At 39.4% G+C, this 1,033,118-nt stretch overlaps 3 protein-coding genes and 2 long non-coding RNA genes across 24 annotated transcripts; 2 read left to right on the top strand and 3 right to left on the bottom strand.

The window, feature by feature from the left end:
* Positions 1 to 22,093: 22,093 nt before the first annotated feature.
* Positions 22,094 to 147,088, top strand: PDLIM5 (PDZ and LIM domain 5). Of its 10 annotated transcripts, none has more exons than XM_079306937.1 (20): positions 22,094 to 22,116; positions 26,484 to 26,619; positions 64,940 to 65,091; positions 91,986 to 92,028; positions 93,267 to 93,655; positions 98,476 to 98,648; positions 99,951 to 99,987; positions 102,261 to 102,290; positions 103,929 to 104,063; positions 104,817 to 104,933; positions 108,256 to 108,444; positions 109,305 to 109,391; positions 110,167 to 110,322; positions 111,158 to 111,286; positions 119,389 to 119,540; positions 131,170 to 131,344; positions 137,570 to 137,750; positions 138,763 to 138,883; positions 142,975 to 143,090; positions 143,713 to 147,088. In XM_079306937.1, exons 2-20 carry the CDS (start codon positions 26,524 to 26,526, stop codon positions 143,800 to 143,802), a joined length of 2,568 nt encoding a protein of 855 aa, XP_079163063.1. In that variant the 5' UTR covers positions 22,094 to 22,116; positions 26,484 to 26,523; the 3' UTR covers positions 143,803 to 147,088. The 10 variants fall into 10 exon arrangements, with proteins under 10 accessions (XP_079163063.1, XP_079163059.1, XP_079163064.1 ...); XM_079306933.1 differs by lacking the exon at positions 22,094 to 22,116 and adding an exon at positions 23,296 to 23,705; XM_079306935.1 differs by lacking the exon at positions 22,094 to 22,116 and adding an exon at positions 25,658 to 25,805.
* LOC306802534 lies at positions 100,568 to 102,254 on the bottom strand. The gene is made up of 2 exons (XR_013774393.1): positions 100,798 to 102,254; positions 100,568 to 100,760 (listed from the first exon to the last, which is right to left on the bottom strand). It is a non-coding gene; the product is annotated as an uncharacterized lncRNA (long non-coding RNA).
* LOC306802535 lies at positions 103,528 to 104,818 on the bottom strand. Its single transcript, XR_013774394.1, has 2 exons — positions 104,190 to 104,818; positions 103,528 to 104,149 (listed from the first exon to the last, which is right to left on the bottom strand). It is a non-coding gene; the product is annotated as an uncharacterized lncRNA (long non-coding RNA).
* Positions 147,089 to 181,106: 34,018 nt separating the features above from the next.
* On the top strand, positions 181,107 to 402,795 carry BMPR1B (bone morphogenetic protein receptor type 1B). Of its 10 annotated transcripts, XM_079307111.1 has the most exons (14): positions 181,107 to 181,178; positions 225,719 to 225,789; positions 266,074 to 266,135; positions 307,551 to 307,691; positions 376,915 to 377,071; positions 384,584 to 384,686; positions 385,648 to 385,750; positions 391,276 to 391,372; positions 392,179 to 392,317; positions 396,784 to 396,976; positions 397,435 to 397,732; positions 400,039 to 400,214; positions 401,464 to 401,594; positions 402,301 to 402,795. In XM_079307111.1, the coding sequence occupies exons 5-14, from the start codon at positions 376,932 to 376,934 to the stop codon at positions 402,424 to 402,426; spliced, it is 1,506 nt and encodes a 501-aa protein (XP_079163237.1). In that variant the 5' UTR covers positions 181,107 to 181,178; positions 225,719 to 225,789; positions 266,074 to 266,135; positions 307,551 to 307,691; positions 376,915 to 376,931; the 3' UTR covers positions 402,427 to 402,795. The 10 variants fall into 10 exon arrangements, with proteins under 10 accessions (XP_079163237.1, XP_079163241.1, XP_079163243.1 ...); XM_079307115.1 differs by lacking the exon at positions 307,551 to 307,691; XM_079307114.1 differs by lacking the exon at positions 225,719 to 225,789 and having other exon boundaries at positions 181,159 to 181,178.
* Positions 402,796 to 409,830: 7,035 nt separating this feature from the next.
* UNC5C (unc-5 netrin receptor C) lies at positions 409,831 to 652,085 on the bottom strand. 2 transcript variants are annotated; one of them, XM_079306931.1, is made up of 19 exons: positions 651,670 to 651,926; positions 499,585 to 499,806; positions 481,804 to 481,947; positions 467,189 to 467,292; positions 456,242 to 456,422; positions 454,027 to 454,194; positions 452,737 to 452,901; positions 439,861 to 439,917; positions 438,226 to 438,417; positions 436,648 to 436,992; positions 433,671 to 433,758; positions 424,445 to 424,613; positions 422,421 to 422,654; positions 417,369 to 417,518; positions 416,969 to 417,133; positions 413,668 to 413,846; positions 412,229 to 413,516; positions 410,379 to 411,646; positions 409,831 to 410,166 (listed from the first exon to the last, which is right to left on the bottom strand). In XM_079306931.1, exons 1-17 carry the CDS (start codon positions 651,791 to 651,793, stop codon positions 413,351 to 413,353), a joined length of 2,853 nt encoding a protein of 950 aa, XP_079163057.1. In that variant the 5' UTR covers positions 651,794 to 651,926; the 3' UTR covers positions 409,831 to 410,166; positions 410,379 to 411,646; positions 412,229 to 413,350. The 2 variants fall into 2 exon arrangements, with proteins under 2 accessions (XP_079163057.1, XP_079163058.1); XM_079306932.1 differs by lacking the exon at positions 439,861 to 439,917 and having other exon boundaries at positions 651,670 to 652,085.
* Between the last annotated feature and the right edge of the window lie 381,033 nt (positions 652,086 to 1,033,118).

The following is a 1,033,118-nucleotide window of genomic DNA, read 5'->3' as shown; positions in this document are numbered from 1 at the left end:
TAGAGTGGAAAATGTTGATCCACCAGAAGCAACAAAAGGGCCAATTCTGTCTTCATAAAAGATATAAAAAAACTGTATCCAAGCAGTTAATACAACAAGGTCTTTTTGCCTAGCCCCATCTATGGACAATACAACAGAAGTGAGCTCAGTTTTCAGCAACTTTTTCATGCTTGGGTCGCTGTGACCATCTGGGCACCAGCATGTGGAGAAAATGGGGATGAAAAGTTTCTCTTACAGGAGCAAACTTCATTCACCCTGTTAAATGCTGCAGAAAAAGACCAAAGGGGATGTGACTACTCTCTTTATACATCTGGGATGAAAAATAGGATATTCAAGTGAAGTGTCAGTGACAGCCATCAGAGGCCAGTCTCAGACACTGATTGCTGCAGTGGAATAGTGATAAGTTCCTTAAAAGTGCAAATACCCACAGAAACAAATCCTGATATTAAAAAATGTCTTGAGATTACTCATTTGCTGGTGGTTTTAAACAGGCTGACATTGTTTTGAGTCTCAGTGCATGTGTGACTGTCAGGAGAGTGCACAAAGCAGGAGTCCTGCTGAAGAAACACAGTAAATTTCCTGACAATGCACAGCCATTGAACAAGGAATTACTTCTGATTTGCTGAGGAGGAAAGTTGCCAAGAGTTCAGTAAGATCTCTGTTATCCTTTTTGTAAACTTTAGTGGAAAAATTGCGTGTCCCCTAAGGTATTTTGTAATGTGGAAATAACTTGAACTTCAGCAGTCTGGCAGGGCTGAGGCTGCATTGTGCTATATTTCCCTCCTCGCTGTCATACTATCTAAAAGACACACACTTTTCTGGGGTCTGGAATTGAGGTGGTGTGGCCTTTTCCTCCTGGCCACATTGTCTTTCCATCACAGTATAGCTCAAAACCTTATTTTGCTGCATCAGAGCCCAGAAGCAAGTGTTGAACTCCCTGACAAGCCCCTGGGGCTCTCTCCTACATGCCTTGTCCCCTGAGACTTTAGTCTGCCAGATGTGCTGGTCTGCAAGGCCAAGAGAAATGGGCAAGTAAAAAAAGGACTGCTATGCTTTTTCAGGGTTTTACTGTCTTGCCTATTTTGGGAATGATTGGAGTGGGAGTTTTTTGGGTTTTTTTCTTTCTCTCTCTCTTTTTTTTTTTTTTTTTTTTTTTTTTTTTTTTGTCATGGATGCTTTGGCATGCATCCCTACTGGCACAAGATGCTTACTCAAAAAGTCTTTGGGTTTATGCTGGTCTGATTTAATTTCTCTGTGTGGTGATTTTTCCTGGAGTAACTTCTGAGCAGTGCTGAGGATGCCAGGCAGATGATCCTTCATGATTGCCTTGTTCTGCCATGCTCTGGTGCTGCTGATGCACCAAGACACATGCTTTTGGGAGAAGCTCTTCCCCTCCAGCAAGAATTAACAACTAAAACTTCCAGAGGAGAAACTCTCATGGCATGTTTCTGTTTTGACTGACGTGCTGTTTCCAATTTGTGTAAGGGTAGGTTTTAACCACCCTGCAAATGATGGTTTGAGTCTCTCTTCTTCACTTGCCTTGGTTTCAGAAGAGGCTGTTGTGCACTACTGAAACATCACTGCTGTTAAAATACTGAAAACATCCTGTGTCATTTGCCTTGCCCCAGACACCCTGGTCTGCACCTTGCCTCCTCTTCCACCCCAGAGTATCCCTGCTCTTCTGGCAACATTCCTTTGAAGTTGTGAAAAAGTCTGAAAGACTTGGAGGAGAAATGTGACATGTTTACTGTTGCAGAGTATTCACAAAACATTTATAGACTATATTTAAGCAGTTGGCAAGCACTGTGAGGAATAACTTATCAACAGGCTATCTTCCAGATCTTCTGAGAGGAAACAAAATGTTAATTATTCTCTTTTAACATAGGGAGAAGCTGGGATGAAGTGTGAGCAGACAGTAACAGTGTTGTGGCAGTCTCTTCCTCTCTCCAGCCCAAACCCAGACACTTTCACGTTCCCTGAATGCAGGATGTGGCCAAAATCACTGAAATATCTGGTCTCAACTGTATATATTGCATCAGAAATACACAACAATCCCCTAGATCCAAGCAATGCAACAACTGAAATTTTGAATCCAAACTGGAGTTCAAATTTTGCCACTCAATATTTCTGTCTGTATAATATCGTGAATTTCAATGACAGATTCAAATGCACAGCTGTAATTGTAACCAAAACATATGCCTGGGACCTTCTCCAGGACTCATGAAAAAATAGCAGGCACTGAATTAATATTATCCTCACACCTTAATCTGGCATGCCTCATGGCAGTAACCAGAAATTAATATAAACATTGTATTTCTAAAGGCAGGGTTTTCAAGTTGTCTCTCCCAAAGAATAAAAAAATTTTAACAACCAATTTGGAAGAAATGTTGCCCATGTTTCTATTCCAACCTATAGGAAGTTTCCTTTCATGCTTAGTAACTGAAATGTCTGGTCTCAGTATTATCAAACACTGGCAAGTGAAAGTTCCAGCATCTTGTGAGTGTGCCACATAAAAAAAACCTATTATAAAAATACTCTTAGATAATCAATATTATTCTTATACTGCCTTGGAAGGGAAAGCCCATGGGGGCTCAGAGGGCTCTCCCAACCACAAGTCAGTGAGTCAGGTCTTTCCTCACACAGGCTGGAAGGAGAGAGAGGCAGGGGAAAGGAAACTGCTCTATTTTTAGCTGCCTGAGACATGCAGACCTCATGGTGATGGGGAGCTGATAATTACATAAGAAGTCATACCAAGCTTTGCTATTTAGGTCTATCTGGCCTCTTCCTTATCTCAAGTGCCGTACTAGCAGTTCCTGCCCTGAATATCTGCAATCAAAATATAACATGATTTCCTGGAATCCATGACATGAAGTAATGGGCTATTTTACAGCCTCTCTTTTCCATAGGCTGTTCTTTAGGGCTAATGATTACAGCTAGGCACTGCTGCCATGGCTATATTGGTATCATAGCATTTGCTGTATCCCCAACAGGAAACTGTGAGATGAGTAAAAGAGGGTCATTTACCTTTACTAGGGAGGAGGACTTGTGTTTAAACAGACTTTAAAACATTGTGATTATTCCTTCCATCCTGCTGTTGCCACCTCTATTGAGGAAAAGTGTTTTACACAGAAAATGCACCTAAAAAGCCCTGCCAGTCACTAACTTCAGCTCCTGTAACTGGATGCATTCTGGGTGCTTTCACACTGCTATGGCCCAAAATGCACAAATCCAAGTATCAGGTGACTGTCTGCAAAGGCAGGTAGGGAGGACCTTGAGTTTAGTTGCTTCTTTTCCACACCAAGGGTCTTTCAGGTGTTTCTTCAATTTCTCATGATTAATTTAAGGATTTTCGTGTCATATCTGAATACCTATGTCCCACTGAACCCCTCTTTACACAGTGTTCATTACAGGTTTCTCCATGCCTACCTCATGGGTGTTTTTGCCAGTAAAAACAGTTTTTCCCAGTTCCACTAGCAGCCAGAGAGGGAGGCAGTGGAAGCAAGGAGGCTGGTTTATAGGTAATGGGCAAGGGAAGCTGTAAAGCCCTTTGGTGGCAATGTATCAGGAAAAGCCACGTATGTTACTGCAATTTGAAGCAGTGACATTTTTTACAAATGTAACCTTTTATTCCCCTGCTGCTCCAAAGCACTGAGAGGAAACAAGCCCAGTAAAAAGGAGGCTGTGGCCTGCAGCTCCTGGAATGTCCTGTGCCACATGCCACAGGGGTGTTCTTGGATTGCAGGTGTGCAGAGGCTATATCCAGCTCCTGGGCACCAGGGTGAATGGAAACACTTCTCCTCACATTAATAACACAGGGCTAGATTCCAGCTGTCTAAATGCACCCGATTGGTTGAGACTTTGGGGAGAAACCAGAAGCGCTGGCAGCAAAGGTTTCTGTCGTATTACACATGAACAGTGCTAGAATAAAAATAAAAAAAAACCCAAAAGTGGATGAAAGGTCTCTCTATTTTTATATAGCAGAGTGAAAGTATTGGGTATCTGTGGCAATATTTAGTCTGAAGGAAAATGTAATTGAATCCAAGTGACATAATGAGAAGGTGTCTGGCAAAGCCTGGTCCCAGGGAAAAGTAGCAGGGATCATTGCCTTCTAAAATTTAATTTTCAAGATGAATACCCAATGGAACTGAAAGCCATGGTGTAGCTAAAAGCTATTGTATAGTGGAAGCACACTGCTTTGTGAGCAAAGACAGAGCTGTTGACATTTTAAAGCAGGAAATGTATGGAGCAAGAAGTGAGAAAAGTGTTGTGGCCAAAAGTTGGAAGATCTGCCCTGAACAGAGCAGCAGGCAGGAACACAGTAGGGTACAATCAAGTGCAGATTGACAGAAGGCAGGATGAAAACTGGCACAGCAGGGTAACTTGCAAAATCATACACAGTTTCTTTCAGTCCCTCTTCTGCTCAGCTTTGCTACCATAGCAGGTGTCTCAAGTTAACATCAGGCACCACCTGAGTGCTTTTGCTTCCCCTTATAAACTGGGGCTCCTGCAAAGACAGAGCTCTAAGTCTGATAATGTTTTTTTCCCCTCTAAGAACCTAAAAGAAACAAACAGTGGAATTCTTCAGTGTGAACAAAATAAGATGGATCAAGCAAGAAATCCTTCAAATATACTACAAAGAAGAATCCAAAAGTGCAGGTGAATTTGAGGGGGTAGATAATGTGATTGCAGCCATCATCTCTGCAGCAGTCTAAGGATGTGTCTATAACGTGGCCTTTAAATGCTGCTCCTTTATATCTGTATGCTCGATGGATGCAATGAGGAAGAATCTGTTGGAGGGACTGATTTCTCCCTGGTGCTCTCTCTGGCTGAGGAGCTTGCTGCAGGTCCTTCTACTGTGAGCTGTGGTTGTTACAGCCCCACTGCCCTGGCAGCCCAGGCAGAAAATGTAGCTATTAATAATAGTTACTCATTTTTCCACTAATTGCTTTCACTGTCTTTTGTGGGAGAGAATGCAACTCGCTATTGACTGTGTTCAGAGATATGTGGGAGCTTATTAAGAGAGGAGCTATGTGCTAATTGGAGAGCAATTTGGCTTCTAAAACCAGGCATTTTTGAAGTGGTGCTTGTCTCCTAGTTTCACATGCTCTGACCTGCAAGAGAAAAACAAAGTGAGCTCGAGCAAGGAAAAGTGAAAGTCAGATTGCTGGTTTGGCACTGGCCTCTTTCAAAAGGTATCTAATTTTATATATGTATGTATGTATATGAAAGCACATTGCCCAAAAAGATCTCTTTGGAGATTGCCAGAACGACTTTATTTTCCATTTTTATCTGGTAAACATTGCTGCCCCCCATCACCCAATCCCATCTGTTACCTAAAGCTGAAAGATGGAGGAACTGGAGGTCAAAGTTTGAGTTCAGCTTCCTGTGAGAAAGCAGAGCTGAGATTCCTTAAATAAGTTAAAGCTTTGCTTTAAATGGATTGCCTGTTTCCCAGTTGTCATGAAATATTTCTAAAGGAAATATTTACATCTTTAAGTGCATTCTTTCTTGTTTTCCATGCTTCCTCACTGAAGGTAACAGTTAACTGCATCTATGGCTTGGCAGCTCTCCTTTTCTTCATTTTTCCTTTTGCTGTTTTTCAATGCTTTCCTAAACATAGCCACATTTTGAAAAGCTGCAGTATAACAAAGCAAACTGGTGGAAAAGGATCTCTGGGTGTAGCAGAGTGAAGGGGGTAAGCAAAAGGAAAGAGTAGAACAGGAAATCCAGGCTTTTTTACTTGATGGGAAAAATACACCCAAAGTTGAAAAATCTATTCAGAACAGTTTTCTGCATTTAGGTGTCTTGTGAAAAAATTGAATAAAAGAAAAATTTTATTGTGTGACACAGCTCTGTCCAGCTCTGGTCCTGGTCAATGAGAGTTTCATTAAGAACAAATTGAGAGACAGTCTTAAAATGCTGATAGCCTTGCATTATTTGAGCAGCTGAACTGAGCTGCTTGGTTATGTTTTTGTATTATTTTATATACAGCATTGAATACTCAGTGGCTATTTGCCTGATGGCAGAGAAAATGTAGAACACATGGACCAGATTAATAGGGAAAAAAATTGGACTTTTTTCTTATTTTTCTACTGGCTTGCTTTCACCTACTTTGATGGAATTATTTATGATTTATGTTGCCATGCAATATATATATAGCTAGTAGAATGATGCCTTAAGTAGGGCTAAAGTCAAAGAACAATGGGCATTTCAAGTGTATGGCAGCTTTGGGCAGGGAAGTGAGCTAAGGAAAAATAGTAGAGGGAAACAGTCACTAAAATTGTGCCTCAAGTTTACTTTTCTACACAATAAGCAAAAAATAAGCAGTATAGTATCACCCTCTTCTTCCTCTGCTATCTGGGAGGGGAGAAACCTCTCCTTTTAGGAGAAAGGCTTCAGGGCATCTGGCTGCCAAAGGGGAGCTGTACACTGCAGGGAAGGGAGCTCTGGAGACATTTCTTCATTCAAGTGGCAGAAGTAGAAAAGCTACACTGAACCTTTCACTTTTGTTTGCTCAGCCATGGAAAGACAGGGCTTGACTTGTGCACTGTTAATTGCCATTGACAGATAAACCAGAAAGAACCCAACTTAGCTGAGTTATTTGTATTCTTTTTTCCAGTTCAATTGAACTGGAAATCAGTGAGATGCAATAAATAGAAAGCCATGAGGTTATCATTCACAGAGCCACTTTTCCTAGTAGAACTGTGCTTTAAATCAGCAGGACTGTCAGCCCTTTGACACAGCCAGGCTGTAAATACTCAGTCATCGCTTCATTTGGGGTGCAGGGGAGTGGTGAGAAAGGAATGACCAAAAGCTTTCCCAGAAATATGCTGCCCTGAGGATTCATTTGTTGAATAGAGGCTGTGCCAATGCATTACTCTGCCAGCCTTGTACCTCTATTGAAATGTCTCTGCTGATTTATTCTCAGTATCTGCATTCCCATGTGTGAGTCCTGTACCTTTCTCCATTTGGCTTCAGGATCTGTAGACTGAGGCTGAATTTTAGACTGAGGATTCTGTGTGCAACAGAGTATGGCAAATGCAACTTTGCCCTCTTCCCTTTTCAGCTGGTCTCAGTGTTAAGTGCTCTTCTCTTATGCTTTAAAAACATGCCACATATTTTTTTATTTTTTGCCAAAGAAAATAATAAGAATGTTTTAAAACTTTATCCACTGTCTGTAACTCTGTAGGAATTAGTCTGGATACTGGCCTTTTGCAATACATGTGACTGGTCCTGATTGTTTGGGTTAGTATCTGAGGATTAAGAGATTTGGGAAAACTCATTCATTCTTTCATTCTTTCATGATTCTCTCAGATGCTTTGGCTGATTTTCTGCCTGCCCAAAATGGGGAAATGGAAACAAAGATGCTTGACTCTTTATACCATGCCTCTCACAGCCAGGAAAACCTTCCACTTGTCACTTGGCAGGAAACAGCAGGGTTCCTGTATAATGGACTTGCTCCCAATCCATATTTTTCCTAGCTGTGATTTTGAACTTCATATTGCATACATTGATGTTTAGTCCTTTAAGTCAGATGAAAAGTCTGACACCAATTTTTTCTCCCACTGTGCCATTGTACAGATACTAAATAGGAATAGCTGTGTCAGGAAACTCAGTTGTGTATCTGCTGCTAAAAGCAATCACTGTTAAATTCATTAGAGCTGCTTTTTCAAACTGGTAAAAAGAGAAGTTTCTGTCCTTAGGATCATTACACACCCACAGCCAGAAGCCCATTTCTTCTGCTGAAGATCAGTATAAACCACGTCTTGCACCTCCAGTGGTTTTTTTTTTTTTTATTAGCATAGCCTGTGGGAGGAGAGTCCCCCTGGGTATTCCTCAGAAGAGCCTTCTCTCCTGGGACATGGAAAACACTAGGTGTCATCAGTGAGGTTTCCTTTCCCGGCAGTAACACATGCACTGATAACCTACAGCCAAGGCTGTCGATAGACTGGCTTCCTGGGATCTGTCTTCCCAGGATCCTGATGCATTTTTATAGGAAAGCCAGGAAGAGCCTCTGAAATCCCAGTCTCAGACAAGTCTAGGCAAGGCTTCAGGTTGTCCAGTAAAAATCATGTCAGGATTAGGCTTCATTTTTAAGGCTAGTTTTTAAAGCCCACTTTTATGAAGAATGCGAACATTATTAAAATACCAAATGAAATACAATTTTTCTTTTATTTGTCTTTTAGTTATCAGTTAGATCTTGCTGAGTTGTTTTTTTTTTTCCTCTTTGCTGTTGCTTTTTCTCCTCTTCTTTGCACAAATCTCTCCCCACAGTGTCCCTAAAATAAAATGGGAATCACTTTCTTGTTCAGAGAGGTGGTTTTCCACTGTTGAGATGTGAACAGCAGTGTACCAGGTGCACAGGGCCCAAGAGAAACTTCCCCAAAGAGAGTAGGGAAGTCACTAAGAAAACTATTTTAAAATTAAACAAAAAAGTCTCCCTAACATAAAAATTACAAGGAGGACAGAAAAAAACAAGAGTAAGAGGCTAAAGCTTCTTCAACAACTTTCAAAGAGGTTAAAACTCCTCAGGTAGGAAAACAAAAATCTGCTTTTGCCTCTGCTATAACTTTACTGTCCTCTACTGAGTTCTCCAATCCTTGGAGAATAAAAGGGTCTTGTTTTGACCAAAAAGGAGATAGGATCACTGTTGAGAATTAAAAAAAAAAAAAAAAAAAAAAAAGTAGCTAACTTCTTTCCCTCCCGGTCATTTTCAGTGTCAAGGTTACAAGGATAAAGGTGGCAGCCAGAAAGAGGCAAACTCCAAAAATAGAAAATACATTTTTTCTCTTTTCCACTTATTCTCCTAGATATTGGTGAATTATTAATACTAAAGAGAAGAGTTTTTTCCAGTACATTGTAGATAGCTAGAATTTTTATATTCTTTTTTGACATCTACTCTTGGAGCTGCTAGGAAGGAGGGAGTTTAATCTGTTTGTGTTTAGGGAATAAACTTGTCACAGATGCTCCAAATCTCCCATTCAGTTCTTGCAGGTGACAGCTGCAATGGCACTAGAGACTTGCAAATCCTGGCACCCACACAGTCTAGCCATAATTTTGGCCCATAAACTTCTATAACATCACATTTCACAAACCAGTGTGCATTCTGGGCTAAAAGAAAACCCTTTTGCCTCCCTTGCCAGTATTGGCAATACCTCAGACCCCTGCTATAAAAGAAGTGTGGCTCAAGTGGTAGCAGCTGTAAAACTAAGATCTATATGTAAGATAAAATCCAATTTAGCACCTATGAAATTAAACCAGACTCTCTTCACAGAGTCTAAAAAGCTGATGTATGGCCAAGTCCAGATCTCCTTTGCTGACTGCTGTGGATCCTGGATTAGACAGCAAGAATACAATTATCCTTTAGAAAAAAACAACAAACCCAACTGAAGAAGCCATTCAGGAAATTGTGGTGCTTAAGGAATTAGCTGTAAGCAGATAAAATAGCAGCATCTATGGGAGAGAATGCTGCCATAAATAGCAAAATATGGCTTGAGGATTTGGAAATTGTGAAATAGCTTTCTATTACTGTTAAGCGGAGAAGCAGTTTTTTGAGTCAGCCTCACCAGGAAAAGAACCATCATGTAAAAAAGTGCTAGCTGACATCATCCTGTGTCATGCTCTGCAGTTAGCATCCAGTTTCTGTGGCTACTTCCTAACTAAAATGATTTCTAAACAGCAGTTATTCATTAAATCATAGAATCCTCAAGGCTGGAAGAGAACTTAGACCACCAAGCCCAACCATGCACGCAGCACTGCCACTGTAACCCCATAACCAGCAAACCATCAGCCAGCACCAGATGCCTCCAACACCTCCAGGGGTGGTGACTCCACCACCTGCCTGGGCAATGCAGCCTTTTGCAATGCCTGACCAGCCTAACAGCAAGAGAGTGTTTTCTAATGCTTCCTGATCTGAGGAAGAAAGGCTTTTCTCCACAGTCTGCTTCCCCTTCCCAGCTGGAATAGCTGTAGGTGGTAACTCTCAGCCATGCATGCTACTGAGTGCTGGCTGTGCCTCACAAAACCAGAGGGAAGGTGGGCAATGTGGTCCTCAAAACGACTGTAAATAAACACTGAGTAAACCTAGGAAGGTCAGGACTTCTGGAGGAGCATTGGAAAAAAAAAAAATCACACTTCACTCTTCATGTTTTGTCCTCTGTCAGAACTGGTAATTTTTTCAGTTCTTTGTCTGTATCTCAAAATACTCCTGAAGTAGCAATGGGCCTTGCACATCTCTTAAACCAAGAGGTGCCCAGAAACTATTGTGGACTTATAGGATGCATTAACTCAGCCTTTTCTCAGCTGCATTTTTCTCCTTTAAATTCAGTTGAAATAGTACTTATTCTTTGTTTATTTATTTCCATTGTTCTGAACTCTCTATGTACAGGGAGGACAGGATTGCCTCTCACTTAGCTGCCACAGCTGGAGAACAACAGACAGTGGAGTGAATCCAACAAATTCACCTACAAACCCCATGATGTCTTCTCCACACCCACACCTGGCATACAAGTAAGGAACTTAATTTCTCTGACCCTCATCTGCTTCCCCATCTTCAGTCTGTTTCCCCTTCCATCCATACACTGTTTCTATCCTTGTGAAACTCTTTGCTTTAGCATCTAAAAACAAGAGAAAAAAGCCCAAAAGCCCTATGGCAGGGTCTTTCTTATCATTTTTTTCTAGTAACCAATCACTGCTTTTAAACTGGAAAGCGTTTCTTTTCAGCCCTTTGCCATTGTTCCTCTGCTCCTGCTGAAATATTCTGGAGTTGTTCCTTTTTGACTGCCTTTACTCATCTGCAGGGTGAAGAAAGCAGTTAGCTCCATTTAAAGGTGCTCAAGATCAGTTTTTGAGGAACAGCTATGAGAAAAGGGGGGATTTTAAAAATTCTTTCTTATCACCAGATGAGCTTTTTTGCACTTCTGTGGCTGGTGGCAAGAGAACATTGTTCTCTGGGAGGGGGTTCATAACTTAATGTCAGCAGAATAACTCCCCCCTGTCCCTTTTGCATCTTACAGAGAATATCCTTGTTTTCACTCAGCCTTGGGGAATTTGGGGATGCGCATGCACATGGCCAAAACATAGCTTTGAGTGAAAGTGAAAGACAGGGACAAACAAATAAATAGACACTCAGACACTGCAAGGTGTTTTTCAAAGCACCAAGGGTCTACAGCTATCCTCCCTTAAATCACCCACGTCACTGAAGGGGCTATTATTAGAACAAGAGTGCACAAAGTTTTCTGTGGCCATTACGTAAAGGCTGCAAGTAAATGGTGTTCAGTCCCTTGCTGGCCTGTGTCTTCTCAGTAGAGCACTTTGATTATTGCCATGCTGGTTGTTGACTGGGTTTCTGACAGTCAACAGTGGAAGTAAAATGCTGCTCTTCTGATGTGGGGTCTCTCGGCACTTGCTGTGGAGTTCTGTCCAAATGAATGCGCAGGCAGCAAATGGAGACTCCCACCCCCTGCCTGCATGGGAGCTTAGATCAAGGAGCAGAGCTCCCCCCAGTTTGTATATAAATAGAATTGTATATAAAATCCCAACACCATTAGCTTACACAAATTGTGTATGCCAATCATTCTAAAAATTCTTTCCAAGCAAGCAAATCCTCTATAAATCTAAGAGATAATCAAATACATGTCTTGCAGTCACTTTACACCTTTGGTGACCTCATCAAAACATGCCACTGCTCTGCCAAAATCCATGACTCTGTCTGTAAAGTTTAGCTGTTCCAAAAAGTTTGTGCACCTGATGCAATGTTACTTTTATTAAACCTCCTTCTTGTTTAGTTCTTTCTTTTAATTTAGCTAGGGTTAAGAGAGGTGTGTAGCCTTTGGAGTTAAGCTGAATGGAAAGAATGATATATCCAGTATCTTCTCCTTAGCTAGAGCAATCAATGCTTTCCAAAGATATGGGCAAGAGCAAATGGTCATAAACTAGTAATTTATTCCTGATATTTCAAATATTTCAAGGATTAAAGATTATGTTCAATATAACACATTTTTAAGACAAAGTGTTAATATAAATTTATTCATACATTTCCTTTATATTTAATTTCTTCTACAGCAAGATGACTTGTGTTGCACAGCCTTGTTTACTACTTTCCTATTCTGCTCATATCCTTTGTAAAAAGACTAAACACCATCCAGAAGCACCAGTGAGGTTGCTTTGTCCCAGCTGCTCTGGAGTTTACTCCAAGATTTCAGTCTTGCAAAGTTGCCAACATCCACCCTTAATTTATTCCACCCTCTCTCTGGGATAGGAAAACCCCCCTAAGGTTGTTTATCATCAAAAATAAAGAAAACAGATTTTTGGCATTAGCACAGCCAATGGGACATCTAATTTGGAACTTTCTGTTTCAAAATTTACTCAGAGTAACTCTGCAAGAAGCCCTCCTACAATCCCATGCATACCTTAATGCTTTTACAGATGTGCATTGGTTTGAACTTCCTAGTTTTTTGGAGGATTTTACCAACTTTGGTTTTGTTTTGTTTTGTTTAGGGAGATAAAATCTATTTCACTTCTGCAGTCTAGCAAAGGACTCTTGTAGACGGGAGAGCTGTGGAGTGAGTCTGACAGCATCTTTTTTTTTTTTTTTTTTTTTTTTTTGCCAATATGCTTCACTTTGTCCTGGTTCATATTCACATCTGTATCCACCTCCATCACATGAAAGGTTTATTTGCAGTCCTGCATATTTCAGAGCTTGAAATAACTACATATGGCTGTTGAGCTCTCAATTTCCCCACACACTTGCTCTTAAACCAGACCTTACCAACAGGATCTTAGATGACTGACTACAATCCCTGGCTGCTAGAGATGTCCCCAGTTTTGGCAGTCACAGTTTGGTGTGCCCACCTTGCCTCAGTCCCACCAGCTGGCACTTGTGATGAGAGCTGTCTCTGGCAACTGCCCCAGCCTCTGGATCTGTTGTGCACCTACCCAGGGATCAGTGCATTCCTGACCTCCTAGCAAACCACTGGGCAGGTCAGACAGAACACTACGCAGATGAATTGCTCAAATCCTTGCAGAAAGATCAGTGAAACAGGGTGGAGGAAGTTATGCAAAACTCTGGCTAGACAGACACACAAAAAAAGAAAAAACATAAGCCCACGCCCTCTGTCTGGTGATCCTGATGACTGAGCAACAGTGGAAACACGTTTATTTGCCAAAAAGAGCTTCCCTACTGCTTAAAAGGAGCTGTGTACACTCATCCCTGTCTTTGTGGTCCTCTTGAGCTGCTGTATCTCCAGTGCAAGGAATGAAAAGCTGGTCAAAATTCGTCACTGGAATGAAATGTGAGCTTCCTGCCGTCACTCATCCTTTCCCTCTTCCTTTCTCTGCCAATAGATAAGGAGGTGGTTCTCTCCAGAAGGGTTTGTTTGCTTTGTGAGGCATTTCAAACCAAGTGCCCGGGGCTGTAAGGTTAATGCTGCAGGACAGGGTGTATTGTTTCTCAAGTCAAGTTCTGATTTGTGCAAGAAGGAAAAAAGTAATTTCTCATGCTGTTTTCCCCTCTTGTAAACAGAGATGATTAGGAGCAATTTTTTGCAAAGGTTTTGGTGAGACATGGAAAATGTGCTCTGTTCACCCTATTTGCAATCAGCCCTTCTCATATTTTTTCCTTCCAACCAGCTATTTTGAAATAAGTCTGATTAGCCCATTCCTAGCACACATTTTGGATTATGGTATTGTAAAATGTTTTATGGTGTGTATGTACTGCATGCACGGTGTATTATTTTCTTAAATCTATCATCAATTATTTTATTTCCTTTGGCACTTCCTGTCAGATAAACAGAGATAACTGAATTTGGATGTAATTTTATGGGTGGAGAGGGAAGGAAAAGAGGAGGTGGAGGGGGAAGGAGCAGCAAATTGTTTTGCAAAGAGTTTCTGGGCTGGAGCCATGCTTTTGTTTGAAAACATAGATATATACCCAGTGACTGCTAATGCTAAAAATAGCATAATGGCAATAATCTATGAGAAGGCCTAAGCTGTAGGTCATGTAGCTATTAATGAAAAGCACCTATGGCTCCCAGATGTCACTTGGCACATGTTGAATTCATGTCTCAGTCTCAAAGGTTTGTGGGATGAGGAAAACCAGCCCATAGAGGCTAATATGGTAGCTCTTGTATGTGCCTCTGTCTCCACAGAAAACTCATAATCTCCTGACTAGTCCAATGAGAAACAAACGGAGGCTACTTGAGCATTGCTGCCCCATTAGCAGAGGCCTGGGAGCAGTCTGGGTGGGGGAGGAACAGGATCCATGCTTAGGATGTAGTTGTGCCCCATGGAGGGAGCTTTTTGGCATTTTCCCCTGCTGGGTTAGGAGTGGTGGAAACCTTGACCACAAAAGAGAGGTGGAAATATTTTTATTACTGTTTGCACTTGCATTTCCATGGTTTATTCAGATACTGCAAGGATGAATGCAGTAACACTTGCAAGTTACTCAGCTACTATGGTGTTGCAAGCTATATGAGGTAATAGAGAAATATTTCATTCATTTCCAGGGACCAGCTCACTGGCCCTTTTCCAGCAGCACTGTAAACTTGTAAAACTGATGGATCAGTTTCCCAAAGGCCTTTATTACCAAGACTTCTGACTTCTCAGCAACTGGAACAGCCTTGCAAACTATTCAGAACATGCAAGATGCTTAAAATAAGCTTGCAATTAGTGTCCCCCAGGGTTTTGTGCTGGACTTCTTTTCCCAAAGACTCTTTTCTGTCATATTTAGCACAGGAGAATTAGATGAGGCTCTCTTGGGGCTTATCTCTGTCAACAGGAAAAGGGCACTTCTAAATGAAACTAAGTGCTACTGCTCCCTTCCCCAAAGGCAAAAACCACTGCAATGACTAAATTATGTCTCCAACTAGTTAAAAAAAATTCCAAACATTGGGATGACTTGGATCTGCTTCCAAAGGGGCTTAGCACAAATATGTGTATAACTGAATTTCAAACATAGTTCTGCATGTGAATTAAACTCCACAAAATGCCATTACTTTGATTTTTGCCATATAAAATATGAGTTACTGTTTGCCTCATGTCTCTCTCAGCTGTCCTACTTTGACATCCCTGTCCCTCTGTGTCATTAAGGCAATAGTTTCCTGAGTGAAGCCATTTTCTGTTTGCTGACACCTGGAGCACAGACCAGGTATATCATCATTACACATGGGATACTGGATTCATTTTTCATTCTGTTTTTGAAAGTTTAAACAATATTTAGACATCTAATGATAATATAGATGATATACATATATTATTTAGATTATTATATAAATACATATATAAGATATATGGCAAAAGGCTATGCAATTTTTTTCACTATAAAGGAAAAAAAAAATTGATTTTCCCAGGCATACTTCTGGATGATAAAAGCTGTGAGCTGTGCCCTTCCCTTTCAGTTTCAGGCAAATAAAATAGGAGCAGAAGAACCACTTTGCTCCCCAGCCCTGCCCCCGGGGTGTATAAATAGCAGGCCAGGCGGCCCTGCACCCCAGTGGCTGCTGGAGTTCCACTCATTCCAGGAATCTTTGGACACCCTCTTATCAAAACAGAAAGGCTGACTTCACTCCCTCTCTCCCCTGATTGATTTCACGCTGGAAACAGGTAACAGGACAGCTTCTATTGTCCTTGAATTAGCCACCTACTTCCAGAGGTCAAACAAACAGGCTGAAGGTCCCGAAACTCACTTCAGCTAATTGCTGCCAAAATTCCTTCTCAGCGAAGTAAGCAGGGGCTGGGGCAGTCCCGGGTGACAAATGTTCTGCAGAGAGGGACAGCAACCATCCTGAGCAGGCTAACGAGGGGTATCGAGCTACAGGGCCGGGAAGAGGCGAAATGCAAGGCAAGGTCCAGTGCCAATTTTAAACTTGGGAGCCAGAGCTACAGAAAGTTTCTACTTGATTTTAATAGGCTTTGAAGTTTTTGGTCAGGCTGAGATGGAGCTGAGCAGTGGCATTAGGACATGGCTGTCAGATTCAATCCTGGAGTTCTGGAGTTTTACAGTGGGCACCAGCATGGCCCTTTACTTGCTGAAAGCTTTCTGGCATCAACATTTCTGACCAGCTTTCTGCTTTTTATTTTTAGAAACAATGTGAGTTTAGAAGCAATAGGTGGTGGCTAGAACTTTTCACTCTTCTCCCTCTCATTTTCACTGTTTTCTCCTTCAAGCTGTTTTGTTAAACTAGTCTCTAATATATTTTTCTGTCATTTAGCACAGTACTGTAGGTACTGCTGTGCAACCTGAGTCAAGCATTTCAATATGTATACCATGCCTAAAATAATTGATGCCACTCTTCTGCCACTCTCATGCATTCTTTAGAATGAAAGCTTCAAGAGTGAGAGGATTTTATCACTGTGCTTTGGAGGGTGGTTCTCATGGAAAGTGCAGGCCTGTGCCCAGCTAATAGGTTGCAGGCACTTCATGTTCCTCCAAAGTACTGTCAGCTCCTGTTTAACCCTAGATTGATTGATGTGACTCCATGTCCCACCTGCAGCTGCACAGATGCTGTGGACAGGCGCCCATAGAGCCAATTGCTTCCCTTGCAGCTGTTTATATATAGCCTGACCTCTGCAGGAAGTGGCTGGTACATTTTTCTATATGTGGGTATAGTGAATAAGCTCAGAGACCAACTGAGATATCCATAGTTTAGATTTATCCATGTTAGGTGACCACCTTGCTCATAGGAAGCATGGATGAGAAATACTTCACCAATAGCTTTTTCTTTCTTTTCCTCTTTCCTTAAATTGCCTAAGAGAGTATTTTACCCTTGCTTTAACAGCCTTAAACTCTAAAATACTGTTTTCTCCATCTTTCTTTAGTTACCTATCCTGTTTTGAAACAAACAGGGCTCTGAGCAACCTGATTTAGTTGAAAATGTCCCTGTTTATTGCTTGGGGGTTGGACTAGATGACCTTTTAAGATCCCTTCTAACCAAAACTAGTGTGTGACTCTACAACATTCTAAGTGCTCTGCTTCTGCTGCCTTGTAAACATTGGCATAATAATGTTTTGTGTCTAAGACATTGTGAAATATAATTTAATACTGGCTTTCTCTGTCTCCATCTCCACTCAGACCTCTTAGCAGCCTTTGACTGCTGTGGCTCTGGTCTGAACATCTCTCCAGACAGAGCTTGCAGCACTTCTGTGCTTTCCTCCCAGCATGGCTTCTTGCTCTTGCCAAGGGCAGCCTGTGTCAGACTAACCTCACAGCTGTCCTGTCACTGAGGTAATAAACAAAGGCACTGTGTCAGATTTCATTCATCTGGGCTTCAGGACAGCATCTGATGTTCTGCTTCCATCCTTACACTGCCAAAGCCATCATTTTTATGCCAGGTTAGCAGGAAGACTGCAGCAGAGAAGGCAGAAAGGTAGTTAATGCAGTTTGTTTAAATACATGGTTATAAAATTAAAAGGTCTTGAAAACTTTCCTGCTTAATGTTTTTACAATAAACTAGGCACAAAGACTGCAATGTGGATAACAAAAGTTGGGAGGCCCTATCCAGAGGCAAGAAGAGCTGAAAAATTTAGTGGGAACAACAGCAATGTTATGGAGTTGAATTCAGAAGCATAGATAACAAAAGCACACATACTGATATAATTTATCAGTAAACTGAAAAAGGGAGAAAAATAGGAAAAAAATTAATCAACTAGGCAATTCTCCAGTAGCTTTGGAGCACCGTTACAATTTTCTTTGGAGAGAGAAGTGTCATGCTGGGACACATCAATCAAGATGTTTCCAGTGGAAAGACTAAATCCATGGCAGGAGATGACATCAGTAAGGTGTCCTTAGGACACTACATATGATTTTGATGTCTCATGCCCATGGAAAATACAAATCCAAACAGGTGTAAGGACAGACTACTGAGATCACCAGGAGTGCCACGATTTTTCCTTACAAATGGGGGTCAAGGCAACCTTGTTCAGCCCAGGAAAACGAAGGTTGGCAGGGGATATGGTTTCCCTCTAAAAATACCCAGGAGTCAAACAGCAGTGAGGGAGAACTATTTAAACCCATATGTGACTAAACTTAGTCTGGGAATAAGATGCAGGTTGCTGGACATTAAAACAAACAGGGGCAAGAACAGCCTAGCGATGGGAACAGCTGGGACCAGAAAGGCACAAGCACTTCTAAGATGTAAATTCACTTGGGAAGAAATACTATAGCATTTCAGGAGGAAAAGGCTCAGCCTTGATGACTTGTGGATCCACCTAGGGAGGGCACAACTATTTCTTACAGTGAGGGATGCTTCTCTGTACCTGTGGTCCCTTCTGTCCCTCTTGCTCATGTTGATTTATGCGCAGAATTTTGACCAAAAATATCAGCACAATGGAGGTTTCAGTCTTCAGTCTGTGGCTGTCACCATAGTCTGGGTGACACCCAGATCTATGTGGCACCCAACCTTGCAAAGTCAACAAGGAACTGGTGTTTTCACAAATAAATCGTTGCAAAACAATTCACACACAAATACAACACCGGTGTGTACAAATTTAGTTCAAATTCTTAAAATGTGTAAGTACAGGCTTCTCTGGTAGCTGTTCATTTTTTTCCTGCTGTGCTCATCTGTCAGTAAAGTTTACTGTGGGAATAGCTATTAGTTGATACAATATTTTATATGGGCAGCAGTTAAAATAAGATCTCCTGAACATGTTCTCTGATCTTGCTGTTCTCGTGCCTGTTTTGCATTTCTCTGGGGCAAAAAGCCACAAACTCTAGAGATGGTTACAAAGGCCTAGAGAGGCTTCTCTGTATGCACAGATTTTCCTATGGCTTTACCTAAGCAGTTATAAGATCCAGGGCAGCTAAGCCAACACAACAGGAAAGCTAAGTTGATACTTTCTCCCGTAGTCTATTTCCAAACACTTGAAAATGTTACAGTTATACCTGTTGATACAGTGGAATGTCACCAGCTTGGACTATGTTAATTTTTGTACCGCTCAGTTGTGTGAACTGGCTGAAGGGCTTTGACTTGAGGATGATGTGGGGTTGTGGTGGTGGAGCCCCAAGCAACATCTGCTGAGTGCCCAGGCTGAACAGCAGAACAATCCTATAGATAGCCTGTGCCTTTGTGAGTGAATGGTGCTGGTAGGAATAAAGCAGAGAGCTTTATTGCTGTGCCCTGTCTCCAAACCCCTGTGCTGGGCTGCTCCCGACCTGCCAGGCTCTTCGTGCTGCACCAAGGCAATCTATCCCACACAAGTCTACAGGCAAAGCTGCACATCCTCTCCCATGGCATTAATTCATATAAATAACTGCAAGGATCACTCTGAAAGTTTGTCTGCTTACCTGCCAAACCCTACTTAATTGGTATTCATGGTGGATCTCAAACATAGCTCCAAGACATCACTCAGCAAGCCCTTCATGGACAGTTGATGGACTGTAATTAAACCAACCCAAGCCACAGGTTTCTGCTTTAACCATTCCTTGACATTAAGGAAAAGGAAATTAAGGCAGGCAGCTCACTACAAGATATAAGATCAGGGAAAACTGAGGGCATTACTCCCATAACTTGCTTGAATTTGTCACAAATGGTAAATATGAAGTCTGGGTTTTTTCCTTCCTATTTTCTTTCCATGTATTGCTCCATTTGAAGAAGCAGAAAGGGCTATGTCAGCCTGGGCTAGAGTAATTCAGTAGTTAGTTGTAAGTAGCTGTGAAGGAATTTGGAAGAACTGGTTTCAATTCTTTGACAGTTGATTCCTTGCATGTATAAATGTTTATTGCCTCTGGTCACCATCTGTAAAAAGAGGCTAATGCCTCACAGCAGGGCTAAGGATGAGGCTGCTCAGGCTGTGACGTTCTGACAAGCTTCAGATTGATTTCAGTCCCTAAAATGGGCCATGTTTAATGTGATAAGAAGATAACCTTAAGCTTCTGAAAAGGTTGATTGTGTTTCCTGGAATGAAGAGGTTTAGTTGCTGTTTCATTGGTTTGGATTCACAAGGTAGAAATGTTTAACCTGTGGCATCTACATAGGTGGTCCTTCTTTCACCTGAGAAGGAGGGAACAAAACAGCTATTCCCAGCTTAGAACTAGGAATGTCCAGGCTCCAATGTGTCTGCTCAGTCACTACAAAGGAGTCCAGTAATAACATAACATTTCCTCTGTTTATGCAATTTACCAAGATACAAGAGACATTGCAAATAAGGAGTGTTTTATTAGTAAATAATACCTTCCCTTTACAAAGAAAAGCACCAATACAGAAAAACTAAAGAAGGCTTGATTAGCTAAAAAGGAAAAGAAATCAGGGCATAAAAAAAGACTAATAAATCCATTTATGTCATTAAGAGCTTCAATGGCTAGAGTGGGAACACAAGCACTGTTAACTTATCAATCTGATGAAAATCATGGGCTTAAAAGCTGTCTTGATCACTGAGGGAGCAAACTGCTGTCAGAGAGGACACAGCTACAGAAGAAGTAAGACAAGAGACCTAACTCAGTGAGAAGATGGGCTGATGACAAGTGAGGATGGTCAGCACAGTTGGGGGGAGAATAGGGCTCTAAGAGGACAAAAAAGAAAAGGTGACAAGTAAGAGAAAACTTGAGCAAGTGGGTTTTTTTTTTGGCTGCCAAAGCTGTTCCAAAGTGAATTGGATGGGTGTAGCTTCCCTGCTGGCTGGATTCCGAACCTCCTGCCAGCCACTCTGCCCAACCACATGGCTCCTCCCATGAGAAGAAGTCTTCGGGCTAACTGGAGGACAGGATGTATGTGAGAGGGTGCAATTCTGCACTGGGTATCTTTCCAAAACAGGGGCAGGAAAAAGAAAAACAGAACAAAACAAATAAACAACAAAACCACAAAACATCACACAAACAGAATGAATACAAGTTTTTCTGTGATACCAGTTCTAGGTGGTTTGGGCTTCACTGTGACCAGTGTTACAGCTTGCCCTGTCAAAAACTGACTGCAGCCCCTACTTCTCAGAAACACATAGAAATTATCTAATTTATTGTATTTTTTGGCACAGAGCTATCTTGGAACTGGAAATAAGCTGTTATGCTCTAGATGATATTCACATTAACCTCTTTGGAGAGAGGGTTACTTTGTGCTGAACACCAGTTATACACTGAGTGTAAATATTTACACTAGCTAGCTTTACCTTTGGAAGAAAAGCAAAAGTGAAAGTAGCAGTGCAGTAAAAGCACAGCTTGTAGTCCAGTGCCTTAGCACACAGAAAGGTAATGTTACATTAAGTGTTTCTTAATTAAGAATAATTCGACTGTGCATTTTTATTCTGTTCATAATTTATGGGCTACTTTTTCCATTTGCAAGTACCTTTTTGTACTTCACCACCGCAGGTGATGTTCTCTGTCAGTTTTGCAGTGCCCATTACCTGGCACCTAAGGCATTTCATTAGCATTTAAAGGAGACTTAAGTGCCTGAGTTATTCTGAGATAGGCTGTATCTGCCTGGGTAGCTGACTACTGCATTTAATTAATTTCCAGACTCCTTCCCTCCTTGTTCAGAGGGGAAAAATGCAAGCTCTGTCTAAAACCCAGTAGTGGTAGGAAGAACAGGCAGGCCACAGTTCTATCTGCTGCCGAGGTTTCTTGCTCAACTTACTATCTCTAATTTTGCCATTCATCTCTAATGAAAAGGTTTTTCTCAAAGAGGAGAATATTTGAAAAGTGACCAAGAATGGAGCGATCTCGAGCTAATGGGCTGCCTCTATTTCTGTGCTCTGTCTCCCGGAGGCAAAGGAAAACAGATTCATTTGTTACAAGCTGATCACGCCACAGTGAAGTGATGATGGACTTAGAGATGAGACTGCCAGCTTGGAGCTGGGAGTGGCACTGGCCTTGCTGCAATGGGTGGGTACGGTGCAGATTGCATGCAGGCTTGCCAGGGCTGAAACCTGCTGCAACACCAGGTAGCAAAAGTCTCTCTGCACATTCTTCTTCATGCATGATGAATTACTGTCTTGAGATGCTGCATGTGCAGGCTGCTTCTCCAACAGGAAAAGCTGAAGGCTTTGGGAGAACTGAAATGGAAAAGGATGTTTTTCACTAACATGGCAAAGTGCAAAATCAAGCAAGACCACAGGCTGTGTGCTCTGGCAAGCTGAGAGCAGATTGCTACCCAAGCATGCAGCACAGGGACATGCTGACACTGGAGATACCATGTGAGTCACACTGGGTAGTGGGGTCCTGGAGCTTTTTCTACTCTAATAAATAAAACAGCTTGAGAGTGACCTACAGCCCTTGTGACACAATGACAAATCTTTGTGTTGGGTAATTTTTACCTCCGTGAATTAAAATCATGTGAGAGCCTGTTTGTGTAAGAGGGATTTTTAGTTTTGCCTGATTGGAGACACTTAATAGGAAACGAGCAGACTAAGGAAGGAAGATTTCTGAAACAGTGGTTTGGCTACAGTAGTGGGGGGTTTAGATGCTTTTCTTTTTTGGGATGCTGTTTGAGGTTGTCCTAGTTATGGCAAGTGAGAAGACACACAGCTCAGTGGGACACTTGTTAAAATATCCTTGTTAAGATTCACAGAGCCAAGGCTCAGAGGACTGGACAGACCTTGGTTTCATGCACACCCAGGCACCTAGGGCACAGGTCTTCCAAGCCATCATCAGCTCCAGCCTAAGGGCACTGCAGGGTCAAAAGCAGGCTCAAGGCTGTGCAGGTGACAATAAAAGCAAGGGACAGTGCTCTGGGGCCAGAGGGGTGAGGCAGGGCTGTCCTTTATGAGGACTGTGTGTTGTGTTGGATGGTGACAAATAAGAATTTAACTACTTCTGCATTGCTCCACAGTAAATCCATCCTTGAGGAAGGTACTGAAATCCTTTGAATTGTACTGATAATGGCACTATTAACTAGATGCACCTTTCTTTCACAGCCATTTTTATTTGTAATGGCTTCTTGTGGCATGTGAAGCCTGGCAGGACCCTCAAGCCTGGCCGAGCTGTGAGGTGCAGCTGAACGTGCCTCGGAAGCGCCGCTGTTCCATCCTGGCCCTGTTTGCCCGTCCCGAGGCAGCGGCTGGTGCTGCGGGCCCGGCAGGGCTCTCCCAGCCAGCCCGCCCCTGCATTCCCAGCAGCATTCCCAGCTGGACAGCCTCCGTGCTAAGGAACTGCAACAATCTGGTCAAGCGGCACCGTAGGACCTGGTTCGTTTCATGCACCCACTCCTACAGCGGAGCTGTGCCAGACACCTTGATTTCTGGCGGATCCCTTCCAGTTTCGGAGCTGAACTCACGCAGGGCTACTCTATACCTGTTTGTTCTTGCGCCAGCTTTCTGTTAGCTCCAGCAGCTCTTCCCCACTTTGATGTCCTCAGGGGGCGAGTACATCCCTGTCACTCCTCACGCTACTCCACATTAAATCAACCAAACTCCCTCTTTTCCGTAGGGTCTCCTGCTCCGGCCCATCCCTGCCCGGCATCGCAGCCGCTTCCCTCAGGGCGGGCACACGGGGAGCGGCCCCTTCACAGGTGCGCTGCTCGTAAATCAAAGCGGGGTGAAAGCGAGCGCACGCCTGTTAAAAACAAAACAAAACAAAACGAACCGAACAACACGGCAAACCTGGGCACCGCGCGGGCTCTCCGCAGCCCCGTCCCGCGGCGGCCGGGCAGGGCAGGGCCGGGCCGGGCCGGGCCAGGGGAGGAGCGGCGGCAGACGGAAGTGAAAACAAGAGCGGGGGGCCGGAGCTGCCGCCTCGCAGACGCGCCGCGGTGTCCTCGCCTCTCCGCGCTGTGCCGCGCCGCAGGGTGAGTGCCGCGGCGGAAAGCGAGCGGGAAAAAACAGGGGGGCAGCTGGGCAGAAAGTCAGTAGGCTGGGCGCGGTTTGTAAAGCTAGTCGGTGCTTATTTGCTCTTCATTTTAAGTTCTGTGAGTGGGGTGCGCAGCTCGTTGCGGGGTGCGGCGGGGCGCGGCCCGGCCCCGGGGCAGCGCAGCTCCTCGGGGAGAGAGCCCGGGCTGCGGGGCACCTGCGGGGCTCCTCAGCCCAGCGCTGCCCTGCCCGTAGGGCTGCTCGGGCACGGGGCTCCGCTGCGCTCCGCTCCCGGGCTTTGGGCGCCGCTGGAGCGGCTGGGGCTGTGCGAGCGCCTGGAGCCCAGACCGAGCGGGAGGGTCGGGTTCCGCAGCCCGTGGGGCTCCTCGGCCCCGGGAGGTGACAGGGGAGGGTGCTGGGTGTTCGGGGATTTGCGCTGGAGGAGGCACGGCCGCCCCGGGCAGCAAGGCCCCGCTGCCGGCGGCTCCGTGCCCCGTTCCCCGTGCCCGGCCGGTGTTCCTGCCCGGCGTTTGAAATTCCCCCTTCCAGGCGCACGCCCACCGAGCGTTTCATCGCCTAAAGGAAAGTTGCACAATTTCACCCTTAGCTGGTTTGTTTGCACAAATGCTCCCCGCGTGAAGCGAGGTTGGTGGTTTGCGGTGTTTTTCTTTTAGCTGTTGCCCTGGCACATTTTAAGAAATTTGTTCAATAAATCTTGGAACGGGTCCTCTTTGTTTGCCGTTCCTTCCTGGTGTATCTGTTGGGCTAGAGATGCAGATATACCAGAATTAAGGGGCTGAGAAAGGAAAGATGAGTGATGCTGAGCGGGATGCACGGTATTTCAGCGTGCAGTTTCTTCCCTCGTATTTCTAGAGGCATTTTTCTTTTGCCACAAATGAAAAAGAATGATGTCAATTCCTAATACAATTCATTATTTTTCCTGGCTTTGTAATTGTAACTAACTGATGCTCATTTAAAAAAAAAAAAAAGCTACACTTTTTTCACTAAAACTAAGCTAGGTGCTTTAGCTTCAATTGCCAGGTAAAACTTTCTCACCTGTGTGAAACAACTGCACTGTGTGCTGGTCACTAGATGTGTCTTGCTTTTCTGCAGTCTCATAATTTACAGTGACCTGTCACTGCAGTGGATTTCATTTAGCGGCAGTGAAAAGAAAGTGTGTCTTTATGCAGAAAGAAATCTGTGACTAATTCAGATCTCTTTTTAAAAAACCTCTGTGCACAGGGCAATTAAACAGTTTAGTTCTTGCTTTAGCGGTGAGCAAGCCTCCTAAGAATCCTAGCTCAAACTTGGCGGGGACTTTTCTTCCTCTTTAGCCACAGGAGAGCTCAGTCTTGCGTGTTTCCCCTTCTGTGCATTGGTGCTTGTTGAGGTTTTTAAGGGTGGGTTGAGACAGCGCCTGGGGTCAGAGCTGCCCCTTTGCTGGATGCCAAGTGGGTTGGGAATGGCCCAGTTACCCAGGCACCTCCAAATTCTCCCATCAAGCTCCAAATTCTGCTTCCTAATATATATTGTATATTTATCTTGTGCTGCCTAATGCCAGTAGCCCTGCTCTGGTTACCTCAGTGGCTGTTGGTGTGAATAAAGTTCACTGTTTGATTTGGAAAAAAGTGTTACAGTGGATGTCGGGAGGTGAACCCGAAAACGTGCATTGTGGATCGCCCTCTTGGGGTGTGACATCCTTGCATCGGTGGGGGCTGTGCCACAGCCCTGCTGTCATGCTCCTTGTGGGTGGCTGCGTTTGAAATAATCCACTGTATCTGAGAAACTAACGTGGCCCCCCTGCCGTGTACGAGCAGCTAAAACCGGGCTTTTCGGAGTTTGTTGGGGTTTGCAGCCGCCTGCTGCTGCTTGGCTGAAGGTCCACCTTAAATGTCCCTATATGAGTATGGAATCTGGCTGTGCCCCGGTGTAGTCTTACACCAGCCCGCCCTCGTGTGCTCCTGCCGGGCTTCAACTTTACAAAAATAGACGGCATCCACTACCTAAGATGTCATTGTAACATTACTTATCTGAGGTGGAACTGAAGCCCTTATCTTTGACGCTGAACAGCACTTAAATATCTCAGTTGCCTTTTAAAGGTAATTTGTTGGCCACATTTGTGGAGAGGGAGATGCTTGGGTTTTGCTTCCTCAGCATTGAATTGTGACTGTGGATATTTTGCTTTAGTTCACAGCTTTCATTTGGAGGGTTGGTTTTAATGCCTATCTTGTCTTAGTGGCATTGTTCTGCCACTATGAAGCTATGCTATAAAAATTAAAAAGTCACAAGGGTTTTATTCTCTTCTGATGAACTGCAAAGTTGTGATGCTTTGACATTATTGTGTTTAGAAATAAGCTTTGAGCTGATGACATGGCAGCATATGATATTAATTTTGTTGGAAATGAATGTGCCAGTAGTGCTAATGTCTTCCATACTTCGGTTAAGGGATGCTATCAATTCATGCTTGTCTCAATATTGACTTTTTTAAGCTGAGCTTGAATGCTGGAGGGTTTTACTCCCCCCTGCCCCACACAGTGTTTTGTTAGTGAAAAGCAGTTGTCAAACATTTTGGCAGCAGCAGTTTTCTGTTTCTTCCTAGGCTATGGAAGGAAACAACGTATGAGGAATAAAAGCACAAGTCATGACAGACCTGGTGTGGAGTTTTTGGCTGTTTTGGGGGGAGGGGAATGCAGCCAAAGAAAGAGGGCTTTCAAAATTGCAGACAGTGCCTTTTGTTTTTATCATCTTTAAATTAAAACTCTAATCCTCTTCTGCAGGCATCAGTTCTTTGGATTTGGTCCTTGAATACTAAACATCATGAGCAACTACAGCGTGTCTTTGGTCGGGCCGGCTCCCTGGGGTTTCAGGCTTCAAGGGGGCAAGGATTTCAATGTGCCTCTGTCTATCTCTCGAGTAAGTGCATTTGCTTCTTTTCCTGCATGTATCTCTTATGCTGTGGCCAGCCCACAACCTTCAGACAAAGCCATTAATTGTAGATACTGGGGCTCAACTTGCCCTGTGGCATGGGGGACTGTTGGAGGTAAGGGAGGGATAGAGAGGGGAAAATAAATCTTTATTGTATGAAGGCTCCATGAAAATTAGCTTAGGAAGGATGTGTTCATTTGAAATGGTTGTTTTATCTGCATTTGTTTATTCAAATAACAAAAGAAATTACCCTCAAATTCCCTTCCCCGCTCCCATCCAGAAAACAGAGATGCAGAGGTTGGAGGCTGACAGGAAACAAGCAATTTACTTTGCTGGGCTGAGCCTGTGCATTTCAAATGAGAAGCAGTGGGGAAAAGTCACTGTGTTACCTTGTTTATTCAGCAGCTCTTAGCTGCTTGAGGATCTTGTGGTGTCTGTTATTGCAAATCCCACTATTTGTAATAAAAAGGTACTTAAATGACAGTAGTTGTAAATCGCAGTTCATCAATATGTGCTTGAGTGAATGTGGCAGTTTCTCATGAGTGTTGTGTAGTGTATGTGCTCTGAAGGATTTGAGGAACTAAGTCAAAACAAATATGATCTTTGTACCCAGCACTGTCTAGCTAGTTTCCTACTTTAAAACTGTGTTTTCAGGGGAGGCTTGTCTTTCAGTGTGGGCTGAGTTTCAGAGCCTTTTCCAGATGGCTGAAGCACTTTGCACATAAAATATAGGGACAAACTTTGCAGTATTGAATTCTGAGTATCACTGGAAATCTCTGGGTGAAGGGTCTGGCTTTTGATGGCTCTGTACCCTGACATCTTTAAATCTGATTAGCCATGTGGAATCACTTATGTACAAATGGCCTCTCCTCTGTCAATAGCACTCCTCTCCCTCCTGCATTTTCATGGAATTTAGTGACAAAGATGAATTATTTTTTACACCTGTTGGGATGGCAGAATTGATACTGCCCTGGGAGATAGAGCAGGTTTCTATTTGGGTTTATGCATCATGGAGATATTTTTAGCTAATCTTAACTAGTATTTCAAACCCTTCCAGTTCATTTAGTCTTGGCTTATCTTATCCACTGGTAGATTATGCTGGTGAAATTAAAGTATAGTTTGACTCTGAAATATTCTTTTTATATGGCTAAAATAGACTAGAGAGCTGTAGAAATGCCTGTGTACCGATTAGGACATTAGTTATTATCTGAGACAAGAAGGGATTGAAAAGCAGTTTGTTCCTGGATTTTAGGGACTTTAAAGCTGAGCTGTAATTCAGTTTCTTGTTCAGTCGCTGGTTACTTGTACACTAATGAGAAATTTGATCTGGGGATGTGGGTGGCACTGTACTTATTTGATGGTACAAAGGCTTTTATGACAAGGATTTACAAAGGCACAGGAGCTTGCCCTGCATAGGATCCTTGTGCGTGATACTGACGAGCAGTTCTTACTGCTTACAGGCAGTAAGCCATGTGAAACAACCAGCTTCAGAAAAGGGTAATATTTTTTTTTCTGTTATCCTGGAGATCTAGAGTGCAGTCCTGCTTAAGCAGGCTTCCCATCTAAAAGAGGAAACATATGTTGGAATTAGCCTAGACTACAGCTTTATTGCAGAAATCAAATGCGCTGTCATGCGGAGTAGCCTGGGGGAATTGGCCTAAAGAGGTACCTATAAAAGCCTCAGTTATGGGATTCCCTAATGGCAGTTGTCAGTGCCCACAAGAGTAGAACATAATGAAAGGCAGGGGGACTGGTGTGGTTTTGGAGCTTTAATTTGTGCATGGGCGGGGAAGCACGATCTCTGTTTCACCTCAGGACCGCTCCTCAGCTGCGTTGTATCTTTCTGCTTGCAGTTAACAGTATGCAAGTGTTAAATTGCCTGGTGCCTTTTTTTTTTTTTTTTTTAATCCCCCCCCTCCTTTGCATCAAAGAAAAAAAGAAAGCTTAGTTCTGGTATGCCAATCCATCTTTGGCCTGATAGTTTTTACTGGAAGAATTCAACACCCATGTTCCTGGTATGCTAGAACGGCATGTACGATTCACCCCCCCAAGCCCTTCTTTTCCTGATGTAGCATAAATTCCTTCCTGTATCTGAAGGCTGCTAATTAAATTATTTTAGCAAAACAGTAATGAGACAGCATAATTGTGTTCCTTGGCAAGGAGGACTCTTTGGTTTTGTTTTTTTTTTTTTAGTTTGTCCTCTAGATGCTGAAGATGAATGCTGGGCTGCTGAGGGCTAATTTCCTGCTTTAGTTTAAACTCCTTGAAATTAAGTTTAAATAAAGTGTAGTTTATGAAACACAGAGAATACACTGGTTTCTAAAGCCGTTTATCTGAAAAGTTAATCTCTTCACTGATGATTTGAACAAATTAAGAACTCAAAGTTTCTGGAAGAAAGTTTCTAGTAAATCACTTGAGTTTGTACAGGATACAGTTAAAATGGGCATGTTCCTTGTTGCCTCTGTAGGGTAAAATGAGCCTGTTTTATGCCCATCAGCTGAAATTCTTATGGTCAGCTATGGTTAACATTAATGCAGGGGTAGCATTTGATTTTTCCTAAATTAGTATATTGCAGACTAGTCAGAACTTCACAACCAATAGCAACAGTTATTGCAGGGTTATATCAGTCACTTTATATAGCTGAGTGCTGTAAAGTTGTGTGTTTAATTATACGGCTGTACACATTTAATGGCAAGTAATAAATGTGATGTTGGGGTTGCTGTGATGTGATGGTTATTACATATATCAGTGTAGGCATGTACCATATGTCCATGTAGTTACGTATGCATACATGTACATTGACTATATATAATGTCCATACAGCACAAACACATACAGAACTTGTTAAATGAACTTGTATCTGGCTGGACTTAGCTGGGTGGCTTTTCCCAGTCCTCCTCCCTGCCTGGTGGAGGCACTGTCTGAGCCCTGCAGAGTGCCATTGCACAGGTCAGGAATTTAGCCCTGGGAAGCTGATGCGGGACGGGAGCAGTGGTGGGAGTGTGATGGGTGGTATGGTTCCCATGAAGCAAGGTCTGTGGGAAGGAAGCTGCTCTGGAAGTAATAAGGGATAAAGGGTGGGTTGAGGTTTATTAACAGCCAAGTGTTAAAGTGACTCAGGCTGCCACATGTAAGTGTACTGTAGGGCTTCCAGGTAGTTAATTCTGAGGTGGCATTTGTGTAACAAGAGACTGCAAGCTGTGAGCACTTAGCCTGCAGTGAAGAATACAGAAATTACTAGAGCCCAGGTGTGCAAACTTGGATTATTCTGAGTTACTGTTCTTACTGTTTCCTCATGGTGGTTTATGTTAGTTAAAGAAGCAACTGTTGTCCTTCTTTTTTCAAGACCTATACTATGATGCAAACACTTAAAAGAAAGGTAAAGCTAGAGGAGATGAGAACAGGATTTTTTTGCACGAGAGTTTCATTCTCATTCAATAGAAGGAGCAAATGCAGTTTTGGAAATAAAGTAGTCCAATATATTGCTAGGTAGGATTAATGAAGTGGCTCTCAGAAATGCTAAATTCTATATGAACAGAATTTGAGGTTAATCATATCTACAACATCACCTATGTTATTTAGGTGCAACACAGTAGCTTTTAAAATTTTCCATTCTTCTTTAGACTTTGAATTAACATTGTATTTGGTTTACTTTCTGGGGAGTTGGTTAGTTCCCCATGCTTCATTAACAAAACCAGAATAATCTCAGCAAGCATGACTAATGTTAGAACTGTCAAAATTGCTGTCCTCTGCAGATTGAAATAAATGGTGTTTGGTGTTGGTGATGTATTCATTATGTTGGGATGACCTGTGAGAGGTTTGGATACTTGTTCCAAAAGTGTGCTTGACATGTAACAATTTTGACAAAACTTTTACAAAGCTTATCAAAATTTTTGTGATGTAGTCTCTAAAAGGTGCTTTTCTCTGTTTTATGGCAGTATTTGCTACTGGAAAAAAGGAACTACTCAATCAAAAAAGCTATAGTTTCAAGAATAATGTAGTCTATAGGTAATATATATCCTCCTACCTAATGCAAATACATCACATGTTTTCCTGTATTTAAAAGTTACTTTTTTTGTTGAATACTGGTGATAAGTTTAGCTGTTGTCCTTCAGAAGATGTCTTGCTATTTGTTTTTCTGTTGTGTAGGAATTAAGTGGAATACAATCATGTTGCAATGCTTGACCTGACTGACAGCTCTGTTTTTCTACTGCAGCTTCTTTCAGCATGTTTCCCACACTGCCAGCTTCTTTCTGCTTCACTGATCACTTTTCTTCTTCAAAATACCCAAAACAAACAAACACCGCTCCCTCCTCAGAAAAAAACGCTTGGTTTTGCAGTTTTTTCATTTTTCAGTATTTCAGCTGTTGCAAGGTCTGTGTTGAAGTTGCAAGCTTATAGTTGATGGAAGACTCATGATAATAAGTCTGTTGGCAAAAAGTGCACTGAAGGAGTAGGTGGAAGAGCAGCCCACCTTGGGATGAAGTAGGGAATGCAAGTACAGAATGTCAGCTGCTCAGTACTTGTCCCACATGAACATCCAGATGTTCTTTATGCTGATATTGGGGAGTCATTAACATGTGTGAAAATAGTGAGAAGACAATGAGGGAAAATGTTTTGAGTTGACTTGGAGTGTCAGCTTTGCCTGACTAGAGTCTGGTTGAGTCTCTTGCCCTTGTGCTTGTGTGAATTATTTCATTTAGATGTATGTGTCATTTCCAGTAAAATCAAGTTTTGTGTAAGTAGGAAATAAGTTATTTTAATGGAGGGCTGCGGAAATTGTCTTTCAAGCAGGTGTGTGAAGAGGAGACAAGCATTAGCCTGGCCAATGATAGTTGTGTCAGTAACTTTATGCTTCATCCTGGAAGCTGTTGAGAGCTCTTAACAAAACCCTAACTGGCAGCTGCTGGCATTGCTGTACTGGGTTGATTTGTTCCTGAGTTGTGATGGTTGCACAAAATGCAGATGAATTCTCCTCTTCAGCTGATGTGGATTGGGAACTGGCCAAATGGCAGAGCTCAGGGCTATGATCAATGGCACAAGAGTATAATTAGAGACCTGCAGCCAGTGCTGTTCCCCAGGAGTCAATCCTGCGTCCAGTCCTGTTAAACTTATTCATCTGTGACCTGGGTGAAGGGATAGAGTGTCCCCTCATCAAGTTTGGTGATGGTAGAAATCTGGGAAGAGTGGCTGACACACCAGTAGGCTGTGCTGCCATTCGGTGAGATCTGTCAGGCTGGAGAGCTGGGCAGAGAGGAACATATCAAAGTTCAGCAGAACACAAGTAGAAGGTCCTGCACTTGGGGAAGAACAACCCTGTGCACAAGCACAGGCTGGGGACTGATCTGCTGGAGAGCAGTGCTGCCAAGAAGGATCTGGAGGTCCTGGAGGATAACAAACTCCATGAACCAGTAGCGTGTCTTGATGGCCAAGAATACCAGCGGTAGCCTGGGGTGTGTTAGGAAAAGGAATGTGATTCTGCTCCTGTACTGAGATATGGTGAGGCTACATCTGGAGTGCTGTGTCCAGTTCTGGGCTCCTCAGTACAAGGAAGACAAGAAAATGTTGGAGGGTTCACACAAAGGGCTGTGAAGATGAGTAGGGGACTGGAGCATCTCTTTTTTTGAGGAATGTCCAAGAGAGTTGAACCTGGGAAAGGTATAGTCTGTGCCCAGGAAAAGGGACAACAGACACAAACTGAAGCACAGGAAGCTTCATCTAAATATGAGGAAAACCATCTTTTTTTCAAAGGATGACAGAGCTGATAAGATGGGCTCCTTCTCTGGAAATACTCTAAACCCACCTGGATGCTATCCTGTGGTAGCTGTCATAAATTAGCCAGCTTTAGCAGCAGGGTTGAACCAGATGCTCTCCAGACATCCCTTCTAATCCCAACCTTTCTGTAATTCTGTCACTTCCTGGCACAGGTCATTGATGCTGTCAGACATCACAGCATGTACCTGCTGATGCTGCTCCTGGGGCACCAAATGCTGTATTTTACAGGAGCTAGCGGTGCTTATGAAATGAATGGGATTTGCCAAGATACCAAGCAAGAAGTGTTATTCTGTTCTGTTTAATGTTGTTTACAAGATGTGGTTTACTGTAAAGTATACTGAGAATGACAGATGAGCTACCAGTGCCAAAGTCTACATCCTCTGCGCACCAAGTCCTGAAGGAGCAGAGGTTTTCCTTTGGATAATTACAAAGCTCCTGGCTGCACAAGTGGTTTAATATGAGCAAGTGTTCTGAAAGGCTTCAGAGTTCATGTAGTTGTAAGCAATAGTCTTTAAAGAGCTCCTCAGTTTAACCTGAAGGTGGAAAGAGAGATCCATTGGTACAGATGTAATTTCCCAGCTGCCTCTCTTCTCACTATGGTTTAACATCTTTGTGCTGAAAACTGGGAGAAGGGCTGTTTCCTCTGACCATTTGTTTTCCTTCTCTTGTCTATTCTGCTGTAAGGTTTGAAGAATGACAGACCACCACTGGTGTGTGGGCTCAGGAAGAAGGGAGGGCATGGGGGAGAAGAGGCGTAAAAGTGTCTGCATCTTGTTCTGTTCATTACCTTATTTGTTAGACAACCTCTTCAGACAGAGTAGGAAGCTAGTTTTTTAAAAATAGTTCCGCTGCTGATGTCATTCCACCAAAGGTGAAGCTGGCTGTACTGGGAGAAAAAGGAACCAAAGAGTTTGTAGCTGAGGAATGTCTGATGTGATGTGTGAGCACATTCTTTTTACATTATAAAATGCTGGTTCTTCTTTTTTCCCTTATAAGTGACAGTTTAGTTACAGTATGAGGGATATAAACTAAATATTTTGTGATGGAAAAACTAAACTATTTATTTGCACTGTCTATGTCTCAAAGACAGATGTAGTGAAAAAATAAACTCTGATTAGATGTTCAGAGCAGATGCAAAATTGGCAGTCCTTCCAGAGCCCAAAAGGCAGGAGCATTTATTGAATAGTAACTGCAAAATAGTAGGCATGTTTTCTTTGCAAGTATCTCACCCTGGAGGCCTGACAGCTTCTGTCGACTTCCCCACCATTTGGAAATGCTATTTTTAGTGTAACTGTTTTTCTCATTATTCATTGGCTGATGGCTATCAAAAGGCATTGTGAGAAGAGACATGGTGTTGAAAGGTTTGTTTGTTTGGCTTTGGTATGGAGCCAGGAGATAACATTGTTGGCTTTTTTTTTTTTTACATTAATATTTGTTTTGACTTTTTAAGAATAGATTTCATATGTTACCAATATAAGGGAAAATGTGAGAGAAAACTGTTTCTCATATGCCTAAGGCGGTGGAAATACGGGAAAGGTGATATTCTTCATGCCAGTGGTCATAAAAATGAAAATTGAGGCTGAGGTTAGTTTGAGCAAATACAAGGAATAGAATCATTGAATCATTTAGGTTGGAAAAGTCCTATAAGGTTGAGTCCAACCACTAACTCAGCACTGCCAAGTCCACCACTAAACCATGTCCTGAAGTGCCACATCTACGCATCTTTTAAATGTCTCTGGGGATGGTGACTCAACCACTTTTTGGGCAGCCTGTTCCAATGCTTAATAACCCCTTTGGTGAAGATTTTTCCTCATATCCAATGTCAGCATTCCTTGGCACAACTTGAGGCCATTTCCTCTTGTCCTGCTTGTTTGTTGGGAGATGCTGATCCTCACCTTACTGCAGCATCCTTTCAGGTAGCTGTAGAGAGTTATAAGGTCCCTCTGAGCTTCCTTTCCTCCAGGTTCAACACCCCCTGCTCCCCCTGATGCTCGCCATAAGACTTGTGCTCCAGACCCTTCAATCAGCTCCCTTGGCCCTTTCTGGCCATGCTCTGCCACCTCAATGCCTTTCTTGTAATGAGGGGCCCAAAACTAAACACAGGATTCAAGGTTGTGACCCCACAAGTCAGGAGTATAGGGGTACAATCCCTTCCTTGGTCCTGATGGCCATGCTGTTTTTGACACAAGCCAGGATGCTGTTGGGCTTCTTCATTGCCCCACCTGGGCATACAATGGCTCATGTTCAGCTGTTGACAGCCAGCACCCCAAGTCCTTTTCCATTTGCCAGCCACTCTGCCCAAGCCTGTCTACTTCATGGGGTTGTTGTGACCCAAGCACAGGAACTTTTCCTTGCTGAACCTCATACAGTTGGCCTCAGCCCATTGTTCTGTTGAGTTTGCTTCTACAGGTGGATAGAGCCAGGAGGGACAGAGGCCATTGCTAAGGCCAGTACTACATGAGTTTGAATGACTCAAGTCTTCAGGGCAGTGACAACTGTGAAAATATTATAGAAATACTTCTTCAAGTTCCCTTGCTGTATGACGTCCTCAAGATGAATTTGCAGAGCGAGGTACTAGCTTTTCTGAGAAGAGCTGGCATGAGTTCCTTCCCTCTTCTCATTTATTTGCTTCTTTCATTACTCACCTTTCAACACTGTCCATTACTTGGGTGGTGTTCCACAGGCAGTAGCTTTTCATCTTTTGTCACTTCAAGACACCAGTGCAGTTTCGTGTAATCACTTGGGTTTGCTATCCCAAGTAGAGAGGTAGTATGGGGACAAAATAGAGTGCTGTAAGTTGATGATCATATCATGATACACACCCTTAAAGCAGATTAATAAGCACTGCATCAAAATCTATACTTCACACCAAAAGTACAGTTTAAGTACCCCACAGAGCACAGAGACTTGTAGACCAGAAAACTTCAAATGGAATAGTCCATAATATTTTACTGCTATGAATTAGTATTGCAGTTTTTTTCTCATTTTGAGTTACTCTTTCATTTGAAACTTCAGCTTAAACAGTTAAGCTTAATAGAGATAAATGCAAGAGATAGCTGAAAGTATTTGAACGAATGAACTCTTGCAACTGCTGTCAGCTGTGCCTGTAGCAAAGCCCTAAAGTAAAATGCAATGCCTTGTGTGAAGTCCCATAGGCTAAAAAGTGGATCTTGCCAGGTCTCTAGTAGTCCTGTTGGAAAGGTCAAATGGTTTGCATGTTAACTGGATATGAAAGAAGTTTGACTTATCCTGGTCTATATTAAGGAATGAGCTAACACAGTATCTAGTTTTTTCCCTAACAAGTAATAGAACAATGTCAAGTACTTACCATGGGAAGGCAACAGAAATGTTTATTTTGTGTTAATTATTTCATAGTTCTTTTGAAGACCTGACCAGTGATTTAGATGGTAAGCCTGGATTAATATAAAGTGTAAGATTCCCTGCTTATTTAGCTTCTGTATTTATGAATGTAATTGGATTATGTTAACTATTCTTGTCCCCAAAATTTATTCAGGCTGTGGAGAAAATGGTTCAAGTGTCTCTTAAGTGTGATACTGTATTGGTAGCAGTATCATTTGAGATTTTTTTTAAAAGGAATTCTGTTGAGCCAAGGCAAAATGCTGTAAATACCAAAAATGCAGACATAAAGGTGTGTTACTGTTATTAAAAAGATTGTATCACTTCAGTGGAAACTAGCTATAGAACATTTTGTTCAGAACTATTCAAAAAGAAAAGTAGCTTTGCTGTGCAAACATTCCCTCTGCCAGGCACAGCAGGTTAATCTCAAAGTTTATAGTGCACCCGTGATTAAAGATTTTTCTTTTTAATTGTGCATTTTACACACGACAAGCCAGGTGTAGTTTTGAGTCCAGTGCTGCCAGTGTTTTCTGCCTCTTCTCTTTGTGGTTCTAGCCCTTGCATTACATTGTGAAAGACATGCATTAGCAGATTCATGGGATTGTTTGTCTTCAACTTGCATGTATATCTGAGCAACACCTTCTGTGATGTTCTAATTTTCTTTACCCGATGCTTTTGAAAGAAGGGACAAAATCCCCCAAAAAACAAACAAAAAATCAGTGGAGATTTACAAATCACAGAGCTTATTGAAGTAGGGTTGGGCTTGCTTTTATTAGACTGATAGGGAAATGGAAGACTTGTAAAGCTTTCAGCATCAAAGACATCTTGATAAATTCATAACATCACAGAATGGGTCAGATTGGAAAGGACCACAGCAAAGTTGGTCCAACCTCCTTGCTCATCCTAGATCACATGGCAAAGGATTGTGTCCAGATGGTTCTTGCATATCCCTCTGGACAGCCCGTTCAGTGCTCTGTCACCCACACAGCAGCGTTGTTCTTCCTCATTCATGTGGAGCTTCCTGCGCATCAGTTACTTGCATTGGTCATCTCTACTTGAGGCTGAACAGGCCCAGCTCCCTCAGCCTTTCCTGGTTTGAGAGATGCTCCAGTCCCTATTCATCTTTGTCACCCTCCACTGGCCCTGCTCTCTTGTCTGTCTTGTCCTGAGGAGCCCAGAAGCAGACACAACACTCCAGATGTTGCTTTATCTGGACTGAGTAGAGGGACAGGATCACCCCCCTTGACCTGCTGTCCATGCTCTTCCTAATGCAGCTCAGGATCCACTTGACCCTCTTGGTTCTCAGGGCTCATGGGCAGCTTGGTGTCCTTCAGGACCCCCAGGTCCTTCTCTATAGAGCTGCTCTCCAGCAGATCAACCCCCTGCCTGTGCTGTTGCATGGGGTTGTTGTGCCCTAGGTGCAGGACCCTGTACTTGCCTTTGCCGAATTTCAGAAAGGTCTGTTGGCTTTCTGCAGCTACTCCTCAAATCACAGTGTTTTGAATCTAGACCAAATGAGAGTGTTCTTTGCCTCATGTCTAAGGTAGTATGCTAGCAATTGTTTAGAAATGAAAAGGCAACCCCCAAAATATATATTCAGGTTGTATTTAGGCCTTGGTGAATGGTGAGGGACAAAGAGTCCCTCTTTGTGAAGGTCTGATTGTTTGAGTCGTGACTTGATCAATCATCAGTGGCCACAATCAGCCTTGCAAAGGAAGCAGTAATGGTTGGAGAGCCTTGCATCCTATCTGGCTGCCTGAGTTGCTGTCTTCTTTAAATCTTTTCTTAATGCCAAGAGGTGTGAGGAAGGCCCCCCTCCCCAAATACTGGCACTCTCAAAAGTGGGAATAAGCTCATCTAGTACCTGATAGTCCTCTTGGATGTGAGTTGGCCCCTGCCCCAATGCTACTCACTGGCTGAATAAGGTTGGTGGAAGAAAACCCGTGCTTGCATTTTTCATGATGGAGCTTAAGGCCAACTCTATAGATGAAACTTTTCCTCCATCAATGCCGTGAGCAGGAATAGTTGGTGGGACCGGTGCAGCAGAGGTTCTCTCAGCCAACAGGCTCGGCCATGGGAGCTGGGTCTGCTGGCACAGTGGTGGCAGATACCTGGGGATGCTGCAGGCTGCAAGTGCTGAAGCCAGACTTGCTAGATGTGTCTGTCAGTGTACTAAGCTGTGAAAACTGCCACTGAATGCTTATTAAATAACAACTTCTGTCAGCTATGAATACTTTGTATTCTCTCCACTTTCCAGCTGTCATATTTTGGCAGCTGGCTAGAATCAAAAGTCATTGTAGCTGGGGCTTACGTGAATCTCCTTTGAGAGCATAATTTGTCCATTAAATTAGTTTGATGTTATGCAGATCAATTGTAATCCTGTAAATGCTAAGAACCCAGGCATTGGCATTGGAAAAGTGCAATTGTGGGCATATAAATTGTTTCCATAAGATGACCCTTGCATAAGGCTCAGTCTGTATGGATGTACATAATGGCTCAGCACCCTGCAGTTTTGGTTCTTCAGACTGCTGTTACCAGGAAGAAGGAAGCACAGACTTGCTGGGAGGAGACCCTAAGTTGGGTCTCTCTCAGACAGCTTTCTACTTTGTCTCAAAGATGAATGAGCCAATGATTGCTAGCCCAACAGAACTGATGCAGAGATGTTTGTATGGCATTCAGAGAGCTCAAATAGTAACAGGCCTTTGACCAGACAGTCAAACTCCATCAGTAAATCAACTGCTTTAGCAATGCTACCTCTTGCCCTGGAAATGCTGTAGAGAGATCCCCTTCTCTCTTTGCAGTATGCAGTTATTGCATAAATTGTAACTTTTAAGCTAAAGATTACTACCCTCAGAGCATGTCCTTTTTGGGTAGTTTTACAAAACTGTTGCTTCTGAACTGCTGGTTAAATAATTGAGCTTATGAACAAAATACAGATTAGTAGGTTTTTTTTGACTGAAAGAATAAATTTTTTGTAAATGCCTAGAAAGGCAATTGACTTTCAATGTGAAAGCCTAAAGATGATTTCCATGAGGTATGCCCTTAAAGCTTGGAGGCTTGAATTCTTGCACTATCTCTGGATAAAAGTATCACCATCCCCCTTATGTCAGAGGGAATGTGATACTCTCTGGCCAGTGGAATACCTCCTCTGTGGGAGTATTTTCTTCCATTGACACGTCTCCACTTCAGCTTTAAAATGTAGAAACTGCTGATCACTGAAAATTAAAATTACATTAATTTGTTTTGATACCTGAGCTGATGAAAACTGCTGCTGTTGCAGTTGACAGCCCAGATCAGTTTGTACCTCTGTCCTGGATGATGTAGGATGAAATAACTGGAAATTGCTCACAGGAAACTGATTACAGCAGTTAAAGGAAGGATTTAGGGCAAACCAGTTGGTGTTGATACTTTCTTTACTTTGTAACCTCCTAGCACTGTGGAAGGTCAAAGGGCTGGGGTGTTCTCCCACTGTTTCCTCCTTGGAAATGTAAGGCACACTTTTGGCATTGGGGTGGAGGCAGGTGGGTGCAAGTGCAGGATTTTGGATGCTATAGTCATTGACATCAGCTGGTTCCTGACCTCATCAACAGGATGAAGTACCTCCAGTGCTTCTGCTAATTCTGAATGCCTCCCCAGGCATTCATTCATTCACTCTGTACATTTTTTTTTCTTCTTAATTGCATGTCCTAATTTTCCCAATTCCTGATTTCTACATTCCACTTCAGAATTCCATTTATTTAACAAGGAGCATATTCCCAGGGTACAAAATGAGGTTTTATAGAGATTTTCCTGTCCTGCTTTGCTCCGATGATGATTACCTAATCAGTCTCTATTCTGCAGCAGGGGCTCATTCCCTTGAGAGAAACTTCTGTATGACTTGGAAGGGGGCTGGATATGAGAGATAAGGCCTCACAAGAGAGAATTCCTCATGGAGAAAAATATTACCCAGAGTAAGGGGATAAAGATGAGCATAGTGGAATGTGTAACTGCTGTGCTTCTGGGGAAGCATACACTTGTGAGGGGTAACATGCAAACAGTTTAGACTTAAACACAGTGACATTTGAGTAATATTAGTGTCAATTCTAGGAAATGTTGTGCATAACAATGGGCATTATTAGGAAATAACCTCACTTCAGTATTTAAGATAGCTAACCATTCAAACTGAATCAGAGTTGGTTTTCTAGTGCAATTTTTTTTTCAATTTCTGCTAAATAGGTTTGAGTCCTTTAGTTTGCTACCTATTTTATCAGAAAGAGGAAGGTAGTTTTGCAAGAAAACAATTTTTACTGCCTTTAGGTTTTGTCCTTCCTTTTCTTAGCCTGAAGACTTTTGCCTTACTGCTGAAGTAATTCTACCAGGAGGTTTTGCTCATAGTTATCATTTAAGAGAAATGCTGTTCAGAAACTATTGTTATTTGTGGCACTAACAGGGTTTAGGATTCATAAAGCAAATGAAGGGATAGGAATTAAGGGAATAAGAACTAGATACCAAAAAACCCCACAAGCCAAAAAACATACAAAACTATTGAATATATAGTATGTTTGTCAGAGAGCTCCAGGTGACAAGTGGTAGGAGCTTTGGACTCTATAAAGCAGGTGGTATGAGTAGCTATAGGGATAGCTTGTCTCTGTTTTGAATTGCATTAGTACTGCATTGCAAGGCTGTAACCATCCTTTTCCCTCCCGTTTTTCCTTACTGTGCTGGTCCTTGCCAGAGTGTAGAATGTCCTGGGTTTACTGTGCCCAGCACTGGGTTTCTGTTCAATCAGAAAAGCAGGGCTGTATATAGGCAGCTTTTGCTTTATTGGTGCAGTTACAGGAAGTGCTTCAGCATCAAGAAACAAGCTGCTCTTTTAGGAGCATTTGAGTACCTCTGGATTCCTGAATAAACACTGTCAGCAGCACCTGCTGCTTTGGGTTTCCAGCCCAAAAAGCTCTGCTGGCTTCCAGGGAAAATTCTGTAGCTGGTGTTATATGTGAGGTGGAGAAATGGGTCTAGAGATGTCTTCTGGCTTTTAGTTTCCTGTAAGATTCTTGACCTTCCTGGGCATGACTCAACTATGTATTACAGTTTCTTGCTGCCCAATGTGTGAGGCTGTGTTTTGGAGCCTGCCACAAGATTCTTCTGCTGTCCCAGCATCATGGCAATGCTAATGGCTTCCTTCTTTCAGCTGCCTCAAGCCATTTTGATTCAGGAGAGCACATGAGGTTTAGGTGTCATTTGCCCATGAGGCAGTTAAAATGTGATAGGGTTAAATACTATAAAGAAGGTAGCAGCCTCATTGGCTTGATCTCTGTTCATCAATAAATGGAGTCTACAATAAAGTGTTGGTTAAAAAGCACACAGAAGATTCCAGTTTGGCTATCCCCCCCTCCTTTTTCTTCATACTGGGAGGAAGAGTAAAGGTTGTTGTTGAAAGGCTCGAATAAAATGGAGGGGCCTCACTGCAGTGTAACAGATCTGAGTTTGTTTTGCCAGTCATCCCATAAGGAGGAGGAAATGCTTTGTGATATGCACCAGTAACCTCATCTCAATGTTAATTAGGACCACACATAGCTGTCTTCAGCTTCTTGCTGTCTTCCTGTGTGTTGAAGAGATATTCCTAAAGCAGTCCTTCCACAATTGCTGCAGTCAAGATTATAGAGGAAATCACTTACTTTTGCTGCTCTTGTTCTTGAGTGTCAAAGTAACTGTGAATTTTTGGGAGGGGAGCATTGCAGGGGGTTGCTTTTAAGCTCCCAGTCCTTTCTGTTTGATGTGCTTGTATCAAAATCTGAGTTCAGTTTAAGTCATCAAAATAATCCTTTGGTCTTGTACTGCAGATTTAAGAAAAGTAAGTTGAAAAACTCAGCAAAACCTCAGAGTGTATCTTGGCAATCAAATTGTGAGATTAAAAAGCACTACTTATTTCTAGGGCCTGACTCATGGTTTTTGAATGTGTGAGGGTGGCAGTGCTGGCTGGTCAAGTAGCATTATAAATATTTCAGGACTTTCGGACACAGAGCTGTGCCAAGTATGTTTCTCATGTTGGGTTTGGTTTTTTTTTTTAATAATTCCTGAAGCAAATTTTTTCAGATCTCTTATAATATGAGTTGTGTATGTAATTAAACAGACAACATGTCAAATCTCCAAACTTCTGAAAACTGTGCATGAGATGAAAGTGTTTAAATCAATTACATGGTGACCAAAGTGGTGTTGACTGTCTACAAGCTGTTTTATTGGGATGTGGTATATGCAGTTTCATGTATATGTGGTAGAGGAAAGTGAATTACGGAGCAGCTGGCTTGCTAGAGATCTTCAGAACTAAACAGTACATGGCCTGTGTGGTAGAATTTTACTCTGTTAGGAAAATAAATTGGACAAATTGGCTGATAATTAATGGTGGCTTCAGCTTTTGGTGTCAGCATATGCAAAGCAAAAGTGGTGGTAGTGGTAATGTGTGGAATAATTGAATAAGTCTTCCTGCCTTCCAGGAAGCCCATGGTGCCCTGAAACTCGTTCAGCCAAGTCCTAAGTGAATTATCCTCTGACAGATTGTGCTCTGGGGGAAGTGTTTTCTATTAGTTTTTATGAGGCAATGCAAGATGCAGCAGGCCTGGAATGTTGAAAGATGGAGAAGGCTTTCAGTGGAGGTGTGTGGGAATTTCTTGCTCAGGACTTCATTAAGCAGTGGGATTTGGGGTGCTGCAGGCAGAGAGGCAGCATGTCCCCACCATGCCATGGAGCCACTTCTGGCAGTGTGGGGAGGGGTGGGCAGTCCAAGCATTGGCCTCATGAGTTTCTTGGGTGTGACTCACCAGGAACACTGATCAAAGTCTTTCCAAGCTTTAAAATGAGAACTGAGCTGGTAATTGCTTTTCTCCAAGTACCGAATGTGCAAATGTGGACAAGCTGTTCAGTGCAGTACTGAAATTATGAGGTTGAGAGCTGTGTATGGAGGGTCTGTTCTGCTTGCAGTGTTTCAGATTAAAAGGATGGGTGAATACACTTACTTCTGTAATTTGTCTGCCAGAGGTGTGTTGAGTCCAAACTTCCATGCAATGTGGATAAGTCCTTTGAGCTTCCTTTGTCTTTCAAGGATTCAGAGTTGCAGAATGGGTCAGATTGGAAGGGACCACAGTGGGTTATCTGGTCCAACCTCCCTGCTCAAGCAGTTCTGGAGCACATGGCACAGGATTGCATCCTGTTCTTGAATATCTGCAATGAAAGAGACTCCACACCCTCTCTGGGCCATTAGTTCCAGTGCACAGTCACCTGCACAGTAAGAAAGTTCTTGTATTCAGGAGTTGAAACTGTGTGTGCATCAGTGTCTGCCTGTTGCTTCTTGTTGTGTAGGTTGGCACCACTGGGAAGAGCCTGGCTCCATCCTCTTAGCTCTCTCCTTTTAGATACTTATACCCCACTGAGGCCCCCTCTCCTGGGGCAACTTCACTAGTTTCTCCTGATTTGGGGAGATGAGACTCGATCTGGAGAAAATTCCGTATTACTCCACAAAGCTTCTTTGCCTGTTGGGTTTGCTGCTCTTTTAACAAATATGTGTCCTGTGGGGGAAGGAATAGAGGATGTAGCATGGCAGGCAAGATCTCGAGGAAATGTTGGAATAAGTAGTTGGTAGATAATAGTAACCTGAATCTTTCTGGAAGATGTATGGGAAATATACTGCTTGATTTATAAGTTTGTGATACTTTTCAAAAGCACCACAGTATAAAGATGCTGGAAGTAGATGTGGAAAAGATCAAGATGATGTTGCATATACATATGTGAGCTGGGCTCAGTCATTGTAAACTGTGGGGAATGTAATGTGTCTAAACTCTCATGACTTTTTCTTTTGCAGAGAAGAAAGAATGTTGCTTATAATGTGTGCCTTATGTCTCCATATGCTATTGTTTAAAATAAGTAACTGAGAGCAGAATGTAACTAATGTGTAAGCAAAGTATTCTACATGGTTATTACAGGACATAATTTCAATGCATTTACTTTGAAGCTGGATTTTAGTGCAAAGTAGGGCTCTGTATTGTAAGTTAGACTAGCTCTTGGATTTTTAGCTAATACATTGTGGGAAAAAATTGAATTAATGCAATCTCCTTAAGAGAAACTCTAGCCTTCATATCTTTTCCTTTCTTTATTTCATTTCCTCTTGATATAGAGGAATATGGCAGCTGGCATGATGCCTTTTTGTTGAGTTGTGCCATTTAAAATTTCTGGCAGCTGGATACGTGTGGAAAGCTGCATAGTGACATATCTGTTTCTCATACCTTTTGTAGTCCATTTTTCATCAGATAGAAAAATGTTAATACCCTCTGAACTTTACTCCTTAGGCTCACCCAGACAGTAATTTACTTGAGCATTTCCTGTGTGTTGTCTCTGGTTATGGAGCTCATGCTTTCCGCTTTCTGCTGCATTACAGATCTCCACCAGCGTGGTGCCTCATTCCCAGGCTTCTTGGGGTACTTCCTAGGACAGTTCAGACTTGCATACTGCAGCAAATTTCAACATGTAAACTTGAAAAGGAAAGGAAATTATCTTAGTCTGAAATGGAATTTAAAAAAAAAAAAAGCAAACCAAAACTCAGAGAATGGGTTGGGTTGGAAGGGACCTTAAAGATTTAGTTTCAATGTCCTTATACCTTTTGCTAGACCAGGCTGCTCAGAGCTCCATCCAACCTGGCCTTGAACATTTCCAAGGATGAACCACATCCAGCTTCTCTGGGCAACTTGTTCCAGTGTCTTGCCACCGTCACAGTGAAGAATTTCTTCCTGGTATCTAATCTAAATACACCCTCTTCAATTTTAAATGCTTCACTTTGTGTATTTGTTGGAATACTGTTGATATTTCCTATATATCTTAGCAGAGTTTCATGAAACAGCAATCTGCCTACAAAGAGTTACTGCTTAGAAAAGAAAAGCTTAGACAATCCTGTTTCTTCCACATGTTAAAATATATTTTGGTACTAGTAAATGAATATTTTCATAAGTGATGAATAAAACCTTGGTTTTCAAGAGAATTTTCCTTGCTTCTATTAATGTGCTTTGGCTTTGGAAACTTACAAACAAATGAAAAATATAGCATAGAGCTGATTTGGCTATTAAGTGAATATTTTATGTTTCTTTGGGGTGCATGAGAAATTTAGTGTTGTTCATGGGCAAATTCCATTCAACTCTGCCTGCTGTGCATTAGTATATAAGCAGATGCTAAAATTTGGACACTCAAACATGTGGGTATTGGGATTCATATCATTGGTCTGGAGTCATCACCTCCTGCCAGCACTCTCCATAATGATCTTACCTTCTACAACTTTTCCTCTCCACTATTTTTTCTTTTTTTCCTTTAAAGCAAAGCTAAAATAAGAAGGTGGTATTTTCCTTGCAAATATGTCTTGCTCTTCCATTTCCCTGCTGATCCTGAATTCTACTGAAACTGAACTTTGTTTCTTTTCCTATTCTTCTAAGACTTGCAGCTCTCCTGAGAGCTCAAATATTTTTGCATTGGGGAAAAAAAAATTCTTAGATTATTTGAGCCAGGCTACAAAAAAAAAAAAAGAAAAAATTAAAAATGCAAGAATCAGAACACAAATAGTCACGCCCTTTAGGGGAAGATGAGGTGATATCTCTGAACAATCTTCCTCATCAGCAGTTATTGAAAATACTTTGGTGCTCATTAGAAAATATCTTTAGTTATAAATGAACTTTGAAACTTGATTTAATGTGTTATTTTCTTTAGTCAAGGATGTCTCAAAGCTCTTGAAAAGCCAATTTGTAAATTATTGCATGGATTAAACACTCATGTTGACATAAGTAGGCTTTCATGTTTATTAGTTTTTAGTGTAGATGAAAAATGCATGTAAATGTCTCCCTGTCTGCTTTATTTTAGTCCTGCAGAACGGTGAAGAGGGAGATATTGCAACACTAAGTTTTTTGTTCAAAGTACAATCTGATCTGCTGCCAACAGGCACTGGAAAGCTGTCGTGCCAGGCCCATATTTTTATTGATGCATACCAGCCCTGACACAGAGGTGGTAACAAATACCTGCAGGGGTCATGCCTTTAAACATTTATCAGTGCAGCCCTATTACCAGAACCTTCAGGATCAGTATGGATTTATACATTAGAGCTGAGCCCTGCCCTTCAGTTTGGAGTAGATTCAGTGTCTGCAAGCAGCAACCACAACTCTCGATCCAGGGTTAGAAGCTGGCTCCCATGGAAAGCAGGATCTGCACTGGCACCTTCTGGGGAAGGTGTGGCTTGGGCTGTGTCCTTAGGGCAGCTTCATACGTGCTGTAGTTTGCTGTGGCCTGACCATTCGCCTACTTGGCAACGCTGAAAAAGAAAAAGGGTCGTTGCTAAATTGTGCTTGAGTTTGCAGTGAAAACTAGCCTGATTTGTGTCTTTTCAAGCCCCTTCCCTTGCTGGTGTCTCAAACAAGAGGGGATGAATTTTGCTGTGAAGATAGACAAGTGGCAAAGGTCTGAAATTCTTTCCTCGGTTGCATTTCGCGTACCCGCTGGGAGCGCAGTTTGTGTCCCGCCCTGTGCAGGAGCAGAGGTCTGAGCTGTTTCAGTGCTTTGTTCCGTGTCTGCCTTGCCCTTTAGTGGGAGGTATGTGTGCAGGTAATGCCCCAGCTATGGCACAGCCTGTCCTGGTCCCGCCTGACCCTGTCCCAGTGCGTCACAGCGCCCGTGTGCTGCTGGGGCACGGCACAGCCGCTCCCCCGCCCTGCCTCTGCTGACCTCTGGAGCTTTCTTGTGTTGCTGGCTCAGCCTGGGAAAACACCCAGCCCCTTCCTTTTTTGCTAAGTGTACTTCAGGTGGATACTTCTGAACGCTTTTGTTATTTCTGAGGTAAAAGGAGGCCTTTGTTCACACACAAACAGTGAAGACTGGAGCTGTAAATCAGATCAGGGGACCGTAGATCATAGTTAAACTCAGTTGCAAACTCAGCTTGTTTATCTTTGTTCAATGTGAGACCCTTTTCCAAGAACCTATGGCATTTTTTCACTGCCTTTGGGATACAGCTGCACATCTGGATTTGGCAGAAGCATTAACTGTCTCCTGTAATTCTTAAAGCCCTAAAGCTGTGGCACTGCTGTGCTTTACCAGAGAACTGGAGATGAAGCCAAGGGCTCATTATAAAGCGTAGCTGTAACACAATCTATAGCAGAATATTAAAGTGACGTGCCGGCTGGATGTGCCGTGGTTTTAAATAACTTGCATTCATGTCCCCCGAGTACCAGATGAAAGCTTAGACCCTTGCAGGGCAGCCCACACCACACTTGGAGTACACTGTTCAACACGTAGGCTCTGGGGCGCCTGTGTCTGTTTTGGAGACTTCTATCATTTGCTCTTCCATTTCTTTTTAAAATCAGACTTGGGGGGTGTTTTTTTGTTTGTTTGGTTGGTTTGTTGGGAGAGTTGTTTTGGATTGGGTTTTTTGTTTCCTTTTTATTTTTAAACCAAATTAAACATGTAGTTCTGAAGACAAAGCTCTCCCTTCCTAAACCGTGTCTGTCTGGAGATAAATGGCTGTGAGCCATTTAGTTCTTGTTCCTCACCACCCATGCCTTCAGTACCACTAAATTAGGATAAAGTGATTTTACTTACAGATGGTATATATATGGGAAACAGTATTTGACAAAGATTAGATTTTTGGTCAACCATTCTAAAATGTGTTAATTGGATCCTATTTAAAACTTGAAAATGCTAATTAAAAATAATTTATTATGTCAAACTAAACCATCTGTCATTCCACCAGTGGATCAAAAAGATCATATTTGTAGGAAAAAGAAAGTGTTTTTCATTGAGGGACAGGGTTGGTGAGCTCTGTGGCTAGTACTAATTTCTTCATGCAGTGTATACCAGAAACTTAGAACTTGCCTGGAATTGCCTTTGCAGTGATGTATATTTATGTGGTTTCCATCGTCACTAAAAATTCTTTTCCAGTCTTGGGGTGTTTCCTCTGGCATTACAAGTTTGGGCTTTGTGGTTTGAGAGCTCCTCAGTTCCATCTCCAATAACCTTGAGTAGGAAGGCACAGCTGTAAGCACTGGCATGAGTCTGTGCTGTTTCAATCCTGCTATTCCCCTGACCCCATGCACTGCCCCTGCCTGTGCTACCACCACTGCTCATCCATTCACATAGTATGCTAAAAGAGTACAGAAATGGACTTTGTTTTCATTTTGGTGGGTAATACCATCAGCTTTTGGTGATGACACATGCTCCTTAAAATTTGGTTTTCAGGAGAGCTCCCTGTAACTGCAGGCCATTATGCTATTGAAGTGTCATGTTTAGTGATATAAATTGAAAGTTAGAGCATGTTTTCCTTTTGTTTTGGGGAGTTTTGTGTAATCCTGCCCCAGGGACATGAGAGTTTCTCCACCTGTGCTGAGAAATTAGCCATCACTTATTGCTGACCTGGGTTAGATTCAGTGATATAAATCTAAATCTATGCATATCTGACTAGTAATGCTTCACAAATGATTTACTTCAGATGCCTTCATTTTCTGTATCTTTTGTGCACCTTTTTGTGTGCAGGGCTCTGTGTTGCTGTCTCTTCTCCAGGGTGTAATGAGCACACTTTGATGTGTTCGAATGTGACAGATGATTTTGTACTTCATTGGATTGTGCTTGATCACTGTTGTTCCAACCTGCCTCTTCTGCTGCTAAGTTGCTACATCAGTGTTGTACTCCTTTGGATGATGAAAACCAGCCTGCTTGTGTCTTCTCTGCTAAAGGGGGAGGAATGACAGCTATTTTATGTTCAGTGAGCGCTGTGATTAGTGTTTAGGAAGTGCATGTGATGGTAACAGACAAGCAGGGAGGTCTGTTGTAACCTCAGGCAGGTTAATCACTCTACACATTGACATTTGAATGCAAACTTTAAGCTGCACCAGGATTTTTATGCATCTAGTTGGTATTTCTTTTATTTTTTGTTTGTATCAGTAGCTTGAACTAGCTTGGAAGAAGAAAGAAAGATAATGTTCTGCTTTAAGTCTTGCTTATGCCAAAAAGTTGTATTTTTTTCCCCCCTCCTCAATTTAATAGGAATGTGGAAGAAACTGTGCCTCTGGCCTTGTACACATCTTGTACTGCTTTCATTTTTATTTGAGTTTTATATGCTTTCAATTCTCAAAGGCTTGAGTTTCCTCCTTCCAGTTAAGTGCAGTGGGTTGAAGGAATGAAGTGGTTTGCTCGGGCATCTGAAGGGCTTGGAATTTAATTTCTTCAGCAGTTTATTTAGTCTTATCATGCTCTTCAATATGAGTTTTGGCTACAAAATAGAGTGCTGCCAGCGCTGGTCCTTCTCTTGGCACAGTTAGTTTGTTTAGTTAATGAGACAAGCACTTCAGAAGCCATGAAACACTTGGTGTAATTTGTGTTAGTAAGAAGCTCCCATTGATAGGAGACAGGTCCTTTGGATGCTCTGGGATGGCAGAATATCCAGAGACACTGAGAGTAGCTGGGCATGTCCCCTTGGGATGGATGCACCCCCAGGGGTGCCAACCACGTCTGGGAGCTAGCAGGATGAACACCTGGGACAGAGACCTTGGAGTCACCAGGTGACTGATCTTAGTGTGAGATGGGAATTGTTTTTGTGACTCTGACTCAAGGTGCAGTTGGCTGGTAACTCTCAGGCTAACAACTATCCTTTCATTGCTGCACAAGTGACTCCTTGTTTTAGCAGTGGTAGTGGAGCACACAGACAAGAGAGGGTGGGACTGACCCTGCAGTCAATTAGCATCCCAGCAGGAGTGCCCAAGTTCCCATATCCATATCAATCATCCTGTGTTCGTGCATTCATTTGGAAACACTTGCAAGACACTGGTTTTCCTCCTTCCACTACCCACAAGTCCTGGTTTGGCTGTTACTATTTCCCAGGCCTTGGGAACATGTGTGACAACGTGCAGCACTCAGTGTGTGGCCTGGAATGAGAGCATATTGGCATCTTTATTGGTGGGAACACTGAGCCTTTTGTAATGAGCTCCTCAGGAGTGCAGTTGTTTAAGCAGTCCCTGTGCCGTGGTGATGGTGCAAGGTAAAAGAATTTTGGGGGGGGGTTAAGTATAAGATGAATTGGTTAATACCAGATTTATAGGTGGATGTTGTTACCATTGCTAGTATCTGGCCCAAACTTTGCATCAGCTAGAGTTCTCTGCAGAAATCTGCAGTTTGGAACTGCAATCTCATCAAGGGTGCCCAGGCTCAAGCCCTCCGTATTTCTGTAAGGACTTCTTCCCACAGATCATTTTCTTGGAACAGACAGCAAGTTGCATGAATTTTTCTTATGGTAAGGGAATGAATAGTGTGTTTCAGCTGTAAATGCTCTGTCAGTTCACGCTCTTGAATAATACACATATTGTAAGAAAGAACTTAAGTGTCTCCATTTGACCTAATTTCCCTGTCAGGTCACAGATGTGATGTGGATGGAGAAGAAAACCTACAAAGCCACACTAATTTGCTATTCCTCTAACTTAATTTATAAGTGGGCATATTTCTGAGAAGATGTTTTACTTCCAAGGTCTCCAACTTTATTCATGTTTCTGCTTTTGTCATACTTATTTCTCCTTCTTGCTAGCTTTTGTTCTTCATCTCTATACTCAAAAAGCACTGTAGAACCTCACCTGAGAGAGGCTGTGTTGTATCAAAGGTGAAGTATTGGCTCTGTTGAACTTCTAAATAGTAACTTCATCAGTGTGTTACTCATTTTGGGTCAAGAAAAGGTTGTGTGAGATGCTTATCTCCTCCTTCAGTTCTCACATTTGTGTGGCTGTTGAGTTGGTGACTTGTAGCAGAGTGTATGGAGATCGGAATACTGCGGTGTGCAAGAAGTTATTATAACCTTCTGCAGTTAGTGTTCAAAAGGGTTAGAGGACAATCTTATTGGGAAATTGGAGGGGAAAATAAAAAAAGGCATGTCCAACCACGTTGCAAGCCTTTCTTGTACAGGATGTGTTTCTCACTGTAACCAATTGCAAGACTCCTGATAAAAGTAATACAAGTTTAGCTTGTATGTGATTGTTAAATTGCTTGAATTGCTTTATGTGAGTGAAACAAAACTTTAAAGTTTGAATTTAAGCATATTAAAATAATTTCAATATCAAATTTAAGTAGAGATAGATCTTACATTTTTTTTCTAGCCACGTTGGTGCTAATTATTCAAAATTCTGATCACTGTGTGCTCTTGTTTGTATTTAAGATATGAAGATCCTTTATTCTCAGCATGCCTAAACATATTTTCATTGCTATAAATGTGCTAAGCTGTTGCTTAAATCTAGCAGCTTAGAATATGGGGAAAACACCCCTGCACTCCCTGGAAAATCAAACCTTTTTGTGGATTAGCAGTACAGGCTATAACTGGGCACTAACGAGAACCAAGAAATGCTTCCAGACCCTTTAGTGTCTGGAAGAGCCACTCAGGGACATGTGCTGTAAATCTAGGACCTCCCTCTGCTAAGCTGTGTAATTTTAGGATATCTGATGCCTTCTAATACGTGGCCAGAGAGGAATGTCTGAAGCTGTTAATTTCAAGAGAGACGTGATGGATAGCTGTGCGAAGAGCTCATATCCGTCAGTAGCATTTTCATTGTTTCACTGAACATTTCCTTTTAGAAAAAGGTTGAACAAAAAATGTGTTTATGAGAAGAAAGCTTTCCCCTAGAATTTTCTTAAATAGGCAGGAAATATGCAAACAGTGTGTTTTTTGGATCAGGCTGATGTGAATCCTTGATGTCACCAGCTCATATGACATGAGAGCATTGCTCACCAAAGGTCACTGACTGCACATTAAGTCTCACTTTCTGCTTCCATGTGTGTTATTCCTGCCTTCCATCTGCAGAAGCGGGGCTAGAGATGCTGTTGCTGTTTGATGATTGATAAAGTGTGCCTTGAACCATTGTCTTGGGTGGGAAGCCATTGGACTCTTCTAGTTCTGGTGCCAGCCTGAGTCTGTGATGGCCTCAGCATAACCCATCTCATCCTGCCTAATGATGATTGGGGAGAGAGGGAGCAGGCAGGACTCTGGTATTTCTGCCTTTTTTTTAATGTTCCCATGAACTAAAGGTGGAGCTTTGGTGATTTTTGGAAACTCTGTATTCCCTGTCTCACCTCAACATACAGGGATGGCTTTGCTTGGTTGGGTTCTTTCCCCCTCCAACCAAGTTTTGCAGCTGAAAGTTGACTTCTTTTGTCTTGAGGAGCTGTTTTGCAGATGTTCATGCATCACTGCTCAAGGTTTATGTCTCACTGAAGTGAGTTAATTGTTAGATTTTGTGTTTGAATGTTTGTCACAGCTGATGGATGCATCCTGCTGTGGTGAAGGAGCAGGTACTTGCTTTGCCAGCAGTCCCAGCTGGGGTGAACCTCCAAGCAGGAAGCTGCATGAAGGCAGAGGAGCCCTGCCAGGACAGTGCTCCTGCCCTGCTTTTCAGCTTTCTTGGATACTCCTACTTGCTGGTTTTGGTCACTAGGTGAAGAGATTTTCACTGCTTTAGAGAGACATATTTTTTTTCTTGGGTTTGGACTGATGTGGAGAATCTCTTTTGAGGATAAGCCTTCAGCAGTGAACATCCAATATGATTTATTCTGAATATATTTTAATTTTGAAATTGTCTTTCTTCTGCCAAAGTATAAGTTGTCACTCAAACTACCAGCTTTCACCAGAGCCTTACTCATGAGTGGCCTACACAAACTTGAGGTATTCAAAATAGAGTAACTCTCAGGGTAGTAGGGCAAGACCAAAACAACAAATCATCATGGCTGTAACTAAAATATTGGTCAAAAAGAGCATTATTTATAAGGACCAGAAACTTTGCTCTTAATTTGGTATAGTTTATGCCGAATTCAAGAAAAAGAAAGTGGAAAAAAAAACCAGGTACTCATTGTTTTATTAATAAAATTCTTCCAAAGTGTTATTTCCAGCAATTAATTCTTTTAGTAATGTTTGCTTTTAGAACTTACCTGAAATCTAGCAGGAGTCTTTCTACAGTAAAAGTTTTTCTTGCTATTGAATAGTTAGTGAAAAAACTGAAATTACGTGCCTGTAAAGTTTCATGGACTTAACATGTCATCTGTATGATGATGTTTTTCAAAAGTGTTCTCCTTGTTTGTTGGTCTGGCTTTTACTCTTTAGCTTTGAAGGCATTCAAGAAGCTGTATCTAGATCTCAGAGGTTGAGGACTTTAAATCACATGGAAATCACTGTGACTCCTGTGTGAAGGATCAATATTTTGTAGAATTGTCAGCAATAATAGTAACATAAAACATCCCCCCAAATGAACAAAAAAAAAAAAAAAAAAACCCCCAAAAAAATCCCAAAAAACCCCACACCAAAAAAATGCTCAAAAGAACTTATAAATTAAAAAAAACTAAACCTATCAAACAAAAATAGCAGGCAAAAACCAAACCTACAGGCTTTCCACACCATCTGTCTTGGATCAAGTTGGACAAATAAATGCATATTGTGTTTTTGTGTTTGGTTGTTTTACTTGGAGTTGTTTCCTAGCTTTGCCTGTAACCACCAGTGTACATAGTTTTGTTTTTTTTTTTTTCAGAATGTTAGAGCAAAATTTGAGACTCTAAATGATTTACATGTTTTTTTCCTTAGATGTGATTGTTACCTGTGCTTTGGATAGGGATGAAATTTTCTGTGTTTTAACTTTGAAATGTCCTGATTTTAGTTTGGTAGTGTACATACAAATGGGGGGGGGGGGGGGGGGGGAGCAGGGGGGAGGAGAGAGAAAGTGAAAATTTTAAAAAAATGAAAATACACCAGAGAGCTGTTTAGGATAACAGGCTTAAGCTTACAGGATTCCTCTGCAAGCCCAGACTTTGAATGGTCAGACACATTCCACTGCACAGTGTCAAGCTGAGAGCAAGTGGTGGACTGTTGCAGGAAGTAAATTTGAAGGGTTGAGTTTTCTTCATTGTTTTTTCAGAGCTATTTGATAACCAGCTTTATTCATTGTTTAGCTGTCTGTGTAACTTTCAGATCTCCAGATGTCCAAGGAAGAAAAAAGCATGTTGCAGCATAACTGAGACTTTAGGTTACTATAATTAGTTACAGTGCAACTCTCAGCAGTGAAACTCAGAAGATCATGAAAATACAGCAGCAAGAGAGTTCTCAGCTGCAAAAGTACCCAAGCATTGTCCTCTCTGCAACTTTAGTAAGGAGGGTTTATGTTTAGTCTTGCATGTCTGTAATGCATTTGGCAATGAAATGGTAAGGAAAATTTATTTAACTTGAGGGTCTTCATTGTGCAGTCAGAAAATTTTTCCTGAATAGCTCCCTCTTTGCTCTGGACAGCTGCTTTTTGTTGTACACTGCCTAAAAAAATGCTCATAGTTTTCATGTGGTCTTCTCACACAGGTCTCTAGGATAGAGGACAAATGCATTTTTATTTAAGTAGAGGTGTGTATAAAAATATTTATAGACAAATATTTTCTTAAGGAATGTATATGTATACCATTGTCTATAGTAACATATCCAGTGTTTTACATCCATTAAAAATGTATATATTTAAAATGTATTCCACACCTGGAACTCTATAAAAAAAATCGCATAAAAGAAATGTTTTAAGTAAAGCAAACTAAAACAATGTATTCTGTGCATGTGTGTCTATATACATGCAAGTAATTTAAAAATGGAAAATTGAATTTGGAGTTGTTATATGCTCTCGTGAGCTTTCTTAGCTTATGATAAAGATTTGTGTTCCTTAGCTAAAAACAGCTGTATGAATTTATTGAATGATATGCAACTGCTTTAAAATGTGTTTCTTGTTTTCTGAGGGCTTTTTATTGGACTCCTTTTCTGCCATATTTCATAATTGAGGTTTAGCCAACATGTGACTGGCTTAAAACAAATGAATGCTGTAATATTCCCTTAATGTATAAAAGCCAAGATACTCAGAAAGATTTACTATTTTTGTTTTATTTCTTTGTGTGAGCAGCTTGCATTTGACTAATCCTGAGGAGTTCTCTCTCCATTGCATGAAGGACACACATATAGAACTATGCTTTTGTGAAGGTTTGGGCACTGTCAGCATATTAGCCATGATTAGTTTTGTAATTTTCCATGCACTTCAGAACATGCTTATTTATCTGAAATGAGTTGTCACCTTTCACATGTTTAAGATTTGCCTTTTTATTCCTTGTTACCCAAGGGAGTTGCCACAAGCCTTAGTACCTTTATACTCAAAATATGAATCCTCTATTGATGTAGCATGGGAGTTTCTGCACTTTGATGCATTTCTTCTGCATTTCCTCTTTGGTGCTCAACAGAGAGCTGGCACAAGTGCAGCTCAGTCTGCAGCCTTTTCTGCTAGTTCTGTGGGTGTGGTGGCTCAGTGCTGGGCCTGGGTTCCACCTCGACATGAACTGTACAGCTTTTGCAGAGTGACATTTTGGGATGGCATTCAGGTGAGCTGTCCTCTCTGGACAGATGGCTTGTGCCAATAACCAAATCTTGCAGTGTCTGAATTTGCCTCCTTTTTCTCCTTACTTACATGGTGCAGGTTGACATTATCTCAGTTTTTTGAAAGCAAGTTACTTTCTGCTTTTTTATGCATGCCTGGATTCTGGCTATGGGAAAGTGAAGCAATGGCTGGTGTCATGAGGGATTCAATTTGTAGTAGCATTTTCTTGCCACTGGCTGTTTTTTTTTTTATCAGATCAGGTTTTGGTTCACATTCCCAATTTAATTCTCTGCTTTGCTTTCATGTACAGAATTGCTTTATTAGTTGTGTTTTGTTCTCACTACTGCCATGTACAAGCATCTTTGTCCTGAAAAAGGTACTGAAAAGAAAAAATAAATGTATCTTTAAATTACACAGTATAACGTACTGTGCTACTTATATTTCTGAATTGGATGTTCTGGCAAGCATGGGGTGATTGCATCACATCTGATGCAGAAAAGGTATATCCCATTAAGAGGAGTTAAATCATAGACCACAAAAGCCTTATGAAAACAAGATGACATGTATTTGACTATTAAGATTACTAAGGAGATGGATGTTCAGTTAGTTGAACTAATTTTATCATCTGTAAAAGATAAACATAACACTGTCTGGGAAGGGAGGACATAACACTATTTTATGCTCTGCAGGTGTTGCCATATGTATGGCCCTTACAGGATGGAAATGAATTTCTTTGGAAGTAGCTGAGCTCAGTCCCTTTTGTCACTTCACACTGAAGCTCTTTTAGAGAAAACTAACTCTGCTTTGCTTTGTGTTTATTCGGGAAGCCCCAGCAATGAAACTTAGTATGTTTCCAAAATGTTTACTTCAAATGAAAGAGGCTGGAAGCTTTTGTTCTGGTACAAAACAAGTGTTTTGTATCAGAAGGTGTTACCTGTTTGGCTGTCCCAAGAAATCAAGTGCTTTAGTTGTGGAGTTAATTTGTGTTGGCTGTCCAAAAAAAACCCTAAACCCCCCTGAAAGCTATCCACTACTGGAAGAGAGATGTGCAGCTCCCAAAAGCTAAAGCGGCCATACAAAATTTGTGTTGTGTTTCTATCTATTTTCATTCCATCTTCTTTTTCTGTCTCTCTGAGAAATTAAGTATGCAGTATTTTTTACCCACTGGCATATAGTTTTCCCAGGGAGGAGGAACCTGGATCAGTTCTGTAAACTCTCTGAACAGAAGAATAATCATCAGAGAGAAGGCAGCCAGTTAAAATAAATAGGGTTCTTAAGGCATGCTGGCAGCATGAGAACACAACTGAGCTCCTTGAGAGAATGCTTAGTGAAAGCTAAACTTTCTTTAAGGGATGATGGGGCCTTAAATATCTTCAGACATTTTGGCACATGACTGTAAATTTTTTTTCTATCACTCAAGTGTTTCAAAAATACTTTTTGAAAGTTTTTTCGGAATTACCCATGTGCTTTCTGCAAATATGATTCTAGTCACAATGTCTGAATTATTTTGCCTTAGTCCTTTTGACAACTTTCTTTTTGGCATTATGTTACTACTTCTCCAAATCAGAACATTACTTATATCTTGTTATTTAAGAAGCTATTGCCCATCCTATCTTGGTGTGACTCTTTTCATGTCTTTGTTCTCCTGAATGCTTCTAGAGGCTTGGAAAAGCAAGACCAGATGCTTAGTCTTGTTACATACCAATAGAGCTTCATTTGAACTTGAACTAAAGAATAGTTTCTTTATTCCTCTTTGTGTGTCTTTCACTCATTTTAATAATCTTTTGAATTCCAGTTGGTGTGGAATTAACTTGTGTGTTAGTATCTGGATAAAATTTTCAAGCTGCACAGTAAATATATTAATTGTACCAGAATTTGTTGCTGTATGTATAACTAGCTACTTGCTTTTCACACCAGCAAGGTCAGAAGCAGGGGTTGTACTTTCTAATAACTGCTACTGGACTTGCAGCAATCATGAGATAGTAGTGTTCTGTCAAAAATTAAAGCTGAAGGCACCTTCTCTGAAATGGTTTCTGCTTCCTTACATCCTGCAGCAGTTGGATTGTTGCAAGGGAAGGTAACAAAGGTTCTTGCTTACAGAGGAGAGCTGAGATGAAAGGAAACCGTGATCAGTCAAGCCATGACAAGTGAGGGATGGCACCACTTAATAATCCTTCTGGCATTGGCATGTGGAAACTGTTCCTGCTTCTTAGCAACCTGTTCTGGGGCAAGAGAGGGAAGCTGGGAACTGCTGCTAGCATTCAGCTTCAGTTGTTTGGTGTTAGGTGGTTGTAGAATAAAAGAGCACGTATTCAAAAGGCCTATACGTGGTACAGTTACTCTGCTTCATAAACCTAATGTATATTTTTGGATCCTTTTCTGCATCAACCCAATTGTGTGTAAGAGTGACTTAAGTGGTGCCTCTCCTGTTTTATGTAGTCAACATCCTCTCATGCTTCTCTGTTGAAGCAGTTCCAGGTTTAGTGTATGCAAAGATGGATAGAAGAAGTGGTTTGTGCATGAAATACATCACTGAAAGTGCCAAAACCAAGTTAGTTTGGTTTTATTTGGTGGGATTTTTTTGTTTATTTGTTTTTGTGGAAGACAATAGATAAATATTAAAGGCTGTAATACACTAAGAGAAAAATTTTAAGGAAAAAAGTGTTGAAACCATTTGTCTTTTTCCTGGAATGTGAACCCACAGGCATGCTCAGCCATGTTTGCTTAGAGGGAAGACTCAAACTGTGTTACTTTTCCTTTGACATAATTTTTGAATGTGGGACTACAGGGATATACAGCTCAATCATGTTAAAATATATGATGTTGCTGGGGTTACTGCTGTCAGAGCTGAGAATGAAATGTGAGAGATGGTTTTGTGGTTCTTTGCTGGCAAAATGGATGGATGCCTGTGGCTCTCCCCATTTCCCCATGGGCTGTACTGAGCTGATTTGGGTCTGCTTCAGCCAAGTCACTGTTATATCACAGCAATGGAGCTGCATTATGGAGGAAAAGGGATGGAGCAGACCTGGGGAATCTGGGAGGACAGGCCAGAAGGCAAGGCCAGCCCTAGCACCAGGACTGGGACAGGACTTGCTGTTGGGCTCCACAGCCAGAACAAGAAGAATGGCTTGTGCTTTGTCTTAGGCTTTTTTTCCTTATGCATTATCCTTAATGGTTATTTAATGGTTGTGGTGTGCATGCCTTAGGATACATCTTTATAAATCAGGCAGAAAACACCTTTGAAGTTACTGGGAGAAATAGGAGGGAAATGAAAATGTAGCAAGTGGGAGTACAGCCATATGGAGTGAGGTGAGGGCAGGGTTTCCTAGTGGTGATACATAGCAAAGTACTCTGGTAATCAGACGGGTTTTCTGACCTAAGCTAACTTTGATCCTTGCTTTGTTTGGGGAAAAGCTTCAGCTTATTTGACGGACTGTCTCATAACCCCTTTTTATAGCTGCTTGTCTCAGCGCTTTCCACAGCAAACCCTGCATTAAGGTTCTTATAACTGAGCTGTATAAATTTGATCTGGACTTTAAAACTGGCATGTATGTTCTTGATTTGGAAGCGACTATCAAAGCTGGCTGGCTAATCTGTTGGCTATGCGAATAATATTGCTGTAGTAAAGGCCTGAGGAACATGATACATCTCTCAGTTTCCATTGAGTGCAGAGGAAGCTCATTTGCCACAAAGAGCAGGTGCTCTGATGCCTTTTTTTTTTTTTTTTTCTTCTCTTTCTCATGCAGAAGTTTTAAGCTGGATCTCAAGTGTCCCAAACATGCTAGGAGTCTGAAGTGTAGGTTTTTGCTTCCTTCCCATCAGGGAAGCAGGTGAGGAAGGGCTTTGGTGAGCTATCCCATTAGTTATATCATGCTGCAGCACAGTGTTACCCTATTTGTGCTCGTGGTTGTCAGTCTTGGCCCTGGGTGTTCCATGCTCAGGCTCTGTGCATTACAAGGTCCTGGGGAAGCAGGAATCGGGTCAGATGTGCAATTTTTGTGATGGAGCTGATGCTGCCAGAGAGCATAAGTGTGTCTCCCCCTTGTATTTTGGAGGGAGCTTCTGCTCCTCCCTTTCATTAGTTTACCAAAGGGGTGCTTTTTATTTACTTTGAGCTCTGCATATGTTTGTGAGGTTGCTGTTGAAATACTGATTATCAGTTCAAGGTGATACTTTGGTCAGGTGAAACGAAGCTAGGGATAAACATAGTAGTAACAGGCAATGAGTGTAAATACTAGCATAAAGTGTATTGTAGCAAGCAGATAAAGCCCTGTGGTTTAAAAATGCAGAACATTTAAAAAAAGAGTTTGCCCCTTTGCTTATGTTGTGATTCTGTAAAGTTATTCTCTCATGTTCTTTCTCTAGATGAGTATGTTGTGTTTTGGCTTTTTACTTACTTAAAATTATTTATTATAGGGAAAAATGTAGAACAAAAGAGAAGCAGGAGTGGTGACACAAAGATCACGGTCTGGTTGCTTTGTTCTTTGATTATTCATGATTTCAAACAGAATTGCTACAGCCAGCTCTCAATTGCTTGAGAGGTAAAAATCAAGCTGAAGGGATATCAGCTAGCCCAAGGAGTTTTAAATTGGGATCAATGAGTTACATTCTCAGTGAAAGTTGCAGATGACATTGAAGTATGCTTGTGCAATGGGAAGATATTATTTACTGTCAGTTTCTTTGGGAAAGTCATTGTGATGCACCATCACACAACATGGTTGCAGCTAGAATAGGTTCAGGGCAAACAGTTTGGAAAATATAAAAGGCAGCCTCTATCTCTGGTCAAGTAGACCTTTGTCCAATGAATAACTGCAATTGAAGTAATTAATTTCTTACTGTGTAAAAGCAAAATAATGACAACTCAAAGAAGAGCTGCTTGTTAGGTTTTCTTCGTAGTCGTGTGGGGGGGAAAATAGGTAGTTAGATGGTAAAAAGAAATTAATTAGGCTGCAAATTACATTGATTCAGAGATAGATGCACATATGCACATGCAATTGCCCTGGAAAGACTTTTTCAAAATACCTAATTAAAGCTTAAGAGAGTGCTGGCTAAAATTTAGTTCAATAAAATAGTTGTATTCCAGGGTATTTTGGGCTGTTCATATTTCAAAACCTGAGTTGTAGAACCATGCTGAGATGACTTTTTATACTTGGATTTTGAAGTCCATTCTGGAGCAAGAACTTCTTTACTTTTGTTCTGTCTCCATTTGGAACGTGTTTTGGACAATTTGCGGTTTTGGAATTCTGATGTTGAAAACCTCAAGAGCAACAGTCTTTTTAAAATGTTTTCAGCTTTTTTTTTTTTTCCTGCCAAACAAAGCTGAACTCTATCATTAGATGGGTGTTTTTGCTTGTGTTTGCTAAAAAGCATCCTGAGCATCCCTGGACGGCACAATCTGGTTGTTGGCTTTTGGCTGCGTAGCTGATGGCTGCAGGAATGAGTGGCCTCAGCAGGTGCCTGGTCATGAAATGTCTCTCCTGCTTGCCTCCCCTTCGGTCTCCAAATGAGTTTTGCAGAGTAGGGAGGTGTGGAATTAAGTAGGAGGAAGCATTCCTGGTTTGGCAATTTTGTAGCTTTCAAGTCTGTGGTATAACATCAAGGAAAAAAAGTCTGCTTTTTTTGTAGCTCTAATTAATGATTGACTTAAAAAACTTGACTCATACTATAAATGCAGAATTAAAATAGGTCCATCAAGGGTTTGAAGAATATTTGTGATGCTTAGAGTTCAGCTGGTTTATTGGATAGTCAGTTTTGTAATTTTATTGCTTTAGTCTTGTCTATATACATCCTGTTGCATTGATTCCATATGGTTAACAGGCACATTTAATAAAGGTATATTCTAAGAATCATCCTTTTTTTCCTGATAATTCTGTACTTTATGGGTGACTTCATGATGCAGGATAATGTTCTGACGGTTAAATTTGTACTTTAAGAACAAAATCGCTTGTGCAGGACAGAAAAAAAAAGATGGTAGAAAAATAGCAATGAGATAAATATGTAGGTGATAATATATATGCTTCAAATGCTATTATATGTCTTGTATATCTGTTGAATTTTTTAAAAATCTAGGTGAAAAAATTAAATTGAGTAATATGAACCTCCTCTCTCTTGATTTTTGTTTTGAATATCTATGCAGTTTTGGTTCAAATATGTGCACAATTTGACATATGTAATCTTCAATATGTATACAAATTCATTGTTTGTAAAGGTAATGTACAGTTCAGTGTTGAAGTGTCAAAACTGAGGCTTCCAGGTTGTAAAATCTGAAAAAGATCCTTAATTATTTCAAATGTTCTAATTCCTACTGCAGTGTTCAAATTAGATGTTTGTTTTTATATGCTTGTGGTAATATTCCTCTTGCACCAGTGGTAAAACTGGCCTTGTAGCTTCAATCCCATTTCAGCAGAGGTGCTACAGAGGCTAGGGCTGCTGACCTGTACCTTCAGGGAACACTCACACTCTGGCTGAGATTTCCTAGAAGTATCAGTCTCACCTCTCCTGCTTAGTGAGTCAGATCTCCTATTCAGAATCAGTAGGTGTTACTTAGAAGTCTTATCCACTGCGTCTAGATAAGGAGATTACTACTCTGGCATCCCTCTGTGTGCAGTTCTCACACTCTTGTCCAGCAGTTTGCTTGGATATGTCTCTGACAGCCTCAGCTATAAGGCATATTCAATTCTCTGTCTGTATAACAGGACCCATGCACTTAACTAGGGACTCATCACTCTTCTCAGGACCTATTTTCAGGAAGTTTCATCCTGGGATTTTGCTGAAGTGATTTTACAGAGGTCTCCCACATGCACTTGCAAAGAGTTTCATCCCCCACAGGCAACAATTTAAGAATGACCTCTTGAAAGTCAGGTGGTTGGTTGTGGGTTGTTGTGTTGGCCACTAGAAGTAAACAGAAAGTTTTTTTTTTTTTAATTAATAAATTTGTTTCCCTTAACACTCCTGGGGATGGAAAGGCCTCCCTCACCTTCATGAAAATAGTTACCTTGAAGCTGGCTTTTGAAGTCTTAGTCCTGAACTGTGTGTAGGTTGTTTTTTTCCTTTTTCATCACCAGTTGCAGCATGTCAGCATCTTGTACATTTGCGCACGTTCTGAGAAAGCTAAATTTTTTTCACCAGGGGAGTCCAATCACAAAGCACAGTGATCCATTTGACCTTTAGCTTTTAGCACCCTTACATTCCTTTCCCTTTTCCAGACCTTGCTGGCAAATGTCAGCGTGCTATAACATATCGGTTTAGGGATCTGTTTATGGCAGGTCCCAGCCCTCACCCAAAGGTTTGAGGAGCTTTCCTATAAATAGCTATGTTGGTCATAGCTTTGTATATGCTTGTGGGCTTCCATGATTGGTGTTTTATAGTAATCAGGCCTCTTAGCTCACAATCTGGGTATGAACACCAATTTTGGAGGACTTTTGACTTCTCTGTTGAAGCCTTTTGTAAAAGGATTCATGATACAACTTGCAATTCTTACGACTTCAGCAAGTTAAATAGTTTTTTCTGAAATCAGGGTGTCTTCTTTTTCCTTTGCCTCTTATTTGCTTCCTTGTTCTGCAAACTTTTCCTTGTTAGCACCCTCTGGTTTCAACTCTGACTGAAATAGCTATGTTGATTCGTAATGCTGAGAGCCTGGCTGCTATTTTGAATCTGAAGATATGACAAGTCTTCCTTCATCTCAGGCCTCTTCTTTCACCAGGTTAACACCAAATGGGAAATTTTTTCTGATTTTGTTGAAAATTCTCGGTTTTTTTAGCTTCACACACTGAATGTGAAGTTTCTTGGGTTTATTCTATATGTTGTCAAGTGCTAATATTTTTTGAGTTTTGCAATTGTGTATGTCTTGCAACATTATACAATATTTTTTCTCAGTTGAAGTATTTGTCTTCAGATGCCATCTGGTACGTGTCACAGCTGTCATGTATTTCTAGTCACTTGGATTTTAGGAAAGCTCTAACCATATTGGATAGGTTGATGGGACACCTTCCACAGGTTTGCCCTACACAAATGCAGAGACTGAGCCCCTCATATTTCATGCACTGTTGCCTCTTTACCCACAAAACAGTTTTCAAGGTGTAACCTCACTACTTCTGTTGAAGTGAACAATGTGGAGACTGGTGACTGTACTTCATAAAGAATCAAGGAACCAGAACTTCTTGGTCCCTACAGAATGAACTAAAACAGGGGCAGTTAAGGTTTTAATCTCCTTAGTTTTTTCTTTGCCCATGTTTGAGAAGTCATAGAATCAAAGAATTGTTAAGATTGGACTAGACCTCTAAGGGGTCACCAAGTCCAACTGTCAGGGTAGCAGCACTGACATGTTCACCACTAAACCATGTCCTCAGGTGCCTTGTCCACACATATTTTGAGCACTTCTAGGGATAGTGATTCTACTATTTCCCTGGGGAAATCTGTTCCAGTGCTTGACAGTGCTTACCATGAAGAAATTTTTCCTAGTATCCAAACTAAACCTCCTATAGTACAACTTGAGTTTTCTCTCATCCTGTCACTTGTTACTTGGGAGAGGAGACTGACCTCTATGTCACTACACCCTCATTTCAGGCAGTTGTAAAGAGGGATGAGGTGTCCCCTGGGCCTCTTTTTCTCCAGGCTGAACACCACTAGCTCTCAAGTCATAGTCTGAAGCACCATTATGGCTCAAGGCCAATTCCACTTTTGGAAATGAAGATAAAGTAATTCTGCTGTTTGCAGCACTTCCCTAAAAGCAGTGATTTCTTCAGGGAACAGACTCGTGCTTGCAGACAGAGGACAGAGTTGTGATGTTTTGTGTGCATAGCACCAGCAGCTATAACATTTCTGCTGTAAGACAGCAAGTACTTCTGGGAAAGTAGAGGAAATTTACACCATCCAGGATATTTTTTTCAGCCCACTATAAAATGATTAGCAGCTTGAGGATCAGGGATATAAATTGGTGCGTAGATCTTACCATGTGTTCCTTTAATTTCTGTTTCTGTTCTTGGAAATGAAGGTAGTTGAAATTTAGTTGCACCAGATGAGAAGATTGATTTATTGTTCAGTTGGGGCCAATAATGGGAACTTTACAGAGGTTTCTGTGGCAATATTGTTTCATTCAAGTGAACCAAAGGTGCTTGAACTGAACTTTGGCAGTAACCTTGATCAAAGAGTTAGATTTCTCAAGAGGCTTTTTTAATCCTGATTTGAATATACTGTAGGTCACTGAGGCCTGTAAACCTACTGAGAGAAAGGCAAAACAATATCCTGCAACCATCCTGTCTGTGATGTTGAACTTTTGACTTTCTAGTAGTTGCAACTGGGGAAAAGTCAAGTTCACTATTAAGTCTTCCCTCCACATGACCAGTCACTGACAAATAAATTAACTTTGAATAGATTTTTAAATGGAAAATCTAACATTAAAAAAACTGATTTACAGCCTTTCTCTCTGCTCTGCTGAGAAAAATTTCATGTGTGAAGAGAAAGGTGGCAGGAAACTATGCGTGTATCTGGTTGTGTCTCTTTGTGAATGTCCATAGCTTCTGGCTAGTAACGTAGAAATTAAGTTTGATTTTGAAAAACAGGCTATACTGTGTAATACTTTCCTGTAATTGAAGTAAAACAAGAATGAATACCTATAGGTATTGCAGCAATTTCCACAGGACTCACAAAAGATGAAGAGATAAGTTTATTTTTTTCTTTCTGTGAAACAGCACTGTGAATAAAATACTGTGATTTTGTGTTCAGTATCTACATAAACTGTTCCAAGTTTCTCACTTTTCATTCTTGCCATGTTTCAGCTTAATGACGGTGGCAAGGCAGCCCAAGCACACGTGGGGATTGGTGATGTGGTTCTCACCATTGATGGGATAAGCACGGATGGGATGACTCATCTGGAAGCACAAAACAAGATCAAGGCATGTACAGGCAATTTGAACATGACTCTGCAAAGGTAAAATAGCTTTTTCTTTATTTAAAGAGAATTGATCATCATCCTAACAGTGGTTTGGAGGATAAAAACGTGTAAGTGGTTTGGCAAAGTCCATAGAGTTAAATGGTAGTGATTGAAAGATATACTGCCGCAACCTGCAATCTGTCTTGATTTACAGCATTTTAGAGAACTTATTAGATGTTAATTATGTGGCATGACAAAGACTTTTTCCAGCCTTATGTCACCCATTCTATTTCCTCTTCCTTTTGAGTTTCAGTTTTGTTTAATTAATCTGTTTAAAAGCATGTCTTATTAATGCTTTTTTCTCCTCCCCCATGTGACTGGGAACATTTTTTTTGGGTCAAGTTGTACAGCACCATTCTTATTGGCTAACAGAATGATGGGTTTAAATAATTAACCCTTGAGTTAAATGGATGAAAATATTCTGCTCAGAGTCTGGGAGATGTTTTCACCATGTGATTTCCACCATGGTGATACCACTATGTCACTAAGCAGCAGCCTCCCCTTGCTAATTGAAATGCCTGCTATAGGCATATAGACCTTGGCCCAGTTTCATTATTAAAGCATAGAGTTTATTGAATTCCAGCTTATCTCTGGTATAGCCTAGGGTTGTGTTTTGGGAATTGTTATAGGGAGGGAGCAGGATGCTCACATATGGGTTATTTAACCTGAATTGGAATGAGCAGCAGCGCAAGCAATAAATTCCTTCAATTCTCCAAAGCCTCCCAAGTCTAAATATTGTTTTTTGCTAGACAACTGCTATTTTTATTCAATGATGTGAGTGAACATATTGGAGGAGATTGACCTCTGAATCTATCACATAGGAAAAAGCATCTCTTCTTGTTTTCAAAGAAAACAGCAGCAGTTGAATGCCAGGATTTTTGTTCGTACCAGCCTTCAGCAGTGCAGAGTTCCATGATGAGCATTGGTTGAGGTCCATAACATATTTCTTCACCAGTTACTTACTGTTTTTTATGGCAAATTATTCTTCCCTTAATGAAAGGACTCTTTCTGACAGCTAATCAATATTAGAATAAAAAGAGATTATGTGGTTGCATATCTGACAAACTTCCATCTCCAGAGTGGCAATGCTTGTTCCCAGCCCTAAGTGATGTGTATTTGAATGATTATGTGAGTGCTTTCTTCTGTAAGAGGCTGCAGTTCAGCCCTGCTTGTTGTTTCTTGTTTTTCCCATTGTCCTGTGATTTGGTCCTTAGCTACCCTGACTAAGGGATTCCCTTTGCTCAATCTGAAGGAAGGAGTGTTTTGTGGTGTGGTTCATGCCTAGGGCATCTCCCTGAGTGAAAATTGTAAAGGTGGCATTAACAGTTTCTTGATGAATAGCAGGCATTATACCAGCTCATTAGAAGAGCTACATGTTGTATCTAGTGTCATTTGCTTTTCTGACTCCCAGGGAAACCAGCAGGTCACTTAAAAGTGCACTTTCCAGGACCCACTGAGTCACTGCAGCAGGCCAATGGGTTGTCCCACTTTCTCCTGTCACCATAATTGAATGGGCAGGGTTAATATCAGATATAGGAAAGTAATGGCAGGTGTGTCCCAGTCAGGTAATAACTTGTCTGAGGCTGGTTCTGGTTAGAAAATTAATCATGAGATGGCTTGATCCCCTTCTGTTCTCACCCTTCCTACCTAGTGCAGCATCTGACTCACCACTGTTGGCTACCTGACAGCTGAAGACGAAGTCAGGATCAGACAGAGATCAAAGGAATAGCCTTGGTCCTGGCATCTGGGGGTGCAACAGATGTCCTGTCTTGTGGCTCTGCTGCTTTGCAGTCTTATGGTCTTAGCTGTTTTGAATTCTGCCTGTATCCCAAGAAACAAAGGTGTATACAGTGTTCTCCTGGTTCCTCTGCCCATGAAATTTCCTTGTCCTGCTGTTTAACAGATCTGCTTTGGTTGTTTATTTGTTCTTTATTGCCTGGAAGAAGATGCTTCTTGGAGTCAGACTGACTCATGCTAACTGGAGATGCTGGCTGCTCATGGGGGAAGGGAGTTTGAGAGTATAAACAGGGTGGAAAGATAAGCCATTTTAATATTGAGTGTTCTCCATAACTATGTTCTTCTCTTCTTGCATCTCCTCCCAAAATGAAACAGAAATAAATAAAATATTTTAAGCTGTTACTGTTCACATGCAAGATTAAGGAGATACTGTCAATGTGAAGCAAAGCTGGCCTTCAAAATATGGGTTGGTGCCGTAGAATAGGAAAATCTAAGACAAATTTTATTTTACTATTACTGCTTTTTATTTATCTTTTGTTTTTACACTTCTGAGATTTTATCTACTTTCACACAGTCTGCTGATAATTTGAACTACAATGTAAGGATGTTGAGGTTAGTTTTGGGAGGACATCAATTCTTAGATACCTCCCTGGTTTGCTGGTGCTTAAAAGAACACAATAGTTGGATGGTTAGGGTGTTACTCCAGCACCCTAGTTTGCACAGTGGTCAGGGCATGGCAACACTTCACCTTTTGAAAGCCGCAAAGGAAATTTCTTTAGTCTTGGCAAAGGCAAGAGAGGAAATTCTTTATTATCAGATTCCTTATTATAAATATTTTAACTTGACAGTTAACATTCACTTGGCTTGCTCTCTTCTTCATGTGCAAAGTAGAAAAAATAAAACAAAGAAACTAAACAAGGGGCAAGAAGTAGCTTGTCTGGGAGGTTGGAAGTGATATACTGCCTTCAAAACTTTTACTTACAGATTTAAAGCACTATACTTATGTAGGTAGGATATGCATGTAGCCCTTGTGGAAAACCAGTTTAGATGTTTTGTAACTTGTAATTGAATGTTGGCAAAATATTTGAAGGGCAGATAAAAGCTTCCCTTTGTTCTGCATAAGGCAATATCACAGCTTGGTTTGTTAAATATGGAATTGTTGTGTGCCCTGGAAAGGAACTGGAGGTGCAGCTGCCACAATTACAAGTCTACTTTGCTTAGAGGTTGCTCAGATACAAATGGACAAAATTGCGCTTTGCCAGCCCTGTGTACAGTAGTAGGTGTTTAACATTAGCATGTGTTGGCAAGTATTTTCAAGTATATGGCTTTAAAATCAGTAAGTTCTGTAAACAAATCTCACTGTTTAGTATAAAGTTAGATATTTCTTTCAGTTCTAAAGTAAAATTTGAATGTAGACATGTTATTTGGTCATTGTTCATATTATGTGACTGAAAAATATGGAGTATGTTTTCCTTCTGTTATTTTTATTTTGTAACTTACGATTTTAGCTTCTTGATAGATGTCCTCCACCCTGCAATTTTTGTTTCTATGCATCCTTCCCTGAGATCTTGCTCTTTTGCACCCCAATATTTTATTTTCATCTAAAGCCATCCCAGTTTCCCATGAGGACAGATGGAAACCAGATGCTTGTGCTTCGAATATATTTCCAAGTTCAGTAACTTAGCATGGACTTTCATAAATAAATCTCTTAGCTGCTGAACAGCTAAAAGCCACCACCTATTTTTAAAATATTATTTCTGGGGACCGTTTCTCCAGACATTTGCCTTAATGATTCTTTGTGAGTGAGAAGGATAAAGAATTGTGAATTTCTACAAATGAATGAGATCATGATACCTGTGAAACTTCTGGGAAAAGTGTCAGTAATACAGAGATAAAAGGAAAACAGAAAAGATGGAAAGTCTTCAGCTTTGTTTTTCTGATAATGATAGAGGACATATTTACCTTTCTATATAGTAAAACAGTTGTGCAGAGACACAGTTTGATTTGTAAAGGAATTTTTTTCACTCTGCCTATGAATTTACTAATTTAGGACAAAAGGCATTGAGATTGCTTGGCTTGGGAAGCAAAAGGAGGTTTCTCCAGGTTGTTTACTCCTCTGTTGCTATATTGCAGTGCTTTTTCTTTTGTGTGAAAAAAATTTCTGAGTGCAGTAAGCTGGCAGTGAGCAGTTACTGTAGTTCTGATTCCAGCTCTTCAGTGGAGGAGGAACACAGCTGCTACAAAGCAATAGATGAATTTCATTAATGGCCCTGGGTTTGTTGGATTTTTTTCACTAAACCTTTTTAAAGCATAAGGTTCTCTGAGTGTCATTGGTGAGGCTGAGATCTCCTGGGTATTTTTAATGTCCTACAGGACTCAGAGAAAAAATTTAGATGAGCCATAGGGCTGAGTTCTGCAGTTGGTAAACTCAAAAGCCATGACATTTGTTTTAGCTGCCTGCCTGAGTATGAATCTTTATCAAGCTGTCCTCCCTTATCTTTTTGGTTTGTCTTTCAGGAAGCATGAAGTCTAGGCTTTTAGCTTAAAGGCAGCTGAAATTCTCATGATTTAAGATAGGATAACAAGGAAAAAATGTTATAGATCATTTGAATTCTATTTTCTGAGATATTTTTTCAAGTTAACCAATCTGGAAAGGGTTTTCAGCAGTAAGACTAGTTTAGTATGCTTTTTCCTTACTGTTTTTTGTTTAATTTACAGGCATCACTTTAGATGATGGCTAAAACTCATGTTTCAGTTCTATGAGTCATAGGTTCCTTGGGTGGGTATTTTGTTTCCTTAAACCATATATGGATGAACTTGAAGAAAACTATGATAAGAATGCATTCTGAATGCATTTATTTTTCTCCCAACTTCAGTCATCATCATTTTCCTTACATAGGTATTTTGACTTTGGTTCTTTAGTGATTTGCTTTTTTAGAAAATAGAAGCTTCATTGTCCTATACCAGTTGAACAGAGACAATAATAATTGGCTGAAACACACCAGAGCTTCTGAGTAATTTTTTCAAAATCTGAAAACTTTTTTCTGTGATTCTTTTTCTATTACTAAATCTTACATAACTTGTTTCAGAGACATCAAAACTAAGTGCTGGATGATTAAGGAAATTTTTTTTTTTTTTTTAATTGAGAAAGTTGAGACAGAAAATTTACAGAACTCAGTTGAGGTACTACAGCTTGGAATAAGTAAACAAACTGTATATTGGTAGTTCAAATGCTATTCAAAAATTTGTCAACTTATTCCCCAGGGCTAGTTTCTTATTTTCAATACTTTACAGTAATTATGCCTGAAAATAAACCAGGTAAAATACAGAGCCTTCCAAACAGACTTTCCCTTCTCTTGTATAGCCATGTCACTAAGCTTTGAGGTGACAGCTGCTCCAGGTAGCTCACTGAGTGGAGCCTGGTGAGACTTTAAACAATCCTGGAGAACTTTGTTATTGACCACAGCCTCTTTGTGCTGTGCATTGCAATGCTGTCAGGTGAGTCATCTTAAGTCCTCCTGTTTCATCTTGCTCTGAAATTGAGTGATACTGGGTTAAAACATTGTCCAAGGAATTCAAAGATAATGAATGATGCTGTTTGTTTTTTTTTTTTAATCCAAAGGTCATTGTAGAAATCTATGCACTTGTTGGAAGCATAGTAGGAACATTTTGCTCATAATTTAGGAGCTGAACAGGTTTAGGTAGCTAAGCCATGCCTTTGGAAAGCCTGCCCACACACTGAATTAATGGAAGGGTCCAGCTCTTGCTTCCAGCTGAAATTCAGTCTTGTTGTACATAGCACTTTGCTGCTTGTCAGGTAGCAATTAGATGAACCACAAAACATGCTGCAGCTAAGCCAATCCAACAAACTAAAGGCTTGCTTGCAAGTTCAAAGGAGAGTTGCTGGGATGAAAATGGAAGGGTGCAGGGTAAAGAACAGAGTTCAGTGACTTGTACACGATGATACCTACACATCTGCCAGGAAAATGGGTGGGACTGAGGGCAAGTTAAGCAACAGTAATAGCAGCCTTTCTCACGTTGTGTACCTTAGAGTTTTACTGGGAATCTTTAGAGCTACAAAAGATTTGTAAAGGCTGTGCAGTTTCTTCAGGCTGCTGCAGTACCATGGGAACATAAATACAGTAGTAAATATAGATAGAGGACAATGGCAAATGCCAAAGGCAGATTGCTATTTACTGAAGTTAAAATATTTCCTTCAAATTTAAGTTTAAAGATGTTTTTTTTCACTTCTAATTTCAGGTGCATTCTCCTCTGGCTCACATACAATTAATACCACCTCAGGAAGTTGAAAATCAAACAAAGGGAGTTAAAGAAGAAACATTTAATGTGTTGGGTTTTTTGTTTTTTCTTCATTTTATTTTTAGTTTGTTTGCCACCAGGGAAATCAAAATATCACCTCTGAGTTGCAGCAATTGCAGCCATTTATTTTTGAAGTTTTGTCTGCATAACTGTATCATGGTGGGTTAAACCAAGGGTAGTCAGATTGGGGGAATATTTAAAAACATCAACTTTAGTGTGAAAACAAGGAGGCCATCATCAAGAAAATGTCTCTCACAAACTGTGAGCCTGGAAGTTCAATTTGGGATAAATTTTCAAATTCCTACCCTCATATTCCAAGTCCTTGATGGAGTAAAGTTTGGTCAGGTTGCTTGGGAGAGTAGCTCATGGTATAATCAGCAGAACCTGATAAAGAGTTGGGAAGGAGATAAATTGGGGTATCACTCTTTGTAGCGAGTGTTTGTGGTGGAGGTTTGTACCTGAGAGACCCTCATGGAAATGGAGGGAAGAAAGGTTTGGATCTTAGAAGTTCCCATCTGTTTGCAGTAGATGAAGTGGTGACTAAAGTGCCTTAACTGGTCATCTTGCTTTTTTGCCTTAACCACTAAGGAACATCTGTGCCATTGCTTTATACAAACTATTGCATAGCAGATGTCTGACAAACACAGCAAAAAGTAATTCTCAATTTGACTCCTAGTTTGTTTCTTGAAATTACTGCTTGTTTTCAGACAGGGAAATAAAGTTGGAATTCTTTTTGTGGTTTTTTTTTTTTTTAGTAGTTTTACTGACCCTGTGCATGTTTTCAAGCCCAAAACCATGCATATCTTTCAGGTATGTTTGGATTAGCCTAAAAATAAGTGCTTATCACATGTTATTTCATAGACTGCATTCTTTAATTCCTATATTTAAGATCTATATGAAAATACTTCCCTTCCATTATAATTCTGTTATAGGGATTAAAGCACTGATGTATAATGATGCTTTTAGAAAACAAAGGTTAAATTGTTAAAGCAAAAAAATACAGTGCAAAAACCACAAGTTTTAAAGGTGGCTTTACACGAGCTGATCATTAGAAAGGTAATAGCTTTGACTTGGTGATTAGGTGTACAGTAGTTCAGAATCTTATTTTCACTCTATTATAAAACTAAAATAAATCTGTATTCTGGTTTAGATCTGACATAATTTATTTCTGCTTGTGAAGACAGGAACAATGAAGGTTTATTCACATATGTTTTTCCTGAAATGGTGTAATTCAGTAGGAAGTATCTGGAAATTAGATAATCTTACTTGATCTTGGCTTGTGCTAGATGGACAGTGTGCCTCATTATGCAAGGTGAGGACAGGTTTGCAGTGCTCTGCCTAATGGATGAAAGACATGATAATGATAAATGACTGCTTGTGATTTATAATAACTTTCTGAAATACCAGTGGCTTTCTCCTGTCTTGCAGAATTAAAAAGAAGAAAACTGAGTTGAGGAGTATCTTTGTGGACAGCAGGAAATTCCTTAATGAAGTCCACATTGTTCAGTTCATGTTCTCTTGCTGTAAGCAAGAAGTAGTATTTGCAAGCTGAAATTCAATGCAGAAAACATCGAGGCTGAGTGAGGTCATGACTGGTGTTACTATGAGTCTGACTGTTCTTTAACAGCATTTGCCAGCTTGCAAACCCCTTTAAGCTAGTTTTCTTTCAGTTGCTTTGTATTTGCATGTTGCAAAGCCTTCTCAATGCTGTTGAAGGGTGGGAGCACAATGTGAGATATGTGCTCAAGCACCCTCACATTAAAGAGATCTTTAGTAACATAGATGCTTCTAAGGAACAGATTGAGTATATTTTCCAAACATTAAATATATGTATTTTAGGAATGTAGGAACACAGCTCAGCTAACCTTCATTATGGACATCTAAAAAATATCTCTTGAAAACCACAGGAGTTAATTTTGCTGACTATCAATATCTCTGTGATGTACAAGAAAGCTTCTGCTTAAGAAGTACAAATGCCAGTTTCATACATGAGGGGAAAGGAGTCTCTACTGACAGTGCAATGTTAAGTCAACCTTTCTGTGGTAATTGTATGCCAGATGCTTTGGGCTATGCCACTATTGTCAAGAGCTGTTGTGGCAGTATAAGTACAGGCACTTTTTACTTTTCATTATCTCTTCACACAGGAGATGCTGAAAGGTGTGTTGATTTCTGGGGTGGGGAGGAAGGGGCATTGGTTTGGGGTTCAGTTTGAGTTTGTTTTAGAGAAGGGCAGAAATGGAACTATGGGATAGTTCAGGTTTTGAAGACTGATAGGAAACCCATGATGTTTGCTCTTAGTGCGATTTCCTGGCTAAGTTCTGCTTTTTAGTTTTTCTGAGGAAAAGGTTCATAGCTGTGTTTCAGGAAGCTCTTTCGGTTACTGCTTTCCTCCCATTTATAAATAATCCCCAGGGGGGAGTGCAGGTTTATTTTTTTTCTTTAATGAGTTACAGAAAACCATCAGAAAAGTGATATTCTTAGGTTTTTTGTAATATTTTGTTTCATTTGAAGTGATTTTAATGAAGTGCTATTCTCCAGGAGGCCTTTGATGCAATTCTGGCTTTCATTTCCTTATTTTCTAATGGACTTCCATGGTATTCATGGTGACAGTCAGCAATATCACATAAGCACTGCAGCAAAATGTATAAAAACATTTTTTGTTTCTGTAGTAATATTACCTGTTGTAGGCAGCAGCTGATTGCAGCTATTTTCAAATGCTGTATTACTTGCAAAATGTTTTCTCTTACTGATCCTACTATATCAGGTGAGTTATTTGTCAGAACTGATGTAGTGTATAAGCATAGGTTTTAAATTTTTAGTTCCATTTCTGGTTTTGCAGAAGACTTGGTTGGGCTTTAACATTTGATTTCCTAAAACTAGACATTTCCTCTTAAGCAGATAACCTTTATATGCCTTTCCCATAGTCACATCTGATCTTACTTGATAGCCATCAAGGCTCTGAGGGCTTCAGCTTCAATAGAGAATGCTTAGAAAAATAAAGTATCATGATGATATATCGGGCATGACTATTACCAGCCATTTTTGCTTAGTTCCTTATGAAATAAAGTTTGTGTTCTTCCCTCAAATACTCTCTTGCTAAGAGCCCTGTAGGCAAACACTATTTGTTGCAGCTCTTTTCAGATTTTGTTGATGATGTAGGTCTGCTTTCAACTGCTAAATAATATTTTGGTTTTAGAATGCACACAGGTTTCATTTCCCAAAGTGAAGTTTCCTCCAAAGAAATAAAACTAGAGGAAAGGTGTGCACCTGAGTGTTCTAATGAAACACTGTAGAGTTCCACAGCCCAGTAAAATAGGCCTGAGTTTTTCATCTTCTAATGCTGCAGTCAGTTCAGTATTGGAAGTGAAATCCAGCTTTGCCTGGTGATTGAATAGCAAAGAGCTGTGTATAAATTGGTGTGGTTTGCTTTTTTTACATCCCCACTGCCTCACATTTTCCCGTGGGGTGTGTTTTGCCCTGCCACTGAATGGGATGTGTTTCAGTGGACGTGTTCTGGACTGAGCACTCAGCCTGAAAAATAGCAGGAGAATTACCAGCCTCATGGATTGCTTTGTCTGTTATTGTATTGGTGAACCTGTTAGTCTGGTATCAGGCCTGCTGTGGCTGTTTTCTGATGATTCAGCGTGCGGGGGGAGAGCGAGCTAATCCAACGCCCGCATGGTGAGAACTGGGCGCTTGCACAAGATGTGGTTTGATTATCATCAACACTTGGAACTAATAATTAATCTGGGGTCTTATAGGCGTTGTTTGTCTGTCAACATAACTCTCATCCCAGACAGGCTAACAACATCAAGGTGTTTTTGCTGTATGTAGATAAAAAATACTTTCTCACGCTGATTTTTTTTTTTTTTTTTTTTTTTCACCAATTGCACTTACACTGTGCATCAAAGTTGAAGGAATCCCTACTTTTGCCTCATCCACAGTGAGTTGTTCAGGCAGAAAGTAAGACAATTTTCTTTACTTATGTTCACTCTCTCTGCTTTTGGCAGGGTCTGCACCAGATATAAGCCTTTGTCATCTTTGTGGTTTGAGACTTCGGACAGGAAGTCTTCAGGATTCATCTGACACTTCAGTTTAGTCACAGTGGAATCCTTATTCCCACCAGGACAAAAAAAAAAAAAAAAAGGGTCCTTTGTCTTTTCAGTTGCTCATGTGCACATTATTTCATTCATGGAGATGCAGCAATTTCTGGCCTTGAAAGGACTTTGGCTCCCTGCTGGGGCAGAGGCCCAGAGGAAGTGATTTCCTTCTGACCTCACAGTGCTGCTGGTGGAGTCCAGTGTTGCAGCCTCTGCCCAAAAAGTGCTCAGAAAGGAAACTTTCTCTTCCTTCCTGTGATGAGTAAGGAGGTTTTAGAGACCCTATCTTAACTTCATAAAAATTGTGAACTGCCCTTTTAACCTGATATATTTGTTTGGTGTTTGTGCCACAATGCTGCTCTGTCTTGAATGTGACCTGACACCACTGGCTGCTGTGGGAGATGTCAGATCCTTGCTGTCCCCAGCCCCAAGACAACTAATCAATATAAGGGAAATGTTCCTGCCAGTTTCAGGGAGCTCTGAGAAGGGGGAATTGGGATGTTAGGACAAGAGAAGCAGGGAAGCAATTGTCAGTAAGAATATTCATGTTTCAAAGAATTAGAGATCTTTCAAGTGACAACCACATGACTTCTAGCAGAAGTGGCACATCTGCAGCTCAGAGATGTTAGGGTTGGGTCATTGCACTGAATGAGATCTCTTCTGCAAGGTTAAGAGATGACAAAAACTTGCCTTCACTTCTGGCCCATGGGAATTTACCAACAAAACAAGCAGCAGAAAATTTATAGAAATGCAATTGGGGAAAAAAAAGTTACTGAAATATCTCAAGCACACTTTAGGTAATAGCTTGTCCACTTAAAAATCTGGGCAGTTTTCCTCACTTGCTTAAATTCTCAAAATGGAGCTCATAGATACAGTGAGAGACTTGTGACCACTTGAACCAGAACTGAACCTGGATGGATTTGTTTGTTTTTACTTAGTGGCATCTGCTTATCTTAAAAATAGAGTAAATTTTTCTTGTTCTTGCATATTTTCTTGGTTTAGGCTTAATTACACTTGATGTTAACAGGGTTTGGCCCCTACTTTGTAAAACATTGGTGCATGTTAAGCTTTAGCTTTTTCCAGCATTCTGGTGGTTGTTTTAGCTGAGAAGAGTTTGTCTGTTAACATGAAATCTGCAAATCATTTCAATCTCTTACATTTAAATTTACAACAGATTTATATGCTTTCATTTTGGAATCTTTGATATTCTTAATGCCTTGAACGTCTAAGTTTATGATGTCTGCTGAGTATTTTCTCCCACGGTTTTGGCAAGTCTCAATTTCCTCACATTTCTAACTCTTGCCAAGATACAATTTGAATATAACTTGGAAAACCCCAACAAAACAAACAACAAAACCCCATGAAAATTTGATGTCATTTTTATGTGGGTGTGACTGAGGACAAAATCTTCCAAAATAAAATAAGTGTGCAGTGACAGGTTATAAGCTGTTGTCTGAGACACACACTTTATGGAATCTATGTCAGCAGCTGAAACTGGTTTGAAGCTGACTTTTGATGTTGCTTTCTGTTTGAAATAGTCTTTACCAAACAGTTAAATGAGTTTTCTGAGTGGCAGTTATTTTGGGAGGGGGGATTGATTCTTTGGCCTAATCTGGTGTTTCTGTAACATGTGACTGGTTACTGCTCTGTAAGAGAGACCATCTTGGTGAAAGGGAATGGATTATAGAAGTAATGTGAGTTTCATTGTAGGGGGAAGGACTTTTTAACACACCATGTCTTTTGGAGGGAAAATGACCAAACCTAGGGTAATCACTCCTATTGACTGTATAGTACCCCTTTTAGCTCCTAAGCTTCTATGCAAAAATTGGGATGTAGTATACATTCTTAAAATGTATTACAGAGTTTAGGAAGCCAAAGTTTTAATGAGGACAGTGACTTCAGAGGTAACTAATGCTGCTTGATTGCTAGCAGATTATTTTTCCTTTGCATACAAAGCCCCTCCACATGAGCAGACTATAAGTCTCAGTGACACATGGAGTCACTAAAGTACACGTACTGAGCTAAATATAATGTATAACAGGTTGTGCAAGTACAAAAAAGTGTAATATTTTCCATTCATGGCCTCTCAAGTACTGAAATTTTTAAGTGTGCCTATTGTCAGTACTGATCTTGGAGGCGATTGACCAAAAGCCTTGCCAGTTATCTCCTTTCCAAGTCTTAGAAGGATGGTGATGACTGGACAAGTCAGTCATTTTCCACAAAATCTTCTTAACTAATAAGTGACTGTTCCAATAACCTGATAATTAAGTGCATGCTGGACTAATACTTTTGTGTTGCATCTCTTGGAGCTGCCTATAAAGGAGTGAAGTTGAATAACTTAATTATGTGGAGAGTGTGTTATGGGATTCTTGTATCTTTGCACTTGGCTGAAGGGAGCTGTCCTGGAGAAGGAAGTTCCTGGTGCAGTTTGAGCAAGTTGGAGCAAGGGCAGAGTGAAGTTTCACTTGTGACAGGGCTGCCAGACTCAGTGGCACAGTACTGTCGAACCTGGGATAAAATCAAGTTTCAGCACAACTGAGGTAAACAGCACTGTCCTTAAACAACAACAACAAAGAAAAAAATTAGAAAAATCAATATTAAGTCTTAGATATCATATGGAAGATACTTTAGCAGGAAATGGAACTAGAGGGAAGAGAATTTGATGTCTCATGTGAGTGACACTTCATAGCCACTTCTGTGAAAAGCTTTTAGGCTGGGTTTTATTTAGGATGCAGATAAAATTCAGAATATCTTATGTCAATTAATAAAGCCTGAGTCACTCTATATTTTTTTATTTTTTATTTTAGTCAGAAAGAAATGATCCTTATTTACATTAGCCACTAGCTAGCTATTTTTCTGATATACCATGTACTTGTTGCTTACGAGTCCTATGGTATGCAACACGTAGAGGTGAGTGAAGGTAGCATGCCAGTGCTTAAATTAATACTATATCCATTCAGTGTGATTGTTCATAATTGTAAAGCTGGTGAGTGGTGTGGGGGAAATCATGAACTCAATGATTTAATCTGGTAGATTTATCTTGGTGGGAAGGATGGATTCATAACTTACATGTATGTTAGTTTTTATACTAGAAAGGACAAATGTATTTTGCAATGAAATATGGTTGTAAAGTTTTGAATTCCTCTTGATGTGGAGGAAACAAAGGTTCTTTTTTAATGAGAAGGATTTAGTCTGCTATAAAAGATAATGGAGCTTGAGGCATTTACCAGTCTTCATGTGGTAACATAATACCATGCAGAGCTGAACCTGAGCTGTTTTCTGCTATTAACACGTAATTAGCAGACAGAGCACATTGTTGATGAAGATCTGACTAAAGGACACTGTGAAACTGTTCCTTCTGCTTGCCTTTTCTTTGCAGAAGAGAGATGAAAAAAGTTGTAAATTGTTTGCAGCTTTTTCTGAGGATGTACTCTTAAGTCAAATTTTTATTTTCGAATTACATCTTTCTTTTTAATCATTATTTTGATTATAGCAGTTTTCTTGGCTGAGGTGGGTTTGTTTTTTGCCTCCCATACATTAGCTGTGGAGAATGACTCTTTGTTAATAATAGCTGCACACTGTGGGTGAGGCCAAAAGGAAGTATGAGGGTGAGCTGGAGTATTGCAAACATTAGATATTTACTCTTGACTACCCTCTTCATTGTATAATTCTCCCCAGTGATTTTATTCATGAAAAATGTGAGGAATTCATCTGATTCTTCTCATGATGCACCATGTTCCTGCTGTTTGGTTTTGTATTTTTTAAACTCCATGGAAAACTTGTCTCATGATTAGTCACTGAATTAAATTACTTCTTGACATTTTCAGCGTTTTTTTCCTGCCTGTTTGTCAGTCTGAGTGGAGTTTGTTTGTTTATTATGCTTTGATTTGTTTGCTTTAAGTTGCTCTTCCTAAAGACAGTCTGTCAGACATAGCTGCTACATGTGTGAGTAAAAAAGGAAATAAGAGATACAGGACATGTTCTAATGCTATTTGCCTGCCTTAGGTCACTGTAGATTGCTAATGATCAGGCAGGGAGGAAAAAGGGAAAACTGCTAGAAATTGGCAGGAACTGGCAAAATTGGGTAGGACACAGGTGATCAGATTTTTGTAATGGTAGATATGAAAGTCTTTCAGTGTTAGATTAGAGAGCTCATGTAGTCAGTCATTTCAAACTCTCTGTATTCTTGACTGGTCAAGCCTGTGAGAAGGGCTTGGGTAGGCAAGCACCAACCTCATGAGAGCTCCCCAAAAATCAGCCTTTGTGCACGTGGCTGCTGGAGTGAGGATGACTGAGGGATATCACTAATGGAGACCAGAGGGTGGCTGGCACTACTTCTTTGGTTTCCAAACCATGGTAACCCAAACTTTGTGTAAACACACAGAATATTTTTCAGGGCTGTATAGAAGTGTTTCCTCATTTTTGCAATAGACTGCAGAAATCTTAAGTCCTTCACAAGTCAGTGATTTGTTTTTCTCCTTGTTCGTGGATGTTTCCTCTTGAAGATAGCAGTCGGGCCAAGAAAAATTGTATTGGTCACTGGTCTGCTTAACATAAATGTGTTATTAAGAGATGTCTGTACAGTTGAGCTTTTCATCTTTATCCAAAGAGTTCACTCAAGAAGTGTACTTTCCATGCCTAAAAATTCTTGTAGGAAGCAGCTGAGACCTATGACTTTTTTTCCTGTGAAAAAATGCCTTTAGGTAGTAGAATGTGAAATTGTGCTTCTCCCTATGGCTTGCCAAGATAGTATCTTTTAGTAAAGCAGCATCCAATAAAAATAATTTACATTATCAAATTAGCCTCCCACTGTGCAGAACTAATATGTTCTGCAGTCAATAAACCAATGTTTTCAAAGCTCTTATGTTTCAGGTAAATAATTAAAATATTCTCCTCGTAACTGCTCTCAAATAACAGATTTATTTTGTGAACATTAAAGCAATGTGTAGGTTCTTTTGTGTGATTGGTGGGCAATTTCCATTCACGCTATCAAGTAAAACCCTTCTACCCATTTCTCGTTTAGCCCATGCAATACCTTTCTGAAAGTCAGGGGCTTGTTAGCTAGCATGTAAATTGTGATGCTGTTGCCCTTGCATATTTATTTTAAGCCATGTCTGTAATTATTTAGTGAAATACTTAAACTGTGGTCAACTTCAGATTGTTTCTTTATCTTCACTTCTTAAAATAATGCACATAGCTCAGTGGCATGATCTTTGGTGACATTTTAGTTCTATTGCCACTCTTTGAAATAGCCAGCTGGGACATCACAGGCAGACATCACTTTTGAAGCCTTTCAGATACCATCTAAATGCTAAGCTTTTGAGTAGCAAAATAATGCATTTATATATAGATTTAACACACAGTAATCAGAAGAGCCTTGCAACACATGCCAGTAATTGTGAAAAGCTGCATCAGAGCAATACAGCTGTTAAAACTGCTTCATACCCCAGATTACATGTGTTTGGTCCAAATTATTCATATATCTGTATGCTTTTCAGGGGAATACAGAGAGTAATTTGGGATGCATTTATTGCTGAAACCAATCCTTGATTATATTTTAAGAGAGTGCATGATATAAGGAGGCTCATAGACATGTGCACATTCTTGCACAGTGAGCAAACACCACTGTAACCAAGTTGTATGGAGCTTGTGTGTCTAATATGCTCAGTGCTGCTGCCTCCCTTCAGGCTTTAGCTGGATCTGCAAAACACACAGTGCTTCTACAGAAATACCTTGTCATAGAATGTCTGGGCTTGGAAAGGATCTTAAAGATCTGGCTCCATTCAAGCCCCCTCACCTGGCCATGAATGCCTGTGATCTAGAGCAGGTTACTTGGAGTGCTATCCAACCTGGACTTGAACACTTGAACACTTCCAAGGATTGGGCATCCACAAACTCTCTGGGCAGCCTATTCCAGTGCCTCACCACTTGCACAGTAAAGAATTTTTCCTCATATCCAGTCTAAAAGTAGTCTCTTTCAGTTCAAGGCCATTACCTTTCTAAACAGTTCCTCACCATTTTTCTAGCAGGCTTCCTTTAGATATTGAAAGGCTGCAGTAAGTTTCCTCTGGAGCTTTCTCTTCTCCAGATTAAGTAACACAATTCTCTCAGCCTTCTCTCATGGGAGAGGTGTTCCATCCCTCTGATATCTTGGTGTCCCTCCTCTGGACCCCATCCATCAGGTCCGTGTCCTTCCTGTGCTGGGCCCCAGAGCTGCTGCAGCCCTGCAGGTGGGTCTGAGCAGAGCAGAGGGGCAGAGTCCCCTCCCTGCCCTGCTGCCCACCCTGCTCTGGATGCAGCCCAGGACACCTTTGGCTCTCGGGGCTGTAGGCACACATTGCTGGGTCATGTCCAGGTTAAAATGGGAGCAAACCAGTTACAAAATGGAGACAAGAATGCCGCAAGTGCTCTAGCCTCTGCTTTCATCCCAGTGTGCAGCTATAAAAACAATTTGTAGTAACAGCTAATGTTGTTCTGTGCCTGTTGCTGAGACATGTTTTGCTCCAGTGAGTATTCAAGGACTGGAGCATGAAGTTGAAGAAATTCTTTCTCTGTGATGGAAACCAGTCTTGTCATCGTTGTTGTCATCATGCTGCCTCGTGTTTTGTTTTTCCCTTGGGTTTTTATTAGAGAAAATTTTCAGCAACCTCTGACTCATCTGCAGAAAGTTTTAGGTCCTACAAAGGAGACCAAGAGCAGAGCTGTCAAGGTCTGAAGCTAGGAAGTACCAGGGAAGCCTGTACTGGTGTGGGGAGCTTTGCTTTGGAAGTCTGTTGTGCTTTGTGTGCACTGTAATTTCCTAAGGAATGCGACAACATGGTCTGGTTTTTACTGTGCTACTAATTTACAAAGACTCTGATTAAAAGCTTCCTGAGAATTGCATAACTGTGCTGTTTGCAGTGCTTTGGGACACTGATCTTTTATTTGTTTCTTCTCTATACTAGTTATGTAAGGCTTAGAAAGAGCTCAGAAATTCAATAAAACAATGACTCTCTGCAAATGTCAGGCAAAGCTTTCTTGCTGCTGCTTGAGCATCTAATGCTAGGGTTAAGTGAGATGTCCATCGAATTCAACAGTTTAGTGACACTGCCAGAAAGACAGTAAGCTTGAAGAAATTTGACCCAGGTCCAAAAGTTTTCTGATCAAAAAGTTTTTAAAGTCCTGTTGGTTTACTTGCCAGAACCTGGAGTAGCCTTGGGATTTTGCAGTTGCTCTGCAGTAATGCGTCAGCAGTGGTGCTTCCTGTACTCATGGCCAAGTCCAGATAAATGGAAAAGCTTGCATTTTGGAAAGTTTAAACATGTCTTAAAGTATTATTCTCCTTACCTTTGAATTTGAATGGCATGTGAATATATTTGAGAGATACACTTTTGTCCCCTTTTTCAGAAAGGGGGGGGACGGGGCAGCTGTATTTGGTGTTACCTGGATTGTGAGAAGTGGTTGATGGCATTTATTTAAAATGTTATTAAAATTGACCTAACACTGGGATAACTGGAACAACATTCAACATTAAGAATGGGAAAGGAGTAATTTTCACTCTTTGCTCTACTATGGGTTCTTTGTGAGTCAAAATCTGATAAAGTATGAATGGCTTACCTGACCTGAAGATACCCAAGTAGATTTTATCTCAGTCAACTGTGTAATCACTGTCCTTTTTTCCTTTGTAAACATTCATCTCATTATTTGGGTGCCATGAATGATGTTACTTGTCTCTATGTACACTTTTGTTTTCCAAATGCAGACTATGCCCTACACCTGTTGCTTTCCTTTGAAAAACACATCTCTCCAACATGCATGGTTTATGATGCTAACTTGCAGGCATTCTTTAATTATAAAAGGATATGTGGTGATCTGTCAAGGGACAGTTGTCTCTAAATGGATTAAAAGAAGCTTACATGGTTTAAATATGGGCTATGCCCTTCATATGCTGAAAATAGTTCAAGTTAGCTTGAACTGGCTACATAGTGTATTTAGTACCCATGCAGGTAACTCGTTATTTTCTTAAGCTCAGATAGTTAATTTTGCACCTCTGTGTATGTGGGATGTAAAGAACAGGAAAAAACCCCTTAGACAAGTAAGTGAACTGCCAAGTGTTGTCAGATAAACTGTTTCCAAGCTTCAGCCCACAGGAAAAAATGAGACACCACTTAAATAAAACCTGTCCTCTGCCATGCAAGTTCTCAGCTGTTGAGAATCAAAATTTTAGTGTCCTGACTCATCAACTCTTCCCACCTTCCTCTAGTGAACAGTAAAATGGGAATAAATTAATGATTGTCTGTTTGGAAAATAAATGTCTTCCTGAAAGATAGAGATAGTGTCATGAAAGCATAACAGTATAAGAAAGGTGGGGTGTTTGGTGATGCTGGGAAAAGCAGGCAGGTTTTCAGGTATAAAATATTTTCTAGAGGTCTGAAAAACTGCTAAAGACAAATTGAGTAACACCACTGTGAGTTAAACTAGATTTGTATCTGCTACACCACCTCATATAAAAGTAAGTGGTAGCTGCAGAATTGAGTGTCCAAGAGCTGAATTTCACAGCTGCACTGTTTTAAGGGCTTTTTTCCACACAATATTTTTGAATAATTACTGCTTTTGAAAAATTCCAGGATATTGTCAGTAGAAAGTCATGTCTGTGGCACAAAACCCTATGAGGTAATACAAACACATACTGTGCCTGTCAAATATTACTCACTTACTTTGGCTATGAGGCAAGACAAAAGTAATGTTTGCAGCATTGTGACAGTTCTCAACAGGCTTTGTGACCATCAGATGTTTTCCATCAGTGATTAGTTGCCCACAAAAGCAACCTAATTGCTTCATGTGCTGTAAGTGTGCTGTGACTTACCCCCTAAGTATTTTGAGCTGAGAAGGATGAAAGGTATTTTTTTTCAAAAACTGGATGGTGGGAAAGGAAAACTTCATAGTTAACTGGATTAGTTGGAGTCAGATGGACTTATTATTTTTTCTTTTCTCGCATAGCTGCTGTTGCAAACAGCAGAATAATTACAGAACTTTGCTTTATGCACCTTTTCTTAATAATTGGTTTCTTGGCCAATTTATTGGCTAAAGGAATGAGCTGTTAAAGGTCTCTCCTGCTTTCCAATCTTTCTTGCTTAGCTTTTGCAGAAAACAGAATTATTTCCAGCTACAGCTCATAGTGTGACAGTTGATCTTTGATTTATCTTTCCCTTGAAGGCGTGGTGAGACCTGTTGGCCAGGTTAACTTGAGGTCTTGATGCATTTGAAAGGAAAGGAAAACATAAGGAAACCCCCAAACTGAAGTTGTTAGATTTCTAGAACTATCCTAGACAGCCATGTTTTAGACTTAAATAGCTTTTCTTAGCATGTAATACATGTAATAGCTGTAATACATGCTGCTAAGCCAGTGACTTTGAATATATAACCATATAAACAATAATGGAAATGATAAAGTGCAAGAAAAGCAAGGCTCTGTAGTGCAGAAGTTAAAGCTTCTGGCAAGTGCATGCTCATTAAATTGATACAGTAATAATTCTGACATGTGATTTATAGTGCTTCAGCTCTGCTGTCCACATCCAGTGCCACCTGTGGTGGTTTTCCCTTAGGGGATGGCCTGTGGAAGCCCCCCAGACTTCTGCTGCATGAGGATTTGTTCAGGTCTGTGCAGGCTGCAGGGTCCCTGTGGTGAAAGGCCCCTGGCAGCCTTAGTGGCACTTTGCCAGTGATGTCCTGTGCTTGTCAAGGGTGAGTATTCATCCCCTGCTGCTGGGGTGACATGGGAGCACAGAGAGGGGTGTCTGAGAGCCTGGGTGGGAAAGAAAGTTGGCTGGTTTACTGGTGCATCCCACTGAGAAGTCAGACAAAAGCTTAATGACATTTCCTATTAATGGGAAATAACTGAATCCATAGCATGTCCTATTAAAACTTATCCTTTTAAACAGATTTATTGTCATGTTTCTTTATTGGTGACTACTGCTATGCCCCTGGCTTTTCTGGTGTGGTCCCAGGCTCAGTGATTTTCCTGACAGCCATGCAGTTGTGGTAGGCTCTCCACATGTTCCCATATTGTAGTTGGGATGATGGCACAGCTTGAAACCACCACAGATGGAAGTTCAGAAGCTGGATTATTAGGTTGCTCATATTGCTCCTTGTGTCACCTGAAGTCAGTAAGAAGCAGGAGGTGTTAGGGCAGCTGGGATTTTCCCAGATTTCTGGACAGTACTTTTGGAGTCTGGATGGGTGACACCACTTCCCATGCTGTTGACCTAGCAGGGCTCTTCTTTGCTGTTTCTGCCTGACACCTCAAAAAATTTGGTGAACTACACTTATACTGTCTTTTTCAGACTTCCTAGAAATAATGAATGGGTGAACTGCTTTGTATAGGGCAGAGGTGTGTTGACCTCCCAGAAGAAGTAAAATACCATCTAATAGTTCTCTAAATTGCCAGATTCTTCATTTGAGAAAAAATGTTCATTCCCACACACACACTTAAGGGAAAAAAAATAAAAATACCAAATAAGGACATTCTGGGGATTGGGGAGCTGTTTGTGGTGAATTTCCAGTTAAAATAGATATGACTACACTTTTGAGTTTATTTGGGCTGTGTTTTATACAAAGGAGGTAATTTAAACATTAGTCACCTATTGTGGAAAGCACTGGAAAAGCTAATTCAGTGCTTAGTTTTGAATCTTTTAAATTATTACTTAGATTTGATGACAGACTGAAGTCAATGTGAAACTGAGCCCTTTTTGTTTTTTTTAAGGGTTTTGGAGGACTGACTGGATCTGTGAGTTATTAAGAGCTATGCTTTTCTTTAAGATGTCTGTTTTTGCAAGGTAGCTTGCAATGTTAAAATTACTATCTAATAAGCACTGATAAAAAAAATCAAATGTATAAGTTATAGTTTTTTGGAAGACCAGATATGGTTGTTTTATCTTGTCACTTGCACTTAGCTGTTATGTCAGTACTATTACTTAGCAAGACAGCTTTAGGAAGGCTTAAAGAAAAGAAATAAATAGCTACAGCAAGGCATAACTGATAGAAATTATCTTTAATTAATTAGACATTAACTAGGTTATTTAGACATGCTGGGCTGCCACTTGTATCTAGGCTGCTTTGTGACTTTTCTATGACAACTGGCAGCAATCTGCCATACAGATTGTAAGGCATTGGCCATACTTGGTACTGAGGATGCTTTACCTGTTTGGGCTTTGATCAGGGCAGTCATGGGCAGGAGTGTACAGATGTGCCCTCCTAGTTCAGGGCTGACCATAGCGTAGGAATTCCAGGTTGCTAAACTTTCTGCCTTCATGGAAGCAAAAAACCATGTTTTTAAAAGCTTCTGACAGAAGGTAAGTGAGATAAATTCTGTGGTATTTTTTCCTTGGCTTTTTGTTTGGTTTTTGGTTTTGCTGTAATAGAATAAAATATTATCTGCCTGCACTTAAATTCTCTTTACAAATGTATTGGTAGGGTTGCCACAGACCACAGGAATGAGACTATGAGGAGTAGTTGTCTTTGGGAGGTCTTAAAAACAACTAAACCTTTGTGGGTAGGAATACCAAAGCAGAGGGCAGCTTTTTTTCTTCCCTAAAATATCAGCACTGTTTATTTTAACACATAATGATGAAATCACAAGCCTTATTTAAATATAAGATGAGAGACCTAAATTTGATTTGGCCAACTATCAAGCAGCCAGTAAAGCAAGAACATAATTTTTCTTTTTTACCTGACTTAGGGGTTCATTGTACCCTGGTGTACTGGTGGGGAGGGGCACATTGTGAAGATGTGAAAGTATTTTATAGTGTGTACCAAATGTAAAAGGCTGACACACACATTCCATTAGTTTAGTCCTTTTTAAACTTACTGAAAGTGTAGCATCTGTTGAGAGTGACTCACAAACTAGCTCTGCTCTAGTGCCCAACCATCCTCTGGGTGCAGCACTGACATTTCTGTTGTTTGATTGTTGTTGTAATTAACACTATTTGTCATAATTTGGTATGTTCAACCAAATGTAAGCTAGCATAATAAACTAGAACAAAGGGAATGACTGATGAAATAAAATGTTGACAGCCATCTCTTAGCAACCACAATGACCAGAGAACAGATTTGAAAACATTGCTGTTTCTTAAGGCAAAAAATAATATTTTTTTTATTTTTTTTTTTTTTCCCTGGTGGCTGCAACAGATTCTGATTTTCATTGAGTTGTACTTAGTGATGATTTTGCTACCTCTGCTTTTCCATGTGTTGGACTGTGGACAGGTGTGCTTCTATAAAACTGTAGGAAACACAGCTGTATGTTTTTGTATGAATGTATGCATAGAAACCATTTCTGAAGCTGTATTAGTTGCAACAAGAAACAAGCTTAAGAATGTTCCTCTTCTTCTATTGTTGTGAGCCAGAGCAAAATTTGACAGAAATTAGTTATGTCTGTGATGGGGAAAGGGGGCTGTGTTTAAGGAAAAAAAGAAATATATTTGGATTATTCTTTTTTTCTGTGCTTTAAATTATGTCTACATCTGTTTTTATTCAGATAACCCCTAGTGAAAGTCATGGCTTGTTATATATTAAATACTTTCTGCTTGTCATCTTTGTTCCGTGAGTTGGCTAATTTACAGAAAGCAAATTAATTTAGCTTTCCCCCCTGTCAATTGACTACTCTCTAGAAGTAAAATGAAGCTAACCAACAGAACTGCGGGCTATAATGGCAAGACCATGAAAAATTCAAGTTTTGGGAAAGAAGATCTGAACCAGTGGCTTTTCAGGGATGTAGCATCTGCTGCCAAAACTTGTCTCCTGATGATTCACCAGCTAGGAAAGAGGAGTTAATTTTGAAAATTTGAAGGGCAGGATGTGAGACAGGAAGGGAATCCTTCCTCTTTTTCATCCTTCTATTAGAAAGGTTCAGTTCAGAACAGAAAATAAAGTTCAGGGGAAGTTTTCCCTCATTGACTTTGTTGGTGGATTTGGCAGTGTTAGATTTCTGCTTGGGTTCGATATTAAAGACCTTTTTCAACCTAGATGATTCTATTACTTGCTGAAGGTGTTACACCTTCTTGTATTTCTCTCAAGAGTTTGAACAATCCTTCTGGTTACAGAAATATGAAAACAGCAAATGCAGCAACTGTGTTAATAGCAGAGTTGTGTGTTCCCCTTGTTTACAGAAGGGCTCATGTAAGTACAATTACCTGCTTGTGACTTGCCCTTTAGTTTTTCATCTGCTTTTTAAGTCATGGGTACACTACAGTCCCTTGACTAAGGAGGTTTAAATGGGTGGGGGATGATAGGGCTTTAAATGGAGTTCAGAAGAGACAGCTCTGGCATGTTCTTTGGCTTCTAGCTTCAGTGAAGATTTAGAGGCTTAGTGGCTGAGGTTGTGCTTCCATAATGTTAATTATTGAAAGAACTCTGTTGCCATTGATGATCAGGCCTTGGAGGTGGCGTATCAAATTGTACTCACTGCAGAAGTATGTAGTTTTGGCTTTAATAATGTGGTTTTCCACTTACTGGAAAGTACACAAGGGTTCTGTCAAATTGCTTGTCTTTTTTTTTTTTTTTTTTTTTTTTTAACTGGGTGAAATACTTGGGAAGTGAATGAATAATAGGAGAATCTAAAGAATGAATAGTTTTTGCTGGGCCTGTGGCTTACAGTGAAAAGTGGACTAATTCATTTTCCTAATAAGGCTGCTCTGGAAGTTGGAATGTTTTGAATTGCATTAAATGTCATGAAAGTATTAATCAGAGAGGATTGTCTTGTGGCATGTTTTGACAGCAAATTTGATCATGTTTGGTCAAAATGAGCTGTTTACACAAGCTAAATGTAGCTGCTTTTCCCCCCTTCAATGAAAAATTAATGACTTTGATATGGAAGCTGTGCATAAAATTTGTGCACTTTTATTTTCAGTAGTAGTTTGTCAGTAAGCAATGACTGCAGTTGCTGTTTTTGTTGTTTATAATAATTCTTAGGAAGTTTGATACAGTAACCATTTGCCAAGGTCTTTTGTGTGAGTTGTTTATAATAAGCCTAAATACTGAGCTCTTATGTCTTTGCTTTGTTTGTATGTTATTGAAAGTATTGCATAAACTAATATGTTGAACTGCTAGTTTTAAATTATTTAGAAAATACCATACTTCAAGCCATTCTGCTTTTTCTAGTAAGCAGTAACAGGGCAAGTGTGTCACCTAATTCTGAAAACCTTTATCAAGAGTTATTCATACTTCAGTGGGACTAAACCTGCATGAAATCCTCATATGTTTAATTGCCAGGTGGCAAGTGAAGTGCTAACAGCTAAGGAGTATGCACAATTCTGCAGTTTAATTGCTTTTTGGCTGTGCAGTTCAGTGGTATCTATGAAAATATTGTGGGAAATAGCCCTGAAGGAAGAATTTTCTTAAATGTGTGTGTTGAGCGTGTTTTGCTTTTCAGCTTGAAGTGTGCATTTCCTTTTGTACTGTCTTGTCTAACCACCATGCATTTTTCACATTATGATCTTGGTGGCTCAGTTTGCTGAGTGAGCCTTTTCCTTTTACAATATGGGATAAATCACAGATTTTTTGTCTGATTTTGGTCTGAAGTCAACAAGGCCAAGTTGAACTGTTTTAAGTATGTCTGGGGCACACAAATTTATGTCCTTGGTTCAAGTATATTTGTGGGGAAAATGTTATGTTGTCTGTCTGTTTAAAAGGAACATCATGAACATTTTGGTTATCAAGTTCTTTTTTTTTCCACTTTTTTTTGTGTGATATTTTTGAAGATGAATTTTGAAAAGTGTGTCTTCTGATTGTCTGGTAATAGTGGCATGAAATCATTTTTGCTCAGTGCTGTGTTCATGAGTATAGAGGCAATGTCCTCCATTGCAAACTCAAATTTTATTATTTTGTAAAAACCAAAGAAAAATAAATATGTTCCTTTTTTTATGAGACTTAAACAAAAGTCCACATTAGCGAAGAGAGTTTTTTTCCTCAAGTGTGAAATATGGTAGTTGGCTTGAATAATGAATGTCTTCCTAATTCTTCCTCTTGGTCCAGCTTGATAGATACATAAAGCATTTCAAGTTACTGTGTTAAAAATGAACACATATACATAAGATAAAGATGGTCTGAAAAAAGAAAGGTTTTCGTATGTATTGGCTTTTTCTTCTCCCTTCTTGTTGCTTTTGTTGCTGCAAATTGACAACTCTGCAATTAGGAGTGATTAATGATGCACCCCAGTGCTGTGGAGGGCCAGAGGTCAGGCTTTCATAGGCTGCACACTCTGTGGGAAAGGGGAGAAGGGACCTGTTCCCCAGAGCAGACAAAACCCTCTCTCTGTGGAGAATTGCTGTTGATGTGGACATAATGTGTGTCAGCAGCCATGCACGAGTGGGGAAGGCCAAGTGCAGAACATCATCTTCTCATGCTATGCAATTTTTCCTTTTCTTTCTTTTTCTTTTCTTTCTTTTTTTTTTTTTTTTTTTTTTTTTTTTTCCCTGCCAGCATGGCATCTGGATTTCCCATTTTTGTAAGGTACATACCAAACCTGCATAAGGATTCCTGTTGCTGTGATCTGATGAGCCTTCAGGGATGAATGACTTTGAAGGAAGTAATAAACATTGTGAACAAAATAGTTAAGGGAGAAAAAATACAGAGGACAAAATGGAAAATAAATAATAATAAAAAAGGGAGTTGTTAAAGGGAACAAGTGTGCCTAATTCAGTTGTAGCTATCCGCGTTTTTCTACTAAAAATGGAAAAGCTGGTTTACACACTAGAAGTGGTTTTAAAACTGTAGCCTTTGTTAGCTAATTTCCAGTTAAATGAACCTTTTTGCCTCCTTTGCAAATTGTCTTTTGGAAATGAGAAACTGGCTCCAGTTTTTCAAAAAAACTATTTAGAAGATGTGTCAAAGAGCTAGTTTTGTGGCAGAAGAGCATGAAAGCACACAAGTGTACTAGCAAAACAAAATGTTGCTGTATCAGACTTTGCTGGCTTGTTTTTTGTTTTTGTTGCTGTTTTCATGTATGCCTGTGTTTGTTTGCATATAAGTAAGCATGTGCAAATCTGAAAAGAGCCCGATTGAGTGAGATGCTTTTGACTTGTAGCACGTTGCCATTTCAGTTTAGATATAACATAATTTGTCAATTCTTTATCTACATAATCCTTTTCATTGCCATACTTCCTGTCCTTCCCACTGCTCCACGATAGTTTCAATGGGTTCATTGTTTGGAAGAATTTTTTTGCCGTCTACTATAGAATTTTGGTGACATTAACCTTATTTTTGAAAACCAAAGACTGTGTAAAAAATGTCTGCATTATTTAACTTGTCAACTTCTTCGGGAGGATTTGTCATTTTAAAAGGAAGTGTTCTGGTTTAGGCCTGTATATTGGTTATGCACTGTTTAAAATATAAATAGTGATTGATAAGTTGGGCAGAGATGTGGAGTTATGTGACAGTTTCTTGTGAAAGAATGAAAAACAGAAAGCAGATTGGAGTTGAAGTCTCTGAACTGATGATACAGAATTACGAATTTATAAATCTAATAGTACTTGAGGCTAGATGTTAGACTTCATGACATCTGGACAAATTAATTCAGTTCAGTTTTGCCTTTGCCTTGTATTAACAATGGTGTTGTAGATTTACCTTGAATGCTTCTTGTTACCTGTCGAGGAAACAAAAGTATTTTATGTATCTATGGGTGGATGTGGTAGTAATACAGGGAAATGCTGAAACATTAAAGAATTAATTTTTAACAATTATGCTTATGTTTTTCTTTTCCAGAGTGTCTTCTATACAAAAACCTGATCATTTTCATGTGACAAAGGTATGTTCATTATAAGAACCAAGAAATGTAGCATGTGGCACTAACTGATACCCATCTGTCAAACCCTGTTGTTAAGCACTGGCATTCAAACTTTCAGTATAACATGCTTATTTTCCATGTGTAATGTTAAGAGTATTGCAGCGTTTGGATCTTTGCCTCCTAAAAAAGAACTGAGAGACCTGGAAAAGATTATCAAACAGAAAAAGAAAAACGGCAAATAAAGTTATTCTCCAACTCTTGGAACTTTTTTTTACGATATTGCTTGGTGTTTTTCCTCTGTACCTAAGAGAGAAATAGAAGCAGGTAGAAATTTTTCGGCACTGATTTTTAAATTTATTTTTGTGGGGGTTTGTTTATTTTAATGGACACTGAAATCTTCCCTGGTATTTGAGAGAAGCTTATCCAGATATTACAATTTCAGAGAACAAGTCCCCTCACTTTCCTTAAAGAATTCTCCCTGGAGAATTACTTGTTCTTGAATTCTTCTAATGTTTTATTCTATGCAAGTTTCAAAACCCCCTTTTTGATAAAAACTCTGTTTGCAAACTTGGAAGTACTTATAAATAGCCTGTACTTGAAAAGCCTTTCCAGCAGACATAATTAATGTGTAGTATATTACTGTTCTGCTGACCATGACCTTTAAAGGCCACAGTTTGAGAACCACAATGTTAAAATGTAGTTCCCAGCACAAAACCCCAGTCAAACAAAAAAATCAGATTTCTTGAGTGTACTATCTGACATGGGTATGTGGAGACCTTGGGGAACATCAGTGTGCTCTTGTTCTGCTCTTAAAGGTCTTAGCAACAGATCAACGTGTGAGCACTCGCACATTCCATTTGTATATAGGGAATGTGCGTATCTCAGATTGGGTTTGAGACATGGAATGTGGATTTTTCTAAAAAGCTCTATTTTCCACGAGTTAGCCGGTGGGCTTTGCAACAGAGCGGTTTTTCAGTTTCTTGTGAGTTTGATTTGTGGAGTGTCTGTTTTGGATATGCCGAGAGGAGCATTGTGGAATTTCATATTGATTGTGCATGTTGGGATCGTTCCGTCTCCTGAAAAGCACGGCTTTGGTTGTTTTTCCATACATTTCATGGCTGCAGTCTTGGTCAAGCTTGCTTCTGTGCTTTATGCTAGGTGGGTCTTCTCCCCCGAGAGCAGCTCAAGTCCCCGCTGAGGACCGTGCATGCGTTTGGCGTGGTTTTGTGTGTTTCTGTTCTGTTTTTCATCCCACGTAGGCAGAACCTACCGAAGTAGTTAAGCCTGTGCCCATTGCCTCTGCTGCTGCACCCAAAGTCACTGCCACAGCCAGCGTGGCTTTCAATAAGACTCCGAGGCCGTTTGGAGCTGTAACCTCCTCCAAGGTCACCTCCATCCCATCACCGTCCTCCGCCTTCACGCCGGCGCAGGCGTCGGCCGCGTCCCCGTGTGCCGTGCCCGGAGTGCATGCTAACGCCAAGCCTAACGCTGAGCCGCCGGTGCCGGGCGCTCCTAAACCTGCAGTTCCTGTCCCACGGCAGCACGGTGCCGCCCCGAGCGCCTCGGCCGCCGACGGCGCCCAGGACGCAGCCGAGGGGCCGCGACGAGGAGGCGCGGACAGCCAGGGGGACAGTAAACAGCACAATGGGTAGGTGGGATTCCGGTTTTGCTGTGAGGGTCTTTCCTCACAGGAAAAAAGCCGGGCTTGTTTGAAGGCTAAGCAGAACACAGCTTGGAGGAGTTGTTTGCTCCTCAGAAGTCGATCTCTCAGGAATTACTTTAAAAGTGGTGCTTCAGAGGGCCCAGCTAGACTTCTGGTGGTGGTTTTCCTCACAAGTGACAAATCAGTTTATAGAGGGTCACAGCTAAATTGAACAAGGACCATGGAATGCTTTACATGATGTGTTCTATCACCACGTGTTCTGGACCTTATAACAAGCCTGGTATTAATTTCAATGTCCAATCTCACTGTGTATTTTGACACCCAATACAGCGACTGAAAGCAGCAGGCACTCAAAAATGCAGAGCAGCCTGTCAAGAAGGGCCAGTAGGTGCTCTGATGGCTGGGAATGAGACATTCTGAAAGACCAACCATGATCCTGGCAGAACCAGTGGAAAAAGGTCCCAGAAGGGAGGCAAAGGGACAAATGTCTTATTAATCCTCTGCACAACACAGGAGAAAGCTTTAAGATACTTTCTAGGAAGCTGATGGGGTTAAGCAGATTTTTTGCAGTGCTGTAATATAAATACCTCAACTTCAAATTTTGCATTCACCCTAAACAAGCAATTTAGATTTAAAATGCGAGTAATTTCCTTGTTCAAATAATTGTTTATATTGAAGTGGGCATTGGAGACTGAACATTTAGGAGACAGGAGACATAAAAGTCTTTATCTGGTGTAGCATCTAGACTACTAAACAATAGAGTAGTAAACGAAATTGAGCCCCACAACAGTCCTACGAACTGAGACCTGCAGCAAGATTTTGGCTGGGGATGCCTTAGGCTCTTCCAGAAATTCCTGGGCAGAGTTTGGGAGCTGTAGTACCTCAGGGACCAGTTCCCAGTGCCTTCTGTGCTGAGGGGAGAGGAGGAGGCTGGGAATGAGCAGTCCCATGCCATTTGGCCTCTGTGACCAGCAGTTGAATTAAGTAATAAAAAAGGGCAGGAGGGGAACTGTAAGTTTCTCTTCAGTTTTAAGAGTGCGAAACCTGGGTTTAAAACCTAAAAGCTGTGGTTACTATTTCCCATCCCACAACAGGCTTTGTGCCTCTCTTCTCTGATATTCGTTCAGGATAGAAAATATATGAAGAACTTTACGGAAAGGTCAACATCCATGCCAACTAAAATACTGAATAAATTGCAGTTTCAGTTGAGTTTCTTATGGAGTGAAAAAAAACAAAAAACCCAGAAGTTCTTTAGGTGCTTATTCCCTTTATGTTGTACTATGAATATTTTCCATGTGTGGACTCATAATGCAGCCCGTATGCATTTTATATTGCACTGTAGCCATGGTAACTTCCAGCCCTTTCTTAAACAGATGATGGCAGGAATCCACTCTGCAAAATGTGGGTTGAAATTGAGAGACCCCAAGGACTTTCTCACTGAGGGTGCTGTTGTTGAATACACTTTGGCAAACACTCTCTTATCTTTCCAGGAATACTGTTTTAGCAAATAACTCTGTAAGGAGTATTCAAAAGCAGCAATTAGTACTGAAAAAGAGGAACAATAGCAACAAAATTGTCTTCTGGAAGGAAGTGCTGCAGGCACAGAGTAAGCACTTGATAATCAAGATAAGATGACTGGGTGAGCACAGCTATGTGCCCTACCTTACTTAGAGGATGAATAATACCATCAAAGAGGATGAATAGTCACAGCTGAGAAGTGAAGAAATCCTTGTCTCCCTGTCAGCCTTGCAAATCTAGTTTGGAAAAGTTTGAGAACGTTTCAGAGTTGTAAAATCTTAATTTATTTTGCAGTCTTTCTAAAAATATTGTGTTTAGGCTGCCTAAGTGTCCTGCAGTCCTAAAGCACAGAACAAAAACAAGCGGACTAAACCCAGTAAGGTGGTTATGTTGGTCTGCTGCTACACTACTTAATTTTACCTGGAAAAGTTATGTTTCTACAATGCTGCTGAAATATCTACTCATTTAAAATGGTATCAGTGACATTTTAAAGTATCCCAAACGTTGATGTTTGGAATAATTGATTAGTCTGAAAAAAGTTTGGTTTTGCTTCTGTGGCTTGTATGATTCATTTTTCTCAAAACATTCAAAAAAACAACCTGTACCTTGGTCATAGATGGCAGTGCTTAGCAAAATGCACTTCTTCAGACATGCACCTTGTTATACTCACAATTTCCTCACTTCCTCTTGGCTTCCCTCAAAAAACATTCAGGATATAAACTACTTGACTTCAGGATGGGAAAGGAAGTTTAATTTCCCTTGTTTAGTTCTGCCTTAGAAAGCAAGCAATTTGCCTTCACTAGCCTGTGTGTAGTTGCACTTTTATCAAGACCTTTTTGCCAGCTCTTGCATGAAGATGTGCCTGCTGCTTAAAACAGGTAAGATGTCCGTAGACATCACTCACTTAAAGTTCATCTGGGCTAAAATTTTCTCTTGTAGGTTCTCTTGATGTTTCTAAGTTTGACTTATGTGATATATGGCTTTACCACAGCTTGGATTTGGAAACTCCTGTACTCTTTTAAGAAACAAAGAATTAATTAACACATCAAATACTTTTTTTTTTCCCTTGCAGATAACAGCACCGACAAAGTTAGTATCAACAGAACTGGACTTGAATTATGGTTATTTTTCCTATTGGAATAACCAGCATGTGTTCTAGTTTTGCAAAATTACAACTCTTACAGAGTTATTTATTTAAATTTTGCAAAACAGCTTCAGCTTTTCTTAATGTAATATATTATTTTATTTGCATTGGACATGATGTGACTTTGCTTTTCACTGTGATACATTTTGCAGCTCATTTTTATTCTACAAAACATTCGTGTGGTGTTTGTGTGTACTGATAAATTCTTGGTGCAACTTGGTTCATTGGTGCTGGTAATACAGCTAGTAAATGATGAAATACAGTATAAAAATAAAATTGGTTTGAGAACTGTGGAATGAAGGGCTGGATTCTGAATTCATAGAGGAAAACTAACATATATTCTCTGATTTGTGCATATTAGGATGATAAATAGATTGAGGTTTTATTGGCTTCTCTCTTCTTCCCTTGCCTCATGGCTGAGTTGAGAGAGCCTGTTTCATTGAGTTTTCCTTTGTCTCTGGCACCACCTTGTTGCCTCAGTGAGTCATTACATTAAGCCTTCAAAAAGGTGACCAGTAGGACAAGAGAAGTCAGTGGGATTTTTTCATTTATACCACTTGCAACAAATGTGGAAGACTGCTTATCTCAATGGGGTAGTTGCTATAATGCAGTAAACTGCATATAAATAATTACATTTTCATGTATTTCCACACCTTTAATTACTGCTTGAACTTTTAAGATATCATTTTTGCTAATAACTGTTTAAGATGCTTTACTCCATTTTTCTGTTCTCCATTCTTGAATTACTACTGCCTTTGTTTCTATACCTCTTTCTCTGTTATTAACTTTGACATTTGATACATGCTCTTTGCTAATACCGTGTGTCAATAAATTAAATATTTTGATATAATTTTGTACCATTCTTTTCACATTCTTTCAAGTATTAAATATTTCTTAAGCTTCATTTTTTACTAATGCATTCCATTTAGTGGGCCTAATTCTTACTGGTTAACAGTTAACATCATTCTTCATTCATTTTCCACCTTTCTTCCCCAGAAATACTTTGAACCATAAAAGTACAGTGAGGAGGTATTGTCAAAAATAAAAGTGACTTTTAAAGTTTTGTTGGGTTTTGATTTTTAATACTTATTAGAAGTTTTATGTCCTAGGAGCTAGTTTGTCACAGCTTTCCTCCTGTAAATTATGTAAAAATAAATGTACACTTAGAGGGTCTTACAGATTAATGATTTGGAATAACAAATGTATAACTTAGGAGTAATTTAAATAGTTTGATTCTTCTGGTCCCTTTTCCCCAATTGGAATATTCTTTGTATCACTTACTGAAATCAAAACCTTTAGATCCTGTACTCTTGAAAGTCTTGCTAGTGCAAGGATTGATAATAGCCTGTAGGTTACTGTAGGGAAAGTTTCAGATGGAGCAATCAGCCCACTGTTTTTCTTTCAAAGAGGCTACCTCCTCAGTATGCCTCAGAACATGGCTATCTGTGCTTTCTGATGGCCTGCTTCTGATCTAGGCTTTGCCAAGTGCAAAAGACTTGGTGTGTACTGGGGTGGTCCTTGCATGTGCACACATCTGTGCTGTGCCCCTCGAGAGCTAAAGGGAGAATTTGTCAAGGGGCAGCTGATCTGAGCTAGGTAGACTATCCTGCTTTCCCAAAACAAATTCCCCTCTCATCCCTATAGGGAAATCAACATGAGCTTAATTAAAGTACGTGAGTTCTGAGCAGTGGTTTTAGTGGTAGAATGAGAATATGGCGATTAATTGGATTTTAGTGCCCTTTCTTGCCAAACTAATTCAGTAGAATAATTAGCCACATTTCTGTTTCATTTCAGCTTTCTGACTTTATTTCTTCTTTTCTTTTTCTCCTTTTCCTGTTTATGCTGCGAAAACTTTCTCTTGCTGTCTTACCCTGTCACCTCCAAGGAAAATCCCACCCAAACGGTAAAAGTTTCAACATGTAGATGTCTTGATAAAATCGTGTTTTACTGTTTGAAGTGTTCCATCAGCGAAACAAGGCAAAATATTTCAGTGGGGTTAGAGTAATGACAGAAGGTGTGTTTGGTTCAGGAAAGTGCACCTGTGTTTAGCTGGGCCTTGAGGTGCTGTGAAGGTCTCACAGTAGCTGGGCAGAGGGAGGTGCTGCTGCAGCCGTGTCCTCACTGCTGTGTGTCCCCGGCGCAGCCCCCCGCGGAAGCACATCGTGGACACCTACACCGAGTTCTACCACACGCCCACGCACAGCGACGCCAGCAAGAAGCGGCTGATTGAGGACACCGAGGACTGGCACCCGCGCACCGGCACCACCCAGTCCCGCTCCTTCCGCATCCTGGCGCAGATCACCGGCACCGACCACAGTGAGTGCCAGGGGCTTCCAACACGGGCCAGGGGAGGTAGGGCAAGGGAAATGCTACTGCAAAACCCTGCTGTCGCTAGGTAGCGCAGGATGTGCACGTTATTCCTCATTGAGCCGAATTAAAACATTCTAGGTAAATCCTAGAATTTCCATTTCTGCTCCCAAAGATATGGGAAGATGTGTATGTGTTGTTTCTTTTCCCCCCATATCGCCAGAATGGTGTCATTCCTGATCAAATTTAATGCTTCACAAAAATCAGGTGTTTTCTGCCATGTAGAAAGTCTTTGTCAGTAATACAGAAGTGTATGATCTTTAATGATCTAACCAATCAGAAACGTAAATCCATAGTTCCTCAGTTTATTCCCAGGTAGTATTTCCACCCTGTGCTTATGCTATGGTGTGATTACATATATTGGTGGAGGGGAACAGGTAATGTGGTGAAGGTCATATAATTTTATGCTGAAACTTCAATTTCATGTTATGCCATTAGCCATAAGTCACTGGCTGAGGTTTGTGATTTTGTATGAAGGCCACCATAAGTGCTATGACTCTCATTCTTCAGCTTTTCTCAGCTATAGGTGCAATAAAGATGACATTGAGGAAATTTGACTTCCTCTCCAGGGGGAGATTTGATTAAATCAGCTATTTCTAGAAGCTTGTGATAACATTTCCCAAAATGAGGGTTATTGTCCTTGTGTGATAAATATTCTGGCTTTGGACCTGATTGTTTTGTTGTCCTATGTTCAGTTCGCTTCATCAGTCCTTTAAGGGCTGAGTATGGGACCTGAACTTCAAATAACATGTTGTCCAGTAAAGATGAATTTATCATCTTGACAAATGCTGTAAGAAAATTACTGCAACTACATTTGCCAGCCTTAAAATCAAGACTGGGAATTTACATTATCCTTTGTGCAGATCTCTAGAACGTTGGTGGGAAATAGCCTGGCTGCAAACAGGCACTTGGATTATCACCTGATATAAACCCACTGGATGTTCATCCAAAATAAATACTTCGTAACTTCCATTCATCTTCACCTTCTCAAATCACCTTTCTCCTTGCCAGCATGGAGAGTGGGCCAAGGGGAAGGGCAGAGACCAGCAGAGCCACTTTTCAGCAGTCCTGGTAGTAAAGGGGCTCTTGAAGTTCATAGACATAGCTCATGTCTATTGGCACGTATTTGGAATCAAAGAATCCTAATGAGCCTTGTAATTTCCTGCTGTAGTGAATGCATTGGCACAGCAGAGAATCTCTGTGTTGTGTCCTCAGTGCCCTAGAAAATAAAAATTTTCTGTTTTCCTTCAGTGAAAGAACCGGAAAATGAAGCTGGGAAGAAGACTAAGTGAGTTGATGTTTTACATTTTTATTACTTTAATACTTTGCATGTTTTAATTCTTAACTTGTAGTGTTTGGTGCACTTGTGTGACATCTGGGTGTTTTTGAAATGTTCCTTCCCTTTTTGCCTTTTACTTCAGCATGTAAAAATCATTTTTGTACATAGACAAGCCTTTTTAAAAGCTGTTGGTGCTGTCCAGTAGTAATGTTTGTGCAGGAGTTTGTGTAGAGGTTTTCTGTAAACTTGGACCGTTTTGGTTGCCTGTACAATGTCAGCTTGTGCTTTCTGTTTGCTGGTCTAATCAGGCATTTTAGGTTTGTGAGTGTGGATCTGATTGCAAGACACAGGTGGGAAGTATTGCTGTTCTGGCTGCAAGTGAGGGTCAGCTGCTTCCTTGCTTTGGGATAAGCATTATTTCAAAAGGAGCAGCAACCAGTGGCTAAATCTAATGACTCTTGAAGTCAGTGAGACTTTCTCTATTGACTTTGACTAACACTGGGTCCAACTTTTTGACAGAGAGGAAGGCAATGCAATAGGAATAGTGCATGGAGTTTGCATGCTCACTTGTGAAACTGCTTAAGACAAACTTTCTCTCTTATTTTTCTTCTATCACTTCTTTCCACAGGGAAAAGGTTCCCATCCACGTCCTTAGCCCTAAATATACAAAATTACGTGACTGGCACCATGAAGTCTCAGCACGTGTTCTTAATGTCCAGTGATTTTACCCAAGTTGCAAAAGCAAAATACAAACACTTCCTTCCTTTCTTCTTTTCCATCTGCTTTGCAAAAAACAAAAAAAAAAAACCAAAACAAAACAAACAAAAAAAAAAAAAACAAAAAGATGAAAAAAATGAAAAAAGAGAACATATTTCAGTAGCCTTTCTGCGAGAGAAATTCTAGCCTTTTCTATACTTTTCTAACACTTTCCTACTCGTGTAAAAAATGGGATGAAGATGTTTTTGTGCTAATCATTAGTTGACAAAAAAATCCATATTTAAAACTTAACAACTTGGGTGGCTGAATCTCCCAATATGGGGGGAGGAGATGGCTGTTTCAGTTCTTTTTTCTGCCTTAAAGAAATAATTTGCTGAGTTTAAGTTACTGTAGGCTGTTAGAAAGCAGAAAATTTTGAACAAATCAATAAGAAATTGTGTTACATGATTCTGGGGCTGGGGGAAGAAGATGAAGAGGGGATTGTATGCATTTATTTCAAATTATCATACCTACCAGGAAAATTATCTTTCAGCAGGTCAATTTTAGACTGGTTGTAAATGTTTTACGAAGTACAGCAAGAAGAGAGACTGCTTTTAAGCAAAGAAAAAAAAAAAAATTATGTTCCGATGTTTTGAATTGAAGTGAAAGCTCAATATAATGATTCTGCTGCTTAGACTAGTATTATGTTCGTGTTTTGGAAAACTTAACAAAGACTAATTGAGCAGAATGTTGCTGTGTAAGAGCTTCAACACATCTAGCAGGGACAAGATTAGAACAGTAGTATTTATTTATTGCACAGTGAAGCTTATAGGCTTTCTCATGTTTATGAAAGCTTCACAACCTTATGGTTCTCCTGTAAAATAATGTATTATAGTAGCTACACATCCATTAATTTATGCATTTTGAAGCTTGAAGAGTATTTTAATAAAAGTTGCTTTTATCTTAGCTCTGTCTGTTTTTCTTTTGAGTCTCTTGGACTCCTTGAATAATCTTCTCATGCATGGGGCTGACATTTCATTGCACCTTCACTGCCTATAGGAAGAGAAACAATTATATCCCAGCTGCCTAGTAGAAACAATCTGAAGTGTTTAAAACTAGCCCAATATTTTAGTTCCTGATCATCTTGAAAATGGGGTATGTGTTTGTGTTGTTGAAATTTACATGAGATTTGCAGGAATCAATAAAATGCTTGACCCTTAAGGGAGTAAGAATTATAAGAAGTGAAACTTTCTTTCGGCTTTTGCAGCACTTGTTGAACCAGATAAAGTTTGAGACCTCAGAGGTGATTGTGAAGCACTTGTAAAATCCCAATTTCTCACAAATGCTCAATGACAACCATTGCAGTTGGTTTGGGTTTATGCAGCTGACTTACACGCTCCTCTGATGGAGTTAGTCTTGTGAACAGATGCAAAGAAGACTTGACGGGGTTGTTTTTTTTCCCCTTGCACAATGTTGGAACTTGAGAGGACCTTTGGAACTATTTTATGTTTGAGTTTCCTTTTCAGATGGTTTATGCTGCTATACAGTACTGCTGTAGCTTATGGTATTTGTCATTTTATCCTTAGGAAAAGGCAAACAGAAAATGGAGATTTCAGGTAATAGATAAGTTGTCTAACACTAACAGTCACCAATGTGGATGCCTAGCACTGCACAGATTTGCCCTGGTACTGATGGCCCAAGGGATATCACATCTTGCACACTCCTTGGGTTAACTCCTTAGGGACAGTAGGGGAAAACTTTCACTTCAATAATTTCACTGAAGAGTGTTTTGATGAGAAGTGCCAATCAGTTTAATTTCCATGCCTCCTCCATCACATAACTTGGCAGTGAATACTTGTTACTAAACCCAAGTGTGTTACTAAGTGCACATACACCACAATATAACAATTTGATAGAGTACTGCATAATAAAGTGGGAGTGTGAAGTAGTATATTCAAATTGTTCTGCTGGTTTTATATAATTTCTTTATGAACAGAACAAAATGTGAACATTTCAGAGACCATCAATGCAAGGAAAACCATGAAAGGTTGGAAGAGTTATCACTTAGAGTCTCTGTAAAGGTTTCTTTTTAAGGATAAATGATTTGACCTTCAGGTATTTTTATGTTCTGGAGATGTCCCTAGATAATATTTTCATGTTGTTATTAAACTTACCATTATGTTTATGTCTTACCAACTCTTATCCTTTTGAAGGGTGAGTTGCTGTAGTGAGAAATAGAAGAATAAACCGTCTCTAAATAATTGAAATAATAAAAACCTTTGTTTTGAGTAAAATTAAACATAGTCATAGAGTCTGTCTTTTAAGGATATGAGAGCAGTTTGACAGAGACTCCCAAATGACAAGTTTTCTATACATTTATTGTTAAAACACCACAAGTGTTTAACACAAAACTGTTTTATGAATGTGTGAAATTTACTGCTTGGAAGATGTCATCTCTTCACCCAGAACTTGTACAGAATTTACTGGTATTAAATTTTGGCCTTTTTGTTACTGTTCCCAAAAATGGGCCACTTTTTCATTTGTATCTGACAAACACGCCCTAACCCATGTCTGATTCCCAGAATATATCTGATCTTTGATAACATATTATGAGTGGTTTTTTATATAAACAAATAAATTTAAATTTTAGAGGTCTCCTAGAAATATCAATATGACAGTGAAATAGAAACTTCTGTTTCATCAGTGGTCTTCAGTAAAATGTCCCAGTTTAATAATACTCAGCTTTTCAGGCAGGCATTGTCCAAGACAGATGTTTTGTGTGGTTTTTGTTATTGTTTATTTTTAGACTGTAACCCACTAGGGATTTTTGTTTGGCTAAAATAGATTTTTCGCTTCAGCAGCTGAAAGGACAGGAAATAGAGAGCCTTAATTGAAATTTGTGGAGTGCAGCTTTTAAACCAGTTACTTAAAATTTAGGCAATGTCTGACCTTTGTATAAAGTTATTATGTTTTAGATTCTTTCTGTTTCTGCAGTACCCTATTTCCAGTGATTTTTGGGTGGTTTTAACGTTCACTTTTAACCCTCTCCTTTTGAGCAACCAGGTCTGGATTTAGTTTTGGCCTTAAATTGTAGAGTCAATTTATTGTCTTGAGTGAGGATTTTCCAGATTTGTAGTTCAGTTGATCCACAGCAACTGGAAAATATTTGTCCTACTCTTGATCAGTCTTGAAACAATCTGTCACAAAATCATGTATTTATTTTTCTCTCCCACATGTCATAAATATATGTAAAGCATACCTGCAGATCTACCTGATGGAGCAGGAACCCAGGATACCTGTATTAATTTGAATAAAAACTCTATAGCTACCCCAGCTTTGGAGATGCCACCTGCACCAGAATTTCCATCCACACCTTTACCACCTATGAGGTCTGATCCCTGGTCATTCTTAAATCTGTCCAATAATTTTCAGCACTTAAGTCTCCCTACTTTAATAAGATACTTAATTCTGCATACTAACATAAGGAAAAAAAAGGAAATGCCTGTCCCTGTGACTAATTTAGTCTGCTCAAAATTTATTCTTGTGATTGCTCTCTACCTTGTAGTTTACCTTTTGTGTATTACAGTGATATGTCTGGCAGGTGCTTATCTTCAAGTACAGTAATTTTAGACAATATTTTCTAGATTTTTTTTTCCTATAACAACTGAATCACAGAAAGGATATGAAAAATATTGAGAAATACATAGTGTAATGTTCACAAAGCTAACACAACCAAAAAGGTGTAGCAAAAATCATAAAGCTTTGGAGTGAATCCCACTAGCCCTTGTCACTTTCATTATTTTCTAAAGTTGTTTTCCATCACATAATATAATCCCAAATACATGTGTTTCATCTTTGTAAGTGTCCAACACTACTTGGCTGAGTTTTAAAGCAGCAGGACACACTCTACCTTCACTGAAAGTGTGATACTTCTTAAGTGTGTTTTGCACCCTTTTATCCTCTTAATTGTATTTTACTGTAAATTTTTTTTTGGAGGATTTTTTGGGGTTTGGGTTCTTTTTTTCTTCTTAGTTTACTAACACTTCCATGCACAGTGTTTCCTGTTCTGCATACTATTTTAATGTACATTAAAATTCTCTTTCTTTGTGTGTCTTCACTTGGTTTTATTACTGTGATTGGAGTGAAAACAATGCTAGACCAGAACCTGCAGCTGCTCTTTTGCCAGTAGCAGATTCCTGCCCTGGCAGTGTCCCCCTTCCCAGAATTTCTGACCATATTGCTGCACCAGCTCCTGCAAGGTAAATCATTCACAGGGATTTTGATTCAGTTAACAATCTATCCTATTTTAGCCTGGATTTGTCAGTCTTGGAGGAGAGAGGGTTGTTTGTCATTCACTTAAAATAAACTTCATTAAGCTGCTAGGGATTTTCCTGGAAATGGTAGGAGGGGAAAGGAGAAAAATTAGATGAAAACAAGGAAATTCATAACAGTCTCATGGATACTATTTAAAATAAAATACAATATTTAGTGTATGCGTGCTATCAGTGGGCATCCTCCCTGTCTTGGAGCAGCTTTTCACTGGTCTCAACAAGTCAAAAGTGAGTATGGATTTAGAAATATAAAAGTAATTTTCTAAAATGTAGGTTATTTAATTTGTAGCAGTATTATGCTGTGATGCAGTCACAGAAAGCTAGGAGAAACATGTCACTGGTCCTGGGTAGTTTTACTGGCACTTACCTTTGCAAATTGCTGGTTCTTTGGAGGTCATCTATGACCTCTACTAGACAGCAACAGTAATTTTATACAAAAGACAGCAACAGTAGTTTGGAGGGTGATTGATTGTTACTGTTACCAGAGGTCAATAACATTTTCTGACGGTTTTTTTCATTGTGCAGTTGAGTTCCAGATAGCATGCACAAGCACAAAGCCATAACACGAAACAAAGCTGCTCCTGTAAAAATGAGAATTAAATGAACAGTGCTTGGTCCTGCCAGGCACTAGATAGACATTCATGCTTGAATAAGGCAGGAATATACTGTTGCCTGCACCTGTGTGGGCTTTCTAGTGTTGAAAAACTAATACTAAGATTTGGAATTGACCAGTTTTAAACCTTTAAAGCAGTATTCTCAGCTAGCTGAGAGACAAGGAGAAATCTGACCTCAAAATAAAGTCAGTTTTGGTGTCTTCTGAGGACATTTTTGTTGTCTGGGAGAAGCAGCTGTGTTCATAAGTGTATTGGTTTTGGTTCACCAATTTGAGATTTCAGGAAATTTACACAAACCACCACATGAGCTTAGGCAGGAAGGGATGGAAGCTAATGGGCTGGTTGGGTACCTTCATGGTGACATTTGGTTTGAGCCAGTGCTGTAAAGATTTGGTTGTGATATTTTCAGCAGCAAATTCTCTCAAATCAACAAAAATGAAAAATGCACACAGAAGATATGTGACAATGACTTTTTTTGAAGCAGAAAACTTGAGATGAAAAAGGCAGTGAAAAAATGTACTGCTTCAGTAATTGATTTTCATATCTACCAGCGAAATTCCAGTATAATTGCACCTACTTGCCCCATCCATGGATGTGTTCAAGGCCAGGTTGGATGGAGTCTGAGCAAAGTCTGGTGAAAGCTGTCCCTGCCCACAGCAGGAGGGTTGGAAGTAGATGACCTTTAAGGTCCCTTCTAATCCAGACCATTTTATGATTCTGATGAGCTATAGATGCCTTGCAGATACCACTGCAGCTGTTGTGTTGAGTACCAAGGAGTCTTCTCTAAATTCTAGCTCTGCATCTGAGTCCAGGCAAAGAAAATTTTAAATCTAATCTCACTCAAGACTTTTGGCTCTAAATTTTGTTATTTGAAAAAATTAACCTAATAAGAGAGCAGCATTAAAATGCTTTAAAATCTGAAAGGCAGCTATGTTCAGGATGTGAGCCAAATTATTTTTACAAATACAAAAGTAGATGGTGAGAATTTTCTACTCAAGAAGAGCAGAAATTGGAGCAGTTTCTGCAGAGCTGTAGAGGGAGGGTTTAGCATTGGGTGTGGGAATGCGAACAAATTATTTGATACAGTTCTGTAGTCTAGATTCTCCCCTGAACTGAGAGGTCATCAGTGTAGCAACTATAGTTGATGCTTATATTTTATTACTGAGCAGATGTTGTTGCTTTTATAATGCTCTTTTGAGTGGGAAATACAGCAAATCTGATCTTCAAACCTCCTTTTTAGTAAAATGGCATCTTTTGGAAATCTGCATGGAGCAATTAATGAGTGCCATGTCAGGCCTTTAGTAAAGCAAAACTGGGCCATCCAAGAGTGAGTAGACTTGCTCTTGCTACTGAAGCCTTGCTTTGTTTTCAAGGACTGGCCTAGGTCCTTATTTTCCAAATGGGCTCTATCTTTTCTTGACTGAAGCTCTGTAACCATCAGGAAAGAGAAAGCTTGCTGTGAAATGTATGGAGGATCTGGATTTGATTTCTAGATTAAAGTTAAGCGAGCTGCTTATAAGGTAGACTCCATAATGCTTTTTTATTGTAGTTTTAGTTCTTCATTCAAGGCCTTAAATAGTTGACTGTCTATATAACCAACTGTAAGTTTATAGTGTATTATTACTCTATTTCATATATGTGATGTCCTCCTGTAAATTTTACAGTAAAATATTTAAGAGCAATTACAGCCTTTCAAGAAAGTTGCTAAAAGTCATCTTAAAAAGTAATCCTGGTAGCATTATACCATGTAAAACACACAATCTACCACTTTCAGGTGGAGTGTATGGCTAATATAAAACAGATGCAATGCCAACAGGTCTTTAGATTGTATTTTATATACATGCTTTTTACAGTCATTCTGACCTGCTACCATATTTTCTTTTAATTGAATTATTCCTGATAAAAATACGAAGACTTAGTGATAAGTAATAATGGGTATTAGTCCTGATTTTTGTTACGTACTTTCTGATAAGTGGGCAGCCAAGAACATTCTCTGCAGAAATTGTAGTCTGGGAGAAGAGGAGATCTCAGGCCAGCCGTACTAAAACTGTCAGAGTTTTTGGTTTTTTCAGTTTGATGAAAAGCAAGAGGAAGTAAAATATGGGAGAGAAATATTGCTCTCTTATGCTGATTTTTACTTGTCCTTCTGCTTTCTTTTTTAATATAGAACTTTTGTTTGTGAACCTTTTGGAAGTCTTAGGCAAGTGTACGCCTCATCTTCCCTTCAATCATTACAGTTTTAAATGCCAGCAGCCAAGTAGCCTCAGTGTCTGAAGTGTTGTCTCCTGACACTAGGCAGTTTCTTGTGTACTGATTATGCTCTTGTTCAAGTTTGTTACCCCTTAAGTAATTGTCCAAATAGTTTGGTTTTGTGGTTAAACAAGTGCTCAAGCTTTAGCTTTAAAAATGCCTCAACAAATTGTTTTCAGCATGGTCTGATTCCCAGGGCATGAGTATTTGGTTCCTACAGAAGAAGGTAAAAAAGCCCTCATCTGCTACTCACTCACTCTTCGTAGAAAAGATGCAAGATTACTAGCTAGAAAGAGTTGTCCATGGCTACTTTGTATTTTTAATCAAATGAGAAGTTCTCTGCATATTGACTCATTATAATTACTGCTGAAATTAACATCAACTAGGAAGATACCTATGCCTGCTCCAGATGCAGCCAGCTGTTTGCCAGCGGATGAAGCACCTCCTGTGCCCAAGACGTGTGCTGTGGCCACACAGACCCCCGAGTTCCCCCTGCCTGCTGACCCAGCTGGGGGGCTGCCTTCTCCAGCCCTGCATGTGGGAACAGCCCTGGGGCTGCCTCCTGCCCTTGCCAGGTACATCCAGCCAGCTGTGTTAGAGAGGTGCAGTCAGAAACTGTGATTTTACACACATTGAGTCACTGAGAGGTTTGGTTTGGAAGGGACCTTAAGGATCATTTAGTTCAAATACTCCTGTCATAGGCAGGGACACCTCCCAGTAGACAAGATTATCAGGACCTCATCCAGCCTGAAGGTGAACATTTCCAGGATTGGGGTGTCCACAGCTTCTCTGGGTGACATTTTTCCAGTGCCTCACCATCTTCATAGTAAAGAATTCCTTCCTAATACCTAATTTCCTCTTTTAGTTTAAAGCCATATAGTTTCACCTGGTTCTTTTTTTGGTGATGATGCTGTCAAGATGGAGCAGCTTAAAGGTTTCCTGACCCTCATAGTGCTCTGTCAGTTTATATAGCAATTAGAAATTCAAGTAGTTTTTTAGGCAAAATTTCTAAAAATAATTTAAAAATTAAAGCAGCCTTTCAATGGGGGAGGAAAAGCACTCATGGGTAGGAGAAAAATTCAGTAGGGTTTCATTGCCAGAAGTTGGTGACATGAGTAGAATATAGTCATGCTTGCTACAAAATGTGTGTTTGTAAATTGTCCAGTAGCCCGGAGTTTCCAGAGGGGAATGCAAACTTTAATTGTGTAGCCATGGGACATCCAGAATATAAATCTTTACCAATAGGAACAGAAAGTGCTTCCCTCAATAATTAACACTACTGGATACCTGAAAATACCATACCTGCTTTGTTTGTTTATGGGTAAAGATGGATTTAGAAAAAAATTTAAATTAGCTACTGAGCTTTAGGTAGTATTGCCAGAGGTGTAATAAGTGTTTGATTAATGATTTCTCTTCTCTTGCTGCTTTTGGGCAGGCATGAAGCATATCTGCCTACTTATGAAACAAATTCTTTCAATAAAATCTCAAGCTTTCAGTCTAAATCATCTGTAAGTCATACAAGGTAAATCTTTTAAAGTGTATCTACACCAGACTGCTAGGTGTAAACAAGGTATTCAGGCAGTTTTTTTGCACTTATATCTGGGAAATGACATATAGTCAGTGTAGGTATTTGGTGTGTTCTGTCCATCTTTGTGGTTATTTTAATAAATACACAGCAATTTGGTGGATAATCTTGAAATTTTAAAATAAAAATCCAAGTTAGAGTGTAGAAATTGTAGGAGTTATTTTAGAGCCAGCCCAGTTTTTTTCATGTATTTTTTTTTCCTGTTCAAATTTATTTCCACCTGTAAAATAAGTAGAGAGAATGAAAAGGGATTTACATGCTGAATTTGGTGAGGGTTGCTAAAAGTGGACCTGCAGAAGTTACATCAACAAGTACTCCAGTTTTTTATGTTCACAATTTATTATGATAAAGAGGATAAGGTGAATGATCTTCAGGGCTAAGTCTGTCCACACCATTGAGACTTTAATGGATCCGTGTGGAGAGTTCTGAGCCCTGGTACAGTGGGAATGACCTAGGCACGCATGCAGAGTCTGTGATGAGGAATTTGAAGGCTGACATGCTAAACGCTCACTTGATGAAGGGAAAGTTTTATTTGTGGGTGGAATCAAAACTGCTGTTCTCTATATTAGTATTCAAGTCTCTCACATATTGTCTGATGTCTTTCTGAGCTGGAAACTTCCATAACTTTCCAGTGGTTAATGTGGTCTGGTGTTGTACTGTATCTGTGTCAATCTTTCCTACTTTCTCTGTTTTCTCCTGTGTTGGCTCAAAGCTTCTGCACTGCAAAAGTAATGCTGGAAGATCCTTCGGGAAATCTGCCGATCCTTGGACCCTCTCCTCCTCCAGTTCTTTCTCCTTTTGAGCAGAGATCAAAAATTAAGAGCATGGCTGCTGCTGCAGTGTCTGCTGCTATTGCTGTCCGGGCCAGGTAGACATCAACTTCAAAAGGAATGTTTTATAGGTTGGTTTAAGGAGGTTCCAGTTCACACAAGAATAATTGGTCCCTGGCAGGGTTGTGAAATCAATCGGCTCTTTCACAATAGTGGGCAAGTCATTAGAATATGTCCAAAGCTCCCTTGCCCTATTTAAAACTTAGCTGCTCTGAACGTTGGTGAGTAATTCTACCATTCTGTTCATCATGATACCTGTTTTACAGTTCAGTTAGTAAATTAACTGTAAATAACATCTGTGTTATGGGAGTGACAAAGAATAGTCTGTAACTTTGAGGAGCTTTTTGATGCTTGAAAACAATAGCTTGCTGAGTTCCATCTAAATCTTTACTGTATTGCTTTTTATAAAAACTTGCTTAGAGCAAACATTTTGACAAGTTTTTCAATCATCCATTCATATCAGTGACATATTTTTTAACAGGCAATAATACCCATATAGAAATACCCATATTTCTAAATTACATAGATGTCCTAGGGTGCTAATAAATGATATGCATTAGAAAGCATACACAACATCAGGAAACTAAAAAAGATGAAAAGGTTTTCTCACTACTTTTTATTTTACTTAATGGTAAAAATATATGAAAAACATGCTTCTTGCACCTTAGTGGGCTGTTTTGTGCCTCCCCTGAATTGTGCAGCCTCCACTTTGTAGGCTGCCTGTTTGGACATAATTTCTGCATCAGTTGTCCTGGGTTCAGTTTCCCCAAACAGACTTTTCATAAGGGATTTTGGGTTGTCAGTGTTCCCAGCCATGCTGAGCTTGGTGTGGTCACCTCGTGTGTTTATGGGGTCTTTTCACACACTCGCTAGACTGTCCGAGCCCAGTGCCGGCCGCTCGCTGCTGGACGCCCTGCTCATCACGCCTGTGGCCAAGCCTCTGCAGCCCAGCGCACCCTCCAGGAAGTCCACCAGTGCTCTGGAGTTGCTAAAGAGCAAGAGGTACTGCCCAGCTGTGGTGTGTGGGTGGCACTTAGGACTCACAGGGAGCTGGCTACTCCTTCAGAGCACATTTCTGTTGTCTGCATGCCTGTGCCTGTCCTGGTCTTTGACACGATGGCACCAGCTCCGAGCTGTGCTGTTTTCATCTCTTTGCACAGCTAACGTGCACTCTGGACCGACTGATGGTGATGTGCAAGTCCACTGTACTAAAGCAGAGGTTTCCTTTCCTCACTGGCTTCAAGTGCCCCCTCATATGCATGGTGGTGCTTGTGTTGTGTCATGAGCCTCTGAGGGAGGCAGTGTCACTCCGCAGAGGCAGCTGGAGAAGAAACAAGAGATTCTGCCTTGAAACTTCTGTGTGGGTAAATTATTTGCCACAGTTCTTTGAGCAACTGTCACGTTAAGCTATTTCTTTGAAGCTCACTTTGAATGTATAAAATCAAATAACTGGCATGCAGGCCAGCAAATGACTATTTAAAAATTATTTGCTGTCTAGGCCCTTTGTTCCAGCACTGATTCTGTTCAGTGCCCAGGACTGTTTGTTCTCCTTTCCTGACCGCAGCGATGTTAACGCTTCTTTCAGTGGAAAGCTGCTTTTATGACTTCAGCTGCACAGGCAGCAGTCTGCTTGGTTATTTTACAGGCAGTGTGCATTAAATTGTGCTAAGGAAGAAATAATCTATGGGTTTTCTTGTACCTATTTATATTTTCACAAGAGTTAGACCCTTCTAGAGATAAGGCCCAACTCTAAGTAGGGCTGAGATCCACTTGATGTAGAAACTTGTGTTGAGTAACAAGTATTAGTTCTTTTTATTCTGTTTCATGGCTTCCAAGGTGACCTCAGTCTCTAGAGAAGGCTAAAGTAGCCCTTATGTCAGGGAGGAGAGTACTACAAAAGTTTGTAAGATACAAAGCATGTTTATTTGTATCAAAATTCCCAGTTTGTAGCACAACCACTTTGAAAAAGATAAAAATGGAACATTAACAGAATTATAGTGATACAATGCAACTTAAAATAACAATTGTGTATTTACTACTCAATGATCTTACTAGAAAACCTTTTATGTATGCACCGAAGGAGAAAACCTCTTGAGGAGTTCTGATACCTGTCTGTGCACTACTGGTGAAGGCCAGGTCATGCTATCAGCAAGACTTTAGTGTGGTGTTTGTTTGGTGATACTTTAGTAGAGTGAAAAAAAAATCTCTGATTTCTCTTTTCTTTTTTTTTTTTCACTCATTGATGTTCATTGTTTATGGCAAGTGAAGGTAGATTATTACATTAATGGAAACTTTCTCCTTCCTGAATCTGTAACTGGCTTTCTGTTTGTCCAGTGCTTGCTCACCGTATGGGGGGAAACTCTCCTGGTGTTCAAGATTTATTTTTGGAGATGCACTCAGTGTTGGGATTCCCAAAGTGTCTCCATTCAGTTGCTGTCCCTTGCATGGGACATGTAAGTACATGGGGCTGTGTGTTGGAAAAGGCAGAAAAGAGTGGAGAACTGTTTTCATTCTTCCACAGTTGAAGTCCAGTTTTGGAGGGGCTTAATCTCTCTTTCTCTTCCAACTGACAGAGCTGGAGAGAGATGTGCCAGGGAGCCAGAAGGTACACTGGGAGTACCTTCTGCCCAAAAGACCATATCAGTATGGGATATATCAAGATTCAGGTTGAATGGCCTGAAATAAATATCCATGGATTTTTAGGGGGTTTTAAAGGTGACCTTTAAACCTGTTAAAATTGAATTTTCTGTTAAGATGTTGCAATTGCCAGGTTATCCTGTTTATTCAGGTTGTTGCCAGAAGGCTGTGGGATAAGGTGATAAAGGAAGCATATGATTTTTCAGGCTGTTAGGGATATTCCAAACAGGAAATGATCTAAAATTTGGGACACGTGATGTAGCAGTATAATTAGTCTGAGAATGCTCTGCATAAAACTGCATTTTAAAAATAATTTTTCCAGGAAGAGCTAGTGTTGCCCTGAAGATAGCATACAACAAAGAGGGTAATGATTTCTGGTTTCCATATTCTATTTCATCCTTACTCCTGAGCTGCTGGCACTGCTAAGGAAGGAGAGGTTACCAGTAGATGGAGCCAAATAAATGAAACTTCGTGCTGTTGTCCTGTTAAATGAAGGACCACAGCCTTTGCAATATGGCTTGAGAAACACATAAGGAAAGGAGATGAAAGAAGATAAATGTAGTGTCAGTAACTACATATTGCTACTCAATTTCAGCAAAGATCAAGCAAAATTTATCAATTATGTCAGAAAAAAAGATAATAGATTTGAGAGAAATGTACTCATTGAGTTTGCAACTAGGTATGAAAATGTCTTTGCATTACAATCCATCTAGTGACATACTGTGATATGTAAATTAATCTAATGCAAAAAAAGTTGTTTTAAGTGGCAGCTCACTTCATCCTACAATAAAATAGTTGATAAGAAAGGAGAGCTGAAATCTTACATTCATAACTAAAGAGACAAGTATACAACAGAATGCAGTAGACTAGTTCAAAAGAGCATTTGGCTCAACCAAGAAAGCCAAGAAAATAAACTGCTTTGGAGTTTTCTGGCTCTTTTGTATCTTTCATAATTTTCATGAAAAGGTAATGATTCTATTTTAAGGTAGCTTAGGCTTCTTTGTATTGTCTCTGGGGACAAAATCAGGAAGTTTGTAGCTATAACAAAGGCAAGGTGTTGATTCTGTTCTGCAGTGAAGTTCCTCCAGAAATATTTCCCTTTTATCCCTTTCACTTCACTGTCTCTGCTCCAAAAAGCTGGTTGTCTTAAACTGCTCTGTACTGGATAGGTGCCAGAGTACTTGACCTTTTTCTGACTTAGTAACTGGCCTGGAGTGGTGGTGAACATCCACACGTTTTTCTTCCCCACCAGGTTCCTCTGTAATGGGCTTTTTTTAGGGTGTGTAACAGCTATGCAATCTTTCACTAAGCTAAGTGTTTCATCCTAATGGCAACAGGGACAGCCTTGAGTTTATGGGGCTTGTGTGTTTTTTAACAAATGACACATATGTAGCACAGGAAATGATGTATTTAAAATTTTGTATGACCAAGAACTGGAGCTCTGCCTTAAAATTAAATCTCAAGGTAGAAACACTGAAATTTTGGGAAACACTAGCAAGAATGGGTGTTGACAGCCTTTTCGGTTTTGGCATGGCTTTTGCTTTATCTTCCTGGTACTCTGCTACATTCAATTCCTTTTAAAAATGGTCATCTGGTCTTGTGAGATGAGCACTAGAGTTAACTCTGAGAGAATACTTACTCTGAAAGGTGCTTTGAGTTATTTCTGTGTATAGAGCACTGATTGCAGATGGGCTGTGTGCTCCCTCCCTGTAATTTGATCCAGAAATACCTCCACCCTGATGTCTTTCTCTGCTCTTTCTTTCTATTACTTTATTTTGCTTTTCTTCTTTTTTTTGCAAGATACTGGAGCATTGCTAGGTTAAGATGAAATGTAAAAACTGATTTACAGCATGGGTTTGTAGGAGGGATGGGAACACGGTCAGCATTCAGTGCTTCTTGTCTTCTGTTTCTCTATTTTTACACCAGAAAACCCTTGTAAAAAGCCTTCTGCATTTCCCTTGTCCATGGAGTTTTGTCATCATTCTTATACCTACCATTTTCTGGTTTTCTAGTTATATTTTTTCAGCTATTGTGTATTTTGACATTGGACAAAATGCAGCACATGACTTGTATAACAAGCAATTGAGACCTGAGATGCAAGTCACAGAATTCCTGGCTGTCTGGAGAAAGCATTTGCAAACTCTCCCTTAGATACTGCATGACCTGTCCTGTCAGCAGATTTCCTGACACCACAGGGGACTTGTTCCTTACTGCCATAGTTGTTCTGGACAACAGAACAAGTTAGTTTAACAAGCTACTTAAACTATCATTTATAGCTACTGATGTTACCAGACTGAGCACAGGGCTCAACTGATAATTTTTAGAGATGGGTAGCCAATATCTTGTCCGGCCAAATCCCTTGAACCTGCTTGAGAAAGTCCAAGTGACTTGGCCCTTGCTGTCACTTCAGTGCTCTTATAAGTTACATGACAGCAAGTTCAATTCCTTTTCAGTTATTTAGTAGGTTCTCCTTTGGCTGATAACAATATCTCCATTATTACCTTCCCTAAAGTTTACGTGAAGAAATTCTGGGTAGCATTGTATAGGAGTTGCCATGGAAGGATGGAAGGAGGTTTAAGCATCTGTAGTTCCAGACTATTTGTTTTTCTTACTGCTATTTTTGTTTGGTTTTTTATTTCCTGGGGTTCTTTTGGTTGGTTGGTTGCTTGCTTTTTTGGTGTTTTTTTGTTTTTGGTTTGTTTGGTTTTTTGTTGGTTTTTTTTTTTTTTTTTTTTTTTTTTTTTTGAGGGGAGGGCTGGTTATGGGGGATTTTGTGGGGTTTTTGAGGGAAGGAGAAACATTAAAACCTCTAAATACATTCAGAAGGATTTTCCAGTGCAAATTTCTTAAAAAGCCTCTGAAATGTGTTCAGCCTGGTCTCTGAAAAACTGGTGCTTATATCATGTATGACTTGGACCCACTTCCTCCCTCACAGGAGGAAGAATTACTGCTTGTTTTTTCTAGGGTTTTTTTCCCCAGTTTCCACAGTGCTTTTGGAGAAAGGGTAAATCTGAGGAGCCTTTTGTGAGCTCTGAATAAAGTTTGCACTAGTACTGGAGCCATGTATTCCCCCCAAGTCTCCCAGCTGGCTCCCTAGAATTTTGTTTGTTTCCCATATACACGCTTACTTTGATAAAATAAGGCTGCACTGTGTGGTAGGAGCTGTTCTCCATGGAATTTCAGGCGTGTCTGTTAAGTATAAGCTAGCATATGTAAAAAATAGAGGTGTCTTTGGCTTGCTTCTTTGCCAAACATTTTTCTTGGGCTGTTTTTGCAATCTGTTTCCCTTGCAACACACTTCCAGAATTACTTTGATTAATCTTCCCATAGCTTATTTATCAAACTTCTCATGGGTTTTTAGGACACAAGACTGAGTCTGACAGACTCGCATTTCACCATTCCTTCATTCTTGCAGTGTTAAAACCCCATTCCCAAAGGTTGACAGCAAAGCATTCACAGCTTGCAGGAAATGTTGGCTTGCAGGGATGAGCTGCTTGGTTGCATTAGTTTTCATCATGGAAAACTTTGATTTTACTGTAAGTATTCATTAGGTGAAGAAGGAGTAGTTTAAGAGCTATGGAACAGAATCAATATGTTAATGCTAGTGGCAGAAGGTAGGTGTGTCATTAATAATATTGCAAGTGTTCTGACATCAAAATGTTCTTGACCTGCAGCTGACCTATGAGTGTCAGCTGGGGAGTCTGAAAAAGTACTCACACAGACCTTAGTAAATACATAAGGTTTATCATTCCTCCCTCAGCTTCCCAGTGACGACACTGAAAAGCAGGTGGGACCTCTCTTACAAAATACATTTATTTTCTTGAATTTCAGTACATTTTTTGGTCTCTTCAAATCCCATATTTTCTAGATGGTGAAACTTGGATCATCATTTTCTCATATTCTAGTGAGTTGCAGAAGAGTAGTGGGGCTAATTGTGGGCATTATACAGCTACTTGTAGAAGAAAAGTGCACTTCTGGAAAGATTAATCACTATATTTGTAAAGTAGGATAGCAATAACTGGAGTTTGAGTGTTTCTCAGTGTAGAAAAACATGAAGTAAAGTGTTAAGGAATTAACCTCGCAGCATGAATTTGAAGTTCAACATTTAAAAGGTTGAACCTCTTATAAGTGAGATGCTTCTGGGGGTGCAATGCATCTTTCAAAGTGAGACAAAGGTGAAGCTGTCTTTCTACAGAGAACACATGCAGTCACAGCCAGGTGATTGGAGGCTGTAATTCCAGAAAAAATGTGCACTATTTAATGCTGCCTGCCATAGGTGGGCAATACTGCAGAGTAGAGACTTGCTAAGCTGCAGTAGCAGCCTGCCTATTAAATAAATACGCTTGAGTTTGTTCAGTTTTTGCTTTAAGGAATCAGAAGTTTCGCCCTGAGGCCAGCAACATCATCTCTTCAGAGTGATGGTTTCAGGCTCTTTTTCTTGGGAAGCTTCTTGCTTGAGGCTCCTGGCACATAAACTTCCAGAGGTGATAAAAAAAGAAAAATCAGAGGTAGCTTATACCTATGTTTATAATTGTCTTTTAGTTTGGGATCATTAGAATTTCACCTAATTTCTAAATGAAAGCCTGAGTGTCTCCAACAATTCTCTTGCTTCAGGAGCTGGCATGCCACATCATTCACAAGCCTTAGAATTCAACCACAAAAATGGCAACAGTGGAGTTTACAATGAGCATTGCAATGAGCCTCCATCAGAGTCTGCTTCCTTGCCATCTTCTCCCTGGAGGGTACCTGTTCTGCTTGTCTGAAATCCATTTTTGCTTGTCAAGTAGCCTCTGCTGAGTCAGCAGGATTTTCTTATTTGTGACTGATGATTTGTATTATTTATGACTTACGTGTTCCAGACAAAGGCAGTAAAGAGGTGCTAGGCTTGAGAAGTTATTTGACAAGCAGTAATGGGCCTCTTGGATGGAGAAGGAGGAAACTTTCCTTTTTTAGCACCAACAGTGTTAACACGGAATTCTTAAAGTTGCAGTGGGGCTCTGGCCTGGAATGTGTTTGATGGGTTGCATGTCCAATATATTCAACAGCACAGAAGGATGTTTCTGTAACAGTGAAGTTGCAGACATGCACTTTTTTCATTGTGGAAGCCAATCCTAAACTACCTTGTCATTTTCAACCACTGCTGCTGCTTCACATCAGGGGGCACTTTCCTATCCTTTTTCTGTCTATGTTAGCACTTTTATGCCCTGTGTCTCCACTGCTTCAAAATCTTCCTGTAGTAAAGACTGGGAACATGAGTCTCCGAGGAGTCCAACATGTACCCTCAATGCCTCCATTTGAGCTATACAAGTGGCTTTAAATATCTTTTCAAGATTTGAAGAGGATGGAATGCAAGGTCTCACTTTGTGCTTCTCTGGGCTTCTGCACACTGTGTACAGCAAATCCACCAGTGCCAGTTCAGCACAGTTGTTTCCAAGTGCCTGCAATTGCCATAGCTGTTACTCATTAAACTGAGCATTCAGATTTATTCTACAAACTGTTAATAACTTATTTATCCCTTACCCGGAAGAAGATTTTAAATGCATTAATTATTTACTCTGTGAATCTAGAGACAAAAAAAAAAAAAAACAAACACGGTTATAAATCTGTGTTTTGGCCTCATGGTGTGTTAAAGTTGTTGCATGTCATATGGGCAAGGCAATACTGTACATGTGCAACTCTCATAAAGTAAAAATAGCTCGTGGATTTTTGCTTTACAAACTTGGCACAATCTGTAAGTCTGGGAATGACCCCAGTGAAAATACGCATGGTGCACATGTGCTGTAAATTTGTTTTTTTCAATAGAGGAAAGAATATAAGGCTTCTAGTGTGTTATTGATAGATTTCCAAATTGTGCAAAATATGTTTTTGGAATAGTTTTTAATGCATGTATTTGGCTCTTAATTTCATGATTTTGGTGTATTTTTGTTTTGTAAATTACCTTCATTAGTAATTATTCCTCTACTTTGAATATTTTAAATAAAAATATTTATTTTCAGCTTTCCAAAGGCAAGTGAGAAACAAAAAATTTCCTTGCTAGCCGTGTAATTAGTGGCTCCTTGCACTCCATGTGAATTGTGATTAAGTTCAGTTTTCATCCTGTATGTTTTTAAAGAGCTGAAAAAGTTCTTCCAATGCTTAAAATATAAAAGCAACTATTAAGTGGTCTAACGAGGCAATATAAAATATTCTGCATGTTGCTTAATGACTAAAGAAACTTGCAACTGTTTTAAAATGAAAATTGTGAAGAGGTTGAGTTGACTATATTGACTTTTGGCAGACTTACTCAAATGTCCAGTTCTTAGAAAGCAGCTTAGGTGTGTACCTACCACAGCATTGTTGGTGATGACAGACCAGTGGGTGCTGCATTGTTGCACTGGGGTGAGGGAATGGCACTCCACATCTCCATTTCACAGGTTGTCCTGTTCTAGCAAGAGGCATTTATTTACTCTTCCCTCATTTCTGAACAGTGATTCCCTGGGAGCTGCCCAGCCTGCCCCAGTGAGGAGCCAGGACAGCGTGGATGTGCGACCTGCTCCTGCCAGCACCACGCCTGCCGCAGTCCCCAAGCCAACAGCACCCCTGGGTTCTGCCAAGGGCTGGCAGCCTCCAAGCCACGCAGGTAACTTGCAGAGAGGCTTTTTCTTGTTTGCCTGGAGACCTTTGGATGGCTCAGAAAACAAACTTCACCTTGGGTGTAAAAACAACATACTTCAAATGGCTGTTTGTGGGTTTTGAGTACAGGCCAGTTTGCTTGGAATAGAGGAGAAGAAAAACCAATTTAGTCATTTTAGTAAACTAGTAGCATTTAGTAAGTAGCCTCATAGATGTAATTGGTTTCACAAACAAGCATAATTAGTTGCCTCACACCTCTATTGAAGGCATTTACACCAATCAGTTATGTGTGTATACACCCCACAGTTTCATCTTGGTGCTTCTCAAGTGACTGTAGATTCAAGCATATTCCATGCTATCTCAGGTAGGAACATTGACATACATTGATATTATTGATATACATGTGTTTTCCAATGGATCTTTTCAGAAGTATTAACTAATTTTTAAAAAAAATATAAAAAAGGCTGAAGCATTAGAGTGTTTATGTATTTGACATCTGTAGGTTTTATTTGAGCAGGATGCTGGATTATTACATGGGTTTGTGTTACAGAGATTTGTGTAAAAGTTCTTACAAGGGCAATTCACATAGCTACTACCTTTGAATGAACTTTGGTGGCTTTGAACCCACACCAGAATGTAAAGCTGGAAAGCATTCTGTTTTCTTTATGAGCACTCCTATGTTATTAGATAATACAGATATGTTTATATGTGTAACTGTGTGCTTAGATTTTCATAGTATTACATGTATTAGTTACTTGGGTATGTTTTTTAAGCTGAATCAGTCTTTGGTGCTGAATTAAAATCGTTTAGTAATTTCAAAGGATCTATGAAATCTGTATTATTAATTAAGGTTTAACTTCAGATTTTTCTTGCTGGTATGAGATGAATAGTCTTGCTTCTCTTTCTGACACAATCAGTTACTCTAAATAGCTGTTTGTTTTTGTTCTGTGTAAGAGTTTTCCCTCTACAGAAGTACATCCAGTCCTGAAATGGAGCTATAGAAGCCCTGCCATAAAAATAAAGAAAAAAACCCGATGTTAATGCTGCGTGTTTTATAATGGCTTTGGCACTTCTGTTTGGATGGCTGCTGTGGTTGGTAACAAGTTGGTGTGTTTTGGTTGGGCTGTGCAGTTCTGTAGGAAGCCTCAAGATGGCGATGCACTGTCACTGCTGTATTTTCCTGGCAAATAGTGAGTGCTAATGAGGGCAAGGTAAAGACTTCTTAAAGTTTAGGTGAGTTTAATTCTAGCTTTGTTATACTTCTTTGAGTTAGCTGGCATTGGAAAGGAAAAAACCTCAAAATGAACAGTAACAACAGAAGCCCCAACATTTTTTAAAGTTACATTTTTGGTAGTGCGTGTGTTTAAGGCAAACTTTTGTGGGAAGTCACAATCCTGCATTTTTCTATGTTACTGGTTGTACTTTACATTTGGTATAACTTTCTGTCTCAGCAAGTGATGAAATATTTCACTTGCATGGAAGTCACTCATCAGTTTGGGGTTTCTGTCATACCACACTCATTTTTAGTATGCTGGTAGGTGTTTCACTGCTAAATTTTACCAATGTACACTAGTATTAGTAGGAGTCAAATGTTTGAAATAGCTTTTATTTTCTTAAGATTTTCATAAAGGAGAACGATTTAAAGAGATTAATTAAACGACATTAGATTCTGTAGTACTCTGAAAATCTATGCCTATGCTCTTGCCTAATGTGAAAATCTCTTGTTTTTTACATCAGAGATACGTAGGCAGGTGAGAGGGAAAGCCAGACAGAGAATTTTTGATTGTTATGTTCCAGAACAGCTTAGAAAGTTGATACTGGTAGAGAAGCTGGTGGAAAGAAATGGTCATGAGGATGTCACCTTTGTGCTATCTTGATGAAAGGTTCTGAGATGCACTCCTTAAGTTCCGAAGAACCAAAGCCATTATCTCTCCCCAGAAATACTGGGGGAAATAAAAGCTGTAGGAGAAAGAGGTGTTGAAGACTCAGAGTTCCCTAAAATTGAAAGTACAGGGAAGAAAATGCAGCAGTGTAAATGGCAACTGCCCAGGAATTACCAGGGTGGGAGGAGGTATGATGTCCCAGGTGCCAGAGGAGCTTCAGTTGACATTTGCATCTTAGGAATACAAAGTCACCTATTGCCATGGGAAGCCAGTCTGCTTGTCCCCTGTAGGTGGAACAGTAGTCAGGCAGGTAAAACTGTTTCAATAATTGAATGTTTTGATAAAACTATTCACATATTGAAGAAAAAGAAAGACTATAAGTGTTTCAGAGAATGCTTGGACTTTGGTTCTGCTATTTTGTTTGCAGTCTGTGAGCAGAAAGTTTTCCTTAAAGTAAAATTGCCAGTTCCACAGGCCAAACAAAATTTGGCTTTGTAGGCCACAGGCCTGACAAAGTTTTAGAAAAAAAAACCCCCTTTGATTTCATAGCTGAAGTCTACCTTAGGAAATAATTAGAAGGAAGATGCAGTCTTATGTAAATGTATAGTAGTATGCTATTTATAGCAGAAATGTATTGGGAGCACAGTTTTGTAGCTCTGATACCACTCACCCTTGTAATGAGTATTGTTTATAACACCAAGTTGTTTCCAAAGCAAAGCAGACATGTCATAGGATTCTTTTTGTGCCTGGGGAAGTTGTAAGATGCAGATTGATGGTGTGGCATGAAGATTACCAGTGATTTTATTAAGTTGTCTAATTACAGAGATATGTCATTTGGGTAGACAGCATCTTTTTGATTATTAGCTGGAATATCTCTTTCTCATATAGGCCACCCAGAGAATACCTTTTTTTTTTTTTACATTTTTAAAGTGAAAGTACTATGGCTTTTTTTTTTAGCTTCAGTGTAGTGGTTTGAGGTGATTTGTCTCAAGGTGTGAGAAGGATTTTGTTGTGACATACAAGCTATATCATGACCTGGCAACAAGATGCTCCAAAGTTGAGTGGCAGATCCAGTGATCCTGGAGATGCTTCAGGGACTGGCTTTCTCTCTGCAGAAGTCAGTCATGATCTGAGTGGATCTCCCAGGTATATTACAGGATTCCTCACTGGTTTGCTAGGGGAAATGAGGAATGGCTGCCTCATGCTTTATTTTAAGGCATGGGTAGGAAGCTCAATAATCTTCAGGCTTTTTTCTATTGTTGAAACACACTGTTACTGTGTGTTATGTATGCAGACTAGAATTTATGATAGTTCTTACTTCATTTTTGTTGAGCCATGAAGCTCTACTTACCTACCAGAAGCAGAAAATGTTTACAAGATTATATTAAATTCAAAGAATGAAATAACCCAGGGCATCCTGGCTATATTGCAGTGAGCTATTCTACTATTTGATAACTATGACTCTACACTTAAGTAGGATTGCTCACCCCCAAGGAACCCCAGAGCATTTTTTAGTGCTGGGCAAGGACAGGGTGCACACACAGGAATGGCTTTCACTCACCAGTGCCATGCAGCCACCTCATGGGTGAGAGATGACAGCTGCTTGTCAGCATGCCATAGCACTCCACAGCAACTTGAAAAGAAGTGAAGAGCACTGTGGCAAATTGAGACTGGCAGGACAATTTCAGAAGGTATAATTGCCTGGTAAGCACAGCTACACCAGCTGGAGTTAGTCCAGGAGACATGCCATTCTCATGGAGGGTGCAGCAGGATCTGTGATGGTCAGAAGTGTTTGGAACTTCCAGTGTTACATTTCTCATGTGAAATTACCTTCTTTTCACTGTCAGCTTTCAAACAGTGCTGCTGGGGGGTGAGCTGCTGATGCATGGGAACTGTAGGGGCTGTGTGCCAGGCACAGCACTACCAGTCCCACACCTGCCTTCCAGTAGAGGAGCTGGGCAGGCAGCATCCCTCTTGCTTGCTGGGGTCCCGTGGGATGGCAGGGGGCCTGTGGGGAGCTGCTACAGCTGGTGGCCAGAAAGGCTGGTTTGCTTCTTGGAAAGGAGAATTTCATTGCAGTCAATGCCCTTTGTTCCTCCTAGGCTTTGCAGCTGAGTTAGAAGAATGGGATGGGAAGGTTTGTGGTAGAAGCGTTCAAAGCTGGTGTGTTAAGTGACCCTTTACTCAGATGTACCAGTTTCATTATTCCCAGGGTCTCTCTCAGCCTGGTATCACTGGGATATATAATCCCCTTCCAGCAGAGCTGCTAGGGAATGTCAGCATATTTTGCAATATGCACAACTGTCAGTTGCCTAATCCTGAGCAAGCACATGTGTTAAGCACATGATCCCTTCAGCAAAGGGAACACACTTAGAAACTGGCTGCAATCACATAAAAAGTACTCCCCAGTCACCTTTTTTAAAAAATTGTGCTGTTTCTTTGAAGTTGTTTTCGTGTACTTGGTAGGCTTGCATTTACCTTCTCTAGAGTTATCCTAGCATTCTTGCTACATATCCCATTTTTTATATCCCATTCCTGCAATATAAAAAAAAAAATTAAAGCAAAAGAGAGTGCAACCCTGTTCCTGGGTATAGCTTGACATCCTGCTATACTGGCAGTTGAAGTCTTCGTTTCCTTTTTTGCTACTTTTTCTACTTATTTATGTAGAGAAAACGGGATAAAAATGCCAACTATATCAAATTGTGGAGTTTGGCCATCAGGGCAAACAGAATTGAGCTGTGCAGAGGGAGGAGGGCTTGAGATACATTGTGCTATCATGAAATGCTTGTACTGCCACTAAGTCCTTAAGGGATTAAGTACCGTAAAGGGACTGCAGGACTTCTGTCCTTGTCACTTTTGTTTTTCTGTGTTTCATTTGTAATTTCTCCAGCTTCTGTATCGATTCTGTTTATCTTACAGGCTATACAGGCTGGGTAAGTTAAGTTGATAACTTTGGGAGTACATCTGCATGGAAAAAGCAACCAAACTATTGTCCCCATCAGCATGTTCATGAAGTTCCACAATTTTGTTTTTAGGACTCTCTCATACTTACTTGTTTCCTTTGCAGAACAGGAATTTTAAGGCAGAACTATTTGTAGGAGTTCAAGGAGCTACTTGCCCATTGAGGATCATGATCTAAATATGGGGAAGAAACTAGGTTAACACTGCTAGTCATTAAGACAAATTCTTACATTGTTGGTAAGGCTTCTGTTACAAATAGGTCCCAAAATATAGAGTTCCACTGTTTTTCACTGAAAAAGATTGTTAAAGGATGCTGCTCCATGAAGTAGTCACCATTCATGAAAGCAGATAGCCTTCTCCATAAAAGCATTGTGATTGACAGGTCAAAACACAAAACCTTTCTGATCCTGCTCTATGGACTGTAATTAATTTTTCATCTAATCTAAATTATCATATCATCATGTGACAGCAAACCACGAGAGCTTGTTCTTACAAGTTAATTAATGCGAAGTCACTTAGCCAAGCAAAACCCTTTGCAAAACCAGAGTAATTTATAAATGTTAACCTTAACTTGATGGCAGTATGAAATTGTAACTCCTGTAGAGTTGGTGAAAAGATGAGTGTGTTTCTAAGACTTGAATGTTTGTCTTTAAGAAGGGAGAGATCATTGTAATGATGCAGAAATGTGCTGCCTGCTTTTTTGAGACTGAATGGCCTGATGTACCTCAGTACAAGATCTGCTGAATAGAAACTCAGCATTTCTGTTGCAAACATTACCTTAGACAATTTTTCTGTGTTTTGGTTTTGCCAAATTCACGTGCTATTGCACCAAGTTGTGTGCATAAATGAGTTTGGTTTCATTAGTTGGATGGATGCGTATTTCTTTCTGTGCTCCTTTAAACAAAGATACTGAGATTTTTTGGCTCTGTGGTTATTTTACAAACATCAAGTGGGAACATTCACTGACTTCCAAAATTCGATGTTCCTTGTCTTTGATTTGTTAAAAAGTAACTTGACTGACTCACCAGATCAGTTCCTCTCCATTAGCTAGCACCAGCTCAAAGCAGTGATGTGTCCTGTTCTGATGCACAGATGTAGGACATCCAGGAATTGTGCCTAATATTTGTTCAGCAGATGAAAAGTCAGTATTCCTCTGGTAAATGCAGTCTTACTGGAATTCAGTGTTAAACGTGAGCTTCATGAAACTGGCAGATAATTTACATGAGACTGGGCAGACATGCTCTCTGCAGGCATAGTCAAGTTGTTGAGTTCAGAATAGGAACTAAAGACAAGAGAGACAAAACTCTCATCTGTGGAAAGCTTCCAAATGGGTTTCTATACTGCCACTGCAGAGAAATGCAACACTGTAGTACATGACTTCATTTTCTCTTTCTTCTTTAGTAACTTTTTTGATAAAAGCAATGCCAGTTGTGCTAAATTTGTGATGGTATGTGATGTAACAAATCAGGAGGAGACAGGCTGAGTGATCCAAAACCACCATACTCATTTTAATTAGGATGTTTTACAGCTAATTTACCTAAACCTTTCCTGTTGAAATGCTGGTTACTAATGCAGGAACTATTCCCTAGTTGCAGGGGCTGTTGAAATGGGCCCGAGGTGTCACCTGTTTTGATTTTCCACGGGTGCATACCAGCTTTCACCCTGCATTTAAAGACATGATAATGGTTTAATCCATCCTGTTCTGCCTTTAATCAGCAAAAGGAGTTTAGCTCTGATTGTGTTTCCAAGACTTCATAAGAAACAAAAGAAACAACTATGGAATGCAAGGATTGAACTTTGTGTTTGTTGTGGGGAGGTTTTTTGAGGTTTTGTTTTGTTTTTTTCTCACCTTGTGCTTGTCCTGTAGCATTCTGCACTGAACTTGTGTGATTTTGTGCGGGCCTGGAAGTGGATGGGGTGTTACATTCAGCCAGTGCAGTGAGCTGACAGCAGAGCTTTACAGACACGTTGCTTCATCCGGCCATCTGTTTGGTTTTGAGGGAAGAAACAGGAAGATTTCTTGCATTACAGATATATTAAGAAAAGTCAGAAAATTGGATGTATGAAGCTTTATATTTTCCATTTATAATACAGTAGTTCGATTGCAGTGTATAAATCACTGAGTTAGAACACTTTAAAATGAAGTTCTGGCACTCCCACTGCTGCAAGTAGCATTGTTATTTATAGATATTACATGAAGGCTGATGTTATGTTTAAGTGAGCGTTAAACAGTTCAGGCTGTTGTATTGTTGCTACGCACCAGAGAACCTCTGTCAGAGTGACTTTGGCACCACCGCGTATCCGCCTTTCTCCCTTTGTCTTCCAAACCTTTCAGCAGTGTTTGCAGTTATCCATGTGCTCAGCGATGGAACAATCTATTGTTAGACTAACAAGGGCAAAGTCACACTGGGATTTTTAAAAAAGAAAAAGAAAAAAAGGCAGTTCTTTATCCTGCCTAAAAGATTGTTAAATATTAAACTGGCCATACCAAGGAGTTTAGTGAAAGCAAACACTGTGGGTTTGCTAAACTTAAACCTAATAAAGTAGAAAGTTAATAGTCAGGTACAGAGTGTTTTTTGTTTTAGGAAAAAAAAAAAACAGCAATGACAATACATCAATGTAAATCAACAGGGCTTTAGAATGTTTAATTAAAAAGAGTGAAGGTGAAGCCAACAGAACAACAAAATTTGCCACAGATGTCTTCTCATCACTTGACCAAACCTCTCTGGTACTCAGGTCAGAATAGCTCCTGCTGGACTGTGTAATTCTTATAAACTATTCCTTTTATTTATTGACTGTATTTATTTAATTATTTTAGTTTTAAATCTTCAGACCACCCACAAAAGTTGCTGTGCTTTGTCCCATATCAAGCGACAGAGGTGGCAACAGGAAAATATGGGGTGAGATTGTGTCATCAGAAGGCTGATTTCCTTTCCCATTACTAATCAGTCACCATTCGCAATTAAAAATGTACACGTACCTCAACTCATCTTGGATACTGGGGCCTCTATCTCCCCAATACTTCTTGAGAACAAAGCTGCTGATCATATGTGTAAAATATAAAAAGTAAAGTATAAAACACAAACTTCAGGAGAGCTCAGACTGCTTGCCAGGAGTTGAAAGGTTTTCACTTAGATTTGGTGTAAAAATTTGTACTTTCTTTGTCATTCCTCATGTGCCCTGGTAAAATCTTCGTTACAAGGAAAAAAACCACCTGCATCATTTTTCTGGGCCTGATGTTTTTAAATCAAGCAGTTGTGTTTCAATCTAAAATATTTCCAAGGGAATAGGAAAGAGGGTGAGGAATAGAATACATTAAATCAGAGTATCCCTTTCCTCTCTGCAGTAAAAACATCTTGTCCACTGGAGTGTTAAACTTGCTATTGAAGTAGAGGGAATATATGGGAAATGTCTTGTGTTCTATCTAAGCAAGAAAACAAGCCTAATATTTGAAATTGTCTAGCTACAAGAGGAGGAATATTGTTGGGAAAAGTACTGAGAATTCATACAGGTTTAAATGGGGAATTACTAGTGAAGGTTTTTTAAATCAAAAGCCAACCAACTAAACGAGAATGTTATCACCAACAAAAAAATGGCCTGTGGTTGCAGTGGTAATGAACCTTTGGTGAAATTACTGAAGTGTTAAAGGTATGTTTGTGACCTGTGGAAAGACAGAAGTGCCCAATAAAAACTATCATCCTGCTGCTGTTCAGGAGAAAATGAGGAAGATAAAAGGCTGAGGCAATTCAAGCAGTGAGGAAGGGAGAATAGTCTATGGTTTGCAAAAAAAAAAAAAAAAAAGAAAAAGAAAAGAAAGAAATTTAGAAGCTGTAGAAGGTTTACAAAGAAGCCAGTGTATCAAATAAGGTATTTGATATACATATTATAGTACTTTACTGGTGTATTTTCTTTAGTAACAACATGGATCTAAAGGCAAAGGAAACAGACGGACTCCTCTTTTTTAGGAAGAAAAATCTGAACTAAAAGAAGCTTGAGTCCACTTCAGAACAGGAGTAGAGGAGAATGAGACTGTGCAAGACCAACAAGGTCTTAATGTGATTACCCACATAGTGAAAGAGAATCCTTGTGAGAATGTTGTGGGCAGATTGGGTTCATGGGCAGGGAGCTTCCTCAGCAGTAAATGCCCAGCTTGGTTTTGCTCAGGTCACAGCTCTTGCTTGACACACAATGAATTTGTGTGGTTTCTATTATGTTGTGCTTAAAAGATGGTTTTTGTTACAACATGATGATGAACTATCTCCTTCTCTCACTTTTTAGTGCTTTAAATAACTCAGAAGTGACTGATCTAACAGCTTTGTAGAGAAGGTTTGCATAGACAAATTCTCCTTCTGGCCAGTAGTAACTTTGAAGTTAGATAGTGTTCAGAAAAGCATCATTCATAAAAGCAGCAGTAATGAAAACTAATGAGACAAAGGAAAAGGGAGCAGTTGTAATGTTCCTGCCTTTTTTCCCCCCTTTAAGCAAGCAGAAAGGCTTTTTTTTAACTACACAGTGCAAACAAGACAGCTCATGTGTCTGAATGGGCTTTGGGATTCAGTAAATAACCCAAACAGAAATTAGCAATACACTAGAAGTTGTACTGCAATTTGATTTATGGCAAAAGCAGTATTCAAACATATTTGGTTTTAGTGTGTATTCCTGTCTTCTCATTAAATGGGATCTGAAAAATTGAAAAAACATGTGTGATGACAGAGGAGGAAAGTGCTATTAATCAACACCACTTTTGTTCATGTCTTCAAAGCTGTTCTGCCACTTTTTTCTTTTTTATCTCTTCCTAGGTTTTCAGCTTAGCAGGCATTTATAATCTAAAGTGAGCTACAGTAGCAGAGTGACTTGTTCAAGATCAAGTGCTTCTATTCTTAAATTCTTTCCACTCAGAAATGTCGAATGTTTCAAGAATAAAGGTGTTACTTTTTCAAGATATTGCAAATTAATTATACATTAAGTATAGTCTTGTTTTGAAAAAAGAAAAAGGAAATAAAACTAAAGAAGCAACTCTTATCAATTGTTTACTTTCTATTACATCATGTTCTGAAAAGGATCCAAAAATATGTCAGTTTTGAAATGACCTGATATGAGAAATTTTGGTAAACCAACCACTTAAACAAGCAAGAAAAGATATGAGTATATTTCTTCTTCATGTACAGAAAGAGTAAGCAAAAGCAGATATTGAGCCCATATCAGCAGGTTAATACCAAATCTGATTATAGTACAGCAGTACTGATGTTAAACAGGATTTCTTTTCCAGATGTGTTGTCTTAGCCTAGGTGTGAATAGAGGAGAAGATTGCTAAAGTTCATGGTAATATTTTGATTAAACTGTGTAGTGCTTGGCTATACTCTGCAAATAGCACAATATTGGCATTTGCCTTGGATTTTCTGTGGATTCAGTGTTGCTTAAATCTATCTTTGTGAATTAGTATGGCACTTCTCTTTCAACTGGGAATGCAGTGTTTTGCCTGAAAAGTACTTGGAACTTTTCTGTGGGACAGAAGCTGATAAGTATTATATTAATAGTAGAAGAAGAGAAACAGTTTTTCATCTTTCCCTTGGAATATATAAAAACAAGAGAGGATGAATAACACAAAGATTAACAGCTCCACAAATTATTTTTTTGCAAAGCTACACACCAATGTCTGTATGCAATGTATGTATGCATTAACCCTGGTGTTGGAAAGTTGCATCTTTGCAGTAGAAGCATCATCCTGCACTGTCCAATGTCTTGGTCACTGCTTGGTTGTTTGCCTCTGAGTTTCCACTCTAGTCTTAATTTCACTTTTTGATTTGCAAGGTTTAGTGAGGCTGCACTAAAGCCAGGGCACCAAGTAAACACTCCAGTTTTCTTTTGTCTGTGGTTGCAAACAAAAGGCTATGGAAATGTTGGGGTTTTTTAAATGTACTTGAAAAAGGTAGATACCTCCTCTTGACAGGAATAACAGCTCCCATAAACACCTGTTGTTGTAGCTTGTACATTACCAAGGTACATTTATCAGCAGAGGGAAAAGAAAAGCAGAGGACTGTTTGTTTCTTCACTACCCTTACAACAGTATCATTTGTGCCTTTCGTTTTTGTAAATGCATTTTTCAAACTCCATAAAAGCTTATGTCTGTCCTCCAACTCTAAAACCCTATGTACACATGGAAGTGTGCAGCATACACATTTCTGAAAATGTCAGGATTTTATTTGTGTCGTACTTTTATTAGGAGGATGTGAACATGACCTTTGGAGTGCTTCAGATTGGCAGAATCCACTGATCTAGACGAATGTTTAATTTCAATGTAGAAACAAATTTTGCTTATACAGTACTCTAGTTTAAATTCCTACACATGTTGTATTGAATGTGTGTTCTTGTTTAATGTGTTAGTAATGATGTATGATCTATTGCACTCACTGTGAAATTTTTTTAGTAGGTATGTCATTTTCTCCTGACTCTGTTCATACTCTGATGTTCTTGGCTTCAGCTTTTGTATCTAAAACAAAATAATGCCTTCACAGGTTGTATATTCTTTTACCTAACTTCTTCAACATGTTAAAATTTGTCCACTACTTCTCCAAGTTAGCCAAAACCATTCTGTGTTATTTCACAGACATTTCATAAAGTAGGTAGGGCTTTCTTGGTAATTTGTTGGGGGAGGAGGGAAACTGAGTGCTTTTTACTATGTTCCTTTAAGGAGGCAGGTATACACTGGACAGTGATGTGAGGTAAATGTCGTTGGTTGCTTGTATTTCAAGAAAGAGAGTCCTCTAAATGCTTTTGGCATTCTTTCCTCAGCTCCTGTCAGTGGATGGACATCAAACAGTATTAAATCACCTGGAACAACTGCCCCAAGTGAAAAAGCTGCACCAACACCTCAGCTAAACGAGCAAGACACGCTGGTTCAGCGGGCGGAGCATATTCCAGCGGGGAAGCGCACTCCCATGTGTGCACACTGTAACCAGGTCATTAGGTGTGTATCTGCTTGCTGGGGCACTCTTTGGGGTGTGCAGAATTAGCTCTATGGCCTTACCCCTCTCTACAGCTACCTGAAAGGAGGTTGCAGTGATGTGGAGGTTGCTTCAAAGGAGTCAGCAGGTTTATAGTCAGGTCCGCAGCCAACAGTTCTTCTATCATTATGGAAATAATGTTCCTCAAGTGATAGGCCATAGCCACAAGGTGTGATGGGGAGGTTTAGGTTGGATATTAGGAAAAAAATTTCACCAATATGGTTGTCCAGCACTTGAACAAGCTTCCCAGGGAGGTCTTGGAGTCACCATCCTGGAGGTATTTACAAGGCATGTAGATGTGGCACTTCCAAACATGGTTTAGTGTGGACTTGGCAGTGCTGAGTGAACAGTTGGACTTCATAATCTTATAGGTCATTTTCCTAAATGATTCTATGATTCTGTTCATCCTGCAGTCTCTCACAGCAGGGCTTTGTTTTGCTTTTGTGGGTTTTGATTCTTTAGTCACAAGTGGTTTGAGTCTTCATTTCAGTAATGCAGAACACTGTTTTCATGCATGGTTTAGCTAACAAAACCAAGAATGAAACAACTTTGTAGGGAAAATATTGTGAGCTGCTAACAATCACAGTCTTACGGTCTGTTTTATGAGAGGACCAGAAAGCTGGATGGAATGGAGTAAATGTAAGACCAAAGAAAAGTAAGCAAGTTAGTTTTCATGTATACACCCATTCCAATAGAATTGGGACTCTTAACAAGTTGGAAGCCAGTCAGAGAGCATAGCCTTAGAAAGTATCTAATTGAGAAGAAGAAAAAACATCCATGGAAGAAAAGTAAGTGATATTTTAACAATTACTAGGACTGGATAGATAATACTTTCCTGCATTTCTGGATTTCAAGCTCTTTGATGGGCTCTCTGGCCTTTGGACATTATGGTAGCTATTGTCCTTGACTTGTATGACATGGGTAGAAAACATTATGCAACACAAACACAGTTTGCCAATAGAGATTAAGTTAAATAAGTTTGGCTGATTCCGTAATATATCCTACCATTAGCCAGAATTTTGTATAGAGGAAGAATTGAATGTAGGTTGTATTGTTCAGTCAGTGATTTTTGACAATTAGTCGTGATTGTCTCATTCAGGGAATTGTAACTGCTTATTTTCATCTACCTTGTATTTTATTTCTTCCCTAAAATAGAAATTTCTTAGGATTATTGAGAGAGATGTGTTCTTCAAAAGTGTTTTCTTCTTGCTTATTCAATCATTTGTATTGGTGAACTACAAGGGGAAAGTAAAGAGTTTTTAATAGCATTTATTTATTTATCTGTATCCCATGTTTTCAGCGGACAAAATAAGAGAGCTTGCATTATGTTTTGCCATGATTAAAGAAAGATAATTTCTTGATTAGAAAGTTCTGAAAAATTAGGAACTCCATAAGCTGTATAATTTTCCTTATTAAACAGAAAATTAGCCTTTCCACCATGGGTTTTAGTAGTCTCTTGAGCCCTGGCTTGGATTCTACATCAGATCCAGCCAATGTAAATCACTTGATCTTTAAGGGTGAACTGAGTCCAGCTTGTTTGCTTCCATGAGATTTCTGTTGTGGTAGTTTGCTACCAGTTCAGTTAGCAGTGGGTTAGTTTTAGAAGGCTCTTTACTAATGGATCTGTGATGTTTTGGAAAAGTTATTCCTGCTTCCACTGGATATGTCAAGGAAATAAAAACCTAACCCGTTTGTAGCAATAAACACAAGTGCACCAACACAAGTGCACCTGTGCATCTTAATCCAGTTTTTTTGCTTCATTGCAAAATCAAAGATAAATATCAGAAAAGGCATACATATTTTTGGGATGAGATTCATCTGATTCCTTGAACAGTTTGGTCTATATAATAATTCTGTCTGTCTTTAGTATTGCTTCCTTTTTGTTCTCTGGGATTTGGATTTGTATCTAGTAAATAACATGCAAAAAGCCATTCACTTCTTGTTTGCACTTTTACCTTAGTTTTAAACCAAACACAAACTGTACTATATGCTGCATCTTTCATGCAAGAGGCTTCATTGCCTTTTACAGCAGTTGTGGTTTATCAGGGTGTGCTGGTGCTCTGTGCTGTTGGAGTCTTAGTCCTGAGCAGTTCCCCTCTTCTCTTGGCCCTTAAATCACTTTTTGCTGCTCCCCACTCCCCTATTTTGATCACAATTAATAAAAGAGATGAGCTGATGCCCTCTAAGTACAGCAGTGTATTGGTCTGTGGAGCAGCATTTATTCCTTAGTGGATATGTAAGGACAAACTGCAGAGGCCTCACTTGACTGTACTTAAGTCATTGTCACCTCTGGTAAGTGACACCTTTTCATGAATAGTAATTGGTACTCACATCTGACTTCTTTGTAATTTGCTGGTGGTGTTTAAATCCTTATAATTCTTCATATGTTAAATGCCTGCTCAATTATTGAATGCAAGTGCTCTGAGATGAGTTGATGTGCATTAATCAATGCCAAATATGCCTCATGTTCACAGCATACAGTGGATGTGGAAGACTGCAATGGCATTTTGAGTTCAAGTTTTAGCATAATTACACTTCATGCCCTCAGTGGTAGCTTTACCTATGAAAAGGAAGAAGGAGGATCAAATGGCATTGCATTGTACATCTGTTTTGAAGCCAAAATGTGTTCTGGGGTTGGTTACTTTACACTCAGGCATAGAATAACCATGGCTGGATGAGCCAAAACCTTTCTTAGAGACACCTTATAACTTTTTAATATATCTTCAATTATTCACACAGTGATTGTCTGAAGATTCCAGTTTTTTTCTAAAGCTTCATTAAGTAAGCTTTTCTTTCCATGTCTAAAAGAATCAAAGCTGGAGGGAAACTTAATTTCTCTTGATCTACTTGCTGTGACAGTCTGGCAGACTTCTGGCATTTCCTGATGAAGACTTCTGGTTCCCAGACAGCCTTACCAAGTTCTGCACTGCAGAGTTGGCTCTTCCTTTGAAGTCCAAATGTGTTTTCTCTGGATCTCCATTGAGAACATACTCTTTGGCATGTCTGCTGTGAATGATGATTTGGCTTTGTCACTTTTTCATGGAGCTTAATTGGTTTTAAATGCAAAAGGTAAAGAGTACAAATGGTGCTTCCCTTCTGCACCTCCTATACACAAATTGTATACTGTGGCATTTTCAGGGAGGAGAAGAAGAAACTTCCAAGAACATAGAACTGCTATGTGGTTAACTGTGAAGTGATTGGCCTTCCTAGCAGATGTGGAAATCCTTTTTGATCTCTCTACCACCAAATTTCTGTTCTGGCTTGCTATTATAACACAAGCCACATGAGAAACTAAATTACTGGCATACTAATGTATTACATCACGATCACACTGATGAAGTTATATTCAGTTACAAGTGTTAAGTCATTGGAATTGCACATATATTTCCTGTATGTTGCTCACTTCTTTCAGTTTGCCCCAATATCATTGTTACATGCAGAACCCAGATGTTTGAGGTGACTACTAAAATCATGTACCTGGTGGTCCTTTGGAGCATTAGATTCTGCAAATACTATTGTAAATCAATCCGAATATCTTAAAAAAAAAAAAAAAGTTTAGTTCGTTTTCATGTCTGAGTTCCGTTCACGTGGTCTAAGTGGTGATGCCAGAAATTTGTTCAGAAATGCTCGGCATGTCAAAGCAGCCTGGGAGAGGGGCACATTTGTAGCTAGTTGGGTCATCCCATATCCCATTTGGACAGTAGGAATGTGGGGTTTTAGCACATTTTACAAATATATTCTAGTTGACAGAGACATTTGGGGTTTTTATTGGTTATGTTTTTGAATGGGGAAGAAATTAAGGATGAAGCTGTCTGCAGCCATCTTCCTAGCATTGCATCCCCCTTGCTACTTCTGTGATATTGTGTGAGTGTGGGCATCCTGCCCCCTTACTTAAATTGGGACTTTAAAGTCCTTTTCAAATTAATAGAGGAAATAAATACCTTTCATTACTGGAAGCTATCATTTTGATGGCAAAATTATGCAGAGACTGGGAACACCTCCAAGTTCTGAATATCATGTTTTAGTGTATTTTACATGGCAGGTATTTTTTTCTTTTTTTTTTTTTTTCTTCTTCCATGTGCTTTAGGGCAGCTTTTAAGTTGCAGGAATCATTAAGCCGCAGTATCAACTTGACATGTTTAAACTGCGGCCTGATTGAAAGTAAAATTGTGTTTAGAAAGTGTTCTCCTGGACATGTGTGCACATGGAGCCAGTGCACTAATGGAACACCTCACAGACATTGTGCAGGGCCCAGTCCCAGCTGTCTGGGGGCTCTGGGAGAGGAGCTCCATAGGTGCACTCTCAGGCTGCTCCCCGTCCGTCTGTGTTCCTGCGCACTGTCCTGGAGTGCTGACCTCAACATGGCAAGGCTGTAAACTCTGGAGAGCTAAATGCAGCAGATGTAAAAATTCCTCCCCTTGCTAGCATGCCTGCTTCCCATTGCAGAGCTGAGCCTGTCATTTCAGTGCAGATGGCCAGAAACTCAATCCTACCTGGAGCCGGGAGAGTGTCTTTGGTGTCAGCCCCGTGTTAATGAATCTGTTAAATTAGCCTGTGCTGACACGGCGCTCTGAGAGCACTTTGTTGTACATAAGGGCTTGTATTGTTTGATCAGTACATAACTGAGAGGGCATTGATGTAAAAAGGTGCTTGTAGAGCAGAGGGAGGGTATCGGGTTAGGTCAGTGTTTGCACTGCTCAGGCATCCGCTGGGAGCGGGGCTGGAGAGCTGTGCTCAGCCCCAGCTCCCTCCTTAGAGCTACAGGCTTCTCTTCAGGAGCCCTTTTCACTGCTTTCCCTCCAATAAACAGGGGTGAACAGAAGAAACTGGCCCAGATTAAATATGTTCATCATTTTACAAGGGCTTTGGGTTATCCTAAATCTTTGAGTTTGTCCTTGTTTGAGTCTCTTGTCTTTGACTTCTCATCCTGCTGAAAATACATAGTCTCATCAGAAAAAATTCAGAAGAGAAACCCTACACTCTATCCTTGATGAAGCTGACCTCTTTCCTCAGTCCACTTATATTTCCATTTTAGAGTCAACATAAACAAATTTCAAGGTGGATTGGGGCAGATTGTTTGGGGTTTTTTTCTTGTTTGTTTGCATTTTTTTCTTTATTGCTGTTGCTTTGTTTATATGAAAATCTTAGAGAAATGTTCTTGTAGCTTACTTGGTTTCAAAAAACAATTTTAGCAGCAGGTGGTCATAACTTTCAGGGATTTTTTTCAGTGCAGTATTAGATCAGAAAAAAAAATGAAGCACTGCTTGAAAGAATTACATCTTTGTTGGTGTATGAAAAATTGGAAATCTGCTGAGGGAGATGAACTTGAACCACAAAATTCATCTGAAGCCTAAATTCTGGAAGGTTGAGTGTTGGTGGGACCTTGGAAGCACCTCTTTAAAGTAAATGTGTTCACTAAAGAGATTAATGTGCTGAATATATTTTCAGATGAATGTAGAGACAATATAAGTTGTCATAATATATAATTATAAGTTACAAACAGAGTTTTTTTGTTGACCAAAAAAATGGATAAATTTCTTTTCTATTAACTGCACTGCATTAACCAGACAAATAATATTAAAAGTTATTTTGCATTTACAAATGATAGAGGAAGCTGTGTGTTTGGGAAAGAATGGACCTATTTTAATACAAAAAAAATCCTCTTGTAACTAGGATGGATTATCCTGTAAGAAACTCGTTGGATAGGGAGGGTGATTGAATTTTTGTCTCAGAATAAACTGATGTTATCTGCTCCTAGTGGGGTCAAGTCTATTTATATTTGTAGTCTCAATATGAATGCAGACTATAGGAGAGCTGATCATATCACTGAGTCAAATATCTCTTTGCAAGAGATGGAATTGGGAACATGGGAAACATTCTTCACTTCCCTAGCAGACTTTTCAGCACTGTAATTATTATAGTTCTAAAATAAGTTTTCTGAAATGCAGTGAAGTGAAAAGAATTAGTGTTTATTGTGGGCAGGCATTTCTAGGAGAGAGTTCAATGGAGATGGATGCAGTCAACACTTGGGGCTTTCTTAGAGCTTGTAGGAGGAAAGAGGGATGGAGCAGTGTACATGTGTGAACAGTGTAGTAATGACACAGAGCTATTGCAGATAAATCTACTAACAGCTTTTGCAGGAGCCATCCCAGGTGAATTTGCTGACAGTATCTCTTCTTTCTAATCAGAGGACCCTTCTTGGTGGCTTTGGGAAAGTCATGGCATCCAGAAGAATTTAATTGTGCCCACTGCAAAACCTCCATGGCATACATTGGATTTGTGGAAGAGAAAGGAATGCTGTATTGTGAGGTCTGCTATGAGAAGTTCTTTGCCCCTGAGTGTTCCAAGTGCCAGAGGAAGATCCTTGGGGTAAGTGTCCAGCAAGTGGCTATTTTTTCGTGGGAATAGTAATCACAGTGTCCAGTGATTCTCTGCTATGAAATTCCATTTTATTTAGCCCAGTCTGCATTCTTTCAGAGTCTTGACACACTTTTTCTGCTCTCATCACATACAAAATAGGATCAAATAGGATACAAATTTGGATCTTCTAATGTTGAACCTTTTCAGTCAGTTTGAGAAAAGGTGCTGTACTCTCCTTGCTTAGCACTTGTTTTCGTGAAGTCATTCTGTAGCTGTTGCAATTGCTAAATTTTCTTGAGCAAAATGCTTTTAATTGGCAGATTTTCACAGAATGGGAAGGGGCAAGTGAGAGAGGGAAGTAAAAAGAAGAAATCTTCCTTAGGTGAGCTGGGCATTAGGAACACCCTGCTTGCTAGATGTGAAGTTCTGAAGTATTCCCAGCGTTAATGGAGATGTGTTATCCTACTGGACACTGGTATTGCTCATTTGAGCTGCCAGCTGCTCGGCTGCTGTTTCGCTGCAGACAGCAATGTGTCTGCATTCCTGTGTAACTGGGGTCATGCAGGGCTCTGGCAGCACAATTCTCAAGTCATATTTGGCACTATAGCATATTCCAAAACAACACAGAGCAGTCGTAATTTTCTTTATGATGTCTTCTGATTAACTCTCACAGACTTCAAGAGAAGGCAGAGATTCTGCTTTTCTTATTTCAGGGGACCATTATGATTGAGATCCTGATTAAAATTAAGAATTTGAACAAATTAGTTTTTAAAATTTGTCCAACTCTTTGGCAAACCTTCCAAGAACCCTGAAGGATCGCTCATGAAAAATAAGGAGATGTACCATAAATAAAGCACCTCATTAAGTTTAACATCGCAGAACTTGTGTGCACAACCCATTTCCAGCGTAGCAGTAGGAAACGAAGTATTCTTGAAATGAATCAAGTGTGGAGGCATGGCTACCACAACCTAGTCATCACATAGAAATAATATGTTCCTAACACTTTTTCTAATCCCCACAGGAAGTAATAAATGCTTTGAAACAAACTTGGCACGTTTCCTGCTTCGTGTGTGTGGCCTGTCATAACCCCATCCGCAATAATGTCTTTCACTTAGAAGATGGTGATCCCTACTGTGAGACGGGTAAGAAGCAACACAACCAGAGTTTACTGCAGCTGTGCAGGAAAGCAGAACTCAGTAAGGTTGGGGAAAAGCAAATAATTCCCTTTTCTCAAGCTGCACGTTAGCAGTGTCCCAGCAATTTCTGGTAACTTTGATATGTGAATTCAAAGCAACAACTGCTGCTGTAGACACCTTAAAGTTTGCAGCAGGAGGAGTTAGTGAGGATTTCTTCATCAGCTTCAGCAGCAGCAGGCTTCTTGTCACTGATTTTTACCTATACCTGTGAAGTCCTCAGCTGTATAGTATCAGTGATACATCAAAGTGTTAGTTTTAGGGTGACTTTCTGGTTGGCTTTAAAATAATCTGAAGTTTATGTAATTCTGCTTATTTACCAAACACAAGCAAATGCCAATGGAGAAGTGTGTTTTTCTCTGAATAGCATTATTCACAGCCTGAGGGGCTTCCAAGAGTAAGCAATCTGTCCAGATAGTTTTTTGCAGGATCACGAATACAAAAACTGTCAGGGAAGAAATACAGTGATACATTTACAGCACTTGAAATCCTGATGAGCAATATTAGATGAACGATATAGTCTAGAAGTACAGAGCATTTCTGGTTCGGTTTTTAGTACTTCCAGCTAATCATAACATTTTTTATAAAATCATAAAATAGTTTGAGTTGGAAGGGACCTTAAAGTTCATCTGGTTCCGACCCCCCTGCAGTGGGCAAGGGTGCCTTCCACTAGACCATGTTGCTCAAAGCCCAGGAATGGGGAATCCATAGCTGCTCTGGGCAACCCGTTCTAGTGCCTCACCACTCTCACAGTAAAAAGTCTTCCTATTGTCCAATATAAATGTACTCTTTCAGCTTAAAGCTCCCCCTTGTACTATCATGCCTATCCTTGTAAAAAGTCCCACTCCAGCTTTCCTCTAGGCCCCCTTCAGGTATTGGAAGGTGCTGTAAGGTCTGCCTGGAGCCTTCTCTTCTCTGGGCTGAGCAACCACAGCTCTTTCTGCCTTTCCTCAAAGGAGACGTGCTCCATCCCTCAGAGCATCTGTGTGTCTTTCTCTGGACTTGTTCCAGCAGGTCCACATCCATCCCATCTTGGGAGCCCCATAGCTGGATGCAGGGCTTCCAGTGGGCTCTCAGGAGAGGAGAGTAGTTGGTTCAGAATCCCTCCCTTGCCTGCTGGCCATTCCTCTTGTGGTGTAGCTCAGGATAGAGTTGGCTTTCTGGGCTGTGAGTGCACATTGCCGGGCCATGTTGAGCCTCTTGTCAACCTGTTATTATTACTATGAACTGTTTTTATTTAAGTTGGTTTTCTAGTTTGCTTAGCACTTTCCATGTATCCCTCTGAGCAAGGAAAGAAATAAACAGTTTGTAAAACGATTCCCACAAAATGGAAAAGAGACAAAATTATATCAAAATTATCTGTTTTCACAGGATTGGACCTATCAGTTGGACCCTTGTTATGATTTTCCTTCTACTATTAGGAACATTGCAGTGTCACTAGATGGAGAAATGGATTGACCAGAAGGGATTTACATGAAATTCTAATGACCTCTTTGGAGCTTAGATTTCCTTCTGAGCTGATCCCAAAGTTGTTTACAGTGGGTGCCAGGGCGAGTGTTAGGTAAGCATGAAGGGAAGTAGGCCAGTTTATCCAAAATTTCTCGTCAGAGCTGCTTTAATGAGATGTTGGCAGATACAAAAGGACACAGTAGGTTATTGCTAACTTGGTGACAAATGTAGGGTAGGGTGTTGCTCCTATTGAATTTGTGGAGCAGCAGAGGAAACAGTTACATGAGCAGCATCCCTCCAGTGTGACAGCACGGTGAAATTTCATCCTGAAGCAATGTGAAGCCCCTAATCCTGGAACCATTTGATGATTCAAAAATAGTACTGGAGCAATCAATAATTCCCTTTTGGGTGGAAAGCTCATGACAGGGTCTGTTCTGTTAAGGTTCAATTCTTGTTCCTGCCACCAACGTGTTGTGCAGTGCATCGATTTGTGCTACTGTTACAATTCCTGTGCAAAATGTGTCTTTTTCTATACTGTGAGCTGGAAAAGCTGTGGTGAGATGTCAAGTATGCTACCCTTTTTGCAAAGATTATTTCTGAGATAGAAAGTTGCTAGTGCAAGTTAATGCAGACGCAATCTGTGAGGTGTTATTGGCAGTGATACTTTGTAATGGCTCTGGCTCACTAACTAGATGTTAATTTGAGTTATATTAATTTTCAAATACTTTCAGTCCAGCTGGAGTTACAAGTCTATGACTAATTTTAAAGAAGTAAGGAGTAAATGTCATTGCCAACTTTCCTTCTTCCTAGTGCAAAGGAGAGTTCTAATTTTAAATCTGTGTTTGAAATTGTAACAGCATCAGCTATTAGTATTAAAGGGAGATTATTCTACAGAATGTTCTAGGTTTAGATGTTGAGGCTAAAATTAAAATAAAAGTCCAGATATCAACAACTTTGAACTTTTTTTAAGTGTGGAGTTAGTAGCCTAGTTTTGAAAATGCTGTGTGCAGGAAGCACTGATATGTGACTGTGTATGAAGTCTGCCTTGGAAGGCTTCTGTGGTATTGTAATTCAAGCATGCAAAAGAAAACTGATGCCCTTCATTCTGCCTTATCTACTGCCCTTTCTTCAGAAGAAAAGCCAATAAACTTATCAACACAAGCACAGGCCAACTCACAAAAGGTTTTAACTGCTGGCACCAGGAAAATATCAGTCAGATTCTGTATGACCACAAATGCAAAAGAGCTGAAAGAGTATGGTCATGAGACTGTGTCCTTCAGGAGTTTTGCACAGGTCTGTCCTACCATTTGATATTTTTATTGTCTTTCTTCTTAAACACTTAGAAATTCATTCCAATAGCATGGATTAATAGAGGTGATTGGTGAAGCAGTTTCTTGCCACAGGCAGCTATCAAGGGCTTTGCCATTCCAGAACACTTGTGTTCCCCATCCTGCTGAGGTACCTCCTATGATGATTAATTTTTGGAAAAGTCATCACACAAAACACTGTCTTAGTAAAAAAAACCTGAACTTTTCTCTTGGTCTTGACACATTTGATGATTCTCTGTGGGCTCTGCAGCAGTATTAGAGCTTCAGCAGATCTTTATAGTCTAGGTGAGAAACAAAATCCACTTCTACCCCACTTCCCACCCCTTGTAATTCTCCTTTGAAAATGAGCCCTGTCATCTAATTTCCCTGTCAGAGGCAGAGTGTTGCTATGGTAGTAACACTCTGTTACTGGTAGATGGAGTCCAAAGCTTCATTATGGCTGTCACTTTGACTGTAGTTCATCTTATGAAGACATAATGTTGCATGACATGTTTGCCAGGATAATGTGCTGGTCCCAGATTCTCTCATGTTATAGCATTAATGCCTAGAATGGGGTGTTTGAGAGTTGAAATAAGTGAAAAAGACCAGACAACTTGGACTGGGGAATATGTGTGGTTCAATGCCATTTGTTTTAGTCCCTGCTCCTGAGATTGCTGGAAAAGTTTCTTGTTCTTCATAATAATGAAGGGGAAGGGTTTCTTTGTTTGTTTTGGGGATTTTTTTTTTTTTTTTTTTTTGCCATGTAATGTACTTGAGTGACTAGAAAGGTTTTCTGACTTGATCCAAATTTGTAGATTCTAATTAGGACAGAAGCCTAATGATTACATGGTTTTGAGTGGTGCAGTCTGGGTCAAAAATTGTGCCAGAATGTAGGTCAGAGTTCATTACTTTCTGAGAAGGTCTGTAGTGTGAACAGCTGGGCTGTGCTTTCAAAGCAGAGTTGGAGAGAACATAAAGGAACATATAGAGTTCACATGGGTGCTCTCAAGGAGTGCATTTCCCCCTCTCCAGCACACTGTTCATCTCAAGGAAATGAAACACCAGGAAGATGGAAGCATTGCCCACTTGAAAGGATGAGGAAAAGAATTGAATTAGAAAGAAGTCAACATCCCAGGCTTTTGATTCAGGGGCTCTTTATTCAGTATACTCAGTCTAATAAACCTCAGCAAGTCCAAATCTATTACCAATGAAGGAGCAAAGCTCTCAAAGGGTCAGTCCTGCTTTTCTGCATGCTCTTCAAAAGCTGTTTGTATCTCTTTGCAGATTACTATGCCCTCTTTGGTACGATGTGCCATGGCTGTGAATTCCCCATCGAAGCTGGAGACAGGTTTCTTGAAGCCCTGGGCCACACTTGGCATGACACTTGCTTTGTATGCTCTGTAAGTAAAGCTGGCCTGCCTTTAAACAAACCCTGGCAGCAGTGCTAACCTGACCCATATGAGAGTTAACAGCTCTAACCTCTCTGAATCCCCTGAGCCCAAACAAAAAGTGCTTTCCCAGTTATTTGGAAGGTGTGTTGCTATTGTAAGCCCTTGGAGCGGGTGCGTGCGAAGGTGTCCTGGATTGCAGCCCTGTGTCCCAGCATTTAACCCTCAACTTTCACTTCCTCAGAGTAAGTTTTGAAGGTCATGAGGGAATGGGCTGTGTTTCCAAAGTAGCAAGAGTGCTCTTGACATTAGGACACTGCAGCCAAGGTATTGCTTGCTAATATTGTATAACCAAAAAAACCAAAACAGAAGACCCAATCTTAATGATTGTGGTTTTTTTCTTAAATCCTGAAACTAACTCTACTCCCACTTAAATACCTCGTCTTAAGAGAGTTTATACTTACACCAACCACTGGTATTACATAAAAAAGAGGATACCTGGAAAAAAAAGGGTAATTCTTACTCTTTGATTATATTTATGCAAAGAACAGTACCATGATCTGGCATTCTGAATAGTTATGGTACAATTCATCCATTTGAATTGAGTGTTCCTTTATTTTTTATCCCACTTCAGGTATGTAGTGACAGCTTGGAGGGCCAGACTTTCTTCTCCAAGAAGGACAAACCACTGTGCAAGAAACACACCCATTCTATCAACATCTGATACTTGGAGCTCATCTCATGTAACAAATGTACTGAGCAGAAATGTCCATGTTCAATAATTGGTTAAAATTATTTATATACAATTTATCTAAAATGAAAGAGAGATGTGGAAACTTGCAGAAGGAATTGTACTGATTTTTCAGAGTGTGTATAATTTACAATTTTGCCTCATACAAAGTAAGGTATCAGGAATTTCATCCAAGCCAAACAATTAGAGTGTCTTTATCTCTACGCTTCGCACATTACTGTGTTTCATGATTTTATGACCACATTTATCTCTGTTTCATTATGAGAAGTGAAGTATGTATAAAAGTAAATACCTGATATTAGAAGTCTCAGTCTTGCTGCTATTCAGCAAATAAAAGAAGATTGGATTCAGCAATCCTGATCACTTTATTTCAGTGATGTTTTTAAAGTGTGTCCCAGAAGTATTGCAGCTAAACTCCATTAAAAGGAACTCAGAGTAAAGATAAGATTACACAAAATAGATAATTCCAAAACTTTTATTTTTAAAATCTGATATTCATATGCAGGAAGCCTCCTACATAATTACATGTACCTGTGCCTTTGCACTTAATATTCTGATGGGTTTGCAAGGGTCAGAGGTTTCTATAAAGCTTTTAAGTGGCTATGCTGGTGAAAAAGAATATTTAGAAGATACTACTTAAAACATAGATGGCATGCTTTTCTGTAACTCGTGTACTACAAGAACACTAGCCAAAACCCCATGCTGCTAAGGGTGTCTTTGATAGGTGAAAATGTCAGACTAAATCTTAAGGGAGCAGGGATTTCAACTCTTCTGTTTGCAGTTCAGGTTTTAGGTAGCTTTAAGTGCCTTGTGAAGGGGAAATTTTGCTGAATCTGCAGGTAGCAGTGTTTTTTATCCAGAATGTGAGATTCTGGTCTTGAATGAGGGAAGCTGCTGAAGTGCAACTGAGGACATTGATCTTTTCTCAGTACATTCTTTACCATGTAGCTCATGAATATGTATATTGGTGGTGTGCCAGGTAGCATCCTGAAAACTCAACTTTCTTACTCAGCTGTTAAGATTTTTATTAGTTTAGGATTTACTTTTCTCTTTTCTTCCAGATGTAGGGAATTGTTAAATGATATTCCATTGGTTTAAGCAGCTCAGTGCCTCTCAGATCTTGCAAGGGAGCAGCAAGACAATGCTGTCATTATTCACTTGCCACGAGCCAGATCAGCCAATTCTGTGGCTTGATACCAATTTTGCATCCACACAGAGAGGCAGCACAAGACCAGTGCACCAGCTCAGTCCCCCTTAGCCTTAAATTAGGGTTTAACTGGTTTAATTGGAGCAATTGTAGGCAGCCAGGGTGGAGGTGGTGCCCCTCTGCACAGGGAGGATTGCTTCAGCAGAATTGCCCAACAGAGAAGGGGGCTCTTGGGACCAGAGCAAATTCCTGAAGGAAACTGAATTTATTTGCTGTTTGATTCAACTGGGGTGTCAGAGCTGAACTGTTAGTCTTTAGTGCTCTTTCTAGTAGACATTAAAAATAACAATGTACTGGTTTTGTTGTTGTGGGGTAGGTTTTATTACTGATTCAACAGATAGTTTTATCCATAAAACCATGGATAAAAAAGTCACAAAAATTTGCCATGGTTGAGTAAACCAATTGTAATGAGGAACAAAAAAATCAACAAAAGAGGAGGAAAGAAAACCAAAATTACTGTACTGAAATATGAAAAAATATTTGGCTTTTTATTAATTCAGTGAGACAGATTCACATTGTAGGGCTGTTTCACTTTATTTCCTGAAGTTGTTTTTATTCAATATTACCACATTTCTTTCTCGACTTCCAGTAGTACAGAATAAATTTGGTATATTTGGTGAATGTTGGTAAATAAGAAGAAATTTGGTGGTACGGTATAAAGCTGTGTAAAATGTTTACACTCTTGTAGATGTACCCTTTTGTGAGTTTGGCTGAAAATCAGAAGGGTGGAAGCAGAAGATACAGTTGCAAATAAGCCAGGTTGCTTTTAAAATTAGGTGGAATGTGGAGAAATGAGACCTACAGATTGGGTTTCAGTGGAGCATTATTGCACATGTCAGGAAAGGAGGGAAAATGCACAGGAAAAATCGTTCCAAGAATTTCTGCACTTCAAACCTTGCCATTTTAACGTAGGATAAAAACTTCTGTTTGTATTGTCCTTAAAATCCAATTAAATTTTGTTTAGCCTCGTAATTTTAATTTGAGTTTTATTATTTAATCCATATGCTGTAAGGTTTGAAATTTTTGCAGTTGTTAATGAATTTGAGGACAAAAGCCTGAAGGGCTCCAATAGAACTGCTTCATTTAGCTGCTTTGCCTTTTAATTTCTGCTTTTATCTATTTGTTTAAAATTGTAAAGGAAGCATAGAGTCACTGTTAGATAAGGAATATTTAATGGCTTTACCAAATTATATAAATCAATTAAAAGGAACATAATTTTTATCATTATTTTAATAAGTGAGATTTTAGTAGAGCACTTTATAATAATGCCATATATCTCACTGAATATTTATTATCTTTTGTTGTTGTTGTTGTTTAGAACTATTTCATCCTGATATTATTTGTAAACCTGCCTTTACCTCTAGAATCTTTTGGGGTATGAGTGGTATGTGTTTAAATATACTTCTTTCTGCATGCACATGCATTGAGAGACAGAAGTATATATGTGAATTTGAATGCAGACTTGGCATTGCAAATAATCATTTAGGGATTTCACGAGATTCCCAGCTGTTTTTCACACAACACACATACAGCATTCATGTTATGAGGGAATGTTACAGAGTCAGGACAGATATATTAATAACCTAACTACTGTAGATCTTTACATGCATTTTCAGTCATTGTTTTTCTTCCAAAACCGCCTGTGAGAGAATTTGGCTTAACTCTGTTTGAAGGTAGAATGTCTTTAGAAGTGAATAATTGATCCATGATGACTGTTTCAGTATGTTGTAATGAAATAATTCAGGATTTCATGTAAATATAAATGCTTAATATAACAATGCCATAAACATAAAAGCAGGAGTTGAGCTGTGGTTCAGTGAGTGTTGGTCTGTTAATTGTGTACCTGTTTCTTCACAGAGCTACTTGCATCATCAAGCCATGTCAGCTGCTTTGCAAACATTGTTTTATGCTAAACTACCAGCTGTTAAATCCTGGTGATTTCTTTGCTTGTGTTTAATAATCTTCAGCATTAAATTTTGGCAGTTCACATTTGCAAATTTTATTATAATTGAAAAACATAACAAGCAAATAAACCCTACTCAAAACCTAAAATTCTCTGTCCTCATTTATTTTGTGTTTGTTGGATATTTACTTTTCCTGAATCATAGCCAGTAAAGGAAAGCCATGATTGTATACATGAATAGATAGCATCTGAGCTGCTCATTCTTCAGATTTTGTGGGGTTTTTAACTTTGTTTTACAGGAAGAACCAGTGAGTCCTGGTGATGCCAAGGTGACCATGAGCCAGTGATAGCTCCTCTGAGACAAGGAAGACCACGAGCCTCCTGGGGTCCATTAGGCAGAGCATTTCCAGTAGATGGGAGATGTTATCCTTCTGTGCTCAGCCTTGGTGAGACCCATCTGGAGAGCTGAGTCTCACCAGTACCAGAGACACAGCTGTACTGGAGTACAAGAGGATAGTGAGGGGCATGGAGCATTTGTCATACAAGGAGAGGCTGAGAGAGCTGGGACTGCTCAGCCTGGAGAAGAGGGGACTCAGAGGAGACCTCACGTGCCTACAAGTACGTGAATAGGGGAGTCAAGAAAACAGCCAGGCTTGGTATGTAGTGAGAAGACAACTCTGAGGATGGTAAGCATTGGCATGGGTTGCCTAGACAGATTGTGGAGTCTCTGTACTTGGAGATACTCAAAACCCAACTGCATACAGCCCTTGCAACAGTCAAAGTCCCTTTCACCCTCAGTGAATATCTGATTCCTCATTTTTTCTCACGATGGATGGAAAGGTATAAATCTTGTGATGAACACTGTAGAATATGTAACAATGTAAAACTTACATTGGCCAATTGTTGTTTATTTGCTATCCTTTCTCCATTGTACTGCCCGTCTAGAATACTTTGCTCTGTTCCTCTGGAAGAGTTTAATATTTTTCCTAAGTTGACATTGTCCAAGGAAATACTGCCTGCTCTGGCAAGCATTTTCTGATTCCATATTTAGCCTTGGCATGCAGCAGTCTCTGTTTTCACTGTGGGACACTCAAGTGTCTGCTCTAACCTGGCCAATTCCTTCATGATAATACCAGTCTGGTAAGAATCCCCTTAGCTGAGCATCTCTTAAACAGGCAAATGCACTGTTGTTTTTTACCTTTATTTACACAGGCAAAGGAAAACACTGCACACAGCTCTATAAAATTTAGAGGCAACTTTACAGAAAACTTGCCTCCCCTTCAGTGTTTAGGCTGTGAGCGAGACAAACGCAAGTCTATTTGCAAACAGTGCATTAAGCTCCAGAAGCCAAATTTTTAAAGGCATGAAGTCTGCATTTGACATTTTAATGGCAAAGGTTTGGTTTTTATCAATCACAACATCATGTAACGTTAAAATACACCGACCAAAAATAAAAAAAAAAAAAAGAGATCTGTCATTCATTCGTTAAGATGCTGTAATCCAGTGTAAGATTTATAGGCTTAAAATGCAATGGTGTGTTTTCACAATAAATCCACTTTCACTGCTCAGCATAGAACAAATCTCTCTGTCATTCAAAATATTTGCTGGTCAAAATGCCCTATATGAGATCTTCAAAGGGTTTCTCACAAAATTGCATATAAATCCTTTTACCAGCAAAAGCTTAATTTAGGTTCAAGTTTTACTTTCTTGGGACATTGGTTAATATCTTGTGCTCAGACAAGATCTTGGTTATATCAGAAACACATAGGGCCTAATTTATTATTAGCAGTCTGGTGTTAATTAGGGGGAATTACCAGAAATAGTTTGCTTGATGGAAATTTATTATGGTATCACACTTTACTGATGGTGAAATAGGAGTCACTGAAAGAGTGCAGCTCCTTCTCATAACCAGCTAATTAATAAGGTGCCAAAATTCCTCTGAGAAGGGTTTGGTCCTAACTATGGGAACCTCACAGAGCAAATGGTTCCTATGCAGTATTTAAAATTTAAAAGAGGAAAAGAGACACAAGAAAATGCTGCCCAGCAGAAGTCTCAAAAGTGGTATGGCTTTTTCTTGAATTTATGAAAGAAAATATTTAGCTGTGTTTCCAAGCTCATTAAAGAATGGCTTTTCTCAGACAGAAAACAACAGCTAATTTATAATCTCGTTTGGTGTGCTTGAGCTTGGTTTTCAGTTTCACTTATGAGTACTGTAGACTACAGCTTGTAATTTTATGTATCAGGCTTATAATGAGCTTTTATATTACTCTTTATTACTCTGCTTAATGGTCTTTTTCATTATCAGTTGCCAGGAAAGTTGAGGTTGGCTTAGATAGGAAACTGAAAAATAGCTCAAATCTCTGATAAGCTCCAATCTATTTTATGTATGGCAGTTTGGGGATAGAAAACCACTATGTTATTAGAGATCTCATGAAAGTTGTGTGAGAAAGGCATGTTATAATGAAAGCAAAAACATCTCTAAAGAAATTTAAAATCACCACACTAAAATTTATGCTTGGCTGATTTTTAAAAAAATGCTTAAGATGACAGGGTATGCAGTTGTAAAAAAGCACTTTTGTATTTGTGCTGGAAATACCTTCAACTGTTGAAAAATATCCAGCATTTTGGATATGCTTTACAAGCTTTCTCCTGTACTGTGAGACTAAGGATTGTGTAATTGTGCTCTGAGTAATATTCAAACTTTCCCCATAGATCCGAGTTGTTTCCTTTTCAGTTCTCCTGCCTTTGCTTTGCTTTTTCTTACTTCTGGGCAGTGCCATTGTTTGTTTTAAAATACTTCATTACAAGATAATCCTGTCAGGTGTGTCCCTTATTTCTCTTTGTGATGCATCAATGAAATGTCAAATGTTCCTTTGGTAAATATAAACTTGCACTAAATTTGGCATGCTTTTCGAAGTGTCAGGTTTTCCCACCCAGAAGTTTCCGCTGGAAAAGTAACTCGAGGTACTAGACCAAAATGGTAATAAAGTCTTTATTTCCCTTGAAATCATCAAGCAAAAGGAAAGCATGTGAAAACAATATAGGGCTGAAATAGAGAATAACCTAAACAGTACAACCTCACTGATTTCAACTTATTCCCCAAGTTAAAAATGACTGGTATCAAAGCTACTTTAATTTTATGCTTACATTTGTCCAGTGAGCAAGCTTAGAAATAAGGATTTGGACCTTGGTTTTATCAGGATTTTCTTTGACCTAAGATTCAGTCTTGGACTTATGTTTGGCTTTTACACAGTAAATTTAATCTGCTGTGTGACTTTTTTTCCACACTTGCTGTCCACTGACAATCAGTAGAAGATTATTGGGAAATTCAGACAAGTGTTATTTGGAAAAGAAAATAGGCTGGACTTCTCTGAACTAAATCAGTGTGTATAAGTGGAAGTTAAACGATGCTACAATGAGGCTGCAAATTTGTCTTTAAATCTTGCATGTTATTTTCTTTTCATTTTTTTTCCAAGTGGATGTCTGTGGTTGCAATCAGTTTCTGAGCGTGCTCTGATAAAGCCTATGATATGCTGCCCCTCAAAAAAGTATTTTACAACATTGTATAGCTTTAGCATAAATTTCCTAATACCATATTCATCTTAAAGGCAGTTGCATGGCTGTAAGTAGGAGAATCTTGTGTTTTTCTGCTCGGTGGTAATTAGCATTCAAGGATTGTGGTGTCTTGTGGGAGCACTGCATCACTGTTTATACATCAGGATGTATTACCATGAAGCTGGGAGTTGTAATTTGGGATGTGATGAGAGTAACATGGTGATCTTTGCTCTGCTACACAAAGGGTGCAAACAGTTGAATGAAAATCAGTGTATGGGAGCTGTGGATTGCCACCTGCTTCCAGACCTCAGCTTCTTCCTTGGATAGGTCCTGCCACTGCCAGGGGCTTCAATCCCAGCCAGTCCATCCCAACAAATGCCTCTCCTTGATGCCCCTCTGCCATCATCTCCCATCCCTCCACCCAGCAGCACCCTGGTGACCCTGACTCTTTGTTCTCCCACATCCAGAGACCCAAAAATACATCTTTGGAGGCTTATATATAGATTGGGTTTTTAAATTAGTATACATTCAACGATATAATTGCTATTGAAGGCAATTGTGAGCCTACTCTTATCAATATGGTTCTAAGTTAATATAGTGGGTTACTTACTTTTCAGGGAGCATGTTAAGAGAAGACTTTAACTTCTTCCTGGCAGGGGTTTGCAAAATTAGCCAGGATGGAAATTGGTATTCAAATCAGTTTTCTTGAACAGTAACAGTGTTTGCTATTCTGTCCCTCATGTCTTGCCATGATGTACATACAGTACGCTCCTATCTTACTCCTGGAGGGGAGCAAAGGTGTGCTGCACAGGAATCTTTAATTGGGTTTTCAGTCATTATAAAGACAAGGGAAAAGTGAGCTGCAGTTGAGGGCAGGACTCAGGGCACAGTGACAGGAGGAAAGAGGAGGTCACAGTAGGAAACAGTTCAGAAACAGGGCAAGAGCTTGTGCAAGTCAGGCTGTTTTGTCAGTTGTTTCTTATCAGAGATTGATGAGCACTGAAAAACTGGGATGATTTGGGCATGGCAAGGTATACCAGCAGGCAGGAACTGAGGATGCTCCTAAGGGAAACCTAAGGGGCACATAGACCTTGCAGCCTCATGGCAAGGGACTTTTCTCTCTCCATTCTACATTTATATTCATCACCAAATTGCATGAATTTTTCTTTGGCTGGCTTTTTTCTTTGAGGTGAAACAGCTTTTTTATCTTCATGATGTACATGAGCACAAGCAAATCCGTTTTTGTCATCAGCTGATCTGGGGCTGCCCAGAGGCTGAAGTGAGATTTGTTTAACTTTACAGTGCCAGCTGCTGCTTCACATTACACCATCCCATTCTGTGCTGTCTGTAGGTAGCAGCCCTATCTCAAATTCCCTCAGGGCTTTGCATCTCTGAACTTCTTCCATCTCTTGGCATGGCCAGCTCTGCTAAAGCCCACTTGAAGATTTTCCAAAAAAGAATACAGACTGCACCTCAAGCTGCTGCAGCCCTTGTGCAGTACCATAGCTTGGGGGGGATGTAATGGATTGCAAAACCTCACCTAATTGCTAACATTAGGTTTCTTGTGTATTGCTATCTGTAAAGTTGGAGCTTCTGTTCTCCAAATGCTGTTTAAAAGGCTGTTCAGTGAGGCACCGAGTGCCAGAGCTAAACTATATCCCTGTGCAAGGGGCATCCAGCTGCTTTGGAAGCCACACATTTCTGGAAGCTTTTTGGTGTAGCTCATGGATAAAAAATATCCATTGCTTCTTTGGGTCAGTGGGTTATGTACATTTGAATAGATTTCATATCCTTCTCTGTGTCAGCTGGATATTATTAACTGCTTGAGGATCTGATCTCCCCTTTGTCATTTTGTCAGTGCTGCATTGTTTGGAGTTCCTGTCCATCTGGAAGGATGCCCTGCCCCTTCCCTGGCCAGCTGCCCCAGCTGTGGTTTGAAATGGCTCTGCACTGCTGGGTACCCCAGCTGGTTGATGGGGATGCTGGAGCAGTGAAATGCCTCACCTTGTGCAGTCTCAGGCAACTCTGCTTCAGTCAGGCTGGTGTTCTGGACCATGGATAGGAAAAGCATCCAGGAGCTCCTGCTTTTCCCTCTTTGTCCAAGTTTCCTTCACCTGGAGCCTGTCCAGAGCCAGCAGGCTCTCCTAAGGCAGGATAGAGATGGGGCCCTGAAAAGCACATGGGATGAACTTGGAGAGCATTTTAATGCACCAAGCACTTTCAGTTTTTGGAAGTGAAGGACGCAGCTGAACTCAAAGAAGTGCATTTAATCATAGAAAAAATGGGACAAGAACCACACAAACAAATATTTATCCATCAGTGTGTTCCCTGTTCCTCACCAAAGAAAGTGATTGTGTTAGGTGAGCCCAATATGCTGCATGGTAAATACTGTTTTTTCTAATTATACATAGTTTGATACTTATAAATAATAACAAAAATAGTGTTAATTTGCTTTAGTTTTGATCCATCAGCTTTCTGGGAGCTTGTTCATCTGAGTTCCAGCTTCCTTAAAAATTAGGACCTACAGCCAAAATATGCCATGCAGGCAGTGGGAATGCTATGGAAAACTGGAGCATGCAATAAGTAGAGGTTGTATCCAAAGAGGACTAAATTGGCCCCATCTGCTATCTGACAGGGATTTACTTTTCAGCCTTACAGATGTTCTTCTAATGGAATATAATCCATTCAGCAAAGACAAATGCTATTTATATCAATGCTCTTGGTCTGGTTCAAAGCTCAAACTGTTAGAGGTTTGGGGTGTAAAAGTAAATCCAAGAGAATATTCAGCATCAGCAAAAGCCAAGCACAGCAGTCAGTGATGTGATCTGAATAGTGTAAAATCTACAGGGCTTGTGTCTGTGCAGCTACAGAAATGAAGACTTGCAATGGTTTAACCCCAGCCAGCAACTAAGCACTATGCAGCTCCATGGAAAAGAGCAAATAGAGATGGAGAAGGAATTGATGATCCTGGAGAAGAAGGGGTGCTGGCAATTCAAGCAAAACAAGATCAAAGAAGAGATTGCTTTCAGGTGAGGTAAGTTAAGTATTTTGCTTTTTTCCAAATCTCCACTGCCACCCCCAAGCTTAGACAGAAGCATTTGCTTCATTTTTTTCATAAGATAAATTAGCCAGAGATATTAAGCAAACTGTTTATTTTGTATTAATTCCAATAAATCTGGTTCTAATTTTCTTTCTTTTGTTATGGTTGTCATATGGATAATACTCTGCATATGTATGTGAAGAATAGAAAACCTTATGTTCTGCCTCATAAAGATGTAAAACACAAAGCACAGCCTGCAGCCCTTCTCTCATTGTTGGTCACTGATTTCAGACAGAGCAACTCCATTACAGCACTCTGGGATTTGTGGCCTGGGATTTGGACAGGGAAATGCCCACTGGAATAAGGCAGAGACTGCAGGTAGCACTGTGCTTGTTCCAAGGACAGCGTGCCTGGAACCCAGCAAAGCCCTGAAGCACGTGCTTCCTCTTAAATAAGTGAAGAAGTCCCTTGCAGATAACTGCTGTGTTAGGCTTTGACTTCAAGCAGTCTGTCACATCTTTAAAACAATATTTGTAATGCAAGTTTATCAATGTTTATATTCCTAACCATTTTTAAAAAAATTATTGTTGTTTTGAGATTGAGCAGGCTTCTTCTCTTGCGTGCAGATCCAGGCAATCTGCACATTTTCTAATCTACTCACATTTGTCATTTTGTGTAGAAGGTGGGTTTTATCAAAATGATTCATAACATTATTTTTGCACTGCATGGCTGAATTTGAGGATGGTAACAAATGGAAGTGATCTTGAATCAGTACAATTGCTTATATGATTCTAATTCTAGTGTAAATAGTCTCCTGAAAGTTATGGCTGCCTGAGAGCCAGCAAATGGCATTTTTTGCTTCTGGACCACTGACATATTTTGTATTTGAAATGATATATTTGCATAAATCAGAAGGGCTGCACTCATTGGACTGTGCTATCCTGCTGCTGCCCAGGTCTGTGTCCCTGTGCCACTGTGCAGTAACAAAGCCACCGAGTCAGCAGCAGTGACCTCTCAGTTCTTGTTGCATGGAGGTCTGAGGTGTCAAACCTAAAATATGTCACTAATCCAGAGCTGGGCAGATTCAAGCTAAGGAAGGTTAATGCTGGAATTAGTGGAGGAAAACAGATATTTATAGACGATGTGAAAACAGATCATCTGAAGCTGGTTAGGTTTGGTTCTGTTGCAGACACAGCAGCAGAGACAGGAACTGTGCAATTGCCACAGGGCTTGGCCTAGATGGCTGCAACTGCTGGTAACCATTGCATCTTTTTATGAGAAAGCAGCTGTTGTTTTTCTAGGGGATATCTTAAAACCCCTTGTGTTTTGTCAGAGTTTCCCCTCTTGAGTTGGAGAGGTTTTTCCAAGCATGATCCCCTTGGCTTTGTTCACCAGCTTGCCCAGCTGGCAGGCATGGTTTTCCCTCACAGTGCCATGGAGGAACCAAAGGCAGTGCCATGGAGAGGGGTACAACAGGACCAAGTGGCCAAGCAGCCACTTACCTGGGAGGAATTAGACCACCTTCATGTGGGAGAGTTGGCTTTAACTTTAAAAACTCTGTGTGAGAATTACACTGTGTGCTGGAAACTTGACACCTGCAGTTTTACAACTGAGTCTCAGGTGCCCCCCCAACCCACTAGAGCACAGTAAGACATAAAAGGTTTACAGAGAAACTTAATTCAGTGGCAAATTATTCTAACGAAACTGGTATCCCAGAGCTTGCTGGGTTAACTTGCCAACTGTGGCTTAACATCTTTGCAATAAAGCAAGAAAAGACATGGATATTTTCAACAAAACTAGGTTCTGTAGCTGTGGTTCCTAGTTCATGACCACCCAAGGCAGGATCAGCCCCATCATGTTTATCACGCTTGCATTTCAGGGGTGGTTCAGGCTGCCATTGCTGTTTTGTGTTGCTCTCAGCTCCCCTTCTCTATGGGGAAACCACAAGCAGGTGCTTTGCAAAGGAGAAAGGAGGCAGAATATACAGAAATTTGTATTTTTGCACACCTCACTTAAAAATACTGTCCAATAACACCTCTTCAGAAATGAGATAAAATTACAATGCCTGTGCACACAGAATACCTAGGAATAACTGAAGGGAATTTATTTAATTGTAAAGGCCAGAGACTGTGGAATTGAAAAGGGTTTGGTGTTTCTTTCTGAAGAGACTACATGTAAAATTGCTGTATAAATTATATATAAAATTATATTATCTTACATTTGCTCAGAATTTCGAGCCTCTCTAATAGGTACCATCTGTCTAACTTAAAATGTCAGAGACCTTCCCAGCGAATTTCACCTGTACTATATTTAATAGATGGCACTTATGCATAGCCAAAATTTCCCTTCCTGAGTAAGTTTCAGCAGGGATTTACAGCCCTTGTCTTCTTTACAAGGATAGTTCACGCTGGCATGTGGTGTGAGTTTACCCAAGTGGACCAAGATGAAGGGAAGCTCTGCCTCAGATCTTGATATGATTATTTGCCCATCTGTATAGTCCTTCTTTGAATACTGCCAAGATAGGAAATATAAAGTGGATTTAAAATGTCGAAGTCTTTAATTAAAAACCAAGCAAAACAATGACATCTGAAGTCAATACTATGGGGGGGGGAAATAAAAATAGAAACAAAGCACAGGTAAGGACTTCGATATGATTAGCCAAATGCCAGTGGAGCCAAAACTCAGGCTCTGAGGGTGTTCTGAGGAAAGCAGTTCAAGTGATGGTTGCACTGCCTGCTTGCTGGGTGCTAGGATAGTCAGCAGAGCATGGGGCTTTTTCTTCCAAAACACTAACACTGAGAAGCTGGAATAAGAGAGGCAGCTGGGATGTGTGCATCTCCTGGCTTCCTCCCTCCTGTCCTTGGGCAGAAAATGAGCCAAAAAGGAGCATGTCCCCTCTGTGGCACAGAGCAGCTGTGGCTGAGGCCAGGACCTCAGGAGAGGTATTGCTGGAGTGTCCCCAGCCTTGGTCAGCTGTAGGAGCCATGGGAGCAGCCTGGCTACATTGACATTCCAGCAAAGATCACTCCAGCCCTGTCCTTCTGCCTATCCCCTGTCCTCAAAGGCAGGGCAGGAGCCACCCACTGGTCCCCTTCCCCACCAGGGTGGCCATCCCTGCTCCAGGCCAAAGGAAATGTGCCCCCAAAGGCAGGAGGGTTAGCTCATCTGCTGCTTATAGCCTGCAGTCTTTGTTCATGGTGGTGGCTGTGTTGGGAGATTTCTTGGAATACGTGGTTATACACGGCCATGGGGGTTCTTAGAAATATCATTTCAGCTCCCTGTGCTCCTAAGAGGTGCCAGCTCATCCAGGCTCTGATCACTTTTCAACCTTGCCCTCATCTTGAAGGCGCTCCACTCCCTTCCTCCCCACAGACAAAAGATGCTGGGCTGTGAAATGCAGGGGGCAGTGATCTGGCAGATGAATGGGGTTTGTCATACACATTTCAACACTTGTCACATCTCCCAGGAGGTGCTTGCTTCCCCAGGTGAAGTGACTGCATTTGAATGCAACGCCAAAAGACAAATCTGCCCTTCCAGTACTCAGCCTGTAAACATCCTGGGCTAGTCCAAGGGAAAGGGTGACTTCTTTGTTTGTTCCTATAGAGTAAAATGAATTTTATGGGGTCTTTCTGAAAGCAATCCAATTAACTGTGGCTCTTTGGGAGTAGGAAAAGGGGAATCGAAAGGTATATCACTTTTATTTTTTAACTAGCAGTTTGCAGTCACTTTCTTTAGATATCCTCTTTCCTAGCTGATATTTCCTCTGATTTATTCTGCTGCAGAAGTGGATCATTTAAGTGAGTTTTATGTAAGTCCTCTTGGCTGTCTTACAGTTCTCTGCATGTTTCAGCATATTCCACTGTTAAAAATTTTAAAAGTAGGTGGGGAAAGAGGAAATTTCTGGTTAATATATAACAATTTCTGAAGTCAGTGTGCTGGATTCAATTTTTCAGGGCATTTTTCCAGAAATCTAATGATGCCAGAAAATAAAAATAGCCAACTTGCAGGACCTTTCCTAAAAACTCCTCTGAAGCACAGCAGAAGTTTCATGCCCCTCATCAGGTCCTTCTCTACTGTCACTGGGGAGAAAAAAAACATTGCCACAAGCACATAGGAAAAAGAAAATGCTATATTAAACTGCTGTTGATGACTAAGTTCTTGTAGCAGAAAGAGTTGAAGTTAATATGTATATATCTTTTTTTTTGTGAAATCAGAACAGTCATGGTAGACTAAATGGTCAGCTGAGCTTTGTTTGAAGAATAGTGGGAATGTCAGCTGAGTAGTTGTGTTCATTCACAGCAGGCCACAGGGAGAGCAGCAGGCTGGGCTCACACACCAGGCTGGTGCTATTATTATTGTTGTTACACACTCTGTGGGCAAATAGAGGCATGTCTGGAACCAGGGTATGCAGTCCCAGGAGTCTCAGATAAGTTCAGATGCAACAGTTGAGAGAAATATTTTGGATTTGTGAAAACACCCTCACCATTTTCAAACATGCATTTTGGATCACAAAAAAAGTACGAAAAAGCCTCACACTGATAGTTTTAGAATAGAACGAGATGGGCATGTTTTTCAGCTCTTTTTTATTCTCTTGCTTTTGAGGATGTATAGTAAAAGGATGTACATCTTGAAAAGAATGTAACTTATGGGTTTGCCCATGAAATTAATTGCGCTGTATTATCTTATTGTGTTGCTCAGAGAGGCTGTGTAGTTTCCATTCCCTAAAGTTTTTGAGTCCCAACTGAATCTCTGAATCTCTGACCTCACTTCTAGCAGGAGGCTAGGCCAGACATTTCAGCTGGTGCCTTCCAAACTGAATTATCCTGTCATCCTATCAAGAAGACAAAGGATTATAATTTTAATTTCACACTTTCAGGCAAAATTATGTGTGCGAAAAATGTTCTCCTTGATTGAAAGCAAGGACTTAAATGGATTAATATATGATTTTATACACTTTCCAGGAAATGTTGCTGAAAACACCATATCAAACCACCTTCCATTTCATTAATTGCCTGCTATGCTTTTAGGTGCGAATGAAAATATTACAAAATGTGGAAATTAAATAAATGATGAAACAGGGGAGTGGTTAATGAGTGAGCAGCTTGGCAAATGAATTAACAGGATAGTGTGAGCTGTATTAGCTTAGCCTGAGCTAGTGTATTAATGATAATACTCTATTCAGGGTCAGCATTATGAGCTCTGCAGTTATTGCTGAAGCAGAAGCCAATCTGCAATAATTCCAGGTTCACCTCATTCATCCCACCTATGATTTACACCAGCTGCCAAATGTTATCTGTGAAATTCTTACTCATGTCTATATTCTTATTCCTGGTTTGGCTGATAAGAAACTATCTGTGCTCCTAATCCTTATTATACCCTCTTTCCCTCCTTTAAATTATTTTGTGTTATTACTTACACAATTCCAAAACATGCCTGGAGAAAAATGTGTGTATAAGAATCTGAAATCTTATGTTTGTGCCATTCATAATATTTCAAACTCTTCAGGAAAATATTGTTTCAGTTGGCCCAAGCTGTTAGAATGAGCATAGGGGAGATGCTTACTCTTGCCTCCATGTGTGTGTACATCTTGTTTTAACCTGACTCCAGCCCTACATAGCAACGTTCATGGAAAACTCCACGAAGGTCACATGCCACATATTAGCTTAGCAGCTGAAGGATGCATAAATTCAACAGCAAGAGAAAAATTAAATTAGGTAAAGGGAAAAAATGACTATTTAGTGATTTAAAGTCACTTAGACCTCAGCTGTTTTGGGTTTGAGCACAAGAAAATGAAACTACATGGGCTTTATGTGAAATCTCTTCCATCTGTTTCAAACAGGAAGCCAAGTTTTTTGTCGTGTGGTTAGATATGAATTTTTCAAACGTGTTTTTCATAGATCCTTTCTGAGTTTATTGTGACGCCTTCCAGAGGTCACGGTACAAGTCACTGTAAATAGATTAAATTACCATTCCTGTACAAAGAGAGGAGTGTACACAGTCACTGCAGTAATCCCAGTCTGACTTCACAGCCTTTTGTGGTTGTTTCATATAGCAACGTGAAAATTTTAATCTGTGTTTCCTTTGTCTTTGGATTTTTTTAAACAAGTCATCAATTTCCTCTTCACCCACATGGAGTTACCCAAATCCTTTTATTTCAAGATAGTGATTATTTTATAAAACTGTTACTAAAAGGATCCAAACTAAGTTAGAGTGACTCTGGGAGATGCTTTATGTATTTTGGATCCTTAAAATGACAGCTGATTTGAGAATAACATGACAGAAGAGTCCCTTGTCATCTTTCAAGAGGTTAAATCAAATGGATTGCAATTTATATGTGTCAAAGAGTTCAGCTCATAGTGGGTTATTATTTTATTTAGTACAGCATGTGAAATTCTGATAAAAGATAATCTTTACAAGGAAGATGTAAAGCAGAGAAATGATCTCAGAAGATTGAAGGAAAGCATCGTTTGGATTCATATTATTTTCCAATAATTATTTAATGCACAAGGCCTGTCCTGCCTCTTCTGGCCATAAAGAGATACCAGAGCAAAAGGAATCACAAGGTGTGAGGTTCCATTGCTGTAACTAAACATATGTACAGTATAAAAACCCAAAGCATTGCAGTTTAGAAAGAGGTTCACAGGTTTAGGGATAGAACAGCATGTGGAATTGTTGTTAGCTCTAGATAAAAATTTACTTTAGAGAAGAATTTACAATAGGTGTCATTTTAATGGTTGGCTCCAGGACTAGGATTTTGCCTCACGAATTTGCTGTACAAGAGAGAGAGAAATACACATTGATACAGACATGTATCATATTTTTACATGTCTGTAAATACATGTAATATTTTTTTAGTCATAAATCAGTTCTGAAATAAAATAAGAAATACTTATTTCTAAGTTTTATCTGTCATTTGCAGAACTGGAAAAAAATCAGTGTTCCAGGACATTTCACTGCTCAGAAGAAGCTGGGCTTGGTACTGAGACACTTCTTTGCATCTGGGTAGAAACTTGCTCAACTGCTAGAAATAAAAATAATGGAGAGAAGGGAAAAGATTTTTCTTATGGGTGATTCAGGTTCCTTAAAGTACCACTAGAATGTACTCTGGAGTTTTTCATTTTAGAGAAAGTCAGAAGAATTACACTGTTGAACAGGTAAGAGCAGAATGATAATTGATTGTACCATATTCCTGGCAAACTCTCACAAGGGCTCTCATGCCCATATCAAGTGTGCTTGTGGGTATAAATATATATATATATATATATATGTTTACATGTGTGTACATGTATATATGTGTGCACTTGGGTTTCTGTAAGATGAAACAGCCCATATGCTTTTTCCTGGGTTATGCCCAGCACATTCATTTAATTATTCAGCGAGAACATACGCTACCAAGTTCTGGGACCTTTTTCTTTTATTTCTTTTTCTTTGTAAAAGCTTTGATACTTTTTGGCACTGGCTCATGTAGTCAGTAGAGTGCATTTAATGGGCCAAAGGCATTTTTATTACCCTTTAAAATGTTTAACAGAGTTTCTGTTAACATGTTCTATTTGTTTATTTCTGTATATTTTTGGTATAAAGAGGCAACATTGTGGTGTAAGCTTTTATTACTTTGGCAGTGTCATCATTAAAGGAGTATCAATCTTTCCATTACGTGCCAAATACATTTAGGAGCTTACATTCTGAACATGGAACTTAATTTCCAGTGGGTGTCCTGATACAAATGTCCTAGTAAAATGCCAATCATTATATTCTTTAATTAAGTTTTAAAGAAATTGGCACTTTTAAATAGCTCAAAATCTGGTTTTAATATTTTTTTTTCCAGTGTGATAAAAAGTACATAATTTTTCTCTAAACAGTAAAGGGATTGATCCATCACTTCTCAGACATTATCTTGGTTGTAACAGGACATAGTCTGAGATGAGACTAAAACTCAGGCTTAAGAAGTGACAGTCAGTTGCTGAATAGCTTAGATTTGCTTTTGTCATTGAGAGAAATGCAAATGGACGGTTTGATAGGAAACAGATGAAAATTGAAGTAACTGCATATAACCTGGATTTTCTCATATGCTACACACAGGGAAAATAGCACATATTTGGTCTTTTGAGTTGAAAATAACAGCAACATAGACACTCAAATCATACATTGTCTATGTTTCTGTTTGCAATGTTGATTATTGGATTTGATGATTTTTAACTCTGCCAATTAAATATTCTAACGTGTACTTGATTAAGTGCAGATTTTTGAGAAGGACTGAGCAGTAATTCGGATGTGGTTATAAAATCCATATGAAGGAGTTGCACTGAAATGTTGGTTTCTTCCATGCGGAAGTCAGACATCACTATCTGGGTTTTTTTAGGTATAGTGGCCTTATTAATTCAGTGAATGTGAGCATAGCAGACCACCTTCTAGACACCTGGTGGGTGGCAACACAAGCACTTTTTACTGCCTGAGTTCCAGTCTGCTGCACAGCTCCATAGAAAGAAATGGTTCATGGTTATAACAACTCAGAGTCAGATTTCGTTTTCTGAGCTCTGCTGAGCTTTGCCTTTCAATAGGCAAGGGGGCAGCTACAGCAACAATCTCCTCAGTATTTGGAATCTTTCTCATCACTATGTGTGTTTTGTAAGGATTTTTTTTTTCTCTTTTTTTGGCAAAGAAAACCAAGCAAGAGGCCAACAGCACAGTTCCCCTGTAGGCTACAAGTCCCCCTCCCAAAGGGTGCTGAGAAGTTGGAGCTCTGCAGATGGAGCAAACCAGCAGATATGTGGTTTGACCCTGACTCTTTCACCCCCTCTCCTACCATACACAGAGCACAGAGGTTCAAACAGATGCTAGATCAGAGCTCGAGTCCAATGCTACATCAGAGTCATAATACAGCAACTCTATTACAGAGCTCAGTAATTTCAAGTTTAGTGCTATTCCCCAACTTGGAATAACTCTTTAAACAGGACCAGTGCTTGGAAAAATACCAGCATCAAAGATGTATTCACTGCTGTCCTGGTCTTACTGTAGTTTTTCTCTTTTGGAAAAAAATGATAAAGGTATAGCCAATGCATTTTAGATGCCTTCTGTTGCACAAAAAATATATATTTCCAGAATTGTCAGTGCATGTTGTGAACATAGATGCAGAATATATTAAATGTACAACATGCCTATAGGTATGCAGATAAATACATACATAGACACGTATCTGAGAAGTTAGGAGTGAAGGTAAAATGTGCAGGAGGTAAAACATGCTTTCTTGTAGACTTTGCAGAGTGAAGCATCTATCCTGGAAGAAACTGATGGGAAATAAGGAGATTGCAGTCAGTTATCCATATTATATGGCATAATGAGTAAGATGAGTCAGTGCAGTATCAACTCCTTTTATCATTTCCTGTTTGCGTCCTTGGTCACACCTCCTCTTGGTGGTGGCTTTCCCAAAGAACTCCCTTTCCCATGGAGCTGTGGGGCAGTGCACAGCCAAGGAGCAGGTCAGAACCTCCTCCTGCTTGTCACTGGTTTCCTGCCTTGGGAATATCTATAATCCCAGCCCATCCTTGCACACTTGGGATCCACGGTGAAGAATGTGACAGTTCATAAATCACAGCATATCAACTTTTGCTGAGTGTTTAGGAGACAGGCCCAAAAGCCACGTGCTGCAGAGGAAGAGCCAGCCTGAGCTGGCACCAGGGAAAGAACAATCAGGTTCCTGCTGACATTTGGAATCTGCCGCCTCAGAAACCCTCATTTTTTAATGCATGACTGAGAGCCTTATTTCAATTAGGGGTCTGTGCCATTGGCTATCAGCTGGGATGTTGTGGAGTTTGCTGTGACAGGGTACTCCCTTTTCCCAGACCAGAGTCTCCACTCAGTCTCTTGACAGTCTGCCAAGCTTTGCAACTGGAATGTGTGAAGTTCAGTTTCGAAACAGTTTCTTTCCATCATTCCTGCCTGTTTTGATCTAGTATGTGAAACAGGTTTCTACTTTTGTTATAGGATTCTTGTTCATTCTTGCCAAATTCAAATGCATTATATAATCTAGCAGCATCAGATGACTGCCTAGGAATGAGTAGCAGATGCATCTCCTGAAATACAGAACTCCTTGCCACAACCATGCATTGGTGACTTGATAGCCACCCCTGACTGGGTTTGTGGCAACAAGGGCATCAAGAATTTCATAAAACCAAAACCAGATGTAATGAGCTCTGAAGAGGGTGTGATGCAGAGCTGGCCAGCCTCACCATAAAAACTATGGGGAAAACATTTGTCCTGGCACAACCCCACTGTCATGGTAATCCTTTCCTGCCTAAGAGCAGCTCAGGACTATCCTCCCTGAGTCAGAGCTATTGTCAGCAGTAGTCTGCTTTCTCCATTTACACTGCTGTACTGCAGGCAGACTCTGCATCTCCTCTTTAATCTACCAAGGGTGACACTGTTCCAAGCTAATGGATGAGGTCCCTTCCTTTGATGAGGGGCTTTGAGGCTGTAGCCTGGGTTTTCAATGCCACTGTTGGCATAGTGAGAAAGAAGTTACAGGTAGTAATGCCCATGAGGTTGCCAACTGGTGCACATTTCAGAAACTTGGAAAGCGCTTCTGAGAAAACTGGCATGACTGGCATTTTCCATCTTTTTTTTTTTTTTTTTTTCTTTTTTTTTTTTTTTTTTTTTTTTTAAATCATCTGCAAAAACCATCTGTCTGCTACTGCTACTAGCAACCAGTGAGGTGGAAAAGGCCATTAAACATCTTTGGAGCCTCCATTCAAAACTGGTCTGAAAAAGCTGGCTAAGCTACAGCTTGACACTGGAGGTACCTGATGCTTCCAGGACCTTTCCTGCTTGGTGTTATACTCTCCAGGTGCCTCGGGTGGTACCTTTGAATATTTTACCCTCATCTTCACAATAAGAAACTCAGCTGTTAGCATGGAAGTAAAACATATCAAGGTCTTTAAACAGTACTGTTTTCCCCTGAAGTCCTTAGCAGAAGTTGATCTTGGTGTCCCCAAAATGAGGTATAACAGTTGTCTGTGCAAGCTTTTTCAAATCATTTATAAGTCTGAATGGACCTGGTAAGTTTTGCTAACATTGTGTTACCTACTCCCATAAATAGTGATTCCCTCAGAAAAGGGGAAAAAATGCAAACCCAAAGTACAAAACTTTAAAAGGCCTAGCTACTGCTTTTGTCCACTTGCAGGCATTCTCAGAAAATGCCTGCTACATACTGAAATGATTCTGTTCCTCATCAAATGAAGTCACAGCTGCCTCTGCCTCTTAAAGCATAGCTGGAAGAAGAGAAAAAGCCCTCCATTTTCATAAAATATCCTAGTCAGGTTATTCACCAAGTGAGAGGATATTTCTTCTGATACTGAAGGGAATACAAGATCAGAATGTTCCATCTTGGAAAAGCATCCTAGGGGTCATGCTATAGATCTTAGTTCTGTTTCAGTTTAATTTGTCTCTGAGCAAAATAAAAATAATAGTAATAATTCTGTATTAATTGGCCCGGATGAGATGCGTGAAAATTCCTGGATTTTCATCTTATTATTCCAGGTCTTGGGTGAGTCCTTCAATGCATAGTAGGCCTAGAACTTCTTCCTGTCCTCTCCAATCCATCTTCAATTATAAAATAGAGCAGTTCTGCCAAAGGCAATTATGAGTGGGATGAGACCACTCCATCCTGTTCCTCTTTCTGCCAGGTCTGAGCTGTTTTCTCTCCAGCCCTGACCCCTGATGCCCAAAGTCTCTCACTCTGAAGGTGAGGTCCTGCTGTGAGCATTCTTGCTATGGGCTCTGTGCCATGTGGGGCTTTACAGAGCAAAGCCCCTCAGTGACCCCAGTTATCTAACTCAGAGAGCTCTGTCCCTGGATCATATCCTGGGACAGGCATCCCTATGCCCCATGGATGTAACCATGGTGACAAGAAAAGGTCCTTCTCTTAAGTCCACCCCTGCTTGTTGCAAAGACGGGCATACATTAAAAATGTTCATTAACAGTGGCTCAAGAGGATGTCAGTGGTCACAGATCAACTATAGACAGACCACAGACCAATCCTCACTAAATTATTTGCAGGTTTCTCTTGTAGATGGACAGTTGGCAAGAATTTTTCCAAAACTGATGAATATATTGTATGCATTGTCTTGAGGATAATGAATGGATGCACATCTGTGCTTAATACTTTTCTGCCTTTCAGAAATTCCCTGCATTCCACAGATGTGAAATGAGATCCTTCAGATGTGAACAGTGCTTTTGAATTTCATTCACAGCTAAAGAGGTTAATAACTTGATGACCACAAGGGAACCACTCAGAAAACAAAAATTCTTTGCTTTTAGATTAATTAATGAAATTTAGTAATGGTGATCATGGTATAAAATATGTATTGGTCATTATTTTTCTGATGAAAAACCAGTATTGAGGGATCCAAATGCCATACTGGTACATACTGCATTACAGTGTTGGATATTTATACTGCAGCTACCAGGGTTTCATAAGTTCTTGCTGGTGATTCCCACACTGCTTTTTAGGGGAGCTCAGAGTTTTTGTTTCAGGTGCCTCCCATTATGAAGACTGTCAAGAGCAAGTTGAATAAACCTGGGTTAGGAGACAGGAGGGGAAAACTTATGAATGAATACTGTAAATTATACAAACTGCAGACTGCAATTTCTTCACAAATAGAACAGCAGGAGGAGATATATGGATGTTGAATTCTGTGCTAGGAGTGGGTCAATTCTTGTCTTGAGACAGAGGGCGTGATGTAAAGGCCATATGCTAATATTTGTCACTAATAATTGAATTTATCTCAATCTCATTTCCAGGTAAGAGTTGCTGAGTCATAAAGTGGAGCAGGAAAAGCAATATGACACAAGACTTCCTAGCCAAGCTTGTGTTCTCTGAGTACATGGGTATATACCATAAATGACTGCAAGCAGGTCACCAGCTTTGGCCTACACTGAGGCTAATTTTTGGTACAGAGTAAGTCTGCACACTCAAGGTGAAGACATTTTATTGCTATTGTCTAAATACTCTTTGAGGGATTTGTTTAAGTCAAAGTGTAGTTGTGTACCTTTGATTCAGATAATGAATATACAGTGCAGTTATTTATAACAGACTGTATGAGCATCTCTCCCTCTTGTTTCCTTTATGTTATTTCATTGTGGAAGCCAAAACAAGAGATTTTGCTACTGAAGGCTGGGTAGCAGCACAATACCTCAGCAGCAGGTACTGAGGTCTCCTGGCACAATCCCTGCTGGATTTCCAGATCTGGCAAATTACTACTTCATCTATGTCAGAATTTTTCATTATTTTAATATTGTTAGGTTTTTTCAGTCATAATGAGGATCTTTCCAGAAACTGTGCATGTTTCAGATTAGTGCATATGAAATAGTTTTTTCTGTTGTCCTTTCGTGGTCCTCTAGAAGTAACTCTCCACCCTTCTGGGTTGAAAACTGCTTATCTGCATATGTATCTGCACTTGGGTTGGGTGTGCTCTTTTTACCAGGAATAAACAATCTCAGGGAATGAATAAGCTGTCACAAGCAGCTTTGGAAATAAGGAGCAAAGCAATGGAAAGCACAGAGCTATAAAGGTTCTTTTTGTCAATGCTCATATTCATGGTTCATAAAAATCTAATTCAGAGTGTTAGTTGACACCCCTCAACTCCCCCCAGAAAAATCCATTCAGACACTGTGCATTTGTCACTTGTGAGCCAAATGCTGACAACCCTGGTATTATCCCATCTCACAGTCCAAGAAAAAATCCGCTTTTATCTTACGAAAAATTATTTCACGTATCTAAAATATTGCAATTTTTTTTGGTGGAGTTGTGTTTGTGGTGCCTTGCTCTATTATAGAGTTAGTACAGCAATCTGTCCCTCTATGGTTTCCTGCTCTTCTTAAAAAGGCACAAAGAAAATAAGTGTGATGCATCTGATGCTGAGGTTTTGGATAGACCAACTTCCAAATGATACAGAATTAAAAGGAAGATTCCTGCCATGTATTTTTTATTTGTTAGCATGATTTTCTGTGAAACACAAGAGTTGTTTTTCTCCAGGATCCTGTGGTCACACATGCAGAGGGTCCCTAACTCAAGGAATTTACACGTGAGCAGGGAAGGCAGAAGGGTGGGAGGGGAAAGGAGGGGCTTGGGCCAAGCAGCCACAGCTAGAGCTGGCCACTGCATCCCATTAGCCTCCCTGGAAAAGCAGAGCTGCTGGCCTTCCCTGAAGACATCACCTTTAACTCAAGCCAAATATTTGTTTAGGTTGATTTCCTTATCTGGAAGATGTGGGAAAAAGCCAAGGGGCTCCAGGGGGACCAAACATTAAAACAGCTCTTTTTTTTTTCCAGAAAAGGACAAAAATAAAATACTTCCAGTGCTAGGTTTTTTTTAATGTATCCTGCATAATTTTGTGGCAAAACATGAATTACACAGTCTGGCCTTTTGCATATTACTGATCAATGTCTTTTTTAGCCATTGGTCCCTAAGAAGAGCCCTGTAAGCCAAATAAAGCACTTTGGTATGCTGGAGTTATTGATGCTCACTACAAGCAGAGAATAAAATGTGATTATTTCACAATCAGTTATGAACTACAAAATATCAAGGGAGGAAAATACAGGTAGCTGATCTGGGAAGGTGATCCATGCTCTGTTCTTGCTTCCCAAAGTTGTCAAAAATCTGCCCCAAAAGCTCCTTCTGACAGGCTAGCAGGAACAACTTTTGGCTCTGGTGTTAGTCCAGCTTGTGTCAGGCTTGATGTCCCTGGGGGAGATGTGAGGCTTGGAGGGCAGCAGGAGACATGAGTGGAGAGACACGTGTGTGTGAAGAGTTTTGTTCTGCAATCAAAACAAAGTCCTGAAGCCTGAAAGCCACAAGGGTCAAGTCTGTAGAGAAAGGTGTGTTCTGTACCAAGCAGGGAGTTTTCTCACCACAAGAGACAGCTCCCTGAAGAGGCTGGAGAGACCCCTGGCCAGCCAGCCCTGTGCAGCTGCAAAAGCTGTCTGACACTTGTCCAGATGTCCCTGCTGAAGCTCCAGGCAATGCCCTACAATAGTCCCCAAAGCAGAGGAACTGAAAGGAAGGAGTTTCAGAGGCAGGGTGGTAGCCCAAGCTAAGCAAATAACTGTTTTGTTTGACATTCTGCCCAAGGCTCATAATTGAAATAAAAAGCTCTGACCTGTAAGAAACCCCGGGTGTGGTGGAAAATGCTTCCTGGGCTGGGGGAAGCGGGCGAGCCGCCCTGTCAGTGCCTGGGGCATGGGTGAGCAAATACATGGCCCCTGGCTGGAAAGGGATTATTATGGGAAATATTCTGTGTGGATTCACACTTACATTATTTTCAGGATTACTCAGGGACTTTTGTTTTGAGTCTTCAGTATAAGCTTGCTCTTAAGGGCTGTGAGAAGAATCCTATGAAATGAAAGTTGCTGATGCTTTGGCACAAGCAAAGTTTCACTCAGAAGAGTTAAATTTTCCAAGCCCCATAAGCACAATCCAGCATGGCAGAGTCCATTGATGAGGGGACAAGTAATTTTCTGGAATGTGCAAGTTCTATAGAATCAAGATAATACAACCTGAAGGGCTCCAGGAGCAAAGTTTCTCAATATGCTGTAAGTGTGCTGTGCATATTTGAGAGCAAAAATAGGTGTATGGCCCAGGCTCAGAAAGTACCTTTAAAACACGTAATTTATTATTTGAGCTATAGTTGACAACAGTCTGTTCCCCTGTTTTGGCCAGATTTTAAAACTTCTCTGAGCTCCAGTTCATGTGCCCATCTCATGCTGATGTTGTCTCACTTTGGAGACTGTGGGAAATGCTTCAGGGCAGCTTACATAGGATGCAGAAGCAGCATCACTACAATTTGTAAAAGAGATAGTTTTAATCCAGGAAACAATAGAAACATCTTATAAACGGTGAGCATCTGGTCCATAGAACATTACTTGATCACTACTGGGAACTTTGAAATGAGAGACCACTTTAGCAGTCCTCAGCAGTATTTTTTTCTGGTAAATGTTGCAGTGTTGGTAAATGGAGTGTATATTTATGGAACAGCTTTGTTTTTGATGGGATCAGTGTAACTCTGATGAGGCTCATGTCTGCAAAAAGAGAATTTCATTGGGGTATTTCAAGATTATGAACAGTAATATCTCATTATTAGGTGCCTTTATATATGTACAAATTGGAATTATGACAGTCTATTACTTAGTGAGCTGAGACTGAAGGTGATCTCATTGTTTTCTCCTGATTTAACAAGGAATTAGAATCCTAAAAAGTGATAAAATATATTCCAAAGTATTTCACCTTGACCAAATCGTAGCTTTCAGTTTATTTTTCATTCCTTGCAGAGACTTGATAAACCAGATAAACTGGCCCTGAGTTTGCACCTGCTATAACTTACTGTTTGGTACTATTTGGAATTTCTGTTGTGCCTTTGTGAGATAACCGAGCATAATTATGCCAGTTTACCCAGCACAGCCTGTTCCCTTCACTGCTCCAGTATAAAGCATCTGTTGTTCCTAAATGCAGTGACTTTCAGAACACTTTAAGAGAATACATTTTCTTGAAAAGAAAAAGAGAGGAAGTCAACAGTGTCTTGCATTAAATTGTTTGTGCTCTAGTTACAGCTGGAGAAGCCTCCTGTGGAGTGTGTCTTCAGCTTTTCTCAGACAGGGCAAGTTAAGGGAGATTGCTTGTCCCTGTGACCTCCAGAGAGTCTCAACATTTGATGTATGCATTTTTTCTAAGCCAAACAATAAATTGGAGAACAAGCCCCAGCCTTGAGTAATCTCACAGGCTCCCCACCTGTCACCAATCAGCCCCACATGGGACTTCCACCCACACATCCTACCCTGGTACCAGGGTCTCCATTGAAGGTCAGGATTGGTATCTCCTCCTTCTCTCCAAGCAGAGCTTTCTCCAGCCCTGTCTCCTGCTGCTGGTGCTTGGAGCCCCAGGTGTGCTCACACCTTGCCATGAGCAAGTGTATGACTGGTGTTCTCAGCTCTCCTGAGCAGGGCAGCCCCTCCTGCTCTTCCCTGGCACTGCAGCCTTGCAGCTCAGCATCCTTCACTCAGGGGGACAAAGGGGAGAGAGAGCATAATTGAACAGTAACAAAAAACCAGTTTGTGCTCCAGAGCTGTTTGGTGCCATCCCTGGATGTCATCCTTTCCTTCTGTTGTGTCAGACACCCTGCTCACCTGCAACCTTGCTGAGGGTGCACTTGGTGTCACTGTGTTGATAAAGATACCAGTGAGTGCCAGTCCCACGACAGAGCCCTGAGGGACACTACTTGTCACCAGCCTCCTCTGGACATAGAGCCACTGACCATCCAGCAAGTACCTTCTCCACTGAACAGTCCATCCACCAAACACCTGTCTCCAGGCTGGAGATAAGGCTGTAGTCTGGGACTGTGCCAGAGGCCCCACAGAAATCAAGGTAGATGACACAGCTTGGCCTTCCCTTGCTGTCTGCTGCTGTCACTCCATTGTAGGAGATTGCTCAGGTGTGATTCACCCTTGGTAAAGCTGTGCTGGCTGTCTCTGGTCACCTCCTTGTCTCATATGTGCCTTGGCATGGCTTCCATGAAGATCTGCTCCATGACCTTCCCAGGCATGGAGGCCAGGCTTACCTGTCCCCTTTTTAAAAGCAGAAGTGTGGTTTCCTTTTTTCATGCCTGACTGCCATGACTCTTCAAATATAACAGAGGATGGCCTGTCCACAGCATCACCCAGTTCCCTGAACTGGGAAGCTGGTGTAAGAATCTGGAAAGGAATGTCACTGTCCTTCTGGTTTTGGTCAAACTGTACTTTGATTCCTATTTCAAAATACCCCTAAAGCAGTGTTTTGCATTATAGACACAGTCTTTTTGTGCTGCTTTCCTGAGTAAAAAGGAAATTAGCTCCCCAGGGTATCCCACTTGTACAATCTTCCATTCAAGTCTTGCATCTTTGCTTACCACCTGATACACCTGGCAAACTCTGGTGGCTGATCGTTATGTTTTCAGAAGAGTGCATACTGTTAGATGTGTATTGTTGGCTTGGCTCTTCCTTGTAATTTTTTTTGCTTTTAATATTTTTTACTTGCTATAAAGCCTTTTATTTTATTATTTTCTTCCCTACACACAGACTTTTTAATTTACATTTTCTTTCATCTGGAATCTCAAGGCCTTTGATTCATATTTGCTCTTTGTTTTGATGTACGGAAAAAGCTTAAGACATACTTGGCTCTAATAGCTGTACAAATTCAAACCCTGGTAAGGAAGAGAAATACTTGAAACCAAGTCAATCCTGATTTATTTAAAGATTTAATTTACCCATAGATTTCAAATAAAAAATAAAATAATCATCTCTATTTTATTACTAGATCTTAAAATACTAAAATCAGCCGTAGTTTACATGCTTGTTGGGTGACATTGGGTGTTAAGGAGGAGAGAAAGCTGAGGTTTGCTTCCAAAGGATTCTTGTGAAGTGACTTTGAAACATGGCTTGAAGGGTAATTGCTTTTCCATCATAAAATTTTTAAAGGAGAGTGATTTTCCAGGTGTTTGATAAACACTTTGTTAAATAACATGTCTAACAAAAAAGGTTCAATGAAAACCTTTCTTTTTCAGAAACCAAGAAATGCAAGAAGAGAGGAAAAAATGCAGCTCCTCCTATGTTGTAGCACCTCAATCAGAAAAGTCTAAGGGGCTGTAACCAGAGAGTTGCAGGGGTCCAGCATTTACCCATTATTGGCTGCATTCAGGGGAAAGTCAAAAGGCAATAGCAACCACCTGAAATTTTATGACTAAGATGGTAATGAATTAATTATTTAATTAATTTTTTGTTTCTTTAACAGTGGTTGCAAAAATAATCTCCAATTGCAGAAATGCATGTAGCTTTCTGCAGCCCGGAATGTAAAAAGCCAAAACCAAATATGAATATTTTAAAATGCTTTCTCTGTAAGGTGTCACTAGCTTGAGACAGCACCTGACATGAATAGCAATGTTTCTAAGTCATGATATTATAAATGTAGGAGAAATGCTGATGCTTTGGTAATAGAAGTATTCAACTTGCAATTGTGGGTGGTGGATTTTTTCCTTTTCAAGAATGTTTAAGTTTTCTCTCCTTTGTTCAAAACATAAATCCAAACTACGTATGTGCTATCTCTGGATTTACAACCAGATTTCTGCTGTCTCTAAAACATCAAAGGGTTAATGCTGAAAACATGGATAAACTTTTTTCTAAATAGATTTGTAAAAAAGAAAACCAGTTTCAAGGTATAAAAAAAAGCTTTTTTTTCTTCCAGTGTGGTGTGTCTTCCTAAAAACTTACTTTTATCCCACAGGAATATCTGTTTTCAGCAGTAAAATGAAAGTCTGTGGGAGGCAGTGAAGGGCACAACTCAGACAACAGGACAATTTTTCTTGTTTTCAGTATTTGCATCCTCTGAGTTTTACCTGTGGTGCTCGGTGCTTTCTGTGCTCAGTATAAATGTGTCTGCTGAGGAATACCCATGGAGCCCTTTGTGCTGCTTCCCTTCCATTTCAGTCCCCCAAATGGGGCTTCAGTGGGGCTCAGACACTGCCCAAGACCTCCCATCCATTACCCAAATCTTACTAGGGCCACTCCAGCTCATGGGTTGAAAAGGACTGAGTAGGAAGGGATTTGTAGGCTGCATTTCCATGTTGTAAAACACTTTCCAGAACTGTCAGGAGCTGATGCTCTGCAGGATAATTTCCCTTTCACGTTGGGAACTGGAAGTAAAACACAGACATTTCATATATGCTCTTTTTGTGATGGATGGTGATGAAAAGGACTGTCCCTCATGTGCAGCTGCTTTTTATTGTTATTACAGTAATAGCATTATGAAAAGGTTTAAATGGTATTTCTGTTACTCTGATGCAAGAAAGGTTGTACTTCACTAGAAGCAGTTGTGCACCTGAGCATGAGTGACACTACCTGAATGCCTGCAGGTAGCCTGGGTGTGTTATCAGTTTTGATAACCAAGCCTTTACAAACTTTTTATCTGCCTAAACAAAATGGGATAAACATCAGATTTAGCTGGTGTCACCATACTGGTCGCAGGAGAAGAGAGAAGAACCATGTTTCTGTGATAACTAGTAAATAATTATTTACTATGCAAGAGTATGTGCTGCTCAGGGCCTGGACAAAGCTGCTAAAGGGAAATAGTTTGGTAAGAAGGAAGAAGAGCAGGGGATGGAGGCAAATAGACTGACCAGCATGCAAAGAAATTGTTTGTTGCTGGAAAAATAGTTCCTGGAATGACAGCTCCTTACCTCCTGCTCTATTCTGCTTCCAGCACAGCATCAGGACATACAATGATTCAGCTAACTATGGTGCCCATGCTTGGGTTTGGAGATGTGTCCTGCTGATCTGCTGAAAAACATATTAGCTTAGCAAGCATTCATTAGTAGTGACTGCCAACATTTATGCCAACTTGCAACTTTTATCTGCTAAGACATATGTAGGGCTCTGAGGGACTTTTACTGTCACCTTGACACCATGAGGAGAACGTTTTCAGTTTCATTGCATACTTATTATGAAATAAGAGCTCTCCATTATAGGTGGCTTTCTAGCTAAGTATTACACTGGGAATTAAAAAAAAAAAAAAAAAAAAAATCCCACTTTGTTTTCCACCAGAAAAATATCCTGTTATTTTTTTGGCCTGGGTCTCAGAACACAACAGAAAAATAATGGTAATCCACTTTCCATGTGGTGTCTTCTTGCTTCTCAGAGAGTTTGGGTAATTTCACTTGTGGTTCTCCTATTTCTTATCTATACCAACAACTATCTGGTATCTGGTATCTAATTACTTTATGGTCCTGAATTTAAAGACATTTCTTTGCATGGCTTCTGGTAAAAGCAAGCTATTTGAGTTTACTCAGTTCAGCTTTTCAATAGAACACCCCATACTCAAGCAGTGCCCTGACAATAAGGTTAGATGTGTGGTCCTCTCTCCATCAGCCTTTACAAAGGACATAATGACAGGGACGTCTGTGCACCTGAGCTGCAATACAGTCCAGGAGAGTGGTTGGGATAAAAGGTGCTGCTGGGAAACTCAGGCTTTCTCTCATGAGAAGTCAGGGTAGGACAGAAAATATTTCCCTGGTTCCTCTTGAAATTTATGGAATATCTGGATTGACAGGAAAGATAGACAGTGCCTCCATCCTCTAGTTGAGAGCTTCAGTCAGAGTGCAAAGAGTCCTTTCTCAAATGATGTTTTTGTTTATTTGTATCTCTTACATCTCTTACAATTTTCAGTATACAATTACACTAAGTGGTGATTATTTTTTTGTTTGTTTCTTTAATAGCATTTACCTCTGGTTTGTTCAGTTACCATTTTTTATGACTGAAAATTGGTTTTAAAGTTTTCTCTTTCCTCCTGATAGCATTATAAAAATTTAAGTGCTTTTATTATTATATTTTTCTTTATTTTAGAAGAGAAGCAGTAATAGCAACATTTGGCCAAATGACTGGCTTCTCAAAATTTCAATATGTAGTCAGTCTGTGTAGGAAAGAATATGCAATGATGAATATTTGAAATTTGAGTAGTGTGAAGGCATGGCAGAGCCAAGGGTATGAAGGGGATGTGGTGGCTGATTCCTAGATGCATAAACTGGTTTAAACATTTGCTTGCAAATTTCATTTTTTGAAAATAATGAGCTGAAGACAAAAATTCCTGCTTTTTGGATGTGGAACTCATTGGCTTTCACCTGATAGAGTGCTCTGTCATTAACTCATCAAAGGACCCACTCTTTGTAGCCCTATCAGGAGAAAGCCAGTGTACTAAACCTCTGGAAATCATCTCTGCAGTGCAAAAGAGCAGCAGCCCAACAGATTGTGTGACATGGCAGGTCTTGAAAGCAGAGCACATCGAGGAAGGAAGGAAGGAGTTCCATAACTTCAAGGGTATTTGGATGTTATTTTTAGAGTTATTTGACTGACAGATCACTATGCAACAGTGATGTGTATGGGGAGGGTTGGTGCTGGAGATGGTTATGGTCTGATGTAACTCCAGTGTGATGACAATTCCCTGGCTCTTAGTGGCTTTTTATCCCTGACATGCAATGTTCTACTTGTCAGCTTTCTTTTGTTTTCCATGGCTTGTTTCTCCTTGCTTTCCACACCATAGAACAGTGAGCAAATGAAAAGGATCCTTTTATGAGTTAATGAATGCCTTTTGTGGTTTTACATATTCCAGTTTGGGTACAGGAGAAATGCATTGTATGGCCGAGCCTGTGGCTGGCAAAATGGGTACCTGCAAATAAAAGAGCACCTAATTTAAAGTAAAGTGAGACCCTGCTCCTTCCCACAGCAAGAATGAAGAGTCTCTCAGCATGGGACTTCTTTGCCTTGGGTGGGTCCCTGGTGTAGAAATCCACTGTTTTCTTACTCCCATTTTTCTGATCAAGCCTGACATACTTAGAAAAGGCAAAACATGACCAAAGGAAGATCCCAAGAAAGAAATGTACCTTTTTCTATGCAAACTCTGCAGATTTAATCAGACTTTCACCAAGCAGTCATATGGCCTTCTGTATAAAAGTAAAATAGCTTAAGCAGTTTTGTTCCAAGAGCTTTTTATGGCTGCTTCAGACTGATCCCTGATCCTTGTTTTGATGTCTTAGGGAATGCCGAGAACTTTTGCTGTCATTGTGCGAAAGGTCAAATTTTATGCCCTGTGACAACACAGCTGCATTCAGGGAAAACCACTGTTGTTATTGCATTAAATTGGTCATTTTATGCTCTCCAGAAGGTCCATCTCTTTTCAAGGGTTTAAATCCAAGAGGAAATCCCACTAAGATCAAATAACATTGCGGTCTAGGAAGAATAAGTATATATGCACACCCTATATAGACATGACAAACAGTAAATATAGAAATCATACCTATTATGTGAGTCCTAAGCTCTAAGAAATTTTTAGAGGAAGAAAATGCATAAAATATACTCCATGATAATGAAATTATTATGAAAGAACTGTGACAGACTTGCTTTTAATTAAAATAACACCTGTTGGGTTAAGTTTCAAAGAAGTGATCAAAGAAAATACTGAGCAAAAAACAAGGCACACAGTAAGTGTTTGGTAGATCAAAACATGTAAAATGTTTCAGAGAAGTATGAAATGTAAAAGGGAAAAAAGCATTGGGGATTATGTTGGGATTATACTGAAACTTGACTAAAGGAGCAACACTCCTGAACAAATAACTGTACATTAAACTAATTAGAGTTTAGAATATGAAATTGTTAAAGTTTGCTATCTCAGCTGTTTCTTTAAACTGAAAAGGGGATTAATCCATATTGTAAAAATAGTTAGTGGTTCAGAGGGCAGAAGCTATGAAATACTGCTGAAGTTTGGAGAAACAACAACAAAATCCACAAGAAAGTGCAGTCTGGGGTCCAAGTCCTTGGAAAGCATAGGCAGGGGAAGAGCTTTTTGTGCAAGTCCATTTACTGGGCATGGGAGCAGTACTCCTATCAGCAAGGTGTGCATGGGTGCTTTGGGATGTGCATAAAATCCAGGATGTTTTTTCTGCAGTTTAAGGCTGAGTAGTTTAGCTGCAGTTAAAAACATCACAGGAAACAGATTTATTTCAAATGGAGGGTATTCTTCCCCACTGCTGTTGTCCTAGGGGCAGTCTTCTGTTTTTATTTTTTCAAATTTCCTCTGAAGTCTTTTTGCACTGTAAACTTTCTTAGTCAGTAAAGATGCCTAGTGTTCAGTTCTGATGGCGTTCAAGCCCCATTTAAATCAATAGGGATTGTGAATGCCAGAAATTCATAAGAGGACTCCAGCACACTGAAAACTTGTGGAGGATGTTATGGCTGACTGCTGGCTCCTCTTGCTGGTGAAAGATGCTGAGGCAGGCAGCCAGCCAGCTGCTCTCCCCAGGAGGGAGTTAGTCCCTGGATCTCAGTTTGGGAACGGCTGTCTTAAATAATTTTGTTCAAATATAGTGCCTTTTATGTTCTTTCCAATTCTCTGTCCCTCTCACAATTACCATTTCACATGGGAAAGCATGTACCCTTTCTTCTTGTTCCTCTCCTTTTACTGAAATGGGCTTTCAGTGCTTTACTCCCAGTGTATTACATATTTAAACACATATAGGTATATGTGTATCCTATGGCAGAGTGAGGTAACAAGAAGGGAATTTAATCCTAAACTTCTAGGGTTTGCACAGCAAATATGAAACAAGACTGTGCTGCATATCCAAAGACTCAAGCTATGCTTATTTATAATGCTTATTTATAATGTTTATAATGCCAATTGAAATGTATTTGGGGGTTTTTCTATAAGCATACTACATGAGATATTGTGTAGGCAATCAGCCTACATAATAGTAGATGCTTATTGGTGGGCAAAAGCATTTCTGACATTGTGTAAGTGGTAATTATCTCTTTCCTGAGTAAATTTTAGCTGGCTGATGAAGGTTTTTGATATTCTGTTTATCACAGTTTAAGGCTGATTTGAAAATCACAGCATGGCACTACACTGTACTCCAGCAAACAGATGGTAGAGAGCCATCAGCTGTAATCTGGGAGTAAACTAAGACAAGTGAAGTTTGGTATAGAGTTATGAAAATGAGATGTAATTGTGTTATGGAAGTGTACAAATGCTGTGAAATAATCTTATGCTGTCTGTACCGTAAAGAACAAGCTCTGTTTAATCTGGAATGGTAATACCTTTTTTTCTTTTTTTTTTTTTTTTTTAGTGTATTACTGAAATTTCCAGCTTTGAAGCAGTAGGAAAATCATAACGTTTGATCAACAGTTGGGAAAATGGTAATAAATGGGTTGCATGTGTGTGTTTTTCCCTTTGTAAAATGCATAAGGCCAGTGAATGACAAACAGACTCCATGAAGCTGTTTACCAAGGAGAAGAAACAAATAAAGCACAAAGCCACCAGGCTCTTCTCAAAGCTGAGAGAATACTACTGTTTTGGAAAGCACGGGAGAGAATTTGCTTCTGAAATAGAAAGGATTATGTTGTCTTTCCTAAACATAGACAAAAGGTGAAGAGATCACACAATATTTGTTTTTCCACTGGATGGTTTATTTGAATGTGTTTAGGGTGGCTGGGAGGCGAGGTGGGAGGATTCTCCTCTGCTGGCAACACGTAGCATGAGAAGAAACTGCAGAGGAGTGCTCAACACTTAGGGGTCAGGAAGGTGAAAGCATGCCAAAAGCTTTGCTAGGAGGCTCAAACATTTTTGTGGTTTCATGTGTTTACCTTAGCAATGACAGAAGATTTAGACAATTACCCAGCAGTCTCAACAGTGTCTTGTCAGGCAACACTGCATCTCCTCTTTAGTAATGTCACTGGGAGCCTGATATTTTGAGCATTTTCATTCAAGTGTTGTTATAATCAGGTCTGATATAATTAGGAGTTAAAGAATGGTGGCTGAAATGATCCAGTTAGAAGAGATTAACTGGAGCTTGTGGGAAGAAGAGAGAAATTGTGATGCCTTCATTAGAGCTCAGTCCAGGTCTGCATATTTTCTGATGCTGATGATTCATCATAGCCAAGAAGGGCATTCATTTTTGAAGGTTTGCTGTATGTTGTTAAGGAAATTGGTAAAAAACTTCCCTCTTTTTGCTGCACGCTGGCATTGGAGTGCTGTAGCACAAATCCTTGTTTCTCACATACTCAGTAAAGAGTTAATTATTTTGGTGCCTCAAAGGAAACCACATTTTTCAGTGTCTGTTTGTCAGTGTGAAGCAAAGGTGTCCATCAGGCCTCTTTCTCATTGCCAACTGTTTCACTTTATGGCACTTTAAATTCAGTTACACCTTCCTTTTGTTCCTTTCTTATTTATTTTTATGTCTTCTTTCCTTTTTCATCTTTCTCTTTATTACTTCCTGAGAGTGTTTTTCTTTGCTCTTTGAGTTCTCTGTTTTCTAAATTTTTCTTGTCAGTGCAGGAGCAGCAGATATTCAGTTATTTTCCAGGAGAGCCAGTACTTCCATTTGCCCTGGTCTTCTCTTTTTTTGTGTGTAGGAGATAAATAGAAGAGGAAAACCAATTGAAAAGTGAAGTATCTTTGCTGAGAGAGAAATCTTGGGTTCACAATAGACAATATACCTGTGTTATAATGAGCTGTGGCTAGGATACAGGCCAAAAAAATTGTGGAGCATGAAGTGCACAAGGACAACTTGAATACACTGATTTCACAGTGCAGAAATCTTGCTGGAACTAGTTTTCTGCTCGTTTTCCAGCATTTCCAAATTTGCCTTGGCTGGTAAGACTTCCACCACACCAATCTCTACAATTAACTGAGGTTGTTGTAAAGGGGAAAAAAGGGTTCATGCCTACAGTAGCAGGGAGAGGATAGATTTAGGCCTAAGAACAGAGAAACATGCAGTTGGACATAGTTTACCCCTCTGTGTGACTGTCCCAGAATATTGAAGCAGTATTCTGCAAATTAAACATTCTGAGTTAAAGGGGGATAGACTAGCTCCTGTGTATGTGAATGCAGCATTAAACACTAACTCACTTGAGCAGTGAGAGTATGTTAGAGTGTGAGAAACTGAAATTGAATGAGTTTATGCTGATGCCTGCCTGGCTGGTCAGTAGCTGTGGCTCAGTAGATGTGCCATGTGGAACTGCTGGTGCTCAGAACAAGGTGTTTGCTCTGGCTGCCACCTCACCTCTTGCATGGGATACCTGCTGGCCTCACTGTGCATTAGGCACACTCTCAGGATGCATTTTTTGGCTTACTGCTTTCAGTCTGTGCACTGAGAATTCCACCTCTGCTTTAAAGTGGACTCCTGAATGCACACTAAATTGCTGATGTAGACATCCCTTGAATGCTCCCATTTTAAATTTGAGTTTTCCCCATCATAACGTGTTGTAATGGACTAAATTGTGGTCATAAACTTCTAATACGACAACTTAAACTGCTGATCTGTTATTTCCTTTCATCGAGCATAGAAAAGAGGGAAGCAGTAGTAAGATAATGCAGAGGTTAAAAAGCCAGGGCTGTAAGGTATCACGGGCTGGTACTCGCCTGCCTGTGGGATGTAGCACAACTTCAGCAGGAGTATCCACATCGGGGCTGTGGCGCTGCCTACGCTTAGTAATAAACTGCTGCTGACACCCTAAACGCTATAATGCATCGGCGATTCATCTTTCCATCGCCTGTTCCCACGCTGTCCGTTTTATCTCGATTGTTAATTTAATCCTGGCAGTAAATTGCTTGGCTTCTCTTACATCTCCCCGTCCCGCCAGCCGAGCGCGGGGGTCCCGGGGCGGCTGGTGATGGATGGGCAGGAGCAACCCGCCCGTGCAGCCCCGGCCCGGGCAAGGACCGGCGGAGCGGGGGCGGGAGGAGGAGGAGGAGGAGGCGGCGAATCCTCGTCCGGCTGGCCGGGTGTGCGAGCACTAGTGGGAGCTGGAGAGGGCGAGAGGAGGGGAGAAAGCCCCAGAGCACCCCGAGCCCGAGCAGAGCGGCTGCCAGCCGGGCGGGAAGGGGGTGTGCGAGGGAGACGGGAGGGGGCGAGAGCGGCTGCAGCCCCGGCACAGGAGGAGGAGGAGGACGAGGAGAAGGAGGAGGAGGCGGCGGCGGCAACAGCAGCAGCGCTGGGAGCGGCGGCAGCCCCGGTGAGGAGGAGGAGGAGGAGGCAGCCCCGGTGAGGAGCAGCAGCCCCGCGGAGCCTCGGCAGGCGCTGAGCACGGTGAGGAGCCGCAGCCGGGAGCGGGTGTGCGGGGCGGGGATGCTGCGGAGGGACGGGCGGGCACCTGCGGGGCTCGGGGGGCAGGGGGGTCCCGGGGGTGCCGGTCCTGCCGGTCCTGCGAGCCGCGGGGCTCAGAATGCTGCGGGGGCAGCGCCCCGGAGGTGCCGGAGCCTTCCAGCCCTGCCCCGTCCCGTCCCGTGCGGGGCTCGGAGCGCTCGCCTCGGGCTGCCCCAGCTTGTCCCGGGGTGAGCAGCTGTGTAGAGCCAGCGGGTGGCCGCAGCCCGAGCCCGCCGGACCTGCTCCCCTCGGGCACTCGCTGCCCCTGGCTGGATACGATCTCGTTACGCGTCAGAAGCCGGCGGTCTGCAGCGCTCCCGAAAATGAGCTTTTAAATCAAAGCGCCGATTTGTCAAGGTACATCTTGTTTTGTAAATGAGGACCGCGGAGGGCCCTGTGAATCTTTGGGAAGCGGGAATTTCTCGGTGTTGTTAACTCACAGACTTTGTCGCTGGCGATGGACTGACGTGAACTCTGATTTACCGGCAGTCGATGTCTTCGGTGATGTTGCTCAGAAGCATAGCGTTAAACCACTCGATTTAAGGACCTGCTGAATGCAAATTACAGGAAGTGTCACTGCTTAGGAGTCTCTTGTAGATAAAACCAGAGGTCTGTCTAAGCGTCCTGGATCTGGCAGTGCAAAAAGCAGTGCCTGAGGGGGAGTAAAAACAAGATAGGCGTGTAAGGATAGTTCTCCAGAAGGCTCTCTCCGCATGCAATGATTTGCAGCTTGGATGCTTTCTAAGGGAGAGTTTGTGTCTTTATGGCACTCACTGATTTTCCCTTACTATGAACTGCTCTGAGTGCTCCTTGACCCTGTGTAAACTTTTAACAATGTGCTGTGAGAAGGAAGTTCATAGCTTTTACTTTACACTGTGTCAAACCCCATAGTATTTTTGTTCTGAACCTTTGATAGTACCTATGTCTTTACAGAGGGTTAGTGCAGAATTGGCCTCTGTTCCTCTCTGTCCTATTCATGCTTTTATAAACTTCCAGTGTGTTTTCTGTTGTCTCTTTTTCAGGCCAAAATGTTGTCTTCTACTTGGCTTGAAGTGTAGTTTAAGAGGAGGGAAATGAGCAGAGACATTTATTTTCTGAGAATGGATTATTTTGAATGACAGGCATGTTAAAGTGAGGATGTTAAAAGCTAGAGTCTCTGGGAGTAACTGGTGGAAGCAGTGCACATTAGTGTGTCAGAATGGCTGCTGTGTGATTGCTACAGAGCACAAAATCTCCTCTGTTTGATGACCAGCATGGCTTTACAGCACCAGGTATTCCTCCTTTCTTTTACTGGCAGTGGCTGCATGTGCAGGGAGTGGGTTTCTTTCAGAGGTTTTTGAAAGCAAGCAAAAACCCAACCAGCATTTTACTATTAGAGTGATATGATGGATTCATAATGTGCTTGTAAGAAGATTCTCTGGTTCTTGTGTTGAAATTTTGCATTGTTAGGAAAGAGTTTTGCAGTTATTTCAAAATAAGGAATCCATCACAGTAAATACAACCTAAGGACCTTGACTCTCTTCCCACAACCTACTGCCCTGCTTGGCTTCAGCTGAGCTGCCCTTGATTGACACTTGTGCAATAAGGGAAAAAAAGCCCCTCAGGCCTTTGGGATAGCTGTATTTGTACTTATGTGTGTGTAATCCTGACTTATAGCAGTCCTTCCTGTGACTTAGTATACTGAATGCTCTGGGTTCAAGTTGGCACTTAAACTCATGCTTGATTTTAAGGATATGAGGGGGGTCCATTTTAATTGGTGCACTTGTGTAATTAAAGTGATGCATGTGCTGGGGGTGCCTTTGCTGCAGCAAGACCAGAGCATTCACCTCTTGACAGAATCGAGCCCTCAAGTTTTGAAACTCCCTTTGAAAGAGCTTTGATTTGTGATGATGTAAACTGACAGATTCACAAAGGCTGTTCCCAGAGTCTAGGCTTTCTTGCCTGTTTCTGTCATTCTTCCCTGTGTATTTCCTACAAAACAAGACCTTCAATAAGTAAGACACAATATCTGTTGCCAGGTGTAAGGAAACAATGAGAGGAAGTCTGATGCTCAGGTGGGAAATGATGTGTTACTACTCCCAAGGAATAAGATGAACTTTTTTTTTAGAAGAAGGTTTATGAGCTGCTCTGTGTCATAACCACTGATTGCTTGATGCTGACTACAAAGCACTTGTCCAGACTGTAAATCCTGTGGGGAAGGGGCTGCTTTGCTTTGTCTTACAAATGTGATACTTGATGCAGTGTGCTGGGGAGAGTGAAGGGCTGCCTCTGGCTCCAGCCTGTGCTGCTGCCAGCAACAGCCATTCTAAGTCATTTACAGCCTTCAAACAGAATATGGGCCAAGCCAGAAAAGTCTCTAAAACTTGTAACAAGTTTTTTCTACCAATCTTAGGGTAATTACAAGGATAGAATACTATATAAACTAACATGGTTATCTTAGTTGTCATTCCTCTAAACTTATGAAGTCACTGAGGATTTAGAGATATATTAGAATGTGACTCATAAGTGCCAAAATGGGCTGATCTTTACACTGTAAATACTGCAAATATAGAACAGAAACAAATTAGTAGGGTTTAATGGTTGTACCCTGTACAGCAAGCTATGAAATATCTCTTAGACTTTTTACCATTCAGATTTTTGTTCCTTTTCAGAAGATATGAACCATTTTTAAATTGTCTCAAACCAACAGAGAATCCTGCTGCTCATAGGGAAAATTTGTAGGAAACTGATTTGAAAACACTGCAGTTTAGTCTAAGGTTCACACATGTCAAGCCAGTTTTTTTCCCTAGTGCACATTTCAGATTGGGTTTGGTTCTGGTAAGCTCTTTGCTCTTGCTGTTTTATATTTGATTGAGGTAGCAAAAATGTAATGGGTGTTACAGGATAAGTTTTGAAAAAGTCTTGAAATTGTAACATTCTGATGATATCTGTGAATTGCATTGTGCTATATATCAACAACCTTGTTCTTTTGAGTGCCTTAAAGGAGAAAATATTTATCTATTACAGCATCTATAAGTGCTGGACTCTTTTGTAATAAGGAAATTATTCTGAGGTAACTGAAATACCTAATAATGTAGTGCTTGATTACATTATACCAATTTTTTCATGCATCACATTACCAAGTTTACTTTTCTCTTCTTAAAATGTCAACACCTCATCAAGCTGTAAAAAAAAAAAAAAAAAGAAAAATCCTAAGTGATCAATTATTCTTTATGATCATCCCATGCCAGAGTGTGCACACACACCCAGGTGTGGGTGCTTACACAGAGTGCACAGAGAGGACAGTGTGTCTGTGTCTCTGGTGAGGCAGGCAGTGTGTTTTTACTGCTGCCATGCACAGACTGTGTTGCAGGATTGTGACAAGCAGCCAAACCCAAAGGAGCCTCTTTCCTCTGGCATTGTTTCTCAAGCTGGGGTCCCCAGTTTGCTGCTTTCTCTCACAGGATCACTCACTGTGCTCAGCCCAGCTGCTTTTCTGTGCTTGTCACAGTGGACATCCCTTAGGCCTCCAAGCCTGTGTCAGATTTGGTTATAATTGGCCAATAGACTCAAAACTTACTGGAGAGGGTCTGGCAGGCGTGTTTATCCACAGATAAGAGAGTCTAAACATTGCCTTGGGAAAGCAGCTGAAGGAGCTGCTTTCTGTTGGAGTCGGGATGCAGAGCAGGTCTGGTGCTACAATGGCCAGCAGGGAGGGCATTTCCATGGAAGCCACTGTCACTTTGTGAGCCTTACATAATTGGTATTTTGGAGGCATCTGTGGCAGCTTGCAGGACTGCAGATACAGGTCCACAGAGTTTGCAAACTCTGAATGTAATGAAGAGATTGGAGCAGCAATGTGAGCATGGGGAGAGCACCAGGTTCACCCCTCATGTGTTCCAGAAAGCTTTTCTAATAGTGAATGAATTGTAGTATGCAGGGACCTGAATGCCACAGGTCTGAGGAAATTTCTTCCCCTGAAACTGTTACACATTAAAATTAATTCAGTGCTGAAGTCAAAATGCTTTGCTACAAACCTCTACTCTGTGATGCCATTAAGCAAAATATTCCAGTTTCACAGACCAGGATGAATAAAAGCACATAATCAAAAATGTTAGTTCTTTAAAGCCACCACTTATTTCCTTAACACAAAAGTAACTGTAGCTGTTTTGCTGACACAAAAAGAATTATTCTTTGGTGTTCAGAAAAATTAAAAAACTTAAAATTAAATTTAATTAAAATTAAAAAACTAAAACTTAAAATGCAAAATAGATTGTATATAAGACATATTTATAAAGTAGCCACTTAAAAGTTTTTAAAAGGTTAAGCTATTCAAGACCTATTCCCTGAAGCTACAAATGTATTTGTTCATGCATAACTTCACTAAGGCATAGTAATGTGAATAAAATTATGCACTTACAGGTTTGTAAGATGAAGACTGTAATTAGCTCTAGGTTAATCCCCCTGCTTCTCAATTAAAAACACACAGGTCAATTAAGGATCAAAGGAGACACTACCTTTGTGATTATCTTCCTTGGCAGAAATAGCTGTTCTGATAAGTATTTCAATTTCACTATAATCTGACCTTTTGTCCAGTTTGCTTTCCCCTATCCTTGCCAGCCTTGGCCAAGGAAAAAGTGTTGTATTTAAAATAGACCATGAAAAGGTGAAATGCTGAATCTCATAGTTTGAGCACATATGTCTTTTAAGGGTAAAAAGAACTGGTGGGTGAAACAGTGTATTTATTTACCTTGGATTGATAATGTGTACATGAGCTGGATCTGACTACTTTGTTTACTTGTCTCTCCTAATACACAAATATAGCTTTATTTGTGACTAGATAGTTAAATACAGCTTCCTGCATGTGTCTGGCAATTTGTCTCTTCCCCAATAAAGTGATGATGGAATGGCATGAGGAGGTGTGCATTTAGAGTGCAGGTCAGAGGGTATATCCATACATGCATGCTAAATCTTTGCTGGGCAGATTTGCTTCAGAGCCTGCTGAGTGTAAGCTCTGTACATATGTGAGAAGATTTGGACAAGGCAAAAAAAAAAAAAAAACCAAAAAACTTGTTTCCGTGCCAGATGTATTGCAAAGTCAGGACAGTGTAATGGAGATAAGGTTAATTAGCTATTTGCATTTGCTACTGAAGTTGGATGAATGGGGTTTTTTCCCTAACAGGGAATTCCTCTTCAGGCATGACTATCTGGTAGTTTGTTAAAATGCGAAGAGCAAGGCTTTTATAGCCTGCAGAAATACAATTAAGTGTATGCAGGCATCATAGGCTTCTTCTATTTGTAGGCAAGTCTTGTAGTGTCTTGTCCTACCAAAAAATCGAAGGGGAGAAACCCTTCAAGCTGAGGAGGGTTGTGCTGCTTCAAGGACATGCCACAGGGTGGGTCCTTGTCATCTCCGTATCCCTGCTCCTGTTGAGTAGGGTGCAGTCACAGGTACCCCTTTTAAAGTGTTTTGAGACCCTGGGTCAAGAATGAGGTCAAGTCCAAGCTGCTGGTGTTGTTGATGGACAGAATAAAACTAAAGTTACTCAGGAGATTGTTTTGTCTTTCATCGTTAAAAATATTAATGCAAGTTGTCTTTTTCCTTTATTCACAAGCATTCCTGGGTAGGCATTCAATGCTACTGTATTCACTGCCTTGCATCTATTCTGAAATTTTAACTTTGAATCTGTGTTGTGATTTAAAATCCTGGTATGATTTCTGTCTGAATGATGGTAAGAAGGGCTTTGTCTTAAGATTGCCTCTGTGATTTCTGCATGCAGCCTACAGTCCTTCAAGCTTGGTGGTTTTCACAGGACACTCATCACTCTCATGGGAACTACTTATGGTAGGAAGCACTCAAAGAATCTTAGAACCATGGAATCATTAAGGTTGGAAAAGACCATCGAGGTCATCAAATCCAACAATCAACAGAGCCCCACCACCATGTTCACCACTAAACCATGTCCTCAGGTGCCATATCCACATTTTTTGAACGCTTCCAGGGATGGTGACTCTGCCATCTCCCTCGGCAATCTGTTCCAATGCTTTACAGCTCTTTCCATGAAAAAAAAAAAAAAAGAATTTTGATATCTAATCTAAACCAGTCCTGATGCAACTTGAGACCATGTGCTCTCATCCTGTCATGGTTGTGTGGGAGAAGAGGCTGACCCCCCCCGGGGTACCCCCTCCTGCAGGCAGCTGCAGAGCAGGGCGGTGCCCCTGAGCTGCCTCTTCTCCAGCCTCAACAGCCCCAGCTCCCTCACACTCCTCACAGCACTTGTGCTCCAGACCCTTCCCAGCCCCACTGCCCTTCTCTGAACACGCTGCAGCCCCTCAGTGTCCTTCTTGCAGTGAGGGGCCAGCACTGGGCACAGCTCTCAGGTGTGCCCTCCCCTGTGCCCAGCACAGGGACAGTCACTGCCCTGCTCCTGCTGGCCACACTGTTACTGACCCAGCCAGGAATCCATTGGCCTTCCTGGCCCCGGGCACAGCTGCTCCTGTTCAGCCACTGACCAGCCCCCCAGGTCCTTTTCTGCCAGGCAGCTTTCCAGCCTGTAGCACTTCAAGGGATGGCTGTAACCCAAAGGCAGGACTTGGCACTTGGCTTTGTTGAGTCTCATGCAATTGGCCTCAGCCCATTGTTCCAGCCTGCCCAGATCCCTCTGCAGAGCCCCTCCTTACCTTCCAGTAGATCAGCACTCCTACCCAATTAGTGCTGTGCACAAACTTCATAGATTGCACTTGATCCCTTTGTCCTGATCATCACTGGGTTGGATTTAACTGCCTTCACCACCATTTCAGTGTTCTCCTGGACACAGCTCATGGTGTGGATATGTGCATTCCTCCCTGGGTAGAAAACTGGTTAGACAGCAGAGTCTTTGCCCTTACCCCAACAGAGCCACTTAGTCTTTCTTTCCACTGGTATTATTTTAACTTTTGAGTTTGTCTTGCTACAGATATAACCACTTTATTAGAGTGAAAAAGCAGCACCAGGATTTTCCTCCAGAATTCTGGTATTGATTGGAAGTGGATGGTAAAATAAACCTTGTGGGTCTATCTCAGTTTTAAATACTCACATAGAGCATGTAAGCTCTGCCTGCCAGTAGCATGTAAACAGCAATGGCATCACTGAGATCCATGTTTGTATTTAATGGAAGGGACAGGTTTTTGCTTTTCCTGACAGCTGCCACAGCAGCAGGTAGCTTCACATTTGTGCCTTTGAAGAAGAGGAGGAGCACATTTTAAACCTGAAGCCAATTAACTTTCCTCTGATAACCATGTGTGACAACTGTTTAGACTTGTCTGTATTCCTTGTGTTCCACAACTAAGAGCCATGGAAAATACACCCCAAAAGAATTGTTTACAGGGGGGATTATGCAGTATTGTTGGGCTGTTCACTGTGACAGGGATATTGCTGGTTGAGGACGTGCAGAGATCAGTAGTTTACTCCAATTAAACATGGAAAAAAATGAAGATATCCTTTGTAACTTTTTAACTCAGAAATTCATTGCCAGGGAGTGATCAAACATCTTTATAACTAAATTATGGAATTTCTTAAGACTGCTTCATTTTGAAAAAATATTTCTCCCTTGACAAGAACCAACGTGATCTTAATGTTACAAATATCTGTGTTTTGAATGTGTGGAATTTTCTTATGACTTGCTGTTTTTAAGGTTTTGCAGCAAAAACTTTATTTGAAAATTCATTTAATTGAAGACTCACACAACCTGAAAACCCAAGCAAAACAAGGAAGAATTTCTAATCCTCTGGGTTGTAAACTTTATTCTTGTTTTTTAAGGCTTGAATTGTGAGCTGTTAGATTTTGTGTGTGCAAATTACCATTGTTTTTGCTGAACTTGGCTCTTAATTTGTGCACAAACGTTTTTCTAGCTTTCTGCAAATGAGAAGATTTCTGCACAGTTTGTGCATAACTCAATTTTTCTGATTCACCTTTCCAGTTCAGACAACGTGACTTGGAATGGTGTGAACAAATGAGAACCTGTCAAAATCTATTGATCTATTTTTATACTGTCCTTCTGCTCTCAAATGCTGCACATGTATTTGAAATTATTAATCCCAGTGTAATTTCTTTCCTTAGCAGCATTTCAGCTGTTTAGATGAACCATCCATGGCATTTCTTCTTTCTTACTGCAAATTTCATAAAAACTGAAACAGTGTGACTCTACTTGCATAGATGGATATATTCTCACAGGTTTAATCATTGATGCTGAATCTTTTTAGAAGTTGGGGGAGCTTTGCATGCAGGCTGGCAGTTGTCTTACACATATTTAAATGACTTTTGAAGTGTTTCATTGGGATTTTTTTATGCTAGTCAAAAGCTAGACTTTGGCTTGAGGTGAAAAATGAACTGTAAATACTCTGATGGGCCAAAAGCAGTACTGTGAAGGATAAACTAATGGCATGAAAGCTGAGCTAACCTTTTGGAAGTGTTTTGCCATAAAATTAAGGACCTAAATGGGCAGCTGCTTTGGGAATAGCTGGGGCATTTGGGAACTGCTGTGCCTAGCTCTAACTCCTCTTTTAATTAGTTTTGCTGAAAGACAGGGTCCTCAGCTCTCTCAGCAGCTGGGAATGCGCCTGGTCTGCATCAGTGCAAAGGCACCTGCCTTGTTTTGTCTCTTGCTCCAGCTGTGAGGTGACATAACCTCGCTCCCTGTCCTCAAGCAACGTGAGGCAATCTTCCTGTGAGTGTGGATTAGCCCAGCTGGCTAGCACAGCAATGAGCAATTGGAGATGCTATCTGCCTCAGAAATTAATTCCTTTTCTCTGTGACTCCACAAAAAGCTGTGCAGACAAATGGTGCCTAAGAGATGTCCAGGGCTAGAGATGGAGAGGTTTAGATTTTATTTCTTTTTTAGTGTGTGTGTGTGCAACTACTAGCCCGAAGAACACTTTCAAATTTTTTTTTTTAATTGAGAATAGCAGAAGGCAGTGCCCTGGAGGTAGAATGGAGAAGATCCAACCCAGTCACACCTGAGATCCTGCAAAGTTGCCTCACTAGACTGATAACAGTGGTGCAACATGTAGAGATCCACAGGTGGTGTGTGCTGAGATCCCCAGTGGACTGAACATACGAAAACTTCAGTACCCTGAAACAAATCCTTAATCTGTCTGAAGGTACAGCCAAAGGTGAGTGTAACCCTGGGAGAAAAAGCTCAGGAAAGGTCTGGGCTCTTCCTGCTTCTGCTTCTCACCTTTTCCAAGGACAGAAGAGACAGGCTACTTCAGGCTCCTGCTGTCTGTGTGTTCTACTAATGGTTAGAGATTGTAACTAATGGTTAGAGCACTGTAAATTATTATAATAAAATCCTTGAAGGGTGTGCACAGTGATTCCTGTGTTCATTCGTGGTGACATAACTCTGGTGTTGATTTTTTTGCTTTCTAACTGATCCAGTGAGATGTTCTCTGTAGGTGTAAGAATGGACTAATTGACTGACTTTTCTTTTTGTGGAGACTGGAAATTATCATAGAAGACTTGCCAGCACCTTCAAACAACATCTTAAACTGCATTCAGTCTGTAAGCTGTGTCATCAGATAAGGAGAGGTGGTGGAGAATGAATAATAAATTCATGTCAGGAGTGGAGAAAGATTTTGTGCAGAACAAATTTTTCTGAGTCTTGTTATCACTTCCATATTTTCCATAAGGTGAAATATCAGTCCAATACAGTAATTTCTTTGTGATGTTTTTTTAGTAAAACACTCGAAAAAATACATTTTCAAGTCAGATTAAAAAAATATATATTTACATAGCTAGTTTGAATATTTTATGGTGATTTGTTGCATTACTACTCCAAGAGAGAAATTATATTATTTTAATTGGAAGAAATAATAAAAACCAAATATGTCTTGCAAAATACAATTAAAAATTATTCCATTTATGTATGAGACTATCTTGTTAAAGGTCCTGCAAATGATAACTCTTTAATCAACTGGTAAGAAGTAAAATAAATGGGCTGCCTATTTAATGAATGAAATAATTAATTGATGGAAGCTGTTATTTCTGTAACAAATGAAAATGTTATTTCCATTTAAGTGACTTTATCTCCCCTTCTTCCTGTGCCATTTCTGTTCTCCTCCCGCCACTAACCTCTTTCATACATTTCCCCAGTTCCTTCTCTCTCTCTCTGATATTCCTTCTTAAACAAAAGCAGACAATTTCTCTGCTTGTTGTCAAATAACCCAGTCTTGAAATTTTCACCTACAGTCATTCTTTAGAAGATACTCCTTTATGTACTTTGAAGAATTTTATTGAGCATTAGCTCAGCAGTATTCATGGCACTTAATGATAATAATTTCCAGTCTGATGATAAATGCCTGTTTATAGCAGCTCTTTTCCACATTCATTGATCAAGAAATCTTATCACCAAAGTGATAAATGTAATTTTGATTTTTGCTTGAATGTACCATATACAAATAATTCAATCCTGTTCATCAGTGAATGCACAACAGATATGCTTTAGAGTGCATAAAAATACTAGGAGTGTATGTCAAACTATAGAACATTTTTCTTCTAGACAACCTTGCTGAAATTGTTCTGCACACTCTTGTTTTTGTGATGCCTCCTTCTGGCCTTCCTAATCCTGACTGAATTATGTTATCATTGTGGGGAATGGTTCCCAATTCCTGCTAGGTAGAGCATGCTCAAAACCAGTCCCTGAACAGGAGAAGTTAGCCAGAACCTGTTTTCCTTCTTTCAGCATAGTAGAACTCACAATAGGATTCACTGTGCCCATTGTTGGAGGTCAAAGAAATAATATGTAAAAATAATGCGTTCTGCCTCTTTCTGAGGTGTGTAGAGAAGCTCCATTTTGTTGTAGCAGTCTTCTGGTGGTTGGAAATGGAGACAATTCCCATGGCACAGATAAGTCATGTGGGCTTTATCTCAGTCATTTTCCTTTTCTGATCAGGATTTTGAGGCACCTGCACTTCCTATGAATCTGCTTTTGAAAGTAGTGCTGGGCTGGATCCCCAGTTGCATCTCTGAATGTTTTTTTCTGATTTTTTCCAATTAGATGCAGATTCTGTGACTACTGCATTTTGCTGATCAGCTGGCATTTGCAAAGCCTGGGAACTGCAACCATGTAAACTTTCTTCATTCTTCCAGCCATAACATTTCCTAAGTAGTGTTACCAGAGTAGATATAAACTACTCTGGAAGTGCTTTCCATGGGTGTTTTTCTCTGCTTCATCTTAAAACTACACTGGATTTTTATTTCATACAGGTCCATTTGATGCTATAACTGTCCAGGAGACAGGGCCCCACAATGGTGAGAATACAAATCATGTTGAACTCTTTGCTTTAAGAGTTTCTCTAATTCCTGTCTGTCCTGATTTCTTTTTCTTTTTTTTTTTTTCCTTTTTTTTTTTTTTTAATTTTTTTTTATTTCTCCAAGCCCTTACTTTTTCTTCATGTCTAAAAGGATTTAAAATTTCTTTTAAGCATCTGGTCATGATATTTTCTTGAGGAAGGTTTGCTCTCAAAATAGCATTTCTTGAAACCATTGTGTACTTGCTAAAAGTGGTCATCAACATATGCTGGGGCCAGCTGGCTGGCTGCCTAAAATATTGATATGCTAATTATTTATTGAATGCATGATTTTTTTTTTTTTTTTCACTCAGATTTTTATTTTTCAAATGAAACTTGGTATTGCATGGTCTTTGTCCAGCCTAGGTAACTTCAGACCTTACTTTTTACCTTACCTACCAGATGTATCATTACATCAGAAATTAATGTTTAGTTTGGGAGTTCTTACACAAAACCTCTGGGGTACTGACTTCTTACCATTCCTCAAAGAAGGTGGACCTGGAAGGGATGGACACTGGGAAAAACAGATAAATTGAGGCTTTTCACAATGAATATTTAACAGAACTCCCTGTTGGATTGATCTTCAGCAAAACTTGTTTAATCAGATTTAAGATCTAGCCCTTAAACCTGACCCTGCAGTAACCAGAAAGTTGCCCTTGTGTTCAGGAGCAGGCAGAAGAGGTACTTGATGAGATGGAGTTGCAGACATTACACTCATGAGTTATATGGAAGGAATTGCCATAGATGATAGGAAAGGTCTGAAAAGAAAGCAACAGCTGATTTTGTTCAGTTCAAAATGACCCTGCCAAAAGAGGCAAATGATATCACAAGCTGGAAGGTCATTGTTTCTTTATAGGCTTTTAAAATATGTTTTTATCCAAAAAATACAGTGAGAACCTTGAGTGATGATGGATAAACTACTTTAAACTCATAGGAAACAAGCATCCTTAGCCATTTAGAAATCTTCAAATCTGCTGACAGGAAGGAGATTTGGCTTTGTCTTAATGGACATGATCAAATACTTCACTGTTACAATCAGGTATGTGTGATGATGCATTCTCCAGCATCCTATTTTGCTTGACCAAAAAGTCTAAAAATACAGAAATTAGAAAGGCTGACTTGGTGATTTTAATGACCTTTACTGAGAGTGTGCAGCATCATTTGGCATGTTATTTTTTGTAAATCAGATTTTCCCAGATATAGTTCTTATATCATGAGCTATGGAGATGAATCCCAATAGAATCAACAGTGTAAGAAAAATTCGTATTTTTTCTTTAGGATATGCAAATTATTGTATCTGTGGGTAGTTTCCCATTTTAAAACAAAATAAAATTTAGAGTCTGAATAATTCTAGTCACCAATCCTGTTTATAGCCCAGAAACTCTTGGAGGGCATCTTCTTGCCTTCTAACACTTTCCCACAGGTGGATAGAAGATTTTGGATAACAAACTTTTTGGACAAAAAAGTTACTATTTTATTATTCTATAGATGCACAGTTTTGTTCTCAGAAAATTAGCTCCCTCTTCTGCTTTTTCCTCTTATGTCCTGGGATATGTGAAGTCCATCTTTTTCTGCCCTCATTGAGGATACAAGGAGAAAATATGGAGGGCAAGCTTTTGTTTTTAAAGAACATCCATTAACTTCAGACCCTTTTTCCATTCCTTGTAGCAGTTACTGGTTTGCATGAACTAATTATTTTTATGAGGTGTTTTGATTACTTCAGGACATTGCTTTGAAACATTAATGTGATATTTTTATTTAATATGGTATATAGTCAACTATTGATCTCCCATTATGGATCCAGTTCTTCAGCCCTTAGGAATCTTTTTGCTCTTTCTCTCCAAATTTTCCAATTTTTTTGTGTTTTTGTAGTGTCAGTTGCTAGGTTGGTGCTACTCAGTGGTAGTCAGACTTTCTTGACTGTGTTCCAGTATTTAACAGTGCAGCCTGTGCACAGGTAGAGCTCACATAGGAAGGTGTTTTTGTCCTCTCCACACAATTCAGTTTGACTGTATTGAAGTCTGCTGATTTTTTAGCTGCAAAATGCAGCAGTTGTGGATTACAATTGGTTGAAGTACTATTTCTACTCATCAGTTATAAAAAAATTTTCATTTTCAATGATTATGCTGTGGTTTTGTAATTTAGATGTAAAAATGACATTTACTTTAGATCATAATGCTATAAATTTTTGTGCATGATTTTAAGTACAATATTGAAGAATTCCTCTCTTTCTCCTCTATGAGATAGTTCAGGATGAGTGTTTAAAATGGTCTGAAAGCAAGGAGAGAAGTTAGATATGTAAACCAGTGTTATTCCACTAGCAATTTTTATTATATTTTGATAAACTGCTTTTGCATTGCATTCACCAAACACTCACCAGGAATGCAGTAACGTATGCAAGTATTTTTTGTTTGTTTTGTTTTATATACCACCCTCGCTGTATTTCCATGTTGAAGTTGTGATTGGTCACTTTCAGTTCATGTCACCACATTTAAGGGCTCATCTGCTGTCTCACATCCCTGCAATGTTTCCATTTTTGCAAGGAGCAGGTTCAGGTGGTCCCTTTATGTGTGTGTAGTTTAATGCCTGCTAAGTTCATCGAGTTCAACACAATTCCACTCCATTTCACGAGAGAGAAGTTGCATTTAATTTAGCTGTATCCATGTCACTGGTGGTTTCTGGGATGAAGGAGGTGTTTTGGCCACTTCCCATGGCTCAGACATGGTACAGACAGGGATGCTCACTCAGCCTGGGGCTGCTGTGAGTGCCCAGGCTGACCATGGGCACTGCCCAAGCTGGCAGCACTCCTTGTGCACTCAGGAATGCCCTGGGAGAAGGAGACAGGATACAGTCTTTGCTTACAGCTGTATGCCAAGTGGAGCCCATACAGGCCAAGCAGTTTTGTTGTGTTGCCTTTTATTCCTTCCCTTGCCTTGAAGAGTCTAACCCTTCTCAAAAAGATGGCTCCTCCAGTGGACTAGCTGTTGCAAGAGGGTTTTTGTGGATGTGAAAGTGTATCTCAGACAACTTGAGCATAGTCAGAGCTACTTGTATTCAAATGCTGGCTTTGCTCCCATTCAGTGGACTCCAGCTGTTCCAGTGGATGCTGTTTTTTATCACTGTGCTGGACTACAGTGTGCTAGTGTTGAGACTGCAGATGCTTTTATCTTGTATAAATTTTCAAAGACTTTCCCTGCTGGCAGTTCACATTGCTCAACCTATTCTCTTGTATGATTTCTATATGTAATATACATGGCAGCCACTAGCTAGAGAATCACATGTAGCAGCTGGTTACACTCTGCATTTCTTTCAAGATCTTGTGCAAAACTTCAAAGTTTACATCAACGTACAGGAAAAATAACGCCTGAGTATCAAAGGGGAAATGGGCAGAGTCCTCAATAAATGTTGGTGCTGGTCTGAGTGCTTCCATGTTGCCTTGAACACAGCTCACTTATTTCTTTAGAACATGCCCTGATATTTACATTGCCTTTCTCTAATTTTACTGTTTTTCAGAGTTCATTTATGAACTGCCTTTAATCTACTGAAGGAAACTAAGATGTTTTTATGAAGTCATTGGGTTCCCATTTGTCAAACTTGCTTGTTTTTCGACAGGACCATAATTTCATTTGGCAAGCCAAAACTTTATCTTACCACCCCTTTACCTTTCCCTCTGTTTGCAAAGCCCAGGAAAGTCTTTGTCTGAACATTATGTTTCAAAGCAAAACAAGAAACCCATAGACAAAATAATTCAACTGCCACTTGCAGAGTTGGCCAGAAGGGCTGAGCACTGTGTGTGTAATGTTCCTAGAGATTCCTTGGCTCACTCAGCACTGCAAGCCCCCCACAAGACCAGAGCAGCCAGGTGAAAGCAGCCACAGGCTCAGCACTGTGGGTGAGTCACAGCTCCACTCCTGGGTGGTTTGAGAACACTGGCGAAGAGTATTTGGCTAAAATAAAAATGACATCTTCTGGTTTAAGGGCTACAGAGGAGAGCAACTTTGGAAATAATTATGATGATTTATGAGCTATTAGTTAATGTGGTTCACCCATGAATTTGGGAATTAGCACTCCTCTGAAGTTTAAAGAAATTAAGTGAGTTGTAATTCACTTGAAGACGGGTTACTAAGTATAATAGTTTAGCTAGGAGCTAAGAATCTCACACTTTAACTGCCAGTGAAGTACTTTTTATTATCTTTCTTACTAGGTTTTCTAATAGCCCTTTCTGACAGGGCAAACTGTGTCTGGGTCTGTCCACTTGATTTTCTTCTGTGTCATGGACTGTTAGCTTCAATTCTCTAGCACTTCTCCCTAGTCAGTGCTGGGAAATGGACCCTCCTGAAGACAGCTCTGTTTGTCCTATCCTAACATTAAGGTGTTTGAAGACAGAGCAATGAATTCTTGGAAGCCCAGGGTCCTTTTTTTTGAGGTACCAAAATAATACCAAGGCTTGTAGATGAGCATATATAGGAGAAAAATTACACCTTTTTAAAAGAAAATATTTCTTTTATCTCTCTAAGAGCACCACTTCACTTTACTTCTGTTACTACTGTTTTATCGCTGTTGTTATTAATTTCTATTTATTTATTTATTTTTTTAATTTATTTAGTAATGGTTTGAGATGCAGAGCTTAAAATACGCCCTTTTCAAGATTTATGGATCCCAATATCAAAAAAAAAAGCTTTTGAGATAAATTTCTTCTTCTCTTCCTGCTTAGAAGCTGTAAGTTCTAGCAGAAGCTACCTAGGGGAGGGAGCTCCCTGTTCTCTGGGCTGCTGCCTGAGCCTTTCCTGGCAGCAGATCAGTGAGACTTCTTGAGTCACTTTCCAGTTCTCTGCCTTTTCATCTCTTGCACAATTCCTTTCGTAGAGGTAGCAAGTTTCTTCCTCTGCAGGCTGAATGCCTGCTTTCTGTTTCTCCTGTATGGAGGGTGTTTTCTGGTGGTTTTTGTGGAGTTGTGAGGACATTTGTTTTCAGTTCCAGCCTGGGTATCTTCACAACTGCTTCATAGGCAGGGCTTGAGGCTGCCCTTAGCAGATATGTTGCTTTTCCCCCTCTGTATTTTTGCCTTCCTGCCTCTACTGTGGCATGCTGGCAGACAACAATCAAATGTCCCCTTGGGCTTTCTTTGCTGAGATATGTGAGCCAGGATAGGCAAGGCCAGTGTCTTTGCTTCCTGGAAGATGTAGCTGCAGCAAGGCACTAAGTGGGGAGATTTGTGGTGACATTGAGTTGTGGGCAATCCCCAGCTGGCAGCTCAGCCTCACACAGCCACTCACTCACCAGAGTGGGAGAAATTGGAAGGGCAAAAGTGAGAAAACATGGGTTGAGGTAAAGGCAGTTCACCAGACAGAGAAAAGCTGCCCTGCTAAGCAACAAATTAGTGCACTATGTCCCATGGGCAGGGAGTGTTCTGCCATCTCCAGGAATGCAGGGCTTCATCACGTGTAACAAGAAGAACAAATGCCATCACTCCAAACATCCCTTTTTTCTTCTTCCACCACCTTCTACTGCTGACCATGATGCCATATGGTGTAGAACATCCCTTGGGTCCATTGAGGTCAGCTGTCCCAGCTGTGTCCCTTCCCAGTTTTTCTGTAGCACCATCCTGCTCACTGGCAGGGCAGTATGAGGAGCAGAAAAGGCCTGGACACCAGTAAGCTCTGCTCAACAATAGTGAAATCATCTCTGTGTTACCAACACTGTTTTTACCTCAAATCCAACTCATAGCATCACATGAGGAACTACTAACCCTGTCACTACCAAAACCAGCATGTGTTTTCTCATCAGTAGGGTGAGAATATGAATTGGGCTAGTGAAGATAAGAGCAAGGACTTGCAAAATGAAAATGTGATCTATTTTTCAAAAGCTGGTGTCCTCAGTACAGAGCCAAATCAGATTATTTCTGGTGTGATGTGCTTTCTCTTTTGCCTTTCCCCCCACCCTCAGCAAGGTTAATTGCTCTGTCAGTCTGTGTGTCCACATGACTGAAATTCCAGTGTCAGCAGTACAGGACTGGTTACGTGGTGTGGCAGTGACCCCTGACCATTGGGTTGGCTCTAGTGACGTTTTATAACACCAGCTCTTCCCCCCTGGTCAGTCAGTATTCTCCTATAATTATAATCAGAACATGGATCAGGAGCACCTTTCTTGGGATCTGGGGTCTCCTATGCTCGATGCTACTGAGGACAAATAAATGGTGCAACCTCTAAATACTTCAAAAGATTCCTCCCGTTAATTTGTTATAACTTGCTTATGTCTAGACAATCCATTTGTCTTGGGAGTTTCAGAATTCTGGACACCTGACTTGTCACACCATCCTTTTGCTTCCCCTTGCAACCCTCAGCTGCAGGCTCCACCTTGCAAACTTTTGAGCAGATCCCTAAGGGGGCTGTAGGTAGGAGATAATGGAACTACATAATATTGTAGTTCCAATACCAAATAGTATTTCACAGAATCACATAATGGGTCAGATTGGAAGGCACCACAGTGTGTTGTCTGGTCCTAGAGCATGTGGCACATGATTCCATCCAGATGGCTCTTGAATATCTCCAGTGAGGGAAACTCTAAAACCTCACTGGGCTCCAGTGCTCTGTCACTGATGTTTAAAAAGTCCAAATCCTTCTTGGTAGTCTTACCAAAAAAGAAAGGTGTTATGTGTTATGGGCTATTGTGATAATGTTGAATGTTTTGGGCAACAGTAGTGGTGGGGGAGGATTCTTTCCCATGTTTTGCTTTGCCAAACTTCTGTCCCTGCATTGCTGGAGCAGAGGGGATGCCCATGTGGCATCCACCTGGAAAGTAAATGAGAGGCACAAGCAGAGAGCCAGGCATGTCTATGTGAAGAAAGGTTGATGGGACTAGTATTGTGGAGTTTGTAGTAGTGTGGTACTCCCAAAATGCAGTTCTGGTGTTGAGCACATTTAGTCATGAAGACTGAGATGCCTCACACAGAGAAGTGGCAGGTGGAGAGGAACTTCAGTGGGAAGCTGAGATGTAGTTTTTCTTTTCCCACAACTTAAGTGTTTTTTTTCCAGCCTCATAAGACCTTACATTGTGTTTTCACCATCATTTATTTTCCTTTCTAGTACCTCATTTTGAAGATTAAATAATAGGATTCTGGTGAAGCATCTTCCATCATATTTTCCTGCAGTGAACTGTAGCACAAATTAACAAATTATCCTGTAGTGAAGTAAAAGCTGAAATGAATGGCAGTAACTGTGCCTGAAACCAGCCTTGACTTACCATACCTGCTGTTACCCAAGTAAATGCATTTTTCATAATTTACATGATACTTTCCTGAAGGCAGTACACTTAAAATCAATGTATGTAATATAATGTGTCATTATTCCAGAGCTCTGAAAATGTCCTTTTATAATTCTCCTTAGCAGTACAGTTTATGTGATGTGGAAACTATTTTCTGACACGTGTGCCTAAGCAGTGAGCTCTTTGTTAGATCCAATTAGAATTTCTCCCTTGATAGAGTGTGAGGCTCTAAACCAGTGTTATGCTTGGCCATGGACAAAATTAATCCAGTCATTTGGGACTCCCTGCATCAACCTTCTGCAATCTCATGGTATGGAACCACTGATATGTGCTTTTCACATTCAGCAAATCCAACATTCAGTGCAAGAGGCAACAGCCCCACCACTTTTCTGGCATAGCAAATGGTGTGTCAGCACATTTAAAAATTATTACATGAATATGAGCTACTGTACAATAACACTTTCCCCCACAGAGTGGTGTAACTCCTCTCCCACTAGTGAAGAGGGTTTCTCATTTATCTTTTTTTTATTTTTTTTTTTTGTGAGAGAGATGAACATGCTATAGATACTTTGCTCATGAAGATACTTAAACAGCATTTAAGAAAACCTGATGTATTTTGTGTTTCTATAGCTTTGTAAATTGTGAAAAAAAAGGTCCAAACCCCAAATATTTTGTTGATTGCCAGTTTTTTGTTTGTTTTAGCAAGTGTTTGGTTTAGCTAATTGTTACAAAGGATTTGTTTGAAAAACTCAGCTTTAAGTTGTGTGTTAAACACATCAATTTCAGATGGAGTAAAATACTTTCAAGTGTCACAGATATTTTTTTCCCCCCATGCAGTTCCAATACTAAAATCTGTGAATGGAGGGTTACTTGCTGTTGATGCTTTGTTAAAGCAAGAATGGTAAATGTGATTTAAATCTAATTCAAATTTATAGTTCTTCCTGAGAGTTTGTACAAAGGACAGAATTGTTTTGACTGGTTTTCATCTGCAGAAATCACTATGAGCATTAAAACAACTCATCAGTTTATTGTGATATCTGATGCTTTAACCTGAACTTTAGTTTTTGCTGATTAACTGTGCTCTTCAAGCATTGCAAATCTGTGTTCCTCTGTGGCTGGAAGTGTTGTGCTGCTCTTGGTGATCTATCAGCCTGTCTGTTCTTGGTGTTCAGTGGCTTCTGCAGGTGCTTACCCAGGCTGGAGAGCCCTTTTTGACCTTGTTATATTTCAGACAGCTGCTGTGGAGTGAGGTTAGGTCCTGTCCTGTACTGGTCATGTCTTTGGGTTGCAAAGTACTTAATCTCAAACTGGTTTTGTTCCAAAATCAGTCTGTGTGTAGGAAAGCTGAACCAGTGTTCATTTCCTGGGAAATAAATCCCCACAGAGTGGTTCCTTTTTGCTTCTAGTAGCTCCCAGAAGGAGCCAGATGCTCTACATCACATATAGGAAGCATGACCCCAACCTTGAAGGTAACTCTAAAAAAAACCCCAGGTGCCACATACTAGTTGTGATGCAACATTTTATGAAATGCAGATAGACAGGCATGTGTTTAAATCATCTGGACAGCTAAGACAGCATTGGATTCTTGACATATTTCTTCATGTACAAACTGCTGCTGTTCATACTCTTCAGGTTTCCATTTTTTAAAGGTAATTAAGGATGGTACTATCTTAGAAAAAAGGCATAACACATTTTAGTTATTTAGGTGTACACTACTATTATTGCAATTATTAGCTTTGTTTTAACTGAGAATTTGAGGGCTAGAAAATCTTGAATTTGCTCTGCAGCCACAGAGTGATGCAATCAAATTGTATCCTGGGTGTATTTTGCATTTACCTGGAGGAATTCAGCTGCAGAACAAGTTTTAGATTGCCCTGAAAAAAGTAATCACTCGATGACTAAGAGATTTAATGATATCAACAAATATTCCTGAGTGAAACTGGTATATGCAAGTTGGAAGTGTGCAACTGATCAAGTAAATGCTAAGGTATCATGGGTTGTGCCTCTTTGTACATAAATATTGATATCTTCTTTTTCAAGATTAATTGAATTTCAGATTGTTGTGGAAAATATGCCCCTTTTAATTTTACAGAATCTTTATGATAACTTATTTGAGTTAATAAAAAATAGTTTATTTTGCTGTCAACTAAACAACATTTTTTATATACCTTAAAATATAAAAATATTGAAAGCCATTATTTCAGTGTAAATAATTTAAACAAAACTTTCTTTAGACTTAAGTATTAATTTTTATGAATCAAAATTTTAGCAATATGCTACAGCAAATGGAAATTCACCAAGGCTGAGAGCAACATCATTTTTAGTCCACTATATGTTCCTAAATATAAACTTCTGTTAGTCTTTGGAATGAAGGTAAAGTGGCATGGGCCTCACTAAAGAATGTCATCATAATTCTATTTTAAACAACCCTACCTGCTACAACTTTGTAGCTTAAAAGATCTGTTCATAAATTGCACTGTGTTATTGGGAAAAATATTTTGTTTGGCCACGTTCTGCTGCCTTGCTGCAAATTGCTAATCTATTATTTTTTTCTCAATTCATGTTGTTCTCTTGACTCACTTGCTTCATTCATGTCTCTGCCAAGCCCCATCAGCTGCACATCCTGTAAAACTTAGTGTGCTTACAGGTTTGCATGGGGATGTGGAGAGTTTGTTCACTTCCCTCCCTTGTGCATGGCATCACCTTCTGTAGAATAACTGTGTCTGTAAGCCAAATCCTGATAAAACTTCTGGATCATTGTTAATAGCTTTGAAAAATCATCCACATTGGCCATGTTACCTAGGTAGGGTGACTCTTTGAATAATAAATTAAGTATTTTGGGAATTGTCTGAAAGGTGTGCTTAGGACAGGAAAAAAGGAAGAGAGCTATAAACCACAATTCTTTGGGCATCATCTGCATAGCATTGCACTGAAATAATCTTTGTGCAAGAAGAAGAGCATAAGCCCCTTATTTTGGCAGACTTGCAGCAGGTAAGATGATGTTTCATATGAATCTTTCACTGCCTTCACAGTGTGCTTGACTCACTGTGTTGGACCTCACTTCCAACAGTGGTAAGGCGGTGGAGATACTGGCAACAGATCTCCTGAAAAAAGGACCTGCATCCAAGAAGAGTATGGAGTCATGAAATGAGTGTTCAGATTGGTCTGTTTAGGACTTATGGGAATATCCAGGGTACAGGAATGGATGGAATTCCCCTCAAATAGAATATACATTTACCAGTTGGTTACCATCACCTACTTGCCTTTTACCTTTGTCTTGGAAAAAGCAAACATATACTGGAAAAGTTGACAAGAAACCATTTGGCCTTATTCTTCCAAAGAGGAAAGGAAGAATTAATACATTTTTTGCTTTCATTCTCATTGATTTCGTTCATGTTTCATGTTCAGGAAAGAGCACATTCCATAATATCTGCTTGAGGCCTGGTTGAGAATTAGCCTTCAGCTTCCTGCCCCTGGACATGTATTTTTCCTTCAGGGTACAATATTTAGCTGTGTGCCATAACCCAACCCAGCTCTGCCCAAGCAAGATGTTGTGCTCATGTGGTGTTGAGCATCAGGCAGCAATTTACCTGGGCAGTAAATTTGCTGTTTTAGCTGTTCAGTGATGCTGCTCCAAGGAACCGTGTTGACAGACACTTTGTGCCTAAAGAAAGATGCACAAGGACTTTACAATTGAAATCAATTAAATGAGTGTAATGGAGACCTTGCACACATCCTTGGCAGGACAGAACTTGGCAATCCTTGAAATTTTCTGTTTGCTTAATTCTCTTCACATTATTGAACTCCTATTTTTTTTTTTTTTTTTTTTTTTTAAGATTAAACCTTAGGGGATTTTTTTCCCCCTTTCTTATTTGTTTTGACCCTCATGTTCTGTGTTTACTTTTGCTTTTATCTTGTCTCCTTCCTAAAGTAGATTATTCCTAATGCTTGTTAGATGGATATAAAGCTATTAGAAACTTTAAGTATGGAAGCACTTTCTCCCACTTTGAGTATTGATCTGTAATTTCCGAAGTTTTTGTTTGTTTTTTTAACTGTAGACATTAGAGAGCTTAAAGAAAGAAGTGCACTAAACCGTATCAGAGATACAGTATTCATGATAATTACATATTTCAAGATGCCTTTAAAAATGTATTGCTTAAATTGCTTTTCCTTTTGGGGCAACTGCAGAAGTACTTAATAAGCTGGTTTTGAACAAGAGCTGGAAGGAAGTAAAAGAATTGCAAATATTTTCTTACTTTCCATTTGCTATGAAGAGCAGTTTGTTGCTTTGCCAAGTCTGCTTTCAGTTCTATTTAATCCAAATAAGAGCCCAATACATTTCCTATTAAAAGGAAAATTTTCTATGCAAATATAAAAAATTATTTACATCTTGCATACCCTCGTGAAGGACTGTTGTGCATATCCTAGCTTTTAAAAACATCAGTGATATCAAAAGCATCCCTAGCATAGCTCAAGGCTGCACTTAAAGCCATGCCAGTATTTTTGAGGACTGCAAATAGGGCGTTTAGGAGAAGAAACCAAGGGCACATTGGGTTAGTATCAGCTGTCATGAACAGTAAGAAATATTTGAGTAACTTCCAAAAATGAGCAGCAGAGGAAAACCAGGCAGAACTGTCTTGATTAAAACAGGTTGAGAATGTACCAAACTAGGTTATTGAGTATGTTGGGGCTGTACAGAAGGTTTTTCACCTTCTGTTTATTCAAGGGATGTGCTCCTGGTCTTGTGGTCCAGGCAGGTGTTAGGAGCCTTTCCTGCAATCTGAAGGACTGCTCAACACCTGTGCAGATCAGCCTGTCATCTTTAGAAGGGCCCAAATTTCACTTCAGGGGTCCAGTTTAAACAATCCAACTTGGATTTATCAGTTCCATTACAGTTGTTTGATTTATTGTTTTTTTGTGGTTTTTTGTTGTTTTTTTTTTCCTTGATGAGGTAGGGGAATGTAGTTTTGTTTGGTTTTCTTTTTAGTTAAAGATTTTCTTGTGGCCAAATAGTCTAGTGCTATTTTCCTTGCTGATAGCACAATCACTCAGCTTGCGCCACAAATTTGAGTCTTCTTTTGTAGAGGTGGGAAGGCTTTTATTTCCATTTGTTTAGTTCAGCTTAAATATTCATAGGGACCTAACAGAACTCAGTACTGGACTCCTGTCAAAAGACTCTAAAAATTGTGTGTCTGAATTGCTTTGGAATTTTTAATATATTGGTGTCTGGTATTTAGATTTTGGCCTTTGTAGCCTGTTAATTTCAATGGGGTTCCAATTCCCTGTAAGAAGGAATGTAAGCCCTTTGTAGATTTGCATGTAGTCAGGGAGAAATGGTATAATTAAAATCCCCAATTCAGGAAATGGGAAACTTCTATCAACTGTCAGGTTCCTAGTCTGAGCAAACAGTTGTGGAAGTTCAAGCACAGCAAACCATTTTTTTTCTGGTGTCTTTTGTATTTTGGCACTTGTGGAGGGGTCATTCTCCCACCATTTGTTTTGTTCAATACTTTGTTTTTGTTGGTTGGTTATTTTGGGGATGCTTTTTGTCTTTTTCCTTGAGAGAGGCTCTGCACTTCTGTAGCATCCTGGAAACCTTCTGCCACTGGCTTGCAGTCAGTTTTCTGGAGTGGGAATGGCCAGACTTTCATGTGCTGTTCCTGATGTACAGTGACATTTCTGCTTTCCTATCACTGCTGGTCACATAACTCCTGATACTTTTTCAGCTCATGTTTGCCTTTGACATGTCAGCATTATGTTGGCAGGTCACAGTTAATCTGTTAGCAAAGAGTATGGCCAACAAGATATTTTTCCTCCTTGAACTTTTCCAGTTGATAAATAACTTCATTTCCTGGTGCTTCCATGCATCTAGCCTTCCATTTAATGCTACAGGGCTTCATGCTTACATATCTCAAAGTTATCCATTAAATTCTGGGTGATATTCTAAGTGGTCCTTCTGTGTGATTGCATCTCCCAAGTTTGCATTAGAAGCTGGTTTTAAAAACATCATGTTGGTTTTGGTTTTCGATGTTTTCCTTGCGAAGTTCACTGGTAAAAGTATTAAATGAAATTACTTTCTGAACAAATGTTTCTGGAGGTGCCCTAATAATCTCCACATGGTGTGTGTTTTTCCTTTTTAAAGCTCTATAGGCTACTCACTCCAATCATGCTGCTGATATGTACTTCAAGTTTCCCCTTTGAGTTCACTAAAGAATTCCTTATGTCATGCAGCATAGGCTTTGTTGAAGGCTAGATAAATGATGGCTATTAGAGATGCTCACATTTTAGAAAAGAGTTAGTCACACATTCTTCTCTCTCTCTCTTTTTTTTTTTTTTTTTTTTTTTTTAATGCAGATACATTTATTCCTGTTTACTTCCATTTCTTCAACATCTTTTTCCCCTCTGAGTAACTGTGCTAAAGCCATGCATTCTTCTGGGATCAGAATAACTGGACTTTCTTTGCCCAGACTGCATTTTTTCTTTCTCATGTTATGGGTATTATATCTGCTATTTTCCAATCAGATGACACTACCCTCAGCATCAGAGACCTATTAAAATATTTCCTTTCACACCTCCTGCTTCATGGGCTGGTGTTTCCAGAGTTCTGGAATGCAAATTATCTAGTACTAACCTCAGTATAGTAACTTCTATTGAATTTTGCTGTCATATTGACTGTGTTTATTTACAAGTCCATTAATTAATCTCAGAGAAGAAAATGCAACTTTTTGCTTTATAAGTTTCTAAATTAAAGCCATGTGTTTGGTAATCTGCATTCTCCAGAAATCTTGAAGCAGTCTGGTAAGCATTCTTTAAAACTGCTTGTAGATTTCACTGACCTGTTAATATTATCCCAGAATCCATAAAAAGCACAAGCCAATTGACAATCCAAGTACATTTCCCAGAAATTCAAAATTGTGGGGTGAAGAGTCATTTGGCAGAAGAATGGCCATTTTCCTTCATGGCTTTCAACAAACTTTTGACTTTTGTTTAATCTGTCGCTTTTTGACATTCCTTTAGTATAGGAGGGAGAAAATGGATGCCTTGAAATCTTGCATGTGGAATTTTTCCTTTCATGAGTCTGATGTTCCAGCCCATCAAAAATGCTACTGTCCTTCCAGTTTCCTTTCTACCTCTAACATATTGCATCTCTGTGCTTCTATCTGTATTTTGCTGTCATCTCCTTTATAGTCTTTCCAACTTCCTGTACAGTCTTCCAGTCTTTGTCCAACTTCCCAAACTGCCTTTTTTGTGCTATTCCTCAGTATTTTAGAAGCAGTTGCTTTACATAGTAAACCATCTGTAGTTTTAGGGTTTTTTTCCTGAAAATCAGTCATTTCCACAGGTAATCTGATGGTGCAATGTAGAAGGGTTTTTATTAAAATTGCATTCGACTCATTCCATTAAACAGTGTTTGTTCTTTATCACTCAGGAACTGTTTCTGCCTATACATTAATACATTTATTCTCATATTTTCCTTTAAGATCTATGAATAGGTGCACTTTCTTTTCTTATAGCTTGGTGTTGTGGAGTCCCTGTTCAGTCTCTAATAGTGTGTAATGTTACACAGTAGGATTGGGGGCAGCAGAAAATGTGGAGTGTTTTTGGAAAAGCAGCTGTCAAGCTATGGATGTGCAGGTATAGAGCATTCCACTGTTTTGTAGGGAGAGAGCTTTTGATGTAAAAGGAGGAAATCATGCATTAGATGTATCATTGAGGATGTCCCTTCCAGAGCTGCTTTCCTATGAAAAGCCACCACCTTGTCCAGAAATGTCCTCTTCAGGGTTATCCAAATTACTGGCAGCATTGACTGGAGCCCTTTCTGAGTGTCAGCAGCCAGTTTGTGGCTGGCTCTCTTTCATGGGGGGACACAATGTGATTTAACACATCCTTTTCATTGCAGGACCACCCAACTGCAGCACTGGCAGGGAGAGAGTCATGGTCCTGGAGCATGTTTTTATATGCTCTATTGATATGTATTGGCTGTGAGAGTATCTGGTTACACATTTGAGCACTCCCTAGCTGTTCTCTAATTGCTCCTGTTTTGCTCGTGGTTGTTAATGTGCAATCTTGCCTGCTGCACTGAACTGCTATTATTTAAGCTGCTGGGAGCCTGTGCTCAGCATTAAACGTGCAGCTGGTACAGCTGTGGCTGCTTCACCCTGCCACTGTGGAAGCTGCAAGGCTCGCCGAGGAGTGGGCTTGCCAGAGTGCTGACCTGTGAAGTGAGTGGCTTTAATAGAGAGCAAAACACTCCAGAACAGGGCTCTCTAGCACAGCTCCCCGTGCTCTGAGTGCACTGCAGAGACCCTCGAATTCCCTCCTTGGCTGGGCGAGCCCTGCTTCTAGTAAGGTTCAGAGAAAAGGTTTAGCAGGTGTGGAATGGAGTTACAATGCTTTGCATTGACTTCAGGGCTGTCCTTTATCTTCTTGTCATGCCCCCTTTTCTCCCCACCCCAAAGCAAGCATGCACTGGTTTAGAGAGCTCCAGATGCTGATGAGGGGAAACTCTCACTGTGAGTTGTAAGAAAAACTGAGAGCTGGGTCTTTGCCTCCTGTAAATTCATCATCTGAACTGGTACTGCTGCAACAAATTGGGCAGAAGTTACTGGGGTGGGGCCAAACCTTCTAGATGCACTCATGCAGTCTGCTTGCAGAGTGACAAATAACACTCTAGTTATTCTCTGTATACTTTACATAAATATGTATGCATGTTTTACATAAATGTATACTGTAAGTGTACCCAGCACACAGTGTATATGGGAGTGATAGTGAATATGTCTGCTAGACATTAGTTTAATAAGAAAGTGTTGGGGAGAAATATGCAAGAATGGGAGCCAGCTCAAGATAATTCACTCTAGTGCAGGGCTGTTGCAGGACAGCTCTTAAACTGGAAGAAATCTGGCTTGAGCCCTTGCAGAGCCAGCTGTGGGGGTCTTGTCCACATGACAAAAGGTCAGGAGCTGCCAAACTGTGAGTTCTGATTGGATTATAAAAGTCTGTACTTCCCCACCACCCCTCTCCCCTAGCAGGGTAGGTGGCTGTTGAGGAACTGTCAGAAGAAACTGGAATTGCACAGGGAGGCAAAATCTATGTAAGCTGTCAGGGTTTTTGAGAAGTCATTCTGATCAAGTATCCTTCTCCTAATATTGAGTGCTGACAATACCAGCATGCAAACTGCCTTTTGAAGCTATGTAGGAGTTGTGGCTCAAGCTCTCAGCGCCCAAGCCTGCTGTGGATTGCCAGTGTTGGTTTGACATAACAGGTTTTAGATTTACTGCCTTAGGCAAGGTACCTGCTCACGGGGACTTCAGTTACTAAGAAATTTTTAAAAGAAGAACTAGCAGCTTTCTTCTAGTAAAGCAAAAGGTTTAAATTCTTGGTATGGGGTTGGAGTTGTGATCATAAAAAAAAAAAAGTTAGGACAATAAAATTTGTCCACAGAGTATACTTGATATCAGTTTTTTTCTAGAGGTGTTTTCTTTAAGTGTTTGTAAGCCAGAGGATACTCCAAACCAAAGACCTGGTCTGCCAGGGTAATTCTGTGGAGTCCTGTTTCACAAGATCCTCCTGAGTTTTTGTGTCTGAGTGATGTACTGTCTTTCAATGCTTAAATTGTGTCTCAAGACCCTTCTTACTTCTTTGCTCCGAATGTGCAGTGCTACCTGACTTCTTGTTTTCTGTGAGATTGCTCTGCTCTACTTCAGAGTATATATCCATGATGAGCACAAGTCTTAAATGTGACAGTCTTTCCATTCCATTTGGTCTTTTTCTCAGGAAAACAATTTCATTGCAGTCATAAAAGTACACTGCTCCATTTTTGCAGATACAAAGCACAGAAGCTTGCTTCTTTTATAATGATTTTTTATTTTGGAAAGCATGCTTGCAGCATGAACCTTTTCATAGCAACATCATGGTTTGTTTTCTCTATATTTAAAAAAAAAAAAATTTAAAAGTGTATGTGCAGTTTCTGTGGAAAGTTCTAAACAGTGTGTTAAAATACTGACACCGCAGCTACATGACTCAGTTTCTTCTTCTTAGTTTGAAGGAACATGGTAGCATAACATAAAAATTCTTGTTCATAAAGGAAAGAACAGCATTTTTACTAGATATGGAAAATTCCAAGTGGAACACATACAGAGATAAAATACCATTTGGAGATTTGGGAAGACTTTTTATGATTCTGACTTTTTTGATGCAGAACACACGACAGCTTCACAAGAAGTCTCTTTTCCAGTGCATTGTGGTAACCCATACTGAGAGAAATCATGCAAGTAGAGAAGCACAAATTATTTATTTGAATAACCTTCTCTTCAATGTTTTCCTGAGAAACCAGAAGTCAGTAGTGTGTAGCATGGAAAACCTTTTAACTCCATCATACCTCATAGTTGCAGGTAATGTCTGTTTCTGAGTTACTGTTTGTGCTCAATGGAGAGGCCAGCTCTTTTCCTTTCTCCATCTTTTAATAGCCTGGGGACTCTTGTTCCAGGGGACAACTGGCACTGGTTAGGGTCAGCAGCAGAGTCATGCCATCCCATCCCTGACAGATATTCACTGCCTGATTATGGGTTAGACTGTGTGCAGTTCCCTTTAGAAGAAAGGTTACATCACAGTGAGTGCTGAGGTGAGGTATGGCTGAAAGGATATAGCAGATTTTTTTTTTTCTTTTCCTGCTCCAGTTTTAATTTGTTAGCACACCTGCAGGTCTGGCATTTGTTTTCTTCTTTGCTTCTCCTCCTTTCAATATGTATAAATGTCTCACTGGAGGCAGAACTAACTCTAGTTTTATTTCCAGCTGACTTAACCCCATGCTGCTTCTCCCCAGTGCCCAAATCCCTGCACCAAGAAGCACACTCCATCTTTTTCTTTCTTTCTGGTAGGTAGTTCATGAGGGGAAATTGGTGAATGCTGGTCTTGGAAATCTCTACAGAAAATAAGAATTTAACACACGTCTCATTTCAAAATTATTTATAATGCTTAAATATAAGGGTAGATATAAAGAGGTTGTAAGAGGAACATAGTTTATCATCCCAGAGGGACAAAGGATGAAGAACACAACATCTGGAAAGTTTAGTAATGTGAGTGAAACCAACTGGAAACAGATGGATAATGGGGAGCTCATCTCCTACTACAAATCTTCCTGTTTTAAAAAAATGCTAAATCCCTTTTTAGTACCTGGCAGTATTTTAAAGAGGACTTTCTGTATCTCAGAGGAAGTTGATAATAAGGAAATAAAAATCATTCTGGTCTCTGTGGGACCAGGATTATCCTGAATTATCCTTTTGCCTACCATAGAAGATGCTTTTCTATCCAGAAATACTAATTGATGTAGTTTAGAAAAAAAAAAGCCTTTCATTTATTTGCTTGATGCTTAATGCCTTGATATGTTCTGGAGTGTATTATGGATACTTTAGCTGAAGTACACAAATTTCACTTTGCAACATTCACAAATGGAGGCATGGCAAAATCAGGGTTTCAAAAAACTCAAATATATGTGTTTATTTATATAAACTTTATATTTTATAAAATTTTATTTAATGTCAGTTCTATCATAATTTCTTCAGTTCTTTTTCTTAAAAAAGCACTTTGTCAGCGTGGTGTGCCTGCTCTAGCTCTGCTGCCTGTCCATGTAACTATCAGCCTGATTTTTTTTGTAATGGAGTTTCACAAGTGTAATAAAAGATTGCAGGCTTAGAGGGATGGGGTTTGTAGATCTGTACAGTGAGGTAAAAATGAAAATGGAAAGAGCTCAGTAAATCAAACCATACATATTTAAGTGTTCTGCAAAGGACAAAATTATGGGAAGTACTCTTAGAGGCGAGCAGGTCTCTTCTGGAAAAATGAAATCTAAGAATACACCAGATGCTTGCTTTTATTGAATCCATAAAATCCTCTTATGAAATCTAGTTTTATAATTGCAGGTTGTAAAGAAGAAATCTGGAGAACACTCATATGTTTTAAGATTCTAAATATCTTCCTTGTGATCACAGCATTTAAGATAAGCAGTGGTGGGCAGATCTAGCAAGTTTGTTTCCCTTCTCAACCTGATGTGTTTTGAGAACACTCATGCTTAACCAAGCTTTGGAGCTGAGACATTCTCAGCTTTGCATCAGAAGTGGCTACAGTGGGTTGGGGTGCTTCAGGGAACTGTGATGCTGGGGACAGAGCCCTGGCTTGTGTGGAGCCTGGCTGCAGAAGCCCCAGGGCTGTTTTCCACCCACTCCTAGGCCAAATGGGATTGTGGTGACAAGAGCTGGAGATTTTCTTGCTTTCTTGGAATTGTGTTTCAATGAAGACCATTGATTAGGGATTGAGGTTTTAATCTCATAGGAAAAAAATTTCCAAAGCACTAATAATTAGTGCAAGTATTTCATTTGCTCATTCCATGCTTTCTTTCCTGTCAATAATGGGAATTGAAAGCTGTATAGCTAATTCCTAGGTGTTTATTTTCCGTTTTTCATCTTGCACTAATAGGTTGAGCACTAGCTTGTGACAGTGATGTTTTTGAAGAAGATAATTATGGGACATATTGGATAAGGGATTATAAACTGGTGCTGATTAACACTGTCCTGCTGGGTAGTACCTGTGTACAGAATAGCTGAAGTAACTTGTGGCTTACAGAGCATACCAATCCTCACTGTCAGCTGCACTGAGCATCCTCTAGAAGTGAACATCCATCAGTTTTAACTCTGCCCTAAAACTGCAGCTGGAGCAGCCCCATGACCAATAGCTGCTCCAGTGGGCAGTGACTGAGCCTGGCAGACCATCTGTGACAAAAACAAGGAACTTTATTCCCCAACTGCAAGCACACATCACACTTCTTCACAGAGCTTACAGTGTTGCTGTGACTCTTTCCTAGGTTCCTGTTCTAGCCCCAAGTGTTGAAATGTTGTAGGCTGACAGCTCATTTTGGGCGAGACATTCCTTTGAACTTTCAAGGTGGGTAACCTGTTCCAGCAGAAATAGGTGCTTGCTGAATCAGGGCCTTGGTTTCTTTCTACTCAGCAGTGTGGAGAGTTCATGAGTTGGTTTGCATTGGCACCTTTATATTAGCAATGTTGTAAGGTTTAAAACATCAGGTGCGTGCTGTCATACTTTTCTGAAAAAAAAAAGAAAAATTTACATTTGACAATGAATGCATTCTCATGCTGTTTTTGTTTTGATTAATGTTTCTTTCTAATTGATTGTCATTTCCCCAGTTTTGAGTATCAGCATACTTCTGGGTATTTGTATATATTGATTGAACACTATTTTTCTTTTGCAAATTTTGTAGATGCCTTATGCTTTAAGAAAAAGTAGCACAGCACTCACTTTAAAAAATCTTTATATGCTGAATAAGGTCCATTGCTAGAGATGCCTGAATCCATATAAACTCTGATTCCACAGAAACGTCTTCATTTTTTTGCCACGTGCCTTTCTCTTAAAATATATCTTATCTTTGGATGCATCAAGTGGCTGATGTTTGAGAAGAGACATGTTTGGAATGCTTGAGTAATTCACATCTTCTGCACTGACTTCAGCTCTTACCCTGCAAACTTTCAGTATGACTCAGGAGTTGCTCTTGCACTGACAGAGAGGAAAAAACAAGCAATGAATGCTTGCAATGCACTCAGCAGTGCTCAGTAGCTGTAATGTAATTCTGTGTAAATGTAGCAACTCACTGGTACTGAAATAGAAAGAAAGGGAAATCTTGAGCCTACCGTGGGCTGCTTCTGGTGTTCTGGTGTGTGTAAACCAATGGAACTTGACTCTTTCCAGCCAACAAAATGCTGAAGCCCAGTTTTTTCCACCAATTTTATCATCAAAATGAAAGTATTATTAATGCAGAGAGTTGATTCCCATTTCCAGTCTAGAGAGTCACTAAGATCATTGAATCATAGAACAGTTTGGGTTGGAAGGAACATTAAAGACCATTGAGTTCCACAGACAGGGACACTTTTCACCAGACCTGGTTGCTCAGAGCCCCATCCAACCTGGCCTTGAACCCTTCCATGGGTGAGGCATCCACTGCCCCTCTGGGCAGCTGCTCCAGGGATTTATATTGAGCAAGGAAGAAGGAAGAGAAATGGACTGAGAAAATAGACCTGTGTTTGGGACAGCTGTGTTGGGATTACATTGTACAGGAATAGATTTTGACAAAAGACATGTAGGACAAAGAGAAGAACACCTGAATGCCAAGCGTTAACAAAAAGATCAGAGCCTTGTACAGAGCAAGAGCTGTGTGAGAACACAGTCCTTGTGGAAAGATTGCCCCATAGAGCTGGAAGGTCAGGGAGACCTTAGAGTTATCTGCTGTTTCCTCCCACTGGAACTGAACAAAGAATGTTTTGACATTTCCATTCCCTCTTTATCCCCTAGATGTCATCAATATAAACTGGGTTAAGTGAGGAACAACCAGAAAATTAGCTTTAGTGGCAAAGAGGTGTCTTACTGAATACACAGTTTTATACTTTATTTTGTAGAAGATGCTTGGGGAATCCTTTCATGGTGCTCTCTGATCTTGCTGTATGTCTGAATGTTGGAAGGTTAAAACATTTAGGAAGTGTGTCCAAAACATAAAACATATAGGGGGCTTTTTCTGTTGCCTATACTTTGGTGCTTGCCACCTTTGGCAGGTATCTTTACTAATCCATTAGATGTCTGTGTTGGTGAGTGAGATGTTAATACAAGTCTGAAGAAAAATTGCCAGGGAAAGGAAAACATTGGAAGAACTCTAAAAATATGTCAAAATCAGTTAGGATGGTTTCGGGGTTTTACAGTAAAACTGTGGAATGTTTTGAAAAATAAATAATGGAAAAATATGTAAACCAAAATTCTTTCACAGTATATAATATGGTCATTTTGCTTTGTATTTAAGTTTCAGCTTGACACTATAGTAGCTATGTGTTATCTTTTGAAACTCCCCTTTTCATGTTTTTATACAATCTTTTCATATGAAGTGCTGCAGTAATTTTGGAGATTTTTGCATCAACTGAAACAGGAGCATTGCTGTTTAACTTCAGCATTTTGGTTTGTCTTTTTTTTCCCCTTGGTTGCATAGGTGGCTTGCTTTTTAATATGGGGCAAAGCCATTGAAATGAATAGATATGAGGTTTGAATTCCTGCTTCATGAACAGCCTTAAATCTAGTATTTACTAATTTTAGAACTTAGAGCATTTTTAACACTAATACTCCTTTCATGAGGTTTTCCAGATTGAATTTTTTAAAATTTTAAACTAAAGTCTTGGAACTTGCTTGCCAGGTTCCATTAACTGCACCTCTTAAAATAAGTAGGGAAAATGATGTTTTCCAGAACACAGACTTTGAACTGGTGCTTACAGACTTCATTATGAACACCTCATATTGATGCTTGCACATCCAAAAATCAAGGGACCATAGCTGAGCAGAATCAGAGCCTTCTTTATAATGACAAATAACCTTTTATTTATGTGCTTTTTGAATTGCCAGTATCAAGTTAATACAATTGACTGTCTTTGTTTCAAATTAATATATAATGCATATAGCACTTACTGTGCATATTTAATAGGGAGAAGCAGATTAATGGACTCTGTAGATAGAAATTGCAAGATTCTCTTGAAGTGTTTAATCTATTTGACTTGAATTCCTGCCTGTTTTGAGTGCTTACCTCTTCTCAGCCTTTTCCCACTGCATGCTTGGTAATTTTTGTTTTGTATTTTGTTTGTTTGCTTTTAGTGGGTTTTTGTTTGTTTGTTTTTTGTTGCTGCAGTGGTTTTGTATGTTTGTTTGATTTGTTTTGTTTTTCTTCCCTAAGAACAGTTCAGATAAAAAGGTACATGATGGCATGCACAGTCTGTGGCCTCCCTTTCCATCTTTGGAAATCGGTTTTTGTTTCAAAAGCAAAAAAGCAAATAAGTATTTAGTGATTTTTAAGCCCATATTTTACTATTTAACAAACAAGGCTGCCCTTGAAGCCTGTGCCATTGCAGTGATCCCCTGCAGAACACAGAGCAATTGACAACTGTGACTTTTGTGATTCTTCCTTGGAGTGAATTGGAAGAGGGGGCTTACAAATCAGTTTTAACCATTTTTTATGGCTGAATGCTAAGGCTTTATGGCCCAAATTGTGCAGCTACAGATAGCTTTTCCTTCTGACATACACTTTGCATAGAACCGAGTATTAATAATGATAAAAAATGTTATTGTTATAACTGGACTCAGCAGTTTATTTGGGAAAAATAAATGCTTTGTGTTGTAGGTTTCCCAGTTTTACCCACAGGCTAAGTCTTGTATATATAATTATGTTTTAGGAGACATTTTAAGTGCTAGTTGAACCTTTAACCTGCGTTTCCTCTGGAATAATTACAGGATGTGAAAATGGCCAAATGAAACGCTTACTCACAGAGATTAATAGAATTAGTTAAGCTACTGTTACCTTGTGCTTGATTTATATTGTATGTGTAGGTTGAAACAGGCTGTAATGGCATGTGGGTGTTTTCCTATCTTTTCATACTTGCTAAAGTTTTGCCTTATGTTTATTACTTGCTATGTTATGTGAACTGCTTAAAAAGGCATTTTAAACCACTGGCAGGTAGTTGAATTTCAAAGGCTGGCTCTATTTAAAACAAAACAGTACTGTTTGAACTTCTATCAATTTTTTTTTTTTCTGAAAATAACAGTAATAGAATTGATTCCATCGCCTTTCAAGGAAACAAGTTGAAAAAGAAACCTCTGTGGATTAGTAGTCCAGACATCAAATATATTTTGCAGACGTTTGAAACCAAGCCTGAGTCAGCTACAATGGAAGCAGAGAAAACTAAGAAAAATCATTTGTCTGTCTGCAATGCCAAAATTGCTGGAAAAGGTAAAAATAAAAAGTCTGCAAACATGAGGAGTGGTATAGAAAAAGTAAAGCATTTAATCTTATTTAAAGATTCAAGATTGGTGGTAATTCCAATATATTTTCAAGTAAAACCTCCAGTTAAAAGTGATTTGCCTTTTAAAATTTGATCTGGTGTGTTTCTTTAAAAAGAGTGTGATACATTGGCTTTGGGGCAACCTGAATTTCAGCCTTTCAGGGAAGTGTTGAACAGTTGCAATCTTAATTTTCAGCAGCTAAGTCTGTAACAGTAAACTTAAAATTAGAATTAGAGAAAAGCCCAAATTCAGCTTTTTTTATCCTGTTAGATAATACTGTGGGAGTTACCAGGGAGGTTTATACCAGCCTTCAGTGGTGTTGAAGGACTTTTGTTGGGCTGCTTTCAGTTAATGCTTTGCAGCCCTCCCATCCTGCAGCCTGTACCAGTTCAAGCATTTGGGGCTTTGACCCAGGTGAGGAGCAATTTGCAAAGGTGCTACCAAGGAGCAGGAGCCCACCATGGCTCATTTAAATATCTCAGCAGGTGCCAGCTTAGTATATTCATGAGTGGTTTTTGAATTGTTCAACAAAATCTTATTTTAAGGCAGATGATGATACTCATCTGTGAAACTCCTGGGAAGGCTTAGGGGCAGTGAACTTGAAACCTTTAAAAATATGAAACACAAGTGGAGGGAACCTTTCTCATGGAGATTTTTTTAATCATCAAATTCATTTTGAATTAAAGAGCATTTGGGAGAACCCATTCTACCACTCACCTATGGTATCTATAGTGAGCAATTTCACTGCTTTTTAATCCTGTTTTAAGTTGGTGTGGAGTTAATGTTTGTTGCAGTGGTTACAGCAGGCATTGAAAATGACTTTTTTTTTAAGGTCAGTGAAGTAGAAATGCAAAGGAGATTAAAAATCAATTATTAAATCAAGATTTTCTTTATTCACATGCTATTTATGCTTACCTCTCTTTGATGTCTTCCCTTTAAAGCATTATACTAATGTAGGAAAATAAAGATTTTCCTTATATACATTTCTGTATCATCTTGGGTTATGGGATTTCTCGTCTCTTTCCTGAAAATCATACTTAGTAAGTCCACTTAGCATGTATGAAAGATGAGCATCCTCTCTGCATACAGACAAGTTATTTCATTATAATAATGATTCTGTTATTAATTATACCAAATTTCTTTTAAGGAAGAAATCTGTATTTTGTTCCTTGTGTAGCATGGATATATAATGCAGGAATTACAGTATTTCACCAGAGATGCAAGCAGAAATCCTGGAAAAGGGCTGCTAAACATGGGATGTGAATGCAAATGTTCTGTGATAAGTGTGGGTTATTTTGCTGAAGGGTGCCTGTGCATGCATCAAGAAGCACTGTGATGGCATGAAGAGAGTTTATGGGCACAGCTGTGTGCATTGAGGCATGGCCCTTCAGCTGGAAAATTATATACTAGGATATCTTTGCTTTTATCTTTGTGTCATAATGTCTTTTGTTACTGAAGTAATCTTTTAGGAACTTTGAGAAACACTGAGGCTGTGGTTGATGGGAAATCAACTTAGCAAATCATTAACGTCAACAAATGAAATAGTAAGAGAAGGGAGAGACTGGAGTAATGAACTATTGACTGTTCTGTGTGTTTAACAAAGGACATTAGAACACTATGTTTAAAATAGTTGACTAAAACTTCAGAAGTATGACATTAGCATAGGCTTTACTGCAAATACACCTATTTATATTGAAATGATGACAAGTGACTCAGAAATCCCTGAATGTACAGTTATCAAATGCTGGTCAGAGAGCTTCCAGCATTTGTTGGAGTGTCAGTGCCTTCTGAAATGCTTTATACTTCTACCATATTTTCTAAGATGATGAAATGACTAAGTATTAGCCAGTTGTTGTGCTTTTGGGAGTCACGAATTTCTGGAAAATATCCCTCTACTGTCAAAAAATGAAGTTCTGTTCAGGGGAATTCATCTGGAGAGAGCATTTCTTCGGGGGCGATGGGGACCATCTGTGGAATTCCAACTACGTGGAAAACCTGGAGCAGAGATGGGCAAAAATACACCAGGATGCAGGCAGTTCTGAGGAGGTCACTGTGCTAACCTTGTTCAGAGGAAAGGTCTGCATACATGGGCTGACCTTCTGACCCTTAATAATTCAAGAGTAATGTTATACATTCCTCATGCCTATGCAACATTTCGGTGGCATAAGGCTTCTAATCGTTCCCAATCTTCATATAATTTTCAAATGCATCTTTACACATATGCAATATATACACACAGAAACCCTGTGGTTGTTATTTAGCATCCTGCCTATGTAGTTTAAAATCATTCAACTCCAAAGTGTAAACAAAAGCAGAAGGAAACATGCTCCAAGACACAAATTGCTTTTCTACTGCAGTGAATTAGTAACTTGCTTTGTGCAAGTTACTTTGTGCAAGTGAGGTGCATTTTTTTTTGTTTGAACCATTTGGTTTACAAATGACTTTGTACTGCAGTTTTTTACTGCTGTTGTGAGATTTCATCAAGCAGTGTTTGTTTTCACGTGTGTTTGGTTGATTTTGGCCATCTAGTTTGAAATTTCATTATATGCCCAAGTTGCAATGGAAAGCTGCCCCCCCCTCCCCCCCCCCCCCAATCTTTCTTTTCTCTCCTTCCTTCAAGTCAATTAATTTTGTTGATAAGTGGAGAAGGTCTGGCTGTCATTTCTCTTGTAGCTTATGTAGCAGTGTGGTCATGCCTTTTCAGAAAGGGGGTCTCTGTTTTGTCCCACTCCCTCCACCCCACAATTCACTGTGGTTTATTTACTGTATGTGGCAGTTTTTTTTAATAGAAAATGCAGAGATTTTTAGGAAGTATGAAATAGGAGAGAAACGTTTATGTTGCTTGTTTAAAAGTCATACGTATCATATTGTAAATAAGGATTTAGAATTTACTCTGATTTTTATGCTGATATTTTGGCTGTAATGGGCTGTAATTCTCACTTCTCTGGGTGTTTCTCACTGTCTATTTACATTGTTAGCCTTATTTAAAAAGGGAGAAGAAATACTGAAGTTTTCTAGCTCTTCTTAATTGCTTCGCTCCATTGTAGTTATTTTTTCACATATGCATGCATAATTTTAACGTATTTCACTATTTTCATAATCCTACTGCTTCAATGGAAGGTTTCAAATTTACAGAGAACACACCCAGAATTGAATGCTGAACTGGATAAATATTTTTCTGGTTTAATAGGCATACCATGGTTGTGGCCTATTGTATCAACACTGATTTAAACTGAGATGATGTGTTCATCAGAACACCATCTCTCTGTTTCTCATGGATGACACATTAAGATGCAGGGTGTGCATTCAGTAAGGAGAAGGGAGTTGGGTTTACAGTTCTTTGGACCACTTAAACTTCTGTGCCTTAAAATAATACTGGTAGTTACTTTAATGCACATACATAAATGACTCATAATGTCAACACACATGATTTTTGTAGTGCCTTTTCTCCTCTACTCTGGTGCTAAAAACAGCACTAGAATGTCTCAAGTATTAATTTCATGAGTGGCTAGAATGCAGCATTCTAATATTGACAAGTCCTGTAAATCTCAATAGAGCCATAAATTTAAGGGATATTTATGCTGTCACATTTTGTTTCTACTCAGACTTGGTTCAAAATCTTTAAAAGTTGACTTTGATTTATGCAATTGCATGTGTTTAATTTCTAGGTTTCTTTTCCATGGAGTAACTGGTAATGAGTACAATGTTACCGCATTTCTGCTGTTACAGAGATTAAGATCCTCTGAGGTCGAGTGGATTAGTAATTTCATATTGAAGCTGCTTCTCAGACATTCAAATATCAAAGATTTTTGCATTTGATAAACAAAGAAAAGCAAAAACCCTGAACGAAGAAACAACTTTCCCCAAAACCTCAAAAACCCCAAACACAGACTCTATTACAATATCAAGCAATATTGGTCCTTGTCTTGCTTGGTTTTGATTGAGCTGTAGCTCATTAATCCTAGCATAACTCCGACCTACTTGCATGAATTATGAATTAAACTTTAGTCCTTGAGCATCTGATGTGTGGTGCTTGTGTACCATGGAAACAGTGACAGCAAATACAGAAGCCAAATTCCCCGTGCTCCTTATCTTTGCAGGGACTTTGCAGGGACTTTTCTGACTGGAGGAGCAGAGCTTGCTCTTTTCATACTAAGAAAATATTTGAACATATTCTTTCAAAAGTCAGCCTGAAGTGTCTTTTGTTTTTGGTTGGATTTCAGTTGGAAAACAGGTGGATCGTGTTTCACACTCTCTGTTTAGATAGGTGCTTGTCATCCTGACAATGAGCAAAGAAAGCTCAGTGTGTGAATGCCTGCATGGCACAGAGCCATAGAGGGAGAGGATGTTATGGGGGGATTTGGGAAAGCAGGAGCAAGACAAGGAACTCATTGCATAGATCACCTGTGGTGGTTTTAGTGCCTGCACCTTGCAGAATCTCTCACTAATTAGCACAACAAGTACAGAAAATAGGAAGTAATATGAAATGCATTGAGATGGGTGAGAATATGAGCAGATGAGAAATATGAGCAGATGAGAAAATGAGCAGATAGCAAAACTGTATTCTGTAACAGTGTTGTAAGGCCCTTGTGTTTTTGCTGACGACTTAAACACTGGCAGCCATAGGAAAGCTAGAAAACCTGTGGAGAAGAGTTAATCCATAAATTATGGTTAAGGGGGCAGATTGTCAGCATCTTATCCCTGTGTGCTGCAGTTTCCTTTAGAGTTTGACTGTCTGAGTGGTGGAATATAGGACATCACAATTGTCACTGATGATAGTGGTCACTGATTACACCTTCCTGCCAGAATCTTGTCCTTCCAAGATTCAGTTCTTCACAGAGGAAGATTCATGTCAATTCAATATTTTGCTGGATCTTCTGGTGAATGTTTGCTGTTTTTTTAAATTTTGTTCTGTTTTGTTTTCTTATTTAGAGCCTCTGCTTGTCTCACTGAAATGCCACTAGAAAACTGCAAACTTAAAATTGCTCCAGTCTTAGTAAAAGTAGTATTTTATGTGGTCTTGTCATATGAAATCATGTGGTCTATTAGGAGGGGAGGAATTGATTTATATTCAGATTAATTTTTTTTTTTGTCTACTTGTAATTGGATTCATGTGCCTACTCACCATCTTGTCTGTATTGCAGTTGTAATTTTCCCTTATAAAATTGGTAGGTAGAGACAGCTGCAAATGCATTGAATTTATTTCCTTCTGTCAAAATGTTGGGTAATTTGAGAAGCCACTGTTGAAAACTATTGTCCAGGAGAATTACCTGGGTTTCTACAATTAAACCATATATTTCTGTATGCTATATTCACACGTTCCAAAAACATACTCATGAAGTTTTCTGTGCATGGTTGGTTTTTCTTGTTTATTTTTTTTAATGTTTTGTGGAGGCTGTTTCAAATGAAATATTGTATTCCTCATGTTGTAACACTTTTCTGTAATCTATCTCCCTTAGAAACTTTTTGATGGCACGTATTAGTTTTCTCCATAGATCTTAAATACTATTGATGCTGAGTAATGTATTTAATTAGCCCCAAACTTTGTATGTAATCATTCCAATCTGTGCTTCTCTCTCAGCTTTTGCCTGTAAAGATGACAAATGGCAGGAGGGGAAAAGGGCACTTTCCTGTCAGTGGCTGTGGAGCCTTTAGTCCTTGGGTTGCCAGAGCAGTTTCTCCTTCTGAAAGAGCTGTGAAAGAACAATGAAAATACTATTTAGCTTCATTTAAGAAGTCAAAACAAATACAAGTTGTAGCAAAAAGCTTCCTTATCTTATGAAACAGGACGTTTTTATGGTTTCTTTAGTGTTTCCCATATTTTCATTGTAATAACATCAGCTTATTTGTGAAATCCTTGATTGTATTAGAGCTAAGTTCACCTTTTGTGTCTATTCTTGCAGGGTCAAGAGGAAAGATATATTAACTCAAAATTATACAAGTATTTTTTATGCAGTTTAGAGTAAATGCTAACTGAATCCTCTTCACATTTTTATAGGCATTGATATCCTTGGCTGTTGTATTGGTTATACACCAGTTCTGAGGTCAGACACATGGATGTCAAATTGCAGCTGTACTGGTCTGGTAAAAGACAGTGTAAACTGTACAGCTTAATTTATTTTTATTTTTTGTTTAATTTTTCCCCACTCATTCTTGTAATTTCTGTCCTTCTGAGGATAAAATGAAGGAAGGTCTTTATATTTTTAATCTAACCCATAGAGGTAACATATGGTTATAACAAATGCCAGCTGAACCATTTGCTAGTTTGGTTGACAAACTACTCCTGTAGATCACAATTAGAAAAAATTAAGTCAGTTAAGCAGATGAGTGAGAAACATTCTCAAATTGGACAATGTGTTTTTTGGAAGCTGGGAGCTTATATGCAGAATTATGGATAAAGCAGGAAAAGAGACCAGTCTTGTCAGTCTACAGTGAAACACATAATCATTTGTGTACTTAACATTAGCTTAGCATGGAATTTTTTTTCTTTCAACGACTACTTAAATAATGAGACAGAATCATATGCTTGAAGGCTATAAATGGAAATTATTTCAAGCAGGATAGGCTGTTGCTTTTATTATTGGGGACATTTACCTGTGGAATTTACTTACTTGAAACCAATCCCTGGTGTCTGCAGGATAGAGTGGAGAAAAAAAGATCTAGGAGAATGGTTTCCAGAGATTTTAGAAAACAGGAAAATCTTGTGAAAATATCCCCATGATGTTTTTGCCTGTTGCTGAGCATGGCAAAATTGAGGAGGATATTATTGTCCCTTTGTGGGAGCTGAAGGGAAGAAGCTGTCATTCTTTACTGCCAACCACCCTGTTTCAACTCCTTCAGAAAAAGATCGTGGGAATGTAATTGCTTGCATAAACTGTAAGCTCCCAATAAGGTCCTCACCCCTCTTTTAACTGTGTAGGAGGACACAGTCAAACAGATATGAATAAATTCAGATTGGACATGAGGAAAAGACTCTTCAGTATCTGGGTTGTCAGTCCCTGGCACGGGCTGGATGCAAGGAGAATGCTGTGGCAGCTCCAGAACTTTGTGAATGCCTGGAAGAGACCAGGAGAATTTACTCAGGGAGGTTTACTAACTTGGGAAAGATTTTGATGCTGGTGCAAGTTGCTCTGTTAAATGTGTGCTGTTAAATTATTTGTTGATGAAATATTGATGCAGAGTGGATTGAAAACAAATTGTTAAACCAAACCTTTTCTACCTGGAACTCTGTGTAAACACAAGATAAACCTCTAGGATGCGTAAACACAAATTGACAGATTATTTCAGAATAGATAAGGCCTTATGTGCACAAATTAATGCATGTGAAAAATCAGAATCCCTAATATTTGTGTCCTTTTGAAATCACTCAGCAATGCAGAGGAAGCTTTCAAAATGTCTGCAGTGAATCTTACTGAGTAAAGGCAGTAGTTTTTTCTCAGTAATTTTTGATATGTTGAATTTTACAGATGCATGTGAGCTTCCAAGATATCAAAGTTAGAGGTATTTTTGGGGTCACAAACTCACCATTAGCAGCAGGTCTCTTTTAAATAAAAGCAAACCCAAATGAACACAACTCAATTCAGCAGGTTTTTTAATATGTGACTTTTCACAGAATAAAAGCAAAATTCATTGAAATTTTCTTTCATCCTGGAGAAAGGGAAATGGTAATGTATACTGTGAAATAATGATGTCACTACAAACTAATTGCATATTTAAAATATAACATCTGATTAGTGCCTCCAAATTGCCTGGCTATTTTATTTAATAACAAACAACATTAATTTTTCCTTTCAAACATCAGGCTATGAGAACTGCAGCACGAGAAACCTGCTGTAGGAGCAAGAACAGCTACTTGAATTGGCCCATTATCAGCAAGTCAGTTGTATTTATGCCCTTGGAAAATTTCTAGGTGTTCTTGCACTGTGAAGGAAATGATAAGTATTTGGCCACTGTTTGGGAGAGGAATGAGCTTGAACCATTATGTAACTCTTGAATTGGTGTTGATGTATGTAAAACTACTTCAGATAAGATAAGCAGTGACATTTATGGTTGGACTTGATGATCTTAAAGGTTTTTTACCAACCTAAATGACTGCATGATTGTAAAGATTTTGGGAAGCTGTCTAAATGAATAATTTCTGCTCCACATTCTAGTGTAATAATGGAGTAGTTAATTAAAGAGTAAATACAATGAGGCTCTGGTCCTCCTTTTCTCCTTCTCTCTATGCTCTTGTGCCTTTTGTTCAACACATGAAATTTCTTTTCCTTGCAACACAAGCTTTAATATGCTCATTCTCCATCAGCCTTCATCATCATCCTTCTGCAGCTGCTGTTCTATCTTCTTTCTCTCTTTTGCTTCTAGTCTCTATGATTAATTTTTTTGTATCTTCAGTCCTCTGCAGCTGACTGAAGCTGCACTTGCTGAGGAATTCAGTAATGCTTTTATGGTTATACAGCAGAACAAATGAATCTCAGTTTCTCTACTGTTTATGAGACTCTTGCTCTTACCCTAAGACTTCTAACTTCTGTTGCTGTAAAAATCCCATCCTACCTCCATGGAAGGGCTTGAATTTGTGCATATGCTACAACAAGGAGGAATGATGATCTTTATTTTGGAAGATATGTAAATTATTAGGGGATCCAGAATTATTTTTAGCCAGGTGTATTGTGTAATATCATTCTTCTGGGACCCCTGCTAAGATGAAAAGGAAAACTAGAAGATTGTGTAGTGGGTTACAATATTGCCATTTTATGTTGGAAGTGGACCCAATATATAAAATATATGTAATTTTCCTTGTAAACTGGTATTGTTGAATATTTTGCCATCAGTGTGCTGCAGTTCATAACAGCATTTGCATGTCACTTCTTAAAATAAGGTAGTAAATATATAACAACTTATGTGCTATCAGTGGGCATTTTTCCAGATAGCATCATATTTTTGCCTGAGTATCATACAAGAACTGAAAGGTCTGTGTTATTTTGCAAGGACTTGAACTTTTTTTTCAGAATAACACTAATCAGTAAAAAAATGTTCTTTGCATGCAGGGTGGAGTTCATTTATTTTGTTCCTGAGAGCTGAATAGGAGAAAGGGACATTTCAGCTTTTCTTGATAAAGGTAAGACAGCATCTGTTGATAAGGATAAGACACTGTTCATTATTATGAGCTCATAGAAAGTTTGTCAATGGAGGGTTTGTTTATTTTGGGCTATTTTTCTCAAGTTTTGTGCTTTGTAGTAAGTGCAGTGTGTGATAATGTAACTTGTATTGGGAATGGAATGTGTAACTCTATGGAAGGTATCAGCAAAGGCTCTGAAGATAAGCAGGTACCTGTAGATCAGCATGACAAAGTGGATAGCAATTTGTTCTGCTGCTGGCACTTGTGATATTTTCCATGTGCCACTGAACTGGCCTGCCTAAGTTCACTCCATCTTGCTTCCACAAAGCAGCAAATAATTATTGTGCTTGTCAGAAATAAGAGACAGAGAAGGGAATAAAACTCTGGGAGGTTCCAAGGGACATACCATCCTCAATGACCCTTCATGTTGTGCTAAAAAAGTCTGACTTTTTATAGATTTGTGTGTTGAATTAAAGCCTGAAAGAAACATTTAGAAGTAGAACATGCAGCTTAGTGTTGAACTCTTAATTATGTGTTAGTTACTAATTCATACTTAATAGTTTTTGATGCAGAAATCTACAAAGCACTGTCTTCCTTACTTCCATTTGGCAGATTTTGAAAGTGGGATTAGGTTTGGTGTGACTGCTGATCGTGGGGTTGTTCTGGTTTAGCAGTGACGACACGTGCAGCAGATTGACCATCTGTGTGGCTCAATTTCAGTTCAAAGGGGCTGGAATTCATACATGGTCATTTCAAATTTGTCCTGTGACAGAGGCTGCAGTCTCTCATTGCAGGTGGTGATGTGTTTTACCAAGCCAATCACTGCCTATTCAGTGACTGCATCTGCAGATCCACTTCTGTCTTGTTCAGCAATGCATTTGACAGGATGGTAGAACGAGGGCTCCAGGTGTATGCTGATGTTTAGGTATCAGGAACAGCACAGCATAACTCTACTTCTTGAAAGTTAAATAGTTGGGAAAAGACAACTCTAACAAAGGTGAAGAGAAATCAGAAGATTGATCAAAAATCATTTTTGTGCTGATGTAGCTGATTTTGAGGTTTTCTCTGTAAGCATTATACAAATTTCTTGATCAGTAGTTTAAAGCAGTGCCATCATGCTGGATGAATGGATGTAGTTTTTATAAGTTTAGAAGTGCTTACTGTCTCCCACAATATATAGACAGACAATATGTAGTCTATTAATTTAGGGAATGAGGAAGCTACAATCACTTTCATATTCTTATGATTGTATGGATATATAGACATTAGGAGTTATGTTGCCTTCTTGCTTAGCAAAACACAGTTAAAATATTCTGGTGTGGAAACATTATTTCAAAATCTTTAGTTTTGGAATTTAGGATTTAGCTTTAATCCCTTATCCACTGATCAATAAAAAAAAAAATGCCTTTGAGTTCTGTAGAATCCTGGTGATCCTGTTCTTCTTCCCTCTTATGAAGCCATTGCCCATCATTTCAATTGCTCACATTTTGTGATTTTTAAATTTACTCAGCATCTCAAAGGTTAAACTGTTGTTGGAAAAGTTCTCAATCAATCATGAAAGGAATAAAAAAAATCCTGCTGAAGTGATACATTTATTGAAGGACTTGTAGACTCCTAGTGAAGGAATGTGTTAAATTGCTAAAGATGCAGAGGGAAAAATTGCTGTACTAACATGAAAATGTATTAATAATAATTTACTGATAAATTAATATGGCCTGAGCTTGATCCCATTCTGGCAAAACCCATGTTGAAGGAAATGAGAATTTACTCTGTTAGGATCTAAGTGAGTATAATTTCTTTTTTTCTTTTCATTTTTTTCCACTTCTTTCCTACAATGGAGAGCTCATGTAAAGTAATAAATGAATCTAAAAAAGAACATAAACTTAAATATTTAATAGTACCTGCAGTGTTAACTTGCTTGTTGTAGTCAAATGCTTTTCTTCCCAACCTGGTGAGAATCAGTTGCTTGTATAAAGCACAATTCTCTGATGAAATGGTGTACTCCTGTATTTTGTGAACCTTGAGCAAAAGTTAGTGCTTCTTAGAGGTTGCTCCAGGCTTCTTGTACATCCATTGAACTTTGCTCAGAGATAGATAGGTGGGTAGATAGATAGATAGAGAGGCTGGATTTGACTTGCTGCTTTTCTTTCTCTGTTTAGAAGAAAATCAGTACATCTGGGGTCTCTGTGGTGTGCTCTTCCCATGGCAGCACAAACAAAGCAGCAGCACTTTGCTTTTGTTACTTTGTGGGAGTAGAAGAGCTCAGCGTTCACACTTAAATTTACCCCTATCCAGCAGGATTTAAGAGTTGCATTTAATGACAGAAATTCCCAAACATAATCAGTGGCAGATTCAGTTTCTGGCTGTGTGAATTGGTGATCATGTGTAGCTATGGGAGGAACTCGAGCTATACAGGCAGGATCAGCAAACAGTGCCATGGAACGTTAGTTGTAGTTGTTAGGCTGTGATGCTTCCCTGTATCATAATTACTGCTTCAGCTTAAATATTTCTGCAGTGGCTGCAGGCTTCATGAAGAAAAACAATGGTAGCTGTTCCCTGCTCCTACCTGCAGTCTGCTCCAAAAGCAATGCCCTTGAGTATTAATTTAGCTTTATTTTCAACATTATATACTTCTGTATTATATACAGAGAGTTCAGGTCTGTAAATTGGGTGTGAGAGTAGGATGAATGCTTTGAAAGCCTGCTTAAAAATATGCCAGCAGGCTGCCAGCTCAGGCTGGGAAAACTCAGGTCCTTGAGAGTAGAAGGCCAGAAACTGCCCTTCAACTTCTCTGACATATTATCTCCCAGTTACGATGTGCAGTGTAATTTTTTTTTCGCCAGAACATAGTTCAAGTTCAAGCCAACAGTCATTTGCTTTTTTTTTTTTTTTAATTTTTTTTTTTTTTTTTAATTCTTTTCTCCTTGACCCTTAAATCAAGAACCCCTTGGGGCAGCAGCACTCTTCATACTTGTGTATGGTTTATGATTGTGCATGTTCATACTTGTGTGGTTTATGATTGTGCATGTTCTGGTCATTCTTCTCCCTGAACAGAGAGCTGTGTCAGAAAGCAAATGCTGTCCCCAGAAATAATATTTGCCTCAAAGAAGCTTGACCTGCTTTGTGATGTTTTTGGAAACAAAGGGCAGGAATAAGCATTTTATTGTGAAAGAAGGGAGGAAAAAAGTGGTTTTTTCCTAAAATAAGAACAGAGCTTTAATATTGCTGAAATGTTTGGTTTGCTGGGGGAGCTTAATTTTACAGGAAGTTGGATGTTGTCTTGACTTGTTTATTTTGGACATTTCCACTAATTGGTTATAATCTAATTATCCTCATACAAAGCCAGGCCACTGAAACAGCCAGTAACTACAGTTGGAAAGACTTATTGTTATTCTTCCATCAAAGGTGGAGAATTGAGTGGTATTTATGTTTTCAGTAGTGTATAAAGCTGCAAGTGTGTGTATAAAGCCAGTGAAGTGTGTGATGTTTTGTGTCTGGGAACTATCTTTCAATAACTCATGATTCAGTTTATAGGTGCATGTTAGAATTTTAAACAAATATGAACAGGGCAAGGCTGATTTGTGTTGAAAGTTATGCTAGGGGGCATTTTGTTACCTTTCCTGTTTCATATTCTAACAAAATAATCTGTTCTAGATACTGGAAAGCCATTTTCAGCTTGGGATGGTGTCTACTCTAAAACCTTAGTGCTGGAGAATGCACCTCTTTCTCTCATAGGGGCTCATTTTCTTTTGTCTGAAAGGTGATCAGCCCAAAAGAGGGAGGCTGGGGGAGGAGTGGATATTGCTGAATGGAGTGGAACGAGTTACTCATTCTTCAGAATAGCCAGAAGGTAAACTCTAATGCACTTGAAAAACCACACTGGTAAAAATACCCCATGTGTAGCTCAGGCTGTTAAATACAATGTTTACTATTGACTTTTTTATTGGGTTAGAGAAAGAATTGACCCCTGAGACAGCACTGGGAAAAATGTGCCATGGAGGATGTTAAAAAGTGCAGTGTAGGGTGTAGTGGTTTGCACCCTGCCACAAGCACCTAAATATATGTGGTGTGTCTGTTCTGCACAGAGAATACACACATCTGTGGATGTGTTCAACAGACCCACATGCATATATAAATATTCTGTAAATAAATATACATGTGTTTATGTATAGGCATATATATATGCACATACATTTATATGCAGACATGTGTTAATGCACATGTATGTAACAAGGACAAGTACAGGTATTCCCAAACTGGGGATGCAACAAGTGTTGTGGAAGGCAGGAAGATGTTCAGGGAGCTTTTTTTTCAGTAGTGGAGGAAAAAGGAGTGAAGAGGCTGATGGTATAATTTACTACTATACCTAACTGCATTGAAGTTTGGGTCAGACTGGGAGTGAGATTCTGTTGAGATATATATTTATATTGCAGAGGGAGAAGAGGTAAAAAAAATAGGAAAAAAAATGTCTCTAATGTAGAGGAAGGAGAATTTACAGTGCTTGAGAAATGTGGAACAAGTCTGAGACCACAGATTGTTAATGGAAAACCTGTTTATTAAAATGTTATGATGTGATTAAAAAGAGTTGTTCAGGTATTTATGAAAAGATGAAAATAAGGTTAAACAGTGATGACAAGGCCAGGGTAATGTAACCTTTGCAGCCTTGAGGGATAAAAATCAGGATGTAAACACAGAAACTAAACCCACCTTATCTTGGTACAGAAAGTACCATTTGCATCTCCCCTGGCCTTGGGAAAAAGGCAAACTGGGATGCCAAATACAAGTTCTAGCCACTGATAGTGAAAACAAACCTATGGCATTAAGTCAAATGAACAATTTTCATCACAAATATGCATCTTGTGGATTCATGGAGCTGTAAATCCACTGTTGGAAAGGTGTTGTGTGGCAAGTCCAGAGTAAAAGAGGAGGAAGCTGAATTAGATTTTAATTTTCCAGAGTTGCTGACTTAGACTATTTTAAGTGAGTCTTGGCATATTAGTATGAAAATACTGACTATATCAACCAATGTTGTCTAGTAGAATAGCAGAAAACTCTTTCTGCTGTTCTAGTAGAAGTAAGGACATAAGCTGGTCATTGCAGTTCCCTGGAAGTTTTGACTACCTAATGCACTGGAGTGCAACATGTGCCAGGGTAGTACAATAGCAGCATTGTGATAATGTGATAATTTCTCTTCCTGGAAAAACATAATTTAGATCGCTGAAATCAGTGGGTCTGAGGGACACAGCTAAAATATATCAGGTGTTGCTCCCCTGAACTGTGTTAATTGGACCTTAAATAGATTCCTAGGTAATGTGAGTGGGACTGCAGCACATCTGTCCATCGTATTTGGGACACTGAGGCATTCAGCAACCAAAGCTCTTTAATGTGTTGTGGATGAACAACATATTGCAGACTGCTGGAACCATAGGTGGAGATAGCACATTTTGAAAATCACAGCTCTGTGCCTGGAGTTGAATTACTTGTATTATATATTACACAACCTGTTGGCATGCTGAATTAATGTCTCTGGAGACCTACAAAAGGAATACTTATTTGGAGAATTAGAAGTCAAAACTAAAGGACTAAGCCTGCTGTAGAGATCAGACTGCTGCACTGAGAAAATCAAAGTCCATGTGTGTGATTTAAACCATGTTTGACATGCCAGGCTTTGGTTTCACCAGGAGACTCACTATGCTATTTGGCTATGTTTTTAAAACCCACAAGTGTAAATTAGAACGAGCTAATTTTATAATTATTCCCAACAGACACACAAGTAATTTAGTCTCAAACATGTTTATTTTATAAAGACAAAATCATTCAAAAAAGAAGTGCTGAGAAACCACAAGTGGTTTCAGCAATAGAGACTTAGAGCTTTGGCAAACACACACGTTTACAATGTGGTAGCATTTGTTTAAAAGCCATTGAGTGTTCTGTCTTTTTTTTTTTTTTTTTTTTTTTTTTTTTATTTTTATTTTTTTTATTTTTTAACTTTATGACTGTCCTTAAATAGTAATACTAAAGAACTAGGGGGTGGAAGAGTTGTTTTGTTTATGGTGGCATTAGTCACTAATCCAGTTTAGATTCCAGGAAAAACCTCAGTTGTTCAGCCTTGAGAAATGAAGAACAAAATCATGCTTGTTTCATATGCTGCTAGAGGAAAGACTTATCCTGAGACTGAATAGAGAAAGGGATTAAAAACCCCTTTTTTCATGCTAAAACTCGATGGATTGCTCATTCTGAAGAGACAGGAATACCCCTTCAGTAGCTTGAAGAAGTGACTGCTCACAGGGTATAATAAATATGACATGGGGAGAGGGCACCCTATACAAATACGTTAAAATCCAGATTGTAGCATTAGTTTATATAAAAGTCCTTAAAAAAGTGGCAACTTCTCAGCAGTTAATGAGCAAGTTTACATATGATATGACTCTCACCAAGACTATTATTTTTTTTTTTTTTGACAAGGTGAGAAGTGCCCCACAGTCTTTGGTCCTTACACAATGCATAATATGATATTATAATTTTTGTAAAATAGTGTGAATAATAACAATGCAATTAAGGGGTGGAAAACTGCTCTCAGAAACCCTGGGCTTCCTGAGAGCAGGAAGCTTTATTGCACTAAGTTTACAAAAACTAGTCAGTCTTTTTGCTTCTTTTACTAGAAAGATTAAACAAACACCTTTAGAATGGCTGTAATGTGCTATCAAAGGTGAGATGTAGCCTGCTTTGTTTCTTTAAGATGTTTAAACAAATCTGTGTTTGCTTCTTTCTAAGCAGTCCTTTGTACTCTGATTTTGACACAAGTATCAACTTTGGGGAGGGGAGGAAGGGAGACATTTATTTTATATAGAGCAGATTTAAAGCTTTTTTAAACTTTTTGTAAGATTTTTATATGCAGCTACGTAGCAACCAGAATTTTTACATTTCCCACCCTAAATTGTCAGGATCACAAAACTAATCCTTCATCAGGCAATGTATCACGTTTTAGAATCAGGTTGTCTTGCTTCTACAAGAAATTTTTTAGCTGCATCTGAAGCCTAATGTTGCTGGAGTTAATATATAAGTCTTCATGTCTGGATTTTCAAAAACTCTTCAAAATTCAACCACCAATTTTTAAATAAAGATGATAGGACTATAACTTAAAAGCTTTTAAAATTTCAAGCCCTGTGCAAAGTAGGATGGTATGGCTGGAAAGTCAAGGTGATATGAATTACAAAAAAAATGTAGTAAATTATTCTTTTAGATGCCAGACCTTTCTGTCAATTTCCATAAAATTTCTAATATAAAGTAGATGTGAGAATTTTGTTAAAGAATAAACAGCTAGAATATTTTAGTCCTTCAGTCTGGAGAATTTACACAGGAGTTTTTCAACTTTATGGAATGTGTTAAAATGTAATTAGAACTATTCATTAAATTCTAGGTAACTTTTTAACATCATGTGGCTATTGATTTGTTTAAATATACCAGACTCATAGCTTCAGTGAAAAATCAGATTTTTAACTTGAGTGAGGAAATACTCCTCTGATGAGATGTTAGTGGCTTGAGGAAAGGAATTGTTATGAGTAGTCATGTCAGATTTCTGCATGAACTCACTTTGTGCATGTCTTCTGCAGTGTTTTAACTGCTCATCAAGTTTCCAGCACAGTCTGAAACTATAATTCCAAGCCTTTCTCTGTGGTCTATATAACGCATTGATCTCTCTGCTCTAATAGGTATGCCTTCCTATTTACATTTCCCACCAGAAAATGTGTGTTTCCAATTGTTGAGTGCAGTTTCAAGATTAGCCTCCAAAGCTGGGAAACTCTGTGCAGCAAGGGGTTATGTGTGGTACATCCTCATTTATGTCCAGCCAAGGCCAGCAGAAAAGGCACCTACTGATGGCACTGGGTGGTTGAACACCACTGGTTGCATTCTCCCTTAATGTCTTACTGCATGCTTTTTCTTTTAGTTTGCATAGTTGAATGCTGGAAATGTGGTTTTTGTGGCTTTATATGACACACTGCTCTTCTAAAAAGCTTTTAATGTAGATGCACTGTTTTGACACCTCCATCTAACAAAGATATTTTTTGATACTCAGGCATCAAAATCCTCAAATGGCTTCATCTTCAAACTGGTATTTGATTTCAAGTAGCTATTAAATTTGAGTAAATATATTTGCTTCTAGTAATTTTTAATACTCTCATATTTTATTTACATAATTAATTTTCTGTACATAATTTGCAGTGTATGTTTTTCTATTTAACCTTAATTTCCTTCTTTTATGCCCCTAAGACATGTTGCACATTTTGAGGTTGGATATTGGGCTTTCCTTTTGGGAATATTAGTTTAGAGAAATGGGAATGAATGTTCAATATGGTCTTTGTATCCCTTTGTTATGAAAAGCAGATGGAATGGGTGATTCCTACTTTTTTACTTTAATGGCTTTCAGCTGCATTGAGCTAGTTATGTTTGTTATAAATATCATTCACCAGAAGAAAAAAGCAAAGCAATTAATATTGCAAAGCTGCAACAACAGAAAGTGTCACTTTGAGAAAATAAGTTGAAAGAAACCGATTTCAGTCTCAAGGCTTCCACAGCAATGTTATTTTTGATTTTAAAGTATACATATCTAAAACACCAACAAACACATGAAACCTCTGAACATTGTTATTCCTCATACATCTCTGGCATTTATACACAAGTGAAGAACTGCACTGAACACTAGTGCTGCAGAAAAGACCTTAGCAAATGTGGTTCTGTGTGGAGAGAGCCTCAGGGCAGTGAGTAGACATTCCTTTTTTTGTTTCATATAGATGTGAATTCAATTCTGAGAATTCCACTTTCCTCTTTTGCATGCCTTTTTTGCACCCTTCTGTGCTTTTAAAACGTTTTTACAGATGTAAATATTCTCAGGTAGACCTTGCATACAAAGACCACCTAGAGAACTCCTTTTATGAGGGCCACAGTATTGACTTGAAAAAAAGAACATTTTTGATTCCTGAAAGCAAAATAAATAAATAAAAACACCAGGTAGACCTTTGACATTTTCTAGCTCTGGGCATATAAATATATACATGCACACACACTGGGAATTTTTCAAAGAATGCAAAAATACTAAATAAAAATCAATGGCAGATATGGAGATTTAGGAAGTTTTTTGCGTAACTCCACAAGTTATGAAATTACATTTTGGTTTTAAAGGCTAATATGATGTAAATCAATTTTTAAAACAATCTTCAGACATCCAGAAAGCTTAATTTAGAGGCACTTTTTTTACTAGTTTCATTTAAATATATTTATAAGTATCACAGTAATACAAAGTTCAGTGGTGCAAAGCAAACTCAGAAAATGCCCTCAATATGAATGTGCACTCTGAGAACTTTATACCCAATTTTCCTCCATTAGCCTATGTGTAGTTAAAAGCTGCAATTAAAATGTCATTTGAGATAGGTGAGCAATGAATTTGTTTGAGACTGATCTGAGTCCAAAAGATTAAAAGAAAAAAAAAGAAAAAAGGATCCTACAATACTTCAAACATGATGCCTATTTCTCTGGCTGCCAAAATTACCCTTGAAGACCTAATTTAAAATGATAGAGATTTACAGCACTTATGTGCATAGTCAATGAAGGGAAATGAAAATTAATTGCAAGCAGTCATCACAAGCTGAGTTTTTCAGTTTTGTTCAGTTAAAAAACCCAGTTTATTATGAAGTGACATGGTAAAGTTGGCAGGATTTTGTCAAGTCAAAGCTAGAGCTGAATCAGCTGCAGGTAGGAGATAAAAGGCCCAATCCATACACCACTGAAGTGAATTGAAATCTTCCCAACAGATCTAAGACTTTAAAATTTGCCAAAAGATTTTGACTGTGTGTGGTAAGATTTTTTTAAATTATTATTTCAATAATTATTAGAAACATTGTTCATTTACATACGTTCAAATAAGAAAAAATATGTTGTGGAAGTCACTGTGTTGATCCCAGATGTTGGTGCCTGAGCCCTGGGTGTTTTGGCGAGTCCAAAAGTGCCTGTTACCTTGTGAGGCTGTGCTCATCAATACTTGTCACTGCATCTGTGCCCTGCAGCCCAGCCAAGCCCTGTGGATTTGAACCAGATCAGATGTGAGAACTTGCTCCTGTATTTGTCAGCCTGGCAGAGCACACAATGATGTATTTATAGCTGCCTTGTGCCAGCTGCAGGAAGAAGGATGATACCTGATCTGGCATAAAATCTACCAAGATACAATTACTTAAAAAAAAAAAATAATTAAAATTTATTTATGTCAGCAGAATGGTTTGATACTTATTCATGGCTTAGGTTTTTTTTTTTGTCATGAGCTTTCACTGCTTGCTTAGGTACTGAGCATCCAGAAGCTGCAGCTACCATCTCATTGAACCACATAGTACAATTACTAATACCACATATTAATAATTCATGAATATTAAATATTCGAACTGTACTGAAGTAAATTAGGCTGCTTTCTGGAAACTAGTATTTGTCAGGGTATGATTTTTCCCCCCTTTCACTGAGGGAGAATTTTCCATGGCAGGATGTTTTCTCCTCTCCCTTCCCCCAGTCTGCCCTCCCACACAAAACTTGTGGTTTTCCTTGCCATGACGTAAACATTTTTCATAAACAGGGTTCACACTTTTAAGACAGAATTATATAAGAGGAATTTATTCAGGCAGGATACTTCTCTGCTGTATCAGCACAAATGGTGCCATGGTGAGCCTGACTCGGGAATATGAGCAAGGTGAGTGACAGAAATGCCATAAAAATTGCTGTTGGACAGGGAGTCATGGCCCTATTGGAAAAAATGTAGAACTGCACCCTCAGAGCAGATGATGGTGCACTAGTATTTCACATGGGGAAATCTTATCAACAAAGGGTGAAGAGTTGTGTCTTTTTAGATATTTGTTAGTATTTCCAAAATTTGGTCTGCACATGGACTTTTGGTAGACACTAAATCATTAATGGTTTGTTAAAAAAGTAAAGCAGGATAATAACAATGCACAGTTCAGTTCTAAGAAACAGGATGATCACCTGGGAAATGTGTTGGAAAAGGTAATTGGGGGAGAGGGGGAAGAAAATTGTGAGAACAGGTTGTTTCAACCACAAGTTCATGTGCACACATGCTGCTCTTCCATGTATAATCACATTACAGTCCAGGATAAAGGGAAGGGAAAAGCCTATGCAGATTTCTGTAAGTGATCCCTGCAACACGAGATGGGGGATGTGAACAGCTCTGGTGAATGCCAGTCGGGTTTTTCTGGGTTAAAGAAGAAATGACATTTTCACTTCTTGATCTTATAACACACTATTTACACTGTTTATGTCAACAAATGCACTGGAAATACTCTGTCAGGAGCTGACATTTGCATGCAGCTGCAGAAGTGTTGGGAATTTCAGAGCACCATCTTGCATTCCTTAAATGTACCTATCTGGCACCACCCAACAGCCACTGGTGACAACTATCAGCAAAGAAATACAGGGCAAATGTTTAGATTTAAAAGGATTTATAGAGCATATTTGTGTTGGTGGGACAATTTCAATCAAGTAGTAATAGCCCAAGAAGGTTTTTGTACAACTGCTTTCTAACAGTTTTACTGACTGCTGTCCATGAGCAGGAGTCAGGTTACTGGGGAGGTTCTTGCAGGGTCTGTTGACAGCACAGCCACAAGTAGGCAATATCAGTGCTCAGGCAGGAGAATTTGATGAATAAGATAAACCCCATATAAACTAACAGGCATATCCCTTGGCTGTATGAAAGAAGATGATGGTGTTTAGGTCACGTTAAAGCCCTGAATTGTTTAGGAAAGCTTATGTCTCCCAGCTGGGAAACATCACACAGACAGTTCAGAACACACCAAAGTTTTGGCTTAACAAAAACACAGAAAATCAACTTAGGTAATTTTATCTGCTGTGTTCCCTTGGGCCCGGGCTTTGGAAAGGAGAGTAAGATGTGTCATTAGTCATCGTTGCCTCTTGTGAGCTATTAATTTATTATGCTCTTTGATGTCTGCATGCATTTTTGTAAATAGTGTTTAGATTAAAGTTAAGTGTATGTATTTGTAAAAACAGATGGACTGGACTTTCTTTTGCCTCTGAGTAGGGATGGTACCATTTATACTCACGTTAAACATCTACACTTCTCTCTGTCTGCGAAAGGTTCGATAAACTTAGTAGCAAGACTAATGTTTGGTGAGAAAAGCACATTGCAAAACTCTGAATCCAGTTTTTCTCACTTTTACTAACAAAGGAAGAGCCCATGTGTGCTGGATAACTTCAGTGACTTGGTAGAACTTCATATACCCACCTCTGTACTTGCAAAGGGCTTTTGGGGATGCTTGAGTGCTCCTCCCTCCCAGGGCTGTGTGTACACAGTCACAAAATGGTCGTGAGAGAGCTTTGTAAGAACTCCTGAAGGATCTTTCAAGGTAAAGTGTAAATTTAGCATTATTGTTTTATTAAATAATCTTTCAGCTATTCCAGCTTTTGATCCTGTTGCAGCAGTGGTATGTGTTGAGGTAAACAGCAACCTTGGAAACCCGGTGTGATGCTGCATAATCAGCTTCTCCAAAATCTGTGAATGAAGCTGTGCCCTCGTTGGAGGGAGTGGAGCTGGGATCCACACACAGGCACTTCCTGAGCAGAAGGTGGGCTCAGCTCTTACAAATTACATGAAGCACAAGCTACATAACTGTAAAAGTCTCAGGCAAGTTTGGCTTGTCTTTAGATGAATCAAAAACATTGAGTGGCTGATGCAGTTTGATGGTGAGTAATTTCTGACTTCATTATGCCATAGGCAGTTACTGCACTATTTTTAGACTGTTGGCTTCAGTAAAAAATGAATTAAGAAGTAAAAGAATTGTGAGGATATCTCACTGTGAATGCTGGTATTCAGCAGCTCCAGGCAATCAAGGGAATGACATAAAATTAGGATGCGTGTTTAGTTTAGTGTTTTGGCAAGGAAATGGGTAGATTAACAAGGAAAAGATAGGATTAGATAAACTTCTGGTATAATTTCTCTTTTAGTTTCTCATTAGCTTTTGCCATTGGGTATAGTTAGCTGTGGCATGACTTTATGCTTTGTGTTAAAAGAGGATGTTGTAATTTGTATTAAGGCTTGGAAGTGAGCAGACTTCTGGCAGAGGGAGAGTTCTTTGGAGAGGTTGGATCCTGAAAGGAGGGACCTTGGAAGAAGTCAGACCTGCAGAAAACCTGGCCTGTTAGTACAACAGGACCTTTCCCATGCTGTGTCTTGGTTCCTGACTGTAATCCTTGAAATGCAGCTTTTTTTGGAGCTTACCTTGTGCCCTTTAAATGTCATTTTGTCCATCTTTCACCTGTCAGAAGTGTAATGGAGGTTTTGCAGCTTAGCAGTGCCCACTTATTTCTGTGGCAGTTCCTTAAGGAAGGACAAGAGTTGCTGAGAAAGAACTGAAGCTTTGAGAATGTGTCCCTGGAGATGAAAGGAGAGTGGAAACACAGGCAGGGGTGCTTTGGCACTGCTGGAATTTGTTATGGGTTACCCAAGTCAAACTATGTACTGGTGTAACAATTTGGGTGCCCTTCTATAAAAGACAATTTTGAATTAACAGAGGTTCTCCCACCCTTTCTTAGCTAAAAGAAAAGCTTGCTTCAGGCCTAGTTATAACATGGCTACCAAACTACTGTTCAAGAACAGATGGCCCAATTGCCAGGGGTTGCTCTTGCTGCTGTTCTGTTCTTCTCAGATGCCTCTCAGAGAGGGTTCCCAGCTGAGAGCCAGCCTCATGTGCTGCTGTAAGGGTTGTGCTCCAAAGCTGGAGAAACCTGAGAAGGAGACACAGCCTTCCTGCAAGTAATAGATGGTTACTGTTTTAAATACAGGCAAAGGAAAAAAAAAATAAAAAGAGGAAAAAAAGAAGGAAAAAAAGAAAGAAAAAATATTCCTATCTTTCTTATCTATCATGCAGCTCTGGGAGGGAAGGCAGGGTTTTCCTGAGGGGGAAGGTGTGTGTCTGTGTTGTCTGAAGGGAAAAGAGGTGAAAAGCTAGATGAAAAAGAGAAAAATGGATTGGAGCTTTTTCATATCTTACTTAATCACAGTCATATGTCAGGCTGCTTGAGAGGAGGAGGGAGGGGATAGCTTGTTGAAAAGTGTAGCGTGCTGGAATTCTGCAAGTGAGTTGTGTGGTGAGCCCTGTGGCTTACTGCTGCCCTGATGAATAGAGCCTTTCCAGAGCTGCCAAGCCTGAAGCAAATGTGGTCAGGGATTTATTATGAAATGTACCAAACCTTGGCATGGGGCTAATTGCATATAACAAGAAGCGTGCTGGAAACTCAGACCTGAAAGGTGACAAATGCAGAAAGTATTCTATATCTGACACTGCTGAAAGAGGTTTTGTGCAGGGGAATGTCTGTATGTCTGTGCTTTTTGCTAATGAGCTCCCAAACATAGCTACATGTTTTCCTGTTATTGCTTAGGTTAACATAGATGTAGATTTCTTGTTTTGGTTATTCCTCTCACAGCAAAGAAAGAATAATTGCTATATGGCTGTAATAACTGAAGTCCCCAAAAGAAGTGCCTAGGTGCTGTCTACAAATTATCTGATGCACATATTGGAAGAACTGAGTGGAAAGCTATCAGCTTGGATACTAACAAAATACCAGACCTGAGAGTTTTAAATTTGTGTATCAAAGTTTTAAGAGAAAAGCAAAAATTAAACTGTAGGCCTTGAAGAGAATGCTGTGCTCAGTATTCTCAATGGTCGAGTAACAAATTTGTACAGCAAGGCTGGAGTTGCTTCAAGTTTGAAACTTTCTTAGATCTGCTGAATCTGTGTGCTTGTTTGGGTAATGTTCATTATCCTGTTGTACAGCATAGACCTTCACCACAGTGACATTTAATCCAGTGAAAAGCTTCTTGTTTCCTTTCAGTGCTTCCTTCTGCTCTTCATGTATACCCATAGCTGCATTTTGAAATCTTGTCTTTAACATCAGACATAGTTACCCTTTTTCTCTGCAATGCTGGGACAGAGACTACTCCTGTCTTTGAAAGACATCAAACTGTCCAAAAGAGTACAATTAAAAATCAGGGGGAGGGCAGGGAAAGAAAAACTGGGGAAAAAGCCCACAAGCAATCAAGAAAACCACTAACAAAAACCCCATGGGATGGATTCAGGACTTAATTGACTTGATGTTAAGTGATATTGAAGCTAATCAGTAATGAAACATGCAAGAAATAGAAACAAATGCTAGGAGATTTTATGCTAATATTCTCTTCAGTGAAATTGTAACATTTGTTGACTTTTTAAAATTTTTTTTTATTTAAAGAGAACAGCTTTTGGGTTGATGTTTAGCCAAAAAACAAACATAAATTCATTCTGTTGCTTTTCTTCATAGGGCATCTGCTTCTCAGGATTTTTAAAACTTCCCCTTTTAATTATAGGGTCTGAAAAAAACATACTATCTCACTTTTCTGTCTGATATTGCCAGATTTGCTGTACAGTGAGGTATTAGGGAGAGGCAGACATGCAAAGTACAAGATCCCTTGGATAGCTTCTTGAAGGCTTGTACAACCTTTGTCTCACTTTGCTGTTATGTTGATGGGTAGGAAAGGAGAGATTTACAAATGAAGCAAAAGAAATCTCAAGCAAACAGAAAGTAAGCATTCTGCGCACATCTGCTCTTGTTCCAACCAAATGAAACAAACAAATGTTCCAATTTTTATATGGAGTGTGCAGTCCAAGGCACTTGGTTCAGTGATCATGTTAGCCCATGGTAACTTACTGTGCAAATACTGATACAGGCCAGGTAGGGTGTGCAGAATAAAATGTTATAAAACTGTCCCAGTGAGGAGACTTTTTTGAGTAGGGAGGGTTATAGATCTACTGAAGCTTTTAGTATTTAAAACATGCAGTACGTAACTTTGTTAGATTTATTCCTCTCAAGAACTTTTCTTGCTAGCTTTAGCATCATCACAGAAATGCCATTTTTACCCAGCTCCTCTTGAACCATTTCCTAAATATATGAAATAAAAATTGTTTTCTTTGGCATAAAATATATGCATGCTATATTTTGCCTTCATTTTACATGATAAAGATATATTACACAAAGCTAGAGACAGGTATCAAAATGTTGGTATAAGTTTGTGAAGATGCTACCAATTAGACTTGAACACATAAAAAGTTTTATTTGAAAGATATTGAGTAAAACAAAAGGAAGGGGAAGGACCACAGAGTTAGAGAGTCTCTATATATTTCTAGAGGGTTTAATCTTCCAGAGCAGAAGTTGTTGATGGCTACTATCATGCTTCATCTCTGCAAGTTACAGTAACTTCTGTGCCCACTGCACCTTCTGCCCATTAATAGTCTGATCATCCTCCTGTTGGAGCTTAGCAGGAAATTGTGCTGTATTCCAGCAAAGCAGAAGTGTGCTGAGAATGAGGCATGGTGATGAAGGAAGAAAAACAAATGTAATGATAAATCATCTTAATTTGCACAGGAATACTGGTTGCACATCAGACCACAAGCTCTTCTGATCTCTAAAGTGTTCCTTCTTGCTGCCTTTCTAGCAGTTGTTCAGAACAGACATCAGGGGATGCTGCGTCTCTCAGTCCCTCACCTGCTTTCCCTGAAGAACATATCCAGTGGGACATGAATTGATTTTTGTAGTCAACTTTTTAACTAAGTGGCAGCCAAGTTCACCCTTCTCTTTCCCTTGCCTTAGCATAAGAATAGCATTTCCCTTGACTTAGCATAAGAAGGACTTATAAAAGCTGAGGTATTTACTCTGAGGACATTTTCTAATTCTGGAGGCTTCTGCTGAGGAAATTATTTTCCTCCTCAGTTCTTAAACTTAATAAGCACTAAAAAAAGAAGCAGATACAAGTAATGCTGTGATCCAAGCCAAAAATAATAGTGAGCAAGTATGTTGTCACAGGCGAACTATATCAGATGAGTAGTTAATAAGTTTATAACTTACAGGCGGCATAAAGTGGGTGAGATTCTTTTTATATTTAATCCAACATCCTTCCAGCAATATCATGTGACAAATTAGTGCCTATCAGGAACATGTAGGGGTGAAGATAAAGAGTGTAGTAAAGGTAAAATAGGTGTGTGGAGTAGATGGCTTTTGGGTTTGTGCATGAGGCAAAATTAAGGGATGTTGTATGTCCTAGCACTATCTCTGTTCTCTTGATGAGGCTGGAACATTCAATCCCTGTCTGAGATGATAACAAATATGTATGTGACACTTTGCACCAAAACCAGATACACTGTGTGTTTAAATTGCCCAAAATTTTTACCAAGGACAGGCTAGAAGGAAAGTGTAGGTGACTTAGCAGGCAGTTTCCTATGCAAGAATTCTGGAATTTTTAAAATATACCTATTACCGCTTCATAGCTTAATAATCTTAAAAAATAATTTCAGATGAAAACTTAATAGCTTTTAAATTAAGCAACACAAGATTGTTCCTTGGCACTGTGTTAATGGACTAGAAGCATGAAAATAAACCTACTGTGAAGTTAAAAGCCATGGAAAGGTGATTTCTGTTATAAATACCTCCTAAAACCATGTTTTAATCTAAAAGCAAATTACCAATGTCTTCTGTGTGAATATTTAATATATTCAGTAATAGATTTATATATAGGAACGTGGTTAGAGCAGGCCCATAGGCTGGGCTTGGATAGGGGTCAAGAATTGTTTATGTCTATAGCAAATGCAGGTATAAACCTGTAAAATGTGATGCTCATGAGAAATTTTCTACCTGTGCAGCTGGATCCCAGGCTTCCAGTGAGTTTGACATGAGCTGCTCAGGAACAAGAGGCAACCAGTTTTCTAAGTGCTGCTGGAGAAGGTTTAATAAAAAGAGCCTTGTGCATTTCATCTTATTCAAATCTGTGGATGGGGAGAAAATTTTTAAAAAATAAGTGAACAAACTAAAAATCACAATGTCAAACTCTAAAACTCTATATGATTGCTAATTTAGGAGAGGAAAGAAGTGCATTTGTTTTCTGAAGTTTGGGTTAGAAAATCAGGTGTTTGTTTTCATGAGTTTAAATCTTTCAAGTGCATTATCCTAATGATTTCTGCCACTTTAATAGTGCATAAAATACACAAAACCAAGCTACAAAAGTCAAGGCACATTGAACATGGTGTTTTCCTTTGCCTCTCCCAGACATGGAGGTGCTGTGCAGTTGTCACCTGAGGGGTCAAGGGCCACGTGCAGTGGCCTTAAGATACATGAAATTCCCTTGGGCTTCAGTGAGGAACACAAGCAATGCTTAAAACATGTGAATCATGTGGCTTATTATTCAGCATGTTGTCATGTGTACTTAGAAATTTAAAGCACATTACTGTAAGTGGTGCTTTAAACAGATTCCCTGCTCCATGTGGCACGTGCTGAGCAATGAGCAGAAGCCACAGCAGAACTCATCAGCTGGGTGAAGATTTTTTTTGTGTGTTGATTAAATCTGCACTTCTAGCTCTCCTGGCTTGAGCAGAGCTGTGACAGGGTATGTGAAAACAGGGATTGCTTTGGTTTTTCTTGTTGTTGGTCATTTTTGAAGATTCACTCCCTAGAGCAGCTGTCCAAGGACCTCCTTGCTGGGCTGTTTGGGATTCTTCACAATACCAAGTGAAATCATGGTCCTGAAGAGGTGCTAGGAATGATTTCTTTGCTCTCTGTAGGGCTGTGAGTGATGTGCAAGTATGCAAGTAACCTCAGACTGCCAGGTTGTCCTTCTCTCTGTTTTGTGAGGAAAACCTGGGTGAAGTTCAATGACCTTTATTAGACTCAGTCAGACAAATACTGGCTAATTCACTACAAACATAACTCTAGCTAAAACTGGGGGCTGTTGACTGGTTTTCCTAGATGCCAAGTGATGATGCTGTAACAAAAACTGCCATGGCAGCAAAGTTGAATTGAGATGCAATTAACCATTTCTACCTTCCTTCTCCAGCTAGGATAAATAGCTAGGGCTTGAAGCAATGGCAATTTACAGCCAGATGTTGAACCACTGCTGCTGAGGAGAAAGGCAGGTTGTTACCACGGGGGCTGGCTGCAGAGGGACACACAGGGGTGGGAAGGAGGCCAGGGGTTAGAAATAACCTGCTGGTGGGGATCATTAGAGCCTTTATATAAACATGGCTGGAATGAAAACAAGGTGGGTTGTTTTTTTTTTTCTTTGGAGACCTGTATGGCATCCAAGCACAACATTGCAGGCTGAGCTGCATGCTCCCTTTCAGAAAGGCACCACAGTGCAGGAGATTGGGCTCACAAGGCTGATTCAGTGCTGGCTTTGTGCACAGTGGCCACACTCTCATCAGCTCCATTTTTGCAGTGGGGCTGAAAAGGGTGGCAAAAAAAAATGACACAAGGATAGTGATCATCGAGGAGGGAAATACCTGGTATGATAGCAGTGAACTAGAGTGACAATATTTATTTTTAATTTAAATGATAGGGCCTTAGGTGTAATAGAAAGTAATAATAAGTGTACTTAAGGTCTTCTGTGCTTTTTGATTTCTTAAAAATCTCTTCTTAAAATAGAACTATCCTCTTTTCTTAATCTTGGAAGAAATTTAAATCAATATTATTAGCCTGCTTCTGTTTTAGCAAGAGTCTTATTTGCTTGTCTCCATGTTGAGCAGGAGTTTGCATGCTTCTATATCTTGTATAGAAAGCAGCATGTCATTTAAAGCAATTTAAAGTTTTTGGACTTATGCAGTACTTGCATGAAGTATAAATGTAGATATAGACATTTTTTTGTTTGAGGATGTTCATTTCATCTTCATGGGCCATTCGATCTTCATGGGGACTCATATTTACCACTCACACATAAATGTGTGCCACGTGTAGGAGACTTGTTGTAGTAGTGCCAGCACACACTTATTACCAGGAAACCCTGTCCAGAAAGGCAGAAACTCCTGTAATTCACTGTTCAAGATGTCCAGTTCCAGCACAGTGCAGGGTCAGACTGCACAGTCTCTTTACCACTTGTTGTGCCATGTTGTTTAGGGCCCTGGCAATCCTGGATGAGATTCCCTCTCTCTCACCTCGTCTGTTTTGACTTGGAGGAGGTGGCTGGTGGCCCTGGTACACAGCTTTGTAAGATGCTCATGTCCATGCACCTTGCACTGATCCTACCATTGTTTCAGATGGAAATGACTCCTTGTACAAGTGCTCCACTGACCTGGGAAGACTCAGTGCAAATTAGAGGTCTACACCCAAGGAACACCTTAGAGATCAGCCTTCATTTCAGTGTCTTCATTGTCATATATTGTTGGGGGTTTTTTTCCCTTTTTTTTTTTTTTTTTTTTTTTTTAAATTTGTTTGGGTTTTGGCCTTTTTTTTTTTTTTTTTTTTTTTTTTGTTTGTGGGGGATGGAGGTAGATCTCAACCAAGAGACACTGAAGGGCTTTTCCCCACTGCAGAGCTGGGAACTAAAGCAGCTTTTAAAGTGGGAAATATGTTTTTAAAGGGAAGAACAACACTCCAAAGGGTGAGGGGCCTTTGGTTTGAGCACTGTGTTTTCCTAGGCTGAGGGTAGATAGGGAGTGAGGACCACAGTGGTGGTCCATGCAGGAGAAGCTGAAAGGGACACCTCAGTAAAGAGCCTGAACTGTGGATCCAGAGGTATCCAAAGGGACCAAAGCCCCTTGTGTTTTTGCCTTGTATGCAGCTGAATTGTTAGTGTAGCTTCCTGAAGCACCTGCTCTAATACCTGTTAAAATGTTGCAACAAATAGAATAAGCTTTAATATGTTTTGCAGAACGTTAAACAGATTCATAAAAAAAAAAAAATTATCTTTTGTTTTTCCCACCAATCTAAGCAAATTATAATGACCAATTTCAAGTAGAAACAGACTTTATTCCATTTAGGGTTTAAATACTAAATGGAGAGTATCACACGGAATTGTGATGTACTGAGCAAGTACAGAAATTACTTGGGGAATGAGTTGTGATATGCAGCCTGTATTTCAAAATACATGGGTTCACAAAATGCCACTGGTGAACAATGCTTTACACTTGAACTTTACTGAGGATTAAGAAAGATTAAGCAGTTGAAAATGTTAAAACCCCCAATTTTTGGTTACTGTCTTTTCTAAGCAGTTATTAACATATTGTTTTTTATGTTTGAAGGAAACAAAATTTCAGCTGCTGTAACCACATTAGGTCAGTAGCCAGTTTCTCAGCACTGCTGCTATTGGCATGTGCTCTTGAAAGCTTATTAAGAGAGAAGAGAGCTTGATGCAATTATTGCATTTAATGAACAAAATCTTCCTGGGATTTTGTGCAAACAGTAGATTGTTGAGAACTATATGAAATCTGTGAGAGATGTGAGAAACAGGTCGTATGGCCCAAAATCAGAGCCACTCTTACAGAATTAGTTTGCTTTTCCTCCAGAGATTAACACTTAGAAATTCTGGGCTAGATTTCAAGAAGAGTGAACTCTAACCCGTGCATTTTCCCTTTGCTTGTTTTTCTTAACCTGAAAACAGCTTTAAGAGTGTTTGCAATAAAATGCCAGGAAAAATAAAACAAAATTAAATAATCCATTTCCAAGCTTTGGGAACTACTCTTTTCAGTTTATAAAGAAAGCTAAAAATACCTCCTACACTCAACAGGCATTTGAAAGCTTGCTCAAGCTGAGTTTGTTAACTATCAGATGTGCCCAGGTATTTTCTGCTTCAGGTGCATGCCCCAGCAGAGCTGCCCTTGCCCTCCCCAGTGATTAGTGCATGTGCAGCACTTGTGGAACCTGGTCTTGGGTTAGCAAATATTTTTATTTGTGTTATAGGGCAGGAGAGCTCCAGGCTTCTGCTCCTCTCTCTTTCCATCTCCATCCAGGAAGAAGACTTGGTCCTAGTGCAAGTGAGATTCATATTTACCACCCAAATGGATTTTTTTTTTTTTTCTAAGTATGGAGCATAAAACTTACAGCACAAAGAATGTCACAGTAATAGCTACATAGCAGAAAGTAAGGAAAGCCTCAGGGATTGTACCTTGAGATGGTGTGTTGTCAAAATTTGGGTTCTCATAGAGCTGAAGGCTGATGGTGTGGTACCTGGGTGTGGCTTTGTAATGAGCTATGTGTGTGCATTTTAATATGAATATTTTTGGTTTATGCTTTGAAAGCTACACAAACCATTCCTAGGCCTGGGGTCATGATAGGCTGGACCAGATGTCCAGGCTTGGATACACTCAGGCAGTTGAGGGCTTTACATGTATTCCAGGACACTTTTGCTGCAGCTTTGATATATTTTTTTAAATTTTTTTTGGTAAAAGTGGCAGCACAGTAATTTAAAAGCTGTCAGTTGGCCATACATTTTAAATAGGTGTTCCATGGCTCCCATCCTTCTGTCTCTTGACTGCTGTTGAGGCAGTGCATGAAATTTGTATCTGATATTCAAGTGTTTTGAGATGCTGAATGTGCTGAGAAAAAACATGTATTTTAACATGCTGCTGCTGCCAAGGGCTAGGAAATACAGTAAACACACACATGCAGGTTTTCAAATAGTTCATTTTAGTTGTTCCTTGTGGAGAGATTCCTGTGGCTCTAAAGATTTACAACTTCCTGTTCATTTGTGTTGTCTTCTCTTGTTAATGCCAAGACTGACTTTTTTTTTTTTTTAAGGTGTGATTTTGTTTTTTATCAGTCTAAAGTGTTTATTTTTCTACAATACACCATCTTCTAGTGCATAAGAACTTGAAAATGAAATTGTGTAGAACCTGGGAAGTGTCTGAAATGTCAATATGGACTGCTCACAGATGTACCTGGAAGTCTTTTACTTCACTTTTAGTTAAAAGGGCATCAATTCTTCTAAATTGAAAATCACAGCATTTTGCTGGTGAGGTAAGGTTCTGTCAGAAATTTGCCACCACCAGAGAATGGTAACTCAAAATGTCTCATTTTCCAGTGTTTTGAGTTAGTGACTTGTTCTGTGGCAGACAATTCAAACATTTGCTTCAGTCACTTTTCTTTCTGCCTTGGTGCATTACCTGATCTTATGGATACAAACTGGGCAGGAGAGTTCTCCTCTGGAAAGGTCTGTGACAAAGCTGTGTAGGGTCAATATTTGAAGTGGTGCAGTTAACACAGCTGGCCCTGTGCCAACTTTCCTTAACTGGGTTTTGTGTGGGAGAGAGCTGTTTTTATCTTAGGACAATTAGGATGCAGATCTAGCATTTTTACCAACTACATCTACTCTCCTCCACTCCTAGATTTTGATTTTAAAAAGGAGTTAATGTTAGAATTTAACCTCTGACTGACCTCTTTTCAAACTATTTAATTGGTTATGCACAAGCAAAAATTGACTTCAAATCTTCTTCTTTTTAAACAATTATTTCACTGGGAATTGTGGTGCTTCTGGGAGTGCTTCATGTGAGGTGACAGATGCTAAAAGCAGTGGCTCTGAGACTCCAAAGAGATCTATTTATTTTCAAGGAGGAACAATTTTTTAACAGATGTTGGAGGAAGAGCAAGACTTCTACAACATTGGGGGCTGTCTTGTTTGAAAAGGGTACTTGGTTAATGAAGGAATAATTTCATGGATAGCTGCATCAATGGGCAGATGTTACACTTTTCAAAAAGATAATCTGTACATGTTTAGCACATCACAATTAATGCTGAGACTATTATTGTCTCCCTAGAGGTAGTATTAATTAAGAGGCTAAACCCAAGAACAAGGTCAGACATTATTTCAACTTGTAGAACTTGTAAGAATAAATTGATCTTTTGTTAGAATTTGTCTTTTATTCATGTATCTTGGTAAGCATATTAAGTCAAATGTGGCTTGTGAACAGCAAAGCATCTTTTTTTCCTTTTTTTTTTTTTTTTTTTTTTTGTGAGCAGTATGTTGCACAACATACTGAACACTTGAACTGCTGTAAAATTAAATATAAAAACACAGCCAGTTGTATTCTGTGTATTATTACCAAGGTCAACTAGTGCTGGTATATCTCTTATTACAAGAACTGTTTTGTCACTTCTGTGTTATTTCTTCCTCATGCTTTCATTTCCCTGGACTTCACTGGTATTCATTCAGTGTATTTGCTTGTGAGAATAAAATTCTCACAGCATGGCTTTCACCTGCCCTTATCTTAAAGCCCAGTTTTGGCCTTTGGAACCTAAATCAAATGGATTGTGTTCCCTAAAATTGGATAATTTCTGCTACCTTCTGAAGGATTCAGTAGATAAATAAATTCAAAGGCATTAGTAGAGGACAGTTCTGCCAAATGTTGAGCATATTTTGTGAGGAACTCTGTGCCTTCAAATCTCTTGAGATTTAGAACAATTAAATTGGTTAAGTCTCTGCTGAACAGCATGCCAGAAAAATATATTTGTAATATATGAAGAAGTGAATGGATATGTAGCTACTTGCAGATAAGCAGAAAACCTGGCTTCTTTTTTCATAGGGCTTTCCACTTGCATCTAATTTTAAAAATAAGAAAAAAATAAATAAATGCTGCTTTTTCTTTTTTTTCTTTTTTTTTTTTTTTCCCCACAAATGAAGAATTAATGGCCTTTTATTCAGGTTTTTCTGGATCCTTTGGTCTTTACAGAATTAAGATGCCAAAAAATTAGTGCTAACAGGAAGACTTGTCCACAGAAACAGACTTGGCAGACTTCTTGGTTTTCACTTGTGGTGGCTGTAATTTTTTCATTGTTTTCAGAATTCTATAGTATTTTGTTTTCCTGTAGAAACATCTGCTCCCATATTTCATAAGTATGGCAGCTTTTGCACTGGGAACCATTTCTTTTGATGCAAACTTATGCATTTAAAATGATTAATTTTGTGAAAACAGTATTTAGGAAACAGTTGCTTGTGGCAGGAGGTCCTCTTTAATACATGAATTATAAACTGGGAGGTCTCTTTTCTGCTCCGCGTTTTTTCCCAGACATATTTAATCCACAAGATTAGAAGGTGAAAATGAATTCTTTGTGCATTGCTGAAACTTAAGAGCACTGTCAAGGAGTGAAAGTTTCCAGAGTTTTTTCAGTACCATGCATTCAATATGCTTTTTGTAAAGTATTTGTACAGTATCCTCTTCATTTTTAGTGTTTCCTCACAAGAGAGTTCAGATTTGGATGTGGATTGTTTCTCAGGATTTACACCAAAGTGCAAGAACACTCCTTGAAATTTTGGACCTGGGAAATCCTGTAGTGCAGCTAAGGTGAAAATCAGTTCTTTTGTGTGCTCATCTGATGGAGAAACATTGACAGGTTGGACAAGGTGGCTTTTGTAAGGCTCAGCTTGTGCTGTGGCATGGAGTGAGCAAACCTCAGCTGGATACAGAGCACACTGAGCCAGCCAGGGAATGAGCTTCTCTTGTTTTAAGAGATGATACAGAACAAGGATGCCTTCCAGCATCACATTGTCCTGCTGCCAGTCCTGGCAAAGTACTGTTAATACTTTATCTAGACTGTTGACCAAGTTCATACAGAAAACTTTAAGTATGTTTATAAAGAAACATATTGCCTGGGTTTTGTGTGAACTTTAAGACAGTAAAGTGAAGTAGTCTGTGTAATAAGAAAACCAGTTATTACTGAATTCAGGAATTGAAAAGAAATATTCCATCTGCTAAAAAGGCTAGTGTGTGTATAAAGATGGTGTTTTCACAAAATCAGTAATTCTCTTTTTTAGTGAATCAGATCAGATGCTGATAGTAATTACAAGCTCCTCATGTGTAGTGAACTGCTATATACAGAGATAAAATTTGACCATGAAGAAATGGCTATGTATTGCTTGCTCAGTAAAGGTTATGCTGTTATGACATGAAGGATTGAAGTGATGCAGTCACAGGCCACCCATGTTATGCAAAATCAAAACCATTTTTCAAGATACCTGCACAGGCAACATTTTCTTCCAGCACTGGGATACCAGGTGATACCAGCTCATCTGATTTCAGCAGATTTTCCTCACTCTTCATGTATTTATTGCTTATAGACTCTCTTCATTGCTAGCTGTATCAGAGTTAGTAGTAGCTTATGTCTGCATCACACCAGCTGGAAGGGATTTGGCATTTTTACTTCATGCAGGGTAAAGGTCCCACATTTAAGTGCAGCATCATTGACACTGCAGCTTGTCTGTGTTTTTTGGCAGCAGCTATTTGTTTCAGTGGTTAGTGTTGAGGATGTTGCTCTTGTCCTAGAACATTAAATTGTGCTGGAATTTTGAGAGCATTTCCAGCACCCGATGCAGGCAGTGCTGTTGAACAAACAGAAGCACAGCAAGATTTGTTTTATTGAGACACTTGCCTGGCAAGCTGTTTGTCCTGTATGTGACCCAACAGGCATTGTACAAACTTTGACAAGCCCTGGGTGGTTTTGATGGAAGGGAGAGCAGTGTTGTGACCCAGCAATTCTGCTCCTTCTTAATCTGGTTGAACAATTTGTTCCTACAGCTAAATTTCTCCAGCAATATTTTATTTCTGATCTTTTTCTGTCCAGTACTGGCCTTTCTGCCAGTTTACACTGCCACCTGTCTTCCTGTCTGGTTTTTAGGTCTTCCCTTGCTGTGGTTTTTTTTCTTATCAAGACTGCTCCTTTCCAAGCTGTATTTCCAGTCTGTGACTATGTAAAGGAATTGAGTAAATTCTCATTTCAGTGCTTGCTCATTTGCAAAGGTAATTCACTTTGCCTGAGACTTGCTTGCTTTTGCTGAGCATATGATTAAATTTGACTTGGATATCTTCCCTGAGATCAATTGCTCATTTTAGCTGTTGTTTTTTCCCTAAGTATCTTGGGGATTTTTGTTTTTGCTGATTTTTTTTTTTTTTTCCTCCTCCCCTGGCTTCCTATCACTCATGTGCTACCAAAGCAAACTTGACATTCAAGTGGGATAATGTTATCAGTTTCATGTTGTACTGTACTGGGTACATTCTACTTCATTCTCCTCCTATCAGCACCAGCAAGTCAAGCAGCTGGTAAGTATTTGAGACATTGCTGTACATGAAAAAGAAGTAAGGTGTGCTTTTTTCTCATTTATTAGTACAAGTGAAACATTTTCACTGTTGAGGTGACATTAATGTTAGCTTTCTTTTGTAAAGATTAAAAATCTGCAAGGCCATTGGGGTTTGGGTTTTTTGGTTTTTTGGTTTTGGTTTTGTGGGGTTTTTTTTTGTTTTTTTTTTTGGTTTTTTTTTTTGTTTGTTTGTTTCATCTGTACAATCAAAGCAAATAAGACTGAAGAAGACTGAAGAGTTTATTGAAAAAGTTGTCTCATCCTTCTGCATGTCACAGACTATCATACTTCTTGCACTTACCCTGTATTAAGACAATAAATTATATGTGCTTATTGCAAATTTGTACTTTGCCATTACATATATATCCTGGAAAGGTTTTTGATACTTTAGTTCTTGATGTCATGAGTTGAGGAAATCAACATTCCTGGCCTTGGTAATTCAGAACACTGAGTAATCATTCTTTCTGGACCATCTATTCATAGCTGAGGGGATTTTTTTTATACCTTCATCAGCTGAAATAAGCCTTTTCTTCCAATGGAAGCAATTGGGAAACTGAAATAAAGTCTGCTCCTAAAACCTGTCTAGGTTAAATAAATTGAACTTTTAATTGCTTACTATAAGTACTTGTTGCAAGTACTTCTCTCTGACTTTAAGTTTTCATTTAGAGGTGGAATACACAGTTCTAGGCAGATTTTGATATCAGTAGTGCTGTGCAGTGGTTCACTTGATACAGATGTTACTGGTAGAGCCTGGATCTATATTGATGATGAATCTCAAATCAGCCAGCCTTTTGAATAGGTGCTTGTAAGCTCTTCTTAGTATCAACTTTTTTATCAGAATTTTGGACAGCAAAAAGTGAAATGGCATAGAAATATTGATGTACTCAGTTTGTAAACCTTTATTTAATCTGATAGATTTGCTATGCTCATCAGAGGATGAAACCAACTTTGTTTCCCTATATCTATTTTACATAAATCCCTGATGTCTGGCATTAGTGTAATAACAATTCATTTTTTCTGTATCAGTTGAATCCCCTGAAAATATTTCCTTTCTGTGCTTGAATCTGTGTTATGCTGTCAGCACATGGTCATTCCCAGTGAGATGTGAACAAGTGGTGCTTCATTTTCCTGTGATGGCAAAGAATTTTCTTGATTTTCTGGGACAGTGTAACATTAAAGATTCTCACTGTGTGATGAGAATGTCCACTTCTGTCTTTATGTACCCTGTGAGTTAGAAACTTAATGCCTTAATGTTGTTGTTAGATCATACCCATCTTGTAGTGCTGATAACCACTCTGCCCAATACCCTTGAAAAAGACTGGAGCATTACTAAGCATGATCTTTTTCTTATCTTTAGCTTCACTATTTTTAGACTTACTGTAACTCATCTAAGCCCCACACAGAAATCATGACAATCAAGAGTGTTTGGGGTCCCTGCCCTGGAAGTCTAACACTTGTCCCTGTGTTTCCTGCACGGGAATGAAATCAGTCCCCTACATCCCAGCCCGTGTCCTCCTGCTCATCTGCATCTTGATCAGCTGGGGGAGGAAGAAGCTGTAACATGAAACACCCTTCCTCCCCTCCACAGCCACTTAAACTTCTCTCCATTTTACACCCTCCTTTTCCCCAAAACACTCTAATTTTCCACACCTGTAGCAATTCTACAGAAGCTGGTGTAGTCAGTGATGTTGATTCTCTCCTTTTATTCTGTTTGCTTTTAAAATCCTCTTTCATTTGACCTTCTGAACAGTCCTAGCAGCTGACCCAAGCCTTCTGCCAGTAACCCATGTTGCCACAGGACCTTTTCTCTGTCAGGCTTCAGCTGTGTCTCTTTTTGCCAGGTGCCAGAAGATCAAATTCCTGATTTGCAAGCACCCAGTAGCACAGAGTAATTTAGAAGGGGTAGCAGTAGCTGTCAAGGAGTATCTTGGGAAACAGAAATTTTTACCAGGCCATTTGGAACAAAGTTTACGTGGGTACAGGTTTTGAAATTACAGAAAATGGCAATAGTCTATCTCAAGAAAAATAAAGGGTTTGCATATTTAAACACTTCTCAGTGTGTTTTCCTTTTGACAGCACGACATTTTGTCAGACCCCTTTTCTTCAGTGCTAAATTTCTAGGCATAGAAATTTTGCTTTCTGATGTAGCTTAAGGAAATCTTTGAAGTGAGGTACATTAGCATACAAACTTTGAAACTCTTTGGACGTTCTTGGGTCTGGATAGTAAATGTTTGTTCAGGTGCCCTGTCTTAGGAAGTGAGTGTTTTCTGCCTTGTCTCAGTACATTAACCAGTGTGCCATTTCTTCATTAAAGCATGTTGTATTTTTCAAACTGGGCTTATTTTTAATTGTTTTTAATGCTTTTTTGATCTTGCCTGCCTTAAGTCTGAATGAGAGAGTTCCTTGCATGTATATGAATGTCTCCCTCCCTTGGGGGATTCTTCCCTGCCTGGCAGAGAACATGGAACTGGATCAATCATCTGTCACTTAACAGTGTTAAAGATTCCGTGGGCTTTATCTCTTACCAGTTCTGATAAAATGCTTGTTCCAGTTGCATGGCAAGCATCCATGCTTGGTAGCTGGTGTCTAATGAGTCTGTTTTTGTAGGGCTGGCCATATGGATAGTGAATCTGAAGCACTCTAAATATTGTGAATTTACTTTGTGTTGATGAAATGTGCACTTGTAAGGCACACGTTAAATAAATTTAATATGTGGATATTATTATTAATTACACAGACATAAGCCATCTGTATGGTGATTGTTCATTAAGTAAGGTGCAAGAGGTGTTCTCCAGGGCAAATGGACATTTTATGTTGGTAGAAAAAAAAAGCATTTTGGAAAACGAGCTACTTAAAGTAGCTGGACTATATGATAACCTTGAATTTTGTAAGCAGAAAGGGTGTGAATAGAACAATATTGTATGCCAGCAGAAGTTTTAAATAAACATTTTCTTAGAGAAATTGCTGGGGAAAGATGATATTTCCTACATATTGTGTGTGTGGTTTTGTGTAAAATTTACTTTTGGGCTTTAGTATGACTAAATAGCGCTGGGAAAAATCAGTGTAAAAATTGTCCACAATAGGAAGTCTGTAGGATGTGTGCACAGGCCACAGGGACTCATCATTTGCTTTTTTTTTTGTTTTTCTGCCTTTACATACTCATTTGCAATATTGCATTAATGTAGGGATTTAGAGTGAATTATAAAAGGAGTAGATAACAGCTTGCTTTGGCTGTAAAGCTGCAGTCTCATTTTTTTGGCAGTACCTAAAAGAGCTGATTAGGAGAATGTATTTCCTGTATTTTCCAAATATAAACCAGATACTCAGTCATGAAAAAGTCATTCATTGTTTTCCAAAGACGAATTTTTCTTTACAGTGTAAAATTGTAGTTTGGGTGGGAAACATGTTAGTCGTTATGCACAAAAAAGCATCAAGAGAAAGTTGTATCAGTTTTTTCCCTTCCACACCCTCCTTCACTCCCTACCTGGATTCTGATTGTTTCTGGCTTTGAACAGACAAGATCCCCTAATGACCACATTAGTGCTTTTAATCCTTCAAAGCAGGAGTGAAAGTACAATTACTGCTCATGAATATCAAAAATACTTCCGTTCAAGCAGTGTTTTTGATGTTATGTGGTTTCACATAATTTTTAGAAAGGAAGATATAATGTACACTTGTGGGTGGTCCATATTCTGATTGTTGATGCTTGCAATTTTTAAGGTCATCCCTTTGAATACTTAAATTGTTGTTCCTATCTAGATGTGAAAGATTAGGGATTTTCCAGAATCCAGTGTGTAAGGACTTATTTCTGGTGATGGTGTTCTCTTTTCCTCCAGTAGTTGTGATGACTTTAGTAGCTTGGAGAGGCTGTGAAGAACTTCAGTAAACAGGCAAAAAATACCTTCTGGTGATAGTCCCATTCTGCCAGTGATGCTGTGCTGATGAGTTTTATAAGGGAGTTTTGGTTGATGTGGTAGGTAAAGTGTCATAAGCAGAGGCCTACATATCATGGAATATCTGTTTTCTAAGGAGCCTTCTTGAAGCAGAAGTCCTTGATGTTCCTCTTGGTCCTGTAGCCTTTTTTCCAGGCTGGTATCCTTATCATCCCATGTAGCTGACTAGCACATCCCTGTACATCACTGGGCACAAGAGCAAAGTGAGGTCAGAGGTGCTTGATACCCACAGGCAGAGCTGCTGGATTAATCCCCATAACTCTGAAATGCTCTTCAGAATGGGGGTCTCTTTGGGAATGGCAAACACTTAGCACTGCAGGCAACACTGGCAGAAATCTGCAAAGATTTTGCTTAAAGATAAGGGTCATTACATTTGCTTATAAAGGAAGAAAGAAAAGGTAGAAAGACCCTCTGAGTTATTCTCCTCCTCAAGACAGCCTCAGACTGCTTTCCACCTAGAGGGAGGTGAAACTGATAGTGCTTTATCTAAGAATAACTCATCACAGGGACATGAAATGGTACTGTCCCAGCAGCAGGCATGTGTGCCTGTAGGATTCATGTTGCACACTCAGCACAGGCAGCTAGCTCAGCATGCCTGGTTTTCTGCTGGGCTTTACCTGGCTAACCATCTCACCTTGCCTCTGGTAGTTTAGCACAGCAGAGCAGAAGGGAAAAAAATGTTCTGTTGTCATCCTATCAATGTTTGCACTATGAGGATGATGCAAACCTTTTTACAGAAAACAACATCCCAAAAGTTTGTGAGGTCTGGGGCTGCTGGAGCCTGTGTACTCAGGCCCTGGTGTCTTATGAGAGCTGAAATCTTTATACTGGTGTACACAGCTCCTTGAAACCTTTTCCAACACGAGCCTGCTGTTTCCATTAAAGGATTTTATGGGGCTCCCTGTGCATCATATCTTGCACAGCTTACCATATTGGCTCTTAAAAGTGGCTTTGAATACAATGCCAAGGCCCCCCAGTAGCAGCTTTACAGGCTGCTGGCGAGCTGGGGAGCTGCAGTTGGCTGTCCCCGTGCTAGCCGAGCTCCCTCGCTGCCTTTTCCAGCTAAAATGATGAAGCATCTGTTCTGTCTCGTTTAATTAGATATGACTTCCTTCCTGAATACTGCAGGGAGCTCTGCAAAGTGCTACCAGCTCTAGTTGCAGAAGTGCCTCCTTCAAAGGAAAAACGGGTTCTAATCTGATGTCAATGTCTAATCCTCCTCTGTACCTACTCAGTCCCTGTGAAAAGAACTTCCATTTGGACCCTAAAAATGAAAACAAAAGTTTCATCATCAAGGCAGTTTCTGTTTCCTTTCAGGAATCCTGGCAAAAGTTTGTTTTGTTTTCTTTTTCTTGCTTTCAGTTTTGCCAAATTGCTAAAAAGCCATGAAGCTAAATATTTTGTGGGGAAATTTCACACTCATTGTCTATACATCAGCTTGTATATGAGCTCTGCTGAAGGGATCTCCTAAACTCATTAGTGCTCTGGATGATTAGATCTGGAATAACGTGCTCAGAACCTTTCTGCCATTATTTTAAAGACTCAGGTGCTGCAGCCTGCAGCAGCTGATGGCAGCTCAGAGGCAGGGTGTTCAAAGGCAGCAGATTTCACTCCACTGTGCCTGCCTGCAGAGACAACTTATATCCCAAGTTTTGTCCCAGGCACTTGCAGGATGCTGTTGAAGTGCAAAGTGACCTCTGGTAGCCTCAGGACAAATCCAGCTCGTTTTACTGTGGATATAAGGGCAAGGGTGTCCTGCTCAAATGTTGCCACTTAGAAGAAACCTTTTAAGAGGCACATATTGACACTTAATACAGCTTGACCTGTTTTTCTGTGTAAGTTATTTCAGTGCAAGGGGAAAACAAGCGTGTAAAGCCTCAGCATGTTATTGCATAGTAATTTTAAAAGTGGTAGAAGGATGTACAACAGGCACTTAAAGCACAGCATAGCTTGTGGTCTCTTAGCAGTGATGGGGACTGAATAATATGTATTTTTGTTCAGGAGGTTAAATGTTAAAATAGGGTAATAAAACTGAGGGATATATAAATGCAAATTATTTTTTCCCCTCAAGAAACACAGTTAAAATTCATCTCCTTAGTAAACCACACTTAAAAATTAGAGCAATAAAGAAACAAATATTAGATAAGCTTTTAATATCAACATCATCCTCTGGGGTTTTTTTAAAGATTATATGTAAGTAAGAAACATACAAGAGAAGCTTTCTAAAGAAGTCTGGTGCTCTGATTAACTTAGGTCTGAAGATGAAAAGTCTCAAAGAGATGGGAGTCGAGTAGAAACAACTCTAGATCTAAACAGGCTTCATCACTAAAGAATAGTTGAAAAATAATAGTAGAGTTTTGAACACTCTGCCAAGGTAAATTCTTTTTCAGTGTAATTAGTAAAGAAGGAAGGAAGTGTTCAGTTGTTTGATGCTCACAGTCTGACCGTGTTGTATTTCAATTTCATGAGAATTTTCTACTTCACATTGCTGTGGTTAATACTTGGAGGGAGGAAAACACAAAATAAAAGCCAGCATTGAATGGGAAGGGGTGAACTTAAGAATAGGGCTGCAATGCATGTGGAACCTTTCAACTGGAAAAAAGCAGGAAAAGCCAAGCAGGACTATGTGGTTTGATTTAGACCTAATGCTGTGTTTTGAGTAGTTTGCCCATCCCAAACTGGTCCATAATGGTCACTGTTTTTGGTTACTGCTTGTTTTTAGATCAGAAGAGCATGTCATAGTGCACTTCGAGATGTGACTTCCCAGGCTCATAGCACTTCAGTGAATCATAAAGCAGGGTGTCAGTAGCCACGTTTTTCAAGATTGTTATATTTAGGCAAGAGCCTGGAGAGGAGGGTATAAAAGGCTGCTCCATGGTTGGATTGCAAAACCATTGGCTCCAGGTTTTCATGAAGTCTGTGTATGAATATGGCTGGAGCCTGAAATGTTGCAGCTTTGTCATGTCTACATGTTTTCCAACTTCATTTTTTGATACAGGGAACACCAGCCAACACGTGGCTTGTGTTATTTTTCAATTATTATTGTTAGAATTGTGCATGTTGCCTAATGTGTTATTGCTGTAGTGGATCACAGAAATAAAATGCAGCCTTATTTTGACAGAGAAATATATGTTACAATTTCCTTGTGATATATTGTGCTGCCTTGTTAGTTTGATATTTTCCATTAATGCAAGAGCAGAATGGAGTAAGGGAACAGAAGAGATGTTCATCTGCCCTGCAAATTTTCCCTCTCCTTGAAAGGCTCTCATGTCCTCTACCAATTAGTCACCTTCCCTGTGCTGTGTGGTGTGCTGCCCACTCAGAGTTTAGCTGGCACTTTGCTCCCCTGTGAAATCCCTGCAAGCAGAGCAGCTCCCCCAGTCATCCCAGGCTGCCCTGTGGGTCTCTTGGTTGCCAGCCTTGAGAAACTGGAGTGTGTTCTTCTGGATTTGGCTAGAATATACCAGACATTTTCAAGTAAGTGTGATCCTGCCTGTTTTCTGATTCAGAAGTTTATTTGAAGCAGTTTATATAGATTGCTTCAGATTGTTATGGGGTCTTTTTGTCATGATTTTTGATGTGTAAGCAGTCAAATTTTATGTTCGCTGCCAGGCTTGCTGAGGTTTAATGATGCAGGTAATTTATGGGCTTTACTAGAGATGGAGATTTATGGAAGCAAAAATTTATGCCATTAGATACATTAGTGTATTTCTATTTAACTTTTAGAGTAATTAACTTCATAAGTTATTTGTACAGTTGGTAAAAGTTTTATGATTATATGGCTGTATTACGATTTTCCAGTTGGTTTCACTTTCACTGCATTGTTTTTTGTTTGCTTGGCTGTTCACTTATTGGTCTGATTTTATTCAGTAGGAGTAGCAATTATTATAGACATTAATTTTCTATGAAAAGTTTATGTTACTCTGTTAAAAACAAAACCTAACTCCTCAAAAATAGTCTTGTAAAAATTCCTCTTTGAATAGGAAGTTTGAACAGCTGATCTTGATAGGTCATAGAGACCAAATGTATTACTTAGGGGAGAGGGTGCCAACCTTTTACTTTTATGTCAGAGCAGCGTCTCATGCAGAATAACCCTCAAGATGTGACCAAGACTGCTCATGTCATTGCACTAGACCAGAAGCACACACCATTGCCACTCTGAGGCTGAGGTTTTAGATGGTATTTGGAGTTGTATTTCAGGGGACAGGTGGAAGTAATGATGACAATTAGAATGCCTTTGATGCCACATTTAGCAAGTGCTCTTTTACCAAAGTGGGCAGATCAAACAAGAGGAAGCAGTTCCCTCACTTGTAACACGAAGCTTGGCTTTGCAGCCCGGGCTCTGTCCAAAAATCTGCCTCTCTTTTGCAGGGAGCAACTAAAACTGCTGATTTCCTGCTGCCCTGGTTCCCCTGGTTTCCCTATTGGGTTTGCTCCTCTGTGCAAGTTTAATGCAGGAAATACACATGGAACCAAGTCAGTTCTCTGTCACCTGGGGTATACAGATACAGCTAGAAGAGCCTGGAAGCCTCCTGCCCCTCCTAGGAAGCTGGCTGTGTTCAGAGCAAGTTAAGTGACTTTCCAAATTAGGGAATTCTGGCTATGAGTTGTCAGCCATTGCATTTTTGTCCCCATGATTAATTTGCTCCAAAACCCTGATAGTTCCCACTATTAATGTAACCAGATGGAAACGAGTGGCCCAGAACTTCAGAATTTTGCTGAGCATATCTGTCAGAGACAGCAGAAGTGCAACTTATGTTCATGCTGATCTTTGAGTCGTGGCATTCATTGTCTCAGCTGACATGTAATAAAGACCATTCTAATCATGCTCCATTTAGTTTGGTGCCCATTAAATACCTCAGCTTCACAAAAACTATGTTTGCTTGTAGCCAACCTTCTCGAAGACACTGAAAAGTAAGGACATCCTGCTGGTCCAACTGCTTGACTGCTCTCTGATAAAAAACTACACACCTGCAGTCATCAAATACACTAAATCTATGGTATTGACCTGAGTCCCTCAGTTATGTCCTTTAAAACAGGGACCCATATGGAGGGAGTCTCTTACTTCTGCCAACTTGTCATTTGCTGTCTTTTGCCACATTCTGTGCTGCAAATCTAACTTACAGCAAGAGAGATGAGAGAGATTAGTGATTCTGTAAAATGGAAAGATTCATTCCATATGCAATACGTTATTTCTTTTGTGCTCCTTGTGACTAAGCAAACAATGGTAGAGGACATAGGAAATGTGCCTGAGTTGTGTACATGTGGATGAGCAGATGTTTGCAGTGACTTGGAGTTGTGAATGTGCTATTCAAGTGTGACTCCAGCAATTCTGTCCTTTTTTCATGCTTTTGGTATTGTAACTATGTTTAGCATGTTGTGTTTTGGTTGAGGTGCAGCTTTGGAGCTCTGTAATGTGACTTGGTATGTATTCACAAGGGTTGGGTTTTGCCTTTTTACTTTTTTTTTTTTTTTCTGACACAGAAAGGCATCTGCTAATTAGTCTGAAACTTTCAGGGATCCCCTGCAGTTATTTCTCAGCCATGAATACCTTGTTAAAGTTTATTCAAAGTCAGTGTTCCATGTTGAGTTGCTGGAATACTGAATTGTTCTTTCCACTGTGCTTGATTTGAGTGAAGAGAGCACAGCTCCCTCCCAGTGTACCCAGTATACCAGTGACTTGTGGTTACAAGCAGGAGGGAATAGTGCAGGGGCTACCAGCAAGCAGCAGCCTAGCACATCACACTATTCATCCATTTTCTGGTGGCTGCTTTTTTAAATCCTTCTGTCATCTGGGAGGATGTACACAGGCATTTCACAAATAGTAACATGTATAAACCTACCAAAGTGATTATTAGGCAGTGCATATTCATGTGACTGCTATAAAGCTTTTAATGCAGGGGGGTTGGACTAAATGACCTTTAAAAGGTCCCTTCTTACTTAAACTGGTCTATGATTCTATAATTCTAGGTGCACATATTTGTAATTTTTGAATAGTAAACAATATATTCTCTGCATTTTATTAGCTATTTAAATTCTCTGGTATTTTATATAGTATATTTTATATACTACAGATATATTTTTTTCTATTTTTCATAGACGTGTGGATAAACACTGCATGGGTGTTCCCCTGGAAAGAGCGAATATAAAGAAATTCCTCTTTCATTTAAATCAGTGTTTTCACATTAGTGGGTGGAAGGGAAAAGGCTAAAAATATTTTTTGCCCGTAAATTACATTGCAGTTAGCACAACCACTTTTGCACGTGATCCCTTAATTTATGTGTGTGTCAGCCTCAAAGGTGAGATGCCCCAGATCTGATTGCAGGCTGTATCAGTGTAAAGCAGATGGACAGCGGCAGCTCCCCGCCAGCCACAGCACTCTTGTGGAAGTCAGCCTGAGATCAGAATCTGAAACATTTACATATTCTAGATAAGAAGGTGAAACTTAATATTCCATGTTGTTAGTTTTGAAGGAACTGTCTCAGCTGGGTTTCTATTTGCTCTGTTTTTTACTGTCTGTTTTGCTTCTGCTGTGGAGTACAAGGGAAAACTAAGCAAGGCATTATTGTACAATATAAGGTGATCTGGTACCTAAGAATAGGAAAAGAAACTTTGCACAGCCCATCTATTACTAGTGGGACATACAGCTAGATCTCTGCAATAAATTACTGCAGAGGGTACCTCAGGTACTCCCTGAGCAAGAAAAATATCTGAGCTGAGCTCACAACAGTTTTTATTGCGATAGACAATAAGTAAATGAAAGTGATGAAATGTCCTTTTTGCCCTTTTCAGGATCCTGGTTTATTGCAATGGAGCTCTTGTGCCACATCGGCATTTTTTCAGATGTTGCTGAATAAAAATAGCTTTAAATTGCCAAGAAGTGGTTGCTGGGTTATGAATATGAATTTTATAAATCCATTTATCTAAATTAAAGCAAAATCTAGAGAAAAGACGACAAGGTCTTTGTTAAAACAAACAAAACCACATTAAAAAACTGTGTTATGCTGTTAAAAAAAAATGTCTCTGCTTGTCTCTGCTGGGTATCCTCAACCTGAAATCCAGAAGTACTATATTTTCTTTCCAAACAGAAGGTGCCTTCTGAATGTGGACAAGGAATCAGAGAAATCAATTAGCCAGAATAAATAATAAAATATTGCTTGGAGGCTTAAGGCAAGGCTTCAGTCCAACAGTACTTTAAAGCTATGCAGACTTTAAAAGGAAGATAAGCCCATAAAAAAATACTGCAACAGATTGAGTTAGACACCAGATTATAATTCTTTTATGGTTGCACGCAAATAACAAGGCTTCTATTTCCCCTACATGAACACAATGAGATAGTGTTTCTTACTTTCAGGAGAGAAGTGAACATTGTTTCTCAAAAATGTTTTGTGTGTCATTTATTCCTATTGTATGGGGTTTTTTGGGCAGTGGGTGGGGGGTTAAGATAGGTCGTTTATAAGCATCTTTTTGGAATTGTTTTCATACCACGATAGAAAGGAACAAAGGTCTTTGCTTGAGTTTCAAATTGGAATTCTTGCATTGCAGATTTGAGCAACTTTAATCTGTCATTTACTTTAATGGAAAGTTTGCATGGAAAATTTTAGCTATTGTATAGAGAAATTAAGGATTTTTTGGGGTTTTTTTTGAAATCTTATAGGCTATTTCTACATTTAACTAATGGCACTCCCTTACTGTGGATCTTATTAATATCATGTTACATTAATTTTTCAAATTTCCATATAAACTATATATTTTTCATTGCAAATGGTTAGAATTTGGTTTTGTATTGATGGACTGTATTAAGTCCTCCAATTGTGGTAACATATGTTTGTAAAATATTACTGAAGAAACTATTGTGATGTCCCTATCTTCTTTCTAAATACATCCTCCACTTTTACCAGAGGTAACAAAAACATTATGCTAAAAGAATCTGAGCTAGTTGAGACCACCTCTGATTCCTAGGTTTGTGGTGGATTTTGGTCATGTTGAATTTGAAGCAGAAGCTCTCTCAGTGAAGGAATGCAGTGCAAGAGCCTGGCTCCAGATGTTCTGCTTTCCTCCCATACCAACCTAGGGCTCGGAGGCAGAGATCTCCCTCTCTGAAAATGAGACTTGGACAAAGTGCAAACACCTCATTTCCTGAAATCTCATTGTTTAGGCCAACAAACAGGCAGGTCAACGTGCAGGTTGCAGAACTGAAACTGAACACCACCTCAGTTTCCCTGGATCAATGAAGTGTAATTTGAGGCTTGTGGTTGCCTGTCCAGCTTGGAGAACCAGCACAGAGAACAAAGGCTCAGCACTGTGGCCTTCAGATATTTGAGCAGTGAAATAGTGTTGCTGCTGTTCTCTTCTGCTGGCTTTTGGCTCAGGGCTGTGCTGTTTAGGTAGGCTAGGCATAAATTTTTCGTGATGGTTATGCCAGCAAATTTTCCTAGAACAGAGGCAGCTTATGCTGGCTGGAGGTTAGTTGAAGAAAAACAAAACAACAACAAAACAAAACCCCAATCCAGGAAAGAAAAACTTGATTGAGTTCTGCAGATGTCGACATAGACTGTTTCTTACAACAAACTTCTTGGTCTGACTCTTTCAATCTGTCTGTAAAATCATGTCAGCAAAGAGCCCTTAGTGAACAATAAATGAAAAACTTAGCACGAGTCTGGCACTAGACACAGATTAAAGAACAGTAGATGTAACAGGCTGTGATACCTGTGGCCTTTTCATCAGCTTGTATGAAAGGTTAGAGCCCTTAGCTTCTGCCCTCAGTGGGAGATGGTGCATACAAATGTGGGCTGTCTTGACTGGAATTTTTTTGCAGTGTGGCTGCTGCTTTTTGACAGGGAGCCTTTTTTGGTCAGTAGAAACTCAGGCTCACAGTATTTTGTTTAGCTGCAGTTCAGGGTGTTAATTTATAATTAGGCTTCATTGGGATGCAATTAGATCCATACTTCTAGTGTGTATGGGGTTTTTTTTTTGCATGTTTTTCCTGAAGAGCTCATTAGAAGTTGATGGGAGTTGAGTGCATCTCAGCCCAGTCAGACACCTCTTCCTAAAGCACCTAATTCAATTGACTGGGGTGTTTAGTGACAAGAAATACCATGTCAGCAGGACCTTAATTATTTAATCTATCTAACCACAGCAGGAGTGTTATGAGTAATGCATGGGGGTAGATAAAACTCTTCCATCTCCTTATATGTATGAGCAGGAACACTGGGAAAGGAAAAAATATAGGGTTTTTTTTTTAGTAAGTGTATGTAATATTGTACAATTGCTGCCTGATATGTGCCACATCATGAAAATAGTTAGAATTTTATCTGTCAATTTTTGAAGTATAACTGAATTCTAATACTAATATTAAATGTACAGTATCATATGTAATTGATACAATTTTCTGCTCTGTTGTAGATTATATCATCTTACTTAAACTGTGAGACAAGAATACTTCTTGAAAATTAAGAGTTCTACAGGTAAGAATTGAACTAATTTTCTTTTTATAAAGACCATTATTGTTAATAAGCACTGTCATAAAGTAAACACAGAAGTGTTCACTCTTCATAAACTACACTTTGAAAAGCTGAAGAAAACCACTTGAGATGCTCACAGTGATGCAAGCAGGATATTTGAGAAAGATAGATGTCTTTCTCAAGTTTGAATGATGTTAGTATTTTGAATGCTTAGTGCCTGGGATGTCTGTCAATAATGGATTTGTGAAGAATTGTCTCCTGACAGAAAAATGGGAGCCAGTTGAGAAAGTGGCTGTAGGTAATGGACACACAGACACCAGCATGACTCTGGTGCAGGCTGCTTGTCATTGTCTGTCTCATATTTTCAGATATCCACTGGGAGACCTAAACTTTGTGTTCAGGAAATGTCCCCAGTCCCTCTGGGCTTACTGCTAAATAATAGCATGCCTGGCAAGTTAAGTTGTCATTCTTTGACTGATGTCTCCCCTGGGGTAAACAAGAGGCAGATCTGCAGAGCAGAAAGTCAGCAGCTCTTTGTTTAAACAATCTGCTAAAACTCCTGCCTAGTGCTTAAGAAAAAAGGATTTGAGTCATTTCAGGAGAAATGTTGAAAGATTAAATAATTACTCTGTTCATAATGGGAAAACTCCCACTTTGGTGGAGATGGTGTTGTAAAGCCTTATAGTCACAGCTGACATAAAAGCATAATGTGAGTTGTTTTACCTTGTCACATAATGGGGGTAGTTGTGTGTTTTTTACTTCTAATGCAGACTGAGAGGATGCAGGTAAGGAGTTCTCTTGAGCTCAAGGAAAGGATGGAGAAATGCAGAAATTTGATAGATGCTTACAAAACCTATGATGTCCTTTCAGTTATGAACTGTCAATCCACTTTTCCAGGCCACTGAAAACTTTGTGAGCTGTTTAATCTACAGAGCCCATGCCATCCTTCCAGCTTCTTCCTTTTTGTACACATCTATTTCATCTTAGAGCTTATAAACACAATACAGGAAGTTGTTGAAATTGGAGAATTAAACTTTTTTCCATACACAGCTAGTACTTCCTGACTGCACCACATTCTGTTACCTTGCCTCAGTATCACAAAGGGCCTGAAGTTGAGAAATTGTGTTGAAGTTCCTTTGGGTTTACATTCTTGGAACTTTTCCTAGAGCAATTTCACGACTTAATTTGCATTTGGTGTTAGAAAATTTATAAGACTCTGGTGCTTTGTTACTTATACCTTGATTTTGAAAGGAAAAAAAATGAATGCCTGTTAAGTTTAAAATCAAGTTGTAGTCTTTTCTTATAAAAATGAATGTGCTAAACCTGAAATGCCATTATGTTGCATGGAGGTATTAAAAAAATAAAAAGCTATGTTATCTTCCAAACATTATAAACTAAACAAATGAATTAAGCATAATCTTTTCTATGTTAATCTTTATTTATATAGGAACATGATATATAAGAATTTTCATAACTGTTAAAATGCTATTAATTTTCTGTGTTCTGTCCCAAATCTTTGTCTTCCCATTCTTGTAGAAAAGGAATATTTTCATCATTAACTGTTCGAGCATGTTTTAGGCTGAGTTTTGAGATATTTCCTTTAACAAAAAACTTAAAAGTTTTTTTTAAAACATTTTAAGGTTAGTAATATATTTGCCATATTTAACTACATGACGGGTAATACTGTTCCTGCTTCTACAGTACCCTAGTTAATTGTTTATCTGCCTGAAACTGAAATGAGTACAAAGATAATTATAGAACCAATGTAATTGTGTGGATGTATACCTGGCTTCTGCTTGTACCTCTGTATAAATGTAAATGGCTTTATTGCTTCACACTAACGACCTTTTGAAGGGTTTCAGATTACTCTGTGCTTAAAATGACTCCCTGGAGGAAGGCAATGCCTTGGACATATGATATTCCTAGTCAGTTCAATCATTTTGGGGAAAAAAGATTGTCTTAGTAAATTAAACATAGAAAAACCCCATGAGGGTAGGTACATGCTTTCTCCATGTAATTCCTCTACTAGTCCTTGTTTTTAGAATTATATTTGTGTAATACAAAACATTTGAGCTGGTGTTTGCTGCATTATAGGGATCTGGCTGCAAAATGCTACTGAAGACTGTCCACTCTTTTAGCAGTAGTTTTTTAGCACTTGACTAATTAAAAATGAGCTTTGAAATTTTAGTGACTATGTAAATTCTGAATGACCTTCCTTATGTGATGAAGTAGTTCCAGTGGGTTGTACTGGTTGTTTCTGCCATTGCTTTACCAATATAATAAGTTGTTGTCATTCAAAGGCTGTATAGAAATAGTTAATTTGTATACCTGCACTACCATTTGTTACTGGGGGAAAAAAAAAATCAATAATAAATTATAGAAAAAATGCTTCATGCATTGCATACCTGAAAAAGTCATTTGAGCTTGGTTTTACTTTGAAAAGGACTTTAACTTAGTTATTATCATTCCAACAACAACAATAATAATAATCAAACCTAATAATTTCATCTGAAGTGATTTTTTGTTAAGATTTGCAGGAACTAATGCATCTGAGAAAAGAGGATTGTTGCTCTATACCCTAGGCTTGAAACCAACCAGGTTATTAAGCTCTCTGTTACTTGGGCCTCTAGTGAGCTCTCTTAGGGAGCACAACCACCTCCAAACTATTTATTTTGGGGAGCAGGGATGAGGGAGAAAGAAGACAGAGGCTCTCAAGTGGTTTAGCTGTGTAAGCTGGTGTCACAGACAGGGTCATGACAAAAGCAGGGATAGTCCAAGGGAAATAGAAGGAGGGTGACAGTGGGGTGGGCAGAGGAGAGAAGAGCAGTCTTTTCACTGGCAACCTGCTGTCCTCTGATCTCAGCTGTGTCATAGAACTTCTCTTTGCAATTTGGTGAGGAATTCTCCAGTCTGATAGGCATGGCAGAATAGAGGGATGAGCATCTTACTAGTGAGAGGCCCCAAGAAGCATCTCCATCCCACTAGCTCCTAAGGAAAACATGCCCCGAGCCATCCTCCAGCTCCGATCTCTTTAAAGACTTCTATTCTTCCACCTTCTAAATCCTTTTGGCAGATTCAATTTATGTCATGCTCTGGGGATTTGATTAATTTCCTATTATTGGCTGAGTCTTGCAAACCCCTGCACTCAAGGTTGGCAAGTGTGCTGTTAAATCTTGGTATAGAAGAGTTCTGTTCCTGCACATTCAACCTATGGCATCTTTACTGTCTGGGACCATCCACACAAACTGTGTTTGTTTGATGAGTAAGTGGCACCAGAATGTGAAATCTGTCCTATTAGCAGAATAAATAAATTTACTCAATATGGAACTTTTAAGTAGTTTTTACCATTTGCCTTAGGATCATAATTTAAATTAAATTTGCTCAAAATGGAAATCTAGATTCAAGCTGACATCATAACATATGACCTCCACTAGCAATGAAAATTGAAAACATGAGACAAGGACATTAATCACTGAATAGTTTATAAGCTGCTCTGAATGTTCATCTGAAATGTTAATGCTGTTTTATTATTATGTGCAATAATAGCTAAAACTAAAAATTTATGAACACTGTGAGGTGCCTAAGATAAGGCATTCAGACTCATTTTATTGTGCCCTGGCTCAAAACTTTTGAGTCTTTAGAGAAGTGCACAGAGCCACTTGCATGTCTAACCTATTGCTATAACCTCTTCCTTTTACTGCAGCTGGAAATGTGAGCAGGATGGCGGGGATCAGATTTGGCAGCCAGACTTGAGTGAACTCAAATTTGTTCATACACAGCTATTTGCAGGAGGAGGTGTTTACTGGCCTCAGCATGGAAGTGTGTGTGAAGTTTGGGTCATTGTTTTCTGGGGCTTTAATTCTGCTTAGTGGTTTAAATTTTGGATTGGAGTTTTGATAGAGAGTTTTTATTTTTTTTTTTTTAATAGATAGCTGCAGTTGTAATGTTGAATGTAGCTGAAAGGAGTGTAATGAGTGCAGCAGAGCTTACTTATGCAAAACTGACTAGGACTGTGATCAACTAAATCTCTTCAGATGACTTAATGGAATTACCACTTTAAACCAATTTGTAGCTTCATTAATTTTTGGAATTTTGATGTATTTTCATTTATTTTGAGTTTTTGTACCTGATATTTTATAATTAACAGGTACAAAATCTCTTTGATGGTTTGAAAGGGAAGAAATTTAGGAATGCCTTCTTAACTTGATCTCAGATTTATAATACTTCATCTGTAGTATGTAAAATTTGATACCATACATAGCTGACTTGTTGGGGTCTGGACAAATACAAGGTAAGTGGATTATTAGTTTCCAAACTATTCACTGCTGCACTTTTGCTGGGAGAATTTCTTTGTTCCTATGTAGCTTGAGCCAGTGATTTAAAAATAGATTTTAAATGCTTTTATAGGTAAAAGTGAGCTTAATTGACAGTGAGCTGGTTGTAGCTTTTGTATTTTGCTTTATTGGGTAGTTCTAGTAGTAAACTGAATTTATTGAAGTAAATCTATGAAATAGATTTTTAAGGAACTCCACTATTTGTGTGTTTTTATTTTAATGTAAGGTACATAGTGCAGCTTGTATATGCATATTGTCTGAAGACTTTGAATGACTTGCCTGTCTGATTCATTTTAATAGATTCCAGCCCTTTTCCATGACATCATTATGATAACAGACTTCCTAGAAAATATGAACAGCTGCTGTGTATTTTTTTCCTGTGTTTGATATTAAAACTGTAGCAGCTATTCTGTTCTTTACAAATGACAGCAAATAGGCTTGTCTGATGTAAAACAAAATGAAAAAAGGTCCAAGTAAGGAGCTGTGATACTGTTAACAGGCCAGTAATGTAACAGGTCTCCATGTATGAATCATTTCATAATGCAATAAGGGATTACTTATGCTGCTGTCATACTGGTCAAAGGTTGGTCCCATTTCCTTCCCCCCCTCCTCCTGAACTAAACTGTGCATCATTAAAGATGATAAAAACAGTATTGTGCTCAGCTTCCTGGCCCAGATGGCAATTTGCATGAAGAATTTCACTGTATTTTTTTCCCTAATATTCTTATGCAGACTGTACATAAAGGTTTAAAAGTTCTTTCCAGTTCAGGTCAAGCAGACTTCTTCCTTATTTCTTCATGCATTCAGGGATGGCTTAGAGGCCACTTAACATGGAGTCTGGAGCATTAAATAGAACTATGAATTAACCAGCCTCATTGTTACATGTAATTTTCTATCTTTCTCCATCTGTAAATACTGTAAATAGCTGAAAGGTGTCAAAGAGGGACGTGGATCCTTAAATCATTCTATTCCATACTGTCTGAAATACCTCAGTTGGAGTTTTAGTTTCTTTCAGACAACTCGTGCAAACCAACCATGATATCCTTGTTTCATGCCTCAGTGTCTGCATTTGACACAACAAAAGCAGCAGGTATAAAGAAAAGCTATCCTTTCCTTGGCTCTGAATAAAAACACACAACACTGTGTGGCTGACTCAGAGACCAGGCAAGCCTTGGAGTGCAATAAGGCCATGAGACATCCATTAATGCTGTTATCTCACTCCTGTGTCTTATGGAGTTCCTTCTTCCTCCATTTCCAAACAAGTCACCTGTGTATTTTCTCCTGTGTGTGGGGGAAAAAAAGCAGTCACTAAGTACTGTTCTCCTTTATGAAGCAGGGAGATGGTCTAGGCACCAGGTGTGTGCCTGTGAGCTGATTGAAAAGTGCTTGAAGAAAATCAATACTAACCTTGCAATGAGAAGTTAGATGAGGAATGACTGCATTGCTCCTGTCTGTGGTCTTCATCAAATGGTGCCTGGTCTGCAGAGCATGTAGAGAAATAATTTCATGAACAAAATAAGTAATACCTTTTGGCAATTATCAGTTACAAGCCCTTCTTCATCTGTTAAAGACTCCATGAGAGACTGCTTGACCTGTTCTCCATTAATGTCCTAAAGCAGTCTTGAAAGCACATGATGCATAAATAATAATAATACAGATTATTAGCCCATATGTGAAAATAGCCACAGAAGGTCTAAACCAATGCTGAGAATATAATGTGTAATGCCTACAGAAAAAAATCTGAGGTAATTCCTTCAAATATTTGATGCACCATGGTACTGAGCAACTAATGGTTGATATCTGTGGCTTCTGGGCTGTACCACAGCCTGGATGGGAAGACAGCTTCAAACCACACAAGCCCTTTTGAAGGTCAGCTCACACCAGGGTGGCATGGTTAACAAAAATGCAGTTTTATTCCAATGTTAGACAGTTTTGGAGCTCATTTTTTTGGTTGTCTAATTCTTGTTTTGACAACTGAAATGAGCGTAAAAGTCAGATATTCAGCGGAACAAAATTTGTGTCTTGTTTCAACTTAGATTTTTTCAGGTAATTAAAAAGCAAAGTGAAGAAACAGCATGTTATGTATAAAATATTTTGAGACTGTGGTTTTTATCATACCACTTCTGATTTGAGGAAAAAGTCTTTGTCATACCCTAAAATTCCCCAGTATAGGGAAAGCTGAAGGGACTTAGTCCTACTGATTTTAGCTGACTGTTTTTTCTGTTTTGAAGCACGCAGAAATTAATTTCTTCCTTCCCCTTCTCTTAACCCCCAAATAATTTTCAAAATTATAATCCTCTGGTGTTGCATTTCTCGTCAGTGTGGCTTTTCAGGTGAGCAATCAGGCTGTGAATTGTTTTATTAGTTTGTTTCTGTAAATAAACTTCTTTAAAAAAATAGTTTTTCCACTTCCTACCCCTAAAAGAAGGTTTAAGGGAGTAACTGATATTTGCAGAAATATGTATTAATAGGTTTTAAATATATGTCAGAGATATTTGCCAGATCAGCTTATGAAAATTCTGCTTACGAAACTGGTTTATTTTGTAAATGTTATTTTTATTTTAAAAATGTAAAATATCAACAGTCCGGTAGAGATGAAACACTTTGTGGTGAAAAACAATTTTGCAGCCATTGATACATATGAATTACAATATATAAAATATCAAGTAACTTTATAGTAATTACCACAACCATTCCAATTTGTGTGGCAAAGCAAAACTGTGGAGAAATTCTACTGAAATTGATGTGGTTGATCTATAGTTACACTACTGAGCCAAACAGCAATATGGATCATTCATTTGTAATTTGAATGCCAACAAATCTGTAATAAAAATTTCTACTGACATGTCATGGAAAATGTTTTGCATTTTTCTTCATAGATGTCGGAAATAAAACTCAGAATATGTCTTAGTAATAGCATAGGTCCACAAAATGTCATTCACTGAAAAATTATTTAACTGTGGCTTCCTTATTGACACCCCTCTTACAGTGAATCTGCTCACCTGTGAGAGAGCAGTGAAGAGCAGTTAAATATGGCCTGTTTTATAATAAATAACAGTGTATTTTAAATTGAGGGCAAGAACTGATTTTTCTCATTTGCAGTACAAATGCTTTTCAATTAGATTTGTGCTGAACTCAGTGGCAGACTGTGGAATGAAAAGTATGTCTTAATAAGCTGAACATGATCTTTCAGGTATTTGTGCATCTCCTAGCAGCAGCGCCTGCCCATGCAGCAGGTCAGGCAGCTGCTTCATTTCTTGCACCAGAAGTACTCAGAACATCCAAGTATTTAAGACACAAAGACCTTCCTTTAGTGCTTGGAAGGCTTGACTGGTTCCTGTATTTTTCTCTCTGCTATGTAAATGTGTATTCTCATGATAAACCCTTTAGGATGTAGTTCAGATGTGAAAGTGTCAATTCCCAAGACAACTGGTAATAACAGTACATTAAATTATTTTTGGGGTGGGGACTTTTTTTGCCTTCCTCCCACTGGCCCATGAGCAATAAGCATAACCTATAAAAAGCTATTACCTTTAAAAATGGTAGCCTTTTCCCTGTGAAATGAGTTGATGCCTGTTAGACCAAATGCAGAAGTCTGTACTGCAAATCATCAGCACTAAAGTAATTGTAATAGTATTGCTGCTACAGCCACGATATTCAAAGAATGGTGAGGGGGGCAGGGTTTGTACAGAGAGGTAATATCTTTTATTAGATGAACCAATACAGTTGGAAAAAAACAGATGCTTCAGACAAACAAATCCTCCTTCAGGACAGTGCAGGAAAGGCTTTCCATGCCCAGAAGCTTGTCTGTTTTTTCCAACTGTATCAGTTGGTCTAATAAAAGATATTGCCTTTCCCTGTACATTTTGCCTGACAGAAATAGGAGCATTTCTCTCAGTTCTTTTACAGAAAAGCCTGCAGCAGCATGGGCATGTTGCTTTGCCAGATTTCATTTGTCATACTTCTACTCCTGCTTTACCTGCCCTTCACTTCTCAGACACGGGGGAGAAAGGGAGAATATGCTCAACTGATAAGATTAATAGACACTGCTAACCAGAGTAGTTGGTTTATTCCTTTCCTTAGCTTTAGCTTAAATTTTTGTTGGAAAGGAAATGTTGTCCTCTATGGAGTCTGTTTCTTTCTCCCCACTTGAAAGATGTTGGTCCTGTAGCTCCTGTTAATGCTGATCTTCCTGGTGTGGTCCACCTGTGTATTGGAATAGTTACAGAAGGGAGAATTGTTCCCTGGCCATTGCTCTGCTCTTCTGGTGAGTCTGACTTTGTAGTGTGCTTAGATTAGTAGTGATAATACTTACCCAATAGCTGGTCATAAGTCTCTTGCTTAGATTTCAAAAGGGCTTTAGGGTTCTCCTTGCAGAAAATAGAAGACAAAAATATTCGGTGGCTTGACGGGAAGTGTGTCTAAAAGGATTTGCTGTAATGTAAAAACAAAAAGAGCAGTGTTTCCAGCTAGAACACCAAACATCTTGGAGTCTGCTGTGGAAAATATTTATAGTGTTGTATAGTTTTATTAGCACAGATTGAAGGAAAACCGTTTATTGAAAGATTTTGGGGACTGGATTCAGTACCAGTTGACTACTGAAGAGTGGTCAAAGAAAAGCCCTCTCTGCTGTGGGTGAGAGCAGGGAATCTGTAAGGAGTACTCAGCCTTTTTGTACAACATACAAGGACAAATGCTGCTTTCAGATTCACTGGGGGTCCTACATGTGCTGAGGGGAATTGGGTTGCAGTGCCAGGAGGCTGTGTGGGTGCCCTTGGGCATGCAGATTATCAAGCTCAAGGTACTCCCAAGTCCTTCCACAGGGACAATGTGAAAACAGTGGAGCTGTTGCCTTTCCACTCGTCCACTCCCAAGATGCCTCACATAAAACCTGTTTATGTGGGCTGGTTTTGATCTGACATTCTCTTAGCTGTGTTTTGCTCAGCATCTCCTCGGTGTGGTGGGTAGTAACATGTGCAGAGCAGTCTCTTGTCTCTGCACTGAGCCATGCATGATAACTAGTGCCTTTACTCATCTTGGAAGGATTTATCTCTTCTCAAGCAATAAATATTATTAAAGCACCAAAGTTCAGTAGCAAAACCATCAATTTGTTTAATTGTCTTAGGTGTCTTCGCTGCTTTTTTCGTGCTGTACCAATGCCAGCTACAGCTGCAGGGTGAGCCTCAAGCTGCTCTGGAGTCCTAAGGCAGTTTGGATTTTACACCCCTGCAGCAAGAGAACAAATAGTTCTCTCTGCACATTGCAGAATGAGGTGTGAGTGAGTTGTCGTGTCGTCTCAAGGAACTGGACCAGAGAGTGAGGCTGAAGCCAGGGCTTGAAAAATGTAGAGTGTGTCTAAGAGCCAGAGTGAAAAATAGTTGGGCTGGCATTCTTCCTGTTGTGTTCAGAGGCAGTGACTGATGAGGACTTGGGTTGGAACATGAAAAAAAGAGATGTGTCTATGTTAAATCTACATGTGGACCAAAAGTGAGTGAGGAAAGAAAGGTGTGAGGGAGCAGTGTGTTTTGTCAGATGCTGCCTTCATGCCATGCATTGTGACCCTTACTCTTCTGCCTCCAGAAGAAAGCCATGTCCCTTGTTTGGTCTCAGTTGGTGTGAGCTGGTCCACTTCTCCATGTAGATCACTACGTAACTTCAAAGCCTTTAGCTTCAACACCTTTCACCTCTGTCCCTCCAACAGATTGATTTTTCCAAATCCTCAAGTTTTGTGTGCTGAATTTCTCCCTTCCCACCAGCAAGTACTAGAATTTTTCTGGCTGTGCTGCCATGGGACTGCAATGATTGCCAGGGTGGTATTATCCTTGATATCAGTATTCTGGTTGGATGTGACAAATGATCCTGAAAAAAAGCCTAAACCCTATGGCTCTGTAGCAAAGAAGAGGAAGACATCCTTTATCTTTGAATTCAGCAGTGTTTTCATTGCTGCTTCATCCTTGCAGGCAGCTGTTTCTTGATGCTCTCAATACATCTTACAGGGTTCTTATGAGCTGCTGCAGCTTGGCACACATCTATACAGCTGAAGAGGTATCCAAAAATTGATTGTTTACTTGCTTGCAAGCATGAGAAGCCAGCTATGATGCTTACTGCCCGTTCGTGTTTGGAAGATTGTTTTGCAGCCAAAAAATCTGGAGACACTTTGGCATTTGGCTGGCTGAGTGGGTGGATAGGTTGTTTTCAATCCTTGATTAAAGCACAATGTGTTGGTGCACAAGGGTGGAGAAGCAAACCAATTTAGTTATAGTATGAAGTATTGCTTAGGAGCTGAAATACTGATATATACAGTGACATGCCAAAATGTAAGGTGAAAGTCTGATATAAGCAAATGACCTTTGGCCAAGAAAAGTCAAGGAGAGAAACAGAAAACATGACCTGAATCAGCAGAGAGATGCTGACACAGGCAGTTATGTGTAAGCTGTGTTTGTGAGACAAATCAGTGTCATCCAAATCTCTCTTTGAAAAGTAATGAAACACACAGCTACCATCATGAAAGCTTCATGTGCAAGGTCTGCTGTAAATTACACTGTGGTGTATCCTGTACAGGGACTGAATGCTGGAACTGGTGCCTCCCTGACATAATTTGAAGCACGTGTTGTAGCAATTCAAAATATATAAATTCTAATACATGTAACTTGTAATGTAGTCTTGTTGATTTTTGCCAAATCTAGGTTAATAATAATAAACAATATTTAATATTTTTGGTGATTTAACTAGCTTGGAAGACAATCTGTTGAATCTGAACAGCTCTGTAATGATAAAATAGCAACATCAAAAATTAAGGGACCAGTGAGATTGACATTGAATCTGCTTGGTTTTTAAGTACACATGAGTTTTCATGGAACTATTTTGAAGATTGTGAAGACTGAAATAAAATCCACTGGATTTGTTCTCTTTGATAAATGAAAGGTAAATATAGCTTATATTATTTTAACTTTTTCCAAGAGGTGTCTTGCAGCATTTATCTCTTGCCCTTATCTGTATCCTCTTGTCAAATGTTTTATTTCTAGGTTTTAGCAGTTAGTTTCATTTCTCTGCTTTAGCAAAGTTCCTTTCTTTTTTCTTCTCCATGTAAGTTACTAGATAAGACTCGCTGTAAAATATGAATTTTTGCACATGTAGAGTAATCTTATTTTTTTAATATGTGCCTTTTGCAAACTCTTCAATGATTTTTTTTTTCTCCACAAGAAGTCTAAAATTTTTCCTCTTCTTCTGGAAGACTCTTCCTCATGTATCCTTACATCACTTTGTACTATAGACACAGGAGCATCACTGTTTCCCACAGCCATGCACACCTTGTGGTTTGAAAAATTGACCCATTCTTTATGCATGCTCCTCCTCTCTTGGCTGAGAATTGCATGCTTTAAATCTCTCTCTCCTCCCATATTAATCTGGCTAAGTTGATTGGTGTTACATTTTTTCTCTTAGTAAATCCATTAATTCCAAATTCTTCAGCTGCCTCTGAAGAATCTTAGAGGCTCTTCTTCTGGGCAGTTTGCTTCTCTTCCAACAGGGTGACTAAATCTTTCTCTTCTTTTTCTGGTGATAATCCAGGAGCTGCCTCCTCTCTGTTCTTCTCTCATCTCTTTGTTTATTTTAGAGGAGATAGAAGTGCTTTTGTCTAATGTCAGTCCAGTTAGGCACATGTTATCTAATCAGTAACATTTTCTGGAGATTCTAAACCTTCTGGCTCCAGTTTGTGTTAAGTATCTGATATTTTTCCTTTGGGCTCCAGATCTTTCCTTCATTGGAAGGGGACATCATAACCCCAAACACCTTTCTATCACCAGATATTATGACTAAAATTATTTTCCTCTCAGCTTCTGGTTGCAGAAAACTCTAAGTTTAAACTCTAAGTTTAATAAATGCTATCTTATTTTCAAAACACATGACTCTTTCTGTACTGCATTTATTCCTTGGCAAAAAAAAACAACCCAAAAACACTTCCAGACAAAATAGTTAAACTACAAATCATTACCAGTGTGTCTTCATTCAGAATTTTGCTTATTTGTAGCTAATCTTTGAGCCACTTTAGTTTAATGATTAACGAATTTTTACTCAAGAGAAATAGTTTATAGTCAGCAAATATACTAACAACTTATCATGGTCACCCAGAAGTTAAAAAGGCAGCCAGATACTGGCTTTTTCGTTCCCTGTTCTTGTGTTTTGCAGTAGGTAAAAACACCAGCTGAGTGTCAGGCTTGTTTAATTGGTTAATTTTAAAACCCTCATGACTGCTAAGCAAAGTGTCCATTCTTAGAATAAAGAGTAAAAATGCAAAATATTTCATACTCTTAAAAGATTTTATTTTTATTCCTCCATTTTTTTTTTTTTTCTGTTGAAAAATGCCACCTCTCTTCCTCCCAGCTGAATGTTTTTGTGTTGACACCCTCTTGTCCAAACTGCACATCTGGCTGAGCCATGTGTTTGCTGCAGGAGAGATGAGACACCCAGATTTTTGTCAGAGGCTCTGTGGAGCTGATATATGGCACAACAGATGATGCCATGAATTGTTTTATGGGCCCTCACTTTTGAGAGCCCCATTTCCCAAATGCCATTTGAGATATTAATACACTATTCCTCTGAGACTGGTTTCCCACCAGGATTTTGTGACCACTCTGGGCATCTGTAAGTCCATCCATTAGTAATGTTCAATTGCTATTCACCAATTCCACCCTGACTCCTGTGATGTTTGGAAGCACAAAGATACTAAGTTTCTGCAATAAAGCTAGAAATTGTGTGAAAAGGATACAGAGGGTCAAAGTAATGAGCCCCTTGAATTTTTTATATGTGTGCACATGTAAATGTAAGGATATATATATATAAGTGGTATATCAAAGTTCTGAATTGTCTTTACAATTACTAGTTGTGGCTTTTTAAGCTCCACAAATATACTTTCCTATGCTGCTGGCTTCCCAGATAGCTGAACAAAATTTGCTTGCTTGTGTTAACAAGAAAGTACATAGAGGTAATCAGCCTTTAATCAGTTACATAACTACAGGGAGAGAGAGATGTGTGATGGCTTCATTTTTTAGCCCTGTGGACCATAATTGACTTTCTTGCCACATGTTGTTCACCTTTGCTATATAGCCATAAAATGAGTTTGTAGCTACATGGAATGGTACTCAGAAATAGCTTTTCCTTTTTTTTTTTTTTTTTTTTTTTTGGCATTTTTTTTCAGTTACTGACCAGCCAGTAAAGGCTTGGGAGCGGTATAGGCATAATGCAAGGAAATTGTAAACAAAAAAATTGTTTTTTAAGGAAATAGCCAATGACTTCTCGAACTTTGAAGTCTTATCTTTAATAATTTAACAGAACATATGGATTTGTGTTCATTACATTTTGTAAAAAAACATGTTGGGAAGAGAGATGGAGAATGAGCCAAGACTGTGAATAATTGTGGAAATATCCATACCTGACAGAATAAATTATAATCTGTGGTCAACCAAAAAATTGTGCTACACAGTGAAAATTTTTCCATTCATTTCCTAAGATTTTTCTTCTTCCTGCCTCTTTGTCAAATCCATCATTTAGACCAGATGCATTTTCAATGTCTCAGCATATTTTGGAAGATTTTTTTTTGTGTTAATCCACCTGCCCTTTTCTATAGCTTTTTTCTTTTTAAAAAAATACCACCAAGTTTAGGATTAAAAGATTTTTCAGATTGCTGAACTAAATGATTCTGTTAATGTTTGACTAATAAGAGGAATTTTCACTGGTATGATTTAACTCTCAAATCAATAAAATTCATATAGTCAGTGCTGAAGAATAAGCAACATTCACAAAACTGTAACTCAGAGAATAGAAAAGGTTGAGGGAGCAACATAAATGTGAGCCCTCAATGAGCTCTGGTGGCAAGGAGAGCCTCTGGACTGCACTGGGCACTGAGCTGCCAGCAGGTGGAGGAGAGGATCCTGCACTTCTGTTCAGCACTCTGAGCCACAGCTGGAGCTCTTGGGCCAGTGCTGGGCTCCCTCATACATGAAACACATGGACATAGTGGAACCAGCCCAGGAAAGGCACCATGAACATGTTTAGGGGACTGGAGCATCTGTCCCAGGGGCAGGATTGAGAGCTGGGACTGTTCAGCTTGGAGGAGGCTCAGGGAGACCTCACTGATGTGTACAAATATCTGAAAGGAGAATGCAAGGAGGATGGAGTCAGACACTTGCCAGTGGTGCACAGTGGTGGGAGTAGAGACAATGGGCTCAAGCTGAAATACAGGAAATTCTGTTTAAACATGAGGGAGAGGGGGAAGTTTTTACTGTGAGGGTGCTCAAACCGTCAGAATTTGCCTAGTGAGCCTGTGGAGTCTCCATCCCTGTAAATGCTCAAGATCCAATCAAAGCCCTCAAAAACCTGTTCCAGGTAGCCCTTCAGGATGGCTACATTAGATTCTCTCCAAGGTGCCCTAAAACCTCAACTGTTATGTGATTATGCAAAATAAAAAATCCAATTTGGAGTTTTGTCTTAAAGATAGCTATCTTATTTCTCATCAGAAGTGACCAAACAATTTATTGGGCTGATCTGAAAATACTACCAGTAATTATCCTTTTCCATGATAAAGAAATGTATTACCATTTTCAGGCTTGAACCACAATGACAAAAACATGGAAACTTAGTTTAAAAAAAGTAAGAGGAGCCTTTCATTACTTAACAACATGTTGTGCATTCCTAGATAATGTGAATACTTAAGAGCAATTGAGATGGCACTAAAATTGTTTTTGCTGTGGCAAGTGTAGCTTTTGGAATGTTTCATCAGTTCCTTTCTTATGCTGTGTAGCATTTTGAATTACTTTGCACTTATATAAATGGCAGTCATCTTTTGGTTAGAAGCCATTCCTCTCATGGGAGGGTCTGAGAATCTTAAACAAAGAGCAGTAGTGTAATATAAAGCTGATTTGAAACCTATTTCAAAATGGTGGAGGTACTTAATCTCTAATGTCCATGTGATCTCTGTGAATGGATCAATAACTAACTGTAGAGTGGGTCAAACAGTCTTTGGGGACATGCACATCTCAGACCTCATTCAGATTTCTTGGCAGGGATAAGCCCAATGTGCTCCCTTGTCTCTCCTGCATTTGGAATCTTGCTATTTTAGAAGAAGGAAGCTTGACAGCATGGAAGGATCAAAACTTGCCATGAAGTCTTGGTGCTGTTGACATGATTTATCTCAAGGCTATTGAAAAAGTTGCTGTTAGGTTAGTATAAACTCCATGTGGTTCTATAGCTGTCATCAACAGCAGAGTCAGTGTGGTATTTTTTTCTGGATAACATAACCAAGGATAACATCTGTCCCAATATCATTAAACCTTAAATCAGAGGACTCTGATACATTAGAATATCTTGCAATGATGTTTACATTACTATATTCATTGTGTGAAGAAAAGGAAGGTGCATGAACAAAGTGTAGCTGGGGAAATGAGGACATCAAGCCATGGTGATCAAATCAAAGCTTTCACAATACTTGAGGCATGCCAGACTACAGTAACTAGCTCTACTAGAAAATTAATTCTATTAGGACTGCAAGAAAGGAATCAATTGCATTTGTCTGAGAAACACTTAGGTAGTTAGTTTGCCTTTCCCATGCATTTGGAGTAATTCTAATTCTTTTATGTTATATTTCTCTTCCAATAAACTCATCTTCTGACTGTCACACATATGCCTGCAATATGTATTATAGAAAAAAATTTGACTCTAATCCAAATATTTTGTCTGATTCAAACAAGCCCAATTCACTGTATATCATTACCTTAGTTTTCCTTCTGCTATGGGTAGTGTAGCTGTCCAGCAGCTTGCATCCAGCTGTGAGGGCAGGCATGCAGCTGTTCAGCAAAGTCCAGCATCAGGAATAAAATGAGGCACCTATGAGAGATGTGTTTGTAGATAAGTGGTATAATTTGCTCTCACAGTAAATGAAAACAATCCAGCAGCACCTTTAAGTCAGTGAGCTGCCCAATGGTAAAGTTCAGAAATAGCTGCACACATTAAGTAACGCAGGCTGAAATGGATGGGGCTACTTGACTTGTTTGCTGTTTGTTGTAGTTGCAAAAGCCAAGATTTTTAGCCAAAGTGATAAAGTGAAGGCATGATGGACTGCAAAACCTAAGTAAACTCACTGTTGTTAATGGTTCAGTTAATCTCTTGTGCTACAGTGACACTGCCATACAGTATCATAAAGAAACAGGCACTATTAGAGATATTTTCCCTTTGTTATTTCTACAGGTTTTGTTTTACTGTGCTTGAGCACAAGCTCTGCACATGATTATTTCCAGAAGCATTTTAGAAACTGTTGGATATCCTATTGTTTCAGGACTCTTTAATATTGAAATAGAAGATAATATATATGTGCTATAGTTGCTTTTTTTACAGGAATGGATCACTTAAGTATTAGCTCTGATATATGTCAGCCTTGCAAATTAACTATCAACTTCTGGGTATGGTTGGTGATTTTTTAATTTAACTCTCTAGTCATATGTTTTGAATATTTCTGTCTCTTCCTTTCCAGATGATCTCTTCCTCCTGTACAATATGCTTCTAATCCACTTCTTAATTGTGTGGAATCCTTTTAAGCAATTTAAATTGTGATTGTTTTCCTTCTTGTAGCCATTAAGAGACAATTATCTTGCACATCGTTTATTAAGTGTGGTCTTAAAAGCAGTGATTAATTACCAATGATTGAGAGCATAGCTGAAAATATTTATGCAGACTGACTTAAGGCAAAATAACCTTCAATGTGAATATTTTCTTGTTCTAAATGAGATTAGGTTCATTTTAAGAACAAAAAGAGGAGAAGGGGAGATGCCCAGTTGTATGCCTTTTGTGCTGACAACTTGCAACATTTATTCCCTGGGAGAACCAAGGCTGCTGTTTTTCCCAAAAAAGACAGAAAATATTAGACTGTGTTGTTATAAAGCTATACAAGTGTAGTCATATTCTACCTCAATGCCTTGTTTCTTGAAAACTTAATTTTTAAGGGGTATGACTACCTGGCCCTATACAAAAGTTTTATGGAAGCAGCAGAAATTTTGATGCAGCATTTGTTGATTGTGTTGCAATGAACAGAAAACTGAAACCACATTCTGCAAATTACCTGCTGTGTGATGTCTTTATGTTTTTAATGGTCTTCTCTTCAAAAGTCCTCTTACAGTATTGCTTCAGTTGGAAAGAACAAATAGGCTATTTATTAAGTGTGCAGTCAGCAGCATTTCAGCTAATAATGAATAAGTGCTTACAATAATCTATCAACAGTAAAGGATTTTTTTTGGAGTCATGTATGATCTTCCTGTCTGCTCCCTGGAGTCCAAAATATTTATTGCTTGGAAACAAAGACCCTTAGAGTCAAAGGTAAGCAATGGCATGCTGAAAGAGCAAGAGCATGCCTGTAAACAGGAATACGGTGGAGAGTTAATAATGGGCCTCCAGACAGGCCCACTGTGCATTCAGTCTTCTTTTCCCACCCCATCCCCTCTTCTGAGCTAGGAGGCAGCTCCCTCTGGCCACATTCATAAACAGTGAGTTCATGCATAATCATATATTTTACATGCATTCATTAATGTGCAAGGAATGCAATGCTCTTATGTATTTTTATTCACCAAATAAATAGCATTTGGTTCTGCAGTGTATTGTTAATTACCCTGGATAGATCCAATGTTCTGTGAGGTTGGACCCTGAAATGGTGCTTGGGTGAAAACTGTTCTTGAACAGGTAAAGCCCTTGTGACAGCATGGGCAATTGTGTAGTAGAGCAGTAGCCATTGAGAGAGTGCCCTTTTTCATGTTGTAATTCTTCAGGTGTGACAGACATCATGGATGAGCATATTTAAGAAAATAACTAATTAAAAATTAAATTGGTCTGTTTTCCATCAACTTCATGGGCATGTCATGGGATAGGAGCAGTATTCTCCAATTCAGCAGTCCTGCTGACACGATGCTGCTGCTTCTCCCTGCCCCTTCTCCTCCAACTGGAAGCACAAAAAGCAAAGATCACAGGTTGAGGTAGGAAAAATTTACTGCAAACAAACAGCAACAATAACAGCAACAATATTAATAACAAAGGTATGATACAAGGAAATGTAAAATAAAAATGAATCATTTTTCATATCATGAACTCTGTCCTGGCCAAATCTAGGACAAGCAAAAGCTAACAACTGTTAAAGTGCAGGGCCAACTTGAAAAATCCAAATTTTATTTGACTTTGGGTTGCCTACAGATAAATTCTTTAAAGCTGAATAGAACTCACTTTGATGAGTGAAGAGTATTGGAATGGCTCATAATGCAAGGATGAATGAAATGTGATAGTTTCATTGTGATTTTTGGCACTTGGGCAGAGTTTCAAATAGGCATTGTGAAGGAGAAACAAAATTGGTTGTTTTGTGGGGTTTTTTTAAAATGTATTCCTTCTGGCATTTGAACTACTAATTTTATTTTCAGGTATGCTTGATTAAAAAAAATTCACAGTCACCACTGACAACACTGATTATCCACCTTGCACACCTAAATAAAAGTGAAATCAGTGCTGTTGTTAAAAATGTAGCATGTGCTTGTCAAACCTGGCAAGGAGGAGATGACATGTTAGCTGAGGAGATCAGAGTGTATAATCAAGAACAGACTAATCACTTTGGTTATGAGGGAGAAGAAACTAAAAACCCAGAATCACAGGAGCCTGAAGTTCAGATTTCACACAACTTGACTTAGGTTTTTATCTTTCAGAAAAAGAACAATATGTGCCAGCTGTGTGTGATTTTCTGTCTGTAGTCTATTTTCCCCCAAATTATTTTGCTGGAATCATACTTTGTTACTTGAAGGAATTTGGAGAATCCTGTGGCCTTTATAAATGAAGGGACCTTTTGTGGTTTTAGTATTTCCTCTTCAATTTTGAAAGTCAGTTTTCTTCAGTGATAGTCATTCTGTTCTTCTGTTCTTAATCAGTATCTGAGGTGCTTGTTAAGGATGCTTTAAACTTTGAAAGGAGCTGCTGATATTTTAGTTATGAATAAACTCATATTTTTGAGCTTGGGAGGAAAATTTAAGGAAACATTTTTAAAGAAAGATTACACTTTTATTACAGTTTGTAATACAGCTGTAATTAAAACTTTTTAACATATGCTGCACTGAATTTATAGAAAAGAGTTTGCCTTTATAGACTGGTACCTGTTTTCTAACCAATTTTCTTACATGGATTTGTATTAGGTATATAGATGACTCATGCACACATGCAGATGTGTATCTAAACAATTTCAAGGACAATTGTCTGCTTTCTTTTGCTGGTTTAGGGGAAGATGTGCAAAAAAACCCCAAGGACCAGCTCCAGAGTGCCCTTCCATGGCAGCAACTCCTTTTCTTCTGTTAACATACATTCCTACAGGAATACATACAATAGAACACATTTTTTCCTAGAGGAATACATGGAGGAATGTGCCATCTAAATTTAGAGTGTTGAAAGTTATCTCTGCTAATTAATGACTTCTCACATTTGCTCTCCCACTGAAGATGGGAGGTGAAGCTCATTCTGCCCTTCTGCCTTTTCTCCCCCACTTTCAGCATTTTTCCAGGTGGTTTTTTTTCATATGGACAGCTTTTAAACCCATATGAAACATTAGGCAAGAGTGACATCTATGAAAAATAAAACTGAAATCATTAACAGGATCAGTTTGCTTTCACTGCTCAGTTATTTAATCCTATAAATCCTGGCATTATGGACTAGATTTGTCCAGTGAAAAAGAAATGCCACTTGATTTATTTTCACTGTAAGAGCCCACCATCCTGTGCATTATTGTGAAGCTAAGCTCTTTTGGATAACACATCTCCTAATGTTACCAGACAGTTAAAGATGATGTGATGCAGAGAAGTATAAAAGTGGCAAGGTACCAGTAACAGTTTTTTTGACTCTACAATAAATGTCACACTGATTTTAGATGATATGGTACAAGTTGATTACTGACCTTTAATATGCAATAATTCCACAGGAAGGCATCCTGAACAAGTCATCTATAGGTGTGTCTCCTTTGTGTTAGCTGCCTTATGCTATAGCTGTGTCTTCTGTTGCTTATGGCATTTCTGAACAAGGAAGCACAGTGAAACAGCAGAAAGATTACTCTTGATTTACTCTCTGATTAAGCAAGTAAATTAGTTTTGGATTTTAAAAATGAGTACTGCATATTTTTACTAACTTTGTTTTCAAAGATTGGTGTTTCAAATGAGTGTCAGCTGAGTGAGGAAATGAGAAACATTATTATACTAAACAATCACTAAGGCATTGGCCTGCAGTTCATCAGTTTTAAGAGATGAGGAAGGAATTTTTGTTAAGTGTAAAGAGTTTTCATGCTGTAAAGTGCACTAAAAACTATTCCTTATGCTTGTCCTTAGTCCATAAAAGCTGAGGTATGCACTGACATCTTTTCCCACAGTTCACTAAAAAGGTTTTTGACTAGACCTACAGACATCCTATCTCTCTGGCTGAGAATCCTCCTCCTCTGACTTTAGCCTTACAAGATTCTGCAAGTTATTATTAGTGACCCAAGTGTTGCCTTAACCCTGCTTTTCTTAGTCATTAGTGAAGACCAACATCCAATCCATCACAGCATTTGCATGCCTGTAAGAATAACTCAGTGTCTTTAATTTCTTTGGATTTCCTAAAAGCACACTGCAGACATCTTCATCAGTGTCTGCACAGCTGACAGACTTTCCTGCTGTGCAGAGTAGGCTGTGATGAAGACTGAAGACTCAGACTCACCACAATTTCCCATACATTGATTTTGAAAATGTGCTAGCCTAGATGACAGATGTTGCTATTCTTGTGTGGTTAATACAGGTTTGTCTAAGCTTCAGCTACATTATGAAAACCCTCAGGAGTGCTTATTTTCTTATTTTTCTTGGCTGAAGGAAAGGTAACACTACAGAATGTTATAGAACTTGGTCTTACAACTTCAGTCATCTGCTCAGCTCACTCAAAGTTTCATTTATTAAGAAAAGAAGACAAGAAAAATTTCTGAAGGATTTCTGTCTCACCTTAAAGGGGAGTATAAGTCATCTTTTGCAGGGTGTGACACACAGTAGTTGATTCCAATATATACATGTTCAGTTAACTTCTTTAAACTAGGAAATGTAATTACTGCCTATATAGATAAAGCTAACTTCTATGATGTTTTTATAAAATGCCTTAAACTTCTAATTTTGGGTGAGCTTCTGAGGTTAGGAGAAAAAACAATTCAGAGTCAGGAAGCAGAAACAGACTCAAAATAATTCAAATTATTTATCTTTTAATGATTAATTTACATACAATACTGGGCTGTTGGATGCTGGCAGTATATTTCTGTAATGCAGCAGGAGCCTTCAGATGGGTATTGATTACTGAAAAATTTGAAGAAAAATATGGAAATGGTGTACCATATTAGTCTTGTACTTGTAAACTTACTTGCCAGAGAGACTAAATTCTGAAACAAATCTTTCCTAAACAACCTTGAAGTCAAATGATTTAAACTCCTTGTGACTAATACTGGAGGTATCCTATGTGAAAATGGGCTGCAGAGAGGTAGAAAAACAAGTCTACTGTTAGTAGAACTTTGGACAGCTTTGGGTCTGCAAGTCCCACAGGTTTCTTGAACCCGTGGGATGAGCTCATAATCTACATTTGGCTTTTAGCATCGACTTTTTTCCCTATTTGGCAGGAATAGCCAGGGAAGAAGTCTTCATTTAATCGAGGATAAAATTCACCTATTCATTATATGGAATAAAACCACAGTGTGCATGAAGACACAGATGGAGATTTTCATAAAGTAATGAAATTTTATATAAGGTGTTTGAGTGTTTGTTGAGGCACAATATGTTAAGAGAGTTTTCAAAAGATTTAAAAATAATCTTGCAGACCTTTAAAGTTATTTTGTGGTTTTAGAACTTTTGGCGTGATTCACTGTATCATAACTGATGTAATGAAAGAAAACAGAATAAGATGCTTTTAAAAATATACAGAATATCTGGAATATTTTTCAGTATTTAAACTGGTTTATAGCTGTAGAAATCCAGGCTTCTGGGCACAATTTGGATTTTAGTGTCTGCTACAATCTTTCAGTTTTATGGCATTACTGGAAATAATTTTTCCTTACTGCTGGATGCATTCCTTTCTTTCCAAATAACTTGAATCTTTCACACTACTGGTTTTTCTTTTTTCAAGTTAGTCATTCAGCAGGTTTTTCCTTTCTTTAAGTAAGACTAGATGATTATGAAACTTTTCTATTATTCATCTTGCTGAAAGGTCATTTTGGAACTATATTGGTCCACACTGTTCTTCATCCCATGGGGATTATCTTATATAACTACAACAGCCTTGTAAAATTTATGACAGTGTTGGCATATTCCAAGTGAGCCTGTTACCTCTGATTAATATTACTGTTAGTTCTAGATTTAGGGCTAGCCAGATTGCATTTTAAGAGTTTGGCCTTAAGTGATGTAGTAACAACTATCTCATTACCAGATTGCAGTTGCTGGTTATGCAAAATGCAAGCAAAAAAGCAGCAGTAATAATGCAGTAATAAATTCACATTTTTCTTGAGTCATTCTTTCACAAACTGCAGGCTGTGATTTAGCTAAACCTTGCACATGTTTAATTTTGGATGTCATGGCTGGTGCCATTGACTTCAGTGATCAAAGTAGGAAAGGCCCTACTGGTTTCCTAGTATGAAAGGACCTAAAAATACACAGTTGGCATTTACTCCAAAGCTCTCCTGTTGCTGAAAATTTTGTTGGAAGATTTCAGAAACTTAGAAAACATTAGGGTGACCTAAATTAGTGTATAATTTTTCTATATTATGCACACTTCAGCGGTGAGATTTTAATGTAAGTTACTGTTTCTAACACTGGGATGCTGCCTGTGAATTTTAAGAGGTTCTGTTGACATTTTGTAAAAAAGCTAGGCTCCTTTTCTTGAATTTCTGACTAGCACTGCTCTTCTTCATTTGCTCCCCTCCAGAAATTATCCTCTGAGTGCTGTCAGACTTTTCCAGCACACCAAGTTTATGTTTTTTTTGTCAACACACTGTCCTTTTATCATTTAATGTTGTGATGCTGGTCTTCTGTGCTGTAACCTGTGCAGTAACCCCTCTGCATGTGCAATGCCAAATTATCCTCCTCTCACTCTTGTTGCATGTCTTCTTTTGCTTCTTTTTGTGTGGCACGGTAGTAATGGGTTATGGTAAAGTGATACTGTATATTTATTTACAGAATTACAGGAATGTGCATGTTTCATTAAAATTATGGGCTTCTCCTGAAAAACTTTAAGAGATCTAAGATAATTCCCTGTTTTAAAGATGTCAGTGTCTAAGAATAAGTTTTTGACATTATAGTACACATAAAGCTGTGATAAACACTTCAATTTCTTGCTCGGTTTTACGAAACCACTCTGGTTTCTGTATTTTGCTGGGATTTATTTGTGGCAGCTTAAAGGTTTGATGGAATGATATTATGAAACTGTCATGTACATGATTGAGGGTGAGAGCTATGTGTAGGAGCTTTATGACTGAGAAACTTGTAATGAGCAAATTAGTTACACTTTGCATCTGGCACTTCACCAAGGCTTAGCAATTACCCATGTCATCCAAATGTATTTTCATTTAAATACAAAAGGTTTCTGTGGCATCAGTGACAGGATTCTAAACCAAGGCTTTATAAACAGTGTCCATTTAAACAAAGTCAGCTTCAGCAGTGGTGTGTTACTAATGATCATCTTCATTTTTCAAGCCTCACAGTAAAGATAAATAAATCACACAAAAGGAGAACCTTAACTACGTGCACAAGGTACTAAAAGCACTTCCAAGGGCTGTTGTTGATGAAAGTGGTGGAAGAAAAGCAGTAAGTCTTAACATATCTTTCAATATACATGCAGGAGATGAAATTTCTGTTTTGTTCCAAAGTTACTCTTAAAACTTCTTCAAGTTGGCAGAGCTGCACATGGATGCATAAGCACTGGGCACAATCTCAGTGGTAATCTCAAAGGTGTGCAGGGATGCTTGCCATGGGATCATGCCAGGCTGTGCATTGTCTAATCATACAGCTTGATGGTTCTGTAAGCCTTGGAACAGACTGGGATTTATGTATAGAGATTGTCCTGACAAGGAGAACTTCAAGGTCATAAGCTGCTTTAAAAAGACACTGATTTTAAGATAAACTCCTTTAGCTCTTAGTCTTAATGCAGTTATGCTGTGGTTTACATTTTACTTGGGCAAACCTTGCAGTCATGCCATCCAATGCATTGATGAAAGGCAGGACATTTATCTGCATTTGTGGTGCCTGCCCACAGTGTACACTGAGGGCATCAGCAAAAGCATATTTGTGTTGATCTTGGTATCTTCATTTCACTTCCCCTTAGTTTTCTGTTTCCAAAAACTTCCCTGAGTTTTCTGTTTTCATCTCTTAACAGCCCAGTTCCTCAGCGAGTTTACAGAGATGTAATTGTGTTTTATGTTTTTTGATTTTTAAACTTTGAACTTTTATCTACTGCAGGGCAGGATTGTGGGTTCCTGCCACCAATGGTGTCTCATGCTTAATGTCACACTGTGCATAATTATTAAATATGAATTTGAATAACTAATACCTGACCACTGACAGTTTTTAGACACAGTGTTGATATTTATTCTTCATCCCTCTGTGAGTTCCTATGCAATCTTAGTGCTCTTGTGTGAATTCTGTGATAGACTCATGCTTTATTCAATTTGAAGAACTTGCTTTATAGAAAACATTTTTGCAGAATTTTTTGACATCCACATTTCCTGGGAATGAAATTCTATAATGGTAGCTGGATGTGCCCTGTAAAGGGAGCTGAAACAAAAGTGCTTCCTCCTCCCTCTCCCCTAACACATTTTTCCACCTGTTCGCAAAAAGCTGTAATTTTTAGGTTTTTTGTTTGGTTTTTTTTTTGGTTTTTTGTTTTTTTTTCATATGAGCATCATGATTACCCTTCTGTGCCTGATCTGGGCCTGCAGAAAAGGCCTGTAGCATCTGTAAAGCTGGCAGCAGGATGGTATTTCCAGGCAGGAGGGGTGGGGAGCCATCCAAGGCTTTGTGTGAGCAGCTGAGAACTTCCCGCGAGCCGTGCCGCGGTGTACATTGACACCGACCTGTGCCATGGGCAAGGAAAGCACTGAGCAAGTGCTGGGGACAGTATTTATAGACAAACACGCAGCAGCCCTGCAGAGAGACACACAGAGGGAGTGTGAGAAAAATCCTGGCTGAACTGAGGGCAGTTTTATTTCAGGTTTCTGTTATTTAAGCAACAAAAAAAACCCCTGTGGCTCCATCTCCTCTCTGAATCATAGCAGTCCTGCTTCACATTAAGACCAGGTGGAAGCTACAGATTTAAAAGAAGACATTTGAGGGTAAGTAATTGATTTAGTGTCACTTTTGCCAGCTCACTGTCCTTCCAGGACTCTGCCTCAAGAGCTTGGTGCTGTGGCTGAAGCGTGGTGCTGCCTTTGTGCAGAGATGTTCTGCATGTGAGGAGTTGTATACAGTTGCACAGGAGTGCTGTGTAGTTTCTTCATTTAGCAACGTGCTTGAAAAGGTTGGTCAGCATCAGAAAAGAAATATACACACTCTACCTCCACCACTGAGAATAGAGTGAGTAATTTAAAACAGTCTCATTGTAATGTCTAGGTTATGGCTTAAAGCATCTGTTTCTTGGTGGATAGCTGGTTGTACTCCCATGGCAAGACTGCTGTCCTATGTGCACTGCTTTCAGCAGCAGAAAACAAGAAAAAAATGTTTGACTCAATCTTTTGCTGTATTAGCAAGCAGAGTCAATTCTCAGTCTTTCTCTGAAGAGTGGGACAATAGTTAATGGATGTTCTTACATACTTCAGTTTTAAAAATGAATAATTTTTAAAAAGGTGGGGAGTTGAGTGGGTTATTAGGAGAGAAAAATTCCCCTTCCTTTGTGAATTGGTTAAGGTGACATAGAACACACACCCCTGCAGGATATTCCCAGATAACAGAGGGGAAATGATTGTTTACAGCAAACTGTTATAACCAAAGTGAAAGAGATTCTTCCTCTACCTTCACACAAGCAGCTCCCCACAGCTTTTGAAAAATGAACCTTTTTCCATTACTCACAGTATCTTTTTCAACAGCCTCCTCAATACATACAGGATGCTGAGTTCATTAGTCTTCTTTGTTTGCATATTCTAGGGTGTAATTTTAAAAGCCAGGTTACCTAAAAAGGGGATAATTCTTCTAAAACTCTCTCCTGGCAGCAACATGTGAAATCTGTACAATTCAACATTGATGTTTACTATGGTTAGTTCAGAGAAGATTAATGTGTTGCTTAAAGAACACAGCGTTTCCCTGAATGAAATTTATCAGTTGACAGCCCTGGAATTACTTCTTTAAGTTAAGAAAATATAGACTTTGGCACTGGTTGAAGATTTTTGGGGGTGAGTGGGAGGGTGGCTTGCAACTTCAGAGGGTGTTAGACACATACTGAATACGTGTTGAAAACAAAAGTCTGTTGAAATAACTTTAAGCTTGAGGCTCAGACTAACAAATAAAAGGAAATGCAAGACAGAGCTCATGTTAGATCCTTGGCTGTACTTGTTAACACCAATATTTTGCACGCATGGAGTGCATAACACAAGCACCCATCCACCCTTTGGCAAGTAAATGACAAGAATAGTGGTGTTTTCTAGGTAAGTAAAGCAGTCTCTACAAGAACCTGTAGAAAGCCATGTCTGTATTTAAAGATCTCCTTATTATTATTTCCTATGTATATTTAGTTCACATTTTAGTCAGACACTGATATCACTAGAAACATTTTAAAAAATACATTGGGAAATACAACAGGAAAGACAGAAATGTACATCAAATGGACAATTAACACTAATAAAACTAATCTGCTGGGAAATCCTCTCATTACAGAGCTATTCCGGTACATGGACATTGAAAAAAAAAATTATTAAAAGATGAAGAATCAACTGCTTTATAACTAGTGAATTTCATAGAGGACAGCACTGTCACATCTCTTGGAGGTTTATAAATAACTGATAAATGCAAGATGAAACCTCCTATATTTTCCCTCTTCCTTACCCAAATTTATCTGTGCTTCTGTTTGAAGGTTGTATGGATGTTCTTTGTCTAGAACCCTGGCCAAAATGCAACTAACAAGGAAAGTAAAGTTATTGAAAAGTGACTTAACATACTTGTTATTGTGTATTTGGACACAGCAGATTATTAGGCATCTGTCCACATCCTCAGAGTTTCAGTGTTGTGACTGTACATCCCTAGATGATCACAGCCTGGACAGGTTTTACTATTATTGTATTTTACTACTACCAGTTCTTTTGCTACCATAGGCATAGAATTGATGCCCCATTGCTGAACCTGTGTGGTCCTTACAGAGCCTAAACTGTTCTCCAGGTGCTGAGGCACTCTGTGTGCACACCATTACCCTGGGCAAATGTGTCTTACCTGTTGGTTACAGGTAAAAAAAGGTCTCTCATTTAAAACCAGGGACCATAAACTGCAAGGGTGAACAGTATTGCAGAGCAGCTAATGCAGCATGGCATCCATCTGACCTTACAGTGCGATAGGCTGTTTGCTTACCCATATAATTAAGGAAAATAGTTTGTATTTTGCAAATCTAATGTACATTTGAGGGAAGATGTAGAGAAAGTGTCAGGACTATAGATATTGCTGCTCCAGGGAAGGGAATAGCCCCTGAGCTGAATTTGACCTTTTCATGAGGATCTCTATATAACCCTGTATGAGCTCTGTAGGTATTTTTTGTTCTTTGTGATGGAGTTTTCTTGACCCTTCCTAAGCCCCACAGAGAGATGCTTTAATGGCATGTTAACCTACTGATCAGTGAACTCTGTGCTAATGGGTCATGCTGGAGGCAGAGATTTTCTCTCTGATTGCTGGGATTATGCATGGAAAGTCCAATTACCTGCTGGGGCTGGGGTGAGAAAAGTCACACACTGACTCTTTAGCATTGTGTCTGCAGGAGCTGTAACAGCATTGGGTGTTGCAGGGGTAATCTTGGGGCTTTTTGGCTGCTGTGGACAGTAGAGTGAAAACTTTATTATGTGACTTTCCCCATTAGTAATTGGAGCAGGAACATAGACATAAAAATACATTAGAGGCCATGGCTGTGTTTCTTCATAACCATGTTGTGTTTGGGGTTGTGGCTTATCTTTGTTTTTTTGAATGTCAAAAGTCAGCTTGCCCCTTTTAAAGTCGTTTTGTATTTTGAAACTCATTGCACAATTTCAGCTTAAGGAAATGCATTTCCAGGGATGGTGTAAAGCAGACTCCTTTCTCTCACATCCTGCTGCCTTGCTATTTACCTTGCTCTCATGTTCTGTTTGAGGAGTCCCCATCAGAATTTAGTAACCACGTTGACACAAAAGCTCTGCTTTCATAGGGAAAATGAAATTATGGCATATATAAAAACAAACAAACAAAAAAAAGTGTGTGAAAAAGTAAGTCTTTTTCTCAAAAAGAAAAAAAACCGAAGGCATGCATATGTACATGTAAAAGTAGCTTCATAAAAATAGGTGCATGCCTTGGTTGAAGTCCCTGAAGTCCCTACACTGAACAAATGACATCCTTGAGGGGTTTGGTGATTTATCAGGGTGGGGAGGGGGCTGAGCATGATTTCTGACATTATTGCTAATGATTATGTGCCAATATGGGAGCTTAGCTTGTAACACATCAATTTTGAAAAAAATGTATTTTGAAAAGCTGTCTTGGATCTAGGAATGCTGTTATAGTCTGGACCAGATTATAACAGAAAGATTACAACACAAAGACCCTTACATTAACAAGCCAATACCTGATGCAGAGAGCACATATGTGGGTTGTGAAGGATTCAAGTCTAATCTCATGAGTTTATCTGATTCAGGTCAGGGATGTGGGGCTTTATTTCCCATGCTGTACCTGAGCACTTCAAGCCTCTTCACCTGTGGCTCTTTCTCTTTGTATGTATGCTGAAATTCCTAATCAACAGATCTGGATCTGTCATGTTGGAAGTGACACTTTTAATGTCTGGGCTATTGACTTATTCTGTGTTTTGTGATCTGTCTTAAGAAATACTAAATTCCAATACTAAATTCTACAATTCAGAGCAGGGTATTGGGTATTCTGTCTTTCCCGCAATGATTTTTGAGGAAATTATTTTGAAACATCTTGGTTTCAAGAGTAAAACCTATATTTGGATTTGGGGTTTTTTGTTTGTTTATTTTTCTTGGGTTTGTTTGGTTGGGGTTTTTTTTCGTTTTTTTTTTTTTTTTCTTTCCATTCAGAAATCATCTTGGACAAACTCTTTTCTAGTAATAAATATGGAAGTATTTGTTTCCATCTTCAAGCTGGTATGCTCTGCACTGTGTTGTCCTTTTTAAAATACCTGTGTTCCCATGCAGAAATGGGAAAATCAGCATAAATTTACTTTTATGTCAGTGTTGCCTCAGTTGTGATCCTTTTTAGTGTCAGAAATGTTGGTACCTTCAATTTTTTTATTACCACAACTTGAAGATGATGACTTTGGGAGCTCTTCACATTTTGTAATAAACTTGAGAACAAATTTTAAAAAATCAAAAATGTGCTTATGCAACCAAGTTTTGGGAGTCAGTGCTCTTTCCCTCTTTAAGAGACACCTCCTCTTTGGCTCCCATGTCTCACACAAGTGATTTTGCATTCTCTGTTCCTTTAAATTTATGAATAGCCATGTTATGTTCCTAATGTGAAAAACCTTCCTAATCAGAACTTTTGAACCCTGCCTGCAGGTGCCCTGTACAGTGATGTTACTGGCATAGTGCCATGAATTTTCAAAAACTGTGCTGGCATCAGAATTTAGTCTTGCATGGGTAATGAGCATTGGATTTTTTCAGTTTGATTTGTGTTTGCAAATCACAAGTGCTGCTTTGTATTGAATTTCACCTATCACTGAGAAGAACTTGGTTAAAGTGGTCACATCAACAATGTTATGTGTGGATAACATGAGAGTATTTAACATCCAAGGGGAGCACTACTTAGCCTGAGGGCAGGTGCACATTCAATATCATGTACATTTACAGAACACTGTATTTGTGGGCACTAACTCCCTTGATCACTGACCTTTATCTTTTTCCCTGCACAGAGGAAGTACATTCTTATTTGAGCAAGTCTTAGTTGCTTAACTGGTGCTCATTTGGGCAAACCAAGAATGCAGAGAATTATGTGTGGTTGCTCATTAATACTGCTTCAGAAACAGCATTTGCAGTGTGAACAGTCCTTTCAAGTTTATCCTAGTCTTTGACATTATGTGTGAGTACTTAGGGCATAAGAAAACTCAAGTTTTCATGCAATTTTTTTTTTTTTTTTTTTTTTTTGTACATCGCTGCTGCTTCAAGTTTTTAATATTTGGTGAAAAAAAATATAATGCCATTGCTAACACTTCTCAGTGATTCATAGTTAAGGCCACTGAATACTAGTAGTCCCAGACACATCTTGAAATCCGATCTACATTGCCATTCTCATATTTTTAGGAGTTACAAATGCACAGAACCTCCTTTACTATACAGAGAGAAGGATTTGGGAAAAGACCTGGAGCTCTAAATATGCTTTTTAGTTAAGACAATGTCTTTCATGTTGGAAAATAGAGGCAGATTTTAACATGGATGACCTTAACAAAATAACAGTGCTTCAGAGAGTGGCCATGAAGAGGAAGGACCAGGCAACTACTGTGCTCTAAAGTGCTAATTGAAAGTCTTCAGCCTGTTATTCTTCTGTCAAACTGGCACTCAAAAACGCATTTCTTGCAGCAGAGAACAAAATACTCTGATTTTTATTTATCCTTGTGGCTTACATTGTTACTTGGCCCACAGGCTATATGTTTGAAATCTCTCACTGAAGGTCAGAACACTCCTTTACTTCAACTTTGCACTATGTGCCAGGGCACTGAAGTGGGACTGTGGTTTCTATAAAAATTGAAATAAGCCAGTGAATAGTAGTTATTTGCTCTATTTCATCCCACCTCAGAAAGCATAAGTATAAAGTGTGATTTTTAATTAACAAGCACATTGTCCCAGTGCTTTGACTTGGAAAATTACGTATCAGTATCTAGAGTTCAGCAGACCATTCATTTCTCCCTCCAAGAAATAAATAGTATCCTTCAACTTCCCAGGACTGTTTTTCTGCTTACTTTTAGCAGCATAGGTACATATGAAGTATTAATGATGAAGGTAAAATAAATGAAGAGTGAAAATTGAACAAAACTATGCCATTCGCAAAGCAAAACAAAAGCCCCAACTCTTTCCAACACCACATCTCCTTCATTTCATCACTACAATGGCTCATGATGACATCCACCAAGAGTTTTACCTACTAACCTTGAAATGTATCTTTGTGCTTATTGTCAGGACCTTGGTGGCAAATTGAGCTTGACAATGAGATGGTGAAGGCAGGGGGAAGCAGGGTGACCTGGGACGCGCAGTTCTAAAACCTTTCAAGGTCCGTAGAGTGCCTTTTCCTTTCCAATGAATCAAATTACCCACTGGGCAGCTCGTTCTCTTAGCTAATCATTAACGTGGCACCTGTGAATTATGGAGCTTGTAACCCTTTCTCATGCTAATTAATTTTTTCTGTGTGTTAGAATACTCTATCTGCTGGTGCTGTGCGAGGCTTCAGCGGGGCTGAGCGCGCTGAGCCTGGTCTGGGTGTCCAGAGCTGGGCTTGCCCAGCTTGTGCCTGGATCCTGCTGCTCCCTGGGCTCAGAGAAGCCAGCCCTGCTGGCACCTGCTCCTGGCCAGCAATCCTGGGAGAACTCTGTGCTGGGTGCAGCTCATTCCAACCCTGTCAGCTGCCCTGGGGTCCTGGTGCCTGCATAGGTGAGTAAGCAAGGTGAGGTTCTAAGCTGTGCCCTTCACTTGGGATGAGTTTCACTTAGAATAACTCCTTCCTCCTTGTGCTCAAAAGTGCAGGTCTTGTAAGTCTGATGCATGTGTAGTGTTGTAGTTCTGGTTGCTTTAGTGGATCTGTGGCCTTCAGCTGTCTGGTGCCAGTAAGAGTGAGGCCAGCTTAAATTCCAGCTGAAGTTGATCTCTATTCCTTCTGCACACTGCTTGTCTCCTCCACTCATCATGCACTCATCATCATGTGGGTTTGAAGGTAGCTTTTACATCATGCTTTCCCAGCATAACAGAATTAATTTGAAAGGGTTATTCTTGCATGTATGGTATAAGGATTTTGCTTTACTTTGTACTAGTTAGAAGAAAAGATGTTTCTTATTTCCTTATAGTAGCACAAGCATTAAATGGCAGGTGCTGACTCAATTTCTGAAGCCACTGAGAGCAGCTGTGCATCTTTCACATGGCAAAGAGTTTTTGTGCAGCCCTTTTCAACATTTTGAGGGAAGGAAATCTCATACCTGCTTGATGTGACTAGAAAAAGGATTCTATTTCAAACACAAACACTTTTCCAGTTTTAACAAGTCCAGCTAGGATAGTGTGCAGCAAGGGATTTGTTTATAAAGTGCATATATGGTCAGAAAATAACTCTGCACATATGCTGTCATCTTTCTTCAGAGGTCCAAAATCTTTCTTCCAAAATAGTTCTGCTTTCCACAGTGCAAAAATAAATGGTGATGACTTTTTACTTCAATCTGCTCTAAAGTGGTGTGAGAAAATGACCTGACTTTTACTCTGATTTGTTTATTGTCAACAACAGTGTTAATTGGCTTTCTAATGTGAGCCAGAGTGTGCAGCATGATTTCAGGTGTGATTGGTAAAGCAGGGTGTTGGAAGAACAACTTTTTATTGTTCTGTTTGATTTAAACTTGTAGCTTTGTAAGAGAAATAGTGATTTTTCATTGCACCCCTTCTGTCAAGCCACTTCTCATCCTATAGTTGCACTTGCAGGTCTTACTTCTCTCATGGCAGTTAACAGCATCCTTACTTTTTCTACCCTCAGAGCCCTTTAGAATAAAGTAATATCTGACACTTAAATTGCAATTTGCATCCTGAGAAGATTTTGAAAGTCTGCATTAATGCCTCTTCCCTCAGGCAAAGAGCAACATGCATGTTTTTTAGATGAAAGCTAAGAGTGTGCTAAGTTACTTATTTGAAGCATGCAAGGAATTGGTACCATTTAATATCAGAGTAAGTGTCTTGACCATGTAATTAACTTTCAGCTCTACGGATATGAATGATTGGCACTTAATTATAAGCAAAAACCATGAACTGGAGTGTCATTACTCCACTTGCACTGAGGCAGTACTTTGTAGCACATGGCAGGGAGGAGGGACTGACTCTTGGTCCTGGGACTGGGCAGCACAATTTGGAGATGTCTCTATAATATAACATTGAAATAAGCACTATATGCCATGAGACATCTGCCTGGCTCTTACTCAAATGAATTAAAAATTGCTCTTTTTCTCAGTGCAGGTTTTCCATGAAATGCAGGGCATTATTTAGGTGACAGGTTTGCTTTTAGCAGAGAATCCACTGAAGCCACCTGTAAAACTAACAGTAAGACATCAAATCAAGACATGAGTGGTCATGATGCAGTTCAGTGTGAAGAAGCCATTGAAACCTTTTGTTGATTTCCATGAGCAGTAATTTAATGGTTCAAAATGATGCAAGACATATAAAGTCTTCGGTTTTTTAACAGTCTTTTTCTTATCCAAGGTAGTTAGAAAGATGAATGGTTAAAAAAAAAAAAAAAAAAAAAAGCTCTGTTTTCTTTTAAAACAATGAATGAATTGAGAATGCAATTTAAATCAGGTTTGACAGCAAATCATGATGTGGATATAGTTTTGAGAAGCTTCTCTAAATAACCATGATGATGATGGATGTGAATAATGCAGTTCATTAATAGCAAAAAAGGGGAGATTTTAGCATTAGCTAAATTTGTTAAACTGTACTTGGAGTTTATCTACAAACTATTGTTAGACTGTATGCCCAGCTAGAGAATACTGTATGCATAGTTACAGCATATTGAAAAAACTCAAGATCTAAACATGAGAGCTGTTTTATGCCTTCTTCTAAGCTGAAGCAAGCCACAGTGATAAAATACAAATACTGGAGATCTTCTGCAAAGGAAAAGAAAAAAATTGTAATGAGACTAATCAAGTTAGTTAATCTAAATAATAATGAATGTCAACATCTGTGAAAGTTCATGCTTATTAAAAATAAATAAATACACTCAAGTACATGGTGTGTTAAAATATTATCTAGTGAATTCTCTCACAGTTACTTTTCTCTTTGTCAAGGGAGATTCTACTCCATAGGAAAGGAGATACTATAGAAGTCATGTTATTAGGGGGATTTCCCGGGGCATTGGTCATGGAGGATGATATTATTCCATATTAGTATGACTGGTAAAATTTGGGGCCCTGGTGGCTAGCTTTAAATACTGAGTTGCACAGGTCCTCAGAAGATTTATGAGGAATACCTACATTTCAGTTATTGACAATATCTTGCTTGCCTTATTTATTTGCCCTGTCATCTCCCTGCTTTTGGAAATATCACCTCTAATTGTTCTGAATAATTGCAGCAGCACCTGCTGACAAGCCCAGACCTGATATAATGGAAGCTTTCCCACTGCTGACTTCAGCCAACAAACCATTTGTGTCTTTAGCAGATGTTTTCCTTCTCTTTTTCACCTGGGATTCACTTAGATCTATTCTCTTCCTCCAGTAAAGCCAGCCACCTCTTTCAGACTGTTTACCATCAGAAATGACATTGACTGGGTTACTGGCACCAAACTTACATGGATTTTACTTAGCTGCAGTGTTGATGTATTTTCTTCTACTCTCTTCTGGTTTTCAAAAGTTTCACATTTCATATTTTTAGCCTTCTTATTTAATCAGAAAAGTCCTCTACATTGTCTGCCTTTAGATTGTAGGTCAGTCTGAGTACAGGTCTTATTCTATTACCATCTTGAAACAGTGACTTGCTTCCACTTGCTTTTAATGCCTAAAGTGCTGTGTTCATTACTTTTTTACAGTTTGTATAATTTTACAAATTTCTAATAGCTTACTCACTATTTAATTAATTAATTAATTAATTAATTAATACTAATTATTTATTAGATATTTATTTTATTTAATTTATACTATATGCTACGAATGCTCATTGAAAAGCAAAACAAAACCAAAAAATGATTACCAAATAATGAAATATACCCGGATGAATGGCACTGCAATGGAAAACAGCAACACCACCCCACCACCCCCCAAATAAACATTGCTCATAATATGTACTTTAGATCTTTCTGTTCTTGGGATGATGTGCCATCTAAGTGGGAACAAATAATAATATCAGTTTCTTTGGACAAGATAGATCTGGATAAGTTAAAAAATTCACTTTACATGGAACTTTATAAGTTAAACTTTTTGGTTCACTCTTCTTTGGTAGGGTAGCTACACTGGAGTGTTATTAACAAATTGATATTTCATCAGCGTACAACATAGACATACACATTCAAAGTGTTTCTAAATGTTTCAAGCTGGACTCTGATACACAGCAGCAATGTCTTCCCTCTCTCTTTCCCTCCTTTGCCAAAACTACTCCCTCCTTCTAAACAAAGTGCTAACAAACAGACTTCAGCTCTCGCAGAGCCCTTGAGGAGCTGAGCAAGCCCTACTGCTTTATGAAGTGATGCAAATAAAGTGGTGTGTGCCCTTTCTCAGTCTTTGTGCAGCAAAGGATGAGTTCTAAAATCAGTGCACTGCCCTTCAGTCACAGGTTTTGTGGGATTCCTTTATAAAATGCAAATCTACAAAGTCGTGGACGTGGGCTCTTCTTTCCATGTCACTGTACCTTCTGCTGTCAACAGGGCTGACAAAGTCTCTCTGCATTCTTCCAAGGTTTTAACCTTACATACCCAATGCCAGAAATGCTTCTTACCTCTTTCACCTAGGCTGGTTTTTACTATTTTGTGCTGTATTGTAGATAGTCTTTCTCTTAATTAAAAAAGCATCTCAAAGGTGTTCATTTTTCATCCAGGAGAGCTTTGTTCACGAGTTGGATGTCCTTTGGACATTATCTTTTTTTTGGCATAGGATGTTAGTCTTCTGTCTTGGAATAAACAGAGAGGTGGATAAGTAAATGAAGGTATTTCAGTGGTCCAAACTATATTACTAAATCTTAAATGCATATGCTCTACCAGATTTCATACTGGATAACAGGCTTCCTCCTATTCTGCTTACTATCCTTAATTGTCCTAAGCTGATAGTTGTGTCCTGTGATTTTGGAAGCTGTGTGGCTGTTTGTTTCTTGAATCAAATTGAAAGTAAATTCCAACTTGCCACTTCTGTTATGCTCAAGTCTCATCCTAATCAAGAGTTAAAATTCTCTGCACATGATGCCCTATACTGATATATTCCTTAATATGGTATTATTTCAGTATCTACACTATCAGGTTGTGTAAGCTGCAATTAAAGCTGTAAATTATACACTTCTCCCTCATCACTCCTTTCTCAGTGGTAAGTCACCAAGATGTTTGCATTGATACAGTTAACAGTTTACAGCCATTCTTTCTTTTGGAAGGTTCCAGTTATAATCATCTCCAGGCTCCAATTTGTGCCGTACATGGCCATCTATGTGGGTTTTTGTACCCATGCCAACCACCTGGGTCCCATTACTCCCATTTGGTTCTCATTGCACTGACTTCCTGTCTGTATTATGGAATTTATTTAAATTTTTGAACATTTATCATAAATGGTCTTGTATGGTCTGTACATGAAAAAAAAAAAAAAGAAATTGCCACCCCATGTTCTAAAAGTATAATTTCTGCATATTCTTACTTATTTGTTCTAATATCAGTCTATAGGAAGACAGTAGCAAAGTATAAGAATGCCTCTTGACAGAGTTTCTCCACAGAGTAAATAATGTTTTTAAACTACCAGTTTTTAAAATCCCCATGACTATTTTTACAGAGTCATAGAAAAATGTTGCAAGAGATCTCCCAGGGTCATCTGGCTGTATCCCAAGGCAGGATCCTTATATATTTAGGACACTCTAGATAGACAGTTCTCTGACATTTTGTGACATTTTTACCCATTTAAGTGGATATTCTGTCGACTTTACTGGTGTCTCTAGACCACCAATATGCAACAAGAATTTTTTATTATGTAGTAATGCCTGATGCTGAGGCTGAATTTGCTATTCTCTTTCTCACTGGGAAATTATAGGATGCTTTTTCCTTTCCTTAAGCTTTTATTTTCATTTTCAAAGCATACGTTTATGTTTATATATGTATATATATGGATATAAAATATATTAGAGCATCTTTCATAGCTTAAGTGTTTGCATCATACTGCCCTTCAGAGATTAATGGCAGGTAAACAAGCACAGCTTTTTACTTGTAAGCAAGGACAATGATGGTGCTAAGCAAAAACATGTAAAGTGCCTTACACCTTTCTACATGAATGCAAAAAGACAGAGGAGGATTTGGACAAGGGAGTGAAGTTCTTTTCTTTCTAATGAATTAGAATTTTTTATTGCAGTTTAGTCCTGCAGGTGGACAGAATCTACCTCCCATGGCCAAGCTCCTCAATTCTCCTTTGCCTCTGCTCCAGCCTCACTAGTACTTTCTTTCCCTGATGACAGAACCTACACATCAGTTGCATTAAATAATCTGTGCATAGACTATCCAGTCCAGATTAGGGATTTTGTACTGTAGTCCCTGTAGCAATCTCAGAATGTCATGGAGGGAATTCACAGTGACTGAGAAACTCCAGTACTTTTTGCTGGGTTAGAAAGCAGCTGGGAGCCAGAGAGGGGTTCAGTTCCAGAGTCACACTGTCTAGAGGCAGGTCTTTAGGCTGTTGCCACGTATTTCTTTCTATTATGTGCCTGTTGGGGTCAAGAAAGCAGAGAAGAAATATAGATCTTGCCTTCCTTAAACTGAAAAGGCTTATATATGGAAAGCTATGCCATAAATTCTAGTATTCTGTGAATTTTTAACTTGGTTGGAAGGTGAAAAGACAAAGGCACAGCTGAAAATGCTAGCTGATTAGTCTTGTGTATAAAATCCATTTAAGGGGCAATAGCAAACTTCTGTATAAAAATTAATTAGAACATAGCACAGTCAGTTGAGATCAAAGAGCGTACATTTATTGTGAAATATATGGTTGCTGGAGACAATTCATTTTTAATTTATTAGATTCCATAAATTGTTTTCTGATAGGTTAGGAACAGAGATCTATCAAGCTTATTCACATAATGCTGGCTCTGGCAACTAGCTAAGTGAATTATTGTCTTGAAGTATATGCTTACCCTTTAATGGTAGTAGACACAGCAATGAAACTACCTGGAAGTAGTGCTAGTGTGTTTGCAGGATTACAAAAGCACTTCTAGCATAGTGGAACAAAGTGATATTAGCAAAATAAAAGCCCCATGCTTTTCGTGTAAGGAATGACAGAGAAAGAAAACATTGCTTTTATCTTACTGGTGTGATATCTGGCATTTTTTAAGAGATGCATATTTGGAAAGATGGAACCTGAGGTGGCAACATCCACGGTGCTTTCAGGTTCTTGAAATGTGGGCATGAATTAGTGGTGGAATTCCTCTGCTGCTATCTTCTACAGTGCCCTTGTTTTTTTGCCAGGGACAGAACCAATCCATCCCATTCAGAGCATGACTACCCTTTCACCCAGCTGGTTTAACTTTGCCTTCAGATTGCTCACATTGGTACAATCTGGCCTCATTTTGCTGCTCCAGCAGTTGCCCCTGATAAGAGAGACTTGTAAAGCCTTGGTTATTTTTAGTGTTGTTTCATAAACTACTGGAAAATATGTAAAAGTCAGGTTTTTCGCTCACCTTTTCCCTTATTAATTTCTGCTTTCATCCACTATTAATATGGCACATGCTGTGCTAAAATCAAGGATACTGTAAAAGTTGCAGTGTGTATAGAATTAAAACTTTGGTGTCTGATCAGTTTAAAGGCAGGGATGCTATAGGAGCATGGGAATGAGGAAAGGAAGGTGAGCAATATTCTCCTGTTTGCAAACCCTTGACTTACCTGCACATTACACCTGCTGTTCTTTCACTGTAACTGGCTCTGGAAACCAATCTTACCTTTATATATTACATAAAAAAACCAACCTTCATGTTTTAGGTTTTTTCCCCCCTTTTTCTTCATCCTGTTGTAGTTAATTTTCAAGTACAACTCTTTATGAATTTCAGAGGTAGTCTGATAAAGCAGAAGAAGATTTTTTAGATGCAAAAGAATCTTAAAACATCTGCTGTGTAAAGAAACCTGATGGAAGAAGGATGGAGAGTGCTTACATATTCTCAGAATTGTATTTTAATTTCCAGTAAAATACATATGCCAAACTCTTCAGGAAAACAACAAGATCTTTTGTTTTCATATTGTTTTGATATCTAGGGTCTTTTTTATGTTGTCAAAATATCTGCTGGCAATTTAAATATAATATGATTGCACCCCTCTCTTTAATTTACAGAAGTAATGAGACTCTCAAAAAGAAATTGTATTTTGAGTATGTCCAAGTGTGCACATCTAAATCCTGTGGAAGATTGAAGAGCATCAGACCATTATTTTCTGAAAAAATAAGCTATTGCAAATCAGCAGGCATGAAGCCAAGTTTTAATAGAATAATTTATTATAATTTGATGTAGATGGTGGATAGAATGGATAGATTGTAATTGAAGCTAAGTGAATAATTCCAGTAAATAATTTATTCAATGAATTTATCCTGTTTTCCTGGTCAGAGATTGTTTTTCTTCCCCCTTTCCCTTCCCTCCTTACATTTTATAGCTCCTGGGGGTCTTTTTTGTCTAACCAGAGGGGTGAGGGCTCTCAGTTTCATTATGTGCTGGGTGTGCTGCCATTTCACACCTCTGCATCCCCAGGTGTGCACAGGTGTTCCCCAGACTTGGGGGAATCTGGTGGGGCTCTGTGTGGGACATGCCCATCATGGCAACAGGCTTCCAGAAACGTGGGCATTCCTTCAGGGCAGGAATTAGTTATGTCTTGGGCTTTGAGCTTCACAGATGGGTGGAAACTCCTCATCAGAGACCTGCTCAGGACTGATAGCAAGGGGCTTTCTGTAAGATGGCAGTCATGTTTCACTTGGGCTGTCCACATCTTTAGCTTGTGTGTGTGCAAGGGCAATGGGGGAGAGATTTGGGTTTGGGTTTGGTTTTCCAGGGCTTCCAGAAGAGAGTAGAAATGTTTGTGCTGTAAAAATTCCTTCCAAGAAAATGTCTCCAGTCCAAGGAATTTGTTTATTGAGCAGGAGCTGTGCTTCCAAAGCCTTGTGTGGTTTTATTGCTGTTACTGTATGTGCTTGCATCCTGCCATTTGATCAGGCTGGCCAATGTGCTGTGTCCTTATCCTGTCTTGTTCTGCCCTTTCTTCTAGGTTTTCTTCTAGCTTTTAAAACATTTTGAGTTTTTAATCAAGCTTTGTCTCTCCTTAGCAACCCACCCCTTCTTTGTTAGGTGTTTGGACTGATATTAATATTAGATGCATACATATTCAATAGATTATTTTTTTCCTGGTTCCCTCAAGGACCCAAACTAAGTCCTTCACCTTTCATTTAACATTATATGCAAATTTTTGTAAGATTTCCTGTCCTTATGGCTTTGAGTAGTAAAAGAGTTTCATGACAAAGGGACTAATCTACCTGATTGATATTTGAAGTAGCACTGACAAGCAAATTGAGCTATGGACACCTCAGACCTATTCTTATTCCTGGCAGGTTGCAAATTTAAGTAGGCATCACTTCATCAGGATTGTGATGATCACAGATTGTTTAGTGCTCAAGTAAATAAAACATCAACTGAGACAAAATTCAGCAAAGAGCGTCAACTTGTGATGTTTGATTTTGGAACTCTGACCCACCAGACTGGGATATAGAAATTAAATGTAGCAGAACCTGTGTATAGTGGGGAGCATGTCCTACTGTGGTTCATGGATTTACCAAATTAATCCTCACTGTTGGTGAGTCTGAAGATTTTAGTATTATCATTCTGTTCTATGTATTATCTCTTTGCCCATCTTATGTTTATCATGCTTTAACACAAAAATCCCCTAGATCACAGAATCTTCCCTTCCATGACCTGTCTCACTTTCTCCCATAGCTCTAAGACACCACCTGTACCTGTGGAAAAGGGCTTTAGTCCTACACTGCATCCTCAGCACCAGTGTGGAGTGATTTCACACAAGATCATCTGTCTTCTCTGTGCTGCTGTTTGTCATTGACCAAAAACATCAAGTAGCAGGTTTGATTTCTTAAGGAGGCTTGCATTTTTCCTTTGACAAAAGTGGAATTGTTTGGTTTTGCAGAGATAATCCATATGATCTTCAAAGTGACACTGTTCCTCTTAAACAACTTCTAAACATTAAACTTCAATATTAATTTGTAAAAGCAACTTATTTTAATGATAGAATGTATGAACAATAGTTTAATCTGTTCAGCAGTCTGGTGTATTTTTTATTGGATTTCTATATTAATATTGGAGCAAAGACAGTAATTTCTGGTGCTTTTACAGCTGTGAAAACATGCCTATTGCAAAAAGAGACTAAACTGTACCAAAGGGCTCACTGTGCCAGCAATATTTAATACTTCATTGTAGGTCCACTGTTTTAAACATCTGTCCCTCATTTAGTGTATTTTTAATGCAGAATTTTTAGCGTGGGCAAAAATGTGACTTTTTATAGCAAAATGCTTTCTCTGCTACTGAGAAAAAAGCAACTTCAGATTTGATGAGAAAAAGTATTTTTAATGATTTATAAGATTTGGGTCAGTTGCCTTCAACTTCCATAAAACAGTAAGTCTTTTTTATTGAAACTAACACATTTCTAAAAACACAAATGTGGTTGATAAAGGAAGTTTCCTTGAAGGAAATATGGAAGCTGGCAAGGGAAAATTACCCTGTACCCCCTGTACTCTGCTGCACATAAAAAGGAAATAATTGAGTTACACAGGCTGAGGCAGGTGAGTGCAGCAGAGTCCTGCAATAGAAAGGAAGAAATAGGAAATGAGTTGTGTGAAAGATACTGAGGTTGTGGTCACCAGATGTGATTGTCAGTGTTCTGTGGGCATCATAATGTTCAGGTTGGAAGGGACCTTGTGAAGTCATCTGATCCCAATCCCATCTTCAAATGGTGTGAGATGAGAATGTTGGAAAGATGTATTGGGGTCTTGCTATGAGTGAACAGCCCATCAGCTGGGGAAAGGACCTGCCACTGCTGAGGCTGCACCTCAAATCCTGTGCTCAGTTTTGGGCCCCTCACTGCAGGAAGGACATTGAGGTGCTGGAGCCTGTCCAGAGAAGGGCAGTGGGGCTGAGGAAGGGTCTGGGGCACAAGTGCTGTGAGGAGCAGCTGAGGGAGCTGGGGGTGTTTGGCTTGGAGGAGGGTCAGGGGAGACCTCACTGCTGTCCACAGCCACCTGAAAGGAGGCTGCAGCCAGGGGGGGATCAAGCTCTTACCCCAGTTGACAAGAGGACACAGCTTCAACTGTGCCAGGAGAGGTGTAGGTTGGATATGAAGAATTTCTTCAGTGAAAGGCTGGTCAAGCACTGGAGCAGGCTGCCCAGGGAAGTGGTGGAATATACATCTCTGAAAATATTCAACAATGTATTGATGTGTTACTTTGGGTTGTAGTTTAGTGGTGGCCTTGGCAGTGCTGGGTTAATGGCTGGACTCAATCATCTTACAAGTCTTTTCCAAACATAATGACTGGCTACAGAAGAGAGCAGCATGTGTACATTGCAATTCTTCCACATTAGTGTAATTTCCACTATCATTTTCTGGAAAGACTTAAAGCAGTTTCTTATGCATGTGAAAATAAGAATACGCTTGTGCTTACAGTACATTAAACAAATCTACAGAAAAGCAAAAGAAAACACAGTGGTTTTCATGTACTAAATTAAATTTCCAAATACATGGCCCATGCTCATCCCATTTAAATATTTATCAGAAATACATCTTAGATTAATTCCTCCCTCTAACAGGTACAAGATCGCCCAACTTATTCTTTAAAAGGACTTACATTTTCATCTCTAACATCACAAAAAATGTCAATGGCTTTTTGTTTATTTGTTTGTTGTGCAGTAATGATGCTTGGAAACCAATTAGCTTGTTTAGATGACATAATCCTACATCAGCCCACAGGAATTAGTTGGTGGATGGGGATGTTTTATCCTGCAAGGTGGGAAAACAAACACTAGATTTACAAAAGAAACACTTTTATTTGTAAAAGGAATAGTTCAGAGAGGGAACTCTGCATTAGGACTCAAGAGTTTAATGCTGAGACTCGGTGATATCTTAGTTAGTAGGAAAAGTATTATGGATCTTATGTGGGAAGAGCACTTGAAATTATATCCACAGATATATTTAATACACCTTCCATTTGTTCCTGTCTTATATCTCAGTATTTGAAGAAAATTTATACTCTGTCTCTTACGTGAAGAAACTGTTTGCAAAAAGGAAAATTGTTTGGCTCATATTAACTTTGCCTCAGCTACACCTTCCTTTACCCAGGTATATTTGTACATGTGTATTACTACCTTGAAAAATGGACCAGCAAGCTAAGCTGGGTACCTCCAGAAAACAGAAAAATGCTCTTCTTTACCCAGGAAATGCTTCTTGGTTTTGTGTGGTCTTGTTGCACTGGCAAGGTTTTTTCAACAAAATATAATGGGTAAGAAATAAAAACAACCTTTCTGAATTTATATACAGACACTAATTATGTCCAATTCTTTTTCTTTCTTCTTTCATTTTTTTTTAACAAAATATATATTTCATTTGTACAAGTACATGAAGTCAATGTGAACTATAGGAATTCAACATCTTTTATGTTTTGGGTTTGTCTTTTAAGCGGATCTGTTCTTACAGTTTTCAGCAATATGGTATGTGGATTAGAATTAAAAATGTTTTAAAATCAATACAAAAAGGGTGGATGAACCCTTAGCCCAGTGTAAATTCAGTGTTTTTCTGTTGTCTTTCCTGGATTTGAGTGCCACAGCTACAATTAAACTCCACTCCCTCTTTTTGTGCTATTTCTTCTATCAGTTAGGCAGAAACTGCATGGACTCAGATGGGGAAAAACTGAATCTCAGAAGTTTGGGTTTTACTGTTCAATACTCCTGTAAACAAATATGAGAACAGGGTGCTACAAGCAGAGATTGAAGGACCTGTAGTGCAACTGGATTGAAATTAATCACACTACTGATGTTGCATGATATATAATTACACTTCATATCTATCTCGAGAACTGCAAAACAAAGTCCAAATACTTCAACAGTGTGAACTGTGAAATACAGCAAGTTTTATAAGCAAATTTGCTTGCAGTGCCAAGCTCCTCTTCTTTTCAAAGTGCCTGCTGGATCTTTACTCAATGGCTTTATTGTTTTGGGATCAGAAAGCAAGGACTTCAGCTCTACAATGCACAGTTTGTCACCCTTTGGATAAAGGAGCTGTGAACCAAAGCAGCAGGACATACTTGCATTTAACACAGTGTGCTCTGAAGAGTGGAGCACATGCTGGCAAGACTTGAAAGCCCTGAAATGCCAGCCAGTTCCTCCAGTTAAATTGGTGAGACCTCCACATACCTGTGGGGTGTGAAAAGGCCCCGGTGCTCATCATTCTGCATTAGGATTGAGTTCATCTTATCAAATGGGCCTTTGAGCATATTGAGGAGCAATTTACCAACCGAAAAAATCATAACGATTTTCCACTTCATTTACCTCAACAGTAGCTACGTAATGTCAATAGTTTTAAACATTTAATTAGACAGACCACGTGTTTTATGCTCTACTAATTACATAAAATTGTGCTCAGTAATTTTCTCCCCATTGAAACGAGCCTGGAGCAGCTGTTAAAACACTAATTAGGTGACTGGCTCCACGCAGTGCGTTTGACTGGGCGCCAGGCGCATTCCTCCGGTGGTGAGCGGGGCTGCTCCGGCGTGCGTGACACAACTGTGCCCATCTCTGCTGCCACACAGCCCACTGGGGACTCCAAACATCTACCTTGGCCTCACCTTACAACACTAACGATATCTGTATAAAATGCAACAGTTCAGAAAGCTGTTCCGTTTATACGGGGCTCGTAGTTTTCTGTGCTTCCATTTTGCTGCTCAGTTTGACGCAGAGTTTGTCATTTGCAATCTCCTGTGAAATCAGCAGTTTTTATTACATTGGAGCTGCCTTACAGATATTATCTCACAATACAGTCAAATGAAAATGCATTGCTGAGCCTGGTACAAATATACAGATATTTTAGGGGTGTTGTGTCCCTAAAATGTTTTAAAAAGTTATGTGAGCCTCAGTTATGCATGCATATGGTGACAAGGGATGAGAAAACCTTTTTTTTATTTTTCAGTTTTACACAAGATAATTCTGAGAGGTTTTACTTATTTTAAATATCCTTAAGAATGGGCATTCAAGTCTTACCATCGACAAGTTTGGTGAGCCTAATGATATTCAGAATTGAGTCAGTACCTCTGAATGTCTTCACTCAGAGCTTTAACCATGGATATAACTCCAGTAAAATCAGGTTCTCTTAATTAGTGACTAAGTCTGTACAGCTGCAGGCCTAATCCTGGCATTCCTACAAGGACAGAGGCCTGGCAGAGGGGACCAGGTTGCCAATAACAGGAACTGTCTGACAGTTCCTACCTCAGCAGTATCCCAAACCTGCCCATGTCTCTGTGAACTGGGATTTTGCTCTTGACCACATCATGATGATTCCAGACTCAGGATTTGTTCCTGAAGAATTCATATAGGAAGAAATGGCCCATAATGGCCATCCTCAAAACACACATTTATTCTTTTCTCTACATCTTTTTTTTTTTTTTTTTTTAATTGAACCCTAATGAGTATACATAAATCAAAAATTCAAAAGAAAGTAGGGGGTTTTGCCTTTTACAAATGCCTCTACAGCCACGAATGTATGCCTTTTATATTGCAAATTAATTGATGGTATATATTCTTAGTTAATCTCTGGTCTTCCCAAATTATGTTAACGATACTTCTTTTTTAACCATTTCCAGTGATTGGTGATGTACCTGACAATGGGTCTTCTAAAATACAGAAGACACACTTTTTTTCCCTAAAAGAAATTATAATTCACAGAAAAAAAAAAAAAAAAAAAAAAAAAAAGGGAGGAGTTGCCTTTTTTAGCTTCCATAGCTTTGCATTTCATTGTTCATTTGTTTCTATGGCTTCCAGGTAATCATGAAGGAAGGTTAAGGTGTGATGATAAGTTTGCATAAGATATGCCAGCATTACCTGCCCCAAAAGGCAGCAGATCCCCTCACTCTATTGAGGAGGGGAAGTTGAAGGTGTCATTCCTCAGTGTCTTTCCTCCACCAGCTGGAAAAAGTACTGAGGCCCCACAGGCAGGGTACTTACTGATTCCTCTTTATGGCACAGCTTCCAGTCCATAGACTGAGGGCAGGTACAATTTTGAACTGTCTAGAAGGAGGAGGAAGTTCTGCTAAAAGTGATATGGGATTTATACCAGGGAAGGGCAAGGTAGTAGCTCTTCCCTCTCCAGGGCCACCACCAGCCAGCTGTGCAAATGCTGAGGCAGACTGGACACAGCAGTGTCTTTGCTAATGGCTCACACTGCAGAGATCCCAAGCCAAAAGTTTTGTTTCTGGACTGCTCTGATAGACTCTAGACTGCCCAGGAAAATGGATTTCAGTTTGGGTATCCTACCCAAAAGCTTGAAAGAGAAGATTCTTATGTGGAGAGGGAGAGAAGGAGTCAAGCACCTATGAGCAATACCTACTTCCTAAAACCTTAAAACTTTCACCTCTTATCTGTCAGTAACTGGAATTTTACTCAGGGTCTTGTCTTAAAACCTCTCTGGTATGGCATAAGAAGCAAGCTACATTTTCCTGACGTACCTCAAAACACAGTAAGAAGTCTATCTTTTGTTTTCAGGAACCTTTTCAATTTTAAATTACTTCATCTGCTATTTTAATTTAGTGGCCTAATGTTTAAAAGTGCTGTGGGGACTTCATGAAGAGCAGGAGTGGTAACACTCCACAAAGCCATGGGAAAGATGGATCTGGAGAAGCCTGTTGTGTATTTCCAGTGTGAGGCTTTTGGAGCACCAGGCTGTGAGGCTATGGGACTTCAGATGTGAGCTGAAAGAGTTAATTTTCAAGTTCATCACGAGCTGTGTTTACTGATCCTTTCTTATTCCTTTGTGGTAATTGGCACCTCAGATTCTCTGCTAATTAATTGGGCTGCAAGGGGCAGGTGGCGCCATTCTATTTTGATAATCCCTGTCAGCAATGTCTGTATAATCTCTTTGTTTAATTAAAATGAATTTGTAATAGGGGTGCATGAACTTGCAACAGTTTGAGGTCTTCCTTTCTCTCTCTCTCTCTCTCTCTTTCTTCCCCTCTCTGCCTTCCTCCCTTCTGGCTGTGCTTTGCTTCACTTCAGTGGGTGTTCACTGCTGGGGGCAGTTCTGCACTTGTGGAACCACCACAGTCTATGTGCTATTGTCACTGGAGTCTCTTTGGAAATGTCTTCTCTCATTAACACTCCCCAAGACATAAGCCATTTATTTTGAAACGTCTTTTTTTTTTTTTTTTTTTTAAACAAAGAACATATCTCTTAAAATATTTCAAAACTTTTTCATACTTTAAGTAAAAATAGTTCAGACAGTGCATTGAGGATTAAAATAATTTGAGTTAAAACCAAAATATTTAACCACTGAAACACATTACTGTAATGCTTTATCAATTCATTGCTCGTTTATCTCCATGGCCCTGACAAAAATTTCAAGCAAGCAAACAAAATCCAGTGCCAAAAGCATTGTTTATCTTAAGTTAGTTCAGGCAATATGAGCAAGGGTCAACTTTTTAAAACTCTGACTGAGGACAGATTTCAGAATGAAGAACTGGAAATTTCTGCTAAGTCACAGATATTTTCAATGTGTGCTTTATTATGATCATTGGAAGCTTTTCATGCCAGCTGCAAATACAGAAGTGGATTGCAAGCCTCGTCCTTGAGGAGGCTGCATGGCTTTGAAGGTCCCCTCCTTCTCCAAGTGCTTCCTTAATGTTTTGTCTAGCTTCTCTTCACATCCAGAGCAGAGGACAGAAAGTCTCAGGAGCTGGAACAAAACAAAGAATTTGTTTCACAAACATTTTAAAGGGATAAGAAGATGAAGGAGAGATGAAGGATTCTTGTGCCATGGAGGACATTTCACATCAAGTGCTCATCTTGTCCAGTGCCTGATAGCTTGTTTCTTCTGGCTCAAGGTTCAAGGGGAAAATGACACACTTTGCTTTTCTTTTTTTTGCTTTTTTTTTTTTTTCTCTTGTGGCTGTACAGGAGGCATTATGGAGCCTAGCAGAAATCAGAATCCAAATTTTGGCCAAAATATAACTGTTGATAGGTTGCTGAAGGAGTCTGTCAAACTTCTGTAGTTATATGAATGCACACAGTTCTCTAGAATCTAAAAGTAAAACAGAAGATGGTTTATAGTAGTTTAATTATATTACTATCCTTTCTGTGTTCAGTTGAGGTCACTCAGGAAGTGATAAGTGGCACTCATGGCCCCTTTATGTTTATGTGAAAAGGTTGGCACAAAAGATCATTTCTTCAGTGGCACCTGTCTCAGCATTTCTGCAGATCTCCAAGACACTGCTGCTGCAGATATTTTTTCCCTGCAATATTGATGTGTTTGCTTGCACTGTGTGCTGAAGCCACACATCCAGCTCCTCTTTCTGTGGCATGTTTACTAGTGCCACAGATAGGTGTGAGTATCCCTGTTGTACATCCAGAGAACTTGGAAACTGTGAGATGCCAGCAGTGCAGGGTTTGTTTCATCCTTTCCTACCCATTCCTAGTGGCCCTGAGGTCCTTCTTTTCCTCCTACTGGTGGTTCAGTGTGAGTAATTAATGTCATACAACACCCAAGTCATCTGATTGGGATCCTCACACCCAATAAGTCAGCTCACATGCAGCAGATGAGGTGCTGAAATTACAGTGAGGAATGTTTTAGAAAGTTCAATTTAAAAGACTTTTTAATAGATGTCAGTGAACTAGCATTTTCAATGGGAGTTTGAAGGATAAGCTGGCAAACTTGTATTCTCCTGCAGTGCTCTGAATGGATGCTCAGAGCTGTCAGCATTTGTAACCTCATCATCAGCCTCCCAGTCATTGCTCTTTGTCAAATATTCCTACTGTCCACACTCAGATGGTCACAGGAAACTGTTTTAATGCAGTAAAACAAAATGAAGTTTCTAATTGTCATCAAATTAGGGAGAAGTTTGAAAACACAGAGACTGACAGGCAAACAAAAAAAGAAGAAATTCTTCTGTTTAAATCATCAGTGTTTTTAAGAGATTATCTAAAGCTATTTTTTTTTATTATTAAAACATAGTGAAAACATAAAATGAACACAGTCATAAGCTATCTTGCTGCTCTTTGTCCCTTAGCCATATGGGTGCTCTGCAAAGCCTAAGTTGCAAAGGAGAGGAAATGTCAGTTCTCTTTCCTGGCACTGGATGAGCATCACACTAGAAAGAACTTCTGCAACACAGCAAAAAGCAATCCCCAAACTTTAGAGAAACTGGAAATGCATTCAAGGATTTGCCTGCATCACAGACATTCTTAAGAATTTTCTCTTATAAACTGTATCTCTGATACTGCAGATGCTTAAAGTAGAAGAATATCTCCATGTATACAGTAGCAGGGAAAGAAAAAAAAAAAAGCTGAAATCCTGAAAGGCTCAAGAAGTCTGAAGGAATCTTTCCTCTAACTTGTCATTGAACACAACAGCTAGGATCAGCTCAGCAGCATCTAGCCCTTACAGATGGTGTCTATTGCAAATATGACCCCAGTGCATTTCCTTATCCTGGTAATTAAGATACAGTTGTGTAAAGGTGTGACTTCAAAGTTGTGTCTGGGCCCCCCACTCTTCTGGCTTATTAGCACATTTCCTGGATAGCTTCAAGGTTTTGCTGAGCTCTGTTAGTTTGTGAGTCCAAGTGAAAACAATGGGAGAGTTGAAACAACTTTTTTTTTTGGGACTTAATTGGATTTCTGTCCACTTGGTTTTAGGTGAAAGATTCCCAGGCAATTCCATGCTTTGTGTTCCAATGTCTCCTGATTGTGACTATTATGGATATGTGTTGTTAATTAACAGACTCACAATTCAAGCTATGGTACAGGGTTTTAGAGGGATGTCTGTAATATACACAAAAAACTGGTGTGGCTCTGGCAGTACCTCTATTCCTCTGAATCTCAGGTTTCATGGTTCAGTTTGAGTCCTTTTGGTTCCAGACCTAGTTGCTGCTAGATTGCCACAGGAAAGAATGAACACATTTGCTCCATATTTCTCTGTAGTCTAGAGGTAGAAACTCCTAAAATGTAGCATTTAATAAGTGAAAATCCAACTCTGAATTTGAATCATCTTATATAGGAATTTCTGTCCAAGGTTTAGTGTGGCAAGATCTGAGTGTCTCCCAGAGTGATCCTTCTCCCTCTGCTGAGCATCAGCAATAGCAGAATAGCAATTCAATGGCAAAGACTGTTTTGGAATATTTGAAAGGATTGCATGCATGCTAGAAACTGAATAAAAATCACTCATGCCACAGAGGATTAAATGCCTTCTGAGAACATGGAATTCCACATCTGAGACATGATTCTGTTCTTGTGCAGATGCCTTGAAATGGTAAGTCCATTTCTTTGGTTTTCAGGTGTTTGCTGCAGAATCCAGCTTTGCAGATGTGAAAGCAAGGAGCTAATGCTGTCAAAGGGTCCTGTTTCATTGTACTACTCTTGTCTCATATGTAGATTTTGAATAATAATTTTTGAATTGAGGCTCATTATGTGCAAATGGATGCTGTGAATCATCCAAAACTTATTTCCTCTCACCATCTAGAATGTGAGTATTCCTGCCTCATAAATTCAGCAGTTCAGAGGAAAAAATGTATCAGCTGGATATGATATAGGAGATGAGTAGTTGAACAAGTGATAGGATAAAAAAGACTGAGCAATAGGAAAGAGTCATACAGTTGCACAGGGAATGAAGAAGCTGCATGAAAAATTCTACAAATCACTTTAGAACAGTAAAAACTGATAACTTCTCCATTTAGTGACAAAGTTATTTGTCACAGATACTGAGCCCAACTGATGGACATCAGGCAGACAGTAAATGTGACAAATCACATTGTGCATTATTAATTTAGATGATTTGTTTTCCATTCCACAGCCAAAAAAAATGGTTATTTGGAGCTGGCAAATACAGTGGCACTGTAGGTGCTGTACTGTTGACAAGAAACAATCTTCTTAAGTGATACTGGGATGAATCCACAACTGTTTCAGAGACTTCTACTGTAGAAACCCCACTCTTTCTTGCAAGGTTGTTCTTTGACTATTTGAATGTTAATATTACTTCATATGTGGTGTCCAGTGCCAACTTTTGTGACTTATATTTTCAGGGAAGGTCAATATTTTATGTTGATTTTGCTTGGAGTTGATTCTTGATAGGTCTTAGATGTGAAAGCTCATGCCTTTCTGTGTATCTGTGAAGATATTGAGTTGAATCACTAATACTGCTAGCTACTGACTTTTATTTATTTGTCATCTTTTTAAATGTTTAAGACTTTTTTAACATCCTAAAGCCTTATTGGAGATTTAAATTGTTTAAGGTATTGTTAGGTGGTTTTCTTAAATTTATCATTACCTGCTACTGTAAAGTTTTTGGAGAAAAAAATAACAAAAAACCCCTCAGAATTGTCAGGTCCTTTATGGGTTTATTTATCAAGAATTAAGATCGAGACTGCCAAGTTAATGAATCAAGATGCTCAATTATGCAACATAGGAGCTTTTGAACAAGAACTACACATTTTGGAGTTGTTTGACTCCTGGAGGAGTGAGTATCTGAAACTGCCAAGATTTTTAATCCAAATTCTCATTTATCCTAGGAATTAGTTACTATACTTTTTTTTTTTTTTTTTTTTTTTTTCTGCTCTAGGCAGGCTGTCAGCACCAGGATGTAACCTGGAATATAAATATCCTTTGTTGCAGTAAAATTCTTAAACATTACAGTGACTGTGCTTTAATAATTTGACTCCTGTTTTTAAATACTGCTTTTTTAAAATAAAAACAATTGCATCTAAGGGAGCATTGAAATGGCATCTTGATTTGGTAACAGTTCTGAGAAACAGCACTTCTTTATTGTGCCTGACTTTAACAAGTGGAATATTTCTATTTTTAGTCATTCATTTTATTAGTTATTTATTTAAAAGCAGGATTAGTTACTTCTGGGAGCTTATTGTATATATTAGTGAACTTATTGTACATATTAGTGCTATTGTAGGATCCTCTGTGTGATGTTTGGCTGGGATTTGAGGTCACAAACACTGGCCACTGAGAGTGACCACATATGGCCAATGGATGGCTTGTCTTTCACACTGGGACACCACTGCAGAGCCTCTTATTTCACTCTTCCCTAGCCAGCTCTTTCTGTTCCTTTGAGATAACTCTGTTTGCCTCTAGTTTGAGACAGTATTTGCATCCTGTGCAAACAAATTTATTGCATTCATGCATAAAGCACCATTTCGGACTATTATTTTAATAATTGTCACACATCAGATCTGGAGCAAAATACCATCACTGCTTTCACAGCCTTTTAGTTACTGGAGAAGGACTTGGGATATTCAAATAGCTACATCTCATTCTGTCAGTTTTCACCCTTATGTTATAAACTTGTCTGAGCACAGAGGTGTGAAGGAGCAGGTAGCACTTCTTTCTCTACAATAGCCTGTGTCCTAGCAGGATTAGAGGGTTTTTTAACCCTACACCAGTGATAAACACCTCACTCAGATCCTCCTTTACAAAGGTGCTTGTGAGTATGGCTGAAAGCTCTGGAGAGCAAGAAAGAAAAGATGGGACTAAGCTGTTCATGTCATGTTATTTCAGCCACTGAAGAAGCTGAAGTACCTGCTCCATCTTACTGGGGAAAACCCCTTGCAGAGATTTTAGGCACCATGATCAGCTGTAAGGGGATATGTTAAAAGGACTACCAAAACCAGCCATAGAGACTTGAAGCACTAAAGAGGCAGTCACTGGAGACAGAAAATGTAGACAGTATTGATTTGTTTTTCCTGGAATTACAAGCTCATTCTTCACTTAAAATTAGTGATCAACGGGGACTGAGCCACTCAGTTTGTTATCTAGACCCCAATTTTCTCTTTCCTAAAACTCTGTGTGCTGATGGGTAGGCCAGATGTGCTGCTGAACTGTGGTCCCCTTCCCTGCCACACTCTGTTGGTGGACTCTGAGAGAGGTGTGCATCCCTCCTCTTGCCAAAGACAGAATTTCTCCCCATCATGGCAGAGAGGAATCAGTTGGAAAAATAACATGCTTTTTGGGTGTTTTGCATGAAGATGAGGCCTGTTGTGGCCAAAAAAAGCCTTAGTATCTCTGGTTCAGGTTGGTTGGTGGCTGAAGCAGCTTTCTGGATCAGTGCAGAAGCAGCTCCTAACTGGTCAACAGAGAAAAAAAAAGCTGAGTTGAAAAAAGATGTCCTTCTGCATGCTCAATCTGGCAAACACTTCCCCATGCCAGGACTATCCAGGAAATAAGAAAGTTTTTTATTACATGCCATAGTATTCATGTGTCAACTCTTGCAGTAGAAGTTAATAAAGATGGTCAGAGCAAATGCTTGTGGAGATTTGGTGTAAGATCACCAATCTATATGCAAACTGAGTCAAGATCAGGAGGATCTGTTAACTTTGGCAGGCTTCTCACCTAATGTAAAGTATAAGAAAGAAAATTAGTAATAAAATTGTTATTATTGGCATCCTAGCTTGTGTCTGGGGTTTGCACCACTGAAAATTGTTAGTTTGCCTGATAGACATCATAGAGAATAACACTGAGCTCCCTTACAGTGATGAACTGCAGGTCATAGATTGATAAAGTAGAATACAGACAGATGCTTGCTGCTGGAACAGATGTGCTGGTCTTAATCAATTACTGCTTATCTGCTGATGATTACTGCCTGAAGAGAGGTGGGAAGGCTGCTGAGTGCTCCTCATCTGCTTTGGTGTAAACTCAGATATCTTGCCTTAAACTGCTGTTGAAGGCTGTTTAAACTAAGTCCAGCTGACTTGTCTGTGAAATAGATGGGGGTCTCGGGCAGTTCAGTCTAGTTTGGTAAGGAGTGATAACATTTCAGGAGAGAGGAATGGATGTGATAACTTTCTGTGTGACTTGAAAAGTGGCAAAATGCACCTTGGAAAAGTTTCCCATCATATTGAGATCAAGAAGATAGGAAGGGACATAGCTGTTAATGTTTGTACATGGAAAACCACCATTGACACCATACATTTTCCCAGTTCATAACTCTTTTAAAATGTAATTTTAATCTACCTTTAGAGTTCTTAAACCTGGAGCTGGTTGAAAATATACTGTATTTTCAATGTGCTCACTTTTTCTAGCAGCATTTACCAAGTACACAGATCTGTATAGCAGATCCCTCTATTAGTTGTGCTGTAGCTCCATAGAAGTAGAGAAGCAGCATCTTGGCAACTAAGAAAACAGTGAAGTTAAACAAAACCAATGATTTAAATGTATTCCCTAGATTTCAAACAGAGAGTGTTTCTTTAACACAGATCTGATTTTTGAGCTGGGAGCAGAGCATGTATTTCAAGAGATGCCAGAAATATCTGCTCATGAGAGGCTGTGTGATACTGTGGCCAGTGTTTGCAAGAAAAAAATGTAAGCACTTTAAAGATAAAATATTATGTGATGCCTTAAAAATCCCAGGGTGTTTAACTTGCAATGTTGCATGTTTAAGTTAATGGAGGTAAGAAAACATTGCTAATTGGAGTGATAAATCAGTAGAACTGACCATCTTTACATAAAGTTAATGTTACCTTCAGTTCTACTGTTTGATTCCACTCAATGATTAAATAAAACCAATAAACACATGAACACTTTACAGACAAGATTCTGTTTCTTAAATAGTCCTGGAACACACTGTTTCAGCTGTAAAAGTAGCTCAGAATTGCTTCTGCAGGTTTCTTGCTTTAAGGTTAGGGGCATTATGCTCTTGTATTGTGTAGACTGCCTGCATGAGTTGCTGCAAAGTTCATTATACTGCTAAGGCTGTCAGTGGTATTTATGGATATTCATGTGCAGTGAACCCTTGAACCTGAGCAAGTCATCTGAGCGTTGCTTGTAGTTAGTGTTTATGCTTAACATTGGTAGCAGTATTTAATTGCTCCCTAGGAAAAATAATTGCAATTTGAACTCAGTTGTGCAGTAGACAAGGGATTGCAAAAGTGCCAGGCCCACAGGAAGGATTGTCCTTCTTTTACAAGTATTAATTATTAGACTTCTGTTTTCAACTCCATTTATAGAATTTGGAAATGAATGTGAAACAAGTACATTATTCAAACTGTGCTATGTCCCACTCCCATTAAAATCAGCAATGGCAAAAACTGTGTTATGGAATTAATCCTGTTTCAAAAATATTTTCCAGGCATTTTTCATGTCAGCTGCAAATGGGAGAAAGGGTATGATGTCGTTTTGCAATAGAGAAGAGTGAAGCTCTCACCTTAGACTCATCTGAAGAATTTCTAATTCAAAGTATTGCAGTGTTATCCCTGCTAAAGTTTCAGTTCTCATAAGCCAATCTCAGATGGGAAAATCCCACAGAATGCCTGGAATGCCAGCAGGACTGTTATGGTCTGAGGTGGGAGCAGCTATACACGTCCTCAGAGCCGTGTTTCAGCGCTCTCCTGCCAGTGGGAAGGGAGTTTATATTTCTGTAACTCTAGTGGGGATTCCTTTGGCTTGACACAATCCTGGGAATGCCTTTCAAACCATGGACATACACAGAACAGATGGCTTTCATGGGAAGCAGAAACTACTGTTCAACATGTACGAATTATTTTTTTTCCCATTTCTTGGTACTTTTCAAACTTGCAATAATCCTTCCACAGATACTCTGTAATGGGAACAATATCTTGATTCTCTCTCCCCTATCCCTCCCTTATTTTCATTTTCCTGTCAAGCTCAAGGAAAAACATATTCTAAGGGTAGAGGTGGTTTTTTGAATTTTAAATTCAATCACTACATAATTTTAGCATTTGTAATGAAAGCTGAATTGCTGAAGCTAAGCCTTAGTGGGGAGTTTAACAATACAGTGTACTGTTCCTGTCCTCTCAGGCATCAGTGCCATCTGAGCAAAACTCAGGAATGTAGTTATTGACAGATATGTAGCTGCATATGGAAAATAATCTTTAGAATTTAATGCATTTTGCTTGGAATTTGAACATTTTGTAGCGCCATGTGGCAACATCAGGGAGTGATACGTTGTGACAGAATATAATATGAAGTGATCACATAATTAAAGATCATGTTGAATTTAATTTTCATGCTCTTGCACTTAGGAGCTTGTCACTGTAAATGGGCAGTTAAAAACTTGCTGCCCTCTGCAAACATTGACTCACTAAATGGCTTTACTTTCTTATAACCATGAGTTTGTTATTCATATCTTGTGGCCTTTTTTGGGTACAGAATATCAGTAAATAGACCTAGTTTTGCTTTTGTTATGAGTGGGTACACTCCTCTGCACTCATCAGTCTGGCAGTTTCTCAAAGATTTTGTTAATATTTCTCTAACGTGCTAAAGTAAGTAAGAACAAGCAACCAGATAATAGAAAGGAAGAAAACTTCTAAAATTGGGTGTGTAGTTATCTTTTTTAGTAAAAGTATTTGACCTTGAAAGCATTTCCCAGTTACAACCAAGACAAAGAACAGAAGCTGCCTGAACAATAATGAATTGCAACCTAACATTAGAGAGAAAAAATAAGTGTAGTCCATTGTAATTCTTTAATTGAAAATGTATCATCATGGAATTGTTACTTGGATACCACTCGAATTCTTATGGAAATGTGTTTCCTTTCATTAGCAGGTCGATTTATTTGATGATATTACGGAATTGCAGGTTAATTTTCATCTACTATCCTTGTGTCATATTGATACTGTCCAGCTACATGTTTTAAATTAGCACGTGACTTCTATTGCCTAGTTTTTATTCTCCATCAGAATATTTGCAAGTGCTGGGATGAATATATTATCTACAGCCAGGGAACTAAATTAGCACATTTTAAGGAGGTGCATCCAGAGAATATATTAAAAATAGATCAGCCAAAATGAATGAAAAATATGGTAAAACTGAACTTAGGTAGAAAGAATTTATTATGTTAGACCTGAGTGAATATAATAGGAATTGAGAGCATAAAACTGTAACATCTGTCTGAATCACTTCTCTTAAAGATAGTGGGGAATTGTTGAAGAAAAGCAGCTGCTGTCATGTAAGATTTGGGAGTCTACCATTAATTTCTATCTTTCATCAGTGTATGAGAATTACTACAGCTGGTGGTGGTTTCAGGTCATTGGGAGACAGTGATGACACCAGAGTCCCATTAACATGAGTTGACCATGAAGATGTTGCTGAATCATCTCAGCCAAACAAAAATTTTCAGCACTATGCTTTAGCCTCTGTCTTGGCTGGATGCTTTGGTGGAGGTGGCTGGTGTTGCACTGGAGGCAGGAAAAAAGAACTTGCAATGTGTTTGCATGTTTGTTCTATGGATGGAACTGGAGCCTGCAGGGCAGGGCAGTGCCCAGAGGTAAGGTGGAGGCAAGACTTGCAGACTTTCAGTGCATGGGGATTTACAACTAATTCTGCTGCAAATAAGGTGTTGGGATTGTGTAGAAAGTCCTAATCAGTGAAGTTTCAGACACCAGAAGTTTCCTCAAGAGTCAGTACACCGGCTGTGCTGTTAATATTTGGTCCCTCCCTCACTGAGATATAGGGACAATTTTCAGCTAAAACCTGTGAGCTGCAGTAGCAGCTCAGACTGCACACAGCCTAAGCTGCACAGGGCAATCATAAACAGTGACACATTTGTGGCTTAAATAAGATGAACTGTGCTTTGGTGATGCTCAGCTTCATTCTTCCTGACAGCATGAGATAGCCAGCATTCCCCCTCAGTCCTTGCTCTTTCTCCTGTGACCCTCAGCAAGGCAGCACCAGTCACTGCTGCTTTGGGTGTGGAACGTGCCCACTGGGGGCCTGGTTTGTGATTACCAGCTAATTTTACATAGGCCACCCTAGAAGCTGTTGGGGAAATAAATCACTGCAGAGCTGTCCTGGATTTGAGCCACTGAAAGGCCTATAAAAATATTTGTTACCCAGATACCTGAGCTGGCCAGCCTTTTCTACAGAACTTAAACTGTCTTATTTGTTTTGCATTGCACATTTTGGGTGGTTTTAGTCAGGCAGGTTGAAAAAGTATTTTTTGGCAGCTGGAGCAGGAAATGTGCATTTGCCATTTAAGTGCATGTAAATAGAGAAAAAAAATCTTGTTAAACTGCTCTTGATGAGACGGAGAAATGCAGTTAAAAGAAAACTGACCATTTTGATACAAGTAGTTGATGCTACAAAGGTTTCTCTAATGCTGCCTAAAAATTGTTCCCATCTCCTCATAGAGGAGTTTAGGATATCCCAGTTTTTCTTGCTCCCAATGCTTCACTTACACCTGCCTAGCACCCAAGGCTGCTCTGGGGAGGACACTTACCTTGGAAATGCCTTCAGAACACCCCCAGCATGGCTTGTATGATCTGATAGAAGGAATATCTATAAAACAGTCAGGCCTCTTTTTGTCTGGCTTTTGTTTCACACTGTCCATTCTCCCTGGGGAGGCTTGTTTCCCATTCTTGGGAATGGCACTGATGTCAGAGCAGCCAGTCTGGTCATGGAGCCTCTCCCTGAGAACACAACTCCTTTGCAATGAGTGCTTCCTAAGCTAGCAGAGAGAGGAATTTTGGAGATTTAAACAGAATGATTTACAAGTAGAGGAGCTTGCTTACCATATGGTTTGTTTTACATGCAAAAGATATCAGGGATTACACTTCTAATGTGGTTTCTCAGCTGCAGAGAGAAGCAGCAAAGAGCTGCTGCATCTCTGAATTTGTTCCAGCCCCTTGGCTGGAGCTGAGCTTTGGTTCCACTGCACCCTCCTTTATGATGAGGGGTTTGGGTGACTTTTTTTTTTTTTTTTTTTTTTTTTTTTGCTTAGGCAGCCAATCCTTGTTCCACTCGCCCTGGTGAAGGAAATCCTGTATGAACTGGAAAGTGTTAGAAAGGATTTAATGAGATTATCATGAACTGTTACTTCACAAAAAAAATCTTAAACCCTCAAGCAGCTGTGCTCTGTAACTGGGGACAGGTGAAGGAATGGGAAGGGCTAAAGAAGCTGCTGGCTTATTTAAAGGGGCAGAGTCAAAGGGTTTTTTTAATGTCTTAATATGCATTTTAGCTTAAAAAAAAAAAAAGAACAAACAAGGAAACAATATGCTTTTCTGAAAGGAGGGATATTGTAGAAGTCTGGAGTCTTCCATTTTGGATTTATTTTTAATAATATTGCAGAAGTAAGTGATACTGAAATTGCTGTTTGAAAATTTGCTTGCCCAGAGCCTCAAGTCGTGTTGTACTCACATCACATTAGGGATTGCTTTGAGGTTTGACTTGTGTTGTAATACATAGAATTTAGTAGCAATGGAGTGAAATTTGGTTGGTTTGGGGTATTTCTTATTTGTTTTGTTTTGATTTTGGGTTATTTTTTTTCTCACCATGTGCTTGTGATGAATCTGTAAATACAGCTCAGACTTATGCTGCTGCCAAATCTTGCTGGCTGGGCTCTTGATGACATTGAACTCACAAAATGCATTTACTTTCTATGTGTTTATTTGTCTTCCATGGTCTTTGTGTATCTGTAATGATAGGAAAGTTATGAATAGTGGCTGTACATTATGGAGGTAACCTCCCTGGAGAGCTGGGTACCTAAAACCAGGTACTGCCACAGTGCCACTGTGATTCCCCAGGGTGACCTGCTTTACAGGCAAAATTACAGAGCAATGCAATTGTAAACACAGGAACTAGTTTTGCTCAGAAAGAAAAGCTATTGCAACTGAAAATCTGTGGTGAGTAAAGAGTTTTGTGGGGAAAACTACCTTCAGCAAGCATTAGAGTAGGATATATCGTGGCAGATGCCAATCTTGAATGATAGGATACTTTTCAAGTCCATCAGACATGCTTTTGGGTTGGGAGTGGGGTTAATAAATCTAGATCTTTGTCCATTTATTGCTTGGGAGAATAGCTTGGAGGCTGAAATCCAAACTGTGCTGAAAGGAACTTCTGAAATATGAAATTATGTACCAAGATACTGTACCAAGAGACTCTGGCATAACTTAATTGCTGAGAACATTTCATGGTGTGAGAGTATTATTATTTTTATTCACTCATTAGTGTAATTTTTCTCAGTTATAAAAGTCCTGAAAAAATAACGTGAAATGATTAAAATAATTTTTTGAGGGTAATTACAGCTCTCTTCATGCACTCCTCCCCTCTGTTACTAAACATCCTACCAAACCATCCCATCTGTCCCTGCTGGGCTTCCTCTTCTGTCCTCTTGCAGCCTCATTCTTTGGCATATTTTGGGAAAGGAGAAATGGAGATTTGGGAGGCACGCTGCTCCTGCCACCAGGAAAGCAGCAATAAGCTACTTCTGAAAGTGGTTTTAGGGTATGTTAGCTTTTGGAGGAAAGAATGACTTCAGGTAAAGTAAAAGTAATTATTTAAATTAGTTTAAATTCAAAAGAATTGAGATAAACTGTGAACAATTTGCTAAACTTGATACAAGTGTGCAGGTTAAAATATTTTTGGTAAGTGGACATTGTCAAATACAAAATTTTGGTATATTCACAGAATGTTGAAATAAATCTGAGTACAACAAATATCCTTCTTTTTGTCTTGAAGAAGTCAAAGTAATATTCTTTGTGTGGTGAGAAAAGTGAATAAGACATTTGACTCCAAACAAGAGATAGAGCTGATTTCTGAAAGTGACTGTCAGTGAATGTCACATCCTTCCAAGAGCACTGCATTTGCATCAGGACACCTCAGCTGGTAGAAACGTGCAGTATGAATAGGTGGGTGATAAAATATGAGATGAACCATCTCCTTGAGGAACAAGCAACTTAAATTTTGGGGGATGGTTACAGAGGACTTCAATAAGAGGAGACAGAAAATGGAAAATAAAATAATACATATAAAAAGAAGAAGCAAATTGAATTCTTCCATTTAACCTTTTACATAATAAAAGACAGGAGACATCCCAATGAAATTAAAAAGCAATGCGTTTAAAAATTAATAAAAAGCAAATTCCTTTTATTGGAGACAGGAATATGGACAAACTGAGCTATTGCTCTGATCTGATGTGTCAGCACAGAGATTGCTACATTATGTGACCTTTTGAGGAAGTCTTTAGCTTCTGGGGCTGGGTACAGTTCTGCTTTGCCACAGTCTGAGACATCTGGCCAGCAGCCAGCCCTGGCTCAGCAGCTGGGTGGCTGCAGATGCTGTGGCACTGGTGGCTGTGGTAGATACATTGCTGTGAGGTTGGCTCTGTGGCTCCCACTTTGTGAAGACAACTTCCAGTTGGGGAACCATGTGCAGGTTCTCATTGCAAGATCAGGCAGCATATGACAAAACCCTATAAATATTGGTTTCTGGTTTATTGAGTCAAACACATGCCCAAGCTCCATTAATTTTACTTTTATGATTTTGGTTCCTTACCCAAATATAGTTAGACTAGCAAGGAGCTTTAGGAAAGCTTAAGGTACCATCCTAAGATAGAGATTTTGATCCAGCTTATCAAAGAAATAAAATAGAATTTTACTCATATCATAAAATAGCCCATACTATAGGTAATGACATTTGAAACCAACAGAAGAACATCTGTGTGTGTGTTTGTGTATATGCTTATACTTACAGAAGAAAAATAATTTCATCAAAATATGACAAGTTTTAAAGGCTTGTTTTTAACCAAGGGAGGGAAAAAGCCATGGACTCAATCATATTAGTCAGGGTAGGCCTTCTTACCATGTTGATTTTGGGGGTTTTTTTTAACTTTGTGATCTGAATGGTGTGTAGCCAAAGTCTTTCAAAGGAACACTTCATTTAAGGCTGAACACAGCTTTATAGACTGGGCACTTGGACCTAAACCTCAGTCCTTAATTACTCTGATCTCCACATGTGATGAGATGGATGGTTTGCTGCTTGTATTTTAAAAAGAATCTGGTGCAACACATGATGCACAGCCACAGAAGGTTCTCTTTAGGAAATGTACCTTCCAAAGGCAGTGAGTGTCTATGCTATTGCTGTGAATGGCTTCAATTAAATCCCAGTGAAACTGGTAGTGGATTTCTCCATGCTATCATCTTGGATATCGTGCCTGAAAACCACATCCTTCTCAATATAGTTTTCTTGTGGTTTAATCCAAAGGTCTTTTCATCTCTCTTGGCAGTGTGCTGCTCCTTTTCCTTAAGGGTCAGTCACTTTTGATATGTAACTAAGAAATGAATGGCCCTCAACTGGCAGGAAAAAACCTCAACCAACCATCTCTGGGGAAAGCAGCAGAACCTCCCCATGATAAGATGCATCATACTGTGAACTCATCTCCTAAACTGCAGCAGCAAACCCTCCATCATCAAAAGCACCTAAAACTGAAAAGAAGAACACATTGAACTCTTCAGGACATCCTGTCTAAGGCTTTGGTTGATGAGCATTTGCATTTCTTACTTACTTTCAGTCACATGAGAAGAATGCCTTAGCTTACTTTTTCTGCTGAGTAGCCAGCTGTAGAAGATAGTAAGTTTACATGGCCTAAATAAGTTTTGGAGTAAAAAAACATGATCTAGCAAAGCAAAATCATACTCTGTTTTGAGACTAATGATTTCATGTAGTCTACATATATGGGAAATAAAAGGTATTTGAGAGCTGGTTATGATGGCTTATTTGGGCAGTTTGTCTGTTTCCATGCAAGTCTGCAGACTGTAGAGTCAGTTTCATCTGTAAGGATGATACTGTATGAGAATTTAGACTTTACAAATTAAGCAAGGACCCACTAGAAATACAGTACAGAGAAGCACATGCAACACCTGCTGTGTGCTGTGTGCTCTTATTTCCTCCCAACTCTCACAGGTCAAATAGACATGCAGACGAAAGCAGAAGGTTTATAAAACTAGTTGTAGTTCTTGTGAAATTGGGAAAGATGTGTCAGTCATTACAGAGGTGTCAGTCATTAAAGCAAATGAAATGTTTTAGTCAGCAGTGATGATTATATTGTATTCTTTGTAAAAGCATGTTAATTTGTAATGAGTTTAAGGATTTGCGTGTGGTGAGCAATAGATGCATAAGTTCTTAAGGAAGTGATTTGATTTTAGGCATGCTTTAAAAATACTCTGTTTTTGGGAATGATTTTAAGAACTCACTTTGGTTTTGTAAATATGGGGCAACTAAGAGACAGGAGAGTTTTTTTAGTTGTTTGGCTTTTATTTAATGGGCCTGGCAAGCCTTTTGTTCATTTCCCCTCCTCCGGAGAGTCTGCACACAGTCCGCCCCAATTTGTTAAAGACGAATTGTTGCCCGTGGTAACTGCAGAGAATTTGTTGAAAAGAACACTTTTAGAAGACAATGGGCCCCAAATATACTGTGGCACAGCTTTAAACTTTATTAAGTCTGCCTTGGACTACCCTCTCCTCTGCCGAGTTGAGGGAAGAAAAGTTTGGCAGCCTCCACGCTGTGAGCGTGATTGATGCCCAGAACATCTGAGGGACTTTTGTGTCCACATGCTCTCCATGAGTGCATAATGTGTGAATACTCAAATAAGGTCAGCCCTTATCAGATGTAATCTAGGCCTGAAAGCAGATCAACAGTGACAGTCATACCCCGTAAGTGAGAGCACAAATCATCCTTGCATGCTTTGGACAAGTTATGGGATTTTCTTCCTTGCTCCCGTTTTACCCTTTCCAAATGGGGTGTGTGTGTGTGTGTGTGTCAGAGGGGAGGGGAAACTTTGGCAGATCTCTGGGAAAAAGAAAAAGAGACAAAACCCAGAGGAATGTGTGCCTGGAATACTAGATGGTCCCCTCAGCTGGGCCATGGGGGCAAAGGGGGCTGTGCAAGGCATGGCTGTCCCTGCACAGGGGCTGGGGTGTGCAGATCCTCTCAGGCTGCTGGGGGAGCATCCCCACTGGCAGAGCGGGGCAAGAGGGAAGAAAATTGGGCAAAAGAGGTTCAATTCACATCTCCAATACCTTTTAAGAGACCTTTCAGGGATTTCTAAGCATGTCACAGCTTTTGTTGTCTGCCTGTCCCTTGGGTTTGAATGCCTCAATTTTTCAGTGGAATGAAAGCATCTTTTTTATTCTTTTTGAGTTTGTGCTCGATGGAGGGGGACACTGTGCTTCACTGCAAAGTGGAAAAAATGTTAGAGAATAATGCCTTAAAGAATTAATTTCTGACAGCTTTCCTAGAGAAAGCAGATGTAACTGCTGAAGGAAGAGCCTCCTATTTGTGAATATTACTGTAGTTTAAGTACTGGATTTCTTCTTGTCTAAGAAAACAAAGAGCAGCAATGAAATGTTGTTAATTTAGACTTTTTTGATTTGTGCTTCTGCTTGGAAAAGTATTTTAATGGGCAAAGAGCTTTTACAGAACACAAAATATATAGGGAAATAGCATGATTAGCAGGAAGAAATAAAAGATACTGTTACATCATTGACAACATTAACAATTGTGGAAACAATGATGTCATCCTTTAAGAGGGGGAATTTTTTTCCCACACTTATGATGACTTGAAAATTTTCTTTTTGTTTTTAGAAATATGATGTCCCTATCAGGACAATAATTTGCAATATTTTGCTTGCTTATGCATTCTTTATATGGAAGAGCATAATACTGAAGTATTCCTTGGGACTGAGTGGAAGATCCATGAACACTGACAGCCTGCCTACAAACCTTGTAATTACAGAACATTATTGCTTGCTTCATTTATTTATTTGCCTTGTGCTTTACCAATAACAGGAGTGTCCAGCTCCTCATTGAAAAGGCACAATAAAAAAGATCCCTTAGTTGCAGTTCACACCTTGAACTCTGAACAGAAACATGAGCAGGAAGACCTCTCCTTTCCCTTCACTGTGCTGTCACCTCTTTGCTCTGCTGAATGGAACAGTGTTTTCATGGCAAGGTGTGAAACTCTGGAGTACAATACAGGAGGTGAAACCATTAAATTTATGACAATGGTGTCCTGAGCTACCATATTACATGTTTCCCCACCACCTCATTTCTCTTCAAAAAGTGACCAAGATGTGTCTGAAAGTAATTTATACTTTCTTTTTGGCCCCTGTCCCAAAGAATAATATCACCTGATATCCATGTACCCAGTATGGATGTGCAAAGAAACACCTTATTTACAGAGATACATCATTGACTCTGAGTCTAAAAGACTCCTCCTGCCACTCACACCCCAACAAACACCTGTTGGGCACTGACTTTAAACACTTGCTTCAGTCTGCACAAGAAACTCCTTTCCTTATGATGCATTGATTCTGGTGACATTCTAAAAGCATGTCAGTGGGATTCTCCATACTTTAAGTGGCAGACTTTCAGATACAAACATTTGCTGCTCTGAATTCATCTAAGTCCTTTAAACTGAGGCTTGTGGTGCCCGTCCCAAGTGTCCAAAACAGTGATAATCTTCCACCTTGCAGTCAAAAAGGTCATAGGAGTGACATCCTGTGTTTAACACAAGACGAATGGTCTGCTCTGTAGTGTTCAATGTGTGATACGTGGCAAATAAGAATTTTTAATTTTGCTAACAAATATTTTAAATGGTGTCAGCAGATGACAAAGCACTACTTTGACATGTTTTTGTATGGACTTTGGGAAGGAAATGCCTAGCATGCTTTTTGAAGACCACGTGTAGATTAAATAGGAATTTTAAAACTAAGGTAATTTTTCCCATGAAAACTGCTCTGCCTCGGGCAAATCCGTAATTTGGACTCCTTTTTGAAAATAAATAAATAAATAAAAGTTCAGACACTATTGTGCTACTTTCTTGCCATGTATTGCAATGAAAACCTAAGAAAGACTGAAAAATTATATTGACAGAATTATTATGTATTTACACAAATGATGCATTCCATTCATGTGTGTAGAAATCGATGTCTGTGTTGCAGTTTCACTGTTAGCTGGTGTAGTAAACAAACAGGTAATAAGAGTTTTAAACAAAAGTATGAGGAAAAAAATTCCACTAATCATTAGAAAGGTAAGACCAATGATGGTCAAGGTCTGGTTTATGAATGCTGGGGCCAAATTACTCTCTGTCTTCATAAAAATGAATTTTATTCTGTTATTACTAATTGTTGCTTGACAGCTGCTAGTTGGCCACTTCAAAGATTTCCATTTGGCTAGGCATCATCAAATATCTTGATCTTTCCCAGAAATTTTCAGGGGGATTACTTGTTTGAAGCAAAATACCATTTGAAGTGTGGTAGTAGAATTTACCCACTGAGATGCCAGGTTTTTATGTAAGCTACAGCAGTCCAGTATCAGCGTCAAACTGTACAAACAAGTGAGCTGATCAATCACAAATGCTACTTTCCCCATTCTTATAGATAAAAAATAAAAGTGCTGTCATTAATTATTACTATATATCGATACAGAGTTTAATTGTAAATACCTAACTTAGGTGCGCTTGGGTTCTTTTTTTTTTTTGCTTAGTGGTAGTTGGGAGCCTCTTTTTATTATGGTACATCAGTTTTTAAATTTTCTCATTATATTGCTGTATTTTAAGGTGTTTTAAGGATCTCACCTGTGTTTTGCTCAAGAACATAGACCACATACTTCTGCTGCTCGATGGCATAAGAGTTGCTTAAAACACTTGTTGCTGTCATAAGGGGCAGATGTGTAGAAGGTTCAAAAGCTGTGTGGACGTGGCACTAGGGATGTGGTTTAGAGATGGTGGTGCTAGGTTGATTATCTTAAAGGTGTCTTCAAACTTAAATTGATTCTGTGCTCGTGTGGGCTGGCATCCACTGATGACCTGCTGATGTGGAGGTCTATAAACCCGAGCTATGGATGAGGTGGCTTTGTTTTAGTGCGCCCGGCGGAGGAGCGACACAACTGCTGTGTATGTGTGAGCAGGAGGGGTGAGGTTAAAACCCTGTGTGCGGCTGATTCCTGCACTTCGCAAACCCCGAAGCGGCTCGTTTGGCCCTGAACAATGGCACCAGCTCCGGAGGTGCCTGCAGCAGCTCTGCGGTGACAGGCTGCGGGCAGGGCGCCCGCTCGGAGCCGCGGCGGCAGGAGCGGAGCTCCCGGTCCCTCCGGGCTCCGCGGGCGAGCGCGTTGAGCGCGGGGCAGCTCGCGGTGCGGAGCGGCTCCTCCCGGGCTCGGGAAGCGTTCGCCGTGCCAAAGCCCCGAGCCCCCCGGCGGGACGGCTCCGGCTTCTTGCGGGGCAGGAGCCGGGGCTGTGCCGGGGCAGGGCGAGCCCAGGGCGCCCCTCCCGGTGCTGCCGCTTCGTGCCCGGCGGTGGGGCTGCCCCCGGCCCAGCCCAGCCCAGCCCTGCCCGCAGGAGCCGCGGGGCGGGGGCGCGGCGGGGGCCGGGCGGAGCGGGGCCGAGCGCGGCTGGCGCGGGGCGCGGGGCGCGGGGCGCTGGCTGCACGCCCAAGGTGAGCGGGGACGGCGCGGAGCGAGGGGGCGGCGGACGGGGCGAGGGGAGGAGGATTTCGGCCCTTCTGGGCTGCCCTTCTGCCGCGCTGGGGGCGGCGGTGCGGGTGATGCTCCGCACGGCGGGCGGGAGCGGCGGCGGGAGCTGCGCCTCCGGCTGCTGGTCCCTCTCCCATAGCGCGGCTTGGACCGCTCCAAAGTAAAAGTTTTAAAGAAGTAAAAGTTTGTTTTTTGTTGTATTAGATCTGCTCTTAAAAATCTTGAGCTTTATGCTTTTCGTCACTTTTGTCTGTTACCGCTTTTAACAGCGAGCGCTTTTTTTATTAGTTTCTGTATACTTAGAAAACGGCGTGCTGGTTTCATAGGAAGACTGAGTTTGTTCATGTTTAAGTCTTAGCAGGAAGGCATCACGCTAATTGTAACTGAAAATGCCGTATTTACCCACCAAGACGCGAAAAATTTGACATGGCTAATAAGAAAAGGAGGCAGTAATTAGCGGTAAGCAGAGATTGCAGTAAGGCAGAATTCTGATTGACAGGGGAATCATAGTAGTTTTATTCATTATAGACATGAAAATAGGGAGTGTATTAGAGGATTTGAAACATACATAGAAACCTGCATTTGAAAACAACTGGGTGCAGTAAATGAGCTGACGTGTTCTTGGGAGTTTTTTTTTGGGAGTTTATGCATGTGTGCTTCATTCATGTAATGATGTTCTTTGGAAGAACTATGAAATTACTGTCATTGAAGACTCATTTTTCTGTTAAGTGTGGTGTCTCTTGAAAAGTGGTAAATAATTTAATGAAACTGTCCTGGATGTTTTGGCTCGGATATTTTTATTATGGAGCAGTTAGCTAACAAGCTGATAATCACATCTGAAAAGAGAAAAAAAATATGTGTAGTAAGGAAGGTTTTTTTCTTTTTGCCCATAAATTAGTCAGTTCTGCTAACTAACCAAGTAAACTCTCTGTGACTTCACCTACAGCTCTCCAGCATCAACCATGAATTTTTCTGTTGCTTGAGAAGGTTTTATCTAGCTTCCTTAGTAAGGTACACTAAAGCCAAGGAGCAGAAAAAAACAGCAATGCTGCTCGTGCAGTCCATTTGTCCTGGGAGCTTTCATGTGGTGGGAGTGGGTGCAGGTCCATGGGAACAGCTGGGCTTGGGGACAGCGTGGTGGAAGGCAAAGCAGGATTCTGAGCAGCAGCTGGTCTGCAGGAGTCCTAACCAATAACAGCGTGTGCAGTTCAGATTCAAGCTTGCAGTCCTTGGTCAGTCATTTTCTCCTTGAATCACGAAACAGCTGTACTGGTGATTTTAGTCTAATGTTTGACTTTGTTTGCAGGCATCGCTGCAGAAGCAGGGTATGAGGCTTAGGAGTGAGAATGCCACACAGTTTGGCATGGGATGGACACTTTTTATGGACTTTGGGTGATACTGAAAAGCGAGTTTGAAGCCATTAACTGGTACTGTTCTTCCTAAGTGATACTTGTGTGACATGGAGGCTGTGGACAAGCTGCAGTCACACCTGACTGGCCAGTCCGGCTGTCTTTGCAGGGGCCCTCGGTATTCTGGCAGCACCCTCTGCTGCCGAAGTGGAGAGTGCAGCTGAGGCTGCATCGGCTTCCCTGAAACCAGGAGCCAGAAATGTAGCTGAGCCTTATCAGATTCTCTGTTCCCTTTCAAAGTTTTGGTGGATGAATGCTTTGACACTTTCCTTAGTGCATGATCCCTTGAAAATCAAGGGCTGTCCTAGAGCATCCTCAGAGTTATCCATACCAAAATAATGCTGTCCTAAAGATACTGAGAATCTTGGTACAATGTTCTTCAGTGAAATAGTATGTATTCTGATTTAGGAGCATCTGCAAGGGGATTAGGCAGATATGTGGAAGAAATGCAGTAGGCTGCTCAAAGATATACAGAGAAAACTTAGGTCAGAAGAGACCAAGATTTCTCCTCTTTGCAGAATTTCAGGCACAAATGTGAACAAGCAGAATTATGCCAAAATAAAAGATCCTCAGATACAGTATCTTATCAACAGTGTAATTACAAGTATCATAGGAGATTCCCAGTAATTTGAAGCCTAGCTGCTTATGAGCTCACTGTTTGCATTTGAAATACATTCCCAACTTCCTGGCAGTTGGGAGTCAAGTATTTTCTTGGTTTTTTGAGCACTTGTACTGACTTCTTTAGGAAATACAGCTGGTGTCTTGTTCAGCACAGGGTTTTTTCTCTCTCAAGGGCTGTGTGTTTGTTGTTACCCAGCACTGCTCAGAGGGTGAGAGGCTTGTGCTGGGGAATCTTTGCCAGGGAATGCCCAGTGGTTTCCCACAGGTGCTTTCAGCAGCTCCAGCCCAAAATTTTTCAGCAAATAAAGACAAAGTGATAACAATTGAAGCTGAGTGATTGAGGATAATTTTATGAGCTAAATCTGTGGGGAGAAAACCTTGGTAAGCTATTAATTGTATTTATGTATTTATGTATTTATTTCTTTTTAATTAAAGGAAAAAAAAAGTCACTACAACACTTTGCTACCTCCTAACTTTGGGTTATGGGTCAGTTCCAAGGCCAAAAATTGTTATTGAAAGGAGAGTTGAAAATGAAATTGAGAGGTCTTTTAAGTAATTCAGACCTTGCCTCAGGCTGAGAACAAGATTTTCTAAAACTTTTATTAATTCTGGCCTAAATTTGCTTAGTAGATACATCTATTCTTTGTCGCCTCAAAGCTTCTGTTTCCTTGCAGGATGATCCCAGTGAGAACATGAATGACTCACCTGTGGTGTTTGCCTCTTGCCTGTACATATATCTGGGGAGATCCTAATGGTTCCACATGGTTACTAAAATCAGATGTACTTAAATCATTAATTCAATGGCTGACTTGCACTAGATGTCAAGAGTTTACTTGATCTCTCTAAAATACATGTGTACTTTTACCAGCTTTTGGCTTCCCTTCAGTGATGAGGAGACCACAGGTTTCCAGGAGATCATTTCCAGCATCTCCTTATTTTCACCTCTAGAAAATTTAGTCCTAAGTGTGCCCTGGTTGTCATTGTGCTGGTTCAAGCCCAATTCTATTTGTCTGGTGTTGAGTGTCTCCAGTTACTTTTGCTGAACTTTGCTGCGCATTTTTCAGTCTCTCTGTATGTTCCTCAAAATGCAGAACTCAGACCTGAGTATTTCTACATTTGTCCAATTGCTCTTGTGTGTGCATTGTTACAGTGGCTGGATATTGTGTTATACTGTCATAACAGCACCCCAGCTTCTCCCAAACACTTCTCCAACTTCTTAAGAACATTTTTGAATGTAGCCTCATCCTCCAGTTCATGTGCAGTCTTATTTGTCTTTTATCTACAAGGCCTATGTTTTATCCTGGAGGGAATTGAAATGTTTTTGACATGGTTGGTTCATGACCAGTGTTGGCTGTTGCTCATGTCTGTCTGTTGAAGTATTTTTGGCCGAATTTAATCTTCTCTAAACTTGAGATCAAAGTGTAAGGAAGAAAAGCAGAGCAGTTCATTCAGACTGAACTGCAGCTCTTGTGCTCAGGCTTTTGGGCTGAGCACTATTTTCTGTTTCTATCCTGCATTGCAAACTTACTGAGGATAATTTTTCAGGCTGGAATTCAGACTTAAAGGGATTCTGAACAAAATGTTCAAAAATTAGGTCAGAAAAGGTAATTTTTGTTCGAAAACTAAATCATAAATAATGTAGGCCAAAAGCTAATGTAATTGAATGGTCAGAAAAAATGCTTACTTGAGCTTGATGCTGCAATCCAGAGGGTTGTACTGTCAAGGAAACTGGTGACAAAAGCTCTTCTTACCAAAATTGCTGCTTTGTTTTAAAAACTCTCTTTTATCCCATAACCTGAGCAAAGGCTATGTCACAAGAAAACACCCACCACCACCAACAACAACCAAAAAACCCCCCCAAAGTAATAAATAAATAAATAAATAAATAAATGTTTCATAAGAGGCTGAGCTTTGGGGCAAAATCATAGTTTTGGCCTAAGTCTTTGCATCTGTCACTGCATAGCTGTAGCAGTTCTATACATGGAATAAAGTGTAAGCCATAACTAACTCTAAAAATAGAGCTTTACGAAAATCCTGTGATATTCCGGCCCATTTTACCCATGTGTGATGGAGGCAGGATAAAGATTTGGCAGGTTTTTCTATCTTCCTGTACTACTGCTGGTGGCAGCCTGAGTGGTGCAACAAACGAGCATCTTTAGAATAATCAGAAAGTTGACTGTGTTGCAGCCTCGTCCTAAAGTGATGTGTGGAAATCATAGAGAAGTCTTTCTGGATGAGAGAGTGTAGCACTTGTGAAAAATAGGGGGTGAAAGTATGAGAAAACTGAGCAGGGCCCAGCTGTATCTTTGAGGAGAAGCTTATGCCCCTTGATGTACCCCAGCCTCACACTGTGGAGTGACATATCAGCCTTTATGATTAATGAATCCAAAACCACAGAGACTCTGAGCAGAGGTAATTGTCAATTATTTTTGCAATCTGGTAAATATAAACCTGATGCAATGAAATTTTTGGTATAATTATTTGTCAGACAGTTCACTGCTTAAGGGATTTAGCTGGCAATTATGTACTTCGGTGTAATGCAAAAAAAATTCATATTCACCTGCTCTTCTGGTTGTTGTCTGGAGAAGTGCCAGGCCTCCACATCCACATCTGACATTTGTTGCTCCTTGATGCATTTTAACACTTGGATACTTAAAGGTAAAAATTGTGGACCTGGCATAGTTTGGCTTGTAGAAAGTTGAAGGATGATCTGGGAAGTATGAGGATAGGTAACCTTTGGGCTCTGTTGCTTCAGAGGTAGCTGTGTGGTGCAGTTGTACAGCATGCATTTAAAGTAATAATTTTTCAGCTGTAAACTGATCCTAGTTACCATACAGGAAAATCCACTTAAGTTTGAACCCAGCTGTTAAATGCATAACCATGTCTGTGCTCACGAGGTTCAGACTGCAGCTGTTACATGGCATCCCCGGATATTAATCTCTCACTAATAATCAGCAGCCAAAGTAGCTTATGGTGAACTTTACAGATGCTCAAAATCTCATCTCTTCAGCATTATACCTGGAGGGAAGATAGCAAATACTTGGGTCTTTCCTTCTTTCATTCCCTCCCTCGTTTTTCTAAGAGGTATGGTTCAGTTCAGGATATAAGAAATGTACTTTGCACCACTTGTTCTGAACTGGAGTTTATCACCCATCCTCACCTGCCTGGCCTTGACAGATACTGGCTTTGAAGGCCTGATGTCTATTGGAGTGTGGCAGACACTTCACTTGTGTGATTTTTCAGTGCCTGTTGTTCCAGATTCTTCACTAGAAAGCAGAATGCTTAAATGGACTGAAACTAAATGTGCCATGTGTTAGCCCAAATAACCATGAAGTGCTTAAAAGACCTGTGTAATTTTAAACTTAGATAGATGGACTTTTGAGACTCACAGGACAACTCTCTTCCTTGAGTCATTTGTAGAAGTGGAGACTTAATTATATTAAAAAATGAACAGGGCTAATGTGTTAGTTCAGTTATCCAGACTGAAGACAGTCTTGTCTTTTTACTAAACTCTATTTGCAGCTCTTTTTAGTGTTTGACACTGGAAACTGACTGCACAGAACATATTTTCTAATGCTAGTGGTGTTTATGATGTTTGTCTATGGGGTTACTGTGATACTGCAATGGTACTGGTCATCTATCAGCAGATTTTGGGCTGTTGCTTCAGACACAGTGCACTTTTGTAAAAGTCAAAACGTGCACACTAGGCAAGTGCATTGTTCTTCCTGTGCTGACCTGTGACTTTGCATTGCCTTGGCAGTGTAAAAGGTACTCAAGCCATAGAATACAAACATTCCATGAAAAGGAAATAGGATATTCATTGCTCCTCTTTTGAAAGAGAGTTTGGGAAACGTTGCTTGCTGAGCTTCTTCAAATAAACTCCTGATGTCCTTTGGGACAGCTCTGCTGTCCTGGCTCATCCGGTGGCCCTGTAATGCACTCAGGAGGTGTTCAGGGAGCACAAGGGTGATGGGAAGTGTTAGATTTGTCTCTGTTCCTGCTTTGCTGAAGTTAATGACCTTTTGGTTTCTGTTTTAAAAACACTCAGTGAGCTGCACAGAGGCATGCAGCCCTTTTATTACTAATCCACTGTATAAATATTAACCTTTTGTACTGATTTTGCTTTGCTAAGAAGATCACATCTGTGTGTATTAAGTCATAGCTCTGTTTGAAAGGGTATTTGTATCAAGCACGATTTGAAGCAATATAGTGCCAAATGATCACAAAGATTAACTTCTAAAAAATTTTTTCTGGGTTTCTCAGTTCCCCAAAGGAGAGAAAAGAGCATCTTGAAAGGAAATGCTACCCTTTCCAAGACAGTTGATTGCCAATGGATGAAATTTAGGAATGGTTAGGAAGAGTAAACCTGGTCATGTTCCATCATAGAGCTTGTTAGAGTGATAACAGAACTACTGAGGTGGGCAAGACTGGGACTGTGGGGAGCCAGAGATGTTGAGTGTCTTTGGAGATTTTATGCAAGACATTTAACAATGTAAAGATGGAGTTATTTAGTGTTTTCATGGCTTCACTTAATTGTAAATGTTACCTTAATTTGTTCTTTCTGTTCTCTTTTACCACAACCATTTTTTTAATCCACTTCTCTCTTGAGTAAGCCAATATGTGTGATGTTTTGGGGAAAAAATAGCCTGATGATGTGTCAGGATGAAGGAATTTGCTTAAGTGTGTGACAGCATTCCCTTGAGTGTGAAAGAAGACATGTTTGTTTGTCCCAGCAGTATTTGGTGTCCAGTACATGATATTGTTACCCAGAGTGCTCAGTGGGATTTGAGCTTTTTCGCAGCCTTCGAAATACTGAACTTTTGGTGGGTAAGGAGTAAAACATAGTAATTCATTTGAGCATGTTTATAAATGATCCACTGGTGTCAGAGGCAGTGTCTGTGGTCCCTGTGTCTGGAATAAGTGTTGTGAATAAAAGCTAAGCAGTCTGCATGAAACATAAGGAGCTCCATGAATACCAATACTATAATCTAGCCTAAGCCAATTGGGTGAAAAATGTGGTTTCCTGTCTTCACTTGAAAAAAACGTTTTTCAGGCTTACTGACATGCATACTGCAAATTTAATTTTCATAAATATTTCATCTGTTTCTTATGCTCAATTTAATCTATCAAAGCCACACGGTGCAGAAGACATCTGGGATTGTACTTAAGCAGCTGGGTTTTATTTGCAGGAGGTTTCCAGCAAATTTCTTTTTCTTCCCAGACAGAATATCTTGGTGACTATGCAGAGTACTAGGAAAATCAGTGTGAATGACATGGCTTCAGAAACAGATGGGCTTATTTTCTTCCTTTTCCTGGGTTAGGTAAATTGTAGGAGGCTTTGTTTTGTGTCTGGTCTGCCTAAGCAATAAAAAAACTTTTTTTTTCTAACCGTGACACCTTGTATACAGAGTGAACCTTACAACAGCCAACTGAATTTTCCTTCAGTAGTAAAAAGCATAGAAATTCTAGTCTGAAATGTCTGAAATTGACAATCTAGTTCTATGTTGACATATGCTGTGATCAAGCAACATATATATTAAATAAATTATTAATTTAATGCTTCTTATAAAATGATAATGCATATTAATTAGGCCAATGTGACATTACATTAACCTCTTTTCTATTGGGACTAAGTAACAAGTGAAAACTAAGTCTTTTGTTTAAGTTGTTAAATGTATTCTGTTTGATTAAGGGCCACTAAGTAGATTTTCTTGAATGAGTGATGGCTGCCTGCGGGAAGTCACCAGCTGAAAATACAGCTACAGATGAAGAAATAACATTTTCACCTTCTGAATCTGTCATTACTGACTTCAGTTTTGCAAATAAATTCAGACTTTGGGAGCATTCTTTCAGATCAGTTTTCAAAGAGCTGGAACATCTCTTAAACTTTATTATTTTTTAAATGTAGTTTTCTGTATGTTCTCTTAGCAGTTCAGTTGTTTGCAGCTACCTGAAGATGTACTTTATTTACTACTTTTGTTGCCTTATAAATTGGAAAATAAGTAAATATATACCAGAGTAAAATACATATATATATATATATATATATATATATATATATATATATATATACATATATATTATATATACCACCAGTAAAAGGAGGGAAGGTAAAAGATTGTCTGAAGTTATTATAGAGTTTGTAAAATTTTGTATCTGATTCTGTCCAGATTAGTCGTTATTATCATGTCTTCCCTTTAAAAAAGAAGGGAGGATAAAAATTCCAGCTGTAGCTGTAGAAAAGAAAATTTGAGAAGTTTTTTGCTGCAAGTAGGGATAGCCCAGCTGCAGTAGGCATTTTAGCTGGACAGTGAGGATTAAACTGTCTAGGGAGTGTCTTGTTCATGTGGGAAAATTTGGACATGGAATTGCTGCTCTGTATGAAATGGAGATGCTGGTATGTGTAATGCTTTCTCCTTGGTAGTGGCTGTATTACATGTACAGAAATTCACATTTCTCTTAGATTACAGTTCCCATGCAAACCCAGACACTGATGTATAGTGATATTCTGGCAATTTTCCTGGTCAGTTCTCTTTAAAAAACAGCATTCTCCAAAATGTGTGTGATTGATCCAGTATCTTTAGTAGCAGCTAGTGATAGCTGGTAGTTATTAACATTCTCTGCAGTGTTTTGGTTTTTGAAGGGCTTTAATGCTTGTCTTAGGCTGACTTCTCTGTGGCAGAGGGAGATGCTGTGCTTTCTAGAGCCTGAGAAGGATTCAGTCTGGAATATCTGCCATTGTACTTTGTAGTTTTTTTGTATTACCCACTCTATTGCAACTTTGACATAAATCTTAGAAATCCTTCTTTCTGGGGAAAAAAGTCCTAGACACTTTATGCATCTGTGGTCATGCACTTTAGTCATATACATGTTTTGTGCAATAATAAAATAGTAACATCAAAGAAAAGCAGACTAAACCTCCTAAAAATTGTGTGATAATCTGACCTTTTTAATCAAGCTTCTTTCCCTTGGAACATGTTTGTGCAGTCAGCTAGCATCCTGCCACCAAAGAGTGCTAAAATAAACCTAATGTTACAGCCTTCCTTTTGTAAGAAATATCTTGGGGTTATTTTAGGTAACAAAGAGAAATAAAGCCTAGCTGATGTAAAAATAAGGGAAAATAAATTCTTCCTCTAAAACACAATGGTTTTAATAGGTGAAAAAGCTCTTTTCTTTTTTTTTTCTGCCACTGTAGGCAGTGTGTTGGCAGAGTCCTCTGTGTGTTTAGAGAGCGAGGAGGGAATTCAGTCTGGAGCTTTACAGCTTTGGGTGACAGCACCTAATGACAACAAGCTCTTCCACCTGTGTGCTTTCATGTCCTGGCACTAAGATGAAGTTCTTGGTTCTGGGAAGCACCTTCCTGCTCTCAGTGGGCAGTTCTTGGATGTTAGAAAGGCTGCAGCCCTGCCATGGACATGCTGGGAAGTGGAGGACAAATGGCAAAGATGAGAACTGCTAAAAAATTCTCAAAATGCTCCTGCTCCTCCCCAAGCAGATTGTTTGTACTACTGGGCAAACAGCTTCCACACTTGGATTGAAGAGCTGGAGGAATGCTGTGCTCCTGTGGTTAGGTTTACACTTACACTAGGTTAGGTTTACCACTTATGTTTACACCAGAAGGATTTTTCAGAGCTAAGGAAAGGTGGTGTTGTAAATCTTTGTTACACTTTTATATAGATTTAAAAGATGTATAGAAATCTGTGCTTCTGTAGCTGTTGGCTAGAATGATAAGATTTTTATTACTGTGTGACAACATTAATGATTTTTATATTTTCAGTGTTTATTGGCATACTATTTCTTCTATATATATAGTGTATAGACAGTATTAGGAGAAAATTCAGTTATGAGTAGTATGAAAAAGAGCTATTAAACTCATCACTGTAAGCATTTGGTCTAACCCTAACACTCCTCCTGCTCCAGTTTCTCTTGTCTGTTTAATATTTTAGTGGTGGCAACCAACCCTTTACTGAAGGAAACAATACAGCTCAATTTTCTGAAATAAAATTGTATTTAGTTCACTGATGATCTTTTAAAGTTACAAAGCTTTGTAGAATGATCCTACCTAGATGCTCTTTTGGTTTGTGGATGTAGATCCAAAGAAATTCTGCAGTTGAACCAAGTTTGACTCATTTCAGTGGGAATTAGTCACAAAGACACCCTTGTGAATCTGGTCTGTTCTTTTGTTTTGCCTTCTCTCCTGCAAAATGGAAGTGATAATGCAGTCTGAACTGCACAGAGCTGTTTATGAGAGACATTAATTGGGAGTAGCTGTCTGCACTGGTGACAAAGGCCACAGAAATATTCGTAGATACATTAAAAACAGCAACAGACTGCTGTTCTCATATGCTGGACCAAATGGCTTTGAAAATTGGAGTGGCAGCCCACTTAGGCTGTGAGATATTGCCATGTTACATTCCCAGTGTTTTTCTCAGGGCAGCTTAATCTAAAATAATGGCAAATAAATTTCCCTTGCAGAATGGCAGAGAGTTTGTCACCATTTGCCTGACTCTCAGACAGGGTCTTCAGATCTGAAGGCATCCATGCTTTGGCCTCCTTGCAAGACACATTAGGAGGAGGGATGTGGCAGAGGGAGGGTGTGTGTTCCAACCTCAATACTCCAAAACTGAATCTGTTAATCTGGACAGCTGCCTGGTCTGGACCAAATAATTCAACCAAGTCCTTAATGCACTCAAATTAATAGATTTTAAGGAGAGAAAAATGGCATTTAGAAAGAAAATTCATAGATCTTAAATGATGTCAGCTGTTAAGTTTCATATACCAAGTAAATCATGCTACACAAGCCCAAAACAGATGAAAATGCCCTCACTAGTGCTGCAATCAAAGTATCTGCATTTATGTTGTACATGCAGCCTTTGACTTGTGTGCATGTGCATTAATGTGCAGTCTTCAGTTGCATGATAACAGATCAGCTTTTCCATTGGACCCCTGCTTTCTTCAGTATAAAGGATGAGCAGTCCTCACCTAATTAGTCCCTATTCATTATTTGATTTTGTGTGACCATCACCTTATTTACCACATGCTATTCAAACCCTGCTGAGGCTGTGATTATTCATTTCCTCACATTTTTTTTTTCCTGAGACACCCATCATTGTAGTATCATTACTGTAGCTGTAAACTGTTTAGTTTTACAAATCTCCAAGGTTAGACACAGGGATATCATTTCCCCATTTAGCAGGTGGAGCTTCGAGGCAGAGGACAGTTCAGGCTAGGAGAAGACACCCATGCTGGAGTTTCACATTTGGGTAAAACCAGCCTGATTTAGCATGTGTGCAGTTCATCTGCAGTGTACAGCTCCTTGCTGTTGATTCCTCTCCCTCCTTGTCCCTGGGATTTAGGCAGCTGCATGGTGGAGCAGATCACTGGCGTCACTGCAAAACGATGGCACCAAAACAGAAGGAAAATGAATTTTTGGTTGGACTGTGTCTTTTAAAGGAAGTGTATTCTGACATGGCTGAACCCCTCATCGTTTTGCTACATGCTTGGTTTTGAGGCACTCTGGGCTCCATCCTTTGGCATGCACTTAGTTGAGGTGTGGAGCACCTTTCTGGCATCAGTGATACCCATGGGTGCTGACTGTGCTGGGTGATCAGAACTGAGGTTTTCAGGTTGAGCACACAGAGGAGTGGAGAAAAGAATTGGGGACTGCTTGAGAAAAGAGTGGCTTAGATATTAGATATTTGTTCTGGCTCTACCTCCAGGTACTGCTGGGAAAAAAGGTCACAGCAATGCATCAAGTGGCATTGCTTGCAGATCATTCCTTCTCTTTTTCCTTTTTTAGTAGGTTTTTTTTCTACTTGTGGTTATTTACCTCACCTATTTTTTAAGTTTCTGGCAGTAATTAAAAAAAGGTTCTACACACAGTGATGAATATCCTTTATTAAACTTACAGAAGTAACACTAATTCAGCCATCTCCTTAGTAGCCAGGTGGGTAGGTGAGTTGATGTTTTTTTTTAGTGTGCTTCTAACATATTGTGGTTTTATGGGTTATTGTTTAGACTTCGAAAAAAATTAAGTGGAAAACAGAAGTCCTCTCATGTAGCACGCCCCCATTGTACCAAAGCATGATGCATCACAATGACCATGCATATCCATGTCACTAAACTTTTCCCTTGAATGAACAAAGTGGCACAAATAATAGGTTGCAAATCTCCACGTGTCCAGCACTTGGAAAGGACAGGATGTTTTCCTAGGCCTTGCAGAAAGGTTTTTCAACAGAGGAGTTCTGAGACTGAAAAAATCAAAGTGCAGTTCAAATCAAAGTGCAGTTCTATGCTGTAGAGAAATACCCAGCACTTCTTGTTTTCACCCCACTCAATTTTCCTCAGCACATTACCCTCCTTGTGTGAGTTCATGTAGTTCCCAGTTTTCTCAGCTCACTTCTGCTGCTTACCAGTTTTGTGTTCCATGCTTTTTCTCAGCTTTTCAGTCCAGCTTGGTCTGTTTCTCAATCCATTGGGTTCCCAAATACTGGGATGAACAACACCATCCCCTGTGCTATTGCATGGCCTGCCATAGCCTCTCACAGGCAGGAATCAAGGCTGCTGGAAAAGTCCCGCTGAGCTGGCATATTCCTTTGGAGGTGGCATTTTCAGGAAATTCAACTCCTCAGATCCCTGGGGTGTCAATTAGTACTGGTTTATTATTGGGCCAGGCTAGATCTTTGAAGGAGCTGCAACAAATGCACTCCTTATTCAAACTCTTCTGCTCATGAGTAAGGATCTTAATAAAAGCTTCATGGGGTGTATTGTAATGCTTCAAATTTGATTTACTACAAACCTGCCATATTTAAATATCACAGAATGGTTTGGCTTTTAAAAGACCTTAAAGATCATCCAGTTCCAGCTGCTGCCTCTGTCATGGGCAGGGACACCCTTCACTAGACCAGGCTGCTCAAACCCCATCCAACCTGCCCTTGAACGCTTCCAGGTGTGGGGCATCCACAGCTGCTCTGGCAACCTGTTTCCAGTGCCTCACCACCCATATTGCTTCCCAGTACTTTTGAAACTGTTTAGGTTTGTGTTCCACTGATAAAATGTATTAGGAGAAAAAAAAATCAATCTATGAACACTTTGGACAATTTTTTCTTTGGTCTTGCATTATCAGTATTTTAGGGGTGATGGAAAGCTCATGGCAATGTGTGCATCCAAGATTGGAATTTCAGTTTAAATCAGAGGGGTTTTATTCAATTTTTGGAAATTTCCAATAGTGCTCAGTACAGCACTGGGATGGCTTATGCTCTGTAGCCTTTGCCATGTGATTCATGGCTCAGGGTACATTGGTAGCACCCTCTGCACCGTTCATTTCAGCAGGAGGGAGGAACTCGGTGTCTCACAGGATCAGGCTGGTTTTGGGATTTTTTTGTATTCCTGTAATGCCTAATGCTGCCTGGCAGAGATTTTTTACTTTGATGTGTGTTGTCAAAGTGAAAAGGGATGTTTGTGCTGCTGTTAACAGTCAGCTGTTGGGGATGTTAACTCGGCTGTTCAGGGAGGGTGTTTGCTCTTCTCTGCCACTTTCATCTCTTGATTCTAAGAAAGGAATTTTTTACTTAGGCAAAACATAGCCTTTCCCTTTTGGCAGCTGGGAGAATAAGGATTAAGTTCTCTAAACAAAGCACAGTGCCCTTGTCAGGTCTCTCTTTTCAGAAAGTCTCCAAATCCACAGTAATGAAAAGGCAGGTTTCAGGCAGAGCATTCCTTGGAAACACCTGCTGGATGGAGCTGAACACAGTATCTTTGAAGTGTATTGAGCTCTAACTGTGCATCCTCTTTGGAAATTTCTCCTGAAATTATGGACACAGACCACAAAGACATAAAAGACACTTCTGCAACACTGTGAGCACTCAGTGTCTGTTTCCTTAACCCCTCTGAGAAGATGTATGAAGGAACTCTTTGCAATAACATTTTTCCTCCCTGTTTTTCAACATTCTCTGGCCTGTTAGGGATCCAGGCTGTAAGGAAAACTTTATTTCTCTTAATAAAGAACTGGTATTATAGAAGCCTGGCAGCTTGAGTCCAGCTGAGTTGACTGGTGGCTCTCCACCTCCTCTCTTGTGCATGACCCTTGTTGGCTTGACTGTGTATCTTCTTTCAGACTATTACAAATACTACTTTTCACCTTAACCTATAAATTAACAATACAGTTGCATATACATGGTAATTCTCTGCTAACTATGAAGTTCTCCAGCTGTGCACAAAGAACATAAAGCTTTGGAAAGCAAAATTTTACTGCTCTGACAACCAGAAAAAAAAAAAAAAATAAACAAAACTCCAACTGGCATAAGCTGCTGTTCACAAGAAATCTCATACATTGAATAGGGTAAGACATGGTAAATTGTGTTATTTGTTACAGCTTCAGTTTGACTCTTTTGAAAAATCAAGGCAGTTAATAAAGTAGCTTTATATTTCAAAATACAAAATATTTTAGCCTTTTGGAAAAGAAAGAAAAAAAAGGATTGTGTGGATGAAACTGATCATCTTCCTCGGGAAATAGCATTAAACAATTAAAGGTCTGGAGACAAATGTGATATGGATTTTCTTATTCAAAAGATGTTTTCTTGCCTGCATTAAAAATAATCTCAGAGGAGATTAGGAAACATGGGTAGAGTCAGAGAGTGATTTTTAATGCTGCACTGTTCTTCTGAGATTAAGCTGTTATGAGCAAAGAAACACACTGCAATGTTCAAAAATAGGTTTTAATTTAACTTAAGGCTTGCTGCAACTGCTGAGTCTCCAGAGTAAAGAAAAAACAAAATACTGTAGCCCTCTTATTTCCAAAGATTCAGTGTCTCTTCAAAACAATTTCCCCCTGAGATCCTTGTTTTCCTTTTTTTACAACTTGTCTTTGGAGAGAACAGTGTGGGACAGAGAGCTTGGAACTAGATAACCTTTAAGATCTAAGTTCCTGTACAATTCAAACCATTTTGTGATTCTGGGATTTCAGATGGTCATCAAGACTGATGCTACAACTGATTTAACCTCTATTCATATTCTGATGTAAATACGATAATGGGAACAGTATTGTTGGGATCTTGGAATTCCAGTGAGGGAATTGTCTTGATAAGAACTCTGTGGAGGGGAGGTCTTTTGGCTTGTTGGGCAATTAGCAGTAATACAGAGTCTCTGTAGTATCATAATATATGTTTTATGAATGTTGCATTGAAACATTTTGGGTTTAGGTTATTTTCTTTATTGTCCATTAGGCTAATTTTGAATATGAAATTAAAAGTGGAGTTATGTTAAAAGAACTTTTATGTGCTAGAAATTAAGATATAGAGATTGAGTTTTTGAATTAGTTGAATTTGCATTTTGAGGTAAATTTGTAAAAGGTTATAGTAAATCTGCAAAGAACTTTGAATTGTCTAGTCTATCCCTCCACCTGAAGGCACTTCACCATTTCTGACACCTGTTTGTCTAACAGTTTTCAAACCTCTGGGATGAAATGTTTATTCTTCCACCTCTGTAAACAATCTTTTTCCATTCATTGTTAGGGTTTCAAAGAAAACTTGATCTTGTGGATGTCTACGATCTCAGTGTTCAAATTTCAGCCTTTGTTTCTCACCTTGTGCAAGTGCACATGGAGCAGGGGTACATTTCATCTGTCTTTGCAGAGGCTTTTTTCTCATTTCAGAGCTGTTACCATGTGGCCCTTGTCCCTAGATTGAACAAATCTCATAATTGTAATTTGTCCTCATAATTAATGGTTTTCAAATTGGTGAAGGTACTTTTTGTAACTTTCTGGATTTGTTTTTCAGAAGTTTTTCTCCCTTGGGAGCGATGCTGCCCAAAGCATAACACAGCTTTTAAAGTGAATTTCCTGTCCTGAGCAGAAGCTCAGCTTCCTGCTCAAGTGGGAGCTTGTTTATCCTTTCTTACACAGAAGAGTCTATTGATATCTCCTGATATTGTAACTGCTTTCTCATAAATTATTACACTGATGACTCACATTAAGTCAGGGACCTCTTGTCTGGTGCTGCAGATTATTGACTAGCCAGTTTTTCACCAGGTTGCATTTGTGTGCCAAATTATGACAGTTCATTATTTGGACTTGTCCTTACTGAATTTGTGGTGTGTCAGAAATGTCTCATATGGATTTTTCATCAGTGCATATTGTTCCTCTTGTTAATAATTGCTATTATTTTTACAGATGGTTTGGGAACAGGTCAAAATTATAGAATATAATAATATCAGTGGCAGCACATGAAAATTCATCCCCAGTGCTGCCAAGGAAGGGAGCTGTAGTTGGCAGGTGTGTGTGGGGGTGGGGACAAACTGTCCTGCTGCTTCTTCTGTAGGGGAATTAGGAAAAAATTGTATGGGAGGCTGGGACCACTGCTGCTCTTGCTGTGGTTGGTCTCTGCCCCCATTCCCACATGAGCAGTTCCAGCAAGCCTTGATTTCTGTGGTTCACATGTAGGCAGGCTTTCATGCAAGAAGGCCAGTGACTGCTTCAGTCCTGAAGGAGTTCCTTGCAGACCTTTATTGCTGGAAGAGCAGTCCCCTTGGGGGCTAACATGAGGTTTTTTTTTGAAAAAGGCAGGTTGTACTTGGCTGAGGAAGCAAAAACATTGGTTGGCAAGGAGACTTTGTGGTTCATCCAAGCCTCAGCTTTCATTTAAGCTGCTCAAAACATGAGCAGCTTAAACAAGCATTAACTGCAACACTGATGCCTCCCCAGCCTCATGGTGAGTGTGAAGTGATGCATTATTTGCTGTCTTACTCACAGCTAGTTCCATTGCTGGAGGTGGGAGCTTGAACTGTAAAACCTCTTTGCATCAAGACATGTCCTTCCTAAATATTTGATAGAATTATTTTTCATCTCTCTGTGAACTGTCCAGTGCTCAGCTGTGGGCAGAGAAACACCTCCATTTGGAGAGGCTGATGTTGTACCCCTGCAGCTGCTCTTTGCTGAGTATTCCTGGAGTCAGGTGCTGCTGCCACATCCCTGTTCTGCTCAGGGAGGTACTTCCCACTGGCAGGGGGGGAACTTGGCTATCTCATCAGTGCTGTGGCTGCTTCCTATCACCTGCAATTCCACATGTCAGTATTCTCTCTAACCTTTTCAAATAATACCAAGAATAAATGATTGACATCTGAAACAACACATTTGTTCTTAGCAGCAAAGACTAGACCCAAAGTAACTTATTGTAAAGCTCTGTTTCCACCAGACAGCGATCTATATTGAAGCTTATTAAAGTCACATGTTCAGTTTTTTCATAATTGCCCCCATTCAAACTATGGCAGACAGCCAATAAAGCACTAAGTGGAAGTTTCTGTCAGTTCACCTGTCTTTCTGTAGCTAACGAAGTGTGCCGGTTTTTGTCTTGTAGACGTTACACAATTCATTGTCAGAGGAACTTGTTATATATAGACTTAAAATAAATTAGTTTAAGACAAGGCCAAAGCCATTCAGCTCTACTTCTTTGTATAGCAAGTCATGTATTTATTATACAGAGTGACACATTAATACTTTGTTTGGGTGGAGAGCTTATTCTTAAACAAGAACAGGCGATTCTGGTTCTTGGCCATATCCATCTGTTAAATGTCCTAATTAAAAAGGATGACATCCTATGTAGCATGGGTTTCATCAAGGGCACCCACCAGACTGGATTATGGGCTCTGCTGCTTTCATTGATGGGTTAGTTGGAAGCTCTTCAGGGGAAGAACAGGGGTTACCAAGTTTTCAGGCCCTTGTCCTCTGCTAAAGCCCAATAGGAGAATATCAGCAATTGCCTTCCATCAGCCTCCTTGGAGAATTGGCAAATTAATTTCACAGTCTTCCAGGAAATGAAGTCTTCTAGGAAATATAAGGGGGTTTTAAGTTTACCACTCCTGATCTCTACGAACAACAGGTATGCAGCTTATCAAACCTGTAATTAATTCACAGTTGGAAGAGCCTCCAGGACAGAAACTTGACTGCAGGAGAAGCATCACTAACAAAGCAAAGGGAAAAAAAAAATCTTCTGTTTTCTATCAGAGCAATTAATCTTGAAAATTTTCTTTGCCTGTGAGGAGATTGGCAAAGACAGCTGTTGCTTCATCCTGGAAAACAGCCCAAAAAAGATTTGCATAAAAAGATCTTGCAGTGATTTCATTATAAGCAGTAAGTTTAGCAGCAGCTTTCTGGGTTTTCCTTTATTCTGCTGCAAGATTCAGGTGTGCTGGCGCATATTCATCGAAGGAAATGAGCAAGCCAGCAACTTGGCTTGCTGGCCATTAGCAGTGAAATGCTTCTGGATGAGCTTACACAATTGTTCAGTTGAATGAGCTCAGAGTAAGGCTGACACCTTCATTTTGGTGATATCCAAACTGTCAGCACATGTTTTCCTTGTCCAGCCAGTTTGTGAGCAGCAAAGTACGGTGTCTGCTCCAGCCTGAGGGGGAATAAAACATAACCTCCCTTGGATAAACTTTTGGCTCCCCCTGATTGCTGTTACAGAGAATGTCTTTTATAAACTGCTCTCCTGGAGGATAACTTCTAATTCATTTTCCCTGTTCACCTTCCTGAGAAAGGTTATGTTAACACAAGCTTCTATGTGCAGAATCTTGACTCTTTATGCCTTTTGATTAAGAATCTTCACCAAATCTCAAATTTTTAAATATCATATACAAGGATGCAGTTCATCTTCCCTTTATGTATTGCTAGCTCTATTTTTTGATGCTGGGAAACTTGGGAAAGAGAAGAGAGGCAAGGAAGGAAGTTGAAGAGTTTGCCAATGGTTAAATTTTTGCAATGGGTTAATTCTTGCTAAGATGGAGTGTATAGCTCATGTCAGGTGACTGGGCATATGACTTGTACTCTGCCTGATGGGTTTTCTAGTTCTAGATGTTTTTGCAGGCTGGATTAACTTCTGTGACCTGTTTTTTCAGGGTGAACATAAATGTGATTCAGACAATGTTAGACCTAATCAGGATTAGCTCCTTTGTTATTCTGCCTACGAGGATGACTGAGGTGACAGTTTACTGTTCAATAGATAGGACAAAACACTGCAGGGTAAATTTACACACAATTAAATCCAGCTGCTTTTCCCAGCAATGCAGAAACTTGTCTTTTATTCCAGTCTGCAGTTTGTGCACATTCAGGCAGCATGCAGAAGAGAATTAGATGTAGTCTCCTATCTTTTCCCTTGCAGAGAGATTTGTGGTCTTTTGGAACATCTGGGTCTCAATATATGCACAGTAATTGATTTGGGTGGTTGGAAAAAATATCTTAATATGTTGATGATCTATTAAATAATTTGAGGACTCATCTAAAATTAAACACTAACATTTTTTCAGCCTCTTCAGTACTTGGATAATTATCTTCTCTATGAAAGAGTGTAAAAAGGCCTTAGCAATGTATCTTTTTAACTGAACAAGCATTACTTGTCTAGTTTTTTCACACTGCTGTGCTATTGGGTTCTTTCATCACAATAATGCTTCCTAAGATCTCTGTGTTGTTTTATACCTTCTGAAGGAAATGCCAGAGTTTAGAGTTTCATTTTCAGCACCTCCCAAAATATTTCTCGCTGTTTTATGTACACTGAAAATGTCTGCTTGCAAATGTGTCCATCAGCATCTATTCAGTGTATGAGAAACAGCAGTGGACTTGAAGGCTGCACTTCTGTCAGCACTTGGAAGGCTGAGATGAGAACTGGAGTCTCACTTTAAAAGATACAATGGAGACATGCATGGCAGTTTGAAGCCCAGGTGGTTAGACTCTGAAGTTTCTCACCCCAAATTGTCATTGGTTTGAACATTTTAAAAATAGTATTTATTGTACAAAATCCCAGCAAAGGGCAGCACTCTGTCCTCATGCAAAAGTAATCCCAATGTATTGTGAGAAACAAAAGGCAGTGTTTTGACTGAGAGGATTTCACCTCTCTCTTTCTTCTGTTAATGAATAAAGGTGAACTTCTGGGAGACAGAAAGGTGATAATGGAGAAAGAATTCAAATAGCAGTTTTGCCTCTGATCTGTAGAGTATGGAAGTAAATCCTATTGCCAAATAGTTGAAACTAATCCCCAACATTAAAAAAATCAAATCCATTCTCTTCTGCACCTTCACTGCTGTTTTTCATGCAACAAGATGGCTGAACTATGGACACACATGCAGTGTGAGCAGGTTTCATTTATAATGCAATTACAATGGGCATTTTACTTATACCAGTCTTCAGGTTACAACTTCCATTTAAAGTTACATAAATGAAGGTTAATATCTGAGCTGGTGAATAAAGAGGGGTTTTCTTTGTAGGTGGTTTTTGCCAAAAGTTTAACTCTGATTCTAGAATTACTGAGTTATTGAGTTAAAATCTCATTCTAGTGAGATTTTCTTCAGCCTTCTCCTGTTATTCTGTGGGGAACAACATTCATGCAGTCTTATCCTAGCAGGATATACTAATTCAAAGTACAGGTCTCTCTGGAGAATCAAGACTGTTTTATGAGTTGGTTCCATTTTCAGGGGCAAATATTTATGAAAAATAACATATTACCCCATTCAAAGTAGACCTGTAGATTCCCTTTGCAGCACTACTCACTGCAGTCAGTACCAATTACTTTAGATTCCCCCATAGATTTTACGGGTTCTCTACTTAAATATTTGTTCTGTACTAACAGCAAAATATGCTACAGAGTGTTGCACATGACTGACATTTTGAACACTAACTGTTGAAAGAGAGGGAAAGAAAAGCTGGGCATTGATACATTGTGATCTTGAAAAGGTATTTAATACCCTAAAAATATTACTGAAAAATGTATTTCTGTTGGTTTAAGTAATGACCCTGCCAGGTGGGCTGAAAGCAGAGGAGATGGAAAAGGAGTGACGAGTGGTTGTTAACAGTAGTGTGCTATGTGAAGCATGCTGAACCTACCCTTAGAACTCTGAACTGGGGATGAGGCTTGCTGCCAGAACTGGAGAGCTTTTCTTAAGGCTGCCCTGTAGCTTAGTAGAGACTTACACATCAGGACTGCCATTTAATCAGTGCTGAATTTGTCTAATATTCGATGCTGAAGCTTGCAGATGTTCTACCAGCAGATGCAGACTGTATTAGCTTGTAGCCATGTTGTACAGAGAGCCATGCAGGGTTTGAAAGGCATCTTTAAACCTTATCCTTCAATACTAAACTCAAGCAGCCCCGTGCTAATAGAAGTGAGGCTGTGGTGGAAGTGAAAATGAGCTGTCCTGAGAAGTTTGTGTGGTGTGTGAAACAATGCACCCTGCAAAACAGCAATGGGAGAGGAAACACAATCCTTAGCCAGCCTTGTTTCTTCATGCCACTTGTATTTTATGTTAGTTATTTCCTTCTCTTGTCCTTGCTGTCTCCTAATAAGTAAATGGAAAGAAGCACAATCAGCTTTCACACAGTAGAATGTTTTGAAAAGGTTTGAGTGATTTGCTCTGAGGTTTGCTACTGAAGGAGAGCTGCTAGACAATTCCCTTCCTCTCCAAATAAATGCCACTTTTCTGTGATTCCGTGGGAAATATGTGGTGTGTCCTACATGATACTTTCTTATCCGGCAGGGCTGGCCCCAGCTGTGCTTGAAACCTTGTTTCACCTCTGGGATTTAATCAGCAGTGTGAAATGGTGGCCTCCTTACATATTAAAAAAATAAAAATTAAAAACAACCAGAGTGTGGTTTGCGTTAAGCCTCATTAAATCCCAGAATTAGTTCTAAGTGAATCACTGATATCTTTGTGAGACCAAACCTCTGAGGTAAATTAGTGGAATGGATATTTCCCAAATTTCTGCTGCCTGCTGTGGCAAAGTCTTAAATACTGAGAAGATGGTGGAATGTTAGGACCCAGCACATCACTTTATTTTCAGATCTGAAGAGGGCTTTTGTGAATTTTTATCATAATTATAGATATTTGACTGTCTCAATATATCATATGACATCCTGTAAATTTTCTAAGTGCTGACTCTCCAGCATTTCCACTTTTGGGAGAAAATACACTTTGTCTTGCATTTCTTTTTAGTCTAATGTGTGATCTTAACATCCTATTAAAATGGATAGATGAACAGAAAATTCCCAATATTCTTTTTTATCATTATTCTTAATTTTTCTCATAGAAAACTGGAAAGTGATATGATGGATAGAGCTGATTGGAAAGACAATTAAAAAGCATAAGAAGATAAAGACTGGCAGAAAAAATGTTTGGATTTGGGCCCGAAGTACTCACAAATTTGAGTTACACTTGACTAATAGTTTCAACTAAATGAGTGGAGGATTTTTGAAATTGTGTGAGTACAACTTGTTCTGTGTAAATGTAAATACTTTTCTTTCAAAATAACATTTTCATGTAAACATTGACCTAGCTCTAAGCAACAAAATACAATGACTTCAAGAAGGAGTAAATAATCTAGAAAATAAACTAAATTGCGTGGTCTGAACAATACACATTCAAAATCACATTTACAGGTTGGCTGGAAGTGGAGGAAGCTTCAATAACTTAAGCTTATTTCCTATTTTCATTTTTAGTAGTCTTGAAATGCGAAAGTTCCTTACACAATTATTCTGAAGGTTTGGCACCCCTCTTTTATTAAAAAAACAAACAAACAAACAAAAACTCCCAAATAGGCACAATGAATGACAGAGAGACCATCCAGGGAGAATTATACAGAGGTGAAAGAGAGGGAGAGCAAGTACACAGCCTCCATGTGAAACCTGATCCCCCACATTTTAACTGGGAGATTTGCAAGGTTGCTTCATCCTTCCATTTGAACATCTCCACAGGGTTGTGTTCTCCTCCCACTCGTGTGGCAGCAGCATTGGTGACACTGGGCTCTTCAGGGACAACGCGCTCGCTGCGCTGCTTTTTGAAGCCGTTTTCAAGTTAAACAAAGCACCTCCCCTGACAGAAATGCAGATCACTTAGTGGCTTTCCTCAGACAGAACCTGCCAGGCATCTCCTTCCACGAGCAGCCTGCAGGAGCAGGGAACACTTGCCTTGTAAACAAGCATGGCCCAGGGAGGCTGGCCTGCAGAAATAGCGCACGCCCCGGCAGGGTAAATAGTTTACATCTCCCTCAGCCTCTGGGTTGTGTCACAGAGCTGCTGGGTGGAAGGAGAAAATCTGCTGCAGCAGCCTGAAACATGCATCTTCGGAATGGGAGGGTGGAGAGGTTGTGTTTTAGATAGCATTTTGTGGAGGAAAAAGATCTTAATGGGCGTCCTGCGGACAACAGCTGGCAGAAGAGCATCACTGTGTCTGGTTTTGGCAAGAGGCATCTAAACAGGGCACAGAGTTGAAGTGTTTCAGACATTGAGTCCTATTTTTCTTTGCAAGGCACATGCAAGAAAATCCTTGCTTCTAATTCATGTCATTAATGAACACAAAGTGCAATAAATGAAATGTGTCCAAACCAGGGGAGTACAATGTGTCACCTCTCCTTTACTGCCTAAATGTAAGCTGTCTGCCCATAGGCAAGGAGGAGTGAAAGATGCTTTTGAAATGTTTAGGTATTTTGGGAGGATGGGTCCAGAATATTATTCTTTAGCATTGTGTTATGTGGGAAGAAACTTTGCTGACTAGGTTTTGATGGCTTAAATGGAAGGAGAGGACACCTGCTCAAATTCCACCAGCCGCCAGTTTTTCTTTCTTTAGAGATTAAATCAGATATAAATCAGATTATTTAGGTTTCAGTTTCCATAATTTGTTTTTCTTTAACAATAATCTTTACATTTTAGGGAATTCCCAGCACATGTGATTTGGGACTAAAAGATGAAGAGGTCTCCTCAACCAAAGGATCAAAAATTAGGAATGGGGAAACACCTGCACATCTCTGCTGGCAGAGGGATTTTTTCAGGGGTGTTTCCTTTGGCTTTCTAGCAGGTGTTACTGTGGAAGTGGAGTCCTTTGCTGATCCCCTGATTGCTGCAGAGTGGGTTGAGAAGTTCATAAGCAGGGCTGATAGCTTGAACACATTGTCCTCCACCTCTTCTCCTTGGATGAACCCCTGGGCACCTTTTGTTGAGATGAAGCTGAGTGTCAGCCTTTAAAATCTTATGTCTGGCTTTCTGAGGAAAGGGTTGGGTCCTGCCTTTCAGACAGCCTTGTGATGTCATTGGGAGGATTTTGGTGTTCCTCTGCTGAGGGAAGTGGGAAGGAGTATTGAGCTGACTTTCTCCTGGAAAAGGGTGGAAGTGACAGAAAGGAGACATTGGTTGGATGATCTGTGTCTGCTGCAGGGCAAATGAAACAACAAATATTGACATACAGGAAAACTATGAAATTCTTCAGGGATGGGGAGATGATATTTCTAAGGGAAATTTTCTAGTGCTTCTGTTCTTTCATAGATTTCTTCCGCGTTCCCCCCTCCACAGCTCTAAGATATGTGAATTTTTGTTATTTTTCAATGGGGTGCTTTTTTTTTCTCTCTTGTTCACGTATTTTAGTTTGAAAACTCTCTAAAAGAAGTGTAAAAAAAATTTGAAAGAATCTGTTTGACTGAACTTTTTTGAACTTCTGTAAGTAGTACAACATACAAATGGAATGACAGGATTATGCTGGTTTCTTGCAAGCATGTTTGAAAAGCATGGGGTTTTTCACATTTAATTTGGCAGTATTTTGAACTATTCTAATACAATGATCTATATAAACTACATCTGTTCCTTTCCAGAAGTGTGCTGAGTCTCATTTTGCCACGATTGTTAGAGGCAGAAACTGAATTCACCTTTGGCAGAAGCAAATACTCCTGAGAGTGCTAAAGAGGAAAAACTTTGCAGGGAAAGGAAAAAGTGGTCTTAAAACACTCAATTAATATTATTGTCAAATCTGAAATCATTTTATATTAGTGAAGGGAAGCAGAAATATGATGCTAGAATACAGTGGTTCCTAATCATTTTTTTCTGAATGGATGTGAAGTTTATAAGTCAAGGGTTTTGACTTCTTCCCAAAGTTCCCTAGAATTTTATGGGTTACAGAACAACGAATGTGAAATCCAAAAGGGACCCTGTAAATCTATTACAGTGCATGCTGGTCTTTATTTCACCTTAATTTTTAACATCATAACTCAATTTATTTTCAGTGGGAACTAAGATATAGGCAAGAGACAGGGGAATTATTTCACTAAGTGAATTTTTAAATTGACTTTCTCTAACTGACAGAGAAAAAAAGAGGAATTCTCTGCAGGTGACATCTTGCCATGAAATGCTGAACCCATTGCAGGTGACAGCAAGACTAAAAATGCTTGCAATAAAGCCTGAGATTTCTTTCTATAACTGTAGGATTTTTAAAGGGGTGAAAATTTTAGATTGTGCCCTGTACTAAAGCTGTACAAACAGTTTGCAGAAATCACTGATTCCTTCCTGAAACACAAAGCTTTAGATTTGAATCTGCTCAATTAGACAGCCCATGTTGACAGTGTTGTTGAAAATAAAACCAGAGAAGTAGGGTTGTTTCTATTTAGAGTGCATCCCCTACTGGAACTACAGCCAGCAGGATGTAGAATAAGTTACAAAATTCTAGTTCTGTTGCTTTTGTATTTAACTCTTTTTCTCCTTTCTTTAAATGTAGCTTCTTAGGTTTGTTGATTTTTTGCATGATTTTCATATAAGAAATTCTATTGCTGAGTAAGAAAAATATACAGTACAAGAAAATGCTCTTTTTCTCTCAGAGTGTATTTTAGACTTTTCTGAACATATATTTATTAATTTTATTCCTTCAAGTAGCTATTAAAATTTCTTTCTTGTTTTCAGGTTTGGTGGCTTCACCAACACTTCCTCCAACTCTAGGCTTGATGTGAGCTTTGTTTTTTCTCATGTATGGAGTCAAAATTTTTAACTCCAGTTCTAAGCCAACTTCCAAGACAAAGATAACAGAGAGTACCCTGACATTTCCTCCCCAGTAGTACTCCCTCTGACTTCTCTTGGTGCAGCCCAGCTGCTGGAATTCCTGCCTTGTAGCTCTGCTCCAGGTGAGGCTCCTGCAGCCATGTCTCACTATCAGCTTGGCAAGTATTAGTCATGGTTGCAGCTGAATTTCCCATTGGTATTCCTGGGTTTGTGTTCCATATCCCTTCTGTTGGTGGACAGAGTAGGTCTTTCTAATGACCTGCAGTTTTTGGGGGCCTAACCCAGTTTTTTGGGTGAGATTAGTTAACTGTGGTGTATTTTATAGAAGAGAGTGTCTAAATGTGACATATTTTCTAATGTCAAGCATATTTAAGTGTTTACATTGATTTTCTGCTGAAAGCATTGCTAAATCTCTGAAATGTGTTTCCTTGAGCATGGTGGTAAAATAGGGAGAAAAATGTGAATTCTGTGTAAGGGTAAATCAACTGCCCTTTTTGGATTGTTTTTCTAGTGTCTCTACATATAGATAAATCTGGTTCTTTAACTCACAGAGATTGAACTTCTGTCCACCAGCTTCAGTCCAAGGGGAAGCAACTTTGGAAAGGAAAACAGTGTAGAAGTATAAAATATTACATGTAGAAAAGTGTGAATATCTATAATAATCACATTCATCTGTAAAAATGGTTTTTACCCTTTTCCTTCTTCATCTGACTGGAACTCACTGATAATGGTTGTTTTATCTGATATGGTCCCCACCTAGGAAAGGACTCCAGCAAATCATTCCTCTATTGATAAGTTGTGTAGGGAATTGATTTAGCAGTGGTGCATTAAAAGAACAGCAATAAGAAGTACAAGCTGAGAGTGAGTAATTTCAGATAACTTTATGGGTAAATAATAATCCTTGAGTTTATTTATAGAATATACAAATACTTTCCTTTATTTCTTAGTTATCAAACCAGTAGTCAGGATGTGTAGCATGGAAACAACCTCTTATTTGTCAAACTTGACCACCAACACATTCTTTAAGAATTCTGCTATTTTATGGAAGAAAGCTGACTTTTTATATTCTTTTGCCCTATATTTGGCATCTATTTCCTTTCATTTTCTGGTGGAAAATGTTGCACAATTCATGCATTTAGGTATGTTAACAGTATTTGTAGTGAGTTACAGTGCATTACACTAATGAAGAAGTTTAGTTTTACATTTTTACCTAGCTGTAAAATACACTTTTATACAAATGAAAAGTTGAAAGCTTGGGCAAATATTTTTCTTTCTCTCTGAAACTACACAGCATCTCAGCTTGAAACACATATTTGCTGTAGGCCCCTTGTTCTTATGCCTTGGAGTATTTTTAGAGATTGACTGGTGCTGAAAGAAATCAAATTTAGCTGGATTACAATTTTTGTCTCTTTTAAATAGATTAAAAGAGGAAAAGGGAAAGAAAAGAATAATTCAGTATTTTAAATTCGTATTAGTGAGCCTAGCTACTTTCTTTTAAGTGAAGTCTCTACAAGACCTACACTGTTGTATTTTTTGGTATTGGTTGAAACTTATTTTTGATTTTTGCTGAAGTCAAATGGATTAAGTGAAAAATAAATAAATGTATTTTTAAAAGGAGGAAAAAATAAATCTTTAAAGCACTAGGAAGGAATTAGGTTGAGGAAAAATGAGAGAGTCATTTGAAGAACAGAATAATAAAATATGGGAAACATTGTTTCATCATCATTATCTTATGATTATGTGCTTTATTTTAGAATCAAATATGTGTGAACAAAATGTTACACCATGGCCTTGTGTTTATTGTGCAGATGAGAAAAATGTTTACCAGGACCACAGCTTGCATACTTACATTGCTTATATTGACATTATCATATTGAATAATAGCACTGTTTTCAATTTGCAAATTATTTCACTTCCACAGTGATTTGTTCAGTGGAACTGTGTCTGTGTTTCTCAGATTAGAGTCCTAACAGGTTAATTATTCATTGATGTATGTTGTATTTAGATAGAATATGTGTCTGATATACATAATATATAAACAATATATTTGCTTGTTTATATTTATCTCAGAATATCCCAGCTAGATGGAATTAAACTGGTAGAAAGGCCATGGATACATGGCTTGCCTTCCCCCAGTGCTTTTGCCTGCATTTTCTTTTCCTGCATTCCATATTTCTGGCAATCTCTTGTGGATGTTTGACCAGCAGGCAAAAAAAATCACTGGAAAACACAGTACTGTTTGGTCTGCTGTTTTCCTGTCAACTATCAACTCACAGTACAACTGGGTTAATAATTTCAGGATTGTTACTAGAGTGTGTGGTTAGAATAGGCAGAAATCCTCTGGCTGCATTTCCGTTCTGTATTGTGTTGTCTTCTGTTGTATTTCAAGTCTCAGGCCATTCAGGATAATAATCTGGATGGAGCTGGGAGAGAAGGAATGTCTGCAGATGGCATTCTTCTGTCAGTCTTGTAATAAAAACTCATCTGCAAAACAGAAATGGTTTTAAAATAACAGTTATTCACACCAATGACTTGCAGAAGGGCAAGGTGCATCATGGAGCATCTGGGATAAGGTGCCACAGGTATTCATCACTTTGGGAAGAGGATCCTCTCTTGGTTTCAGCATGTCATAACCTCACTCTTAAATTTTGTTACTTCACAGGCTGCTTGAAGGCAGAGAAGCTCTTTTTTTGGGTCCACAATGAAGCTAGGCTATGGCATGTTCAAACTTTTTAAATTAGCGTAGTGGCAAAGGTTGTTCATGTTAACAGAGTCTGTGTGATATTGCTGAAGGCAAAAGGATTTTTCTAGGGAAGGGTAAAAGGCCATTTAAGGAGTGTGAAGAATTTCAGGTTTTGAAAAACACCTGCTTTAGGAATACTGTCCTCTTAATTCACTTGGGCTAGCATGATTCCTGGGAGGAGTCACAGAAATCTATCAAGTCCTGTTGGGAGAATGATCTCTTCTTTTCTTGAAACAGACTCTCTCTTAATCCATGTCATAGTCTTTAGGACATTACTACCATATGATGAAACTGAATATTTTTATTGAATCTATTGTGTAGTGCCAGTGGACCTGAGTAGAAGAAACGATACTGGAGAGAACATAAAAGGAGTTTCTTTTCTCTTTAGATGGGCGTAGGAGAGTTCAATATTACCAGAAAAACTGCTTTGAACAATGCTGATAAAGAAGAGGTTTAATGAGGCTGGGGCTGTTTGTGGAAAATTAGTCGGTATTAGGGTATTATTCCTTCAGGGAGCGTTTATAATGCCGGCAGGAATGTGGAAGGGGGGCGGATCAGATTCCGGCACACCCTTGCAAGCTTTCAGCTGCTGATGCATGGTGCACCTGCGTGTTCCCCTGCCTGACCTCAGACCTGGCTCCAAAATCTCTGGCATCTGGAAGTGTGAGGAAAGATCAGGTTTTTAATTTTTGTGTGGGGTAGGGGGGGAAAAAATCCATCTTTTTTTATTTAAAGCTTAGAATGCCTTGTATTTTACATCTTTTTAAAGGATACTGCAAGCTGTTTAGTGGGTATGCTTTTTAGTGGCTTGAAGTTGAGGGTTTTAAAAATTTTTTTTAAAGCTGGTATCTTAAAGATCTCATAGTGGTATGTCCAAATAGATGAATAATACTCAGTTAAAAATCCTGGTTAGTTGGCAAGACTAGAGAAATTAATTTCATACTCTTTTGCTTATCTCAGGAAGAATGTTCTGCTTTAGCAAGCTCAGATTCAAACATGACAGCTTAGGCATTTATCTCACTTGTAGAAGTCTGGAATAGCATCTCATTATCAAATTGTAGTGATGTAGAGATAAAATGTAAATAGTGCTGTACGAAAATTGCCACTTCATAACCCTGTACACCATCACTGGTGGCTGCCCTAGGAACTTGCAAATTGTAAGTATGTGTAATTTACGTTGCTTGGATTTAACTGTTTTGTAATTACACTTTGATTTGTGTTTTTTTTTTATCAGACATGGTGGGGTGGTTAAGCTGTGCTGCTTATGAACTTCCATGTGAGTAATTTCATGGTATAAAGCTGTGCTTATTAAATGCATGGATTTTTCCCTTTCCGAGTTTAAAAGTTGTTTCATTTGGCATCTGTAGCCTATTTCTTGCAGTCTACTTAATTGAATAGCTTCTCTGTTTATCTTAAAATGCAGATAAATGGCTTTCAGCGCAGTGTTTATAACTTAATAGTTCCTGAAATGAGAGTCAACATTATCTCCTAGACTCGACTAGTCATAACTAATGATCCCTCTGCTTACACTGTTGAGCAAGCCCGGAGACACTGAACCCTGCAGGGAGCAAGGGCCCTGTGCAGTGGGAGGATAGTTTGTATGTGATGGCGCCTGCTAGACACGGCTTTTGTGGCTCAGTAGTGTTAATTGGGAGCCAAAATTTGTCCTTGGCCACCTCTAACCTCCAACCCCCTCTTACTGAACTGTTCCACAAATATGGATACAAACCTGAGGGGTGGTTGACAGCACACAGTATTCTCCCTTCCCTCATTGTTTAAGGTGAATATTATAATTTTGGTCTTATATTTGCTTCAGGTTTGCCTCATTATTTGCACATTTTGCAACACAAAGTCTTTGCAGAAATTTGGTGTATTTTTATGTTCCAAACATCACTGGCAGGCGGCCTAGCAAAGGCATTGTGTTGAGGCCTGGAAGAAGATGAGAAAATAATTAGGCAGCTGGCAATTACTGTATTTTGTTCTAGGCCTTTTTATATAATATTTAAAATTTTTAATGAAAGAAAGGTGATTTTTTAATATTTTCCTGACCTTTGGATTACATGTGAATGGAAAGGGGTAAGCTTTCCTTTTAAGAGTTAAGTGCATGCTCTGGGAAGAGAGAAGGAAAGAAAAGTCAAGTGGATTTGCCACCCATCAGTAATGCTCCATTATTATTACCTGGGGAACAAAATTTTCCTTGCTACATTCTGTCAGCTTTTCAGTATGACCTTTTCGTAAGATTTTTAACTTGCAAGGAGAGTATTTGTTGGACATCACAGATTTGTGTTGTGAGGTGGATATCACCCTTGAAGTATTTCAGCCAGCACAGTGTTCTCATTTTAAACAGGCAATCTAGCAGGAAGCTTTTGCTGGGTTTAGGTGAAGTTCAACTAGCTGTGTACAAACCAGTCTATGTCCCTAATTCCTATGTCTCCCCAGCCATCTAGTCCACTATTTTGAAAGCTATTTAAATGTAAACATTTAGGTGTGTGGCTGGTTGTAAAAAGAACTGTATACGAAAGCTGCTCCTACTTACAGACACTTATATCAGTTTTGTTTATTCTCCAGCTCCCATGTTTTTCACTGTTTTTCTGAGTTTTCACGTTATCTTAGGAGTAGGTTTTGAGCTTTGTGTTGGCAGAGCAGCAGGCTGGTACAGAGCACAGTCTGGGTAGCACCACACATGCTGCAAAGGCCACAGTGTACAAAGAAAGCAAATTCAAAACACTGCCTACAACTCTGAAGATGATTTTGTTGGACATTGCCACGAATGAGCTCTGGGAGACAAGAGGCAGAATGAGCAGGCTGCCCTCAGAAAGTTAAACAGAGGAATGTGATTGCTTCCAGGAGCACCAAGCAGTTTCCTGCAGGACCACCATTCACCACTGTGTTGGCAGAAATTTAGACATCATCTGTCTTTTTCACTTGGTACATGTGGTCTTGATAGAGTTACAGGTAGTTCTCTAAACTAGGGATGAATCAGGAACAGACTAGAGTAGGGAGGAGGAAAAATTTAGCCATTGCCTCTGCTAATACCAAATAGCTTTTAAAAAATATATGTAAGGCTCCTAAAAAGGAATCAAGTATTTGAAAAAAAACCACATGCAAAATTTTTTGAAAGAGGAAATTGGAGGCAGCTTTTTTATTTTGATGTTAATGTTGTATAAAGTCTTGTTTCTTCCTTTTTACTCTGTGATCTATCAAATACCTAGATATCCTACTTGTTTCAGTCAGCATCTTGAAGAGTTAGCTCTGAGAAACCAGTTGAAAGTTCATATAGTTCCAGATTAGTTATGAGCATTTTCTCATAGGAATAAAGCTCCTATTTCTTTGGAAATAATCCCATTGGTAAACAGCAGCTGCAATAAACCTTCCACCAAGAAATTTGATACGTAGTTCTGATTGTGCAGATATCTCTTTTTTTCATCACCAGTTTCCAAACACAGAATTAGATTAGGGAATGATGGAGCAGAAACTGAAGTATTGTTTGTACAGAAGAGCATTTCAATACAAATGCTGTGAGCATGTTGTGTCTGATGTTTACAGCTTAATATCAGAAAGAAACATTAGTAGCAGCATCTGTTGGTCATCTCTGACAGTTACATGGTGCCATGAAAATGATAGATGTTATGTGAAGGAGGTGTGGTATATTATGACCATATTATCTGGAATAAATCCCAATTACCAGATTAAGTTAACTAAATTATTTAAAGCATCTGAAGTACTAATTTGTGTGGTTTTGTTTTTAAATAATACTGATTTGTTTTATATAAATACTTGTGGGTCACAATTACAGGGAATTTTTAACAGTGGGGGATCAACTTGCACACAAATATCAGGATCATAAAATGCTCTCAGTGGCTATGTACCCTACCTTGCAATGAAATTCTTGCTATTGTTCCGTGATGGGACCAAATTTAGATTTTGCTTGATGCAGTTTATTTTTTGTTTGTTTAGGTTTGTTTTTTCTGTTTATTTTTGTTTGTTTGGGTGTGGGTTTGGGGGCATGGGGTTTGGCTGTTGTTTTTTGGTCGATTTTTTTGTTTGGTTTTTGGGTAGATGGGCTTTTTTGTTTTTGGTTTTGTTTGTTTGTTTGGTTTTTTGGGGGTTTTTTGTGATGTGCTATGATAAAGCTTGTGTACTGCGGTAGCAGCATCACAACCTCTTTGCTGGCTCTTTCTCTGAAAATAAAAAAATCCAAAATTTCTGGTTGCATGCCATTTCTTTTCATAGTCTGTTCTCAATTGGCATTTTTTCTACCATAAGAAGCCTCAAACCCCATCAAACCCTTCTTGTGATTGCTCTCATTGGCAAATATGTATTGGATTGTGTAGATGAGGGCCAGGCCACTGTGGTGTATCCTGTATCACAAGCAGTCACACTTTAAAGGGAGGTGAGGAGCAGAAGGTTCCAGCTCCAGCGTGCATTTTATATACTGACCTTGGAAGGCGTTGCCAACCATCTGGAAAGAGTTAGAAATTCTCTGTAGCTCGGGATCTTTGTTTTATTGGTAATTCCAGGATTTTCTTTCACCTTTCACTGTCACATCCTATGTAGCCCTTTGTGCCTGGCTGCAGTAATGCCGTTTGCCAGCTCACAATCAAAGCCAGCGCAGGGGGAAACAGCTGAGCCGCATTAAGCAGAGGCAGCCCGGACTGCATTTCTTTAGTGCTGAATAACAGGCCACAGGTGCAGGATTAGCCCAGCCTGTGGTGCTGTGTTTGCTTTGCAGAGCCCCCTGTACCTCCTCCCAGGACTCCCATCCTCGGGGAGTCTGGCAGCGATGCAGTGAGCGCGGAAACTCCTGTAAGTAGAAGGCTTTGGCTTTCAGCTCACAGAGCACTTGTGCTTCCCCCTCCTTGTCTTCCCTTTTCCTTCTTTTTTCTTTCTTTTATTTCCTTTTGTTTTTTTGGTTTTTTTGGGTTTTTTTTAAAGCCTGCTTTGAGCAGAGCACTTAAGACACTGGGGAAAAAAAGTAAAGTAGTGAAGTTCAGTGGGCTCTTCAGAATGGACAGAGGGGGACTGGAGAAAAAGCAGCGTGGCTGGTGTGCTGGCAAGATGTGGAGCAGCAGGGAGCCAGCTGCTCGTGGTGCACAGGGTCCTGTGTTTGCAGCTTTGGTTCCTGCAGGGACTCACACACACACACACACACACACACACACACACACACACTCTGGAGGTTTCCTATTAATTCACTTGGACTGGAGGTCAGAGTTTGGACAGTGTCGGGAGGCCGATGCAACCTTTAGGTGCACTCTTGGTTGGTTTAGATTTAAGGAGAAAGGTGGTAGATTTACAGAGAAAATACTGCAGGTAAAACAAAAGATTTCCTCTTTGGTGAGGATTGAGGAAAAAAGAGATTTTTAGAAGAGCTGGTACTTGGAAATCAGCCTGATCTTGAACTTAAAAGGATGTTTCACTTTTTCTCCTTTATATTAACCTTTGGATTTGAATCTAATTTAAAAATAAATGTTTTGGCAGTAATAAGCTAATTTTGGTGCCAGGTTTGCATTGTGGGCATGGATTTCACAGCTGGGACTGGTTTCAGCCTTAGTGATAGTCACCCTTCTAACTTTGATGATGTATAGCGCTTGTGTATGTCAGTAATGCTTATTAAAATGCTGCATCTGTTCTGTGCATTTCAAATACTAGTTCATTGAAAAAATAGCCAAATAATAGAAGCAAATGTACTTTTTCTTCTACTCATTTCTGTTCATATCTGGCTGGACACTAAAAAAAAAAAAAGTTTTACGTTCGACGAGAAATTTGTAGAGAATGAAAGAAAGGTGGTCATGTATCTCTTGACAACTTCACATGGGATGTGAGCTTGCCAGGGATGTTTGCAGTGCACATTTCTTAGGCTTTGAGGTTGTGTCTGAAGTGGAGTTGTGAAGATACATCAGTATGGCATTGGGATAAAAGCAAAGCAGGGCTGAGGTTGGTTCCTCCTGTTGCAGACACCTGAGTGGGTGGGTGAGCATGGAAGTTGGTGGGCACTGGTTGGTGGGTTGGTGGCAGTGTCACTGGCATGGGTGGCACACATCCCCTTCCTGCCCAGACATGAGCTCTGGAGCATTCAGAGGGGGAAATGCTTTTAGGCTGCTCAAACACTTCTGGAAAACTACAGCGCTTATGTCTGCGGTCAGAATTGTGCAATTAATTTTGGTTTGCAGTAGAGATGCTTTCCTCCCCCTCTAAATGGATTTGTTTGTTTTCTGTCAAAGTGAATAAGTCAATGACACTTTCAGTTGCATTCAGCCGTGTTTGCAGAAGATAAGGTTTGTGCCTCAGCCCTCGTTCATGAGCACAAAGATTTTCTTCATCACTTGTGGGTTCCACACATGCAGTTCAAATGCCTGTGCACTGTGTGTGGTGAGGCCAACAGTACCTGCAGTCAGTTCAGCCTAACAGGGCAGGAATTTGTATTGTCACTTGTTCAGTTGCTTAAAACTCTGCTTGGCCTGGTGACCTGTCAGGGGGGCATTTGCCTTCAGGCAGAAGAATTTTTGGAGATCCTTGAGCACTTCATTCAGCAATAGTGAGTTGCTGAGAGTGTTGTAAACACATGGGGTTTTGGGAAGCAGATGGCGTTAATCCATGAAAAATTACCAAAATACTAGTTATTTTTTCAGATATAATCTGAGTAAATAATAATCTATCCTTCTGGAAGATAAACAAGTACTTGAGGAAAAGTTGGAAGGGGAATTGGTAGGAAGCGTCATCATCCCCATGATTTGGAAGAATGGTAAATTAATCAAGAAACCAAGTTTAAAGAAAGTTACATATATATGGCCACAGATTTTGAAAAAAAAATCATTAAAAATATATAATCATGCCATAACATGCTTTTGGTTTTGTGAATATCTACACTATTTAATTTATTCTTACAAAAAGAGAAAAAAGGAATTACACCAAGGTAGCAGATACTAGAAAGGAGTTGCTAATTTATGAAGTAGGTTGCTCTTTAGGCTGAGCAGGGGTTATGTCACATTTGCTCCTGAGCAGACAAACCCAGTCAGTCAGAAGGGCACTGGCACCTCTGAACAGTGTTGGCACTGGTTTCTGCAAAGCATGGCATGTGCACATGCTCATTATATTTAAATATCCAGGTGCAGTCTTTGATCTTGAGGTGAGAATGGCTAGCTGGTATTTTTATCTTCCAGGCACTATTTTTGTCTCAGCCTCATGGTGCTCTTGTGTTTCTTCTTTTTGGAAAGGCAGAAGGGATGACAGTGATTTATTAAACATATCTTAGAGATCCATGAGGTCAAAGCTGTCTCTTGCTGGTTTCTTTTTTAAATTCCGTTGTCTGAATGCCTCAATCTCAATATGATACGAACTGATAATAAATAAAATCTGCAGCTTGCCCAGTACAATCTGCTCTGCTTTCCTAAAGATCAGACAGCAAAGCATGGATTAGTAGCAATGGTATCACATTGCATTGCTTCCCATCTGTGTATTCTTTCCCCTGTTGCTGCTGTTCAGGAGAATTTTCAAGATCACTTGTAGTGACATTTGCATAATCTCCTGATGATCACATTTGGTGTTTGCTGCTTGGAACTGCAAGTACATGTGGTGATTTGCAGCTTAGAAGCAGAAATAACTACCTTAGGATGTTAACAGTAATCTTCCAGTATTGTTTTAATTATTTTTTTTCTTTAATGTGGAGTGTGGCACAGACTTTGCTGTTCATTAATATCCAAATTGTCTTTTTGACATATTTGTGCCCTAATTTCCATTCCCTGTTTTGAGCATAATTTAACTTTAATGAATCTATGCTGACCACTCCTGATGACTTTTTTGTCATTCATGTTGACAGAGACGGCCTCCAGAATTCTGTTACAGAATATTCTGACTTGGAAGGGATCCTCAAGGATGGTCAAGTCCAATTCATGTGGGACCAAACCCACCCCCTTGGTGTTATTAGCACTGTGCTCTATCCAAGTGGGCTGATCTCAGGCACTAAAATCTGTAGGTTCCCGGCTCCTCCCTCCTGCCCTGTTTGAAAACTGGGGTGGTGTTTGCTTCCTTCCAGTTCACAAGCACCTTGTGGATTGCCACAACCTTTCAAAGATGATCATGAGTGAACTCATTCTGGTGTGTGCCAGCTCTCTCACCACTCACAGATGTTCCCTGTTAGGGCCTATGGACTTATGGATATCAAATCTGTCTAGCTATTCTCTACCCAATCATCCTTGACAAAGGGAGTGTCTTCCTTAAAGCATTTCTTCTGGGTCAGAGATTGCTGAGGGATGGTCTTGACACTGAAGACAGATGCAAAGGCAGCCTTTACTATCTATGTTTGCTCTGTGTCCAGAAGCATCAGTCATTCTCACACTGGACATTGGATCTCACCTTAGTATTTATGAAGTATTTACCTGTAATTGTTCCTGATTGATGGCTCAAACACATTTACCTTTGCTGTGTAAAATACTACGGCCATTTCTTGAAAATGGATTAGAAATTGAAAAATTGTGTTGGTATCTTAATGAGAATTATATGAACTATCTGTTAATTCATCTTTGCAAATCATAAAGACTAACTTACATTTTAAAAGCTTTTATTTTGTCATGGAGCATTTGCACATTAAACTAAAGGATTGTAGAAGGTAGAATGAGGCAAGATGTTTGACACAGTTGGGGAATATTTATTAATGGGAAGTTACAGTGGATAAATTTTACTGAGTTCAAGCTGACAGGATAAAACACATTACATGGACTTTCCTTTGGAAATTTTTAAGTTGTCTTTCTTTTCTACTTTTTTTTATGTTATGTATATTGTCTGATGCTATGAAAAATGTGCCAACCAATTCCCACTTTCTTCCAAATGAAAAGTATGTCAAAAATTAGCTGTGGGCATCAGAAATGGGGAAAACAGAGAGCAAATTACATGTACATTTTCCATGGGCTGTGTTACCAGAGAAGTCTTTGTGTTTGTAAGTTGTGAGTACTATGGAATGGGTTTTAGTTTGGAGGGTCTTTTCTCAGTGGCTTTGTCAGAGCTTGTTACATTACATGCTAAACTTCTTAAGTAATAATTCTGATAAATAAAGAAATAGTTCTAAGTGGTGCTGGATGCTTGATATTGACACTCAGTGGCAATTCTATGAATATGGACAGGAACAGTTTTTAAGAAAACTGCCTTGACAGATTATTTAAAAGTCCATTTTATTTAAAACCTTATTTGCATTAAAAATAGAAACAAAACCACCCCAAATTTTGAAACACAAGGATGAAAAGGAGCAACTTGTAGGTTCTCTGTATTTTGTTGTACAGGAAATGCAGCATAGGTGGGAAATGATACAAATCATACATAAGCCCTACAATGTTACATTATTTGTAGTATGTCTGTTTATTACAGTGGAATAGATATCAAGGTTTTTTCAAACATTTTCAAACACAGATTGATACCAGTTTGGGCTCACTAGTGCTATATAGTCACACTATAAAAAGCAAAGCATGCTGTTTTTGTTTTGTGTGGTGTATTAATGCCAGATTTTGTTTACTGTGGCTTTGGATCAAAAATATGAAGGTCTCAGCTTCTGATATTTCCTTGAGTTTTATGGTAGCTTTAAATATCCAGCAAAGAGAAACTGTCATGATCCAGTTTTCCTTCTCTGTTACATAATTATCACCAATAAAAAAGTGTTTTACTGTTACCTCTTGACTATTTTATACAGTAGATCAGGCTGAGTTAAGAGGTGTAATTTATTTCAAGTCTTTTAACTGTGCTGTGTTTTCATTGCTGACTATTTGCCAAAAAATCTCCCATGGAAATTCTTTTATCTGGTAACTGTAAAGTACAGTGAGTTAGCAGTTACTTATTTCCCTTTCTCCTAAAACAATCATGTTGATGGTAAACCCTGGCCTGGTGGGAAGTCATCAGGCTGTGGTATATGCTATGGCATAGGAAACTCTGGCAGGGTGTTGCAAGATAATTTTGTATTTTAATAAAAGTCTGTTTGGAGGGAAAGCACACTATGTAGATTAGTGCAGGGTTGTGGTTTAGTCTTGTGATTTTAAATTTCCATCCTAACTATTTTATCAAGTTGACTGATTTTCTTCTTAGGTTTGCATTTAGGTTTGTTTTCAATTGCTGTTTAGACACTTTTGTATGAATATCCTTCATTTCCAGTCCAAAGGAGCAGTTGAAAAAGTTATTCCATGACATGTGGAGCTTCTTAGGTGCTTGCCTTCTCTGAAGCAGTAAGCCTTGCTCCCAGTCAGAGGGTGCTGGTTATTAGACTGAAGAATGAATGGATGGTATTGAACCAATCTGAGGCTTCAAATACCCTGTGTAGAAAGAGGAGTGAGCACAAATATCTGATACTTTATTTTTTTGTCTTTAGCATCTGTTTGGGGAAGGAGCAAGTCTGGCTTTTACTTCTTACAAACCTCTGCAGGGTCATGAGAGATTTGCTTTCTTCACTGCATTGGCAGCACATAAACCTCACAACTGTGGCACAGAAATCAATCTGTTAAGATAACTACTGCTAATTCTTCATCCTCCTGGAACAGGATGGCTTAAAATTCAAACCACAGAATAGACAGAAACAGAATAAAGAGCTTTTCACCTCCTGCCCTACCAGACTTGTTGAATCGGAGCAGTGCCCAAAAGTCATCACCATCTGATGGCTGTGGGCCCGTGTGAAATGAGTTACTGGGCTTTATCCAGATCCTAGTGGAGAAATTTCTGTCCAAATCACATAACTATGGCTACAACTGGCAGAGGCTGAAGTACTTATTGGCAGCCATGGCAGAGAGTTTGAGGACTGCATGTACACTGAGAGAGTGGCTCTTTAGAGCAGATTTTTTCTGCACCTACATGAGCCAATGCAAAGCTTAAAAAGGTGATTTTCCTTTATGTGCAAGGTACTGCTGCAGACCTGTCAAACCAACAAACAAAACATTGTTTAAAACCAAGTTAAACATCCTCATAGTTACTTCATTGTCATTGTTAACTGGGGATCTATGATTGCTTCTCACACTTAAAAAAGTTACAGCAGAACTCCCTGAAAAGCCATGAAAATATTTGCCATATGATGAAGTATTTTGCTGCAGATCTTAGTACTGTTTGATGGAAGACTATATCCAAGAAGGATTATTTGTTGACAGTGGAGGTTAGTAGGGGTTTAAATTAGACATAAACATTATTCTTCATGACTGTGAGAATGACTTTAATTTTACAGCACTTTATTTTCATTGTTTTTCTCCTGGAATCAGGATCTTTGTAGATGCTCCTTTCTGTAAAGGACAACAAAGCATGGAGGAGAAGAGACATGAAAAAAAGAATGCAGTAGCATTCTGCACACAGTTCCCATTCTCAGGTAGAGATTCATAGCAGAGGGCATCACATGCTCCACGATTATCTGCTGGGTGAGACACCTGAATTTCAGAGGCAAAAGTTCTGCCCATCATGTTACCTAGCAGCCAGAAACGAAGGCATGAAAGGAGCAAGAGAATAGAGTGAGAAGTTTTACATTTTAGAGGACAGAAAAGAGCTTGACTGAAAGTGTCTCATTCCTGCCTATTTTAGTTTTATTTCGTTTAATATATTTGACACTGAACTACAATGATTTTGCATTAGTTTTGACCCTGGGCATTAGGTGGAAGCAAAATACTTGGCTGCATTTGTAATTCCACCTCTCAGAAGGTGTAAATTTGAATGCCAGCCTGTCAGTCCTAAATTTTCCCAAAACCAAGCTGCATCTCTAAATAGCTACCTGCAGTGCTTTGATGGTACTTCTGATTTTTTTATTCCAATTCAGTAACTGCTGACCATCTTATTATATCTGAGAGCACAAGCAGGTCTAGGGGGCATAAGCTGTTGTTTATGTCAAGTCTTTGCAGTAGCTGTTCATGATCACATTGCTGATGAGTGATGGTCACAGATTGTGTTGGGATACAACTGTCTTACATGCTTGTTGGAAAAATAAATGATCTATGGGTTGTATATATTATTAGGATGGTATTTAGCTGCCTAAATTTAACATATTCAGACATCATCAAATGTGTTATTAAACCTTTACCCCCTTTTTTGTGCTAGGTGTAAGAAGCTTTTGTCTTTACACTCCTTGTGGGGGAAAGATCCCTCTAAAACTGCAGGTAGCTTGTAGAAAGAGCTGTGGAAATGATGTACAGAGCAAACTATTACACTCAAGCTAGAAGTTCATTTGGTTGCCTCATAAGCTTGAAGTGTGAAAATCCTTGACAGGAATACTTGGAGTTGAACATTCCCCATTCAGTGGTGATAAGGTAATGCTGACAAAAATTGCTGATTGCAAGACATTTTAGGGAATCCCTCATCCTGTGACCCAGGGAGCAAATATCTGTTGATATTGTTATACACAGGCTGCCTAATTGTGTTAGGAGAAACAAACAACTGTGCATTTTCCCCCTTAATTTAAGCATCTACTTCATGTTAAGGTACAGCTGCAGGCACATAACACATATATGCATGCACTCAGGCATTTTGTTTTGATTTTGCCAAATGTTAGTGAAAACAGTGTGGGACTGACAGCCAGTTGTGAATCCAGTTTATATCTTAATGCTGGGCACAAGGTTACAAACCCATGGTTTGTGTATGTTTTGTGACTGGTTTTCTGGTTTGACTTTAGGAACAGGTGAGCTAATCAAGAAGCCAGTTGGCTTCAGTGGGGTGCAGAGGTCCTGAGCAAAGGTCAAGCTGTGTGAGTTTTGTGTTTCATGGGAGTATTTGTCTGGCATGGTGAATGATTCCTTTTCATGTGTATCACCCTAATATTATTAATAAACCTCTTGTGCAAGAATGTGCAAGGAGTGGAAGGGCTGTGATGTTAAGGAGACTAGCACTTCTCTAAATGCAGTGTTCTTGTGCAAAGCCCCGCTTCTCCTAGAACTAACAAGTCACAGTTTTTTCTGACTTTACTGGGGATAAGCTTACATTGTCTCATGTTACACTGCAGAAAACTAAAGCCTGTCTTCCAGTTGTTGTTCCCAGTGCCTATCCATGCCTGTCCTGTGCTGCCAGAGCCAGCACAGGCGAGGAGGGATATGCAGCATGATGTGCCCTGGCTGGTCCCATGCTCCCAGAAACCTAGACTGGGCTTTTTCAGCCCTCCTAAGGGCAAGGACTGGTAGAACCATGCTTCCTCCAGCCTTCTACTGCTTCAGAGTCCTTCAGCCTCACTATCACCTCAGCTGTTGATTGCAATCCAAGCCCTGAAGTTTAGCTACTTGTCTGCATTCCCTCTGCCTGTCTGCCCACCCTATCTCTCCATAGGGAGCTAAAATATATATGGTTTTTTATTGTCAGCTCCACAATAAAACAGTCGTAATGATGGAGATTTGGGAAAATGTTAGAGTAAAGGGCAGTCAAAATAATTATAATACCAATTGTTTATAAAGACAACAGTAAATCAAGACGGTTGGAGACAGCTGCTTGTAAATGACCCTTTGGTAAGTTTTCTTACAGGGAACCAAAAGGAGAGTGAGGAATTGCCAGTTGAAGCTTTTCATGCTAATCTCATTTTTGTCTTTGAGGCTTAAAACTTTCACAAGGGCTGAAAGCTGATATTTATGAGAAGAGGTGGGAGAAGGAGGTTGCTTAAACAGCTCCTAGCCTATCACCATCTCCAGCTGTACTCCACCAGTTCCATGGAGATTCAGTAGTCTGATATTTTTAGAAATAATCACCTCCATATATTTCAGCATTGTTCATCTGAAACCACATTCTTCTCTTTTACTTTGTTTATAGACTTTCCTTTTACAGAAAAGAGCTCTTTCCCTTGTTTTCCAAGCAATGCCTTTGCAATTCAGTGACAGAATATGCTGGTGAACTTGAAAGAACATCACTTTCTGTTAAGTCTTTGTTGAATTGTATGCCCATGTTCTGTTTTGCCTGGAGTACCATAAATCCCACTGATTTTTATGGGGTTCACTGAATGTAGATCTGTGTTGAGTGCTGTAGAGGTAAAGAAAGCTCAGAGGTATAACCAAGGATTTGACCTGTGTAATGCAATAGAAGAAAAGCTGTACTGTGCAATATATAATAATAAAAGCACAGTATATCTCTTGGCAGTGGCAGGACTTGAACATCAGTGCCTTTGATCTAATACCACGAAGGTCCAATAAACCTCAACCATGGCGACCATTTCAAACTACAGAACACTCTGTAGTCAACACTCATCTCAAACAACTTTCTTAAATTTTGATGGGTAGAAGTAGTTAAAAACCTGCATTTTGAGTCTTGCAATACAAGACTCAAAATTTCTTTTTCTTCCTCTCTTACAGCCAGTTTTCTAGACAACATGCCCTTGCGAAGTTCTGGCAAGCTGAGCATGGAGACCAGAAAAGATGGTGAGAGTACAGCCCCTGCTCCTCCCCAGAAGAAGCTGTCCTGCCAGTGCCACCACCACTGCCCTGAGGACTCAGTCAACAGCACCTGCAGGTTTGTGGGACAGATACCTGTGATGATACATGGGAAAAGATACTTGTGGTAGCTCAGCACTCCCAAGTTGCAGGTTTTTTTAAGCAGTAATATGTAAATTACTTGTTTTTCACTGTGTCTAAAAATGAGAAGAGATTTTTACCTAGATATTAGCTGCATGGTTGTTTTGTTTTGTTAGGACATACACATATTTGTCATTTTAGATAATAATAATATTTTAATGCATTGCATTAAAATATTCTGGAGGTTGGCATTTGTTTTTAGAAGTGCATACAATTAATGAGAGGAGACCTAATGGAGATATATTGAAATGTCAATAAATGCTTATGGATTTATAATCCCTCTCAATAGAATACTATTTATAAGAACCCTGGTCTTTGTTTGTATCTGTGGCAGCTGTATCTGTAGATCCTTAAGGCTTTGGATTTGCTAAAAGGAGAGCTATCTTTAGGTGAAGCATTGAGTATTTTTGTCTACTAGCTGTAGCCTTCTGTTTAATTTTGGACTTAAAGTAGTACAGATTTCTCACTGGGTTGGATTCTGCTTTCTCAGGACCTTTTGGCTCCCTGGGGTAGAGGCAGGTCCAGATGTGCACGAGCTCCTCAGCACTGGTCTGTGCTGCACTGGCTGAAGCAAGAGAGGGGACTGAGAGCACCTGTGGGGGGACCAAGCTGCTGTTCCCCTCCCCAAAGCAGCTCTTGGGGTGCTGTTGAGTGAAGATTGAGTGAAGGCTGAATGAACCTCTGTCTTGGCTTGAGGTGCAGGTACAGTTTGCTTTAGCTGCAGCAAATTTGGAGTGGGCTCTTCATGTTCCATATGAGGAATTGGAACTTCTGTGCTTGGCTAGGGCAGGGGTGCTACTGGAGATAGCAGCTATCAGCCAGTAGTCTGGGGGAGCTCTGGGAGTCAGAGAAGCATCAAAGCAGGGCACAGATGTAAACCCAGCTGGAGATGCAGTGCTCTTTGAGGTGAGATTGTCTCATATGGTGTCAGCTCTTCAAGGCAGACTATTTAGAAGATAAACAGGTTGCTGAAGTACTGAGTGTTTTGTTGGGATTTTTGAGTGTGGTTTTGCAGCCCACCTTAATTCTTCTCAGCCTGCAGTTTCCTACTAAAACGTATAAAAATTTTGGTGACAGCTGTAAATACAATTTCCCCTTTCTAACCTCTTCCTACAAGCCCATGCTCCAGCCAGGAGTTGGACCTAACTACTCTCACATGACAGTCCATTTAAAAAGCTATAAAACCCCACTCTGATATCAATTTGCAGATCCCCTGCAGCGTGAATCAGCTGTTTCCTGTTCCTGCCCAGCCAGAGCCACAGCTTTCATATGTGCTGTCTCACACATGCAGCAACAGGGAATTTGCAGATGGCTTTTAAATCCATGAAATAGGAAGCACAAAGGGATCAGTGCTAAGGAACTGGCTGTACAAGGTTTATCCCCCAGCTGGGTAGGCCTGCTGTTGCATGTTGCTTTGTAGGCATCACTGACATGAAGTAGTTTGCATGGAACTATGAGTAAATATCCTGTTAGAATGGATTTCTGCATTTTCCTTCACTGCAGTACTTTAAAGAAACTCTCTTCAGAGTCTCCTATATGGTGTCAAATGTCAAACTTTTTTCAGGTGTTAATGCCCAAGGATAGGCAGTTAAGTGGTAATAAAACACAAAATTTTAACCCCTTTTGTCTTCATAATCCTTCAAGACTTCAGGCTTGAATGTTCTGCTTTGCTGCCAGAATTATTTTTCCAATTCAGACATCAAAATGATAATTGAATCTGGAATTTATCCATCAAATATTAATCACTTCTCTGTCCAGTCAGGAGTTTCCTGGAACAGTCAGGAGACTTGCTCTAGATCAGCTCCTCTCTCCTGTCCTGTGCTGTCACCTGCCCACTTGCCCAGGGAGCAACAGTGTAAGTGAAGAACTGCTGAGGAGTTTGGAGTAACAGAAAACAAATAAATTTAAATGCCCTGCCTTCATGGATTGTCAGCAATAATGCTGTTCATGATAGTGATCAGTGTTGTGGCTCCCACTGCCTTGGTGTGAGAGCTGCAGTGAGGTGTGAAGCACTCAACACCCCACGTTTTCCCTGCATCTGTCTAACTGTTAGTGTAATAATTCATTTTTAAATTTCCTGCTACACAGCTGGAATTGTGGATTACAGACAAAAGAAGATCCTGAGCCTGCTCTTGGGAAAGAATGGTTATTAGGTGTCTGGTTAGCTGGTTATCATGTATCTGGTTAGTTGGCTGGATAGAGACCAAGTTTCAAAAGATTTGAGCACAACCTACCAGGTTAGCAGGGATTATTAGTTTCACCTGAGTTTTGGGATGATCCTACTAATCAGGCAGTAACTTTTGTATTTTATTCTGTGTGAATGACTCTTGGCACAATTTTAAAGCACTCAGGGAATCACTGAGTGTCACTATAAAGGAAGCTTCCTCATTTTGAAATTCTAGAAATATAGATTGCAGTGTTTGTCTGAAGAATAAATTTACTGCTTCAGATTAAAAAGTTATTTCATTAACTATCTGCTTGCCTCAGATATAGCCACTAAAGGCATTTAGCATTTTGTGTTTTTAAGAAGAATTTAAAAATCAAACATCTTGTCAGCTCTATCAATCTGTTAAGCTTTGGGCTGTGCTTGGACCTTCAGAGTTTGGATCTGCCATCCCAAGAGGAAGAGCCAGTGTGTTCTGGGGCACCCAAGGGCCTGGCAAAGCTCTGACACCCAGGAAATTTGCTGAGTACATCCACAGCCAGGGCTTGGCCTCTGGAGAACACCAGTGTCCTTACCAGGGATCTTACTAAAGCAGTGAGGCATTTTATGAGCCCAGGAGCAAAAACCTCTGAAAGTTCAATGCAAAAGCATTTCCAGCTGTGTTTAAATTAAAACTCTCAGAATAGAATAGCTAGCCCTATTGCAATCACCATTAAAATTTTCTCTTAGAAAGCAGCTTGTCATCTTACATGAAGATTTTTATCTGCTACCACAGATAGTCAGCTTTAAAGTACATATCTGGCCATAGTACCAGGAGTCTGAATGTTTGTATAAAAATGAGGACATCTGGTGGCCATTTAAAATCCTCTCCATAATTGTATTTGTAGAAATTTAAAAGCCAATATTCTTTAACCATATGTACATCAAATCCTCCATCAGCCTGCTGTGTTCCTATACAGAATTTCCTTTTCTTTGTACTTCTGCAGTTTAAGTCCAACAGTACTTCAGAGAGCTAAGGATAACACTGCTGCTAAAAAGGCAGAATGATTTTCTATATAATCAGAAAAGCTGCAGCTCTAGTTAGACTGTGCTTTAAAAATGGAGCAGTCCATGAGCACAGTGAAGTTTTGGAGATTAGGGTGAGCTCATCAAGGGAGGGTTAATGCCAAGATTAATGCCAAGATTGGCAAAAGGGGGCCAAAGCAAGGGCTGAGGCTGATATCCTCACTCACCCCATTTCCCCAGGGATATGTGAACACAAAAGGCAGAGACAGCTCCTGCAATAGCCCTTCCCCTGGCTGGAGACTGGCACTCCTGTGCCACTGCTCAGGGGCTCTACAGGGGGAAAGAGGGGTGCTGCACTCAAGGACCTGATGGTTAAAGCATTTGGAGAAGGCTCACAATCCTCTGCTTGTAAATGGTGTGCCACACTGCTGGATGTCACAACTCTATTCTTCTTTCTGAACATCTGTGGGATTCATAAAAGGCTTTCAGTAAAGATGGTCGAAGCTGCTTGAAACACAACCAGGACCTTGTTTTATTGTTCCATTTCAAGTTTTCTGTGTTCACAGTGGATGCACAGACAGTTGTGTCTAATCATAATTAATTGCATATTTTAAAGCGCGGTGTTAGGTCTAATTGGCTCTGACTGTAATGGGATTGCAGCAGAGGCAGAGGCTAATTAGGTGCCTTGTCACACTCTGTTTTCATGCACAAATAAATGCTGACAGTTTTAAAGATTGGGCTGATAAAGTTTAAGTTCCTGCGTGTTGCCTACTAGATTGTTTTTCTGCCCAACTGTGTCTTTGGTTATCTAAAGCATTAAAATAATTGATTTGCTTTTTCAATGTTACCAAAGGTGATAACTCACTTGAATGATGTTATTTTCATTCTCCTGTTCTCCAGATAATATGATTGAATTTTATTTGTCATTTGGTATGCAGAAAAGACTTTGACAGTGGCCAAAGTACTGAGTTCAATCCACTCTTGTTTTAATCAACTTGAATTTTTAGGGAAAAGCTGAATGTTGTCTGATAAAGGAGCTGTGGTGAGATCTTAAATGTCAGCCTTTCAATTTTTTAATGTTTATTTTTAAATTTTCTCCTTTATACAGAATATTTTTTGTTCATTTTAAAAAGAGTGCAGAGATTTGTCATGTTTTGGATGGAAGTGAAAAGATGCTTGTGCTCTTTCTGGTATCAAAATGAGGAATATAAAGAGGAGTGAAAAAAAAGATAATACTACTTGTATGGACTCATTTTAAATCAAATTAAATATAAGGGGTCTTTTCATCAGATTATGAAAGTTACCAATCTCTTTGTGATAGGCATTGAATGAGGGAAAGATGTTGCTTTTATGTGTTGCCATCCCTGGCTGTGTCACACACTCCCAGAGCTGGACAGGAAATCTCCAGCAGGCAGGTTTTGGTAGCTGAGGAATCAAAACTTCTGTGAGAAATGGCTGCTGGCCAGTGGGGACATCTGTGTGAGCAGATGCAAAGCTGTTGGCCTTGGTTCCTCCCTTGTGACATTTAGGAAAGGTCTGAGTTAAGATCCCAGCTTTCTTTGTGGTCATCTGTAATTGTAGCAGCACCTTCTATATCAGCATCTGTCAGTGTTTCACTGTTAACTCCCTTTATTTTCCTGGCATTTGACTTGGCTGCAAGAATTCACTTTTGGCAAATGTGACAAATCTGTGCTTATTAGTGATTGCATCCAAAGTGAATTTAATCACTCCCCAGCACCATACTCTAATAAGATGGTGCTTCAGTGGAGGAGGTTACTGGATGTGTACCCAAATGTATCCAGTACCAGCACATTGAATTCCTTCTTTACACACCATTTGCAGAATCAAATTATACAAAATTAGAGTTCACATTGCAGATTTTAAAAAAAATGGCAGGTCTATACTACAGATTTTTTTTTTCTGGGAAGTGGAGAAAAGGTTTTTCATACTGCTTTGAAGTATCAGTGAAGTACAGATGTTTCTCTTTCTGTAGTAACCAAAATGAATATGAAATTTGAGACTGTGCACACATCTCTGATTTGTTTCTCACTGTCTCTATTAGCAGAAGCAGTTTCATTTCTGCCCTAATCAGGGGTGAGGTGGGGTAATCAATAAAGCAGCAGGGTCTGCCCTGCTCTTTTCTTGCATTGTGTGGTCAATCTGTGAGCCAGGAGAACAGGTCAGGGCCCAAAGGAGGGAAGCAGGTAGGAGATCCTTCTTTCCCCTCAAAAGAGTCACTTCTCCCTCTCACCCAAGCACCTCGGAAATTCTCAAAAAGATCATGAGTTCTTACCTTGCATGAAAACTTTTTGTTACTTGGATTTTTCTTAGAGCTAGAGACAAGCAGTACCAGTGTTTATTCTGCTCAGCAATGCTATTTTTTTCCTTCATTATTCTAAGGTCTGTAAAGAACATGAGTTATTCTTATTTGTGAAGCTTTATAGCTTCTTTGTTTTGCTCTACCCAAACTAATTTTTTCTTTTTAAATTTAGAGTAAAATTTTTAGAGAGACTGAAGTGCATGAGCAGCCTGAATTTAATTTTCAGAAGTGAGCTAAGAATCAGAGTCCCATACACAAATCAGAGAAATAGAATTAAAACTGCTGACTTTCTGTTTCTTTTTCTCCCTTTTGCAAACAATTTGATTTTTTTCTTCCCCTGCTTTTCTTTGATAAACCAAGAGTTTTGGGTTTTTTGCCATGGCCTGTTAGCTGTTGAGTCCATTTTTGTGTTTCACTCTATCAGTTTATTGTTTTGTTGCTCTGTCCCCTGGGTTAAACTTACTCATTACTTTGAATCAAAGGCACCATGCAAACAAATAAAATCTAATAAAATATAATATTCTACTCTAATGGATTCCTTAGTCTCTCTTGGCAATCCTATTGTTCCTATCTTTTCAGCTCAAGCAATGACATCAAGGTGGCTGCTGCCCAGAAGGGTTACTGTCTTCTTTGCCTCACTGTGTGTGCAATGTCACAGAAGGGTAGAAATCCTCACTGGCTTCTCCAATCAAGTAATTTGTAACATGCAGCTGGTTACTTTTCAGATCCAGGAGTCAGGAAACCTGTGATAGATTATTATTCGCAGTAATAAGCTTACTGTGGCTGGGCCCTGCCCCACTAATATAAAAATATGCCACAGAAAATGTTTGACATGATCCTATGCAGCATCTCTTGGTCGTGTAGCTAATACTTACAAATTGTGTTTGTCTCTTAAATGTGTAACTGTGGCTCTTGTTTCCTACATCTTCATTGCCTTTGCTGCTGATGCTCTTTAGACTCTCGTTTCGTTCAAGGAGCAAATCATCTAGAATTTTGCTGTATTTAAGTTTTCTAATCTTTTTTTCTTTTTACTTCCTTTTTTTAACTGAGTTTGTTTCTTCTCTTTTGAAAAATACTCATTGCACATAATAGCCAATGTTATTTTCCTGAGCAAATAACATAATATTTTATTTTCCTGTGACTTAAATGTCTTATAATAAAGAGTTTTTTCTTCATTTTTGGATCTTCTTCTTGCAAATCAGTCAGGTTTTGTTTCTTACACGTTATATATCCCCCTCAGAGTGCTGAGAACTTAATGTACAACAGTCTCAATAAAATGCAGCCACCCTTTCCATGCCCTCCACTCCCTCTTTCCATAGCATTCAGGCATCTGACCTCCATCAGGGAAGGACATTTATCACCAGCACCATCTAGCCATCTGTTAGTGTACTTGCCCTCCCTGGTGCACGTTCCTGTAAACAGAAGCATTATGGATCACTTCAGGCTTGTAACCCAAGTAAACATCTATGAAGGGTGATAACTCGAGGACTCATACACAGGAGTGTTGCAGTTCATAATATGATTGAAACAGGGATCACAAATCACTGTTGATAATATTTTATATTTAGTATTTGAAAAGTGTTTCTTTCTTCAGGTCTCTACCGTGGTGCAAATATTGGTACCTCGTTCCTGCACTCAGAGCAGACCCTGTGCAGCTCTGAAGCTTGCATTGGACAGGTTTCCAAGGTCCTAACACACCCTGATGACCACAGGCAGAGAGCTGGGGTGTTTGTTGGTGTTTGGGGTGTTTGTTAGGGGGGTGTAGGCTGTGATGTGGTGCACAGGTAAGTGCTCAGCTCCAGGGCAGAGCCTCCTTTGTGTGTCAGGAGCTGCTCTGCAGCAGTCCCCATGTGTCCATTTGTCAATGGCTGGTTTGCCTGGCAGGGAACTAAGTTTAAGACAATATTCAATAGCACATTCACTTCAGTGCCTTTTCCTGATTCCTTCTTTCCAATCCACAGCACTGATGGCTACTGCTTCACCATCATAGAAGAAGATGAGTCTGGTGGACATTTGGTCACCAAGGGATGTCTTGGGTTGGAGGGCTCAGACTTCCAGTGTCGGGTGAGGAAGCATTTTCTGCCAGAGTGTCACTTGAATTTTTGATAGTTTTCCATTAAAGTGCAATCAGCAGACATTGCTGTGTCCATGTTTTTCACTTCTGTTCATTTGGCAGATAGTCAATCTGCATTGATTACTGAGGGGAGAGCATTTGTATCCCCAGAAGATGATACTATAGCTCCTGCTAATAACAACAACTCATGTTTTTGGTTTTGGCACTGCTGCTACTAACATCCCACTCAGAGGAAGTTTGGATTTAGAGAATTATGATCTTAACTCCTCAAATCTCCATTCTAGCTAAAATTAGTTAGGATATTATTTGATAGACTGCAACAACATCTATGTCTTACATGCAGTTGCACTTTGGTTTGGGAATTTTGGTGCCAGATATTCCCTTCAAGTACAGTGGTCACCTGATGGAAAACAAGGAATGGAAGGGGTGTGGAAAATAGAGCAAGGTGGTTCTGAGGTGGTTGCCTTTCCTCATGCTAACCTTAAATGGTTTTAGATGAGTACAGGAATGATCTAATCATGGTTGCTAATGGAAGGTATTTTATCCAGCTTCCCATGAGACCAGAAGCTGCAGTGAAATTAGACCACACAGCAATTCCTGTATTATCCTGGCTAGCCTGTTTTGGATACTCATATTAACTCATTTTTGGTCTAACTGATGGATGTATGTGACTTTCACGCTTCTGACTTGCACCATTAGAGAAAGTCAGTCCCTTCTGCAGAATTAAGGCACCAACAGGAGTAAGTTAGGAGTGAATTAATGTCTTAATTACCTGGATGAAATATTGCTGGATATGCTGGTTGGCAGAAATCCTAGAAATCCTCCACACATCCTAGAAATCTGTAGCAGATTGCAGTCCAGCTAGCAACCACATCTTTCAGGTGCCAGAATGACTGTGTACATTTGCAGCACGGGTAATGACTTGCTGTCTATCTGAATTGCTTGTTGCAGGACACTCCCATTCCACACCAAAGAAGATCCATTGAATGTTGCACAGGCCAAGATTACTGTAACAGACACCTCCATCCTACACTGCCACCACTGAAGAATCGAGGTAAGGGGGAGAAAATCCAGTCCTAAGCTGATCTTTTCCTGCTGTTGGTCCTTGTGCCTTAGGGGAAAACTGAGCACAGACTGGAACACCCTATCCAAAAGCATGAGATTAGAGAGATAAATGGCATTAAACAGTATCTCTCCATTCCTGTAGGTTGTGTGTGGAGTGGTGCTGATGCTGTTTTTTCTGCTGCACACATGCAGGAAACACATTGGAGATGCATTAGAGTTGCATGATGCTGGTCTAGCACAGACCTGCTGAGCTGCCATAGATCATCTCACAGACCTAGGCTGGTCATGGCAGAGGATGGCTCTTGCTGTGTGTTTTTTGTTGGCCTGATAACAAAACAGAATTCTCTCTCCAACCCCTGTAACATGCATTACTGTGGTTCATGACTCCACACAAATTGGTCGGTTCAAATTGACACAAATCTTTAATTACTTCTTGTTTGTAAGACCTGATCATCCTGCACTAGGACAATAATGACTCACTAAAGTATATTCTATGTAAAAAAATGTAGCTGAAAATAGAATGTCGGGTAAGAACTCACACATTTAAAACAATTATTTAAGAGCAAATGGACATTATTAACTTAGTAGATACTGAGGCAAGGTTTAACTATTTTTTGTTTGCTTAAAATATCACTTTCTGAAAGCTGGTAGAGCTATTTTTTCTGGGTGTTTAGAGTACGTTTTATAGAAGTGTTTTCTTAAGTAAGTGTAAATTCATCCCTAATAAACCCTTGGCAGTGGCAGGAATTGTGGTAGTCAGCATGAGTCAGTTTGGAGTTGCAGAAGAATTTATAATCGTGGTGCTCTGTGCTGAAGATCCAGATCTGTGTACAGATGCACTCTTAATTTCACCGAGAGCAGATCCTTACAGGAATGCATGCTCTGAGAAAGCCTTCACTGATGTCAGCTGTTCCCTTCAGGCCTGTGAAATCCTGCACAGATGGGCTGCAGTCAGGCCTTTGGAGAGCAGTATGTAAATACTTCATGGTTTACTAGCGAGGCATTAAGGCAGCGAAACCTCATAAAATTCTGACTTCCAGCAGAAGAGTTATGTACTACTTGGTTGGTTTATTTAATTTTAAAAAGTTCTTTGGACTGAGAGAGAAGCTCCAAAAAGCAGTCAATATTTGTTCACACTTACTTAGTCTTTCATTAAATATCAGTTTGGAAAACACTGCCATGATTTCTTCTTGCTACTGGATGAGTTTATTCTGCATTAGGACTACTTAAAAATACTGAATCAGTGCCTAATGCTAGACATCCATCTTATTAGGATTTTAGTTATTTTGGCAATGATATCTGCTACTTATACAGAAAGTAATGAACCAAGCTTTTGGAAGTGGCAGAAGTTGTTTGGATCAATGCTGGGTGTGTTTTGTATGTATATAGGGTAAATAAAGTATTACTTGGGAACATGGTTCCTGACCCATAGAACAGCTGAGAGAATATTTTTTAAAAGAAAAATTTCAGAGAGTTGAAACGGGGTTCTGTGTCTTCTGTGTTGCAAAATTGACTATTTTAGCATAACAGACAAAAGGTGAAGAAGTCACTCAGCATACTCAGAAGATTTTTTTTTTTTTTTTTTTTTAAAAAAAAAAAACAAACCTCTCCCACTACCAGCATTCTGACAGCGTTTTGTAGAAATGCATTTCAGGAACTGCTTTAATAAATTTGGATGAACAGGGCTGAAGTCATAACCTTTACTAATGCCTTAAGTTAATGTGTCATTCTTGGTGCCAAGCCTGTTTAAATTTTTTGCTACTGTATCCTAGTGTAAAAAAAAATAAAAAAAAAAAAACATAGTTTGAACCACAGACACTCACTGAAAATAGGTACAAATACTGTCTACAAGTACATGCTTCTGCTAGTGTCCAGTACTGTGTCTGTGATCATTGTTTCTACTGGAAGCATTTAGGTTAGGCTGTGATTGTCTGAGAAATGTTAGAATTGTATATCAAATTTAACATAAACTGTAAGTACAGAGGCAGAGTAACCTTCTGGCCTTCAGGGTTCCATGAAAGATACATGTTCTCCTCAGCATCTAAAGAACAGAAATTTGGCTTCTGGTAAAATCACATCTGAGGTGATACCTCATGGGAAACAAAGTCTAGTGAGAGCATGCAGCTGCAGGTGAAAGATTGTTGAACTGAAAATTGACCTATGCACCAAGACAGCAGTATAAAGACAAGTGACTTGTGTCCTCTAAGTGCTTTTCCAGGCCTTGGTGCAAGACAAGATTTATGCCATGCCCTATCCTTCTCCTCTTCCCCTTGGAAAGAAAGAAGGACCACATACATGAAAGTGAGAGCTAGAAAAATTAACACTAGTAAAAGTAAGACTTGTTAAGTAAGATGGAAGAAACAGCAGCTAAGCCTAAGTTTTGAGCTCATCTTGGTACAGAGCTAGCAGGATAAAATATCCCAGAGAAACCATTAAATCCTTGTGCCAGCCATACATCTGTCTTATTAAGGAAATGAAAATCATAATTGGGTCTGATATAACACCTCTGCTTTAAACAATAAAAGATATTCCTGGAAATCCCAGCGAAAGCACGGGCTGAGACCAGTCAGAAGGAGAAATATGTCTTTACTGATTTAGAGCCTATATAAGCAGAAGTGGTGGTGCCACCGTGTCTGGCTCCCTGCCTGTATAGCCAGTGATGAATGGGCAAGGGAATGATTGGAGGAGTGATGGGGTTTGATGTGTGCACACAGTCTCCACGCCTCAGATTTCACTGCCCTTCTTACTTGGATAACTGTAACATGCTGAACTGGAGGGACCTGGGGTGGGAGGAGAACCTCCTCTCCCTTTGATATGCTGACTTCTGAACCTTCTGGGTGGCATTTTCAATGCACTCCTCAGCATGGTCCCTCTGATGACAGTCAGGGAAATGAGTGGTGGAGGAGGGGGAAATTGCAGAAGAAAACAGAGGGGCAGCTTGGTCTCACCGAGCTCCCTGCTGACACCAGCCTGCATCACTGTTTTCCTACAGCATGGAGCTGTTCATGTGCTGTTTGCTGGGCTTCACTGTCACCATCCAGCCTGGCTCAGTGCAGCAGAACAAACAGACACTGCTGGTGTAAGGATGGGGCTTGCATTTATTTGATCTTGTGCTGTCTGCACGCACACCAGCAGGTTCATGAAATCCTCAAGATAGCAAGCAAATGAAATGCTGTCAAAATGCTTTAAAAACACAAAAAGTGTTTGAAAGGTGGGACAATAGCTCACTTAGCACCAGTATTGCCTCTCAAATAGCCAAATTAATAGAAGGGCATATGGGACTTTCTCTCCCCTCCTGTGAGAGTCAGTTGCATGCCTGTGCTGTGCACAGTGAGCCACTGCCAAAGCTGTGCCACTGTCAAGAGGGTCAGCTCTGCATCTGGTCAAATTCTTGTCAGCTGCTTCCAGCAAGGAGATCAGAGTATGTTCCTTTGTGTCTTCCATGCTGTCCTTATACTTGCTTCACATAATTGCATTTGGGTACCCAAAGAAATTTGCAGTGTTGGAGCCTGAAGTTCATCTGAGAGCTACACAGCACCTCCAAAATGCCTTCTGGCCTCTGGGGAAAACCAGACTTTACTTTTTGAAAGGCAGAAGTCCTTTAGACACATGGAGCATAAGTTTTGATTACAAACCCTAAAAATTACGGGACTTTGATTCAAGATTTCAGCATGTTTATCAACCCTCTCCAAATGTACATACTTGTACGTGCACAGATAGTGTGAGCGACTTCATGGGCAGTATTGTGTCTGCAAAAATGCACAGATTTCCATGTCTTTAACATCCAGCAGACACAAGTATAAGATCTGAATTGTTCCCTCTGCATTTGCCATGAGCTTTCCTTACTGCTAAGCACAGAAGCCCGTGGTGTTGTGCTCTGTGAAGTGGGAACACCCTTGCTGTAGATGGTTGTCCGGGTTTCTCCCAGAAAACTCTTGATGGTCTCTGTGCTCTGCTTATTCATCTGATGGGCTGTGACATCTGAAACTGTTAAACCACACGTTTTGGAGGGAGGTGGTGGCTGCTTACAAAGCACAAACCAGAGCCCTCAGCCCTTCAGGAGAGCTCTGGATTCCCTGGCGGGCTCTCGCTTTCGACCCACAGCCCACTTGGAGTGGCAGCCCAGGGATAAATCTGCTGTGGCAGGCAGAAGGATGGGCTCGAGTGTTTTCCTGATAGAAATCGTGTCAGTGTCCCCTTTCAAAGGCATCAGCCATGTCCTGAATGTTTACATTGTTAGTGCTCCCGGAGCAGGTAATGGCAGGTTAAAACATGACCAGTGTGATCAGGAGGTGTGTTGGTAGGTAATCTCTGTTTGTAGTGGAAAGGGGAAGGAAAGAAATTGTATGGGAGCAAAAAAAAAAAAAAAAAAAATTAAAAAGGAGAACCTGGATCTTTAAAATGAAAGAGTCTGGGAGTAAACTAAGAGTCCCTCAGGAATTTCCTGGTCTCATTACCCTTGTAAATCTGAAACATAATAACATCGTTTCAGGACCAGTCAATAAGGATAGATTTCTTGCATTCTCTGATATGTCAGACATTGGAGAGAAGGATGCAAGACAGCAAGGCTGGAAGAGCATCAGGAAACATGGCCCTGCATTGTCCTATTATTGGAAGGGTGGATTGTGTATGTACAGGCTGAAATACTATAATTTTGAGAGTTTGGGTGGGAGGGAAGGTTAAAAAAGAATAGAGCTGGATGTCTTTGTTTTTCAGCAGAGAAGCATGCATACAGGTCAGACTCGCTTGCCTGAGCTGAGAATACAAATTTGGAGATTAATGTTACACTTTAAAGGAGAATATGAGTCTCCTATACAAAGGTTAACTGAAACATTTTAATAGTATTTATGCAACATCATTTTCTACAAGTTACTTGACACGTTTTATGTTCAAAGTGTTGTGCAGAGAAGCTGCTGGAAGGATAGTTTTGCTCACCTGCATAGGAGAGACTTTCTGGCACATAGGGCTGCTATGTGCAAATGGAGAAGAAAATTCTTGCTCAGATGTTTTAAATAGGATCTAAGAGACAAATTTTTCTGTAATGATGGAAATAATGCACTTTCAAGGCCTCCCATGGCCTGCCTTGTTGGAGGTTAAATGGATAAATGCAGTTTGGTGGGGGATATTATTATTATTAACTACTCAGTAGGATGCTGCTTAATCTGAGTGTTTTTAAAAGGCAGTGTTTTTTGTATGTCCTGGCTGATCAGGTTAGGATGCAGAGCTACAGGTACTGATTGATTTTTCATTCAGAGACAAACAGGGAATTGCAAATCAAGGCAATGTTTTGCCCGAGTGAAAACAGAAAAAAATAGGCTTTTGGAAGTGTCAGTTCTCTCCTGGTCAGTGAGGGTCAAAGAGGAAGCCCACAAAATGCCTGGGGAATCCAGGAGTATCCTGTACATGAATCACAAGAAAAGAGTGGAAATGATGTTGTGCTCAATGCACTGCTGACATTGACTTTGTACCATCTCCCTTTTTAAACTTTCCACCTTTCTCATTTTTTCACCCCAGACTTTGCTGAAGGAAACATTCACCACAACGCCCTGCTGATCTCGGTGACTGTTTGCAGCATCCTTTTGGTGCTTATCATCATATTCTGCTACTTCAGGTAAATAAGAAATATTTTAGCAGCTTGTTAATGTTCCTCCCAACATTTATCTTTTTATAGGTTTAGGAATTTAAAAAATAGAATTGGACCTGAAAGAAAATAAAGGAGAAATTGTAATTTTATCATGTGAAAAAAAAAAAGTGTATTTTATTTATGTTGTTCACAGATGTACCTGTGTGGTGTATTTCATACAGAATGTTTCACTTAACATCTTGAAAAAACATTCAGGTAGAAGCACAGGTTATTCTTTACTGAGAAGGCCAAAGGACAAATTTTATAGGGAAATTTTTATAAGGGAAATATATCTAAGACTTCTAAGTTTGTTTGTGTGATGAAGAGCTGATCATAAAAAAAAGAAGACAGAATGTCATTAAATGTGTCTAGAATGTTACCATAATCTATATACATTGCATTTTAATAATTTGGCACATTCTTTACATATTCCCTGATTTCATGACCTTACCTCCTCTGTCTCCTAGAAATGCACTGCAGACAGTAAAATAAAGTTACTTACTTGGTCAGTGTTTTAGACATATTTAAGTTTCTGAAAGGAAAACATTAGGTTGCTTTGCAAATTTGCCCCAGACTGCATGGCCTTTGAGTGTTATACTTAAATTTCGATGCTGGCAACAGTTGCTAAAAATAAAATAAAATAAAAATTTTGGCCAGCGAGTCCAGCACATTCCTCAGGGAAGCAGAGAGAGCTGTTAGTCTATAAATGAAGGCAATGGAAGGACATGTGCATTATTCATTGCACACGTGTTTGTTGTGTTCAGAACTCATTTTGTGTCCGTGTAAAACGCCAGATACAAACGCCAGGAGACGAGGCCCCACTACAGCATCGGGCTGGAGCAGGATGAGACCTACATTCCCCCCGGAGAGTCCCTGAAGGATTTGATCGAGCAGTCCCAGAGCTCAGGGAGCGGCTCCGGGCTCCCTCTCCTGGTAAGGAAGCAATGCTATCTGAATGCACGTTTCAAAGGCAAATCCTGCAGAGGGAGAAGAGGCACACAAAATACATTTACACCTCTTCACTTGTTGTTTTAGGTTTGTTTGAGTTTTTTTTTTCTCTACCAAAAATGACAAGAATTTAAACTGGAGAGCAGCTGCCTTAGAATCAGGGGACTTTTTTTTTTCATGTGAACTAATCCAGGAAAGTTTAGGGTTATATTTCTACCTCAGTTCATTTCTTATTTTAGATACCATGGGGTAAGTGCAGGCTGAGAGCTCATGGAAGTACATCAGGATTTACTCCAGTACCTGGCCCACTGATACTGTTTTCTTCCTTTGTATGTGCAACACACAATAGGGTTTCAAATGCTGACACGTCACCTTTTTCTAGAGGGAACTGTGACTTGTCAAGCTTGGAACCTTTTTATTTGTAGGCTTCACTTTGCATTCAGAAGTCAAGGGGGATTTTTTTTTTTTTTCCTTGTAGCATGGCAATCTCAAAGGTTAAAGTCACAGGGATGGAGTCTGCAATTATTTCTGAACAGACTCCAGGGTTACTAAGCCTGCTGAAAGGGCAGAATATTCTGTGGCAATAAAGTTCTGTTCAGCAGGGGGTTTTGTTTCTGGGGATCATCACTGGTAGAAAAGAATTGATAAAAAAGCTAGGTTGCTTATTTAAAATAAGTGCCCCTGAGAAATTGAAATAAATTTAATTTTTCAGGGTGCATACACCCCTCCTTTCTTCTAAGCCTATTAGTTTGTAGTGATGTTTTTACTGTAGGTGTCATCCAGTTTCCAAGTACTGTGTGCTTTCTGTCTGGGTTTTGCCCACACATATTTTTTAGACACCCTAAAGAAGACATTAAATGGAAAGTTTTATATTTCCTTGAAAATTGAGCAACAGGTTGAGTTTGTTCTTGGCTTTGAGAAAGCTCTGTCCTGTCCCATACCAATAATCCTTCTAGCACCCATGGAAAGGGAGAGGTCTCGTGAGCAGTTAGTTCCTAACAACATGCACAGTGCATGGCTCAGTCCTTCATCCCAGAAAAGCTGGAGCAGTGCTGATTATGACTGCTTGTTCTTGATGCCTTCTTCTGTCCCAGTGAGCAGTTTGAAGGAGGGATCTGTGGTCTCAGTGGTGTCCCCAGGTCTGCTCTTGTAGTGGATGGGGAAACCAACTCCTGCTGTGTGGCTGCTGTGCCACTGCTGCTCCATGAGGCAGAAACCATCCAATCTGCCAGTCCACTTCTCTCAAGCTTGGAGACTTTGCAGACACTGGAGCAAATGCTTTTCCTCCAGGAACTCTTTGCCCCCATCTCCCCTTGATTACAATAATCACATACAGTTGTTTCTGTAAGTAATGATTTTGGGTGGAAGAGAAGAAAGTGGATCTTGCACTTGGCAGTAGATGTTTGGTGCATTTCCCAGACAGCTACAACTAGTGTGAGTTCACCAGAAATGCAGAGTGATACCCCTGGGCCCATGCCTGAAACGAGTGTATAGAGAGTGCCTGGCAATAATGCTCTGGTCTTTATGGTGCAGGAGTTTGTTTTTAACCTTGTTCCTTATGCATGGACTGAAACATCCAGGGTTATAAATTTGGGAAAGTAAGATGCAAATTTAATGTAAAATGTCACCTTATGTAACCAGTAATGTTTTTCTTCTGTGTAGAACATTTATTCTAATGGGTACAAATATTATACCCCAAACAAGTATTAGCTAATAATTTGTCAGTATGATGACATGCAGCGAGTTCTTTCTCCTGACCTGTCTGTACCTCTGTCAGAAGAGTTTGCTGTAGGTCAAATGCTGCAGAATGCTCTGTCTGAAGAGATTGCTGAACTACAATTTGGTCTCCATATGCTTGGTCTCACCATTTTTTTTAATAATTTCCCTTCCAATGAACTTTGCTTTTCAAGGGACTGCATCCAAGCCATAGGTATGAATTCTTGGTTCAAAATATTAAATTTACAAAAGGTTGCTCTGTCTAAATTTTCATCTGCAGTAGCTGAACACGTTTAGCTGAATGCCAGGAAAGTAGAAATAGTTGGTAATAGGATTGTTTCCACTCAGGGAGACGAAAGAAAAGGTCATGTAACCTTACCTGGTTGCTTATAGAGCTCGAGAAGCAAAAGACACAGATTTAAAAAGAAGTACAAAACCCCCAGCCCCACTCAGTGTAAGTAACTCAGAGGAGCACATCATTCAGCATGTTTATGAAATCGGTTCAGCCAACAATTTTGATTAACCTATTTGTTTCAGAAATCATAATTGGTTTAAGATTCAAGGAGCTGAATTCCTTAAAATAAAATAAATTGTTCATAGGAAATCATTTGACCAGTTCTAGCAAGACAAAACCAGGTTAAGGCCTTTCACATAGTATTCTGCCGCCTGAAAACCCATAACAGAAATGTGTTTTTCATTTTCCTAATGTAATTTAATAAGGAACTTTTCATCATTAAGTATTGTAATTGCATGTACTTTATGATGCCATTACATATATTTACACAAATTAAGTTATTTGATGTAACTACATTATTGTTCAGGATGCATTTTTAAAATGGGCAAAATAGAAAGCAACAATGCTAAAATGACATTACAAAATGTTACAGCAAAATTCCAATGTAATATAACTATTGTTCAATCACTATATGAGAGTATAAAAGATAAATCAGTTTGAAAAATTAAGGCTAATCTCTATTGTTGGCTTTCATTGATGTTAATCAAAAATAATGGCAATGAAGCTACCATCTTGAACATCTAATAATACAGTGCAGAGCTGGAAGAATGGAATTCTGTTTAAATGGCAGAAGAAGAAAGCTGGGATATTTGAAATAGCTTTACATAAATACCACCGTATGTTTTGCTTCTTAAAATTATCCAATATGAAAACCAGTGGTTTCCTTAAAAAATGAATGAATATAGACCTGACCAAATAGATTTTGAGTTTGTGTTTGGATACACATTCATGATGCAGTGGGGTTGTGGCAGTCCTGCCTGGCATTACCAATCTGGTGGTTTCCACTAGATTTCCCAAGCATAACAAAGGAAGAAAATTATTTTTAAAATCAAGTTTTTCTCATTTCTGTCAGCCAAGATTGCAAAAACATTTTGGATTTCGTGAAAGGAATATGATTTTGTAGGGATTTGTTTAGAGAAGTTAGATTCACTTGCTGCAATAAATTCACTTGTTACTGGTGGTTTGTATCTGGATGGTGGCAAAATGGAGCAAGAGCCACAAATTTGAACTTGTCCAGATTTTGCCAATTGCTTGAGCCAGATGAAATTCTTCTTGGATTGGTGGCAATATTCTTTCAAAATTTTACCAATCCTACCAGACAAGAACTCATTAGCTGTGGATTGAACTGGCAATGCTGTAGCACAAGAGGGTGGTATTTTAACCTCCTGTTATATTAGGGTGGGGCAGAGTAAGCCTCCAACACCAGTGAGCTGTGTTGCAGCAATCACTCAATTTTTATTGTGAATTTTTAGAAAGACATGATCTGCAGACATGCTCAAATCTGATGAGATTATTAGTCTCCATTTGACCAAGATTTTTTGTGGCTGTAAAAGCTTATTAAATGCAGAGGCAGTCTGTCATGCTTGTGAGGAGTATCTCTGCAGTGCTGCTGTGGACATTGCTCTTTAATACCCATGATTTTAGCCTTAGCTCACAGTACAGCCATGGACAAAGCTGGCACAGACACTGGAAAGCTGTTCTTTAAAATATTTTGGGGGGAAATTGCTTTTTATAAATATGTAATTATGATTATAAAATCAATGTAGGCACATGTGTTTTAACTCTGTAAGTAGTGGTTGAGGTTCCTAACACCAAATGTATATTTTGAAATAATTAGGCATGGCAATTTCAAGGAAGGTGATAGGAAGTATTGTAAAAAACAAAAAAAATAAAACAAAAAAAACCCGGTAAAATTGCAATTTCACTAGTTTTGGAGCTCTAGTAGGCTTTTGACTCTTGTGAGCCCTAGTCTTGACTCTCAGCAGTGTTGACTAAGTAACCAGCATCCCTATATTAATTAAAATGTGTTTCCTATTCCTTTGGAATTGGACTGCATTGATGTGACCAGGAGTGTTTTCTGTCAAAGCTTACCCAAAAATAATTCCACCGAGCACTACATCCTGCAGAAAAATAAAAAATTCAAGGTGCAGGGACAGACATTTCCTGTACACTGACTGGTGTAGTTCTTGAGAGACCACAGTATATCCTGAATATGCATGGAAAGGCTTCTCTGTAGTGGTGGGAATGTCCTCAGCAGCAGTGTGTCCTGGAGAGGATGGGAAGCCTCTGCAGTTGTGGAGGATTGGTGAAATCCATGTCACAATGGCTGCATATCCCACTCTGCTCTGGGCTGGCTGTGTGGGGAGCAGACACAGGAGGAGGGAGGTGAATGCAGAGTTTCCACTGAGCAAGGTGTAAGATCTGCCCTGGCATTTCACAGGTTCAAAGGACCATTGCAAAACAGATTCAGATGGTGAAGCAGATTGGAAAAGGTCGCTATGGAGAAGTCTGGATGGGAAAGTGGCGTGGTGAAAAGGTAGCAGTGAAAGTGTTCTTTACTACAGAGGAGGCCAGCTGGTTCAGAGAAACAGAAATCTACCAGACTGTCCTGATGAGACATGAAAATATTCTTGGTGAGTGAAGTGAAAGAGAATTATTTGATAGTGAACAGGTTTTTAAGATTAGCAGTTTTGCATTTGCTGTTATCTGATGTCCTTTCCGATGTGCTTTGTTTCCTTCTGTGCTCTGCAATTAGCCACCCAGTGCTTTTCAAAGGAAAGCTTTTTAAAGGATTACTGAAACATAAATAGAAGTTTAAAAATATTGGGTTTTGGGGGTTGTTATTCCAAACATAACATGTCTGTTTCAGCCACTGGTATTTCCATATCTGGGCTTCTGAAAGTGCATTAAAGGCTAGAGGTGAGGCACAGTTTCATGTAAGTAAAATGAAAGGAATTAAATAGGTTATTAAAGCAAAACTACTGAAATGGGTGACAGTCCAGGGTTCTGAGCAGTTAAAAAAAAAAAACAAAAAAAAACCTATGGGAAGCATTAATTTCATTAATTTGAAAATATCTTTTTCTTTTTGAAGGATTCATTGCTGCAGATATCAAAGGTACAGGATCTTGGACCCAGCTGTATCTTATCACTGACTACCATGAAAATGGCTCACTTTATGATTATCTAAAATCTACTACTTTGGACACAAAAGCCATGCTGAAGCTGGCTTACTCCTCTGTCAGTGGCTTGTGCCACCTGCACACTGAGATCTTCAGTACTCAGGGCAAACCTGCTATTGCCCACCGTGACCTGAAGAGTAAGAATATCCTTGTGAAAAAGAATGGCACCTGCTGTATAGCAGATTTGGGCTTGGCTGTTAAATTTATCAGGTGAGTGGAAGTGAGGGGGCTGAGGAGAAGTTAATAAATCAGGTGCAGAATTTTCCTTAGTTGAGTGAGTGTTCATGTGTGGGTAAGCACCAGCAGTGTGTGTGCACACCTGGGCTCTACTCATCTGTGTGTGAGGTTACCTGTGTGGGGGAGAAGGTCATGCCAACACCTCATGCAGGTGTATAAATAGTTGCTTTTTGTTTATTTGAGCACATTAGCTGTGTTTGCATAAAGGTTCAGTTTTCATCACTCTCTTCTCCATATCTACCCTGGTATTGCTGACATGCAGTGAAGGGACATAGCAGTGACAGACTGAAGTCATGTCACTGAGCTTGTCACTGAAGCATTCAGCTTGTCTGGTCCCATGAAAATTCACTCTCAACTTGGAGAGAAAAATACTAATAATTTGCACGAGTTACTAACTAGGATTTATTGAAAAGGACCCCATTTGGGCTGCCTTTTGTTTCATTTCCTACAAATCAAATTGCCGAAGTACAGATTTGATTTTTGAAATGGCTTTTAAATTTGATTTTAAAAAATGGTTGTGTGTTTAAACAACTTAGAAAGAGCAGGCAAGTAGAACTTACTCACTCCTGGGATTCATAAGGAGACACTGATCTCTGACAGCTCAGTTCAAAAGGAGCTTGAGCTCTCAGCGGTGGTCCTGGCGGTTGAGACGCCTGTTCCAAAGTTTCTGATTTTTCTGTACACAGAAGTGTGTCCAGAATACATAGACTGAAGGTTTCCGTTTCAGAGGTCAGCTTTGAAACCGTGCACTCCCTGGAGTATTAAAAAAAAAAATCAGGAATTCTGTACAAATCTTGAACTGGAATTATTCAGAGTGAAAGGAAAGGCAGGTTTTTATGTGCTCTTCTTACTGTTCACTTACCTAGCAGGTTCCTTGGTGAGGCAGTTCCTTTATGAGCCTGACCTTTCTTTAGGAGACAAGAAAGGAATATTTTTACTTTGAGGAACAGAGGCCTAGAAAACAACAACTTGAAAATACACTATTAAAAAGTTTCAGGGAAGAAATTTACCCTTTGCAGGTGTGCTTTGCCTGGCATATACAGAACAGCACATACATAGCTGTGAATGAGGAAGAGCTAGGAATTACCAAGTGCTGTTACAAAAGAAGGTGAAATATGAATTTTTCACACTCCAGATGGAATTTGCACTGTGTACTTGGCTTGTTTTCATACTGAATCCTTCCTCAGACAGCATTTCTCATGTAACAACACAAAATAGTTGGAAGGAGTGTGCTCTGCTGAAGCTAATGATTCTAGGAAAATTCTTTGTATTTCCATTTCAGTTGGAATATTGCAAGATTGTGCAGGTCACTGCATTTATGTTACATTCTTGGTGATATACAGTAATGCCACTAGCATATGTATGATTCAATGACTGTGTAGGTGACTGGTTGTACCAGACTCAGCTTTTCTTCTTATCAGTAGGTGAAAAAAAAAAAAATTGTGCGTGAAGAAAACTACAAAAATGCAATTATTCTGTGAGCTTCTGTTGTATCCATCATATTTAAAATATATACATTTTGAAGGTGAGGAAAGGAAAACAGACCTTTTTAAGCAAACCAGAATAAATGCCATGTATTAAGATTTTAAATGTATTGGAACTGATGTAGCTGAATATCTGAGTTAATAAGATAAACAAGAATCCATTCATATAATTAATGGGGATTTTTTTTCCTGTATGTTGTCTCTTCTGGTCAGTGTGTGAGGTGTGACACATTTGCTTAGATGTTTTTATGCATTTATATCTCTGTGTCTCATATCTTGATGTGTAAAGGTTGTGAGGGATCAAACATAATGCATTCAAAAAATAATAGTTAGATTCATCTTCCTTGCAAATGTGATTTGCTACAGCTAAGAGATACTGCCTCAGCTACTTAGTGTCCCCCATTAATTGCTGAGACTGAAGCATTAGGTGGTGGAGTACGTTAAGGAAGCAGCGTTTAATGAAGATTTGATTGTTATCACTAACATTAGAGCTCGGGCTAATGCTAATGAAATCTCACAAATGTTACAGCATCCCTGTTGAGTCTTATCTCCATTGTGGTTCTGCATTTGAATGCTTAACATAGCCTCAGGCAGGTCAGCCTTTTAAGGAGGGTTGCCTTCACACTAAGAGGCTTTTCTTGCAAGAATTGTTCCATTAAGATTATGCATTACTTTTGACCTTGTTTGAGAGTGGATGTGGTATGGATTTAGTACTTATTCCATCTAAATTGCTTGCTTTTCAAGCCACTTTACTGCATGTTTGATGCCCTTTTTTTCTCCTTCTTTTTCTTTCAGTGATACAAATGAGGTAGACATCCCTCCAAATACCCGTGTAGGAACAAAACGTTATATGCCTCCTGAGGTGCTGGATGAAAGCTTGAATAGAAATCACTTTCAGTCCTACATCATGGCTGATATGTACAGTTTTGGACTCATCCTTTGGGAGATAGCAAGGAGATGTGTTTCAGGAGGTAAAGAGCTGGGAGATCACTTTAATTGTGTCAGTGAACCTCCATTACACCTTTTTCTCTGGGTAATTGTTTTTTACAGTAATAAACAAGCGTGGGTAAACCATACAGGTAACTCTCTTAATGTCTGTTCTCTTGTTGAAATGTGTTTTAAAGCATCAGTCAGTGCTATTTCAACAGCAGAGATTTAGGCTGTATTTTAATGGATCATTTGAAGGCAGCAGATGCCTGCACTGAGGAAGTGTGGAACTCAGAGACCTTTCCTAAAATCATCACATTTCTGCTGGACTGGGGGTGTTCAGCTAATTTAGCAGAAAGAAAATAGTGATTTCTTAGTTTAGTTAAGGGTTAAATGAAAGGAGGAGGACAAACAATTTGGGGTTTGCTGTGCTCTTTTTTGAAATAAATAGTCTGTTTGCAAGACAAGTAGCAAAATCCTGGAGGGAAGTGGCACTTATTACATCACTGTCATACCAGTGATGTGCTTCATTTCCCTCTTTCTGCATCTAGAGCTCAGTATAATGCAGAAGTGGTGGGTGTTGTTACCTTTCTTTTGCCACTGGGAAAGTTAAATGCACATAAATGACTTGGTTGCAGTTCTGTGCCAGTTTGGTGGTGAGAGTAGAGTATGTCTCTCTTGGGTCCCTGCTACCTGCAGCACACCTTATGGGTCTTTAAATCCTTCAGTATTGTGCTGAGTACTCATCCTAGAGGAGCTGAATGTTGCCAGTGAACAGCAGGATCCCTGTGTTTAAAAACTGGTGATGAGTATTGCAGTATTGTGAGGTGAAATCTGTAATTTATTTGTTATTGTTGCTATGCACAAAGAAGGGTACCTACCTTGCCATGTTCTGAAAAGGCACAGAAATGCCGTTTAGTATTTACCAGGTCCGCTGATAAGAAGGAGACCTAACTCAAGGTTAGTTCTCTCTCAAATTACACTGTTACAGACCCTATATTACAGCTCTTTCTGTGAGAACTTACTGGAGATTGCTGGACTGGGCAGCAGTGGTAGAAATTCTCACTTGTCAAGTTGCTACACTTTAGGGTTAAGGTACCTGGCCAGTCTTTACACAGCAGTGGTTACATTGGAACTTGACTGTGGAATAAACTTCTAGTGCAGGCAAGTCCTTTTTAAGGGCAGCACACCCAACTGTCAGACAGTATGGCCAATCTGTTATAGAATGAGAGGGGAAGAGGGGAGTGGAAGTTTTTTTCCTGCAAGTGACAGGCTACTAATTGCTTCTTCCAGGAATAGTTGAGGAATACCAGCTTCCATACCATGACCTGGTGCCCAGCGACCCCTCATACGAGGACATGCGGGAGATCGTGTGCATCAAGAGACTGCGCCCCTCGTTTCCCAACAGATGGAGCAGTGATGAGGTACCTGTCAACCCTCCTAGCACACAGTCTGTGCTTCTAATCAGAGTTACCGAGTGAGATTGACCCAGTTCTGCTTCCTTTTGAGGGAGGAGGATGTTTACCACGGGTGCTGCCATTTGGGAATAGCGGCATGTAGATGAATATTCCGCGGGGAGATGAAAGATATAAGTGGCACGAGATGTGAATGTGAGGGAGAAAAACAACCTCCCTGGGCTGCTTGAGGTCTTGTTCAACAGCCAGTGTGAGAAGATCTAATCAAAACTCACCTCCTTCATCCTCTTTCTAGTCAAATCCCTTTGAGCCTTCTGATTGGGGCTGGAAGCTCTGGAGGAAGGAGTATCAGTTCCAGAAAAGGCTTTTGTGTGGTGCCACTCAGTGTTTGGTCTGCTACCACACGTGTCAAGGACTGGGGAGGCTTACTGCAATAGCTGCTCTTGATTAATCGGTTAGCATCCTTGGTAATCCCACCCCAGGCATTCCAGCAATAAAAGATGAATTTGTTACTACACAGTGCTTGTGTATTACCGAAAATGCATTTATAAAATGTGCGTTAATCTACATGAAACATGTTTGGCTGGTCTGGGCAGTGTTTTGTGCAATGCCTTTCAGGCTCTGCACTGCCCTTAGGAGGAGAGCCCTTTTCCCTTCATCTTTCATCCCTGCAGTGTCCTGTGTCACTGAGGGGCTGTGTCGGTTCTCTCGGCAGTGCCTGCGGCAGATGGGGAAGCTGATGATGGAGTGCTGGGCTCACAGCCCCGCCTCCCGCCTCACCGCCCTGCGCGTCAAGAAAACCCTCGCCAAAATGTCAGAGTCCCAGGACATCAAACTCTGACCCTGCCAGGCAGCTCGGGCCTGCAAGTGGACTTTCTTGTGCAGGCAGAAATCCTGAAGATGTACCAAAAGTCTTTGCTGAGTACCTTGAATGGAGGAGTCACGCTGAAGAGCAGCTGTGAGTTTTTGAGGAGACTATCCCTTGCAAAAATCACCTGAATTTTGTCACGCAAGATTGAAGAGGCTTGTCTGCCCTTGTTTACATGAGGAAATACAGTTTTAGTAACTGGTTTAAGATTATGCATGTTGCTTTCCATGAAAGCCACTTATTATTTTATTATTATTATTGTTATTATTATTATTTTGATTGTTTAAAAAGACACTGCTTTAAATTTTATGAAAATAAAACTTTTGGGTTAGAAGTAAAAAAGATGTATATTGTTACATTAAAAGAAAAATTGGAGGAAACTGCTGAAAATGAAAGCAAAACAACTTTTTAATTTCCAAAAAGACTATTGCACTCCTGCATCAAAAAAAAAAAAAAAAAAAAAAAAGGTGAGTGGGTCTGTGTAGCTCAGAGGAGCTGTAGTGGAGCCTGCCTTAAAAGCCACCTATCTGTGGAGATAATTTTGCAAACCCTGCATGTGCAAGTGATTCTCACAGTACAGGGATGGAGCCCAATTGCGTCCTTGCCATTCCTGTTGCAGTGGGTGGCCTGATTCCTGTGGGTGGCCAGTCCCAGGGAAGGTCATACTTCCTTTAAGGTACTTGGGAGCTGTATGAATATGATTTGTTGTGACTTGTTTAAAGATCTTCATGTTTCCAGGAGACCTGATAGGGAATAGTACCACAGTGATAAACAAGTGCCCTTTTTCTTGGCTTTTTTTTCCCTTCCTTTTCCCCCACTGCAAAATAAAGTATTTTGTGTGTGAGTGGAAATGAAGTACACATTTGAATCTGGTGAGTAATTTGAAACTGCTAGAACCCACAAACAACCACTGTTAAACGGGAAATTCCTTATGAGAAGGAATTATTAACTTGCTCTTTCATTTTTGTAAAAGTGAGGGGTCCATCTACAACCACAGCTGAGGGGGAAAAAAAGCAAAAATCTGTGTTCCCTTTTTTAAAGGGAAAGTGAAAAAGCTCAAACTCTGGAGTGGCAGCCATTTTTCCTTGGGTGTGAGGAAGAGGAGTGTGCTGCCTGTAGTAGGAAGTGTCAGGGAGGGAGTGTGGGACACATCAGGTGGGTGGTGAGAGCTGGGAACTGTGGGCAGCACTGGGTACCTGCCTCAGCACTTCTGCTGTAGTGAGAGACACCACAAAGCAAACCATTGCTCAGGCTTTATCTGCATGACTATTTTGGGTGGCCTTCCAGCAGCCTCCACACCTCTGGCAGCCACAGGCTGATCTGCCAGGCTGGGGCTCTGTGTGGTCCCCAGCAAGAGGAGCTGTCAGGGAGAAAGGCAGTGGGACATGTATTTTCTCTCTTTCCCTGTTCCTCCTTCCTGGGGCTGCAGCAGCTGTAGCAATGCTAATGCTACAGAAGGGGAAATGAGAGGTGAAATATACCCTGGGAAGTGTTTTCTTTGGAAAGGTTCTGTTCTTCGTCAGATTACCAAAGCTGAGCTGCATGGGAGTTACTGGTTTACCCTTTTTTACCCTTCATCTGTTTTTAGAATTTTCCTGCCTGCCTATGTTGTCTTATTAGATGGTGTTCAGCTTAATTTTGAAATAAGTCCTTACAAATGCTGCTTTGATTATGCTAAGCCTATTTCAGAACTGAAATAATTGCCATGCAGGATTTAGCCTCAGCACTTCTGTAATGTTTCTTTTTTTGTTGCTTTTTTTTCCCCCTTTTTGAACAAAACTGATTTATTTGTGGTAGGTAGGCATATAATTGGGGTTTAGCTTAACAGCTCCCTGAAGATATTTCTAGCTGGAAAAATTACCATTTTATACTTTCAAGCTAACAGAGAAAAATGCGTGGTTCAAGAGAAACCAGCAAGACCTCCATGATGATAGGTGTTAAAAAGCTTAATCACAAGTCTTTTGTTCATTAGAGTGCTTTTTTTCTGCAGTGCAGTTTGCCTGCCTGTACCCAAATATACCAAGCAATACAAAAAGAAAGTCCCTGAGAGTTAATGATACACCAAATCATGACCCCGGGGGGGGGGGGGTGCAATGATGGTTTTCCCGTCCTTAAAAAATGGTTGTGAGGCTGAGAGTGTTTACTCCTCTCCTTGGCCTTGAGACTTGTGGGCTAAGATGGGGACAGCCCAGCCTCTCTTCACCTTTTTGTCTTAGTGAATGGAGCCACAGGTTTCTAGTCTCATTTCTTCCCCCAAAAGCCAGCACACCCTATGGAACCAAGATTTGTCAGCTCCAAAGAAGTGGATGGGACCTGCAGGTCCCAGGTTGTACAACAAGGATGCTTCTTTCCTGCCTGTTTGGATGTGTTTCACCTCTTCTCTCCTCAAGTAGATTTTTTTTTTTTTTTAATTAGGAGGGCTCTCTCCCCAGGAGTGTTTTGGAGGGTGCTTTGCCAGCTGGCAGCATGAGGCATGCAGTGAATGCCCCTGGCACCTGCCATCAGTGTGTGTTGCAAGAGAAAGGGCCAGTCACTGGTTTCCTGAGCAAATCTTATCTTTTTTTTTGGTCCAGAAGAAAGGGGTCTAAGATACTGGTTGATAGATCACATAAAGTGTGTATGTTAAATGTTCAAGTTTATGTGTTTTTATATATATATAAATATATATATATATATTCAGTTGCGAGTCTGGAATAGCTCCAGTATGTGGGTTAAGAGTAAACTATTATGGATGAAAAAGCACTAAATATAATATTTATTTATGAAAATGCATAAATGACAAATCACTGCAACGGTGCTGTATAGGAAAATAGATAAATATATATATATATATATGAGGAGACACACACTGAGAAAGCAAACAGTCTGCAGTTGTGTAACTAGTGCCTGCCTATTTTCTCCCAAGTCCAGATTTTGCCCTCAAATCTCCTATCCACTGTAATCTGTTGTGAAGGGCTATTCCTAAGGCTAAAAAAACAGCCTGAGGGAAGTGTGGAGATCTTTTGTTCCAGCACTGTGACATTTGAGTTACTGCCTGCATGGGTGGCTTTCTGCAACTCAGTATGTCATTATTAAGGTTTCAGCACCTGCAGTGACCACAGGTTAGTATGTTTATTTTGCCAGGTGTGGCCTTTTAATGTCACTTCCATATTTTGGTAGTTTCAAGAGGCACTTGATGAGGGCTTGGAAGTCAGTGGTAAACATTATTGTGGCTTTGGTGCCCACGGGTCTAGAAATCCACTTTTCAAATGTAAATCATTCAAGGAAGTGTAGTTTAGTTTCTTACTGGCATAGGTGAGATGGCATAGGTAAGTGGGAGAAGAAAAAAGATGCCATCTAGCAACTGCTATCCTTTCTCTAGCACAAAGTTATTTCTATTAAAGAAAAGGTTGTCAATGTAGAGACTAAGAAATTAATTTGTGTTCTATTTTGAGAACCAGTGCCTTATTAAACTTGTAAATACTGTAATTAGAAAACCTGGGGAACAAACTGTATTATGTTGTATTTGTTCAAATTGTATATGGTTAACATTCCCCCCCAATAAAATTGTTTCCATCTCCCCATGACAGACATTGCTACTTCCTTTTCATGTGCTTGAAAAGCACCATATTTTTTGTTTCATTTCCCTGGCTAGATTATTTTGACTGTGCCTCATTTTATTTATTTTATTTATTTTATTTTTATAATATTTTTTCCTCTGAGCAAACAAGTAAACAGCAATATGTTGCATATGTTTCCACTGGCATAAAAAAGCATCACTCCTTTCACAAGTCAGTGAAGAGAAAAATAGTAATTAAAGTAGTGTTATCACTAATAGAGCAGTTGCTCATGTTTTGTGGCTGATTATGTAAATCTATAGGAACTCAGTATTAGCATAGTATTTTTTTAGACATCTCCCCCTTCATTCTGCCACATCTTTATTTTTGGCTACTATTTTTAATAGCACAAGAGGAACAGGAGTCATCTCTACACAGACTGAAGCCAGAATTCCCAGCCCCATGCATCAGGTGAAAAAGTTTCAGCCTAAATACCAAGCATCAGCTGAAAATGGCATTGCTTAATGCTGAGACATGGGGTATGTGCCTCTACATCTAGTGAGGTATTTCTGAGAATTTGTGCTTAAAGTTGGATCCCTGTTGTCATTCTGCAGTGCTGTGTAGCAGATCCAGCTCAGTGTTCCTCATGTTTAATTGCCTTGCTGGTTGTTTTCAGCGAAGTGTGTAAATAATAGCAATTTTCCCTTGAGCTGCACAGCCCCTGCAGCCCTCCTCCTTTGCTCCAGAGCATCTGTGCTGAGTGGCACTGCAATTATTCCCCAGCCCCCTTGGCCTGGCCACAGTGAGGTGACAAAGCCCCGTGCTTGCTGCACATTGCCCCTGGCATGCCACTGAACTCCACAGCTCTTATGTGCAGACACTTTTCTTTTGAGGAGACTTTTTCTTTTTTCAAGAAGAAACTAAATAAAAGACTCCACTTCTGAGCTCCCAGGAGCTAAACAATTGAACACAAGGTAGTGGTCTATGTTTTTTTTTTCAGTTGCTTATAAATATAATTTATTACCTGTTTAAAAATTCTTTCTTACACTTTGTACATGTCAGGCTGACAGAATAAATGCAGGCATTTACAAACAGAGGGAAGGAGAAAAAGGGAGGGGGGTAAGAGGCACACTCAGAACTAGTAAACCACACCTCCACTGTACAGCAATACAAATAATGCAATGGCTAGCACTTCTCCTGTAGTAAGTCAGTCTTTAGAAAAGGAATTGCATAGAAGATACAGCAACAGGGAAATCAAAACCAAAAGAGTTCTCCAGATCTGAATAGCAAAGAAAACAAATCCCACAAACCCCAGTAGAGTGACAGGGGAAGAGAAGGGAGAAATGTGATACACCTGGGTCACACAGATGTTCCTTTTCCTACTGGCCCTCCTTTGCTTTGGAAAGGTACTGAAGAAATAATCTTTTTTTTTTTTAATTCCTTTTTTTTTTTTTTTTTTTCCCTCTTCAACAATAACAGAATGTGTTTGAGAGGCAAAAGCAGTCTGCCACACAGATGTGTGCAAACAGTAATGCCACAACTTCTGTCTCAGCTGAGTCACACACCCTGGGTTATTGGCTCTCGGCTCGGGTGCTTTTGCAAGGTACCTTGAAAAATCTGCAGGGAGAAGAGTGTTTTGCCTCTCCTTCCTATTTTGTTTACTTTCCAGACCATTTTTACTTTTTATTTGTATTGTGCTAGCTCTCAATTTTACTGGCAAGCGGTAGCCAGAGCCAGCTGGCAGCAGCCAAAGAAGCTCTGGGGTCCGTGCAAGCTTTTCTCATCTCTTGTCCCATCAGTGCTGTGGGAGGACCCTCCTGATTCCATCCCACTTCCTCACAGGCATCCCAAAGCTACTCCCCTGCCTGACATGGAATGCTTTGGGAGCAGAGGGCAGGTACAGGGGGCAGCACACATAGCAATGCATCTCTTTGTCAGGAGAATGACACCTCTAATAAATACATTTAACCAGCACCAGAAAACGTGAAATACTCATTTGGGATAGAGGCTGGTGGGAACTTGGGTTTATAGTTGTTTTTGGTTTTGGTTTTTTTTGGGTTTTTTTTTTTTTTTTTTTTTTTTTTTTGTTTTTTTTTTTTTTGTTTTGTTTTTTTTTTTTTTTTGTACAAACTGTTTATCAAATGACTTTCAGATAAGGGATTTTCAGATTTCAGGGAGCAGGGGTTAAGTTTAAAGGACAAATAAGTAAATAAACGAAATGCTGCTATTCAAGTAAGGAGCCTGGCCTAACAAACTTGAGGCTTTATTTCTGTGGCTTTAGTTCAAGTCCAGTTCCAGTTGCTTGACAGTTTTTACTCTGTTGGCTTTCAACATACTGCCTATTTGACCTTGGAGTGATGATACAGCACTGAGTTTTAACCTTTACCTTCCCATACAAAAGCATGAGAGCTAAAAGCCTCCAGCAGGTTGTGTCCTTTGTTTTCTCCTCTTTGTAAGTACACACACACACTTACTTTGCCTTTCTGTCCCACTTCCAATGGATGTCTGAGATATGTGCTTCAGCATTTAAAAACTTGCAGTGCAGCTCTTTTTATGGACTCAAGGTTTTACACACAAGCCAGGAATGGATTGCAGTGGTGACCCCCAAGTCAGTAACTCATTGGAGTCATTGTGGGAGAAGAGCCAAAGGTTTGGTTTCCATTCACAAACCACTTGTGTCTTTGCACCTCCTGATACTGACCAAGCCAGGAAAATGAGTTACTTCATGGCCAGGTGAGAGCCAACCTGAAAAGACTTCTGAACATCCTGTGGGATTGTTTACAAAGTGCCCTGGAAACAAGATTAAAAAAAATCCAAGCCAACCTCAACAAAATTACTGGAAAATAACCTCAGAGCTGTGGTAACTACCTGGTAGAGCATACAAGGGTCTAAGGGCCCACCCACCCCTCCCTTCCCCATGCCCCCTGCCCCCAAAAGAAAAAGAGAACCAAAAATAAACTATTGAAGGTAGCAATACAAGACATTAGGACACTGTCCACAATGACAGGCTTACAGCATGTAAATACATTTATTCTATATGTAAGCAACTGAAATAGCAAGAAACCCAAGGAAAGGACATGTTTTGCCCTGTGGGTATTGCAGACTCCAACACATTTCATGAGTGTCTGCATTTCTGCCAGCGAGACAGAAAAAAGTCTTGGTCTCCCAATGAAGGAAATCTTGACTGGAGACACCTTCACTGCTGCAAAATTTTCAAGATCCACTGAAACAGCACTTAGGTCTTGCACTGTTTAGCGAGACACAGTGGATCAGTTGTGATCATAAATTTTGAAAAAAAAACTCCACCAAAACAAAAACCCAACCGAACCCCAAACTTACCCTATACACTGACAGTCACCTTTACAAGAACACAACACAAGAAGAACTGAAGGAAAAAAATAAGGTGAAAAGAACTGCCAATAAATGTTTCTTACTCGGAAATTAAAGGTTTTCCTTGAAGTCAGTAGATATTTTATATATATTTATATAATATATATACTATTTATAGCACTAGCAATCAACATGTAATGGAGAGATGTTGTGAAGAGCAGCAAAACTGCTCCAATACAGAACCAAAGGTGAACAACTAAAAGGAAAAGCATTGTAAAAAATAGTAATAACTGGAGGATAAGAAGCCTGCAGCCTGGTTTTTTTTTTTTTTTCTTTTTTTTTCCCCTCTTAAAACAGATGTGCTCACCTGACATAAAATCTTACAACAACTTTTAAGAGTGAGCTCTGCCTGCCAAAGGTCTTTGTCAGAGCCAGCCCAGGAAGCCTTTCCCTGTGGAAGGTGGTGGCAGTGACACAGTGACACGGTGGAGCTGGGGCTCAGCCCCACGAGATGGCACTGTGTCCATGCAATCCAGGCACAGGCATTCCTGCTGCGTTTTCTCCCATCAAAAATAATATCCCCAGCCCATCTGACTGCCCTTGCTTCCTGCCTGCCCTCCCTGGGGCAGCAGGATGGGGATACTGTTGTGAATGCCACCAGCCAGAGCTCTGCCACTGCCACTTCCCCCAGAAAAAAAGGAAAAAAATGAGCAAAATTAATGCAGGGAAGTGTGAGGTGAGGTGGGAGCTGCTGTTAGCAGCAGTGGCAAAGAATGGGTGCAGAGCTGCTGGGATGAGCTGTGGCTCTGTGCAGGAACATTCCCCTGCTGCTCCCTGCCCTGCAGGGCTGAGGCAGCCCAAGGAGCTGTGCTGGGAGATGCAGAGACCTCTGGAGCCAGTGCTGGAGAAACCATGCAGCCCTTGATTTCAGCAGGGCATTGCAGGTGGTTTAGGGGTGGAAGAACAGCAGCTTCACCACCCAGTGACAGTCATGCTGCTGTCCAAGTCATGTTCAGTGATGAAGGGTTATGGTCTTGACCTCCAGCCACATCTGTGGACACTCCTCTTAATCAGAGAGTGCATTTTTCCTGGCAAAAAATCCTCTTTACTGTGATGCTGTGAAAGGAAAATGCCCCAGAACACGGTGAGAAAGTTGTTCATCTGCAAGTTGTTTCTCTTGCAGAAGGCATCAGAACACAGGTCAGAGGACTGGCCAAAGTGATATCAACTCACAGATATATATATATATATGTATATATGAGAGACTGTGACCCTGATCCTGGTGAGAAGGGTGCACATGCTGCCCACCTAGGAAAATCTGAGAGCTGGGCAGCACCAGTGAGCCTGGGGATCGACCAACACAGCTGAGCTGAAAAGGCCAAAGGTTTGAAGGACTATTAACTCCTGCACCTGCCTTGGAAGAGGAGTCAAGGAAGGACACGAGGGAAAGGTAAATGAGCACAAACTAAACACACCTGGTTACACCTAAAGATGGCATGGGAAGGAGAAAAGCTGAGACCTACCTTTAAGAGCCATTTTAGTTCTCTAAGGTAAGTAAAAGATGTGGATAAAGGGCAGAGCTGGAAGCCTCAGCCCAACCCTCCAGAAGCTGAAAGCAAAAATTTCATTAGCATTGCTGTGGGCTGCACCAGATGCCCAAGGTGAAAAAGAAGATGGTTGTTCATTGAGAGGATGCCCATGGCATCTCCACATCAAGAGAAGGTGGGGCTTACACAAGCAAAATGCACACAGGTGTTGAAAGCTACAATGCATGTCCTCTGGTCTCCAGTTTTGACTGAAATGCTGGTTTGCAGACTGCCTGGTTACCTCTTACAAGGAAGGGAACTTTTTGTGCTTGCTACCTGGTGGTCAATCAAAACCTAACTCACTGGTCAGGGAGCTGAGAACTATAAGCAAGAAGTGACAAGCCTATGGAAATGTCAAATGGAAAAAAGAGGTCAGATGAAATTTTCTTTTCATTTTGACCAATGACATTTTGAGTTACCTTCAAAGGTGCAATCTGGAAAGCCTTGGGGAAAGCAAAACCAAAACCACAAAAGAGAACAAGCTAACTCCAGTCTCAGGAAGCACATGGAATGGTAATGCACATATGGGCAGGGTCATGCATGTGTGCACAGCAATAACCAGGACCTGGCTGCTAACCTGGAGTGGACAGGTTGGGGCAGAAAGCCTTTCTGTGCCAGACACTAATAACAGCCCAGTCAGGCAGCAAAACTGCTGCAATCCCATGTGCTGTCATGTACCAAAGTCAGAATTTTCACTGAACAGAAAATACGTTTGCAGTGACAACCATTTTTGGTTTGCTCCTTTTGCAAAGTTCCCACCCACCTGTTTAGTGAGGGCTGTAGGGGTACAAGCGTTCCCTGGCCAGCCATCAAGGGCTGCCCTGCCCTGCCCTGCCCTGCCCCAGCAAACTGCAGCACACAGGATTTCAGCTTCACCCCTCCACTGGCCCAAGAACACAGGCTTCTCTGGCTGCAGCAAAGCCTGGGAATATCCATGGAGATCAAGTGCATCTCACACAGAACTGACCCAGCAGAGGGCTGGGCTGTCAGCAGCCCTGGTGCAGTAAGCATTGCTGGAGGTGGTGGTTTCAGTGAGACCTGCAGCTCTGTGGGGAACCAACAGGAGCTCTTAGAGCACTACAAAACAAAGCAAAAACTATGGAGGCCCACCTTGGATGCACAGATCAGGTGGTGGATGTCAGTGCCTCCACGTGCTTTTGCACCTGTGGTCAGCAACCAGGGTCTGTGTGTATTTGGACTGGAGGCCATCTCTGCTTCACGGCCCCCTCAGGACAGGACTGCTTCTTGGAGAAACCTGGAGGCACCAGGGTGGTGCAAAACATGCCAGGGGCAGACACTTGGTGGGTGATGCTACCTTGGCACTGGGATGGAGCAGAGCAATGCTAACATGAGGAGAGCAGCCTCTGTGGGCTGGCAGAGGACTTTGGAGGAGGAGTACAATGACAAGGGGAAGGACAGACACCATAGAGAGGGACACATCTTAAAAGACCTTCAGGGAGGGGACAACAGGTTCCCTAAAACCAGAAATTATTCATTCTGCTGCTGACAATATTAGAAAGAAAGTAATAATGGTAATAATAATAGTCATTATAATCCTTGCACTAGATACTAATCAGTAAATAACTATCATAGCAACTTCTTTTTTTTACTTTTTTCTGGGTTTCTCCCCCTCCCCTCCAACCACTCTGAATTGCATATCTTGCCCCTCATATCACAAAGGGGTGGAACGGGTGTGAATTGAAAATTAACTCAGATCCTTCATTCCCCACTGTCTTAGAGCTATTCTCCACACAGGCTGAGTGGGACTGTCTTGGGGAAGAAAGGGAACATTTTGTGTGTTCCTGCTTATCAGCCAGAGTACCTGCTTTCCAGATGCACACCCTGATTTTCTTGGTTGATTTTTTTTTTTTTTTACAAGTAGGTCTAGGAAACAGAACAATGACAGGAGGATCATTGTGAGACAACCAATGTGCAGAATTGCAGCCAAAATCTGAATTCACCAGAAACCAATAAGCTGAAATAGCCACAACCAACTGTCCATAGCCTTGTCTACAATGGCTTTAAACAAAAAATATAAAGAGCCATGGACAGTTTCCTTACCCCTGTCCAGAATTTGATGTAAACAACATCCATAGAAACTGGGATTGTTAAGAAAGTTTATCCATATATCTGGATAGCAATAAAAAGCGTTTCCTAGGAAACTGTAAAAACCTGTACCAAGCAGTGTACAGCCAAGCCGAGAGGAACATTAGGTTGATTTATATTTTCAAGGTACAACTTTGCATGATCTCTTTCTGATCCTGTGACAATGTACAAGGAGAGCACGTGTGAAGGTCAGGGCTGGTTTTTTTTGTTTGTTTGCTTTCTTCTCTGAAACGTCTCTTGTGTAACTCATTGGTCTGGGTTTTCATTCCAATTCTGGTTTGCAATAACAGGGCATCACCGCTCCCTGTGTCTGTCCTTCCTGTTCATGCCAAGGCTGCATCAGTAATTTCCTTCTGCTGCCAAAGAAACAACTGTTTCGTGTCTTCCCATTTCTTCTAGAACTGCTGCCAGCATGCTCAGGTTGCCATCAGGGAAATTCTGGGCTTCCCAGAGATCCAGGATCACCCCGGTGGGACTTGATTTCGTGGCAAAATAATTTAAGTACCTGCAATGAGCCAAAAGGAAACTCGGTTTGTTTGGTGGTTTTGTTTTTTTTTTTTTTGAGCTGCATTGAAACTGCCTGAATTCATATGATTTCAACCCATTCCTGTTGCTGGTGCTGCCAAGCAGCCTGAGCAGTGTGTGCACTCACTCACCTGTCCAGTTTCAGCTTGTGGGCCAGCATGCGCCAGTCGTGGCCCCTGGTCTGGGGAGCGTCCAGGCTGCTGCACAGCTTCTGCCTGATGGGGTGTGGGATGCTGAAAGCACTGGGCCCCACGATGGTGGTGATGCTGCCCGCTGAGTCCATGGCAGGATAATCAATGCCAGTAGGTTCCTGAGTTGGAGAGACAGAAAAAAAGCCTCAACAACCCATCAGTTCTGTTACTGGGAGAAGAGATAGTTGTAGAATGACATCCTCTGAGATTCGAGGCTTTTGCTTGCAGCCCTCTGCTAATCTAGTAAACACTAACATAAAAATGTTAGTCCACTGGAAAACAGAAATATTTATATTCAGTTTTGGGTAGACAAAGGTTTTTTTTCCTTTTCTTTTTTTTTCTTTTTTTCTTTTATTTTTTTTTTTTTTTTGGGTGAATATTTCTATAGCTGGACAAAATGGCCAGCTTAATTAATCACTTACTGGTAATTATGAAGGATGAGTCACATGGTAGCTGGTGGGACAATGATAGCTGGTCAATTTGGATGATTGGGTTTGTTTAGGAGCAGCAAGGTCCTGCAGGGACCATGATGGAAAAAGCAGCAAATGTGGCTGGTTCTGCCCTAATGCTGCTCAGTCCATCTCACAATTTGGTATTCTTTTCTAGTAGAAATGGGGGAGCTGATTCTCCTTCCCCTCTGCCAAATCACAGCCCCAGGCAGCCAGAAACACTCGTGCTAAAGATTTGTCATTAAATGTCAATTTGTTTTCTCCTCTGTGAACTGTCTTGTTGCTTGGTGTCAACCTGGCTGTTGGGAAGGAGCTGTAATACCTGAAACAGCCTTAAAGCCAAGTGGCTCCTGACTGAAGCTGCAATCACAAATCCCCCAGGGATTTTACTGGAGATGCTCACAGTTCTGTGCAATCTCTGGTTTGCCCCCTAAAAATATATTCAGAAATGGAAAGGGGAGAGCCAGTGTCCATGAGCAGTGCACAGAATTAAACCCTCTGCCTCCACTCTTTTATCTGCACCAATTAATTCACTTCCACTGTATAAATAGAATTTTTTTTTTGTTTTTTTTTTTTGTTAAAGACATGCCATTTTAGGTAATCAGTGACATTTCTAACCAAGGAAGGTTTATGCCACCCTGTAATGCCCTCAATTAACATGTTGAATGTGGCATCTGTATTTGGGTGCCAAGGCCTTGGATCACTGCCTGTCCCAACCCCAATGCCCAACAACCTGGCAGCAGGCACTGCCCAAGAGCCAGGAAAATGATGTGCCTGATGCTGGTGCTGCCTGCAGTCCCACCTGCACTGGGAGGTTGGAAGTGGCACTAGGGTGGTGGCAGCAGCATCGCAGACAGATAACCCTTTCTTTATATTCTGGGCCAAAGGACACAAGTGCTGCCCTGGCTCTCAAGGTGGCCTGAAGCTCCAGGGGCTTCAGAATTGCTGCAGAAGGGGCCCAGGTATCTGCAGCATTGCCCTGTGGCTCTTTTGTGTGAGTATCAACAGCACAAGATAAAAGCAGGGCTTCAAAAATGAGTCATGGGAGACTTTTATCACAATTTTCCTCCTGCTTTGCAAATGTGCATGTTTTGGCACTCACTGCATTTGTATTTTTGAAGTCCCAGTGGTAGAGACTGCATAAAGCCAGCATAAGACAGTTTAATCTGCAGAAGTTTTATATCCTTTGCAGGGGACTAAAAAGAAAGCCCATCAAGGGAGGATGCAGGAAACTGTGTTACTGAATTTTTATCGCAGGGTGGCAGTGGCAGAGGGACAGATCCAGCAATAAGCAAAGATGCCAGCACAGTCCTGCAATGCCTAACCCCTAGCTGGATATCACTAGCCTAACCTCAGAAGAAAATGTGAGGAAACAGAGCTGTGATTCTTGGTCTGATGTCTTTATCACACTTCTAGAAGCATACATTAGTTTCCAAGTTGTAGTTATTATCCTTTCAGATGATTACCCTTTCATCAAATCTCTGAGTTACAGGGTCTGGTTGACCCTATATTCCAGCTCTCAGCAGCCCAAGGTCCTCCTGTCCCTTGCTGGAGTTTGGGAATATCACAAGGTGTCAACAGCAAGGGGTAATTTTGCAGGAGGCAGCTCTGATCGCAGTGGTATTGTTCATTCCCTCTATTCATCCTTGATGGATAGGATCACAGCACAAGACAAGAATATTATCCTGTTCCCTCTGAATCTATTACCAGGCCCTATTACACACAACCAGCTGAAGATGATTATAGTGTACACTTGCATTTCATTAAAGTTACTTTCAGTTCTTTCTTTTCTCTGTGAGGTTAAATTAGTGATTACCTCAATGCAGCACTTATTACAATAATTGTTTATGATGCTTGTTTTACCATCTGTCCTTAATGCTGTGCAGTCCCCAGATGAATCTGGAGCTTTACACCCACTAACCAAGCAGATGTTATGGGTAATGGTGCTCACTGTCAGAGCCCTACAGCACAAGTAACTTTTTTCTCTGCTCTTGCAGCCCTTCCCCAAGCCAGCCAGCAGTAGCTGCTGCCTGAAAGTCTGCTCCTCATTCCTGCCAAGGGTACCAGGGATAAAACCTGCCAGCACATTCAGTCAATGCCACTTCACACCTGAATTTGTTGCTCCATCTCAGCCCCAATCTTGACTGCCTCATGGAGCAAAAATTCTCCAGGTGCTACACAGCACTGGCAAAGATGTCCCCAAATTTATGATAGTATTTCTTCTGGAAAATGTCAACCATCAAAAGAAAAATTGCCAAAGAAAAAGTCAGGATTTGCAGTAGTAGCAAAATATGAGGAGAAAAGTTCACTGCAACCGTACCATCTGATATTTCCTACTGCACAGCAGCTATTATATGGGATCAGAGGGGAGTGGCTCATGGAACACATAGCACTGACATGTTCCTATTCTCTTTTCTCTTTCTCCAGGGAATTGTCAGGCATGAAGGGTCTCATGGACTGCCATGGAAACAGGACCATAAAAGCTTCACGAGATGTTGTAGGCATGGTAGGCAAAGTGCTTCTCCACATAGACCCAGAAAGGCAGCACTAGTAGAGAGACAAAAGCTACTCTCCTCCCACCCTTGAAGGAGGGATGCTTCCTTCCAGATGAGAGAAACTAAGGAAAATTGCAAGAGGAGAGACAAAGCAACAACTTAATCTATTCTTTATGTCCATATCAGCAGTCAGGAGCAAAATGGGAAGCACTAAAGAGGTAGCAATGGGAAAGGTTTTACCTTCTTAGCCATCCCATGTTCCTGCAGTTGGATAGAAGGTACACAAATGTAAATTACCTCTGAGACAGAGCAGTTGAGCTGGAAGATCTGTCCTTCTCCTTCGACCTGCCGCACACACAGTTTGCACACCAGCTCCTGGGTATTCAGACTGAACCTTTCCAGTGTGAAGGTGCAGTGCAGGTTCCTCTGACATCCACTCCAGATGTGGTAAAAGGGAATTTCCTGCAGGAGAAAAGCAAATAGGCAGAGTCAGTCAGGGGGGAATGTGGGACCAAGGCATAGATGCAGTGTGACCAGAGACTGCTGGATCCGTGCTAATGTGACTGCAAATGGTCCAGAGAAAAAAAACATCCATGGAACTATAGCTTAACTACTGGTATTTTTTAAACACTGTGTGTGTAAGTATTTCTTTAAGCCTCAGTGCTAGCATTCAATGTGCATGTTTTGTTATGCTCACCTGGTATTTAGCCAGCAGCTTGCTCTTCCAGAGAGAATGGGCAATGTCATGGATGGACAGACGGAGGTTGTGGGTGCTTCCCTTGAAATGCAAAGCTTTAGGCTCTTCCAAAAGCTGCCCCCCCATCTGCTGCTCAAGCTGCAGGACCTCCTGTAGTATTGAGATAAAAAGAAGAAAGTGGTCAGGTTTCATCAGGTCAGCACACTGGCCTCCTGAGTCCTCAAGATTCTGTGCTGTAGATGCTGTAACCTGTATAATACAAATTTTAAAAAGTACACAGAACTGTGTGTCCCTGTAAAATGGGACTGCATTAGTTGATCTGATTACCTCCTTCATCCTGCAGCAGCCCAGCAAGGATGCAGGCACCTCTCCTGTGGGAGACACAGTGCTATCCCACATACAAGCAGAAGCTCGATTCTATACTATGAAATGGAATAAAAAGACTTTGCATGCAGTCACTGTTTGAGTACAGAACAGATCAATCTCCATTGCTCATCAAACTGGACATCTAATGGTAGTCTTACTATCTTGTTTTTGGAAACTCTAGTTTCTGCAGGTTCTGCTGACATGGGACCTGTGCATACCACTAGTCTGTCAGCTCATGGCCTCCTGAGGAAGTGCCCTGTGACAGAGCAGGAGGAATCTCCACAGGAGATAACAAATACCTACCCTGACACTGTCCAGCAGGATGGCATAGAAACAGCACAAGACACAGGGATGGAGCATTTTGTTCAAACAAATACACAGGCTCAGGACCACTGAAATATTGATCATGTGATTAAAAGCTAGCAAGTCTGGTCATTTTATGAATCTAAACATAAACTTGTAATTAATAAAACCACAGTGGAATGTTTGCTACAAACAGCCTAATTGTGGACCACATGGAAGAAGCAAGTATAAAGGCACCTCCATGAGCCCCATTAGAAACCAACATAGACACTCTCAGTCACGTTTAACTAAAAGAGTCAACCAGCCAAGCAGTCTCATGTGGCCAAAGACAATCACACACAGTGGAGATGCTCAAGGAATACAGGGGCACACAAAACTGGGATTCTGCTCCAGCCCAAATAAAGGAGCCCCCATTTTAGCTAAGCTACTCCTGACCACATTAAGGGAGGTAGTAAGCATGTAAGAAAAGCATCTGGCAGACCCTGAAACTAAAACAATGTTCTTTTATTGGCCATTAGAGGAAAAGAAACAAAATCAGGAAACCTTTCAGGTTAAGGTTATGTCAATGAATCAGTTCCAGCTTCTTTCCAGTGCCACCTAATTACTTCATCAAGATGTCTAAAGAGCAATCGATAGTAATTATCTGATTACTATAGATCTTCATTATGTTCCAATTACCTCCCTGGAAGGTCCAGATGACTTGTGGATCTGTGTGAGCTAATTTCAGATGCCACCTCTCAGGCATGCAGGGCAGGGGTGCTGAGAAACTGCTCCTGCCTGTGCTGCACCTGCTCTGGGCGCTGCACTACCATAGGGGAAACTGCAGCTTGATGCTGCACCATCCCACCCACCAGATCTGTGGGTCTAGTTTCAAGATCCCACTTCTGGTAGCCACTCTGGGCCACTGCAGCCCTTTCACATGCTCTAACTGGAGGATGCTAAGCAGCCTGTGCTTCTCCCATGCCATTTAGCTAATTAATTCAGAATTAATTTGAAGTCATGGCTTGCATAGCCCTTCAAACACGTTGGCTGGTTCCTGCCATACAGCTTATTTTTCAGAGCAGTGCTTATCCTGCTGGCTGGCACCTGTGTGTCCTCCTGAGCCAAAACCTGAGCTGCATATTGCTTGCCCCATGCTGGGGTGGCTGTGGTCACCCTGCCCACTCTTGCAAGGCAGGAGTTGTTTCCTAGGAGAGGGAGCTGTGTAAGGCATCACTCCATCACCTTGACACCAGAACAGCCACAACCTGGGCCTCCTTGTTAAAGCAAACAACAGTGTTCAGTCCAAATTGTGCCTTTCTTCAATAAAAGGAAAAATACACATTAAATAACAGAGTGAAGATCACAGGCCTATTGTGCCCATTTTGGGGTGTTTTTTTTCTTGAAGACAGCTACTGCGCAGCACAAGAGAGGTCACCCTGCTACAGCTGAAGTCCTTCACATGTCCCAGTGTGGGAGGCAGCTGTTTTCATGTATCTGACTGCTCAGCCCCTGCCACGCTGCCACACACAGGTCACATACCTCAATCTCAAAGCCACACGTCAATAAAGAAAGCAAAGCACAGGGATTTCTTTATCTTATTATTACTTTCTTTTTCTTTCTTTTTTTTTTTTTTTTAATTTTTTTAACCTTGGACATCCCCTTCAAAATGCAAAAATTAGCCTTAAAAAAAGAGGCCAGTGCTCAAGGTCACAACTCCTCTCATCCTTGCCCAAAAAGCATTTTTGTGAGCATCCCACCCAGGTGGCTCAGGACCCTGTGGGGCAGAGGATGCTGTATGTGTGATCAGCACTGAGCCCATGCTGCTCCACGGCTGGGAGCTGCTCCCACAGTAACTGAGCCCTTATTGATGGCAAATCATTGCACTTCCCTACTGTACTGTGGGTGCTGGCAGCTCAGCTGCAAGTGCTTACTCTGCATGATGAGAGGAAAAAGTCTGCTGGATAAACACTGCACTGTGCTTTATACTGCAACTACTTGTCTTCCTTTGGTGGCTGTTAAAACACATTCAGCATATGGCACACTCTTTCCTAGTTGTAAATAATAACAGAATGCATTTGGTTGCTATTAAAAAATACACACAATCCCCTACAAAGGCTCTTCCAAAACTCAGGCAATGCAATGTGGGAATATTGCTCTTCCCAACTCTTGCTGTGCTTTGCCCAGAGCAACCAGCCTCAAGATATGGAGATGTTGCAGCTGTGCTTCACCTGCTGCTTACAACTTTTCTTTCCTCTCCAAAATACCTCTAAACCCCAGGATTTTCTGGCCCAGCCCTGTCTGCATGCCTTGTCCCCACACCCAGTGGTAATTGCCCAGTGAATGCCTTCCCTCTGGCAGTGCAGCAGTGCCAAGGATGACCTCCCAGCACGGCAGGGGCTGCTGCAGTACCAGCTGCTGTGAAAGCAGTGCCAAATACCCCAACCCTTTTTTCTCCTATCTAAATAGTCATATATTGAGTCTACACAGCACTGTTTAGCTGTGGGATGTTAAGTGCACGCTGGTTTGTATGTACCACTTTTTACATGCCTGCCTATACCCACTGGTCCATAGCCAGCCCTTCCATCTACACCTGTTTTACTCACCTACAGCTGGTCTAGGCTTCTTTTTCCTCAATCTTCTCCTTCCCCAGACCTTACACTTCCAAAGTGCAGCTCATACATTCATAAGGGTCTGTGGCCAGCAAGTAGATGTGCTTGTCCTCTGGCAAACCACCAGCCAGCTGGATCTTGAACCCCATTGATGCCCCCCAGTTTTGGGATAGACATGCCAAAGAGAAAGGAAACTAAAATGCATGAACCTGACATAAAAAAGCGGTAGGGACTGAGGGGGAAGGTGGCCTCCTGACTTTGCTCACCTTTCCTCACTAAACTGCAGTCTCACTTTGGGATGTAACTGCAGCAGGATCCCAAGGACTGACCTGCTGCCCTCCCAGGTTTTGGCTGCAGCTTCTCAGGTGAAGGATAGTTCCCCTGTGTGCCTTTCCTGATCCCTTCTGCTCTTGCACTGAATTGGATTAACTTTACCACGCAACTCTCCCTACAGTCTATTAGAAACAGACCAACAGCTCCTGAGTAATTCCTAATTAGATTCCTCAGCTCTGACTGCATTAGCTGGCTGGCCAAGGCCCCTCCAACTCAGTTATTATTACCTCAGGCCTTGTCAAACCCACGGAAAATTGTATTATGCAGCACAGGCATAAAACCATCAAGACCTTTGAAGCTTGATTGCTATGAAAGATCTTTTTCAATTATTTTTTTCTTTTTATTTTTTTATGATAGGAAAAACAAAAGGGAAAATAATTGTTTCTAAAAGGCTGGTTACACCAATGCAGTGACAGAGACCACACTCCCAGAGGACAAAACCAGGCTGAAGTCACCATGTGCCTGCTTCAACCCCTACACTTTGTTGTCTTTCTTACACATACAAGAGCACCCCCTCAGTAAAGCCTAGGTAGGCAATATCAGACAGTATCAGGGAGGACAGGCAAGTGTGCTGCTCTCAGTGATGGAAGTCACCATTCTGAAAAACACAAACATGCCCCAGCCAGTTCACTTGAATTAAATCGCAATAACTCCCACCTAGGGCTCGGGAAACAAAGGCATGCACAGCAGCAGCAAGACTCTGCTTAGTCAGGCTTTGAAATCACTTAGCTGCAAAGAAGTGAGGTTGCAATACCTACAGCTAAAGGAAAACCCACCTTTTAATAAACTCAGCTGTGCAGTTGGAGCTATTTCATGAGTGCATCTATTATAGATATCTTCTGTATAAACACAGGTATTTATAAAGAGAAATAGCAAGGGTGGTTACCTCTCTGCTCATCTGCATGCACTGTGTGTTTGTGTGGATTATGCAGGGAGAGTAAGGGTATCCAGTTAGGGACAGCAGCAGCTTTGGTTTATTCCAGTTGCGAATTCCCAACACAAAAAGCTGCACGCGAAGAGGTGTAATAAAGCAGGATGAAAGCAGGCAGTGATTAACGGGCCAGCAGCTTCTTTTATCATTATCAACTATTTACAAAGAAGCATTTATATGTTTCCCCATCTCTGGGGAGCTGGCACTTAGCATTAAAAATACATGAATAACGAATGAAGCCCCGTGTACCTTATGGCCTTTTAATAATGCAAAAACCTTAGGATTCAGGATATGATACAGGTAAACAAAGGAAAAAAGACTGGTGGGTGGAAAATAGTGTGAGATCCCTATGCAAAGTGTGTGAGGGTTAAACTGTGAAACAGCAGCTTGCTGTCAAGCCCTTCTTCTAATCAGAAAAATAACCCAGGGAGCATGAATACATGGAGAGAGGGTCCAGACTCTGCTATGACTGCAGTCCTGTGACAACTGGGGAGGGAGAGGGAGAGCAAGCAAGAGACCAAGAAGCACCTTAAGAGCATCCTGCGTATCATCGAGGCAGTAGACCCGGATGCTGTACTCCAGGGAAGAGCAGGACAGCGGCCCAAAGATGGCCAGCTTGAGACGCTTGGCTGCTGCCTTGGTGATGGACTGTCCCACCAAGGCATAGGTGCTGAGGGTTTCTGTCAGGATGTGGCAGGCCTCTGGATCCAGCTGGATATAGCACGGGGTAGTGAAGTTTTCCTCTCCGACCACCACCACATCCTAAGAGAGAAAGAGGCCAAGTTACAGCATGTGACCCCCCCCCAGAGCTACTCTCCTCTCAGGCAGCACTGCCCCTTTCAAGCCTGAATGATGCAGAAAGTGCTTGCTGTTTGCCCCTTAGATTAATCAAGGTCTAAAAGTCCTGCTTCCTGCTTTTCTCCTGTGCAGGCACAGGGAGCAGCTTTCTCTGGGGTGCTGGTGATGATGTTGGAAGTTGAAAACTCCCCCTTTAAAAGCACTCCTGCTTTTAAAGCCCTGGGCAGAGTTAGGCAAATAATGAAAATATCACCAAGACTTTACTGAAAGAGATATTGCAGAACTAATCATTTGGTGACCATGATTTAGCATCAGTAGTCTCAGGCATGCTGAATAAATAACTGCCCTTCACCTCCTAAGCACGACAATAAGGAGTTATAAAAACTCAAGGAAGGAAATAACCTCTGTGACGGCCAAATACCACATCTATATGAAATATCACCTGCTGCTTCCTCAGAATAATCCTCTCTGATGAGACTGCAGCATGAGGAAAAAAAATACTGCCAGAATGCAGATGACCTCCCCACCCTGGGCGTGCAGGGAAACAGCTCCCCTGCTAATTTCTCCATTCAACCCTGTGTGTAACATCCTGCACACAACACGAGGTGCTCTGAGAGGGAGCAGAAGGGAAACATCAGCACGGGTGACAGCCACCTCTTGCAAAGCCACTACAGTGCTCAGCACAACCTGTCCACTTTATCCCTGCTGCCTGCAGCTCTGCTGCACAACCCACACACCTGGCAGCTGGGAAGAGTGGGCTCAGCTGGCATTAGGCATTATGTTTGGCTCCCTTAGTCTCAGGAGAGGCAAACCTGCCACGTTTGCAGTGGTGGCACAAGGAGGGCAAGGTGCTGCTCCATGGCTCTGGCAGGAGGTGCTGCCCCCAGTGATGCTGCAGGGCTGTGCATGAGTGTGTGTGTGAGGCTCAGCTTGGAGGAGCGGCTCCAGAACTGACAGGAGGAAGAAGGGATGACAGGATGGCCAGGGCCCCACGGATGCTGCACACACAGCAGGGTGTGTGCAGGGCTGGCAGAGCAATCTCTGCCTAGGGCAGGAGGAGGATAGGGGAAATGAAGAGGTGCCAGTAGCACACAGACACAAATAAGGAACAGGTGTGGTGCCACGGGTGGGGCTGTGGGGTGCAGATTAGCTGGTGAGACAGAGCTGAGTTGTGCTGCACCCTCCCTCCCTGCAGGAGGAAGAGCTGGTGCCACAAGAGGCTTTTGAAGACAATGCTGGACATGGCATGTCTGCTGCTGTCAGCCCAACTGCCTTCAGAAGCCACCCTGACCTTATTAAAACTTACCAGCAGGAGAAAGTACCCTTGCCAAATTAATTATGAGACCAAAATGGTGGCAGCAGGGACCTAGGAGCACAGGGCTGGAGAGGAGGGCTCTGTCAGGATGGCCCAGCCTTGCAGAAAGCATCACTTCATGCTCCAGTTATAGTGGGAAGATTCTTTTGTCACACTGCCTTGGGACATTCTCCTGCTATACTCTGGCAAAGAACCACCTCAGGCTCCCACCACGCAAATCTGCTAGTACTAGGAGGTGCCAAAGTGCCCCAAGACAGATCTCTGCATGGACATGTGGCAGCTTGGACATCTCCTAGGGAAGGACACTCCTTCCTGGCTGTAGCAGGCATGTGCCCCACATGGAACCCCCAAAATACAGGCATCCATGAGAAAGGCAAGTACAGGAGTAGCAGAGAGCCCTGCCTGCAGCAGCACCCAGGCTGGAGCCCTGCAGCCTCACCTCCCAGGGTCCCTGGGCAGCCTGGTGCTTCAGCTGGATCTGCCAGTCCTCTGTGTTGGGCTCTGCACAGTGGTGCATGGTCAGCACCACGGGCCGGGTCAGCAGGGCTCCTGGGGGGCCACAGCTCACCACGGGGGTCAGCAGGGTCTGGCTGTCTTCTACTGGTGGCCTGGAGAGGAGACAGAAACATGGACACCTTAAGTGAGTTGAAAAAGAGGAAAAGGTTCATTTGGGCGTGTAAAAACAAAAATAAAATCCTTCCTGTAGAATAAAAAACAAAAAATTGGTGGGTTTTGTTTTTCCTCCATTTTTTTCCAAATCCATATTTATTTCCTTTTTTTTGCTTGTTTTTGTGCCAAATATCACTCGTGTCAAAATGCAGGTTTAGGTGTCAGCAAATTACAGGCCATATTTGCAGAGTACACTCCACTCTGAAGGATCCTTGCAGATGCTATGCAGGGGTTTCATTTCATTCACTGCTAAAATGTGGTCACTGCTGCATTTGGCAGTTGTTCAGTAACACACAAAAAATGAATGGTGGCTCTTGTAGGCACCACTTGTGAGAATTATTTACTGTCAGGACAGAGAAAACTGACAAAGAGAGAAAGACACTGTACAGTTTGAGTTCTGAATCATCACCAAACCCCTGATACTCCATTTTACTTAAAAGGCATTCAGATACACTAGAATGGCCATTGCAAATATGCCTGCAGGGACCAAGTGTCACTGCTGGTGAGGGAGAAAGGGTGAAGGGATGGTAAGGAATAGTGCAAGGGTAAAATACACTTGTAAAGCCCAGGATCTCTTGTGATCACCCTGAGCTGTTCAGCTAAAAACACAGGTATTATCCAGTGTGCTTGCTGCCAGTCACTAGGAGTTGGTGTTATGGGAAATCACATGAATATTTAAGATACATAACATATATTCTACTTTGAAAATGATAGTGTGTGTGCATGTGTGTGTGTGCACATGTGTGCAAGTGCAAACCATCCCAGACCAACTGCTGAGGAGCTTGAAACAAGAGGAAGCATGAGTGACTTTAACTATCCTGACATCTGGTGTATGACAAATACAGCTGAATGTGCCTCATCAACTGCCTCCCTAAATAATAGAGGACAAATTCATGATCCAGAAACCAGCAAGTGGGAGATTAAAAGCATTCAGTGTGATCTGCACTTACAATCCTGATCTGCCCACAGGACCAAACGTGCTCTGCTCTGGCTGAGGTTCAGCCCCATGCTGAATTTACAAATACAAGTACATCTGCATCAGACTTAAACACATTAGTTGAGACAATATTGCTGCTTTTTTTTCCTGCAAGTCTTTGTCTTTACCAGAAGAAAAAAAAAAAAAAAAAAAAAACAAAACCAAAAAAACCACAGCTGTAATCACAGAATCATACAATATCCTGATTGGAAAGGACCCACAAGGATCATTGAGTCCATCTCCTGGCCCAGCACAGGATTATCCCCAAGAGTCACACCCTGTGCCTGAGAGCATTGTCCAAACACTGCTTGAACTCTGCCAGGCTGGTGCTGTGACCACTGCCCTGGGGAGCTGTTCCAGTGCCCAGCCACCCTCTGGGTGAAGAACCTTTTCCTAATATCCAACCTAAACCTGCCCTGACACAGCTTCAGGCTATTCCCTCAGGTCCTGTCACTGTCACCACAGAGAAAAAATCAGTAACTGTTCCTTCTCTTCCCCTCAAGAGGAAGTTATTTCTGCACTGAGGTCTGTCCTCAGTCTCCTTTGCTCCAGGTTGAACAGATGCAGTGACCTCAGCCAATCTCCACAGGGCTTCCCTTCAAGACCCTTCACCATCTTCACTGCCTTCCTTTGGATGCTTTCTAATAGGTTAATGTCTTTCTTAGATTGTGTTACCCAAAACTGCTCACAGGCCACATCAATGAAAAGCAGAGCAGGTAATCTTAGATAACATTTTCAAGGAGGCCAAATCAGGACAGAAGCTATTATGATATCAAATTTATCACACCTACTCTGGTTACTGCATATATATGTCCATAGGAATAATCTAATTTTGTCCACCTTAATTCTCCCTGCCTATCACATTAATTTCACAGAATGAAATAAAAACTTTTGAGAAATCCTTTTTCAAAATGGAATGAGGTACTTTTGAAAATTACCCCTTGTTGGCACAAATGTGTAGGTTTTTGTAACATTTGAGAGAAAAATGGGTCTGCATTGAAAACCTTAAATCTATGCAAATCAGTAAATCCAGATGATACGCATCTGTGGAAATTAACTGATGAGTTTACTAAATGACTTAACAATTGTTTCTGAAAATCCATGGACTGGAAACAAACAGCTGTGATATAGATGTTTTTCAAAAAAAATGTAAAGTATAACAATCTGGACAGCTATCATGTATTGTGCCAGCTATTTTAGCCTAACAAACAATACACACAATACACAAAATAAATGAAACAGTAGCAGACAGAGTACCAAGTCCAGCTCCTCTTGCATACTGCACAGAATCATTGGATTCAGATTAAGAAGATGAGGTAGTGCTTTTTTTGCAAGGCCAGACTGAATAATAATTGGACAGCATTTCACTATAACATTCCTTCTTTTTCTGATCCATTTACATTGTTTTTTTTTTTTTCATAAGAAGGAACAAGAAGCTTAAACAGCACTCAGAGTGTGTCAGTGTTCTTTAATGGTCATCAGCCTTGGGAGCTGATGGATACTTGAACACTCTCCTATGGTTTAATTCAAGAAATTTCAATAAATAGTATCTTATGAGGAAGATCTCTCAAAATTGTAATACATGTATGTAAAGCAGACATGATCAGATATAATCATCTATTTAACATAACTTCATCTAAAAGTACTGACCCATGAAAAAGAAAAGAAAGAAAATACAAATTATCATAGATTTTTGGACTGATTTACAGAACAAGCAGTCAAAAAGAATGCAGCAGTAAATATATCATGATTGCCTTAAAAAAAATAACATGGTGCCTTTTAGGTGAAAAATGAGTTAAAATTAACAAGCACTGATGCCTGCAGTCAAAAACCCCAAAAGGTCATTAAAATAATATGGTACTGATAAATCATACAGTCCGAAGTTGTCTCCAAGTAAAGTTAAGTTAAGTTTAGTCACTGCTTTGTGCCAAATTTTTTTTAACTGTAAGATTTTAGGACTCTGGTCATGATTCTGCACTGCAACATTTTATAGCTGATTAGAACAAGAACAAAAAAATTATGCAGAACGCCAAGTCAGGATGTGTTGCAGACTGCAGAGTGAGGAAATGAGATGGGAGCTGAATGCAGGGATACAAAGAACATACTAAAATTACCAAGGCTTAATATTTTTTCCCCATGTCCATAAACAGCATCTTTGCCACCAGACTTAGAAGATCTTCTATTTATTGCCAAGTGGATGAGATATGCATGGTTCTGACCTGAGTATTTATAACAGAGAACAGTCTGATTAATGAAGAGCAGGAAAAATGGGCCAGTTGTGGGGATGCTTGACTTTACATTCCTAAATTCACAACCAGGCACACATCAGAGACTGGCACCTCAAAATTACTGAACACTTGTGGTTCCTAGTGACTCTCCAACATCCACCTCATGCAGATAAACCTTAAAAACTGAGATGTGATGAGTTGCAGAGAAGTTCTCTAGTGGTGTGAAGTGGGTCACTATCACTGTTAAACTCTCTCTGACTACTGTGAGACCAGGATTTCTATTCATAATGTGGGAAACAGTCATTACATTTACAGGCAACAATTAATAAGGAATCACTGCAAGTAACAGTAAAAACCAGAGAACAATGGCAGAATTCTAGAGATGGTAAAAATATGAGTAGGAAATAAAATCTTATTAATTGTATAGTCGCTCAGGCTGGAGCAAAACAAGTTCCAAGGAGTTACATAGTAACAGAGAAAACAATACAAGTGAACAAAATTTCAGGTGAGCTTGCTGCAACACAGCATGTAAGGTGCCTAGTGACAAAAAACAAATCTGATTTCTGGTGTTGTAGGGGACAAGGCATGTCAGAGCACATCACAGTGATATTCCCTTCCCAGCTCTAACATGACTGCAGGTAGCAGCAGTGTGTTTAGGGACCACCACAAGATCTCTGAAATAAACACCTGAAATTCCCAGAGGATTGAGGCCAAACAACACACTGGCACAGACAGCAGAGAGGTGCCCTATGGAAAGTGACAGGAAAATGGAACAAAAATCTCCCAACAAATCTTTTCTCGCTTCTCACTGTTTTCAATTTCCATTTTAAAACAAAAGGATTATGCCTTAGTATAGCTAATGAGAATAGAAACAGATGCAGTAGACAAGATACATTATACAAGGGATATTAATCGTTCTTCTTCAAAGCATCAACCAACAGTAATTCATGGAATTAGTAAACAAATTCTCCTGAAGACAGTTATTGTGTAGTCACTCATTACAGGCAATTTTATTCCTTCTCCTGAAACAGGAGATGCAGCAGCAAAGCCAGGATCTCAGCCTAGAGGAGCTGAGATGTTGTGACCAACATTGAAATTTATGTTATAGAATGTGGGACATCCAGCACAGAGACACAGGGGAGTTTATAGAGCATATAAACCTATGAGCAGAAATGATCAAAACTGTGGGCTATCTTTTAGGCTGTTATCCAAAAAAGAACCCCAAACCCAACTCCCCACAAAAACCCCCATCAACATGGCTTTCACTTTAGGCTTGCAGGAGTCTCAGCATAACTTTGTAGAGGAGACTGGGCACTCAGCTGTATAACTCCAAAAACAAAGAAATGCCTTTGTTTTACAGAGATCTGAGACTAAAATTCAACTCACTGCTTAGTGTTTCTATTAAAAGGCACTAACAGTAACTGAAAGGTCTTCAGATATTTTTAGATGTTTTCCCATCCCTCAGAGATTATCAAGAACAGTCAACTTATATTTAAAAGCAAACAAACTTTTATTCACCATATCTGGTCCCTTCACAATCAAATTTGTGTGTTTAATGGGATTACTCATTTGAAGCAGTCTCCCTATAATAAGCCAGACCATATTCATTAAGGTAGCTGTCAGACAGCAGATGTGAGCACCACTAGATAAATCTCTGCTCCTCAGTGGGACTACACTGTTCTCCCTGCCCCTGTGCTCCAGGCAATCCCAGCAGCTCAGGAAGCACAGGATGGAGCAGGGAGAGAGGAATGGCTATCACATAGCAACAGATGGCAACCCTTCTACACAGCTTAGCTAAAAGTTAGAGGGAAGATATTTTATTTCTCCTTTCATTGTTGGGGCTATTTTTTTTAGTATGTGTTCTTAAGTTTCAAACTTAATATTCTTGACAGACCCTGTTTTTTTTCTGACAGTCTATTTTCAGAAGAGAAGTACTCTGAGAAGTTTGCTCTCCCCTTTTGCTCATGCTCTGGTCTTCTGCATGTTGAATTTTTCAATTATAGTGACTGGCACTTCAAGAAATTGTCTTCTGGAGTTGCAAAGTAATTTTGTTTATGCACCTGAGATAAGGAAGGTGGAGAAATGAAATATGGAAAACTTCAATTTCTTTTATTTCACATCACTAAGCTTAAGGTTTACTGGTGAAAATGCAACATTGCTCCTTGGATCACAATCATTGATCGGATGCTTGACTTTATATTAAACTCTGTGCATACATTACAAATCCATTGATACAAACCCTTTTTCTTTAAAGGTAGCTAATTTGAAATTTGCACATTTATGTGTGTCTTCCATCAAGACCTTCAGGAGCATTGCTTGCTCTGTTCTTCAGTTGTCAGATTTTGTTGCCACAGTGACCTCTGCTCTCATTAGGAACACCTCCTGTGTGATGGATTATGCAGGACTGTCCTTCACAGAGCTGTGTCTGTTTTGTGCAGTTCCTGCCTCTGATTAGAGCATGCAAGAGCAGCTCCAGCTAAAGCTGTGTGAGCCCAGCAGGGGTTCACACAGGAACACGGGAACTGCCACACAAGATAAAACCAGTGGTCCATCAAGACCCAGGCCCCATCTAGCACTGACCACTGCCAGATGTTTCTGAAGGAAATACAGCTCTGCTAATTTAGCTCACAGCAAGATTAGGTTTTTAACCCGAGGCAGTCAAGCAAATCCTGGAAGCTGGAGGTTTATACTCATGCTATTTAATCCTTAGGATTAAATTACAGATCAATTAAATAAATTACTTAATCTGCAAGACTCAGGCTCTCGTAGCTGCTCATGGGAACAGGCTCTTGCCAGGTACTGGCCAACATAATGTGCTGATTTTACAGATGAAACCACTGCTCAAGAAGGGACTCCTTGCAAATCTCAGAGTTGGTGATGCTTCCCCAGACTAAGGGAGGGAGCATCTCATCACCACTGAAAAGGACTGAGCTTCAAGACAGAAACCTGTCTGATGGCTGTGAAATATTCTCATAGGGTTGTCATTTTTTCAGTTACACATACATATATGCATATATGTATATATGTATTTGCATGTGTACAAACACACACCCACATATAATTTTCCCCACTGTAGCTGCTTCATAAAGGATGTGGATTTCTTCATAAGGTCAGCACACCAGCCAGGAATCAGAGCCTGGGAGCTGCCTGCCATCCTCCTTGCCCCAAATGACAGGAAGAATGAGGGTGAGCTTGAAGGACAGGAGCAGGGATAACACTCTCCTGGAGCATCAGTCCAGTAAATAGAAACCCCACTGTGCCATGAGTACACTGACACACCTGGAGGAAACAAATCCAAGTAGTGTTTACTGCAAACTATCAGAACCCCAGTCCACTGCCAAAGGATAATGCTTGTAGGGTGACCCTCCTGCTCTCACATACTTTGATGGATATGAAATGGAATAAACAGACTGTCTCAGAAAGCTCTCCTAATCAATCTGCCAGGCAACACAAAGAGTGATATTACTGGGTTGTGAAGCCTCTCAAATTTCTGTACAGCTTTCAGATACTAACTGGGGAATCTCATCATGAAAACAATGGAAGGAAAAGAAAAGGTGAATTTGCAGGTGTCTAAGAGATATTTTCTGTTTTAGCTTGACTGTTCAGAAGTTGTTTCACAGTTCTACAAAGTGTGAGCTAGATCTTAAGTTGCTGGAGAAATGTGTGCTGGGGTGGTGACCCTCTCTGTTGCTGCTCTGGTGCTACTAGGGTAGCATTGTGGAGACCACATTCCCACCTCAGAGCTAGCTGTAATATCAAGGACAAGACACTGCCTTCATTTCTGATAATAACATGAATTTTATAATTTCCTCTGTGTCCCCTTCCGAACAGCATCAACACATAACAGGACTTTTCAACCCATACACATTTGCACAGAGCTCATGAAAATAAATACAGGGTCTCACAGGGTTTGTTGAACACACTGCAGTTGCTGCCTGGTCATGAAAGCAAATGTCTGCAGCTAGTCCTTACTGGGGACTATCATTCTCTGCTAGAGTGCTGCAAGAGTGCAGTAGCTGATTTAAAAAATAATTACACCCACAGCAACTTGTGGTACCCATATGACTCCAATTATATGAAGCAACATCTGTGGCCCATGCAGTCAGAAAAAGAAGCTTTGCCTGAGCTGTGGCTTTGCTACAGAATGAAGTGTCTGGTAACCAGCCCTGCTGGGTTCCACCCACCCACTTCTGCTCCTTGGCACCTGGCAAAGGGGCAGGTCAACATTCAGTTCTGAGGGATCAGAACACACAGACAACACCCAGTGAGGTCCATCTTAAATGTCCCAGAAGAAGCTGCTTTCCAAGAGCATGAAGAGCCTGGTGTGCTTTCTGAAACACTGCCACAAATCAAATAAGCAGCTGGACTCTGCACCCAGAAAGTGACTGCCACCACAATAAGATGAGCACTGCTATCCCAAGGCAGACTGCTCTGCTCTCCTCTCCCAGGGTAAGAAATCACTTCTAAAATCTTCATTGTAAGTGAAGATTCTGTTTATTATTATTCTGTTTATTGTTTATTATTACACCACTCTGTTTACTTCTGCAGGTATCCTTTGGCATACTTGCTCAGCTTGACAGGCAGCACATCTCCAGCCATTCTCTTCTAAACACAGGTTAACCTATCCTTCTGTGTAACTGAATACCAGAGAATGTAATCCGATTTTTTTTTTCTTCTTCAGAAGTCTTTGTTCAGTATTGTTTGTAAACCTCTTTCACAGCCAAAAGTAATAGGAATATAATCAATACTAGCTATGAACAGAGGCATTTTTTCTGTTGCTACAATTAGCTATTTTCAAAGAGAAGCTGATGAATAATGTATGCAAAAGGGTGGGTGGAAGGATTACTTAATTTTTCTTTAAGCAGATTATTTTAGCTTGGGTGAAAGACTACCAAGCTGAAGAATAGTGTTCAATATCACACAGTGTATAAACAGCTGTGGCTTAGCACATAATAAAAGCTATTAAGAGGCTGAGCCAAAAAACATATCCAGCTATGAGGAAGAGAAAGAGGCAAAGTACTGTGTAATGACTACCTCAGCTTCGCATTTGCCATTCTGCCTTTGTGCACAAGTCCATTCTGCAGCCTAAGATCTCACCTTTCTCTTCATCAGGGTTTGCAAATGGTATCTTGGCCTTTTGGTAAACAATTTTTTTTTTAATTTCAAAGCTGCCAGTTCACATGCAAGTAGACATTAAGATCTAGAATATGAATTGGCAACACATTCAGTAACAGAAGACAGCAGTGGTTATCCCAGCATCAGCTCTGGGTGTCCTTGGCATGAGGTGTCTGGGGCTAAGCAGCAAGGAGGTGGAGGACACCAAAAACTTTGGCTCCATCCTCTGCATGGACTAGCCAAGCCCATGAAAGGTAAAATAAAAATTCACCTTCATTCAAACAGGAGGGGAGATTTTCCAAGTCAGCTGCTCAGGCACCTGCCCTTCCACTGAGCTGATTTATCACCTTTCTCCTTTGCTCTCTTCTCCTTTGCAGCACAGATCTTTATCAAGAGGTTACTTCACACCTTCTCTGCTGCACAAACTCATGCTGGCATATTTTCTTTGCTCCTCTACAATTCAGCATCCCCCTGGCCTGAGGGCTTGCTGCAGAGTGCAGCACTTGGTTAGGAAAGCAAATGCCTGAGCTGGTTTTGCAGCTTTGCTTGTGTTTACCCTCCAAGTCAGCAAATAGCTTCAATGCTTAGGCTTTACATAAGCATTATTACCACAGGTTTCAGTTACTACATTTCCCCCCTCTACTAATGCACAAGGAAATAAAGGCAGTTGTTTTTACCTCATGTTCTCCTTCCTGTGAACTGTCAGATACATTTCATAGACTCTCCCTTGTGGAACGGCTCCCGCTGGGATCAGCAAACTTACTCCTGCAGAACAGAAGAGACACAAAAGATAAGATGGAGAAAAAAGAGGTGAATGGGTCTGTGAAGAGGAGTGACAGGAGAGGCAGATGATGAAGCCTGCAATGCCAGATTTTCAGCCACCCTCATGGCTGAAAATCTGTAAATGACCTCAGCAAGATGGGAGAAAGAGCATTTACTGTAACCCTGGTGTCTTCAGTGTCCAGCTGTCTGTTCTTTCTCCTCTGCACTGACAAACAGGAGTGGAGGATTTTATTCCTTTTCATTTTATTTAAAGAGCAGACAGATGGTTACGCTGTTGCTTACCTTGTAAAATGATGGAAAAACAAACAACTCTGACTAAAATTTCCAACAGCTGCAATGGGACATCTCTCCCTAGGCAATTCTTACTTAATTAAGATCAGGAAAGAAAAGCAATGGAGCACTGTCCCAGGAAGAACTGGTTGTTTCCTGAAAGATGGCTTCTGTGTCTGGCATCCTGTCTTTTAATGCACTCAGTTCCTGGGCTGCCAGGGAGATAAAACTGGGCTTAGTTTTTGAAAGTACCTAGTCCTGTAAAGTGGCTCAACTGGGGTATCCAACCTTGAAAAAAGTGTGTGCAAATATGCTCGATGTCCTTTTCAGTAATGATTCACTGCACACTCGAATAATAAACACTATTCTTCCATTACTTCCATTTAAGAGATGTCTTGTCTCTACACCACAAACACAGCCCACAAACTGGCTGTTTCACTCTGCTGGACACAGCCAGCTCCCTTTGTAGATGCAGATTAGCTGGAGATCAGTGGAAAGGATTTGCAGGCAACTGTTACCACAAAGATTTAAACAAACCTAGAGGAAGATTATTTAGATATATGTGTTTACACTAGAGACCCTTTTAGACACCTTGCATGGCTCTGCCTCTCTTTTTGAGCATACACAGTTTGGTTGAACTGGACACCTTCCATGTGTTGGTGTACAGGTACATACTTAGCTTTGAAGTAGAGGGGTAGCTAGGAAAGTATTTTCCACAGATGTCTTCTGGCACTTGTGTCTTTACAAGCCTGTTACAACCTAACCTGTGCATGCTTGCAGGTGTACTGCAAATTAAGGGCTTTGATCATATCTTGAGGAAGACATACATCTAGAAGCAGCACAGAGGCATACAAAGTAGCAGCAGACAGATTATTTTATTTTACAGAATCATTACTTTAATCATTTTGAAGGGATTACAGCCTCAAATGTTTTTTTCTTTACAAATTGATATTAATATACGTGAATTAACAGTGACTAATAGGCTTTGCTGATAATGTGCACCACTGTGGCATATGAAAACTGAATATCAATATCTATCTTCAGCTGCTACTTAGAAAAATGTGAAATCCAAGATTGTATAGCACAAATTTTCAACAATGCTCGTCAGTCAGCACCAGATTTATTGAAGCAATTCAGCTTTCACTTAAATTTAATAGATATTTTTGCTTCTCATTAGACAGGAGCTCAGCAGGGCTATGGGTCCAAGCAATTTTGGCAGCTTCATGGGCAATGTGGGATTGCATCCTGGAAGGACCAATCCACCCAGGTCCTGGGCCACCTTTTTGCATCTTCCATAGCATCAACAAAAAATAAATTTATCCAGCAAAGGCACAGGCACTATCACCTTGGTGAAGGCATTTGCTGTAAAATGGCCAAGCTGTGAGCTGCAGTCTCACATGTACTGTGGTCCTACCTGGGTTCAGAGTTCCAGTGAAACTGGGCAGGTGTGTTCCTGACTACTGTATACCCTGCATATTCCTCACGTCAAATGCTTTATGTGTTTGATTTATTTTCACTTTAGATATTAATGCTGCTCTGCAGTATCATGCTAAACCCACAGGAACATCTAGGTGCTGAACTTCCTCAGAAAGAACATCAACACTTCATGTAGGAACTAAGCAGCAGCATGGCTCTGCCAAAAAATCTGTTTGAAAGACCTGAGCTCTGCCAAGGCTGCCCAAGAACTCCTGGATGCTCTGAAATTGCCTGCTGGTGTCAGGGTGGCCTGAAGGAGCCTAAAATCCTGACTTTGTGCTGTATGAGAAAGATTGAGCAGCACACTGCATTATATCAACAGGCCCTCAATCCTCAGTCCCTCTCTTTCCTAGTTGAAAAGGAAGTCAACAACAAATACAGGTAAAAAGCCTCCAAAAAATAGTGTTTTGTTGTCCTACTTCAATAGCACATGGTCTGCAATGAATTGGATGTGGAGAAACCAATTTGTTTCTAAATTAGTTTGTTCTCTTTTAGTGCAATGACAAAATAGAGGCTTGCTGTATTGAAGTCCCTTTCCTAGAACTGCATGAAAGAAAAAGGTGATGCTGAATTTGACTTCCCACAGGGAACTCTGAAGCCTTCCTTGCATGTCTCAGAGAGTGGCTAAGAGCCCTACAATATTCTGTTTAGAATCAGAGAATTATTTAGGTTGGAAGAGACCTCTAATTGAGTCCAGTCATTAACACATCACAGTCTCCACCTGTGATCACATTCCTATGTATTACTTGGGAGAAGAGACCCCACCCTGTTGCAGCCCCATTTCAGGCAGTTGTAGAAAGGGATAAGGTTCACTCTCAGCCTCCTTTTTTCCAGGCTACACAACCCCAGCTCCCTCAGCTGCAACTTCTAAAATTGGTGCTCCTGTGAGGGGCCCAAGTCTTCCTCAAACCCATGTTTAAAAGGTGTCCAGGACTTTAGGTAGAAAATATTCAAAGTACTTTAGTAGATGCAAATGAAGGGGGGAAAAAAACCCCATCTATTTGTTTTGATCAAAGAAAAGGCAGAGTCCCACATATAGATTTTCTTTCCCTATATAAAAACAAGCTAACACCACTCAAACCCACAAAACAATTGCACTTTTAAGGCAGCATGGCTAGCACTTACCTGAGCTGGGAATTACTAGGTGGCCTCCTAAGGAGTTGAAGGTCCCAAATGCTGTGCATGATGGGTCAGTCTGCCGAGCAAGGCTCTGGTTCTTCATGTTCAGGGTCTCATTCTCCAGCAGAGACTGTGTGATCTGTGGGGACAGCTTGGAGGAGAAGTCAGAGAGGTCATCCTGGGGAGTGACTGCACCTGAGGTGTTATAAACCTTGATCTTCAAGTTGGGGAGCGGGTCCAGGATTGGAGAGTTGGTCATTGGGATTTTATCAGAGACATCATGCAAGGCGTACACGGGACCCCTGTACATGGCTGCAGCAGAAGTGAGGTCTGGTGGCACTGCCAGGAGGTCTGCAGTGGAGAGGAGAAGAAAGAACTCTATTATTTCTCTGTTCTGATTACTTCATTCTGAGCAACAATTTGGGTTGGCATCTGATTTTGTCTTTCATTCCAAACACAGACAAAGTCCCTGAACCTTCATCTCCATTTCCATGAATCTCTCCAGCAAACTCCCAGGGTTCGTATTGCCCCAGCTGCTTTGGAATCTGGTTGCTGTAAAAAATTACAGCCTATTTCTCCTCTGAAGAGTTTTCACTGGGAGCATTTTTCCAGGCTGCACTCAGATTTCAAATATGACACGCTTAGCTTCAGGGCAAGATGTTTTCATCACTCAGTAGATCTAGTTTTAATGAAGAACCCCTTCCTAAACACTGTGTGACAATCATTAACCAATTTATCTAACTGGGCTAATGACAGCATTCCTGAAATAAAAGATGCAACGAGGCTATGAAGTCATCATTCCCATGACTCCCTGCAGTTGGGGATTAATACCTGCATCACACTTTTCTAAGATTTGTTTTAAAAGTTTCTCCAGCAAAGAAAACACTTCTGCTAATCTTACATGTGACAACTCTCTTGTCATCTTAACTTTTACAATGTAGCTATTGGGAATAAATAGGAACTCTTCAGCCTAAATAGGTGCTTTGATAAAGTCAGCACTACCTTTAGAGTGCTCTTTTCTGACCAATGAAGTGAGGAAAAAAAAAAATCAAGCTGTTATGCACCAGCAATAAAAATATTCATTATTAAATGATGTTCTATCACAACTTCTTCTATTATATATATATATATATATATATATATATATATATAATGCATCTTCTATTAAAAGCACAGTACTTCTCAAACTACTATTTACACCATTGGAGACAGGGCATAGGAGAAAAAGCTATTAGTGAAATAAGGGAGAGGGAGATGTGATAGAATTACTGTAGAATCATTCCTGTGATGCATCCTGTCTCCATTGTTTCTATCAAGTTGAGCTGGACTTCATTTTATTAACATAAAATTGTCTGCGTTTCACTCTCACATCCATGCTCTCTCTTCAGAAGTTAAATTCACCTGCTTTATACTCTTGAGCACAGCTCAAAAACACCACCATGGGTTTTGAGCACTTGGCGATCAGAAACAGATGAACGCCATCTTTCTCCTCTTTATCAAGTGTCAACAGGCACCCATCCCGAGAGACCACAACCTGGTAGCACCTCCCTGAGTTGGCCAGAATGGAGTGCAATGCCAACTCACCCTGCCTCGCAGCCTTGATGTTGACGGGCTGGAAGCCCCCGTTGAGCGCCGAGGAGTCGATGATATCCGACTCAAAGTCGCGGTGGTTCTTGCGGTAGACGAACAGCGCCACGGCCACGGAAATGGCCAGGCACACGATCACGGCGATGACGATCCCCACGTAGAGAGCAACGTCATCCGAGTCGGGAGCAGCTGCAGGGAGAGAGCCCGGCAACCTCAGAAATGCCCTCCTTACAGGGACTTTCAAGAAACCACATTCTTACTATTCTTGTTTCCTGCAGATATTTACTGCCTTTTTTTATGGGCTAATTTAAAATCCATTTCCAACACCATATAGCAGGTCTATGCCCTTTTGATGGAAAACAACCCTTGATTTCTCTCTAACTTGTGTTCTAACTTTTTCCCTATCCACTTGTCCATCTATCTAATACTCAGGCTATGAGCTACCAAGCAAAACATGTTATGGACTTAGTCATATGAACCAAATTCACCCTATGAAATGAGATAGTATGTCTTAGTAACATCATGTCGTAATATTGGTATTTAGAAGTTCATCTGATACCAAAAACGTGGATTTTTAAACTTCAGAAGCCTTGTTTTTACTTTAAAAGAAGTAAAAGAATCAAAAAATTCCATTTTCTATGGAATACCTGGAATGTCGGGACTTATTTTTGATTGGTTTGGGTTTCTTTTGAAATGTAACCTCTTATTACTCCCTTCCATCTGTTTGCCTTCAAAAATATAAACTAGTAAATTAGTAAACCAGAGAATGAAGCATGAATCTCATCAGTATCATTAACACATACATATTAAGATAAAAGCTGAAGTAAGCACAAGAAAAAATGTGGCAATTTACCAAAAGGAACCAAAATTTATTATATCTGTCTTGTGAGGAAATGGCTATGATATTTCTACTAGCTGCTTATACCATATCTTCAGGACCAATTCCAAGTTAATCTCTAGCATCATTATCCACCAGACATTTTTTTCCCAAAAGGTCTGAATACGTGTTCAAAAATTGATGTATTTCTATAGAGTGAAGAATCCCATTTTTAGAAATAGCCTAATGAAAAAAGGAAGTGCTAAAACAAATCAGACTCTTTTAGTACCCCATTTTTGTTGGTTTGAAACATGTGAAATCACTTTTATTTTATCTCTTTTAGCCATTTAAGCCAAGCTGCCCTCCAGCTGCAGAGGTGAAAGCTGGCAGATGCAGAAAGGGACTGATCAATCTCCAACAGCTCTGGGCTACCAGACCTTCAATTTACCAAACTTGAAGCATCCCATTTTTAACCCAGCAGTTCAGGAAGCAGAGCTCTTGAGTTCCGGCTCAAAGACAAGTTACCCTTCTACCACACTCCTTCCAGTTGCTGAGGGAATTTTAATGAGAAGATGGCTCATTCTCTCAGTTTCTGTCTCTGAGGCAGCATTCTTCTCCCATTTCCCTCGTGCACAAGGGCCCTTGTAATCCTGTGTCTGCTGCAAAGCACTGTGCCTGCTGTCAAGCAAGCACTTACCCTGCTGAATAGGTCCTTTTTTTGCCTAGTCACACTGAGCTTGCCTAACAATAAAGCCTGACCCAAGGAACAGCATCAAATTAGCATCCAGGAACATAAAATCAAACATTAAACTTACAAGAAAATCCATATTCATTCTGGGTTCTTTGTTCAGTTGAAATAGGATAAATGAAACCTTAAAAAGAAAGAAATTAAACAAAAATGGGAACAAAATCAAATGAGGAGAACAAAAAAATGAAGCATGAAAAATAGTTTAATTAAAAAAAAAAGGAAAAGAAGGAAAAGAAACTGATGGCACTTTAAAATTCTGATACAGCACAGAATTATGATTTTGCATCCCTTGTCTCCTCCAGAGCCTTACTAAGAATTAATAAGCAGGCAGATTGAATTTCTAAGCCAAAATCGGTCTCGAGTCACTAACTTTGGAGTGCTTAAAGTCTTTCTTTTATTGAGCATAAACTGTAATGGATCTAATTTATTTCAGACATCTAGGGTCATTAGCATATGGAAAGTCTTTTTATCCTTATCCCTGCCATATGCTTTAATTCCCAGGACATGTTCGGTGAGGCTCTAAACAGTTTTTATATTTAATTATAATAGCTTGCTGTTGATCTAATAGAGCTAAAGGAGACCTGTTGTCACTGGTCAGAGGTTAAATACTGATTTGTGGTGCAGTCTATGCACAAAGCCCTCTCTCTGTATTTCCCTGGAATTATTTTATCCTGTCCTTAATACAAGTTCAATAGGAATTCCTTAGGGAGTAAAGAATTTGTCAGCAAACAACAAACTGAGTGGTTTCTCTTTGAAATCATTATAAAATCAATAAGGTCCCTGGGGTCAGAACATTATTTATATGAAATCTTTGCAAGCACCATATATTGACAAAATAATAACACAATTTACAGCTTTATTTCAGGGTGGATGAAGAAGATATATAATTTCCTTTGTCTTTTCCTTCTGCAGTCCCCACAGCACACTGGAGCTGCTTAGTTCACACATGAATCCTGTGAGCTCACTAAGCATCTCCCATGTGGCAAATGAGTGAAGTGCTCCAAGACCCATCCTGCTGGAAAGGTAAATGACAAATCCAACTAAGCAGAGCAATCCCACCTGGGATGGGATTAGAGCCAGTGTAAGAAAGAAGGTACCTCTCCTCCATCACCTTCCCTTAAATTCTGCAGGAATTTCACCCCCTCCTCTTTGATCACACTGCAAGGAGCTCAGACAGCTGGGGAGTCCCTGCAGGTGAGACAAAACTGGAAAATGCACTCCTGGTGTGTGCCTAATGCACAGGACCACATTACAGGCAGACCAGAATAATAATCCCCAGCTCACAGAATCGCTGACTTTGGGTGCTGAGCATCTGTTGTGCTCCACTAGCTCTTGCTGCTTGGTTGTATTTTTTGTTAATGAAGACAGTCTATCCCAGTCACAGGCATAGACATACTTCCTTCCAAAATTTCTGGACATTAACTACTGCAGAAATTCTACCTTACCTAAAATACCAGAGCAAAACTGGCTGATTTTTGATGATGATGGTTTTCTTTCTGGGGCATCATGGCACAAATTGTCCTGCCTGTAATCTCTGTTTTAAGCTTTACTTCACAGCAAGGATTCCAGCCCTAGCAGTGTTACAGAAATATTATGTTCTTACATTCATTTCCTTGACTCTATGAGGCAAGTCCACCTATGGATACTCTCTCAACATGCATACTCAATCTTTTGTTAATAACTGCCTTCTCCTTCTACTGGTGTACTTGAGGTATTGGCTGTGAAAGTCTGAGGGCTTGAGTGAGTGCTCAGTAAGTCTGGGCATGAATTTACAGTACCCTTGTTACTCCCAATTGCTCCCCAAATGAGTGTGGAGGCTCATAATTTGGTAAACATAAATTTCAGCTCTAGCCTTATGCCCAGTATTTCCTTTGGCAAGATGTCTCTGGAGAGACCAAGATGCAGGTAGAAGGAACTTAAAGGCCCAGGGACAAAGTGGAGTTTAGGCTGGATGCATCTCTGAATGATTTTTTGCCTTGTACTCAAATCCACTAGGAAAGCTGAGGATGTCTCCTTGCACTCCTTGCCCCAGCACATCTCAGGGGAGATGGAATGGAGCAGCCCACATCCCCTGGCTCAGCATCACCCATGGAGCTTCAGCTCACCTGTGCAGAGCTGAAGAGGCTATTCCTCCCTCCTCACATTGCATCTGAGGTGCTCAGCCTTGTGTTCAAGGTTGTGCATCACTCCTGCCACATCTGAAGGGATCCAGGAACTGCCACTCAACAGGCACAAAATATGGAACCACCTGGATTAGCTGTGATGTTACTGAGAGCAGTCTTTCCTCATAGGAGAATGGAAATCCAGATTCAAGCTTTTTCAGCAAAGTAAACAAGCACGATCCTCAAATATTCTAAAATAAATGTACCTCATTGCAACCCCTCCACAGACCCTGTTGGTCACAAACACATATTTGTGGCTCACAAGTTTCCACAGATTCTCTTGCTGCTAACTACAGACAGCACCCCTGCAGCTACATGAGACTGATGCCAATTTTCTCCACAGAAATGTTTTGTGCACTCATTCAAAGATACATCTGCTAAAACAGGAGGAAGAGGCAAGGATACTAGAGGATGTTTCTGCCATTTGGGTGGGACATTTTACAACAAAATTAGTTTTAAGCACACCTTTTCCACTCCTCCAAAGGGGAGTGGGCATTGCAGGGGCAAGGAGAAGGCCTGCAGCCATGCTCTGGTGATGGGCAGGGGGCAGGCTTACTGCCACGAGCCCAGCACAAGAGAATGGGGTTATCCAAAGGGAGCAATGTCACACTGACCCTCTGACTGTGCCTTCAAACAATGAGAAAAGGACATTTTCATCAGATAATGATGCAAACCTGCTGGGATTAGCAAATGAAATAATGAAGAATGTCTTCCCTCCTCTTTCAGAGTAATTGCACTGAAGAGAGATCTTTTGTGTGTGAGATTTTTTTTTTCTTCCTCCTTGTATGAACAGCACTGCTTGGCAAATACCTAAGGGACTTCTACCAGGGTGATGAACTTTTTTAATGAGTGTGAATTTAGAAAGGTGCTGGAGGGTTTGACTCTAGGAAGGCTGCTGACTCAGAACAGCTGGTTTCACAGTGAGTTACTTTGAGAAAAGTAATTCAAGCTTCTTCCCACAGCTTGTTGGGAAATACATATTTTCAAGAGTGCTTCTGCTATTTTGTTGTGTAACTTACTGTTGAATGACTAAAGCAGCAATAATCATACTTTATGCTTGCATAGTGCCTGCTGTTTGAGATTCTCAAAGACTTACCAAAATGGGTATTTCTTTCTCTCACTGTACAAGTACCTAACCCTATGTCAAACCTGGAGAATCAGTGGGAGGCTCAGGTTAACACACAGAAATTGAATCACTGTAATTGCATGGTAAAGCATTCAGTAAAAAGCCTTTAGTTAAGTTATTGTTTCTCCATGTATTCTACTTTATAGTTCAATTTAGGTTTGCAAATATATTTTTGTCCCTATGGAAGTGTTTCTCTCAAGTGTCAAAGATGGAGTTTTTTTGACTAAATTAATTACATTGGCACAAATCCTTTGCACAAATGCAGATGTACCATTAAAAAGGTGTTTAAAATACACATTGCTTATTTTGTTTCTAGAAAGCATGAGAAGAGCAATTTAATCACCTTTATAATGATGCAGCACACTGGGAAAGTGAAGAAGGTTGAATATGTCAGACTGTACTTGAAAAATTAACCAATCCAATGTTGACATATAGAAAAGACTACAGCAGGCTTTTTATCAATTTACTTTAACTCAATTTAAGCATCAGTCACACTTGGCACTGATCTGGGAAATTGTGGCCATTTAACTGAATAGATTGTGAAGCTCATTTAATTAGTTTGGTGCAGTTGGTGAAGGCAGATGATCCCCACACACTGGAAGCCTGAGCATTGGTCCCACGTGCCTTGCTCTGACCTGCTGGGAGCACATTTGTGCCAGAGGCCCCAGGAGACAGAGAGGCTGCTCTGTGTCACTGGATGGCCCTCAGCACATCTGCATGTGACTGTCACCAAAATGACTGTTCTGAGCTCTTGCAGAAATTAAAATATCCACATAAGAGAGAAAGAAAAATGCCCAGTTTTCAATTTGCATTTTTCCTGCCTGTTTTCCCTTTTCCCAGAAAGTATATAGGTAAGACAGGTGAAGGAGCTGAAGATGATTTTTCTGGCCAGTTATTTACTAGGGTTCCTACAGTTTAGGTCACATATATGAAAATATTTACAGTTACCCTGCAAAGAAATATTTTTGTAGAATTAGCTGCTGAGGTCACAGTTCATGATATATAGTTTGAGACTGCATTGAGATCAGTGAGAACTGGAGACCTGCACTTTCATTTAATAAAGTGAAGGTTGCATTAAGCACACAATAACTGCTAGTTTCTTTAATAATCATACTTTAATCTGGCCCCACTTGCTTCAAATCTATAAACTCTCTTTACTCTCTCTGTAGCAGTTTCAAAAAGAGCTGGGGTCAAGTAATTCCATGGTCCTTCTGAAAGTGTAGCCACATGATGTGCCTCAAAAGCATCCTGCCCTAAAGAACTCAACAGGTTGAGCATAACATATTGCAGCAGCACTTCTCCCCCTTTTGGCTCCAAAATCAATGTCCTCAAATCACCTCTGAGAAAACAAGACATCACACATTCAACTATTGCCTTCCTTTCTCAGCAAACAGATAAAGAGACTGATTCTTACTGCAGATGCTTAACATTTGAAGGAAGCAGTTCTTGGATGAGTTAATGTAGGTATGTGGTATATAAAAAGTGAAAAAAAAAAGTGATATGAATTTACTGAAACAACTCAGTAAACTCTTTTTTTGCTGTGATACATACACATCTGATAATTCAAAGCCAGCAAGCTGGTAATTATTTTTTATACCAGACCCAAAAAATATGCACCCAATTGCTTCTTAATTCCCAAGTTGAGGTGTTCTTTCAGCATTAAGTCATATTACCCTCCTCACTGGGCCAGCTCCAGTAGCTAGGAATTTATATTAAAATCTTTGGGTTTTGCTGGAATTTTCCATAATGAGTCTCAGTCTCAGAAATTATCCTGGAATGTTTGAATTAAATTATTTTAAGAACCCTAGGAACTTTCTTCTTGTTAATTTCTGGTTCACTGGATCCCAAGTATATCTTGCTGTTTCCAAATTTCAAGTTCTAGAAATTCAGCCTGTCTCCCTTTCCCTGTAAAATGCCATTCTGAATTCCATGTCGGCCCAATTTCAGTTGTTTTTTTCCACTCATGGAAAGAGACATCAATCAGTTCCATATTCTGAATTCCATTACACAGAGAAGGTTTTGAGACAAAGAAGAAAATAAAGTTATATGTCTCTGCAGTGTTCAGTGCTGTGACCGTGGCTGTGACCTTGCATTACCAGTCCTGTTTCCTTCTGCCTTACCTTACTCACCATCATTCCTACAGCTATCACCAGCTTGCTTGAGTCTCTTCACTACTTTTAAAGGAAATTCTAGGTGATCAGTACAGTGTGCAAAGGCTCAAAGCTTTCAGAAAAGACTTTCAAGGGCTTTTAAAATATTAATTCAGATACATTGCAATGTTTTTGGCTTCCATCTAAGTCCATCTAGGTTTCTATCTATGATGGCCAAACAGTCACATATTCCCAGCTCACAAGAAAGATTTTTTGAGATTTAATTTGATATTCAGGAGTTTAAATTGCTTTGTGAGAGTTCCACTGTTCAGAGGCTGAATATTTCCAGTATTTTCTTTTATACAAGGGGCAGAGTTAATGCTACAGGAGTAATCTTAGAGTAAATCCCATATTTTGAATGTTTAGTGTCAAGGCTTCATGTTCACTTAATGTGTTGCTAATAAGATTGGAAAAGTATTAACAATAAAATATAAACTCTACTTGTTGTTAATTGTTTCTCTCCCTTGCTATTTCCCAGGAAATGTATCACAAAACCAAGATGTGATATGTTATACCTTACTTGTGCTGGTTAGAAATAACAAAAAAAACACAAAAAACCAAACCAAAAACAAAACAAAAAACCCAATAACAAAACAAAAAACAAACAAACAAACAAAAAAACCAAAACAAAAAACAAAACAAAACAAAACAACCAACCAAACAAAAAAAAACAACCCAACAACACAGTTCCTGGCACAGCAAAAATCTTTCAGACAGAATGTGCTCAGCTTCCTCCTCCTACATTTTCTTTTCTAAAGAAAGACCTTCATGTCTGTAGCAATGATGCTGAAGGTCAGATATGATATCAGGCATCCCAGAGATAATGCACAGCAATTTATTTTCCTTCTGAAGGACTAATTATTGGCATATTCAGGGTGGGCTAATAAACAGGGAGCTTGAGGTTTTGTGACTGATTATTTACTTGGGTATTATCTCAGATCTTTCCTGAGTGGGTGAGTTAAATGGGGACACTCTCTTGTTCTCTCCTTGAATAGGAGTTTATGATATTCTATAATTAAGACTGCAATTATGTTTTCATTTTAAATTTGATCCTGACATTTTGTTAACATTGATAGAAAGGTCTTGCCTGAGTTTAAACATGCATGACATCTATATGAGAATAAGGGAAGATGGAAGAGAGGGATAATTTATTGCTAAAATTTGATGTGGATTAGAATATCAAAATTTGACATTACAAAATCTTCTGCAGTTAAGGACTTTGACCTTTTGGTTAAATCCTATGTGAGCCTTTAGTAGGACCTCAGCATTGGCTTTGTTATCCATGTTTGATGGCAAAAGTAAACACATGCATTGAACATAGAACAGCAATTCACTAGATGTGTATTTGCAAATTCCACTCTGCAATGACTGAATGCTAATAAACTTCCTGGGGCTGACTTTGTTGTAGTGGGACAAAAGCCCTGAAATGAGGACAAGGGACACCACAGGATAAAGGATACATGGCAGACAGCTAGAGAAAGGGAGGGACAATTGGAAGAGGATCTAGGAGAGGGGATCAAAACTGTTGAGAATGCTGGACCAAAAGGGTCATGTGTTATCCACATGGAACAGGTAAAACCATCTTTGGCAGTTCTTATGCTCACACATAAAGTAACTTGTATTCCCCAGTTTATAACCTCAAAAATCCCAGAGACTACAGAATCAGCTGATCAGATCAGTGTTTGTTTCCCAAATTCTAGAAACTTCCCTCCCAAACATGAGTTTTCATCCAAGCATGCCAGTCATTTTGTTAGTCCAGATTTAGAAATAGACAGCACTGAGTTTTACTTCTGATTGTTTTCACTTGCTCCTTGATGAGGCTTCAGATGCTCATGTAACTTTGCCCTGCCTGACATCCTGACAGGAGAGCAAAAATCATGAAATATATCCACCTTTCTATAAGAAAAAGATAATATAAATGCACATTGTTGTCTCAGAATGGGGTGGTTTTCTTCTACAATTAAATCAATATATCAGTTAGAGCTCATAAGATTTGAATTCTTCTTTCATTTATCTGAGTAACTTTTTGAGTTTTTTAATGTGTAGAGGGATAGGAAAGAATAAAAGAAAACCTAAGAGAATAAAGAATGAAAAGTATAGATATACAAGGCTCTTTTCTCCTCTCTGAATGGCTATAATGTTTTTTTAATTTGTGCAAATTTTTGAAAACAGCCTAGACACCTTACAGCACCTGCTTTCTTTAAAAGTATTGTGGAAGTGGCTCTTTCTGAGATGACTGGGGTTAAGACACAGGGATTTCAGTGCCCTGGGTTCTGCCTGTGCTCTGCACTTCTTTCTCCCAACACTTTTATCTGCTTCAAGCAGTTGGTTTTCTAGGCAAGAGCTCTCAGTTGCACAGGGCCCATCAGAGTGTGCATGCTTCTCAGCTGGGGATTTTTCATGTCACTACAATAAAATAGAGATGAGTCATAACTCTGAGATGTGTGCATAAACTCCCTTGGTTGCCACACCATTACATAGTAGCTGGGAATAGCACATCCCTTTACTCATATCAAAAAACAATATTATGGAAAACTTCCTCTAGAAACAGATGAGATGCCTTTTTTCAAATGAATGAACTCCCCCTGCTAGCCCAAAGCAGGCCAGGTGGCTGTGTCATTATGCTGACAGACTGAATGTATTAGAATTTCCCTCTTGACCCACATGTTCTTAATAAAAGGTTTTATTTCATTCCTCTGCACACACAGGCTTCTGTTGCAGTCTCCCTTGAGAGAGTTCTGCTTACCTTCTGGAGTCTGGAAAACATTCCCCTGCTCTTTGCACACTGATCTGCTCTGGTGGACCTGTGGTCCTCATCAAGCTGCTCTGCCCTGTAATTCTTCCCTGAATGTCTGCTTTCAAATAAAGCCAAAAAGGGAAAGAAATACTTATTCCACCAGAGTTTCTGACATGTTACATTAATCAAGCAGGACATGTACAGAATATGCATGTTTTGGGAAGAAAGAGATGCTAGTATCAGGGTAGCCTTGCTTTCTACTCAGGACCTGTGTACAAACAGAGACAAGACTGAAAAGGGCACCATTTTACTATTTCATGCCCAGGACAAACTGCACCTTTTTCACCTGCTTAGGCACTATCATTGCAAGAGGGAACCTTGTGAACTTCATGCTGCTTTTCAGACGAGGATTTCAGAGCACTCCATAGATACAGATTTGCTGTCACCATGTCACATCAATTTACTCTTTGAAAAGGCAGCTTTTTCTAAGAAGGAATGGCATTACCAGCCTGGTAATAACATCTTCACCACGGTAGGGTGTCTTTTCCTCCAGTGGTGCATCTGCTATTTGCATTTCCAAGTAGTTAAGCTGCATGCAGGGAGAAGACCAGAGTGACCTGAGAGTTAGTCCAGAATATTGTCTGTAGAAACAGGTGAAGATATTTTGGATCTTTTCCTCCATTTTTTAAAATGGCAGCAGCACATCTCAGTCTTTTCATGCTCAAGAAACAAAGGGAAAGTCCATACTGGATCTGATTACCCTTGGCAATGATTCACAGGTGGAAATTTCCTTTTGTTCCTATTCAATGATAGGTTTTAATTCCATATTGTGAGACTGTATAAAGTAAGCAATTTTACTTCACAGAGAAATATACTATTTGTGCAACTGTATAACTCATAGTCCTCAAGCAACATGTGCTTCTGTGTCATCTTGCTTGTTGCTGTAAGAGAGTTAGCTTTGTGTTTTGAAAAAAAAATAAAATTAAAACACAACTTAGCCAGCATTTTATGAAAAGACACAGTGGTCAAGTAAAGCCAAAAGTGAGCATAAAAAGGGGCACTGGTTGTCTCCCTCTGACTGAGCTGGTGCCAACCCTGCATGTCCCAGGCATGATTCCAGAAAAGCCTAAAAGACAGCAGGCACATGCCTATGGACTTGCTGTGCTTATTCATTCAGAACAGGGACAATACAGACCAGAACACTGTCCCTTCAGACCCTCAACAGAAAGGATATAATGACATGCTGTGAGCATGAGTGTTGCATGTCACAGCCCAGGTCATAAGCCTCCAACATAACCACACAGCACAGCTGTCTCCCTCACAGGTTGTCCACCTCCTCTTGACTATGGGCAGAATTTTGCACAAAATGCAAAACAGGAACATCTGTTTTGTACCACACAAGCGATCCTACACTCATTCCAGACTGAGCCCAGCAAAACACTTCCCCTGGTATGTCACTTTAAACATGTTTGCGACCTAGGTGAAGGGAACTACTTGTACTGAAGTTTGAGGCAGCAGGAGAGTGCTTTGCTTTCTCATTCCCCACACAAAACACCCACCAAAATCATTAGGTGATAGGAGTGAAGGGCTAATTGCAGTGCTTCAGTTCACAGCAATCCCCTGTGAGATGCAGTGCGTGCCTTTAAAGTGTTGTTCCTTGCACTGAAGTATTTACCACAGTACTCATACATCAAATGGGAAATAATACAGCTATGGAAGCAATAATGCAACTAGTGTGGGTGGTAACCAGCCAATTCTTCTTACACCTACAGCAGATTTTGTTCCAGAAGATCGTATTAATGCTATTAGGGGAATTATGAAATTGTTATAATGGGAACTGCTAGACAATGTTGTGTACTCGAAAACTTAAAATAGCAATGACTGCCCTAAATTTTCACTACATCTGCTTCTCCTCTTCAATTCAGCCTGCTGGCTCTCTGTGGGCTCTCTAGTTTAATGACTGTTCATCCCCTCATCCCTTAGGAAAAACACTAACTACTGGATACGGGAAAGTGTGTGTGCACCAGCAAGATGATTAGTCTGAATAAATGCAACAGCAGAGTTGCATGAGAAATGCCACAGTTAGTGGTAAGCACAAACTACAGCTTTGGGTGTAAAATACTGTAATTACAAGGGATGGAGAAAGCTCCACTGTTTTTATCCCCACAGAAATCGATGGTGATGCAGACTTGTGCTTTTTGCTGGAGCAGGGGCAGTCTGATGAAAGAGCTTATTGATTTATCCAGTTGATGCTACTGAAGTGAATAATAGACTGGAAGAGAAAGGGTTTGTAAATTAGACTCATTCAATCCAGCATTTTCCAGGATATCTTTTACATGCAGCTATATAGAGATATATATTTACAAGTGAGTTTTTGTCAGACCAACAGGCTGGTGACTCCTGGCAAGAGTATCTACTTTTGACTAGTTCTTTGACCTCAACTACACCCATGGTGTCAACCTTCAAGCTCTCACTAAAGACTAACAGTGAGGAGGCAGCACCAGAGCACCTAGGAACTGGATTTGACTATGGTGCAGGTAAACAGCTGGCCAACAGATCTCCCAGAGGGCTGTGGCCACAGAGCAAAGGTGGCTGAAGCTTCCTCCATGCCACATGTGCCATGGTAGATCCAGTGGCATGAAGCCACTGGAAAAGACCATTGTGAATCCACAAGTGCCCAGGCTAGGAGAATTGTCAGTTCCAGGCCAGACCCCCAAAGCCTCAAATAATGTGGAAAGAGGCATGTTGTTTTAGGAAAAAAGGAGTGCTCTGTGTCTTCCTGGCTCAGCAGGCAGATTTTCTATGAATCTAAATCCACATGGGCAAAAATGTAAGTGTTCAGATTGATTTTGCATAAACTAAGAAAGATAAATAAAGAAAAAGAGAGGGAAGGAGAGAGAGAGAAAGAGAAAGAGCAGCAGGCACACTGCCATGAAGTACAGCAAATCAATCTTCTCAGCAGTGATGGATCAGGGAGCAGGACTGGGAGTTTTACAGGTATATGAAACCCTGTGAGTATAAAGGCACCATTAAAACACTGCCATTAAATTCCAACACTGAAGAATTATCATGGCCCCTAGAGCTAAGCAGGTCATTATGTGACTGCATATTTTTCATTACCACTTCCTATATTCGTATATATGAAGCAGAATAGTATTCACAAGTTTCACCCTCTCTCCTGCTGAAGACCTCTGCTTTATACTCAGCATCCACTTTCACAAATAAAATGCATTATACCATCAACAGATAAATGAGATCCCTACAGGGCTTTTATTCTGCTCTACTATTATATCTACTTTTCCACAAGATTTCTGCTTAAATGACTCTCTTTATGCACATACACAAAGATGACATACACCTGTCTAAATATAATCTGATAGTGAAGAGCTCTTCTGTGTGGGGAAATGCATCTTTTCCTCCTAATTTGCCATAATGACTTATTAACACTGCTGGAACTAGGGGTGCATTAGCTTCCCTACAATAAAAGTCATCAAGGTGTTATATAGTAAGACATAGGTGGATTTTTTTCCCAATCCTTAGAAACAAGAAAGAGAGTAGTTCTGCATGCTAACTTTCCAATTTCACCATAAAAACAACTGTTTTGAGGAATTACAGCTTTATAGACTGCTGACATTGACTAATAGCTTTTAGCACGATGGAAATTCTTGTGTGAGCCACATGGAGGAAGATACTTGTAAATCTGGGGAACCCCAAAGTAAATGGTGATGCTGTGCCATAGGGTAGCTCAGAGGTCACTACCAACATAGCAGCTATCCTATATAGCACTTATTCAAAGAGCAGACCAATTTATTAGCTGACAGTGTCATTTTCTGTCATCATGAATATTTCAGTCAAAAGTAACCTGCTCAGAGAATAAGAATTCTTTATTCCTTTTTTATGATAGAACTCAAAGCATTTTATGATCTGGACACAGAGGTACTGGAAGGGTATAGCCACAACTCTTTGGACAACAGAGAGCTGAGGCTTGACAGAGAAGTACTGCAGAGAGATGGGATGAAGGAATAGGAAAGAGCTGTATGCGAGGATTCTAGCTCAGGTTATTGTACTAATAAAATGTGAAAGGGTGTTTTGAAGAGAAGACCTCATTTTTGAGAAGGGATGGAGTGTAGAGCCGAGTAATTGTTCATCAGTGTATGTCAGAATTACACTTAAAACTTGCTTTTCTTTGCTTCTCTCTCTATTAGTCAGAAAGGCAGGACCACTGCATGGTGGCACAGCTGGCATATACATCAGTGCTAGAGCTTATCTTCATGAGACTGTAGCATGCTGGCAACCAGATAGGAAGCTTGCATCAGCACTGCATTGATGAAGTGTGCCTCTTTCTACCACAGGTCACCCAGAATTCAAAAAAGAAGCATAACTATTCAAATAGAAACACATGCACTCACAATTCCTGACAGTGAGAAGCCAGAAGTTGATCTGCTTGGCCAAGTTTACTCTTTTGAAAATGCTAACTTTGCTCTAAATGCTCTATTTTTCCATTTGCATTGCTGTAAGAGCCACTGCCAAGCTTCTCTGGACAGATGCTGAGGGAATACAGGGAGCAGGGCAGTTTGGTGAGGAGGGCAGGCAGTAGAAGGCTCTGTTATGACTCTTTCTAATTCTTCAGTGTTTCATTTTCCAGGCAAGAGGAGTGTGGTGCCCAGACTGGTCCCTAACTCAATTCTCCTACAAACGTGAGTTGGTCACTGATGCTGATCTGCAGTTCTTTCACACATACATCCCAGATCCTGCAGAGGGCACTTACCCTGCATGCAGAGCCCGTCTGTGCAGTTCTTGGACTGCAGCACCAGCCCCTCGCAGTCCTTGCCCCCGTTCTTGGGAGCCGGGGCCGTGCACTCTCTCCGGCGCCAGTGCGTGCACTCCGTGCCGCAGGTGGACCACTTGCTCCAGGGTGTCCACTTGCCATCCACTGAGACAAGGAGAGACACAGCTTGTTAGGGCACACAAAAGGGAGACCAAGACGTGTGTCAGCACAAGCCAGTCTGCAGCTCCCAGCCACTCCTGGCAAGGTAGAAGGATCATCAACCTGCTCTTCTACTTCTGACCTCTAAATGCACATTCACCCCAAAAACCTTTCTCTCTGCCCCAGCCCCATTTCTGTTCTTTCCTCTCCTCTATACACACTTGTAACCAGTTTATCTGTGCTCAAAATGTACAAGCAACAAGTCAGAAATCTGTGATTTTATTTTATGGAGGGCAGGTGACATTTTTTAACACAGAAGCTAGATTTGTCCAGAAATTCTTCTTTAATAGGAAGATATTTAATGGTAAATATTTTCTATTAAAAGACATCTCTAGAGAAACCAATTTATTTCACACGAACAGAATCAGGAATGTGTTTAGCACCTTTCAAAATCCTACAAATTATTTTCAAAACCACTGTAATGAGCAGCTGAAGAACAATATATAAATTTGTTCCAGTGACAGAGCTGGATTACCAAACTTCACAAGCTGAAGATGGCCTTACTGCCATCAGAGAAGTCACCAACTACATTGCATGTCCAGAAAGTATTTCTTGTTTTTCAGAAGTTTACATTTAAAAAACTTCTGATAGTATGGATACACATCTCTTTCCATTAAAAATGCCTTTGTATTTGACGATTGTATATGTCAGGTAAACATCTGCCTCAAATTTAATATCCACATCCCAGATGCTTTACTTGCTGAGACAGCTGGACTGAACAGACATTGCAAACATATTTACATCACAGTTGCCTTCTGTATTCAAATCCCAATTCTTTTCCAGAGCTTTCAACCTTTATCTACTACATTTTGAAGCTCTGAATGTTCCCCAAATCCCCTGAATTATAAGAGCTGAGACCACAGTGCAAGCAGTGTGCAAAAGAAGGGCTGGAAGCTGTGCTGCTCGATAAGATGTGCTCACTATTTTATCTACTTACGCACTACAGTTGAATATTAATTCCCTGAAATGCTGCATTTATTAAAAACGAGAAGGAAGCTTTTGCAACTACCAGCGTTCTCCTGACCTGACTGATGACAGATGAAGTGTTTATGTGTGCTGCCCATACTGCACCTGGACACAGAGTGGTGCAAGCTATTTTCTGGACGCTCTGTCCCTCGCAGAAGGCGCCGCCGTTGAGCGGGGCAGGGTTGGTGCAGGTCCTCGTGCGCTTCTGGAAGCCTCTCCCGCAGCGGCTGTTACACACAGACCACTCTGTCCAGGTGGACCAGCCTCCATTCACTGCAGAGACAGGGAAAAGGAGTGTGGTCACACAGGCAGACCAGCCTGGGCAGCCCCAAGGCTCTGGCTCTGGCCACAAGAGATGGCATGAGAAACACTGGACAGGCACAAACCCACGTCTCCAGCACACCAAGGGTATGCCAGAAGTCTCTGTACAAGCTGAATAAATGCTGATGCTGAATGAAAAACACCACTTGATGACTATCAGGGCTGGCAGGTGACCTGCCTTATCCTGAAAACCAATCTGACCCAGCCTTATGCACCTGGGTGGAGTGTGTATGAGCAAAACCCCTGCAGGTTCAGAGAGCTCTGGCAGCCAGAAGCCTGTGCTCTGAAAGCTGCACTGTGTTCCAGAGGGAGATAACCTGCATTTCCACTCATGCTCAGATGCACCCATCACCTCTGCATGCTGAAAGACTTCCATGCTTCGATTAGCTATGGAGAATTTTCTTTTTCTTTTTTTCAAGAAGGTAATGTCAGGATGTCAGGATGAATGAATGAATCCTTTCTGGATGTCAGGACAACTTCACTCACCCCTCTGTGTGGACATAGCTGGTGCATATATAAATGTCCCAGCTCTTCTCTAAGCTGTTTAGAATGAGCTAACACTAAATGCATTTCTTTCTGTTCTGGGATTTTGGGAAGATATTTATCTCTGGGAAGATATTTATGCTGACTCTCCATTTCACCCACCTCAGTTTCTGGGATAGATGGAGGGATGAAGAAGGAGTTGTGCTCTACATAATAATGTCAGGTATGGATAATAACATATTCACTGCTTGGATTCCCTAAACCCAAATGTTTATGATATGACACAACCCTTAAACAGATCTGGCTGCAAAACTCATAAAAGTGCCTGCTCCCTGCACATGTCTCTTGAATACACTTTTGAAAAAAATTCTGTATGTGTGTGAGGAAGGGCTGTAGTACGCCTACATCTTTATGTTTCTGCATTCATCTCAGTTACAAAACATAGTGCTCTTGCATGGTCCATCCTTCAATATCAAAAGCACTGCTAATCAACTCAATTCAGTCAGTTTTCTATAAAAACTGAAGTAAAAAAGCCCTCATTGTAACTTCAGAGAAGCAACTGCTTACAATTAAATCTAACTACCACCCTGAATATGAAATGAATATTAGGGATAATCATAGGGATTTTTTTCCTACTTGTCTATCCTATAATTAAGCTGATTGTAAGAAACACCAGTTCAGTCAGCTGGCACATAATCAGAGCAGGTTTTGTTCTGGTGGATACCCCCACCTGGAATGAATTTGAGCAAGTAACTCTGCAGGGGCAAAGGCTTGGGCTGGTGAAGCAGAGCTGCAGTGCAACACAGGCTGGAAGTGATCTTAGGAGGGAATCCCATCTTTTCCCAGCCAAGGCACAGCCAGCCTCAGGACTGTGGATGCTGACACAGAATAATGCTATGCCAGGATTCATATTCCCCTGATGTTAACCTAGGCTGTGCACCTCAACTGCAGTCCCAGAACACTTTGCTTCTTTGCTCTTGATGTGGTGTATGCTTTGGAGGTAGGCACCGAAAATAAGCTTATTTAAAGATATAAGACAATGGTGGATGCTGATGAGCTCTGACACTCTTACCAGTCACTGGAAGCACAAACTCACTATCAGTTTCACTCTAATTTCTGAAAAGGGTCACTAATAACATGAACTGTGTTGGTGGTAAGCCATGCCTTGGACACTCCTGCTGGAGGAGGTGCCCTGGTGGCTCCTTGCTTACACAGCCAGTGTGTGTTACAGCAAGGAGAACAGCCACCTTCTGTCCAATGAGGCTGTTGGTGTAAGGGGCTGTTCCTCCTTCAACACCATTGCCTGTCACCAATAAGACAAGCCATCAGACTTCTGAGGGTTTCAGCAGTGCACCCAGACTGCAGTCCCTGTGTGGCTGCAGGTCACCAGGCAGCACAGGCACTGGGCACTGACTGCAGCCAGAGCTGCCCACGGGCACTGTGCATCCCCCTGCTGCCCCACCTCCTGCTCTGAGTGCGTGTTCATCCACATGCAACAGTACAAGGCATCACCTACCATAGACTATCACAGTTGCTGTGGTGCTTTTCCTCTTGGCCACGATGTTTTTTGCAACACAGGTGTAGTTGGCAGTGTCAGAAAGCCGGGCTTGCTTGATGATCAGGTTGTGATCAATGGTGATGTAAAAGTTTCGGTCTTCCACGGGATCAATCACCTCTTCATTCTTCAGCCACTCCACCTTGGGGTGTCAAAGGGCCAGAGGGAGGCAGTGAGTCAGCACCAAGTCACACCAATATGGACAGACACAGTATCTGTGATTACATTGCTCATCCCAGAAAACACTATGAGCCAAGGAATGTGACGAAACACTCACCTGATGAACATCACCAGCTGAAACAAAATACCAGGCAGAAAAGAAGGAGAACACTCTCCATGTCTCCCATTTCCTTCAAGTGCCCTATTGTCCCACCCATCTGCACAATAGCTGTCTTGCCTTGCCTTGAAAACATCAATGCATTCTCAAAGGCAGCCAGGTACTGAACAGGGAAAAGCTGATCTGTGCTTTCAGAGTTGAAAGCAAGGCAGAAGGAAAGGATGATACCCTAGGAGCATATCTGCAAACAGAAAATTCCCCTACAATGTTAGAAACCCTAAATCAGCACAGATCTCACCCCTTGCTTTCCATATCATAACTAATTAGGCAGTTAATAATGCAGTAACCTTGTAGGTACCTGCTCTGGGTCTAACACCATGAGGATCTATATACCAGAGTGGAGAGATCTCACAAACAAATCACAAACCCAATATTTTTAAGTATACTTGCACTCACATGCACATTGTCTTCAATGGGAATGAAACAAAAAGAGTCAGTTACCAAGAAAATAGGAAATCACAAGGACATCAGTGCTTATTTTTCCTCTTTATTTGTGTAAGCTATATTTTGCTTTAATAAAGCATGATTTCCTCGGTTGCAGAGAAAAATATTTTTATATGAATTTTTTAATCTAGACAATATTCTCTTTATTGCCTTCCTAAGAAAACACCCTGCTATATCCCAGCTGACTGCTGTGAGCCACTCTAATATAATTTGGCTGCAAATCTAGTAGCTCGTTTTCATTTGAACTGAGTGTGCTGAAGGACAGGACTGGGGCCCTGGATGGATCAAAGCTGGGCCTTCACGTCACTGGATCACTTCAGCCTGTGCCCAGGATTTAATCAAAGGAAGAAAAGCATAACCACAATTAACCCACAGGACTTGTGAGGTGCCAGCAGCCAAGTCCTTCTCCCACAAGCCCCACTTTTCTAAAGACATTTGAGGAGCTACCCAAGCACTGACATACCCCTAAAACCACCTGAGACAGGTGTAGAGACTGCCCCAAACCATGGTGAGAAAAAACAATGAATTCTCCTGGTGTTCAACACAGAGGGCTCTATTCAGCCCCAGACAGAGCCAGTCAAGGCTGCAAGCCCAGTGCTGGCAGATGTGGGCTTGGATTACAGGTGCCCACCACCCACCTTTAGCCCTGCCTGAAGCAGCTCCAGCTCCCCTACTCCAGTTTGGGCGGATGCTCTTCAGGTATGAGCTGCTTCCAAAGATCTACACCTTTAGTGAATGCAGAGCCACTGCTCCAAGGAAGGCTTGATTTAAACCCCTGTCACAGCAGATCACTGTGGGATGTGGCAGCCTCACAGCTGTCAATACTGCAGTTTAAAGACAGTGGTGTAACAAGGGCTCTGGAAAGGATACATGTGTCTGCAAGGGACAGGGGAGGAAGAAAAAGACATAAAACTTTGGAGGCTGTATTTCCATCACCATCACAATCATGTTTCACCATAGAATATACAAGCTCTTAGTCAATAACCTGCTTTTCCTTGTCAGAATGACTAAACTTGCTTTTCTGCCTTTCTTGAATCCTAATAGATTTCAGGTATAATCAAGACAGATTCCTGTTCAGTCAATGTCAATATTTAGCTCCTTCCTCACCTGCAAGCTGGGTCTGCATGAATTCGAGACTGAAAAACAAGCCAGGAGCTTATCTCCATCAGTGGTATGCTGCCATTTAACTGCTGCCTCTCCCACAAAACCCATGTATTTCTTTGGTTTTAATGTCACTATTTGTTTCTGGGATGGTTATGCCAGATCTGTAAAAGATGTTACATGCACTGCCAGAGCTGTGTACATTCCACTTTCAAATCTGCCTGTACTCTTTGCTTTGCACATTGAGGACACCAGAACACCAGTAAGGACAGGACTACAGGCTACATGGTCTAAGGCTCAGTTTAAAATATTTCTGGTATGCCCATTCAAAAATATAACAGCCTTTGGCTCCCTCAAGGCTCCATGCCCAAGAACATGTATTTTAGTTTTTTTATTACCCTGCAATATTTTCTCTCTCTGCAAAAATGCACATACATATTCAATCTGGGTCTCAAATGAGTAGAAAAAATTAAACTTGTAAGCACTGAATTCCCTATCATCCCTGCAAAACCACCAAAGATAATATGAAAAGAGAAGATGCCAATATAAAAATAAATAAATAAATAAATAAAATCCCCAAACAAAGCAGCTCTGTATAATTCAGTATATTGCTTCTGGCTCTACACCAAATCTCTTAGGAATAAGATCCTTTTCACCTAATGTCTCACAGAATTTGCTAACACTAAAAGTTTGAAGAACAGGATGCCTTTTTTTCCTGCCAGTATATCAGTACTGTGTGTGCATGTCTAAATGCCATTTCTTTTATAAGATATCTCTTTAATATATCTAATTCAGTCTTCTGGCATCCAGGTTTTCATGGTGTCTGTTAATGTTGCAAACTCTAATGTCAAATCTGAAGGAAGGAACTGATGGATGATTTGACAAGCAGTGGGAGTCTCCTTTCACACATACTTTAGCCATCAGTAAAGCAGCACAAAAGAGAGAACACCCCTCTAGTAGTTGTGTTTTATCCCTCAGTCCTTGTAGAAATGGGGACTAATTAAACACACTAAAGTATGTGAGACTGCTGTTGGTATTTATTTTCAATTACTGTTGGACCCATTTTTTATGGTGCAGGTGACTGCAGTGCTCAGTGGCACCAAAGCTCAGATTTTTTTTTTTTTAGGTAACCAGAGTAGTGGGAGTAGGGTTGTTCTGCCGTGTAAGTAGGAAGAGATCAGGTGTCAAATACAGAAGAAAAGCAAGCAGAATGAGACAGTGTGATTTATGAGTGACAAGTATGCAAACTGTTATCAAAGTTAAAAGCAACGATCTCTTTTGATGCCATGTCATTCCCCAAGGTGCAGCCCCCTTACTGAAATAGGCTGTTAATTCAGTCAGTGCAGAAACTTCTCTGAATTTAATTCTGCAGCCTGAATAATAGTTACTGGCAGCTAAGGCACTAGGCACTTGTGTGCCAGAGACCTGTACACCTGCAGGTGAGAGGACAGAGGAGCAGCAGGATATAAATGGGCACTTCAAAGTGCGCAAAAACTTGGCTTCAAGGTCATACCAAACCACCCCCTCATGCCTGCATTTTTCATCTCTCTGGAGATGTTCTAGAGTAGATGTTTGCTTTTGCCTAAATATTAAGGATATATATTTCCTGGCTACAATCAGAACAATTCTTGAACATGTACCTAGCTCTATGTATTTGATTAAATCAGGCACATCCTTCCAGCTGTTATTGATTAATGTTCTGATGGTCATGCATATATGTAGAAAAAGCATGGGACCAGTGTTTTCCTTATCCTAACAGCAATCATTTAATTAGCAAAAATTATGCCATGAAGGATGGGGTAAGTGTACCCTCTGGGGGATGACAGCTAGGAAAATTACAATTACAACAACATGCACATGTTTTTTCTCATATACCAAACCCCTGGAGCAAAACAGACACAAAATCCCTTTTCTTCTTGCTAATTTTCTACACAAGAAGGTACTTTTGTTATGTGTCTACAAACTGTCTAGCAAGAGAAGGCCACTCAGTTGAGGTGTGAGAGTGGTGAATGAAAACCTGACCAACAGAATCTGCAGATGCTGAGAAGCTGGAGAGCACCTGGAGCCTGCTACCTTTTGGCCAGAGCCAAAAGCTGCACTCTGGATGCAGCTTTCAGTTCCATGGGGCACACGGATCCTGCCAGCTGCCCTGGAGCTGCACATCCAGGGATGCTAAAGGGCTGGCAAGTGAGCCTGCAGGAGACTGAGCTGTCCCTGTGGCCAGTGGGGGCAGGCACGATCCAAGGTGTCTGTAATTTAGAACAACATACCTTGCAGTGCTTTTCTGTCATCCTGCTCCCTGGTGAGAGACAGATGTGTTGTCTCTAATCATTCCCTGATTGGTATCGGGAGATGCATTAACATAATTGGCACATTCGTTCTAATTAACAGAAGGAACCTGCCACATGCCACCCAACATGAGAAGCAAGACCATCAGCAAGAAGAGAAAACTGCAATAACCACCTCAGCTGCAGCCAGACCTGTGCTGCCACAGGGTGTTTCCAGCAGCAGCACACAGAGACTAAGACTTGCAAAGACAGGCCAGGCTTCTGTGCAGACTAAATGAACACAGGGAACATAAATCACACAAGAGATTACACACGCAGGAAAACCTATTACAGGAGCTAATTGCTGATACAAATTTAGCCATAGCAAGTTACCAGCATTCCTGGGCACTTAAATCTCTTGGCACACTTGCGTATGCGTGACTGTTTTAGAAACTGGTAGAGCAGAAACACATCTGCTCTGAAAGAAACACAAGGATGCAAAAGGAATATGATCTCATCTAGATGCACCCTCTTGATCATAAGAGTTGTTCCCTGCATGTCTGGCAATCTCAAGAGCTAAGTCAGCAGGGTCTGATTCTGGATCCCAGCTGCTCATTGCCTTCTCTGCACCAACCGGCCCTAGAGTCATCCTCAGAGTGAGGAGCACCTGCCGAAAACAGCGAGTCTTCTACCCTCCAGACACAGGCAAAGCCCTCCAGTGCAATTTTTCACAAGAAAAAGATGCAAACAACTGAGACCAGCAAGAGACTTGCCTTGATGAAAGGCAATTTGCAATTTTGGAATTCCCCGTGCCTGGTTGACACAGTAGGATTGCTTTCCATCTGCCTTCCCATCCCTGCTGCATTGTGGCTGCTGTTCTCTGCAGCTGTGCCAACTGGTCCCAGTGGCATGGCTTGCCTTGCAGCAGCCCCTGCTGCTGAGCTGGCATCACCTCCAGCAGCCACAGGGAAATCTCAGCTCCCCAGCTTCACCTGGATTGTAACACACACACACACACACACACATTCCAGTAATGAAGCATTTGTGAAACTAACTCACTATCTACCAAACTTGGCACAGTACAAGATGTTTCAGTGAGACTGAGAAAACTCTAGAAGTTTTCATGCAAGTCAGCAACAATTTTAGGTACCTTGAGACTTGAGTGCCTCTTAGAAGAATGTTATTTGATTTTGGATCTGGTTTCATCCCAGCAATTGTCTGCTGAAAAGGATGCTGACCTCTATGTACTATTTACTGGAAAGATATTTCATAAACATTTAAGACTGAAAATAAAAGGAAAAATAAGTGATATCCAAAGAGACTGAAATTACAGCTAAGAGAGACTGCAAAACATATTGAGAGTGAGACAGCAAATGCAAACCACCATGGTGTTTTGTTCAGTTGTTCTTATTGTGCTTCTCCTGCCAATAAGGAGAATTGTTGTTCCTGCTGTGGAAACGCTTCCTTAATTACACATATATCCAGCTTTCTGCTTGCAGGGTGTATGCACAGATGCTGGATGTCTCCAGCCCCATTATAGCTTTTCTTTATGCACAACTGGAAAGTTAAGCCTCAGAATAAACTTCTGAGGTGGACTGGTAGCAGCAGAGGGAGAACTTTATTCCACAGACTCTCAAATTCAATCACAGATCGTCGCATTATTAAATGAAAATCACAGCATCTGCTATGTGGCCATTAGAAGATGCTGGGCTTCTTTTCCCATCTAAAAGAGGAACTGGAACTGGAGGCCCATAGCTCACATGTTGACTGGCACTTTTGGCACCATGTGGGCATGTGGACAGGTAGGCTGTGCTAGCTAAACCAGAATCCCAGAGCTGTCTTTGCCACAGAAAGCCAGCTGTAGAGAAGAGGAAAAGCTAGCAGGAGTTATGTCAGTGGAAAATCTCCCATTGTAATATTTCATGGAGGAACTAGAAGTCTGACTGTTCTCCAGTCCCACAGGATCATCCTTGCCTAAACTGAATCATACAGTGACTGGATCACTTTGGAGCATGCTCTGCCCTCACTTCCATTGGCATCAGTGGAACTGGACTAGAAAGGGAAAGTACAGGAAAAAGTAGGTTCCGTAGAAAAGTCATAAAAAAGCAGTTCTGCAAGAAGACCTGTTCTCTTTGACATGGGTTTCTGCATTGTGGAAATGAACTGGTAGGAAATGTAAAAACAAGGCTATCTAATAATCTACTAGTCAGCATACTTCCCAGGAAAGCACAAATCCAAATGCAAACCTGTCCTTCAAGCAGGAGGCTGTAGCCTATGTCTCAGGCTTTGCAGGAGTGACCTGACCACCCACCAGTAGGCTGGGGGCTGAAATGTATGTTAAGAGGGATGGAAATGTAGGGGACCAGGTGCTGTCAATTATAGGGTGCTCTATCCTATACTTTGGAGGTCAGGCCTGCATGGCCAGACCTTACCCAATGGCTCTCCAAAGCGAAGGAGCCCTCATTCATTTTGGGCTGTGCTCTTTCTTTATACAAACCTGCCTTCCCTCCTCACTCTTCCTCTCATTGACACCCAAAGGCAATTCTAATGTATGTCACAAGGCACTGCAAAGGACAGTGCCACTTTTCAGCAATTAGCATTTGTGGCCACAAACTCCTCCACTTGTCTCTCTTGGAGCTCACTTTCCTGTTCTGAATACAAAACACTGTCTCAGTGACACACACCTGCATGGAAATGCACACACATGAACTTCCAATTAAGGGATAACTGCTGCAAAACATAAGTGGCTCTCAGGAAACAATGCAAACAGCAGTCATATTAATAATCAATTAGATGGAACTGCCTATTTGGAGAAGTCCCTTGCTCCCACCAGCCTTTACCTGGGCTAGAGCAGCTGAACAGTTTGTGTCACAGTCATCTTGACTCGGCAAAACCCTCTTCTGCCTCTTGACTCAGTGATCCTTTTCCCCTTGCTCCAGTTCCTAATTAAAGCCATGAATGTGGATAAATATCACATACAGTTTTAAACCCAACTGGGTCACCAAACTGTACACTACACCCTGTTCTGCAATTAAATTACTCTGTGAAACACCTCAATTAAAATTAAAGAAGCAATTACCCCCCTGTTAAAGGCACCACAAATCATACATTTCAATGCAAAAGTTCATCTGGCAGCTTATGGCATATTAACCAATCTTACATCTCATTTGAGTTTTGATCTATAACCTACCCAAATGAGTTAATTTGATGTGATTCAGTGTCTCTAACTATATTTTATCATGTGCAATACGATGCCGGTGTCTTCCAAAGAACAAGTTCAATGAGCTAAGGGGTTAATTGCTTAAACAACCCAGCCATGACTGTTGGAGCATCACAGAATGGGATCCTTCCTGCCTTCTCAGGTTAGGTTTAGAAAATCACACACAGAGAGCAGAGTGGAATTGAAATGGATGTTTCTGTTCGTGATGGGAGCTGCAACCGTCCGATTTCCACTGTCTGATTTCCACTGAGCATGAGGCTGGCAGTCAGACTGCTGATCTCTCCACCTTACCCTACTCCCCACTGGGGAAAAGCAGAAGGCAGAGAAGCATAGAGCTAGGGCAGGGAGCTGGTTTTTTTTAAGTCCACTCATTTTTTTTTCTTTTTGTCACTTCAGGAATATGTGAGTTTGCCCCTTCCCCCATCAGCTATGTGCAGAAACCTCAGTGTGAGTTCCTGTGCTGGTCCTTCTGCTGCTTGCCTGGGCCATGCATGGGAGCAGACCAAACATTTACCTGGGTGGTTCAGAACCTGCAGGATTGTTCAGCTTGATATTGGCTATAAACCTGGGAGTGGGGAGGGATGCCATGGTACAGCTGACACTCACACTGGTCAGGGCTGGTGGGCAGGACTGGCTGATAGCAGAGAAGCTGATCTGCTTCTCCAGAGACCATGGAAACCCTTGTTCCTTACGTTCTCCCAAATGAACAAGGAGATGCACTTTGATTTGACCTGACACTGAGGCTGGTGTATTTTAACACATCTGTTTTTATTTGGATTTTTCTTTTTTTTTTTTTTTTTTTTTTTTTTTTAGTGCCCATGACCTGAGCCTGCTTTAATGCTTGTCATGTACTAGTGGATCTGAGGAACTGTAAGTGTTGCTTTAAAAGGTTTGCCTGCCCATCTCTGTCTTTGACCTTCTGGCCCTCTGGAGAAGCTGTATGGTGCTATGTGGTTCAGCTTTTCAGCAGTTCTAAGATCTACTCTAGCATTGATCCATAAGAGCTTGACACAGTTAATTGCAATTAAATATGCTGGGCATGATAAGACTGAATTCCCCAGATACTGAAAAGAAGACAGAATTTATCCCTGAGCATGCTTGTTCTCACCACTTTGAAATACCAGGAAAAAAAGAAAAACAAACACCCAACAGAGAATGAAGGGGGAGAATGGAATCAAAGAGAAAAAGCACACGAAAGGCATTGGGACTCTGGACTCCAGCACTGCACCACATTACACTGAAGGTGCATTTTGTACAGTCTCACAGTGCAAGCTTTTCTTCATCTGTTGTGGTGTTAAATCTAGTGGCTCCTTCAGTGGCTCTTTACTTTTGCCAGTAAGTTAAAAAAACCCCACAAAATCAAAACCCCTAAACAAAACACAGTTTCCAGAGTGTGAAGAATCTAAAGCACATGCTTACCAAAGCATTTGGAAATGCTGCTCACAGCTGCAGCATATGCATTACCCTACTCTACTTGGAATCAAAGCAGTGTTTCAACAAGATGGAAAACAGCCTCAGTCTGCTGCCTGCCTTCTCCCAAGCCCTTCTTATAGTTACCTGCACCATCATATCAGAAACTTCTCCAAACAAATACATGAAGTCTTAAACAAAGAACTCATTCATCTTTAAATTAAAATAATCATGTAATCCTTCAACCCACCAAGTTATCTTTCATCTTTCCTTTTTTTTCTTAAATTTATCTTACTGGCTTCAGCAAGTGGCTGTAATAAAGTGTCACATTAAGGTATTCATATTCATTAGTGCTCAGGTCTTTGTTCTTTTAATAGTGTTGGAAAGAATCTACAAAGAGGCTGTATTAGGCGGCTGTCCAATCTGGGTGTTTGATCTCCTTCTGACTTCAAAAGTCAGAAGAGGAAAAAAACCCACATTGAGAATGGTTCTTTTGAATGTCAGATAGGGAGTATAAGATTTCTGAGGCTGCCAAGTGTTAATTGGTGTCTGCCCTGACCATGGTACAAATAAGATTCAGAGTCAGTCAATGCACTGTCATGAAGAGCTATTGACAGAGTGAGCAGGATACTGGAAGGCAGGAAAAGCACAACTGTTATGGCAGCAGCTCACAGAGGATTTTTTCAGAGATCACTTTGCACAAATCATGTTAAATTATGCAGTTTGGGTCTCAGCCACGCGACTGGGCATAACAGACCTTTCTGAGGGAACAATTGGCCTGGCTGCTGAAATTCCAGAGGTTCCTGTAGCACTGCATAAAAATGAACTGCCCGTCAGTGTTAATCTCTGCTCCCAGCAAAGGCAATGAGGTTCCTCAGTGCTACCCTGCACTGCCTGAACAACATATCCCAGTGCAAAAACTCCTGTCATGCTGCAACAAGAAGTTGATTTGATGCAAAGAAACATCAGAAAGGAAAACACAAACCTGCTGCTAAGTTCCTGATGAAACCCAGCTGATTAATATTACAGTTGTCAGCAAGCTGGCTCGGCAGAGCCAAACACTCTTTATAGTTTCAGAGATCTTAATGGGGAAAGAAAACAGCCTACAGAACAAGAAAACGGGGAAAATTTTCTGTGCTAATTATTCTTTCTGATGTTTGTGGACACGTTTCTGCAATTCTGATTAAATCTAAACTTGGGTTAGATGGGGAGGTAACACTTTAAGCTTCATCTCCTGAGAAATCAGCCATCAGCGCTGAGTGACAACCACTTTGCTACTTAGCCATGACAGTCTGACTTATCCTAATGCAAATTGGCAACAGTTTCCTCTGTGCGTGGTGGAGGAAAACCGGAGAGAATTCAGATAGGGGAATTACCGTCATTAGCAATCAATTTTTCTCTTAACAGCCACAGTGGATTCGGGATTTCAGAGGCCCCCTGCGACTCAGGGACCCCCCTTCCGTGAGCATTGAGTCTGAAGCTGCACTTGGGGCAGCTGCTGCTCACTGCTGCTGTCTGGCACAGGCTCTGCTGGAGGGCAGGCTGGCTCCTGCAGGGGGAGGACAGGCTACTTACTCTGGGTCTGCTTAAAATCTGGCAGAAAAAGCAGCTAAGGCCCTGAAGGTGACAGAGATATCCTCTACTTTTCCAAACCTCGTGCTGCTTTACCTGGAGCCCGTATTGTACCACAGTACATCCTCTCATGCCAAGTTGGCAGGGTGGTGCATACACATGTGAGTTGAAATATAGTCTGGCAAACTAAAAATTAAAACATGTTTGAAAGGTGCCCCTCAGAATAAGTGATTTTTTTTTTTTCTTTAAAAGCAAAAGGAAAGATAGCTTGTGTTAATATGTTTCCCCAGCTACATGTCCTCTGGATGCCAGATACAGCTGTGATTTTTCAAAGGGAAGAAAAAACTGAAACCAAGCCGCCTGCAGCTCTGCCCAGCAAGGCACCACAACCCAAAAGCCATTAATCAGGTCCCAATCAATCTTGTCCATGAGCAGCACTCAGTCAGCTCTCCATGAGCACCCATTCATCATGCCCTGCTGTAAGTCACTGCACCATTAGCCACCCATCAGGCTCCACTTAGGATGTCCCAGTGCCAGGCACTGCTGCTGCTGCTCACCTCAGCTACTGGGATGCCTTCAGGGGGACGGCACTGCAGCAGCACCTCTTGCTCCAGGGACACTTCTTTCCCTAATGGCTCCTGCTCGAAAGTTTTCCGGAGATCTGAGGAGGGAGAAGAAAATAAAATCATTACCATTATTATCAGCTGGTCATTTAAATTACATTTGATTGCCAAACTGGATAAATAGTATGACATACAAAAGACAAAGAAAACAGCAGTTCTGCTCCCTGTAAAATAAAACATTAAAGAAAGTCTGAGTCATGTTTTCACTTAATTCCAACATTAGGCAAAGATTTCATAGTGGATTTATTACTTATATTGTGGTACAGCATGTGAACCCAGTGAACAACCAAGGTTTCCTGTGGAAGGTCATGTCCAGACACAGAACAAGAAGTGAAACAAGTCCCCTTCTTCAGATAATTTATGTTTGGTAAACTATACCTGTGAAAGTTATAGAAAACTAAATAAATCTGTAAAACTACAGCATATAAACTGAGTTGCCTGAACTCATAGATGAAAGTTATCATGCTGTGATTTAATGTACTTTTAGCTCATAAGCATTAACTTTACAGCTTTAGCTAATTTGTCTACACCTCATCATTATCCCTGTAGCACTAAGTTATGATGATGATGATGATGATTATTATTATTAATAATGTAGTAATAATAATGATAGTAATAAAAAGTCATTTTAAGGAGTTGAGCCATGTTTGGAACCCTCCACAGCACCACAGAAATGTGACAGACTGACAGGGCATCAAATGCATCTGCAAAGATCAGACCAGTTCATTGTATTGGACAGCTGCAAGGTATGTCATTTTTATACCCTTCAGTAATGTCTTTGGTAAAATGAATGGTAAAATGGACCTGAAAAGTTCCCTTCTTATCACTATCTCCATGTTTCTGATATGCACTGGCACCCTCTCCACTCTGTCAGGGAGGATGTGGCTCTGGAGAACTGAGTATTCAGCCCCAGTAGCTACTGGGGATATTTCTCCCTGCTGCCAATTTCCTCTGCAAATGGATGTGAAGCTATGCTCAAAGTCACATCAAAGAGCTGGCCTGACTTCAAAAACTTTACAACTCAGTTATTTTTGTTTTACTTCTTGTTCTGAAGTCAAACTATTTCCGTCCATCAGCTCACGGTGAGGTTGCACAAATACTTGTGTCATATTGGCAACAAGACCCAGTCATATGGGAACAATTTAAAAGCCAGATACTTCATATTTTGAAGTGATAACCTATGACTGGGTTGGAAAACAGATCACTGAATTGAACCAGTTTACAAATAAACTGCACAAAGAGTTATTTTTCTTCTAGATTACCTCCAAGACCTGATTAAGTTCCACAAGGAACTGCACTAGTGCTATGAAGAGACAAAGTCTGGGGCTTGCAAATGCAGAGTTGGAAAAGGAAATGGGGTGGCTGCCACCAAAATTAGCTCCTCTGATACACTGGAACTTTGAACAGCATGAGACCTCTATCTCTTACCCTATATTGGGAAAATATGACTGTTCAATTACCTGGAATTAAGTATCAGTTCAATGGTACCATGAAAAAGCTCTTTCATAGCTAGAGATTCCCATTTTAACTTGATATAGCAGCAAACTTCTGACATCCAAGCATTTCTTCAGTGAAACTGAGGCATCTCAGTCCTTTCTCTGCAGCACAGGCATGAGAGAAGCAGCCCCTCATTTCACTGCTTTCCCACCAGCAGCGTTCTCACTCCCTCTGGCACACAGGGCAGGGACACTGAGAGCCTCCTGGATGGGACAAGATTTATGCCACAGTTTAAGGCACCAAAAGATAAGCTTTGGTACAAACTGCAGCAGGGTAAAAAATTGCTGTCTCCAGCTCTCTGCTTGGTTGGGATTACCTTCTGCCAAAAGGAAGTGTATGCAAATGACACAGCTCACCAACACTCCAACCTCAGCTGTTGATGAAGGGGTGCAACATTGGGTAACTTTGGGCAAAGAGAAGGAGCTAAAATCTGGACATGAAAATTTCTTAGGATGACATGCCAAGTTTTGCCAGGCTGTGCCTGTAAGCACCCCTGTCACACTGGAGTTATTCCAAGCCAGTGAGGCTCTTTCACATGACAGCAAGTCTCTGATGTCTGTACAGAGCTCCCAACTCATTGCCAGCACCAGCAGCTTCATCCCACCCTCTCTGACAGGCCACCCAGTGGACATTTGGGTTCTGTGGCTCCATTTGAGTAAACCTTACATCCTCCAGGTGCCCATGGGTGGGAGGCATTCCAAGGACAAAATGCTGAGTTTTGGCTTACTGAAGTTCTGCACATTAAACATGGAAGTGAGCAGCTCTTTCAGGAACTGGTAGGTTTCTTGGGAAATTACATTCTTCTTTGGCTCTTCACCCATCCTGAGGCCTTGATGGGTATCCTGGGCACACAAAATGTCAGGATAATGCAGTTTGCTTTAAATTAGCAAACAGCTGGGGTTATATTGCTAGCAGTACCCATAAGATCCTATTATTGCTAGTTCCACAGGTATCTTCAGAAGAAAAGGATTACTTCTACATCAGGTGCACCTTAGTGCATTTAGCAGGTACACACACATGCACAATGCTGACAATTATTGCACTCTAATATCATGGTTGAGGGAAAATTAGAAAGTTACTGTAATAGTAATAGAAGCATATAAGAACAGTATTAAATAACATATTATCATTAGCTTTCAGGTGTTCAGGCTGAAGTCAGTAAAGGAGATTAGATAATAATTTGAATATTTTTTTGACATGTTGATTTACTGTCCTGCCGACCTTCCTGAAATATTTAACAGACCTCTGGTTCTACATTGCCTCATGTGCACAATAATCACCTCTCCCATAAAGCACTTGCCTTTAGAAAAATCCCCAAGTTTTAGTGCATACAAAAGTAAATAGCATTAATCTAGGAATGTGTAATAACAGTAAAACAGTCTCCCTTTAATCTCTTTGTCACCAAGAGCTGGGTTGCTGGGTGGGAACAGCCCCTTTTCCCTAGGAACAGTTGCAGTGGTGCTGCTGCAGGTGAGATGATCTCTGTGGGACCCCTGCTCTCCCAGCTGCCCCCACCCACAGGGCTTTGCTGTGGGAGGATGCTCTAATGGCACCATTGGGTTCAAGTGTTTCAATGATCCACAAACTAAAAATACACTAAGTAGGGCCTTTGACATAATAGGCAGTAATGTTCTCAAAGGAGCCATTAGATACTATTGAGTAAATTATACTAATTTGGCAGGGGTGAAGGTACATAATTGTGTATTTACAAGACTGGGAGCTCTTATATCCTGTTGGCTCACTCCCACATGTTCACAGCTTTATCCCACCACCTCCCACAGCAGCCATGCCACCCACAAATGGCTCCAGATGGCAACAGGGCAGGGCACTTAGGGTTAGTTGAGCTAACCAGTCATAATGTTGGCTGGCTGTGACACACACAGGATGGGTTTTAACTGATGAAGAAGCAAAGGGCCTGGACAAACATCTTCATCACCTGCTGTAACTATCATGAAATACCCTGCTTGGACAGCACTGGGTTTTGAAATGACTGCTTTTTCTCTATAGCCTTTGCTGTGATTTCTGTGGATAGCAATGATATCCTTCTAATTCTTCAATCTTCAGCTTCCTTTGCCATTTAACAATTATAGTTATCACAGAAACCTCACACTGTCAGCTGGGAGTGGGTGAGCTTGCTAATGTACTGAGAGTCTTTGTATCTTTCTCAAGCAGAGTATTTTCAATAACACTTTTCAATTTCTCAAAGTGTCATATAAGTTACAATTGCTTGTGAGCGAGGACAGAAGGGATTCATTTTCCCAGAGAATGGTAAGAGACTAATAAAATACATCCCAAAGAAGCTTTAAAAATCTTCAAAAAATATGCCCGGAAAAGCAAATCAATAAAACATTTGATCCATTGTGGATCAGGACCTCTCTGTCTGTGAAGAGCAGTGTGCATTATTAAAGCCTGGGGTTGGCAGCAGCCTTGTTACTGAGACACTGAGAGAGCACCTTCCCTACCCCTACCTTCCAAAGGGGGACAAGAGAGAATGGCAGCTGCACTTTCTTTCCATTATTAGCTTGGTAATGTAGAATAATGCTATATTGCCAGTGCTAGCAATACTCTTCCTCCCCTTATGCAGGCAATATTCTCCATAGAGGAGGGAGCTGGGGTGGACAGTGGTGCTGAAGAGCCCATCCTGTCTTTCCCCTTTCAGCTCTCTGACAGGTGGGGATGTCACTGCCAGTCTCAGGTAGGGGTGTCACTGCCAGGCTCAGGTGGGGTGTCACTGCCAGGCTCAGGTAGGGATGTCACTGCCAGGCTCAGGTGGGGATGTCACTGCCAGTCTCAGGTGGGGGTGTCACTGCCAGGCTCAGGTGGGGGTGTCACTGCCAGGCTGAGGTGGGGGTGTCACTGCCAGACTCAGGTGGGGGTGTCACTGCCAGGCTCAGGTGGGGATGTCACTGCCAGGCTCAGGTAGGGATGTCACTGCCAGGCTCAGGTGGGGATGTCACTGCCAGGCTCAGGTGGGGTGTCACTGCCAGGCTCAGGTGGGAGTGTCACTGCCAGGCTGAGGTGGGGGTGTCACTGCCAGGCTCAGGTGGGGGTGTCACTGCCAGGCTCAGGTGGGGTGTCACTGCCAGGCTCAGGTGGGGGTGTCACTGCCAGGCTCAGGTGGGGTGTCACTGCCAGGCTCAGGTGGGGATGTCACTGCCAGGCTCAGGTGGGGGTGTCACTGCCAGGCTCAGGTGGGATGTCACTGCCAGGCTCAGGTGGGGGTGTCACTGCCAGGCTCGGGTGGGATGTCACTGCCAGGCTCAGGTGGGGGTGTCACTGCCAGGCTCAGGTGGGATGTCACTGCCAGGCTCAGGTGGGGGTGTCACTGCCAGGCTCAGGTGGGAGTGTCACTGCCAGGCTCAGGTGGGGGTGTCACTGCCAGGCTCAGGTAACAGCCTGCACCCCCACCAAGAACTTTACCCCACCTCTTCCTTCCCTTCAAGGCTGTCTTTAAAAAAATAAACCAAAGACAGCAATTAAAATTGTGGTCTTCCACCTTGAGCCAGACTATTTTCCTTACTAAAGCAGAGTCCTAGTAAATTCAGAGGGGGCTCTTGTGGCATATATTGCAGCACATTTTCAGCATACTTATGGTGAGACTTCCCTCCAAGACTCCTGAAATACTCCTGCACAAGCCTGTCTGGTAAGGGCACATGGCTGCATCAGAGCTGCATTGAAATGAGAGAATTTTCACAAGCATAAAACTGAAATAAAGTAATGGGAAATCAGAATCTCAGTGTACACCTTGTTGCTAACTTTAATTCTGAATTTCTATGCTTTTTGGAAAAAGGGACATTAGATCTAATTTTTGAGGGACTGCTAAATTACTTCACTATATGTTTAACATATTTTTATCTTACAAAACACTCAGAAGTTGCATTTTTGCCTGCCAAAGGTAATAGATTATACAGGAAGTCCTGTCATTTTCCCACTTCCTTTTCTACCTCTCAGCTTCTAAGAAAGAGCAAAGAATGACACTTTTATTTTTTTTTTTTAAATCAAATATATTTTGTCTCTTTGTTATTCTGGGCTTTTACTGAGATGTGTGGGTGGGTAAAACTATAAGGATATCTTTTATCATTTCTGAGAAATATGATAAAAGGCAGACAAGGAGCTTCAACACGGTGCTAATGCAAAGGTGACTAATGAATGGGCATGAAAAACGGACACTTGTCAGCCAGGAGTTAGATGCAAACCAGACAAACAGAACAAGGCAGCATTACTGTCAGGGAAAGATGGATTTCTGCCCTTGCTAGACCTTTAAGACTCTCTTCTTCTGTGACTCCAATGTCAACTTTCCTGAAATATGAGCGAGCTTTAAGAAAACAAAAAGAAAAAAACCACTTTTTTTTCCCTATACAACTGTCATATTAAATATGGCCATTGAGAGAAATATGTTCAGTGTGTGCTTTCAGAGAAACAAGGAATTAAGAATGTGAAAAGACCTCTACAAAAATTATGTGTTTCCATACAGAAGACAGCTTGCTTTATATAGGTAAGTACACACAGCTATCCACATAAAACCAAACACATCATAAGCAAAAAACACAATTAAAACACTAGAGAGAAAAAGTGAATCTGTCTTGTAAAATTGTAGCTGTTATTAGAGGACCAATATGTGATATGTAGCAAGATTTCAAGTGTACCTTCTTCCCCTAAGAGTGTTTTAAGAGGCAAGGTTCAATTCTGTTTTAATTTTACCTGGTCTAATAGGAACACCCAAACAGAAAAATAATTGTGGGAAAAGAGTGCTAAATGCCACTGATGTTCTACAAAGTGAAGAAGAATCACCATGCTTGCTAAAAACACATCTCAGTGCATTTATTCCCAAATTTCAATGACAGATTCTTAGTTCAAGAAACACAAGTAATATTGTAAAACTGGTCTCTTCCTCTTCCATCACTTTCCACAATGTGGATGGATTTGAGAGACATCTTTTTGCTTCAAAAGAGAGCTAATAAATACTGAATTGCAAATCTAAATGTAAGAAACTCTGCCCTGTCAGGAGTAGTTTGGCCTTGCTTTAATGTTCACAGCTGGGTCTGTGACCTTTGTGCAGGGATCAATCACACTAGTGGTGGGTAAGCAAAGGAAAGGTTAGGGACAAAAACCTCTTTTCTTCCCATTTTGCTCTTGTGTGGTTCCAGCTCTGTGTTACTAATCAGATCAAACCAGAGTTCCAGTGAGACAGTCACAGGAGTGTCATCAGTGTGTAACCCAGGGGATCCCTCTGAGCCTCCATCAATGGCTTTCCTGTGTGATGTCCTGCCCTGCAGAGCCCCTGCTGTATCAGCTGGGCACTGATCAAAGCCTCCTGCCCTCCTCCAGAGCACTGCTGCTCCTGGAATGGACAGGGCTGTGCTCCCAGCCTGCCCACGCTGCAGCAGCTGGAGCTGAAGACTGAGGAAATAAGTCAACACCTCAAAACTCTGTCTTAATGCTCAATACACAGCTCTGTGCTACTCCTTCCTTTTCTGGAGAGGCTGTTTCACTTCTGCCAGTCCTAAAGACAAATGTTGCAGCACCATGAGGCTGACACAGCCACCTTCTCAGTCTGGAGAGGAATATAATGGAACTTCCACCTTTCCAAAGATCCTGCCAGCTTGTGGCTTGGGCTGGGCTTGTCTGCAGCCCTCTGGTGCCCTCTCCACATAGCCAGGAAGCAGGATGAGCTTCCACAGCAGAGCAGCTGAGGGGGACTGCAGCAGCTTCTTGAAAGTGCACACCTTGTTTTGGGGATGCAGGCTGCTCTATCCACTGACCTGAGCTACAGAATGAGGTGAGGAGCACCCTTTGCTTGCCAGGCTACAATCTGCCAGACACTCTGCATGAGCCCAGGACATTCTCTCCTCTTTCATTACCTTTGTATTTTCAGTCTGAACAGGTGGGAGGTGCAGACAGGCCAGCCCTCATTCTGTCAATGGCATCTTCAGCCAGCTGGGGAAAACACTATACCCCAATGACTCCAGAGACTCACTGCTTACAGGTCTGCAAAACAGCCATTTTTTCCCCTCCTCTCTTTAGCTCCAAGCTAATTCAGCCAGGTGCTCATAACACTGAAGAGTATTTTGCAACACAGCTTCCTTATGGGCTGTGCTTACAATGAAGTATGGCCCACTCAACACATTTGGTATTGAACCAACTGTAAAAAATACAAGTAAACAAACTTTGTCAAGAATTCACTGAGCAAATGGGTTCCCAGGTGTACACTGATAACACTTCTCTTCTGGTTTTGCTTGATAGCTCAGTATTTTGTTGCAAGTTTAACTTGAAAACCAATTTATAAACATCATTCTATTCATTATTTTATTTAGTGATTGAAGATGGACTCCTAAGTTCTTGTTTTTTAAATAAATCTAAATGTAATGTTCAAATGACCTAACTTCAAATGGTGACTTTTTTCATGACCAGATGGGCTAAAGGTACTAAAGACAGACATTAGAAACATCAGGTGTACATTGCAGCTCATATGTAGAATTGAATTTACAAGACACAGAAACACAAGACTCTTTATGTAAGTAATATTTTGTTGTTGCTCTTTTGATACATTAACCTAACTCACACAGCTGCCTGGTCACTATTAAAATACAAGCAAAAGCTTGTTAACTTCCTGGCTGGATCTATCAGCACTAAGGTCTTAATCAGACTGTACTGAAAGATGATAATTTATTAGGCATGACAGTGCAGGTAGGATATTCTTAGAGGTCTTACAGAGGGATTAAATGAATGCAACTTCAATGAAGCAGCTTCCTTTTGTTTTTTAAGCAATGCTAACATCAGGTCCACCCTAATTTATAGAGTCTTGGCTCTTCAATACAATGCAATGTAATTTTTATTTATTACTGTTCCAACTGCATTCTCAAATTTGGGATGGTCATGCCTGTTCACTTGGGAAGTGGCACAGAAGTGTGCTTTTCAGGAGCACAGGCAGAGAGGTGGGTAGGACTGAATATGCTAAATGCACAGTTAACCTCTCTGCTGCCTTTCAGTAATCTCAGCTCCAAACCACATGCCTCAGTCATCCCTTTTATTAACTCCAAGCAGTGGATATTGATTTGTAGCAACTTAAATGCTGCACAAGGAAGGAAGGAATTAAGGTCCTATCTCAGCCAACTCTCACACACACTTGCCAAAGCATACAAACCACATTTTTATGATATTTTTTTAATACTGGATATTCTGGATGTACCTTCCCATTAAAATTTTCAATTGTTGACCTTACTAGCTCCCTCTCTTATCTCAACACCGACTCAACTTTGTTCCTACTGCAAAGGGCTGTAATGCTTTAGTGGCTGCAGAATGTGCCCTCCCAGCTCTGCTTGGAGCAGAGAGAGAGGAAAGGCACTGCAGCCATGGGCCCCAGCACTAAAAGGTGAGATAAACAAGTATCAGTAAAGAAAATGTGGTTGTTTTTCATATCTGCTTCTTCACATAGCTGCAAACCCCTTGGAAGCAGAGAGAAACCATCAGATGAACCAATCTCTTTTTCTGTACCTCATTTATCTTATCAGTATACAGTATCTGACATGCATATATTAACTGCATGCCTTTGAAAAAACGTCTGGGAGAATAAAGGCTTTCAGATAAGTACATGGGAAACTAGTACAAAATTATGAAAAAGATTAACAAGCACAGTTCCTTACTACATCAGGGCTTTTAAAAATCTTTTTTCTTCTTGTTTTTTTTTTTTTTTTTAATTCCGATTTTAAGATAATGAATAAAGGAAAAGAAAAAACATATTCACATCCATTACACCAAAAAAGATCAGGTAATAGAAATTACAGAAAAAGCTTCTATTTTCTCATAAATGTTCAACAAATCCAAAACCTGGGAGCAGATTTAGGGCTTGAATTTTTACTGCATTTTCTCATGGGTTAACATCATGAAGTCAGGGAAGTTACAGAAACACCAGAGTGGTGTAAATGAAAAGTGAGGTTGCTCTATGCACAGAGGCTCAAAGCAATTTATCTTAGCCACCCCTTTATTATCTGATCTAAAAATTAGGTCAAATCCTGCAGCTGTTGTTTAGTCTTTATCAGATGTATGTTCCAGTGGGTTTAACTCTGCTTTTGGTTATACAGGCTCAGATCTCATTCATTGTTTTAACAGGAATTTTGCCCTGTTAGGATTTATCTGCTCAATGACATCAGCTCTGTTATAGAAAATTCACATTACAATCTTATATTTGGTTGCATTTTTCACAGCCAAAGGTAAAGCTGCCCAATCTCTCTTCTTTCTCCCTCCTTCTACAGCAGGAAATTTTTTTAATTGAGCAGGAAAACTGTATTAAAACATATTAGCAACTTCTAAGGCTCCTCATAGGAATTGCCTAGAATAAATCAGAAATGTGTGGATTAAAAGGAAATGTGTTTTAGCACTTTCCTAGGCAAATAGATGTCTCAGAAAATTTATTCTATCTTTCCAGCTCCACCATGACACATTAGGCGTCACTACTTTGTTGATTTCTGATATATCTAAAATGTCAAAGTGAAAATTCATCTCAACAAATGTGCTGGTTGAAGAGGATGAAATGCTCAGCTCTGCTCTCATGGGGATACCAATGCCCCAGGATGATGAATTCCATGAAACAGGAAAAACATGCCATTGCAAAAAACAGCTTGCACAGAAGGGAGTAATTTCCCAGCACACACATGATCCAGGAGTGCAACAGTGATTTGCTGTCAAATTCCCAGAACACTTAGGGAAGCTGGAATGTTATCTTTAAACTCAGACTCTTCCTGTCTATACTGCCAGCATGGGCAACCTGTGAAAAGCAGCATCATCTTTAGTCCATATTTATGGATCACTCCTTTCCTGAATAACTGAAGCTCTTGGTCAAAGCAATGTTGCAATTGATTTTCACAGAGAACTTTCATTGACCAGGTTGTTATGTACTTTCTGGCACATGCCTGACCCTGTATTAAACAAACACAAGCTGCTTTTCCAGGATGCACATTTTTCACACTTTCAAATTACTTTTCAGTTAATTCTATTACACGCTCAGTGAACAGTGCTGCTGGGTGCTATTTTTCTGTTTGTTTGTTTTAATGGAGTGCAGCTCCAGCCCTTGAGAGGACACAATAATTCCAGAAAAAGACGTAAAGGCATAAGGCAGAAAAAACAGAAAGTGGATAAGGAGAAAAGGAGAAGGAAATGAACAGGAGAGGGAGAAAGAGGGAGAAAATGAGAAGGAGAGGGAGATGGGGAGAGAGAGAAAGAGAAGAGAAGCTTTTCCTAATGCACTAGATATGGCTAGTTATGCTACAGTTGTACCTGTCAAGATAAAATCACCAGGTTCGGGTATTAAGATAAATAATTCCACTTAAACAGCTTACATGCTCCATTGGCCCCTCACCTTTCTTAAAGGTGCCAGTGCTTACTCTTGTGCCAATTAAAAGGGAAGACCACTGGTGACAAATAAGCAGCTACAGCTACAGGCTGATGTGGAGAGATGGACTCTTCTGTCCCTCTTAAGGCTTGGACATCCTTGATTTCCTGGGTTAATACACACTGCATAGAACCTACACTGTTATCCCAGCCTCATGGCACACAGTGTTACCATCAGAATGCTTAACCAGATGTGCTGAAATTTCATTATGACACAACTGTTATATTGCCAGCACAGATTCAGTCTGAGAAGTCAAAGCTGTGAATACAGATGAGTGTTGGTGTAACTGAGTTTAAAACACTGAGTTTAAAACAGTGGGCTCGCAGATCAAATGACATCAGAAAGTAAGGCACATTCCACATCATCTTCCTGAGTTCCCAAAAAGTAGGTTGGAATTACCTAAATGAGTTTATAGAAATCTGTGCATGGACAATTTTGCAGAGAATGTGCTTTTGCTGCTGGTTTAAAATCTGCAGATTGAAGGACTCATACTTCAGCCCTTAATCCTAAGGACTCTAAGTGACTTGCCTGTGTCACAGCTATCCAAGAACCCCAAATTCAGGGACAAGAGGTTAAAAAAACTTCAGTAAAATACAAAGACACATTTGAGTTACAGGCCTCTAAAGCTCCCTGGTGTTTATTTAATTAGACTTTTCTGAGGGAAAAAAAAGTCACTGAGACTCTGGAAAAATCACTGAACTGAGTGTTCCTCTCTTTCCAAAATATAGCAAGAAAAATAAGCAAACTCTGTATTATGAGCATCTTCAATAGAAATGTGGACACCTTGGAAGAAATGCCAGTTGACGCAAAATAACTTGCATTGACACATAATGATTGTGTGTTATACAGAAATTAGGTGTACAGGTATGCCAGGACACAAAAGTTACTTAAATATCAAGTAAAATACATGTAAATATATATCAAATACTTCCAAACTGTGTTAATTTAATGCTCATCTGTCAAGGGCTACCTGGCAGGACATGAGAATCTACTCAATGAGTTAACTGCAGAGTCATAATCTAAAAAACCTGTTCAAACATTGGTAAGCCTCTCTGAAGTGCTGACTGCTTGGAAGAAAAAAAGAATTGAAATCACTCTCTTTTGTTTCAGTACATTAAGGAAAATCCTCAAAGTTTTGAAAAGCTTCCTGCCATGGGAAAGCAATATGCATACATGTAATGGCATTTCTGCTTTTGCAGGAAAACTGTCTTGTACAATAATTTTAATTCCCCTTGGCCCTGGGGAAATTCTTCTCTGAGGGCAGTCCTATATTTAAAAGTACAGATGCCTATTTCCTATTTTACTTGGACTAAAAGCATTCAAAAAAGAGTATTTAAATAGCACCTCTGAGATTTGTATCTGGATGTTTATACAGAAGGTATCCCCTCTTTGAGGATTTAATCAAATAGTAGTTTCTCAAGAACAGAAGGAGAATCAAGCCCTTAATGGAGAGTTATAATGAGAGTCCTTCCTTTAACAAGTCTGTGAAAAGGTTTATTTGGCTGGAAGAATTCTCTTAGCCCATTATAAATTGTTAAGCACAGTGCAGGAAATATAAGTTTGCTGCAAATCCAGCTTCCAATGACCTTTTCTCACAAAATGTGTTTTTGCTGAGGTGAAAGCAGTGGAAGAAAGGCAATTCCAGATGAAATATTTTGTTCCTATTATACAGAACAGTATTTCATCATGTGAAAGAGAAATGGGAGTCCCCAGTGTGACTACTCTATTACAAAGAAAAGCACCTCTTTGAAAATTAATGAACATTAAATATTTGTACAGTCAAATGAAGATCTGTTTTCAGAGAACTGGTTGCCCTGTGTTCTTGGGGTCTAAGCTGGGAAAAGTTCCAAATAAATACTGAGGCTAGTAGCCATGAATAACAATGATGAAATGCTAGGGTTGAGACGACCACTTTCAAACTCATATTACCAATATGATCACATGATATGCTAAACACACACTTTTTTCTTTGCTAAGGAACAACAGCAGCTCTATTATCTGACTGCAATGATATATATTTTCAGCTTTACATAAAAGAGCCTGGGTGTTCTAGTGGACACTAAACTGACAAGAAGTGAGAAATACAGCAAATGTTAGCAAATAAAGCTAAAGATATCCTGAGCTGTGTTAAAGAAAAAGTATTGACAACAGGTGAAGAAAATCATCCTGTCGCCTAATTCAGCCCTTGTGAGGTCACATCTGGAGTGCTGGGATCAGTTCTGGGCTCCCCAGTATGAGACACATGAACATACTGGAGGCAGCCCAGCAAAGGGTCACAAAGCAGCATCTCTCCTATGAGAAAAAGCCAAGAGAGCTGGGACTGTTCATCCTGGAGAGGAGAAGGCTCAGAAGGATCCCACTCATGTGTATAAACACCAGACGGAAGAGTGCAACAAAGACACAGCCAGGCTCCTTTCAATGGAGCCCAATGATGGGACCAGAGGCAATGGTGTCTTGGCTTGAAGGACACGCGTCTGCCAATAAAGAAGAAACTTCTCTTTGAAATGGAGAATGTAAATGTCCTTCCTCTAAATTATTATTATAATTTTGAAATTAAGGGGCTCTCAGGCAAAGATAGGGGAATTAGGAATGACAGTTCTCTACTAGGAAAATTAAAACAGAAATGCAGTATTACAAGGAACAATCCCAACCCTGACAGAGTCAGAATACAAGCTGACACCCTGTCAGTCAGGGTGTTGGTAACAGTCCCATTAATGGTGGCTGCATCCTCCTGCAGTGGCAGGTGTGGTTCAGCTGGAGCAGTGCTCCTGTAGAAGGTGCAGTTTTCCTCTGAAGGTCAAGGGATGATGTGGAAAAGGTGTGGTTTTCCTTTGAAATTCAGTGGAAAGAAGGTATCTTGTTGTCCAAAATCTCAGTTTTTATCTAGGTAGGAAAGGCTTGGCTCCTCCCCCTGGCTGGAGCATCTCACAATGGGATGATGTAATTTTATCAGTCACACAGTAGGACTCAATGGGCCAGCAGCAGATGATATCTTCCTGGAGGGAGGATGGGTTGTGGAAAAGGTAAAGATGATTGCCCCACCTGGTTTTAAAGATGGCCCATTAGCAGATAATATGTGTCATGGAGATAAGGAATCACTGCCCCACCCAACTTCAACAGATGGTGATGGAATACACATTTCTGGCCACATCAACCCAACACAAATGTAAAGAAGATGAAACACAGAAAGTTCACTCTGAACATCAGGCAACGCTCTCTCATTGTGAGGGTGACAGAGAAGTGGCATAGGTGGCCTAGAGGATGGTGGGGTCTCCTTTGTTGGAGATATTCCAAAAGCATTTGGAGATAGTCATGGGTAAGTGGATAAGTGGTCAGGGCTCTACATGGCCCTGCTTGAGCCAAGGATTGGGTCAGATGGCCTCCAAAGGTGCCTCCCAGACTCAGCCATCGTGTGGTTCTGTGAAAAGAACAGCTATCACCACTTTCCATAGCTTGCTTTGTTAGGGTTCCAACTCATTAGCTTCAGGCATGTTTATTGGGACGTAAACCTGCTCTACTCAATAAATACTGCTTTTGAAGCTGCACACAGGAGAATGAGGCTTAGCTCTTTAGAAGAGAACGAACTGGAACTCTTGTGACAATTTCTGAAGGCCAGAGGCTGCCCTCTCCTCCCAGCCCAGCCCCAGCCCAGCCCTGCACTCACATGCGATGCGGACGTAGGCTTTGCGGCTCTTGGTGGTGCCTGCCGAGCTCCAGGCGACGCACTGGCACCAGTAATCCTCGGGCCCGAAGAGCTCCTCCACCTGCTGCCGCGAGATCTCGATGCTGACCTCCCGCACGATCAGACCTGCCGGGCGAGAACACTGGTCAGCACTGGGCTCTGATGGACAGAGAGAAAATGACTGCAGCTGCAGGAATCTGCTGGAAAAGCTGTTGGGAGACCTTACAGGTCTCCACAAATATCTACTCAGCAACACAGACTGTCGTAAGGATGGGAAGGGAAAGAAGTTCCCACATTATCTGCATAATGAGAGATGTGGGTGAGAGAAAAACTAATTGCTGAGATTTTGACTTCTATCACATACAGCATGTGTTTTAGACAAATTGGAGGAACGGCATCTCAGCTAATATAAATTGTACCACATCTCTAGGACAATTTACATCAAGGGACATTCCAGATCAGCTTTATTCTGATGTATCATAAAACCACATAATCATTCAATTTATACTACTTCCTCAGCCCTTTTGTACTTCATCTCTTTTTGCTAGACAGACACAGCACAGGGAGAAGTCCTGTTCACTGTGACACTGAACTGCCCAAGGAAAATGGATTTTAGGGCAGCAGAAAATGTCATGATACTTCGTAATGATGCAGTATGGTTATTGCAAGCTTCAAGACGAGCACTCCTACTGTCATATATGCTGCAGATACTGGGATTTTTTAAGAGATTTTATAACACAGTGAAACACAATTTCAGTGCCTGCCCTCATAACCCATCTCAGAACAGCCCTCCCCAAACGCACAGTTGCACCCACAAGGACAGTGATCCATCCAGTTGCCATCCTTCCAAGCAGACCAAGATTTGCCCACATTTCCCACACAGTGCTCTCTCTGGGGAAGCTGTTCTGTGTCTTCTAAGTGCAAGAAAATTTTGCGGTGTCTCAGACACCACTGTGAGGATTGCTGGCAAAATGTGTACATCCTCTAGTGACAACCACTGTGTTTCACACTGACACAACCCCTTCTCTCCTTCAAAATGCACTCCCTGGTCAAAAGGCTCTTAATTACTGGGTGAGGGTGGGAGAAAGTGTTTACACCTTTTCTTAGCATATTTGGTCTTTGCTGATGTTGCCCAAGTATTGACAAATTTCTAATGCATGTCTGCCTGTAGAGAACACCACTGCCACTTCAAAAATGCACTCTTGCAAACAGCCTTGAATATATAAATTCACATGCAAATCTTTTGTCTAGTGAGATTGAGTTTCTTTTTCTTTCCAGAATTGCCAGGAAACTGAAGTGAATTATCCTTGGATCATGCACAGTTTGTCCCCATCACCCCACACCAAAGGGCAGGTCCTTCTGCTGAGCACAGACTTGAGCCTGTGGAGGCAAGCTACCCTCAGCCTCCTACCACACTGCTTACAAGGGGGTATTCATAGTGTGAATGTTCCCAATTGTACAGCATGGCATGTTCCTCAAGCGCTGGAAACCAGGCCAGCCCTTTGATTTGCCTCCAGCCTCACAGAGGCTCCATTCAGGGAGCAAACGATTAATTACTGTTTGCACACAGTTTCACACTGTCACTGAGGCTGCATGCTGCCTGCATCCCAAACCTGGGCTACAACCTCACAGCAGAAAGGAATTAAGGCATGTAACACCACAGACTTCTCTGGTGGGACTGCCTTCTAATGAGATGCATTTTCCTGCTAGAGACTATCAGCCCAGCTCCCTTTTTATTTCATTATCCTTGACATCTTTAGCCATTGAATAATCAGCTTCTTTGGGGGAAACATGTAATAGCTCTTCTCCTTGAAATGAAATACTCAAAATATGGCAACAGCACTCCAAAGAATAGAAATCAAAGCAGTGCATGGGCATTTGATATGCAGTGAATACTGTGTTATAAACTTATTCTGGTTTGATGAGATAATTTGGCTCCAAGAGGGGTCTGAGGGATAGCTTTTGTCCTGGTGAGAGGAGCATGAAGAGGGTGGGGAGAGAGCATGTACATTACATCCATAAAAATTGTTATATTCTCCCAGTGCAGATGCTGTTAGCCTAAAGATTACTTCAGCTCATTCCCACAGATTTTATTGCACTAGCCCAAGGAGCTTTTGAAGGTTACAATATTATGTTTTTATAATAAGGCTGATTATGACAGAGCTTGATGAAGCAGTGAACTTTGTTACCCAAGGGCCAAAACAAGCAGGCTCATAATGACCATACTGGTTAATAATGATTATGGAATAGTCTTAACATTCAGGACACAAATGCTGTGGAAGATACAAAACTATACAACAAATAGCTGCTCCCTCTGAATGCACCACCAGAACTTTTTTATCTCTGACCTCCTGAGATGCTTTCTAATCCAAAATAGCAAGCTACTCCTGGCCAAGTCTTTAGGGACAGCCATGAACCACTGACAGATTTCAGGTTATTCAAAGGAATTTGGTCATGGCACAACTGTTGATATTACTCAATGACCAGAGATGCACACCTTCTTTCCAAAGCAAAAAAAAAAATTACCTCTTTCTGCTTACAAGCAAAAAAAGTCATTGAACTTTAGGGTGAACTATTTTTCTTAGAGTTCAAAATGTATCAAACCAGTTGGTGGTGCCACATGATCATCTGGGACAAAGGATCCATGGCCAGAACTCAGAGCTCTGATTCCAACCACGGCTTCTCAGCACAGCCCATCGCCACCATTCTGCACAAACAGCCACACTGACTTAGGAGAAAATCCTCTGCTGACACAGACCCACCCTCAGACCCTGGGAGACACATTTCCCTTGTTGCACCAACTCACAATCTTATTCCTTCTGCTACTCCAACATCACCCCAAACAGAAAATCCTTTCATAGGCCATAGTGCAAAAACTGCAATTTGCTGAGGTGTCTCATAGGAACAGCCTTGTTACCAGCTGACACACTGCTGCACAGCAGATTCCACAGAGGAGCTGGCACACTCCCTGCTTTCTTTCAGGAGTGTATTGCTTATCCGTCTCACATGGGCACCAAGTGCAGGAAAACCCTTCCATGATGACTTCAAACAGAGATCTTCACCTTATCTCTGTTGGACCTGCTTCTGCTTCTACACCAAAGAACATTAGCCAGAGGAATGGAAAAAGGAAAGAAAAAAAAAAAGGAAAAAGGAGAAAAAAGCTGAAAAATCCATGTCTCAGTGTTTCCAGAAAAATAGGATGTGCTGCACCTCTTATTTAGGCAACTGTTTATGAAATTGATTATAGGTGAGTGCACAATCTCTGAGAGCAAAATTAGAAGTTGCTTTTAAAATGGGTCCCTGTATTTTGCCCAAATATACTTAGAACAAGACAGACTAAGGGATTAGAAATAATTTATGCATCCTATAACCTACCTGGTATTGGCCAATTTCACTGTGCGAAGCAACAAAATGTCATCTTTTCACAGAGAGTAAATCCTCTACCTTACCTTCTTCTTTAGAAATATATTGAATTTTACAGTCTAGTTCTTCACACAGCTAAGCTATATAGCAGGTGAAGATACAGAGCATAAATGTGGGGGCTCTTTGAACACTTGAGTAAGCTGCACATTTCCAGAATTACATAATAATCACTTAGATGGTGGAACAACCCACAAGAAGTCATGTTCTTCCTATTTCAAGCAATGCAATAAAAAACACAGCTGAGGGGAAAAAACCAGCATTGTGGGCAGCTGGAATGCTTGACAGGTTCCTTTTATAAATCCACAAAGAGCTGACCAAAGGGATATCCCCAACCATACAATGACATGCTCAGTGTTTAAAGCTGAGAGAAGAATAAGGAAGATGTTCAGAGTGGTGGCATTTGTCCTGCCAAGTTACCTGTGATGGAGCCATGCTTTCCTGAGAACACCTGCCTACCAAGGGTTAAATAAATTCTTTGTTTTGCTTTGCTTGCACAGGTTCTAGCTTACCTATTAAACTACCTTTATCTTAACCATGAGTTCCCTCACTTCTGCCTGCTGCTCATGTTTACCTCAGCCCCATCCCACCAGGGGAATGAGTGAGTGGCTGTGTGGGGCTCAGCCACCAGCTGGACCTAAAACACAGCAACCAGTCTAAGATAAGTCTAAGTCTTTGCCCTAGTAGTTTTCTGTCCAGTTCAGGTTGGAGGATAGCAACAAAGAAGGCTCATCACATTTGTAATAACTGGTTGGCAATTATGTCCCAGTCCAGTGAATTAAGAAGTTGTCCATAAGTCACAATTTTTGCCTACTTACTAGCACAGCTTATTCAATCATTCATTTCAATAAAATACATGTATTTCTGGGAATAATACAACTCAGGCTCTGAAAAGGGGTAGGAGGGAACCAGAATTTCACTTATTTCTGTATTTTCATGTTATGAGGGATTAATGGGCAGAGAGAGACAGAAGGTAGAAGGAACCTTGCTCAGTTCTGCCTACTGCTAATGTGTGCAGCTCAATAAGGGTGGGGAGAGGCATCAGCTCAGGGTGTATATCAAAAGCCAAGTTATTACCCCTCATGGAGCAAAAGGAAGTGTTAAGAGGGAATCATGCCTTATATTCATGGTCTTTTATTATAACTGTATCCTAGAAACACAATCAAGCAAAGACACACTTCATACACACAGTCCCCAAGTGCTTAACTTAGCTGGCTATACAAACTGTGAGGTAGATTATCTGGTCTTCAGAGGCACAAATGTTATCCTTTTTAATGTATGCAAATGCAATGCAATTGGAGATATTATGGCAGATTATTGATAACTGCAATTATAACTCATGGGTTCCATATTGCATCCACTGAAGTAATTGGCACATTTCCCAATGATTTTAAAAGATTTGCTGATCAGACTAATTTCTTTCTAGGGAAACAAAAATGTCTCAAGGTTGTATGACCATATAAAACTGCACAAGACAAAAAATGATCACCATAAACATCAGAAAGCAGAAAATTATTATCAATTAATCAAATGTAATTATTCAGCCTGGAGTCAATCTAGGTCACAGAGTTAATACCTATACCTCACTGGGTATCTTTCTGCCAAGAAACTGTTTTTATATATTTTTGCTGCCATAACTGTGCAGTGTTTTATATTAATACCCAAGACCTGTGAAAATACTCCTCAGGACTTTCACAGAGCAATTTTGGTGAAAGTGCTACATTGGTATGTGTTTGAACCCTCTGGCAGAACAGTAAACAGGAACCACTTAGTCTCAAGACTGAACTGCTCTTACAAACTCTAAGAAACTGCATGGACATTTTGTTTATTTTCTCTGCAAGTAGTTCAAACAGCTTCTGTGCTTTTGTACTTTCATTTGCCCAAAAGGTGTTTCATTAATTAATAATCACACACGCCAAAGAACACATTTCTCAAGAAGATGGAACTCCATGACCTACTGGTCTGGAAAAAGACATTGCAGTAATACCTGCATATATATGGCAGGTATATCACAGCCACTGCCAATAAGTATGGAAATACAGCCCATTTTCACAAAGGTAACTTGCAACCCTTTGCACATTCAATTCTGGAAATTCAGTCCTCAGACCATTCTCATAAACCTGATATATTGTGCTGCTGGTTCTTTCCCTGCTTAGACAGACCCAGGTTCCTCCAAGTGAACAAGACCCCAAATCTTGATTCCCACTGCTTGGAGGGGACACAGAGGGCAGGGACAATGTTTCTGATTGATGCAGAAAAAGCTTTGGGGAGCCAGCAGCAAAACAGCTCTGGGGTAGGGGGATTCCTCTGCACACCTATGAAACACATGCTGCTATAAAATCAAGTTATATTCCTCATATTCTTCATCTGTCTTAAGATTTCAAAGAAAGTCTCACCAAAAAAACAATCAAAACAGTAGCATAGTTTTTGCCTCATGAACATGGCTAAGACCATAAGTCAAAGTGGTATGACTGTAAACAGATTTAATAAAAAAGATTGGTTTATTTTTATGCAGTCATTTGTCCTTTTACCTTCAATGTCAAAATTTAAGTGACCTAAGCCAAGAATTATGATCTTTTTACTTATGGATAGTCTGGAATAACCCGTTCAATTTCTTTAATTGCCCATCATAGGTGCTATAAACAACCTGTGTCTATTTGCTTTACTTGGTGAAGTAAATTTTTTACAAAGGTTAGAAAAAACATCAGTGTTATGCAGGAATTTAAATTTATTTACCCTCTTGCAGAGATGGATCCCTCACAGTCAGAGAGTTATTCCACTTGAATGTACATCAGAGTACTTAAGCTATAGAATTTGATGTTTAAAAATGAATAAATAGGCTATGCACAAGAAGAACGGCTTCAAATATTAAAGTTCTTGCTGAGAAAAATGTATTCTGTGCACCATAATGGGACTGAGATGATTGCAGAATGGCACACTTTGCCTATAGCTTATTTTCTATATAGAGTACCTGTAATCTTAACAAAAGACAGATAGACAGATAGATATCCAGAGATAGTTTAAAAGAGTAAACAGCTTTTACACCCAGTAATCCTTCACACTGTCTGCCTACACTTGGTTTTGTCTCAATATACTGTTTTTCTGTAAACTTCGGCTGGCTGGCAATAGAAAATATCTGGCTGAAGATCACAAACAATTTTCCAGAAATATTAGCTTAAATATTTAAATTAAAGGCTTCCAGCTATTCCTGATCTCTTCATAACTTTCTCTTTAGGAAACAGATACATTCTAAACTCAAATTAACACAGGTGAAGGCAACAGCATAATAAAGTCAAGACTGCTTTAAAACCCAAGTTTGCACTGGTTTGCAACATCTATCTATGTTATCTAATTACCACCTAACAGTATTGAGTTAAGCTGAAATCCCAGTTCCCCTAATATTTTTTAACTGACTGACTTATACAAAAATTACAAAGTACAGTCTTCAGAGGGATTTTATTTGAACTGGAATTAAAGAACATGCATTCTGTTTGGGTATTGTTTTCTTTCAGTGAAAACAAGGCGCATTCATTCTTTTCCCATTTACAACTGAAGGACCAAGTTGCATAAGATGCAGAGGAGATTTCAAAACAGAGTTCTTGGATGATGCTGAAAAACAAACCATGTGCCTGGTCCCTGGTGGGGGTGGCCAGAACAGCCCTGTGCTGTACCTTGGGAAAGGTAAAATAGCCCCTCTGCTCTCTCTTACCCTCAATCTCAGCTGCTGACTGCTTTACACCACCCTTTAGCTACTGCTGTTTCATACCTTAGAACAGCATTGGATTCTTGTTCTCAGCCTACAAACTGTTCAGAGAAAAAGCAAAACACTTCCCCCTTTGTTTCTTAATGAAGGCTATTTTCTGGTTGATAGTATATATGTAATACAAATTGCTTCAAAATTCATTGCTCTCTTCCACATACAACAATATGTGCCTACAGTTGCCACATCCTTTTCTTCCTTTTTCATGGCACAAAAGCAATAAGCTCCAGTGTAGCAGGACTCCAAATAAAACCCTCCCTAACAATATATATTTACATTTAACAATGGGCATCCTAATTGCTGAACACACAGAGGCTGAAATCCAGGAGCAGAAACAAATGTGACTTGAAGCATCTTGACCTAAAAGTCATCCTTGACACTAAGAAACCCCAGGTGGCAATCCCCAAACAATTCCTTGCCTGCCTGGTGCTACTTACAGGGGGAAAGAAGGCAGGTTGTCCACAGAGAAAAGCAGGAGTATGAGCTCTTAGCAGCTCCAGCCCCTGGGCCATAGCCCAACCTTCCCTTCTTTTGATTGAGGAACATGCAGTTGAGAAAAGATGTTGGTTTAATTTTTTTCAAGGGCCAGGAAAAAAAACATGCTAATGGTTCATGTTTTACTTAAAGCAGCAGTTGAGACTTCACAAAGAAGATCTGTGCACTTTTTATTTCTGGTTCAGAGGATTTACATGCTCTTTTTAATGATCTGGGCCTTCAGCAGTGGGTAATGCTTCCCAGTCTCCAGCTTAGTGCTCATGTAAAATTGAAGCACTTTTGAGGCAGTTTAGAGCCTACAGATGAATCTCAATGTGCAGGCAAAAAGAAATAATGGTTGTTTAGCACTTCACAAGAAGAAGTAGAAGAAATTATGAAAAAAAAAAAAAATCTATTGAACTTCAAACATCTTCAATTCAGCCAACCAAGAGCATCTGAATTTTGAACAGCATGTTTACATTCCCTTGCATAGTGGAGTGGGGGGGGGGGGACAGAGAAATAAACAATAAATGGGTTTGTGTGTAAATTTATATATAAAAATATACATCAAGTTGTTTATTTTACTGACTTACCAACGTATGTGTGTTACAGATATAAAATACATATCTGTGTATGTACATATGTACCACATCCACTCTGCATGGTTTTGAGAACAGACAACATGAAAATGCCTTATTTCTGTGAACTTTATATGATGACACAGTTCAGTGGCTGGTGCAGCTATTGTGGGAACAAGGACAGTCTCAATGTGACACAAGGGGTCACTCAGGAGCCTCCTCAGCAGTTGTTTTCCCATTTTTTCAGTCTGCAATGTGAAGGAACAGCAGGTTGGAGTTTAAGACCCCCATCATTTTTTGCCATTGTTCTGCATGCTGGGGATGGCATTTCACAGCTGACCTGGGTATCTCTAAGAAAAAAAAAAAAAAAAAAGATAGCTAAAAAGAAAAGAAGAAAAAGGCTAGCAGCTGCTTTCAAAGCAGCTTTGTCCACTGTGCTGTCAGTGATGTGACTTTCTCCAGACAGAGATGAAGCTCTGGGAATTTACTGTCTGCTCCCCCACCCAGCATGTCTTCAGGGTTGTGCCAGGGCAGCAGTCAAAACACCAGCTCCTGAACACCAGGAGGCTTTTCTGAGTTTGCAGTGAACAAAGGAATCATGGCAGGAAGGTGTTCAAAAAGGCAGCCTGGTGGTCACACAAGTGCTTTGGTGTGTACATGTTTCTGGGTACAGCACAGTTCATGATACTTGTCAGCTAGAGGGGGGCACGGGGGATCCAAGCAAGTTCCTCTACAGATCCATGTGACTTTGACATGAAAAAAAAGACCTTCTAAATTGTGTAAGTAAATGTCATCAAAGTATCCCTGTAAGTCTAGATGCCTCCTTTTTCTCCTTTTTATATTTTTTTCTAGATAACCACAACTCCAAATTCCAATACTGGTTTCCACCTTAGTTGAAAATCAAAAGCACTGAACATAACCCCCCAAAACAAGCCTGATCTACTTCTAGGCATCTGTTCCTCAGGGCTGGCAGTCCTTACTCCTCTTTAGAGGAGGGTGCAGCATCAGCACTCATTGCAAAACTATAATTATACAAGTCACTGGGAACCCAAAAACTGCAATTAACAAACCAAAATCCTCTCTGAATCAAAACCTGGGAGCATAAAATAGAAGAGGCTGCAAGGGCCTAAAGATTTGTATTCAGGGAATAGAAGACACAGAAGAGTCTGACAAAAGACTCACTTTTTCTCTTACAATCAAAGTATGAAGGGGATGAGAAGTTATAAGGAATTGTGAAAGGCATTCCAACAAAACCTGAGGAGAAAGAGCTGTATGTAACCTTGCAGGTGAATGGCAGCTCTGCTGGTTCTTACCACATCATGCTGCTCATTTATGTACAAATTGGGAATGCATGGGAATGACAAAATGAATACAGGTAGTGAACCTGTAAAGGCAGCACAAAATTAGATCCTGTAGGGGTCAGAGCTGTGTGTGACAGGCACCTCTCCTTCCTTCAACACTAGCAATGATTTGGCACCCTACCTGCACTGCAAAAAAAGCCTTGCTAAATTTGATCTATGGACAAGCTTTGCTCCATACAAATGCTTTGTTTTTCCTAAAAAATATAAAAAAAAAAAATGAAAAGGAAATAATTTCTCCAGTGTAGTTTTAAGGAATAGTAATTCTTCAGCTGATGATTTCTCTGCCCAACGAGCTAATAGAGAAAACATAGCAGATGCCACTCAGGTAACAGAGACACAAGCTTAGGGAGTCTGGAAAACAAACACTTAAATGTTTAGCATAGTCATTAAGACCCCAATGTCTCTATAGAGTGTTAGACTACAGCTTGATCATCTGGCTGCATCAGACTATAGCATGTTTGCACAGAAGAAAAGCTAAGGAATAATTTCAATAATTCCATTTCCCTGAGTATTTCCAGGTATCTTTACAAAGAAACTACAGCTCGACTAGTCCTACTTATTCTCATATTTAATTAACTGAAAAAACTACACTTACAGGATGCAGGTGTTCCTGACAGAGTGCTACTAACTGCAGCACTTCTGTTTGACAGCACACAAGACCTTGGCTCTCCTTTCCCACCATGCTCCTCTTTTCTGCCATCACTGTATCCAAGAAACAGCTGTTTTCCATTTAGGCCCGTGGGTGCAGGATGGAGACTGAGCTTTGGGACTCACTTCCAAATCAAGACCACATTTATGAGCCTTTCAGAATCTGACCACGCTCACCACAGGGGCTCCAGATCCCACACAAAGGGCTCAAAAGGAGCTGGGGAACGTGGATGGAAATAGGAACACTGCTGTAAAAAGTTGTGGCTACTCAGAAGCTCTGGTGGGTGGACTGATGTCAGAAGACATCTTTTGGGGGATTAATGGGATTATGAGTGTGTAACAAAGGGTTTAATGAAGGAAAAACTTGGAGAAGATAAGATGTAGGCTGAAAATATTCAGGGGGATGTCCTCAAATGCTTCAGATAAATGCACCAGGCATCCATATTCCTCTTCTAATTATTTCAAATAACTTTATTTCCTGTCTCACATTTGTTTTCCTAGAAGCCCACAGGAAACCTCCAGGACAATTAGGCAAACAGCTGCAGATAGGAAGTTAATGCTGCAATAAGAAATGAATAAATATCCTAAAGCTTTTATCTTTTGGTCCCAAGGCACTTTGCAGAGGTAAATAACAGACACACTGAGTGATTTGCACAGATATGTGGAGAATATACAGAAAATCTGGAATGGGCAAATGACCCTTCCCATGGGCCCATCATTTACTCAGAGGAGGAGCATGAGAGGGATTAACTTGCAGGAAGAGTAGCTCCCTCTGGGCCCCCTGTTAGCATGCCTGAGTAGCCTCAAGGATGGAGCAAGGCTGGGAGACCCTGCCCCAGTCAGCTCAGCACCAGGAGGGCAGAGGTCTGTGAGGTGCACTGCTGCTGCCTGCAAAGGTGGCTGGGCACACACTCCACAGGGGAAAAGCTGCTGGAAAGGACAGCAGTAGCAGCAGGACAGGCAGGTCTCAATGGCTATGAACACAAGAAGTTGTCCTAGTCTAAGAATTAGAGCAGCCTTCCATAAAGGCTTAGAGGGGCAAAACACCCACATATAGCAGTTTGATTAAATAAGAAATTACTGAGATGCACATATTAATGCACATATTGTAAGTGAATCCTATACTCAGTTCAATTGAACTCAAAAAAACTCAAGTCTTTTGCAGGCCTCTAAGCAAAAATATTATCTCCCTGGGGTTAGAGGGAGTCTTGGTATTGTCTATAAGATTTGCTTCCAGAAGCAAATATCTGGTCCAGTGGTCTTATTCTGATTACAAAAGTTTAGTTCCCTTCTTCAGGTATGTCCTGACCTTAGCAATTTCTCCACTCCCTTCAACAAAATCCCCCACTATTTTAAAAGTCTATCCTAGAAAATGGTGATTTTCTGCCTCTCTGTGCGTTTCTTCTGACGATTCCAAATTTTTTCCTATCCAAATATACTAATGACTCAAAATAAAAGTGCAAATTTTGTCTGCTTGAAAACACTGTCTACAGCATCTTTGTTTTTGGGTTTTCACTTGATCTTGGTGAGGAGAAACCACGTTCCCAGCAGCTGATTTTGAAGATGCAGCCTGCAAGAAGAGAGAACTTCTCTGTCAGCAGTGATGGGCACAGGGCTCCTCCTCCCCAGGAGAGCTGCCTGTCAGGCCACAGGAAGTGGCAGCCGGAAAGAAGATGACCCAAGTGACAGCAAAAATGTCTGCAACTTAAATTTTAAGCAGGAAAAAACCCATGGGTTTTTTCACATGTTTTATGGAAGTAAAGAGCCTGCATTTCCCCAGAGAGTTCCAGTTTTTTCAAGAAACAGAGTTATGTGCTTCTTTCTGCACCACTTCCATCCTTTTGGACCATACATACATATGTTTCACTTGCAGCAACCTTCCAAAGAGGGAACAGACTTCAAATTACAGAAGAAAATGGAAGATTTTAGTATCAATCCTAACCCACATCTTAAAACTATTAATAGGAGCATTTGGGAAGAGATACTCAGACACATTTTTGAATTTCCTTGAAATGAGCTAGATTAGAGCAGAGTATTGAAGGAACAGAGCTAAAAATTGTCAATATGTTACTGAGAAATAATTATTTTGTATATGGGTGCTTGACGTCTGTAATGGATTTGATCCAATGATAAATGGAAAATAAAATGACTTCTGACAATGGTGGAATGAAAGCAATCCTTATTTATGATGTGTGGCTACCTTTACTAACATAACCCCAAGGTATTTTACCCCAGAGAATCAAAATATTGCAGGCTAAGTATAACTGCAGCATTCAGCATCACTTGCTATATGTTTAGTGAAGTTAATAGGGACACTGGTCACATTTGCTCAGAAAAATAGCTTTTTCCTTATCCTTTGGATTCTTAAAAAATAACACAGAGAATTAGGATGCTACAGCACGTCAAGATGCAAAAAGAGATTAAGTAAAAAAGATGTGCAGAGAAAGAAAATAGCTGTCAGGAAAGGAAGATCTAGGGGTAAAATATATGAGTAAAATATTATCTCTCCACATCTCTCCTTGAGCTCTGCTTACTTGGGGATTGGGGGAACTGGAATTTTGTATTTGGGCTGCTAAATTAAGTTCTTTGACACAGTTACTCAAAAACATCCAATACTAAGAAATAATGGCTTTTCTTTTTTATAAAAAGTATGAGACAAATGAATGCAACTTCTCAAAATGAGAGGCTGTATGATGGCCTTTGCTGTAAAATCAGAAGTCCCACCTTTTACCACTAGGGCAAGGCAGCCTTCTAATATGTGGTGTGACAAACACCAAAATAAATTGCTTCCATGAGATGTACACACAGAGGGGAAGGTGTGCACAGATGAAGGGACAGAGCATTTTGTGCTGGAAGTGATTTTCCTGCCTCTCTGCATGGTGCCAGAAGAGCACAGTGGCTGTGAAGGTTTCCCCAGCGCTGTCTTGGCTGCAGGATCTTGTAAGAGCTGTTTTAAAGGCAAAAGGGCAGATGTCAGTCCTTGATCTTCCTGTTGAGAGGGTGATCTATTAAAGACTTGGCTGGCTGGATACCTACTCCCTCAACAGGCTGCCAAACCCCAAAGGTAACAAACTCCCATTTGCCACATCAATGCTGGCCCTATGTCAAAAGCTCAGTCTCTTTTCATTGAATCTGAAAGTAATCAAAAAATACTAATTGGGAAAGGTAATGGTGGGAGATAAGTGTTGGAATTTCAGTGGTGGTTGGAATTTCAGTAAAGAAGCTGAAGAAAAGAAGTCAGGTTTCTCTCTGAAAAGAAAAAGTGCATATTTGTCCACCCCAAGTGCAGTTTGATAAACTCTCTTAATCAGACAAAAGCAGGGGGTCATCAGCAAAATCCACTCCTCTCCATCCCAGCAAAGGAAGACAGACAGTGTAGGCAAACAATAGTGCTGGCTGAATTGCCCAATACATCTGTTTAATTAGCACTTAAAGAATCACAAATGTTTTCTCCTTGCTTGAAGAAGAGAGAAAAAGAACATGTCCCTGCCATTGCAGAGGGCAAGAGTGGGTTTACAGACCATTTCACCTTAATAGTCAGAGAGAAAATATTACAATGCACATCAAAACTGGAAAGACAAAAAAAAGTCCAGATTTTTTTCTGCTTTTCTCTTGTATATCACTGGCATGGGGGGTTTGATATAGCAGCATTTAATCCCTCTGGACAAATGAAAGGGTTCAAGACACTGATTTTCTACATGTTCACAATTCTCCCACCACTGCAGAACTGGTGTGTGTATCTTGGAAAATATTTCTCCATAAAAGCATACATGCAAAATAAAATAATGGAATCAGAGAATAGTGCAGGTTCAAAGGGAGCTTTAAGGTCATCTAGTCCAAGTGCCCTACAGTGAGCAGAGATATTCTTGGCTTGATCAGGTTGCTCCTTCCAGCCTGACCTTGAATGTTTCCAGGGATGGGACATCCATCATCTCTCTGAACAACCTGGTTCAGTGTTTTGCCTCCTCATTGTAAAAAAAATCTTTTCCACAGTCATTTTCAGAGATACAGTAATTTGTAAAATGTGCACAAACTGCTCTAACAGTCACTGATGCTATTGAACTTCCTGCCCTGTAACAATGGAATTTTCTTGCCCCCAAAAGCATCAGTTCTACAGGGCTCCTTTTATTTTTGTTGCTGTTATCTTTTATGATAGTCAGCCATAAAATCAAATGTGTTTCCTCAAAAGAACTCTCATCTCTGTTTTTTAAAATCAGTGTTCTTATTATTTTCTGCATTAATGGGAAAATATTCCATAGAGACATAAAGGCATAAAAAAGACAATGCCCTGCCTTGTATTTCATATACATAGGAAATGAAAGAGTCAAAGGTGTGTACTAGACATTTCCAAAGCACCCATTTGACTTCTTTATGAAAACACTTAACTTTTTCCATAAAGAAGAAAAATTCCAGTGAGTCTGAGGGTTTAAAAACAAAATGTAATGATCTTCTGTGTAAAGCCTCAGGTTTCTCAGACTCAATCAGTATAAAATATTTTGTTTTTTCTTCAGGCTAATTTAATTAAATAAAGTGGTACTAGAACACCCTGTCACTATTACAGTTCTCATCCTCTCCAACCAGAAGGCAACAACTCCTACAGAGTCCCTTAGCATGTTCTTTACAGCAATGCTTTACCCACTGTTTAAAAATACCCAACAGGGGAAAAGTATATATAACTATTACTCTCATTTTGTATCTTCTCTTTTTCACAAAGAAAACAAAAAATACAGAGAAAATAAATATGAATATTTCTTTTTCTCTCTTAAAAATTAACTTTCTTAATACCTACATCATTTCTATCTAGCAGGTCTCTTCAATGAGAGCTTGGCTGCACTCTAATTCCATCTTATGTGCCATTGCTATTGCTGTGCTGTTTTCTCTGGTCTTCCCAATGACAGAAACAAATTTGCTTTATAAGAAGAGTTAATCATCTCTACATAGATTTCATTCCTGGGCACAGGCTCAAAGTCCATGAACACATAATCTTTTGCAAATCAAAAGCTATTCCTCTCTTTCATGCATCATTTACAATCCCAAGGTGATGTACTGCTAGCATCACACCTGTACTTTAGTCCGCTTTCCTCCTGATTACTCGTCCTTTAGAAACGAAAGCACAAGTGACCTTTATTCTTCTCCTCTCATATTTTATTGTCTGTTTGCCTTGTTTTCCTTTGCTTTGCTTGTCTATGTAAAGAATTGAAAGCCTGATTCAAAACCAGCAGCAGAATATCTCCTCAGCATGGTCCACCTTTTGTAAGCAGGCAGAACAGACCTTAGGAAGAGTAAAATGCCAGGAAAGAAGAAAGCACAGTTTTCAGTTGCTGGGATTACACCACTGACCCTGCAGAAACACTGTAAGTGAGATCCCTTTGAGCCCCAAAGAAGTCTAGACCTAATCTGGTTTGTGGGCAGTGACTCCTGCCTCTCTAACCACAAGAAAGGAGGCAGCAGCAGCAGTGTAGGTTTGGACCTGGAGGGATCCTTACATCACGCTCTGAGCAGCCCAGTCATTACTTCTGTGCCCTAGGTTGCAACTGCACTAACTAGTCAAAAATAGCAAAAGAAACCAAAATAGTCTCTAAAGTGACAGAGTCCAAGGGCTTTGCCAGCCTGGCTGGTGCAAGCTGCCAAGCTGATATCTCCTTCTTTGGGTGAATGAACCCTCACAGTCACTGTCTGCTGCAAGTTCTTTCTGCAGCTTAATCTGCAATGAATATAATTTCCTGAACTTCCATTGATTTAAAGAAAATACTATTTGACCACAACCTTAATAAATTCTTTACCCATTTTTTATACCACTTATGTGCTATGAGCCCTACATTCCAAACCTGCCTACAGGAAGGTGTGACATGCATTAACCAATATTCTGGCAACAACCAGGCTGACTGACAAATTTGGATTTTGATGATAGCTTCATTTTAACAAACTATTAGTGTGACTAAGTTTGTGGCTCTTGTGCTAATAATCTGAAACAGCTTTTGACCCTCTCCCCCCACTGAACTCCAGTAGATGATATTAATCTTTAATTGATAATGGTTCTTTTTTGCATAGAATTGCTGTTGTTTATTATGCAAAATATTTGTCCTCTGAAATATTTTGATGTTTCTCTTCTAAAGACTTGCCTTTTACACTTGCAGAATGCAATTTCTTTTATAGCACCTCCAAGTTTTCCCACAATGAGATTTTTGAGAAAAAAGAACGAATATTTCATCTGTAGTTAAAAACTTTCATGCTTCTAAATGATGATCTTCATGAAAACTTAAAAAATTAAGCTTTTTTATCATAGCTGTCATAAGCTATGAAAATAAAATAAGCTTTAAGTCACAGCTGTCCTTCTGTTTGCCCATCTTCATTCCCTTGGGATCCCATGGAATGAAAACACTGAAGATGTACTAAGCAACATAATTTTTTTTAAAAAGTGTTTCTCCTGCAGTCAACTTGTGGAAAAGCCAATTTCTACAAATGAATACAGAGGCCCCAAGCCTAATACGGACTTTTTTTCCTACACCAACTTCTCCTTTTCAAGTGAGAGCCCCAAGAAAAGCTTATGTTTTTGATCTCTGTGCAAATAAATGAGCTGAAACAAATAAAACCTGGTTCACAAGAGACTTCCAAGACATCTGGAGGAGTTATTTTTCTAAGTAATTAGACCAAGTGGTGGTGTAATTCCCAAATGGAAAGTACCTTCTTGCTTGGTATCCAGTCATGTCTCAGAGCCATCAAAACAGCAGTAAGTTCTGCTTCTCTCCTTGCATGTGTCTCAGACTCTATTGATTACCAGTCTTCCCAAACACTGCTTTATTACTCAAGTTTTTAAACTCCACACTCTCCCTCCCTTTTTTTTTTTTTTTTTTTTCTTTTGTGCTATGAGGATCCTATTTTACATCCACGAATGTCAGTGGGATTTCTGGTATTGACTGAGGAAGGATGCTAAGATACTGTAGTTCTCCTTACAGGCTCTACAGAGCAGGCAGAGAAGTGCAATGAATAACAGCCAGGTGCTTGCTCTGGATCAATAGTGCTCTAAAGTGTGCCCAGGTGTGCCTTCTCCTTCTTTCTTGCTGAAAACTGATTAAATTTCTCCTTTTTTTCTTGTATCTCCCCAAGAAAACATCATTCAAGTAACAACCCAATTGCTCCATGACACTTTGGGGAGAATGGTTCTCAGACTGTGACAACAACACAGTGCAACCACTGTGAATTTGTGACACTGGGGAAGTGAACTGGGAGTAGACCTGTCTGAATAAAGGAATCTCATTTGTGCCTAGTTCTCCAGTTTTTATAGTTTCAGATTTGGTCAGGGTGCCCTGCACTCCTGTTTCACTGTCTGATCTGGATGTAGGCACCACCCCTTTGCCATGACAGGAATGTTTTGTAATGCCAGATACAGAATTCACAGCTGGAACAGGAGTAAAGAAAAGCAGCTGCTTTTGAAACATAAGAAACAGCTGCTAGATTACAACAGTGGGCTTCATATTAATGGTCTTCATTCTCACTCCTTCACAACATAACACAAACTCACCAGAGGTTTCGTCTACTCTCTCGTCCACCACATGGTCCTTCTGATGAACCCACTCGCTGTTGCACTTAAAATAGATCTGTGTGGCTGGGCTTGCTTTGCAGTACAGATTCACAGGCTTGTTCTTCACAATGTAAGCCTCTTCAGGTTCAATGAGGAAGTGGGGCAATGGTTCTGGAGGATCAGATGGAAAGGTTTCTGGAAGCTCATGAAAAAAGTCGTCATCTGTAAAGGAAAAATGAAAGAACCAAAATTCAGCTGGCAGACACACTTGCAAAAACTGCATAAAACTAAAAAAGGTGCATAATTTTTGGATAAAATACTATCTTAGGAGCATTCCTCAACTGAGGTTTAGATGCACTGCTATTTCCAACTAGAAGAAACTGTTCTTTACATCCTGAGCATTCTTTCCTCTCTGTGATGTGGCAGGGACGTTGCACATTCACAGTCCTTTGTTACCATCATTGGCAATACCAGCAATAAAGCTTTGTGTCAGTTCTTGGTACAGTTGCCTGAAAAACCATAAAGAGAAATAATGGAAACCTTCAGAGGCTCCAAGGTCACATTTTCAATACTGACTTATCACACTGAGTAATCAGGTGTGTGCAATAGCTATTGCCAGCTGAGGCTCGTCCAAATGGGAAACAGTACCTTTTGTTTCAGATGAGTAATTTGAAATCTGAGGGCAAAAGACTAAAAGTCCAGTCTGCACCTCTTTGTTTGTACTCTGACTGTCCTGCTAAGACTGCTAATGAAGATGCCAAGCTATGCTTTATTTACTCTCTCAGTAGAACATTGGTCTGCAGTCCTTGCTATGGAGAGGATGTGGGAGCTGGGACATGGAGCGGGGCAGATGAGAAATGGTGACATTTTGGGCAAACATGGACATGTGCTAGTGACACAAGGAACCTCAGCACCTCTCTGGTGTTGCTGGTAAAGGACTAAGTCAATGAAAGAAGTCTGGAGAAGGAGGAAAAGAATCCATTGTGCAGGAAGCAAGACTGAAAACACCAAATGTGCATACTTCCCTTTCTCTCTCTGTTTTCACAAATCCTCTTTTACAGCCCCTCTGCCCCTTTGTGCAGAGGAAGTCTGGCCCATCAGAAAGCACTAAATTCAGTGGAGAATCGCCATCTCCCCATCTCTCTGCCCACCTGCCATCAGAGCACAGGAACATCCAAGATGCTCGAGCAGCAGAGTGGTGGGGGGCACCAGCCCCTGACAGACCCACCAGCAGTGAGCTGGCAGCTCTGAAGGCCTCCCTCAATCTCCCCTTTCTGCCTCTGACACAGTTGTCATTATACCCAGTGATGGATGCTGCTGCTGATCAATAAAACCCCGTGGAACATCCAGCTGAAAATACTGGCTGGCTCTCTCCTCCCTGCCAGCCTCCTGGAGATGGAATGCCAGACAGCTCCCCCCCAAACCTGACACCTCCCTGTGCAGAATGTGTCCAGAATGACAAGGGGCACGACTCTTCTTCCAGATACTGCTTCAAAGACAAGAAGGAACAGGGACAGATAGAGGAGAGAGGGGCAGAAGGTAATTTGGTACCTGAACTGTATGAAAGGAAACTGCATGTCTTTATCAGTGATGGGAATTCCTTACAGAACAAACCACTTTGTGAACCTCCTAAACTGTTTAAGAAGAGAACATATGTTCACCATTTTTTTCTTTTTTATTTCCAAACCCCCCCCTCCCTCCATATTTATTTAAAAATATTCCTGTCCTTCTCGGTGTCTCATTTTATAAGGAATATTAGGCCTGACTCACTACTGCGTCATTCCTTGAGAGCTAATAGAAGTGAACTGGTTCAAAGATAAAAAAAAAGGGCCAATACATAAAGCCTGACATTCTTCTAGCAAAGGGAAAATCTGTGACACACTGTAACACTTCTATTTCCATCTCCAATTAATCATTTCCAGATATTCAAATTAAATTTAATTTTTTATCACTTTCCCATGCTTCCTTTTATTTCTGCAGTTTCTTTTTCACTCTGACCACACCAGCCTCCTTCTGCAATCCTATTTCCTCTCCTCATTAGGTATTTATTCTTTGGTCCATTTTACTCCCCATTTTTTTCCAAAAAGAAAGATGAGTTACAGTAAGTTAATGGGAGTCCTCATTTGGTTTCATGACAATGAAACATGTCTGAACTGAATCAAGAGGCTTTTTAGCATTCCTCACCCCCTTCCATGCACACCTCTCCTCTTCCCCTCTCCTACATGCTGCTCCATAGACATCCACGACACAGAAACATTAGAGATGAATCATTTCCCCTGAATTGCCACAGGACATATCTTTTTCTTCTGGTCATTTAATTGCAAATCAGCAAGCAGACAGATGGAAACTAACAAAGCACGCATATGTTTTATAATTAAACAAGTATTGCTTCACTAATTTCTGGTGACTGGAAGAACAAATGTGTTTATTTTCACCACTAAATTTCTGCACATTATCAAAGGCAATAATTACAATGCCTGACCAATTAACTGCACCTTAACAAAGATAACTAGAAAGTCTAAAAGGAAGGATTAGCAAGCTGCAAAAACGAAAAAAGAAGGTTTTCAAAATTATTTCTTTAATCAGCCTGAAAAGCAAGTGTGGGTTTTGGCTTTTCCTCCTGAAAGTAACTGCTTATAAAGTTTAGATATTATTTGTATGTATTCAAAAGACTGCCCAGTACACTATGATCTGGTCTCACATTTTGATTGTGGTGACAGCTGCTTCTCTCCACCAACCTGGCTATCCCACAGTCAGGTACAAGCCTGTTTTATTACTGCCTTTTTGCTGTGATTCCTCCTTACTCTTCTCCAGCAATAATAAAGCTCAGCTTTATTTTTCCACACTCTTTCTCATTTCTATCAAGAGGCATCTGAACCGCTCTTAAATGTTAGGGATATAGATGGAAACCATTCACAAACTGTCACACAAATAGTGCTCAAAGGCTGCCACGTCCCTGGAAACTGGCATTTAAAACTGTCACTTTCAGGAACAATTTAAGATAGCAGCTAAGAAAGATTCTTTTTGCTTTTTGAACTTGAGAATGCTCGTTCCATCCCTGCCCTCGTACTGCTGCTGTTAATAGCAACAATGCTGGTTTTTTATAGAGCATTTTCTCAACCATCAACCTTAACACTCATCTTGGAGCCAAGCATTTTATTTTTTGAATTACAGTGACATGCTGTTGTGCTTCCATTGTAATGCTCACAACAACATGCAAGCATAATTATATTGTTAGTGTAATTATATAGCAAAATATTCCTAAAAATCTGACACAGAAAATGTCAATATGGGACATTTGTCTGTGTTGGGATTTTTTACAGTTTTCTAGGGAACAAGACCTGATAACACCAAGGCAATCTAATGAATCTGTGTTTTCACGAGGACAGTTTCTATCAACCCAATAAGCAGTTCCATCAGCTTCTCCTGACCAGCTCTATTTAAACACAGGCCATTCCTTTCTCCATACAAAAATCAAACCCTGACTTTGATTTTTCAGGGATTTTGTAATCACCATGTGGCCTGTTGAGGCAGTTTCTGTAATTTGGATGGGGGTTGCCTCTCATGGTGTGCTCCATTGCTGTATGAGGGGATAAATCTTGCCTGAGACTTTGATCTGCAGCTTCCTGACGGGTGATCACCGGTTATTTAAAAATGCTCATCTCCCAATAGTGCAACAAACAGCAAACTTTATAACTCTCTTATTTAACTCTCCTAAGTAGTTAGACTTCTTTTATTTTTTCTTTTGTCTGGAGGAAAAAAGCTAATTAAACCATTTGGGAGTGATGTGGAAGTGTAGATACAAACAAACACTAAAAATTCACATACTTGATTTCCAATCATTATGCCAATGTCATGTGCTGCAAGTTCCCCTCACAACCTTGATCAAATGCAAACACAAGACATACATTGTTCTCCCTTGTTGTAACAAATCCCCTTCTGTGCTCAGTAACTTTGAGCTGCAAGTTTACTTCTGCAGTATGTCACATTCATCTTTATTTTCACATAATAAAGTGTACAGCCCATCTGTTGTTATTGACTGATTTATATTAGCAAGACAAAAGACCTGATTAATGGTACTGCTAAACTGGTTGCAGTCATGCAATTCATTCATATTAAGAAAATAAATTTTTAAAAGCCACTTTAATGTACAAACTTCATTTGGAATTTTAATTTTAGTTGCTGGCCCAAATACAGATACACTTTTTTATTTGCCTTCTGTAGTATCTGACAAGTATGTTTCTTAAAAGCACAGTCAAATGCAAATCTATAGGAACAGGGAAAATGCCACTGAAATAAACATTGATAAATTTGGCATGGGCTGTCTCATATAGGAATTTCTGCTTAATTTTTAGTTCCCTTTTCTTTTAAGGTAAAACAAATCTTTGCCTAAGTCAGGAGCCTTTTGATGTTAGGAAAGATCTTTATTCTTTTCATGCATTTGTCTGTAAAACTGTACACATTATAGCTCTCCATGCATAACACGTGAAAAGAGAGATTTAATGGTATCCTTTTATGGATTAGTATCCCTGCTCTAATCTGTGGCAGGAAAATATTGTGCTCCCTACACCAATCTATTCATCTCTAGATCACTAGTTTTATTACTATATACAAAGCCTTAATTCTCATCAGCCCAGCATATAACTCAGTATATATCTGAACTGCGAGACTTGAACTATTATTGCTTAGATGATAATATATTGGACCATTATCTCTTCATGCGAGACCTGAAGCAAATTCCTCTCAAATGGAATTTACTTCAGAATGATTCAAGAGCAATTTAAAATGAATGGCTGCAAAGTTAATTCTATTTGCATTTGGGTGCCCATCACTCGGCACGATCGTTCTCCGAGCGTTGAGAGAAAGGCAGCTGGAGTTTACTGTATGGATGGGATTTCTGTTCAGGTTTTAATGTTATGATTAAAAAGCTTTCTAGAGCAACAAGTACTGTTTACTGTGAAATTAACAGCAGGTGCTAGCTCAGCCAGACAGCTTATCAGGATGGAGGCAAAGGTTTGCTATACAGTGCACACTCTTTCAGGAAAGGAAAATTGCTCGGCTGGAAGTCCTTTAGTAGCAGGGGTTTCTATCCTCCTAGGAAGGGCATGCAGTGCCACCAAATGGGGACCAAAAAACACTGTATGCCACAGAGCCTGCCTCCACCTTAGAGGCCCATAACACCACAGAGCTATGAATGCAGCATTAGTCCAAGTTGAATAAAAACTGGGAAAGAGCAGGGCTTTTTCTAAGAATCACTTATGAACAGTTTCCATACCAAAAGGCCCTCTCAACCCTGCCTCAGCCTTGGAGACCACACAGGGACAGAGAATGCCCTGAAAGAGAAAGCGCATTTTCCTGCCTTGACTTGGGGAGAAGAAGAGTGGCTTTCTCAGCACTTACCCTTTGTCAGCCCTACCTCTGGCTTATGGCAAGGTGAGCATGCAGTAAGGCAATCACTCCTTATTCTTCAGCACCTCAGAAGGGGGAAGGTATCCCCAAATAGCCCAGGAAGACTGCAATTATGCATTAGCAAAATATTTGGCCAACCTTGGAGGCTAGCATCTGGTTGCTTGCAGCTGAGTTCACTGGCAAATCCTTATGTGCTTAAAGATGAGGCTTGGTTTTGTGGCAGCCCACAAACCAGATCCTTGTTGAACTTTGCTGGACCCTCCCAGGAGCAAGGTCAAGGGAATTTCTGACTCAGATTTACTGAGCACCCACAAAATTAAATGTTGTTTTTGTCAGGGAAGGCAGAGTGCAGGCACAGTCTGGGAAAAGTGACAGAGAAATCGATAGGGCATGCAATGTTTATCTTTTTGGGTGACTTCAGCCCAGAAACAGAATAAATAAAGATCACAAAGAGGAATGAACTTTCCCTGCACCTGCAGTAGCTCAGTGAAGACTCCAAGCACATCTCAGCTTAACAACACATCCCCAGGAGGTCAAACCCAAGCTTTGCTTCCACTTAACAAAGAACATGTGCACTGAGTGGCAACATATGTGTCAGAAGGCTGCTGGGCAAAAGTCTCCCTCTCAAACACAGGAACATCAAAGGAAAGCCAAACATATCCTTTCCTGTCCTTCTGTACCCCTAGAAAAAAAAAAAAGGAACTTTCACAGCAGCACAGGAATCAATACTTGATGCATGGTGAGCCACAGGCACCAGCCTGAAGCCCTTTCAAAAACCCAGACAATGGGCATCTCAGACACCTGAAATGCTGGATTATTGGCTCAACTAAAGAGTCCAGGAAGGAGGTTTCTCTTATTTGGACACAGTCCTACTATACAGACCATCCTAAATAAATAAACCATACCTAATCAAGCCTGCTATGCCTGCCACACTCCAACCAGCCTTTCTCAGAAAGCTGTGAAGAGCTGAAGGGGAGAAGAAAACACCATGCTTTCCCTTCTAACAGCAGTGCACACACAGCCTGCCATTACACTGGGGCCCTGCTAAGGGTTGGAGCTGCAGCTCAAAAGCAGGGAGGTTCCACAGTCAAAGAAAGCAGCCAACTGAGTGGCTGCTGGTGCTCCCCCCTGGCAGCCCTGTGGAGCAGAGCCCTCTCCTCTTGTGCACTTCTCCCTGTGCCCCTGTTTTATGTGAAGGCTGCATGCCCAGATAGAAAGGCAAGGGCAGAGGAAGATGAAAGACTCAATGGTTATCACTCAGCCACAGGCCATGTGGACACTGTGCCTACAGCAATCAGTGTGTTCTCCATATCCCCTGCTCTGATGGTGCCATCTCCTCTCAGCCCAGTGCCTGGAGTGCATCTGGCCTGGCTTACTCTGGTTAACTGCACTGCTGTTAATCAACAACTAACCCCAGTGCAGTAAAATATGATTTGCATTAGAGTAAGGAAAAGGAGAATCACATCTAGATGATGTGAGGAAAACACTGTACCACCTTTAGAAAGAGCTTTGCAAATTATATATTACTGTTGGGGAAAAGGCACTTTCCCCCAGTTTGCTTAATTCATAATTATAATTAAAGCTTCTGCTTCTCTTGAAACTTTAACAAGTAGATGAGAGGAAAATTGAAAACAAAACTCCCAGTGCTCTATAACAGGGAGATTTTTTTTTGTATCCCATTGCTAATTCAAGACAAAACCTGCAGGTATATATGTAGACATGACATCTAAGGTTCTGTATCCAGAACATTTCCATTGCCCTGAGACAAACTCTGTCAGACTGCCAGCTGCTGCCTAAACATGCAAGAGATGGTGGAAGTTCTCATTAGCATTGGGCTCAGCGTCAGAAAATGCCACAAGATGGTATGATTTCATGCAAGGCAATTGAAAATACTTTCTGTCATATATGAAGAGCACCAAGCTGTTCTTTGAGCAACAAGGTTCATGAGACTTGTTGTCAATATAGGAAACTTAATGTAGTAATCTGCAAGCACTACTTTCTGAGTCTGCCTAACCATATAAATAGATAAAAAAGGCTGGAGGCAAATAATCAGGGGGTGAGGATGACTTATGAGCATTGAGAGCGTGAAATGTAAAGTGAAGAGGCAAGGGCCCTGTTTCTTTGCCTGCTCTGAGTACCAGCAGTCACACCCCCCCCTTTGCAAAATATTAATTACTTCTGATGGAAACTCATTGTGCTTGCACAGGACTACTGGATATGGTTGGCTTAGTTACTGTGCCACAGCTCCCAAAAGCACAGCACTTGAAAATAAAATGCTTGACAAACAGCAGATGACACCAGTGACATTTTGTGGTGATTACCCTGTGGAACTTTCCACCCTCTTTCCACTTCCAGGGTTGTCAAGCATTGGGACAGGCTGCTCAGGGAGGGGTTGAGTCACCATCTCTGGAGATATTTGAGACATAGAGATGTGACACTTAGTGACATGGTTTAGTGGTGGATTTGGCAGTGCTGGTTTAACAGCTGGACTGTCTGATCCTGGTGATCTTTCTGACCTAAACTATTCCATGAACGTGTGATTTGTTTAAAACTAATAAAATATTCATTCTTCGGAAAAAAAAAAAAAAAAAAAAAAAGAGTGGGTTACAGACTATCTCCAAAACTTTATCTTCTTACTCTGTCATGTAATAAACTCACAGAGTGACATGCAAGTGTTACTTTGCCAAGCACTCACCAAGCATTTCCCTATTGTCCTGTGAGCTGCAGGCATTTAAATGGAAAATTAATACAGCTCCTGATAGATATGGTTGATATGGTTGTGCTGGTAGAGTTCAAGCCTCTTAGTGCTAGTTGTGTCTTCTCTGATACAGATGCAAAGATGAAAAGCAGAGAAACTTCAATGTCAGCCCACTAGGTTTTGTGTCCTCCCTCTTAAGCTTTTTCATTTTGGATTCTAGATTGTGACAAGTCTGTGTGATGGCATGGGATCCCCTCCTAACCACCTGAAAATCAAAGTCTAATTTGAAACATTTCTGCCCCAGCTGCCATTAGTGGTCATAATGGTTGACACAAGGTCAAAAATTATGAAACCTCTGAGGAGCATCATTTCCTCTTCAGTGTTAGGCTTCACTTCCCTTTGACACATTAGTCCTGAAGCAGCTCCAGGCTCTTGACCCCTTCTTTAACCCTGATAACTGATTAAAGATGGACAAGGCTTAGGCTAAAATACTTCTTGTTAAACCTATTCATTCTCAAGTTCCCTTCAGGCACTCTTTGTCACACAGGACAGAGCCTCCCATATTTACATGAACATGAAAGAAGGTGCTTGTTACAATAAGACAAAAAAAAAAATCTCCTTTTACAAGACCTGAGAACCTTTATGGTTAGATGGTAGAATGCATTTTACAGCACATACAATATATTCTCAACACATACTGGAAACAAGTTTCCTGGGTATAGTCCAAAGCATACAATTCAGGAAAAGTTCCAAGGATAATTAACTCTACACACATTTTTAGAATTAGAAGTTCAGACTCAGGTTCTTTATCTTACTGCTATGCCAACAGTCCAAACATGGTGTCCCAAACATGATAACCAGATGAAAATTTGATCCTGCATTTTGAGGCTCTTAAGTATCTATCATGTGGAACAAAGACAGAGCTCAGGCCAGAGTCATCAGCTGCAGGCAAATGGATTTCAAGGCCAGTGGTAAATCATATTGCACAGCACAAGTTTGTTTAATAGAGAGAAATCTGTGTGCAGTGTGTTGTTGATGGCATAAGGAAAGGAGCTCCATACTGCTACCTTGAGTGAGGATCTGTAACTGAATGTGGCACTTTACAAATACTTTCTCAGCTTTTTACATTGTTTCATATGAATAATTAAGCTAGCTTCTTGCATCAGCATGTTAGTGTTAAAATGTCAACCTTTTTTCTAGCAAGAATGGTTATTTTTACCCTTAGTTTGCCAATTATTAAAAGTGCAGCAGAGCTTTGTTCCCAGTTTTGTAACACTTCCAATGAAAGCATTTTTGTCCCCATCAAAAACTGATGATCCAACATCTCCTAATTAATAAAACTGAGATTTAGTGGGATGTCATGGATCCTAATTTCATGAGCTATCTGAAGTGTATAGTTAATCTAGACAGTGGTGTCACTCCATCTCAGAAAAACACAGGACAGGTGACTATACCTAAAATAATAGCTCAGTCACATGGCACCTGGTTAAGGCATTGAGCTGAGACCCAGACACTCTTCTGTAGCCTTGGGGAAATCTAATCTGCCAGGTTCAGAGTCCCATCTGCAAAATTGATGTAGGAGCTTTGTATCACTCTGCTCACTACCTTCAAACTGAGCTAACAAACTCTGTACTCAGATCCTTCCTCCGAAACTTCTCCCAAATGCATGCCAGTATAATATGCTAAACAGCCAACAGTTACAGCAAGGATTGGAAACAAATCTGTGTTTATAAAATGACTAGGAACAAAGTCTGCCTATGCTGGAGCTGATGCAAAGTTTGGCACTGGTCTCCCTTTGCATGGATGGAGCAGCCTGGCCTCGGGTGCTCTGGAGGGCTCTCCAAGGGCTGGGGGAGCCCTGCTGTCCTGAGACTGACATTAATCCTCATTAATACCTACATACCCACTACTTCTTTTCATGGTTCTTAATGAAATTATTATTTGCCTGGTGCTGCTTACCTAATTTCATCCACAGTGAATTTTTCAAGAACCATAAATTATCTTGTATGAGGCTGATTTATCCCAGCAGAAGTTCAAATTGAATTAGAAATCCATTAGCTGAATTCTAAGCAGGAGCTCCTGGGGAGAAGGGGAAAGGGGGAGGTGGGGGGGGTGGGGAATTTGGGAATTTGAACATCAGATGTGGAAAAAGGGAAAAATCCTTAAAAGAAGTAGAAAAAGAATAGAAAATATAAATATCTTCTTATTGAATTAGACATCCAGGTATTTATAGAGCCAGATGGAAAAACACAGATTGTTGCTTAGGATCAGAAATATGATTCAGACATTTATTTATTTATTTAGACTAGCAATTGGTTTTGTAAATACATGAGATTTTGTAAGCAGATGAAAAACTCTGTTCCACTTGAATATTTTAGCTCCCATCATGAAAATACCAACAGATTCTGTGCACTATATATACTAATAAAGCTAATAGCAAGCTGTTCAACCAAATCTTAATACAAAATAATCAAAGGCATTCCTCCCTCTGAGGGGAAATGAAAGCCAAAAAGGTTTGTTTGCTTTGGAAACATACAGGATAATTTAATCAGCAGTTGTCCTCCATTCATAGCATGCTTATTTGAGGAGACACATAGACAGTGTATCTCATGGAGCACATATTTATTTGCAGGTGAATATGTCCTCTCCTCTTTCCACCCTACCCTTACCATTAGTAGACATCAGTATCAAAGGAAGGAGATGGAAGGTGAATGCTGCAAGTTCATTGGTCATAACACCCACCCTATCCTTTTCTAAAGCTGGAAACTATAATGGACAAGGCCCATGGACAGAAACTGCACCAAAGTCCCTCATATGAGTTAAGAAGCAGTCTGCATCCACACAGTTCTTTCAGAAATTGGTTACAGACAGGAAATCTTCCCCTGAAGTGACTAATTTAATTTACATTCATGCTTAAGTGTGATTTCTTACTCACAAGTTCTCTAACAATTAAAAAACATTAAAATATTAACATTCAAAGTGAAACCTGTGACAGCAGTCTCCTGGCTTTGGTTTGCCTCCAAGACAACTTCTAGCTCAAGTGTCTGTGAGCTTTTACCCTTCCCAACATCAGGAGCACCCAGGACAGCTCAAACAGAAGTTTTTGTGACCAGAGAGCAAATGTACACCACCCTGCCCTTTGCCTCCAAATATTTTCCATGGACACTAACAAGAGAAATGAGGGGGGCAGGGGGAAAGAAAAAGAAGTCTTCTGTATATTCAGTAAACTAAGTTATGACTGGAAATGATAGCTAAAGTAGAGAAATTCCCAGAAAGTGCTGAGAACAGATCCAGCTCTGAAGTTTTATGGAAAGACAGAGTGAATATTCAGAGACCAGCAGCTGAAGTTTAACCCCTGAATCTATGGATCACACATTAACTTGCTTCCCTCCCTCATCTGCTTAGTTTCTTGTTTGATACACCCATTTTTAATGTAAAGTTCCTACAGGAACTGTTATCTTCTGATAACATGATGCCAACAGAAGATGCCACTGGAAGTGGCACTGGAAAATGCCACTGGAAGAGGGACTTCAGATCCTGCAAAACAAAAGTTTTGCTATCAAGTTACATTGCATTTCTCAACAGCACTGTGAATTGGTTTGGAAGAAATCAGAAGCACTCTGTACTCACACCACAGGTCAAATAACAGTATTGTGTTTCAGCAGCTGAAAGCACCCAGCAGAAACAGAAGGAAAGGGCAGCTTGGAATGTCTCTGGCTTGACAGCCTCAAGCAGCAGGGATAAGAAATACAGAGACAACCACCTTTGCCTTGCAGATGCCACAGGAGATAACACTGCACAGCATAAAGGGCAGAGCATTTAGCCAAACTGGCCCCTAGATCTGCATTGCCTGGATTGGGACACAGGGACATTTACACCAGTTGTTGACTCCCTTGTGTCTAAAAAAAGTGGTATCATTCAGTACTGGTGCAGATTATTCCAAGAAATTGCATTTGTCTGTATCTCAGTATAGTCCAAAGACTGTAAATCTCTGAGGTCTCAACTCCCTCAGCACATGCAAGTGGCCCTAACAAGAAGCAAATAGATTCCTTTGGTTTTGATTTTTAAAATACAGATCTGCACTCAAAAAGACAGAGCAGCACTGTTAATGAATGAATCTAAAATGTAAAGAAGCACTGGAGAGGAATAACAGAAATGCAATTAAGTTAGAGGCTTTGCTGGGCATGTTTTGTGTTGCCATATCATATTTATTTATTCAGCACTCCTCAGCAAGTCAGCTCAAAGCTAGGGAGCAATGAATCAGTGCTCTAATCTCCCTCCCCATCATCCTCAGCCTTTGTGAGGAAACTGATATCCAGCCCCAGCTGAATCTGTCGAGTTTCAATCACAAACACCATCACTACAGAAACACAGACCTAAGCTATCTGACTGATCTGAGCACAAGACACACGTATTTCAATTCCACTTTAGTTTTCTCATTTCTTTTTTCATCCCTTTTCTTAGGTTTTCTGTCATGTCTTTTCTCCCCCCATTTTTATGTTTTTTCTTGCCTCTAGGCTATTTTTTTTAAAATCCACATCTTTCTCATACCTTTGTGTTTGTTTTTTTTTTCAAGTACATCAAACATGATTAGTCAGGAATCTCTATATGTTGTTGCAAATGGAGAAAGATAGAATGACTAGGCACAGAGACCTCACAAAAGCCAACATCAAAACTACATGGCTGTACCTACTTTTAAGCGCTCCAAATAATTAACAACATATCTAATTTATCTACATTCAAAATCCTTTCATCTGTGCAATAGTAATAACATTCCAGCATAAAGGAAGAGGTGATCCTGCTTTATTTTGGTGTCTAACCAGAGACAATAGTTTAAAGTGGTTCTCCAGTTAGTTTCAACAGCTTTTTCTGCTCTGCATTTGGCAAAATTGACTTGAATAGCACAAGTTCATTTTGTAGTTAGGTGGCCTCACCCAGGAGGTAACTAATTTGTGATGGGGAAACCACAGTAGTATTAAATCAAACTTATCTAAATATATAGTAGAAGTTCACAATCTGTGATTGCACAAGACTTGGGGCAGAAGGGATAGAATACATAAAATTAATTTTCAGCCATAGTTAGTGGAGGTTTTCACCAAAAAGGTCATTTGCAGTGGTTGCATTTCATTCTCCAAGCCACGTTTCCTTTTAAGTGGCAAAATCACAGCACATGAGCAAATTAATATCTAAAATAAAACAGCAGCTGTGCATTTGGGTAGCAATTGTATGGAAGAAACCTCAGAAGCTCGTTAGTACTACTTAAAGCAAGGGGTGTGTTTTGGTTGGCTTCCCACTGTACTCAGTGCTGATGCCAAAACACATTATAGTACAGCTGAAAACATGTATTGTATGGGCAAGACTGTCAGCATTTTGCTCACTCACTCACACACACACAGTTACACACACACAGAGCTGAAAACAGGTATTGTCTGAGTAACTCTCAGCATTTTGCCTCAGCAGCCTGGGTTGTAGCTTTCTGTTAATGAAAGAAATCTCTATAAGCTGAGTTGCTTCCTTCCCAAGCCTACTTCTGCTGTAACTACTCCTGGGAAACACATAATAATACCAACAATAAACAGCACACTACTTCCCACCACTGTAAATTAACCTGAATTTGCCTCCCCCATTAAAAAAAATGCCCAGCTGTTACAGTCAGTGCTCTGCACTATTTGCTCAAGCAGAGCCTGCTTTTTAAGTGACTTGTTCTCTTCCAGGATCCTCCTTCTCATACAGGACAGCTTATGCTATGTGCAGGTGAGCAGAAACTCAAACAGGTTGGAAGTCAACTAGGAAAAGGCTCTTTTGCACAAAATCCAGGGAGCAGATGAGCCAAGCTACTGGGGATGCACTCAAATGCTTCAGACAGCAAATTCCCAGCCTGTATTTCATTCACCCCACACACATCAGCTCCTTTCAGGTTCTGAGGATCCCCAGCACAGCACCCCTCAGACCAGCAGGCTTGGAAAGCAGATACCATCCATCCCCAGCAGCTCTGTACTTGCTGCAGCCATCACCACTGCCTGGCCCTGTGGGCTGCAGCACCTCCTGGCTCCAGGCTGCCCTAGCCTGCTGCTCCCAGGAGGAAAACTGCCAGAACCCCAAGAACTTGCTTAATGCATGCAAAGGTGATCTTGGGTGCAGCAGGAGAGGGGCTGGGTAGCAGCAAGAGCAGAGAACAAGTTGCTGAACATGACAGTTCATTTCTGGATAGCTGAGGAGATTAATGCCTTTGCCTGCTGCTCATGCATTACTGTCCCCAGCCCTACAGAGATGAAATGCTGTCATGTACAGCAACTTGCTCTTCACTGCTCAAGCAGAGAAAGCTCATGCAGTGACTGCTCTCCTGAACCCCAAACCACAGCAGAGAATGTTTAATTAAGGGAAGCATGAATATGAAGCATGCACTGTATTTAAATAATGTACTGTAAATGCTTCATTCCCAAATAACTGGAGGAAAAGCATGAAAACTGATGATGCCATTGATCACAGTACAGATCACAGGAGTCAGCTATGAAATAAGTCTTCTCTTTGTTAAATGAATAATATTAAAGAATATTGTTCAAATCTTTCTTCATATTTGTCCCACTTTCCCTGGCTGTATTGCTCCTCTTATCATTTGCATCATTTGCCATTTGTAATATCTCCTACAAACCTGAAAATAACTGTTCCCCAGGTCCTTTTTTTTGGAGTTTTTATTTGTAGCATGAAGAAAGTACTAGAGAAATTGCTAGGCTGGTTGCTTCAACACCCCAAAATTAATACATGAGGAGTTCTGCAAGCACACAGTAAACCTGCTCACCTGGCAGAAAACCTATCCACTTCCTTGCCAGCAGTGGTCTCATGCACCTTGAAGACAATTTTTTTATTTCTTTACAGCATGGAGACCCTGTTAGACTGAGAACTGATTGAATCAGGAGTCTAGCCCATCTTTCAGAAATCTCAGTCTAGTCTTCACTCTTCTAAATTAGCCCTAGTCACTGCTTAGACAAACCTTTCTGAGGATAGGGTTGTCACATTGAGTTGAGATTTTTCTCACAGCCTAGGGAATTTAGAGTCAATTATTGCTTGAAAGCAGTTTATCTAGCATTACTAGACTGCTTTTAAAGACCAAACCTTATGTGTGAGGCAATCTAACTCCTGGGCTCTCTGCTGAGGCCACAAATGGAGACCAATCCAGATGCTGGGACTCATGCAATAGAAAAGAGTTCATTAGAAGCCAGCACAAGCACAAATGAAGGTCAGAACTCTCAGGTATCATTCAAATTCATGATAAGCAATGTCAGACAAGAAATAAACCCAAAAAATAAAACACACTGCTGTCTGTACCTCTTCCAAACAGGTCTTTTTCAGTTGGTTGTTTTCAACCAACATTCTTCAAGTCAGAATACACCTCAGACTGTAACTCTGAACTTAATAAATGCCTGGCAACTAAATTCGTAAAGCTATCTGAACATCTAGATCCCAGTGCATATACACTGACTTCCCCTACCAATAAACCACTGCAGGATACACAACATTTTGATTTGCACATCAGCATCGTTACAGCACTTAATTCAGAAAGGGCTTCCAGCTGTTTCTGCAGCCAGAACAACTCACATTACAGCTGACAGCCCAGAGATTTTGGGGTGAGTGGTGTCTAAATATATATGGGCAGTATAGATATATTCACCTATATATAGATAAAGAGATGCTTTTCTTTAGAAATAATAACTAAATGTTTCCTTCAAAAAAATAAGAACTTGCTCTAAAAGGGGCATTCTTGAGTTTGTATTTGTAAGTCTAGCAGCTGCCTCCACTAATGCCTCATGAAAACTATTGCCTTCATCAAGCTTAGCATTGATCCCATTATTTTGTCCAATTTTCTCAAATTACTTACTTCTAGCCTTATTGTCTCATCAGCTACATTCACTCATTTCTCTGCTACAGGGCCCCCTTATCTTATTTCTGGAACGACTTAGGTTTCAACTGCTCAGACATATAACAGTAAGTCTTCTACACTCTGTAAATAGCCCTGTTTAGGTACACTAGCAGTCTCACTGAGGCAGTGCAGAATGCAAAGCATTTTAATTCAGGAACACCCATATGGGTCTTGTTATGTTGTGGACCAAGTAAATAAAATCTTTGTCATCTGTTGTGGGTTTTGCCATTTCTATGAACAGAATTTGCAGCACCTTCTGTTTCCTCTACAGGGACAACCATGCAGGTGCAACCATGTCTTGGGACCTTTGAAGACATAGGCCAAGAGATTTTATGCTTTTTAGGCCACTTCATTCATATACTCCTTTGTGTAAAAACTCTAAGTACCACAACAGGGCAAATGAAAACTGTAGAAGCCATCAGATAGCTAACAGCTCTTCTGCCAAATCCATCTGCCTGAACTTGATCCTTGTTGGGAATAACACATCATTGTCATTATTTATTGTATAGAATTCCTCCCCATATTCAATTTCCTGACCACGATTCTCCACAGAAGAAGTGACCCAATTGAATTAAAAAAAAAAAAAAAGGGGGGGGAGAGAAGGGCTATGAAGCTTGAGAAAATTAGCATGCAGTAAGCCATTTCTTCCTGTCAATTTTCTCGTCTCCTTTTATTAACAGATTTGTTTTTGAAGCAATTATACACGTGCAATCCATTTGTGGCATCTCTTTACTTGCCTCCTGACATAGCCATTATTAGGGCTGTCACAGCTGATCAGCTGACAGCTAGAGAAAGGCAATTCTGCAGTGTCCTGGTACTGCCACTCAACACCAGCTGAACAATAACAACACAGCCACCCGCTGCCTATTGTTTCTCTTCCCAGTGGCTGTGTTGAGAACAGCTCCTGCAGAATTTTGACAGAAGCAGGGAACAGTGAGGAGGGTCTTCATATGCTCCCTGAATCATGCCAGCCATGGACACTGCTATGTCACACACCCTCATAGCACACTGTGACTGGGGCTGAGCTCTCAGCTCACCCAGTACAGGGTGTGCTTCAGAAATGAGTCAGGCGAATTCTCACAAATGTGTGGCACTGCTGGTCCTGCTGTCCAGAGAAAGCTGAGTATGCAAAACTAAATGCAGCCCAGCTGCCTGGATGGATGCTCCCCCTGGTGAAGAGGAAAAATTGGTGAAGCTGTCTACTAATATCAAGAACCTATGAGAGCAGGGCCAGGAGTGCCAGCACTATTTTTTCAATCATACATCACTATGGAACATTTGATTATCATTGCTTTAAAGCACACTGTGTGCTGACTGTACCAATTTTGTCAGGAAATTTGCAGTATTACAGCTATCCACAGCTGTGTCCCACACTGCAGTGACAACTCAATTCCCAATTCAAGACAAGCCAGTCATGTGGGAGCAAGACTCTGTGTTGGCTTTCCCTGTGCTCTCAACATCCCAGGTGAGGACAGCACCAGGCATGCTCCTGCCAGGTATGGAAAGGAAGATTTACATCTCCCATGGGAAATAAGTCCAGCCCAATACAACATAAACCCAGTGGCAAAGTCCTGAGGTGAAGGGAGCTGTGTGACAGATGTGTACACAGGGCTTAAAAGGTCAATCCCAGCTGTTCCACAGACAACTTGAATAAGCACAGGCAAGCCATTCAGTCTGTATGATCATAGCAATAATCTTTATTCTTTCCACCCTCATTTTACCCTTTAATATTTCCAAGTCCTGAAGGGACAAAGATGACTTTTCACTGGATTCATGCCGCATCTAGAACAGATCCACCTTAAACTTAAAGCCATGGCTACACATCTACAAGAGTCTTCCCAAAACCACATTTAGACACAGATACAACAAAGTATAAACTTCTGGCAGGAAGACACTTGACCTTCCACTGATTATGCCTTTGAACAAAGAACCATTTTTCTCCGAGACAATGCTAATAAACTGATTAATATATTAGTTTATTTTAAAATAAACCCTCCAAGAAATTTGGCCTATGGGTGTCAGACCATTTCTTTCTCATTGAATAAAATGGGTGCATTATGCTTCCCTTTGAGTTTAATCTGGGTCTACAACACAATTTGAATTTTATTTGCAGGCAGTGAGCCACTTTAATCTTTATGGCTTGGATAATAAAAGTGATGAAAAAGTGACAGGTTTCCCTTCAGTACATTTTGTGCCAGTCCACCTGGGATCCTGGATATTTAGCTTCTGTTGCAATTTGCAGTACTGGATCTTCAAAAGTATTCGTGCCAGTGGTACCCAAGATAAATACAAGCTGTGGTGTGTCTAGATACTAGCCAAAAATAGCCAGACACTCACTGAAATAGCACATAGAAGCTGGGCACATGGGAAGGGAGGAAACCTTTTAGCATTTTTCCAATTATTCTTTCTAACATTGAGCTTTTATTTTTTCCCTAGCATGAGCACATGATTGTACCATAGAGAATTTAATGTAGAACAGCCATATTACCTAATGCCTATAATTGCTCTGAAAGGGACAAAACTAATAATTTACTCACTGTTAGGTGGTGATTTTGAAAGTGTTTCTCTCCCATTATTTACAACAGAACTAAGACTACAGCTAGTTTCTGAAAAAGACAAATTCACTTTTTTGGAAAAAAAAAGAAAGCATCATGTGAAGAAGGGCACCAGCTCTGTCACTCCTCTCTTGATACCAAGGGAGGATGTCAGAAGTCTGGAAAACAGAAGAGCAGGCATTTACAGCTGTGAGGTGGGAGGCCCTGGCAGAAGAAGGGGATACCACGGAGAGAGGGAGTGCAGGTGCACACTGGAACCTGTGTGTTTCCAGGGGAATCTAGAGACAAAGAAATGCTGCATAATCACACAGCCACAGAAGAGAAAATCCTAGAACTGCCCTTCAAGGTCAGCTAAATTTAATGCAGGATCAGGAAGGTTATATGTTTCACTTGTAATGATAAGGTTGTTAACCAAAAGTGGTGAGTGTTAAGCTTGTTTGGATAGTGAGCACTTCCCTACCTTGACAAGCATGGATGTCTGAACTGAAATCTACATACCCTGCATTTATAAACCTTGATTAGGGATAATTGTACTGGTTTTCAGGCCAAATGAGAGACATCTACATATCCCATTGCATTGTGCAATTTTAAAATAGCCTTTTCCTCCTGCAAGTGGGATTTCATGAAAAATAATACAAGTCCTATTCCAAAATACTGTTAAACAATCTGGAGCACCCTTACTGACTTCCTCTGGTGCTCTCAAAAGGATTATTTCCTACCTCTCCAACAGAAAAAGGCCAACAACCCAACTCTTGGCTCCTGAAACCACTGCCTTGTACAAACTGATGAGCTGTTCCAGTGTGTCAGAATAACCTGACCTTGAGTCTGCTGGGACTGAGGGGTTTGGGCAACACACTGAGTGCACACACACAAGAGTATTCTGTACTTATGTACCCAGGCACATAATTGATCTTCCAAAAAAGAAGGCAATTTCAAGTCCTTTGCCTGTACAATGTAACACAGACCTGGTGCATGCAGTTGGGATTTCCAGTAAAACAGTCAATTCAATAATAATAAATTATAGTGGGATGGCAAATCCTCTTGTTGAAGGAGTCTGGGCTCAAGAATACACAAATGTGGGTTTTCTCTTGGCTCCAGGTGTCTGCTAGCAATAGATGTTGCCCATGGGGTTGGTTGTAGGAAAGCCTGGGAAGTCAAAACATCACGTTTTGTCCTACACCTGCAGCACCAGCACCATTTTAGTTCTGCCATTGCAATGCAGGATGGATAAACAAGAGTCATTCTCTGTCTACTTATCCATGAAGCCATGGTTGACCAAGACCAAAGCTCTTTCTGATGGGCAATATGTATCTTTATAGCATAGTCTTTGTGCAACAGCAGAAAATGAGATTGAATATATAATAAAGTTATGCTTTGTTTGGAAAGGGAACTTCAGAATGAAGCAGGCAGAAGAAAAAAATACCCTAATAATTTCCTTTGCTGGACAAATTGGTAGTCTATCAAGAATAAAATCAAAACTTCAATAAACTATCCATGCCTGAAATTTATCTATCAAACAATACCTCTGAAAGTATATAATGCAAGCACTAAGCTACTTTTCTCATCAAAGAAACAAGTACATGAAAGCATGAGTCTTTGAAACTAAGAAAAAGTGACTACCTGCTGTGACTCCATACAAAAATACTTGAGTTTTTCTCCTGCCACTCAAAAAGTATTTTTGCTTATTATATTAATTTTATTCTAAGAGTTTAAGATTTTATCAAAATGTTAAGAGATGAAATGCTAGTTTTTCAAAGCAACATACTAAATAAGCATTACCCTCAGAGTCCTTCACAGCCTCCAGCATTGGACAACATTTATGAGAGACTTGTTTCTAAGATCTTGCTGTTCTCCCCTGTTTTACTCAATCTCTCTTGCTGTTATTTAGATGCAATGAGGTATTGCTTTGGAATCAGGAAGAATAAAGGGCCCTTGGCAGAACCTTGTCTGAGCCATATTAAAAATGCTCCTTCATTCCTCAGTCTGCCAATAGCTGAGTTCCTCACCTGTCCCAAATCAATGCTACGATATGGATTGTACAAACTTAGCTATCGACCAGGTGAGACTTCTACTTTACTGTGAAAAATTGAGCAGAGCTGAAGAATGACCACTATAAAAAAAAGATGAGAAACCAAGCCTCTCAGGCTACAAACATTCCCTACATATTTTAATAATATATGAATTGTTGAATTCCCATCTCTTACATCTCAGACCCCACATGTGACTGTGTAAGTCAAAAGACAACTCAATATCAAGAATGAACAGGAGTAAGCACAGGCTAGAGGTGTTCACTGATTCTCAGGTCTAGTTACTTTTGCACATATTTATGAAAGGTGTTAGATATAAGTCATCCTTCTTCTACTTAGAAAATTACTAGACACTCTTTGGCTGACATTTTTTTTATATTAAAAATAGGATGTGTGTGAGACAGCCAACAATTTCTCATCAGAGCCTCTGTTATCACTTGTACCCACACAAACATCCCTCCATGCATCCTCTCATGGTTGGATCCCAGGGACTCCTGTCAAAAGGAAAGACACACCTGCAGGATTTTGATCTGAAACTTGCAGAACACTGTTGATTGCATATAGAAAAACAGCCTCAGTTAATGCTCAAAGTTCCATCATTTCCATGTCATGCTATTCCAAGACTAAGGAAAGGGACAAGTTTTCATCTATTTCAAGGAACACTTCAGTCATGATCAGAGGACAAAATTTTTCAATACCAGCTGATGATCCTGTCCCAAGAGGAGTATGGCTAAACCACATAAAATCTTGCTACAGTAATGAGGGAGGAAATCACCTTTTTAGGATGAGAACATTTGTCAAGGAACTATAACAAGAAATTTCCACCTTTGTTCTGTAGCAAAACATCTGCTTAACCCCACATGTTAAGATATAAAATGCATAAAATAAATGCTGTATAAAACACTCCTACCTTTGTACACACAGACACAAGCATTTGTACTTTTGTTGCCAACGTGCTTGGACACTTTTTAAATTGATCTATTTTCTGCCAACCTCTGCTTGCTATCTATTGAACAGTAGTATGCTACCTGCTACAGCTATTTCCTAAATTCTGGAGCAGTCCAACCAAACAATCACATAAAACTTTCACCACTTTGTGCCTGTTGTTTAGTGCTAATTTCTTTGTGCTTACTAAGAGAAATTGCTATTGACTGCTTTCATTAGGAAACCATTGACCCTTATCCACTGGCACATCCTGGAGAAGAAATTCACTAAATGTGCCCATATTTCATTCTCTGAACATCAAGGTAGGAGAGTCATGCTGAAGGATACGGTTTATTTAATCCAAAATTAAAATTTTATAGGCTACATTACCTAAAGTAAATTGCTTAATACATTCAGTTGAACAGCTGCTTTCTAAGTGTTTGGCTTCCACGTTTTCAAAGCCTAAATTAAGCTAAACAATAGAACACTATAGACTTTCAGGAGATGAGCTAACCTTTTTTTTCTTGGCACACAAAGGAAAGGGAATTACCTACACTTAGGAGGCAAAATTTAGATTCAGCAAAGCAGTGATTTTCAATGCATTCCCTTAAAACAGCACAACACCACAGTTTTTGAGTTTAATTTTGCTTTAGTAATAACATTAACAATATATATTTTACATAATTATGAACTCTACAGCAATGAAAATCGTAATGACTTGGCTCCAGCTTCCAAAATCTTCAGGGTGCACTGGATCTCTGTATTCTTGTGATTTGCTATATTATTGCTGGCAAATGGCAAATGTGAGTGTAGCTAACATCAGTTCATTTGTTCTTGATTCCAAGATAAGCAGATCTTGCCATTGCAGAACCATTGGGCCACAGTGAGGCAATCCAGCCAGACTTCCCTCTGTACAACATTATCCTACTTGTGCACAGAGCAACTTGGAACATGTGCTGTGTGGAAAAGCCCTGCTCAGGTCCTTTATTTTATGGGACAAAAATGTGGCCGGGAGACCAGAACCCCTGAAGGATACTGATGGAAAATAACAATTCTGGACTTCATATGATATTTAAGGAAATACAAAGTACCACTTCAGGACACAACAACATTACCATAGAAACCACCAGGTTAATTTGCATCCCTGCCATCAATAACCTCTGCAGATTCCTTCCAGCCAAGGGAGCCTTCAAACCAATAATGAAGGGATACAACATCAAATTCACCAATAAATGCCAGTGGCACAAGACATCTGCTAAACCCTCACAACCAAACCCAAATGTAACTTTCAGAAATGTGTCAAAGATTTATTTGCCATAATTTTGACCATTTACCTGCTTTCTGCTCACTGATCTATCTCTCTGAACACAAACCAGGGCAGAAGCCAAGAATGCCTACTCTAAGATGCTGAGCCACTTCCATCAGCTGCTCTGATAAGTTAATTTATCCCTCTTTTAATCAAATGTAGAAGTGAAAAATAGGAGAACATTATGTGTGGAGTAGAAATCCATGCCACAAAACCTGAGAGGGCATAGGAGAATTTATCACTTTTTTCACTACTTGCAGGAACTTCTTTGGAGTCTGTCTCCTACTACATCCATCCCCTTAAGAATTCTAATATTACCAAACATTCCAAGAGCTGCAAATAATCAAGTCAGGTTTTTTATTAATTCACTTGGAATTGTGAAGTTTTTTGTCAAAGTTGCAGCAGTCTGCAGCACAAACCAGTCAATTTTCCCATTGCACTGATATAGGTATAGGTGTAGAAAAATATGGGCAGCAAAGCTATTTTATGTCCCAGAAATTATGTGCAACAGAAATTTTGATGTGACCACCAGAGGTTCATATTAAAAAATTAGTGAAATTTACCATAAGCCTGATTATATACCTTATCCACAAATTAATCTCATTGAGATTTATTTCAGTATTCCAAACTTTTATACATGTGTCCGTGTGGTTTTATTATTAATATAATTATTGTTTATTAGTACTGTTCTGATAGTGCTCAAATACTATAATCAAAACAAAGTCCAAACACGCTGTACAAACACCTATTAAATCTCCCTGCACTGGCAAGCACAGGGTCTAGAAAAACACAAAGGAAGATGGGAGAATAACAGAGCAAAACAATGATAAAAACAGTGATTGCTGCCTCTTCTCCTTTCCAAATTTTTGTGCCACTTCCTTTGGCATGAAATCTTTGAAATTTTAAGTGCAGTATTTCTTACAATAAAACAAATCACTGTCTTTCACTATGGTGTAATTATTCTTGACTCTTTCTCATCACTACCATTATTTAATGGCACAAAGCCTTCTGGGATAGTGAAAACGAGCATCACTGATCTCTGTACAATTCACCCACAGCACAATCTTTATTAATCACACCTCTCTTCCCAACATTCATTACATAAAGGCCTGTAGCTCTGCCTCCTCACTCCTGGTCAATAATGACAGTGCTGCAGGTTTGGACCTGCCCCCAGTGTCCCCAGCTAGAGCCAGCCATGCCAACACCCTGCTCACACCACAGATCATGTGGAGGTGTGAATCCCTGAGCTCCACATAGCTTGGGCATTGCAGAAGTAAGCAATAAGCAGACTAACCTACTAATTGCCTTCCCAAAACTCAAAGAGACAAAACCATGTGAAGTTCAAATTCCCAAATGGCCAGGCAATAGTCTGAAAAGTGCTGACTGGGCTGGAGGGGCTGTGGGACTGGATCAGGCTTTCCAAAAGGAGAGAGATGAATACAGGGCACAGCCATTTATTAAGCTGGTTCCATCCATTTATTAATCTGCCTCCTTCTCCTTGCAACCTTTCCTTGAAAAATGGACATAATACATTTTTACACTCACCAGACTGTGCTGGCAGGAGAGCAGTGAGGATTGAGCAATTAATGGTTATGTGTTTCTTTTCCTTCCAGGAAAACTACTTGTGGCAATCAGAAGAGTGATTACTGGCATATTACTTGCAATACTGATTTGTAAAAACCCATATAGATTTAAACAGGCTAAGCAGAAGAGGTCCAGCTCTTGTGTAACTTCTGATAAGGGATTTGCAAGCTCCTGGAAACTGACTGAGAAAACCTTCATAGAGTCCACCACATTCACTGCTTTGTAAGATAAGACACCAAGAAAAAGGATTTATTTTCACTTTTTCGTGCATGTTTTAAAAAACCCTCACACTGTAAAGGGAGTAATCTGCACCTACATTTATGCATTTCCAAGGCTTGTTGAAAAGTTACACTTGCTTACACCAAAGTTTCTGCATTTTCTGCAAAACCCACTGTCACTCTGGACATAATGACACTACAAGGGCAAACAAGGCAAAACAGCAGCAGATGCTGTTTCTGTGCCCCTCTGCAAGAATTCCTGCCAGCTTGCTTTTCCTCCTCCAAATCTGCAGAAAAAGTTGGGGCTCTGATGTCACCTTGCCTGAACAGCTCTGGGCTTTTTATGCTGTCTGGTGTTATTATCAGCAGTACAATAAGCACAGCTCCATCTTCATCTAATGCTATTCATTGCATGTACTTAGTGTCTGCCTGTATTATGCCATTATAAGTGGTGGTGGAAGAAAAGAGTAAGCAAGAGGAATAACAAACAGGATTTCCTTGGAATAATGTTTCCCAGCCTTAGAGTGATAATGGGCTGCAGTCAAATATATTCCTGTCATCACTGGCACACAAAGCTGCCTAGCTTTGTCACATTTGTTTTGCTAATTGAACAATCAATTATTAACATAGATTAGTTTCACAGTCATAAACAGTACCACATACAGACACCTGCTTAATATGAGAGAGTCTCTGATCCAATTTATACTTCCTTAAGCAATAGCCCTGGTTCCCATCAATGCTCCTCTCTTGTGCTATTTCAGCTCCTTGGACTCTGTGACCAAAAAACCACACGTTCTGACTCCAAAACAGGGTCTCTCAGTGGGTGCACGCTGCAAACCACAGAGAACCTGCCTGACAAATGAGAATGGCAAACCCCTGAGCTTCACCAATGATCACCATCAATTCAATTTTACACTCATTTATTATGCTGCAGCCTCCAGCAAATCTTCCTGAATTTCCCTCCTGCAGTGGCAGCCCCTCTGCCTGTCCTGGGGGAGACAAGCCTTTGCTCCTTGGGAGCAGAGAGCCCACTGGCCCTGAGCTCCAGCTGCTCAAAAAGGGCTGAAGGTCAAGCCTGGGGCAGTATTTGTGCCAAAATGTAAAATCCCCTCACAAAGCTGAGCCCACAGGCTGTGTACCTGTAAGCAGGCATCAGGCATCACACGGATAATGATTTTCAAAGCAAGATCCTTCTGCTATCAGGACATGTTTTCTGAAAGACAAACCCCACTTTTTAGCAACCTCTCTGCAGTTTTGGTCCCACCTGGGATGTGGAGGAGGCAGGTGGAGAGGCAGGCATCCCTCCCAGTGTGCTCCAGGCACCTTCAGAGGTGCCTCAACAGAGGGAAATACATTGGTGGGAAATGAAGAAAGGAGAGCTGGGTTGGGAGTAAGGTAAACCCAGAGCCAAGCTCTCCCTCAGAACTGCTGAAGGCCATAAACATGAAGAACACAAACCCTATGCTGGGTTGGATGTGCTTGAGGCAGCTTGGCTTGGTAGTCTACACTGAATGCGTGAACTCCATTTCCAAACTTCTGAGCAGCTCTCACAAAAATAGAGCTCAGATGCACAAAGTGTACCAAGACACTGAATGTGCAGGAAAAACCTTAGGAAGTGGGGCCCAGTCCAGCAGCTTAATTGATTGAAGTGCAGAACATCAGCCCAATGAAACAGCATTTTGTCTCACTTAGACTGGGTTTAAGAGACTGTAGTTAGAGTAGTTAATCACTGCTTTAAGCATTCAAGCACCCATGCCAAGTGAGCTCTAAAAAACTGAAATACCTCCTCCAAGTGCTCTACTTCCTCACCTAGGTGAACATGCCTGGCTTCTCACCAGTGCAATCCAAATAAGAAACAGATGGTTAAATGCAGGATCAGCAAAATTTGCAACAAGTTACAAATTTATTTCGCCACACTATTCTGCAAATTCGTTCAGGAATTTTTCTCTCAAAGTAACCTCTAATATGTTGGTTTTTTTCCCCCGCTGACATTTGTATGTATGATCCACTGAAGCTCAGAACGAGAAAAATAAAATCAAGCACTTTTTTTAGATCTTCATAAAAATATTGATTGCCAAAACAGGTAAGGTAGAGTATTATAGAAAAGTACACCACTCATTTGAAAGGAAAGAGCAGTTGTCTATAGTGTGGGGAAAATTAATTTTAACTGATTTTATGACAAAAGCAGCTAAAGCCAATTACTCACTTTCTGTTTCACTTTTCCAAACCCTGATTCCTATAGAGGAATTCAAGCAATCACAATGCTTAAGCAGCTTTTGGTAACATGATTAGCAACATTCCTGCTTTTTTTTTTTTCTAGCCATATATACTTTGGACATGATTAAGTGTTCCAGAGTCTTAAATGATTAAGGAGACAAAAAGACCCACAGTGACAAGCAGAAAAAAAAAAAAAAAAAAAAGATAAGAAATGGATCACTCTCCACGAAACTAAAAACTCCTCTGGAGACCCTGGGCCTTCAAGTTCATTTAAACATTAACAAACTTTACATTTCAAATCATATCTAGGAGGACAAGTGATAGGATTACACAGCTGAATCTATAAGCATTGATTTTGTCTCAGTCACAGATGCACACTGTGCAGCACTGGAAAATCTACTAGGATAAGGTTATGACACACAGCAAATACAGCATGAAGCCTTGGTTAGATAAAACTTCATGTCTTTAAAAAATCACACCCACTCTTCTCAAAAAGACCCCCCAAGTGTGACTTTGTCTCTTTGTCTGAAAAATTAAATTATTCTAGAAGCAAATGCAGACCCTGCCAAATGTTGGTATTTCATTTAGAGGTTGCTAAACAACCTGTATGAGTCACTATTGTCAGAAAACATGTATTTCAATTGTTTGCAAAAATCACCATGTATCTCCACGCTTTAAAATCACCATATTGTTTTGCACAAAACAAAAGATATGTGCTGCCTATTTCAAGACACTCCTGTTATGTTCCCAGCTCAAGCAATCCTATGAGTCATCAGTGCACCATCAGTTTTGAAGGAACATGTTTATATAATTTAGGTTTTTGGCTACTGTGGAAAATAATATGTAGTTTCTCAAACAATGGAGTAATGAACTCAAAGCAGTTCAAGAGGCACCACAACTTCATTTCATTCTCCATAACTATCTCCCAAAAAAAGTCCTGAAGAGCCCTCAGTGAGAATGGTAGGCGTGGGAAGTGGACAGTGTTGCATCAGTCCTACTCCATTCCTTCCTCCTTCAGCATAACCAAGAATTGCCACAGGCACTGCAATAAGGGAGTAGAAGAGAGAAAATGCTTCCCAAAAGATTTACAGCTGCAAACTTGGAATTCATTCTGAAAACCTCCAAAGGTGTCTGGCAGACCACTCTAATTTAAACAAGTCCTGTTTTGATTTGAGGGGCAAAGTCAAAGGCAGTGAGATGGAACTCCTACTCCACTTAGAACTGCTGGTCCACAAACCTTTGCCCTGCAACTGTACCAGAAGGATGCACAATTAGGAATTTTGATTTAGTTCAGGGTTTCTTTTTCCATTCTGTAAGGAACAATGTGCAATTTGGTAACATCATCATGCTGCACCCTCCCTCTAGCAGAGAGGTATTACCAGAACAGAATTCTCCCTAGCCCATTTTGTCACTTGTCACTAACACAGACAGCACCTTCAAGACCATGTAGTATGATCCTCTGATATGCAACACAACCATGGCTTACCCAGCCCTGCTGAGAAGAGACTGATGCTACTTAATCCAAACCATCAAACCAAACAGTCTTCTATCTGCCAGTACAAAGCAAATTTAAGAAAAGTGGGATGCAAATTTAAGAAATGCTGGGATGCATTAAGACCTTGGGATCAAATGTTTTGGTTGTGTTCCCCAGCAGAATAGATTTTGTCCCATCCTTGCAGGAGGGTGCTAAGTGAGAGGACACTTGGACAGCAGGCAGAACGTGACCTGGTCTTCTTCTGGCAAACCTGCTGCTAAAATCACAACCAGTTTGCATATTGCTGTTGTGACATATCCCCTGACCCTTCCTCCCTTTTCTCTTCCACCCATGGTAGTTGGAACCTTCCTGTCTGTCTCTCCCAGCTCTTTACTCCTGTCCCACCTGTGTGTTCCTTGGCTTCTGACCTTGAAACACAGAGGTATTGAGGGGACTGACACTTAACAGTGCAAAAATGGAGGAGGAAACCTTCACATCCAGGTGCTATGAGCCACCCAGTGCCCAAATTTATGAACTTGCAAACAGGCATGCAAACCCAAGAGATCAAACCCTGGATGAGGAAGAGCTAGATTTTTATTTAGCCCTTTAGAGCCCTCACCTGATCCATGATGCCAGGTCTGCAATATAAACCAAAGAAAATCTTTAGGTCTCACTTGTAGAAAACACAGAACCAAATTGAGTGAAACATACACTTATTTATAACCTCAGAAATGGGTCATCTCTGCAAAGGAAGAAGGTGCCTGTTAACATTCAGGGATATTTTCAGGGGTGTGTGGGAAGATAGGACTTAGGGTTTACATTTTCCAACCTAAGTTTAGAGGGAAGGGTTATTTTCAGTGTCTTTACATACTCTGAACTGAAATTTTAAGCACCAAATTCAAGATTTTGCAAAGTGCCATGAGGTCTGACAGACATGCTGCATGTGATGTGATTATATATGACCTTTGGTAATCTACAGTTATTTTAGTAAAATCTGAGCTCCTTGTAATATTGGACTAAGCATGATGATGCTAAAATATCCAATATCTGAGATGCATAAGTTAATTCAAGAAATTCCTCAATGCAAATGACATAGATTTCCAAATTTTGCTTGGAAAGATCTCTTGTAACTTTTTCTGAACTTCTGATACACTGATATACACATCTAAGTGAAAATGAGCAGAAAGTAAGATGAAATTTTAAGATATGCACTGATTCTGCACATGGACAATAACCCATATTTGGGTTAAAAATCAAATTAAAAACCTGAGCACCTTCCTAGAAGTCACAGCCCTGTCTGCACTGATCCAAAACAGATATAAGTGAATAAAAGCTGCATTAGAGCATAAGAAGTCAACACCTAGGAGAAAAGCTAGATCATCAAAGGAGTTAGAGTATTTCCAAAAGTCATTGGATCAGCAAACCAGAGTGGTCAGGACTCTGTCTCAGAAATTAAATATATAGCAATACATAACTTCATAATGAGAGATTTTAAAAATAAGTGTGTGCATATGTACAGGCATATCAAGACAAATTCTGGTTTCAATTTGTACAGGTATAAATCTAAACCAGACCAATTGATTTCTGTAGAAAGATGTAGAATTTTCATCAATGCAAAGTAAAGAATTTTTTTTAAACACAGTTAATCCAAAAGATTGGTATTTGGTAAAGAAAATGCAGGAGTAGGCAAGAAACAATCTGTCTTTAGAACATTAGGACTAATTTTAGTTAGTGAAAAATTTCAAATGTCTGCAAAAAGTTATTGGTGAGCACCAGAGAAAGATTAATTCATCTCCAACCTCTATAAGCTCCCAAACTGCCGCTTTTCAAATTGCTTATTATCTCTATTCTTGAAGAAATATCTTTCAAAAAAACCTCAGCAGCTAAAGCCCACACAATTGCAGTGGTAGAGCACTAAATTTATAGTACAGTGAAAGGCTATGTAATCCATACAAAAACTTGTGAAATAATTCAGGGAATGCTATTGTATGAAAACTGCATTTTCCCCCTCACCTCCCCCTGTTTTTTATAATGTTTGAGTTTGTCTTTGCTTGTAGGATTTTCCCAGTAGTTTTGGAGATAAGTGCTTCTGTACTGAGTAGAGATCATGTGCTTTATAAAAAAGAAATAGCTATATTAAGACCTGGATAATCCCAATCCCCATCCCTTGTAAAATCATAGTTCTACTTTGTATTTTAAATCCCTCAGGAAGTTCAGATTAATGCCTCAACAGCACAGGCATAACAGTGTTTACTCTGCTTACAGGTCACTCTTTAAGCTATTCGAATATCCCAACATCTGGGCAAGCCAAGCACCGATTAACCAGGTCAGGCCATGCACACACACCCTGTCTCATCACTCTTCCTTTTGCTAAATCTTGGCAAGATCCACTGTGCATGGCTGCACAGACCCTGCAGAGTTTTCCCAATATCTGTAATCCTGCCACCTTGCATTAATGAATATGTTGAGACCACAAATAAGCAAAGTATTTTACCTGTTTCCTTATCTCCCCAACCTCTCCTCATTTAAAAAAAATTCAAAAAGCCTACCACACTGGATGAATAAAAAAGCCAGCCAAGCACAGGTTTACTTGAATAAACATGCCAAGTGACTGTCCTGCTGGCAGCAGTGTTTGACAGATCCTTTCAGCAATGGGATAAGTAGCCAGGCTGCTGTTTGATTGGGAAATGATTCTCCTGTTTAGCCCCTGCTTCAGCAGCACTTGGCTGGTGCCAAACCAAGGGAGAGCAGCTCCTGCAGGCTGTGCTGCTGTGACAGGTGAGCTGTCAAATACTCCCATGTCCAAATGATGCTGCCACCACACACTTCCTACAAAGAGGAAACAATTTAATGTGGTGCTGCATGGTGCCTTCCAGCACCAAGTACAGGTGTTTTGCAGATATCAAAAACTGGTTAACTTATGAGGGCCGTCCAAATGCTGCCTTGAATTGCTTGTGACATATTCTCGAAAATTTCTATTCACCATCTTGCCAGCAGAGTATGATAATGGGATATAAACACTGAGTGTAATGTGCATGAAAGAACCTGGGCTGCAGGTGGTTTGATAATCACACAATAAAAAGAAATCTAATGTAAAAACCTACTACTTTGTCTGGTTCTTCCTTTGGAGATAAAAGGCACAGATGCAACATCATGACTTAGAAAAGAAGCACCTTTCAATTGCCAGACATATTTATCACAAGCAGCAACAAAAGCAGGGTACAGATTGGCCAAAAATGTGTGCTGGGTCCCCCATGTGTAGGGGCAATACAAGGGGGGATGAGACCTGCAGTCTTGGCCAGTGTTCACTGACTGCCTTAGAATCAAACAATCAGAATGCTTTAGGTTGGAAAAGACCCCTAAGACCATCAAATCCAGCTGTTAACCTGACCCTCTCAAAGCCACCACTAAACTATCCCCAGGCACCAGATTTACACATCTTCCAAGGATGGTGACTCCATTTTCCCTGGACAGCATGTTACAGTGCTTGACCACCCTTTCAGAGGAGAATTTTTTCCTCATATCCAGTTTAAACTTTGCCTGGTATAACTCAAGGCTGTGTCCTCTTCCTCTACTGCTTCTTATCTGTGAAAAAAGACCAACCCCCACTTGTCTACCCCTCATTTTGGGTGCTTGTAAAAGTCCCTGAGAGCCAGAAGGCAGTTGATAGATAGAAGACATATTTTCTTTTATAGAAAAAATGTGGTAAGTTATCTATACAGCTAGGTTTATTACATCAATTTGAAATTGTTCCATTAACTTCCATTAGCTATTCTGCTCATTTATTAGCTTAATTTATTTACATAAAAATGCTATGATAAGCTCTTTGTTACCAACTTGAATTTTGATTACTTCTAATCACAACGAATATTAAATTAAAACAGGAAAAAAACCCATGTCTTTCCAGTTGCAAGCTGTTTTGACTCTTTTTTGCACAGCTCAGGCAGACAGCTACAAAAGTTCACACTGTGTCAGGTAGGTGTGAAAAGCCCCATCAAAGAAGACTTAAAAAAGAGAACTCTCTGTGTGCCAGTGATATAATGGCTTCATCTCTAGCTCAGCTAGCTCCAAACCTTACCCTGTTCATGAAGCCCATGGGCTTCCAGTCACAGCCCCTGTCTGGCAGTGGCTCAGGATGAGTGACAGTGGCACCAGGGTGATAAAGAGGGTTGGCTTTCCTAGCATGCCCTCAAACAACCTTTTTTTTTCTGCTGTATGCTGTTTGTGTGTGTTTTCATTATTTTAACAGATTAGCCAAAAACTTCAGACTTTCTAAGATCAATGGTTGACTTCTATCAAATAAATATGTAACCTGCCAATGATTGTGAGGTAGTTCAACAGCTGCACAAAACTCACAAGAGAACTGGTTCACTCTACAGTGAAAAACTATGCCAATACTCAATATCCAGTAAGCAAATGTGAATACTTTCCAAGGCAGCCTGCAAACTGTTGGGTGACCTATTTTTAAATAAACATAGCAGCCTTACCCTGATGTTACCTAAAAGCATGATCTGAGAAGCAAGCAGGTTTGATAAACAGCAGATTTAGAAGGAGTAAAATAATAAGATAGCAAAAGCCATCAGTGCTGAACCCTTGGGTCTCGATGTTTTCAAATGTGTGATTGTGTTACATAATACTATTGTGCACTGATTTTGTAGCTATAAAAACCACTTCTTGATTAAAAGCTCAATGCACTATTCATTATAGTATTTTAGGGGATTAGTTATATAAACCCAGGTTTCAAACAGACCTCTGCTGTATAATATTCTGGCAATCTCAGCAAACCACAGTCTGTATCAGTGCAGACTGGACGTGTGTAAAGTGGTAGTTCTATTTATCTGCTGCTGCCTTTGTGTCTTTGCCAGAAGCTCCAGCCATTTAAGATGGGCTTTGGCAATTCTTGGCTTCCAGCTCCATCCTTTCCAGCAAATAGGTAAACATTTCCCAGCCCAAGAGCAGTGCACTGTTTTCCTCTCCACCCAGTGTTAAGATGATTCCTTTGACTGGGACATGGTGTTGACAGACAGACAGCAGAAGGACAAAAAACTCAATCTGGCCTGGGGCTGGCGTGAATCCCAAGAAAAAGCTCAGTGATTGATAAAGAAGGGAGATAAGGAACATTAAGAGTGATGTAAGGAGCTTTGTGCTGCTGGTACTCTGGTTTAGGACCCTGGTGACAAAGAAAGGCCTTTCCACTACTCTGCTTGTCCATCTGGCAGCTTCTGCAAGCACTTAAAATTCATGCCCCATTTTTTTTTTAATGTATTAATTCTCTTTAGTTATTACATTACATCTGATAATACAACATATGGGGAGCAATCTGCAGATGGGAGGGTGAGGAGAGCACAGTATTTTACTCAGTACATGTACTTAATGGAGTCCAAAAAGAGAGTGGGATTTTGCATCTGGGGAAGGAGGACATGAGAACAGACACTTTAGGATACATCAATGCAGGAGTTGATAAATTTCAAAATAACAGCAACAGAGAAATTTAATCCTGTACTGCACAAGCCGCTGAGTTGGAGGACACTGTATCACACTGAAATATATACAAATAGAAATACAAAGCAGATATGCTACTACCCCAGCAGATCTTATTTTTTGTCAGAGCTAGTAGTTTTAACTCACTTTGTGGGCAACACAGTGGCTTTATTTTTTTTAGTTGTCCATGACCAATCCCATCAAGTCACAAAAACACACTCCAAGAAAGCATTTCCCCCAGAGGTGTTGGATCAGCTACTAGAACAACCCTATTAGCAAATGCTTGCCCTGCTTGGACAGTGGCATTGGTAAAGCAGGATTTCAAAATTAAGGAAACCATGATATTTGTTTGAGTTGGTGTCAGGAGCCAGCAAAAGAGGAAAAACTGTATGTCACCACTCCTCCAATGTGAAAATCAGAGTTTAGATATGAAATTACTGTGAATGACATCTTTGCCACGAGCTCTGCTCTCATTCCATACCCTCTGTGCACTCTCCATACCAGAGAGGTTTAATTACAAACCTGAGCAAGTCCTGCGCAAAGGCACGGGATGCTCCACAAAAGCACATTCCACTGGCAGCTGTTGATAACAGAAACTTCATTTCCAGCAGACCAAAGTCCTCCAATACTGCAGGAAAGCAGCTAATAAACTGAAACAGATGTTGCATAGCCTGATAAGAGAGGAAGGTTGCTGTTTTTTCCCTTGAGCAAAGACAAACTGACAGCTGAGTTTTAGGGTGTGTGAGAGCAAAAACTATGTGATACTTTGACACTGTCAGTTCTCACTGTGCCAGGGGAATGTAAATCCCACCAAGCTGGGCTATCTCTGGTCTTGTGCAACACTGGGACCAGAGCAGTGTGGGTGAGAATCAACATTCCCATCTCTCATCTTCTTCACTTTGGCCATCCCTGGAGATCAGTGGGTGTTCATGGCTGGCCTTCTGAGCCCATCTCAAGGTCTCCACCCTGTGTCACCCCAGCATGCCACCAAGACACCAGGCACTGGCCAACTTCAAACTGCACAGGGTTTGCTCAAGCACTCAGCCCTCTTCCCTCAGAGACTCTTTGCTCTGAAGGCCTCTATATTGAGGCTCACAGTAACTTCTGCACTGATGTTATTAACTAAGTGGAGCTTTTGTGAGACTCAGTTTACTTGGTACAGTTGCTAAAAGTACAAAAAAGAATGGATCTGAAATATCTAATTTGAAGGACAAAAATGGCAGATGAATATACTTAGTGCTTGAATTCAACAAAATAAAAACAAGATACTGTGAATATTGCTGGTCTAGAAAAAGCAGCCACTTAGCACCACATCTTACATGCCACAGGGAGAGTTGTAACACGAGCACAGCATCAGCTCAGTATCAGGATAATGCTGGAGAACTGGCACAAGGGTAATATTCTCCAAAATCTGCCCCCTTTGAAAGAGCAAAAACTCAGCAACCACAATGCTGTTTATAAAGCAGCAATGATATCCTTAAAACCTCATACAGATAGCCCTGAATCCCTTTATCAGTAGTTGCAACTGGAAGTTGTATTCTTTTCAACCTTCTCTTTCTGCCTGTGTTTAACAAGAATAGACAGCAGAAAAACATCCTGAAAGTCAAGGAGAATTGCTGCACTTATTCAATAGCCAGCCCACTGTCGAGCCCCTCTTCCCAAGCATGACTTAATCTTTCCTGGTAGAAACATCTCTAGGGATATCCTTTCACACATAAGGACACAAAATGTGTCTGTAGCTCTGGGCAGACTCTATGTACTTCTGCTTTTTCCCTCATCAAACATTATTCTTCCCATTCTTTTCCTTTCCCCAGTCAATATTTTATTATTCTTTTAAGGAAGTAAGAAGTTAAGTTGTCACTATTACAAAGGTGAGAATTTAAGATCAGACAACTGGGAAAACAATAATGAGAAATACTATAAGAAAGGGAAAGCAATTGGAAAAATTACTTGCTGAAGCTATTTAGTTGGCATAAACACATGGGGTGTTTGTTGCATAAAATTTCTTTTGTTCACATTCTTTCTCTTTGCTCTATCTTAACTCTTGTGGCTTGTGACATTCCTTCCTTTACTACTCATTTCTTTCCACTCCTGTTTTTTGTACTCCCATTTCACTCATTAGTGTGGGACATATACCAGAGCCTTGGACTAGGAAAGTGATTGAAGAAAGCTGGTGGAAATTATGCACTGAGCTTCTTTTTCTTTTTACAATTTTCCCCTTTATTTATTCTTTGTTTTCCTTAATTTAGAACGAAAAGCTTTCTGCTCTACAATCCATTTGCTGAATTCAGTCTTTGCTCTTACTATATCTCCTTGGTCAGAACTCAAATGCATTCTGAGTACCACTGTTCTAATAACAATATTACTGGGCCTTGAGTAGAAAATCTGTAAAAAATCAGTTTGAAAACTGTCTTCAATAAATAATCTTCTCATTGCTTTACAAATGAAGCACTTGCTGTAGTTTACAATATGATTAAACAGAATTTTTCAACTAGTTAAGCTCACACACTTCCTGCCTTGCAGAAAGCCATGCTTTTCCATGGCAACAATCCTCAACAAGTGCTGAGGAAACTAGGGAATCCCTAAAAATTCCACTATGTTGCCCTATCTTATCCAGTCATTAGCACCAGAAGTAAGAAACAATCCTATTTCTCTGTCCCTTGTATAAGGACAAAGCTATTTCCTCTCATCACTCTTGTTTGATGAGACAGAAGCAGGGCAGGGTAGTTAGAGTAACCCAGTGTTTTCCACAAAGGCCATCACATGTTGGAAATCACAGACATCACATTACAGGTGTCCAAATTCATTGCAATGCACGTTACACGAAGTCAGCACGTTACATGAAGTCAGCAGTCAGTCACTAATGTCAGAAAATAAGTACAAGCCTTCAGAAAGTATAAAAATGAAGTACCTAGTACTAGGGCAGGGTTTCTGCTGAGTCCACATTGCTGTGTTTAGATGCTAACTGGCCACTGGCTTTTCAAAAAGGGATTTTTTTACCACACTGCTATTCCAGTTGATTTTTAATTTTTTTTTTTTTTAAGTGACAATAAACATGAGCTGGGTTCATTAGATAACTTAGAAAAATTATTGAAAACAGAAGTCCGCTCTGGAGAACCACAGAAAGAACATTAGAAGGAACAACTTTGCTCCCAGTGGAGGTAAATCCTCTTCTCTAAAAAAAAAAAATCTCTCTTCAGATCCATTATTATTTTATTGCCCATCCTGCCCTGTCTTAGACTCTGCCAGTAAATTATGGATGGGTCTGTGATATCAAAGTAAGTTTAAGGTCTTGAAGGAACAAAGGTGCTAGAGAAACAGACATCAATATTGTTTTAACTGGCACCTGACTTTATGGGAAATTTCATTTCACAAAAGCGTATCTGTAAGTTATGAAGACATTTACGTGGGATCAGTATCATAAATGCTATTTTTCTAAACAGCCATGGAATGAAAAGGCTCCATTTGTCCTTTTCATGGCCAACATATGCTAAATGAACACCTATTGCATTGAAATGTTACAGTAACTCCTCTCTTAACCTTGAAAAGATCCTAGAACTGGTTTATAAGAACAGCAGAAAGAAGAATAACTTAAAAATTTGAAGGTCAATGTTTGAACAAACCTGCATTTAGAAACATTTTTACCCTCTCAAATTCATTAGAGGTCACTTGTTTTTTCCCTAGAAGCTCTGGTGGATGATCTTTTAATGTTTTGAGGCTCCTTTATGTATGTTCATTGGCTATTATTTCATCTGATAACCTCTTCTAACCTTTACCTTAAGACTTTTTAGCAATAAAGAGGTGAAAAGCTTATAGCTGGCACATGCACCTCTCTAAATGTGTTCTATATAATTGCATTTTTCTATGCTGTGTTTGCATCACTTTCAGGACTCAAAATAGAGCTTTTCTGATGTTTTACTCTGGACAGCTGTTGGGTAAATTACAAAGGGTTTTATGGACTATAAGAAGAGATTCACTGGCAATCTGCTTTCTTAAGATAACTTAGTAAAGGTCTTTCCTCTAGGCCTTGAGGCTTGCAGGAAGACTTTTGAATTTAAACAAGATTAAAGTTATGATAATAGTTTCCCATTATGAAACCTGTTCCTGGCAAGTTATACTCAGAAGAAGGACTAAAGCTGTATGTCTTTGTTCAAGATAAAAGGTTTCTTTGGGATTTTTTGCCTTTCAACTTATATGTCACATAGCTAATCACAGTGATATGATAAAATAAATAACAAGAGAATATGTTATTCCTCTCTAGAAGCATTATTTATTTCTTTGTTGAAAAATAGTTACTGGCATTTGGTCAATTTTTCTTCTAAGTCAGAACTTGATATTTGAAACTGTGATCAATGTGAATTACCTAAGAAGCATTCACTAAACAAACTGAAGGCCTTTTTATTTAACATGCAGTTGTTTAGAATGAACAAGTTTCATGTTTCTTTCATACCCAGAAAATTACTTTCTTAAAGACAGGGGAAAAATCCATATCTCAAAAAGAACCATTTATTTTAACCTCCATGTGTTCTGCCCTTTGCCCCTGCCCTACAAAACAAAAGGTGGTACTGTTGGCAACAGGGAATGGCACAACACAACAGAGTCTCTCAGATTTTCAGGAGGATAACTCCTTTGTATCACTTTCTATTGCAAAACCAAACCTGGTGTCTTTTAATGTGAGAAAAATGTGGTGGCTTTTGATTGCTAACAAACCCCCAAAGCTGCTGTTTACCTGCCACTTCAGAGCCAAAGAAATGCCCCCCAAAAGGGAGTCAGCCCTGGATCTGCAGGCAGTTAGCCATTAGTTATCCCTGCAGCCTCTCATTGTACAACAAAAGCTCCAGAGTGGTGGAGAAAAAGTGTCATTCTTGTGAAGCTGTGCTCCCAAATATGCAGAGACCTCAGGATCTCACCATTTGGAGCTGCATCTGCAGTGGAACAGCCTTGGTGGGAGAATGTTAAGTGGTGTGATGGGAGAGATGCTGCACTTTCCTTAGACAGAGAACAAGATGGAACAGTGATCTCATCCAGGATGGCAAGTCCTTTGTGTCTGACCTAAGCAGAGTGCAAATTAATAGCTATTTTTCACAGTGACTTCAATGTATCCCTACCTATATTGTGTCTAAAGGCTCAAACGTCAATGCTCCAGAGAAGTTTAAAGACAGAGCAAGACCCTCCTCAAACCTAATTGCACAACTCACAAGGAAAGACAAAAATACTCAGCTTATGGTTCCTGCAAGAGAGTTCTTTTTTTTCAATCAATGATTGTATCTTTACAGTATTTTTATCTGCTGTGAAAATAAACCTGCTGAGCTGAGAGTGAGGAACCAGGAGTGCACTGTGTGCAGGCAGTTAAAAGCAACCGTGTGGTGCTGGGAACCCTGAAGAAACAAAAAATAGAATTTGAACCAAAGAATAACCTCACTCTCCTCCATTCGCAACACCTAAAACAACAGGCTGTGAAAATGGTTTCATTAAAAAATAACAAGCCCATGCTCACCAGGGGATAGATCAGGGCAAACTGAATAAAAAATTCTTCAATCATTGCTGAAGTAGGTCAACCAGAATTAATTCAAAGGGCAAACATTCAAACTGAGCCTGCCACCCCCCCAGCTCACCCCACCTCCCCACAGCATGTCTTTCTGCCTGCCCTTTGACAAGGCCAAGTGGAGACCCAGACTGACTTATTACTTCATTTCGTACAGTGCACTCACCACAGTGGGTCTCTTTCTCTCCTCAGTGTAAACTGATAGGCCACAGATTTCCTCCACATTTACACCAGTGTGGAACAGAGCACAGCAGAGCCTGCTTTTATGTAGGAACGTGAAATACTGAGAAGCATGGCTCCCCAGCTCAGACCTGTGCTAAGGATATCTTCCTTGAGAAAATTTTTGCCAAAGAGACATTCATGCTGGCCAAGAAGCCAGAATAATGTGCAGAAAGTAAACACCCTGGAGACAGGAGTCAGATAAAGAAGTCTATGCAGGAGTCAGCTGCAAACCACAAAATCTTGGGCTGTCCAGCCAGGATCCACATTCTGCTTTGAGCTGCCAGGACATTGCCCTGTGCTGTGATGTCTTAGGAGAGCACATCAGCTGGATCAGGGCATCGTTCTCTTGAGCTGACCTTCTGTTGGTATGAACAAGCTCTGATGTATTTATTGTACAGTATTAATTGACTTAATGGCTTTCAGCTGTAAGGGTTTTGCATACAGAAAAGCTGGTCTAGCACTACATGTTCCTCAAAACTTACTTATCATGCAGCAGTGGATTTTTATGAATCATTATTTGGCTTTAAATCCCCTCTCTCTTTTCCCAGGTGAGCTGTCATTTCATTTACAGTATGAGAGAATGATTCAGATTATGAGGAAAGAAAAGATTTTTTCCCCTTAGTTGATGTTAATAAAATATATTAACCTCCCCTTCCCCACCCTATCAGCCTTTTCAAACCTAACCTTATGATTGAGCTTTGAAATGCAGGCAGGAAAGGTTAACTCTGGAGGGGTGCAGCCCCTTAACCATTTTATTCAACATCCCATCTAATGAAACAGCTGTCACACTTTCCTTCTCTTCCCTCCCACTGTCCTAAAAAGCCAATTAACCCTATCCCTAGAAGATAGCATCCTGATGGTATAACCAAGATGCATCACTTTTCCTTCACAGCCAGAGCAGGGGCCGTGCCTGCATTCCCAGCCTGAGGAGGGCACTGCCACAGGCAGAAAGGAATCCCAGCACTTTGGGGAACCACCAGGCTCCCCCCAAGCATGAAAGGGAGCTGCTCTGCTACCTCTGCAAAAATCAGCCCTTTTAGTCAACAGGCAAGAGAAATAACACAAAGCTTTGGTGCACTTGGGGCTTCCCCCAGAAAGCACTTAAGGGAACTGGGATGCTTAAAATACCTGTTTCAGATCACCTGTAAGATAAATGCAACCAAGCCTAAAAAAGTTAGAGGGACAGAGACGACTCCTTATATACCCCACTTAAATCACAAAAGCTGGATTCTATTTCCACTGGTATCAATAGGGATTTTGTCCTTGGTTTTAGTGACAGTGTTATCCACTCCTAAGAGAAAACCAGTGCCCTACAAAGCAGAGCAGAGTGAGATTGGGTTGCTAGTGGCCCTCTGCAGGGAGGCACTTTGGGGCTGTGGTTCCTGCTGTACTCTTTTGTGAAGCCAACATCAACATCTAAGGAGCAATTCTGCTCCCTCTCCAGTGCTGGGGCTCCATGCAATCTTTCCATGCACAACTTCCAGGAGACACATTTGAAAACCTCACTGCATCACTCAAAGCAGGAGGCTGAGAGAATTCTGCCAGTGTTTGCCTTATGAACAGACCCCTCACAACCAGCTTCTCCCTCCTGCTCCTGCCAAGAGAGTGAGCCAAGGCCCAGCCTGTGTCCCACCAGTGAAAAGCACCATGCTCCTCTGCCCTGCCCATTTGCACTCCCATATCCTTGTTCATTACAGCTGCAGTCATTCCAGCACTACACAGAGCCTGCAGAGCCCCCAGCAAAATCCAGCACTCAGGAAAAATGGGGTCAAACTTTGCTGATGTGCTCGGGAAATAATGACTGACATTATGGTGTACATTGAATATCCAAGCCTGATCTTGAGGGAATAGAGGACATATTTAAATGAGTTCATCTCTGAAAGGCAGAGAGTGTGGATCCCTTTATTGTGCTATTACAAAAAGATTATTATCAAAAACATTATCCTAAACTCTCATTTATATTTAAGAGCAATTTTACTATTAATTGTCTGTGCTCCCTTTAGTCCATAATTCAGCATGTCCAAGGCTGTTTCAGTTTCATAAAACTGGCATCTTTATTACAGCCTTAGGCTACAATTTTCCAACAAGAATTGTCTAAATGCAAGGTTTTTTCCTTTTTCTGCTGTTCTCTGTTACCTGTGATCAAGCTCCCAGGAGGCAGGAGAGGAATTTGTATTGCAGAGTATCTGTAAATTGAGGCAAAGTTGCCCAGGCCCATCATCAACCTCTCCCCTACAGACTTTCAGACAGCCTGGCTAATATGGGAAGGACCTTTCCCACCTTCCAATGCCCCTCCAACCCTAAAAATAATGAAGATGAAAACATGACATTATTTCCCTCCTTTCTGGCATCTTGTCTTCTTTCCTACATTATTCTCTTAAAGAGTCTTTGTTGCGTCTCCTATCAGAGAGCCCTTTCCTTTTGTTCCTGCAGTTTAAGCCCACAAACTCATTTTGGCATGCCATATAATCCATGCCCTTGTTCAAATCTCTGTTGGGAAACGAGACAACACACCACAGTTGTTAATTTAAAATAAAAGAGTGAAACCATTACCCTTTTGTCCTCAGCTTTCTCTTGCCAGTTACATATATCATAAAGACTTCACTGCACTGGTTTTAAAAAAATGAAGCATCTGGACTTGTCTTAATGAGAAAATATTTGGTCTACACTTTCTCAGTGGAATTATCTTTATAACTGGCAGCAAAGATTTCAGAAGTAAGTCCTTGTTCTGCCAACAGCACATTCCATGAGGAAATGAGGGAGCTGGGGAAGGAGGTTTTCCTTCTGAGGAAAAGTTGGCTTTTGTCTAATTAAAAGAAAAATCACAGCAGAAGAAAGTCCTGTTCTGCTGACCTCCCAAATTCTCCAAGCACTGTGTATTGAAACACATCCTCTTTTGAAATTCCAGAGTGTGAGATATTTGTATTTAGAGATGAGCTCTGCCATGTGGGGCACAGAGCCCTCCTTCCTGCTCCTCTAGGATGGCTTGGTACGAAATTCTTGGCAAACATTAGAAGCTAGTACTGCACTGAATTATCAGTCCAACTCTTAAAACATGCACACTTTCTATTCAGCTGAACACTGAGAATTTGGAGGAGATACCCATAAATCTTGTGTGAAAAGCCCAGACTTTCCTTTTGATTCCCGTGGAGAAAACCGTATCTCAGGCTGCTTTTAAGAAACAGTCCCTAGATGTTTTCTTTGCAAAGCTGGGCTTGAGAATGCCAGTGATGCACACTCCTTGCTGGAACTGAAAGGAGTACAAGTAGGACTTTATTGCTACCCTGAGCAGAGAAGATAAAGCAGACTTTTCCCTTATGGCATACTTTGAAGGGAAATGGATCAATTTGTTTGGGGTTTACAGCAAGCACCTCCTTCAGAAATGTTCTCCAAATCATTAGTTGAAGCCTGTGCATAGGAAGGGAGACAAATCAATTTCCTATTGCTTCAAGTCTTCATTGCTGAAGCTCCTTCCACTTCTACCTAGCATTCAACCCCATCTTTGGTGAGTCTTCCCTCACTCTTTTCCTTGCTATCTTTTCCCTTTCATATATATTTTTTTTTTTTGTCAGAATAAAATGTACAAAAGTAATCTGTTAATGAAGGTGAAAAGGTATAATAGACAACATTATCTCCTTGGTAATAAAGTGCAACATTTTGGCAATCCACTCACCATCTTTCTCTGTCATACAGACATCTTTAGCCATCCTTACCTTAAGTGCTTCTTGTCTCTGTAGGGTTAGATGTGCTCACTACATATTTTGTCTGGGATGGGAAAAGGCAGCTGCCTGGAGGTCTGAACTGAGGTGAGTGATGTGTGCCACAGAAACACCAGGAGCAGTCACAGCTGCCATTACTGCAGTGAAAAGTCAGACAGTGCTTGTCTGCTGCTGCTGTGAGTGGCTCACACCTCAGACACCCACAGGACACCTGATGTTCACCTCCCTTCCAGCCACAGGGCTGAATTTACTCCTGAACACCTTTGGTTTGCTCTTATGTAGAAGGGACAGGTTACCTCCCACCTCTGTCTGCTCTACAGGTGGCTCCATTCTGTCCAAAATGAGTCTTATCAAGTTGATTTTTGCATTAATTCCATTGTACCTGCCTGTCCTGAAGTATATTGCCCAGGTTTTTAGCTTTCTAAGGAATTTTTAATGTCTTGCATAGCTGCTCAAACAAGTTCCAGTTGTGCTGGCAGTCACTTCTTTCCTTGCACTCTCAATGTGCCCAACAACATTCCCTCTAGGTCTGAACCCAGTGGCTACATCCCAACAACCCCCTCCTGTGCTGAGGCATAGATACCAGTCTTTTCTTTTTTTCTTATCTGTAAACTAATTTCTTCTCCTAATCTCTGAACAGATCTAACTTTACTCTCACCCTCACATTAACAAATTTCATTAACAGACTGTGTAGAAAGATCAAAAACAAGACATTTAAAAAAATAATTAGTTATATCTATGTTCTAACTACACATGGAGTTTTTTTTTCTACATTGTTTTAAACATTTTCGTTAAGCCTGTCAAAGATGGTTGAATATCAAAAGAAATAGTCTATTAATTTATTAGAACAGAATACATTTATTTTTTCTACCATGGAAGATTAAATTTGCTGGTCACAATAGAACTCTTGCTGCTATTCTTGTCTTTAAAAAAATCTTTTCAATTGGCAACTATTCTCATTTGATAGATGAGGTTGTTTTCAGTGACAATCTATACATATTTTTATAGTAATTCTGCTCTGCATTTTTTTTGAAACCTCAGATGAATGCCATCTGGTGCTAAAGATTTATTGACATTTAATTTCCTGAGTTTTTCCATCTCACACACATGAATTTATATATATACAGATATATATAGAGAGACTTTTTAAAAAAATTATCAGTCAAAGGGAGCACAGCACCTTCACTCTCTGGATTTCCCCTGTTCTAAATTTATCCATTATACTCAGTAGCAAAGACCAAGGGAAAGAAAATATTGAAAAGAATATGCAACATTCTTTTCTTCTCTGATTAGTCCCTAATATCTTGAGGGACCTGCAGAATTCTGTGGCTCCATGTTCCTGACACATTTCAGCTTGTTATTTCCCATTGCCTACACAGATCTGCCCAATTCTCATTAAATGGGTGCTGATGAACATACCATAAGCTTGCAAACTGATCTTCACAGGAATTTCCATCTCTAACACAGCTTTCATGCTGAGGTCAATTATATACATAATGCAACTTCTTTTGCTTTAGATGGTATGCCCAATGCAAGAAGTTTAAAATATTTTTAGATATCCTGCATATGTGTGAACACATAGTAGGAAATCTTTCAGTCTTTTTCAGTACCATGTCTTTCTACTAACACTACACAAGAAAGTCACTTTCATTATAGTATGAATTACTTATGCATATTTTATTACATAGTATGAATTAATTATACTGCCATCACCATACAAAGAGCTTAAATCAGTTGCCTAAATGTAGATATCTCATGTAATTTGAGATGCTCTCTCTTACAGCTCATATCTACACTGGGTTGGCAGCAGTTAATAACTTAGGGGGAAAATACTTGGAATTTATTCTACATAACATTTTGAATACCTTTTTTAAGCAGTAAGATTTACCCATTAAGAGGGAGGCGACTAGTACAAAAAATTTCTGTATGTATTCAACAGACTAAAGCAGCATCTTAGTTTTTGCTGGTTTTGTTTCCTGTATTACCAATCCATGTGATTGGAAGAAACCTTTAACCTCAAAAAAAGCTGATTATTTTTTTTCTGTCTCGAGAACTTATTCCACAAAATGTGATTCTCACCACCATCACTGCCATATGCTATAGCAAATCTGAACCAGACACTGAAACAAGGCCTTTACTGAGGTACCAGCTCTAGAAAGGCGCATGAGACTCTTCAAAAAAGCAGGAGGTTAGAAAAATATTTTTAAAAGCCACTCTGAAATTAGTACATTTCATCTTGTATAGATTCACACATCTTTCTGATATAAATATCACACCCCTATCTTTAGGAAAATGACACCGGAGCATGACCTAATTCCAGTAATACTTTAGCACTAATAGGGATTTTTCATGTGTCTATCAAACCCTCACACTCACCTTGATGTAGGTAGGTATTTTATCTAACTCAAGGCTAGAATTCTCTAGATCTTTAGCTCTTTGTAATTTGACTTATTTCCCATTTGGTGACTCTGGTGATGCCACAAGACACAGACATGTGCACAGGCATTTTGAGGACAGGACTCTTGATAAAAGTCGTAATTAGTGCCCCAAGCCAAGAAAGGGATTTATGGAAGGAAAGGCTAAAAATTAAACCTTCAGAATGACTCTGCTGTGCAAGTCATATTGTAGACAGCTTTTTAATGAGATTGCTGGGTTGAATTAATTTTCAACTCTTATCTGACTTTGATCTCAAATAACAAGAGGTCATCAAGATAAATGCTGCTCATGCTTTAAGTGACATAATGATGCTATTAGGAAAAACTGAGGGATTAAAAACTAGACTATTTATTCCAACAAACAGTCCCACTGAGGTTTATGAGCCCAACTGGATGCACAAATTAACCAACATTATACGAGAAAAACAAATTAAAAGTTCACTCTCCATCATAACCGCTGTTTCTATCATTTTGTTTTATTCCCAACCAGCAACCAGTAAGTAACATTGTATTCTATTTATAGTTTTTTTTAGGATCAAGATCTTAGCTCACAGGTGCTGTACAAACATCCATGAAAGGTTAAAGCACTGTTAAACCAGCTCTCAGAAGTGTAAGTCCTAGTGTTGGCTCAAAAAGTTCCTTCTATCCTCTCCTGTCATGGGGCTCATGTGAACTGGCAGCTCAGAGTTGCTTCATCTCTGCCTGCACAGAAGATTCCATGAGGACCTAGTGTTTGTTGCTGGCTTACACCACTTGCTGTGCCCCCATCATCTCTGGTTCTATGCTGAGGAAGCTTGGGGATGTCAGCAAGGTGTCCTCCCAAATCTCAGAACTGGTCAGTACTTTTAAAGCTTTGTTGCATCTAATTAAACCTACCCAAAAACCAGCAAAGCAAATTCAAAGCTCACATTGTTTAGTGCAATCTTTTAGAGTGTAATTTAGTCTTCTTTATAAGAGCAGTAACTTTAAATGGTGCACTTCCTCAACTAGTTAGCTTTAAAGTCCAGTGTTGAGAAGACAGCATTTGTTTTCAGGCATGCTAAAACAAAGGTGCCTGCTCTGTTCAGTAGAACCATACAGGAGATGAGCACTGCCACCAATGCCAGCACTCCTGTGAGCAGGAGATCTCCACAGGTAAATACAACCACAATGCAGCAGTGCTAGCCATGGCTATGGTCCCTGAAAGGAGTATTTTGGGAATTCATGGCCTGCACTGTTAACAGCAGTGGGGACTCTGGCTGGCACCCACTGCCCTACGGCAGCGTCCCTGATGCCACAGCTCAGGACAGGCTCCCAGGGGAGATAAATAGTGCTACCCAGCTGCAGTAATTCTTCTGGTGTGGACAGAGGCTGATTATCCGCAGTGATCATTACTGCAAGGTACTGAGATTCCCAGCTATGCACATGTGTAAAGCAGCACATTGCAGCAAAGGCAGAAAGAGAGCTGAAAGAATCTTACTACACATAAACTCTTTAACCACTTTGATTCATTTGCTTCCCCCTAGACTCTACACAGAAATTCTAACAGCAGAAATTTGGACAAGACTGGTGCACTAACATACAATTTTTTTTGTCCACAGCAAATGGAAATACTACAAACAAATACCAACAAAATGTAAAAATTCCTAGAGAGCAAGAGCATCCAGCAAATTGCCTGCCTCACTGGGAGAGCAAAGCATCTGTTTTCCAATGGTAGCAATTACCCATACAGCTGTGCTTGGAAGTCTAGATGCTAAACTGAAGTGGGCAGCAAGTTCCATCAGCCTGTCCCCAAAGTGCAGTGCCATATGAAGGTGACACACAGGAAGAGAGCACCATGTACATGCCCTTTCTGGGGTGAAGATTTCTGGGAAAAGAAAGCAAACAGGAAGGACTTCTCAAGGGATAAAATACCAGCCTTCTTCAGTATTTGTAATCTGAACAAAGACCAGACATCCTTTTGTGTTTACTTCTCAAAGCACCACCATCCCCTTCCGTCTCTCCCAAGCAGACTATTAAGGTTAACAGAAATATCTATATAGTAGGAAATAAACAGAGAGAAATGAAGATGTCAAAAAGTGAATTGGTAACATCCATATTAGAAAAGAAATGCATGAATTAATAAGGCTTTAGCAGTACACCTGGAAAGCCACATCACTCCTGGGATGCAGAAAACACAGATGTTTGCATGAAGACTGGTAAGAATTACAAACCACCCTCTTTGGGAATTTTGTTGCTCAGTGTTTAGAATCAGGAACAGAACAGAGAAAGAATTTCAAGTCAAGATAAGGCTTTAGTTATTGATGTCTTAATACTTTTCCTGTCCCCCCTCCTGTTAGTTTCTCAAAGAGGGAATCACCACCTAGCACAGTGCCTTTTAATGTAATGAGCAGCAGCAAGGATGGATTTGCTTTCTCAGCCTCAGGGATGTTCCACACTGACTGTGCCCAACTGCTGCTTGTGCAGTGCCTGACACAAGGCTTGGAAAAGCCCTGGCTGTTTTTCACTCTGCAGACCTCCAACTCCAGCTACACCATGACTTTGGCTATCCTTCCTGGATGTGTTGCCAGGGAAGCCAAAGCCGAAACTGAACCAAGTAGCAAGTGAAAAAAAACAAACAAAAAAAAAACCCCAAAACCAAAGGAGAAGGTATTTATTAAAATGGTGTGATTTCCAGGTATTCCTTGTGTTTAGGTGACTGCACATTGCCAAATGCTTTAGTAGAGAGAGAAGCTCATGGAGAAAGTCTCTCCCTCATGGGAGAAAGGGTGGGGAGGGCAGTGGGTGCAGCAGCAGCAGCAGCAGCAGCAGCATTGACAGCAGCAGCCCCAGGCAGGGCAGGGGTACCAAGCACAGTGAGCACTGCACAGCTGGCAGCTCTAAGGTACAGCAGAGTACCCAAACTGGCTCCCTCTGACCTTCTGCTGCTCACCCCTCTCTCACTGTCTCTGCCCAGGGGCGAGCTGCCAGCTGCCATCCCCTCCCAGCTCCCCTGGGTCCACTAATGTTCCTCAGCCAGGGGAATAATGTGATTTGTCAGGAAAGGGACAAATGCTGCAATAACAAACACTGAAACTCCAGCAGTGGTGCAGGGTAATTGTCCCTGCAAGACACCCTCAGCAGAGCTAAGCTGGGGAAAGCCCAGTAGCCAAAGATGTTATTTGCCTGGCCTTTATTGAAAATTTCAAGAAAACCAAATGTTGCTGTCCCTAGAGACTTCAGCAAGGAAACTAAATGACAGGGAAGATAAATGCTTCCTACTGCCAGTGACATACCCCACGCAGAAACACAGAGAATATTTTTATAACTTTGTGCTTTAAATGCCTTTATTAGAGAAACAAGATTTATGCTTTTGGCTCTGAGGGAGGGCAAGAGAAACTTAAACTGTACAAGTAGTTGTGTACACATGGATGCCTGTATGTGAATATCACATCAGGCAAAAGGATTAAAGATAATCTGCTTCTGAATAGAAAGGCCCTCCCTGCTGTTCTAAATTTTCTCGACTTTTGTTCTTGCAAGAGTCTCTAAAGTAAAGGAAAGTTCAATGCAATATCCTATGATCAAAGTCATAGCCTCAAAGAGGAATCAGCCTAGGGCTTTTTTTATAGTTATATCATAAATAAAGTCACTAGAGGACACAAAAAGTAGGTATGATGCTTCAAGTAGTTGTGTGTATGTGTATTGTAAGCAAAAGCCTAAAATCACTGTCTGTATTAAAAGAAACACACAAAGGATCTTTTTCAACAGGGATAAGCCTCTGATGCCAACTTCAGACCAACATAAGTACTTTAACTTTACAGTTACCTTTGGACTGGTAAAGAGAAGGGTGTAAGGGTCAATGATATTCACTCTGCCTATTAGTTTGGGCAGTTAAGTCTGTATTTAATGTTAAGTTTAATCATTGCCAAGGAAATTACTTTAAAAAATGAAAAGGAAAAGCATTATTCAAATCCAGTATTCCATAATAAACTCCCCTGAAATGTGCAGACCATGCAAAGATGAATGCAGGGAGAGGAATAATTTTATAGAAGGAAGCATTTTTAAATCCCTACTTTACGATGTTTTATAGAATCAGTAAAAACACAATAAGGACGAAGCCAACTACTTATCTTTCTAAAAGCTTGCACATACCTCACATCTGCCTTTAATTCCTATGGGGTTTCAAGTCTGTTTATATGTTGGAAGGTGTTTTTTATATTCTTGCAGGCACACAGGCAGATATATCTGGGTTTCTCTCCCCTCAGCAGCTTGATAAAAGAACATTTGCTAAATGAAAAAACCCACCTGTAATACAGGGCAGGCTCCCTGTCCTATATTCCAAGAGGTTTCCCACCCATGTTGTAACAAATACACACTCACTGTGCAATTACCAAGCCAGACTGGAGAAGATGCTGCAATCTTCAAAAACAAGCCCTAGAAGCAGACTTGCCTGTACTTCAGTGATCTGCTGGAAGAGAGGGGCAAGGGGAGGTGGGGCTATGTGAGCAGCAAACTGGAGAACAAACAGTGCTCCAGATCAGGTCTCAGCTCCCTCTTGGTTCTCATCTGAATATAAAGGTACCATTGAAATCTGCAGCCACCAAAAGCTGTGGCCTTTTCTATGCTCATTTACTTTTTCCACTTTCAAGTGCAGATGGTTCACCCACTTACTGAATGTCAAATGGTCACACTATGGACTTCCTCCCAAAGGTGATCTTAGCATGGCCCCTGGATTCAGAAAATCAATTCAGTGAATATCACAAGACTAATTTTCATACTTTTACTTTGCAGGAGATAAACAAGTTTTACACTGTGACTTGTATTCAGATGAAACAACAATGCTGGGTTCTTTGGGGAGTGAACAGATAATGTAGGCCCATATACCAAAGTCAGTGTTTGGAGCTCCTTGAAAATGTGGTTGTATATGGCTGTGGCTCCTCTCTGCATTAGCCTAGAGGAAGAAAATAACTGTAAGCAATTTGCTGATTTCCCTACACTCTATGGATGAAATACACTAATCCAGATTTATCCAGACCCCAGTATAGAGTCGAACTTGCCACAAGATTACCCCAAACTGCACCAAAGGTTTCTGAAAGAATTGTAAATCAGGAAAAAACAACTCTTCAAACTAGGGCTGGCTTCTGAACTGACAATGAAACCAGAAAGAGAGGCAGTTTCACTTCAAATTATGAAATCAATCTACCCACTTCATAGTTTCGCCCTCCTTCTTCATAGTTTCTGGAGAACAAATCTCAGAGCACCCACTTGCTATCTCGTCAATGTTGCCATAAGCAAGATCCAGTCAATGGTGTTTTTGTCTCCCTCTCCAGCATCCTTGCAGATCAAACCATTCACCTCAGGCATACTGAGCAGCTTGTAACATTTACTGCAGGCTTAAGTGAAGACTGTGATGAAAAGGCAAGGACTTATGGCTCAAGTTCTGCAAAGGGACCAAGGTACCTATTCCTAAAACTGGAGGGCAGCTTGACCTTCCCATCCTGTATTTCTACAGAGGAGTTTCAGAAAACTTCTGCTATTGCCCACTGCTCAACTAAACCAGCACTTCTGTTTAAGGGTCTTGGGAAAATCCCCTGATGCTGTTTTCCAACAGCAGGAACCAAAAGTGAGTCTGGCTTAAGGAACTGTACAAACTAATTTGGTTTCCTGTAACTATGCATAGAATTAGGGTTTCATTAGATATAGTCAGCATTCTTTCCATTTGCCTGATGAAAACAGTAAGGACACTGATCTCTTGTACTTCTTTGCTTCAGTATACCAAGTTAGAAGACATTATACCTTTAAACACAATCAGATATACATTCACACAGTATGTAGCCCTCTATTTAGACACAAATCTCTGTTTGATGTATATATGCTCTCTCTTTAGGGCTTCTTCCAGAACTTACTGGGTTGATATTACTTCCACTTTTTTCCCTGCTAAGATCTGGAACTGTTCATAGACAGATCAATCCATAGATAAAGAGAAAAAGAGATTAAATGTGACTTCTTTTACCAAGGAGCAATGTCTGTCTGAAAAATAGAACGTACCTCAGACATTTGGGTGACCAAAAGAATTATACAGATTGTATAGCAGCATGAAGATAAAATTAATTTGGTCTCTTTGCACGGTATCTGTTATGAAAGCAGCTAAAATAGTTTTGTATATTTTGGATGAGTTAAAGAAATGTCACTTTTATGACTCTTTTTCCCCTCTACTTTCAATCAGCATCCTTTTATTTTCATTTTCATACACCTGCTAAGTGCATCCTGCCGTATTCACAGTTCAGCATGATGGGTTTCATATTTAGTGGAAAATGAACAATTCGTACCCTGAAGATTCCAATTATTCGGCTCACTCAGAGATTCATCTTTGGAGTATCAATGAGGGGAATGAAAAGTACAGCCAGGGAAAAAAAGAGAAAGTGTTGGGGTTTTTTCCCCAATAAGGTCCTGTTTCAGGGGAAGGGGTTACTTGAAATCAGCAGCTTGACAACCAAAAAGAAACAAACAAGAGCAAAAGGTTGTTGAAAGAGATCTGCAATTTCACACATTTGCATCATTATCAGGACACATTTATTGCAGTTCTAATTCTGCCAGATATGCTTGAAGAAAAAAAAATAATATTGAAAGGAGTTCATGTTTCTCCACCACACTGAACAAATGACTGTGTCTTTTCAGAAGAATATGAGAAAACCTGTAATGTCACCCTTCTTTGTCCTTGTGATTTTTTGGTGAGGAATATAAATTTAACTCTCTGTCTACAAGGGAAGGACTTCCTCCAGCAACTCAGTCCAACTTTTAATCTTAAGGGAATTTTGAAATCTTAAGTGCATTTGTTAAATCACAGTCAGACACAAACCTGGCCACAGGGTGTGCCCGGATCCTATGGGACACTTAATCCCCACTCACTGATCTGGAGGCTTTGAAATGTTAATTGTAGGACAGTTCTGAGGCTCTGCATTCCTGGGCTTTCTGCCAGTGGTTCATCAGAAGTGACATATCAGATGTTCAGATTTACAGCATAAAGAGTTAAGGGCAGAGTGCTCTTATTTGGAAAGCTTAGACTCAGAGTTTGATGAACTGATTGATCTCTCCAAGGTTCAAAGAATTCACAATTTCCTTTCCTCTTCCAAATACACACTCCTCCTGGATTCAGATGTTTTCAGATTCAGGATGGACCTGACTCCAAGGTACAGCCCAGAGCCACCTGTATGTCAGGTGTGTACAAAGCCCTCCATTCTCAGCTACACCACACTAGTACTTCCAGATGGGCAGACTGGCAGCTCTGGGTCATGGGTGAAGCAAAAGAGAGGAAATAATCCAAAATCCAACAAAAATTGGTCTCCCAAAGCCATTTTTCCTATTCACATGAATATCTGGTGAGCTTTGGGATCTTGGTGAAAATCTACTGATCCTGTAAATTACCTAAAATTCCTCTACATCTACAAGAACATCATAGGAGTAAAATGAGAAGAGACAGACAAGAAAGAGCTGTTAAAATTCTCATCTGGTCACTCATCTGATAATAAAATCTCAGGTATTCTCCAAACAAGAGAGCTCCCTTTCTAACCCTCCACAGTGCAGACATACCATCCATTTCAGAAAATAGATTATTTATTCCAATTAACGATTTAAAGTTGTGGATAGATAGGAGCATTTTGCAGTAGTGGTATACACAAAATACACGTTAATTGTTGTCTTTGTCACATCATTCAAGTTGCAGAGGATGGTAGGCAAACAACAAATAAGATTGCAGTGACAACTGTTGTATAGAGAAAATTCTGCTTCCTTCTGAAAGGGTTATTACATGAATTACTTGGATTGGTCTCATTTCAGTGTAATAACCTGGTGGGAGAGAAGGAAGGGGAAACGTAATGAAGAAGAAAGAAATTTGAGAGTAAACTACCAAAGGTCTGAAATGTACATTTGGACAAAGGTATCATGCAAGGGAACAGAGTGTACTTACAGCCCACTGAGGCCTGTCTTTTACTACAATAACAGGGACATCATTTACTAAACAAACACCAGCTGCCTATAGATCTCTGACACCTGACCATTTAGGCAGTTCAAAAAACTTTCATCAAACACAGCCATCTCTTACCATTAAAGGGTAAAAGCAGAGCTTTCAACTCTAGGAATCAAGAGAAAAAATAATACAGCTTGTTCCTCTCAAAGATATGGGACATAATTTTTGGACAAGCATTTATTTTCTTCCTGAGCATGCATCATCAATCAGTCAGAATCGTGTGCAGCAGGGAAGGAAACACATCTCTGGTTTCACCTGGGAAAGAGGATGGCTGTTTTTAAAATAAGCACACACACAGGCATGGTCCCTCAGTTTTCCTCAACTGACAGTGTAACACTGCCTCTGCAGGAAGCTTTCCTTTGGATGGAAAGATGGATGGAAAAACCATAAAGCATTTGAAAGCGTATTTTTCCTTGGTTGATTTCCCATTCTTTTCCACACATATTCATTATCTATGCAATATGGATCAGTGAGCAATTCAGCAGCCCAACTGAAAGTAAGTAATCACTCAGAGCAGTTGTGTCCAGGCTCATAGGATGGCACTGCTGCATTTTGGCTGCTGGAAAGTCTTCCTACCACCTGATGGGACATCAGTGATTACCAGCATTTGCCCCAAAGCACTCTTAGCAAAAGCACCAGAACCACATCTTCAATATTTCTAAGAGAAATAGCTGATCTCAGCAAGTCAAAAGAACTAGAGATCACCTCCTTCTCTACTTCTCTTTCCAGAGCTGCCTTGATGGCAACATCTACTGGGAGAAGAGCTGCCAGATTCCTTTAATTCCCTCCTCCCATCACTAAAATGCGCCATCCATGATAAAATTTGATTGATTTCTAAAGAAACTTCATGCCAAGTGGGTGGAAGAGTTGTGAACCACACTGTGTGATCTTGGGCCATACTCTATATCCCCCCTCAGTGAAAATACAGTGCCAATGTCCCTGCAGTCACTCATCACCACCCTGTAAATTTGCACCTGCTTCCCAGAGACATTATTTATTTGGGAAGGAGGTCTTAAAGTTTCTGTTTGCAACTGCTGAAGGTTTAACTGGAGAGCAACCTTGAAAGAGAAGAGCATCACAGTTTAAACAATAACAGGGGGGCATTTGCCCACTGATTTATTCTCTTCTGCTTTGCTAAACTTGACTATTTTTATTTGCCAAAAACTTACTCCCTTTCAGACCATAAATCTTCCCACTTAACTCCCAATAAGATCATTGACCTTTCTTTACAATTATGTTGCATTTCCAAATTACTGCACTGCCACAAATACAGCAATGTTTTGGGTACTTACAGACCTTTAATGCTACAACCCAGCCTGCTCAAGGAGAGATAAATCCAGGCAGAACATTAGGAACTCCTGCAAGACCTGCATTATTTCTTCCCTGAATCTTGGGAATCACTGAAAACAGTCATAGTCCTTCAGACTACAGGCAAATTCCACTCAACACGGATCAAGCTTGTAAACATGTACCAAATGAGTTTTTAAAGTTCATCAGTACAGACCTGACCACTTCTCTAGGCAACTTACCCTGTGCCTAATTATTTATCTCATTTAAAGATTTTCAGGAGACCTACCTGAATCTCTTTTCCTTTAATCTCAGCCCACTCAGCCTTGTCCTGTGAGAACACAGAAAGATGTTTGATCCCTTCTTTGTATTAATTTTTTTTCATCTGTTCAAACATAAGTATCTTACATCAGCATTGGCATGAAAATTAATGAAAGTAGTTGAATTTTTAAAATCTGCTAAACATAAGCAGTTCCTAATGATAAAATGTCATAGTTGTAAGTATAAAATTATATGCTATTCAGGCAAGAATTTTATGTCCAAAGATAACTGCTCAAGGTACGAGACCCATGGGACACATACCACCCCCATCATCTTATTTCAGGCTCACATTGCAAGGGACAGAAATGTACAGGACATGCTGAGGTTTAAGAACAGTCAAGTGCAAGTGCCATATGCAATACACCAGTGTGAGGTAAGCAGAAAAAAAGCAGGATGATTTCTTGCTTTAGACAGCCATCTGTAATATAGACACAATTCACATTTTGAGAGAATGGTTGTGTGAACCATCAAACAGAAGATTAAAAATCCACAAACTGTTGTTTGGAGGTGATGGTAGCAATTGTTTTGGAGGTTGCATAGCATAGCTACAATAACTGTCAATACATTTGTTTCACAAACAACTATCATGGGAGATAGTAGCTCCTTTTAATATTGCACTCTGAGCTTACATACAGCATCCCTGTCTCAGATTGTGTATTCTCCAGTGCAAATAATGCTTCCTGCAGGTTATTCTACACAGGCAGTCATAAGCACAAGCATGGTCTTTACAGTGGTTCCTGAAATATTAAAATAACTCCTGTGAACCTTACTTTACTCTGTAACCTGAACTCAAGATTCAGCCTAAACTGCAGACAGATGTAACAATTTCCCTTTGTGCATTTTTCTTTCCCCTTGCCTAGTTCATTTTGTCAGGTTAAAAACTTGATGAGCCTCAGATGCTGAAGCTGTGTGGCAGTGAAAGGCCATGCACCTTCAAAGAAGCAGCTCTGCTGCACAGGCTCATTTTCAGCCTGCCTGCTCTCCAGCTATTCTTTCACTCAGCTCTCAATTGAGATGTTCAAAGTAAAAGCAAAGCCAGGACTCTAAGCCATTTTATAAGCTCTCAGGCCAAAAGCTTAACATATCTCTGTGTCATCTCATGACTGAGCAGAATTCTCTATATTCATGTGCCTGGAGGTCTAATAGACTTGATGTCACATGATTGTCTTCTGCAAAATTCCTCTAAAACTGGACTTTCATTTAGTGACTGCTTTCTGGCTGCAATCCCCGTCAACAGCCAAATTCCTCTCTTTGTGCTTGGAAATCTTCCCCCACAAAACTGTTTGCCAGAGATGTGGTTGAAAATGACAGTCATTTACCTGATGTCTTTCATCTGGGAGTTCTGAACCTTCACCTGTCAAAACTAAGCCTCTTTACTATGGTCTCTTTGGGAACTTTCTGATGCTGCTGTGAGCCACAAGGCTCTGCTTTCTCTCACACCACCTCCAGGGACAGCTGAGATTGCTGGGCACAGGCAGCCCTGGTACCAGCCCCTTGGTACCTGCTGTCCCCTCACAGGGCTGGACACAGCCCAGCAGCACTCAGGGCTGCTGAGCATATTCCAGCCTGCTGCTGCTTGCTTCTGCAGTGCACATACACACAGAAGAAAAGTCCTTTTATCCACCTTCAAGCATTTCATCTTCTCCCCAGACCCACACCAGCCTTTACCCCTCAGCTCAATTACCACCACTTTCTTTTTAAAATAAACTTCACAGACTCATCCTCACTCTCCCATGACCCCTGTCTCTGCCAACCTGTCCATCTGGTACCTTTCTGGTTGTCCAGTCCCATCAAGAAACCCTTGCTCATACACATTCACTGGCCAAAAAATGAGCCAGGGAATAAATAAACAAACAATTTAAAGAAATTTGGGCAGTAAAAAAACTGTCCCCTGCCCTCTGATATTTGCCAGTGTACACTTACTTTTTCCCTACAGTAAAATGGCCTGGGGTAAAACAGGACAGCTTTAAGAATAGAGAAGATGCTGAAGGGTCAAGGCATGAGTTTACCAGTAACATAAAGCTAATACTTCCTTTTCTGTAAGTAAGGATTGCTAAGGAATAATTCTCTAATGGCAGGGATAGAAATGATGTGAATGCTAGAGACTCTAGCAGAGATATTTTGCCTTAATCTATTTGGAAGTATAAAAAAATCAGAAAGCCATCCACCGGAGGTTAGTGACATGGACACACTGACAGGAAAATAATCATGGCTGGGGAATACTGCTATGCCTGATCTCCCTAAATTACTCACTTGGAGGCATTTTAGCTTGCTTGTTTATGTTATAAAGTGCAGGTGGATCACGAACACATGTAGTCAGAAATGAAACTGAAAAGAAAAAAAATTATTTTACCAGTTCCTATTCAAAGATACTCATATGATCCCCATCCAGAAGGCAGGGCAGACCTCTATACAAAAAGTTAACATGGTGGGAGGGCTGACAAAAATTGGAATACAGCCTAAGCAATTAGTAGACTGTCAGTAATTGGAATTAAGCAATCAACTTCAGCCGCTACAGAAATGTACTGCAGACAACTCTTCCATTGCCAAGGAGATGAATGGGATGACTGTACAGCTTTTCCATCTCTAGCTGCTATGATTTGATGGCAGAATAATCCACAGGCAATTGAATGCCTGCAATTCAAACAATGAAATACTAGGATCGATATTTAATTCACAACTCTCTTACCTTTTCTTTAAATCCACTTCAAGCATATTAATACTCTGAAGAGGTTTTATTCCTGGGTGAGTACATCTGAAGCAGAACACTGCCTGCACAGTCTCAGGCTGTGGTATATTGACTCATGCTTTTTGTTTTGCATATATATTGTGACAAGCAGTCATTAAAATCACAATGAGAAAAGAACAAGTGAGCACTTGCTCCTGAGACCATCCTAAACTTCACTGTGGATCCCCTGTCACTTTGGCTGAGCCACTCCCAAACTGCTGCTGAACCAATGGCACAGCAGCACTTGCAGCCACACTGCGAGGCTGAGAGAGAGGGAAACTATAGCTGCTCCTGGAAAAGTGGCTGAGGAAGAGAGAAGAGAGGCAAGAGCCAAACTTGAGCTGTTATTCCCAAGCACATGAGGCTTTTTGGGCAGCATGCATGGCAGGAGGCCAGCCTCAGCCTAAGGAAGCACAGCACAGCGTGCTGCAGATGCATTGCCCATTGCCAGGTGCTGGAGAGGTACATGTGTTTCTCTTAAAGGCAGGTCCAAATATGGCCAGTGCCCTTGGGAGAGTCTGAGGAAACCTGCATCTTCACCTGTGCAGACAGGCTCCTAGGAGCATCCCAGCACTGTGTCCCTGCCTGTGTCAGTCAGTGCTGTGCAAACACACAGTGGGGTTATCACACCAAACAACAGCATGTCCTACTCACATCTTGACTGCACATCTGTCTGTAGCACTGCCTACCTGCCTGAAGCTATTTCAGGCACTTCTGTGTTTGTTGCTTCCCATGCTGGTAAGGGTGTGCAGCTCAGCTCCATGACTTGGGAAGCCACACTCAGTGCTGTACACACACACACATGCTCAGCTCCTCTCATGGCAGTGCCAAGACAGCCCCTGGGGCAGCCTGCCCAACACAACATGGCCAAGGCCCCTGACTTGTTCCCAGATAACAGCCAGAAAGAAACAAAAATAAGTTCATGACCCTGCTTAAGACAACAGAGCTCGCAGCCAGGCGCCAAGCTGGGGCACCAGGAGCCTGTAATTGAAACATCCCTTGTGAAGAGAGGCACACACAAAATACCAATTTTCTACAGGGCCCACACTAGCAGAGTAATAAAAAGCACATCCTCGTGGCCCGCTCGGGCCCCTGGTTCTTGTTTGCATCACTGTTCCTGAGTTTGGGGGAGGAACAGAGAGCAACAGGCAGGAAAAACCTCCTTTGGAAATGACATCACTAATGGAGCTTATCTCTACCAAGAGTAATTCAATCCAAAATGCTGAAGGGAAGGGTTGCAGCACTCAGTTAAGAAAACATTCTCTAAAATAAAATCACTTCTAACTTCAATTAGACCCTCACCTTTTTTTTCTCCCCCTGCTTTTCCGCTTCTTTAACATTCTCTCCCACTCACTCTCATTTCCGAAGTGCAAGGCCTTGCAGCAAGGCCAGGATTTTGTCCAAGGAAAGCCTCCTCATCACTGTGGATTTCACAATGGAGATGTATCTGAACCTGTTAAGTGATGCACAGCTTATGACATTTCAATTAGCACACAGGAAGGCCACGTGCTCCTATGATAAAGCCCAGTATCTCTCTGTCCCCAGGCTCTCAGCAGAGAATGCAGTCTGGCTTCACTTTCTGCATGTTAATACAGCAAGTTCCTTAATTACTGCTGTAGCAAGGGCGAGTGGCAGTTCTCAGAATTTGCAGTCCCCCAGTGCTGCAGAAAGAGGAAAAATTCCTATCATTAGAAGAGAATTGTAGGCAGAAAGATGATCCAGGTGACCAAAGTCCCATGATTAGGCTGGACAGTTTCTAAGAATTTCATCTCTTTAAGTTTATTGTTGGCAAAAGGAGCGGATACCCTCAGCTGGGAGGCAGTAAAGCCCCATCTGCTCACTGCACATTTCCAAGGACCTGGAAGTACTGCAGGAAACTACAAAGAATTGTGATTTTTTTTTGTTTATAGATGCAAAAGCAGCTGCTGCTGAGCATCACAGATGAGGCAGATCACGTGTACAACATGATATCCTACAGATTTCCAGTAATTAGGTATTTCTGGTAGCATTTGATCAAAATTTATCTTCCTGCTTCAATAACTTCTCTGGTTGGAATTTGTGTTGGCACAGCCAAGAAAACCAATAAGAAACACAAGGTCTATATTTATATCTAAATACAGAAACATTATTGATTTCTTGGAGGGCAGGTTCCTTTTGGGATAAAACTCACACAAAAAAAAGAAACAAGCAGTCTCAGCACATACCTTGAAGTGTTCAGCAAAGGTGCCAGGTTGCTGTCACGAGATAAAGTATTTGCATATGTGACAGCCAGGTGCTTGTCACCACAAGAGGATTCATAATGGAGTTTCAGGGGATTATAAACTGTAATAACCTCATAACTGAGAATTTCAGTGTAATCTGTATAAAACAAAACATCATGTAATGTTTGAGGAATGGCTGTGCTTTCATTAAAAGACAGGGAGCATTGGAAGAAATCCAGTTTGCTTGACACCTTCCTGTGAAGGCACTCAGAGAAAATCTTCCATGTATTAGCAGGATTCCAGAGCTAAAGGTACTGGCACATCACTCTTGCTGAGTGAGAGGCTCATGAAGCCAACAAGCATATAGGAGCAGGATGGGACAGGAACATGTCCAGAAGAACCTGCAAAAATCTCTGCCTCCCCAAAGGATGCTCTGGAGTGCTTTTGTGTCAAAGTGTCATCCCACCTCCTGCCTGGCAAGCATCCCAAAGGAGAAGGACAGCCCTGGGGGGTGTAGAGTGCACTCTCCCTCTCCTTCTGACTTACCACCTTTGCATCCACCTGTACCAGACATTGTGCTGCCAAGAGAAACAAACCCACTGATCCTTCTCACCTTGGTCACTTAGGAGAGTGAAAGATGGAAAAAGAAATGGGAAATTAAAAAAAGAATTCTGTTCAAGGTCCTCTGTAGTTTTCATGAGATGGTCCTGACACGCCTAAGTCACAGTTTCAGGATGTTGCCTAGAGCACCAGAGGTTAGAAATCACAAATACCAACTGCAGTCCAGCAGCTGTGGGTCTAAGAGGACCCCAAACTCCTGCAAAACCTGTAATCTCCCTGGGAAAGCCAGCCATATTCCAGGCTCTCTTTTATCCCACAAATCCCATTCCTTTCCCATGGAAACTACCCTCCCATTCCATGGCTGTCCAAGAGCAAATGAATTGCAGGCAAGGGCTGACTGCCTCAGGTAGCTCAGGGATGCTTTTGTCCCAGTGGTAGCAGCATGAACAGTCCCTCCATTTACAAGACATTTAGAAAATAGGGACATTAAAAGCACATAATTATTATCATTCAAATATGACCTACATCTGTGAGCTTTTCAACATTTTCTCCAGCAAAGGAAAATCAGAAACTTATTTTTTCAGCATGAAAGCAAAGTATAAAAGGGCAGCTGCTCTAGTTATTAGTGAGACATGACAACCTGGCATCTTCCCAGTATCTATGTTTTCACCAAAAAATAAACCCAAAATGGCCCATTTCTAGATAAACCCAAATTTTCTTCAAAGAAAAACATCATTAAATAAGTCTACTTAATTGCTTGCCTACATAAACATACAGACATATAGACACATGTAAGGGCAGACAATATTTGGAAACTTAATAGTAACTGACTTGCAGAAAAGAAAAAAAAAATAGTGGCTTGAAAAAAAGGACCACTCTTGAGCTGAGAACATGGAATGAAGAGACCATTCTGTCATGTAACTCATCCAAAGGCTCTTGCTGCTCTTAGGTTTTCAACAACACAGAGGGGCAGATGCAGAACTAGAGCCTGATCTCAAAACAAAGCCTCTGACCAGCATACATGGGAATCTGGAGCTTTGCACTGCAGTCCCAGAGTTTTGTTACTGCCACAGTATTTTTTATCTGTATTTATCTGTTCATACAGGAAATCTTTGGCATTATTAAGCACAACAGAGCCTAGGCCTGCCTGCACCCTGTATGTTGAACCAAATATTCCAAAACAGATTCCTGTAGCCAGCCCACAGGATCACATCTAAAGATTTATAAATTCCAGGTTTACATCTCTATTCCTAAAGCCACTTTACTAGTTACTTGAAACAACTTCATATTCCTCAGTGGGAAACAAGCTCAGCAAATGCAGGAACACAGAACTTTCTTTCTATTCACATTAAACTGTAGGGGTTTAAAAAAATACATCTACACAAGACTTCATTTAGCAGGATTTCAAAGACTCCCTGAAGGCAAATAAACAGAGGGGCCCAGAGGAGACAGCAGCCACTGGCCTCTGAACCTCAGCACAGACCTGTGAGCACCAGGAGAGCAGACAGCTTCTCTGCAAAGCTCTTTGTGAGCCCCTGAAGCTCATACACTCCCACCTGAGGTCAAGTGGGCAAGCCCAGCAATTCTCCCCGTGACAGATCTGCTCCAGTATTCCTCTCCCACAAAGCCATCTCTTAGGTAGCCTGGATTCAGGCTGCACACAGATCTTTAGCTCCAAAGCAGCTCTCCCTTTCACCAGCCACCCCATCAGTTCCTTGTAACAGCTTCTGCAAAAGCAGCTAAAAGCTCTGATCTCCCTTGCTCTGTTTATTTAAAGCAGCACAGCTGAAGTGTCTGTAGCTGTGGGGATGAGCAAGCTCCTTCCAGGTGATGGGGACTGTCAGTAGCTGCCTGGCTTCTGTGATTCATGGAGTGTGCACTCTGCCTGCTTCCCAGCCTTGCTTCCAGGTGCCCCAGGAACAGCACTCTCCCCGTGGTGCATCCCAGCCTTATCTTGCCCTGCATTCCTGCACACTGCTGCTCCACTCCCCCGAGCTTTCTTTGCATTTTATTTGAGTCTGCCAAGAGCCTGATGATTTCCAGTGCAGGCTGCCAGTCTCAGGAAGAGATTAAGTCCTTCTGTGTCTTAAGCTTAGCCTACATGCACATCTCCACTTGTCCTTTGTTATCAGACTCCCAGACATCTTCAAATGAAGGGCAGCAAATAAGACACACACAGAGATGCCTGTGTGTGGAAGGGAATAGAAACATTTTCATGTACCAATGTGGTGAACAAAGCTGGGAGAGAGTGGAGGAAGGCAGTGTCCATCCTACTGGGATTGTGAGATGCACTTAAGGAATGTAAATAAATGCAGTTATTCCCCCCAAAATTAGATTCAAATGAAGACAGCCTAGAAATGGCAAAGATCCTCGAGGTTAGTTTTGCAATCTGTACTTGCACTTCCTCTACTATTTTTTATTCTTTTTTTTTTTTACCCCTTGGATTTAATTAGCTGCAGTGCACCCTAAAAAGAGTCTCAGAAATTCCTAACATACTCTGGACTCTTTCCAATCATTAAAGGAGCCTGCCTTCATCTGCCTTCATTATGAATTGATCTGAGTATGACTGTGAATGTAAACAGCATTGTAACTGCACCCTGAGTCCACAGCTAGTCAGAAAGATAAAAGGAAATTCTCCCTTTTATGAACTGCTGGTTTATCCCAAAGAAACAGGCACATTCCTTCTGTTGCAAAACTCTCAGTTCATGTTTTTATTCCCACAATATTGAGCACATGTATATGCAGTTAAGTTGTTTTAGTATGTAATATATTACATTTGGCCTTTTGCTCACAGGGGAACAGAATAGGCTATTTGTAATTAGAAAAGGCATTCTCTGTTTGACTGTATCTTATCTCTGCTCTCTCGTCTGTCTCCTGCTTGGAAAAACAGACATCACAGTGGTTGGTCAAAGCAACATTTTTTTCTACTGGAACATAACCAAGCCCATAGTGAAATGGCGGAAGCCAACTAAATGTCTCTGATTTATAGATTAATAAGGGAGCCCTGTCTCCTGACTAGAGAGGGTCAGCAAAAACAAGCATCAGAAAAGGGAAAATGTTTGCACAAAAAATGTTTGAGGATTGTAAATGACCAAATGCTGGGAACCCACTACAATTACCTGCTATTCTCAAATGAACACCACAGCTGTATTGGTTCTACCAAGAAGTAATGCTTCAGAAGACTAAACAGCCTCTGCCTCTTTGCTCACAATCAATTTGAAGTTAGCAGAAGCACTTTATAAACTAAGTTATAAAATTAGCATAGAGCCTTTAACAGGCTCTCAGTAAAACTGCCTTCATTTTGTACAATCCAATCTGCCATTCACTGTGGTACCTTGAGGACTATAAAATTGATAAAATAGAATTTCTTAGCCTAAATTGTAGTGTAAAAGCTTTAATGGGGTTCATGGAGAAGAGCCAACTGTGGAACCAGACACCAAACTCCAGCATGGCCAGTTAATACCTGACCTATCTGCAAATCACTGGGAAAATGCAACTCTGCCTTGGAAGAAAAATTGGAGCCAGAACAAATGGAGGGAGCAAGTCCTCAGGCTGGATCAGCCTTCACTGGAGAGAAGGTGCATTTTGATGGAAATAATGGAAGCTGTGTAAAAACCAACTGTGTCACAGGCTCCATCAGGAAGAAAATCAGTGCTTATCCATCAGCTGGCACCCTCTGGAGTTTTAAAGCCCTGGGGACAGCAGAGGTCTTCTCCTGGACTTCTCACAAGGATTCCTCTCTCCAGGGAAATCTAGCAGAAGGCAAAAGGAGGAAATACAATAAAACCGTTCCTATTTTCTTCATTTCTGTCCTGACTTTAATTTCATAACACAGCAACAGCAGTTCTGTCATTTTGTCCATTGCAGCCAGGCAAGCATAGGTAATTTACTGCTTGGTTTAACTTAGTAAATAAATGCTAAACCATCAGGACAAGAGATGCTTAATAAATCCATGGAAGATTTCAAAATAATTCAGAATGAGCTGACTGCAGCCCATGCAGGGGATTTGTATTCAAGAGATGTCAGTCCTTGGATTCACAGAGAGCAACCACTTGAGGGCTGTGTCTCTGAGATTTCTGCTCAAGAGGACAGTCCTGGCTCCCTCCTAGATAACCCCAAATACTGTCTGACCACTCACGAAGCCTGTTGTGCTCCAGCATCATGGGATGCCGTGTGCAGGTAAGAAAAGTGCAACAAATTGTAAATGCCAGTAATGGTTCATCACCAGACCTTTCCCCTGGAAAGAAAGGCCATGACAAAATGTCATTGCTGAAGGCAAGGGGACATTTTGGATGCACTGCATCACACAAAAAATTCAGACTTGTGAGCAAACATGATTGAAATAGGAGTTCCTTATATCTGAAGGTTAGGTTCAGATTCTTTCTTAGGAAAAAAGAGAGCATATCAGGGAGAATGAACATTTTACTATTCATTATTTCTCAGTTAAAAGGAATGGATTTACATGGATGGATGGCGAGATGGATGGATGGGTGGCTAGATAGATACAGACAGACATGTATTATTTATTATCTGTTATAATATATACAACTACTTTTTAAACATGACGGTCATTGTTACAGCCACAGGCTTGTTTAGATGTCTCTTAAATATGAAAAAAGGCAATTTTTTCCTCAAATAAGTATCACAGTTTGCATTTGAACCAGAAGTTACATGGGAAAACATATTTTTGGGCAACCTTTGCTTCCTTTGAAGTGTCTGTAGCTCTGAATCCAAATCCCTAGTCTTAATTGGCTAGACACCTGATTTTGCTTTCTTCTAAGGATTATTTAAAAATTCAGTACAAAGACATCAGACCTGCAGTGCTGTCATTATAAACTTAAGCTACTGAGGCACCAGAACAAGAAAGCCATCTTGGGAGTTAACACAGCTTCAGCTGAATGCTTTGTATTTGCCATTTATTTTTTCTGATTCACAGAGACAGATGCAAGCATCATATTTCTGAGAAGTATCTTGCTGATAACTGCAATGGCTTTATTGTATTTTTCTAAGCAAACTGATTAAAACATAAAATTCCTGGGGCTAAAATTTTACACGTGAGCATTTCTTTTTATATTTTTCTGTACTGAAACTCATCTTTGTAGGTAATTCAGCAATCCTGTAGCTCAAAAGATGCATTATCTAAAATAATGGATCTTTATTAAAGATTTATTGATCTGCACTCTACATAAAAATAAAGAAAACCTTTCAACCATCATTAAATGGTAGATTAGTGAGTCTCCCAGCCCGTAATACTTTTTCTCACAATTTTCTCTTGGGCAGATTTGCAAGGAAGAAAAGAAGCTTCCCAACAGAGATGAGCTATGTACAGCTTTGCAAAACAGGGAACTTGATTTTGTAAACACAGCTGATATGGACAGTCATGATTTGGAAGGATGAAACGGAAACAGAATATTTTCCAGTGCAGGGGCTTGGAAGAACAAACCAAAGGGGAAGAATGGGATTGCCCAAGCACACAGCCTAAGCTAGAGACCCCTGTATGTCTTTGCCAGTCCATGGGTGATCTCACTGCTCTGCTCCTGGACAGGGAAGAGAGCAGGATGGTCAGAGGAGCTCCCATAAGCAGGGCCAGGGGTTAAGTTCTGCAAAGTCATGCCACCAGCAAACTGCAGTGATGCAGAATGAGGTATTCTGCACTTCTGCTGCTGTGACTGTTGGCAGAGCCCAGACATCTCACTTGGTCCATGTCCAGCTGTGCATGACCACCACCCACCCCATGTGTGCCCAGCATTCCAGTTTTTGAAGGCATTTGAAAACTGGAGCAGATGACAGACATCTGGCTCTCCAGAAATGCCTCCAAAGAGGAGAGGAGTCTGACATTCTCTTTGGAATTGGTGGCACTCAGATAATTTACTGCTTCCTGATCTACTAGATATGAAGGAGTGGTTGGGGGTTTTCCTATTGTATAAAATTGACAGCTGATCCAGAGCAAAGGCCATGCCAAGGTATCCATGAGAGCATCTGGGCACAAAACAGGAACCATGGTCCCTCCAGCCCCCCTGGGTGACACACCTCTGCTGTCAGAGGGGCCTCTACATGAAAAGTGCAGGAGCAGCTCACCCACACACAGAGGCAGGGGACAGCACTACAAAGCACAGAGCAGCATTAAAAGTGCATCAGGAACTTTGCAACAAGGATATTCCAAGTGCCACCACAGAAGTTTCATTTCCAAAAGCATTCCTGAGAACAGGAGGTCATAGCTCCCAGCTGCTTCCACCATCAGGTGTCTGATGGCTGCAATGCAGGTGCTGCCAGGTTGCAGGCAGCACACTGCACACCAGCCACGAGATGTGGGTGCTAACCTAGAGAGTGCCTGGCTGCACACACCCTTGGAGCATCTCAACTTAGAACTGGACAGCAGAAGTTATCAAGGAAGAAGTGTGGGAATTTCTGTGCAGTTTGCCACCTCACCAACTTTAAAGAAAAGAAGTGTTCTTTCTTCAGAAGTTTAGTGGCACAGCTCAATTTTGCTGTCTTAATGACTTTAAAAGGGCCCTACCTCTGGGAAATGTTTGGTCTTAAAGTCCAAGAGCTGCAAAAAAACATTACACACCTGCTTTCATTTGTACAGCCTAGGTGAAATCGGAGCTGGCCATAAGATGCCAAGATCTTATCTTCCAAAGATTTTCTTTAACATCAATGGACTATTCAGCCAGGGAATCAGAGCATGTGCAGGATCAGCCCATAACTTGGATTACTCCTGTCCCTCCTTGTTGAAAGGAGGCAGATATGTTTGTGCTTTCCAAAGCAGCTACAGGGAAACCTGTAACTGGAGCAGCCTTAATGTTGACACTAACAAAACACTGCAGGTCCTGTTGAAGGATCCTATTTTATAATTAAGCTCTCACTGATGTTAGGGGACCTGGGATAATAACACATTTATTATATTAGTGCCTGAAAGCACATTGTAAAGGAACTTATTTCCCCATTAGTGTCAGAAGCATTCATCTGAATGTAGGCACTTAAACTCACTTGAAGCAGTGAGGGCTTTTACATTTTCATTTTTTTTTACTGCATATATGTGTATGTGTGTGTGTGCATACATACACACAGAGAACCCTGTCCTTTCCTGTGCTCCTGGATTATATGGTGGAAAGCATCCACAGGAGGGCTGTGAAGGTGGTGAAGGGCCTTGAGAGGAAGCCTTGTGGGGAGCTGCTGAGGTCACTTGACTTGCTCAGTCTGGAGGAGACTGAGGAGACCTGATCACAGTCTGAATCCCCTTTGTGAGAAGAAGTGGAGGGGCAGACACAGATCATTTCTCTGGTGACCTGCAATAAACTCAAGAAATGGCACAAAGCTGTGCCAGGAGAGGATTTGGTTACATGTAAGGCTAGAGACTATGAAAAGGCTCCTCACCCAGAGGGTGGCTGGGCACTGGCACAGCTCCCCAGGGCAGTGGCTGCAGCAGCAGCCTGGCAGAGTTCCAGAAGCATTTGGACAACACTCTCAGGCACAGGGTGGGATTCTTGAGGTTGTCCTGTGCAGGGCCAGGAGTTACACTCAATGATCCTTGTGGGTCCTTTCCAACTCAGGATAGTCTGTAATTCTGTGACTCTATTTGGCAACAGCAGCATGAATTCAGATCTGACTGAAGCTTTAAATTGATTTCCTCAGCTCTTTAGGTTTCAGTCAGACCATAGCTTAACTTCAAAATAACCAGAAAAATGTTGCATACGCCAGAAGAGCATTGCTTTGGGACTTTATCTTGCATAATTTTACTGTGAAATATTCTCCAAGTTTTCAGGATTTCAAGTGAGAGCTAAGACACACCTGTCGGAATACAAACCTTACAAATTAATGTCATGCAGAGGAGATACAAAGAGCATTTTCCCAATACAAGAGTTCATGGTTCCAGTCATAAATCTTGTCTCATGGATTAAGCCCAGAGGATCAAATGCAGAGATTTATTACTTCATTTATTACTCCATCTGAGTTAATCACTTTCAGGAAATAGTTCATTCAGTGAAACTAGAATGCTTTTTTATAATCAGGTCATGGATTTCTCAGACACACTTGTTATTTTTTATGACTGTTTTATAACATTTATAGTGCCAAGTGGGGCTGCACATACAGCAAACTTACCAATGCCCCATAAAGGATATGGGTTCAAGTTTGGAGCCTATCCCTACTTTCATGATTTGTTAGGCTGCATTCCTTCCTGCCTCCAAAATTTTCTTGTCCCAGATCCAGCACAGTTTCCTTCACCTCCTCACCTAAAAGCAGTGAGTTTCCTCTGTCCTCATCACCTCCAGTCTTTCCTGAAGCACAGGTATTCATGGCTCGTGGTTTAACAATCCTGTGTAAGGCAGTCTGCAGACCAAGCCACAGCAGAAACCAGGTCTGGAGCCCAGCCCCTCCCCAGTTCCTGGCATGTTAAATAATATAAGGAATCAACATTTTTAGAAAACAGCTGCTGCTGTCTCTGTCCACAGGTCCAGATCCCAGAGATATCTGAATGCCAAACCCTGCCAAATCCTATATTTCCCAAATTCAACACGGAAAAACAAACCTGCATAAGGATTGTAGCTCTCAGAGTGCATTTCTTTTTCAGTGGATAAAGACTTGTTAATAGGAAGCCTTCCTCCATAACAAAGGTGTAATTAGCTTTTCTGTCCCAGTTCATTTAGCAGTGGAGTTTAAGAAGGTGGATATAATCACTGGAATGCTGCTTAGACACACTAATGCAGCAGCAGTGATGAGATCTAATGTAATGCCTTAGGATGCCAAAACAGAAGCAAAATGCACATCCAGAGGAACTCAACTAAATTGTTTTCCAGGCTCAAAATAAATAAAAACAGACTGGCATTTTCCTTATCAGGGACCAAAAATTTAATGTGATTAATTCTTCAATTTAGCTGTAGTTTATTTGTGCATTAGAGATAACAGCAAGGCTGTGGGTAAAATCCAGCTCACTCCTGCTCCTGACTATTAATATTGTGTGCAGATCTTTTTCACTCCCTGAAACCAAAACAAACCAAATTACAAAAAGCAACAATAAAGAATCTCTGCTTTATGGAAAATGCATTTAATGTATTTGCCCTCTTCTTCCTAGAGAACACCTCTTCAACATTTCTGTTAGCACTGCACGTAAATCAGATTTATCTTGCTATTCAGTGCAACTTTTCCCTCGAGTTTTTTTAAAAAAGGAGTATCTTGTATTTCTATAAAGCTACAGAAATACATCTCAGAAAGTATGAGAGTATAACAAGCATAGCAAACACACACTACCTAGATACATTCACACAGATTACATAAAAAGAGCCCAGGATGGTTTTCAATTATTTGTACTGGTATCTTGCATTACCCAGAGCCTAGATAAGATGGTCACAATGGAGCTCCCCTCGCTCTGGGTATTGCACAGAGATGTAGCAAGGGAGAATGCAGGAACCACAGGAATATTATGCCATCCTGTACTTGTATCTGCTGCATGAGTTGTGGCCAAGGGTGAGGATAAATGCTACAACACTCAGCAGTGAAAAGAAGTCATCAGATTAGGCCTGGGAGAATATCCAGGGGATTAGGTTTTCTGTGTATGGCAGGCTCAGCTGCAAGACTTTCTACCTGTCCCCCAGTATTGGTGGGCAATGTTCTTCTTGCTCTGCTCCCACCTCTCTTATTTGTGAAGTGTTATTATATATTCACTCGCACACATTTTCTCCCTTGCTTTCTGAGACACCTTTTTGAACAGACACAAAAGGGACAAAAAAGGCCTCCAGATGTGCATCCAGACTCAGAGTAAAATATCCTCCTGTCTCCTTTTTATCACCTTACTTATACATGATTCCTTGCCACGGTCTGCCGGTAAATAATTATGGTTCAAGTGGATGTTCATGTGAGGCAGAAGGGAATAAACCCCTGCTAGTACACCATGGAGGGCAGCAATGCCTCTTTACTAGCAGAAGCAGAGGGTGCAAATTAAGTGCCCTGAGGATAATGCACTCTTTAGGAAATACAAAAGCTTTGCTTTGTCTTGGATCCAAGAGTGCTGCATCAAATCAAGCTTAACTAAGGCTCCCTCAATCCACATGAAGCCTCGGGGGACGTCAGGAGCTCAAAACTGCAGTAGGTCAAAAGCAAACCACACAGAAATTACAACAGCACCCACCCCAAAGCTCCAGCAGCCCTGCCAGCCCAGTTCCAGTGCCCTACCAGGCAGAGCTATGGGACCATGACTGCTGCAGCTCAGTCTTTAACTACTGGAGGTACTGGCTTGGTTTTTCTCTTTTTGCCTCCCTGAAGGGACCAAGACTGAAAAACGGGTTGATAATTTTCTGTTGCCAAAATACAAAACATAGGAACAAACTCATTTAAACGCACACAGACTGCATGGTAACAAGTCATAGAATATCTGATGGAGAATCAGCAGTGGTAGTTGTGCTGACCCACCAGAGCTTTGTTTAAGTATTTCACATTTGGCTATCACATTTAAAAAAAAAAAAAAAAAAAAAAAAGTAGCTAATCAACAAGAATTAATCCATTTTTGCAGGAAAGAAATCTATTTTAAAGATCTCTAAAATGGCAAAAAGACTGAGCAACAGCAAAATACTTACTTACCATCAAATTCTTCAAAATATTAACAGGATCCTACTGTTCTGCTACCTGGTTTTAATTGCCTCATCCTTTTACACTAATTTTCTATGAGCTCGGAGAAATTTGATAGTGTGGAACAAAAAAAAAAAAAAAACAGTGAGAGAAAAGGGAACTGTAAACTCAGGATACGTGTCAGCTTGCCTAACCCTCCAGAGAACTCTATAAAGGCAAGAAAAAAAGTTATATTGCATTTCACAGCTCTAGGGAGAGCCACACTTTTCTGGACCACAGCTCTAGATGCATAAGAAAGGTGCTGGTTCTCATAGCAAAGGAAATCTCATTTGTAGTCCCATGTGTCACAGTGTTTCTTAGCCTTGCTTGCTCTGGATCAAAGCATGTCCCAAAGACTCTCTTTGGCCCCTCTGACTGTTGTGGTCTCCAGCCGATGTAGAGCAGAGCACTCTCTCCATGAAGAGTGTCTGCCTACTTATAAAAACACAACTTCCTATAAAATGTGGACTGGGAAAAACTGAGAGAAAGAAAAGTAGGGCAAGAGCAAGAGGGATTAACTCCTCCTCCAGGTCCCCAAGTACATGGTTGTGTCAGAAGCTGATGGGCACTTCTGACAGGTTGGTCCCTTGCAGGAGCTCCATGGGATTTGAAAGCAGTTTGCGGATGGAAGGTGACAGTTTGGAAAGTGAAGCACCAAGTCTGTCAGTCATGAACACAAAGAGAAAAATCCCAACAAAAAAAGACAAAGCTACCGCCTCAGCCCCACTTTGCTGGGATTTTTTTGTGCTTTGGCAGAAGAAAGAGCCTGTAGAAAACAGAGCATTGCAGTGAAATTTCCAGAAGTCTTTTGTCCTTCTACTGCAGCTTTCTCCCTTGCCTTGTGAAAGGCATTTAAGGGGGAAAAAAGGTTTACTAAATGAATTGTGCAGGATTCCCATTTATCTTTTCAATATTGTTTAATTTTCATTTCTTTCTTAATTTTTCCTTGATCACAATGAACCCATTGGGAACAAGATAGGAGACGGAGGTAATTCTAAATTCTGATCACAGCAGAAATTATTTGTACCAAATATTTCTATAGAATGGCTCAGGTCACCTATTAAGTTAACCCACACTGACACCCCTTAATAAGGCACTCTCTTCATTATCATCCCTAGAGATACAGAATGCACCATCAAAGCCCTGTGACATCCAATACTGTGGAGTAAGACCTTTTTTTGCAGCAGGACTGCAACTGTACAAAGCCAACATAAAATCAATACAGCTGACTAATGAAGGATCCCTTTGCTTATGTAGCCAGACCCTGAAGTTGCTAAAAGCCATCAGCCTAGGGCTTACATCAGCTGCTCTGGGATCCCTCTCTGAGATGAGCAAAGATGCCAATGGGACAGAAGGTAAAGGATTTCTCCTTGAATCAACAGTGGCCACTAATTTCCTTTTGAACAGAGAGCTGATACAATGTGGAGCAGTCTCCAGAGCCCTGGCAGGGACAGACCTGCACGGGATCCGAGGGACACAAGATGCCACAGTCCAGGTTTGACCCCCAGCATGCACCTAGCTGAGATTTTATATTTCAAAAGCAAAAAAACCCAAACAAACAAACAAACAAAAAAAAATAAAATTACAAACCTGACACACTGATTGGAAAGGGTTTACAAACTGCAGCACTGTGGTTTAAATCTCGAAGTCCCTGAGTTTCTTAGCAATTTGGAAGGATTAATTTTGCCTACTACATATTCTGGACTGTCCTAAGAACCGCTGTTAGCAAGTGGGTTTGGTTAATCTTTTGATTAATCTCTTTTCAACAGGGGGAATTGGTTTTGCCACTTAATTACTATACAGCAGGCTAAATTCAGTTCTCATCATTTGACTTATAAATCTCCCTGTTCTTCTTTTTTTTCCCTTTGCTTTTCTAAAAACATGCTATCAATAAATAATAGAGGAAAAAAAAACCTAATTCATACTCAAATTCTTAGAATACAAAACCCATGCAGATGACAGCATATAGGTCACCAGCTGTAGTGCAGCATAATACAGAATCTGCAGACATTCTGTTAGACAATTTCAGCAATGAGGGATACATGATAGCATAAACAATTTCACACAATGATCACAAAATGAACCTGCCCTCCCATTGCCCTCCTATTCTTCTACTGTTGTTTCAGATTTGCCTCCTTATTACATGAAAATATGCCTCCTGGTTTCATTAGACAGCATCTGAGGGAATGCTCTGTGTGACAGATAGCAAAGCAAGATGTAAGTGTGACTCTAAGCACAAAGCAGGCCTTATCTTGTAAAATCCATACAATGAGCACCAAGGATGCCACACTCTTGTTTTATTTGCTATATGAGAGGGAATTTTTTATTCACTCTAAACTCAGTTACCTGCTCTTACCCAAAAGCTTCCTGACCCAATTCAGACGTAAATTCCAAGATTTTTTGCTTACAGACTCAAAGCACAGAAGAGTCACAACGATGATGCATCATACATCCCAGAAATGTTGCACAGCAGTACAGACAGAGGGGAAATTCTGAACAATGACACCAGGACAAATCCCTCTGTGGCACAAGGATCTTCTTAAAGAATGACACACAGCCAACTGAACTTCTGCTTTCAAGGTCAAGCCTGAAAAATCAACCCTATGAATGGCATGAAGCCCTTCAAGCCAGTATCAGTGGTATTACCTGAGAAAAGCCCTCCACAGAGTTAGTCCAACTGATCTGTCTTGAAAATAAAGGTATAAACACAGCTTGTCTAAATTTGAGTTGATGGCCCTAGGGAAGGCAGATATTTCAAACCAGATGCTTAGACCATTAGACCATCTGCTCTAGAAGAGTATGAAAAGCCAACTGCTACAATGGAATTACGTCTCTCTCTCATTTCCTACTAAAATCAATAGGTCTCTTTGCACAAAGTATATATATTGAGTATTTTACTTTTTTCGGCTCCTTCTGCACTTGTAAATCCTAAGGATCTCTTCCCTCAGTGGACTATGAGAAGAACAGGAGTGCTAGTTGATTCCCACCAGGCAACAGTACATCTTCCTTCAAATTATAAAAACAGACTAATATTTATTAAGAAGTATTCACTTTTAAAAATATATGAGTAGTTTGTGCAAAATCACATCAAAACATTGTCAAAATAATTTGCTATGTAAATGGATTTCACATGTAACACTGCTTTCTTCTCTTTATCGAATGAAAACAGTGAATTTTGGGGATGAATGTTACTTGGAATTTTTTTGCAAAGTAACTTAGAAGAATTAGTTATTTAAATCATAGAAGATTGGGTTTTTCCTTTCTAATTCACTGACTGAAGTACTTCTATAAAAAATTAACAATAGAAATGCAGGAATAACATGCAGCAGGTAGGAAACAACACACCATTAGTGTTAAAATTCCTAAGCTGTAGGTGCTTTGGGAACCCATGGGTTCCCTGACGTCATTCCCTAGTAACTTTGGGATTTTGATGTTGGGTCTTGCAGTGCACAGAGCCACTCACCACGTTGATCAGTGCTTTTGTTTTACTTCACTCTCTCTCTCTCAAATGCTAGGCAATTAACTTAACATCAAATAGTAGAATTAAAAAGGAAATAAATAAATTAAATTACTTTATGATCAGTCAGAACCTTCTAACTTGTAGTTGCCCAGATCAATCCTTCCACACTTTGTGCAGCTGTAAATAAAGACCTAACCAAAATAAGGTCTTTTTATTTGTTGCTCTGAAAGCAACTGGAAAAAGGGGGTAATACCAATCAGATAGCAAAGCATGAATAGTCCTATTTATACTTCATGTGAGTAATAAGTACATGGGATTGAAATAAGATGTCTCAGCGCCCCTGCAGTCTGTGAGAGGAGGCAGAGTTTTACTGAATCGAGATCTGGAGTTTATTTCCTCCTGCTGCAGCCTCCTGGTTGCCATTAAACTCCTGCTTCTGTTCTCCCTGCCTTGGTCACTGCGTGTGGGTGACAAGGAAAGCCATGGCACGGGCAGAACTTCATCAAGAATAGCATCAGCCAGCAGAACACCTTGAAATACAAAGAGCTCTAACTCATTTCCACTTTTCTGAAGCAAGAGAGAGACACAGCCACACCATAACAGCCTTCCTGTTTCTACAGCAGCTTCCAGACAGGACCCATACTTAATGGGATGCCAGAATTAAATGTGCCTGTATGCCAAGCTCCTCACATATGAGCAACCTAGCAGCATCCCAAAAAATCAGGCTGCTGAAATGGTTGAATATTGATCCTCACTATTTCAAGCATTTGTACCTTGAGCTAACTAAATCCACATGCACTACATTGGATTCAAACTTAACCTTTCACAATTGTTCATGAGCATACTTTATAATCAGATTAAATTTTTTTTTACCCCAAATTTAAAACTATTTATCATGGTAGTCAAGAAATTACTCTTTACATTTTAAAAACCCTAAAACATCAGGGTTGAAAAATATATGTAAGCTTAGGAAAAAAGTTACCTCCTTCCCCATGGCCTATCTGCAGTAGGCTTGGCATGAAACACAAACTGAGAGCAAACATGGTGATTAAATAACACAATCTGAATACGTGCAGTTTTCTTCTCTTTCAGATAAAATGTTTCTGGGATTTAGAGGAAACGCTCCTTGTTCTTAGTTAGCATTTCTTATGAGTATTAAGTAAATTAAATCTTAATAGGGTGATTCCCTTGTTCTTTATTTAAAACGGAGCAAGTAAAAAGCTGGAATACGAATAGTGTGAAAAGGCTGGACTTTATATTTTATGTGCATCTATATGGCATGCAGGGCTGCAGATTTCAATAGTACAGATTCTGAATTTAAAAAAAAAAAACAAACCTTCAATAACTTTGAAAACAGTTAAATGGGAACTGCTGAAGTGAAGTAGTTTATTATCCTGGAAATTCCCCCAGTCCTCAGAGTGGCACATCTATCTCCTGCACCCCAGTTTCAACCAGCTACTGCTAATGGTGTTCCCTGCATCCCAGCACATCTCTGTGGAGAAGAGGAACAGGACCAGCATGGGGGTGGGTGGCACTTTTCCATTGTGTTAAATTAGTTCAGCACACTATAGACATAATTAGCTAGGATGCCTCAGCCTTGTTTACAACCAAGTTCTTTCAAAGCTTTATTTTACCAATTTGCAAAGTGGTGAGTACTATTGAATTTTCCTAAGCATTTCCATTTTCATAATGGCATCATAGTCGAGCAGTCTCCAAATTAGTAACAGTTATGTCACAACTACTCTACTGAAAAAGTGTATTTGCTTTTCATTAAAAAATGAAGAACCAAGTCATGGATAAATCACACATCTGTGCTGACATCATCTGCAGATCCATGGCTAGCACTCAGGCGCCCTAAGTCCAAGGTTAATCTATTATCTACAAAACTCACAGCCCATTACAGTAACAACAACGACAAAATGGTGGTTTACATTAATATTTCAGCATTTCTGGTTGTGAGTAGGACAGCAGAAACAATGCACACAGTGCAGAGTAAGGCACCCATGATATGAAGTTGACTGTGACTGCACTTAGGGGCTGCTACAATTCAGGCCAACTGGAGGCATTAAAACTGCACCAGTGCCTTACAACACAGGGTCCTTGAGTCTGCTTGCTGCAAGACTCACCTGAGAGGGAAGAGATGCAACACCTTGATGATTATCTCATTCAAATATGCAGAGAGCACAAGGAAAGCCAGAATCCCTTCAGCACGTGTGAAAATACCTTTCAGCAGTGCACTCTCAGCTTTAGCACAGAAGAGACTAAGGAGAGAGAAATGAGTCCTCCAAAGCACTCAAGAAATTTCTGGGTCAATGGGAATCACGGCAGCACCCAGTCCTAAGTGTTTTAACTGATGTAAGAACATGAGAAATTAATAAAGCCAAGCTGCAAGAACCAATTTCATCTAATATTGCTTGTAATCAGTACCAAGAAGATGCAGAAAGTCGGCAGACAGAGTTGGTGAAAGGCCAGGAGGTTAATTTGTCATTTGCATAAGTCATTTAGAAGAAGAAACTATTTAAAATTATGTATCCATGACACATTACACATGAATAGATGAACAGTAATCTTGAATAATAGTTTGGTGTGAATGTGCAGAGGCGGGGGAAGGAAGCTGCCTTGATAAAAGAGCATAATTTGCAAGCATTAGAGCAGGGGGGTGAAACTGCCCAGGTTACAGACTACAAGACGTGAAGGAAAGCAATTTGAAGATGCTGCTTCATGGCAGTTATTTTGTTTCATCCCTAACTTGAAGAAAGGAAGGACCAAGTAGCCTTGCATGTATGTCCTACAAAGTTTTTCATTGCAGCAGGGGGCCATACTACCACTCAGGGCAGCTCATCTTTCTTCAGACTATTTCATGCCATTGTCTTTTAAAACATCACCTCTGAAGCAGTGTTTCTATCATGAGGAGGTGTAAAAAGAGAGTTGATTTGCCCAATGCTTGGATGTGATGGGAGGGCAGGGGGAGATGGGGAGACACACACACTTCATTTTCCCTGAAGAGCAGTGTGAGATTTCCAATCCTCAGCTTTAACACATAAAATATTAAGAACCAATTTTCAGCTGCACCTCTGTCACTTCCATTATCATTCTACACGTCCAGAGGTGATAATGGACTCAGTAAATTGCAGCCTCTTTCCATCCCAGACCACAAGGGCTTTCACCTGGGGACAAGTCTGCGCGAGGGGTGGCCCAGATATATGCTAATGGCATCTAGCAGCAAGGCGCTAGGGAGGACTACAGGATGTGTTCAACAAAACAAGGTACCCTGCAACAAAGGCAGGGAAACAGATGCCCAGGAACAAAGGAAAATCAAAAAGGAGAGAGCTTGATCCCCAAAGTTATGCATGTATTGCTATCCTTACAGATTTTGGCTGCAGATATGCTGGGCAGTCAAACTCCTTTTCATTAAGACACGTCCTGAGCTGCTCACTGCTGTGGTTCAGCCACAGTGCCAAACAGTGCTGAGAGCAATGATTTTTTAATTACGTTGTGACAGCAATATGGACCATGGCATGTCTGATGATAGAGCTGCAACTGGTATCCAGTACAGCCACTGAGCTCACAGGCATGTCTCAGAGCCAGGCAAACAAAAGCCACTTACAACAAAATACTGCTGCTGCCAGCTGAAGCCTTTGTATGCTCCCAGCTCTGCTTCAGAGCCTGGGATATCACACTTCTGGTGACACACACTGAATTGCAAGGGAAATCACCCAAAAAGTTGGTGATTTTTAAATAATGACAGTGTAAAAGAACCTCCATGGATCATAAACATAAAAGGTATCACTTTCTTTCCCATGGATGGAATGAACCCAAATCTCAAATCCAGCAAGCACATGGAAAGTGTCCAGTTGGTATTAACAAAATTGGGATCACACCCAAAACCTGCAGGGCACTCCAGTTTTAACAAGCAGCCTTCAAGGAATAAACAGCAAAAATTGCAAGCCAGACCGCAAGGATGTTGGTCAGTACTGGGAAACCCTGAGTGGTTGCCTCCATCAGGGCTGAACAACCTGCTGTGCTCAGGTTGTGGGGACAGCATCCCTCCTGCTCAGGCACCATGAGCGTTGCATTTTATTTCCCTGAACTGTGACATCTGTTACTACATGCTGTACTTCAGTAGTTACTATTTAATTATGTTTTTTCCCCAGCAAAGCATTGTTCATGTATAACAGGAAAACAAGGACACCTGGTACACAGCTAGCACACAAACATGTTATTTGGTTCCCCACTCCCTCAGATGCAAAACCAAGCTTTACAAGATGTTTAGATGACCAAGAGGAAAAAATGTGGACTGCTAAATTCTGAGGGTTCAAGAAGTCATATCTTACATGGATGTGAATGTCATGGCACCACAAGCTCAGCCCAGAGCTCTACACAGCCCACTAACAGCAGCAAAGAATTATAATTTACTTGCTTCCAAACTGTCCCACTCGGACATTGCATCCTTTTACACACTTATCAGCATATCAGCACTTAATATTTAAACATTTTTATGCCTGCTAAGCTGTGCATTGACTTTACCTGCACTTGTACTGCATGTGTGAACAGGTATATCAGACACAGCATGATATTATTTTAGGAAGTCAAACAGCAACACTTGATCCAAGTTGTAAGCTGGCCACAATTAGCCCTCACAAGAATTACAATTTTGAAAGTTCACAAGGTTGGATTACTCCAGCTGCATTTCAACAAGTACTAATTTTGCATGTGCCAGTCTCCTCACAAAAATTTCATTTCTATGAATTTTTAATGATGCAAAGCAATTTTTTCAAGGTCACTGAGAGACCGAGCAGTTATTCATACATTAAATTTGCGCACAGTTTCTTGGCAGCTCTGCAAGAAAGCGAGCAAGGATGGTGTGCACTGGCAGCTGGGGGAGGAAAGAATGATGGGGTAAAAGAGCAGAAAGAAAGTTAAAGAAAAATGAGGCAACAAACTTGATGGAGAACTAACTTTGAAAACAAACTCATAGTATTTATTCTGGTTCTAAAAGGGGAAAGGCGTGAAACTTGTGCTTTGGGCACATATGCAAACATTTAAATCCCCTTCTTAGCATTTTATTTTGTTTGAATAAAAAGGAGAGTGGGGAGTCATTAGAAATTTCATTTTATTTTGGCTTTTCAAGAAGTCCATTTATGTCACAGCAGATTTTCCACTAACCTAAATGTGACAGTATCGAAATAGCTGCTTTACCTCATTAACCAGTTCTGTGAAAAAGCTGGCATGACATTGATGGAAATTAACAATTCAAATGGCTCTGGCAGCAGCGAGAGCACCCGCTTCCAAATATTTCACCTCCTAACACCACCAAAATCTTACGGAAGCTTAGTGCCTGACAGCTATGTAGCACTGCCACCCTCTAAGCTCTTTGGGACGGGCAGCTCGGAGCGTTTGTTTAATATTCATCAACTATGTCATTTTGCAGACTTTAAGCTGCAATCGTTTAACAGAGCAAGCAATTCCCAGGAAGAGTGGGCAGATCCCTACCTCGCTGCTGCACTGTGAGCTGGGGTGGCCCATGCTACAACATACGCACAGAAGGAATGTAGGAACACTGCAGGTGAAGGCTGGTACCGGGGAGATAACGCAGCCCAGCCTGAGGTCCTGATCACATCACCAAAGTCACCCGTGTCCCCAAGGCTCCGTGGCCAGCCCGGGCAGTGGCAGCTGGCGCTGTGCAAGAATGCGTGTTGTTTCCCCAGCTGGCTGATGCGGTGAACAACCCGCGCCGCTGCTAAATCTGATCAGCCGGACCTTACCCTGGCGAGGAGAGGCTGCCGCGCTGAGCGCCGTGCTCATCACCCCTGTCACCCCTCATCACCCCTGTCACCCCTCATCACCCCTGTCACCCCTCATCACCCCTGTCACCCCTCATCGGGGTGGGCAGGGAGGCTCCCCCCGGCCGCGGCCAGCCGGGCAGCGGGAGCGCTCCGGGAAAACCGCCCGGAGGAATCCTTGCCCTGCGCACACATTTCCGATTCACCTGCATTTAATGCCATTAATATTTCAACAGCTGCAGTGCCAGGGTCAAACTGGAATTTTGCACTCTCTGTTTCACTCGGAAATGTCAGTCTCAGACCTTCTGATGGATTTTTTTTTTTTTTCTTTTGAACGCTGGTGAATGAAGAATAAAAATAATAAAAGCAAGTAGCAAAGAAGTTTACAAAAAGGTCAGAATCCACATTTCTACAGCTTGTAATTTAAATTTAGCTTTGTACAGAACTTGACCTTGGTATCTGTCTAAGGCTTAAGGTAACAAGGAATACAAAGGCTCCACCAGCAACACAGGATTCTCTCTTCCCCAACAAAATCCACAGCAGCACAGGGAGCGAGCACACAAACTTCTCTGTACTAAGTGCATAAACCCGCTGCCTAAGAGGGATCTCCCCATCCTCTTCAGTCTTGCTGTAGGCCTGAGACCAGCAATGCCACATCTCTGGTGTGATACTGATCCTGGGAAGCACTGGAGATGGGAGGTTCTGGACATTTCCTGAGGTGCAGGGGACAGGGTAACACAGGAACAACAGGAAGAATAGAAGCTGGAACAGAAGAGCACCTGCAGACCACCTATGGGACCATCTGAAAATATGCAAACACTCCATGGAGAGCATTGTAGGAACAATTGGAATATGGGCCTGATCCTGAAACCTGGATAAAGGTCAACTTCCATTCAGATAATGTGTCACCATTCAAGTCACCGTACCCTGCACACCAGAGCCCTTATTCGTGCAAGAAACTCCAAGGTGAGAAAACAACTCAGTGTGTTTCTGTTCACCTTTGCTGAATGCCAGCAGACACACAGCAGACATGTGAGTTGTATCCACACAGGTTCATTCATACAAATAGAGCATATATGCTAAGGTATATAGAAACTGATCTTCATATATACTCATATATACACACACTGTAGATTCACCTTCCCTTTCTTTAAGAGAGATAAATTTTAAACTCTCAGATTTTCCTAGAGATTTTCACATAGAAGTCATTCATCTGTGAAACTTGATCCCCTTTTTGTTAATGTTAATGCTATTTTTCTAGGTGGAAAAAAAAAAAACCCCAAACAAAAAGCACCACTCTATTTTTTTCTTAAAAACTGGAAGTTAAGAAAAAAACCCTAAAAGGAGCCTCTCAGGTTCCTGACACCTTTGACACATTGTGAAGACACAATCAATACAGAAAACCAAGTCCAGCAACATGATTTTCACAGTGTTGTGGTTTAACCCCAGCTGGCAATAAATCTTCACACAGATGCTCAGTCAGCTCTTCCCTGGTGGGATGGGAGAGAGACCTGGAAGGGTAAAAGTGAGAAAACTCCTGAGCTGAGATAAAGACAGATTAAGAGGAAAAATGAAAGCCACACAAGCAATCAAAGCAGAACAAGGAAATAATTCACCACTTCCCATTGGTTACTAGCTACTGTGAAGAAAATTAACTCCCCCCCCCATCCAAACTGGCATAGACATGCCAAAGATTCACTGGCTAGAAAGCTTCTCTCATCGACTGTGTGGGTTGGATGCCTTCAGCCAGGAAATACTCCACAGAAAAATTATTCAATTATGTGCAAGACTCATGGTTTCAAAGGGATGCACAGCTTGGAAAGCTCTGCTCCAAAGGCATGGCCTTTCAAACACCCATCCTTGCAGCTTGGCCATTGTGAGATGCCTCAACCCACAGTGCCCAGGTGCAGGAGGATGGAGTCATGGCTGCACCTGGTCTCTGCTTCCCACATTATTCCCAATGGCACAAACACCTCTCCTTATGAACCCTGGGGAACTTCTGAAGGTGACAATAAGTCACAAGAACCCTCAGCAAAAGCAGTTCAGACAAATAAGCACTCAATGAACTTGGGTGCCTGAAAAGGACTTTAGTTTTCAATATAAATTCAGTTATTTTGATGGTTTTATTGTTTTGGTTTTTTTTAGTGGGCTCATCCTCAAAAGGACAGTCTGAAGGAAAAACCACCTGGTGATGCTTTTCATTCATACATTGTCACCAGTAACTCAACAGACCTGACTATACTTTATCCCTGTCTCTCCTTCAGCATATGGAACCAACTTCACCACTGCCTGATCATCACTTAGAAATAAGTTTTTCATTTATGGTCTATAGAAGCTACTGAGAAGTGTTTAAATACCTCCTTCCATTTGTTCCTCCCTCCATCAGTTAAAAAAAAAAAACAGACAAAGCACTGCTAAAATGGACCTCTAATTTCTCTGAAGACTGATGAGTCACAGTGGATAGGTCAGCTATAAATTTAACAAGATTCCCAGGAGCACCCTTATGCTCCCTCTAGTACTAGGTACACCAGAAGTAGCATTAAAAATTAAAATGTTAGCTGTTAGTTTTAATGAAAGAAAATTAAATTAATAAATATTAATAAATATATTCCCAAAATAGTCCTGTGAGCTAAAAAATTTAAATTTAAGTGTTCTATGCAAAGAATAAAAAAATATAAAATTCTAGTTGATTAGGAGAGGTTTGCTTTACATGGCAAACCATGAGAGAGATAGAATTGAAGACGTGTCTCTCCATTCAGTGTTAGGGCACTGAAACAGACACTCCAGTGTTATTTTCCCATTTTGAAAAGTGGAAAATAACCCTTTTTGGCAGTGTAAACCACACACCAAAAAAGAGGCAGTATAAGGATCTAATGATCAATCTCAAAATTGCTTCTCTCCCTCAAGATCCCTCTTTATTTGAAATTTGGTGTAACCTGGGTGTCCAGCATTAACAAAACTGCAGTGCAAGTTGTGTATGTCATAAATCACAAGTGCACAGCTTTTGTGTCAGCTGACCCCATAAAATGTCACAGCAAATCTGATCAGGAGAGATTTTAGCCATTAAGTACAAATGCTACCTTGCAAACCACCACCACCAAATTACTCAGAGGAGGGTAATTCCTGATTCTCTCTTCCTTCCAGATTTCTCCCTGAATCTTCTCAGAGATTGTTGCTCTGTCAGGAGTGGGGGAACAGCTGCCTGATGGGGGGCTTCATTAATTTTTATTTTCTCAGCTGTTGCCCCATCAATTACTTAATTAATTTGATGGTATATACTACATAGCTGAGAAAGAAACTGGTTATCAAACTAATGAGGAATACAGTCATGAGGTTAAAAATGCTGGATATAAGAGTTCATATAAACAGCAAAGCGTGTGAAGATTATCAACACCAGAGGAGTTTCTGACCATCTAACTTGTTTTTAAAGGCTTAAAATGTGTTGGGATTTGTTTTCCTTCTTGATTAAGGCAGGATAGGCAGCTTCCCACTTGTCTGTGGTCATTTCCTACTCAATTTCACTGTCATAACATCCTATCTGTACTTTGAATGCTTACACAGAATTCCAGCAATCATCAGTGATAATTCATGATCTGTCTAATGTAAAGAGAGAAGTTAGATTAAATCCACAGCTAATATCCCTTTAAAAATGGAACTGCAATCATTTTGTGTCTTCCTGTGGGTACTTAGTTCTGAAGCAATGATAATCTGTCCACAGAAGAACTTTCCCAAACTAACTTTCTCTAAGGCAAATTATGGCTCCACAATTTTTTCTTCCCCTTATTATACCAGTCCTAATCTTGCAAGCTGGTAAATGGAGATGCCCTGTCCTGTTCTTGCAGAGCTTTTCAGAGCTCAGCATGAGGGCAGGGCTCTGTCAGCCTGCAGACATCCATTTGCAAGATCTCGCACAAGAAATAACACATTTTCCCTCCCTCATTTGCATAACCATTTGCCACATTTTGTTTTGATGCACAGTCCACAGTTTCAAAGCTGAGGGACATACAGCTCTGTGTAGGACAAAATTCATGCCAGTGCCATGCCATTTATGTTTTTAGCTTCCCATTGTGCTGGGAAGGGCAGACTGAGCAGCTGCAGAGATGAAGCCTGGATCAGCCCCATGAGCTTGGAAAGTGTTTTGCAGCAGCCAAACAGGTAGCACCTAGGAGGGAGTTTAAGCACCTCTGTCCTAGGAGGGAGTTTAAGCTGTTGTGTGAAAAATGAGTAAAATGCAAAGATCTCAAAGTACAGCTGCATCAGGACTATAGGTAGCTGCCATCTGCATCCACCTCATTTGAGTACAAAGAGACTCTTCTCCATTGCATAGATGAGGCCAAAAGATACAAGGGAAACAGGTGCAGGATTGGCTATTTGTTCAAGCATTTTCACACATGTTTGGTTTTGAGTCACTCAGTTTGATTTTAAAGCCTTTTTCTTTCAGGAGTAACTTACAAAGAGAGCCCTTGGGTCTGAGCAGAGCTTTCATGAAGGTGATATCCTGAAACCCAAGTGATAAAAGTGCTCATGCACTGGCTTGCCCTTTCCTCCACCCCTGCAGACAGCTGCAGGGAAGGATGTGGCACCACCAGAATTCTGCTTGTTCATCAACAAGCTTCTCTTAGCATTATTATTGTGCTTGATGCTTTCCTGAGCTGCAACTTCAAAATAAAGCATTAAGGAATCTATCTTGGTTTTTCTACTTCATGGCATAAAATATTCTCACACATTCTATAAGAAAACCTGAATTCTGCCTTCTTTTGGCTGTTCAAAAGCTGAAGCCTTTACTTGCAACTCATCATGTTTTGGGTTTCTTTGATTAAAATTGATTTCCCAAAGATCACATTTGCAAGTAGGCAAGGAGCATTGAATGTCAGCAGCAACCAGTGTGGAAATGCCCCTGCTTGGTTACCCTTCTTTGCATTACAACAAATATATTTTACTTACATGTTTTTAAAGCTCCATGTGAAGAAATGAGTACCAAATGTTGGCAAGCACTGGAAATATTGGGACTAAACACCTCTTCCTGCAGGCAATGAATCTCAATGCATGGTAGCATTAGAACATCAAGAGTGAAATCTTGACAGAGACAAGGCTAAAGGAAGCTTTGTCTTCAGGGGACTGTACCCACACCTAAGAGCATTCAAATGGATGTGTCTGGCCCCCAGTGGGTCTCCCACAGATGGATCAGAGGGAACTGTAGAAAATGGGAACTAAATTCATTTACAGTTATCAAGCAGCAAGCAAATGCCTTGTACACACACAGCTATAGAGTTTTGGCTTCTTGGAAATTATTGGCATTGCAGGGGTTAATAATTGCCCTTGAACCCCTGGGAAGTGGACTTGAAAAGTTCCAGGGTTCAAGTGCAATGCCATAAACAAGGTGCTAAATAATAAAAGAGCAGCCTTGTACAAGGCTCCCCCTGGCAGGGGCTGAGCCCTCCAGAAGCTCTGCCTGGGCTGATGGGCCAGACTGCGACGCCGGCAGCATAATTTCTACAGGGTGTCAGAAAATGCATTACTACTAAGTGGCACCACTCTGAATGAAATCTGTATGGGTCAACTGCAGGTTAAGCTAACAAAACAATTAAAAATTTAAAATCTAACAATCACAGAGCCCCCCAAGCACTCAAGGAGGAGCAATGGGTGGTTTCTCATGTGGACAAAGAGACGAGTCCCCACCTCGGGTTTAGTTTTCCAAGCGATAGCGAGATGTTGGCCCTAAGTGGGTTTCACCAGCTTATTGCCTTGAAAACAGGCTCAAGATTTTCCCTTTGTTAGTGAGAAGGACATCAGCAGATAATGCTTGAAAACATGGCCTACATATAAATGGTCACTGTGAACCTGACTAAAGTCCATCTGAGGCAAGATCCCAGCAGATGGACTCTCGCTTTCTCTGCTGCTATTTGTGTATAGAAAGCATGTGGAGGATTTAGCACAGTTTGTTGATGATGGTCAGTGTATAGCCATGCTGTATGTTTGTGACCAAATGATCTTGCAGGCAGCTTTAGGAAAACTTAATGGAATAAGTGGGAGACACATTTTTATGAGAAGGCCATGGGCAGCTAGACATCTCACAGTCTCCCTAAATAAAGATTTTGCTGTGAGCAGCAATCAGGGAAGTGTTGACAAGCCACAGGGAGATGTTTGTTTCAAAGACCTGCTTGAGGAGGAGATGGTGCTTCTAGGTGAAGTGTGGCTCAGCCTAGGGCATGAAGAACTACAAAAGTCCAAGACCTCAGGGCAATGGAGGAGCAAAATAGGACAAGCAGGTTCACATTCTGGAAAAATGTCCTCTTTCCCTACGTCATACTTCAACTTTCTCATTGTTTCTCATCAGCCATACTCTTTTCATAATTTCATCACAAAATGAAATAATTGTGAGGCTGGGAGATATGCTGGTTTCATAATCACTAGGGCAGTCTCTTGCAGATCAACACAAAATAAGGCAACTATGAAATATATTTCATCTCACAGCAAGTTTTAAAACATTTCTATGCAATCTCAGAATGTGCTGTGTCTGACATGTTTACATGTATCACTCCATACAGGCTCATTGGCAACGAAGTTTGATGCATTTTGACTTTGAACCTTGCACCTTCCCTCTTAAAGCTCAAAGGAATGTTGCCTGTATGGATCCTGCTAATGGATTTTATAAATAATTGTAGTGCTCCTAAGAAGTCTGTGTATTTTTTAAACATTTATATTAGTAATGAAAAATGATTCTGAGTCAAAATAAGCTAAACATACATATATATGTAGCCTAAAGAAAAGACTTCAACCAACTTTAAAACTATACATTTACATAAATGAAGTTAAAAGAGGAATAAATTATTTCATGAGATCACTCCTTAATTTCAGGAGCTACTGAATATTTTTATACTTATTTTTGTAACAATGGCTTTATTTAAAAAGCAGGTAAAATGAAATAAACATCAGAGCAGAGGAATGGAAATCCAAGTAGCAAAGTACTGTGCTGGTCCACAGAGATGTTTCCTTTGTGGATGCAAACCAGGAATGGAGACCCAAGAGAAACAGAAAAGTCTGAATCTCTTCAAATTTATATCAGAATTAGTCATTACAGTAGAAATAGAAGAAGGTTCCTGCCTTATGCCCATTTGAGTGAAATGCAGAAAACTAAATCTATTTGTTGAAGTCTGTAACATTTTCCAAATTGAGTCATATACAAAATAATAAACAGGGCTGAAATATGACCCAGATTTGCCTTTAAAAAAGGCAAAATTAGTAGCATTGCCTTCTCTTTATGAAACCAGTTACAACAAATATTTTCTTCATTGAAATAATAGTTCAACTGGCTACACCACCAGTTCGGGTTCTACTTAACCATTACTTAAACTTCATAGCTATTTTTCCTTCATTTTTCTGTGCTGTCCATCCTGCTTCCACTGGATGACATGAAGGGAATTGTTCATTAGTGAGTAGAATTGCACAATGTTCAGACAATGGTTTTGGCTAACAAAAACACATGTGCACACAGAAAAATTAAAAATATCCACAGCACAATGCTTTTCCAGGGAAGACAGCAAATAATATTCTGTTTTTATAAATATGGGCAAGCTCCAAATTTTGCATTCCCCTGTACACTTGGGTTTTTTAACAAATTAAAATCATTCCAGCATCTATCTACTCATTCATCAACCCATCCATCCATCCATCTACCCTTGCCTAACTCCCCCCCCTCCTTCTTTTTCATAAACAGCTCTGCTAATTAACTCCCACATTGCAGCAATCTTTCCATTACAGGAAAAGGAGAGAGAGATTGAATTTATCTATACATGATGAACAAATGCCCTGGAGAAGCTCTTGTAATCTAACGTGTCAATGTAGATGAACTCCTCGGGATTTCTTTTCTTTGTTTTATCATACAATAACAGCAAAAATAACACACAGAAGAATCCCAGTACTTTAGACTACACAGCTAATCAATGATTGGAAAGACATTCAAGGTTGCATTGCATTTATCCTTTTTTGAACAATAAAATTCAGGGGTGACTGCTCCTGGGTTTGAGGTCAAATTATTATAACAATTAGCCTCATCAGTGCATTTTTGTTATTAAGGAATGACGACAGAAAACTGATCTCTATCTGATTAAAGAAAATAAAGGACTAATTGAGAAAAACAGTGAGCCATTATTTTTCAAGTCCCTGGAAAATGGCTGAGCTTCACAAACGGAGACTTACTACAAGAGAAATGAGTAAGAACGTGCATCTTCCTAAAGAGAAGTGGGACAAGCCATGTCCCGGCAGCGTGCGCCTCCACATCCCGATCCGGGACACGCGCCTGTCACCACGGCCTTCCCAAGCCATTTATTACCCTGACACCCCTCACTGAGGATCAGCTCTGTGCTCATTGTCACAATGAGTCATTAATGTCACAGTCTTCACTTACACCTTTCTCTGTTTTCTCTCCAGTTCTGTTTATGTGCAGGCTCTCAGCACGCACTTACACAGTTAAAACTTGCTGGGGCTGTGGGCATTTTGTCTGCGGGCTGGGTGGGAGACCTGAGCTGTCAAAACAGAAAATAAAACCCCCATTCAATGGGTTTGTGAAACCATTTCCCACTCTGTGGTGTGCCGAAAGCTGATTAGCACAGTGCGTCACACTTCTCTGTTTTTTGTAAAGCACGGTGCAAAAATGCTAAGAATTTGGTTTCCTTTTTACATAGAAAAATATACAAATATTTTAAGACTATTTAAAAAATAAAATAGAATAAAATAAAATAAACGAAATCAGAAAACAAATTATTTCAAGCCTCAAATTTTGATGCAAAACCAAACAAAAAAAGTCAAATCAGGAGAGATACAGAACTATCACAGTTGCCTTCTCTTCCCTCATCTTTCCATATTTTCAGTAAGCAAGAACCCATTTTGTTTCATAGGTCTGGATATCCTTGCACACCTGAACAGGTCATAGCAAACAACATTTCAGCTCCAAATTTCACACAAATGAAAAGACAGCAACTTTACTTGCATACTTCATTAAAAACAGTTTGCAATGACTATTGTTCATAAAAACATCATGGCATGCAAAAAAAAACCAAGAAAAAAAAAAAAGAGCTATTTAACCCAAAACAAACTAACAAATGATGGCTTTGCTTACAGAAAGAAAATAAGAAAACAAGAAATTCCTTCTCTTTAATGGAGAAGGAAATATGTTGTAGGATGAAAGTAATCTACTTGCATGCAAACAGATACACTTTCCTAATCAATAATAAAAAATAACCAGCTCTGCATTTCCCAGACCAATCCCCTCCTTTTGAATGCAATACTTCAAAGCTATTTATGTATAATGCAGCTGCCAAAATATTTTAAGTGGTTTTAATGCTGATGGCTAAAGCAATCAGAAGCTTTTCACAGGAATTATAAAAACTTTGGATTTCTAACAATGTTAAACAGACAGCTAACAAACAAATGTTCCCACAGGCAACTTTATGCCTGCATTTTACCATAATCTCAACAAGACACTCCTCTAATGAAAATTGCCACCAGGAGTTAGGAATATGCACTTTGTGAGATGCTTGGTTCGTTTTATCTTGTGCAGCACCATTTCACAGGACACCAGATTAATCCAGAGCACCGCCTGCTCTGAGCAGCACGATGCAAATATAAATTCACCTTTCAATCACTTCTGCGGGTTAATGACACTGAGTAATAGCACATTAGCAAAGTGCCACTCCAGACACCAGTCAGGCATGCCAAACAGATAATCTGACAAATGTTTCAGATTCATTTTCCATGAACAGAAACACTGTTTGGGCTTATTAACTACCAAATCTGCATACAGTGCAGTGCAGAGCACAGAGGCTCCATTAAAAGTAGCAATCTATCTCATTAATGTAATATATAAGGGTATTTGGCTTCTTCTATTGTTGTAAAATTAAAAAAAAAATATGCTTGTGCTCCCTAATGTTGTAGTATATTTGCACTAATTGCTTCATATAACCCCAGTCAAGTTTTCGACAGAGAGGAATTCCCAAACTGGTTAAGAGAGAAATTATGTTTTCAGTTACTATCATTTTCAAGAGTGCAAATAGTTCAGTTAACCTTCCCAAACTACTCTCTACACTCACTTCATTTCCCCTTTTTCTATTAAATGCTTCCCTTGCAGAAGTGGTGTATCCATATCTGGCCTTCACATCTGTTACTGCATCTCTGCTTTTACAGATGTTATTTGAGCATGTGGAGGAGTAGAGTTACAGGGGCTGATTGCTCACTTAGTCCAAAATCAATAGGAGATGAACAGGATTAGTCTTCTTATCTCCATCATATTGATAACCAAATGGGAAAAAGGGCAACTAAAAAAGAACAGTTCCCCAAAATGTTCATTCACAGTTGTAAATAAAATTACTTGAGTGCTTTCAAAGCCATTAAATATCGATCTTACCAGAATGTTAGAAAACAAGTACATTGCTAAAGCAATACATTAAAACAAACTTCCCAGCAGGTTTGTCCAAACACAATTCTAACAGCAAGCACACGTACTGAAAACCCAATTAAAAGCCCCATTCCTATGCAGAAAGCAGAAACAATGCTGCGATATCCATATGTCAGCCCAGTTTGTAATTTTTTTTAACAGCTGGGATTCGGAAAACTATCTATAGACATTTCCTGTGTTGGCTAAGTCTTTGCCTAGCTGGTTAGCTTCAGTTCTTTGCATCTTGATGCAGTACCAGGGGTTTAATCTGACTGGGGAGAGGAGGAGGGGGTTGGGTACAACAATGATTTTTGTTTTGCCCAAAGTGTCTTAACGCATCATTTCTAGCCACAGAATTTACTTCTTTGCAGTGCTCTGCCTCTAGGACCAGGAATCACAGTTTATCACTATTTATAACAAAAGGCAGGTGGAAAATGAGCTTTCTGTCCCTTTGTTGGTCACCCTGTGGCTTTCATCTGAGCTTTTGTTTGAAAACACGGCTGCAGGTGATTACTCCAGTGGGCCACCAGCCCAGTCAGGCACATTTCAATTTCCTTTAATGCTGAATTTGGAGTTTCAAAGCTGCAATCTGCAATTGTGAATTTCCCCTTCTGTGCTGTGCCTCCGTTTCAAGGTGTTAGAGGACATGGGGACATGTTCTCACTCTTGGCCTCAGATTAAGGCAGCCCCAGTCTATTTTCCCTTTTTTATATTTTGTTTAATTTTGCATCCACTTCACAGTGCCCTGCAGAGTAGTGAAGAACATGTGCCATGGTGGTGTGACACTGTCAGGCTTTCTCCAAAGTGCTTCAGGCAGGATTTCAGGTTTGTATAGCTGCATAATCAAGTACTTGGCTTTATTGTTACTTATATCGAACAGCTCACACACTATTTCCTTTGGAAATGCCTCAAGTGCCTATGTTAGTTACAATTCTTAAATAACCTAGCTTATAATGGCACTGCAGGGTATTTAACAACAAAATACTGCTGCAATTATGGGATGGCAAATAAACATGTTATCGATTAGTTCAGAATTTGTGATGAAAATCACAAGTGGGAGACTAAATCACTACCACATTTGTGAAGACCCTGGGAGACTATGGGCAAGTCTGTTAATTTTTCAGTCTGTCTCTTCTGTGGAAAAAGAATTCAAATACTCCCTTTTCCCCAGACTTTTTGCCTGCTCAGACAAAGCAAGCTCCTTTCTGCTGGAACTGCTATGGTGCATGCACTCTTGTGTGAGTGCCTTAGGCACTACCCTGCTATAGAGCAAATCTGCAGCTATGAAATACTAAATTATAGTATGAACAAAGGATTCGAATTACTAGTGGCTTAGGATTTAGCTCAACATACAGTGGATTCCTTTAATTTGTAGTTCATGGTATTTCACATACTGGTATCTACAACAAGACCATCAAACCCTTGATTTTCCTTGAATCATGCACATTGTTTTACATATATTACAATCCACAGAGACTCAGCAACAGAGAAAGCAATTAAGAAAACAAACAAACTGTAGTAATGAACCACATAAGGAAGAAAAGCAGAAATGTCACCACCAGCCTTCCAACATATGGCTCTCCAAGGCCCTCCTTGTGCCATGCAACTTCCACTGCTCCATCAGGCACAGATGCCTGCTTATTTCAGAGCAGAATTTCCTTAGAAAACATCTCCTGGTCAGCATGATTTCATACCTCATTAGCATTGTCCTGGTGCAAGGTATGAAAATAGAAACCACCACTTGTGTACACTTGCAGAGGCTGATTGCTTATCAGATGCTTAAGGAAGGCAGTGAAAACTGAGAAGAGATTAATCCAGCAAGTGGTAGCTGGGTTAAGGATAAAGATAGCTGTCAAAAGGAGGGAGATTAGAGTAGACACCAGTGGCACTCAGACCTCAAGAGAGTTCTGTGTCCATTACCTGGGGATGGAGAAAACAAATCACTGTTTGCCTGGATACACTGATAATTTTTGAAGTTTTGTTACAAACTTTGGGGAAATGATATGGTTAAAAACAATAAACTCTTAATGTCTTCTAAAGCTTTATAACTCAGATCATGTCAGGAAGGTTACAGCACTACCCTGAAACACTAATGTGGACACAGGCAAGATGAAAAAATCTGGTGAAAAGTGTAATAGGGAGCAAAGGGAGGATGGGGATCACAAAGAAATCCTGTAAGTCAATTTTGGTGCCAAGAAAGGGCCCATTGGTCAGACAGAAGTAATTCATTAAATTATTTGGTACCATACCCAGAAAAACATTCAGCAATCTCACTTAAGTCACCTCAATTAATAATTTCCAGATGTCTGTATCAGGTATCTGCAGTCAAACAAATTTTTTTTCAAGTAACCTTCTGTAGGTTATCTTTTACACGAAATAGAAGCAGATTGGGTATTTAAAAGTAGAGGAGAGTTTTAGAGACAAAGTTCCCATTAGGGGCACTGGATCTGTGAAATCGTGGGTCTCTGGCCCATAAGGCAACACTTGAGCAAACAAGCCAATGCTTTACTATAAAAATCCACAGTGTTCTAAGATACTCTGTCACTCACACAAGACAGACTGCAAACAATTTGCTATGGTGCATAATGTGAAAACATAAAGTGAAAAAATGTGAAGAAAATGAATGGGAAAAATATTCTTTCAGGCTTCCTTTATCCAATCAGCTAAGTACCACTTGAAAACTAAATGTGCTATCTTTATTGCATTGTAATTAAACTTTGTGTCTGTTGATTACAGTAGAATTTAGTTGAGTTTTTCAAGTTGCCAGCCACAGTGATGTTAGAACAGGAGAAAGAGCCAGTGCTGCAGCCAGCATCCTGTTTTAGTCATCTTCACTAACCATTATCAATAATAAAATGCTTGATTTTCATCTGTTCTTTCTTTCTCCTTTACTGAAACAACTTGAGTTTGTGCAGAAAGGTCCCACTATCTCCAAAAATTTGTACAGATTAACCATGACAGAAATGGCATCTCAAATCACAGACACGGTGGAAATTATTTTGAGAAGGAATGAGGTTGGTTACAGTCTCAAACAAGTTTTTAAATGTCCCCAAAAGGAATATTTTAATCCTGGAGGAATGAAGGAAAACCAAAATGAGGAAGATTAACAAATAAACCTGCCACAAGCACTTTTCCCTGAGAAGGATTCCTGTGCCTTGCACAAGAACAGCCCATCTTCAGGTGATTCAGCAAGCCTCCCACAGGAGCTGCACAGCTCAGCACTCACACACCAACTTCTCCCAGCCCACTGCAAGCACCACTCTTCCATTGTCCCTCCTTCAGGATTCCCCATCAGAAAGCTGGAGCCCAGCTCTCTCTCTGATATGCCAGATCATCCCCTATCAAACAAGTCTGGCTCCACCAAGCAGAAGAAGTCATCACTCTTATAGCAAACACATAACTCACCCCACCATTTCCTCTCTTGTTTGGCAGCTGACCTCCCACAGAGGCGTCTGAAAGGAGCATTAATGTTTTTTGTCAGCCCATTCTGTTTAGCAGCTATCAAAATCAAATCAATGCCTCCTTCATTGTCTTGGCTTTTTCCTTTGCAGGTTTTTTTTTCCTGTACTTCACCTCATAATCGCTGTGGGCTTTGGGCCCTGATTTATCACCAGGTTCACAAGGCTGTTGCTTCATGGGAGCAATAACCAAAAGTGTAATTCCAGCAAGTTTGCTTTTCAGCGTGTTCTTGCTGAAGGCAACAGCTTTATCTGTGCTACTCTTGAACATAACTCAGACCCCAGTGTTCCCAGAAGAAAAACAGAAGAAAGACTTCAGGAAAAAAAAAAAAAAAAGTCTTTTTCCCTTCCCTAATTCACCCTTCCTGTTTTGTCCCTGTACTTGCCATCTCCTGCTGCTCGATTCTGTGGGTCCTCACACAGGAGAAGGGGAAAAGATTTTTTTTTTTTTTTTTCCTGAACTGAAGGAGAAAGGTGGCGAAAACAAGCTCCCCTGAGATACTACAGAGAGCTGTTCCCTCCTTGGCCCAGGCTGGGAATGCTCCCACATACCAGATACATCCTCTGGTTTGGCATCTGGGTGACCCTGGAAATGCTAAGAGTAAGTGTGGCAGAAGCTTATTGGAAGGAAGAAAAAAAAGAAAAAAAGGTCATATAATAAATTGATTCAAGAAAATCATATTTTATGTTCAGACAAAGCTTATGAAATAACTAATATTGAATTACTCACTGAGCTCTCATCCTACAGCTCTAATGCAAGTTCTGTCCTGCTGGAGCATACAGAACACAGTCCTTCATTCTCAGAGGTACTCAAAATCTTTACTTCTATATACATCTTGTTTACACGTAAAATTTCATGCTTTTATAAAAGTAAATTCCAAAGCAAATGTAACTCTTCAGAGCCATTATTACCCAGGGGTTTATTGCCAGACTTGCTAATTCTCTCAGCAAGCACCAGGTCCAGCCGCTCTGCCTCAGTCTCAACACTTCTTCAGAGGCCAGTGGGATTTATTTCAGTGCCTGACACTCGAGCAAAGTACACTTCCCTTTAGTTTCTGTACACATTTTACTATGCAGTAAACATGCTCCTCTGCTTTTTCTCGTCTGTGCTTTCCTGTTTCCACCTCACACACCTGTCTGACTTGTGGCCAACAAGGCTGTTTTATTTACAAATGTCTTCAGGGCGACGCTCGCTTTTTTCCACCTTGTGATTGCAAGTGCAATTAAGCCTCAATCTTTACATGTAGCTCTAAGAACCACAGTAATGGAAAGAATAAATCATTATGAATAATGCTGTCACAGGGAAACTCATATTCTCTTCTCTTTTAGCCCAAGGTCCCCAGCAGGGTGTGTGGGTGAGGGAAGCACTCTTTGATGCTGGAACCTGTGTGGCAGCACCATTTCGACATTCTTTCAGCAGAATGTGGCAAATAACAAACCTGACAGAGTACAGCACCACAGAATGCCAATATGGATGTTACCTCTTACACTGGGTCCTTTGGATACCTCTACAATTTAGGAATGAAAAAACCAAGTATTTCTTTTGGGTGATAGAACAATTGCATTGAGACACTGCAGAAAGACTGAGGCATTGAAACATTTTAAGACTTAAAAGAATCCTGAGTTTCTTTTAAAGCTTAAGGAACAGTACCACATTTCCTTCTCCCTCCCCCCTTTCTTCTTTTGATAAACCAGATACTCTACAGAAAATCAGTCAAATGGTTTAAAACAAACCAACCTTCCCAATGCATACAGTCCTGCATGGACAAATTCCTGCACAAACAACTATGGAAGAAACAGAGCAGTAGGTAAACAAGGTCTATCTACCCCCAGGCTCTTCCTCTGCACTGGAGCTCTGTTTCAAATGAATCCAGTCATCTCAAAACAGTTTGGAATATCTGACATTTGTAATTCTGCCTCCTTCCATCAAAGCAGGCATTTCAACTGTGCGACATTTATATTCCACTTATATTCTGTACTATCTTATTACTGAAGCATTTCTGGTGAAAGTTCTTATGGAAAGAAGCTAAAATTCATTAAGTCACTGCCACTAGCCCACATTAGGGAAAGCTAGGTATCTTCAGGGAAAAGAATTTTCCCAAGACAGAAGATATAAAAAATTATCTTTCAAATCTATATACATGGAGCACATAAATGCATACATATGAAGACAAGAGAGGCAGGGGGAATGCAAATCAGAAAATATTAATTTCAGTGAATGTATCAACAATAAGAAAAAGATTTTTATCCTAAAGGGCTTCATTGTGTAATACACAGTATTCATCTATTAAAGAGGCTCAGGAGGGTTTAACCAGACCAGACGGCCCCAAACACGAGTATTAGTACATTTCTTAACATCATCAGTTGCTTAATGTTGCATTGCCAGCATCATGTTTGTTTTGCATATTAGGGCTTTTCCTCAGAGTGCAGAGTGGCAGCAGATTTTTGAGATTATAGGAGGGCACGTGAGCAAATGAGGCAGGCAGATGAGGCAGCCTTCTGGTGGCTCCTGTGCCTCTGACACACGTCTGCTTTCCACCCACTGCTTGAAGAACATCACAGTGCTTAGCAAGGAGCAGCAATTAGCATGGGGTTATCAAAGAACTCAAACCAGAAAGTTTTACCTTCTGGATCACATAATTTATCCAGCATATATGAATCTTGCTGTCATGGGTATCTGTGAGTGTTTCCTCAGTGATTTCTAGTTTGATTTACTGAGCCTTTCCTGTTCCCTCAGTACATGCACTACACAGGAGGAGACAGAAATCATCTTCAGAGTGAGTAATTGAGGTTGAAGAGAACAAGATGTGTAAAGGGACGTCACCAAGACAAACACCACAGGCTAAACCCTTGACAGGAATTCTGGAAAGAGTTAGGCAGAGGCCAGCCAAGGGCTCTACCATCTTCTTGTCATCCTAGATTCTTACCCGTTTTTTAAAACTATTCCAGGATGATTGTAGCTAAAAGAAATTTTAAAGCAATCTGGTTTACACTGGATATGATACGGTCAAGTCAAAATTCCCTAAGACATATAATCAGGACACTTCAGAGGGACAGGGCCTTTCTCCATTCAAGAGGACAGAAAATATTCTTGGTTTTACCCATTTACCAAGGCCAAAATCCAGAATCCAGCTGCCCAGTGCTGCCAGCCCAGCAACTGCAGCAATCCTCCAGTTTGCTTCTTCCTCTCCAGTCAGAGCTCTGAGCACAGTGAGACTCACCAAGACCTGTACAGTGTGTGGGATGGGACACACAGTGATCCCAAACTAATTAGTCAGGGAAACATCTTTATTTGTGCAATCACTAAATCCTTTAGAAAAATTTAGATTTCACATACCTTAGGGAACTGAAGTTTTAATTGTGTCTAAAAGTCCAACTCCCACAAATGTGTTGTGTTGAGCAGACTGTGACTTGACTGGAGACTTAAATCACATGGAGGCTGGGATGATGTATTGAAATGTATTCCCTGTGCATTTATCTCAGCTTGGATAATGAAACTAAGCTGTTTAGCTTCATTACCCATGAAATACCCTTAAGAAACAATTGTGCCACATTACAGCAAGCAGAGTTGACTTTCCTTTTCACACTGCCTGCTCTGGCCTGTCTTCTCTGTGCCTGTATCTGGGGGGCTCTGCAGGGAAGGAATCATGCCTTCCTGTCATCTCTGAGTAGATCCCACAGCATGCTGGATATTTAGTATAAACAGCAAACAATAAGAACTCACCAGGAACAAGTTTTCTTTTTCAACTCCATACTGCAGCATATGGAAACACTTTTTGCTGTGCCACTTTCTTTAAAAATTAAAACTAAAAAACCTTTGTAAAATATAGGCAAATAAAAGTTCAAGAATATTTATCTCTCTTAAAACCAAAATGACTAGAGCACATCTTTAGTCTACACAAAGTGTGGTTTATTTCAGGAGTAACCTGTTACCAACACCACAATATTTCTGAGCCCAGAGGAAGAACACCCTTGTCAGCACTGCTGGTTACAGGGTCCTTATTGCACTGTTGTCTTATGATTAGCTCAGGGAGAAGACTCACAAAAATTGCAAGATATTTTAAATGGCCAGAAGTACTTTCAACTTGCTTTCTTTCCTTCTTAGCTCAGTGCATAACATCAGTCATATGAAAGTAATTTAAAACAGATAAAATCCCATAAGGAATTTACTGATATTTTCTTTAGGTGATTTTGCATAACAGGTTTGTTTTTTTTTTTTTTTTTGCTGATACATGCATCAGCCTTGCAGCTACAACCAAACAAAAATGAGGAATCAAGTAGTGGACAGAAAAATGCAAACCAGAAACGAGCATTTGACATTCTCCACTGCTGTCATGCCTAATACAAAATGAACAAACTTGAGCATCTTAATCATTAGGGAGCTGAGAGAATGTAAGGCTTCAGGGTCTGCTTAGCACTTTGCAAGATTGGGCCCTTTCTGGTTTCCTCTCAGCATTCATTTCACAGGCAGATAATGGAAGGTTTCCACCTTGGATAGAGGAAGATGTGAAGGACTCACAGGGCACCCAAGGGATGAGATTGCCCCAAGCATCACCTCTGAGCTGCAGATCAGTGCAGCAGGCACAGAAGTAACATCATCATATAAACCCAGTGGCTGTGATTCATCTCAATCCTAAAGCAAGCTTGTCAGCTCCTAAATGCTAAACTCTCTTGTCATTATTTTGTTTAAATCACGTAGAACAGGTTACTTCATAGCACCATTTGTTTAGGGAAGGAATAAATACGATCTCCATTGTTTAAATTGTAATGGAAGCCAAAATGCAAGCAGCAATTTTAACCTTCAACAATTGCATGAGGTTTTAGGAGAGTGCTCACATTTTACATTTACTAGCTGAATGACTTGAGAAAAATTATTTACTAGATACAAAGAGTTAAGGTGAAAGGACTTTCTGCTGGCCTGAAAACAACACTTAATAGCTAATCCTTTTGCAATAAATCATGAACAAAATAGACTTCTTGTCCACAGATGGAAGATGTAAGTAGCTATTGATATTATGTAAAAAGAACAAGGCCAAATTTAAAAAAAAAGTCCCAGAGTTCTATATGCTGTCAAATGATAAATGACTGGTAAGAAGGAAAACTTTACGAGGGGGAGAACTGGTAATTTTATACTTAGAGCTCATTTCTGCCATTTACAAAAAATACTGAACATTTCAAAAAGGTAAGATTCTCAAAAACCTTCTGTATGTATATATGTGAAATCTAACTCAAAAGTATGAGTTTTTAATAGAGAAAGCAAAATTATCCTTTGCCCAGCCTACAGCAGGAAAGTTGATGACTGCTGACACAAATGATCACGCATAAAAATGTGACGCCACTATTTCTTTCTGTAGATATGAACAAATACAAAGGTAATCTGATGTGCAGTCTAATTTGAGCTGGAATTTAGAGATGAGTGAACTATAATAAAAATTCTACAGTAATCAAGTGATGACATATGCAATTACCTCAAGGCAGTAGGTGATAGCATTAACATAAGGGGATGAATTTGGTGACCCCAGAGATACAGACATTGCTCTCATGCCTGGTGCTAAGGAACTGGGCTTCTCAGGGCCTCTGAAGCAGATCTGACCCTTTCACAAAGACATTTTATTATATTTTTAAACACATATGAGTTCAGAGATGTTGGCACATTTTATTGAGGACATAGGTGATTAATTCTGATTTATTACTAAACAGGAGTTTCTCTGTTCTTCCTGCTGAATAACATTTTCTGTCCATACCTTAAGTGCCATGCTTCATGCAGCAGGTTGCCACACACAAAAGTAACACTTTATGGATTGGGGATTCCCATGGTGCACTGGATGCTGCCATTCTTTCAAATATCCATACATGTGCATGGCACACCACAGTGCCATGGAATGGATTTGGGGAGTAAGAAGTACCAACGTTTGGGAGCACCTTTCATTCAAGTAAACTGGAAATGAGACAGATAGATGCACAGATGTATGTCAGATTTGTTTTTAGAGGAATGGAGGCCTAAATCATAGCTGCTTTATCACCTGTGCTTGCTAGACACTTCAGGAACAATTTTAATTACTGTTTTAGGCTGAGATATAATGCAAAGATTGTCTTCAAAGAAGTTCATGGGATGCTCTTCATTTTTATGAGTATATCACATCCCACAGACTTAGTCTAAAGCTTTTTAACTGTTCTGAACTAGTTTGTGTCTCCTGGACTCCTGAAACTTTGCAATGGACTAACTTGACCTAATGCTGCAGCTTATCCAAAATGTGTTAATTTATGGGGAAGGTGGCTTGTCATGTAGTGACATAAAATCATGACAGGACGTGCCTTCATCACACATCAACACAACATGCCATGAAACTACAGTGAGATGAAGTCATTCTGCGCAGTACAACAAATACGATTCTCTCTGGTAAAAAAAACCAAAGAGAAAAACTGTGAGTTATGTCAACTGTAGTGACAAAACAGCCTGCAACATGAATGCCTTGGAGTCAGGCCAAAACAAACAACTAGCAGAGACAAGATCACACACTCAGAGATGTTCGAGTGGCAAGTGGGTACTGCTCAGAGCCCTTCTCAGAACAAACCTTCTTTGCATGCATTTTTGTGGTGTTAATTTTTTTGCCATTGATACAACGTTGAGGCCAAGTAAAGTAACTCTGAATATTACACACTATATACTTAAACTACTTAGTGCCCTGCTTTATTGCTACTTCTTTTTAAAACCATGCCAATGCTTCTTTAACATGATCTGCCAACTTTTGCAAACAAGACAGTTTAGAGGAGAACGGCAGCCCTCTGAAAACTTGGCCAAGTCTGGAACAAAAGCAGCTATTTAAACAGTGAACATTGAAAACTCTGTTAAATCATCTGATTTGTGTAACCTGAGCCACGCTATGTGAGATGTTTCCTCCCCACTAGCCAACTCTGACTGCCACAAGGGTGAAGAGAACAGGGTTCCTTAGAAATGTCAACCTCTGTTTATCAAAGAGCTTTGTAAAATTATTAAAATAACATTTCAGCTACAGTGGCTGCCCTTAGAAACTTGCCAAGCGCTTCTGATAACTGAATAGGTACCTCAGTAGTCCCTGCATTCCAAGAATTTCCTACCATAAGCAGCAGGAAACACAAGTTAATGCTCAGGCACTGCAGCATCTAATGCCACGCTGGCAATCTTACATGGAGCACACACTGTAGTATCCCAAACCAGCACATTCAGCCTTAAGAAAGCAAGATGAACTTATCAGTTGGGATATTCCCTCAGCAGCAGAATTCCTGAATCCTGCTGAAGGCCTGAATTCCTGCCTTATATACCCTGGATCTCTCTCTTTTTCTGGTTTCAGTGGGCTCCCACCACTAGCAGCACCCCAGTCTTCTCTTGTGGCTGCTGGGGCAGCACAGAGCAGGGGAGCAAGCTCAGGGTGCATGAACCCTTCCCTCCACCAGAATATCATTATGGCTCTCAAATCCTGCTACTGATTTTTGCAAAACTTGGGGAAATAATTCGTGCTGTTCCCTACCCTCTTTCTGTTAACATGGGCTATTTAAATAAAAAAAGTACAAAGTTTTTTGGAGAGGCAAACAAAAGCAAAAGTACCTACAGCTCCCATCTTTAGGAACCCAGAATGTTTTCAGAGGAGGAAACTGCAATGATGGACAAGTCATGATAATATTTTGGTGAAAAGATGCATATAGATGTTTCTATCAGAGATGATGACAATTCTGCCAGCACTACTAATAAGATCAGGGCTTCAAACTGATCATTCATTATTGACATATTAGGGATGGCAAGTATCTGCTTTCTATCTATTTACTTTTTTACCATTTTGCTTACCTGTTCTGCATTAACACACTGTTATGGTAAAGCAAACATACATCTTGAGAAACTAACCACATTGAGTAGCTTTAAACTGACTTTGTATTTGTTCCCCAAATTTTCTCTTGGAGCTGTTAACATGTTCTGGAACTGACCTCCTCTGTGACATCTGTACAGCTCCAAGAGCTTTTTGTTCATAATTAAAAGTGACAGTGCTCCTTTTGGTTAAAATTAACAGAGGTGAAACTTAACAGAAACTGCCTACTCAAGGAGTCACACCACTCTCCATTATCAGACTCTAAATTATTAACTTGCCTTAGTTTTATCATGATTAATTATTAAAATTCAGCTCCTTGTCAACATATTCATCATAGAACTGATAGATTAGCAGTGTCTCCTGCTATATTGGCTGTGCACTAAACAGTGACCTTTCAGCAGTATTTCATGTCTCAAAAGGATTGTTGTAGTGGCATATTTTACTCAGGATAATAAAAGGAGCAGAAGAAGAAACAATAACCACTACACTGGAAATTTAAGGCAAATCCTATCCTCCCTTTTATCTCAAGCATCCAACTGAGTTAAGGGAGGAAAACAAGAATCAAAGTTAGCTGACTTGCATTCTGCAGCAGGAGCAGGAAGGGGTTTGTACTTATTTTATTATTATTAATTGCCTTAGTACTCCTCCCTTAAGACTCAAGATTTAGAAGGATTGCTCAGACACAGCTTGCTGCTGAATTGCAGCAAGGCTTGCCTCTAGTGAAGAGAGAACAGTTGAAACTATTCACTTTCAGTGTGGCAATCTTGGCACAAAAATAAAAGACTTTGTTATTTGAGGATTTTTTTTTTTCTTTTAAATAGCAACAACTACAATTTCTTGCAGTGTCCTGCATATGTAACACTTGTTGGAAAAGCCAGTTGCATACCACAGATTGTAATCAACATCTCTCACAGATGCCATGATTTTTTTCTTTGCTTTTGAATGCTCAGAGCTTTGCAAGTCATTAGTCCATTAGTCCAACGTTAAAGCACGCCAATCAATGTCATTTAAAGCTGTAGGTCATCTCAAGTTTTCATAAACAATCTTAAGGCTAATGACAGCTACCTACCCTTCTGCTCTCTTTTCATTTCATCTTCCTTTGAAACATTAGATTTGGCATTTGCAAAGAAATAAACCCTCTGCAGGTGCTGCTTTTTAACCATGATAAAATAGAAATTATGTTCCCAAAAATCACTATGAGACTTAAGGAAAAGGCAAGCTATTGTGACCTTGGTTTATTCTTACACTTTCTAATATCCTTTGGTTTACTAAAATGATGTGAAAGAAGCCATGCCAGAAAAAACTGTTACTGTTTGGCTTTAAAGACGCTTTATTCAAATGTTAGAAAAAGTCCTGAGCTCGAGTTACATGACCTGGCAACAGTAAATTCAGATCTGAGCTCCAGTCAGACCTCCTGCCCAGCCTCAGGCATATTACTTAATCTCTAAAAACGTCTCCATTTCTCCCTCTAAATGAAAACAAATCGGATTGCCAGATATTTTTCTCCTTTTTTTTTCCTCAAGATAGCACATTGGTGCAGGCCATTATAGTAAGCTGGCAGGGAGTTAAATATCTCTTGTGTGTCTTCTATCAACTTACTGCTTTCTGCCTACCTACAGGGAAAGGCCCTTTTGGGAAATAAAACTGCTGAAATCTGAAGCCCAGATTTCCATGAGCAATGAAAGGGTTGTTTCTAACATCTGCTGTCATCCTTGCACTGTCAGGGAAAGCATTTCACTTCCCAGTCTATCAGAAGGCAGGTAGCTGTGTGGGGATGCCACAAAAAGGATGGATGGTGAAGGAGAAGTGAAGGAGGCTGAAGGAGAGCTAAAAAAAGCTGTGCTGCATGGAAAGAAGGAATGAGAAGGGAAAACTTTGCATCCCCTTCATTTCTGCTCAGCTATTAATGCAATTCTTCATCTCTCCTGCTTTTACTGAAAGGTAAAGTACTGTTATCAGAGAGGGCAAGATCCAGGAATTGAGTTCTCCATTCAGGAGTAGCTCCCAACCAACAAAGCACTGCAGTGACCCCTGGTAATGTTTCCCCAAGCCAGAAATGGGTACTCAGAAATTGTCCTTGGCAAGATCAGTGGGAGATACAAGGACTCCCTTTAGCACTGGGTCTGAAGGACTGTGCAGGGACACCAGGCTTTGTTGCAGAATCATCATGATTCTCAGTTTCAGCAATGAAAGGACCCTTAGAGGAGGGAGGAAGAATGAGCACCAATCTGACAGACTTGAGACTCAACTCTGTTATGGCCAAGCACCCAAACCAATGAGACCAATGAGTGCTGGCCACTCCTGAGCAATTAATTTTCTGTGGATTACAGCTTTGTAATTATAAATGTCATCTTTAATAGGTGTGTAGTTTCTAGCCCTGTTAAAGGTTCTCATCCCATCTTTACAACAGAACGTCCTTGTTGGTTTCGTTTCTAGTTCCAGAAAAGTTTTTCAAAAACAATGTAGGAAAGAGAGCACAACCTGAAGGTTTGTTGGGAAGAGGGAGGTTCACTCCCAGAGCCTTTTCTGCAACATGTGCTAACTGCATCCAGCCTCTCAATGTTCACAGAATCCAGTGTGTTGCCCATTTCCTTAAGGCCCCATTTCAACAGCTTTCTGCTGGATCCCTCCATCTTTACCAGAATAAGTGAGTCCAGAAATGCCACTCTCCTTTCTAACACACACCAGCTCCTCTGCTAATTTTAACTATAGAAATACTTCTTAAATATGATGGATTTGCTTTGTCTAATACCCCCATCATCCCACTAACCCACTCTATGTAAAAAAATGTTGTTAATGAAGTTACTCCAGATGAGTCAGCAGGGCAAGGAAATATGCAGCTGTGCAGACTGAGTATGCACTAGGTTCAAACTGGGTTTGCAAGCAAATTACTAACTTTTTATTATTATTTATTATTATTTTATTTTTCTTATATTTTCTCATTCTGACCCTCTCCCCTCCAGTACAAGGAATAATTTTTAATTATCTTGCACCAAAAATACAGAAATCTCAAAGGCTCCCAAGCCCTCTTCAGGCTCCAATGGACTCACTCAGTCCTCACTGCCAGTTCATGTCTTTCAGAGCTCCTCCACAAACCCTTTTCTCAGTTTGTGACCCTTTAGGAGAACCACCCTGCAGTGCCAGAGCTGAAGAGCACTGACAGGCAAGAGAGAAGGTAGCTGATGGCAAATTGTTGCCATCCTTAGCTCTCACCCATTGTTCCAATGCCAAATTGCCCAGCATCCACCATTGCCCTAGCTTACAATAGCCTTCACACAGCCTGGGCAGCAGTGCACAATATTTATCAGCAGAAGCACCAGTTCTCAACCTGCTCCATCCTCCTCCCCAGCCACCCATGCTCCCTGCACTCCAGACAGCAGCTCCCTGATAATCGGAATCAAGCGCTGACACTGTGAACCTTTTCATTACTTGCAGTGTATTGCTGGTTTGTAAAATATAGATTAAGCACAGAGTCACGCTGTGCCCTACATCAGGCTAGTGTTGTTACATGTTTATTAAGGAAGTGATTTAAAAGGGAGATCATGCAGTGAATTACCAATCCTGCACAACCTACTAAAAAAGTGGAAACAACATAATCATCATACATCAGCTTCCCATTACCTGATTTAGGGTAATTTGTATTCTCTGCTTCTGTGCAAACAGAATGTCACTTACTGCACTGTCAAACTTTATTTTAAGAGTTAAAAGGTGGGTTCATTATTCATAATGCTAACAATCAGGAGTAACTAAAATGTTCCATATGCCAGAAATTAAAACCTGTTAACATGGAATTGGTTACAGGAGATTTAAACCAAATTAAAGCTCTGACAACATTAGTTTTAGAATGGGAAAGCATAAGAAAGAAGAGTTGCACAAAGACAAATTCAGTGCATCTGCTCCTGCAGGCTGTTTTTGTGTTTCAAATACATATTGAAAGATAAAAAAGTTAATTATTTCTCTGGGCTAGGACAGAATGCATTTGAGATAAGCAAGTGAGATAGCAAGCACATGCTGGTGTGTGCACCACAGAAAGCCAGATGCCCCTGTTTTTGTCCTGCTCCCTCAGTGGGGTAGGACACCTGCCAGCACCCATAGGTAGCTGCCACCCAGGGCTCCTGTGGCTCTCCAATTCCAGACCTCCGGTCAGGAAGTGTTTTGAAGACCAGTAAACCACTCAGCCCTGGTCTCTTCTTCATAAATAATTCCTCAGGGCCATTGAGGAAGACTAGAGCTGGCTTTCAGCTTCATTATGGTTACTTGAGAGCACTCTCTGGTCTGGCATCTTCACAGACAGCTTATTCCTCTGTGGGAAACCCTAGTGGGCTATGGGGAGTGGTGAAAGAGAGCCGCCAGCAGTGACTGCTTGCCTAGCTGGAAGCCACACTCCTGTGCACTTTTCATGCAATCAATCATGAAGGAAAGGTCAACAGACAGCTTTCAAATAACTGATCCATTTAACTACTGACATTGATCTGGGCCAGAGAAGTGGAGTTGGTGCAGGGGGGAGGGGGGAAGGGAGAGTTCAGTGGTCAATCAGTGGAAATCTAAGCTCCTTTCAGTCTAATGGGAAGCCTAAACTCAGTCCTAAGATTTCTGCTTTAAATCTCACAGCAATTTGCTTAGGGCACTACGGGACCTTTACATAGCTGTCTTATCAAGTAAGTAAAAAAAAACGGAAAAAAAATCCTGCATAAAATTAAATAGGTAAACCAGAAGAGACCCATATTCCACTGAATAATGCAGTGCTGCTCCAGTAAGCATAATGGGTGGGATGGAGAAATAACAGGGAAAGCCCCTGGCATGGTCCCAAAAAGCTCCAGCTGTTTTATTTTGGCTTTGGTTAGAAAGATGTTCTTCCTCCATCCCAAGCATATCCTCCAGTGCAACCCAAGGCATGCACCAGCCTTTATGGAGACCAATTAATTACCTTCCAGATGAAAGAAAAAAAAAAAAAATAAACTAAACAACTCTACCTCACAGTTGCCAGATTAGAGCTTTCCAACCCTGAATCCTCTTGTGAGGAGCCAACATCTTGCAATAACTCTCCCAGGAACAATGTAGAGCAATACATAGCTGACAAATCACTGTCCAGGCTCAGTTCCAGGTAACTCTGGCCCATACCCTGTCAGTAGAATCCTACAGCCATCAAAAAAATATTCTGGGCAGGGTAGATTTAATTCTCACTGCATAGATACCACAGAGCACAATGTTAGTGTGTGCCCAGGAGGAAGAGAAATCAGATTTCCTGTTCTCACTTCAGGGCATTGTGGCAGAAGGATGGCCAGTCCTGGATCCCAAACTGTGCTCCCAGAACTCTTTCCACAATACTTCACACATCATCTGCCTTAAGGATATGTGCATTCCACCAGCACCTACAGCTGCTTGAAAGGGCCTTTTAGTGACAATACACTGAAATTTATCTAAACCAGAGCTTCAATAGCAGAATTCAGTCTTTTACTGGATCAAGCATTTCATCTTGCTCTACTTCAAATCCCCATCAATAAAGTGGAAGGACTATCTCTTGTGGGCATGTAGTAGGATAAATATATGTGTTATGATATGCTCAGTGATAAGGATAATGAAGCATAAAAGACAGACAGCCTGACCAAGAGAACTGAAATCAGTGGAAGGATTCCCTCTATATTAATTGGGCTTTGGCTGCAGTCTCCATTTAAAGGGAACAAGGCACACAAGGATTTCTTGGTTAGTAAGCTGGAGGTACAGAACAATTCTCTGAATCCCATAAGAGCTATTTCTCAATCAAGTGTGGTAAGAAAAGAATCTCTGCATGAGACACTACTACAGGAAAAATATGACATGAAATCCTGTGTGTTTATGTATGTGTGTCAGGAGAAATGATATTAAATACAAGGGGAAAAATAGAATTAGACATCAAAAACAGGATTAAACCATAAAAATCTGTCCAGTATGGAAAATCCAGTTTGTAAGATAATCTTTCCTATAAAAGGCAGAATATTAAAGTAAATAACTCAGAAAAACCCAGGAGAATCTGAGCTTTCAGTAACCAGCCAGATGGAGAATGCAATATGGGCAAGAGCACTGCATGCCACATTTCATATATATACGAAAAAAAAATAAAAAGCAAGCTATTTCTGGGGAACATTATTGCTCCTCATGGTTTCCTCAATTATTTCTTCATTCTGCTCCTCCCCATGTGCATCGCCACTATTAGCAGAGTCAGCCATTTGCACTGAAAAGTACAATTCTGTTGTGGCACTAATCACACATTTCCTGCCCTCTCCACGGCATGGAGAAATCTCAGCTCTCCACTCTTAACTCCCTGCCACACTGCACTCTCTAAATACATTTCCTGCACAGAGCAAGGAAGCCAATTCAGAGGTACACTTCAGTCTGAATAGGCTTCTCAGCTTTCATTTTGTCCAAACAGAGGGGTCTGTTAGTCTCCTGTTCCAGGGGAGTCCATGCAGACAGGCTGTCAATGCTGAGGGATTCCTTAAGGGAAAAGCAGCAATCACAACAGTCCACAAGCCACAGATCCTGCCTTGTGCCACTGGGCTCTTGCTTCCTTCATCCAACTAGCACATCACTGATTTACCAATCACCTGCATTTCTGAAAATACAAAATCCTGAAAAATGAACTCCAGTAAGTTTCAAAATAGTCTCCATCTTTACTGCCTTGGTTTTTCCAGAAAGAGCACAAGGATGTAGATTTTGGGAAGTACTAAGATGTGCCATAGTATGCTGCCACTCCTTGCAAGTACATAGGCAATAAAGCAAGGGATTAGAGGTACTAAATTTTTGTGCTATTTAAAAATTTATTTATTCTATTTCATTTAAATTCTCTTTGCTTTAATTATCTATAATGAAAATATAACCTTTTGTGGTAAACACATTCTAGGCTTAATTAAGCCTACGGGCTGGAGGAACACAGAATATAACTGTTAAAGAGGATAATGCAAGAGGATTCACAATTCCATAGTACATTATGTCTAGCACCCAATTAAAGGCAGACATAGGGCAAACTAAGCAGGAAAATGGTACCTCAGGGAAAAGAAAAAAAAAAGAAAAAACAAACAAACCAGCAGATTTTGGCATATTAATTTAAAGGAACTCTCTTTTCTAAATGCCCATGAGGATCTAGACTTGATATCTAAATAACTTTCAAGACTGCAGTCCTAGGTATCTCCAGCCAGCTTGCATCCATCTCTCTCTGAAAAGCCCCACTAGAATCAGTGGTTTAATTCTGGATCTCCTTCCATCCTGTGTTACTTATTTCTATGTCTAGAGTCAGTGTGAGCTGATCTTGAGCATCACAGTGTAAGCGCCTGCAGAAATTCCCACCTGATCTATTACTTGACTGAGACAAGAATCATTCAGCTCCAGCAGGAAATCTAATCATCAGCTTTTATCTAATGATAATATCTGCTGCATTATCCCACAGGGACAGAATTCTGTTTTACCCAACAGTTTGGGGTTGCTTCTTTCAGGCTGACATGTCACAGTCGAGGAAGAACATGGGCACAGGGAGACTGGTATAAGAATTAAAAGGGAAACAGTAGGATAAATATGTTCAGAAAAAACAACCAAATAGGCACACAATTTACTGGAATAGACCCATGTTTCTCTTAAAACAGTTTAAAAAAATGTACGATTGTTTAATGAGAAACGTGAAATCAAGATTTAGTGATCCCCAGCTCTTCAGCTGGATAAGCAACAACTTGCCCTTATTTTGATTAAGGAGAGCTATTACATGTCTTTTCCTGAAGCTATTATTCTGCTAGGAGCATGTTGTAATTTGCAAGTTTCTCCAAAAATCTTCCTTTAATGAAATGAATAGGAAATTAATGCTACCAGGCAGAAGGCTTTTAGCTAATAGTTTCTAACACTTCTCTGTGAGATATTGGAAAGCAATTTTCATTTACCAGCTATCTAAAGGTGCAAACAACCTGCAGTTTCACTGACAGCACTTTGATCCTCTTGTATGCAGTTGTCAGACATTTTTTGTTTGGGGATAGCACACAGCAACTGTAAAGTCTTCTGCCCAGAAACACTGACACAGTGTGAGCCTGGACCCAAGAATTTCAGGAAACAGCAGTCCACTTAAGGCACAAATGGGTCTAAGATATATTCCTGTTCCAAATATGATCAAGAGAAGTTGGGTTTAAAACTCCCACTGGCTCCTATGCATCGATGGAGATGTTAGACACAATCATGGTAAGACCAAAACACAGATTAATCATAGAACAATGGAATGGTCTACCCAGACTGAAACCCAGGACAGCAGGCATGTTGCACAGAAACAGAAAGATAAGAGAAATAATGTCTTTATATTAGTCAAAAGTAATGCCAAGGGAAAAAGAGCAAGACTAATCTAAAGACTGAGACAAGAACTGATAAATCCATCCTCAATCAGCCTTAGGAACAATTAGCTAACCTATGCTACTCTCACCCAATTTTATTATTCAGAAAAGGTAAAAGGCCTCAGCTTGCACAAGCACTCACATGGGTACAGCTAGGTGCTGGACTAGTGAGTGGGGTCCCGTGGCTGTAGGAAACACCAGTTTGTGCCAGCACCCTAAAACTTCATCTTTGAGTGGCAGCTGTAGAGGTGGCAGTGAGAGGGAGAGGCAACCATCAGGAATGAGATCAGGCCCTAAGGCAGAGGTGTGCCAGTGACTCAGGGATGCAACTGTGCTGCTGTCAAATCAGCACTACCCACCACAGAGCCACATCACCACTTCTGCTGCCTTTTCCTTCCAGGGGACAGTGGGACACCAGCTGGCAGGCACACTCTGGAGCCACTGCTTTCATCACACCTATGGCATACTAGCAGAGCCACTACAAGTCTGAAAATGCCACTAGTGCTATCAGCTGTCCCTTTCCATCCAACAAAGTGGTAGAGAAGGCAGGGCATCACCAGCCAGCTGAACCCACACTGATGCCAACAGGCACTGGGCTCAGGCGTGCCCATAACACTGACCCTGACACTCCGAGGCAGAGGGAAAAAGCCATGACACTCCCATTAGGAAGAGTTAGGCTGGGAAGGACACAGGGAGTACTCAGTACTTCAGTCCTGTTAATTCTTCACTCAGGAGCTCTACTTTGAAGCACTTTTGAATTACACGCCTGACACTGACTTTGAACAAGCTCTCAAAGTGATGCATGTCCCCTTAACTGACTTTTTATCTGGAAATACATTATTATATGGCCTTCTAGAGAGATGGAGTTGTCAGCCACATGAATGACAGCCCATGGCATAGGACCAGCTCACAAACTCCCTCTTTCTCACTGTCACTTGCAGAAACCTTAAAACTGAAACAAATGCAAATAATTAATCATTGCTTGCACATCATCATCTTAGAGCATATGCAGGAATAAACAGACAATTGATGATCTCTCTTTACTAGGAAATAGGCAAATTCTTTTAAAGGAGATGAAATACTAAATTCTATCATGTCTGGGCACAGCTCAAAACCTTTTCCCAGTTTACAGCTTGCTACAACTTTTCAAATGTGGTATTTGCTATCAATCTCCAGAGAAGACAATTTTAAAAGGTAACACTTTACTACACCATGTTATCCGATATTCACTTTTTAATTACATTAGTAAACAATCAATCAGAGACCTTAAATATTAGCTTGACTTTTTGGTTAAGAAGCCTGAAATTTCTGAGACCTAAGAGAGGATGGGAAGATCATGTGTGAAATTTAATCACCAAATAAGGAGAATTGTGATGCAGAGCAGCAGACAGGCTGCACACATCATTGTTAGGATACCCACAGACCAGCTATCACACTTAGGGGATTGTTGCACATCAAGGAGAAGAAAAAGGCGTGGGGGCAAAGCCCAAGCCCCGGGCCTTGGATCTCTGTGCTTAGAGCCATAATTAGGGGAACTCAGGTCATGCTTCCTTTCTTTCTCACCATCACTTTGGACCAAAGGATCCTCCTTCTGCTCTTCATTTCGGCACACTTCACAAAGGAGACCCCAGGGGGCAGGGGATGGTTTCTTACAAAGCTGCCTTATCCTTGCAATCAGAGCTCTCTCCTGCAAGAGGTCGGGTTTGCAGGAGAGGAGGGACTGGAAGCTGAACTCCTTGGCAGTGCTCAGACCATTATAGTTCCCTTTTAAAGAAAGCTCACACTTTTCCCAAAACTGGGAGGAAAAAAAGCAAGCATCCTGACCAGCTCTTGGAAAGGCAGAGTCCGTTCCCAATGAATTCCCATGACACAAGGGTGCTTAATCTCAGGTACAGGCTCATCACCCAAGAAAAGGCTACTATACCCACAGTATCAGTCTCTCCTTTGAATTTATTTCACTCTCCCCTTACTTGCATCTGTTTCTGTGTTTTCAGAACTCCTCTCTGCTCACAGTGAACAAGTTACCCTTTTTGTCTTTCTACAACTCACATACTGCTTTTAATAGCTTTGCTTGACAACTTATTCCATATGTTTGCTTCCCTCTTAGTAGTAACTCTGCCTGAATTTCCTTTCAGTCCTAATTTCCTAATAATTAGATTGACTACATAGCTCACTCTTTAAAAAAAACCCTGAAACTTAAACCAACAAGCAATACAACACACACAAAGCACCATGAAAATAGATTACCAGTGGTCTACTTTATTATTGTCATTTTCAGCCTATCTTCTGTTAATGTTTTTGTTAGAGAAAAGCAGAGGGAAAAAAAGAATAAGTATATGGCCATCTACATGTTTGAGTAAAGGAAAACTGGAAAATTGCAGTCCATTCTCAAAAAAGAAACAAAAAAACCCCCATCATCCATGTAAATACGACCCTTTTATTGTCCCTGAGGTCTAGTTTAGAGCCTTCAATAATAACACCAGTTCTTTGGATCTATATTATTCCATCTTAATAATGAAGCCAGTAAATACCTGTATGCTAACCTAACATTTAAAGACTGTTTTGAGGCAATGAACATTAAATTCTGGCTCATTCTGAATGAAGAACACCACAGTCAACATGTGGTCTAGTTAGTGTGGTTTAGGCTCTTTTTTATATCCACCTTTTACATTATGATATTGCATCTTGCAGAAAGCAGCATTTCTTTTGCATTTACCTCTTTTCCATGAAAGCTGCAGTTAAAACAGAACAAGTCTATGAAGAATTTGGCCTGTAAGACCAAAATTCCACAAATTCTGTTTGTACTTGATTACAGTGGTAGACCCAAGCAACCACAGCTACAGTGAATCCTTTAATTCCATAATTTACAATAATGTAAACAAGAACATCTCTGAAAACTAACCATGCTACCTTCCCAAATTAGCCATACACACACACCCAGAGCTATATGTGAGCCCAGGATCACAGTCTGCCACCTGTGCAATTCAGAACAGATCCAGGAGAGCCCATAGTTACTCCTGTGGTTATCTTACCTACACTCCTACTCCTAGGTGATAAGAAAGCTCATCAGATGCTGAACTCGCAGAGCTCTCTTCAGACAAGGGCTTACAGCTCTAAGGAAAAGGAAATGCTTCTCTATCTTCTCCTTATTTCCTTCCTGTTCCTTGCCAACACATAAGCCTAGAGTGAGTAGTAACTAGCCCAGCATTTTCTGGATCAAAAACTTGTGTTTATGCATTTAAAAATTCATACAAACATTCATGCAAAAGAAAAATAAAAGCATGTAAGATCTATATCTTTTTTTTTTTTTTTTTTTTTTCAGTGCTGCCTCTCAATGGCTTGGGTAAAAGGGATTTTCCTTTTATTATTCTTTTGCCTTCAGACAAATTACACTTCTCAGCTGTGATACTCTCCATCAAACTCTCCAAAAGAATTTCTTACCAAGTCTTCCCCAGCAGACTGCCAACAATCAAAGCCCACAGTTGCTGTATTTCTCCTTTTTTCCCTCCTTTCTACAATTTTTTAAGGAGAAAAATAGTATTTTACCTCAGACAACTGAGTGCATTTATTTTCTTTCAGGATGGTAGAACATTATACCCAGAAGGACAATCTTGTGAGCTTACCATTAAAAAAACCTAGCCCTCTCCACACTCCTGGAAAAGGCATGCACACAGGTGTGAAAATGGGAGACATACAGGGCCAAGAAGTATTTCACTGCCCACAAAAAGCATGAGGAAGCAACAATGGGTTCTACACAGCCAAACAGAGCACAGTGGCCTTGGAATCAATACCAGCTTTAGTTCGGCCTTGAAAACTTTGTATGAAGTGACTGAGGAGTAGTTCAGAGCTGGATTTTTTCTTCTTTTTCTCCACAGTGCCTGGATTACTTTCAGAAAATAGGCTCCCTGGCCTAATGGTTTGCCTTAGCCTCTCACTTACTGTAAAAACAGAAGGAAAAGAACTGCTGCACAAATCTGCCATCACACAACTTGTCATTCTCCACTTCTCCCATTCTCAAGCCTGCACAGAACAGTTCCCACTTGTGCCTGGCCACATTTCTATTCCTTCTAGCTGAAATGCATCTTTGCAAAGCTCACTTTGTTAGCAGTGCTCCCAAAATGCCAGAGCACATGTTAAACATTGTCAGTCTCTTTGCCTTTTGAAATAGGTCTTTGCACAGGGCATCTTTCAAAACAATAAATCCTGATACTTCATCAGCGGCAGGGTAAGGAAAAACAAGCTTCTCCATAGCCAGTGATAAGCACCACAGTTTGTTTCTTCTTTGCTCAAACTTGCAGTAATGAACTTGAGTGTTTTAGAAGTAACATGAGACAAAGGTGCTGCCAAAAGTCAGCAATGAAGTTTCTGAAATGTGACTGGTAACCACTGGCTGGCCCCAAGCCACCCCACCGAGCAGCGCTAGTGATGCAGTGCCCGGGGAGCACTGCAGGACCATGCACAGGAGGGGGGTGGGCAAACAAGAGGCCAATTCACAGCAACTGGAAGGCATCCTAAAACAACAAACCATGGAAATGTTTCAGCTGCCAGGCCAGGATTTCACTAAGCCTCTCAAAGAGGGAGTTGGTACAGGCAAGGATGATCAGTGAGCCACTGGGGCAGCACTCGCCCTGCTGCCCAGGAGTGTGCCCCAGCACACAGCACTCCTCCTCTACAGGGCATTTTCTGAGGCCATTTCTGCCAGCAAGCCACATGCATGGCAGTGAAACATCAGGCTGTCCTGCAAGCCTTTTCTGATAGTATTTCATATTTTGGGTGTACTCCTGGGAAAGTGCTTGCTCATTTCACTCCATAGGAAGCGAAGCAGCCTCACTGCCTCAAGAATAATTTACTGTCATTAATAATAATACACTGATATAGAACTTTTCATCCCAAAGGATGAAAAAAGCAATTTAGAATCTCCAAGCAATTTTCAGAGTGGAATAGTTTGTGCTTTAAGGCACATGCAGCAGTGACACTTGGGTGTCCCTGGCTGTGCCTGTGCCAGTCATGTGCATAGAGGAAATGTGCCATGCTACAGACTCAGCTGACACCCTCCTTGGCAGCACAGGGAGGGGAAACAGTGGCAATGGGTGAATTAAACATGGCAAGGGTTGAAAAACCGTCTACACTACTGCATTCAATGGGATCAAGCCATTGGGGACACAATCCCCTTTTCTCTGGGCAGAGGAAACAACCCTCCCTGCATGAATTGGTGCAAAAAGGAAGAGGTGATGGACCAAGTAATGTAATTTTCAGAAAGGAAAGTAGGATAAAAGAAGACAGGGAGAGACCAGTGGTTCCTTCACTCATGCTTCCTTTGCTGCCTAAAGCTAGATGCAGTGCTTGCTGGGCACCACTAGTTAAAACATCAGTGTGCCCTTGATGCTTTTGTATCTCTCAGACTGGAAAAGAAAATAGACAACAACAAGAACTATCTTTGGTCATGATTTCCCTCTACAACCTGAGTGCCAAGTCTTTCTTGCACAGGAAACTCTGACTTAAAAAAAAATAATTTAGACAAAAATTGAAAAAATATAAAGCTGCACAAATATTAACAAGCTTGTGCAGTGTTAGGGTAAGACGCAGACGCGCTTAATGCATAATCTGGAGAGATAAACACATAACTTTCTGCTTAATGACCACCCAGAGAGAAGGGCAATGCATTCCTCCAGGGAGCAGCAGTTGCACACAGAATTTTGCTCCACAGGTCACTAATTCAAAGGTAACCTACTTTACTGGGGACTCAGATGTATTAGTGTCTGCTGCTGCTGCTTGGTAGCTTACAAGTAAAACAGTTTTTCAACCTCATATGAGTTCTTTGAGTGTACAAGTATCTAGCTTATACAGATGCTGTAACACCTCCAGCTGCAGACACTGGAGGGCAAGGGTCAGTGTAGTGAAGGGCTCCTTTCCCAGCTGGTCCAGCTCATCTGCACAAATCTGGACTGGAAGGTGGGATCTCCATCCTCCTGGCATGACCCTCACACAGCTCTTCCTCCCATCTCCCTCTGAGCCCTGTTTCCTTACTTTTTCATTCACTCTCTTAGGCTTTCCACTTTTACAGTGGAAGCACAGTTTCAGATTTTCAATATTAAAAAAGATGCAACAAACCAACTAACTCTGTTAGCACTTCCCATCATTGTGAACTACTGATCTCCCATCTCCACATCTCACCCTTCAGCTCATTGGGAACACAGTTCATATAGAAGTAGAAATTAAAACAGCTGAAACGAGATTGGAGGATGAGGACAGATGGACAAGTCCCCATTGCTACTCTAGGCTGCTAGATTTCATTACTAAGAAGTGGTGCTAAAAATAGATCTGAGTACAAAGCATTGTCCGTACTTAGACTTCTGTCATTGCTAGACTTGGGAATTTGTTTATGACTTTTTCCAGTGAAAAGAGAGCCTTAAAAACACACTTCAGTAATCCTTAAGGGGGTGGGGGAAACGAAAGAAAGAAAGAAAATAAGGGAGGAAGAAAGGACACCACATAAAATATTTATGGAGCCGTGAATCTGGATGGTAGGTAAGAGAAACAAGCATGCCATGCATCAGGTTGTAATCTGGAAAGTTCTACTGTTCATTGCATGCTATGCTGCTCACATCCATTAATTCCTTCATAAGACTACACTAAGATTTTCATTAAGTATTTGGGGATTTAAGGAATCATTTGTGTGTGTTAAAATCAATATTAACTTGTATTGTTCACTGGCAAGTCACTCTACTAGCATTATACAAAATGTTTTCAAGCACACTGAATGAGTGATGATGGTATAAGCCAGTTTGGGGGAAATGTTTATTGCAGTAAGTGCAGGGTTGTTATTTTATTCTTAAACAGCCTTTACCAGCATCAAAGGGATGTAATTGATGCAATGATTTCAAATGTTGATGGCTGCTGACATATGATTTTACAAACATGCAGAGAGAAATTAGGATAGGCCAGGCTATTACAGCTACAAATAAACTTCCAAGCAATTTAGGAATACATTAAAGGAAAGCAGAACACTCAGAGGACCAAACAGCCAATTCCCATGGCTACTGCTGAACAGGCAATGATAGACAGTGCAGAATAGCAATAGCATACTTGCTGCAGGCCAAGCAGGTCCGAAAAGCCAACAGTTTCCCCACCCTCAAATCATTACAGTAACACCTGTAAACCCAGGATCCTGCCTGCAAGGCACAGCCACAAATCTCACAGGGAGCTCTCAGATTTTGAGCACCAGGTTCCTTGGAGACTGAGGCACTTCACCTTTACCTTGCTGAACCATGGACCTGTGGCTTCTACCTTGCCTGTGTCCCTAAAGCTCCTCAACAGGGAGCCTTGCTCTGCTGTGAGTGCTCCATGTGACATTTCACATGAGTCCAAGCTGGGGCTGCCTGCCATAAAACAGGGACAGACAGTGACATTTCCTGTGCCTCGTGGGCAGGGATGAACCAACTGCTTCCTTTAAGGGTGCAAAGCCTTGGGAATTTGGCAGTATTGCATACAGAGCATGGTATCGACCTGGTGCCAATAAAGAAATTCTATTTTCACTGCAGTAGGATGTAAATTACTTTTAAAATTTTTGCATTCCTCCTTATTGTAGACCTGTCTGTAAATATAAAGCTTTGTCTGTATGTATATATATATATATATATGTATGTAAATATACATAATACCTCCAAGAACATCTAGAACAAGCAGAAGAAATGAGTGTCTTTCTCTGACAAGGGACTGACACTTCACTCCTACAACAGTTCCATAAGGAGCCATGCGAAGAGCTCTCTTCTGCTTTTGAGTCTCCCCTTCTGGGCTAACCAGTCAACAGGGATGCTGGGTGACCTCTATCAATGCTCCTCAATACTTTTCCTAACACAGTCCTTTACGCCTATGAAAACAGCTTATAAAAACTTTATTATTTTTGATGAAGTCACACTTTATATGCTAAGGAAATGTGCTTGGGTTTGTTATGTTTTTTTCAAAGAATATTTCCAGGGCCTAGGGTTTTTTGATTACTTTATGTTATATGCTCCCAAGCTATGTATTATATATAAAATTAATGATATATAGTTTGATTTTGTTTTTTAAATCTAGGCTTCTCAGAGTTCTTCCTCAAAGGAATAAATAAAACCCGCTCTCCGAATTATTAACAAATAATATCTGCTGCGGACAGATTTTCAAATTGCTCTAAATTGCACAGAAACGTTGATTTGAATTCGGTTACAGCAATTTACATCACTGCAAGACCTGACTGAAATGAATATTTCAGGCAGTTCAGTGGTACTAGTACAGGCTGTTCCCATTTGTATATTTAATATCTGAATTTAAGTGTAAATTTGCAAATAATAAATGTGCTCATGACTATATCTATATGCACACGCTTCTCTCAAAACTTCTAACGAGGCATGAAGCACAATAATGAACCAGCCTGAATATTCCAGCCAGAGGAAAGAGCAGAGATCACACCACATTCACTCATATGAACATAGTTGCTTCCAGGGAAAGCAAAGCCAGAGGGGTGGGGAGAAAGGGCAGATATGGGGGAAGGCCACACAAACTACTGTATATTTTGGGAGCACCATATCCTCCCACTGCAGAAGTTTTCCAGTGGTCCAGCAGGGGCTGTAGGAGGTTGGAGGGGTTGGCCCTGGGACAACTGCCTTAGGTTAAAGCATACATTGCTCTCTGCTGAATATCAAACAGGATGAAAAAGATACATTTTTACACTGTCTCTAAGATACACCCTGTTATTAGCTGTATAGGAAGATTTCACAAAGACCTGCTACTTGTAAAAACAAACCTTCCAACATCTCAGGCCACAAAATCCCAATTGCACAGACGAGCAGTAATTCTTGCAACCTTTCCAGTTAAATAAAATTTCATCTCATTAGCAGAAAATTAAATCAAAGCATGTACTTATGTTTAAGTGGACAGCAAGGGATTGTGCAGAATTCATTGCTGCTCTGCCATCCCTAAATTCAGTGCATCAGACAAGTAGTCACAACCACACTCATAGGTGCCCTTAGCCCATGTCCAAAGTGGACTTGCAAAAACAGCACAATCAAAACTTCAGTCATTACTACCTTTTCCAGGTTTTTAAAACATCTAATGCACCAAATGCAAGGGACTGACAGCAGTAGCTGTAATCTTCATTTTTAACTGTTGCGGAGGTAGTTTCACGGGGATTTAGAGGAGGCATCAGAACGCTTTAGAGGTTCCGAGCCTTTCTCAGCAGTAAAGCTGCATTAGCAGGCTGGCGACAGCCGTGCGGAATTTCCAAATAAACCACGGGCTCCCCGCCCGCCGTGCCGGCCCAGGGCGGCCGCCAGAGGGCGCGGGCACCATTCCCGTGGGCATCATCCATCCATCCATCCATCCCCGCGGGCACCGTTGCCTTCATCCCCGTGGGAGCCGCTCCTGCCTCGCCCTTCCCATCCCGGCACAGCTCCGGGCGCTGACCCGCACCCCCGAGCTGCACCAGGGGCACCGCAGCAGCACGATGCGCTCAGCCCGAGCAGCAAGGGGCTGCTTTCGGCAGGGTGTGAGCCCCCCGAATGTGTCAGCAAAAGGATCCGGTGTGCCACGAACGCGGCTGGGTGAGCGCGGAGAGCAGCCCGAGCATTCCCGTAACTCAATTGGCCTCTGCGCCGAGAGAGGCGCAGGATTGACACGCAAAGCGGAGGAGCGGCTGTGCTGGTGTCAGGGACAATTAAGGTCTCTGCTCCCCTGCCCATTAGCTGAGTGATTCGGAGCTGCCGGAGAGGTTTAGTCATTCCTGTGGGGAAAAAAGGACATGGATACTCTGTCTGGGGATATTGATTGAGAAGGACACAAACAGTAGCTAGGATATTTTTCAGTGACACAGAAGTTAATGATTTAGTGATTCATGCAAGAAAAGCTGCCGTGCTACCTTTGGTAATAGTTTGCATTGCAGATAGTGCCACGTGAAGTGACCTTGTCAAATTAGCAGAAGCCCGGAGCACTGTACAGCAGGTAACTTGCTGGCAAACTACAGACGTGAGGTTATCAATATGAGAATCTCTGCACATGCACACACACACAGTGTTTCATCCTGATTGAGTACAATTTCTAGGGGCTCTTGCTGGTACAGAGTAGTTCAGAGCTGGATTTCTGTTCAGCTAATCCCAACCTCTAGTGAAAAATCCCAAGAACCCCAACTCTTACTTTCTAACACACAAGAAAACTAAAACCCACTCTCCTTCTTTTCCTCTACATAGTACAAAAGCAAAATTAAGGGACAAAACATTAGAGCAATCCTTCTAGGGATCCACAGCAGAAGGGAAATTGCCTAACTACTGGGGAACCACAGTGCTGTAACAGCACCGTTGCTCCCCAGTTTGTTTGCAAGCCACAAGCAGAGCAAAGCAAAGCCAATCCAAAGCAAAGCAAGCTCTCAGAAAGAGTAAGAAATGGGCTCAGCTGCCAGATTACAGACCCCTAGAGACTCTTAATGGGCTACAGAGACTGTCACCTGCAGGCTACTGTTTGGCTCAAATTCACACTGGCTGAAAGTTTTCACCAGACGATGATTTGCTGGTGGTCTGTCTAGAATAACTCAGTGCCTTCCCACTCTCTTAATTGTTCTTCTAACTCACACTGATTTTGCTATCGTGTCAGATTGATGCTTGCTACTAACCTACATTGGGATTTTTTTTTAAACATTTCATGCCTCTCTAGTAAATTCAAAAATCATCGATGCGAAGCAGACACTTTTTGAAGCAATCATTTAACTTTGCTCAAAAAGCAATGGTCTGCATATTCAAAAGCACAGGTCTCAATGCTGCTACAAGAAAAAGTATGTGAAAACTTGTTCCTCCTGTATAGAAACAGCTGAGGTTTGCCACTGGATGTGGAACAGGTTACCCATCATGTGGTAAAATTCACACAGGCAAAGCAGAGCAGTTTTACGAGAAGTGTGGCTGAGCATCTTGCCCCCAACTTGTCTGGGGAGGGGGGGAATATAATTTAATATAGATGTGTCCACAGGGATTTGTAGCTTTTCCATTACAATGTTCAACATGAGCAATATATTTCATGGCATCTGTATTTTTACAGACTACTGTGATGGAACCACTCTGTTCCTCTTGAAGCTAATAGAAAATTCACTGTATAGATCAATTCACTATATCCTGAAATATATACATATTTCAGACCCATACATACCCACTGCACCTCCCTCTGAAATGCACTGATATATGACGATGTCTAAATAACAAGCTAGAGTAGGAGTCAAACTTTTTTCCTAAACACTTCCAATTATTCACATTTAACTCATTGGTGTGACTCCTGTTTTATTTCTGTGGCATTACACCTGTGCAAAACTACTGCTAGTGGCACTACAGTACAACTGGGGATAAATCAGGACCAAGAATTTTAATGTCCCATCCTGGTTTCATGAGGCATTAATTAAGGTACCTCAGGAGCACTGGGCACTAAATCACTTCTTTTTTTCTTAACTAATTAAAGAAAATACTTTAGCTAAAACCTCAGCTTCTTTGATGTGGGTTACTCATACCTTCCTCCCTCCTGCCGAAAATGTTCAGCATTAAGCATGTAAATCATGTTGAACATTACCAACCTAAAGGGAAGTGACAGATGACTGTGACTGCTATTAAATGTTTATTGCATCCCTGCCATGTAATGCAATTAGATGGCAAGGAACATGTAATGTGCATTGCTCTGGTGGGAGAATGGGGAAATTATTGAATTTTCTCTCTTAATCTATTTATATCTTGCAGTGGGGGCATTAGGTAGATTAAGCTAGGGACAGTGCCCCCATTCAGTATGCTAAGTAGTGTTTGTCACTCATTGCATTATATGGCAGTGACAGCCACAAGAGTCCCACACACTGCAATAACACTGAATCAGAGGGGAAGTGGCTGAATTGGTCTTCTGCTAGCAGAGTACTCTCTTAGTATCCATTCTTAAATGCTTCTCTTTCTCTGAAACAAGGGGCAAAATCCCTGTCCTTCCTCACCCCCACCTCCACAATAAAAAAAGTAATAAAAAGAAATCACTAACTCTGGTTATTTCTTTCTTTCCAGGGACTGGCGTTACGGGAGTTCAACCTGCATGACATGTTGCTTTAGTAGAACACTACTGTGCTCCTTCAACCGTGCTTTATATGCAGGTGGTTCTTCAGCCTCCACTGAGGCTGAAAACTTCAAAGCTTAAACTGAGCTTCACAGCAGCTTCTGGAGGTAGCAAGGTTAAAAAGGATCTTCATGTTAAAGCAGGGGCAATAAGCCATTAGAAAGTACAAGACCACAAATAAAAGCAGCATTCAGTATACCATTCCAGCTTTTCTATTAATACACACAACTTGGCATTCAAAAATTTACATTATCTCTGCAAACTCCATCTCAAGCCCCGTGTTTTCCTCAAGCACCTCCAACACTTTTGCAGTCTGGCATCTGCAGCAGGGGAGATTACATGGCTGTGGCTCCTGCCACCCCACAGCCCCAAATAACATCCCACTCTGTGGTGGTCCTGATGCTGAAGTCTCAAAGACTCGTATGGATCTATCAGCAGGTGATTTTTTCCAAAAGTTAATTAATCCATCGAACATCTGATCTCAAAAGTGTCCGCACATTTTGCTAATTCAGCCTCCTCAGATTTCTAGTGTTTCCTGACTCGAGCATAGCAATGGTCCTTAATGACAGGCTAAGTGGCCAGCTGTGGCTCCTTAATACCCCACATGGTAATTGCTGCTCTAACATCCTTCTCCTCCAGGCCTTGCATGTGTGTCTGAAGTAATGGATAGCTAGCCCTAGAAACCAACAGCCTTTGTTCATCCATAGACAGATCATGCCTGGTCAGGAGGAGCACTGAGACACCCTGCTGATGCACTTTACATGGTGGCAGCACCATTTAAAGTGTGTCTTTCCCAGTTGCTCTCCATGTTTAAGTTCTGGGCTAAGTCCCCAGAGCCCCAGAGCCTACATGAGAGCTCCTCCTGAGCCTGTGTCTCCTCACCTTTCTCCACATGGGCAGGATCATGGCTGGGGTTTCTGAAGCCCTGTTCCACTGCTCTTCATGCTGCAATCAGCTCTGCTTTTCTGATGAAGTTTCCTAGAAAGCTGTAGAAGGATGTGGCCATCTGCCTGGGCCCCCAGCAGAAGGCACAGGAAGACTTCTCATCCTAGTGAGACAGCCTGCATCCTCTACAGACCCATCCCAGGGGGAATGAAACTGAACCCCTGTGCAAAGCCATGGCTGCCAACCCAACAGCACAGTACAAACAGTGCAATTTATTTTGTTAGCTGCCTCAGACAGCTTTATCTGCACTCCTACCACTCCCTAACCCCATCACCCTGGTGTCCCCGTGCCAGGCACAGTGCTGCAGTCACAGCCATGCCTAGCACCCAGCAGCCTTGAACCAGCTCCAAAGGCCGTGGGGCTTTAGTGTCACATTTGGTGACAGAGAGCTTGCACCCTGCTAGCACTGACTGCAGCAGCACCTCACGTGCTGAAAGTCTCAAGCTGCTGCTCTCACTGATTGCTGAAGCTTGGGGTGACACTTGGAGCTGCTGCCACCTCCTTCAGTACCAAAAGACAAACAACAGAGAAAAGTCTAGGCTGAAAAATTTCCACTTTTGTTGGGCAGGCTGGTGACACTTGTTATGTTATATTACTCCTCTTGCAGCTGCCATGTGAGATATTTCAGGGGGATTCAAGTCACTCCACTTTAGGAATAGAACTAGGCCAGGAACTTGGAAAACAACAAGGACTATTCTGAACTCACCTGCTTGGCCCAAGAAATTTAAGAGCCATAACTCAACTGGGCTTTCACTCTAAATTTTCATTTATATGTTAAAAACCTAACAGGAGCAAAGACCTCCCATGAAGCTTTTCTGCACCTCTCCAAGACCAAAGAATCAGAGGTGGAAACCTTTCCTGAGAGTGGGCAATTACCACATGAGACTGTAAGTGCCCAGAAAAATCGGAACCATTCTGCTGCTTCCCAAGGGCCTTGGAGCAATTCAGTTTTCATGTCTTTTGCTTTGTCAGATGAAATATTTGAATTGCTATATCTAATGATGGGGTGTATATTCACAATGAAAATCCCAGTCCTTCTCCCAGTGTTATTTTTGACATTGAGCACAGGAATGCCAAAAGTTTCTGACTGACAACTTTTCATTAAAGGGAGAACGAACTGCACACATCTATCAAATCTCTAGATGCAATAATGTAATATGATTATTGCTAAAAATAAGATCAATTCATGGTACAAAAATCAATTCTAGCAATTTCCAGTGCTAGATATATTGCTTTTATGTCCTTTTGTGTACAGTACTTCAACTAAGTGAAAGCTGACACTCAAAAGCTTTCATATGAAAGGTCAGCTTTTCAAGAAACTAATGAAAAAGAAATCTTTTCAAGCTGTTAAAGGGGACAAAATAGAGTCCTCCTGGAAAAATATGCAATATAAAATCAGTAGAGCTGCAGTTGTTGATATGTGAACAGAAGCCTTTCCATGCAGAAAGGCTCACTCTCCTATTTCCCAGCACTACAGTAGTCTGCTGGCAGATAACTAAGCTGTAAGATATAAAGGAAAAACATATATTTTCTTGAATGAAGACAAAGGAAGCTCTGTCTGCCTGCCTCTCAAATTTGGGAGATTAATAGTATTACGAAGGGAAGGTTTTATTACCACATGTAAATCAGACTTGGAAAACCAAGGAGTGGAATAATACTCCTATGGAGTCAGTGAAATACCACTTTGTGAATTGGCAAGTTACTGCATTTTGATATTTTTTGGCACTGCAGAGCATCTGCAAACCCATCATGCTATCCGATAATCTTTTGGTATTTGATATACAGTACTAAAGGCACAAGTGAAGAAAAGGCAGCCAGGGAATTATTTGTGAATTATATGATATTGGTATTCAGTAATTAAGCCCTAGAATTAGTTGGAAGTGGAGAGCATTAGACTTCAAAATTGCTCTACTGAGTACAATATTTGTCTTCTGTGTCAAACACATTTATTCAACTGAGTCATGCAGATCTGATTCCAAGCTTTGAGACTTAATGTCTAGTGAAGGGCTTGTAAATGATTCCAGCATTTACCATACACTCACAACTGAATCCCCAACCCCTTTTCATTCCCAGACTTCAGCAGGCAGGCAGTATTGTAAGAATTCTATCCTTATTCTCTATGTAGAAGTATATCCTGACTTGTGTATTGTCACATAAAAAATACCTAATTCCCTGACTCCTTGTTTGACAGTAAGCTTCTGTAGGTAAATGTTTCCTACACAGCCAATCTTGTTTTTACTGAATCCAGTTTGTGAAAATCCCACAAAATTCACACAGAACTGTCAGACAGTAAATGTTTGTCCCAGGCTGCTAAAATGGAGTGGTTCACCACCTTATAAAGAATGTATCCATTAAAGCACAGATTTAACTGAAGAGAAATTATGGGCAACAAAGAGAGGAATTTCATTGTGAAACTGATGCAAGGGACTATAAAACATCTGGAAGATGTTAGTGACTGGCTGAAATCACAGAGCATGCTATCTGCTCTCAGAGAGCTGGTTCTCCTTGACTTAGAGGGGAAAGAAGACCTCAAGCGAGATAGCAGATGAGTTGTTACTCAGGGTAAGCTGGTGTTCCTCATGCAGGCACTGATAAAATACCAGAGGGAGGCTCTGGCTGTGCTCCCTCTCCAAGGGGGAGACAGCCAGCCTAAGCTCCCCTCTGAGCATCCCGCTGACAGTCACTCCAGGAACACAGCATGTGTCCAACCCAAGAGCTGAACACTGCACAGCCTCCACCACTTGTCACCACTGCAGAAACTCTGAGCAGGAAGGAACCTCTCTCTCCTTCTGAGGTACCCTCTTTCTTCACCCTCCTCTCCCCCATTAGCAGGAAGAAAAGCGTTGTTTGAAGTCTCACAGATTTTACTGTTTTCCTTTTTTTTTAATCCCTTAGAGATATTTTAAATGTTTAGATATTTTTGTCTAAACAAATATTTGCAATTATAAAAGAATACACTCAGGTAAAATGCCTAATGAGATGATAGAGGCAGAATGAAGTGGCAGAAAGTGGTATAACTAGGCTGGGAGCCTACACTAACATCTTTTAGTTGCTTTTGTTCTACTCTCCTCTGATATTCTCCTGGGCAATCAACAGTACAGATTCAAACAAGCTGAAAATCAGCCCTTCCCATCCTGTTCTGAAAGGCAAACAGTACCCTGCCATTGAAACAGATGTTGTGGTTGTGGGTTTTATTAATAATAGGAGCATGTTGTGGAAAAGTCCTGTACAGGCTGGCTCACTGGTAGCTTCCCTTTGGTGTTCTCTGAAAAGACAAGGTCAAGGTGAAGTCCCATCCCTGACAGGACTCATGGAGGTCTTTCCACAGGCTGCTGTGGACACAGGGTTTGACACCCACCATGTCCTTCCTCCACTGCACACCACTCCCCCTGCTTCAGGTATCAGATCCACCTCACAAAACTTCTCAATTTTACCCACCCCAGCTATTACTGATGTTCCTTTTAACTTGTTTCCCAAGACAAATGTGACTTTTATATGCAGTGTAAGTCAAAGGTGATAACAAAGCTGTTGAGATTTATGTTTCCTGAAACCCAGTAACTCAAAGGTACATTTCAAAATAACCACAGAAATCCTGATTGGTGCTAAAAAACAGCAGCAAGAAGATAAAGTAGTGACAATACATGAATTATCATGTTCTTCTTTACAAGTTATATATGGTCTTATTTTTTTCTTAGTTTTATTTACAATCCAATCTGAGTATTATCCATCTATGTTTGCTGGTTTCACCACTATTCACAGAATTATTTTCATGGAAAATTTTTATGTACACTTCCCTCCCAAAGTCTTTGTGTTGGCAATATACCATTTCACCTGGCAAGGCATACAAAATATTAAGAGCCATTCCTGTTTCCTAGCACTAGAAAATAGTAAATCATAAGTATGCTGCTGACACCCCTAGATATGCAATACATCTTAAATACAAATTCTCAGACAAATGTTCAATCACACCAAAACCCGATGGACTTTAAAGAATCACAAATTATTTCAGTGCTACCTTATGCAGATGCTGAAAAACTGAGTTGAGGATGACTGAAGAAATCACAGAAATTAAATCTAGTGACACACTGACAAATATACTAATCTGCATTAATGCCTCTGTTTGCTCTGGGAGATAAAAACCATTACAACTAATGACAGAATCAACCTTATCAACAGCATCCAGAGAAGCAACGAAATATTTGGATATCTGCTGGGACAGCTTCTGAAAATAGTCTGCAGAATTCAGCCAGAAGCTTTTTAAAACTGGTTTCTGGTGATGGGGTTTTTTTTTAAGATAGGCTGGTTTCCTCATGTTCAGAGTCACTGCCAGAGGTAAACCTGCAGCTCTGACCACCCTTCCAAATGATGAACAGAAACAAAATATGGCAGTGAAAAGCATGCAAATGAACTGAATGTTTGAGAAATTAAAAAAAATAATTATATTTCAACCCAGAATATTGGGAAGAAGTGAGGGGCAGAAGGAGGGAGGGAGCAAGGCAGAGATGAAACTCTTGAAAATTTTTTCAAAGAGTAATAGGAAGAAGAAAAAGTTGGAAAGAAATGCTGAAGTTATGCTGGAGAAAATTTAACACACTTCAACATATTTCTGCTTTCATTTGTATTATGTTTGAGAAATAGTGAGAACAGACAGCTACAGGGGATGCTGTCTAAATACAAAGTGGAGAGCAAACCCGAGCAGCATGTCTTTTCAAAAATGAAGGAAATATGCCAGTTCTCAATTACATGCTTTCATTGGTCAAGTCCACATACAAAATAGTTTACACAACACCCCAAAGTTGCCTGTGTGTATTTTTGCAGTCAGAGAGCAAGCCAACAGCAGAATTATTTTTGCAGAGAGACTCAAAATGACTGGAGAGCTTTGCCTCACAGATCTGGTTGCCATGCCACTCTTTACTTGCCAACAAAGCCTTGACTATCAGCACACACAAATGAAGAATTTCCAGACCTTTTAAAAAGCAGCAGGTTTTTTTCTTGTATTGAGGCTGATGCCAATAAAACTGGCAAATATTAGATTAATTAATCTACATATGTAAATACAACTAACAAAAATGGCTGCAAGAGATTAAGGCACAAACGTGGTGGTATATCCTGGTATATCCCCTCTGCATGTTCTGGAGTATGTTTTGGAGACTCAGGTTGTCTGAAGCCTTCATTTAATATTCCAGATTACCAGTATTTAATTATTCCAGATACATATTTATTTATTTATTACCAGTATTTAATATTCCAGATAAACCAGTATCAAGTATGGTTCACTGCTCACCACAGCAGACATCCTGGTTGTTCTGCTTGTCTTTTTCATCTTGAAACAAAGCTGCACTTGTTAGGGATTTTTAAATATTTTCCACAGGGTAACAGGATGACCCAGGTTGGAAGAGGCCATAGAGATCACCTAGTATCAACCCTCCTGCACATCCGTGCCATGGGCAGGGACATGTTTCACTAGATCAGGTTGCTCAAAGCCCCATCCAGCCTCCCTTGAACAGTTCCAGGCATGGGCCACCTACAACTGCTCTGGGCAACCTGCTACAGTGGCTCACAGTCCTCACAGTAAGACATTTCTCCCCAATCTAAATCAATTGGAAGTCATTATTCCTCATCATAGCCTTTCACATGCCCTTGTGACAAGACCCTCTCCATCCTTTTTGTAGGCTTTCTTCAGGTACTGAAAGATCACAATTAGGTCAACCCTAAGCCTTGTCTTTTTCCAGGCTGAACAAACCCAATTCTCTCAGCCTTTCCTCACAGGAAAGGTGCTCCATCCCTCTGATCAACTCAGTTTCCCTCCTCTGGATTCATTCCAACAGGTCCACATCCTTTCTGTACTTGAGTTCCAAGATATTATTAATACATAATTGTCTGAGTATTGCAACACCTCAAAACATTCCACAGAATGACAAAGAATGGATATGGAAAGCACAGTGTCTCCATGTCATTAGAAGTAGGCAGTGTATTAGATACATTGTTCCAGTTTCCCAGCTCAAGCATTTGCCTTACCATGTATAAATTAAGTGAAGCAGATTTATTTGCAGTATAATGTACTGCACCATATATTAAATTACTGAAGCAGATTTATTATGTGCTAGATTTCAAAACAGCCTTTTAAGAAGTATTTTCAATAATCCCAGTATCAAAGCAAGATTTAGAGTGGTAAACTGTATAATAAAATACATTTAAGGAAAGAACAAAACCTTAAAGTACTTTCCCTACCCTGCGTAAATGAATGGCATTTCTGAATTAATTCACACATAGGAAAAGAACCCATACAAAATCTCATAGTCACTGAATTCCTACTAGAATGCCTTAACAAACACATAAGTGGTGTGTGAGTCACTCTCTATCCATGAAAAATTACAGTATTACACCAAAGACAGTGGAATGTCCTCAGGACAGCATAAAATAATGCAACTCCATTTTCCTCTGTTTTTATCAGCAGTTTAAATTCTTCAATAATCTGACCTTGAATGTAACAGACAAGTAAAAGGCAATTCTGAACACTTTAACCTTAAGAATGTTTTGCACAGGGATGGCATGAGACTGTCTCCATGTAGAAGTCCTAACCATGGTACTGGAAGGGCAGTCAGAGGGTGGACAGCCCAAGGTGAGTGCAACCCTATCATTCTCCCTTCATTTTGTTCAATACTTAGTGCAGTATTTGGAAGAAATAATCTAATATTCACAAGTTTTATAGCTTTCTGATTTGGAAGAAATGGGGAAAAATTTAAGAAAGGAACTCATCCTATGCCAGGCAAAATCAATAGCAGAAAAAAGTAACCATAAAGAAAAGTCATGAAAGTTGTTTTATACATTATGCCACCAATTTTTTAATTCAGTGTTCAGAGAATGAGCTTCAATTGGAAACCCTGCCAGTTGTTTGCACACAAGAAGCAGAAATACACCACGTACTGAAACCACAATTTTATCTTGGCCCAAAGCAAGCCCCATTTCTCCAGCCAGCAGTTCAGAAGTGTCTAGCACATGCTATCCCTGCAGTGAAAATTGCAACATAATTCACTTTACTGTGACACTGAGAACAAACCCTCCACGTCTGAACAGCAAAATACAGTTGTGAACTGTGAACCATACCAAGAAAGAACTGACTTGCTCTGCAGAGCAGGGTTTTGTGGTTTGCGTGACCTGTAGAAGGTGCAGGGCTCAGCTGGCCTCCCCCAGGAGCATCATGCAGCTTATTAGAGAAAAGGCCTGCTACAGTTGTGACAGAAATGAGTACCTGAGGCAGCTCCTACAGGATTTCATCACCAGGATATCTCGAGAAATGTGCATAACTCACATTGTTACATGAAGCTTGCAAGATGCCAAGTAGTGGAAAATAAAAAGGGGGAATGATTCTTGCATGGGCAGGGATGGTTTTGATAAAAATGCCCAGAACATGAAACACAGCCAGAAAGCCAAGGATGGTTTAAAAGCCACTGCAACAGAGTCACATTTTGTAGCTAATAGTGATCTGAACCAAGATTGAACTCTTGCTCTGCACTTCTGAAAAGCAAGTGTTTTTTTATTTGTCCCTTTGTCCAAAACATGTTACATTCTTGGCTGAAGTTGTAGGGAGTTGATTTTCCTTCCCAGACTAGTCAAATGAGTGTGAGTGCTTAGGACATATCTTATCCAGGCTGTAACCCCTGCTTCTGAACTTGGGAGGAATCTGACTTGCCTATTAAAGCATATTTGGTGCCAGAACTTCTGTACCCTTGTGGTGTTTCTGTGCAGAAAATTGTCTTGTCTGAGATTCCAAAATCCATACAGACCCAAAGGTGTATTGCAAGGTAGCAACAAAGATATTTTTAAATTCAACAGCAGGCAGAAATCTCACATAGCCTGGAAAAGTCACCGGTTCTACCCTGGAGTCCAGAGAAGCCCTCAGCACCAAAGCAACAATAAAAACAGCCAGGCTTGTAACAAAGGTCATCCCTTCTTAACTTCTGCAAAGCAATACATGCCAAACTGCAGGTAAGGGGTTGTGAATGTTAATGGATTTACAGACTGATGGAAGTGCTGAGTGGCAGGAGTCAGTGGAGTCAGGAGGAAAGTGCAACCCATCCAGAGAGCAGGGCCAAGGCTTTCAGAAACAGTTCATGGTTTTGCCCAACTCTACCATGGGATCAAAGCACAATGCATGTTAGAGAAGCCACACAAACTTCTTTAAGAGGAGCACCCTCAGGTGAGTAGTTATTTTTCCCCTTGGATATATGTTATCCTTTTTCCACATCCTAAATCACTGGACTGGGCAAACCACAGAAGCCAGACAGAGGGGTTAGGCAGGAACACATGCCAAAAGCCTCATGACAGCTCCTCTTTTCCTGACACAGACACCAGCTGCACCTGGCACAGATGCCTGTACAGGTGTGCTCACCTGCAGGCACACAGAGCTTGGTGTGGCAGCTCAGGGCCAAGGGAAGCTGAGGCACCAGGATGGCAATCCCAGCTGTGCCCAGGCAGCCAAATGACTCCTCAGCAGACTGCTGCACGCTCCTGCCTGTGACTGGGGCTCAGGCACTGACAGCTGTGTTTGCACTCGCTCCTTTTGTCAGCTGGATTGTGCATTTATAGTCCCCTCAGCACGGCCTCTCCTGCTGCCTGCTCACCAAAGCCATTCCACCGGGAAGAAAGAGTTGGGATTTCTGGAGCACATCCTACGTTTGCAAAGGATTGCTTAATCCCAACTCTTCACATGTTTGTATCCACCCATTCATCTTTTTTGTCTCTCTGTAAATCCAGTTCTCTCTTTTTTTTTTTTTTTTTTTTTTTTTTTTTTTTTTTTTTTTTTTTTTTATTGCTGTTTTCTTTAACAAAACAGGGAGTGTCTGTTTTCCTGATTATGTGCTGCCTGGAAATGCAGTTGAAGATCATGTATACAATTGTGCTTCATCCTTATATTATTTCTGGAGTGCTGCAATCCAAATATTTTCTGGCATCCTTTAGTTCTAAATCTTCTTTTGATCAATAAATAAAAGAATTCTGCAGCTTCTATAAAGTGGATAGAAACTAAATATTAGCAGCCATCAAAATGCTTTTAACTTCCAAATATATCAATCTATTCATGTATTGACATGTGCGAATGCAAAGTTTAACCAAAATGTTCCATTAAAAGGAAAATAGCCAAACCCCTATTCTTTGTGTTATTTACATGTGAAAACAAAAGATAACAGGTTTGCCTGTCCCTTTTGAATTCACTTACATTCTGCAGTGCATTTTTAGACATTCCAGGTAACCCTGCAGCTTTTGTACAATATCTCAGAAGGTTACTCCAGCTCTTTCCTGGGGGTGTTGCCACACAGGGAGACTCAATCAATGGATTTTCTAGGTATAGCTTCCAAAGGAGGAAATGAAAATACTCTAATGTACCACAGGTCTCCACTGTCCCCCAGAGCAGACACAATTTCATACAGCCAGAGCCTGAATGGTCACTACTCAAAACATAAACCAGAAAATTGAACACATATACTATGACTATAAAAAATGCATAAAGGAGAACTGCCTTGTACCTGTTTTCTGTGCTGAGAAAGGCAGCAACATCCAGCCCTCAGTTTCATGGCACCTAATAAAAGCATGAGAGCTGAGCCAAAGTCCAGTTCTGGGTTTGGGATGTGTCTCTTTACAGACTGATTTTGTAGTGCTCTGAAGAAGATGGGAGCTCCAAACTGGGAAGGAAAACCATTCACACTCTGGGCACAGGCAGTGTCTTGATGTGCTATCTAATGTCCCTCCAGCAACTCCAGACCACCCACCATCTCCAGCCAATTCTGCCCTCTTCAAATACAACTGGTGCCTGACACAGGGGTATAAAGAGGACACTTCTCTTGAATAACTGCACCAAGACCATGAGGGATTTCCAGCTGTGCAGGTCTGAATGATGCATTCAGCATTGCATCAGTATTGCAGCATGGCTGCTTCATATGAAACCCAGCACAGATTCCCCTGGGCACAGACCCCAAGGGGCACAGGGGCAGTGGCACAAATCAGCCCCCTCACCTTCACAGCTACAACAGTGTTGGAAATGCTCTGGGAAGACTTGTCCATCTAGTGAGGAGAAAAGGAGGCTTTTATGCAGGGAGTAACAGAAAAGCTATGGAGAGTCACTGAACCTCACACATGTGGGCAAGCAGGCTGGAGTAAACCACATGGCATGGAGCAAATTGGGCAGGACTGGTCCTCAAAGGCACTGGCAGGGCTGGACCAATGGCTCAGCACAACAGGGCTCCTACAATTGGGCTTCAGGAGCCCCACTCCTAATTCTGTCTGGATCTTGCTGACTGCCAGTGAGGATGAGTGGCAAAGCTGAGCTGGGCCAGCAGCATGTAAGCTGGACACAAATCAAACCCTAGTGAAAAAATCCAGCACCCATTCCTACATTCTCCATAGGCTTTTCATGGAAACAAACACCACCATCGGCCATTTTAATACCACAAATTACTTCCATGTTTTCTGTGAGCCCACCAGAGCGGAATTCCTGTGTCTGCTCACTCCCCAGTCCTGCCTCCTGCTCCTCTGGTTTCCATCAAAAATGGAGATAATCATACTTGCCTCTCTCCAACATGTTTTTCCTACTGCAAATAAAAATGCTCGGCATTCACTCAAAGGCTTCTGAGCTTTCACTGTGCAAAGGCACCATTTCTCGGGGGGCATGAGCTTTGTATTTCACAGCCAATATGGCCTTCATTAATTTAAGTGGCATAAAAAGAAAATATGTTTAAGAAAGTAATGGAACAATGCACTGAAAAGTCATCCCAAATTTTATTATGCATAGTTTTTAGGTTAGTGGATAATTTTTTAATCCAATGTGTCATATTTAATGTTCTACCAAGCCAAATCCATAGATACCCCCAGTTCTTTATATTTCTTCCTCTGCTAGCTTAATACACTGGGTCAAGTGTGACTACTGTTTATTTTAACTTTGCAAAATTGATCCCAGCTTCACATTTTTCAGACAGATTGGTCCATTTTGGTACAATTCCAGAATAAATCCTGCCTGTTCTTTTAAAGTGAGACAGACTTTTGACATACCACCATTGTGACTGTGGAAGGCATTTCTGGCACATATAGTGAGTGACTGACTTCTCTGCATGTTTTCATAGTCATAAATATGTGGTACCATTAGGCAAGAAAACAAAGTGTTCCCCCCAAAAAAATCTCTGCTAAGCACATTTCAGAGAGAATGGGTTAGTATAGATACATCATGCTCTCTTTTCTGTGCTAACAGGTATTTAATTCCACAAAATTCACTCACTCCCACATAATTTAAATCACCAAAATGGAACACTCTACTTTCCCTTTTCTGCACATGTAAAAAGAACAGGCAATCTTGCCAAGGTTAACGATACAATCTTGTTAGGCTTCTATAGATTTCATTAATGCCTCATAAAAGAGAATCAATAAAACTCCTTGCACGTCAATATAAAAAATGACCTTTCGATTTACTCTTTAAGATACAAAAAAAGAGAATCTTAATCAATAGATGTTGTCAAAACTTCTCTGGTAAGAGCTCCTGAAACAGAGAGTTTAGATTAAGAGTTCTTCAGAGAAGTTATGTTTCTGGTCTGAACTTCTTCCTAAGTATCTTTTTTTTTCTCCTATTGGGAAACTTTGATGGGACTTCTCATTTTAGGGTACACACAACCTTGCAAGGCTGCATATTACAAGTGTGGGATTACTCACACACTGAGGCACAGATCCTTGTATAAGTGCCATCATCATTCAAAGGCTAATAGGACTGTCCACAGGGGAAAGGATTTATACAGGACTGTGCCTTTAATTCCGTTCTTGCTTCAAATTTTCCTTTGACACGTTTCCTTGTGCATGAAAGTCCACAATGCTTAAACTGACTTTTTTCAGTTCCTTTCACATAATTTACAGCTTAGCATACCCAGCAACCACACCAAAATGACATTTTCCTAAAGCATCCCAGCAGGAGAGCTGGTAACAAATACCTCTGTCCTGGCATCAGTGTCAGCACTCAAAAACAAGAGCCTGATCCATGGTCTTTTCACTGAATACTTTGCATCTATTTTGCTCCAACTTCACCACTCACACAGCTTGTGGGATCCCAGTTTACATTGTCTTTGGGTTTTACAGTGTCCTCTCACATTCAAATATAATAATGACCCACTGATATCTTTTTAATGGCTAGATGGACCAATTCATGAAATTGCTCTAAGTTCCCCCTCCCACTTTTGCAAATTTTCCCAGGTGGACAAGGAGCAGTCTCACATTAATAACAAACAAACAATCCAAACCAAACAACAACATTAAGAGATAAACTGGTGGTAATAGTCAATATTTTTCTTCTTTTAAAATACCTATGTTACTTAATGTACCTCCTAGCCACAATATAATAGATAGTTCATATAGATTATGGTGCATTTATTTTAAAAACTGCCAAATTTTAAGTTCATGTGACTTTTCTTTTGGTTTTCAACAAGTTGTTCCTCCCTTCATGCCTTAGCTCATTCAGAATAGTCCTCCAGACTGAACTGAGGATCCTGAAGTCATTCCTGAAGCAGGGAAACCCAAAGCCTTTTATGTCAGAGCCACATTCAGTCTACTCAATTGTGAGCAGCTGGTGGTGTGGGATGGCTGTGGGGCCACTCACGCTCATTAGGCCAGACCAGTCCTCTTTGTGTGCGCTGGTGTCCAAACAAAAAGGAGCAGCAGCTCCTTCATCACTGCCTTGACTCAAGTGCCCACCACAACACACCTGACCTTTAAACAGGCAGCCTGAGTTTGTGTCTGTCTCATGGTTTTGGAGTGCCTGGTAAATACATACTACTCTGCTTCCTCCAGCCTCAAATCCCACAGGTTTGTTCACATCCCAAGTTCTCATGCAAGAGAAAAGAATGTTTAGTCTATTCCTTGCATTTTGTGGGAAAGAGGATGCTTGAACTTCTTTATACAGTGCAATATTTGTCTCACCACCCAGGAAAACAGTAAAGCCTGCAGTGTGTTCAAAACTCATACAAAGAAATGTATGTTTTCCACTGTTACTAATATTTGAAACCATTAATCCCAGTAGGTTCATTTTTTTCTAGTTTTCTAGCCTACTTTATAGAAGACAATGAGGACAATCAAGTCTTCTTTCTGTTTCTGTAAATACCCTCTAAGATGACCAAAAGTCATTGCCATAGCAAGGAAGATGGTCTTGATGGTAAACAGAAAAATTCATCTCAGGTTTTGTTCAGAAGTATGGTGATGTTCTAACAACAAAAAAACTGCACACAGTTGGGGCAATGTGAACATACAGCCTCTTCATTTTAATTGCTAAGTCTTTGAAGAGGCTTTGCATCAGTGAGATAGTGGGTGATTGCAAAAACTTCCAAAGAAGTTTGATGGGTTTTTTTAATAAAAAGCTTCAAACAATTTGTAGTCATAAACCGGCATTTTAACCAATAATTGCCCTTCTAGATGCCTATCTTTTCTTTAGGCTCTCCTAAGTGGGACAAGATCTTATAAAGATACAAACATTTCCCTCCTCATTTTAGTGGTAAATAATCTCTCTCTTTGTTAACATTGGGACTGCTCTCTGATGTACTTTGCAGCATCTGCTCCCTTTTCTCCCCAGTTCTTTTAAAAGCACTCTTAGAGTCATGGAAATTTTTTCCTGTCCAAACAGACCAGATAGAAATCTCTCCTCCAGGAAAGAGTCTTAGAGAAACCCTGACTGTTAACAGCCCTCAGCTGGAGCAGAACCGAGGCACTGAACTCGGGAAAGCTGTGCTGGTTTACACAAAATGAGAGCTTCAGCTGCAAGCATATTTTAGAAGGCCAGCTCTTCTACTTAGTTCTCCTTTCTGAGCATAATCAAAAGTTTCAAAACCTAGAGTACGTAGGCTGAAATTTATTGGGAACAGATGGGTCTAAGCAGCACACACAATTTACCTGTGTACCTTAATAACATAATATATATTTATAGGCATAAATAGAGCAGCTGGTCTCCATTTCCTTGCTAATGAAAACACCCTTGGCCTTGCTGAACTTCAGACCTACACTGCCACAACTACTTGGTCTTCACACACACAAGTCATATATGTTGGCCTGAGTCATGAAAGCCTGATGTTGCACAAATTTTCATTAATAATTTTGCCTCTGTCTCGGTTTCAGGTGTGATAGAATTCATTTTCTTCCTAGTAGCAGGTATGGCACTTTATTTTGGATTTAGGATGTGATTAATGGTGGCAACACACTGATGAGTGAGCCAGTGGCTGTGTGGTGCTTGCTACCTGCTGGGTTAAACCACAACAGGCTCCTGCAGGAAGGCTCATGCTGTCAATTAAACTATGGCAGCAGCTGAAATCTAAAGGTCACATCATCCAATATGAACCAGCACAGCATTTGATAAACAGCACAAGTCAGAAGAACTAACTTTGGAAGGTCGGGCTACTGCCAGGTAAAGTGCTGTACTCTTGCAGGTAAGCACATCTTCACAAATTGTATTTCATGGGCAGAAAGACACTTCCTCAACAAGAAGCTTTAAGCTGGGTTTGTTTAAAGGAAACACGTAGGCTTACATAAGCTATTTCAGTTCAGAAATTCCTTGTGGTTAGTTAATTATATATACTAATAACTTCCCAATGACAGTGTCTGGATGCAGCCTGCACATACACACAACAAAGCAATTTAATATTTTTCATGCACTACAATGCTCTCAAGCAATGACTCACACTTCAGTGCAAGTTCTCATACTACAGGAAGTTAAGAATTGGGACTTCAGCTTTCCAAAATTAAAATACTGCATTCAGGAGCCCCTGTGATGTCTCTCTAGAGAGAGTGACTTGCTAAATACTTTGCAGCAACTCCTCCCCAGGTGTCTGTAGGATGGTGATAGGGACACCTAATCCTGATATCAAGTATCATCATATAGTTTAGCACAGATCAAAATATGTTGATGTATCTTAAAATGTTTGGCCATCTAAAATCAAGGCCAAAAAGCTCCCTCTAACACAAACAGGCTTTGTATATCCCCTCAAGGACTCAGGGAGAAAAAATAAGAACTGCTGTGACATACCCCAGTGTTACTTCCTACCTCATAACAATTGTTAGTTATGGTTTTTATTTTGGGGGATAGAATCCTAAGCTTCAGAGGTTCATAACTAGAAGGGGGCAGCATTCCTGAGGAGCCTGTCAATGTTTTTTTCAGAGAGTGCAACAGCCAGAGCATTTTAAAATTTGTGTCAATTTTAGCAAGGGAATCCAACTCCAGAACAAGGACAAAAAATTCCCAAAGTGGACATTTTTCAAATTTGCCTTTCTAAATAGTACTTTAGTTACTTTATTTCTTATTTTATTTTAGAGATTAAGGAAAGTTTCCAAGTAATCAAAAATTGCAAAATGTTGTCTTTTGCAGAAACACTTTCCAAGGTGTTTGCTTGGTGCAGGGTAAACTGACTTGAGAGAAAATCAGAAGCCTTTTCCTGAACCTTCAAGGCACTTTCCTGAACTGGACAAACCACACATGACATTTGAGCTCTCAAAGATGATCTAGTAGCCTCATGCAACCCTAAATATTCTGCCAAATAATAAGTCACATTTTCTTCCTTCTATTTAAATACCAGTTCAAAGCCTTCCTAGAAAGAGGGGGCCCAGTACATAACCCAGTATCACAGGTCCCCCAGCAGTCCACTATAAGCCTAACTCCTGCTCACCTCTGGCTTCCCAGCCCTTTGGCACCTGAATTAACAGCATAAACAGCTGCCCCTTAGTGTCTTATGCACATCTTTCAGGCTCAGTATACAATACACAGACGTCCAGACAGATAAAAATAGCAAAACTTTGAGAAAGACAAAGAGCATTGGCACTGCAATGCCTTTTCCAATGAAAAATATTCATGGCTCTATTGAAAAATTGTCCCGTGCCAGTGTGAATGGCGTCACTTTGTTAGCTCCAGCATAATTTAATTACATAATTTTCCCAGCTCATGAATGTGTATATATTTACTTTTTTATAATAAAATACAATAATTATTTTTTAAAAAATAATTTTCAGGCAAAATAGTGCAAGAGATTAGAAAGGAACATATGTTGAAAGTAATTTTTGACCTATGTTTTATCCTTAAAACCCAAAAGTGGATTCAGTATTAAAATCAAAGCACTCTAAGTATATTATGAAATATTTACAGCTGTTATTACTGCTTGATTTATGTGTGCCAGAGACCAGATTATTCAGGCTGGTTTCACAAGCAATATGTCAGTAAACAGGATTTTGTTTGGTAATTATATTAAACATGTCCATACAAGCTTTGAATTAATTATAAACTGTATTTTACTGTACTTGATAAAAGCACTAAGCAGCAAGAACTAACGATAGCAAAAAGGTCTCCTCTCATTTTCAATAAAGCTTTCCATGTGAAAATCTGTCAACATGAAAAAGTTGCTGCTTGTAATTAAAACCAGGCTTTAGTTCAGTAATATGTTTACATGTTATGTTCCAGAAGGGGGAAAAATGCAATTAAATTACTCTCCTTAAACCCTGCGGCTCTCAAACACACAATCTGCTCAGGGCACGCTACTGATGTCAGCTCCTCCAGCAGGGAAGGCACAGACAGACAGGCCTGGCCCCAGGACACGTCTGAGAGTTGTGCACAGTGTGGTGAGAGTGCAAGGCAGCCCTCGAGTTGCATTCACAGGATCTTGCAGGGGGTTTGTCTGCCCACACCAGGCGTTTTAGCTGTGCTCCTGTCAGTGCTTGCACAAGGCCTTGCTAATGGACAGATAATGACCCAGCAGAGGCACAGGAGGTCACAGCAGCACTTCACCAGGCTCAGTGAGTGTCAGTGAGTGACTCCTTACCCCTCTGCTCCAGCTCACATTTGCTTGCTAAGCCACCCCTTGCCTGTCTCCACAGCAGCTTCATAGCACAAGGTCTATTTTCAGTGCAGATGTCAAAGAGACTCCTGTGAATCAGACCCACTGCCAAACCAGGTGCTACCAGGTGCAAACCAAGAGCACAGCACAGACCTCAGCCTGCTGTGTGCTTCTGAGGATAACAGTGAGTTCCTCACCTGTAACGCTTCCCAATGCCACACAGTTTCTCCACCACACTGTACAACCCTTTTTTGATACTTAGGGATGGGGGAATGCTATTTGCTGTGCCACTGGTTAACTAGAATTTCAGACTAAACACTATCATGACACATTAAAAGGTTTTCACACTGCTGTCATGAGACATATTTCCTGAATAGCCAGGAAACAAGCTTCTTCCATAGCAACCCAGTGCTCCACATCAGGAAGCATCTTACAGACTTCAGTATCAATTTTTCTCAAACAAGGTCATATTATATTTAATGATAAAAAAAAAACAAGCAGATAAGCAGCTCTGTGCTTATCCTGTGTTACAAAAGCCTGTACACTACATTTGTTAATCTAGCCTTAATTCAGAAACCTGACACTCCCTGCTTTTCTTGTATCCATTTTTGTTTCTCATTAATGCAACCAGATGGTGACTTCAGTTTGATTACAATTCTGCCTACTTTAATGTGAACTCTTCATCTTACTGCTATCAGATGACATTTGCTTTTCTTAATGTACATAGTTTTAGGAAAAGTACAGAAGTGCTATTGCTGTGTTACATGAAAAATTCCAATATACATTTAGCTGACATAGCATCAGCTGGTGTTTAAACTTGGCTTAGCTAATGGACTTTTAATGTCAGTGGGGTTGTGTGCAGTTACTGGCTATTAGCAGGAATGGGCCCTTTCTATAAAAATCACTTTTCCTCAAGTGTGTTGTTTGAACATTCCTTCCCCTGATTTAGTGACTGTCACCAAATACAAAACAAATGCAAAGACACTGGAATCTACTGTTATCTTTAAAACCAACTTAACCTCAGCCTGGCCTCCACAAATGAAATATGTTCTGCATTGGTACTAGTGAATACAAAACTTAAAAGACCAAATTTTCCTTGCCTTGCTGCAGTGAGTAAATCCCAAGCAATCCAGTGAAAATAATCAGACAGAAAGTAAACTTGATTACAATACTGTTATCTATTGGTTTCCCTAAACAAAAAAAAAAGGCAATGAAACCAAGTACTGGTAAAATAAGCTGATCAGTAAAACAAAGCAGATTAATAGTACACACAAAGTCACTTAGTCACTTAAATTCATTTTCTTTGCAAATATTTCTCATAAATGCAAATTTAAAACTTTATTCTTGAGACCCCAAAATGACAGAAATGTTTATAAAGTAAGTAAGGAAACTGGGCATTTAGTTGTTTGTTTTTTAGGTTTGTTTTTTTTTTAATAATTTTTTTTTTTTTTTTTTTTAGGTTTGGAAGGTTTTATCTAATAGCCATGTTTACTACAAGGAATTAATATATAACTCTGGGGGCATGGAGGGAAGAAAAAGATTCATACAGAAATATCTCAGGACAAAAGTCTGCAGCTGAGCAGTTTTGCCTTTTCCAGAGCTCATGGAAGGCATATGGCACTTCTCAATCTATGCCTGCAGCAGGATAACAACTGCTTTTGTTACCAGCTACCAGGCTGCACTTCTGACTTTAAACTTCAAACCCCATGCTTTTAGTGGCAGAGGTCCTTAGTTCAAAAACAATTTCTAAGGCAGGAAATTGCCACACATTCGTGTGCAATAGACATTTATGTGGATATCTGCCTGTAGTTGGTGACATTTGGCTGTCAGCCTTCTTATGTAAAACATCGTAAGGAAAAGCCAAGCAGAAAATCTTGCTAAATTGTTTTCAAGTGAGGCAACATGTTAATCTCTCTACAGGAAAGTCACATTGCTACATGGAAGGGAAATTGAAAGCCTGAAAACTAGTCAAATTATTTAGCTTCAAAAAAGAAAAAAAAGAAAAAAATTCATGCTAAAACTTTCCACCAAGTAAGATGAGATCAGGGTCTGCTCATCCTAGAGTCTCACTCTACTCTGTCAACATATTTTTAACACAGAAGCAGATCAGGTTCTGGCATGTGCTGGCTCAAATTAATGGAGCTACATTTGGTGGTGGACATAACCTGGCCTTGTACCACATAAGTCTATCCTTGGTATAAACATGAGGCATTTTAAAAAATAACAAAACAAAAGGAAACTGATAGTGAAACTGACAGGTCCCAGGACTGAACTTTCTGGCTACAAACTTTCTAGTTACTTGGGAAGTAAGAAATTAGGAACTTCCTATTTGCTCCAGTAGAGCTATTTTGCTTAACGAAGAGAAGGAAAACCAGCACACCTATTCTTGCCAGCAGAGATCTGCTGAATAAGATGTTTTCTGCATTTTGTTTGCATGAGAGACCAAAAAAGTTACCCTTGCCTTCAAAAACTGGTGAGGAAGCAGAAAGGAAGTCCCTCAAGCTAGGTTTGAAATATCTACATGAAAAGAATTTGTAATGGGGATGATGATTTGTAAAAAAATAGTGCAGCTTTGGGGCCAAAAACCTTTGAGCAAGGAATACAATATTTCATGAGACAATTCAGCAAGATTTTCTGTGAACAGCACTTGTAGAAGGGCAGAGTCTTACCCATTTAATTGTAGATCCATTCTTCAACCAGACAGATTTCTAGTTCCCACAATGAGCCCTGATTTTTAGATTAAGTGGCCAAGTTTAGCAGAGGAAGCTTCATCTCTTCCTGGTTGAAAACACCAAAGAGTTTTATCCTATTAACAGAGGTTCAAGCAGCAGAGATTTCTCTATAGTCTCATCTGAGTGCAGACATGAAATTTCAGTCTGGACACCTCACTGCTTGCCTGTTAGCCCCATCTATTCACTGTTAGCCACAGCCACTCATCTTTTGTATGTGTAGAGCTGCAGAGCAGACAGACAGACACAAAATTGTGGGAAAAGGGAAAGGTGAGAGGGATACATCTGTGCTGAGCCCATGAGAGCTTGCAAAACTTTGAGATAAACTAATGAAAGAAAAAATTCATCCAGACTAAGGCAGTGGACACACCTGTACTTGGAATTAATCCTGTGCCTGCACTTCAGTCAGTGTAGGTAAATCCAGTGCCCATGAGAACAGAATTAGTCTCGCTTGCTACTCTGTCCTACTTCTTACTCCTTGATTTCAGTATGACTGAACTGCAATTAACCTCATTCAGTGAGACTGTATTACTATTTTCACTCACTATGTAAACTTTCCAGCATAAACACATATGTTGGAAGTGGATAAGACAAGTGATGTATTTAAACAATAGATACACCATATCATAAAAGTGCAGCAATTAATATTTCAGCCATTATTTTAGCAAATTGATGGCTATAAATGGCTCTCCGAGAAGCTCTGAATTACTAATAATCCTGTGGGGATCCCTTTTCACTGCCTCATGTACAATGCACTAAAATCAAGCAAAGAAACACCTGGGGAACAACTATCAGTTCAAACAAGTTTCCAAAACGGTTGCAATAAAATCAACCTCTTCTGGCAGATCATTCAAGGCTTACTTGCACATTTCCTTGTATCAAGCTGATGAAATTCAAGATTTCTCAAACAATTGCATCCAGCACTCAGGGGACCGAGAAAAGTGCAAGCTTTCCTTTTTCTCAAAGGACACACCACTAATCCACTGAGATTAACATTTCAACCCCTCACTCAATGTAAGACTAAGAAATAAAGCTACTTTACTTCTTGAAAATAACTAAAAAGGGATTGGCAGGAGCTACCTAACAAGAAAATGCTCAGCTGTTGCCAGGCCAGTGAAATCTATCTGAGCTCCTTAGCATTATTGTTGAAAATGTTCCTGCAACACGAGAAAAAAGATACTGATTTAATTGCCTAGGCAACCTCAGAGCTTTTATGACTCATAAGGCAACAGAGTCCTCTGGAGCATAAGTCATTCATTCAGATGAATGAAGTACAGTTGAATAACATAGTCCTGAATCGCAGATTAAACCCAAATGAAACAAAACAGCCCAGGACAGTGATCCTTATTCCATTTATAACAGTGCTGCAGTCATGCACTGGATCTGCTCTTCCTCCTTCCAAATTCAAGATAACAGTGTGGATTGCATTAGGCAAAGCAAATCCTTCCAAACTGCCTTCCACCAGAAAGTCAGAGTTCCTAGGAAGCATCCCCATACCTGAGCAACAACATATGCTTTTCCTCCTTTGCTCTGGCCCTGGCCAGCACATGGTTAATTTTTGCAGTAGCCAGGAGAGGGCATGGCTAGAACCCAGTGATTACACTATCCCAGCTCACTTCATTTGCCAGGGATGAGGTGTAGGGCTGTCTTCCAAGTCTGGGTAGTGTGGCAGAGGGAGCAGTCAGGTATTGCTGTGGGCAGGGAGTCTCCATGTGAATCATTTGCCTCTCTCTCTTCTTTCAGCAGTATTGTTGGGGTACATTTTCTTATCTAACTGCTGTTCCCAATAAATTGTTCTTAGCTCAACCTGTGATCTTTACATTTTGTCCCTCCAATTCACCATCCCACTCAGGAGAGAGAAGGGAGGAGGGAGAGAGCGAGTAGCATGTGGTTTGAAGGGTCTCAGTGGGAGGGACTAAACTGAGGAATACCATTCCTTACCCATGGCATCCTTTTATACATATTTCTAGACTACAGCATATATAAAGAAACCATCAGTGAGACTCAAGAATTTCAGCATTGAGAAGGTACCTGAGAGCCTTCTCAATGTAGCATTCCATCTGCAGCATTCCCTCTTTCTCCAGACAAGAAGAATGGACTGGAGCACCAGAGTCTTGGCTACTCAGAAAACCTGAGCTCATGTTTTTGTTTCCCTTATCCATTTGGTCTGCACACTCAGGCAATTCCCCCTAGACCTCTCCACCAAACAGTGATAAATATGCAAACTTCCAAATCCAGCAAAATAGAGATTGACTAACTAAGACAATGTTACAATAATAACTTCTCCTTGTCTCCAGCAATGCAAACACATAGCAAAGCTTTGCTAAAGACACAACTGCAGATATTCCCCACAGGAGGTACCACCAACTGAGACAAGCATGCACACTTCTCCTGTCCTGTCTGTGTAGCACTCACAACAAAGGAAAGTGATGATTTGAGGAGGTGCTGAGGCACTGCAGCATCACATACTGGCTAGAGCAGCACTGTTTGTATTTAGGGAGCAGCAAAGGTACTCATCTAAATTCAGCATTGCCTGACACTCCCTGGAGGAAATAAGGGCATGCCTGGCACCACTGAGAATCTGGGTCTCCAACTCAATCTGCATCACAGTAAAACCTGTATGATTTGCAAAAAAAAAAAAAAAAGAAAAAACTCCAAACAAAAACTCGAACCAAAAACAAAACAGCAAGATCTAGAGAGCACTGTCCTCCCCATAGCAAATAAACAAAAAGGAATCTTTTTTTCTCTTTTGTTTTCCCTCTAGTTTTTCCATGCTGATAAAAAGGATATTTCTAAATGAGACTGTTTTTTGCATGAAGCTCTTTCTCCCCAGCCCAAACTTTTAGATAATGTGCCAGGCTATAAAGGGACTCCCCAAATCCTGTGTTTGCTGACTTGGGAGGAAATCCCATATTTCCTGCTTAACATCCATGTGATTTGGGATGCAGTCATAAAAGCAAACAGGAAGTTGTTCTGGTGATGACTACCTAGGGAGAAAGCTATATACAAGCATCTCTGAGGTTCCTGAAAGCTGGGAAAACCTCTGGCAGCTCCTGCCCACTGCTCCCACTCACAGCACCTTACTTGTGCATGCTGTTTGGACAGGCAGAGCCAGCCTTGAGGAAAGCAACTGGAGCACAGCTACAGTTTGGGGTTTTCCTTTAGCTCCTAGAGCACAGTTTTATGCTACACCCTCACACCAGAAAGATAAATCTAAATACAATAACCACAGTGGATCTTTCGCAAAATATTTGGCCAAACCTATCACAAACCCAACAAAATGCTCAATAAATCATCTGTCCACCACAGCAGTGGAGCTGGGGGCTGGAGCACCTACAGGTGACCCCATTAAATTAAACACAGGGGAATAAAGTATGTTCAACATCTAGGGGAATTTTGTTGTTCCTATTTATTCTGTGTAAAGTTCTTTATAACCATTTCCCTTTTTAGCATAATTTCAAATGCTTGCTTGCAAATGATGCAAATTAAGTGTTTCTTTGAATACAGTTTGCCTCCCAGAAGACTTAATAATGTTTCCTTCAGATTGCCTCTTGGATAATGTTATGATGGAAAGATCCAGGGGCGCCTGTTCTTGAGACTGGACTCTGCTGAGCACACACAATAAATCACTTAAAACACCACCACTCCTTCAGTCCTTGGCACTGAACTGTGCCCCTGCACACTGTGCTGATGGAGGTTATAGCTAACAGGAGAAGCACAGCTCGTCTCTTGCTCCTTCCCTTTGATTTCTGGCTTGTCCTGGAGCAGCTGCAGAGCCGCTCACGGGAAGGGCAGAGGCTGCAGCTGCTGCATCCCTGGCACCCCTGCTGGATCACCCCTGCCTGCTAGACTTGAATGCCTCCACTGGGTGGCCAGCAAGATGTGCACAAACCAGCACAGCCCTCTCCCCACCCTAAAGGGAGGAAAGGCAATGCCAGTTTTGACTAAAGGGACATATAGACAGTTATGTGAAATATATTGCATAGGCAGAGCATCCATCATTTCAAAGGTTGCTGCCAATAACAGGCTTTCAATGACAAAGCAACAGTCAGACTCACACTGAGCCCAATCCTCTTTGGCTAAATCAGAGCAAACTGTTCACTAGTCCAAGTGATACAAATTTACCCAGGAACTCCACTTTCCACCAGCAATTCAAACATATTTTTTCTGATGAGCTGCAAAAGTAACTCTCTTGCTTTTTTGTAAAAAAAGTATCCAGAACAGATTCCTCAAAAGTCCAATGATGTAAACTTCAGAAAGATCCAGATGCAATAAATACATACAGCCCTACACTATAAAACAGGTTGATAAAACCAAGATTGTTTTGCAGGTAGCATGACAAAAATGTAGCTTTGCTTTTCAAAGTATAACTCTCCTTTGTATTCTACTTAGGCACAAAAATCTAGTCATATACTGCACAGAAATAGTTGTTGTCCTTCTCAGCCTGGGCTTTTCTTACTTTCCACAGAAGCTGACTTGATTTGTATCTTATTCGACTGTACTGGGTAGACTGTGCCTCAAAACACCTCACTTTATTTGCATAAAAATCAAGATATTTACCTGGAAATGTCTAATAAGTATAATCCACATTTTCTCCTTTCCTACTGCACAGACCAGCTATGGTACTGATTTGCCTGGCCTTGGCACAGACTTGCATTTCTGTTTTCAGACGTACTGTATTTGGAAAATTAAATTAGGAAAATCTTTTTAATTTGGTTAAGGCTGTTTCCTGTTTCTGAATTTGGATGTCACACACAAAGCTAGTCCCAAAATATAGTGAATAACTGGGGTTTAAGACCATTACCAAAGAAAAATAAAGCTGTGTGGCGAATGATCCACGTAAAGTGATTAAGTGCAAACATGCACAACAACTGTGGAAAATGTTTTGATGCATTCTGGCATTCTTACTGTACAGAGGAATAAATGACACTGACAGTAATGCTGAAGAGCCATGAGGAGATGCCTGTATGTGATCTATATGTTTTTTCCATAACTCATGCAACCAGCTGCTAGAGCCTGGAGCCAGAGGAAGAAGAGCTCAGATTCAGACTCCCATGTTCCCAGGGAGGAATCTCTCCTCTATACACAGATTCATCCACTTAATTTTAATCCTGCTTAAACTGCACCTCTGTCAGCAAAGGAAGCACAGTGGCTGCTTTGCTTTCAGCAAAGAGTGCTGCAGTACTCAAATGCTACTCAGAACCAGCACAGGCTACCACATCCAGCTCAGACTTGTCAGCATCATTGAAGTCTACCACAGTGCATCACTTTAAAACAGATTAATGTTCCAAAGGGCCTTATCCATTCACAACAAAATACTACTTGGCTCTTGCTTTATTAATACAAATACTACACCCACATGATCAAGTACAAGAGGTCCACTGATACATCAAGATAATTAAGTCCCTTCCCCGCCTTTTTTTTTTTTCAACAAGATGTGTTTAGGTATTTAATTAGGCAATGCATCCCCAAAAGGTTAGTGCATTCACATGTTATATTTCACTTTTTCCGCACTAAGCATTTTCAAACTGCTGCTGTTGCTAATACGGACTATGCTGGGGCAAGACAAATATCTGCACATATGGCTCTTTTACAGTTTTCTTTTTAAATTATCACTTTGATTTAATTAGGTTTGAGGGGTTATGCATGAAAAATGCACTTTTCTATTGTAAAGGAACAAATGAAACACAACCTCATTAATATGTAGTGCATTTAGCTTTTTTACACCATCGTTATTAACCCTGAAAACTGCCTGAACCATGCTTGTCACTACAGATGGAGAGCCCGACCCTCCCTTTCATCCTACCTACACCACAAAAAGGTGGGAGCCACAGGATAAGCAGATAAAAGTTTGGGAGGTGGGAAGTGTGGGGGCTGTAGGGGAGCACAACAGCTGAAACTCAGTCTCTGTTGACTGAAGAGCCAAAGGAAAAGTTGCTCTTACAGAAATGGCACTGAAATGCCCAGCAGGGGAACAGTCTGGGGCTTTTAAATTCTCATTCTGATACAGCTTAACATACAGGTATAGTAAACACAGTAAATGCCAAATCACAGATGATTCTGGTTTGATAATCACTCTGGCCCCATTCATTCCTCTTTGAGAATTAAGGGCTGTCTCTAGCATTGCAGCCATTTCCTGTTCTCTCCTGATAACAGTGGAAAAATACTCAGACAGCTTCAGATAAGAAGATAAGAAATACTCATAAAACAAAAAGTGTCTTTAGGTCTGCTGAGAAGCTCACAGGAGGATGCTGAGATGTAGTGATAATGAATCTGCCAGGGAGTGAGGGGGGGTCGGTCCAACAACCCCTCAGTTAATAAATTCATCTTCTAAGAGGCAATGGAAAAGGAAGGTACGAAAGCACAAGACCCAGAAATGCTCATGGCTTTCTCAGCCTGCTTCAAAAGCTAAAGATAGTTGGGGAATTGAGATGAAACATGTATGTTTCCCAATGTATATACAGAATGGAGGGAAAACTTTGCCCAGTGCTATATGATGAGAAAACTTCCTGAAGAGGGCATAGTTAAACTGTTGATTCATTGCCTCACTGAAGAGCCGTGTACACATACACACATACATGAAGATCCCCACTGCACACACCAATCAGAAAATCTCTCAGCTCTGGGAAAGATGCCAAAACCAGTTCTGCACCCAAATTCTCTGCCTGGTCCTAGCAATAAAAATAAAAGCATACACAGGAAAAAAAAAAAAATCTGAGACAAAGAGCTATATCCCAACCAGATTCCCTGGATTTTTCATTCTGTTGTGGAAGTTTATCACACATCACACATTAGGAAGTGCTGCTGAAGAGCTCTCCAACCCTTTCTGTGTTTTGTGGCAGGTTCCACACATGCATTGCCCTTTGCAGCACAGTAAGAGGGAGCCTGGCTCCTCTGCCCTCCTGGTGTTTCTGTCACACAGTGTGTGTCACAGAGGGTAAGTGTGGAAAGGAGAATCCATCCGGGAGTGTGAGCCATGAGCCCTGTGGCACCGAGATGAGCGCTCTGGAACAGCCAAACACAGGGGGTCCTCTCTTCCCTGCTCAGACCATCTGTCACACCAAACTCCCCTGTCCTGCCAGCAGAGCAGGCAGGCTCCTTTCCACTCCAGGTTCAACTGTCTGAGGGGAGCTTTCTCCTCCAACACCCCCTGACATGATATATCTATATCGACACAGACTGATATATACCCCCTGACATGTAGGTGTGCATGCATATGGTACTATTAAAACCTCTAAATACAAAATATCAAACCTATCTTATCTTGAACATGAAACCAACCAGCGAAAGGAAACAGTATGGAAGATACAGATTAAACGTGCCATGATACACAGGGGATTTTTTGTACTCTTGTTCTCTGCTACCCACTTTTCATGGCCAGATTTCTGATCTTCCTGTGAGATAAATGAGTGAGGAAACGTGACTCTGAGGGGATGGAGTAAGTATCAGCAGGAAATGGATTAGCACTGCTACATGTACAGACATGGTGTTCAGTGCACCCAGCCCACCGGCAGCAAACCTACAGCTCCATGCCTCAGAGAACAGCTCTGAGATCCCACAGAAAGCCTGCCAGGGCACCAGGAATCAGAGTAACCAGCACTGCTCTCCTGTCTAAAAGGCCACAGAGGAGTGCACTTTGTAATGGCTGGGTGAGAGCACAGGGTCAGATCTGTGCAGTTTTCACAAGTGCCTTTCCAACAGACATGATGTGGGGAAAATCAAGCATTTTTGCACTTGCATTATGCTAGCAACTTCAAATCAAAAGTCTGGTGCATGTTATTACTTCTTGGTTACATATATGAGGAAAATAAACAAGCAAAGAAGCTTCTAAAATTCCTTTTCTCTTGTTAATCATATAACTGGGATTTCTAACTGCTTCAACCAACCCGCACATCTTTGCTGTATGCAGCTCTGCCCACATGCAGCAGCAACCTCTCTCTTTCTCTCTCTTGTGTTCCACAAAAGCAACACATTTCCACATTAGGTCCAACTCCCGAAAAGAAAGAAGAGAAGAACCGAGAAAGTTTGTCCAGTATCAGCTCGCAGGAAAAAAAGCCTCCTGCTGTGGCTGTCAGCCAGGTGAGTGCCACACTGAGCCGGGCTCTTTGTGATGCTCTCAAACACCCCTAAACACGCACTGAGAACCAATACATTGCCACTTCGAAAGGAGAATTTATACAAGGGCTACAGGGAAGGCAGACCAAAATCCTCGACACGGGAGAGGAAACAAAATCTCAAAACATAAACACAGAAAGACGGTGACTCCCTTTGGGTGTATCATGTTTTAGGCAGGAAGAAGGAGGGCGTGGGGGGCCTGGGGGGGTTCCAGACTGACCGTGGGCTGCAGAGCTCCAGGGTACGGCTTTGCCGCTGCGGAGGGACACACACCCGCCCCGCACCTGCCTTTCCCACGCACCTTGCCAGCCCTGCGGGGCGCACCGCGCCGCTCTCCCGCCCCGGAGGGCGGCGGGCAGGGCTCCGAACTTCCCCTCCGCTCCCCGTGCCTCACTCGAGGACGGAGAACAGGCAAACAGCCTGTCCCGGCCAGGCTCAGCACCTACAGACCCGACCCGGCCGGTGCGACCGGACACTCCGGACCCCGCCGGGAGTGGTGCGTGCGGGGGATCGCACTGTTCGCACGTACAAGCACAGCAAAAAAGATAATCACGGCATAAATCCGCATTTCTAGCCCGCGCACCGAGGATGCCCCGACCCCTCTCCATCCATCCACGCGTGCATCCACCGCCTTACCTTGCGCCGCGGAGCCGGGGCGGCTGGCCCCCAGGACGGCCAGGGCGGGGAGCACCACCGTCTGCAGCAGGTATCCCAGTCCCAGCCCGCAGCGGGCCGCGGTGCCCTCCAGCCCCTTCCCCATGCCGGGGCAGCGGCGGAGCCTGGCGGAGGCGCGGAGCGTTCCTGTGCCGCTGTGCCGGCCCCGTCCCAGCGCCGGGCGCTCAGGCTGCGCGGAGGGCGGCGGGGCGCGGGGCTGCGCTCGGAGCGGGCGGGCAGGGGCGCTGCATGGCCCCGCGGAGGGGCGCGGAGCCGGCGGAGCGCTGCTTGCTTCCCGCGGGCGGCTCGGCGCGGCTGCCTCCACCCCGGGGGTGGGCGGGGGCCGGGCCGGGGCTGGGAGAGGGGGCTGCGCCGGCCGCCTGCGATAGAATGCGAGCCGGAGCGAGGAGCGGACCCAGAGGGAAGGGGGCGGGGGAGGCTGGGAGCCACCCGCAGCAGAACCGGCCCCCTTTCGCCTCCTCCGCCCGCGCCCCCTGCGCGCACGGCCGCGGGCACGCAGATGTTGGTGCGCACACGCACCGACACACCGACACACGGACCGACACACCGACACACGCACCGGAACACGGGCACACCCCCAACCCGACCCACTCTGGTCCCGCGCCGGCCGGACCCCGCTACACCCGTGGCTCTGGTATCCCCAGAGTGTCCCGGTGGGTCTGACACCCCCCACACGCACCTCCAGGACTCTGGGCCATCAGGACCATCTTTAGGGTTGAATGAACGGGGAGCCCCATGCCTGACGGCTGGTGCTAAGTCTGCTCCCACAAGCGGCAGGGCAGGGGGAGAGATCGCACCAGGGGAGCGCTTGAGAACCCACCACCCCTGAGGAAGCATCTCCCCATTTGCCCCACACGGCCTCTGTCTTAAGGCTGGAGTCATTCCCTTCCACCCTTCTTCCACCCCCAAAAAGCTGCCCCTGGCCTCTGACTTCACCAATCTCACTGAGAAGGATAGCAGTGCCCACACCTCAGGTTCACTGCTCAACAAGGGCTTGGTCGGGTTTCACTGCTGCTTTCTATGGCTATTTTTTTTTTTTTTTTCTTTCCTTTGGTTGGTTTGGTTGTTTGATTTTTTGGTTTGGGGGGTTTTATGTTTGGTTTTGGGTTTTCTTCTCTTTCCTAAGTTGTCCTTCCCTTTGCAGAGCCAAGGCGGGCTGTCATGGGCAGACCTAGCAGCTCACATACCCCAGTGCCAGGGGCTGTGGCCCCGAAACCCTCCCCACCCCAGGATACTCCAGGGAGCGTTGCCTTCTCCAGCGCGAAGATCCCCCAAGCCGGGCTGCGTGCGAGGCAGGGGCACTCTTCTCCCGGGAGGCGTGGCTGGGATTGTCCCAGTCGTTTGGCTTTGCCTTCCCCTCCCTGTCCCTTCCACACAGGAGCACAGTTACCAGCCCTGCTAATGCTGGAGGAGGGTTCCCCCGGGGCCGCTGGAGCTCTCTGCCTCCTGGGACTCTGTCCCACCTGCCCCCCGGCTTTAATGTCCTTCCCAGGGAATTACCCAGACTGTTCCCATTCCAGGGTCTGGCGGGGCAGCAGCTTTTTCTCCTCGACAGCAGCTGATGTAAAGCTGCAATGTGACAGGAAGGCAAAGTCCTGGTCTGTTGTTTTGGGGGTGTTTTTTGGTGTTTTTTGTTGTTGTTTGGGGTTTTTTGTTTGGTTTGTTTTAGGGGAGTTGTGTGTGTGTGTGGTTTTGTTTGTTTGTTTGTTTTGCGGGTTTTTATTGTTTTGTTGTTGTTGTTGTTTGGTTGGTTTTTGTTATTTTTTTATTACAGGCTATGAGTGTGGAAAAGGGGCAGTTTTTGTTCTGGGCATGCCTGGAAGGTGCCCCAAGCAGGCTGTTTCAAGCCCAACAGGCTGGTTTTTATCCAGTAACTCTCAGTGATTCTCTCCAAGTGGAGCACTCTCCATCTCCTTGCTGTTCTATATCTTTTAAGGGGGCAGGTCCCATCTGCTTCAATCAATACAGCACAGGCTAGGAAATAATAAGGTTCTACCAAAAACTATGATTCAAGTTTCTGAAGCTGTGTAAGCGGTGAAAAGGAAACTCTCAACTTTTAACCACATTCAAAAGTGAATGTGAGTCTTGAGCAGGAGCTTTTCTGATTACAGATGCTCCCCACAGCAACCCCTGACTTCCTGCTCCCTTGCTCAGACAGCCAACAGAATGTGTCCCCATGTAGGATTTGCCAGTTTTGCTCTAACTCTATGAATTGGGAACATCTCTCTTTTTTGAGGTACTTACTATTTCCTCTGTTCCAGAGAAAACTTTTCAGAGGCAGGAAGAGAGACTCCTGAAAGATGTCACATGTGGAAGATGCATTTGTTGCAGCACCAGCTGACGATCACATCTCTTGCCACAAGGGAAGGGAGAGGGAGGGCTTGCTTCTCCATTAATCTGAGTTAATTTATTTTTGATGTTTTGGGGCCTCCCAGGAGTAATACCTATAGTTTCAGGCTTAGTTTCTAGTTAGTAGCTCAGTGACCTCATTAAATAGGTCCATCCCAATTTCAAGATGATGTCCCTGCAGCCCTGCCTGGGGTTCCCTGGTGGCTGCCAACCTGTCAGCCTCTCTGCCCTGGAGTAGGGGCAAAGGGAACATTGCTGGTTTACAGCTGTGACAGAAGTGATGCCACAGGGACCACAAGCTCTCAGCTAGGGAAGAAAGTAAGTCTTTTTCCAGTACCCAAGGTGTGGTGGACAATGGAGGAACAAAGGTAGTGCAGCCTGAGGTGTTCAGTAACTTTTTTACTGGAAGTGGATAAACCTTGGCCTGGAGAAGATGGCTCAAGCAACAGCAGCCAATAACTAGATAAGGGTCTTATCTGGAAAACATGCTTTCAAATCTTTCCATGCTCCATTATGTGTAAGAAAGGGCATCCAAGGATGCTCCATGTGTCTGCATCACTGAGCTTTCTCAGAAATCCAATATACTCTGACAAATGACACTTGTGTCTGGGCCATCCCTAATGCCACTGCACTGGATTTTCCCTGTGCAGGAGCAAGTTTGTCCAAGGGCTCTGTATTTTTCTCCCTATGAGATAAACAGAATTATTATCCTATCTTAATAAATTTCAGATTTGACATGGAGATAAAGGATTGAGGTAATTCAGAGTTTTGGGATTAGAAAGTGCAAATTATCTGGGTTAATTTCAAAAGCAGTTGTCTTGTTTCCCTGATAAAACCTGTCTGTGAAGGTGTTTTCCATCTGTCTGAAAAGTTTGTGACTTAAAAGTACATGTAATATAAATCTGTCACTTTGTCACCTTTAATATCCTAAAAATCAGTCCATACTCATCATAAACTCATCTGAAGACAGTACCAATCTCCAATATTCATACTTGGACAGAAATATCAAGTGTCAAAGAGTCTGCATTGGAAAGTGGCTTTAACAGCCTAACAGGTGTTGCTTTAGTTGTCCAGGTAAGTTCAAGAAAAATCTCAACTCCAAATTAGATACCCCTAAGAGATGATTATAAAATCTAGGGTAATATTTAAAAAGTTGCTGTGTAATTTGTGCACTGGTGAACTTGACTTGAGTGTATTTTGCTGCCCAAGCATCTGGAGCTGCACTAAAGCAATCACAGAATCAATCAGGTTGTAAAAGACCTCTCAGGTCATTGAGTCTAAATCTTACTTTTCACCAACTTGTCAACTAGACCATGGCACTAAGTGTCATGTTCAATCATTTCTTGAGCACCTTCAAGGATAATGATGATTCCACCATCTCCCTGGGCAGTCCATTCCAATGTTTAACAATCCTTTGCATTTCTACTAATGTTCAATCTAGTAAAAAGTGGTACAAACCAGTTCAGACTGGATCCAGCTAGTTCAACTGGATCAAACCAGTTGCAACTGGTTCAAACCAGATCAATCTGGTTCCACCTGATTCAAACCAGTTTCCAATGGTTCAAGTGCCCCAATCCTCATTGCAAAGAGTTTCAAAATTTGATGGATGACTTTAGAGCAGAGATACCTGGGTGTCTTGCATTATGTGTGCTGTCAGCAATGCTGGTTTGAACAAGGAGATGAATCTCTTCAGTGCATTGATAATTACACTTCAGAATTTGGTAACCAGTCCTCTCACTGAGTGTTGTGTTCCTTGGCAAGTACTGTCAGCTCTGGCCAACTGACCTGAGGACTTGTTTTCCACACACATGTCAGTAAGGGATGTGGATTCAGGCTTCCCACCAGGTGATTAGAATGGTCCAGATGCCCTCAGCCACTGCGCCACCCCTAACGCAGCACGGCGTGGTTGAGAGAGGGCTGTGTTTTGCTTGCTCCTGCAGGAGCTGTTTGCAGTTCAGGGGAGCATGTGGCACACACACCTGCTTTTGGCTGTGCCATTCCCCCAGGCTCAGCCATGCTGCTCTTATTTTATGACAGAGCCTAGCACAATGCAATCCAAAAAGCAGGTGTGTGACAAACCTCTCACTTCACTGACATGCCTGCCCCAAGCTATCAAGAACTGCAGTTTGCTCTCACAGTTTAGATAGGCAATTACCTCCTCTGTGGTTGCTGTGTGTGATACTGGGGATCAGCAAATGAAACTACCCTTCTGATATCTTACATTTCAAGAGCAACACAGCCTCATTTCCAGGAAAAACTTCTGGGTTTTTTTTTCACACTGGGAATGACTATTTGCGGTGGAACTGTGGACCGAGGAAAATTTCTTTTATACGTACTGAAATTTAATAACATGACTGTGTTTCATCTTCCAAATTCACTACTTTGTCTACTTATTTATGGAGATTTTCCAAAGTTCATCCTTACTTATGCACTGTAGTAGTGTGCTAAATTTTCAGTCTTGGCATTATACTAACAAGTCCATGAATCAGCATATATGTTAATAGTGCCTGCTTAAACTGTTTAAAGAGTGTTTAACCTCATAACAAACCATTGCTAGAGAACTGTGCTGAATCACCTGGGAGACTGTATGATATCCTGCTCCTGATACATTTTGAAGTGCACAGCCCTCATTTGTTTAATACATTTATGACAATTAACAATTTTGTTGTACTGACCATTCTTTTGAACGGCTTGGCTTTTCATAATATCTGAAGAGGACCTTCTTGGATTAATTGCACTAAAAGGAGGACCAAGTTCTGTCTTTATATGTATGCTGGATACTGTGCATATCATCCTGTTGTATCCTACTGTGTATAATATCCTGCTGTCCTTTTACAAGAAGATACTTCTGGAATTGGAGACTTGTATGCCTAGTGAATGAAGGTAAAAAATTCAGAGGTGTTTAAGTCTCACTTTCAGGGACAACATATTTTTGAATGAAAAAGGGACTTCGGTTCCTTGTGCATTTCTGAAATGTGTGCCAAATAATGCAGCCAAAGAGCTTTTTCTTTTGAGTTGTCGGCAAACAGATAATTTTCCTATTTATTTATTCTCTCTTCACATTTCTTTTGGCGAGTATCTTCTCTGAGCAGTTCCTGAGCTGTAGCTCACTCACGAGCAATTCATCACAATGAATTTGAAGCATTTGAAGGCGGTTATCCAAAAGGTGTTTGCCGATCTGGCTCAGGGCACCGCGGGCGATTGCGGCGCCTCCCGGCAGAGGGAGATGCGATCCGCCGGCTCCGGCCCCGCTCGCTGCTCCCGCTCTGAAGAGGGTCGGTGAGTCGGGAATGCTTCAGGAACGTGTCCGAGTCCCACGGCTTCTCGTTACCTAAGCCTTTGATCTGGGAACAAACCTCTGCTCGGCCCGTCTCTGATAGGGCAGCATTCTACACCAGGTTTCCTCGGTTTCTCCCTTCTGCTGTGAGGTGAGGGACGTGAATAACCCAAAATATTTCAGTCTGTTGCACAACAGTGGTATACTCTTCTCTCCCTCTCCACTTGGTATTTATTTTTGTAGCATAGTCGCTACATATCTACCTCTAAATTGAATATTAGTGTGACTGAGGGGTGTCAGTCTCTGCCCCAGGATGGTCTGATTCCAACTGGTATGAGTTTCTCTTTTATTTACCAAGTACTGAATTCTGATTGTCCCATTCGGGGTCCAATGCCTCGGAATTTCTCTACAAGTGTCGTAAGAACCCTCCCTCTGATGTCTTAATACCATCTCTGCCTTTGTGGTTTTTCCCTGCCTTAGGTACCAGGAGAAAATAACATAATTGCTTTTAGGATCTTTGTTTCAAATTCTCTCTGTAGGTGTATATTCTGGGTTGCTCTTATCACATGTGTTATTTTATGGATTTTCTTCCCTGATGCACTTTGCAGAAAGCAAGATTAGAAAGAATTATAATTACAGTATTTATTAAACCACTTCTTAGGGGAGGAAACTGATAGCATGCAGAATTAAATATTTAAGAAGAATAATAAAACATTGCAAAATATATTAAAGAAGATGCAGGTTCTATGAAGAAATCCAATTTCCAAGAAAATAAGCTGTTAATGTAGTATTTTTGTGATCTACAATAATACCAATTTACATACATACCTGTGTAGTATTAATTTATAGTCTAGATTAAAAAAGGAATAATTTTAATTGTTACAGATTTTCTGTACAGTTCAATACATTGGCAGTTTCATGCATGAGCTATTTTGTGACAACTGATCACATTCAGCCAGCTACAGAAGTTTGAATCCATGGCAGTGTCCCCAGCCTTCCCATTTCTGCCTACTTCGTGAGGAAAACCAGCTACAATGAAAACAAAGAGCTTTACTTTATGTGTTTGTGGTTTACTTTTTGGGTTTTTTTTTTTTTTGTTTTTTTTTTTTTTATTTTGAATCCTGACAAACTACTCTGTTATACAGTGAGTTTTAAATGCAATGCTCCCCAGTAGCTCCCCTACTGTACCTTTCCACAATGTATGAATGTGTTTACTCCTGCCAACATGTAATCCAATAATCTTTTTTTTTAACCGACAGAAAGAAGCTTTCTTAAGAAAACCCTCAATTTTCTGAGCAGTGTGTGACAGTAAGAGGAAATCTGTTGCAGTTGCCTGTAATGGAAGCCCAGTTGTGTGTTTTCAGTCTTTTTTCACCTGGCCTCTTAGTGGCAGGGCAATTAGAGCTCAAATGTACAGGGAAAACTTATCCCAGTCCAGTAATCAAAGCAAACATTATATAGATTTTGATTGCTCCAACAAGAATGAAGTCTTTGTTAACTGAAGTGGCTTTATTGATTTGAATGAGGAGATGTATTTATTCTGTTTTGTGAAGTGCTCCAAGCTGTGTGTGCATTTAATGCTTATGAATTCAGAGATGAAGGACTGAAAAAGTTCTATGTCAAGCCATATAAGAGAAACTGTATCATTCCCAGAATATTTATTCTAATGTTCTTTTCCAAAGGCTGTTTTAATACTTGTAGTTATCATTATCATCTTGTAAAAGACCTTAATGTTTCACGAGCAGCGTGATTTGTTTAAGTCACGTAATTAACAACATTCTTGACTGTTTAGCAATAATTAGTTTGTTTTCATGGAAATACTGTTTCATCTCTCTGTACAGAGGTTGAAAAATTATGGAACAGCAAAAATGTTCAGTCTCATAGCTGAAGATGAAAAGTTTATGAAAATAAAATCACCCACAATGACAACATGTGTTCCTGTTTTAAGTATGACCTTTAGCTCCTTAAAGCACATATAATTTGATGCTGGAAAGTAACTCAGATTTGCATTACTACAGTAGTTTAAATCGAGATCCTTTGGATTTCTTTGTCTGAAAACATTACTAGGAATTCAGCTGTGCATTTGCTCATGGACAATACTGATAACACCAAGCAAAACATGGAAAATAAAGAGAAGACTCCCCTTGCTTTTGAAGTGTAACCACGATAATATGCAGGGTTTTGTAATGCACTGAAAACAAAAGTTCCAGTTTTGTCCCAGGTAGAAGCAGCTATTCTGGGTCTGCTCTTATTTCAAATAAAGTTCTGCAGAGATTTGCAGAAACCAGCTCAGGTCCTTTGGGAATAAGTCCCCTATGTGAAAACTTTGTGCTCTTTCACCAATATGACTCTACTGTAAAGATAATAACAAGAGACTTATTTTGGTCAGAGAGCATTACAGGTTATCTGCAGCAGTCTGCTTTATTACCACTTCAATTCGAGACCTACATTTTTATTCATTGTTTCTCTTATGAGTAACATTTTGAAAAGTAATATCAAATAAATGGACCTGTGCCTGTGGCCCCACACAATGCTCTCTTTTATTAAAAGTCTCAGTTGTTCTGTGTTGGGGATGATTAAAGTATCTTAAACAGAGTTTCATAGTTGCATAGTTCATAGTTCATTTTATTCCACTTGCAGTCGCAAATTAGTTGATGGTAATCTATTAATAAAAAACTTAATATTCTGCATTATTCTCTATAGAATGTTGCAGGGTTTTTTTCTCTTTAATTTTTTTTTTTTTTTTTTAGATGGAACTATTCACAGACTCCCTTCAGAGTATGATAAGATACTGATTACAATACTGGCTTGATAATGGCCAAGACTTTTTCTTCCTCTCTGAGTAACATAAACTCTAAGATGAGAAGTGATACTTTACCTTCATAACTAACATATTAGACATTATCCAGTCTTGAGATTATTAAAGCCAGTTCTAAAACCTGGAGCAAGAATTTACCACTGAAAACCAGCATATGATAGACTCAGTTTTCTTGGTCCCACCAAATAAGTACCAGCAATCATGTTATCTGCAAGATTAACATCCCTAAAGGCTCCTCCCTCTCCAGACTATAGGAGATAAAAAAAGGGAAGGACTCGATTTTCACGAAGTTAGACTACAACAGACATGCCTGTGGACTCATTGATTTCTCTGGAGTTAAATTGTTCCAAGTAACAATAACAGCTCACTTAATGATCCCTTTGAAAAGAAAAGTTTTAATGATAAACTGACCAAGATAGAAGGCATAGACTGGAAGAGAGGAGACACAGGAGTGGGACAAGACAGCACATTACCAGACAGTCTCAATTTTCACAGGGAGTGCCATTAACTTCATTAATGACCTGAGACCTCTGATGCTCTCTGCCTGCTCCACATGTTCTCAAATGTGTCCTGGAAGAGGAAGGCCTAAACTGGAACTGTGAAAGTGCAGCACTATGGAAGCTGCCAGCTGACTTTTTTATCCTTTTAATTTTTATTAGAAAAGGAATATTTGGTTACTTTAGAAGCAAAATGAAGAACTGATCACAGTCTACACGGATGAGCATGTGGAAGGACTGCAGGGGATGGAACACTGTAACATTAACAGGACATAATACATAAGCAGCAAGATCCTGTTTATTAGAAGACTCAGATGAACAATATGATCATAAGTAGGACAAGATTCACAGTTACAAGTCAAGAAAATATTTCATGATTCTTGTTTCCCCCTACACCTCTAACATTTCAGAGATTGTCAAAGTCCCAAAATCCCTCCAGGAGCACAGAACAAAGTGGATTATATATCTTTGGCCATTTTTCCTTTTTTGTTGTTTTTGTTTTTATTGGTTTTTTTGTCTGGTTTGGGTTTTTTTTCCTTTGTTTGCTTGTTTTTCATTTGCTTTTTTTTTTTCCTCCCCAAAAGGAATTTATTTTTCACCTAAATTTACTTTTATTCCACACACGCCTTTGATCTTTCTCTGCAAGGAAAATAATTCTAACAGTGATGCCAGGACATCACTAATTTGCATAGCAGTATGTTCTGTAAGTTGGGCTACCTTGGAATATGTGGTGGAAAGTAATTCTGTGATGTTTTCTATCTAGCCACATTTCTGTGCATGGTGGAACTCTTAAAAAAAGGGAGTTCAGAGTGTATTCCTACCCCATTTTGGCTTGGATCCAGATCTTTTGTTACCCTTTTAAGGACATTCTTTTGCCCTAGGAGTGCCATGTGTCCATAATGTTTACAAGAGAATTAAGATTACGAGTGATAGTGGTTTTAGGATCAAGAGGCAAGTCTACATTCAATACCATGTTTATACTCCCAGCTAGTTTTCCCAGAATAAGTACACACATCAACAATTCCATAATGTATGAGTAAGATCTGTTTATTCCTTACCACAGCTTCAGCATTAATCATTTGTTCTTCTCCAAACCAAAATTTGTGCTGTGGAAAAGTACTAAACAATATGCAGTGCCTTGGATCAGGATCAGGCTCAGACCAAGCCCAGATTTAACAATTCACTTTTTCACATGGTCATTACACTGCATTTCAGCTCTCTGCTCTCAGATAAAGGAGTTCCTTCAGTTTTCCATTCAGCTGTGCCCTGCTCTCAACCAGTTATTTTGGAGAATAGATTTTTATTAAGACATCCAAATGTAACCAAATGCAAATTTTTGAGAACAGGAGATCATTTATGTGGCACTTTTTGGCAAAATTGTAGAAATAAAATTATAAGTCATGAAGACCCTTAACATTTTGCAGTGCTGTAGAAAGCTGCAAGGCCTAAGCTAATGGGGATTTCTTGGGTATTGGATTGGTGTCACAATTACTCTCTGCTGATGAGTGGCTTATTTAAGAAACCTGTGTCAGTCTGGGGATTATGATAGAAAGAAAAAGACATTTTCAGATCACTGCATCTAGTGTATTCGTTTGGAAGCACTGATAAATAGACACAGCTGGCAGCAGAACCAGCAGCTGAGCTGTCCTTTATTTTCTGTCTCCTTCAAAGTATTAATATCAGGTGAAGTAGATTGGTATTAAGAAACAAATTGAAAGCAACTGGAAGGGGTAATAGTAAAGAATAGAACTAATATTTATGTATAGTTGCCTAAAGTCCAGAAAAAAACATGAGAAGTCTTCTCTTAGCTTTGTCTGCTACTGCTTTCCTGAGAACTTCAGCAAATACCACTTGGTGAGCTAACCCTTTCCCAGCTATGAAGTGTTGCAGTACCTTTTATAGCCAAGTAGGATTGTGTGTTCATTAGCAGATTGGCCCTGCAGCTACACAGCCACTGCTGCAAATCACTGTGGGGGGTGTGTTTCTTCAAACTCAGGACCACTACACTCAGTATGGCTTTCACCCCTCACTACAACACATTTCATCTGGACCCCCTTCCTCCCTGTGGTTTTCAATTCAGATGGGCTGCAAACAGAGATGTTGCATTCTCCATGTACAATATTTATGTCCTTCCACGTTTAACCCCAATAGAATCAGTGCTAAAGGTCAACATTAAACTAGAGAATGATTTCTTTAATTACATCTGCCACTGACACAAATGTTCTTTATGTCCTGAATCTCCTGCTAGTCCTCTCATGAACTACTCTGTACCATTTTCTGGCAGGAAAGCGAGTGTTCACAGGCTTAAGGAATTCTATATTCATTTTATTGATGTTAATTCTGTTAGTTGTGCACTCTGAGGCTCCTTCTGGAGCATGGGCTGGTTTGGCTAATGGATTCTGCAAACAGAGTATACATTCAAGAGGAACTCTCCAGGGAATTGAAAAATGAGCCATTACCCTTATATAGACATTAGGGGAAAAAACCCACCCAAACAAAACAAAGCAGAAAAGCCCTCCAAAACTTAATACAACAATATTTGTAAAGTGTGATTCAGCCTGGATGGTGGAATACCTAGAAACCTTGCTTAAATGTTTGCAATCCAGTCTAGTGACAGACAAGTTTACTGTAAGTACCTAAACCACTTGCAGCTGCCACAGAGAAACACTGACTTAGAGAATTGCTGGTAGCCTAATCCACCTCACTGCAGAAGCCAGGCCCAGCTGAATGCAAAGGAAACTACTAGAAGTTCTCTAAATGCCAGCACACATCAAAAATCATGGTAAGTTATTTTCATATAGAATACAGATAAGATCTGATGAACCCATATAAAATATCTCTGGGCAAGTCCAATTTCTGTTAGAGAGAAGTTCATGGAAAAAAAATCCTTTCTTCAGTTTCAACCAAAACTTTGTGAGTTGCCTCCAGAGAAAGCCAAGGGACAGAAGTATCTGTTGTCTGCTGTAAAGTGTCAGTAGGCATAACATAAAGAGGATTAACAATGTCAAAAGTTTGGGAACTTGAGGATTAACATTTTTGGTCTAAAGTCACAAGGTTTTATGCTTCTGGGTTCTTCAGGTCATGCTCATTCTGGATGTGTCTTAGCTAGTCATTTAAATTGAACTCATTTATTCCCTGAAAACAGAAAGGTTGGAAGTTGATCTCAGTGCCTGAAGGAGTGATGTTAGCCTGTGCCTCAAGCAGGCTAGGAATGGCAATTAAACTCTAATTCTAATTAGCAGCACTGGATGCTAATCCAAATAAACAACAAGCAAATTTTTTGTGGAGACTTTTAGCTGCAGAAGTAGACACTTGTAGATAATGTGCAACTTAATCACTGTTGCTGCAGCAAATAGAGTAGACTATAAATACATCAAAAATGCACTTAAGATTTCCTCTGCCAAATGAATTATTGTCAGACCAGACATTAAGGCTGATACTGAGGCCAGGGCAGCCTCCTTAGGCTTTAGTGTCTGGTCTGATTTCTGGTTAGTTAGGGCTGAGAAGTTGAAAACTTTGCAGCTCTGTTATTCTTTACCTTCTCTGAGGAGTTAAATTAGGAGAAAACTCAGGCTGTCAGTTTTCTATCTCTAATAATCATCCAATAAAAAATACAGAGAGGCTGAAAGCCTCCAGCTGTCAGCTCAGACTTGTTACTGTGGGTCAGGTCATCTGGAGAGCCAAAAGAAATGAGGATCCAGGAATTCTAAGCATTAGAGGTGAACTGTCTTTTATCTAACCATTCTTATTGCAAACTGTGTCCCAAATAAGGCAATTATAGGGCTCTTCATTCAGTCCTCTTAATTTACTACCATAGTCCTAATAAATGTTTTCATTAATATGAGCAACACCAGCTCCTGATCCTGTATCTACCCCACCAGGCACTTCAGAAATGTGACCAGTGCTATTACTATTCATGTGTGTACATCCAGCAATGTGCCTAGGGCCAAGATCCTGGAAGTTCAGCATCTAAATATATTTTGAGATTATGGCTTACATTAAACAGAATTGAATTTGCAATACATTTTAGCATAATGCTACCAGAAACTACACTAATTACTGTAATAATCCCTAACCTAGCTATTATAAGGGAGGGGAACCATGTCAGAATTCTAAGAAACAGAAACACATGGAAATATTTGGAGTATGTCACCTAACATTATATATTGTGTGTTTTAATTGCAAGGAAGCTGGGATTGCAGTGCAAAACAGCAACACTCGTGAATTTGGACTGCCATTACTGTCACATTATGTTGAGTACTACATTTATACACATTTTAATGTGGTACTCAAAATAGAATGCAAGACCTTTGCAGCTTTACTTGCTCTATAAAAAGAATCTGAAGTCAAACTCTAGAACCGAAGGAAAGGAAAAAAAAAGAGAGAGAGATGAAGAAATAATGGAAAAAAAAAGATGAAAAACCTATGTGATGCCTTTCCTGAAAACAATTCAATGGAAATAGTAACAATAAACCTATTCTAGAAATCAAGACATAATCCACTGCTCCATAAGGAAAGTAGATTTTTAACTACTATAAAACATGTGAAGTACTACCTTTCCATAGTTAAGCATAAAACAAAGCTTTTCATCTTCAAAGCCAGAAATCTGAAAACTGGATGAAATACAAATACAGGGAGTTTCATTGATCCAATTCTGTACACATTTTTAAATAGCCCTTTAAAACTCTGCTTAATTACTATTTAAATGTAAGCTTTATAATAGAGACCTGGGCTTTCACACAAATGTGTATTTCAGGACTTTCTGACAGCAACTTACTGTATTATGAAGGAAAAGGAAAAGGACACAATTTATCCCAAAGACATTTGGATACCTTCTCACTTGTAATTCCACACAGCAGTAAAATATCTGGTAAGAAATGGAAAAAAATTGTCCTCTTTTTTGCATATGTTGAACTGTAGAGCCCTTGTTAATACTCATGGCCTTTCCTCTATCCCACCCTGAACAGCTAAAACTACAACTTCATGAAAGGCTGAGTCTAGAGCTTCAGCAGAAACCTTTATTTTGGCACCAGCTTAAATTCTGCTTCTCCAAAATGGTAAGAGCAAATTTGCATACACTGAACTTATAACATCAAAAAGATGTGCTTTCTCTTCTAAGATGTAACAATCCCTATTTCTGAGCTTATTAAAACTTAATTCAACTCAGCCATGACTGGGCCAAAGCTGCAGAATGAGGCCTGCATACACTAAGGTGATACATACTGAATTACAGACATGGTAGACTTGAATTGGAATTTGAACTGCATTTCAATTTGTTGGCAATGTCTTTTAAATAATTTCTATAAATGCAGCTGTTCAACATGTGAGGCTTAGAAATAATTCAGCATTATTGGATAATTCTTATTAATTCAAACTTTTATGTCACTGCTGCACCTCTGCAAGTCATGGTGAGTTAGCCTACTAGGTTAATCAGGCAAGCTGCATACTTGGGAAGTACATGGAGAAGCTACCTTTGCTTTCAGAACTTCTAAAAGCAGCTGCAAGGCACTGTCTGCATTGTCTTGCCTCATGTCCCTGCCTCAAAGATTAACATTTTGCCAGCAATTATCATCTGAACACTTATTCCTTAATTTCATTTGAAGGCAGTGGCATATATAAAATTAAAATGTAAAAATAAATAGTCCAAAGGAAAGGATTTTATCTCTCACACATACAGCTAAATGTCTAACTCAAAAATGTAAATTAAAGTTTTGGTCTCAGACATTGGAGAAACTTCAGAACAGCACTGATTCTGTAAAAGCAATCAGTGATGCTAAGACCATACTAGGTTAGCACAAGGAGAGTAAAACTGTTTGAAATTCATTGGCATAAGAGTTGGACTTGAATTTCTCTAAGCAAAAGCAGATTCCTTGCTTTATTGCCTAGAACTCAGACATCTTATGGCAATTGTATCATGTGAAGAGCTACAGAGATTTGCACCATAGTTATTCTGCTTGTGAAGTTTGTAAGGACATATGGACATGGGGAAATTTGTGATTAGGTCCTATCCATGCAGAGCAACATTAAGATTAGTGAGGATGAACTCAGGATCTGTCACATACATACTTTTTCATGGGCCTAGAATTCAGAAAACTGGGGAAAAGCTCTGCAGCAATTGAAAAAATATTGTGTAAGATTTTCCTTTTTCCTAATGGCATGGACGTAATTGTGTCCCCAATGATCAAGAAATTATTGTTGCAATGATTGACTTGCTCAATTGGGAAATATACTGAATTTGCCTGGGGGAAGAGGCAGGACAAAACACTATTCTAGTACAATTATTTTATATGGAATGCAGCAGGTCTTGTAATCACAACGTGTATTAGACATTGCATAATTACATTTTTTCTTTTGTATCATCAAGGCAGTGCAATAGCTGAAGTACAAGACAGCCGTGAGCTGAATAAAAATACAACCAAGTTCCAAAATATTTACAATTTTAGCTGAATGTATCCTGCCCAGAATACATATGCTGCTGCCAGATCTGGATATGACTTCTGCACAGACATTTACCCTTTGGTAGGAAGGATTCACAGTATGAGGGTGCAGCAACAAGCTGCCTGCTCAACTTGCTTCCCTGGAGGCCCTGCTGGCTTGCTCAGCACTTAAAGTAAGTTAGATAAGTGCTTATATATCACAGTGACAGGCATTATAAATATCCTGCTTGGCTGTGTGCATATGGAGCTGCATTAAGTCCAGGGCAATGTACAACTGAATCTGGAAGCAAAATATTCAGTGCAGATTCACTTGTTAACCACACCCAAGTATCCAGCTAAAATGCCAGGTGTCCAAAGCTGAGCTGACTCCTCTCTGCTGCCTGGGAAGCCCCTGTGTTGCCAGCAGATCTGCTCTGCAGAAGCAGCTGAGTGCCTGCCCTCTGCACTCCCATGTGGCATCAACTAAGGCCTCAAGCTGGTGGCCCTGGGGGACAGCCAGGATTTCCTTGCTGCCTGTATTCCCAACAGCAGCAGTGGGAACTCAAAGCACTTGGAGTCTGCTGGTTCTGTGTCCAGCCCAGCTGTCAACAAAAGTCTCATGCCACACAACATTTTGGGACCAGCCCCTGCCTCTTGCTTCTAACGTGACCTGAAGTTGAGCCATAGGTGAAAGAATTTTCATCTCTGAGTAATCACATTGTCTGCATCAACATGATTAAGCAAGCAATACATTCAGAGCTTTGCATATGAGATAAATTAAAGCTTTTTGTTCAATGGCACTGAATGCATTTGAGTTAAAAACGGTGTATAGAGTGTCCCTTCAGTAACCCTGCCTTGTCATCATGATACACCACCCTGTACTCCTAGGGCTCAGAAAGATTAAGAGAAGCATTCACATCTCGCATTAATGAAGCAACAGATTATGGGGTTGTGCACTCTGTTTGCTTGGTTTATTTATTTATTTATTCACAACCTAAGTGAATCAAAGTTCCAGTGGGCTGAAGAGGATGATCTCAGCTGATGTCTGGAAGTAATTTTATAATTGCCTAATAAGTCAGAAATGACAAAATCCACTCTTTTTTTTTTTTTTTTCCCATGGCACTGAGACCACCAGTTGTACTTCCTGCCATGCTCTATTCTGTTTGTACTCAAGAGGTTTCTTTTCAAGGGCAAAACTGTTTACATCCATGACTAAAACAAGACATATTGTACAGTGGAGGATATTTGGTTACTGAAGAAAAAGACTGAAAGAAGGGGAGAGAAAATAAAAAGAATAAGTAGTGACTTCAACCTTCAAACATTCTACTCTTTTTTTTGCTTCAATACTGTTTTGAGGTTTGTTTTGGAACAATATCTCAGCAGAAGTCTTGGGCTTTCTCACAGATGAGAGTTCTTATTTCCCAAAATTGTTTTTATTATCTGGTTGCAGAAAGGAACACAGTTACTTTGTCAAACAAAAGGCACCTGTAACCCTACCATCATTAGAGAGTTTCACAGTGATTCTCAGCAATATTTGTAGGGGAAACTTTGCTGAAATTGGCATTTTAACAGCAAAGCCTGGTGGCAAGAGGGGGAAACCTGATCTCTCCTATTTGATCCCAACCCTGTGAGCCCAGCAGATAAAGTGAAGTTCAGGATTACCTCCAGGCCTCTCTCCCAAGGGTGAACATGTAATTATGATAAATGGCACTTCCTCACTGTACTGCTATAGCAGTGAGTCAGATCTCAAAATAAACAATTACTGAACTCCTTTCAGAGCCAATAAAGTATCTCTCTCCCTTGCTAAACACACGCTGTCTGCTGTCTTCTGCTTGTGTGACATGATCTGCAGCCACCATTGGCATTTGCCAAGGAGAGTCACCTCCAAACTTTTACTTAGCAGGGCATGCAGCACAAAGACAAGCTGCCATGCAAACAGAGAGGTGGCTGGATGCAATGGTTTAAGCAGACAGCCCTGTGCTTGGTACAGTGCTTTACTCTCTGCTCTCTGCCACAGAAAGAGGTTACATATTACAAACCCAAATCAGGTTGGTCTTCTGTGGCTGAACACCATCAACCTCATTTCTGTAGATTCTCTGCCTTTTGGATTTCAGAGGCTGTTTGTATATCCTATAATACAACAAAGGCTGGGTCTCAGGTGGCACCTGTAGGTGATACTGCAATAAACTTAGCAGGAAATCATTTTTTGTGTTGTCCTTTGTCTTTTTACAAGGGCATTAGGCACTCTGAGGTTGGCCAGTTAGGATTATTACTTTTTGACTGGCAGGGTCCAAATTACATCTCATCTGATTAACTCCTTTTGTAGTTTATTTTCAGGTGTCAGTGAATGCAGTGGGGCTGCCTGTAAGCAGTTCTTCACTGTGACAAACTTGGAGAGATCAAGTGGCTTGCCAAACATTTTTTTTTCCAGGATGCCTGCTGCATACAATCTGTCTTTTTGGCATCTACAAGCCTTAGATCTGCATGCCCTCCCGTCATCTGCTATTTGGCTATTGTCTTGTTTAAAAATGGGGTTTTGCAACTTAAATGTCAACAGGTGTGACAGAGTGTATGAAGGCATGCTGTACAGAAACATGACTAATTATAATCTTCTTTTTGCTTAAATTTTTATCCCATTAACAATCAAAGTTGAAAATAATGTGCATGCAGTACACTGTGACTTTAGAAAAAGTTCTCTAATTAATAGAGCTTCTAATTAATGAAGTCTTACAATCTGTGTTGGTTATAAGTCATCCCTACTTGTACACATCTTGCTGTTTACTGCAAGTCTGGTATCAAGCTGATCTGTCAGGCATTTCAAACACAGCGTTTCTGGAGTGGGGGCAAGGGTCTAACCAGCATCTAACCCACATAAGCAGCTTCTGAACAGATGGGACTGGAGACCTGGCAGCTGAAATACCCAGTCTGTTCATCGACTGTGGGCACAGAGCACAGCCTGTCCAGACAGATTTTGCACCTTGAGTTAGAATGCCTATGGCAAAGGTGTTGTACAAGGAGATCTGTGAGCATTTTAGAGCTCAGAATCCCAAATATCATGGATGTTGAAATGCCAAGTGGTTGAGTATTACTGCCTCATTAAAGTACTCCTCAGCAGTTATTTCTGCAGAGCAGTGTTCCACAAAGACAGAAACAATTTTTTTGGCTCTTCTGTTGCTTTAGAGGTGAAGAACTAGCTGAAAATCTGGGAGCACATACCTCACAGTGACATATGGCAACAAAATATACACTATCTTTCCCTGTTGTTTCTCCTTAGAGACACAAAGGAAAAGAAAATTCATGGGTTGTACTTCATCACGTACAGTTGCTCAGACTGAGGGGAAAGAAAACCACATGAACTCCCATCTCAAAAAATAAACCAAAGGATGAGGAAATGGGTTGCCCTTCATTTAAAGGAGATGATCCAGAATACCTATCTGGTATCCCAAAGTGCTGATTTGTGCTTGTCTTTAAGCATCTATAACTCCCTGCCCTGTGCAGCTTTATTAGGATAAATAAGGCAAACGTATCTGAGGGCAGAAGATGGAGAGAAGCAAGCCAAAGAAATACCTGCATTTTTATGATTATTTGTAGGAGATGGATTCTTCTCAGTGCCTCACCATCAGTCTTACAGTCACTGGCTACTTTGCTACACTCGGGGTCAGAGCAATCATATTTGTCTGTGCTTGTTTGTGGAAGCATGGGTGAGGTAAAGCAAAGTATGAAATGTCAGGAATACCAGTGCTGTAATTCCACCCTCGTTGCTTCACATTCAGATTTCCCTGAGTTCCAAATACTGAATATTTCTTTCTGAGTGTGTCACTGCCTCCCGTGCTCAACTTAATCCAGGCAGTGCCATTAGGTTAATGCAGAGGCTGAGCACAGAATCTTTCTGCATTATGCCAAAAAAGTCACCGAAATAGGTCTGTGTAAAAAAAACTTTGTGTGATGAATTTGCAAAGCCTCCTGTAAATGCCTAAGGACTTTGCACTCTATAAATATTTAAAACAAATATCTCCCAATACATAAACACTCGTTTCCTGCTGATAAACCCAGATGCATCAGCAGGGGTGGAGAGAAGGCAGTTATCTGCATTCAGATGTTGTTTAGCATATCTCTAAATGCAATGAAACTTTTTTGTGTCAATTCTTCCTTTTCACTTATCCATTTCATCACCATATAGCATTTCAAAAATGCAGGAGATGTAATCCAGCTCCTAATCTGAGCTAATAGGAACTGTCTAATTAAAAACTCATCAGTGTAAAAATGTTTTGTTCACAGGAAAAGAAAAAAAACCAAACTACAAAACACAACCCTTAAAAATTCTCTCCTACAATATTGCTACTCTTACTTCTTGTGCATGATCTGTGCAATTAGACAGCAATTTACCTCAATTAAACAACATCACATACGTGCAAGAAAAGTCTTGTTTACACTAAACAGTTTGGGAAGATGAAAGGTGTTTTCTAACATGGGAGTCAGCTCATCCACTACCAAAAAAAGCAACAACTCAGGAGCAATAAAGTAGCTCCTGACAGCTCAGTCTAGTATTACACAGCAGCAGAGAACAAATAATAATAATAATAATTAAAAAATGATATCAAGTACTATCTGTTAAGGAAAAACTACAGAGGCAGAATGTTTCTGTGTAATGAACAGTGCATCTGGGTCATGAAGGTCTTCAAGCAATTAGGGCTCATTTTTCTATCTCAACTGTGCAGTGCCTGCTCTCATCCTGTGTGCCTGCTCTGATTCAGATGTTAGTTGGATTCAGGGAGCATTCAGCAAGTGCTGCCACCGTGTCTGAGGCACTTGGGCTCCTCTCAATGCTCTGCTGAGTAACTGAATCCTGGCTCTGCTCTTCTGACCTAGTGCCATCTCTGAAAGGACACAAGGACAGCAAATATAGAGATCTAGCTCCAGCATTCTGAAGCCTGGCTCTGTCCCAGAGCTCCAGGAGCTGCTTCACTGCTCTCTCCCAAAATCTGCCAGGTGGTGGTTGAAAGCCCAGAGAGCGTGTGATGTTGTCTTTGCAATTTTATCGTTTAGATGCACTGCAGAGCTCAAGTAGGTATGTTGTTTGCTTACCAGTGCTTGTTTGCATTTCTACCATTCCTGCTTGGAGAACAGCCTTCCTGTCCCCACTTCCAAAACAATGGCTTGCAGGGAAACACTTACTGATGTGCTTGGGAGAGCTCCTGCTGCCTTTGCATGGGAATGAGCACCGATTGCATGTGGAGATAGAGTCAGGTTACATTTCCGCCTTCTAAGTTCAAGTAAACTTCTCTAACTCATTCAGTAATGTGGAATTAACTTTACATTTAAAATAGCTCCTGTCCCCACAAACTCAGAATAGCTGGAAAAGACTCCTTGAGTTTTAAAGGCTTTAACCCTTGCAGATCTGGAGAAGCTGCTTCTTTCCCCTCCACGGCAGCCAAGAATGGCACAACTGGAAGTAGATCAGGAAAACTGGATGATTACAAAGATAGCTGTACAGACCTATGACATTTACTGTCTGCCCTTACCAGTGAAAGAAGGTTTTATTTTCAATTTCTAACCTTTGCTTGCTTCCTTTGCTCCAGAGCATGATCTTCCTGTTCAAACAGTGCTACAGATTGCCTTATTTTGGTACCATATTGATCTCTACCTGCAGCTGACAGCATGTAAGAGTTGTCTGGATTTTTTAAATGAAGGTTAACAGATTTTAATGGTGCTTTTTGCCATGAGACACAGATGAAGCCTGTGCTCAAAACGCTGAGCCTTGTTTATGCAACAGTGACAGGGTCATGCTATTTCTTTGACTCTTTAGGCCAATTTATTCCATTTAAATTACCACAACATCAACAAGTCCTTGGCTTCTCTGCGGTCACCAAGGCTGCCAGTAGTGATGATGACATTTGCAAATGAAACCTTGCCTGCTGTGAGCTGCTAGGTTGGAAGGCGACTGCTAGACATTTGAATCCAATGTTAAACAGAACTGTGAGGATGTTTTGGGAGTGAATTTGTAACAAGTTTCCTATTTGTCTTCATTTCAAGGGTACTGTATTACTCCAACAGCCTGAATCACACCATGAAGCTTGTCTTATTACACTTTACAGAGTACATATATCTGCTTGCATGGCCTATAAGGTCTGGCATCTTAATCTATTTATTTATTCCCACTTCTGGATTTGTATTTGTCCTTCATTATTTACCCTGTATCTGCATTTGATTCTCACTTCTCTTGTCTACTCCCACAGATGTAGAAATGAAGAGAATTTATTTGGTTTCCATTCCCCCAGGATGGACCTAAGGAACACATCTTCCCACCTCTTTTAGTCACCAAACTAAGATATATGGCTCTTTCATAAGCAGGTGAAGCACTATGGTGACATATGCTCATCTACAAGAAACTGTGAAGCATGCATGGTAAAATAATTTGCTCAATATTTATAAGAATCGAAGCAGATTCTGACAGATTCAAACAGAGCAATATCCTGCCAATTGAATGGAGAAGAAGGCAGAGACAAGTCTAGAAAGGATTTTTTTTTCCAGATCTTTGTATGAGCTTTCTATCATTTTGATTCAAAAGTAACGAGAGGAGTCAGCAATTACATACACAGGGCTCCACTCTGAGCTCAGTGTGGCCATTTTTACCTTCCTAAGCAACTGCAGAAGAACACCTGAAAAAGGCAGAGGTTTCCTGGAAGAGTACAATGCACAATGCAAAGGAGATGGAGCCTCACAATGCTCTGCTGTGTTCACCAAAGTGTCTGATCCACCAAAGGACAGGAGAGGCATCGCCAGTGCCAGGGTCTGACAGACATGGAAGGAAAAATGACTGAAGCATTCAGTTGTTATAAGGAAGCACTTCCACTTATTTTTGCTTCAATGGCAGAGGATAGGCTAATGAGAGGGAGAATATGCAATATGCAGACACTGGTGATAACAGGGAAAAAATGGAAATTGTGCTGTAGACACAAAGCAGCAAATTGGAATGGATTGTTTTCTACTCTAAAAAGAGGAGAGTTTCCACACATACCTGCTAATTAATAGAGCACCCTTCACTGGCAATATCAACAGGAAGTGCAAATCCTAACTGGTCTGGTTTCCTTTGTACAAGGTGTTAGTCACTGAGCAAGCAGTAGTTAAGTGTACTGTAGAATATTTCTGATTTTCCTTTAGATTAATTCTAAATTTTCATGCCAACAGCTTCTGCCTCCACTTCTTTGCTGACAAAATTCTTGCCTTGCAAGAAGTAGGATAATTAACAGAAGAGATTCAGAATAGAAGATAGAATATGAAGGCAGAGATTCTGCTGCTGCTGTTCTGGAACTTCTCACAGGAATGCTCCTGCTCTTTTTGGAACATCTTGCCAATTAATATTAATTTCTGGTTGTTCACATCTGTGTCCCCAGGGTAGGTGGCAGAAGTCATGGTCATTTTTAACAGCCTATATAAAGGGAAGTTCATATGCTCCATTTGTTACCTGGCCTTATGCAAACAGAGAAATTTAGGCTTTATCAAAGACTGTGGGAATTCTAAACTAGGCAGCAGTGGGGCTGAGATCTACTCTAAAAAACTTCCTGATCCTACAGAACATGTCTTGTTCATGGAAATGGAAACATTACTTAAAGCTCAGTTGGTGGAAAGGCTGGCTGTGGTCAGCTGCATCTCAGAACCAAACCAGCAAGAAGAAATTGAAATTCCCCTGTGTGATTACCTGGACTGTCTCTTAACTTGCAAAAGTTAATAACAATATTTTTAAAATATTCATAAAAAGATGAGAGGGAAATATCCATATTTTGAATAGTTGGTTTTTTTTCCTTTCTGATTACTGACAAAGTTGGTTGGAAAAGTCCAATATTTCTATTTTAAAATAAGCTAAGATAAAAAGGAAACACATTTCCTGTGCATCTTCTTTTGTCTTTGTGTGACTTCATGACATAATTAATTGTTTGCTTTATCTGGGAAGTGGAAAGGTTTTGACTTGGAACAACATTGCAAAGAACAGAACAAAGAAGCCAGAAGCAGAAGTGGGCATGGGTCTTTGGGACTTGGACAGAAAGATCACTTTTGGATCAGAGGTGCTGGCAAGCCATTGAAACAATCTGTTGAGGCAAGGAATAAAAGGACTGCACAGTGGATATCAGGACTATGCACTGCCTGTAACACATTGCCTACTGTTCAAGGTTACAAGCCTAATGTACACAAAATAAGGTCAATCACAGCAGCATCTGATGCATACAATGTATTTTTGGATGTGTGTGACTTCTCAATTTCACACCTGCGCAGCAGGGCTTGATTCCTATGTTGCAATTGCTTCTGACTCAGTAGGCATTACAAATAATCAGTGCTCCTGGATTTCTCCACCTCTCTTCCTGAGGAATCTGTTACCTACATTTGGTTTCATGCCAGATCAAAAACAACTAATTCCATTTTTAACCCTGAAGCTGTTTAATAATTTTTCTACTCTTCTACCCTTTTCCCTCACTGTGAGAGGGTAATGACCCATTTTTGAATTGGTCTGTGACAAAGCCCCTTCACCACACAATTTACTAGTTTACAACTATTCCAAAAGCTCTACTGGATTCACAAGGAGAAAATAGGCTTTAAAACAGGTCTTAGAACAGCAAGAACAGTCAGTCAACTTTGTTGCCATACTAATCACTTTTCCTAAATTTTGTGCATTTGGGGGCTGAAAAAGGGGCTCTCTGCTATATTTCTTTAGGAAACCCAAAACACACTGGAGATATTTCAGTTCTGCCCACACCATGCTCCCACACAGGCTGTCCAGCACACTGGCACAGCTGGGGGAACCTGCCTCCCTGCAGAGCTGTCCCCTCTTCCCCATGAACAAGTGGGGTGTACCTTATTATCCACCTTCACAATATATTCACCACAGCTACCCAAACACACCCAGGACACACTTACTGTGGCTTACCCTGCTCACCTAACTTACAGCTCTGTTGGTTACTATAGAGGTTACTTGGGCCCATAATTGCCAGCCTGCATGTTGTAGAAGAGCTCTGGAAATGAAGCTCTGTGGGAAGCAGCATACTCCAGGGAGGATAAAGCTTTGAATAAAAATGTTCTCATAGTCAGAGAAAGAACAGGCAAAGTAAGTGGAGGTGAGATCTGGGATAAAAATCTGATGATTCCTCTTGGCTTGCTTTTATTGGTGCAGACAAACATGGAAACACAGCACTGCTTCTCACAGCCTTGTGGGCTGTACCTGCTTTGGCTCTCCCTCCAGCAGCACAGGCAGCTAAGCTGAAGGCCAGAAGTCCCTTACAGATAAGCAGTATCCACAGCCCCATGACACTACCAGGGTCAGCAGGGCCATATCTCTACCTGGAATGTGCACAGCTGCTCCTTAAAGCACTGCTCAGGAGTGTTTGCCTTGGAAACTACAATACTTCAGCCTGTGCTCCTTAGCAAAGTCCTGGAAGAGCTGGTCACTGGGGTAACTGCCAGCTAGCAGGAGTCCTACCTTGTAGAGAAGAGAGTCCATTAGCACACTAGAGTGGGATAATGGGGTGGGACAGATGAGGGTTTAGACAGTGCACTCATGTATAACACATGTTGTTAAAAAATCCTCTTGCTCTTCACTGATCCAAGTTGTTTGCTCTCAGTGTTCCCAAAGCCAGAGACATGGATTAGATAGATCACTGAGTTTGTGTGGAACTATTCATGTAAACAGAGTTGATGGAGTTATGAGCTGTCTCGTGTCTTTAGAATGGGGACATTTATAGACATGCTCCAAACATTTGTGACTGATATACAGAGAACAAGGTGAACATTGCTGGGGATAAAGCACAAATTTCACCTTGTGAGTGACAAACAAGTGTTTAGCAAGGATTGAATGTGCCATAATTAGTCACATTTTCCTATTTCATCTGATTTCTGCATTTCCCTTTCCCTAAGAAAGATCATAGGTATTTCAGGAACAGAGGACTAGATACCTGGTCAAATACCATAGTCCTATTTCCACTCTGCCTCTCATTCACAATTTATTTTTTTCAATCACAGCTGTGCTTCAGGTGCTAGTTGTACTTACAAAGCTTCTGTTCTTTTCAGGCTATCAGTAAAAGGGGCTCAGTGAATTGAAGAATGGCACTAATAGCAGGAGCCTTGAACTGTGTTTGTAGCAGGTGCTAGTTTATGCATATCACACCCTCTTTCAAGGTACTTCATAAATTAATAAAATGAAAACACTTGAAATATTGTATGTGGTATATAAAATAATGGAGACAAAGCATACAAATATTTCTCCTTAAAATGGATTCTAAGTGTCTTTTATGGATAAGGATTCCAATCTGCAGATGACAAACATTCCAGGGAAAGAGAAACAAATTAATCAACCCTTAAAAATTAATCATTCCTTTTATAAAGATAAAAGCAAACCATGTTGTTTCACCTCATGTTTAGGCAAAAACAAGGGGCAATTTTTTTGAAGTGGTTACTAAAGGATATCCACCTCCCCCTACCACAGGTTTTGCAATTGGGAGGAGCCCAGATGGCTCAGACGATGCTTTTCAATCCTTCTCCTGAGCTGCTCTTGGTGCATTTGAGCAGATCAATTGTGTTCAGTCAAGGTGATGGTGTTCATTCTGCAGTACCTCCTTGACCTGCAGGATATTCCATTTTTCTGCAATGCTCTGCAGCAGCTGCATGGGTAAGACATGTCCCTTTTGCTTGCAGCTTGTCTGGCAAGCTTATGTTTCCATAGGCATGTCAACACCTCCTTGGATATTAGCACAACTATAAATGTTAGTTTATGCTAATAAGTAAGACGTTGAAAAACAAAGGAAAGGTCAGAAACTGTAGTTTTATATTAAGTGTGATTTCCCAAGACAAAATAAACCCGATTCACAGCACATGCTTACACATTTCCAAGAGATATATTAATAGCTGTGAATATGTACTTTGGCTAACCCTATTGTAAGCACAGAGAAGGGAGGAGAGGAGGGGCTTTTTCTACTTTTCAAGTAAAAGAGGGAGGTTAATTGGTTCTGCTAGCTGAAGGGCTATGTGCCAGGCAGCAGGAGCATGCATTGTAATAGAAGAGCTACAGAGACAAATGAGGCAGCCACAGGATGAAAAAAACCCACCTAATGCCTTGGAAGAAAGTGGGTAAAAAACACCAAGGCAAAAATAAAACAAACTAAAGTTAAATGAATCAAAATAAAAGCAAGAAATTCCTGTCTGCTTCAGCTACAATGATTCTAACTAGCATCTCATGCGAATAATAAATAACTCTTTGCTTAGAAGGATACAGAACGTGCTGTTTCTTTGCTGTAATTGCTAGAAGAGGTGGTCAAGTCACAACTGAAGTATTGCTCTCTCACCACCATCACATTTACCCTTTCTGGCCCAGAGACTCTAGAGCTAAAGTAGCTAAAGGCCTTCCATCATTAAAGGTTTTTGTCATGATCATAAAGAACAAATCTTGCTTGTTTTGTCCCTTTAAATCAGGGGTGAATGATTTGTGTGAGCCAAGCAGCAGTGCAGTAAAAGCAAGCAGGAACAGATCTCATAGGCCTTGAAGGAAAATCACTAAAGAAAGAGACAGTTACTCCATGGCAATGTTTCACAGACAGTGGCCGTGACAAGCATGTACATAAACTTATCAGAAAATATTTACAGAAGGAAGGGAAGATCTCGGTAGAAAAAAAGAAGCTCTACTTAATTTTCTTGTTTATCCAATTTTTTTTTCTGCTTGATTGTAAGAAGTAAAATTATCTTTAATTTTCTTATTTCATCATATTCTGTAGTAGTTTTCTGTAGTAGTTCACTATCCCTTTGTTCTTTCTTTCCTTCTTTGGCAGAAACTGCAATTCTCCTTCAACAGAGACCTGCTTTGGAGGATCTCTTGTACTTAGACATTACTCTTCACTTAAGGTCACACATCCATTTCTAACACTGACTGATGATAGTGCATGGTGTCATCCCAAGCTGCACAAAAGGCAATGAGAGCACCTGCAGTAGCCCATGCCCAGAAAAAGTGTCAGATACCACTTACTGCACTGACAAAACTGCTGTTAAAAGACTAATAGTTTCTCTCAGGTCTTCATTTCTATTCACAGCATTATAAAAGCTCAGGAGTGGTACTATCTCTGTGGTACAGATGGAATTTCATGAAAACTTACAGAAGAGATGATATGAGCCAGCACCAGTGTGTGACAGCAATTTCCTCCAGACCTGGCTGGAGGCAGAATGCACAGAGATTCAAGGGTGTTTCATTCAATAGGAATTAAGACTCTGAGTAGCTTTCAGGATCTGGGAGAAGCAAGATTAAGATATGGATGTCTGGAAGATATTTTGGCCTGTCTCTACACAGACCTAAGCTGCTTGGGGTTGTAAGTCCCACTTTCAAACATGGTCTTGATGTAACTGCTTAGGATCACATCTTCGTCATGATTTTTACAGGAATATCCACTTGGGTGGACAAGAGTTTGCAATTTGGACCACCCATAGTCCTTTTCTTCTAATAGATATTTTACTTTATTGGATGTCACAGCTCATGAGCTTAATATTCTTCCCTGTAATTGCTAAAATTGTTAAAATTTTACTTCCTGCCCTACAAAGTGTGAAACAGTTTGAGAATATATATCACTAATGCTAATGGAAGATTGGGAAACTCTGCTGTGCAAATTCCACAGTGAACTGCTGAGGTCAGAGTCTTCTTTTCTTTTTAAACGTGCTTGGGGAAGTAAGTCTACATTTCTTTTGGTAGGTCAGCTGTAAAATTTTACTTAATAACTAAAATAAAGTTATGACATTGTTTCCACTGGGATTGAACAGATGTGTAACTGAGAGAAACTCAGAGAGATTAGCAAGAAGTCCCTTTTCTTTCATTTCTTATTAATTGCATACCAAACCATGAAGCACTGAATATTTCAAAGAGAAATTTCTGTTATATTTCACAGGCTGTGAATGCATAAGTTTTTCTTGTGCCTGGAACACACTGGAATCCACTTATTTTTTACAGGTTCATATATTAAAAGGCAAATCATAGAAATTATCCATTTGACCAAGGTCAGTGCACTGCTATGTGAGTTTCAAGTTTTCATAAAAAAGATAGACACTGTGTAGATTAAATGCTTTTTTTCTTCATAGAATATGTTGGGCATTAATATGCATAGTACTCACACACACATATAATATCAATAAAATCATGACTTAATAGTCACATGCGAAAAATATTTTTGTGAAATTAAACAGTAGCATTGGAATTATTTTGCTTCCAACATATAATTTTTTTTCACTGGAAGGGGTAACTGTTGTGCAAAATTTTCTGTTACTCTCTCCAGTAACAGGCCATGTTATCATTTGCTGAATGACCTAGTTTCCAAATTTTCTACTTTCGCCCTCTCACCTCAATAAAGATCATTTTGCTGTGCTTGTATTTGTGTTAACATAACAATTTCTGTTTCTCACTCTCATTACAAAACACTGGCAGGATATTTATGGAAAAACATTAAATAGGTTAATTTACTTTTAAATTTTCAAATGAAGACTGGCATAGTTTTATTTCTTTATGTATTATTGTTGATTTGAGATCCTTTACAGAAGGATGTGAAGAATGGCACATCAAACAAAATATTTCAGTAAGAATAAGGACAGTGGAAAAACATCATTTGGATTCTACCAGTTTAAAAAAAGATGGAATAAGAAGTGAAATTTAAAAAATATATATTTCTGCATGAAGACTTGAAGCAGATTCTTTTAAATTTTTTTTTTCCCTAAAAGTTCCAAGTAAAAGATTCACACTGTCTTAGTTCTTTTTATGGAACAATTCAGTAAAGCTTAATGGAATACACATCCCCTCAATTTACATTTTTCACCAAAAGAATTGCTTCAGCTAAAAACTGACACGGCTCTGAACAAAAGAAATTGAATACATTCTGTTTTGCCCTTACTGTGATTTATTTGCTTCCCTGAAAAGAAAAGTCTTTCTCAGTCTTACCACTTGCCCAGGTGAATTCAGGATTATTAAAATGGAAATATTCTGGAATAAATAAAAAAAACCTGGGGGAAAAAAATCCACCAAGAATTGTTCTAATCATCTGAGAATACTATCTTGTGCATGGTTGAAAAACTGTGTATTTCTATTAGTTTAACTACTGGGATGACCAAGAAAATGTAACTTCTCATTCACTTTTATGGGAACATAAAAGTTAATGATAAAACTTCATAGAAACCTAGTTTTATTGATGTGTCTGTTTTCAAAGGAAATGAAATATAAGCCATAAAATGTGATTCTATAACCTCTTTTCAAAAAATGATTAATTTTTTTAAATTTATATGACTTAGATTTAAAAAAGGAAAAGGAAACGGAAAAAAGAAAATAAAGGTGGTTACATTCAGATTTTTTTTCATTAGAGAGATATTTGAAATCTCCACTGAGGTTTTCTGTTGTATAAATAGTTAAATTATTTTATCAGATAATTTTTTAAGAATTCTTACAGTTCTGTCTTGTAGCTAGAAGTTTTTGAGACTTTATTTTCAGTTTGAAATTGCTCATTGCCATTTTAACTTCAACAATATGAATTGTTTGAACTTTTTAAAGCTCTATTTAAGAAAATATTTAACTAAGACCTATATATAATCATATATCATAAAATTTATTAAAATGTCATTTGAGTGTTAGAATCTGGTGCTAGATTTGTACAGTTCTTAGAATGGAAATAGAAATATTTTCTTGTCTACAAATATGCTTGTGCACATTCCTTAGAAGAGAAAATGGAGTTTACTCATGTTATGGAATGCATTCACCCTGCACTACAGAAATCCTTAAGTGCTGCTGAGGAAATGAGCAGTAACAACAAATGTCAGCTAGAAATATCAGACTTTGCATTTTCTTATTGTTTCCAGGCAAGATGGAAAAGAAACTGCCCCGTCCTCTATGCTAAAATTGGGCTAATCAAAGACATCAATCAACTTCACTCTGTGGAAGAGGTGCTGTGAAAAACCTGTTATAGTACATTGAGTTGTGGATTTTAGTATTCAGCCGTGCACCACTGGCATCAGGGGCTAGAATATCATACAGTGTATGTTAAATGAAGTTCCACTCCACGCAACACTCACACATCAAAATGAAAGTAAGAGCTCCATTTAGGACAGGATGAGCAGTATAATTTCTGTTCAGTGAATTCCCACAGCTTGCACCTTTTGGGAGAAGTGAGGCAGACTGACAGAAGGCTAGGAAATTAGTTCTGATGTGTTTTTGCTCTCGCATCAGGAAATATTGAAATAAGCACTCCAGACAAATAGTTACCCTTTTCAGAGCTGCTCAACCTTTCTCCTTCATTGCTGACTCTCAGCCTGAGAATGGGAGAGACATTCTGCAAACAGAGGTCAGACTGGAAAGAACAATGCCATGGATGGCTAATGAAGTGCTCTGATTCATGATGAAATTTTGATTTACATATCAAATCAATAGTGATCTCTGCCCAAAACAGGTTTTGAGCTAAGAATAAAGTGAACTCTGCATTTCTGTGGAGGTAGTTTGTGAAGCCTAACACACAATGGCTAATCTTTCATACATTTTTTCTTAGCACCAAGGCACATGTTACTCCCTGCTAAAAGAGCTCAGCAATTCATGAAAGCAATCTGTATTTTTCTATTGGTTCCCTATATGTCTAAAAATTATTTATATCTCAATTACTAGAATTACTTTATGTAGTATTCCCTCTTACATATAATTGACATAGATTGTAGTCCCAAATACAAGCTGGTTTCCATAATAGCTTGTAAGGAGAAAAGCAAGGTAATGCTATCACTAATAACATCTTCTTATCAACATTGTAGTACTTAAAATATCCTTGCTTTTATCTGTGGAAGGTTTGGTGACTGTACCTCCTCCATGGTTTGATTTTTACTTCCTGTGTAGGGTATAAAGCTGGCAATCTCAGTTATGCTGGTGGGAAAACCAATTTTATTCTTTTTCCTTTCTTTTTTTGCTCATAGTCTTTGCCAAGAATAAGTTCTTAGTGCTCAGCTCTGCTGAAAGGGATGGGCTTCAGTAGCAGGGAGTAATAAATAGATCCAAACCCATGTGGCCATCACTTTTTCTGTGTACTTAAAGAACAACACACTGAAAGAGCTGCAGCAGCAGTTTGAAGCATTTTCCCTGCTCTGCCAAAAATATTACCAGAAAACTGTCCCTCACTCAATCCAGTTTCAACTGCCCAACAGTGGAGCAGGTATCCAAAGTGTATTCCTCCATCAAGTTTTAGGAGTGGGTGCATTTTGAGACAAGGTGACATGAATTAGTGACAAGAATGTCTTACCTTCTATCTTATTTTGGCTGGTCACGCTGATCTGGCAGGTTGTGCCTGAGCTGGGCTCTGTGCTCCTTCACAGCAAAGCTGTTAACACAGCTGCAGCTGCCAGCCCAGATGTGACTCCAGAGTCTCTGTGCAGTTCCACTGTCTGCTTACCTTTGGGGATATCCAGGGGAACAAAGAAAACTGACGGGAACTGTGGCATCTAATGGCAATGAAGTTGCAGAAATGGTAAAATAGGAAAGGTTTTGCCATGCTCGAATGTTTGTTACACATGAAGTTATTTGTGCTAGACAAAATAAACACGGGTTTTCTGGTGCTAACATTGACAGTAGTTGAAAGCACTGGCCATTAGGAAATTCCTAGCACATTTTTGTGCTAACACATTTTGCCTCTGACCTTTGTGAGCAGATACTCTAAACTCTCACAAATGCTGCCTTCACAGGTACAAGTTTCAAACCATAATTGCTGTTTAAAGCTGGAAGCATGCACACTGCTGATTGCAGGTGAGGTGCCTTTTGCTGCCTGTCTGCACTTCAGAGCTTTTCCTTTGCCCAGTGGGGTGCAATCTCCAGGTATGAGTATCACATTAAATCCCAGTAGAAGATTATATAGATGACAGAAAGGACTAAATTACTGATGAATGTGCTATGTAGAAGGAGGAAAAATGTGAAGAAAAATGTCACCAAAAACATCACACAGAATTTCTCCAACCATAAGAACTGCCTCAAACCCTGTAGTTATTCTTTCCAAAGACTAAAAGGTACTTTGACCTTGTCTTCAAAGGCAAACCCCAGAGCATCTTGTAGCAAACCACTGTGTTTCCCTCTCTCGACAATTTTTTTTTGTCTGAAGAGCAAAAAAACATAAAAGCTGCCGCTCTGGACTAACACTTTGGAATAGTCATAGATGCAGAATAAGGACATTAAAAAGTATTAAAAAGAATTCTGTGATTAGATACAGAATCAAAGAGAGTAAAGCAAGAAGATAAAGTTTGAAATCTGTGTTTAAAAAATGAGTGGAAAAGACAAAGGAAGAGCCAAACCACCTTTGTTTGACAGCAACTCCACTCAGCTGCTTTCTTTTTTGAAGGGAAGGGAAGAAAAGGAAGGAGTTTGTGTATTTTTTTCCCCAAGTGAAACTGCAAGTGGAAATTTGAGATAAAGATAACATAATTATATAAGCGGATTTTAGCTCTGACAAAAAGGTTAATGATCCAACACTTGGAAGTATGCCAGGACACATTAGTGACCATAAGAAGTAATAAATTTGGTTTTATATTAAAGTAAAAGAAGTCCTGCAGCACAGTATCTCCTGTCATCCTGTTGAAATATTGGCTATGTGATGAGTTGGGAAAAATAAAACCATTTTCTTCAACAACATCTTTTCTGATGAGACCTGAGTTGTACCTGGAGATCACCCATTTGAATCCCAACAGCAATCCTATTTCAGTTCCAATATTGTCTAGTGCAAGATAGACACTGCAGAATTAATTGGGAGCTTTGGAAAGGAGAAAACACACCCAGATTTTTTTTCCTAGGTTGGTTATCCGAGGAGAGGAGAGGAGAGGAGAGGAGAGGAGAGGAGAGGAGAGGAGAGGAGAGGAGAGGAGAGGAGAGGAGAGGAGAGGAGAGGAGAGGAGAGGAGAGGAGAGGAGAGGAGAGGAGAGGAGAGGAGAGGAGAGGAGAGGAGAGGAGAGGAGAGGAGAGGAGAGGAGAGGAGAGGAGAGGAGAGGAGAGGAGAGGAGAGGAGAGGAGAGGAGAGGAGAGGAGAGGAGAGGAGAGGAGAGGAGAGGAGAGGAGAGGAGAGGAGAGGAGAGGAGAGGAGAGGAGAGGAGAGGAGAGGAGAGGAGAGGCTGTTATCTCAGCTTTAAATTATATGGCTGCTCACAAAGAAAAAAGAAAAAAAAATGGTAAAGAGCTGACAAATACCAAGGGAACAAGCATTACATCTAGAGCAAGGAGCAAGTAAGGGAAGAATAAACAATAAGCTGACAGACCAGACAGGATAAATGAATCAGTCAATCACTAAAATTAAAAGAAGAGCAAAACCCAAAGAACTCTGTCAGTTTAACATAGCTTTTAAAGTGTCTAGCTTGACAGAACCTTAGGAGAAAAATATTATTTCAGTAAGAAATACTGATGACACTTCCTGCTATACAAGGAGTTCTACAAGGAGGCCTTGTATACCTTGGCAGGTTGGAGCTGGGAGGGAGCTCTGAACAGGCCTGGGAATGACATAAAGAAAGGAGCAGGCTTAGAAGAAAAACTAGCATGAAAATCCCAAACCAGACCATTACAATACAGATAGAAAGTCCGATAGATCAGGAGCTGAAGATAAACAGGAACTGATTTCATTAAATAAGCACTCAACCTATGATAAGCAGGACATTGCTTGGGCAAACAGTGCACACGCAAAACCTTTTCAAGAACAACTATATTCAGCAGTATATTAAACAGTTATCTCTGTTTATATGCACTGTAAATATATTTTCCTGATGGATGTCACAATAATAGTTTCTAATTTTTCACTTTCACTGGATTTACACTTTTGTAAGTGGCTTCATCAGTGGGCTTCTCAAATTGCTTCAGGCTATATGAGAGCAGCTCATACCAGCCCACTGTAAAGGAATATATTTCTAATAGAACCACTGCAAACACAATTGTGTTTCACTCCTACTTGCAAGTTTCTTGAGCTCCTTTGTCTCATTTCTGATTTCTGAACCATTCCAAACTTACTTTCATTCCTTCCATAATTTCATTGGAACCCAAGAGTGCTTGTAGCAGAGCACAGCAACATAAATTTTCTGAGCTGTGGGGAACAGAGCTGCCTCATATCCATATACAAACCCTGAGCAGTCCACCCCAGAACCCTGCAAATCCCTCAGCTGAATTTTGTCCAGCAGAATTTGGTTTAGGTTATGGAGCTGAATTCTGACTGTCAGAAAACCAGAGCTTTGGTTTCCTGAACACATTTTTCTCATCTTGGTAACTACTTGCTTTCTGGTCTCATTTTAATCTCTCACAGAAGTACCCACTGGGACCACAAACACCAGGACATGCCCATGATGCCTGAGAGGGGCAAGCAGGGGTCAGGCTGGCACAGAGGCCACAGTGAAGGTTCAGCAGTACCTGAGCACAGTGAGGTGACTCCCCCAAACCCTCATTACCTCCCCAACTCCCCAGAGCTGTGGCTGCTCCATTCCCTGGTGGTTAAATGCATCAGCTGCCTGTCAGTATCACAACACAAGGCTAATGGGTACATTCACAGCATGAGCCTTTTCCTCTGTTCACACCAAAACTCATGTGTCCTGGAGAATTGCTGGTGTATTTCTTCAAGCTTTAAAACCACCCTGACTTCACTGGGAAATTTGACTGAATGGGCATTACAACAGTGTCAGCTTCAAGAGCCAGAGGAATTTAGAAAAATGCTCTGATTCATTTTAGTGGCCCTTAGACAGTAAACTTATAATTATTTCTGTGATTGTATCATGTAGACTTTAATAGCTTACAAGCAAGAGCCATTTATGTGGGAAGGACCAAATACTTTGTGTGTTTCTCTCCGTGTATCTAGCCTTACAACAATGATAGTTGCTATGCTCTGCCTCTGAAATAAACTGAATATTCAAACAATACAGTTTTAGTCTTAGTTTTTGACTGAGTTCCAGTTAATTAATCTTCTTCCATTCCCCATTGCTCCTTGGCACTGAGAAAGCCTATGCACAGAAGTATTTGTATTTTAAAGATATAGGAAGCTGTGAAAGAACAGCATGAACAAGGAAAAACTGCACAGCAAAGATTTCAATGTTTCTTGAGGAAAGGAGGTTCAGGGATGACCTTATCACTGTCTACAACTGTCTGAAAGGAGAGTCTGGCCAGGTGGGGTCCAAGGTAGCTGGCAACAGGAGGAGAGGACACAGCCTCCAGAGGTGCCACAGGATGTTCAGGCTGGACATTAGCAGGAATTTCTTCACAGGAAGGGTGATTGGACACTGGAATGGACTGCCCAGCAAGGTGGTGGATTCACCATCTGTGGAGGAGTTTAAGGAATGACTGTACATGGCACTCAGTGCCATGGTCTAATTGACATAGTGGTGGTGTTTGGTCATAGGTGGGAGTTGATCTCAGAGGTCTTCTTCAACCCAGTTTATTGTGTGATTCTGTAAAAGATTGGTCATGTGCTTGTGTATAAAGACAGGAGTAAATCTGGTAGATACTTGTCAATATAATGTAGAAAATAATTAAGCTGTATCTAAATAATGTATCTAAATAAATTAATAAAAAATAGTCATGTTAATACAATGAACTTGTGCATAGTTTTACCTTAAATGTTGTTGTGGGGAGAAGGAAGAAAGTTGAGTTCATGGTAAAAGGTATGAAATATGTGAGCCTTTGCTGGATGAGATGGCAACTATTGGTCTTCTGAATTACCTGTGCCATCACAGCCACACCTCTCTGGGACTGTATTGGTTGGGCCATTGGATATCCACCAGTCCATGGTTGTGCCTTCTAAACAGCCCTACTGAAGTGGGTGCTGGCATAAAATAAGCACAAGCTGCAGTCTTTCCTCTTATTTGTAAATGGCAGAAGGAACAGAAAATACCAAAGGCCTATTCTCCTTTTGAAGGAATACATCACCAGGGAGATGCCAGGCACTGTGAAGAACTACAGTAAAAAAACTGCAGAGACGCAGCTGCTTTCTCACTTCCAGTGCAAGGTGGAAGGTCTTGGCATAACTCCTTTTTAAAATGACTATGCACATAAACTATTAATAAATTAGGGATAATTTGGCAACTAACTAACCAGGAGATGCTCACAAAGACCTTGTTTGAAAAGTCCAAACATATGGCTTCAAAACAGAAAAACCCATTGTTACAATTTTCTGAAAATCCAGTTTGAATATAGTCCTAAATATAAGTGCTTATTGTTAACTTGAAAAAGACCAAACTCAACCTCTATCTGAATGAGAACAGCAGAGTGTTTGAGAGCTCAGCCCTCACTCACACTACCCCATCTGGCCAGAGCTGGATGGAGGTGTCAAGTGTAAAGAATCAAGGTGGAAACAGGAAGGGACGTTTTCCAGAAGCTGCTAGTGACTCTGGCACTTAATCTGTAGGCATTAACTACACACAAAAGAGCTAATGTCTGGCTTTTATGAGGTCTGAAAACTCTGAAAAGCTGGAATTTCTAAGGGGCAGGGGTAGCTCTTAAGCATCTGGGCCATTATTTGTTTCAGGCTGAGCATGCAGAAACTGAGCCCTCCTAAATCTGTGTGCAATCCTGAAAATGCTGACTTTCACTTTTTAAACCTCTGCTAATTTGCTAAAGTAATTTTTTATTTCCCAGCTCACTGCACCTGCAGAATGTACCCTGCTAGATGACTGCAGCATCTCCAGAGGAAATACCTTTTCCATCTAGAGAAACAAATGCTCTCGAGCTGGCAGACTGAATGGGAAGAGTTCACTTTAGACCCAGACACACCTGCCTCAGGCATCACATCCCTGACATTCAGCTCTCACTGCCTGTGCCTTTGCCCCTCCCAGGCTCTTATCAGACATCCTCTATTCTCATATTCCATATATCTGCCAACAGATGCAGCAGCATTAAAGCACATCTGCTGGAGAATGGTTAAAGTTTCTGTGCTGTTTAGCACTCTTTGGCCTACAGTCTCCAAAGGCAGATTTAAACTTCTGGTTTGCTTATGGCTTCAAGCAGAGGTACATGTGTGTGTCTGTGCTGTGTGAGCCTTCCCCTGAAGTAATTTCCCTTGTTCCCTGTTTACAATAACCAGGCACTTCAGCACAAACTGTTTTTGGCAGGGGAATAATGTGTGTATTGTGTGGGAATATTAAGCACAAAAGATGTTCACTTTACTGGAATTTGCAGAGGAAAACTCTGCCCAGAGTCCTGCCTGACTGGGGAGCCTCCTCTGATCTGCAGAAACTGCAAATGGACAAACAAATTATTTCCATTCCCCAAGACACTGTGCAGAATTTGTACAATTTCAAAGCTGGCTGGGAGGAGGAGTTTTACAAAGCCTTGAGGCAAAGTACTCAGAGGTGTCGTGAAATGCCAAAAGGATTTCTCAGTGGGCAAAATAAAGGTTATGTTTTAACAGAGGAAAAAGATCTCAGATAATCCAGAGAGATGTAAAGGTTTCTTTTCTTCGTTCACCACCTGATGCTACCAAAACATATGTTTTGTTACCTCTCTGGAGATATGAATTAACTAACTATATTTGGCTATCTGTGGGATTCTATTGTTTTTCCTCCCTTCAGCACTCACTGTCATAGAGATGTCTCAATTCTCACACAGCAAAGAATGTTTTTACTGATAAAATTCCCCTAGGAACTACACCAAGTAGCATTCAATTTAGCCAAAAATTATGCAGGAATATTATCAAATTTTTAGCTATTTGGACAATGATGAATCTACATATAATCAGGTTTGTTTGCTTGTTGGGTTTTTGCTTTTCTTCTCGTTTTCTGGCTTTCAAGAAGCAAATCCTGTTTCCCTTTGGGCTTCTCTGCAGAGCATAAGAAGATCTGTCTCTGTCTCCAGCCCACAGCACACTCATCCCTATCCTGGAAGCTGTCACTCTGCTGGCCATGTGAGACAGCAGCCATGGAACCAGCCTTGCTGGGCTGTGAGCAGAGAATGCTTTCTATTTGTATTAGTGGTGCTAAGGAAATGTTAGTATTTTTGTGATAAGGGAAGTTCTTAGTAATGAAAGAAATCATGTAGCAGGCATGAACATTGGTGTGCCATTAATCCATTAAATGGGCACACTGAAGAGACAGCTCAGGGTCCAGTGCCTCACTATTCCTTGCTCTGCCAGAGCAGATTTCTGTCCTGTTTGAAAGAAATTATATCTATTCCAAAAGATAATGCAATTGCTTGATTTTCTGTCTCTCTGTGCCTCAGCTTGAAATTCATAAAGAAAAGATTCCCTGAAGTTATTTAATATAAGTGGTTCTGAGAAAGCCGGAAATCAAATACAATAGATATTTTCTGGTACCAAGATGTTTCTGTGGATGTGGAGAAGGATTAGATGATCTTGCTAGCTCTCTGTCAGATCATCTCCTATGATTATATGCAATCAAAAATAAACCCTAATCACTCATCCAATACTTCTCCCAAATATTCCATGTTTCCCATTTTTCCCCCTATGTACTACTTGATGGCAGGGAGGGATGACTTGGCTGTTTCTTAAGGTGTGAGCTGAAAGATAGGAGATGGTTTTCATGTAACACAAGCTATTTTACCAACTCTTTGTGGTTTCACTTTTGTAAATTGTGCATCGTGTTGTCAGTTCTCTTGCTCCTTTGGGCTGATTCCACCTTTACTCTTCAGAAATTTACATACACACTAATCCATCTTCCATGCCATAATTTAGATTTAATGTAGTACATCATAATTTGTCCTACCTCCCAAAGCAGAACACCAATACTCCCAGTGGTCTCTCTTCCCTTCCCCTTGTACTACACTGTTGTGCTACAACTGTCCCCTTGTTTCCACCCTGGGGACCCAGTTGTATGCCCAAATTTTCCTTCTCCCCTTCCAGAAACCAGAATCCCAGGCCACAGTTTGGGGACTTGAATGTGAATCGTGATTATGCTCTCCTTTACATTAGTTGCCAGTTTAATTATGAAATAGTTTCAATAAAATCTGTCATGCTATTCTGGAGCTGGTGTAATTAAGATGAGAAAGTGCCTCTTTCCCCAGCACTAAGTAAATTGTTATCAGAAGGCATCTGCAAGCTGACGTGTGAAGAGAGGCAGTGGTCCCAGCTCACCTTGCATTTGGCACTTGCAGGTTGTTCTTGCCTGCCTGCTGCTCACATTCCCTCCCTTCAGATCACAGCTCTGTTTTTGTAGGTTCAGTCTCCCAGTTAAATTAGAAAGCTATTGTAGGTCTGCAGACAAATCATATGATGAAATGAAGGTTGTCAAGCACTAGTGTATCCACCCTTCTTTCCATTTTCCATTAGTAACTGTGGCACCCTTGCTTTAGATGCTGTGGTAGAAAGTCAGGCAAGGCACAACTGATTAATTCCTGATTTTTTTGTCTGTCCTAATTACCACAGGACTTTGCAGATCCCTACAAGTATACTCAGGAAAATATATTTATTCACAAGTCTGGCAATATTTTGCTGAAACTTTAAAAAGGTAGATTCAAATCTTACAACCTCAGTTTTTTTGTTTTGTTTTGGTTTTTTTTTCTGAAAGGGGAAAATTCTTTTTAGAAGAAATAAAAATACTAAAATCTTAAAAAAATGGAAATTAATTTAAAAGACATTCTGATGACTGCTTAGGTCTGGTCCTATTAAAAAAAATGTTCACAGTTCAAATAAACAGAATTTTAATCTAATTTTTTAACTAAAAATGGCCTGCTTTATAGGTTCTGCTCAACAGGATTGGATCACATTTACTCCATACCTACAGCTGGTCATTCTTTCTCTTCTGACTTCCAAGAGAAAAGCACTTTCCCAAAAAGTACTGACTGGTTTGTAGGTCACCTGCATTGCTCCCCTTTGACTTTTCTGTACAGCTCTTCTCGGTTTTCTCTGTGCTTCCTCCCCCTTGTGCCCTTTTCCCATCCTTAGCTTCTGGAGGGCATTGCACTATTGTTCCTGCTCTCTTTCCAGCTGCTGAGAGTGTGTATTTTTAGCAGCCATCTCTCCTCTCATCTACTGGGAGGCAAGTGGTGGTGGTGGGAGGGCACAGACAGCCGGGATGGTGGCGCTGCTCAGCCTTTATGTCCCGAGCCTTGGGACAGGTGGAGAAAGGACATCTTCCTGACACCCCCCAGCAAAGCTTCTACCAACACCAAAACCAGCTTCCAATCAAATCACACCTTGCTCTTCTTTTAAAAGCAGAGAGATTTTAAAATCCTGACACAACTGCTGTTCATTTTGTTCTTTTCAGGGTCTTATCAGATGTCCAGATAACAGAATATTTTTTTTTTTTTCAGCAGGTATGAGGAATAGAGACCTTTTTGTTTCCTTTTGTGATAAAAAATGGTTTCTGATCTCAGATGAATGTAGAACATGAAGCACATGAAGTAAAATATACAATAAAATTTTTAAAAAGAGTATTGTTAAAATTAAATTTTAAAAAGGAGTATTGTAACAACCTGACTGGAATATGAAGATTTACAGACAGTGAACTGGTACTTGTGCTCTACATAGCTGAATGAGAACAGGATTCTTACAAAGTGAATTTAAAAGGTATGAAAAAAAATGTATTTTTTCCACTTTATGGAATTGTAATGTCAGTATTAGAACTATTAGTTTAATATGTATGGGCCGTTTATCATGGAAAAAAATAATCCTTTTGTTCAAGTAGGGAAACAACCATCATTCTGTAGGTGGGACAAAGTGGCTTTTCCACAGCACCTGGCTCAGATGTCATCTATTCAAGATGCCAGATTATATGGATGGAAAACTGAAGGGGCCATAATTGTAGTGCAAATCTATTTCTTGCTTAAAAATGGGGCATTGCAATATGAAAGAATAATGGACACACAGAAGATAACATTCAAATTAGGTTGAAACAACTGTAATGAATCAGGCTGTCAAAACCTAAGCTTAATACTAACTTAATATTTCCTTAAACCAGAGCATTAGGATTTGAAACATCTTGTACATACTTTTTTTTTTGTATCCTTATGCAGAAATTGGACTCAATCTTGTATTTTTTCCTGATAAATATGTTAAAGGTTGATGTATTTCACCATCAGGCCTTGTTTTATATAATTTGAGGGATTAGTTATGCAAGTATTAGATATGCAATGGATAACTCCAACAGGAGCTATGGTTTAGTATAGTTTAGTGTCAAGATTCTGACACACTGACAACTAAAATAGAACTATTTAGGTTAATAATAATAATAATAATAATAATAATAATAATAATAATCAGAATAGCATAATTTATAGAGAACAAAAGTTCACCTTTGGTTCAGCTCCTATTTATACTGCCATGAATTAGAAGTAGCTCCCACAAGACAAGACTGAGGGAGCAGATAGTTGCTGTTGGACTGTGCAAGACCTTAAAAATAAACTTCAGTGCTTTTTGCTACTTATGTTTGAATTTTAATGGCATCCTTTGGATTTTCATATTTTTCCATGTTTCTATACAGAGACTTAACCGAGCTTTCTGGTAAAAACACATAATTATGAAGTTTTCTAAAACTTGTATTATTTAATTCACTGACCATCTGTTGGATAAATAGCTAATTAATAGTCTTTGTTATTCTTAGAACACTATATTTCTGTATGTTTCAAAAAGAGCTGATCAGTCTTTTGGGCAAGTATTGAATAAATGTTAAAAAAAGAAAGTTTCATTATTTTTAAAATAAAGTTAAATACACACTTCTATACTGCAGCAAAGATAATTTTTTTAATTTTGTTTATAAAAAGTCTTTTCCTGGTTATATCCTTTTTTGCTCTTCTACAGGTGTAAGACAGAGCTCAGTCCCCCAAATTGTCTGTGACAGTGTTATGGAAAGAATTTGGTGTCCTGAGTCACAAGCACAGAGTTGATCCCTCTCTGCCTAACTCCTACCTGGCAAACACACTCTTTGTGGAAGCAGGGAAAGACCACAATACCAGAACAGAGCCTGACAAGGACAAGCATTATTGCCACTGCCATGTTTGCCTATGGAGAGCCCCTCATGAACCCTTTCACATCCTACAAAGCAGGTTCAAATCCGACCTTGACACTGGGAGGCTCCTGAAAGCAGGAGAGGGAAAACACTCAATTTTCACTTCATCACAAGGGCAATTGACATTTGCAGGGCAGAGTGCCTGGCCAAGGTGCCTTCCTGCTCCATTCTGGGCTAAAGCACCCCAGCTAGCAGAGGAATTCCCCTCCCTTGTGCCAGCTTGACCTGCCAGACTCACCATCCACAAGCTATACAGATTTCCAGGTTGTCACTCCTACACCTGATTTCAACCTTCTGTTGAAATGTATAAAGAGAGCATGGAGGATAATTTAGGCAAAACAGTTTATTGGGATGGGCATGATCTGAATGAGAGAAGTACTTTTCTCCTCATTGCTATCTTAGGCAAGCTATATCATAAATCTCTTATTCTAACCTTTTGGTAAGGTTAATAATATATGAGATCTTGCAGATTTGTGTTTTCAGTTAACCTGTATAGCCTTCCACCAAAAATCAAAACCCTCTAAATGCAAAGAAGCTGCCTGCCTGCTAAACAGATATATTTCAGATGAACAGTGCCTGCTTGTGTGCACGGGGGTGTTTTGTACATTACATTTTATACAATATTTGCACAGATCTGAAAGGCACTAAACCATTTTGTCTTACTGAGTTACAGCTGTTCTTTCATGGTTTCTGAGCTGAATATTCATTAAGTCATTCTTATCAACAAATTAATATGTGGTTTTTTTTTAAGAACCCACTCAGAATGCTAATTTTAGGAAGATATTTGAACGAGAAGCAAATTTTCTCTATATGTAATTTATATATCCACTTAAAAATATGGTTTTGTAATGAAATGCTGAGAGATCCCTACTTATTGTAGGTTTAGTGGCACTATTATAATACTGCAAAGAGACCATCTAAAGGATAATTCCTTTCAGCAGAGATTTGCTGACTGCACACCTGCTTTAGCAAATGAACACAGAATACAGTGTCAAAGCATCCTCTTGACTTAGTGCTGCTTTCCCACCCTCATGGTCTCAGTATATCTTGCCCATGACTGACAAGTATATCTGCAAAATAATAAATAGTGTGAGAAAAAAAAAAAAGTCTGCTAGTTAGTGTTTCTGCTGATATATTAATTCTTTTCACTTCTTATGTGATATCACCATTATGTCTAAGCATGTTTTATGACAAGGCTCGCTGAAGTGAAAATCAAGTCCATGAATTGTTTAATATGAACTAATGAAAACCAGATATAAGAAGCTTTCACAACTGGCTTGAAGCTGTAATTGTCAAGCTGATGTAAATTCAGAATAAAGCAGTGCAGAAAAGTGATCATTTTGTGATAATTGGTTTAATTAAACAGTCTTATAAAGAGCTCTGTCCTGCAAGATATTGAGTGAAATAAAGTTTCCAAGGTAAAAGTTGAAATTGCTAAAGAGTGTGAAAATGGCAAACGCATTTTCATTTTTCCTTCTGCCTTTTACTTCAGCTATTAAGTGCTGATGAATGTTTCTTGCTATAACTTAAATAATCAGTTTTGTTAGAGTGGCCTTTACTTTGGCTTAATCAACAAATGCTTCTTCACTACAGAACCTGTAAACCCAAACAAACTGTGCCTGCCTGGTTTCATGTTTGAGCCTCCCCATTGCTATGCTGCAGTGATGTTTGTGGTGCCAAGTTCATGGGCTTGGGGTGTTTGTTCCTGCCTTGACTTGTCATACTCCTGCTGGGGTGGAATATGCCCACAGACAAATATCAGCATGATTTCTGTGAGGCACTCTGAGTTCCCACATGGATGGCACTTAACAAATAAAAACCCAAGGAAAAGTGTGTAACGCTATTCCCCCTAGCCATGTTCCAGAAATGCTGAAGATCTGAAAAAAGAATTTTGGATTTTTTTTTCTCTATCTGCATCTATGACTTTGCTTCTTACATAACAATCCAGGGAAGGAGTGGCTATGATGCACTCTGTAGAGTTCATTCTTCACAATTTTTTTTTTCTTATACTGCTGTCATATGCCTCAGTGGGTATTTAATATTCAGATTTGATAAGGCCTCCTACACACCTTGCTCTCATCTTGAATTGGTGGAACTACAACCTGTGGATGCTCTGAGGCAGGATGAAGCCCTATATTTCTAAAAACACCATGCTGAATGGCACCTGTTTTTAGGACTATTTAAATTCTACACAGCCTACAAGAATTGAGAGACATATTTAAGCAGAATTCGGTGTTATGTAATAAAAGTCATGCAGACAGGAAGAAAAAATACCTTATCATACTGAAGGGATTATCAAAGCTTCATATTGAGGAATTTAAGTTTTTATTATGTGAAGAGACTTAACTATCCTCCAGGATAATGGTCTAGAGCAGAATATGTTCCAGTAATCATCTAATTTTGGCAATCTTTCATGTTTTAACACAGACTTTAAGTTAAAGTAATTTTTAGATTTCTAAGCTAAAAGTTTTTAGCTTAGTTTTTTTTTTTTTTTTTTTTTTTTTAGTTAAAGAAACTTCAGGAGTCATATTCATCTAAGCCCTCCCTCTAATCCAGTGTCACAGAATTCAAGAATTCAAGAAGAGAAGGGAGCAGGGTACAAAGAAGGGGGAAATTGCACATTGATAGACCTGAGCAGCCTGTACACATTGATCCAAACTGAAGAGGCAGAAACACTGCTCTGAACCATGCTTCACTTTCCATGAGACCATGACACCACTCTGATAAATCCTAAATGAGGTCTTCCCTTTCTGGATCCTGGTCCTTTTCTGCCTACTGTGTCAAGACAACTGGTGCTCAGCCTAGGTAAAGAGCAGGAGTCAGAGGAAGGTGCTCCACAGAGGTCCCTGCAGAAGGACCTTTGCTAGTACAAACACTCAGCTGTTTCCCACATCATGGTATTTCCATTTCTCTTGCAGTCAATTCCTCATGCACCTAATTTTCCCCATCTTAAGGTTATAAGGGTCCAGTCTTCACTTTCAGAATGCTGACAGTTCCTTTGCTTCAGGAGGCCAATACATTATGTGCCCCAGAGCTTAAACAATGTATGGCAAAACCAAAATATTGCTAATCTCCCTTAAACCAGAGGACAGAACCCTAAAACGAGCCATGTGAGCTGTGGGAAGTCCAAGGGCTCTATCTGGTGCTGGTAGAATATGGTACCAACTGGTGCTCTTACAGCAGTTTGGGGAGAGTTTGGTGTCACACCATCTCATCACTGGCCAAATGATTGCTTAGGCTGTTGCTGTCCAGGCTGCATCTTGGTATTCAAAAAAGGGTCACAAATGGTGAAGGAAAATGATCCATACTCCATTTCTGCAAAACATTTATGAAGCAGGAGAACGTTTACACCAGTGTCTTTTAATTCCACCATCCAGCTTTGAAGGGCTGTGTTGCTCCCCATGCAGGATGTCCTTTGGCAGTACAGAAGTCCTTACTGCTTTTGGTCTGACAAAAAACTGTATTACCGTCCCTCAGGTCTTTCTGGAATGCTGGATTCCATCCTGCTTGTTGAAATGTGTGGTTTAAAAGGAGTGAGGAATAATGTTTGATAGGTTCTATTTAGCATGCACATTCTTCCATCTCAGGGGAACCTGCAATAGAAGGGTCCATGAGGAAGGTAACAATCCATAAAAATCAAATGGAACAGTGTGCCTAATACTTACTGGCAGAATCAATATTTGAAGGACTTTCTGTTTTGATGCCTTTGAATGATGCCACAGAAACATTCCTGCTGCAGGGCTGATGAATGGACTCAGTAGAGGTGATCTGACAAACGGGTGAAACTCAGAATCTGAGTAAGAATCCCTCAGCAAGACTGGCTTTAATCATTGCATTCATGAAGATAAAGGGAATCTAGTTTTACCTGGGGCACTCCTGTTTCAATTGACCCGTTATATATTGGAAATACCCTTTAGCCCACAGATATCAACACTTTCTTTGGAAAATTTGCATTAACAAGATGACTTTGTTTGGAGATGCAAAAAATTTTAGCAGAATTAGTAGTCACTTTAGAAATGGCAAAATATTCTGCAGAATCTGGACTTTTCTGTTCATTCCAGGTTCATTGTCACTTTCCTCTTGTGTGTGTGTTCTTGGGTAAAAAAAAACAACAAACAAACAACAAAACCCACACCAGAATTCACCACTTTTTTTTTTTTTTTTTTTTTTTTTTTTTTTTTTTCAAGAGAAAGTTAATTTTGGGTTTTCCTCATATATCTCCATCATGCTGGACATAATTATCAGAACAACCAAAGCAAGCTCTTTGTGTAACACATCCTGAAGCACAAGTGTAGTGTTCTGTCCCATTATTTCTCTTTTTTTAAACTGAAATATTAAAGAGAAGAACAAGCTACAGGACACAGATGAGTGGATGAAGGACCCAGTCTTTGGAAGTCGTTTCCCCATATGTCTCTGTAATCATATATTATTTTGTGAACTACTCAGCACTTACACTTGAGCATAACTGGCATTCTCCTTTCTACCCATCACACATTCTGTTTGCTCTCAGCACAGTCAGTCTTCTTGGTGCAGTGGAGTTCCCAGGGGAATCCATCCATGGTCTGGGCAGGCAGCAGCACTTCTGGTGCCAATACCTGATGTCTCCAGCCTCAGCTCTTCCTGGGTGACCTTCCTGGGAGAGCCTGTCACCTTTCCCCACCAGATGGCAATATGACAGCAAGAGGCCTTCTCCATCCAGTAGGAGGGGAGCAAACAGAGCTTTCCTTGGTGAAAGTCATGTCCATGTGGAAATTCCATATGAGTCAATTCCATTTCTTGGGAGATGGATGTGCTTGGAAGGGTGTGTTTGCCTACTTCTTTCCTCACCATCTCTTTTTGTTTCCGTTTATCCAATCTTTTGAAATTTTTTTTCCCAGTTAGAATGTTTACAGCTAGAATGCTCTTTTCTATATTAAAACAGATTTTTTCTCTCCCCTTTGCACTGCAATCATCCATAGCAAAGTATAATAACAATACTTATCATGTACATAAGGCTTAACATCTTCAAAGCACTGTGAAAAGTATCCCCACTCCTGTCAGGTAGGTAAGCAGAGTTAGGGATGCTTTACTGAGAAGGCAAGTGAAGTAACTGGGCAAGAAATGCCTCAGGACAAACCAAATTTTAACAGCAACCATGAGTCAGAGGTTCTTTCCAATCTTAGATGCTGACCATTAGACAACTCTGTTGTATTTACAGCTGTTTCTCTTTGTTCCCTTTCAAATGTCTTTATTTTGACAATGCATTTCTTATTTCAATTCATCTCAGAATAAGATAGGATTTCCCCCCCTATTTGTATTTCAAAGCAGAATTATTTTGCTGCTCAACTAAAACAAGGTTTTTCTTACTGGTACCTCTTTTTGTAGTTCAAAGCAGGGGTTTTTTTTTGACTTGTAGTTCAAAGCAGTGGTCTTTTACTTGTAGTCTGAAATTAGGGTTCTTTTTAGCTCAACCCTAGATAATTTGTTCATCTCAGTGAATTAGATGTGCTATACATAAGTGTTCCAGACATTACCTCTTTCACTCAATACCAAGAAAAATCACTGGTCAGCCTCAAAATCTTACTGTTTCCCATCATCTCCTTTGGCTATCCTTTTCTCTCATGATTCCTGGTATTTTCAGTTTCATATCTTAGAGAGATGAAGCATTCAGTGCAGATGTAGACATGCACAGTGCTCAGCCCACATTCCCAAATGGAACTTCTGTATTTGATTTGGCAGAGGGAATGCTTGTTTTAAAACATTGACACAACTAGAAATATTTCACACAGCCCTCTGTATTTCTGAAAAGACATTCATGGCTTTTTTTCCTGCTTTCCAAAGTGCAGAGGAGTTACTTGTTGTTGTTTCTTTCCCTCTGCCCTGAGACTCCAGAACACCAGGCTAATGGCTACAGCCCAAGTGTACAAGCAGTGCAGTGAATTCAGCTGCCCAGCACACAGGACACTGCCCAATAAATAATGTACTTTGACCAAGCAGGCTTTTTCCTCTCACTCTTCTATGCTGTCATCATTTTTCTGTACATAACAAATACGTTAAAAAAATCTTCTAATGCAGACAACATTATTTTTTAAATAACATTTTATGAAACATCTCTCACTGGATATTTTGGGACAATATAAAATTATCAAGTGTAATTTGGAGGCATTATCTCATCTGATCTGTTTTTAACCCTTACTTATCCTCCATTTCAAAAGTCTCTCTGTGGCATGTCACTGGAAAAGATCTGTGCTAACAGAGTTCCATAATACATTATAATGTAGTACTGAAAAGGAAACAGAAGTAACTGGGAAATGTATTTTTAAAACTATGCAATTCTTTGGAGAGAGGAATAAAACTAGAAAGACTGCACAATGGGGTCTCTTGAAGAGATTTTCAGCTCTGGGCTACTTCCTTTTGTGCTTGTTTCATCTAACAATTGCAGAAACTTCTTATCTCAGTGAGTCAACCTATCAAATGCTGTAAATGTGGTGTGGCTCCATCGAGCACAAATCTATGCTGTCCTCACACACACCATGGTCTTTGATTAATAATACATGAAGCAGTATCATTTTAAGCATGGAAGATTAAAAATCTAGAATTCTTTAAAGTGATTTACAGCTCTGGCAATTGAAAACTTTTATTACCTCACTGCATGTGCTGTAGTCTGAAAGAGCAAATGCTCATCTGGTCCCAAATGCCACCACACCATTAGAAACAAGAGGCTTTAGGATTCCCCATGGTGTGGCTGGGGCTTTAACTTCTCACATAATTGTCCATTGCATGTCTGCTTCTGTGCTGAAATTCTGGTCTCAACAAAGTTAATTTTTTCACCTAGTACTCCCTCTGCTCCTTTCTGAAGAAATGAAAGTGTATTTCCTGTGAATTGCTAGAAGCTGTGTTAGCTTTCCTCTCTCTCTGGAGGAACACATTATAGTCATGGGAATGCAGCTGATAATGGCTGTAGAAATAACACTTCAGCTCAAAGTTTCTTTAAGCAGTACTTTGTCTGTCACCTGAGTATTCTCAGGACTGAAAACTGTTATTCTACCTGCACTGAAAAATGTGTGTGTTTTTGAAAGCATTTCTCTCTTACCCACAAATATGCACACACAATACCTGCCTCCGCTGAGCCAAAAGCACTTACACTTAGTGTACTCCAGTAAAAACCCTCTCCACAAGTTTCTCCTATTTCTTGCTTATTAGAAAAAAGTTTTTTTAAAATTTTCTAAACAGAGTATCTCAGAAATTTTATATGCAGGAATACAAAGTCCATCTTCTTAGTCTTATCTAACAGAAAGAGGGATGATCAGATTCCCAGAGAGATAGAAAAATGAAACCAGAACTGTTCCATCAAGTAGCACCAATGACTCAATTAGTTTCATTCCACCCAGCCTTACTATGCTAGTGAGTTCATTCAGTGGGAAGTTCAGAAATGGTGTAAAAATAATTTTGCATTAAATTCTTTGAGTCAATGTATTTCTAACTCTTAAAAGAGCAGCTAGGTTCATAGCACCTGCCCACAGGAAATCCACCACTGCACACACAGTTGTGCATGGCAGCTTAACAGCCTACATCAGCTCCATGATCTTCACCCCTCTTGTAAAATACCAGGCTCTTTTACAGGCAGAAGAGACATGAATAGGTCTAAAATCACTACTAAGGAATCTAGTTTGTTCCTCTGTACCTTAATTCATAGTTGTATTCTACAAAACACAAGCCAATTTTCTTTCATATATCCAGAACCTTTGTTTTACCCAACGTAGGTGAGTCTTGACCAATACAACCCACAAAACAAGGTAAATGCAATGTAAAACGAGATTAGGACCACACTAGGAGTGGAATTAGATCCAGGGAATTTACAGGGAGTTTTATTTGTTGTAACGCACTTGCTAATGAGATTGAAATTTCCCACTGATATTTATGGTTCTGTTCTTTGAACTGAGTATGTTAAAGGCTGAGGACATCCACACTGACAGGGTCCAACATTCACAGACCTAACAGCTCATAGGGAAAGAAGAGGGGCCTTGTTTTCTCACGGCTCTCTGCATGGTGTCCTGAGCATCAGTTTTAACTACAGTTCTCACAGGGATATCCCCTGGCCACTGTGGAAACCTTTTTTCCAGCTACAGGGTGTCAGTGCCTCAGAGAGTGGGTGCTGCAGGGAACCTGCCATCAGCTGGATTCCAGGCAGGGTAGGGTGGACACTGCTTTCTCTACTGCCAGGAAACAGTCCTGTTCTCCTCCCTAGCTACTCCAGATAGCTCTCAACAAAATGCTTGCAAAAGTATGTCTGAATGACTCATTTGCAAGGAGTAATTTATCAAATTGATTTAGTCTCATTTCCTGTTTGTGGGACTGTCCACATGCAAGTCACGATTTCCTCAAATTTATTCATTGCCCAAAGTTAATTTTGTTTAAGCATGTGGACTGAATATGAACTGTTTTCTGTATTTGATCTCCCTGGCTCCAGAACAATTGGCAAATGATTGCAGGAGACCAAATCTATCACGTGGCCTCACTTCTGCTTCTTGACTGTGAAAGCAGTGTTGGATGTCAAAGGTGTATAAAGGGAATTCAGTAGGTGTCTTGCATCTCAGTGCAGACATGAGAACAGAATGGCTTCAGCTCTCACACCCTGTGAAAATGACCACAGACTGGCATGCACAGGATCAGTGTGAATTCCAGTCAATGGCATCACTAGGAAAGATTGCTGCCTGTGTCATTTCAGTGACTGACATGCCTAAGCAGATCTTTCATCACCATAGATCAGGGCTGAGCCACTTAGTCCAACTTGTTCATCTCCATGCTGAGACTTATAAAATTTCTTTTTTGCTACAGTAAACTATGGAGCATCTTTTAAAAATACCATTATGTAACTTTTTTCTGTGACTGACTCATCTCTCCATTATGTCAGTGTTATATTACTAAATGCACAGAAGATGTTCCTGATTTAAACAAACAAGCAAGAGGGCAATCAGTCCCTACATTCTCAGGCAAACAATCTAGAAACTGAATTATAGATAGGCCTAAAGTAAATGTATGAGTGTGTCATGCTGATTTGTTTACTCAGTTCTATAAACACCTCTTGGATTTTAATCTACACTTTACTGTTTTCTGGTTTTATGCATCATTCTATTTTTTTACAATTCATCTTTTGTGTTAGATTTCTGCATGTATTTTGTCAATCAGAGGCTTATGAATACAGCATATTTCAAGATGTGGATGTGATATATATCTGTTCTTCTCAAGAAAAATAAATAAGCATTAAAAAAATGCATAAAGAGTGAAGAATATGTAAACCCCAGCATGTAACAGCAGCATCTGAAATAACAAAAGCACCAACACTTATTCATATCTGAACCAACCCCACATTTCCCATTGTACTTTACTGAGTCATCTGATTTTATCTGGGCACAATCTGTCCCTTTTGTTCTCCTGCACTTTCTCTGGTGTACATTTCCACTGTGGGATTGGTCTGATGAGACTTCTTGCCTCTTCCATCCTCACTACAATCAAGTTAGGCTGGGCAGTGAGAGTCTATCAAAGGATTTAAACTGCTCATGTAATTGCTCCCTTAACTTGGCAATCTTCCTAATCTTCAAAACATCAAAAAACCTAGAGTTTTTGTTTTCAGGGGAAAAATGGGACACACAGACTTTTTAAAACGGTGAACAGCATTTCAGATACTCTGCTCCTGAGATTATCAACCCCAAATACAGACCAGGGGGAAAAATAAAGAACACAGAAAGAAAAGAAAGCAGTTTCAGGGTGGTACCTTAAAAGGAAACAGATGGCTATTCTTAGCATTAAAAAAATGTATATTGTATTTTTACCAGGCACAACTGAGATAGGTATATGAAGGAGAAAATCAGTTTCCACGAAGTGTTTACCTATTTTTCCTTTAGTTTGTGTGGCTGCACTTTCTTCTCCAAATAAATAGTCCCTCAGACCTTCCTCTCTCTTTCTCTCTATCTTTATGTCCATCCTAACAAACCAACAAATGTTTAAGCTAGCAAACAAATATTAGTAAATTGCTGCTGCTCCCCAGGACACAAGGGGTACAAGACTGCACATGAAGTCAGAGCAAATCTGGCCTGAACAAAGCACATAAAGAAAGCCACTGGATCAGAACTTAGCCTCTTTCACATTGCTTAGCACCAGCACAGAAGAACAGTAACATCTCTTATCTGTACAGCATGCTTAACTCTATTGGATTGGTGACTTAAGCAATTGCTTTTGTATGCACTGGATTTTCATGCATATAGATATTTTCTGGCCTGATCATAGTTACTTCATTTAGTTCTACAAATCAATTTAGGCTATACATTGTTTTATCTAAAATGTCCTAGATACAGAGGCAGACACATTTTTTATCACTATTAACCAAATTCCTAGATAGAGCAATAGAGCATCACAAATTTATAACCAACCTTCCTTCCTTCCTTCCTTCCTTCCTTCCTTCCTTCCTTCCTTCCTTCCTTCCTTCCTTCCTTCCTTCCTTCCTTCCTTCCTTCCTTCCTTCCTTCCTTCCTTCCTTCCTTCCTTCCTTCCTTCCTTCCTTCCTTCCTTCCTTCCTTTCCTTCTTCCCTCCTTCCTTTCCTTCCTTCCTTCCTTCCTTCCTTCCTTCCTTCCTTCCTTCCTTCCTTCCTTCCTGCCTTCCTTCCTTCCTTCCTCCTTCCTTCCCTTCCTTCCTTCCTTCCTTCCTTCCCTTCCTCTTCCGTCCTTCCTTCCTTTCCTTCCTTCCTTCCTTCCTTCCTTCCTTCCTTCCTCTTCCTGTCCTTCCTTTCCTTCCTTCCTTTCCTTCCTTCCTTGCCTTCCTTCCTTCCTTCCTTCCTTCCTTCCTTTCCTTCCTTCCTTTCCTTCCTTCCTTCCTTCCTTCCTTCCTTCCTTCCTTCCTTCCTTCCTTCCTTCCTCCTTCCTTCCTTCCTTCCCTCCTTCCTTCCTTCTTCCTTCCTTCCTTCCTTCCTATCTTCTCCTCCTTCCTTCTTCCTTCCTTCCTTCCTTCCTTCCTCTTCCTTCCTTCCTCTTCCTTCCTTCCTTTCCTTCCTTCCTTCCTTCCTTCCTTCCTTCCTTTCCTTCCTTCCTTCCTTCCTTCCTTCATTCCTTCCTTCCTTTCCTTCCTTCCTTCCTTCCTTCCTTCCTTCTTCCTTCCTTCCTTCCTTCCTTCCTCCTTCCTTTCCTTCCTTCCCTTCCTTCTCAATTACTTTCCTGTGGCTCCTGGATCTTTCCTTGAAAGAGTGGAACACAGTCCCTCTGTAGTAATACTTAAACTCCCCTCTTCTTTTTTCTTTTATTTTTTTCTTTTTAATCCATGTCACTTTTATCTAGCACCCATCCTACATGTGTGACAAGCAGCTGAAACCAGGCTGGTGTTGGTTTCCAAATATATATACCTGTGTTAGCACTTTCAAATAAGCACTGATCTCCCCGTGAAGAGAGGAATTCAGCTGATAACATTTTACGAGACCCGTTCCATTAAATTCAGTGCAGGATCCATTTCAGACACATGAATTTAAGGCTAGCTGGTTCTTCCTTCTACCAGGGCAAGTTCATTTCCACTCCTTCTCAGGCATCTCAAGATATCAGTCCTTTAGCACATTTCAAGGGAAACTCTTCCCTTCTTTTGGGAGGTGATATTTAGTTTGAATTCTCTGAATATTAAATTTAAATTACTTTCCATCTCGTGTCACGCTAACTAACCTGTCCATTATCTCTAGTCAGTGTTCAGGATCCCAGTTTCAAGGCTGTTTGGAAGTTCTTTAGGACAGATCTCTCACTGAGCTAGGAAATGCCAGGTTCTCACTCAACTGTATAATGGCAATTGCCTCCTTCCTGGCATATCATAAGGAAAAGTCTAATATAGGAACAGACATGCAAATATCATTCACATTTGTTTTTCCTCAAGACTGTGAGCAGCTTGGTCATGTCCTTCTAGACTGCATTCAGTCTTCTCACAGTTTTTGACATAGATACACTTTGCACAGCATTGAAGCAAAAGAGCAACACCCTTCCTGAAACCAATTGCCCTATCAGACCTGTTTAAAACCTACAAGAGAGGAGGACATCAGGAACAAAGGAAATACACAAGTTGCCAGAGAAGACAGAATCCAGATAATAATTTGCTAATTATTTTTTTTCTATTTTGAATTTCATTTTGTAATTTCCTGCTCACAATTCTACTCTGTTTTTCTTATTTCTCTCCTTGGTAGTGTTTGAAGCCTCTTCCAAGCCAGGGCATTTTCAGCCAATTTCAGTCCTCTTGACTCCACTCATATCCAAATCAATTTAAATTATTGGGGTTTTTTTTGTTTTTGCTTATTTTGTTCAAGAAAGGTTATGAATGACCAGTCTGAAGTTTCTAGGAAAAAAGTCAAGCCAGCTGTCCATGGACTTCTTGTATTGCTTGCTGTTTGTACTTGAAATCTCACAGAAAAAGAAAATAATTTTTTGCAGAGTGCATCTGGGAACAATTGATAGAGTTCATGAAACCAACAGAAACCTGAAGTGTACTTAAACAGGTTTTGGTACTCTATAACAAACACCTGACCCTAAGGCTACTGAAGTAAATGGAAGAACATTCCCACCAATTCCTATGGTCTCTTTGGATCTGCCCTTTAGTTACTTGAGCGAAAGGACACAGTGAGGGACTTCTGTAATTAGCAATGACTGACCAGTGACACAGCCTCTGTGGCCAGCACATGTACTCTCTGTTTTCTGGCTTGGCCTCACAGCAGGAGTATGGAAAACTCATTTGATGTAGGTAACTCAAAGTTATTTTAAAGCCTTACTGCAGGTCTGCTGGGCTTATGGCTTTGGAGGTTCTGTATGTACCTAAAGTCATCAAGGATGCATGACAAGCACAGGCTATGGCTCCTTCTGTGCATCTGAGATTTGTAGTGCTTTGTACCAATAAGCTGCAGAGAATGAAGGCTAAAAGAGGATCATTCACTGAGGACAATAATCAAAATGCTGAATTTATGTCCCATGTTTGCGCCACGGAAACTCTCACTTGGTGTGTTTTTTATTGTAACTAATTTTTTTTCCTGCCATGTGAATTTCCTGGCCCTGAATCAGATTGGTGCTCAATCTAAGGCAGCCACCATGTAGGTGAGTAGCTTCTGGTGCATTGCATGACATCTAGGATTGCTATCAAGTCTTCTCATAAATATCTTGTGCCCTACTCTCTTTCACTCTCCCCAGAGTGTATCTGTGTCCTTCTGTGGAAAGTTATGGAATTTTTTTCCAGCTAATATTAATAAGAAAATCTGGCCAGCACGATTAGGCCTTATTTTCTATAACTTTAAAAAATATACTATGTATTCCTACATAATATATGCAGTTAAGAAACAAAATTAATGGATTTATAATAAAGAAAATCACAATGAGGAAATTAACAAATACAGTCAAGGGCTAAAAGGTAGATCTTCAGCTGAGACTTGGAAGAAAATTGAGAGTTTATGAGTCAAAGAGCTATACAGAATCAGTTTCAGATGTCAGGTAGTGCACAAAGAAAGCACATCAGTAACCACAAGTGATGAGTTGTAGAGACTCAAAGAAAATTCAGCTGTGAGTATGAAAAATAAAGATGATGATTGAGAAAGAAAACACAGAGCAAGTTTTGTGTCACAGTCAAGTAATACTAAGTCCAAGTGAGAAATAAAATAGGGAGCTCACAAGAGAGACAAGGTTGTTGTGAGAAGGTGGGTAAATCCCCAGGAGCCTGATGTTTGGGAATGCCATGGAAGAGAGAACTGAACTAACCAAGGTAGGTCTGTATCAATAACATGGCAGAGGAATCCAACAGACATAAAATCAAGGGCAGACAGTAATTGCAGTGTCCATAGGGTGCATGCTGTTTTCTCCAGGAAGAGATTGATTTGGAGCACCTATCTCTTTACAGATATCTTCATACCATCACTCTGTTATCACGGTATACCTTACAGGTTTAAAGACCATTATTTGTCCCTAAATATTGTATTCCAAAGGTACAGATGTAGGAATGAAGGCACAGAATCAGATCCTTGCACTGGTTATGTGCTTACTTGTAGTGTGTTGGAGGAGCAATGCTTGTACATTGATTAAAATTGTTGCTTCTTTACACACTTGCCACTCAAACAGGTGAGCTGTCTCTCTCAGTGCACAGTGCTGTGAATGACCAAAATGTCCAATAAATAAAAAGAGTATTTGCACATAATTTTTGGTTTAGTATTACCCTTAGGCCTGATCAGAAGGGTTGAAAATGCTGGGCTTTTTCTATCAGCAGTAAGGGCACTTAGGAAGTGAGAGCTCCTCTCTCCCTCAAATAGGGAAGAAACCATGGTGGTACATTTGAAATTATCCCTGGCTGTCCCTTTTCAATTAAAGCTGGTCATAGCTGACCTACTCTTTATTAAATGTTAATCCATAGCTGCTTCTGAGACACCAGCAATTCGGGTACTGGACTTGAATCCCAACCAGCTCCACACTCACTATCAGGCAATGATGCAGAAAAATGCTGTTTACCTCCATGCTCAGTCTGCTCCTCTAATTATCACCCTGCAATGTGAAGGTTCACAATTAAAAGGGAATGGAGTTTTAAAAAGGGCTGCTTGGTGTTTCCAGCCACTGTTTTTACCAATAATATTAAGTATAAGCTGTATCCAGTGATTTTCTGTGAAAATAATTTTTTTTCTTTTTTTTTTTTTTTCTTTTTTTTTTCAGGAAGCAGTCCAGTCAGGGAAGAATTAGCATTGAAATATATTAATATTTTATGTCTAAAGTGTGATAGGCACATATTTATTCACGAAGAGTTTCTCACAGCTCAGCATTTATGTTGTTTGCTCTGCATTTGACATCATCTGAATAATATTAAGTTCCCAGGCATATTATACTTGACAAAACTAATTCTTTTCTACTCAATTGTGCCACAAAATTTTCAGGCTTATATCTTTCAGTTATTACAGCATAGCAAATTTAAGAAAATAAATATCATATCAGTCCTTTCTACTTTTAATTCCAAGAACCTCATTTTGTATTCTTAATGCCTTAACATTTATGTGATGGCTTCTGGTCCACTCAAATAATGTGTTGACTAAGTATGCACAGTATTTTCTTCCCACTGCCCAAGTCCAAACTAATTTTTTATACAAGTATTTCCTATCAAAGTAAACAACATCCTTCATAAAAGTATAATGAGACGTGATTCAGGGATGCAGACCAGGACTTTAACTTTTGCTGAGCTGTTAAAGGAAGCAGAGCTCCTTCGTTTCTTTCTTCTAGTGCCTGAGATAACAAATGCTTGTCCTACACATCCTTTTCCTATTCTTCTAATTCTCTTCTTAACATTACCCAAGACTAAACACCCACCTGAAAAGAATTCTTGTCCTTGTGCCATTTGACGTTTTGTCTCCTCTATTTGCCCATTTCCCTGCCCTATTCCCTCATGATATTTTCCATGAGGCAATGCTATTTCAAAGTTCTCTCCCAAGTTAAGGACCATCGGGGTCCTCAGGTACCACTGCTGCTGAGAAGAGGGAGCAAGTGATGATCCCTTCAGAGCAGCTGCTACTCCCTGTAACCAGCAGCAATCCATTTGAGGTGGTTTCTCTAGCTCTGAGTTTTCCCATCATGGAAGAGCTGGTGCCTCAATCTTTTCAGACTGTCTACTGTATCAAACAGAAGACTAAAGACTTTCTTAGGCCTTGATAATGACAGAATATAATACACAACATGAATTGTGGGAGGGTGTAATTGTACCTTGGTTAAGTGGCAGAGCCAGGTAGGAAATAGAACAATTTGACTACATTTCCTTATCTAGTACACCTATTTATCCAAGCAGTTTCACAGCAGATGATGGTCACATTATGACAATCCTCCTTCTTGTATAAAAAGGAGAAAAATAGGGCTCTTAGCTGGGCCTTGTCAGAAGTGCTATTGTGTGCATTAATTAGATCAGAAGCTGGAGCAGAGCAGCCAAAGACAAACATCAGTGAGGAGACTTACTGTGATTTCCTCTAGCACTTAAAGTTTTTGGGGATCTCTTAAAAATTAGAGGAACATTTTAAAATGCCATCAAATCTGACTCTCTTATTTTCATGTTACTTTCCCTGTTTCACAACAACTATGACTCTCAGAGATTTGACAGACTGACCAAGGAAGACAAGTTTTCTTAAATCCACAGCCTCATATTTGTGACTGTCAGTCCAGATATTATGAGTCCAAACCCAGCTGCACTGCTCTCTATTTTTAACCAACCTCTCTATCTGTCATTCAAAATTCCTTATTTCAAACATCTATTTGATTTGTCACATCAGCTGATTCAAGAAAACTTATTTTTTTTTTAAAAAGGTGGTGATTTTGTATGTATTCTTGCCAAATGCATAGCTCCTGAGGTATAACTTTACAGTGTACTTACTTCTGCTAAACTGTACACTGTACAATGGTAACAGCAGCACAGAATAGTTATTTAGTTACTTAAGCACCAGCTAAATGGTTGACATTACCATTTAGGCAGCAGTTACTACTTTCTAATTGAAAATACAAACAACACAGTAGATGAGTATATAAGATTTCTGCAGTCATTTTATGTGCTAGATTTGCATGAAAGGAGTGGTTAAGCATCACCTGCAAAATGGCTAAAATGGCCTGTAAACTGGCAATTGCAACTACTCACACATAATCATAGAGTCAGATGGAATTTTAATAAAACCCACTACTTATTTGTATATGCATGAATATATCTTGAAGAAAAAAATTAGGTCTCAGTTGTCAGGTTTTTGTTGTCTTTGGTTTTTTCCCTCTTTTCTTTAGGCAGTGGGCAGGAGGGGGGGGGAGAAGAACATATGAAATTTAAGAATCCAAAATAGCTCCTTGGAAGATCCATATTTGTTAGACTATCTAAAATAGTTGGATGCAGAAAATGTTGGGACATAAATAATACACATAACAAAAGAAATTTAAGTGTATTACTCTTCTATTCCCTGCTCAGGACAAAGTGAAAAACAATGACATGCAGTTTGGTGTTTGCAGTACAGATCTATTCAATTTAGCTTACACAGATGCATGTGTTGAGAGTAAAGCTCCCCTAAACCTGACTCAGCCTGAAGCTGTGTCAGGGGAGTTTTAGGTCTAGTATTAGAAAAAAGTTCTAGTTCTAGTTGTTTAGAAGTACATTAGTTAGGTAATTCCCTGCTCAGTTTTCCCTCCTTCACAAATGCAATATATTAAAATGATCTGCCAATAAGCTTTCATGGAAAAAAGAAAGTAGTATAGAAGAATCTTGGATATAATTTTCAGGTAAATTCTTATTTTCTGTCTCAGCTCACACAGGTCATTTTTTTAAATTCTGAAAGTGAACTTCTGAGAATAAGATTGTTATCCTATCAGTCTTGCCACTGTTACCTTGTACAAATTTCTATAGTTCCACAAATGATCATGTTTGTTTGAGGGGTGTTATCATTTTTAGAACTACACAACACAATTCATCATGGTTGTGTCATCAGATCTGAAAAAAGAGCAGAAATGCTCTGCAGGATGATCCAGAGATAAATGGAGTAATACAAACTGGAGGATTTAAATCTGAAGCTTTCACTAACAGGAGAATATACTTGCTCAGTACCAGCAACACTATCCTGACTATAAAACAATGTCTTTCTAGTATCTGCTTCCTGGCATACAAAATATTTCATTTAATTAATGCAAACCATATTCTGATAAATTAACATTAGACATTTATTTTGCCTTTTTTTGCAGATCTTTTCAAAACACAGTAGCAGTTACTATATTTATAAGTGATTTTTAAAAACAGGATTTCACAGTGGGTTATTTGATTTTTTTCCTGTTGATCAAGACAGCCTGGAAGATTTGGAGATCTTCTTGCTCAGAGAATGAAGAAGCCTTAGGACTGCTCCTGTTATTCTCTTCTTGTTCAATGTGAAGGAAAGCCATAAGTCATTCTGGTTTCTCTAAACTCTTTTTTTTTTTTTTTTATAATGAGGTATTCTTGTACCTCCTTTATCAACTAAAGGATGTATATATCTCAAGCTCAGTTCAGTTATGGCAGAATCATGCCTTGTAGTCCTATCTCTTCCCAGGGATGATATCAACACAATCAGGACCCCATGAAACTACTCCATATTTTGCTTTGCTGTAACCCTATGGGTTTTTCTGATATACTTTTGCACCTGATCTTCATACTTCCCTTGCAACCTCTCTCTTTTTGTTACTTCATACAGATCATTTGCTATTAAAAGCACTTTCCAGCTATAATGTTCCTCAACTTATAACATTTTGGATCCAAACAGCTCCCAGAGCATATTAACAACTGGTTTTATTGTACAAATGAACTACTCATAGCTACTTTCTCTTGGAGTATAGCCATATTTAAAGGAAAATGTTTCTTCTGCTTAACACTGCACTGCTATCTTAAGCAAATCTTCAGAACTGGTTGCTTACAGTAGGCACAGCTCTGAGGAAGAGGTGAGGGTAAACATCCCAGAAATAGCCCCACTAGGCAATGAGCTAATCAGTGCATTTTCATGTCACAATTTCTGCAGAGGGAAGTATTTTATAATGGTGTCTTCTGAGGACACATTCATTCTCCTTTTACTCACCCATGCACTTCCTTGGTAGGAGCCAAACCTCCCAAGAGCAAGTGAGGAGCATGGCATGGCTGCATAGCTCCTTTGCAATGCAGAGCCCCAGTTCCTGTGAGGTTATCATATTAGGGCAGGCTGGATTCATGGATGCAAGTAAGCATTTCCCTATGAATACCTTCACCCTCTATAAAGTCTGTGGAAGCCATTTCAGCAAGAAGAGGAAAGTGATCACTTGGGAAAGAATTTTTAATTTTCTTTCATCCCAAGTTCATTCCCTTGGCACCAAGTTTGAGGTTTCTGAATTTGACCTTGAATTATCTGCAGCAATCAGCCCATGTTTGAGACTGAAGAAGGTCTAGGCAGAAACCCTGAGCTGCAGAACTGCAGTCAGGTAGGTCTGGCTTTTGGGAGTACTACAATGATGTGAGTTGCTGTCATGGCATTTCTTCAAATTCTGAGCATATATGAACCAGATATAGAGACTAAACTCCTGTGTTTTTATTCTTCACTGAACTAACTACAAAAATTGCAAGAATTGAAATCTTTATCTCTAAGGATCATAGATTAGAATTTCTCTGGAAGAAAGATTCAATTAGGCTTCTACTTGAGAAAAATACTCTAATTTAAGCTTTATTTTGTGCAAGACTCCTTATTAAACAGGAGGCAAATCACAACATATTGCTTCTAAGGAGACTGCCTGCAAAGTCAGATAGTTTTTAGTGTGCTGAAGTTCAGAAGGTTTAAATTATATGTTCCAGTTCTACTGGAAAAGAGCAGGGGTTCTTTTTATGCAGTAAATAGGAACAGGTTAGACAAGACTTTAGGTTTACTCAAATACATGATCTTATACCACTATTATTTCACAGTTTTTGTGAAGTAAAAATGAAGAAACTGCTACAGCCATAGGTTCAAATTTAACTGACATGATCCTTCAAGACTGCAATACAGATTCAGTGCAAAGATCTCAAGGCACTGCCTCAGCAAAACTGTTTTCCTTGAAAAAATAAGATCCTTCAAGGAGGAATGGCTGGTCACACTCCTGTACCAAAGGAAGGATGACAGCTTGCATGCAGATAGAGAAGCCAGAACAAGTCTATTCTTTAAGTAATTTCTGTAAGAGGGAAACCTCATTTTCCTATGAAGATCATTAGTGCAGTGGCTGAAAGTGAGCTGCAGTCTGACATGAAGTGTTGATGAACAAAGAACTAAAAGTTTAAAAGTGGAACATGTTACACATAATTAAATATGGATCCTTTCTAATCAATAGCGAGTGTATAATTACATTTCTCAAGGTTATTTGGGCAGGGTGTTGTGAGGCAGCAGAGTGAACAGAGTCAAGCAGGTAAACTAGAGAATCAAAAATGTGCTCTGCAGCTCTACTGAGGTTGTCTGCAGTCAGTCTTGTCATACTTGAACAGCTCACACTGAAATTTTTGCCTCTAGTCTCATTACAGGGACATGAAGCAAGGTTATGGAGGCCTCCAAGAACAGACAAATTCACTTCAGCAATGCTGAAAAACCACTCCAGCAGTGTTGTCTCTGTCTATCTTATTCTAGGATATCTCTGTATTTCTGCACTTTGGACAGTAGTAAACAAAATCAGATCGAATTCTTTCAAACAGGGAACATTGCTTTGAACAGGTTTGATAAATCCATCTCTAAAATGGTAAAATGAGAAACGTTTGACATTTAAGACTAAAATGCTAATTTCCCTGATGGAGGGTTCTGTTGCATGCCCACATCTGAGCCACTAGACATGATTACAACAAAAAAACAATATTTAGAAAGACTTTAAAGAAAATTACTCAGCAATGTGGTAGTTTTCAGATATCAGGTATGTTCAGCAGTGCCATTCTGCCCATTAGACAGAAACACCAAGCAATGTAATTGAGCATTTTTGCTAACTCCAAAAAAAAGTCAACACCTGAAAAATTCTCTTTCAACAAATCACATCTATTTAAAAGAGAATTCATCTGAAGCAGCTTTGAAACTTTCAATTTCATCATCATTTGCCTAGCCATTTGGATCCTGTTAATTGGAAGAGTCCTACATCCATATACCACTTCTGAAGGGCTCAAAGGCTCTTTGCAGCACCCTGAGCATGCACAGACTTCCCATCCAGGCCTGGATTATTTAAGCAGGTTTTTTTTCATTAAAACTAGATCATTTTTGTATTCAGACAAATACTCCACTTATAATGATTAAACTTGACAGAAGCCCCAAATGCACACAATGTTTGTCATATGTATTTACAATGCCTATACTGAACTTACATAAGAGAAGAGAAAAATACCATCAAATACAAAGAACTCCAGATGAAGATTTCACTTCTTTGCCTCTGCAGCAATATGGCCTGAGCAAACTCTCTTGCTTTTTCCCTTAAAAATAAAACAATTACTTGTGTGTTTTGTGCAACACTTTGGGATTTCCTGATAAGAAAGCTTCAGTCTCTGTAGACACAGAAGGTTACTGCAGATTTCCATTAGATTTTTATCAAAAAAATTCAAACCACCAAGATTCCAAATAGTAAATATTTTCTCCCACAACAATTTTTTATTTATCTAACCCATAACAGTCTTTCAGCATGATTGTTAAAGTAAATGAAAGCTACTTAGAAACCAGATTGCTTCAGTTACAATCATTTTGACTTTTCTCTTTTGAAAATTTCCTATAAATTTTTGTAACTGTTTTGTTTTAGTACCACATCTTCATTTTTCCAACATGATTTTTTCCAAACTCTACTGTTCATGAATTCTGATAAGACCAGATGGGCAATAACTGACCTATAAGCAGAAAAAGTACAGGAATAACTGTACCCATAAAGACATTAAATTTTCCAAAGCACAAGTTTGAATATAAACTGTTATATAAAGGCTTTCCTTTACATGCATTTTCTTACCCAATTGGACATGGCTTTACTGGGTGAAGTACAAACACTCCAGCCCAAGAATGCTGGTGCTGGGTATTCCTCAGCTGGCAGCTGCTTTTGTACTGATGCAAAAAGTAAATGTCAGCAAAGAGAGCTGTGTGTATCTCAGTGTAAACAGCTTCTTGGCCCACATTCTTTTGAGAAGCTGTTTAGGAACAATAAACCAGAAACTATGCTTCTGAGGTAGAAGAAAATACCTCATAAATGTGAACAGGACATCTCTTTACTTAATTTCCCTTACAAAACAGATACAGAGTTTGATTCAAAAGTGATTAATAAAATTTACTAAATTAGGTTCTGTTGCTCTTAATCTAAGCATATATAAGGGAGTGTAAATGGATATAAATTTGATATTACAGAGACAAAAATTGTTTTTGTTTAAACTGACTGGATCTGAGTGCCCAGGTCAAAGGGCTCATGGACTATGAGCAAGACTTCTTCCAAGCCCATGAGGGACAGGAAGGACAAGAGCCAATGGATTTCACTCATTAGCTCATCAAGAGAGCTCAGTTCAGAATTTTGTTATTCAATTTTTCAGCCAAGTTGGGATCACTGTTCAAAGTTCACAGATTGTCATGTAGGGTGGTTTCATTTCTATATGGTTGAACCTTCCCTTTCCTCTACCTATCAAGACCAGGTCTGCTTTTTGCTGTAAAATCTGGGCATGTTAATAACAATAAAGGCAAACCCTTTTCTCACAGTTCTTACCTTATCTCTAAGGTATATCTTGTCATGAATTCTCACAGGAGAAGCACACCAGATCCTAGATGCTGGAAAAGACAAGAGAGGGAAAAATTCTTACCAAGATTGTTCTAAAAAGCACTTGAAAGTTTTAAATGCTGATGCACAGGCTATTCTCTTCCTGAACTGAGCCTTAAAAAATCTTTTCTTTATTTTTCAGAGTTTCAAATTAGACAACCAAGTGCGTTGCAATTGCTTCTGAGCTGCTTGTAAGTGCATAGTAATAGCAAGGCCAGTCTTCCAGCACTGCTTGGCTGATGAAAGTGAGCATCACTCTCATTTGCCCTCATTCAGGAGAAGTCTTAATGGGAAGCAGAGCTCGAAAGAAATTGGCACTTTTAGAAAAATGGCTATGTGGGGAAGAGCACTTTTGTTAATAGTAATTGGAGGACATACTGCAACATCTTTTCCAATTTTCTGAAAGTCTGTGGACAATCCAGAGGCCCATTTACCCCCATCTTCTACCATAATAATTCCACTGACTGTATTGTAATGATCCCTGCTTTACACCAGTGTTAGCAAGAACAGGGTTACACTCCTGAGCTGAAGTCTCTAGTTAAGGTGCAAATATCTAAAATCCAGAGAGAGCAGATGTCTAATTCAATGCCCACATTATGCCTAGAGGTCAAGGTTCTGACAATGAGGACAAAACCTAAAAAGACAAAAGAAATGTTAGTTTGACTCAGTGTCTCACAGTAAAATACCAGAAGCATAATGATATACTGTTAACTTCAGCAAAGAATACAGAAGGTGACAAGGTTATTTCTTTTTATCAGCTGAGATATCTTCTGTGACAAAACTACTGTTCTGCAGTGCAGCCTACTTCATCCCCATACAAATGCAGAACAAAGAGAGCAAAACCAGAGCTTTTCTCTCCCATTTTCTTCCACAGCATTACATGGAGGTAGATTTCAGCTAAACTATGGGTTTTTGGGACACATTTTACACAGTTATTTCTTAAGCACATTACTAGATAAAATTATTTTCAGGCACATAGTTGAACAGGAAAATCTCTTAATTCCTAGAGTGTGTCATCCCTCAAGTAGGGAAAGGAGACATTTTTGGCAGTTCAGCTGTGCCCTTACCTTCCTTGCCATTTGCCCATATTGATTCTGCAGTTCAGATGTGTTTTAAACTTAGGACCTAATAGCTAAATATTGAAGAGTATTCTTTAGCTTAGATACAAGTCTAAGGGATGAGCAATGGTTACTTAATGCTAGTCTTTAATTAGTTTTCAGAGATTTTTAACCTCAGGGGCCTGAATCCTCAAGCAATCACTTTGTTGTTCATTCCTCCCTGTAACTGAGTTTGGGTGAAGAAAAATTCTATTTCTGCCATAAATTACACTTGTTTCTCCAAAGAGAAAATGAGAACTGAGGACCAGAGGTGGACAGCTGGGAACCAGTTTAAGAGAATGCTGCCCCTGCAATTCTCTGTGCTCTTTATTCTTGCTCTTGTCATTGCCATTCCCTCAGTCCTACTGATTCAAATGTTCTTGTGGCCACACCATTAACAAGACACATGAAAGAAACAATTAAAAGATATTAAAAAAGGAAAAGCTGTGATGGAGCAGCTGTTCTACTAGTGTAAGTGAAAGAAGCCTTCATGGAAGGGAAAAGGGAAGAACAAGTGCAAAAACTAAGCCAGGCTGGGAGCACTAATGGAATAGTCTAGATGTATGGATAAACAGGCCTGTGATGGCAACTCTTATTATTTCAGGAATATGTCTGTAACTGCTGATATTTCTTATATCCATAAGACCTGTCCACAGGTAGTCTAGTCTACATAACAAAATAAAACATTCTAGTGATCAATCTCTGTGAAAAATAATTGTGAACCATGAAGACCTAGACTTGAGTAATTATATCTGTAGCCAGGGGTTTTGACTAAAGGTGAGTTACATCCCTCCTTTGTATTAGCACAAATAGTACTGCTAGAGAGAAACAAAAGGATGAATTCACACATTATTTCTGTTCCAAACACTGTATTTTAAAAATACATTGTAGCACATTTATCAACAAGTAAAGAATGTGAGTTTGTACAAGTACAAAGCCTGCTTTAGCAGCTGTGAAGGTGTTATCCTCAACAGAGAAATAAACATTTGACTTTCTAGGGTTTCTTTTGTCTCATGGCTTCATAATCAAGCTAGACTTGGAGATATTTTCTTACATAATGGTTAGGAAAAGTAGTTTATGGGAAATCAGCTTTTTACAAGGTGTTTACTTTAACTTTTCAAACCCCTTCATCAGATGTTGTGATTTCCTTCATTCATTTGTTTAACTAACTGAACTTATAAAGTCCATCAAAAACAACAACAAAGCTTACAAGTCATTTCATTTTGGACATGTGCTCTCAGGATAGCATGTTTTTCCTGCAGAGCTGATCAGCCAAAGGCAAACCCACTATAGAATTAAATATGTGGGCAAAACATTTCTCCCCAGTTTTAGGACTCGACATTAATTTAGTTTACTTTGTTGGGAATCTTCTCTATAATTAGTCTGCTCAATAACATTAAGTTAACTTATATGCAGTATTTTGTACTCAGAAATATTAATTCAGCCACTGAAAAAATAATGTGGTTTTAGTGGAAAAAGTTACTTTTCTCTGATCACTGAGAAAAAGACATTGGAAATTGCAAATTTCAATATCTGTTCATAAAGTCATTAGGCAACATGTCAGGGATTGTGACATGGAGAAGATGAGAATTACATTTCATTTCCTTCCTGTGGTTTTTGTCTATGTATCTCCTTTTGGTTTGTAACATCCTACATGCTTCTTGTTCCACATGGGAGTAGACAATCCAACCTTGATAGCATGGCAAGAGAATCAGCTTGTTTTTTATGTGAACTACTGGCAATATAAGGTATGGAATGTCCCTAGCAATTTTTGCTTATTCTTGTTTTATGTTTAGAAATCTTGGAGTTTTCTCATGATTCATGTTCTTAAAATGACTGAGGGAAGGTAACAGAAATTTTAAACATTAAGATTCTTGTCCTTAGGAGTGTGACACAGCGATAAGAAAAGAAATTATTATTAAGAAAACATGCACAATCAAATAAAAAGCATACCACAAATTTCTTGCAAGCTGTTAGTTTCTCATGCCTGATATTTTGTTAAATGTACTTGAAGACAAATTCCAATTAAGTAATGACCACTAAAGTCCACAGGCTCTTAAAGATAAAACCGATAACAGGAGTGGGTTGAATATTTAACCTTATGCCAAGAGCACCAGCTAATAAACAAATCCAATTGAAATGTATGGGAACTATGGATTTTGTTATGTTTTCCAAGGATTTCTTTGCATTCAACCAATTTCAGCTGAGAAGAGCTCAATAATCTGATGATATCAGCAATACAACGTGCTCTTAATAACAACTAAATGCAATGGCTGATAATTTTCTATATGGATGTAAGCAGGCCTGTAGGCTCCAAGTGGCTCTATTTTTCCTTGCTTTTACACCTGATCCACTGTATAGATTTTAAAAATAATGGATATAATTTCCTAGAGAATCTGAATCACTGTTCTGCCTTTATTTTTGTCCCTTCCATTCTGGTGTACAGTAACATGCTCATAGATTTTCTTAGTCATGGTTGCTTTGCCAATCTCACTTTGAATTCCCATAGTTGGTCAAATAGAGACTCCTGCACAGCTTTGTCTTCATGTCATTGCACTGCAATCTAGGCTAATGCAGTCCTTAAAAAGCATCCCACTCATATTTTCCAGTAAAAATTACTTTGTGAGAGGCAAACTAATTTGTCAGAAGTCTTACTGTTCTTGCAACACTTGGTCTTGAACATGTCCAAATTTATAACAATCATTTGTGTGCTCTTGTGCTCTCCTTGGTATGAGGCACTGCATGTTTTTATAGTACTCTGATACCTGGCACTATGTTAGAATAACAGACAGCTCAAAGGACATGGGGAATAAAACCAAATGCACAGGGGAGGATGGATGCAAAAGAGATCAAATTCTACTAATTTACTACACATCAACATTTTTTACAGGACCTGAGTTAATCTTTGTGTGTGTGTGTGTATGTGTTTGTTTTTCTTTAAACTCAAATTACATTTATGCTGTGTCTGAGCAGTTTCTCAAGAGTGAACAGTGAATAGCATCCTACAGTTCTACCCTAAAACATCAAAGCTCTCTGCACAGTACCACAGAAAGGATCCACATCCATTATAACAGGAACAAAGGTGGTTTTCCCTTTCTCTCAGACTCTGAAATCAAAATCACAATCATGATAGCTTTCTACAGCACTGAGCTTAAACCTAAAGTGGGATTATTTAAAAGGTGTTTTACTGCTTTCCTGCTGTACAAAAATAATAGACAGGCAGTGGCTATTTCACAAGACATATCACTTTGTGGGTGCATTTGCAACACACTTTCAGCAAGTGACCAGTCCCTCCAGAGGTGACACCCAAAATACCAGAATAGTGTTTTTAACAGTGAAAGCTGGTATTTTGACAAATATATTTCTCTCATTGAAAATACATAGCCTATGGTCAGTGTAGAGTAAAAGTTATGGTGAGTGTCTGTGGTGTTAATAGACTGGATGACAGGTTGGCTGCTCTTCCTGAGAGTGATCTATGTCTATCAGCTCACCCTTCTCCCCCAATAATAGACAGCTGGCTCTTTATCACTTCTCTTGTGGTTGATCCAGAGGAGTTTAGGTTTAGCCATTTCTCCCTTTAGAAAGGGAAATGTGAGCACAAGGTTAGGAAGAGCTCTTGACATTTGCTTGATCAGACCACAAATCCCTTTTGCCAGAAAACCTGATACAGCAAATCTTTGAGGATCATTTTGGAACCTCTGTCTTTGAAGAGAGTGTGCTGTATCACAGAAGTCTCCCATCACTGTATATGAAATACAATCCAAAAGTATTAGGCATCTGTGTTATCTTCAGCCACAGACACAATAGATAACGTGGGAAATTTTGCTGGAGCAACTGGCTCAGCATGTTCCTGCGCCACCTTCTACTGTTCTAGCAATATTATAGTAGTTTTAGCAATATTATAGCAAATTTTCAAAAATTATTTACAACAACTTCACATACTTGAACAACTCGTGGACCTGAGAGGAGCACTATGAGCTGTTCTGCTAAAGCTCATTGCCTTTCTCAAGAAAAATGGCCCTTTTTTTATCATTAGGCATGTGGCTATGCCTTTGTCTATATAGCTCATCTTCCCTTCCTGCAGAAGTATATCCACCACTCAAGAGTAGGACCTGGCAGGTAAAAGGAATTCTCTGAAACCACATCTAGTATAATAAATGACACTGCAGGATAAACCTGTTCTCTCTTAGACAAATTGTGCTTTGCTTTTTGGGCAGTAGTCAGCTTCAGCAAAAGTGAAAAGGATCAAAAAGAGTGGAAAAGGTGGTAGGACACAAGACTGTAAGATCAAAGACTTTGTCTAAGGCCCTTTGATTTTACTGTGTTAATTCCCAAGCCTTTTAAATCCTTTTGACAAATATTCCCTCAAGAAGTTTCTAGAAGATGTTACATAGGACTGAGGAGAACTTGAGGGATAATTCTGTGAAGATAACAATAAATGAAACAAAAGCACAATGGTAGATCAATGCAATAAAATATAGCTTAACTTGTAATTATTAGGTGATCAAGATAAACACTGTAGCATGATAAGGAGGAAATACATGAATATAAAGGACAATTAGCAGTAAACATAAACCCCAAACAACCATTTGGTAGAAATCACATTATATTTATAGCTATGGTGACATTCTAAGGTACATATGACTTCTTTTTCCAGAGCTTTACCTGTGTCTGGATACAAATGACATATTGAGTACTAAAGATTTGTTCATTTAAAATACATGCAACACATTTATTCATGTCTTACTGTTTGCTGTGTTGGTTCTCACTGCCATAATCACTTCCTTTGCATGTACTACCACTACTGCTCCTCACATTGTCTCCTCATTTTCTGATATTACTGACCTTTTTCACAGCCTCTCCATCTTGCTACTCCTTTCTTTTTTTGCTTCCTTACCCACACACCCCACTCACCACTTCCCTGCTTTTATCCATTTGCCCTCATTGACAGACTGCCATTTGTGCAATTTTTTTTCCAAAAATTCTGTTGTTTTTTTTTCCCCATTTTAAGGGGAAAGAATGATCCTGTGGTTAAGACACTAGGCTGGTATTGTAGGGTTCAGACTGTTTGCTGGCCTCCTGCCCAGTTAATGTAACATGGTTTTAGTGTAATTGAGAATAAGGAATGCTATGTATGTAGAACTTTTAGAAAATCACTTAAACAAAGTGCTTGGATGTCTGAAAGCTTTCTCTAAGGTATTCATTGCTCTGCAATTCCGATGGGAATTAGGGGCATGCAACACTATGTAGGACACATTCATCATGTTGAAGGATTTGGCTTAGTTCACCACCTGCAAAAGGGGCTAATTCTTAGCTCACATAAGGCTTATGATGATGAAAACATTCTATTAATGTTCATTATGTGTTCCTTTGCCACAGTAATGAGTGCCAAGAAGTAATTCTCTCAGCAAGATGAATGCCAGCTAAAATAATTCTGTTCTAACAGATTAAATTCAGTGCAAGGTCACCAGTCACCTTTCTATACCACCCTATGTCTTTAATACGTTCCTTACAAGGAGTAGCTCTTTGGAGGACAAGTTTAATATTAAAGTCCTCCCCTATAGGAGGAACACATACCAAAGACCTCAAGCAGAGTTTGTGCTCCTGTGCCCATGGTCTCAGTTCCCAGCTAGGCACTTTGCTCTTGCTTGTGCCTTTTGATGGTTCATGCCATGCAAAAAAAACTCTGGATTAAAATACTCTATTTTTATTACTAAAGTACTCTTTCTCCTAATCACACAATTGCAGGTGTCTTATTTTTTTTCCCTTTCTCTATTATTTTTTGAGTGCCCTCTTCAATTCCTATTTCTTTCCTATCGTTCAGATCCCAGCTGTTATTCTATATAAAGTCCATTTCATATTTTTTATATTGTACTTTCACTTAAATTTTTTACAAGTGGCTTAGCTGATACAGTGTTTCTCCCTCATAGCAATTTTTCATGAGTTTGTTTTAAACTCACTGTGTTTTTAAATTGCCTTACCTGTGCACAGATCATAACTTCTATTTTATAAGCTTTTTGTTTCTCCATTTTGAATGCAAGAAGTAGAGTTTGTGCACATTTATGTTTTGCTTCATGTGCCTGAATACCTTGTAGATGTGGCATGATATTTTTACAGATTTAGAGTGTACCTCTCAAGAGTATTCAGAAGAGTGAGTGGCAAAACTGTAAAACTCCTCCTTTCTTTTTGACAAACTGGTGACACGATGCATAGTGAAATAGTGATATTGTTATTTTCCTTTGCTCAAGTGGGAGAGTAAAGAACTGGAGGACTTTGGAACAGCTTAACCTTGAACTCGTTCTCTGAGAACTGAGTGAGCTTCCTTCAACAGATTGTTGACAGACTTCTGCTCCAGTCAGAAGGATCTGGAGAGCTCTCATAGCGTGAGGAAGAGCAGGTGACAGAAGCCATGAGGAACAGCATTGCCATGGGCTATAGGCAGAATGATCTGTGTAAATGTAACTCCACAGATCTGCCTTTCAGAACATACAAATAATCATAATATCACTATATAGCAGTCTGCATGCTTGTATCTCACTTACCTGAAAAAGGAAAAGAGCAACAGATCATCATTCCCTGAGAACTGGGGTATTAAGGCCTGGAGATTTATCTCAAAGCTCTTCCATTTTGTTACTGGCTTTTATTTGTGAAGCCATCACAGCCAGATCCTTCACAGATCCTAATGCTGCCATTGAGCCTGGCTCCCAGTCAAGGAAGGGAGAAGCTACAGGGACACAACTTGAGGCAGACTTCCTATCTAAAATGTCTTTGCCCTTCTATTTTATTTTGCCTCCCCAGAATGTACAGCCCTTCCAATATCTTCTTGCTCAGTGCAACTTGATGCTCTACACTCATTTCAGGACCCTCTGCTTTCTGAGCTGTGGAAGTGTGGAAATTCAGAGTGGAAGAAACCACTCAGTGGTTCAGACCCAGCACCCATTGCACTCATTTCAGAGTCAGTGCTCATCTCAGCTGCAGGCACCTGAGCAGGTGCAGGGCTGTGCCTGCAGGCTGCCCTGTCTGCACACACCCCTCAGCTGCAGGAGGAGCTCCTTGTGATGAAGGAGCCCACAGGCAGCTCCTGCTTGATGCCACTGATTGCACCACAGGTGTGGCCTTGCCTTTATCTAGAACTACAGCAGTTAGATCTTGTGTGAACCTCCCTCCTGTTCAGTAGGAGAAATTATGGACAGAATTTTTTCTTGTAAGAGAATTCTGCAGCAGCTTGAATGACCAAAATATGACCTCTTCCATAGGCAGGATCTGCCTGGTACATGGATCATGGGTCATATGAGGCAATATCAACAGGGGTTCCCAACACATCAAAGAATAACTAAATTACCTATGCTATTCTCCTCTTATAGTCTTAGTTCTAATAACTAGAATTTTCAATGATAACTTTCAGGGACTGAGCAACTTTTTGGGATCATTATGGACCAGAAACTCTTTGTACAATGCAGCCCCTTCTTTTACACAACTGGAAGGTGAACTCACAACTCACAGAGTTCAGATTCTTCATTCCCCATGTAATGACTATGATTTAGATTTTTGTATCAGCAAAATAAGCATGGCAAGTGTTGTTTGATCTAGCACAAAACCCAGTGATGTGAGTTTTAACTGACATGATATTTATAGGGAATGGAACACAAACAGCATGCTGTCCTCTGATATTCTGGCTTGGAGGCATTACAGCACAACAGGTTACACCATGTTTGTAACTCAAATGCTCCTAGGCTGAGGATCAGTGAAGTGCTGTTCCTTTGGAATTGCATTTCCCAGCAGGCTTTGAGCAGCAGAAGTTTGTACAGTCTCCAGTGTCCTTGGCTGTGTGTGCACCACTCAACACTTTGGCTCAAGTTCTTCTTGCATTATCTTGGCAGAATACAGAGCCTTCAGGAATCCTAATCTTTTATTTAATCACTTCATCTTTTCAATTTCATTCCTTTTCTATCCTAATTCTTTATTTTTCATTAAAGCCAGTACACAAAGCTCAAGCTGGTAGAATATGTTCTGTAGCTGTCAATCAGTGGCCACAAAAAATACAAAATGTGAATACTTAAATCAGAAGCCTTGCCTGCTGAAGTTATCTGCATGGCAGAGATGTCAGAGTATTGTTTCCAAGCCTGACTTCTACATGCAGGGAGTAGCAGAGCATGTCCTGGCCCCTTTTATCTTCCTCAGGAGAGCAGCCAAGTGGCATAATCAATTCTTCCAGGCTTTTGTCTTTCACCTGGTGTTTACTTTGCTCACTGCCTAAGGCTCTGCTGTTCTTTTGCCCCTTAAAATGTATTTACTTTTGGACTATATGAAAAAAACCTGCAAGTTTTGCACAGTGTTTTAAATATATATATATATATCTAAATGGAATATATTGATAAAGAATTAGGATATTTCTCCTTTTCTCTAATTACTACAACAGCAAACTTCCCTTACTTCCTGAGAAATAGTCAAGTGAACACAAAACTACCACTAAAAAGTAGGAATAACCTCCTTTTTACAAATAAAAGAGGGAATTTTAGTAATCCAGGCAGTTTTGATAAGCATGTGGTATATATTATTGCAGCTAACAGAGGTTAGAGATGTGACTCTTCTTGCAACTCCTGGTATTAAAAAAAAAAATAAAATCTATGGCTGAGAAAACCTGAAATGCATTTAAATAAATGCAGGGTGTTTTAGCTAAAACACATTCAATTCATAAGGCAAAATTAAAGTTGGAAGGAAGACCCAGCTACATTTTATTTTGTTTTGTTTTCTCACTGATTTAAATTCATACGGCTGAGCTACCATAACAGGATAATAGTGACAGTTATGATAAGAAAGTATTTCCTTTCCTTCACGTCAGTTTTCTTCTAAAGTCAGTGTCACAAATTCGGGTTAATAGTTGTAGAATATTTCTCTAAAAGCAATATTTTTGCAAAATATATCTGCAGTATAATCTTCCAGAAAATAATAAGTATGGCTGGTGAAATAAAAGCTGGAATTGGTGACTGACAAGTGATTAACAGAGTTGATCAGGTAGAGAAGATAAAGCAGCAAATGTAGTGAAACAGGTTTCTGGCTGTCATTGAATGCCAGAATTTTATTTATTTATTTATTATTTTTACTCAGGTCAGTATGTGCTCTGTGTTTTGTAAATACAACTCATTCCAAAGTGAGTTTCAAATGTAGAACAGAATCAGTCAGGTTCACCAGGCAACTGAAAATACCTGTCTTTTATGCAGTTATAGAAGTGCCAGTTACTGAAAAGAAACAAATAACAATATTTTAAGTATATTTTTAAGGTAAGAATCTTAAGAAGACATTTTAGGTTGACCACTTCTAAGGCATTGTTTATTTTGTTTTACTTTCATTGTATTAAAGGTCTTAATTTAGGCATCTGCACAGGGATCCTCCAGTGGAAGATAATCCTGCCTTAAAAAGGAGTAATTTTCCAATGCTTTCCCTGGAAAACTTTAAATGAGAAGAGTGGAAAATTGAATTTGGCCTCATTTGCTCACTGATTGAAGTGAAAATTTGTTTTCAGGAGTAATTTTGGATAGACTTATTTCTGAGAAAGGGGAATGGGCATGGATAAACAGTCAAGATTAGAAATAGAGTATATAATAAGAAAAGCTTGGAACAGCTGGAAGTATCACAACAATACAGTCCTTTCCCTGAAGCTATGCTTGTTTTAGAAATCCCCATATTTGGCCTTAACTTTGAATTTCCTCATTTTCATGGGTATTATGGATTTTTTGCAACCTAGTCTGCAAATGTAGATTTTCCAAATACATAATTTCTTGGAATACTAACACTATATACTACTATCATTGTACTGAAAGCTCTTCCATTGTCAGTATTGTCAATTATGAAAAATTGTTGCAAGATAATGAAATGTGATGGATATATGAATGTGCACTCCAAGAATCTACTATTCAGGGAGTTTTTTTAAAAAAGTCTTCTTTTAAAACCAATAATCACACTAAATTCTTCAATGTTGTATGTCTAAAGCTGAAATTAAAATACATATGGATTGGATTCAACTACATTGGATTCAACTCCAAATATGCAATAAGATCCCCAATTCTTTTCAAACTTTTATAATGTAAGTAAAGAATAAAAGTATTACTGTGCTAGAATGTAAGTGTCCAGGAAGGACCAGGTAACAGCAGATAAATCCACTTCAAGAGATATCAAAAGAAGGAAAAGAAGATAAAAAATATTTCCTTGCCCTGTCAATTCCTCAAAGTTTGCATGAATAATTTGAGTCTCCAGGCAGTTATGAGCAGCTGAATGTCAGGAATTCCTGTGCTAGGAACACATGCACTTGTGCTGTCCATGCTGTCACTTCTTTTTGCTGGAATTTAATACTGTACATGCAAAATGGTGCTATTGGCTACTGTTAACACAAGCCACTCTACCTCTTATAATATTATATTCAGGTGTTCACCCAAAAATAAAACCAATGAGCTATAAGTATTGATACACTCATTCATCCATAATAGTTCTGAAGGCATAAAATATAAACTCTAAAACATTAGGAAAAAATCCTTCTACTTTTTTTCTCATTTTAAGAGGTGATAAAAAGCTGAAAGCCTCTAGAAACCTCACACAGAATACACAGATTCTGAAAACTCATTTTTGAGGGCTTCCACAATTGCCCTGGATAGCTATCATGACCAGGATGTGTTAGTTTTAACACACTCTGTGGAATGATCACTAGTAGTCTGCACTCCATTGGAACTGCCCAGCAAGGGGGTTTGGGCTATCCTGGTTTTTGCTTCACCAAGAGGCTGCCTGGTTGTTTCTGAGGGTTTGGTGAAAATCAGGCTATCTGGGCCAAGCTGAGACTGCTCAGAGTCTCCTGCTGACAGGCACTGAAACTTCCTAACTTCTCCCAAGTAAGGAAATTCTGAAGAAAAAGGAAACACAGAAACAATAATCAAGATTTTCATCTCCCGGCATTGCTTTTCTTTCTACAGACTAAATACTATATTAGTGAAAGCTAAGATTTTTACCTTGAGAAAAGGTGTTAATATTATTTTTTTATTTCAATTTTCACTTTGAAATTCAAAATCAATTGAAAACACAGATGAAGAACAGAAATATTGATACTCTTTAGCTTTCCCCCTCTCACTGCAGTCCCTGGGTGCAGATGGCCGGAGCTGGGAGTTTCTGAAGGGCTCTACTGCACCAGAAAGGCATCACTGGCCATTTAGGGGCTGTGCAATCAGTAACCAGTTCCTGGCCAAAACCTCAGCCCAATTTGTTTTGGTGTCCTAAAGCAAAAGGAGCACAATTCCACCACAGGAGAGGAAAGCAAGGCATCCAGCAGGACTGAGTTAAGATTATGACCTCGTGGTACTCTCTGCATCCTATCAGCAATTAACTTGCTCCCAATGCTTTTGAAATTCTCTCTGAGGCAGATGTTTTATCTTAGTCATAAAGTACACAGGTCCTTTCCTACTCAATACAGCAGCTCACTGAATAGGTTTCAGTAGCTCCCTTGTGCACTGAGCAGAGACATTGTTGTAGATATAAATGTTTTTAAAGGGCTTTTTAAAAGGAATTAAGAGACTGAACAACTGCTGTCTCAACAGCAGAGATGAGGGAGCTGTTATATTTAAAGGTACAATATGCAGCAAAGTCATATAACCTTTCCAGGGAAACCCTGTGACTACAAAAAACTTCTTTTTAATTATAGGACACAATAATTCTTGTGATAAAAATAAAGCATTCTGAACTTGCAACTGAGACAGTAGCTTAGTAAGCTTGCTCATTCTATATCCAAACTTGAGTCCAATATGACAAACCCAGTAAAGCATGCCAACCTTTACACTCCATGTCCTGTCTCTTATCCCTTTGTCATCATCTTAAGGTTATACAAAAATCCATTTAAATTAATAAGATCCTCCTTGTTTTTCTTCTGATAAAACTTTTTACAATGAAATAGGAGCAACAAACCTAAAAATAAAGTAGAAGACACCAGCTGTGCAGTCCTGGTTTCAAGGGCTCTGAAAAAATCATAAATAATGGGCACCAGAGATGGCCCAGCAGGAAAGCACAAAGTTATGGGCATGAAAGAATACTCAGAAGAGGTGAAAAGAAAGTGAAATGGCATTTGGGGTGACAACTTTCACCATAACCTTTATGATAAGCACTTCCATTCAAATAAAACTGAAAAATCTCATGGACACACACTGAATTCTGTCTTCAGAAAAAGACAAAAACAATTTGGTGATGGAGATGGTTTCATTATTATTTGCAATGTAACAAGAATGGTAGAAGAAGTAAATATGTTAGAAAGATGAAATAGCTTGGTTTAGATACAGTAGAAGTATTTAAATCTATCCAAACATAGTTTAAATCTGCTTCTCATACAAAACCAGGATGAGACTCATTGCCACATTTACAAATTTCATTCAGAAAGAAGAATCATAGTGCATGGTATATAGTTGCACAGTGGGACAATTTACCACTAGTTGTGAAATGAATAAAAAATTTTTAAAATTCACAAAAGTATTTCTCCTGCTGGATACTATCTGTTAATATTTATTTCCTAACTGCTTAGGGAAATGGATTGTTGCTAAGACAATGATGAGATTTCATAACAGATTATATTAAAGCTTGTTTAGAAACTCACTAAAGACAAGTGCTGGAATTTATTGCATTATTAGAATAAAATGCTCTGCCAACTCAGGGAATTTTGTAGTTTTTGTGATTTCAGCTATTCTGATCCCTACACATAGGCACTTCTTCCCTTTAGAAAGCTTTCATGTGCTTCCTGTATGAAGTGAACAAAAATGTGGAAAACAGACATGAATATGTTTTCAATGATTTTTCATACTGTCCCTTCAAGATTTACTTTTGCTATGATCTAGGACAGGCCTATGAATAAGGTATCCCAAATAAACCATGAGAAAAATAATCCTGGGTAAAAGGCATAACTTGGAAAAATAACCTATTTAGTAGATGTTAAGAAAGAATCATAGAAACAGCAGGTATAAAATTCCCCTTGTTAACCACAGATTTATGTCTATGATATAGATTTACCCATGTAGCTTCTCATAGAATAGTTTAATCCAAAATCAATTTTTGAAACTAGATGAGGCTTTTAATAATTAGTAGGTTTGTAGAAATAGAGAAATGATTGTCCCTGTATTTGCAATAATGGAAATGAGACTAGAGATTTTGTGGTCTGCACAATAAAAATCAGACAGTATTTGAGCTAACACAATGAAACCCCCTTGAAAATAAAGTCTGAAAATGTTTTAGTTCAATTTAGTGAGTACATTAAGAAAGTGGGAAAATACATTCTTAATTGATTAATTAATATGAAATAGATTTGACAAAACAACCCCAAATGTTACTCCTTGCTCACTACAGTTTTGGTTTTTTTTTCCTGAATGCTAAATTTCTGGAAAATATATTCACAGAAAATATATCTTCTTCTGAAAAAAACCAAACCAAAACAAAACCAAGCCAAGCCAAACCAAACCAACCAAACCAACCAAACAAAAAAACCCCCAAAAAACCAAAAACCAACCAACCAACCAAACAAACAAAACAAAACAAAACAAAACAAAAAAACCACCACCCCCAAAAAATTGAAATATAAGAATTAAAAATCCAAATGCTTAGACTAAGAAAATGCATATTTTGTGAGTCAAATAAATAAGGAAAAGGAAAAAAATGCAGTATGTTACCAAAGACTCCAGTAAAACCAGAAAATAAGAAGCCATTAACTTAATAATACCAACATTTAAAGTGAAATATCTTCTGATAGTTTTAGCAAATTTTATTAAATTTTCAAAATTATTTGGAGACATATTAATATTGGATACACTTCACAAAAATCATGTCATGACTATGAAAAAATAACAAACACTCCCTCACCCATTAAAATTGGAAGTAAATAGAGTAAAATCATTACTTAATTTCAGGGAGAAAGTGCTTTGACATTTGCCTAGAGAAGTCTCAAATATTTGTATTAGCATATGCTAAATGTCCCAATTCAGCAGCATGCTTATTTTGCAAATTACTTTAAGTGCCAATTATTTTCAGGCCAGCAGTATTGATATTTCCTAATCATTGTCTTAAAGCACACACTTCAAGCCTTCTAAACAGGATGGATGTGTGGAATGCTGTGGTAACCACCAGAGACTTTACAATTCAATTTATGAGACTTTGTCTCAAGTGCAGATATAAATTCATTGGCCCCTGGAAGAAGCCAGGGGGAGAAGTGTTTAATAGGATTTTCTATAAACAGTTGGTTTTGTTGATTTTCCAGAGGTGCTGTTTTACACTTGTCTAAAGGACAATGATAAAACCTGTCAGGATGGAAGTTTATATTCACACCAAAATCTTTGTTGGGTTTGTTTTTCATCAACCTTGATGCATTAATTTATTTTCTCCCTGAAATGACTTGTGTTCACAGAACTATTTTTTTTCAGCATGAGTGCTTATTTATAAGCAGCCCTTGTTACAGGGCATTAGTATGGAAGTGAAGAGATAAACCTAGCTATTACTTCATTATATATTAATTAGCTGAACAACTTCATCAGCATAACCACTGTCTTCCAGGTCATGAAACTCCAGACTGAAAAATGAAAACCAATAGAAGATTATAATAAAATATGTACAGTAGCAGTAGTGAGAATCTTTCTATTTATTCTCCTTGTGGCATAAAATGTTTGTGAAAATCGCCTGAAAACAAAATGATAACATTATATTTTAGTCTCATGGAATATTAATAATTTTAATTTTAGAAAACAAAGCAAAAATACATTTTCTGGGAAACACACTGGCAGTGTATTACTGGCATTTCATATGTAGTTGAACAATAAATTATCAATGTTCTCATAAATTAGGTTAGCTGAGAAATAATACACAAGAATGAAACTATAAAGATCTTTCATTATTGCACAAAATCAAAAAGTGTACAGTTTAAGCTGCTCTGTCAAGTGGGGTATAGGACTGCCATCCATTTCCATTTAAATGAGCCACTCCTTCTTTAAAATATTCCTGACATGCACTAAAATTCCTCTAAAATTCCTCTTAGGTAGGACAGTAGGGCATTTAAAACTTGAAATTCTGTACTTCAGGGTCAGAGTTGCATTCCAAGGCAGGTGGCCAGAAAAGGCCTAGGCATCCAATGAAATATTCCTTGCACTTCCCTATTTCAAGACTGCTGGTCATGTGCCCATAGTGAGCAGCACCTTTTTCACTGCAACTGATATGAAAGAGAAAGGAAGCAATTTTTCATTCTGCATCAACTCAGACCCAGAAATCACAAAGAAATATATCCATAGTATGCATGGTTACAAATCCTCAGCCACCATAGTGAAGTGGATTTTAAATCAAAGTAAATGCAAATTTTCCACTAAAAAAAATATTTAAAGTGAGAAAAAGGAGTTTTTCTTGAGTATGAGTTATATAAGCACTTTCAAAAACTGTATTAGAACACTGCAAAGTAATTTGCACTTTTTACCTTCGTTTTGATCAACTTCAATTTCCCTATGTGGGTTTTTTCCCCATTTAAGACATTGCCACTGTTTCTTACTTCAAATAATGTACTGAAATTGGAACAAGAATTACAATAATTAGAAGTTATGACACTTATATTCTCAGAGTATCAGATGGAATCAGTTCCTGCCTACTGGTAAAATTCACCTGTTAAAAATATTAACTGAATAGAACTCTGGGTTCTGATAACACGTATTTTCATTTCCATTTTTGTTTTTCAGCTTGAAATTTGCCCACATTAAATGCCTCATTGGTTTTTTTCTTAAATATTTTCTTGATTTATCAGTAATGATGTCCACTCCGTGAATTTCCAGGCAGTTTTGCAAACATCTAGAAGAGAAAATTCTTCACTTAGGGTTCACTAGTACCTAGATAATTTTAGAAGACTTCCAAAATGTTGTTGTATTTCCAGATTTTTCTGACTCTGGCATGTCTTTCCTTCAGGAAAGTAATGGCCTAGGGATGGCTGGATAACTTAAGAACTATTGATGAATATTCCCAGTAGCTGTATTGATGATCTTTGTGAGTCCCTTCCAACTCAGGCTATTCTATGATTCTAATATTATTTTTTTTTTCTGTTGAATTTTAATTAAGTTCAGGGGAAATAGGGACATTCACACCTCCATTACTAATTTATGTCCCTCTGAATAATCTGTGTAGTTCTAAACCTGAAAGCATCCCTTGCAGTGGGCTGGAGCAGAACCCTGGCAGGTTTGATGAACTTCCTGTATGGAAAAGGCATATGACAGCACTGAGTGGCAGAGAAAGGGGCACTTAAACAGCTGCTGCTGAGGCAGTAAAATTAAACTATTGGATTCAAGACAACAGTTAGACCCACACTTTACCTTTATTGGGATTGATGATGAACCATTTAGAGAGGCAATCCAATCATATTGCAATGAGAGTGTGTGATGCTGTAATTTTATGGTTTGCATGGCCTCATTTAAATTAGTAATATTTTACAGGTACAGTAGGAAATTGGAGCTATGTCTTCATTATCATTTCTGTGTTCATTAGCAGTAATGAATAGATGTTATGGAATAGCATTAAGCCAATGTACTTAGCAGAAAGGAAACCAAAGAATACATTGCCAGGTTCCCAAGGGCTGCCTGTGTTTTTGCCTTGAAGCACACCAATATCTTACTGTTCTCTTAGAAACCACTCCATTGTTAGGTAACTGGTGAAGCACACTCACCATGTCTAATCCAGGATGTATTTATGGAATCATCACAGTTGGAAAAGAGCCCTAATACCATTGAGTCCAACCATTAATGCAGCACTGCCTAGTTCATCACTAAACCCTGTTTCTAAGCACCACAACCATGTGATTTTTGAACACTTCCAGGGATGATGATGCCACTGCTTTCCTGGGCAGTCTGTTCCAATGCTCAATTGCCCTTTTAGGGAACAAACTCTCCCTAATATCCAATCTACACCCTGTCCTGGTGCAACACAAAGCTGTTTCCTTTTGTCCTATTGCTTGTAACCTGGGAGGAGAGACTGAGCCCCATCTTGTTCTCACACATAATTGCAGAGAATAATAAGGTCCCACTGAGCCTCCATTTCTCCAGATTAAACACCCCCAGCTCTTTCAGCTGCTCCTCACAGGACTTGTGCTTCAGACCCTTCCCCAGTATCTTTGCTTTTCTTTGGAGACATCAAACAGCTTACACAGTTTGCCTGAAGACTCAGCACAGCCCCAGCCTCATAAATGCACAACTTTTAGAGCTTTCTGAAAAGTGCCTTGGTGCACCCTTGTCCAAGTAGGCAGTGACTGCCATCATCCACCTGCCACTCTGACCCTCTGTTGGGAACAACTAATTAAAAAGAGCATCTCTCCTGCCATGAGCTAATCCTGCAGGACTGACCTGCTGGAGAAATCTGCCTGGCCTGCTACCTCTATGGCAAAATGCAATCTTTGTGTCCTCTTTTGAGAAGGTGTTTAGTCCTTGAGTGTTCTTGATAATTACTGTATTACTAGGTACATTTTAACAAGATCCCACATCCCAGATGTGCTGCTCTGAGGTCAGTTAACAGTTGTAAGCTGGAATTCACAGGCAGAGAACCTTAATTTACCAGAGTAAATTAAGGGGTCTGCCCAAAGACAGATGAGAAGCAATGGACAGGTCTGCTACTGTAATGAGACATCTTAACAGCAATATGTGAAGAGCTTAGGGATGATGCAGAGCCTATGTCCACTACATGAAAGCTGAACTGGGATAAGTTATCATTGGCACAGGTGCAGATAATATAACCTGAGCAGCCTGGACATTTGGACTCCCTTCTTTGGACTCTTAGGCATTATTTTCCATTGAAAGGGCAATGAATGACTTTTCTTTGATAAGAAGAAAAAGGAAGCAAGTTGCATAATTAACTTTCTCTCATCCCAGTTTTTTCTCTTTCCCTACTGATTTTTTAAGTCTGTGCTTTTATTCTATAAAAAAAAGAGATGCCCCCAATGAAAGGAGATGCAAAAGTCTTCCCAGAGAAGCTATTATATAAGTCATTATTGGAACAGTAGTTAGCTAAATAAAGAAGAAAAAACTAGCAACTCAAAATGGCAATTCATCATCAAGTGTCTGCTGCTTTATGTGCTAACAGCCTTTCTCAGCTTCCTTTAAGCCATCTGCTTGTTTCAGCTATCTCTCCATACCACCAGGCTCTCCTGCTGCACTCCTCTCCATCTCATACATTTGCCAGAAGATATCTCATCAGTACTCAGACTGGTAGGACTTTGTGTTTTGCCTTCTAGACACTCTTGCCTTTTTCCACAAACATATTTGTTTTACCAGGTAGAAGTATCAGCAGATGCTGCTTATTCAGGAGAAAAACACTTGAATTAGTTCCTTTCTGTGTCAGGAAGCACCTCCAAAAAGCACCATTAAAATAAGCACCTCCATTAAAACAAGGATGGACAACAGAGAAAATCAGCAGATTTTGACAGGCACAGACAGATGACAAGTAGTTAGGAATGACAATAATGCAGTGAAATTAGGAAGCAAATCACACATAGATTTTTTCCCCTCTTACTACTACCAAGAGAAATTTTCCTTTTTCTATTTTAAAATACAGAATTAACTGAAAAAGATTTTGTTGTTGTCAGAGTAGTATTTTTGCAAATGCTACAAAATTGCTGGGTAGTGGGAGTGAAATGCAAAGGAAATGCAAATCTATAGGATCATGAAGATTTGAATATGCAAGCCTATATTCCAGATGTGGGGAAAATAACTATTACAGCAGTAAATCAGTATGTTATAAGGCACGAAAATGAAGGCTAAGTACTTGCAACTATTTGCAAGCTGCAAACACTCAGCTATGAAAATGTGGGTCATTATTTTAATAAATCATTAGGAGGAAAAAATGGAGCAGGAAATATTGAGTTTATTATTGTGGTGAAAAGACAATCTGGTGGAGGTGAGCAAGGTGAGAGTGGATGACACATAAAAATAGGTGGAGTGTAGTTCCCAAGAGCTGAAGGACCTTGTCCCAGGAAGAATCAGCATGTGCCCAGCAGAGAAGAGACCCTTTGCAAGAGACAACCTGCACAGTGGAGACAGGCCAGCACTGCCTCTGTTCCCAGAGATTTGTTTTATGGCACCTGCTTGCTCATTTTTTAAGGAAAAAAAAACTTTAAAAGCATTTCTTTGATATTGGACTGCTGTTGAAAAGACAGATGGGCAAGAAAAGAAAGGTAAGTGCTGGTTCTTTCCCATGGTTTATTATTTACTGACAAATACTGTTCTGATGGAAATTTCTTAACCAGAGAGTACCCAGGTACTATGAGGCCATTTCCATATTTACTTTTTTTTAATGACCAGACAAATAAATATGGAGAGACAAACTTGAAATAGCTTGGATGTTTGGGTTGGCAGAGATGTTTTCCTGAAGAATTGATTTTTACTACAGTTATCCAATATTTAATATAGTGCTCATAACACCCTGGAACCAGATATTGCACAAAACATAATCCAAAAGCCATTACACTGACATAGCTCAAGCCTGAAGGCATAAAAATCCTCACAAAACTAAATTTGGGACCATTCATCTTTAATATCCTAAATTATTTAAAATAGAACAGGCTGTAATCATGATAATTTAGACACACCTTAAATAATCAGAGGTAGTTCTAAATATGCTGGTAATGAAAATCTGAAGAGATTAAAACTTTCCTGTCAGCTATGGCAAGTGTAACTAGTCAAATAGTATAAAATGTGAGGGATTCACACCTCTTTTCCAAATATAGTTGAGGCCACTCCAGTGATACTTGTGGGATCATGCTACTATGTGCAAGTACTTCAGATTTGATCCAAAAAGGTTTTGAAATTATCTAGAATCTCTTTTAATAATGTTTTTTTTCCTAAAATCTAGTGATTGCTTTCTTCAGTGAACTTCAATCCCAGATCCATTATTTGTTTTTTCCTTCAATTCAAATTTTCTAATACATAGAAAAAACAATAGAATGTGTATTGAACAAGCCACTGACTCCAGCAGTTTGCAAGCAGCATTTGTGGTATTAAATTCTTCATTGAAACCTGTGAATAATATAAATGTATGCGCAGATAGCAGAGTGAAAGTCTTTAGGAAAACACAAGGCTACCTCTATCAGATAATATATTCGCAATCAATATTTCAATTATACCTCCTTAAATCTGTGTCCTGACTGATCTGAATAATTTTCAAACTTTTGGGCAGCCTGAGGAATGTAAAACGAGTGCATCTTCTTCCACATTTCACTCCCTTAGTCCCCTTTTCATACATGATGTCTGGTGCTGTGCACAGTAGTGCCAATACTGCAGGCAATGTTTTAAAGGCAACTGTAGGAACTACCTTAAATATCATCCATTAACCACAAAATGAAAGATTATATCACAGTGACAGGAATAGCAATTACAATACTCACTATCTTTTATTAAGCTTTAAAAGTAATTAAAGCTCAAATCTGTCACTGGCCTTATAAAAGTGATCAACTGTTTTTCTTTTAATTCCACCTAAGTTAAGCAAATATTTGATGTTAATTAAAAATGTGGGTTGATACTTACATTTTATTGGAAAAAAAATTGTAATAGTGTGTACATGGATGACTTTTTAGCCCTGGTATAGAACAGACATTTTATTAAACATGGCAAAGCAATAAAGCCTGCTGTTCTGAGAAAGGGAAGGATGCCCTGTTGGCCGTCATGCTTTTGAGAAGCACAAGGGATTGACTTGTATTCAGATGGCATAGAAGGTAGAACTGCAAAAGAGCAACGAATTAATTAGAGCAATCATTTTGAAGAGCAGTTCCAAACCCCATTTTAATTAGCAAATAAAGCAGAATACTAACTCCTTAAGAACTATTTTTGCTTCCTGATTTACTGGATGATGGCGGTTGTACTCTGCTTTGTTACAAATCACAAAATCTAGTGCCTCATTTTGCATGCAAAGTGTATTAAAAAACCTTCTTTCCCATTCTATAGGGGCCTTTAAGATATATTACCACGGTAAAATCTGTACAACCCAGCACAATTATTTTCTAATTAGCATCCTTAAATGTTGCATTGTGGTCTGAATCAGTTTTAGTATTGCCAAAGAGTTCTAGAAACAGCCATGTCTGAACAACCCAGCCACATGTGACAAAATTAAATTGGCACACTTCACTGTCTAGACCTTGTGCTCCTGGCAGTGATAGCCAGCTCAGGACCTCAGAGAGAAGGCTCAGCTGTCACTCACTGACCCATTAAGGCTCAGGTTGCACCCTGCAGTGTCACAGCCCTCGTTCTCACAAAGATGGTTCTCCCTGGAGATGCCCCGTACCTCCAGGAATGAGTCATGACAGCAGCACTGTCCAACAGGGCAGCACAACACAGCCTTGAGCATCTTGTGCCAGCATCCCAAAATAGGGCTGAAATCCTCTTTGCTGCCCTGGTGAGCCACTTGTAAATGGGCTATCATCACTAACAAGCTGTAGCTGTCTCTTCCAACATCATACACTCATACACATGCAAAAGGCCTTTGGTACTGCTACAGCACACTTTGCTTAAAATGCTGTGGACACTTCCAGTGAGGTGTCAAATAAAACAAACACCTGCTGCTGCTTTTCAAATGTAAAGAGGAACCATTGGCAGAGTAAGGAAAATCATGCCACTAAAAGCCATTGCTTTTCTTCTCTTTATCCGGGGTCCTGCTACTGCCTGCACACAAATTAAATTGAACATAAAGGTAATATTGCCTCAGGCTTTTGTGGGTTTACCCTCTGGGGAAAAAACCCACAGGTGATTTCACTGCAGGAGAAGCTAGTGTCAACATCACCCTGCCTGTAGAGCTCAGGCACGTTTCCCCAGCTTGCCAGGGATTCACTGCACATATATATGATTTAGGCCATTCTGTGTGCACTGGAAAAATAACTTGTATTTTACCTGTAGTAGTGTGTGAGTGTGTGTACATAAACATATGAGAACAGGTCAGAGAATGTGTGTATGTGTGTATGCATGCGTGCACATAGGCAGAAAAAGGAGAAAAAAAACCAAACCAAACCCGACTGAAACTTAATGGAAATGATAAATTCAGACACGATTACAGCTGTGAGGTGAAAACAAAAGTTCCAATTTTGTTTGTTATAGGGAAAACAATCCAGTAACAAGGTTTTATTTCTAGAGATTCACACTTCTCATTTTCTATCTTCTCAAAAAAATACACCCATGACAGCCCATGCAAAAAAGTCACAAAAAAAGAATGTAAGAAATTATTACAAACAAGCATAAAAGCAATCCTTTTTTGAAGGAATTAATTTACTGTTGATACTGCTGCAGGGGACTCAAATTCAGTACACTGCAGACCCCATGTTTCAGCCTCTAGGTCATGTTCACTAATGGACAAAAACTGATGTAATTGAATTCCGCCCCCCATGTTTTGAAAAGAACAACAAAAATAAAAACCCAATAAAAAGAACAAAGGACAAACACTTGACTCCACTTTTTCTGCTCAAACAGACTTAAAAGATGGATTAACTCTAATGCTTAAAATGTACCATGAAATTATTTCTGGTTGACGTGCAGACATATGATCTCAAAAAAAAAAAAAAGATCAAAAGCCCAATTTTTAAAATTAAAAATATTGAAAAAATTATTTTCTGTGTGGCCAGTACACAAAATATGACTGTTATTCTTTTTCAGTAGCTAGGTTTGTCCAGCACTTAAATTTGGATCTGTATCCCAAGCCTAGCACCCTTTAGGCACACACCTCAATGAAGTGCATGTTTATGCCTCACCAAGCTGAGAGAAACATTAATTTTAGTATATGGACTTTAAAGCATGTCCACATGGGGGCCAATTAGTGCTAAACATCATCCCTGCTATGAAATGTGACCTAGGGTGAATGTGTACCCTTGGGCTCAATGTTTGCATAGCAGTAACTTTAAACTCAAGCTGTCTTCAGAGTGGCTTAAGCCCTCTCTACCATGGTGTCACAGGGGAGTAATGACTCTCCTTTTAAATGGGATTACTTCTGGTGCACGCTCCCCAGCAATTGCTCCGCTGGACAAACCAGACAGTGAGCACCACTGCTTTCTAATTATATGATCAGAATCATCTGGGTTGTCCTAGTGCCCTTAATGAGATTGAACAGGAGTAGCTGAGATTCAGACAGATGTTATAGACATTTCATAATGGAGTAATTCTAATTATAAAATGTTGTAATAATCAACTACAGAATTTTAAAAAATAGACACAAATATATTATGCTAATATTTATTTGAGCCACCATTTCAGAGCAAAATTAATTAGGATAGAATGCAAGTCTCTTTTTCTTTGGGTACTGGCTTTGCAGAGCTACTAACACTGTTAAGCAGGAAGGATCCTATGCAGGCACTGAAGCCAGTTAATGTGATTCTGGTTCCAGAAAGGAAGCAGATCAGTTGAATATAATGGCACCACATTATAGGCTCTCACTTTTCTTATTAGGCACACACTTTGAAGGTTGAAAAGGGGATTTATTTATTTCATGCAGCACTATGTGTCTAGAGGTTATTAGTGATTAAAGTACTATTTTAGGATTTTCCGTGACAATTTTCTCTGTGGTATAATTTCACTATAACCAATGAAATTAAGGGACAGAAGAATTTGGCCTCATATACCTTAAAACCAAATGTTTCTGTCAGCATTTCAAGGAGGTTAAATACTTACAGAGTGTTAAATTTCAAGGTTCAGGCAGTGAACTGCACTGTCAGCTTAATGCAAGGCTGTAATTGCACAGCAATGGCAAGGCCCACAGCCACACAACCAGAAAGGAGTGGCTTAAGTTTATTCCCCCTTCCTGGCCCTCACCTCGAGGGGTGGGATGCACTCATGCATTGCTTTTCTCCACACGGTGATCACTGGAAGAAGACTTGTGAAGAACATGGAAGCCAGCAGTGGGTTCAGCCTGCAAAGGTAACTGTTTGCCTCATGGGGAAAAAGAGTGGCTCTGCTGCAGCAGAGTCCACATCTTTTTGAAGTACAACAGAGTGTGCTGCATATTCCAGCTGGCAGTGGCTGCCCATGGCACAGTGCAGATGGATCACAGAGAGCTGGTGCACTGCAGATGAGCTGGCAGGAGCTGCTGGAAGCACAGCTGTCCCACAGCACAATGGGGTGAGCAGAGAGCCACCTCCCACATCCCACACACTGCTCCATTTTCCTCTAAACTCCACAGCAATCCTTCTCAACTGGGAGTGGGAACAGACTCCGGTGTAGCAGGAAAACTCTTGAGCTGTGACTGTACTGCTTTCCTGAGGCAGCAGCAAAGGGAAATGCCAGAGATGAAGAGTGCCAGTTACCGTGCTTGAGGGCAATGAGGTATCAAAAACACAGCTTGAGATTATGCTTAATTCATAGAGGTAATGAATTGTCATTTTACTCCAAATAGTAAAAAACAGAGGAAGTTTGAATCAGGAAAACTCAGAAAAATAAAACCCAAAACTACCAGCTGCCCACTTGGCCAGAAGTGTACACTGAAGTGTATGACACCAAACACTCACGTTACAGTGTTGTTTCATATATATTTCCTATTTATCTTCACTTTTCAAATGAAAATGCCTCATGTGGTAAACAATGCTGTGAAACACAGCTTATGGCAGGAAAGGCAATGTGCTCACATATATAGCTTTTTCCAAGAGCTTTTTTTACCTTTTAGTCATATTTTAGTTGAACTGCACTAATATTTCTCATCTCCCTCTCTTTCTTCATACATGTCTACATGCATATTCATACCTGCACTGATGCCTTAAGTTTTAGCTTTCATATCTTCGTATTTTTCATATTCTGTACTACTTTAGTATATAACTCTGAACTTCATATAAAGTGCTAGCAAGTTCTCTTCACAGTTTAGTTAGACAAAACAATCTTTTTCCAGCCTGAGAACCAAGGACACCCTTGCAGCTTTGGGCCCAAAAGCTGTAAACAATGGCAAATGGAAGACAGAAGTCTAGGAGGATGGGATTTCCTAACCTGAAGCTGTAATTGGACAGCTTATGTGTAAATGGAACAAAAAATGGAACAAAACTTATGAAAGTGTGAAAACTCCTGACCTGGGGTCCATCTTGGGTGTAACCATGGGCAGGCTCTTGTACTGCCCAAGGTGCATCCTTTAAAGGCCTTTTAATAAATACCTACTTTATTCCTTTGCCTCTGTCTAGCCTTTGTTCCAGGTAGCCTCTTTAAGCATCAGCACTACCCAAGTATTTACATATATAAGTATATACACACACAAATTTGAGGCTGAGAAAATGGAAATAAAATTAGACAACAACAGAGTACAACACAGTTGTCAGGCTGATGCCTTAATGATAAAAAGAAAAATAAATAATGCAAAGACCAAATAATTTGGTAAAATAAATGGGCTAAGCCCCATGGTCTTTTGGACAGAGGGAAATAGACATTTTTTTCCCAGGCAGGTTTGGTTTTGCTCACATTGTCTTGATATCTTGAAACCCACTGGTTACACCACTCAAGAATTACTACAGTATTTTCTGTGCAATGTATATTCTCCTGATATGGTTTAGGTTACCTTCCTTCCAGAATATCTGCTACATGAAATACCACTCTGCAAAAAGAGGGAGCAATTATTTTAACAATGTTTCTGGAGAGTAAAAGCTATTAGATTTCACTTCAATACTTTTAGTTGCACATTAGTGAAATGATACTGTCGCTTTAGGAAGTCTATCATTTGCTTCCATTAGAAACTTGCAGGCTGCCAGCTCCAACAGAGCCCAGAATAATTTCCACTGAAGTTATAATACCAGTACTTGTAGCAAACCAGCAACATATCCCTTGCTGAATGGAATTCTGCCTCTTTCTTTGAGCACTGTAACATTTGGGAGCATATGTGAAGAAAAGTTTTTTATATTTAGAGTGCAAAGACACTGTCTTAGAAATGCATATTTCTGAGGTCCTTGTCAGTACATCTGATATGTGTATGCAATATTTATGCTTTTGAGTGGCAGTATTTGCCACAGTACTGTATTTCCAATTAAATCCTACTCATCTACAGTATCACTGTGGTAAGAATTGAGAGGGAATATCTTGGGTGATCTAAAAGGCCTGGCAGTAGATCTTCTAGAGAAAGAGTCTTTTCTGGTATTGTTCTAGCTCTAGGTAGCTTTACTCTTGTGTACAGCAGTGCATCCCCTCAGAACCACACAGATCATGACTATTCTGAAATGTAATTTTTGTTTTAATTGAAACATCAGCTAATACTATGGGTCTTGCTGAAAGAACTCTAATCTGGACAAAAAAATATTACAAATACTTCCATAGGAAATCTTCTTACCAAGATTCTTAGCCATATATTGCCATATTGTTACAGTTAGATGTAGTTGTATACACCTTTTTCCAAACAGCTCCCTGGTTCTAAGCCTTTGAGGTTCATTAATCCTCTCATATTATGCACAATGTTCTTCCATGAGTAAGAAATATGGTCCTATTTTTGCTTTCTCTCACAAGAGTATCTGTACCTCATAAAAGATAGCAAAGACAGCTCACTTACTGTACACTCTCATTTTTATATAATATTTTTCTAGTGTCTGTGGGTATTGGCAGCTGTAAGTCTGCAATGGAAAAAAATGAAGCTAAAGGAATCATCCTGGTGTCTGTAACTTCTGCGTGGGCTACAGTTTGCAGCACACAGACACTTGCTTTCCAAAGCAATGATATTAAGCAATAATATCTCTATTAATAGACCATTTATTGAATTCCTTTTGCCCTTCTGAAAACAGCAAAGATGGAGAGCAAAACTCATACAGCATTGAAAGTCACACATTACTTTTAACATTAAAGGGGAAAGAAAGATCACTTTCATGGCACTATGAGGATATCTTCCTACAGGAGTATTACTAGCCTTTGACAAAACCTGCCATTTACTGAAATCTGTTTACAGAAAAAATAATTATTACTCCATATTATGTTTTCAAGTCCAAGAACAATAACTCATACTGGACAGAAGGTATTAAGCAGTGTTCAAAATGAAAGTAAAGCAGTGAAAGTGAGAAGATCATTACAAGACTCAGCCTAGTCTGAGCAACATTTGTTGAATCCATTTATGGACTTCTGCAGATGCCTTGCAGCACACAGGTAAAATTCCATGTCCAGACAAAACCTATAAAATACCTAAGTCCTCATTAGCTCTCAAAATAGAATATACATAATATTTAGGGCTTGCATACACTCTGCACAATGTTGAATTTCATTTTTGAAGAGGAAAAAAGGAAAGAAGTGTTGAATTGCCTAAAAGTTCCCTATTTAAACTCTTTACTATACACAATATGTAATTTCTATCAATGGCACTTAGATATTTCTCTAGAAAATTTAATTCAACTACAGAATAAATCCCTCTGTTGTTAGCAGACAATGCCTAATGCCATGTTTGTTTCAAAAGAAAGAATACAAAGCAAATACTTTTTCCATGGAATAACAATGGATCCTTCGTGGTTTGTTGCAAAATTACATCATACTAATGTAGTTCATAAACTATGCCTCTTAGTGAAAACTACTATTCAGCCATGGCGGAAATAGGTAAGCATATAAAAAAAACTTTTCCATGGAATACGATGAGATGTGAATTCTACTCCTGTTTATTTTTTCATTCTCTTTATTCATCTGTTCTCTTATGAGAATAGATGAGAAAAGGCCAAGAGTAGAAGTGAGCTGTTTTTATGATGTGAGACCAGTTAGACCATGAGCTTGTATTGGCTCCAGAATGACAACAATCTTGCCCAAAATTGCTACTTGTGCACATGTACAGTGTGCATGTGATTTAATTTTGGCAGTCCTTGTGAAATCGTGTTGATAGAGTGAGCCCTGCTCTTTGACAGGCAGCAGCACACAAAAGTTATTAAAATCTTGTAATAGTGTTTTTTATATATATATATATATATATATATATATATATATATATATATATATATAACATATATAATTATTTTTACACTCTTTATAGCTTCTCAGATGTTCTGCAGGTTACTAAAATCATCATCTTTTTCATCTGGTCTGGAAATTTATTAAAAAACCTAGTGGTCGAAGTCTACAAAAAATTGGTTTATATTTTATGATGTTAATAGTATTTTTTTCTTCTTGAAGAAACCAGTATTAAAAAAACCTTATAATAATCTGTAGTTTGACCCCACGTTGCACCATCCAGGTCTACATTCACACTGGTGCTAAAGTATTATTACTACTTTAGAAGATAACATACAGAAGAATATTACTGAAATAATGAAACTTAATAAATTATTTAATATATTAATTATAAATTATCAAACAGAAGCAGAAAGAAACTTAAACAAAAAAAGGAAACCTAATGCTCATAGAATTCTTATTGTGAAAAAATTAGCTTTTCCTATCTTTAAATAAGACAAAATTTATCTTCCACCACCTTCTTCCAAAAGTAGGTGGCTATGCATACAGGGGAAGGAAAACAGCAGTGTGAACACTCCATTTATTAGCATTATTCATAAACTTTCTATCATGAGGAGCATTGCACCGCTCACTGTTCAGCACCAGGGTATGAAAAGAGCACTCAGGCTTCAAAAATCAATGACAACTTGCCCTCTACCCACTGTTTTTCTATGGAAAGCAGCAAAAACGCCACTCCTAAAACTCAGCATGCCATTTTTTAATTCACAGTTATGTTTCCACTTGAAGAGACAAGCCAAAACAAACTATTCCTCTCTAAGAAGCACCACGGGAATAAGTGCCCTCCCAACTTCAATAATTATTAGGCAATAGTGTTTCTCTGTTTCCTCTTCCACTGAAAATACAGCCTGTTTTTAAGGACAAGTTGTGTTCTGCTCCCGTTTGCACAATTCACAGATGTCAATCTGCAGGTTGGCTGTGTCCTGCAGCACCCCAGCTTTGATTTTCTGTGTCAGGTTGAGCCCTTTCACAGCTGTAAATGGGCTTGTGTTGCCCCAGAAAGTGTCAGGTGAGGTCCAATAGCCAGAAGTACAACCTTCTCAGATGAGAATTTCTCTCTCTATTTCTGACCATTTCTTTACAATTTCTGCAACTGCAGTTAACCCCAAAGAAAAGCTTATCAGCTGTTTTCGAGTCATTTTAACCTCCATCATTTCATTCCTCAAAACAAACAAGAATGACTTAATTTACAAAACATAATCTTTGTAACTGTCAAGGTTTGTAGAGGAAGAAAACTTATCCTGATTTCCCATAGTCATATGGCCTTACAAAGTGGAAAATTATTTTCCACATACCATGTAGCACATTGTTAAAATGTGTTCTGATTGACTGGCATTGTAAATTATTCAACTGAATTCTGCCACCATTATACTGTATTTAGTTTCTGTCTTTGAAGCACCAAAGATGTGGTGATACTTGCAAGGAAACCAATGACAGAATCCTGAATGAAAGCAGAATGTGTAGTGAATAATATACCATCATCCAAAATAAAAACCATTTGGCACAAGGAGAAATGAGAGTGGCACTGTGATGAGCCTACACAGAACTTCATTATGCCAGAGGACTGAGATGAGAAAGGGGTGTTCCCTAGACTCAGAAGCTGCAACAACCATGTGCCAAGTGTTTTAGTTAGCCACAGGGATATTTATGGCATAACCACACAGCATAAACAGATTTCAAGCTAAAACACTGGCTGTAATAACTGGGGATGAGCTTGCTGTGCAAGATGGAAATGATCAATTCACTTTTCAAGAGAAGAATATTTTCTTTCCAGAGTCCTGCTTTGTGCTGATCATACATTCCTGCCTAAGGAAACACCTTATGGGGAGTTGACTTATCAACTGATGAATTAATCTTCCCTGTGTGAAATTTTTCATTCATAGGTGCTGATACATAATTGACTTAATTCTTAATTCTCAAGATTTATTAACTGTATCTGAAGCAAAATAGGAGGTTCATTTGACATATGAGTCCATCAAAACTATTGACTACTCTGTACCATTTATTCACAACAGTTGAAACTTCAGTGCCTGCAGAGTAAGTAAATAGGTATCTCATGAGCACAGCTATTAACAGGTACTTCTGGAAAATTACTGCTTTCTTTATTAAACTGTTTCAGTTTCTATGAGAACCCAAAATCTTCTAGTTCACACATGAGACAAGCTTTAGAAATTTCTCACATAAGGCCTGTCTGAGTTTCCTCTCTCAGTTTCACAGTGAATTAAAAATAGTGGACTCAATGACAGAATTAATGAAACAAGTTAGGAGCCTATTTTCCTGTGGTGGCTTGATGCCTGTTTTGAGTGGTAGCACTGGGATCATATTTAGATTTTATTCAAGGAAGTACTTAAAAGAGACCAGAAATATTATACTGCTCTGTAGCTACTTTTCCATGTCAATTAAAACTTTCATTTCTTTCTTGGTTTTCTTCCATTTATCCATGAAAGACTCCAAGCCACATATTTTTATTCATTTTTACATCTTTTTGAGAATCTTCTCTTTGATATTTCTTTATAACCCATTGAATACTAATTTCTAGACTGTTATTCTTTCTTTTGACTCATCTACCTAATATTCCTGTTTTCCCACAGTTGATGGAGGAATTGGTTCAGTCAGTTTTCTCTTTCCTTCCTTGTTTCTTTCTTCCTGGACAGAACAAATGGGTTTTCCAGTGTTTACTTTGAGTCCAGCAGTATCTTTTCCATCTGAGTATTCCCAGGAGATCAGCGTGTGCATAACTGATGGGATAGTTATCAAATGGTGAGACTAATATAAAAGATATTTTTAAAAGTGGAGTTAAATCAGGTTTTTTTATTTTCTCCAGCTTAACAAAGTCTATATTCTTCATTGCTTTTACAAGAAGCTTTCTGCAAATGCATGTAAAGTCTATGAAGAAACTTCTCCCTTGCCTCTGGAATGCCATTGAGGGCCACAGAAATAAAGAGTAACTCTCAGATGAATAGTACCTCTGTTTTTTAATAAAGGATGATATGTCACCAAGGGAAAGAACATTATTTGCACTGTTTTCCTGCTTTATTGTTTAATACCTCAAAACTTTAACCTCTTGATTTCTATCCTTCACCAAACACTTTGTTAGAGCAGTCTCCTAATTAAACTGCTCATAAACATGCAATCATATTGTGAAGGAAATAAGCAGTAGTGTTCAATTTAAATAATAAAAATGTATATTGAAAAAGAAAACTCACTCAAAACCAGAAAAAATGCAGCACTGCTGCACTCAGAATAACAAAACTCAGATTCACTTGGAACAAAAAAAAGATTTTAGTAAACATCTGTGTTATTCTGTTCCATATTCTGTTCCATACTCTGCTGGAGAGGCAGCTATCAAGAGCCCTTTCTGCTGGAAGTACAGTGTGCTACAGACCTCTGACATATCTGTTCTGTGCAAGTGAACCAGCTTCAAGAAAGAGTGAACAATTCTAACTATGAATGGGGAATAGCACAAGAAAAGTTCAAGTTGTTCAGTCATGGGAATATGGATAGAAGAGGATGATCTTTATAAGGAAATGAGAGGCAGGGACTTTCTTCTAAGAAAGGTCTCATAGTTCTGATATAAGCACCTGTAAGGTGAAAATGATGAAGAATTTAACTGTTTCAAATAACTGTTAATGTTAAATCTGGAGAAAGTGCCTAGTTTCCAGGACTTTGCTCGCCTTTACAGTGTCTATATAGTGTCCAATGTGCTCTAATGGGTAACTGTTGCTAAATTTCATGTTGAGAGAAATACAGAACTATTGGAAGAAAATAGATTCTTGTTTTACTTACATCTACGAATTTGGTGGATCCTCACACACAGCTGGTTTTGCTGTTCATGTTTTGGACTCATGAAAATGCTGAGCAATGAATAAAGATTTCACCATTTGTGATTTCACTCTATTTTATTATCCACAAAAGGTTGATGTTAAAGCAACATATTAAGTGTGGAGATTATATGAATGCTGTCTTCAAAATTCAAAAGCAACTGTCTTAAACTCTTAAAATCAAAATGACAGCATGGTGAAACTTTAATTAATTTCATGGGGCTGCATTTCCAGATTGTGACTATTTTTTGATCAAGATTTTCATTACTATATTTCTCCAATAAAACTTCAATCTAAATTTTCTGAGCACCTAGTATTTTCATTGACTTTCATTATGTATCAGTACTGAAAATGAACACAAATTTTCTTTGCAGTTTTCATACAATTTGACTGTGAGAAACAACAGCTAAGGCATTAGCTCAGTTGATTGGAACATGGTGCTAATAATACCAAAGTCATGGGTTTGATCCCTGCATGGCCCGTTCACTTAACAGTTTGATTTGATGATGATCCTTGTGAGTCCCTTTCAACTCAATATATCCTGTGATTTATTAGTCTAAAATCCTCTTAACCAGGTTGTTGTGTCTTGCCTTTGTCTAGCAATGTTGTGTCATGTGCATTGCTCCACTGATTATTAAAAAAAAAAAAAAAAGGTATCTTCCTTAAGAATTTGTTTTCTAAAGCTCTTATAAATTTGTATAAATATGCCTGAAAATTAGCCAAGTGTGAATCTAAATTTTACAGAAGAAGAAATCAAGATACTGTGAAATTAAATGACCTGTCCAAAGACACATAATGAATCAAAATTAAAGGTCAGTTCATGGGCAAAGCAAGAAATCCTTCTGCCATTAAATAGGTGGAATGAGGCCAGGATAACAATAAGACCTTAAACTAGTCACCATTTGCTGGGCTGAGGTTTTAGTCTGCTTGTTCCTCACAAATTTCAAGGGTTTCTGAAGCCCTGAATACATAAGATCATCAATGAAATAAATATGAAATTTAGGTTGTTAATTTCAAACACAATGATGCATTTAATTGTTTTCACTCCTACATGAAGAGTCCCCTCTTCAGTTATTGTGCACTCCAGCCAGAATGGTCTATTCAGAATATGCACATATTTATTAAACAAAGCAGCTTTCATAAAATGTCAGTGTTTTGGCTGAAAATTGATATTTTTATTGATTTTCCCTACTTAATAAATTTAAGTAACTTGAACACGCTGCTCTGTCTATAACACACTAATATAAGAATTATTTATATTGGCATTAGAGCAGTGTCAAGAAACTACAATGATCTGTAAAACAAGTCCCTGCCTTTAGGAATTTATGTAGTGAATTATTTTGATGCAGTGCCGGTTATTGTTTTCAGAGCTTCCCTCTTTTATTTATATTGATTATTTGACATGTGCAAGCTCAATCTCTTTGAATGTAACATCAAGATAACTGTATCAATACAAAGCAATGGTACTAAGCATCTTGGAACTCAGACTTTAAACCCTGAATAAGTGCTTAAGAGAACAAGATAGGAGGAAGGATGCTACTAGCATCCTTCTAGTATATCCCTTTTGTGGCAGGTGTGTTTTGTGTTGCATCTTGCTGCTTTTATCCTTGAATTGTTTGGACAGAGGCCACCCCTGGGGTGTGCTGAGGGTCCTCTGTGGGACAGCAGGGCATGTGGGCAATGCTGCACTGACAGCCCCCCAACTGGGGTGTGAAACCAGGACACAGACAAGCTGTTCACCAGAAATGAGACCTTTGCTGCTCCATAGGGCATTCGTGGAAACAGCCAAGCAGCTGGCTCAGCAGCTGGGTTCAGCTAGTTCATAGCTTCCTACATGATTTGCAGAATAAGTTTATTAATTCTGTATGTAACATCCTCTAAATTCCTTGGATATAAAATGGCAGTTAGACTGGTCGGCTTCTTCACCCTTCACACTTTAAATTTTTTATATTTTTAACTCTCCAGAATTATAAGTATGAACAGTGTCTTGCACAGTGTGGTTTCAGTCTCAGTTGGGATTTTGCTCAGAAATTACAGTGACTAGAACATTGCACACCACCACATTACACAGAGTAGTGACATGTCTCTTTAATCTCTGAATAGCAACAGAAATCCTATTTGGAAGTAATTTCTAAATGAAATGTGTAAGTCAAATATGTGCACATATTGCACACTGAAATGTTAAACCTGCAAAGTAAAGCTTTCAACAGATAGGAAGTTCTGGGACAAGAACTGCTTGTACATTTTGCACTGCAGTATTTTCTTTAATAATACATTGACTGATTTTCTAGAGAATCCTTCCAACATTCAGTTGAAAGTACTTGCTTAACAGGTTATGCCTTTCCTCCTCAGGAGTTAGTGTACACCTTGTACAGCACACTCACTTCTGTCCTCTGCTGAATACAGAACAAGCATCCTTACAGCATTTTCTATGATGCTGCTGTTAAATTATCCAAAAGCTTGTCTTTGCTCATTTTAGTAAATCTGTAAAGCAAACACATGTTAACAATGCCACTTTACAAGACTGAGAATCTAAGGCATGGCCTAAAGTTAAGGCTTCCTACTGTCTTTTGGTGTTACCTCTCCTCTTTGTCCAAACTTCCAGCAGGCAAGGAAAGATTAACTAGGCAGCCACCCAGAAAGGCTGCCACTGATACTGGAGTCAAACTTCCCTATTCAGTTGTTTCTTTTCTTCTCTATTTAGGCACCAAACATTATGCACTTATGAAACACTGCATGATGGGTGGTAATAAATAATTCTAATAAATTCTTGTAATGATAATGATAAATCATAAATTATCTTATGTTTTAATTTCCTTGGGTAAATATGTTGAAGCACAACATCTCATTTTCACTGCTGATCTGGGGTGAGAGTACAGCAGCATGACATTTACAACAGATTCTTCAACTGTAATTACCAAAGAGTTAATATATCAATTTAATTAAAATCCCATAGTGATGAACAGCATAAGTATAAAAAAGAAGTTAACCCCATCCAAAACAAACAAGAAGATCAAGGCAGTCAGTTGAGGCAAAATAAATTAGAGTACTTGTCTCACCAGCTCAGAGGATTATTTTCTCTTTGGAGACAGTGTCTCTAAAGGCTATTCATTATCAGACAATACACAGGAATATTGGAGTACCAAAATGAAGAAATTAAAAAAAAAAAAAAAAAAAAAAAAAGCAAGCCTGTTGTACCTATCAAGTTCATCTCCTGATAAAACAAAAAATTGTTGAAATTTCATCTCCTGGTTCCACTGTAGAACTTCTAGTCCAAATTAATGTAATTTCTAGACCAATCAAGTGACCCTGATATTGTCAAGCTTCTCAGTATCTTGCTAACAGTTCCTGCTGCTGCAGTTCATTCTGTCTGAGACAATATTCTCATTTAGCAAATAAAGAGTGGCCAAAGTCAATTAATATCAGCAGAAGAGAGCTGATGTACATCAACGGAAAAGTCTTCTACCATAAAAATTTACATGTGAAATTTCCCTTAATTCAATCAAATGTTTATTTCTTCTTAAGAGCAATCCATCCTTTACCTTTTGCTGAAGTGAAATATTATTTTTTCTTCAACACTCTTTTATATATCATAGAGAGAAATCATTTGAGAACCACAGTGGGAAAGATGTATTTAAGTGTGCAATTTGAGGCTTGGAGCAGGCAGAAAAGCAGAAGCAGTTGCAAACACCATAGCAAAACCAGATAATTGAAGTGGATTTCCCTGTGAAGCATTAATTCAACTCTAAACACACAAACTTGACAAATAGATTTTCCTCTCCAAACAACAGCACATGCAAGTATTAGGTCATGGATCATGAAACGAATAATTTTGACATATGAAATATCAGTAAGATTTGGTAAATGCCTAAATAGAGTAGTTTTTCTTCTCCCCCTTTTGAAAGTTTCTACAATCTCTTATTACCTAACTGGTATGTAGATGATTTATCTCACCTATCATTGAGCTGGTTCACTAGATTGCCTCCCTCTATCAGATTAAGGAAATCACTGAAATGCTCTTAACAATAGTTATAAGTACTTACATACAATAAAACACATGTTAAATGAAATCAACATGAAAAGCTGTAGTGAAATCCAGGACTAGGTTAGTAGCCAAAGAGCAGTACAGGGAGCTCTCAGAACAGGATCCAAGACAAGTAATATGCTAAACACAGAGCCAAATGTACCCTCCAGCACATCCAAGAGGATCAACAATAGGAAATGCTGCTGGGAACAACCTGTGTCTTAAATATGCCCTTGGGTTACAGTGCAGATATCTGGGCCTGTGTTCACCCAGATGTACGTGGCTCCAAAGATGAGAGTGGTTTTCTGAGGACAGAGGGCTATGTCTTTTTTAAAAATCAGATGTCATAGTTTTTGAATTTGCTATTGGAGTTGATTCAAAGCAGCAACTCTTAATATGGAGAGTGTTTTAACCACAAGGCTATTTTATTTGGAAGACCCTTGAAATCCATACTGAGCTAACAGACTTTCAGCTCATATCAACATTCCCCTGTCCAGGCAAGTGTTCCAGACTGTGGATTAATCCTCAAGTTTGCTCTTTCTCCCCATTCTAGGAAATGCTTTTGTCAGCAACAGAATTTCAATGAGAACAGAGATGTCCCTGTTCAGTGTTACCTATGGCTGATGTCTAAGCATCTGTCTTTTATTTTACACATGATCAGACACACAGTGGAACTGAACTTTAAGTACCCTGCTTTTATAGATAAATTCTCTAAATACTTGCTAATCAAACAAACAGGGTTCACACCAAGAGTAGGAGCAGTCATCACTAGATTTGGGAACACTGTTCTGGGTGCAGAACAATTTGTCCCTTGGACTGACCTTCTCAGAGTGTTTGGAAAGAAGCTCTTTCTGGCTCCTGCTCAGAACTGAGATAAAACCAGATGGAAATCTACCTAAATAAGAGTTGGTTGTATCAAACCTTTTGCGTTACTAGGAACATATGAACAAAGTCACAGGAAAATTGTCCAAGAACTGCCATGCTCCTGGAACTTAAGTGCCTCTGGGTGTATAGAGCATTTAAACTGAAATTTTCATGTGATAGATTTAAACCTTTGCACCTAAACTTCATTGAGGTTCTACTCTGGTCAAGTTAAATTTGGGGTTAGATCTCTCTATTTCTAAAATTTCTAAGGTTCCTTAAGAATGGCTCTCTGGAAAGTGCAATTTTCTGTTTACTCTATTTTTCTTTATGTGAATACCACTCAAGTACAGTATATTTTACTTAATTTCTACAATAAAACTTGCAGGGATTTTTTCTGAAAAAAAAAAAAATTAAATAGTATCCAAGTTTTACTACACAAAATAATTCAACTGCTATTATTTTTATTAGTATTGTATGCAAGCATGCAGTTGATTCTTAAAGGGCATCAGCAAGTCCAGCTCTTCACCACCCCAGGGTTCCAAATGCATATTTACACTTCCTCACATTTTCCTTCCTTCTGGCCAGCTCACTCAGAGGAATCCTTTGTTCAGCTGAGCTGTACTTATCACAGGAATTGGAGAGTGGGAGGGAAAGGCAGCTTTAAAACACTCTGTACTGGAAGCAATGTGGGCCTAGTCTTTAGATGCTGTTAAAATTTATTTTGATTCCAGCACTCTCCAAGGATGTGTTTCTCAGTGGAAGTGAACTGAAGCTGTGTCCCTATGTCCCCTTCTCTCCAGTCAGCCCACCAGGACTCAGGAGAGAACCAAGCAGGTTTTTATGGTTGAAGACCCCTCACACAGTAGGGCTTGCTAGGAGTTTAATAAGGCAGAAAGAGCACATGGGTGTTTTTGCATTAAACTGTTTGATTTTAAAAAATCTGAATTTATACTTCTAAAATCTTATTAATTACAAAAATTCCAGTAATTTTTAAAAACTCAGTGAATCCATATCATCTGAACAGCTAAGACAACAGCTGATGTTCCTTTACCCTAAATGCTTATTTTCAAGGTAAAGGACTCTGAATTTTTACATATCTATTGTATTAAAATAACAATCCCTTTATTGAGAGGTTACTTTTGCAAATGGTGTGCTTTGATCAGTACTACTCCCAGAATGGGAAATGGGAAGGAGAGAAGCTGTGCTGCTTCCAAACATTTCAAATATATTGCCTTTGAGAAACAAAATAGTTGTGGTTATTTGTGATATCAACTTTCAGCAGAACAAAGAATGCTTGGCTAGTTTTTATAGCCAGATGGGACTACATAGACCCTGATCTTGAATACTGGCCCAGTGTCTTCAAGGAGAGAGGAGATGGCAGATGAAACACTGCACTCCAATTTAAAGTGAACAGGAGACAGATATCAATGTTGATTGGCAAAAGGTAAAATCTGGATCCAAGGAAATGTAACCACAAACATTTGGCACTTCAGAAACAGGCCTGCCCTTCCTACCAGCCAAACATGAGAACTCAAAAACATTTTCAATAAACAGGTCTGTAAATGGATTTATTTCCAGGAACATAACTTTGCAAGTTCCAACAAAGAAAAACCTACTGTAAGTAAATAACTAGAAATAACAAGGATGAGAGTTTATAAAAGTTAGTCTCTCACTCAAGTTAGAATGCATCTGGATTGTTTTTCTAATAAGATAATTTATATTTTATGCCTGGGAAAAACATGGTCTCCATAAAGAAAGTTTGTAAGTTTGCTTCAGGTTATTCCATAGCCACATTTTTCCCCCCTAAACACCTTCTTGTCACATGAAGTTGTAACTTGAGAGATAAAATAGCTAAGGTGCTAATCTCTGATAAAATTGCCAGTTTAAACTGTGGCAGATGCACTACAGTCATTAGTTATCATCTTGACTAACTAGTATCAGTAGTAACCAGTCTTTGCTTTCATAATTACTTTCATATGGTCTGCTGTATTAAAAATTCTTCCAGAAAAACACAGAGAAAATCCATAGCATAGCTGCAGCCCCTGAAAAATGATAAAAATGGGTCAGATGCCTTAAAGAGGCCCCTTGCTACATTAAAGACCAAATTCTACCATACAATTCTTGCAGTTTATAAAATATTCAAACTCAAAAAACATCCACCTATATAAAACAATTAATTTCCTAGTAGTATTTATTATGGCATTAGATCCAAATGAAGAAAACACTGACATGTGTAACTGGGTGTCAAAATCTAATGAGCAGTAAGTTCAGAACAGGCCATTCAGGAGATCTAATTGTTTCCCAAGAATGCAACAGGGAAGAGACACTCTTATCACTAACAATCCTACTTGAAATGTCAAAGTAATAGTTCTATAAACCATTGTCTGCACTTTAATCTCACATACTATCCATAGTGAATTTGAAGGTTATATTTTTTTAAAACACCAACACAAAACTATTACACCCCATGCCTTAGTGTAGGTCAAATTCTTAAATCCTCCCTGGCATAGCTTTCTGTGTTTCTGCTTCCATTGGTAGTCAAAAATGTCAAATATCAAAAGAGAAGCTATTGAAAATTTCTTATGGCATTTTGGAATAAAACTTCAAGATATGCAATTGCTTTTACCTTATTAAATGGAAAAAGCCTGTAGTCATAAGCCTCCATTTAATGCATAGCAGTTATTAATAAAACCTGTTATTAATTATAAATCAAGATTTTTTTTCTTTATACATGTAGCTTATGTGACATTTAAGTTACAGACAGTAATAACACGTAGACATAAAATGAGAAAAGAGCTGCACAGGACTCCTTTGAGTAGAAAATTTTGTCCAAGGTTCTAATCTTGCAAAAATTATTTAGACTCTTAAGTGCACCCACCAGGCACAGTATTACTTATGTAGCAGAATGGTTTTCAGCAGGTAGCATTTATGATGGCCCTAAAAAGAGTGACATTAAGGCCAAACCTCTGTAGAAGTGCAGATTTTCTGTAGAAGTTTAACATTGTGAAGGAATATAAACTTGATGCCTTTAGAGGAAAAAATGTACGATTGTGTCACATTCCATGCAGCAGCAACTTTCATGTGCTTTCTCTTCTGCCCTTTCTGACAAATCATTCAGACATTTTTAATCTCTGGGCCTCTTCATGCCTTGACTTCTTGGTTAATATAAGCAAGCTGGTGCCAACATACCCTGTTTCTGTGACACCTCTTATGAAAGTCTGCAGCCTGAATGAAACCTCAGAACTCAAACCTGTTACATCTGCTATATGCATACAACCATGTTGTTCTTATGAAAATGGACTACCTTTTGCTCCACCAATCTAAATACCATATGAGCATCCTCTCTTTTATGCTTTCTTAATCTTATGTATGGGGGATATAAGCCTTACTTATAAATTATCACTTTTCTATTAAAATCTTTAAAACAGTTCTGGCAGTAGTAGACACCTATCCATCAGGGAGATCAAGGGGACCAGTTTATATCAGATGAGATGCCAATCAGCCATTAAGCAGGTATAATGTATTATCTGTTGGACTGAGCTGGTTTTTATATACGTGACCTACAAATTAAAGCTGTGAATATTGACTGCCAACTCACTAAATTTATCCAGTTCCTCTCCAAATTCTTCTAAACACAAAAGCACAGCTTAGGAGGTTTAGAGATTTATCTGTTTATTAGCATTTCAGTCATCACAAGAAATTCTGGGATAACTCAGCCCATTTCCAAGAAGGTGTTTGAGAGATGAGACAAAAGAAAATGCAAAGTTACTTTGTCATTTCAGTCCATGGAGTGTGTTGTCATAATGAGATTAGGAAAACCCATGGTGTGCATAGGCTTTCACCATTATTAAAACATATCTCTTATATAATAATATAATGTACACCCTTTAGCTCAGCTAACAACAGGTTTCAGAACAGAACTTTGGAAAGATGAAGTATTATCAACTTTTGAGTCACACTTTATACTAACAAATTATTTTGGAGTTATCAAAACCAGGTAAGCTTGAGGGAGAAAAACCTTATGACAATGCTTTTGATAGCTACACAAGTGGTTAGCTGACTTTGAAAATCCCTACCTGCATTTGCTGCTGTTTCCTCATGTGCAAAATGACAAAATCATCATTTTGAAGGTGAAATTATTAATTATTATTAGCTACATGACTAATATTAAATTACAAGTGTACTTCTGCCTTGGGATAGATCAAGTGGCTTTTAAAGCTCTTCAGTATCTTTGCCTTTATCAGGCTGTGATGGTAATCAATTAAATTTGTCTAACCTAATCACTTAGCAACATGGGTTGTGGGACAGGCAAGATAACATCCCTTTAGTGCTCTTTTAAGACAGATTTTGATTTGCTAAAAGCTTGCCCAAGCAATATGCAAATCCTCATAATTGAAATCTGGTGCATGTGGTTCATCTCTGCATGACACTCCACTGACCACGTGTGTTCAGTTCTGTAGCTTTCTCAGAAGAAAACCCTACTCATTAGTGCCCCTCACTCCTTCCTGATCCTTTAGGAATGCTAATGTTACAGGTAGCAGCTTAGAGCACTGGCAATTATTTTGACTCCTATAACACAGAAATATAGAACTGAGCACTGAAGTGGAGTGTTCATATAGGCAAAAGTCAAGGGAACAAGTGTTAGAATCAAGGTCTGCCATTCAAGCCACTGTCTTAAGGAAATGCTAACAGAAGGAAACTGCAGAGTCATTATTTTCAAGACAATAAGCTGTTTTAAAAAATTTGAGTCAAATCCATTGAACAATTGGTTCTGCGTCAGTTTTGGAATTTCAGCAAATTCTCCTAGCCTCCTGTATGGAATAACTAAACCATCTCCTGAAATTTCCTTTGCCTTCCAAATAAGGAGGAAGACAGCCCTTCCCTACAGGCAGGTGATTAGGATTTAACTTTATAATAACAATTAATAAGAAAACAATAATCAACATCCTTCAGCCACAAGGCACAGTAGCTTTAAAGACCTTTCTGAAGAAGTTCCTTTACATGTGAGCTTTACATGAAAAGCTCCATGAGATATGACAGATTGATTAGGGGACAAGGAAAACCACCTATGACACAACTTGTGGTAGTACTTTGTGAAAAAATGCACCAGGAACAGAAATATCTCTTGATCCTTTTTTCCTCTCTCTTTCCTTGCAAGGTACTTTTATTCTTCATGGATATGTGAAATATTCTTTTATTTCAGTTTAGCAACAATGACAGACTCCTCAGGCATTTCCATAAGAAACCCAGATAACTCCTTAGGAGCAAAACAACTTAAAATAATCAGGAGAAAAATAGCAATGATGAAAGACATTTTCAGAATCTTGCAGAACCAACAGCAAAATTCACAAGGTAACTGCATGACTACTTTACAAGATTGCTTTACAGGTTTTGAATAAAAATAGCCCCTTGAACATGAAATGAAAATAAACACATTTAATTTCATTATTAAATTAAGGCCAGTAAGCTGTTTGGGAAGCTTGATCCAGGGATTAACCACAGACAATTTTAAATGGTATATGATCTGGTAGGTATGTTGAAAGACCAAAATTTTTTGAATGGTAGCCAACAACTGACATAAAAACACTACTAAAAGCTCAGCTTTAAGCCCTTGAATTGTTTCCTTAGTACTTTGACCATACACAGTGTGAGTCAGAAACCATAAAGTTTTGAACTTCCACAAATGTGAATAAAAGAGGCTGCACGTAGAATAAAGCTCTAATAGTGAAGGCATCCTGGCCTTTGCTGGACACCTTGGCTTCTCCCTTTTGAACCACAAGATGGAAGAAAAAAATAAAAGAAAAAGCTTCATGACAGTTTTCAAATGGACAGATGAACATATTTGTCTCAAAATTGATTATACCTATTTCTGATGGATTATATATTTGGAAGAAAGTAAGAAATATATAGGCAGAGCTACTAGCATGCAATGTTTTTAATGACGAATCACTCAGGTGATCACTAGCAGCCTAATAATTGTTTTTCTGAACTGGTCAAATCTGTTTTATGTCCTTCAAAGTCCCATGTGGTAGCTCTTATTGACTTGTGGTGACATTTACCAGAAAAGACAGAACTCTTCCCTCACCAGCCCCTTGCTATTGAACTCAGCCAATACATTGCTCAGGACTAACCAAGTTGCTTCCAAACCCAGAGCCTAAAGTCAATAAAAGCTTTATAGGATTTTCCACTTTCCCCACAGGAGAAAAATAGCTGTGAGTTTGTTGTTTGGAAAGGCATTGATTAGCATATTGCTGGAACAGACTGTTGACCTAACTATCACAGACTCAGCATGAAGAAGTCTCCTAAGTACAAATATCTAGCAGACTAAGAACTCATTTCTCTCGCCTCATTAACCATTTCCTGAACTTAGAAGTTCTATATTTCATTTATTATATTAGTCAGGCAACTCGATAAATGCAAAAAATAATTCAACATCTAACAAATGCAAACTATCAACTTATGTGGAAGTAGAAGAAATCATTCAATTTACATTTAAAAAAATGTAATATTTTCTTGTGCTTTTTATTTTTCAAGCTATTTATTTAAATAAAATTGAAAATTATCAGGAGATAGTTAAGGTGTCAGGACACTCCCAGAGCATAAAAAGTGTCTTTTCAATCATCCAGCTATGCAATTCAAGCAGTGTGGGACTGCTGTATTTGCAACACTCCTGTTAACCCAGCTGAAACACATAACTCAGAATGCCTGCTAAAAGCTTCCAAGATGTTTAAATACACTGTGTTTCTCTTGATCTTGGGGGGCTGAGGTGGTGGGGAGGAAAAAAAATTGTTATGCTGAATGAAAAAATCTATGTGGGACTGTACCAGGAGATAGATCATTGCAATAGCATATTGCAGTGGAACAGAGTATTTTTAGGTATTTTAAGAATGGGAACTGTAGGCTTTTAGTGCAGAATTAAGGGAATACAAGAAGTGAGAGAGAAGCACTGCCTCCTTTCTTCCTGCCTGCACTTGGTTTGTTTTCCCAAAAAGTTGCTCTAGTATTATTCCCAATTCTGATTTTGGATTAATGAGGAATCCTCACTTCCTCGGGGAATATCTGGTCTTAAAGTACTGTTGTTTATGCTCTGAGTTTGAACTGTAGAGTTGATGTTGGTAACAGGCACTATTAGCAAAATAATACCCCAAACAGGTCTTAACATATGTTTCTCTGTCATTGCTGGAGATGCTTTATGCCACTTGTCCCCAGGAATCACGGTATGTCTGGTGCAGTTTCTCTAGCATGCTTTTCTGATAAAAAGGCATGATGTTCTGCTTCTCTCAGAATGCAGAGTAATGCTTCTTCACCATAAGAAAAACCTTTCACTTAACCAGTTCAGAGGGTACAGTGAGCAAAAAAGGTTGGATTAAAAGTTTCTGAATATTTGTTATCATGAATCCACCTGTATGGATGAATGTGAACTAGTTTTATATGTATTAGCTCTGTTAGGGTGTGTTCCACTGTGAATGTGTTCAGCAATATAAATCAGAAAGGATTTAGGCACATGTGTATTTATATGTACAAACACACACCTACATCCCTTTTCTAAACCAACAGAACAGTGTACAGCAAGATTCTCCCAAGATCTGAGATTCTGTTTATTAACACACACGCCTGCCTCATGGCAGAAAGCTAAATGCCTCATTACCTGATTATGCCTACAAAATAACTCTGTATCATTCTCATTTTTTCAGATGAACCACTGAGGCAAAGCATAAATTGATTGCTCAGAGGTCAAATTATAGCTGACCCAGGATTGAATCCCAGCCCAAATCTTTATGTTCCAGATGATGCTTCTATATAGTTTGGCTCTGAGGTGTAGTTAATATAAAGAGAGAGAGGAGTTTTTCCTGTGAAAAAGATTCTGTAATAGCAAGGGATCTTTGTAAGGTCATACACCGTCCTTAAACTTCAGTCTTTAAAAGCTGGATGAAGAGTACAGGACAAGATTGAAAATGTGAATGAGAAAGTGAGTTTTTAGGGTGGTGTAAGGGAGAAATCTTACTAAAGGGAGACTAAATACAGGAATGCAAGTCAAAGGAATTATGCTAATTTACAATGGGCATAAATAAGGGGAAAAAGAAGCACCAGAGTAATTTCATCTTGCATACACTTCAGATACCCACAATCTTGTGTCTGTGAACCAGTAACCCATAATCTGTGATTAAAAAACAAAACAAAACAAAACAAACAAACAAAAAAAAAAAACAAAAAAAAAAAAAACCCCAACAAAAAGCACATCTAAAAATGAATTTGTCTGTTTAATATTTGGAATAAGAGAAATGGGATTCTGTAAGTTTCTTTTCTTTCATTCCCTGAGGGAGAAGTAGCAAATTTCCTCAGAAATAGAAATATATTCCATTTCTACATGTCTCCAGTTATTTTTCCGCAACACTGGTCACATTTTAAATGCAACTAAGCATCTGAATAAAGTGAGGAGAACTTCTGAAGGGACAAATTAATGAATCCAGGCACTTTTAGTGATTTCTGTTTTCTAACTCAGTTTGTACGGATTTATCCAGGATTCTTCACTTCAGACGTTTTTCATTCATTTCATCATCCTGTCATTCACCCCAAGATCCTTGAATTTGCATATCAAATTCTTGTGTGAAACTTTGTGAAAGCCATACTCAGACACAAGCCAAACAGATCTACAGCATGCCCAGTCTCTAATTTCTTTGTCCCACTTGCTCCTTGATTAATTCTCTCATGTGCTTCTGACAAGATCTAATTCTCTAAAGCCATGGCTCTTGGCTACTGAGCAGGAGACTTTTATCTAACACACTAACAAGTTCATCCTTTATGAATAATTCTAAAAATCCTTTCCAAAACATCAGTTAAATCTGCTGGCCTGTTATTCTCTTTTCACAACCTGAGTTAACCGGAGAGAACAAAATGTCAAAATTACACAATTCTGGTAGTGTCTGATCAAATGAAGATGTCCTCTCAGTGTTTTGTACCTGCCTAGTGTTACATCTATAAGACAAGGTTTAGCGTGTGCTTTGTCGTCTGATCTGCTGTGGCATCAGTGCAAGATAGAGCAGGGAAAGAGACAGCAAATAAATTGACTTCAAAGGCTGTTATGTGAGAGAGGATTTAGGGAGCAGGGATTTCTTTCCTGGGATGATACCACTTTCATGAGTTGTAGGAAAGTATGGACAAAAACAACATGAAAAGATAAACCAGTCAACCCCATTGCCCGAGTCACATTACCACTGTGTTTTGCCAGAGAGACAGTTTCTGTCTAACCTGTGCTTGAGGACATACACTGACAAATCAGCATAAGCTCCAGTCCACTACAGAGCTCCATTGCCTTCTTTCTGACAGAAAACTTTTTGGTTGGACTCTTGACTGAAAGATAAAAAAAAAATTATAAATGGCTTAAAAATTAATTAAAGTACATTCAATATTTAAACCAAAATGACAGCTGAAGAGAATGATGCTGACATATGAGATCATGATCTTTGAACACAGAAATTCCCCAAATTTTGTCTAACTAAATTTCTGAGGAATACATCAAGAAGCATAGTTCTCTCTGCCTAGTTTTTGCACTCTTTCCCTAAACATTGCTTGTTAGTGTTAGGAGCAAGATACTGAAACAAATGGACTGTTCATGCACTATTGTTAACTTTGTGTTTCTATGATCTTGCTTTTCTGCACTGGATTTCTCCAGTGTGTCTGCATCTTTCCTGAAAAATGACTATCAATTCCAGAGCTCTCTAGGTTACACTGGCAAAAGCTCCATGTTGCAGTCAAGCTGCTGTTATTGTGCACAATGTGGGCCTGCACTGGCACCTCCTCTGTCACATTTATATTTCCACGTGTTGCATAGAGGCCTTTGAGATCATGGAATCTCCAGGACAGCCTAAGAAATGCTTCTTTATGCTGGTATTTTCTGTCTATCTGCAAAAATATCCTGTTGTCCACAAAGGTTCTTGGGATGATATCTATTGTCTGCAGCTAGCTCATCTTTTTGCAGCAATTTTTACTCCTTTTAGTTGTCATCATCTACTCTTTGAATTAATATTATTTTATCTGTTCCTTTGTAAGGACTCCAGTGAAATAGCTCATCTCCTTTAGAAATGCTTGCCTTCACCTAGGAGAAAGAGTTCTCTACTGTTTTTCAGGGACTGAATTTTTCCTTCTTTCTTCTTTTATCACCAAGGCTACAAGCCTTGGCAACAGGGAAAACAGAACATCTATTTTTAGAACCAATGAGTGAGAAGTGCAAAGACCTAGAGATGGACCAATTAGTAACTACTGTGTATCTGCAACATTCAGTTTTGGGTGGAATAGAAAAAGGTAAATCTGAAGATATCTGCATGAGATACTGGAAACAATGAGAGCAATCTGATACTGCCCAAGGTAACTATGTAATGACAAAACAGTATGGGATCTAAAATTGGATCCTGTAGAACCCCAGCACTAATGACTGCTTCGTTAAAGAGGCTTGACTGCAACAAGTGGGCTCCCCTGGAAGAAATACAATTCTCAAAATCCTAGATAATCCAGAAGATATAGTTAATCTCTGCTGTAGAAACTGGTGTTCATTCATAACAAATGATGCAAACAAATACTAAAAGAGTGGATTAAAATGGTCTTTTTTACTATATATGTGACGAGAGCTCTGCTGGATACTTCTATTAAGCATCTGCTGTGAATGACAATTGAAGAAGGCACTGAAAGTTCTTGCACATGTTGATTACTGGAGGATGTTCTTCCACCTGAGCTACAGCCTCATATTGAATAAACAAATGCTAAAATAGGCTGTATGAAAATTAATTCTCCATAAGAAATACTGATCGATTCAGGATGCATCACAGTTAAATCCAAACGTGCAAAATGAAACACGGTTAAACAGATATAATGCAGGAAATTATAGACTGTCTGCAGGGAACCAAATTAGTACAGCACTGATTACAAACAACCACTTCAGATTAAATGCACAATCTTCTATTCCTGTGTCACTGACTAATAAGTTAGTTGAAAACAGGCCTAGATCTAATTTTTCCATAAGAATTTATTCAACATGCTGTATTATTCCTTTTTTTTTTTTTTTGGGGGGGGGTGTGGGGTGAGGGGAGGGGATTGATTTTGAAAACACATTACTATTTATTCATGCTGCCCAAACACTTACAGTTAAAATTTCAACTACTTGAAATTGTATTAATGAAATACCAGTAAATACTGAGTGGTAAATAAACACAGCTTTAATGCCCTTGTTCTTCCACACAGTCTGAATACAGGAAGCAGTAAGAACATATTAGATGGGCAATGAGGCTTTACCAAAACAGGGAGAGTAGCATTTCTGGGATTAGGACTGACACTCATATCCTTTCTGGAGACTTCTCCTCCTGTAGTTTTGCCTGGACAGTTTAAAGGCTAAGGGTCTCACCTACTGGTATTAATTGAGGAGAGCTTGTTGAAGATCTGAGCCATCTGATCTGCCTGGAGATTCTTTCTCACTCTTCTCAAATGTTAATATTAAATCCTAACCATCCCCATTATGCTTCTCAGCCTTTCACAGTTAGACAAATTTTAATTTCACCAGCAATCAGACTGCTCTCCTCAAAAGGCTCCTAGGCAATTCCATCTGCCACAGGAACAACAATTCACCCTCATCAACCAGGCTCTTCCAGAAGCAATTTTGGCTCTCTGCATGAGAAGAACTGAGTATACTAGTGAAAAACAGATAATTGTGACTCTTTCTAGGTGATTACATTAATTAGCTGAAAATACAGAGGAAACATTAACGTCATCTTATTAAAATAAATTGCAAGGAAAGGAGTTTGATGGTTGAGACCCCAGAATGAAATATCAGCAAACTCATAGCACCACTCTTTGAGTGCCCTCAGAAATTACAGTATCTTTACACCTAAACTTATTCCTCTCATGACTTTTTTTGTGGTCCTTGGGTCAGGGACTTTGTGTGTCACAAAAGACTTCCAAAATACAGAGAACATGAGTAAAGTTCAGTGCAGAATCATGAAGAGATGGTACTAAGAGATGGCACTCTGCTGATGCCTTGGAAGTCCACTGAGATAGTCATTCACTTACTTGGGCAGCAAAGGACTGTCAGAAGGGGAAGGATTCAAATCAAGTGTGTTGAAAAGATGAACTGTAATATAAGATGCTGTTCTTATGCAGTCCTTTGAAAGAACAGGATTAGGACTTTTCAGTGTACTGTTCTTTACCAGCAATGGAGAAGAAAGAGCTGTAGATGTATGTGCACACACAAATGTAGATACAGTCATATGTTTGCATATGTTTGTGCAAGTGTAAATTGCAAGGGAAAATACCTGACATCTGTGAGGAACAGGGAAGTGACTAGTCCCGTGTCCCACACCATCAGTCTGCTTATCAACCAAGACCAAGCACTGAACTGCTGGGCAGAACATGCTTTAACAAAGCCAGTTCCTCACACCCTGAAAACTACTGCTATGAACATCCTTTCTCCCACCTAAAGTCCCCTAGGCACAGAGCAACTGGCAGTCAGGATTCATGGAACTCACCTGCTCTATGGCACCATGTCTTTCCCATCACTGCTTCCTCCCACAACTTCATCATAAAGCTGAATCCAGCTTCTGTGGCCAGGTCAGAGCAGATCTGAAGAAGGTTCAGAGACAAATATATGTCAGGAAAAAACCCACCAAACATAGAAAAAAAAATTCTACCAAATGGATAACGAATGAGAAACTTCCAGTCATAATCCTTCACAACTTCAGTTTCAAGTGCACCCTTTAATTTGTAGATTTCAATGAACATATTTCTGATCACTCTAACCTCTGCTTTTTATGGACTGCAGCTGAATCAGAGCCTATGCTCCAGAGCTAACGCTGTTTACTGATAAAGACTTCAGTAGATTTGGAAGGTTTTAGCAAACCTTGCATATTTTAACCTGTCTTTGGGATATTCAAAATATCAAATATGTGGCAGTCATACAGCACCAATGTTTGGCCAGACTTGAAACAGACCATAGAAGCAAGAATCTTGTTTATTTTCCTCATCCTTCCATTAGGCCTACTTAATAGGTAAGAGTTCTGCCACAAAACAGAAGAACATATTGTTTGGTGTCAGAAGAAAGCTTGTAACCTCAAACCCCACTCTCATGACCTGAACTGAGCAAGCTTCCTTTCCTCCTTACTCAGAGTCTGGTGCTGCTCGTTTTCAAATGGGAGGCACTCTTCCCATCTACTCCAGCTCACAGAGCTGGCTCCTGGTGTGCCAGGTGATTCCACCTTCAAAGAATTACATTGTTTTCATTTTGAACTCTGAAAACAAGGCAGTTTTTAGTGGTTTGGGACATATTCATGAGCCTGGGTGGCACAAGCAGCATGCAGGGGATCAGTCAGACAGGTTTTGTGCTTTTACAGGAGAAAGAAGCTCACAAACTGAAGGGGCTACAGTTCCACACAGTAAATTGGTATTCAAGTTTAAGACCAAATCATACCATTCTTTAAAAAGAATTTATTTAAGGTTTATGAATGGCCACAAAAGCACCATCCTTTGTATCTGCAACCCCTCCCCTAAATATCTCCATTTTCAGGACTAGTTCTCCAAAAATTCTGAAATAAGGAGTGATCTGAAAATTTGCTGAGTGTTTGGATTAACACCCAACTTTCCACTATGATGCTAGTGAGTGAAGGCACTCGAGTACACTGTTCACTGATGTAATTGCCTTGAAAGAATAAACCCAAGGAAGAGCCCTAGTAGGTCATGGGCTTATAGTTTTAAAACTTTATGACCCATTAAAAGGCAAGGTCACAAAACGGCAGTTTCCCTCAACATTTTTTTTTTTTTTAAACTGTCAACCACAGCTAGGTATATAGTAAATAAAGTTGAACTGACTGCTTTACAGGAAAGTATCTGGCTGGAGGAAACAACAATGTGATCTTATATGTAGACCATGTGGCTTTGCAAGAAAAGTTATTCCTTTCATCAATAGCCCAGTTCCAGCTGTTTTGATTTGTGATGCTGGTTACTTGCTAACAAGAAAATATGCCTTCCTGAAGACAGTACCACCAATGAATCTAATTGTTAATTAGACATGCTCTCAAATAATAGTTTTTTTAAACTAGCATATCTGAAACAGAGATTTGCAAAAGAAGTTTAGAGGTGGTTACTTTGTAAGCAATCTGAAAGGAGAAAAAGGGTGCAAGGAAAAGGTGATACTGAACTTTGAGATCAGTGTCAGAGCAGCAGGCATCACAATAGTTTAATTTAAATTTTTCTCCTTTTTGTAGTTTCTGAGAAGTTTTTATCCATGCAAAAATTCAGGTCTGTTTGCATTATACAGTGATTATGTGTCTAGGGAATCTCTCTTAAGGGTAAACCCCCACATTTTATCAGATTTATATGACAGACAAAAGAGAGGGAAAGTAAACAAACCAAAAAAAAAAAAAAGAGTATTTCACTTGGAGCTCTAAGAAAAGGTGATTAATAATGTGTTACATCTTAGTCCACTTTATCAGCTATTTCTCTGACAGCACAATACAATGGTTTTTCCCTAAAGTAGAATTTCATTATGACATAGGTGGTTTTGCCACTTAATTCCTGGTCATTATATCAAGGAGTATTAGAAATTATATAAGTGTAGAGAAAGAGCTTCTTCTAGCTGCAGAATCAGTTTTCAATGGCCATTACAAAGAGTGATAATTGAAATGGGATGTGTACACAGGTAGGACAGGTCTTTAGAAATACAATTTCTGTGTAGCTGGTTTGGGCTTTCCTTTGTTTTATGAGTCATGCAGAGGAAGCCACAACCTCACAGTTACTCACTCTTCTCTGACAGCATTTTTGGTAGGCTGATCATAATTTTATAAATAAATACATCTACACATGCCCTTATTTCATTAAGCTGCTTTTACCAACAATGAATTTTCAACATATGCATTTTTAGAAATTGTGGCCAAACACACAGCCTGGTAGTTCTCTCTTCTCATCTAAACACACTCATAACCTTAGTCCCCAGTTACAAACACTCTGCATAAAGCAATATTTCATGTGAAATAATTCCACAGTATATGACCTTGCAATTTTAAACTTAAATTAGTAGCAGTGAGAAAGACACAGCACCTGTGAATCAGAACGTATTTTCCCAGCAAGTTTCATTTCCTATCATACCTAATTCAAGATTAGATACGTGATTTCACTTCAGAAAAGTACAATATTGATTGTTATCTTCTGTCATTCTCCTTTATTCAACATACAATATCATCTCAAGGACCCTGATGCTTTTGCAGCTGTGTAACAGGTGAGGAGCTACATATATGCAGAGAATTTTCACAAGTGAATTCTTCATTGTGCATGATGCAGGGTCATGGCTGTTCTTCATTCGTTTGTCAAATTGATTATAGCTCCTCAAAGCCTCTCAAGCAACACAAAGCAGACAGAAGAATTACAAGCTAGTTTAGTGCATTTTACCTTGATAGAAAGAGCCTGTAGCTCAGAGAAGCAGATAGGAAATTATATATACACACAGCCTTCAGCTTCAGGCTTTCACTGCAAGCTGCAAGACTAAATCAGAGGCTTATTAGTACCTTGCTGATGACTTTGCTTTGAAAATGTACTGGGGAGGAAAAAGGTTGTTTGCTACTGGCTAGGGGGATGTGTAGCTGGAATATTTATCAAACCACTCTAACTGGATGGCATGTTATTCAAAGAGAAATCTTAAAAAAATTGATTGAGTTATAACTGTGCTGATTGAGTTTATCATGTGTTTGTTCCACATTTTACATTTGCTAAAATTATAAGAAGATTTCATACCAAATTTAGATTTTAAACCAAATCTAAATTTCATGCAGTATCTGAGGCTGGGCATAGGCATTCCAGTTGTGATATTTGGTAGCTTTTCCATCATCTAAGAGATTAGGGCAATTTGGTACCCTGGCACACTGCTGTGATTTTCCCCAGCTATGAACCAAGCCCCACTCAGCCACTCCCTCACTTCCCCACCAGTAGGACTGGGGAGAGAACTGGCAGGGCAAAAGCTAGAAAATTTGTGTGTTGAGCTTCAGACAGTTTAATAGGAAAAGCAAAAACTGCATGTACAAACAAAACAAAACAAGGAATTGATTTGGTTCTTCCCATTGACAAGGAGGTGTTCAGCCATCAGGACAGCAGACCCCCTTCACACATAACAGCAACTTGGGAAGACAAACACCATCACTGCAAATATCCCCCTCATTCCTGCAACTTTACATAGTAAGCATGATATCACATGGTCTGGAATGTCCCTTTGGTCAATTTGGCTCACCTGTCTGGGCTGTGTCTCATCCCAACCTTCCAGGCACCCCTGATTTCCTCACCAGCATCACCATATTAAAAGCAGGAATGTCCTTGGCTCTGTGGAAGCTCTATATACATCTCTATACTATCAACCCTGTGTTCAGCACCAACTGAAATCACAACCCCTACCAGCCACTGGGAAGAATATTAACTCTACTACAGGCAAAACCTGTAGTATGGAACAGGAAAATTCTGCAGACTGCATATAATGGATCTGATCTACCCTGAGTATGACAAAGACAAAACACTAGGTTGAAAGGGAGCTCAAGGATCACTTGGTCCAACTTTTCTTGGTAAAATCATGGTCTAGACAAGTTGGGACAGTAACCAATCCATCTGAATATTAAAAATATCCAGTGCTGGAGAATTCTCCACTTCCCTAGGGAAATTATTCCAATGGCTGATTATTCTTATTGTGAGAAACCTTTTTCCCGTGTTCAACCCAAAATCTGCCATGGAATAACCTGTACTCTTTAGCCTTCCTCTTTCCACATAACTATTAGTAAAAAGGCAGTTTTCAGCTGTAGCCACCCCTGCATACTGGGACATGGTGATAAGGTCTCTCCCAAACCTTATTTTCTCAAGACTGCCCAAACCCAGCTTTCTCAGCCTTGCCTCATAGGGCAGCTTTCCAGTCCTTTGATCATCTTTGTTGTGGCCCTTCTCTGTATCCTCCAGCCCACTCCTATGAGCTATGATCCTTAGGCACAAGGCCAGATCATCCTCTTAAGGCTGACACAGAATGAGGAGATGTGTAGAAAGGATGTATTTTAATCAGTTGTGTGTTAGGATTTGTAAATTTTTTGGAAGTCAGTTTCATAATTTCCATGCATTTGTCAAATAATTTATTCAATCTACTGTGCCTTGTTTCAGAAAGTCACTAAATAGGTGCTTGTTAAGACTTCTGGCACATTATTTCACTGCCAAAGACTGACAGTATCCCCTCCCCTTCCCTGCCCCACCTTTTGCCCCCTGAGAACGGCTGTATAACTAGGACTTCCAAAAATATTAATCTGCCCTCTGCTTGTCAAAATTTGTGCAGTGTTTTCAAGCACTGACAGCAGATACTTACAATTACATCATTTGCCATTTGTTGGGGCCATTTCTAGCTGCTGTGAATAAGTATAGCAACACAATAAACTGGAAGAAAAGTCTGGTTTGAAAACTTGATGCCTCAATTGAAGATGTCACAGCAGAATCTGTACATTCACTATTTAATAACAGAATGCAAGTGGCAGCATTTGCACACAGCAGAATATTTAGGTTGCTCAAGTCTAAAAAAAAGACTGAGAGAATGTCAAAATGAGAGATAAAACACAGTAGCTGCTGTCATTCTATGACAAAAGCATTGTGTATACTGAATAGATAATTAGTGATTGTAAATCTCCTGTAAGTGAGGGAAGAAAGATTTTGAATTAATTTGAGACATCACTAAAAATACCTACTACATTTTCAGCAATAGTGAAGTACAAGATAAACAGAAAGACCGAGGTAGCAAATAATTGAAAATACGTCATTAAATCAATTATAGGCATTCATCAAAAATAACATTTTCCCTCCCCACTGCTTTTGAGAGGGAAATGCAGACCTACAAGGGATCCAAACACAGTTAAGAGAAGTCTGTAGTGGAATGGACAACTTTCAAGAGAAAATGAATGTACAGAACAGAATTAATAAGTCCAAGGAACAGACTAAGAAACAACATAATATAAAAATAATGAAAGTAATATCTAATATGAACCATTATACATATACTGATCCATGATCATTTTGCAGCTACAAAACCCACTTAAACACCTCATAGTTTTAAAGAAGTTGTGTAGATGATTTTGCAATCTCCTATGAATATGATGATCATCAAGACTGACAAGAATGTTCAGATTTGGGACAATGAGGACACTTCAAAGTGGGAAAACAGAAGATAATTGAGTTTTTATATAATCCAAATTCAAACTTATTTCCAGAAGGCATGATTTTCTGATGCATGCTGGTCATTCTCAGAGTCTCCCACTGCAATGTTTAATTTCCTGACTTATCTAGATCTGTGAGTTTGATCTGTTATGGTAATTCCATTATGCTAAAAATCAATTAAGTTATTAGCTTGTTGAAAATCTTTATTTTTTTCCTCCCCATGACACCATTACTCTTTTTCTGGAACAATTTAAAGTTTTCTGGCAAATATTTGCACTACTTTGGAAAACAATAGTGGTTAGATACGGCTGGATGACAGAATTTCCATCTTTCCCCTGAAAGTAGACACCACATTTAAGTTAGAATTGTAGCAGGGAAAATTAGTAATTTGTGCAGGAACCTTAGTTTGAAGTTCCTTCTAAGTGTCCTTTTTCCATTGTTCCTTATTTGGAAGCTTAGACTGTGCCAGATGGAGCAGGCTGGTTTAAAAATCAAAGGGACACAAGGGCCTGTTTTCTGTAGGAGATAATCACAATGTGTTCTGCCCTGCCAGCACTGATGAGCCCTCCTGTACCTTGGTGCAGCAGGCATCAGTTGGCTTTCAGCTGCTCTGACGCCCACTTTGCCTGAGCTGCATGGAGGCCAGGAGTACCATCAGAGCTTAACACTCCTTCCCAGTATTATCAGGGAGTGTAAAGAACTGGTCTTAATCTGCTGTATTTAAAATTGTTAGCCTGAAACATTCAGTGAAAAGCTGTCTGTGGAATTGTATGGACTCTTTTCTTCAGCTTTAGAAAAACTCTCAAATTGACATTTCATGGTACTTTTTCTTAGAAGGAGTAATGATGAAGGGAGGACAAAGTAAGCAGAAGCCTTAAGGCATGAGTCTGAGAATCCCTTCTGTGTTAATACCTAAGAACTATTTGGGTATCATTTAGAAGGCATAAGTACCATGAGGAGTTGTAGTGAACTTAAAGCACTAACTATACATGAAGGTGTCCCTCTTTCTGTCAGAAATCTCACCAAAATTCTCATAAACATCACAAGATTTTTCCAGCTTCTTACTGGACTAAACCCACTACTTCTTCCCCTCCCATGTGTAATAACCATCTCATAGCTGGCAATTAATATTAAACAACCATACAAATAAAGTGAGTAATACTCAGCAATATGGCATTCCATAAAATTCCTATTTGAACTGGTTTGCATTTATTACTTGTGTTTATAAAATCTTCTTGTAATATCTTTGCCTAGTTAGGACTTGGTTTCCAGGCAGTAAGATGAAAAGTCCTTTATGAACTTGTAGATACACACTTAATATCTGTAGTTGATTATTTTCCAAAATACACAATAACTTTTCTGCAGTATTATAGTGATAAACAAGGTTTATTCTATAACTCTTGATAGTTTTGTTACTCTACTGTACTGTACAGGACTTAGAAGAATATGGATCAGAAATGTATTCACAGACTACAGATCCGTGAAAGGAGGTTGTAGCAAGCTGGGGCTCAGCCTCCTCTCCCAGGCAAACTGTGACAGACTGAGAGGGAATAAGGCCTCAAGCTGTGTCAGGGGAGGTGTAGGCTGGACATCAGGAGGAATTTCTTCACAGAAAGGGTTGTTAAACATTGGAATGGGCTGCCCAGCAATGTGGTGGAGTCACCATCCCTGGAGGTTTTCAAGATAAGACTGGTTGTGGCACTCAGTGTGGTCATAGGCTGGGCTCAGTCTCAGCTAATTGATTTTATGATTCTGTCCTGCCCATGCTCCCTGTCTGGGCACCTGTTCACTGCCAGAGCACAGAACACAGAAATGTTATCAATTTAAACACTACTCAGTAACTACCAAAACATTGGTGTGTTATCAACACTGCTCTCAAACTGAGTCCAGCTCTGTACCAGGTGCTAAGAAGAAAATTAACTCTATCCCATGTGAAACCAGAACAAGCCAGGACCAGGCTGCACATAGTATAGTTTCTCCTGTCATTTAAATTCGAAACACTTTTCTGGACTAGTTCAAATAGTGTGATCTCCAATTTATCCTTTATACATATTTTCAAGTAATCAGTAGACTATGAGCATGAAAGTGAGGTAATTTTTTGAGAATTTTTTAATCTTGTAAGGACAAAAAAGTATCTAAATGCATTATCCTGAGCCCTCTTCAGTTTTTTCTTTGAGGGAGTTATGTGGACTAATGTTATGGAAAAACACACTATACAAATGGAACCACACCACTTGAAGAAATTAAGGACTTTGAAGGACTAGAAAAGCATCCCATATTCCTGCTATGATGAGATGAATATGTTCTGTTAGGGCTCTTAAATATGATCAAGAGAATCAGCTGCTAGTGTTGTTACTAATAGCTGCAGCCCTTCATCAATTTTACTAGATGAAAGAATCTATTGGTGAAGAATATGATATATTATACAAAGCTGGTTTCTACTCAGAAACAATGTGCCATGAAATGAGTGGTGTCTCTCAGTACTGGGACCAGTACTGTTTAACATTTTTATCAATTACTTACCCAGTGTGATCCCTGGAAACACTATGGTCAGACTGGACGGGGCTCTGATCAACCTAATCTAGTTGAAGATTCCCCTGCTCATTCCAAGGAGTAAATCAGACAACCTTTATAGATCCCTTCCAACCCAAATTATTCTATGGTTCTACAGCTTTATTAAATATTGTGTTTGAAGTTTTCTATAATTGATTGGGATAGGAAGTCAAAACAGGGCTCCTCCCACAGTCATGCTTCTGAGTGACCTTTAGAGTCAATTTCAAAATACCTAAAACCAAAGTCTGTTTGAAAAATAAAGTAAGTTAGCAATCTGTTACCACACTAGAGCCCAGACAAGTCATTGGAAGCCTAAGCCACTCAAGAGCTCCCTCATTTACTAAAACTTGTATCGCAAGAAGGATTTCTATGTAATTAAAATATTTGCTTATATCATACCTGTTTAAATGTCACTAGCAGAGTCCCTGAATGACAGATACCCAGTATTTCTGGTGCTGACAGATTTTCACAAAATGCAATTCATCAGTCTTGGCAGAGTTACTCCTATTGAAATAGGAGCCACACATTTTAATGCAACATGTACATAGCATTTAAGGTTTAATCAAAGTAATTCTATTTTCAAATTTTTGATTGACAGGCTTTTCTTTCTGCTCCCTTAACTCAGACACGTCATTATTAGTACACACACTTCTGATCAACATATCAGTAAATTTCTAGGTTGATCTAATCATGATTTACCCACACAAGAGGGTAAATATATTGTTTGTAATGCACATCCATTAGCCCCCTGCATAACAGATCATGCTGTGTTCCAGGCATGTAGACCCTCCCTGCAAAGAAAAGTTCATCTCTGCATCTCTGCATCTCTTCAACAGATGCTCCAATGCTCATTAATACAAGCTTTGCAATGAGAAGGCTCTTCTCCAAGCTGGGCTATTGACAGAGATGGGTTTGTCTCTAGGTACTTATAAGCAGAATACAGAATGATATGGAGGCTTGGACTGTCATAATAGCTGCTTTCCAATCTTGAATACGCATTTTGGAAGAAGGAGTCTTTAACACAATTTTTATTATATTTTAAAATATATTATTTCAATTTCAAATCTAGAAAATCAATATTGATTATTTAGTTATTAAAAACAAATAATAATAAACAGATTTGTGTTCATAAGCATTTCTCACAGGTGGACTATATTAATCTGGAGGCAAAATGTGCTTTCAAGAGTTTTGTTGTTCTTAGCATATGTTGTAAGCTGATATAAATAAAAATAAAGAAGAATGGTGTTCAAATTTGAGGATGGAAAATCAAAATTGAAAGCAACTGGTAAATCAGAGGCCAGAAGCTTCAAAATGATGGCATTCAAGACTGATTTTTTATAGTACGAGATTTCCTGGGTACATACAAATCATTCATTCACATATAAAATTCATGAAATGTTGAAGCTCACCTTTTGGAAACCTACCTTGACTTCAAGTATGCTTACTCTTGTTATCACAAAGGCCTACTGAGTACTAATTGCAGAGTCCTGTACTTCCAAAATAATTCATATGGCATTTAAATTTATTTTGAAAGCCCACACTAAGAAGGGATAAGTTTAAAGCACACAGAGAATGTGAATAGTACTGAAGAAATTAAAAGGCTTCCTTGTATATGACATTTTCATTACAAGTTCTCTCATTGCTCTACTACTGCCCCAATATCTGCCTACCACTTTGCAGTCATACTTTCATGGTGGTGCTGATATTCTTGTACTACACAAACACCACTCTCTGTGCAGAAAGCCTCAATCATTTTGTGGCACTTGGTCAGAGATAAGCTCAGCAAAAGCCATCCTGTTGTTCAGAGAGGGGAGTATGTCATTGCAGAAGGGACTGTGACCATTGCCTGCCAACTGTGTTGATAAAACATGAAGCAGCAATACAGCAAGGATTCAACTTTTGATCATGACTTTCCAAAATAATGTTACACATCATTATACACATCACAGAGGAACAGACAATTATGCAAGACAGTTCACAGAATTCATTTTTTCCTCGGGAATTGAATGCACATGAGACAGCGTGAGGGAGGGAAATGACAATCTCACTGCAGCGAGGGGACAACAGCAAGTTGTGCTTATTTCAGTGCTTGAGAGTCTTGTAGCAAAAAACCCAAAGCAACAGCTATGGGGAGAGATGAAAGCCAGCACAACCAGCAGTGTCAATGCTAATGAGGAAAGACTATCAATGCAAACTCTCTGTTGGCCACATCAGTAGGACAATGAAGCTCAATCTGCCGAATGTTCCAAAAATAAAATGACAAATTAAGCATCATCTAATACTTCTAAGAGTATGACAACAGCTTTTATGCTTCCTGTCAAAAACCATATATTATTGTGGAACATGTGTAAATACACATTGTGTATCACAGAGCCATCCCTCATCCATAAAAATGTGCCCAGCCAAAGCCTGGCAGGCATAAATGAGAAAGTTTAAAAATTGCTAGAAAAAATAGCAAGGAAATGAAATACACAGTGAATATAGTTTCTATTGGCTACCTTCCCAAACCAATTGATGGACAAATATCAAAAGAACATCTATACACTTGTCCTACAGGTGACAAAAAATTCATTTTTACTGGTGATCTGTAATGTTTGAGATTGTAAATTTGAATCAATAGGTATGTTGCATTATCAACAAAAGCAAGATTAGAGAAAAGAATAAAAGTCCCACTTACTGAAAGAAAATGCAGCATCTCATGCAAGAGAATGGTTATGAGAATCCCTGATCATAGGCAGAGAACTAACTGGTACTGCTGCAGCTTAATCAAATATCACAGGTATTTTTATAGGGCAAAAGGGCTGCATCTGTATTAGGGGAAAGTGAGTTTTGTAACCCGCACCTTCCAATTCCCTCCCAACTAAAGCAGCAGGGGTAGGAAGACCTAAATGTTTTGCAAGAAGCTGCATAAATTTAACCCACTGCACATTTTGAAGCACAGACTGATGGGTTTTGTTTTGGTAGAAGCACAACTAATCACATCAATAGTTCTATTTTTCAAATGTTTTCTTGGTCAACTTGGCACATGGAAAACCCAAAAGCACAACAACCATATTTATAAGAATTATGCTGAACAAAAAGCTGATATGCAGACCTTGGTGAAGGTACTGTTACTTAGTCTCCAAAACAGGTCAGTAATTTGTCACATCAGCCCTTTTATGAACCATCAACCTCATTATCATAGTTCACTGCACAAGGCACCCTTGGGAGTCCAGTGCTAATAGTGTGCAGAGAGAGGTAAGACACACAGTCCAAACTCCCTCATTATAGATTCACTTTAAGGAAACACTTACATACTCGGGTGAAACAAGCATTACATTTAGAAAAACAAAAATCAATACAAGGAACCCAAAAGCTAAATGTGTTTTTTCAAGTAACACCATCAAAATTAACTCTGAGAAGCAGCCCAGGAAACTACTCATGTGACAAGTATCATTGATCTAGCTGTTAGCAAGCCTACATGAATGGCATCATTATGCACTCACCCATACTGGTAAAGAGACAGCATGAGAGAAGAGCTGCATATTTGAACAGGAACCTGCTTTAAAACAAAGGATAAAAAGGATCATCAATTTTGCTTCTATGTCTGTATTATTCTCCAGGTGTAAATGACAACATTGCCTAAGGCCCCAAACCTTTAAGTTGCTGGCTGTTCTGGGGAGCTCTTACTGTTTTTATTGAATTTATTTGAACTGAGGATATTTAGTGCCTTCTTGGTATCATTGATACAATTTTCCCTCTGTGAAGCTTTGAAAATCTCTGGTACAGTAAAGCAGAGCTAAGTTTGCTCATGACATTTCATTAACAACATTAAACAATCTAAATAGGTATCTCACCTCTATTTTTTTTTATGTAGCCACTGTCAGGTAAACAAGACTACCATCATTCTATTTCTCATGGATGAAGCTAAGTGAGAGGAAACTTAAAGTGAAATCAATCTGTTGGCAATAACAAAATACTTCTTTCTCCTCTATAACTCAGAAGTAGATCACCCCACAACCTCCAGTGCTTTATCACTTGTAAACCCACTTAAATTTCATTTTGGCCCTATTGTCCTCTCAGTGACACTACTGTAGTGTTCAGTAGGAGAAGGGTAATGCATTAAGTGTCTGAAATAACATTTCAAGAATTTAATAGACACTAATTTTGTCTCAACTTTACATTTTCAGTTTATCTCTAGATCTGAAAACAACTTACCCTTTAAGAGAAAAAAAAAAAGTTAAGACATCAGAAGGTCTGAAAGCGTGTTTGTTGCTCATTTCTACAAATTTTATGGGCCATTATTTTTCTTAAAATTTAAGTGAGTTTGGATCAAACTTTCCTCATGCACATTTTATTTGTTGTCATAAAACATCGGTGATCCAAAATAGCCACTGTGAAAGTTTATTCTTTATAGCATGCTGTGACTAGATGTATCAGTACTACTTTTCTTCAGAGAATGATGCTGAGCAAAAGGAGGTGGATGAGCAGCAGGTCATAGGAGGCTAGACAAAACAAATACATTCCAAATACATTCAATAACTTAAAAAGAAGATATGGTAAAACAGAGTTATCAAGTTCTGAAAATTTAGTCAGCCTGATGTTTAATTTACACTGAGTTACATCAAGCTACCTTGAAGGATAGAAAAAAAAAAATGGAGGAGCTACCAAAGAGTAGTAGGGTTTTACTTCCAAAATTATATTCTGCTTTACAGGCAAGGTCAGCCAAAAATGCAAGACAACAGTGTAACTTTTGGTTAGCTGCCAGCCTACTGGGAGATCATACACACCCATTTTGATTTTGTTTGCTTAGATATGCTGACCTAAACTGACTTCATGTTGTGCAGTACATTATTTTTAGTGATGCTTTTCCCTGTTTTCTTTTCCATGTACTTCCTTGGAAGTAGAGCAATTAGGTTTTAAACCACATGGATCAATACAAGAGATGGAAAAGAATTATTTTCCATGGGTTTTTTACCAATCTGTACCAGGTAAGTCTCTAGATCTTTGGAACAACTATTTCTATTGTGGTATGACAGTTTCAATTTTAAAATGTCAGCCAAGCAACATATTGTACAAAGGGGTAGTTCTGCTACCCTCCATTCTCCTTTCTTTCAACACTTCTCTGACTGAAGAGTAATAAGTTCAGGGAATCACACTGGAAACTCATGAACCAGGGGTTCCCCAAGCCAGCTCATTGTGGGTCAGCCAAACCCTAGAGCCAGCCCAGAGGACTGAGATGGGACCATGCATGTAAAAGCAGCACCCTATCTGGTCCCAGCTTTTCACTGGACTAACTTACTAGCTGAAGGCACACTCTCAGAAAGCCTATTTCACTTTAGAAATGTTCCTTTGTAAAACATAGAATGATTTGGAAATGTGTCCTCTAACAGTATTTGCAGACAATCTCAATGCCTCCTTGTCCTGGTTTGAAGGACAGGTATTTGCCAATAAAGGCAGAAGCTTCTCTTTGAAATGGAGAATGTAAACCCCCTCCCTCCAAATTATTATAAATTTGAAATTAAGGGGCTCTCAGGCTAAGAGGTAGGGATCAGGAATAACAGTTCTTTACTGGGAAAATTAAAATAGTATTACAAATAGTATTACAAAGAACAATCCCAACCCTGACAGAGTAAGAATACACCCTGACACCCTGTCAGCAGTCCCATTAAATGGTGGCTGCATCCTCCTGCAGTGGCAGATGTGGTTCAGCTGGAGTAGTGCTCCTGTAGAAGGTGCAGTTTTCCTCTGAAGGTCCAGAGATGATGTGGAAAGGTCCAGCTTTTCCTCTGAAATCCAGTGGAAAGAAAGTAATTTATTGTTCAAAATCTCAGTTTTTATCTAGGTAGGAAAGGCTTGGCTCCTCCCCCTGGCTGGAGCGTCTCCCAGTGGGATGATGTAATTTTATCAGTCCTAGAGTGGGACTCAATGGGCCAGCAGCAGATGATATCTTTCTGGAGGGAGGATGGGTTGTGGAAAAGAGGAAGATGATTGACCCATCCTGTCTTAAAGATGGCCAGTTAGCAGACAGTATGTGCCACAGAGATAAGGAATCACTGCCCCACCCGGCTTCAAGAGATGGTGATAGAATACACATTTCTGGCCACATCAACCAAGCACACCCCTTTAAAACACCCTCGCAACCTCAACACATGGATACAAACATCCTTCTGCTGTTACAGATGTTTCTCTTATTTCCCCTGCTCCTTTGTTTTTTCCATGTCTACACACCATATTTTAGAATGTGGTGGTCTAAAATGTAGTGGCAAAATTCGCATTTTACTACTTGGATCAACAGTTTAATTGTCAGCATAAAATCTGACAGACTTTCAATACTACTGAGAATCAGACCCCTTAAACACACAGACTAATTATCTGCTTTTGAACTTTGCTTGTGAAAGTCTTGTTTCTTCCCATAAGGAGCTGGCAAGAGGTGAGGATGTCTTCTACTGCTAGTACAGATCCTGAATAAATGTGTTAATTTACTTTTCTTTAGCTGCCCCAAAATAATGAAAACAATGTCTTGCTTTGGTTTACTTACTCTTATCCCTGAGGCAAAAGAATACAAGTGAAGAAAAAACTGTGACCAAATCTTAGAATGTGTAATGAATTTATTGGACTGAAATGCATTGTAAACTGATTTCATATTTGTGTGATAGTTCATGTAAAAAACCCCATAGGAATAAATTGAAAAATGCATTTTCTGTCTCCAACACTTCAGAAGAGAAAATACGAAGAATATCTCAAGTTGCACAAAGAGGAAACTGAAACAACACACGGAAGGCAAATGTGTGATGTCAGTGATAAAGATATTTTTGATATGATTGAATGAAGAAGGCTGTTTTGAAAGTAGAGTTATTCTTGAGTAGCATGAGGCCTTCTCTCTCCTCTTTGCCCTCTTCTTCAGCACTCAAAGCTCTGGCAGAAGTAATTTTGAATTTTTCTCTTGAGACAAGAGCGAGCCAAATCACAGCACCAATAGCCTTGACTTAATTTAAAGGCAGAGAATTTCTTTCAAAGCACCCTCCTACTTGAGGAACTAAGGACATGAAAAGCAGAATAACACCGGTGGGGCTCACAATACTTGTGAGGAACCGCGAGAAACAAAGTGCCCGGTGCTGAGAGCGCAGAAAAGAACAACAAAACCAGCGGTACCTGCTGGTAGGAGCCTGCTGAGGCTCGGAGGGCTCCTGGTGGGGATGGTGATGCTCCCCTTCCTTTCCATGGGAGCCTTCCCAGTAGCCAAGGCAATGCTTTCCATGGAAGTGCTCCCGGGGGACAGGCTGAGCCTCGGGCCCGGCTGTGCCCTGGGGATGTGCTGCTCCAGGTGTGGGCCCTCAGCCCTCAGCCCTCAGGCTCCCTGGGACGGCCTCAATCGCCGAGGGATTTCTGGATTGCCTGGGCTGGAGCGAATCGGTGCTCATTGAGCAGACCAATGGCCCCGCGGTGCTGGGAGCAGGCACAAGAAGAAATACGATATTCACCTCGCTGCCCGTGCTCAAGGCAGGTGTTGGAGCACGTTCTCCTGTGCTCCAGAGGCTGTTTCGTGGCAGAGCCCAGCCTCTGGAGCTGAGCAGGGCGGGAGGCAGAGCGCTGGACGGGGCGGAGCGGGGCAGAGCGGGGCAGGCGGCTGCGGGCGAGGCCGGACCAGGGCCCGATCTCTGCCTTGTGCTGGTGTGGGCTGCAGCGGGGAACGTGGGCTGGAGCGGGGCATGTGGGCTGGAGCGCCTGCTCTGCTCCCTTCTCCCCCTCCTTCAGGCTCACACAAGCCCTCCGGGGATTCTCCGGGGCTGCGACAGTGTGAGCTGGTCCCTAGGGCAGCAGCACAAGCTGGAATCTGCTGTTTCCTCACGCACGGCGGTGCTCGCTGCCTTGGCTCTCCTGTGGCCATGCTGAGAAGCGCTAAGGGCTCAGACCCCCAGGCTCTTGTGCTCATCCTCCCATCTAATGCCACTTGCCATGCCTGAGATAATGATACTACATGATTAGATTTGAAGCCAAGATTATGGAGTGGCACTTCCTCCATTTCCAGAATTTTTTTTTTTTTTTTTGAAGGTAATTAGATTGTAGTGCATTGCCTTGTATCATAAATTTTAAATCTTATTTCTGTATGTTTACTCTGTAGTTTAGATCACCGTATCTTTGAATTCTACTGAGGAAAAAGTTTAGTATTTCTGTCTTACTCTTGGATAACTAGGGCATAAGCTAAGCAAACCAAGAACTTTTGATCTAAGTCACATGAAAAGTCCACCTACTTCCCAAAAAACTAACAGTTCTACAATAAGCACAAAACTAGTGGAAGAATACTTCATATGCTCTTGGTCTTGTTGCTATTTTCAAGAGATGAGCTGAACTATAAGTAGCTCTGACCATTTAGTAACTGACTGACTTTCTAGTCTGTCATCCTTGAATTTGTCTGGCCTTTGGCTTGAATGTTTTCTTAGTCAGTTTCATATGTCTGTTTTGTAATATTGGTACTGTGAAGTAGAAGTGCTTCACTATCTACAGCCAGCTGTGTTTCCAGTACAGACATAGTGCAAATGATGAACTATCAGTATCAAACAGCAGCTTTTTACACATAAGTGAACTAACTTTTACTCATGATTTGCAACAAGGAGGAGTTAATCAGGACAATCAGAAACCCTTTTATTTGAAGGTGTGCAAACACAATGCTTCAATATCTAATACAAGTTCTAATTTCTTTCCAGACTGCAGAATGGCAGGCTAAGCGTTTTGATATATTAAAATATATTAACATTTTAAAATATTTTAACATTTTTTTCAAAATTTTGCTCCCACTAGGTGGCATGCATTGTAAATGCACACCAGTAACCTCTGGGGGAAAACAACTCACTATAACCTTAAGCAATCATAGATGGCATATTTTTTTTGCCTGTGCTTTCCTAATCCATGCTACCTATTTTAGTTACAATTCAAGACTCCTGGCACTGCTTGTCAATGGATGTAACTAAACAGGACCTTTTTACTATTAGCACAACTCACAGGGTATGAACACCTTAAATTAGTTCCAACAACCAAAGATTTAACCAAAATCGATTCAAACTCTCAATCTAAAAAACAATACATGTCCATTTGAGGAATTTTCTTTCTGTTTTCTTTTCACTGTGCCAATCTTGTTCCTTTTTCATGAATGCATCACAGTCTGTAATTGTTTCTATTGTGGTGTTAGAAGGTGTTTGAAGAAAATTTGAAGAGGGTATTTATTTTTATTTCCTTTCTTAGGATGTGATACCTTTATAAACTGCAGTGCCTTCTTATTTATTAAGTTGGCATTAGATGAAGGAGTCAGTAAAATAAAAATAAACAAAGAGCACAGCAGACATTAGTTTTTGAAACCTTTGTTGTCCTCAGTGTTTTTCTTCAATTTATCTATATGCAATCTCACTGCTATATATACTCTGCCACATCACCTCTCTACATTTGGAACACCTTGCCACTGTGTTGTTTTAGCAAACTAAAATGCAAACAGCTTTCTGCATGTGTTTAAAGATTATAAATTAAAAATTAGTCTTTTTTTTTTTCTTTTTTTTTTTTTATATCATAAAGTTTGCAGACAAGATGATTTCCCCAGTTCAGGCATAGTGTTTATGAAAAGGCAAAGAGACAAGAGACACTGGTAAAAGTGAGAGGGATGTAAAAACCTCATGTAAGTGCTGGAGTAGAGAAGAAGGTTTGCCTCCTTGGGGCAAAATACTAGTGGTGAACAAGTATTTTGCATTAGATAAGTAGATTATGACAGTGTATTATTTTTTTTTAGGTGTGGATCCTGGTCTGGCACATCAGCACAAGTCAAGAGCAGTGTTATGGATGAATGTAGGCTCGCATTGGCATAACACCAAGTAAGTGAAAGAAGAGCTACCTCTGCTGACAGTCAATTTTCCAGAGAGAATCCCTAAGTATTCAGACATGATGTTTATGCTCTGTGTTGTGTAGAGGGGAGCCAGGATGCCTCTGTGTCAGGTGCAGAGAGGGAGGAAGGGGAGTGTGCCTGAGTATACTGATCATCAGTGCTCTTAGGGCAGTGCTCATTGATGCAATGCTGGTGCTTGTGATCTGATACAGCACAGGTTTTAAACTACTAACTGTTAATTTGGTCTAATAATTCTTAAGGACCTTCTCTCTGCTGTGGAGAATCTTGATATCATTTGCATTTTATTTTCCTAATAGAGGATTGCAATTGGAGCCAATGCATCAGGAATAGTAGCCTCAAATTTAGTTAGATTGCAAGGGAAAGTATTGTTTATAAATAATGACGGAAGCCTACCAGACTATTTATTTCACCTTTCACTCTCCAATTTCAGATGAAATACAAAGGTTGCTAACCAAATATGAAGTACTATATGTGAATGCATGTAATTCAAACAGGATTTATAGACTTCACAGAGTATTGCCATCAGCTTGAGAGCTTGAACATTTAAATTAAAATAAATATGCTATTATTAATTTCAATCATTAATAGGTGGAGATTAGGGAATTAAATTTTCTTTTGCATTCTTTTACAAAAAGAATTTTTTACAAGGAATATTTTTAATAGTGTCATTTTATTGGATTTTTTTGTGAGATGAAAGAAGCTTATACTGTGAGAGCACAAAGCACATGTTCTTTTAAATTCTATCTACTTTAGGTGTGCATTAATAAGTTTTTTGACATCACTTGTAAAAGTCTTGGCTATACATTTTCTCCTCTGCTCCTTTTTTCCCTCCTTTTTTACTCTTTGAATATACTACGTGAAATCTTCTACGGGAAAACTTTTGTTCTTTATCTGTAAAATTGTTACAGTAGCAACAGTAACATTGTTTGGACTTCCAGTGAAATCCATGGGACTGGCATGCTCAGTGATTTAACTTGGCTTCTCCCATGGCTTTCTTCTCCCTGTTTTTATCTTCTGAGATACTACTTTGCTGGGATTTAGATAGAAAGATTAAAACAAGCAAAATTTGCTGTCATTCTTTCTTTATGCTATGAAAAAAGAGACCCATGCAAATTCCTCAGCTGGAGCCACTGCCCACACTTGACTTATGCTTATGACTTCCACAAAGAGAATATTGCATTACAATTTCAATCCCCAGTTTTCAAGTGCAGACACTGATATTGCCAGAGTTAGTTCAAAGCTATCAATCATTAGAAAGCTTATTGACTGTTCAAAATAGTTCTATCAATATCTCATTTGCTGTCTGATCTAATGCACAGGCTGTTTAATGCCAATGCAATGGCTCCATCTTTCAAATGATAAGACATAATTTCTTTCAAGCCTACATTTTTATGTCTGGCCCATGGAGTTAGATGGATGTGTTTGGCCTACTTTCCTGCTAGGCTGGTATCTGCAAAGAAAAATTGTTCCTACAACGTATGTTTCAAGTACATGTAATAATTTGAAGAAACACTTACTTTGATGAAATATTAGTCAAAGTTAGGCTTTTGGAACAGATTCATGGAGTCAAGGTTAAACAGAAACATTGCCTTTATTGGATCAAATCCAAAAGAGTATTCAACTAAACCTGACTTAGCTGAACCAATAAGACAAGCCAAGAGGGTGAGAAATCCCAGCTCTAGATCCTGCTCTGGCTTTGCACCCTTCTTTGGATCCACTGACTTGTTCCAGAATGGCAGTGTGTATGCAGGCAGCTTTGCCCTTTCTTTATTGAATGCCAGACTGGGACTTGAGTATCAGGCCTGAGCAAATCCAAATGATGCTCAAGATTTCCCACACTGGATTTCTAGGAGCCAAGCACAGAGCATGCTGATTCTCTGAGCAGATGAAGCAGATGGACAGAGATGTATTTCCATCCTTTGCAATTCAATGGCCAGCACAGCTGAGCTAATGTTTAGGGGCAGGAGGGGTTAATGATTTGCTGCTGGTATAGGCCAGCAGCTAATTACTTTCTGTCTCCAACAACAGGGAAGCAGGATGGAATAGCCTGGTCTAATTTGCAGTCATTCCTGAGGAATGCTTCAGTGCAGAAACATGCTGCTCCAGGCTCTGTCTTGGTGACATTGCCTAGCCCTCAGTAAAATATGCAAACACTTGTCAGGTCTTAGGGGGATAAGAAGACTTAGCCTCTGTAGGTTGTCTATGGTGACAACAAACTTTTCAATATATCCTGGCACCTGAATAAGAAGGATTCAGAGGAAGCAGATTCTCATAGCATTGTACAAACGGTAAACACAGTTTTCTAGATATATCCAAACCAAGGGGCTGTGTGCCTTTGTGTAATTTTGTAAATTAATTAGCTCCTCTTAAGTGCAAGTATCATGTTGAAACCAAAAGATTTCTTCTAAGATTCTGGGTTTTCAATATTTATTTAAGATGGAAGAACCAACTGGCTATCAAGAGGTGATGTTTAATCTTAGCTGAATCTGGGATGAGCAGTCATGTAATGAGATGACTTCTTTTAAGATGGCTTACTGATATACAATTTAAAGATGGCATTCTGAAAATTGTGGTTTCTTGTTCTCTTCTCAAAGAGCAGATCAGGGTGCTCAATGGGAAGTATTTCCTTCTGAAATAAATGCAAGGTTCATAACATTTTCAGGAATTGGAATGAAAATTTCACAATTTCAAATCTCAATAATTGTCTTTAGGAAATGGCCTATCAGCTTTATAATTTTAAAATGTTTCCCATATCTGTTTTTATTACTCTTGTGTTTGTTTTCTCTTTTTAGAACTAAATATGCAAAACTAGGGTTTTGTGTCGGCTTTAATAAAGAATGCTTAAAAAAGTTTAAGAATACTAGCACATTTCTACAATTGCAAAAAAAAAAAAAATTAAGAAAATATGAATTTGAACCTATTTGTTTTGAATCAGAACAATCCCTTTTTTGGGTGAAAGAGGGTGGAGAAACCCATTTGACTACAGGTGGAGTCAGACTCTCTAATGAATAAATATTTGCTGCTATGAGGAAAAATAGTCAGGGCTAAACAAGAATGTCATGTTTTTTTATTGTTTGGTGGTTTGGGGGTTTTTTTGTGTCATGTGTTGTTTTGTCCCCAGCTCCACCCACCCACTTGTTAACCTCACTTGCAGCTTGGAATACTATGGCTTTCTGGTGCCATTGAGACTTGGGAATGCTAAAACTTGGTTTACATCTGGAATAGGCTGTTCTTCACATATAGTTGATAAAACTGAGATATAGGATCTGAGGATTAAATCAGTAAAGTGAGTGCAAAACAATCCCTATGCAGTTATGGGGTGGAAATCTGTGCTTTTGATTGGAAACTTTGATCAGAAACACACAGGAATGTCAACCAGTAAATGGATATTATTAAGAACCACAGACAACGAAGTGCAGAATCTCCTCAGGAGACCAAACTCTACAGACCTGAAAAACTAATAAGATTTGATGTTACTTCACAGAGAGAATACTTAGGAGTAACTCCTGAGAGTTATTATGATAATAATGGCATTAGAGATGCAGGAGAATTTAGAAGTAGTTATGGTAAATGTGAATAAATAGAAGTGAGTGTTTGAGGTGGTAAAAAGTTGAATATTATCACTTATTTATACTAAACAGTTATTAAGTGAGGTTTTTCTCAGTTTCCTCAGGCTGATAGCACAGAGTAAGGCAGCCTTGGTTAAGGTAGTGTTTACTCTAGATAACAAAGAGTAAAATTTAAATTTTTTACTTGTGTGTGTGCCTAAGTTTTGATAAGCAGGTGTGCTCCAGAGAGCTGCCACGGTTGGGTTATTTTCTAGAATCAACAAGCAGATTCTGGGTCTGTGGCATTAGGTGCTGTGTACAGAGCATCATAAGACTCTACAAATAAAATAAATTAATATGACTTTTCTAGCACAATTTAAGATTCAGTGTTACATTACTTCTCTTTGTTGACTACTTAATGATGCTGAGAACATCAATGTGACACTGTATGTATGCATCGCTGCACGTTTTTGTGGCTATTTTGTGCAGGAAAAAAACAGTGTTTCTCATAGTTCTTGGGGACTCTCAGTGTATCATTGTAAAATATCTTTTAGTTTGTGCATTGTACTGTAGCAAAAAACAATACCATTATTAAGAGTGTGAATTTAAGTTCCTAGACTGTAAAAATGCCACCCTTTGGACTTTCAGTATGTAAATAACAGAGATTAATGACATAAACTTTTACATAATTTCCAGCAATTTCAAGTGATATAATTGATTTATTTATAGATGTGCAGGGTCATTTCTGTTCATGAATGTAGCTTGCTTCTGTGAATGATTTACCAGGCAAAGTGTTGTTAAAATGTTTGGATTATGGAGTGTTACAAAGAGCTTTTATAAGCTGAGGCAGTTGTCTGTAGGAGATGCTGGGGTGCAACATTACAATATATATGCTACATTTATTTTCTGTGTATTCTGTTTACATCCCTGTGTCTATAAGTATTATTGATGACAATGTGAGTGTTCTTTCAAAGGCACGATATAACTTTTATATTAATATAGAGCACTACCAATTTGAGTGGTAAATCAGTATTAGGACCTCCTAAAATAAATGATCTTTTGTCTTCATGCAAGTGCAGTCAGCTATAAGACTGTGGAAGAGATTATAAAAAGTGTTATCTCTGCAGTGCTTATAGGGGTGAGAAGCTGTTTTTTGTTGGAACTGTGACAGAGATATATAGGAGAGACCATTCTCTACTAGTCTTCTGCACAGTGGATGAAAGCTTAATGTGTGTCTTCTCCATGGAAAATCAGATATAGTCCTAAGCACTGCCTGGACCATGTAAGGAGATGCTATTTGGAGTGTAGGTCAGTTCTGGACAGGAGGAATTCCCTTGGAAACAGAGAAAGTAAGCACACTGCTGGTGCTGTCCAGCTCCCCTTCATTGCATCTGACATGAGCTACTGCTGCCTTTGAGCTGAGAAATTTGCTGTTCTCTGTTCCTCAGCATTCATTGTACAGGCAACTCTAGAGAGACATGTAACCCCATTTGATGTCTTGATGGCAGTGCATGTGAGCTGTTGGTCCTCTCTATAGAGAAACGTATCAAAATAAACACAGCAGCCAACTTTGCAAAGACAGCCAAGACCTCTTCTTACAGAACATGCTGATTCCTCAAGGATCTGCCTTGCAAAGTGAGCTGCTGTAGGCTCCAAAATCTTGCCATGTGAACTGGAATCATGAGAAGCTGAAAGAATGCAGGGGCATTGGTGGTCAGCACACAAGCATTGCTAAATCAATAGGTGGCTAATGAGGTTGAGCTGAACTTCTGCTGGAGATGGGACAGAGTCGTGTCCTACAAACTTATATCATGTTAAATACAGCAAGATAGTTCTGCTGGAATAAAATCTAAGTACCAAAATGTTATCTCAGGTCTAGTGAGATACTTATTTTTCATACAAAGAGCAGCAACATCCATTGTTCTTTTGTGTTTATTTGTGTATCTTTGTGGCTTTGTTTTGTTCTTTGGTTGATTTTTAATTTTTTTTTTTATTACCATACACATAATTTTTTTTTTCCTAATTTTCTCAGGATTTTACTCTAAGAACTTAGTGTTTTTATAGATGTTTTGTTCTACCATGTTTCAAAAGATTTGCTGTAATGCTGAAGTGTAGAGTTGCAGTTTTTGAAAAATCCTGGCCAGTTTTATTGAACTATCAGTGAGTTAATGGGATGGGGAGGAGGAGGAGGATGGGATCAGTGTCCTTTTCAGTCCTGTAGCACTTTGGAAAGGTTTAACCCCAAGAGATGAAGTGAGGATGATAAATTGCACTGTCAGTTTTGACCAATCAAGCAATGAAAGGGCAATAAGAAGATACTGCTTTCTAGCATGTTTGGTTTTGATTTTTGAGGGTTTTTTTAAGTTCCTTGTGACAAAATTTTGCAAGTGACTGTTAGTTTCATTTCCTCCAGTTATCATGTTTTCTTTAGAATATTTTCCATCCTTCAGAAGAAAGTTTCCTTGGAATTTGTACAAGGCGCTTAACTCAGGCAACAACTACTGTGTGAAAAGTGCCATAGTTTTAGCAGTCAATGAGGATTGATTCAAGTGCTTTGCATTAACTCCTAATGATACTGTTGTTTATTTTGAACTAACTTTGTACCCTTGTATAGATTTGCCCTGGAAAATCAATTAGTGAAGCAACCCTTGGGATTTTATTTTCTGTCAAACAAACAATTCTCAACCAAAAATTGAAGAAGGCAGTTCTGTTTGTCTTTGTTTTAAAACAAATGGCCTTATGACATCCTATAGATGGGAGTGGCAGCTAGATCACCTTTATAATTGTGAGCATCAGACAATTACTTTTAAAGAAGAGTTTAAGATGCCTGTTGTGAATCTTGCTATCAATGGTCAAGTCTGTATGGGTTCTCCTTCCTCCTATTACATTTTGTGTTTGGCATCTTGAGGACAGCAGTTTGTAGACATGCTTGTAATGAGCATAGCCTAATTTCCTTGGAGTCCTTGGAAATACTTTTATTAACTTTGGGAGACAGGCATAATGCACTAATGAAGATTTTATCCAGACATATTGAGTATAATGAAATGTGTTTTGTGTGACTTAGAAAGACTGGTCTCTGAGCAGAAGCAGTTTTCTGATGGAGCTGTAAATCACTTATGGGTGACTCCTGCAAGGGATTGCTACCTGAGAGAATATTTGAGGGTTTTTGCTTTCTCTGTCATGAATTCTGACATAAACTACACCTGCTTGCCCATGTTATTTTGCATAGAGAGGCAATGATGTGGTCCTGTGTGCAATGAAGAAGGATTGACACACTCTGGTTCTTGCATATCATGAAGTAGAGCTCCACACATTTCACGAGTTCAAATATGGTGGGAATTTTGAGAAGGCACAACACAGCTTTTTTTACTAGATCCATTAACTGTGGTGGGAATTTATTACCTGTGCAAAGCAGGTGCTGTAGAACTGTTTTCTTATAACTCTACAGTTCAGTAGAAAGTCTGTATCCTTGGGGGTACTAAAAAGAGCAGTTTTCCAGAATTGCATGAGCTTTCATTTCGGTCCAAATGACTTATTCATAGAGGTCTTAATTTAAAGAAAAAAAGAAATAAAAAAGGCTTCAGAATTCTAACAATGCATAAACAGAATATTTTACACTATTTCCAGTTAATATCTAATGAGACAACACATCCTTCCTGGAATTCCTGCTTCTAACTCCAATTACTGTTAATGAGAATTTGATGCCCTCTGCATTAAAAAGAGTATGTTAAGGATGCACTCATGCAGCAACTCATATCTATATAGTCACACTTAACACCTCAAAGGGAGACAAAGACAGTGTGTGGGTCTGTATGTCTCTAATTAGCATTGTCATCAATTACAAATATAGCAGCTCACTATAAACATGGAATCTGGATTCAGCTAGGGACTTGGAGCATCCTGCATCCCAGGCTATGTGGACTGGAGTGGTTGGTAGATAGGATTTCTGAGAAGTGTGCTACATTTTAATTACAAATTTCAGCTCTAACAGCAGCTGTGTTATTTCAGAGAAATGAAAAAGACATCTGCTACAGAAGCACATCAGTGTAGCCCATCTGACTGTATCCTGTACCCATAAATGTTATGTATATTTTACAGTCTCAGGTTAATGGAACCCCCTAATTGCTGATATAGGAAAATGCCTTTTATGCTTACAGTGAAATAAAGATAAATCCATAGCATGTGTGGTTGTCCAAGTCTGACCAAACAGAAAAATAATTCTTGCCTGATCACCTGTTAATCTAATGGGAAGGTATTGGGATTTTTGTGTTTCATTTGAATTTTTAAGGTACATTCTATGTGACATAAAAGAGGATACAAGAAGTATTTAACTTAGAGAGAAGTAATGTAAGAGCATATTTTGGATTTAAAAGCCTGTGGCATCCTTTGACTTAGTGCCTTGCACCTTTGAGTGATTGGCTGCTTCTAACTGACACTTATGATTACTCTTTTTCCACCTCTGTCCACAGACTTATGTAGCAAGAGCAATCTCTAGGAATGACCTTGAGCAGTCTGTAAAGGTATTTTCTTTGTTCTTATATTAGTAATTTTCTACAGGGAAAAAATCCCCCTCTGATGCTTGATGGTACAATAGTTTGAGCCAAGTGCAAGTGAAATCCAATATGGCATGGATGGCAATATGGTCATGTACTCATTCAGTTACTAAGGTTCTTAAAAAATCAAAGCAATCTTTTTTTGCTTGAAATGCAAACAACAGGTCCTCAAAATATGTACTGCACACTGTGTGTTAGCCTCTGACATACTGTACAATTTCAAATGTGAAACAATCTGTGGAATCTGAAACATTTTACAGGGAGCTGTTAAGACTTCTTTGACTTTTTATAATTTGCTGACATCCTTAGTCAAGTAGGTCTCTTTATATTCCTGAAAAATGCCAGTCATTTTCAGCACAGTGAATTATCTGCATGTTAAATTATTTACATTAATTTACAACATAGTCTATAAAAGTAAAGCAATTCAAATTTTGTATGTATGCCAGATTGTTATAAAGGAAATAAATAGCTATTTTTTTCTCTTTTGCTTCAAATTAGATGTTTTTGGCATATGGTGAAAATATAAATACACTGTGTTCAGACAGGATCCAAGTGGATATTATATATTTTTATATCAGCATTTAAATTCAGTTACATTTAAACATTGACTTTTCTGCAAAGGTAACAGAAAAAAAGGTTAGTTTCTTTTCACTTGGGGTCTGTCATGACCTCTAGAAGTGCAATCCCTACTCTGTTATTGATAGCTAAATGTCAGTTTACTTACAGCTGGAACATGTATTTGGGAGCTAGTTACCTAAGTCAGAAATCTCTCTCTGACCTCCATCTAGCCCAATAGATATGATAGTTTTTGCAAAGCTCTCTGAATGGCCAGAAGTTCTCAGTCTGATTGTTCTAGACTTCCTGAATCATCATCATATTGAACGAGTAACAGAGTCCAAGTCTCAGGAGGGGTGGCTGAGCTGGGGGTGTTTTGCCTGGAGAAAAATGGTTCAGGGGAGACCTGGGAGACCTTTTTGCTGTCTACAACTTCCTGGAAGGAATCTGTAGTGTGAGAGGACAAGAAGAAATGGCCTTAAGTCACACCAGAGGAGGTTTAGACTGGATATTTGTATTTATCAAGGATTGTGAAGGGCGGGAAGGTGATGTTACAGAAGTGGCATTTTAGTGTATTGCAAGGAAGGAGGAGAGCTGACAACAAGGAAACCTGGTAAAACACAACCTTCTGGAAAGGAGTGGTTCATACCTGCCTGTCCCCTTAAGCATCATGAGGAGTGTGTCAGATTTCAGGCAGTGGTAAACTGCAGGCAAGCAGAATTTAGGAGCATACTGCTACTTGATTGGCAGGAATGGCACAGCACACCAGGGCATTGTCTCTGTGTTTTCCAGCAGGGCTGGCTATTGCCAGGGAGTTTGGCCCAGAGACTAAGATAGTGTAAAATGCCAAATAGGTCTTGCAGAAAATTGTGTATATCTTTCTCCATAAGCCAAAGCTTTCCTCTTACAGTTTCTTAAACCTTACAGGTAATGACAAATAAACAAAATTTTGGGGTAAGATGCTCTATTCTCCTTTTCAAATTCTGCAAGCTCACTATCACTATGCTTAATTGGATTGTATAATTATACTTTTGTTTTTTTTGTTTTTTGGGGTTTTTTTTTGTTTTTTTGTGTTTTTTGGTTTGGGTTTGGTTTTTTTTTTGGGTTTTTTTTGGTTTTTTTTTTTTGTTGTTGTTACAGTAGAAATCTAGAAATGGAAAACGAAATTCTGTCTGGTACAGAAAAAGTAGTTCTGGAACAGTTCACCAATTGAGAAAGATTTTTAATTTTTTTTTCCAATGCCCACCAGCAAGAAGTTGCCTTATTCACTGAAGCATCAAAGTTTATATCTCACATGTTGGCTTTTTTAATCTCCTTTTAGATAGCTGTGGCTGTTCTCATTATGTATATAAATGTCTAAATCCTTTTAGAATCTTGCTAATCCCTTGGTCTTGGTAATAATAAATTCAGGAAGAAAACAACTGGTTAGCTATGTGCTATGTAGAAATATTTTCCCCCTTTTTATTTTTAAATTCTTTTGTTTAACATCACTGTCCACTTGTTTTTGTATTTTAAATTGTGGTAAATAGTACTAATATGTATTTTATAATAATAATATAAATTTTTCATTATTGTCATTTTGTGTATCACCAGAGATTCTGTTCATACCTCTCTCATTTCTCAATCACAAGGTCCGAATCTCCAAACACTTTATCCAGATTACAAATCTTTCATTTCCAAACACAAGTATGTTCCCTTAACACTTCTAGCTTACTCATGAACTAGACTGAGAATAAGTTGCAACTCAGTGGTTGCTCTGCTTTCTCCCCAATTATTTTCATCAGTGAAATTCAGTTGTGTGCTCCACTGGCATTCAAAAGAGAGCAAGATTTTGAGTTCTGATCTGAATGCCTTAACCATGAGATAACTCATGTAGTTGAGCTTTGGGTTAAAATTCAAGTGGACACCTAATTTGTTCCTTGTTTCTATAAAAAAAATGAGTCCCTGAACCATGGCAAGTGTTTGGAGAACTCGTGTAATTACTCCTGATGCTTCAGAGGACAGTAGAGATGAAGCATTTCCCAGAAGAGCCAGATCATATGGTCCCCCTGACCTTCTGTGAACATCCTGGCAATCCCATAGTTCTTTGAGTATTTGAGAGTATAATTGGTATTTTTTATTTGTATCATTTTTTTGTCAGCAGTTCTCCATTCCTAGCGATTATGCATTCTAGGTAATTCGGGCTGCTGTTGACTCCTGCTGAGGGAGTATGAAGGTGTGGAAGTGATACTGATCACTTGAAAATCATTTGAGAAACTGCCAGGACCCACTCTGGGTACAGCCTGAGAGGTTGTCACCATTTGCAGAAGTGCAGGATCCTTCTGTGGAGTCAGTAACCTTTTGTTTTGCTGTGTGTGTCACTTTATCCCAGAGCTGAATGAATTGAATGTGGGACTTTGAGGTTTGCCTCATGACATGCCTGTAATTAATTGCTCAAACATAGATAGAATTTCATATGATCAAGAGCAGACAAGCAGCAATCTGCAGGTTTAATCTCTGTGGCTTTTTGATACCCAAGTAACCATGGTAGCTGGAAAATGCTCCCCACTTTTGTGTTTTTCCCTTCTCTGTGTTGTATCTTTTCTTAACCTCTTTCAGACTGGACCAACTGGATTTGTTTGTATGGTCTGAAATAAGAGCTGTCACTAAGGTATTTCTGCCAGCAGGGGCAAAACCCACTCCAGTTGGTAAATGGAGAAATTAGGAATACTCAGTGTCTCACCAAGGCCTCATTGTCTGAGTCAGCAAAGCTGTTGTGCAGCTTAGCCTTCAGTGCTTTCAGGGAGACTGCTGGAGCTGAAAGTTGCCTTTGCCTTAGTACTTTGCTTGATTGAGTAACAAGAGAGAATTCATAGTAGATTCTTCTCACTTCTTTTTCCAAGCACATTTGTGAAACTGCCTGCAGTTGTTGGGTGACAACACGAGCCATTGCACTCTGTGGCCTGAAAACAGATCTGTATTTTTACCACCATGCTTTCATGTTCCCTTTAATAATTGTCCTTTGCATACATACACTGCACTTAATAATATCTGTAAAACAGGTAATTTGTGTATTACTGTGATGAACAGGAAGCTGAAAAGTGGTATTGGTAGCACTGGAGAAATCCTGTTAAAGTTTCTGGAAAGATCTTGCTCTTTTGTTGTTCTGAGGTTACTAAGTTTCCTGAGCAAAACGTTAAGTATTGTACCATATACTCCATTAAGCATACAGTGATCGTTTACCTCCTTCATGATATTATGGATTATTCCAAGAATTACTTCATATTAAAAATTTTCTCACTTTTTTATTATGAAATCTGCTGGAGTAATTCAGGATAAAAATTCTGTATTAGAAATTTATTTCTTTTTCATGTAGTAGTCCATGAGCATGCTTATGTCCCAGATTTAAAGATCAACATGTGCATAACACATTACACTGTCAGGCCAGGAAGTCCCTTCAGTTTTCAAAATACTAAAATTGTGCTCTAGGCTATTCCTGAATTCTCTGTAAAAATTGGCAACTCCAAACTAAAAGAATCCCATATCATTTGGCCAAATCAGGTTATTTTAGTGAAAGAAGTCCTTTTTCTGAGCCAATGTTAGAATTAGAGATGAATATGCAAAATAAAGACTGTCTGTGATTTGATAATTATTTCCTTTAGCAACAGTGTATATCTTGGTCCTTTGTTATTTGCTGCTATTCTCTTTCTTCATGTGAGATTTCAGTTTATCCAATAGTCCAGCTGATTGCTGCATCTATTTCCTTTTTTTCCTCTGTACTGCAATTTAATTAGGAACAGTTCTCCATGTTAACTTCTGGTAGAAAAAAGTTCAGGGGAGAAAGTTTGTGGGTTGTTGGCTGTACTGTTTACAAAAGATTTCAAGATTTCTAAGTAACTGATGATATATCACCCATCAATCTAAATCCATACCCAGAGAGACACTTTAAAACTTTAGTTGCTCAGCAGAGCTTGAAATATGCACCTGTCCCACAGACTACCCTGCAATTACAGGCAGGGAAAGATAGACTGTAATAGCTATTTACATGTCAGAACACTGTCTGCCAATAGCTGTCTCACTGCTGGTGTTTGTTGGTGCTCTGTACTAGGTGTTCTCATCAGTTTGATAGCACAAAGCTCAGCACATGCAAAACAAAACAATGGAGGAAAAAAGGTGTCTTTTGAGAAAAAAATAAATATAAAAATTATCTTTCTCTGGGCTCAAAGGAAATAGATGACACACATGTCCCTAAAGGGGTATGATATTTTTGAATGATTTTACAGAACTCATGCTTTAACACTTGTTTTTTTGAAACATGGATCTTTTTTTATTATTTTTGTTGAAACTCTGAATACATCATAAGTGGAGATCATGAATGAAACAACAACAGATTTGTATTTATTTCTGCCCAGTACTGCACTGATGGAAGATATAAAATCTAGACACAAGAGCAAGTTAAATGATAGTCATGACTAAATATATTATAGATTATAAATTGTAGATTTCAAATTGAGAATATTAGGGTTTCTGGGTCAGATACACCTTTAGTTATATAATGTTAACATATAATGTTAACTAAATGTATGTATCTTTCCCTTCAAAGTTTGTAAAAAATTCAGGTAATATTCACTGATGGTACAGCCAAATATTTTTTATCTTACAAGTGGAAATAAATATGCCCATAGAAATGAGTGGGGCCAAAGCCTCTAAGTGAGGATGTTTCAGATCCAGGGTAAGAACTGAAAGTCTAGTCACACAGTTGTACTTGATACTAATTCAAAACTCCAAATTTGTGAAGAAACTGAAAAATGTCTAAATGTATGAAAAATCTCTTTGACTTTTCCACTATACATGGTGCTGGTGTTAGCACTGTGCTTGTGCTCAAGAGTTTTCCTAGATTAAAACAAGAGAGACATCATTTAGTGTATTTCATATTACAGTCTTTGTGAATACACAAGCTCTTTCACTAGAATCTCAGCTTTTCACCATAAGAAGAAGCTTTGAACACCAAAATGAGATGCCATTTTTTCCCCTTTCATTGGTATAAACTTTGTAGATAAAGATAGAAGGAACAGAAATTGTATTTTTTGAGTGATACACTTATACTTGTTTCACTGGGTTTGTTTTAATGGCAATACTCAAGGGTAGAAACTGTGTACTTAGTAAGTGAATCTGAGAGACAGCATTACTTTCATTTCCAGAACACAAGTAATGCTGAATTTCTAGAAGCAGCATTTTTCTACATCTGCTGCTCTTCCCAGAGCTGCTCCCAGATGAACCTCTCTGCATACCAGAGTACACCTCCTGCCTGGCATGCCATAGGTCACACTTACATTTTCTCATCTCTGCTCATCCCTTTCCTGTGCTCACACCAGGGCCTCCGTTTCAGGTAGAAAATATTGTTGTCTGCAATTGTTTGCAAGTAAAGTATTCCCTTGATACTCCCTTTGTGGTTTCATTCTGGTAATGTGGTTGTCACTGCTAAAGATGTGTGTAAAAGCATAAATATGAATGAAAAAGTTACCCTTGTAGGTCTGGGATTTTAAAAACCCAGCCCTATAGAAAGGCAGGTTATTAAATTCCCCCGAGAATAAATTAAAGATGTTTCCTGAAAAATCTGACCTTGATTATCAATGCACTGTGTCTTTTCCATAATTTTTACAGGTACCAATGTCTTACTCATCATGCTGACCCACCAGACAGGTGTCAATCAAACATTTGCATAAGCACAGATCACTCAGGGTTGCTTGGTGTTTTAAAAGGAAGGCATTTTTAGCTTTTGCCTTTGAAAGAGCAGGTCAAGCACTCTACCCAGCGTTAATGATTTTTCCCAATTCATCACTCAATTGACTCAGTAACTTGACTATTATTAACCCAGACCATTAAATGCTTTTAACCATTTTCTATAGAAAGAAGAGACCTCTCAAGAATGAGCAACTTCAATGAATGTATTAATTTCATGCAGTTGCCATTTGCCCTACAGCATTGGACTGCTTTAGTGATACACTTTATAAAGAAAATTCAATAGGCAAAAGAAGCTTTTCTTGTAATTTTTTTTCTGCACTGAAGAATTTTGGTAAGATATGAAGCATTCTGTGTTGGAGATGCCAGTAGAAACTGTAACAACAAAAGCTGGTATGCTCCATACAGGTGTGAAAGGTGCATGCAATTGAGGCAGGTTGAGAAGACATCAAGGGGTGAGGGCAATACAATAAAAACAAATGGCAGTGGATGAACACTCCACTGGAACCTGTAAACAGGTAGTGTTTGTCTTAATACACAGCACTGACATTCATCCATATATTCTGTGTCCAGAAGTGAGGGCTGTTTCAGAAGTTTGTACAAATAATAGTTTAATTCCTGCTTCTTCAACCATGTTAAAATTAAATATACAAGGAGTAAACCTCTGGCATAGTAAGGACAGTGAAGTGATGAATTACCAACAGACAAGACTAGCCAGGAGGGCTGTTTCTTGTCTCTTTAGGAATGGCCACTGCTGGGCAAAAGGCACTGAGTTCTCCACATGTGAAGAAGGCCTAGGAGAGCCTCAAACTGTGTGTGCATTATGAGGTTTTCCACAGAATCCATTCATGCTGATTGCTTAGGGTTTTGTTACTGTTGGAACATTTCTGGGGAAAGTTTTTTTCAAAAGCAGAGAATTTTTTTTTTAAAACTAGAGCAAATATAGTCACTTGCTGTAGTCAAAGAGCAATAAATAAAGCAGAATTCACACAAACTTTGTGCTGTAATTTTAGCAACCAGGAAGACCTGCATCTGATGTGAGATGGGTCATGCTCCACCAGTTGGTAGATGCTTGCTAAATGATAACAAAACTGTTCTTATTTAAAGATATCACTGCCTATCACTATCCACTGTTACTTCTAACCAGACTATCCTCACCCAGGGCATTAGATATTTACTGTAATTGTACCTCAAAATTTGGGTCTTGATCAGAATTTCAGCAGGTAGCACCTTTTCCTACCTTTTATTCAGGGAGTGGATGTGACAGGAAAGTAGCAGACTTCTCCTTTTTTATTGCTCTTTTTCCTTCAGAGTAATCACACTCTGCATGATCATCAGAGAAATTGATTGAATTCTTTGAGATAACAACTATATGATTATAACTAACTGCTTAAGTGAATGAAAAGACACATTACAGATAATCTGTTTCTTTATGAAAACTTAATAACAGCCTAAAAAAAGATTAGATAATGACACTGAGATTTTTTTATCATGCAAAATGAAATCAGCGTTCTCAGATATGTGGATATTTAATAATACTAGAAAAATTCCTGTTACAGGCAATCACTTGTGTGTGGTACTGTCTTTCCACCTTTCACTGTATTTTGTAATTTTGGCATAAAGAAACTTTTAGTAATTTTATATAACTAATGAAATATTTTTTGGGGGGGTGTCTTTTTGGTCATAGTTTTAATGATTTTGCTAGCTTCTCATAAAGTTATTTGCAAGTTTGGCACATTGGCATGATGACATTCGGTTTCACGAGTAGAATGGTAATTTTACCTTGCTGGTGAAAATTTTAAACCCTATTCAAGGTCAGTTGATGATTTATAGACATATTTGAAAGAATTTTTTTTCAGATGTGTTCAAATTCAGATCACTACTGCCATTGATTTATAAATATGTGTATGTTTCATTATAAATATGGTGCATCCAAAAGCCCTGCAGATGACTGTTGACAAGAAATTTTCAGGGTTTTTAAAGCATGGTCTTCCTTCCATGGAATCAGAGAGGTGTATTGGCATGTCTGCTAAACCACAATCCTTACCATGCTGTCAGAGAGTTCATCAAGTCCTCCTTTCAGTGCTTGACTCTTTTTGGACCATCTCTTTGCTTTTTCTTTCCTTGTGAAGAAATACCAAAGAAAAGTATTCTTAAGCAACATGCACCAAGTAAGGAGTGCCAGGCCTGTGTGTTGCTGAAATGGAGTTGAAGTTATTTATCACTCAGAGATGCAATGAAAACAAATGCAGTAGAAAAATATGATGAGCAGGTTTTGTACTTTGTGGTGGTTTTGGATAGTGCTCTACCTTTCCAAGTCCCAGGTGTGGCATCCTTGCTCAGCGTGTGTCTCCACACTTGAGTGCTGGTCTCATTCTTCCTTTGTAGACTTTCCCTTTTCTCAGTTAACTTTCATTTTATGCTGTCTGAATTCAGCCAGCTGGAAACTGAAAACAGGGCAGAAAAAATGTTCACTGATTCCCACATTTCACTCAAAAAGGTAAGTCCTGCTTCATCTGGACTCTTCAGAGACTTCTGCAGTAAAGATCCAGCAAATGTATGCTAGACATGTGCAAACAATGGTTTTTAACCCAGAGTCTTACCACTTGATGCAATTTAGCAGAATTTCTCAGGGATGAATAGAAGTGCACCCCTGGGAGATTTCAGTACATTATCAGTTTTGTAATTCCTATTTTAAAAATCACAAAAATATTAATTTTTTTAAAGAATGGTCAATAAAATGTTGAATGAGGAAAAGACACTAGTTTTCCATAACATTTTCCTTTTTCTGTCTTTAAATTTTAAAATACATAAAACAAAAATTTACTTCAAAAGACATTTTGCTTGTACAACTGTAGTTTGCACAATGTGCTAAAACATTCAGCAGTCAAAAATAAATGACAGCTTTCAATAACAGGGAAAACCATCAATTTTCTTATAATATACAAATATGAAGATCATAAGATAACTATCCCTGTCATTAGAGTTACAATCTTAACTCTCTGCTTTGCAGCAAGAAAAAAAAAATAAAAAAGTGGCTCTCTGAATCTCTTAGCAACTGAGATCTGTATTAATTTCAGCATATCTAAATGTTTTTATTAGGGAAAGAGTTTTGTACAAGACATCCTTAGGCTAACATAATTAAAAACCATCAGGCTCTAGGTTACATTTTTTGAAATAATAATACAGTATGAACTCTTCCATAATTAGAGATGATAATTTTTGCCCTTATGTGCTTTTTTCACCTGAGGATCAAAAATGCTTTTACAAACCTTACATAAGCTTACAAGTTATCATTATATCCAAAGACTCGTACATGGACTTATTTGGTTTTCAGGAGCTACAAATTAACTAGTTCCCTTGAGGTTCATCTAGAGATTTGAATTCATTGTGTATTGAGCTGTAAGAGGAAATCTCTGAAGTGCATTCAACTTTGTTCTTTAGCTCCCCAATTCTTTCACCATTTTCAAAAGTTTTATGCCCTAGTTGTGCACATAAGGTGTAAGAGAAGATGTGTTTTGATGGGCCATTGCTCTCAGACTGTGAAAATGAAGAAGGCCTGTGAATTTAGCAGCTTTTCATCTCCTCAGAGACTCTTAGGATGCTTTTATTCATGGGCCAAGGTTTATGAGTATGTCTGACTGTTGACACCAGCTATAGATAAGACCCAGTTATTTTTATGGATTTTATGCTGTAGCCTAAAGAAAGTTATGTCCTGCTTCAGATAACTGCCGAAAAAACTTAGAATCTGCTAATGAAACATCAGATAAAGTGCTACTATCACTGTAATGACATGCAAGGATTGAATTAAATGCAAATTATTATTGGTTTTGGAGTGTTTTTTTTACCCTTTACCACTGTAAGTATCATAGTTAAGCAGCCACAAAACAATTGTTTTAAATTCCCAACAGAAAATTATTTTATTGGTCATAAAAAAATAATAGTTTCATTTTACTTTCCTTGAAGATTTGACTTAATTATAGCTGATGCAGAGTAAGCCTTTTAAAAGCAAAAAAGACCCCAACAAACCTCCAGTTAAAATGAAATTATCTGTGCTATAAATTATTAAAATGAAGCATCACTTAATAACAAAATTGCTCTCTGTACTAGCAACAGGTTTCTCAGCTATAAGTAAGTTTACATTATTTGTTAGATGACGTCTAACATTAGGAAAGCAAGCTAACAACTTTATGTATAAACTGCTGCAATACAGCCAGCACTTTTTTCAGGCTAGAGAAATAATTTGCATTTTAAATGCAAAATCCAATGAGAGAATAGCTGCCACCAGAACCTGACTGTATCTGTCCTCTATAGGGCATTTGTGACCATCTGTATGGAAGCCAGGTTTTTTTTCAAGTTGGTGACCTTTTCCTTGCCCAACATTCTCCTCTTGCCTCTCATGGTGACTCCACCAAAAAGAGCCATTATCAGACCTTGGAATGGGAATGAAGTAAAATGAACTTCATAGTTTAAGATGTCATGAGAGTTCCTAGTAGATGGTGGTTCTATTTAAAAGGCAGAGAAATGGTGTCTGAGGCAGCTGCATGTTTTTGGCATTCAGGTCCTGAGGGCTGATTAAATCTTATTTAACACTGCCCTGCCACATTTTTTTCTTTATGAGTGATTTGTGGGCCATTGTGAATAATCAAGGTTTCTTTTACTCAGCAGGTGAAGTGGGAAGAGTGCTTGAAAAAATATGGCAATGTTGCTCCAGATTAATTTAAAACTATTTTTGAATGTGGTGAATTGGAACTATTCATTTCAGGGTTAATCTGTTCAAAAGTTAGTTCAATTATTGGGACATTTTAAGGGCAAAAGGCAGCTGCTACTGGAAGCTTCTCAGTGCTGTCTTTGGATAGCTCAGGATTTATAACATTACCACACCAAAATGTAATTCACTGCTCCCACTGATCCCTTCCTTGTCATTGGAGGTTGTCTAACTTCCAAGGAACAGATAATTTGTCTTTCTTAAACAACCGCATTTTTGTAAACTATGAGAGATAATTAAATTTAGGTTGCTTAAAGGGTGTGTTTTGTTGACCTTCATGTACTTTCTTGTCTCTCTGGGCCACATGATATTATTTGAGAAAAACAGGCCATGTTAACAGGAGAATCATATTCCCAAACTCTCTCTAGCCCATTAGTGCTCACACATAAGGTGCTACATGTCAGTTCAGGTTGTTGTTGTGGATCAAAGGATGGTTTGAATCCAAGTGACCAGCATCCTACTCATCTCTGAGGTTCCTGGACTGTTAAATCTTAACTTTTAAACCACTATATTTTACTGTTATCAAAATGATCAAGTGTGATAGTGTTTTCATATAGGAAATACTAATCCAAAATTATTTTCTGAATTTTATCTGAAATGATGCCATTCTGTCTTGATTAAGTTTTGTCTGGCAAATACAGTCTTCCCTATTCCTTTCCTCCTACCCTATTATAGCTCAGCATTTGTGATTTGACTCATCAGCCAGCACAGCATGGCTCTCTTCTGAATATGATGCAAAAGTGAATAGCTCTGTCTGTCTGTAAAGAGGCTCATCATTATTTTTATTCCACTAACAAATTATTCTTATCATGAAGTAGTGCTGTGCAGTATCCATATTGCTGGTTATCACATGGTTCCTAGTAGGAATCTGGATGGAAGTAGAAACCCAATAATTCTCTTGTGTTAGAAATGAGGAACCACTGGCACTTCCACAGCTGTTATGACTGCACCAAGTGCTGTCCTGGTGCCATGCCAGACTGATCTGGGGGGAATATAAAGGTTGGTTCAAAGCCCCTCTGCACATTGCTGCTGCCTTTGTCAGATGCATTCTGCACTACTGAGCTGTGATTGAGGTCTTAGATCTATGAATATATAATACTATGTTTGCAGATGTTATGGTTAAAAGGACAAGGAGGGAGGGAATATATGTTAATAATACTTTGTTTCTGCTGTATTAGTAGCACTTGCTAAAGTGGCCTGCCATCAAACAGTATTTATAGAACGTATAAAACATACTAGTGACATCCCTTTTAAATTCAAAAGCTTTAGCTAATATTACTGTCTGCATTCAAAGCAGACCTCGGTGCCTAAAAGCTGGTCAATAAACATTTTAGTACTGCTCTATTCCAGTGATCTGAATTCAATAATGTTACCTTTCCAGAAGCTGCAAAATGGAAAGTGGAAGAATGATTTATGAAGCTTAGCTATGCATGGCCAGATAAGAAAGCTTTAACTGATGCTTGCAGGATTCTCTTTAATGAAGTACAAGTTGCCAAGATAAGTTTAAGTAAATGAAGCCTCTGTCACAATATGTTACAGCAAAAGAAATGACAGAGACAGCAGAGCAGATGGAGGTTATTACAGAACAGTGGTGTCAAAAATTGTAGTCTAGGTAACTGCACAAAGACAGAACAGATGCATTTGGTTTGTTATTAATGATTTCATGATAGCAATGAGTATTTCTAGAATCTGTTTAAATTAAGCCTAGCAAGGTTCTTCCCTTAAATTGTCATTTAGCCTTCATTGAGTTCATATTATTCAGTCATCACTCTCCTTTGAGTAGAATTCTTCTCTTTCAGTACTGCCCTCCATTTCTGAGGTTATCATTAACTGCAAGGCCCTGGCACTTTCCAAAATGCTGCTTGATAGTTTTCTAATGCTTGACTTGTTGACAATATTAAGCAGCATTAGTTCAAATAAGTAAAATTCCTGATGTCTTTTTTAACATCCTAATTCATCATGTAGCAGCCTTTCATGAATGAAATAAAATTGGTGAACGTGTGCTTGTCTCATGGGGCACAGGACCTAGAATTAGCAGGTGCTAGAAACTTATATTGAGTTGTGCCCTTTTTAGGAAAGAACTGGGACCCAGTCAATGTAGAATCTGTATTTGCATTGTGTTTTGTCTACAGCTGTTTTATGCTAAGTAGATAAATTATTTTTAGGGAAAAAGATGGATCATTAAGGAGTTAGTCCTAAATATGAGTTTTGAGGCTGTGCGTGAAGAGTAAATAAGATTGGTTATTTTTTTTTTTGTTTTCCTTAAAAACCTGCTTTCTGCTTCTTTCTTAGAATTTAGCATCAGGAAAATACAGTTTTGTTTTTTACATTCTGTCAAAAAGGCTCTGTTGGCTTCCAAAGTGAGGTCTGTCACACCTGTAGGATGACAGCCTCTGTGGTGGGCAGGGTGACAGACAAGTACATTGTTTCTCTACAAATATGCATGAGATTGAGTCTCACAAGGTTATGTCACACCAGCCATCTACTGTGCCAGGGTCCTTTGTCCTTGTCTTTGGTGTGATTGCTGAAACCCCAGCCCTGAAGGCACATTCTATCATTCTGCATTGATGGGTTGATTTCATAGACTTGCATGTGTCTCTGTCTTTTTGGTGAAAGGGGAGCAGCTGAAGGTAAAGAATATTTTACACTTTACCATTTTAACCATGTGGAATGCTTCTAGAAGAATGATAATTAAACCAATCAGTGGAGACTGTCTTTACTCCAGTAAAATACATACATTTTTTTTCTTCTGTTTCTTTATATTTCAAAAGTTTTCCTCTTCCGTTTCCCCACTTAAAATTTAATGGCTTGGTGATCATTCCATGACACCCCTGTTCCAAGGCTTAGGTTTTACCCCTTCTCTGATGCTGAAGCCTCTTTTCAGCATTTTCCTTGTGTTAATCTGTGTGGAAAGAACAAAAGAAAGGGAGGAGTAAAGAAGGAAGGTAGAGGAGTAAAAGTGGGAGGAAGTCAGGGAACCTGCAGATAGCAATTTTTTTCCCCTAATGCTAACAAAATAACAGGGAGACTCTGCGTTTGTTCTGTTTAATTCATATGTGGTTCTGTAATGTGGTGGTGTTACTAATTTATGAAGAAATTACATTTATACTGAGGCAGCACCCTACCCCACTGTGAAACCTGTGCATTACCATAGCTTATTTTTCTTATTTCTGTACTTCTATATTTATTTCTTCAGATCTAGTCTGATAATGTGTAGTCCTTTTTAATTAAACATCAGCTGACACCACAAAATTTACTTAAGACAGATAAATTGTGTGTTTTATTTTCCAGATCTGAAGGTTACCGGCCTTGGAATTAAAAGAATTTTTATTTTTTCTGGGTTTTTTTCCCTTAAAGATTAAGATCTTCCAATGTACAAAGAACTGAGACATCTCCATCTTGTTTTTGCTGATGTTATGCTTTTTGTAACAATTTAGCATGTATGTAAACAAAGACAGATTCCACTAAGATGACACAATTGGCTGAGCATCCCATGTGGTGTTTTAATAATAGTTTTAACAGCAGTGCCTTTTTATCCCTGCAAGTCTTCTTTCCTACTGCTGTGTTTGTAAGAGGGGGAGTCTAAGAGAGAGAGTGAGAGAGAATTAGAGCAGTAATTCTGTGAGGCTTAGAATTAACTTCCTGTATTTTGCTCATACATTATTTGTCTTTAGGACTGCTACTGCTAGTAGAATATAATAAACTTTGGGATTTATTTTTTATGTTGCAAAATCTGAGTGTTATCTGCATTTTGTGGATCCTCATAGGTCTAAAAGAATGAGGGAAATTAGTTTCTGCATCACTTGGTCTACACAATTGACAATTTAGAAATAGATTTGTCTCTTAGTCTCTCAATAAATTGGGGCAGGAATATTGTACTTAATAAAAGGAGAACTGTTATTACTAAAATTCAGCGAGTGGTTGTGGGTATGTTTTTGGCCTGAGGAGAGGGAAGATAGGTAGGAAATACAACTCGTGCTCCTTTCTTGCCTCCATCATATTTTACAGGGATTTCAGGAATTGTCACAATTAATTAGGGAACATGTGAGGAAAGATAATGAGAGACTTGGCTGTCAGTTTCCAGTCTTAGTGTTGACTGGACTGAAATCTGAACAGACTGGCAGAAGGACCAGGAATTATTCTAACACCTAGAATTCCATAAATACAAAAAACCCTTTCCATTTTTAGTCTCTTTTTATTTTTTTTTTTCAATAAAGTAAAAGTGTGTTGTCTCCTTCTTTTTAGCTGCCAAATGATTCCTAAGAGAGGTCTTACTTTTTAAAGGATGAAGTGTATATTGAACAACCTGATGTACCTTTGAGACCAAGACATGGTGTTGCACCTGGTAGACAGAACAGGTTATTAATACCCTCTAAGAAAAACTTCAGTAGTTCTCTGAATTCTGGCAAGAAAAGCTACCAGCTCTTCTCTGGTTTTGTGTGGCAGGGACAAACAATGGTCCTAAGATATTTACTTACTTCCTTTCCAGTGGCTGTCTGTGGAAAGAGAAGCTGTTCTACATTCCTTCCTGCCTGTCCTGCATGCATGCATGCATGCATCCATCCCTCCATCCATCCATCCATCCATCCATCCATCCATCCATCCATCCATCCATCCATCCATCCATCCATCCATCCATCCATCCATCCAAGTTCTGTCATCCCTTTTGGTGCCAGGGCAAATCATGGCACTGTAGACTTTGTTATCTTTCAAATTAAAGACTTCCACAGAGCTCAGACTCTGTACATAAGTTTACTTATGTGGGGAGGATGGCAAATCTTAGCAAGTTGTTTCTGCCAGCCCATATTAATTGTTTCTCAAACAAACCTCAGAAATGTCAGCATTGTTCAGGTCTGCCTCAGTGTTTTGACCTTCAAAATTAAGAGCTAAATCACACAAAATTTTTCATATGGTTTGGTTTCAATGGTTCATGCAAGATGCTTGGCTCAATTAAATAGAGAATTAAATCATAATTAGTTTGGAGTTAAGGGAATCAATCTCATATTGTACTGGGCTCCAGGAAGCTTCTAAGTGAGCAGTGTTCTTTTTCAACTACAAGGGAAAATGAAAGGAAGACAAGCATAGATTCCCTTTGTTCTTATTTTTAAGAGCAGGTAGATAAGATTTACATAAAGCTACTAGTAAGTAGAGAGAATAATAATGAAATAATTAATGATAGATTTACCTTGGGTGTTCAGGCAGCTGTAAGGCAAATACTTCTACTCAGAAACTTATAATTAAAAACAGCAATAGTATACCAAATTCCAAAGGGGTAGTCATGCTGGAAACATGTAATAAAAAAGAGGAAAATTATCCCATATCATAGCACTGACATAAAAGAAGGATTCAAATTAAGAACTTTCTTCTTTGCTGAAATGACTTAGGTCTGTCTCACTACTTTAACAAAAAATTGCTCCAGTACTGGTCCCATTTCATTAGAATAATTTTTCTCTACATGTTTCCCTTGCCAATTTATAACAACTCATAGAAATCCACCAGGTGATGCTCCAGTTGTGTGTTTTGTCTGGAGGTCTGACAAGAGTATTGAATTTCCAAATTTCAGAATCAGAAAGGAGTCCAAGTGTAAATTAATCCATTCTGCCTGGGAATAAATTTTTCCTATGCTTAGATAAACTCTGCTATGACACCCCCTGCAAGCCAACATTTTCCAGTGGACTAAAAGCTCTAGAACTAATTTTTCCTATAATTTTTCTAGGTGGGATATACTACTTAAATTACTGAAAATTATTAATAAGACTAACTCATGGAAGTTTTACTCTTAGAAGGCATGTGTATAATATTTTTAATTAGAAAGAACGTGGAAAATTCCTCATCCTGATGCCAGAGATTTTGGGATATAAGCAGATAGAAAGAAGCAGCAGTGATACATGCACTACTTTCTTCTTAAAAGCTTAGGTATTGTGCCTGAAATTTTGAAAAATTTAATTTGATTTCTTAAGAGGTTTATGTCTGAACTGCTCTGTTTTATTAGGTCCCAGTAGTTTGTGGTATTGATATTTTAAGTAAATACTAAGTGATGCAAATGGAAGCTTTCTAAAACCTAACTCAACTATTCTTTTATTTCTTAAAGATGTGTTTATCTTAGATTTTCAGTCCATTTGAAGAGCAGTCTGTCATGTGTTATGACTCTCATTTGGTGACCAGTGAAAGTACAAATCTGATGAGCTAATCCTCTGTGCAGTGGTGTACAATCAATGCCAGGGAGCTCGTTTCAGCTTCTTTGGAGGCATTTATCCACAGAATAGAAATTCCCATCCACTTAGTAAAGAAACTGTTGAATGAGATTTGGTTATATTTTTACTGAAGAGTAATGACTTTGCTGTTGGTCCTAATTAGAAAAGTTCCAAAGCAGTGGACACGATTTTTATATTTTTTCCCCCTGCAGTCTTTCATTTTAGGAAGGATTTAAGTTCTTATTTTTAGATACATGTTATAGCAAATTTGGTTTTCACCGTGCTTTTAAACAGTTCAGTTCTGAACAGCATTACAAAGGAAGCATAGGTTTGGTTGAATATTGAGGTTGCATAAATCAGGTTCCTTAGGTGACAGTGGGCACATTAATCTTTTTACTCTGTAAAAGAGCCATCAGCTCATTGACCAAGCAGAATCTTTCACATTAGGTGTGCTAGTCCTCGAGTGCTGTGTGTGTGCATGGAGAGCCATGACAGGCTCCCAAGGAGAGCCTGGCACCTGAGCACTAGCAGGAGTTTGTGGGGAATACAGCTGTAATGTTCTCAGACTTGAGTAAGCAGGTAAGAGTGCTGCTGAGCTCTGCAGGCTTTCCCAGCTCAGCCCTGTGTGAGGCTTTGCTGCATGGAATGTGTAAGTTCTTGTGTTGCAAGAAAACTCTAAATATACAAATAATAACCACTGGATATCTTTAATTTTTGCCCACTGTGTTGCAGATGGAATGTATTTATTTCTGTATCCCGTTTGGAACAGCTCCATTAGCAGCAAAATAATTTGCTTTTTATGTGTTTATTAGTCAGAATACTGCTGTGCTTTTTAAGCTGTCACTAACTGGAACAGTCTAAGAGTATAATCATAGTGGGCTGATGGAATATAAAATGAACAAAGTTTTGCTCGAATTAAGTGCTCTTAACCATCTCTCTGGTCTTTGAACATAATAGGGTGATAAATGCATTGTGTGAAAGTGTTACATTTCAGAGGATAAACAACATTCCAAGAAAAATCTCTCACCTCTGATTATTGAAGTGATTTGTGATACCTGTATTGATCTCTATCCCAAAAAGCATTACAGTTATCTCCTGTGGGCTTTCTTTGAAAATCAATAATAAGAGTTTTCTGAGGAGTTCAAATCAGATTAGAAATTTTTATTTGTTGTGACTTACCTTTTATTTTCTAGTTAATGTTGTTTGCATGGGTCTTAAAAAGGTTAAAAAATGTGTGGTATGTCACAGATAGTTTTACTCTCTCTATTACAAGACATAAACTATATTATTTTTTTCATTCCTCTCAATTGTTTAAGCATAGTGGATCTCTTCACATATGGTTAGAAATGAGATTTGAAAGTTTTGTTAAGAAAAACAAAGTGTAGTGAACATACCAACCTCACTTTATGATTAGATGGGATGCTTTTCCCATGCATTAAGATTTTGGTGTATTCTAAATATACTTCTCTCTGAAATATAATTTTTTAAATGGAAAATATATAAATATATGGGGGTTTTTTATGAGAAAGCTTCACACAATGTCTAGAATTATAAAGAACTGAGAGAAGTATTAAAATGTTTTAAAAATACACCTTGCCTTACCATACAAATTTTGACCACTGGCCCTTCTGAAAATCTGGCTCTTGAGTTTGGTGGAAGCTGCCTATATGCTGCAGAGGGAAAAGGGACTGATGTTCCCAGGATATAAACAAACTTTTCTGCAAGTTCTTCAAGAAGAAGAACTATTAGTATTAGTCTACTGCTACAGCAGTTTTAAGCACATAAACACCTTTTTCATGTGATACATTTAAAAATTAAAGGCCTCAAATATGCTATCATCTAGAAGATGTATTCATTCTCCACAGTCAGATCCAGGTAAATACAAATACAATCTTTCCCTTGTAATCACACATATCTTGAAATTCCTGACTGTATGCTCTAACATGCAGAAATAACCAAATATTAGAGAAGAGAAAACAGGTAAAGGAAAGCTTGGAAGTAAAGGAAATTTCTTCATCATAAGAAGAACTTGATTTTTCCCAACTAAAGGCAGCAAAATAATAGCAGGCAATGCAGCCTCAGCTGAAACTGAAGAGACAGAAAAACTCAGGAGAAACTGTGAAAAAGACAAAAGAGAGTAGCAGATGCACCAGTCAGGTATTGAAGATTTCTGAAGAGAAGGTGTGATCATTTCAGCCTCCAGAATGGTTCCTTGAGACTCTCAGAAAGAAAAGATGTTCGTAAAAATCAAATAGATAGTAGAACAAAAATCCTCAATTTTTGTAGAAGAACAAAAATAGAGGAAAGGTGAAATGTTTGAATTCTTTTAAAAAAATAGTTTTGTTCTATTCAAAGACATTTTTAAGGTAATAAATTTACTGTATGCTCTTAGGAGAGTTTAAGATGTTCCTGAACTATACTTCCAAAAAAAGAAGTTAATCTTTCCTGTTTTATAACTGGAGGAAGGAACACCCCACACTCCCCTACCTTCCCTCAAATTTCTTGAAGTTTGGTGTGGCTTATCTGAGAGTGCAGTAAGGATTTCTTGTCTACCTTTTTTAGCTTTCTCTGAGATGAAAAAAAGTACTCTTAGTATTGAAGATCGAGTTTTCTTAGTTTTAATTTTCTTTTTAGTGTCATCTTACTGTCTTAAATTATTCAGAATACTTCTGAATAATTTTGCTGCTTTCTTCCTACTTCTGTTCCCCACGAATTTAATCAGTCACATTATATGTCTTGGACTCATTTTTAATCCTGATATTTGATACTCTATCATTATTTTTTTAGCACATTCCTTTTACAATAATTAAGACCTCTATAGATAAAAATGTCACTCAGCTTTTCAAATAAGTTTGTGTTTTGCTTCTGCCTCTTAGTGTTTTGTTTAACCTTCTCATATTTTTTCAGTCTCATATTTCCAACATTGAGCTCAGTTTAAGTGTTGTTGGAATTGCAAATTCATTCATATTTCAAACTCCTGTTCAAGACTAGTTCCCTAGAGCAATGAAGTTTTGTTAAATGTCACAGCTCCAGCTTATGTTTTATTGTACTTAATTAGGATTTCAAGTGCTATGGTTCATTGATGTTTTTAAGTCTGAATGATAACAGGAAAAAATAATATTTTGTTCTGGAACTTTGGTGCTAATAAGCTGCAGAATATCAGTTTTCTGCTTTGCATGTACCAAAGTTTTAAAATTTCTTTATTAATGAACATTAATTAGGTATTAACTGAGCCTTAACATTATTGTCAGTCTAATGCATGTCTTAATAGATGTACTAGGAAAACTGTTCCATATAGTGAATTATTCAGATTTTTTTCAGCCAATGAATGCAGAGATATGTATTTTTTATACTTAGAGTGAATATTGCCTCTAGAGAACACTGTGATTAATTTAAAACTGAAATTCAAATTGTAGTTCACTTTCTAGTTCTGAATGTTCAGCATTCACAAAAACCAAGAATAAAGTTCATTGCCTTCAGTTAAAAATAAAGCTCTGAAATTCCCAATTTCAATGTTTTTTGTGTGTGGAAGAACAACACTGTCTAACAGAAGGACTTTAATATGAAGTCCTAGTGGAAATAGTTTTGACAGCTACTAAAGAGCTGTTTTCCTTCAGTGTCACTTAAAAATGCATTTTGGAGCTCAGCTGCTGTCATTATACCAGACACAGCAGTAGGAGGAGTCAATTATTATAGTTAGACTCTCTCAACTTGTGTGTGCCTTGCAGTTTGCACATGTGTGAGCCCAGGTACAAGCTGGGCTCCTTCTGTGGGCTTGTTCTCATTTTCATTGATTTCTGACATTACACACGTGGAGTTGGGAGAGCATTGTAAGGAGAACTCGACCAATGGGTGGCATCAGGACAGAAGAGCTATAGCACAGATTTAATATGTCATCAAAAGCATTCCTCTCTAAAAAGGTGTTTCTTTGATTTAATTTGATTGTGTAAGCTGATCCACTTTTACTACTCTGCAAAATGTACTTTTCATCACTGGACATGAGAAAAAGAACACAATATTTACATACATGTATAAATATATGTATCCAAATACAATGCATTTTATGTATTCTGAAGAGTGGCTTTGGAATTATTTGTCAGTGCTGTAAAGAGGTGTTTTGGTATATTGAGGGAAGTCTTACTGTGGATGCTTTGAATACTTTTTATTTATTATACCGCAGGATTTGAGTTCCTTTCCATATTATTCTAAGAACCGAAGCATTATTCCTTTATATTTTAATAGGAAAATTAGCACATTATAGATTACAAGTTAGACTGTACAGCATTACAGGACTTTTCTTCAGTTTCTTTGTGATTGATCCTCAGCGCACCCTGTGCATTCAAACAGGAGTGCTGGATAACAAATATCAGCATTTAAAAGGATAAAAAAGTTAGAGATTGAAAAGAACATTTATAGGAGCAGTTTCAGATTGTGCTTTCTCTGATGCAAAGGGTATTGTTGCCACTTCCCACTGCTCCTCTGCCACTTAGGTTGAATCTAGCAAGTAAAGGATAAGCAGGTGGCAATGGGCATTGTGTTTACTTTCAGATGATTTCAATTCAATTCATTATAAAATCAGAAAAACAGTAATTTTCTTTCTCACAAGCATTTTCTAGAAGTAGATCATTACAGTTCCAATGGCATTCGGGTGCTGTTGCATATAGGTAAAGCCTTATAAAATAAGGGCCTTGTTACCCTTGTAAAGTCATGGCTCAGACGTGCTCCTTTGGCTGAGTAGAAGGGAGCTAAGGGAGAGTGGAACAGGGGTAGAGAGATGTGAGAGCTGTGCTGCATGACTGCCTCGTGCCCATGTTGTGGTGTATGGTGCCTGGGTGACTTGGGCTTGTGCCTTAAAAGGATGTGAACTGATAACCAGCTAAAAAGGCCTGGGGTTTGCTGGGTACTCTGTGTCACTTTGCTCTGTACAAGGTGCTACTTTGATGTTGCCATAAAAGCTTCTTACATAGTTTTACTTCCTCCTCAGTCCTCTATGCTTTGAGAAATCCTGATGTTGAAATTTAAAATAAGGTATTTGCATTCCTCTTATTTCTGATAAAAATATCTGTCATCTGATCTAGCACCCATAGAAATAGAGCAGTTCTGAAAGGATCCTAGTGAATTTTTGTGCTTGCATTCCAGCATCAAATAAGAGAATCATGGTATTTTTCCTTGGTTTGTTTGTTTATGACAATCAGAATTAGAAGTTTATCTTTTATTTAGGAAAAATTAAACATGAGATGGAAGATTGCAAGTGTATCTGTTTGAGTATCTCAACTAGTTTCATGCCTTTATTAGGAAGACAGTGTAAAGCTCATTTTGGTAAACATTATCCTCAAAGTTTTTAAATGCATCTTTTGCTACTGAAGGCTGTTCTGTCCAAAATTTATCATTTTGCATTTTGTGATACTCAGTTACTGACTTGGCATGACTTCTGGTATATACTCTTTTTTCATCATCACAGAATTAAGGGAAGAAATAGCCATCTATTTAGTATAGTTTAATATCATCAAGTAGAAATTTTGATTTTCCTTTGCTTAGGGACTTTTTTTTCAGTGAAGCTACCAACTCTGTTTAGTCTGGGGCAAAAATAGACTGTACTGTCTCAAATGCTTTGACTTAGCCTGAAAGGAAAGACTTTGTGCATTCTTTGAGGGATGGTGCTCCCACGAGTTCTTACAATTCAGTTTAGGATTATATCACTCCTACAAACCTATATTGTGCTGTCTGTTGGAAAGCATCTTCTGTTGTTTGATGGTGATAAAACAAAACAAACAAGTCAGGTCTACAGAGGTGTATTTTTTATAGAGCATAATAGGAGTCTTCAAACCTTACTTCTTAAAGTTAAGTGTCTGCTTGAGGCTTACCAAATGAGATTAAGAGCTCAGCTTCCTGATTCCATTGCATTTCAATAGATATGTTAATCTGCATTGAAAATATCAGCAATAGTGAAATATATATGTGAGAGGAGAAATGTTTGCATGTGGTCAAAATACGCACCTAAACATTGAGTCTTTAGAGAAATCATTCAGTAATGTCAAATTGGTTTAATATCTGTAAAGGTCTTTTAAGAGGCCAAAAACACGTAGTGATGTTTACTACGTGGCTGAAATTAGAGAATAACAAGTTTGAATTGCTGGCTAACTTTTAATTTTTGAAGAGATGTAAAAATATTTGGAAAATTTTAGAAATACACTTTTTAGTAGTTGTTTTCCTATCCAATTTAGTGTTAGTTCTGGCTCACTGGCATGCTGAACAAACAATGATTCTAGAAATTCACTGGACCATTATATTAATTTGGATTTTATTAATAAAGAGAATAGTATATGATTGTTCACTGCAATAATAATATATATGGCCCAGAGGTGTATGCAAAAATTGCTGATTTTATGCTGCTAAGACCTATAGTTGTTCTGGTGGTTCTGATTAATAATTACAAATGCCCATGAAGTACATCAGCTCTGCCCAGTTGCTGCTACAGAAATAATCTTCTGCTAACTACAGACACTTCATCAGGTGTGAAACTGCAATAAAGGGTAAGGCAGAAAAAGAATTATTGTGGCATTTGTCAGTAATGTGTCAAATCTTGAGAGGCTGTGCTGATGGATATGCAGATGTGTGGAGACAGATTATCTTTTTATGACCTGGGTTAATCTCCAGAGTAGATAGTAATTTCTTACAGGGATTAAAATTGTCCCAGGTCTGTCCCTCATACTCCATTGCTGAGCAGAATAAAGTTCTTTTGATAGGCTGCATGGAAAACTACACCTCTATTCAAACTTAGAAAAAGTGAGTAAATATCAGTATTTTTCTCCAATATTTGTTACTGTGAACTGGAACTATTTCTGTGCACGATATAATGTTCAGGAAGAAAGTGTTTGTCTTGGTTAACAATTCCCATTGAAACTCAGTCTGGTTTACTGACTTCTGTTGTGATTTTTTGATGAAGACAACATAGTTAAATATTTGCCATGATGTTTAAAATGCTTTACTTTACATATCTCTTTGAACAAATCATTTTAGTTGAAACCTCCAAACAGATTATTTCCATGCTACATTATATAGTACATATTTATGAAACACACAGAAATTAACTTTGCTCTCTATACACACACAGGGAAAACCAGTTCTTGTTCCAATGATAAAATGAATGATCTGCTATTAGTTACAATTTTAGTGCAATTGCAGAAAGTAGTGACTCATATTATAGTTGCTCCAGACTTCTCATCCCAGTATGTTCATGGGTTGATTTTTGGGACCTAATCAGCAGTCAAATGTAGTACAGATGACAAAATATGAAGTTATCCTACAGTAACTAACACTGTGCTTTCGGTTTCCATGGAACAATGACTGGAAACTGGGCTCTGTACAGAGAGGAGGGATGTGAGAGAAAAAAAACAAATTCACCTTTCCTGTTTTGTTCTTTACCTTCCCTGATAAACTGTAAAATCTTCAGAACAAGCAGCATTTTCTAATATGTGTTTGTGGAAAGCAGGCCCCTGACACAGCTGGTGAGGGAGATCATGATGAAGGTGTCCTGCCAGACCTGCTTTTGGGGACAGGGGAGGGTGGGTGAGCAATGTGACAGTGAGAGGCTGTCTTGGGCACAGAGACCACGAAATTGAGTTTTTGATTCTCAGAGAAGGAGAGAAGTCAGCAGAACTGCTACCTTGGAATTCCATAGGGCAGACTTTGGCCTTTTTAGGAGACTGGTTAACAGAGTTCCTTGGGAGGCAGTCCTGAGGGACAAAGGAGTCTGGCAAGACAGTATGTGCTTTAAGGAGGAGACACTAAAAGCACAGGAGCAGGGTGTCCACATGAGCCAAAAACTGAGCTGGCTAGAAACACCATCCTGGCTGAAATGGAAGCTTTTTCTGGACAGGAATAAAATGAGAATTTATGGCATTTGGAAGAAAAGACAGGCAACACCAGAGGACTACAAGGATGTTGTGAAGTCATGCAGGGAGAAAATATAAGTGACTACACCACCTAGGCTTGCATAAGTCTACAAGGTGCAGGTGGGATCCAGTCCTGTTTAACACCTTTATTGACACTGTGGGCAAAGGGATCAAGTGCACCCTTGGTCAGTTTGCAGGCACAGTGTTGTCTCTGGAGGGCAGGAAGCCTCTACAGAGGGGTCTGGACAGGCTGCATTGATGAGCTGAGGCCAAAGGTATGAGGTTCAACCAGGTAAAGGGCTGCATCCAGCCCTCAAGTCACAGCAACCCCAGGCATCACTGCAGGCTGGGGACAGAGGCTGGAAAGCTGCCCAGTGGAAAAGGACTTGGGCATGCTGGTCAAGGGCAGCTGAACATGAGCCAGAGTTGCCCAGGTAGCCAAGAAGGCCAGTGGCATCCTGTTCTGAATGTGAAATAGTGTGGCCAGCAGGATCAGGGAAAGGATTGTCCCCCAGTACTCAGCACTGGTGAGACCACACTTCAAATCCAAATCCAAAATCTGTGAGAATTTCAGGCTGATAGCACTATACAAGGACATTTAAAATTATGTAAAATTAAGCATATGTGGAAGTGTAATCAGGTCACATATAATGACCAATCTCCCATGATATCTTTAGTGTAATATCTCAGATTCACAACTTTGCAAGTACTAGCTCTGCATACTGCTCAGCATATTTATGGATACAGTTAAAACTAAGACTAAAGTGTTATACGAATGTACACAATTAAAGATGCTTTTAGATTTCCCTGGGTTCTTTCAAAGCCGAAGAGAAAGTTCTGTAAGAGAGAAAACACGGTTGCTAGGAAGTTGCCATTAATTGTGTTTCTAGGAGGATGTTGCTCAGCATTAACAAGACAAAGCAAACACAGGTCTCTATATCATGGTGAATCAATTTTTGACACTAGCTCTTTACAACAAAGACCCATAACTTTTGGCTGCTCACTTTGAGTTCCAATGGTTTGTGGTCATGCTGCACAGGAATCAGATCCTTGCTGTGGCTAAACCTGTAGCTGCAGTGAAGAGTTTTGAGTGAGGAACACACATTAATGAGCATTTCCAAAATGCCCTTTTGGTTAAAATCCCACTCCCTGATTAAGTCACAGTGGTGCCATTGAATGCAAATACTATTTAGAAGTAAGTGTGGAGGTAATCAGAATGTCCTGTGGAACAAAATCTACTGAAAGCTGAAAGTGGATTATCCAAGATAAAATGGTGTCTGGTGTGTGAAAAATTGTATTTTGTGCATTTCTAAAATGACATCACTGTGGCCTATTCTGCTAAGTGTTTTCAATGTGGAACACTTTAAAGATATCTTAAACATCCCTTTCCTCCCAAAACCAATGTTATGAATATCCAGTCATATTTAAATTTAATCAAGATGAAAATGAAAAATCACTCACTGCTCATTTTGGAAAACCTTGTCCCTGGGCTATAGTTATCTTTGGTTTATATATTGGGTATATAGCTGTGACATATATAAAATCAATAATTTTATATGGAATGGATCCTTATTCTTACTCCGTCAAAGCACAGAATGTAGCCTGTTATGCTGAGATGAATGAATACTGACATCACCTACACTCCAGTGTAGGTAGAGGGTTTCTGTCACCATCTGTTGTTGCATGAATCATGTTTTCCCTATGATTTTATGGGAGAATAAAAATAACAGGAAGGAGAAAAAGTGGAAAAAAATAAGGAAGGAAAGGATGGATATTATGGTCTGCTAAGAAGATTCATCTGGTTAAGAAAGCAGTACTGTTTGTGCTTGCCTTGGCTAATTTTCACCAGCTTGGGAAAAAGTGAGGTTAGGGGTTATCCTGCTACAGAAGCATGGAATTGTTAGGGTTGGAAGGGACCTCTGAAAGTCCTCTGGCCCAGCCCCCTGCTCAAGCAGGACTACTTAGAACCAGTTACACAGGACCATGATCCCATGGCTTTGTAATACCTCCAAGGAGAGAGACCCCCATCACCTTTCTAGGCAACCCAGGCCACTTCTTGGTCACCCTCACAGTGGAAAAGTGTTCCCTGGTGTTCATAGGGAGCATTCTGTGTTTCATCTTGTGCCCATTACTTGTGGTTCCATCACTGGACATCCTGTAGTCCTTAAGCAGCTCACCGAGTTCCCTTGATTTTTCAAAAATTACTGAGAATGATGTTGCAATGGTAACAGCCAACACCTCTGTTTAGATAGAAAATTTTACCGGCACGGAATATACTTCTAAAACTTGGTTGTTTTACGTTCTGTAAGTAGAAATGCCTAGGAAATGTACAGCTCCTGAAAGTTCCTTGTTATATACATCTGGGTATATTTCTGAAATTTTTAAGGGTTTTGGCCATGAATAAGAAGAATGCAATGATTTTTCAATATGTAAAATTCATTTAAAATATTTTTTTTAAATGGGAGAATATGTGTGCATAATTTCTGTACACACATGTGCACACATTTTCCTGTAAACACAAATTTTTAGCCATTTTAGTTTCAATAGAGGCTACTAGAAGCCAGCCTGTGGTGTCTTCCTTAAAATCCTGCTTACATACATGTTTATTTAATTCATTTTTTGTTATTTTATACATGTAGAGACCAACTCTCAAGCACATTTGGGTGTCTAAATAACATGTGGCAGTCCATGTCACTTGAGAGAATAGCTTCTCTGAAAGTCACAGAGATCTTATGCTGCCCCAGAGCAGTTTTGATGATTATTATGGAGCAAGAAATGGGACTCATACACCAAATTTTAGTTCAGCAGGTCACTGAGAGTGAATTTTCCTTTGCTTCCATCAATTAAGACTATTCTTTTCTACAGTGTAACTATTTTGGTTTTATGCTGTGTGTTAGTGTGGTAAAGTATTTGACTATGGCTTCTTGTTAAATAAAATGTATCTTTATTACAGTGAATTAAAATCTTGGCAAAGTTGGCCAAATGGCTGTCTATCAACAGGCAGGGGAAGTGCTACATTCAAGTGACACCCACAAACCAGTAGTCTTTACAAACTGGCATAATCACAGTTTGCTTTCCTGAGATAGTGCTTCTGCCTTGCCCAGAACACATATGTGGGTGGGTGAATGAAGGAATGTTCTAGAAAGCATTGCCCATAGAATAAATCCTCCACACTACCTGAAGGACAAGCTGTTAGTTTATATACAGGTTATTTTTGACTTTGAATAAATGATATCTGAAAGAAATCAACAGTATTAATCGTTAGAGAAGGATTTCAGGAGAAAACCAAAGCAAATAACTGGAATTATTATTGCTCATTAACTTTCATTGGCTCTTAGGCAATTATCAGTAAATGCATATGGAATGTCTATTGTCAAAATGTAGCAGCAATTAAATCCCATTAGGAGACTTCCAAAAATCATTAACCCAAGTAGGGGGAGGCCAAGTAGCACTGGCTTTCTATTCTGCCATCAAGAATTGCTACAAAAAATGGAATGGCCAATATAAAATGAACCCATAGAATCATTGGGAATCCCAAGCCCGTGCATTTGCTGGGCAGCAATGTTGGTACAAAGGAATGAGCAGACTCTGTGCTTGTGCTGACTGAGAAGTGCCTTAACATAGTTGTGACTTCATAGAGGATGGCGTTCCTGGGGTCAGACTGGTGTGCAGGTACTCCAATTCTGTGATAATAGCCTTTCAATATATTTGCTTTTCTTACCAGGTTTGTTATTTTCACACAGCCTCTATGTTATCCCCTCTGCCTTAGCACTTTCTTCATGTCTTCTCTTTCGATTTTTACTGTTCTCTTTATAAGACTATGTTTTCCTAGGGACATATCCATTGGTATTTTCATAAAACTCCCTGTTCAGAGTGCTTTGGGGCAGGTTTAAATGTTTCAAGGTAGTAGGCAGATGGTAGATGCCAGCAGATCAATACCTGGCTCCAAGACCAGAGTCTCTGTCAGAGTTTTTGGTTTTAGATGGGATATATCTGTCTCAAAGTAGGGAACAGGAACTTTGCACAAGGAGGACTCACCAGGAGAGCTTTAAACTAGATTTGAAGGGGGAAAGGGATAAAACCAGGCTCACTAGAGAGCAACTGGGGGCTTCTTGACAAAGTTTGGGGGATGGTGTGCTAGCAAGATCCTTCAGTCTCTCTGCTGTGTAGCTGGATATAGGGAATGGACATGCATGCAGCATCAGAGATACCAGGGTTACTGACGTGTTAGAAATGACAGAAGCAGCTGAGAATTGTCACGTTGGGCTTTTTCCCTCAGAAAAGGTGGTGGAAACAACAACCCAGATAAAGTACATTGCACCAATGCGTGCAGCATGGGCAACAAACAGGATGGGCTGGAAGCCATAGGGCACCAGGAAATATGTGATAGAGTTGCCATTATGGAAACATAATACTAGAGGAAAGACAAAAAAGACATTGAGACGCTGGAGAATGTCCAAGGAAGGGCGATGGAGCTGGTGGAGAATTTAGAGCATAAGTCCTGTGAGGAGTGGCTGAGGGAGCTGGGGCTGTTCAGCCTGGAGAAAAAGTCTCAGGGGACACCCCATCATTCTCTACAGCCACCTGAAAAGAGGTTGTGGTGAGGTGGAGGTCAGTCTCTTCTTCCAAGAAACAAACAAGACAGGAGGAAATGGCCTCTACTTTTCTCATGAAAGGTTTAGATTGGATATTAGAAGAAATTTCTTCTGTTTAAGAGTTGCCAAGCATTAAAACAGGCTGCTAAGGGAAGTGGTTGAGTCACCATCCCTTGAATATTTAAAATGCATGTAGATATGGAACCTGGGGACACAGTTCAGTGATGGATTTGGCAGTGCCAGATCAAGTTGAACTTGGTGGTCTTAAATGTCTATTCAAACCTAAACAATTCTCTGATTCTGAGCTGTGTAAGATACACTGCAGATGAGTTAAAACATCCACCTCTTTAATTCAGGAAGCTGGTATTGGTGGTCTATGAGGATAGACAGCAAGGTGTGTGGCATTATACAGTCTAATTCCCTTTCCTTCACAGCTCCACAGCAGTCTTTGAGCCTTTTATCTCCTTAGAGGGAGAGACAAAGATCAGATAGAAGAATGGGAAACTTCTCTAGAATTCAGAAATTTCCCAACTAGAGAAGATTTTCTAGGGAATCTTTTGCCTTTTTATTCTTCCAGTCTCTTTATCTGATGGGTGTGGGGAGGTGGCATCAGCTGAACCTGCTTCATTAATCTTTATACTAGTCTGGATGAAAAGAAATGCTACACTAACATGCTCAAGTCATTTTGATTTTAAGTCATATGTCAGATCATGGTTCCAAATGACCTTTCTATGGACAAATGGCACACCTTTCAACTTTTAATGGCTTTTGTGGGGAGTTTATGTCCAGCCAGTCATTTTCCCTTGTTTGGAAATAGGGAGAAAGTGCATTGTTTTTATCTGGTTTGCCTACCAGATCATATGAGCTAGTTAAAGAACACTGAGGTAATTGCTAAATAGATTTGCAACCCACATTTTGTTCTCAGATTATGGACTAATTGTAGTGTGCATCTTTCTTTTTAATGATGGTACTTTTAATAGATATGAGTAACCTTCATATATTAAGTTTGGACAACTTGCTTTGAAGAGAAGTAAAGAGGTTAAAATGTTGCCTATTCATGTCAGGCTCCTCAAAATCACCCAGGCTTACCATTGACATGACTAGTTCTTGGATCAAGCCTAAAAGTAGTTGGGGTGTATATTGTGCTTGCTCATAATTTTCTTTATAACGAGTCATCTCTTCCTTTAAGATTTTTTTTTTTTGGTAGGCAATACACATTCAGGCCATACTAATTTGTTTTCACATGCAGTATTTTTGCTTTAACATTACAGTGGGACTTGAGTTAAATTTTTGACTTTAGGTCCATATTGGCAACTCATAATATGTATTTATCTTCTAGTGTATTACACAGTTCATTTATTGCTCCATATGTGATAATATGAAACACAAAAATTTCATAAAAGACTATTTTTTAAGAAATCAAGAGAGAATTAAAATGAATATGGCTGTAGTGCTCTATGTATTAAGCTTCCCCTTGTGCCCAGTTCAGCTTTCTCATCTATTAAACATAATATTTTTGCAACTTTCAGTGATGAAAAGAAGAAAGGTCTGCAGTAGACACAGTTCAGATACAGAGAGCATTTTGGCATACTTATTAACACACTTTGTTTTGCAGATAATGAGAACATTGCAAGCTGTTTGGGTCTTTTGTCTAAAAATTCCTACCAGAGACTCTTGTAAATCTCCATGGCTTTCAGTGACTGATTCCTGTGGAGCCTAGGATGGGTTTTACAGCCATTGTCAGCTGTTCCTTTCGCCTGTTGGTGCCTGTTTTGCTATCAGTGGGCACCCTGCCAACGTTCTGAGAAATCCACTGACTTTAGGTGCCCTCCCCTTCACTGTGTATTTGTGGTTCCACTGCTGGTCATCTTCTCTGTGGTTGCTACCTTGTTCAGCTCCTCATGGATGAGAGCTGTCGTTTTGAAGCACATCACAGGATGACATAGATTAGCTTGCATTATCCCATCCTGTATAGAAATGAAATGGAACTAATGTATGGCATATGGAAGAGGAATGCATGACTGTAGTGGATGAAGTGCATCAGACCTTGCTGTCCTTTGAAATTTTCAACAAGCCAATAGTAAGCAGTAATAGAGATTTAAAAATTAATGTTACAATTTATGTTACAAATTAGAACAGCAAATCTTTCAATTTTGATGGTTGCTAGTCATATCATAAACTTATATAAGACTCTTCAGTTCTTAAGGTTTGCATCTTTTTCTAAAAGCCAATGCACAGCAAGAGGCAATAGAGATTATATATGTGAATCAGACAGTCACAGTGGCTATCCTTCAAATCAAGAGAAAAGAGTGGAAAATTACTTGAGCAGGCTTAACAAACAAGTGGAAAGTGGTCCTGTCTCAGAAAAAGTCCTGAGATACTTTTATACGATTTGTTTGTCTGTCTGCTGGTTTGTTTCCTTAATTTGACTCAGAGAGTCTAGTAGAGAATGAGGAAAAACTGAGGGTGGGCTGGTGAATAGCAAAAGACTTTCATGCATACCATTCATGTCACAGAATATAGACAGATAACAATGTTTTAAATCTTTCAGTGTCTTTTTTCTAAACAAATCATGAAAGGGCTGCAGACCAGCAATGAGAGAAATTGGTGGTCTGCAGTGGTTTTGAAGTGCAAACTAGTACAGATAGCTGAGAAACACCCTTCCTAGAAAAATAGCTGAGAACTCTTACTTGGAAATCTATTAGATTTGTGTTTAGAATCCTGAGAGTGGATATCGGGATGTGTGTGATTCCAGTACTCATCCATACCACTCTACCCAAATCATCCAGGAAAGCACCACTTGAAGGCTCTTATCTGGAACAGATCTCTGATCTCTTGAAGGTCTCAATCTCAATACATGGCAATTTAATGAAATACAGAAGCAGGTTGTTGAGACAGCCTGGTGCTTACCAAGTGCTGTGTTCAGATATTTCACAGTCCTGCTAAGTTTCCTTCTGTTTCTGGCACAATCAATCTCAAGTTCTTTTTTGTAGAGTAGAGCATCTTCAATGTTAAACAATATAGAAAGGTGGACTAGTGGTATGGGAAAAAAATAATAAGAGTAGCATGATCATTGCTACTGATTGATTGTAACCAAAAACTTTTATGTAGTTTTCTTTCCTTAGGTTTTTAAGGAGATGTGGGAGTATAAGGATTTTGGGAGGCACAGGAGAATACAAGGGGATGTCTCCTCACAGCCAGAGTATTTAAGCATTCTTAGAGGTCCTTAAGCATTATAAGGACAGGAAATAGAACACAATCCTCAGTCCCTAGTGTTTGTTATGGGCCAGGCAATTGTCTGCTCAGCATGTGTAGGCCTGATATATGAAATTCAGGTGTCTTGCAGGGAATGGAGGTTCCACCACATGGACTAGCCTGAGAGCAGATGTAGTAGCTAGCAACCAGCACCTGTCTCCTTTTGGATTCAGCCTCTAACATATTTGTATTTGTTTGGGATTTCTTTTCCTGTTTCCAGTATCAGAAGTAGTGCTGTGAATTCTGATAAGTCAGTGGAACAATCAATTTAATGAAGTCTGCCTTTATTTCCAGAGAAATTTCAGAAGCAGTTTTTCATGCTCAGTATAGGTAACCAAGTGCACTCTTCTCTGAAAATGTGCACCATCGAACTCCTGAGTTACAGAAAGATAAAGCAGAGCTTTTGAACTTTGCTTCTGTCACTTTGATTTCAATGTGAGGTTTATCTCAGTCTCAAATCTGTGTTTTGCTTCTGTGCTCATTTCCTCTCTGCTTACAAAGTATGATTTGTTTTGTTTTATATAATAATTGTCTCCACTAACAAATGTATAATTTAGAAATATCCTTGGGGGTTTTTTGTTGTTAATTCAGTTTCTTTCTTTTTTTTTTTTTTTTAATTTATTTATTGGTTTTTGGTTTTTTCTTTTTTAATTGGGAAGGGATATCTTTGTAAGAATCCCTATTTATTTTACAGAGGTGTTTTTTGCCCTGTACAGATTAGGAACCTGGAAAAGCAGAGATTGTTACTTATACAAAGCCATGTAGTTGGCAGTTGTTAACTTGAAAATCCAAATAATACTGCTCTTTCTTTAACAAACCAGTTCCACAGCAGAGACATGTCTTGTACTAGAATTGTAATAGGTATGAAAGGTACCACCTAATGCTCTAATCACCACCCTGTAAAAGCAAGCAGGACACAATCTGTAGGAACATGAAAGCATGTCAGTTTTGAGTGCAAATGCAGCATTCAAACTACAATGTGAGGAAAAGATGCTTGTGTTAAAAGCATCTGCTACACACTTTGCACAAAACAAGTCTAATTGCTGGTTTCCAGTGCTGTAAAGGTTTAGAAAAAGTTGCTCCCCAGCTCTATCAATCTCATAACTCTCTCCAAACTTTGCCCTGCTTTAAAAAACAACAATTTGCGTCTTCAAAAACACAGTGTGATTTAATTATATTCATTGCATAACTAATATCGAAAATTAATGACACTGCTTCTAATATACAGATGTTTAACACTGAATTAATGATATTAATGAGCTCAAGATGAGTAGAAAGACATTTATTTTCTTTTAAGACTCCAAAAGAAGACTTATATTCAGGGCACTGTCTCTGACAAAGATCAGTCAAAGACAGGGACCGTTTCTATTAGGTTTCACTTGCAGATTGCCATTGTGATTTATACTGTTGAAATTGCATCAGAAAGATTATTCAATAGGCAATGCAAAAGCTGTGCAAGCAGGCATAGCAGACCAAGAATTCATTCACCCATCAGCAGGCAGGTGCTAAGCCATCTCCTGGAAAGCAGGGCTCCATCACACTAATGGTTACTTGGGAAGGCAAATGTCATCACCCCTCTTCTTCACCCAGCTCTTGTGTGCTGAACATGATGCCATGTGGCATGGAATATTGCTCTGCTCAGCTGGGGGCAGCTACTCTGACTCTGTCTCCTCCCAGCTTCTTACACCTGTCCTGTGCAGGTCAAGAATTGAACTTTGATGGTTCTTGTGTGTTCCTTCCAGCTCACACTATTCCATATCCCTCCATGCCATTCCATTCTCCTTGTGCACCCCCAGCCCATCTGTGGGTGGGCCAGCACAAGAAGTAGAAAAGGCCTTGGTTTTGTGCAAGAACTGTTCAGTAATGTCAAAAGCATCCCTGTGCTGTCAATCCAAAGCCCCATAGCTCCTGTGGATACGATTAACTCTATCCCAGCCAAATCTAGCCCACCTGAGTGGGAAGAGAGCTGGTGAGACTACACTGGTCTTACCAACAGAGCTCATAGCAAGTAGTGTTTCATGAGCCTTTTAAGCATTGTTTATTATCTACTTTGCAGTAAGTTGCTGTAGTGAGATTTTTTTTTATTTTTTATCATTATAATCCCATTTATGCTGAAAATCTTCATTTTTTAAGGCTTGTAGGGAGTAGGAGTGGAAGAAAGTCAATTTATTTATATTCCCTTAAAAGTAAAGTGAACAATGAAGTATAAATTCATGGGAGAGGTAAGAATAATAGAAGAACAGGAGGGCAGTCCTTTAATAGAAATTTGAAATTACTTAATGGACACTAAAGCAGTGAGAAAAAGCAAAAAATGAATGCAAACCATATAAAGATTTTGAAGAGGAATTTTCATAAAACTTCATTCAATAAATTTTTAAATTTACATTGAGTGACCAATATTACTTATGCTAAAAATGGTTTTGTTCTTGAAATATTTTGTTATATTCTTATATGCTTTTACTATCAGATTTTTTTAATACAAAAATACTGACATGAGGGACTTAATCCTCTTGATATGCATAAGCTTTAGAGCAGATTTTTTCTTTGAAGTGGTTATTTCTGTGACCTGTGGTGATCAGGTGGTGCTCTGCATTAAAGGCTTTCTAAAGACAGTTTGCAATGAGATACACCATTTTGTATAAACCTAGGAAAAATATTTTGGGAGAAGAAGTATGAAAAGAGAAGGGAAAAGGATCCAGCTCAAAGAACATGTTGCCAGAAGCTTTTCAGTATATTTGAGCTGGTCTATTTTTCAGGTCTGAAATTTCTTCCCTTCCCATCCCATCTTCTTTTCTAACCCTACCAGCCCATCTAAGAGTCTCTTTTCAACAAACTCTCATGCATACTCAGAGTTTATTTTGGCCCTAATATAATTAAGTTCACCTAATATTCATCTGCACAGAAAAGCAGCATATTGTTTCATTGAGGTTTTCTAGCAAGGAAGTGCAGAAGTTATTTTCTTTTGTTTGTCATTAGTATTTCTGAGATGAAACTTTCTTAATGGTTCATTCTTGCAAAGAGATCCCTCTTCTTTTTTCCTTTTCTTTTTTAATTTATAGCTCAGATAGTTTGTTTTTTTTCCTTTTTTAAAAATTGTCTTATGCCCCTTAATGTTCCACGATATAATAACCTCACAACATTTACAGACATCTATGCTTCAGCAAACTCTTGTTAGAATGTGTTGCTTCTAAATACTTTTACCTGTTCTCAGCCTTCTTTTAAATGTGGCTAAAAGCCACAGGGAAATACCTTCAATTTTAATGTTTTCATGTCTTGATCTTTGTAGATGGTATTGATGAGGGAGCTGTTCTCAGTTGGTGACTGGTGAAAGCATCATAGAAGGTAAGACAAGAACTGCTATGTTTTTTCATTTCCTTGGCTCCAACACTAAACAACTTTGAATACCTTATTGGAATTAAGCATCATTTAATGCTATCAAAGCCAGAGATATATGCAACTTTCTAGCAGCAAAGAAGATGCAAGACAGCCCCAAGGAATGCTTCGAGTGAGGAGTGAGTGGCAACAAAAATAAGCATCAGTGTTCAAATGAGTATGTATTACTTAAGATTTTTTAAATTTTATTTCTTTGGAATCTGTAGTACCAGTGAGTTTCAAAAGATCAGAAGAACTTCTTTCAAAAGAAGTTCACTGTGAACACAGTGTGAAGTTATGACCCACAGTCCTTGAGAAGAAGGTGCTCCTAACCACCCTTTTGGAGGATAATCAAATACTTTCTGGTCTTTCTGTAATGATTATCACTATTATTATATATATTTACATCATCAGAATTGCAAATAGAATTAAAAAGGACATCTGCAGAGAAATACAAGGTTTTTAGTGCTGGTGCCTGATTGGTTTTAATTGAGAGGACGTTAATATATGAACACACCAAAAATCATATATGAACAGGCAGAGAGATTGAGTCAGTGTTACAGTGCAGTGTGTTCCCCCTTGTTTCCACATAAACAAGTTTTTCAGGTTTGGCAACAGGTTTTCATTTTGTTTTCTGTTTTATAGTGTAAGGCTTATCTGGCCTCCATCCCCCTCTGTGAAGAGCAGACAAAAATCTCCCCGAGCTCTGGCTTAGCAGCGGGTCTCCCCAGGCTGTAGGGAGGCCTGCACAGTGCTAGATAAGGAAAGAGTACACTTCAAACAGCTTGGCATTAATCAGCCAGCAAGGCTGCAAGCTCGGTGCTACAGCAAAGGAATGCAGTTCAGAGGCTTGCTTACATTAAATGAAATTAAACCAGACAGACTCACTTAATTCTTACTTTTAAAAAGCTCTTGAAGTGCTGTTTTAAACTAGTTACTTTGCGATGCCACTGAGTGAGGCGGATAATCTGACTCATCAGAGAGGGAAAGCAGCAGAGCCCTTGCGATTCTTTCAGAGAATTGCTGGTCTGGCCTTTGAAACAATTTCCTTATATCTTATTCATACCTTTTCAGCATAGCATATTGTATCATCTATTATCTTTAACCAGAAGATTCAGCTCCTCCTTTCATATCACTGCTAGGGCAGTCCTTGTAAGGAATGTAGATGGCAACTTCATTGCTCCAGGAGGCAACACATGCTCTTTTACTTGGCACCCAGGAACTACTCTTGTGTGATTCAAGGTCAGGGTTAGCTTCTGACTCTAAGGGCAGTGAATGAGCTGACAGTAAAACTTTACATTATAATGAACTCCTCATTGTGCTGAGAAAGAACATTGGAGAGTCTGAGGAAATCATTGTAGAAAGCTGATGAAAAAATTGTCCCTTATCTGTTTTCCTCATTTTACAAGACTCTAAAATTAGAAGATAGTCAATATAATCTGTATTATATTCATGATATTATATGATTTTTGAAAACAGTATAAATGGCAAGTAAAAAATAGAGCCTAAAGTCTAAACAGAATACCCCTACGAAATGCTGTATTTATAAAAACTATTCCAAAGTGGTTTTCTGTTAAGCATCTCTTTCCTAATTAAGTGATTAGCCAATCACAGCAATCAATTTATGCTAATGATAGGGCTAATAGTGAATTCCCAGTTGGGGTTTAAATCCATGGCTGTAAGCTCAGAAGCATCTGTTCTAATGATTAAACCATTTGCTCTGTATATATCTGATACTAGCTCCATCAGCTAAACTAATGATAACTTAACTGTAGCTCTTTCACCTTAGGCAGAAAGTAAAGCATCTAAGAAAAAATCTTGTACTGACAAACTCTTCATAGCTATATATTTTTGTCATTGTGCTCTTTGAACTATTGCTGAAACAAAAGCAGGTCTGCAGTGCTTAGAACTGTTTCCTTTCCTCCATCAGAAACAAAGGTCACCTACCAAAATGATGAAGGCTCATACTGAGCATTGAAGCCTTTCTGGAGCTCGTGTGTACTTGCCACTGATGTATGCAGTTACATTGACAAAATAATAGCCTTAAATACAAATATTCAGGGGATTTGTGGAGGTGGAAGAAATGTCAGTAGGATTCTGGAGGACTTCTGTGTGAGTGAGAGGAGAGAGAACTTTCAATCACCAATTGACATCAGACTTTTATGATTCCAGCCTTACTGAAGAAACACTTTAGAAATCAAAATAAATTAACATTTATAACTCTATGAAATTAAAGCAACACTTTTTTATCTGTCTGAAGGCCAAATCTAGATCTTGTCCTCCCATCTGTCTCTTTCCTATAGTTATTATAATATATTTAGCATTCTTCTAAAAGTGAAGCTATTTAAAATAGGATTATATATAGAAGATTATATATAAGACAATTGTCTATATATAATGTCCCATCTGTCTTGGAGATTTATGTAATTCACTTAAGATATATTTATAGGCATTTGTTATACCAAGTGGAATTGGTTGGTTCAGTCTACATTCAAGCATCTATTTCTTATTTTTCATCACAGATGCTTTTTTTGAGAGTTTTGGGGCACTGCCCCACTCTGATATATTATTTTCAAAATAGAGCTATTGAAATAAGTCACTGTTACAAGAAGAATGCAATTTGGAATATAGTATTAACAGAAAGCAATTTGTCCTCAGAAAGTGATTTCATTTATGCTAACACCTCTTTTTTATTTAAGTAGTGAACTGCTACATTAAGGAGGGAAAATAAGCATTAAAAACAAACAAAAAAAAAAATATTTACTCCTGAAAGAAGAAAATCTTGTACTTTCCAAGCATGTCCTCCTGTGATGTCATATGAAGAAGAGCAATTATTATAGGCCTATTGTATTTGATTTGGCTACATAGCATTAAAAGAGACCTGACAATCAGAATGGAGTATACTAAGATGACTGCCTTCTGTGTTTCTATTGAGAATGGCCAATCATCATCTGGGCTTTAACTAAGCAATGTTCATCTTTTATTATCTTTATTTTAAAAAATTAAATGAAAATAAAATAAAAGTTCATCAGGAGGACTGAGGGATGGAAAGGCTCATGGAAAATCACAGAGTGGAAGAAGAGGGAAGGAGTTCCAGTAGACAAGGAAAATCTGGCAGAGAAAATGCAAGGGAAGTGATAGGAAAAGAACAGAAAAGCAACAGAGTTTGTGAGACAGGAAAGGTTCTTCCACACCTCTGCTTTTTAAGTGAAAATTGTCATGTGGTTAGTAAGTGAAACTGCCTGCTAAATCTGGTAGGGTCAGAAACAGAGGGACAAGCAGGCTTAGAAAAAAACTAGCACATGAAGCATTTTGTCCTGTTCAGTCATTATGCCAGGTTTAGTGTCCGAGATTGAGAGACCTCAGGCAATTCCAAGTCAGACCTTGGCAGCACGCCAGCAAGCTGAGAAAAAGGGACCTGGTGGGGAGGATATTGAGAAGAGGAGAGAAAGATGTGATAGTGTAGCACTCCAGATAACAAAATGAGGTAGGAAAAGGTGCTAATTTGCTTCCATGACAGTCATATGGTTTGCTTGCATATCAGCAGAAAAAAGATACGAGGGGCTTTTCTTTCTCTCCCCTCTCAACTTCCCCCTCCTCCTTACTTCACATTCAGTCATCTGTTCTGCAGTGTGCTGTTCTCTTCAGTCAGGAATGACCAACCAGCTCTTGCCAATTCCAGTCTTCTGGGAGATGCTCTTTCATTGGGCAGCTGTCTTCCCAAAAAGAGTGCCATCACCTCCCTAAAAACCTCTTACTTTGTTGTATTCAAGGCTGCAGGACTGAGTTTGTCCCAGAAAGCAATCATGCAGTTGTCACTCAGTGTGCTATCACCATATGCTAACTTGATGGAAAGCTGTCTCCAGAGCAAAAGGGATTGTCCACTCTCCCAGCCATGATTGTGTGGGTGCATGTGTGCAGCCATGCAGGTGGTGTCTGTGTGTGTACAAGGCAAGCAGAGTTAGCAGGAAATGATTCAGGCATCAAATGACAGGGAGAGTTTGTTGGTCACATATGCTGTGTGAAACCTGGCAGTATTTAACACTTTTTATTTTTACTTACAGGGGATCTGAAGCCTCATAGGTCATAAAAAAAAAAGCCCCAAACAACCAAAAAACCCCACAAATAAAATAAGCATGCCTGTGTGTGCTATTGGGGTCAGCCCAATAATTTCAGGTATCATATTTGTGTAAGTAGAAATACTGGTTCATTCACATCTAATCATTCTCATTTTCAGCAGCTGGGATGAGCTACATCTGCAGGCAGAAACATAATAAAGATTCCCCTGATACTGATAGTCTGTGAGAGTAGAAACTATTTTAGAGCATTTAAATGACAGTCTTTTTCAAAGTTGTTAGCTACTAAATCAGCCTAATAGGCACACTTCAAAACTCCACTGGGAATCATCCTTCTCTCTTTCTTTTTTTCTTTTTAAGACAGAGACAAATCTTTCTTTTAAAAAAATATGTAAACACAAGTGAATATAAACATATTCCAGCCATCATATTTTGAAATTCCCTTGTGTCACACTGAGGACACTTCATTCATTGGCACTATTCACATCAGTGAGGCAAGGACAGTAATGGAAGAAAAGTGTGAAAACAAAATTTAGGCTTCTGTTTGGAAACTGAAGGGCAAATCTCCCAAGACTCTGTATGGAAGTGGAAAGCTTTGCCAGGCTTTTTTTCTTCTTTTGGATCCAGAATCACTCGTTGTATAATCTTTTCTTCCAATACAGTGACAAATTTTTTTCTCTGTGATTTGTACAATAAGACAAGAATATAAAATTATGTTCTTTTTCACCTTTTATGAGGTGAATGGGTCAGGACAGATGTCTTGTTTTGCGTTTGCATCTAGACATCTGTCATCCTGCCATGAGAACAGTGTTCCTGAATGAATTCCCAAAGCAGGTGCATGGTACATCTTCTACCAGGAAGTCACACCACCTTCAGCACATTTCTGCATGTTTGCTTTCCTTATGAGCTTAGATGACATTCTTGTAATCATTTGAAGGATTCCCTACTTTTTAAAATGTGCACACTTCCTCACAAGGAAACAAAATGACCAAGCTCAGTTTCCTTGTACATTGGACACGTAGTTAAAAGGTAGGGATGGTTTTGTTGGTGATGGTTGGAATGGGATTTTAAATAGTGACACTAAAATCCCATCTCTGGATGTGATTTGAATTTGTGACTCTTTCTGAGGGGAGGAGAGCTCAATCTCTCAGGACTGCCTCACATGAATGGTGGGTACCCATCCCTTATGTTACCCTCTGTCTCCAAATAGCAATTATCAAAATAGTTGTTGCTGTTCAACTGCATCACACATTATCAGTTCAGTGATAAATTAATTTAACATCACCTGTTAAAAACAGAGAAATAAGGAACATGAAATTGCAAAGTTAAAAAAATCCTATACATTCTTCAAATTCTCAACTGTCAATGAATTTTCTGCTTAGATCACTTGCAAAAAAAATATGTTTCTACAACTAAAAGGTCTAAGCAACACTACCGGCAATTCCTCCAGAAAACATTTTACAAGTTGGTAGATTTTTTTTGGTTGGGATTGGGGTTTTTTTAAATGTTGTCAGAGGATGACTGGCAAGGAAATTTACTTATTTTTTATTACATAGTTCCCCTATTAAAATTGGCTTGTATGTATACAGATTCTAGAGCTGTACACTTTTGGAGTTATTGAAGCCTGATTGCCTGATTTTGGAAAGAACTCATGGATGTCTGGACTATCACAAAGTGCACAAGTTCCTATGAAGCCATTGTGTGTGGCTGGCATGATGCAAATTTGGCATGTTTCTGCAGGTGGTTATGATGTGCAAATGATGTAGGAGAGGACATAAATCAGAGGTGTATTTACATGCAAGCAACAGAGTGACACCCTGTCCTAAATTATCTTTGTAAGAAGTGCTGACAATATTCTGAAGTCAGTCAAGGACCTTAACACTGATTTTTATGTAGAAGGTGTGCAATTAGTATGGTGAAGGCAGTGGCAGAAAAACTGCCAAATGAAGAAAATATAATGAGGCCTCACTGGTGCATACTGCATCTTTCTAAAGGTTTAGCTTCAGCAACAGTGGAAACATCCATGAGAGGAAAGGCAGAAGCAACCATAGAGGTAGTCTGAACACTGCAAGGGAAACCTGTGGCTCAGAATTTGCTGTTTGCATTTGAAAGTCTGGACTTCTTTCTGGCAGTGAAGTGGAATTTGATCCTTCACATAGCACCAAGATGTATGTACTCAGAGAGCTGAAGAAATGCATAGAAATTCTGAATGACAGGAACTTTGAAGGAAAATTTCCAGTGAAAGCAGTCATTTAATTGAACAGAAGTTGAGCAGGTAGGAGCTTTTCATTTAATGTGAGATTCTTTTCTAAACATCTACTTTGAAAAGGCATATAGCTGTTGCCTTTCAACTAAATTGGACTAGTGTTTTGATGCCACATATTTTTATGCACCACTGGAGCAGAAATGAAAGCTGTCAATAATGAGCTTGGCCATAGAGGTATATGCCCACTTACATTCTAACCTTTATAAAAAACCTATTCCATACTTCACTGCTGGGAGGTGAAACTAGTGACAGAAAACATATGAGCCTTCCAGAGCCTGTGTGCTACAACTCACATTTCTTCTTATGAGGGAAGAAATCCTATTTTGTTTTATATTCTAAGAACAGAAAAAAAAAGAGTTCAAATACTAAACACATTCTGTGTTCCTGTCAGGGCCAGACTTCTGCACTGGAGGACTTTTGTGTGAAAAGAAATCAAAAGCTATTGTTCTGTGGCAGTCCTGCTTGTCATTCACTCTGCTTCAATAGAAGAGAAAAGAATGTAAAAAGTGGCAACTTCTGCAAGTGTGCAAATGATGCCTCTCATTGGCAGTAGGTTTTTGGCTGGGATTCAATGTAGGCACCAAATCCAGGGCCAGCCAACACTTAGCATGTTTGTTTATGTACATTATATACACTGGAAACATATGGTCCTTGTAGTTTGTTGCTTTCTGAAGGGACTGGCTTGTACTCTTCCAGAATTAGATGAAAGCATATGAAGAAGATCACAGAGGAACACAGATTGTGACAGACAATCACAAATCTGTGATTGACACAGATGTTTCACAGGGTGTGTGAAATGCACCTTTACTCCATAAACCACTAGAATTTAAGGCTATTGAACTTTCCTCTTATAGAAGTACATATTTGAAATTGCAATTACCTTGGATTTTAGTAGTTGTTTTATTATTATTTGCATGAAGCAGACTTGAAGTACGTCGTGCATTTAATTTTCACGTGATTAATGTTGTCATGTGTGGTCCATGGAAGACAAGTGAAGTTCTCTCAACTTCTCACTGGAAGTCTTTCTTTTAGTAGTATTTCTAGCCCTTAAATGATACTAGATGTCAGACTAAAAAGTTATAGAATTGTGCATAAATGTAGATGTTGAGAGTCACAGTCTACTCTTGGGAAATACATGAGATGTGATTATTGATCAAATTTCACATATTGTAATACTTTTAAAAAAACATATGGAAATAAGGACATCAGCCTCTCACTTTCAGTTTAAAAAGAAATAAAATACTTTTTTTTTTTTTTAGGGGATGTTGGAGCACAAAATAATTTCTGGTGTGAGTGACACAGTTATTTCAAGTGTTATTTTGAATTTCTGCACTGTTCCTGCCAAAGGGGTTATTTGAGCAGGGGATTTAGAGGGGCTGAGTGTGTTGAGTACATGTCCATAAATATGTGTATGGACACAGCTGGCCTACCACACATTTGTCCAGATGTACAGTAGCTCTGCAGCTTGAGTTTTAAAAGAAAGAGCTGAATGAGGCCTTTTCAATGAACATATATAATTTCTTTTTTTTTTTTTACTAATAGAATTCTAACCACTTTGGCAAATTATCATGTTAAATTCCATGACTCTGAACCTGGAAACCAGATTTGTCACCTGCAAGTGGCTGTGAGCCCAGCACACGCTCACGTTCATGCTGCACATTCACTATGGAGCTTGTTCTAGTTAAGATCCTATTAGCTGAATTACTTTGTAGCAAATTATAAACATCACCATGATTAGAGGGACCAAACATCTCCCTGTTAATTTCTGCAGAGCAGTAGCTCTGAGCATCAAAGCTACCATTGCAATTACAAGGAAATTGGGTTGCTGCGCTGCATTGACAAGCAGCACTATGAATAGCACAGGTGTGAATACCTGCTCTCCTGGGGAAAGCCAAACACAGCAGAAAGGCACTCTCCAAGGATCACACATGAGCTAACTGAAGGGACTGGCACTTTCAGCTACTTCCAAAGTAAATGAAATCAGACAAATGGTGAGGTGGGTTTCACAACTCTTAGGATGTTTCTATTCCATAATTTGCCATGTGTGTGTAAATACCTCGGCTCCCTTGGAAATGACAGTGCCTGTGAGAGTGGCATCCAAGGGCTAAATTTGGCCTGGCATGTAATAAGTGACATAACTACACCTGGGATAAAAGTGTTAGGAATAAAAATGCATCTCTCTAATAATTCCGTCTTGCTTCTTCTGCTTCACTACTGCCAGGGTACCTGCTGGAGTGGGAATCTCCTTGAGACAGAGCAGATAAATAATGTTGTTCTCATAAATGAGCTATTTAGAGTGCCTTGTTACACTATGGTTTGGTTTTGTTCCCTTATTTTAATTTGGGTTATTCTGAGCATCTGTTTGCCATTTTGTAAATTACTGCAGTAACTTTCAGGTAAGTTTGCTAAAGGTGTATGTGGCAATTGTTAGCTAAATCTGGTTAATGTCTTTGAAGCAAAATATGAGAAACAGTTGAGTTTGTGCTAACCTAGCAGGAGGGCATGGCTGAGGGTATCAGTGTTTGCTGTTGTCCAGAGAGCCAGAAATCTCTGCCAGACCTTTTATAGCTATTTCCTTCATTTTTAATTTTTTTTTTTTTTCCCCCGTGAAAACGTCTACTTTAAATGAACAAGCTGATAAGGAAAACTGTGAGTGCCTTCACTCAGTCTTCCACCCAAATCCAGTTAATGGCTAAGGAAGCCTGTTGTACAAGCAAAGGCTGAGGGCTGAGAGAACTGAGTTTGTATAGCCTTGAGAAAAGGTTTAGGGGAGGTTTTTAACACCATTCAAGTATTTAAAGGGTGCCCAGAAAGAAAATTGATGCTCCCTTTCTACAATGAGTTATTTGAAAAGGCAAGGAGTAATGGGTCCAGGTTATTCCCAGGGACATTCCAATTGGATAAGAGGAAAATTTTTCACTATGAGAACAATCATCCATTAGAATCTTCCCTGGGAAGAGATGGTTTCCTTGATGTTCAACAATTTAAAATTCAGGTGGACAGGGTGCTTGTCTAGGGCCATCTTGTCTAGAAGACCCTTTTGCCGAGAAAGGTTGGACTGAATGATCCGTGAGTAGCCTTCCAAACTGACTTTCCATGGCTCTATGGTTCAGTTGTTACTCATGTCCTATCCCTATACAACTCACCACCTTGTTTCTTAATTTGCTGTAATCTCCAATTTTAAATACATTTCCAGGTCTTGAATCAGAGAGCTGCTTATTGCAGGTCTATAGTCAGGGAACTCAGCATTGTCTGAGTAAGAATGCAGGGAAAAATGTGGAAGGGTTATTTCTTTATTTTATCATCTACATTACTATATTTATATGCTTTTTCTTAAATCTTAATTTTGAGAACAGTAGTTTTCATTTTTTTCCTGTAAGTCAGGAAGTATGATTTTTCACAAGGGCATTTGAAGTGAAACAGATTATAAAAATCAGTAATAGTAGCTATTATCTGATGGTTTTAATCCTTAGTATAATGCCAGTGGGGTTATAAAAAACCCTCCTCCAGCCCTGATACAAACAATGATACAAGATATGTAGCAAATGAGCCTAATGTGTTTCTATTTTGTTTTAGATCATTTACTGTACAGAACTGGTGTTTTAACTCACATTTGTACTTTTGCTGATAAGTGATTTCCTTAGACTGAGCATTTTGCATGTGACAGCTGCCTTCAAGGACAAACACAAAGGCTTGTCATAGGTCTCAGCACGCTGATGTAATGCTGCAAAAAACATCAGGAAATTGTGAAGAAATAAATAACTGGAGCCCCCATCATTATGATAGTTAATGGCTTTAGGGATGGCACTAAAGCAGACAATATGGTCAGAATGAAGTCTCCATCTGTGTTGCTGCTGTCAAGGGAAATAGTTTTACATCATTTCTTATCTCTCTTTTGGTCCCTGTGACAAGGAGTCTGTGAGGGGTTCAGACCCTGCACTGAGCTAACTAATGAAAGATGATAGGATGGGAATTGATAAGTGAATTTACCTTGACTGTAAACCCTGCAACGTTAGATGGCAACTCCCACTCTTATCCTTTTTATAATCTTTCTTTTAGTATGGTGGCCCTGAAAACCTTCACACACAATTCAGAAATGTCATTTTCACAGTGATTCAGAAGTGATCAGAAAGGCAACCAAAATGACATAGAGAGCATGGCTAAATTAATGGGCTGTCAAAAAGTATTCTCACTTGGAAGGATTTCAGGCTTCTCTCAGATCTGATGTTAACCCAGAAAAAATCTTGACAAAACTGAATTCTATTAATTTTCAATAGAAAAGTTGGAGTTTATTAAAAGTTTGCAATATATTTTTTGGCTCATAATTAGGCTGCTTGTGTTTATTCCCTATTCTGGGGACAGGCAAACCCCAGCACAGTTCTGATGCCTGATGCCAGAGAGAGGTCAAGAGGGTCACTCACATGAGTGAAGCAGTATACCAGCTTAAATGTGAGCACAGTGGGAGACACAGTTTAATGATCAGGTCACTCTGAGTAAGAACTTTAAATGCTCATTTGAAATAGTCCAAGCTGTCTGCGAAACAAAAAAAAATCAACAACCCAGCTAATTAAACAAATATCCCTTGACTAGAAGCTCTTTCCTCAACAAGGCTGTGTGGCAAGGTTGCTGGTATATCTGAAAATTACTGTATAAAAAGTATTTTGTACTAAGGTCTTAAGATAATTTTAGGCACCAATTAAATAAAAGAGAAATAAAATCTCACCAAGCAAGGAAAAAAACCAACTTTTTAAAATTGTGTTTATATTTTTTAAATTAGGCTTATATTTTAAAATCTATCAGTTGGTCTAATTTGGTGCATTTTGTTTCAGATATAATTTTCTGGTTTGGGAGTGTAATTCAGGATTATTCCTTTTTACAGGCCACTCTTGTGATTCTATAAAGGTAGTAGAGCATGTTCCTGCTTTTGAACTGACTTGATGTTGTCAAGAAGTGATGGCTTAATCCTTCCTCTTCCGAAATCTGTGTTTTGACTTCCTACATTTCTAACTCTCATCACTTTATTTTCTTAATTTTCATGGTGCATGGTGTTGTGTCCTACATGCTCTGCAGTAGTCAAGCTCAGAGCCAATGTCATTGAATTATAGCAAAGAGCTTTTGTCCTTTTAAATCCTTAAGCTGGTTGGTTGTGTAAACTCTGAGAGTGTGCTTAACAGTTTTGAAAATTGCATATAATATCCAAGTCATGGATCATGTTTTTCTCTAACTCCAGTCACCAGGACAGCCAGGCTTGCATGCACATGGATTGTGGATGGGATGAGTTCCTGTCTAGGGTGACTCTGAAGAGAACAGAGAAAACAAGCTGAGACTTTACAGATGCACAGCAGTCTATAAAACAAAGTGACAAGAGTCCTATCAAATATCATCAAATAAGTATCAGTTTCTACACGTTCATAAATAGAGACTTAAACGTTTTCACCCTGATCTAGGTCATCTAACTGAACATAATTTTAAAAGGTGGCTTGTTTGCCTTTTCTTCAATAAAGAAAGTTGTGTATGGGGCCAAATTTTGAAGAAATGTCTAAGGTTCTTTTTCTCATTTTATGTTGGTGTGAAGGAGAGGAATTGAGAACAGAACAAAGAGATCTGTAAACCTGAGCAATTAAATAAACTCATTAATCATTCATGCTGGGAATCAGGGCATATAACCTAAGGTTTTCCAGGTAAAGGACCAGAGCTAGATCTTTGTCATACTTTTAATTTTTTTTTCTTTTCAATAGTGAAAGTGAAAATTAGAAGTAAATGTTGTCTTGAAATTATTTGCTAAAAGAGAAAAGAAAAAAAAAAAAAAAAGGGGAGCAAAAACCCCAAACAGTATTTTAGAAAAGCATCCAAATAGAATCTTTCACATGCACAGAGATTTTTTTTTTTTTTCCATTCTTGAGGGTGGGGGACAATGGGTGCATATATTCTGAATTTCTGGACTAGAGTTTGTGAGAAGTTACTAGCCCTCAGTAAATGAATATCTTCTGCTCCCTTGTCTCCACAAATAGAGTAAGGGAGTAGGAGTTTATAGTCTCCCAAACCTTGTATTTTTGGAGAATGAGTCAGTCCTCCTACAAATGTCAAAACAATTAGCAATGAGTGTTTTACAGTGGATTTTCTGGATAATAAAGGACACGTATTTGTTGTAAGCATGGAAGAATTAGTTTACACACTTTAACATACGGTTTGACTGACCACGATATACAGAGAAATTATTAAGGTGTCTAGGTATAGGTTAGTTCTATCTCTGAAATCAAGGAGGCTGTAAGCAGTTTGCAGCTGAGTCTGATCTCTGTTCTATTCAAAGCAGGTAATGCTTAAGTCATATCTGTCAAATTTAAGGAAATGTTTTTGTGCTGCTTCTAGTTCACATCTTGCAAAATGGTTAGATGTGCTTCGTCTCAGTTTGAAATGTATCCCTTCCAGTGGCAGTTCTGCAAGGTGCAGATAATGAATCATTAAAACGTGTAAGTTTGCAGCCAAATTGGATAAGGACCACAAAGCTACCAACTTCTGCCAGAAAAAAAAAACAGATTCTGTCCTTGCAATTCTGAGCTGTTGAAAGAGGCAGTTGTGCAGCTGCCTTGTTGTTTCCCTGTCTTTGTGCTTTCTCATCCTATAATGATTTTTGATGTAAGCCATGGGAAGCTGAGTTTCCCCAGTTTCATTGTGACATGGATCCACACCCCGAGGCTGGGTGATGGAGCTCTGCACAGGTGTGATGCAGGGCTTTTGGGAAGGTGGAAAGAGACCTGGCTGTGTGTTTCAGGCTCCAGCCATACCACCCACAGGTACTCACACTGTGTGCTGAGACTGCAGCAGGAAGATGCATAAACCACGTGCACCTCCTGTCTCAGCTTTCCTTGTGTAAGACTGCAGGCACAGGCTCAGTAAAGAGGGATGAGAACAGCTCTGCTGTCACCTTCATCATATACTCTGCTTGCAGGCCTCATAAGAGGGACAAAATTATTCTGAGGCCTCCACAGATTTTTTGTATAGTGTAAGTAAGGTTTAAAAGTAATTTTCACATGTCCAGAAATTTCAGCCAAGACTTGCATGACCTGAATCTCCTGATTACAAATAATTATATGCTTTGGTTTAATAATTCTTTTCAAAGACTTTGGATGTTTTCTGTTTTGTCTTGCAATGCATTTATTTTGTTTGGAATACTGTATTTTTTTGTATTTTTCATAACTACTTTTGGATATTAGATTTTATGCCATATTCCACCCTTCTCTCTTTTCTTCTGACTTTTAAATCTTAAAACAGTATCTCTCCATCAGCATTCACTTAAAACCTGCTTTAATGTTTACAGAAGCAGCTTTCTGAGGTGTCTACAAGACAGGCAACTTTTATATCACTAACTTTCATAGAATCAGGTTTTAAGTTATATAAAATATTTGTTTTAGTCAAAACAAAAACTGTTCCATTTTTAACCTTTAGAGAAGTAGAATTTCAGTGATCTTCCTGTAGTAAAACAGCACCGTAAAGTTATCTGGATGTTTTTTAATTTTAGATACACACTTATAAATAGTCAATGTGTAACCTAGATACAGATTCCTGTAGTGCATATTTCAGTTAATTGAACAAGGTAGCCTACTCCTACTGTGAAGAATTTCCACTGAACTGTATTTTTCCAGCTATTTAAAAAATACCAGGCCAGACAATGACAAAGAAACTTGAAGTGTGCATGCATAGAATAATTTGGTTGAAAAGGACCTGTGAGATGATTGAGTCTAACCTTTGACCAATCACCACCATGCCATCTAGACCTTCCACCACCTCTCTGGGCAGCCCATTTCAATGTCTAACCATCCCTTCTGTGAAGAAATTCCTCCTGATATCCACCTTACACCTTCTCTGGTGAAGCTTGAGGGCATTTCCTCTTGTCTCCAGTAGCCAGGGAGAAGAGGCTGGCCCTCACCTGACTACAGCCTCATCTCAGGCAAGTGTAGAGAACTATAAGATCACCCCTCCTCCAGCTAAACACCCCCAGCTCCCTCAGCTGCTCCTCACAGCACTGGTGCTCCAGATGTCTTCCCAACTTTGCTGCCCTTCTCTGGACACCCTCCTGCACCTCAGTGTCCTTCTTTAACTGAGAGCATATTAAGCATAGTCTATATGCATTTTTGTAAATTACTCTGTGCTGGTTCGAATATTTTATGTGGTTTTGGATAATAAAAGCAGCAGTTTTTTTTTAGATACTCAAAAACGGGGAAAAATTTTTCGTAGTGATTTTGGAAATGATTAATGTAGAAGATAAAAGTGATATTGAAAGCTTCTGTGGGAGAAACAAAATAAAGCAGAAACCAAAGGAGTATATACTAGAAGACAAAGTAATTGTTTTTTCATAAAGTTGGTTTTTGTTTGAGATGAAAAAAAAATCTTTAAAAGAGACCAGGAAAAGAAGGCATCTGAATGCACTAAATGGATTGCATTTTTTTCTGACAGAAAAGGGAATGGTTCTGGTTTAGGTTTGTCAGAGTAAATATAGAGATATCATTTTGCTTCCTGTTACTTAATGCTACTCTAGTGCTTTCTTAAAAAGGTATTTTCTTTTGTTGGATATGTAATTAGAAACTCAGTGGCCACATATTTGGCTTCTATAAGAAAAAAAGAGAAATAACTGGTGAGATATTGCTTTTAGGTACCTGTGAAAGAAATTAAATATGTCCTCTAATTTCTAAAGCCTTTGGGCACTGAAATATAGCATAATTAATTTTAATTCTTTGACTTAATGCAGAAATAAAACAACTTTAATACCATGGTTAGCAGATACTACAACTCACATGGGTTTATATCTTCTGAGTGAACTCTGATTCTTTTTTTCAGTGATGTGCTTAAATTTGATCTAGTTCCCCACATCTATTATTTAAGTTTGATACACAACAATAAAATGCCCTACCAAGAAAATGCCTCACATGTATCTTGGCTTTCTCATTCCTGTAATTTATTCATTTGGTAAGCCAACTTTTCTCAAGGTCATGGATTTATAAACAACCCACCAAATAAAAGCTCCCAACAACAGAAATACCCACAACAAAACCAGCAAGTGATAGCTGGCTCAGGTTTGTTTTGCTGGGTTACACCATAAGTCTTATGTAGGCTTTATTTGTTTTAAATTTCGTGCCTAACAACTTCCTAGCCAAACAACCTTGACAGTGTCCCCTTAACATATTCATAGCAACACACAGAGACATCACAGTGAATTTATTTACATCTCTAAGTATTTCAGAGGCCTACAGCTTCTCCACAAAAAATCTGTGCTGAACTTCAGAATAAGCTTTACTGTCCATTTGGATTGATTGATTGATGGGCCTGTGAGCCCAGTTACTCTTCTGACAAGCTGCACTCACAGGAGCTTAGCCTGGGTAAATAAACAGGGCAGGGAAGTGAGAAGGATGTGACTTTGCAGTATGCTTTGTGCAAGCAGACTATTGTTTCACCTCAAGATTACCTAGAATGTATCAGATTGGCACTTGCTGGAGCTGGATATCACTTAACCTTGCACAGTGGAATAGAGAGAACAGTTTCTGGTTGCTTTGAAATGAGGTTGTGTTAACCAAGCTATTAAATGATAATACAAGATTGAGAAAGAATTTGAATTAATGAACTCATCAGGCATTATTTAGATGTAAGTTTTTCATTAACATTTTTATTTGCCAACCATATCGTTTTGCTTTTCATGTGTACTACAGACAGGTTCCATTTCTTCTTGTGTCAGCAATCATTGGTGTCATGTTTAATACTAATCTTGGACTCATAAAGACTCTTTCCATCTTCTGCTATGAGCAGTCTGGAATCTTTGACTAGGCTGATCTGTGAGCTCCTTTTAGGCAGTGCCATAAAAATGTAAAAGTCCTGCTGTGTTTAATTAAAACAGAAGCATCAGTATCTCTTATGTACAACTAATGGCATTTTCTTTTAAATTAGGAGGAAGATATAACAAAGATGGTCCAGATTCTCAAATGATAATTTACATTTATTAAGGGTCTGGCATAGTGAGTCTGGCTATGGAATTATGATTGCATTTATTTTTTAGTTAATGCACACAGTTTGAATTAGGTACTTCAGCCATTGCACTGTGTTTCAGTAATGAACATCATCATTGATAACCACAAATTACAGCTGCAAATAAAAGACACATTTGTATCCTTCTTCAGGCTTTATTAAATTTTTCTGACATTTAGAAAGCACAGTTTGCTTTCCTACTGTTATGCATTACAGTTTTAGGAGAGCTCAAATTGAATATATTTGCACTGTGCATAATCATGGTTTGGGGAGCAATATATTTGGGGAATCAATTTAGAAGTAATTCTTCTGAATGGCATCCTTCAAATGAGGATGTGCTTACACTGTGTATGTCAAAGATCCAGCTTTGCTTTTTCTTCTTGCCATTGCCAGAATTACTTTTCTGCTCTTTTCCTAAAGCGTGCAGCATGCAAAAATTTCCTTGGCATTTGCCTTTTCTGCTCAGGGCTCATTCCCTTTCAATGAGATGTCCTCATAGCACCATAAAGTACTTTGGGAGATAAGATTTGGTAGAGATACAAACCAGGAGGGGAATCTCTAAGCACTTAGCCCATAACCTGGGGTGTGCAGAGGGACTAATTCCAGCTAAAGCAAGCAATGGAAGCACCCCTCTGGCATGGTAGATGCAGTTTAAAGTTGATTATTGCTCATAAAGGAAAATAACTGAAGTTAAAACTCTATTTGCTGAACTTATGCAATTTCTTGGGGCCAAAACATTTTCAGAGGGGTGCTGTAAACACACCTAGAAAAAGTTTATATGTTACTTTAGATTGTTTCAAGACTCCCAACTAACCGGTCAGGTCAAGAAATTACAAGATCAGTCTATATTCTCTGTTCTTTTTGAACCAGACAATCTGTCTCAATAAAGAGATTGTTATGCAGAGACTTGTGAGTTAAACCATTTATATACATGGAAAAGAACTTCATTCTTGAGAAGTCATCTGGTTTATTGGTTCTGCCTCAGAATAAGGTCAGCAGTGTGTCAGATACTGACAGACACTTGTCCTATATTTTATTTCAAATGCATGATAATGGGGGCTTTATGTCTTTTTCACATCAGCCCTTCTATTGGTTCATTGTCCTTGTCTATAGAGATCTTTCCTGGAAGCACCCTTATATCTTATTTTCTGAAGTTCAAGCCTATTTTGTACTACATTTTGTCCCTCATAAGTATCTAGAGTCATCTATTCCCTTTTCTTTTTTATACTATGCCTTCACAGTCTAGTAACAGGTACAGTGTTAAATTTCACTCTGCTTGTGCTATAGGGTGCATGAAGGCATTTCAAGTTTCTTGCAGCTGCCAGGGGTGGTGTTTGTCTCATACCATGGTCTGAGAGTGTTGATTTATGTTCACCTTGCACCCCACGATGCTTCTGCCTCATTGCCTGTCACCCTCAGCTGAGAATTTTTGCCTAATGGTATCATTAAATTGTCCTATTTGAACTGAATTCTGATTTTTCTCAAATCATTTATCTAGTTTCTCAGCAATGCAAATCCTGTTCTCCTGCACGTGTGTTGTTGCTTAATGTGGCACTACGTGGAGACTCAGTATTCCACTACTGTGTTATTTAAAGAGAAAATGAGGGGAAAAAAACCAAACCAAAACCCTTTGAATTTGGCAGAGATAGGCTGAACAGGTGAGGCTGACTGTTGAAACCAGCAGTAGCTCAGACTGCCAGTCTATTTTAACAACTGAGTAAATCAGCTGCTGCTGAGCTCAGGGAGAAGGGAAGCAGCCAAGTGTGCAAGCCCAGTCTGCTGTTGCAGCTTTGGTCTGATGGTATAGAAAATAAAATGTACAAAAGAAGGCCAGGAGATATTTATTACTTTTCATTAGAATCAAAGTGATTACCAATTTAATCCTATTAGGGTGATAATAATGAAAATAGATAATATTTTGCACTCATTTGGAGATTAATTTAATTAACCCCCTGAAAAATATGCAGTGAAAGAGGATTTGTAGAGAGATTCTGAACTGTGAGGATATGCCATAAATTACAACTGAAGTAAATTTTCCTTACTGAAAAGAAATTATTGGGGTACTCATTTTTTAAGGCAATGATCTTAGTTATTACCGCAGTTCACTTGTTAATTAAAATACCTTTGAGAAAATTTTATATCATCACAGTTTAAAATGTGTAATTTTTTCTAGTTTCTTATGTATTTCTCTGCATTTTTATTAGTAAAGGAATCTGCTGATTTTTCTTTGTTCATTGTAGGGTCCATAAATACTGAAACTTGTCAAACAACAAAAATGTCTTCCAGAAGACCACTGAAGAAGTGATGGCTAATATACAAATCAAAAAACATTATTAATAGTTTGTTATGGAATAAATAATAATTTTGTAAAGCCGCTCCTACTAATTCAAATTAAAAAGACTTCTTGCTTGTCTCATGAAGCGTGCATGAAATTTTCTAAGGGGCTCTGCCATCTGCCCTCAGTGAGTGGCATCACTCAGGCATCATGTGTTTTGGCCAACCTGACCCATTTTCCTCCTGCTCTTTCCCAGAGCTCTTTCTCCTTTCCATCCTTTCCCCACAGCAGTGCTGGCTGCCTGACACACTAGCATGTCCATGCAGCCCAGGCTGTGCTGGATCTTTCTTCTCTTTACTTCATCATCCTCTTTTGTGACAGGATGTTCATCATTAGTAACTTGAATGGAATCTGCTCATTAGACTTGATAATAGCTACAAAACTTGAGTAAAGCATATCACCCAGATCAGTCTTGTTCACATGCTTGTCTGAATTTATTCAAAGAACACTCATGAGGTTTTTAAGGTGGGATTTCTGTTTAGGGAATCCATTTTAGGTGTTTACAAGTTTACTGAATTTATCCAAATGTCATCAGATCTGTAATGGAAACCAAACACTCAAAGATATACAGTAACTGAATCTCTATACTATAAAAAAATTATTGGCCTTAGACACTTGCCAGATTGGTAGCTCATGATGTTCCTCCTCCATCCTACCCCAAACCCCATTTTAAGACTGGAGATACATTTGACATCTTTCAGCCTTCATGTACAAAAATGTTGGCCCTGTAAGTTCTGTGAGGAAGATTCTCTAGCAGAGATTTGCTCAGAAGTCTCTAGAAGAAGGGATGGATGTTTCACTAGAGGACAGTTGTTGCCCTATAAATTATTTACCTCTTATAGTCCCATGCAAAGTATTTATGTGGTATTTCCCTTGAATAAATGAAGATCACTGAAGTAACCCCAGACAATTGGGTTTTCTGTCTGCACATTTCTCCTTTCACTGGAGATAGTCAGTAACACAAAGCCATTGCCATATTGTTTTGGCCTGGAATTTTAAACCATGCAGATTCTTGGGTCTTTCCTGAGATGGTTGGTTTATTGATGAGGTTTATCTCTCTACTGTCATAAACACATCGATCTATTCTGACAGCAGCACTGTTTACTATTTCTTCACTGAATATTTTGTCATGGCATTACACTACTCCAGTGATTGTTTTCCTGTCACCAGGTTTTTGATATGCTTAGTAAATCAGTGCATTTATTTAGAGATAGACATTCCCAGTTTATTTTTAGCCTTCAAGCATTTGTGTAGATGTGTTTACCTCTGTGTTGATTCTTTGCTTGGTTCTCCTTAAGTGTCACTCCATTTGCATATTATTTCCTCTTTGTTTTAAACTTGCAACTTAGAGATGAAAATTTTTAGCATATTCTTTCTTCCAAGCATCTTCCCATCATATGTTCTTATACATACAGCAGTCTTTCCTTATTGCTCACTTTTCACTGAGACCCTTCCTGGTTTCAAGTAAAAGCAGTTTAATTTCTTTACTGTTTAGTATCAATATCTTCCCTTTGGAGTCCTTTTCTCCTCTCATTTTTGTCCCCACTGTGCAGATAGCAGGTAAGAGATAACAATAAGCCTGAATACTGTGGAAATCAGCTCACATAAATAAAAGGAAATGCAATATTAACTACAAAATTTATTTTAATTGAGCATAATGAAGATGAAAAATGAGCAGAAGTAATACCATGGGTGTCACAATTTCTGCTAATTTCAGAAAATTTATCTCAACCAGATAAAAAACTCTAAAAAGAAAGGTATGGTAAAAGAAAAAAGCAAACCACAAAGTTTCTGTGAAACTGTAGATATCTCAGCATCTCTTAAGGCATGTACACTCCAATTCAACAAGGTTCTTAAGCTCCTGCTTAGAAGGCTTAGATGATTTCAGGAGTATTCTGCTATACACTTAAGTTTAATACATATTTAAGTATTTAAGTGAAGCAGGTTCCTTCTGGAACAAGCTGGGTAGAGAAACGAACTTGGAAAATGATAAAAAATATGGGCAAGGAGCTTCTAGCAACATCCCACTTGACTGAACATAAAGCATGAGGGAACAAACTGTAGAATATTAATTACTATAAAGAAACCATTTTGGCACAAACAAAAGGGGTTTTAGCTTGTGAATTAGTTGATGGAAAAGATGTAAACTAGATTAGATTATGCAGTAACTAATTATGCTCAGAAAACGAGTATACATACAGAAGGATTGCAAGCCATTATAGTGGTAAATAACTTACATATCTAAGTTAAAAAATTAATAACAAGGACTTTATAACATATAAGCTATGTGAAATATATATTGAGTGCATTATTAATGATACTTTCCCACAAGGTGCATAAAAATTTTATTGTGTAATATATTACTTGCTTTCTCATTGTAGAAATTTGTTTCTTCTTCTATATTTTGTTCTCTGAGGTCCAGCATATATTGCCATTATTTTGATTATTGTCTTATCTGTCCTACTGCAGAATTAAGATCACAAAAGGCTTCAGTGGATCCAATGGAATCAATAGTTTTGACTACATGAGGATTACAGTAAAAGTTAACCTAAATAAAGATCAGAGATCATTTAAATAATCACAAGAGAAGTTGTCTTGCACAGATAAATAAATAGATAAATGGAATCAATGTCATGCCCCTTATTTTATAAGCACTTCTTACATAACAGAAAACTCACATTAAGGGGTGCTAACTTTACATATTTGCTAAGCTATTTTTAATCTAGAGGTATATGGACAATACCTTCATGGCTCTCTTTCCTCACAAGAGAAGGTTGTCTGGTAAAACTGCTGGAAAAATGTGCAGTAAACCAGTTTGAGCTTTGCATAAGTCATGTAAATGCTTGTACAGGAAAAGAACAAAATACACATGTTCTAAAATTATTAGTGCCTCACTAGGCAAGGAGATTCTTGGAGCTGCCCTTGGCCTTTGGGCGGCTCTTGTCACTTAATCTTCTTTCCACAAAAAAAGCTTTCCCTTAAAAATAATGAAAATTGTGCAAACTGTTTCTGCACATCACTGGAAGCTGCAGCTTTGTCTTGAGAGATAAGACATGACTTTCTACAAACATCTGTCTCCCTCTGAAGAACAAATCCTCATAAATAGAAAATAAACTCTGGCCTTCAACATTAGGGATTACAGGGAAAATCCAGACCAAAAATCCTCTTTCTGTCATTTTTCAGAGTACAGAACTACTAAAATACCATGTGCAGTTGGTTTTGTGCTTGTTTTTGCTCACATGTACTAGTGGTCTTTAAAATGTCTCTCCAGCAGTAAGATCAGTAGGATAGGGAACAGATTTCACTGAAGGGTCAGGTGACTTAAAACTACCACAGTGTTTTATATGCCACTAGAACCCTGATGAGGTTAAATTATAGGCTCAGAGCTCAGAGTTTTCTTGTTTGCTTTTTTTTTTTTTAATTGGATGTTATATATAGATTCAAATCCAATACTGTGCCACACAGTCTTCATCTCCTTCACTGCTCTGACTGTAACACTAATTCTCCTCTCTTTGCATCAGTTCCATGCTTGTATCCCTTTCAGCTTTTGGCATGGCTGCACAGGGCAGCTTCATTCCCAGATCCTTCAGCTGCAGAGGGGCAAGGGGTGAGGGGTGGGACAGGATCTGTTCAGCACCATTTGAATCTAGTACTCATGGACCCATAGACCTTCTAGGGAACCTAACAGCCTTCTGCTGAGATTGGAGCAGCAGGACTCTGAGGTTCAAATTGAAGCTCTGAAGGTGTGTGCTGCTGCAACTTTAAGAATTTCTGATACCTGACTCAACCAGGTCCTCATTTCCATAGTCCAGCCTAAGGCCTGGCTCCCTTCTCCCCCCACACTGCCCTTGTCTCACTAGGCTGTCTTCCTCTTCTGGTAAAACAAGCCTGTGTATGCATCTCTGTCTCACCACTCCTCTTCTCTGTACTCTTTTTGGTTACGTATGTGCCAGCTACTTCTTCTCTTAATAAGCAGGATTTAAAGAAAACCAAAATCAGTTTAAAGGGGGACAGCCTTGGGCAGGGATTTGGTGTAACTGTTTCAGGTTAACTAACCAAGGTTAGAGGAACATCTCAGGACAAAAAACAGGTATATCTGTTTCAGTTGTAGCGTGAAGTAGACCAAGATGTATGACTCTGTTACTGTGAGAAATATAGAAGCAGGGAGAAATGGTTGAGAGAGGTATTTCCAGTTTATAGAAAGAAAATTGGAAAAATAGGAAAATTGCAAAGAATACTATATCAGTGAGAAGATGGACTGATGAAAATAAATAATTGATACCATATAGGAGAAGAAAGAAACAGGCTTTCAAATTAATGAATGTGCATGTACTGTACCTGGTTAGAGCACTCTGTTTCCTCAGAAAGAAATTACTAGAAAAATTGTATGGGAGTACTTGACTCCAGGGTGAGGAAAATTCAGAAACTGAAGCTGCTCTTAGAGGACCTGGATGAGAGTCAGAGAAGAAACAAAGATTTATTCTGGCTCTTCGTAGATTCATCAGCTTCTGGTGGATGTGAGCTGGCTGCCCCCTGGGTTAAGAGGAGAGTGACCAAGCTTCTATCAACTCTGCAGCAGAAGATGGGGGCAAAAGTGGAATTAAAACCACACTGGAAAAGTTTGTTGCAGTGATAATACTTGATATGGTGCCCTTTTATTAGCAGGGAAGAGTATCTGATGATCCAAAAGGTCCCTCCTTGTTGCAGCTTCCTAAGTTCACTTTCAGAGCCTTCATAATACTTTAAGAAAATGGTGCATACCAACAAAGGGTACTGACTATGCTTTTAATACTGTCTAGTCTTAAAAAAATAGTTGGCTGCTTTTTAACAGGAGGAAGACAGACCATTTTATCTTGTTGCTATGTAATGATGACTTTGTGGATAAAGAAAAGGTTTTTATTGTTTTCAAGAAGCACAGTGTGTCTGAAAAATGGAATTCCTACTTGGGCTTTTAGAATATTTGCATAAATGGGTAAGGTTTGATGTGTAAAATATATCTGTCCTGTTCTTTCTTGAGAAATCCTTTTTTGAAATTACAGGAAAAGGGAAATGCAATCTCTATAGGCTAAGAATGCTTCTTAATGGAAATAAAAGGTAGACTAATATTCCAGGTTGAAAAGCAGCCTTTGGCATAATGCTCACGAAGCAAAATGATTTATAACCTCAACAGAAACACTCTAAGAAAATACCATGCTATTAAGTCATTAATGCAAAGGCATTAATTTTACTGAAAAACGTGGTTTTTCCTGTCCTACTGAGTCATTGTTAAAACAAAAAATCAATATATTTTTGTAAACAAAGGTTGCTCATCTGATATCACAGCGTATTATAATGTGCATTAAAGATTTTCTTAGGATTCCATGTACTTTGCTGGATTTTAACTCAGGTATTTACCCAAATGTAAGTCAGAAATTCCTTCCCAAAATTCACTGGTATTATACTAGTGTGAAGCAATGAGCTTGGTTTACAATGGAAGCTAGATCTTTCTGCTCCAACTTTTCTAACTCTTCTACTTCTGCTATACAAACAGTGTAGCTGGTGGGCCAACCCTTACTTTGGGAAAGTGCATGAGGTTAGATTATTGCTCCTTTTGAAAATCACACCTAGATTCCTAGTGGCCTTAAAAAATATTTCACAACCATATGAGTATGGAAGTTGCCAGACTAGCTGCCCCTGGCTACAGTTGTCATGTACCTGGAAACTCTTCTCTTAAAATTTCAGCAGAGCTTCCAAAGAAATTATGCATTTTTGGAGCTGGCTTCCCCATGTAATGTTTGGTCTGGCCACTTTTTTTTTTTTTTTGTAGCTGTATTGCTGATAGCAAAGACACATGTACTTTATGATTGGCAAATACCTGTACATGGGCAGTGTGTTGTACTCCTTAACACAGGTTTGGTGCTTTTTGGTCCATGCCTATAGACAGAATCATTATACCATCATTCCAAAAGCAATGGATGAATTTCTTTAATTGCTTGAATTAATAAAAAAATAAAATAATTATTCATTTGCAGCAGGAATGTGGAACAGGACACTATGACAAGAACAATTCTGTCCATATTATTATTTCCATTCCTATTATTGTCTAATGCTGACTTTCTGCACGACATTTTATCCTTTTCAATTAAAGCCTGGAGAAGCAGAGGGTTTTAAATGTTCCTGAATTACCCTGGAGATGCTTGCTGCAATTACTTAGGATTTGGTTTGCCAGTGCAGAGTGTTTTGACAGTACATTTCTGCCCAGCTGCCTTCCTTCTCTGTATCTGCCATGGCAGAGATTGCATATTCTCTCTGCTCAGTATTTGCTCCATGCACTGTGGAGTTTTAACCCAGAATAGGGTTCCTCTGTCACTGTACATCACACTGGTAAATGAATAATACCTTTCTCCAAAGAACATTGGAGAATGAAGCTTTTTAATATGGCCATTTGATGAAAAGAGTTACAAGACTGAAAAAATTCGTCTTTCCTCACTTTGTTTCAGCATAAATAAATAAATTAAATAAATAAATTAATAGACCTATATTATTATCAAAATGTATCAGAAAATATTATATTAGAAAGATTACATGAGTGGGTAGTTATTGGGATGTTCCATTTATCCCTGTGCAGTCTTGAGATTTTTCAGGAAAATACATATAAACTATGTGAAATATATATGGAGTGTATTATTAATGATACTTTCCCACAAGGTGCATAAAAATTTTATTGTGTAATATATTACTTGCTTTCTCATTGTAGAAATTTGTTTCTTTTTCTATATTTTGTTCTCTGAGGTCCAGCAGATATTGCCATTATTTTGATTATTGTCTTATCTGTCCTACTGCAGAATTAAGATCACAAAAGGCTTCAGTGGATCCAATGGAATCAATAGTTTTGACTACATGAGGATTACAGTAAAAGTTAACCTAAATAAAGATCAGAGATCATTTAAATAATCACAAGAGAAGTTGTCTTGCACAGATAAATAAATAGATAAATGGAATCAATGTCATGCCCCTTATTTTACAAGCACTTCTTACATAACAGAAAACTCACATTAAGGGGTGCTAACTTTACATATTTGCTAAGCTATTTTTAATCTAGAGGTATATGGACCATAACTTCATGGCTCTCTTTCCTCACAAGAGAAGGTTTTCTGGTAAAACTGCTGGAAAAATATGCAGTAAACCAGTTTGAGCTTTGCATAAGTCATTAAATGCTTGTACAGGAAAAGAACAAAATACACATGTTCTAAAAGTATTAGTGCCTCACTAGGCAAGGAGATTCTTGGAGCTGCACTTGGCCTTTAGGGGGCTCTTGTCACTTAATCTTCTTTTTGGTGTTTGAGGAGGACGCTGAAAATTTTTATTTTCAGTAATGGCAGCCATTGTTTCTTTGGGAGTTGTTTGGGAGTTTTGCAAAGATGGAATTTAATACTTTATGTAATAAGTTTCTCCTGTATAAATCAAATTGTTCCTAAAACATACAGTTTTACAAAGAAAATACAATTGTATTGATGACATAGAGAAGAAAAATACATATACATAGAAATGAAAGAAGAGGGGGTAAAAAATCTGGTTTTTAGTGACCAACTGAAACACAGCCTTGTACCTGAATATGAGTTTATGAGGAATCTTAGTTCAAAATAACTAATGTCCTAAACCAACAATCTGAGAAGACATAAAGTGCCACCTCAAATATTACTTCATGGTTAGAACCTCTGTCAAACTGCAGTTACTCTGTGCTGAGAGAATAATGTGATTCTAGATCTGGCATAGCTGCATAAAGACAGATTAACACTGAGGGAAATCTTCATGCCATGAAACCAAGTCAGACCTTTCTCTACCATTCCTTTATGGTGTCTTCATATAATAGATGAAAAATAATTTAAAACCAATGTTGTTTTCACCCTTCTGGCTACTGGAATTAATTTAGAGTATTCCATGCCCTCTGTGGTTTACATCTTGGATTGGTGGTCACAAGTGAATTCAGAACAGTAATGGCACAGGTGAGTCAGGTCATGTGCAGTCAGCCTGCTCTAAAACAGTCCAGTCCAATGTGTATTATACTCTTGCTTTCTGTTGATGGCTCCTCTATTAGAGTTTAATTTATTTCAGATTCATTATTCATTTTTTCATCACTGAAAACCAAAATGCCATAAAGAAACTGCTATGAGATTCCACTGATTCCATCCTATCCCTTATTGCTTTCTTTCAAATGAATGACCTCTTACATTTCAGCAGAGGGCTTGTGAAGAGTAGAGACATTTTCCAAGGCAAAAGGCATTTTTAAAACATAGAAATTAGCTGAGTTGTCTGCTAGTGCAAGCAATATGACTGCTCTGTGCTGCCACAGGTTTTGTGAAAACCAAATGGGTAAAAAGCCAGTTTCTGAGAGGACAACTTTTACATACTCACAGTTGTGTTTGTTAAGAAAAATTGCATTCAGATTGAACAGAATGAGCATCTTTATCTGATGTGAAGAGATAGAAGAAAGATGATTGAAACAAAGGAAGAATTCTCCAGCAGAAAATGGCTTCTTGATCTGTGAAAACAACAGGCTCCTAGTGAAGTGCAGTCAAGGCTTACAAACACATTGCCATGGTACACCAAGTTTGAAATCCCAGCTGACATTTCAAATGGTATTTAGAGTTATGACAAATCTGATTTATATGAGTCTCTCTCCAAAGCTGCCATAAAAGAAGCCCTGATTTGGTGACTTAGTCGCAGCACCTTCAAGCAGCTTGTTTTTCTAGTTATGAAAATTGCTATCAGATCTATATGTTCTTTTCTGACATAGATTTTTTTTTTTTTAATATGCTGTAGATTTGACTGGACTCTTAGTTTTCCAGTCAAGTTTCACCAGGATGTATGTTATCTTAGAAAAATAACCTGTCAAACAACATTTTAGATAATAATGAAAATGCTTTGCAAAATGCTGATTTGGATGATTCAGAAAAAACTTACTTCATCTCTGCAATGAATAATTGACCTTTGTGATTTTATAATTCAAGTACAATGTTATTCAAATGTAATAATATTTATTGTTGCCTGAGCGTAATTTTAAAAATTTCAAAAGTGAAGCAAAATCATTAATTACAGCAATCATGCTTTCAGTAATGTGGCCCTTAGCTAACAGTTACATTCGAGGCAGTATTTTTAATACAAAATTCAATTGCAGTTGTGATCTCAGGGTTTGATCCAAAGTGTGAGTCACTAAGGACTATACTTGAGTAAAGATGTCAATGAGAATATTTTTCCACAGATGCTTTCATTGATTTCAGTTAAATGAAACCCAGTTGTGTTTCCTGTTTCACCATGCAGTTTCAAACACCGAAAAGATGCTTTACAGTGGGGGAATCTGGTGTACTGATTAAATCCTGGGCAAGGCCCCTCTAGTACATGTAACACTTAATAAAAGGCATAAGATGTGAGAGGGACAATGCCAGTGAAGCCAGCAGTTTTGCCTTCTCCACTGGTGTTTTGTGTGCTGCCTCAGTAATGCAGTGTTTGTGTTGTTTCCCTTCTGTAATTAAGTGGACCCCTGACAACAGCCACAGAAGGGGAGCAGAGATCATTTGGCTGAGTCTATCTACTCATCCTAATCTATTCAGATCCCCTTCATCCCTGCTGAGGCAAGAATGCAAAAACTAATATGATTGTGCTTAGAATATCCCATCTGTATCTTCCCAATGCTACTAACACTGCTCTTTTCCATCAAACCTGCAAACAAAAAAAACTCTCTAGATTTTTAGTTGAGAGAAAGGGACATAAATGCTAATAAAAAAAAAATAAAAATCTGGATACTTCCTCCTTTTGCCATTATATATGTTAATTCTGTCAATAATTCTGCATGTTGATTCAATGAATAAACTATCATTCTGTCTTAAAAATGCAGAAACCAGAGATTAGTGTTGGCTACAAATTGATATGTTTAGCATGTCCTTCACAGCACTTGACCTGACCTAGGTCCGATCCTCATTTATAAGGCATAACAAAAATCTACTTAACAGATGCTCAGAGGATGCATTTTCATAGTTTCTGGGTCTCACTGGTGTTAATTTGCTTAAGTTACTGAAAGCAGTGGGGAATATGTCTGAAATGAACCATGTGCAACCAATGAGAAAAAAAATACAATGAAAGAATGTGTTCATTTTGAGTTAATGAATCAGTGAGCTGATAGGTCTGCTAACTATAATACCCAATGGAAAATCACTACCTTTGCACTCACTGAGTACCTCAGCTGTGCAGTACATCAGTTCACGAGATAGCAAAGTAATTTTAAAAGTCAAGCAAGTAAAATTCTTGTTTCCACTTACATTCAAAGCTTTCCTTGCTGTTCTGGACAGTAAGGCTTGTGAGCATGAAGCACTGGGTTTGCTAAGGGAAATACATGACTGAGATCTTGGGATAATGTCTGTGCACTTTTGCAAAGTGAGACTTATCATCATCACCAGCATCTCTAGCATGAGCTAGCAAAACCTCTAGAATCAGTGATTGATCTCAGCCTTGCTGGGTTTGTTCTAAAACTAAGAAAACTATAATTTAATGTATTTTTTAGTTTTGTGGCCCTTCTTGCTAAACACAGCAAGGAAAACTGAAATAAGGGGTTCCCTTCAGACATTCTTCAGTACAATTATGACCTCACATAGACTGTGTGGATTTTCCTTCACCTCCTGATACTTCTGGTTCTGCTGTGAGCATTAAGATTTTTGCTGCAATAACTCAAAGATAGAATTAGTTACATCAGGGCCAGATCATCCACTGGGGTAAATTGTTATTGTTTCAGTGAGGCCCACAAGGCTATGCTGCATTATGTCTGCTGAGGATCTGATCTGTAAAGTGTCCTGGGAGTTGCTTTTTCACTGCTCTATAAATTGCCAGAACACTGCTGTAAGAGGAAAAGTATTTAGTAAGACAACACAACATTTTGCTTTGGATGAAGTGTTAAAAAAAAACAAAAATAAGACACAAACAAACACATTTGGCAATATGTAATAGGTGTCAGGTTCTAAGGATAAAGCATCTCTTTTTAAACATTCAAAGCAGACATATTGGGGGGGGAAAAGAAAGATTGATATAAAGAACAGCAGATGGACAGCATGTACTATGTGAGACTCCAGCAGCTATCAAGTGAAATCAGTCTTACTTTTGTTAAGTTCACGGCTGTTCACCACAGAATAGAGAGGAGAGAGATGCAAAAATTATGGCCACCATATGTCTTAATCCAGAACAGAGACATTTCCCTAAGTCCAGCTTCCAGAATCAGCTGACCTGTGAACTCCTTGACTTGGTACCTGCTTTCCCCAGACTGCAGCGTTGAGGAAGTCCAATAGACAGCTCTCCCACAAGCCTGAAAGCCTCAATTTTTTCAGTCCATAAGATTAAGTTCTTTGCAGATTCAGACATTAATGCACAGACTAGGTCTTCCAGATTTTTGGATTTTTTTAGAAAGAACCTGAAAGACCTGAGAATCCAGCAAGATGCAAATCACCTTTGAAACCTGTCATCACATAGAGAGACAGGAAATCTATTTGAATTTGTTATCAGTGCATCCACCCTCCTGAGGCAAAGCTGGAGCTGTGGATTCCTTTGACATGAGGCACTCAGTTTTGTATGAGCAACTGCAGAAATTGCAGGGAGCATGTGATGTCCTCTCCAATCCTTTTTATTTCCCTGCTCAGATGGCAACGTCGGGGTGCTCAATCTTGTCACAATAAAAGTTACATATAGAAGTTACATTGAATGTCAGGGCCAAAACAGAACGTGCATCTCACCAAAGGACAGTCTCAATCCCCCTCCTATGTAGGAAATGTTGAATGCATGAAGAAAGATACTGGGGATGAGAAGGGGAAAGGATTCTTAAAATGACAGATGTCTTTTAAGCATATGTTGAGATCATAATAATTCCTACTGTATTTTCTTAGTTTAAACCCAGCTGAAAGCCATTGGTTTTTTAATGCTACATTGCTACATCCAGCCATCCAGGTTCTCATATCAGTACACCTGCCCCTTCAGTAGCAAGAACATGATTTGATGATTTATACCTATTAGAACAACAGTGCATCAATGTAATATTTTTATCTTTCATGGTAGTTCCATCTTCTCTTTTATTCCATCAATACTTGGCTAGTACTATTTTTTTTCTACTGGTAGTTCTTCTACTGAATTTACTTGACACTGTGGTACACAATGGACTCATTTCAAGAGTTTATCTTTTATTCTGTGATTTCTGAACAATGTCCTTCCAGCACCCCTCTCACCAGTGAGTTAATGCAGGACCAAATCCTCCAGAGACAAGGAAGAACACTCAAATATTTTTTTCCCCTGTTTAAGCGTTTACTGAATGCTGATGTGTCCTGATCTCTGCAGACATTGAATTATAGTTTAATGGACTGCTGGAATATGAGAGTATTTTTTTTCACACACACACAGAGAAGTGTGAGGAATCACTTCACTCAAGGCAACGAACCTATTCCTGATTTATGTTGCTATAAAGAACAGATGCCCTTTTATCAGAATGACAACTACAATGAAGGAAAGAAGCTATAGAATCAGCATGAAGGGAAGCAAAAACCAGCAGATTTTAGGATATTCTTCCCTTTATGGTTGATAGTGTATAAACAGTGGTCTAGTGATACACATGGAAGCTGACTAAACAGAAGGGGGGATTTAAGGCAATACTGCCATATGTGAAATGCTTGGATTGTTTCAACATTTAACACCAGGGGGAAAAATAGTATTCCTAAATGTTGTAGAACCAGAAAAGACAAACTTGGCTCTGCTGCTAGTCATTCAACTGTTCTTCATAATCCTGAAACTGTTATCTGAAGGGCTTATAATATATTGAGATCATTGCTTTGGCACTCTGAAAACAAACTGAAGAGAGAAATAACACCAGAGGAAATTGTCTAAGAAAATTGGCTGTCATGGACCAAGGAGGATTTGTTATTCAGAGGCTTAGATCCCAGTCATGCATCTGACTCCTTTGTTGCTCTAGTGGCATCAGGCAAGTAGAAAACTGGCCCAAATGGCCAGTTTAAAACAGTGCCTGGAAGCACAGCTGCCTTAATGTGATCTTCATCCAAGCACAATGGGTAGATAGGTGGTAAAGCTTTTAATTTTGCTTTCTTTAGAAAAGTTGTGCTCAAGTCAGAGGTAGCTAGAAATGCAGTCTTGCATTTTTTGAAATGAAATGAAAGTTCCATGCATCATCAAATATGGTTTAACAGACTGAATGAGAGCTCTGATTGACATCTTACACTTGCACTTATTGTTTATTTGTCCCTGACAAATTAATCCTCGAGCATTGATTATTCCAAAACAAGCTCTACTTTCTTGTGTTCTGACCAAGTGTTGCATCCATAAAATGGAGCAGTTACATCAAGGGGGATTTAGGTTCAGAAGAAATTTCATGTATACTCAAGAAGGATATGAGAATTAAGCATTTTAACCACTGCAGTTTTGTTGATGGGTGAAAAAATTAATGCAGCCTACCTTTCTCTGTTGTATTGGCATTAAAGAACCTCTATAGCTAGATCTGTCTCTAAAAATGAGGAGAGAATTAAACAGTGCCTGGTTTACCTGTAGTTTTAAATATGCAACTTGTCAACCAAAAGCCAATTTTTTTTTCTACATTCATCCTGAGCAAACTGAAATAGGAAAGAGACTGGCCCTAAGCTGTCTATATTGATAGTGTCCTACTTTGGAGTCCCAGGCAAATGTGGACTCTCCATTGAACAAGTACAGGTCATGTCCTATTTCCACTTCAATATTATATGTTGCAGCACAGCAAAAGAACAAGGGAGATAGAGCATTTCTTTCACTATGCAAAACTTCTGTAGTATGTACACACAGCTTGTGTGTTGTTTGACAGTGAGATCTAGGACACCATCCCAACCTCCAAACCTCTGCCACTCACTGCAGTAGGCAGTTCAGAAGTTACAAGAAGTCTCAGAAATGTCAAATGTAATGAAAAACAAGGGAAATATACAGAAGAAAATTGTTCGTTTATCCCACACAATGTGCACCATTCTTTTACTCATCAGTGATTGCAGTGGAAAGATTCTCATTCCATTTTCTCTGTTATTCTTGTAGCTACAATGACCTACAGTCTTTTAAAATAACATCTCTTGCAGAAAGTGCAGAACTTGCCACATCCCAATACCTTAAGCAAACAGAGATTTCTACTTTTACAGATTTCTGCTGCAAATTTCAGATTTGTTTTGCAGGTAAACTGAATGCCTAAAAGCTTAAATATCTGATTTGCATATTCTACCACTTAGCACTATTTATTTGTTTGCTCAAGATGATTGCTTACTTTGTGAATCTCTATGAAATATTAAAGAATTTTTCATAGCAGTGTATTCATATTCTTCTCCATTGAAACCCGTGTTCCTTAAAAATTGATAGTAACAAAAACAATAACACCATTGACTCCTTTAGCTGTCCTTTATTCTGTATTTGAAAGATACTTCATCTCATCCAGCTTCATAGAATGAAATATATATTTGAGTTTTAAATAATACCTTTGAGAGGCAAAATAATTGTTTGTTTCTCCATCAAAGGCTAGCTTGAAGAACAGAGGACTTTTTCTTTTGAAGCCTATCATCCATAGAACTGCAATTTTGCCTCACAAGCTCTTACAGACTTTTTGTGTAATGTCAAAGATCCATGAGTATGACTTGACCTATCATTACTAGGTTTTGGCTGCTATAGGACAAAAATAGAATGCAATTCCACGTATCCTCTTACGTGTTCTGTTTTAGGTGTGAAAGAGAAGTTGTAGGTTAAATCTTTCTGGATGTTTAGGGAGGTGCCTTTTCCTTATCTATTTTTAAAATATATTGCCTTTATTACAAAAACCCAGCTTTCAAAGCATTAGGGAGCAATGGAAAGATATAGAGGAATTAGGATTTTAAAATGTATTATTATATGCAAGAAACCAACCAGCTAGTGATTTTTCAGTTTCTGATTCAGATAAAGAAGTTGGTTCTATGTGTTGCTGGAAGATGAGATTCATTGTTATCTCTTGCAGATACCGTTTGTTTGTAGCCTGGCTGCCTTGTGAAATAATGAGATTTGAACTTGCCACTATTCCAGTGCTGATTATTGGCCATTTTTGGTCCCAGGACAGGGTGATTTTATAGGAGAAGTCCTCATTTACAATAAGGAGAGGAAACATTTTGGCAATTTTTATTTTTAAAAATGTAGTTATTTGCAGCACTCTGAAGTTTGGAATGTTGTGGGTATTACAGTCATATCAGGACTGATGAATTACTGAGAAGAATGAAAGTGAGATTTCTGAAGCTGTGTGGTGACTGCAGCTTATTGAACAAATCTCTGCCTGCTTGTTTCTGAAAAGCACACTAACAACAACTGACAGGGAAGGCATTTAACAGTATCCTTCTATGCATAGGGACTTCATTATGAAGATGATCCTTCCCTGAAGCACTGGTACATGTGCAGGTCTTTAGCAAATGTTTTTATATCCCTTGAACTGAAAGGGAGAAAAATTGCTCCAGGCAGCCTGATTCTTCTGGTGGTGTTTTAGAATAGCTTCTTGCTTTCCTGCACAGCCTTTCTGAGGTTTGGCTTTGGATGTCTGGTATTGTCTGTGCAGATCAGAAGCACAGCTCCTGGTTCTGTGCACTGCTTGTAGTTTGGAAGTGCACCTTTATGAGAGGACAGAGAGATATTTTGGAAGCATATATTGTTTCCTACTGGGTTTTTTCAGTGTCCAAAAAGCATTGATGGCTAAGTGGCAACAGAAAATGAAAGATGTGACTAGTGAAGATAAAAGGGATGGAAAAATTGAGTCTGTAAATATCTGAGTAGAAGTCTCATTCAGTGACAGGTGTCACATAGCTAAAAAGTAAACTACTTATAGTAAGTTATTACTTATTTCATTCTCTTTATATCCTCTTTTAAAAGAAAATAAAAACAGCATGCAAATGTCCATAATGATTAGAGTGAGCAGATGCAGTGCTAAAGAAGTATGAGGTCTGATCTTTCCATCCAGTGCTATCCCATTGCCATATGCATACAGCATACGCTGTGTGAGATGTCAAAGATCATTATGTCATCTGCTGCATAAATTGCACATCTAAGGAGGGTGGAGGAAAAGCAGTCATGTCACTGGAAAATGCTAATCTGATAATAGTTTATGCAGCATTATTAGTGTCCTCCCCAGAGGACCCAAAAGCTGTTAGCTAGCTTTGTATGTTTCTAAGTTATTTTAGGAATTAAACACAGCTGGTTGTGGGTTAAGATTTACAAAGAGCTGAAGTTCAGAACAACAAAAAAAAGAAGGTAGAATTTACTTTTGCATCTGAAAGGGGAATTTTGCTAAGTAGAATGCAATTACTGTAATGGAATGACTGAGCACAAAAAGCTATGTGCTTTCAACGTTACAGGATTTTATTTTAACCTAAAATTAAAAAAGGAGGTGGGGAGAGAAAGCACAGGCTGTAGAAAGAAACCCTCTGTGTGTACATACACTGTGCCACCTTTACTGTTCTGAATGCAACTATTTTTAAAACACGTTATTTTGTAGAAGGTGAGGTGCAGAAACATTACAATCATAATCACATAGTACTTTTGTTCACTGTCCATCAGCTTACACTGGCCAAACATAAAGGAATTTCCACATAAAGCTGTCTAAGGGAAGGGAAACAACCAACTGAACAATTCCTTCATATCATGTTTTCGAAAACAGTGATGACTGGAAAACTGTAAGTACAAAAAAGACTGAGAAGATTGAAACATAGGAATATCTGATGCAGATGATGAGGTTTGGTGACAATAGAATGCAGGATCAGAACAGGATTCTTTTGCTACAGAGGAAATGACCAGTCAGACTAATGGCACGTAACTTTCTTGCCTGCTTGGATGTTTGAAAGTGGAGGGTTGATTTGCTTTTGGTGTTGTGATAGGAATATTTAGAGATTATTGCTGACAGAAAAAGACTTAATCTTCCCCAAAGCAACAGGATTAGCAACTCAAGTGGAAGCAACAGTGAATAACCTACAAGACTTGCATGTAGAATCAATCCAGGGAGCACAAAGCCGTCTGAAAGCAATCAAGCTCAGGAGAAGTACTTCTAAAATAAAGGAACTTATTCTGTGCTTGTTTGTAAACTTAAAATCATCCAGAATTATAACAACTGCAGCCTGGATAAACAAATTCCACTTGAAATCCAGGATGTGAGTTCCCAAAACATGAAAAAGAATGAAAAAAACTAGAGGAAAATAAAGCAGATTTTTATAAACAATATATATACACACACACACGCACATATATGTGAAATAAATATTTCCTATTATTTTTTACAAACTGCTGTGCTCTAGACAAGATTCTTATACTTGAGACTCCCTACTTGCTAAGAAACTTCAAGAGAAGCTGCAGGTCGCCTGAGTCAAGGGCAGCTGACCAAGCTTGCTGTGTCTAGGATAAGGTCTCAAACTCCTTAGAGCAGTAGCAGTTCTCTGTGTTTCCTGAGTAAAGATCAAGGGTTGGGGATATTACATCACCAGTGCAATTTCCTGAATAAGCTTTCCTTTTACTGCCTTTACTTAAATAAGACAAAAATGTCTATGGTAACTGTAATTCATCTCACCCTCAGTGTATGGTCAAAATTAAGTGCAGCAACTTGTAAACTGTCAGCATATGAGACTGCAGAGAGACAGGAAGGCATCTACCTCTCTAAAGCTCTGAAAGGGCTACTTGAAATGTAATGACTTGCCCTATGAAATGTTGTCACCACCTGGATATTCCTAGAGAGCAATGGAAAATCAGTTGAAGGTTATCTTTCAACTCTGTCATAGAGAGAATTCCAGCATTCCCAGAAGAGGCCCAGGTAAGGTTGAACATCTGTCCACTCTGGAAAAGATATTTCCAAGACTGGAGACAGTGAGACTTAAAGAAGCTTTGTGTTTACAAAACTGTGTATTTGATTGTCACAGTAGATGGAGAAGATAACTGCAGGAAGGGTCACAGCAATTGAATGGAACTCTGCTCCCTCTTACCTTATTGAATAATGAGTATACTGAAGTTTTATATCATGGTTTCACAAAAGAATAGGCCCTTTTATCAGTCTTTGAAGAATGACATTGCCGATTTTTGAAGAAAGAGATAAGGCAGGGTTTTCCAAGAGGCTTTAACAGTATCTTAAAGTTTTTTAGATCTGTGGTTGCGTCAGCCTAAGCAAAGAAATTCATCCTGTCACAGAGATTCACTGTATGGCATGGGGAAGATTTATCATATAGCCTGAGAAATTTTGGAAAGGAGTCAAATGGATGAATCTTTAGACTAAAAATTTCTGGGAAATTCCACTGAGCACTGGGTGAGAACTATTGACTTGTACAATAGGTAAGAATTTCAGTTGTATCACTGGATGTTGTTTTAAATGTGTGTTTATGAAATATGTAAAATTTAGTATCAGTGTTTCAGTGCAGCTGCATTCAGTTTTTTGCCAGTACAAGGATAATTTTTAAAAACAAACAAAAGCATACTGTGACATTTCTAGGAGAAAATGTCTCTTATGAAACACTTTCACCTGTTAGTAGTAACACCCTCTCAGACAGGGATTAATTCAATATAATTCTGGATATAACAGAGGAGACTATACAGAGAAGTTTTCCTGGAGTGCACAACTCTGTGTGAGAATTGGACAAAAATCTTTGCTGAACAGAATAAGACTTATATCTCACACTGATATTTTTGCACAAAATCTTTGGCTCAGAGATATGATTTGACAGGGAGAAGGACTTGGGAGTAGCAGAACAAGAAGTACACTGGAAAGAAACCTGGCAGTCTTCATGTTTCCCGAGCATGTAAATAGACTTATGAGCCCCATGAACTCTGTTGAGAAACTTGTGGGTTTCTAGGAAAAAGCTAACACTATTGATCTTAATCCTTCTAGAACAAAAGGGAAAATGCTAGAAAACCTTGTGTTCTGAAATCAGAGCTATAGTTATGTGGAAGACAGTCAGGCCTGAAGACCTTTGCAGAATTTCCATTCACTTTTGCTGACCTTACCTTGACTTGACTCCCTGAAAAGTAAAATCTGTTTCCTCTTGGTCAGTCAACTCATAAGGTTGCTCCAAATAGTTGATTCAAAGGAACAATGAGTGACCTAAATCCAGAATAACCTTGAGTGGAGCTGACAGTCTGAGGGAGTAAAGCTGAAGAAGGATGGGAGGAAAGTCAGGAGAGAATATATTTACAAAATATCTGCTGTGAAACTAGGGAGAGGGAGGTTTTTCCTTTACTGCTGCTGCAGAGAGGCTTTCCCATTTATGGACCCAGTGCAAGTTATTAGTTAAAAGCAGGTATTAAAATTGAAAACTGGGAGAGACAAGTTCAGCAGCATGGAGTTAAAGAAGTTATTTACAATATTGCCTATACAGTCATCACTTGTTTTTTCCCTGTTTCTCTCAATGGGAGATTTTCCCCTGTGCACTTTATGGTACAATTAAAATGGAACATTTTCTTGCATGATTGTGAGCACAACTTGCTTTAGTTGAAATGATCTATCCATTTGCACAACTGTGGTTCTGTGTGTACCTGTGCTGTTAGTTGTAGCTTGTATAGATTAAAACTCTTTTCATTACAAGGAATTAGACTCTTTTTCATGCTTAATCCATGGAAAAATACTGTAGTTTTGCCTACTTGTTTGGATTAAGTTTATCTTTAGATTTGAGGTTAAGTTGAATTTTTCTGTGCCAAGAGAACTTGGCAGGGATTTTAGCTAGTGTCACTGTTATTTTTTTATTGTAATATGAGTACCAGTCTTGTCCTAGGATCATTTTGAAGTTTAATATAACAAATTCCCTGCGATTTCAAGAATCTTAAGAGCTGTTTGTGGGGCCTATGGCCTTGATTTGTGTTGTTTCTCTAAGTTTCCTATGGAGCGTCAAGTACAAATTTCTCTGAAACATTTATTGCCCAGACCTTTGTCATTGTGGAATACAAGATTTGAAGACTGATTCACTTCAGCATCTGTTTGTTATAAGCAGGACATGGGACTGATTTTAGTAGAAAAATTTCCTGGAGTAAGGTGGTGCTCAGTGCAAGCAGAATAATTTTACTGAGTACTATTATGCTGCCTCAATATTTTCAGATGCAATGGGTAAATTGCTACCTGGATATAAAGGTACCACTGTTTTTTATGGATGCTCTGTTAAAAAGCCAGATTCCCACAATAAAAACTTGTGGGTTTTTTTCTTATTCTCTAAAAATAAAAAAAGAAAAAAAACCCCAAACACGTTTTTATGGGTATGTGTTTGCTATTCACTTCCTGTACTGAAAGGTTTTAAAATCCTGTGTAAGGCATGAAATACCACTTGACTAATCAAAAGTCCTTGGAGAACATCCTTATGGATGTTGCCACTCTCTAAATTGCCTTAGTTGACTAGTGCCTTCCACAGAGGATTTTATTTTCTGCTTATTTTTTCAGACTATTATTGAACAATGAAGGTAGTCTAAAATTCATCTGAATATTATTAGTTCATTATAAATTATTTTTCCTGTGCTGACAATATGTACCTATTTGATTGTCCCCTAGCTGAATGGGAACAATGCAGTCAAGTGGCCCTCAGACACTGTACATTTTAAATAAAGTGTACTTAAAGCTTATTCCTTTCTTGTTCTGACTTCTTCCACTGCTGCACTCTTAGCTCTGTGCTTAGTTTGAATATGGACACTTTCCAATAAATGTAGCTTAGACTTAGCTGGCTATTGAGAAGCTATGAGTGGCTTGTGAATGAGCAGTTCAACTGCATTAAAAAAAAAAAAATCAATCAATTTTTAAGACTTTGATGTGAAGACCATTAGAATCAATGGAAAATACTTTTCTGAAATTGAATGGAATTTGAACAAGTAATGATTTTACTATCTGGGATGCTTCCATGTCAGAAACTTAGTCAAGCACTTTTATAAAAATTTTGGTGTCCATGAAGTTATTGCTCCTTCTTGCAATCTCTTGATAAAATTAGTCTCCAGTTTTCTAAATACTTGCACTACAAGTAAGGTTATCTAACAGTACCATGATTGATACCCACTCCCTTTTGTGCATTGAGGCACATCTAACCACTTTAATAACAGCATAGGAGAAAGAAACTTGCTGGAAATTCTTCAATGTGTGGCCAAGACACACAAAGCATGTCCATATGCCTTGTGACTTAAGGATCTGCAAGAAGTCTTCATCACGTCCTTCCAAATTTCAGAACAAAATCAGAGAGTTCTGGGCAGTTCATGCTGTGATCTGGCTTCTTTCCCTGATGAAAAAAAAAATCAGTTGTAAGCATTAGGAGCCCAGTTTATATTGTTTATTCCCTCAGTGTGCTTGCCACAATGACCACACATATTGATGTGAACAAAGCCAAGAATCTAAAGGTAATGCGTCTCCAATCAGCATTTACATGAATGGATTTTCTGGTGGATTATTGACTAGCTTGCCATGGAACAATGCCTCCAAGAGTGGCTTCTGCCTGGCTCCATTTCCTCCTGGCTAGACATATCCCTGAAATTATGCAGAGCCCTGAACCATGCTGTGTTCATCCAAAAGAGAATCCACAAGCTCAGAGGGAAAAAGATTATTATGATGTGAAACCTCCACTCCTCATCTGTGCTTGTTGGACACATTTGGCAAGGATTATCACCAACTGACCTACCCCTCACTGAGCAGCTGGAGGAGTGATGTCACCCCACTTTGTAAAGGAAAAGATGAGTCAGTCTGTTCTTACTGCAGTTCTTAATGCTGTTTATGTTTTCTTCCCTGAAGAACAGATAGTTCCCTGTAGGTTCTGGTAAAGCCATAAGCAGGCAAATATATTCATACTTAGTTGAAAATACAAACTCTTAAAGCATTGGTGGTTTTCTTCCCCCTAGATCTCTGAAAAATTGCTGAAGTATGTCACCTGCTGTGGCTGTCAAGGTAATTAAATGTTGTCATCCCTTCCATTTTCATAGCAATTGTATACCTTGCCATTACTTATTTGAATTCTGTGTTTGACCAACAGTAAGTAGCAAACCATTGTATGCTATTTTGTATTTGGTCTTTCCCTCTTTCATTTCTTATAAAGATGACCAATGCTGTAAGCTATAAGTTCTTGGAACAAACAAACAAACAAAAATGCTAACAAAATACTGGAGTTAATGCTGGCGAAATCATAAACTGTTCTAAGCAGGAGAATGATTTTTTCCTCTCCAAATATAAATGTCCAGATCCAGAAGCTCCAAATATGAAGTGAAAACTGGAATTTAAGTGTATAAGAATAGTTGTTTTCTTTACTCTCTCTTATGCCTCTCAGATGCTGAGGCTCTTCTGAAGATGAAATTTTGTTATTCTTAGAAAACTAAGGAACAGTTTTGACCATGTGATGCTTATTTCACACTTCAGAACTGGCATTAGAAATGTTGTGATTGAAACACTGAATGCTAGGGAATAATGACATATGCCCATTTATTTACTTTTAAATAGATAGAGTTGGAAAGAAATAGTGATATATCTTTAATAAACCATGAGAAAAGGGCAGATAGATAACTGGCTGTTCATTTATTCTATGAGAAAAGTGCAGGTAGATAGCTGGTTGATGAAACAGCAAGAAAATGATCAGGAAATGGTTGCAACAATATGGAATTTTCTTCCCTCTGATCCCCACCTCCAAGTTGTTAATAAAAAAAATTTCTTCAGAAAACAATGTTTTGGGCACTAGTGGCAAAAACATCCTTATCTAATATTTCTCTTCTACATTCATTTTCCAAATTTGACTCTGCCAAAATACCTGCTGCAAACACAAAAAAATTTATTGTTCTTCTCTGCTGATGTTCTTCCCAGAAAATAAAACTCCGTTCTTTTGATGCCTGTTTCCAAATACTGTACTTTAATGTGGAGTGGGAGGTGGTAATAGATGGTAATGGCAGAATTTCTATGTAAACCATAATAAATTGGACAGCTCATTTTAGAGAGATCTGTTGCTGCGTTAAGAATGTGTTTCTCAAATCTCCTGTGTGCAGCACCATCTGTTTCTAAAGAGTAATATACCTGTCTAGCCTCAAGCTATTTTGCCAGTGACTCAGGCAATTGAATGAAGCATCCAACAGCTAGATAAAGATAGCACTGCTGTCTACTTTAACCAGAGGAGCAATTTAAGCTTCCAAATCTCAAGAACGCATGACTTTCTGCATGGCAGGCATACAGTAACACCACAATGTTTTGTTGGTACATATGAGGCTTGAAAAAGAGAGCAGTTTCTGGACTGTGAAGCCACTTTCCCATAGTCTGGCAATGGCATCAGATGTAGTAGAAAATATTTGTCTTGGAAGTAAAAAATCATGGTTTTATATAAACATCACTGGTTATATTAATATGTCATAAATAGGAATCAAAGGATGGAAAAATGACCCTCTTCCTTGAAGCTGTTACTAAAGATTACTTTCAAAATTAAATTTTCCCCAGCAGAGGGTTTACAGAGGTCACGTACTTAAACATGACCCTAAAAGCCATGTCTTAGACCTTATGGAGTCTAAATTTTTGTGGGTGAGATTTGCAATAGCAAGATTTCACACATGGCATATTTAAATGAATGGAAATGTTACTGAATGAAATGCAGGGCTCCAAACTGAATGAAAAACACAATTTGGCCTTGTTTAACTGATGATAGAGTTGCTGGTGTGTTTGAGTTTTCTGTATTGTTTTCCATGTGAAGTAGCCAAGAAAACACATTGTTAGCTGGTCCTGTTTTAAAGAGGGGATTATAATATGTTCACATCAGATAGAACTGGTAAGATTCTTACTTCTGCTACTTCTACAACTGCTCTATTATCAGTATTTATGATGCTATTCACAAAATCAAACCTTTTTGCATAACAACCTATATGAGTGTTTGTCCTAAGCAATTAACTACTTTTGCAACTGCTGGACAGCAGCTGAACACAAAGTGGTGTTGAGAGGAATGCAGTGCCAGTTATCTTCAGGAAGTCCTGAGCAGTGTGATGTGAGCATCATCCAAGCTGCTTACTCACTCTTCTTCTAAATAGACTTCATGAAAGGCACTTGTGGAGATAGAAGCAGCAGTTAAGGGGAGGAAAATAAATTCTCTTGGCTTTTGTTTATGAGGAACTTCTTCCATGTATGAAAAGTGCATGAGGAGGCAGGCCTGAAAATGTGATATAAAGCACTATTTGCTGGCATAATTGACAGTGCATATCCATTTATTTTCCAGTGCAAGGTATTGAGACATTATTGAAGTAAAGGTTGAGACATTACTTAGGGGAAAAAAATGCTTTTCCTTTCCCAACTGATGTGAATTATTTTGAAATGCATTATTAGAAGCTGTAAGTCCAGTCAGATACTCTTTGTAAACTGGAGATTGATAATTTAAAGTACACAATGAAATACACACTTGTGGACTCATTTGCCTTCAGAAGCAATTATCCATCTTAAACAGCCAAGAAGTCAAAACTGTATTTATGGACCTCTGCTCAATGTAGAGTGATTGGCATGGTTTATAATTATGTTGGATGACAGAACTGATATTTATTTCTTTCTGTACTGACTGAATTGTATTTCTTTTTTATATTGAGATGCTCATTTCCTTGCTCCTGATGCAGTCTCATAATGCAAAAGTGAACATAAAATCAATAGCCTCTGTCTCACAACAGTGTAGATCTCTCCTGTACTTTGGTCTCAAGATTGAAGTATCAACAAGGTAGCCTATATAAGCATGTCATAAAATCTGTGCCCCTTGCACAGCCATCAAATATCTTAGTGACTAAGGACAACCACTTAAATCTGGTGTGTCTCTTCCACTAATCTCACTCAGGGGAGCCTGGAATACTGCTGAGTGTCTGAGAAGTATTTTGTTCTCCACATGTAGAGGGTGCTTGATGAAAATAAAGTAGGAAGAGTATCATGTGCCATTAGGGCCTCATCATCTGCAGCTCATAGCTTCAGAGAAGTGATATGATGCCTGAGATGGGGACAAGCTCTCCCTTTGCCCACAGCATGTCCACATGCCCATGGCATGTGTGGGTGAAGGAAGTGAGGGCCAAACCACATGGATTCTCACCATCCCCTCCAAAACATCTAGCTCTGCATCAACAGGGAGTGCACATTAACTACATTACTCTATCAGTGCCCATGTGCCCAGGGTAATGTAGATAATCTGAAACAAGGAGCATCTAAGGGACTTGTATTTCTCTTTCTTCTGTACTGGTCAGGTTGTGGGAACCTGATTTGAGGTATAAGGTCTTAGCGTATTCCACATAAATTAGCACAAGCTTTAAAATTGACTTTGCTATATAAATGTCCCAAAAAAGTCATGATAGGTTTGTACATTATTGAGCCTGAATATGTGAATGTGTGACTGAAATCAACTGAAAAAAAATCTTCACTGAATTTCAGTAGGATTTGTATCTAACATTTTTTGGATCAAAAAGTAAAAATGAAAAAGACAAAATCCGATAAGCCCCCAATCAATGGATAGGGGATTTTTAAAAGCATTGCAATAAATACAACACATTCTGCAAGGGTATTTTAGAAACATTTCAGAGGCCTTGGTGATGATACTACACATTTTGGCAGAGGGCAAGAGGAGAATTGCAGCTTCATGGAGTCAGTTTACCAGAGCTCTGTGACAGCAAACCTCTGATTTAGAGCTTATGATATATAGGGCTTAAGTAAGCTTGTTGGGAACAACTATAGTGGAGAATAAGCTGTTTCATAAATCTCTGCACTGTACAATCTATGCACTGTATTGCAAATCAAAACAGTATTGAAGCAAAGTGCATTGATTGTCCCTGAGCCACTACCAGCTTTAATAATAGAATTGCTGCAGATGCATGTTTGAAGTGGCTTTGTTTAAAGCTCTTGTTTTATTTACAGCACAGATGAAAACTACTCTGCAGTAATAAGCTTCCCCTTCTCAACAGTGTGTGTGTGTTTGTTGATGCTGGTTACCCCCTGATTCCTGATTCTGAAAGAGACTTTGTCTTGATTCATTGGGCAATTTATGCACCATTTACATGCAGTTCCCCAAGTGTTATTTGAAGTAATTGAGTACATGTTTTTATGATCTATAAAACAGTCTTTTAAATTTGTACACATGAGAAAACTCTTTATGATGAACCAAAGAGTAACCATCCAAGTATGAATAGCATCTAAAAATCAGGGGCAAAATTTTCCCACAGCACTTCAAGTGCCTAAAACTTCATAGTAATTCTTTCTTTATTGCAGTTATTTACTCTGCATATGATACTTCTCATGTGTAACATTCTAAGTATTTTATCAGGAAAAGTAGCTACTATTTTCCCTTCCCACACACTGCTTTTCATTATGGAGAAAGCAGGAGTGGAGAAAGATTAGGCAATTTTTTGAAGTGTTGTAGAACATCTGCTGTGAAGATGGGAATAAAATCCTGAGAGAACAGTGCTGATCTCACCTCTCCAGTCACAGGACTTGCAGGAACCCTATGTCCTGTGAAGGAGCAGTGTGGAGGGGTGCCACTGGTGAGAGGCTGTTGGGATTGTCAGAGAAGGAGATTTAATATCTGCACATGTTTCCCAAAAGGAAAAATATAACCACACAGCTTTGCTAAATATTTTGAGAAGGCATGACCTGGTCATATTAAAGGTCAACCTGTGACAAGGAGAAAACACTAATTGTATCTTAAAAAAAAAAAAAAAATTAAACCTGACACTCATTACCTTTTTCAGTTCGAATTCTCATAATTAGAGGTTGCATATACACTTCATTAAATAGCAGAGTGGTTCTTTGCATCACCATTTTCTATAGTTGTTTGACTCTTCCAAAGAATTTTCACTGCTACATAACTCTCATGGTTTCTTTGCCAATCAAACTAATAAGTTTTGGTGTGCTGTTTTTTCTCATTGCTGCTTTTATTATTGTTTTAAATTGCTAACCTTGTACTTATTTTGTTAAGAAATGCAATCATAATATTTTTTGAGAAACAACTTATTAAAAATTGTAAATTATGATAACTTATCATTATAAATTTACATCTCTTTACCAGTAAAATGTCATGCAAATAAAATTATATAAGTGCATAAAGAAAAAATGTGGGTGTGAATCCATACAGAGAATAAAGGCAATATGGGTTCCACTGCCGATTTTTTATTGCCTTTTGTTTCCTCAGAAATACAGCTACCTGATGTTATAACATAAAAAAACTCTTTCTAAAACCTGTCTTTCCCCCCACACCCCCAATCAGAGCCTCAACTGGTAAAATTTTATGATATTTATTCACTTGATCTTCTTGACTAAAAGGATCATCATATTCTATTATCATTGCTTTTTCCAAGAAAACTTGGAAAGCTAATGTACATACAGAAAAAAAAACAGTTTGGGATCCTCTATCCTTTTCACAAATGAATGGAAATGACAGAGCTCTAAAAAAAAAAAAATTAACCTGCTTCTAGAAAGATCTTTGTTTTGATGAAATCCAGCTGGCACCATGGAAGAAAGTCAGAGCAGGTTTCTAAATTTCCTGTTATCAATCCATTTGCTTTCTGTGTCAAATGTGGGTGACATTATGAATAAAAACACTGAATAGAGACCAAGTGAAGACCTGCTAGTATGCTTCATATTCAGATATTCAGGGCTAGAAACTTCATGTAGATGCTTAGAATAGGACTGCATCAATTAGTAATCTTGTTGTCTTCAGGTTCTCAGACATGGACAATCAGGATGACATCATTAGATCAGAATGCTTAAGGCCAAATATTTATGTAATTTATCCATGGACTTTTCCTTCATTAAACTGTTACACAATTGTCACCTTATAACCTGCATGGAAGAAAAACTCTAAGAAATTATTGCATCTCAGTAAGCACATATGTTTTGCATTTTTGTTTTTATGGTGAAATTTTAACACATGTTAATTTAAAACAAGTGGCTCAGATGTCCTTATGAAAAGAAAAGAAATCCACACTGAGAAGATACATAAATTAAAATCCTACTGAATACCCAACATTAACTGAAAGGGCAATAGCTAAACTCAAGTTCAGTGCTAAATTAGCATTTCATGTGTGAAGTGTATAAAATATTTTTAACAATTTTCGCATTCAATAAATTACTCAAGTCAACAAAAATCACTTAAATCCATCATGGAGGGGGATAATGTTTTGGAATCAGTAATGACTTGTATTAAGTAGGCAAGTCACAGTTTCTTCATTTCCAGAAGAATATGCAAATTGCACAACTAACATTGTTGGTTGAAATACCAACATTTACTTTTGTGCCCTTATCTGTGACATATGTGCTTGGGAGAATAACTGCAGCTTTAAAAGGAACATGGCATGTTCTGCATCTGTGAATTTTCAAAAGAAAGCAAACTCCCAATTCTTTGTAGCTGCCTAGAATGTAAGATGGAGAATATTAACACCCCATATTTGTAAAAGTGAAAAGCACCCTAATTATTCTGTTATGCTATGGAATGCTGAAAGGGCATGTGTGCATGAAAATGCATTAGATGAAAACCCCTAAAATTCCCAGGGAATTTCTCTCTCCTGTAAATTGTTTGATAATCCTAGTCTTTTTCAATGTACTCTTAGGTCCCTGGCCAGAAAACTGCTCCAAGAGAGGAGTTATCCTTTCACCATCAAAATGGGTAAAAGCCTGGTTGGATCTCTTCAGATTCTAGTGCTATTCAATATTTTCCTTAGTGACACAAGTGAAGAAATAGAGTATGTGACTATGCTTCTCACAGGTGCTGCTGACACCATCCTAGGAAACCTGTCAAAATTTTCTAAAGGGTTTACTTCCAAAAGTTATCTTTGCTAATAGAAGATGTGATAGAAAACATAATAAAGCTGTTTCAGTTACTGCATAATATTGGATTCAGATAGAAATAACCAGGTGAACAAGAATGGATGCAAAAGATAAAAATGTTGTAGTAATGTTCTTGTAGTTATACCTGGTCACAGATTAAATATGGATTGTCAATGTTTCCCTGTTATAAACATGATCAATGGCATGCAGTGATCAGTATGAAAGAGTTTAACCTGCAAAACTTGTGAATCTGATGAGATCTGGTGTAAGTCATGAAGTTCTTCAGTCAATAATTTACAGTCTCATACTTCATGTCTGCATTTGCATGATGAGCTAAGACTAGAAGGGCTTGCTTTATGATATATTCAAGCATGTCAAGGCTGCTGACATACCTTCTCTCACAGTCACACACATAATTAGATTTTTTTATTATTATTTCCAATGTCACCATGGCATGAAATTGCTTTATTTATTGAACTGCCTAATTTATTTTAGTTTCAAAAGAATATTAAACATGTTTGCTAATCAATAGCAGTAGTTAGTTCAGACAAGGGTGAACCAGGAAAATTATTTTAAAAGACTGATGTAAAGTCATTTGGATGTGCTGGATTATAAGTCTCCCACTTGCAAGGCTGCATGCAGATTTTCATTCCATGTCCAGAAAAGTCATCTTGTGCAAGTCAGTGGTCACAGATAAATCTGTAAAGCTCAGGTTACCTGAAATAAGAAGGAGTGGTATTGAAATAGACTCCAGTGAACAAAGTTTGTGAGAGAACAAGGCAAATAAACTCCATTTATTTTTATTTTGATTTTAAAAAGATGTGAGAATTGAACTAGTTGTACTGGGATATAACAGCAGATGGATGCTCACAAGCATGTTCTTTGTATGAGCCATTCTAGAAAGAGAAAAAGAAGCAGGTTGTCTTCTTCCAGAAGCTTATTTAATAAAGGAACTATTATGGAAATTCTGCAAAATGAACCCTAGTAACAGACAAATGTTCCTTTTCTATATGCAAATAATTGGTCTGAAAAGGACCACAAGCTGAGTTGACTATTTCAGGTGCAGGAAGTAATGATACTTGTGGAGGAAAAGGAGTTTAGGGCACCTTCCTTTAGTCCAACAGCACATTCTATTTGCTTTTCTCTAATCCCTACAGCTGCAGGTTACTGTTCAGATACTAAGTTAAGTTACTAAGGGGCTGTGCTCAATTTTTTTTAGATTTGGAGAGGGTGTAATTATTCATCTTTATTGCCAAGCAGAGATAAAAATCTTGGTACCTTCACCTCCACTGGACTTCATTTGGCCACATAAACTGGGAAGAGATTAGGCAGTACATCAGCAATACTCACCATGCCAGGCCACTCCCTGGTAGGGACAGGTAGTCACTTTCCTGGATTTTGGACCTTTTCCACTGCAGAACTAGAAGCCTTGCAACAATTTTGTGATCTGTAGGAGAACAGAAAACCATCCCAGAGTTGTGCCATATGGTCCTATAAAACAGTCATGGAGAGCACATGCTGTATGATGTTAGCTCTTGAGAGAAGCAAGCAGGCAGCAAGTCCAGTAGAGTTAACTTTCCCACTAACCCTGCAATTTTTGCAGGCTTTTTTCAGATCAAGCAAAAGCAAGAGTCACAAAAGCCCACAACTGTACATGTACTTGTTGATGTATGAGGAAGTACATGTTGACATGAGGCACATCTCTGTGTAGAAGGCTTTACTTTCTACATGCTTCCCCCTACTCAACTCCACATGACAGCATCTCTCAGCCAGCAGATCTGCTGCAGTACCTCTTTCACTGAAATTCAGTAGGCAGTCTTCTGCTGTGTGGGGAGCTGCAGGGACACCAAGCTGGCATGCAAGAGCTGCTGAGTGACAGCCAGGGCCCAGATAACCAATGATGTGCAAGTTGTGAGAGCTGGATCAAGAGCAGAAGACTTAAATGCAGCACTGGTGGTGGCAGCAGTACGTGGCTCTTTACAGTTGCCTGTTTGAGAAGCAGGACAGCTTCAGTAAATCCTCAGAAAACTTAGTTTTATCCTCCTGCATTTTAATGAAGTCATAGAACAGACTCTTTGCTAAACAAAGAACCCAGACATCCCTCAGGTATTAACAGCATGACATTACTGAGACATCCCTAATGCAAATCATGCAATCCGCTGTCTCCACAATCCCTGAAGCACCCAGAGGTAGACATGCTGGCATTCATAAACCTCAGATGTAGGAGTACCAGGCTTTTATCAGAACAGAAATAACTCTGTTGCCCTGAAGCTGAACCCATTATCTGTGCTGGTTCAAGACAACATCTCTCCTTAAAGGCAGAAGCAGGTAAAAATACCATGGATGCTGTCAAGAGAGAATCATTCACTTTCCCTTTTGGACTGGAGTGAGCTTTGTCATCTCTGGCTGGGATCTAAGAAGTAGATGCCATTACTGCTGCAAAGTGCAAGAGATTATATCTTTTTCTAGAACAGAATCTAGTTTTTTACTGATTCCCATCCGTCTGCACTGAAAGGAGGGTTTTAGCCACCCTTGCATTAGCTGGTGCTCACCCATCTCTGTTGTTTACTGCTTGTTACACATTTGGACTTTCTTCTCAGCAAAGGTGGGGCTCTTGCCTCCAAGAGGTTCAAATACTGCTCTTCAGGACTGAGAAGCAGCTTTCACCTGTCATAGATTCATAGAATCCAAATGGTCTGGGCTGAAATGAACCTTAAAGATCATCTTTTCCCAACTCCTCTGCTATGAACAGGGACATCTTCCACTGGAGCAAATTGCTCAGAGCTTCCTTCAACCTGACTTTCAACACTTCCAGGGATGAAGCGTCCCCAACTTTCCTGGGAAACTTGTTCCAATGTCTCACCACCTCCAAAGTAAAGAATTTTTTCCTAGTTTTTGATACAAACCTACCCTCTTTCAGTTTAAAGCTATTTACTCCTCACCCTGTCACTCCATGCCTTTGCAGTAGCTTTCCTGTAGACCCTCCTTAGAAGCCTCATCTTCCCCAGGCTGAACAACCCCAAATTTTTCATCCTGTCTTCATAGGAGAGTAGTTGATTTCTTAAGAAATACACCTGGTGTGACATCCCTCCTCTCAGGAAGAAGCCAAGGATGTGGCTCAAATGGAGACCATTGGAAGACTTTGAGTGAAAAATGCATACTGTCTGTGCTTTGCTTTGACATTTCACTTCTGATGCTGGGAAGAGTTACAAGATTGGGTTATTTTGGGTTTTTCTCAGAAGAAAATCCCCACTTGTCTATCAAGATACAATTTGAAAATTCTAGTTTTCTCTCTGAGTTAAGGAAAATAGCCTCTTGGTACTAAAAACGAACCAAACTCTACCCATTTGTTCAGTCAGAATTACTTACAATGTCCTTTATGGTCTCCAGCAGCAGGGAAAATTGGCTTTCTGGAGTGTTTCAAGATGTAAAAGTATGTTGTAGATTCCCTGAAGATGCAAATACTCATCTTACTGCTTTCCTGTTGCTAGGCTACTTGCCTGACTAACACTGGTGCTGTCCTTGAGCAGGCACTCAGTTGCCTGGCTTCAAGTAGGGCTTGTGAATCTCCAGGACATGGCAGGAATTTTCCACTGTCTTCATTTAGGGATGGTAATGCCTCTACAGAGAAAGCACACAGACATCAGATAGGTACTTAAAAAAACAACATTGTGGCAATGTGGAAAAAAATTAATTATGAAACCAAAACACGTTGTTTAGCTTTCTGGAAAATGAGATTCACAAAGGCATGGGTGACTAAAGGGAAGAAAATAAAACTGAATGCAATTGCAGTTAAACTCATTATAATCTTCTTTTTTTGAGGCTAGATTTATGCACATTTAGTAAGGGCAACTGGCCTGCTAAATTGCAGAGTCGAATTCAGAAGTGACAGCAGCCAGCACAAGGAATGTGACTATCTCTTGGAAGTGGTAATGCCCATTTATTACAGGAAGAGTAACTTCTGTTCTTGACCTAACAACTACCCAGTGAGAGGGGAAAATTCTTGTATCATGGTTAGGGCAATACAAGCATTATTTTAAGGGTTTTTCCTGTGCTGGAGCTAATAACTCACATTAAAAAGTTGCAGTCAACAGCTCAATATAAACAAATATTAATTAGGTCAATGCAGGTGACTCATTTCTGTTATATGAGAGAACAGTGATGCTCTTCATCTTTATTCAAGCCCCTTAAAATTAGTTTGTTAATTTTCTGATCATAACACACAGTTTGATGTAGATTCTCCTGTTGCCAAGGGCTCCATGACTCCTAAAAAATACTGACCAGCTTTTATTGAGCCTTGGAGACAGTTTTTTCCTTGCTCTTTTCCAAAACAGGGCCTCCAAGCACCTTAAATCAGTGGGATATATGTTCATAAAATAATCAGCACTGCAAAAAGAGGAACGTTGTATTTGGTGGCCTTTTGAAACAAGGAAAGAATTTTATCTGACTGTGCACTGAAAATTACTAGCAAAACTAAGGTTTACAACATACAGCTGCATTTATTGTTTACTTGATTAATTAGGAGTAGTCAGGATTTAAAAGTAAGTATTTCTCAGGCTGTCTCAAAAATATTGCTTGATGCTTGTTTACTGCAGTCATCTTGGCCTTGATTAAAACATTGACATCTCAACTAAGAATCAAACATATATTGTACTACTTGCCACATGCAAAAATAATTTTAAAAGTGTATACTTTCCTTAAACTAATCTCATTTTTCCTGGATTCTAGTTATGAAATAGTTTTATAGTTAAAAGAGAATTTGCATAATGATTTTAGAAGTCTTAATAGCTATAATAATTTGAATCTACTATGGAGTGTTTATAATGTATAGTGAGCTGAAGCATTTAATTGTTTAAAAAGGAATATTAAGGCAGATCTTCTAATCAAAAGAGTAATGGGAATATTAAGTATGGTGGTTTTTTTATTTTTTCCTAATTGCATCTGGACATCCAACTTTATTACTTCTCTTGAAGCCCAAATGACCATGAAAACTGAGGTTAAATCTTCATTATCAGAGATATGCTAAAATAAGCTCTATGCAGGTGTTTTATTTAGTATCCTCTCTGGAATTGCAGCAGTTGGCTCTGTTGAGACCTGATCTTTCCCCCAGCCAATCCATTAATGTTTTCCCATTCATGCTCTTTCAGCTAGGTTCAGGGCTTGTGCTATGATTGGTGGGTTTTATTTATTTACTGGAATATGAAAGACAAAAAATATGAGTCCTTATCTTCAGTGTGCTATTTAGGCAGCTCTCAATCTCATCAGGAGGTGCAGCAGATCTGACATGAAGGACCTGCAGCTGTCCCAGAACAAAACACACACTGCACATAATAACAGCCCCACACAGATTTCCCCTCTCAAGTGTCCAGCCCAGATACCATAGCATAGAATCAATGCAAATCTCTGAGCAGAGTGCAGCATGGCCATTTTCCTCAGCTTTGATGCAATTCATCTTTTCAAACACACTTTCTTTTTTCTTTTTCTGATGATGGTTTCAAGTGGGAAAGTTGTTTCTTTGGTAACAGTATAGAATTTTATGGCAGCTTTGTCAGGAAAGCATCATTTTGATTCAATCTTGCCATCTTGGCAAGATGAGGTAAAATTTCATAGCTGTACAATGAAACCAGCAGTAAGGAGGAGCAAAATTTCTGCCATGCCACGTGTTGGTGCTGAGTAAGATGTACTGGCTCTTTTTTTAAAGTGCCTGTCAGAGACTGGAGAAGGTGGTCTGTTTTGAGACCTCTTGGAGGCTTGGAATGTGTGGTGGGTCAGGCTTTGGTCTGGTGAGGTGGTACCCTGCCCCAGCACCCCCCAGCCCACAGTGTCTGTCAGTTGTGGCAGCCCCCCAGGGTCACCTAACCCATCTCTGAGTGGCCCCTAGACCAGAGTCCCACCTGGGAGGAGGGCCCAGGATGGGCCAAAATTATTTAAGAAGGGTTATCTCAGGGCAAACATGTTCTTTAGCCCTGCCTTCATCTTGGAGCTTTACATCTCTAGAGGCCAGGAGCTGATAGCTGTGTTTGTCTTTCTATATATTTTCTGTCTTACTGGTTTTCTCCCTTTCTTCTTTAACTCTCTTCTCACAGAACATAGCATTGAATGGTTTGAAGGTTTGCTATCTTCAGTGCTAGCAGTATGCTAAGCAACTTGCCAGCAAACTTTTGTGGTTTTGCCTCTTGAGAATTACCCAGAGCAAAAGTATCTTGATTTAGCTTGATGTTTGAGTAACAAGGGTGCAACAGTACCATAAACTGAGAACAGAATTTCTATTCTATCAGGAATTCTAATATCTAAATAATATGTTCCAAATTGGAAGAGAATGTTGATAGTTGACATTTGTCATAAAACAAAAAGTTCTGATATTGTTTGGTGGGGCTTTTTCTTAATTTAATAGTCAATTTTTTGTATGATTATTTTAATTTTTCCTTAATATTTTTATCATGTTGAGGTATAAAATATATATGTCATATCCAAAACTTTCGAGAAGGAATATTAAGTGCATTAAATCCGATTTTGATGCAAAAATAATTTGTATTGAAACCTTTCTTCTCTTTATAGAAGTCTGTGAAACCTCACTTCAAAATTTTTGACATGAAGGGAACAGCTTTTGATTTTAAACAATCTGTTTATATTTACTTTTTTGAACAACTTGGCATCTTGCTTCTTATTGCCATTGTGCTGATTAATTTTATCCGTGTTTTAGAATAAAGCAATGCATATTGTTGAAGTTTCATATTAATCCACTGTAAAAATTCAGAATCTGCATCTCTGTGACTTTTTCCTGTGGCTGTTCATAATGAAAGATCAATATGCACATATAGATCTATTTCTTAAAAATTGTATGCTCTTTAGTATGAAAGTAATATGATCTATGTTCTGAAGGTAGAATCTGCTAGGATCCACCTGGGAAATAATTTATGTAATTAGGGGATGGTAGTCTAGTCTTTTATCACTGCAGGCAAGGCAGGAATTTTTTTCAGAGACAATGATGGTGTGTTTTATAACATTTGGTATCAGTAAGTCCCTTAAGGGCTGAACATAAATGCAAATAAATTAGGAGCTTCGTTGCATATTTGCAATTTATGACTGAGTGCAGTTTCACCTACCAGCAGGAATACCATAAGAAAAATAATTCTCTACTAGATCCCTGACACATGCTTTGGGATTATAGGGCAAAAAATTACCCAGGCAAAACAGGGCTCCTGTTTGCTCCAGAAATTTGAAATTTTTGCTTTTTATGAATGCCAACTCTGTGTAGCATTCCAAGTTTGTTCATTCTCCCCATTTCTTGCCATTCTTATTGCAGATTTTTGGAAGTACTGATGTTGGATGCCTGAATACACACACCCCACAAAAACTCCTGCTTAAAATCTGTTTGTTGTAATATTAATTTACCTCACTTATCTGATAAAAATTGTATTAATACATAATAGTACACTGTACCTTATAGATCAGAGTGAGCTGTTTTAATAATAACTTTTGTTATCTGTAGTGACTCAATTGCTTGGCTTAGGGGTGTGGAAAGGACATTTCTGCATGCTTTCCCTATATAAACACTCTTGCATGAGCTTTGCAGTGGCATTGATGCAAGTGAACACATTCAGTGATGTTCCTCTCTACATATGACATTCAGTTCTCTGCTTGCATGCTGCAGCCTTGTCTGTGTAGAAAAGGTCAGCTGAACCTGCAAATCTTTTATCCTTCTGTATGTACTGATGTTACTGTTCAGCAAAAAAAGTCACATTTTGGAACACGGAGAAAATGGGGTACAAGGGAGGGTTCCCAACACTAAACAGAGTGTGTTTCAAGGGACTTAAAACTGCAGCAACTTCTGCTGGGAATTGCTTTGTAAAATCAGGTCTTCCAATGTGGGTGATTGGAATTGGAGTGTTTTATTGAAGTTATGGCTGAAAGGTTTGGGAGGCATCTCTGATAATTTTCTGCCTTCACTTAATTTCTACTTTACAAGACCACCTATCTGTTTATTTATTTCCATCAGAATTTTTCTGCATATTCATCTGTTTGGCCTTTGAAATGCTTATACCAGGAAGTTATAACCTGGGAGAGCTAAACCTGAAATGAGCTGCTGTTTTCTTGGTTTTCCAACTCATTTCCTTTCTTTTCTCTTGTCTATTTTTTTTTTTTAAGACAAAATACAGGCTTGTAGAAACCTCAACCTGAAAACCATCCTGTTTACTGGTACATTTAACTGTCAGATATACTGAAGGCTTTTAGTAAACATAATTCTGCTTTGAAAATAGCCATGTCTAGATACAAAGACGTTTTCAGATTATAAGACCATTTTAGATTGTTTCTTTGAATGGGTAATTCCAAAGTAGCTTATTATCCTTTCTTCATCCTGCAGCAAGAACAAAAGTGCCTTTATGCTTTCTCAAGGCATACCATAGTTTGAAGTGTTTGGAAACTGCATGCTGAAAATCCTCCATTTCTGGCTTGCCATTGAAACCAAGCAGTGTGCCAGTGCCTGGTGCTCCAGATACATGCAAATATATGTGCACCTGTCTGCAGTGGAGCTCTTCACATTGATAGAAATGTTGCTGTTTACTTCAGTGATTGCCCATTGAAATAATGATAGTACATTTATATTTAGAGAGTAACATCTATTTCAAACGATCCTGAAGAACCTTATCAGCGTTAAGACTCTGTCAGTCATGAGGAATCCCGAGGGATTTCAATGCATCATGTTTGGATTTTATCACAGGAACAGGGATATGGAGATTTGGGGGATTTGGGGAATGATCTTCTGAGTCAATTTGCAATCTTCACCACTTTAAAAGGAAAAAACTTTACTCGTTGTTGAACTTAGACATATTTTTGGAAGCATGAAGCAACTTCCAGTCAAGGTGGGTGACAAGATAGCTGAGAATTTGACTGGTAGAGGGGGCTGAAAGGGAAGTGGTCAGTGGTGCTAAGTTCACCTGGTAGGCAGTGATCAGTGTCATGCCTCAGCATCTCATACTGGGGGCCAGCAGTATGTCCTGTCTTTATTAAAAACCTAAAAAACAAGATGGAGTATCCCAGAAGATTTTTCAGGCAATACCAGAAAGTGGGCTGGCAGGAGTATTACAGATCCAAGTGCCAAGTCCCATGGATGGGTGAGGAAGCCCATTTTCAGACCAGGTCATGGAGGGCCAAACAGCTGGAAAGCATCTTGGCAGAAAAAAACCCCAGGACTGTCCCTGTGAAAAGCAGGTTGAAGGGAATCATCAGCATGCCCTTGCAGCAGAGGAGGTCAAAGACATTCTGGGATATATTAGCAGGGCTGAGGGACAGGATCCCTCCTCTCTGCTCAGCACTGGATCCAGTGTGGGCTCACCAGTGTGAGATAAATAGAGATATACCAGAGTGAGGCTTGTGGGGAGCCCCTGGGATAATGGGAGAGTGCAGCATGAGGTGTGTGGGGAGAGACTGTGAGCTGGGTCCTTCCACTTGGAGGAGGGGAATTTAATGTCAGTCTACAGCTGCCTAATGGGGTTGTGTGTGGAGGAGCTGGAGCTTGAGTTTTATCAGAGGAAATCAGTGGAATTATTAGAGACAATGGGCAATATTTCAGATCCTTACTATGAGTTCTCCAAAACAGTCATGTACATTCACTTTAGATCTATAAATATCTTCCAAAAGCTCTATTTTGACAGGGTTTGGGACGACATGTATCCAAGGAAACTACTTCTTTCTCATCAAATTGAAACTGCATTAATATCACATACATTAATATATATGCCAAATGAAAGAGTTTTTTCTAGGATTTTACATAAGTACATCTAAACTTTTAATTTTAGTTAAATACCCTAAGTGCAATTATTCTGCATTTAGAAATTACTGTGTTCTTTTTGCATATTGAATGTTCTTATATTTTAATTTAGAGCTTGCTTATCTAAACCATAAGAATCCTTTTCACTGTGAAGCAATCATTTCTAAATATTTTTTTCTAGAATGTAAGAGATGAATTTTTTAGCACACACAACTCTAAGCTGATCCATCTGCATTGTTCATGTGATAAATGAGGGAAGAAGAAAATATAAAATTATGTTTCTAAAGACAATTCAGATTTTTTCCTTTCTTATGCAAATGGAAATATTTGGTATAAAATTATGCACAAGGCTTTTAAAGAGAGAGAAAAAGAGGAGAAAAATCTGGGATTCCAGCTGTTATGTAATGATCAGCAATTTTTAAAACTCTTTCCAGACTGTTGCCTTTATAATGTTGGAAAAAAGTATTTACCAGATCTAACTAATATTATTTTAGTTGAACTAAATACTTTTAAATACATTAATAGCCATGGCTGTGTTAGCAGTAGAACCACAAGCCAGTTATTGCACCTGATGCTTTCTCTGATTCACAAGTACCACTGCAGAGAACAGAGTGTGTGTGCAAGGCCAGCTGCCTTCTCCCTGGCCTCAAAGGTGGCTGTCCATCCTGCTCAGCAAAGAAAAGAACTGGAAAAGGCAAGGATACATGAGCACATTCATTTTCTACATCCTAACCATTCCATGATAAGCAGGAAAGCAAAGGGTGCCCAAGTTAATACAGTGGTGTTAAAATCTTATAGTGAATTTCACCTAAGAAGTTTGCTGTGGTATTTTGCTTCAAATAATTTACAGAGGAAAAATGCCTTTTTTTTTGTATTTCATGAGAATAATTTCCTTTTGATGCTTTAACTCTTAGCACCTTCTGGCTTTTTGTTTTAAATTGCAGCAGTCCTTTTTCAGGCCTTCTTTTGGAAATGGCATTACCTAGAGAAAATACATGATTTATTGTTGCTCAAACTTCCATACTCCAAGGAAAAGAGCTTATCTCTTCTCCTATAGGACAATTTCTATTGTCTTGTATAAAACAAAGTAATGATTTCTTAGAGGTTTATTAACAAAGTTGAGTGAAAACTGCAAAATATATCAATAAACTGTTGATAAATGTAAAAATGAATGGCTTAGTTGCTCCTTTACCCCTCTTCTGGCTTTTAGCAGGGAGCAGCTGGCCATTACCATGAGTTCTGCAGAAGAAGCAGAAATATACTTAGTACTCTATGAAAATATGTTCTCTAAACTATGTCTCTGAAATCAGGATATTTTGGATGGGAAAAGTTGTTTCCTTCCTTAAAATACATGCAAGATTTTTCTTGGGGAACTGCTTAAAAAGCTGTAATAAATATATTTCTGCTTTCTTTGCACCTTGGATTGTGATATCTGTGATACTGTGAAGTTCATAAACGATGTTGAGGGAAAAAAAAGATGCAATATAACTAAATTAGAGTATTAGAGTAGCCTATTAAAAAAATGCCACCAGTCAAGCATGTAGGTGCCCAGAAAAAAACCACAAATTGTATCAAAACACTTTTCATAGCAGAGATTTGTTGACTAATTTCTCATCTCTCTTATGAATGCATTCATTCTTTCATAGAACAAAACCACTCAGTGATTCTCACAGCACTCAGATGCCCCTAAAATTTGTTCCATAGGAGTTTTATGATGAAGCAGTGAGGAAGCCATGAACACGCAGTGGCACAAAAAGCACCAATTACCTGTTTATGCCTTCAGCATTTGTCTGGCAGAGCCAATTCCAAGAGCAAGGAATAGGCTGTAAACTTCTGGTATGGAAGCAGAACCCGGAGTGTTTTCCAGTGTCTTTTAGTCCCACCAAGAGACTGGGCAATCTTTTCCTACTGTGTTCTGTTTGAAGGGGAGAAACCTCATGCTACATTTTGAGGGGCCAAATTTTTTATTTACAAGATTGGACCACAGTGTCCAAACTTAAATGATAAATGAATCCCTGAGATCTCATAATTGGTGGAGATGGAGATTGACCAATGTAGGAGATACTAAGCCCTCAATATATGTGACACTTTTTGCATAAATACCCAATACTAAATATGCTCCTTAATGTCAGTTAAAAACAAACCATATCACTCATTCTGCTGCAGTTCTCATCACTGGTGGTCAGTGAACCCCTCCCATGTATTTTTGTCTTTCTTTATAAGGGTTTCTCAGGGATTTTGTCATGTCTGAACACAAATTTGATATTTCTGTATGCCCTTCTGAAAGTGTTTGATGTGATCCATACATCTAAGCCTTGTACAGACTGATTAAATAAAACTTTTATTGGTCTTTACAATCCACAGTAAAGAACTGCCATATGCAACCTTAATTCTGGCTGAGTATTTCATCAAGTCAGAGATCCTCAATCATGGCCAGAAGTTTTTCTGTTAAAGAGCTGTGGAGAGAAGCAAAATCTTTGAGGCTGAAGACCTAAGTTACTGCTGCATGGAATAGGCATCTAAATTTGCAACATAAATTTCCTTGTGTGCTGTTGTCAAATTCCATCAAAAGTCACAAATGCTCATAGGAAAACAGCAAAAATGTCTTTTATACTGCACAGGCTATCAGTGTATTGAGAGATAATTTTGGGAAAGCTAAAGCCTGAGAAGAAACACAGCATAAAAGCTGGACCACCTGTTGGGGAAAGCTGCCCAGCATTCAGAGGTGTTCCCAGGGTTTTCACAGTTATCATGCAGTCAATATTTACATTGCTATTAGAAGAATCCCTTTGTAGACTCTTCCAGCTTTTCAGTGTAGTGAAACTCTGGTGGGTAGGTGAGGGGCTTTTGCATTTTGAGAGTGTGTGAATGTGCATGCCTGATGAAGCAAATTTGGTATGCCAGTTCTGGGGTGCCTATTCATTAGTGTCCTCCTGCTGTTCACATTTTATTAATGAAGCAAACCATCACCCCCCTACCAGCAGACACTTAATTCCTTCCCAGAATCCATCTGCTTTCCATGGTCCTTTGAAAACAGCTTTTTATGGAATCAGCTTTAACAAAGTCTTACTGTCATGGGTCAATTAAATACCAAATATTGTTACTTCACAGTTACAGCTCCTTTAAAGTGTCTCTTGGCTGTGATTAATTCTAAGATGATTTCTGGGGAGGGTTGGACAACAGGGTTGGTCCCCAGTTTAAAAGAAATTTTTCTTAGAGGAGATAATGAAATAAAGGCAGAATGTGAACTCAAAATGGGAAAATTGAGAGTATGACTGTGGAACTCTCACTTAGTCAGACTCTTCTTAGACAAGAAATCACACTGGCTGCTTTTTATGGGGTGCATAATATTCTAAGGATAGTTTTTAATTCTCATGATGACTGTTTCAAACTTAATCAGAAAATGCACATATGCATCTCTCATGATTTTATGTTTTGCTACAAACTTAATAAAGAATGACTATACACATAAAGTTGCCTAGGGTGCAATAGAGAATAAGAATATTACAATAGTGTTTTGAGAATATCCATGACTTTTTCAAGTACTGAAATAAATTATATTTATTGTCAGTTTCTCTTCCAATGGCATTCTATTATGTCAACTATAAAAATATATATTCAAAAAACTTTCTGTATCTCCAGTTATAAGTAAAGCTTTTTGACAAATTTAAATTTTACTTTTTGTATCTTCACTTGACCAGTTTAAAAATCACTTTTTATGTCTTCAGTATTATGAGTGTGTAAAATATATTCTAAGTCTTTATTAAATATTAAAACATGTCACTTATATGACCTCCCTACTTCTAAAGGTCATTTTTATGCTTCAGGTTGGTGTCGCTACTGAGTTAATAATAACACTTTAATGTATAGAGGGGCATCACTGAAGAACTGGTGGCAGAAAGTTTAACAGAATGGATGTGGTGGGACCTAAAATCCAGTAAGGCTTGCATTTCATTTGTGCTGAATGCCCAACTTTATCTTCCAGCTCAACATCTGCTGCTGAAGTTTGGGGAATACATAAAAAGATTTGCAATTCACCTCAAACTTTTTATATAAATTATTGATTCAACCACTGACGTTCAGTTTATCGCTCTCCTGTGTTTGCACTGTCTGGGATTTTTTTAAGTTAGGACAATTCAATCTGCAGCACTTTACACAGAGGGTAATAAATTGTGGACTGTCTTGAACTGAAATGAGGTGACCCATAACTAAAGAGAAAAAATGTCTGTGTTCAGTAAGCACTGCATGTGTGTAACTAATGCTTGGATGGAAACTGCTTCATCTTCCTGCTTGATCTGAGACTTGTGGCATTGGAGATCCATGAAACACACACACAGCTCTTGATAAAGGGTGAAGATCTTTGAGTGATGGGGTTGAATATACAGTGATGTTATTCCCAGGGAACTAGGCAAAACTCTCTAATCTGGACTAGTTGGTGTGTTTGTGTCTGGACCAGACAGTGGTGGAGGTTTGAGAGATTGCTCTGGGATTTGTTTCCATGGTCATTTCTGATACCTGCCTCACAAACTATAGTGGATGTCTGCCTGTCTCAGCAAGCAACTGCAGTTTGGAAATCCTGAGCATGAAAAATAAAACATGATTTTTCTGGAGGTAATTCTGACAGAAAATATTAATATTTCTCAATTGGATAAAGGGGGGATGGCAATTTCTTCTGGTTTTATTGTAAGAAACGATATGTGGCCTATCAATTTTATGCATTAAGTTTATATTACACATACACATACCTATATGTGTTTGTAAATAAGAAACAAAGACACTTTTTTTTTTTTTTTTTTTTTTTCAGCATTAGTCAGGATTCTGCTTGTGATAAAAACAGACTGTATCTTTGAGCCATTTAGTGGAATGACAGGGAAGCATTTTTCAAGTGGGTTTTCCTTTGCTTGGCATATGGCTAGACACTCTTTTTGTTACCTTGTCTAATTCTGTAAAGCTATTGCTAGAATGTTACAAAGGAGAATGTACTAACTCCATGTCGAGATCCATAAACAGTATTGTGCCATATGCTGTCCTAGTCTAGGTAATTCTTGTGTTTGTCTAAGCCATTAAATTTAGAAATGTTTAGGACCAGAATATGAGCATTGACCCCTGGTACAAATATTTATATTATGATGTTATGTTCTATAAATGCTGGGGTTTGTAAGTAGCAACTATATAACCAATATCTTGAGGTAAACTGGAGGATTTATCACTATGGGAAAAAATAATTTAATCTCTATAAACATTTACATACAAATCCTGCATATAAATAGAAAAATAATGGACAGTCTTAAGTAAAGGAAATATAGATTTGGAAACAGAGTGAGATGTTTTGATATGTGCCTAGTGTCTAACATAAACACATTTAACTGTACCTTAAGTAGTCTCTGCTTTTTAATGTGCATTATTTTCTGTATTATGAAGGTAACAATGTACCAGGCTTCATATTATAATAACAAGAATGAGGATTGGTCATAGTTTGAATCCAATAACCATGCAAGCCAGAAACCTAGATTTCTTTTTCTGCTCCTACAATTCTTTCATTCAATGTTTCTCTAAGAATATGCTGCTGCTTAAAACAGCCTAGTCCTGGTAAAACTTCAATGCCCAGCTGCACCATTTGTCCACACTTTATTTCAAAACCAAGTATGTTTATTAATCAGCTGCTAACTAATAAAATCTAAAAAAATAAATTTCTAGTCTCCCAATGTGCTATGCTGGATTTAAATAAAAAGAAATCTGAATATTTTGCTTGTTAGAAAAAGTTCAGTTTTTAAACAGTGAGTTATGTCATTTTAATGTCACATTTCTCTTTACTAAGGAAAATATTTACTTTTAAAAATAGAAGGCAATATTCTGGAATATAAAATACCAAACATTGTGTCGTATTCAATACTGGAGGTGACTGTTGCAACATTTGTCATAACAATGCCATTCTCAGAATTACCTGTTCATTGTACTGCAAGCTACATATAGCATAGTCCTCTCAACAAATTCATTGAGACCCTCACATTCCTTCAAACATTTTTATATTATCTCTATTTTTGACCAGTTGTATTGATTCAATTCAGTAGTGAAGTACACGAACATTTCAGCTTCTAAGTCCTCCTTCATCCTCCAACTAAAGAGCAAATGAACTTAAAAAATTTGCAAATGAAGTAACCGAAAACTGTGGCCTGACTCTTAGTCTTTGGCTAGTGCTACCATATCGTCTTTTGAGATATTGCAAATTTTCCCCAGGTTCCCATCTCTCTTTTGAGAAGACCCTTCTGTACACTTATGAGAATGACTGTGATATTTATTCCACAGGTATTATACAGAGAGCTTTCAGGCAGATAGTAATTTGTGTGATGACTTGTGTGCTGCAGCTGAATAGACTGAACATTTATTTCTCTTTGTGCTGCTAAAATATGAAAATAGTCTTTAAAAAAAAGCCAGAAAACAAACAGATTTTTATTGTTCAAATCACAGTAAGTCTGTTTACTTTATAACAAAGTGCTCTACAAAAACTGTAACTTCAAATGTAAGCATGACTCTCAGTGCACCTGCCACGTACACAAACAAGCCACCTAATCATCTACCTGAAATTGCATTTTAACCATGGCAACCTGAACACTTACCCTCTGAAACACTTCATTAATAAAAATACTGGGAGAATTCTTTGCATCTAGAAGATTAGAGTAATTTAGAAAAATTTAGTATTTTATTTTCAAGCTTTTAACCTCTAGGGCATCATTGATTTTAGTCATCACACCTTCTAAGGCATCACTCAGTTTGTTTTACTTTTGTATTTATTCCATATATTTCTGCATTGATTTTAATTTGCTTTTTTAATCTCTGGGCAGAACCTAAGTCTAAATTTTTAAGGGATTCTTTTAAATGTTGTATGCTTTGGGTAATTTGGTTGTTTGTGAGGTTTTTGTATGCAACTACATGAAGTAGAAATCTAAAATAAAATAAAATGCAACCATATAAAATGAAAAACAGACAAAATGTTATTTTTAATTCAATAGTTACTTGTCCTCCTTGCTAAAGAAAATGACTGACTCTAGATTGTTCTCTTTTGTCTTCCTACACATGTTTAATGGCTTGTTGAAAACTGGGGCCTCACTCGGGATGATACGCTGAGAGCCCAGATTTAGCAGTGCAAAGCATTTGGCAGCAGTACCAGTTTTATCATCTCCCACATCCCATGATCTGTCCATACCTCTTGCATCAGCAGCATACCATTTAAAAACAAGAAAAAAATAATCTGCTGTCCTCTTTTCCTTCAAATCATCAAAGCAGTAACACAGCAGTTCAACTAAGCTACTGGCAGGTAAATATTTGACATTTGCAGATGATTCAGCTGTGTTCTGAAGAAGGCAGTATCATAGAATCACAGAATCATTTCAGTTGGAAAAGCCCTTAAGTTCATAGTCCACCAGTAAATCCTGTCCCTAAGTGCCACATCTGCATGGCTTTTGAAAACCTCCAGGGATGGTGACTCAACTGCCTGCCCAGGCAGCCTGTATTTGAAAAGGAAAATAAGAAAGGTGTATTAGGTATTAGAGAAAGGTTAATCAGCTTGAGAGAATCAGAAGTCAGGTCATAGATTCCACTGTTGTTCTATTTGTAGTGCTCCTGGCATTACAAAAGGCTGAAGAGATCCTTGTGTTTCTGTTTCCTTGGTTTAGGGAAAATTAAATTCCCGCTCTGTATTTTTCTCAAGGAAAAGTTAAGAGTTTTGCAGGTCCAAATTTATAATCTTTTTAGTGTTATGTCTTCATATCACTTTTGATAATTGTGAATATAAAAATATTTTTTTCTATACTTGTATATCTGAATGGAAACAACTATACAGATACATCCTAAAAAGAACTCTTGGCTGAAAGAAGACATGAATGGAAAATATTTATTTATGTCTCCTATGAAGTACAGGGTTAAGAAATCCCAAATTTCCTTCACCAGCCTTAGGTTGGGCTTTTGGCTCTGAACAGAGACATGCTCTTCCTTCAGTTTATCTTTTCAGACTTCAAGAACCTTAAGTGGAGTAGATTATAAGTACTCAAAATTGTTTAGGAGGTTGTTTTTTTTTTTTTTTTTATTGAGAAGGCAGGTGAACTACTATATTTATGCTCAATTCTACAGAGAGGAGTTGCTGATATTGAATGTCATCTATTGAATTGTCCCCTCTGGATGAAAAGTGGACAAGGGGAAGCCTGGCTGGTGAGTGCCTGGTGGTTGTGCTGCATTCTGTGTGATATGACCAGCTCACACTCACCTCACTGGTTGTGCTTTCCTCAACAAGGCAGAAACAAATCTGTGAAGATGGATTGCCTTGTGGCATTTTTAGGAGAGATGAAGTTGATAGCAGCTAAAACGTGAAGAAAGTCTAATCAGAGAGGAATGATGTACCACAAGAAACTACACAAGAAAGCAAATACATGTGAAGAAGTGAAATTAGAGTTTACACTTCGAAGGCTAAAGCAAAGTGAGAAGATGAAACTTAGTCTTTCTATTAATTTTTCATCACACCCTGGTAAAGAAAGCAGTGTCACAGCTGTTTGGGTTTGGAGCCAGGAATCTTGTCTGTTGTGCCATGGATTGAATGGAGGCTCTGGGAATGATGGTAATTTGGCCTATTTAATCTGTTTTATGTTGCAACTTTTTTTTTGTCATGATTCTGAAAGCAGCCCAATGCTCACAGAAGAAAATGAAGCAAGAATGAAATTGCATAGGCATTTTTCTCTGCAGTGCATGAAGAATCTGTACATGACTGGAGAAGCCAGCACACTGTGGTGTGTACAAAAATAAGTGAAAATCTTTTCTAGCTAAGTGACAGTGCAGAAGCTTTTACTTAGCTCAGCTTTTTTTGAAAAATATCCAATGTAATGTTAAAGCTTTTCTTGCATTCTTATACATGGCTTATTCATGGAGCACTCTTCAAAGCCAAAATAAGTATCCCAGCAAACGTTTTTAGAATCTGACAATTGTATAGAGATCCATAATATTAAAAAATAAAGATTAGTTTAATGCTGGCCATAATAAGATACATTTAAACTGAATACACCTTCAAAACATGACCATTTCCTATTGCCAGAGGTGTTATTTGTCTTATGTTTCAACTTATTCTTTTGTCACAAAAACATTTAAAAAAATTTTTATGAAGTTATATGAAAATAGTTATACAAGTTTCAATGGGTCCCCTGAATTTGTTAAACTTACTACTTGTTAGAGGGAATTGTGATGAATAAGATGTATAATGCTTAATAATTTCTGAGAGAGAACATGATTTTAACTTCATTGTCTTTTATTTTAAGTAACTGCTCATGAGTTGTAGTGATAGAGCTTTGAAACCTTTATGCATTACGAAAAACAAAAACTATTAGCTGCTGTCCAGACTCATAGTAGTGCCTGATATAACAAAAACATAGGTCATAAGGCTGCAAAAGGCAGTACTCATCAACTCAACAGGAAAAACACAGATGCAACAGCTCAAAACATTGATTCATTATGTCACAAATCTGTAGCTAATTTGCACTGCATAAGAATAGTTTTAGTATGATCCCTGAAGATTATCATTTAAATATGTGTGATCCTGATAAACAGAAAAATTGTGTCCTAAGTCTCAGTTTATCTTCTTACCTGTACTCTCACACACAAATCCAAACTCAACTCTGGTGAATAGCACGGAGTTTAGCTGGTGCAAATGAGGGGCAAATGTTTCCTGGTGCACTTAATCACAAAAATATTGGTTTACAGATTCACAGATTTCTCATTGATTAGTCTCTAAGTTGTCCCAAAGTAAAGTCAGCCCTCTTGCTGGTGCCAGCAGAAATACTGTACCTGTGTATTATCTTTTCCTTCAGGGAAAAACATGAGAAACCCAGAGAGGCCAGACTAGACTCTGGAATGTCCTTGGAGGAGGGAGGGATTGACATCCTTTGTGTTATGGGGGTTTTATTTTCATCATTATAAAGGTCCTGATTCAGAAGGGTAGGGAAAACCTTTCCATCACTTTCAGAGCAAGTGGATGCCTGATTTTGCAGTGAATTACCTCAACAAGAATAGTGCTCTGAAGTGCTGGAGAGCATCTGCTACTTCTTTGTATTCCCAGATGGAATAATATCTAATACCCAAAGTAATGTTTTTGATAAAGTGTCTGGAAGTTCAGCAGTGAGCTGCAGTTTAACCTTCAGATTTTATGCAGTCTGTGTGACTCTCCTTTAATAAATATTTAATATGCATATCACATCCAGAGAGTTTTGGTAAGCAAGTCTGCAGCCTCTCCCAACATAGCCATGGTGTTACTAGAGAAAGGGGGAAATGTGAGAATATGTCAGTATTAGAAGTGCATTATAGTTAAATCTTCTGGATTGTGTCCATGGACAATGAGCTCCAGGACTCTCATTGTAAATATAACATACTCTGTTTGCCTAAGCTTCCTAATAGCTGAGAGTACAAGTGATTTCAGTTACAATGTAAGGAAAATAAAAGCTGCACGTTACGGGTCATTCTATGCCTCTGCATACTGGATTTAAGAAAGAAGCCAGTCTCTAAAATAAATTGTTCTGAATTGTCCTTGACAATTGTCAAAGACTAATTATTCTGCTAATGTTGTGTGACTTACTCAAAGGCTATTTTTACCATGAAATCTTCCTCATGATAAGAATGCTTCATTCTGCTTCAGTAGTTAGTGATATGTCCTTGAAACACAGATCCTAGGTTTTGAAATTATCAAGGGCTTTCTAAAATGCAGTTTACATTGTAACTGAACTGATTCTCTGTCTTTCCATCTCATGGAATTCAACAAAAGCAAGTTTTCATAAGCAAATGCAGAAAAAAGCCACAGTGTCTCAATTTGAATCCATACGTGTTTATATATACATGAACATATGTGAAATAATAATATTGTATGGATTTGGAAATACCTAGGTCCTCTGTACATGATATCACAATAAAAATGTTCATTAGTAGATCCAAATACAATTTTACTAGATCATGATGCCTTTTCTTCTATTTTTGTTTATTGTCAGGGTTTTGTTGTGAAGGTAGTAGTGTGATGTCTCAGTGTCAACAAGCACTCCCTGAATGGTGCAATCAGGCAAATTTCTTCTGATTTCATGCAAAGCATAAAACATGTTGATTCTCACCACTGATAGGTGATTTATAATTTACTTTTCTACTGTGGACATTTTGTAAGGTACAAAGAACTTTCTATATTCAAGTGGATATTCATATATTTAGAATAGGGATTAGAAATTCTAGGAACAGTTTGGGAGCAATTTCTGAACAGAGACAAGGTTTTCTGAGGAAGAACTCTCTCTTACATTTGCAATACTGCTTACAGTGTTGGGGAAAAGCAGATCCACAGTGCACATAACAAAAACTTGTTGGCTGTGCTTTAATGTTGGATGAGGATTCCTAGAGAAGCCTCTTCTCCAAATCCTGTTGAACTGTCATGAATTTCCTGAACATATTTTCTGTTCTTCTCGAAATATTATTTCTGGTTTTTTGTGTAAGTGGTGGTTGGCAGAGGGAGGGATTTTGGAAAGGTACATAGTCTACCTCTACCCAATAATTTTTTAAGAATTAACTCAAGCAGGAAATAATAGTTGGTCCAAAAATTCTGAGTCAAAGTAATTTATTTATTTGGTGCAGTCAAGCAACATTTTTCTTCGAGCTTGTTTCTTCATACCCGTATGCAGTTATGAATAAAAATTTCTAAAACACTTAAAACTGGAGGATAGAAAGAGTATGGTGGATAAAGGTGACACTGACATTGATGATATTATTATTGTGCTAATACAAGATCCCTTGATCAATGGTTTGCTGTGTTCCTTTTGAAGCTGTGCAATAAATCAACCTTGCTCTGGAGATGTTGGAAAGGGTGTAAGCAAGGATGCTGTACACAATTCTTGGGGGATATTTACTAACCTTTTCTCTAAAAGCATCAATCACTTCAGCTGGGCCAAACTGACAATGTGTGGAGGTCACTTGGTTAATGAGACAGAATTAACCCTTTCTACAATTCATAACTTCCAGTCATTAACACCCACATCAGCTACAAATTCTTATCTTTAGGAAAATACCCTTAAAAGCTTGTATGCCATCATGAATGTTGAAATTATAAACAGTGGCTTGAAAGCCAGAAATGAAGAAGAATGATGAATTTCTGTAGCATACTTTACTTCATTGTAATTTAACCAGTAATTACAATATTACTACAATATCTTTATTGTAATATATTTACAATTATATGCCAATTTCGAAATGGTGGGTTTGCTCACAGTAGACCTCTTCTGGAAGCTTGAGGATTGTTTTGCAAGAGGCCATGTGTGAATTAAGACATTTAAATGGGAAGTTTGCAACATGAGTATTGACATATAAAACAGTGGATTTATGGGCCTGAAGTTAAGATAAGCAATATTAAACCCCTCACATTCTGCAGTTCAGATAAACAGAGCAATTCTTGTGTTATCTGTTGCAGATAAGCAGGTCTCTGAGAACTGTATTGTTGCAATCATCTGTAATCAACAGCTTCCAGCTAGATCTGTCCATTTGGCACTGAACCATGTGATGCAGTCTGTGGATCTAGAGGACATGTGAAAGTGAGTCACAGTCCTAAAATCTTTCCCACTTTGTCTCAGTGTGGGTCAGCATTTCTTTTAGCACTGCAGCCTGGTCAGTGTTCATCTGTTAGTGGGATTACTTAGTTCTGTCAGGGTTAATGTCATTGTTTATAAAGGCTTGTTTTCTGAGGTACACTGTAGATTAATTTCATGGCTTCTCACACCATCTGATCTTTAAAGGTAATGACTTTCAATTGAACTCTTTACCAAAACTTCTGCAAGTGATTCTCTCTTTTATTATAAGGACAACCCTGATTCTCACAAAACTTAGCCTTGATTTTCTTACAGTCATATTCTGTCAGCCAGTCTCTGCTCTACCGTCTCAAAAAGGTGCATTTTGTTCCTGCACATACTCTTATGCCTAGAAAAAGTGGAACATCTGTATTTCAAATAGAAGGAATTCTTTACATCAGTCTTCATGTCCTGAGCAGCCTAGAAAGACATGGCATAAACTTTCTTTCCATTTCCTAAAAAAGCAAACACCTGTGCTTGAGATCAAAGATTTGGGTTGTATCTGTGCTTCCTTTGCAAATACCAAAAGTACTAGATATATATAGTTAAAACTAGCCCTAGTAAAAGTGAAAGCTTTGTACTAAAATCTCAGTTTTTACTTGCTGCTGTTCAACTTGCAATCCATTCAGATGGGTGGAAAGACTGTGACTGATTTAATTAGGAAGCTTTAAAAGTGAACTATTATTTAGTCATACTATCCTAGAAGGAAAAAAAAAGAAAATAAAAAAATAATAATTAATTGAAGATGTTAAAAATATTCTTTAAGGTGATGTAAAAGGTTTATCAGCTCTGTGAGGAAGATTTAAATTTTTTAGCATTTATGTTGTTTATTTTTGAATTTCTAATCAACTTCAGTCTTCAAGAATTACTTACAATAAAAGTCCAGCCAGAGATCTCCAAAATAAGTTCTGATTTTCTGTTGTGTTCACACTGAATAGCTTCAAGTTTTATTGTATATTATCCAAAATAAAAATTTGTTTGAGGAGTGGAAATAATTATAAACCTTGCTCTGTGTAGGACAAAAACCAGCAGCTTCCTTTCCAGTGGATGGGAGCACACCTGAGGATGGATAGTCACCAATATCAATAAACGATTTACTGCAAGGTGTGTGGAAAGCAGAGGCATTTCTAAATAGTAATTTAGCTTTCCTTTCTTTAATCCACACAAGACTAAAGAGTGCCCTTCTGTCTTACTGAGGTAGCTGATAAGGATGCAGGCTGTGAGTAGGATTGATTAAATCTTCTATATGTCTTCTCTGCCAAGAGTTGCTTCTTATTTGTTGTAGTGAACCTGGATATAAAGAAGCCATGTGGAGTGTGATAAAGGCATTGAAAAAAGATGGTCAGACAGTTGGAATGATCAGTAATGTTTATGTTTGCAACACAGGTGAGGATTTCTTAATTGGAGCCTAAATATTGCAACATTGTGGAGATTAACTCACAAAAAAAAAAAAAAAAAAAAAAAAAAAAAAAAAGATATTCTGTATATATCTGGAAGCCCAACTCTCAAATGTCACATTATCACCACATCTCCATTTCCTCAAATGCAGAATTAGGAGTGCCTGAAACCAAAAACTGAAAAGCATCTGGAAGGACTATGAAATTGCTGTCAGTACTGGCATCTGCCCAGAGAAGCCATTGTAGTTTCACTTTTCAATGGCATGTTTCAATTCTTGCTCAGACCTGTTTATATAGGAAGGGAAAAAATAGTTAAAGTACCAACTGTATAGGTTTTATATATATATATATATATATATATATACACACAAATATATATACAAAAGGATAAAGATGATGTTGTACATTTTAATTACCTAAATTGAAAACAAAGCTGTATGTTGCAGTTTTTCTGAGAGAAATTAATTGAAGTAAATGAGTCCACAGTTGTCTGAAAGAGGTCATTTTTCATCTCAGTTAACATTTCCTGCCTATGATGCAAGAGGGAATACAGTTTGATTCCCAGACAGAATAAAAAATCTTTTGGGATCAAGTTAGTAATCTCTTTACTACAGAGTTAAAGATGTTCTGCTCTGTTGACAGAGATTCAAAGAAAATCTCAGGACTGGTGATACTCATGCAAGTTTGTTCTAAGTTTGTTACATATCCTTTTACCGTGTTTCTCCTCCCCTTTGAAGTCTCAGTCTTGTCTTTTACTTTCAGTTTTACAGCCTTTAGTAGAAAAAGCTCCCCAGACCTGCTGGATAAGAAATACAATTATTCAATATAGATGTTCTCACTGGTTTTCATAATCTTTAGTGATAGCCCTGCAAAGCAATAGAAATCTTGGTAATTATCCTGATTTCTCTCTCCTCTTCCCTACCACTTCTTGAAACCATACTTTGTGAAATGTGAAAATCGTGTGCAAATGTGTTGATTTGAACTTTCCTGTGCTAGCTTAGTCAATCTAACTCAGATATGTTATTCAGAAACAGGGGTGTACACTAAGGTTTCACTCTTGTAGCTTTGAATTGTTGTCTAGTCACACAGCTGGAATACCCAATTTGTACATAACAAAGTGGTAGATGCAGTAGGAAATACAGAAAATAATGGGCCAATGTTCCTCAAGAAAAGTAAACCTGAATCTGCCCTTCTTGAAATAAAGTTTTGTAATTATTTTAGAAAAACATGGTTGAGGTTGTGTGTGACTTGCTTGGAACAGACTTTAAAATGCTGTAACAGTACAGTATTGGTAACTGGTAATTTTTCCTCCTTCCTCACAGCATTCTGATAATTTCTGGTATCTGGTTTTGATTTTTTGCTCCATTTTTAATGCAGTGAGAGCATTGCATTTCAGTCAATTACAAGAGTATGTATTTTGTTTCCTTCTAATGGTTTATCATATCTTTCCAGTGCACACTTGCTATATGATATCTCTTAATTGCTCGAGGTCATAGGCACACAATACCAAGGCAGACAGGCAGAACTTCACATTAAAAATCTGAATTGCACATGTCCACATGAAACAGTCTGCAAAAGGCAGATCTTATTGCTAAGATGCATCAGAGTTGTCCTCTATCTCTTCTTTGTTCTGTTAAGACTTTTATATGTTGATAATGCAGAGATGCTGAAAAAAAAACCAGGAAGAGATCAAACAGTCACAATTCACCATTGCTTTCAAACTTTCATATTCTGCAGATGTAAAAATGGGTTTAACTCCTGTTTTACATATGGGGTCATGTTTAATCTTCAGTGAAATGAATAAAAGGCTTAATATTAGTTTCAAAACACATTGGATTATCAGATATTTGACACATGACATTCAAAATGGCATATATGTGATTACATGCCTGAATAAAATTATGATAATTATCATACATTCTTCCAGAAACACCAGGAAAAAAAGGCAAGTAGCAGACATACTTTTGTAATGCACATACAATTTTAAATGCTACAAATTGCACTAACCTTGAAGGTTTTGCTTTTGGAGATAGTTAATATCTTCAGAGGATGCTAAACTTGAAAAGCAGCAAATTTTGGGGGTAAATAATTAGTATATATACATCACATATACCACAATATTGTTTTAAAAACAATAGTTACTAAATAAGTAACTTTTACAGGACATTAAATGTTCTAAATATTGGAATTTTTGGTTACATACAGTGATGCTCTGTTTATTTTGCATATGTCTTATGAAGAGCTCAAGGTCTTCTAAGGAGAAGAAAATTTTGAATCATAAGTTATCACCACTAGAAAGACGCATTTATTCCTTTGGTATTTAAAACATCAAAGATTTCCTTTTGCAGTGACATAATATAATGATGTCAAGATCTTAAAAACAGATCAGTATATTAATGAGGCAGAAGTCTGGTTCAATGGATGAACTGTTGATAAAATGTCATTCTCACACAGCAAGTAATTTTTCTGAAGATATTAGGAAGCACTAATGCTTCAGGTGTTTGCTCATGTAGATATAACTCTAAAAAATCTGGAACAGTGCAAGTCTTTTATTGCTAATCTGTGAAATTTGAGAAGTGTCCAGCTCATTAAATACTGTAATTCACTGACTGCACTCAAGAACTACAACACGGTTTTAGATTTAAAAATATTTTGAATAAATGCAACTTGATATATTGAAAGCCTTTAAAATGAACAATCCTGTAAAAAAAAAAAACAACAAAAAAACAAAAAACCCCAAGATATTATAGACAGTCTGCTCTCTTTGATGGACACAGTACTGTATATAATGAGACTTTACAAATATCCAGCAGTGTCTAAAGGGGTTCACTTTAAGAAGTAGCCCAGTGCTAAAGAAAGCTGGCAAATGAATGAAGCCTGAACTCAGTCACAATGATTTGTAATTTGATCTCTACTAAGGAATCCCTTGAGAAACAGCTGAAGGAGGAAAAGGAAATAGGTGATCTAGAAGCAGGTTTGGTCTGAGGTAGACATACATAGAAAGATTAATTTGAGAGAGTGGACAGGCTTGATAGATGTTCTTTTGGAATTTCCAATATTTTCCTCATTTGTGCCTGCTGGGAATACTACAGGGCAGGGGCTTTATTCCATAGGGAAGTTCTTCCAGGCCCACCAGACTCTGCTCAAGCATCATCTCTGTAACTTCTGTGTTTTCCTCTTGCACTGAGCAGGGATTGCAGGTTTTCCTACACCATGCCCAGCACCACCCTGCACTGGGGATGAAAATACAGGTGTCTGTGCAGTCACTCTCAACAAAAAAGGATCCCCAGCAGCTAAGAAGTATTTTGGCTGACACTGTTAAAAAAAGTAAGCCTATCACTGTGTTTTGTCAGCTCTTGACCTAGTTTCAAGTCTAGAACAAATGCTTGTTTTGGGCTGGTGGGCAGAAGTTACTCAAGTGTTTTAAAACCTAAAAGATGAACAAATCTAGTTCAATTAAAAAAAAATCATATGGGATGTGAATAAAATAAAAATATTTCAACGTAATTTAAACTTTATTTGCATTAGAAGAGATGAAAATCCCTGTTCCACTGCAGACAAGTGGGGTGTTCTTCTCCATTCTCATTTACCTCAAGTGCCAGAAAGAGTAGGATCACTGAAAGGTAAATAGGTCTATTGGAAGAAAAAGAATATCAATGCTGAGAAATTACATAAAGAATCAGACAATTTTGTTAAAAAGTAATATACAAGTGCTCCTGTACAGTTTCATTATTGAAAAATTCCATCCATTTGCAAAGTATCACAAATTCTTCAGTCCTCATTTGGAATTTATGAATTACTCTAATTCCCTCATTTATGAATTTATTATAATACTGAGTCTTTCAAAACTTTTACAGTACGTTTCTTACTTGATCTGTTTGGAATGCTACAAAGCTTAGTCTTAATTATTAATTTGGGGTGTAGTAATGCATTTTTAAGAACATTTGCAACACCTCTTTAGTGTGTTTTACTCTATGTCATAGACATGCACATTTGTCCCACCTTTAATTTAGCAGGATTTTAACTTTTTTAACTGGATCAAGTGATCCTGCATTTTTCCTGGCTGGATTTTCTCTTCCTCTTGTATTGTACTGCACCTATAGGCATGCCCACCAAGGGGAGGGAATAGGATAGGCATGATCCATGCCTTGGAAGTCTTTGATTTCTGTGCAGTGCTGGGTTTTAATTTGGGTGTGATTTTGAGCTGCAAGCACAGTGTGAATTCAATCCTACTTGAGACAGGCAGAGGGAGCACAGTGGTCTCCTGATCTGTGAGGGTGTGGAGTCTGCCACCCTGCCTCTGCCAGAAGTGGAGCTCAGCTTTGGCTGCAGTTCCACTGGGGAAAAATTAGAGATGACAATTGCTTCAGAAGGGATTGCTCTAAAAAGTGTGATTTGGAGTCAAATATTTATCCTTTAGAATGTACTGAATAAATAAGGTTTTGTTACATTGAACAAAAAGAATGGACAAAAAAATTGCCTTAACTGAAAAATTGTAACACAGAGCATCTACAACATTTCTCTCATTTAGTTTTATCAGAGGCCTGAAGCTTCAATGTTACTAAGATTAGTCTGGAATTGAATGTTAACAATCTTCAATTAGAAAATTGTAATTAATTGTAATTCCAAAAAGAATTAGCAGACTTTAGATTCCTTCTCTATAAATTCTTTTCCTAATGAGTCAGTGTGGTAATTTTAGGGAGGATATATCATAATCTTCATGTATATCATAATATAGAGACACTTTTAACTGCAGCTCTGAAACTAGTTAGTTATAGAGCTATCTACAACCTTCCTGTAGTCTGTAATGTGTTTAAAGGGAAAGAGATTATAAATTCATGAGTCTGTGCTTCATGTTATTTTTTACTGGAAGATTTTGAAGGTAACTTTCTAATATACCTGGTAAACAAGTAAGCATTTTCATATTTTCTGAGATAGCCCAATGCTTGCCCCTAACTTCCAAAGATACATATTCTATTCCCCAGTAAATTTATGTGCATCTGGATAAAAACTGTTTTCTAGCTGTATATTCATTGTCCATATGGCTAAAAAGCTGTTTAATGTCTGGAAGATTATCCAGAGCAGCAGTGCAGTTAAGCTTTATGCTCAATGAAGTGTCATTATTTTTTCAGGACAGTAAAAATCAAGGAATATTAAATGGAAACAGATAAAAAGGTGTTATTACAACAGTCCCTTAATTAACCAGTTTGATTTCCCTTTTGATCATTTCAATTAGCCAATAAACTGTCTTTTAAGTTATGTTACTGGGCAAGTACATAATGGAAAATGAGTTATTTGAAAGGATTTTAACAAACTCTCATCCATTTTTACAAATGTAAATGTACTGTAACCCTTAGCCAACTGACTAAGTAGCCATCTGCTGTATAGATGATCACTCTGATTATGAGCAAAGACAGCAGGTCTCTACTGTAGGCTTTATTTTATTTATAAGGCTATATACATTGGCTTCCGTTCTAATTAGATTTTGCACAGCTATAGTAATGTAGGAGGTACTTTAATAAATGCTCAACTGTATCTATGGCTCTGCCAACTTGGCTTAATATAATGAGATGTCCTTTACAGAAGTGTTCCAGAAGGGACTGTAAAGGGATTGTTTACCACTTGGTCTTACAAGGAGTTAACTAGGATTCTGTAACAGCAGAGGCTTGTGGATGAAAATCACAGCCTGAATTTCAACTTGAATTGCACTATAAAAGTCACATAAAACAAACCTGTACATGGCTTTACATATTAATCATCCTTGCACAGAACTTATTTTCTCAGTAAACACCATCTCAGATTAATTGCAATAGGACCTTTAAAAACATTCTGAATGTACAACTAATAGCTGCAGGACTGTTTCAACCCTTTTGTTGCTCTAGAGGTATGTGATTCAAGTCTCCAGAAATCACAACTGCAAGACATAGTTGCAGGGAGAGCAGTTTTGATGAATATACACTGAAATTGTAATGATAGCTCTATGTCAAAGCCAATAAGCTCAGACTTCTTGTTTCTGTTTAGCTGGCTTTCATGCTAGAAATTCTGATTCTTAATGAGAACAATTCATCCATTAACTGGAGTAATTATATAGTTTTGAGACCCTCTATCAAAGAGATTAGTTGTTAGAGACACTACCAAGAGGCTGAGAACCTACATGCCAGTTTCATTAGATGGAAAATTTTCCAGAATGTTTGTTATTCCACTGCAAGCCATGCTTACAATTTTTGCTCAATGTCATTGAAAATTTCAGTGAGGGCAACATTGTACTTCCGAGTGGGAAGAAGAAAATGCAGTTGCACATAAAAATGGGTAACTGACCTGACAGAACAAAACATACAAAAGAAAAAGTGTGCTGCAGTTATTAGCTTTTTATGTCCTATTTGTTTTAGTGAGTAAAGATGAAATTTCCTAGTGTGCTAAAGGAAGGCAGCTTCACTTCCACAATGAGATTTTTCTTGAGGTAATACTTTGTAATAACTCACCACAAAGATGTTATTGACAATAATAAATGGCATTCATGTAATTAAATGAGTTAATTTACCTCTAATTACAAAGGGGAAAAAAGGTCAAAGGAAAATATGTGCAAGCCTGGCAATAAGAGGTAGATAGTAAACACAATCAAATCTCTAGTCTGAATAATACTAGTCAAGTTGAACATGTCTAGGTATTAGGTAATAGCTTTAATTTGAATTAAAATAGGCTTAAAACTGCATTACAGAACTACTACATGATAATGTCATGTAGATTGTCAAACAGGGAATAAAAAGGTTTAGGGCATTTACAACTTATTTATAACTAGCTAAATGGCAGCATCTTTAGCTTGCCAAGAGGGAAGCAGCACCACACACATGTGATACAGGATGATAGAGTGCAATCACAGCTAAGACAAAATGTAAGCCTCTTAAAGTAACAAATACCTGATTGGTTTAGCACTGCTGCCAAAAATAAAGACAGTGTGGGCTGCTGGGTAATCTGGATGTGCAAGGAATGAAAAAAGAAATGAAAATCATGGCTTAACTGTTCAAACTTGTGCCAGATTATTAAATTAAAAAAAACAAATTATATTGATTCAACTAATTTCTCCCATCACTTTTCATTGTCGTGGCATTCAAAACTATAATTTTGTGATAATCTTCCCAATCAAATTACTTCTTTGTGCAATTATGCCTTTTCCACTGTCAGTTTGACAGCCTCTCTCTAGGGTGATGCATTATGCTGGGGCCACATGAAGAGGGAGAGCCTGCTGCACTCTTCCATGTGGTGACAGATTTGGTGCAGCACGATGGCAGCGTGGAGAGTGCATGGCCCCAGATCCTCACAGCCTGCCCAAAGGCAATCCCTTCATTTCACTGCTCTGTTAGCTCAATAGGCAGGCTGAGGATGGGGAAGGGATGAGCAGGGGGAGACAGAGCAGTCCTTTATGCTCAAATAGCTTTCCAGGAGAGAAGTATTTCCCTAGAGATACTCGTTGTTTACATTCTTTAGTTTAATTGTTCCTGTAAGACACCAGCAGACAGTTTCTACTTACAGAGAACATCTCTGTCCTCTCTTGCTTTCCTCCCCTACATCTGTGCCCCTTTCTAACTCAGATACCTCTTCAGCTACAAGTGCTACCATGCATTGCAATGAGGCAATTGAAAGTAACATCTGATATTTAACTGCTTTCTGGGAATAGGCAGAAAATTAATAGGGTGAGTGATTGTGTTTCAAAGAACAAAATAGGGAAATAGCACTTTCGAAATCCCAGTGCAGTGGCTTATATTATTTCTACTGAATGAGTTTGGGGTGGGGTGGAGGGTGGCCTGTGTGTGTTTGTGTAATTGCATCAGGACTATTAAGTGCTTATGATTCAAATTTTCTGTTTGCTGATGTGTCTCTAAACCTACGATAATTAACTCCACCTCCAACATGAAACTCAAAAACTCCTTGGAAAGACAGACTCAAATGTAGGCAGCATGCTGTCATCTTTCAAAGACAAGAAATGTCATAATAAACAAATTTCATCTGTGAATTTTTAGGGTGACAAAATCAGAGATTTTTGTATGACCATTAGAAAACCCTGTGTGCACTCCACAAGCAGCAAGAATCATTATGCTGCAGGCCTGTTTCTTAGAAGTGCTAAAACCAGGATTTTATTCACAGTTTGTGGGAGCTGCAAACATTTAGACCTTCTGAAAACTGGCCCTGGAGTTTTATTCTTGGAAAGTAACAGGAAAACTGAGGGAAAATAAAGTCCTTGTATAACATAAACACAGCTTTTTTTTTTTTTTTTTTTTTTTTTTTTTTTTTTTTTTTTTTTTTAGAATAGAATGTGTTAATAATTTCTACAGTACCTTGTAATTATCAATGGAAATCTAACACGTGAATCAAACATTCAAGCCAGTGTGTTCAGTTACTTTATAAAAACTGCTCACAATAGCTTTCTTTACAGTGAAGTTATCAATGCACTAATAGAGAGCTGGCTGAAAACTACTGAAGGATTTGGCACTTGATTATCAAACTATCCTGTGCAAATGACAGCCTGAGAAATTAAGGACAGTCTTAAGAGGCTCTAAGGAATGATAATAAAATTCCCCATTGAAATTGTTTTATGAATTGCTGAAATTATGCAAATTCTAAAGAAATGGAAAGCTATGGACTCTCTTCAATGAAATACTTTCAGTGAGAACCCCAGTGACTTTTTCTTGCCCTTTTAGGGTGTTTAAGGCTAGATTTTTGCTGAAGTAAATTGGTTTGTATTAAAAACCGGTGGAGATTCATGGGGCCACAACATTAGTACAATATAGAGTCAAAATATTTTTATATACAGAAAATTATGTTAGAAACAACTACTGCAAGTTGAAGCTTTAAATTACTATTCTTACTGACTCTTTTCTCTTGGTACAGAAAATGTCCCAGGTGTCAGGTAGTGAGTGGATACATCTGAGCAGACCTTACAACTTCAGCTGAAAAACATGTTTGAGTTTTACAACCTCACTGGATGAGTGCATGAAGGAGCACTCAATCTTCTAACATGACTGAGATGGGCATGAATGTATAAACTGGTTGGGATTTCCTGTCTTCATGTAGATTTCTCTTCTTGTTTTCTCTTTTTAAGGAGAAAAAGAAAGAAAAGAATAGGACATAAATATTACAAGACAATTTTTAACCAAATTTAAATTCCTGATGTATAGCAATGTTCAAGGCAAGAAAATAGCTCTCTATCCGTTCTGGTGAATTCAAAGCCATTTTGGAGATGATTGATTAATTTTTATGATTTATGACATATGTGTTGCTTAATTTTGATGTTTTGTATAGCAGAAAATACCACACACTGTATAAAAAAATATATAAATTAAAAAGCAACCCAATTTTTTCCTCTTTTTAGCTTGTGTGTCAGTAATTGATCAGGTAAGTCTGTGGTCAGATTTTTGTCTTATGACAAACTTTAATTCACTTAGAATCTAAACATTGTTTCTGAGGCCTCTTAGCTACCAAAAATTCACTTCTGAAATGAATGTGCCGTCATTGATGTCCATGTAGTCCTTGGCAAACATCCTGGATAGATTCTGGGAAAATGTGATTGCACTTCACAAAGTCAAATATGCATATAAAGGGTATTAATAACTACACATTTGGGAACATTCTGAAAAATATATTGGTTTAAGTGTATTCTCAATTCTGAGATAATGGTAAAAACATAATTTTGAACCCATTCATGGTTTATATAAAGAAGAAAACTATTTCATGATAATAGAAAATGTGATACTTCTCAGCTACTGTCTTTTATGAGTCACTACTGAGAAAAGAGATTATGATCTCTATCTCCAAGGTCCAGAGATTTGTCCAGGGAACTCATTTGCATATTTATCTGTAAAACAGAAAAATAACAGTGTCTAACCACACGGTGATCTGTGCACTTAAATGAAAGATTTGCACATTAAAATAACAAGAATTTTTATTTTTGCTTCCTTATCTCAGTTTGACAATAAGTATATCTGATTGTAACATTTCAATTATAATGGTGACACCTCATGGTTTCCTTATTTTGTCCTAGAATGTCATTCAATAAAAGACTTGATAGGTCATTCTCCCAGCCATGCAGAACAGAGTTGATTCTCAGTAATTCATACACTGATTAAGTTAAAGGAATGTGAAGAAGTTGTCACAAAAACAATCTGTGATTGAATCTCTCAGCTCTGCATTTTCTCTTTAATTTCATGTCCTTTTTTTCTTGTTGAAAATTATTTTGCTTGCGAAACACATCAAGCATAAGCATCTTAAGGCAGCTTAATAATGGAATAGAAGCCTCGCTTTCTGTAAGGATAGTTCAGTGAAAAAGAAACTAAAATTTGCAGAAATGGTAGGCTTGACCCTCACATTGGTCTCATGTAAGTCATTAGAGTTTCATTTAGCAGCATCAGTAATCTTTCTACTGTCCTTCCAGTGTTGTGGGAATTAAGTTCCCAAATCAGCAATTTCTTTTGGACAGCATTATCAAGCTTTTCTCATCTATGTCACAATTTATATAGTCTCTTTAGGATCATCTGTTAATGGAAAATGGCTGGCACAGTGATGCATCAGAAGTAACAAGACTAATAGTCATTGCTTCACATCTTTTTGTTTAAAGCACTTTTACATTTTGGCACAGCAGTCAGGTGATTTTCGAGCGAAGATGTGATGGATTGGTGGAAGTTCTACCTGATGTAGCATTTATAATCTACATTTTTCTCTATCAACATAAATTAATATTAAAAAGCTGTAGGTTTGCATTTTCCTTTTCATATAAGTATTCATTTTGGATAATGTATAGCCTTGCATTACCTTGCTGTTACACAAATAAATGATAAGCCGCAAGTAATAAGCTTCAATTATTTAAGCTTTTGTAAAACCCTTACCAAAGTGTTTCCACATGATTCATACTGTATGAAATTGTCTCTGTAGTTGCTCATCTGTTACTGATAAGGGAGGCACAAAATAAATCACAGCAATATGATTTGGGTAAAATTTTCTAATGCACCTAAATGGTAGAAGATCTAATTTTGGGGACTTGGAGCTATGCAGCTATGCAGTCAAACATTGACTAGAATATAAATGCAGATTCCAGTAGGATTTAAGACTTTATCTTCTTGAAAGCATATGAAAATTCTATGATCCTTTCTCTGCAATTTTTAAACATCTAAATATTTTCATAAGTCTTTGAATGTAGAAGTCAAAGCATAAAAAAACATAAAGATCTGCAGTATTGAAGAGTATAGAGTTTGATCCAAGTGGAATTGAGGGACCAAGATTTATGATTAAAATATTTCAGATATCTAAAACTCAAAAAATATCAGGGCCAGTATTTCCCCAAGTTCCTAATGTTCCAAAGGCACAGATGATCCCAATTTAATACTGAGCTGTTAAGGTCTTATCTTTTTCTTATGCAGTATTATTTCTTTATCTGTATGATATCAAGGAACCTAAAATATAAATCCATTCATTCCCTTGGGTTTTAGTTCAGGCTGCACCTCCTCTGGTTGTTTACAGTCTCCTTCCACAGATCCTGATTACAAGAGTATGTTTTGTTTATTTATAAGCTTTCAAAAGCTACTCATCGTTATTTTCCTCATCTCATTTTGGCATTAATGAGTGCTGTTTTAATACACTTTGGAAAAGGAGTAGAAAAATATTCTCCTAGTTCTGAAGATGAAATGAGGTGCTGAGATGTGGAAGGATTTGCTCTAGTCACACAGCCAGGCACCACATGAAGAGATTATAAACCAGATGTTTCCATGGCCCTCACCAATGCAATATCTAAGCACCTGACCACTTCCAGTGCACTTGTCCTTCAAAACAGATTAATGAGACAAGGAATTACTACAATACTCACTGTAAAAATGAAGAACTGCATTACAGGAAAACTAAGAGTGTATTACTAAAGGTACTTAGATGTTTATTATCTTAAAATTTTCCAAAAACAATGTAGGAAGGAAATTGCTGGAGCAGGGAATTAAACCTGCCTCCTAAGCTTTGAGCTAAAGCTGGAACTCCTGAAAAACCTTCCTCTTTCTCCCTGGAAAACTCCTGCTACTCCATATCACCCCAGCTAAGCTTGTTTCTTTTCTCTCCTGGCATGCTGCTCAGATACGTGTGCTCAGACTGTTAGCTAAGGAAACTGATTCATTGGGATCATCTGCAAAGGTTAATTCTCACACAGGGAATGCCATTAACAGGTTGGCCATTGACTGTCTGGTGGTCATGGGGATTCCTGTAACAGACATTTTGTGACACCCTCTTCACCTGCATCAGCTGAGACTGCCTGAAATGCTGGCCAGTGAATTATTGTATTTCAGCTAACCACATTCAGCATGGCTGCTCTGTGGTCTGTTGGCTACCTCAAGCCATATACAAAACTTATGGAAACATATTATGTTGTGACTATACAAAAAGCATCTACAATACTGCATCTGAGCATAGTATAAAACTGCAAATAGAGTTCTCCATCAGGGAGTTTCTGCCAGTCAGCTGATGCTGATGTCTGTGTGAGGCCAGGACAGCCTAGCTTGTGTCCTTTCTCTATCCATAACACATCTTACCTGGGCAGAAATAGGCTGGGGAGCACCTGCCACTGCCTACCAAACAGTGTGTGTAAGTGTGTGTGTGTGTGTGTGTGTGTGTGTGTGTGTGTGTGTGTGTAGGCACAGCTTTCACACCCACCTGCATTATTGTTAAAAGTAGGTTACAGCATTTAAATCCAATATGCAACAGCATATTTTTTTTGCCTTTTTTATCCTCTAAAAACCTCTACATATCCTTGGTTTTTCAGGGCTTCCTGTCAGCCATTTCTTTACTCCAGTAAAAGGACTGCTCAGAAGGTCCTTTCTGGGAAGCATTATCTCTGCAGAGCCCAAGTTTTCAGTGGCACCCCTGAGAGCAACAGCACCTGTTCTTTTGGCAAAAGGGATATATGGAGAGAATGAGCAGAAAGAAAGCATTGTTTTCTGCTTATTTTCCCCTCATGTTATTGTTTCCAGATGAGCCAAATAAACAGAAAAGATTCTTGAATAACTGAGTGACTTGTACGTGCTTTCGCATATGTTTTAATGTATATTGCTGGAGAGAGGAACCAAGTTTTGTGCCAGGGCTTTACAACACAGTCGTTTGTTGTTCTTGTTTTTCTGTTCAACATATTTGATTAGGAAAAAAAAGTGCTGAACTGAGCTCATTACTTGTCAGACCTCAGAAATTGTTCTCTTTTACTGAACCAGAAACTGAGTAAGAACTTCAGAACTGGGCCTAATGGTTCTGTAATTATAATGTCATATTATCACTATGTTCTTTAAAATGTCAACACGAGGAGAAAAAGGGCTATAGGCTATTATTTTCTCATTATTGCAGTGTTCCTTTGAATACTGTAAGAAACATCAAACACATATTTAGAAACAAAGGCAGACCGAGTAAATGAGATCATGCTGAGGCCTTTGTTGCTCTGGCTGGATTGTTTTTGATGTCTGAACTAGCTCAGTAACTGGTTTTATCTTTATCTGGGACCACAACGCAGCCTGCAGCATCAACACACCCGGCCAGACAGCCAATAACTGTGGCTGAGGTTCTGACCTTTTCAGATTTCTTCACAACTAATAAGTAGCTAAGTGAGAACCCTTTTTTGTCTTTTTCTCCCTGGAAGACACTTCTCATACAAAGCAAAACACCAAAAGTGTTATGTTTATGCAAAATTCAACTACAATTCCATTTGAATTTTCTTCTTCAGAAGCTGCATTATGGAAAGCACCTGTGTGAGTGAGGAAGCACTTCTTGTTCAGCTGCATTTCCCAAACCTCAGGCACGTTTGCCTCACTGCTCTGCATTATAGATTGGCCTTTGTAAGCAAAATACAAAGATGTTCAAAAGCATTTTAGTAAATTTTCAGTGTTCTCTTCTAGTGTTGAATATAGGTGTCCAGTGGTGTGATATTCACTGAGAAGCACCTGAATTGAATCAGAAGGACTAATATATAGTATTTTCAAGGCCAACTGATGTGCACCCTGGTTAACCTATTTCCTCTGGTTGCTGTACTCCTGGTGAATAGTTGTCACTTATTTTCTATGCTTTCAAGGCTATCATCTGTCAGCAATTTGGTCTCTCCCATGACTTTTAGGTAGGGGAACATCTGTCTTTGATTGGTTAGGATCCTGCTTTGAGCCCTGCATCCTCCAACATTTGTAAATCCATTCCCAGTAATATTAGGCCTCCAGGGCTCTCGCCTTGCTAACTGATAAGGTCCACTTTAAAGTCTTGTAAAGTAGGGGTTTAGACAAAATAGTCTGGCCAGAGCTAAAATTATTCACTGGATGTTGCATGATGCCTTGAGTGCTGTAGACCTAGAGATAACAAAAGTAAAACTTGGTATGCTTGATTTCAACATGAAAACTGGGAAAATGCATTCAAAACCTTGAAGAAAGAAGACTCATCCAATTTCATAAGGCAACGCTTCTCATTTGTTTAATTCTCAGGTAACATCTTGCAAGTTTAAAATGACTTCATGTTCAAAACTGCTCAAATGTTGAAATGCTTTATTGAAAATCTAAAATGTCTTAATTAAAATACAAGTATCCTTTTTCTTTCCATGCACTTCTTGTCTCCTGCTCCAAAGTAAACTTGAAGCAACTATATCAAAATTAATATTGTCAGCCAGAGTGGCTGAACTGAGGTCAGGAGTTCAGCATTCATTCCTAATGAAGGGACCCTACATCCTTCTTCCTTCATTTTGATCAGGAAGACCAATGCCAGTTTTCATCCAAAGGTGCTTTTCTCCTTCCTGAAAATCATAATTAAGGGAAAGAGAAAGGAAGGGTGGAGAAAAAAAAAAAAAAGGGAAGGACCTACTATGCAGAAGCATTCTTTTTAACAAATAAATAAAACTTTCACAGAGACCATGGAGTTTTTTTTTCCCCTTTGTCTCTCACTTTCTTGAGAACCAGCCATGGCAATTCTATAGGATCATTCTAATACCCCTGGCCACCTGTTGAACCTGTGTCTGATTCCTCTGGGTGATGATAATGGAAAGGGAAACTTAGAGGGGGCAGTATGGAACCTTTCCATCAAGTTTCAGAAGAATTTTAGTTACTGTGTTACTCTTTTGTTCACTCCGGGTATATTTGCCTATTTTGAAGCATAAGGTGTAGCCTGAGCTTAAATCAAAATGCACTGGGTATGCACCTTTCCACAGAGCTCCTTTGTGCATAGAGATATTTGATTAAAATGTTGTTTGCACACATACACAGTGCAGGATGTTTTGCAGATGTACACAGAGCTTATCACAAATATCAGTGCCTCTTTGTATGTAATAAATCTCATTGCAAAGTTCTGGTAGAAGCAGCTTCTCTATTCTGAATTTATGGATTAAGAACAATGGGGAGTTTGGCTCAGTTGTTTAGAGCATGGTGCTAATAATGCCAAGCTAGTGAGTTTGATCTCTGTATGCATCATCCACCTAAGAGCTGGACTTAATGATCCTTGTGGGTCCCTCCAACTCAGGAGATTCTGGGATTCTGTGTAAAAGGCTGGGCTGGATGAACCTTAGTGATTACAGAAATCTAGCTATTATATAATATATACATTCTATAGTGTGTCTAGGTATATAAATATTTTATAATATGATTGAATGCATATTTTAATTGTACAGCAACTATATATTATTGGGGATACAAGCACTAACACTGCTAAGAGACAATCTCTTTTAACACTATCCAGCCATGTTGTAGGAGTTTCCTGTACAACAATGGACAAGCTTTTGAAATAGTTGTAATTGCAAGACATTTTATGGACAGAAGGAAGCACCAAAGCGTGGTAATGTATTGTTGTCATTAAACAAAGAGTAGAAATTATTTTTCTTATCTCTTCCAGAGGAAATATTTTCTGGGTTGGACAGTCAATACAAGGTAGAGCTGAGTATTCCAAACTGTGTTGCTGTAAAGGCAGGCTGCTGTTTTCAGTAGCTAGTTTCATGGCTATCACAGAGTGATTAAAATTTTTCCTCTCTGGTTTAATGCCTCTGCTTTTGATTAGACTTTTTTCTTCTACATAGAAAGGGTTCTTGCTGACTATTTGTTGAGTGAGTCTCAGCAATGAGGCACCAGAACTGGCTGTACACTGATAACTTAACCATGCTGTGGGCTAATTCCTGCTCTAGATAAACTTTCAAATGCCACAGACCATTTATCTCCTCCATGGCTGTTTTAGATTTCTTCTGCCAGGGAGTAGCCTCAGTGTTACTGCCTTGAGAAAATGATGCCACAGACAAATGTAAAGGTGTTTCTGAAATATAGATGTATTTCAAAGTCTGGCCAAATTCTGCATTGTTCCTTTGTCCATCCCAGTAGATCATCTAACCTCTATTATGAGAAAAAATAATTTGCATGTCTTAAAGATCCATCTTCCAGTTTTTTGAGAGATGAGGATTAAAGATTTATTGTTTATGGTTTAATGCCAAGATAAGGAGACGGCTTTTTCACTTCCTTCTTCTCCCACAACTCCACTCATCCATCTGATGTGTCTGCAGTGCAAAATCCCAATTGTTTTAATCTTGTTTAATAAGACTTCCAATAACAGTGCTAAAGACTGGGAAATGTTTCCCTTGGAAGCGTAATTTTCTTATTGAACAAAAATTAACACTATCAAAGACATGTTTTCTGGCTGGCTGGCAGCAATAGGTCAGAAACTCCTGAGTACTAATTCATTGGAATCAGTTTGGAGCATGTTATCTGATTTATTTTTGATTGAGCAATCAGACTTAATTTCTTTGCACAGATAAAGTTACTGTTCCTTCCTGTTAATTTTCTTTGGTTTGAACAGGAGCATTTTTAGCATTGATGGGTTTTCTTTTTGTGTTTTGAGCTGGGTTTTGGGGTTTTTTTCTATACCAATTACACCATTGAGGTCCATGCAATGCTGCAGCTAGGAAGAAGAAATAGCCTCTTTTCCCGTTTGCAGCATTCCAGGTCAGTCAGCTTTCCCCAGAGTCTAATTCTGTTCCCCTGCCAATCCATGCTAACATGAATGGAAGGAATCACTTTCTGCCTCCCCTGGCTCTGTCTTTATCAGCACTGATGCTTTGAGGGCAGTAATAAAAAGAAGCACTATCTTAATGACATCAGGAGTGACCTTAATGGACAGGGAGATTGTTAGGAGGAGCTGTTGGTGATCAGTTTTGGACTAAGAGTAGGGGTTCTCATGGGAACAGCCATAGAATAAGTCAGACAATAAGCCAGGGAACTGGTAACTCTTTAGAGGAGAGAGCAAAGAGAAGGGAGAGTGAAAGGATTCAGTAGAGCCTTAGGGAAAACACTTTCTTGAATGAATCAAAATGTGTTAATTTTCTTGAAACTTCAGGCTGTTTTGTAGGTGCTACTCCTGCAAGTTGGAGAATGAAGACAAATGTTACAGGAGATCTTGACTGATTTTGCTAGGAACAATTGATTTTTTTAAGTGTTATTTTGGTTTTTACCACAGTTGAAAAAAGATCCTTTATTTTTCTTTCCAAACTGATAATTGTTTTAGTCAGGTTCTCAAGTTCCTTTATGGCATCTTTTACACAGTACACATCAAAGAATTTTTAGTCTTCATGACTGAACATCTTCTAAACATGTAGTTCTTGTGCTGATAGCTGAAGGTGAGTTCTTTAGGTTATATGAATATGTGAGAATAATATCCAGTCTAGCAATATGTCCAGCTCTCCAAGAGTTTATATTTTCACTTTTTCTTATAATAGAAGAGCTTTAGGTTATCATCACCTTATCCAGATTACAAACAGGTATAGGCCTAATAGGCCTAATTATTTTGCATCTGGTATATGATTATTAGAAATCCTGACATGATGACAAGATTATTTTTTTTTTTTAAAGTAGTGCCTAAGACATCTACATTATTCTTTTCCTATCTAAGCTGCTTTGGAGATACTGTGCTGTCACAAAGTAGATAAAGAATCAAGAAGAAGAATAGCATATCAGGACCTCTAGTTTCCCTTTTAAAAAATTAAATAATTGCAGACAAATAAAAACATGTTATTCAGTATAAAGTTGGGTGGATAAGGCATTTTAAAGTGTAGACATGTTTTAGTTTTGCAGGTCTAGATTTGGCCCATTGTGACAGCAACTGAAGACAAGCTTTGGGCTGGCTGGAATGGAACAGATTAGTGCTGTTAGCTTTGTCCTTCTGGCTGAAATGCTTTTAATCAAGAGCCATGATTACGAGTGCTCTTGTTCATCAGAGCATCTGAGAGGGCCACTGACAATTGCAAGCTGAGTATGAGCTATGTTCTTCTTCTTGGAGGAAACCTCTTGGCCACAACAGAGGAGACAAACGAGTGGGTCATTGTGAAGGGACAGCTGCATAAACTCTTGCTGTCTGTGGGTGAGGAAGAGACATAAATTTCCAAAGATCTGGCACCTGGCCAAGCCATTCCATCCACTTGATATTAAGAGCTATGAGTGGGTTTGGAACTCAAATATCTTCTCTTTACCAGAGCTGCAACTCCAGTGACAAACATTGTACCCTGCCTGTATTGTTCACTGAAATAGTTGCAGTGGGCTGAGGGAGGGATAAGAATATACTTGATGATCAAATTTATTGCTAGGTCTGAAAAATTTTCCCTTCTGACCTATTTGCCTGGGAATTTAGATATACTTATTTAGGGTAATGCTATGCTTTAGAAGGGTACAGTTTGGGAGAGCTATTTCATGGTCTCTTATCTTTTCAGTCTCTCATAGGGATACAGTTTTACTCATTTGGATATACAGTCCTCTAACTGTTTTTTCCATAACCTTTGCATCTTTGCATATCACCTTAAAATGTGGCTAACAGACTTGTGTGCAATCTAGAAAAGAGGTTACATCCTAAATTAGTGCTCAGCTAAAGCATGATAGTGGTTACATCATCATGCACACTGCCATGAGTGAGAAGGTTTTCTCACTGCACTAGGACCACAAACACTTAGGCAATAGTTGAGCAAGGAAAGCTGTCACGGAGCAGTAAGGGACTTAGCATCACAGATTCTGACACTAAATATGGCCTACTATATTTAATCTTGCCTCCTCCCCTCTAAAGGCATTGATTGCACAAAGTCTGATTCCCTTACTTGCCTGTATTTTTCCTTTTGTCAAAGCTGGCTTTTCAGAAGCGACACACGTAAGCCATAACCCCCACTGCCGTAAGTAGGTCTAGAAAATATTCCATCTCTCTGAAAACAAGATTTTACTTTTTAAGTAATAACCTTTCATCAGCAGGAAAAAAAAACCTGATCTGAAAAACAAGGGTTTTTTTTTTTTTTTTTGCTAGATCATCTTCTTACTGCACTGACTTTTGAAGCTAGCTTTTATTTCACATTGAATCTGGTTCAAACAGAAAGGCATTCATTATTATCTGGCTGCATTGTAGTTGACATCTAAACCTGAAGAACCATAATTTGTCTTTGCAATCAAATAATCCACAGCTCAGAATTAAAGACCTTAATCAGGTGGGGTTTTATTATTATTTTTCCCCTATAACATTTACTTTTGAAACAAGAACAGTTACATCTATAAGAAAAATGGACATATATTTTACACATAGTTAGTATCCTTTGGATTCATTGGATGAAATTGCAACCACAAGAAATTTTCAATTGGATTAAGTCTTATAAATTCTTAATGGAAGCCAAATTGGTTTTGTTCTAAGCAGGTATTTGAAGGCAACAAGCAGGTACGAAAGAAATTAAATTATGACCAAATTCAGCTCCTTCCTTACCTTGGCTGAGATTTATCAAACTTTGATGATTCCCTCGAGCCCAAAACCTTGTACTTGTATTAATGGTTTGCACTTTAAAGCCTGAGATGCTGTCCCTCATGCTAAGAAGCTGTACACATCAGTCCATTTTCAGGATTACTCCATGGAGGAAAAGAACACAGAATGTAAAAGATGCTTTGAGAAGACTGGAACAAAACCACCTGTTTTCATTTTGTGGGTATGGTTTATAAAAAAGTGAATTTAGTGTAGGTGCTTAAGCATGCACCAAAATTTTCTTCTTAATAACCAGTGGGCTTAAGGTCACACCATTGTCCTCCCCCCTGGCAGGGCATTGACCATCCATGTCCACACAGCTACCTATGCTATTTAAACTTGTGCAACTCCATTTCTCCTTGAAACCTTTCATGTTTGGAAAGATTAACCTGACATTGGTCTGTGAGTGAAAAACACACACATCCAAATGCAGACAGGCATGGACATGCACAGAAGCACAACATACATGATCATGTCAGCCTGCTGAAATCTGAAATGGGTAATGGAAGAGAACAGGATGGGCAGAGAAAAGATTATAGTTGAAAAGTTCTGGGCTAACTGCAATCCTTATCTTCTTTTAGCTGTCAGACAGTAGAGAGTCTAAATGTGTTTCAGTCTGGCTCGCTACTAAGTTACTGTATTTTTACTCACTCTCTCTCTTGGGCAGGACTGACCACCTACTACAGTGATATCTCCCTTCTGATCCCCGCTGTGATTGTGTCTCACTTGGCAGAGGTTTACATGGCTTTTTTTTTTCCCCCCCAATGAAATCACTCTCTGAACAGCATGTTCCCCAGCATGGGTACAGATTTCTGAACTTTGTCTTCAGTGCTCTCTTATTACCAACATCATTGCTTTAATTTTCATTTTTTATTTGGGAAAGTGCCACACAAGATGGTCTCAGGAACTGCCCTGAAAGTTAGTAGGAAAAACACTTCTCCTGGGTAACATTAAAGAGAACACACACATCCAGTTCTGTGTGGCTTAACATCAAAGACACAGAAAATCATCAAAAGCCTTTTCCACCTTCTTTAGCCTTAGGGACTCTTCCTGGGCTGCCTGTGAGCTTTGGCAGAAGTTGTTAGCATTACCCTGAATGGTCTTCCTCATACTTGCCAAATTCTTTTGAGTTTAGTAATGTATTATCACTGTTGGCTATATGCAAAATTTCTTCCTGTCATCTCAAGGCTAAAGTTACTGGAAAAGGGGCTATAGCATTCTTTAAACCAAATATCTCCTGCTGTTTTCAGGGTTGTTGTTTCTAAATGCTGTGAATTCCTGGGTTTTTTGGGATTTTTTTTTGCCTTAGATCTGTTTAGCTCTGGAAAAAAAATAAAACTACTCAAATTTGATACACAAAAGATGTAATTACATATTTTCTTGCTATCCAATTTAAGATAGAGTTCTGCTGTAGGTACAGAAAGGGTTCCAGGGGTCAGATGTGATAACAGCTGTGACCAAAACCAATAAAAGAACAATGAAGGATTTATTCAGGGATAGGTCACTTTACTTCAAAATAAGATTGTCCAAAACCTTTATCTGTTGGAACAAGGAGTTGATTTCATAGATGAGAGATTAATAAATGCTGTGTTATAGCGTGAACAGTTTTTTACTACAAGTTTACTTAAATTTTCTTGTTGATCTCTACTCAGAATTCTAAGATTCAGTAAGTAAACAGATGGAAGTTACATTGCAATTTATCAGTGGTTCTGTGATTTTCATCTTCTTTTTACAGTTTCATTCTACTTAATTGATACTTAAACCAACACATATTGCTGCTTCCATTCTTATGAAAGAACACATGAAGAGATTAAGCCTTATCTTTTGTCCAGAATTTTTACCAACCTGGTAATAAAAAATTGGATGGACAAGTTTTTACAGAAATGTCAATTTAAATTATTTGTAGGCAATTTAACTTGTTTTTCTTTTTTCTTCATTACTGCATGTATTACAGCCTTCCTCACTGCATTGTATTTTGTGTCATTTCTGCTGCAGACATTTAACTGATAACTCACTCTGTGCATGGAAGTCCTGTGCAAGCACAGCAATTGTGAGATGAGCTATGGGATCTGAGGAGTGGAAGAGATGGAAAAGTGATAGAGGTAACACACATATCCCATTTCTAGTAGTATATTCACGTATTTACAATTACTCCCCACTGCCTCCCTTTATTTAGGGAGTTCTCTACTCCTTGCATTCATCTGGGCACCAACCCAGACCTACTCAAATCAGTGGTCTGGGTCTATGGATTGCTCTGAAGAGCAACTTCAACCCCAATCAGAGATCAGAAGAAAGGTATATGTATGACTAAGCAGCATTTTCAGACTAGTTGGGCTCAAATGCAGTTATCACCTGAACTTGAGTTAATTAAGGTGTAGAAACCAGCTTGGCAGGAGTTTTGAAGTCATCCTAAGAGAAAGGGGAAAAACCCCTAACATCAGGCAATCTCCCCTGAAAGAAAGAGGAGATGGAAGGAAGCAAGGAGAGTGAGCCCATTTCTGCTTAAATGAGCAGTGCTAAAATGGAATGAGGGTAATGGCATGACCTACAGCTCTTTAGTAATGAGAACATCCTTCATGTGCTCCATGTTTTGCCTGTTCTGGGCTGAAGTCAAGCACTGCCTCACTAGGCTTCTAATGCCCTGGCTGCTGTACGGAGCAGAGAGACTGGATAATGTGCAAAGTAATAGATTTCTGAAGGGTCTGCCCTTCAGGTAAGTGCACAGGATGATGAAACACAGAGCTATTGATTTACATAGCTATTGGTTTCATTTTTGCATGCCTGTCCAATTTTCATTGCTGATGTTTGGTCTACAAGAAGTTTCACATATAGGTCAGAAATTCCATGCAAGAAATTTGGGAATGTTGAAACAAGAATTTTATATCAAAATTACTGGCAGATCACATCATTACAACTGCTGGTGAGTTGTAATAGGAATGTTCTGTGGAACATTAGGCCTGTGTTGAAGCAGGGATGGGGAAGCCTAACATTTTTAATTTCTGGGAGGTTTGCTGAAACGTTATTCAGTCTTTAAACATTGCAGTGGGTCACAAAAGCTCCCTGTACTCCTTCCCCTTGTTGCTTCACTGTGAAGCAAAGGCATAGATCATACAAATTTTCCAGAATTTAGAAGACACAATGATGGACCTACTGCATCATCCTACTGCAGTGTCACCATGGTGATTTTCATTTACAGTCAAATAAATATTAGTCTGATTTTTTTCATAATTCATTTTTTTCTGCTTGCTTGCCTGTATGGAGATTTCACAGCTCCTCCAAACAAGCCCTGGGGCTACACATTATTGTAAACTTAACATTTTTCAGAATGTTTTTAGGCATTGAAATGTTTTTGGGCAGGGGGAGTGGTTCATGTCAAGTCAGGTATCTTAGCCTGCAGTACTGAGTGGCTTCCTTCAAACTCCTTGCTGCAAAAGGCCTCTGGAACAGGTCTGCAAATCAGGGCTCAGGACCTCCAAAATTGCTAATTAAAGCAATTTTTTTAAAGCTGGCTACCTTTGTTTCAGGCAATATCATCTGCACTTTTCTGGTCATGTGCCAGAGAAATTCAGGATGTATGGAGGGGAAGCTGAGAAACATCTGCACTAATTGACTGGCTACCTGCTGAGTTTGTTCTATTTGTCTCTGTGAAACACCCATGTCTTTCTTACCTTGGCTGTCATACACGAACCTGAATGAATAAAACTGATTCTTAAATTTGGGACATACTTCATTCACAGCAAGTAGTCAGAATTTGAACAGTACACATAGTAAAGCTTTTTGCAGACTGGATTTATTTTTGAAGTTTGGGGTTTTTGTGTAGTAATGTTGCCAGCTTGCTTCTTGACTGTGTTTGTTACTGCTGTTGTTGCTGTTTTTATGCAGTAGTGCAGTTTCTACCTGATATTTGTGAGGAGTGACCTATTTGAGTCTGAGTTTTAAAATGAAATCCAGCCTTTCCAATAGAAGAGAGGAGACAAACAAGAAATGACAGGCCTCAAGGCCTAGGGTCCTTCAGGGCTATTTGCAGTATGTACAACTTGCTCCACAGCACTTGCAAAACACAGCTGTTAAAATAAATCATCCCTTGGGTTGTTCTTTTGCCCATTATACAGCATCCAGTCTCCCATTTTATCTCCTCTGTATTTAAGTTAAGACTTCTGTGACTAGTTACAATTTTTCTCCATGTGTACAGACGTTGCCAAATATGTCTCCAGAGACACTAATTGCATTTTTAATTCATTTTAGTAATGCCACTTATCTTTGGAAACCCTTGTGTAGATACCACACACTGGCTTTTCTCTGAACAGAAGGCCTATTTGCTTTATGCCCTCATTATGTGGAGGAATATGACACAGCCCATGATGGTTTTAGATGTTAATAGTCAGAGATGTCTATAAATAAAAAGCCCTTGCAAGTAAGTGGAAGCTCATTGCTTATCCTGCCAAGCAAAAGGCCACACTGTGATGAACACTATTTACAGGACAATAAGATCAGGAGGCAGCTCCATATTAAAGCCTCAGACAACAGCTTTCCAGGCTTTTATAAGACCTTTGATCTTTCTTACTGAGTTACATTGTAGACTACTACAGGTTTCACATGGAAAGGATTTCTGACTTTCCCATGCAGTAAATAGTGACCACAAAATATTTTATTGAAGTTAAATTGAGCTATTAACACATCCCAATTCAAACAATGCAGTTCCCTGCTAACACTTTTATAAGCAGTTGCTTCCTCTATGTCTACATCATATATATAAAAATCGGCTCTCCTATGAAAAGCAGCCTGAAGCTTGCTCAGCACTTCAGAGGCAGATTTTAGGTGTTGCTTTAAGCAAGGTACTTCTTCAACTGAAGTTGTGAGCCATGCAGATGTTTAACAAGTCTCTGGACACCAGAGCAGTGCTTCTGCATGTGTTCCTGACATATCAGTAAGATCTGAAATTACTTTATTGTATTTATTCCGTACCAATAGTACAGAAAGCTAATTACAGAAAAGTAACAGAAAGCATCAGTCTTCACTTTTGTCCTGTGTGTGAGCTGTGAGTAAGGGTGCTGCTGCCTAGAAGAGAAAGGTTGATAGTAATTCATTCATTCTACAAATCTAGAGGTGGAACAAAAGCATTCATTTAACTACCTGTTGAACCACTAGCACAGCACTTGCTGAAACAGCTCCAGAAAATGTTCTTTCCAACAGGCACTGTTCAAGAAATATTCTAGCTCAAGTGAGTCCCTGTAGCAGACACACAAATACATTTTGTGTGCTATTTCCTAAAGTACCATTCTGTGAATGTTAACTGGGATGTGGTGCCATTCTTAACATCTTGTAGAAGTGCAGTTCTTAGAAACACCCAGCCATAAAAAATTAAAGCTCTGAGAAAGGATAATGCACAATTTCAGCACTGATTATTAAATTTAAAGATAAAAATTTAAAATACTAATATTTTGCTTGGACACAGATCTCATAATAAGTAAAGGTTTACAGTGGTGGAAATGCTATTATTGGTTCTAGCTCATATTTTTGTCCCCTGTTATACTGTAGCCTTTTAAAGATTATAATGTAAAACCCATTTTGCAGGGAGTCGTATATTCAACTGCCAGGTATAGGGGTCAAGAAAGGTGCAAAACAGAGGCAAAATCTGAAGTTACAAATCAGATAAAAGGCCCAGGAAACCTTTGGCTCCCTAGGTTCAGTCTTGGATTCTTCTGTATTGATCCTGGATGTCTATTGGTGAAAGCCAGCCTAGTGTGTGGGTATGATTCACTGTGTTCCCTTGTGAAATTTACTCTCTCTTGGGCCTCTTTTCTCTCCTTTGTGGCAGGCAGAAAAGCATAATGAAATTGGGAAGTCTCCAGTACTGAGCTAGCAACTGGAGGGAGCTGAAACCGAATTTGTGGCAAGATCCTACCATTTCCTAATTCTGTATAGGCCAGAACTATTGATGCAACAGCCTATCTTGAGGTCTTTCTGAGCTCCCATTTCCTGATGAAATAAATCAGAAAGTAAGACAACAAATAAAGCAGCAATAAGAAAGAAACCAACAACCCTGAGTTCACAAAAGGATAGCAAGATTTCCGTGGAATAGAGAGCAGAAGAAAAACTGTAAGTTGAACTTGATTTTTTCAACAGAGATTTGAAACAGCCCTAGGTTAGTATATTGTGTAGATCAATTTCTCAAGTGCAGTAAACAAACACAATCCCTATGCTCTCAGTTGAGCTGTAGCAGAGTGTCACTCTATTTCCACCTGGTTTATCCTCACAGTGCTGTTTCTCATGCCAGATATCCATATACACTGTTGCACAGTTGTTTTCTCCAACTTCTGGTGGTCTGTAGTGGGAACCAGTTCAACACGAGTTTGAAACAGCCCTCTAATGCACTACACTGAAAATCCACTAAGTCATATATACTTTTGAAAAGATTTGTTAGGTGCTGAGGGGTTTTGGGTATGTTTTTTTTTAATATCAATTACAATTTTACATTTTAGACATCTCAGGTGCTAATTAAATTGTACTGTTTTTTGATGAGCTTCATACATTTATACCATGAAAGTTCATTTTATTATGTGTCAAAACATAACCCATTAATCTTTTCAGTGCAAATGTATTCATTAGTAAGGAAAAAAAAATAATCAGAAATCTGAAGAGCATAGACTCCTTTTTATCTTCATCTAAGTAGGTGTTGTCTAAAATTTCTAGAATAGTTTAACTGACTTGTCAGTTCCACCACTGATGTTTGACAGAGCAGATTGACCATTGGGGCTGAAGAGGAAGTAGGTGGAAAGGGTGACATTTTTCTGCTCTTGGCCTTGTCACCCATTTCATAAAAAATAAAATGGTCAAATGAGGGATCCCTTGGTGGCAACCAGTCAAGCCACAAGTAATAAACCCTCAAGAAAGTCTTCATGAGGAAGCTCACTATATGTGAGGATTTTGTTCAGGCTCAAGGGTAAGTCAATGTTAATACAAATTCTGGCACTGGAGAGTGGATAACATGACATCAATTTTTAAAGATAGGGTCTCTAAGAGAGACTCATCAAATCATGGCAATCTGCCTGAACTCAATGGTGAGATAATTCAGCATCTCTCTACTAGCTCATCTTCCCAATGAATCCAGGTCTCAGTGGGAGAAGAAATTAAATAAGAATTTTTTCTCCTCTGTCTTAAAAGGACTCGAATCTTTTGTATTTTATATAACTAACTGATTTAGGTTTTCTGAGTCCATTTTATTTTCAGCAACCTCAAAATTCTAAAACAGAGATAAATTGCCAGGAAACTTGACAGACCTGTAAAAATATCAGCAAAACTCCTTCTTTTTATTATTTTATTTTTTATTTTTTAGGAAGTTGTTCATAGCAACTTTGGCACATTTCTGCCAAGAGCTTCAAGTATTAAGAGCATGCTGTTTTGGAGAATATCATTGATATTCACTGATATATTTTGACATATCAAAGGGTGCTGTAAACTTTGCTTCATGTCAAGAGCATATTTTCTTCTAACAGACTCCTTTTGAAATGCTGCACTAGATATGCATATAGGAGAGCTTTCCAACAGAAAACAAAGCAAAAAAAAAAAACCTAAGAAGGTTTAACCTAAAAAAGAAGCACCTGCCCTGCTGAGATCTGCCTGGCCTTCAGCCAGCAGCGCAGTGCGCTTGTGAAGGAATGGGATCTTTCCCACTTCCCAGCTCCTGCTTGCACTAGGAGAGGCAGGGCTGCCTGATGCCTGGAGAGCTGGGGATGGGATTCATCACCCTCTCAGTGTCCACAGCCTTCTGAGAGAGAAAACAAGGAGTATGTGTGACACAGGGCTCTGACCATGCTGCTCACATTTCCCGGTACAGCATCCGGGAAACTGCTTGGCAGTGCAGGGGAATGGGAAATAGAAGATGAATGTGTCCTGACAAAGGAGTGTTGTTTTGGCAGTGAGCAGCCTGTAGGCTCCCAGATGCTCAGAAGTTGCTTCCCACACCCCTGCTGAAGGGCTCTGTTTCTCAGCTGCTCTGTAATGACTTATAGCTATGGAGTGCCATCTTCCCTTAGATCCCAAATTGTAGGAATGCTGATTCTCAAATTTGAGCTCCTGCGAATTGACTTGCCAATAAAAGCTTCTCAAAATGTGTAAATAAGGCATGCTTTCCTTTCTTCCTTGTTTTTCTTTCTTTTGTTATTGTTTAAAAAAGCATCTGTATGAGAATGCATGTTTAGCTGCTAATTAGATACTCAGTGTCTGATATTGTTACAAACTGATAAATACCAGATGGAAATGGCAGTGGTGTAACAAAATTCTGAAAATGGAGTATCAATGACCAAAAACATATAGGAAATTTTTGTGTACAAGACTCATGGAGTTGCTGTGAAAAGCACATTAATTTTCAGGCTGTCTCATTGGAATAAAAGGGGGACTAGAAAGTGTTAATATTTTTTTCTTTTTCCTTTGGTTGAGAGTGCACTGGCTCCAGTGACAGCTGCACAGGTGCAACAACAGACAGAGTGAGTTCATTTAAAAAGTAAAATTAACAGAAAATGTATACATTATTCACTTGCCCTAGTTGTTACCCAGTTCTGCACAGGAGGCAGAGCCCTGAGAGCAGGTTTTGCTAGCTTTGTAAATCTTGGACTTTTCTCATGTTTATCTGTTTACTGAGTACACGAGAGGATGCACACGGGCACAGCCCAGCCCTGGCAGAGCTGTCATGCTCTAAAATTAGGTGGAGGGCTTGTAGGCAGAGAACACTAAACCAAGTCTGTCTGGGACATGGATTGCAGAGACCAGGGTGGGTATGACTCTTGTGAGGGCTGAGGGGGGCTCCCATGCACAGGGCTTTTTGTGTCTGATTTCATTCTGCTCACCATTTCATTCTGAGGCCTGAATCTGGGTGTAGCATCATTTTAAGACTTATTCTTTTTACTTTCAAATATAAATATTGCACTGAATGAAAGCGATAGATTCTCATCTCCACTCTTTATTGGGCAGAGGTGATGAAATGTTTGTGCACTGTGCAAGATGCTGAGAAGCACAGAGCTTTAAACAATTGCATTACATATCATGCCCTACACTTTGTTGGTTGCAGTGATGAAAAGCATTTTTTCTTAGCAATTTATCAAAAATATTCTTCATCATGAACTCTTAAATCTTCTGACCCATTGACTAGTGACTACCATAACAGAATGGTAAGAAAATACAGAACTTGACTTTATAATCACAGAATTTAATTTGTTTGAGTATAATTGAGACAATATTTAGAATTTCTGGTTAGCACAATAGGTAATTTAGGAGCAGACACATGCTTACTGGTGTATTAGACAAAGCTACACCATAACCTCAGGCTCTAGAATACTCCATTCCCAGTGTTCTGGGCTTTATTAGTCCCTTCAGCCATGGGATCTTTCCTAGAAATCACAGACCATGGGATGAGTAATTAGCAAAAAACCTTTATTTAATGTGCCGTGGTTAAAAAATTAGTGAACCTTTCCAATAAGATGCAAGTTTGTAAACACATTTCTAAGTAATACCCATTTAGTGATACAGAGATTTCAATAAATGTTAAGGTTTGTTTTTTTTTCCAGGAGCTTACTGTGGGATATCAACAAAAGAAGACATTAAATGTCTCACAGATTTCTTTAAGCTGAAAATATAAATGTTTCATTTAGGCCATTGCAAATTATTTAATTTTAAGCTCAAGCTTTTTCCTTCTTATTTCAGTCTCTCTCAAGAAGGTTCATGTTTAATTAATTATCCTTCCATGTTTTCATATTGAAAACATAAAATCAGACTGATTTACCTGTTTACAACTCTTTCCCCAGACAAACAGAAATTTATCAAAAGTAATGAAATTTATCAAAAGAGCTGAGATCTGAAAACTTCTCAGTTCCAAAATATTCACTTTTTTTAAGTGTAAAAAAACTTTAAACAGCTTTTAACTAAGACACATAATGTTCCTTGCATGCTACAAATTCTGTTGGTGTGAATTCTGTGGTGTTGTCACTAAAATTAGATTCAAATTGGAGTGAAAGAATCCTGTGTCTTTAGAACTGTTGCAGTTCATTATGTTTGGATGTTTGAAGGACCATATTTTTTCTAGCCCCGCCTGTCCAATGGAGCACAGCAGCAATACAAAATAAGTTTGGAAAAAGCTACAATTTAGTAGGTAGAATGAGCATTGAAAAAGAAAGCATTCCTTGGATTTGTTGTGTTGTAATGATGTTTTCCTGTGCCTAAATGATATTGACTGTTGTTCTTATTGAAGAGGAAATAAGTATGTGCTCGGAGCTACTCAGACAACTATTCATCATTCTCTCTGGCAACAGAAAGAATCCCCATGCCAGGATGCAAAATTCAGCAGCAGCTACAGCTGCAGAATATCAGAAGCCTGTATTAAAAAACTCACAGGCAAATCAAAATCCAATTTCCAGGCAGGATGCACTTCTTCAGAAGCATTGCTTTAGGACATAACTCAGTTCTCAGAACACCACAGTCCTCAACTTAATTCAAGTATTTAGGGGAAAATAAGTGTCTTTGAAATAAATGACACATTAAAATATAAAATAAAGCATTAAAATATAATATAAAAATAAAAATAAAGCAATAACATATCTTGTTCTTTATTACTTCCTGATGAAGCTTTGCTGGAGTACTGTAGTGAATAACGGTAATATTTATCCTTAAAATCTGATGCAGACTTAATAATCATAACAAAATGGGATGAGGAACCCTGCTGTGAGAGGTGATGAAAACATCATTTTTATATAAGATAATAGTGAATACTGTTGCTTGGTAAAAACACTGTTAATATCTGTAAGTGTGAATGACTTGTTTAGTTACTTTAATTTCTTGTGCATCGTGTTGGTTCATAACCACAGACTTAAACCTGACTGCTGGTACAAAACAATGGGTTAAAACTTTTGTCACCAAATTAGTTGTTTTATTTGGAGTCAGTTGGAAAAACTGACCATAAGGAACAAAGGAAAGAGGTGCAGACTGGCAAATTGAGTCTCAAGGGTGTCCAGACTGTCAAGGCTTGCACTGAAATCTCAGAGCATCACAACAGGCTCTCAGGGTGCTGACAAGATAGAAATCATCCTAAATTATATTTTGGCCATGACTTGAATTATGTCTTCTTGGCAGCACATGGAATATGGCTCCTCTTAAGTGAGCCAAACAGAGACAAACACAACAAATTTTAGATGAACACAGATCTTGGACAAGGAGCTTGCTCCTTGACCATGAAAATTGGAGTAACTGGGCTAAGATTAGCACCATGTTACAGAGTACAATTTCTGTCATGGTTGGCTCAACCCCTCATTTATTTTTCATAGACTTCTATTATTTGAATTTTCTAATGGGAAACACTGTTTCTACAAGATAGTGCAAAATTAAAACAATAAAAGAAAGTAACCATTAAACTATTTTATTCCTAACTGGATTTGAAAACACTGTAAAATACTTGTCATTGCTAGTTTTCATATATTATTAAAAGCTTCCTATTCTTATTGTAATGACTATAGAAAATGTAAAACCTAATTTGAGTTCAATAGAACCCTGGAAAAACAAAAGCTTTATCAAGAAAAATGAAAGCACTGCTCGGAAACAAAAGCTAATTAAAAAAATTCTTAAAAATGCCCTAGAGAGAGATAAATGTACAGATAATAGTCACAGTCTGTTTAATATTGGCAAGTATGTCTAACATGGCAGCACATTCAAACCAGCCTTTCCCTGTACAATTCAGCATCTAGCACGGTTATAATGATTAAACTTCATAACATTTATTAGCAATCTTATGCCTATTAAATTATATATAAAACCATACCATCTTGAAGTATTACTGGTATTCACATTTATTGATCAATGTCTCACGAATGTTTTCATTTGTTGGTTTAATGTGTTTAATCTCGTATTAATTTGTGAGAGCTTTTAAGAGATAGAACATCTAGACAGCACACTTCTGTAAAGAAACACAGGCATTTATTGCTCCTTCTTGAAAAAAATAGTTGAAAATAACTGGGTTAGTGTGAAGGGCTGCCATTGCTAAAGCTGAAGGAAAAAGTATTTTTTTTAATTCAAATTTCAGAGCTTCTCCAGTGATAAATTAAAATATACAAAATCACCCTGTGGATCTATATGAATGTATTAGCAAGGTAACTTATGGCTTTCTATCTCCAGGATTTTATATCCAAATGTGGAATAATATTGTTAATATATTTTTTCCATCTCTAGCCTTCATTGTTGGGTGAGCAGATGTAATAGCATGCCATATTTTGTATCTTTAAGAAAACAGGTTTTCCTTTGCCAAAATGCTACCTGCAAGTCACCTGCAGCCACCGTGACAAAAATCAACTCTATGCAGTTTTTCTCATTCCCCTTCTGCAGAAAAATGAGTCCTTTTTTAGAAAAGGAGTGAACACATTCTGTAGTTTATGTATGGCCTCCCACACAGTAAAATAACACATCAAATCTCTTTGCCTCCTACTTGGCATCACAGTAACATTGGCAAAAGCAGGGTTATAGAGGCAAACAAACTTTCTACAAAGAGAAGCTCTGAGTGCACTAATGAGCTTTAATTGCCTGGTCAGCCACACCTGACCTCCTGCCCTACCCTGGGCTCTGCCTAAGCTCAACCTGAGGTTGCTGCCTCTTTTCTGGGCTGTGTTCTGCTGCTGCTGGTGCCCCTTTGAGCCAGGGCTCATCCAGAGGGATGGATTTCTGTTTGACTGCAGGACCCACATTATGGGCTGGGCTCTTGGCTGGCCAGGCCACCATCCCCAGGGCATTTCCCCTGGCTGAAGCTGGCATGGTATTCCCCCTGCTCCAGGCTCCCCCTGCCCAGGGAGCACTGCTGCCCTGGCTGCTTCCTGACACACTGAACTGCAATGAGCTCCCTGACATGGGAGGGGAAGAGGCAATGAGCTTGAGTGTGCTGGCAGGGATGTGCAGGAGGTAATTCTACACTCTTTTAATCTTCCTGTTGTCAAAAATGTATTAATAATTAAGCTAGCAGTCTGGGAAACCCTTTTATTTACTTGTATGCCTTGAAAATACACAACTCTAATTATTCTAGCTCTTTTTTATATATTAGGAGAAAAAATTTTCTGCCCCTTGCCATATATCCAGTTGGAATCCCAGAATTTGTGTGTTCTGTTCTAAAGACCGTTGGAGTACATTTACCTATCTATCTTGATACACAGGCAGGTGGATGCATTTCTACCTGTCCCCCTGTTTCTGCATATCTTTGCATTTTAGATCTAAGAAAGTTTGTTCTTAAGTAACTGTAAAGAATAAACTTCCTTATTGTTTGATATTGTTTTATGTTAGAGACCTCATAGGGAAATTGCATCTGACTTGGAAATTGCAGGGTTTTTTCTAAGTGTAATGTTGATGAACACACATATAATACTGCATTTATTTGGGACTTCTCTCTACTGCTAATTACTGAAACCTATAAAATCTATTATTGGCAATTTCTTGTGACAGTCAATTGGTTTTCAAGCTTTCCATGAGCTAAAAGGTCTGCAAAATACAACCTGGTTAGTGACAGAAGTTAAATACAAAAACTGAAGTTATTTCAGACCCTTAAAACTTCAGTGTATTTATACTCATGGTATAGCATGCTGTCCTGTGTGCTGGTGAGCAAAAGACTTATCTGTCCAGACCATCAAAGTCTCCTCTGAGGGCAATGAATATAATTTTAATTTTTTTAATTTGCTTTTTGTTGATGTAGTTAAAAAGCAATAAGGCAAAATGAAAGGTTTTGTCTTCAGAGCCAGATATATGCAGCAAAGAAGGGAAATGGCAAAACTGCAATTACTGTGATGAACTTAATTATCATCATGGGCTCTGGAGTCTTACTCATAGAGGGGGGTAAGGAAAAGGGAACTGGAGAAGAAAACATTTACTTTACAAGCCAAACACTTGTTTTTAAATTCTGTGTTTAATCTGATTGCTTTATTTGAGGAAGCAGCCCAGCTATAAGAGTGGTGTCCTAGCCCAGCAGTGCTGCAGGCAGCTGTCCATGCATAGCTCATGTCACCTAGCACTGATGTGTGCAGGCACTGCCACTACCCTGTGGCACAGATCCTGCTGCCAGTTGTGCTGTTCTGCAGTGCTGGGGCTGTGAGCTGCATGGGATCCCTGCTGCTGATGTGTGCATGCAATGCTCTCCAGTGCTGGAGATACAAACTAATTCAGGGGTTTGTGAGCTTTAATAGAATTGTAATACTATTATAACTTGGTGTTTGGAAAGAAATCCTCTGTGCTTTACCCAGCCCCTCTCCCTTCTGATGAAAGAAGGTGAAATTCACTCCCAAACTTCACTTTTCCTGGGTTTTATGTGTTAAATTTACCTCTGAATTTTAAGCTTAGGCTTTTACACTGAGAATTGTGTTACATTGCCAGCAGCTGAAACTCTGTGTAAGAAACAGAAAGCTCTGATTGCAAAGTGTAGCCTTTCTTCTTTGTAGTTCTGAGGCAGGTGGGGGAAAAATGAATGAGCAATAACAGGTCACAAATTCAAACCAGATTTCAGTGATCTGTGCACTGTATTCTCAGAGCAACATGATGACTTGTACATAATAAAAAGAAAAGATTTCTACTCTTAAGTCAAATGAGTTTGTTTCATGTTTTATCAAACATTAAAATAGGCTTCTTTCTTAAGAGAATACATTCAGCACCACAAATGCTATATTCTCATTGTGATAATGAATTACTTCACAATCTCTAACAGGGAGAGGCTGGGAACAGCCTTTGTCCTTCAAGGTATAAAAGTGAAAGGAAAGTCACACAAATAAGAACAGTGTATTCCTAAAGTTAACTTTGGAATGGCATGCAAGCTGGAAGCATGTTGTCCAATATTTGGCCTTGTTTTTGCTGAGAACTTCCTTTTTGTAAAAATGTAGTTGTAAGTCATCTGTACCTTTGACAAACTTTGCTAAGGAATGTACTTCTGGTGGTTACAAATAATCTGTGACTGGGCAGACTGCTCCAGATAGTTCCTAAGGTCCAGCAAAACCACTCCAACTTTCAGTTCAACATTGAATGGTCGAGTCTGTAATAAACATTATGCATAACTCTTGGCAAATCACTGCACTGGTCAGTTACTCTGTGCTTGTTTGCATTTTCCTTTCCAAGACTGTCTATCTTTGAGGTCTTCTAGAGGAAAGTTTAACATTAATTATGTGCCATGCATCACAGGTGATTCCAATTGCCCTTTGAAGCCTTAACTAATACTGGAGGCCTAGGCAATATCTATTTATCTCCAAATGTTATTAGTTTCATGAATGTCAGAAACAAATAGGTGACTCCCTCCAAACTTTTGCTCATATTTAAAAAAAAAAGAGAAATATTTCAGAAATATGATCTTCCCTCCCTGCTTCCACTCTTGTTTCTGTGACTAATAGTCATTAAAATGTTGGATTTCCTCTGCAGGTAGAACAGAGTGATAATGTTCACAAAACTATTAAAAAGTATATTTTGAAAGGCAGTGGATAAATTTAAGTCCTGTCAAGAAGCTGGATGCTGTCAATATTTAAAATAACCTGCCATGACTTGGCAAGCTACCACTGCCATTTGTATTCACTACTTCAGCTTCTTGAAAACCAAACAGCAACAAATCATTTCAGGCAAAATGAGCCTTAAACACAGGAACTGCTTGTGTTGCCCATCACTCGTAATTAGCAGAAGAAAGTGGAAAGTAAACACTGATAATTACTGGAAGAGGAAAAACCCAAGCAAGCAGCATTTTGTTCTTATTTCTCTTTACTTGCTTGGGTCCATCTCATAGGTTTTTTAGTAGGCACAACTACATTTCAGTAATCTTGGAGTTTCCCAAATATTGGACAGAAGGCACCTGAAGGGGAAGGTGGAGGGTCCAGTAGCAATGCTGGCTGTAAGTTTGACTCATTAATCACTAGTGAGCAAAGATTTACTTTATTCTTGATTAAAAGAAAACCAAACTGGATTATGTTAACAGCCAAGGACACCTAATAATGTATAGCCCTTGTTTTTCTTACTGATGGTATTTTTGGTGATATGTGTGACAAGAAAAAAGGTCAGTAGTTTTATTTGGGTGTCTTCTGTTTGTGCCCCAGGAATGGATCTGGTGAATACCAATGTTGTGGATGGCATGGATGCATTCTGAGAAAGGAGGTAAGCATTTTCACTCTTAAAGGACATAAAATATTCTTTATGGAGTTTTACTGAATTGGTGCTTTTGGAAGCTGAGTGTGATTCAGTGTGCAGTGTGATGTATTTAATTTTAAGCTGCTTGTAAGCACAATAGTCCTCATGGTTAATTATATTTACACTTTAACTTCTCAAATAATTGGAGCTTTTACCTCCAGTCATCATTGATTTTTAATATCTATGTTAATCTTTCTAAGGTAAAATGATTAAACATTAATACAGATATATTGAATTTTTAACATTTTTCAAGAGCAACCCATTATTTTTGAGGGCTCACCCATATTTTGAAAATAGTTCTATATTTGAAGCTTTTGCTAGCTTGTACACAGATGGGATTTATAAGCCACCGATTTATAGAAAAAAATAGAAATGAAAATCCTTTATTAAAGATGCCTCTGTAGATACTTCATAGGAGAGGGAGGAAAAAGGACAAAAGATAAAAGCAGAGAGATTAATTCCAGAGATTGGTACTGGTAATACAACTCTGTATTTTCTGCACAAGTTTACAAACAGCAGTGGAAAACTGGGATTTGAGGCTGCATTTCTCCATGTTCTTAATGGCATTAGGACTTTATGAGTCAGGAAGCAGATACCAGACTATGCAATTGCTTTATCAAGTCTGAGAGTTTCACAGTAACAATGTTTGATTATATTTCTGAAATAATTTACTCATCAAACAGTGCTATTAAGTGTAGGATACCTTTACAACATTGTTTCCATTGTTGTTTTCACATTCTATTTTGCTGGCAATAAATCATTTTGAAGCAATTTATTTTTACACATTGAGAGATAGACAGCATATCTTGAACTCAGCAGATGACACATTAAATTCAGATACACGTCAGTCACATTTAAAGCATGCAGCCAAGTCCTACAGCAGATCATTCCAGTGGAAAAAGCAGTTTCTCTGCAGCTCTCTATCCATGTCAAACTGAAATAGAATTTTATTTTTGTTCACCTGGATAAAGAATTTTTAATGCATGTTCTGTACTTTGTCAAAGAATAGCAACAAAAGAATAGCCAGTATCCATATCAAAAGTACAGAACTGATAGCCCAAAGACCAGAATTTTGACCAACACCACCTGGATTATCCAGTGTTTCCCAATTAGAAGATATATTTGACAAATAAAAATCAATACTGTTATTTCCTATTACAGTAAGGAAACATAATATTTCAGACAGTGGCATTCACCTTTGGCTATCAACTAGGATTTTGAGAATAAACTTGAGAAGCCTTCAATCAGAGAAAATGCAGGCAAACACGAGTAGCCTGGAGCTTTCTCTCCTGCAGACTGTAACATTCACTGCTGAGCAGGACTGACACCTCCAGCACTGTTCCTCAGGGCCAGACTTGTTTGCAGGAATTTGCTTGTTTTGATAAAGCATACATAACTAAGACTATTTAATGAAGTAGGAAAATCCCATCAAACATAAGTTTTAATTGAAAAAACACTGATATTTGAGTTTCTTGGCACATAAAATTTGCTGCATCTTCATTTTTATATGTTTAAGGAACTGTTTCAGTGTTGTGATGTTCAAGCCTGACTTACATGTGTTGTTCAGAATCTTCTTGTAGTATGCAGCCTAAGCTGGGTTGTAGAATGTAGTTGCACTGGATTTTAGCTTTGAACTGTCCCAAGGAGTCAATGTTAAATGTTCATTTTGCACCTTGGCCTGTAAAGGATTCTAAGCAGTGTCTGTGATAATTGTGTATGTTTCTGCAGTCTCTGCTATTTAGTGCTGAAGTTTGGACTGTACAACTCTGATTTTTTTTTTTTCTGGATTTTTTTTGCATCTATTACTTCAGCTAATAGTTTGAAAGAGAAACCTTACAGTATCACATGTTTCAGGGCATCACTGTTGGAGTTTTTATGGGTTTTAGGCAAAAATTCCAAACATTGCTGAGAAGCAGTGTGTTGCAAAACTCAAGTGCTGTTTGCTCAGATTTTGATAGGTACTGTCCTCAGTAATTCCTTTGTTGCAATTAATATTCTAGTGGGAATGTGCTTTTTTGTCTTTAATGCAGCCTCTCACTGCTGGAAAATTTTTTATGACCATATTTCATTTCTTTGATGTTAATCGTTAAATTTAACTGTAAATGGGAGTGAAAAGTGACACAGATGAGACAGATGTGACTTTTTAAATTGACATTTGTGGTGGAAGCTCTTTGCACATTTTCATAACAGAGCAGCACCAGTATTTCCCCCAAGTAACACTGTGGCCCTTGTCAAGCCCCTCCGCAGAAGGTCAGTTGTTCAGGCTGTAGCTCTTGCTCTCCCTGGTGCTGCTGCTGCACTCTCCATCACCAGGTGACATTACAGAGAAGGCAGGAGAGCAGCCAGGAGACTTCCACTTTAGTGCTAAAAAGCTCTTTCAGAGTGGGGATGGGACTGAAGGTAGAGGGTTTTTTGGCATGTGAGGAAACCCCCATGATGCCTTCCTTTATGCAGAAAATGTCTCTGCCTCTCTAAAATCTCTGCAATGTGCAGCATGTACTCTTTAGCCAGGTGTGATAAACAAGGCACTGTTACATGCTGACACTTTATTTCCTGAGATGTGTTTCTAATGCCTTCAGTTAAAGCATATTAAACAATAAACAGGAAAAAAAAAAAAAAAAGAGCTTGTATCTATAATACTTCTAGAAGCTTCATTTTGTTATGTGTTACTTAAATGTTATACATACCAAACCTCTGCATTAATTTCCTTCTTCTCCTGTTCCTCCATGAAGTAAAACTGTGCAGGACCTGGGGATAAATGTAAAGAGAAAGCAAGAAAGTTTTTTGTTGTTAAGCTGCCTGCAGATTATAATGTAAGGGGGACTAAATGTCAGTTTGAAAAGTGGTTTACTTGTGGACACGAAAAGAAGCCTTCATAATTCCATTAGAGAGATGTAAGAGATTTTGCAGAGTAACAAAATTGCACAACCTTTTGTCAAATGTTCAGAGAGCAAGTGAAGTTAATGTAGTCAAGCAAGAGAATCAAGGACATTTCTTAAGCTCTGGAAGCACAGTATGGTACTTGCAAGGATTTCTAACTGAGACTTGAGAACTACACATGAATGCATATATATCCAGTTTTTGTGATTTATGTTGACAGGGCATATTCTACCAATGCTGGGAATTATTTTCCCCTGACATAAAGGTCTCTCAATAATTGAAATTTGACCTGAGCATGAGGAATTGGTATGGGTAGCTCAGTATTATCAAATTTTCCATAAATTTTTTGAATGGATTGACCTTTAGCATCTTTTTAAAACTCTAATGTTTCCCACTGCATCTCTGTGATGGCCTGAATTTGTAACTCTCCCACTCTAGCAGGAGATGGAGATTAAATGTGTGCTATGTTTTTCTTCTCTGCCTCTCTACCCTCCTGCCAAGTTCTGGAAGCACTGGTCATAGGTGACAGTTTTCAGCTCCATTGACAAAAGAATTGGTGAGATGAGTTCCATCTAATGCATTGATGATGAATAAATCTTAATTTAGTCTCTGAATCCTTAAATGATTGAGCTTTCTTTTTGATGAGGATATTGATCTCTCCCCTTCCTTTTTTTTCATTATTGTTGTTGTAATGAGTTGTTTTTACTTTTAATTGTTACAAATCTGTTTCAGGCATGCAAACAATTTCAGTATGACAATTTTCCATTTCTGGAGCTCGTGGCAATTTCTCATTATCAAAATAGTAGGTGTTAATATATGGATCAGGAATTTCTCCCACTGATTGCTGGTTTTCCATGAGTATGCATGGGCATCCCAAGTTTGTCCTTGTAATTTTTTCACGAGTTTTTCTGTAGACCAGAAATATGAGTTTACTTCTGTGGAATTGGTAGTTTATGTACTGAGTGTCTTCCCCTGAAACTTTGCTCATTGCTGGCTGTTCCTGAAAACCTTTCATTTTAGCTGTATTTCTAAAGAATGAAGAATCTGTGCTTTGACAGCACATATATATATAAATATATATATATATACATATGTGTATTTTTTTTTTAAGTAGCCAGTTCTAGAAGGATGGAAACAGCTGTGAAACAAAGCATCTGGGGGAGAAAATTTAGTCAGACAAATGAGAATGATAGCAGGGAACTCTTTAAGATGCCTTCCTGTAGGTAATGATGTGTGTTTTAAATCTTTACCAAAAGAGTAGTACTTACAGGTTCTTGTTTATTGTTCCTGGGAATGTTAAGTGCACTTCTGGCAAATTTATGTATTTGTAATTTGGGGCAGTGAAATACAAATTTTATTTATTTTAAATTGCATCTTCTTTCAAACAAAAATTCTGTAATGTGATTTTGCTTAAACATATGCGAAAGGTGTTGTTGTTTTTCTTATCTCTGAACATATCTGTTGAAGTGGGGTCTACTAATTCTGTGGTAAAAATATGTGTGAAAGTTAATGACCATGTGTTGTGTGCTGTATATCTGGACTTTTGGGGGCCTTTGACAGTCAGGAGACATCCACTGGGGCCATTTGTAACTGTGTCAGGGGTTTGTCCAGAATGTTTTTTAGCAACCTATTTTGGTGGGATTCTACTCTTTCACAATTGGTGTTGTATACTAATTATGAACTACAGTACAGGCACAACAGAACAGTTTTATTAATTATAAATGTTAGCTGCATATGGGCCCATCCTAGAGAAATAGCTTTTTTAATAAACATAGTTGGGGCTTTTGTTTAGTTTTTGGGTTTTTTGTATTTTTAACGCCTTGATTTTCTTGGTAAAACAAAATTATTTTTTCTATCAGTGATTAAAAGTCCATTAATTTAGATTTACATATTTTTATTTTATCTTTTCTCCAGTATTGAGGAAGAAGGTGAAAGGAAATAAGAAACTCTTGACAGTTTTCTCCCTGATGGTTTTTATGCAGGATAATGATCTATTCTTTTAATGGTTTCTGATCAGTATATTTCAGTTGTAGTTTGAAATATTCTATGTCTTGCTGGCAAATTATAAAAATTAACATCAAAAGTTATTCAGATTACCTTCCCTAAGGCCCCTTAGAGAATTTGGCAAGTGTTATTTAAACACTTGTCAACAAACTGCTGTTTATACAAGCCATTCATTTGCTGAAAACATTTTTTGTATCAAACCAGTACACAATTCATGTATTTTTTATTCCTATACATTTCTTCTGTCATTTTGTATTTCTGTAGATACAAACCCACTCATTTCAAAGCAGAATAAAACTATTAAAATTATTTTTTACTGTAATCCACACCAGCTTTCTTTTCTTCAATGACATTTCCAATAGTGTGGTTGTTTTCACTGTTTGGTTACTTGTACTTTTTTATTTTATAACCCTTTTATGTGGTGTGTCTGTATGTGCCTTGGAATTGTGTGATTTGTTTGCTCTCTATCTCTTCTATTAACTTCATTTGTTCTGTACTGTGCTTTTTTGCAGCTTACATATTCCCTCTTCCTTCTAGGCACCTTTTATCCTACTAAAAAAAAAAAGAAAAGAAAAAAAAACACCTGTATTATTGTATTGTTATGGTATAACTTGTGACATGGCCAAAGTTACTCCATGGCAAGGAGTATAACTAAATCTACTCTCCCTATCCCAATAAATCTCTGATATACACAAAAAAAAAAACAAAAAACAGGTGCAGCAGTACTCCTAGGTTCAAGTCAGAGTCTTGCCAAAATGGAAATAAACTTCACAATATCACTTTTTCATCATAGGGTTTAATGTAGGAGTTTGTCTATATCTTGTAGATCTGAAAAAATACTGCTTCCTCCATTGTGGAAAATGTTAATAGCTGTATATTGATAATTTTGGGGGAGAAAAATGGCAAAAAGAAAAGCAAATGCCATCATCAATACAATAGTTTGCTAAATGCATATTTTATAAATCTGATAGATGGAGGGAAATCAGAGAAGGTATGCATTGCCTTATTCCATAAAAGTAGTAGTTTTTTAAAGAAGATTGTTTGGTTTCTCATTAATTAAACAGGTGCAAGCATAGATTTTTTTACTTAACTTGAAAATGAAATCAAAATAGCAAGTACAAATCTAATGAGAAACACACATTTAATTAAGTTTGCAAGTCTTTTAGGAAGAGAGGTTTTGTTCATGTTCAAAACTTGTGGGCTCATCAGGATCATGAACAAAAATCCTACTTTGCCAATACAGTACTTCCCATGATGGACTTGGTCATAAATAAAATATTTGTATGTACATGTCTCTTAAATGTGTGGAAGTGGGAAGAACAGAGGGCCATGATAGCTTCTTTCCTGTGTCTTAGAACAACCCAAAATCTCATTCAGAGTACCCAGTTTATTGCTTAATTCTCTTTAACCTCTGCCTTGAATGTAATTGCAAATCTGGACAGGCTTACAGGTATGTAACTGAGGATACAAATATGCACGATATTATGAATGTGAAAATATATGTATAAATATTTTATTGGATCAGTGCTTCATTGCGATGACAGACTCAGAACCCAACAGGGCTTTCTTAGCAAAACACACTTTGGTTTTTATACAGTGGGCAGGTCACTGGTCTGTGTCCACCTCCCCAGTCAGCAGGAGAAGGGCATCTTCTTAATCTTCCTCTCTGACAGAGGCGGAGCATCTTCACCAGCATTTTCTTTGAGAGTTAGACCACTCCTATAGCCACCTTCACAGGCCTGTGTTCCTTTGTTGAAATCCCAATAATTTCTTTAATCCAATATATATTTTGTGTCAGAATGTCTGGCCAAAATGCTGCCCTGCTGAAAGGTATCTTCCCTCCTTTTGAGATTGTTCCCTTTCTCTCCAAACCATACCTGGAAGGATTTGCACCAAATCTCTGCCTGTGATCATGTGGTTGTGATCCACCATGTCAACACAGTTTTTATGGAAAGCAGTAATGAATAAGAAAACAACTTTGTATTTATGTTCTTCTGAAGAACTGGTAGCAAGTTAAGAGCAGATAACTCAACCAATTCCTTACGTAATTTAAACTGATGTAACATTTCCCCTTTCATAGACTTGTTGTGAGTGTTTATTTCTATATTTCAAAGCTTATTAAATTTTTTGAGATATATTGAAAAATATGAATAATTGATATCTGAAATTATTACTGTTTCCCAGAAAAAGTTGTTTCTACTAGGAATTTCTATAACCTGAAATGAAATACATTACACTTTTTATATAGCCCTTATAAAACAGATTTTGCTATGCAAAATGCTTTTTAGAAGATTAAGCCAGAATGTCACCTTATCTAGTCTTCTGTGGCTCTCTGACATGTGTTAATTTAAATTTATTCCTATGATCTCATGATTTTACTAGTCTATAAAAGCAATTTATTATAACTGTACAAATTCAGAATAATAGCACTTAGTCTTATGTAATGATTTGTCATTTATTTTCTTCCACATTACACATGCTGATTTGCAAGGTCTCAGTGTATGCAGAAGAACACTGTTATTAAAACCCAATTTATAGGTAGGTAAACTGGGGCACAGATTTTGAGGGTTGTGCCAGCCAGCTGACAGCAAGTCAGCTTTAATGAGGGATAGATAGGCTCAGACTGTCTGGATTTCTAGTTGGTTTACGTGTATTATCTCATTAGTTGAATGTAGTTCACATGAATTTGGAGTCATGTAGCTAAATGAAACTCTCCTATGCTGCTCTGTGCATGTGAAAAACTTGCCTTCTGAAAATTGAAGGTTTTTTCACTATGGTGAAGGAAGCCAGCACTCAGCTGTGCAAGGCACTCCATTGAAAAATTAGGGAGTTTTACTTTCATAGGTGTTATACACATAACACATTATACAGTACTCTTCAGTCTTGATGGTAATGATTTTTCCTTCTTCTTAGTTAAGGCAAATTATCTTCCACTAATCTCAGTCATGCTCCATTCAGAGTGCTGCTGATATATTGGTAAATGGTCTTGGTCTGGTCTTTATAAAGTCTCCCTTTATAAAGTCTGCCCAATTTTCAAGGTTACTGAAATTTTCTGGTGAAAAAAATTCCAAAACTTGTGTATGCATAAGATTTCAGAGCAACATAGGTGCTTACAGTCTTATGGAAGTCTCAATCAAAAATTGTATGTTTGGTTTGTTTTAAAAGAAGCCATAGAATTGCAGGATAAGGTGGAAGTTTTTAGCTCAAGTCTTCCAAAAAGCAGAATTAGAACAGTTTCTTAGGGACAAAGCCATACTACACTCTTTTCCTCTGAGAACAATAAATAAGCAGCAACACTTTTTGGACACTAAATAAAAGTGCTTCTGAGTTGGTTGTACTATACTTCTCTACCATAAAATATCTGAATGTTTGCTCTTGAACAATTTGTGGTTTGAAACTCTTCACAAAACACTATCCAGGTTTCCCTGGTGCACTGTCCACAACTCAAAAGCAAAAGGAAATGCTCTATTAATTTTAGTGGTTTTTTCCAATAGGCTGTTTTATGGTCATATTCCTACTATCTGTGATTTGCCTCATCTACCAAAAATCTCGTTCTTGCTGCTCTAGTTATTATGGAAGTGAAACAGATAATGTTTTCATTCCCTGGGTCAATAAATGCCACCTCTGGTCTGCCTCACTTGGAGCTGGTACTGCTATCAGAAATTCTGGGCTTTTCAGGAATTGTTTTCATCTGCCTGAAACCTATTTTTTGCCAGATAAATGCAGATGTATTATGAATGTTAATGGTTCAAGGCTACTTAAGAACATATTTCTGGAAAAAGAGCTTAGGAAGTTGGCTCTGTCTTTGCTTGGAGATGCTCTCCTTATTCACTTGTCTGTGTGATCCTAGGATGCTTTTTCTAACACTTTTCATTTTAGAAAAAAATGTTTATAATAGATCTCTCTTGTGACTTGTACCTTTTTACCAGCAAACTCAATGCTTATAAAAGACATTGTCTATGGCACTTCACTCTTTCCTTTGGAGAGTATTGTTTTTGCTGCTTATGTTTTTTGTTTTGGTTGGTTTTGATTTGATTTGTTGTTGGGGGGTGTAGAGTTGTTTGTTTCTTTGTTTGTTGTTTTGTTGGATTATGGTTTGTTTGAGTTTGTGGTGTTTTTTGGGGTTTTTTTTCAGAAGTCTTATATTTATTTCCTGTGTCAGTTATAACCTCCCATTTTCTTAGCTCAGCCAATAATCATGTTTTCTGAACCAATCTTCAGTCAGAATCAGAGTTGCATGGCTGATAACTTCATAACTTCTGAAAATGTTATTCAGTTCATGTTGCGTTCCTCTTTTTCTGATAGCAAAATCAAAACGTGAGGCTGTTCAGTAGTAGCTTATCCAGATCTTTTACTGCCTCTGAACCCCACCATGGTTATGCATTTCCATAGTGCATTACTTTTTACCTTGAATGTTCACTGAGTTTTAGAATTGCTTCACAGAATCTGATTTTTGGATGAAAGTAAGTTAGGAGAAATATTGTATCTCTCCTATTCTTATTGTTTGAATTAATGACTGTCCTGCAGCTATCCATATTTGTATTCAGTATTCTGACTCCAGTGAATGATTTTTTTTTTTTTAATTTGTCCCTGCTGGTGTTTTTTCATGGTATTTTCTTTTCTTCAAAGTGAGAATAGTACAAGGATGTGTTCAGTCAAATTTCTGACAGAAGAATGTCTGTTACAATGGACCACTAATGTGGTTGAATCCTAGCGAAAATTAAAGGTTTGGAGGGGACAATTTTGTGTCCTGAAAATATGTGGGGAAAACCGAAGCCAGCAAGGAACTTATTGTGGCAGTTCTGCAGCAGTCAAATCTCTTCACTGATTTCTAGGGACTCTTGGTGATGAGCAAAGCCCATGGAAAACATATTAAGCATGTTGCCTAGCATGAACTGGAATACACTAGTTTTCATTCATGCAGTAGCTACTTAGCTAGTAGCTGGTTTTCTCTATATAGAAAGGAGCTAACTTGTCATTTTCTTATAATGCATTCTCCATTTGTGTCTTTTCTCTTTGCCTATTAATTAATCTGCATGTTCCAGGCATGTTAAGGAATGAATCTTTTGAGTCATCCTGTAAACCTAAATTCAGTGAGATATGGTCTTGAATTCATAACTCATATAGTTCAATTCCTGTGGTTAATTCACTTACCTATTGGTCTCTCATCAGAGCAGAGAAAGCAGGCCATGAGCCTTCCCTCTGCAGGTGCATTCTCCATCTTTTTGGTGATACAGGACAGACATGAAGACTGGGAATTAAATTATGGATGTGCAAATCTGAAGAAAGTTTTATATGTCCTCCATGCCCCTAAATTAGTAGATGGCAATAACTGAAAAGGAGGTTGCTGAAGTTCAGATTGGTATTCCTACTACTATTAAGGTAAACAAAGTATGTTATTTTCCCACTGCTGACAGAAAAAGATCATTTGCAAGAGCCACTGACTTTAAAAGCAATGTCACCACTAATGGAAAGAAAAAAAAAAAAAAAAAAAAAAAAAGAGATGATATTTGGGTATATTTTTAATAGCTTTCCTCAAATCCTGTAGGCAGCTGAAACTACATTACTTACTCAAACTTCTGGATCTCCAATAATGTTTATAGAGGCAGATAAGGATTTTCAAAAACAGAGCTTGAGGCAGGATGGACACGTTTTCAGATACTGATTTCTCTGACAAACTGCCATTTGAACTCTTCAGGCACATTTCAGTATTTGGTAGTAGTAGGATCCTGTCAAGAACAAAACACTTCTTAATGAGGTCTGCATTTTATTTCTCTGTCTTTATATGGCACCCCATGGATCTAAACATTTTGATATATTATTAAACATATAAAACTGACAGTAGAATTCAAGCTCAGTAATTATAAAACACTCCCTTATCTCTACACAGCTCTAAGTCGGTAGTAGGATAAACATTTAAGAGAATGTTTCATCTTCAACAGAATAGACAACTTAATTTCCATCTTGTATGATATATTTTTCTACCCATGGAGTACCAAAGTGCTTTACAAGACAATCAAGTAAATACAAAAGTGAAAATATGGATACACAGTCATTTGTATCATGTTCAGCAAAGCTAAATCATAGTTTCACTCCAAAAAGTGGATTCAGTCCTCTGTGCACAGTGAAAATAGAAGTCATGGACTTCAGTTCTCTTTGGTTGACTTTGAGCTGCTCCTTCTTACTGCAACACAGAAAGGTCTCAATTTTTTTAAGAGTTTGAAACAAAGGTGCAAGGAACATAAATCAAAAGGCTGATAGTTTGATAGCTGGCTTTGTTGCAATACAGTACTAGCCTGATTCACAGCAAATATAAAGGTAACAATTTTATATATACAACAAATTAAACAATAAAAAGTTTTACCACGCTTTCCACTAGAAGACAAGAACAGCACTTATGAGGCATATGGTCCACCATTATGGACTCTCAGCTCTTTCTTCAGAGACTGAAGGAGTCCTTTGTAGTTTTGAATCCCCTTAAAGCTTAAATGGATATTCACCTTCCATCTATTCATCTGTGAAGAGAAAGGAAAAAGGAAGCATGGTACTTGAAACAGTAGAGATGCTGTTGACTGAGACACTGGTCATGAACCCTCATGCTTACAGAAGGGACTGGTGGCAATGAAATACACTGAAAGGGAAGGGAGACCAGCCCCAAATGGATTCATTGTGCCATTGGAACTCTTGCAATTGCAGAAAAAGTCAATCTTCTAAAATCTACAGTCCAAACTCTAGATTTGCTAGACATGAGTGGAACTTCAGAAGAGCTGCTTGTTACTTTTACATAAGAATGGTCAATAAACTGCACCAGTAGGGAATAAACCTTCTCCTGACAAATTATTCTGTTTGACATTGAGAACTTCAGGGCTTGCAAATGCAGCTCTGAAAGTGAATCACTTGAGATGGTCTGGACAGTTCAGTCTATGGGTTGTCTTATTGCTGTGCTGCAGCTGCTGCCCTGGAACAGCAAAAATACACAAGACTATCCTCAAAACTAAGGCTTTATAAATGAGCTGGCATGGAAATCCTTGATTTAAAAAAAGTTGTTCTCAGTGTGCTGTTCTCAGGGAAAAATATTCTGTCTGGTCAATTAAGAACAACCAAACTTGGCACATTTACCACACAAACACTTTTTACCAATATATTTGCAAGGGTGTTTGGTCTGGAAGGACTTGGATCTGTTGAGATCCTAGTTCACTGTGACTTTCAAGTAGCACCCACAATACAGAGCTTGATTATTACTGTACCATTCTGCCTATGTAGCTAGTGAAATGGGGTTTTTCATACCTTGGTTAAGCCAAACCTTAAAGTTATTGAATTTTGTGTTGTTTTGGTTTTTTTGTTTGTTTGTTGTTTTTGGTTTTTAACCATAAAATCATTATATTGTTTTCTTTGGTTGTGTTATGAAATCCTAAACTATCTCTTCTGTTGGCCATTCATGTGCATCACACCATAGGAGGAAAAAGAAAAAGCAATGGGGGTATATTGCTGATTTTATCTGTATTTGAGATATCTATTGCCACTCTCCTTTTGAAATACAGCCTGCATGAAATAAGAACCACTGCTAACACTATTGCTTTATTTTGGCATTCACCTTAGTGTCAGACCCCCCCTATACTCTATCTACAGTCATCTTCACTGTAGTGTTTTCATTGCCTTTCAATATCTAATGGAAAATTGTAGAGCAGCCCTAAAACTGTGATGGAAAAATGATCTAAGCTTCATATAAAATTTCCAATGCTTGAGGCTGTCTGATTTTTGGTCCGTGTGTATTTTTTGTCTAGAAGTGACTGGGAACATTTTTACAAAGGTTTACTGGATGTGAATAAATAAAAATTGACCTGAGGGTTTAAAGCTTATAACTAATGGAAAATTATTAATAAAGTCATTTTATGGAGGAGATTTTACCCACTCAGCACTATTTGAAAGACATTTTTCATATAATGAGCTAACTGCAAGTACTTTTGAAAATAGATAAAAGGAAAAAGTTGGAGCCTTTGCAAGGAAACTTAGTATCTCACCTGGCAACTCAGAAATGTGCCTTGTCATTCTCTTAACTATGTCAGGTAGAATCACTTACTCTGCTTGTCACTTTTGAAAATACTTTGAAAGCTACTGCTGTTCCCAGAGAGGATAAGGACATGAAAATATAGTTAATTATGAACTACAATTTGATCAATGCTGGCACAATGCTGCTTATAGGACAGGTGGCGTAAATTTAAATAGCTTGGCTTCAAATTTCAAAATCTCACTTTGTGATTTTAGATGCCCAGCTAAAGTACCCAGAGATGGAAGCTGAAGTGTCTCATGTCTTTCACAATACTTTGTTCTTCAGTAAAATCACCACTTATTTTGACATCTTAAATGCTACTGAGCCTATAGAAAGCTCATACACCACTGTCCACTGCTATAAATAACTTCCTCTCTTCTGGAAATGTTTCTCTCCTATACAGAATTTCTAAGCTGTTTCAGCCTGACTTATGTTCTCTTATGATTTCTGCAAATACTTAGTGGGCTAAACTGCAGTCACAATACCTGTTTCTATTTCATGCTACATCATATATGAAAACAAGCTGCTGTTTAAGGCAAAACAAAAATTTATTCATTCGTTTTAGTAGCTAAACATGGATTTTTTTTTTTTTTTTGACACTGTTTGCTGTCAATACTGATAGCTTTCTATCAAATTCTTAGTGTCCAGGGCTTGACTTTTCCTAATGGGCACCAACTAGAGAGCATTGCACAGTACAAGAAGCAGAACAGCAATTCCAAGTTGTAAGAATAAAATATGAGGTAACATGCAGTCAGGCCTGTGATATACTGAATGTGCCATTTCTGAACCACTCTTGGGGAAAAAAAAAAAAAAAAAGTTGGTTTTTTTTTTTTTCCCTATGCACTACCTACTGTGTTCATGGTAATATGAACTTCTCTGCAGGATAAATTACTATAAACCCAGTTTCACTACATTAATTTTTAAAAAGTTTATTGTTCATATTTGAAATGAAATATAAGTCTTAGGCTGCATCTGAGCCTTTGTGTACTGGCATTCAGATATAGCATGTAGCTTTTATAGCATTACTGTTGTATCTATTAATCAATGATGTATTTTTAAAAGCATTTAATACATTAATTCTTTATTTTCCATCAAGACCTCCTTCAGTAATTTCCTGGAGTAGTAATTGTGTAAGCACCTCAGCAATAACAGTAACACTACACAGTAATTAATACTGCATAAGAGGTCAGATTAGCTGGTATTATTTCTTCTTTTTTCTGAATTTTCGGAATATTTTCTGATTTTCAGCTTCACTATGTTATAATTAATGTCTCCAATTATCTATATTGCACCCTGTGTGAAATTGTACTGTTCTTCAAAAAAGTTCAGTGAATATTAAGTAGGTAGGAAATATTGTTTTTATCTATTAAATTAAGGTGTAGAGAAAAATCTGTGCTTTTTTCTGTCGTTGTTTGTTTAAAATCCTGAAAATAGGATAAATCAGCATTTTTTAAGTATATGTATTTAGGACAAAAAGTTCTGAATTATTGAAGGTGACCCCTCCTGACATCTCTAGATTTATAAATTGAGCCATCTTACCCTTGGCTTTTATGGAGCCTGTGTTTCCTAATAACAGCAAGTACAGAAGTTGGAAGGAAATTTTGTTGTCTTAGCAGAGGAACAAAGCTGGTGGTAGACAAAATCTGAGCAAATGCAAGCCCTCCCTTTCAATAATTAAATAGTAGGAATAGCTTGAAAACAGCTCCACAAGAAATAGGATCCCTGTGGAATTTCTACCTGCTCCTACTTTAAATTTTTGTTTAGGAAAGTTGTTTCCACTGTGATATAAAACTGACTTCTCAGCACAAGCATTACTGTAATTTGAAGTGGAACAATCACTAAAATGTAGGAGAAGACATACATACATATTTAGAACTTCCAGCCAGTGTGAGGGGAAGTATATGTCAATAGGAATGGAAAATAAATGCTAACTAGCAAGCATAGCAATAAAACATATGCTACAAAAGCCATAGTTTGGGGGTTTCCTTTAATGCAGCAAGAAATCACATCAGTTCAAAATCAATACTTATTGCTGCTGGATTCAAGTGTAGTGAACTGTACATTCTTAATCATGAGCCTAAATGCCTCACTGCCAAAAGTATGCATGTGATGGGCACTGTGCAGCTTGACAGGAGTTGCATTTCAACATTTGCAAATGACTGTGCACTTAAGAGAAAAGTTGCAATTATTCTTCCTAATTACAAAAGCTTTCTCTGTCAGGTAGAGATGAGAATCTCACTTCTATGTGCTGGCATGTTATTTTCATAAACTCTTCATTGCTTGCCATTGTATTGACATGGATTTAGGATTCGTGGAGTCAAATCAAAGTGCCACTTTAATCTGATTTTTTTGGTCTTGTCAGCTATTTTTTTTTTTTTTTAATGCATGCTAGTGTACACACAGGTATGATAGTCTCAAAAGTACTGCCTTTAACTTATGATATTCTTATTAATTTTTTAGTGTATATATATCATGACATCACTGTGGAATACATTTTGTTGAGATTTTATCTCTTAACTATTTAAAATTAATTGCTTTGATGATTATATTTTTTCCCCCAAATCTATAGAACTAACAACAAATTGAGGTAACTATTTAATTTTCTACTAAAGTTCTGTGAATACTCAGTTTAAAAAAATTTTATCCTGGTAAGATTTCCTACAAAATTATCAAGCAATTCTTATCTGTGAAGTAATTCTTCCTGTGTTTTTATGGAAAGCATAAATGATGGGAGGTCTTCAGTTACTCTCCACAGGTGTGGCTTTGTTGCTTTAAAGAATGGTGTTGGTTTACAGCAACTACAGAAGTGCTCTAGTGTGGCACAAAATGCTTTGCAGTAAGGGCCCACTGCCTTGCAGGGGGCAAAGTAAGTCATCAAAATATTCCAATTTTTGACAACTGCCTGCATAAACTGAGTGTTGTATCTGTGCATTTTGAGTAAATCACATACTGTGTCCTGTCAGAAAATTTTTAACCTCATACACGTGCTGCTACCTGCTGAACTACTCTGTGCTTTTCCTGGATAGCTGGAAAGGGTGAAAGGGTTGGGGCTCTTTAACTCATTTATTTTCTTCTCAGATATCTAATAGGACAAGTGTGCCTAAATTCCCACCCACATATATGTGCATACTGACTGAAATACCTATCATTACTGCAATGGTCCAATGTTTCTTGTTATTAAAAAAAACCCAAACATAAATCACAGAACATTACTATTCTGTGGTTTTGGATTATCCTATTTGCAACAGATCATCCTGCAGACTTTTAGTCTGCCAACCTCCAGTGTGAATGGTTTGGTTTCTTTTCAACCTGGCATTTTTGCCCATGTGAGTGCTTCTAAGTGTGTCCTAAATTACTTGTTTATCCATGATTGCAAATGAGATTCTGGAAGAGAAAAGGAATGTGGAAGGTAAAAGCTAAAATAAAAATTGGGACCAGCAGAAATCTTGACTCTGTTGTTGGCAGCCTGAAAACACTTTTGTTGAATACAATTATTCTATTAAAAAACTATTTTGTTGTATTTCACAGATCACAGGATAATTAATGAGAAAACTTGGTCAAAAAAAGGACATTTGGACTTTTATTTTTAAATTTTTTTAAAACTGTTTGTGTATTGTATTTATGCTTTATACTTAAAAGAGCTGAAAGGTCATTGTGTTAAAATGTCACATGGTGGATTTGCAATGGCAAAATGTTGTGAGCAATGTGCTAAGGCATCATACCCTCAACCAGTGGGGTGAGATGGCATACTGTCTTCATTAACCTGCTTTGTCTTTGACACTGCTGTAGTGGGACCTCAGAATTGAGCAACAGTGTAATCCTTGTGACAGGGTCTCTGAGAAAGTGATACAACTTCTTTTGATCTGCTCTCCTTTCTGTCTACTTCTACTGCAGCCTTTATTTCTGTTTTTCAAACCTTTCTGCTGGAGTATTTTTTAGAAAGTAAATAGCACTTTTCTCTCCTAAACTAATGGCTTTGAATAGAATAGTCAAAATTATTCTCAGATCTATCATTATGCAATTGCAATATATAGGCCATTAAAAACCTGCTGCTCATGAAACAGTCTTGTTACTCTCTTTCCATGAGATCTAGGGGTCAGCTCACTCAGGGGACTCCATCTGCTGCACAGGCAAGAGCCCAGGTTTCTACATCCTCCAGCACAGTCCTCTAAATAGTGGTGTGTATTGGCATTTGGTTTGGCCCTGCAGGCCCCCTGCTGCTATTTCCTTGTAGATGCCTCCAGATACCATGAAATCATGTGCCATCACACCCCTGTTGCTGTGTGCCTCTGCACACCAGCACAGCCTGCACTTGTGTCTTCAGCAGTTCATGCTATCACTTGTCCTTCAGCTTTCATTTTGTTGCCCCTAGACAGGTGCTTTGATCTGTCATGGGTTTTTTTTGGGTTTTTTTTGGTGTTTTTTTTTTTTTTTTTTGACATTTGTCACCCTAGAAACCCATGTGTCAAATGTCTGCATCCTTCCTGCTGTGTTCTCCTGGCTCCCCTCCCCTTCTGCCCTGTGTCTGCAGGCAGGGATGCTGGCCCTGCCTCTAACTCAGGTGTCCAAGCAGTGCTGGTTCCACTGGGCTGTGGCAGTCTGGGCACATGTGAGGGCAGCACACAGTTGAGCCAGTTTAGGCTGAGGGACAGCGAGTTGCTCTGCATGGCCTCTGCCATGGCAAGCACCCCAGGGCAGGTTCTGCACAGTTTATGGAATGCAGGTGACAGGTGGTGGCCAGGGCTCACAGGAGGCAGCTGAGGTGTGGCAGGGCAGCTCAGATTGCTCTGCTGCAGGAAAAACCATCACAGGAGCTGCAGCTGAGCTGGCCCCCTGGCTTCTGCTCCTTATCCTGTCAGGCGCCAATAGGTGACCTTGGCTGAATCTCTATATATGTGTTGCTTTCCCTTCTGTGAAATCTGGGTCATGCTATCAAATTGCTTGGAAAGCTCTCTTAAGAGCTAGTCAGAAGTAGACAATAGAAGAGTTAGGTTTGCCTAATTCATCATAAATTTGCTTTCCTGTCAGCCACTGCATGTCTTTGGGGTTCACTTTCTTTGTTACTCTGAAGTTAATTACTTTACTGGTGTATCTTTGGATTTTAACTCATGCCCAGTGTCTAAATGTAAACACATGCCTACTGCCCTTACTTTATAGAATGAAATTTCTTTGAATATTTGTTGTCTGTCTAATGACTTCTATAAATTCTTTGGGAACTAAAGTTGCCAATTTTCAATGTAAAACTGAGCACATATATGCTGTGTTGTGTTCTGCATTAATTTTATAGTATGTCTTCATTTTGTTTTCTTTTGAACCTGCCCTACTAGGAGATAAACAATCTTGTCCTGATGGTTTCAAATGAACTGTTCATGTATTTAAGGGTTAATGACATAAATATGTGCTTTGTTGGATTGGCTTCTGCTGGACAAAACCCATTAAAATTTAGTTCTTTTGCTACTCTGAGATGAAATTCCTTTCATGCTGAAGATAATGACTGAAATCACAGGGGGCAGTATTTAAACATTTGCAAAATTATACATTTAACTTGTATCTATCCACCTTTTGTAACATAGATGATATTGTGTAAAGGTATTTTTTATTTTTTGTGGGGGACTATTTGTTTGGGGTTTTTTTTGAAAGATTGTTATTATCTGCAATTACCAGAAAATGTGGTAGGATTTTTTTTTCCTCTCTATGAACTGATATGAAACTAGACACCCACCTTATATCCATCATTTTAGCCTAACACTAGTTTTTAGTTCTCATGGAAAAATAGAGGTTTGTAGCACAACTGCTGACATCCTTAACTATAGTATGCTACTAGGCACTGCTATAATACAGTACATATTTCTTTGTGAAAGAAATGAAAGCTGCAATAATAAAGCTTAACTTTATGGTATTGAAATTTGCTGTGTTTGTACCTCCAGGGAGAAAAACAATTAGAGAAAGACAATCTACCTAAATAGGCTGGGAAACTGAATTGCTCTGTCTATGCTTCATTACCCTCCCACTTTCTCATCTCACACTTTCCACAAATAGCATGATTATGTTTACCTGACATCTTCATGCTCCCCTGCTGAGCAGGCTGAGGAAGCCTTCCAGCTGAGATCAGCAGTGCTTCCTATGGGGAATGACTGAGGGTTTTTTTGTTTAAAGGATACAATTCTTCAGCTATTTCAGCAAAGAACTTCAGAGTGTGCCTGGATACTGATAGGGAGCAGAATAAATGAAGTGCCAATAGGTATTTTTTAAAAATGACCCTTGGCTATTACAAGTACTATCTTGGCTGATGTTAATACATCCTTAGTTGCCTGATAGAAGGGCATGGCCTGAGATGCTAAACATCATCTTGGTGACCTTCATAACTGATAGAAAGCCTGACAAATTTTTCATGAAGATGCCTTTGAGCACCAAAACAACAGTCAGCCCTAAGAGTGGCACTGAAATAAAATGCCCTTTTACAGATAAAAGCCTTAATAGAGAGAGAAAAGATCTGGGATGAGGCATGCTGTGAATGTTACCAAAGGGCTTTTCATTGACTCCCTTGAAGAGCTGAATCATAAATCCAGAACAAAAAGACTTGGGAAATACACAGGTTATCTTTACAAGGAACAGGTATTTTATTTTTCAGGCTTCCCAGGTAAAAGAGAATTCAGCACTTTCCTGTTCTGAGTTGCCAAGTTATAAATCTAAATAACTACAGATAAATGGTCACAATTCCTCAAATTAGAAACCAATATTACATGTGAGAATTAATGACTTTTCATTATGCATTACCATCTACATTAATAAACTATGGCTGTATTAGCCTTAGCAGCAGCATACAAGCCGTTTTTTCTTGTAGCCTTTGGGATCTTGTTCTAAATCCAGTTTTAATCTAATGCTGCATTAGCTGCAGAATAACTGAATTTGAATTAATTTGCATTTTAGTTTGAAGCACTCAACTACTCAGTCAAAACAATACTGTGAAACAACTAGATACCTGTGTAAACTCTGAGTCTATATGCTATAGACTTAATATCAGCAGTCTAAAACTCTGATACCTCATTTGACTTCAAAATGTTTGAACTCAAAATTGACTGGAACAATGTTTTTGTCTTTCTGCTTTTCTGTCTTTGAGTCTTACTGTGCACATGACCTGAACTTGCTCTTCAGGTGCCAAAAACAGCTTCTGGTCTCAGAATGACTAGAGTTAGAGCTTTTTTCTACACTTTACAAAATGTCATCAAATTGGAAGTGTGGAATTAATAAGCACCTTGGCTTTTCTGCCGTTTCACTTGTACTTTCTCTTGCTTGTTACGGTTAAATGACCAGGCAGCTATCCTGAACTTTTCTTAAAAAATGGACTATGTTAAATTAAAATCTGCAGATTAGTTGGTGTAGGGGTTTGGGGGATGTTTGTTTGTTTTGATGAGCAGCAATATAATGAATCCCACCTTCACATTAGGGAAAGACTCAAGCCAGGCAAGTTCAGATCAGAATTATTAACGTGGATGAAAGCAGGTTTCTCTTTCTGACTGCCTCCAAATTCATGCTCCATCATCTCAAAGCTAAAACCTCCTGCAAATTTACAATATGGACAATCCTGGATCTGTTATCAGTCCTGTATTAATCATTTTGGGTGTCACATTGTTATGAAAAGTGTGCACAGACAGGCAGGTACCTTATAGTTCATATCTCAAGCGATCCTGGAACTGTTTTATTTTAGGATAAACTCTGCAGGACCTACACAACAAGCACAGTAATTTTGGATATCAGACAACAGTAGTGACAGTGTGGTTCCCACCTCCAGAAACTCATAAGAAAATATGTCTCAACATACCTGGAAATATCAGCAAGATAGCTGCAATTCATTTCATGTGCAATGACCAAAATCGGGATATTGACCCCCTGTGTGTGTTACAGCAAGGGACTGAAGGGCAATTTAATAAACTAATGTCACACAACTTGCTGTCATTCAGTGACAATACCTGCAGATCTGTGCATTTTATATTACACTGATCTAGAGTCAGATCCTTCAATTACTAATAAGTAAAGATTTAACAGAACAGCATTATTGCATTTTAAATTTTGAAACACTTGTGCAACTGTGTAGTTTACACAACTAGTCTTTAATACATTTCTATAAACAACACAGGACAATTTAAGGGCCCAGACTATCAGCTGTGATTTGTATGTCTGTGGCTTCTCTATTCTTAGTGCAGCTATAAACAGTAATAGCTGGTTACAGTTTCAAGGGATTTTCATGCCAACATTACCTGGAACAGAGTGACTCTTTGGACTTATGCCCTGTCTCCTGTCTACAGTTTTTGCCTCCTAGTGCCAAGAAAGTATCGATAGGAGCCAGAATTGCCTTTCACAGAGAAACTTAGGCCTTAGGAACAAACCACTTAAACAATTTTTTTACCTTTTCCCCTGGTTTGTTTCCTGTGCAGTGCAGGTTTGCCAGTGGGAAGTGTGGACTTTTTTGTTCACTGGTGGAGCTAATTTTTAAAGTTATCACACTTCTATCATGGGGTTCAACAGCATTTAACTTATTCACCCTTTTTATTATCCTATCAACAATACATTGTGGGGAGGTCTTTTTATGTAAATAGAGTTAGTTGTGAGACTCAATGCTCAATTATGCACAGAGTAATCAGCTGAGGATCTGGACCTTGAGGTGGGAGTATGAGCACTATGCAGAGGTATGACCCAGCTCTGAAACAACGACCTCTACAACTCCAAACCACATGGCCACCCTCAGGGGGTGCCTTGCTGACCCAGTTAGTCCTGGCAGAAGGCAGCACTGATGTAATTTTGCTGCTTTTAGAAACCAACCTGACGTTTCTCTGTAGTGAAGTGCTCTGCCAAGTGGCTTTACCAGGTCATTCAGAAGTAGGTTGAAGATTTCTGTGTTGCAGCACATTTTGCAGTGCTGGGTTTACCTGGAGATCCTTCCCTAAGATATGTACTGTGAGTTAAATTAGGGGTTGGTTGGATGCATTGGACGTTTCCAGGTTTTTAATTAAAAAGAAATGAGAGGGTGAAAAAACAAAAAAAAAAGAGGGAGAGGAAAGAAGAACACCTTGCCAACCCTTTTTATTTTTTTGAGAAATAGTAATAAGCAAGTCCATTATTAATAACCAAGTAAAAACAGTTCTGCACTAAATATATTGAGTCAGCTTTATGATGTGTGTCAATTTGCCTAGTTTCCACTGATTAAAGGAAACGTGCAGTGATTTACACCTGTGTTGACTCAGCACACTTACCCTTGTAAGTAGCCTGTAATAAAATAGACAAATAAATAAAATAAAAGCACAAATCCTGTACTCTATAGATATTGCTTAAATAATTCATTATAGCTGCAGGGATAGAAGTAAATACAAAGAAAACTGCTTGCCTTTTGAAATACTAGCTAGAGCAAAGTCTTTTCTTTTTTCCTGTTTGGTGTAGTTCATATTTTCTTTCTACATACTCTTCAAGAAATTATAAAAGTGCAAAACTTTAGGTTCTCATTAATCTATTCAGTGAAGCTGATATAATCTAAACATTGTCCACATCTCTTAGTTCTGAAACAAGTGTGGTCATGCATTAATCTGCAGTTCATTTATTGAGTTAGGGAATATCTCTGGGCTCTTAAACCCCTGTCTAGATTCTCAATGATGGCTCTCTGTCGTCAGGTTGCTCAGCTTGCTTTAGTGCTCTGATAGAGCTGCACTTCAGCTGCACCACAAACATGGCCCTTGCACCTGAGTTGTGCTGTGTAGCTCTTAAGGGCAATGCAGACTTAATGTTAAATGGCTGTTTGACATATGGATAGGAAAAGGGTAAGAAAATTACTAGGCTATGTTTATGTGCACCCCATTTTCAAAAACATTGCCTGCATGTTGCTGCTAGGTGGGAAAAGCCACCCCTTCAGAAAACCAAGTATTAATTTTTGTCCTTGTAAAAACAGTGGAAAATATTTTAAATGTTTAAATATGTCTAGAATAGTAGTGTGTAAGAAGTCTAAACTGGTATGATTTCTATTAAAAGCATGAAAAGCAGGGTGTGAAATTGTATAGTTCAAAAGCTGCAACATTGGTTTAGAGCAGCAGTCTCTGGTCTAAGCTATCTGTACTCTGCCTGGTGTCCAAGGTGAGCAGAAGTCAAGCCCGGTGCTGAGCTGAGGATAGCAAAGCTGTTGAGCCTTAGCACTGCTAACATCATCACACAGCCCTTGAGTCTGGGCAGAGCTGCTCTCCCCTTGCAGCAGCCTGCAGCACCCTTGTTGGTTGATGTTATCCTCTGTCAGATAAACTGTGCCAACACAGTGCTGGGGCATTTTCCTATGTGTAAGTGGGTTCAATGCAGTGAGATACGAGTCCTTTAACTCAGAAAACTGTTATACCCCTGAATCAGGGCTGTTGAGTCGGATAAGAAAGTATTCCAAGCATTGTTTTTTTGTCTCCCTCTGTTTCTTTCTTTACTGTTGTAATGGCAGTATGCCTAAATAACAAATGTGAAATCTCACCCATGTTTAAATACAAGAAAAAGTATTTACTGACTTGACTTTGTCTGGAATTTACCTGAGGGTATTTATTACCTTTTACTGTATTTCCATTTATGAGATCTGCTATAAAAGAACAGCACTATGCTGCCCAGCAGGGTCACAGTAGCTGTAAGAAGTATTTTTTTCCAATCCCAAATACATGTTGCCTGTAAATAATTACAGAAAAAATTCATCTTATTCTAGGATATTTGCTCTTTTCTCCTCTGGTAGTGTTGCTGTCAGCATCTTCATTTTTGTTTCTCTGACTGTCTTACAGTATTGCAAAAAGTAGCTGGGAAAGTGTCCCTACTTATCTGTCCCAGTATCCACTGGAGGAATTATTTGGATGTAGGAAGTCCTATAGTCTTCATGGTAAGCATGGTTTCAATTTAAAATGGTGCAATATCCATAACATGGAAGATGTTTCCTCCTTGCCAGGTGGAAATGATATTTCCATGTACATAGCTTGCAGTGAAAGCTTTCCAGTCCTCAGAAAAGGAAGGCAAAGGCATGGCAAGACAGCAAAGATGAACAGATGGCTAAAAGCTGTGAGGAAAGTCTGAGGATGTCTGACCATTAGGAAGCATTCGTGGAACAGGAGTTCCTCTGGACTGATGGACTCCACTGGAGTAGCTGGGCTAGTACCCTTCTGGGGGTGAGCTAGGCATGACTAGTAAACAGACTTAAGTAAAAGTGACAAAATAAAAAACATAACAAAGAGTGAAAGATACTGGAGAGTAGAAGGATGATCAGGGGAAAAGCAGTAGTTTTTATGTGTCATGATGAAAGAGATGCAGTGAAGGAAATTAAGAGCTGTTTCTTACTAGGTTTCGAAACCAACTGCAATGTTTTTGTAATGATGCAAGACAAATGGACAAAATGGTGGAAGAAAGATTTGCTGGTGGAAAATGTGAAATTGAGTGTCACAGGATAGCAGAAATATAGATTCATAGTACATGCTCTGTGGGGTACATGATATAAAGGAAAGAGAAAAATAAAGGTAGAGATCCTGGTGTGTGTTAATACAGGAATAGGTTGTCAGCAATGCCACCCATCTGGGTCAAAATCACTTGCAGCAAGAAGATGAGACCATTACAGAACTTTGACTCTAAAAATTATAGAGACATAAATGACGTAGGTGACAAAGACAAATCAACTAATTTTAGCATGACTTTGAGAAGAGTTGATATTTCCTGGAGCCTGTAAAGTCTGTTGCAAATAAAGAGGCTCTAGTCTTCAGGACAGCCTAGAGAGACATTAAATGAAAACAGAAAGCTTACAAAAAGCATATAATGGAAAATAAAACTATGGTTTCTTGAAGAGCATATATCTAATGAGATCTGCTCTAGGTCTAACTTGTGGAGGAAATTAAAACAGGCAGTGAAAGACACCTGTGTGGAAAAGAAGTGGTAATGACTAGAGGTAAAAGTTTGGTATGACTCCAAAACTAAGTGAACCAGTTGCCTAGGGAACCTATGAGAATGATTATTGAGAATGTTGTAGCACATGAATGCAGGGATGGATTAAGAAATTAGCACTGCTAAATGAAAAGCAAAACTGCAAAAATTGACACCATTCAGGGCATAGGAAACCTGCAAAATTTTCATTCTAGAACTGGAGCAGTTCCCAAAAAAAATCCCATTTCCCTTCTTCCAGCCTTCGTCTTTGTATTTGGTTCTGTGCAGTACTTTGCTACATGGGCTCTCAATGGAGTTTTCTTTCCCCAGTGGATCTCTTTTCCTTTAACTAAAAGGAGGAAAATCTGTGGGTTATATAAAGTGCCTTTTTTTAATATCTCCTAGATTATACTTCAAGAGAACCAATATGAAAAATAGCCAACCTTCTTGAAATCTTCCTTGAAACCAATATCTGGTTTCAAAGCACTAACAGTAGAGTTCGCAGACTTTAAGAGAAGGCTTTTAAACACAGTGCCTGTTTCAACATCATTTTGTCTTTAGAGATATAATTACAGCCTAGATTCAGAGTTATGTAGCTTTTATATATCCCTTCTCCTTCTCAGACATATCTTGTTCAATCTAAGCAAGCCTGATTTACTTAAATCTCTGCTCTTTCCTTTCCCTGAGCACTGTTAGGATACACTGCAATTCACTGTTCTTGAACTACTACAGTCATACCTGTGGCAAAACATTTCCTAACCAAAAGTATCCCCTTTCTCAGAGTTAACATGACCATCCCCAGGCCAGCAGAGTGGCAGAAGTGCTTTTTTCATGAGAGTCACTCATTTGGACTGAAATTTATTCTTCTCTAAAAGACAAGCTCAAGCCTCTGGGCTTGTGTAACCTATTTGCAATGTGGTGGGTTTGGGCTGACCCTCTGGAATATTTCTCTCTCTATCTTTTAAACAGTGACTTTTTTTTTTTTTTTTCTGCATATGCACAGAATGTCTCAGGCACATTTCCTGGTACCAGTTACTGTTACTGAAATATGAAATGTCATAATGTCCTGGTTCCAGCCAGGACAGGGTCAATTTTTGCAGTAGCCAGCAGGGACATGGCTAGGACACAAAGGTTATTCTGAACCATCTCTTACCTTGCCTAGGGCAGTGGGGGGAAGGGGTCCCTTCCAGTCACATAACAGGGTAGTAGTGCCAGTTCCAGGATGAGGAATTGTGCGTGAATTGTTTGCCTCTCTTGTACCCTTTGTTGTTGATACTGCAGCTGCTACCATTCATGTTATTGTTCCAGTGCTGTTTGCAGTAGTAAATCGTTCTTATCTCAACTCATCATCTTTACCTTTTGTGCAGGAGAGGGGAGTGGGGGAGTCAGGAGGTGACATGAGATTTGGAGGGTTTTGGCAGGAACATTAAATTGAGGAATGCCATTCCTAAATCACAGCACAATATTGCAGCACTTTATGCACAGGGGATCTGCTCAGTCTTTGGAGATGGGACAGCATTTGACATTGCTGATGTAAGAAAGGGTATTTGACATGAAAAAAGACCTCTGAAACTGTAAAGATATGGTTCTACAAAACAGAGGTATTGACTTTATCCATGCTGATAAGGTCATGGCATAGTTCATGGAGTAAGCTAGCTTGGTGTCCCTTATGGCAACAAGTGTGTGTTCCTGGATTTACTTAAGAAAACATTTACTTGCACTCTATCAGCTTCCTCATTTTCAGGTGCATTCTTGTAAAATGTTTGTAAAAACCTTTTCATTTTTTGATTGAAGAATTTGAAGTTACACAGCAATTTTTACAATTTAGGGTATCATTTTCATAGAGAGCAGCATAAAAGCTCATTAGCAGCTTAAGTCACTTAACTGGAGATAACTGGGTATGTGGTACTTAAAAAAATACTGAGGTATGTTTGGCTGAAACATTGTCAGCCTTTTCTGCTGCCTCTACCTCTTTTCAGACAAACAGCACATAAGCATGTGCTCACATGCCTGGGTACAAGAGCAAGAAAGATAAAGATACTTCCTTTGTATTTTGGCTGAAATCCAATGTTTTATCCCCAAGAAATGTAGACTAGGGAGAAAAAAAAAATTAAAAAAAAAGAAAAAAGGGGTTTTTTCAACAGTTAAAAGGCAAAATCTAAAATGTTATTCTCAATTTTTTAATCTGAAAATAAGTCTCCTTCTGGACCCCACAAACTGTGTGCATTCCACACATTTATCCCCATCTCTCGCTGATCTTTTTTCAGAATTGTGTTTTGTAGAAATGATGTGGAAATGCCTGAGAGCTCTGCTGGGTCAGGAGCTGCCACAGCTATGGAGGGAGGGAATCAAGCAGGCAAATTTATGACAGTTTGACATTTCAGATAATAGAGGTCAGTCCTTCAAGTCAAAGTCCCCCTGAGATGAGTGAGTTTCTGCTGGTGAATGTGGGAAGAGCCGGTACCGTTAAATTGTCCCTTTGCAGCATGTGGTGATAGGCTGGAAGAAAAGAATTCCTTTCATTATTGCAAGGCAAATTCTGCTCTCTTTCTGATGTGGATGAATGATCCCATTCATTTCAGTTGCTGTACCTGCTGCTGGAAGAGGAGCAGGATGTGAATTCCTAGAAGAAGGCGTAGTGTTGTGAATGAGCTGCAGTGAGATGTGTTCGTGCAAGGCTCCCCCTTCTTGCACTCTCACAGCTCACATCTTGATGGGCTCCTTACTGTGAATACTGCCTATGACATCTGAGACCAAATTAATTTAGCCCACTTATTAACTGGCTTTGTGCACTTTTTCTGGTGAAGATTTGATACTGCTTAGTCTTTAGAAGTACTGGTGAGCCCTGTCCCCACTCAGTGGTTGCATCCCTCAGCCTCAGGCACTTTTCCTGGCAGGAGCTAATAGGATGCAGTGTGATAACAGTATTGGTGTGAGGTTTATAGTGAAATATTTGCTAAGTGTTTTGAAACTGGGACTTGGGAGTTGCTCTGGAAGAGCAAATAAATTAGTATTTGTGTAGTAATTTTCATTAAATGTTGTGAGAACCTTTTTTATAATTGTATGATAATATCAAATTTAATAAACTATATTGGCCTTTTTTTCAGAGCTGGGGATAAAGGTCTCCAAATAAACAAACTAATGACAGTTCGCAAATTAGAAATATGGCTTTATTTGTTTGGGTTTATGTAATTAAAAGTAGATTTTTTTTCCCCCTTTCAGTTTGTTCTTGGAACTTCTTCCACTAAAAGTAGTCTAATTAAAACGTCAACAGCTACTCAGCTTACTGCTGTTCAAGTGTGAACTGCCACATTTCTTAAATATCTGTTTTTGAATTAGCAGTGGAGAAAATATATGTCTAATTTCTGTAGAAACAGAGGTGAGAATTAACTCTATAGTCACTTGACCTTCCTGATGTCTGGACTGAAATCCTTGTTTCAGGGAGAGTTAAGAAACAACATAAAAGCTTGACTGTGATGTGACAATGTAGTAACTTGCTATAAAGAAGCAAGAAATGAAAAGGGGGGAAAAAAGTGATTTACATTAAGCTGAACTGTAGCATCAGCTACAATAGCTCATCATGCAAAAACATGGAATGATTGATTGCTGTGGTCTTTGAATTTCTGTAAATGGTAATCATTAAATTTAAACACATAAGGATTTAATCTAGAGGAAACTATCAGCCCCTTTTCCTACTGAAGACAAAACATTTCATAAATCTTTTAAACTTTTCTTTCTAAAAATGAAACTTCCATGTATAAACCTCTGTTTAATGGGCCCATTCATTTTATGATTCCTTATGAGAAACAGTCTTAGATTCTATGCCTTGGAGCCAAGAATGTGCCTGCAGTACCTAAAATATGTGCCTGCAAGATCAAAGAGAGAGTCTCTTGTCCAGAATATCTGCTGGAAAATATGGGAAAATAAAAAGTTTGTATGTGAGGTAAATACACAGTAGTTACATTGTGTACATGTTGATATACTGTATGTAGCTGAGCAAGACCTCCTTCATGAAGGATAAAGGATAAAAAGGTCTCTGAACCTGTTTGCAAATATGGTGACTCAGGGAAAAGGATACTGAATTTTCTTTCCGGCTGGGCTGTGGATCCTCAAGGTCAAATAGCCCAACCACAGCTCTGCAGATATCTATCTCTTTAGACATCTTGTGTTACTCATGGCAAAATGGACTCTGTCCATAAATGTGGACTTCTCTCCAACCTGGGAGGAAAAGTATGGAGCTGCTCTCTGAACCCCCAATTCACACAAGTATTTTTATTTTGTAGAAAGTTAATCTGCTACATTACAACCTACTTGTACACACATTTCTAATTTGTGATCTCTCTAAAAATTATTTAATCTTTCGTCTTGGCCTTGAAAAAAAAAAAAAAAAAAAAAAGAGAGAAGAATTATGATTTTCAGATGATGAAATGGAAGAGCTAGGGAAAGAAAAGCATTCATTTCAAGGAGCTGCCTTCCTTCCCTACCACCCCCTAGTGCTAACATCCAGGTGTGAGTGCTTGCACAACAGCTGTGCCATCCAGGCAGGCAGACTCCTGACGAATGCAGTTCCTGGGGAAAATGAGCACCATGGACAATACCCATGTCAGTGTTTCATTCAGTATCTTGTTGGATCATCATTGTTTTCAGGGCAAATTAGAATTTTTAGGAGTTCTCGGCATTTTCTAGAAAGAAGAGGTGAGGGTAGAAGGAGTAAAACCAGGAATTAGGGCAACTAGAATCCTTGTGTTTTGTAAACATCTCCAGATGACATCCCAGTACTGCCTTAATGGCTACAAGTCAGGAATTTCCAATGAGGGACTTAAGTAAAATTATAGGCTCTTGATAACTCAGAAAACATTGAAAAATAACAAAATTAGGATGAGAAAGAGCCAAGCTCAGGAGAACTGAAAGTTTCCTATGGAGGGCTGTGTGATTCCAAAGCAAAGTGAAAAAATCCTTTAGATTAGCTGCTCTCTGTGGATTACTAATAGCTGCTGTCTGTGGATGTCAGTCTGTCTAACATCCCTTTTCTTTTATCCACTTTAGTGGAGTGTTGAGGTTTGTTTTTCTTATTGTACCCTCATAACAATAATTTGTTGAAAATGTTCTTTACTATAAATATTGTTCCTGTAACTTTACTTCTTTTTAAGGCAAGTTTTTGTGATGGACAACCAGAATCCCAGTGATGGACTCTTTCTTTCGCAGTTCTTAAGAATTTTTTCCTTGTTATTTGTCTCTGCCTGATCTTCTCTGTAATTAATATCCATACTTGTTAAAAGTTTATTAGCAGAGCACTGTTGCATATTACAGCCAGTTTTGCTTTGTTGCATTGATAGTCCTTCAATTAGCTTTTATTTTTTAAAATGGGACGTGCATGATATTCTGTATGTGCTTACTCTGAAAAAAAAGCTTCAAAGAGAAGAGAGAAAAAACATCATATATTTGCTTTCATTTGTTACAGTGGAACTGCAAACAAAACAGAGAAAAAGTGTAATTTTGTACAAGAATATTGTTAAATCTTACAAAAAATTATTGGTATATCATCTGTCTGTTAGTACAGAAGGGAATGAAATTAGTCTGATATATATTTCTTTTGCTCAAAAAATCCAGCAACATTCAGGTCAAAAATTTAAAATTCAGGCCTTATCCACAGCTCAGTGGAGTTTTCTTATTTGGCCACAGTACTGGCTGGATGAGGCTCAGTCATTTTTTTTGTAATTGATTTCTACCTGTTTTAGCCAAAAAGAGGGAACTTAATTGTTTCTGTAAATAAATATTGCCTTGTTGATTTGAATCTCTAAACTCTCTCTGCAGGAAATTGATATTCTAGAAATCTGTATAATTAATCTGGGGAACTGTAGATGAGAGTTGTACTGTGGTTCAAAACTCCAGACTCTGATGCCTGATTATGCAGCATCAAAGGCTAGTGACCAAGATCTTCTGTGATAATACTGATTACACTAGCAAATTCATTTATTCCTTAAATATTTTTATTTCTTTTCTTTAACCCAAGCCCAAATTTTCACTTTGTCATATAACCTTCACATTTGTTGCAGTCAGATTTTTCTGGAGCATATCATGTGGAGCTCTGGGATGGTTATTATAGCTTAGTTTGAAGCAGAATAAATCCAGTTTGTGCTGAGGCCACCCTGTGATATGAACTGAGGTAGGGACAGTTCAGTAGCAGGAGTTGTGAAGTATAGAATTTTTGGCAGGATAGCAACTGTAAAGGTATTTCAGCACCATCTCCTCAGTATACTTAGATTCCCATAAGGCCAGATTATACACAAATATGTAAATATTTAGATATATTTATGGTATCAATTGGCAAAGGCCTTCTACTCAAATAAGCAGAATTATTTATATTAACTGACAATCTGCTTCTAATTTCAAAATATTATACTATATATATGTATATATAATATATATGCTATATATTTATTGTTTCCTGCTTTGGAAGCAATCATAAAAGTAAGATCCCTTACTCAGAGTTGCACTTTGGTATGGATTGCACTGTTCACTTCAACAAAATAGTAATTCATCAAACTGTCTGGAAACAACAGGTTTCACAGCACCTTAAAGTGTGGAGAATGGCAGGTTGTATCTTAGATATGTTTTTCTGACTTTAGTGTTTATGAGAATCCTGAGTTTCCCATATGAAGTTCATGAAAAAAAACCTTTCTTCAGTAAAATTAGGCTATTAGAGTATGCAAAAAGATACAATTAAGTAAAAAAAAATATATAATAGCTGCTGTTTAATTTAGCCACCTGAAATCTTGAGAATAACCCATTTCCTATCCTCTGGCCAGGGTACTAAATGAGGCATGCTCAGTAATTACTGAATTATCCCTTTCAGCAGGGGAAAAGCAACATGGGTGCTAGTCTTTTGTTATTTTACATTCACCCTCATTAGTGTTACTTGCTGCACCTAATAGGCTGATAAATGGGGTATTGCAACTGTCAGTGGCTAAATGGCACTTAATATTCCATTTTGAAGTTCAGGAAATCAGAAGTAGGAGGAGAGGCTTTTGATGGCCATTTGCTCAGTGGCACAGACTTATAATCAAGCAAATTGATGTTGAAGGTTCAATTATGTGGATCTTACCACAAAATGGAGCTGTAAAATTGTACAGTTGATGCGACAGACTTTGACAATATAACCCCTCACCTTATTAAGATTGCTCCAAAATATAATACTAAAAATTAGAAGTAGACCTCAGTCTCTCATTCCTGCAATATTACTTCAGCTAGATAATGAAAAGAAGAGGGTGTGGATCAGAGTGCTGCACTTTATTGCAAAATATAGCAGCTCACTGAAGAAGTTTTAAGGTGACAATTCCTACTTTGAGGAGCTCAAAGGCTGTTGGCAGGCACCTTTGCTCAGGAGAGGGAAGGGAATCTTAACATCTTGAAATATTCACACCAATGGGTTCTGTGGACTGCTCTTAGCTAATCCACAGTTGTTAAAGCCAATATACATTCAATAAATCCTTTGTAACTCAGAAATTGTTATCCCTAGGTGTAGTTTTTTCTTTGTAGCAGTCTGGATAACACACTGGACATAAGAAACAGCAAGTCCAACAAATTTTGCTGTTGGGCCACAAGAAAAAGCCATTCTGAAGAAAAGGAATTCAGAACCAGGCAAGGAGAACTTTCACTGCTGGACCTGGATGAGAGTCTGGGTTTTAAACACTCCCATTTTTCAGAGTTGTTTGTATCTGGACAGCTGTTTCTGACCTTCTCTGATTCTCCCACATAGCTGAGGAAAAGGTGCTGTAGCAAGCAGCTGAACAGTATGCAGAGTGTAATATATAGGCTAAGATTTTAAAGTCTGAGAGAAGCACTTTGGCCTCTGCTGAGTCACTGAAGTCCTTCTCTTGGGCTGTGACCTCTTTTCTGGCCTGAACATCATTGCAGGTTTAGGTGGATTCGAGTCTCCATGCCCTCCTTGCCACTGGACCTCTCTCTAGATCCGAATTTCTCAAGTGTTTTGGGAGCTGCCTTCTCTGCAGCCTCTACCATCTGGAATAGCTTCACTGTGGCTCTCTGCCTCATTGACTCTCTTCTTCATTTCAAATCTCAGTTGACCATTTATCTTTTCTACCTTGCCAATTTCTTTTAATTTCCCTGTCCATCTGCTTCATCTGTTTAACTCGGTGAAAGCTTTTAGATTGCATTTTTTATTGTAGATGCATGGGGAAATGGTACTGTATTATATATGAACATCTTCCCCAGCTTCAGCAAACATGCTGGTAGCATCCACTGCAAAATCCTACATCTCCCCTATGTGCTCAGTGTTACACTTTACAAAGTTAGAGGGAGATGTTGAGCTTGTGCTGACAGCCAAAAAAAAAGATACCTGCTTTCCTAGGGCTGCAGCAAGTAGAGCAGATGGTATTTTCCCCCACTCCACATCATTCTCTGTCCTTTCTATCCTCATGCCCCATTGTTCATTTTTCACACTTCCCTGTCTGTTTGGTTCGGATTCAACACCTGCTGAAGTCAATGGAGAATCTCCCACTGACTTTGTTTGGCTTTGCCTCATGCTCCTGCCATCTCCCCTCCCTTCAGCTATGCCTGGACTCAAATTCCAGCTCTGATCTCAACAGCTCTGATCCTGTCTGTGCATCATCTCTGCTCTCACCTCCTGCACTTTGCCAAGCTGTGTGGAATGGATACTGCTTGGGTCAGTAGCTCAAAAGAAAACCTGTGAAAAATTTTTGGTTTGGATTACTCTGAAACAACATTTTCTCTAGTTTCCTCCTCACTTAGCCAGAAAATGAAACAAGAACATAATCTTGCATTAAATATTATTAGAATGAAAATTAAGTGTTTTGTTTCACTTGGGTTTTAGTTTTTAATTAAAATGAAAAATCATGTCAGAACAGAAGTTAAGCCTCCCTCTTTTGGAAATACCATAATGAAATATTTTGCCTTTCAGGAAATAATGTAGGCGGTTTTCTATAAATAATTTTTTTCCCAAATCATTGGTTATGTTAATAACTCCAAAACATTTTTTTGTGGTGAATTAATTACTCAGTTATTTGATGCTATTTCCTCTCATGATACTATTTCCTCTCCTTTCCAAAACACTGACTACCCTCTTTCTCACTGAAATTCTTCCTAATCATCCATTTCTTTTGTAGATGTAAAAACGAAAAAGAAAAAAAAAAAAAGACAGGGTTACTGTTGCTCTACGATATTATTTTTGGACAGGGTGTTTATTCTCTTGACATTTCAATGTAGTACAAGACTGAAACAATTGTTATTTCATTTTCCAAATAATGCTGCCTGCACCCCATTGCTCTTGAAACCACCATCTTGTGACCTCCTTGGAGCATCCCATGTCAGTAATGAATTTTACTAAATTTTCTGTGATTTTCTCCTGTAACATGAAAGACAAATTCTGTGCTCTTTTTCTGTGTGTTCCATTTCCAAGGACACAACAATTACCCCAGTTAAGTAAAATTAAAATTTCCATCAGCTTCAGGTAGTCACAATGACTCCTTGTGCATCAAACAACCTCTGTGATTTTGCTCTCAAGCAACTCCAGGAACAAAACAAAAAAAAATTACAAAATATTTTGGTTGTCATAAGCAGTACCTCAAAAGCAACTCTGTCCTTTTATAGACCTGGGAAATGGTGTGAGTTTTAATTAATGTGGCATCTGTAAGAGTTGTGACAATTCTCAGGAACTTGCAGGATTTAGCCCTAATAGTATTTACAGTAATTAAGCACACTAATTAAATAACAAAACAACTAATGACACATTGATTCAATGCCAAATAAAGAGTCAAATAAATGCTTCATTAAAGATGCTAATAAAATCCCCTTCAGCCTTTACAGACCACTCCCTAGGGCTAAAGATGACTTTCTACCTCAGAAATATTTGTAGCCCTTTACAACACCAGTCTCTAGGGTTACTGCCTTTTTTAACCTCTGGATTAAATGCTTGTTAGCTAAGCACTGTATAAACCCATTTAAAAACTATCAAAATAATTAAGTTGGATCCAGAACACTCTGTCTCTTCCAGATATGATACACCATGGTATTCCCATCTGCATGGATGTTTCTCTTCACTAGAGTATGCAAGGTTTTGTATAACTGAGTACCTGGGCAGCAGGATAAATGCCTGACCATCAGAGTCCTTAAACCAATGGCACAAACCCCTGCTTAAATTGAGACTGACTATCTTGCAGATCTGAAGTAAAAATGAGAAAGAGAGAAAGAGCAAGGCCATAATGCAGCCCAGTCTAAGTAGAGTGAGACAGCCATTTTCTAATTCATTATTGATCTTGTTCAGCTCTCCTATTTATCACCAAAGTAAAGCCCAGCAATAAAAATATATTTTAAAAAATAAATATGTTGGAGAATAGGGCTGCTGTAAAAAAATGGCTATTAAGCAGCACTCAGAAGAGAGATCTTTAAGTTAGTATTCAATATTTCTTTCATGTGCCAGGAATCTCTGTGTCACCCTGGCAGATAGCCTCATTAGATATTTCTCTCCTTATCTGAACTTACAGCTTTTTACATTTTGTGTCAATAATGATTAAACAAATGCTTATGAAAGTAGAAGATGAAGAGCCATTTCTCAGCCTATCATAGAAGGTTTGCAGCAGAACTTTTGAGCAGACAGATCACCCAGTACCCAATGTATAGTGCACAGCAGCCCTTTCCACTGTTATCTGTAATGTTGTTTTGTGATGGGATTGTTGTCTTTGGCGTTGCCAGCAGTTAGTCAGTCTCAAAGTTCTCTTTTCTCCCTCTGATGTGTTACACCATTCCACATTATCTCATCTAACAAGCCAGTGTGATTTCAGATAACACTGCATGTGTTTAACTTCAGAAGAAGCTCTGAGCCCAGCTTGGGTATTTCTTATCAGCTTTGGTACTATCCAGCCCTGAATCTGGGGCCGATGGAAGTAAATGGGATGTCAGTGAAAAGGAAGGAATTCCTTATGCTTGTATAAACTGCTTTTATCTCTGTGCTATTTGCTTATAAAAGAAAGCAGGTTGTGCAGGCTATGAAGGAGTTATTATGCTGATCTGAGTAATATAATTTGGATTCTGTTGGAAATATTAACAATATGTGTCCTATGTACCACATTTAGTTGTGGGGAAGTGTGAAGAGTGGAAATTGAGAAAGAGCTAATTCATATGCAGGTGCTGCTTTCACTGTGCTAAATTACCTGTTGGATACCTGAGTACTTGCAAATATTGCAAATAACTTGCATTTATCCCTCTGGAAACCCAAGAGAAAATGCTTACATAGCAGGCAAGTTAAGAAGTATGAAAACAAATGAACATAAAAGAGGCTTAAGAAAAAAAGTGCTGAAACAAAACACAAAACCCTGAAGTGTGAAAAGAATAGAATTAGAATTAACAGCCTTGACTGAAATAGACTTGCTCTAACCACTGATTTTTCTACACTGCACTACTCTGCATCTTCCATTTATGTCCTCATGCTGCTTTCCATCAAGAAGGAAGAAAAAAATCCAATCCTGCAGGCAAAGGTATTTGAAATAATGTATCACATCCAAATAATAGTGTACTATAGTGTCAAATTGGTGTTATGCTAAGTCACGTTCTGACCCATCAAAGTTGCTTCTATTACATCCTTGTTTGCTTCTGGCCCTTAAAATATCTGCTCTTTCTTTGTTTATCTCTCCAGTAACTTTTATTTGCTCTTATTTTGTGTCATACTTGCATCTGTGTTGCCCACTCTTATCCTTCATCCCTTATTGCAGAGTTTGGATTGGGCTGTAATTTTCAGACTTTATGAAGGGCTCAAAATTCTCTCCAGTAATTTTTGAACCCTTAGCAACTCTTCAGAGAAAATATGCTACTTATGCCTAAGGTATTTTATTTTTTTTTATGTCCTTAGACCATTGTCACTACAGCAATAGGACTGCAGAGCATTTTAAAATGCTGTTATTATTGTTGAAGACACCATGAAAGACTGAGAACAAAAATAGAGCTCTGGGTCATAGCATATATCTGCTAAAAATATATTTAACTTCATTTCTCTCAAAGTTTATAAAGTGAAAGGACAACAGTAGTAGATATCTGCCAGAAATTTGTTTTGCCAGAAAAGGAACATGGGGATCATTGAAAAGCTCAAACACAAGGAATTGTTCTGGAGTGCTGTGTCTCTGTCTGTAGGAGTTTTGTCCTGGATTGTTTGAGATACAATTCTGCAGAGTGAAATGGGGAGTTCAAAGCCAAACAGAGACAAAGCTGATGAAAACAGAGCATCTCCTAATATTTGTCTGTGTGTCTCTCTCTGTCCTTTGTTATTGCTGCTGATGTCTGTTGAGGTACAAGCAGCTTCATTCACATCCCTGGAGTGAAAGGGCCTTCCTTTGTTTGCACAGCCTCAGGAGAAGCTGATAGACAATTCCAAATCCTGAGTCTTTGAGCAATTATCTGAATTGTTCTCAATAGCATGCAGTATTTCCATGGCTAACTTGAAGAACTGTTCTGTTTTCACTCCAGGAAGTAGCCTGGAAGGGAAATGCTACTCTGTAATACACAAGATGCTGTCTGGCATAGCTGTACTGAGATGAAAAAAGGAAAAAAAAAATCACCATACCGTTCAACAGTGCTTTAAAGAAGCAAAATGATTTCAATCTGAGCAAAATGTCATGGTTGTTCCCTGAAGTGTCACAACACAGGAGCATGGAAGTACAAGATAAAGCTCTGCTGAAAATTGTTATGTCTCTTGATAGCTTTAGTCAGCTGTGGCAGGGAAAACAAAGGCATTTCTTGCTGTGTTGCACAAATGTATAGTGGGCATAAAGGAATAAATCTAAGAAGTCACACTGACATAACAACACAATGCAAATTTCATTGGTTTCAGTAAAGGCATAGCGAATTCTTTGTATCCTGTAATAATTTCAGTTATTCTTTTAATGGCAGTAAGTCAAGATTGTTCTGTTGAAGAATAAGTTGCAATAGTTTGAAATATGGAAAAATCTGTCATCACTGCATAAGAACATGAAGATTAAGTTTCATCAACAAAAGAAGAAAAAGAAATTCTTTAGTTTCAAAAATATTTGTATTAATGGCATAGAATGGCTAAATATTTTACTGAAAAAGGAGAAATAAGAGGTTGAGAAGGACATTCAAAAAATGCAGGTGTGCAGCCATTATTTTCATAACAGAAGTAATTTTGATTTCCAAAATTCAGAACATCTGGAAAACATTACTTTAAACAGAGGAGATACAGATTAGTACTAATAATCTAAATTGGATACATCCACCAAAAAAATTGTTAAAATGCCCTGAACAGAGTCAGGGGAATTTTGCCATACAACTTTACCTGGTCTGGTTTCTCAAGCATGTATCAGGGAGTTGTTCTGTTTGATGTTGGTACACTTGTTAGAACTAATGTTAGGGCTTTGCAAGCTCTGCAAGTGTGAGAAGTTTGCTGGTGGCACAGTCCAAAAGATATCAGTACAGGAAAGAAACTGTATTTTTCAAGAATAACCAGGTGACCTAGGTGGTAATCATAAAAGTGAAGGTTAAAAAGTCAGTAATGTATAAGTAGAATTTATCATGGTTGCTCCTTGGTCAGAAATTATTAAGGAGGAGAAGGATGTGCATGTAGCTCACAGAGAAATTAGGAGCTGTTCCTACCATGATGCCATTGAAAAGGCAAAAGCAATTCCAAAATATTTTAGACATGCCATTTTTATGTGAGCTAGCAATGCCAGGAATATCTCACTGGTTCATCTGGAGCACTGTGTGTGTCATTCTGTGCACCTGCATATTGAAAAAAAATAAAAATAATCTCAATTAAAGGAGATAGAATAGCAAATAAAAAGAATGTAATATTTTTGTGTGAATTAATTGAGAAACAAGAACTAAAGCACATTTAAATTTAGGAACAAGAGGCCACAAGAAAAATATGTATAAATTATTGTAATTGAATAAAAATATGAAGTTTAAAAATCATAACATTTGGGTTCCAAATTATCCCCCTACCAAAAGATAAAGAACAATTAACATTGTTAAGGTGAAGCTTTAATGATTTTAAATGGGATAGAATCAGCAGCAGATGCTTGGCCTAGATGGAAATTCTGGGTGCATCTATTGTAACATTTTAGTTGAAACAGAAGCAGCACAGAAGCTGGAGCTGAAGTGGCCTCTGCAGCATCCCTGTGGCTGTGCTTTGTCTCAGCAGAGCAGTCTCACTCTGCACTGTTCCCTTTCAGCTGAAGCTGAACTGGAAGGTGCAGCTGCAACTGCATTTGATGCTGCATCTGCTGATGGCTTCTCAGTTGACAGAACCAGGCTAGAGCTGCTAGGAAGTAAAATCCTGGGAAGTGCATATGTTATGGATGTCAGGCTCTCAGCACACAGCTATATCATTATCTCTGTCTGCTACTGTTCCTGTAACTTGACTGAAAATGAAAATGCTGAGTTTATGATTCAGTTTGGATTTCTTACTCATAGTCAGAAAGCCAAAAAAAAAATCTATCTTAATGCCAAAGAAATGAATTTGGCATTTATATATATGATGTTAGTGGTTTACTGGTGTTTGAAAAGTAAGAGGACTGACGTCTTTAATGCTTTCTAGGAAGGATCATCTTTATGTATATTTATGCACACACACCACACATACAGATATTTATATATATATGCATCTTGCAAAGCAGAGTTCTGTGTTGCACTATGATGCCTTGAAAGAACAGACCATTCATACAGTCTTATTAATAGCTTTTTCTTTTGCTTACAGTGTTTACTGTATGCCAGTGTACAATATTAATTACAAGGACTTAACCCTCATTTGCTGCATTAAGAGAAAACAACCAATACAGTCCTGGACCCCAGCCAGCTTATTGACGTCCAGAATAAAATAATTGGCCTAATTTTGTAAGATACTTGGAGCAAAATTTGGCTAGCTATGGACATATGGCCCACAGAGATAATCACCTTACTCATATGTATAGCATGAATGGTTGGTGTTTATGGGGTGCCTGGTCATATGATCTGCACTAAAACATCTCACTGTCTTAATATTCCAAGGTACACTCAGTAATTGTAAAAGTAGTGATTTATTTGGCTAGATAAGATGTAAGGTTGCTAATGTTCATAATTATTTTACTGCTGATTGATGAGAATGCTGGGAGGCTGCACAATGTGAGAAGTCTGTGAGAGGTACACCCAGTAAAACTTGACTCTTGCAAACTTTGACTGCCAAGTGATGCCTTTTCAACCATTTCTAGATGAGGAGCACTGTGCAGGCATTCCCACCCCTAGACTCGTGCTGTTAACAGCGGGCTGGTACAACAGGCTTTAAACACCTGGAGCAAGGGGAGACCAGCTGTAGGATTCTACTTTGGTTCAGTCCATTGCAAGCTTCCATTCCTCCAACTGTCATGCTGGGCTTGCTTTCTGAAAATTCCTCAGGCTGAATGGTTCCCCAAAACAGGGATCCACCCACCATCTTACCATTAACAAACAGCTTCTGCAAAGAGAGGCTTTGCTGGATCATGTAGCTGGATATACAAATGCTCTTGGTGGCCCAAATGCTTCTTCTGAGGTTTTATTCAATATAGGCAGACAAGTAAATCGAAGTACTTGGGCAGCTAGACAATTTATCCCTTGCAATGTCTATAATTCCTTCTAAGAGGAGCCTTGTGTTTCTGTCAACAATTGATTTTAAGCATTATTTCTGTCCTGAAAATTATTAGACTTCACGCTTCTGGGAAGAAGTCAGTAATACAGACAACCACAGATGAGTTTTAGCAAAATTTTCCTGGCTCATTCAGCTACTGTTTGGTTGTGTTATGGTTGTTGTTGTTGTTTTGTCTTTTTAAAAAGAATCAAGAGCCTGTAGGATTCAATTCCCTTGCTTCCAACTCTGATATGTTAAAAAGACTCTGGGTTTGATGAAATATGGACAGTGCTATGTTGTGTTATTTTTAATTCTTCCATTTCTACTTGACCTATTTCACACTTTTGTGATGGGCAAATAATTTGCTGAGGATTGCTGAAAGTTGCAATGGTAATCTGCATTCAGTCTCCCAAATATTTCCATTATTAACTGTAATGAAAAATATTTAGCTGTCAGAGCTCACATCAAACTCTGACAGACTTTGGCTTGCACTGCAGCACCAAGGCAGGCTCTGTGCCATTAACTAAGGTTGCTGGAGAAGGTCATTAGCAGACTTCATAAAATCACTAGTGTTTCCTTTCTTTTCTTACCTTCAGGCAAGATGGCAATTGTCTTTTCACTGTTATTTGCAGGTGAGACAACCCTGTGATAAGAGGATATTTTGCTGTATAGGGGACCATTTAAAGTGGGTAGTCTGATACCACCACATGACAGGGTCAACTTGACTTTATTGTAGAGCTTCAATTCAGAGCCAGGTAACACTCACAAGGGGAAGGGGGTAAATGAGTAATTTTGAATCCTGAAGAGCATTCTAGCAAGACACTGACTGAATATATAGTTCATTCATGCATCCTGTGCAACTCAGTCACAGCAGGGCTTGGAAATCTGAGTGTTTAATAAATGCTTCTAGCAATTCAGGAGGCATTTTCCTCTTTGTCAAATTAGCATTCTACACTCACTACATTTTGGTGCCTTGACAGGATTTTGGAGGCTTGTAAGTGCTTTGAATTGTTGATTTGATAAGAACTGTGTGTATACTCCTCAGAATTACTCCTCAGTGTGGTAAACACTTATTACAACAAAATGAGAAAAGATCCTGTTTGTGACTGAAGACAATTTTCATTACTGAAGAAGAGTCCAAACTTATCCCTTAGGTAGCTTTGACTCAGCGAAAGAATGACAGCTGTGTCCTGCCAGAATTCCCCCCTGTGGTCCTTAACTCTGGGATCTAATGTTTCTCTTACCTGCTCATAGTTGCTGAAGTCTGTAGCTGGATGTAGAGAAGGGCTGAAGACCAAGGGTTTTGCTCTGTTTTCATCCCCAATACCAGATCAAGCCTCTTTTTGCAGCTTGCCATTGAGCAAAGAAGTATCTGTCTCAAAATCAGTGGTGTGGGGAATATTGCTCTTCCTTACCTCCCAGCAGTAGAGACATCTCACCTATAGTCCATCTTCTCCTTGTCGGTTTCAAAACCAGTATGAACCAGTAAACCACCTCTGAGACTGGTCTTCAGTGGCTGTAGAACTTCCTAAGATTTACTGAAATAGCAAGAAATAAATGTTTTCCTATCATATCTGTATTTCCAACATACTCTTCAAAAAATTTCCGTATAACATAAAATTAAAATATGTCAATATAATGTCCATGTGAGACAGGCTAGAGCTGTTATGTATCCATTGTTCCTTGATAGCCTTCCCTTGAGCCTTTTCCCTGCACAAACATGCAAGAGAGCATCCCTAACATGGCAAGCTTCAAGCATAAATGGGGAAAATGCTGATTTCAGGCTTGTGTGTGCACCAAGCTGGTTGTGGAGAGACACATTAACCTCAGCTTGTGCATACAGAAAGGATGTTTGTGATCTCTTCAGGTGTAAAGAGAACTTTAATGGAGCAACCAAGGAAGGCAAAGCCTGGAAACAGGGGAAGAGCTTGAGCTAATTTATTTACTTGCCTACTTATTTATAGAGATGTAGGTTTACATAAACTGGCCTAATGCTAGGAGGAGCCAAAACTGAACTTAAATCACTGATGAAGTAGCAGAAATCCAGAAGCATTTCCAATCTTCAAACTTTCAATGAGTCTCTAACTGTGTAGCATAGGTGTACAGGAATTTTTCATCTGATCAATGAAGCAACTGATTGTGTCAATAAAAATACTTTGGTCCATCTCTTTTAAGATTCTCAACATAATACTGGGTTTCTGGTTTACTGCTTGATATTCTTTCATTTGTTATATAAACAAGTAGTCAAAGACAGAGCAAACTGTGGCATCCTCCCTTACAAAGATAAATAAGGATCAATCTTTTCTGACATTTTGCCTAATAAAAAAAGCCACAAACAAGGCAGAGAAAGAAATCAAACAAAAATGTTTTCAAAAGAGAGAATAAGAAATAGGGAACAACTGTCTGGAAAGATATATGTTCCACAGGAAAAAAAAAAAGCCAACAAACAAAAAAAAAAAAGGCTGAAAGTGACAGATCTGTTTGAAAGATATTGAAAATATTTATTTTCTTGTGACTTTCAACATATAATGTCCTAATTTTTACCCCTGCTTTTAAGCACTGCCTGCTTTTAGAACCAAAAATCATCCCAGTACCAGCATTGTTCTTCAAAGAACAATTTGCAGAAGACTCTTTTTTTTTTAATATGAAAAGGAATTGAAAAAAGTTAGCATTTCCTTCTCAGGGATTAATAATCAGCTTTTCATTTCCTAGGGTTTGGTATACATCTTGATAAATGTATGTTGAAATAGGATTAAAAATAACTTGTGAATATTAATTGATGAATTAAATTCACATTCTGAAAAACTTTTAAAATTTGGAAGAAAATGGTTGTGTGATTTAAAACTCCCTAGGTACTTTTGTGAATGCCTAACAAGAACTCATTTCATAAATCAGTTTGACCTTGTGAGAATTAAAATAATGTTTCTAATAATCTTTTATAAAAGGATTGCTCAGTAGATGTTGAAATTAATCTGCCTGCATAGTACTCCTCATTCTCCTGTTTTTCTCTGTTAATATTCTCTTTCCTTTTGGTTGTGATTTCCTCATTTTCTACATACTTTTAGGTCATGTCCCAGTGATGAACTCATTTTTAAAAAGCTAAGTAGTACCACACTGCATTATTAAAATGATCATCCTTTTGAGGTAATCACCTAATGCATTTAATCAGTAAAGGTGCTGCACTGCATAATGGGAATTATGCAAACTAATATTTCATGTGGCAAACGCTGGAACACAAGCTCCAGTTTTTCTCACATAAGCAAATACATGTACATGCTTGAGGATTTGCAGAACCTGACATTGTGTCATGGATCTTATCTTGGATTGAGTTCCTGCAGCTCTTGGACAAGGCAGAGCACAGGAGTCCACAGGCAGGTTCTGTTCCTTCTGGAAAAAGTGAAAGCATTGCTAACATGGCTGAACCCTGGAAAAGGGTAGTGATATCCAACCCATGACAAAGCAGGAATTAGAATAACTTCCATCATATCTAATTGTCAAAGTCCCCATTGGAATGATTTAGTACCTACTGGTTACATTTAATTGTGTAATGGACCTTCTACAACAGTACGGTTTTCTAATTTTTTGTTTGCTGGTTTTTAATTGAAATGTCAATAAATAAATTAGAAAGGGATGAAGTCTGAAGAACTTTTCCCACTTTTTTTCATTGGTCTTTCTTATACTGAGATATTGCTTTTTATAAAAAATAATTTCAGCATCATCACATTCCAAACTGGGAAGATGTTTATGTCAATTTCCACTTTTAAAGTGAGAAAAGTATCTTTTGAGAGGTCCATGAAAATAAAACCCCATCATATCATGAAGGATACTGGCTTGATCTGTTATAAAAGACCCACCTAATTCTTAAAATGGCATAGCATACCATTGAATTTGGAGATAAAAGGTAAAATAATGATAAAAGAATATACTATTGACTCTAGATAAACATGCTTCCTCCTTTGAACCAGAATTTAATGCAAATTTGCCTTGATCTCCAAGTAACACAACAAATAAATTTGCCAAGTTTGCTTTCTTTTCTTCAATGTTTCAAGTAACGGGTTTATATTTCAGCTAGATTTTTCAATAGAACATGGTGTAAGGATTGTGTCATGGAATGGGAGGAAATAAAACTTCAATTATTGAAAAATATAAGATTTGAAGATTGTACAGGGTCCTTTTCCTAAACTTTATGCTGGGGCCATTCAATTATGTGCTGTGCCCTGAAGATGCACATTAGCCCTTTAGTAGTATGGAAAGACTATGAAAATACAGATTCTAACTTAAAGTGGTGCTTCAGCAAATAATGAACTTTGGAAACGTGAATAATGTCATCAAACATATGAATGCATATTCATGAATATATGGGAGACAGCTGCAAATTATTGCTTTCTTTTTCTACCATGAATAAGACAAAACCTTATCACATACTCTTGCATCTTCTTTTATGAAGTGTCTCAGCCTGGACCAGGAACCTATGGAAGAGAAAGGAAACCTGTTTCTATGCTTCCCCAGTCCATAAGTCCAGAGGTTTTAGAGCAGTCACTGTGATACATGATGAAAGAAAGAAGTTTAATATTGTCATAATCCTTTTTCATTACAAGCACTAATGACTTAAGAGAAAATGTGCTAATTGTATTCTAAAAGGAATTCAAGAAAAATCCTATGAGAAAAATATGTATCAGGTTAAGCAAAAGAGGAAAGAGTGTAGAACTAGATTTCATACACAGTCTACACTTAAAACTGTCATTACTGAGATAATGATGTCAAGATTATTTAAAAGAGAATCTTGTAAAGCTAAATGATGCCTGACATCTATGAGTCTTTAATAGGAACTGGACAACTAACTCCACTTCCTGACTTTGAGGAATTCTTACAATTATGGAATGCTGTGAAGCATTTTTCAAATGCATTCTTTAGAAGACAGTCTCTCTGCTCTATTATTTTTTATTGATATCTGTGTAGAAGTTTTAAGGTACTATACAATATTTTAAAAATATCTGGTCAACAGAAAATGACATCTATTTCTACCAGTAGCATCTGAATTGAGAAGTTTCCAAACACCATTACTGTTCTAGCAAATCAATAGAAGTATTTACTGTAAGTTTATATGATCCTTTTGGAAGTATTTGTAGCCACAATATTGGGTTAAAATTTTTAAAAGCCCCATGATTTCATTAAGATATTTGAAAATTCACAAATTAACCACTTACACCTTACAGCAGTATAGCTATTTTCAGAATCTGGTCGCATGAGGTATTACTGGTGTGTGGTGGAAATGATGATTTACCCTTTCTTCTTCACATTACACCCTAATGGGTTCCAGTCAAAATAGGTGGTGATTTCTCTGGCTTGCTATTACAGATGTGATCCTAACCAAATTGAAGCAGTTCAGTGGGGAGCGTCTCACAAAGGTTGTGCACTGGCTAAATAGACCTGCCATGACAAATGGCACACAAGTGTGACTGCAGTCAGCTTTCCCAGCTAGGAACACATCTGAAAGTCTGGTTGGTTGCCTGATCTCTCTCTCTCAAGCTTAAAGTTCTGTTTTCCCTATTCAGCAGCTGTATTTTGGAACTATGCAGGAAAAGGAAAGACTATTTAATATTTGGGCACCCCTGGAGTTTTCCTTTCCCTAGCTGAGTTGAGAGCTGCAAGGATCAAACTGCTGTTTATGCACAAGGTGTACTGGAGATAGGGGAAGAACAAAAGTCCCTTTGTGTAAACATTAGTCACAATTTCTTCTTTGTCAAGTGCTCTGAAAGTTGAACCTGCCTCCCCATCCAGTATTGCTGCTCACATGTTTTTCATTATGTCTAGCATCTGTTGAGAATTTTCAATGATCTGAAGGCATAATTTTCTTCTTCCTATGAGCTCAACTATGGTTGGAGGTAGTGTGTTTTTATCACAGAAGAGAGTTGCATTTTGATGTTTCAGCCAATTAGCTGGGTTGTCTACTCATTTCCCTCTTAATGGGGACAAAAATGAATAGTCATTTATGGTTGTACCCTTGGGCTCAAGCAAATTCAGCAGTGAATTTCCCTTTATGTGTGAATAGCAGATAATTTTTTTTAATTCAATGGATATCAGTGTCTCAAATATCAGGGGAAATTAGAATGAAAAATGTAAAGAAAATTGTTGTCCCACAACTTGGTATTTTGATTAAGTTTGGTACTTGTATTTATAATTGATACTTGAGCTTGAACCAGAGAAAATCATGAGAAGATGGGTTAAATAAAGTTCTGACTTGAATGTCAGACAGAAATTGGCACATGCTTATACCCTGGTAAAAAAAAAAAACATGTCCCAATTTGTCTTATCTGAAGACTGAATTCTATTTATAATGTCTGCTAAAATTATATTTGGAAGGTACAGGAAAATCCCATGAAAATTAATTAATATTTAGTTATATGTAAGTGGAATTTTCCTTTTCATCTCTGTACATGTCTTTCTAAGCATAGCAGTAGTAGTCTTGCAATTTAATGTACATAAAATGGATATTTACATTTGCCTAGAGGAGCTGCCCTGTAGCTGATCCACCCCAGACATGCCCCCTTCAAGTCTGGGATACATAGAAGTACTTGATCTTGTCTTCCCATATTCAAACACAGGCTCAAGATGGTTTTTTTTGTTGCTGAAGTACTTTTTGTAGTGTTTGACAGTGAGAATGCTGGGTTAGGAATGTTGTTTTTCAGGGACAGGTGTTACTTTTCCTTGTTACACAGTTAGACAATAAAAGTACCATAACCTTGAGATTCCCAGAGAGTTTGTGGCAATACCATTTTAAACTCTACTGGTAGCATTTGTGAGAATATTTTTGTATATATTCCCTTTATAATTGTAGCTTTTCTAAACTACCTCTCTAATTACATTACTGATTAAATATCCTGGATGAAATCCTGATTCCAATAAAAGCATTTATGTTCTTGATAACTAAATAACCCAGCCAATTTCTATGAGACCTGAAAGCCTGAAGCTATAAATTAGTCTTAAATAACACTGTGTGATGGAGAAGGAAAAATATGACAGAATTTGAGCTTCAAATTGGAGACTAACTTTAATGTTCTTTGGGGACAGCATCCAAAATTCTGTTCTCGTGGGATGTTTTTCAATATCTGCTTGGCACAGTATGTCTAGCATAAAATGCTGTTATGGATGGCTTTCGTAGGCTTGCATCTTTAGAAAATTGCATCTGTAGGAGAATTGTGCTGTCTTTCCTAGTCAAAACTAGGATGGAAAACTCTAATTTACAGTTTGGGAGGTGTGCACTTTTTTTCTTTTACTTTTTTTTTCTTTTTTTTTTAAGAAAATTGTTGTTAATGTTTTGTGCCGAATCCTTCAGCTTCCATGAAATCCGTCAAGCAACACTGCCTACCTCAGACCCTTCCTTTAAAGAAAGATGGCTATGTAATTGGTATTGATAGATGCTATTTCCATTCCTTCACATTAAGTAAACTTAAATCCATACCATCAAAAAGAAGGCAATTAATAAGTTGCTTAGATCAGGCTAAAACAGGCAATGGAAGAAGAAAATGTCATTTTCCAGCTTGTTTTTTCATTATTCATTTGGCCTTTGTTGTTAATAAAACATTGCAATACAGAACAAGGTAATACAACTCATAGAGTGCCTTATTATCAAGTATCCTCAAGGCACTTCAAAATAACATCAAAAAGGAGACCAAAAGACAATAGCTCTTCTGTATGAGAGGCTTAAAGCTTTTGTTTAAAATGTAATGAGTTGGGGTCCCATCAACTTCAAAAGAATTTTGTTTAGGGCTATGCCTCTCCCTTTCATTTTTTGGTTTGTGTTTGTTTAGTTTACTGTACTTCACAGGAGGAATAGTTGCAGAAACAGCAGGGGGAAATAGCTCTTGTACCAGTGATCTGCTGGGCAGTTGTGGAAAAAAGGAGATTAGTGGGAGTTCCATGACAGGGCACTGCTGTCTGCATGTGGAAAGGAGGCTGGGTTTTCACTTACTGCACATTGTTTGTAAATATATTCCAGAGCTGCCATAGATGGTGCATAAATTCATAAGAGAAGACAGTTTTAGGGAGTCACCAAATCCAGCAATTCTGATAGATGGAAGGCAGGTTAATGCTCCAGGTCCAAACACTGGTGAAACTGGGCATGTAATCCCAACAGGTTCATGTGCAGGCAGGTGTAAAAGACACATATACACCACTGGCCACACAGATGAATTAAGCATGCAGCGTTCACACAGAAATGAACTCTCCCAACAGTCTCCTCCTGATCCCCATTGTGATGATCAGCATTAAGAGCTGTCCATTTAATTGTTGCCACCCCACACTCAGAGTCCTCAGTCCAGCTTCTGGCACTTAGTCCTCCACTTAGACCTGCATGTGCATAGATTAGGGATTTTCCTCATCCAGGAAAATGGAGTTAAAGAAAACAGAACTGACTGTGCAGATCAGGTGCAGGGCATAGTCAAACAAATGTGCTGACTTGTTTGTAAGTAACATGTTTATGAGTATCTGCCCCCTTTTTATCCCCTTGTCCTCATCTCCTACACTTATTCTGTAGTAAGTGCCATTCCCAAATGGTCTTGCCTTCCATAATGTGCCCCAAACCTCTCAGATCCTGAAGTGCTCCAGACACTCTCTCCCTTGGACCTGTGGTTCTGGGCTTCCCAGCTGGACTGCTGGAAATGCTGGCTGTCCTGGGACAGCCCTGGGGGTGGGAGGGCAGGGGCTCATTCCTCTGGCTGTCCGGCCATGGTTTGTCCCCCGCCAGGTTCTTCATTGTATGGGCTGATGTTCCCCTGTGACTGGGTGGTGCCAGAGCAGGGCGATTTACAGGTTCCACACCTCCTATTGGAGCTCTACTCCTTGCTACTGCTCCAGATGGGCTATTTCTCACGCAGCCTAAAGCTAAGGAGCTTGTGTTTTAGAGATTTATTGGCTCTGAATAGGAACACAAATAAAGAAGCAGGGGAGCAGGCCCGAGGTGCCACCCAAATTCATGCATCTGTATTAGCTGTACACAGTACAAAACTGCAGTCAAAGCTGTTCTGCATGTTAGAGCTCCAGGATTAATGATGATGAGTCAGTCTATGCTGCAACTGCTGTCATCACTGCAGCTCAGTTAAAATATACATAAACCCAGTTTAAATTAGCTGCAGTCTTGCAGAAGTTGCTCAGAGTGATGGATAAACTCATAACTACTTAACTAATGCTGCTGGTGACCTTGGGTACTGATGCCACACTGGCATGGCAAGGCTGCTAAAATTTTCACTGAAGATTGTGCTGTTCTGGGTCATCTCCACTGGGAGATAACTTCCTCCACTGGGGATAACTTCACTGACTAGTGCATTCATTTAGCCACAAATGACATGGAGTGATTTGTGGGTTACCAAGGGCTTAAACCTCGTTTTTCATCACTCAGGGAAGCTAATATAGAGGCTTTGGCAAACTTATATCACAGAAAGGAAACATCACTGGAATAATTTTAAACATTTTCATGGAGCAAAAAGCGTGGATAGATTTTCAACAGACTTAGGTCCAGATTGCCAGTGTAATAAATTCTTAACAGTTAGCCAAAGCACAATGGAGGATATAAACCACGTTTTACTAGGCACAGGCATATTTAGTCAAAATACTGTTGACATGGGGATTGTAGTGTTTGAATAAATGAGATCAAAAGACTAAACACTTTCTATTTAATTAATGCCTTAGAAGAAGATAGAAGATTTTTTTACGCCTTATGTCTATCTTAATTACTCTTCCTCTGTTTTAGCCAGAATTTTAAGCTGGACTCTTCATCTATCTAACAGAAATCTGATGATAAATGTGGAGTCTGACAATGTTATATGGTTTGGACAGAGGTAAATGCCTAACTGCTCTCTATGCTCTTTTTTTAGCCAAAATTTCAACTGCCAATGAGATCAACTGAGGGTACACAACATAAGTGAATGTAAAATGTATCAATGAATTAGTCAGAATGCACAGACCAAAGAATTTTGCTAGTGCCTTTAGCTAAGAGCCTGTCAGAATTTTTTTATTGCAAATTTCCATTCCAGGCCCTATTATGTAAAAGAAACTCTCGGGTAATTTATAAAATTTGTTATAATTTTTTTGACAATATACTTTCCATGTGTACAAAAAGAAGAGAAAAAAGAGGTCACTTTGGTGCATGTGTACAGACTTAGTTTATTTAATTATGTTTTCCATGACCAGCAGAAATCAGTGTGGATGAGATATGTCTGAAACTTAATGAAAAAGCTGCTTTGATTTGCTCTGGGACATAAGGGATCAAGCACAGTTTGTCAGGTGAAGCCAAGGGATGAAAGTCAATATGACTCAGTTTTAGAGAAGTCATGGCTTTTCTGTCCTTCAATTTATCCACCTATAAAATGGAAATAATGGGGAATGGTTAAAACACTAGTTTATGAAGATTCAGAGTGCTTAGATAATGGTGTATAAAGTTTGTTGGATTGAAAATGGCAACAATTTCCATTATTGCAGAAGTACTGCAATAAAGTACTGGTGGTGGTGCTTGGCAAGGACTTTATTCCCAGCATTGTGCTCCCATAGGAGGCCTGAAGGAAATCTTTTTCAAAGTAAGCCATAAACCAGCTCAGAGCATGCTACTTAGTCCTGAGTTTATCTACCCATTTACTAGTGCAATCATTAATGAATTTCAAAACCATTTCTAAAAATGGGGGTGAAGTCCATTAAGAAATCTCTCAGAAGCCTCAATAGTTATGATGGGTATCTCATCAGTTGTGACTAATGCATCCTTCATTACAACACTTGTGATGTCCTTTTGTATTAAGGTCCTGTATCATTGGCCTCAGACATTCATCTTCCAAGGTTTTCTTTGGATTGGTATATTTAGACAGACCTCTTATATGCTGATAATGAAGCTGATTTAACAGAGGATGGTAACAATTTTTTTGGTGCAATTTGTTAAGTATTACTTGGGAAATAACTTTGCATTTATCTAGATTATGTAAGGCTGAAACAGGCCAGTCACATGAATCAAAACAAAATGTTTTGGTAAAGTAACATAATGAATCAGCTGTTATCTTTTTCATGGGATGGATGGGCAGTAGAGGAAGTGGAGAATCAGTTGCATTTATAAGTTATTTTGCAGGGCAATTTCATCAAATTACACAGGACTTGAGACATGTAGTCAGAGACAGCCTTAAAAATAAGTAAAAAATTCAGTTCTGAGCATTGTAGGTAATATTCTCAAACTCTAATTAAATCTTTGTTTTCCCCTCTCAGAATTTTTCATGATGTCTTACTAAATTAGTCTCTTGGTAAGCCTTATTTTTCAGCTTTCCTTGCTTATTAAAGAATTTTCCAATAAAGCCTGCTTTTGTTTTTGCCAAGCTGAATGCAGGTTTTCTGAGGCCTGCAGGCTAGAAGGCACTGTTCCTAGATGAGAAAGAATGCAAACTCTTGCACTGGCATGATCAGATTCAGGTACAAAGTTATAATCTCAGTTGAGCAAAGGTTAGTGGTTATTCTCCAAAACAAGCAAAAAAATACCTTGGAAGGGACCAACTTGAGAACAGATGCTGTCTTAATGACATTGAGGATTTTAGATAAACTTTAGTGAAATTTTTGTTACTTTAAAATGTGTTTTCTTGTGAGGATGAGAGTGACTAATACATGGTGCTTAATGATGAGATTGTTCAGCATTTATATCTTAATCAATCTGACATTTCCCAGACTGTAGTAGGAAGGTGATCTATACAAACATCTCTGTGCTCTCAAGAGAAAGAGCTCAGAGCCTGTGGCCAGAAGTGGGGTGCTGGCTCCTAAAATCACCAGCATAGCAGGATTTGTCCCAGAACAAAGCTGCCAGCAGCCAGGACTCTAGCTGTCCTTGGAGCCCCAAATCTCCCCTCTGACCTGATCCTGAAACACTGGGGGGATGAGCATTGTGTCCTGTGGAAAAGGGCCACATTGTGCAATATTCACAATTTTGGGGGCCAGGATGCCCTTTTTGGCCACAAGCACCTGTGAACACTGGCTGATTTCCACAGGAAACAATTCTCAGCCTCCCAGTGTCTGGGGCTCAGGTCAGAGGTGGCATCTGGGTTCCAAGGGCAGACAGAGTCCTGGTTGTTGGCAGCTCTGGTCTGGGAGAAATCCTGTGATATTCACAATTTTAGAAGGCAGCACCCTATTTCAGCCATAGGTGCCTGCAGTGAAGGTGATAACATTTTAAAGTTTTGTATGTCTTTTTAAAACTTTATGCTTAAAAAGGAGTTTTCTGTTGAAGAAAAAAAGGAGCTTCTGAAAATGGTTGTGCATTCTTTCTGTATTCATCTGTTAGCTACACTTAACTCTGTAGTTAGATTGATGGAGGATTGGCCAGTATTTTAGATTTCTTAAATAATTGATTTATACCCTAACCTCTCTCAGGTTAGGTTCCGATTTATCAGTCCCAGATTTTCAAGCTTTATCACTTATCAGTCCCCTGAAGGACAAGAAATTGTCCCTGTCAGCTTCTTTCATGAATCCAGACAGACCTTTCTCCTCTCATACGTTTCTGCTGTGTTCAGGTGTGTTTCTCCTTTGAAGCATTTATTTTTGTACTGAATTTTGAATTCTTTTAGGCCCTAAGGTTTGTGTCTTGGATCAGTCCAAACTGAAACCTTTACATTATTGCTTCACTGTTGGAGTGTTTTATATCTCATTGTGCCATGAGAAAAATTTAAAACCCTAGCTCAGCTTTAACTTTATAGACATTCTATATCTATGAAGTTACTGAGATCCCTGAAGCACATTGTGAACTAAATTAGTGATTTGAAATTCTCCCATTTAATGTTAAGTATCTTTAGAATTTTGAAGGTACCAGCTGAATGCACTCCATAATAGCTTTTTGAGCCATGTTCTTAATTTCTGCATATTATGAAGTTTTCACCACATTTTTGTCAATTGTTCCTTTTCTTTAGCTCAGCCATATAATAGGGTAATTTAAATAGTTCACTAGCATGTAACCACTTTGCATTAAAAGATACTAATGATAACACTTCAGACTTATTAAGGAATCTTTTCTTTTCCTTCAAAGTCACAAGGCTGTAGGTGCTAGAATCAAAGCCTGTTCCAAGTGGGCAATTGTTCCACATTGGGTCCTTAAGCTGCAGAACTTAATTTGAATAATTTTATATGCAATTTCTCAATATAACTCCATTTAAATGATTGTGTAATTCTGTGTAACTACATAAAGTTGACAATATAGCTGCTTCCCAATTATATAATAGTTACAGAGTAGTCAGTGTTACAGTTTAAAATGTAATTGATTCTTAATTATTCTACCTCGGAAGAAAGGACACTGATTATAATTTCATTACGGAGATGGAAATGACTCTGCAAAAAGAATCAGCCATGTATATACATGCTTATTTTCTGTTTGCAAAGTGCTGTTGATTTATCTGATTTAGTTTTCTTTTTTTTTTTTTTTTTTTTTTTAATTTTATATGCAGTGATTTGCTATCCCAGAAGCAAACTGAAGATGAAGCATAGTATTGTTAGGCAAGTTATTTCAGGACAAGCAACAATATACAGTTACAGCAAATAAGCAGCCAGAGTTAACTCACTCAGCAAGCAGAGTTGGACTATCCATACTGTAGTTAATCAACTAATTGTGCAACCTTCCTGTCCCCCTGTCCCTGGGACCCTGCTCCCTTTGCCCTGAGGTCGGAGCAGGCAGAGCAGTGCCCCAGGGCACAGCTCCAGCTGGGTGTTGAGATGGTCGGGCCCCTGTATGAGTCAGGGCTCTGCATTATTTGGCTTCTGGCAGAAGTGGAGAGTCAAGCACTGCACATCTGCCCTGCCTGATAGTGGCTTCCTGCAGAAGGGCAGTTTTCCCATAATCTTCACCACCATTGTGGGAGGTTTCCATTCCATTGCCATGATACACAGAGATTTTGCTCCACGGGATACAGCTATTCTCCACTGTAGGAGCTAGGTCGGTTCTGAGGATACCTTCTACAATGCTTAGAATAGCATAAAAATATTTTCTCTGTTATTAGTCTACATTACAGTGAAAACATGCCTTTTGATGTGCCACAGTAACTGCTATTAATAGGATTATTCAGCTATGGACACTGTTCAGACTATAGGATATTTATTCAAATGAGAAATTTCATTCTTCTGTGCAGTCAGCTTTCTGTCTTTCTCTTACTTCCACAACAGAAAGTAATTCTAAAGGACACCAACACAAGGTTAACAAAGGAGAGTTGTCAGGTGAAACACTTTCCACAGAAATGAAATACATTTAAACAATAAGTGAACATCCTCAAGGAGAAGTGGCCTTCACGGATGGTTGCCTGGTGATGAGATCACCCAGTGCAAGGCTGACTGATTGGCAGCTCAGATCCAGAAGGCTGTAAAAAGTCAGGGTTTTTTTTTTTTCCAATTCGGGACAGGGAGCTGCATAAGAAATGTTTTCATTAGCTCAAAGTGAAAGAAACCTTCTGAGTGGTACTGGAATCCATTCCATCTACATACAGAATCTCCTGTAAGAACTCCCTGGATTTGGCTGGGGCAGTAGTGGAGGTGATCACTATGCCTAGAACACTTTCTCTTCATTTTTCTAGCTTTTCCATTTACATAAGTTTGGAGATTCAGTGCAAAACTTATTTCAGGCCATAGTTAACCCCTCACTGAAACTTGGGTATCAATCATGCTTCTGCTGCTTAAACACGTGATTTACAGTCATTTCTTCACACATAAACACTTATGCATGAGAAAGACAGCAAGGCTAAATAGGAGGGAGAGGCCTGAAGTGGGGAAGGGCAGGTTTTAGAGTTGGAGGTCTTGTTGTAGATGAAAGTGACTCTGTAATTAAGATCTCTTTGTGTTTGCATATACATGTTACCCAAATAGGAAAAGCATAAACCCCCAATAACCAGGTGAGTTGTGTTCAGAGAAACTGTTTTCCAGAGAATGGGAATTTGCCTTCGTCCCAGCGCATAAAATAGCCTGGAAGGTCTTCTGCATCCACTGACCCTTGTGGTCACTGCTCTGCTAAAATTACCAGGAGGGAAAATGCTTCTATTTTTCATTTGGAGGAGCTTCAAAGTCAAGTACAAAGAAGTTAAATGACCTGCAAAATATTACATGATATTTTATTTTGGGTTGAACAACATCCTTTAAAATGAACACAGATAAAATTTCTTATCCTTTTCTTTTGAGAAAAACCCCAATTTTACCCCCATATTTAAGCATACATTTAATCTGTATTTTGATGATCTAGAATTACCTTTACTGTGATGTATTTAGCTTTGTAGAATCACAGAATGGTTTGGCTTGGAAGGGACTTTTAAAGATCTTCTAGTTTCAGCCCTGGGCTGTCTTCATAGGAGAGAGATTCTGCTCTCTGATCATTGTCATAATCTTCTTCTGAACCCACTCTAATAAGTCCATGTCCTTTTTATGTTCCTGAGCCCCAGAGCTCAGTACATCACTCCAGGTGGTGTACTGAGAATCTTAGGTAAAATACTTTAAGAACAAAGGTGCATTTGCCTTGCTTTGGAATTACAGGTATTATGTGTTCCTGTGGCAGACCAGTCTGTGAAAACTTCCAGTTAGAGAAATTCAGGCTGCTCAACCAATTTCACTGATGCCTTTTTAACTCATGTCTATTTCCCTTCTTTTATTTGGTACCTTAGCACCTTAAAAGGTACTACTGCTAGTTGTACACCAAAAAGCTTTCACCCATTCAAAGCATATCTGTGGTTTTTGCATGTAAAAAAAAAAAATCACAGAATTAAGCAAAACCAACTTGTGCAATGTCTGTCAAATTGGTTTTGGTAGTACAAAAACTTCATTAATTGTATTGGCAGATTAAAAAAAAAAAAATCCATCCAAAACCAACAAAATGGAAATCAGAAATGGAGGGAAAATGGCTCCATTTGCCTAAGACACAGAAATCTGATGCCTGTCATATGAGATGTGGCTTTATTTGCCCATGTGAAAGCTGGTAGAGTTGTGAACTCTGATTACCCAGAGAAATTTCTGCTCAGTTCCTTACAGAACCAGGCTAGAGTGTTAAAGTTGCTTTCACCTGCAGTGACTTAGCTTGCCCTCTTTCCTGTCCCAGTTCAGTCTGCAGATGACTGTTGTTGCCCTCTCATCATGCCAGCTCATCTCCTGAATCTTTTATCATGTTCTTGATTCCTGATGATGCTTTCTTCAAAATATCTTGAATCATTTCCAGACCTGATCTGACCTGTCTGTAGACACATGGTGATGTTATTAAATAGAGTGGCAGAACTAAGAATTAATTAAGAGAATTAAGATGTGTGGTTGCTGATAACACATATTTAATGCTGTTAGTTCACTGGCACGTCTGAGGCTGGCAGAAGTTTTCCATGGAGCAGGCAAATCAGGCTGTGTCACCTCAGCAAGTTGCTGGTCCCTCATCAGTGACAAACCCTGCCAGAAAGGATCCCCTGCTAGCAGCTCTCAAAAGAGAGAAATAAGCCAAGGGCATTATGTGGCACAGAACATCCATGGACACAACAAGACTGTAGAGATTCTTGTTTATCATTCCTGCTGCATTAGAATCAGATCTGGAGAAAAAAGCTCTGGCTATCCTGATCTATAAAGTGCTGTGACTTTGAAGGCCAGTACCTTTCCAAGTTGTCTAAGCATAGAATACAAGGGCAATAGTTTCTTGTAGTTTCAAATTTCTTATTTTATTTTTCTGGCAGTATAGATAAGCCAGGTGTTGGACAGCAGTGTGCTGAGTTAGGCTTTTTGCCACATACTGCCTGATATCCCTGGGTAGCAGAGAGAGCTACATAAGGCAAAAAATGGGCTTAGAGCAAGTCAGAGATGGGACTACCCCTGGAAAGGTATCAAATCCACCATTACTGCAATTAGAGCTAACTGTGGCTGGTTTTATTGGCAAAATCAGCAGGGGATGAGAACTGTGGTGGGTCTTCTGCCTGTGTTACTGGTGTCACCCCAAGGGCAGTGCTCCCACGTTGTGCCTGTGCTGTGAGGACAGGTGGAGAAGGGGTTCTGCTTCTTGTTCTGTCATGTTAACATGTAAGCTGTCACTTGTCAAGACAAACTGAAGGAATAAATGTCCTTTCATCTGAGAAACCTTGGAAAAGTATGAACATTGTAAAAATCTTGTCTTGTATCAGAAGAGTCATTCCTTTTCAAACACATATTCAAGAGCAGTTCTTCAATTTGGGAGTGGTGTGTTCATTTTTGGGCAGGCACCCAGACTATGTAAAATAATTTCATCCTTTGCCTGCATTTTTATGCAATTTATTGCTTATCAAAATATTTTTCCATTCAGATAAAAAGAGGGGATAAAAATCTGAACCAAAAATGGAGGAAGCCATTCTTGGTAACTGGTTTAAGCATTTATGAATCACACATAAAAATTTATCCAGGACATAATCAGTACAGTGCAGATATTTAATTCATTTCAGATTCAATAATTTTTTACTGGTGCATTGCACTCATGGTCACATATGTCATACTTGTCTACTCCATACACTGTACCAAATGAGCACATAGACAAACAAATCAATATTTGGGTATTAAAATGCAGAAGTAATTTTTCCTGAAAATTGTTTATATATTTTTGGCCCATGATTTTTTTTTTTTTAAAGCAAACCTGCTCAAATACCTTGTGTAGTGGGGAACTTGTGTCCACTAAAGGAGTAATGAGCTATTCTTGCTAACTGTTTGCTGCTGCAGATCCCCAGTTCCCAAAAGCTGCCTGTGAAAGCCCCTTCAAGTGACATGCACATAGTGGTATAATATTATGTGTCAGCTGCAGCACAGGGTGCAGGGCAGCCAGCAAGGGGCTCTAAGCATTTTTTCATTCACCCCTCCAGCAGGTGAGACTGGAAGGGTTTTGTGAGCTCCCAGCACAGGCAGAGAAAGGTCTTGCTGCAAGGCAGATCTCCCAAGCACAGAGAGAGGAACCCTGGGGAGGTGTCAGCACTCTGAGAGCCCAAGGAGTTCTCACCTCATTATTCAGCTGAAAGGTGAACACAAAAGGAGCACTGTGAAATTGAAACAGTTTTAAATTTTAGGATTATATTTGTTTCCTAAGTCATTGTTGTGTTTAACTCCAGCTGGCAACTAAGTGCCACCCACCATCTGCTTGCTCACTTTCTCCTCACTGCTAAGGAGAAAAATTGGAAAGGAATGGAGACACGACAGTTCAGAACAAAATCCTTGAGTTGTACTGCTTTTTGCTCTGCTCTGTTGTGGATGTTTTTTCTCTTTCTCTTTGAATTTCTCCTTCTAAAGTATGTTTAAAACATGGCAGAAAGTCTGCAACAGCAAGTAGTGTAGCGGGGGCTGTAACTTCTGCTGGTATTTGTGTAAGTTTAACTAATTCAGCTGTAGCATACTGTACATATCAGTAAGAAAAGCAGGGACTTTACTGCACCATCACAAGCTGCCAATTCTGCCTGTCATGTAACTCACAGTTTTTATGCACTTTATCTCAATTAAGTTCCATCTCTAGAGCACACTGCTCTGCTGCATGTTAGTGCTCTGCTAATGAAGCAATAGCTATATGGAATTTCCTTCTGATTCCAGAAAACACAGAATAAGCACAAGTCAAACGTTCCCTTGACAAATTATGTGAGCATGGCTCTCATTTCTATCTAGGAAAGAATCTGTTTAGCTAAGAGGAGAGAATAGCTAAGTTACTATAAATCTCAGCTCTGAGACTGTTGGTCTTGGCTGCTTTGCTGGTGGAATTATTCCAAATTCCAAAGGAATAGAGGAGCTCCTCTAGAACCCATAAAATACCAGAAGGTGTAGAGATGGCACCTGACAGAACAGCTCATCCCAAGTGCTATGAAGAGCCAGAGAGTGGCTCTTGCAGGTGGTGCAGCCATTGTCCAGGGCAAGAGGGTGAGGAGGATGGGGATTTGCTGGTATCACACACATGGACATTGGATGTGGAGCTCAGGTTTTGTTGGAAGAAAGGTGACAGCATTAGAAACTAAGTTTCTAATAGACTTTTCCTTTTGCTGTTCTCCACTTCCAGCTCCTGTGTTGCTCTCCTTCACTCTTCCAATGGTACTGAATGCTGGCAAGCTAATACTTGGCTCAACACCAGCAAGTAATTTCCTGGTAATTAATTTGTTTTCTCTATACCTGACCTGAATTTCTTTCAGGTAATTTGCAAGCTGGGTAACCCATCAGAATCAAACAATTTTAGGGGGTACCCAGGAGTACAATGAGTAATGGTTATTTTGAGTCTGTCTTCCCTCAGACTCTTTCTTGCTCTCTCTCAGCATTAGGGTTTCATTGCTATTATAGCACTTTACATATAATTACTAACAGCTTTAGGTTATAATTATATTGTCATTTAGTATATTTGCAATGGGGAAAGAATGAACAAAGCAGTGAATTAAATATGCAATGACTGTTGATGTTTTGTGCCTTTTGCTTTCTTAACAACTTCATTAATATTTTGCAATGTTTATGAGGAGCTACCTGGAAAAACAGCCAGTGCATGTGTTTAAATGTGTCATAACTCTAGGAACTAAAATGAAAAAATAAGCAAATACCCTTAAGAATTTAGAGGTTTTAATATGGACTTAAAAAATTACTGTAATCATTTGCATATTTATTGCACATGACCTTTTTAAAAGACAGTAGAAGTGGGCTAATGTTGCAATAAGTGGTAGAACTCCTGTTGACCTGAGTGAGAGCAAATGTAAATAGATACCTTTCAATCAAGAAAATATCATGAGGTGGTCACTGTAAAACAGTTCAAAAGTTAAAGCCTGTCAAGTCTCTGCCTTTGTCCTTGAGATAAAAGCCAAACACAGTCTCTGTTCAGTATTTTCTCTGCAGGTGACCAACATGTAATGTAGTTGAACAAGTACAAGTTGTACAAGTACTTGTAGTTGTACAAGTACAATTTTACTGCCATGGACATGGAACAATTTTATGGTTGTCTCTAGGAAATCTATAATGGCTCCTGTTTACAAAAACACCTGAGTCCAAACATCATATATGCTTGATAATATTGCATAACTATGCAGGTCTGTAGTCTTAGTTGTATGTGGATTTGCTTTGTTAATTAATCATGCCAAAGTACCAGGCTTATCTGTCTCCCTGTCTCTGGACTCTAAAGAATACTGGCAGCAAGATATTATTGAATATATGAGATAGACATAAAATATATCAGAGCCATTTAAATAATCTGCTATAAACTCTCAGTGCCATATAAGCTGGGTTAAAACACACTTTTCCTGACTAAATTAATTGAGCTTGTAGTTATCAATAAAGATGATGAGTATTTAGAAAAATAACTGGTACTTGTGGCATATTTCAAGTATCAGAGATTAGAATTTGACAGTGTGGATGAAGATGTTTCCAAAGATTGATCTTTCTAGTGATTTAATTTCTAGATAGTGTCTCTGTATAGTGAAAAAAGGGATTTTGCAAGTTGATTTGTGAGCAAAAGACAATTCATAGAGAAGTAGAATTTATTTAGTTTAAAGGATTTGCTTAGTTTAGAATTTGTTCAGTTCAGAAGCAAGTAAATCAAGTAAGATTAATTGGTGATTGAGGGTATCTATATTTTTTTTATCATCTACACATATTTGGGAATAAATGCTTTACAATGTAACCCTTCATATTTTTGCCTAGTGCAGAAGGTGTGGAGGTAACAGCAGTCAAACAGATGGTTGAGGTTTCTTAAATATTATAATAATTTCCTTCTTCTCAAATGTTTCACATGAATACAAAAATATTAAAAGAAAAATGCATCTTATCTTCAGTCTTTTCCTAACCAAAGATTTCCCTTTTCCTAGTTAGAGGAACTGAGGAGTTGAGATCATTATGGCTAAGTAGGAATCATGGTATCTTGTAGAAGGTGTATGTAAAAGCCTAATACTCTCTTGGCAAAAAGAATATTTCCATCCAAAAAGATGGAATAAGAGCATTGAATTAAGTTGTCCTCCATCAGAAAGTGCCACAATTAAATTTGCAAGCATATTTGCAAGAATTTTTTTTTTTTTTTTTTTTTGGAAAGGACAAAGCATTTGCTCCCAATTCTGGGAACTGCTGGAACAGTAAAAGCCAAGGAAGTGTCCCACAGATGACAGGTCAGGTCAGTGAATTGAAATGTGCCAAAATTCAGTGTGAAATGAAATACTGTAGTAAGACAATCTCTCTCATTTTGTCATTCTTAACTATCTTAGAGGATCTGGCCCATGGATTTCAGCCTGAATGACAGATTTCTAAAACTATATAGCCAGCAGGAGGATTACTTGTCCCTGAGGTAGCAAACATCTTGCAGAGGCACTGGCAAATGCCAGTCTGCTAATGCTGGACCTGATGCCATAACCCTAGCAGGATCTCCAGTGCTGAGATTGCTTTGTGAATCTTTTCTGGGAAACCTGAGGAAGTAAGATTTTCTGATCAAGTGGAATCCCTGTGAAGATAATGATAATGAGCCACCAAGTAATGTATTACTTAGAATCAGAGTGTGATGGTCTGCAGGTCAAAACTTTCTGCCCAAGTTTGAAACTGGCTCTATGTGTGAGTCTGAATACAAAATGAGCGCCCAAAGCAAGGCTGAAAAATGGACCCATCAGTTGCTTCTCTTGACAATCAAGCTATACAATTGTTCACACTTTTTCTTCTTTGTGGATGAATTAAATACATAGTATTTTAATGTGATAAAATTTATTCTAAGTTTCAAGATCACTGTTATTAATTAATTAATCAAAGCTTGTTGGCTAGGATTTATTTTTAACAGAGAGGGGAATAAATGCAAAGTTTTTGAGCTATTTTCTTCTCATGAGCAGAGATTAGAAAAGTCATTGTCTTATGACTGCTGTTTACCAGCTAAGAGATAAATTATATAAATTTTGATCTTTTCAAATTTTATGTTTAAGGCACAAAATTCATTGAGAGCAGGAATATTCTGCCAGCATGGTCCTTTAGTAAACAAGCTTTCAGGAAAACTGTGATAAATAAAGTATCTGATAGATAAATGAATGCCATGAAAGCTAATGCTCTGCTTAATGGATGCACAACTTCACCAGCATCCATTAATTTGCACATGAATAACCTGTAAGTGTAGGTGGTCCTTGAGACAATTATGCTTCAGCTAAGCATGACATGAGGAGCACACAATGAAACAGCCTCCTTGAGGATACCATAATGGTGAACAACAGGACAGATAATCATGAAGGATTATCTTACTGGCTCATAAATCCACATCAATTCTGACAAGGCTCAGCTCTGGGGATGACAAACCTCCTCTTTCTCTTGTGATGTCGACCCGAAGATGCCAGGCTAATGATCTTACTCCATTAAGGTTTTTCTAGTGCCATCATTTGATGGTGTCTTGTTTGAAAGTTTATGTTCATCCTCCTTCAACTTACGAGATGATTTCTCAGGCCTTGGTACATCTGAAAAAAGCAGTTCTTCAAACTCTTTTCCCAGAGAGAAATTTGAATTCACAGACTTACTATTGTTTCTAGCATTCTCTAGCTAGTCAGTAAGTGGTCATTCCAATCTCTTCAGAGGCAGAAGTTGTGTGCTTAGTTAGGAATAATTAAAACAAAGTAACAAATCAAAATGGAATCCCACTCCCAAATGTTACCAACATTCCAGAAAGATGGTTAATAATGTTGATAATTTATCCAACTGATTACTTTTAATATTTATAGGGCTGAAAATGAGACTTCTGAGAGTTGCTTTTCATGTGCATTCTTCTTCGTGGATTTTAAACAGAAGTTCTGTCTAATGATCAGATCATTGCAAAAAGTTTTGAAGGTATTTTCAGAGCTTCTTAAGCATAAAATCTATATGTCTGATCATTCTGTGTCTTGTGCACATGCATATTTCATCGACCTAAAGAGAGAATGTTATCAAGCATAATATTAAAGGTAGAGGAATGCTGCCATGTCACTTGTTATTAACGAATTTACAGATCATTCCTACCTTATTAGTGGGACTAGATTGACTGCATTTTATCACTTATTCTGTGCTGTCCTTCATTTTCCCACCAGTGAATTCCATTTGTCCTTGTGCTGCCATGCTGTCTTTGACAGGCCTTACAGCAGTACCACACTGGCATCTTTCTTTTGCCTAATCAAAACAATTTGGATATGCACATATTGCAGTTTATGATATATACTTATCTGCTTATCAGCAAGCTACTAGCAGTAAGGTTTTCTGTAGTCCTTTTTCTTCTAAAGTGGCTTGAGTTTTGGAGCATTATTTATGCAGATAAATAATGTCTAACCAGTGTTAGGCAGATACTGTATTACTGCCTACTATAAGTCAGTAGATATTTGTGACTGAGCCAGTGGATAAAAGCTTTGCTAATGTAGCTAAGTACCTACTTTCTAGAAACAAATCAATATGACATTACAAACCTATTTTTTTGCTTCAGTTTTACCTGCCTCATCTTTTTACCTTGACTGCTTCTATTATCTCTATGTTAATACAAGGTCTTGGGAGCAAAACTGAGTTATAAATGAGTCCTAATGTCCTGTGTTTAAAAAAAAATCATATGAATCACAGAATTATGTTAATGTTTGATCAAGAATTAAGCCCAAAATGATTGTACAGGTTTGGCTAGAGCACACTGAATTTTCTTCATAGTAGGTTGTATGGTCTGTGCTTTGGATTCGTGCTCTAAAAGTGCTGGGTACAGAGATGTTTTTGCTATTGCTGAATACAGTCTTTTTTGCTCCTCAGCCCACCTCGCCCCACCACTGAGCAGGCTGGGGGTGCACAAGAAGTTGGGAGGGGACACAGCAAGGACAGCTGGCCCTAGCTGGCCAAAGGGAAATCCCAGACCATATGGCCTCATACTCAGCATATAAAAAAGGGGGGAAGAAGGAAGGGAGGAAAGTTCAGGGTGATGTTAATTGTCTTCTCAAGCCACCCTTAGGGTGATGGAGAGCTGCTTTCTTGTATGGCTGAGCACCTGCCTGCCCATGGAAAGTGCTGAATGAATTCCCTCTTTTGCTTTTCCTGCAGATGCAGCTTGTGCTTTACCTGTAAAACTGCCTGTCTCAAGCCTTAAGTTTTTTCATTTTTACTTTTCTGACCTTCTCCCCCATTCCAGTGTGAGGGGACTGAGTGAGCATCCATGTGGGGCTTAGTTGCTGGCAGTGATTAAACCATGACAATGATCATATTGGCCTCTGTGCACCTTCATTTTACTTATTTGCATACTATTAAAAATAATGCTAAAAAGAATATTAGAAAAGAGACATTTTCCTGGTGTCATTATAAAATGTAGCAGGATAGGCTATGAATTTTCAAATCTTTATTGATTATGCAAACAGTGGCTGCTTCTTTAATGTTTCACCCTGTATTTTTATTGCTGCCAAGGTTCTACATTGTAAAGAAACACATGCAAGTTGATTCCCATAAAACTTTTTTTGTCTGCACAAGTGAAAAGCATGATCAAACAAAACTTGCTTACTCATTCCTCTGACTGTATTATTTCAGTTTTCCTTTTGTCTGTACATCAATTTTCTGGAAAGGGAACAGCCTACACACTGCCAAGTTGAGACTATTTGTGAAAAGTCTTGGACAAGTGTGGCTTAAAAACCTTGCTAAAGGTTCCTGTTCTGGGAACCGGAAATCCTGAACAAAATACTGTTCTGGGATTTTTGACACATTGACAGCTAAATGAGGGCACATTGCTTCCCCTGCCCATTCATTGCTTAGTTTTGCCTACAGAAAGATGAAATGAGGTAAGAAGAGTCTAGAAAGCTTAGCATTACAGCACAACTCCTTTTCTTTTGCATTTGCATGCAAATTGATCTAGAAATTCATCAGCTGACTCTGTTAATGAGGTCAACAAAAACATGCAGAGTTAATCAAACCCAGATATAGTCTTTATTGGTTAACTGTCTCCAGGGATGGAAACTCAGGGCTACAATTTTTCTTCTGTGCTTTGCAGAAACACCTTGCCATAAGTGCTATTGGAATTTAATTTCATTGAAGAGCTGCCTTTCTTTTCCCTTTTGCACAAAAGTTGCCCATGCATGTCAGTCTTGTCATTTTAATTGAACTTACAGGCATGAGTGGCATGTGGTGGAATTTAATCTGTCAGTATAACAATAATAAATTATTGCAGTAGGTTTGATAAAGAAACCTGGGACTTTGCAGAGAATAGTAAGGAACTGGGGGTTGGAAGGAAGTTTGAAGCTCTGCCTGACAGTCGACTTCTCTGTTTTATCCATTTCTTGTCATTTTTCTGTATGTTGTTGCCTAATTATTTCCGGCACTGTGCCCATCATATTCTGCATTACAGCTATTAGTCAAATAGTTCCATTTTTTCCAGTCTGCCTTTCAGACAGGATAATGTTTCTAGTTACTTTTACAGCCCCTCCTACATCTTAACCATTTTTCTCTGAAGTGATTCGTAGAAATAAGATTTATCTTGTTGAATTCATGAAGCATATTAGGGAGGATATTAATTTTAGTTTTGAATCTGAAAGATGAAATAACGTTGTTAGTTGAGACAATGTCAGCTGAGAAAAAAATATAATGGGAAATTCTTGGGTTCATAAGTATTCTAAATAATTTCCTGTCATAGTGCATGGCTTTGTGAGAATGTGTCTGTAGAGGCCTCCCAGCTTTGAGTAGCAGCCAGAGGAAAATAGTAGGGTGGTCATTTAAGCCATGGTGTACTGAAATCTGTACCAAGAGTTTGAGAGGTGTGATGGAATTATACAATGAAAGGCCATGCAATTGAGCAGATAATACCTGATATTTTAGAGAAGAAAGAGTTGGAGTACCTGAAAAAATGACACTGTTGAGCAACTTCTGGCTACTGACATAGCTTTATGTTTTAAGGGCTGAGAACCCTGTCTTGGCCCCAAATTGTGACAATAGGACATGGTAACTTTTTTTTTTTCAAAAGTGTCTATGCCTCTTCTGAAAAAGGAGTGTCAAAAATAACCTAAAAATGACTAGTTCTAAATACAAAAATCAAAGGCATGTGGATTTCACCAGCAGCTATCAGAACATTTTGAACATTAAAGAGAGGTTTCCACATATGTTGAAACAACTGAAGCTCTTAGATACCCTTTGCTTCATACCCAGAGTGAGGGGAAACAGCACCAAGAAGCAAAGACACCTGAGAAATCTGGCTGTGTGCTGTTATCTACTAAATGTGTCCAGAGCAAATCTATTCCACAAAAAGTCCCTAAGAAAATCCCATCATCTCCACTCATTGCTCTTTTCAGTAGAGCCAGTGGATGGGATGATGGTCCTGGATTCTGCCTCAACAGTTTATGCATTTTCTCTTGTACAAGCAGAGGTATGGAATAGACTCACCCTCAGCAGAGACCAGACTAATAACTTGTCCCTCCCCAAAGTGAATATCCTTACTTCTTGAATACTGTGTCATGCTTCTTGACTAGTCATGAATTTTGTTAGGTAGTATAACTTAGATATTTCAGGGGGCAAATGGGGCTTCTTAAACTGTAGAGGCATTACCAAAAATGCACAGAGACACCAGTTTGAGTAAGTGAGCTGGTGACATTACAATGAGTTAATAGGCAAGTGAAGGTCATGGAGTCTAGCAAAATATGAAGAATGAGAGTGGGATTTTGTACATTAAAGTAATAATCTAGATAAATATTGGACAGGGAGGACTCCTCTGTTGAGGAGAGCAATAGTGTAGTAGCCAAGAGGGTAGCCAAACTCAAAAGGTCTCAGGAAATAATTTTCTTTGTGTACATGTATAAGAAAGGCACAACCATAGCAGTATTGCTCTGCAAGAATGAGCAAACTTCGTATTTTCAGATTTAGGAAAAGGTCCAAACCCAAAATGACATTTCATACATGTGTGACAGTAATAGACATTGCACTGCTTTTTACTCTGATGGAAGGGATAAATGTAAATCTTGAAAGGCAGAACAGTATTTTTCTTTTAGCCATACTGAGCCTAAGCTAACAGCTGCACCACTGCCAGAAATGTCAAAGAGACTGACTGTGATTTTTGTTTAGATGGAGAGGGAAAATTTTGGAATAGCAAAATAGATCCATGAATTGTCAGAGAAGAGAAGGTACTTAAATATGTGGTTCACAAGAAGAAACTGTAGTATTTAGGACTTATGCCTTGATCAGATTTTGAAAAAGCTGTATTTTAAGCCTAGATTAGGTAACAAAATATTATTTAAGGTCTCTTTAGAGGTTAGGAAAAGAATAGGGAGGCTGTGTTTTCCTCTCCTGGAGTTGTAAAGCAAAAATAGTTGCTCTTTTTATCACTAACCTTGGTGCCAATTTGTTTTAAGTAGAAAACAATCAGTCTCTCAGAATCCTAACAGGTATATATTTGAGTGCTACACATGCAAAGGTAAGGGTTTTGTTTCATATTTCATAATTAGAAACTAAAGCCTTTGATAATGCGATAAGTGGTCCAAATGGGGGTTGCAAGTAATCATGTCTAACTAATTATCTACTGTAAAATCAAAAAACACAAGAGGAACAGACACCTGCATAATGCAAGTCTTTGGAACAGATGTGCCCTTATTAATAGACATGACTTGCCTATTAAAACTCTGTGGTGACAAAGAATGTTTTTCCACTTTGTGAAGGATACCCTGCCTAACCTTCAGTTTCTATGCAATTATAAACACAAAAAAAAAAAACCTGCAGAAATAGTGTGGCTTTTCCTCTCTTCCCCATTATGCTGCAGCATGATCTCTTAGCCTCCCAAGGTTTTAAAGGTACTATACTTCCTAGCTAATTGTCTTTGGTTGATTTTGAGGAATATGTATTGTCTGAGGACATGAAAAGAAATAGCATTAAATGGGAATATTTTGCCAGTAAAAAAGTTCAGCATTCAAAGTGTATTGCAAACATCTGACAGATGTGTTGTGTGGATGATTATGGGTGCAACAAACAATGTAGTGTGAGGGTTTCCTTAAAGATAACAAATAACAGTTGCAGAAGTGCATGATAATAATAATTTTTTAAAAAGTTATCTACCTAAAAATATACTTACAGGGAGCAGAAAATTCATTAGGATAAGCTTATTCATTAGGATAATGTTTTAGATGTTAATAACTGTTTCCTGGCCATAACAGATTTCACTGGAGAAGAGCACTGAGTTTCATTCACTGTAGGTGCAGGTGTACATACAACATGATACATGTGGCTTGTCCTAGAGATTTCAATGATCTTATTTACATGCTTTAGATATGTTGCATGAATACACATTTACAAAATAGAGGATTTAATTATTAGAGATATTGCCCATTAAATCCCTAGATATGTGCAGCTAAAATTAACCAGAACTAAGAATGAATTAATTCCTTGATGTTAGTGGTCATGATCTAATCTGATTTGAAATATCATTCAGAGAATTAATTAAAAATCTCAAAGATTAAAATAAACTTTTTGAGAGTATTCAAAAACGGGAGACATTAACACAAGAATCTGATATCAGTGGTCACCTTTTTTTTTTTTTTTTTTTTGTGGTACCCATGAACAACAAAACTAAGATGATATGAAAAAGCATCAAAGCATTGCCATTCTGGCCTTAGACTTTTTTCCTTTTAACATTTTTTAGAAATATATATTTTGAGAAAGAATACTTTAGATATTCTCCCAAGTTTTGTCTTTGAGACTAAAAAAACACTGGTGCCAGAGAGCAGTAATCTGAAATGGATGTTATCCTCTTCCACAACTCTTCAGGTGAGAGAAAAATCCTTAAAGCAAATGTAGTAGTGTGGGGTATTTGCATCTCCAGTCTCTCTTTTGGATTCAGCTCTACTGAGTTGAAGAATTAAATGAAGGTGAAGAATTTCAATATTCTCTTTTTTTACAACCCACTTCAGGAAACTGATTGGCTCCTGCAAACTGCACATGGTGTTCAGTGTATCTGGACTGCAAATTTTGGGTGATGATTTTGGGTGCTTCCCAGCAGAGGACCAACTATGCTGCTCCCCAGTCCTCTGTCATCTTACAGCCTCATAGGCTTTACCTATCCTTTCCCTGGTTTAAACACCATGTGAAGCTTCTGGCTTTCAGCAATGCAAACCCCTTGCAAAATCTCCTATTAAAAAAAGTAAAAAAGGTACTTTTTCCTCTCTAAACTTTAGAGCAAGCTGATTTCAGTTACAAGATACAATGAACAGTTTAGAATACATAAATGGAAAATTTTGGCCACAGTTGTATCCATTAAGGGTAACAGAAGCCTTCCTTTTGGAATGATGTGTTATGACTTCCTAAATTGTATTTGACAGCATCAGGGCACTACAGTGAAGCCAAAAGACAGCTGAGGTTTAGATAGTTTCCATGTCTAAAATATCTTTTTTTTGACAAGTAAAGATTAGCTTAAAAGGTCAAACTGAATATCATGTACTGTAGTAAGTGTAGAAGGACATTAAAATTATATTCATAGAGAAAAAGAGCATGTGTATATTCATTCAGTGAGAACAAATATATTCAAATATATACAGGAAATCTACTCCATCCATCCAAGTCTCAGACCTAAAGTACTCATCATTAAAAAGTCAGCAGTTGTTAATGTTTATCACACAGTGGGAATGAAATTACCTCAGCTTTTCTCTCCATTTAGGATAAAAGATATTCTCTAATAACTGTAATTTTTTTTAATGTATTCATGGACTTAGCAGCTCTCACAAGTTGTTGTAGCTACTTTTACTTTGGGATTTTACAGGCTGGTAGTGCAGAGTTTTGTCTGTGTGAAGTTAATGCAATAGCCATTGCTTAGGGATCAGAGATTCTTCCCCTTCTTACTGTTCATCCTGGTAGTAGCTCTGCTGCTGACCTGCTTCACATCTTATGTTTTTATGCCTGGATTCATTGTTCCACATAAAGCACCTAATGATTTCTGAGATTCCTCTTGTGTATCAGTAACAATCAGACGGAGCTGACAGATGCAGAAATAGGACCTGCAAGAGCCCTGTGTTTTCTGGAGTGGCAGCCAGAGCCCAGGTGAAGTGTCTTAGAGAAGCACCAGTAGCACTGTGTCAAAGTGGCACTTTGGTGTCTACTTGTGTGAGTGTCCATTGAGCCCTTAGTGATGGGGCTTTTTTGTGTGTAAGGGGGTGTAGCTAAATCTCTACCTGCTTTTTTTGCCTCCCTTTTCTCTTCTTTTGTAGACAGAAATAGCCTGCTTATGCTCAGATCAACATAATCCATATCATGAGAGTATCTCCAGCTGGATATGTTTGTGTGTGTTACCAGCAGCAGTCTTAACTCGGGATTATTCATTTATGTATTTTCTTTTCTATGGCCTTTCCACTCTGTTCATTGCTGCTGCCCCCAGGGAAACATTTGCTTACAAAGATTTGTCATCTGTCATCCAGAATTTCTCATAATTTTGTTGCACATTAGATTTGACACAAGTATGATGAATACTCAGGGTGTTGCTTTGCCATTCTGTGAGTGCCACTTAAATTCATACAGTCTGTGCTATCCTGGTGACTCATTTCACTTTGATACCATTTTTTAATCGAGAAGGCTGAACAGCATGTCCTGACTTTGGTTTCTTGCCAACTGCAGTGAGCTTTGCTTTCCTGCATCACAGAAGATCCTTGCCAATAAGCAAATATGTGCAGCTAAAGAACTGAGATGATCAAAGCAGCCCTGTCCTTTCCTACAGAGGTGGGAATAGGCCATGGAACAGTGGAGAAGAGCATTTCACTAATTCATGTAGGCTTTTCCTCTTCAGCCTTCTGGAAGAATTTCTTTCATCCAAATATTTCAGCACTATTTTGTTTAAATCAGTATGTCAGGAGGATGCTTCTTTTTTAGATAGGTCTTATCTTTCCCAAATCTGCTCCTGGCCCACCATGAGTGACTTCAGACAGTTAACTCAATTCCCTGTGATTGTGTTTCCCTGTTTGTAAGTGGGAACAGCCTCCACTGTAGGGCATACCAAGACCTTCAGATGAAACAAGGGCCTTTCTGAAAACCCTAAAATGCTGTGATGAGGTCTGACTCAGCACATATTCTCCATACAGTTACATGAACAAAAAAATGTATGCCACCAGAACCAGCTATTTATCTTCACAGCATGTGTCAAAATGATTTCTGAACTGGAGATGCCATGCTCTGAGGTGCCAGCAATCTCCAAATAGATAGATACACCATGTAACCTCAGTTCCCATCTGGTGCACAAACAGAAGGTAAGATCTACATTATTCCATCTACAGAATGGTCCCATGAGTGGCTGGGTGCTCCCACAAGCATGGGGCAATATGCACTGACACTGCTGACTGACAGGTCACCCACCCTCACAGCTAAAACTGGGGGTGTTCTTCTCTTCTCTTTAAATAAAGTGCATATCAGGTAACCAGTCTGTCAGCCAGAGGAGAGTGGGAACTCTCAGCCCAAAATAAGCCTCCTAGGGGAAAAGAAGAATACCCTACTTTCTGCAAAGATGATTAAGAAGTTTTTATTTGGGGTATTTTCTTTTGCTCTCCTCCTCATCCCTTACACAGACAGCAAAGAGAAGCATGGCCAATGTGGGTTCAAGGTTGATTTATATCCCACCCATGCAGAGCAGTCTCGTGTGCCTTTACTGCAGTCACCCACACAGAAAAAGCCTTCATTCCTTCTGGGACACTGAGCACTTCTTCATCACAGCCCAGTTTGTCCAGTAATCACAGCCTGCTTACACAAAAGTATGAAAAGTGTTTCAAACCTGTGAGCTCACACTATTGGGTGTTTTTTTTGGTTTTTTTTGGTTTTTTTTTTTTTTTTTGTTATTATTCATTTAGAATAACATAATGGAAAGCCTAAGGAATTTGGAGAGCAGGCCTGAAGGAATGTGTTCACATCATGAAGATTCATGACAGTGTTTCTTGATCCCTGTGATCAAAATACTCAGGGGCTTGCTATTTTCTGTAATAAAATAGCATCAGAACTGGTCTAGCTACAGACATCAGAAGCACTGCAGGCCGAGGCTTTTGTTCCTTAGCAAGTGTAGACTGAAATGATATGCAGAAGACAAACAGCATGTAACAAAAGGTTTATAAGACAGTAGAGTACATATCAAAGTTGAAAAATCAAGTTATGTACATGAGGTATTTAAGATGACCTTTGAGAGCCAGCAATGAGCCTGTGCTTAAAACATGCAAAATTTGGTAGAAAAAGGAGGTTGGAACAGGCTGATATGACAGAGGAAATTGAATGTATGCATCAAATACACATTCAGTGCTCTCTGACTCATGTATGCAAGTATAAAATTAATTAACCAGCCTAATGGACAAGCATGCATCCAGTGCACCAAGTTTACTTTAGTATTTTCCAGAGGTAGTAAGTGTTGCATATTTCTAAAATCAAGATTAGAACTACGCTTGAGTTTTCTTGAGCACATTTATTAATTTGTTTTTAATTGTTGCAATCCAAACAAATATTTCATTCTTACAGTACGTTTTTCTAAATAAAGAGTACAGTTCAAAATTGTTCTTGCCTGTGCCTGGTGTAAGAAACTAGTTATTGATTGCAAATCTTCTTCAATTTGTAAAGATTATTTGTATTATCTACATGGAAAAATGCAAGATTGAGCATTACCATAGTTGATTACACTGAAGGCATTGGTCAAAATCAAAGCAACAGAGTGAAAAGGCTGCTTTCTGCTTGAGGGCACCACTGTTTGTACTGAATATATAGCTCTAGTGTTTTACCCTTGGGGTCAAAGCAATTAAGGCAATTCTCCCTGGGACTAATGCTTTTCTGTGCTTTGTAGAAGGTGTTAAAAGCTCTGCCATGTCATGATCTGCATTCACGGAAGCATTTCTTTACCTGAAGGTTTGGACTTAATTTATTGCATGCATTTTTTATTGTATTGATAATGTTAATGCTCTGACATGTATTTTTGGACTTTAAGAGTCATAATCAGGCACAACTTATGGTCTCTTGTCTTTAAAGAAGGTAAAACAAAATCAAACCTGCTGCTAAATTCTGTGTTTTATAGCAATAATGTGCTGGTTGAACTCGTCATAGTCATTTCAGCCAAATGGAATGATAATGTCTACTGGCATGTCATCATAATGAATTAATGTGAATTCTACTTAGTTAGATATCTAGATCCAGATTACATTTTCAAATGAAAGCCATCCTGTATTTTGGGTTGGGTTCTGTAACAGCACTGTATAAATCACTGTCTGTTGAGTAACAGGTGGGTGATTAAATATAATTCAAACAGGAATTTTTCAAATAATGAGCCTGATCCTTTACTCACTTCTGACAAAAATGCATTTGGCTTGGCGGGCAGTTGGTTTGCAGGCATTTTGTAGTAATTTATAATTTTCAGTGACAGAGGATAGACATTTCACTTACAGAAGAAAATCATTCAGTGAAATGATGAATGTTGCAGCAGAAACTGTAAATTTGGGGAAATAAATAGATGTGGTTTCCCTTGTCAATATTCTGTCCCCAATAAAATAGTCTGGGAGTATAATAGAAGAAATAAAAATTAGGTCTTTGTAAATCAAATGTAGTACCATTAACTCACTGTGAACTGGAGATGGGACAGAAATTGTGCCTTAGTATTTCCCTTGAGTCCTGATTTCTGATTTCTTAACAGAACAGGTACTGTTCTATTTTGGATTTGAAGCCAGCCTTTCTAAGCACTGAGTATAAGCACAGGCAGGTACTTGGTATGTGGGAAAGTGACACTTGCCCAATGAAGGAGTAATAAACTCATCATCTCACCTAAAGGGCCAGGCTGTCAATGCCATGCACTCTTCAGCCAGGCATGCTGAGCCCTGAAGATGTGAAGTGTGGGAAAGGAGGATGACTTCCCTCCACCAAACAGCCAGCACAACACTGGCAGGTCAGGGCTGTGGCCTCTCCTACATCCTGGGGCAGCAATAACTCCTGTTGCTTAAGAGACCCCCCACTCAGTGTCAGAACTGTCTGCTGCTTTACAAGTGGGGACTTGAGACCCCAACTGATGAAGGAAGCGTGGCTGGTGGAGCCATAGGCATCCATTGAGAAAACATGCCCTGCCACCTCTCTCCACACTCAAGACAGAACTCTTCCTGCAGGGCCTTAAATCCAGCCCCTGTGCCATGCATAGGTGTAATCAGACCTGCTGTGCCTCACTGTGCACTTGTATCTGGGAACAGCTGTGTTATAGCATTGCAAGTTGGATGCAAAACAGGCAAAAGCAGGTCATGTAACTAAACTATAGTTAAAATAATTAAAGTGCTTAGCATATCTACAGTGCAGCAAGTTATAGTTCTTGGTAAAAAAAAATATATATCTCCTAAAATGTGTTTACCTTTCTAAGCCTAAATACAACTTCTAGTAGGGAACACTTTCCCATGCCAAAGACCATTAACAGTCAATACTTTGCTTGTTAGAAAACAGCTAGATTTGTTACTTGTCCTGTTATTCATCTGCATTTTTCCTCTTCTTTCTCACCTAGTATCCCCCAAACCCTTTTCTGCCAGCCAAGGGGCAACTACATGTATGTTTATTGTTATCCACAAGTCAGTCTACACATGTAGCTATAAATTCAGAGTGCCTGGGTCACCCATTTCAGGAAGCCATGCATTCGAGGCACTGTTTTACTGCTGTGGCTTTTAGTTAGATAACAGTATTCAGTCTGGTTTTTCTTCATCTTTATTTTTCATGTGGAATATCTTTAGAACTGCCTGGAGAGGGGAGATGATAAATGGCATATAAACAGGCCAATATCAGGTGATGTCCTACAGCAAGATACATTACTGGATGATTTGTACTGCCAGAGAAGAGTAAAAATCTTATTAAAAGAGAAAAGGAGCTAGGTAAATTTCTTTTGACATTATATTTCTAGCTAGGTGAAGTGCTCTGTGATTCCTAAGGTCATCTAACTACATGGCCTTGTGTCACATCATGGTCTAGTGGGTGCCTAACACTGCATTGTTGCCATTGTATAGCTTCCAATGTAGTTTTCACTTAATGTAGTTGAAATACGTTGAATACCAACTAAATCATGGGCTTATAGATAGTTTCAGAAGGCAAGTGGCATGTGTTCAGGTTACTGAAAGAGTGAATATCCCAAAATTTTTTACATCTGAAGCAGTATAAGTAGGTGTCCTGTATCTAATATAGTGTCTGTTGCACTGGAATTTTGCATTACAGATGATGCAAGAAATGATGCAGGAATTCTCTAGAAAAAGTAACACTTTGCAGCATATTTTCTCTGCTTGTGTTTGTTTTGGTGTCACATCTCCTTTTGCAATTCATTGGATTTGTAGCAAAACTGAAATCTTTGTATGTGTAACTTCAATGAAATGTGAACTTAGGAATGTGAGCTATGAGCTTTAAGATGCTGCTAGACTGAAACTATCTCACCTCCAGAATATGACATTATTGGATTGTTTCTAAACCTGGCAGCATGCCATCTATTGCTTGAAGTTTCTGGATTTATATTCCCAGTGTTTCTGAATATCTTAACAGCACAGTTCTGGTGAGAATGTACTAAAATATAATTTGTCTGTAAATCTCCCCTGTCATATGCAAACAGCATAAGATCTTCAAGGGAATTGCTTTTTTTTTTTAACCACAAAAAGACTTTGCCTAGATTATCAGTGTAAAGCCCTGTGTGCAAAATACAAAGCCGAGAAAGCATGCCCCAAAATAATTGAAATAACTTTGTCCATCAGCAGTGCAGGAATCATAATGTAAGTATTGATACAGAGGGCACAGGGCCAGGGTCTGTCATCAGTGGCTCCTCTGACATCAGGGGTGCAAGCAGGTAGAGACAGATAATTGCCACCATGAGTGAGATTCTGACAAAGCCTGGATAGCAGTGGGTAAGCACTTGTCACTGAGCACTTTATGTGAAGTTGTAAATAAGAGTTTTCAGTGCTAAATGGCAGCTTAGCAGATGGGAAGACAAGTCCCTCTCCTTACCTGGTATCTTGCTCCTGTAAAGGGCAGTTTCTTACTCATTCTTCATTCTCTGCTGCTACAACCCTGCCCTGAATGCAAAGGTAAGGTTCTTATTAATAATACATCCCCTGGGGTGGATTAGACTGAAACATGACTAGTGTTTATATATAAAAATTTGTGTATATATATATATATAAATTTGTATATATGTGTGTGTATAGTGTTTATTTTAAAATAATTTGGTTGCAATGGAAAGAAGATATGCAGCCATTTTGGTTATTAACTATAGTGATATAGCAATATAAAGCATAAAAATATGAAATAAGGAAATGTAAAAGGAAAAGAAAGAGAAAAAAAAGGATAAGAAAGATACCACCACCTATGGATCCAGAAACAGGACTTGGCTGTTGCAATTTTGGTTTCAGATGGTGACAATGTTGATCCCTGGGAGTGGGGGAAGCCTACAAGGCCTAGAGCTGGACAGTTTAATATTGGTTCAGGTTTAGTGGAAACACCCCAGTGCCACCTCTGGGATGGAGTTTTACCCTGCCTGAGGAAACATTGTGAATCTGTTGCAAGGCCCCAGAAATTATTCTCTGGGCACTTTGGGCATCTGAGATGGATTATCACAGTTATGACATCTTGTAAGATACAGCAGCTGCCTCTCATGCAGTGCAGTTGAGCCAAGTATGTCCCATCAAAAAGGATGAACACATTCAGGACAACATTGGCCCAATATCTCCTGTGATGGGGAGGGAAGACTTTTACAGCTGAGCCAGTTGTGTAAAGGGGAACAGTGGAATGGTAAAAAGCACTATCCCACCTCACAGGGTCTGCTAATTATCAGCCTTCTTATATATCTGGGTCAAAATGCAGCTTTAGTCCTTGGTGGGGGCTCAACCCCTCAGTACCAGAGTGGTTCCTTTGCACATTGTCAGCAAAGTATCCACTGCTTTTACAAATGGTCAATCATTAACACTTCAGACTCTCACATCTGCAGAGATGCTCCTAACTCTCCGAAGGAGGGTAAGTTATACACCAGATTTTTGCTAGTATTCAGTGTCAGTAAAATGACTCTATTAGCTGCACTAAATATATTGATTTTTAAATGTGGCAATATCTTAGTGAAACTGAACTTGAATGCTTTCTGAACAACACATTTGGGAAGGAAAAGTGCAGATATATTCCTGGTAACAACTTGTTATTCACTGTACTAACACGTGGTGAGTCAGATTTATGGGCTCTGGCATCCTCTGTCTGCATTTTTGTACGCATGTGTTTAAACCTGGAAGAATATGAATAATTGAGAACAGTAGTTCTCAAGGAGAAAAACACATGGAGCAACTGCTGTTGGCTCTTCTAGGGGTCCATTGGGGAACAGGTTACTCCATTTACATCTCTAGGGGAAAAGCACTTGTCAAATCTATCCACAGGATATAATAATAGCTGAGGAATCAATAATAAAGCTGAGGAATCATTGACTACTAGGGACACATAGCCTGAACTTCAGGGTCTTGCATAAGTCCTGCTGAAGTGGTGTGAGCTGATAATGAGTAGAGAGAGAGAAGGACCTGCTTAGCATTTAGGCATGACAGTGCTCTGGAGTGTGCCAGACGAGTGCCTGCATTCAAAACTCCTGACATTCAGTTCTGGCAGAAATTCTTCCTTAGTGTATCTCTGGTAATGTGCAGAGAACCAAACCTTCAGGGCATGATGCAGAGAGAGCTGGTTGCCCTGGTCATTGGCTTCCCCTGCACATTGCACTCCTCTGGAAGGGATTGATCCCTCTTAAAAGGTTTGTCTTTCACCTCTGACCACCTCTGCCCTGTTTACTAGACTTGAGCAAGGAAATATTCCAGCTTTCAGTCAGGAAGAACAATCATGCAGCTCTGCCCTCTTTCAATCACCTTCCATTTCTCTGCTGGCTGAGCTTTCACCAGATCAGACAGGTCACATCTATGCCCTTGCACTGAAGGTCTCAGAAGCAGAGGAGCATGTTTTGGGCAGTGACATTTCTGTCCATTTGAGAGATCACCTCTGTCCTTTGGGATAATGTCCCAGGTGGAGTCACCTCCACTGCCTGGTTAGGGAGGAAGGAAGCTGACCTCAAGGCTTGTCAGTGACAGCTGCTGCCTTTCCAAAAGAGGGAGCAAATGCTCTCAGATGCACAAATGCTATCCGTGTCTCAGAGCAGATGATTTTGGAAATCATTGCATGATTCAGGTATTTTCCCACTTTTCATCTGAGACTTGAAAGGGATTTGGCTGACGAAGCATAACAGATACCATGGTGTTAACCAAGTCTTTCCAGTAGAACATGCAGAGATAGATCATGTTGGTTTTCACTTTGTATTTACATTTTTTCTATTATCTGTAGTCATAGTTTGACTTATTTGAAAACCAAATGAGTCAAACAAGAGAATAGGTATGACATCTCACCACAGAAATCATAAAAGTTAATCTATTGCCAAGGACACCCTATGTGAAAAATCAAGTAGCCTCCAGCCATCCCTTCTGAGGTCACAGGCCAGCACAAGCAGAAGAAACTGAGGACTTGCTGGGTGATGCCACACTGTCCATCCCTTCAAAGATCAGAGAAGGCAGAAAGCTGAGAGGTGATGTGATGTGTCACCTGGCTGGGCTCAGTGAATCTGGACTGCCTCACACAGCTGATTGCAGTGCCTGGCTCCACATACATGCTTGCTGCTCAGAGCACTCCTCTGCAGAGCATAAATAATAGCTATGTGGCTGTTGACAAATTTCTGCATATTTTCTTCACCATCCATCCAAACTACTTAACCTTGACATGTGAATCTAATGGGGAATATACCATGTAACTCCTTCATTTTAAAGAATCCACTTTGGTGGCTAATTGAGGATGGGTTGTAAATTTCTTAACCTTATTATAAAGTACATCAGCCCCAGTTCCTAGGAAAACAACAAACAAAACCTTGCCCACAGTAGGAAGATCACCATTTTAAAATCATCAAATTATAGGTATTTTCTTAAAGTGATCTAAAAAGGAACCTATACTTTGTAATATCAAGGCTTATAAAAGCCACTCTCTTTGACACAAAATCTTACTTTGACAATTGATTTATAAACCTGGCTCACATTTACAGCCAGTTCCAATGGCTGTGTGTATTAGTTGATTAACATAGCTTTTAAAAGCTGGCTATGGAACAATTTGAATATACCTTATAATGGCCAAAATATGAAGGAAATCTGCATTGTTAAAGTAGCAGAGAACATGATTGTGAGTGGGAGAAGAATAGCTAAAAATCTTTGTCTAGAAACAAAATAATAGAGTATTTGCATGTGTGTGTTTGCAATAAATGAATGAGGAGTAAAATCTGGGATAGAGAAGAGGGAAAACTAGGAAGCTTGGAAACTAAATTTCCTTGATAAATTGTAGGAAGGAAATATATTTTTTTCCATTCTAAACTTGAAGTCATACTGAATGCATAGAGACAAAATGAGCAATTGGAGCCAGGATGTTAATAAGGTTTGATCTTTAAAAAAAATGAGTGAGCAAGAGAGGGAGAAATATAATAATGTTTTGAATTTGAATAATATGTTAGCTAACTGCAATGGAAAGAAACATCAATTCAGAGGGAAGGAAACTGGCCAAAATTGCATTATGGAATATGAATCATAGAGTAGCTAGAAAGCTAAGTATGTAAGTAAGCAGCAGCAACAACACAAAAAGACTGGACACCTTGCAAAGATTCTGCTGCTGAACAAATTATCTATTCCTACAATAATCTTCTACAATTTTTCTACCAACGAAATATAACTCAGATCATCCAGAAGAGAATAAATAACTATCTAGAAACTGTAAAATTAAAGAAGAAAATTTTTGAAAACTACTTTGAGTTTGTCATCAGCCTTGGCTGCATACACTGTTAACTTGTACTATGCTGCTCTTTCTTAGATATCTGTTGTATCAAAAGAGATGTCAGATGAGTATGAGACCTTAGCAAATAAATATTTATTTACATCCTTTTAGCTTTTTCCTCATAAGCTGTTTTCCAGCTTTGCAAAATTTTGAGAACCTAGCTGGTCAACAGATACCTGGTGATTTTTTCTTTTCCTAAATGATAGCTCTTCCTTTCTTATCTAAGCAATGCCTGTTTTGGCTGAACTTCCCAATTCAGTCACCTGGATTGCCTCCAGTAAAGCATGTCACTGTTGTTTTAGAATACTGAGGGGAGATGTTTAAGTTTGGGGTTTTTTAATTCATGGCTGCAGCATCTTTAATGTCTACCCTGCATCTCATCACATAAGAACCCACTTTTCTTCTCTGATTTTTAGCATGTGCCTGAAGGACATTTTAGAGGTACTTTTAATCTACTTGACTGCTCTAGTTCAGCTTGCTTTTTTCTAATTCTCACTAAATTCTTCAGCATTTTGTCCCCAAAGACACACAGCTTGTTTTTGTCAAAGTTTTGTCCCAGTTTGGGCTTTTTTTTCCCCATTTTCATATTTAGATTTTCTGTTGACTTCCAGTGTCTTATATCATGTAATTATTCATCCAGTTATGTGTGGAGCTTTTCCCTGCAAGTTCTTTTCTTCCTTTTAGCAGCAGTCTAGGCAGTTTCATACCTTTCACGCTGTTTGTTTTCATGGTAAAATCACAAATTAGTTCTCCCAAACCAACAGCCATGGAAGAATTAAGGTTTAATATTATCACATTATTTCCTTTTTCTAATTCCATTGGCAAAAGTAATTGAAAGTTTTTGCTGGAACTTTCAAAATGTAAATCAGACTTCAGTCAACAAATACAGGATTTTGCTAATTTTTAAAGTCCTGGGACTTACCATTTTATTCCAGGCTTTTTATTCATGAGGTTCTTAACCTGAATACAAATTATTGCTCATACAGCAACCTGAATACAAATTATTGTTCTTATAGAGAGCTAATAAACATTTAAACCCAAAAATATCTCTCAAAGACCATCTGCCAGTGGTTACACCAGAGAGTCAGGCAATCTTCTGTGAAAGTCACGTTGAGCCAAGTGCTTGCTAAAGGCATCTCTCCTGTAACATGTGCCTGTGCAGAGGGGACAGAGGTTCAGAGCTATCTACTCAATTCTGTCTATCTACAGGAGTGAATTAAGCAGGGACAGATAATGTTCTCAGGTGCTGAACCTGCATTATCTGGACTATTATGTCATTAGAGACATCTTCAGCATGAATTTGGACTACATTCACTAGGCATATAATGTTAGCAATAAAATAGTAATGGGCTATGACAATAATGTAGTAATAATAACAATAGCAACAACAATAATGATAATGATGATAATGTTAGCAATTGTTGTCCATGCAGAATGTCTTTCCCAGGTCTCCCCCAGCTCCCTTATAATCTTCAGAGTATTTTGTCAAATGCTATTTAAATTCACAGTATCTAAAATGATGCACCTATTGTGTTGTATTCCACCAGTCATGCCTTTCTGTTACTGCACCAGGTGCAGAATTGCACCTGCATGTGCCTCAAAGGTGACTAACTAGTCAGTTCATTTCAAAAGAGAGCTGGGAAGAAAACTAACATAGATGTAGCATGGCCAGGCAGGAAGGAGGAGCAAACTGGGGAACCAAGTTACTTGGCCAGTCAGCCATAGGCACATAATTCTCTTGCCCACATGGTGATGTTGAACTTTGCTAGTCTTAGAACCTTAATGAATAGGGAAGAAAGCCTGTTTTAGGAAAAGGAGCATTTTGGGCAAACAGCTCTTCAGTTTTTGCTTTCCCTTTGATTTGTTTAGAAAGTTCCAGATTTTTAAGTAAATGCAGCAACTGTGAGTGTGAAAAAGCTGGAGGAGCAAGGCAGAGCTCAGATCTGTGCTGTCAGATCTTGTGCCCTGATGTGCTCTGTTTAGAGAGTGACTGGGTTCATCAGCTCCCTCATGGGAGGCTCAATAATGTGATGGGCTTTTAGTGCCAAAGCTACCATGGAATGTTCTGAAGCTCCAGCAGAATGCATAATGCCTGTGCAAACAATCCAGGTGCTTGCACAAGTGTCCAGCCTTAGGTGCACGAGCAATCTTGTTGGCAGAGGGGCACTTCTCATGCATTTGCAATAAGGCACATCCTGGTGCCTGTGGGTGAAGGGAGCCAGAAGCCTCCTCCTGCAGTCACACCATGTTACTCCTGCCTTTGATGCCTACTGTGATTTCCAGAGGGAGAGCTGGCAAGCACTGAGCCAAGATCAAATATGTTTACTTAGGCTGAGTATCATTACTTCACTCTGTTGGCAATTCTTCCACTTTGGTGGGGCCATCAGCAAAGCCCTGCTACTTGGTGGGTAGAAACACCAGCCTGGGTAGTGTGACAGCACAAATCTCAGTCTGAGCCTTCCCTTCTGGTGGTTCTGAAACAGACCTAGGATCAATCTCCCTGTCAGTAAGTGCAGCGCATATTAACACTCATATTACAAGCTATGCAATATTACTTTTCAGCTTCACACCATTACAAGTAATTAAGGGATAATATTAACCACTTGCTGGTTTATGGGACAATGATATTGTTCCCAAAGGAACATGCCACAAAACCAAAAGAAACCAGATTATTGACAGGAAAACCAGTGGTGTCATTGGTCTTGGAGTTATATGAAGAAATACTCATTTTGGATGTCTCTGAGATATGTTCTGTTGGTTTTAAGATAAGAAAACCACCCATTAGGAAGAAAAAATGTCCATTTTTCTGCTGGCTTGCTCTTATCCTGCTGTGCTTTTGGGGCTGAATTAATAAATTGTTTACCTGCAAAGTCTAGAATCCTATTTATTAAGGACTTTATTTCATAAAAAATGTGTAACTGTCTCAGAGATGGGGTTTCAGCTTCAGAAACTGGGGCTAGTGGAACAAAATCAACAACAAAACTACTTTTCTTCATGCTGATAGAGGCATGGCTTTTAAAACCCACAGACTTCATCCTCATTTTTCAAATTGCTTGTAGTTACTTTGTCGTAGATAATAACATAATGTGGAAAGTAATGGTTTATAGGTAGTTATGAGGGAATATACCAGAGTGCTTTGATGTTGGTTCTACTCACCACTAAGTGCTATCTACCCAGATGAGACACAAAAAACACAGAGACTGGTAGCAATCCAAAACTCAGAGCATTATTTAACAGAGAAATTAAAAAGCAAATTAAAGAGGCCTTAAACAAAAGCTAAGCAAAAATGAAGGGCTTTTTCCCAAAGACTATCTTACTGAGATGAGAAAAGTTAAGATAATGTACAATGATGGAAATCAGACCCATTCAATAAAAAAGACAAAAAAACATGTTTCCTTCCAGATGGGCAAGCAAAAGTGAAAATGAAGGTCACAAAATCAACTGTGCATATTAATATTCTTTCCTTGTAGAACAACCTATGATCTTGCAGGCATATATGAAAAACCACAAAGCCTGGAACAAAATCCCATTAAGAGCTTTGGTCTAAAAAGGCATAGAGAGCTATTAAAAGTAATCCCTGTTTCTGTAGTCAAATGAGTTTGCCTGAGGTCCTGCTCCACATTTTCAGCTGTGTGCTCAACAGATTCAGGCATTTGTTTTTCTTATATTTGCATGTTGAAACACCCTCTTGGGCATGTGAACACTTGTTTGTATCTGTTACCCCTGAGAAATAAGGTGAATGAAACAAAATGACACCCATAGCAAATGCTTGGGTGGATGTGAAGAACTTGTGAGATACATGTGATTACAGAACTTTGAGACTTTTAACAGGGAAGAGTGTGCAAATATAGAAGAGCTTCTTGTGAGAGAGAGACAGGGTGGCCAAAGAGGCTCTGTATGCTGTACCTGCCCCAAGTCTACACTCACTGTGGTTAGAAGGAAAAATCAAGGGTTTGATTGGGGTGGAAGAGGCATGAAGGGTGAAGCAGACAAAGTTTCTTCACTTTTGGCCTTCTGAGATATTCAAACTGGAAGAAATTTGGATTCTTACCAGATAAAATGGAATACCTGAAGTGGGAAAACATTGGTTTACATGGTCAGAACTAACTTTGGGATAAACAATGTAAAAACCCTGTTATAGATCTCAAATAATTTCCTTACAACAAATCACTAAATTTTAAACTTCTATAACCATCAGTCAACATTGTTCAAAGCCATATTACCCTGACAGAAAAATAGTCTGCCTACAAAATGATTGGGCCAGTGGGCTTCTGTGGGATGTATCAACTCAGAATCTGTGATCAGTATCATCCCAGCAGCTGCAGAAGCACTGCAGAATTTGGGTTAAGCAAAAAACTGCTTGGTGCCTCCATCCTGCTTCCCACAAACAAATGTTTCCTATCTTTTTATATCACACTAACCCATCTGTAAAATTCTGTGTAGGGAACAGGGTTGGGCCCCAAATGTGCAGCTGTGGGCACAATTCTCTAGCAGGATGTGTGAAAGCAGCCAGAATTTGACTGCTTGTGCACTTTAATTGTAAGGTCCAACTATTGAAAGTCTTCTTACTGCTCATATTCTAGTTGCTGTCTTCCGAATATTTGCAACATTAGGACAGTTGGCCATAGAAAATGCAGCTTCATGTAATCTACCCCCTTATCCCTTTTGTGCTATAGTAAATATTCAGGCAGAGTCAATTATAAAGGAAAGGAAGAATTAAATCCTAATGGAAGTTAATCAAAGAGAAGAACTTCCTTCAGGCTGGCCATGCGTGTCTGCAGTTTGTCTGTCATTTATAATGCTGCAGCCTCTGGTTCATAGTCAAGCTGTAATTCTGCCAGTTAATGTATCCAATTAACCCCACTAATGAGCTAATCAACAGTGTAAAATCTGTGTAAAATCACTGAGGGTGTATGATGAATGGGAAATGCACTGAACTCTCACAGTATAAAAAGTGCTTTATTGCACTTGTTAAAGTGGCACAGTCTTCTCCCTCTCTAAAGGGTAATTTATCACTGGGGTCTGTAACAGTGCCATGCCCTGATAAGGGAGAGGTGGCAATAAACCCATCATAAAATGATTACTCAGGAATGCTGAGCAATTAAAGTGTCTCTGCATATCAGAGTCATAGGCTAGAGAGTGAAACTGGTATTTTTGGGTGTAGGGTGCTAACAAAAGGTAGGCAGCTGCTTCTAGGTGATCCCTAATTGGGGAACCAAATATGTATTTAATACAAATACATCATCTTTATGGTTAAAGAATCTACTGAAATACTTACATTATGTTGCATTAAACGAATTCAAGATTCTGACATAATTTTCAGTATGACAAATGTTTGCTGCACTGATAAGCCTTCTAATTTCAATGAGATCATGTGACTAGGAAAGTAATCCTCCACCCAAACAAGCATAACAGAATCTGGCTGGGAGAAAAGAATCAGATTGAACTATGTTTGTTTTCCTGCAGTCATGACTAATGCAAAACATTGATAACAGTAATTAATATAAACTTTTTTTGTTATTTTATCCAATATCCTTTCAGCATCTCTTTTTGTGAAATGCAGTTTGGAGAAAATAACATATAAGAGAAGATTGGAAGGAAAGAAAAATCAAAATACTGGCATTCAAAAAACCCTCTTGTTAAGTAAAAGACAATAAAAAAACATAAAAAGGAGTTTTCTTAACCTTTGAAGAAAAAACAAATAAAAATTTTGCTATTTACAGGGGTGAATCTAATTATCTTAGGAGTCTGAGAAATTATTTCAATGGAAAGAACAAAGTTAAAGAACTCTTACTGATAATCAATTTTATGTTTACCTTGTGCAATTTGATTATGCATAAGAGTAGGGTGAAATGCTTTACATGATCTGCTAGAGATCCAGATTGCTCCGTGACTAAATTAGATTACAGAAGATATTTTCCATGCAACAAGAAACCTTTTTTTTTTTTTTTTTTTTTTTTTTTTAATATGCAAAAAGCAGTAATGATTTTAGTAGAAAGAAAATGAAAGTTAAGGGTTGTCTGGGATATTGAGGGATTGATGGCTTTAGCTCTACAGTTTATACTGTAGAAAATAAACTAGATTGCAATAGGCACTGCTAAAATATAGCCTTTGCACTTCATGTGTATTTCTCTTTTTGAATCCAAAGGCAAACTGAGTAATTTTCCAAAGAATTATATGACTTCTATGTTAGACAAGGTTTATAAAAGGCAGTGTTAGTCAAAACATTCTGCAAAGAGACAAACTGCAGGACATTTTTCCTTGTGGTCTTTGTGCTGGGTTTTCCCAACAGAGTTAGTGTTTTAGCTCTCTTTGATCTTCCCTGCCACTCTTGCACTGCTAAAAAAATAGGAGGTTTGAAATATTTTGTGCAGAGCCTAAGAATTCTCTGTTGGCATCCTTATGCTACAGGATGTGAGTCCATGTCCCAGGCTGAGCTCTGTCAGGAACTTATGTCCCCTTCCCACCTTCTCTTTGATTTTATCCACTTTGCACTCTTACCTGGAGAGGGGAAAGGCACTAAATGTGCAGAAAGGGGTCTGTGAATTCACCCAGGCAGCTCTGGGCACTTTCCATCACCACCTTGGAGCAGCTTTGTGGCAAACAATAAAAGGAGACAAACTAAGATAGGAGGCAGATTCCAGGGATGGGAGCTCACAGGCAGCCTGTGATGAAAGGAAATCTCTGTGTGGTGCACAAGCTGCAGGAGGTGTCTGGAGAACAGGAGAAGGAAGTTAAGTTTGTAAAAACATGGAACAGGTGTAGTAATTAGAAATGTTTAGAGGGTGAGAGAAAGAATTTAAATGGACAGGAATCTCACTTACCAAGAAAAATCTTAGGATCTTTTACTAAATGTACAGAAGAGTGGACATCTATACCTTCCCTTCACCTTCTCTCTGCCCCCTAACTTGCTAGCAGAATTATCTAATTTTCTTTCTTTCTTGTAAGTTGGGTTAGTGATGCTATTGCTGTGTTGTGAATCAGAATGAAAATCAAGACTGTGGTTATATTGCAGTTATTGTGGATTGTCCATGTGTGTTCAGACACCCTGACACAGAACTGAGATAAATCTGCAATTTATTTCTGAAACAGGTTTTACAAGCTATTATCAATAATAATAACAACAATAAAAATAATAATGATAGTATTGTGTTGTTTGGTTGCAAGCAGTTCATCACTATGGTGACGAGAAACAGCTTTTGTTTGTTGTTTTCTGGTTTGCTGACTTGAAAAGGTTTTTATATGCTTTGAATTACTCAGTTCCCCTTTGGAAGATTTTGATGCTGTCACAAGGGATGGAAATAGAAAGTGGGACATGCCTTCTGCTGACACTAGGACAAGTGGCACACACTTTGGGTCACTGGACATCAGCACTGTCACTGAACCTGGGGCTGGTCTTACTTCACATTTCCCCTGTCTTGGACGAACACTCCTGAGCCTTTGTTGTGAATTAAACAGAGGAGCTGCTCTAGGTTAGAACGATTTTTCATCAATTTCTAAGTCAGTTTAACCCAAGCCAGTTGTTCTCTTTGGCTCTGTGCATGGCACAAGAATCAGGGAGGCAGAGGAGTAGTTGGTGCAGGGAAGGTGGGAGCAGGATGCTGCCTTTGAGCATCAATGCCAGCTCATGCTGCCTTAGCATGCTAATGCAAGCAGCCTGCATGCATGCCTGAAGCCAGCTACAGCCTTAACATCACTACTATAAAAGCATAATGCTAAAAATTGCTGTTTGCCACTGGGATGGGTTCACAGATACTACAGTGGGATATGTTTAATATCTAGATTAAAAAATATCACTACATTGCACCTACTCGCTTACCTGGGAAAATATTTGCTTTTTGAAAAGAAGCCCTGAAGCAGGGGTTTCAAATCTAACCAAAAAAATAATCCAGATTTTTTTTTTCCCAATGAACTTCCTAGACGAAAGGTGCAGGAAAATTATGTACCCAAAATAGCATATCTAGAGTCTGGTAAAACTGATTAATGACCCCGCCTGAATTTATGTCTAGTGTAAATAAATCATATTTTTTGCAAAGTTGTCTCAGGCATCAGACAAACATAAACTTAAAATATTCTCTTCAAGTTCTTTGTTGCCTAAAGTTACAGTTAAAACCATATTCATATGCCTGAGGATAGGAAATGTCATATTGATGGATGAGCCTCCCTTTTCCTGGATTGGGCATTGGGGGCCCAGTTCTGCTCTCTGTCCCACTCTGCTGAATTGAATGGCATTGAATTGACATAAATGAGAGCAGAAGGGAACTTGGGTGTACCTTTCACAATCAATAAAAATAATTGCATACAAAGATGAATTTTTCAAGTGTATCAGAAACAATTAAGGTGCTGTTGGTACTTGAAGTACATGTGCCCAAATGCAGACTTTGTATTCATTCTTCTTTTCCATGAAATCTGGCCAGAACTTCAGTACAAATTGTGTTTTACTAAGTGGAAATAGAACTCCTATTCACACATTTTATGAAATAGAAGATATTCTGTAGTTCTAAATATATTTTCCTCTATGTGTTAAACTCCTTTATCACCATCAACCTTAGATAATACTTTCCTGTGAATGTTGCCAGTAGCAGCATGGCAAAATACCTGCAGGATCAAACAATGTTTGTTATTAGAGCTCATCTACATTTTGTGCTCAATAGAGATTAGTATAAAAGTTCTCAGTTCTGATTAGTATAAAACTTATCTGCTACACTTTTCCTGTGTCCATGGGCTTTGTATCTGAATGGTCAATTACAGTCAGTGCAATCCAAGAGATCAGGATCCTGGTACCCCTGTCCCACAGCAGGGAAAAGCTACACAACTGATAAACTGCTGAGCAGCAGTGCCACCCCCTAAGCCACACATTTCTGCCACTAGAGGAAAAAAAAACACCAACAACCTACTGTTCCAGCATTTCTAAGTTTTGAGGATCAAAACCAGGATCTGACTTAGTTTTTTTTAACATTCAAATTTTTTTTAAGTCAAGCATTTGGTGGAATTAACCAAATATGGAACAAGTTTTAGACAGGAAAGATATCCTGAAGCCCTTCTTACAGCTGGGTTATTCTGCATGCCATGTAAGGCATATTCCAAAACTGAGTGTACTTAATGGCAGTTCTGACTGGGAAGGAAAATTTGGCATTCAGCTGTAGTCCAACTCCTCCTTTTATGCCATTTATAATTTGGAGGTAATATAATTTACAGGTATGGTTTTCTAAAGCAATCCTTAGAGTCTTTATCTAGGAAGTGTGTTAAAATAAAAACAAATCAAAATTGGACTACTGTACAACTTTATTCCTCTTTATCCCTAGGTTTAGCTCAAATATCCCTACATTTAGCTCCAAGTGCACAGATGCCTGAGGTTCTTTAGCAATGCAGCCTGCTACAGGTCTATGTTATGTTCCATGCAGTCCATTCCAGACTCTATGTTATATTCCAGATGGACCTGCATGGTTCAAGTAAAAACTGACTTTATACCTTTTGATAATAAAGTTAATTTTTCCGTGTAGGGATCTAATTAGACTATATTCAGTCTGTAAACAAGCCACTGTATAGTTGAAGGAAATTTATTTTTCAATAGCATAAGGATTTGTTAGCAGCTGATATGCAGATCAGCCAACCTTGTAGAAAAGGTAAGCAGTGTGAAATTATATATGAGTTGTTAATAATTCCTAATAGGAGGAAAAGACCTGACAGAAAGGGTGAATTAAATGACTGTAATAATCACAGAGATGCTTTGCTTGGGATTCATTTCAGAATATTTGTGATACTCTGTAATGGGAGAGTCAACTTGTAACTCAGCAAGAAAGCATGTTCTTCCTCATTAACAATATTTCCTCTTGAATTTAAATTCTTCTGTTTCATATTCATACACTGATGCCAGTACTACACTTGTAGGATAGATTTTTATTATAAAAATGCTTGTCTGAATACATCCATTGATCTACAGCTCCCAAAGTGTGGAAGAGCTTGTTTATGTCTATTCTCAGACCTTAATCTATTAATCTCCACTGAATTCTAAGAAGTCAGTAAAGAATTATTTGTTAAATACTGTATAATGGCAAAAAGGTTACTGCAAGAAAAAAAGAAAAAACATACTATACTGCAGAAAAATAGGGTGGGAAACTATTCAGTGATCTTATTATGCTATCCTGATCTCTCTGTTAGAAATTTTAATCCTGCTTTGATTCATTTGTCTTTCTTACAACTGATTTTCATCTTATGGTATCTCTTTCTGTGTGCACATACTTTCAGCACAGGGCTGCCTATATTGTGTTAGACAAGGCAAGATCATCTGGGTAAGACTGACAGCAGATTGAAATAATTTAAAGCAAATGCCTTTCTTATATGCCCCTGACCTTTATTCAAGACTCTGCATGTATTTCTAGAAGGGCTGGGTGAGTCAGACAAGCACACTGCCACACACCCACTACACACACCCAAGCCCAAAATAAAGGAAAGCCTTTTGTGTGGCATGGAGGCTACATAAATGACAACAAGGGAGGTAAATAATGGTCATTAATTTTAATAAAGTGATAAGAGCTGAGTGGGAAATTAAATTAATAGCTATGGAAGATGCCTTGATAGAAGAGAAGTGAGGAGAAACAATTGAAACAGGCTGAATATGTCCATGATTATGGAGAGCCAGTGGTAGAAACTACATGAAAGAGGAAGTATGCAGAGTATTTATGCTATTATGTATCAAATTTCATCCTAATCCAGCATAGGTCTAAGTACAGGTGTGAAGTTCCATTCTAGTTTACAGAGAAACTGAGACAAAGCTGAGTAAACAGGACTCTTAGTGAATGACTTCTGTTCCATAACTTATTCAGAAGATGAGTAGGATGTTCATTGCAAATGTACAGATAAAACAAGTTCTTATAGTACATAATTACCAAGTAAAAATTACTGTTTCTGGTTAAATTATAACACCTGTTTACAATGAATTGAAAAATACCAGCATGTGTGTGAGAATTTGGAGGTGGAGCAGAAGGGAGTTAGCTATTTACTGATTTCTTTGGTGGGTGAGTTTTCTTATATTCGTTCTATTTTATGCTTAAAAAATTTGCACTATAGTTTTTCTGTCTAAATCTAATCTGTGTAAATTAATCTTAGATGGCTTCCATTTCTTTATATTCTTTAGCTGGTCAGTATCTCCTTCTATTAAATCAGGAGCATGCTTCCCTGTTTTGGTTTCACTTAGTCTGTTGAGAACTGTTTTTAGAAGTTTTGATGAAAACACAAACATCACAAGAATGTCTTTGCATCCAGTGATCACTTTTGCAGAATTTTTAGATCTTCTGAAACTGAGAATAAAGTTGCCACTCATATGCATTTGAGAATGGCTAGATGTATAGAATGGTTAGCCTTCCCATCTGCCATGACCAATAGATGCTGGGAAGAAACAAATAATTTCCATTCTCATCCATATCAGTGGACTATTTCATGTTTGTAAGAGCTTTTGCTGACTTTGCAAAACAAAATATCCCCATTATTTTTGCTTTTTTTCTTCTGGAAAAACTGCATTTTAATAATTGCTTACATAATCTGCTTGGTAAATTCAAACAGCAGTGACGTGTTCCTATTTTGGAAGTTCTTCCTATTTTTCTCTGTAATCTCTTAGTATTAAGGGGCTCTTTCCAGGCCAAACACCATTGGGGTTATTGTGCACAATTCATTTTTGCTAGGTAGACACATATAAAACCTCCCAGCACAAATCTTTAGACCTAGTATTCTACTTTAAAGCTGTTCTCCTCAGTGCACACAGGGAGGCAGAAAATGCACACAATCTCTTGCTCATCATTTGAGATCAAGCACATACTTTAAAAATTACATATTTGTAGAGGAAACAGGTCTCATGTTACTCCTTGAGTGGCAACAGACCATGCGCTCTGCAGATGTTTCTTGGTTCAGTAATCTCAGTTATTTCAGGGGATTACTAACATTACAGGTTGTAGCATTAAACTACAGATTTGCTTTACAGCAAAGTCAAGGCTATTGAAAGGAACAGAAAAGAGAATATTTTATAAAATGTACCTTATCTACCTAGGTATCACATGGGGATTTTTAGTTAAAGCTCTTGAACATCGTGCACCATATGATAACATTCTCAAGTGCTTTTAAACTTTAATTCCTTCAAATGGAGATTGACTTTTTCTATGTTAATCTTATTTCTCTTTGAATATCTTGGGGAAAGTATCCAGTCAGCCAAATACTTCCATTTTGGGGACTTCAGTGATAGGGCTAAACATGTATCTTAATAAAGAATTGTGTCAGTACGTGGAGGACTATGGTACATGCCAAGTTTTCCAAGTTTATAAGCTTTTCAAAGCTTGCACATCAGAAAATCTGTTCTAGCTACAGGGTATAGATCTTTTAACAAAAAAAAGTAACAAAAAATATGGTAGGAAAAAGATTCAGCTGTTGGATTCAAGGAAAATGAGGTAGGATGAGAAACTAGAATAGACCAGGACCAGGATTTTTTGGAGTGTGGGTATGTTTGTAAGACATACAATACTTAGTCAAATCAGGAATTAGCTGAATGGGAAAACATGCATGAAAATACTGGTATGAGATTACTGGTATGAGATTATGAACAGGAATCTTACAGGGCCTGAAGGAGATGCCAGGACTGGGCAAACAGAAAGATGAAATAGCACACATAAAGAAAAGAAGATTGGACAAGTGAATAAATAAAAAGAAAGCTGGAATCCAGTGGTAAATGGGCATGGCAATGTCTGTGTGACTGATTTGTGCCTGGCTCTAGAGACTGATTTGTGCCTGGCTCTAGAGAGAGAGTACACTAAGGACAAGGAAACAGCAAATTAAGAGAGAAGAGAAAATAAAGCTGCTTACAAGAATCTGGAGGGCTGTGAAAGGCTGGGTGTAGACTGTAAATTTTCAAGGGATAAATTATGTAAACCTAAGGGAGACAGATCAATGTCTGAGGAAATGAGCAGAAGTGCCTGTGCTCACTGGACCCCTTGTACTGAGCAGAAGTAGAAGAACCAATTCCTGTTTTCTCTGTTTGTCTTTCACTATTGTGAAATATTCATGGTTCTAATCTCCTAATATAAGATTACAATTTATGTCAGTTGTGCTGTGCCATTAGAGCTGTTCAAGGCTGGCTGGATGTGGTCCTGGGCAGCTCTCCCCAGGTGAGCCTCCTTTAGCAGAGGGATTGAATCAGATGACCTCCAGAGGTCCCTTCCAAGTTTAAACAGTCTGTAATCCTGTGAAATCACAGCTCAGTGTCAGGCAGTGTGAAGGAGGAGCAGATCCAGGGAAATGGCTTGGTTTCCCTTGTCCTGTGAAATGGCACACACCCCTCTCTCTCTGTCCAGCCCATGTACAGGAGTTTCACAAAATTAAACAAGTGTTTAAACTTTCCTCTGGGGCATTATTTCTATTCCCATAGGTTAACAGTTGGACTCAAAGATTTTAGAGATCTTTTCCAACCTTAGTGATTCTATACTATTTTCAGTTACATAATTACATGCTATTTGTTGACTGCTCCCTAAGAACCTGGAAAGCATAACTGGTTTAACAGAGCCTGGTGGCCATAATGCAAGAAAATTATTTGTAAAGACAAAAATGCCTGCCACTAAAGAAAGTCTATTAATACCTTGAGTTCCACTAATCTTCAAACAAACTTGGAAAGAATCCCAAAAATCATACAGTATTTATATTATCTATTTAGAAGCATACTGGCTACCCTGATTTAAAATCTTTCCTGAGAACTGTTGTTTTTGCAGTTTTGAAACATTTCTCTCTGCAGTCTGCAATGAAGCCCATATGAAGCAGATGATAATAGCACTGCATTTTTGGTAATACACTAAACATGGAAATGAACCTTCACAATTTGACCATGTACCTGTTGAGAATTTATGGAGACAAGTTACCTTAATCTCTAGAAGAGCAATGAATATTTACATATTTAAGTGAGTACTAACAACACAATAAGGGTTTTATTGACATATAGAAAGGAACTGGTTTTGCCTGCTCATTTTTACCCAGAATCTACCAGCCCTTTGAGTGTAGCTTGCTCTGGTTTTGGCACAGCTTATGCTTTCCTTTGTTCCCTTTTCCCCAGTCCTGAAGCTGTGTCACAGGTGCCCTCAGCAAGAGAAATGCACTGGCCACCACTGCTAATTTTCAGTTGTGATTTTCTTACAACTTTCATTGTAAGAACAATTCAGTGAGGCAAGGCGTCTTCTTACAAGTAATTTAATTCTTAATCACTAGGGCTTTAAGTAGGAAGAAGCTAAATGCTATCATGGGAAAATGCCAAAGTAATATGGGATATTTCTAGGGAGATGTAGGGGCTCATTCTCTGTCATCTGTGGTGATTTTCACACACAGCACAACAACCTTAAGTGATAGAATACAGGAGTAAATAATGACAAGTTTCAGCAGAGCTGTAGGGTAATACAGCTGATTGTAGAGCTTACCTCCATGAAATGTAGGGTGAGAAAAGACATGACTCTTATTCATATGGACCAGCAGCAAGCAAAGCAAAATTTTCATTCTTTGTGTCTGCATTAGAACTGGTTTTCCCTCTGCCATGTTCTATTTTCCTACTCCCCTTTCAGCCTGAAGGTGCAACTTTTCTTTCAAATACTGACTCTGTATGCCTTGAGTCTGGTTGTGTAAGTGTCCTATGGACTTGCCAAATATGTGGTGCTGCTGTGTGCTCACAGCTTTGAGTCTTGAGTGTACAAGCAATATTCAGTGTGAACTTCCAAGCCCAGTTTCTAGGACCATTGCACTCACACTTTTAAATGTCTAATGGTGTTCTGAAGTTCAGAATAATTTCAGGTATGCTTATTTATATTCTGAAATGCACATACATGATATATGTGTGTGTATAATTCTCAAAAGGCATGAACTATGCACTTGGAATGTTTTTTAAATATTGCTTTCTAAGAAAATACACATTGACATATTGACATAATTCATAAAGGGAATAGTTGATTACCTGCTCTGTAACTGAGCCAATGAATATTCATAGTTCCCTTGGTATGGAACTGGCATATTTCAGCTAATTAAGTCTTCTGCTTAGTTGGTGCATATGCACACTTTTTATATGATACCAAAGTATGTTTAATTGGGGCTTGGCAGATAATACCAAAGAGAGTTTGCAAACAAACAAACAAAGCAGATTCCACTGCCATTTCCATGAATGGAATGGTATCACTTAACAGACACACATATGAAAATGTCACCTCATTCCAAAAGGGCCTAAAACTCACACTATTAGGGCAGGTTTCAGTTAGAAAATGGCAGGAGAAATGCTTCTTTTAAGGTAAAACATTTGCTTCAGACATGCATACAAATTTCTACTTGGAGTGTTTATAAATGTTGGTAATTGCATTATGCCCTGTCCTGAATGTATTTGACAATACTATACCATCCTTGAATTAAAATTTTAGTAATTTTTCCTTTGAGAATCTTGGATGCAAGCCAAGGTAAACTAAAGATCAGAAGTTGAGCTGCTGCCTCAGTTTCTTTCTTAACTTCCTGTCTTTTGCTGGGAACACACATCATGGCTGGGAAGGAGCATGGCCTGTCATCCCCACCTTGTTAGAACAAGCTGCCTAATGAGGTGACCTGAGGTTGCTTCTGGGGGGTGTATCCAGGTATCCCTTCAATGGCCTCACCAACAGCCTGTTCATGTCCATGCCTGGGTGTTGATTGAACACAGAGCCCAGACACAGCTGAGGTGTGACCCAAGCCAGGAGCACAGAGCTTTAGTGCTCTGAGAGACTAGAGGTTCCCCAATATCCGGTCACAAGAACATGATGCAAGTGATGGGCTCTGCTACTCTGCTTCCATGGAACCCTTATCTGGTCTCCCAGTTTTCTGTGTCCCTGCCACAGCAGAAGAATTAAAACTTCAGTGCCACAATGTTCTCATGTACATCAATCCATGCACTGACCTTGAGCTATTCTACCTCACCTATGAGAATGTCATCTTATTAATTTTTAGTCTTAAATTATATTTCCCTCTTTTGCTAGTCTCCCCACCACCCTGTAAAATTTTCCATCCTAATGGCCCTTTCCTATGCTTTTCCTTGGTATCTACTATTGAAGAAAAAGACTTATGTGAGCCCACCATCCACAACAGCATCTTTGTCTAATTGATTTATGACTTTTTGGATGCCATCTTTCTCTTTGACCCATGAATGCTCACATCTTCTGCAATCAAAATATCTAATTCTGGAGCATGGATGATTTAAGAGTTGGTTATCAAACAGAGCTTTTTAATCAAAGTCATTACTTCAGACCCCCTCCTTGATACACAGGGCTGCAGTCCTTCTGGAGAATCATTGTCACAGGTTTAAGGGAATAAATTGTCTTTATAGCTGGTGGGAAAATGTTTCCATGTATACAAGCTATAGGCATCCACAGCAATATTTATATCACATTAGATGTGTTACTGAAAAAAAGAAATCAAATCAAGCCACTCAGAAAAATTCCCCACACTCAACACTAGGTTAATATAGTGAAACTGAAGTTAGACATCATGTTAGGGAGGTATGTGGTTCTTAATTCAGGTAAAACTGCTTCCTGCCAAAGTCAAGTTTACTTAAGCAGTTATCAGAATTTCATCCAGCCCTGTCCCTTAAGGAAGATGTGGCTTTACTTCTAACCTAAAGTGTGAAGTTCTGATACATATTGAATCCCACTTCTGA

Source organism: Erithacus rubecula (genome assembly GCF_903797595.1).
Source record: "Erithacus rubecula genome assembly, chromosome: 5".
In the NCBI taxonomy this organism is placed as follows: domain Eukaryota; kingdom Metazoa; phylum Chordata; class Aves; order Passeriformes; family Muscicapidae; genus Erithacus; species Erithacus rubecula.
The sequence above is the reverse complement of the archived record's forward strand: the minus strand, read 5'-3'. Positions and strand labels throughout refer to the sequence as shown.

Bases quoted from the DNA above. Each gene is read 5' to 3' on its own strand.
- PDLIM5 (XM_079306937.1), top strand. From the start codon at position 26,524: ATGAGCAACTACAGCGTGTCTTTGGTCGGGCCGGCTCCCTGGGGTTTC. The intron at 102,291-103,928 runs GTAATAGATAAG...ATATATGTAAAG, and splicing joins ACAGAAAATGGAGATTTCAG to CATACCTGCAGATCTACCTG. The intron at 131,345-137,569 runs GTGTGTATCTGC...CTTTCTAATCAG, and splicing joins CACTGTAACCAGGTCATTAG to AGGACCCTTCTTGGTGGCTT.
- BMPR1B (XM_079307115.1), top strand. From the start codon at position 376,932: ATGCCCTTGCGAAGTTCTGGCAAGCTGAGCATGGAGACCAGAAAAGAT. The intron at 384,687-385,647 runs GTGAGGAAGCAT...TGCTTGTTGCAG, and splicing joins GCTCAGACTTCCAGTGTCGG to GACACTCCCATTCCACACCA. The intron at 392,318-396,783 runs GTAAGGAAGCAA...GGCATTTCACAG, and splicing joins GCTCCGGGCTCCCTCTCCTG to GTTCAAAGGACCATTGCAAA.
- UNC5C (XM_079306931.1), bottom strand. From the start codon at position 651,793: ATGGGGAAGGGGCTGGAGGGCACCGCGGCCCGCTGCGGGCTGGGACTG. The intron at 433,759-436,647 runs GTAAGTGCTAGC...TCTGTTCTGCAG, and splicing joins CCTAGTAATTCCCAGCTCAG to GAGTAAGTTTGCTGATCCCA. The intron at 424,614-433,670 runs GTAAAAACAACT...TCTCCTCTCCAG, and splicing joins CACAGGAAGGAGAACATGAG to GCCACCAGTAGAAGACAGCC.